The sequence below is a fragment of the Pipistrellus kuhlii genome, unplaced genomic scaffold (genome assembly GCF_014108245.1).
Source record: "Pipistrellus kuhlii isolate mPipKuh1 unplaced genomic scaffold, mPipKuh1.p scaffold_m20_p_7, whole genome shotgun sequence".
NCBI classification, from domain to species: domain Eukaryota; kingdom Metazoa; phylum Chordata; class Mammalia; order Chiroptera; family Vespertilionidae; genus Pipistrellus; species Pipistrellus kuhlii.
The window spans coordinates 65,149,327-66,302,759 of record NW_023425573.1 but is presented as its reverse complement, the minus strand read 5'-3'; the positions used below and the strand labels follow the sequence as shown (position 1 = coordinate 66,302,759).

General features: G+C 38.6%; 1 protein-coding gene and 1 non-coding gene across 2 annotated transcripts; one reads left to right on the top strand and one right to left on the bottom strand.

Moving 5' to 3' along the window:
* The first annotated feature begins 267,917 nt into the window (after nucleotides 1-267,917).
* THSD7B (thrombospondin type 1 domain containing 7B) lies at nucleotides 267,918-964,460 on the top strand. The gene is made up of 27 exons (XM_036422004.2): nucleotides 267,918-268,085; nucleotides 427,161-427,971; nucleotides 448,059-448,307; nucleotides 463,056-463,225; nucleotides 505,964-506,119; nucleotides 515,265-515,462; nucleotides 599,745-599,936; nucleotides 601,898-602,132; nucleotides 610,416-610,531; nucleotides 632,551-632,680; nucleotides 635,806-635,909; nucleotides 733,580-733,774; nucleotides 738,360-738,623; nucleotides 767,757-767,935; nucleotides 867,378-867,511; nucleotides 875,181-875,331; nucleotides 919,658-919,799; nucleotides 921,397-921,512; nucleotides 923,423-923,540; nucleotides 940,992-941,137; nucleotides 947,093-947,252; nucleotides 948,533-948,706; nucleotides 948,806-948,901; nucleotides 951,302-951,384; nucleotides 952,675-952,867; nucleotides 956,140-956,227; nucleotides 963,289-964,460. Exons 1-27 carry the CDS (start codon nucleotides 267,947-267,949, stop codon nucleotides 963,368-963,370), a joined length of 4,821 nt encoding a protein of 1,606 aa, XP_036277897.1. The 5' UTR covers nucleotides 267,918-267,946; the 3' UTR covers nucleotides 963,371-964,460.
* LOC118710089 lies at nucleotides 775,475-775,579 on the bottom strand. Its single transcript, XR_004985298.1, has one exon. It is a non-coding gene; the product is annotated as a U6 spliceosomal RNA (small nuclear RNA).
* Nucleotides 964,461-1,153,433: the final 188,973 nt, after the last annotated feature.

Below are 1,153,433 nucleotides of genomic sequence, written 5' to 3'. Positions count from 1 at the left end.
TGTTTGCTTGCTTTATTGATTCTTACTCAGGGTAGGCTGTTTCCTTATATGTTTGTCTATTTTTTTTATTGTTAATTCAATATTTAGCTGAATTTAATCTGAGTTTCCTGAGAGGTCAAGGTTGTTCTGCTTCTCTCCGAAGAGGATTTGTGTTTGGTTTCAATTAAAGCCAAGAGACTCTACAAATTTTCTTCTCTTTAACTCATTGGTTTGAATTTTCCTAGCCATGAAGATAATATAGACTCAATATCCACATCCATGTGGGGGTAGGACCATGGTTATCTGTATACAGAGAAGACAATGTGATTATCATTATTATTTCTCACAGAGCTATGACAAGGACAGGCAGATTTCCTTGTTAATCTCCATTTGCTGCAAGCAGAATATTTTTTCCTGGCTTTCTCTTGTGTGTGTGTGTGTGTGTGTGTGTGTGTGTGTGTGGCGTGTATTGGTGAGGAGATTAAGTTTTGTTCAAGTTTTTTTTTTTTTTTTGCATTATCTCCAAATTGTTTAATCCTTGGTAAGGGCATTATATTATTTACTACCCTGATTTTATTTACCTCTACCGTGTTTTAACTTGTTTGTTGGTTTTTGACCCTTGGGATTTGCCAGGGCTAAATTTTTAGCTCAGCAATGTTTTTAACTTTGTTGGAATTTATCCAACATCCAGTTCTTTTGGAGTGTTGTTTTTATTTGTCTGTTTTTTTATCAGAGTATCTAGTCCCCCTTTTTGCTGGATTCAGAAATCGTATAGCACACTTGTTTTCTCTTAACCCTCCTATTTAGTTACCATGTGATTGAAATCCAATTGTCCTTCCTGAATTACGTTATCACAGTTTGAGAATTAATCAAAAGGAACCTGAAGTTTGGGAGGCACAGAACCAGGTCCCAACAACGAGACTCCAAACTAAAGGATAAGAGTAAGAATGTCAGAGTTTCTGTGGGTCCTTGGTGGATTCATGAAACAGACTGGGTCAGCATCTGCTGAAAGAAAGCTGGAAATTTTTCTTTACATATTTTTTAGAGGTTTTTATAGAGGTATTTGAGGTTGGTCTAGCCACTTATTGGTTGGTTTGCTCTCCTTATGTAGCAAGTTCCAATTATCAACTTTTCTGGTCAATTGGCTCTAAAAAGAACAATGAATCTTAGAAATGATATGCATATATTTGTATATTACAACTCAGAACCCCAAATATTCATTTCAATATAACTGAAATGAAACAGGTGGCCTAAAAATAATTAGCATTTTTGTAATTTCTCTTTCATCTTCAAGTTCATTTTTAAAAATATAAATGTGTACATATGGTAATCATAACTAGATAAGTGAGGGTGTCATGCAGCCTTCGGAGGAATGAGCTAAGCCTTTCAAAAAGGCTTTCTGAGACCATGCAGAGTTGTGCTCAGGAGACCTACCTGTTTGGAAATAAGGCCAACCTGATCTTTTTTTCTCCCCATAACTCCCGTACACCTGGTTCCCACCATACCCATTGTCCTTACCCCTCCTCCCCCACTGTTCTCATTCATAAGTGTTCTATTTTTGTCTAGTCTCTTATCCCACCACTCCGAGAATTGTCATTTTTATGCCCCTGATTTTATTAAATTTACCAGTTTATTCTGTTCATCATATTTTTTATTTACAAATTTTTAGATTCACTTGTTGATAGATATGTATTTGATGTCACTTTGTTGTTCATAATTTTTTTATCTTTAACTTTCCTTCTTCTTTCTTTTCTTAATAATAGCTTTCCACATTTCATATAATACTGGTTTGGTGGTGATGAACTTCTTTAGCTTGTTCTTATCTGTGAAGCTCTTTATCTGACCTTCAATTCTAAATGATAGCTTTGCTGGGTAGAATAATCTTGGTTGTAGGTTCTTGCTAGTCATCACATTATCACTTTGAATATTTCTTGCCACTCCCTTCTGGCCTGCATAGTTTCTGTTGAGAAATCAGCTGACTGTCATATGGGTATTCCCTTGTAGGTAACTGACTGTTTTTCTCTTGCTGCTTTTAGGATTCTCGCTTTGTCTTTTTCCCTTGGCATTTTAATTATGATTTGTCTTGGTGTGGTCCTCTTTGGAGCCTCTTGTTTGGGCTTCTGTGCACTTGTTGAACTTGTAAGTCTATTTCTTTCACCAGGTAGGAAAAGTTTTCAGTCATTATTTCTTCAAATAGGTTTTCAATATCTTGCTCTTCTCTTCTGGAACCCCCCTAATTTAGATGTTGGTACGCTTGAAATTGTCCCAGAGGCTCCTTACACCATCTTCATATATTTGGATTCTTTTTTCTTTCCCGGTTGGGTGTTTTGTGCTTCTTTGTATTTCAAATCTTTGACTTGATTCTTGGAATTCTCTGGTCTGCTATTGGATTTTTGTATATTATTCTTTATTTAAGTCAGTGTATGCTTAATTTCTAATTGGTCCTTTTTCATTTCCTTGAGGGTCTCACTAAATTTATCAGTGGTTTCTAGAAGATTCTTGAGTAACCTTTTTGTGGTTTTGAACTCTATATCCAGTAGCTTGCTTTCCTCCATTTCTTTTCTTTGTGACCTTTTTCTTTGTCTCCACATTTTGGCTGCTTCCCTGTGTTGATTGTGAGTGGCTTTGTGTGGTAGGAGTCCTATAGGGCCCAGTGGCTCAGCGTCCCTAATTACCTGAGGTGGACATTCTTAGTTCACCCCTTTGTGGGCTGTGTACACAGTCTTGTTGTAGTTAAGCCTTGATTGCTGTTGGTATCACTAGGTGGAAATGATCTCCAGACCAATTGGTTGTAAGGACAAGTTGTGTCTACAGAGAGAACTGCTGTGTTGGCAACACCCTTATGGGGCAGGACTTTGGCCATCACTGAATCTTCCCCCAGAGTGTATCTTTTATGGATCTGAAGAGTTGTAATCTGGTATGGTCTCACTTTGACCACTGAGTGCACTGGCTCTTGAATCTCCAAGGAGGTGCAAAGTCAACCTCTGCCTGAGACCACCCAGCAGGAGCTACAGAAATTTCTGCAGATTCCTCCTCTTAGTTTGGGGTTTGAAGGTGCCCAGATGAGGCCCACCTGGGAAGCAATGCAGGCTGCTGAGGAGCCTTAGGCTTCTTTTGGAAGCTCTAGGGTTCTTTGACCCAGTTGCAGTTTGTTACTTAGGTTGCAAAAGGCCTATGCAAATGCATCTGCTCAGAGCTTGGGTGGGGTTGTAAATTGGGTGGGTTGTGGTTTCAGGGAATCACAGGGTGGTTCAAACAACAATAGTTGCCCATTGGCCCTGCCCTGGATAGGTCCCTGGGTCTCTATGTCCTGGAGCCATTAAAGAACAATGAACACTGAGACCATCTCTGAGAGAAAGCACTCTGGCCCTTTGTCAGACAGTCCAATTTATCCCCATATGAGTCTGGGTCCCCAGAGTCTCACTCAGTATGGAATTCAGAAGAGTTGGGAGTTTGTATCTCCCTCCTGATTGAAAGAGACCACAGTGTACCCAGTTGCCAGCTGGTTTCTGTGCACACCTCCATACCTTCACTCTTCCACACCTCTGCACCTCCAACAGTCAAGATGTGCTTTTCTCTTTCCTTCTTGTTGTAGAACTTCCACTCAGCCAGCCTTCTCATGGTTCTGGATGATATTCATTTTTTCTTTTAGTTGTAGTTTTTAAAAATATATATATATTTTTTATTGATTTTTTTACAGAGAGGAAGGGAGAGAGATAGAGAGCTAGAAACATCGATGAAAAAGAAGTATCGACCAGCTACCTCCTGCACAGTCCCTACCAGGGGTTGTGCCTGCAACCAATGTACATGCCCTTGACCAGAATTGAACCTGGGGCCTTTCAGTCTGCAGAGCGATGCTCTATCCACTGAACCAAACCGGTTTTGGCTTTTAGTTGTAGTTTTGATGTGGTTTTTCGAGACAGCAAGTTCAGGTATTTGCCTATGCCATCATCTTGGTTCCTCCTCCATCTTCTTTTTTTAAAAATATACCTTGTTTTTGGTGAGATGTTCCATTACCATTTTCCACTTCATGAAAACTAGAGCAATTGAACTTCTTGTCTCTCCAATTCCCTTGAAAATACAATTCTGGGATCCAATAGCAATCTAGCCAGTTCTAGGAAAATGGTGTGAGGTGGAAATAGAGTTCAGTGGCTAACAAGAGCAAGAGGCAATTATTTAGAAATATAGCATATATTTTGTAATTTTTACTAAGAAAAGATTCACTGCCCATAATACTGGCTGGATTATAGATAGAAAACTTTAAAAACAACTGCCTCAAGTGATTCAGAGTATACAGTATTAAAGCCTGCATTGATAGAAGCAATTTTTACTATTTTATTTATTAAACATGAGTCTGTTTGAAAAACGGAGATGGTGATGGATGTGGATTTGCTTTTTGGTGCCAATTTCAGGCATAAAATCTTTTTAGTACCCAGTAAAAGTGATAATAAAAATAATTCTATCTAGCAGAAAATGCTGGCATGTGTGAAGGTGCCCATAGTAACTAGTGGGTGTGTGTGTTTGAATATATAAATGTATATGTGATTTAGTCCCCATCACAGGGTCATCTTGTAGGCTCTGTGATTGCATACAAATCTCACATTAGCTGTCACCCAGGAGGTAATGGTAAACTGTTTATCCTCTGCTTACATTGCAGTGCTCTGTGGTTATGTGCTCCAAGTGATGTACAATGCACCCATCTTTATTGCTGCGATGCAATGGCTGAAGGAAATGGCCCAAATAAAACTTTCAATGCCGTGTTCCACAGCCTACCTGCACAGAGAACCCACATAACCTAGGAAGGTCTGGAGCTACTGGTATTGCTGTTGAGAGGGGTGACTCAGACCCACTCCAGGGGATTATCTCTGAAGCATCACCTGACCAGTTAATACTCCTATAATGATGGAATCAGAAATCCTGTCCCTTCTCCAACACTGTGCCTTAGGTTAGCCTGGTCCCGGAGCCCTCTTCCCAGGGATGTCACTCATCCAAGGGGCACAGCAACAAGGAGTTGTCAGGCACACTTCCAGAACAACCCAAGAACAATTTCATTTATTTCATGGATGTTCCCTCTCCTCATCCCCACAAATCCAATAAGGCATCTACACATTCTATATATTCCAATATGGTGCCCCAAAGATGAGGCAACCTGAAGTTTATTTTTAAAAAAATATATTTTATTGATTTTTTTACAGAGAGGAAGGGAGAGGGATAGAGAGCTAGAAACATTGATGAGAGAGAAACATCGACCAACTGCCTCCTGCACACCCACTACTGGGGATGTGCTCACAACCAATGTACATGCCCTTGACCAGAATCGAACCTGGGACCTCTCAGTCTGCAGGCCAATGCTCTATCCACTGAGCCAAACCAGTTTTGGCTCAACCTGAAGTTTTAATGCAACTTTGTTCTGAGCTTTTGGATTTCTTATAGTTCACTGAATACATTATAGTATTTTAAACCTTTCTACCTTTGCACATGATGTCACTTTTCCAAAATTACATTCTCATCTTTTCACTTAGAAAACTCCTTTTCATTCCTTAAAGTCCATCCTTCCTTGTAAAGGTAAGTACTTCCTTCTTTCAGTAAATCCTGTATCATTTTTCTTTCTTACTGAAAACATCCTAAATTTAAATTGTTACCAACATGTTGTTAATACTTACTAATTAATAGCTTGTCTTATCCACTATGACCTCTTTGGTGACAGGGCCTGTTTCTTATTCACCTTCCTACCCCTATCTCTATCATGGCATGTGTTTGACGAATAGTACAGCTTGATTAGAAATAAATTCCACTACATGTGTCTACCTGTTACGGAAAGAGCTGCTCTAACCTTGAGACCACTACTCTATTCACAAAACAAACAAACAAAACAACAAAAACTGAATCATAACATTGAAGGCAGCCCACAAGTGACTCATTATTGCATTACTCTAACTGTAAAATAGACAGGTGGCAAAATTCACGGTCTTGGGTTAAAATTAGAGTTCATTCCCATGAACTAGGTTCCCCATAGCTCACGTCCATGGCTTTCCAGGAACACTTTTACCCAGAAGTGCCACAGATGGTTTCTAAAAAAGTTGCAGAGTCTAGATTATTTTCAAACAAGATAAAATCTTGAGCCCTGACCAGTTTTCTCAGTGGTTAGATGATCTCTCTCTCTCCCCCCGCCTCCGCTCTCTCCTCTCTCTTCTCTCTTCTCTCCTCTCTCCTCTCTCCCGCCTCCTCTCTTCTGCTCTCTCTAAAAATCAATGGAAAAAATCTCCCCTGGTGAGAATTAACAACATCAAAAAATCTTTCTTGAGCTAACAGGTAGATTTATCTTAGTTTTTCCACCATGGATCAAATTACCTAAAATCCACTGTGGTTAACAGATTTCTAATATTTATGAGTATTTTGTGGTGTTATTGCTATTGACTGTTAAAGAGCAAGTGATTTCCCACCAGTAACTGGAATCTCCAAAGGTGATATCCTCTGTGGGTTCCCAGCCTGTCAGATTCCTGATCCTGGGGACTCTGTGTTGTTTTCTGCCTGGAAAGATGCTTGGGAAGAGGAAACTTCCTGCATTAGAGAGTTTCCAACTAACATGATCTTTAGTTAAAAGCAGGCATTGTAATCACTCAGCAACTATTCTTTTCATTATAGTGTTTAATATTTTTAGTTATTTGCTCTTTCAGGTAGATTTTAAAATTATTTTGTTAAATTTTCAGAGTAATCAGTTACTAGTATTATGATGATGATATAGTAATTTAAGAAAGCAAACACCTTTAAAAAACATACTGACTTTCCTTTTTCTCACCCTCTTTACCTCTTCCTTTCCCTCCCTCCCTCCCTTCCTTTTTACAAAGGGCCTTGGACTCAAAGATAAATAATGCCAAATGTTCTCAACTAGTTCACAGTATGGCAGGGAAGAGGTCGAATGAAAGGAAAGTCAGTGATCAGGTTGAGGAATACCTGTATGACTAGATTGGATGCAGAGAGAATGGGCACCTTAGCACGTTTAGGGCATGGTCCAGGAAGGCATTTGAGAGCCATGACCCTGCCTATCTCCTATCCCCGACAACACACACATTCCAGAGATGGTGGAGCAGTGTCCAGGCAGGAGGAAGAGCGTGTGCAAATGCTGGAAGGCCTAGGAGGAAATTACGTGCTCTCTTGAGAGTGAGATATTGACTTGTGCGATAGAATTGGTAGATTCTTCGGAAAGGAGGGAGCAGACATTGCAAATGGTAACTGAAGCCACACCTTGGGGAAGAAGATTTTTGGACCCAGGCAGTGATTCTGGGGAAAAAGAGCTTGGGACTTGACTATATATCAGGGTTCAGTAAGTCATGCTCCCTCGAGTCTCTGGGCTCTAAGCCCTGGCCCAGCATTATACACATATCCCAGTAGATGATGCAGATGGTGGCGATGTGTGTGTGTGTGTGTGTGTGTGTGTGTCTTGGGGCTAGGGACCTGGGGGTGGAGGGGTTTTTATCTCACAGATGAGAATGAATATGATAGTAGAGAGGCAGCCAGACACTCTGCATGAAGCCCACTTCAGGGTACTAATAATATTATGCAACACCTTATTGCAAATGTCAAAGACATTTTCCCATTGAACTTTATTCTTATCTACTAGATTAAAACGCTTTTTGAAATAATGAAATTGTGGAGAAACACTGGGAAAATCGCATTGATGGTAGGCAGATCCCTGACAAGAAACTTCCCTTGTGATGGTTTTGGAGGCAATGAGTAGTCTCGATCAAAGTTTGAGGGGAAAATAATGCCAAAAAAAAAAAATTCTTTCCGTGATGGGCATATTATATAGTAGCAGGAATTAAGACATTAAGATGGATGAATTCAATTGGTCATAAGTAAATGAAATTGAAACCGGTGATAGTGCTGGGACCCTCCACAGGGCAAAGGGAGTCTGCTCACCCTATCTCCTGGAGAGTAGCAACTGGAATGAATGAAGGACAGTGGTTTTTATTTCTAAAGAAGAATCATCTGTCATCATCAGCTCTGAAGGCAGATGGAAGCCTCAGCCACATCACCTGGAAGCCAGAGACTTCCTAGAGAAACTGCTGTCCTGGGGTTTACATCCACCAGAGAGCAGCCTTGTCAGCCTGCCTGGCTCCGCCTCCACCCTCACTCCCCCAGAGGAGGGGGCAGTGACACTTATGGAGGATAATGGCATTCCTGGCACTGAGCATTGCTTTAATATTACACAGGCATTCCCATGAGGAGAAATGAGCCCGATGACTAAGGCATACTAACCTAATATGCTATGCTATGCTATGCTATGCTAATTATAATGCCATTTATAATGCACCGTCCATTCCCATATAAAACCTCAAAGTAGATCATATCGAAAGCATTATGAAGGCATTGCATCAGAATCTATGTAGAACACAGAGCTGAGACACACCTAAGGGAGCTTATATGCTTGCTGGAGAGAGAAGCAGCAAACCACTTATGAAACTGAAAACAATTCTTATTCATGACTATTTATAAGCTCAAAATAGTCGTTAAAACACCAGTAGAAGTGAATTTCTTATGAATTCTTCAAAGGTCACAACCCAGCAGACCAGAGCTGTTATTATTTGCCTGGCAGAGTGCATTGTTTCTCCTTTCCTCGTTTTAATTAAATTGGGATGCCTTCAGGGAAGACAGGTTCTTGCCAGGCTTCCCAATTTCCCATTTGTGCCACCTTCCTGGCTCCTGGAAACACTGGAGTCACATCTTCCAGCCAATGCCTGGCTCAGAGGGAAAGGAGAGCATTTTGAGGTGAGAGAGCAAAGGGAGATATTAAGGCCGATATGGGAAATGTGGGCCTGAAAGAGTAAGACTTGGATAGAGAGTTTTAGGGAGGATTGGGCAATAGATCCTCCTAACTTCTAAATTTCATATCCATTAAAATGAAGACACAGGGCCAGACAGGAGCCCAATCTGAGCATTCACTTTCTCATGTATGCATTAGTCAGGCTAGGTGAGCTTGTTTTGTGGTAAGAAACATCTCCAGTTACAGTGGCTTAAGACAACAGAAACACTCATTTCTCATTTCTGCTACATGCCCCACTGCAGTCACGCAGGGACTGAGACTGACAGATGGACATCGGTCTCTGACCTGGGTGTGCGGGCTGCTGCGGAATCCTTTTCCAGATCCTGGGTCTCCATAGGGCAGTGGTTGACAAACCAAGGCTCTTGAGCCACATGAGCCTGATTTGCCGCTCTGTAGACTAATGAGTTTGCCTACCACTGCCATAGGGCCTCCTCCTCAAAAGTGGGCCACCTGAGAACTCCCCCACCCTCTCCAATTGCCCTTGCCCACTTATTAAAACAAATCATATCTTTAACCCATCCCCAGTTTTATTGTTCCTTTTTCCAGGGTGTAAAAAAGTCTCAGGAGCACTGAAAAAGAGAGAAACAGGAATGTTCAGCTATGAGGGAGAATCTTAGCAGAGACTTCACCTTAGAAAAATTGAAGGGATGAAGGGAACTGGTTTCAGAATCATTGCCAGATACCTATTTTCCCTCCCCCCTTCCCTCCTTCATCCCTCCTCCATCCCTCCTTCCATCCCTCCCTCCCAGTTACCTATTGGTTGATTGATTGGTTTCATCTATCATAGTTTTGTAGAATTCAGAAGTGAAATGTTTGTCACAAACACTAACACTTTGGGTTAAAACTGAAAAACGAAGTCATACTTTTGTCAGGATAACATTTGACGTGGCTGACGGGTCCTGCAGTGGAGATCACCTTGTCTGTTTGGTTATGTCCAGGCACTTTCTGTGAATTAAATTTGCTAAACCTGCAGCGCCAAGGCTTTGGTGGAAATATATTCAGAGCACACATGCAATATACAGCCCGAAGTCACACATCTTTTAACCATTAACCATATGATAAACATTGAAAAATTATAAGTGTAAGGTCTGAGGCGCAGGAAACTGCCCACCAAGGAGTTTGAAAGTAAAGTTTATTCCCCAGTAATGAACGGGACTCATTACGGAGGTAGAGAAATCAGAATTGAAGGAGTTGGGAGGGGGGATGGACCCATCCGGGCTGCCACCTGGACATGGAGGATCAGCAGCATGTGGCTAGTCTGGGGGTCTTTTTAAGGGGAGGAACAGGAGAGGGTTGGACCCAGGGCAGAACAGGAAGGGGTGGGCTCCAGGACACTTTGGCAGGCTCTGATTGATGGCTCAATGTCTTGGAGATGTCTCTGTGACAGGTGCCAGTAATGTCATAACTCCGCCTACCAGTTGGGAGGAGGGAGAACCTTATAATAAGGAGATCTAAAAACCCTTTTAAAGGTCTTTTGGTTTGGCCTCACTGTTGGCTGAGGAGGCAGCCTCCAAGGAGAGAGACAATGCAGAGGAGGGCTCAGACAGTGTGAGGGAGGAAGTGGGGGGAGGAGAGGAAGGCTGAGAGGTAAGTGTCACAAATGGCCCCTCGTGGCTCCTGCTGGAGTGACAAGCATTGGGCTAGTGTGCCCATGGGCCAGGTCTGTTTCCTCAGAGCTTGCCTTTGGCAGTTCAGATGGCACCTCCGCTGTCTCACCAAGGTCTGTGCTGTCACAGAGAGGACCAGCAAAGGTGACAGGTTTGTGCCTTGGACCAAACCCATCATCACTAGTATAAAAATAGCTCAAAGCCAGCGTTCCGAAGTGTAAGGTCAGGAATGGATCTGGGTGAGGAAGGCAACCCTTAAAATAGATGTGGAAAGCACTTTGAACACTCTTGTTAAGGACAAGGATGGGAGGCCAAGTGCCTCCACGGTGCACCTGTCACCCTACTCCATTCCCTTGGAGTTTTCTAGACAGCCCTACTCACCCCTTGCTCCTGCAGGGGACGCCCAGGGGGTGCCAGTAGGTAAAGACAGCGATTCTGAGCACAGATGACATTCAAAGCGCTGTCCCTGCCCAGAGGCGGCTGCTCGAGGAATGCTTCTATTTTTCTAATTTCTGGGGGAAATGTTTAGATGGATTGAATATAAACAGACAGTGATGGCTATCTTTGGCAGGGCATTTTCTTCTTGTCTTCCCCCCCACCCCCCGAAGGAAAAATAATTAGAACGTGAAGAACTGTTGATACCAACTTCGACTGGGAAGTATGTGAAATAAAACAGGCCCTGGGGAAGAAGTGTTGGGTCTTAATTAATCAGAGGCCGGAGCAAGGGAGGCAGAGTGCTCCATGTTCTGCTGGGGCTGGGATTGGACTTGGCCTGTTAGAGTCCGACTGTCCGCAAGGCCGAGCTGGGCAGCACCCACCTTAGCCTCTGCTCTGGGATAGGCAGAGCTGGGCTGAGAGGGAGGGCAGAGAAGGCTTAGAAGCTTAGGCTTGAGTCAGACAGACCAGGGCTCAGGCCTCAGCTGTAATATCCCTGGGGACTCTTAACCATAATAATCATTATTCATATCTTAACAGTAATAGCTTGTAACACATTTGTGGAGTGCTTAAATGTGCCCGGCACTATGCCAAGCTTTTTCTCTTATATAATCTTCCAAACAGCCCTATAAAACCTATTCTATTATAAGAAAACAGGCTCAGATAATGTGCCCAGGTTCCCATGGAAGGTATGTCAGATTCCAGAAGCCACTCCGACACCTGGGCCCTGCTGCCCGGCTTGTCGCCACTCTTCTCCAGGGGCAGCGTGAAGCCCTCCACAGAGGGGCTGTGAGCATTCAATAAGCCATGGGGTGCTGAGCAGGTGGCAGAGTGACCGCCGTCCTATCGAGTTAACAGTAACTGCTGACGACTGCACATGCTGACCGCTAATACTCACTGCATGCTTGCTGTCAGCTAATCGTTGTCCTATGCACCTTTTATACGTTTACTCTTCTTTTTCTGGCAGCCCCATTAAGTAGACACCACTATTATCCCCACATTACAAATGAGAATATTAGGGCCTGGCGTGAGTACATAACTCGCCCAGGGTCGCGGAGCTAATCGATGGAAGGGCTGAGATTTGTACCAGATAGTCTGGCTCCAAAGCCTGAGCTTTGATGAAGCAATGCTATATCATCGCTGTAATAGGATGTTAGCCAGGGTTCTCCAGAGGGAAGGAACCCACCAGACTACATAAATGTAGTGTCCCCCTAAAATGTAAACACGCTCTAAGTAATTATAAAGTCATGGTTTATTAATATGCATTTCATTTTCAAAATTGAGCTACCAGCTGTTCAAGTGTGTATAAACAAGTGTGTTTACATTTGGGGGGCACCTGTACTTAAAATAAGGAATTGGCTCTTGTACTTATGTAGACTGGCAGGTCCGTCCAAGATCTTTGAGGGGAGCTGACCAGCTGGAGACTCAAGGAGCCCTTGCCGTAGTTCTCGGAAGGCTGGCCAGCTTGAGAGCCGTGGAGAGCCAGTGTCAGCTTGAGGCCAAGGGCAGGAAAATGTCCCCCATCAGATACTGTCAGGCAGAAGAGAATTCTCTTACTTTGGGGCTGTCAGCCTTTTTGTTCTAGTCAGGCCTTCAACTGACTTGGATGAGCCCTACCCACAGTAGGGAGAACAGTCTGCTTTGCTCAGTGCACACACTGAAATGCTAACCGCACCCAAGAACACCCTCACAAGAACACCCACAATAATATATGATCACATATCTGGCCATCCCTGTGGCCCAGGCAAGTTAACACATAAAATAAACCATTATACATTCACCTTTGTCAATATGCATCTCCTTAAGCCACAATTAATCTCTGATGAAGACAATATTGAGGTCATAATTCTTCTTAACTCTGTTCTTTGGTTCATTCACCTTTTTCTTTTAAGAAAGAAATATGAGATTCTGTGACATAGCTTTATTATATAATACAATTACTTGAAAATTGGCTGGTTTGCACAATTGTAGCAATTCTACTTGATCCTCTACAGTAGGAACTGGGTTTTTTGTTATTGTTGTTGTTTGTTTGTTTTTACCTTTCATTCCAACAACTTCACAGGAAATGGGTATAAATAGAAATGAACCCTGCTTGTATATTGAGCACACCAAGTGATGCCATAGTAAAATGGTTCGTTTTCTTGTAAATTGAAAATGGAGGGGAGCCCAAGCTTATGTGGTTTGAGCATCATCCTATATACTAAAAAGGTTGCAGGTTCAATTCCCAGTCAGGGCACATACCCAGGTTGCAGGTTCAATCTCTGGTTGGGGTAGGTGCAGGAGGGAACTGATAGATGTTCTCCCTTACATTGAAAATTCTCTCTCTCTCTCTCTCTCTCTCTCTCTCTCTCTCTCTCTCTCTCTCTCTCTCTCTCTCCTCCTCTCTCTCCTCCCCCTCCCTCTCTCTCATCTTTCTTTATCTTTTTCCCTTTCTCTCCCTTTCTCTTTCTCAAATCAATTTTTACAGTAGGATGGAGAGGACACCATATAAGCAAATAGTGAGACTGTAACTGTGGTGCAGTAATAGAGCCATGGTCAGTGTTTTATAAGACAAGAAAGCCTTTCACGCCTCTGAGGGTAGCATGAAGTCCGGGATAGGGTAGGGCAAGACATGCAGGAGTAGCTTCCAGAGGAGGTAACATCAGGCTTATATTTGAAGCATACAAGAGGTTTACCAGGTAGGAAAGATCTAAAGTATAACCAATGGGAGCAGCATGCAGAAGGAAAAATCTAGATATAGCCTACCAAGTGATGATAAGGGGCTTTGTATAGGTGCTTAAGAGTTGGTGCTTAATTTTCTCCCTTGTAGGAATCTACTGAAAGATTTTAAGCTGGTCAGAGGCATGGCCTGATTTGCATTTTAGGAAGATCTCTGGATGATGGATCAATTGGATGGGGGCCACATAGGGGACCATTGCTGGAAAACAAGCAGCAATGACAGGAATCTAAATAGCTAATCGTGGGCTGGCTCCCGAGGAGCTTCTGATGGGCATTGTGAAAGCCGGGTCCCTCCCTGCAGCCTCCTCTGTGCAGCAGCTCCATTTGCAAGAGGGAGTAATAATAGCCTTAGCAATTGCACTTTGGGCTGGGATGTGCAGCTCCTCCCGCAGGCATTTGATAAAGAAACAAACTAAAGGAGAGCTGACAGGAGCAAAGACCAAACAAATAGACTGGTGACTACCAGCTGCCTCCTCCCTGTCTTCTGGAGATAAGTTTAATGAAGGAGCCACTATCAGGTGAGCTCCGGGAAGGATGTGGGGTGATGTTACAAATGTGTAAAGGTTTGTTATCTCAGTCAACTCTTGCCTAACGGATATAAGAAAATGGTTGCCGTGAAAAACTTAAGCAGGAGGATATAACTCTGGGTGAGATGAGGCATTGTTCTGTTCACTTTATTGTTATGGCTGTTGAGCAGGAATAACTAGTAAAGTATAACAGAAACAGGCAAAGTTGTCAAGAACTTGTGGCCCAAACAATACGTGTCTTAACATGACTTGTTCCAGGCCATGGAAATAATTCTCTCTGTGTTGTCTAGCTGCTGGAGCCTTTTGCTGTGTGGACACTGTGAACGTTACTCTGGAGAGCTAATAAGACATTTTTTTGTGTGACTTTGGATGAATACAGATGGCCCTGTCTCCCACCCTGAGTAAAGCTGGAGGGAGGATGCCACTGGGGTACAATGTAAGGGGCTCCATCTCAGGGCTGCTTCCAGCATGGAGGCTGAGTACTGCAATGTTTATTCACAGAGTGACTAAGCTGGGGAGGAAAGCTGGAAAGATTATCAGGAAGCCCAAGCTGGATAAAGAAATAGCATTATGGGACAAAGTGTTTCCTCTTTCCCACCCCTCTTCTCCCCACTTCCACTCCTATTTGCTGGCTTAGTAAGTGGCACTTCTATCTACCTAGGTACCCAAACCTGAAACCTCAGGTAACCCTAGATTCATCACTGTATTAGTTAGGGTAGGATAGGCTTTGCAGAAATAACAAATGACTCCAAAATCTCTGCAGCTTTAAACAACCAACATTTATTTTTCATTCACACTGAATGTCATTTGCAATTGGCTGAGTCTGTGCTCCAAAGGGTCTTCCCCTGGACCCAGCCAGACACAGCTGTTCTCTCTGGAACAATGCTTGTTTGATGGCAGAGGGAAAAGAGAATATGGTGGTCACACACCAAATCCTAAAACTTCTGCTGGGAAATGATGCATGTCACTTCTGCTCACCTCTTATTGGCCAGAGCCTGATGTCATGAGACAGGGAAGTACAATCATTTCCCAGAACAGATACTTCCGTCCCTAAAGGTGTGATATCTGGAGCCACAGAGAACAGGGTACAAATGGAAGCTCTTTCACTTCCCAGTGGGTGAAGTCGCCGGTTCATGGTCTCCAGCTGTGGCTGGCCTTGATGAAGCCAGCTTGGGTCCTGGGTGCCTGAGGAAGGGAAGCCTGGGTCCCAGGTATGGGGCAAGGCAGAGGTGATTAGGGGTGATCAGGCCAGCAGGGAAGCAGTTAGGAAGGCAGGCAGATGTGGTTAAGGGGGATTAGACAGGCAGAGGTGGTTAGGGGCGATCAGGCAGGCAGGCAAGCGGTTAGGAGCCAGCAGTCCTGGATTGTGAGAGGCAGTTGGACATTCCCCGAGAGGTCCTGGAGTGAAGAGGGTGCAGGCTGGCTGAGGGATGGCCCCCTCTATGATGAATTTTGTGCACCGGATCCCTACTTGTAAGATAAAGACTGTAACTGCATAGAAACTGCTTTTATTTAATGTGACTTTTTCTTCTTTTGATTGAAACTGGCTTATCTAGCAGCTCGACTCACCTGCTTCCTCCTCCCTCACACAACCACTTCCTTAAACATTTAGCATCCAGGATAATGAGGTTCTGATCAGCATCAAATAATCTTAGAAACATTCTTCATCTATTGATCATAGAGACAGAGATTCAGTCAAATTAGAGATAACCTCAGTTGTGTTTCAGCTCCAGGTCCAGAAAGCAGTGAAAACAGACAAAGCAACATTACAGCTGACATTAGGATGAGATGCAATGATCAGCTACCCCTATTCTGCCAGCACTGACCAGTCAGTAGAGACCAGGATCCTAGCTCCCTTAGTGACTAAGTTTCCCCCTGTATAACCATCCTGTGGAGCCATCAGGGAGCCAGGCCTTTGAGCATTAGCTCACTGGTCTGCATGACTGGCCCTCTTCCTGAACTAACAAATCCTTACTTTTTTTGCTGAGAACTCCCATTCATACCTTATTGGGCTTTGATGCATACAGACAAATAAACTCCTTTAGACTGGAAATTTTTGTGCTTTATGTGAGGCCTCCCTTGTTCCTGTAAATTCATGAACCCTGGTTCTGGCCCCACCTAGCAGCTTCCCAGACCTATTGTCTGTGAGTGGGGGCTGATGGAAGTCCATGATCTACTGTGCTTTTATTTGCATCATAAGAGAAAAGGGATTGAAAAGGCCTAGATTGGGAATTTGCTCTGGTTTTAGAAACTGAAGATGTCTTAGAGTAAGGTTTTGCAGGTGATGACCCCAGAAAAGCCATTCTCTTTTAGGCTCAGAGAAAGCTGAATGGGAACAGGGAGGTAAATGGTTCTGGAAGTTTGTCTGATCTAGTCTCCTTCTCTTGGACTTGGGGAAACTTGGAAGGAACCAAGAGGGAGAAATCTTATTTGTCAGTTTGCTTGAGGCTGTATTTGTTGTCTGTCAAGTCTGTGTCTCATTTTGTTGTAATGGAGCCAGCTTTGACCACATTTCAGCAAACAGCAAAGGAGTCGGGAGTGGAAGCTAATCCCCGTCTAACTGGAGGCAGCAGTTCATCTCAGATGGACCAGGTGAGCAGACCTTGTGTTTGTCCCCTCTGAGGGAATAGTACTCAGAGTTCTACAATAGATGTAGCAGGAAGTTTGGGCCACTACATTGTCTATGTGCGGGGGTGGGGGGGAAGGGGGGCATATCTTGGGAGGGGTTTGGGATGGGAATGGGGGAATAAGGACAATTATGTGAGACCATAATCAATTAAAAAAAAAAGATGTAAGGGGTTGCTGAGTTGTTAGATATTGTAACTCTTGTTCTCTGCTTGTTTTTTTGTGTGAATTATCTACTCTTAGGACTTGTTTAAAATTGCCCAAGTTGAAAATGAGTAATTAATTTGATTAATAAATATGTTAATTAGTAACATGGGTGATTCCATCTCTGTGCCCCAAGGTAACTCTCAGGGATGCATCTTACAGAACTGGAGTATGTTTAGATATGAACTTATGAAAAAAAATGGGCTAAATAAAACAAATATTAAGGGGGCAATACAGGTTTTAGTACAGCACTACCAAAAATTGTACAGGCACCAAATTGATCCTCTGTTGGTGTTACTGGGAAACCCCCAATTGGGCTCAGGCTGCCTATTACTGTCCGATAATGAAGGCAGGGTTGAATCATATAAGGCATTTATTCTGAAGGCCAGGCAATCAAGACAGGGTGCTTACATTCAAATCCTATCTTCCCAGCCAGGTGTAGGGAATAGGATTATAAAGGGGGAGGTGTGTAGGATGAGGCTGGAAATGGAATGCAGCTACTTGCAGCCCTTGGAGATCTGCAGAAGTTAGTTATTGTACAATACTTAGTCATCAAGAGATGAGATGATGTTGATAAGATGATGTTTTGATTCCTGGTGGGTCAGTCTAACCATGCTTATCAATTCTGCTTGCTCGATTCACAGCTGAGTCACCTTCTTAATCACTTTGTAGAGGCCTTGAAAAACTTAACCCCCTATTCACATAAGTATATGTGCTCTAAGATTTAAAATAATATAATTATTTTTCAGCTTAATTCAGGTGCTCTATCTGAGATAAGTTCCCTTATCATTGCCCCCCTAAGATTCAACAGCCCCAAACAAGTTTACTCTATTTACCCTGTGTCAAGAAATTAAAAAGACCGGAAGTTATAGTTGTATTTCTGTATCATGATCTCACTTATATGTGGAATATAATGAACAAAATATATTGACAAAAAAATAGATCCAGAGACTTTGAAGCATGCAACAGACTGGGAAATCTCAGAGAGAATGGCAAGGGACCTGGTGGGGGGGGGGGGGCTTAACGAAAGAATTTATATCCATATATGCATAACCCATGAACAGACAATAGTGTGCAATAGTGTGGTGAAGGCCTAGAGAGGGGACGGGAGTGGGGTGGAGGTGGTCAATGGGGCAGAAAAAAGGGGGGCATCTGTAATGCCTTCAACAACAAAGATTAAAAAATAAAATAAAAAAGACTGGAAGTGTTAGCAGTGGAAAAATGGCACCAGGTGTTAGACCTTAGTTTAGTAACCTCAGTAGTACTTGAGTTCTGGGTAAGAAAGAATTCAGAGCCAAGAGTCAAACTATAAGAGGAAGTATACTTAGCAAGTCACAGAAGTTGAAGAAGTGAGCCACCTGGGCTTCATGGGCTCAGGAAACAAGTTACAGAGGCAAAGAAGGGCTCTTAGAATTTAGGAGAAAGAAAGCAAGGATATAGGTGCATAGAGGAAGGAAAGGGGAAAATGCTCTTGTATATTCCAGAGAGAGATAACCTGAGAAGGAGGGGTGGGGGTGGGGGAGTCATGGCTATGCTTGAGAAAGACAGACAGAGAGAGAGAGAGAGAGAGAGAGAGAGAGAGAGAGAGAGAGAGAGAGGGAGATAGGGAGAGAGGAAGGGAAGAGGGGAGAGGGAGAGAGAGCTGAGTGCTCTGCATCCTAGGTCCTGTGGGGTTTTTTTTCTCTCTCTAAAATTGGGGATATTAGGGAAGGTCCCAGATGGAATATGTATCAGCTCTCCAGATGTTTGCCCATTGCTTTCTGCCCTAATGACTTTCTAACTGCCAACTAAAGTACTTTCTACCTCTGGATGGCATTGTTAATTTTAAAAAGGACCTCTAAAAATTTGCTTAAAGACACAATTGCTTATAGAAGAACTCCCCAAAATATAATAGAAACGAACCCAAATGCTTTTCAGAATCATGTGAACAGGGAAAATATTTGACATTTTTCTAGTTTGTATTTGGTTTGGATGAATAAGCATATCTTTAAAAGCATCAACTTAATACTTTTATTCTACCTGGGTTTATTAGTTAAATACATTCATGTTATCTTTACTGTAAAGTCTGTCAATAAGAAACTTGGTCTGATGGGCCTTAGGTACACCTCAAAGGATTATTTTCTCTCCTTGCAAAGAAGACATTTTGAACTAATTAGGACTATTTTATATGCTTGAATTGCACAGGAAGCTTTGTTAACTAAGAAAATAATTCTCTGGTATTTGTATTTATATATTCTTATTATGAAACGTATATTATACAGATGGGGCAATAGTAGGTTTATAGTTGTGAGTACACAAAACAGTTTATTTTTGTATTATTTATTATTGTCTTTTCCATACAAGGAACTGTAAACCTGCTTTTGCCCCACTCTTTATTTTAGAGATCATATAAAAACCTCCAGGAGTCTACAAAGTTCTGAATCAACACTAATTTGTAATCCTTGTTATCTTAAAATGTTGTTACAGAAAAGCAAATGTGTTTGTCAGTTACATTATAATAAGATCTATAACAATGTCATCTATAAGTTTTATCATTTTCAGTCATAGTTTTATTCTGACACTTCTGCAAGTATGTTTCATCTTCTGAAAGATCTATGAAATGGACTTTGACTTGTTCTAAAAGAGTTTGCTGTAACTAAACTTTCAAATTATACCTTTAAACTAAATGAAAAATTTTAAAGCTCTAAGGAGATTCTGAATTCATGAACTTCTGGCAAAGGTTCCAGATAAGCAAGAATCCTATATAATAAAAGGTTAATATGAAATTGTCCCCTTGACCAGGCATTCAACCAAGGGGTGGGGTCAGCTTGCCAACTGCCTGCAGCCCTCCTCCCCACTCCCCTCCATCGCCAGGCCCAATCACCCTGATTGGGGTGGGACAGCCAGACCCCAGCCATGCACAAATTCATGCACCGGGCCTCTTAGTTATAAAGGACTGAATTAACTATGGATCATAATTTTTATAACTTTTTGTGAAATATTGTTAATTTTTAATCTTTCTGTTTTCTAGATATAAGGATTTTGTTATTGTTTTTTTTTTAAGTACCTATGACTTAGACCAAATTGATAAGTTATATTTTTGTAAGCAATGTTAAATAATTTATATATTGTCCTACTTGATCCCTTTAGCACAGCGATCCCCAACTTTTTGGATCTTATGGACCACAAGTGGTCTTTGGACTACTGGTTGGTGACCGCTGCTCTAGAAGTTTGAAGAGCCTGCTGAGTGACTTTTATTATTTTCATTGTAAAATGGTTGTTTGCATAAATTCGATTGGCATATGTTATTTTTCTAACAGGACACAAATAGAAATTGGTTTATTACCAAGCCTGACTGGAATGGCCTGTTTGAGAGAGACATGCATAAACACTATATGTCACTGGAAAGCTTTAAGAAATTAAGATTAACTTTGGAAGCTGACAAAAGCCCTTTGGAGAAATGGCTTAATACCTGATTTGCATGTTCACAGCCATTTTTCCAGTTAAAGAATGAAGATTGTTTTTCTGGAAGATTGAAAAGGAAGAACCTCAAGACATTTCGGAGAACCTTGAGAACCTGAGGAATTTACCCAAACCAATAGGTATTGCACACAAATGCTGATAGCAGCTATGTGGCTTGGCTTCTTAGCCCTGACAGGCTAATTAAAGTTCAATATGGAGTTATATGCCTTATGAAATTTCAGCAAAGCAGATTTCAAAGAGCCTATATGATCTATTACTGTTTTTATCATATTTATGCAAATAACAGGCCTAATATATTGAAACTGGACTTACACAATAGGTTAGTGTTAACTTGGCTACCTTGGATAAAATGAGGATAATTTTAGAGAGAAAATTTGTTTCAATTTTGGATATTAGATGCTTTTGATGAATAGTCTTTAGAATCTTATTTTCCACCTGTGAATTGGACTGGATCCTATTTTTTTCGAATGGAAGTGTTTGGCTGTAGCAATCTGAATTAGTATTTTATTTTTCTCCCATCCTTTGCCTTTGAATTCTTAAGAACTGAAACTTTTCCTTTTTTTTCTGAGCCCTACAATTGCAGACCCCAGCTAGATGACATAGTGTAAACTTTAGAGAAATCATAACAGCTCTTGCTTGGATGTTTTCAATGACTGATGCAGTGGAAGCCACACAGCTGACTTGAATTGGTGTCAGTACACTCATCAGAGATGCTTGGATTGTGGTTCAGGGGAATCTGTTAGATTTGTCACCTCTTGCCTTCCTTCCAGAAAAATGAAGCTCTGAGCCTTTCATCTAGAGGTCTTCTCAAATGGTACTCTTAAAGACTCAGAGACTAAATTTGGTTTGCTCTGATTATTAATTACAGTATTCATATCTGGCCTATTGCTGCTTCTGTTATTGCTGTGGTTCCTGCTTGTAAATCAAACCCCTATAATTTCCCCTTATAGCTCCGGGACCACTGAGGAAGCGAAGAGATTATAAGAGCCAGATAATGGGGGCACAGTAAGTAAACAAATCTGACTTCATGTTATAACTAATCCTCCTTTGTCCAGATTGAATCTGGACCCAGTTGCCCTATATTCCTCAAGGATGAAGAATGATCAAAAGAAAGGAGGGGGGATTATAATTGTATAGAAATTTCATTTCTTTAATATAATCTTTTCTTCCTTCTTTTTCTTTGATTAAAACTGTCCTCATTTAGCACCTGGACTCACCTACCTCCTTTTCCCTACATGTTATTTCCTTAATCACTAAGCCCTCAGGACAAGGAGATTTTGAATAATTTTAGGAACAAAGCCTGAGGTCTATTCACCACAAAGTCAGAGTTTCAATCAAACTAAAGATAACATCTAGGCTCCAGTTGTGTTTTCAGCTCCAGGTTTAGAAATTCAGCAAAAAAAGATGAAGTAACACCATGGCTGACAGCAGGCCCGGAAGCACTGATCAATTACCCCCTGTCCTAGTACCAACCAATCTGTAGAGACTATGACTCTAACTCCCTTAGTCACCATGATTAGTGATTTTTGCCCTGAATAACCCATCCCCAGGAAGCCATTAAGGAGCTAGGCCTTCGCACATTTGCTTACCTATTCCAGGTTTGGGCCTAAAGATAAACCCTTACTTTTTTTTTTTTTTTTTTTTTTTTTTTTTTCCTGTAAACTCCTTTCTTTGATGCACCCAGGCAAATGGATCCATTAGTCTGGGCTCAATCTCTGATTACTAGTTCAGCCTTTTCATCTCACTGTTTTTTATTTCAAGTACAGTAATTCTTCTGTTCCTTGTCCTATTATTTTCTCACTGTCTATGTCCCCACATGTCATCATCTTCTTCTGTATCCAGCCTAGATGCTTCCCTGCAATTGGGTAAATTGTGATGTTAAGGGCATAGTCCTTCAGACTGCCCTGTCTGCCCAACACTTCTAACACCAACCACAAGTTTGGGCATGTCACAAAGTGCCACAGACTGGGTGGCTTAAACAATAGAAATTTATTGCCTTACAATTAGGGAGGCCAGAAATCAAGATCAAGGTGGTGGGAAGGTTGGGCCATTCTGAGGGCTATGCAGGAGAATGTATTCTAGGCCTTTACTTCTAGTGTTTTGCTGGAAACACTAGAAGTAAAGGCCTAGACAAAAAATTTCCAGCAAAACACTAGAAGCGAGTGTTTTGCTAGAAATTTTTGGCTTTCCTTGGCTTGCATCACCCCAATCTCTGCCTTCATCCTCATATGACATTCTCTCTGTGTGTCTTTGTCCAAATTTCCCCTTTTTATAAGGACATCAGTCATGTTATATTAGGGCCCAAACCTACTCCAATATGATCTTACCTTAACTAATGATATCTTAATGACCTGATTCCCAAATAAGGGGTTCTGATGTTTAATTTGGGGGGATATAATTCAAACCATAACAGAGGGGTTTTCAAACCATCAGGTTTGATAATTTGCTAGTAAGACACAAAACTCACTGAAAGGCTGTTATGCACACCGTTATACTTAATATGAGGAAAACATATATTAAAATTAGCTAGGAGAAGAGACTTACAGGTCCCAGTCTGAAAGGGTTCCAAACACAGAGCTTCCTTGTTCTCCTCCCAACATTGATGTGTGACAATGCACACTAAGTATAGCCAATGCAAGAAGTTCATCCAAGTGTTGGTGTTTAGAGTTTTTATTGGAGTGTCATTCAATAAGGAAATATTGATTGATTGCCCTGTGATTAAACTCTGCCTGAACATCAACTGATACCATGTGACTCAAATAACCTGCTCTCTAAACTGATTGGGTTTTATGCAATAGCCAGCTCTCACTGCTATAGATGTGGTCATTCCCACCCTCAGCCATCTTGCTTCCATAAACTACCGTATTTTTCGGACCATAAGATGCTCTGGACCATAAGACGCACCAGTTTTTAGAGAAGGGAAATGAAGAAAAAAAGATTCTGAAACAAATAGTGTCCTAAAATATTTTATGTGCATTAAAACCCAACATCACAGTCATAAACACATGTAATCAACCCTGTAAACGTAAACAGCAGCATTTAGAACCATTTTAGAGCCGGGCAAGCACACAGAGACCACACAGAGCCGGGCAAGTAAAAAAACTTTTTTTTTAAAGTATATGTGTAGGCTATATTTGGACCATAAGACGCAGGGACTTTTTCCCCCCACTTCTGGGGGAAAAAAGTGCGTCTTATGGTCTGAAAAATACGGTATTATGTGTGGTCTGAGGTTCCACTATGAATAACTAAATACACTTATCCCCAAGGAGACTCCAAGGGCTTGGAGGTTACCTCACAGTTGCCAGAACAAAGGCCTGACCTCTCCTAGGATAAAGCCAATTTCCTTATTACACAGCACCTGTCCTTCTTTGTCTGCTGCCCCATTAACTCCTCTGATTAAACACTGGCCTTATGAAATTCAAGTACTTCTACTCTGTCTGCCCCCAAGCGGCTGAGCGCTGCTGGAGAACATTTCCAAATGGGCAGACTGGCCATACACCTCAGTGGGCACTCAGCTCTGCCAGACACTGTTCTTCCTATTACAGCCCCTGCCTCTTCCTGCGTTTATAACTATACGTTTCTCCACATGCCCCATTTCTTCAAGCCTCTCTCAGATGATAAATATTTTATTCTTCATTTGAAATAGCAGTTGCAGTAAGAGTGACCTCATATTTTCTCTACCAAATCCATTAGCCTTTGTGTTGCTTTACCCCACATACCCCTCATAACACAATATTCCCATCTAGTTCTATGGCTTTAAATAACATCTTCACCTCAATGATTCCCAGACGCCTCCTAAATGCCCAATTCATGTACACTAGCCTCCCCCTATTATTTTCAGTTTTGCTTTGAGCTTTCAGTTATCCATGGTCAACCTTGGGGGAGAAATAGAAAATGGAAAATTCTTGAAACAAATAATTCATAGTTTTAAATTGTATGCTATTCTAAGAAGCATGATGAAATCCTGACCATTTCATCTGGGATGTTTATCATTCCTTTGTCCAATTATCTCAGTTATCAGATTGACTATCAAGGTATCACAGTGGTTGTGGTCAGGTAACCCTTATTTTATTGTACTTAATAGTGGACCCAAAACACAAAGAGTTGTGACACTGGCGATTCAAATATGCCAAAGAGAAGCCTTGGTAAAGTGCTCTTTTAAATGAAAAAGTGAACACAGTGCAGTGAGATATTTTGAGAGAGACCACACTGACATAACTTTAAGTATATTCTTTTAATTGTCCTATTTTATTATTAGCTATTATTGTTAATCCCTTATTGCCTAATTTGTAAGTTAAACTTCATCATAGGTACATATGTTATAGGAAAAAACATAGTATAGTTGACCATTGAACATGTAGGATTAGGTGGCACTGACCTCCCTTGTGGTCAAAAATCTATGTGTAACTTAAGTTTGTCCTCCACCTACGCAGATTCTCAAGTTTAGGTAGAAAATACAGTTGACCATTGAACAACATGAGTTTGAACTGCATGGATCCACATACATGCAGTTTTAGCTAATTACCAAACCTGAAGGAGGGGTTGTGAGAATCCTGAATTTGTAGCCAAGTAGGACAGAAGTACAAGTAACCCGGGAACCTCAGACTTACTTGTGACTGGTGCCTGAAGTGATGTAAGTCTTATAGAACTGAGCCCTTAATGTCAGGGGTCTGTGTTACCTTGAGGAATCAGTGTCAGAATGAAAGACTTTATTCTTACCTTGTGGTTCTGTGCTAAATCTAGGTAGTTAGTGTCAATATTGGATCGCATTATGGGTTATCCATTTGGAATCAGAGAACTAGAGAATTAGTTGGCATTGGAATGATGAATTTGGTGTCAGAAAATACCATACAAAGTGGGAATTCATTGGTTTAATGTAGTATATAGCTGGCTTCTTACCGCCAAACTTGTTCTGGGAAAAGGACACTTATTTTGGTTTTGTCCTGCAGGTGACAGACAAAATGGAGGACTCCATCCTTTCTTGAGTTCATTTCCCCCACTCAGTGCTATTGCTGTGGTGTTAGGCACCCGGTTCCACAATGCAGATGAGGAGAAGGAAGCAAAGAGAAAATGAAGAACTCCATCTTTATTTCTATTCTATTCTAGTACAAACTATTGCTGTTGCTTCTCCCAGGCCACAGCAATAGCTCCAAATGCTACGCTGTCTCTCTCTGTGTTATATTTTCTGCCACCCCCACACCTTTCTCCATCCATCAGACAGAACGATCTTCTCAAAGATATGGTTAGGACAGCCAGTGTTGTCTGTTCACGGTCTCTATGGTCCACTATGTCTACTCTCCGACTTCCCCATCTAGGCTTCAGCAGGACCCTGTGCTCCAAACACCTTTATTTGTATTTATGTGGTTAACGTCTTCTCACTGGAATCCATGCGGTTGGGGTTTTATTAATTTTTTATTACTATTTTACTTTCAATGCCCACTACAGTGCCTGGCAAATAACATCCTATATAATCCTATATAATAAGAGAGAAATATGCTAATTATCCCCAGGGTGTAATGACCAACTGCATAAACACTGGATTACGAATCTGCAAGATGGTGGGACAGTGAACTACAAGTGGGCTGGAGAGCTACAGGAGGGGGCAGGGCAGCAAGCTATTGGGGGTCGGGGTGGGCGAAGAGGGAATGGGAGTGGGGGGAGCTACAGGAGGGCAGCAGCGACCTACTGGTGCATGGATTTGTGCACAGGGCTACTAGTATGTTTAATAAATATTTGTTTGAATGAATAAGAACAGAATGACCTTGTGTCGCTGCCCCGCCATCTGGCCCTGTGGACCCACACCATGCAACCAGTTACAGACCAATCTTCCCGGCACTTGCATGCACCATGTCTGGTTCCCCAGCATCACCACTATGAAGAAAGTGGCTCAACCCAGTTTCCCAGGAGGCTGCAGGTTTGAAACAATTTTGTCTGCAGAATGCTCAACAAGACTCCCTGTGAACTGGGGTATTTTCAAGTACCCATCCCTTCAGACCCCAGAAAGTTTGTTCCTTTTTGTAGTAAAATGAATTTTGAAGGTGTTCTAAATCACTTTTCTTGAACCAGTGAATATTCAAAGAGAGCTAAATCTGAAGTCTGTACCAAAAGCTTATCCTATGACATGCACTATACTATACAAACTTCTGCTTTTGTCCTTAACATCTACCTCCCTGAATTTCCATGAATTTCTATTTCATAAGAAAGATTATTTCATATACACTGGCAGCAGCATACAAATAAAATACTTAGTTTAAAAAGAAGAAGAAAAAAAGAAAGAAAAGAACAGAATGAATGGCATTCAGGTCACATCTTGCTGATACTAAGGTTAAGGCTCCCAGAAACACACAAGTTAGTGCAAGTCAGTGAACTCTATTACACAGATAGGATGGAAAGAAATTGTCATCACATCATTTGTGGCCACTTTGGTGGGAGCGTGAGGGGACAGTAACCTAGCTGTTCAGGTGCCTGCTATGAAGGTGGACTCCAAACTCCTAGGAGTCATTAAAGTCCAGAGGCGTTGTGATCACCTGAGGGCTCACAGGAGATTCCTGGAATCCTCAACGATCAAACTTAATCACCTGCATCACAGCCTCTGGTCACTATGGTGCAGGCCAACTGAGTGACCTTGACAGATAGACTGATTTTTAAAAAAAAACTATTTTGTCAGTTTATAGACTACAGTCTCCTGTTTGTCAGGTTCACATCACTACATTTATACTCTTTAGAACTAGTGGGAAACATACAACAAGAAATTCTCATATCAGGCACCTTGTAAAAGGCTTAAGTTGACAAACATAACAAATAATAGTTTGAAGATATTAATAAACTGTAATCTCCCTTATCCATGGAACATGCATTCCAAGACTCTCAGTGGATGCCTGAAACCTCATATGCCTAAAACCTCAGATAGTTCTGAACAATATTGTTCAGAACTATCTGAGGTTTTAGGCATCCACTGAGAGTCTTGGAATGCATGTTCCATGGATAAGTGAACAGAATTATTAGTGAACAGAATATATATATATATATATATATATATATATATATATATATATATAATTTTTTTCTCACTAATAATTCTGTTCATTTATAATTCCATCTTAACTAAGCCTCCTGATACACCATGGCCATGACTTGCAGTTTGAGGTGTGATAACAAAACTAGCACACATTTCTTTTTCCTTCTTCACAATTTCTTGAATAGAAGGTTCATGCTTACCATAGATCTTACCAACCTCAGCATATGATTTTTTATTTATTTTTTATTAAAAACTTTCATATTTTTACTTAAAAACTTCCCTTTCCAAAGGCTTCTTCTTGGCATAATCAAATTGCTTTGGAGCCATTATGAGATAAAATAAAGGTGACTTGAACACACACACTGCAATATGGCAACAGCAGCTCTGAGAACCAGGATGGCTACTAAGTGACTAACCAATGGGAGGGGAACATATACAGAGTGGAGACACTGGAGGAAGGGATGATCATCATCCTAGACAGGGCAGAGCAGGGCAGCATGAGGTTTCATTACTCAGAATGGCATGCAGCTTAAAATTTATGAGTTATTTCTGGAATTTTCCATTTAATATTTTCAGAACACAGCTGACATGGTAATTGAAACTACAGAAAGTGACACTGTGGACAAAGGGGACTACTATATAAGGAGTTGGCACCACCAAAAAAGTAAAACACTAAAATTACAGTAGAAAAGTAGATAACTTATTCATCAGAGAAGAAATAAAAATAAGTAATAAACATGAAAACATGTTCAACCTCTTTAAGAATCAAAGATAAAAAATAAAAGAAGGTATATTTTACTGTAATATTTACAGATCATAAACATTATATCAGCAGGTTTACATACAGTAGACATGTGTGATAAAGTGAATTGCTTTATTTTTCTTTATTTTCTTTTTCCACCACCATTGATCCCCCTGTTCCCTCTTCCACTTCCACCCACTTCCCCCTGCCCCTCCTATTAGATAGATTTGCTGACTCCCCATTTTGATAAGGTGGCCTTATGTAGGAGTGACCTGTGGGACCCAGTGGCACAGACTCCCTGATAACCTGACCTGGGTGCTGCACATTGTGTGGGTCTTCCTATTATAATTGAGTCTTGGTTGCTATTGGCTCATTTGTGTGTAGGATCAACCCCCACCACAGTGTGCAAGCTGCTGTGCAGGAGCTGATCATAGGAAGGGGAATTTGCCTCAGTAGGGTTGGGTGCCTGCTGATTATTTCCCTGTGGATGTGCTGCTTGTTAAGCATATTGGATCTTGCTCTGGTGTTGTCGTCTGAAGCTGGCCACTGGGTGTGTTGATTCTGGGCCTCCTGGACAGGACTCTGGTGCAGGCCAATGTTGGACCCAGTCTGTCACTGACCTTGGGCAACCTATTTGGAATTATCAGTAATCCACAGCTTGTGGCTCCCTCTGTTGGGTCTGGATGTTTGTGAATAGGACCAAGCTACATAACAAGGTCTGCTTTTACTATCTCCAGGCCCACGGACAGGTCAGCAAAAATCTCAAACCACCCAGAGATTCACCTCTGCCTACAGGCTGTCAGGCTAAGTCACTTAAGGAGCCTTGGTCTGTACTCCTTAGCTGGGAGTAAACTCCACACGGTGGGGCAAGAGGAATTACAATGGAAAATTATAATTGCTTCCCTGCAGGCTGCTGCTGCTCAAGGGGAATGCTCGCCTGAGAATGAGGGCATTCTGGGGAAATGACTCAGCAGAGGCATCCTGGCGCTGTTCTCTCAGCTCATTCTCCAGAGTCACCAACCCCAGACTCTCCTCACGCAGCTCTAGTCTGCTCTGCTCCCTTCCATTGGGCCCTAGGGCAGTGGTCGGCAAACTCATCAGTCAACAGAGCCAAATATCAACAGTACAACGACTGAAATTTCTTTTGAGAGACAAATTTTTTAAATTTAAACTATATAGGTAGGTAATTGTTATTAAGTTAATTAGAGCACTCCTAAGCTGGCCTTGGCTAAAAACTCAAGGGGCCAAAGAGTCGCATGTGGCTCAAGAGCCACAGTTTGCTGACCACTGCCCTAGGGTGAGTGACTGTGAACAAAATTTTGTGCGTTGGCCCTTTAAGAAATACCTACATTTCTAGCCATCTTGGATAGAAATCCTGCTGCTTTTTTCAGCCAGATGTGCGCACCTTTTCCCAGTTCTGATGTTCTGAAGCATGGCTTGGGTTTTAGATCCTGTACTTCTCGGAGGACCCCCCTCCTGGCTGATATATTTCCCCACAACTTCAGCTGCTGCCCCTGAGTACCCAGCCAGCCCTCTTGTGCCTCTGTACCTCCTCCCAGTCTCAATGTGACCTCTAGTAAGTTCTAATCACAAGGCTTGTCTCCAGCTGGTTATTCAGGATGTTTTTTCTTTACTTCATTTGTAATTCCAGTTTGGTTCTGAGAGGAGGTGAGTGTAGCTTACAACTAATTCACCTGCAGGTGGATTTTTAATGTGGAATTCATCTCTTTTAATATAAAGTTCTTCCAGTACTTTCTTAATTCTCTCACATGGTTCACAATGTAAAAATTTCTTCCCCGTCTCCACACTGCATGTCCCTGTGGGCGGAGGCTGAGGCTGCAGGGGAACTCACAGGAAATCCTGGGAGCTACCAACACTGAACTCCCTGCCTACTCCACACCCACACCCACAGCCCCAGCTGGGTGGGCTGCTGAAACTGCTGCCCATCATTGTCTGCTTCAGGCACCACAACCATAGTCATTTTAAACTTTTTTTGTGTGTGGCAAATTATATTTGGGATATACACTGAGTGGCCAGTTTATTATGATCTCTGAATGCATAATAATCTGGCCACTCAGTGTATATTCTATATAATAAAAGGCTAATATGCAAATTGTCCCCTTGACCAAGAGTTCGATCAGTAGGCAGGCTGAACAACTGCCCATGTCCCCTCCCCCTGGCTAGGCTGGACCCCACCCTTGCATGAATTCATGCACTGGCCCTCTAAAATACACACACACACTGAGTGATTATTATGCATTCAGAGATCATAATAATCTGGCCACTCAGTGTATAACAGGACCACAGGACATAATTCATACCTTTTTCAAATTTTCCCAAAATTAATTTTAAAATGTGTAACACAAAGTCATTCATGTTAAAAAATAAAACTTCATAAAAGTCCACTTTATATTTGGAAGCAGCCCAAGTGTCCATCAGTAGATGAGTAGATAAAAAAGCTGTTATAGAATGGAATACTACTTGGCAGTAAAAAGGAAAGAAATCTTACCTTTTGGGACAGCAAGGATGGACCTGGAGAGCATTGTACTAAGTGAAATCAGCCAGTTGGAGAAAGACAGATACCATATGAGTAAAATTATATATGGAATCTAATGAGCAAAATGAACTAACAAGTAAAATAGGGACAGACCCATAGAGAGCAGGCTGACACCTATTGGGGGGTTGTTTAGGGAGTTGGGGATAGGGGTGAAGCAATTGAGAAAAAAAGAAAAAAATACATGCACAAAGACAACAGTGTGGTGATTGCTAGGGGTAGGGCAGTGGGGGAAGTGGAAGAGGGTACAGGTGCGATAAATGATGATGGATTGAGATTTGACATGGAATGATGAACACAAACACAGTGTACAGATGATGGGTTGTGAAATTGCGTATCTGAAACCGGTATAATTTTGTTAACCAGTGTCTTCACTGAATTTAAAAATTCACTCTAAATACCTAAAATAGGGGAGTAATTAAAAAAATGTGATGTGGCCACAGAATATTTATAAAGCATTTTAATGCTCAGATATTTAATAGAGCATGGCAAAAAGTTGTATGAAGCATTCAATGTCAACTATTAAAAATATTTTCCTGCAATAAAATATATAAAATGTTTTTATATCTAGACATAAAGAGAAAATAAAAAAAGCATACTATCATAATTCTTGGTGCAGATATAAGATATGATTCTTTATGTTTTTCCAGAAGCTTTTTACTAATATAATTTTATAATATGATGGAAAAAAGTTACTAACAACACAACACAGATAGTGGTTTTTGAGGCCTGGGTTCTGTTGGTGGCTCTGCTACTATCTTTAGTAAGGTTGTCAGGATCCATGGGTCTCAGTTTTCTCATCTGTGTAGTGGATATAATAATATGCATAAAGCGTTGCTAGTAAGATCAAATAAAATAAAAAATGTAAAGTACTTAGTATAGTGCATGGCATGCACTAGGTTTTTGTGAATATTAGTATACACATCTTAGAATAACAGAATTGGAGAATTTCCAATTCTGTGGGGCAGATGGTGATGAAAAGGCATATGGCACCTCAGGTGCATAGCTCAGAAGCAGCAGAGCCTCTGCATTTTACATCCCTGTCCTGTTGTTATTGTTCTTAATTTGTTTTGCTAAGCTGGAAGAAACAGTTAAACCTTGAATTGCTCCTGTTTTTTGTGTGTCTTTGGTTGGTTTTGATGTATTCTCTTGTTTGTTTATTTGTTTTGGGCCATTCACCCTGCAAAGCAGATAAAATTTGATGCCAAAGCCAAGTAAATTACATTCAGAGAGAAGAATTTAAATGACAAATACTTCTTAATATCAGTTGGGGATCACTGAGTGCAGGAAAAGTGACAGGCCAAATCAGAAGAAGTTGGTTTAATCTATATGGAAAGTTAAGCTTTACCTTATAACAAAGCAAACAGGCATCTGGAAAGGTCTTAAATCACCACTAGGCGGCCTAATAACTTTCATCTTTCCTCTGGCCTCCCTTCTTGTCTGTCCAGTTTAATACTTCAGGCAGAATGAGTTCTATAAAGTTAGTCTCTGCTTAACCCCCTCCTGGCTGTTTATTGACCGTAAGGTAAAGCCTGAACACCAGTATGGACCAAGCCCTTTATAATTTGCCACCTATTTATCTTTTCTGCCCTGTGTGTTCTCTGTGGACTGCTATGCTTCATCCCCTTATTGGCCTATCTGATAAACTCCTACTCATACTTTAGAACCCATACCAAATGTCCCTAGACTATAAGTTCCTTGACTAGACTGTGTTTCCATAATGTCTGAGTCAGAGTTTCATTCATCATTGCACTCTATGAGTTTGAATGTTTCTGCTAAAAATAATAGGATATGGTATAGTGACTTAAGCTTCAGTAATTTATCATCTCATGTAATAAGAAGCCTGAAGATGGTGGTTCTAGGATTGGCCCTGTGGCTCACAATTTTTTTGTCCTTTTTTTTTTTTTTTTTTTTTTTTTTTTCCCTTCTGCCAACCTAGCAGGCTAGTAATGTTTCCTTTTGTGGTTATGTTACAGCTGTAGCAGCCACAACCACCAGGCTAGGTTCTGTTAGGAAGGAAAAGATGTAAGATGCTAGACATGTAGGACCATGTGCAAATAAAGAATGGCAGAAGTGGTGGATCAAAGGCTGTGCCTCTTCTTTTTTGTTAATCGGGTAGAAATTTCCCAGAAGCTGCCCAGCTAATTTCCTCTTGTATCTCATTGGCTAGAAATAGGTCCCATGGTCACTTCCCAGTCAATCATAGGCAAAGGGAAATGGGCTGGCCATGACTGGTTAGACCAAACCTAGCTCATCCTTTGGTCTAGAACTATCTAGATTTATATATATATATATATATATATATATATATATATATATATATATATATATATGAAGAGCCAGGGTCTGAAACGATTGAATGGACAACTGGTCCATCCCTAGGTTCAGTCTCCATTAATCAGGGGATGGTTAAGGGGGACCCTGAGTCCCTCAGACTCCAATGAATCCATGGCAGCAGCAACTGGTGAGCAGCTGGAAGGAAGGCTTCTTGGTCCCTCCTCCTGGCCCTCAGACTCCAATCAATCTGTGGTTGAGGTGGGATAGAACTGGGGATGGGCTTCCTTAGTGGCCCTGTAGGTTCAATCTCAGAGGACAGGCCAGGCACCAATGGACCAGTGCCTCCTGCACAATCTCAACAGTGCTGCCAGCCTCCTGAACTTGACCTTGGGCACTACTGCTGCTACCCTTCCCTAGATACTCTACAAGGAAGAAAGGATATCACCAGCAGCATCAGGGGCAACCAACAGTGGCTAACTGCTCTTCCTGTGCTTCTTAAGCTGGCAGATGGACATCCTCTGAGGTATCCTGGACTGTAAGAGGGTGTAGGCTGGGCTGAGGGATCCCCCCCTCCCCAGTGCACAAAATTTGTGCACTGGGCCTCTAGTGTATATATATAAAAAAGCCTAAGTGACTGTTCAACCTTTCAACCATTTGACCATTTGATAGGAAGCTATGACACACACTGACCACCAGGAGAAGATGCTCAATGCACAGGGCTGGAAACATGAAATAGACTGATGGATCTCAGAGGAAATGTGGGAGGGGATATGGCGGGAAGAGATTAATCAAAGTTCTTATATGCAAGCTAGAGGCCTGGTGCACGGATTCCTGCACTGGTGGGGTTCCCTCAGCCTGGCCTGCGGGGATCAGGCTGAACACGTGCACTGGGCTTCCGAAATCCCCTGAGGGGTCCCGGATTGTGAGAAGGCTCAGGTTAGGCCGAGGGACCACTTGAGTGCACAGATCCATGCACTGGGCCTTTAGTCTTCTCAGAAATTTGTTTGATACTTGAACATGAGGAGAGTTCTTTTAGAAAGAAAAATATATAACATGTTAGATGAGTTACCAACTGCTTTTGCCATAGGAACCTGGTAATGCACATGTTAGAAAGGTTCTCTGTAAAATCTTTAATCTCTCTATAAAATTTTAAAATTGTCTGTCTTCCATGTCTCTACAATCTATTACTGTTACTATATCATCACATCTCATTTCTGTTTTTATTAAATTTATGTTGTGGTACCTTGACTGTCCATTGACTTGGCTATCTCCTACATGGAACTGTGAACTTTTGAGGGCAGGAAACATATTTTATTTAGTTTTAGATGCCCAGCATTTATGTACATAGCTTTTCAAGAAACGTTTGTTGATTTTTTTTTTGTATAACTATTATCAAATATAATCATTTCTTTCTTTTTTTTTTCTTGATGTTCTATCTTCATTAAAGCCTTTAGTGATATTATTAGTGCTTGAAATTCCATGTGTTTAAATTTCACACATCTTGGGTCACCACCCTTTGGAATATAGTTCTTGTATCTGTGATAAAGTCTAGAGCTCTGCTTAAAATAAATTAGCTATATAAATAAATTTTGATAGAAAAAATTCATTAACAATTCTTTTCTTTGGGAAATAAAAGCCTGCATTTATTTAGCTTTATCAAAGACAGCATAAATTGAAAATTGAAAAGTTCAAATGGTTTTCATGAAAAATGGATTTCATGCAACCAAAAAACAAACCAAACAATAAAAGTTAATCCAGCTTTCTTGAAAATGACAGCTTCAGTCAAACTGATTTATAGTTTGCAAGGGGCTTTTGTGACTCTCTCTCTCCCTTTTCTTCTTCTCCATTGTACCCATGTATATTTATGCTGGGAAAATATAACTATCTACAGAGGAAAGAATGAGGGACTGTCATTCTCTAAATGACCATGTCTCAGAATCTATGAAAAAAAATTCCATGTCATTATTTGTGTGGTAGGCATTATCTATTGAGTGAGAGATCACTGTAACTTAATGTGGCATATTATAATAACATATCACATCTGTTTCTTCTTCTGTAAAGCTTTTTCTGACCTTCCTATTTGGGTTAGAAAAGCTTTCTTTTAGTTTCCTGAATACCTTCTTTACTCTATAATTATCTACAATGCTTAGCACAATGCGCGTGCTAAAAAAGATTGTCAAATAGATAAAATTATACAGTATATATATGTGTGTGTGTGTGTGTGTGTGTCTGTGTGTCTGTGTGTGTGTGTGCGTGCGCGCGCACATATATACATATATATGCACTTATTTATTTAGCAAATACACATATATAGCATTTAGTGTATGCAAGGCATATTTCTACTTTATACATATTTATTTAGAACTTTACAATTTACCAAATCACTTTAGAAACATTGGCTCATTGGTTTCTAATTTTAACTTTAGTGAGCAGATGGATAGAAATTATCTCCATATCACAGCTAGGCAAACACACTAGAGAAGTTCTTCTATTTACCCACAATTACACCATTTGCAAATAGCAGAGTTGGGATTTTAACCTCTATATTCTGACCCTCAGCCCAGTGTTTTGCAAGAGCCCTGGTGGAGCCTCTTTAACATTTTGGGATAATCCCATTTGTAATAGTTGAAGATGTTTAGGGAAACAAAGATTTTTTATATATATTTAAAACAACTTTTAGTAGTGTTTTACTAGTAGTTAGTAAATGCTATGTAAGTGCTGCATAAGAGATGACTTCCAAATTCAGTCTCTGAAACAACTACAAGTTGGCCAGGAGTTGGCTGATCTAGGCTGGTCTTGACTGGCTAGCTCTTCATCATGTGAGGATTTGGTGGGGCTCAGCTCCTTGAAGTAGCCTGAGCTCGGAGCTGTTCCACTCATGTTCATTCTGAGGCTGAGCTTTTCCCTGGGAACACAGCAATGGGGAATACAGGAATTCAAGCCCAGCTGCACATACCCAATTCAAGCCTTTGGCTGTGTCACACCAGCTAACATCTCATTGGCCAAAGCAATTTACATGACCACGCTGAATTCAAGGGAAGAAGCACACTCTATCTGAGGTCAGAGCAAGTTACTAAGATTAAATGTGCTGGAGTGGGAATTTAAATTTCCACATTGAAGATGGGTGCAAAGTTGAATCTGACTAATTTTGAACAATAATATAATCTACTACAAGGGAATTTCAAGTAGGTTTGCCAAATTAGGCAAAAAAAAAAAAAAAATTACAGGTCACTCAATTAAATATGAATTTTGAATAAATACACTGAGACATACTTATGCTAAAAAATTTTGGTGTTTATCTGAGACTCACATTTAATTGGGTGACCTATATTTTATTTGGAAATTCTAGTTTTAGATGAATCAGTAGCACTTCACAAGGTTAAAATAATAGTAACACTATATAATTCACCAGATTATGCCAAAAGTATGCTCATATTGACTTATCTAGTAACTACTCTTCTCCCAGGATTGGTCTTACTTCCAGATTTCCCTGAAAATATCACCATTTTAAGGAACAAGATGAATGGAACCCTCAAGGCCAGTTATTCACTGGCCTTCTTATTAAGCTGTAAATGAAGGAGGCAGTAGAAGGTGTTGGAAATTTTATAATTGTAAGTGATACTGGGGAGCAGACCTGGGCAATCTGTTTTTGTAATCTCTCCCTGCAGAAGGATTCCAGACTTCCTAATTGTATCTTTTGAGAGCATTTGTGTTTATCATGGCTTTAGCCTCCTCCTAACTCACTACGTTGGGAAATATGGTATCCTCAGCAGCAGATAAAGAATCAGATGCCCACTAATTGGTCATAAACACCAAAGCAGGTTCATTTTCATTGGGGGGCGAGGGGGCACTGACATTGAAGTGGTGTGAAATATTTATCTGAATGATCTTCCCTCTTTTCATCTCTCCCTTGACTCTTAACCCTCAAATAATTATTGATTCATACCTCTGCCATAGCTATTAATATGGAAGTACAAAAGATACACCTATAAATTGCTCAAGCTAGCCATTTAAGGAATTTGTTTAAACAAATTACTTTGTTCAGTGTTTGATTGCTGTGGTGTCAGTATTTTTTTGAACCAGAACAAAATGTGTTAGAAGATCCAGATGGTGGCAGAGTGGGTGGATATACGCTCACCTCCTCCCAGGACCAACTGAAACTACAATACAACTAAAATATAGAGTAACCAACCTGTATAACCACCTGAAGACTAGCTGAAGAGAAGTCTTATAACCAAGGATATACAGAAGAAGCCACTTTAAGATTTCTGGGAAGGGTGGAAATGAGAAAAAGGCTGGCCCCCTCACATGGACCATGGCTGAGATTCTGGAGGTATAGCTCAGCTGCAAAGATTCCCAATGAGAGGCATGGGGTCTCAACTCCAAGCTGGGCTCCTCAGCCCAGAGCACACGAGTGGGAAAGAGATGCTCACATAATATCTGGCTGTCATAATCAGCAGGGATTCTAATTTCCAGAGAGAGACAAAAATCTGCTAGAGACACAGGTGCCCTCTTAAAAGCCAACTCACACAATCTTATTTGCAGTCACTCATTCTGGGCTCCTGAAGAGGGAGGGTGGAACAAAGGAGTCAGGGGAGGAGAGACTGGGGTTTGTGGGTCTGGGGAGACAGCCACCAGAATCCCTGTGCCTAGTCATTCTCCCACACTGCAGTTGCCATCTTTCTTGCATGGAGCACTTCCCTTCATATGGCATTGACCTGGGGGATGCAATAGCCCCACCCTCTGCACTCCCTGTTGCCCTACCCTGCAGAGCTCACATTCTGCTGAGGAGTCACCTGCCTTAGCCTGGGTATAGAGTTTGTTACTACCAAAATAATATTACAAGAAATGTACACCTTAAACCAATGTAATTTTATTAACCAATGTCATTCTAATCCTATATAATAAAGAGCTAATATGCTAATTAGACCAAATAGCTGACCTATCTTCCAGACGTTCTTCTGGGTGTCCTTTTGGATGGAGCCATGGCTGCGAGAGCCTGGTGCCTTGCATGAATTTCATGCATTGGGCCTCTAGTAAATTAAATAAAAAGTGTACATGTTTTTAAAAGTTGAGGAGAGCCCTAGCTAGTTGGCTCAGTGGATAGAACATCAGCCTGTGAACCAAAGCATCCTTGATTTAATTCCGATCGAGGGCACAAACCTCGGTTGCAGTTTCCTCCCCAGCCCGGGCCCTGGTCTGAGCTCTTGCAGGAGGCAACCAATTGATGTGTTTCTCTCACATCAATGTTTCTCTCTATCTTTCCATCTCTCTTCCACTCTCCCTAAAAATCAATAGGAAAATATCCTCAGGTGAATATTAACAACAACAACTAATAATGATGATGATTATATTAACAATAACAACTAAGGGTGATGATGATGATGATGATTGAAGAGGAAGAGTAAAGATAAATAGCATAGGAGACGTTTTAGATTTTCTCTAAATCTTGCTTTTCATACAGAAATATTTATATTCCAATGTGAGGCCTGGTTTTTCTACATTAATGCCAACCCCATAAACTGAGGATCTTAATTTTCATCTCTGCTGGGATTGGAGATGATTCATGGTTTGCAGGAGTTAGAGACACCAAAGCATTTTCTATTAACACCGGGAGCTGACTACAGAGGTGAAAGGCAGGTCTCATATGAAAAAGATATTCTCAGGAAAAAAGAATGTTACTTTTATGGGTTTTTTCTTTTGTTTGTGAAGATTAGAATTTTTTCCTTTAGAAATAATTTCTTTCTTATTGCAAAAGGTCTCTGCAAAAATTGGTTTGAGAAAATAGTGAATTTTTGTGTTAATTCTTTTTGCTGTGTTCACAAAAATATCACCTTAAGCATGTGGTAAAAATTAAGGGACAATAAGCCATTTCACTTGGTTTTATAAATGATCACATATTTTTATATTTCTCAGTTCCATGAATGTTACAAAGGAAAATTTCCGTTGGCTAGCTTATTAAATAAACATCTATTCAAGAAGCACTGAAGAGGATAATAGGGGGGAAGTGACGAAATAAATGGGCACTTAAGTCTAATCATTTCTCTGGGCAAAGACTGTATCCTGGCAGCTGGGAGGCTCCTGGGTCAAGAAGGAAGATTTATTCTCATATGGGCACAGATCTTGGCTTTCTTGTTTCCATCCCTTTTGACTACTAACTCAAATCAGTTTTCAAGGAGTCTTGATAATTATTAAGTGGATTATTAAAAGCCTAAGCATAAAGAAGATATGGTCACATGTCACAGTGGAAAAGTGAAGCATAAGGAGATTAATAACTCACCTGTGGTTCCAAAGTTATTAAAGTAGTTAGCCGTAATTTGAACTCAGGTCCTCTGACTCCAAAGCTAAGTTTTAAGCTCTAAATTGTATCTTGGTTTTGGTATCAGTGTGATATGAGAGACACTCTAAGATGTAACCATGTCTCCCCTATTGGACTATGGCTTTGCTTGGTATCAGTTTTTTCTGGGTTGTATTGTGAGCCTTGCTTTCTAAGTGTTGGTAAGTCACTGTAGAGAGTGGCTGACAGGTAGAGAGTTCGTGCTAGGGAGTTTCCAGAGCCAAGGAATGAGAAGGAAGGTGGTCACAAAAAGCTCAGAAAAGTCGAGGGAGGAAAACCATTACATCGAAGATGGTATTAACTGTCAAAAGTGTGACAGTGTGAGAAGTGGGGAGAAAAGATGCAGGAAGATCTAGTGTTTGTGAGGACAACTGCTGTGTCCCTTTTGTTGTGTGCTTCGGGCATGATGGACACTTGGTCAGCCCGTTAAAGATCAGGTAAAGGCCAGTGTCCATGAACGTTATTCTTGCGGAAGGTGGTTTTATGACTTCTCCAGTCTCTGTGACCGTTACTCCATGTGCATGTGTGTGCACCATGGGAGGCATTTCTAATGGGCAGTACATACTTTAGGTGAACAAATAGATTTCCTCTTAGGGAAGTACTGGGTTAAAGTTTTGTATCTCAAGAATATGTTTTTGTTAAGCTTAGTTCTGATGAGGATAATATCTTTACCCATTTTTACGTTACCATGGATTACTCAAATACATTGATAGATCTTGCAACGGGAAATGTCAGGGCAGAAAAACAACAAGTTTGTTAACTTTAGGGGCAAGCCCAGGCCCAGGCCCTGCAGAGGTGGGGTGCAGGTCTGCCTGAGAGCAGCAGACACTTAGTGGGCTGGTGGCTGAGTAGGAGCTGGGAACACAAACTTTCGACTTCCCAGTTTCCCACTGCCGGTCTCTGCCAGGAACTTACCAGGTATTTGGGTGGGTCAGAAGTGTGGGGGCGCTTACAGTATCCCAATAGAAAATCATTCCAACTACCAAAAGGTCAGCATCCCTGCCCAGTATAGGCTCTCAGATCTGTGTGCCACCAGTGGCCTGTCTTTCGTGTTATGTCCTTTAGGCGTGTTGCAGTAGCACAGAGTCGGAAGTTCTGTAAGGAGGGTGCTGTGGCTATTGAGCACTTGAGATGTTAGTATGAATGAGGAATAGAATTTTTAATTCGATTTAATTTTATTTCATGTAAATTTAAATAGCCACATTGTGGCTAGTGGCTACTGTTTATATAAATTTACTTTGGAATAATTTTCTTGTGACAGTAAAAAAAAAAAAGAACATGAACACATGCTCACCCTCAGTATCCTATCTACCAAGTCTATGTGTATCCATCACTTCATTCTCATATTCATGATCTCATACACCCTGGAAAGATGATTTATTTTCATATTTTATAAATGAGAAAACTGAGTCACAGAGAAGTTATGTGTTTTATCTGAGGTCACTTGCTAAGCATGCGATGGAGCCAGGGCTCACATTCAGACCTGTTTCTGAATCCTGAGGGCCGTAGGAAGCCATCAAAAAACACTGAGCCTCACAATTCCTGTCAGTCTATCGACCATGTCAGCTGGGGCAGCTTTTAGGTGGGTCACCTGCAAACAAAGCCTGCAGCAATGGCTTAGTTTGCATAATCTATTTTGGAGAGTGATCCCAAAGGAACATAATTGAGGGTCTGGAAAGTGAAATAGGACAGGAGAGAAAGCCAACCCAAGGGAATATTATTGATAGGCAACTGGGACTCAATCCCGCAGGGGCCATCTAAGGAACCCCGTAGAACGCTCCTTAAAATTGCTCATCAGACACACCTAAGAAAAGAGTATTTGTACATCAGTTCCTGCCTCCATTGCTCAAAGGCCCCCTTATAGAGGGTTCATGAGTCCACACAGATGAGTGCACATCCCCCGACTCCCCAGTGGTGGAGCAGAATGTAAGAAGCAACTAGTGTGACTGAGATGAGGAGCTGTCCGGTTATCTCTGCGAGCAACTGGCTGCCACAGCAAGACTGGAGCTAAAAAGGAGACAGAATATGAGATGGGTCATAAAAGATGTCCACAGACCCAGGGGAAGGAACTAAACTAACACAGCTAGGGGAAGTCAGAAATGGGAATTAGTAGTCTACGAAGCTCTGAGAATGGATTTTTCTATAAAAATTTAAAACAAACAGTCCTAACCTTTGATGCTGTCAATGAGCTATAGTCTACTTGGTTGTTGGCGCAATGATATTATTTTTGTACATCATGCATGGCACTGCTTTAATGTAAGGCATGATTCCTCCCATTACCCCATCTCTTCCCGTTTGACTTCTTTATGTCACCTAGATGGAGTGAGCTTAGGGAAACCAATAATTCAATGGATTCCAAATTTAAATTGCTCTTACCTCATCCACTCATTTATGGACAGCACAAACAATGTGGACACTAAGAGCATTGGCTCTGCAACTATATTGCTGGGTCTTTGCTCTACTACATACCAGCTTTGTGGCCCTGGGCAAATTGTTTAACCCCTTTAAGCCCCAGTTTTTTCATCTGGGAATTGAGGTTATATTACTTATCTTATAGAGTTATGGTGAAGATTAATTGAAAACACACACACACACACACACACACACACACACACACACACACGGCTTAGAACACTGCCTGGTGTACAAATGCTCCCTCTTCAGTGTGTAGAAGTACTGTATTCATGTTTGCTATTGTGTGTGCATTCACTAATTGATAAGGAATTATTTAATATCCAATACACACCAGACACTCCTCTGCTTGATCCATGTGCATATGTGCATGCCTGGGTCTGACAGGGTCTTTGTTGCTCACTCCAGCCTTTTGAAATTTTTTATGCTCTTAATTCTGAGAGCACCTTCCTCTCCTCTTTTTCTTTTTCCTTTTCTTTTCACTGATTGATGTACTATAAGTAACAAAGGATCAATCTGTATAGGGGTAATTAAAAGCCAAACACCGCACCACATGCAATGTTAGTACAGCCAGTATACACAGTTCTGCCAGTCCCCTCGGGTGTTTTGAATTTATAGACATTCTTTATCCTGGGTTTACTTTTGGACTTGGCTGTCTCTGGAGCAGTGATTCATGTAACTGTAGTACAAGAATCACCTTCAGACAGATCACAGCTGAATTCCTAGGCCCTCAAATCTTTACTCAATCTGACAGTCCTAGACAGCGCCCAGAAGAGGAAGATATCTGTATAGAATGAGTTTTCTCTTAGGACAGGAGCTGCTAAACAACATGATGAAGGAAGCAAGGCCCTCCATGAAAAGCGGAGGGTGAGGGGGTATTTCTGGGCAAAGACTACTGGTCTACTCTGCCTCAAAATGATCCCATTTAGACCCAAATCATTCTTCTGGTGGCTGGAAATCTTAAGATTTCAGTTAAAAGCCAGAGTAAGTGCCAGTGGAATTCCCATTTACTGGAAAAAAACTCCTAGAACTAAACTACTACTCTGTGAGAGAAATTGTTACTAGCATTTAAAACCAGACACTGAAAATTCTTAGTGGTTTGGACATCAGTGTGTTACTGAGGTGACCCTCTAGCCATGCTGGGAAGCAGGCTCGCTCTGCTTGAAATAACATAATTATAACACTTGGCAAAAGCTGTAGGACAACAGAAATGAAGTTCGAGAATTCAAGCACATCAGCCAGACAGGAAGGCAGAACATTTCGGTCTAGACGTCCTGGGGGGAAACGAGGTGATGGGGTCTGAAGAGCACACAGGCAGTTGTGCTAAAAATGGCAGCTGCCTCAAGTAGAGATTCTTATTATAGGACTAAAGGAGGAATTCAGGGGCACATTGCTGTAGGTGAATGAGTCAGTGCAAGTCTCCTTCTGAATTTTAGGGTCACAGGCTCCAGAGAGGCTTTGAAGATGGGAAGGCACAAAATCAAATATGAATGTTTGAGGTTTGAGAGGAAGGTGATAAAAAAGTGGGAGCCTGACTTGCATCTAGATGGTCCTGACTCTGCCATAACCAGGCGCTATCTCTACTACTGATTACTAGTGATGAGTGCTGATGAATTACTTAACCCTGTATGGTCTGTGGATACCTTTAAGACTATCTATAGGGCAGATTCATGGCCTGGAGTTTGAGGGTATCCACCCCCCCCCCCATCATTTTGTTGTCTTCTGGGGCATTCTGTAGCAGGAGCTCCTTGTGGCAAATGAGAAGAAATAGGGCAAACACATTTGGTGTTATAAACCTGAAGCTGCCACCCTCAAGACAGTAGGATGCCGCCAAATTCATCTCACACAGGCTTCATTTCTATAGCCTTCCGTTTGTCCCTCAACAAATTGAGAGGATGGAATTAGGTAACTCTTATGTTCCCTTATAGATCTAATGTATGAGAATATTCCAAGGTGAGTGAAAGGTGAAATCATTGAACCTACGATTTTTGGTTACCTCATTTATTCAAAAATGTATAATAGTATTCAGCTCCAACTATGATCTAGAAATTTAGAGATCAATCCACATGGTCTCCACCTTATGAGTCTTACTCAGAGATAGTCAAGCAAATGTCCTGTAGCAGAGAGTGGTGGTTATAAGGGAGGAAGTGGTTCACCCTAAGCATGAGTTTGAGTGAGGGGTCCTGTTTTGTTTATCTGCCAAAAGAGTTTACTTAGTTGTGTCAGACTCTATCTTTGATATAAAAAACAAAATAAAAATGCTTAAATGTTAGCATTTAAGCACATTGATACTTTTCCAGGGAAGGGCAGGTATTTGCTGAGTAGACAGCCATATGGCAAGAATGGTTGTTGAACAAAGACAGGCACTGTATCAGCCCGAGAAAGGAGGCCCTGTCCTCACTAGGCAGTGCAGAGAAACTGTGCAGGAGGGCAGGGGGAGGCTGCCAGTGGACCAGCTTCCTAATTAGGCTCCACATTATTTGTGAATTCCTAGAGCTCTCAACACCATGCAAATTTATCAGTCCAAATCCTTTGTAAAGTCAAGTAAAAATGGTCCTTAAGTTACCACTTTTTGGAGTCTTCATCCTAGCTCTATCCTTTATCTGGGCATATACAGGCCTAGAGCATTCTGAAATCTCTGGTTGCATAAGACTATAAAACCAAAAGTGAGCTTTGAATGGAGGTCAGCTTCCTTCCGGATCCCAAGATTTTTCTTTTTTCCCCATTGATTTTTGTCTGTGTTCCATCCGTCAAGGTATTCTGTGACTACTGCTTCTCAACAATGCCCCTTTGTTTCTCCCTTCACCTGGCTCAGTGAGCCCAACTCACCCTGGCTTATTGCTGGTGTTGTCACAGTAAATTAGGGCATCTCTGAATTCTTTGCTGAAGAGTAACTCCTGTCTTTCAAGATTCATTTGTGTATTTTGCCCATCTCTGATTGAAATGATAGGTGTCAGTCACACAGGCCAGAGCCCATGAGGGAGTTGATGAATAGCACTGATGCAAGCTGCAGGTGAATACTGATGAAAATACCATTAAAACATTTCTGGGGAATATTTTTTAAAAAGGAATTTGGTTAACTTTCTATCCATGCTAATGGAGGTGAGCAGTGGTGCAGATAATCCAAATGTCAGTTGTATTTAATTTGGCTCTGCCTGCCATATGCTCTGTGTGGCTGAGGGGGAGAGGGTAGGAAAGGCTTCTACAGGTGCCTCACAGTCCTGAAGACTTTATGTGGCTGAGACCACTTGTGATAGTGAGTTTTCTTCTGATGGTGGAGCCATGTCTCAGTGCTCTGACTGTGTTTTCAGTTTTGTTCAGCACACATTTATTTAGAAGCTGCCATGTGCCAGGCACAGTGTTAGGTACTAAGGATTCAGGGTGATTAGGTTATGAGAGTGCAATGTGTGTGAGAGCGACCTGCTGGGAGCCGGGGTACATGAACCATGGATGTATCGGTGCAGTTCACTCCTGTGGTTGAGCAGTAGGCTTGACCACTGTCTAGTGCCCTCTGTGCTCTGCCAAGTGTTCCCTCAGGACATCAAAAGGTGTCTTTGAACTTTTAATCCTCTGAGTTTTTGAGCTTCTGAATTTTATCCTACCTTTAGGCTACTCCTTTTTATCTTCATGATGGGAACACTTAAAATACCCAGCCACTGAATGTAGAATTCCCTAGTCCTAGGTCCTCTCCTTTTCTCTATTATGAATACTTTCCTTACTTAATTTCAGCCAAGCCCATGGCCTCGGTGAGCAATTTCTCGCAGGAGCTCATACACGTGTATCTTTAGGCTAGATTTCTGTAGCTTCAGGCCCCCATCTACACAATACATCTTGGATGTATACTCAGCATGTCCAAAGTCCAGCTCACAGTCTTTCTCCCCAGGTTTGATTCTCTGCCAGACTCCTTCTCTCAGTGGATGGCAGCAGCATTCTTCCTTCTAGAAAGATCATGGCAGCCTAGACACATTCCACTTTCCCAACCCACATGTCTAATTCGTCCCCATGACCTGCTGGTTTTACCTCATAAATATTTCTAGAATCCACTCATTTATCTCCATTGCCACCATCATTACCAATGTCCAAGTTAACCTAGCCCTCTTACATAGGCCAGCAAGTTTACCTACTTCTATTTTGGATCCTGTCCAATCCTATCTTCATAATGCAGCCAGAGTGATTATTTAACCACACAAATCTGAACAACTTGCCTTATCATTACAGATGCATACTGAAACATTTATAGATGAAGTGGTATAATGTTAGGGATTTACTTTAAAATATTCCAGAAAAAATAATAGGCAGGAGAAAGACCAAATAAGATAGGCACAATGTTGATTACCATTCAAGTTGGGTAATGGGCACAAAGAGGGTTCATTTCATTCTCTCTATGTTTGTGTGTGTTTGAAGTTTTCCATAATAAAAAATCAACACACTCACTCACAGGCACACAAATGTGGTCATGCTACTGCTTTGCTTAAAACACTACTGTCTTCTCACTGTTCATAGTAGAAAGACAAGATTTCTTAAGAACTCATGTTCCTAAGCAATCTGGTCTCTACTAATATCCTCAGGTCCCTCTTCCATCATGTACTTTTGCTCTCAGCATTCCTTTACTTCCTATATGCTACTCTGTCCCAGTGCAAGTTGGGTACCCTCTCCCTTACTAAGTCACATCACTCTAATATACTCTAATATAGACTCTCAAAACACTGGGTACTTCCCTTTCATAGTACATGTCATAGTCTTTATATGATTGTGAAAGCCATTCAATTAATGTCTCTCTACTGTACTATAAACCTAGGAATCTCCATTCAATCCAAAGCATGGTGCCTAACACATCCTATATAATAAAAGCCTAATAAGCAAATTGTCCCCTCAGGCAGTCCTTTGACTGGGAGACAGGGCATTCAACTGCTCGCTATGACTTGTGCTGACCGCCAGGGGATGGGGCAGAACATGGTAGGTATCAGCTATGTGCTGCCACCTCTTGCCGGCTACCTGGGGTTGGGAGGTGACAGGGCCGAAGGTGTGGTGGGAATGGGGAGTGTCCACAGAGCTTGTTCTCAGTCTTTCTGCTACCATCTCTTGGGATAGTAGGGCTTGCGTGCTGGAGAGGCCCCTGTGCTCAGGTGCCAGGCACCCATAGAAAGCCTGCCTCATACCCGTGTGGCCTCTTCTGGGTGAGCTGGGCCACAGCTACCAGGATTGCAGGGACTGGTCGGGCTCCCTATGGTTTTGCTCAAGAGCTTATCTGTGAGGCCGGCTTGGAGAGAGCACGCTGCCCATTTGGCTTCCTGGTGGTGATGCAGGGCAGCCCAGAGGCCCACACTGTACCTTGGCTGCACTCACATCTCTATGTGGGAACTCAAGAGTTATGACTCAGGTGGAGGGAGGCATGCGTGGGCCTGGAGGTCAGCTGGGACCTGCCTTTCCATGCCAGACACTCATGGTTAGATCATCGGCCAGGCCTAGAAATTGCACCAGTTCACAAATTTAATGCACCGGGCCTCTAGTGATGTTACTAGTATAATCAACAATTATTTGCTGGCTGAATGAATGAGTTAATTAGAAGTGGTGAAAACAGTACTCAGTTTGCAACTGGATCATAGAAGCTCTAGGATCTAGTGAAGATGAGTTCAGACGGGTCTTCTGGGGGCACTGGTTTGCTCACCCCCAGTGCCTGTGGGGTAAGGAGGGGCTAGCTCTTGGCCCTACCTCACATTTCTTGAGACAATAGACAACAAAGCAGACTCAGGCCCATGATCAGAATAGTCTTCTTCCCAGACTTAAAATCCAGCAGCTGTTATTCTTAAGATTCTTCTTTGCCAATTAATTGTGGGACTCAGTGCTTCTGGGAATGAACCTCTTCCTGTCTTCTGCTGGTACAAGTCTCGGTTTTATCCTGTGTTCTTTTTATGGTCCATCTCTCTGAATTCTGACCAGTTACCCAGCCTAATGCCCCAAGCTTCTCTAAGGCAGGCCTAACCTAAACCCCCTCCTTATGGAGCCTTATTTATATATTATAGTCCCCATTTAGATGCCAACCTGGCAGTTTAGCTTGGTGGCAGAGACCACCCTTGGTGGACAGATCACCTAGCTAATCACCATCTGTCAGCCAGTCTGCTGACCATTGTCTGTCACCTGGATTCTTTACCACCATCTCTTGTCCCTTAGCCAGGGAATGGCTCCAATCTCTCAACAATTCACTGATTTTCAAGGTCCTCCCCAACCCATAAGGATCTTTCCCCACAGTTTTCAGTTCCCAAAATTGAACATAGACTCCCTCCATCTGCTAGAACTCCAGAAAGCTATGTCTGACATTAAAAAAAAAAATTAAAAAAACATCTAAGCAAAGTAGAAAAGAGGGGGAGAAACCATAGCACATATTAATGGGCCGTGACAAACATAGGCTACTTCCTAACAGCCCTTGCTATTTGTCTTTATTTTTAGAGTGTCCCCCTGCTGCTTTTATCATCACTCTCTGTTTGTTTTTGACAAGGTTCATAGGACAGGGGAGAAGGAAAAGAGGCAGGAGGGAGTGTAAAGAAACAGTTTATTACAAAGAAGATTAAAAAAAAGAAAAGAAAAGAAACCAGTCACTAGGATCACCACAACCCCAGCTGATAGGAGCCTAGTGATGCTCAGGTTTCTCCATTTAGTGTCATGCTTCACCTGTGTGACCGTAGTTCTGCATTCCACTGTGCTGGTCTGCTCAGTCCTCAGAGGGATGTTTCATTGTTCGTTGATAGCCAGTGTCTTCTGAAACTGACAAGTGACAACAAATCCTGGTGTGGATAGAACAATAGGAAAAGAGGGCAATGTTGCTCAATGTTGAAGTATTGATTGAGACTATTCGCGTGTTTGGAAAAACCAAAGGTGGGTAAACAATGTCCTTCCCTTTGGAATAGGGACCTTTGCTTCAGGGGAAGGCTCTTCCTCGATAATGATCACTTGCACTCCTGGCTCCTGGTACTTCAACAAAAAACTAATAACTGCTTTGTAGTTACACTTCTGTAAAGTGTGCTAGCAGCTGTATTCAGATTCCCTAGTAGAGTTTGTCATCTGATAGTAGATATAAAATATTTACACAAGAAAATATTAGAGAATGATGCTAGATGGTACAAATTGCAAAACTTTGTCTTCTGTGTAGAATCATTAGATGACAGAATTAGAGGACTAGATACATTTTTTTCCTTCACTGCCTTTTCCCCCAACATAAATCTCAAAACACCCCCCACCCATACAGATAACCACCACCAACATATATGTATTTGCTACCTAGTGATGCAAACATCATTGAACTCAGCCAATTTCCTTGTGATGACTTTGACTCCTGACCCTTGGGATGGCCCACTCAGGCCTCTGTGCCCTGCTCTTTACAATACTGCTAGCTTTGTCTCTCCACAACCCTTCATTGTACATATCTATCCATGGACCCACTTTCTCTATTGCATTGCCAGGTTCTTGAGAGTAGAGGTCTTTCTTACCAACCACGAGTCCTAGAGCAGATCTAACTAGATGTGTGACCTTAGGCAAATAACTTACTTTCTCAGAATCCTAAATTCCACATGTATCAATTGGGAGTTGATATTGTTCCTATTGTGTTAGGTGGTTGTTGAGACTTAAACAAAACTATAAAGATAATGCAGGTTATGTAGTGTCTGGTATACAATCAGTAAGTGCTAAAGAAAGAATAGATGAAACACAGGAGAAAATCTGCATTTTCAATGCCAGTGCAGCCTGGGCTTATACATAAAATACCCAGTGAATGAGTGAAGCAAGGATGAATGAATGAATCAAATGCTTTCTTCAAGAGGGACTTCCAGTCAATGAAGAGTTTCTAAATGGAATTGTTCTCAAGCTGTAGATAAATAGTGATATCTAAAATTATTTTTCAATTAAGCATAAATCTGTATACATTTTTCTGATTCCTTATAGCAATAAATGCAATCTTTGTTAAAAAGGAAACACAGACCCACTGAACAGTTCAGGACAAATTGCTGAACAGGCAAAGAAAAGCATCAGTGTGAGGCGATCTGAAATTTTGGGCAATGCACCACTGAGCAGAGGTTCACAGGTGGCCTGGCCTTGCTCTGACCACATCCCAGCCAAACTGGGTCGTGTTCCAGCCCCCTGGGCTGCACATGGTAGTCACAGAAGACTACTAGACGTTACTTACTGAGAGGTGACTTTAGGGTCAGAGTCTCCACAGTGTACTAAAAATAAATGGGCAATAAACTTCCCTCTTACTCACATCCAATCAATTATTAATGAATAAGAAATTAGAGAGCAAGTGAAGTACAGAGGTGAGATAGGTAAGAGAGAAAATGAAAAAGTAGGTGGATATGTTGGTTACTATTTTTGTGCCCATTCTTTCCTCTTGCTACTCTCTCCTTCCTACTTGTATCCAGAGTTTCTGTGTTTTATAAACCTTCAGTCTGGCTCTGACATCTTCAGCCTGTCCATTTGAATCAAGGAGGTGTGGTACTAGAAGAATCGCCCCAGGAATTTAAGGCTCTACCCCAACCAACAGGCAGGGAAGCTATATTGTCTGGACTCCAGACTTGGCAGGGGCACGGGCATTCTGCCTAGTTCCTTCCCTCTGGTGCGCACTCTGTATGCACTGACCCATATTTTGTTCCAAGCTGTGAGGGTAACCACTGCCCTCCTCCTGACTCCATGTGATCAGCCATGACAAGGCTCCTGCTGCTCTATCTCACCCCATAGATCAGATCCCCATTGATGTGGATATGTGTAGTTCAAGTTCATCATTCCTCTTGGATAGTGTAATTCAAAATGCTAACTTCTCCCTGCAGTTTCTCCTGGTCCATATCCTGCAGACTTTACTGCTTACCACTAAAGTCCCAGTGTGCCTTTAGTTAACAAAGGTTGTCAACTGATTGATTGTGCCCACCAAAATGCATGTGTTGAAGTCCTAACTCTTAATGTGATGGGGCCTTTGGGAGGGCACTAGGGTTAGATGAGGCTATGAGGGTTGGAACCATATGATGGGATTTGTGTGTTTATAAAAAGAGACCCAGAGAGTTAGTGGTTAGTTCTCTTTCCCTCCCTCCCTCCCTCTCCCCTCCCTTCCTCCCTCTCTCTCCCTCCCTTCCTCCCTCCCTCCCTCCCTCCCTCCCTTCCTCCCTCTCTCTTCTTTTTCCCTCCTTCTCCCTCCCTCCCTCTCTCTCCCTTCCTCCCTCCCTCCCTCTCTCTTTTCCTCCCTCTTCCACCCCCCCACCCCAGTCTCTCCCTCCTCTCCCCCTCATGTGAAAGCACAGTAAGAAGGCCAGGAGTTCTTATTGGGAACCAAATAGACTAGCACATTGGTCTTGGATTCCCAGCCTCCAGAGCAGTGAGAAAGAAATTTCTATTAAGATACATAGTCTATGGTATTTTGTTATGGTAGCCTGATCTGATTAATACAACAACCCATTTTCCTTGGACTTTTCATAATCTGCCTTCTGATAGAAGGTGAATTAGAAAAAAAAATAAAGTAAATAAGAGAGAGAGAGAGAGAGAGAGAGAGAGAGAGAGAGAGAGAGAGAGAGAGAAATGGAGGCCTAATCCAAAGTGATGGTGGAATTGTTATGCTTCTGAAGACTAGTTACTGAGGGAACTGGCAGGAGGTCACAGACTCTCCTAGCGTCTCTTAAATGTCCTCACATAAATGGTTGGCTACTCTACTGCCAATCAAAACTGACCTGGTAAAAATCTATTTTGTAAATTAGCATGTATAAATGCTTTGCTCTGGTTTTCCTCTCATATCACAGGATTTTTGCTAATTTTAAATGACATTGCCTCTTCACTGGAGATTAATAAGATATGAAGCAATCCCAATATTTTAATCAGTTTTTTAGGGATGATTCCTGCTGAATAGCAAGAAATGTGGTCCTTCTAGAAATCCATTTTTCACTTGTTTTTTCATTTGCATCCCTAATTTAAAGAAAATTGACTTTTTATAAAGTGAGTGAAAATTAATCTTTGAAAACACTGCAGATGTTGGGCTTTATTGCTATTTAAAAACACCCTGTGTATACCCAAGCCGAGTGGCCCTCTACTGTGTGTGTGTGTGTGAGTGAGACAGGTGGGTTAGGTTGAATGAGTGTGAGAAGCAGAAACTGAGCCATGCAGGTGCACTGGCATCAGGCAGAGTACCAAGCCAGCTGGTGAGGAGGCTGGGAAGCATGAGACCAGCTCTCTGCGGCCCCCTTAAGTGGTCTGAGAAATGCTTGTGCTCCTTGGAGGCACTTCACAGTCTTTGTGCAAGTGGACAAATTGCCTGTTCCATTCAGATTAACTACAAAGCCAGACTGATAAGAGGTTCAGAAATATGTTGTAAAAATTAAATTATAAAGGAATAGATTTCATCTCCAGCAATATGATACTAGATGGGCTGACAAAGCCCTTCAGGTATAGAACAGATAAAAACGCAAGATAAAGTATTTCAACATTATTTGTAAAGAAGGTGGAGCTGGCAGTGAAGATGAACATTCAAAGACTATAAATGATAAGAATACACAATTCTGCAAAGTAAATAAACATTAGAGCCAGTGATGGTCCTGAGACCATGTGCTTCTGGGAAAACATGGTCAAAGGCATTTTCATACACACACACCTGGCTGTGCTTATTAAATGAGAGCTCAGAGCTCTGGTATCCTAAAGCCCAGATTTTCAGGCACCGTAAAGGTGCATAGTGTGCAGATGATAAAGCTTGGGTCTGAGCAGGATGGAAGGCTGGATTAGAAATTTTTGCACCAGGTTTCAGGCCTCAAAATTCAACATGTTTGGTAGGTGAACTCTAATATAATCTTCTCTACAGAAGGAGAATCGTCCATCTCTATTCATACCTCATATGCCTACTTGCATATGCCTACTCTTAATGTTTGAGGATAGAGTTAATGCCACATGTGAAATTAAAATAAAAAGAACACAAAATACACAAACACATCAGGTATAATATGCCCCTGAGTTGACAGTGCCCAGAGGAGGTAGACAGAGGCAAATGCAAATCCTTTATGGACTTCTAAAACCCAGGTCCCAAAAGTTTTAACCACCAAATACACAAGGAGTAAAGCCACCATGACTGAGAGTGAATAGAGAATAACAAACTATAGAGTCAGGCTCCTGAAGGATGCAGATATTGAACTAATCACATAGAGAATACAACATATGTGTGTTTCATATGTTCAAAGAGAGACAAGAGAGGGATGAAAAAAATGACAAAACATAAGACTAGTAAGATTTGGAACAAAGCAAACAGACTACTTAGGAATAAAATAGAGTAATTGAAATTGCTAAACATTATGTACAGACTAAATAGCAGGTTGTACATAAATGAAGAGAGAAACTGATGTTCCAGAAAGTAGATCTGAAGAAATCTACCCTGAATGTAATGTAGAGACAAAGGGATAGAAAATACAGGTGTTGTCAAGAGACAGAGGGCAGTATGAAGAAAACCCTATCTGTTTGGAGTTCTAGAAGAAGAAAATTGAGAGAATGATGGAGAGGCAACATTCAAATTTGTAATAGATGAGAATTTTCTAAAACTGATAGAAAAACTAGATACTTTGAATCCAAAAAATTGTAGGCTAATCTCATTCATGGGCATATACATAAAAGTGCTCACCCAAAGAGTTCCAAAATCAATACAGCAATTTATAAAGAAGATAAATAGTGTGTTTTGGCTAGTCCTAGGCCACCTCTTTTCCTCTCCTAGGTCACTTTATTATAGTCATGGGATTTAAATATCTCATTTATGCTGACTACTTTCAAATTGATATCACTAGCCCAGACCTCTTTTTTCCATGTAGTCTCAAGTATCAAACTACATACGTATCACTAACATCCCAGCCAAAACAAGCCCGAGTGGAGCCTTCAGTTTTTCTCCCAAGTCTGTTTCTCTCATTCTGATTTTCTTGCCCTCTCACTTCCAGGTGTTTTCCTTGGTTATTCCCACCTACCTTTCATTTTTTAAAAAATGAAATTTTTTATTTATTCCTTTTTTCCCTTCATACCTCAAGTTCCTCTACCAAGAAGTTTTTTTCCCCTCATCTACCTCTTCCTTACCCACCAAATCAGGGTTAATTGTCCCCCTACAATGTTGAGTGTAGCACTTATCTGTGGTATTGCAATGGTTGTATACTTCCCTGTCTCTCTCACTAGGAGCTTCTTGAGAGACAAACTGTTATTTATTGAGAAAACATCAGCTGGCCCTGAGTTGTCAATTCCTCAGTAAATATTAGTTGACTATCTGAATGAATAGAGTAGGATAAATGTTTTAGTGAGTCATACACAGAAAGATAAGCAAGTTTCAGAGAAAGACACAGAGGCATGTGCCCCACCTCAGTCTGAGAGGTGCAGCCCAGGGAATGTCTGAGATGACTTTGCTAATCTATAATAATAAAAGGTTAACATGCTAATGAGGCCAGACATCCTTCCTGACATCCTTCTGGAAGAAGCCAGGGCCAGAGGGAAGCCAGCCAGGTCCTGGGTGCCTGCAGGCAGCTGGAGGGAAGTCAGCCTGGGTCCCAGGTGTCAGAGGGAAATTGGTGCCAACAGCTGGAGGTAGGAAGACCTATTCTTGCAAGAATTTCATGCACCGGCCTCTAGTATAAGTATAAGTATAAGCTTTTGCCTCCTTGAGAGGAAGGATTCGGGGAGTGGTCAGCAAACTCATTAGTCAACAGAGCCAAATATCAACAGTACAAAGATTGAAATTTCTTGTGAGAGCCAAATTTTGTAAATAGGTAGGTGCATTGTTATTTTTAAAAATATATACTTTATTGATTTTTTACAGAGAGGAAGAGAGAGAGCTAGAGAGTTAAAAACATAGATGAGATAGAATCATCGATCAGCTGCCTCTTGCACAGCATTTACTGGGGCTGTGCCCGCAACCAAGGTACATGCCCTTGACAGTAATCAAACCCAGGACACCTCAGTCCACAGGCTAATGCTCTATCCACTGAGCCAAACTGGTTTCAGCAGGTGCATTGTTATTAACTTAATTAGGGTACTCCTAAACTGGCCTTTGCTAAAAATTCAAGGGGCCAAAGAGCTGCATGTGGCTCTCGAGCCATGGTTTGCCAACCACTGGACTAGGGTGTAAGGCAAAACATTTGAGATCAAGAGAATGTCATGAGCAAAATGCAAGCAGAATAATCAGAACAAAGAGTACATGTCTGGAAAGTGCAGAAATATCTCTGGAGAGACCAGATTCTCCAGAACTTTGGAGGTCAAGTCTCAAAGGTCAGTCATTCTCCTTGAGCTGGGGGAGCCTCTAAAGGATTTTTAAAGGGAGATTTGAGTGGCCAGATTTATGCCTCAGAATGGTCAATCTGGAAGCAGCAGGGAGAATGGCCCAAAAGGGTATGGAATTGGACACAGGAAGACACATTGCAGGGCTTGCAGCCATCCAGTTGATAAATGACAAGGGCTGACCAAGGACAATGATGGTTTGTTAGCAAGGAGAGGAGCTGATTGTTCTGACCAGAACGCTATGGGAAGAAGCTAGTGGTGAACCTGAATATTCTGTTAGGGCTGTCATTTGGGGGCCTATCCAGCTGTCAGCACATTTGCTAGCCTGGCTGGAGCTAAGCTGATTGTGTTTGTGTTTCCCTGGAACCACTGCTGGGGGCAGCGGAGACACGGCCCCCCCTCCAGGACCATCTGGAGAAGGTCAGTCTGACTTGAGGGATTTATTTTCACTAAAAAGTTTATGAAAACACAAGTCTTTGCTCAGAAGAAGAGAGATCACATCCACTTTGATCCCTTCTGTTGTTCAGTGTCTTCTGCTGGGTGTATTATCATTTTGGCACCATTCTCAATTTTAAAGCTGAAACCAAATGGTGGCTGGATGTCCAATATTAGTAAGAGAAATATGTTAATCCTCAGGAGTCTATTATTGATATTAACATTAAATCTATGTAGACTTCTCTTAGCATTTTGAATGCCTTTTGTGGAAACTGGTGACTAATTGATAAAGGGAGGTTATGCCTCATAGTTTGATTATAAGGCATTTCTCTTTATTATATTCCCCTTTTTTCAAAATAATGTTTTATAAAATACTAATTTCTTAAGCAAACACAATAATCTCTGCAGACTGTTATCTAAATATTTAATTTGCCTCCTGAATCATCCATCTGACACAGTGGAATAAATGTGATTAAATTCATTAATATAGATGTTCCAAGACGAATATTCTCCTGACTGCACTGTGATGTTTTTCCACTCAGATTTGTGTTAGAAGCCGCTGGCTTTTAATGCCCCACATTACTATCTCCTCTGTCTTTAATGGATAATGTCGATACCGCTAAGCAAACAAACACTGGCCAAGGAGTTGTGTGTAATTTCGGCTCCCAGGAGGAGGCCAAGTGAGTGGTGGGGATTGAGATGAGTTCATTCCAGCAGCCTCACCATAGGCCCAGGCACAGCTTATGAGCTTATGTATTTATCTGCACCAGCCTACCAGGCAGAGTCACATGGCCCCCAAGGCATGGTGGTGGACTGGGCCACAAGATGGACTTCAGAGGAAAATAATTATTTGTCTAAATGAGTGTTAGGGAATCCAAAAGAAAACTAAGACTGAAATCCAGTGTGCTACACAAATGTGTTTACTAGTTTTTTACTGAGAAGCAGTATTGCATAGAGGTTAAGGGAGTTGACTTTGGACTTAAACTTCCTAGTTTCTATCTGTGCCTCAGTTTTCTCATTAGTAAATGGGGTCTTAATGTTATTTGTCTCTTAGGATTGTTGTAAGGGTTAAATGAGTGAATACGCATAGAGCATTTAGAAATTGCCTATTGCAATATAACCAGTTTTTTCCCTTTTTCTTTTGTCATCGGCCCCTCTAGTACTGGGTCTGACCTGGATATCCAACCCACTGGCATTCTATACACATTGACTGAATATCCACTAGGTGCCAGGCTCTGGGCCAGGCACTTGGAACACAATGATAATAAGACACAAAGAAACCAAAGTCTTGTCAACAAGACAGACATGCAAGTGGTAGATCCAGTTCTGTGTGATGAAAGGAATAACAAGCAGATATAAGTCCTAGAGATAGTAGGCCAGAGGGAGGCTTGCCTCTGATTCAGGTGGTTTATAAGGAAGTGGATTACATAGGTTCTAATTACTAAGCTGGGTTTAGAGGAGTGACTATGTAGGAGTTGCATTGTCAGGAGTGTGAGATGAGAAAGAGTAAAAGGGTTAAAAAAAAAAAGTAGTTATAGAATGAAGAACAAGGGAGGACATATGCTGTGTTGTTCATCTTTTGTTGTTTCTTTGATTTGTTGATGTGGTTTATAGTTCTGCAGCATCACCAGTTCTCAGTCTGTTTGGAAACAGTTGTATGCCTAAGAAAGAGTCGCATAGGTGAGTTCCCTCCTCTTCTGGGAATTGGTGTGTTGTTGTCCAGCTGCAGGTAAACCACCATTTATAGACCACCGGCTTCTCTCCAAAGATAAAGTCTAGACTTGGTCCATTACTGTCGATTTTGATTCAAACAAATCAACAAACTATTTGCACACCAAGTCTAAACTCTTAGTTATTCAGAGTGTAACTGGACAATCAATGGGTCCTGGCTGCCTGTCACTACTTGAGATAATTAAGCAGAGACAGACTTAATCATATATTTATTCCAATACTGCGGGCAGTATGGGAGAATAGTTGGTCATCCATAAAAATCTGTTCTGCCCCTCACTATAAGCCAGCTGTTTATATTGGGTAGAAGAACAAAGATTATGTGGGAAAGTAAGAATTTCACGCATGGGAAAGTAGGCAAGGTATAATGGTTACAGGTTACAGGCAATGCGGGCTAGGGGAGGTGTTGCAGAGGATGGGTGCCTCCAGGCCCAGATTATAGGGAATAGGGACTGGGGGTTGCAAAGGGCTGGCACCTATGGGACTAGATTGATTCAGCCATGAGAGATGTAAATATTTCCATAATGATAGGCAGCTCTCAGAAAAGAACAATGGGCTGCATTCTGATGTTAGTGCCCATATCCCAGGGTATACAACTCTTAGCCAGGTTAGAATGTGCTTTCCCTAATCAGAACAGAGCCATCACAGTTAACAGAGCATGATTAATATTTTTTTATAATTATAGCTAGTTCCCAATATTCTATTTCTGCCCCCAATAAGAGCGTCAATCTTTTGGGAGAAATACTATGGCAAAAATTGAGACAATTTATGCATTTTAAAATAGAACCATATTTTTGTGGGCAGAAGACAAAATTATTGGTGTACCAATTCTCACAATGACTTTCTCTGTTTCTTCTGCCCCCTGTCACTTGCCTATTTTTGAACATACTATCAAAGTGAGAAATAGATTAAAAACACCTCAGATTCCAGTTTATTAAAATTAAATGTGTCACATATTACAAGTTGAAAATACAATTTTCAGATGAAAAATGAAAACATTTTTCTCTCCTATTTTGCTATTACTGTCCCCACAGTCTCACAGTTGACAGTCTTAAATTTAAAAGGCTGTTTCATGCAGATATGCCCAGAATTCATATTGGGAACATTAGGAGTTGGGGGACAGAGTGGAATTCCCATGGCATTCTTGAGGAAGAAAGGCTATGTGAAGGACCTATGAGCTTGTTGCAGAAGACCAAAGAAACACCAAGCACACTTCCTAGAGAAAGGGAGGGACCCCATTTATTAACACTAGTGGACTCCGGGAATAAATTCCAAATCAGAGTGAAGAAACATGCAGAGAACCTGGGGTCTTTGTCTGGCAGATATGCCCCCTGCCCCCTTCATGGCTCTGAAAGAAGGCCCCCAGATTCAGGCCACATCTGATGGTCTGTCCTGGCACCAGCATAACAACCCTCCCCCCACCCAGGGCAGTGCATTGTTCTGTGGCCTCTGCATTTGGACAACAAGTTCTACAAGACTAGTTTCCTCCTCAAGCTAATCATGGGAACCATACTTCTTTTCTGAAGTCCTGCCTGGCTGAATCAACTGGACCAAGACATTCATAGGTTATCCTCCGAATACTATTAAATATACAATAATGTATTGCTTCTAGGCTGACCTTATTCTTGTACTGCTTCTACCTACTGGCAGAAGGAGAAACACAGAACATCTATTTCCCTCCCTCCATTTCTTCCTCATCTTGGATTCCCATCCTTAATGATGCTGCCATCTTCCCTTGTGAGAAATCTGTAAGTCTGTCCATACTTCTCATTGACTTTAATTTCTTGACCTAATCAGTGGCTGTTATTTTCATCTCCTTAACTTTTTTTTCACACTTCTCCCTTTTTTCTTCTCTTATGACTAGATGAAAGCTCTTAATAGAAAAAGATCACCATTTTAACATCATATTTTAGAATGTAACTCATCAGTACTTTTTAAATATATATTTTATTGATTTTTTTACAGAGAGGAAGGAAGAGGAATAGTCAGAAACATTGATGAGAGAGAAACATCGACCAGCTGCTTCCTGCACACCCGCCACTGGGGATGTGTCCGCAACCAACGTATATGCCCTTGACTGGAATCGTACCTGGGATCCTTCAGTCTGCAGCCAACGCTTTATCCACTGAGCCAAACCAGTTCCGGCTCATCTATACTTCTGTAGTACCCTATCATTGGGTCTTCCTGCCTTTGGTCTCATTGTTCCATCCCAGATTTGTGAAATCGATCATGTATTATATTTCAGTAGCTTTAAGACAAAGTCTAAACCTCTTTGCATGGCACAGAAAGCCTTCTGTCATTTGGCCTCATCCTCCTCTCCAACCTTCCTTTCTATGCTGCCCCCGCCCCCCCCAATATCTATATATCAGACATGAGGAATTCATCAAGGATGCCCTGTAGTCTCTTCCTGATTTTGCATGTTTTCCCAGATATTGATCCTCCTTTCTTCTAGTCTCCCTGTCAAACCCCTTCAACTCATCTCTCTGTGAATTCCTTCTAGAATCATCTGTGTCTTCTGGCAGGGAACAGCTCATTCAAATGGGTAACTTGAGAAGGGTTTTAACAAAGAGAATATTTACAAAGACTTGGGCAGGGTATGAGGAAATCACAAAGGGTGGAATATTAAGTACCCTGAAGCTTAAATAGGGAGCTGCCAACTGCCTCCTTCCTGGGCAAGAGGACTGTTACCTGAACACAGAAACAAAGAAAGCTGTTTGAGGAATGAAGCCAGCCCATAGCCACCTACCTACTCTATTTGCAGGAAGGAAGCCAAGGGAACAAATATCCTAATCTTATTCTTTCCTCCCATCAGTCTCCTGCCAGTGCTCACCAGAGGCTGAAACCAACAGGAGCAGGTTAGGAAGGGCAGGGAGCCTTGACATAGATCATATTAGTCAGCCTCCTGGGGCACAGAGCAGGGTGAAGACTGAGGCATGGATCCGAAAGAGCAAACAGGAGATATCTAACACCCACCCAAGCAGAAATGATCATTTTATGAGCAGAAGGATCTTGTTCACACTTCTTTTATTGCCATTGTAATGTCACTTCACAATTACTTGTTTGTATATTTCTCTCCCCTACTATGTTATAATCTTTGGATAGCAGGAAACATGTATTTTATTTTAAATTTTTATATTCCTGCTGCTTACCACATGTCTCACATGCAGCAGACTCTCAATAAACTTTTATCTAAATGAAATTGGTTTATCCAGACAACCATGAAGAAAGTGATAGCCTTGGAAGGTGAGAAAATGGACACTCCTCTCCTTGTATGTTGGAGGGGAGGGTACAGGTCACATGGCACTAACAATACCTTTTCAAGCTCACTGCCTTCTTTGTCTGATATTTTCTACTTCTTTCCTCGCTCCCTCCCTTTAGTCCATTGATCCATTTTTTCAAAGGATTCCAATGTCTTGAATCCCTAAATCTCAACTTATTATCCAGGTGCCTTGAGGTACTAAAAAAGACATAAGACAGACCACTTTAGAAAAATCAGGTACACTCCTCTCTAGTTTCAACACCAAGTCCTAGCTGCACTTCTGCTCTGGTTAGGTTGGCTGAAGCACTTATGAACTTTGAACTTACTTTCCTTTGATCTTTCTTATCTAAAATCTTAAGCAGAGTTATCCTGTCAGTAACCTTTTCGCTGTTTCCTCTTTTAAGTCCTACCCCAGTCTCTATTGGGTCCTTTTAGGTCAAGAGTATCTCAGGAAAAAACTTTTATCCCCAACCTAAAATATACCAGGGGACTCCTCCTTCCCCAACTCCTACCCTGTATTCCAGCCCTCCAACTGGAATGTCTATATTCAGAACAACCAAGATGGTAGTTCCAGCTAGTTTTCCTTGTGCCCCAGATGCATGTCTGAACTCTAACTGGGTTTAAGTGACAGAGTGAGAAGCTAAGGGCTTGGAACCAAGCTTTAATCAATGGGAAAAAAGGTGGTACTATATGGAAAAAGCCAAACAAATTGCCTTATACAGTTCAATTTCTGAATGGAGCTGCTTAGCATTGACTTTGGAGTGAGCTATTTTTGGTGGTGACCACAGCTCACTGAGGATATCATTGGAGGTTTGTATGTTTTAGCCTCCTATTTTCTACTATTATCATTATTAAAGTCAACATATATTAACAGGGCACTAGATGTTTAAAAATCTTTTTTTTCTAAGGACTGTTTTCAGTACATAGAAGGTATGTGTTAGTGGTGACTATAGTGATGAACCTAGGTCTTTTCATGGAACAGGAGGTGGTAGAGGGGAAAGTGGTGATGTCATTGAAGAAGACAGAAGGAAGGAGCAGTAAACCTCTGGTGTGGGTATTCTAGCTTAGGATTCATGTTCTTGCTATAGACTGCCTATCCTTTTCCATAAGATCTCTTAATACAGTTTACTGTAATTGCTTTTTAATGTATAACTCCTCCATTAGAATACCTGTCCATGAGTGCAGGGACTTTGTCCTATTTATAACCCCAGTACTTAGCACAGTGTCTGGCCCATAGCAGATGCTCAGCAATTATGTGTGTGAAATAATAAATTTGTACTGTTTGAAGAACATCTTTGTGCCAATGGGAGGCCTTCACTTGTTTACTTAATGGGGCCATGTTTAGAGTGAGCTAGGTGTGTACTGTGGCCATGGGAAGAAAGAGTCCTTTATTTCTTTCATTGAAAGATAAATGTGCAAGTTATTTTCCTCAACCTGTACAATAGGACCCAGGCAGGAGAGATAGCTATGATAACATCTACTCATTCTGTTTTGAAGGCTCTTGTGGCCTCAAGATATCACCCTTCACCACTTGGATTAGTCATTATCAGCTTCTGTCAAAATGAACATGTATGTCAAGTAGAAGCACGATGATTCTTTATGAGCCACAGACCTGCTAATTCTAATGTCAGGTCAGCTGGAGTAAAATGTGGGCCTGGTACACAGGGTGGCTGAGTTTTGATAAAGGTGAGGAAGAAAAAGGGACTTTTAAACACTGGTCCTCAGTGTGGGGTGAGGATACAGGAAGGCAGGTACTCTGTAGGTTTCTGGTTGTCTGACCGACATGGAGTGGTCTATCCCAGCAGAGCAGGTCAGGGTGGAGCACTTCAGCCTGGGCGCCTGGAGAACCAAGAAAGAGTAGTATGTGGAGAAAGGCTTTTAAATGTTTCACATTTTCCCTGGCACTCTGCTGGGAAATTTTTAAGATGGGCTAGAACACCTGGGTCTATCTTTGACATAAACGATCCTAAACACACACACATAGACCCTGCATAATCTCAGATGGAATACTCTTGGACGAAATGGATTCAACATGATCATGAGCACCTGTTAAATACCTGAGCAACACTGTTTTGTATGGGTGTAGGGTATACACAGGGCATGTAAGACACCAGTCTTTCCTCCAGGAATTTCGCACTATATTTTTTAAAATTTTATCTTTCCTCCAGGGTATGTTTATTGATTTCTAGAGAGAAGAAAGGAGAGAGAGAGAAAAAAAAAACACACATTTGTCTGAGGGAGAAACAATCTGTGGCTCTCTCTGTGTGCCCTGTTCACTGCGAGATTGGACAGGGGCGTATCAGAGACATCAGTAGAGCTAAGAGCACAGGTGCAATGCAAACATGGCAGAGAGCAGCTGTGGGGAGTCCTGAGGGATATGACCAGTGGGGTCTGTGCGAGGAGGAGGGCTCACTGTCCCTTAGCAGTCAGCTTCAGAGAAAGTCATGCTCCCTTTTGAGAGAGCTCACACCCCCAATCTAGGTATGCGCTCTGACTGGGAATTGGACCTGCAACCCTGTGGTGTCTGGGACAATGCCCCAACCAACTGAGCTTCCCAGGCAGGGCACACTACAATTTTGAGGACTTCGTAACAGAATATCAAAGCAGCCATTTCTTTGCCTTATATTTAAAATATGTCCATCTTTGCTCAATCAATAAGATAGACCATCTGCCTTTTGGACTCTTGTCAAAGAAAATAGCCTCAAATTGTCAGCTCTCTAGTCCTTATCAAAATCCAATCTGAGAGAAGACATATTTAAGAAAGATAGTCTCTAAGGAATGGTTTTCAAACTATGTGGGATTTTTTTTTTTTCAACAGGCCTTTTTCTTCCAATGATATCTTACCTGGGAAGTCAGTGTAGAAAATTGAGAAACATGGAGGTGCTTTGATTGAGAAGGTAGAAGGCCATAAACCCCTCAGCCTGTCTCTGGCCTCGAAGTACCTACATGTGGCCCCACTGCCCCCACCTAAGGGGTGCAGTTAGGAAGCCACAGGTCTAAGGAAATTCAAGGTCTTTACTCCGCTCCCCACCAAAGCTCTGTCCTTGCAAATACACAGTGGAAAGGGACAATCAGGACTCATTTAGCTTACCACACTCAAATCTGCCTTCTCTGAGTTATGCCCCAAGTTTACCTTAAGGACAAGAGCAAGAATAACATTTTTTCTTCATCATTTATTTTTGAATTTGAAAAAAATTATAAAGACATTATGTTGCTTTTTTAACAAAAAAACAAACAAAACAAAACAAAACAAAAAAACAGGAAAGGATGATGTCATAAAAGCAGTGCCTTAGGGAGATGGGTCTGGCATTGGACTTGGAACAAACCGAAAATATTAAAGACTGCAGACAGAGAAGAGGTTGGAAGCTGAAGTCATCAGCCAAGAGTGACACTGTAGACACCCGGACCAGGGTCTTACAGGTACAAGACGGCAGTCAATGTTTATGAAACACATTCATTGTGAGGGCGGATAGACGGGGGTGTATCAGAGACATCAGTAGAGCTGAGAGCACAGGTGCAATGCAAAGGTGGCAGAGAGCAGCTGTGGGGAGTCCTGAGGGATGTGACAGAGGGGTCTGTACGAGGAGGAGGGCTCACTGTCCCTTAGCAGTCAGCATCAAAGAGAGCCGCAGTTGAGGAAGTCATGCTCCCTTTTGTCATGAGGGTCACAGTCGTGAAGAGTATGAAATGGATTGTACACTTGGAAATGACAATATCGGATACTCATTGAGATTCTGGTTAACGATATGCTTCCTGTCCCAACTCCTTTCAGATGAGGGAGTTGCCTACAAACTGAGATTCTCTCTGAATCATGTGGTTTAACCAGATCCTACTGATTAAAAATAATTATTTATATTTGGATATATTGTGGATGATACATTTCTCTATAGGGATTTCACATCAATTCTCTAGGTTAGTCCTTCCAACAACTCTGTGAGGGAGCTAGAGCTTGTAGAGTCTTGACTTCATGAAAGAGATACAGACAGAAGGGTAAGCAATACCCTTGTAGGTAATGGTAAAGCCAAGTCTGGGGCCCAGGTTTTGGCCTGCTGCTCTGTACTCTGGGCACCTCCTCACAAAGGCTCATATGCAGGGCTCTGCAACACTGTCTATGGATGCACAGCAAGTCGCAGACTCTTAAGTTATTCAGAGTTTCTACTCTGTTTGGTAGTCTGCACATCACCTTTCCAAACTTTTCTGGATTGGATATTGATGTTGACCACTTGGCTCGAAGGGCTGTGTTTCATCTTCCCAATGTCTCAATTTTATTCATTTAGCTGGTATCTTGTCTCTCCTTATCCATATTTTATCCACATTAGCACCATCATGTGTGTCTGAGCCCCCATTTAATATGCACAGGCAGGTGTGGTCTGCATGTAGATGCCTTCGACAATGTCTCCCATGAAGCTTCTTGTCCTCCCATTCTGGGTATTTTTGCAGGTCCTGTGGCATGTCTTTGGTCCTTGTCAATGCCCTTACAGGGATGTCCTATATAAATTGTGTAAATGTGACCTTTGCAGTGCTTTTGAATCGGCCTTTTTTGCTAATGAAGAGTGATTCCTCTTGTTTGTAAAGCAGTGCAATTAAGCACTTTTGAAAATAGACATAATCTTAGAGGTCAAGTCCAAACTCTCATCCTATATAATAAAGATGGAATATGCTAATTGACCCTCATACCATTTCAAAGATGGGGGCACCCACAGCCAATAAGGAAGTAATATGCTAATTGAATGCCATGCCCTCAAAGATGGCAGCACCCATAGCCACAAGATGGTAGTGCCCAGTCTCCTCAGCTCCATGTGTCTGCCTCCAGAGTTCCCCAGTCCCCTTAGCCCCCCAGTGGCTCAGGGCCAGCCTGAGGTGCAGGCAAGCCTTGGATGGCAGCTGCCATCCACCCAGGGCTGCCCGAGGCTCAGGTAACCAGGGCCAGCTGAGGCTTGCACTGCCAACAGTGGCAGCAGCAGAGATGTGATGGGGCATCACCTTCCCCTGATCGCCAGGTTTCCCTCTGCCCCTGACAGCTCCCAGACTGTGAGAGGGGGCAGGCTGGGGTGAGTGACCCCCCCCCCACCAGTGCATGAATTTTCATGTACTGGGCCTCTTAGTTTTGTAGATAAGAAGACAAAAGTTATGTAATTAGCTTAACATCACCCAACTCACTATGACTAGACTGAAGTTAGAGCCAAGAAATTTCCAAATTTCCCTTTTAATTCCTCTTATATCCCTTTGTCTCTTTTCTACATGTATATTTGTTTTCAGGGAATATATTTTCAGGGAGAAATAACAATTTGAGTTTCACATAATCATCCCATAACGTTTTATTATGGTGTGGCTATGAATGATCATATTTGACCCTGATTTTGCCTGAGACCACAGAGTGTCTTTGGATGTAAAGGACAGATGCAGAGAATTAAAAGCCTCATGGGTGAAAAGGAAAGCTTTAAACACGGTAAGCAGGAAACAAGGGCTTGAAGCTACATATGATCAGAGGCACCCCTTCCCTAGCCTCAGGTGAAGGAAGGCCACACTGTCGCCTTCTGTCATCTTTCCATTTCCCCATTACTCCCTGTGTATTGGAGCTAGTCAGCAGTTGTGCAGACTCATGCTGCTCTGCTTTCTAAGGAGAATATAATTGCTAAAGGGCTGTCTGATCTCACCACAAGGCTGTCTTTTCACAGTCACCCCAGATCCAACAGGAGGTTTGGGGCATTAAGTAGTTACTTAGGTTCGTTCTATGATGAAACAACACTTGATTTATGCAGTTTGATCACCTGGCAAAATCCCTGGTTAAAAACCAAATAGACTGACTCTATTTGTATGTGAAAGATCTGGCAATATGAAGCAGCACCCTTAGCCTGGCAGAGCACCAAACCCAGCCGTGCACCCAGACAGTCTTGATGAATATCTATGTCTATATTCTTAGGTAGACATTTTGCAAGGGAATTACTTTTAAAGAGCTGGCTGGTGGGATTTTCCATTCTGCAGAGAGGAAGCTGAGAGGGGAAACCTGTGGTGGGGGTGGAGCTGAGCTAGCAAGGTGCTGCTTACGTGCTTAGGGGTGAGGTGGGGAAAGGTCTGGCAGCTGGTGCTTTCATGTGGCCACTGGGGGTCAGGCCACTGAGAACTTGGACTGGAGGCCTGGTGATAGAGCTGCTTCTAACTAGTGAGTGACTCATCATTTAAGCTCAGTGAGATAGACACAGGCCTAGCCAAGGTCCCTAATTAATATCTACTAATTAATAATGTTTGCCATTCATTCATTCATTCATTTATTTTAACTTTGATTTTGAAATACATTTAGATTTATAGAGGAGTTACATTTTCTCTCTCCCTGCCCCTTAAAATATTTTAGGGTGTATTTAAAACAAAATAATAGCCTTCTCTAGTATAATCACAGTACAATATGTAAATATTGTTTCTCATCAAACATTCTCCCATTAATTTTAGCATTCATACATGCCATATTCATTCTTAAATGGACAATTTAGTGACTATCTACTATGTTTTGATTATTGTCCCAGACACAGATAATTATAACTCAGTCTCTGACCTCAATCTATTAGAAAAACAAATAAACAAATACAGAGTGGCAAGTGCAACAAGGACAGTGAAAGGGCAGTTCAGAGGTGAGGACAAACTCTGTTTGGGGAGGGGAGGGCAGGGAGGACCACACAGAAGAAGCAGTTTCTGGAGGGAGTATTTCCAATTTAGAGCTGAGGGCACCTTCTGGGCCCCGTACATTACTATGGAGATGCGGAGTCCTAGCTACTTTAAATTAAAGGCATTCCTGCTACATGCTTTTTTAAATCTTAGCATTTCTCAGTGTTTTTAATCTTTTTTTTCTCCTCTATCCACTATAAAAATACACTTTACACTTATGGTGTACACACACACACACACAGAAATACGATCTCTAAGAACGTTCTTCATTTTATTACTTGTGATGTATTCTTGTATATTTTATTCTATTCTATTCACTCTTTTTCTATTCTTTTAATTAGTACATAGCTAATATATTCAATATGTGGGAATGAAGATGTAAGATCTACATTTCCAACAAGTTATCTGCATTATTCTGATACTGACTTAGGATACTGGCCTTAGGGAAAGGTGGAAAGTATCCTAAGACAACAGGGGTGGCCCCAGATGGCTCAGAGTAATTGGTGAGTCAGTGGATCACAAAGCTCACCTGTTAGAAACACCCTGCTCTATTTGATGTGTTAGGTCTACATCAGAGCTTTGTTTGCTTACTTAGATACTGGCACAGGGAAGGGAACTGATGCCAAGATTCCTTGAAAGCTCAAGTCCATCAGCCCTTGAGGTTGGAAGGTAGAAGCTGACGAGAACTGTCCAGAAGAGGTGGGAGAGTTCTCCCATAAGGGAGAGGGAAGGAGGCATTGGTGAAGTGACTCATTCCATTGTGCTAATGCTTCACCATCCCATTACACTATTGCAGATGTTTGAGCTGTTTGTTGTGTTGAAAGGCAGCTGGAAAAAAAAAAAGAAAAAAAAAAAAGACTGCAATTGTGGGGCTCTGAATAGGGATTTCTTGTGTCTCTAGAAGATGCTTAAAAATGTGGGCCTTTCATGAAGATTCAAGCTTATCCCTGAATGACATATACTTCTTCTCTTGGTAGTACATTTAACCCTAAATAATAAAGTCTCTCAAGTTCCTATAAATCCATTTGTCCATTGTTTTAAGGACACAAGACCTAAAGAGGGTTAGAAAAGGGGTTTCCGACAAGTAATAGGGACCTCACCCAGCAGTCAAGCAGGAGGACGGGGTGCTCCAGAGAGAGCAGCCTGTGAAGAAGGCAATAGGTGGGGCGGCAGCACATAATGCTGGAGTCACACATTTTGGAAATTGTGTCAGGAGCCATTTCTGGAGATAACGGAGGTGCTTTAAATCTTGTTAGGGGGACCTTGGATTTTATATTGTAGTGATAGGCAGTGAGTAAAGATATGATCATTTATTGACATTCTTAAGAGAGGAAAGTACAAAGAAGGAAATATAGTTAGGTGGTAATTTCAATGATTTTGACAGAAAGTTCCAAAGAGCTGAAAGTCACGAGTGACAGTGGGGATGCTGTTTTTAACTTCCAGTCATCCTCCTCCCACTCTGGTCACTAGGATGCAAGGCCATGAAGGGAGGGACTTGGTTTTTCCCTCTTCTCAACTGAGAAGTTGCTAGTATGTAGCAAGAAATCAATGGAAACTTAATATCTATAGAATTTCCTCATATAATTTTTATATGGAAAAACATACCTTTCAGGAGAATCATTTGGCTTAACTCAGAAGTTCTTGATCCTAGTGTCTCGTTAAAATGACTCAAGAAGTTCTTTTAAGATGGATAGCCCTTGTTTCCCAGGTCTTCCCCATTACAACTAAAAAGCATAGTATGTTTCTGAAAGATGGAGCAGTGACAAAGCAGTGAATTCTCTGGGCTTCTTTATTGCCTCCCATATGTCTGATACTGCCAACAGGCACAGGCTGAAAAACTTCCTGGAAAAGCCAGTTCCCCTGGTTAAAGAACTGTCTTAAAAAGGTGAGCTGACAAGAGAAAACCTTTCTGGCAATATTACTTTACTCTAAATGAGTACCAATGTTAAAACTACACCTCCTCATCCTCTCTCTATTACTTCACCTGACCCAGTAAGAACTGTATCTTCCAAGCGCACATACCCTGATGTCCCCACTGAGTGGTGTGCTCAGGGACAGAGAACAAACTTCCCCTCCTCACCTGGCAGATATTGGCAATGTACTGTTGTTATTCCTGCTGGGGAGTTTGGGAGTGTATAGTGACAGGCTGAGCTTCCACCTGCACCCAGCAATGATGAGGCAAAAAAAGGTGGTCAGAAGTGATGCAGTTGAAGGTCTGCTTCACTTTCTCCCCTTGTGTTCAAAGGAGCCAGTGAGGAGGTGAGCCTCCACTCTACCCTGCAGCAACTAAAAAGAAGAAAGAAAAAAACACCTTAAAAGAATTGAAATCATACAGAGAATATTTTCTGACCACATGGAATCAAACTAGAAATGAATAGCAGAAAGGTAACAGGAAAATCTCTAAACACTTAGAAATTAAACAATATTTTTAATAATCCATGAGTCAAAGAAGAAGTCTCAGAGAAAACAAAAGAACACATAGAACTGAATAAAGATGAAATTACAGTATGCCAAAATATATGGGACACAGCTACAATAGTGCAAAGAGGGAAATCTACAGCACTAGAGGCTTATATTTAAAAAAGAAAAGGACTTAAACTATTTACTTAAATTATTTATCCTAAAAAACTAGAATAAAAAGATCAAGTAGAAGAAAGGAAATATATGTAAGAGTAGATATTAATGAAATCAAAAGAAGAAAATAGGAGAGAAAATAGATAAAACAAAACCATTCTTTAGAAAATTATTAGACTTGATCAACCTCAAAGAATATTGACAGAAAAAAATTCACTGAGTGGCCAGATTTTTATGATCTCTGAATGCATAATAATCTGGCATATATATTAGAGGCCCAGTGCAGGAATTTGTGCATGGGTGGGGTCCGGCCAGCCTGGCCAGGAGGAGGGGACACAGGCAGTTGGCCAGCTTGCCTGCTGTTCAAACTCCTGGTTGAGGGGACAATTTGCATATTAGCCTTTTATTATATAGGACATATACTGAGTGATCAGATTATTATGCATTCAGAGTTCATAATAATCTGCCTACTCAGTGTATAAAACACACAAATCATCAACATAATGAATGAAAAGAGACTATTACTTCAGATCCTATAGCCATTAAACAGGTAATTAAGGAACACTACAAACAACTCATAAATTTGACAAGTTTTTTCTCAAAAACCATAAACTATCAAATTTTAACCAGATGAAATAGAGATTGTGAATAGTTAAGCAACCATTTAAAAATTTAATTTAAAAAATATATTGATTTTTTACAGAGAGAAAGGGAGAGGGATAGAGAACTAGAAACATCGATGGGAGAGAGACATCGATCAGCTGCCTCCTGCACAGCCCCTACTGGGGATGTGCCTGCAACCAATGTACATGCCCTTGACCAGAATCAATCCTGGGACCCTTCAGTCTGCAGGCCGACGCTCTATCCACTGAGCCAAACTGGTTTCGGCTAAAAATTTAATTTTTAATAGGTATTGGAAAAGAAATCTTTAGGTTTATATTGTTTTACTGAGAATTCTACCAAACATTTAAAGGAGAATTGACATCAATTTTATTCAATCTATTCCAGAAAATATAAGAGGAAGAAGCATTTTCTAATTAATTTTTTGAGACCAGTATTATCCTATACAAACACCAGACAAAGACAAAAAGAAAAAAGATCCAATATCAATCATAAACTTAGACACAAAATCTTCAACAAAATATTAGCAAATTGAATTCACCAATATATAAATTATATAAAAAGAAATATACACCATAACCAAAGTGGGACTTACTTTAGGTATGCAAAGCTGATTCAAATTTCAAAATAAATCAATAGAATATACAATATCAACTGACTAAAGAAGAAAAATCAGTTTACATAATCATATCAATGGGCACAGAAAACACTATACAAAATCTAACACCCATTAGTGACAAAAACTCTAAAAAAAGTAATAACAGAGGGAAACTTTCTCAACCAAATAAAGAACATCTACTAAAGTTTACTGTAAATGTCAAACTTAACATTTTGTGAATATTAATAATAAAGTGAAGGATTTCTCTCTGAGGTTGAGAACAGGCAAATACATCCATCCTCACCACACTTACTTAACATAGTACTGAAAACATAATCCATACAAGGAAAAACAGATAACTTGGACTTCATCAAAATTTAAAAACTTTTGCTCTATGAAACACCCAGTTCAGAAGATGAAAAGATAATCTGCAAACTGGAAGAAAAATATTTACAAACCACATATTCAATAAAAAGCTGGTCACTAGGATATATTAAAAAAACAAAAAACAAACAAACAAACAAAAAAACTCCCGAAAGTCACCATTTAAAAAAAGAATCTAATTAGAAAATGGGCAAAAGACAGAAGAAGTTGTGCAAACACATAAACACATAAGAAGATGTGCAACATCACTAGCTATCAGGTAAATGCGAATTTCAACTATATTAGTATACACAGAATAGCTAAAGTAAAATATAGTGACCATGGCAATAACAGATACTGGGAGGATACGGAGAAACAAGCTGACTCATATTTTCTGGTGGGACTGTAATATGATAGCCACACTGAAAAAAAAATTTGGCAGTTTCTTCTAAAATTAAACATGCAACTACCATATGACTCAACAAATGCACTCTTGAGCATTTACCCAAAGACATGAAAACTTATTTTCACACAAAAGTCTGTACACAAATGTTAATATGTGCTTTATTCATAACAGCCTAAAATCATGAAACAACCCAGATATCCTTCAACCAGTGACTGTTCAAACTGTGGTACATCTATACTGTAGAACACTACTCAGCAACAAAAAAAGAAGCAAATGTTGATAAATACAACAATTTGGATGAAGTCTCAAGAATTATGCTGAGTTAAAAAAAATAAAAAAGCTAATCCCATATGGTCACATACTATATGTTTCCAGATGTACAAAATTCTTGAAGTGACAAAACGATAAGAATTGAGAACAGATTAGTCATTTCCAGGGTCTGAGGATGGGTGGAAATGGGAGAGGTGCAGGTGTGGGTATAAAAAGCAATAGGAAGAATCCTTGTGGTAATGAACTATTCTGTGTCTGTAACAATGTCAGTATCCTGGTCATGATATTGTACCATATTTTTGCAAGATGTTACCAGCAAGGGAAACTGGGTAAAGGGGAACACAAAATCTCTAAGCATTCTTTCTTTAAAAAAAATCATTTGAGAAAAAGAGGAAGGAAGGAAGGAAGGAAGGAAGGAAGGAAGGAAGGAAGGAAGGAAGGAAGGAGAGAGAGAGAGAGAGAGAGAGAGAGAGAGAGAGAGAGAGAGAGAGAGAGAGACCAACCTATGTGAAAAAGAAATATCGAATGGGAGAACTCTGACGGGGGACCAGTCCTGCAACCTGGGTATGTGCTCTGACCAGGAATTTAACTGTGACCCCTTGCATGCATGGGAAGATGCTCCAATCAACTGAGCCACACTGGCCAGGTTCTTAAAACTGCATGTGAATCTATAACTATCTCAAAATAAAAATAAAAATTTTTGTTCATTATCACCTGAGGATATATTTTCCATTGATTTTTTCTAGTAAAATGGGAGTGGGAGTGAGAGATGGAGGGGAGAGAGAGATAGAGAAACATTGATGTGAGAGAGACATATTGATTGATTGTCTCCCACATGCTCTATGACTGGGACTGGGGATTGAATGAATCTTCAGCCCAGGTACCTGCCCTTGACCTGGAATTAATCTTTCAACCCTTCAGTGCATGGGTAACACTCTAACCACTGAGAAATGCCAGATGGGGCACAAAATAAGAATTAAATGTTTAAACATCCAAGAAGTTTTAAGAAATACTGATGCTTGAGTCCTCCAACACATTCCCCTCTTCCGGGTTCTGCTGTAGTTGATTTGGGGTAGGGACTATCCAACTCAAAATTTGTAAGGTTTCTCAGGAGATTTTAATATGAGGGTTGAGAACCACTGGGCCCATTATGAATTGTTTCAATCAACAGGATTGGGGAAGCAGCCTCATCCAGTCACAAGTCTATCTTCTTTCTTCCTCTAGTTGTGTCACTTGACATTGATAAGCTTCCCAAGTGCAAGACCTGGTACAGCGCCTAGCTCTCTTAGAGGGACACTTATTTCTACTAATGCTGTGGATGGTGGTGACCCTGCTGCTGCTGCTGCTGAGTCAGATGGTAGCAATCATTAATGTGGCTGTATTTTTTTTTCCCGTTTTCATTAATTTAATTAAGTCTCGGCCTCACAGCAGCGCCCGGCCTCACCCGCGCCCTGACGCCTAGAATGTGGCTGTATTTTTTTAAAATATATTTTATTGATTTTTTACAGAGGGGAAGGGAGAGAGATAGAGAGCTAGAAACGTCGATGAGAGAGAAACATCAACCAGCTGCCTCTTGCACACCCCCTACCGGGGATGTGCCCTCAACCAATGTACATGCCCTAAACTGGAATCGAACCTAGGACCTTTCAGTCCGCAGACCGACACTCTACCACTGAGCCAAACCGGTTTCGGCAAATGTGGCTGTATTTCTGTCACCTAGTCAGGTGAACCTGAAGGATGAAATTATACAATTTTCATATTGGATCCACAGGGAATCTGAGAATGGGAAGGATAAATAGGCATGTTGCCTTCTCCTCTTGCATAAATTACAGCCACTGGCTTAGCATTCTGAACATATGTTTGGAAACAGTTATGAGTTGAGCATATGTTGTTTTAGGAGATTATTTAAATCTTACTCTAAATCCAAAGAAATCTCTCCTGAATATAAAGAGGCCGGCAAAGCACTCTGAACAACCCGAGATTGTGTCTTGAATCCTCGACTGTTTTTCCCCCCAATTGCATGGAACCATGTTGCAGGTTTGCTGAATGTAAACTTGGTCATCTTTCTTGGTCTTTTTTATTTTCTTATGAAAAACAAGTTTGCTAAAATGATTGGCTATTAATTTTAGCAGGTAGTCATTTGTTTTAAATTATTATTTTATTTTCATTATAAATAAAAATGTATGGCTACTAGGAATAGACAAAGGTTGTTGTAGAGTAACTGACAGGACCTGAGCCTGTTATGGTCCAGGCAGTCTGCTAACAGGCCCTTGGGATGCCAGGGAATTCTTATAATTTGGAAATAAATATCCTATATAATAAGATGTAATATGCAAATTGATCATCACTCCAACACATAAGATGGATGGCAGGGGAGGGCATGTGGGGGAACCAGGCCTGCAGGGAAGGGCTGTTGGGGGGAACCAGGCCAGAAGGGAGGGCAGTTTGTGGGGACCAGGCCTGCAAGAGAGGGCATTTGGGAGGGACAAGGTCTACAGGGGAGGGCAGTTAGGAGTGACTAAGTCTGCAGGGGAGGACAGTTGGGGGAACCTAGGCCTCAGGGAAGGATAGTTGGGGGAGACCATGTCTGCAGGGGAGGTTAAGTTAGGGGCGATTGGGCCAGCAGGGGAAGGCAGTTGTTGGGGACTAGGCCTTCAGGGAGGGCAGTTAGGGGTGATTGGGCCAGCAGGGGATGGCAGTTGGGAGTGACCAGACCTGTAGGGGAGGGCAGTTGCGAGGGACCAGGCCTGCAGGAGAGGCAGTTAGGGAAAATCAGGCCTGCAGAGGAAGGCAGTTAGGGGAAACAAGGCTGGCAAGGGAGGGCAGTTAGGGGTGACCAGGCCTTCAGGGGAGGGCAGTTGGGAGGAACAAGGTCTGCATGGGTGAGCAGTTAGGGGTGACCAGGCCAGCAGGGGAGGACAGTTGGGAGGGACAAGACCTGCAGGGGAGGGCAGGTGGGGACAACCAGGTTTGCAGGGGAGGGCAGTTGGGGGTGACCGGGCCAGCAGGGGAGGACAGTTGGGAGGGACAAGATCTGCAGGGGAGGGCAGGTGGGGACAGCCAGGTTTGCAGGGGAGGGCAGTTGGGGGTGACCAGATTTGCAGGGGAGGACACTTGGGGGCAACTGGGCCAGCAGGGGAGCATTAGGCATCGATCAGGCTGTCAGGGGAGTGGTTAGGTGGTGATCAGTCTGGCAGGCAGAAGTGGTTAGGGGCAATCAGGCAGGCAGGCAGGCAAGCAGTTGGGAACCAGCAGTCCTGGATTGTGAGGGGGGTGTCCCAAATTGGAGAGGTACATGCTGGGTTGAGGGACATCACCACCCCCCGCATGCACAAATTTCATGCACCAGGCCTCTAGTATTTTTTATAAAAACTAATCTTATTTGGGGGCATCATGAATATTTTTGGCATGTCGGAATGATTGGTTTTAGCTTCTCCTTAAGAGTTACAGCTCTACCCTGGTCAGTGTGGCTTAGTTGGTTGAGTGTCATCCTGTGCACTAAAGTATCACTGGTTTAGCTTCCTAATCAATGTTTCTCTCTCCCACCAATGTTTTTCTCTCTCCTTTACCCTTACTCTCTTTCTAAACAAATTAAAAACAACAATAGTCATAGATATATTGTATTCTATTTATTCTTCTTATTTAAACCCAAAGAGTACTACATGTTGGTTCCATCTACAAAACCACTAATAGAGCTTGCCATACATGCTTTGGGCACCTTTCTTTTTCTCACCCTTCCTTTCTTTCTCCAGATGGAATCTCCATCTGTACACTTCTACTAAGAGCACTAGAAGAGGTCTTTCACCTCTTGTTCATCAAATCAACGTATTCCATCCTGTTTCATCTTCTTTGTGATTTCACTTCAACAATTTTCAACTCTCCCTCTCATATAACTCGAACCTTTTCCAGCCTTCTGCACAAATGCATGCTCAACTCTCTTTTCCTAAAGAATTTTTGGGCCTCTTTAATGTTCCCTTTAGATCTTCATTTCTCTTCTCTCTTTTTCATCAAAAATTCTTGAAAGAGTTGTCTTTACCTCACTATCCTTACTTGCTCATCTCCCATTTACTTTTCAACCCACTGCTGTGGGGGCCTGATGCGGTGGGGATCAGACATGGCGGGGATCTCCCTTTTCCATGTCCTGCACAGAAAGAGAGTAAATGAACCAGTTCTAAGTGGAGGTGGCCAGGGATTGAGAAATAAGATAAATAAAGAGAGAAGACACAGAGATAGATTTTAAGCTGGGAGCTGGGTGGGCCTCCATCCTGACTGCTGGAGAGGCAGGAAGAAGATAATGACAAGACCCCTCCCAGCACATTTATTTTATACCCCCAATACCAGGAAGTAACACCAACTTATTTGCATTCTTAAGTAGGTCCTATCATATCTGGATTTACATATCTAGTCCCGCCCCTGCTGACACCTGGGCTGATATGAAGGCCAAACTGACATGTCCACCATCTTGGGGAAACATGTTCCCAGGGTGTGGCTCTGCCTACACCTTGAGTTCAGCGAACTATAATTAAGGAAAATTGCCCATGTGCCTTCCCAGGTGGCCCTCTACACATTGCAATCTGGCTTCTCCTTGAATCTGCTGCAACTGACTCCTGTTCATGCCAATGCTTCTTCCTCTAGTGTGGTTTCTCTAAAGGCCTCCACTGCGAAGCTTTGTCTCAACCTGCCTGTAAATACCTCTTCCTGAGAGCTTACTGCTCTTTAGTCCTTTATGAAATTCTAAGATTTTTTTTATGTCTAACTCTTAGCCTATCATCTAGTGAGTATTGGTTTAATGAATAAATCAATAAATAAATGCAAACTCTCAAATCTGCATCTACAGCCCAGTTCTTTTTCATATGTCCCTGATACATAGAGCCAACCATGTATAGAATATCTGAATATTTCATCAGAATTTTATACTCAATGTATTCAACACTAAAATTTATAATTTTCTCTTGAAAACTGACTTAAGTTCCTGATCATTTTAACACCAGTATCACCAGTTTCATTAGATCACACACACACACACACACACACACACACACACATACACCCATACACACACACACACACACATACACACAAATCAGTCTTGCTAGACTCTTTCTTTTCCCCTGCCAACTTATTTGAGTCAGTCACTAACACACACCAATTTGTTTTTCTAAATATATTTCAAAATTATACCCTTATTCTCACTGCTATTGCTTTGGTTAAAAATACATCATCTCACACTTCAACAATTTTAATAACCTTCTCACAGGTCACTCAACAGCCATTATCATCCCCTCCAATTCATTATCTGCACTTCTGTGCAATGCTCATTTTAGACTCAAATCTGACTCATTTATTCAATAAATATTTATTGAGTACCTACTAAATTTCAGATACTATGTAAGGCACTAAGGATATAGCAGTGAACAAAACTAACTCTTTGCTCTCACGGAGTTAACACCTTACTGAGAAATGAACTTCTTGCTTCTGTAATTATGACCTTCCTCCAGGTTGTAATTGCCTGTGGTAAAGTTAGAAAAAACCTCTTAAAATGGTACACAAAGTCCATTTCCTATATAGCTGAGTAGCTCTCAGCCTAATGTGTGTATTTAAATCACCTGAAATCTTATTTAATCTATATAGACCTTCTCTTAAAAGATTCTGCCCTGGCTGAGTGGCTCAATTGGTTGGAGTATCATCCCATATACCAAGAAAAAGTTGCAGGTTTGATTCCTGGTCAGGGCAAATACCTAGTTGTGGATTTTATCCACAAGGGGGAAGTGTTTTGGGAGCAATCAATAGATTTTTCTCTCTCTCTTCCTCCCTCCCTCCTTCCATTCTTCCCTTTCTCCCTCCCTCCCTCCTTCTCTCTCTCCCTCTTTCTCTGTCTCTCTCAAAAGTCAATGAAAATATATCCTTGGGTGAGGATTACACCATACAGAAGAATAAACTCAAAATAGATAAAAGATTTAAGTGTAAATTGTGAAACTATAAAATAACTAGAAAAAATCACAGGCAGAAATATGTTTGCTGATAAATCTTCTAGGGCAAGGGAAACACAGTAGAAAATAAACAAATGGTACTACATCAAATTAAAAAGCTTCTGGACAGCAAAAGAAACCATAAAAAAATAAAATAAAAAAGGAGCCCACTCAATGGGAGAACATATTTGCCAATGATACATCTGATAAGGGGTTAATATTCACAATATAAACTACTCATACAACTTAACAAAAAGAAGACAAATAATCCAATTAAAAATGGGCAAAGGACCTAAATCTTAGATACTTCTTCAAAGTGGACATATAGATGGCTGAGACGTATGAAAAAATGCTCAAAGTCATAAATCATCAGAAAGATTAAAATTAAAATGACAGTGATGTATAACCTCACACCTGTCAGAATGGCTACAAACCTTAAATCAGCAAATGACAAGTGCTAGTGAAAAAGTGGAAAAAAGGAAACCCTACTACATTGCTGGTGGGAATGCAAATTGGTGTAACCACTGTGGAAAACAGTATGGAGTTTCCTCAAAAAAATTAAATATGGAATTCCCTTTTGAACCAGTGATCCCACTTCTAGAAATATATCCTAAGAAATCCAAAACTCCAATCAGAAAGAATGTATGCATCCCTATGTTCACAGCAAAATAACTTACAATAGCAAAGATATGGAAACAGCCCAAGTGCCCACAAGTAGATCAATGGATAAAAATCTGTGTCACATTTACACCGTGAAATGCTATGCAGCCGTAAAAAATAAGGATCTCTTACCCGTTAAGGCAGGATGGAGGGACCTGAAAAGTATTATCCTAAGCAAAATAAGCCAGAGAAAGACAAGTATCACATGATCTTACTGATATGTGGAATCTAATGAACAAAATAAACTGGTGGATAAAATAGATCCAGAGGCATAGAAGAATGCAACATACTGATGAATATCACAGGGAAGGCAAAGGGGGGTGGGAAGAGATCAACCAAAGAACTTGTATGCATATAAGTATAACCCCTGGACACAGACAATAGGGTGGTAAAGGCCTGGGGGGGTGTGGAGGGGATTAATGGAGAAAAATATATGTTCAACAATAAAAATAATTTTAAAAACAGATTCTGATTCTGTAGGTCTGTGGTATAGCCCTCAAAACTGGAGTATCTTTTGGCTCCCACGTGATTTGAATACAGATGTTCATGACTACACTTTGAGAACTTTACTTTGCCTACTTGTCAAGCCTGACATCCTGCCACTTCTTCCTGTTAATCTTATGTTTTAACATTATAAACTATTTTAGTTTATTAACTACAATGAGATATTTCTTACCTCTGTGCACTCACTTATGTTGGTTGTATTAGGCTATTTAACACCAGCTGCTGTAACAACAACAAGAAGATACCAATAACTTATTACAATGCAGTTTATTTCTCTCTTTTACTCAAAATCCAATGTAGGTATTCCTGAACAGATACCTTTTCTAGGTGGCTCTCTTTTGAGTGACTACTCAGGCTCCTTCAATTGGAACTAAACTCCTTCTGTCCTGAGGTGCTGCAAATATTTGTCCATATAAAGAAAAAATAATATGGGAAGCAAGGCACACTGAATAATTAACCACTAAAGACTAGAAAGATAGCATATGATTTCTGCTCATAGTTCATTGGCCAGAAGTAGTCACATGGTCCCACTTAGATGCAAGGGCAGCTGGGAAATGTAGTCCTGGCCTTAAAGCCTTTTTCCTGGACAAAACTCCACTCACAAACCTCTGGTCATCAGAGACAACCCTGCTACCTTCAACACTTCTGATGATTAAATATCCATGTGCCCCCACCTACCCCCACACAGCACACATTTACTTCCCTCCCTGTAAGGGCTCATCCAAAGCCTGTCCAGTCACTGTATCTAGCTCAGAGGCCATGATTCCTCAGTGATGTGCAGTCTCCTCATTAGGTTCAGATGTGGCTGTTAAAACATCTTGGCCAAGCAATCTGCAAGGTAAAAGAACAAGTTATCCTCCCTGCTCCCACCCCCCATCCAGTATTCAGTAGTGGAGCAGGGACAGGGTAAATCCAGGACAGGCATTCGTTTAGGAAAAAGAAGCATATAAGACCCAGAATAGCTATGATCTTAGAAGTTATGGAATCTCAAGCATTTTAAAGGCCTCCTACCTTGATGGTGGGGTATTTTCTTGATTAAGCCCAGATATTGCTCTCTTATCCATGATTCTTAGTCCCTGGATCCATTCATGGACCACATTTTTCTTTTGTTTTCATGTACATTATCTTCTGGGTCACATCTGAAAAGGGTGCTGGGAGGCATGCCCTCCTTGGGAACTGCATAGCTTTTACTACTTACTTCTGCTCAGGCAACTTAGAGGACCCAATGGCTGTTATACCACTGGAACAGTCAGACTTTTGTTTGGCAGAAATGTTTCTTCAGAACTTGCTCACCTTCTGATCTATTTGCTTGTAGTCAATTTCAGGGGCCTGTAAGCATGCTCAGGAGTCACCAGATATAACACGTGGTACTGATTCATGTCATTGCTCCCTCTCCTCTGTGCCCCTTTATATTGAAATTTAAGAATATCTGAAACTATGTGTGGGACAGGTATAAGTTAATATGATCTTTACACTGAACCACTTGAATCAATATAAACAGGTTTTAAATGTCTGAATCAAGACTGTCTTTATTTTTAAAATTTCTATTGGTTAGTGTTTGGAGATCTATTTCTCTTTTACTCAAATTCCAATGTAGGTATTCCTGAATAGACACCTTTTCTAAGTGGCTCTTTTTTATTATTATTAAATATATTTTATTGATTTTTTACAGAGAGGAAGGGAGAGAGATAGAGAGCTAGAACCATCAATGAGAGAGAAACATCAACCAGCTGCCTCTTGCACACCCCCTACCGGGGATGTGCCCGCAACCAATGTACATGCCCCTGACCAGAATCGAACCTGGGACCTTTCAGTCCTCAGACCAACGCTCTACCACTGACCCAAACCGGCTTCGGCATAGGTGGCTCTCTTTTGAGTGACTACTCAGGCTCCTTCAATTGGATCGAGGCTCCTTCTATCCTGAGGAGTTTTGAAGCTTTCAGCTTTTCTATAATGCAAAACCTTCCTATTCACTGTTGATGCTCTCTAATTTCTCTTGCCAGTTCTTTACAAATCAGCACTTATTACTAATTCTGTTTTTCAGTCTCTTCTCTTAGAGCTGTAGACTGAGTAGGCATGTCTGCCTCCCTAGTCACCATATAAAAAAAAGTTTGACAGGTGTTTTGCTTCTACATAACAAAAACTGCCATCTTCCTAACCTTTGATATCCATTTTCTTGCCACCTGAGAGCCAAGACAATGTCACATTGCTCTATTCCACTCTTCAATAAATTCATAACTGCAATTGCCATAGTCCTCAGCAGCCTGGAGATATCGATGTCATCCCATTCATAACATTAACTCTAATGCCACTGGAACATGCTCACAGTCCTGTGTAAAGGATCTGCAGATTCCTGACAAGTCTTCCCCATATTATGAGAATCACAATGGATTTCCAGACAGGTTGGCTTGCATTAGGCTGCTTTTGCTCTTCTGCCAGTATCCTCTGGGCACTGCATGCTGCCCAGCTTCCATTATCTTCTGCTTGGCATCTGCTGGGCATTTCCATGTCCACTGGGCCTCTTCCATCTCTTGTTGAGCATGTCAGTTTCTGCTAGTGCTCTTCTAGCTTTCCTTCCGGGATGAATGAAATTTCTCAGTGCCAAAAGAGTGCTGTATTTTGCACTGATTTGTGCCCGACACTGGCACCACTCTTTAGTGTTATTCACAGCATCTGTGCATCATGTTTCAAACTTCACTCTTGTACTTTTGCTGCTACATCCTATTTCTGTATTATTCTTTGTTTATAGAGCTTAGACTTCACTATCAAGCCTATTATGGGTCCAGATGTGCCTCATACACATACTAGCTTTCTCATCTGTATCCAGGCCCAGTCACAAATCTTTCTCCTATCTGGACCTTTTCTCCTTGAGAAATCAATTTATTCAGCTGATCCCTTAAGAATCCTTAGGCGCATACCTTTCAACACTTTAAATAACTAAGACTAGACTCTCCCATGACCCCCCAATACAAATACATTGTGTCATGTGAGTGGATAAATGTTCTCTCTTCCTAGATTATCCCTCATACTTTGTTTAGCCGGAGAACTCCTGTTCAGTCTTCAAAACCCTAGTTCCAGATGACCTTCTCAGTGAACCATCTCACCCCACTCCACCTGTCACCAGATAATCTTACTTTCTGATCTGTGATAACTCAGTTTGTAGCTTATTAAATTGACTGGTAAATATTACTTTGCCCATCTGTCTCCTCTATGCTATAGTGAGATTCTTAAGTACATTCTATATCTTCCACATATTACACATGTGTCAAACACAAGGCCCGCGGGCCAAATCCGTCCCGCCAGGCCTTGCAATGTGGCCCGCACCGCGCTGTCATCACTGTACTCCGCTGCGTTTCCATCACAATGACAGTTTATGACTGTTCAGTAAACCATTCAGCCCGCGATTTAGGCTGGATTTTAGATTTTGGCCCCTTCTCTGATTGAGTTCGACACCCCTAAAGAAGGTACTCTGCCAACATTAATTTGTTTAAGTTTACTGAATTTGCATCTTATCTCATCTTCATAGCTGGCAAAGCCTTTTGTAACCTGGCCTCCCTCTTTCATATGCTTGTGGATGAACTGGCTGCCTCTCAGAGGCTTGGGAAGTGAGTTAGGCACCATGTGATTCTGAGAGTCACACAACATGTAAAGATGTGCTTCCCTTCTCCGCACCTCACTATCTGAGCAGTTGGCTTACCCTTGTTGTGTCAAGGTTTTATCTGCTCCTAGAGAAACACTTTGTCTTACTACATTATTCTAGTTGTGACACAAGGCTCCTTGACCTAAGTCATGAGAAAACACTATATTGTTTTGATCTAAAAACTGCTAGAGAAAGTAATTGTCCTCTGAACCACATCTCAGACAATGCAGATACCAACTTAATTTTTCTCCTTCCCTGCTATTATTTATGAGGCAGAGGCTAGGAGAAGAGAGATGCTTCTAGATGAAAGGTGAAATATTCTATTGTAGAAGTATGTTTTATGAGGAAGAGAAAGAGATATATAATTTCTGACACTGGGTTTGCATAGGCTCCAGATATCTTTTTAAGTTACCATCTCAACACATTATTTAAGGCTCTGTTCTCTGGGATCTTGAAATCTTTTAGATATAAAGTCCTATCATTCACGGGTAAACGCTCCACTAACAATTGCTAAGCCAAGGACATTTTTCCCCGTGCACCTTCAAGGTTAAAGGGTTTCATTTGCTCAGAATGTATTTAAAAAATACATATATCTCGCCGAAACTGGTTTTGCTCAGTGGATAGAGTGTCGGCCTGCAGACTGAAGATCCCAGGTTCAATTCTGGTCAAGGGCATGTACCTTGGTTGCAGGCACATCCCCAGTAGGGGATGAGAAGAGGCAGCTGATCGATGTTTCTAACTTTTTATCCCTCTCTCTTTCTCTCTATAAAAATATCATTAAAATACATATACCTTACCTTAAATATGATTTTAATGATATTTGGCTTATACTGTATTATTATTATTATTTTCTTTAATGACATTACCTTTCTCTGCTATGGTTTGGACTTGGAATAAGGACCATGAGTAGAATTGGGGAGTTAAAAATAAATATGAGGCCTTCCAGGGGGGAAGCATTTCAGGGAATTCTCCCAGTGAACCTGATTCTAACACTGAATGGTCACAGGCACTGGCTTTACACCTCAGATTGCACAGGTGAGGTGATGGCTATAGGGAAGGCAGCTTTAGCAGGGCTCTTTGGGCCTTTGTGGCGGAGTGAGGTCCATTTCTTACTGTCTCTTCCTAAATGAGGCGAATCCTGAACTGACCCTGAAAGGAGCTAAGGGTGGGGCTGGCACATGCTGGGAAGGATATATGACAGAAGACAGCGATGGGCCAGAGAGAGGTTTAAACAGGCTGGTGAGCTCTCAGAGGAGAGGAGAGTGGGGCAAGGAGGAAAGGGAAGGGGGCATTGGGAATGACAGATGTGACAGAGGAGGGCTTTATATGATAAAGTCACATGTTCTGGTGGAAGTCTTCTGGAAGATATCAGAAGTCAGACATTGTCTTGGGATCCTAGGAGTGGTCCAGCCCCTATTCTGCAGGCTGCACAGAAGTCAGGCATGGCCTTAAAATTTCCTCTCAAAACCAAAAGCTGACATCACCTGGAGCTGGCAGAAGCCAGTGACCCCTGCAGTATCCACAGTGCCAACTGTTGGGGAGGTTGGGGCTGCCCGAGAGACACTATAAAAGCTCTCTTTCCGCTGGGCCAGGCTTTATCACTTGGCACTACTAACCTTTCAGATGGGATACTTCTTTGCAGGGGAGGGGACTGTCCTGTGCATCGTAGAATGTTCAGCAGCTTCCCTGAACTCTGCCTACTAGATGCCTGTGAGATGAAACAGCCCAAAATGTCACCAGTTATTTCCAAAAGCCCCTTGAAGGGCAAAAGTGCTTCCAGTTGAGAACCACTTTCTAGGTCATCATGGAGACAAAAGTCACTCATCCTTGAGTCCTTATTTCATTCAGAGCATTCTAGAATATGACCCTGGGATTTTGAGTTGTTCTCCTAGATTTCAAACTTGCAATCTCTCTGAACAACATACTTTAAACCAGAATGATGACCAGAAAGTACAGGAGTCTGTCACTGTTTGCTGACCCCTCCACTTGGACTCCCGTTTCTATAAATGGAAAACTCTCTGAGGATAGAAAGAGCAGGAAGGTGTGGGCATCTGAAAAAGCTGATATAAGGAGTTCCAACAGACCTGATCTTTAATTCTCTTTCTGCCGTGGGAATCTGAACAATTTACTTAATCTCTCTGGGCCTGTCTTCTTATTGGTAAATCATGATTAAAAAAACAACTCTCACCCCATTCCAATGAGGCATTTTGAGGGGAGGTAATGTATTCATATTGATTTGCACAGAGCAGGTTTTCAGTGAACAAACAGCAGCAATTACTGTGGTCATATCTCTCAGCAAGAAGCTATATTTGGGGTAGTACTTAGGAATGATAAGAATATAGACAGACTTCAGCTATGAGCCAAAGAAGAGGGGATTGTGGCTGTATTCCTACTACAGTTTCTTATAAAAATGTTACTGTGGACCTAGCTTCTTATCAGCAATATGTGCAAAGAATAGGATATAAAGCAATGCAAGCCCAGGCCATGATCACCAGCACATCAGAACACTAAGCGTCTGGGCCATGTACACAGGGCAGGTATTATTTACCTTTTGTCTCAGAGAAAGTGGGTTCTGAGCTCCACCGTTGAGCCCTTCTGTGAAACGTGAAAGAGGAGAGAAGGGCACCCCGAGTGTAGAGAAGGGAAATCTCAGGTGTCTTTGGGGGAAGGCGAGAGGAGCGAGCAGCTTTGTTTGGCAGAGCCAGCAGGAAAGCAGTGCAGAAAGATGAGGGTGTATGGCTATGGGGCTGGCTCAGGAAGAACTGCAGTTCATGGCCCACAGTGAGCAGGTCTGCCTAGGGGAGTGGAAGACAGTGAGGGTTAAAAAACAAAAGCTCAGGACCAGAGGAGACCCAGATGCTGAAGAGCCAGGCTGTATAGGCATGATGACAGTGAGGTGCCTATACAACTGCTGTTCAAATTAAAGATTAAAAAACTCAGTTTTATCTGATGACTAAACATTAATAAAATACTAGTAGTTTGGATTGCTAAAACATTACTGAATTTTTAAACTAGCTTGCTCTTTTCTCATTTCATATTAGGCAATATTTTCTTCTGTGATATTCATTTTCTTTTTAATCACAGTATAGGCTTATTGAGGATATATCATCATTAGAACTTTTCATTTTATAGCATAGAAAATGCAACCTCATTCCTTTCATACTATATTTTTAAAGAGCAATAATGAATCTCTCGAAATTTTTAACTGGCCATTTAATGGTAGACTTACCTTGAAATTCTTCTAGACAATCAATAACTGTTCTGTAAAAATGCAGGAATATTAATTATTGCTGATACTCTTTCATCCTCCCAGCTGCATGCTTCAATTTGATTCAAATGTTGCTCATCTTACACATGAGGATGGGAATAAATAGGACAGGAAAGTGCTAAATTAATGATCACCTCATTTCAAGACAGTATGTTCTGTTTTCCTGAATGTGTTTTTAAGATTGGATAAGAGCACTGATTTCTGATGACACATGAGAAGAGAAACTTTGAAAGCTCACAGGAAAGCTTTCCCTGAAGGGTCAGAGGTGTGTGTGTGTGTGTGTGTGTGTGTGTGTGTGTGTGTGTGTGTAGGGTCAGAGTGTGTGTGGGGGCTGGGGAGAGAGGGAGGGCTATGGAGAAAGAGGAGAGGCAAGGGGCTAGAGACCAGATTTGGACCTAAAGGCAATGAAGAAAAAACCATTGCCATTGATAGAGAAAGAAGGAAGTCCTATCTCAGGTCCAGAGTAAAGATCAAGGTCCTACCTTGGTCACTGAAGTCAGTCTTAGGGAGCAAGATTTCTAAGCGCTCATTCAACAGTATTTTGAGTTCTTATTATGTTAGGCACTATTGTAGGTACTGAAGATATGATGGGGAACAAGTCAGACAAGGTTTTGTTCCCCTGAAGCTTATATTCAAATGAAGGACAGGTTGTATGCACCTATAAGCACATACACAAGATGATTGTAGTCTAGAGGGTGGTAAGTGCTGTGAAGAAAATGAAATAGGGTAGGATAATAAAGAGCTTCAGGTTCTTAGGGTAAAGATTAAAGAGAAATTCCCTCGTCCTTCTGACAGGGAGAGAAGAAAAGTAATTATTTTGAAATACCTCCACAGTGTCCTTTTCTTTTTAACAAAGGTCTTCCTTCAAGGAATACTTTTACCAGTCTAACCAAAATGGATCTTACAGAAGCCTAACCAGTAAGGGTAAGGTATAAAGGTAGCACCAGCCCTCTCTAGCCATCCTGTCTTAGCTTAGGGGAAAAAATCTGAGAAGAACTGGGCCCAGGCACACTATAAGACTGATCTCCAGTCATAGGATTATAGAATGCTTTCCCTCCCCCACACCTCACTACCAAGTCCACGGGGCTCTGGTCTTATAAGGCAATCACAAGGGAAAGAACTGCAAGGCTCAGACTGTATTTAAAAAGGTTCCTCTAGCAGTGTTTCCCAAAGTGTGGTACGTGTACCCCCAGGGGTACGGGAAGAGTTGGTGGAGGTACGCGTTGCACTGGACTTTGGTGGGGATATGCACTGCACTGTGCTTAGCTGCGCCTAATTCTACGTTCTCATGAGTACGAGGGGTACTCAGCGTTACGAAAATTATAGAAGGGGTACACATATGTCAAAAGTTTGGGAAACACTGCTCTAGGGAAACTCAAAGATAACAAATGGAGACAAATATAAGGACACCCTTGACTCCTACAACAAACAGTAAACTACCCCACTCCTAGCCAGATGAACATATTGTAAAATCTCACACTATAAGGCCTATTTACTGTAGCTTCTTTTACCCAGCAATCATGTCTGGCTTCCAGCAAAAATTACAAGGTATGTGTGATATTGTGATATGATAAGAAATGTGTATTTGGTCTTTGTTTTCAGTTCCTGGCATAGTGCTCCTCAAACCTTTGGCATATCTGGAGTGTCTTTTGTATGCTAATGAGATGGCTGGTGGCAGGGACACTGTGATAGTTTCAGGATGGGGGCTTGTCACCTGAAAGACCAAGGGGTTGATTAGAGGGTTGGAACTTTCAGCCCCACCCCAGCCTCTGGGGAGAGATGGGGGGATGGAGAGCTGGGGAGAGAGGGGGTGAGTTAATTACCAGTGGCCAAGGATTTAATTAATTATGTCTATAAAACTAGAGGCACAATACATGAAATTTGTGCACTGGTGGGTCTGTCAGCTCAGCCTGAGCCCCCTCACAGTCTGGGACCTCTTGCTCCTTACTGCCCACCTACTTGCTGCTCCTTAACGCTGCTGTGGAGGCAGGAGAGGCTTGTGGCTGAGCAGTGCTTTCCCTGTGGGAGCACACTGACCACCACGGGGCAACTCCCAGGTATAGCATCTGCCCCCTGGTGGTCAGTGTGCATCATAGTGATTGGTCATCCTGCCGTAACAGTCCTTAGGCTTTTATTATATAGATAAAGCCTTTATAAAAATCCTAAACAATAGAGTTCCCAGAGCTCCTGGTTAGTGGGCACAGTGAGGTATTGCTGGAGTGGCATGCCTAGAGAGGGCATGGAAGCTCCAGCCTCTTCCCTCACTCCTTGCCTTATGCATCGCCTCCACTGGCTGTTCCTATATAATTAAGTGTAAGTGAAATGCTTTCCTGAGTTTTGTGAGCCATTCTAGCAAATTATGGAAACTGAGGAGGGTTTGTGGGAACCATTGATTTAAAACTAATTGGTCAGAAGTATAGGAAGCTCAGGACTTGCAGTTGGCTTCTGGAGTCAAGGAGAGGAGCAGTCTTATGGGACTGAGCTTTTGACCTGAGGGGTTGTTAGGGACAGAAATAGAATATTAGGGCCTACCTATAATTATAAGAAATATTAATCATGCTCTGTTAACTGTGATGGTTCTGTTCTGATTAGAGAAAGGACATTCGAACCGGGCTGAGAGTTGTATGCCCTCGGACATGGGAGCTAACATTGGAATGCAGGCCATCCACCTTTCCGGAGAACTGCCCCATTATGGAAAGATTTACAACCTCTTCTGGCTGAAACAATCTAGTCCCGGAGGCACCCACCCTTTGCAACCCTAGCCCCTATTTGGTCTCAGAACTGCCTGGAGGCATCTGTCCTCTACAACCTACTCAGCCCACATTGCCTGTAAGCTGTAACCTGTAACCATTATACCTTGCCTACTTTCTATGCCTGTAATTCTTACTTCACCATATAATCGTTTCCCCTCTACTCAATGTAAGAGCTAGCTTATAGGGAGGGTAGAGCAGATTTTTGTGGATGACCTGCTGTTCTCTCAAACTGCCTACATTATTAGAATAAATACTCATATATGATTCGACCCTGTCTCTGCTTAATTAGCTTAAGTAGTGACAGGCAGCCCGGACCCTTAATTGTTGGGTTACAGGGTCTATGCTAACTCTTGGTACTTAGTGTTGAATTGAATTAAATTATAGGGCACCCAGTTGGTATCTGCAGAGTAGGAAAATTGATTGATGTGGGAAAAACAAAAAGCAACCCCCACCCCCCCACATTTGATGTCAGAGTATTATGAGAGAACATGATACAGGTCAATGGGGCATCAAGAGGTGGTGGCCCTATTGGGTTTCTCCAAGAAGGTGGACCTGAGCCAAGGCACGAAAGATTAGAAACGAGCCAGATAGCAATGAGCAAAGGCAAGGCCCAGAGGTGGGACTGAGCTTTGCTTGAACAGGAAGCAGAAATGCCTGCCAGTGTGGAGACAGCAAAGATGAGGTCAGAGAGGTGGGCAGGAGCCATGAATGTAGGATCTGGTAGACTGGTTAGAAATTGGGATTTTTATTTAACTTTACTCAGGTAAATATGAAAAAATATTTCCATATTTTCTATGTCCATGATCTAATCAACATGACTGCTCTGGTCTTGATGGTGCGATGATGACCATGTTCCCAGCAGGAGGCCAGGCCCCTCTAGGACAATTACAGTTTCCCTGCTGGAGGGCTGCCAAGTAAAACACCAATCAGTTCCATTACAGGCAACCATTGGCAGCAAACCTCTATTGGTCAACCTCCCTGTCAGCCCGCTGCACCTTTAGCCTCCTGTGTTCCTGCCTGTGGCCCGAATACTAGGCCTGTTCTGCCCTGGACACAAGCTTGGTTCTCTGGCCAAGTCTTCCTCCTGCCAACCTAAGAGAGCCTCAGCCTTGCCCCTTAAGCCTCATTAATTTTTGACCCATTATTAAAACAAGGAAGATCTTGATCTACAGTTGATGGTCTGGTCCTGTTCTGGGCTTTGTCCTTTGCTCAAAAATGGCTTCTGTGGCCACCTGGGACAGGGGGAGAGGCAGGTCTGTAATCCTGCAACATCCAGATTGACCTTCAACCAGCCCCACGTGCCTCCCCATCATTGCTTGAGCTGGCCTGGCTCTTCCCGCCACCCCCGAACCTCTGCTCTCCTGTAGCCAGGTGAGAGCCCTGGAGCTACCCTCAGGTGCAGCTGTAGCAGATGGCAGAGAGGCAAATAGATAAGCAAATCAAATCAAATAATTATCAGGCTGTTGTCATTTCCAGATTCTTTCTTTTATTGATGGATTCCCATAGAATACGCCTGCTCTCAATATAGTGCATTTATCTGAGTAGCCCAGCTGACAGAGCTAATCATGGGCCCTATAAACCAAGAGGAGGCACTTTATGCTCATAAGTATAGCAGATATTTACCTCTTTGTTCTGTTTACATTTATTCTTTATGAGCTGTCTATTTATTTTGTGAAAAGTTAAAGGTCACTCTCAAATATTTGTATTTCAATCCTTCACAGCTGTTATTATTAATAATAGCTAGGATCTTAAGTACGTACCACCATTCACTGAGCTCCTTCTACATGCCAGCATGGTAACATGCCACCCCTCACACCTACCCACCCTGCTACACACACACACACACACATACACACACACACATCTGATAGCAAGGCTGTAATGCTCAAGCTTTCATTCCAAGTTTTCAGATTAGGAAAGTGATGCTCCTAGATACCAGGCAATTGGCTCAAAGCCGCCCATCAAGAAAGAAGCAAAATTCAAACCCTCACCTTTCAGAGTAAAAAAATCAATGCTCTCTCAGGTGTTCTCAGGCTGAGGCTCCTGAGACCCCCTGCAGAGTTTCCTGCAGCTGTGGGAGTTGTCAGTGTTTTGTCGCACCAATGATCACAGTAGGTCAAAAACACCTCTCATTTGGATCCATGGCACAGGAAAATGAATTTACTTTGCAACAAGAAAATATGTTAGTGGGTTAACCAGTTATATGAGAACATATCACGCCATACTTCTGCCCTTATATTACCTATAATATTGTTTTATTTTCTACTTGAGGTCCAATGCATGAAATTAATGCAAGAGTTGGCCTTCCTTTCCCCGGCTGCCTGCACTGGCTTCTCTCTGGCACCTGGGACCCTGGGCTTCCCTCTGGCCACCAGTAGACACCCAGGATCTGAGCTTCCCTCCCAAAGGGAGGCCCCGCCCACCTGCTGCAGCCTGCTGATGCGTGGCCTGAGCTTCCCTCTGCGGGCGATCAAGGGGCTATGGCAGGCCCCCAAACAATCGCCTGGCACCAATGGGTGTCATAGCTTGGTCCCAGATGGTCGTCTGGACGATTGTCCAGTCTCATTAGCGTATTAAACTTTTATTATTATAGATATTTCAGTCTCTGAATCTTTGGCTAGTCTGAGAAGCTTTTATCTTGCCTCAGCCATCCCTGCTGAGTAAGGTGATTGAGTAAGTCATTCATACCATTGAGTGAATGACTTCTCTGCCTTCAGTGGGACTTTCTTTACTGCATGTCAATCCCTCATCTTCATGCTTAGATTAAAGACTTTTAGAAGATCACTAACTATACCTTTAAGCAAGTTGGTATCATTTGATATTTAAATTTTTTTATGTTAAATACAATTGATTTATATTTAGTGGGTAATCATATACATAAGTTTTAAAAGCTTCCAAAGGGTATATAGTTACATGTAAATCTAATGTCTAATACTTCTTATGTATCTTCATGTTTCTCATATGTCCTTTCAGAGACAGGCTATACATGTGTAAGAAAATGTATGTGTGTGTCTCACATTTAAACATACCTATTTAAATCACCCCTTTTGAGAATTGCATGTGCAGTATGTTATCATATATGTTAAAAACATTTCATTTAAATTGTTTTTTTATGCCAATGTCCTGATGCATTTACTAAATTTAGAGTGTTCCTAACGCCAAAGTACCAGAGACATTTACTGAAAATTACACTGTATTATTTCATACAGTACCATAAAAGTAACCATAAGCCTTTACTTTGCTGGATTGGGTACCAAGTATTATGCAATACAATTGCTTACTGGCTTCCTAGTGAGCCCAAGGGACTGGCACAGCTTTCAATTGTGCCTTCAAAGGGTAAATCCAACTAAGACTATTCCATGGTGCTGCCTATACAAAGAGATTCAAGTGGCCTCAGGCAGCTCTTGATCCCTGATTCATAATTCTGGCTTTTCTAATACCTTTGCTATCAGAAGTGCTACTGCACCAATTAGCAAGACATCAAAAAGCAATGGTAGTATGCTCAACTGCTTCAGCGAGTGTCAGTCTTGCTCAAAGTTTCAACTTTCATGAATTGAAAAATAACAAAGAAAACTATAAAGTGAAAAGTTTCATTTTAGAAGTCCAATGGGAAGCTTTAAAAATGTTTTTATTTCTTTTTAAAAAAAGAAATTCATGGTGCTCAGGTTTTATCTTGGCTTAAGGTGATGCCCTGTAGTATGAACATGTCTCTAAAGTAGTTTGTTCTTATAGGATGGTGGGTATAAAACATTTTCTTATTGCAACCCTGGGGACTTGGTTCATTAAAAGAATCAAAGAAAAGGAAACTCAGGTTAGAAAAAGGGAGAAAAGCTCAGCTTTATTCTTTTTGTCAGGTTCTCTGACTTCATTAGGGATTTCTCCAAACACTTTCCTCAATCAGAGCCACAAGGTGATCATTATTATTAAAACCCAAACCCAAACAAAACCTCCCCAAAATATGCATGGAAAAATATAATAATTATCCCCCCAAAAAGTCAAAAGGACCAAAGATTGTAGAAATTCCACACATAGAGCCCTGGCCAGTGTGGCTCAGTTGGTTGGAGCTTCATCCTATGGACTGAGCACACATGTAGGTTGTGGGTTCTATTCCTAGTCAGGGAGCATATGGGGACAACTGACCAATGTATCCCTCTCCCTCTCCTTTTAATAAAAACAAACATATCCTTGAGGTGAGAATTAAAAAAAAAAATCAAGAACTCAAACAAAAAACCACAAACAAGCAATAAAAAGAAATTCACACATAGAAAGCCCACATATTTCAGTTAGCAAATTTAAGTAACTTGTGTTAAAGCAGTTAACAAAATGATGAATTTCCAGAGAGTAGTAAAAATGACAGTGTGAAGTGGAATTTATAAAATTGAAAAACATAGTAATTGAATTTAAGAACTTATGTGAGTTTAATAACATATTAGGCATAATTTAAAAGTAAAAAAAAAAGTTAAACTGAATTATAGGATGAACAATTATATGCATAAAAGCATAAAAATTATAGGAAATGTGGTGAAAAGTCCTAATATTTAGAACAGAAAGTTGTGTGGGAGAGAATAGGTGAGAAACAATATTTAAAGAGCTATTGCTAAGATTTTTCCAAAACTTCAGGACTTCAAGCAAAAAGATCTAAGAACTATTTCAAAACCCTAAGTGAGATTAATATAGGATACCCATGCCTAAGGACATCATAGTAAGACTATTGAAAACTAAACACACTGGTGAATATAATAGAATCAGAGGTATGGAAGGGGAGTGGACTGACGATTCTCAGGGAAAAGGGGAGTGGGGTGTGTAGGAAGAGACTGAACAAAAACTGTGCACCTATGGATGAGGACAATGGGGGGGTGGGGAAAGGGCAGATGGTGGGGTGGGAATCTAGTGGAGGGGAGCAATGGAGGGGGAAAAAAGAGGAACATTTGTAATAATCTGAACAATAAAGATTTGTTTAACAAAAAAGAAAACTAAACACAAAGAGAAGGTATTGAAAGCAGCCAAATAGAAAAAGAAATATTACCTTCAGAGAAATAACATCATATGGAAACAATAGAAGCCAGAAGACTATGATTGACAACTTCAACATGCTACTGGAAAATATTCCTGATAATTTAGAGTTCTATACCCAGTGAAAATATTCTCCAAAGAAAGATAAAGTAAAGCTAATTTCAGACTAACAAAACAGAAAAATTATTACCAGGAGACCATACTAAAAGAAATAATAAAAGTTCTTCAATTAGAATGAAAATGATCCCACCAGAAGTATGAAAATACAGGGGAAATAAAGAACAAATGGAAAGACTAAATATGTGGGTAAATAAAAATGTCTAAAAAATATAATAAATGTAGCATTGGATTGAAAGCATATTTAAGACATGACAATAAAAGCTCCAAAGAAAGATGGGGTTGCTGGAGTTAAAATGTCATAAGTTGTCTACGATGTATACCATATATTAACTTGATTTTAATAAGTTCAAGATTGATCTTATAATCTCTAGGGTAATACCTTAAAGGGTAATGAATAGCGGAGAGAATTGTTATACTTTGAGTGTACCCAAAAGTAGTTCCTGTGACAAGGGTTTACATGCATGTAGCTATTTGGAAGATAACCTCCAATAAAAGTAGGGGAGTGAGGGTATAAGACCGGGATGGGAAGCAAGCCAACAGCATGCATGCATCATTAGGTAACTTACCTGTGGGAGCAGCTGGAACTTTATGCTGGGTTCACTGGGAGCCAGGATAAAACCCACTAGAATGATCTCCTCAGAAAGATGATCCCATAATTACTTATTCCAAGTTGATAGTTTCTTAGTACTTCTGGTAGACAGAGATAGCTTTGAAGGTAGAGTCACAAGTGTGAGCAGTTGGAAGTTGGGTCAGAGTGCAAGGAAATGATAAACTCCAAGGAGATGTAGATGGGTTAACAACATATATTACAATACCCAGGAAAGTGTGTACACGTATGAACCAAAGACATATGGGTGCATATACATAGTAGCATTATTGTAACGGTGCCAAACTAGAAACAACCAAGATTTCTCAATAGTAGAGTAAATAAATTTTAATATATTCACGCAATGACAATTATATAGCAATGAAAGCAAACTGCAGCTATAACCAAGAAGATGGCTGTCTCACAAACATAATAGCGAGCAAAAGAAGCCAGATGCTACAGAATGTATACTGCAGACTCCACTTACATTAACAGCTCAAAAATATGCAAAACTAATCTGTAGTGTTAGAGTAATGGCTACCTTTGGAGAGGAGGGGCTTTTTAACTGGATGGGGAGAAGAGGGAGGCTCTTTGGGGTGCTGATGATACTCTATTTCTTGATCTCAGAGAGGATTACACAAGCATGCTCTCTTTGTGGTAATTCACACAACTGTACATTTATGATGTGTGTAGTTTTCTGCCTTATGTTAAACCTATCTTAAAATGTTTATTAAAATGAAACACAAATGAGCTGGGTGGAAAGGCAAATGAGGGGCAATGGCCCACACCAGTGACTGTACTTGGAGCATCTCCAACCATGAGGGGAGTGGAAACAATGGCAGGGAGATGAGAATGAGCAAGATGTGTGGGGAATTGGGAAGAGGCTGGTCTTTGGGAACTGGAAAACTCTATAGTAGGTGCTGTTGGGAATATCCGGCTCATTTAGTGAGGTGTGACCAGTTGTGGGAAACTGAGGAATTCTGCCTTACAACAAAGAATTCACTGTTGCATAGAAACTCTGGGCTCTGTTCCAATAGCCTTCTTTTTTCACACATAACCCCACTACTTCACTAACTTGGTAAGTGCATAACACAGGTAGGAATTTAATGGGTAGTGATGAAATTAGAACTAGCAGTGATGGGGGAAACTTAGTTTACTTAAATCAAAATGTGGATAATATTGCATTCCTTATCTGGTGGCTGTGAAAATCATTCATTTGGAAATCCCAAGCTTCTATCTTGAGGGCACTGAACTAGATAATAGGGGTAAAATAATGGAATCAGTTGTGTGGATCTGTCTGACCCACATCACGAACTAAAATTCACCATCTGTGGTTGACTGTAAGAGAGAGTGAGTGGAGAGGCAAGTTCAAAGTAACTTAGTCTGATTTCTGGGAAGAAGTGTTTTGCATATGAACATGGACATACTTTTTGGGGCCAAGAGAACCTATATTTAAGGAGGTGCCATTGTTGTGAGACAGCTTTCTCATGAAGCGTGTATTCTCATCTGCCTGCCACTTGTCTGTATCCCCCTCTAACATGAAAGGCGAGTGAAAATTAAAACAGAAACTCTGAAGGGGCAAGTAATGAGTATTCTGATTACTAAAGATTCCTTTCAAGCCTTCACATAGCATATGGGGTTGAAACTGTCTCTCTTGAAATCCCATTAAAAGCAGAACAGCTATGACTGAGACTGTTACAATGAGGTTTCCTGCCAAACCTTCCTTATCAGCCCCAACCCAAGGAAAGTGAAGTTCCTCTCTGGTTAGATTGGAAATTAACCTCCTCAGTGTTAAAATGTCATAATGGATTCCCAGTAGCAATGGACACTTGTTGTCTACGAGGGGTTGTCTACCAACTGAAGTTCTGAAGGACGGATGATGAAATCTGGAGTTGGGGAAATGAGAGATTTCTCTGGTTGCCAAAGAGAAGAAGAGGCTAATACAGTGGAGAAATTTGAGTTCATACCCTGTTTCCCCAAAAATAAGACAGTGTCTTATATTAATTTTTGCTCCCAAAAATGCGCTAGGTCTTATTTTCAGGGGATGTCTTATTTTTCCATGAAGAAGAATATGGTACACATTTATTGTTAAAATTTATTACCTGTATACGGTACGGTAGTATGGTAGTTGTCAACACAAACCAGACAAACTGTGAATCCTACAGTATCAAGAATTTACTCATTTATTCATCATGTCATCATCTTCTGGAACATCATCATAACAATCCAATTCCTGAATTTCCTGGTTGCTCTTGAAAAAAATACTGCTTTTAAATTCTTATTACTTCAATTAACAGTCAGCAGAAATGACTAGACTCAAGTGACTGTCACAACTGGTCCCATGGTTTAGAGCACATGTGTCAAACACAAGGCCCGCGGGCCAAATCCGTCCCGCCAGGCCTTGCAATGTGGCCCTCACCACGCTGTCATCACTGCACTCCGCTGCGTTTCCATCACAATGACAGTTTATGACTGTTCAGTAAACCATTCGGCCCGCGATTTAGGCTGGATTTTAGATTTTGGCCCCTTCTCTGATTGAGTTCGACACCCCTAGTTTAGAGGATTGTTGCAAAACCCAAGGCCAGGTAACAGTGTTTGTTTTTATAAAAGCCAGTGTCCACAGGTGGTCTCAATCAGTAGCTGGAGGGAAGAGGGCCTTGGACTCCCACTGCCTGGGCTCCCTGTCCTCCTGCCTGGGTCCCGCATTTAGCCCTGGGAGCTTTTGACTATGTCCGTGCTGTTATACAGACAAGAGAGCACAATACAAACACAATGGCAGCATGGGGAAGCTGCCTGTCAAGTGTGACAAAGCAGCCCTCAACTCAGCACGGGCATCTGAAAAGCAGGGGGGAAATTATTCCGTGCTCAGGCTTAGGAACTGTGCAGGCTTTTTCCATCGAGCTCCCGTGCTGAATGGTTACAAGCCCCTCTTTGCTCCAGCTGTGAAAAGGCTGGTTAGGTTGTCTTTGTCTGACAACTAGTACTGATGTGGCACAGAATTTTCTATCTCCCTTCTCACTCCTCTATTTTTCTATGGCCCTTAAATTGTAACTTACTTTTGGGTTTCTAGGTAAAATGTGTGTGTGTGTGTGTGTGTGTGTGTGTGTGTGTGTGTGTGTGTGTAAAATAATTAATAAATTTAAAAAGCACCTCCATGAACTTCTGCATTGGTAAATAGCTTAGCTCTCTTTAGCAGAGAGATCTCTTTCCCTGTGGCCCTGCCTTACAATGCCATTGTTCCAGGGAGAAAAGGTATTCCTGGGAAGTGCACTTTTATTTTTAGAGAACCTTGAGGATCCTCTGTATCTTAAAGACATTCAGCTGAGTTCTCTGTGCCTAGATACCAACTATCATATATCTGGGTAGAAGTAAAGAAGGCAAATCAATGCCTGATGCCTCTCTTTGGTGGTGAGTTCCAAGTGCTCAAGCTGATTTTCTAGTGAGAACTCAGTGAAGAATAATAGCTTGTACCTTGACAGCCTTTCCATGTGAGTCATCTTATCAGTTTTTTAGGGTGAAAATTATAGCGTCTTGGAAAACGGATGACTTTTCAGGGGCAGGACTGGTGGGCGATTGAAATAGAGTGTGTGGGTGCAGGCACTGCGGGTGATGCTCAGAGCCAGTGACAACCGCTGCAGGGTCCTCTGCTGTGGCTTCACTGCCTGGTTTGAAGCAGACAAGAAGGGAAATTACCTCTTCTTTCTCAGCTTTGTTTGAGCCTTCATTGTATGGTTGTTACAGAACGCAGTGAGCCGGTGAAAGCCAGGTTGGCACTTCCAGATTTTTATAATTAAAATACAAATACTTACAGGAAGGAAGGAAACTCACATCTAGCAAGAGATGATGCTTTTCCTTTTGTCTTTCTAAAGAAAAATGAGAGTGGTATTGATCTCTAGTGTCTTGTAAGCTTTTTCAATAATGATGACAATGATGATATGATGAACCCTTCCCTACGTACACATTTTAGGTAGAATATTCTTTGCTTCCTTAAATCCACACTCTTTATATACACAACTCCAAATTTAAATCTTTTTATTTTTTTCTCTTCTAATTTCTGGCCCAGATGTAAAGATAACCCAATAAATTTTCAACAGATTTAAATTAAAAAATTCTACTCTGATTTTTCTTTAAAAAAAATATATATATATATTATTGATTTTTTTTTACAGAGAGGAAGAGAGAGAGATAGAGAATTAGAAACATCGATGAGAGAGAAACATCAACCAGTTGCCTCCTGCACACCCCATACTGGAAATGTGTCCACAACCAAGGTACATGCCCTTGACTAGAATTGAACCTAGGACCTTTCACTCCACAGGCCTATGCTCTATCCATTGAGCCAAACCAGTTTTGGCTACTCTGATTTTTCTTATCCAATCATGACTCTACCTACTACACATTTATTCGCCATCTTCTTACTTTGCTAGTCACTAAGGACCAGCCTGGGTAAGGCAAAGTCTTTGCCCTGAAGGATAACAAATAATCACAATACACTGTGGTTCACATATGGTAGAGATACTCACTGAGTGACATGGTACCAGACATTCCAGGTAGCAAGAACTACATGATCAAAGGCATGGAGGAATTATACAATAAAATAGTGCTGGGAGGCAGAGGGAGGAGAGGTATAGATCCTGGAGGACCTTGTAAACTATACTAGAGGCCAGGCTACTTTTGGAAAGCTAGTACTGACACCCATGTTGAAATTGATAAAACTTTGAACTAGAGCAGTCTTAGTAACATTGACAATTAAGGAAAATAGAACTTTGAAACATATTTAGGAGATAAACCCAGGAGAATTTGGGAGATGCGTAGATGAGAGAAGACTATGATGCTCTGCAAGTTTCTTGCTTAGCTATTTGCCTGGATGTAGGGGGTAAGATGATGATGTTTGAGATTAGCTAGGTTTGAGGTACTTGCAGATATTCATGTCAGCGCCTCCTACAGAGAGTTGGATTGATGAGTTTGAGGATTAGAAGAGAAGGTTTGGCCTGGTGACAAAAAATGGTGGTCAAAACTCTGAATGTAAGCTGACTGAATTATCTAGAGGAGGGAGACAAGAGTGAGGAGAACAAAATATTGAATTCAGAACCATGAGGAAGACAATATTTTATGGGTAGGATGAAGAAAAAAGAATGCATGAAAGAGACAGAGCAGGAACCATCAAAGAAGTATGAAGAAAATTACATTGCGAAGCTAAAAGAGCAGATTACAAATGAGGAAGCAACCAATAAATGCTACATATAAAACCTGAAACATAGCCAATGGATTTAACTCATTTTAATAATCTATTATAAGTCCCAGCATCTCCTTCTTTTGAGTCCAGTTTATCTTCTCCAAAAATGGTAATGAGATGGAAACCAGATGTTGTTGTGTCAATTTCATGCTCCATGGCTTGCCTAGAAGACCAACCTCTCCCCAAGGTGTGTGGGCCTGTGTCTCAGCATGATTTCCCAAAACATCTGGGTTTGTTGTTTCTCCTCCAAGTGAATGTTGAAAAGGTAATGTTCTTTGAAATACAATAGATGAGCTTGTCTCACATCCTTGTCATTGCCTATGAGTTGGAGTCCAAGATCTGTAAACCATCACCTAGTTTTCTCCATTTTCTGACTCTCCCTCATGGACAGAATTACACTAGAGGACAGGTGTAATTCTTTTTAGTACAGGTCAGCAATAACCATTCCTTAAAAAAAAAAAAAATGTTTTGCCCTAGCCAGTGCTCAGTGGTTACAGCATCAGCCGGCAGACCAAAGGGCCCCAGGTTCAATTCCAATCAAGGGCACGTACCTTGGTTGCAGGATCTTCCCCAGCCCGGGCCCTGGTTGGGGCTCATGCAGCAGGCAACCAATCTACGTGTTCCTCTCACAATGATGTTTCTTTCTGACTTTCCCTCTCTTCCACTCTCCCTAAAAATCAACGGAAAGATGTCCTTGGGTGAGGATTAACAACAACAACAACAACAAAACAAACAAATAAATAAATAAAATGTTTTTATTTATTTCAGAGAGAGGAAGGGAGAAGGACAGAGATAAAAATATCGATTAAAGAAAAGCATTGATTGGCTGTGTCCTGCACACCCTCTACTGGGAATCGAGCCTGTAACCTAGACATATGCCCTGATAGGGAATCAAACCTGCAACCTCCTGGTGCATGAGACAATGCTCAACCAACTGAACTATGCTGGCTTGGCAGCAATAACAATTCTTAACATGACCATATCTTATGTACCACTGAACCATGTGTCTCAGGTTTGGAGATAAATCTACTTCCTGCCTCCACCCAATGTGTGAGTCCCCTCTGAGCAACCCAGTGCACCACTCTCCATGTGCGAGATAATCTCACACAGTGGTGACCTCACTACCCCAAAAAGAATATCTTTCATTTATTTTAGAATTGGTATCATAGTCTGAATTTCAAGTCAGCACAGAGTGGAAAAAAAAATTGAACCAGTGATAAACTTGGAATATGAACAGAATGTTTGGATGCTCTGCAAACATATGAATATAGCTAGATTGCTGAGATATAATGTTTGTTTAATATGTGTCCTTGGTTATTTTCTCCTCAAAGTGAATGTTGAAAAGGAAACATCCTTTGAAACGGATGGGTTTGTCTTGAAAAATGTGTCTCATCTTGAAATGGTTATAGGACAGGGAGGGCAGAGAATACGTTTTTTGTCTGAAATCCAAACCTGTTTTCTGGGCACCGAAAGACTTAGTGTATGTAAGCTATTACAATTTATTGGTGGAGTATTGACAATGGGCTTATTGCTGTGTAAGACACAAACTTACATTAGCTTTGCCTTTGGGACATACATACATGGTTAATGAGGCAGGATGCTTGCTGATGATGTTGAGTAGATTATTTTAAACACCTGGATATTTGTGCTTTCTTTTTTCTTTTTTCTTTTTTTTTTTTTTTAACTGATTTTGTTGCTTTGATATTGTTTTCATCTTTATAGATAGTCTCAGGGGCATCCTGTTACTCATGATTCTTCAAAGGCCCCTATGGGCCATGTCTTCAGCTTCCACTTGCCCCAGACTCTCATGTTAAGTCCGACTCTTGACCTGACCTGGCAGCATTGATTCCTGCCCTGATTTCTCTTTCTGTACAGTGGCTGATATTGAGAGCAAATTCAAGGTCTTAACACACTCCTTAGATATAAATGTGCATCTTATTAAATTATTTAAGTGAGGTGAAAATAAAAGACAAAAGTAAATGAAACTATGTTATATTTTTTCGTTAAATTGTCTTTTACTGGTCAAACAGTAACAACTGAAGGCTGGAGATACTGCCAATTCCTTTCATGGTATGCAGACTAATGCCCTATCCACCTCTTTAAAACGCCCATGTCTAATCCCTAAACCTTTGAATATGTTAATTTACACTGCAGATGTAATTAAAAGGGCAGTCCTTGAAATGGGGAGATTATCCAGATGGGTCCAATTTAATCACATGAGTGTTTAAAATGGAGAACCTTTCCCAGGAGCAGCCAGAGGGCAATGCTACTGTGAATGAAGAGTCAGGGAGAGATTCCATTCGCTGGCTTTGAAGTTGGTGAAAGGGGGCCATGAAACAGGAACTTTGCATGGCCTCTACAAGTTAGAAAGGGCAAGGACACTTTCTCCCTTAAAACTCCCAGGAAGAGTTGTGGCCTTATGACACCTTGGTGACAGCATGGTGAGAACTGTATTGGACCTCTGACCTACAGCAAGAGAATGAGCGTGTGTGGTGGTGAACGCACTAACTTGATGGCAATTTGTCACAGCAACAGTAGACAGCTAATATTGTAAAGCCTACAGTGAAAGTAAATATATTTATGAAAATAAATATGGTTTTCAAATTTATTGAGAGCGATGTCATTATGTTCTGTACCTAGAAGAACTTGTAGCAAAGTCAAATGCAGCCTATCTATATAAAGCTAAGTATCTTTGGGAGGTGTGCATATCTAAGCCATCCTTTCTGATTGCTGTTAGTTTTGGAATCATACAGAGTTGGAGGGACTGACACCTCTCTATTAAGTCTTAGAAGTTCAGCAATTGAGTTTTTTTTGTTTTGTTTTGTTTTGTTTTGTTTTTTGCATCTACAAATGACCTTTCTAAAATGCTAACTGGGTGACATCCCTCATTTTAGGTCCTTTAGTTACTCTTCTTTTCCTTCAGTAAAATCCAAGCTTCTTAGCATTCTCTTTAAGAAATAGCCCCTGCCTTCCTTTTGACCACTTCTTCTGTTCTAGCCACACCATCGCTGGCCCTTCTGAAAGCTCCTACTCTTTCTCACCTCCATGCCAATCACATGTTGCTGCAACCCCCTGCCCCCATGGCTTGCTCCTAATTCATTCATGACTCAGTCCTGGCATTGTTTTCTCTTTGGAGACTCCTTCTTTCTGTCTATCCGTTCCTAAAACCCTTTCCCAATCCTTCTTACTCCTGTACAACACTCACCTTGAAATCCATATTAGCATTTATCATACAGTAGTATACCACATTACTTCTCTGTATTTTGTATGATCTCTTTATAGACCATCAGAGCAGGTTTTATCTCTCGCCTTAGTAACTATGCCTGCCTTGCTGGTGTCTGAGAGGTGCTCAATAAGAAATGAATGAAAGAATATATCATGTACTCCTGTCCATGAAGGCTTTACAGCCTTGATGGGGAATCAAGAATTTGGAAAGCACAGCACTTTCAGGTAGCCCAGAGTTTCCTGATTCTTCTTTCCTTCCCCTTCTGGTTCCCCCCTACCCTCCCAGTGTGAGAGAGTCCCCCAAGGAAGTACGGAAGGAGCAATATTTGAAGAATTTTTAACCTGAAGCCTAAGAACCTCTTAGAAATTCCATTAAGGGCTTAATGGGGCCTGTGGACCACCTCAAATATGTACATTATTTATAAATTTCTGGTTGAAAGTGAAAGCTTTTCTCAAACCTATACTAATAATAGAGAAATATGCAAATTATCTGTTACAGTGTCACCTCACAACCAGATCAGCAATCTGCATCCCTGCCATCTGCTCTGGCAGTTGCAATGCCCAAGGTAAGATAGGATATGATAGGAGGGGATAAGAGAGGAGAGGGAGAGGAAGGCAGGCCTGCATTGCAGACAGGCCAAGAGGAGAAATATAAATTCAGAAAGGGAACAAGAAAAAGACACAGGAATGGAAAAGGGAAGAAAACGCAAGGCTGCACACGGGACAGGGTAGTGACCAAGGTGTGGGGGGGGAGCAGGTGCGCCCAGTGAGGGGCAGGGTGGGAGCCCATCCAGACGTGGGAGGAGGGCGGTGGCCCTTGGTGAGGCCATTGGTAGGGAGATGCCCATGGGTCCCCGGACAGAGTGGTGGATGGTCCAAGGCCTTCTCGGCAGAGGCACTCCTGCTTTTCAGCAGCAACAGTGCCCAGGCCATGCAGGCCTCAGCTACCCTGGCTGGGCTGGGTGTCCAGGACAGGGAATGGGAGCAGGATGGTGGCAGGGAGGCAGGGGAAGGGGGTGGTGGGGGGGAGTGAACACCTGACCTGGGCTGAACCCTGGGCTGGGGGTTAATCCCCCCCCCCCCATGGAAGCTTTAAGAAGGGAGGGATGAAGGGAAGAACTTTATAAAGGAGTCAGTAGAGAGCAGAGTTAAAGAAGGAAAGAGGATGTATGAGTGAACTATAGGAGCTACAATGAAAATCAAGTAAAGTTGTATACTGGGGACAGATTTTAAAAGTAGGAGTCATGCAATCATGCTAGGTCCTAAGATTCTTCTAGATAGATTTGGCTACAAGGGGCCCAGTTATTAGAGTAGAAAAAGCCAATAATTGCCTCTTAGCTTTGTTTATTCTACTGAATATTAAATTATCCACATGTATTCATTAGATTCATATCAATCCTCTTCTACCTGAGATATGAGAGTAACTAGAGTACCTATGCCTGCCTAGCTGGCATCTGAGAGGTGCTCAATTATTATTAGTATACAGGCAGAGTTATGAGAGAAGTGCTGGCAGAAATGGAGTTGACAGAATCTACATCCTTAAGGAGTTTCTGTTTACTATTTGTTTCTTTTAAGCACTCTTTCAGAAGCAGGCCTGTTATCCCCTATAATAAAAAGCCAATATACAAATCAGGACAACCAGTTGCACATTGACCACCAAGGGACAGATGCTCAATGCAGGAAGTCTCTCTGAAATGGTGTTCAGGCTGATAGCTCTTTGCTAATGGGAATAGATGGTGTGGTCCTGACACTCCTCTGGTAAACAAGTAGGCTGGTGAGCACAGTGGTGGTGGCAGGAGCCTCTCCTGCCTCTGCTGCAGGCAGTCGGTAAGGAAGAAGGGGTCCTGGATTGCTAGAGACCTGGAGTGTGAGAGCCTAAACTGTGAGAGTGATGTTTGACTGCTGGCTTAGGCCCGATCCCCCAAGCTTTCAGGCAGACATACCCCAAAGAGTCCTGGACTGAGAGAGGGCACAGGCAGGGCTGAGGGGCCACACTCTGCACCTAGTGCATGCGTCTTGTGCACTGGACCTCTAGTACACTACAAATAAACATGTTTTCTCATTTGCTTCCCCTTTCCTTCTGGAGAAAGATTTATTATAAGAGTGCTATTCCTAGAGTTTGCTGAACTGGCAAGGCCAGCTCAGTTTGGCTCTAAGGGGTTGTACTCTCTTGCACCATCTAGGGATAGTTTTGCTTAAATTCAGGCTCATCAAATTTTCAGGCTTCATAAAATCATAGAATTAGCAAACAAAAAATACACTTAGAAGGTTATTTTACCTCTTCTTTTCTTTATATAGAAGATTATCTCAACTAGTGAGTGGAAATCTTAAAAAATTTTAAAAAGAATTTAAACTGTTTCCATTATTTTTGCTTAGATCGTACACATTGTGAATTACCCATGTTTTTCTGAAGCCCGCCTTCCTTCTACCTCTGAGTATCCTTTACTCTGTTATCTGTGAATTTACATGGAGTTCCCTGTGTTTTCATGGAGCTGGTACTTTTCCTTTGCTTTGACTTGTGACAAAGCCTACCAAATCTCAGTGCTTCTTCCATTTGACAATCCTGTACTAAATTTCCTCTTTTCCTGCCATTGGCTAATTTGATTGTAATTTGAAGTCAACCTAATTACCATGACTGGTAACTACCCTTCTATCCATTACTGTACTTAACACCTGTTCATGATTAACTATACACATAGAGTTATCTCCTTTCTGATTCTTCCCCTTTCCTCATTTTATGCTACCTCTGTCTTTTTATGGACTTCCCTTTAGGCTAAAAACAAGTCAGAGCAATTTTCTGTGAATATTTATCTCTTCCCAGTGTCTATGGTCCTGAAGATCATTATTGAATTGGAAATTTTTAACTTAATTAGAGGGTAAAATATTTTTAGATAATGTTAATAGTGCTTTTTGATGTTATGAGGAAATTTCCTTTGTAAAAACACACACACATATCTTATTTAAAATTCCTTGTAAATTGTAATTTAATTAATAAGTCACAAAATAGAAGAAGATATATGCAAATAGTTTATGCCATTTTTAAAATACTTGTATGCTGTTTTTAGAAGAAAATATTCACTGATTGACTTGAAGGGAAATTTCTATTTATAATAGAGAAAAATATATTGTAGTTAGGATAAAGGCTAATGACTCCCTAATACCTTTATGTTAATGATAAATACTCCTGATATCATTCAGTGGAGAAGTCTGATAATTCTAACTCTAGATAAGAAATAAGGGCACTCTGTTCTGTGCTAGCATACCATATAGTGCTTACACTGATTAAATATTTATCACACTGCATCACTGTTCTTGTTTCACTAACTATAAGTTTCTTTATATCAGTAAATAGTTTTTACTCCATACCATTACTTTATTGGTTGGAATACTTTTTGCTCACAAAGATGAGAAACTGACTCAGACAAGCTTATGCATGAGAGGGAATTCATTGGCTTAAGTATTGAAAAAGTCCTGGAATGAGGCAGACCTGACTTCAAGGAATCAAATGACTTATATCAGCACTCCCTCTTTTGCTCATTGCCTCTCATGCAGATTGAATATTAACTGCGTTTTCTCTCACAGAAGAAGGCACCCTCATTTAGCCAGAGGAGATGGCCACAACAGCTGGTGTATACTTGGATGTGCAGCTTGTGATGAGAATTCCTCTTACAGAAAGCTTCCAGAGGGGACTTAGGTCAGTTCATCTCAGGCTCTATGCTTGTTCCATTGTGGCCAAGGGAATAGAGGATTGAATTGCTTGTGCTTGAGTCCTGTGTGTAGTCTGAGGCAGGTCGCTGTGGTCAGCCAATGGGAAATGGGAGACAGAGGATTCCCAGGAGGATGAAATATTGGGGAAACAGCCACCCTGTTAATAACATAGTTTTGGGCATATAAAAGATAACCCAGTAAATGTGGAAAACAGATGAAAATATCAATGTGTTCACTTTATTGGAACTATTAAATCTTGTCTCCCTCCAAATTCTAGCATGTATCCCTTTTCCCAGACCACCCTCAGTTTATTATAATTGTGACTAGCTTTTCCACTATTAGAACAACATAGTTAATGTTTTGGGGCCATTAATTTGAGAATGGGGCATTGTCTTGAAGCTTTTCTGCATTTCTGTCTTGCTTTGATATCTGAATACAGTATTACTATTTAATTTTTAATGTACCTAACAGACTGTCACTAAAAAGAACTATATGGCAAGCCACCTTTGCAAATTGTCCTTTAATCTCAATATTTAAGATTTGGGGATGAATACCCTCCTTCTCTTTGGGTTTCCTTCCCATTGTGGTAGAGGTACTATGGATTGGTGATATGAACTAAGCTAATAGATCTCCTTCTTATTGGGCACTGAGGAAATTCTTCTTCTTCTTTATCTTATATCTCTCCACATGTAAAATATGAATAGCAGAACCTTTGATTCCAGGCTTTTGTGATAATACATTAAATCACATTTTATTTTATTGGCATCGTAGTTTTGACTAGTTTGTCAATAATGAAAGTTGTTTCTCTGCTATCCAGAGTGCTGAATAAAGTCCCATTATTGTAAAAACAGGGACTGTATGTCTATAGAATCTTAATTTCTAATAGTGACCCCAGACAGGTCTAATACAGAGTTAAATTGATCATAAAATGTGCCTGTGTGTGTGTGTGTGTGTGTGTGTGTAAATGATATAGAAATGTCATCTTTCACACATATTTGCCTTATACTTAAAATAATTTATATCTCTATACATAAAAGGCTAAGTAAGTGACTGACTGTCCAAACATCCAATCGTCTGACCAACCAGTCAGTACATATGATAAACATTGGGAATTTAAAAATAAACATTGACTTGCACATGTGCAATATATATAAAGCTCCCATCAAATTTCTTAATAGTATTACTCCTTCAGGAATGCCATGTCATAAAATTGAAAGTAGGTGCAATCATCATAATACTGAAAAATCTTAATAGTAAATGGGATCTTTACAACTGTATTAGTTTTATTATCAAAAGATTATGACCTAATATAATTGAAGCTGAAGTACTAACAGGATCTGTGAAAGGAAAAGTTGTTCTGATTCCAAGAATTGGTTTTTCCCCGTCTGACACTGGCCTCCCATTTAAAGTAATTCGAAAGTAGTTTCCCATGATGCCAGCATTTGTGATGACTATTAATAAACCATAAGGACAAACTCTAGACAGAGTAGGAATATTCCTTTCAGAACCCATTTTCGGACATGGCCAGTTTGAAGAGTGTGTGATGTTAAAGTTAAAGTTGTAAATACTTCATCACAAGGTAAATTAGTCATGTACTCTGAAAGTGTTTTTTACTTTTTTTAAAGATATATTTTATTGATTTTTTACAGAGAGGAAGGGAGAGGGATAGAGAGTTAGAAACATCAATGAGAGAGAAACTGTAGATCAGTTGCCTCCTGCACACCCCCTACTGGGGATTGTGCCTGCAACCAAGGTACATGCCCTTGCCTGGAATCAAACCTGGGTCCTTTAAGGCCACAGGCCAGCACTCTATCCACTGAGCCAAACCAGTTAGGGCTGTTTTTTTTTACTCTTAATGTGGTATAGAGAAAGATATTAGAATAAGTTTAATCAATTTATCAGTCGTTTTTATCAATGTTGTTTTTATATCATGTTTTGTTTTTATATCATGTCTTTGTTATTGTTATATGATATTGCTATTGCTTATTTATTAATCAATTTATATATTATTTTCATATACGTTTTACTAATTTTCTTTAATCTCTGACACTTACAGAGAAAGGATGAAAAGCAATATTTCTTTTAATTAATTTTTTTTCAATGTGTACTAATCCATGCACCAGGCCACTAGTTATTTAATAATTTACTCATTACCTTGGCCAAGTAGCTCAGTTGATTGGAGCATCATCATCATCACAATGAAGATAAAGATTGCAGGTTCAATCCCTGGTCAGGGCACATACCAGAGTTAACCAATGAGTGCATAAATATGTGGAACAACAAATCAATGTTTCTCTCTCTCTCTCTCTCTCTCTCTCTCTCTCTCTCTCTCTCTCTCTCTCTCTCCTCCCCTCTCTCCCCTCTCCCCCTCTCTCTCTCCCTTTCCCTCTCCTTTTCCCTCTCTCCCTCTTCCTCTCTCCTCTCCCTCTCCTCCCTCTTTCCCTCTCCCTCTCTCTCTCTCTCCCTCCCTCTCTCCCTCCATCCCTCCCTTCCCTCTCCCATTATCCTTCTCCCTCCACTTTTCTTTCTAGAATCAATAAGAAAAAAAAAAAAAAAAATGATTTACTCATTTATGCAATATATAACAATTTGTTGCTGAGAACAAGTAAGACAAGATGCCTGGTTTACTCCTGGTTTCGAGATTGCAGACAATGGTTCTTAAACATCTATGCATAAGATTACAATGTTACGCTTATCAAAATGCAAATTCCCGGAGAGTCTGACTCAGTTGGTCTGATGTGAGATTCCCTAAACATCGATTTGTGTATACTCCAGGTGGTCTTCAGAATATATTTTCAAAGCCAATGACCTAAAATATGTGAAAATTCTCTGAAGTGGAATCATTATTTTGAGAAGGTAATGAGGAAATTCTGATTGATTTCACTAAAAGCATGGATTAGCAGATTTAGGGGAAGAAACTTGACTACCGACAATATCGAAGCCACTAAGCCACTTCACGATGGGTTAGAAAAATGCCCAAATATATCATGGAGAAATGAATGCCCTTGAATAAAGGTTCACAAGACAGGGCTGATCTCAGCAGTTTTATTGCCAAGTGAAAGTGATAGAAGGGAATCCCTGAACCATTTCTATTGAGTTTCCTAACAGAATTCAGCCTTGGAAACTTGCAGGTGACTTGAACCTTTATCCCTCCAGTTCCTGGGAGATCAAAGGTTTAACAAGAGATTTTTCTGACTCTAGATATTGATTCTGCCAAAATCCTTATTGGCTACCAGCTGCAGTTTGAGGCCCTTTATTAATGTGTCCCTCTAGTCCCTTCAGGTTATCCCCAAGATCCAGCAGTCTTACCAGCTATATTTTTGAAAGGAGTGGCTTATAAATTTATCCTATTTTTTAAATAGTCACTTCAGGTGTGCGTGGCATTACCTAAATATAGATCATAGCTACTGTTTTCCCAGATCAGCAGGCCTCTCTCCACACTCTCTGTGTGGTAATGTTCCTGTGGATGGCTGTTTGACTTATGAACCTTAAGTGACTGCAGAGTATTCTCCTTCAGTTCGGCAGGAGACAGACAAGTCTTCAGAATTGCTCCAGGGTTTCTTCCCTTCTAAATACACTTGTCTAAAAACAAACAAACAGAAACATTAAGATTGCAGTTTTCTTTTTGTAAGGCAAATATTATCAAGGTTGAAATTCAGCTGTAGGCATATTTGAATAATGAATATTTTGGGGGGAAACTATCCAAAACACTATATACAAGCATATCTCTCTAAAAACAATATTTTATTTTAAAGAATCTATATATCTGATTGCTTATATCTGCCACACGCAGTCATGCAATAGATTCTGCTAAATAAAGACTTACATTTTTAACAATTTGTACAGCTAAACAAATAGCTATGTAAATCATTTTTTTTGTATGCTAACAGGTAATATAAAAACACATAACTGTAAATTAGATTCCAATCTCCCTCCCCCCAAAAAATATGGCTTATCACCTTTATAGACAGTAAAAAAAAACATTTTTCATGTAATCTCAGGCTCCAGTGCCATAATAGCCACCAACATTCTCATTCAAATATTGCCTATAGAGATACCATTGAGTAACTCATATATTGCTGAAGATAACTGGATAATGGACTTTTTAAAAATTAAAAATTATAGAATATTTTTTTTTCTTTTGAAGAATTTGAACACAGGCATATTGAAATGCATGAATTTATCTTGAAGGATGTGAGATCTAGGGACAAGCCTTGATTTCTTTTTTTTTTTTTTCTTTAATATATTTTATTGACTTTTTACAGAGAGAAAGGGAGAGAGATAGAGAGCTAGAAACATCGATGAGAGAGAAACATCGACCAGCTGCCTCTTGCACACCCCCCACCGGGGATGTGTCCGCAACCAGCGTACATGCCCTTGCTTGGAATCGAACCTGGGACCTTTCAGTCCGCAGACCGACGCTCTACCGCTGAGCCAAACCGGTTTCGGCAAGCCTTGATTTCTAATAACCCCCTTAATTAAATCATAGCATCTTCTCTCAGGGTCACTCAAGGTCTGTCCATCTCCTCTCTTTTCTGTGTGTAAATAAAGAGCACCCAAGTAATAAAATACTATTTATTCATAGTTTGCTACAGTAAGGGAGTCAGCCACCATCACTCTGTGTTTGGCAGAGACTCAAAGCCAGGCAGAATGTTGGGAAATCTTGATGGTGTGGAAACGAGATGATATCAGTTATGCTCTTATCAGAAGTTGTAGGCACAGGGCAGCTAGTGGCAGTTAACTCAAAGTTATGTGATTGGTTTGAGGAGAATATTTGGTTTTCTTTGGTTGGTCTTAAGTCAGAAGAGGGGACAAAAATAGGGAATATGGTAGATATTGACCAAATCCTGACTGTTCTGCAGAGGTTTTAGTTAAACATTCTGGGCTAGTTACTATAAAAGCTGTGAGTCTGAGTTCTACTGTCATATGTGGTCTGCCATTATCTGTTTGTATATGCAGCCTCATCTTTCTCCCTTGTGGTCATTCTCTCAATTATGAGAAGTTGAATAATTCATGGGCGACCAGAGATTCAGATTTCTTCTCTTGAGGATTGTCTAGTTGTCTCCATAGTCAACTAGACTATAGTATTGTGAGCTTTACTTGGCCTTTTTTGTTCTTATATCATCATGGCAGTCATATGATGAGAGAGCAGCTGTACAGAAGCATTTTAGGCTCTGGGTAGAATGCAGTAGTCTAGCATAATTATCACTATGGTAAAACAATAAAAATTAATAATCATTGTAAGGTGCTTTGAATCAAGAACCCCAAGTGCCCAACCCAGGCTAGAGAAAAAAAAAATCCCATCTGCTGTAAAGAATATAGCCTATTCTATCTCATCTGTTTTAGTAATCCAAATACAGCTAGGAGTATTTGTATTTATAATGCTAATTTTAGCAGAGTGAGCCAAAAAAAAAATATCTAAAGCAAAGTGATTGCCCATCAGTACTGTGCCAATAAGTTTAGACCACTTCCTATTCTATCTAGGGCAGAGGTGGTATTGTTAATGGCTACTGCCAGAGTTTGTGACAAGTTTATTTCAGTCCTTGTTATTAGTATAATCCCTACCCTCAGGAACACTGTTCTGGCTGTTCACAGATGGAAGGAGTTAGCAATTCCCTCAGGTACAGTACCGGAATAACCAAGGATGGGCCTCAATGGGAGCTCTTTTCTGAGTTGGAATTTCCAGCCTTGATGGTTTATAGAATTAGATATTTATGTATAGATAAATATCAGAATACTTTTGCTAAAGTACATGAAATATCAGCCAGAGTCAAGACCAGGCATCCTGGCCACAAAGGAAGTAGTATTCTAGACTACTGGAATATTAATCCTAGCATTAGGAATAAAGGAACTGTTCATGAGACAAGGTCAGAAACCAGACCTTACATTAGCTGGGTTGCATATTTGGATCTGTATTAGTCTTGTAAAGTTGGCAATGATTTGGCCCATAATCCTATGAAATGTTGAATTCAAATTTAGAGTTCTCTGGAGTCTTATCATTAGATTATAATAATTGTTTTGTTTTGTTTTTTTCCTGAACAAGAGGGAACTAGGAAAATCACAGTCAGTTTTGTTTAAGGTCACTTGTGCATGTAGGTGCATGTGAAAATACCACCAATTGTAATTTTCTATAATCTCATTTGATGAGACTGGAATTTCCCAGAAGTTTTTTTTATCATGGGATCTGGTGATCAATGATACATTCTACAGACTGTAAGATTTAGAGTGAATATTATAATAAAGAGAGGATTAAAAAAAGAGGTCATTATAGGGATGACAACTATTTATAGAAAATGAGAAAAAAAATTATAAGCAAGAAAAAGCCAAACAAAACTTAGACAGGAATCTTGGTCTGATATTCTGGGTGGAATCTGCCCACTGTCTCTGGTCATTAGCTTGTTTCAAAGGTGTGGGGTCAGCTGCATACTTCCAACGGTAGGTACTTCTAGACTCTAGAGCACATGTGTCAAACACAAGGCCCGCGGGCCAAATCTGTCCCGCCAGGCCTTGCAATGTGGCCCGCACCGCGCTGTCATCACTGCACTCCACTGCGTTTCCATCACAATGACAGTTTATGACTGTTCAGTAAACCATTCGGCCCACGATTTAGGCTGGATTTTAGATTTTGGCCCCTTCTCTGATTGAGTTCGACACCCCTACTCTAGAGGATCCAGGAGAATCTTCCATTTGAAAGGCCCTGTTGAAGTAGCCTTTCAATTCTGTAAATTTGAAATTGGTTCTTTAGCTGTGAAATATGAACCCAAGAATGGACTATCTGCAGTCTCACTGCTGAATTTGTTGTTAAGAATACAATATTTTCCAATGAGATTGAAGAGCAGTTTTTCTCTGATGTCTCTTCCAATACATAAAATCTTCTGCCTCATGATCAAGAAGAGTATGTTTAAGGAGATGTTTTGGGAAGGTGGCCTTAAACTGCTGGTAATAGGACTGATTATATTATATTTATCCCTCGTAATATTTTGCCATAATTGCCATAGAAGGCCAGTGTCTAGGACCACAGGTGGATTTCTAAAATGAATGAATCTTTTAGTTATCAATTCATAGGGAGATAACTGATATGTCTTCCAGGGCGTGAACTCTGTGGCCATAGGACTAGTGGGAGTACCTTTGGTGAAAAGAGTTCAAGGGTTTCTGAAAGTTTTTGCTCTTTTTAATTTAATGATGATAATGGCTCTTTCAAATTTTCCAGAAGATTGTGGGTAGTAAGGAAAGTGTAGTTTTTGAATAAGGGTGATGCCTTACAGAGTTCTTATGTATAATGATTTTTATAAAATGTGTTTCTCAGTCACTTAGTATAAAATTTGGTCTGCTCTGGGTCAAAAACAAAAATCAAACAGCTTTGTAGCAACTGCAGCTTTTGGGCAGTGAAAATGATTCAATCAATCCTGAAAGTAGACATACAATAACTAGAATATATTCATATCCCATGGAGAGTAAAAGTTGAGTAAAATATATCTGAAGGTGTTCAAATGCTCCTGAGGTTGTGGTTCCTGGCTATGTCCCGCTTTTAAAGGTTTTCCACAATTATGTTGTTGTTGTCAGGTAACATGACCTGCAAATAACTTCAGCGATCCTTCTAAAGTTTTCCCACCAAAACTGATTTAAGATAGTAACTGTTTTGTTTACTTGGTTAAAGCTACTTGCATGGCATAATGATCTGTGCAAACATTTAATTTAATTTCCATGGGATCTCTTTTGCAAACTGCTTTTCAATTTCATTGAAAAAGGCCATATTGTTAACAACAAATGCAGCAGGGGATAGCATGGAAAGTCACCTCTACAGATAGTAGAGTAATCTAAAAATTCCTTAATTTGTCCATTTGTGATGGAGGTTCCAACAGAAATGAGAAATAGCCTTTGTTTACAAAGCATCCGCAAATGATGAACTACTCCATACCTGCGTTCCATGTATTTGTTCACTTTCTAGTCTTTGGGTAGTTGAGAAGTGCTTATCATTTAACACCACCTGGCTGATTTTATGGGGTGGAGTACTTATTCTCCTGTAGGAGAATTAGTGATGTCATATCCTGCTTTGTAACCATCAGTTTTGGTTTAGTTTTCCATCTATACTAATAAAAGAGAAAATATGTAAATTGACCATCACTTCACAAAGCTCACCAGCCAATCAGGTGTGAGTATGCAAATTAGCAGGACAAATATGGCTGCAGCCACAGAGCCAGCCAGAGTGAATAGGAGGCTTGGGTTGCCCCTGGCAATGGAGGAAGCAAGCTTTCTGATAGCCTGAGCTGGCTGCTGAATGAGGGGCCTATGAGCAGAGGTCAAGAGCTGGCCCAGGTGGGTGCCAAAGGAGAGGCCTGTGGGCAGAGGACACGGAGCTGGCCTGAGTACACAGGAGGCTTGGGTCACTGTCACCAGGGCCAGCTGCTGAGGGAGGGGTCTGCAAATGGCCCTCAGCCCCTTACCTAGGCTGGCCACCCCCCCCCCCCCATGGGGTGAGGGTCTCTGCTTGGATGTGTGGTCAGCCTGTAAATAGCCATTAGCCCCTCACCCTGGCTGGCCAGGCATCCCAGTGGAGACCTCCACCCTGAAGGGGGTGTGACCAGCTTGAAAACTGCCCTCAGCTCCTTATCCAGGCTGGCCACACTCCCATGGGGTTAGGGCTGGCTCTGTGTCCTCCTCTCACAGACCCCTCCTTTAGCAGCCAGCCAGGGCAGGCACCTGGGAAGGGCAAATGGGAGCAAGAAGGATGGTTGGTTGGGGGGGCAGGCAATCAGGCCAGTAGGCAGAGTGGTTAGGGGCAATCAGAAAGGCAAACAGATGAGCGTTTAGGAGCCAGCAGTCCCAGATTGCAAGAGGGATCCCAGATTGGAGGGGGTGCAGGCCAGGCTGAAGACAACCCTCCCCATGTGTATAAATTTCATGCACCGGGCCACTAGTTAGGAAATAATAGCTCAGATTCTCAATGTGAGTCTGTAACAGATCTGAGTGAGATAAAAAGCAAGTTCTTTAGAGGTTCCCTTCTTCTGCTGGGAGCAAGAGAGTGGCAGGATACAGTGAGTAGTAAGCTCCTAAGGGGTAATTGCTGGGTGAAAGTGCTATGTGCTCTCCACCACACCTAATGTCCGTACTGCATGAAGAGCCATGAGGTTCTATTACCTAAGACAAGTTGTTGCAAGAGGACCAAGGATGAAGTTATAGTAAGGGAGGGTTTGATAGTTTCCACAAAGTTGAATTAAAATCCCAAGGGCTTATTGAGACCTCTCCTACACAGACAGATAAAAAGGCTTTTTGTCGTTAGGGCTGTCCAGGGAAGGAGGCTATAGGAGAGCCTTCTCCATGTCACAGAAGGTCTGTTAACATCTGGGATTCCAGAGAAGAGGTTCTCTTACTGAGGACTGGGTCAATTCATACTGAGGTGTCATGATCTCAGGAAAATTCAGCACCCTTTTTCTGCAATGGCTAGTTCAACCCAGAGACCCTCGCAGTTTTCATTTTGTAAGAGACCTGGGATGAGTTAAGATGCTTTTTAATATATCATAAGAGAAGCCTTCTCCCTCTTTACATAGGGCATGCCCTAAACAACAAACTGTGCCTATGCAGCATCTTTGTCTCTGTTTTTGGCTAAGACTGAACAAAAAAATGGAATCCTCTTTATAGGTTTCCTTGTTTGCTGAATATACATTAGCAAAGGTTATCTACATATTATATTAGAACTGAATTGCAAGGACATCTCAGATTGTTTAGATCTGAGTGAGGAACTGGAAACAGAAGGGGGCTTCAGTGAAGCCCTGAGCATGCCTGTCCTCCCCAGGTGAAGGCAGAAAGACAGTCACTGTCCAGTCTTAAAGCACACTTCAGCATGTGCTGCGGTGAGGCCAGTGACATTCCTTATTAAATCCCAAGAGTGGTATCATAGGGTAGAAAGAGTTTTTTTTTCAGTGAAAGGCTCAAGGGTTACAGTTAAAGCCTGGGACATAGGAAGATCTGTGGGTTATTTGAAATATCTGCCACATGTGAGATATGTTTACTCCAAAGAGGAGCTGAGAAAAAGTGGCAGAGTTTCATGGACAAAGAGCAAGCCCCATATCTACCAGGAATTGATGAAGTTGAGCGTCTATATTTATAGTTAATCCACTAATTTGAGGATAAGGTGAGATATTGGGCACATTCTCACTCCTTGGGGCAGTCTCAGTGATGTGAATTTTCTGATTTTTCTCTTAAAATATATTTTTATTAATTTCATAAAAGAAATACTGGTTCATAGGTCAACATTCAAACACTGAGCCATGCTGGCTGTGGCTTTCTGATTTTTCTTCATCTTGGTTTCTATTTTGCAAGATGGGACAGTCTTTTTTTCAGTTTCCCTTACTTGCACAGAATCTAAGGTAGGTCTGTCAATAGTGATCAGTTTAGAAGTGGGCCAACAGCTGTTTGATATGCAGGACCATAAACTTACATTGGGTTCTGTCTGATTTTTTGTTCTTAAACTCTTTCAAAATGTTCTGCCAGGAGCTATAGTTCAGGTAAAGGGACTATTTTCCATTCTAATTACTGTTCTTTAGTGAGGTCTCTAATTTAAGGTTTTACTCCAATGACAAAATGAGATAAAAGAGCTGCTGTTACCTCAGCATTTTTTTAGCTCCTAAATGTTGTTAGAAGGTATTTTTCTAGTGTATCTTGAGAATATCCTATAGTTTCAAGTTTCACATTTTCTCTGTTTAACTTATTGAAAGAAATTATATCAGAAATGTTCAGGTATAATTAAAAAACAAACAAACTTTGATCTACATTTGTCTTACCTCCCCCTCACCACACACACACAATCCCCCCCCCCCCCAAATCCTTAGATTTATTGTGGAAAGAGAGATCCTGTAGGTCTCTTCCTGAGTTGATCCAATCCACTTTTGCCATCAGATTTAGCCTCTGAGTTTCTGTCCATTATGTGCTCAATTTAATATAGACCAAGTAACTCTGGGTCTTATGCATCCAAAAAATTCTAAAATCTATGAATATTTGCTGATCTTCTTTGAGATTAGGGAAATCTTTAATTACAACTCTTACTTTAGATTAAGTCTAAGGTTTAAGTTCTACATTTTCTGCACACCTGGCTCATTGGAAGATAGGTAACTAGCATTTGGGAATTTTAGGAGAATTATGTACTGGGAAAAAGTAGAGTCTAGGCAAGTGAAGGAGAGAGGAGTTAACTGGCGTGGGAGAGAAACAGAAGGGCAAGATGAAAGCAAGAAAGCTGGCTGTCTGGAGACAACTCAACAGGGATGGGAGGACTTACTGGGGGAATGAGTCTAGTTTATGTGGCTTAACTTTGTAAAATTTCTCATTAGCTTTGGTCCCAAATTTTTTAGTAAAGCAATTTTTGGTTCAGAATTCATTTGGTAGCTTCTGCCTATCAATAAAAAAAAAATGCTATCAATAGTGACTAGGTAAACTTATTATCCCTTTCTTTTCTAAGATCTTTTTCCAGTGTACAATTTTGTCCATCTCAAATGTTTCCCAGAGTGGCCACTCAAATGCCTGAATCATCTTGGAAAAGTGATACCATTTAGAAAGGTAAATGTAAGAATTAGGATTATAATGATAATACGTTCAAGAAACAAGTTTTTTCCTAGAAGATTTAGACTTAAACAACCCTGTAAGAGGTGACAACAGTTGGTAGAAGAGCAATGTTGTGCACTTCATGTTTTGTGCACTCACCCTGATGTTTGTCCTCTGAATGCAAATCCTATGATCCACACCACCAGCAGGCACATCACTGGAAAGAATACTCTCTCTGTCAAAACCAGGCTCTCAGGATGAGAGAGAGAGAGAGAGAGAGAGAGAGAGAGAGAGAGAGAGAGAGAGAGAGAGAGAGAGAGAGAGGAAATGAGAACCTCATCTGGTTTTATTGGTGACACAAAGCCCAAATCATAGCTTGCTCAAATGGCCACCAGTCTGGAGAGAAACTCACCAGTGTGTGAGGACAGCTCCAATATGCTTATGGAGCCTGTGCCTGTGATTCTTCCTTTTATGAAAAGCAGCATTTTTAGACAGCATGACACAAAATGAAAACACAAAGGAGCAAAAGGAATGAAAAGAAAGGTCCCAATTTCATCACAAATGATAACCAAAGAAAAAACCCAGATTAACCAGAGGAGAATAAATAGCCGAGGAAAAATGTTTAAAGTGCAATCCTGGGTCCTTTGCCCTGTTTACATAAAGGACTGAACACTGCACATTCTCTATCCATTTAATATTTGTAACATTGATATATATTTTTCTGGGTCATAAATTTTTCTTGCTCTCCTGGATCATTCCCATCAGTAAGTAAACATGTAATAATATTTCCCATATATTTGTATATATTTATTGATTTCAGAGAGGAAGGGAGAGGGGGAGAGAGACAGACAGAAACCACAATAATAAAACAAATCATGATTGACTGCCTTCTGATTCCCACACTGGAGATCATGATTCCCACACTGGAGATCAAGCCCACAACCCAGGCATATGCCCTAAACAAATCAAACTATGAACACCTGGCTCATAGGTCAGTGCTCAACCACTGAGCAACACTAGCTAGCACATTTCCTTTATTTAAAAAGTCCTCCTTGACTACACATCACACACACACACAGTATCATTCCATTCTGCTTTTCTCTGTAGAAAATTTTATCAAAAGTTATAATCTATATCCAGCAACTTCTTCCCCTCTTCAACTTCAACCCCTGTCTTCCTAGTATCTCTTGAACCCTTTCTGACAAGGCTTCCTTCCACACCACTCCAGCAAACATGCTTCTGCCAAGGTCACCAATGACCTCATGCTGCTAGACCCAATCTTAAGTCCTCATCTTGTTCCATCTCTCAGGAGAATTTGACCCAACTGATTACTTCTTTTTTAAAACACTTTCTTTGATAATTTTTAAAAAATATATTTTATTGATTTTTTACAGAGAGGAAGAGAGAGGGATAGAGAGTTAGAAACACTGATGAGAGAGAATCATCAACCAGCTGCCTCTTGCACACCCCCTACTTGGAATGTGCCCGCAACCAAGGTACATGCCCTTGATCAGAATCGAACCTGGGACCTTTCAGTCCCCTACGCTCTATCCACTGAGCCAAACCGGTTAGGGCTTTGATAAATTTTTAATAAACCAGTCTCCCTTAATTCTCCTGCCTTTTTGTCCTCTTTCATACTTGTACTTGTTTGCTTCTCATCTCTCAGATATCTAAGTAAATTTGGCTATAGGGCTCCATCTAGTCATTGCTCTTGTTTAGATATATTTATTTCATAAGTGAACTGGTGCAGTTTTCATGGCTTAAAATTACATTATATACTGTTGATTCTCATATTTATAGCTGTATTTTGGGCCTCTCTACTGAACATCAGTTGAATGCTGAATAACTTGGGTGTTTAATAGACACCTAAAAAGAAACATGAACAAATTTCACTAGTCATTTTCTTCATTGAACCCATTTCTTCCACCGTATTCCCCAGTTTTGTTAACTAATGATTCAGAGCCAAATTCTTAGCATCCTTCTTAACTCCTTTCCTACTCTCCATTCCACATCTGATTCAGAAGTAAAGCTTATTGGCTCAATCTTCAAAATATATCTAAAATACAGACAATTCCCCACTGCTTCCTAGGCAGCTGCGGTAGCTCCCCAATTGATCTCTCTGCTTCCATTATTGCTTCCTTACACTGTAATCTGTACCCACAGCCAGAAGGATTGTATGGAATGTAGGCCAGATTGTGTCAGCCCCCTTCACAAGGCTCATTAATGGCTCATCAATTCAGATTAAGTACCAAAGTCCTTCCAAGGCCTACACTAGGGTCCCCACAATATTTTGATCTCTTCTGCTAATGCTTTTATAATAGTTACTCTGCTCCACCATTCTGTGTGCCTGGATGTTCTTTAAATGAGCTAAGTCTGACCCAATCTGAGGGTCTTTCCACTTGCTTCCCCAACTTACAATACTCTTCCCTCAGATATCTGCATGTTTTACCTTGATGTGTCCCTAGGATCTCTACACAAATATCACCATATAAATGAGGTCTTTTCTGTCTAAGTTGCTTAAAATAATCACTGCTTCCATCCCCACATCTTCAAGTGACTGTTCTCTGTTATATCAGGACATACAACTCTCCCCATAGCACATGTTGTATGTATTAGTTGTTTGCTTACTTGTTAATGTCTGTCTCCCACACTTAGTACGCAAGCTCCACAAAGGCAGTAACTTTGTTTTGTTTCCTTCTGTGTCCTATGCTCACAGCAGTCCCTAGTACAGAGTTGATTGCATGAATAAATAAAACCTTATCTAAGTAATCTATTTAATAGGAATCCATTATGTGATTCTGCTTAGCTACTATGCTACTCTAGCAGACCCAGAAGGAATCAAAGGCAGTTTGAAATTTAAAAGACAGGATTGTGGGGGGAAAAATAAAGAAAGAAAGGCTGGAGAATGACTGAGTGCTAGCTTGATTACAAATGCTATAGAAATTCAGAAGAGGGAATGATTTTAAGGATTAAGCAAGGAAGATTTCTGAAGGATGGGAAAGTGGCCTAACATATCTTGAAGCTGAGTGAGAAGAACCCAAAAGAAGGAAGAGTGTCAGTCTTGCACCATCTCTAGTTCCTATTGTGAAAGTGATCCAGTCTGGAAATTGAATGGACAGGGATTCAACCTAGAGAAGGAGCCACGTTTCTTAACACTCAAAATCTCTGGCTTTAGAATTCTTTGGATAAATCATAATGATGTCTTCCCTGGTGAGTCATTCTTCATTTATGCACTCATTCATTTTTACTTTTATTCTCTAAAGTATTTATTGAGCATTTACTTTTTACTCAATATTGTGCTAGAGCTGAGGGTGATGAAAGATATATAATGTGATCTTTGGAAGATTTTACAGGCCAGTTAAACAGAAAAAAGCACATAAAGCAGCCAAGAGAAAACATAAGACAGCATATAACTGGATGCCTAATGACTGGCAGAGTCAAGGTCAATCTGTTTCGGGTGTTTTTACAGTGCACTGTCAGATAACACTGCCTGCACCACAGTAGCTCTATGCCTTACATGAGCTGTCATACAACAAAGTATTTTGTATACTCTACAGTGCACTCAAACATGTATTATTGCTATCTGAAAGCAGGGAGAGGCTATGCAACCCTGTGGGATTGATCTGTGCTTCCAATGGAAATTGTAAAGCTTGAGAAACATAAATATAAAGGCCTTTAGAGTTGACCAACGCATAGCTGTGGCAAATACAGAATTTGTAAGTCTCAGAGAGGGCAATGAACTTAACTTCCCCAAACTTCTAACACAAATAAGAACCTTTCAAACTCAGGAGTCAGTGAGAGCCCACCTTTTTCTTGAATTACTTGGAGAAAATGCATTCTTTAGAAACCTTTCATGAAATCTAAGTCCATAGGTACACCATTTAATAAAGCCTGTTAGGCAAAAGTGCTATTGGCATAACACTTGTAACTTACTTTTAACCTAGCATAGAAGAGAGTTTAGTAGCTAATATTTCTCCTGCCTAAACTCAGGCCTCCCCTAGCTGTTATCTTTCAGATGGTACCATCTTTCATACATATGCAAGAATTATGCCTCTGCAAATTGTCATCACCAGAGAGAACACACTATTTTATTCCAGTTGCCAACAAAGTTAGATTGAATAGTTCTTTTTTTTTTTTCTTTTCATTTTTAAGAATTGATGAGATGAAGGTAATGCACTTCAATTTTAGAACCCAAAAAATTGAAGAAAACTTTTAATGCTTAAGAAAGTTCAAAGTGGGAAAAGGGTAGGGGCATTTTGACACATAGTCTTTAAAAATATTGATTTTTATAAAAGAATTGATCTGAAAGCATGACAAATGTTTACGCCGACACCCAACACAGTATTAAAAAACCCAAATGTCAGGGCAAAAATCTGATGGGCTGCAACCTTGGTGGAAGGAAGGATGAAATGTCTTATGTGACCCAGGGGTCCTGGAAATGCCTGATTTTCTCTTTCTGATTTTTTTTAATCTCAAAGAGAAGTTTATATTTATATTTTCAATGATTTTTTACAGAGAGGAAGAGAGAGGGATAGAGAGTTAGAAACATCGATGAGAATCATCGATCAGCTGCCTCTTGCACACCTCCTACTGGGGATGTGCCCGCAGCCAAGGTACATGCCCTTGACTGGAATCAAACCCAGGACCTTTCAGTCAGCAGGCCAGAGGCTCTATCTACTGAGCCAAACCGGTTTCAGCTGGTTTTTATTTATTCACCTCAGTGGCACTCACCTAGGAGAGAAGAAGGAGAAGTCATTTCTATTAATGTTGCTAAAAAAAATAAAACAAAAACAAAACAAAACAACAACAACAAAAAAACTGTTACCCTTCATTAGAAAGGATTTTTTTCTTTTTCTTTAAGTAAGAATGAGTAAACTTGCTAACATTGTACCTTACTCTTCGAGTAATAGATGTTCAGTCATTAGGCAGCTACTTAGCGGTGATGAATCAGCACTCCATGGGAACGAAGGGCAGCCCTGCCATGCTAAATAGTTTTCCTTGCAGACCTCACAAATGTTCTTTGAGCCCCAGAATTTATTGATCTCGTTAGATGTGCTAATTTAGCAATTCTCTGCTTTGAAGACCATGAGTACAACACAATTTACAAACTATGTATAAAGGCTTATTGCAAGGAGAAAAACTTTTGCTTTCAATATATTAACAGCAAATGTACACATTCTTTTCTGCAAGTGCTGGTTATAAATCTACCTTATGTATGCACCAGGTTCTGTTATTATAGAGTTCTTTATTAATAAACTAAACAATTTCATACAATATTAATGAGTTAGTGCTTATCTCCTACTCTCTTTTATGGTGAAAATGTGCAGAAGACCTGGATAATTTATCTGAGCATGGGCATAACTAAGGTACACACTAGTTTAATAATTAGGTTACATCTATCTCTATTTTCATTGATGAAAAAATGTTACACTTGATTTTCTCATTTTCATAGCTGTATCAGAGTTCAGAGAAAACAAATCAAATATGGTAATATGATAATAGAGCTGAATTATAGAGCATTTTCAATATAAGTGGATTTTTACTGCATTCTTTGTACACTGTGTTTTTGAAACAATTACTAAGGCATGAGGAATAAGTTATGTTGTTCTTATTATCTTTTAGAATACTAATTTTATTTAAGGCACAGCTGCCTGTTTGTAAATGCTTTCTCCCTTGCTGCTGTATTTCAATTTTTTTTCTAAGAATCAATTGTAACCCTACCATGTGCTGGGTACTGTGCAAAGAATCTCCTCTTCCTTCTACCTACTTAGCTGGATTTATTAAGGGTGCAGGGGTGCTAGTGGAAGTATGTGTATGTGTGCTGCCCTCTACTGGACTTGGTTCCTAAATAAGTATTTGGGAGTTCTGGCCTGCTTGCCTTCCTTCCTCCTTCCTTTCCTCCCTTCCTCCCTCCCTCATTCCCTCTCTTCATTCCTTTCTCCCATCCTCCCTTCCTCCCTTCCTCCCTTCCTCCCTTCCTCCCTCCCTTCCTTTCTCCCTCCCGCCCTCCCTCCCCCCCCCTCCCTCCCTCCTTCCCTCCCTCCCTCCCTCCCTTTTTTTCTTCCTGGAAAATAGGAGAAACAGCCAAAACTGGTTTGGCTCAGTGGATAGAGCATAGGTCTTACTAGGGTTTGATTCTGGTAAAGGGCATGTACATTGATTGTGAGCACATCCCCAATGGGGGATGTGCAGGAGGCAGCTGGCCGATGTATCTCATCATTGTTTCTAGCTCTCTATCCCTCTCCCTTCCTCTCTGTGAAAAATCAATAAAATATATTTTATAAAAAAGAAAATAGGAGACACATAACTTATGGAGGACTGTTTTTCTTCTTTTTAAAAATTAAATCTTTATTGTTGAAAGTATTACAAATGTCTCCCTCACCCCCTCCCATTGACCCTTTCTAACCCACCCCTATCCCTTGCCCCAGGCCTTTACCACCCTATTGTCTGTGTCCATGGGTTATGATATGCATACAAGTTCTTTGTTTGATTTTTTCTCGCTCACCCCCACCTCTGCCTTCCCCCTGAGATTCAATAGTTTGTTCCATGCTTCTATGTCTCTGGATCTATTTTGTTACTCGGTTAATTTTGTTCACTAGATTCTACATGTGAGTGAGATTGTGTGATGCTTGTCTCCCTCTGACTGGCTTATTTTGCTTAGCATAATTCTCTCCAGGTCTCTCCACACTGTCTCAATGAGTAAGAGGGCCTTCTTTTTTACTGCTGCTTAGTATTTCCTGGTGTACATGGACCACAGCTTTTTTATTCACTCATCTACTGCTGGGCACTTGGGCTGTTATAAATTGCGCTGCTATGAACATAGGGTGTATACATTCTTTTGATGGGTGTTTCAGGTCTTTGAGCATATATTCCTGGAAGTGAAATCACTGGGTCAAATGTAAGTTCCATACTGTTTTCCACAATGGCTGCACCAGTCTGCATTTTCACCAGCAGTGCACTAGGGCTCCCTTTTCTCCACATCCTCACCAGCACTTGTTATTTGTTGATGTGTTGATCATAACCATTCTGACAGGGGTGATGTGATACTTTATTGTCTCTTTAATTTGCATCTCTTTGATGATCAGTGACTGAGCATTTTTCATATGTGTCTTGGCCATCTGTATGTCCTTCTTTATGTTACTTAAATATTTTGGAGGACTAGAAACTACATCTTATGTGGCCTAAGATTCCCACAATCTAGCATCTTATACATAATAGTTGCTCAATAAATGTTTGTTAAGTAAATAAATAGCTAATTAGATGGAGTCTGTAGTTATTTAACCACAGAACATTGCCTCACCTTGAAACCTATAATAGAATCAAGAAAAGAAAACCACAAACTGTAGAGATAGGGTAGGTCTATACAAGACCCCACATGTTACATATCTGCTGAATATTTACCCAAATGGATAAAATTTTGAGACAATCAATTTAGCTGTGAATAAAGCAAGTTTATTAAGGAGAGAGGTTTATTTTTTTTTAATCAAATATCTTGTCTTTTCAGTCATAGAGCAAATTTTACCTTTCTGAAACCCAGCCACCAAATAAGTAAGAGGGAACGCCTTTGAAATGTGCTCTATAACAGTGTGAGAGAGGTGGGTAATTGCCTAGCCCAGAGCCACATGCGACTCTATGGCCCCTTGAATGTGGCTCTTCCAGAAAATATCACGTGTGGGCGTGCACATACAGTGTGATTGAAACTTCGTGGCCCATGCGCAGAAGTCGGTTTTCGGCTCTCAAAAGAAATTTCAGTCATTGTACTGTTGATATTTGGCTCTGTGGACTAATGAATTTGCTGACAACTGGCCTAGTGAAAAGCATTGCCATCACCTACATGATGAAATTTTAGTGGGAGAATGGCTCTTCCGCCTGGGACTGAAATTTGCAAGCCCCCTTGTATCTAGATATGGCCCTCTAGTGATACCAGTCACAAACTGGCTCTCACTAATGAAATGAGAACAAAAGTGATGAGTGGCATTTCTACTCAAGTCTTTTACAAAGCTGGTGCACCTCTCTAACCATCTCTTTCCCTTTCCATGGACTGGACTGACAACAGTCTAGCACAGGACACGGAGGCTGGGGACCTACCTGCTACATTCATGAATTAGATGGAATACTAGTGAAAAAGAGATTTTTTTAAAACAATATTTTAAATAGATTTTTTACAGAGAGGACGGAAGAAAAATAGAGACTTAGAAACATTGATCAGCTACCTCCTGCACAGCCCCTACTGGCAATGTGTCCACAATGAAGGTACATGCCCTTGACCAGAATTGAACTAGGGATCTTTCAGTCCCCAGGCTGATGCTCTATCCACTGAGCCAAACCAGTTAGGGCAAGAGACCTGTTTTTGGTATAAAGCCTTCAGGATTTGTTTGTTTCAGTAGCTAACATTACTTCCCTCATTGTACAGAAATATATGCTTATTATTTCTTCTACACTACACCAATATACTATATTAATATTATAATACCAATACTACTGTATTGTACTCTACTATAATAGTAATTCTGTACTATGTTATACTATACTAAATTAATGTACTAAGACAAAAACACATATCTTTTAAGAAGACACCCAAATGAAATTCTTAAAATTAAAACAACAAGAAGAGCTTTGGTTAGGTATCCAGAAGACACATGACCTAGGGGTGTTCAATAGCAGGATAGCCCTGCAGTCTGTACTGGTCAGAAATGTGTACATTTGGTGGTGGCTCAAGGAGGGGTGGCTGCAAATAAAAAGAGCAGAGTCTAAAGACACACGGATTGTATAATATTGGATAGACAGTTTCCTTGATCTGAGTAACAATGAGGCATCATTGAAAGTATTAGTGGCACCTGGGCATGAAAGGAAATGGGAAATCTAATGCTCTGGCTTTGTGTTAATTCATCATGGAGAAGCCAGTTTCTACTACCTCTATATAAGTATTTTTATCCTTAATGGACAACCTACCGGTCGTTTTAGGATATAATTAATTAATTAATAACTCAGCTACATAATTAAATACTCCATTTGTTATCTTCATTCATTTTGTAGTGATTGAAGATATCTGCCTCCGTGTTTTAATAAACTTGAGAGTATGAGGAAAGCTGAGAGTGTGTTTTGCTGAATGTAGTCCCGATGGCCCCGAGGAGATGTCCTGACCCCTGCAGCATGAAAAATACATCTCATGATGAGCTAGGCTCTAATGGAGTTCTGATGCATGACTTTAGGCCCCATTGTTCCCATCCTCTTTTCATAAATGATCTTTGCATTTTTTTAATGGGGAAGTGTACATATACACTCACTTTTGGGTTAGAAGGTGCTCAAACATATTATGTTTCTCTTTCTCTTCTTATTCACATTTTATTGTACATTTTCCCAGGAGCTCGTGAACAAGAACATGTTTATTAATCCAATAAAGAAACACATGCAATGATACTCATCTACTTCTGACCTATAAGAAATAGGTATTTATTTTATTGGTGTAATGAAGTTTTATGGTTTCAGAATTTTTTTGCTCTTTAATTTCTCTTGGAGTCCAGGGCTTTCAGCTTCAAAAAATAAAAAGAATACAGAGTCATTGGCCTTTACATAGCTTTTTCAAATTCTCCTCCTCTTTGAGTTTTCATTTTCTGGCCCACTAAAATATATTTTGTTGGGATTTTGCCTTATCAAACACTGCTTGAAATAAACTGGCTGATTGTCGGATCAGAGGGATCTTTTTATCATTTGGAGATGGGAATTATCATGGGTTCTAATAAGGTTGACCTGTAGACACAGACAGAAATGTGTTCGTGGCAGCTTTGTTGTAGTTCTGCCTGGAGGCAAGGCTACAAACTAGATAACCTCCCGTGGTTCCCTATAACTCCATAGTTCCACGATACTAATCTCTTGGAGTGAACCTAGCGTTTTCATTCCGCCTTTGAAGATACCACTTCCCTATGATTTGAAAATCTGCTTCTTTTTGTTCTTGAGATATCAGAATATATTACCAAAGAACAAAGTGAAAATTTTTAGAAAATTTGTGAGCATGAGGTTCACTTCATTTATCTCAAAGGAAGAGGGGATATGGAACAAATCTGTGGTTTCCAAACTTCATTTCAATTCATTTTAAATTGATAAACTAACAGCGAGAGTCTATTTATTGGGCAGGTTCTGTGGTACAAAAATGAGGGAATAGGGTCTGGTTTATTTCACTGGTTTGTTCTAAAGATGCAATAAGATGGCAAGTATGCACAGAGCCTGCCACATAGAAGGTCCATAATAGTATTTATTGTCAGTAAAAGGAAGCTCCTAGACAACATGAAAGAACTTTGAACTGTAATGTTTTATGGATGTCAAGTTCTCAGTGTCTACAGAGTATTGTTCTGAGTGATACTGCATCAAAGGCAATGTTGAGTCTCCAGCAGATCTGGGTTTGAATCCCATTCACATCCTCACTACATCATTTTCAGTTTTCTTATTTCAGTCTCTCAGCTCTGAGTAAAGCAGCTAGCTCATGGCAGGCTCCCATCAAAGGAAATGATGATTATGATTAAGGTGTTCTACCTGTGTTAGGCTGGGTCCTCCTCAAGGCAGAGCCAGAATCAGAGCCTTGGATGTAGGTAGATAATTTGGGAAGTGAGTCCAGGAGTGGGGGGCTGAAAATGGGATAGGAAAGGAAACTTATGTAAGTGACTGAGTTGGCCGCTGCTACAAGTGACATGTCCACTCTTGTTAGCCCTTCTGGAGGCCTTATGAAGTGTGTCTCAAAGTTGTCTAAAAAGAGAACTGTATTAGTCAAGGTTCTCCAGAAAAAAAACAGAATGAATATGACATAAAAGGAAATTAAGTATGAGGGGTTGGCTTGCATGATAACTGAAAAGTCCCATGATATGCTGTTTGCAAGCTGGAGATCCAGCAAAGCCAGGGGTGCAATTCAGTCTGAGTGTGACAGCCTGAGAACCAAGGGAGCTGATGATGTAAATCCCAATCTGAGGGCAGGAGATGAGATGAGATGAAATGTCCCAGCTCAACAGGGAGGCAAGAAAATGGTGAGCTCCTCCTTCCTTTGCCTTTGGTCTATTGAGGCCAGGAATAGATTGGATGATGTCCACCCACATCACTGAGGGTAATTACTGAGTCCACCAATTCAAATGCTAACCTCATCCAGAAACACCTTCACAGACATACTCAGAAATAATGTTTCTGGGCACCTCTTGGCCCGTGGAGCTGCCCTACAATATGGACCATCACAGGAAGTATTTATTCAATGTCTCCCAGGCAATAGAGGTGAGGGAGGGAGAGGTGTGGGGATCCAGTTTTGGCTTGTGGTGCAGCACCAGGGTGTAGCTGATTGCTCAGAAAACCAGTTGTTACAGTGCCTTAAACAAGGAACATGGTCAAAAGAATATGGGATGGTGAATAGAAATCTCCCCCGAGGAAAAATAATGAGGTAGTTGCACTGCATGCTAATCTAGGAAGACACACACACATCTGTGAAGTATAAAATGCATTTAGAGAAATTAATAAACTCAATTTCAAGCCGGAGTTCAAGGATCGCTGGTCTCAGTAGGCATATTTCATTTGTGCCTGCTACACATCCTTTGAACCCTGTTCTCATATCACATCAGCTGTTGGGTTTGGGAAATAAAAAGAATGCAGAAGGTTCCTAACCTTGAAATGTAATAAAAACTCTGGAGTAGATCATTTTTGCTGTCTGTTCCCATTTTCTAATATTGTTCAAACCATTCTCCCAAAGCAGACCTCCATCAACAGAACCTCTCAGTTTTAAGTTAGTCTCAAATCTTTACTTAGATGAGGAAAATAAAATACAGATGTCTTGAATTGTAGCATTGTAGGAGTCAGAAGAAGGGTCCTCTTTACTGGTTTTTTGAACTAAAAAAATGTTTAATCTTTACCAATTGGTGGAAAATGGTTTTAAAAGGAGAGCGAGAGAGATGACTTCTATTCTCATCCCTTCACAGCTATTAGAATTGACATTTATAGCAACTTTTGTCCTCTCCTGAAGAAAACCTTTATTCACCTGTGAGAATAGTCAGTGTAATATTAGCCTTTCCTGGTAAGCTGCTATCAAGGACTTCTATAGTTCTATAATCTGCAAGTGTGAGGGCAGAGATTTGGTACCAGAGGAAACACTTACAAGAGGAGAAAATTTGAGGCTGTCACCCAACTGCCATTCAGTTTTGCTTTGAACATCGTATAAAAGGAATAAAAACCACTAATAAGATATGCTCATCATTTAAGAAATAATCTACTTAGACATATAATTATATATTTCTGAGTTAGGAGCATATCTAATCTAAACAATAAAAGAGTCATGGTTTTATATAATATTACTTAGTGAAAATTTTAAGTATGACATGCCTTTATTACTTAGTAAGAATATAAGAGCTAAGGATTTGGCTGAAAATAGTGAAATTCTAACTTCTAAATTTCTATAGTTTAAGAGAATCTGCCATGATAAGATTTTTTAATATTTTGGAGACCCTCTTTCAAAAATATATACAAATCATCAATCATATATTTGGTCTACTTTGACTAACAGAGGGATCAATCTATAAAAAAAGGGTTTAAATTAATACTTAATTAGAAAGAAATCTTTTTAAAAATTCATAGTTGTATTAATGACAAACTGGTAGAACATGCTTAACATTAACAATTGGGATGGTTACTTTTCCTCTTTTCCAAGACATCTTTTGTTGTTCTCCAAATTACTTGAATACCTAGGCAAAACTCAGAAATTCAATCAGAAGATGAAATATTGAAATGTCTTTTTTATTATTGTTCTGTTGACTTAAGAATGAGAAACAGTTTTCTGATTCTCACAATCATGAGTCAGCATTCTTATTTTAAGAAATAAAGTGAAGCCCTGGCCAAGTGGCTTGATTGGCTGAAGCTTCCTTCATACACCAAAAAGGTTAAGGTTTGATTCCAGGTCAGGGCACATATCTAGGTTGGGGTCCCTATTTTTGGTGGGGGCACATATGGGAGGTAACTGATCAACATTTCTCTCTGACATTGATGTTTCTGTCAAGTCAAAGCTTATTTTTGTTTGTTTTAAAAGAAAGTCAATATTTTGAAAAAATGCTGAATGAATTAAAGCTATTTCTACATTTAATCAGCAATGCCTGTGTCTGCACAAAATTATTAGTTCATCTTTTTACTGAAATAATTGGTCACTTCCAACAACAGATTTGAAAGATTCTGTGAGGTAGATGAAAAAAGACAAACATTGCTTACATGAATTACATAACTATTGAGACTGAATTTTCCATTGTATTGACTAAATGACCTAATTAAGAGCTAAATTTAGCATCTGTCTACATAAAGGTGACTTTCCAAGCATAGCTTGCACATGGAAAGGGGAAGGCCAGTGTCCCAAGACATCTATTTTGAGTGAGGACATAGCCTTCTTTGGGAGAACAGCTAGCTTTGTTTCAATATTGCTAATTGTGTTTAAGCTTGTCTTCTTTTATTTCAGAAAGGCTGTTGCTTGTTATGTATCTATATGCACCTGGGAAATGACATTTCTATGACTAAGAATGGTATTCCTTTGGGAGCTAAAGATTGGTCAAAAAGCCTTTTATCTATAATTTTGGAGTGGAGCCTGAGTAAACTGTTGGCCTCATGTCAAGAGCTGTGTCTCTATCAGTCTATCACATGGGACTGGCAAATGAAATATTTAGGTGGTATTTTGGGGGAATTTCACCTATTTAGATATTTTTTAATCTCCTCTTTTAGACAAACATCTAAACTTGTGAACACAGATTGGGCCCATTTGAAATCTGAGCCACATACTTTCAAAGTGAACTGGTGGATTAAAAGAAGTTCGGTATTATGTTTTTCTCTGGAACTACTTATAGAGGTTTCATTTCCCTCCAGACCCATGTGTACGTGCCAGGAATTGGTTATCAGTTCATTATTAACCTCTTGGAAGGATTCATTAATTTTATAACACAACATCTCTTTACAGTGAACGGTTCCGCAAACATCCCGAGCCTGCTTGGCATGCTGCAGGAATCTTTGGGGATAGAGGTTTGTAGGATGAGACGATTCCTATTTTAAATAACCCGTGCGTCTGTTCATGCAATGTCCTCAGTAAAGCAAATAATAAACCACGCTCAACAAAACCTATAAAAGGCTCTCCTCCCCATCTGGAGCTGGAGCATAATCCTCCCCAAATTCAACTCTCATTCAGGCCCAAGAAAATGATGTAAGTTAATTATCATGGCTATTAATCTGTCAGACTATGGAAGGAGAATGAAAACAAATGCCTGAGCTAGGGAATCCAACATATCTCTCTGAACTTTAGATTTCTCTGCATCAGTAAAATGGGACAACAGTGCCTTCCTCATTGAACCAGAATAATAATTGTATGAGATAGTATATGCAAAGGGTAAATGGACATCTTCAATTATTGGTCAATATTCCAGTCATCAGTTAGAATACTAGTATTTCAGTCATGAAAATCCAACTCAAATGCTTAATAAGGTGATTTATATGCTGTGTTACAAGAAATCTGAAAGTAAAGCAGTCCAAGGTTAGTGAATTCAATTGCACAGTGATGCCTGCAGAGGTTCAGATTCTTCCAACATCCCACTGGACCATTCTTAATATCCTCATTGGGCTAATTCCTTTCACAAGGAATGTTTTTATGTTAGAGATCGTATTTTCATTCAGAAATGTCCAGAGTCAGAAAATGGGTGTTTTTTGTTCATATATCACTTGCAATTGTTCTGGAAACTTTCTCCATCTGTTTCCTTCATCAATAACTTGGCTGTACTTGTGCCCTATTCCCATACCCCCTGCTGTCTAGTTACTGGGAAGAGAAATGGGATCATCATGATCAGCATAAACCAATTGTGATTTTCCCCTGAGCCAGGGACTGGAGATGGGGCTAGTGCTCACTTCCTTTGGGGCACCTGGACATGCCTACCTGATTGAAGTCTAGGTACTGTGAGCAAGATTTAAAGTGAGAAATAGCTCTTGGATATGCAACCAACAGAGTCTGCTACACAAATATTAGAGGAAATATTTTATTATTGCTATTTGCCCTTTCCCTATAATAGAAGTGTTTGGTGGGCCCCACCCCAATTGGGCAACACCAAGACCCAGCTGGTCCCACCGCCATCAAGCCTGCAGGGCAGGAGTGTGACCTCAGGTCCCCCATCCCTGGTGCTGGGGCAGGCAAGGGGATACAGCCTCAGGCAGGCATAGTCTCAGGTCCCTAGGCCCTGGCCTGACACCAGGCAGCTTCAGGTTTCTGCTGATCGGTTCTTAAGGTGTCATGGCATTATGGCGTCATGGTGTGATAATCATTTGCATATTAGCCTTTTATTATGTTCACACCAAGGAAATTAATGCGACTATTAAGATTAAAAATAAGAGTATAGATATTCTGGTCTTAACTTCAGGCACACTGTAAAGGAAATCCATGGCTCTTAGGATCACCTGCTCTTTTCTTTCAATCTTAATGCCTGAAAAATAAATAGATGTGGTAACAGCACACCTGTATGCCAGAGCAGAATTACAAACTAGGTAACTCGGGCAGATTTGGATATATTTTTACAGTCAGCAGTGCGCTTTGTTTAAAAACAAACAACTAACCTCTGATTTTTTTAGTGTTCCTTACACCTTCAAGGACCATAACAAAACAATACCACTGTCTTAATGGTTGCATTTTATTAATGCTATTTGTTTTATGAATAAGTTACATGAGTCACTTTTTAGAAAATCAAGAATGCAGTGAGGAAAATTAAAAACAAACAGTGGGTGTGTTCTTAAATGAACTACCTCTTAAAGAGTATGTATATATGTAGGTAAGATGGCAATTATAATAGCTGATACTTGACCAGTCAGTAGGGCCTGAGTTATGATAATGCACTTTTTTCCTCTGGGGTGTAACAGAGGATTCCCTGCAATCATCAGAACAATAAAGCTGTAAGAGATTAAAAGGGAGGTCATGCAGTTATGGAAAGTCATTGATTTCACAGCTAATTGGCAGACTGTTGCTTGGAAAGCATGCCTGTCCTCCCCTGTGAAGGAGAGGCTGTTGTTTAGGAGCATCTGGGAGGCTGTTTCATTTTTTACATGGGTTAAAATGAGCAGACATTGGGAGTGGAAAAATATGTCCAAATTCTGGGTACTTCTGCATTTGGTGGCTCATACTTGGAACACGATATTTTACTATTATGCAGTGTTATTGATAAAATGAAAACAAATAATAGAATCAGGTCATCAAAATAAATTCAGTTTGGAGATTAGGATGCTAGCTCTAGCATGGCAATTAATTGCCTGTCTGACTCTATTTCCTGACTTGCAAAATGGGTGAGTTGAAGTAGATAGTGATTCCCAGTTGGGCATCACACTAATCTGAGTTTGTTAAAAGTACAAATTCCTCAGGCCCCCTTGACACCTGCTGAATTAGAAAGCCCCAAGGTGGGGCCCAGGGAATTTAAAAGGCTCTGGTCTGACTCACAGAGCACTCTCTTCCCAGGTGAGAAACCCATATTTAAAAACCATTGTGCTAGAAAATCTTTTAAGATCCAATTTATCCCCATTATCCCCAAATCCTATGATTTTAATGCAACAGTTAGAGTGGTACTTTAGGAATAGAGTATGATAGAAAAGAAAATTATTTGGATAACCACAACCATAATATTCTCAGATGATTAGTTTACCATGAAATGGCTTTCCCAGTGATTGGGCTCCCAGGATTTTGCCTCAATTTTGCCCTCACCTAACCATTGCCTTTGGGGATGCCCACCCATTCAAGCAAAGATGATTTGGAGGCAGAGAGAGGGAGGGAAACCACTACATTTGCACTCATAGATCCTGGTCCGCATTTATTCAAGCACAATTAAAAACAGTAGGGCTTCCCAATTAACATTTGGTAAAACACACAAGAGAATGTTGTTTTGCTAATGCTTGGAGAGGACTGTGGGGGAGGAAATGTGTTTTGACAAAAGTATAGTCTAAAATCTCCAAATATAAAATTATGTGATGGTTTTTGCATCAGTGTTAGTGCCAAAGGACTTTGTGGTCAAATCTGAGGGCCACAGGGAGCAGGAATTCTTCCTAAGTGTCTTCTTCATTAGCTGCTGTGGCTTGATTTCTTCAAAAAAAGAATCTTTTCTTAAAATGATGCTGCATTGTTGCATCATTGTTGGAGTTTTGTATTTTGGTGGTGCTTTTGCCTCAGTGTGTGTTGAAGAGGTGTTCGAGAAAAGTTTCCTTTTGTGGAAATACATCCAAATCTCATCAGATGGATGGGCTTTTCCTGGACTTGTGCCTTTAAACCAGGCCAATCCCCCAGTCCACACAGCTGATCCCCAGAAGCAAAGAGCTTTGCCATCCTAGCTGGCTTTTGTATTGGTGACAATTGTCCCTATTCTGGTTGTGTTAGGTTCTTTCACCTCTACATCATGCCATCTGCCAGAGTTGTATTTTGAGTGTATTTTATTTTTGTTCTTCTTTCATAGATCCAGATTATACTTGCCTTCTTGTTATATCTGCTACTTCAAGTAGCCATCTGCCAAAGAAAATTCCAATCACTAATATCACATCCCTGATATGTCTATCCTCTTTGCCAGCCCCCTAACATTTCCTCTCTGTGCTTGTGCATGGGACAAAGTGTATTTGTCTTATTTGAGACCTACCATAGCATTATGGAGCTAAGAGTATAACTCGCTGCCTCTTAAACTTCAACATGTCAATGAATCATTGGAAGGTCTTATTTAATGCAGATTCTAATTCAGTAGATCTGGGGTGGGTTTTTCTAATAAACTCTTAGGTGATATAATGCTGGTGGTCTATGTTTCACATTTTTCATAGCAAGAGTATAGCTGATCCCTGAGGCAGTATAATCTAGAGCCCTGGTTGGCAAACTGAGGCTCGAGAGCCACTTGTGGCTTTTTGGCCCCTTGAGTGTTGCTCTTCCAAAAATATCACTGCCTGGGTGAGTCTATTTTGAAGAAGTGCTGTTAGAAGAAGTTTAAGTTTAAAAAATTTGGCTCTCAAAAGAAATTTCAGTCACTGTACTGTTGATATTTGACTCTGTTGACTAATGAGTTTGCCCACCACTGATCTAGAGCAAGGGTTTTCAACCTCCATTCTATTGGTAGTTTGGGTCAGATAATTCTTCATTTCGGGGGGTTGTTCTGTGCCTTATAGAAAGATTAGCACTATCCCTGGTTTCTCCCCACTGTGTGCCAATGGTGTTCTTCCTTTCCAGTCATGACCATCCAAACTGCATATCTTCAGATTGCGGAATACTTCCAGGGGTAAAACCACCCCTGGTTGAAAAACACTGGTAGAGAGGTCTCTGGGTTAGAATGCTTGAATTCAAATTCTGGATCACCTATTTACTGAATGAGTGGCTATGGACAATGCACTTAACTTTTCTGCCCCTCAGTTTTCTCTTCTATAAAATAGAGGTGATAAAAGTATTTGTGTTAGGTATTCATAGGATTGCTGGGAGGATTAAGTGATTAAATTTCCATAAAATGCGTAGAAGAATATGCATGTAGGTATCAGGAAATTAATAAGTGTTATCAAATATTATCAACATTTTGCTCTGCACTGGTCTTTTCATTATAGAATGCCAATTTACTCTCTAAGAATGTATTTTGATCAATCAAAAAATATAAGTTTTACATATACTTGAAGACAAATGTAGTTTATTTACTTACCTAGATTAATACTGGGAATACAGCTTAATTCAGTTAATCATGATTTTGGTATTCACTGTGTAATTAATGCCACTTGAATCTCAAATAGCAATGGGGGGTGTAATAGTATGCTTCTTAAATCTGTGGCTAATCTAACTACCATGCAATCCAAAGGATTCTGAGATTTTGAATAATTGTCCTGCAGTCTCCCAACATTCTCTCAGAGCTTACTGTGTACATCTCTTCTGGTTGCAATAAACATAGTAATATTTTCCAGGTTGACAGGGCTATGACTTGATTTAGTTATTCATGTTTCTCTATTTAACACCTAATTAAAGCCACCTGCTTGCCTGGTAGGGTTCTTCCAAACTCTTTCCTTTCAAAATTGTGAACACTTCTGTGAAGATGGCAAATAGTTCACTTTGTAGAACTCTCTCAATCATGATACTTACATTATTATTTTTAATCACATATCACTCCCTGATCTTGCATAGAACCTTAAGCATAAGATTTCTTTAGAGTTTACAGACCTCTTTGTAAGATTATAGGACAAGAAAGTACAGTATGCTAAAGTGATATTCACTTAGGGCATCTCTACATGGTGATAGAACAGCTGTTCGTTTCAGTGGGAAAAAGCCCACTGGTGTTTGATTTTATGTAGATCAAAAACAAATGGATGAGAAGATAAAATTTTAAATGGTTGACTGAATGTTTTACTTGCTGTCACCACATTGGGTCTCTAAGCAAAAATAAAGTGAGATTCATAGCAACCTTACTTGTTATCCAACTATAGTCAGTCATGTGTGGCCAACAGTTGAGTGTTTACAGTGTGCTAGGTGCTATTAGGCACCTGATGTGAATGATCTTGACTTGATCTTCATTTCAAAACAATATATTTTTATTTATCCTTCCTCATTTCATAGAGTTGAAGAGAGATTAAGAATCTTACCCAGGGCTAGTGACAGGTCATTATTAGAACTGAGGTATTTATAATAATTAATAATATTTATCAATTATTATAATCCTCACCCAAAAATATGTTTATTGATTTAGAGAGAGGAAAGGGGAGGGCAGAGAGAGAGAAAAACATTGATTGGTTGCCTCTCATTCATGCCCCTACTGGGATCAAACCCACAACCTAGGTATGTGTCCTGACTGGAAAGCAAACCCACATCCTTTGGATATGGGACAATGCTCCAACCAACTGAGCCACTTGGCCAGAGCTGGACTGAGGTATTCAAACATAAGAGCTTTTCCTTGTGATGCTACCTCTATCAAGATTTTGCAATAATTTGTTTTAAAACTTTCTTACTATTCATATTCTAGGTAATAGTAACTACACTCTGAATATGTGAAATGTGAAGTTTTGGTTGAAGAATTATTTAATTAATGCAAGTGGCAAATGCATTTATTCTGCATGGGTATCATTGGGTCGCTGCCCAATTTTATTATCTATTTACATTTTTAAGACATCTCTAATAATATCTTGTCTTCTTAGGAGTACTTACATTCCTTTAATAGAATACTGTGTTTGCTATTTTGTTTACATTTTTATAGCAAGAGAAGACTAATTTGCTGCTCAACCAACTACTTATTAAATCAACTCTTACTTATTAAAATGACTGTAAATCAGAGCTGGTGATAGTGTTAGATTGATAGCACTGCTCTAGGAAGCCACAGAAAGGAAGCGTAAACCTTTCACTCACTTCCTGCCCATAATCTCTGACTGAAACGGGGATGGCGCATTTTTAGAAAGGAGAGACTAATTTGTGGTCTGAGACAGTCACTCTAAAGTTTCCTTGAAAGCCCCAATTAGGAAGTGAAAGTATACACTATGGAGGAGTTCAATTCTTTTGAGTTGTCAAGATTAAAAGAGAAAACACTCTTGGAAAAAGAGACTTTGTATTTATTAATCACCTTTAAACCATTATCTTTTTTATCTTCAAGTCTTGTTGTAAAGTCCTGGTTAACTTCTTGGTGGTCTAGAGTTAACCAGGAGAGAACCATCCTTAGAACAATCTGATTTTGAAATGAATTGTAAGAAATGGGAGTGTTTAGACTGAACAAGAGAATTGTGAGTGGCCTACTATAGTTATCTTGAAATATTTAAAGAACTGTTATGGTAATAATATCTACTCTTTATCAAAACCTCTAGGTATTAGGCAAATTGCATACAGCTGATATAATTCCCACAACAACTTAAAACTGTATATACCACATGTGTCAAACACAAGGCCCGCGGGCCAAATCCGTCCCGCCAGGCCTTGCAATGTGGCCCGCACCGCGCTGTCATCACTGCACTCCGCTGCGTTTCCATCACAATGACAGTTTATGACTGTTCAGTAAACCATTCGGCCCGCGATTTAGGCTGGATTTTAGATTTTGGCCCCTTCTCTGATTGAGTTCGACACCCCTAGTATATACTGTTATCACCCTCATTTTACAGGTAAGCAAGTAGGTTAGAATGGTGGAGTCAGGACTTCATCCATTTTCACCTGCTTTTAGTGCCATTTTCTCCATCACAATGAGTAGCCCTCTTTGTGAATGGGGACATAGGTTGATTCTTATGCCACATACAGTCCTTGAAAACAGATTCATTATTAATGGATCAAAGTTTCAGGGTGCATAGTTAGGCTCAGAATGTTTAAATTTAAAGTAAGTCAATTTGAATTAATCTATATTGTATGATAAAGAATTTAGAATTTATTCTTTCTCAGTAGGGCTCCATGGAGGTGGTTTTTAGTAAGACCGAGTTAGATTAGTAAAGGTAGAATAAAATAAAATTTTATGTTATTAGAAGATTGTTATAATAGTCTAGGCAAAAGATGAAAGAGTCAAAACTTTGGGCAGATGATGAGGGAGGAGAGAGAGTACAGGAGACATATTCCAGAGCTACCTAAAAGATAGGCAGGAGAGACTAGTTTTCAGCTGGGTGTGGGGGGTAAGGTAGAAGAAAGAGTCAGGAATATTTCTTAGGGCTCAGCTTAGGAAACTGAATTCCCAGTGACACTACTAACCTGGCTAGGTTATAAAGCGAGAATAATTTGGGGTCATGAGAAGGGAAGTAATGGATTTTGCCTTAGACTTGCTGTGTTTGAAGTACCTATGCCACTTCAAGGTAGGGATACACCTTGGGCAGTTAGAAATCAGAATGAAGTTTGGAAGAAAGGTCAGAACTGGAGAATTAGTTGAGTTCTCTTCAGTGGGAGCAACAGGAGTGTATGGAAGCTCCCATGGAGAGCAGGAGGGGGAAAGACTAGAGCCAAGGACCATTCACAGGGCAGTTGTGTCTGTTCTGGCCATTTAGCAGGTGGTTGCTGGAGGAGGAGCACCACAAAGAGAAAATTAGATAATCAAGTCTCAAATCACAAGGGAACATGCTGTTTTTGTTTTTTTTTTGTTTTTTTTTTTAGGTTGTCTGCTAAATAAAGCAATCTGTGTGCAGCTGAAAATTTTTAGTTTTCTCTTACAAAAGGCTACCAATAGGACAGAAGCAGGAGAAACCAGTTCCAGGGACTGTGATTTAGGTTGGTATTCTTAATCTCTCTCCTTCCACTCCCTCCCATGACCCTTTGCCCCAATGATCTGGGAGTTAACCCTCTTTTTAGAATTACGATTTTTCCAGTGGTCTGATGTTGTGAAGAATGTCTCTGTGTTAATAACATACCATCATTGACTTGTGATAAAATACATAGGGAAGGCATCAAGTTGGTGGTTTTTTTATGTTGTTTTTTGTGGTTTGCTTGTGTTGTTGTTGTTTTTTTGTGTGTGTTTTTTTAAACAGCTTAAAACTTTCCTTTTTATCTTTTAAAACACTTTCTTCAACTGCAGGTAGAATGGTAAGAAGGCCATCTTGCTTGTTATCTCCCCTTCTGTTTCTTGACAAGCTGGGTGACCTTGTACAACACTCCAGCTATCTGGGGCTCAACTTGCCTTATCTTTAAAATACAGGAATTGCACTATATTTTATCTGAGGTATCTTTCAGCTCAAAAGTTTTGTAATTCCATAATTCAAGCCCTTCACATAAATGCCATTTAAATGTCATTGGTTAGATCACCAAAAGGCTAATAATTGTATAATCAAGGATAGATCAAATACCATTGAAATAAGGTTCCTTAAAGATTGAAAAAGTTCTCATTATAGAAATGAAGTGAGACACATTTCATTTTTCATGAGATCTAACCCTCCAGTTTGGTATAATCTCTAATTAAATTAAATCATAAGAAATATATGATAGACAAGAAGCATAGAAGACTTTTCTCCCTCCCTCTGACTCTAAAAGTTATGAGATAATGGAGCATAGTTTTTCGAAAATGTAGACTTTTAAGAATAGTGAATAACTATTGTCTTGTCTCAGGCTGCTATAACAAAATAGCACAGTCTGGATGGTTTAAACCCCAGACGTTTAGTTCTCACGGTTTGGGAGGCTGGAACCTCTGTGATCAGGGTATCAGTGCGTTCAGGTACCTGACTTGAAGGTGGCCATTTCCTTGCTGTTTCCTCGCATGGCAGAGAAACAGAATGAGTGAGATCTTTGATCTCTCCATACATGAGCACTAATTCCTTAATGGAGATTATGGGACCCCCACTCTCATGACCTCATCTAAACCTAATGACCTCCTAAGGGCTCTTCCTCCAAATGTCAGTCACACTGGCATTTAGGGCTTTAACATATGAATTTCAAAAAGCACATATTCCATCTATAGTGACTATCTTGCAGAGGAAGTTGTAGCTCTGATCTATAACTTAGAGTGAGATAAAAACAAAGTAGGGCTAAGCCCTTATTTGCTTTGACAAATATGGTCTCACAGAGATGAGACTGGACTGTGTAGGTGTTGTCCTAAAACATTAGAAGCAATTTCACTTGAGAGATGAACCAAATTATGGTTCACCCAGGAGGCATATTGTCCTAGAAGAAGAAGCTTGCCAAAAGGCTCTGAGATAATGTGTCAAAGAGAGGCCATAAACAGGAAGTTAGTGCTTGGAGGGCCAGGAGGAAGTATAGAAGCAAGATATCTATAATAATAAAAGTGTAATATGCTAATTAGACCAGACATCCTTAAAGATGTCCTTCTGGATGAAGCCAGGGCTGTGAGGGAAGTCTGGGTCCCAGGGCCTTAGGGAAGCAATGCTAGCACATGGGGGAAGGAATGCCTACTCTTGCATGAATTTTGTGCATTGGGCCTCTAGTGGGAATATATTAAGGGATATCAGTGCTGGATAAAGGTTGATACACTATGAGGTACCCTACCTATCCTGACAGTTTTGAGAAGCCATGTAGAACCAGACACTAGAAGACAAACTGCCTTTAGTCTCTGGGCAGCCTCAGTCTAGGGAGAGGAGACTGCTAAGGAATAGAGAGGTTTTTTCTCCTGGAGGCTTTAGAAATTAGATAAAAGTTATGTAATGCTGTGGCATCAGATGTGCCTTGTATTATGGAACCTTTACTTTCTATTTCTTTCCGTGGACTTGGAAATAGATCCTCAGATCAGTCCTGCTTCTCCATCCATCACTGTCCCCTCGCCTGCCCCCCCCTTGTCTTGAGTGAGTCATCCTTCCAGAACAGTGACAGCCATCACCAAAATTGAGAACTCAGTGTGACAAAAGGGCTGTTTTCACAGTTCTCTTGCAACATAATAGAAAAGTTCATCACATCAGGCACATCATCTTAATCACTGAGGTCAAAAGAACTTCTAGATATGACAAGTAGCTGCCTCCTTAGTTACATTCCTCCTTCTGATTGGCAAGCAGAAGACTGCAGATCACCAACACATGAATGCTCACTCCTTCCCTTCTTTAGATTTGTCTTCATGAGTTAGAAATAAGAATCTCAGCCTGAGTCTTTTGTATTAAAAGGACATATGGGAAAGAAGCGAGTGCTCATGAAGAGAGTGACTGGTGGCTACTTTATTTGGGAGTTCAGAAGGTGACGGTGAGCACTGCCCCAGAGTCTCTTAGTGAACTGGCAGTTGATCTGTGTGCTTTGTACTGATCCTCTAGGCACTGAGGGGTCCAGGAGTGAACAGGTAGACCAGGTCTGACTCTAATGTAGCCTACATTTCAGTGGACAAACAGTTACAGAAAGAACAAAATATCAAATAATGACAAGTATTGTGCAAAAACAAACAAACAACAATAACAACAAAAAACAATCAGGGGGTGTGGGGTGTGAAAGAGAGTGACTGGTGGCTACTTTATTTGGGAGTTCAGAAAGGCCTCCCTGAGAAAATAACGTTAATGCTGAGATTTGATTGACTGAGAGAGGCAGCCACGTGCAGGTCTGGGGATGAGCATTCCAGGCACTGGACAGAGTTGGCCCAAAGATGCTAAGGCAGCCCTACAACAGCCTGTAAGGGGTGTAGTGACAACTCAATAGAGAAGTAACAGATGACTTCCCAGAAAAAGATAGGAGCCGGACATAAGGAGTCTGAGATTTAGTCTCATGTATTAGGAAATCACTGGAAGGTTTTAAGCAGGAAAAATGTCAGCCTGGCTGCTCTGTAGAAAATGGACTGTTTTGAGGACAAGAGTGTTAAAATGTAGCTGAAGCATGAGAAAGAAAGAATGAAGGGTTATTCTTAGAGTTGTGGGTAGGGCAATTAAATGGATGGTGGTATATATTGAGACAATAAAGACTGGAAGAGAAGCAGGTTTGGGAGAGGGGAAATCAATGTTCCTGCTGAAGATCACAGGTTTGGAGGGGGGCAGAAATCAATGTTCACTTTGAAGTACAGGTGATGTCAAAAAGATGTCAAGCAAGCTCTTGAATATGGAGCAGGGGCACCGAGGACGCTCAGTGCTTTTCTATATTTTCAACCATTTTGTTTTTTTGTTTGTTTAATCCTTACCTGATATGCTTTTTTTGACTCTAGAGAGAGAAAGCTGGGGAGAAGGGATGGAGGCAGGGAAAAGAAAGAGGAAGAAGAGGAGGAAGAGGAGGAGGAGGAGAGAGAAATATAGATGTGAGTGACACTGATCGGTTGCCTCCTGTACATCTGTACATTCCCTGACTGGGGTTCAAACCCACAACCTATGAATGTGCCCTGAGCAGGAATGGAACCACAATCTTTGGATATATGAATGATGCTCCCGACCAAGTGAGCAACACTGGCCTGGACTTAACCACTTTGCATTTTGGTGAGAGTCCTGTGGCTGCTCTGGCCAACATGAATATCACTTTGGGCAGAAGCACAGAAGCGCAATTAGAAGTGTTCTGTGATCTCCCCTTTGCTGTCATAACAACCAGCAGTGTCCCAGATGGCAGAGCCTTCTAGCCCAGGCCCTGAGCTGCGCATGTGGAGCAGAGTCACCATTCCCTCTGCTACCTGTGCTGGTCACTCAGGATGAGAGAGAAATAAACCTTGTGTTAAGCCACTGAGATCTGGGGGTTCATATGTCACTACAGCACAATTTATACAACTGCAGCCAGAACAATGGAATTAAGCATTTTCAGTAAAAATATACTACCTGAGATAGTGGGAATGGACAGGACATATTCATTTAAGGAGAAAGTATAGATGGAGAGGAAAAGGGATCCCAGTCTAGAACATTCTCATATGCTCTATGACACAAGGGTTCAACAAAAGAGGAAAGCCAGGATAGTGTGGTAGCTGGGACACTAAGAGAAGAAGATTAGGTTTAAAAATAGGATCCTGCCGTAGCTGGTTTGGCTCAGTGGATAGAGTCTCGGCCTGCATACTGAAGGGCACCAGGTTCAATTCTGGCCAAGGGCTGCAGGCTCCATCCCCTATAGGGGGCATGCAGGAGGCCGCCAATCAATGATCCCCTCTCATCATTGATGTTTTCATCTCTCTCTCCCTCTCTCTTCTTTTCTGAAATCAATAAAATACAGTAAAAAAAAGAAAAAAGAAAAAAGAAAGAAAAAAAAGAAAAGAAAAGAAAAGAAAAGAAAAAGCTTTAAAAATAGGATCCTCAGAGTTCAAATCCTGAACACCTGACCAGAAGGACTGCTTTGCAACATGCGTAGATATGGCAATGAGAATGTGTTTCCCTAGATTGCTGGCTGTAAGAGGGAGCTTGTGTTGTGATTTCTTAGAAGGAAGTCATGGGTGGAGCACAGCCCACTGTAAAAATGCTATATTGGTAAAGTATTTCCAACCAGCAGGTTCCACAGGCAGAGGAATTTTTTCAAGGTTCTGAATTTGGGCACAATCTCCAAATTGGGAAGCTTTTCCTGATTCACTCCACATGCGGTTAGATGTTGCTCCTTGATATTTCCACTGTGTCCACAGGATGCTACTAAGGCTTATTACATTGCAACTTCTGTGTCTGTTTCCTCAAATAATCATCTCATCCAGGCTTCGCCCCAGTGCTTACAGTGGTATCTGCCACAAAGCAGGTCCTGTGTGTTAGTTCAATGAATAAACAGTCTTGCCTGGCACCTGGTAAGATCAACTCCCAGAAGCACAAAGTGATAAGGGTGTTGCTTGTCACAAACATAAGGTGATATGTGTTTCTGTTAATGTCACATGACCAACAGATGCCTAATCCCAGGTTCAGATTCTCACATATCTCTCCTCCTTGCATATCACCTCCTCCATCAACAGTACTTACAGAATGCCTGCTGTGCACCAAAAATGTGCATTGAAGGGAAGAAAGGAATTACCTATCACAGTTTCTACACTCAGAGAAGTAACAGTGCAGTTAGGAGGGCTAGGCTAAGGCTATAAAATAATTTGAGAACGGTTCATTGAAATGGCACAGAGAAGGGGCATTATAAGAGCTTGGTAAAGGAAAGCAATAGATAAATGTGAAAGGAAATTAGATTTAGGAAAATTTCTTAGAAAAGATTGGAGTTTAAGGGGAGGTCAGGTCTACAAGGCTGTGGAGGGAGACATGGAGAGGTCCTGAATTAGAGTATAATTGACTTTGAAAGGAGAGATGAGGAGATCCCAGAAAACAGAGAAAAGAATGTTATTGGACAATGTCAAGAAACATGGATGAAAACGTAAATTGAGCCAGATTAGAAAGGATTTCTAAACTCAGTAAACAAGTCATTTATGTCATTAATTAATTCATTCAACATTTATGGAGTGCCTGCCAGGCAAGCACTATTATAAGCATGGAGTATGCATGTGTGTATGTGTGCTTGCATATACTCCTGGGGATTACATTTTTGATGAGAGGATAAATAATAAGTATTGAAACAACTACCTAGTAAAATTTCAGGTTGTGATAGAGCTGTGAAGCAAAGTAAGATAGGAGGAGATACAGAGAGATAGAACATGCCATGTTCTATAGGAGAAGGTCAGAAAAGGCTTTTGGAAGGAGCTAATAATTATGAAGGGACTAAGTGACAAGATAAAAAGAATAGTAGGTTCCTGGGAATCAAAGTGATGTGACAGAGTATATCAGGAAGATAACATAATACAGAGAAAGGCAGTTAGCTTGCAGCAAGAACATGGTATAATTCAGAATCCAAGAAGAATATGCTAGAAAGCTTTAGTTACACGAGGTTCCCTTATATAAAGTTTCCTTTCAATATATGTATTGGAGATTTTTTTATTTCCTCGATAATGGGATATTATAGTTTAAAATATTAAAAAATAAGAAAACCCTCTTCCATTTGTTCCATCCCATGTACCACATTCAAGAACACTAGCTTGTGATCTGCTAACAGCACTGTCAGTTCCAAGTTTTTATCCTTTCTCCTATAAAGGGACCTGCTGCCCTCCAGATAGATGGGTGGCCTTGGCAAACAAAAAAAGAAGGTATGGGCTCTCCTGCCCATTTTGTCAGTCAGGCCTGTGAGTATTGTGTGGCTTTGAGCCCAGCAGAAGAGGAGTAGGGTTGCCAAGTCTTTGTATAATAACAAGCTCCAATCTACATAACACCTGGTCTTTACAAACCCAGTCATTAGGAATATGATCCAAGTTGTCACTCCAGGGGTTTGATTATTTCCAAATTAGTCAGAATTGTTTCTTATATATATGGCATTGCCTGACTGTGTTCCCTTGTGGAGTGTGAATCTGGTGACTGCCTCTCCCGATTTTGCCATGGCTCAGTGATGCTAGAGAGGGTGGGGAAGAAGGGATGGTGGTAATCATCGATCTCTTGGTCACTTAATATTATTGGAGGATCAGCAGCAAAACAAAGAACTCAAATGTTGTGCCTGGAAGTGTATTCTAAGACAGGGCACAGACACTGAGGTCCCAGAGCTGGCCAGATGGGGAGCTCAGCTTATCCACAATACACATGTATGAAAAGAAACAGACCTATGGTCTAGTAACTGAGATAGAGAATTAGGGGAGAGGTGGGAAGGCAGAAGCAGAGATGAAGAGGTAAACAGATAGCTATCTACATGCATGGTTCTCTCCCTCTCCATGAAGCCACCATCATCACCATCATCTCTTGCCTGGATGACTGTTCTACTCTTTCTGCTTTGATTGTTATCTCTGAACAGCAAGCAGCGGATGATCTTTTAAAAATTGAAATTAACATATCATATATATATATATATATATATATATATATATATATATATATAGTATATATATATATACACACACACACACACAATATATATATACATATTGCACCCATTTAAAATTGTACCATTTGAGTAATGAAAAATTTATACATTATTGTAACTACAACTAAAATTAAAACACAGAACATTAGCAACTCCTTAAAAATGCCAAATTAGATCACATCACTCACAGTTAAAACTACCTATTAGCTTACAAGGACAAGAGAGCTTGCTGAAACCAGTTCGGCTCAGTGGATAGAGCATTGGCCTGCGGACTGAAAGGTCCCAGGTTCAATTCCAGTCAAGGGCATGTAGCTTGGTTGTGGGCACATCCCTGGTAAGGGGTGTACAGGAGGCAGCTGGTCGATGTCTTTTTCTCATTGATGTTTTTAGCTCTCTATCTCTCTCCCTTCCTCTTTATAAGAAATCAATAAAATACATTTTTCAAAAAAGAGAGCTCTGATTTTGATACAAATAAAAATCCTGGCCTGCCCCTCCTCCTCTCCCTTCTTGTCACTCTTCCCCAGGCTCACTATCTCTGGCTACATTGGGTTCTGATAGGCTCTTTATGAACCAAGCACTTAAAGCCACAGTATCTTTGATCATGTGTCCCTGTGTCCCTTTTCCTAGTTGATGTTTACTTATGGGAGATGCAATGCTAACTTAGTGGTTATAAATGTACATACATATCACTGCCTCTGAAGAGGGAAGGGGATATATGTCCATAAAAGACTGCCTGGCCAGATCCTAGCCTTTCTACCTATCATCTGTGTGCCTTTGAGTAGTTGACTTTCTATGCCTCTATTTTAAAATTGATAATAGTACCAGCCACATGGGCTAGTTAGGATAAAATGATACATGTAAAAGACTTAGCCCAATGCTCAACATCTAGACAATTTTCAACAAAGGTTACCAATTATTGTATTTGGGCCTCTACCTAAACATCATTTTCTCTGAGAAGTGTTGCCTGAACCTGATCCTTTCTTTCTACTCCCCTCTGTTGCATTTCTTTTTCCTTAAAACTTGTTTCCTTCATCTTATAGGTCTATAATCATTTGTATGTTTGTATATAATGATCTGTTTATTGTCAGATACTCCTATAAGATTATAATTTCCATGATAGCAAGGACTCAGACCGCTGTGCCCCTGAACAACCAACATGCAAAGTGCCAGGAACATAGCGGACACTCAATAAACACCTTACTGAATGTATGCCTGAAGCTGTGGCTCAGGTCTCCTTTTGTGAACGCTGAGTGTCTGCTGGGAAAGCCTTGGCCCCTCAGAGCTCCTGATCTGGGCCAGAGGCCAGTGCAGTTTCACTTCACTATTTTTCAATACATTATCTTTACTATTTCAAGATGTTAACACATCAAAATCAAATTACTGGACCAAGCTCAAAACTTCCATTTGTATGCCAGGATTAAATGCTCGCTCTCTCTTTTTTTTTTTTGGCAGAAAAAGAGCCTTCAGATTTGCCATAGGATCTCATATAATCTGGAATTGGCCTGGATGAATTGTGTAAATGAGATAGGCATGGTTTATTCCCCTAGTCGGTTGGGTCAGTGTGGACCTGGGTAGTGACTTCCTGGGTGGTGGGCCCAAGATACTGGCTCAGGATGAATTTCTCAATTCTGTTTTAAATCGGGCTTCTTTATTGATGTGGCTTCTTTATCTTTTATTTGTTTAGTGCTAATGTTTGTCTATTTTAGTTATACAGCACTTTCCGATCCAACCTTGTTAGACTGTATGGAGAACATGGTGTTTGCATGATCAATGGCAAATACAGCCTTAAAGAAACTTTAAACTCCAGTGATATTTGGGGAGTATAGGATTACTTTCCTCTGTGGCTTCCCCTTTGTCCTAACTAGTAACTGGGACCCAAGAGACCTTCTCCTCCCACCCCTTCTCCTCTTCCATTGTTCTATTGTTTTGTTCCATACTCACAGGAAGCCTGCTGGTGATGGGAGCCTTTGGCAACTGTGTGGAGAGGGTTTTTCACATTGGAACATTGATCTGTTCCTTACACTTTGTAGTGTTAACTATTTTTTTTAGGGCTACCTTCTTCCAAATCCTTCCTTCACTTATTTTATAAAACCCCCCTATCCACCGTCAACCAATTTTTATTGACACAGTCTCTTTCCCTACCTAGGTTATTCTTTTAATGTTTCTAACTTAATCTACATATTGAGGGCAGTGCTTTTTATCAAGGAGCAAAGTTAACTACCTTGGCAAGAAACTCATATTATTAGTATAATATGTATTTAAAAGTTAAATGGGGAGTTTGAGCCAGAAATTTCTGCCTTTCCTTCTCCCAGATTTGTATGCAGTTGAACAATGTCAGGGAAAGTTTGGGCACCTCACACTATTTGACTATACAGGGATACCTGTGGTTGGCAGAGTACCTTGAGGAAAAGCCATTCCTCTGTAGATTTGAGAAGTCAGCAAGCTAACAAAAGGTAGCATTGTTTAAAGTTCATGTTTCTTTGTATTTCAAAAATAATTTAAAATGTATTCTTATAAATTACTTATTTTTGACTTTAAGAATCCCAATGTCTAGGGCATAATTATCGTATAGCTATTATCCTAGATACAAAAAGCAAGAGACCAAATACAAACCGTGTGATGGAGGAGGAGCGCTACCTCTTAAGAATCAAACTATTCTTGTGAGCACCATAAGTGATCACCGACACAGAACAAGGGTTAATGAGAATGGGCTGAGATATTAAACTAGAACTTACATTGAAATCTAATCACCAATCTGAAAAAAAACTATACGTATCACTGCCTCTGAAGAGAGAAGGGGATACATGTCCATAAAAGACATACACAGACACCCATGGTGGCCTCTTTCCAGAAGGGCTGCAAACACCATATGGCTGTTTGTGCACAGGCTGTGGTCTGAAAATGCTGCCTTGATTCTGGGAAGACTGAAACCTGGGAATTCTGGATGTAACAGTTTAGGTAAACAGATTTTTTTTTTTTTTTTTTTGCTGTTGTTCCTGAAGTTACTTAAATGAGGCTCATTGACTATTGATCCATGTATATTGAACTTACAATAACACATAATGGACCAGTTTTTCTTTCCTCGGGCTTACAGGATTGTCACTTTATTTCTGGGAGTATTAAATCATGGTCTAGGACTTGGGGAAATAGTCTAGGATCTGGATGATTTATTTTCAACAGTGATATCAGAAATAAAAACATAACTGGAATGGGATGGCAATAGCTCACTGGGTGAATAGCAATGGCTTTTTAAAATATTAAGTAAAGCAGGCCCTGGCCTTGTGGCTCAGTTGGTGGGAGCATTGTTCTATGCACCAAAGGGTGAAATGTTTGATTCCTGGTCAGGGCACATACCCCTGTTGTGGGTCCAGAGAGCCTCCTGGAGGTAACGGATCCAAGTTTCTTCCTCACATCGATGTTTCTTTCTTTTTCCCTCTTCCACCCTTTCTCTCAAAAACAAAACAAAACAAAACAAAAAAATGAAAAACGAAAAACAAACAAACAAACAAACAAACAAACCAAAAACAAACCAAAAACAATCACATAACCTCAGGTGAGGATTTAAATATTAAGTAAGGTGGGTTTCCTTTCTCACTCTCTGAATCCATTCTCCCAGAAAAATGGATCCGAATCCCTCACCAAGGTATTCTAGTTTCCCTTTTCAATGGCATGAACACACCTTCTTTTGATTTTTTGTGTGTGACAGCCCTCACTGTTCTATTTATCTCTTTAATTTAATTTTCTCTGTGACATCACACTTTAATTTTGCTTCCTTTTAAGCACCCATTGGATAAAATAGAAAAGATACAAACCTTGCTGTCCCTGGACTCGCACATTAAAAGCAATATGACAGGCAAAATATCCCCCATTGGCAAGGGGTAGTCCTTATGCTTTTTTCCCTTTCTCCCTTTGAAAGAAACCCTGTTTCTCTGAATAAACCTAAGAAGTTCCCTGGATCAAAGTTATCAAAAACCAGGAGTGTTTGAAACCAGTGTCAGAGAGTGAGCAGAAGAAGAGTAAGTCTGACTCTGCTCCCAGCCTGCCCTCTTGCTGTCTGCACTCCTGCCCTCCTGCCTCACCTGGGCAGGCTCCCCTCCACCTGCTCAGCAGTTACCTGCGCCGCACCCCCCCCCAACACATACACACATACACACACACACACACACACACACACACACACACACACTACCACACAGGAGCCAAAGGAGTGCTCCCTCCCACCTCCACTGCCCGGCACCTCCCACATGCAGGGACTGCAAACCCCGGGAAGGAGAGGTTTGCTCAGGTTCTGGTCTGGGAGGACTGGCCCTCTCTGGGCGCCCCTGAGCAAGGGGAAATCCAGACAGGTGAGGACCCAGCTCCTCATGTCCCCCCAATCACCCCCAATTTTCCCGTTTCTCCTTTTCTACATATTCCCCCAGAATCTGTGTTTTTCCCCTGTAACGCTGAAGCCCTCTCATACCTGCGGGGACTGCAGAGGGACACGGGTACACACCTTGTCTCAGTGTCTGACTCTAGTGTGTGCGGGAGTGGAGGGGTTAGAAACTGGGGTTAGAATCCCCACTCTGTCTTCCTCCTACGAGCTCCCCCCCCCCCCCCCCCCCCCCCCCCCCCCCCGTCACTCACAGCCCATCACTTCATGGTTCTTGAGGCGCAAAGTGATCTCCCCTGTTTCTGCCATCAGCGGCTTGGGCATCCCAGGCTCAGGTCAGCTGGAGGATCCCCATTCAAGGGGTCTGCACCTGCACCCCAAGCTTCAAAGTTGTGCAAAAACAGCATCTGGGAGCAGAGGAGCTGCCAGCGGCTCTAGGGGAGGTGGGCTGGGAGAAGAGGGTGAACCACCTTTTAGAAGGGGCAGGGAGGCGGAGGGGAGGTGGGGAGTGGGTGGGTGGTGGGGACCAGCTGCTGGGAGGCCTGAGCAAGGTGGCCCCGCAGCCTGGGAGCCGGCTCTGGGGACGCACCAGCAGCCAATGGCTGAGCCGAGTTGTACAGCAGATGGCGTCCGACTGCGCTGTTCCTTCCTCGTCCTCCTCCTCCTCCTCCTCCTTCTCCTCCTCCTCCCGCTTCAGTGCTGAGGAGCCAGAGTCGCGGCCAGTAGCCAGAAGCTGGAATGGGTGGTCTCTGGACACACATCCCCATCTCTCTGGCGCTCGGGAAGCTCGGGGCCAGGGTGCTCCCTGAGGCTGCGGCAAGGCAGGCGAGGCGGGTGAGTGCGGCGGGCAAGCCCGGAGCGGGATGCGGGGAGCCGGCCAGCGGCCAGCGGGGGCTATTGGAGGCAGCCACCAGGACTGGAGGGTGCACCCGGGCAAGGACTTTGCTCTTGCCTCCCCGGACAGCCTGCCTCGCCCCTGCTCCTAGCCAGATGCCAGAACTTGCTAGCAGAGCTGCGAGGGCGCTTCTGGCAGCCGGCGGGCAGAGGCTGCGGAGGAATGGGCTGCCCGGGGCGCGCGCCCAGACCCGGGATTGGGGAGCAGAGATGCCCGGTTTAGGGACTTGGGCACAGACCTCAGGCGGTGGGACTGAGTCGTCTGATTAGGGCGGCTGGAGCTCTGTTTCCTTCACTTCCAGCTGCTTTGGCAGGCACTGAAGAAGGGAGTCTGGGTCCCCATCCTGAACCGGGAACCTTGGAGCCTAGGATGGAAGGGTGGGGAGTTCTGCGAGCTGTGGCTTTGCAAACAGGTTGACAGAGGGGTTCCTTTGGATGGCTGGGATGCAGACTGCGTGCCTGCTAGTGGGCGCTCAGTGCTCCAGAGGGTGGCTGAGCCAGCCCAGAAGTTTTGCAGCTTCCCCTGCTTTATCAGGGAATGCCAGGAGGCTGCAGCAACAGTTTACATTGCCACTGTCCCTGCGGGGGGCGAGGGGCATGCTGGAGAGAACTGGATTTAGGTCTGGTGTGACATTTGGCTATTCATCAAGAGAAACCTGTCAACAGACCCTGGGAGTGAGGGGCAAGGAGGAGGACATGTGTAATTTTTAAAGCCTTACCATGGGCTCCTGTCACCTCTCCTTGCTAACATCTCAGGTAGTATTTCAGTTGTTTGGATATGCAAGTGAAACCCCCACTTTTGGGAGTCCTCCTAGTTTGAGTCTTTGGAGTTGGAAAGCCTGGGTGTGTGTTTGGTGAGGGCATCATTCTGTTCTCTCATTCTCTTTTTGAAATAAGGGGAGGGGGGGGCTTTATTTCAGAGGAAGGGTGATCCAGATAATGGTACTTTTTTTTTGGTGGGGGGGAACCCATTCAGAGCCTTCCTTAATTGATTACAGCTCAGTTCCATTCCCTGTGATCAAGGTGAAGTTCAACTAAGGTTATGGTACCTGGGCATGTTCCCTGGAAGACTCCGAGCTGTTTGGTGCTCTGTTCATGGCCAGGGTAGTCTGCTAGTAGTCTGCAATTGCCCATCTTTATGTGCGTTTGTGCTCTTGTGCGTGACAGTGGGCGGGAGGAGCCTTCTTAGTGTTTTCCAGGAGTGCACCTGTGGGTGCTCTGTTATCACAGAAATGGTGACGCTTGCAGGCTGGGTTCAGGGCAGCCAGGCTGCAGGGGGAGTTTTTGTGTGTGTCTGTGCATGCACAAACACACACGTGCACACGGAGTGTCCTTTTACCAGGCAATCTTTGGATGTCAAAGCGATGCGCTCATCTCCCAGGCGGCGGGAGGACAGTGTGTGTGCTGGGGGCAGTGATCTCCGGGGAAGCCTTTCTGTGCTCTAAGGGTACTGCAGCTTTTATTCTTAAGGCTTCGTGAAAGCCATTGAGGATGTTACTAACAAATCAAGAAGTGCTATCCAGTGGGGAGTGAAAAGCTCATGGGTTTGTGGGTTGAAAGCTGCATAAAGTTTTCTGCCTTCTGTGGGCAGATAAGCCAACTGAGTAGGTTCGTTGGAATTAGGTTTCTATATGCCGGGGCATTGTGGTTGTTTGTTGTTGTCTGTTTGTTATTCCACCTACCAGCTGGGATTTGAGGACTGGAAACTCTTCTTCATGCAAATCTAAAAACTACAAAGATAATTCTCCTGTCCCTGTTACCATATATAATAGTTGACTTCAAAAATGTGGGCTAGGCATGCACATTAGCACAGACTCAGCACAGACAGTTCCAGCAGCGCTGACACCTACAAACCATTCGGGGTTCTGAGGATTGGAGATGATCCGTGCTAAGTGCTTGGAGATGTGTGGTCCAGGAAAGGACTGCCTGCTGCCGGAGGACTTTGATGGCCCATTCTGAGGGCTCATAACATGTGGGATTACTTTATATCTACCTTTATAGTAAATCCATGCTTGAAAAATTATCTTTACAAAGTTTCTTAATCCTTAAAGTGTTTGCTTATTAAAGAATTGAAGGGCTAAGAAGCAGAAAGACTGTAGACAAGTAGACAGTAATTACTTATCATAAAAAATATTAACACAGACTGTACAGTTCGGGGGTTGACATTAATTAATTATCAACTAAAGGTACCATTCTGTTCTCTGCTGAGTGTGCCTTTTGAGAGAAAGAAGGTAAAGATTTAAAGAAAAATGCTATGTCTCTAATGTACTCTATCAGGAAGGCCATTAGGACCTTGTCTACTTGCTGCAGATCCTGTTTCTGAGGGAATAATACTTTTATTGATATTTGTAAAAAAAAAAAAGTTTAACTGACTGAAAAAGCAAAATAAAAAAATTAGGAGTTAACAAGGCTGTCCAAACAAAACAGTTTCCAAAGTATTTCAGTTCATTTTAATTATACGCTACCAACTGAAGCTGGAGTCACATGATTTCTTCAAAGAAAAACAAAATCCTGCCCAAACTGCAATTTTGCTGTTCTGCACACCTGTATAACGATTATTAAAGCAATAACATCATTTCAAAGGTTTGAATAGAATCATGAAGAATAGTTGACTGGTCCCATTGAGTTAAGAGTCAAAATGACAAATGATACAATATATTAAGTATACAATCAAGACAAACAGAGTAAAGGAGTCTAAGTAGTGATTACTGTACTACTTGGTGGAGAAAAGAAGAATACCGGTAACAATGCAGCAGCTTCACAGACGCTCTGCAGAAAATGTGTGAGATGGTCTTTGACTGCCTGGAGGGCATTTCAGTTAGAAACTTTTTCTATAAGCCACTTAGATATGCTTTTGGATTTTTAAAATATGAATTACTTCGAAGTGCTTTATGTTTTTAAAAGAAGACTTTCTCCACTCTGTAACCAGACAGGAAGCAGGTACATTCACTTTAACACCAGGTAGCTTCCTAAATATAGCACAGATCCTTAATTTAGAGCTGCTAATGGGATTAATATCTAAGTGATAATTAACTTGTTCAACCTGTGAAAGGAGAAGACTTTTAAATTCCACTCTCAATGTTAGGAGTTTTGGAAGTTGTGGATTTGAGTGGGACCAGTGGTGTAGGAGATTTAAAGCCGTGGTCTTCTTGCTCCAAGCATTTTATTCAACCTTTAAAGTTTCTCCATTAACTGGGATTATTTTGCTGGTGTTTTACTAGCATTTCCATGGGTGGTTTTTCATAGCTCACAGTAGCTAGTGAAGAAAGCAAGCAACAGCGGTTAGGAGCAGTTCCCTGTCAGCTTGTACACAGCTCTTGACTGAGGGAGAACTAGGATCATAGTCACTGAGTTCCTAGGATTAGGCTTTCATTCTGAGCCATGTTGCCTGGAGTAGGCCAGTTGCACAAAATGTAAATACTTAGTTAATTTTTTTCGGTTGTAATCCACCTGGGATTTGTTATGAGCATTCTATGGCTCCCAGATCAAGTGACTCATTTGACGAGGAAACTAGAATATCAGTGAAATCATTTGCTCCAAGTCTTTTGGTTGACTTCTAACATCCACCTTGGCGATGCCCCTCACTGCTGGAGGGGGCTTAGTGACCGCAGGGCAGACAGTTCAATGCAAGCATGGTTTATACACCAAACAGTTATGACCTCCAGCATATGCACTAACTACTCTACATTTTAAGAGTTTGTGTATATGCTTTTGTGATGAATAAGACACATTACATTGAAAAGCAATACTATTTCTACTAGTTACTGGTCATTAGGCATGTTTGCAATTAATGGCTTCTAAAACTGTAACTCTCCACTGCGATGTGGAAAGCCTTAGACATTTTTGAAGTGAAAATAAAAGAGGTCCTTCTCTCAAAGAAGGCTGGACATTGACCTAGATGTAAGGATCTGTGAAAAGGTGGAACTGTTCCTGCGGGGAACAAAAGGCTCTCATGGTTGCACGTAGGTATTTTGCAGCAAGAGACACGATGCCTGCTTTTGATGTTGCCTCTCTAGGCATATTCTAATTATGAGCCTCTCATAATTAAATACACGGCAGCTAAAAAGAGAGTCCTAAGTAACTAATGCACAGGCAATTCCTCAGTGCCTTGACTGGGGAGGAGCTCTTCGCTGTGTTCAGCCTGCGTGAGGGTTTGACTGCAGATTTGTAGTCTACTGTTGTGTTAAGGAACAGCTCATTACTTCTGGAAGAATCACAATGTGGAGAAAAGCACTCAAGTTCATGGCAGTTAGGCACCATCGCCACACTCTTAGACTTTAGTTTTGCAGTAATGCATATTTTAATTTCGTGTTTTTCAGGTGCTTATTTTTAAAAGCATACCAAGTAGTACACACTAATGAAAGATTTTAATTATAATAAGACTAAGGCTTGCAGGAATCTCTCCTTGCAGAGTTTGCTTCTGGGCTCTTTATTGATTTCTACCTTTCATGCTTATGTGAGACATTTTCAGGGTGATTTGGCCAGTGTGCACTGATACAGCCTTACTGGCTATAAAAATATCGAAATACCTCTGCACTGCTAGGTAAATGAGTGCTGTTCTGAGCCTCCTGAAGGGCCTACTGCCACCTCAGGCCTACTGGCCACCCCCCTGAGACCTCATAGATCTTTTTTTGGTGCAGACACTGGGTATGGCAGGGGGGCTGGGGACCTGCTCCAAGGCTATTGTTGGAGCCTGTTCTGATTGGTTGGTGCTTGAATTCTACCACTTGGTGGATATTTTTTATATTGTCCCTTGATATTTTTATTCTTAACCTGTATAAATGCAAGCATTGGCATTATCAGGTAGTTGAACTTGAAATCTGCTTAACTTTGCATTTTAATTTTTTATGTTTAAGATTTATATCTATTAAATATTATTTGCATATACTTATATTACTAAAAATCCCAAGGTTACCTAGAAACCTTTCATTTAAAGTCACTCTACTTTCAATTGCATTTGTTTCCCCCGCAAACAAACTAACCGTACTAAAGTCATAATGGAAAGGGTCAGAGCCAAATTTCTCAGCTAGGTCATCTGCCAGAACTATATACACCTTTCTACCCCACCTAATTAAAATGCATATATATTGGAGTAGTTCAACAGGCTATTTTTTGGGGTGAGGGGAAGCAATTATTTTTTTTTTCCATCTCCATTTCTAGTTCTCAGAAGTAACTTAGTTATTTGTATCTACTTTCACTCATTTTTGTGATTCAATATTGTTAACAGGGCTTTGTGTCACCCAAATTGACCCTTTCTGTGAACTGGAATATATTCTGGCCAGTCACGGAGAAGAAGGGATGTTGATAACTTTGAGGCTCTTTAAGAAAAATCCTTTGGTTGTTCCTTTTGAATCTCTTCTAGCTAAAACTAAAAGCAAACACTGCCAGACGGGGGCCCTGAACAATACTATTAAAGTTTTGCTTCTTTCTTTCCTTTCTTTCCTTTCCATCTTTCTTTCTTTCTTTCTTTCCTTTCCATCTTTCTTTCTTTCCTTTCCATCTTTCTTTCTTTCTTTCTTTCTTTCTTTCTTTCTTTCTTTCTTTCTTTCTTTCTTTCTTTCCTTTCTTTCTTTCTTTCTTTCTCTCTTTCTTTCTTTCTTTCTTTCTTTCTTTCTTTCTTTCTTTCTTTCTTTCTTTTTTAGTGGCAAAGTTCTGTTTCTTTTTCTTTTTTAAAAATTTCTTTATTGATTAAGGTATTACATATGTGTCCTTATCCCCCATTATCCTCCCACACTCATGCCCTCACCCCCCTATTGTCTGTGTCCATTGGTTAGGCTTATATGCATGCATACAAGTCTTTTGGTTGATCTCTCCCCCTTACTCCCACCCTCCCCTACCTTCCCTCTGAGGTTTGATGGTCTGATCTATGCTTCCCTGTCTCCAGGTCTGTTTTTATTCATCAGTTTATGTTGTTCATTATATTCCATAAATGAGTGAGATCATGTGATATTTATCTTTCTCTGCCTGGCTTATTTCATTTAGCCTAATGCTCTTTGGTTCCATCCATGTTGTTGCAAATGGTAAGAATTTCTTCTTTTTTTACCACAGCATAGTATTCCATTGTGTAATGTGCCTCAGTTTTTTTATCCACTCATCTGCTGATGGGCACTTAGGCTGTTTCCAAATCTTTGCTATGGTACATTGTGCTGCTATGAACATAGGGGTGCATATATCCTTTCTGATTGCTGTTTCTAGTTTCCTGGGATATAATCTTAGAAGAGCAATCACTGGGTCAAATGGGAGTTCTATTTTTACTTTTTTGTGTGTGTGTGTGTTTTTTTAAGGAAACTCCATACTTGATTCTTTCTTAAACAGAAAAAAAATAGTGTTCCAGATCTTATACTAAATTTACTCATGCCAGCCTTTAACTTTCTATTACCCCCTTCTTTTGTGAAGGCTGTTTCCTTTAAGTGGCTCACAAGACCTCCACCTAATTTTTTAATATGTTTTTATTAATTTTTTTGGAGAGAGAGGAAGAAAGAGAGAGAGAGAGAGAAAGAGAGAGAGAGAGAGAGAGAGAGAGAGAGAGAGAGAGAGAGAGAGAGAAGGAGAGAGAGAAGGAGAAAGATTGGTTACTGCTTTGGGCCCCTAGATTCCAATTATCCAAATTTATCTATTAGGCAAGACTCAATTTTAATTAAACTTCCATTGAGTTATCTCTGATTACACCAATTCACAAAGTCTTCTATCTGAAGAACTCACAGGGTAGATTCTAATTTTAATGGCTTTTGAAATCTATTTTCTTATTAGCATCTACTTGTGGAATGCTGATAGTAAAGGCTTTGAATAGAAAGGGCATCACTCTCTACTGAGAATTCTGGGAAAAGTTTGAGAGGAGAATGTGATGCAGAGTAGGGCCTGGGTGGAACAGCCCTTTGAGGATCTGTAAGTTAAGACTCACAATAGTCAGGAAGGCAGCGAGAGTGGTTATCTAGGCCATGCTGCATCAGTTTATCTAATCCTCATAATAAAGTTGCAAAATGGGTTCGATTACATAGTCCCATTTTACATGCTAGGAAACAGAGGCTGACGGACCTTTGGCACCGGGTATGAGGCCAGTGCAGCTGGTTAACTACAGAGCCAAGATTTGCATTGCAGTCTGTTGACTGCCAGGCCCTGATACACCAGACAGTCCTAGAGACTGAAGTTTAGGTCACCAGGATTAGTCTTACCCTTGGTTGGAATTTCTCCCAGATGCAAGAGTGTACATACATATGTTCTCATGGAAATAAACACACACACACATACACTCACTCACTGCCAGAGCCTCACACACAGTGGAGAATTGCTGAGTCACTTCTCCCTGGACATAGATGGCTTATTTGGAAATATGAGAAAAGGCTGTATTTTGATTTGACACAGATCTGATACATGAAGATTATAATATCTTAGATTTGCAAAGAGCTTGAGACATTTGTATATAAAAGTGTTGGCTTCCTGGGGAATCACTGAAATTCAGAAAATCCAGGCATACTTAAGGAAACCCCATCATATTCCTTTTCACTATTAGCTTATCATAAGGCAGCCCTGTTCTGACTATGCATAGCATTAGCTTTGCAATTAGCACAAAGAGCAGGAAAGGAGGAAGAGCAGTCTTCAGTTGTGAGTGGGAGTGGGCTGGTCATGGCCTTGGTCACTCCCATGATTGGGCTGAGGATCTGGTCAGGCGAGTGCCCTTCTTTGTCCTCTCTGCTCCAGGTACATCTGGACAGGAAAGTGTCCTTGGTCGAAGGGGACAGCTTTACTAAGGAGACAAGGATGGTTCTTTGGTTAAGCCTGCATGAAAAGTCGCATTTCTGAAGGTCTGTCTCTTAAAAGTGTTTTGCTGGGTCAGCATGAGGTCTCTTGATATGAACTTCCATAGGAATATATAATATCTCAGGTTCTGATAACACGATAACAAAAGTTTTGTAACATTTTCTATAGAAATGTACTGTTGAAGTATGACCAGCTTTTCTCCTTTGGCACAATCATATATTAAAATAGCTTAGGCGATTTGAAATTGTAGAGATATTTATACTCATTCTCAGGAATTAATTTCTTTACATTCAGAGTTATCTAGGAATGTGGTAGTCTATATCTAGGAAATGTGGGTTCCCAGCTTTGGGGGTATTTAAACAGAGGACAAACAAATACATGTCAGGGTATTCTACAGAGAGAACGTGCACATTGGATATTAATAACAGATTTATTGAGCTTATACTATGTGCCAGATACTGTTGAACATATGAAGTCCCCTCAAAAAGCTTGGAGTCCATTGTATTATTACTATTCCCATTTACAGATGCAGAAATAGTCAGTGACTTGCAGTCTCACAGGTCAGGATCTGCACTCAGTCTGATTCTAGAGCAGCTTTCTTCAACAGAAATTGAGCATGAGTTGCAAATACAATTCATATATAGAATGTTAAATTTTCTAGTAGTAGCATTGTGAAAAGAAAAAGTTAAGTTTAATAATATATTTTAATAATCTAATATATCCAAAATATTGAGATTTTTACATATATTGATTACCAAAAAAACTAAGAAAATATATATATTTTACTAATAGCCCTACACGCGAATCTGTGTGCCAGTAGTTCTCTATGGGGCCTGGCCACTCATTACCCGCTGCCCAGAAGTCCTCTGTGGCCCAGAGACCCATCCGTAGCTGGGCACAGAACGCTTGCCTCATTGCTATGGTGATGAAGCAAACATTCTGCCAGGCTGCTCACACTGCCCTTGCTCAGTGGCCATCTTCCCCCTTAGCCCCCCGGGGAACTCTGCCAGGGCTGAGAGGATTGGGTGCCGCCATCTTGTGGCTATGGTTACCATCATCTTTGTGACAAAGTGATGGTTAATTTACATATTACCCTTTTATTAGATAGGATTGATTTTTTTACAGAGAGGAAGGGAGAGGGATAGAGAGTTAGAAACATCAATGAGAGAGAAACATCAATCAGCTGCCTCCTGCACAACCCCTACTTGGGATATGCCCACGACTAAGGTACATGCCCCTGACAAGAATCAAACCTGGACCCTTTAGTCTGCAGGCTGATGCTCTATCCACTGAGCCAAACCGATTAGGACTATATTTTTTGAACTAAGTCCTTGAAATCCAATCTGCATTTTACACTTGCAAGCACCTCTCAGTTCAGACTAGCCTTGTCTCAAATGCTTAATAGCAGCACATGGCTGGTGGTCACCATATGGGATGTGCCTAGAACTTGCACCATAAATAATTCCACTCTACTGGCTGTCTGTTGTCTTCCAGTTTCCTTACAAGGCGTCTATCATCAGTCTTTGCATATATAGTGCAGTTCATCTATTTGTTAACTCCACCTTTAAATATCAGCATGAATGATCTCTTAAGTAAAAGACTTAAAACACGTCTATAACTTCTCTTAGGAACACACCTACTTTTATTATATTTCATTTATTTTTATTTTATTTTTTTAAAATATATTTTATTGATTTTTTACAGAGAGGAAGGGAGAGAGATAGAGAGTCAGAAACGTCGATGAGAGAGAAACATTGACCAGCCACCTACCGGGGATGTGCCCGCAGCCAACGTACATGCCCTTGACTAGAACAGAACCTGGGACCTTTCAGTCCGCAGACCGATGCTCTACCACTGAGCCAAACCAGTTTCGGCTCATTTATTTTTAAAGAATATGTTTTTATTTATTTTAGAGAGAGAGGAAGGGAAAGGAAGAGAGAGTAACATGGATGAGAAACATTGATTGGCTACCTCCAGCATACCCCCTACGGGTGTAGATGGAAATCTGAGCCATGCCCTGACCAGGAATTGAACTGGCCACCTCTTTGGGGATGAGAGGATGCTCAACCAACTGAGCCAAACCAACCAGGCAACTTAAGCCTACAAGATAGAAAGATTTCTCTGTATATTATTTGTAAAAGAAATAAGTCCTATATGCCTTTTGTTTGTGAAGCTGGAGCATGTCTGGGTAGTTTCCACTTTATAACTATTTGTACACATTATGGAATCACTGTGCCCTTTTTATTTACAGGCTAAATAATCCCAGTTTCTTTTGTCATTTTTGTTTTGTTTTGGTTTGCTAGCATATATGTGAAGCCTGCTGCACATGAAATGGGCATATCCTATGATGTACTTATCTCTAATAAGAATGAGAAGGGGAAAATAACCGTTAACTAAAGTTGAATGTCACCAGTTTTTCTCATTTACCCTTGGTGTGTGTTACTCATTCCTTTTTTCTTTATCCTTATTGTGATTACGGTAGTCAGAAATGGCATGTGGCTCACCAAAGTGATGTTTCTGATTAAATTATAGTGATTTTTTTGGTAGGCTTGATTCATTTCCTGGCAGGTAGAATTCTTCTCAGTTATCCGAAGGGCTTTTCTCAAGTTGGATTTCTGGCAGTAACTGACCCTTTGGGCTGTGGAAGGCTTCAATTGAAAAAGCAGAATGTGACATGCCTTTTATTGTGTGTTACATATAAAAACATCCTGTGTTTCCTTTGTAAGGACAAACTATTGATATATTCAGCTATACATGATAGTGTGACATATTTTAATAATTCCAAGTCTCTGTCTGGAGGTGAGGGAATCTGACTTCAGTTGCTCATTAAAAGGAAAGTATTAAGTACAAGGTTTCAGTTGTAGGTAAAGAAAAATGTTAAACCTTTTAGGGAGGAATTTCCTAAGACAGACTCTAAGGATGTGTCATCTAATATTATGTACATGAATATTAGATATTTCAGTTGGATTATGGTGTTGTTTTAGTTAAAATATCATGTTTGTGGACAGACATATCCCCAGTACAGCCCATCTTTCAGGTGATTATTATTATTATTATTATTATTATTATTTTAAAACTAAGCAGTATTAACACAGCAAGACAAACCAATGGAAATTGCAAGGTGCATTTGTTAGTTAGCTGTATGAATACGTTCAAATAGTTTTAATTGAGAACCTGGTGTGTCCAGGGTGCAGAGTGGGTGGAAAGCAAGTATGTGATGCCAGCCCCAATTCCCAGGAATTTGCCATCTCCCTGGGAAGATGTAGCATGCACTTCCCCTGCCCTTGGCAAAGCAGAATCACCTTGTGAGATATGTATGAGATTTTCTCAAATAAGAACAGAGGATGCTTCTTATTTATATTTGGATCTTCAGCACCTTGTGGAGAATAACTACACAATCATGATGTGTTGGATTAAATGAAAGTGGTGCATTGATTTAATTTATGTATGTGAGTTAAATACAGCTTTCACTATCTTTGTAGCAGGGGCGCCTATATAAAATCTCATTTTAAATAATGAGGATGAATAAAGTCTCATCCCAGTCCTTCTGATCTTCCCTGGCTGGACCTGCTCTGCTAACTCCGGTTGATAACTCCTAGCAGCTTAGCTGTGGTTGAAAAAGATGTTTCTAACAGGAAGGGAGTATGGGCCTCTCTTTTCAGCATGCCCGGCTTCTCTCAGGAGTCAGCCTCATCACAGAGTCCTTCAGTGTACCAAAAAATCTACTTTATTTTGTGGATGAAGAACCTTGAAATTCACAGTGACTAAATAATCCTTTATTTTGGAGTTATATAATCCTCGTAAGTGTGCATAGGAGAGGTGGGTAGTAGGATGGGATCATTTGTTTACATATGCCTGCATATGGCTTCCGATGACTGTTGATGAATACAGAGCTAACAACGATCAGGACAAGCACTTTGTGTGTGTGAGCAAGAGGAATCAATGAATGATTGGCAAGGCTAAGTAACCTACAGAGGTGGTTATGAGTATCTTATCAGTGGTAGAATGTGCTGCATTGCTAGTTTGGCAATTTGGCCAGCTACAAAAAAAAAAAAAAAAAAAAAAAAAAAAAAAAAATGACATAGACAATGAGGGCCTTTGCTCATCAGGAAAGTATTTCTTTAGCATTTTATAAGCAAGGCCTTCAATCTACTTTGATAGAGTAAAATAGTTCTCTTCAGCATATCATTTTCCTCATGGAAAATTTAGCCAGTGTTTATGTAGTGTTTTCTATGATGTGCAAGGCACTATGCTTGGCCCAGTGGGTGTGCAGCCAATCCTGAGAACTGGCCATACCCCTGAGGACTTTTCATGGATTCACATGAGGAAGGAGAAAAAAGGATATTTCAAAGATAAAACTGCATCTGTGAAGTTTTATAAATTAGTAGATTCTACTAATGGGAAGGAAGAAATTGGGCTCTCTATAACCCTGCTTGTTTTTCCTTATAGTTTCCCCAACATTATTTCTGATTCTGTGTTATATATGCTAGTCGCTAAGACTGGTTATATGTATTCTCTTTAATATAACATCTTATGTCATGTAGTGTTTTGAAGCCCATGGCTTACGAATCCTCTTCAAGATTCATTAAAAACAACAATAAGCTCTCCTGCAGCCTGGCAGTGTGGGCACATTGGCTTAGCTCTGGTTTACTGGTCTGTACAGTACTTTATCCCATTCTCAAATTCTGTGTTTTGAAAACTTGTGATGCTCACAGTCTAAATAAAGTGAGACCCAAATCCTTATAATCTAAGGTAAACAGTTTTGTCCTGGTGTGTGTCAGTGAGTGCCGGAGAAATGTACACAGGGACAGAGTTATCCATTGATTTGGCAACAGCGTTGGCAAGCACAAATGTTTGGTAAATGCCTACAAGATAAAAGCATCTGAAATAGCAAAGTAGTCAATCAGCCTCAAGAACTGAGAGCTGAGAGATGCTCAAAATAGTATGAAATCATTCATGTTGTGAAGGCTTAAGATGGGACCATAGAATGCTGGAAATTTGGTAGGGTGCACGTGTAAGCACTCCTTCCCCTCTAAAAGAAAACATGCATATTTGAATGATAGGAAAGTGATAGCAAATGCAAGATGAGAAATGACAGGAAGAGAGGAACAGAGGAAGGGAATTATTCAACTGAAAGGGGAAAAACATTCCCAGCTGTTATGACTAGACATGTGTTCGGAAATGTCATTTAACTGAAATCAAAGATGAGCCGGTTAGAAGGGAGAGGAGGAAATGCCTGGGAAAGAGTGCACACTACCCCGGAGATTGAGCCAATTGCAAAAGTGGGAGGAATCTGTGTAACTCAGTTATGCATTCTCTTGGATTTAGAGAAACTCAATTTAGGAGAGCAACAGCAAATGGCAGAGCAATGAAGCAGTGCATGATACAGTGATATTGAATGCTAGGTCTAATGTACCATTATAAATTTATATGTAGAATATGGAAGTGCAAGTCATTCCCATGTAAAACAAAAAAATCTACTCCAGACTCCCCTTCTACTTACCTCTTCATCTGCTTGTCTTCCTTTCAAACTATACCTTCCCAAACTAGTCAGATTTGTCACTTTTTCCCCTGACTGGCCTATCCAGTCTGGATTGTGCCCTCCGATGCTCCAATGAAAATAGTTCTTGCCAGAGTCATGGATTACTTCCCAATTGTCAACTCCAATGGACACTTTCCAGTCTCTCTTTATTGTGATGATTAAAAGAAGAATCTTGGTATATTAGAGGAGCCAAGAATGCATTGGCCAAATTCCCATGATCTTGCCATTTTGATTCTCTCTTTAAAGCTGCCAAAATAACTACTGAAGATTTAGACAAGCAAAATGGACAATTTTGGACTAAATGTAAACTGGAAAAGATTGAAATGTATGGCACTTTGCCAAAGAGAATAGCTCCGAAATAAAGTTGAAATTGAAATACCAGCCTTCAAAATTGAGCAAGACATGGGTAAGTAAAAGGAAATTTAAGATTTATTAGTAGAAAATATGATAATCATTTATGAAAGATCCCCTGTTTGCTCCACAGGGATGAAGGGAAACATTGCTCAGTACACAGATGTGTTCCTCTTCCTAGAAGTCTTTGAAGCCTAAAGAAGTTCAGAGGGCATGGTTTTAAGGAATACATAAAGATGAACATGCATTCAGACACTGGTGCCCCGATGATCACCAAACTCATTGATCCAGAGTGTAGAGAAAATGAAGGATGTGCTTGTAGAATATTCAAATTGGCATCTTTCAAAGACCACTTTAGTCCCCTCCTAATCATTGCTGGTGGGTAGGGTTTCCCAGCTAAATTCAGAGGTAACTGTTTATAGACTTCTAGGTTTATTTCATGTTTTTTCCTTATTTTTTATTTGTTCAGAAACTGCCACTTTAAAAATATTCAAGACAGAGGGGAGATGGAAGAAGATAAATATTAGGTCAGTCCTTTTTAAAGAGAAAAGACACCACCACCACGATCAGGAGCAGAAGTTTATTAAACACCTGCTCTAGTCCTTTAAGTTGTCTCTAAGGTCAGTGAGAAATTCTGAGTGCTCAGACACTCTGCAGGAAAATGTGTCTAGAGAAAAAGAATGCATCAGCTCATCTTTAAAAAGGACTCAGGCATCAAGGAATCCCCCAAGCACCCTTTCAAATCCAACAAGTCAAGCAAGCTATGGTTAATGATATGCTTGTGTTTGCCAGAGCTGACATTGTGGCATGAAAGAAAATTTATGAAATGTTGGAGTTTACATTAGAGTTTTATTTTTGTGCTTTTTGTACACTTGAGTACACTGGATCTCAATGTATAATTTCTACATAATTATTATCTCATTTGTGGGACACTTGTATTAAATGGTTAGCAGACTATCTTGTAATTTTTGTTTGAATACGTTATGCTCTTCAATATGCCATTTAATACGTGTGTATGCACATATATGTTTATGTGCGTATGCAAAGATGGTTTGTGTGTGTGTGTGTGTGTGTGTTCTTTAAAACATCAAGTCCTTGATCAGGAAAACAACTTCTACTTATAATTTATAACATGTTTCCTTTGGGAAATATAATCCAATTTATGGCCCAGTTTCTCAGTACACATTAGAGCAGAAAGAAAAGTGTCTTTGTTGGCAAATGGCATTAATATAAATACTGTTACAGTGCAGCTTAATTTGTGTTCTGGCTTTTCTTTTCATATGAGTATTATAAGTACTTTAAGGTCCCAAACCTTGTATTATATTTGGATTCTCTCCATTATGCTGAGCACATTACTGTATATATAGTAGGAGCTAATTTAAGCTCTTCTTAAATGAATCATATTAAAGGAAGAAAAAAAACAAACTTGGAAACCTTATTGAACACAGGTAATTCTTGCTTTGATGATTTAGCATTCCTTTAGGAACTTGGAGTATTCCCAGAAACACTAAGAAAATCAATTACCATTGAATGGCACTACAAATTGTGTTTATTTAGGGTTTCTGGGGTTTTAGACATATAATAAATGGAATTTTATTATATATAAGGATAGATATGCATGCACATGGATCCATTCAGTCTACAACAATCCTTTAGCAGAATGCAAATGGACCAGCTATGGATGCAAATGGCACAAATCCTATGGAGGGACTGATGTCAGACCTGCTGCAAGAGGTGGGAAACTCAGAATACAATGGAGAGAAATTATAGACGAGCCGGCGAGACTGGCCTGAATCTGGGTGAAATTTAAAGGTCAGAGTTAAAGAAGTCAATTGGCAAAGGATGCAGACTGGTTGACTACCAGATGATAGGTGTGTATGTGTGTGTGTGTGTGTGTGGCCTGTTTTGATCTCTGTGTCTCCAAATCTCACCTCAACTGAATTTGATTTTCTCTATGCAGGGTTAGCAGATTCTACTTTGCCCCAAGCAACAGATTCTACTTCACTTCTTTTGGAGACTTGTCCAAGTGCCCAGCTCCCTCCTGTTAGTACACTGTGGCCCCTCACCACTTCCCGTGCCTGGCAGGCTCCCCATGCAGCCCCTGTCTACCGCTCTAGCTCTCTGGCCTCCTCTCAGACCAGTCCTCCTGGCTTCCACTAATCCTCCTGGCTTACTTCCAGGTCCTTGTACTGATGCCCTGCTCCCTCTTTCCAGGACAGTGACCCTGCTGTAAGCCCTTTTTATTTCATTGCATGCTTTCATAGCACCAGTGCCCTTTCCTTAAAAATATAGTCAGTGTAGTTACTATGCAACATGTGCATTTAAACAATTACCATGCCATGCAAAATGGTACCATAAAAACCACAAGGCTTATGGGAAAATGGGGTAGGAGTACAACATTCAAAACTCACAAGGTGGCACATTGGGGAAAAAAAAAAAAGATAGGCCTGGCTGGGTGGTTTAGTGAGTTGGAGTGCCATCCCATACACCAAAAAGGCTGCATATTTGATTCCTAGTCAGTCACATACCTAGATTGTGGGTTCAATCCCAAGTAGGGCACATATGGGAAACAACTGATGAACGTTTCTCTCTCACATTGATGTTTCTCTCTCTCTCTCTCTCTCTCTCTCTCTCTCTCTCTCTCTCTCTCTCTCTCTCTCTCTCTCTCTCTTTTTCTCTCATCTCTGTCTCTTCCACATGACCCATCTAAAATCAATGAAAACATGTCCTCAGGTGAGAAAAAAAGAGATCAGAATCTAATACGAAGTGGTCGTTTGCTTTTGCACATGTAAAATCATTAATGCATAAAAACTTCAAAATGCTGTCTTTTCCATTGAAAAAGACATGATGTTTACTTGCGGAGGTGGGCTTTGGAAAGGCTGCTGCTTGTGAGTAGTGAAATGGTGGAAGGAGGGCTGTCTGAAACCCTCTGGAGAGCTGTACCACCAGAGGTGACCTGAGGTGCCTGGAAGAAGGCCCCTGGCCTGTGTTCCACGTGGTCCCTGCATGGCTCTGCTCAGGCAGGTGCAGATTTCCGCCTGCTCATCTGGAGTTTCTCACGGATGAAATTGCTGTATAAGCAAACACAAAATCCTGTTATGCTCAAATTGTTCCCTAATACATTGACTTCACCATTTTAAACAACTATTAAAACAGAATGCACTGTGTGCTGTTGTAAAGTTAAACTTGCACTTATTTGTGTTACTTTCTATGGATGCCTGTATTCCCCATCAGGTTGGGCACTAGAAAGGCAGGGCTTGCTCACGCTCATCTCTGCAGCTGTCACTGAGCATGTCTCCTGGTCAGTGGTAGGCACCTGATGAGGGAATTAATGAATCTTTTCCTCTCATCTTCCACTTTCTCAGGACCCTCATGCCCAGGGTATACCCTGTGAGTAAAAGGTTTATGACTGACTAGGGCTTAGTGTGTTTTTCTACATAGAACAATTTTGGGAGAGTTTCTTAATTATACACATGGTCCCTGTATCAGGCAGAATTGAGCTGGAAAATCAGGGTTCTGCCTGATATAGGGACCATGTGTATAATTAAGAAACTTGCCAGGTTGCTCAATGGAGGGAATTAAAGATGGGCATTCATTCAGAGGGTGCTTTTAAAAGCTAAAATAACCAACATGTTTATCCATGCATGGTTGGATGAAGAAGCTGTGGTATGTGTACAAAATGAAATATTATTTCACCTTAAAAAGGGCGATTATGCCATTGAAACAACATGGCAGAATCGCCCTTGTTAACTGTAATAAGCCAGGCAGAGGAAGAAACTGCCTATCTCACTTATACTGGAATCTAGAAAAGTCAAATATGTAGAAGCAGAGAGTCGAACCATGGTTACCAGGGGCAGCAGGTGGGGGAAATGAGGAGATGGATAATGGGTGAATAAGTCTAGAGGTCTAATGAGCAGCATGATGACTGTGATGAATGAGACTGTATTGAATGCTGGGAATGTGATGAGGGAGGTTTCAGGTGCTCTCATCAGATACACACAGTAACTGTGAAAAAAATATGTTAATTAGCCTGACTGTAGTAATCATTTCACTATGTATATGTACATGAAATAATCATGTTGTACCCCTCAAATATATACAATTTTTATTGAAAACAGAAACAAACGATGGTGCAGCAGTTCAGAGCTTGCCTATAGCAAGAAGCTGCTGCCCACTCTGGGGCTGGAGGAACCCCTGTGTGAAGTGGTCTCAGTGGAGCCTGGGCAGAGCCACCCAGAAGCACCTGCAGCCACAGAAGGCATAGCCATTAATGAAAATGCCGCCCAAGTGGTGCTGGGGCTAAAAAAATACCCAGTTTCTCCAGTCCTACCCCCATCTCCTGCCAGTGCCTCTCTAGTAAGAATTTAAGCAGCCCTGGCTGGTTTAGCTCAGTGGATAGAGCACTGACCTGAGAACTGAAGGGTCCTAAGTTTGATTCTGATCAAGGGCATGTGCCTGGGTTGTGGGCTCGATCCCCAGTAGGAGGCGTGCAGGAGGCAGCCAATCAATGATTCTCTCTCATCATTGATGTTTCTATCTCTCCTTCTCCCTTCTTTTCTGAAATCAATACAAATATTTAAAAAAAAAAAAAAAAAAAAAAAAAAAAAAAAAAAAAAAAAAAAGAAAAGAAAAGAAAAAGAATTTAGCAGAGCCAGTTGGCCAGGGAATCCTGGAGTGTAGTTTTCAGAAATCAGTCCCCTGCCCCACAGAGAGGAGCAGGACTGAGGTGATGAGCAATGGGGGAAAGGGTTGGCTTAGACCCGCTGTTCCATCACTACCCCCTTTTCACCAAATCAGTCCATCATTGGTATCCCTGCTGCCTATGGATCACTTGGCAAATGGCTTCGCCATCAATTCATCCCGAGAAATACACAGTGGTTAGGCCTTTACCATTAGCGTTTCCTTGAGAAAACTTACTGGTTAAGAGATTACTCACATTAACATGTGAAGAGTGGACCACAGAGATGAAATTTTGTTCCTAATGAGTCGTAATGCAAAACATTTGTTAAAAACTCAAGTCTCTCTCCAGCTTCAAATCACAGCAGCAATACAGTGCGTCTCACCTTTACCCCGAGTTATTTTCCCTGCAGTTTTTGGCAATATTGGCCTCCAGAAATTATATATTTCCAGCTGCATATTAAAGTATTCTCCAGGGCAAAACAAAAGTAATCAAAATGGTGCTTTTACAAATAATGATTTTGAGCACAGATTTTCCCTGAGAACGAGAACATCCTATTTGGGTTGCCTTTGTGTTTAGTTCATTCCTTGTATTATTTAGCACAACAATGCCATACACTGCAGAAATGGCTAGGAACATATTTTTTTAGTAAGATATTAAAGGCCCAGGCCAGTGAAAAGACTATACTTAGTTTGTAGGCTCCATTCTTTTTTTTTTGTAAATATAGGAAGAGATGTAAAATGTACAAAGCAGAGGCTTTAAAAGTCATTGATAATTTTTCCTTAAAAGGGGGAATTATTATTGAAATAAAAAATACAATTTAATTTTAATAAGTGCATCTTAAATTTAAAAAAATATTGAATTTCTTTCTACGTGTTCTGTCGTTCTATTTTAGGACTAACTTTTAGTTCTGAATTTCCAAGGCCTTATAAGCAAGATACCTTTTTTATTCTTGGTCTATAAAATTGCCATCACGGTGAATTATTTGATAGCCTTTCCTCTGTTAGTAGCTCTGTGAAGTGCAATTTACAAGGCATGTTACCCTGCCATCCACTGGCTCTGCAAATGAGGATAAATTTCACTAGCTATCTTACGTTTAAGCCACATACTTAAAAGTGCAAATAAGTAGACTTTTTTTTTTTTTTTAAATTTTACTCTTGCGTGACAACCTCTATTTTCAGAAACCTTTCAGCCTAATGGCAGAATTATGGGTTAACTTCCTTGGGTCTGTTCTCCAACCCCTCCCCCCCTCTCCTCCCCATTTAATTCTGAATATTCCTCTTGCTTTTATCCCCTGGGTTGTACCTGTTGTGGGTTCTGTCATGGGCTGAGCTGGCATCTTCTGAGATGTAAACCCTTTGCTGGTTCTTGGGTATTGTTAGGCCTTCCTCATACTGGCCTCTGCAGAATATTCCACTTCCCACCCACTCTCTCTTGACCAGGTCCTTCCTGCCCTCCACACAGCATCCTCTTTCACTGGGGGAGGCCCTTCGTGTCTGCTGTCTTGCCCTGCCTGGTCATGAAGGTGGTGCCTGCTCCCTTTCTCGTCAGTTCATGTGGAACTCCATGAGGCACGTTAGCTTCTCTGCCTAGTCCCTTGCTGCCATTGCTACCCAGACTTCTGGGCCCTGGCACCCTGGGGACAGTGAAATATGGAGGTGGGGACCACTTGGAAAGCAAGACATAACTTCAGGGGGACTTACTATTCTCTTCTACCACATTTCTTAGAAACCCAAACTGTATCTAACTATTCTGTTTCCCTTTAAATGTTTTATCCTTTTTTTTTTTTTTTTTTTTTTTTTTTTTTTTTTTTTTTTTTTTACTTCTTCTCTGAACAAACATATAAGGCCAGTGTTTAAGCCTAAAAATCAAAGATTTGAGATTTATGTTCCTTGATTCTCTCATTGTCCCTTAAGGCAATGAGCAATTCAGTAGAAGGCCTTGATATTGGGAGAAAAGGTCTTATAATCCGAGGTAAGAAATTCAATAAAGCTTGGGTGGGGGAGCCTCAGTAAACACCTAGTGCACATTTTAAAAAATGTTTTCTAAAATTGATTTTAGAGAGAGGAACAGAAAAATAGAAACACTAATAATGAGAGAATCATTGATCAGCTACCTCCAGCATAATGCTCATTGGGATTGAGCCTACAACCCAAGCATGTGCCCTGATCAAGAATTGAACTGTGGAGACCTCCTGGTTCATGGGGTTATGCCCAGTCACTGAACCACACTGGCTGGGCCTCAGTGTACTTTTTTAAACTTTATTTTATTTTATTTTAAAAAATATATATTTTATTGATTTTTTTACAGAGAGGAAGGGAGAGGGATAGAGAGTTAGAAACATCAATGAGAGAGAAACATTGATCAGCTGCCTCCTGCACACTTTTCACTGAGAATGTGCCCACAACCAAGGTACATGCTCTTGACCAGAATTGAACCTGGGAACTTCCAGTCTGCAGGCTGATACTCTGTACACTGAGCCAGTCTGGTTAGGGCTACACTTTTTTTTTTTTTATTGTTGACACTATTACAGATGTCCTTATTTCCCTCCCCTTTGCCCTCCTTACACCCCTTCCCCTGCTCTCACCCTTCCTTCCCTCTGGCCATGACCACACTGTTATCCGTGTTTTTGAATTATGGGGGTTTTGGTTAATTTCTTCACCTTCTTTCATCCAGCCTCTCCACCCTCATATCTATGCTCCTGTTTCTATTTCATGGTCATTAGATTCCACATATAGGTGAGATCATACAGTATTTTCTTTCTCTGACTGGCTTATTTCACTTAGTATAACATCCTCCAGGTCCCTCTATGCTGTTGCATGTAGTACTCCATGGTGTATCACAGATTTTTTTTTTTTTAAATCCATTTGGGCTGTTTTCAGATCTTGGCTATTGTGAATAAATCTGCTAGAAGATAGGGGTGCATATATCCTTTGAATTTTTTTTTTTTTGTATTTCTTTGGATATATTCCCAGAAGTGAGATCTCTGGCTCAAAAGGCAGTTGCACTTTTAATTTTTTGTGGGAACTTCATAATGTTTCCCACAGTGGCTACACCAATCACTATTCCTACCAATAGAGCGAAGCGTTCCCTTTCTCCATATCCTGGTTAGCACTTGCTATGTATTGATTTATTGGTAGTAGCCATTCTGGCAGGTATGAGATTATCTCATTGTAGTTTTTAATTTGCATCTCTGCTGATTAGTGACGTTGATCATTTTTTCATATGTTTATTGGCACTGTAAGTGTCTAGGTCCTTTGCACATTTTTAATTAAATTATTTGTCTTCTTGTTGTTGAGTTGCATAGTTCTTTATATATCTTAGAAATTAACCCCTTATCAGATGTATCATTGACAAATATATTCTCCCATACAGTTGGTTCCATTTTCATTTGGTTGATGGTTTCTTTTGCTGTGCAGAAGCTTTTTAATTTGATATAGTCCCATTTGTTTATTTTTTTTATTTGTTTACCTTTTCCTAGGAGATATATTGGCAAAAATATGGCATATTTCACAAATATTAGATATAGAACAAATATTCCAAAAAATTATGTGGAACCTAAAAAAGACCCTAAATAACCTTAGCAATCTTGAGAAAGAAAAAATAAAAGTAGGTATCACAATACCAGATATCAAGATATACTGCAAAGCCATTGTCATCAAAACAGCCTGGTACTGGAATAGAACAGGCATATAAATTAGTAGAACAGAACAGAGAGCCCAGAAACAAATCTATGTCTTTATAGTTAATTAATATATGACAAAGGAGGCAAGAGCATACAATAGAGTAAAGATATTCTCTTCAGTAAATGGTGTTGGGAAAATTGGACAGGTACATGCAAAAAAGTGAAACATGACCACCAACCTACACAATGAATAAACTCCCAAGAATAAATTCAAAATGGCCAAATGACTTAAATGTAAATTGTGAAACCATAAAAGTGCTAGAAGAAAACATAGGCAGTAAAATCTAAGACGTAACTCATAGCAATATTTTTGCTGACATATCTCCCAATGTACTTTCTTAAAGCATGATATGTTACTCTTGGGAGCCTATTTTCCCACCTGTGAAAGAAGAATTATAATATCTGGTTTCTAAAGTTAATTATAAAAGTTAAATGTAGCAGATTAGGTCAAGTGCCACACTCAGTGATCAGTCAAGAAAGCCAACTGCAGACTATAATCCAGAATATTTTTTAAAATTTATCTTTGTTGTTGAAAGTATTAAAGATGTCCCTCCTTTTCCCCCCTTTAATCTTCCTCCACTACAAACTCCTTAGGGCCTTCACCACACTATTGTGTATGTTCATGGGTTACATATATATGCATATAAGTTCTTTGGTAAATTTCTTCTGACCCACCCACCCCCACCTTCCCTCTGAAATTCACCATACATCTACTTTGAGACAAAACCTCTAAATACAGTCTAATATTATTACAGAAGTAGTACATGTGTGTCATAGGAAATTAGATAATACCAACAAGTAAAAATAAGTAAAAATATCACCATATTTCAACATGTAGAAATGACTACTTTTAACATGTCAGTGTGTATATTCACTTAATTTCTCTCTTTATATATACATATATGTGTACATATAAATTTTTATCTCATTCAGAACCAAAAAATGTTTTAATTTTTCCAGTTGTCCCCAAAGTGTTTTATTGCTGGTTATCCCAGTCAGCATCCAAAAGAGGATCACATATTCTTTGTTTGTTATGTCATCTAAGAGCATCCATTTTTTTAATGTCATTGGCTTATTGAAATTTCTCACCTTCTAGGTGTGTCTAATTGATTCTTTAAGGTGTTGTTCAGTTTGTTTGCCAGGTTTTTAACAGGACATTTTGTCTAAAGTGTTTGTTAATGTTGCTTAACTTTGCTTCATTGGCAATGATTCAGATTGCATGGTATCAAAAGACATAATTTTAGCAATTCTAAAATTAAGGTTGGATTAGAGTGGTGATTCTCTGATACTTCCATAGTACAACTATATGTTCCCCCCTGTCTAATTAGCAATGTGTATGGAGTTATTTTCACATTACATGAACACCTAATTCCCCATCATCTATTCACCTAATAGTTTTAGCATCAATAATACTGAATAAAGGTATTTTTGAATAAGAAGACTGACTAGGCATGTTATAGAGACTAACATGAGAAACATTAATTAAAAAGTGGCTACATAAGCTTTTTTTCTGTTTAATTTAGGAAGGCTGTCAGGTATCAGTAGTCTTTAGATGAGAAGTATCTTGGTGGCCAGGACAACACATGATTGTCAGAAGTGTCAAGCCGTGAGCCTAAAATTCCAAAGAAAGTATAGAGTATTTAAAAATAAGAATGAGGCTGAGATTGTGCCTTGGATGAGTATAAGGGAAGGGTGCAAGTTTAGAGAATGATGGAATTCATAGTCTAATATATTCAAAGTATTTAAGGCACACCAAAAATTAAATGTAAGGTGCTTGTAAAATTGAAATTGGATGTCTCTTTATTTTTTTTTTTCAAGAAAAAGTCTTGAGTTGGAATATATTTTTAAAAGTGTCTGCATAGTACACGTTTAAGTTCCAGATTTTTATGAACTCTGACAATTTGTTCATAGTCTTCTCTTTTCAGCTCTTTAGATGTAAGTTATTCTTTTCTGTTCGCCAGGAGTAAATTACCCTCTGCTGTAGCGCAACGACCACATCAGGCTGCTGACAGAATTAGGCAGTGTTGGATTCTTAGAGTTGCAAAGTCTAGTTTTTAGGTACAGCTACTTTGTAAAATGTTCCTGGAGCAGAAGTTTAGAAGAGGAACTGTTGGCTGTTCTGTTAGTTGCCTTGGATGACAAGATTCAAAATCCTTTAAAGAGTTGGAGTAGAAACTAAAGTTTTCCTTCAGAATTATAAAGGCTGATGGTTTTAGAAGGAATGATACATTAGTGTATTATTTCCTTATTATTACTTATATTATTATAACCCATTGCTGTCCCTTGTTCCAAGGGCCTCTCACACATAGTTTGGCCAAGTGACATGCTTTGGCCAATGAAATTATAAGTCCTATTGATACGAACATTTTGGACTGGAACATGTGGTGCTCCCTTAGACAGACTGGTTCCTGTGCTCTTTGTCCTTCAGAGCAGAAGAATGAATCCATGGACAGAGGATAATATAGCAAAGGTGGAAATTTATTGAAGAACATGTGGGGAGAGTCCCACAGAATGAACTCCCACGTGGGGAGAGGGAAAGGGTCCCACTGAGTTCCTTTTCCCTATCTATAATAAAAGCATAATATGCTAATTAGACCAGATGTCTTTCCAAATGTCCTTCTGGACAAATTTCCGGATGAAGCGGGGCTCTGAGGGAGGCCTGGGTCCCGGGTGCCAGAGGGAAGCCTGTGCCGGCAGCCTGGAGAAGGAAGGCCTACTCTTGCACGAATTTTATGCATCGGGCCTCTAGTGGCTTATAAAGACTGCAGATCTTTGTGCCTTGATATTCCCTCTGACTGGTCACTATTCCCTTAGACTGGTTAATAACTCCTGGGCTCAAAGGTCAAACCTCACTTGGGGCATGTGAAGTTCTTTCCCCTCCTTCCTTATTGTTTTTCTATTCCCTTTGGGCTTTCTTCTTCTCCTTCTGGGTGAAGGGTTTCCTTTCCTTTATTTTGTAAATATAGACCTTCTGCTGTTCCCAGATCCCTCATTCTATGGAAATTTACCTTCTGCTGCTCTGCAGCCCTGTGCTTCTTTCATGGTCCCCTTCATTTCCAAAATTTCCTAAACCTGTCTTTTTCACTCCCCAAAATTCCCGTTCCACTATCTTTAAGTTGAAGTTTTAGGAACCATTGTGTGGTTCAACCAACACTATTTTTCTTTCTCTTCCCTGAGTCTTGGGTGTCCTACAAAGCAGTGGCTCTTAGATCTGTGATGAATGTGTAGCATCTTTGAGAAATGAACTCATTTGTTGTTGGAAGCCACTAAAATTTGGTTTCTTGTTATTGCAATCTAACTTAGCCTACACTGACTGCTTCAGAGGAGAAAGACATGCATGAATATAACACAGGGTTGTGCTAATACAAATCAGCGTAAGGCTGAGAATTTTAAAGTCAGTGGTCCACTTTACATAGTTGATTTGAAGGCACCTGGCTTTTCCATTCAGCTCTGTGGACTTAGTGAAGTAAGCTGCCAAGCCAGAATGGGCTTCAGGTACCCACTGGGAGATACTGTAAACTGCCAGAGTCCTGTCTCACACTGCAAATCACAGCTGATTGCAAGAATGAGAAATAACTTTCTCTGATTGGAGCATTATTCAACTCTGAGGTTAGGTCTAGTGATCTGTTCGAACAATTAACTGAAAGTGAGCTGAGACTTTTTAATTATTTTTCTTTCAGCTATGCTATTTGAGATAGTTATTTGAATTGCAGTGTCACATTATGAAATAACACAATCTGCTGCTTTTATAGTCACACTAATTAATTTTCAACTTAAGTATAAATGTCAGCTGATGTCTGTCATACTCAGCTTAGAAAGAAATATCTTTATATTTGATTTTTTTTTCTTTAAGAGAAAACATGCTCAGAGTACACTGTGAAAGCTATGAATTGAGAGGACAAACCAATCTCTCTTCAATTCAAATTAATTTCTCAGAACTGAAGCAGGATAAATACTTCTGTTGAAGTGTGTGCTGTAATTACAAACCTCAGGGATCTTAGGTTCTGTGACTCATTTTGAGGATGCCAATCTGTGCAGCATGCCTTGTCTTAGTCAAGTTCTCTACTATGTGGTTATAAATCATTATTTTGCATAAGGAGTTACATAAAAATTAGCAATCAGACACTTTTTATCTCACTTAGTGTAGTGAAGGTGATATTTACAATACTATTTTTCTCAGCAGATTATTTTGCCAGAAATTGTACATTTTCAGATATATTTAACTCAGGCTCTATAATTTATAATTGAAATATAGCCTTCAGATTAACTTCATTATTATGCAGCAGATTAGGACTTATGTTTATTAAATGAAATGATCCCTAGGTTTGCATATTCAGTACAAAATAGGTTCTTGGAGATGTAAGGAAGTTTTAAATCACTATTTAAAGGGTGATTATTACGAAGATTTAATAATTAAAGTGACAATTTGGTTTTAAAAGTTTTTATAGCCTTAAATTGCTTCTAGGTCATTTCCTTCCTCACTTCAGTCCTCAGTAAAAAGTAATCTTTTAACATGAAACACACACACAAATTTTCCAGTTCTAAAGAAGTGATAATCACTACTTAGTTTTAATTTGAATAAATGATTTTCATTCAGGTCACTGAGCAACTCCTGTTGTTAGTCCCTGTGCTAAGCTGATGAAATAAGGTCACCCTTCCTGCCTTCCTGTCTAACTCTCTGCCACCCCTTAGTGCCCAGGACCCTTTTTTTGGTGTGTGTGTGTGTGTGTGTGTGTGTGTGTGTGTGAGAGAGAGAGAGAGAGAGAGAGAGAGAGAGTGTGTGTGTGTGTGTGTGTGTGTGTGAGAGTGTGTGTTTGTGTGTGTGTGTGTGTGTGTGTGTGTGTGAGAGAGAGAGAGAGAGAGAGAGAGAGAGTGTGTGTGTGTGTGTGTGTGTGTGGTATGTGTGTATGATCCATACTACTTGCCCTTGGTTTCTTTGGACACTTGTCCCCTACCCTCAAGAGGTTTACAACCTAAAACAGGAGATAGACACTTAAAAAACAGTAGCTAGCTTTATACATTATGTAATTGTGATATAGAGGAAAGAGTAATTTTTTTTATTATGGGGGAATAGGGAAAATTAATAAAACATTATGAAACCCATATTGTTTTCAAACTTGGCTTCATTTAGGTTGACAAGTTTATTGCTATAAATTTGTTAGTAATATTTTCTTATCATTTTGTCTGTAGTGATACCTCTCATTAATTCCTGCTAGGTGTTTTGTATTTTCTCTTTTTTTTCTCATTCAGTCATGGTATAATAAGTATATACTTTTTTACAAATCTTTTAAATTAAGCAGCTTTTGGGATCTATTGACTTCTGTATATCTTCTTTCTGGTTCACTAATTCTTGTCTTATTTCCTTTTTTATACTTTGTTTAATTTTATTTTTTGTTATTTTTGATAAGCTTAAATAATGGATTTTTCATCTTTATGCTATGTAATATATACATGTAGTTAAAAATGTCCTCTAAAAACTATTTTAGTTGCATAGCAAAAGTTTAGGTAAGTTACATTTTCATTCTCTTTCACTTAAAAATATTTTCTCATTTCTACTTTTTCCTATTAATTTTGAAACAGTTGACGGACTTTTCTAGTTATCTCTCTTCTTTTTATTTCTAATATATTTCCTCTAGGATCAGAACACATTGTCTATATGATATAATTCCTTGGGACTTGTTGAGTTTTGCTTTATGACCCAATGTATGATCTTCTTTGCAGTTCAATGTGCACTGTAAAGAACGTGTATTCTGCAGTTGCTGGGCATTATTCTACAAACTTTTGATTAGATCAGTTTATTTCATTGTGATGTTATGTCTTATACACCCTTACTGATTTTGTCTGTACTCCTTTCAGTTATTGAGGGAAGATTGTTAAATTCTCTAATAATAGTGGATTTGTCTAGCTCCTTATATAATTTTTGCATTTCCTTGAGTTTAAATATTGAGGACTGCCATGTCTTCTGGTTTTAACTGGTACTTTTGTGTTTATGAAATGTCCCCATTTATGTGCTTTAAAACATCTTGTCAAATAGTCTAATTTGTCTAGTATTAATATAGCCATACTTGCTTTTTTTGGTATTTGCTTGACATATCTCTTACTATCTTTTACTTTTGACTTATCCATATATTTATATTTAAGATGTCCCTCTTATAACCAACTATTTCAGTTTCCTAATGCTGCTGAAAAATTTTACCATAAACATGTTGACTTGAAACGAGCACAAATCTATTTTCTTATAGTTCTAGAGGTTAGAAGTTCACAAGAGGTCTCAATGGACTAAAATAGAGGTGTTGGCTGGGCTGCATTAGTGCTGGAGTCTTTAGGGAAAAATCCATTTCCCTGCTCTTTCCAGCTTCTGGAGGCTGTCCACATGTCTTGGCTCATGGCCCACCTCCATATTTAAGGCCAGCAATTGCCAGCCTGATGCTGACTCTTCTGATTCCCACTTTCGCTTATAAAGACACTTCTGATTTTATTAGGCAGCCTGGACGTTCCAGGATAATATTCCTGTTCTAAGATCCTTAACTTTGCCATGTTTGATAGCATATTCACCAGTTCAGATGACCAGATTAGGCCATGGTCATCTTTGGAGGAGCTGTTATCCTGCCTTTATATGCATTTTTTAAAGTTCTCAAACACTAACTCTCATACATCGATTGCACATGAATCTGCTTCTATTTCTTTTGATTACTAGTGTCATTTGAATATTGAATACACGTATAATATCATAACCTCATTTATTGTCTTCTCACCTGGAAAGTGTCCTTCTGTTTCTGTAATTTTATTTCATCTAGACTTCATTTCTCCCAGAGCTTTTTTTTTTTTAAGTTTTTTTTTTTAAATATATTTTATTCATTTTCCACAGAGAGAAAGGGAGAGGGATATAGAGCTAGAAACGTCGATGAGAGAGAAACATCAACTAGCTGCCTCCCGCACACCCCCTGCTGGTGATGAGCCCACAACCAATGTACATGCCCTTGACCAGAATCTACCTGGGACCCTTCAATCCGCAGACCAACGCTCTATCCACTGAGCCAAACCAGTTTCGGCTCTCCCACAGCTTTTTTATTTATTTTTAATGTTATTTTTGAAAATTATCCTTTGTTATAGTAGTTGCTGCAGGAACTCAACAAATGGCCATGTCCTATACAACCATCCTAAAAGCACAAGTCAGGGCGTGTCATTTATGATGGAGAAAAGTTAAAGGGACTGCATAGAGCAGATCATTATGGAACCAGTACAGACCCTGGACTCATCTCAGAAGTAGCATTACCTGGTGTTTGCAGATACTTCACTTTTTATTTTTATTTTTATGATTTTAGTAGTTCCTTCCTGGAAAGGTTTGCGTGTTTTGACATGGCATAAATCCTTCCTGAAACTGTGGATCTTCAACAGAAGACTATATGGTTAGCTTATTCACATTGACCTGAGAGGTTCTCCTTGGAAACTAGCTGTACCAGAGTCCCATAGAAATCTTTTAAGAGTGGATTGTAAGAAATGAGAACTATCTGTCGGTTGCAGTAGAGAGGTATTTAGTTACGGAACATAATTCAAACTCTTCAGTGACTATTACTAAATTATAAAATTTAAATATCTCCAGTATTTTAACATTTATACTTCCAAAATTCTAGGATTTTTGAGATTTTAATATGTATCTATGACATTATAGTCCATGTTTTAATGATTACTTTTATCACATATCTTAAAGTTAATATTCTATCAAGACCAAGGTTATGAACTTGTCTTTTTCCTTGAAGAGTTTCCATTTTGAATGTTAGGGTTTTTTTAAAATAGCAATTTAAAATTATATTTAGAATTTGCTCTACTTCTATATCTTGGACATTTATGAAGAAACCCTAGTTAAATTTGGGAAGTATTTGGCAGAATATAACATTGTCAGTTTTACTGGTCAAAATATTAAGATACCATATTTGATGATCTGCCAAAAATGGAAGTGAAGATTCATTTGTTTTTATCACACAGGAGAGAAAGAATCTCAGTAATAAGTGAAGTGTCTGGGACATTTTTTTTGTAGAAATCAAATTTTGTTCACTGAAGAGCCTTTGAAGAATAATGGAGTGATTACTCCTGTATGCTACTGACCTTCAGATACTGGAACAGGTTGTTGAGAGAGGATGAGAAATTTCATTCCTGGGAAATTATGCCAGTCTTTATTGGCTGGTTTGGATACTCATCACTTCCCTTCATCCCCACGTCAAGGGAAAGATTTAAATGACCACTTTCTTTAGTTCACTCAAGGCCATGAATCCCTAAGATGCACAAATTAATTATATAACCTTTCTGCATTTTGGATTAATGGACTTAAAAACAATTGGTGAGCACATAAGTCTTTCTGTAGGCAACGTCGTGATGAACAACCTTAGGGCAACCATCATTCTAGTGAAGTCTCACTAGTGTAGATGAAGCATCAGAGTACCAGTAAAGGCCACAGAGCAATGCTTATTAAAAATGGGCCTGTTCATGTGTTGCAGATGAATAGGCCATTGATTACACGTAATGATTGTTCATGATGATTTTGAGACTGGTCAGATAGAATGCAGTACAATTCTGCACACATTTTAATCATTTTTATTGAGTGACAGCACTTCCATTTCTCTGAACCTTTAGGGTAGGGGTGTCGAACTCAATCAGAGAAGGGGCCAAAATCTAAAATCCAGCCTAAATCGCGGGCCGAATGGTTTACTGAACAGTCATAAACTGTCATTGTGATGGAAACGCAGCGGAGTGCAGTGATGACAGCGCGGTGCGGGCCACATTGCAAGGCCTGGCGGGACGGATTTGGTCCGCGGGCCTTGTGTTTGACACATGTGCTTTAGGGGGACAGTTCATGGTTTTCTTTTTAGTTAGCCTTGTCTCTTTCAGTCTTATCATTTAAGCAAAGCATTTAGACTTATAATTAAGTGATGTTGGCTTCAAAGCATTAGCACCTTCTTATAGATCAAATGACATTTCCAAGTAGTCTCTACCATGTGTAAACACGTATAGTTATTTAAAAATAGAACCTGTATATAATATTTTTGTTTGTTTGTTTTTGCTTACCTATAGCAAAGGGGCTGGTGAATTTTCTGTCTTGCTAGTGAATGTATCTGACTTTTACTTTAATGTAATTGTACACAAGATAAGCCACATTCTTGCAAAAACTGGTATGTAGGATGGTTTTCAGAGAACTTAAAGGACTGTCACTACAAAAATTATAAGTGAAGAATTTACAAAATTTATGCATTCTATTAAATTTAATTTTCCTTTTTCTCATACTCTTTTATGACCATTTTCCACTTGAAATATAATTTGAACCTCTACCTGAGACTCAAGGATGCTTATTGGTGGGCACAATGATCTGTCAACACTGTACCCAAAACAAAAACAAACCATCAAAAGCCAAACTGGTCAGTAAACATTTTTACTCTCTTGCATAATCAACATTGGCCAAATCCACACTGACTGACTAGTCATTCTCAATTGAACTTATGTAAAACAGTAATTATTTGTTTGCAGTTTACCTAGCAAATTTCCTTTGAAAACTCAAATTCCCAGAAACTTTGATTAGACAATAGAAGTAGTTTAGCAATGCTTTCATCTTGGTTTTACGTCTACACTCTTTTCCTAACTTTTATTAGGGTTTACCTAGAGCAGCGTTTTTCAACCGCTGTTCCGCGGCACACTAGAGATGTTGCCTGGTGTGCCGTAGGTGCAGACAAGACAAGAATTTTATAATTTTTCACTATTTTGTTTACTTAATATTTCATAATAAAGTAATTATAAAATACTTTCTTTGTGTTTATTTGATTCCTATTCAAGAGAATTACTTTATATATAGTCAATATAGGCACAGAGTTAAATTTTTTAACATTTTCTAATGGTGGTGTGCCTCGTGATTTTTTTCATGAAACAAGTGTGCCTTTGCCCAAAAAAGGTTGAAAAACACTGACCTAGAGATTCACTTATCAGTGTTTGACATCTTGCCCTACTAGGCTTCCTTATAGCTACTTTCAGTGTGAATCAGAGATCTTGGGGGGTTTGTCTAAAGTTCCCTTTTGCAAGCTTTCTTGATGAAGGAATTCTTTTTCCTATTTTCCTTTACCAAACAAAAGAATATCTTCCATCTAAACTTCTCCTGTAGGATAGTGCTCAGCACTTACCTGTTAGCTGAATAAGAGAAAGGATTTATTTACACATAGCAAGGAAGACACAGGCTGGCTCAGGGATTTTCCTGTACTGTCATCCTTGACCTACACTATACTAGTCCAATTTCTTAGTAAAAAATACATTTTGGAAGTGTTTTAGGAGATTGAAAAAATAATTTTAACATTTAAGTTTTATAAATGTTACAAATGTTTCCTTTTGAACAGTTGGAACCATTAACTAGAGCCTATTTATTTTAGTGCAGTGACAAAAAAAAAAAAAAAAAAAAAAAAAAAGTCCTTGATTTATTCATCAATAACTTCCATGAATTGCTTCTTTGTTTTGTAGCCTGATTTCACCTTCAAATTCACTGACCTGTGTTCCAAGCATGTCTGTAATTTAATTCAGGTCAGTTCAGATATATTGTAAGGCATTACCTCCTTTCCAGTCAATCAGCATTTGATTTTTCAAAGTCACTTTTTAATTTCTCTGAATGTACACACACCACACACAAAGACCAAGATATCCAAACACATCTTTATTTGTATATTAAACATACTCTTTTTCTCACTGTGGAGTAGTTCTTCTGGATCAGTGTTACTTTGAGAGAAATACAGAATGTCCATAAATAGAAATATTGCTTTTTTAAAGGTATCAACAGAAATGTTTATATCCCAAAGTAAGTTATTCTTAAGAGGCCCATTCTATTTAATTTATCTCTTTACACAGGAGGGCATCTCCATTATCCTAGATTACAAGATGAGTCACTTTGATTCTACCTCTGCCCTGAACAGCATGAACATGATTGAGTGTGCAAATAAAATAACTAAGTATTATTTTTTAAAAGTATTTAAAAGAAGAAAGCCTTTTAAAATATATGAAGTTTCTTTGAAATATATATCCACTCTTGGTGGAATAAAAGATATTCTGTTAAGTGCTGGTGTATAGAAATTTGATTTCATTTGAAAAACAATTTTATGTACCACTAGAAGTCTGGTGCACAAAATTTGTGCACAGGTGCAGTTCCTAGGCCTGGTTGGTGATCAGAGTGCAAGCATCTGTCATGGAAGGGCAGGTCCCAGCTGTCCTCTGGGCCCTGAGCAGCACTTGGGTCCCCAGGTCCCTGCATGCCCCCTGCTGCCTGAGTCACGGTGCCCGAGTGTACACATGGAGATGTGGTGAGCACAGCCGGACTCATGGACTGGGGAGCAGCATGGGCCTCTGGGCCACACAGCAGCACTACATGGTAGTCAGGCAGGCAGCTCGCTCTCTCCTGAGCTGGCCTTGTAGACTGCATCCTGCACTAACCCATGGGGAGCCCAACTGATCCATGTGGTTCTGGAGGCTGTGCTGGATCACCCAGAAGAGGCTACATGGGTGCAAGGCGGCTTCTTGGAGGTGCCCAGCACCTGAGCATGGGGGCTTTCTTGGTGCAGGAGCCCAGGTATCCCCCAGGGAGGCTAGCAGGTGGAGTGAGAGTGAGCTTGGCAGACCACATGGAGGCATTCTCACTGCACCTCCATCCCTGTCACCACTGACCCCAGGTAGCCGTAGCCAGTGAGAGATTACAGTCCCCAACCCCGCCCAGGTGCCATGGGAGGTTGATCACTGCTCCCTGGTGGTCAGCACACATCATAGCGAGAGGTCAAACTCCTGATCTCCCAGTAGAACTCCTGGTTGAACAAATGCCTGAGGGAACAATTTGCATATTAGGCTTTTATTATATAGGATGATTTAAGAAATCTAACCTATTTGTACTGAATTTGTACATAATTTCTGACATTACATTAGGTTCTATAATATTTTATGTATTGTAGTATAGTCTTAAATGTATTTTTTATTCCAAAATATTGTCCATGGATTTTATTTGCATCAGGTTCAACTATTTTTACAATAACTATTTTTTTGTGTGTGTGGCTATCTTCTATAAATATCATATTAAGGATGTAGATTGTTGGTTTTGACTGAATTTGAAACCCATCTCTAGTATCTCATGGTTTATTTTATCTTTCTGTGCCTTATTTTCAGTATCTATCAGTAGATGATTATTTTGTGGTATATCCCCCCACAAAGTGGGTTATAGTATTGTGTAACTTATTGCTGCCAAATCAGAATAGAAAATTTTAAACCTGTAATCATGAGAAAAAGTGGGTGTGTCATCTGTTAATTACACAGTTATGTGAATCTGATTAGAGTAATATTTTGTTCAGTTGGTATCAAATCTGCTGAAATTGTATTTTGGAAATAAAATTATTGCCAGAGGAAGTGAATGGGTTTTCATCCATAACTTTTGCTTGTGGGAGTACAATTCTTGTGATATACCAAGAAAAGGAATATTCTGAGACTTGCATTGAGAAGGGATGAGTTTTATTTGTGTGGGATTAAATCCCTGAGTTTCTAAGGTCCCCTCTCTCTCAGCCCTTCCATAAAAGAAGTGAAGCTGTAGTTTCAATAGAGTTAATATTCAGAGGTTTCATTCCATGTCTTCATACAGGTTAGTTTAGTCTATGTTCAGCATCAGGTTAGTTTACTCTATGTTCCCTGTTGCAGTCCATCAGTTCATTAAATGTCGAGTTCATAGGGCGACATGGCTGTGGAGGAAACATGGGTGAATGCAAGGAAGCAGGGATGAGTTAGCCTCATGGGCCAAGACCAAAAGAGCAACAAAAGCCAAAAATCACAGGAGAGAGGATTTCTCTGCTTAGTGATTATGTATTCTCAAATTTTCATGGGCTTGCAGTGGCCACACCCATTCTGGCCAGCTGTCTCTTTTCCCAGGTCTTACTGATAGCCAAGCATCTTCCCTATGCCACCCTTACTTCAAGGCACAAGCATCTATCTCCTGTGTGTTGGTCCCCTTGCCCCAGTAACCTGTGGGGAATGGGCTGCTAGCTTCATGGGGAGTGCAAAGTTGTAGCTTCCTGGTGAAGCTGCCCAAATGACATGCCTGCAATGTCTAGCCTCTCTTTTGCTCCTTTCCTATTCTATCTGATAAAGAGGTAATATGCAAATTGACTGTCACTCCAACACACAAGATAGCTGCCCCCATGTGGTCAAAGATGGTCGCCTCCATGTGGACACAAGATGGCCTTCAGGGGAGGGCAGTTGTGTCAATTAAGCCTGCAGGGGAGGGCAGCTGTGGCCGATCAGGCCTGCAGGAGAGAGCAGTTGTGAGTGACTAGACCTGCAGGGGAGAGAAGTTGGGGGGACCTAGGCCTGCAGGGGAGGGAAGTTGGGGGGAACAAGGCCAGCAGGGGAGGGCAGTTGGGGTGCCCAGGCCTGCAGGGAAGAGAACAGGTTGGAGGAGGGACCAGGCTTGCAGGGGAGGGCAGTTAGGCATCAATCAGGCTGGCAGGGGAGTGGTTGGGAGCCAGCATAAGTGACCAGGCTGGCAGGCAGAAGTGGTTAGGGGCAATTAGGCAGGCAGGCAGGTGAGCAGTTGGGAGTCAGCATCCTGGATTGTAAGAAGGATGTCTGACTGCCCATTTAGGCACATTCTCACTGGGATCAGGCCTAAATGGGCAGTCGGACATCCCTCGAGGGGTCCCAGATTGGAGAGGGTGAAGGCTGAGCTGAGGGACACACACACACACACACACACACCCTTGTGAATGAATTTTGTGCACCAGGCCTCTAGTTATTAATAACTAGCTAATCACAACTATATCAAAATGTTTGCAAGATGAGCTATTTTAATACTGGAATCAGATTTATGTGAGCTTCCATATTTTTTCATGTTTTTCATCTTAACATTTGAGATAATAGGTTAAGCCCCTGTAGGCATTCACTGAGAGAAAGAGGTAAGACAGAGAGAGGGAAGGGGAAAGAGACAGAAAGATAAAGATAGAGACATAATAACTTTCCAAATTTTTTATCCTGGACTTTCTATCATCTCCAATAGCTCAGGACTTTAGTAGTTCTATGCATCCACTAGAATCTTGACGCCTTTAATATTTTGACCAATGCAGTTCCCTCAGCTTACAATAAGCTCACCCTGTTTGTCTGGTAGGTAAACTCTGACTCATCCTTTAAAACACACCTAGAGTCACCTCATTCACTAAGTCTTTCCTGATTTTCCCTTGTAGACCCTTGTGTTTTTTTGTTTGTTTGTTTGTTTGTTTTTTTGTTTGTTTTTTCTCTCCTAGTTCTCCCTCATCATCTGTACACATGTTCATTCTTGGAATGGGCTTGAATCTTTGGGTTTACATAGCTCTGCCCCCCAGTATAACTTACCACTTGGAAGGCAGATAAGTTTATTCTGACAAATAATGTACCCTGTAGCAGTCTGTCATGACTGATGGGGAAATGGGCACAAATAACCTTTTTAGTTCAGATTTCTCATTTTACAGATAAGAAAAAAATAAGGACTCCCAAAGTTCTGTTTCCATTCCGGAGACTTGGTTGTACCTAGAATTATTTGATTGCGTTGGATGGACATGTTGGGATAAAACCAATTTTAAGGAAGAGAAATGGTGGGGCTGTCTAGCCTGGTTTCTTCTCTTCCTTTTTAAAGTTGGATCTCAGCCAGAGGTAGTTTGGATCACCTCTTCAGATAAGGTTCAGAGAGTGCGCTCATCCTCCTGCTCTCTGTCTCAATGTTCTTTGGTTGGCATCTTTATTAGGAGAAGAAAAATGCCAGTTAAGCAAAGGAAGAGCCCATTAATAAGGCTCTTAACATGTGTGAGAGAGCATTTTGAAAGCAGGGAGGATGGTTTGAATAGTATTCTAATGCAATTGGCAAGGCAGTGAGTGGAGTTGTCTGAGGGCTGGACTGTGATTGTGTAGCTTTGAGTGGCTAAAACGAGGCAGTAATTTTCAGTGCATGCTGTGATCTGGAGGGCTAGAACTAGGAGGAGACTTCAGAGAAGGAAATGATAGTATCTTAAACCAGAGCATTATTTCATTGTGGTGGCATAATGTAGACACAGCAGTTATCGGTTATTGTAGAGAAATGGCTTATGCATTTTTAGGGAGCTGCTTGTATTGATATGAGTGGCTGTTACAGTAACCAAATGCATGTGCGGTTTCCCAAACAGTTAATAATTGTTTAATAAGCAATTCCTTTAAAACCCCCGAGTCATTATAACTGGGTAGAGATGGATTATTCTTCTCAATTATTAGGGACAGAATAAAATATAGCTAGTAATGAGAAAAACACTTTAAATATAAGGGGAGCACTAAAGGGGTAAGTTGCCAATTACCATCACCAGAGAGTTTCAAAGCTGATAGAAATGTAGCATGTGGGAAAATAAGTGAGAATAGCCAGAGGCAATAGAATCTCATTAATCCTCGGAGAATTAACTTTCTTTCATTTCAAAATAGATTTAGCAATATATGTACAGTGAAGGCAAACAGGAAAGCTATGCATTCGCAAGAAAGCCAAATAATCTTGGCTGAAGTACTGACTTCCTTTGTGACAGGAGCAGTGAGCGTCGTTTCTCTTGATTTCAGTAATGCACAGAGCAGGAGGAAAGTCTGCCTATCCTAAGGTGGATTCTCCTGAGAGGATAACACAATATTCCACAAAGAAAATACTGTAATTGCCTTATGATAATCAGTGTTGTGGTCTTTAACCACTGCTACACATGTACTGTAATGCCTTTTAAAATGATTTATGAATTAAATTTTTATATACATGTGGTACTTGATCACCGTTTTTTTGTACCCGAGTGGGTCAAACCCACTATGATTTGTCTGTAATGAAATATTAAGCACCCCCTAAATATTTAATTCACCAGCTGAACTGCAACGGAGAGGTTTAGAAACGTGAGCCCTTCCGCTTCACTTAGAGGGACACTGCTGCATAACCAAATAAATTATTAATGCCTTTATTATTATTTAGATCTTTATTATCACCTAATAATGGGCATGCGAGGAAAAATTTGTCCTGCACAAATAGAGCTAATATCTAATAACAGACTCAAGGCTGTTGTTTTTCAGAGAGTAAATCTATGCTCTTAACTTTTATGAGCCATAGAAAAATAAGGAAAAAAGGAACTTATTTATAAAAACTTTTGATAACCTATCTGGTAATGTTCTCAATGTTATGGATTCCTACTTCATGGATTTAGATAATGCTGTGGATCAAATCATATTTTCTAAATATAAAACATATATAAAAAGATGTGTTCTGTCTAAATTTTTAGTAAGCATATATAATACACTGATATAAAATAAACATATGAGACCATAAAGAGAAAGAAAGAGCAAATTCTCTACCAAAACCCTAATGGCACTGTTGTGAATGAGATTTAAATTGGATGCTGGCAGTCAAACCTAAGCTGAGGCAAATTATGGTGGATTGTAAAATTATGGTTATCAAGAAGGAGGGAACATGTCAACTTTTAAAGGTGAATGCATGTCCACATGCAATTCTATGAGAAATATTTTCCACATGACCATGTGTAGAAGACTTTGAGTGTGGTTAAATGTCAAAGTGGCTGTTTGATAGAAAAATGCAGATGGAATATTGTACCTGAGTGTTCAATAAATCATAAAAATGAGATTAAATACTCCTATACAATGCTTGGTAGGATATGTGACCACTAGTTTATCTATTTATAACTGTGTAATCTTCAGTAATTCAATTACCTTTTCATATTCAGTTTCCTCATCTGCAAAGACCTTCCTTGTAGAATTGTCACAAAGGCATAATGAACTAATGTGTGAGTATAGAGGTTGAAGTTCATTGTCAGTTCATCTCTTTATTCCTTGGCCCCATGAGCACCAGTGTTTTGGATGGTTGTACCACCACCACATACACTCTGTCTCTGCTTTTCACTTGAGATGTATCCATAAATGTATTAATGCTGAGGAAAATAGATCTGATGCCTTATTAAATTTAAGGCCATGAGGATCAACATGAATATCAAAGTTTAGCTGGAGGCGTTTCCATAGGGTTACTGGGCAGAGTGCTAAGATTGTGGGCATTCTTTGAAAGCTTCAGCTGGTGTTCAAGCCTCATCTTTCCCACAGACAACCCGAGATCTGCTGTAATTGGCATTCCTTTTCCCTGCAGTCACCTTTTAGTTTGGGTACCTTAAAAACACATCGAAAGTACTTTCTGTTTGGGTACCTGTTTTTAAAAAAGAAACTTGTTTCATTATTAAGACTGGTAGGTCATGGCGCTGTCAGAAATTTCCGTGGGTCCTTGAGTCCGGGCCAACACTTTAGGCTGCTCCAGATTTACTTTCTCTCTAGGGAGATGTGCCTCCTACAGTCAACTGATGGAAATGGTGGTCCAGGAGTGGGCAACACAGGGCCCTTTTCAGGCTGGTGGCTAAACAAACAAATTCAAATTGTGTGGCATCCACATGTCCACTTAGTGAACCAGTACATGGACCTAAACCATCAAGGACTCAGACCATGACTGCTGTTCTTTCCCTTTCCCTAAAAAATGCTTTTAGTGCAAGCAATTCCATTCAGTCCTTATCTTGGGGGAATGGATCAATTAGCAAGCAATGTCTCTTATCAGCTCCCTTCAGCTGCAGAATTTCTGTTGGAATAGACTCTTGTCTATGCAACAGTTAAACAATATGGTGATCAAATTTGGATATTTTTAGGTTCCTTTGAATTAGGAACAGAGGGGGAAATATATTAAAACAGCCTTTTTGTCACCTGATCCCTGGGATGAGACAGGCGATCTGTTTTGCGAATTTAAACAGACAGCTCTGACTCTTAAAAAGGTAGCAGAGAGAAGAGCTTTCCTAAGGTCAGCACGAAGTCATGCTGAAGTCAGTGTGTGTGCAGGTAGAGCAGCTAACCAATTTCCCATGTGTGGGAGAGCTGTAGTCTGCCCCTCCAGAACCCTCCTCCGCACCCCCCACCCCTTTTTTTTTGTTTGTTTGTTTGTTTGTTTGTTTGTTTACCCTGCTGTGATGCTATGAACTTCAGGAGACAAATCACACTTGTTTCTTTTTTAGTCTTCTTTGCCCCTAGGCTTGGCCAGTAGGAGAAACTGGGGTGGGAGAAACTGGGGTGGAGTCTATAATTCCTTTCAGTGGCCTTCTTCACCCGGCTCTTTCTCTTGGGCTTTGGTAATGGCTCTGTCCTGTGGTCTTGAGGCTGAGGTTGGGGATAATTTGGCTGTTGCTAGTTCTAGGCACTGCATTAGTCCTCCTGGCTTCTTCAGGCCCAGACAACAGCTTTGTAAATAACACCTTTATTGAACTCTCTTCAGATTATCCAATTCCAGTGTGCTACCCATGCCTGCCTGGGCCTTGGAATGCTTCTGCCATTTACTGCTGGTGCCACTGAGAGGGTGGGAGGACCCCAGAGAGATTCGGGCTCAGGATGACTCTGGTGTCTGCTAAATATGGCCAGATAGAAGTTGAGTTGTCCATGGCATTGGCAAAGTTGACTCATTCTCTTAGAGGTTATAATCTTGGAGCTACTTCTTCAGAATTGTGGAGTCAAGAGATTTTTGTTTGTTTGTTGTTTTCAGTCTGTGGTATTTTTAGAATCTTTAGGAATTATACTGTGGCATTAGAATAGTATACTGGATGGAGCATGGATTGTGGAGTCAGGAAAACAATAGGTTTGAATTCTGCCTCTGGTACTTCCCAGCTGCAGGGAACTAGACAGTTTATATAATTGTTATGTCTTCTTATGTAAAATGTGAGAATAATACTTGGTTCCTAGGACATGTGTGTTCAATCAGTTGGGTAAATATCTATTGTAGGTGTGTGATCAGAGAGGCTGTACCATTTTGCATTCCCACCTGCGAAGAATGCGAGTTCTAATTGTTTCATACCATCACTAGCACTTGGTATTAGCAATTCTTTTTATATCTAGAAATATCTAAATTTAAACACATGCATTTCCTGTTTTTAACCATTCTATAGCTTCTGGCCACAGTTAAGATTACTAGGGTCATCTGGCCTTTTTAACCTGTTAACTAGGGTGTTCCCTTTTTAATTACGCAACGTACAATGAGCGCATTCTCTTTCACTAGGACGTGTTTACGTCATGCCCAGTAGACATAATTTTATATTATTGTTTTATTTATTTATACTTAATTAAAATAAATGAAATATATATTTTTTCGTTTATTTATATATAAAGCACAAAGGAAAATACAAAATTACAAACAAATAGAAAAGAATACCAACAAAAAAATGGAAACATCGAATTAAAAAATTATAAATTTTACAAACAATTATAAAGATTACAAAAAATATATTTTTTATTTCTATATACAATAAAAAATATAAAATGTTAACAATTACAGAACAATAAACAAAAGTACACAAATAAAATAGAAATATTGAGTTAAAAAAATTAAAATATAGATGTAAAAATTCAAAACTCAACTTCCGTGTGAAATATTTTAAAACAATTGTTGATACATAGCGCTACCTTACAATCCGGACAACAGTATGTAGATTCTTACCTAATACCTTTTTTGTAGGAAACTCGGCATTTTCTGGATTTAGTTTTTCCTATATCGCTTTTCATTTGTTCTGGAAAATGCCTTTCAACTAAGCGTGATGGTTTAGATCACATGTGTCAAACACAAGGCCCATAGGCCAAATCCGTCCCGCCAGGCCTTGCAATGTGGCCCGCACCGCGCTGTCATCACTGCACTCCGCTGCGTTTCCATCACAATGACAGTTTATGACTGTTCAGTAAACCATTCGGCCCGCGATTTAGGCTGGATTTTAGATTTTGGCCCCTTCTCTGATTGAGTTCGACACCCCTAGTTTAGATGTAGAGCTGCTTGTTGATGTCTTTGGGTGGGTTTTCACTATGTTGTTATCTACCAATTTCTCTACACACTCTATCAAAAAGTGTAATCGATCCAAGTGACCTTTGTCTTTTTTGTATATAATATATGCATTGAAGCAGCACATATCAATTAATCATAGAAAAATTTTTTTAATAAAAGTTTTTACCCTGTTACGGGCAGCCGTGTAGGCCACCATAACTCCATCTCCCAAATCTATGCTGCCCATATTCTTGTTATAATCCAGGACAACATTCGGTTTTTCTTGCCTTCTTCCTCTCTTTTCAATCATTGTCTTTTCGTCATTATGAATAGAACTGAGCATCAATACGTCTTTTTTATCCTTCCATTTTAAAACCATAAGTTTGTCTTTGATTCTTACATATGTTCATTTTTCTGTATTTTTTTTTTTTTATTTCACTGGAGATTCCAACTCTGTTTATCCTCATTGTTCCAACAATGTCTGTATTGTTTTGACACAAGAGTTCAGCCAAATGAATTAACGTATAGAAATTATCTAAGTAAATCCTATACCCTTTATTCAGTAAGTCATGTGTTAACTCTAAAACAATTCTTGTTGATTGTTTTTCTTGTGGGTAGTTCGAACCATATTTTGTGTCCTTGCCTGTGTATAAAATTATATTTTGTACATATCCAGATTGGCTTTCACTCAAAATAAACAACTTCATTCCAAATCTAGCTCTTTTTGTAGATATATATTGTTTCCAAGATAAATTCTCTTTCCATAATAAAAGAGATTCATTTACGAATATTTCTCGTTCACATACATAAAAACTTTTAAACTTTTCTGACAAATTATTGATGATTGGATCAATTTTATGTTTTTTTTTTATTATATAAAGGTTGGAGATATAAGAAATATAAGTAAATAATATATAATATGAAAATAGGTAGGTAAGTGTAAATACATACCCATCACTGCTCACCCAGAACACATCCACACTCTCAATAGCGAAATTCTACTGATTCCCTCCGTGTCTTAAATTCATGTCGAGACATGTATGGATGACTAATACCTTTGTTGTTCGGAAATATACATCCCGCCCGTTTTAGGGCGCAATATATATTTTAAGGACGTATTCATACGTCCTACCTGTACCCAATATTGTTTACGTTTGACGTATTTATACGTCCCGCTCGGTTCACAGGTTAAGAACTGTGTCCTTGTGTTGAAGTTTGAACAGGTTACTTGTCAATGATAGCTAATTTTCTTTCAGAAGTCATAAGTGCCTAAGGTTCCTTTTCAAGGTCTGAAAAAACTAGTTTGGATACCTGAGTAAGCCAATGTTCGTTAGAAACACTAGTTTCATATAGTCACTGATTCATCAAATATTTATTGAATATCTATTGTATATTGGGACTTGGGAATAGATAAGTGAAAAAAATGGTAAGATCTTACAAGATCCTTGTGGTTATAGAAATTGTATTTTTGTGAGGAGAGCAATTTTTCATATAATATATAACATAACATAACATAACATAACATATAACATAACATAACATAGCATAGCATAACATAACATAACATAACATAACATAACAACATAACATAACATAACATAACATAACAACATATATAATGCAACAGTAGAGAGAGGGGTTGCCAGAGAAAGGCACACTCAGGAGATGACTGTGAGCAGGTATCAGGAAGTGCTGAGGGAACGAGGTAGACAAATGTAGACAAAGTTGAGGTAAACAAATGTGTGGAGGGTGGAGCATCCCAGGCAGAGAGGAGAGTAAGAACAGATGCCCAGAACTGGCGGGGTGTTAGCCATGTTTGAGGAGCAATGAGGAGTGCAGTGTGGCTAGAGCTGAGTAAGTGAAGGTGGTAGGACATGAAGTTGAAAAGCAGGTTGAGCTGGGTCTTGTTGGTTTCTGAAGATAGATGTTTTTCACACTTGAATGTGCCTGGCACCTTGTTGAAATACAGGTTCTGATTCAGAAGGTCTGGGCTGGGACCTAGGATTACTCCTTTCTAATGAGCACCTGGGTGATAACACTGCTGCTGGTGTGTGGACCACATAGTGAATAGCAAAGTTGCAGACTCTGGTCATGGATTTATTCCAAATGAGATTTAAAGTCAGAGGAGAATTTTGAGCTTGGGAATGATGTGATTCGATTTAAAATTTCATCTCCTCTTTGTGTGTGGATAAGCCTCTGAGTTAGTAAAGAACAAAGGCAAGGGACCAGATAGGAGGCTACTGCTGTAGTCTGGGGGGAAGCTTCTGGTGCTTGGTCTTGGGTGGTGGGGTGGAGGCAGTATGAGAAAAACGCCAGGAAGCACAGCTGTGTTGTTAGTGCCCTGTACAAGGTACCAGTAGAGTATGCAGGTGAGCTGGGAGTCCAGCTGCATTCCTCACGCTAAGCCTTTTACTTTGTGGCTCAGCAGCTGTGAGGAAGACACCCCACACCCTTTTTGCAATGTCTCCTCCCAGAAGGTGAGGGGTGGACTTTGTAACTCCTGTAAAAGCAGCGTGCGCTGCCTGTGCCTGGGATAAGCAGTGCTCGGATTTCATTTCGCAGACTCTGGGTAGTTGACGTGTGGAAAGGAGTGTGGCAGGAGCCTTCCTCCTTTAGTTTTCTTCAGTGTGGTCAGGTGCTGCTGCCTGAGTTCACAGCCCGTGAAAGCTGTTCCTGGAGAGCAGAGCGGCCGCAGAGTTGCTGTGCTGAACTTCAAACTTTCCAGAGAGCAGTGTTTCAAAGAAATTGCTCCTGTCAGGGAAGGAGGAAAACACAGCGAGTCATTTGTTGCAGGCTACCCTCCATGAGTACATAGGAGTGAAATCTCCTGAAAAACATCTCTATACGACTATAAAAGCGGTCACTAAATATAAAAGGAGAGAGCCAGCCACCTATGCCAGTTTCCAAGCTCGTCTGGTAGTTAATCTCCTGCTCCTCACTGCAAACCTGGCCAGCAGATATGTCTTCTTCAAAAAAGAAACCATAAAAAGAGGTATGGTGTGTTCTGCTGCTGCTGAAAAGCGGTGGTTTCTCCGAGAATGTCTTCATCAAGGTGGGTGCTGGATGGTGCTTACGCAGGGTTCCTTCACAAAGGCAGCTTTGCCCTTTTGGGTCTCCTGGCAGTGTAGTGAGCACTGCCATAGATGTTTCCCACTGGTGTCCTCTGGGACTATGTCCTCTAGTTGCTTTGTGTGCCATTTTTACTAACGTAGGTCAACATGACCTGATCCTTCAGACATGTTCCTGCAGATCAGACCTTGGCACCGGGCCAAACCTGCTTGAAAGATACAGAAATAAATGTGATCATATTGTTGTAACCCTTAGGTTGGCAGTGCTCCTGGCATGGATTGAGTTTCTTCATGGGGGTATCATGCTTGACTTGTGCATGAACATGAGGTGACAGGAACCATGGCAACAGGAATTGGAGAGGCAGCAATTCCTAGTGAGTCTCATTTGCTACGCAGGTCTCCTCTGTTGAGCTGGATCCTATCCATCAACTCCTTTCTAAACCAACATGTTGAGTGCCAATGAGTGTGGCATGTGAGTTTGTCAGCACGATCTATCCATAACTAATTTTGTGTTCATTTAGATAGAAATTGGAACTAAGATTCATCTGTAAAACACAGTCTTGGACGAATTTATTCTTTAGAGCAGAAGAGTCAACACCCAATACCAACAGAGATCAGCCATCCAACAGTGATGAGTGTGGAGGCCGGTGGGAGCCTGGAGAGCTGAGGGTAGCCACTGCTGAGCACATGCTGGTGGTCACCACGTACAAATACTGTCCCTGAGTGACCATTTGGAGACATTCCAACAGAAGCCAGAAATTACAAGTCTTCTGTAACATCTCTCAGTTTTTAAATAATGGAAACTAATGTAAAAAGATTCTACACATTGTTCAGACCAATTGCTTTAGATGAAGCAAATCACATCTAAAGGTTAGATTTAGCCACTGAAATGCTGTTCTTAAGTTCAAAGCTAGAGTGTAAATATCCCACCATTTTCAAAATAAAGTGTTTTAACAATAATGATAAGCTAATGAGCTGAAAAGGAGCTGTGGAAAAGAAATTTTCACACAAAAAACAAATAATTCTCACGAGTAGCAGAATTCATGTATTTAATCTGAAGAGGAAACCTGATGGCAGTTGCTGAGCATTCTGTGGTCTAGATAAGAAACCATCCCAAGAAGTCAGGGGGCAAACTCCATAGTTAGAAAGCTGGAGTCCTCACCCTCATTCCTCCACTACCTCACTTGGCAACTATTTACCCTCCACGTACTGTGCATGCATTCTAAGGTCGGAGGGTCTACAAATAGGAAAAGTACTACTTCTTACATCTACTCAGTAACTTTGTGAAAATGAATTTCAATCTCTTAACCAAAGGAAGATAGATACTTAGTCCAGGCCATGTCAGGGATGACCAATAGCAGGGAGCACAGTAGAGGAGGAAATCAGAGACCCTCCTCTGTGAGGAGCCAGGACTTGGCTTTGCAGTTAAGAGTTTACTTCTTACTCCCCTCTCAACTAACATAAGATGAATTATTATGGGCTATCTGAATGAAATTACTTCATTAGAGTAATATTTTTGAACATTTTAGAATCTTATGAATCATGTATAAGTGATTTATTCATTCTAAATATAATCTAGTTTTGTTTTAAAATACCAATAAGTTGCAATCTCATTCTAGAGCCCTTCAAAGGATGCTGGAGGACATTTTGAGCACAGTTTGTATTTCAGCCTACAATTGTGGTTTTTTTCTTTCTTGTTTAATTGGCCAACATCTAATCATGTTATTTGCGTAATATTAGTAATGAAAAATTTTAATAACGTATTAGTGAATTATCTGAAAAGAATATAACAAATTTACAAAACTAAGTTGACCTGAACCTTAATAATTTACATTAATATAGTGTATTTGTAACATAAAAAGCACATTTTTATGCTGTAGCTTATGATTCTAATGCTGGTGAAAGAGCTGTAAGCTAAAACCCAGAATTTGAGCAAAACTATAATGATGTTAGTATTATGTATTGAGAAGTTTCTGTGTGGCAGGCACAGTGCTAGATACATCCAGTATTCTATTTGTTCATCAGAGCAACTCAAAGAAATAGGTGTATCTTCAGTTCTTAGTTGAAGACACCGAAGCTGAGAAACTTGAAACTGTTTGCTGAAGGTCACACAGAGAGGCCAAAGAGTGGAGTTCAGCCTCAGGCCTGTTTAGCTTTAATGTTACTACTACACACCCCCTAAGTTATACTACTAACAAATTATAGAATTAGCCTTCACTCTTGAATCTTCTCATTTAGGGTACCATTGTTTTTTGGACTAATTTACGTTTTGCTCTAATAGTACAGTTTTCTTGAAAGTTCACACAAGCAGTCTGTATTGGGTAAATATGAATGGGTTCCCATATACCTGAGGATGCAAATTAGCAGTTAAATCCCCCATCTCTTATTAAATCAGTTGGTTTTCAAGATCAAATAATATTATGATTGGATAAAAGTATGTCTTGTGTACCACCTTTTTCTTCAGTTTAATTAGTCTTTTTCTTTTTAATTAATTTCCTTTCTGAAGCCTTACACTTGCTTCTTTTTGATGAATATGCAATGAACTTTTCCCAGTATGCCTACATTGGATTTGAAGAAAATATTGACCTATGTGTCAAATGATTTTTCTTTTTTATTATTACTCTTAATTAAAGCCATTTAACCTGCCCTCAGACCTGCTGTGATTCACTGGAGACCGCTGTGTGTTCAAACCCTTTGGATTAGCTCCACAGCATGATAACAAAGCTCACATTGGTTGGAAAATTAATGATGAATACCTCTCACTTCCCAAGAGAAGGGGAAATGAATCGACTGCTTTTTGAGATGACTTAAACACACACTCAGAATTGACAAACGGCTCGACAATATTTACCCTGGTATTAGTTTGGAGACAGTTGAAGGTTTTTAACTCCTGCTTTCAAATGTGAACTCATACAACTTTGAACGTGAACTACAACATTAAGAATAATATTTATGAAAATGTCATGATTTAATTTAAGTGTTATTCTGTCATTTTTTAGTGAGCTCTACTGAATGACTTTTTTGTTGTTTCCAGAGACATAGAGTGAAATGATGGCCATGTCCTTCAAAGTGAGATTGCTTGATGTATTATATAATGAGTATGGTTAGCTTATTTCAATGCTCTCCAATACTACCAAAGTTCTTTTTTGGATTTCCTTAATTTTCACATTAACCTCCTCAGTTTACAGAAGGCTTTTCCCCTTGGATTCTCGGGAAAGTTTGTGAGTTAAGTGATCCCCATTTTATATATAAAGATCTGTGGCTTAGCAAGTGACAGGGTGATGTGCTGTATGAGCTTGGTGTGTGCAGAGGGGACTGTGACCTCAGGCTCTCCGACTGCGGTTACAGCAGGCCCTTGTATATCTCAATACCTCCCAGTGATCAGTTGCATAAGCTTTCTAGAACTGCCAGTCAGGAACCTTGACTTCCATTTTTCTTTGAACTTTGAACTAAATTAGAATTTCCTTAGAGTAATTATTGAATAGCAATTACATGAACTGCCTACATTGATTTATTCTTAGATGAAGATGCCAGAATTCCCATATAAAATGAAAATAGGCCTTTAATGGGAAGGGGGGGGGGAGTTAAAGCTTTATCTATCAATGTACATTCATTTAGCTTCAGAAAGCCTTGCTGGTGATTATGTATGTGTGATTAAATGGCACCAATTATAGTTCTTATAAGTCTTTTTTCAAAAAACATTTTGGATAAAATACATGTTATTTTTGCCTAGATAGATAATATTTTGTATATATGAAGAAACCTCCAGGAATATTATTACTGATGCTGAGCCTTTGGCTTCCAGTCACATGAGCAGTAAGACTGCCAAGCCCGATGGTCTAAGCAAGGGGTGGCAAACCGTGGCCTGTGAGCCAAATCTAGTCTCCCATCTATATTTTATGGCGTTTGAGCTAAGGCAGTATTTTATAGTTTAAAATAACTCAAAAGTTTGAATATATCATTTCAAACTTCAGTGTCAATGAATAGTTTTATGGGGACACAGATACATTCAGCTCATTTATTTGTGTATCTTCTAAGGCTACTTTTGTAATGATAGAGTCATGCAGTTGTGACAGACTGTTTTGCCTATAAACTCAAAAAATGTTTACTAGTTTACTCTTTATAGAAAAAGTTTGCCAACTCTTGACCTAAAGGAAAGTATATCTGCATTGTTTTAAGTACATATTTTATTTTATAAATAAAAGGGATTGTGTCTTGGATTTGGGGAAGAAGCAGCATAGTATTCATTGACTACAGAAGAATTGACTTACGTAGGCCAGTCAGGTAGGAGGATGTTAAACTTTTGGCCTTTTCTAAAAGCTGCCTGCTCCAGCCTTCAGGGACACTAATGTGGATTAAGACATTGATTCGCCTGATGAACCCTGTTAAACTATATGCAGCTCATCTATACTGAGTGGCCAGACTATTATATTATGATCTCTGAACGCGTGAAATTTGTGCAAGAGTAGGCCTTCCTTCTTCCCCTGGCTGCCAGCACCGGCTTCCCCCTGCACCAGGGACCCGAGTGCCCCTCGCAGCCCTGGCTTTGTCAGGAAGGTCATCCAAAAGAACATCTGGTCTAATTAGCATATTATGCTCCTATTATTATAGATATCTGATTGTATTTTATGGGATGCTTTCAGATTTGGGGATTGAAAATCTTGAAAGATATCTTTTGATAATGTTGTGTCTAATACATGCATCTTATGAAATATTTTTCCTTTTCAGTTTGGTGTCTTGGTTTGATAGTTTATTATTTAAGGCTATTTCATATGCTTGAACACAAGGATTTTAATAGCTGCTTAGAGTTCCATTGCATGAATTAAGTAGTTTAATCAATTCTTAAAATCTGTATATTTTTGTTTTGGTTTGCTATTAGAAATAAAACTGAGATAAACAACCTTGATCCTTAGTTAAATTTCTGATCATTTCCTTAGAATTGATTTTTATACAGGGTTCCTTGCTTAAAGGGTATGCACATTTGTAGGATTTAATGTGTAATGTCAATTGCCATCCAGAAAAGTTGTACAAATTTACATTTTCACTGGGAAGGTGCATGAATGCAGAGTTTGTTTGTTTATAGATCTACATTTCTATATCTGAGAAAAAATTATAAGTGTTTAAATATAGAATTGGCACATTTCTCATAAATAGTATATCCAAGAATTTATTTATCTATTGTTATGATGACAGAGGTTAGAGGAGATCCTAGGAATAAAAATCTTTTAACTTTTCTCTCTTTTTGGGAAGATACACATAAAAGATTCTATTATTGATCAATCTTACCTAAACTCCAAAACAAAGTACTGGTCTAATTTGGATGAATACATCTGGGTTAGTCTTTAATTTTGGAGGCTTCCCTTTAAGAGTAGAACTTTTAGAAATATGAAAGTATTGTTTGGTGTTACTTGTGAAATTTATTTTAAAAAGAGAGAATATGATTAGTCTTAGAAAAACAGTTGAATTATATTCAGCGTTATAAAATCCAGAATGGATTTGGGCATAGCTGTAGTTCCTTCTTCTTTTAGCTTAAAAAATGTTTTATGTTTTAATTAAGTTTTTCAGACTCTATGTGAAATTGTTCAACCAGAGTGTTAAGGTCAATGGTATAGTAAAATGCCACTGATACCTCACTGCTACTTTTTTTTTTTTTTTTCATTTGTTCATTGGCTTTCAAATAAGTTGATTTTTAGAGGACTGGATTTGGCTGCTTGTAGCTCTAATAAAAGATGCTGTCATAAAGGAGAATTGCCATTTTAGGTGCTATCAAGCTTTTATGCTCTTGATATCCTAGCATCTCAGTGAAGAATTAGGTATTTATGCACGGGTGGAAGCAGATTTAATGAACACAAGAAGCACTGTGAAGCTGTGTGCTTAATACTTTGTTTTGTGTTTGCTTATTTCTTCTCAATCTTCGAGTGTCATCATAGGGAACAAAAGGATCCAAGTTAGTGTCCTTAAAAACAAAATGATGGGCAAAATAATCGCAGTCAAATTGTCACTTATGGACTTTGAAAGTCAAGATTATTATTATTTTTTTAAGGATACAATGTATAATTATACCATTGCACTAATAATATGCATACAGGATAGGGAAAAATTAGGCTTACAGTTGTTTGTATGGAAAATAACACAATAATTAATAAATAATAATACAAATCCAAACTCTGTTTTGCATACTCATAATTAAAAACCCACTTTTGTCCCATGCTGTATGTTGTTGTTTTTCTGCTCAGTACACCTTCTGCCTTTTCTTACAATTAGGACTTTAACCTACTTCTAGAGAGAATCAGCGCTTACTCATTCTTTCCCTGTGTTCTAGGGTGGGAATGGCCTGACCTCAGGGTGTGGATTTGTGATCCAGACCTTGTCTCTGACCAAACACTGTTCCCTTCCTCTTCTCCCTTCACTCCTTAGGGATTTACTCGGAATTGGACCCAGTAATTTATATCAGGCTGACTTTTTAAGATCCCATATTCCATGTACTTGCCGAGAGAAAGAAAGAAAGGAGATGTAGAGTTGCCGATAAGTAGCTTCTCCGCCAAACCCCCCTCAGCCCCCGAAAATTTGTCATAATCAATATTCATTTATAATCAGTTTGGAACTCTAAACTTCTCCCTGTGCAAATAGTTTCGAGCCTCCTGGTCCTAGCTTATCTGGAATGTGTCTGCTGGAACTGACTCACATGGACTCTCTCCTCCCTCTATCTCTCCTCCAGGGCCCAGTCTCACAAACAAGGTACAAGCCCTTGACCAGAATCAAACCTGAGACCCTTGAATCTGCAGGCCTATGCTCTATCCACTGAGCCAAACTAGTGAGGGCTCCTTTCTCCTCTTGACTGTGGTCTGCTGTGAGTTCCTCCTGCCTCGGGGTTCTCAGTATAGGCAGTGCAGGTGCTCTGTCGTGGCTCCAAACTCAGTGGCCTCTAGGGGAGCCTTTATGGCTTTTTATAACCTTCTCGCAGTGATGCCTGCCACAGCCCACCTTTGGTTGTGGGACCTCTTTGCTCCCTTGCAAACCTAAGCAGGGTGCAGCCTTGCAGTGTGCATGGGACCAGATAAGAGTTCAATAAATGTGCACTGTCTACAGAGAACACAGGAAATTATATCAAGACATGAGTGACCAGCAACATAATGAGATGGCTTGGCTCTGGATCATGAATTGAGGTACATCGCTCAATTTCAAGCCCCTCTGAAGAGGGAGAGTGAGTCATGTTCACACTAGATAAGACAAGGTAACCAGGGCATAATTGGAGGACAAACTGGGAGTTACAAAGAGGCTGTTTAACCCTCTCTCCTCCTGCATTTCCTTGACTGATGCTGGGACCAGGGCACTGCCATGCCATCTTGGTGAGTTCACAGGTCAGCATTAGGAAGACTGGTGCTAAAAACCCCCAGAAGGCCTGCCTCCACTGAACCCACATTAAGGTAATTTAATTTCACAAAAGATTGCTTAGGCTGTTTGTGTAGGTGTGTGTGCTGACATACAAAAGCCCAGGGCACTCTTCCTAGGAGCTGTCACATCCCCACCCTCAGGATGACTTTGGCTGCTGCTCCTACCTGGGACAGCTAACAGTCCTTCAGCATAGGGTGCATGAGTGCCAGACACTCTTTAAGCACCTGAGTCATTTGGTCCTCAGATCAACAGAACAAATTTGGGAAATGATCACTATTCCCATTTTACAGATGAAGAAACTGATTTAGGGAGGTGATGACTTAGCCATTACATTCTGTAGAAGATTTTGACTCTAGCTCTGCCTGGTTCAAAGTCTGTTGCTCATAAGCCCTGGCTTAAAATATCCATAAGTATCTATAATAATAAAGTATAACATGCTAATTAGGCTGTACGTCCTTCTGGATGACCTTTGGGACGAAACTAAGGCTGCAAGGAAAGCCCCAGGGTCTTGGGTGCCTGCTGGCAGCCAGAGGGAAGCCTGGATCCCAGGTGCCAGAGGGAAGTAGGAGCTGGTAGCCAGTGGAAGAAAAGTCTACTCTTGCATGAATTTCGTGCATTAGGCCTCTAGTGTATAATAAAGAAGGAAGTGTCCCAAAGAAGGAGTGAGTAGAAGATGGCCCACACATATGGTTACTGTTTCTAAACATCACCACAGAGCATTTTAAAGGGAGATGCCTGTCTCAGGATTCTGTGGGATGGGGAGCACAGTCTTTTTAAAGCACCCCAGGTGACTCCGATGTCCTTACTGCCTAGAGAGTTAGCTAGATTTAGCCCTGGGCATTCAGTAAACTTTATTCTAAGAAAACATGTAAATTCCATTTCATTTTGTGTAATATTGTTGGAGATGTTATCTACCTTGAAAATGTTTGAGATCTAATTATAAGGCAATCTGATCAATAAGCACCTTGTTTTATGATTTGGATATTATTTAGAGTAATTAGCACAGCACATTTTCTGTTGGTTGGTTGGTTATTTAATATGGAAGAGATGAGTACCATCTGGAAGAGATGCATTACCTTGTAGGATATCCTAGTTTAAGATGGCTTTTCAAAGACAAAAGCAGGGATAATGGATAGCCAAGGAGAACGAGGCTCTTAGTAATAACATTTACAAATTCCACAACTTTCCTCCAATGTGGGCCATTAAGACTGCTCATTTGAAGATATCCAGCAGCTAAAGTACATTTCAGTAAGCTCTCTCTGAATTCTGGTTCCCTTTTTTTCTCCTGACAGACAGTATTTGCTGTGGTTAACAGAAAGCAGATTTCTTTTATTTTTAAATCTTTATTGTTGAAAGTATTACATATAACCCCCTTTTCCCCCATTGGCCCCTTCTAGCCGCCTCACCCCTTATCTCAGGCCTTCACCATCCTATTGTCTGTGCCCATGGATTATGTATATATGCATACAAGATCTTTATTTGATCTCTTCCCACCCACTCACCCCCACCTTTTCTCTGAGATTCAACAGTCTGTTCCATTCTTCTATGTCTCTGGATCTATTTTGTTCATTAGTTTATTTGTTCATTAGATTCCACATATGAGTCAAATCATGTGATACTTATGTTTCTCTGATTATCTTATTTCATTTAGCATAGTGCTTGTCAAGTCCCTCCATGCTGTCTCAATGGGTAAAATATTCTTCTTTTTACAGCTGCATAGTATTCCATGGGGTAAATGAACCACAGCTCTTTTATCCACTCATCTACTGATGGGCACTTGGGCTATTTCCAGATCTTAGCTATTGTAAATTATGCTGCTAGTGGTGCATATATTCTTTCTGATTAGTATTTCAGGTTTCTTAGGATATATTCCTAGAAGTGGAGTCACTGGATCAAATAGCATTTCCATATTTAATTTTTTGAGGAAACTCCATACTGTTTTCATAATGGTTGCACCAATTTACATCCCCATGAGCAAAGTACTAGGGTTCTCTTTTCTCCACATCCTTGTCATTGGTTGATTTATTGATGGTAGCCATTCTGACAGGTGTGAGGTGATACCTCATTGTTGTTTTATTTTGCATCTCTCTGATGGTCAGTAACTTTGAGCATTTTTTCATATATCTCTTGTGCATCTGTATGTCCACTTTGGTGAAGGGTCTATTTAGATCATTTGTTCATTTTTTAATTAGATTGTTTGTCTTCCTTTGGTTAAGTTGTATGAGTTCCTTATATATTTTGGATATTAAATCTTTACCAGATGTATCATTGCCAAATATGTTCTCCCATACAGTGGGCTCTCTTTTCATTTTGTTTAAGGTTTCTTTTGCTGTGCAGAAGCTTTTTATTTTGATGTAATCCCACTTGTTTATTTTCTCCTTAGTTTCCTTTGCCCTAGGACAGTGGTTGGCAAACTCATTAGTCAATAGAGCCAAATATCAACACTACAAGAATTGAAATTTCTTTTGAGAGTCAAATTTTTTTAAACTTAAACTTCTTCTAATGCCACTTCTTCAAAATAGACTCTCACAGGCCATGGTATTTTGTGGAAGAGTTATACTCAAGGGGCCAAAGAACTGCACGTGGATTGCAAGCCAGAGTTTGCCGACCACAGCCCGAGATGTACCCACAAGCATATTGCTATGAGAGATGTCTGAGATTTTGCTGCTTATGGTTTCTTCTGGGATTTTTATGGTTTCACAACTTACCTTTAAGTGTTTTATCCAATTTGAGGTAATTCTTATGTATGGTGTAAGTTGGTGGTCTAGTTTTATTTATTTATTTGTTTATTTATTTATTTATTTATTTATTTGCATGTATCTCTCCAATTTTCCCAACACCATTTATTGAAAAGACTGTCTTGATTTCAGTGTATGCTCTTTCCTCCTTTGTCAAATATTAATTGAGTATAATGGTTTAGAGTATCTTTTCTTTTCCATTGATCTTGTGCCTGTTCTTGTGCCATTATTAATCTGTTTTGATTGCAGTGGCTTTGTAGTATAACTTGGTATCTGGTATTGTGATCCCTCTAACTTTGTTCTTCTTTCTCAAGATTGCTGAGGCTATTCAGGGTCTTTTTTAATTCCATATAGATTTTTGGAGTATTTGTTCTAGATCGGTGAACAAGGGCATATTTTGGTATTCTAATATGGATTTCATTGGGAATAAAGGGATCAGATCTTAACTTAATAAAAGCCTTATATGTCAAACCTACAGCCAACATCATACTCAATGGGCAAAAACTAAAATTATTTCCCCTAAAAACAGGAACAAGACAGGGATGACTGCTTTAACAATTCTTATTTATAACACATTAAGTGCCATGTCAGTCACCTGTCTCTGACACTATACTTTCCATCCAGAAGACAACATAGGTTGGGTATTTAATGTGTTAACATTAAACATCTTTTCTTTTCCATTGATCTTGTGCCTGTTCTTGTGCCATTGGTATTCTAATATGGATTTCATTGAATCTATAGATTGATTTGGGTAGTATGCAGATCTTAATTATATTGATTCTAGCAATCCATGAGCATGGTAAATTCTTCCCCTTGTTTATATCTTCCACTATCTTGTTTTTTAATGTCCTGTAGTATTCATAGTAAAGTCTTTTACCTTCTTGGTTAAGTTTACTCCTAAGTATTTTAAATTTCTTTTTTGTTGCAATGGTAAATGGAATTGTTTGGTTAGTTTCATTTCCTGAGAATTCATTATCTATATATATAAAAGTCTAAGCAACTGGAAAACCTGATGACTGCCCAGTAGCTATGATATACACTGACCACCAGGGGGCAGATGCTCAATGCAGGAGCTGCCTCCTGGTGGTTTGTGGGCTCTCACAGCAGGAGCACCATTCAGCTGACAGATAGGTGCCAGATGCTGGGCTGATGGCTGATGAGTGCAGCTGTGGCAGCATGAGCCTCTCCCACAAAACCCTCCCCACATGCCCTAGCAGCAACAATGACAGGCACAGCAGGGCCTGGATGAATGGGAGTGTCATGGTGCCCAGCCCAGGCTCAGGCTCCTTCCAAGCTGTCTGCCACTTCATACACTACTATGTGCTGTGTGGGATTGACATGGGCAGAGAACTGGAGCTGAATGAGCTGGTGGGTAAGGCCAGGCTCCAGTGGCATGGAGGTCCACTGTTCCCTGCAGGCCAGGCAGAGGGACCCCACTACTACACGGATCTGTGCACTGGGCCTCTAGTTACTGTATAAAAATGCCATTGGTTTCTGGATGTTAATTTTGTATCCTACATTGTGAAATTCATTCATTAAATCTAGTATTTTTTGGTGGAATCTTTAGTGTTTTCTGTGTACAATCTGATGTAATCTGCAATAATCAGAGTTTTACTTTCTCTCCAATTTGGATGCCTTTTATGTTTTCTTCATGTCTGAGCCCTGTGGCTAGCACTTCCAGTACTATCCTATATAATAGAGAGCTAGTATGCTAATTAGACTGAACAGCAGAATGACCATCCAGATGACCTTCTGGATGAAGCCAGGGCTCTGAGGGCTGGCCAGGGCTGCAAGGGGCTGTGAGGGCCAGCCAAGGCATCAGGAGATGAACCCCTGCACAAATTTCATGCACTGGGCCTCTAGTGTTAACACATTAAATACCCAACCTATGTTGTCTTCTGGATGGAAAGTATAGTGTCAGAGACAGGTGACTGACATGGCACTTAATGTGTTATAAATAAGAATTGTTAAAGCAGTCATCCCTGTCTTGTTCCTGTTTTTAGGGGAAATAATTTTAGTTTTTGCCCATTGAGTATGATGTTGGCTGTAGGTTTGACATATAAGGCTTTTATTAAGTTAAGATCTGATCCCTTTATTCCCACTTTGCTGATATTTGTTATCAAAAATGGGTGTTGGATTTTGTTGAATCCTTTTCTGTGTGTCTATTAATATGATGATGTGATTTTTGTCTTTCAAATTTTTTATCTGATATATTACATTTTTTTGATTTGTGACTATTGTACAAGCCTTGCATCTCTGGAATAAATCCCATTTGGTCATGGTGTATGATCTTTTTAATATGTTTATTGCTAGAGCTGATACTTTGTTGAGGATTTTAGCATCTAAGTTCATCAGTGATATTGGCCTGTAATTTTCTTTCTTTGTAGTGTCTTTATCTGTTTTTGGAAATAGGATAATGCTTGCCTCATAAAAAGAACTTGGAAGTGTTCCTTTCTCTTATTTTGTTTTTGTTTGCTTGTTTGTTTGTTTTTTTAAATAATTTGAGGAGGATAGGTATTAGTTCTTTGAATGTTTGATAAAACTTCCATCTGAAGCCATCTGGATCAGGGCTTTTGCTTTTTGTTTGCTGGGAGTTTTTTGACTACTGCTTCAATTTCATCAAGTTATTAGTCTGTCTATTCAGGTTTTCTGATTCTTCCTGATCCAGTTTTGAAAGATTGTATTTTTCTAGGAATTTATCTATTTCATCCATGTTATCCAGCCTTTTGGTATATAGTTACTCATATTCTTTTCTTATAATCCTTTGTATTGCTATGGTGTCAGTTGTTATTTCACTATTTTTTTTTTCCTGATTTTATTTACTTGAGTCCTCTCTCTTTGTTTCTTAATGACTCTGGCTAACAGTTCATCAATATGTTTGTCTTTTCAAAGAACCAGCTTCTGGTTTCATTGATCTTTTGTTTATTTGTTCATGTTTTTTTTGTGTGTGCGTGTGTGTGCTTTTTTGTTTGTTTGTTTATTTGTTTTTAGTTTCTATGTAATTTTTTTCTGCTCTTGTCTTTATTATTTCCTTCCTTCTATATACTTGGGGTTTTTATTGTTATTCTCTTTCCAATTCTTTAAGTTGTAGGGTTAAATAGTTTATTATTATTATTATTGCTTTTTGAGATAGGTCTGAAGTACTATGAACTTTCCTCTTAGGACTGCTTTTGCTGTGCCCCAGAGATCTTGGGTTGTGTGTTCATTTTCATTTGTTTCTAGAAAGTTTTTTTTATTTCCTTCTTGATCTCATTGGTAACTGATTCATTGTTTAATAACATGCTATTTAGGCTCTATATATTTGAATATTTTGAGTATTTTCACTGTAGTTGACTTATAATTTCATTCCATTGTGATATGAGAAGGAGCTTGATATGATTTCAATCTTCTTGAACTTGTAGAGACTTGTTTTGTGTCCTAACATGTGGTCTATCTTTGAGAATTACCCATGTGCACTTAAGAAGAATGTATACTCTGCAGCTTTGGGGTGAAATGTTCTATGAATGTCAACTAAATTTATCTTATCCAGTATGTCCTTTAGAGTCACTGTTTCCTTGTTAATTTTTTGTCTGGAAGATCTATTCATTGAAGTCAGTAGGATGTTAAAGTCCCTTATTATGACCTTATTGCTGTTGATCTCTCCCTTAAAGTCCTCCAGCAGTGTTTTTTTTGTTTTTGTTTTTTAAATATATTTAGGTACTCCTATAGTGGATGCATATATGTTTACCAAGGTTATAGCCTCTTGTTGGATAAATCCCTTTAGAATTATGTAGTGACCTTTATTGTTTCTTATAATGGCCTTCATTTTTAAAAAAATATATTTTATTGATTTTTTTACAGAGAGGAAGAGAGAGGGATAGAGAGTCAAAAATATCGATGAGAGAGAGACACCGATCAGCTGCCTCTTGCACACCCCCTACTGGGGATGTGCCTGCAACCAAGGTACATGCCCTTGACCGGAATCAAACCCGGGACCCTTCAGTCCTCAGGCCGACGCTCTATCCACTGAGCCAAACTGGTCTCAGCATAATGGCCTTCATTTTGAAGTCTATTTTGTAAGATATGAGTATTGCTACCCAGCTTTTCTTTTTGTTTCCATTTGCATGGAAAATTTTTGTCCATCACTTCAGTATCATCCTGTGTGTATCTTTTGTTTTGAGGTGGATCTCTTGTAGAAAGCATAGATATGGGTCATATTTTTATATCTATTCAGCTACCCTATGCCTTTAGATTGGAGCTTTAAACAATTTACATTTAAGGTTTATTATTGATAGGTACTTATTTATTGACATTTTAATTTTTTATGCCTGTGTGCTTTTTTCTCTCTCTATTACAGCAGTCCCAGCAGAATTCTTTTAAATGTATAATTAGAAATACAACCTTGCCTCCTTACAATTATCAGTTTACCTATCCTCTCATGTCTCTCTGCTTTATAAAGTCTTCTGTATTTCCCCAGTAACTTTCTTTTCAATTTTTGAAACTTAAATCTACATACATGTTTGTTTTTTTTTGGTTTTTTTGGGTTTTTTTTTGTTTTTTTTGTAAAACCTGGCCTAATTTTTACTTTTCATGATATTCCATTTGCTCTTTATCTTTCACAAAGTTCTCATTTTAGCCAATTTATTACTTGGGCAATCATCTTTTTTTGTTGTTGTTGTTTTTTCTAAAGTTTTCTATTGTATTCCTGGTTTTTCTTCTCCTTTTGTCAGGGTTTGTAACTTATAAATCTGTACTTCCTTTTAAGATTTTTATCCCAAAGGGATTCCTCTGTGATTCTTACTGAATTAAGAAAGAATGTCTGAGTAAGCCCCTTCTTTTGAATTGTCTCTCTTGGATAGGAAATGGATCAACACATGGGAAGCAATAGATCTGATGGACATTGATCTATTGACTGGATTCTCTGGTGGATTTTGTGATAGGTAATTCCTACCATGGTGATGATGGTCATAATGATGAAAATAATCCTTAAGTTGTGTTAAATGCTTACTGTGGCTCAGGCATTGGGCTGAACATTTTGCATCTATCATCTCCATTATTCTTCATAACAATGTGCTGAGCTTAGTATTTTTTGTGTGTTTTGGAGAAATAAAACAAATAAAAAATACTGTTTTACATCGTGTGTGTGTGTGTGTGTGTGTGTGTGTGTGTGTGGTAGACCTGTGAGGAGAAGGGACAGAGGTGAAGACAGAACCTCATGAGGGGGAACAGCCAGGAATAGGTGTCACTTTCAGCTCTATGCAACCTGATGATGCCAGAGGGATTGTTTCACTGGTCCCCTCTATCCTGTCCACCTCACTCCTTCTCCAAGGTCTCAGAGAAGATAGGGATGTAGATTTTTATCATTGTGCTGCTGCTGTTAACCATGGTGCAATTAACCAGTCCTTTTTGTATTTTTATGACACAATAGAAATGAGAAAGTTTCACATATAAATACTCAGGATTTTTTTTTTTTTTAATCACATAAGGGCTAGACTTCTGGTAGGGCAGCATGGCAGGGGAAAAGTAGAGTGAGAGAGGAGTAGAGAGAAGATCCTAACTTTACATGCTTTATTAAATGCATAATTGTAAAATGCTATGACATGCTTTATTAAATGCATAATTGTAAAATGCTAGGAAACCAATGTGAAAAGTGTTAACCTAAAAATAAAAGGCCAAGGCCAATAAGAGTCAATAAGCATATATTTGATATCAAAAGCAGTAGTTATTTAGGAAGCATTGATTCAGGCAGAAGTCCAGATGGTGTTTCCTTTAGGAGACAAAGGCAAGGGGTATTTATGAGAAAGGCAAGAGGAAAATTACATCAGAAGGAGGATGAAATATATTGGTGTAGATAAGCTAACATAGTGATGCTAATTCAATGTCTTTAATTTTCAGTCCAGTAGCCATCAGTGGGTACTCATAATACCTTCTTTCTTGTTATGTTTGCAAACAGTTGTTTGGGATACGATGTTGCTTTAGACCCAGCCCAAAGGTTAATTTGCCATGTTTCAGCATTCTAAGGGGTTGAGACATTAGATCTGCATGACAGTTCTTTGGGATGGTGATTCTGACTCCATTTTAAAGTGGCTCCCATTATGTTATTTTCCTTTTTAAAAAAAAAAAAAAGAAGTGAAGAAAGTTTCCCATAATATAAAGTATGTAATATGTAATGTAGCCAAAATTTGAATGTAAAAAGTTGTTTTGGACATGTTTTGTCTCTTTTCTGCTTTTCTTTAAAAGAAACTATATAAATATTAGTTTTGGCATTTTTATTCTTTGTTGAATATAAGTAATTTCTAATTATTTAATACCAGTAGTCCTGCACATGAATCTGTGTGCCAGTAGCTCTCTGCAGGGCCTGGTGGCTCCATGCCCTCTGCCCAGAGGCTTACCTCGACCCAGAGGCCTATCTGTGGCCAGGTGCAGAAAGCTTGCCTTGTCACTGTGGCAACAAAGCAAGCATTCCACCAGGTCCCCGTTCTCAGTAGCCACCCTCCGCCCCCCCCCCCCCAACCTTCCCCAGGACTGTGGGACTCCAGTGGGCCTGAGAGGACTGAGTGCCATCATCTTGTGGCTGTAGGTGCCGCCATCTTTGTGATAGAGTGATGGTTAATTTGCATATCACCCTTTTATTAGATAGGATTATATGAAGCTAAGATTTGTTTTATGTTCATGTCCACCAGATGATTTCTTGTTATGTGAGCTTGAAGCTTATTTTTGTATCCATGTAATATATAAACCCCAAAGTAATTCCTTTTAAAGGGCTATTCCTAGAGTGTTGACAAATCATTTTATGTGGTGGGGCTTCAGTATTTTGAGTGTACCAAATATAATCAGTGTTTGACTGATTAAATATGTTACTTGAAAAATGTTTTATAAGGTTTGCAAACTCTAATACATGGCCTGCTGTCCTATTTCTGATAGCTAAGGGTGGATGTGGAAACTTTTAATACATGGTGTGTCTCCTCTTTGCTGATAGATGTTTCTGTAAAAAATGGATAAGGTGATGAGATCAAAATCAACTGTGTTTCTTATGCGGAGCCAGCGCTTGAGATGCATGTTAAGTCCCCAGCTATGCATCTCATTAACTTGCCAGCAGTTGGAGATCTGCATCCTGACTTTGAGAATATTTTATTATTGAATTTTTCTAAGGAAGTTTTTAGATTTGCCAAAGAACTGAAAATATATGTGTCTCTATAACTCAACTAGTTGCATATTATGATCAATCTGAAAGACTGCCTGTGATTACCTGGGGATGCCATAAAACTGCTAAACTAGATTAGGTTTCTGGCTTATTTTCTGATTGACTGGATCCTATAAGATTTAGGGAAAACAAGTGCATTGAAGAGAATTTTTTAAATGTTATTTCTTCATACTCAGCTTTTTTTCTTTAAAGGTCTTTGTCTACTATCTGTCTTTTAATTTTTGCAACAATCTAAAAGAAAAATGAAAAGCCAGCTAGGCCATTTTACAGTGGAAAAAATATAAAGAAAAACAAGTGATTTTCCTATGGATGTTATACAAACTTTATCCCAAACTCAGTGGCTTAAAATTAACAAATTTGTTATCTTACAGATCTGTAGGCTGAAAGTCTGCCCCTGGTTTCTCTGGGCTAAAATCAAGGAAGGCTGCACTCCTTCCTCAAGGCTCCGGGATCTCGCCACTGCCAGGCGCTGCCTTCTTCCTTTACCTTCAAGTCCAGCAATAGCAGACCAGCACCTGTAATGTTTCATATCTCTCTCCCTTCTTCCCTCTCACCTTTTGAACCCATCCAGCAAAGTGTCTGCTGTTAAGGGCTCATGATTAGATTGGCTCCACATTGATAATCCAGAAAAATCTCTCCATCTCACCATTATAACAGCAGCAGTGCCATGTAAGGTAACTAAACAATCACAGATTCCGAGGATTAGGACGTGGACACCTTGGGGGCTGGGGGCATTCTTCTGCCTCCCTCAGGTTTTCCAATGAGAGGACACAGGTTGCGAAAGGACTTCTTATAAATGTCAGTGTCATCTTTTTAGGTATGAATTTAAATACTCTGAGGTAGACTGAAATGCAGCATAGTTCATAATCAATTGAATAAACTTCAATGTAATAGATTTCAGGAAATGGCAGATATGAAAGAAGGAGGCTCTATTTACTAAATTTCCTTAGGTTAGAAAGCCAGCTCCCTAGGATTTTAATTAGAAAATTTGGTATGGTCATCTGTGGTTTAAAATTGCTTTGTGTGTTCATTATACACTATATAATCTCCCACATACACTGTAGCTCCCAAGCAAACTAACAGTGAACCCTACCCACCCGCTCTCCCCAGAGGATCAAGCTCAGTGCTGAGCCCATGGTTTCTCATTCAGCTGTGGATTGCTGCTAAAGAGAGGTTTGATTACCTAGGACCTTCAGTAGGACTGGTCAGATTGGATGAGGCTCAGATTGTTTTTTTCACTTTCAGTTCCTTTCTTCCTCTCTTTCTCTCTTTATCAGAAGGTTCCATCTTGCTTCCTCTGGGAGGTCTGAGAACCTTTAGACCTAGCAAAGTCTGCTGTTAAATTCTTCACTCATGATGCCTGGCAAAATGTGTTAGTTTGCATTGTAATAGTGATAAAATCTTTCAAAGAGAGAGGTGATGGAGCCTCCCATGCAACCAATAAATGGAAGAATTATTTATTTATTTATTTATTTATTTATTTATTTATTTATTTATTTATTTATTTTAGCAATAGATGTTTTACTCTGGCTGGGTTGCTCGATTAGTTCGATAATTTTCCTAATGCACCAAGATTTTGAGTTCAATTCCTGGTCAGTGCACATACAGGAATCAACCAATGAATACATAAATAAGTAGAAAAACCAAATGTCTTCTCTCTCTCTCTCTCTCTCTCTCTCTCTCTCTCTCTCTCTCTCTCTCTCTTTGTTCTTTCTCCTTTCCTCTCTCTCTAAAATTAAAAAAAAAAAAAGACTTTTCTGGTAGTCCTCAAATCACATTACACTCCCTGTCTTCTCTGTACTGGATGCTGTCTCCATTGCTCTAAGACCAATGAAGGAAAATAATAAGGTATTTAGTAAGAGCCTGGAGCATAGTCCCAACCTCTAGATAGACTTATTGAGTCATTGGTTAGTTTATATATTTACATCCTCATCTCTTTGAGAACAGTTTCTTATCAAAGGTTCGTGCTGATAAATAGAAACCTGTAATTTAGAAAAGTAGAAGAACAAGCTAAATAGTAGTGTAGTTAATACAGTTTCTGTGATTAACAAGCAGATTCAACCTTATTGTAATCATAGATGAGAGAATCATGAGAAGTCAGGAATCCCTCTGGCAATGTTAGGTCAACTCCAGACTTCTCTAGGATTTTTGACCCAATTTTTCAGGTCTGTGTCTTTCATGCAGTTGGAATATAGCATAATAAAAAGTATCACAATATGCAAGATATTTAGAAAACTCTTACTTATGGTACTAGAGGGTTGGTGCACAAAATCCATGCACAGGTAGGGTCCCTAGGCCTGGCTGGCTATCAGGGTTGATCTGTGGGGCAACCAGTGGGGCAATCAGGGCCCCTGCTCACACCTGCGTTGGCCTGGTGCCACCCACTCACGTGCTCCATCATCCCACCTTGGTCCAACTTTCATTGGGGCCCACTGGAGTGAGCAGCACCTCCACTGCCACCTGCTGCCAGTACTGTATCTTTGATGCCTGCCATGTTACACACTGCCCCCTGGTGGTCAGCACACATCAAACTCCCAGTGGGTCAAACTCCTGCCTGTGGGGACAATTTGCATATTAGCCTTTTATTATATAGCATTTTGGTGTCCAGACTTATGTGGGTCAACATCCTGAAAAGAAAGATTGGTAATATTTCTAAAGTGTTTGGGAGAAACAGAACAAGATCATGTGGCCTTAAGCAGCAAGGAGAGAAAAATAACAGTGTGCTTCTCCAGGCCAGGCCATTGTCAACAATTCATCTATATGCTAAGGGTTGAAAGTGAAGTTTTATGGGAGGAAAGAACCTTCCTCAGAGGGCCAGCCTCTGCTGCTGGTGTGTGTGCAGTTTCCTGGAGGCAGACAGGAGGGGGATGAGGGTGCTAAGTACCAGAAAGGTCCGCACAGCCTCAGGTGCTAGAGTGAAAATTAAGTTGGAAGGTGTGCCAAGAATGTATCATGCCCTGGCTGGTGTGGCTTAGTAGATAGAGTGTTGGCCCAAGCACCGAAGGGTCTCAGGTTTGATTCCCAGGCGAGGGCACATACCTGCATTGCAGGTTTGATCCCTGGCTCTGGTCAGGGCTCTTGCAGGATACAACTGATCTATGTGTCACATTAATGTTTCTCTTTTTCTCTCCCGCTTCCTCCTTCCCTTCCACTCTCTAAAAATAAATTTAAAAAATACATATATCCTCAGTTGAGGATTAAAAAACAAAAGTGTGTAATGAATGACTTCCATTAGTAGAAGATACAGGTACATTTCTTTTTAAAAATATATATATTTTATTGATTTTTTACAGAGAGGAAGGGAGAGGGATAGAGAGCTAGAAATATCGATGAGAGAGAAACATCAGTCAGCTATCTCCTGCACACACACCCCTGGGGATGTGCCTGCAACCAAGGTATGTGCCCTTGACCGAAATCAAACTTGGGACCTTTCAGTCCGCAAGCTGATGCTCTATCCACTGAGCCAAACCGGTTTCAGCCAGATATATTTCTTGAGTTGATATTTACAAAGATGTATTAATATCCAATAGAAATAAAAACCCTTTTTAACTATTTAGGGAAGGTTGCACTAATTTCTAGTAAGTGATGTGACTTGCATGTGTGTGTTTGAGTGTATGTTTGTTCTTATGTGTTGTACTGATGAACATAACATAGCAACAGGAAGATGCTAACAGATGAGTGAAGGTTGACATATACTTTTACTCTATTGTCTTTACTTTTTTATCTTCAGCTCTAATCTAAGGGTTTACTAATCTGTTACCTGACCTCTCACTCCACCTCAGATTGCTAAGTCTCTGGTAACCTTCATGTTTTTAAGCTCAAATCCTCATCTTACTTAACTCTCAAGAACACTTGGCACTTACCATCCTGTCCTCAAACAGCCCTTTCTTTGTTCCTTTCTCAGCTAATGGCACAATCATTTATTCATTTTTGCAAATCAGAAACCTAAAATTATCCTTGATCACTCCCTTTTCTTAATATCCATCAGCAAATTTGGTCATTTTTAATTCTTCTATCTCCACAGCCACCACCCTAGTCCAGCATGTTGTCACTTCTCATCTGGTCTATTGAAATGATGTTTACAATATCTACCCATATCCATTCTTCTCTTGCTCTATTCCTTTTCCCATATAGTTACTAGAAATATGAATCTGAAAATGTTATTATTTCAAAGTGAAACTGCTAACAGGGCCTACAGGGCCCAGCATGCCTGGTCTTGACTTCCTCTGATGCATCATTTTTCATTCCTTACTCTTTGCACACTAGTACAGGGCTTTAATATATATTAAATATATATATATATATATATATATATATATATATATATATATATATATATATATAAAATCTTATTGATTTTTTACAGAGAAGAAGGGAGAGGGGTAGAGAGTTAGAAACATTGACCAACTACCTCCTGCACACTCTCTACTGGGGATGTGTCTGCAACCAAGGTACATGCCCTTGAATGGAATCAAACCTGGGACCCTTCAGTGATGCTCTGTCCACTGTGCCAAACCAGTTATGGCTTTTTTTGCAGTTCCCACGACCTGCCAAGCACCTACGTGCTACAAAGCCTTTGCACATGTTATACCCCCAGCTTGCTATATCCTTTGCCTCTTCAACCTGGTTAATGCCTTTTGTGTCTAATATTTTAGCATGAGTGTCACTTCTGGAAAGTTTCCTTTGAATTTCCTTACTAGATTCCCTCCCCTTGTAGGTCTGACGTAGCAGCATGACCCCTCCTATCAATGACTATTCCCCACTAGATTGCAAGTTCCGTGAGAGCAGGAACTATGCCTATTCCTGAACCTGACACAGGGTGTGCACTCAGTAAATATTTGTTGAATGAGCGGAATCTTCCTTCCTCTATGAAGTGTTCATTAGTATTCATGCCATACAGTTTTCCAGTTTCTCGGTTACCCTAGTGTTCATCACTTAAGTGGGAGTCTTCCCTTGTTCCCTCCCCCCCCCCATGTATATTGGGGTGTTATTGAACTAGATAGGAAGTCATATAAGGACAGATGGTAAATTCTCTGAGAACTAGAAACACATCTTAAGCTTTAAGAAGTCTTCACATGCCCAAAGTAATTCTGAGCAGAAAGCAGGTTTTGAACCAAGACTTGGGGATTGGTTTACCTTTGCTCATACGTATGTGGGAATTCAGCCATGATCTTTTACACTTGCTGCCATGTTTCTTGGCTTTCTCCTTCAATCTCTTTAGATATGGAGTTTGTGGGGATAGGAGAGGTGTGGAAGTAGCACCATTGACTTGCACCCCGTCTCTGTGTGAGCTTTATGGAGCCTGAGAGAGAGCAGTCTTCAGCTCTTCACCCTTCAGATCAGAGCCTGAGACCTGGAGAGGAGAGGTTCTTGCCTTTCGTGGGGCAGGTGCACAGTAAGTGGGACCAGGTTGCCTGACTAATTAGATGAAAAGCTGTGGCCATCACTTGGGTCCCCTGACTCCACACTCATTGTTCTTTGTGGGGTTGTCTCATTTAAATTTAGAGAAAAAAATAAGCTCTCATTAATAGGATGAGCCCCACATGCTGGGAATTGAAATTAATAGGGATGGGAAAAGCCAGGAAGATCCTGGGGGAACAAATGGGAGTGTGGACTAAGTCAGGAGAGGGGATGGGTTTTACATTTGGTGAAAACCATGTTATAGAATCTATTTCTGTTTGAAGCATATACATCATACCTAATTCCCTTATGCCTTGCTACTTTAACGTTTATTTATAGAATGATTATACATTAAAACATCCCTTTAAAATCTCCTTTCCTCCCCCCTCCTTTTCTCGGTTTTACACATTTATTATCTAAGCCATGCTTTGTGACTCCACACAGTATCACAGTCTGTAACTATGAGTGGTTGCGTGTGTGGCTTAGTTTATGTTCACACAAATCTCACTGCCTTTCCTCCTGGTCCTTTCCTCCTTTTCTTTTTTCTAAGCACCAGATGTCATTTTATTTTTTGTGCACCCATGTGTGAGGGCTCACATGTGCGCATGCGTACACACACACACACACACACACACACACACACACACCTGGATATGTATAGACAAAGATTGCACTGAGAGAAAATACTGTGACATATGGCACCTGAAAATCCAGGGTCTCAATAGTAGGGCTGTAATCAAGGGTGCAGATGTTTGGCATTTGACAAATGAAATTTTGTATGTAAAACTGTTTTGGTACATTAAGTTAAAAGAGAGAAAATTAGCTGCATAGTTTAATGAACATATCTTTCCATTGAAAAGGGATGAAATGGGAAACTTAATCAAACAAATAAGTCAGGGATCTTCTGATTATGTTTATGTAAGTCTCAGATTTCATTTTTATTTCCACTCGAGGGTTCTTTGCTTCTTCCTCTATTATTCAGTTTATACAGAGAGTGTGGGAAGGTGTTTTGAGTGTCACTGGCCTTAAAGTTTTTGGAAATAGACTTTCAATAATATACTTTAATGTTTTCTGTCATAAATGTTAAATTTTACTGTGAATGTGTATGTTTTCCTCTCTTTACCCTTCCAGACCTTTGGTTCCCCATGTTCCCCAGTTTCTAAAACCTCATTTCCTTCCTAAACACTTTTACTTAGGTATTTGAAATGGATGATGGCTTCCCCTGAAGAAAAAAAATATGTTTCATTGGCTATATGATTGTCATTGAATTTAGCTCAATATACAATTTGTCACTTACTTAGTCTTTGTCCAGAATTGCTCCTTGTTTAATGTTTGCTAATTTTTATTCCCCTTTGATTGTAGCTCTCTTGAAATTAGAAGTTACATCTTATGTAAGTGATTCATAAATACACATTGATTCATTTTTTAGATTGTTTTTAGAAAAGAAAGGGGCCACATTACTTAGCAGAAAATGACATATGTGGCGCAATTATAAATACATAAAACAATCATCAACTGGTAATTGCTATCAATAAAACTAGTCAGCATTTCTCCTCTCAGTCTTTGGAACTGTGCCCATGTTGCCTCATTTACCTTATTTGGATGGTGCTGCAACTTCTAGGCCTGCAAATTAGTTCTTTCTAGGCTGCCCTGTTTGCCAAAGGAGTTTTAAAAATACATTTCTTATCAGAGGCAACTCAAAATGCTATTTCCTAATAATATCTTTTAAGAAGAAATCAGGATCTTGACTAAAGATGAAAAAGAGACATATTTAGTAACTAATATTTTTATGTTTTCATTAATCTTTACATTTGACCCATATAGCCCACAATCCTCTAGGTAGGCAGATGTTTATATTCTCTTTATGAAGGATGAAACTGAAGTGCGAAAGGATCAGGCAAAGGCTGTCTAGCTGTGAAACAACGGAGCTTGAGCTTTGACCCTGTGAGCTGCCTTTGCGCACTCCTCACTACATCTCCCTGTCTTTGGTAGAATAGCTAGCCTGTGAGTGGACACTGGCATGTTTGAAGTTCCATGCAAAGAGGACTTCCCCCAAATACATGTTAAAGGCATCTCACTATGGTAAAGTCATGCCTCTCACACTATTTTTCCTTGTAGCACAGACTTGATCAGTAATCCCTGAACATCAGCTGTTGGTGGGCGTGCCACGGGATAACATTAAAATACTAAAAAATAATAATAAATACCCAAAGTTGTCCTGATAAGAAAGGTTCAGCAGTTAGAGTCAAATGTTTCAGAGGCTTTAGGAGAACTTGAGGCTCTTCCAAATATCACTGCTTAAGGTTGGCAGGTGTCCCTTGGTATGCCACCCCCCCTCTCCTGCCCTCACTCTCTTGAATAAAGGCTTTTCATCCCATAAAGTCTGGCACAGCCTTCCTTGTGGGTCTTCTCCATGATCCCCAGGGTACTCATTCTCTTTCTCTTGGTGCTTCGTGAAATAATTGTCTGCACCACTCATTTAGCATGGAGTAAATGTTCTAGCTTGTTGTTTTTGCAAATGTTCTATTTCCTCAATGGGATTCAAGGGCTGGTGAGGATGGAGCCATGCTTACATATTTTTTTTTGTATTACTAATTTGGCCACAGTGGATGGGATGGCACTGTCCCCAGTGGCCATCACGGTCTCCAATCTTTCATATGCCATTTCAAAAATATGGCTATTCATTTGTCTTGCATCTAGCATATCGCAGGTGCTATGCTAACTAAATCCTTATGGTCACAGTGTTTCCACTTTGTAGTTGAGAGACAGTAGCTCAGAAGTTATGTAACTTGCTCAAGGTTGGCCAGCAAGTAGCAGACTTGGGATGCACCCTATCTCCACCACGCTGTCTCTTCAAGTGTGTCCACTGTTCATCCTCCACATATAACTTTAATCTTGCTTTTGCCTTTACTTTGTATCTGGGAACATATGCAGCTAGTTAAGAATTGGTGGATTTTCCAGATAAAACCATCGTTTTTTTCTACTTATTTAACCAATATTTATTTATTTATTTTTAAATTTTATTGTTTAAGGTATTATAAATAGTAGTACATATGTGTCTTTTTCTCCCCCCATTGAGCTCCCCCTCCCCACCTCCCTAACCCCCCTGGCACTTGCCCCTCGTCCCCTCCCTCCCCTCCCTTCCCCCCAGTATCTTGAGTCTGTTGGTTGTGCTTATATGCATGCATACAAGTCCTTCGGTTGTTCTATTAGGCCCCCAACCCTCCCCTTCCTTCCTGCTGGAGTTGGACAGTCTGTTTGATGCTTCTTTGCCTCTGACTATTTTTGTTCAACAGTTTGTAATGCTCTTTATTATCCATAAATGAGCGTGAACATGTGGTATGTATCTTGCACTGACTGGCTTATTTCACTTAACCATCACTTTTTAATAACCTATTAATGACCCATCTTTTTTTCATTTTAGGTTTAGAACCATAAATAGAGGTACTCTTGGCTGGATACACATGAAGCATCAAGTGTGAGTCTCATAACAAAAAGGTCTTTGCAGTGACTGTTGTTAGGAATATTCTGTGTCATAATTTTGCTTTTGTGTATCCAAGTCAAATTGCTTTTGTGTATCTAACTCAAATTGCTTATTTAGAGTCTGGCTCATAGAAGGAAATGTTTTTCACTCAAGCATACTGCAAAAGGTGAAGTAGAATAATTTAGACCATCACGAAGCACTTATCTTTTCTCATGTGTAACAGATCCACTTGCTCAGTCTTTGATGAGGGCAGGAAGGAAAAGAGTTTGAGATCAGATGGGAGGAAAGTTTCTTGAGACATGGAAAGTCATCTATAATAATAAAAACACAATATTCTAATTAGACCAGACATCTTTCCAGACTACATTCCGAACGAAGCTGGGGCTACAAGGGAAGCCTGGATCTCAGGTGCTGGAGAGAAGCCAGTGCTGGCAGCCAGGGAAAGAAGGCCTACTCTTGCAAACATTTCGTGCATCATGCCTCTAGTTTGATTCATAAAAAGTATAAAATCACTAACATTAAAATAATAAAAAATTGCCATGGTTTTACTTTTTGTCTAAAAAGTATGACATAACCTTCAAATCCCTACAGGTTTCTGTGACATTTATCCTGGAATTTTGGAGCTCACTGGTATAGCCAGACCTTGTTCCTGCTGAGTTGTCCCATGGCTAATATGTAGCTGGTACACAACAGGATGGCCATGCTGCTTGTCAAAATATTGAAGTATTTCCTTGTTGGTTCGTTAAAGTCTCTGTCCCAGCCTGCTGAAACATCTCATAATCCAAGTGATAAAGACTCGATGACTAGTACATTAGACACCACCGAAGACCCTGCTCTCTTCTATATCCAGCCTGTTGTTGCTAATGGTTTGAATCTCAGCCACGGCTGTTGTTACACAGACTCTTTGCTTTAGCATGCAAGATATGGAGCCTGGTGGCCTGGATCTTTCCTGCTCCTTTCCAAGTTCAGAGATGCTTTATAAATGGTTGTGTGAGTGTGTGTGTGTGTGTGTGTGTGTGTGTGTGTGTTTCACAGACATCATTCCAGGTTAAAATTGGTAGTGAAATCCTCCAAGTGGCAGATACCTTTCCTTAATAAAACCACACATGTCTAGGCAAAAGTGAGCGGAACAATGCTTGTCTTTGCTTTCTTGTTTTGTCATTAGCATTATTTCCTGAAGGAACACATGGAGATTGACTGTATGAAATATTTGTGGAGTTCTCAGAGTTTTATGTTGGAGGTATTTAGGATTGGAGGCTAAAAGTTTACTTTTATGAATGTAGATACCAATATATTCTTTGGGTTGTCGTATTACTTGGACTCCATGGTTTGTTAAAAGAAGACCAAATTGGTGGCTTCTGACATTTATGTTTCCTTCTGTATTTTATAAAGCAATCAAATATTTTAAATCATTAATGAAACAAGGTTGACTATACTAGTAAATAAATATTGAAATATACCCATTGTCTCATTTTATCCTCATAAAATCAATAAAAAGTTGCTCCTGTCTGTATTTTATAGATTGAGTTGAGGTTAGCTAGATGCCTCTGAGCAGCAGAGCAAAAGCAGAGACCTTAGATCTGCCCTGAGCCCACAGGAAACTGCTCCCCGCACTATGATCCTGACTGGGTCTCCATACAAAAACCAGTATTTGAAATAAGGCGCTTAAAAAGTTAGGACACAAAACAAAATGAAACAAAAATGTCTGTTGTAAACATGTCAGAGGGGATGCTGTCCTTGTGTGTCAGCATCATTCGTGGAAAGAGCGGGACCAGGGTAATATTTTGAGCTCTTTAACTGAGTTGAGGTATAATTTTCTAGTGACTGCTAAACCATATATTCTTTAGTTACTGACATAGGATTATTCACGCTAGCTTACTTCTCAAGAGATGTGATCGAGTGTCGAGAAACTTTTAAGTTAGGAATATTGATGATGTAAATTACCATGATGTGGAACGAGAATGCATTAAGCTCTGTCGCCCTGAGAAGGCTCTGGCTGTCGCATCTGCTTTTCCATTGATGTCAGGAGTGGAGGAGGCTCTTTGGCAACAACACCTGTGTGCCCTTTCCCCTCTTCACTCTGTGGACAACTTTTTGAATGGCATCCTGGGTCTTTTTGGGGTAGTCACCACATTATCATTAATTTATTTTAATACTTTTATGCTTAGGCATGGAGAATATCTAAAGTGTTATCTCAGACTTTTTGTTTCCCCACAAACAATGGTGAGATAAAAGACAGGTGCATTTTTTTTTCCTGAAGAACATGCTATACTTTCTGAATGTTCCATGCTCAAAAAGAGAGCCTGGGAAGCATTTGAGATGTTAGATAAAGGACTGTCTCTGCCCTTGCTCTTGATAAAAGAACACAGAAGTTTGAGGACATAAAATGACTGAGAATTAATGTCTGTTTATCTTTGCTTTGGGGGAAGAAATTAAATTAATCTCATCAAAGTTACTTAGGAAGTTTCTGACTGTACTCTTTAATCTTTGTTTCAGAAAACAGCAGCCTGCATTATTAAAAAGGCGATCACTGCATGTGGGAAGAGCTTTCAGCTGGTGTCTGTTTCCAAATATGAAATTAAAGAACTTGAAGTTAATTTCACAGATAAAGGAACTGCTAGGCAAAACAGTGTAGGCCATTTTGGAAATGTTATTACATTTTTCAAAACATATTTATTCAAAAATATGTATGCAAGCTGCTGTACAAACATCCTATGGGTGTAATCACAAACAAAAATTTCACTGATGCTGAGCTTCAGCTACAAGTTGGATAGAGATATCAATTTCATCTTTTTTTTTTTTTGAGTGAGTACATATACAACCTTTTCCTGAGTTGAGATGATAGAATTTAAAAGCTTTTTGTTTCATTTTTACTGTGAGGAGGTGTGTGGGTGCAAGTTCACCCACACATGCACAATATTTTAAATCATGTTCTTCAGTTCTGTGGTTTGCAGGAAAGAGATTCATTAGTTTTCTGCATTAACAATTTATACAGCATAACAATTGGTAAAACCACCTTGCCACATAAAATCCTCCAAGGTTGTGCTTTCTCCATCATTTTTTCTAGATCCCATCCTTTGTTGGCTTCTGAACGTTGGGTGCTCTAGGACTCAGTTCTTAGACTACTCCTTTTACGCAAACACTCTCACAACTTAGGTGATTTAATCTAAGCCCATGGCTCTGTGCCTTCTATATAGTGACTATGTCTACTTTCTTTTATTTCTAGCCCTAGCAGAAGATTTATTGTATGCTACAGGCCCAGTGCACAAAATCCGTGCATGGGTGAGGTCTCTAGGCCAGCAATCAGGGCCTATTGGGGCCCAAAGGCCCTGATGGGGTTGGGAGAGGAGGCGATGGCCACCGGGCTGGGCACAGAAGGAACAGATACTGGATGCCAATGCCACCCTCAGTGCCCCTCCACTGCACAGTTCCCCACTTCCCCCCTTCCTCCTTCCCTCACTGCCACACTGACACCAGGGCCCGCCAGCTGGGAGGGAGGGATGGGGCCTGCTGGCTGGAGGAGGAATGAAGGAAGGGACCACAGGCGGTTGGCCGCTGGTTCCAAAGGGGAAGCTGGCCCTTGGTCCCCTGGGGAAAGGGGCCGTATCTACCACCACCCATCCTCTGTTCTCCATCCTTGCCTGGGTCCTGGCCTGATCAGGTTATGGGGTCCTGCCAGCCAGGGGAAGGGACCCCATGATCAGGTGGGGTCCCGCTGGCCCGCCCCAATTAGGGCCAATAGGGGCCAGGCAGGCCCCGGGAAAGGGGATGCAGGAGGTTGGCTAGCCTGCCCCACCCCCATTTGGGGAGTGGCGATTGGGCTGAGGGGGAATGGCTGTAGGAGGTTGGCTGGCTGCTGGCTGGCTAGCCCTGTCCCTGATCTGACCAGTTGGCTGGCCACAGTGCGAGTCATAGCAACCAGTCATTCTGGTTGCTCCAGTCATTCCACATTCCAGTCACTTGGCTGGAAAGTCAATGTCAAGGCACACCAACTTTACCTGAGATGATAGCTGATGTTTCTTATTACACACATACCCTTCCCTACCTTGTTCCTTTCTTGTCTTCTCCAACTCAACTGGCATTATCATGTAACCAGTTGCCCAGGACAAAAAAACTAGGGATTAGTCTTGAAGTTTGTCTTTCTCATCCATTTCACATTCAATCCATTAGCAAGTCCTATACTTTCCAGATATATCCCACATATATTCCAAAACAAATCCCAACAGCTCTTCCGACATTGGGCTGGCTTCAACTTTTTAAAATATCTCTTTGTGTTTACTGTTAGCCTGATGGTGGTCAATATATACCCTCTTATTCAGAGTAAGCTATCAAACATATAAAACTAATCCTGTTGCTCCTATCTTCCAAAGGTGTTCTGCTCAACTGAGAAGTATTTCAAGCCTTTACCATGGCCTTCAAGGTCTACCATGGTCTGGTCATTGACTATCGCTCCTTATTTGTTTTATACCACTTCTCTTCTGCTTCCACCTCCTTCACTTTGCTCCAATTATACTGGCCCCTTACTTTGTTCATCTACTCTCCTCCTCCGGCCTCTGTTCCCACTGATTGCAATGCACTTTCTCTAGGTATGTGTATTGCTTATTTCCTCCCATTATTCGGAACTCCTTTCTCTTCCCCCAGGTACTTGCAGGATTCCTTCCTCATCTCATTCAGAATTCTTTTCTTTGACTAAAAATAGCAACCTTGTCACTTTCCATTGTTGCTTAATATTTTATAGTACTTTTTATTACCTGAAGTCATATTGGTTATTTCATTTGTTTGCTCATTGGCTTCTTAGAAAGTATGGAAGCTCCATTTGAACATGGTATTTTGTGTTTCTCTAGCAATGATATCTGGCATCTATTTGAGTGCATGGATAAACAATATGATTAAGTTCATCTGTCTTCCTTGATATCTTGACCCATTTTCTACTTTTCATCTTGTGATTATATAAACTATCTTTCTATGTTCCAATCTCTGTTGTTATGAATATGCAACAATGTTCTGATCCTTTTAGAATAGAGACACAATTGATTTCAGAGGCAATCAAAAGAGCGTAATGATAACAAAGAAACTCAGAACTTTACATTTATTTTGCTAAACTGTGACCTTCAAGATTATTGTCTCATTGTAGACTAATTAATATAAGCTTTAGACTCAATATTTAGCACTGACATTTTTCCTCTAGGCAAAACCTTCCCCCTTCTTAGGACATACTTGACTTTCAAAGTGTAGAGTGTAAAGGGAAAAGATCAATGCCTCTCTTTACCACCTTGATAATATTATTGCATTAAAATGTTTAATATTTGGGCCGAAACCGGTTTGGCTCAGTGGATAGAGCGTCGGCCTGCGGACTGAAAGGTCCCAGGTTCAATTCCAGTCAAGGGCATGTACCTTGGTTGCAGGCACATCCCCAGTAGGGGTTGTGCAAGAGGCAACTGATGGATGATTCTCTCTCATCGATATTTCTAACTTTCTATCCCTCTCTCTTCCTCTCTGTAAAAAAATCAATAAAATATATATTTTTTAAAATGTTTTATATTTGGGTATCATGTGGAGAATTGAATATATGGGCATGAGCCTGCTGGAAAATGAGGCAAAAGATGATAATAGGAGAGTATAAAGTAAAGAGGCATGCAGTAATAAAGTGATAGCACAGGATGGATATTGGGACTGTGGGAAATGAGAGAGAAAATATGGAATGACTCTAAAACTTTGGGTTTGTTTGATTGGGTAGTTGGTGGTGCTACAAAGAAAAGGGAGCAGAACAAGAAGAGCTTCCTATGCTATCATCACTGCAAGTAGCATTTAGTGAGCACATGTTATGGGCCACACATGTTCATTATTCAATGGTCTTATGAGATAAGAATCATTACTGTCTTAAAGTCTACATACCAGAAACATGAGCTCAAAGAAGTTAGATGCCTTGGCCAAAGTCATACAATTGAAAGTGTCAGAGCTAAGAACTGAACCAATTCTGACTCCATAGTCTTAAAATATTTTAAATTTATATATTTAATATAATTTAAATTTAAATCTATGAGCATTTGTTATATAAATTAGGCAATATAAAAAAACAGGAACAGGTGAAATGATTATCCAAGTAGGCTCTTGACACCTAAAAAGCCAAGCCTTGGCTTGATTGTCCTGGGTAAACTTTCAATGAGGACAGAAGAACATCTACAGGTTACATAGTTGAGGTTGAATATATGACTCTGGATTTCAAGTTAGTCATCAGTGAGAGAAACACATTTGGAAATTATCAGTCAATGGTGATAGGAAAACCATATAAATGGAGAAAATATATTCTTTTTTTTTTTTTAAAGAACAATGACAACAAAACCTTTCTTACTCTTTTTAAAAAATATATATTTTTATTGATTTTTTACAGAGAGGAAGGGAGAGAGATAGAGAGCCAGAAATGTCGATGAGAGAGAAACATCGACCAGCTGCCTCTTGCGCACCTCCTACTGGGGATGTGCCCGCAGCCAAGGTATAATACATGCCCTTGACTGGAATCGAACCCAGGACCTTTCAGTCCACAGACCAAGACTCTACCACTGAGCCAAACCAGTTTCAGCTGAACCTTTCTTACTCTTGCAACTTTATGAACCCTGACTCTTTACAAAGAAAATAAAGAAGTGAAAGGATCAATTTGTGCAAGCAGATTGGTAAAGATTCTGATACTTATTATCATGATAAACTTTTCTCAAAGATTCTAGAGATTTCTAATGTTTTCCTATGTTAGTCTATTGCTAATTTGTCAGTGTCTTCTGCTTCACCATTATGGGACATAAGTCATTTTCACAGGTTAATTGAACTCTAAAAATGATACTCTGAGGAAGCTGTCTATGGAAGCATGAATTTGTCAAAAAGAAGGATTTAAAGACAATTGTTTTTAAAGAATAGCATGCACTCTTGCTTTATCACTTTCCTTTTTATCCAAATGATTGCTATGTTTTTGTGAAAATAGCAGTATACATCATTGTTAAGTTGGGAAAAAGGAATACCCATACCAGGTTATTTTTATGTATCTCAAAAGCTACACAGGAAGTAAAAACAAAAACAAACAAAAAAAAACTATGAGGTATTAACAGTGTGAAACACTTTGTGTGCCTTGTACCTTGTCCAAAAATAATTGACTCATTAATCTCAACTATATCAATCTGGTTCCATTATCAGGGTCAAAGATAGGTTAATTTTAATAAGTGGATAAGTATCAGTTCACAGATAGGCATGCATTTAACAGATATTATCTCAGAAAGGAGGCAATAATTAGAAAAAAGTATTCTGAGGTGATTTCAGTGAAAAATACCATAAATGAAACCCTCACCTTCTACTTTAGTATTATTAGGAGGCTAAAAACTGAACTATGTTCCTAAAATTGACATGTGGAATTACAGCACAGTGTAAATTTCTCTTCTCTTTGGAAAAATGTTTCTGAAAATAATAAAACATTTTCACAAAGGGAACAATAATTTCACCGGAATCACAGAACAGTAGTGATGAAGAAATATGAGTATTTGACATCAGATTGCTTTAGTTTTGAATCCTGACCCCACCTTTCACTATTTGACTTTGGGGAAAGGATTTATTCTTTACAGGTTTCTGCTTTTTTGTCCAAGAAAGAAAGGGGGGAATAGTATATTTCACAGACTTATTTTAGAAATTGAACATGAAATATACGTGAAAGCATCATGCACAATCCTTCATGTGGGGTATCTGTAAATTGTTCCATAAACATCCTTTTTATGTTTCTGAATAATGATCTCTAATCAGGTACTCATTGGCATGGTCTCCCTTAAAAAACAAAACAAAAACCTGTTATTGTAATTTTGAAGTTGAGCAAAACAACTGTTCACTCATACCAAGTGATTTCTTTTGTTTTGCTTTTTTTCCTTTGCTTCTCACTAAGATATTGCTTTCTTTTATTTCATTTAACTTAACTGATTTAAAAGCACTGTTTATACTTTCATTGTCAAGGGTAATCATGCTTTTTAAGTAAGGTAATGTCCCATTGTTGCACTTTTTGGTGCCTATTGGGGGAAAAGTTAGAATTTTATCAAGTCTGTTTAAACATCACATTTCTTACATATCCCATGGGAATTACAGCTTCATCTGAAATTCTAATGATACTTATATTATCATGCTTATCCCTTATAATGAAATCATGTTAATGAGTATCCTGCATCATAATTATCCCACATTCATAGGAAAACCAAATATTAAAAAATGGAGAAAAATACTAAAAACACTTAGTATTAAAAAATACTAAAACATATATAACATTTAAGAGAAAATAAAGAGAATTGGCTATATGTCATCCACTTTCTTACAAGTGGAGTTTGATAAGACAGAAATTATTGACATGCTTCAATGGGAGAGACAGATACATGAAAAACCAGTGGTAACCCAGGGCCATATGGAAGCATGCATCTATTTTTGTAGATTTCTAAAGATGACTCATGTGTGGGAACTCATCATCTGGTGTGCAGATAAAGGTACATGTGTTAGTAAGGTGGTTTCTCTGTACTGGGCGAATGAGAAGGAGCCCAAAATAGGGCACTCGGGCAGTTCTGAGGAGGTTCCTTATCTGTGCTCTTGCACATGGTTGGGTTCTTGGGTAATCTGTGTGTCCTTGAGCTCTGGGCATTTTCTCCAGTTTGCACAATCCCGTGATCCAACAGCCATGCACTGTCCGCAGCTGTGGGGCAGTGTAAAGTGGTAATTGAAGGCCATCTGTTGTGGATTGCAGACTGTACTCTGAGAGGCCAGAGTCCTAATTGGGACAGGGAGCACAGTACTTTCAACCCCATTGGCCAGAGCTCCATGACTCCAATCTTTTTATGTATGTTTGTATGTATGTATTATTTTTCAAATATATTTTTATTGATTTCAGAGGAGAAGGGAGAGGGACAGGGAGAGAGAAACATCAGTGATGAGAGAGAATTGTTAATCAGCTTCCTCTTGCATTCCCCACACTGGGGATCGAACCCACAACCCAAGCACGTGCTCTTACTGGAAATTGAACTAGACCTCCTAGGCATGGCACTCTGATCTTTTTTAAATGTTGGGTATCTGCATATGATTTTGTTTCTGACAGAGTAGTATTAGGGTTCAGTCAGGCAAATAAAAACCATTCTTGATATTTCAAACACAGAGTTTAACACAGGGAGGTGGTAACACAGGTGTTAAAGAGCTGAGTAGCTGACCAATGGACAATGTGATAACTATGAAGTGTCAGTTGGAAGCTACAACCATTTCATAGTCTGGAGAAACAAGGTTAGGGAAGAGTTACTGCCAGAGCCTGGATCTGGGACCACTTGGTGGAAGGTAGAATTATGGCTAGCCTGCATATTAATGCTGGACCCACAGAGGGCAGGTATTCCAGCAGGAACTGGAAGCAGGCCACTCAGAGTGACAGGGAAAGAATGCCTTGGCTTCTCTTTGCTTCTGCTCCCTAATTGCCTGCTGATGGCCAAATTTAAGGAATTTGGGGCTGGTGAAAGATAGTCTGCAGGAGAAGGTTCAAGATTAAATCTGAGCCCAAATAAGTGATGACTGCTTAGGCAGACATGGAGATGAGCCTTCATTTAGGGTACAACTTGTAGGAAGTGTGGCCAGCAGATTGCCTTCAAATGTCAGCTCCTTCCATTTGTCTCAGCTTCTGAGAGGCTGAGGTCATGCCCAGTCTGTGGCAGCCCATATCTGGTGACTGAGCTAGGAGAACATACAAAGGACTGCTCATCTAGGTCCAGCTCTAACAGAAGCGTTCCCCCCAAAGCTCCCAGATGTGTGGGCCAAGACTCTGTCAGGCCTGAATACCAGTTTGATTTCTCTCTCTGCCCAATTCCACTTCCTCCCTTTTTCTTTCACAGGTAAATGTCTTCTACCCCAAATGCCATTTCAGCACTTGCTTCTAAATAATTTGAACTTGGATCCAGACATACTTGTCAACTCCAACATCAGACATGATCCAAGGCTGAGGAACAAAAGGGAAGTTTAGGAACCTGGAAGGGGAAACAGGATGCTGATTCTATTCATAGATTCAAGAAGCAGCAGGAAAGGGAAAGTCCCTTGAGCATTGGAGCAGCTGGGCAAGTCACCCAGGAGGAGGTGGAAGGATTGGGGGGTTTGAATAGGTGGGTGGCAGAGAGGGGAGGATTCTGGAAGAGACGAAGAGCTCAGTCAAAGGTGTAACAGTGGGAATTATGTTTAGTGAAAGAAGTAGTTCAAGAATTTAAGACGTGGCATTAGTACCAAATTCTGCTCCAGGGAAGGACTAGAAGCCACAAATAGAAAAAAAAAGAGGAATTTCTTTTAAAGTTTGCTGCATCTGGGGAAACATATTTCTTAGTGTGGCAGAAAGAGTCATACAGATTTTAAATAAGCTTTCTAACAAGATTTTGTATACAGATTTATTTTCTCCCCATACAAAGCTTTAATCACAAAAGCATAATTGAGCCAGGTAGGAAAAAAAAAATCATTGTTTCACTACAAATTCTTTTTTATTTTCTGGGGTTTCACATTAGTAGGAAATAAAATCAGAAAGGCACTCTTATAAGCAATTACATAATGGAATGGTGTGTTAATCTACTATGAACTTTAGTTTAGGAAAGTGTTTTGCTTGTACACAAAGGCAAGACATGTTTTTTGGTTCTTTTAGAATGGATTTAGGTTGTGTGTGAGCATGAATTTACCATGCTTCTAAAGAAAATGACTATACTGAAAATCCAAATACTGTTTTATAGCTATGTTGAGGAAGAGAGGGGTATCATCAAAAGTCATTACTGAACATTTGGGAGCTTAAGGTGAATGTTCCTACTGATTTCTTGGGATATTATACAATCTTAGGATATGTATGCATACAAAAGGAGTATATGAACCATCCTCAATACTGGCCATTGTGTGGCTGGCCTAATGAGGGAACTTTATTGAAAGTAGGAGGTAGTCAGATGTCTTCTTGTCACTGTCCTGCATCATGGCCCAGTATTCCTGAGAATGACTAGGACATTTCAATTTTTATTAATGATGATGCTTATCCCCAGGGAAAAACTCACAAGTGAAAAACATTCCTAATAAAATGAGGCCTTTGTTGCCACCCATAGACCCACCCACAGCGATGTGGGCTTCAGAGGAAGAGCTTCCCATGCCGTTGCCTCTTCTGATGGGGATCTAAACATGGTGACCAAGGAGCCTCTAGCTGCCGAGACAAGTGTCTGAAAGGCGCTCTCAGGATTCTCTTTTATGCTGATTGTCATGTGGGAAAGGAGCTGTAACTAGGTAGTGCAGTGCGATCATTTTGTTCATTAAAGAAATGAAAACACTTCCTGCAGCAGTAATTTGATAATAAAATATACCTATATGCAAGAAGCAGGAGCAACACCCCAGTGCCTGCCTGATTTTCTTTAGTTATTAAGCCGATGCTAAGTAATCAACATGAGAATAGTTTATAGATGCCCTTGTTTTATTAAAAAGTACTTCGTGATTCCATTTTAGCCTTACTTAGTAATTCAGAGTGCAGGCAACAAAGGCATCATCATAATTATATATTAAAAATTGCCCTACTAGGATATTACCGTTTTACTCCTATGATGTAGAGTTCAACGAGAGTATGTCCAGCGCTTGGTGTGTGGGGAAGGAAATCACACACTGAAGCACTGTATGGGTCTTATGAAACACGGATTCCCTGGCAACTTCAGGACAGTGTTCAAGTTTCCTGGCAGCTCTTTTTCCTAAAACTCTATTGATATGCAATAAATACCAACAGCAATACCAATAAATGCTGGTGAAAAGTTAAGATTTCAATTTGTGTACATCTTATTGGATCTATATGTAACCTTATGGGTTGTTCAGAGTATAGATAAAGCTTAGCTCTGGCCACAGGAGACACATCTGAGAGGGCATCTATCTGATACAATCTTCTTATGGTCCTTCCCACCCCCATGAGGAAGACTTTTACTGCTGAATTAAATATAGGAATGAAGATGGATTGTGAACGCATGTTACTTTGGATGGAAATAAGTAGAATCTCTTTGATTTGGAACAAGCCCTCTGGCAAGCAAACCTGCCTTCTATTGGAAAAACACTCTGCTGCTTCTCAGGTCCCCTCTGAGCTGATGAAAGTCATGGAGAAGTGAGAAAATGTGCAGAATGAGTAAGTCAGGTTTCGTCCATGGAACCTGAGAGTGGACCTTCCAAGATGGAAATGAATATGCAGAGAGGGTTGTTTAATTTTAGCACCATCTAGAACTCTCTGTGAGGCAACCTTTGGAGTCATCAGAAGCCTCTTTTTTGTTGTGTAGCGATATTTCCGGGGGATGAGAGGGGATGCTTCCTGTCTCCTGGATCAAAGGGATGGATATTCCTGGGGGTGGCACTATGCCTTTCAGAGGAAGACTTTAGTGGCCAGTTTGGGAACAGATGAGTATATGTCTGGGTTCAGAGATTGAAATGGTAAAATATTTGATGAGGGCATTGATACTGAGAAATTAATCACAGTTATTTAAGAAGTTTCTCTGTAGTAAGTCTGAATAAGGGATTGTCAACTAATTCTCAATAGAGGCACAGAATACTTGAACTTGATAGAATCTCACTGTCACGGCCCATACAAGTCAGTTTACTAAAGTCTCACCCTTCAAAATCATGTCAAAGAGAATGGAAATAGATCTTTGGCTTTTGAGAATCTCATGTTTGTCTCTGATTATTTGAGATACTGTCAGGGTTATTTCTCTACTTGAGGCTTTCATGAATATGTTAAATTCAAACCACGTGGACTTGTAAAAGCATGCAGCCCAACTCAGCCTTATTAATCAATTCTTACAAGAAAACGTTTGGTAAGATAACAGTGTTCATTTGAGGGTTTCCCCAGGCCACGTGGGTTGTCTGTCATGGAACTTTGCACTAGGAAGGTGATCCTGTGGAATGCCCTGCTCTGGGCTTTGGAGAACAGGAGTACAGAGACCCTCATTTGTAGCACCAACAATGCATTGGAGCTCAGAGGTCTAATCCCCATCTAATCCTCATGAATTTCTTGCACAGCATGCCTCTGGGAGACATGGTCAGGGCATTGCATGGAACACTGGGCTGTTCTTTTCAAGATTTGGAAACTGAGGCTCTCCTGTTATATAAACCAGTGCTTTCAGCTCTAGTCTGTGTCATAATCACGTGGAAGGCTGTGCGGCATTGCTGGCTCCACCCCAGAAGGTTTTTAGTCACAGGCCTAGGATGAGCCCCCAGAATTTGCATTTCTAACAAGTGCCCAGGTGCTGCTCCTGTGGAGACTATACTTGGAGAACAAATGTAACCTGTAGTTTTGGATGGTTCCTGAGCTTGGAAAATTTAAGAAAGGATAATATAAAGAAAGATGGTAAATTAATTATTCAATATGAATTCTAATATTTTTTAAAGCATGTATCTCCACGAATATCTCCATTTTCTTTTTTATTTTGATTAAGAATATATTTATTGAAAGCAATGAAGACTTAAGACCTAAGCACATATTGTGTCTTTTAATTCACTTTTTGCCAAGAAGTAAGTCTACCAATCATTTCGAGAAAGGTAGAGGGGTTTTAGTTATGCAAAGCTTTGTTGAGGATGAAATGTCCTAATTTTCCTGAAATCTGTGCAAAGACATGTCATACAGAACGAGGGTTTTAGTGGTTTCAAATATCATAGTTAATTCCTCACTCTGTGACCACAAACTTCAGTTTGTTCTCTCTCAGTTTTGAGAGAATAATAACATTGACAACAGCAATAACAATAACTGCATGGCTGAGTGCCTTTTTGTGTCTGACACGTTAATATCCAGGGCCTCCAAGTCTCCCAATAACCCTGCAAGTTACATGTTTTTATTCCTATTTTCCAGATGAGGGAATTGATACTGAGAAATGCCATGTAACTTACTGAAATACATATGCAATTTGATAGTTTAGGTTGTAGAGATTTGTATTTCCTCCATTAGGAGACACATTTCTCCCCATCCCACAAATGATATGGTATCTGGTTCCTGAAGCATTTTGTCTGTGTACGTCAATATTACTTGCAGGTAGTTTAGGACCCTCAAATGTTGAGTGCCTAGTAGATGCCGTATATTTTAGAGATGTGATTTCATTAATTCCTCTCTATACCCTGCAAGTGAAGTCATGAAAACCGCATTTCAAGGATGAGAATTCTGAAAGTTCAGGAGTGTAAGGGGCCTGTCAAGTAATTCTCGGAGCAGTATTTGAACCCAGGTCTTTCTGCCTCCTAAATATGTACTTCTCTAAGTACTTCTCTAAAGCAGTGCTTCTCTAAGCCTCGAACTGGTTTTAAATGTTATTGGAGTTGACAACTGTTGTGGTTAGTTCCGACTTAGCCATGGGCAGAGCAGGAAGTCTTGCTGGAGAGAGTTGTGGGCAAGAGGAAATCCTGTCCCTGCCCAGCCTCCTTGGTAAACCATCAGGGGCCAGCGAGCCTGCTGTCTGTCCATTAGTGTTTTATCACTGCAAATGCAGCCTTGCTCCCTTCAGTTGTCCCCTGCAAATGGATCCACCCTAGGGAGGGCTAATGCACTAAAATACCCTCCCGGACTGCTCTCATTCTCTGCCGAAATAAGCCAAATGGTCTTTTGAGAAAATGTTCAGTTATTTTTGGTATAGCATATTAGAGAAATCCATAAAGCGCAAGCAAATAATATAGCATTTGTGTGTATAGCATGCAGCTTTATCAAATTGTAATAATTTCCCATATTTACTCCAGAAGATTTTTTACTACTTGAACTTATTTTTTTTTTTTTTTAAATATTGGAAGCCCCTTATGTTCTTTGTTGCAAACCAATTCTTTGACCCCATCCTCCTGAGTTAATCACTAGTCTATATTTGGTGTTTATAATATATTATATATACATATATATATATATATATAATTGCATCTATATACATTTATTAAATATATTCTAGTTTTGTTTTTAAACTTTACATAAATAATTTCATACTTTATGCATTATTCTGCAATTTGGTGTTTGCTCAACCTTATATTTTTTGAGATTTATTTATATTGATCAGTGTAACTTTAGTTCATTGATTTTCACACTGTATAATGCTGTATTGTATGAGTACACTAATGCTGATCTATCCATTCTCTTCTGAATGGCCATTTAGCTTGTTTCCATATTTTGCTATTAAATAGAGTGAAGTAGTGACATTTTTGTATTTTTTTCTCCTTGAGCATATTTGAAAGATTTTTCCATTATGCCTAAAAGAAAGGTAAAGCAAATAATTTAAGACATTTAGAAGTGGAACTGCAGGGATGCAGGGCACATGCATCTTCCATTTTCCTAGATAATGCAGGTTGTAACAGTGGACTCTACCACTAGCAGCTTATGAGTTCCTTATTGTGTGACTATAATATCAGACACTTAAAACCGATTCCATCTGGGGCATATAAAATGTTATGTTAATGTGTTTTAATTTTCATTTTCCTAATCAGTGATGTTGAACTTTTTTTCAGATGTTGCTTGGTAATGGGTAAAGAATGACTTTATCTATTTTTATGCATTAAAAAGTGTTATAGCTAATGTTTAATTATATTTTAAATATATTACTTAATTTTATTAATATTTGGCTCACTTATACTTCTAATTTGGCTCACTAATACTTCTCTTACACTAGGACCCAGAGCACGAATTCATGCACCTTCAAAGGAACTGTGGACCAAAAGGCTGCAATAGGCACAGGGGCAGGTCTTGGCCCATTCTCCTCGACCCACCCAGCCCTTCCCATCACACCTCCCTTCACCTGACTTCTGGCAGCCCCGCTCCTGCTGCTGCCTTTCCCACTGCCTTTCCCAGCTCTGCTCACACCCACTGCTGGTGCCAGCCTCAATCGCTCTACGCCATTACGAGGTGCATTTGGTGGCTGCTGCCCCTTTCTCACCTCAGGAGCAGGAGTACGTGGAGGAGCCCTCAGGGGTGATCAGGGCAAGCAGCCATCACTCACACCTGATGGTGCCAAATGATTGGACCAGTGCCAGGCACCAGTAGTGGGTGCCAGCAGTGGCTCTGGTGCCAGTAGCAGGGGCAAGCAGGGCTGGCACCCATAGGAGGTGTTAGTGCCAGTAGAGACCACGGCACGCAGGAGCAAAGAATTTTCAGGAACCACCAGAGGCTCACCCCTATGACAGCAACTGGAGCCCCACCTTGGTCTGGTGCCCTCGATTACCTACTCCACCATCCCACCATGGCCAATGCCCTCCATGTTCCACATCCTCCCTAGTGGTCAGCACATGTCATAGCAACTGATTGCTCAGTTGTTCTGTTTTTCCCGTTGTTCTGCCGTTGGTCTATTTGCATATTGGCTCTTTATTATGTAGGATATTCTCTTTATTTTCACTTTTCCTCCTTTTGAAGTGTATTCTTTAACAGGTTTCTTAATTTTCCTAGTATTTGTATGTCTAAAATTATCTTTATATTGAGTTTGGTCAGCAGTGATAATTTATCCAATTATAAAATTAGAGGTTTAAATTTATCTTCTCAACCATTTAAAGATATTGCTCCATTTTTTTTGTTGCTGATGAGACCTCTGCTGTGAGAATAATTGTTCCATTATAATAATTTCTCTTCTCATTCCTAAAGTGTACAGTCTTTTTTCTTTATTTGTCAATTTTTTATATGTCGAGGTATAAATTTAACTTTAATTTTATTTTTTTAAATCAAAAGACTGAGGATTCATGTCTTTCCTAAATTATGTCTAATTCTTATCTACTTATCTCTGTAAGTAATCTTGTTCATAACTCCTTTTATTATTTTCTTCTGTACCTACTCTTGGTTGTCCATTATACTACCCTCCATCTCTGTTAACTGCATCTTATTGCTGCTGACTTCTCTTTTGCCTTTGAAAGAATTCTGGATGAATTCTTATAATATTTTCTGATTATTTAACTTTTCCTTTTACTCTGTGTAAGCTAGCATTTATCTCACTGTAGTGTTAGTTACCATCCTCCAAATCATCTTCCAATTCAGTGGCATAAAACAACTATCTCTTATTATGGCTTATTTGTCTGTGGGTCAGCTGGAAATTAGCTGATCTTGCCTGGGCTCAGTTGTGGTGGCTTTTTTAGCACGAGTCCCTCATCTTTCCTGAATGAGGAACTAAAGAGGGATGTTCTTCTCATGGTAATTTGAGAGAGAGAAATAAGAGAACAATGGAAACACTCAAAATTTATTAAGTCTTAGTCTTGCATCATTTATGGCTCTATTAAACAAAGTAATTCATGTTGGTTGAGCCAAGGTCAAGGGATGCAGAGATATATTCTGCCTTTTCAGGAGGAATAACAAAGTCAATGACAGAAGGTATAATAACCATGGGGAAATATGAAGAATTGAGGCCAATAATGCAGTCTGCAACAAATATACACTGAACACATAATAATCTGGCCACTCAGTCTATATACTAGAAGCCTGGTGCATTAACTCATGCATGGGTGGGGGTCCAGCCAGCCTGGCCAGGGGGAGGGGACATGGGCAGTTGGCTGGCCTGCCTGCTGGTCGAACTCCTGGTCAAGGGAACAATTTGCATATTAGCCTTTTATTATATAGGATATACACTGAATGGCCAGATTATTATGTGTTCAGAGATCATAATATTCTGGCCATTCAGTATATTTATATATACGTAACCTTGCACACAAATCTGTATACCAATAGCTCTCTGAGGGGGCTGGCCACTCTGTGTCCACTGCCCAGAGGCTCTCCAGGGCCCAGAGGCCCATCCATGCCCTGGCCTGGCCGGAGGCCCATCCTTGGCTGGGAAATGCAAATGACTTCCCTCTCTGTTCTCAGGAACTCCAATAAAGGGTTTCCTTCCTTTCTCAGCCAGCTTTCACCCCTGTGCTTCTGCCACCAGCCCCTCCTGTCACACTATCCTCTATCCCTCTACCTTCTGGCTGCCCGGACTTGACCTTGCCTGGGAGGCAGGAGCCACTTGACTCTGCTCAACTCACCAGTTCCTTCTCTTCTTATGCAAGCGTTTTGCACCCAGGCCTGGCCAGAGGCCCATTAGCGGCCAGGCACGGAATGCTTTCCTGCGGTGACGAAGCAAGCATTCCACCAGGCCACTCACACTTGCCCACTCTCAGCAGTCACCTCCCCCCACTTCCCTAGGACTGGGGCACTCTGGCAGGGATTATAGGACTGGGGGCCTCCATTTTGTGGATATGGGTGCTGCCATCTTTGTGATGGAGTGATGGTTAATTTGCATATTACCCTTTTACTAGATAGAATATAATTTATGTAGTAAAAATAATAACTCCAAAAAAGATGCTTATACTCTAATCCATGTGCATATGTTCTATTTTTAGATTTGACAAGTGGTATGGTCCTTAAATAAGGAGATGGTCCTGGATTATCCAAGGGCCCAATATAATCTCATGAGTCCTTAAGAACAGAGAACTTTTGCCAGCTCAATATGAGTAACCTGGGAGAAAATGAAGACAGAGAGATATAACTTAGGTCATGAACTCTAGACAGGCTATTATAGAAATAAATGTGTGTTCTTTTCAGTACATAAAATCAGGAGACTTACAATGTTCACCCATCAAATCACTGCTGATGCTAACCTTAAGTACCTGGTCAAGATGGTATCTGCTAGGTTTCTCACCTTTCAAAATGACCACTTTTCTTTGTGTTTTATTAGCATTTTTGGGGAAGATACTGCTATATTATGCAAAACCTCCCCTGACCAGGTTTGGCATTCACTGATATTCCTGCTTATATTAACTACTACTGCCATGATTGGCAAATGGTTATTATCTAGTTTCATCTATTTTACATTTGCTTATTAGCATTTAGTTGTGAGAAAGAATTTTCTCTGATTTCCCATCTATCTGTTTATTCATTTATTTTAATTATATCAGCAAGGAGTCTTGGATTCCTATTTTATTCAACAGGGTGTAATTTTATACCCTCATTAGTTTTTTTGTTTGTTTGTTTGTTTGTCTTGTTTTATTGCTGCTAAGATTGTCCTACATTGGCCTGTGGTAGATCTTGAAGCTTGTTTATATCCTTTGAACATATCCTCCTCATTCTTTGAGTACTTCCATACTTTCTGGCATAACAGGATGTTCTGGGCTCAGCTTGTCAAAGTGTACTTTTTCTGACCCAGCCTGGAATCAGCAATTTTTCCTAGAGGATGGTATTTTAAGACCAGATCAAGACAGATAATATGTTAACTGCTGCTTGAATGCAATTGCTTATAGGATGATTGGATATCATTGCTCCTGAGAGAAATGTCATGAGAATGAGCTCTTCATGAAAAAGCATTTGATGTATAAGCAATAAATAAAACTTTATATTGATTTTAAATTGCCACCAATTTATAAATGTGAGTTCATGAAATTATGTGACTGAGATTAGCCAAAGAACATATATGCATAGCCAGGCACACAGACAACCATGCGGTGAAGGCCAGGGGCAGGGGCGGCAGGGATTTAGTGGAAGTGTGCAAAGAGGGAGAAAATAAGGGACATCTGCAATAGGGTCAACAACAACAAAAAAGTTTAACCACAAACAAAGACCAGATCTTGAGTTGCCAGAGTAGGCCCTCCATGGGGACATTTTGTATGTCCACCCTGTGCTGTGGCTGTGGGGTGGGAGTGCTCTGATCTCACTGGACTGATGCTCCCATGGCTGGCTACATGCTTATCTTTCTATTAGATACAGCAGTAAGGGCTGAAGCAGTAGCAAATTGTGTTTCTCTATTTCCTGACCCTGGCAGTGTTAAAGCAGCTGTCCCTTTTCCAAGTTCTTCTAGGCATCCTATCTGTCTTTTTTTCTCCCTTGTTTAATTTTGCACTTGGATCTATCTTATTCAGTGTCTATGACATTTCTATAGCCATGTGAAATTTGCTGGTATGATATATCCTGAGAAGTGATTGGGAGGTACACCAGATATGGGTTGCTAAATTCGCACAAGATACCTCCAACAAAATCTCACACAAGACACCTCCAACAAAATCAAACAGTTTTACAATAATTGAAGGGGAAAATGGAGCCATGTCTTTTATAATAACACTCACCATTATTGAACATTGATATATTTTTCTCTGTCCAAACTAAATCTTGTCTCCTGCATTTGCAGCTTTTAATCCCATTTCTTGCTGTTTTAGCATCTGTAGAGAATAGTGGTATGCCTTTCTTGTCTGTCTCCTACTCATTGCATTGCTTGAAGGCGATTATATTTATTCACTGGCTGTCTTATTTTGTATTCTGAAATATCTGTAGTTTCTGTATCCTCTTCTCCTAAGCCTAATACCTTAACTTTTACTCTGCATGGATATAGCATTGGGAACAGCCATCTTAAAAACATAATATAGGAGGAAAAATGTAATATTGGAGCCCAGCATTGAAGGAAAATAACTATTTAAATGATAGAAATTTGGTATTTAGATATGCTAATTAAAATAATTTACACGTAATGATTATTGAAGAAATAGCTTTTTAGGCTTGAGTAGCACAGTTTTTTTGGAATTTTTTTTCTTTTGGAGATTGAAAATATCTATTTTGAAGATTTCAACAAATAATGAAAGAGATTCATTTTTTATTTAAAAAGCAATCTATTGTAGTTCTATCCAATGATCAATAGGTCTAATTTGAGAATTTCAGAGATGCAGAAATGTGGTTCATCCCAGACTTGTCCCAAATTGCTATTTCCATTTTATTTTATTCCACACTAGAGGTCTGGTGCTCAAAATTCACCCATGGGGGAGGGAGGTGTGGAGGGGGGGAGGGAGGTCTCTCAGCCCAGTCTGCACCCTCTCCAATCTGGGACATCCCTCTCACAATCCAGGATTGCTGGCTCCCAACCACTCACCTGCTTGCCTGCCTGATTGCCCCTAAGCACTTTTGCCTGCCAGCCTGATCACCCTCTAACCACTCTCCTGCCAGCCTGATCAACTCCTAACTGCTCTCCTGATGGCTCGATTGCTCCTAACTGCCTTCCTTTTCCAGCCTGGTCACCCCTAACTGCCCTCCCCTGCTGACCTGGTTGCCCCCAACTGCCCTCTCCTGCAGACATGGTCCCCCTCCCAACTTTCCTCCCCTGCAAGCCTGGTTGCCCCTCACTGCCCTTCCCTAAAGGCCTGGTCCCCCCAACTGTCCTTCCATGTAGGCCTAGCTGCAGCCAATTGTCCTGTGCAGGTCTGGGTCCCTCCCAATTGCCCTCCCCTGCCCCGACTGCCCTCCCCTGGTCCCCCACAATTGCCCTCCTCTGCTGGCCATGTTGTGGTGGCTATCTTGTGTCCACATGGAGGAGGCTATCTTTGACCACATGGCGGTGGCTATCTTGTATGTTGGAGTGATGGTCAATTTGCATGCTACCTTCTTATTATATAGGATAATTTAAGCTAATGGTCCTTCACTTTTTTTGTCCATTTGAAGATCAACCTTGGGCATTGTGTCATGTGCCTGGATAATATATCAAAAATATGTTATTTTACACAATACACACTATTTAGGTACTGATACTTTGATTTGCAGGAGCTTCTGCTAACACTGTATTTTATTTGTCTGATCTAAAAGTGATGCCATTGTGATCATGTAGCTTCATAAGGCCAATCCATTTGTGTTTGTCATTTTATATTTCTTTTAAAATAAGTGTTGGAGTGCTACACTGGCAAATTGTCCTAATATTTCTAAGTGATGAAGTACCCTTCTCCTTCCCATTATCTGAATTTCTCTTGCCACTCAGTGTGAAAATGGAAAAAAAAAAAAAAAACGTAGGCTGATATCCCATAATATCTTCCCATGGTGTGCTCTCATTGAATTATTTCCAGGTGGATGCGACAGATGTTCATCAAGTTGCTCCCTGCTTCCACTCTTAATTGAAGCATAATGGGAGTGACAGCAGGAAAGAACAAATTACAGGCACAGAGATACAATTTGAACTCGGCATTCTTATGACCTTCATGGAAACTTGGGTTGGGCTGACAATTTCTGTGTTATTTTTTTTTCATATGCATGGGAAAGAATGTGATATTGTTTCAGCTACAATATATCAATGAACTAATGTCCTCTAAAATTAGTAGTGTCTCACAGTTGACACCTGTTATCAATGAACTTGTCATTTCTTTAACTGTGATGTGTTAACAGGTTACTGAACCAGGAATTATAAACCCTAACTATTAATCATTGCTTTAGAGAAGTCCCCTATAATTTCATTGTTTTAAAAAGGATAAAACATTACCTACTAATATATGAAATGATTCCTTCACATGTTTGCCAATTATTTTTGAAAGGAGATACACATTACCCATAGTCTTATTTTAAAAGTCACTTGAACTAGAATTAAAAATTTCCAACTCAAATAATTGAATTTGATACAGAAGATGGACTTGGAGTTGGCTGAGTTTAACAAGTACTGCATTGATATGTTAATAGACTATAGCAACCAATAGTCAGAGAAGACACTACATTGAGATTATAATTGACAATGATCCTAGAAATGAGTTCAGAGGAAAGGTGGGTGGCAGTCACCAAATAAGAAGACTAGCAAAGGGGTTGATGAGAGGGGTGGGTTGGCTTTGAATGTAAACCTTCTACCTGTGAGTGGCATCCAAGAGAGAAGAATGTATGGTCAAGCACACACAACAAAAGGTGTTTTTATTTTTTTATTTTTTTTCCCACCGGTCCTACCAAACCGTGGGGGGCGTGGCCTCTCAAAAGGTATTTTTAATGTTCATTGCAAAGAGCTATCCTACAAGCTCATTAGTGTTTTATTTTAAGCAAAGTGAAATGACCAAAAAGGAAAGGCCCAGAACTGGAGGGAAGAAATAATTCAGACACATTCAACTAATGACAGCAGGGACTGACAATTCTGTTGTTTCTCAGTGGATGATGAGAGCAGCAAAAGAAACCAAAATCATTCCAGAAAAGGGAGTTGGAAGTTAAGTGTGGAACTCAGTTTAATATTAAAGTGGATTGAAGAAGATGGCTCATGGTTTATTTGAATGGTGGAGAGCAGTCACTCTGGAGGCCATATGCTCCTTCACTCACATCTCAGAAGAGGAAGAGATGTGAGTGGAAGGAGCATATGATTGTTGATGGTGGGCTCAGAGCAATCCTTGGTCTCCTCTATTCTCACCACACTACCTTGATGACCTCATTTAACCTCACACTATTTATAGCTAATGCCTTCCAAAATCACCAGCTCCAGGCTCTCCCCCTGAACAATAGATTCATGGATATAATTTCATATTTGTCATCTCTACTAAGATATGTAATAAACACTCTGATCTTGACATCTAAAACTGAAGTCCTGGCATCCCTCTTAGCTCATATCTGGTCCTTTTGCCTCATACTCTTCTCCTTTCTGCTAGCTGCAATTTATTCTTTAAATTGCTCATGTCCAAAATCTTGCAGTCATCCAAGATTCTACTCTTTTACTCCCTTCTAGTTTATCAGCAATTTGTTGGCACTGCCTTGAGAATATTGCTAGAATTGGACTAATTCCTACCGCCTTCACTCATAACTACCTGATATCTAGTCTCCATGTTTCTATATTTTCCCCCTTGAAGTCTATTTTCAACACAGCAGCTACAGAGATACTGCTAAAATATGTCACAGAATGTCACTGTTCTGTTCAAAATACTCTAGTGGCTCCAGATCTTACTGACAGTAAAAGCCAAATTTATTATGCTCTGCAGAAGCCCTGTACTCATTCTGTTGCATTTCTGGCACCATTTTCTCTATTTCTCCTTTTTCTCACTTTACTCCAACTTCATTGCTTCCATGTCTCAGAGCCTGGGCACTTATTGTCCCTTCTTCCTGGAACACTATTTTCCAAGTGTCCATAGAGCTCACTTCTTATCAACTTTAAATTTATTTTGTTTACTGCTGTATTTTTATCCCTAAGAATAATACTTAGTATACAACGGGCACTCACTAACTATGTATTGAGAGAATTAAGTTGTTTTGAATTCAGATATGTTCCTGAAGGCTAGCCTACCTATTTGGGTAGCATGGGAGGGATTTGCTGAAGAAGGGAGATGGACCTGTTCTACCACATGTAAGAGGCAATACCTGGTGTAGAAATGTATTGTGTGAGGCAAAAATAGAATTTTAGGACCTAATTGCTTTGTGGTTTACCTTCTATAATGGTTGTTTCCACTTATTTCTTACACTTTTAATCTGGTTTCTTTGTAAATTATCTTTAGACTTTTATTCAGTTCATATTTATTGAACATCCACTATGTGTTGGATCCTATGATGATGAGTGCTCAAGACATTTTATCTCATTTAAGGCAATCCCATAATAGACCTGTGCATTAAGTATTTTTCTCATTTTGCAAGGCAGGTGGAAAAAGAGACCCAGAGTCTCAGAGTAAGCCAGTTACAGAAAAAGGACTTGAATTTGGTTCTTTCGTTTTTGAGTCAGGTTAATTCCACTTTGCAGTCTTTAATCCATCAGTAGAATAGTCATGGGTCTATTCTTTAAGAGTCATTATCATTGACTATTCCTTAATTTCTTTTTTCTTTTGGGAAAGATAGCTAGAGGAATTGAAAGAGCCTAAGTGTATTAGGCACTTATTGATGTGTAACAAATTACTCCAAAATTTAATAGCCTAAAACACTTGTTATCTTACATAATCTCTGAAGGTCAGGAATTTGGCCTGGGGTCTTTTAAGAGATTGCAGTCAAGGTTTTAGTTGGGGCTTCAGGCACTTGAAGGCTTGACTGGGGCCAGAGGACCTGCTTCTAAGGGAACTTGCATAAATACCTGGCATATTATTAGTGCTGCTTGGAGGCAGTTTCAGTTCTATGCCACATGGACTCTCAGTAGGGTTGCTGGAGTATCCTCATGATATGGGACCTAGTGTTTCAGGTGGATGAGCAAGAGAATGTAAGGCAAAAGCTGCAGTGTCTTTTATGGAGTAGTCTAGGAAGTCACCCATTATCATATTCACAATTTCCTATTCAGTGTGGGAGGGGATTTTATAAGGTGTAAATACCAAGAAGTGAGAATCTTATGGCCATCTTGGAGGCTAGCTACCCCAGTCTGCCCTATGTCAAAGCAAAAATGGTTATCGCTTTTAACTGGTTCCTCCTCCCAACTCTGTCAGCTTGAGACCTCATTGTTAGCTATGACCATCTCCTTTTTTCTGTAGTGTGTGCTTTTTTGTTTGTTATTTCTCTTGCTGTCTTTCCATCTTTCCATTTTCATAGTTGTCACTGTATCTACAACAGGACTTTACATATAAGCCATTGTCTTAGTCTACTCTGAGCTCATCTTCTTTATCCTACATGCTGCTGTGAGCTATATCTTAAAGTACAGTTTTATACTGCCTCTTGTTGGAGAATCTCATTATCATCCCACCATTGCCTGTTGAATAAAATCAGAAGCTTTTATATTTTAGACCATTTGCCCTGTGGGTCCAATCTTCTTTTAAAACATTATCCCAACTCTTAGTACTTTGCTGCATACAACTGCTTCCTTAAAATTCATGGTGGCCCCATGCCTCAACTTTGTCTAAAATCTACCTATTTTTCAAATTCTTCTCTTTAAAATAATTCTAGGAACTCCTATACTGCTCAAACTCTGTAATGGGAAATTGGCACTTAGAAAGGCTACTTGGATTAGTTAAGTTCATTCATACTTATTCATTTCAAGTAGTTGGTAGGCATCCCAGAAAGGGGGACTGTGTGAGAATCTTTTTGGTTTTACCTGAGCATAGCATGGTACTTTGTCTCTGCACTCCGGTATTAACTAAATATTTGATTATGGCAATATTTGATATGAAATATGTTAGAGTAGGAACAGAATCATGGAATTCTATTCACTATATTTTTGAAACAATATCATGAAATTAGACTTTAACAGCACTCAAGGGGTCATTCAGATGCTTTTGCACTAGAAATTCATATAATATTAAATGAAATAGGCTTTCTGTTGGCTGGAGCAGTGACTATCACTGAGATAAAATTTGGCCTCACTTCTCTGAACGGACAGTCAACTGCTTGGGAAAAATATTGCCATGGATTTCAGTTGCCTTGGGGGCCTAGAGAGAGGGTCCCATGACTGGTGCGACTATGGGGGATGGGAAAGGAAGCAGAAGGAGTCAACATATTAATCTCTGTGTGATTATAAGCTTTCACTACTAAATGCCTGAGCAGCTTCAATACAAATAAATTAAACTTGAAAGAGGCAAATGGTTTACATTTATTTTCATTTTCGTGATAAAAGATATCAAAGTTATACTGCAAGAGGCCTTGATTTCTTACAGGGACCATGAAACTCAAGGGTCTTCTTTCTGTCTTGCGGCAGGCATTTCCATTAAAAGTTGGTAGTAACTCTGTGTTTAGATGAGCTTTGTGGAGCACAAAGGAGTGAGGAAAACACTTCCCCTTTTGCTACTTGGAGAAGAATGGCTACACAGGGAAACAGAACTTCTTTAAAGTAGTCATTAAAGTTTCTGTTACAGCAGATTATTTTCCTTCCTGGGAAAAACAGGGTTTCCCTGACAAATTGCCAAAATCCACAAAGAGCGGTGAAATGGCCTCGCTGAGTTAGCTTCTCAAGGGGGCAGCGGATGCTCATTAAGCACCCATCATGTGCTCCAAGTGGTACTGGGTTTTGTGTTGGTGAACACCGTGTGTTCTCTGTGTTTTCTTTTTATAAAAATCTGTGAAGAAAAGGTAGTTTGGATTATATATCCCGATTAAGACTTTTTAAAGCTTGGATAAGTAAGAAGACAAAGGAGAACAAATCTGGTATTTCTACTATATCAATACAACTAACATCCTTTGCATATTTTCACAAAAAAAAGTAAGGCATAGAGTTTTCCTCAAAGCCATAGTCAAATATAACATACTAGTAATATCGAGATATTTCAACTTATTATATACACTTTTTAAATTCTTTGTAATTATGTAATATGACTCCACTGAGATGATATAATGAAGTTAATTAATCATTCCCTTATAGTAGGTTGTTAAGTTACTGTCTTTTTGATGAACATTTACCATGTTTCTAATTAACTTAATAATAAGTCCTGATATGAATACTTCTGTACACAGGCTTCCCACCCCACCCCCTTTACTTAGGACTGTTTCTAAAGCAGTTGCCATCTCACCCAAATCTCCTTTTCCCGGTTGGCTGCTAAGAATCAGACTGCTGGTAGCTTATGATCATGCCCTTCTCCAGAGAATGGCCCTACACCTTTTGGAGGCATGTCCTGAGAAAGGGGCCGTATTGATGAGGGATGGAAACCATGACTAATGGAGAATGGTTGTAAGGGGGCTGGACATGTATAGCCCAGAGAAATAAAACTTGGAGTTCTGTTAAGGGCAGACACATGAGATATACTTTATCTATAAATGCAAGGGAAGTGTTTTAAGATCAAAGGCTTTAGATAGAGAAAGGAAAACAACTGTTCACATTGAGCTACATATCCAGAAGTGGGATGGGCTGCTTTGTGGGGACATTGAATTAATTCCCTGTCATTGGAAATATTCAATTACTGCTAAGAGTATTAGAGAAATGTACAGTTATAGAGATCTCTCCTAGCAGTCTTTTATCTCTTGATCCTTTAAGTGTATATGTTTGGGCTACTGTTATTCTCCTATGATTTCACATTGACTTCAACATTCATTTCTTCTTTTGTTTGCAAGCTAGAAGAGATGCTAGAGGACTTGTTTTACTGTAAGAGGAGGGGCGGGTTTAGAAAAACACGTATTGGAATGTAACATCAGTTAAGAATTGATATCATCACTATATTATAATGACAGATAAGTGTCATTATAAATTTTTCTAACCCCATTGAATGTATAACGCCTAGAGTGAACGCTAAGGTAAACTATAGACCTTGAATGATTATGACCTGTGAATGTAGGATCATCCTTCAAAAAGCGTGCACCATTCTGGTGAGTTATGCTGATAGTCAGGAAGGATATGCATGTGTGGAGACAGGGGATATATCTCTGTATCGTCCTCTCAGTTTTCTAAACCTGAAACTGTCCAAAAAAATTTATCTTTTAAAAAGTGGGGGGAAAAAAAGAAATGGCATCATCACTGGAAGCTGACATCACCATTTAAAACTGGTGTCCTCATTAGACTATAAGAATCATTTTACTTTGTTTTTAAAAATAGTGACAGAGACTTGCTGAAGTGCACCATCTGCCCTTATCTAAGCTTATTGAGCACCCTACCCCATGACAAGCTTTTCTAAAGCAGGTGGAGTATCATTGCCAAATATGTTCTTTCATACAGTGGGCTTCCTTTTCATTTTGTTGATGGTTTATTTTGCTGTGCAGAAGCTTTCGTAGAAGCATGGAGCAGACTATGGAATCTTAGGGAAAGTGGGCGCAGGTATGTGGGAAGAGGTCAACCAAATAAATTATATGCATATATGCATAACTCATAGATCCAGACAATAGGGTAGTGAAGGTCTGGGGTGGGAGTAGTGCAAGGGTTGGCTACAAGTAGTCAATTGGGGGAGAAGGGAGCATTTGTAATTCTTTCAATAAAGATTTTTAAAAAATTAAAAGATGGAGGGCTAAGGTGCATCATTGGCCATAGACAAAGTGATCCAAGTAACCCACAAGGTGAAATGTTGTATTTCTTTCTGTCTCATTAATATACAATTTCACATTAGTATGATTTGATAAACATGAATGATGATTTTTTTACTTCTGCTTCCCCCAAAGCATTATAAAAACCTACATAGTGGGTGTGGTTGTCATTTTTCCAGTGATTTTACCAACAGGGCAGAAGGGACAATTCTTCTTTAAACATTTATGAGAATGCCTATTTTAGTTTCATTCTTGTCATTTATCTGGTTCTTCATAAGGAAAAAACCTTGTGTTTGCACTAATGCATTTGGTTCGCTCATTTTTGTTTGAATGAGTTTAAGAAATTTCTGTTATTTTTTTGCTCTTTCTTATACTAAAACTTTTTCCCCCCCTACAGACATCTCTTCCTGGCCTTCAAATTTCTGAACATTATTTGAGTTTTTTCCTAGCTGACATTGGTCATGTCTGTGCTGCTGTTAATATCTAGTGCTCTAATATAGCAAATATCAGATCTGTAGGAAGTTATTTTGATTTGTAATAAAATTACTATACTAATACATTATTTTTAGAGGATCAGATTCCTTGAAAGCTTCTGGAAATTCACTCTTAACTCTGTAAAAATGAGTGATTATTTCTAGAAATAATAAGGCACATTTTGACTCTTAATCCAGGGACACAGTCACTTAACTTTTTAAAGAATTACTTAATTATTAACTCATGCTTATTTGATTTATCACAATATCTATTTGGAGTTTTATTTTCCATGTATTGTTACTCTCAGAAAATTTTCCTTCTTGGGGCTAAAGAGATCCTCCAACATTAGACTCATTCCAGCTGTGGATTTGGCAAGTGTGGAAAGTGTTAGCAAAGGTGTACTAATAAGGTTGATAGGGTGAATAGTAGATGTTAAGTATCTAAGAAAATCTATGAGAGTGGAATTTGCACTTTGGGAAGAATGGCACATAATCGTATGTGTTTTAGATTACTGTCTTTCCTAGAGAAATTCTTTTTGGTTCCTTATAATTTTATTAAACTAGAAATTAGCTATTTGATTCATTCATTTTTTATTTATTCAACATTGGCCATGCACCCTACTGGATCTAGATTGTGGGCTGCAGCTAGAAATACAAGGAGAAGAAAACATGGTTCCCAACTTCAAGGGACAAACTTGTAGTTGGACAGTTCAGAAGCCACAGGAATATTATTGAGTTTGGTGTGTATGTGTGTGTTTTAAGGTTTTGTAGTAAGTATAATGATAAAATATTTCTTAAAATATGTGTGAGAAAGCATTTGTCTGTGTTGAAATGTTTTTCTCAGCTTTATTAAGATGTATTGGACAAATAAAATTGTATGTGTTTAAAATCTACACATGATCATTTGATATACATATACATTATGGAATGATCACTACAATCAAGTCAATTAACACATCATCCCCTCACATAGTTACCTTTCTTTGGTGGGTTGGGGTGAGATGAAGTGTTAAGTGGAAATGAAAAGAAGCTCACTTTCACTTTCCAAATATGTAGGCTGTATAGATGGCCACAGAGTGCCTAGTTGGAAGTTACCTCTAGTTGCCCTCCATTCTATGTATAAATCAGAATTTCTCTGTGTTTTGGATGACATCTTCCATATTAATGATAAGACATCACTAAATCAAGCCCTGATTTGAATTCTTCATGTCTTCAGCTATTTTGTGGCCACTCTAGATACTTCAGAGTCAAATCTAAATATTTGCCAATGAAGTTTTTCATAACTCCTTTTTAAAATTTTATTTATTTATTTATTTATTACAGAGTGGAAGGGAGATGGACAGAGAATTAGAAACATCAATGAGAGAGAAACATTGATCAGCTGCCTCCTGCACACCCCTACTGGGGATGTGCCCACAACCAAGGTATATGCCCTTGACAGGAATCAAACCTGGGGACCTTTAATCCACAGGCCGATGCTCTGTCCACTGAGCCAAACCAGTTAGAGCTGTAACTCCTTTTCATTCCATTCCTCTTCCCAGGCAGTCTAAGGAACACTTCATCTTATCAAATCCCATTTTGTGTGTCAATCATTGAAAACTCATTCTTAATACCAGATTTCTGAAGACTCTTTTTTTTTTTTTTTTTTTTTTTTTTTTTTTTTTTTTTTTTTTTTTTTTTTTTTTTTTTTTTTAGCAGAATACCTATACCTAAACTCCTTTTGTTTTGATATGAAACTCATTTTTACTTTCTTCGGTTTCACATTCAGAAATCATTGGTATTTTTCCCTGTGGTATATTGAGTCTTTCGAAACTGCATGTATTTAACAATCAAATATCCCAAGTAAGTAACTCAATTAATGCCAAGAATAAAAGTGCAGCTGTGACATTATTAAACACCGGTCTCAGCTGCCCTCTTGGCTGTCCCAAGAGAAACAGTGCGAACATTCAGGGGACACTTTGCTGGTCACCCTTGGCTCATTTGCCTTCTTCTGAAGCCTGTGGGTCTCCACACAGTGTGGAGCCAGTTCACCAACTATAGCAAGCAAAAATATAGATGGTTTTCAGTCCCACACTTCACCTATGGACCTTTTCCTTCTTCCATACCCACAGTTTTCCCTATCCTCATAAGACAAATGGAAAGGTTTAGGCATACTTTAAAGAGAGGAATGGTTTCAAAGACTATACTCTACAATAAATTGTTTTACTGAATGATGGGTAATAGTAATATCATTTCACAGAAGAGATCCATCCTATTGCTGTTTAATTAAAATCTTTCTACTGATGGGAACTTCTCTCTCTAGTGTTTTCTTTAATGCATTCATGGTGCATCTGTCTGGGCTCCCTTGCTAGATATATTTTTCATTATAATCCACTTACCTAAGTTTGTAATTAAAGTTCTAAAGTAAAATTTCCAATGGCAAATTGCCAGAGTGCCCAGTGATCTTGCCTTCTGACTCTAAGAGAAATCCCTCTTTGAAAATTTTGGTTTTATGTTTCAATCATTTTATTATTTAAAGTGTGTGTATGTATGTATGTCTGTGTACACACACACACACACACACACACACGCACACATACACACATTGGTAGTATAATGTGGTACATGAAGATGAAGAGTAGCTTTTTGTTTGGTATCACCAAGTTCTGCCTGCTTCTGTGACATTAGAGGTAGGTAGCATGGTGTGAGTGTGTTGCATTTTTTAATGTAGGAAAGTAAGAAATAAAACATATTTCAAGACAAGTGTTTTGAGTTTCTGTTAATATGTTTAAAACATCTCAAGAAAATAAAAAAAGAAATATCCTTACAGATGCTAGTAGAAATGATAAAGTCTGTTTTTGTTGGTCAAATGTGTTCTTACACATTTCCCTGTGCAATAAAAGAATCTAAAACACCTTTTGCATTTCAATTAAATTTGGAATGTTCCCTTTCAGATTTTAGTTTATTCTTTTGGGAAGAATGAGATTAGACTGGATTAAAGTACATTCTGTCAGATCTCCTGAATCTAATGAGAAAATTATTATTGGTTAGTGCCCAACCATAATAAATGAAAACTTAAAGAAGATAATAGAAGATAGTGCTAGAAATTTTTAAAGGCTTATAAACATGCAATTTTTTATGTCAACTGTGAACACATTTTTCAATAAGTTCCTTTGGAACAGTAGATGCATAATTAATCAAGAGAACACAAAGCTATATTTACAGTTTATTTGGGTAGTTCTCTTGACATTAAATATTTATAATCCTACATTGCAAAAATATTAATGAGTAATTAAATGTTTTTAATTTTAATGGTCAATAGCTTGAGAAGGGGATGTTATCTTGTTCACATAGTCTAGATATACTGAATTTTTATAAAGTTCTTTATGGTAAATGTTATATATAACCCCACAAAAATCACACTCTCTCTCATTTATACATATAATCTACCTATAAATATGTATATTTACATACAAATGCAGATATATAACAAATTTTACATACTATATATTTATATATAAACACTATAAGTATATATTGGTTTGTTGAATTTAGTTAGAAGAGATTACTAAATTATTTCCTTCAACTTAAGGCAGAATGGACTATAGACAAATATCGTAAGGTAACTATTTTAGTTCTTAAAATATCTGCAAAAGTAATTACAATGACTTTATTACTCTTTCTAGCATGCAGTGCTTTCAAATTGAATGCATTTTCTTCTTATAATTAACCTAAACACCTTGAGATTATAAGGGCTTTATTTTTCTCTAGTGATTACCTTACGTATTTTTGTATTATTTCCATTGCACTATTTAATGTTCATTTTTTCTTACTTTATGAAAATGAGTACTCCACTTGAGGATTTAAAAATTGTAGACAATGTGTAACATTTTCTATTATTTTTTCTCTTTGGGGACTAGTAGTGTTATGTTCATAATTTACTTATAGAACAAGAAGAATTTTTATCTACTTACCATCACCCAAATGATTTTCAGAATTTCACAACTACTAAATTAACTTTACTGTGCACAGAGAAGGGAATTTAGAAACTCTAACAAACCAAAAGAAACTCACTACAAAAAAAAGTTTACCATTGACTTGTACAAAACTACCTTAAAGTTATTCAAGAGATAACCTATTGCTGTTGTCAGTTTAAGTAATTTTCATTTTTATATAAGCTAACCAAGTTAAACTGAAAAATATACATTTTAATCAACTATTTTCTTTTACATTAACTGCAAAGATTAGGATCCTGACAACATCTTTATTGAAACTGATTATCATTCAATAGTGATAGTAGTTTTTTAATAATAATGTGAGAAAGGTCCTAAGATAAGAAGTAGAGAATTATACATTCTAGAGGCCATTCCTTTTACGTAATTTTTTATAATTATATTGTTCCCCACAAGAGGCAAAAACATTATGCTTGGAAACAATCTTGTGCTTAAAAAATAAAAGTAAATGAAAACCAAAGATCAGATGGCTTTACTAGTAAATTTTACATTCGAAGAAAATTTTATACCTATCCTTCTCAAACTCTTTCAAAAAATTGAGAATGAGGCAATACTTCCTAACATATTTTATGAGACCAACATAATCCTGATACAAAACCTGGCAAAGATAACACACAAAAAAAGAAAAGTACAAACAAATATCTCAAAAATCCTAAATAAAATACTAGCAAGTAAAATAGCACAGTACATTAAGAAATAATGCATCACAATCAAGTAGGGTTCGTTCCACAGCACAAAGATGGTTCAACATATGCAAATCGATCAATGTTATATAGCAAATTAACAAAACAGAAGATAAAAATCATATGATCTTATTAAGAGATGTAGGAAAAAAAACACTTGATAAGCTTCAACATCCATTTATGGTTAAAACATTCAATAAAATGAGTATAGAAGGAAAGTACCTCAACATAATAAAAGCCATGTATGACAAAATATTCTCTAATATTTTGCTCAATGGTGAAAAACTGTTCCTCTAAAATAAGGATCAAGATAAGGATGTCCACTCTTAACATTCTTATTCAAGATGGTTCTGGAAGTCATGCAAGAGAGAGAAATAAAAAGCATACAAATTGGAAATCAAGAAGTAAATTTTCACTTTTTGCAAATAACAGAATTGTGTACAGAGTGGGGCAAATAGGTTTACAGTTGTGAGTACTCAAACATAATTTGTCCTTGTATTATTATTTATTAACTAGAGGCCCTGTGCATTAATTCCTGTACATGTGAAGCCTCTCTGGGTGGTCTGCAGGGATCTGGCCCATGTTCATTGCAGCACTATTCACTGTGGCCAAGGAATAGAGACAATCAAAGTGTCCTATGATAGAGGATTGGATAAAGAAGATGTAATACATATGTACTATGGAATACAGCTCAGCTATAAGTAAAGATAAAATGCTGCCTTTTGTGACAGGATAGATGGATCTTGAGAATATTATGCTCAGCAAAGTAATTCAGGCAGAAAAAAGCTAAGAACTATATGATTTCATTCATATGTAGGATATAAAACTAAAACTCATAGACATAGACAACAATATGTTGGTAGCTGAGGGAAGGTGGCTGGCTGAGCATATTACTGGGTAAAGAAAGCCAAATCTATGATGATGGAAGATGATTTGATTTTGTGTAGTGGACACACAGTGCAGTTTATAGATCATGTATCATAGGAATGTACACTTGAAACCTATATAATATTATTAATCAGTATCTCCACAATAAATTGAATAAAAAAGGCTAATTGGAAAAATTTAAAAATTTAGTTGAAAAAATGAAGATATGATTTTTTAAAAAAATGAAAAGTCAATACTTTTACTTCTGTCTTATGCAGCAGATCATTCTGCATGTTGTATAAGATCCCAAACTAGTGTACTTAAATGTGTATGTTCCATATGTTAGGGTTTTGTTCATGATTTTTAATATATTTCGAAGCAGTCTAATTTTTTAGGTATATGTTTTTATCTGGCCACCTGTCTCTTATTGTATGCTAAAGACAAGTTTATGGTCCAAGATCAAGAACATTTAATTAGAAAAACATTTACAAATGTAGACTCAATAATCTGTTAATTCATCTTTATTGAATATCTACTGTTTTCCAGGCAATATATGAGGCACTGAACATATAACATTGAATGAGATAAAGTATGTTAATAATGTTTGAGAAGGTGAAAATAAACAAATAAACCAATATATACTAGATTGCCAGGTATCCATCTTTTCTAAGACAAACAAACAACAAATAAATGTCAAGAGGATAGTGCAATTGCAAATGTCATGACAGTTGGTGGTCTGAGAATAATTAGTTATGTGGATACCTAAAGAAAAGTAGTACAAGGACCTTAAGAAAGCGTATCAGTAAAGAACAAGAACAAATCCAGTGTGTCGGGCTAGAAAACTGGAGAGCAATAAGGAGAGGAAGCAGAAGTCCAACCAGCAAAGTCTTTAGATTATTAGAGAGGGTAATGCATTAAAAAAAAAGAGAGAGATTATTCTGGATGTTCTAAAATGCCTACACGGCAACCATGAGTGAAAGTGGAGGAACCAGTTAGGCTGATACAATAATTCAGGTGAGAAACAATGGTGGATTGCACTAGGAAGGTAGTAATGTGTGGGAACTGGCTTGGTACTGTATAGATTGTGAAGGTATTGCCAACTAGGTTTGCTGATAGATGGTTTTCAGATGTGAGAAAAAGGATATCAGCCCAACTCCTAGGCTTGTGGTCTGATGAAGTGTGGTGCCATTATTGAGGCAGAAACACTGAGAGAGGAAGGGGGCTGTAGGTGTCATGAGCTCTGTTACGCATGCTACTTGTGGAGATGTTCAGTGGTAAGTTGAGTGTACAAATTCAGGAACAAGCCAGCACTAGAGATATGGAAATGGATATGGAGAAATGGGAATCGTGAAGCTTAGTTTTAAAGCTGGGGACTAAATACAATCACTTGAGAAGTGGAGAAAAAAATGGAGTCTGAGAGAAAGAGCCAGAGATATCAATTTGAAGGTCAAAATGAGAAGAGATGATGGAAAAGGAGACTGAGAAAAAATGTCCAGTGAGAAGTAAAGAAGTGAGAAAAACTTGGTATCAAGTGAGAAAAAATAAAAAAGTGATTAAGAAAGATTTGAGCACCCATCAGGAATTATGGGAGTAATGAGGACATGATTCTATTAGGTGGTAAGATTTTCTATGAGGTGATGACAAGGTGGTTCTAAAATTACAACGCTATGTTCATAATGCCTTCAAAATTACGGAGGATTTAACAACTGTATAGAACACAGCTACATAAATATATTCTTAATTTGGAGTAGGTCATATAAAGGGATTGGTTTTCCCTGGGGGATCTGAGAAAGCTAGTCACTACCTTTCTTCTTTACGTATAGTTTCTCACACACGAAGCACCCTTTCTTCACTGCAATGACACTTATAAAAAACGACAACAGATACATTTACATTTCTGTGAGTAGTGCATGTATTACGTGAAGAAGTCACTATAGGAAATAAATCAACCTCGCCTGCTGAGAAACAGGAACTTCTGCATTCAGGTTTGACAGAATCCCAGTGTGAGCTTGATTCATGTGAGAATCTGTGTGGAGGCACCTCATACAAATAGCTATGGCTGGAGATATGGGTGCTGCAGGAGTCATAGTGGCTTTCAGCTCATGTAACAGCACACAAAAAGTAGCTTAGAACAATAGCGTTTATTTTCCTCACAAAGTACAGAAGTCAGAGGCTGAGTATCCAGGACAGTTGCTGAAGCTCCATGACAGCATTTGAGTCTCTGGTTCCTGCTGCTCCCTGGTTCCTGGTGGGCAGCACCCATCTTCATGCTCTCCAGATGGTTGTCTTATCTCCAGGCATTCTGCCTGTTTTCCAGGCAGGGATGATGGGAAGGGAGCCAATGGCAAAGAACCACACTTCCATACTTTCTCTTTGGGGTTTTGTATGTTTTTCTGGAGAAGGGAAAACATCCTCCCTGATCCTCTTGATACTCTAGATACCATGCAAACCATTGGGAGAACTGTCACATGGCCACTGTCACTGCAAAGAAATCTGGAAATATATATAGTGGTATATTCTACAGGCCCAGTGCACAAATTTGGGGACCTTGAAGGGAACTGTGGGCTTTGATGAGGCTGCTGTGGGCACAAGGGCAGGTCTTACGCTGCCGCCTGGCCCCTCCCACCTTGGCCTCTGGTCCCCTGTCTGCAGGCAGCCCCTCTCCTGCCTCCACCACTCCCACATGCTGTAGTTTTGGACCTGGGTGTGAGCAGGGCTGGTGCTGTCAGCAGGTGTGTGTGGGGGGGTGCTGCAGCCCTGATTGCCCCCCAGGAGCAGGGGGAGGTGGAGAATCTCTCAGGGGTGATCAGGGCTGCTAGCTCCTGCTGATGGTGCCAAGTGATCAGGGCTGGTGCCTGGTGCTGGCAGCAGGTATGAATAGTGAATACACCAGCAGCAGTGCGATTGGGGGAGTGCGGGGGGAGGCTGTGGTGCATGGGAGCAAGTAATTTTCGGTAACCACCAGAGGCTCACCCCAATGACAGCGACCTGAACCCTGCCTTGGTCTGGCACCCCCACTCACCTGCTCCACCATCCTGCTGTGGTCAATGCCCACCATGTTCTATACTCTGCCACCTGCTGCCAACACCTACCATGTTCATGTGCATCCCCTGGTGGTCAGCACATCTCTTAGCAACCAGTTGTTCGGTTGTTCCACCATTTGGTCTATTTGCATATTAGGGTTTTATATATAGATATAGATATGAAATATGTATCTATATATTTAATCAGGGTAGGTGGACATTCTGAAAAAGTTGTAATTCTAGCAAAAAGGTAGAATATAGCAATGTCTGCCAAGAGGTAGTCTAAAGGTTTTTTTCAACTCTGTTTTAAGCCATCTTTTAAAAGCCATCTTTTATATATATAATATAAATAATTGACTTAAGAGAGAAAGATGGAGACAGAGAAGGAAACATCAATGATGAGAGAGAATCATTGATTGACTGTCTCTAGTAGGCCCCACACAGGGGTGAGCATGCAACCGGGGCATGAGCCCTGACCAGAAATCAACCCCTGAGCCACACCTGGGGGGCTCAAGCCCCCCCCCCCCGCCTTTTTTTTTTTTTTTTTTTATCTACTATGTCCTGTGACGAAAGCTTATTCTAAAATATGTCAAATATTTATGTTAAGACCTTGTGCAAAATGTTCTGTGAACTCATTACAAATAATTGCAAACCTAATGCAATTATTAATACAGTAACCAAAATCCACAAGATTGTCTGTTTTTATGGCCCATTTGCAGCTTAAATTTATGTAATTTCGGGTTCTGTAGAGTAAGGTACGTGGAGAAAGAGGCTGGTGGTTAAATGGCTTGGGGGAGTTACTAAACATCATGTCATTGTGAGGCCAGAGGGAACTCTCATGAAATAGAGATGAAACCTGTTTTCTCCTTCACGGGGTCAGTGGGAATCTTTAATGGGGCTCTTGGTATCGAGTGCCTTTAGCTCTTCAGAAATAAGGCACCAGTTTCGAAGGTTGGGCAGTTGAAGAAATCCTTTCTTTCTCCTCTGCTACAAGGCAGGGCTGCACTCAAACTGTTCCTTAAAAATTGCTGAAGAAGGAGTTTTACTGAATTTTGAGAGAATAAGGACATCCGTAGCCCTTTAGTGAGTTCTCATTCTCTGGCTGGCGCTCACCTAAGTACTTTCCATCCATTATTTTATTCCATCTTTACCCATGAAGGGAAATGGGATCACTATCCTCATTTGCAGAAAAGGACCCAGAGGATCCCAGGCAGGTCACCACATGTGACGTAGAGAATAGACTGGGGCTGTTGTGCCAGCCTGTTTTGTAATCCAGCTTTGATGTCTTCTGGCTGAGGTGACCTCAGAATTATTATTTAACACCCTTATGATCAGTCCTTTTTACATTTGAAAAATAGGAATAATTTGCTCATCGTGTTATGTGAAGATTAAGTAAAATGATATGTAAATTGCCTTGCAGAAGCTTCTGAGAGACACAGGTGTATAAAAGATCTACATTTTCAGGGTTATGATAAATTTCTTGTGTTGATACTGGTTATAACGATATTCTCTTGCACTTCAGAGGAAGATCATTGAGATCACTTGCAAGCCGCTTGCTATCTCTGTGACCTTGCCTTAGCTTTCCATGCCTTAGTTTCCTCATCTCTAAAATGGGGGCAAATAGGAATACCCACTTCATAGAGCTTTGGTTCCAGTTAAATTAAGTACTTAGGCCAATATTTTATACATTGACAGGTTATGAAAGATAAAGTGGAACATACAGCATTGCAATTAGAAACTGGGAAGATAGCTGAGACAAAGCAGATGATTGCATTTTCCCAGTGATTATTTAGTTGGCCACCACCTGCACTGGCCATCCTGGCATTTGCATTGGTCTGGACAATGGGTATCCTCATCTCCAGCCCAGCCACTCAGCCATCTTTTTATTTTATTTTTCATATATTTTATTGATTTTTTTTTACAGAGAAAAAGAGAGGGAGATAGAGAGTTAGAAACATTGATGAAAGAGAAACATCGATCAGCTGCCTCCCGCACACCCCCTACGGGTATATGCCCTTGACTAGAAATGAACCTGGGACCTTTCACTCTACAGGCCTACACTATATCCACTGAGCCAACACCTGTCAGGGCAACTCAGCCATCTTTATTGAGACATCTTCTCTGGACAGTTGCCATGAGATGGTGCTATGAGGATAGGGAGGGTCATGTGTGTTCTCCCACTTAGTGCTGTTCCTGCAGACTGAGAGCAAATTGGAGCAGTTTTTCTTTTCTTTTATTATTTTGAGTTTTGTGCCTTTTAAATATTCAAGGACTCCGATGATAAGAATATGTTTAAGGGAAAATGAAATGCATATGAAGGTTAAGATACATGTTTCATAGTTTGAATGGCTTTTAAATGATTAGAAAACTGAGGCTAAAAGGAGAAGCTGTATTTTTTGTTTTCTCTTAGTATTCATCAGTTTAGAACTAACCTTGCAAATATAGTTTAGATGCTAAGATATATAGTATGATAAATAAGTTGATTTGGAAGCTCAGTGGCCTTCATGTTATAAATTATTCATGCCATCATAGGTAGCACATATTTCTTGCATAATAGTAGTTACAGCATTTTTACATTTATGTTACACAAAAAAAGAGAGGAATCTAATTGTTTCTTGTTTCCTTTCACTTTGTTTATTGTTAACTCTGGTAGGCCTTTTTAAGTAATGGATGGAAGAATGACTTTCAGTGTTTGCAAAGGAATAATTTAGTGAATTTCAGGCATTTGGAGGAAAGAGAGGCAATATAGTTTAGTGGAGTAAGACACACTCATTTCCAAATTCCAAGCTGCCCTTTCCATCAGTCAGTGGAGATTCTCATTTTAATTATGTGTGTAAGCTGTGCAGCATGGCAAATGGTGAAAGTTTTATCAAGCCTGGTTTCCCATCCTCTGTCCTGGAGCTTCTCGGGAAAAGGGAGGCGATGAGGTATAAGGTTACTAAAAACATGTAGGTGTTTTTCAGAGTAGGATTGCTGTCGCATCCTAACTTAACATGCTTTTGTTCATCATCTAAGTTCTCTATTTCATATATATATATATATTTTTCAACATCAGTTTTGGGTTTCTACTGGCATTATCCTTGTTAGTCAGTGACAAGGGAGTGATGTAGTGACTATAGGAGTCTAGTAAGCTCTCCCAGCCACTATGCCTACGGATCTTCCATGGAGTTGTGGGTCCTGGCTTACGTGAAAACAAAAGAAACCATAAAGACATTGGGTCCATTGGTAGAGTCAGTGCATGTCTTGGACTAGAGAGGAAGCCTATGAGGAGAGCAACATTCATAGCATCCTATACTCAGATAATTTTAATGTAAGTTATTGTATGGTTTTTTTTACAGTAAAAATCCAAAAATTGATGTAAAATTCAAAGTATGTATATATGAACTAGAAGCCTGGTGCACGAATCTGTGCACAGGTGGTATCCCTCAGCCTGGCCTGTGGGGATCAGGTCAAAACCAGCTCTCCAACATCTCCAGAGGGGTTCTGGATTGTGAGAGGGTAGTTCTCGGGTAACGTACCATGGAATCGGGCTCCCTGTCAAATCACTGCAGCTTGGCAGCTCCTGCATTGAGCATCTGCCCTTTGGTGGTCATTATGCATTATAGCTACCAGTTAAATGGTCTAATGATCGAACAGTCATTTAGGCATATATATATATATATATATATATATATATATATATATATATATACATATATTCTCAGTTAGTCATTTCAGCTTGTGTGCAATCTTACTGAAATTCCTAATTCTTTTTTTAAAATTTTATTTATTTTAGAGGGGAAGAGAGAGGGATAGAGAGAGAGAAACATCAATGATGAGAGAGAATCATTGATTGGCTGCCTCCTGCACACCCCCTACTGGGTATCAAGCCCGCAACCCAGGCATGTGCCCTGACCAGAATCGAAAGTGGGACTCTTCAGTCTGCAGGCCAACACTCTTACCTACTGAACCAAACCAGCCAGGGCTCTTAATTCTTTTAAATAATTCTGATTTCCACTTTAGCCATTTAGAGAGCAGCAGATATGCATTTGGTCTTCCCTCTCTGGTTTACATTTCAATAATTTGGATATATTTTTATATATGCTTAATGTTTATGTCCCACTAATGAGAATGGTGATTTCCTGTCATAGAAAAGGTAGCCTTAATAGAGAGCTGGTCCTGCTAGCTAATTACTTTCTCAATAATAATAACAGCTTAGGATCAATTACCCTAAAACACAAATCATCACTTTTATCAACACTTCTCTTATATTGCAGGGACTTTTACCCATCATTTCTTTAGAAGGTCAGTCCACTTGCTTTGACAGGGATATACTTTCAAGTAATTTGTTTATAGAGTTCACTTGGACATTACATTGTTTTAGGTGATATTTATATATATATATTTTTTTTAACAGAATCAATGGTATCTTCTAAAAATGTCCAGACTAAAGTCTTTGAATCAAATTTACATTGTGAATAATTAATCATCCATGTGTTTGTGTGTGTGTGTGCACACACACGCACACACCTATATGCATTGTACATACCTTGAAAAAAATTCTGTTTGTTTCTGAGGAAAATAATGGCCTGGCTTACTTAGTTCACCTTTCAACAGAAGGGAAAGTACTATTCATTGAGATAATGGACTGAGACACTCTTTAAAATTCCATTATACAGTTTCTAAACATTTGTTGTGTTGTTTTCTAAGGCATGTGGACTTGACATTAGCAACATGAAATATCCATAGTCTAAGGTGTGTGTGTGTGTGTGTGTGTGTGTGTGTGTGTGTGTGTGTGTGTAAAGTTGTTTTGATAAGGGGGCACAGTTCACCTGGTAGACAGATGCTAGTTTACATGGGAGCTGAGGTTGCTGGGCTTCTAGGTGGAAGTGAGCCCTTTCCTACATAAATCCATAGTGACCCCTATGGCCCCGTACACTCAGCAGAGCAGGCACTGACAGGCAGACACACATGCCATGGCTGCACTCCATTTCTAACCCCACAGGGGTCTCTGAGGCACTTCTCTAGTTCCCCATAGCTCCAACTCTGAGTACAAGAGCATCTCCTCATCTGGAGAATAAGAGGGAGAGTGCAGCATATGTTTCTTACTGTTATTACGCATGTCTGTAATTTTCCTGTGTGCAAAGGGCTAGAATGTCCCCCTGTGTGCACACAAGTTTGGCTGCTCTAAGGAAGGTCTCCTGGCCAGAGCAATTTAGGTTGTGTAATAATATATGATACTAACTTAAAATGTTTTTACTTTTTCTGATTCACAAATTACCATATGAGCCAGCAATAGCTTTAGCATAAACTAAAATTAATATTTGTGTTGTTCAACCTTTAGCAAAACCTTAGTTGTGGTAAATTGTACATTTGCATGTTTGTGCCAAAGAAATGTGGCCAGTTCAGTTGTGTAGGTCAGAGGTTTTTGGATTGTATCCAGGAATGCTCCAAAGGTTCCATGAAATATTCTAACAGGCCCCTGAGGACAAAGAGTCAAGCAACAGAGCTCTCTGTTATTCCTGCCAGAGCACTCGTTTTCAGGCTTTGCAATCTTGGTATGCAATTCTGAAGTTTGAAGAAAAGCTTTGGGTTGCTTATGCAAGTTTTCTCTTTGTTTCTGCATCGAGGCAAGCCACAGAGAGCTGTTTACTTGAACGTCATTGCTTAACTCCTTACAGAATAATTTTTACTGATGTGTACTTTGTTACTGCAACCTTGGAGTGTTCTAGGTGTGCACTGAGACTCCACTGTATACTGATTTCCCTTGTCTATTTTATTGGTGACCACCATCTGTATTAAGAGGACTTTTGGGTCAATTCCATAAGCAGGGTCATGATTTCTTCTAAAACAATAATTTTAAAAAATACATAATTTTATCCTATGTAAATCATGGCTATAGTAGCTATTTCTTTCCTTTGGTCAGTAAAAAGCTCACAGTCAGCTTTGCTCCCACTTTTAGCACATGTGTGGCTAAATATTTAAGGGTAATAACTTTAATCCTTGATATCTTTTAATCTTTATCATTTTATCCCTTTTTACCTATAACTTTTAAAAAATGTATTTTATTGATTTTTTAGAGAGAGGAAGAGAGAGGGATAGAGAGCTAGAAACACTGATGAGAGAGGACAGCTGCCTCTTGCCTGCAACCAAGGTACATGCCCTCGACAGGAATCAAACCTGGGACCTTTCAGTCAGTAGGCCGACACTATGCACTGAGCCAAACCGGTTAGGGCTCAAATATTTTGTGTGTGTGAGATTCCCCTTTCTTTTTTCTTTTCTTATTACAGAATAAAGTCATTGTCTCTTCCTTAGTCTTTCCATCTCACTTTCTTAACACCACTGCTAGAGCAGTCCTCACCCAATTTTAGACTTTGTTGTGTATTTGTATCTTTCTCCTCAAATTGTGAGCTCCTCAAGGAGTTGTACTGAATAGAAGGTGGGAATAAACCATGTATCTGCCAATGGTCCTTTTAAAAATCAGAGTAAACTGAATCAGGGCCTGTGGATTTCTAACATTGATAATGTCTCCATTAGGTAGGGGTTAAAAATGTGGCTAATTAACTGCTAACCTTACAATGTGCCCTTTCTTTATGGTAATTGGAAATTTGTAATGCCATCATGAAAAAAGTTCTAGCAGTCAATGTGAGTTTTTAGAATTTCTATACGAAGAAACTTACCTGCTTTTCTTTTTTTCTTTTAGGAATAGGCAAGTTGAGAGGCTGAAAATCTGAAGAATGTTTCCAAAGGGTAATGTGGCTGTCATTTGCTGGGTATGGAGGAACATGAGGAAGCTATTTCTATTCCTTTCTCTCTTGCTGTCCCAGGCAGCTCATTTGGAAGGCAGAAAGGATAATCACTTCATCTGGAAACCAGGTAGGAATGTCCTGGCTGTTCCTTTGTCCCATTTTCATTAATGAGAAGAGTATTTTTTCTCTCCTTGCTCTTATTTGTGGAGTAGTGGGAAATATCCAGAGAGGAAAACTAGATTCTTCATTTCAAATAAAACTTACATTTGATTTTTATTCCTGCATAATTGTCACCTCTATCCTTGATGCTTGTTATCCTTCTGAGTTTTCACGTTGCTGTCAATTAAATATATGATTTCCATAGTTACATCTGCTTCTCCTTTGGCAGATATCTTATCACTGTGCAGTACAAAGGTAGCCAGAGTGACACCTGAATTTAGCTGATATCCTCAGCTTAAAATGTCTTGAACCATTCCCGTATGTCTCTTTCTTTTTGGGTACAAACCAGTTAGCTACTTATCATTGACTACTTTCTAATAAGCCTGTATTCCTAGGCTTGAGAGCATGAAAAATTTTCCTAACCATTTGGCTTATTAGTTGTGACTCTAAAGTCACCTTAATGTGTTCTGTACAAAACCAAATGAATAAGGTGAATTGAGTTTGGAGGCTTTCATATAACTTATGTTTTTCTCTAAATACTTCCTTAATTTGGCTGTAGGAAAGATCTGCTGAATTTAATTTTAAAGACTGATAATTTATTAACTTGTATTATTGAACCCTAGACAACTTGGTGCTTTGTATCACTGATGTTTTTCTTTGCTCTAGATTTTAATTTTCTTAAAGCTCCATAATCAGATCATATAAAATATGTATTACTGTTTCGAGAGTCCATTCTTGTGAATACAGATAACTTATATACTTAATAACTTGGAATGGAAAATGTGATGTTGTAGAAGATGTATGGTCCTCAAAGAGTTTTCATTTTAGTCTCATCATCTGTAAATTAAATAGACTGCAAATGTATCGTGTCAGCAAGAAAATATGTGTAAAAGATAAATTTGTAATATTTAAATGACTTTGCAAGAATAAAGTAAATTATGCTGTAAAGTATCTTAAGTAAAAAACCCAGCACCATTAGAGATACAGTCTGGAGGAAAATTTAATTGCATTAAAGTCACTATAAATTAATTTAATTGTGAGCTGTAATATCACATTAGTGATTTGCATTTTTACCATGGTAGTTTTTAGGAAGCTTTGGAAATCGTTCTAAAAGTCAATGTATTTCTATGAATCAGGCTATTTTGTTTTAATCACTAAAGACTAAATATTTTACCAAAAAAAAAATATTTAATTTAAATCTTTATTGGTGAAAGTATTACATATGTCCCCCTTTTTCCCGCATTGATCCTTTCTAGCCTGCCCCCATTCCCCACCCCAAAAACGTTCTCAAAAAAGTGCAGTTAAAATGGAAAGTAGCCAATCTGAAATATGAAAATGTGAACCATGAGGAAGAAAAAAAGATACCTACTAAGAAGGGCTGCTGGTGGCTAACTGTGCTCTAAATTTAAAACAAACAAACAAACAAACAAACAACATACAAAGAAAAAACAGCCCAGTGGCTGTTTTGGCACAGCTGCCTCTCCTCAAACTGCACTTCATGAGCTCAGCACTGAACTGCCAATCTGCACTTAGCTTTTTCCATCTGAGCCAGGCCTTCTAAAGGGGTTCCTGCAATTCTATTTTAACGAATAAAACCAAGGCTCTCCCCATTCAACTGAAGTTATGCAGCTCTAGCCAATCAGAGAGGCTCCATTCTGACCAGTCAGGACAGTGCCCTTTGGACTAATCAAACTTCAAGGATTTGGAGTCCTTATTTGCATGGGAATTGGTAAGTCAGGGGCTGTCCACATAAGCCAGCTCCCCTCTGGCTTAGGGGTACACTTCCCCTTTACACCAAGGGTAGTCTTCTGCATCTCCGTGGCTGAGCTGAAACATGGAAGAAGTCTCAGGAGAGAAGCTCGAAGCAGAGTAGCCAACCAGACCACAAGGAGCAGAGCTGCACAGAGTAATCAGTGCGGGACGTCTCCAGGGCTGCCTGGCACTGAGCTGTGCTACAGCCATGCCATATCACAATCTAGCTGTTGTGCACTGAATAGTTTCCTCATCCACTTTACCCCAAATTGGGATCCCTGTTTGGGTTGAATTAGTGCCAATGAGCATCTGTTGACAAAGGAGAAGTTTTAAGAAAATACGCTCATTTTGAACAAAATTTTAAAAGTAAGTCTGCTTTTCTAAAAGTCAATGGAACAAGATGATACAAATCCACTCTTCAATGGATGATACTTTGTTAATGGTCAAAGTATTTGATTTTATTTTTGCATTGCGTATTTATTACTTGTAGTTGACCAGATATCTTTTAAGTAGAAAAACTTTAAAAGATACAAAATTAAAAACAAAAGTTCATACCTGTGTATATAAATCACAAAAAGCACACACATGCAAATCACTATTATCATTAATTAGGGTTCTGCCGAGAAAATAAATGGTGCTTGCAAAGTAAGTAATTAAGAATAGTTTAATAAAAGGATCATTTGCTCAAGTGGGAAAGTGGGAGTAGGGTTGAAGAACAGCTACAAGGAATTGTAGAGTGCTCCTTGAGCTAGGACTGCATTAATCTTTATGATTTTCAGGACCGGGAGGGGGGGGGGGGATGGTTTCTAGAATCTGGGGAGAAAGCTCTATGGAGATAATGCCAGACAAGGGCATAATCAACTTGCAGCAGAAGTATGGAGGGGCAAGCACAAACCTTCTACCCGGGTTCTCATTGGCTGAATGCAACCAGAAGCCACAACACAAGGGAGCCTATTGATGTGTCCACAGAGACAGCCTCCTGGGCAGGGAGCATGGTGAAGGACAGTGGGGAATGTTAATATGAAAACACCAAATTCATATATGTGCATATGTGCATACCTACGCACACTTTTCTTCATGCAATCAGTCTACGCACACTTTTCTTCATGCAATCAGTCATGCTTTGCATCTGTTTTTGTAGTTTGCTTTTTATCATGTAATGATGTCTTAATGAATGTTACTTTTCAGTTCAAATGGATCAATTTCATCTTCTAATGGTTACATAGTATTATTTTATATTTTATTCCATAATTTATTTAACCAGCATCCCATTGCTTTATATATTTTTTCTCTATTGCTTGGAATTTCACTGTTTTTTAGTGTTTTGCTATTATAAATAATACTGACATAAGTACATTATTTTAAAGATAAACAATAAATCTATTTGAGGATCCATTGAACAATTTTGGGTAATCACCTTCAAAGACAACCCAAACATCTTAGATTCTATTCTCTGCTTATGACTAAATTTATTATATTTTATTTGGATTTAAAAATGTACTGCACTGAAATTTGCTGAATTCTTTGAAGTGTGTTATCAGATTTGCTGAATTCTTGAATTACCAGCCATCCAAGTCCAATGTAATCTGAAGTTGAACAGATTTCCAGGGAGACCCACTTAAATATACTTTGTTTCAGAAACCTAGAAACCATTCTTTGATTTAGATTGTAGTGTCAACCACTAAAGCTCTTTGTTAGTATCTGTTGTTTTCCCCCAAGTCCATAGATGTTAGTCAACCTCATCCAATTTACAGGCATTTTTCAGTGAGTCCTGGCTTTGGATAAACAATGGATTGATGAATCCTAAGAGAATGATATATATGTTGCTGAGGATTTCTGTTCTCAGGGAGAGACAAGAGCTATAGGCTGCAAGATCATTGATCTGGCAAGTATGTTGAATGCCTGTCATCATTGTGCTGCCATCCTCTCATCTATATTTAGTGTCAGGTAGTGTGTCTTGCATGCCAAGAAAGAAGGATCATGTCAGCAACAATATCAGATAAGGAGTGATGGTGGTTTTAAGTAAATGTAACTATTCATGTCTACACACTTTTTAGAGATGAACAGGTCATAATTCTGAAGTCACAGTGACTAATGGTCTTGGTAAAAAAGTCTTCAGTGTTGGAGGTTTGTTCATTCCACTAATACTTGACGAGTCCTTATGATGTGCAAGGTACTATTATAGGCACATGAGATAAATTAAGAATACAATAGACAAATCCTTGGTCTTCATAAACAGGGTGAAAAAAGTAATCAAGAAGTTAATTGTTACGTGGTGTTAAGTGCTTAGAAAGAAAGATAAGGCAAGGAGGAGAGACACACAGTGATAGGTGAGTGATGGAACTTTGAAGCAGGTGGGTTATAGGGTGACTCACTGAGGAAGTGAATTTGGGTAGAGACTTGAAGATAGTGAGGGACCAGTCGTGGAGACATCAAGGTGAAGAGTATTCCAGTTGGAAGGAACTGAGTCAGAAGGCCTTGAGGCAGGAGCATGTGTGGCATGTTTGAGGACCAGAGAGAGGCCAACATGTGGAGCAGAGTGAACATGGGGATTGTGACTGTACAATTGATCGGAGAAGAATGGGACCTGAATCAGATATGTCCTCATAGGTCAACAGACAACAAGAACAATAGTGACTCATGGGGGAGGAAGGGAGGAGTGCAAAGTGATGGGGGTCAATGAGGAAAAAAGGACATCTGTAATGCTTTCAACAATAAAGATAAATTTTAAAAAACTTACTTTTGGTGTTTGCTCTGGATGAGATAGAAAGACACTGGAGAGTTTTGAGAGAATGGTGACATAACCCAACTTTCCTTTCAGTAAGATTTTAATAGAATCATTGTGGGCAGTCAGTGAGAATAGTAGAAGGGGGAGACTAATTAGGAGGCAACACAGAAATAAAGAGGAGAGGTTACAGCTTGAACCAAGGTCAAGGCAGTGAAGATGGTGGAAAAGGATTGGACTTTGGAAATATTTAAGGCCTTGCTTTTCAACCAGGGGTAATTTTTTCCTGTAGAGGACACGTGGCAATATTTGGAGGTCTTTCTGATTGTCACAACTGGGGTGTGCTACTCTCATCTGTGAGTAGAAGCCAGGGATGCTGCTAAACATCCTATGTACAGGACAGCTCCCCACAACAAAAAATTACCAGGCCTCACAATGTCAACAGTGATTGGGAAACCCTGGTTTAAGGTAAAACTATCTGGATTTACTGATGTGTAGAAGGGGGTAGAGATACCAGGGTGATACTAAAGCTTTTCCCTGAGCCACTGGAAGAGTCGATTTGTCATCATTTAATATGGACTGACTATGGAGGAGCTGGTGTGGAGGAATTATTAGGACATTGGTATTGAATGTATTGAAGTTTTGAATCTGTTAGAAATTTCTGTGGAGATGTTGACCAGGCAGGTGAATATGTGGATCTGAATTCTGGAGAAAGGTATTTCTTAGAGATGTGAATCTGAACATCACTAGCAAAGAGGTAGAATTTCAATGTGTAGCCTTAGAAATAAAGAGGTAGCCTTGAAATGTATGATTCTGTATATGTAGAGAATACATTTCCAAAATGTACTTCCTTTGGGTCAAGTGACATTTAAAAAATTATTGTGGTAAAATATATTCGATACATAACATAAACTTTACCATTTTAACCATTTAAAAGTATACAATCCAGTGACATTTAGTATATTCACAATGTGATAGAAGCATCACCATTGCGTGGTTTTAGAACATTTTCATCATTCCAAATTACATTTGCAAGTGAGTTTATGATAAAGAATGAAAAAAAATTTGTGCTATAAATAATAAAGTCTGAAAAAAAAAAAACCCCACATATTTTCTCTTTGTGGATGTTCTTTTAATTGTATTAAGTCATCATAAGAGATCACTCTAGTGTAGGGGTGTCGAACTCAATCAGAGAAGGGGCCAAAATCTAAAATCCAGCCTAAATCGCGGGCCGAATGGTTTACTGAACAGTCATAAACTGTCATTGTGATGGAAATGCAGCAGAGTGCAGTGATGACAGTGCAGTGCGGGCCACATTGCAAGGCCTGGCGGGACGGATTTGGCCTGCGGGCCTTGTGTTTGACACATGTGCTCTAGTGTACTAAACAGATCTAGAGCCTTGCACACATACAGAACCACATTTAAATCCTGTCTCTAAATAGAAGGAAGATATTGCTCCTCTCTGAGCTTTATTTATCCATCTGAAATTGAGGGTGATAAATACCTCACAGACTGTTATGAAAATTAAGTAAAATAATATATGGAAATAGCTAATATATAGTGTCTATTCAATAAATGTTAGCTATTACTTGTCATTATCTACATAATAAAAGCCTAAGTGACCATTATGGTGGAATGACCAAAACAACCAGTCACTCTGATGTGCACTGACCACCAGGGTGCAGAGGTTCAGTGCAGGAGCTGACCCCTGGTGGTCAGTGCCCTTCCACAGGGGGAGTGCCTCTCAGCCAGAAGTCAGGCTCATAGCTGGCAAGTGCAGCAGCGGTGGCAGGAGCCTCTCCTGTCTCCATGGCAGCACTAAGGAGCAGCAAGCCGAATGTTAAAATGCAGTGAGCCTGCAGGCGAGGAGTCCCAGACTGCGAGAGGGATGTCTGACTGCCGTCTTAGGGAGAATGAGCCAAAGCCAGCAAGTGGACATCCCCTAAAGGCTTCTGGTTAGGAGGGCACAGGCCAGGCTGAGGAACACCCCCCCCCCCCCAACACACCCAAGTGCATGAATTTCATGCACCTGGCTTCTAGTTATATAATAATTTTATGTTTAAAATAGTCTGCTTTTTTGCTTTTCATTTTATACATATTCCTCTTCCCTAGACACACAACAGAGAAAGCTCAGTTTGATAGCTATATAGATTTTTTTTAAATAAATGTATTTTTATTGATTTCAGAGAGGAAAGGAGAGGGAGAGAGAGATAGAAACATCAATGATGAGAGAGAATCATTGATTGGCTGCCTTCCACATGCCCCCTACTGGAGATCAAGCCTGCAACCCAGGCATGTGCATTGACTGGAATTGAACTGGGACCCTTCAGTCTATAGGCAAGTGCTCTATTCACTGAGCCAAACCAGCTAGGGCAATAGCTATATAGATTTTATTAATTGTCTAATTTCACTGATTGTTTAGGTCTGAAATTTTGTATATGATTGACTCTTAGAAAGTTATAATTTCAGTAGCTCCTTCACAGTGAATAAAAAGGGTCAAAATAATCAACTATATTCTAAGAACTAAGTAAATAAGTTGGAATTAATCTTCTTAGGAGAAAAAGAGAAGAGAGAAATAGACTATTAAAATAAAATAAATTAAGAAAAAGGGATCTTACATAAGTTAATGCTTATTATAGCTTAAATAATAATGTTTTCATTGTGGAAAATACTTTGAGATAAAATGTATGAAAATATGTATATTTTAAGTTTAGGAATCTTAGAGAAATAAAATGTTCTTAGTAGGGAGCTAATTTTGAATATGAGCTAGAAATCCAGGAAATATTTCTCCTGGGAATTTGATTAAATTAAAATCATTTTAATTATTTTTATGGATATTAATTTATCTTAGAGGCATGTGTTTAATGAACTCTCAGTGGTGTTATTTCTGTGATATCAAAAGCATAGGAAAACATGGCATGGGATTTATGGCAGAAAGTTCTAATTACTTTTCTTAGAGACCATAAGTACTAATTTTATCATGCTCCTGATAAGTCTGAAACAGTCTATATTATCCAAGTAATCTATATATATATAAAAGCCTAGTGACCAGGCGGAATTACTGGAATAACCAGAACCACTGGTCGACTAGTTGTTATGATGTGCACTGACCACCAGGGGGGAGACACTTAATGCAGAAGCTGCCACCAGGTGGTCTGTGTACTCCCATGATGGAGCGCTGCTCAGCCAGAACCTGGACGCATGGCCGCACTACAAAGTGGCAGCAGCAGGCACAGCAGCCAAGATGAGCATGAGTCACACAGTGCCCAGCCTTGGTTTGGGTTCCTCCCTGGCTGCCTGCTGCTTGGTGCACTGCTATGGCCCTCCGGAGATATCTGGCTGAAGGAGAACAGGCCTAAACCAGAAGTCAGACATCCCCTGATTGCTATTTAACCATCGTTGGTTTCCTGAAGGCTTTTCAAAAGCCTCTTTCAGGGAAGGCTTTTCTTCCCCCCCTAGTAGCATGCAATTCAAAGGCATTAGCCACAGAGCCACCACCGTGGATCCGCCCAATCTCTTCCACATCCTGTTGGGGCAAGTACCGCGGGTGCAGTCCCTGTGACATTCCCCTCCCAGGATGATGCTGCACTCCCTAACCTTCCACACACCAAGAGATAAATGTGGATTCTCAAAGGCAGGCCCTTCAAGGAGCTTCATCTGGGGGATGGGAGGAGTTACTCACTTCTGACACCCCACCCTTTGCTTTAAGGCTGCATTCTTCCTCCCTAACACATGTTGCTTGAAGTACATGATGGTTTGTGTTTAGATATGTGATAACTATGGGAAAAGCAAAGTTTTGTGCTTTAGAGTAAAAGAGTCTGGAGTCTTTGGGAAGGTTTCTCTTTCTCTTTCTCTCTCTCACACACATACACACACACTCACTCCTTCCTACCCTCTTCCCTGGCCCATTCGCCAAAAGATCCCAGATTGCAACAGGGCACAGGCCAGGCTGAGGGACACTCCTCCATGCACAAATTTTGTACACCAAGCCTCTAGTATAAAATAAACAACTCTCCGTTCCCCTCCTAATGTATGCTCTCTGAGGACAGAGATCTTTGCTGGTTTTATTGACTGATAAATTCCAAGTACCAATAACATAAATAGCTGTTATATGAAACATAAAATTTGTGCACTGGGGTGGAGGGTGTCTTTAAGCCTAGCCTTCACCTTCTCCAAGCTGGGACGTCCCTCTCACAATCCGAGACTACTGGCTTCTAACCAGTCGCCTGCCTGATTGCCCCTATCCGCTTCTGCCTGCCAGCCTGATGACCCCCTAACCTGAATGATGCCTAACTGCTCTCCTGCCAGCCTATTTGCCCCTAACTACCCTCCCCTGCAGGCCTGGTCCCCCCAAATGCTCTCCCCTAAAGGCCTGGGTCTTCCCAAACTGCCCTTTCCTGAAGGCCCAGTTGCCCCCAACTTTCCTCCTCTGCCAGCCTGGTTACCCCTAACTGCTCTCCCCTGTAGGCTTGATTGCCTCCAACTGCCCTCCCTTGCAGGCCTGGTCCCTCCCAACTGCCCTCCTCTGCTGGCCATCTTGTGTTGGCTATCTTGTGTCCACATAGGGGCAGCCATCTTTGACCACATAGGGGCAGCCATGTTGTATATTGGAGTGATAGTCAATTTGCATATTACTCTTTTATTAGATAGGATAGAGGCCTGGTTCACGGATGGGGGCCAGCTTGTTTTCCCCTGAAGAGTGTCCCAGATTGGGATGGAGGTTCCCTTGGGGCGTGGGGCAGTCTAGGTGAGGGCCCTATGGTCGTTTGCAGGCCAGCCATGGCCCTCCTTCCCAAGCAAAGGCCCTGGCATGTGAGATTTATTTATCTTCTATAATTGAAACTTTGTAGCCTTGAGTGGAAGCCTTGACCCACCAGGGGTGTGGGGAAATCTTAGCATCCTCCATTATGAGAGAAACCCAAGCCTCCTATTCGCTCTGTGGCCATAGCCATCTTGGTTGGGTTAATTTGCATACTCACTCCTGATTGGCTGGTGGGCATAGCTTGTGGGTGTAGAGCACATGTGTCAAACACAAGGCCCGCGGGCCAAATCCGTCCGCCAGGCCTTGCAATGTCGCCCGCACCGCGCTGTCATCACTGCACTCCGCTGCGTTTCCATCACAATGACAGTTTATGACTGTTCAGTAAACCATTCGGCCCACGATTTAGGCTGGATTTTAGATTTTGGCCCCTTCTCTGATTGAGTTCGACACCCCTAGTGTAGAGAGTGATTATTAATTTGCATATTGCTCTTTTATTATATAGGATGTCTGCATGGCTATTGTTCTCCACTGGGCCAGGCAGGGTACTATGCTTTTATACTTTTTTTCTTTCAGCTTTTTACTTTACACAGAACTTATATTTCAAAACAAAACCTCATCTTTTGCTTCACCTTTTTTGACACACTCATGCACTGCTCCAAACCGTGTGTCATGGTTTTCTTTGGGAGTCCCTTCCCCCTGACACAGTCTGGCTTGCTGTACAGTTGTCATCTTTGGAACCTCCTTGCATTTCTCATCTTGCACCCCATTGCTTTATTTTCTGAAACTGCTAGTTTTATCGTGTAGAACTACCAAAATAGGGTACTTTGGAAGTAATTTTTCACATCTGAAAGATTCTCTGTGCTTGTCATATTTTGACCGATAGCTTGCATATGGAGTTCAAGGTTAAAGAGCATGCTTTCTGGTGAATTTTGAAGGAAATTCTGTGTTCTAGCCTCCAGTGTTGCTACTAAGAAGTTTCATGTTATTCTCATCTCATCTCTTTTCACCTTACATGTTTGTTTTCCTCTCTGGACTTTTCTTTTTACCATAGAATTCTGAAATATCATGATTACATACTTTGAGAGTCCTTTCTCCTGTACTGAGTTGGCAATAGGATAATATTTCAATCACTATGCCCATGTCCTACAGTTCTGATATGTATTTTCTATGTTTCTAACCCCCTCTTATCTCTGTTTCTTGTGAACCTTTTTAGACAGTGGTTGCAATTCTCTAAAGTATCTTCAACTTCTAGATATTTTTTCTACTTTTTCTTTTGTTTGTGTTTTTCTAATTCCTAAAATTTTTATTATCTTTCTTCTTCCAGCCCTTCCAGTGTATTTGTTCTCCTCAAGAATGTCCTCAGAGGAGATGGATTTTGCTCTCCGTGGAGACTGAGGAAAAGACAGAGGAAGGGATCTGAGGGGTCAATTAGTTCCATATGTAGACTTTTAATTATTCCCCATAAAGCTGTAAGCTTTACTCCTTTCACTGTCTCTAGACCCCAGACTTTCTCAGAGTCCTACAAGTATATACGGGCTTTACCTGTTGTTGCTGCCAAACTCTTCTGTAGGCATTAACCTTCAGCTTCCTTCCTATTGGCAGAGCGCTTACTGCCCCTCTATTTGCTCTCCATGCTCCAGAATGCATTGCTCTCTGTTTTCTAACTCTAGCTCTGTGTTCTTGACACTTATTGAGTTATATGTTTTAGTGCCTTTACTGTCATGTCAGTGGGGTATTAGGAGATTAAGAGGGAGTGAGAATATGTATTTGTGTCATGTCCCTCAGTTAATGGGAAGTCTCTCTATTGCTATGTATTGTTTAAGATTATCTTCTTAGCAACAAAAAATGAATATGAATTAACCATGTCATCCTTATGTTTCTTTTGCTTTTTGAGTTACTCTGGTAAACAAACTGTGGTTAATGTAGAGAATCTGAGATACTATTACTCTCTTATATTGATCACTTTTGCCCCAAAAGAGGAAAATAATAAACTATTGTGGAAGTAAGTAGCTTTGTATTTCACTCATGGGTACACTTCACTAGAATGGTAACATAAGAAATGGTAAGAATGACATATGGATACTGGTGTGTGTGTGTGTGTGTGTGTGTGTGTGTGTGTGTGTCCATCCTCAGAGTTAATAATTTTTTAATTGAATGCAGCTGCTAAAAGATTTTTGTTACATATGCACTATGTTGAAAAGAAGTGGCTGCATTTTTAATCTTAAAGAAAACCATTTGAGGCTTACTTAGCTGTGTTTTTAGAGAACCTGTGAACACTAAAGATGTTGATGCTACATACTAAGCAGACTGATGGGGTTCAGTGCAGGCATACTGGGTCAGACTGAGTGCTAAGCTAAACTGTTGGCAACCTCAATTTTATGCCTTTGCTTTCTCATAAGTAAAGTGGGAATAAATTAGAAAATCTGAGTAAAACATAGTTAATACTCTGTAATACATACTCAGAGAACATTATCTATACTCAAAATAAATATTACATGATCAAAATCATAACTCAGTACTCAACATTATTTTTATTGTTGTTTAATGGTTGCTACTTTATGAGATGTATGCCCTTCCCACCTTCTGTCATGTAGAATATACTTTAGTTTGCATATATAAACATACACCTATATCATTTATTTTAAAAGGTCATTTGTTATTAGTTTACTTCACTTTAAAGTTTATTTTAAAAAATAAGTATTTCCATTTTATTGCTTATTTATAGTGGTATTCCTCATGTTCTTTAGCTATTTCTAGTATTGGATCTCTAATATTTCCCCTGGCATTTCCATTCATAACACTCTGTATTATTGTTTTCAAAACAAGGGCTATGGGATTCTATCAGAGAAATTACCAGGCAGAATGCAATCTCAAAGATTTCTCAAGAGCCAAAAATGTGTGGCCTGTTTGACCAAACCTGGGTTTGAACTTAGATGTGTCTATAAGATTGACTTCTTCTATCTTCACACTCAAAATGAGAAAAAGTGAGGATGCAAGCAACACTTTTATATTTAACAATAGGTAAAAATAATATTATATTATAATACCTTTTCTTTTATTTATCTTACATATTCCTCACAACACCTGAGACATAGTCAGGTTTTCTCATTTTTTCAGGAAGAGACTGAGTTTGAAGAGCACACATATTGAGTAAACAGAACTGAGACGAGCCCAGTGCCTTTTCCCTACTTGAATCTTCATTTTTCAAAGGTCTTTCGTTTTCTGTTTTGAAACTTTTATTGAAACTGCTTATGATGCTGCTGTTCTCAGTAGAGAGGCTCGTGAACCAAAAATATTACTACTTTTTAAGTATTTCCTCAGATTTCATGTTAACTGGTTATCATTTTTGGTGGTTAATAATCCAGATACATGTTTATAAGTGGAGGCTTCTTTTTTATAGCTGTTACAATACTATAATTTTTAGCATGAAATATTATTTTAGCAACTTTATTGAAGTATAATTTATATACCCCAAATACACTCATTTAAAATGTACATTTCAACTATTTTAACTATATTCACTAAGTTGTGCAACCCTCATCACAATCTAACTTCACACTTAATCCCTTTCCCACCCCATCCTTAGGCAACCACTGGTCTATTCTCTGTCTCTATAGATTCGCCTTTCCTGGAAATGTCATATAAATGTAATAACAGAGGATGCATTATTTTTTTTGTGATTGACTTTAATCACTTAGAAGAACATTTTAACTTTATATTATGGCATATATCAATATTTCATTCCTTTATATTGCTGAATAGTACATTCTCTACTTTATTGATATAACATTTTTTTATTTACTCATGAATTGATGGACATTTGGTTTGTTTTCACATACTTGCTGATATGCTTTTCTCATTGCATTGACTTGGCATGTTTGTGAAAATCAGCTAACTATAAATATAAGGCTTTATTTTTGGACTTTTAAGCTCTGTTCCACTGATCTATGCTATCCCTGAGCCAGTACTATACTGTCTTGATAACCAAAGCTTATCATGATAAATTTATAATAAATTTTAGTATTGGGAAGTGAAAACCTTTCAACTTTTTTTTCTCCTCAAACATTGATTTTGCTATTCTGAGACTTTTGCATTTCCATTTCAATTTTAGGGTAAGGTTGTCAATTTCTGCATGAAAGCCTGCTGGAATTTTCATACAGATAATGCTGAATCTATAGAACAACCTAGAAATAATTGCAATCTAGAGAATATTGAGTCTTCCAATCTAGTTTGAAAGCTATTGTGATTCTGTTTCTTTAAGCTCTGTTCAAAGATCAACCCAAATGTCTGTGTCTGGTGCTCTATAATTCTAGCCTCCTGGGAGTTAAATTTCTTGCTTTTGTTTTAGTTTTTATCAATATTGTATATTATTAAATACTTCAACTACAATTGATCAATCAACTAGATGGCATAAAGATGTTTATTGCATTCTTAAATGTGATTTTGAAACTGTATTTTGGCACTGTAATTTTTCTTCTAAGAACACTTGCACAATTTTATAAGGTAAGTCTATTGAAGAATGTATTTCAATTAACATGAATCAATTTTGTATAAGAATATGCCTATAGTTTCCAGTGAAACACAGCTCTATTTACTGTCTGGAATTAGTGGGAAGTTTTAAAAAGGTCAAAAAGTAAGAGTAAGTGAGAATCTTGTTTATTATATCCCAGTGAGTTTATGTTATAGTTGTAAGTGGAGCTCCTGAAGTTGCTGGTGGGAAAATTTCAGGATTATGACTAAATGGACATTCATATGTTTGATACCTCCCAGTATTATAGTAAGTTCAGAAAATCAGATGGATTCTGATTTTCCTAGGAGAATATTACATGTTGAGCATTGTAAATTGATATTAAGATCCAATCATTGAATAATTTAAACAAAGTGTGAGTTCTGTAGTTGTAGGCATTTTGCGAGTATGCTGGTAATATAGAATCTTTGCTGTCAGCTCCCTGCACATAAGCATGTTTGTATGGCTATACATGAAAAATCACTTTTTACATTAGAACTTAATAAAAACTTCCCTAATCTGAACACTAAGCTCTACTCCCTGTGCGATTAGTGATTTCATTTCTTTCCCAGCAGTTGGGTAATGATTATGGCTCCAGATGCAATGAAAGTGATAAAGAGATTGATTAATTTCACTTGAAAGAATATATGTTCAAAGAGAATCCAAATGGAACACCATGAATGAAGATCAGACATGTTTGCCACTGAGAGGTGTACCCTTACCTTGTATCCCATTGTTGCTGAGAGTAAATCCAATGGGATCTCTATCCACTTGGCCCTATAGACTATGGGGTCTTGCTCATAACCCAGTATACACGTGTTTAGTGTATCTGTTCTTGTTGTCTTTCTCTGTCTTTGTAATACACTACTAGTGACAGTCAGAAAGATTCCTTTGTCTCCTTTACCCTAGGGATGCCTTTGAGTTGTGTGTTGTTATTGATCAATACAAACAATATTTCCTCCAAACTAGAGCTTAATGCAGAACACACACACACACACACACACACACACACACACACATGCCAAAACCCCTTTATAGTTTAGTGTGGAAAACATTTTGAATATTAAAGCAGTGTGATCATAAAGAAAAGCCTTTGATTACATTTTATAAAAATCAATAAAGGGTCTGTTTATTTAATGCTTTATCAGCTTATATTTATTGAATATTTCATATTTCCAAGGACACTTTATCATAAATATGACTTTCCTCTACTACTCTTTATTTTCATGCATTCAGCAACTTTTTAAATACTTTTGACAATTTAAAAGTGATTGAAAACTTACTTTTTAAGATAAAAATAAAACATCTAAAATGTTAATGAAAGAAAGATGCACAGATGTGATTTTAGCATGGATCTCAAATGTAGTGAGTTTTGTTTTTACTTCTGTAAATCAGCAGGCATATATTCCTGGGTAAATAAAAGACATGCGTTCTCCTCTTGAGAAAGTCTCACATACAAATCTCCATCATAAGCCATGAGGTGAGAGAACTATATACATTCATGATACTTCTTAGAAAAAAGCATAGTTTTTACTTAATGATAACTGTAAGTCCAGAAAGTATCCTTATTTCTTGAATTTTCTGATTGTTTTTATTTTAATGTATTTTTATTGATTTCAGAAAGGAAGGGAGAAGGAGAGAGAAAGAGAAACAACAATGAAAAGAGAGAATCATTGATTGACTGCCTCCTGCCCACCCCACACTGGGGATCAAGCCCACAACTTGGGCTTGTGACCTTGGTTTTTGTTTGTTTTTTTTCAGTCCCTGGTACTACTACTACTACTACTACTACTTCTTCTCCTTCTTCTTCTTCTCCTTCTTCTTCTTCTTCTTCTTCTTCTTCTTCTTCTTCTTCTTCTTCTTCTTCTTTTATATCAATCTTTATTGTTTATATTATTACAAAGTTTCCTCATTTCTTTCCCCCTCCACCAGGTTCCCAGCCCACCCTCCCCCCACTCCTCACCCCCCATTGTCCTCATCCATAGGTGCACAGTTTATGTTCAGTCTCTTCCTGCATCTACCACTCCCCTTTTCCCAGAGAACTGTCAGTCCATTCCCCTCCCATATCGCCGACTCTACTACAATCAACAGCTAATATTGTTCATCAGGTTTTTCAATCTCCTTTTTTTTGTTGTTGTTGTGTGTGTTTTTTTTTAATTAATAAACTTTTACACTTCTAAGAATAAATTTTAAAATCTAATAATTTTAAACCTTGTTTTTTTCTGCCCGGGAATTGAGAAGCAAACCTGCTTACATGTAAACTTGCCCTTAGGCTATCAAAAGGTGTAGCCATTCAAGTGTAAATGACACATTGTTTAAAGTTAGTTGCTGGTTGGAATTGGATTACCTGTTCTGAGTGGGAATGGCTTGTCCTCCCCTTTCTCCATTAAAACCAAGGTGTCAGCCTTAAAACCTCTCCTTGGCAAGAGACCTTAAACTTCTAGAACTTAAAATTTTTCAGATAGTCAATCAGTTACTCAGCATTTTCTCAAATCAATAATACCTCCACATGCCCAAGGATACACTTCACACAAAAGACATTTCCAAATAGATCAAACAACCTCATCCAGACCCCACACAAGGCACTCACAGATCAACACTCCAGCGCTATACTAACTCAACACTTCCAGATCTAAGCCTTCATCACTTGATTCAGCAGACCCCCAAGCTCCCGCAAAAGTTTCCAGCCACCTCCGAGAGGCAGTCCTGGGGCACGGGCAGGCAAGGATCGAGCTGTTTCAGGCCTGGCTGCTCCAGGCCGGGCCTCTGCTGCTCTGGACCGCTCCACAACCAGATGCTCCAGGTCTGGCCACTGCTGCTCCTGGCCTGGCTGCTGCTGCTCTGGGCCTGGCTGCTCCCGACCCGGCCGCTCCAGGCTTAGCGCCTCCCGACCTGGCTGCTCCGAGCTTGGTTGCTGCTGCTCTGGGCCTGGCTGCTCCCCACCCGGCTTCCCTGGGTCCGGCTGTTCCGGGCCCAGCCACTCTGGGCCTGGGTGCTCCTGACCTGGCCACCCTGGGCTTGGCCGCCTCCGCCCCAGGCCTGGCTGCCACTGACCCAGATCTGGCTGCTCTGGGCCTGGCTGCTGCTGCTCCGGGCCCAGCTGCCACTGCCTTGTGCCTGGCCACTCTGGGCCTGGCTGCCGCCATTCCAACATTTTTTTTTTTTAAATGCATTTATGTTGCAATGTTGGCTGCTGAGTTGAGTTCTGACTTAGTCTTCGATTTTTCAAGATCTTCTTTGTATTCTTTTTTAAGTAATTTTACTATCTTTTGCTATAACTTGATTTCTTCACATTGAAAACTTCTTTGGTTTCTTCCTCCTTGTCCTGGAAGCTCAGCAGGCTGGCCTGAGGCACCCCTTTGTTCTCCGAGGGCTCCTGTGTGGCTTCAGCCTGTTGCCAGGGTCAGCGTCGCCCAGGAAGCAGCCCCTGGCTTCAGCTCCGTGGCCTGCACTCAGCAGTCGAGGGCCCAGTGGCACGCCCCCCCTCCCCCCATGGACCCCGTCGCCTGGCTCCTTGCAGGTGCCCGGCTGGCCGGTGTGCGGCAGCGGCTCCTGCTCCTCATCACATTCCTCCCAGTCTAGAGCTTTTTTTTTTTTCTCCTTCCCACTAGGGGAATCCAGCATCAGAGTCAACAGACTCTCCCCTGCACGCAATGTGCACAACTCCGGAGGCTCTGCCCCTCACTGTTCCCCTGGGACTCCATCTCACAGCCCCGTCTCCCTCTGTTTGAGCCTGGGTCCCCAGGGTCTGGCCTAGAACTGGGGTTCAGAGCAGTCGGAACTGGGGCTCAGCACAGCCAGAGGTTTTGTTTCCTTCCCGCCAGGGCAATCTAGCATCAGAGTCAACATTCTGTCCTCTGCGCACAATGTGCGGGACTCGGGGGCCTCCACTTTTCGCTGCTCCCCTGGGATTTCGCCTCACAGCCCCGTCTCCCTCTGTCTGAGCCTGGGTCCCCAGGGTCTGGCCCAGAACTGGGGCTCAGCACTGCCGGTTCTGGGGTTCAGCCCAGTCCGGGGCTTTTATTTCCTTCCTGCTAGAGAACGCCAGGCAGGCACCCAGCCTTCTCCTCCTCTCCGGCTCTGTCCTCTCCGCGAGCGAGCAGCATGTCTCCGTACCTTAGGCTTTTTCAGCTCCTCTGATTTTCCTTCTGGTTTTCTCTTTCCTTCTTGTTGTAGAATTTTCAGTCAGTCGACTACCTGTAGCTCTGGGCAATGTCCATTTTATATTTTAGTTGTATTCCCTTGAAATTGTGTGCGGCTGCAGTTAGGTGTTTACCTGAGCAGCCATCTTGGATCCTCCCAGTCCCCTTGGTTGTTTTAATAGAGAATAGTATTGTTCTGAAATATCTTAGGTCCTTTTTCTTGCCTGTATGCTTAAAGGTTAAGATTCTATTCATGCATCAAACAGTCCTTGGGTGTCACTTTACGACAGGTGCTCTGCTAGGACAGTTGCATCGTGGAGCAAGACACAGCCCCCACTTGGAGCATATAGACTCCCCACTTCAAAGGCCCATGCTGAGAGAACATCAAGAAGAATTTCCACCTAAGTTATATTGATGCAAAACTTGGGATGTCTTAAGACTATATCCTTTCCTCAGTGCTTCTTATTTTTTAAAACTCTAGAATATTGCCCGAGAAAGCCTAAGTGCTTCGAAATCATTAAATAATGGAATAGACAGTAAAGTTGGTAATGGTGGGTAACAAGATTAGTGGAAAGGGGGCACTTGAGAAGAATTTTATGGGTATTTAAACAATCCTCAGCACTTAGGTTATGATTTTTAAATCTACTGGGGGATGCAATGTAGTTCTTTAAGCCCCTCTGATATTTGGGAGACATTTCCATTGGGGTGAATTTTGACGAGAAGAGATTCCCTCAGGGAGTTATATTTATAACACTTAAAAGAAACAGTGTTCTCACCAGTATTTTTGCAAATCAATAATGCCTTTTTTTAAAGTTTTTTTTTTTTAAAGTAGTTTGTATTCAATATTAAAGGCAGTAATACATTAAAAGTTAGGTTTTACCATATGTTATTCCATCTTTGTTAGAATCTCTGATTTGTTTGCCCTTGATTAATTTTGAAATAGATGAGCCAGCTCTCAGAACAGAAGGATGATCTAATTATTACAGAACCCAAGGCCCAGAATCAGATTTAAAGGTATATTCAGAATGAATTAGTGAACAGATGTAGAATATGTGTTGCTGATACTTTATATATTATACTATGTGCTGACCCAAAAGTAATGCATTTCCCTTCAGCTCTTTTTTTTATTATTATTATTTTTATATTTTTTTAGGTCCATCTGATTTTATTTTATTTTCCCCTTCAGGTCTCTAATATTAAATGTCAAATGGTTGAAGTTAACAGTGCCTCTTAATTTGGAATTAAGTCTCATTGTGGGAATTCTGAGGCTATTAAGGAATCTAGAACATGAAAATGAAGGGGAGGACAAATGCAGTGCTGGAATTATTGGAAGATCAGGGACCAAGTTTTAAGGTGATTAAAATAGAAATCTGAACACCAATGTTAGTGCTGACACAGGAGACCTGCTGATAAGGCCCCATGTCCTGCTGCAGAGGCCACATCTCACCTGACCAGAACATCCAGGGGTGGGGCAGCTGGTGCATCACAGTTGGAGAGAAGCAATGAGTGGTCTGGAGACCTCCAGGATCCTTCAGTGATTGGCCCTGGGATTGCACAGGGAGGTAATTTTGGAATCAATGAAATACTTAAAAAAAAAAAAAAAAAAAGGAGCTAGAGAAAGCTGAGAAAAATTGCTTCCAACAAATGTATGTTCCGTTTGATACAATTTTTTTTTTTTCATTCGTCTGAGAACTTTGGTGTAGTTCATCTGAGGATTCCCTGGATTCCTATAATGCTGGAGTGGGTACCACCTCCCATTTTTTCAACAGAGAAAACCCTGTGTGGAAGGAGAATTGGCTCTTTGACAGAGTCAAATTTAAATGGTTAAATTAAATTTCATAAAACTTTACTATCATTCCTTCAATAATCTGTTAGAAATTTATGAGGCATTTTCCATGGAGCTTGCCACTTCCAAACCCTGAGGTTACAATGATTATTTGCTTTTCTGTACTCTAGGGAGTTTACCAGCTAGTTGGTGATGTAGTACATAAACATAATTACAGAATGAAGCGCGAACATATATCAAAAGCATTATGAGTGTGCAACAATTACAGGAGAAATATTGCTCGAACAGTGAAAAAGAGCTGTAATAATCTGTATCCCAGGCACTATGCTAAGTGTTTAGCATGGATTTTGCTATATATGCATTAGTAAGACTGTTTCATTGGTCATAATTTAATACCTAGGATCAAAGTCAACCTTCCTAGTCAATATAGTGCTTGTACTCTTCCCCAAGCTTCAATAGAATGTTCTGATGTCTAATATAATATTATATAACTTTTGGTTTTAGACAGATAAACCAACTATAACCAATTTGAGACAAGTTCCTCATAACATTGAGACAAATTATGATTATGTATCATCTGAAATTGAAAGAGCATGTAGCCCTATGCAAAGATAGAAAAACAGTAAAATTCAGATTGGAGAGACCATTTGGGGCTATCATCAAAGCCTTACTAGTACATATTGGGGAGAGGAGAAGGCATGCAGGTGGCTCTGAGTTTTGAACAGCAGTGGGATATGCTCACAGTTACCAGCAGAATCAAGCTGTGGCAGTGTTCCTGCCTGGCCAGCCTTGCAAGTGTAGACATGTTCTCCCTTAATTGCTGATGGAATTAAGTGTCAACATTGTAGCACATTTAAAATGGTCTTCCTCCCTCTCCTTTTTTGTGATCCCATTTCTCATTTTCTATTTCCTAGTAGAGATCTTTAAAATATAATTTATTTCCTCCTTTGTCCAACTTCTCTTGTTTGGAAGGAATTTTCAGGGCAATCTAAGGTTGAAGGTGAACTCTTAATATTCAGTGCAAAAAGATACCTTATGAGAGTCTCCAAACTTTAAATATGTAGTCTTCCAAAATGTGTTCTGACTATTGGAAAGAATGTGTATGTGTATATATGTACTAGAGGCTCAATACACAAAATTCATGCAAAAGTAGGCCTTCCTTTCCCTGGCTGTAGCACTGGCTTCTTTCTGGTACCCAGGACATAGGCTTCCCTTGTAGCCCCAGCTTCATCTGGATGTCTGGTCTAATTAGCATATATACTACATTTTCATTATTATAGATATACTAGAGGCCTAGTGCATGAAATTTGTGCACTGGGGTAGGGGGGAGGGAAGGGTTGGGGGTGACGAGGCCAGCAGAGGTGGGTAAAAAATGCACACATAATTTTCATTTCATTTCTGCATTGTCTTAAGCAACCCATGTGAGGTTGGAGAATAAAACTCAGGTACAAATTTTGTAGGGTTGCTATGAGGATCACATTAGATAAATGGGAATATGAAGGGCAGGGACTCAGCCCAGACTGCACCCTCTCCAATCTGGGATTCCTTGGAGGATGTCCGACTGCTAGTTTATTGGGCCTAAGATCTCAGGGATCAGGCTTAAACCGACAGTCCAACATCCCTTTTACAATCCTGGACCACTAGCTCCTAATTGCTCACCTGCCTGTCTGCCTGGTCACCCCCAAATGTCCCCCTCTGCCAGCCTAGTCACCCCTCACTGTCCTCCCACCAGCCTAATTGTCTCCAACTGCCCCCCGTCACCCACCAGCCTGGTTGCCACTAACTGCCCCCACCACCAGCCTGGTCACCTCTTACTACCCCCCTCTGCTGGCCTGGTCACCTCCAACCTCCCCCCCCCACCCCCCACCCCCCGCTTCTGGCCTGGTCACCCTTCACAGCCCACTCTGCTGAACTGCTCGCCTCACACAGCGTGCTATTCAATCATTTGGTTGTCCCTCACTAACCCCCTACCAGCCCGGTTGTCCCATGCAGTCTGCTTGTTCAGTTGTTTGGTTGTCTCTCACTAACCCCCAGCCGGCCTGATCATAGGCAGCCATCTTGTGAGGGCATGAGGGTTAATTTGCATATCATCTCGTTATCATATAGAATATGTACATATGTATGTATATATATAGTGGGGAGGAGAGTAAAGGGAGGTGTATGGGTGGAAAAAATGCATATATTGGTTTCCTTGCACTTGTAGGGTGTTTCCTAGTAGAAAAAGTGGATTTATTTGGGAAAGGGAAAGAGTGAGTCCACATAAAAGAAACCTGATATTTTGGGGTTCATCATGCAGCCATTATGGAAATTATGAAGGGTCCTCAAAAAAATTAAAAATATTACTCTCATATGTTCCAGCAATCTTACTTCTAGCTATATAGCCAAAGGAAATGAAAAAAAAAAAAAATCACTGGCCAAAAAGATATATGTACACTTCCATGTTCATTGAAATATCATTTATAAGAGTCAAGACACAGAAATCATCTAAGTTTCTATTGACAAATGAATAAAGAAAATGTGGTAGAAAGCACAATGAAATATTAGTCAGCCATAAAAAGGAGAAAATCTTTTTGTGACAAATCGTTTGTGACAACATGGATGGACCCTGAAGGAATTATGTGAAGTGAAGTAAATCAGAGAAAAACAAATATTATATGATCTCATTTACATGTGAAAAATTTTAAAAATACATAAATTTTCTAGATAAGAAATAGAAAAAAAGATTTCCATAGGTTTTTCACTAAAAATTATACAAAAGAAGAAGCATAGCATGCAGTTAGTAACCTTCAACATTTATTCACTAAATCATTTGTAAATGTAGAAAATATTGATTATTTTTAAAATTTTAAGTGAAAATTTAAACTTTTTATTTTCAAGTCTGTATAAGCATGTACATTTTAATCCACTTGTTTATTCACCTGAAATGGATCAAAGAAATGTTTGATAACTAAGAGTGTTTGATGTTTGATAACAAAACAAAAATGGCAAAATGATAAGGAAGAACCATGGGATAACTTTAATTGATTTAATGTCTAAATTGTTAGAACTACTATTATCCTAATGCTGTTTACATCTAGAACTAATGGAGAATTTCATTTCATGCACTGTTTTATCAATATTATAACTCTACTTCTTAGAATCTAAAAATTTTTATTTTGTTTTAATAGGAACTCAACTAGTAATTATGATCTCAAATACTGAAATATTCCCTTATTTTTCTTCTTTTGAAAAAACAACTACTGTATTTCACTGGCCTGCAAAGATTTCAGTTTAGAAGTTTGCTTTTTCTGTCCAAGCTGAAAAATAGAAGTCCCCAGCATTAAGCAGCAGGAAGTGTCCTTTGGGGCAGTATTTTAGGCGATAGGTGTTCTAGTAGAAGAAGTTTGACATAGGTGGTTCTACCACATGAAACAAAACATTTATCTGAAGTTTTTATATTTTCCTGAAAATTTAGCATTTTAAAGTTCTAAAAAGTGAGTGGGTGAATTTCTATTTAAATTTTTTTTAGGGAATTGGTCAAGTTTCATTTAAACTGCTTCATGTTTTTTTAATAGTTTTAATTTTAAATTTTTGAGAAATGTTGAGTATAACTGCCAAATTTTGCTTGCAAGGCTCATTTTAAAATCTCTAGAGCTATTGTGTCATGTAAAAATTTAATAATGTATAAGAAAAACCTTATAAAATTCCAAGAAAATGTACTATAAAAAATAGCAGCCATAATACTTATGGTTATTGACCAGATTTTACATTCTGATGGTCTTTACATGCTTTATTTCATTAAATCTTCACAAATATGCTATGAGATCATTCTTTTCCATATTAAACTTGAGGAAACTGAGTCACACAGTGAGGTGTAGCAGAGTTGGAATTTGAGCTAGAATATTCTTTACAGTAGATTTGTGCTCCTAAACAGTTGCTTTAAAAACAAAATGTAGCCTCAGCCCAAGCTGGTCTGGCTCAGTGGATAGAACATCATCCTGCAAATTGAAGGGTCCCAGGTTCAATTCATACCAAGGGCATATGCCAGGGTTACGGGCTCAATCCCTTAGTGGGGGGCATGCAGGAAGCAGCCAATCAATGGTTCTCTCATCATTGATGTTTCTATCTCTCTATCCCTCTCCCTTCCTCTCATATATATATATATATATATATATATATATATATATATATATAAAATGGAGCCTCAGATGAGGTCCTTCAGGAACCGTAGAGTCTCATTTGAAGGAGGCTATGGAGCTCTAAGTCTATACATCTATAGGTCAACCACCTAAGAGATATTCTACACACATGTGGCCATAATACATGCTTATTGCATGGACAAATATAGCAGAACAGAGTTTTGAATGAATGGCATCAAACCTTAGTTAATCACATTGACTACATCAATAACAAGCAGCAAAGACTGAGTGCATTAGAGTTTTCTGTATAGGGGAGAAGTAGGACATTTTGGTATTGTGGATTATATTTTATAAATACATAAAAATGGAACATTACTTAATAAGTAAACATTATTATAGTTACAATGGGAAACATTAATTAAAAGTGGGACTGCCTAGAAAATGCATCATAATTGTTTCTTTAGCTTCTGGCAGCAATTTTCAACTGGTGTTTTAAAATATGCAATACCTGACTATTTAGTCTGGGGCACTTACCTCTTTTCCTTTTGATTGTCAAATAAAAAATGATTGATATCATCCAAGACAACAATAGCCATCTTATGTGAATGAATTAGAATTATACCTATACTTTATCAGATCAGAAAAAAAAGAAAATATATAGGGCTCAGTGGATAGAACGTCCGTCTGTCTGTGGACTGAAGGGTCTCAGGTTTGATTCTGGTCAAGGGTATGTTCATTGGTTGCAGGCATATCCTCAGTGGGAGATGTGCAGGAGGCAGATGGTCAATGTTTCTCTCTCATTGATGTTTCTAGCTCTCTATCCTTCTCCCTTCCTATATGTAATAAATCAATAAAATATATATTTTAAAATAAAAAAATAATATATTATATATATGTTATTATATATGTTTGTATGTGCTGCAGAATTTTAGTAATTAGGTTTTGCATGCCAAGAGATGAAAAATGTTGAAAATTTCTTGTTTAAGGCTCTAGACTCTAGAGAGTAGAACAGGAGTGAAAAGTGCAGTTTAGATACTGACAAAATGGCAAGATTGTAGAGGAGTTGGAGAAATGAGGGTTGGATGATAAAAAAGACAGAAAAAAGGCCAGGACAACAAGAGAAATTTTTGTTCTGTCCATCACTGATGGTGGCCAGTGCTCTGCTGTTTGCACTCTTGGAGTAGAAAAACATTGAGTGCATAAGTATTTCTTACTCACCTTTATTCCTCCCTAAAGTCTGGCTCATTTTGAGCTCAATAAATGTATAGAGAACAGAAGAATAAATTGGTGACAAAATACACACATGACTTTGGAAAATCCAGTTTGAGTTTCTACTTATCTGAGAAACTTTGAATATGAATCAGATCATATCTAACTTATAGTCCAAAACTACAAGTGGATGGCATTACTAACATGGCTTGTGAACTTGTCCTAACCATGTTCAAAACAAATAAATCAATAGAACATATGTGATGCTTTAGTACTCTTAATATGGCCAAACTATCTAAGTCCTTTTCTGTTGTTACTGATAATGTTTTGTTCTGGTTTGAGTCCTTGTTGCTGCTCATTCTTCTGCATGATTTCCACATTATTGGCATAACGGGCCAACTTGCCAAGAACCCTTCCAGCAGAGCATAGGATGGAGTATGGTTGGCAGGAAGAAAAAGCTGTCATGTTCATAGGTAAATATTAATGGTATCTCCCTTTGGTTTGAACTGCTTTCAAAAGCAGGGCCTAGGTTTGGGGACTCTAGGGAAAGTGGTGTTGAATAGTGTGTCATTCTGTGAAGAAACTCTGCCAGGATGAAGAAACTGACTTGAACTAGCAGCAACTAGAATGGACTATAGACTAAACTCAGTATTAAGCAAGAGGTGCAGAGCAGAAAAGGGGGACAAGCAAGAATGAAGAGAGGGTTCTAAGGGGAAAGGCTAAAAAAGTTCAATATGCAGTTGGTTCTGGAACTGTCCTTGTCCCTGGTGGTGTCTCAACCTGGAATGTGTCACACCTCTAGGGCTAAGGGGCTGTGTTTGGAGAGGGACTTAGTCATCTCTATGGGGATTGCATGAAACCAATATATATTGAAAACTAAAGTAACTAAGTTGAACCTCAAGAATCTTTTCTTGCTTTAAAAAATGTCTTTAGCATGCACATGGGGTTTGTGGTGATTGACATGTATGGACGTAACTTTATTGGTCTAAATATTAGTGATCCTGGAGCATTGATGGTTGTTTTGAAAATATTCATTCATTGGCTGTATTATGTAGTGAACCCCCTTCAAGTCCCGCATGGTTCAGGGTTCTGGTTCAGGGTTTGGGCTTTGGAGGAGGCTGCACACAAATGAAAGAGACTAGAAAATATTAATTTGGAAATATTGGGGGCCAGGTGAGAGCCCAACTCAAGGGGAAGGACTTCACCTGCTCTGGCCTTGTTATCCCTTTTATTAAGACTATGACATACACCCATAGCCTTTAGTCAGGCAATTCCAATAATAATCAATCAGCAAGAATTTACATAAAACTAAAAGGTGGAAGTTGCTTTAGCTACCATTATCTCAACCACAAAGTGGGTGGTTGGCTCTGACCTTTCAGAGCTTCAAGGTTGACTAGCCTTCCTGGTTCCTTGTCCACACCTCTCTGCTAGTGAAGATAATGGGTGGCTTCCAACAGTATTATATATGAGGCAGAATAAAAGTTGTTTGCATACATGAACTACTCAGCGGTTATAATGTGGGTTCTGGAAACGCAGAAACATGAGTTTAAATGCTGGCTCTGCTACTTGGCAATTATATAATTGGGGGCACATTTCTTGATATCTATACCTCTATTTATGTATAAATTGGGCCTTATGGTACTGGGATTATAAGATCTCAAGGCAATACATAGTTCATTCTTTGTTTAGTAACAAGTAAATAATAAGGGATGATGCTAAACGAACTGGGGAGATATTGATTTTGGTCAGCAGTCAACTTTTGGTCTGCTTTTACCTTTAAGGGCAAGCAAATTTATGTTATGCTCATGGAAATATTTAATGTTCATACTCACTGAGAAAATTTAGAGTGATGATTATGTTGATAATACCCATATTCACATTGAAATTACTCTTTAAATGTCATTGATTAGTAATTCTCTGATCATCTTTCTGTTTAACAAAATTGATAAAATTGCTCTCACCGTTTCTTTTTAATAAAAACCTTTTGGTGTTCCTCTGGAGATTTTATTGATAAACTCTCCCTTAAGCATACATCCAAATTAAATGTGAGAACCTGCAGCTAAAAGAAATTGCTTCAAGGCAGTGATTCACTAGGATGAAAATCAATAGCAGTTTCATTAAGGAAGGAGAGATAGCTTAGACCAACTCCTACCTAGACTTTGTCTTACTGAAAAGAGCAATTGTTGATTATATCTTTCCTTTTGTATATGATGTTCATATCTCAGTGACATGGCTGCTGAATAGTAAGATTGTACATGTCCCTTCAAGGCTGCTGGGTTTCTCGAGGAGAGCCATTTTGAAAAACGGCATTTAAAGCACTGTTTCTTTAATAATGCATGCTATGCTGAGCCTACTACTACAAGTGAGGACTTAACAGCCACCAAGTCCCACTGATGCATTTGAATTAAATTCCAAATTTCTTTCTAAGCATGTGCTTTAATTCCTTCTTCTTCCCCCTCTCCTGTCTATCACTAGACAGGAGATGGATAGATACAAAGACACATGGCTGGTTGAAGGCTTGCAGGGAGGAGAGAGGAAAGAAGAAATGGAGGAATTAAAGAGTTTAGTTTATGTGTGCCACTAGCTGTGTGTGTCTCTGCTGTAAGATCCTGGGCCATGTACTCAACTATGAAGATGAAAATGAGTTATGTGAAGTGTTGCTTTCAGGGTCCATAGCATGATAGGTACTATACAGCTATAGAATTTGGAGCTATGTTGTTAGTAACTCTACAGAAAGAGATAAAATAAATAAAATAGCCAAAACCGGTTTGGCTCAGTGGATGGAGTGTCGGCCTGCGGACTGAAGGGTCCCAGGTTCAATTCCGGTCAGGGGCATGTACATTCGTTGCAGGCACATCCCTGGTGGGAGGTGTGCAGGAGGCAGCTGGTCGATGTTTCTCTCTCATCGATGTTTCTAGCTCTCTATCCCTTCTATTTCTCTCCCTTTCTCTCTGTAAAAAAATCAATTATATATATATATATATATATATATATATATATATATCAATATATATATATATATATATATATATATATATTTAAATAAATAAATAAATAAAATAATTTTTTTAAGATACCATTTTATATTAGAACAATACAAGATAAAATTAATTGCATTTTATCAGGGGGTTGGGGATTGAGGGGCTTAACATTTTGAAAAATGTTAAGTATTTATTTTGAGGTAAAAATAAAACTAATTTCATAATAAAAATTTGCATTTTAGCTAAAAGGAACATAAATAGGCTTTTGGGTAATCACAGATGGGTGTTGGGCTGTTCGGGAAATAAAATGCCCTAAACAGAAGATGGTTTTGTCTCCAGGGCTGGATCTTAGGTAAAGTGGAACCATATCTATGCAATAGAATGAAGTACCAGTCTTTTTCAAGACACTTAGGTATTGAGGAAACATTCATTTGGTGACTGTCCTCTGAACAAAGTTAGGGACTGGAAAATTCTTTGCCAAAGCCAGGTGAAACAGTTGGCTTTTTTACAGTGTAAAAATAATCAGGACATTCAGCCCACAGGTAGAGGACTTTATTATAAATTGCTTCCCTCTGGCACCCGGAACCCATGTTTTCCTTGCAGCCCTGGCTTGGTCCAGAAGGACGTCTGGTCTAATTAGCATATTATGCTTTTATTATTTTAGATGGCTTTGTGTCCTGTATCAGGTGTAAATGTGGTGATGGGATATTGTTTTTCTTGTGATAAGAGCAGACAACATGAATAACAAAAAAATTTTCAGCGACTTTTTAATGAAGTGTTACTTCAGACTCTCGAGAGTTAAACTAGGCTTACCAGTCTTTACTTAAAATATTTATCTCAAAGACTTGTTAGATTCACTCAGTAATAATGAAGTATAATTGCTAGCATCAACTACTTTTATTTTTTACTTTTATTGTAAACTAGAAGGCACATATACACATTTTTATCTTAGAAGACAAAGGTCATGAAGGGATTTATAGTTTATACAGCAATTAAGATGTGAATTTAGGAATGTCCTAATACTTTCATTTTTAAATTTAAGGGCCCAGTGCACGAATTGGGGCACCTTGAAAGTAACTGTAGGCCAAAAGGCTGTGGGCGGGTCTTGGCACATCTTTTGTGCCACCACCAGGCCCCTTCCACTACAGCTCTGGTCCCATGTCTGCTGGCAGCTCTGCTTCTGCTGCCCCTGCTGCCATGATTGTGCCAGCTCTGTTCGCTCAATACCATCAGTGGATATGAGCGGCGGCTGCTGCCCTGATTGCCCCTCAAGAGCAGGAGGAGGTGGAGAAGCCCTCAGGAGTGATTAGGGCCAGCAACCATTGCTTGCACCCACCGACTGCACTGAGCAATTGGGACTGGCGCCCAGCACTGGCAGTGAGTGGGTGTGAGCAGTCTCCAGTGCCAGGTGTGGGTGTGAGCAGGGCTGGTGGTGGCAGCAGATGTGAGTGCCCAGTGGGACAGCAGCATGCAGGAGCAAAACATTTTTAGTAACTACCAGAGGCTTGCCCCAATGGCCTGCCATGTCCCACGTGTGCCCCTGGTGGTCAGCACACATCACAGCTACCAGTTGTTCCATTTGGTCTATTTGCATATTAGGGTTTTATATAGAGAGATGGTATTTATTCTTTTTAAAACATCTTTATTGTTGAAAGTATTACATATGCCTCCCTTTTATCCCATTGATATACTACTTTTAAAAAACAGCCACTGTTCCACTTGCTTTACATGGGTTTTTATAATTCCTTTTTCTCATATAGATTGCTAGGAACTTGGTGCTATTACTATTTCACTTTTGTAGATCTAGAGACTGGAGAACAGAGAGATTAAGTATCCTTCCTAACATTACACAGCAAGTGGGAGAGCCAAGATTTAAACCCACTTTGATTCAGAGCCTGAGTCCTAAAATCATAACTTATACAGTAAGGAACATTTTTAAATGATTATAAAACAATCTAATATTAAACACAGCAAAACACACACACACACACACACACACACACACACACACACATTTCTGCTCAACATGACAGTTCTTTTCCAGAAACCTCGGGAACCTGGCCTCTTTAGTGATTTTTCCAGAGCTTCTTGCCAAGTGCCTGTACTTGAAGGACATTTAAAAACAATTGTAGAAATAATCAGACATCTATTTTCCTTCAGGTAGAAAAGGAGATAAAGAGCCATTTTCAAATGCTGGAAGAGCACATTTCAATGTGCTTCTTATATGAGAGAATGTTTTGATTGTCTATTGCCTGTTGGGAACTGTGTGGAAAAAGCATGTATTAACTTGTGCCTGTGATGGGCAATGGGAATATTTGGTCTATCAGTTCTATCAAATTGATCCTTGTGGCCTTGAAAGGACTTGGTGGCTGCATGCAGCAGGTGTGCTAAGAAAGATGCTATGGATGGAGGCCTAACATGCCATGTAGACTTTACTCATTTCTTTGCAACAAAGCAAAGAATGCATATTATCCCTGCATTAGAGGTGAGAAGAACTGGGCACGGGATCTTATAGAAATTTGCCCTAGTCACACAGCTCATGGGCAACAGAGCTCAGTGCTGACCTGGCATCTCTGGCTCCTCCCACGTTCCACCATCCCATAGTATCTTCTAGAAGTGATCTAGAAAATGCTTGGTCCTCAGTGCTTCTTGCCGAGCATATGGTACAGCTGCTAGCTGGTGAGGTTTTGCTGCAGTCCCTCCCCTTCTCCTGCCTCCTTTTTGATGCCACTAGCTTAGCCGTGTGAGGACTGCTTTGCCACTTCATCTGGCTCATAGGTAAGGATTAAGGCAGCAAATAGCACTTAATATTTTATAGTGGAAAAGGGCATGAACCCTGGTGTCATGAATCACTGGTTTGATTATTTAGTTTTGAAGTTACACTTCTTTACTAAATAGATCTCAGGGCCCCTATCTATAAAATCTATAATTAGAGTTATCCGGCCTACATTACAGAGGGCATGATCCTATCTCGGAAAATAGCATTCACATTTGACAAGGGTTTCACTGGTCTCAAATAGGAGGCAATTCATAGGAATAATCAATTGACTTTCACGAGGAACCTTTTTTCCCTTTTTATAAATGATGACATCACCCAATCTCAAACTTTAAAGCACAAAGTTTGAACTTAAATGGAATCTTCCGTTTAAAATAGTGGTATTGCCGTCCCTCACTTTGTTCCTGTTGGTAAACGGAAGTATATGCACATCACCACAGTGTTTGTAGACATTCTCTAGCTCGCTGCAATATCAGTCATTGCTGTGGTGGTGGTTGTTTTTTCAGTGAGAATGGGGAGGCTGACTGCTGCCTGGTTTGGTCTATGAACCTCCAAAGCTAGCTCTTGTCTAATTGAGTCAGTAAGTCAGCTTCCATTACGGAGCTCTCGGCTGGGGGTGGGGTAGAATGAGGCATTTGAACCAGAATCGAGCATCTGCTCAGCGCCTAAGTAGCATGAGCCTACGGATTCCACTAGCCTAATGGACTCTCCACCGCATCTCTGCTGTTGAACAGTGATTAGTATACAGATTGGGACATATTTGGTTTCAGTTCAGTCTGTTTCCACAGATGAGGCCCTCGTATGATCACATCATATGAATTATTTAAGGTGCAGAGTCTATGTAATCGGAGCCATAAGTAAAAGTGGGCCCACCGTCTGCTCTGTCACCCGGGAGTACGCCTCATTTTCCAAAGGAAATAGTCCACCTTGCAAACTGACATCATTAGAGCCATAAAAATTCAAATGTGCCTTGAGCGATATCTTTACTTTGGCATAAAGTCTCAAGTACAATATCCAAAAGCTGAACATCCTTTAACTGAGTGATAATGGCTTAGGGGTAGATGGAAGAAATTCTTAGATTACTAATGCAGCTCTAAAACAGTGTTACTAGTTGGGGGTCTGTAGACATCTGAATCTGTAAACTCCATTAATCTCCACTGATTCTGAAGAGTTCAAGTTTTATTGCTTTCATTTGTGAAGTTAGCTTGGTCATAAATACATTTAGCATGGACTTTTAGGGGGAGGTGAAATAGACTACAGACATTATTCCTGTATCATCTCTTCAGTTTGTGTGTGATGAGCTCTGAGTCTAGAAACGAAATGGACTAGTTCAAGGTCATAGGGTTAGAACCAGAATCCAAGTCCCCTGACTTCTGGAAGAAGCTTTCCATTACATCATCTCCCACCTACATAATTCTATTTTAGGAAAATATTAAAACCTAGGTCTCTTTTATGTTCATTTCCCCACTCTGGTTTCAGCAAGTTGGAAATAGATAAAAGAAAGAGGAACGAAATCCATCTCCCCTTTCCTCTCGTTGAGTCACCTTGCTAAATATAGTGGCTACATCTTATCTATTCTCATCCTTGTCTGGGTGAGACTTGCTCCTGAGCTTGTCCTCAGTGTTCTCTGAATGTGTGTCATGAAGATACCGGGGGACACTGACAGGTGACAGCACCTCTGAGGTACAGGTCTGGCAGTTACAGACCCACTGCTGATGGGTTTATAACTCCACTCCTGGAAGGGAATGATGACGGCAGAAAGTGTCTACAGCTTTGTTTCTGCTCTGTTACAAGGGTTTTGAATTCTAGCTGTGGGGACCAGACTTGGGAACCCGGTCTCTTTAGTGCTTTTTCCAGAGGTGATACTTTAAATTGGCTCTCCCTTTTAAAAAAAGATATCCATGCTTATCAATGGAGTAAAAAGGGATGCTAGTTTCTTCCTTTCTGTCATTTATATTGTGCTGGCCTTCTGACATGGCAGAAAACTCCTCCTAACTCTGGGCCCTGGGCAGGAGTCCCGTGGGGGGAGTGCTGGCCTTGACTGGCACTCTCCTCTTACAGGCCCTCATTTATCTGGTCTTCATGTTATTTAGAACTCCTTTTACAGTGGCTTCAGTACTGGTCCTTCAAAGTAGTACTTCCCAAGCCCCAAAGCAAAACAATTTCCCAGATGATGAATTTATAAAATTGCATGCAGTCTAGGACAGTGGTAGTAAATAATTGGCAATTCAATAGCTTTAGTCCTTCAAGCCCTTAACTAAAGATGGCACTCACATTCAACAACCCCCCAAAAAAACAAAACAAAACAAAAAAACAGTTGTTTAAAGCAGTAATGTATGAGTACAATTTTCCTTTTGCCAAAATATAGTCTTGATCATTTCCTTGTAATTAGGACCAGCCCCCTACAGTATGGGAGGAGGCAATTCCCTTGAAGAGTCCCCCTCTTTTTCTTGTCAATACTTCCTTTAATCTTGCAGCGATCTGCTTTTTAGGAGCCTGGCTTACTTCAGTTTGAGAACCCAGACCAAATTATGTTAATAACCATTTTTAATATAAGTTACTTCTCATTGGAATGCTTACCTCCCAATAGATTTATTCTAAATGGGCCACATCATAACCCCAAAGACTAAATCTACATGCATGATAGGCAGGCTTATCCACATTGAAGTCCAGGGGACTTTTCATTCTAGAAACTCATAAACCAAATGTGTCAAACACAAGGCCCGCGGGCCAAATCCGTCCTGCCAGGCCTTGCAATGTGGCCCGCACCGCGCTGTCATCACTGCACTCCGCTGCGTTTCCATCACAATGACAGTTTATGACTGTTCAGTAAACCATTCGGCCCGCGATTTAGGCTGGATTTTAGATTTTGGCCCCTTCTCTGATTGAGTTCGACACCCCTATTAAACAATACCATACTCTGCTTATGCGCAAGACTGGGTTTCATTTCTCTTCCAAGCTCAGGCCATAGGCTAGGTAAGGTGTTCCAAGCTAAAGAAAGTGAAAGCACAGTTTGGCTATAAAGTAGGTAGAATGTTTAGAATTTGTTCCAGAGGTTTACTATTGGAAGTACTATCTTAAGGGCTGGATGGTGATTTCAAATCAGCATTTCCTTGATTTTCTAAGATTTCCAATATTGCTTTAATTATATAATTAATTAGCATGTTAATGAAAAATTATTAGATGACAAAATTTGCAAAGCTTCTGTTTTTACAAACCATTATTTGAAAAACTGAGCACTGTAGCTTTAATTGCAGTTAGCAGAGCAATTGGGCCAAATTACTCCTGCCCCTAGGTTGTGGGAACTCAGTTGTCCCTGATCTTTCTGACTGGTTATCACTTCACAGAGACATGGCTATTTTCCTTAGAAACTTCCCAAGCTGTAAAGATAGGTTGGAGAAATTGGAGCCTGGGGCTGCTTTTGTGCTTTTTAGTATTCATTTATCCATATCTATTCTCAGGTATGCATTTATACATAATAGCAAAAGAATAAAGAGCCTCAATGCTCTCTGCAATATTATTTTATTTCTCTCCTACAGGCCTGGTGCACGAAATTTGTTTACAAAGGGGGGGTGGTTCTTTAACTCAGCCTGCACCCTCTCCAATTGAGGCACCCTTGTGGGATGTCTGACTGCCATTATAGGCCCGAACCCAGGGACAATCAGACATCCCTCTCACAATCTGGGACCACTGGCTCCTAATTGCTCACTTGCCTGCCAGCCTGATCACCCTAACTGCCCCCCTCCTTTCCCCCCCCACACACAGCCTGATCGCCCCCAAGGCTCTCCCCTGCAGGCCTGACGTCACCCTCAACTGCCCTCCTCTGCTGGCCAATTTGGTTCTGATTGGTAAGTTCCTATGCCAGTGTCAAAAGCTTCACCTTTTAGGCAGCCATTGGCTCCCCACAGCACCCAGATTTGGTTCTGATTGGTTGGTTTTTATGCCAGTCAGTATCTCCAGGCCTATCTCTAGGCCTGATCAAAGAGGCAAGACTTATCAGCAGTCCCCGCTGAGGCTGGGAAAGAAAGAAAAACCTGGCTGCTGGCAAAAATCAGAAAGAAAGAGGGAGAGAAAAAGAGAGGTAAGTACACTGATCCACAGCTTCCACTGAGGCTGCAGATCAGACTCTGACTCACTTTCTGGGTCTCAGCCACCTGGGCAGTGCTGGATCACCAGGCTACAGCTGGACAACCCAGCGCTGGCTTCAGGAGAGTTGGCATTTGGTCATGAGCAGTCGTTACAACCCTCGGCTTTTATTATTAAGATTGTATAGTCTCTTGGTTCTTGGGCACCTGCCCCCACCTCTGGTGGACAACCACGTTCAAGGTGACCATATAACATTACATTTACCTTAATTTCCACTTGGCTGCCTAGTCCACTATGGGAATCAATGCAGCCATTCTCTGACCAAAATGGACTTATGCCACATTGACTATAACTTGCCATGTAATTATACATCATACTAGTGGCCAAGTGCATGAGATTCATGCATGGGGGTGTTCCCTCAGTCCAACCTGCACCCTTTCCAATCCGGGACCCCTTGGGGGATGTCCTACTATAGTCAGACAACCGGCAGTCAGGCATTCCTCTCACAATCCGGGATCACTGGCTCCTGACCACTCACCTGCCGGCTGGCCTGATCTTGCCCCCAACTGCCCTCCCCTGCAGGCCTGATCTTGCCCCCAACTGTCCTCCCCTGTCAGCATGAGCTCACGCCCAATGGCCCTCCCCTGCCTGCCTTATCTTGCACCCAACTGCCTTCCCCTGCTGGCCTGATCTTGCCCCCAACTTCTCTCCCCTGCCAGCCTGATCACCCTTAACTGCCTCTGCCTTGACCCCCCACTCCTCCACCATGGCTTTGTCTGGAAGGAAGTTGGACATCTGGAAGATGGCCTGTTCTAATTAGCATGTTTCCCTTTTATTAGTATATATATATAGATTATATAAGATAAGATTGCTTAAATGGGGGAGAGGGGTTTCAGCAGGAGGAGATGCTCTTGGCAAACAAAAACATAATTCCTATATCTGGAATAATAGCAAACCATATGCATTATACTGCCAAACCAGCCATTAAAAAATTGAACCACTTTCTTACACCTTACACCAAATAGCTATTGCCCTTAAAACCCTTCCTCAGCCCCCACTTTAGGTTCTGCCTTCATAGTTCACCCAGATTAGGTTCTAATTGGTCAGTTTCTATGCCAGCCATTGTCTCCTCACCATTCACCCAGATTTGGTTCTGATTTGTCAGTTCTATGCCAGTCAGTGTCTCGGGGCCTATCTCTAGGCCTGATCAAAGAGGTGGGACTGGCCAAAACCGGTTTGGCTCAATGGATAGAGTGTCGGCTTGGGGACTGAAGGGACCCAGGTTTGATTCCGGTCAAGGGCATGTACCTTGGTTGTGGGCATATCCCCAGTTGGGGATGTGCAAGAGGCAGCTGATCGATGACTCTCTCTCTCATCGATGTTTCTAGCTCTCTATCTCTCTCCCTTCCTCTCTGTACAAAATCAATAAAATATATTTAAAAAAAAGAAAAAAAAAAAAGAGGTGGGACTTATCAGCAGCCCCTGCAGCTGCTGGTGAGGCCCAGAGAGAAAGAGAGGCAAGAGCTGATCAACAACTGCCATGGAGGCTATAGGTCAAACCCTGCTTCTCTTTCCAGGCCTCTCTCCAGGCCTGATTCACAGCCCCTTGACAGTCAAGTGCTGGGCCGCCACAACTGCACTGACCTCAAGACTGACTTCCACGGCACCGACCCAGCACTGACTGCCATGTGGGTTGTGGATCAGATCCTGCTTCTCTCCTGGGCCTCTCTTTGGGCCTGATCTGGAGCCCCCTCGGCAGTCAGTGCTGTATAGCCACAGCACCGGCAGCACAACAATCAGTGTGGAGACTCAGCACTGACGGCAGGACTGACTTCTGATGTTCCATCATCTGTCCTGTCATTTTGGATGTTACACACCCTGGCTCTTTATATATATAGATTGTGTGCCCTTCTTTCCCACTTGATTATATTGGTACCAGGCCCTGTCTACTTCCTCCTCCCCATAATCAATTTCTCTAGGCTGGAAATCTTGCCACTTCTATCTTTTTGAAGGTGGAAAGAAGAAGGGAAGTATGTCTAACAAAGCTACAATATTTTGGAAGAGAGCATCCACTTAGTTGGCCATGATATGCAATTTCTAGTTGATAATCTTTCAACCTATCAACCAAACATTAGACCTCAAAATGTAATGATCTGCCAAGACCGGTTTGGCTCAATGGATAGAGCGTCGGCTTGGGGACTGAAGGGTCCCGGGTTCGATTCCAGTCAAGGACATGTACCTTGGTTGCTGGCATATCCCCAGTGGGGGGTGTGCAAGAGGCAGCTGATCGATGACTCTCTCTCATCCATGTTTCTAACTCTCTCTCTCCCTTCCTCTCTGTACAAAATCAATAAAATATATTTTTAAAAAAGTAATGATCTTATCTTTATTACATGTTTCTGTTTCAGCTTGTCCAGTGAGCTTGAAACATAGGTATGAGACATCCATTTGTTTACTATACTTTATTAATGAACCATATTTGCTACATTTAACTTAAAGTAGATAACCTTGAAAATTATATATATATTTCTAACATATGCCTAGTCTCTGTTTTTCTTTTCCATGACTAGTCTCCTTTTTATTAAACTACCTATAGCCCACCTTTCTATTAAAATAGGAAAGCCAACCTTTTTATTATAAATTTTTATTGCTTTCAGAGAGGAAGGGAAAGAGAGATAGAAGCATCAATGGTGAGAATCATTGATCGCTGTCTCCTACATGCCACCTACTGGGAATGTGCCATGACCTGGAATTGAACTGTGACCTCCTGGTTCATTGGTTAACACTCAACCACTGAGCCACACCACCCAGGAAGAAAAGCCAATCTTTTAATCCTCTTATTTGCATGTCGTTTTATTTTACCCAAGTGCCTTTCCCCTGTATGTTCATGTAGTTTATGTGCATGTGAATTCAAATTGTTTTTTTGTGTTCTTTTTTAACATGATAAAAAACATAGACTATAAAATTTATCATCTCAACCACTTTTAAGTGTACAGTTTAGTGGTATTATGTACAGTCACATTTTAATGTAAGAAATCCTCAAACATTTTCATCTTGCAACACTGAAACCCACTAAATACCTAATAAACCAGTGGTTCTTGACCTTTCTAATGCCAAGACCCTTTAATACAGTTCCTCATGTGGTGGTGACCCCCAACCATAAAATTATTTTCGTTGCTACATCATAACTGTACTTTTGCTGCTGTTAATGAATCGTAATGTAAATATCTGTGTTTTCCGATGGTTTTAAGCTCTACAGCAGCGGTTCTCCACCTGTGGGTCACATCCCACAGGTGGAGAACAGCTAGCAGGGTCACCTAATGTTTAGTAACTAAACATTAGTTTCCAAGCTCCTTCCCTCAGTTCCTGGCAAACAGCCATCTTTATACTTTTTATTTCTATGATTTTGTCTACTTTAGATAATTCATATCAGTAGAATTATACACTGCTTATCCTTTGGTGGTGGGCTTATTTTGCTTAGTAAAATATCCATGCAATTCATCCATGTTGTAGCATACGGCAAGATTTCCCTCTTTTATAAAGTCATGTAATATTAAAGGTGACCAAACGTCCCACTTTTGGCAGGACAGTCCCAATTTTTAACAATTTGTCCCCCGTCATGGGACTTTTTTAGAATGCCGGGGGACGCGGGACAAATTGTTAAAAATAGGGACTGTCCGGCCAAAAGCGGGATGTCTGGTCACCTTAGTAATATTCCATTGCATATATGTATTACACATTTTCTTTATCCCTTCATCTGTTGAGGAATATTTGGGTTGTTTCCAAACTTTAGCTATTATAAATAATGCTGTGATGAATATGAATATGCAGATATATCTTCAAGATATTGCTTTGAATTCATTTGGATATATACCCAGGAATGGGATTTCTGGGTCATATGGTAATTCTATTTTTAACTTTTTGAGGAATTCTTCCCCCCATACAATGTTCCCATAATGGCTGCTCCATTTTACATTTCCACCAAAAATGTACAAGGGTTCCAAGTTTCTTCATATCCTTGCCAATACTTGTTATTTTCTGTTCAACTGATGGTGGCAATCCTAATGAGTGTGAACTGATATCTAATTATAGTTTTGATTTGCATTTCTCTTATGATTAGTGATGTTGAGCATCTTTTCATATGCTTGTTGAACATTTCATCATTTTTTGTTTGTTTTTTGGAAAATTGTTTATTCAAGTCTTTGCCCATCTTTACATAAAGTTGTTTATTTTGTTGTTGTTAAGTTGTATAAGTTTCTTATATATTCTGGACACTAACCTCTTCTCAGGTACATTATTTGCAAAAATTTTCTACCATTCTGTAGTTTGGTTGCCTTTTCACTCTATTGTTTTATTTGATGCACAAAAGCTTTTTAAATTTAATGTAGCCCTGCCCAGCTAGCATGACTCAGTGATTGAGCATCCAACTCAGGAATCAAGAGGTGCTGGGTTTGATTCCTGGTCAGGGCATGTAATTGGCTTGCAGGTTCCATCCCCAGGAGGGGTGCATGCAGGGGGCAGCAATTGATGATGTGTCTCTCTCATCGATGTTTCTATTTCTCTATCCCTCTCTCTTCCTCTCTCTCTCAAAATCAATTAAAAAACACACATATTTTTTTATAAATCTGATGTAATCCCATCAGATTGTCTATTTTGCTTTTATTAACTGTACTTTGGATGTCACATACAGGAAATCACTAAAATACAAGGTTCTGAAGATTTCCCCCTATGTGTTTTGAGCAAATTTTAAATTTTACTACTTATATTTTGGTTTTTAATAATTTTTACATTAATTTTTGTATATAGTGTAAGATAAGGGTCTGACTTCATGTTTTGCATGTGGATACTCCAATCTTCCCAACACTTTGCAGACACTATCCTTTCCACATTATGTGTCTTGGCATGTTTATGGAAAATCATTTAGCTGTATTACACAAGTTTATTTCTGGGTTCTCCATTCTGTTCCAGTGGTCTATATATGTCTTTATAGAAGTTATTTTGTATTATGTTTTGAAATCAGAAATTGTGAGGGTTCCAAATTTGTTATTCTTTTCCAAGATTGTTTTATCTATTTGGGTCTCTTGCAATTCCATATGGATTTTAGGATGGGTTTTATATTACTGCACAAAATATTTTTTAGGATTTTGATATAGTAGGAGTACATTGAATCTGTAGGTTGCTCTCAGTGCTATGGTCATTTTAACAATAGTATGTCTACCAGTCCATGAATATGGGATATCTTTCTTTTTGTACCATCTGTGATTCTTTGAGTAATGTTTTATAGTGTACAAGTATTTAATCTCATTGTTTCAGAGTATTACTAAGTATTTTATCCTTTTTGATACTCTATAGATGAAATTGTTGAATAATTGTAATAGTTTTTCTTTTTTACCTATGAATCTTGAGTTATCCTATTTAATAAAGAGAGAATAAGCTAATTATCCCTCACACCATTGCAAAGATGATAGTGCCCACAGCCAATAAGAGGGAGATATACTAATTGACTCTCACGCCCCCAAAGATGATGGTGCCCACAGATACAAGATGGCAGTGCCCAGTCCCCTCAGTCCCACCAGGGCAGCAGGTGCACAGCAGACTCCTCTGGAGTCCCCCAGTTCCCTCAGCCTTCCAGCCACCCAGGGCTGGTCCAAGGCTCAGGTAACCAAGGCCAGGTGAGGCTTGTACTGTCAGCAGTGGCAGCAGCAGAGGTGTGATGGGGCCATTCACTGGATTGCCTCCTGCTCCTGAGGGCTCAAGGACTGTGAGAGGGGGCAGGCCAGGGTGAGGGACCCCCACTTCAGTGCATGAATTTTCATACACCAGTCCTCTAGTTGATATATAATATCATGTTATCAGTAAACAGATAATTATTTTCCAGTTTGGATGCATTCTATTAATTATTATTATTATTATCTACTTGCTAGTACTTCTAGAACTGTATTGAATAATAGTGATGAGAATGAGTAACCATGCCTTGTTCCCGATCTTAAAGGAAAAGCTGTCTGTGTTTTGCCATTGAGTAGGTTGTTAGCTGTAGGTTTTTCATATACAGATTTTATTATGTTGAGATAATTTCCTTATCTTACAAGTTTGTTGGGTGTTTTTATTGTAAAAGAATGTAAAATTGTCAAGTGATTTTTCTACATTATTTGAGATGATTGTGTTTTTTGTGCTTTACTTTGCCAATATGGTTTATTACATTGATTGATGTTGTTGTGATTGTTGAACTATCTATGCATTTCACATATGAATCCCACTTGATAATGTGCTGCTCAATTAGGCTTGCTAGTAATTTATTGAGGATTTTGCATCATTATTCATTAGAGATATTGATCTGTTGTTTTCTTTTGTTATTGTGTCTTTGTCTGGTTTGGTATTAGAGCAATACTGGCCTCATAGAATGAGTTTGGGAATGTTCTCACCTCTTCAATTCTTTGGAAGAATTAGAGGACTGGAGTCAATTGCTTTCTTAATGTTTATTTAAATTATCCAGGAAAGTTGCCGAAGCTGGTTTAGTTCAGTGGATAAAGCGTCAGTCTGTGGACTGAAAGGTCCCAGGTTCAATTCCGGTCAAGGGCATGTACGTTGGTTGCGGGCACATCCCCGGTGGGGGGTGTGCAAGAGGCGGCTGGTCGATGTTTCTCTCTCATCGACGTTTCTGGCTCTCTATCTCTCTCCCTTCCTCTCTGTAAAAAACCAATAAAAAATATTTTAAAAAAATTATCCAGGAAAGCCCTTTTGTCATGGATTTTTTGATTTCTGCTTCAATCTCCTTACTCTTACACATTTTCAAAAATATAATTTTTGAATTATATTTTTGAAGATATAATTTTCTTGATTTTCCCTTTCTCCTAAACATAGAACACATGTATTTTATGCTATTATTTATAATAGAAAGGAATATGACATTACCCTTTTAAGATTATAAAATAACTTAAAATGCTAGGCAGAATGTTATAAGTTTTTCTAATACTTTCATTCTCCTTCTTCTTTGCAAATAGATTTTTGATTAACTTTAGCTGAAAAACAAACAAAAACCTACAATAAATAGATCAGACAAAATATCTCTCCACTTTCACAAACTCCTTGCTGCTGCCTTTGCTGTGTACATAGAACTCCCTTCTTTTCCCATATCTGAGACAGGTGGCTCCCTCCTACTATTTTTGTCACATCCTTTCCCCTGGAATCTCCATCTTGATAATCTCTTTATTAACTTGCTTCAATAAATGATCTGACTCACTTCTTATATTGTTTATATCTCTCTATTTTCCTGTCTCATTCTCTCTTTTCTTCTTCTTTATATTTATATTAGAGGCCCAGTGCATGAAATTCATGCATGGGAGGGTCCCCTCAGCTCAGCTTGCACCCTTTCCAATCCGGGACCCCTCTGGGGATGTCTGACTGCTAGTGTAGGCCCCATTCCAAAGGGATCAGGCTTTAAACTGGTACTCGGACATCCCTCTCACAATCTGGGACTGCTGGCTCCTAACCACTCACCTGCCTGCCTGCCTGAACTCCCCTAACTGCTCACCTGCCTGCCTGATCACCCTTAACTGCCTCTGCTTGCTGACCTGGTTGCCTCCTAACTGTCCCCCTGCCAGCCTGGTCACCTGCTAACTGCTCCCCTGCCTGCCTGCCTGATTGCCCCAATCACTCTACTGTCTGCTTGATTGCCCCTAACTCCCTCTGCTTGCCGGCTTGATCGGACCCCTAACTGCCTCTGGTTGCTGGACTGGTCTCCCTCTAACGTTCAGAAGGAAGTCGGACATCTGGTTGACACAGTCTAATTAGCATATTACCCTTTTATTATTATAGATTTTAAAAAAATGCGTTTTCCTTCAACCTTCACTTTCCTTCAGTCAAATTTTGGAAGGTCATGGAAGAAAGAGCAAGTTTGAAAACGTGGTCCACAATAGTGTGAATTCAAAATTCTGCTCCATGGCTCACTTGACTTGTGATGTTGCAAAAGTTATATAAACCTTAGAGCCTTTACTCTCTTCATTTGTAATAAACATAACAAAATATCAAGGATAATACCTCCCTTATAATATTGTAATTACAAAGATTATCATTACTCTCTTCTTCCTGTACTCACTCTACTTTAATTCTTGCAATCAGCCCTGGCTGGTTGTTCAGGGTTAGAGCATTGGCCTGTGCATGGAAGGGTTGTGGAGTTTATTCCCTGTCAAAAGCATATGCCTGGGTTGCAGGTTTGATCCCCAGCCCCAATTGAGGTATGCTAGGGAGGCATTCAATGAGTTTCTCTCACATTGATGTTTCTCTCTCTCTCCCCCCTCTTTCTCCTTCCTTCCCTTCCACTCTCTTTAAAAATCAATGGAAAAAATGTCCTTAGGTAAGGATTAACAAACAAAACATTATTAAACAGGCATGTTGGTCTTGATTTTTCTTGAAATCCCTTGTGCATTTCACACAATTGGAATATTTTCTTCATAGAAATTGTTTCCTCTCTTGAAAACCTTTCTCTCATTTTCTACATGTCTGGTTATTCATTTTTTCTTTCTTTTAAGTTAATTTTCTTCACTCGCCTTTCAGTGTCTTTATTCCTCAGGGATCTATGTTCAACTCTTTTCTTCCTATACTCACTCTACTTTAATTCTTGCAATCAGAGGCACACCTACATTTTAATATTCGTGTGGGATTCAGAACATATTCATGGCAGATACACACACACAAACACACACACACACGCATTTCCAAATTTTTAGATATATTTTTATTAATTTAAGAGAAGAAAGGAGAAGGAAATGGAGATAGAAACATGAATGATGAGAGAGAATCATTGATATGCTACCTCCTATACACCCCCTATTGGGGATGGAGCCCACAACTTTGGCATGTGCCCTGATTGGAATCAAACCAGGGACCCCTCAGTCCACAGGCCAAATCTCTTTACTCTGGGCCAAACCAGCTATGGCAACACATTCCTAACTTTTGTGTTTGAAATCCTCACATGCTTATTGTGTGCAGATCTCCCTCAAACTCTACTCGTGCAAACTGGTGCTCTGAGAACCTCTTCAGTCAATCCCATTGTGAATTTCTGTGAGATCTTCTCAGCTAGGCTGGCTGTATTAATACATAATTATTCCTTCCACCCCACCACTGTCTAAGTCCCTTCCCCTTTCTTGTCTTAAATAATCCTATTATTTATCCTTGCTTTTCAAATGCATTGCTACTCTGTTGTCTTTAAGAGGTTTCCTTATCTCCACCTTTTGAATTGTTGGATAAGTACAAACTTATCTTTATAAAATGCAAACCTGATTTTAACACTTTCCTGCAAAAATCCTTCACTAATTCTCCACCAGTTTTAGGATAAATCTGAATTTTGTTATATACCTCCTCAAAAACAAAAAAACAACCTCCTTATGATTTATCTTCTGCCTCAGCTTTACATTCTGTCTTTCATTGAACACAGTTTTGAGCGTTATGGAATTACTTGTCTTTCCTTGAAGTCTATTTCTCTTCCTTCATAGCTCTCCCCCTTCCCCTTTCTACCTCCCCCTACTCCCTTTCTCCCTTCCTTTCCCCCTTAATTTTTTATTTTCTTATCTCTACATATTTAACTAGTTTTAATCTTTTAAGAACAAGTAAAACATGACCTGCTGTGAGCTCTTTCCTGATCGCTCACCTCAAATACATACACACTTGGTTAAAACAGGAGTAGCTCAGATGGTCAACCCATATGCTAACTTCCAGGGGAGCTGTGTTTCCATTGTAAAACCTGGGTTGAGTTTCAGAAAAATTGACTCCTAGAATACTAGCAAGAAAAATTTCCATTTCCTTTTCACTAGAACAGTGGTTGGCAAACTGCGGCTTGCGAGCCACATGTGGCTCTTTGGCCCCTTGAGTGTGGCTCTTCCACAAAATACCACGTGCAAGCACGCACAAGCACTGCGATTGAAACTTAGTGGCCCATGTGCAGAAGTCAGTTTTCGGCTTTCAAAAGAAATTTCAATCATTATACTGTTGATATTTGGCAATGTTGACTAATGAGTTTGCCGACAACTGTGACTAGAATATACATCTTTTAACATTTAAATGATGTCCTGGGATCCTTACTAAATAATTAGCTTCTGGGATGGAGCCCTTGTTTGGTGCTGAACATTGGTCACCTGTGTGAGTAACAAAGGGCTTAAGTGTGAGTGAGAAAGGGCAGAGCATTTACTAAGCATTTATGGGGAATGGGTGTTCCATTCTGAGAAAGGTTGACTTGAATCTAATTCAGGAAAAGAAGTCTACCTTGGTCCAAACAAGTAGACTGTATAGAGGTCAGGACTGACTGATGGAAGACATTGATAGAGAACAACCATTGCATAGGTATGTAGGAATGTTAACAAGAATGGAGATTTTTCAAATTAATATTTGACACGAGTTATTTCAAACCAATACTTTCTTCTTCTTAAGGGGTAGTAAAAGCCCTTTTGATTGTCTGTGAGGACATATTGGGTTATTTCCATTTTTGTGTGCATCCTCTTCAGGTCTAGGGGTCAGTAGAGAGGAAGATGGGAAAGGGAGAGATGTATTTTGTACATTTAAAAAATTTTATTCTGAATGTTTTCCTCAATCTGAATTTTACAATTTTGCTTATTGCTGTATAGTTTTTAATATTTTGAAAGCATTTGTATGGCATTTGTTTTTCAGTGTAACCCACTGCATTCTGTTTGGTTATCTTAAATAAATTTATAATCATATGATAATAACATCATGTGACTATATTTCTGGTATACTCCAAAGAATACATATTTATTGCTCCGGATTTGGAGAGACATCCTTAATACAAATAGGTAATAATTTCTTTTTGTGAATGATTTTTATATAAATTAACCATATTTTACAATAAGTTATATCACTGAAATTCATAATTGAATTATATGCTTCTTATTTGAATTCAAAGGAGTCTAATACAAAAATATTATTCGAAAAAGAAAACAAATATTTTAAAAAAGAAAGCCATAAGAACAAATTTATTAAAGATTTCAGGAGCCCAGCTCACATATATTTACAGAGTGGGTTGATAGAAAAGTCATAAAATATAATTCATGCAAAAAGAAAAAAAAAAGCTGTGAAAAAAATCATGCTTCTCTTTTCCCCCCTTTATTTTAATCATAAAAAAATCATGGAAATTGTTCTGTAAACATGAGTGAGTTAAAAAATATTATCAGAGTATTCGTTGCTGGAGAAACAGAAATGAAATTTGGAGCTGAAATTTATCATTGCCTCACTTTAATTTGTAGTCCTGCTGTACTGTAAATGTAATAACCATCACCATGAAAAATGTAACAGATTGATAATACCATTGAGTTTTAATTAAAGCACTGAAATGAAAAGGACCCAGATGGATAACTGGGAAATGTAGTTATCCTTTATGAACTATGCTGGATTGCCCATTTGTTCTGTTTCTTGTAAACTGGTTCTCTGCCAAAACAACAGTGTCCCATCAGAAGATTTACTAACAATTTTTCATTTAAGTTTATAAAACAGATGGTTGCTTTAGTTTATTCAATTTAGTTTTGAAACACTTATCACTCTAAATCAGCATTTGTTCACTTTCCTTATCCCTGCCCACTATGAATTCCCATTTCTGCAGCTTTCCACATAAATAGATCAATAGTACTAAAGTATGTACATCTTGTTTTTCTACAGTCATTTGCCTGATCTATTTGCTTCAGAATGTCAGCTTTCTTCATATAATTTTTAGTAGGTTTTAGGTTCTGTGAATTTATAAGTCAAAAAGAAAAAAGAAATGGCACTTTAAGAAGCCATTAAGTTGGGCACTTTTTATCACTCCTAGAAATAGCAACCACCTATCAGTTAGGACATGAAGAAATGGCATTTTTCTTCTCAGCCTAATATAAGGATGAATTAGCTACTTAGGATTCAGGAGTTAAGGTGTTCAAATGTTTTTAGAAGATGATTGCTAGTGTCCACAGAGGCAGACTGCTGACCTATTTATGAATGAGAGCACCAGGTCTCCCCTGTGGAGAGACTCTGGCCATGAAAAGATTGTAAACATGGGCACATCTCCTGTCTCTGACTCCCTTTCTGTCACATGACCACCTGAGGATGACCTTTATCCAGTAGCGGAACTGGACTTAAATGTTGAGTTAGAAACAACATTTTCATGACAGCCACAGAGAAATGAGATAGATGAGTTTAATCACAGAACAGTTCTATTTATTTTTATCCCAGGGTTAACTCTTTAAGCATTGACGTTCTCTGTTTGCAGAGGGCATGCCACTCGGGTACTTGTTGCTCAGTGCCCCTGAGGCCCAGCACTGTGAGGACCTTGTCTCTAAGCAACTTAATCTTAGAGGATGGTATTTCAAAGATGTGTCTGTGCTCCCAAAGCACTTAACACCTACATGGAGAGATTACAAAGCAATTAGGAAATAATAAATTATTAATATTTATCTTGTAGTATTATTATCATCTTGGATTGTAAGAATTCAAGGAAGGACAGAATCAATATGCATTGCATATAAAAAGAAAATTTTAAAAAATGGAACATTAGGTTGCAAAGGTTTGATTGCATTTGGAAATTTAAAAGTGGACCAGTTTACCTAATGAGATTAGCATAATCAGAGGCCTGGGGATAATGGTTGCAATATGGCAGGAAATATTAAGTACTGGAGAAGAATGGTTCATCTTAAGGAACAGTTACCAACTAAGGAGGGCTAGATAAGGAAGGGCCAGGCGTTGAAATGGCTTTATGGCTAAATGACATATGATTTTTTTTTTTGACAAGCCACACAAAATCACTGTTGTTTCTTGAGCCTGAAAGTAATGTGAAAGGAGATTGGTGGGTAGATGAATCTGGAAGGGGTACCCAGCAAGAAAACTACTGTAGTCATCCAGGCAGATAGATGTATTTGAGGATTGAATAATGACTACTGATTTAAAAATATAAGTCTATTTATTCTAGAAAATGAGGAACTCAATATGCCAATGTGGTGCATATATAAGCCAGTATCTGTCTCCTTAGGTTGCCCACCCCGCTTCTATTGCCTGAGACCTTGTGCCCCTAAGTCCTGCTCACGCTGCTTCACTATAATGCTACATTCCCCAGGGTAGAGTAATTTGGCTAGCCATGAGTCTTTAACTCAATATGGGCCAATGAAAGTGTTTTCCCAGAATTGTTTTCTGATGGTTCTAGTTAGGAAAAGTCCTATATTCCCATGAAACTATTAAGATATACCTCTTGTTCTGACTTCTGCTGTGGTTACAGCTTCATGGCACAGCAAGTTCGAGACAGTAAAGCCAACACAGAGAAAAGTAGTGATATCAATGACGGGGGGGTTGGAGGAAAGTGTGTGAGTGTGTGCACGCATGTGTATATGCATTTGTCTTATGCAGACCTGCCTGCATGCATTTGTACAGCCCTAGAATATAGGCTTACTAGCCACATTTTGTAGATGAGGAAATCATCACTCAGAGAACCTAGCAGTTTAGTCAAGGTTAAATAGCTACTTACATGGTAGGTTGAATATTGACACCTAAGTTTGTCTGGTTCCAAACCATTGCCCTTTTGTTTTTATGAGACTGCCTTTCATCACAGTGGGGGCAGTTCATGTTCAGACTAAATGCTGATTATGCTGCGAGGGTATATTCTCAGCAAACATAGCGATAATAGTTCTGCTCTGTGCTGTAGGAAGGTAACATTTTCTTCTCTACAGTTATAGGATGCACAAAACATGAAAAGTTTTTCTCTCCAGAGAAAGTGTAGTGTTTAGTCAAATCCAACCAAAAAAAAATCTATATCATCAATTATAGTTCATAAAATATTCTATGTTAATAACAAAAACATAGAATGCAAAAAAGCAGGAAAATTAATCTAGAACTAGCTTTTACTGTATAACACATATAGTATGTAGGCATATTTAGTTAAAAGATTTCAGCAAGTGGGGAAACAGTTATAGAGATTTGAAATGATATTTTAGTCACTTATCAAATTATATTTAAGGGAGATAGTAGTAGTTCTAATATATTTTCAATTACATTTAATGTAGATTTACTGAATCTAACATTTTTAAAATTACATCTAATGTAGATAGTACTGGGTCTGATATTTATTTAAATTATATTTGTGAATTTTATTTACTTTATATAATTATATCTCATTTATGGCCCTTTGATATGATTTTTCTAAAGTCCTATTACCAGAAATAATACACTTATTAGTGATGATTTACTTGAACCCTAAACTCATTGATTCATATTTAACTCATTATAGAGTTCAAAGAGTGAGACAGGAAGAAGGGTAAGGAGATAGAAAATTATTTTCCTAAAGAAATTTACTGAGTTGGAAGAGATATAATAACTGAAGATAATAAATCCATAAATCCTTAGATATGTAAATATCTGAAAATTGATTTCTTGAGATGAAATTACTTGAGTCAAGCAGGAAGATATGAAAATATTAAAAAGTAAAATGTGCATTTTTATATAATTGGGGGAGAAATAAGGTGGTAATGAAGCATGTTCCCCAAACTGGCCACCAGGGGGTGGTAATATCCCAGAGTAGCATGGAGGATGTATATCTAGCTTGCTCTATCGCTCACGCTTGTGCTCTCTCCCGCTCTCTCTCTCTCTCTCTCTCTCTCTCTCTCTCTCTCTCTCTCTCTCTCTCCCCCCCCCAATCTCTATCTCTATCTCTATCTCTATCTCTATCTCTATCTCTATCTCTATCTCTATCTCTATCTCTATCTCTATCTCTATCTCTATCTCTATTATCTCTATCTCTATCATCTATCTCCATACCTATGTTTATATTTATACCTATCTACTGATTGGGGTGTAGATAAAGCATTGTCTGCATTGAGAATTAAATAAGAAAAACGTGGTATTTGTAAATCTGGTTAAGGAGTATCTTAATTTCTAATTTTATTTCTGGGGAGTAGTTATTCAATTTCTAGAGTATCATTTTCTTTTTTGACTAACATTTTACTATTTTGTTGTATTTTCGACACTTTCTAAAGTAGGTTACATTCAGAAAATAAAAGATAAACTCATATCTATTGTGGTTACTACCTAGTGGTTGTCATAGAAAATTATTGACTGGTTAAGAGACTCTAACTAGATTTTATATCATTGATAGATTTGAATTATATTACTCCCATTTCTATAATTAATCTCTTTCCCTTTCTCTCTCTCCCTCCCTCCCTCTCTCTCTCTCTCTCTCTCTCTCTTCTCTCTCTCTCTCTCTCTCTCTCTCTCTCTCTCTCTCTCTCTCTCTCTCCCCCCTCCCTGCTGCCCTATCCTTAGTCATTATCACAGATAAGATGCTTCTACTCTCTTTTCATACTCTAATTCTGAATTGCATTAATCTAATTTGGTAGTGAACCTAATTGTAAATTTAAGCAATTGCTAATCTCTTCTGGGGATATATTGGGGCAAGTAAATAAGTAGTAGGTATGAAACTACATGGATCTTCCAAATGCATAGTAACTTAGTTTGGACTATTAACTGTGGTTCCCAAGCTAAAAATGTATTAATTCTCCCTCTTTGGAGAGACATCAATTCAGAAATTTAGATAATTTACCAGATAGCCTTTATCTGCAAGCCATGCTCACATAAAAGACATTAGTCCAATTGAATTAGGGGCTATTAAATCTACAAATTAACATACAAATAAGAAAACTCACATCTTATTAGTTTTGAAACCTTCTATATAATTCCTCTTTGTTTTCTTCAAAAAAAAATTTTTTTTGTAGTAAAAATCAATTTTAAAGCTTTCCAAAACTTGGTGATCAATAATTATTTTCTATTTGCTGAGAAATTCTTCTACATTTATTGAATTGCCACATAGTCTTATTGAACTCCCTGCTAGTCACCATGCTATTCCTGGCTGAAAATACATTAGCTATAAAAATTCATAAAATGAGAAACACAACATTATAGAGACTTTGTTTAGGTAGAGTAGTTAATGGATTGTGCAGAACAATGGAACACTCTCTCATTTACAGTAAAAATAAATTTATATCCTCCATTGTTTTACACTTAAACACAAATGACTGCACTGCTTTATCATTGCATAAACAAATTATTGCCAAATGAATTTGGAGACCCACAGAGTTTTTATTCGTCTGGCAAGATGTAGAAATCTCAGCATATTCTGTGAATACAGATAGACAACAGTTGTATATGCACTGGGGGAAATCAGTTTTCACTAAGAAGAGATTATTATTCAGCATTATCTTTAGAAAATCAATGTAGTATAGCAAAAAGAAATTAGGCATACCTAAGCCATTTTAGTACTTTAGCATATAATCCGCCTTTCCTCTAGGTGTATGTTAAATTTTAATCATTTTAGCTTATCCCAAAATTTCTACCAGCTCATTGTGTAAAAATGCTCAATTTGTACTTAGACTTTTTTATTCCTAAATCACATCACAATTTTAGCTAGTGAATAGAGAGCATAATACTAATTTAAATTCATGATTTCAAGGACACTCAAAAAGTTTTTAAATTAAGATGAATGTAAAAGTATTTAGAGTTTTCCAAGATAAAGTTGTAGTATTTATGCAGAATATGACCATTAGAATGAGCTCATGGATCACAAGGCAGAGTTTCATATTCAGTTTTAAAAGTATCTGAAGGCTTTTAAGAAGTGATTCAGATATATCCCACCCCCCCTTTTTTTTCTTTTTAAAACTTAAATTTATTGGGGTGACATTGGTTAATAAAATTACATAGGTTTTAAGTAAAAAATTATATAACAAAACATCAGTATATTGTGTTGTGTGTTCACCACCCAAAGTCAAAAGAAGTAAATCTCCTTCTGTTACAATAGATTTGACCACATTTAGCCTTTACCACCTTTCCATCTTTCCCTTTAGTAACCTCACTATTGTCTGTGTTTATGGATTTTTTTTGTTTGTCTTATTTGTTCATTTGATGCTTTGTGTTATATTCCACAATTTAATGAAATTGCCAAATGAATTTGGAGACCCACAGAGTTTTGGTTCCTGAGTTCTTCCATCTGGCTTATTGCACTTTGTATGATATTCTCAAGACCTACCCATGCTCTTGCAAATGGCAGTATTTCCTCTTTTCTGAGGTCCAAGTAGTATTCCATTGTATGTAGCACATTTTCTTTGTCTAATCAACTGTTGAGGGACACTTCAGTTGTTTTCATGTCTTGGCTACTGTGAATAATGCTTCAATAAGCATAGGGTATCTATAGCTTTATGAAAAAATATCTTCAAATATTTCTAATAGATATCCAGGAGAGGGATTGCTGGTCATATGGTAACTCTATTCTTAATTTTTTAAAAAAATCTCTACACTGTTTTTCATAGTGGCTGTATCAGTTGACATTCCTACCAGTAGTGAATGAGGGGCTTTTTTTTTTTCTCCACAACCTCTCCAACACTTGTTATCACTTGTCTTGTGATAACAAGACAAGTGATGAGTGAGGAGTGAAGTGTGAGGTGGTATCTCATTGCAATTTTGATTTGCATTTCCATACCTTTTTTTAAAAACAGCATTAGTGAGATGGAATTCACAACCCATAATACAAACCCATTTAAAATATTCAGTTTGACGGTTTTTAGTATATTGACATTATGCAACCATAGTCTAATTTTACAGTGTTTGTCACCCCAGAAAATGTTCTATATATATTAGCATTCGCTCTCTATCCCCCTCACCTGGGACATAGGCAACCACTAATCTACTTTCTAACACTTTATTTTTGAGCCTTTCCCTTGCATTTCCTCTCATTGGCATTTCTACTCCAGCCGCTCTGGTTTACCCAAGTTCTCTAGTGCATGGTTTTTGCTTTGCCATCTGTGTCTTCTTTCCCATTACTACCTCCACCCATCTTGCTAACCCTGTCTGTTGCCTGTTCTACCCAGCGAGACCCAATTAATCCCAGTTGACATCTCAACTCCTCTGTGAAACCTTTGCTGATGTCCCAGGATTTATTCATTAAGTCTTCTCTGACTTTGGGTTGCTCCAATTGGCAGGCAGCTTTTATACTATCTTATATCAAACCTCCCTGGTATTTTAAACTAAAATCTCATTTAAATGTTCTGGTATTGGCATTATTTTATCAAATTAAGAGTTGATAGTAAATATTTGTTGATTTTTTACTTCAAAGTCAAAGTTAATATTAGCCATCATCCTTACTCATTCATTAGCTTGACACAGTTGCCCAAATTTGGCTCTACGTCATTTTCACTTTCTTATAATGAATGTGTTCTGCTGCTTGGATGGATGGTAGATACCTCTTTTCCAGAAAAAGCCTTGGCCTCATTTGCATTTGAAGAGATCTCATGCTTAATTATTAAAGGAATAGAGCTGTTGCTTGATTCTGTGATTAAGTAAAATACTTGCATAGTTAAGCATGCAACCTAAGGAGGGTGCCTTCCACTTGGGTAGGGTTTGTACTAAGACATACTCTGTTTCTTTCTGGATTTACAAAGGCTGGATTAAAGTAATGAAAAAAATAAAATGAAAGATTGCTTTTAGAGGTGAAAGAAGTCCTCAGAAGAGTGTGAGGGCAGGAAGGGGTGAGAAGTCCAATTCACTTTGGCCTGGGCTGTATTTGAGAATATGCATTTGGCCTACCCGAAGGGAGAGCCGATATGGGAGAGCCAGGGCAATAGACCACTGTTGACTCATTCCCATTTTTCCTCAAATAAAAATATTTTAAAATGTATTCTATATAAATATATACATATATTTATTCAGGCATTTGTGGTATGTAGGATCTGAAATAAATGTTCTTCTCTAGTTTGGAGTCAAAGAAAAAATAACATAATGCTCCCTGCTTTTGTTGTCATAGGCATGAGACTGTGTTGAAACAGATTTTCCTTTTTTTCCTACTGTGGTACACAACTGGGATGATTTTTATGTGGTGCTGCAATATGTGGACAGAGCTTTTGAAAAAAGATGAGGACCTGAATTGATGGGGCCCCTATTGTATCTGTGTGTGTAATAGGGTAATTTGATGAATAAGCCAATCTGACTTTGTGTGGCATAATAGAGGTGACTGACAAAATAGAATATTGTTCTCATGCAGACTTTCATCACTGGAGAATTAATATGGGGGGGGGGGGAACTAATACAGTGCCCACTGCTATAGACATTTAGATAAATCCATGTGACTTGAGGGTGGCAAGGGGAAGGATTTTACATAACTCCTTTGCCATTGAGTTCACATTGCCCATGAGCTCACCTGGCCATGCAAAACACAATCCCAGCCCTGACCGGTTTGGCTCAATGGATAGAGTGTAGGCCTGTGGACTGAAGGGTCCCCGGTTTAATTAAGGTCATGGGCACATGCCTGGGTTGCAGGCTTCATCCCCAGTTAGGGGTGTATAGGAGGCAGCCAATGATTCTCTGTCATCATTGATGTTTCTATCTTTTTTCCCTCTCACTTCCTCTCTGAAAACACATTAAAGAAAAAAACCATAATTCCATGGCATCTTTTCCAAGTGTCTTCTTTTCAAGCAGGTTGCATTAAAAATGAATTTCTCATCCCTTTCATTGGCTGAATCGTTATCTGGTTACCTGGACCTGCATTCCTAAAGCTGCCTTATTAGCTCAGTTCCATTTATCTCCCAAGTGCAATTAGTCACCATGTTATGTTTGAGAATTTCTCCAGATCACTTTTCCATCCTTATTGCCACCACCCTAGCAGCAACCTCCAAATTGTCCTTCACTCTCTTGATATAACCCTTTCCAATCAATTCTAGAGTGGAAGATATGGGATTAATTTTCCCAAAAACAGATGCTAATATATTGGGATTTTTAACTTTTCCCTCCGTTACATGTAGTAAATAGTCCCATTCACTTTCAAGTGGCCTGTTGGCCTTTACAATCTGATGCCCTGTGATTGTCTAACATAATTTCTGCTAAGTTGCATCTTTCCCTTTAATGTGAATGTGATGTACACATTCCCAGTAGCCAGCTCTTCCCTGAGCCTCAGCTCACCTGTCTCCTCCATGAAGCCTTCTTTTCCCTCTGACCAATGGCGATGGTCTTTTCCTTTCTGAACCATTGTGGGCATATTGTCCACTATACTCTTACCATTGTGTTGTATTTGCATCTCACCACCTCACTTCAGGGCAGTTCTCTCTCTTCATTTTTTTTTTTTTTCATAAATAAAACTGTACCCTGAACTGTGTTTAGCCATCTGGTGAACGTGCAGTGTCAATTACAAGGGATCCTAGGCAAGGGAATTTGGATTGTTTAGTGCCTATCCCTGCCCCTGCCCCTGCTCTCTGATCCTGAATTTCCCCATGATGACCAGAGCTTGCTTGCTTGCTTATTTATTTATTTATTTATTTATTTATTTATTTATTTTTGTGAAAGGGCAGTATACATTTATATGTCTAACTGCCATCCTACCCAGGACACCCTCTCTCCTCTATAATAAATGGGGTCTGCAAAACTCACCCTCAAATAGCTTATTTTTATGCAATCTTAATATTCATGACTGCATTAAACTAAGAGAAAGTCTTTCTTCTACCAAGAAAAAAGTCTTTAATGCTTTGTCGCTTTCTACTTATTGCTGGGTTTTCAGCTAGTACCACACCATGTTGAAAGGCAAGAATGGAGAGGTGAGAGATGGCACTGATAGGATGATAGGATAGTTGGTTAATTGAGATATTTGGAGAATTTTTGCGATTACTTTTCTTCTCCTAGCATGCAATCTGAGATATCTTAAATCTGCCTTTCACCTCCTTTAAAAAAATTCTTAAGCACAAAGGGAAGGAATTAGATTTCAAGTGATTTCCTAAATTTGTTGGAATGTTTTCATAAACAATGCTACCTTTTTAGTGAGGTAAATTTAGTATATAATATATTAGTTTCAGATGAACAATGTAATAATTTGAAACTTGTATACAGTACAAATTGATCACTCAAGTCTATCATTAATTATCAATCACCATGCAATTAACCACCTGAACCCATTTTGCCCATCCCCCAAACTCCTCGTGTAATCACCAATTTGTTCTCTGTATTTATGCCTTTGGCTTGTTTTGTTTGTTCCTTTGTTTTGTTTTATTTATATTCCCATATAAGTGAAATCGGAGGATATTTGTCTTTCTCTGTTTGATTTATTTCATTTAATATAATACCTTCAAGTTTCATTGACGGTGTCTCAAATGAAAAGATTTCCTTTTTTATGGCTTAGTATTATATTAGTAGTATGTCATTGTGTGTGTGTGTGTGTGTGTGTGTGTGTGTGTACTATAATACATCTTATCCATTCATCCATTGATGGACAGTGAGGTGGTTTCTATGTATTAGCTATTGTAACGATCCTACCTTTTATAAGAAAGAAAAATACATCAAATACCAGTCAGGGATTACGTTTCCATTTAATTTACTTTGTTATAGACATGATTTCCTGAAGGAGAGACAGTTTAAATCAAAAGATTTGTAATAATGCCCACATTCATGAAAGATTATCAACTTGCAGATTGTTTTGTTTCATCTCTCTTATTTATTTGTTATTTTCCTGAGCAGAAGCTCTCATTAATGAGGGAACAAAAGGGGATATCCTATTTAGGTCATTCTTTTTTATTTTTGATTGATTTTAAAGAGAGAGGAAGGGGGAGACACAGATACACACACACACACACACACACACACAGACACTGATTTGTTGGTCCACTTATTTATACATTCATGGTTATTTCTTGTATGTACCCTGACTGGATGGAACCTAAAATCTTGGCTTATTGGGAAATATTCTAACCAGCTGAGCCACTCTGCCAGGGCCAGTCATTAATTCTAAGATGCATATAAGTATGCATCAGACTGAACTATTAATTTTTATAAATCATATGAGATTTCTAAAGATAATTTTTATATGGTTTTGGCTTCTCATTTAATAATTGTAACATTTTCTCTATTATATTTTTCTGTCCTGGAAACTTAACAACTCAATGTTACTCTTTCCTGCTATGTGCTAGTGTGCACAGCAGGTGTCTGCTGGTTCGCACTGGATATTGTGCAAGCACATCACACTTGTGTGTCTAAAGGGGTTCTGTCACCTTCACCCCTCACCTGACAGTCCTATCTTGTGCTGTGAATGGTGACACCATCAGCTGAGTTGATATGGATATCTTCCATTTCCTTATAAACTAAGCCTTTTCTAAGCTTACAAGTCCTATCTACTCCTTCTAACTCCATAAGAGGTTTTTTTGTTTGCTTTTCTTTTTCTTTTTCTTTTTCTTTTTCTTTTTCTTTTTCTTTTTCTTTTTCTTTTTCTTTTTCTTTTTATTATTTTTTCACAAAAAGGAAGAGAGAGGGATAGAGAGTTAGAAACGTCGATGAGAGAGAATCATCGATCAGCTGACTCTTACACATCCCCTACTGGGGATGTGCCCACAACCAAGATACATGCCCTTGACCGGAATCGAACCTGGGACCTTTCAGTCCGCAGCCAACGCTCTATCCACTGAGCCAAACCAGTCCCTGCTGCTTTTTTTTTTTTCTTTTAATGAGTCACAGTGTGGGTCATAAAACAGAGAGGGAGGAAATGTTTGTGCACTGAATACATGAAGAAATCCATCATTACTGCCCAATATATCACAGATGACTATCTTAGCAATATAAGTGGCACATGCAATGCTCCTCTTGTTTGCAAACCTCCCCAATGTCTCTAGAAAAATCTAGATTCTTTAGCCTGGCAGACAAAGCACTCACAATCTATATATAATCCAATGTGCTATCTTTCAATTCTATCCCTGCGCCCCCTCCACCCCAGACAATCTTGACTTTCATGGTTGACTGAATGGAATCACAACCCTTATAAGTCCTTATTGCAGTCTTTCATTTACACATGCACAAATATCTGATGCTACAGGATTGTTGTACTAATTGGACACAATTTCAAAGGGTAGAGAAGAAGGAACAAATATTCTCATGCATTATAGAAACACAGTGGAGTGGCATCACATGTGATTTTAATTTATGCAAGTTTAACCACTCAATTTTAGTGACAAAAATTTTATATCATCTTGGGAAAAATGGATGAAGGAAGTCAAAAGGTACAAACTCCCAGTTATGAAATACATAAGTCATGGGGATATAATGTGCAGCAAACTTGCTATTGAGAATCAGTCTCCCTGGGGATGAAGCATACACTTGAGAGTTGGTGTTTAGACTCATTAAGTAACTTAAGGTAGAGAGAGGTACCACAGAATAGTTTCTTTCCCACCCCCCCCCACTCCTCATTTCCTTATTATTGTCTCAAACACACACATGTGCATACACACTCAATTTAAGTCGTTTGTTGATTGATGTATTATGGAAATATATTTAGGAAAAAATATAAAGTTAATTCTAATATAGTGAACTCTAATATCAGTATGCATTTTGGTAAAGAGATACTGTTAGAATTCATTTATGTGTAAATTCTATTCCTAGCCATCATGTCTGGGGAGAAAACACAGCAAATGTGCAGCAGATTTTAATAGATAGAATGAATCTGGAAGGAGACAGTAGTTACTAAATTTTCTTATTCCAATTTCCTCTCTATTTTCCTTCCTTCATCTTGGCTGAGACTATCAAAACTACAGATCGGTGTTTTATCAGGGAGGATGGTTTGATAGTTTTGAATGGTTTTAGAATTCAGATATTTCAGATAGAATAGTCACCAACATTATCATCACTCTGTGGTGGTCAGAAAAATCAACTGTTAATATTCCAACCTCAATTATAAATCAGCTTTTCTCTGCCATTACAGTGTGGTTAACTCATCAAGGTTATTTTTTATAAACAATGTGTTTAAAATAAAGATGGACTAGTAAAAAAAATACTTATAATGAACTCATTGGAATTGCATTAACTAAACATATTTCACTGGGTCATGATATGGAAATAACTTTGGATATTAGATTGTTCTTTATCTAGGTAATTGTTTTCATGAGACTTTCCTGCACTTGAATATGATTCATGCACTATAGCTTCTATTTCTCAGTTTCCATGGAATTATAAATGCACTGAGAGACATAGTCTGTGCAGAATACTTTCTTGTGTGTGAATATTGTTTGCTTGTTAGTGTAAGTTATTGAATTTCCTTTCCTAGAAATCACTGAGATGATTTAAGTATAGGCTTGTTCAGTGGCAGAGGCCTAATCTTTGGAGAATTTTTTTTCATCTGAGTAAGACAGTAAATCTTCCAAGAGACCCAAAGCCATTTTAATATTTTTATTCTTTGTGAATTACTATGTGAAATATATAATTTACCAGCACTTGTAAAGAGGTTCCCAGAGAACCTAAAATTTTTTATGTATTTTATGTTGAGTATGGCTAACAAGGAAGTATTATTTTTTGTTGTCTTGACCATATTCTCCAGAATCAAATATGAAAACCTTGAGTCCATTTCACCTTTGAACTTGAACAGACTATAGGTTTTGAGTCTCTAGGAATGACCTTATAGAACAATAAGTTTTACCTTCTCCCTTGTATATATGTCAGATTTCTTATTAGTGTGGATAAAAAAATCCATAAACCACTTAGAATTACCATTTCATATGGATTCTTCCAAAGCAAACATTCATGGTAGTTTATAACTTATAGCTAAATAACTGTAGATAAATCACATGCTATTTGGTTAAAGTTATACTTTTCTCAGGAAGATAATTGATGACCAAAGTTAGTAAATACGTATGTAATATTTTGTTAGTAACATGGAAAAATACTTTATTTGTTACTGATCCAAAGTGGTAGAATATTAGGGGAAAAAAGGAAAAGTTTATAGAGAAAAAGACAGTAAGATAAACATTTTTGAGATCTTTCACTTGCAGTTTTTAACTTATACTTTGAGATGGAAGCAATGGACAGATGAAGGCCCTTTTCTAGAGATAAAATTTCACTTAGATTAATTTTGTGGGAAAGACAAACTTCTTTATTGGGCTTCAAAGCTAGCTAACTCCTTCAAAGACACTGCTCCTTAATCCAATTGTTGGTTTCAAAGGCGCCATTAAGCTATCTTAAAGGACAACTATTTTGAGCCTCAGGAACTTCTTTTCACATTAGGGTATAATGTGTACTACTCAAGTAATAAGTGACTCAAACAGAGAAAAAAAAAAGAATTGTATTTTCTTATACTTAAGCTTTACTTGTACATGTAGAGAGTTGGCTACCTTCATTTATTGACACTGCTAGGTGCTGGGGACCTGGGTGTGATCCATGCAGTCACTGATTTTTTAATGTAGTCATCAGGTATTTAAAAAATCATTTTCTACTCATTATACAGTCTCCATGTGAAGTGTGCTTCAAAAGAGAAAAATTTCTAGGATTATTTCATTATTATGCCCCTCATGTAGAAATGTATAAAAGCCATTGTTAGGTTTGATCAAATAATTGATACTGCTCCTCTGGGAACTGACCTTTAGGTCACTTCAGAGCAAACATTCCCTTTTGCTTAGACCATATTCCACTTGCTAAAATCATATTCTCTCCCCTGCAGACATTTCCAGGATCCGGACCTGCACAGAGAAATCTCCACCCTTAAAAAGCTTAGAGTCCTTTAAAAGTCTGACTCCCACTCTCTGAGTGCTGGCTCCATTTTGGGGCTCAGCCCATCTGGTATCCAGATGACCTAATAAATCTGCAATCCCTTACCACTGTGGCCTCCTATATTCCTCCTTTGATGACCCTAGCAGTCATTAATAAAGGTTCCCATGGGTCAGCTTTAAATGGAGCAGCATAGTGGAAAGAGAAATGACCCCAGAGCCACTCCACCAACTTTGGGCATTGACCAACCATCACTTTGCTCACACATTAATGTCATCAATTCTAAAACACATGCAAGCACAGGTGTACCAAAAGCATATTTTCCTAAAGCACCAATAATTCCTAATGCTTAAATAGAGTTTTTATTCTCTCTTGATAATTTCATGGACATTATCTTATTTTCTGTGCTCATTTCTCTCTAAGCTAATGGAGGTATCAAAATTGCCCACAGTTCAAGAGTTGGAATTTAATGACAAATGTGCCAGAAACGCAACCTCACCTAATCATCTAAATAGTAACATGCTTAAGGGATTTATTTTAGAGTCACATTCTAGGGATGAGAGAGTTAGATGGTTCATTCAGTTATTCACTCACAAGATTACTTAATGGATCATTTATTGACACTGCTAGAAGCTGGGACATGGGTGTGATTCCTGCAGTCACTGAGTTTGTAGTACAGTTATCAGGTATTTTAAAATCATTGTAATTCATTTTGCAGTCTCCATTGTGAAATGTGCTTTAAAAAAAGAAAGCGGGCTGATGTTGATGAGAAACTCCCTGAGGAGATGGCTGTTAAACTGAAATGAGAAGAAATCCATCGAAGGGTAGCCAGGTGCCAAAAAAGTTAAAAGTGTTTTGCAAATCTTTCTTGGTCAGCTCATCTCATAGTGATTTTCCTCCTCATTGGACATATTGACCAGTTACAGACTCTGCCTTGTTTTTAAGCATCACATAAGAGCTTCCTGCTCTTTGTCTTACATTGTTCCTCTAACGGACTACGAAGAGATGCATTTCTGGGTTCTTGAGCTTTCCCTGCAGTTGCCAGATATTTTGTTTTGTATTGATCATTTCCATATGGTTGTTTGTAGTAATTTCTCTGCGTCTTTCAATAGGTTCTAGAGTCAACCGCTTTGCTTTTTACCAATAGATTATTATCTTGCTTTCTTCGTTTTACTTATACTTTAATACCACATATTTGGAATAACATACCAGAGGGACCCTAGAACCTGTAATGGGGAGTGAGGGGCAGACCAGTCACACTAATGGTGTAGAAATGAGGACCACCCACTGGAGATCTTAACAGTCTCACCATGAAAGAACTCTGCCCTTGTTTGAAGAGATCTGAGAAGAGGATTGTATGCAATTTAAGGTAATTTTCGGAGAGCTGGGATGCATAAATAGGGTCACTCAAGGGAGCTAATGTATGGATGGGGATTTGGAGAACTATTGTTTGCCCAGATCATTACCTGAGTTTGTTCCAGCTTATAATATCAAGTTGTTATAATGTGATGTACAAAGTCACCTGGCTGAAATAGCCTCACTCCAGAAGGGAATTGGATTTGATATGAATAACACAATCTACTCAGTGTAATTTTCCTACGTGTTAATAATAACTTCCCGTGTTCCTTAAATAGGAATCTCTCAGGGAAGCAGATGGGCCACCTCGGGAAGCCCAGTCACAGAATCAGCCAGCACAGTTCCTTTACAGTTGCAGTTCCTTTCAAAACAATGTTGGTATCAATTAGGTTCAGGGTGTGAGGTATTTTATTTTTAAGATCAGATTTTAAATTGATATTGAAATTTCTTAGCATAATATATATGAAATAAGTGAATAGGGCAAAAGTGAGGGTTTTTCATTTACTGGAGGTAGAAAAGAGGAATATAGAAACTACTTGTTTTCTTGAATATGAGAAACATTACAGTTCTCCCTCTCAGGCAGTAGACATTTATTTAATAGGTCAGGCATGGAATAGGATTAAATTTACCCTAAATGCTTGGAGTATGTAAGAAAGCCAGCCACATGAATCCTGAGCTAAACCTTTGATCTCCAGGGCACTTGGCAAAGCAGACATGACTGGTTTTTAACTTAGTGTCAGCAAAATAAATTATTCAGCAGTGTCCAATGCCAGCTTGGCCCTGAGTGAGAATGCATCTTAACACTGGCTGGAATGGGAAATGTGGTTGCATGTTTTGCAAATCTGGGAGAGAGCACTCGGCTGTTTGTGCCTGGAAACATTACAGGTTTGTCTATTGGTCTGACCCCTAGCTGACCTATCTTTCTCTTTGATCTACAAAGTGTTCTGTGATCGGTGTACCATGAGAATTTTACTGGGCTTATACAGTGATTGGCCATTTGAGGTTTGCATCTATTTCACATCAATTGCCCCTTCCTTGGGTGGCAGTAGCTCAGATGCCCTCTGTCTTGTTCAGGAAGGGCTCCCCTCCTGGTTCCAGACAAGAAGAGCACATTACTTTGCCTGGCCGGTTAGTGTCATTTATAGGCACGCGCTGTATAACGACATTTCTGTCAACAACAGTCCACATATATATAGAGGTGGTCTGATAAGACTGTAATGGAGTTGAAAAATTCTTATTGCTTAGTGACATCTTAGCTGTTATAATGTCTGTCCATAGTTCAATGCCTTACTTCCTGTAACTTTTTTACCTTATAAAATTAAAAAGTTTATACAGTTAAAAATGTTACAGTAAACTAAGGTTAATTTATCATTGAAGAAATTGTTTTGTTTTATACATTTAGTATAGCCAAGTGTACAGTGTTTGCAAAGTTTATAATAGTGGGCAGGGATGTCTTAGGCTTTCCCATTCACTCCCCATTCACTCACTGACTCACCCAGAGCAACTTGTCCTGCAGTCTCCATTCAGGGAAAGTGCCCTGTACAATAGTTCCTTTTAAAAAATCTTTTAGGCCACACTTTTATTGTACCTTTTCTATGTTCAAATGTGTTTAGATACATAAATACTTAGATACACAAATGTTACAATGACCTACAGTATTTAGTATAGTAACATTCCGTATGGCTTCTAGCCTGGGAGCAACAGGCCATATCATACAGCCGAGGCGTGCAGTAGGCTATAATGTCTAGTTTTGTGTAAGAGGACCCCATGAGCCAAAACCGGTTTGGCTCAGTGGATAGAGCGTCAGTCTGTGGACTGAAAGGTCCCAGGTTCGATTCCGGGCAAGGGCATGTACCTTGGTTGCTGGCACATCCCCTGTGGGGGGTGTGCAGGAGGCAGCTGATCGCTGTTTCTCTCTCATCGGTGTCTCTAACTCTCTATCCTTCTCTCTTCCTCTCTGTAAAAAAATCAACTATATATCAATATATATTTTTAAGACCACCCCGTGATGTTCACACAGTGATTCCATCATCTAACAATGCATTTCTCAGAACATACCCTGTTGTTGTGGAGCGAATGTGAGTAAACGACCACTAGAGTCCAGACCAATTAAAATGTAGGGAGGCTTTTAATAACTGGCGGGCTGACTGCTCTCTCTCCAGGCTGCAAGCCCAGAGAACAGCCCTGACCCTTTTCACTACCTCCTGTTTTTGCAGAGCAAACAATTGAAAACAAAGTAGTTTTTCTTAGGTTATGTCAACATGCCACTTACAGGGCCCTGGCGCCTGGTGGAGTAAGTAACTGCATTCCGTTATCAGGAAAGTTGACAGTGATCTATCTTTTAAGGCTATTTTGTTAGTTGCAGCTGGGATTTATGGCCAAGTCGACTAGGAGAAAGCATACTTAAAAATTCTCACTCTCTAACAGGCATTAATCGACTCATGGCTGTACTTTCTGTGTTGGTTCATTTAGCCTGGGTCTTGGGCTGATATTGCCAGAAAGGACTGATATTTTCAATCAAGAATTGAATCTGAGAGGATGTAGGTGGACCATGTGCAGCCAACAAGGAGGAGAGCAGAGCTGAGCGATGGAGAGAGACCAGGTCCTGATGGCACTCTGTGAGCCTAGAATCCTGCTGTGGCTACTGAGATTTTTTAGTTACATGAACCAATATGATTTATTATTATGTTTCTTGCCTTGACTAGTTTATTAATCATCATTATTATTAATTATTATTAAGTCTTCCTTTTTTAATCTTATAGCAGAGTCCTGGCAAATACAGTTTTATTTGTCTCACTAAAGCATTTTACTTTTTTGTTATTATATTACAAAAAACCCATAGAGTTTTGTATTTTGTGTCTGGATTAAAGCACTCTACATCTGAATGAATGTGGTCTTGTACATTTCAGTAATTCAGATGATACCATATAGCATCATTTTGTGGGTAAACTGAAAAATTTGAACTCAATGATAGCCCAAAGTGTGCTGTCTTCTTATTTGAAAGACTGTACCTGAATTGTGAGGATTAAAGTTGCATTACTAACCAGGTACTAGTTGCTAACAATGTGCCTTTAGGTTGTTAGTAGTTACAATCTGGTATTTTCCTTAGCATATGGAAGCTATAACCATCAATGGGGATATTTACTAATGAGACACAAAGTTAAAAGTGATTATTAATATCTTGCATATCTAAATCAGGATATGCAAAGGTTTGCAATAACGACAAAAGTTCTTTGTATATAACCAGATGAACTTTGAATTTTGATTTTTTATAATGGTGCACAATGGTAAGATTTGTCAAGCCTATTTATCATATTATTTATAGCAGTAAAACACATTAATATTTCCATCTTAATTTAATTTGAAGAAACAAGTTGTAATGTAGAAGTCATGAATAAAAATAGAATAAATATATTTTGGAATTCATCCAAATGCAAATACTGGAAACTCAATTTAAAAAAAATAAAAGCTCAAAGAGCTCTATAAGTAAGATCTATAGTTGTGTCCTTCAACTAAACTGCAGACTGCATGAGCACAGGATGAAGATGTGTGGTTTATCTGCAATTTGGTGAAAATATTGAGTGGTTGTAGTTGATTGCAAGCACAATATAATTTAGCTATCTGCACTTGGTGTACTGGCCAAATGGTTCATCTGGATGCATAGATTCGGAGACAGCCTGGTTTCCTCCAGATGCACAACCCTGAACTTGGGAGGTAATAGTCCTTCCATTCTGTGATAATGAAGCCACATCTGAAGAATGGGGATTTGTGCCTGAGGGATATTGACAGAGGAAGGAGAGAACAAGGGTGAGAGAACCTGTGGCTATTCTCAGAGAACTGGGGGAATTTGCCTGGGAGGAATGAAGGAGTGAACAGAACCTTCTTTAAATATTTGAATGATATAAGTGGGAGAATGAGCAAAGAGCAAAACTGGGCATGAGTTTTTGAAGGCAGGTTTCAGGTTACTATAGGACCAAGCAGTCAAATAGGCAGCACTGTCCCAATGTGAGCTGGATCTCTCCAGAGTGGGTTCCCAACAGGTAAGCCTCAAAGACAGGGGCCAGGGTGTGTGTGTGTATGTGTGTGTGGTGTGTGTGTGTGTGTGTGTGTGTGTGTGTGTGTGTGATCCTGGGAGAGGTAGTGTGGTGGACAGGAGGGTCAGTGTGCCTACCCCGTCAGATTGCCTCAGCCTGGGATTCCTCTAGCAAGTTCTGTCAGAAGTGGAATTGGTCTTAAGTGGTACTGGCTGCACAGTTACAAGGAAACCTGAGAGTAGTCACCATCTAGGGATCATTAGCACATCCTAGAGCAGAAGCTACTTGGACAGAGACAGTTTCTATTACCATGCTCCAGCCATTATGACTTTCCTAGTGATTTACTGCTTCTTTGGGAGTGCAGCTTTCTCCCAAGACTTCTCCTGCTTGTGGTTGCCCAGGGAGGTAAGAAATGAGTCAGGGAAGTGGTGGCTTTCTCCTTTTGAACAGCTCAGCAACCTTACACTCCAGTTCGCAGCATTTGCCCAAGTGAATTACTGAAACCGGACTCTTCTTGTTACAGTGCTTCTTATTCCCTAAACTTACTGCTTCCCTTTGACCCTAAACACAGGTTCTGTAGAAACCTGTTGCTTCCCACATTCTCTCAAAGTCACCTTGGTGTCAAAGTCTCACTTCATGAACTTTTTCCATCACCACATATTAATTGGTCAGAGAAAGCATCTGGAGTTTCTTTGTTGACTTCGTAGCAGGGTGGTCAGGTCAGAAATTTGTTACTAACAGCCATTATTTCTCCAAATTCAAATGTCTTTCAGTCTGAAATCTGGGTAACAAGACAGAAAATGCATGGCTTAACAGAGGGAGGTGTTCACGCCCCTACCAATTACCTCCATGAATATATTGCTGAGATAGTTAGGAATGTTTTTCTGTTTATTTGGTTTAAATAATTCTGACATTAATCCCCAACAAGAATAAAGAGTTGGCAAGAAAGAAAGACTCTGGAGGGGATTTCAGTGGTAGGAATCAATTGGTGAGTTTAGATAAAGAAGCAGGACACCAGACTGGAGGAAGGAGTATTTGATTCAGAATGAAAATCACCCAGTTTCAGAACTGAGAGCTAAAATGCTAACCTTTTAATGTTTTTATATTGATTGATTTATTTATTTCAGAGCGGAAGAGAGAGATAGAAAGATCAATGATGATAGAGAATCCTTGATTGGCTGCTTCTTGCAAGCCCCACATTGGGGATTGAGCCTGAATCCTGGGCATATGCCCTGATAGGGAATCTAACTTTCAGTTCCTGGTTCATAGATTGACACTCAACCACTGAGTCACACCAGCTGGGCTAAAATGCTAACCTTTTTGAGTGAGAGAGCTCTAGATTGTTGTTTGACATTGCAGGATGGATAAGCCATCTCTCAGGTAGTCATTTGAGGATTGGGGCCTTGACTGGAATGGTCTCAAATGTCTCTTCCAAATGTACAGTTCCTATGTTCTTTCCTCATCATTCATTACTGATAACAACAGGGCAGCTGTGGATGGGGAATGCCTTACCCTTTTCCCGAGCTTTGTCAGCTTCACCCCATTCTTGGATGTGAGTAATTTCAGTATTGTTTCTTGGAAGTGCTTTCCAAATAGCAGCTTTGGCACCAGGTCTCTAATGCCAGGCCTTCCCCACCAAACAAGGTTCCTATCTTGAATCTTCTTATATGAGGGATTTTGGAACTACCACTGTCACGAATGGTCCTATGGGGGATGGAATGTGGAGTTGTCGGGGGGTGATGGGGTGGGGGGAAGCAGGGAAATAGCATTTTAGAAAATGTGAGACCAGGTAAGTTTTGATAAGTTCTTAGGTGAAAATTAAGATTTTTACTTTTGATGGAAAGCTTATAGGTAGTATTGACATTTATGCATATATTATTCAATGGAAATAATAAAGCTGAGAGGGAATGTTTAGAATGGCTCATTCCTGGCTGGATTTGGTGTCTGTTACTATGGAGGTATTCAAACAGGCATGTCCAGCTTGAAGCAAGGAAGCACTCATTATTATGGATTTACTAGTTCCTTAACTTTATATTTAAGGAAGACAAAGGATCATGAAGGAGAAGAGTTCATGTGGGCTGTCATGAACAGTGAAATAGTTAATGCCATCTTGTATAAGGCACAGAAGTCTCATGCTACTTTTAATGATTGTATTAGCAAAGAGTTGGCAGAGTAATGCACCCCCTTCCCCAAATATGCCCAAATCCTAATCCCTAGAATCTCACAATATGATATGTTACATAGCAAAGGGGAATTAAGGGTACTCATCAAATGAAGTTTGCTAACCATCTGAATTTGAAATGGGGAATGGGGAGAGTATCCCATATTTTCTGGATGAGCCCAGTGTAATCACCAGGGTCTGATGAGTCGGAGAGTGATGGTCAGAATGATGCTACATGAGAAAGACTAGATGCTACTGCTGCTGGCTTTGAACATGGAAGGGAGCCATGATCCAAGGGACACAGGCAGCCTCCAGAAGTTGCAAAATCAAGGTCATGGGTTCTGCTCTAGACCCTCCAGAAGGAACATAGCCTGGCCAGCACCTTGTTCTTAGTCTATTTCAATATTTTGAAGATTTCTGACTTTGACAATTTGTGTTATTTTAAGTCAAGTTTGTGGTCATATGTTACAGCAGCAATTGGAAACATAACTATTTGTATTATTAATATGTGTTATCTGTTTCTTCACAGTATATATTTTATATGGCAATAAAAATCCTAAAACTTGAAGAAAACCAAACCCCTTTGCAAGGGGTAGAGTAGGGGATGGTTCAACCCTGCTTCACAGGCAAATAGTGAGTGAAAAGAAGGAAGCAGCACTTCCAAAGTGATGTTCATCAGGTCAGCCATGGAAAACAAAGGAAACCATCCCTGAGGCTAGTTGAATAGAAGAAAGGGAGGACACAGGAGCTGGCCTGGGCTTCAAGACTTTAGAAATACTCCCATGGCATTTGAGGGAAAGTTGACAGTGCAATGATGTTAAAGCACTTCAGAAAACAATACATATTTCTGCTGAGAAATTTAACTTAAGGAAGATAAGTAATCTATTATTCTTCCAAAGGAAATAACACATTGTGGGGATTTTTTTTTTTTGCCAGTTATAAAACAAACATAGAGCTTGAAAGAAGGAACATAAAGGCTAGTTCTTCAATTTTGATCATAACGTTTATTTTGAAATACAGGTTTTATTGTTCATTTGTTATTGGTTTCAACAGAAGATCAAAGTAGAAGTTCTAATAGAATGGCAATTAGAGATTTCATTGCTATTTCTGGAATATTATATTCCAGAGATGGAGACAATGGTTCTTTGTTTTCGTGTGTGAGTTTTGTTTTTGTCTGGGGGAGGGGAGTCAGAATTATATAATGAAAGTGATGTAACAAGGGTGCATGTGTGACATTTGGAAAAGTCCCTCCTCTTTCAGAAGATTTTAACTGGCTTGGCTGACACTGTGTGCTCTCTAACATCCCTTTCACTCTGCCCTTCCATTTACTTTTCTGATCAGAGTAATTAGTAGAGAAGCACAGGAGAAGACAAGACAGGCAATCTGTGTTGGAAAGATTCATGATTTGCTCAAGAAAAGTGGAAGGAAATGAGGGCAATAGAAAAGGGAAATTAAGGGGACGAGTGGAGCCCATGCCGGCCTCCTGTCACAGCTTTGGATTGGCAGAGTTGTGAATAAATTGTGGTGAAAGGTTTTAAGGGCATCCCTGAATAAGGGAGTTTGTGAACAGAAAAAGGAATGTCATTTTGTGGTTTGAATTGGATCTCCTCACATATTAGTATTCTTTGAAAAGTGTGAACAAACAATTCCTTTTTTATTATTATACTTTATGTATGTGTGTGTTAATGTCCTAATGTGGTGAGACCAGACCAGATGAAGAACTGCTATTTGGGCTACTGTTATTTGCATTGCTATTTTTCATTTGGTAGAAAATAGTGCAAGTCAGAATGGTTAAACTCAACTTTAATCCACTCTACAATAGTACCCTTGCAAATGAACATAGCTGGGGGGAAAAATCATAATTTTGTTGCCAAATGTTCTCACTTAAAATATCATATAGGTACTCAGAAGTACCCAGAGGTTCTGTCATATCTCCTCAGTAAATTAGTTTCCTCATTCCCAAAACAATGGTTTCATGTCTCTTCTGATTAAATCTTCAGCACACACAATTTTCCTTCACTAAGAAAGAAATCAGAAGAGAACTGCCTTTTCTTCTGTCAACTTGCATCTATGCCAGGCCTGGCTGCCTTTCCCAATGGGGTAATTGTTTCTCCTTCAGGCTAGGGCCATGTCCAACCATGTATACCAGAATCTCCACTTCTGGACTTTTTAAGAGCATTGCTTTACTCACTCTTCCTTTTATTTTGAATTACCAACTCTCCCCCTTTCTACTCAAACATTCTCATCCTGATACAAATATTACATATTATCTCCTGTCCCAAAGCAAACACAACCTCCCCAGCCATCATCCCATTTATCTATATAGCAAGTCTCCTTAGAAGGGTTGTTATACTGCAAGCTTGACTTCCTTACTACCCATTAATGCTTTTACCCACATCAATCAGATATTTTTTCACAGGGCTCATTTGACATTGCCCTTACCAGTTCTCTGTCCTCATGTCATATGACCTTTCATGTGACACGATTAACAAGCCTTCCTCTGGTTGCATCGCTTTGACTTGGTTTTCAGGACATTTTCTGTGTGGACACTATTTTAGGTACTGGAGCTATGAATGCAACATAAATTCTTGCTCTCATGTGGTTTATGTGGAATGAGAGCATATAAACAATTGTAACTGAGAAACATTTGGTGATAAGTGCTGTGATGAAAATAGAGTATAGGGATGGAAAAGGAGTGCTAAGTGGTTATAGTTTTAAACAGGAGAATTAGGGATGTTCTCACTGAGATGACATTTGGGCAAAGACTTGAAGGAGATGGAGCAGCCAGGAGGGAAGAGCTCTGGGTGGAAGACACAAGTGCTGAACTCTCCCTTCCTGAGGTGTCTTCTGTCCACTTCACATTAATAAATCCGCTTTCCTGAGTCCACCATTAACTTTTTAATTGTCAGTGGCATTTGAAAGACCCTATTTTTGTCATTTATCCTTAAAATATCTGTTTTATTGGCTCTTTTAGTCTTCTACCATATGTTTTTTACTGTCCAATTGAGATAATCTGGTTTTCCTTTTGCTTCTGATTTTTATTATTATATTGCAATACAATTGACCCATTGAACTACATGAGTTTGCATGGTGCAGATCCACTTAGACATGAATGCTTTTCAATAAATATCATGCTGTTTTCAATCCATAGTTGGGATTTTGTGGATAGGAAGGGCCAACTGAATGCATTGATCTATGCTATTTTATGTAATAGTTATGAGCATCTGTTCATTTTGGTATCCAGAGTGGTCCTGGAACAAACCCCCCACAGAAACCAAGGAACAACCAGTGTAGTTACATTTTTGGTAGTCAGAAGTTATACCTGGATTTTTGACTGCTCAGGGAGTTGGTGATCTAACCCTCATGTTGTTTAAGGGTCAACTGTGTGTCTTTTTAAAAAAAAATATTTTGTGTTAAGAACACAATGTGAGATTTATTCTTAACTCATGATTTTTAAGTGTAAATACAATGTTGTTAACTATAGGCATGATTTTGTCTTGCATAGTTAAAACTTTACACCTGTGGTTGCCAGAGTTTAAGAGGAGGGGGAAATGAGGACGGTGCTAATCATAGTCACTTTTTAATGGTTTGTTTGCTTCCCACTTGTTAAACTTGTGAATTCCTTGCATTTTATCTCTATAATTCTTTATCTATATTCTTGTTATGGTGCATAATGTGTTGGCCCTCAATACATGTTTCTGTATTGAATTCATTAGATATATTTATCACTTCTCTAGATTCTACTCTCACTTTTCTGTGCATGAATCTTAATTATTCTGCTGACCAAACATTTCCCTCCCAAGTAAGTACTCTAGTTTTCCAAGACCATCATGGGCTTTTTTACTTGATTAATCAGCTTCTGTCTCATTATCCTCCCAGTGCTTAAAATTATACACATGTCCCTCTCCAAAATCTCTCCTGACTCTCTTTTTTCTCATGGTGGTCTCAGGGGTCTTTCTGTCTAGACCAAATGTCAGATTTGGTATTAACTTTACCCCCTCCCCCAAATAAAATATATATAAATGTTTATAAATAATATTTTATTTTAGTCAGTTCCTTAATTTGCATTTATATTGCTATATTTTAGCTCAGGTCTTATATCTTTTTGTTTTGACTGATATAGAGGCATGTTTCTTTAGCTTTTGTTTTCTTATCTCCTATTCATCTGATAAAAAAATATCTAGTTCCATTGAACCATTTCCATGTTGTCTTTGCTGGTCTTATAATTTTACCCAGATTGGTATCTTTAGTTTCCTCTGAATATACTATTAAGCACCTTCCCTGAGTCTAGAAAGACTTTTTCCTATTTTCTAAGTCCTACACTTATTTCAAGACACAGATCAAAAAGAAGTCACTAGTTGTGAATCATTTTCTCTTTCCACCTCTTCCTATCTGTATATCTATCTATGGATCCATTCATGCATCCACCCATCTACCTACCTACATACCTACCTACATACCTACCTTCCTACCTACCTACCTACCTACCTACTTACCTACCTACCTACCCACCTACCTTTTTTCCTCCTCTAATAAACTATCTATCACTTATCATATTTGGAACTCAGTTAGCCTTGCCTTTTATTTAACTGTCATTTCCTTTATACATGTCTTGTTTCTTTGACTAAATTGTAAGCTTCCTGGGAAAAAGAATGCTACTTATATTTTATTGTGGCCTGTACAGTGCTCAGCATGATACCTTGCAGGTTGGGGGTGCTAAAAAATACATTTGTTGGTTGAATATTTGAAATAAATGATTGCAATGGAATTATATTCTACACCAGTCTTTCAATATTATTGCATATCACTACAGGGCTGTCACACAGGGATGTTAAACTCAAAATATCCCAGCTGCTCCTAACATCTTCCCCACCTTGCTCATGCTAACAACTTGTTCACCTTCCTCTATTGCCTCTCCCAGTTAAATGGTGCATTTATCCTATCAGTCACCTGAATACAATCTTGAAGGCATCATTGTTTCCCCTATTTCTCTTTGTTATTGTATCCAATATTCACCAAATCTTATTAATTCTATCTCAACTATGATAACATCAGTCCCATTTCTCCCCCTCTCCTGCCATTGTTCAAGAACTCAGTTATTTCTCCTGGATCATTGAAATAAACCTTTCTTCACTCCTCTGCTTTTGATATTTTCTTCACTCAGTCAATTCTCTTATTTGTGTATTTTGAAGTATTTAAATATTATTTTATTTTTGGTAGATATCCTTAGAGAAAAACATAATGCAGGTTTAAAATATAATTATTAAGTGAGCCACGATACAACAACCTAGTCCTAGAAATAGAATATTGTCTTGTCCCTCCAGGTGCCTTGTCCTTATCACACTCCTCAACCAGAAGGAAGCACTTTCCCTTTTGCTTATAATATGGTCATTTCTTTTCTTTAGAGTTGGGACTATTGGATGCTTCCCTAAAGAAAAGTGCTTAGTTTTGAACATTATGTAAAAGGAATTATCCTATATAATAAAAGTCTAGTATGCAAATTGTCCCCTCAACTGGGAGTTAGTCCAGGAGTTGGACCAGGGGGTGGGGCCAGCCTGGGGAAGGGAGGGAGGCCCCACTGGCAGCCAGTAGGTGCTTGGGACCCTACCAGTGTATGAATTTTGTGCACTGGGCCTCTATAAGGATCTTCTGTGATTTTCTTTTTTTACTCCCCTTGTTTTTTCTGAGATTCATCCTCACAGTGCCATGTTACTGTATGCTTTATTGCTGCACAGCATTCTATTAAACAAATATTATACAATTTACTTTTTCATTCTATTAATAATGGACATTTGGATTGTTTCCATGTTTAATTTTGCAAATAGTACTGCTCTGAATATTTTGGTACTATATCATAATACAGATGTGCATGACTTTCAGTGGGATATGTTTGTTGGACTTGATTTGCTAGATGTGTATATATTTAATTTACTATTAATGATAAGCTTTTTTTTCAAATTGATTAAACCAGTTTATACTTGTTTTAGATTTATAGGGGTATCTATATTATTCACATCCTAATGTTATGTAGTATTAGCTTAAATATTTTTGTTTATTTTGTGTGAGCATAGATATGTTCAAAGGCATGCATTTGTAGTTTTTATTTGCATTTTCGTGATTAGTGGTAAAGTTGAGGACTTTCTCATTTTTATTAGCCATTTGAATTTCCTTTCTGTTAAATACCCTATTGATATCTTTTTGCCCATTTATTTTGTTTTCTCTTAATTTCTTATTGATTTGTAGGGATTCCTTATATGTTCCTGGGGTGGACCCTTTGTTGGTTATATGTAATGTAAGTTATTTTTCTTGTATGTCTTTATTTTTATTTCTTTGTACTGTCTTGTAAAAATAGTAGTCTTAATTTTAATTTAGATAAACTTATCACTAACTTAAGTTAGTGATACTTGGTATATTATTAAAGAAATCATTTTCTACTCTGTGTTTATATAGACATCTCCCACAAACTTCCATTGTATTGTGGAAGTTTGTAATACTTAGGTCTTCATGTCATTTTTTATTGCTTTTTTTTTGCTTAAGTTTTAAAATGGAAGCATTAGGGTTTTAACTCTTTTGGATTTGTCCTCTGGTTTTTCTCTCTCTTCCCATCTATCTCACACTTTGTGACCAGACTCATCTCTAAAACAACAGGTTGATAACTTGTATATAAAAAGTATGCAGCATGGTACCTGGTGGCTTTACAGTAAGGATTACCCAAGTGGATAAAATGTACTAAGGATTTTCAGTTGCTCAGAGAAAACAGCCTACATTTTTTACCCTAAAATGTAAGATACATTTTTCTTTGAAAATTCTTCCTTTCTTTTTCTATCTGATTTGTTCCTATTGAACTCCTTGCAATCTTCTAAAGTCTAGTTCATTTTCAAAACCTCTCTCTAGGTTTCTTTGGTGAGAAATGTTGGCTGCACTCTTATACCACTTTATTTTATCTCTCAGCCCTAGTGGGAGTCTACCTCCATTTCTAGACTTACCTTTCTATAATAACATGAAACAGACCTTGTTTTAGTTTATTGTGCCAGTGTCTCTCTTCAGTAGGTTGTCAACTATTTTGGAGCAGATATTTAATCCTAAGAACTTCTGAACTTCAGAGAGCATCAATCATAATGCTTTACATGTTGTGAGACCTCAAAAATATTCTCAATTTAATTGTTCATTAACTCATTATATTTATTTTTCTTCCTTAATATGAATTTATTAAAAAAATCTCATATAAAGGTATTTTTTTTGCAAAAAGAAAGTGTAAACAAAAGGAATAAATTGAGATCTCTAGCCCTCGTTTGCTACTCTGTTCCCAGAACACATCAAACAGGACATAGAAGATTTTTCTTTGAGAAGCTGAATAAACTCAGAGGAATAGCAATATTTGGGGAACCCAGACTTCCTTAGAAAAAAATACCGCCTAATCACCATAAAGACAGCCACCAGTTGACAAGCTTCCAGTTAACTTCTAAGTGTTCCATGTTTCAATATAATATAATGATCACCATATATTTTAGGGAAACTTCCAACATGAACACTATAAATTGGAGAAGCAAAATAACCACAAATCTACCAAAAGAACTTCAGGAAGTAGAAACAATACTGGAAAAATATTTTAAAAAATTAATATAAAAAGAAATAAGAGAAAATATTGAACCCATGACACAAGATTAGGGTTCTTAAAGACAATCAGAATATCAAAGTGCTTTAGGACTTGTTAATTAAAGGGTAGACATTTATTGGAAGCAAATACAGACTACCATGTAGGAAGGAGATCCCATGCCTCTTTTTTCTAAAGTTTATAAAGGCTGTAGTTCTTTGTCTCTTTAGGCTCCCTTCTAATTGAATTCCTTCCCCATTTTAAGACTCTGTGATTTTCTAATTGGTCACTCTTTTGAAGAATATCAGCTTCAAAGTCCAAAATCCATGTGGTGCCTTTTTCCTTTCTCTCCCCCATATCTTGTAACACTTCTCTATCTCCTGTGAACATGTTTCTCTCTTTCCAGCATCTGTCCATATTTCTCAATCCTCTGTGAAAGTCTGTTTGATCTTTCCCCATTCTATGTGACTTTCCTCTATCTCTGTCAATGTATGTCTTCCTCTTCCCTTATCTGTGGCACTTTTCTAGTATCTGTGAATATATGCCTTCTGGAGGCTCCAAGGCCTCACCTATGCATTCCTCCCCGCACAGATCCTCTTAATTTCCAAGACTCTTTAAACCTGCCTATTTTGACCCTAGAATTCCTTTCAATATCTATGTTTCTGGAAGAATCCTTGATAAAACCCACTTTTCTGTCATGTGAAATATTGCCTTAAAAGTCTCATATGGTATAGGCATACAAATAAACTAAAATATGAAACATGAAGTTCATTTTAAATTTCAAGGACTTAAATATTTTGTAGAGAAGCAAATATACTCATTTTTATCATTGAACAAACATCTGTAAATACTAAACACAAACATTGAATCATTAGCTTAATAAAAACATCTCATAAAATTATATTGTATGCTGGAGAGGATAACTGAGGGATATCAGTTAAGATACATCCAACTGTATTGGGAAATGCCATCTCAATTTGACTTCACCAAAAGTTAAATTTGCCTTCTCAGATAAGGAGTCTGAGATCAGGAAGCTGCTGCCACGGTGGTGTCAGGGCTGGGCTCCGCTTCTTCTTCAGTGTTTACTGCTCCTTCCTTTGTCTTCAGCCTCAGGCAGGGAGCAGGAATATGCCCAAGTCACAGGCATTGCATTCAGTCATGAGAAAGTCCAGAAACAGAAGGGCCATCATCTCTGCTGTAGCCTCCTTGTTAGGACCTAGGAAACCTTTTCTAGTAACTCCGTAGAAGCCTTCTCACCAAGACTCCATGACCAGGATTAGTTCCATGCCCACACCTCAACACCGCCAAGGAGAATGGACCACTCTGAAGGGCTTGGTCTTAAACCAAGGGTGTGTTGGATAAGCAACCAGAATTTTCTCCTGAACTTGGCATAGGGATTGTTCAGGAGTAGTGAGAATTATGTCCTTCTCTTCCTTCTCTTCACATGTTCTGCCATGTGAAATATTGCCTTAAAAGTCTCTTACGGTATAGGCATACAAATAAATAAAAAATATGAAATACATAATGTCCAACACTGATGAGCTAAGAAATAGAAATATGAATATAGAATTTGGAAATATGGTAATTATCAACAGAAATAAAAACAAATTTTCTGGGGAACAGGCAGGAAGTGGAAAGACAGGTTTCTTTTTATACTTTATTAAGTTTGTATTGTTACTTGATATTTCAAACAATGTGCATAACAGTTTGATAAAAATCTTGTTTAAAAATAAAATAATAACTGTTAGACCTATTAGCATGATTTAAAGCAACAGCCTAACTTTTCATTACATAGTTTTCTGTAGCATTTAATCAATCCCTTATTGAAATATATTTAGGTTGTTGAACATTTTATTACAAATCATGAAGATTGATCCTTGGTTCATTTATAATACTTTAGAGATAGTTATAAACAGTAAGTAAGACTTGAGGCAAGTTATTGTCTGACAGAAAGTACTAAAGGATTAAATGGTGCTTCTCAAATGCTATGGCAGTGCTTAAGGATTACTGCAGACATTCTCGATCTCAGTGCTTGAGCTGTGCCCCAGATCAACCCAGTCAGTACTTTTTTGGAGGATGGGGCAGCTAGATAGGCATGAATTTATTTTAAAAACTTTTCCAGTCATCGCCGAAACTGGTTTAGCTCAGTGGTAGAGCGTCGGTCTGCGGACTGAAAGGTCCCAGGTTCGATTCCGGTTAAGAGCATGTATTAATACATCGGTTGCAGGCACATCCCCGGTAGGGGGTGTACAAGAGGCAGCTGGTTGATGTTTCTCTCTCATCGACATTTCTAGCTCTCTATCTCTCTCCCTTCCTCTCTGTAAGAAATCAATAAAATATATTAAAAAAAACACACAAAAAAAACCCCAACTCTTCCAGTCATCTAGTGAAACAAGAATCACTGACTTCAGGGGAATTATTCTCCCTGCCAATCCTTGACACACCTTCCCAGTGATTTTAAAATGTTTAATATGTCTGTGGTATAAATTGAATCACACTTATAATTATACTAGAGACCTGGTGCATGAAAATTCATGCACTGGAAGGGGGATCCCTCAGTCTGGTCTGCCCCTCTCACAGTCCGGGAGCCCTCAGAGGTGGGAGGTGACCCAACAATCAGGGGTAGGTGATGCCCCATCACAGCTCTGCTGCTGCCACTGCCAGCAGTGCAAGCCTCGGCTGGCCCTGGTTACCTGAGCCTCAGGTAGCCCTGGGCAGCTGGGCAGCCACCATCCAAGTCTTGCCTGCACCACAGGTCGACCCTGAGTGGCTAGGGGGCTGAGGGGACTGGGGGACTCCAGAGGCAAGGGCGTGGAGTGGCCAGGCTGCCTGAGGGTGGGCCCGGCTTTGCCTTGCGCCTGCCATGCCAGCAGGGCTGAAGGGACAGGGTGCCACCATGTTGTGGCTGTGGGTGCTGCCATCTTTGAGGGTGGAGCAGCCAATTAGCATATCCCCTCTTTATTGACTGTGGGCACTGCCATCTTTTCGACAGCATGAGGGTCAATTAGCATATTCCCTCTTTATTAGATAGGATACTTTCTTACATCAATTACCCTATTCAGATTTCTCATCTCCAGTCTTGCCTTCTCTGGCATGCTCACACTACCATTCCCGTACCTCCAGATAAGGAATCATAGGAAGCACAAAGGTTAGAATTGGGGGGTATTGTTCTTCTTCCTTCACTTCCTATTGTAGCCAGTCTTATTCTTCCAGAGGAACGGAGGTGTCCCACCTGTCCTGGCCATTCTGATTTATGTACTTCCCTCACTGACCTTGCTTTCTCTTCAGATGTAGCTTGTCCAATGTTATGTCCCTCACATGTGGAGTTCTTTATATTTTCTTATGGCCCCAGCTTTTCAATGCGGAAGACTATTTTTATTTTTACATTCTATTGTGGCAAATAGATTGAATTTAAAGACTAAATATTTTTCTTTATAATGTGCTTTTATTCCTGAGATGGAGTTTTTAAAAATAGTATTTGCCATTGTCATTATAGGACAAGCAAAATTCATTATTTTCAAAAGTTATTTGTGAAAATGAATTTCCAAGTCTTCAACAGTAATCCACTCCATGATTGTACTAGTGGAAAAGTGTTTTCCATTGACTTTTCTTATCAAACCACACTTGAAAAATACATTGTATTGCTATGCCATCTGTAACTAGTTGCTATAATTACCTGTCTGTTTCAAATTTCTGTTTTGTTAGTACAGTCTTGCATTTGGTGTTTTGCATAATTAAGTTTATTAAAATAATAACCTTGAGTTTTAATGTTTAGAATAATATTTTTGAACTCTGGCATTCTGGAAAGTACAAGTTAGTATATGGAGTTTTGATAAAGGCAGATATTTTATTCTAAGTGACTTGTGTTAGTTAGAGGAACTATTTTAAAACTAATATATCATGAGATATTGCTTTGGGTAATCATGTATTTCAAAAGGTTTATATACTTCAATGAAAGACTAAATGAAAGTGATTAAGTAATGATGATTCAAATTATGCTTTTTCATTATAGTTTCTATAAGAATTTGAGTGTTCACCTGAACTTATTTATTTTCACACTGCTTTTAATAACTATTGATATTTGCTCTTTGCACTTTCTATTGTTATGTCTATAGTATTTTAGTATTCTTATGATTTAAAATGTTTTTATGTGGTTTTCTTCAAAATGTGCTATTTTACTACTTTTATTAAGAGTTTATAGATCCAACCGAAGGACTTGTATACATGCATATAAGTACAACCAATAGACACAAAACTCTGGGGAGGGAGGGTATGTATGGGGGGGGCAATGTTAAAATATGTACACAGATAATAACTTAATAAAAAAATAAATTAAAAAAAGAGTTTATAATAATAATAATAACAACATCTAAAATAGATATTACTATTATATTTTATTTATATGATTAGGCAGAGGCTTAGAGGTTATGATTCCAAATCCACACAGGCCTTAGGGCAAATATGAGTTTAAACCAGATGATATATCTTACTTTCTCTCATACATTAAATAACTATTCTTTTAAAATGTATTACATAATATGCCAATCAGTCTCCATTCAAAAAATAGAAACTACAGTAGGCATTTAAATAAGAGTGAATTTAATATATGTGTTGGAAAACTTTGAGAATATCAAGCAATCAAAGAGATAGCCCAGAAACTGGTAATTGTAGAAAGTGGTTATCACTCCTAAGGCTTATGAGCTCAAGGAGTGGCTGCTATGGGGCCAGGACTGGTCACTCCTCTGAGAGGTACCATCCAGCAGGCTAGCGGTAAAGGATGGGAAATGAACAGGTATGTAGAATAGGCTTCTAAATGTAGAAGTAGATGAGATAGTTCTGGGCATCTTAAGAAATATCAAACCACATGGGTATTGCCATAATTTTTTCAGATCAGATTACTTGTAAATTATCTGAGAATATAAATCACAGGGTAGATAATCATTCCTGCCAATAGAAACAGATCTGCCTTTGTAAATCATCATTTTAGAAAGTGTATTTCTGTCACTTTGTCAGCTCCCACGGGTACGAAACTGATTTTGACAGCTTATAATTTTGGAAGCAGGACCTGCCTGTTTTGACACATGTTTTGTCTAGTGGGGTTTGGGAGTAACTTTGTGCTATCTTAGAGTCCAGAGATTTTGGTTGCAAAATATATATATATATATTGACTAGAACTTATTATGTACCCTAAACTCAGCACCTACATTGTGAAAGCACCATGGTGTTATCTCACTATCTGTCAGCAATATGGAAAGGTAGTTATTGATATCTCCGTTTCTCATTTGAGAACTCTTAGGTTCACTATGGTTCATGCAACATTCCAATGTGCGCCATACCTAGCTCTATCTGTCCCATCTGACATTCACAATATAGACCAGAGAGCAAATAAAAGAAGGCCCTTCTTTAGATTTGACAAAGGTGTTTAGCCAGGGCAATGACTGTGACTGCTGCAGAATGAAAGATTGGTGTGTCCTTGGACAAGTATGCTATAGTGATAGCAATATCATGGCTATTCACTGATTTAGTGCCCCGATGAGAGGACAACTTTTAAAAATGTGAAAGTACTTTGAAAACTGAATCAACAGGAATAAATGGAATAGGAGCAATGTAGACAAGATGTGGGGCAGGTGAGGATAGGTTAGAGGTGAGAAGCAGGGAGCTTTCAGTACAGGGGATTGCTGAAAAAGGCATGGAGCCCACCATTCCCACCACCCCTTCCACCACACACAGACTCTGTCTTTAGTTCCAGACTGGTGTCATTTTAACATGGTTTGTATTATTCTATCAACAATTCAGATAACTTAGTGATTGCATCCTTTTGTATTTCATCAAGTATAAGATTTGTGCCCAAGGATTTACATCTAGCCACTTTCTGTTTGCCAAAAGAATTAAAAAAAAAAAAAGACATATTTTTGGAGTGAAACTACCTTGTCTGAGAACCTCTGGCAATACTGGCAAGTGGAGATTTCCTCAGATCCTCAGAATAAGTTGAGAGTCAAAAAGAGAAAAAAATATTTTTACAAGGAGTAGAAATGGTTTCCCCCTTGAAACTGAAAACCAGGGTAACTCAGCTGGTTAAATTAAAAGACTTCATTTTTAAAAAGCAGCAAAACTTTATTGAGTTATAATTTATGTTTCATAAAATTCACCCAATTTAATAATTTTGGATAAGTTTACTGATTTTTTCGACCATCATGAAAACCCAGTTGTAGAACATGTCCACCACCCCAATAAATTCACTAGTGCCCTTTGGTTGTTAATCTCGTTTCTCACTTCCAGTCCCAGGTAGCCACTAATGTTCTGTTTTAAAATATATAATTTTGTAAAAAAAATATTGATGTCAGAGAGAAAAGGAGAGGAAGAGAGAGATAGAAACATCAATGATGAGAGAATCATTTGTTGACCCCCCACTGTAGATCATCCTGGGCATGTGCTCTGACTGGAATCAAACCGTGACCTCCTGGTTCATAGATCGAGGCTTAACCATTGAGCCACTAACACCAGGCATCACTAATGTTCTTTAGATCTCTACAGATTTGCCAAAGGCTTTATTTTAAGGAAAAGAAGTTGGGCCAGGAAGTTCCTAGAATGAATTTGGGTTGACTCTGGCCTCACAAGTGAGTAGGGATGCTAAATATGAGCTCAGGTACTGCAGTCTGAATTTTGTAAAAATATTTTGATTTTTACCTGTAGTATCAGACAATGGCCTCAGGCTGTGGAAGGAACCATACCTAATCTGAATTTATTTCCAAATCTGCCAGGGACAGATGAAACACTTTTTAAAAGGCAGTTTGAGGTGTTTGATTCTGTCTCTGGCCAGGTTGACCTCAGGTAATCTTACTGGGGAAGATCGGCCTGATGTGAGAGAATAGGGGTTCCATGTGTGAGGAGCTTCACCCCAAAACTGTCATTCGGGTGGCTGCAGGCGAGAGAACTTTGCCCTCACCCTCTGAAAATATTGGCATTTTCCAAAGAAACTTGTCTGTAACTTTGAGGAACCTTTCATGCATTTCCAATTTTAGGCACACGAGTTTCAACTCACCTTCATCATGGCCACTCTTGCCTAGTAAGGGTCATGTGAGGTCATGCTCTTGCCAGAGAAAGAATTAAACAAACTCGAACTACTTTTTAAAAGAAATGTCTTATCTTTCTTGGCAGATTTGGAAACAAGGGTCCGTATCCCTTAATTTCATTCATAATGTAAATAATTTACTCCAGCTCAATTCAAAGTCAAGTCTGTCATTGAAAATGTCCAAGGAGAATTCATTACCCTAATAACTGTCCCTTCTCTCATTCATCCACTAGACAAGAATTTGTCATTTCAAGCATTGTTTTAGATGATAAGGACATAGGTGTGAATACAAAATCTAAAGCTTGTATCCCTGAGAAGTTTATATTTAGTTGCAGGAGAAAAATAATAAAGAAAGAAAGAAGGTATATTCAGGTAGAGGTCAAAAATCAAATCAGGGTGTTGGAGTAGAAAGGATGGCTGATGCCGGATGCTGGGGTTAATGTAGATAAGGTGATGAGGGAAAAGCCTCTATGACAATATGGACATTTGAGCTGAGAGTGCAGTCACACAGGGAGCCAGCTGTGTGAAGATTTGCTAGACAGGCCGATGGTGTAACAATTGCCAGAAATAGATGGCATGAGCTTGGGATGTTTGAAAGACCAAAGCAAGATTGGTGCGGCTACAACTCAGGAAGGGAGAGAGTGATTCAAAATGAGGTCAGAGAGGTTGGGGCTCATGTAAGGGCATTAGGGATTTGGGATTTATTTTAAGTGCAATAAGAAGCATTTGAGATTTATTCTAAGTGCAATATGGAGAGAGGTCATGATATGTTTGCAGATAATTCTAAGTGCTGCATGTAAGATGGAATTAAGAAGTTACTGGAGGGAGCTGGGCATCCTTTTGGAGATGATAATGGTGGTGGCTTGTCTTTGGGTCATAGTGCCTTCTGGTATTTTCACACATGCTGATAACTTAATGACATGCTTTCCCTCTTCATTCTTTGTGCATCTGTCCTGTTAATGACATCTTCTGATTTACCTCTTTTTTACAGCCAAGTGGAGATGCATTTCAATCATTGAGTTAGAAATGTTTTAGAGAGAATATAGTACAACCCTCTCATTTTAGAATTGAGACAGCTGAGGTCAAGAGGGAAATCAGGGACTTGTCTGAGTGTATACATCTTTGTAATGACAAAGCCAAGAACAGAACTTAGGACTCCTGGTTTCTCATCAATTGCTCCTTCCAAATGTCCAGACTGATTGAGAGTCTCATAAAATATGAACATTTTAGCCATAGCTGATTTGACTCAATGGATAGAGTGTCAGCCTGCAGACTGAAGGGTCCCAGGTTCAATTCCAGCCAAAGTCTTGTGGTTACTTTTGTGTTGTTGGCAGTCGTTATTATGCCTGGCTTGCAGTAATTTTCACTTCTGTACTTACATCACTTTGGCTTGATCCCCAGTGGGGAGCATGCAGGAGGCAGCCAATTAATGATTCTACCAAATCATTGATGTTTCTCTCTCTCTCTCCCTCTCCCTTCCTCCCTGAAATCAATGAAATATATTAAAAATATATGCACATTTTAATATTCTGTGATGTAGAGGGTTAGATGTCAGTGGACAGAGAAGCCTGAGCTAATAGGACAAGCTGGTAGAGTGGATCATTCATTGTGTCAACCAAAGGTTATCAAAATGCCTGAGCCAGGATGGCAGAGAGTCAACAAATCAATAGGACTTAAAAAGGTCAGAGCGAGGAAGTCGGCAGATGGACAGAACTGTAGGGGGAAACACCAGGCAGGGAGCAGATGAACCTAAAACTGTCTGAGGGCATTGCAGGTCAGCAGATGGGCTGCACCAGAACATGGGGTGAGTAACACTGTCATTGACACTAATTACTAGTGATGGAGGTGCTTTGTAAAACATGGGGAGGAAACAGCCTTATTTTATAGGACATTTGCTATAATGATGGACAATTGCATTACAGCTTTCCCCATTAAATGCACTACATTGAGGTGCCAGGGAGATATTTGCAGTTTTCTCTTCTAATACCATGTTTGAGATGGAGATTAGGACACACCACAATACCTGGGCAATGGCATTTCTTCTGAGCATTGAGCATTTTAAAAATTTAGAATTTCTTTAAAAGTTAAATATTCAGGAGGAAAACAATACATAACATGACAGATGAGCTGACTTTGTAACACAAATAAGCAGGTGAATTAGGAGAATCAGATGTGGGAAAGGCATTGAAACTACTATATTATCTTTGTTGGCAAAGTTAGATACCAAAAAATAAAATGAAATAAAGAAAGATGGTTATATGTTAAATATAAGGAGATTGAACAAATATGAAATTCAATAGAAAGGCTATATTTTATCCTCATCAGAAAGTTCTAGGTATATGAGTTAGCATTTTAATTCAAAAGATTTTATTTTTTTGAGCTTAGTTCCATGGTTGAGCATTGATCTATGAACCAGGAGGTCACAGTTCAATTCCAGATCAGGGCACAGCCAGTTTGGGATGTGCAGGAGGGAGCTAATCAATAATTATCTCTAATCAATAATTTTTCTATCTCTCTGTCCTCTTCCTCTCTGAATTCAATAAATATGTTTCTTAAGAGATCTTTTGAGCACTTATTATGGGCCACATGCTAGGTTTTGGTGATGCAAAAGTTGAAAATGATCCTATCCCAAATCTCAAATCACTCATTATTGAGTCAGAAAATACACATAAAATGATTTAAACATAGCTGCTATAATGGAGGTATGTAAAAAGCATTTCAGTCATATGAATGATAAATGTCTATGATATGAGAATAAGAAATTAAAATATGAGGTTCAGCCATGGTCTTTAGAAAGATGGGTTGGCTAAATGATATGTCTGCAAGATAAAAAGTCTGTCTTGTGGTTACTTTTGTGTTGTTGGCAGTCGTTATTATGCCTGGCTTGCAGTACTTTTCACTTCTGTACTTACATCACTTTGGCTCCAGAGTAGCAGAAAACTAGATGGAAGCTGGATGATTCCCAATGTGCCTCTGAGTAGCAGCTGGGAGAGTTGGGTAAATTGGGTGCAGTGCATCAGTTTGCTGATAAGCCCTTTCATTTGCTGCTCATTTATAAGGCAGCAAGAATTAACAATTCTACTTAGCCTTATTTTTTGCATTCTGTCCTCACAGCCAATTCTTTCACCCCATTAATTTTTCTTCTGCCTCACTTCTTTGAATTCTCATATTTCCTCACCACTGCCCCTAGGCCAAATTAAATTTGTCAAAGAGCATTTTGGAACTTAGGTCCATAAACTTTGAATGCCAAACCACAACTGTTAGATTTTCACAATTTTCAGAAGCTTGTCTGGCCCTAAAACAGGATATCTTACTTGGCTTCTGCCTTCTCCATTCGTCACTTTAAGTAATGAAAATTATAGAGTTCCCTTCAGCAGTCACATAAGCTACAAAGTTGTGTTCATGAAAACCAATTAAAATTTTATCCTCATTGTCTCTCTTGCCCAGTACATGATAAGTATATAATTTTATTTTAAACTTGGGAAAAATCATTTAGTTGATTGATATAGTAATAAAAAGAGATTTTAGATCAACTAAGATAAAAATCTTTGACTAAAATATCTTTGTCTCACAATGATATTTCTTAAGTTACCAAAACCTATCTTAAATGACTAAAGTATGGTATATACAATGTGTTCTCTAAAGCTGTAACTAATCTGAAGGAGTTCCATCTTAAAGTGTGATTTTGGTACTATGAAAATCATGGGAACTAATTTGCTTGTTTCTTGGTAGTCTCCCTATTTCTGACATACATATACTTTATTGTGGGATCATCTGGCATCAGATCTGTAGATTAGGATTGAGTGAAATAAGTGTGTTTGAGAAGGACAGGAAAAACCCCTGGGTAGTGGGGGAGGATGCAAGAAAGGGAATGCAGCCAATAAAGATGATCTAGTAAATGAGCATTATAGTGGATGCCTGGACCTTGACCCAGAGGAAGACTCTGGGAAATAATGCAACACACACAACTGAGATATAATGAGGTAAGACAATTGCATACTAAGTCTCAAGTCATTTGTTGAAGATTCTCCTGACTGAGTGTGTTAACTCCTTGGAATTCCTGGCCTGCCATGCAGGGCAACCTCTGGACAACTCACCTTTTCCTCATTCCAGGAAAAAGGTCAGCTATTGGTTGAAAGTCAGCTGATACTAGCACACAATGGCCCATATGTCCTAGGGCAATGTATGGGCCATCGACAGTGCCTGCTATAATGCAGTTGTTAAATTTCAGATTATTTGAAGATCTGCCAAATAGAGGGAACAAAGTTAAATTATAAAATCTTTGCTCCTTTTTAAGTCATTGATCCTATATTTTACCTCACTGAAGTTTAATCAAGAGATTTCTTCATCTCTCTACTCATGCTTTTGCACTAGGGAAGATACACAGAGGCAACCAAGTAGTGGGCAAAATGGAAAGAAACAAACCTACTCAAATAATTCATAACCTGGAGAAGCAGACCATGAATAATCAACAATTGTCATAAAGGCTTTTGCAACTCAGAGGATGACTTAGATGGTTCAGCTGTATATAAGAACAAATCATTGAGTGCTATATCACTGTCATCATTAATATCACACATTTATTTGGCATCTCCATTGGAATAAAATACATTTAAGCAGTATAGAAAGCAGTCAAACCAATGTGCTTGGAATCTAAAACCTGAAGAAGACACTGAAATGAGTATAAAAGCATAGTCCAGAGTAAGCATAGTCCAGAGTATACAAAATGAAGTGTAGTGAATGGAAAGCAAGCCAGGATAATATGAAGTAGTCAGTACTACTAAATGGTAGAGTCTTTAGTAAAATGGAGAACTTGAGCTCTGTCTAAAGTAGACAGTTTTCATATGGAGATGCAGCCCTAGTGTTAGGGATCATCCAAGCTTTCCATAATAGGTGTATATTGATGTTCATGTGACATTGTCAACAGTTTTAGATGAGTAAGTAATACGCTTTGGTCCACATATATTTAGGCCTAATGAAATACATTTGCTGACAAGATTAAGAAAGTGAGTCAAACTTAGTTGAAAATATCTGACACACAGAGATGTATGAATAGCAGATGACTTTCACTAGTGAAGGAGGAAGAGCTTATGTCTTTGTATGTGTGTGTCTGTGTGACTATGAGAGTGAGAGGACAGGGATCACCTGGTGTGTTCATGAATTTATATATGTGCATCTGTATACATATTGAAAACAATGAGATAAACTTATTTTCTGAGATGATGAGTAGACAAGATAGCAAAATCACTATTTTCTATATATTTCTGTCATTTCAATTATGTTCTGAATAAGACCATCTCAGACATTGCTATATCACCAACTCCTTGCCTTTACTGGAAAATATTTTTGCAAGAGGGGTTTCTGGGTGAGTAGATTGATTTAGAGGAAACTCCACAATTAAATAGGTTTGGCATAAGATAAGAGATTTAAATTGCTTATTTTGTAAGAAAGAGTTTGGAAAGATTTGAAAGAACTTTGGATTGTACCTTGAGAATTAAAAAAGCCTATATTGATAGCTCCTGGATGTTGAGTCCTAAGATAGGTATTTTGCCTTTGTTGTCTCATTTAGTCCCAAGAGCAATCTTGTATGTTGTCAAGGAACCAGTTTAGAGAAAGGAAAATATACCCTTCTATACATACATGTATACAAAGGCAGAGGTTAAACAATTTGATCCTGATTATAGGAATAATACACATTAGGCCCTAGCTGGTTTGGCTTGATGGATAGAGCATCAGCCTGAGGACATAAGGACCCTGGGGTTCAATTCCAGTCAAGGGCACATGCCCAGGTTGCAGGCTCAGTCTTTAGTAGAGGGTATGTGGGAGGCAACCAGTCAATGATTCTCTGTCATATTTGATGTTTATATCTTTCTCTCCCTATCCTGACCTCTCTGAAATCAAGAAAAAATATAATATTAAAAAAGAAATAATACATCAGTACCAAGGTTCATGTATAGAACGCATACAACCTATGCATAAGGTTTTCTAAGCAAGTATTGCCTACATTTTTCTGGAAAGTAGGAATGTAGGCATTAATGTGTATTTATGTGTGACATCCCTATTTGAAATAGAGGTTGATAAGTGTTGCTTGATTTTGAGCATATGTCTTTTATGATAATTGAGCTAGCTTGACTCTGGGTTAGTCCCAGGGCTTATGTGTTCCCTGGGGACTTTCTTACAGGTTAGTTAAATTTTTCACAGCAATGTGCTGCTCTGTCCATAGACATTGCAACCTATTGAAAGCTTGACCTTGAGAAGAGGAGGAGGATTGACCTTTACTTAACCCAGAACTTCCTGCTGTGAGTGGCTTTTTCTGAGCAAACTCTTGTCAGGATTATGATCAAAAGGTGGGAAGTGGACATTTGCCAATAGATATTCAGTGTGATGTGTCATCAAAGCAGCAATGGCTGCAATGGGGTTGGATGTTGGAGTAGGGGAGAAGGAAAGATTGAGGGTAGCAGAGCCAAAACTCACTGAAAAGGGCAGAGACTGGCAAATCTGCCTCCCTGAGAAATTTAGGGAGTAATAATGCTACGTCACCTCTTGCTTCTCAGAGACCAAGCTTTTCTTCCTACTTATATTTCTATTCTGTTACTCTGTTCTACAAAATTTTCCAATAAATACCTATTTTTAATTTGAACAAGTCTAACCATGTTTCTGTTTCTTAAAATGGAATGACCCCATCTAAATGGTCATTACTTGGGCAAGAGTGAAGTGGATCAATATGGAAGCCATCATTTCCCCCCTTCTTTGGGAAAAGAGCAATATGGTTTCTCTAATCATTAAATCCCATAACGTCATCAATTTAAGGAGACAAAATCTCATGCAAACCTCATGTGGTCAGGCAGTAGTTAAATACCTTTTTTTGGTCCTCATTTTAGAGAGGAAGTTGAGAAAAAACTTGTCAAAGATAGACCTCTACATGCCATTTTGAGGCATTTTTTTTCTGGGCTATTCATGTTAATGCCAGATATTATTTATGGATGAGTGGATGAGGACAAAGAATGTATTGTTACTGAGACTGGAGTCAATACAGGTATGTCCTATATCATATTTTTTTTCCAATCCTAATTTTTTGGTCTACCAACTGATTTTTCTCCTAAAGTTTTTAAGGAGTCTCCCCCCCCCCCCCCTTTCATCTCATATAACATTTTGTACCTCTGAATAGCAACATATAATTTAAAGATGTAATAGCATTATTTGAAGTTACATTGACTTTTCCATGTATTAATCCTGTGTGTTGACATCTCAGCAGAGATGCTGGGTCAGCATTAATCTCTGATTTTGCTGATCTGTCTGTGCACAGAGCTAGCAGACTGGAAAAAGCTACTTCACAATTCTCAATACATAATTGGAAGAGACATCACAACTATTAAATTATTAACAAATGTGTCAGACTGTGTTTCTAACATGTGATTTAGAAGCACAATAAGAACACAAATTTGTGCTTTTAATAAAATAACCTCATCAGTAATCAATCAGTATTTATTGGGCACTCATGGAAAAAGCATGTTGGATGCTAAAACAAATATATCTCACAAATGAATAAAAGAGCTTTTTACTTTAGGTTTACATTATTAATGAACTATTGTACTTTGACTGCTGTTAGACTGAATTGGAAACATTTATGACTTAACTTTTTCAAACAAATAATTGGGGACTGGGTTATCTTTATGGAATACATTTTCTAAGTGGGGATGGAAAAAATGTAATACTTATTGTTAAAAACCTATAATACTATTTTGGCTAGTCTTCTCCTTGGAAACAGAGTCTAATAATGCAACTGATAGTTCTTCAGAGTCAGGATCCCCAATTTACTACATCAAGATTATCACAAATTGAGGAGTAAAACAGACTGTGCTAAATCTGTCCGTGTTCCGCTGAGAACATCCCTAGTGTTGAAAGCTGCCCCTCTTTTCTTCCTCCTCTTTCTTTTCTTTTAGCTACTTCCTATCTTATCTCCTTCCTCTTTTTTTCTTCAGTCATAATCCTACTTACAAAATTGTTTCATTGACGTTTACTTTATTCTTTTAACACTAGAGTGCAAATATAAGTAAGACAAACTCCCCCTGTTTGACGGATGTTTTTAAGTGGGATTAAAATATAAAATATTTTATACAAGTTATATCTTCGATTTTGCACGAATGTTTTCATATTCTAGACACAGTGGAGTTAATTTCTCTACTCTGGCCACTTTCGAAAAAGTAAAGCAGGCGCACAGGCAGTGCCAGAGGTTGAAGAGGCTAAGAGAGTAGAAGCAAAGAATGACATGACATTTATGTGTACTTTCCTTTCTCTCGTCACGGCAAAATAGAAATGTTTATCAGGAAGAGGGCCTAAGTCAATGGTCCCTTGACTAACCAGGTTGCTTATGTCCTAGAAGTGATTCAGACATTCTCTGCTGAAATTATGGGCATGTAGGAGGAAGCTGAGCTCAAACCTTGGTACCACATAGTTTACAGGCACAGAGCTTAAGCTGAGGTAGAGCCTCAGGACATGGCTACAGCACTAGCACGGGATGAGGTGGGGAAGAGAACTGGCCTGGGTGGGCTTGGAAAAACACAGGAATTCACCAGTCAGACCATAATAGACAACTTCACAAGGTACGCAGGATAAACTGGACTAGCAGAAGACACAGACCAATGATCCACATAAAAATCGAGGGTCCCACCTAATTGCCATGTCATCATTTAAGATTTATGTTATGCTTAAGAAGTCATTTTGGGAAGAGGAAGCATTAGAAACACCGAAAGCCTACAATTTATCTTTGAAAGACACAGTTTTCTTTCTAAAACTCTATATAATAAAATGGTGAAATGCAAATCTATCCAACAGCAAAATGACTGATTGCTATGATGCGCACTGACCACCAGAGGGCAGACGCACAACAAAGGCTATGCCTCCTGGTGGTCAGCGTGCTCCCATAGGGGGAGCACAGCTCAGCCAGAAGCCAGGCTCATGGATCATAGCTGGTGAGTGCAATGGCGGCAGCGCTAAGGATGTGCTAAGGCTGTCCAGAGAGTGGGCCTAATCTGTCAGTTGGACATCCCCTGAGGGCTCCCAGAATGCAATAGTGTGCAGTTCAGGCTAAGGGAACCCCCTCTCCCCCAGTGCACAAATGTCATGCACTGGGCCTCTAGTAATCTTATAAATAGGGACTAAAAGACCTGTATTGTAACGTTTAAAACTTCATATTTTTCTGTTGTCTCAACAGCCTCATAAACAGGCTGTGAGCATCCTCCCAGAAGCCCTGTGCACTAATGGATGGGACAAGGTGGGACCCTGCCACAAGTTCTCCTTCCTACCTCCTGCACCCCAACTGTAACCTAATAATATTCAAGTGCACCAGTGATATCACTTTTCACTTTTGCTTTTGTACTCCACCCTGACCCCCTGTAAAAGCACAGGGGTGCTTGTTTGCTCTGTTTGTCACCTGCTTAGTTGAGCCCGCTCCTGGTGCTCTCTCATCTGGTCTCCTTTGGTATGAGTGACTATCTCTCTGGGGCCTGTGAGCATAATCACCTTAGATTTTACCTGAGCTTCTTCTCTCCTTCCTCCTGTGGTCACACCTCCTTGGTCATCTCAGAAAAGAATACAAAACAAGATGAACACACAGACACACACACACAGAGAAAAAAAAGATGAGGGCACCTTTAGCAGCAAATTCAAGTTCTTGTTTTTTCCCTTGGCTTTCAAGTGATAGGGATATGTTTTCCTTTATATTTGTTTATAACAAGTATAAAATTTAATACCTAACTCACAGCACAATGTCCAAAGACACATGTTCCTTCTGTGGGAGGGCACTCCTAATGTCAGAGGCTGAATGAGCTTTGCAAAGTTTGCTGAAGAATTGGATTTTGAACATAAAGCTTTACAATATTGAGTTATGTGGGGTGTCCTATTACACATACCGCTTTGAGCGGGAGAGAGTGATAGCTGTAGAATAGAGAATGGTTTTCTAGCATCGATGTACAGACCTGTTTTCTTTTAATATTTAGATCCCTCAAGAACACTGTAGGTGGTGACTCCTTTCTGGAGAATATGAAGTTCAAGTTTCAGATTCTCAAATTCTGGGTCTAAAGCTGTTTCAAAAAGCAGAAAGATAAGCAACAGCTTTGAGAAGCTTAAAATCATACTTGCTGGTGGATAAAAGATGATTGTGACATTCATTTTCTGATCATCTGCTATTTCATGCTTATTGAAATAATAATCCTTAAAACACACACACACACACACACACACACACACACACACACACACACACAGACACCCCTCTGCTTTCCTTTTATCCACATATTAACCTGGGTGAAGATCCTATTTTCTGTGTTCCTTAATTAAGGACTAATTCTATTTTACCTCAAGAGTTATCAACTGTTTAATGAGAGCCCAGTGTTTCTTCAGGAAATGAATATATAGAACAGTTGAAGCTTCGAATTGAACTGTGTGAATTATTCCAGGTATTTTAGGGTGGATTCTAATTCCATTTTATTATTAGAGAGTTCTGTGTTGGGACAAATTACATTTCCTGTCTTTTCATAAATTGTAACAGGAATGTCTAACTGCTGATATTGGCTAAAGTTCCTTTTCAGGGGAGTTAAAAATCATTTCGTGAAGCTGAAGGAGCAAATGCACAAAGTTAGGATGCAATGGACAGAAGAAAAACAGTTGCTCTTATACTCTGCACTTGTAAAGCAGACCCATTTACTAAGCCCCCCACTTCTCCTGGAAGTTTAACTTTTCAAAATGAAAGGGGACTAAAAAAGAATTTTGTTATATGACCTAGAAACCGTACATTTTCTTATCTATCAGAATTTAACTGGGGAGTTATGTTGACATCATAGAACCTGGAATGCTTTCAAAGTCTTTTCATGTCTAATGTCATTAAGCGGTAGTGTATTTTACTGTGCAGCCCAGTTGTGACTGTTCTCTTTAGCTCTGAAGAAGGAAAAATGACCCTGTAGGGTTTGATGATGAACTCTGTTACTATATTCCTAGTGAACTCAGGGAACTGTTTGGTAATGCACCAGTCATTTATCTTTATACTAGGGTCCCAGTGCACAAAATTCGTGCACAGGGGGAGGGTCCCTCAGCCTGGCCTGCACCCTCTTGCAATCTGGGACCCCCTCAGGGGATGTCCGACTGCCAATTTAGGATTGGGTCTAAACTGACAGATGGATATCCCTCTCACAATCTTGGAATGCTAGCTCATAACTGCTCGCCTGCCTGCCTGCCTTATTGCCCCTAACCACCTCTGCCTATGCCCCCACTGCCATGGCTTCATCCAGAAGGTCATCCGGGAGGATGTCCAGAATGACGTCTGGAAAATCTTAGGCTTTCCAGTCTAATTAGCATATTATGCTTTTATTATAGATTTTGGGATCATTGTCACAGGTTAATTGGCTCTATAGTTTACAAGTTTGCATCACTAATATCAATAAAAATCTGTTTATATTGTTCTTTTGGGATTCTGATTGCATTAAAGAATGATTAGTCCTAATTAAGTCATGTAGCCTGTGCTAATTACCATCAAATTAAGACTACATGAAAATGTGAGCTTATGCTAAAGTAAACACATTTTAAACATTAATCAGATAAATACCTTTGCAGTTGCTTTTATTTTATTTTATTTTATTTTGACAAGAAGGAAACATCAACCACCAGTCATTGCTTTATGAAAGGGTATCTCCCATAGTTGCTACACAGACAATCTAGTTAATTATAAATATGAGTGTTGTTTCTTTATTTTACTCCTCATGAGAACTAAACTATCCTCAGCTGTTTCTCATCCACCCTCCAGGTAAAATATTGTGTTTACATTATAGAATAAAAATGAGAGGCTGAAGGCTTTAGAGCGTGTGTTCTATTATATTGTCTCATTTAACTTTTATGCACTGCAGTGCTTTCCAGTTTGGCATTTCCCTGATTCCTTTTTAATGCTGCGGATTCATTTGGACTCTCCTGTGTGAGGTGATAATGATGCTTCTCCAGGTACTTTCCTGCGTGCTGACACCTTAGGGAGAGTATTCTTTTGCCCTCAGCGCCCGATTTTTTAATACTCTTCCTTAATAGGATGGTTGACTTTCATATGCAAATGAAGATGCCATTAACAGGATGGAGTCCTACTTTCTGGCCACGTACATCTTTATTTTTTCATAGGGATCTACTAGATGAAATTGTGCCTTTAAACACAGCATGGTTCCCAGTGCATGGAGGGTTCCCTAAATGTTAGCTAAGATAATTATTGTTAGGATTGCATTGCATTCAGTCCCACCAGAAGTCCAATTATAGGCCAATTAATTGGTTTTGACCCCAGGAGGAAGTAATATTTCATCAGAAATCTCCAACAATTTCACTTCATCTTCTATACTTGTCCTGCTTAGAGATGCTTTGAGTTTGGCAGCTAAAGCAATGGCAGGAGCCAAGCTCTCTTGGCTGTTTTATTGACCTTCAAATGCCCATTCTGATGCCATGCTGAAGGCTCCAATTCAGAAGGAATGCTCAAGGTTTTGACTATTTATCTACCTTCTTATGTTTATCTACTTTTACTAAATCCCCTCCTACTCATTCATTTTCTTACTCCCATTTACTTTTGTCTCCTATTTACCAATCCAAGATCTATTTTTCTACTTTTCTGAATTTTAATTGTATTTTAATTTCATTTTTCCCCTTGATCAAAACTTTTCCTTTAGCCTTTAAGAAATAATTATACTCATTCTTCAAATACTATCTTAATCATTTTATTCCTATTTGTTTTTGCTGTTGCCCTGTCTTCAATGGAGCAGCTGATCTCCAGGTCTCTACCTTCTTTTCCATCTCATTACTATTATCTCTCTCTTAAGTCCACATTTCAGCCTATCAGGTATGCATTTTGCCTTACACACATGACTCTCATTTCTAGCTTGGATTTTTGTACATGCCATTTGCTTTGCCTGATATTTCCTTTTTAACATGTTGTCAATATCCATTCTCACCCTTCCTTTATGTTCCTTCTCAAAATTATTTTCTTCCAAAAGGTTTTACATCAAGATTATGAGCTATGCAGCCTCAGTGTACTAGAACCACAGAGTGCTCTAAATATCTTTGAGATCATTACAGATAAGGAAACAGGTTCAGAGAGGATCACCTGAGTGGCACACAAGAGTCTGAGGCCCTTCAGTGTCAGAATAGGACATAGTAGACTCCAGAGTTCATGCTCTTTCCTTTCACCTGCTGTATCTCAGCACATACACTAGTATTTCCTCTTTTGTCTCAGGAGGTATTTTAAAACACTTCCTTCATGTATGTGCTCTTTCCCCACCTCAGTTATTTTTTCTGTTTTTGAAAAACCTTTTGCCTTTTACTCTTTGTCTTCCTTCTTTCTCCATAACATCTAACACAAATTGAATTTTGGACAATTCACTAACTATAGTTAAATGCCATTGTCCATCTCTATAATTTGTTTCCTGTTTCCTGCCTTAGTTTATATACAAGGTATCCCCCCAAAATGTATATATACTTTAACAGATTATAGCTCAATTTTGAAAATGAAATGTATTTTAATAAATATTGCCTTTTTAATGATTCAAAGTGTGTATATACATTTTTGGGGAAACCCAACATATTTGACTCCGTATCATTGTTTCCATTTCTTCTTTTCTTCCCTCTCTTTTGTCTTAATACTTTCCCTCCAATTCCTATTACCTTAAAAATTGCATATCTCTGCATTATATTAACTTTCCATTTTGTGCTCAATTTTTTTCTTATACTTCTTATATCTAGATTTCAGTTAGAAGATAAAGGTAGATAGTGACTCTCTTGTTGAAATCCCTGAGCTTTATTTATACAGTATCTGAATAAATTAACCCTCTGTGTACTAACTCAGTCTTTTATCTAGTTAACTATAGTTATAGCCTACACTTTTCAAATGTTTAACATTGTTCAGTAGGAAATCTCTTTATTTATTGATTTGTAAGGCAGTTAACAACTATCTGGTGATCTGCCTAATGGGAAGAGTTGAATTGGGTGCTGGTTTGCTGTGTTGATGGAGTGGAAGCATATATATATATATATATATATATATATATATATATATATATATGTATATATATATATATTTTTTTTTTTTAATAAATGCTTAGCATACAAAACTCAGAGACATAATTTGGTTGTTCTGGAATTGTGATCCTATAGGACTATTTATTGAAAAGACTGTCTTTTCGCCATTAATTTATTCTTGGTTCCCTTGTCAAATATTAGTCAACTGTATATACTTGGGTTTCTTTCTGGGCTCTCAGTTCTATTTCTTTCCTCTATTTGTCTATTTTTATGGCCACACCACACTCTTTGGATGACTATATCTTTTTAGTATAGTTTGAAATCAAAGTGTGATGCTTTCTATTTGTTGTTATTTTTCATCATCACCTGGGGACATTTTTTCCATTGTTTTTTCAGAGAGAGTGGAAGGGAGGGAGGATGGGGGGAGAGAGAGAGAAACACTGATATGAGAGAGACACATCAGTTGTTTGCTTCTGTACATGCCCCAACTGAACCTGCAACTAGGTATGTTCCCTTGATCAGGAATCAAACCCGTAAACTCTTCAGCAACATAGCCAGGGAAGATGTCCCTGTTTTATCTTTCTAATGATTTCTTTTTCTTTCTTTCTTTTTTTTTTTTTTTTAGTATTCAGTGTCTTTTGTGCTTTCATATAAATTTTAGGAAAGCTTTTATAAGTTCCTGTAAAACATGTTATTGGATTCTTAAGAGTTTACATGGAATCAACAGATTCAATGTCTTGCAGTTTTTAAAGTAGTGATCATTCACCTCCATACTTAAATTTAAGTATATATATATTTTTTTGTTTCAGATGCAGTGTAAATGGGACCAATTACTTTATTTCTTTTGCAGAAAATTTGTTGTTAGTGTATAGAAATACTACTGACTTGTGTATGTTAATTTCATATCCTGCAATTTTACCAATTTTATTTATTAAGTCTAACAGTTTTTTAGTTAAGTCTTTAGGATTTTCCCTAAAAAATAAAATCATACCATTTTCAAATAGAGACAATTTTACTTATTTTTTCCAGGTCTCATACCTTTGATAGCTTTTTCTTGCCTGACGGAATGCTCTAGCTAGGACTTCTGGTACTATGTTGACTAGGAAAGTAGCCACACTTTATGTTGAGATATGTTCCTTCTATATTAATTTGTGAAGAGTTTTTATCGTGAATGAATGTTGGATTTTCATGAAATTATTTTTCTCTCTCAATTGAGATGTTCATATTAGTCTTTTCTCTCTCTATTTTTTGTTAATCCTCACCCAAGAATATTTTTCCACTAATATTTAGAGAGTGTGTAAGGGAAAGATAGAGACACATAGAGAGAAACATCAGTGTGAGAGAGACAAATCAATTGGTTACCTCCTGTACAGGCATTGAGTAGGGCCGGGATCGAACCTATAACCAAGGTACATGCCTTTGACCAGAATAGAATCTACAACCTTTCAGTCCCAGGGCCAATGCTCTATCCACTGTGCCAAAGCAGCAAGATTTCTTTCATTACATTAATGTCTGGTACAATGTTGAACCATCCTTGTATCCCAGGGATAAATCCACTTTTGATCATGGTAGATGAACTTTTTAATGTGCTACTGAATTTGGTTTGCTAGTATTTTATTGAGAATTTTTACCTCTATATTCCTCAGTGATATTGGCCTATGGTGTTCTTTTAAGATGGCATCATTTCCTGGTTTTTGGTGTTAGGATCATGCTTACCTCAAAATAAGTTGGAAGGCATTCCCTCCTTTTCAGTTTTTGGAAGACTTTGAGAAAAATAGGTGTTAATTCTTATTTAAATGTTTGATAAAATTCCACCAGTGAAGCCATTTCATTCTGATCTTTTCTTTGTTGAGAGAATTAGCATTACTGATTCAATGTACTTACTATAATTGATACATTTAGATTTTCCTTTTCTTCCTGGTTCAGTTTTGATAAGTGGCTTGTTTCTAAGAATTTTTCTATTTTTTTCTGGAATGTTCAGTTTGTTGGCCTCTTAGTTACTTTGAATTTTTATGGTTCAAATAAATTGCACTTACCCTATTATATTTATAATTTTTTCTATTTTTCTTCATTAGTCTAGCTAAGGGTTTATCATTTCAAAGAACTAACCAATCATTTTATTGCTTTTATATTCTCTATTTTTAAAATTTTCTGCTCTAGTCTTTATTATCTTCTTCCATCTGCTAGCCTTGTTCTTGTTTTTAATTCCTTAAGATGTAGAGCTAGATATTTTAGTTGTGATATTTCTTGCTTCTTAAAATAGGTGTTTATTGCTAAGAACTGCTCTCTTAGAACTGCTTTTGTTGTATCCCCAAAGTAATTTTTACTGTTTTTCCAATTTTTTTTTGTCTCAACAAACATTCTTCTAACCCTTAATTTTTTTTTCCTTGAGTCCATTGGTTTTTCAAGAGAGTTTTATTTAATTTCCATGTGTTTGTGAATTTTCTATTTTTCTTTGACTTCTAGTTTCTGCCATTGTTGTCAGAGAGAATACTTGTTTTGATTTTAATCTTGAATTTGCTAAGATTTGTTTTATAGCTTAACATATTGCTTATTCTAGAAAGTGTTCCATGTGCACTTAAGAATGTGTATTCTGCTGATCATTAATTTAATGTTCTTTTTTATGTCTGTTATATTTATTTGGTCTCTAGTGTTATTCAAATCCCTGTTTTCTTATTGATTCTGTCTATATTCTCTACCCATTGTTGAGAGTGAAATATTTAAGTCCCCAACTATTATTGTTATGGATTTTTACATTTTTGCTCTGTTAGTTTTTGATTTAAATATTTACATGCTTTATAATGTTGGGTCTAACTATTTACAATTATTATATTTTCTTGATATATTGACCCCTTTATCATGGTATAATAATCTTCTTTGTTTCCTTGTGCCATTTTTAGTTTAAAGTTTATTTTTGTCATATATATATATATATATATATATATATATATATATATATATATATATATATATAAATGGCTAATATTCAAGGTGTCCCCATGGAGCTCGACCTGGAGACTGGGAGTTCAATCAGTCGCTATAATATGCACTGACAACAGGGGTGGCGTGAAACGAAGGGAGGCCCTGGCCTGCAGCTGGGAAGGGAGGCCCTGGTTGGCAGCCAGAAGGCCCTGATTGGCCCTGATCACTGGCCAGGCTTAGGGACCCTATTTGTGCACCAGGCCTCTAGTGCATGTATAACTACCACTTGTGTTTTATTATTGTTGTTATTTGGTTACCACTTGCTTGATGTTTCCTTTTCCATCTCTTCACTTTCAATCTGTGTGTGTCATCAGGGTAAAGTCAGTCCCTTGTAGGCAGCATACTATTAGATCTTATTTTTATTTTGTTTTTTAATCTATTCAGCCATTTTGTGTCTTTTGCTTAGAGACTTTCATCTGCTCTGTAAAGTAATCATTGCTAGGTAAGGCAATGATTGCCATTTTGTTCATTGTGTTCTGGTTGTTTTGTAGTTCCATTGTTCATTGGTTTCATCCTGCTGTCTTTGTCTGGGTGTGAGTTTTGATGTCATTTTTGGTATCGGATGCTTTGACTTCTTTATCATGTATTTTTTATAATTACTATAGAATTTTCCCTTGTGGTTACCATGAAGTTTACATAAAATGTCTTAAAATTGTAACATCCTACTTTAAACTGGTAACAGTGTATCTTTAATATAATCAATAACTTTTAAACTTTTACTTACCCCCTCACATGTTAGGTTATTTTTATCACAATATACATATTTTTGTGTTGTATAACTAACAACAAATTACTGTAGTTATTGATATATTTACTACACTTTTAAAAAATGTTTAAGATAGAGTTGTAAGTAAATCGTGCACCACTATTACCATATTGCAGAATCTAATTATGACTCTTTATTTATCATTACTAGGGAGATTTATAGTATCTTTCTATGATTTCATTATGTTCATTAGCATCCTTTTCCTTTAACTCATTGAACTCCCTTTAGAATTTCTTGTAGTTCAGGTCTAGTGGAAATGAACTGCTTCAGCTTTTGTTTTTTAGGGACGTCTGTATTCCTCATTTAGTTTTGAAGGACAGTTTTGCCTGGCTATAGAGTTCTTGGCTCACAGTTATTTTTATTAATTTTTTTTGTTGTTGTTGAGCAACTTGCTGATAGTCTTATGGGGATTCACTGGCGTGTAACTTCTCTTTTCTCTTGCTGCTCTTAAATTTTTTTTTTTAAACTTTTGATAATTTGGTTATAATATGTTCTAGTCCTATTCAGGTTCAAACTCTTTGGGGTCCTTTAGGCCTCATAGATATGTATGTCCATTTTTCTCCCCATGTTTGGTAGGTTTTCAGCCATTATTGCTTTAAATATACTTTGTGTCACTTTCTCTTTCTCTTCTCCTTTTGGAATTCCCACAATACAAAATTTGTTTGTTTGTTTTTTTGTAATTTCTGTAGGCTTTCTTGATTCTTTTTTCTTTTTGCCCCACTAACTGCATAATTTTCAATGTCCTATACTCTAAGCCACTTATTTTTTTGTTCTGCATGGTTGATTCTACCTTTAAAACTCCATTTAATTCTTTTATTCAGTTATTATATTTTTCAACTCTAGGATTCTTTTATTTATTTTTTGATGGTTAATGTATCCTTTTTTATTTTCTTGGTGTGTGTTTTTTTTCCTATGCACTCTGCTTTTTGTTTTATTTTGTTTTTTAATATCATTTAGTGGTCTGTCTGTGTTATTTTTTAGAGTTCACTAAAATTCCTTAAGAGGATTATTCTGAATTCTCTGTCTGAAAGTTCATAGATATCCATTTCTTTAGGCCTAGTTACTGGAGCTTTATTAGATTACTTTGGTGGTGTCACATTTACCTAATTTGTTTTTTTTTACTGATTCTTGATTCCTTATATTGATATCTGCATATTTGAGTAACTGAGCTTATCTTCCAGTCTTTACAAGTTTGCTTTGCCAAGCTTGGGGTTCTGGATGTTTCTGCTGATAATGTCCTGGGGTAGGTGGGCCTCTATTATGATCAATTTTGGGGCAAATCAACTGTTCAAGCTGTGCAGATGGGAATCAGGGTGGTGTGCCACTGGCTGAGAATAGTTGGGTAGGACTGCTGACTTGGTTTTCTACTCAAGTGAGGCTATATACTGGCCTCTAAGGGGTGCCTGGGTTCTCTGGTCAGGCTGACTAGATGATTGGGACTGGATATTGTGTCCAGGTGTAGTTGGAGCTATGAATTGGCTTCCCTGCCCTCTTAGTGCATCAATATTGAGCCCAGGAATGGCACAGCTCTGCATTAAGCCAGAGTGTATACTGGATATTGTGGTCAGGTGAGGCCAGCGTGCTGCTCTGCAGACAAGGGAAGCAATGGTACTCTCAGTTCAAGTGCCACTGAATGGAAGGCTGTTTAATGGGCTTCCTGAGTGCTTGGTTTGGTTCCCCGGGTGGGGAGAACGAAGGCTGTATTCAGCGATGAGCAGGGCTATGTTTTGATGATTAATTGGACTTCCTGTTGAGGTGTAGGTAAAAAAAAAAAAAAGCTCCTACAGCTGTACATCTCTTTGTTGCCTTAACTCAAGCTGGCCTGTACCCCAAGTTCCCTGACTGAACAGGGCCACTGGAGTTACTCCTCAGATGGTCAAGTGCTGCTGGCCCACACAGCTTCCAGGAGTTGTAGCCAGCCTTCCTCTCAGATGGAGCCAGAAGATGCTCTTTGCAGAGGGTGGGGTCATGTCTCATCTCTCTTGCCTGAATGTGAGCAAACTGGGCTTGAGGGTCAGCAATACTCTTCCTTTGTGGATCCAAGTCAAGCAGACCTGCACCCCACTGATTTCCCTAGTCAGGGTATATCTCCAACTTGGTTCTGCAGATGAGCAAAGCCACTGGCTGGGATTACTGCCTGGACACTGAAGGAATGAACTTGGTCTCCAAGATCTGTGTTATTGCAAGCCCCTTCTCACTCTCCCTGGGTAGGTGGACTCTATTATGGTCAGCTTTGGGGCCAGTGGGTTGAGCCCTGCATGTTCCCCTGAAGTCCCAGTGGTGTAATAGCAGTGCAAGGGCTCCTACAAAGCTACCCCTAATTCTGGGGTCACTCGTGGTTCCTCCTGGAGTCTCTTTTCCCACTTGAGGAGCCGGCGGCTCAGGGATACCTTTCCCACTGGGAGAACCTGAGGCTCAGGGGGTGCTTCAGTCTCACCCTGGTGGGTCCTCTCTGTAGCGTCTCATTCTTGAAAAGCTGTTCATTCTCAAAAAACTATAAGGAGTGGCGAAATCGGGAACACCCTCTGCCATCCTCTTGGTTTTCAGGCTTTGTAAAAGAAAATGTTATGTCAGTACTCAACCAAATTATTTTACCAGTAATCTTTCTCTTGAGCCAACAAATATTTATGAGCAAGGCAGTTGGTGGAGGTGAAAGATGCTGAAGCCTGCCAAAGCATGTCTGCTGTTGGATGTTTGAATCCCCTAATGCAGTGTTTCTCAAACTTTTGACATATGTGTACCCCTTCTATAATTTTTGTAATGCTGAGTACCCCTCATACTCATGAGAACATAGAATTAGGCACAGCTAAGCACTGTGCAGTGCATATCCCCACCAAACTCCGGTGCAATGCGTACCCCCACCGGACTCTTCCTGTACCCCTGGGGGTACTCGCACCACACTTTGGGAATCACTGCCCTAAGGGAAGAAATGCAGGGCATGAATCAGAAAATGGCATCTGCTATCTTCCTTCCCTAGGGCAATGCTCACTTTGCCATCAGGGGGACTGCCCACCCTTTCCTGTGGCACGCTGGCACTTTGTGACTTCTCACATCCGTTCAGCTGTGAGATGTGAGGACGCTTGGAGACCGGAAACCATGTGGTGGCATCACTGTAGGAAGAAACTGAGGCATCTTTTTTTTTTAAATATATTTTATTGATTTTACAGAGAGGAAGGGAGAAGGATAGAGAGCTAGAAACGTCGATGAGAGAGAAACATCGACCAGCTGCCTCTTGCACACCCTCCACCGGGGATGTGCCCGCAACCAATGTACATGCCCCTGACCGGAATCGAACCCGGGACCCTTGAGTCCGCAGACCGACGCTCTACCACTGAGCCAAACCGGTTTCGGCTGAGACATCTTAATAGAAGTATTTGTATACCTATGTTTTTGGCTAATCCATATGCAGTTGCCAAGTTTCATGAATTTAAAGTTAGACAATTCACGTGTCTTCTATTGCAGAGAAAAATGAACCCACACTGTAGGCTTTTCATTATACAGAGAGGAGGAAGCAAAGCTGTTTTTGTCTAGATTCTTTTGTATATATTTGACATAGTACAATCTTGTTACAGTATCAACTAAATACCTTCTAAAAATTTTGATTGTCTCTGCTTTAGAATTGAATCTAATACAGTATTGACCAAATTACATGGTTTTGGATGTTGCTAGAGTGGAGAAAGAACTCATTTAAGATTTTATATGTGTGTGCATATATTTATGTGTGTGTTATGTACACATTTACAAGAAATCATAAACTTTAAAATTATTAAGAAGAAAGATCTGAGCTAACAATATTATATAGAGAACCAATGTCATATCTTTGAATACAAAAACAGTAAGAACTACCTCAAAACATGTGCAAACTGAATTTCCATCTGAGTTGCTTTAAGGAATACATGTGGGGTGTGTGTGAGAAGCATGTACATTTAATTGTGATGTGGCCTGGGTTTTGTGTAAAGGCAGTTGAAGAACACTGCCCAGAGTCCTTATCTGTTTGAAAGGCAAGTCCTCGCTGTACTCAGCACCCATCCTCCTGGGTGCTGAGAGAGAAAAGAGCCAACTCTTCCAATCCTTTTTTAGATCAGTGGGACATAATAATTAAATGTTTATTGTAATGCATTAATGAAGGCAGGAGTTTTCTGGAATGCAAAAAATGCAAGGCAGAAGTTTTCTGGAAAAGATAAGAGGTGTCTAGTCTAATATATTTCCATCTTAATAAAAATAAGAAAATATGAATTAATTATGAATTATGAATATAGAAATATGATTTAACTGTATGTATCTCATTTCATTTTTGTTGACTATTTTACATTTTGAAATTTCTGTATCATCTAGTCTTCAATGTTCCCTATATCTACACAGTTAAAAAACATTCTTTTATTTTATAGATTTGAAATTTTTGAACTAGCACTCGTGGACTGTATGAAAGAGTGATTTCAAAGACGGGAATCACTATTTACTGGAAACAATTTAAAAAAAAATTTCCATACCAAAAAAAAAAAAATAATGTAAAATTTTACTCAAATCACTATTATACAAAACATTTTCTTCCTAGTTGTTCAGATGGCAAGCACATTAATGTTCACATGCTGTTAGTTTTTAAAGTATTGCATTTAAATCTATTAGAGTAACTTCAAACGTTTTCTAAGTCGCATTATTCACATGACAGAGAGTGAAAACTGACATGCAGATGGTCCTTCCTGAGTGTAAATGTGTAGGCTGTATCAGTTGTAAAAGGGTAAATATGCAGGTGGCAAAAACAGGCAGTAGTAAATAAAGCTGTAGTTAAATCAGACATTTATCACTTTAAGGAAAGACTTCGTGGGCAGCTTAAATTATATCTGAGAAAATATAGATGACTAAAAGGTATGCTAATTATTACAGGAATGGTTAAGTTATACCATAAAGCCATTCAGCAATTAAAAGTTTTCTGTGGATTTGAATCACATTAACATCCAATTCAGATAGATGACCACCTAATAGAAAAATGAAGGCAGGAGTTTTCTGAAAAAGATAAGAGGTGCCTAGTCTAATATGTTGCCAAATCAGGAAATAAATAACTAACAAAGGAAGTACAAGTTCATGGAAGATGGCTTGTAAAATTTGCATCAGTAATGGAGAAAGGAAATGTGTGACCTGGTCAGACCTTGATTTCTACACTTGGACCACAATCCAAAGATACAGCATTGGGAGACAAAAATTGCAGAGACACTCTTGGGGTGTTTTGGTGGTAACATAACAAAGGACAGACATCTTGTGTGTTGGAGTGATGGTCAATCTGCATATTACTCTTTTATTAGATAGGATAGAGGCCTGGTGCATGGGTGGGACCAGCTGGTTTGTCCTCAAGGATGTCCCGGATCAGGGTGGGGGTTCCCTTGGGGTGTGGGGCATCCTGTGCGAGGGGCCTGTGGTGGTTTGCAGCCTAGCCATACTCCCTGGTGACCCAAGCAGAGGCCTGGTATCTGGAGCTTATTTATTGATATCTTCTACAATTAAAACTTTGTAGCCTGGAGCAACCAAGCCTTCTGCTCTCTCCATGACAGCAGCCATTTCTGTTTGTTTTTATGTATCTTCTATCACTGAAACTTTGTAGCCTTGAGTGGAGGCCTTGGTGGTCCAGAGTGTGTGGAAAGGCTGGAAAAACACAAGCCTCTCAAGTGCTTTCTGTGGCTGTAGCCATCTTGGGTGGGATTAATTTGCATACCCGCTCTGATTTGCTGATGGGTGTGGCTGGTTGCTGTAGCTTGAGCAGAGTGATGGTTAATTTGCATAACTCTTTTATTGGATAGGATGAATCACCTAAATACCACTTTCCTTTCAGGTCATTTGATGCTATCATTATTTCTTTTAATATATGTGAAATAAATATCCACCCTAGAATATTAAATGATATGTAGACTACTTTTCTGAGCATGACTAATATTAGTTGCTTGGTTTCAGCAACAATTGCTTGGGGAATTTATAGATATCCAGATAAATTTTATATTATGGTAAGATAATAAGACTTAATAGTTTCATATCTAATCCATTGTACTAGCAAAGGCATGAATAAGTCTCATATACTATCTTAAAAAAACTATCCTAGTTTGGACTGTACCAAGAAAATATACTGTGATCAAATTGATTTGCAATTCATCTATTTGCAAAAACTTCTATTTCTCTCTAGAGTTAAGCCTTTTTTAATGATGTAATAGTAGAAGTGTGGGGTGGAAGTGCTTTTAATGTCCTTTGGCAAATAGTGAATTGAATATGTTGAACAATTATTTTATAAAGTCTCCTTTTTGGCAAAAAAAAAAAAAAAAAAAAAAAAAAGTTAAAAGATTAAGAGGAAATTAACTAAGGAGAAACTCTAAAGCAAATAATTCAGCCCAAAGGGTACATTGTGTCTTAAGGTGTCATCTTGTAAAACATTTTCATTAGCTGTTAATGAAACTGAACTTATGACCTAATGAACAACCCAAAGTGCTTGGTGTACTTCTTTAGTTAACCAGATGGAAGGAAGTTCTCTCAGAATGCTGATGAGATATCTTGTTTGATGTAGTTTATTTCTATGGTGATTCTGTGTGTGTGTGTGTGTGTGTGTGTGTGTGTGTTTCTAATGTTAGGAGATAGAACTCTAAATTTTTGTAAGAGTTATCTCATAGAAACACTTTTATTTGCATGTACACTGTGAGAGTCATAATAAAAATAGCATTGTTTATAAAGGAGATAGTGATACTTTATAAAATTTACCTAATGTTAGCCATTGGAGATTATGTGACCTTAAAGTGGCCTCCTTTCATTTTTTCATTTTTGAACTAAGTCCTTTGCTCCAAATTCATGTACGAACTACAGTACATTCTGTTAGTTGAACATCAGTGCGGTCTCTTCTTTAAATGTTGACATGAAAATGCTTCTGACAGTCTCTGCAACTAGAATGCCGTGCGGGTTTTTGGTTGGTTTGCCTGTCTGCAGATGGTAAGGAACAGGATAAGCTATATTTAGGTTTACAGCAGGATTTCTCAACCTTAACACTACTGACACTTTCTGTGTCTCTATGTTGTTGGGACTATTTCGTTCATTGTAAATTACTCAGCAGCATATCTGGCCTCTGGCCTCTAGATGCCAGATCCCTATCCCATACCCTGTCTACAGGTGAGGACTAACTTAATGTCTGGCACATTATTGATATTTAGTAAATATATTTTGAATAAATAAGTGTAGCTATTGATGCTGCATAAAACAATAGCATTTTACCACTGAACTCAGCAATTTGTTTTGGCTTGGACTGATTTTGAAAGGGTCATTCAGTCATGTCAGGGTGGTAGAATAGCTTGATTTCCCAACTCCGATTCTCTAATGTAACTCTGAAGAAAATTGGATGACTTTCTCTTCTCCACCCCCTCTGCACGCCTCCCACATTCCCCAGGCCTCTGCTTGAGGACTTGTAACTTTGGAGTGCTGGCAAACTGCTAACAGTAGACATCTCACTGTGTAGGTTTCTCAGCTCTTGATGGGAGGCACCATGCAGTACATTCCAGTCAGATACAGAGCCACACACAGACACCCAGCAGAGGGGGAAGATACCAGCAGAGTGAAACTGGGGCTCCTACTGAAGATATGCATGGACATCAAAAGAGTAACTTCTCGCTGAGACTGGTTTGGCTCAATGGATAGAGCGTCGGCTTGGGGATTGAAGGGACCCGGGTTCGATTCCGGTCAAGGGCATGTACCTTGGTTGCAGGCATATCCCCAGTAGGGGGTGTGCAAGAGGCAGCTGATCGATGACTCTCTCTCATCGATGTTTCTAGCTTTCTATCTCTCTCCCTTCCTCTCTGTACAAAATCAATAAAATATATATTAAAAAAAAAGAGTAACCTCTGTTTATCTTCACAGCCAATAAATCAGCATATATTCAAAAGAATCTTATTTTCACTTTTCAACTACATGACTTGGGACAAATCTGCTAAGTTCTCTGACCTGCTGTTTTCTCACTCAGGGAATAGAAAGAAAAATTATACCTACCTCCTTGTCACTGTTAGAGGTCTCTGCTCTGCTCCTCCAGGTGACTCAACATTCTCTAATACTCATCCACTTGGATATAATTGCATTTCCCATTGCTTGTTGCTCTTGCTGGCCTGTGAGGTGTGTGTGTCAGGGGCAGGCTCCGATCTCTCTCAGTCATAGTGCCAATGCATGTTATTCCTCAAATAAAGAATGGAAGTGCTTTGGCATAGCATACTCTATATGAATGTTAGTAACTGTCATTTAGTCATTCCATAGATATTTAATGAGCACCTACTTTACAAAGCCCAGTTGGGAAGCACTTCCTAAATCCAGAAATGCATACAGCAGAGAATAAATCTAAGCATTTGTCTACATGGAGCGTGAATTGTAATGGACCAGGTAGTCAATAAGAATTGACACTTCTATTCATCATCTATCTTCCTAATTTCTGATAATTGTAAATGGGCACATGCAATGGAAAGTAGCAAAGGAAGGCTTCTCAAGAGGTAATTAACGTTGTAGTTTTCATCATTGTCATAATTAACATTGTCATCAAGGTGATGCTAATAGTCTTTCATTAGCAGAACTTGTACTTTGATTCATTTTTCTCATAGTGATGATGAACTACTTACATTCTCTGACCTGGTTCCCCTTGAAACCAAAAGTAGGAAATGGGGATTTAGGTAGATTTTATCACTTAAAAAATGGAGATTTGAACTTGAAATGAATAAAAACTATGGCCTTACTAGCCACTCAGCATATGAGGATCTCTAAAAGGAGGCTTTACTTCTAAATTTAGAAGTAGACTTCTACACTATTTGTTTTCTAAACAACCTCCCACATTTTTTTCTCTTGCTTGATTTAAAAAAGGCAAGTTTAAGTAACTACCTAAAATCATTTTTAAGCTCTTCTTCTAGTGTTTCCTACAGGATCGTTTGCTGCCCCATTTAGGTTTGCTTCTGCACCAACAGGAGCTCCTTTCTTTGAACCCCACCCATCACGTAAGACCCAACTACACCTTCACCTGCTATATAGAGTTGTCTCTATGTGCTGCAGCCTGTGCCACATTTTCTACCTCAGAATTCATATTCCAGTATTTTCAGTTTGGTCACTGTCATTTTCATCCATTACTGAGCCCACTGTTAGATTTACATCTTTTTATGTCAACTATATTATAAATTCTTTGTATGGAGAAACCATATTTAGAGCATCTAATAAATATGTGGAATAAGGACACCCATTAAGTAATAGATTTAATTTAGCATAAACAATCTTATTCACCAAATTTCACTAACAAATTCATCCTTAACAAGGAGAAGTGATAGATAAAACAAATAGTAGTTTTCATAAATCAAACAATTTGGAATTTTTTTTTTTAATAAATCCAGTGTTTCATTCAAGTATAACAAATGTGTTCTGTAGGTCTGGTAACTGACAACTGGCTAAACTGAGTTTATAGAAGTACTTTTTCTGAAAGATTTCAGTCTAGGGTGATAGAGTTAGAGATCCAGATTAAACAATGGTCTTTCAGCTCAACTACAAAGCTCACCTACATGTTAGCTCTTTATGCAAACAGTGGTTACATAAATAGTTAAGACCCTGCACTTGATCCTCTTGGTTATCAGGTAACAAGGTCATTTGAGGGGAATATATGGAAAGGGGCATCCATTCAGGTAAACCAAACACTTGTCTCTCTAGAAGCTGATGGTCTTGTTTAACTCTTGGAGGGGAGGTGTAGAGGTCTCACTGGAAGGAAATCCTGCATCTAATTCTTTTGCCTGAATACAGCTTGTTCTCCAAAGTACATCTGTTTGTTTAGTAAATTCAGTACTCTTTTGGCATTCAGGTAATGACTGAACACTGGAGAACCAAATTTAATGTCCTCTTAATGACATATGAGAAGTGTAGGCTAACTGTAACTTTCTAACATCATATACCAGTGTCTCCAGTCTCCCAGTGTTCACTCTACTTAAGTTATGATTGATAGTCATCTTTCAGCTTTCATTTGCACATTTAACAGACTGTACAGGGATTTCTGAAACCTGGACTTATCTCATCTTTGTCATAAATAAATTATTTCAGATTGTAAAATGAATTGTATTATTTCCCAAATATAATTGTCTTCCTCAGGTATAAACTTACCTAAGATATGCCCATGTGGAGAAGAATTCATAGATCAAATGCTATATCCATCCATTTTAGTCAGTCAGGATAACCCTGCATGCAATGAATATTTACTAAATTCTTGTGAGAACACAGTAAGGAGCTAGCTATTCTACATATAGTAATTCAGTGAATCCTAAACACAACCTTTTGTGAGATTTTCCTTAGAGAATTCTGTTTTGAGGTGCCTGTCATTCCCAGTCCCTTAATTAAGAATCTTCCCAGCCCACTCCCAGCCCCTCTCAAAGAGAGCTTTAGAGGCCAGGCTTCTGTATGAGACTTGATGACTCTGGGTCAAAGTTGGGTCAACCAGGAACTCTCATAGGAATTAGGAATTAAGATGCACAGGAACTAGTTAGTTTTTGCTGATAACTAAATGTTAATCTGTGGTCATGCAGAGCCAAGTCCATCACATTCATGTTGGGAAAGCAGAGGATGTAGAGAAAAACGTAAAGCAGACATAGGAAACCACAGCCATTGAGAGAGTAATTGCTTTCCCCAGGTGTTCTAGTTTCTCTTTACTTTTCCTGGGATATCTGTTCCTGGTTCCGTAAGCAGGTTCCATGTAATCATCCTTATCCTTAAACCAAAATCATCTTATTGTGCTTGTACCAGTTGACTGGGTTTCAACAGAGCCTTGAAAGAAATTATTTCCTCTGTTTTCTTAGTGAGAACAGTGAAGTCCAGAGAAGCCAATAACTCACCTAGAGCATTGCAGCTAGGACATGGCTAAGCCAGGATTCAAGCCCTGTGCTCAACATTCCCATGTTTCTGCAACTATTTGCATGGCTGTAGTTTCTATCTGCACAGTTTAATGTCGCTGAGGATCATTTTGCAGTCTAGATATGCTGTGAATGGTCTTGTGATTGCACACTGATGTGATCTGGCCTTTTCCTCTGTGCTGCTGAACATGCATGCATAGGTGCCCATTGCCTAAAATGTTTCCTTACCTGTAGGCCAGATTGACAGTGCTCCCTGCTGCTTTCCACAACTGGTCAAGTCATGCCTACTTGCTTAAAGCCATTCCCTCAGCTTTGAGTTTCCAAGCATTATCAGAGCACTTTTATGTGGTCCATAAAAATGTAAATGCCTTGACCACTTACTTACACCATACACAAGAGAAAACTCAAGATGGATAAAAGACTTAAATGTAAGTTGTTAAATCATAAAAATCTTAGAAGAAGCCATAGGCAGCAAAATCTCAGACATCTCTCATAGCAAGGTGTTTACAGTTACATCTCCTAGGGCAAAGGACACTAAGTAGAAAAAACAAACAAAACATAAATGGGACTACATAAAAAAAAAAAGCTCTGCACAGCAAAAGAAACCATCGACAAAATAACAAGAGAGCCTACTGCATGGGAGAATATATTTGCCAATGATATATCTGATAAAGGGTTAATTTCCAAAATATATAAGGAACTCATACAACTCACCAAAAAGAAGACAAATGATCCAACTAAAAAATGGGCAAAGGACCTTAAGTGGATATCCAGAAGGCCAAGAGACATATGAAAACTTGCTCAATGCCACTAATCAGCTGAGAGATTCAAATTAAAATGATAATGAGATATCACCTCACACCTTTTAGAATGGCTATCATCAACAAATGATAAGTGCTGGCCAGGATGTGGAGAAAAGGGAACCCTAGTACACTGCTGGTGGGAATTGCAGACTGGTGCAGCTACCATGAAAAATAGCATCAAGTTTCCTCAAAACTTTAAAATAGAACTCCCATTTGACCCAGTGATCCCACTTCTAGGACTACATCCTAAGAAATCAGGAACACCAATCAGAAAGAATATATGCACCACTATGTTCATAGCAGCACAATTTACAATAGCTAATTGGAAACTGTCCAAGTACTCTTCAACCTATGAGTGGAAAGCTGTGGTACATCTATACAATGGAATACTACGCATCTGTAAAAAAGAAATAAACTCTTACCATTTACCACAGTATGGATAGACCTGAAGAGTATTATGCAAGTGAAATAAGCCAGTCAGAGTAAGACAAGTATCACATGATCTCACTCATACATGGGATGTAATGAACAAATATAAACTGATGAACAAAATAGAGCCAGAGAGATAGAAGTATGAAACAGACAGATGAATCTCAGGGTTGGGGGGAGGGTTGATGAGTGGTTAACCAGGGAATTATATGCATATGGACACAGACAATAGAGTGGTGAAGGCCATAGAGGGGCAGATGTGGGATAGAGGAGGTCAGTGGGAGAAAACAAACAAAGGGGATGTCTGTGATACTTTCAACAATAAAGTGAGGGAGTAGTAAATGCCTTAGTCAGCTCAGGCTGCTATAAAAAAATTCCCAGAGTCTGGGTGGATCAAACAATAGGTATTTCTCACAGTTCTGGAGGCTGGGAAGTCTGAGATCAGGGTGCCAGCATGTTTGTTGGGATACTGGTGAGAACCCTAATACTGGCTAGAAGATGGCTGCCTTCTGTCTATACCTTCAAATGGCTGGAAATGGGAGGTGGGAAAAGGTCAGGAAGGGGAAAAGAGAGAGAGAGAGAGAGAGAGAGAGAGAGAGAGAGAGAGAGAGAGAGAGAGAGAGAAATTATTGGGCTATTTGATTCTCTCCACCATTCAACTCTTATTTACTAGTTGTCTCCAATTGTAAAACAATGCTTGGTCCTTAGTATATATTTGGTGAATAAATAAAAGAGGTGCTCATCTCTGCATGACCTGATCATCTGCTTAAAAATCCAACTCCTACTTGTGACAAAGCACACCCTTAACATTGTCCTGAGCTAGATTTCTAGCATGCTCCTGAACTATTTTTATCACTGTGGACTTACAGTGATTTGCCTTTGCACATGCATTTCCTCTGTCCCCACTATTTTCTTGTCTCTTGAGTGCAGGGAGGGCATAATCGTTAGAATCTCCCAGGAGATGAAGCAAAATGGAAATATTTGTGTTTCTTTCATCTAGTGAAGCAGTGAATGGTAAAGCAAAACAATTAAATTTGTATCATAAAAGAGCTTGAATGTTCACATCCTGCTACTAACATTTGCGTGCATCAGATGTGGTGTTAAATGCTTTATGAGGGATCCTTAATAATGAGGACTTTACATTGTTACCCTTTGTACTAAACTCCTTTATGAGGGCTCAAAGGCTCAGAGAGGGTCAGCCAGGCCTCAGAGTCACAGGGAGGGTTTCAGCCCAGCCAGCCTGACCTCAGAGCCTGCAGCCTCACCTTTATTATTGTTTCCCTTCCCAAGACTAACAAATGAATAACCAGATAAAGGAGACCCATGAGAGCTTTCCTAACCAACTAATAATAAAAAGGCACTTCTACTTTCTGAAGGAAAACAATCACAATAAGCAGGAGAGTTTTGGGGTACATAAGAATATAGTATCCAGTAGACTTCAGGAGATATGTTTGATAAATGTCACCTGTCACCATCTCTCTCCACCAACATCTTTCAGAAAGCTGCAGTTTTTGACCTCAGTTCCAATGACAGGGCATGTACTTGGTAAGCTGGACAAACATCGACATCCCCGTTGCACATACCTTTCTGTGAAAACAGCCCTGCAAGGCTCCAGGCAGGGCGAGCGGCTGTAGCTATATTCTCATTATAGCTATTGTTTGATTCTCGTGGGAATTATCAAGGTTTTTTTTTTTCATTAAGATGATGCTCCATACTTAGGCCAGAACCCATTCTCTGAAAATATTAAATGGGATGTGAAGAGTGTCTAGACATGTTAATGCACCTTAATGTAGTTTTGTAGGGTGGATTAGACCGCAGACCTGTGGACAAACTAAAGTCGGAAACCTCTGGTGATCCGTATCAACCTCTGCATTAATCAAAGATGTAGTGTAAGTACGTTTGTGATTTCTGCCAGATATTGAGATCAATATGAAAGACAGTATAGGTGTACAATCTTTTATTCAAAATACTTGAGGCCAGATGCTTTTCAAAATACAGTTGTTTAAAAATGTAATGTGGTGCTCCCAGATGTTGCTACATGGCCTCCCCCTGCACTAGAATCAATCATAGCTGATGTTTCTTCAGCGATACATAAGCTATACAAGTGTCAGTTTTTATCAGAATTTACTGCCACATTAGAAGATCAGGTTTTGCCCTCAAATAAGTTGCAAAGGAAGGTTGTTTTTGCTTTGTTTTGTTTTGTTTTGTTTTGTTTTGTTTTGTTTTACAGCTCAATGCACGTTAGCATTGTGGATGAGAGACTGTGGGCCCATAGTATTTATTCACTATTCTTAACCAGAAAAGAAACAAAACCAAAAAATAAGATGGGATATTAACTTAAGGCAAAACTAAAGCTGAAAGAAGTGGATCTGTGTTTTCCTTCTCTCTCTTCATATCTCTCTTTTCATATCTCTCTCTTCATATCTCTCTCTCTCTCTCTCTCTCTCTCTCTCTCTCTCTCTCTCTCTCTCTCCCTCCCTCTGTCCCTCCCTCTCTTTCACTCCCTTTCTTTCTCTCTCTAAGAATAACTTAATTATTAGTAGGGATGGAATCAATTTGGGGAAGAAATTGGAAGAGAGACATGAAGCTTTGAGAAAACAGGAGGAAAAGGACTGCCATTGAAATATAGTGACAACCATACTTTGGTAAAAACTGCTGTTTGAATTTTAACCCTGCCAAGTCTGGCTCCTGCATCTGATTAAAACACTGGGTACTTACCTCAGCTTCCAGGTGGAGACCTGGAGGCTAAGGCAATTTTCCCTTGCCTGAGACCAGGACCACAGGAGATTAATTCCGACTGACTCGGTAGCTTCAGGAATAGAAACTGTAGATTACCTTTAGAGACTAACCGCTGAGCTCTGTTTCTGTGTTATCGGCTATCATAAGATAGGGCCACATTCCAATGTTCAGCAGGATGTGACTGGGAACCTACCCTGTGCGCTGTCCCCAGTCTTTAGAATTTAGTCTTTAGGATTTAGAATTTAGAACAAAGGAAAATTCCTGTGGTTTGAACCTTTAAAAGGAACTGCCTACCCCTGAAATGGTGCAGTCATTTGGAGTCCACCTGCGTGTGGTGCTCTTGTGGCTGTCCTGGCCAGTTCAATAAATCCTTGCCTGCTTTTTTAAAAATTAATTAATCAGCCTCCGGTGGTCTTATTTTGAACTCAGGGTTCGACCCCACAACACCATCATAGCCTTGAGGAGAGGAGCAGGGGGCGGGAGGGGGGGTGCGTGGGTGAGCAGCTGCTGTGTGTGTAAAGGAGGCAGGACATGAAAGTACAGGGGTGGTAACTGGTCTTCAAGCCAACCTAGGGGCCAGTGCCACTGCTCAATGTCAGGGCAATATTTGGGCCAGAAATGGCAAATGCTCATGTGCAAAACAGACTGTCAGGTGGAACCAAACCTTCAGCTGGAGTGTAGATCCCTGATTTTCAAACTCCTGGTTGTCTGGGTCTCCCATATGCTCTGCCAGTCCTACAGCCTTCAGTGGTCCCTCAGCTACCACCTGCAATTCCCCAGCTAATGTCTTGCCCTATGATATTTTTCCCTGGCTTGTTCATTTCTGGTTTGAAAGTTGCACAAAATCATTTTAACTTTTGAAAGTCTCATCAAAAAGTAATATCCAATTCCTTTATTTTTATATTTTGAGCATTTGGATCCAAAATCAATGCAGAGCCTCAGCTTGCACCATTATAAATATATTCCCAATGGTACTGTTGTATAAGATGCGATAAGGCGAATTGTTTTCTATGGGACCGAGGAAAAGACACTTTTGGTTTATTTACATTTTAACTTTCTTTGGAGTAGATTCTTCTCTTTTTTTTTTTTTTTTGCAGTCAAGAACTCTAATCTTTTTTCAGCATCTTTAGACATAGATTGATGCTGCCGTGAACTGAGAAAGCAATTCTTCAATTCTCTCTCTTTTAAAAACCAACTATTTCAAGTACCATATGGTATCACTCATATAACAAAATGAACTAACAAGCAAAACAGAGACAAACTTATATAGAAAGAGAGAGCAGGCTGACAGCTCTTGTCAGGGAGGGCTTAGGAATTGGGGGCACATGGAGGGATTGAGCAAACAATTTTTTAAAAAGAGGGAAAACACTCATGGTGAATAGACAGTAGTACGGTGACTGCCAGGGGTAAAGGGAGAGGTGGAGGAGAGAACAAGAGGGATAAATGGTGATGGGAGGAGACTTGGGTGGTGAACACACAATACCATGCACAGATGATATATTGTAGGATTGTGCACCTGAGACCTGTATTACTTGTTAAACAATGTTAACCTAATAAATTCAATAAAAAGAAAAAAATATTAAAAATAAAACCCAAAAATTTATCCTTAATATAATGAAAATGCATTATAAGTAAATTTTATTTTAGATTAGATTAAATATTAAATTAAAACTACTAATTTAAACAAAGAAAATTTTAAACTTTAGAAAACATTTTTAAAAATTTGGAAAATGTTGTAAAAGGAGGTAACAAAATATACTTACTTCTTTTTATGTTCCCATATAGACCTAAGAACATTTTAAAGATTTTAAAGCAATGATTTATTGGTAAGTAATAAGGTTTCAAAATGATAGCATATAAAACACCTCATATGAGCACAATAGAAGTACTGGAAACAAACTTACACTCTATAAGTTTGCATAGCTATACTAAAAATATTGAAAAACTGGGGAAAACACAAAGATTCCCAAGCATACATTGATGGTCTCAGAGTGATGCTATCGTCAAACAAATATAGCTTCTTGGGAACTTCATTGTGAGTTTTATAAATAATTGTGCCAAATCTGCAGGATATTCACTTTGCATTATGGAAGACACCTTTGGAGCAAAAAGCAAACACAATGGGATTTATTTTGTTAGTAAGCTCACATGTACTCTGTTGATAAATATTTACCACATTTGGCAAGTATTATTTACCATTTTTTGGCAAGTAATAGTATAGTAGCTTTGATAAAAAATATCAAAATTATGCTATTACCTGGGATTCTGTTGTCTCATTTCCATTATTGTCTTTCTATTAAATCCTCTGTGAATCATCATATTGTGAACAAAACTGAATGCAGACCTGTTTTCTCTGCAAAAACGCTGATTTTTCTGTTCTGAAAACCTTCCATCCCATAAACACTATGGGCTAATGGTTTTAGTCACAACCCTATCCTTCCTTCTCTTCTTCCTTGTTTCTTGCCCATTCTGGTAAGTTAATGAATATTTTGATCATTTCTATGAGGTAATAAGTCTCAAGTATGTTTTCATTGCAGTTTCAATTCTCTCATTTTATTCCCCTTCTAATATTCTCCAGTTCATCCTCCTCCAGCCACCCCCCACCCCCCACACACACACCCAGTGCGACTTCTCAGGGCACTGTTTCTGACATTTGCCACCTCTTGCCATTCTAACCAGTGCACCATCCTCTGTGCTCCATATTACCTTACACATACCTCTGTCCAGGAGTTACTGTGTCCCCCTCTCCACCCCCCCCCCCGAAATTATTGGGCTATTTGATTCTCTCCACCATTCAACTCTTATTTACTAGTTGTCTCCAATTGTAAAACAATGCTTGGTCCTTAGTATATATTTGGTGAATAAATAAAAGAGGTGCTCATCTCTGCATGACCTGATCATCTGCTTAAAAATCCAACTCCTACTTGTGACAAAGCACACCCTTAACATTGTCCTGAGCTAGATTTCTAGCATGCTCCTGAACTATTTTTATCACTGTGGACTTACAGTGATTTGCCTTTGCACATGCATTTCCTCTGTCCCCACTATTTCCCTTGCACTCTCCCACTCCATGCCATGCTTTTGACCGGGCCCTTTCCACCTGGTAAAAGTTCATACATCATGCAAACCCACTGTAAGTGCCATATTTCTGTAATAACTTATAATTCTTTGTCCATGTATCACCAGAGGCACTTATATGCTTGTGTTGTAAATGCTTTTAATTAATGTTGTGTCCTTAGAGTTTAGCTCAGTGCCCAGCATCTCTCAGATGCTCCATAAATGTGATCTAATTAAATGACTGTGTCCTGAGTTAGTAGGATAGTACAAGGAAAACAGCACAGGTCTTAGAGACAGAAAAAAATATATTGTGGTTCTGATTGGTACCCACTATATGAGCTTAGACTAGAAACTTAATAGCACCCGTCTTCAGTTGTCTGTGAAATGGAGGCAGTACTTTATGTCCAATAGGTTTGTGAGGATTAAGTTGGGGAACAGGAACATGCCAGGCAGACAACTGGGAGCATACAGTTGCCCAGTGAAAGGCAGATGTTATTACTAGCTCTGGGAATCCTACAGAAGTCAAGATCATGTATGGCTGGGTTGGATTCCCAGGAGATGAGGTTTTACCTGGACCTTAAAGGAGGACTAAGACCCTAGTTAAAGGACATGAGACAAGTGTCACTGCAGGCAAAGATATAACTTGACCAGGCATTTTTTTTTTAAGGAAGCAGGTAGACCAGCGTGAGCGAAGGAGGGAGAACATGAAACCAGCTGCCACAAGGCTTCAGATGGTGGAGGGCCTTGAGTGCTAGACTGAGCGGCTGGCTTTGACTTCTTTCCAGAACTGCTAAACCGCAGCAATCCCTCCAGAAAATTGTTCCTGCTGAGTTTCTCCCAAGGTGATCCAATGGCTGTCCATTCAAAAAGATCCACTTTGCACAAGTCCCCACCCAGGGGAACCACTTGTAAGAAGCACTGAACGTTAAGCTGTGCCAGCCACCACAACCACCCCTAACTGCTATTTTATGGAGAACCTAATCACAACAGTCTCCATGGAGAGCACAACTGTCAAACCCTGCACGCTTCTCTCCAGTGCTCATTTAACAGCTCCCACCTCCTCCATGGCCCTTCTGTATGGCAGGCAACCAGTGCCTGGAGGAGCCACAATTTCATTACATCTTCCGGCTTCATTTGTCAGCTCGTCAGAGAGGAGCCTTCTGTGTAGAGCAATAGCTTCTCTATTGTGAATATCGCCATTACCACTCATCATACTAAATGCCATTGTTCATGAAGATATAGGGTCGGTGGGGAAAGCTGTAATCTAAAACAACATCCTCTTATTTATTTTATTCATTCTTTTTAAATAAGGGAGTTTAAGGAGGAAGTGTATATCTTATCTGGGAGACAACATCTTGTTAGCTGGCTGACGAACTGTCTAAAGCACAGTGCATCTCTATAAGCAGTTTGTCACAATTGGTTAATTTTTAATACCATGAAGGTTTTACTGCCTTTTTCAGAATTGCAGAGTTTTAGACTGAAAACGTGTGTTTCTCTGCATGAAGTATGCTTCCTGGGAGTGTTGGGTGGCCATTTTCCTGTCTAATGGCTCAAATATGGCTGTGGTTTAGCCATTCTAGCCCCGAAAGAGGGTCAGCCTCTCTGCAAGTGGCTATTGAATGCTTGAACTGTGGCCAGGGCTACTAAGGATTAATTTTTTTTAATTTTTCAAAGTTTGATTATTTTTTAAAAATTAAAAGCATTTTGTTCAGTTATTTATTAGAAAACATTCAGTTATTGGAAAAACTTTAGTTATATGCATCTACTTTTATTAAAATTTCCTTTTACAAATTTAAATGCAGTTGTAAGAAATCAGACAGAAATCTTATGTATCCTTTATCCAGTTTCTTCAATGATAACATTTTATAAAATGATAGCATAAGATCACAACTGGAATACTGACAATGACAGATTTAGAACATTTTCATCACCACAAAAGTCCCTCATGGTGTCTTTTTATATATTCATAGTCACACCCACATCACTCACATCCCTCACCTCTGACCCTGGCAGTCACTAATCTGTTCTTTATTTCTATAATTTTGTCATTCCAAGAATGCTATATAGATGGAATCATATAATAAGCATCTTTTTAATTCTGGGTTCCTTCACTTAATTAAGGTTGCAGGTTTTTTTTTTGTTTGTTTGTTTTTTAATTTATTGATTTTCCACAGAGAGGAAGGAAGAGGGATAGAGAGCTAGAAACATCAATGAGAGAGAAACATCGACCAGCTGCCTCCTGCACACCCCCTACCAGGGATGTGCCCGCAACCAATGTACATGCCCCCGACCAGAATCAAACCTGAGACCTTTCAGTCCGCAGTCAGATGCTCTATCCACTGAGCCAAACCAGTTTCAGCTGCAGGTTTTTTAAAATATGTTTTTATTGATGAGAGAGAGAGAGAGAATAAGAGAGAGAGAGAGAGAGAGAGAGAGAGAGAGAGAGAGAGAGAGAGAGAGAGAGAAACAACAATTGGCTGCCTCCTGTTTGCCCCTACTGGGGATTGAGCCCACAACAACCCAGGCATGTGCTTTGACAGGGAATAGAAGCAGCAACTTCTCCATGTATGGGACCCAACCAAATGAACCATACCAACAAGGTAGGGTTTTTTCTTTATATTTCTATTTTTAAAGTAATATTCTATGACAAGCATGTCAAACTCGCAGCCTGCAGGCTGCATGCCTCATTTGTTTGGTCCATGTTACCTGCCTTTGAGTTTGTCATGTTCTATTGTATGAATGTTCCAGTTTTTGTAACCATTGATCAGTTCAAGGACATACGTAGTTTTTCCACTTTGGGGCTATTATGAGTAAAGCTACAATAAACATTTGTGTACAAATTTGTGTCAACATAAGTTTTTATTTAACTGGGATAAATGCCCAAGAGTGAAAGTCCTATGGTAATTACATGTTTATTTTTATTTTTTTATTTTAAAAAATATATTTTATTGATATTTTACAGAAAGGAAGAGTAAGGGATAGAGCACATGTGTCAAACACAAGGCCTGTGGGCCAAATCCGTCCCGCCAGGCCTTGCAATGTGGCCCGCACCGCGCTGTCATCACTGCACTCCGCTGCGTTTCCATCACAATGACAGTTTATGACTGTTCAGTAAACCATTCGGCCCGCGATTTAGGCTGGATTTTAGATTTTGGCCCCTTCTCTGATTGAGTTCGACACCCCTAGGATAGAGAGTTAGAAACATCGATGAGAGAGAATGTACCGCAATCAAGGTACATGCCCTTGACCGGAATCAAACTTGGGACCTTTCAGTCTGCAGGCTGATGCTCTATCCACTAGCCAAACTGGTTTTGGCTACATGTATAAAGTTTTATAAGAAACTGGCAAATTGTTTGCAGAGTGGCTGTGGCACCTTGTATTTCTACCAGAACATGAGTGAACCCATTTCTCTGAGTCCTTGCCAGCATTTAGTATTGTTCCTATTTTTTTTTTTTGTCTTTTCCTACTAGGTATGTAGGAATTTAGGTATGCAGTGTATAATGTGACTGTACATTTGCCACCTCCTCCTCCTAGAGTTACGGTTAGGAGGATTAGGGTTTTAGTGTGATTGTTCATTAGGTATGTAAAGTGACTGTACATTTTCAACTGCAAATGTTATGAAATATGCATAAAAATCAAGTATTTGTAATGAAGAGTTAGTATCCAAAATATAATGTGCTTGGGTATAAAGTACACCCTGGATTTTGAAGACTTAGTACTAAAAATGTAAAATATTTCAACTTTAAAAAAAAATATCAGTAACATATTAAAATGATTATAGGATACATTGGTGTGTATAAAATTTATTTTAAAAATTAATTTTGACCTGTTCTTTTTTCAAATGTGGCTACTAGAAAATTTGAAATGATCTGGTGGTCACTCTGCTTCTGTTAGACAAGCTGGTCTAGACTGTAGTGATCACAGCCTCAGCTGAGCCTCTAGAACAGGGCCTTTTTATTCATTGCAGGAATCAGCAAACATATTCTATGAAAGGACAGCTAGTAAATATTTTAGCGTTTGTGGGCCATAAAGGTTCCCTTTTTGAGTTTGCAACTGTACAACTCTGCTGTTGTAGCACAAAACCAATTATAGCTAATACTTAAATGATTGAACATGTCTGTGTTCCAATAAAACTTTATTTACAGTAACAGGCAGTGAGCCCAAGGGCTATTTGCCTATTCCTGGCATAATGAATTTAATTTAAGCATACAAATAGCAGAAAAGTCCATTCAGCTTGACTCTGTCAGATATGTTCTAGCAATAGAAGGAATTTAACAGGGTAATGGAGCAGAGAAATTAAACAGGGGATAGTGAACCTCTCAGAAATGAGCAACCACTGCAAAATGCTCCCACCCCCAGATTTGGAGGGACAGTGGAGGGGAGGAGGGTGTTCTCAGAGTCATCTGGTGAGAGCCAGTGCCATGAGGTTGTGAGGGTTGGGGGGGCTGCCAGGCAGGAGCTGGTGCTATGGAGGGAGTGGCTTTAGGTAATCCAGACACTAGAAGGAGTGCAGTGGCTGCCAGGGTTTCCCTTGCCTTCATCCCATCAGATCTGTGCCAGGGCCTTTCAGTGGGTGAACCCACAGCAGGAAGGGAATCTGGGAAATATAGTTCCTGTGCAGGGCAGAGCCCTGGAAGCATGGATAAAAGGACCTGAGAGTGATGCTTTTTAAATCCATGGATTAAACCTAAAATTAAAGGGAAATCAGGAGCTTTGAGCTAACCTGGTGGCAAAGAACAGCATTTTGTGCCACACATTTCCTTTCTTCGTGTGGACTCTTTTGAAGTAGTTTTAGTATTTAATCCCTCAGGAAAGATGGTTAGTCAAAACAGATTAAGATGTCAGGCCCCGGGACCGGCGTGCTCAGATGGAGCCATCAGTTCTGTCGGTAAATCATCGGGAACCAGCAGACGGGATGCCAGTGATGGATCGCGAGCTGGTGGTTTGCAGCAGCAGGAAATGTGACAAGTTTTCCCTCTGGGCATGAGCCACCCATACAATGTGAGATTGGAAATTAGGAAAACTGAATTCCACTTTAAATCCAACTAATGGACAAGACATTTTTTCTTCTTCTATTTTTTCCCTCTTCTTTTACTATCTGAAATACGGTAGAACTTCAATTTTGCTTCACTCTGTTCCTGGCTTCTTAGAGCTGGGTTTGAAAGTGCAAAGGTGAAGGCCACTGACAATATGTCCACTCATCTTTGAAATGGCATCCGTCCACTGAAAAGCCCCTCATTTGTCCTCACAGTGTCCTGCAGAGATGCTGCCAGATGCCTCTGACATTCACTTAGTCATTTGTTTCAGGAGACAAACTCCTTCTCCTGTTCTTTATATTTCTATTTGAGGTAAAGTTCCTGGACTCCTGACTCATTGCCTCACTCTCTTCAGGAGACTTGGGCGGACTGAGCTGAATGGGATGTGGGAGAGAGATCTAGGCATGTGTCCCAAGCCCTCGTAGGCCCACTTCTTAGCAATCATAAACTGGCCTATGCTCTCCCTTTGGCCTTTGAAGACCTCGCTACAGTGTGGGCATGCTTCTGTTTAGAGCTGCCTGTGATAGGAGGAGGGAGGACTTAGCATTTGCTTTCCTTTTTTTTTAAACTTTATTTTACTGGTTGACACTATTACAGATACCCTCATCCTCCCCTACTTTGTGCACATCCCCCTTCTTCTGGCCATCACCACATTATTGTCTATGTCCATGGACTATACATATATGCTCTTTGGCTAATCCCTTCACCTTCTTTCATCCAGCCTCCACCTCCACCCTCTGACAGCTGTTAGTCTGTTCCATGTACCCATGCCTTTGGTTCTATTTTGTTCATCAGTTTATTTTGTTCATTATGTTCCACATATAAGTGAGATCACATGGTACAGTGTTTTTCTTTGACTGACTTATTTCACTTAGCATAATAATCTCCAGGTCTATCCATGCTGTCATAAAATGTAAGATTTCCTTCTTTTACAGCCATGTAGTCCATTGTGTAAATGTCCCATAGCTTTTTTATCCACTCATCTACTTGGGCTATTTCCAGTTGTTGGCTATTATAAATGACACTGTTAGGAATATTGGGGTGCGTATATTCTTTTGAATTGGTGTTCGGGGATTCTTAGGATATATTCCCAGAAGTGGCTTCACTGAGTCATAAACAGTCCATTTTTAATTTTTCACAGTGGCTGCACCAGTCTGCATGCTCACCAGTACATTACAGTACATTAGGGTTCCCTTTTCTCCACATCCTTGAACTGTTGTTTGTTGACTTATTGATAATAGCCATTCTGCTTCTCTTTGGTGACTAGTGACATTTTTTTCATATGTCTGTTGGCCATCTGTATGTCCTCTTTGGAGAAGTGTCTATTCAGGATTCAGTATATGCAAATCTACTAAATTTATATTATTTTATAAATTTGAGGGTCTAAATTTATATTATTTTAAAAATTAAATTTGTCAGTCTAGCATTGATTAATACAATTATATAGATTTCAAGTGTACAATTCCTTGATTTACCATCAGTATATTTATATTCTTTAATAAGCATCATCATCTATAAAAGTGATTTACATCTCTTTGCAGTTGATTCTTATATTTCTCTCTTAGAAAGTTTTAAATTTAGGATAAGGGGTATGTGATATATTTATATGTCTCTCTAAAATCTCCAAAATTAAGCACTCCTCTCTCATAATAGAGGTAACCTGAAAGCAAGAAACATGTGTTAGTACAAATGTATTGAAAGTTGGTATTTAATATATTACGATATAACCTGGTTAGGTATTCTGCTAAAAGTTCTCCCCCTCTCCCTCTTTCTCTCTTTAGTCCTCCCACACATAGCCAACTTAATATTCCCCAAATTTTCTACCTTTCAATAAATTATACCACCCTCCACTAAGGTTTTGAGGCCAAACATGTAAGTATTGTGGATTTTTCTTCCTTCTTCATCCATAGCATTCATAGATGAGTCCTTTTAGCTCTAGTTCCAATACAGAGTCCAATCTGTCCACCTCTCAGTACCAACATCACTACCCACCCAGCCACCATCATCCCATGCTTAGAGTCTGCAGTAGCCTACTGCCTGATCTCATTTTTCCATGTTGCCTACTTCGGTCATTCTCTATGCAACTATAAATACGACCTGCTTAAAACTTCTCAGGAGTTTCCTGTTAAACTTAAAATCCATCTAGTCTTTTCACCAAGCCAGTAAGACTCGCGAACCAGCAACTCTGCCTCTCTCCTTTTTCTTTCGGTTCTTCTTCCACACAGGCCATTATGCTCTATCATAAAAGCATAAAATTGGTTTATAATTTAAGAGTTTTAATTTTTGTCTCAAATGCTTATCCCACAGATTTTTTTCAAACTCCACTCTTTCCAACTACAATTTAACTTCTCGAGAGAGACCTGATTTCTATCCCAATTAGTCACCCCAAAGCATCGACACACAGGAATCCATCACCCTGCTTTGTTTTCTTCCTACAACTTCCCTATTTGTAATCTCACGTGTGAATTCGTATTATTTAGGGTAAGTGGGGATAGTAAATGGATCCCCAAATCGTATCATGGTCTTACCACTACAGAAATTTATTTATTGTTCATGAAATAGTCAAAGGTAGGTGTTCTGTTTGTAGACTTCTCTCCTCCATGTGTGGATTCAGAGTCCCAGATGCCTTTCACCTTGTGGCTCTGCTATTTTTTATATTTCTGGTATAATGTTCTAGTCAATAGAGGCTGATGTCAACAAAAGGGGAAAATGAGTGTGTGTGAAGCATGCTCATTTCTTAAAATCTTTGGACCACAATTGGCACTTATTACTTATGTTTAAATTCTTTTGGTGATAACTAGTCACATGGCCTTACCTACCTGCAAGAAATTGGAGGTAATGGGCAATAGAGTTCATCGTTGTCAAGATGCTAATCATCAATAATAATATTCAGTGGAAGGAGAGAAACAGATTTTGTTGGAAATTAGACATTCTGCCACAGCTGCTCCTTTAGACACTCATTTCCTCACCAATTGAGACAGCCCGAGGTGCCATTTCAGATACTGTGCTCACCTCAAGTTCCAGAATCTGTAAGTAATTCCCAGTTATTTTCATCAGGTCCATGTTCTGTTGACTGAATTGAAATATGAGTTGTCATTCACCTACCCCTAAATAAAATGGTACATTAAGGACAAATTATGCATTCCCATCCAAAAAAAAAAAAAAGGGGGGGGGGGAGTTTGAATGAGAATTTGAATATGAAATTGGGAAACACATCACATCAATAGTCCAAACCAGTGATGGAATGTTTGAGACAGGGACTGTGAATCTGTTTTTCCAGTGAAGGAATTTTCCTAGTAAGAATCTAGATTGCTTGTGGGGAACTCCCATATTTCTTACTCTTTGTGTTTTTTTTTTCCTTTGCTTTCTAAGAGGCTCTTTCTATTTCATTTTCTTTCCTCTACGGCCACATCAGCAGTGAGGTTTGGGAATATGTCTTCCTTATAGGCTGTGCAATTGTTTTTGTTTTTGCAACTTGCTTCCTGCTCATGTAACTTTGGAGACCAAAGGATTTGAGAGGGCAAGGCTTATTAAAGGCCAGGCTCATGGTTTCTTTGGCAATAAAGTACTCTCAAAACTTATTAGCATTTTGATCTATTTGCTTCCAATCAATGCTGTGTGTCCACAGTATTCTCCTGTACTCTATGTCCTCAGTTAATGTTGCTAATAGGTTCCAGGAATTGAAATAACACAACATGTTATGAAAGCAATTTTACCCCAGCCTCATTGATATAAACTAGAGGGAAGTTCTTGCAGCATCTCAGCAACATTACAATAAAACAATGTTAAAAGAAACAACTTTGATAGGCTATATTTTTGCTTCCTGAAACCCAGAACTCTCACCCCCAGGCCTATGGTATCACCTGAAACAGTATGTATGTGTTGGAAAGCAACACATATAATCTTATTTTTGTTTCCAACTGAGTCTATATGTTTAAATTACAATTTCAATAAGTACTTGTCCTCATTTTTTATTCTCATCTCCTGATATTTATGGTAATTTATCATTTGTCTCTTCATTTAAACAAGTCCCTTAGTTTTCTGTTTGCTAAGCAGTCAATGTTCTCCTGAGCTTATTAGTTTTTAATAATATGTTGGAAAAAGCAGTAACTATAATATAACCTGACACAAACTAATACCCAAAAAGTAGAGCAATACGCTAGGCAGGGACTTCCTCAGCCTACCTAGGTATTGTAGAGTAGAGCTTTTTCAGATATGTTTAGCTGCATAATGCAGGTCTCCATGTTTCTAGCCTGTGATATCTGTTCTGGCCACTCACTGCTTGGCCACATATTCAGCTTATTTTCATAGCAGAACCCAAATCATGGAACTATGTTCTGTATTGTCAGGGATAGATACCGTGTTTCCCCGAAAATAAGACATCCTCGAAAATAAGACCTAGTGCATGGAAAGATAAGATATCCCCTGAAAATAAGACCTAGCACAACTTTGGGAGAAAAAATTAATATAAGACACTGTCTTATTTTTGGGGAAACAGGGTAACAAACAGACCTCACAATATGGAGTGCAGCAAAACTAGGCTTACAGTTGTGAGTACTCGAAACACAGAATTTATTCTTGTGTTATTATTTATTGAATAGAGGACCATTGCATGAAGATTTGTGCAAGAGTAGGCCTTCCTTTCCCTGACTGCCAGCACCGGTTTTCCTCTGGCACCCGGGACCCAGGCCTTCGTTCTGGCCAGAGCCTTCAGTCTTTGTTCTGGCCAGAGAACCTTTCCTGTAGCTCCCTCTGCCCGCTGTCCTCCCTCTCATAGCAGATGTCCTGCATCACCCAGCTGCTCTATATCTGTATATGCAAATTAACCTGCTATCTTGGTTGGGTTAATTTGCATAGTCACTACTGATTGGTTTGTGGGTGTGCCTTGTGGGCATGGCTTGAGGGCATAGCTGAGGTATGGTCAATTTGCATGTTTCTCTTATATTAGATAGGATATGAAGCAAAGGAAATTGAGGGCCTCAAATAGGGGCATATGTAACCTTATAATACTTTTTAATTATGCTGATAAAATCATATAACTAATGGAAGGGTCTCTGTTGTCCATTCTCTGGATATAGAAGAAGTAACATTTCATATGAAACTTAATTTATTGACAAGTTTTCAAAAAAAATCAGTTGCCCTAATAAAACATATCATTTAAGGGTAGGCGGATTTCATTGTTGTTTCAGAATGATATTACATTATCTTTGCCACACTTTATGCAGCACACTCAGGAAATGAGAAAACACCTAAACTTCCAGTTATTCAATAAACTTTTTATTTAATGCCTATCCTATTCCTATCACTCTAGTAGGCACTGAGGTTACAGTCATTAGCTAGAAAGAAAGGGGTGTTAGTAGGAGGTATATAAACAAGGGAATGGGAAAATGGAATGCCAGTGATAAGTGCCACAATAGGAAATAATACAGCATCCAATGGACACTCTCAAGAAGGGCATCTACTAGCCTGGCTGGTGTGGCTCAGTGGTTGAGCATTGTTCTAGGAACCAGGAGGTCAAGGTTCAATTCTTGGTCAGGGCATATGCCCAAATGGCTGGCTTGATCTCAAGTAGGGAGTGTGCAGGAGGCAGCTGATCAATGATTCTCATCATTGAAGTTTCTATCTCTCCCGCTGTGAAATCAATAAAAAATATTTTTAAAAAAGAAGGGCATCTACTAGAGTTATGAGGTCCCAGATTGTCCCAGAGAAAATCCTATGTAAGGTCATACCTGGAAAATAGATAGGAGCTAGTCTGGTCAATAAAACTTTGGCTCTTATAGAATTGATGTTTTGTTTTATATTAACTTATATAGAAAATATACAGACGTATATATACATTTTCTATATCCCATCAACCAAAGAAAATCAGTTAATATTTCAGTTTATTTCATTTCTATTCCTGTGTAAATCTTATTTAATTGAAATTTATTTCATTTCTATTCCTGTGTAAATTTCATTTAATAACTTATTTTTCTGTTTTGTCACAGAATAATGGAAACCTGTTTTAGTTTCTTTATAAGCATTGTTTTAATGGCTAGAATATATCTCTTCTCATGGATAAATACAAACATTATTTCATTGTTATACATTTAGGTTATTTCCATTTTTAACATTTTAAAATTTACTGGGACTTAATATTCTATTTAAATGATGTTCAAAGGTATGTAAGCATAGTTGTCATAATATGGCGAAGTCTATATCTCCTGAAGATAGCCCACAGAGAAAAAATAGAGGGCGGATTGTTTTTCCTTGGCTACCCTGATGGCAAAAGTAGAATCTTCTGGTATTTATAATCTCTGTAGATTGTCCTCATTAGAATCAGTGTTTTGTTAAGTGTCCCTGTATTATGTGAACTAAGAGTTCTTAGAAATGTTGGTCAGTATTGAAATGTTTTATTCTGGAATTTCTTGGAGACTTTAATAGGCCTATATGCATTGCTAAACTATAAGAGAGGGGGTATATCACTAAGTTGTGATTCCCAAAATTATTTAGCCAAGATATCCTGTTTATGTAGAGCTGCTCATGGGATAAGTGTTCCATAGAGCATAGCTTTGAGGCTCTTCATCAGTAGTGACATGAAATATTGGATTAAATTTATCTAGAATATTTTCAGATATTAGTCAAAAGAGCATGGCCTCTTTGTTCAGCCTAGGCTATGAGTCAGAAAGTTGTGGGTGTAGATGGAACTGTACAATTCAGGAGTGTGTGACCTTGAACTGATACTTTAACCTTGCTAGGTCCCAGCTTCCCAAAGGGGTATGATTGGTGTGCTGTGAAGATTTAATGATAATATATTTTAAGCACTTGGCACAAAGTAAGTGCTTGATAATCACTGTGTTCTAATTGTTGTCATTAGTATATTTATTTTTAGCGAGAGGCCCGATGCACAAAATTTGAGCAAGAGTAGGCCTTCCTTCCCCCGGCTGCCAGCACCACTTCCCTCTGGCACCCGGGACCCAGGCTTCCCTAGCAGCCCCTGCTTCATTCAGAAGGATGTCTGGTCTAATTAGCATATTATGCTTTTATTATTATAGCTATTGATACCCTTACTATCTACATACCATAACAAACTAGAGTGAAATTTAAAGTTGCAAAAAATATTGACATGCCTGTATCCATTCTCTATTGAAAGTAGTTGGTAGTCTTCTAATTTTACTGGAGTCCTTGTATTTTGTTATGTCTCAGAGGCAGAATGACAAAGATTAAACTACTCTCTAATCTCCAGGTGGGCAGTGGTAGGTAAATTTTGTTTACCAGCATATACCTAGGGATTAGCACAATACCTAGCTCATGGTAGAATCTCATTTAATGTGGTCACAAAGGGGAATAAAATATATTTATTTAATAAACATACTTGTTTTAAAGTTACCCATGCCATCACATCTCATTCTCTAACCCAGCGTTTTTCAACCACTGTTCCGCGGCACACTAGTGTGCCGCGAGATGTTGCCTGGTGTGCCGTAGGTGCAGACACGACAAGAATTTTATAATTTTTCACTATTTTGTTTACTTAATATTTCATAATAAAATAATTATAAAATACTTTCTTTGTGTTTATTTGATTCCTATTCAAGAGAATTACTTTATATATAGTCAATATAGGCACAGAGTTAAATTTTTTTTAACATTTTCTAATGGTGGTGTGCCTCGTGATTTTTTTCATGAAACAAGTGTGCCTTTGCCCAAAAAAGGTTGAAAAACACTGCTCTAACCCATAAGTTACATCACTGACCAACCATTGCATGCTTTTTCATGAGCTTGGAAAGGGTCTCAGACACCTTACACAGCATTCCAGAAGCACCTGATCCCTTATCAAGTCCCCATGTGGTTCAGGATTCCTGTTCAGAGTCCGGTTTCTGGAAAAGGCAGCACCCAAATGAAAAAAGACTGGAAAAGAGATAATTTGGGAATATGGGGGCCAGGTGGGAGTCCACCTTTAGGGAGAGGACTATCCACTGCTCTAACCTTTTGCCATGCCTTTTATTGAGGTTCTGAGATACACCCACATCCTTTAGGCAGGAAATTCCAACATAGAAAATCAGCAAGAATTTACATATTATTAACAGGTTAAAGTTGCTTCAACTACCAATGTTTCAACTAAACAATAAGTTAATAGCTCCTACCATTCAGAGCCATTAAAGTTAGCCAGCCTTCCAGATTCCCTTTTCACATCTGACTACTAGTGACAATGTTTGGTTTCCTGTAACCTGATATGTTAAGGTTTGAGGTTATAAAACTATCTTGCATCCTGTGTTGATATTTAATCTCGGATCTTTTGTTGGCACTTCAATCCCTGACTTAGATTTGCTGGTCTCATTAAACAGATTACATGTCCTCAAGGACAGAAGCCCTGTCAGAGTCATCTCTGACACTGAACCAGGCACATGTAGCTCCCCAGGAATACTTAAAAAAAAAAAATTTTATTCTGACACTGAACCAGGCACATGTAGCTCCCCAGAAATACTTAAAAAAAATTTTATTCTTTGAGGGAATGAGTGGATTCCAGCTGGTGACTTACCTCATAATATTCGGTGTCTATCACAGGTCTTCCCCCTCCCTCTCCCCCCAAGGAAAAGGCATCTCCAGCAGTTGCTTGCCAATGCTCACCAATTTTCACTTCTCTTCTTGACTACCTTAGAATGTATTAGTTCACTTAGTAAAATTAGATTTTCACACAACTTGGCACAAAATTTTCTCCATCTGAAAATTGCTTGAGACGTAAATTTTCCAAAATTGGATTTATAGTTTAAATTCCTATGGGGGCCATCGAATAGATAAAATTCATGTAATATACCATCCAATTTGTCATTTTTATAATTCTGATTTTCATGTCTAGCAGAATTAAATTATATGGCACCCTTGGGAATAAGCCAAACTGTGTGTTTTCAGAGGTTTGGATATTTCTTTATATATTTTTGTTATTCTTTTTCTTAGGATTGCTTTGCCTTCTTGGGGTCTTTTGTGGTTTCAAACAGATTTGAGGATTTTTTATTCTATTTCTGTGAAGAATGCCATTGGGATTTTGATAGGGATTATGTTGAATCTGTAGATGTTTAGATAATATGGACATTCTAACTATGTTAATTCCTTCAACCCATGGACACAAAGTATCTTTCCGTTTCTTTGTGTGTTCTTCAATTTTTTAAAGAATATCTTGTCATTTTCAGCGTATAAATCCTTCACCTACTTTAAGTTTGTCCCCAGGTATTTTGTTATTTTTGCTGTGATTATAAATAAGACTGTTTTCTTTATTTCTCTTTTTGATAGTTTATTGTTAGTATATAGAAACCTGGCAAATTTGTATATCTATTTTATTTCCTGTAATTTTGCTGCATTCATTTATTATTTTTGGTGGAGTCTGTAGGGTTTTCTCCATATAGAAAGAATCACACCAATTGCAAATAGTAACAGTTTTATTTCTTCCTTCCCAATATGGGTGGCTTTTATTTTTATTTTTCTTGCCTAATTGTTCTGGCTAAGACTTCCAGTACTCTGTTGAGTAACAGTGACAGAGAGGATGGGTATTCTTGTCTTGTTCTGGATATTAGAGAAAAAACTTCCAGGTTTTCACCATTTGAGAATAATGTCACCTGGGGGTTTGTCATATGTGGCTTTTATTATATCCAAGTACTTTCCTTCCACACCCATTTTATTGAGTATTTTTATCAAAAATGGATGTTGTATCTTGTCATATGCTTTTTCTGAATCTGTTGAGATATCATACAATTCTTATCTTTATTTTGTTGATGTGGTGTTCATGCTGATTGGTTTGTGGATGTTGTACCATCCTTCATCTCTGGAATCAATTCCACTCATGGTATATGACCTTTTAAATATATTGTTATATTTTATTTGCTAGTATTTTTTAGGAGTTTTGCATCTATATTCATCATAGATATTGGCTTATAATTTTTTGTATGTGTTTTCCTTGTCTTGCTTTTAATTCAGGGAAATGCTGACCTTGTAAAATGAATTAGAAAGCATTTGTTCTTTATTTAATATTTTTTGGAAGAGGTTGAGAGGATAATTATTACATCCTTTTGAATGATTGGTAGAATTTAGCAATGAAGTTTCACAGACTTTTGTGTTTTTTTTGGGGGAAATTTGTAATACTCTTTAAAATTTTTGCTGTCTTCCAGTTCTTCATGATTCAGACTAGGAAGATTTATGTGTCTAAGAATTATTAATTTCTTCCAGGTTGTCCACCTTCTAGGTGGTGTATATCCTTTCATAATGTTCTTGTAAAATGCTTTGTGTTTCTGGGATGTCTGTTGTAACTTCTTTTTCATTTCTGATTTTATTTGAGTCATCTCTATTTTTTCCTTATTGAATCTAGGTAGATGTTTATCAATTTTGTTTATCTTTTCAAAGAATCAGCTCTTTGTTTCATTATATTTTTCTATTGTCTATTGTCTATTTTACTTATTTTCATTGTGATTTTTATAATTTTCTACCTTCTACTGACTTTGGTTTTGTCTGTTATACTTTTCCCAGTGCTTTATAGTTTAAAGCAATTGTAGTTTTATAATAGATCATTTATTAGAGGTTTTTCTTGTTTGTTGAGGCAGGTGTCTGTTTTGCTAAAACCTTCCCTTTTAGTATCACTTTTGATGCATCTCTAAAATTTTGGTATGTCATATTTTCATTTTCTATTTGTCTTTTTTGATCTCTTATTTTATTTATTCTTTGACCCAATAGTTGTTTATTGGCATGTTGTTTGATCTTCATATATCTATCATTTATCCAGCCTTCTTCTTATAATCGGTTTCCAGTTTCACAGCATTGTGATCAGAAATAAATTCTTGGTATGATTTCAATCTTCTTATATTTTGGGACTACTTTTGCGTCCCAAAATATGATCTATCCTTGACATAATGTACCATATGCACCTGTGAAGAACATGTATTTTGTCGTTATATCATGTCAATTAAGTCCATTTTGTCTAATGTGTAACTTAAGGCTGATATTTCTATATTGACTTCCTATCAGCATGATTTATCCATTGCTGTAAGTGGGGTATTCAAGTTCCCTATTATAATTGTATTTTTTGCCAGTTTCTCCCTTTAGGTCTATAAGTAATTGCTTTATATATTATGTTGATCTCAAGTTGAAAGCATATATATTAATAAATTGTCAATGTCTTCTTGATGAATTTATCTCTTTATAATTATAAAATGTCCATCTTTGTATCTTGTTACCTTTTGTCTTGAAATCTGTTTTATATGATTTAAGTATGACTACCTCTTCTTTTCCCTGAATGGCTTTTGTTTGGAATAATATCTCCTCTATGTACTTTTTAATGGACACTTTAGATAGAAATACCTCTAAAACATGTTTATGTGTCTATGCTTTATGTAATGTAGGTTACAGGGCAGAATTTTTAAATTTTGCTAATGATTCAAGTTTATATTATGGAATAGCTAGTACCATATTTTTCAGACCATAAGACACTCCGGACCATAAGATGCACCAGTTTTTAGAGAAGGGAAATGAAGAAAAAAAGATTCTGAAAAGATAGTGTCCTAAATATTTTATGTGCATTAAAACCCAACATCACAGTCATAAACACATGTAATCAACCCTGTAAAGTAAACAGCAGCATTTAGAACCATTTTAGAGCCGGGCAAGCACACAGAGACCACACAGAGCCAGGCAAGTAAAAAACTTTTTTTTTTAAGTATATGTGTAGGCTATATTTGGACCATAAGACGCGGGGACTTCCCCCCCCCCCCCCCCCACTTCTGGGGGGAAAAAAGTGTGTCTTATGGTCCGAAAAATATGGTATTTACTAAAATGTAGTTAAATTAGATTCTTACTACTTGGTAAGAAACACTTTAAAATTCAGTGGCCTAAACCAAAATAGCTTTATTACTGTATATGTATCCATATCTACGTGACAGGTCATCTGTCGGATTTTACTGACCTGGGCTGGATGAGCTGGTCTGGGCTGGAATGGCTCTTGCATTTCCAGACAGCTAGAGGGCCTGTTGCAAGTTGGGTGATGTAAGGTAGTTACAGCTGCTGTGGTTCCATTCTGCTCTGGGTGGTGTCTCAGCCTTCAGCAGACTGGCCTATGCTTTTCACGGGGCCTAGCAGGAGTGTGCAGGCCGCAGGAGCACACAGGGCCTCTTGAGACCTGGCACAGTCACTCCCACTGCACTCCTTCGGCAAACAAAATGGTGATGTTAGCCCAGTTTCAGGGACTAAAAAAAGTAAACTCCACAGGGTGATGGAATTGCTGAAAAGTTCCATTGCAAAGGGTGTAGACACAGGGAGAGTTGAAAATGGGGCTATTTTTTATAAACACCCTATTACATCATCATCAAGAAACCATGAGCTTCAGACTCTCAGCTCCTGATGCTAACTGGTCCCAGACTAGTATATACTAGTTATATATATACTAGCTGTACTTAGACTAGTATAGCTCTACTGTTTGTCTTTTATGGTCTAGGTACCTCTTTTCTTGTCATTAGGCTTTCTGTGTTATCTTTGTTGTTGAGGTACCCACTTCTCACAGCCATTTAACTATACCTTTCTCCTTTCAAATGTTCCTTTGGCTCACTTGATTGGAAGCCAGCTGACCAGTGTCTATTGTAAATATGTCAGTCATTCCCAGTAAATTTTATGGAACGAGGAGCACTCCTGTGAGGGATGCGTTTTCACAGCTTGGAAGCATAGCTTTTGGTGGCTAGAAACTATTGTAGAGCGGTGTGTTTCCAGATTGCTAGGGTGAGGTTACAGATAAATGTTACATGTTTTATTTCCCATACCGTATTTTCCGGCGTATAAGACGACCCCCTAATTTTTTACAGTTAAAACATAGGTTTAGGCCCATATTCACTGTATAGGACTATCCCCACTTCCGAGGCAACACCAGTTCTTTTTTTATTAGACCGCCTCTCTGACTCTGGCCAATCCAATCAGGCTTTTTACTAGAACACAGTGTAGCTTCGGGTACAGAACATGTATAATTTGCATGCATAAAAAGCCTGCTCGGATTGGCCAGAGTCAGAGAGACGGTCTATTGAAAAAAGAACTGGTGTTGCCTCGGAAGTGGGGGGTAGTCTTATATAGCGAATATAGGCCTAAACCTATGTTTTAACTGTAAAATTAGAGGGTTGTCTTATACGCCGGAAAATACGGTAATTGGAAGCATTTCATACATTTCACATTAAATTCCAACAGGGAGGATGGGGAGGGAGCTCCTGTTTTTTCACACCAGCCTGTCCCCAGGTGCTCACACAAGACTAAGGGCTCATGCCAGGTAAAACAAAGAAATAAATGTGTGGGTGGTCAGTAGTATTTTAAACCTAAGGAGATGTGAAAATCCCCAGTGCTTTCAGTGTCCCAAAAAAATAAAGGTGGTGCAGGCATGTCTCTTGCCTCTGAGGGGTATTACAAAGTGAACTAATGTCAGGAAAGGGCTTCAGTAAGCCTAGATGGAGGGCGTCCCACACCTGTAATGCTTTATTGTTATAATGCCATGAAACGCTTCTTGGGGGACATATAGCTTACATATTCTCCATAAAATTAATCCATAAATCATGTACACAATGTTTCAAATCCAAAAGCAATAGCTTTGACCTTAGAATGGCTGCAGCTGTAGTTTGATGATATACTGCCCACAGCGTCAGCAGTGATCTAAAGTGCACTAAATGTGCTTTCATAGGTTCAAACTGTGCACACACTTAACACAACTACCATGTGCTTTCAAAAAATTATTAAATGATCCAGAGGTGTTTTTTTTTCCCATGTGGAATTATAAGTATTTTTAGACATTATTACAAATGCTGAAATTTTTTTTGTCATTTTTACTAATTCACATGATATACTGCTCACTTCAACATGTTTGCTGGAATTACCTTATGCTTTTTTTGTGGGGGGAAAGTAGTCATTTCCTGATGTCCCTGCTTAATAGCCATATACAAATGTCCACAGAGCTTTTAATGAAATGTCAGCACATTTAATCGTGTTGTTATATGTTGGTTTTATGTTGCCAATATGGCCAATATAATATTCACATTTTTTCAAAGGAATATTTATTTCTCCTCCTCATTTACACTATCAAACTTATGAATGATGGAAATAGGTTGTCATTGCCAGTGTCGCCAACAAGTGATTATTCACATCAATATCTTTGAAGGAAGAACTTTCTGAATATGATTTTTAAAAGCATAGGAAGGCATATCTGTCACCAGTAGACATTTGCTTAAATGGGGTTACTTTCAAAGACTCCCGAGTGCCACAGAGTGTCTGTAGAAAAATATTATCCTGCAGGTATTAAATCAGAACGGTGAGTACATTCCTCTCCCAGGGGCCTGAGCAGAACAGGGGAATACCATTGAAAGGGGCTCCCTATCACAGAGGCAAGGTAACCTTTAAGTATTTGCATAGTGTAATACCAGCCAGCGGGTGTACAGGAGCAATTACTCATCCCTATTGGATTCCACGGTGGCTGGGCAGAACTTTTCTCTGCTTCTCTCCTGTTTGATTCAGAAGATCATTTGTTATGAATTCCTTAAAAATTGCTCACACCACTCCTATTTTCTCCTTTTCTGAGAAGAAAGTGTAGTTATAATAATACTCTGCTTTCCAGGAAACATCTGGCTCTCTGAGTGAATGATATTTCTGTCTGTTTTTAACCCTTTCTATATTGTTTGTAATGACTTCTCATTCTCCATGTTAACGTTAATTAGGGTATGTATTCATTTCCTAGGGGATTCTAAATTGCATATTAAATATCTGTTTTGAATAGTTCTGATATAATTCTGGTATTGTTTTTTGAAGCTACTTAATATTGAAATAAGTTAAATTTATAGCCGAAACCTGTTTGGCTCAATGGATAGAGTGTCGGCTTGGGGACTGAAAGGTCCCGGGTTCGATTCTGGTCAAGGGCATGTACCTTGGTTGCAGGCATATCCCCAGTTGGGGGTGTGCAAGAGGCTGCTGATCGATGACTCTCTCTCATCGATGTTTCTTACTATCTCTCTCCCTTCTCTGTACAAAATCAATAAAATATATTTTTTAAAAAAGTTAAATTTATAGATGTGTTATAAATAGTACTATAATAAAATTATAGTATTTAATACTGAATTGAATATTTTCTTTATGTGAATATTTTAGCACTGAATAGTTTATGCTTATATATCAAAATTATCTAACTATATATGAACTATTGTCTTCTTTTAGTTAGGCTAATGAAGAACCACATAAAAATGGAGCTTGTATTTTTAGAACTGTGTGTTTGTGTAATATGAATACTGTATTTTTGTTTAAAAAAGAAAGGCTTTCATGAATCCAGCTTATTTTTTCATGTATATACAGTCTTCTGTTTCTATTTTTCACACCTCTGTATTTCAGAGAAGATCTTATTTTTATTTCCCAACAAGTCTTGACCTGGCATGGGAGTAATCACAGATTTGTTTTTTTTATCCCCTCCTCTCTTCACCCCTTAATAAGATGAATATAGATTTATCTGACTAAAGTTCCTTATGCACTAACAAGTTGCATCTTAAGATTGCTTTTTCTCACATGTTCCCAATGGTGTGACAAGGTGGTATAAATAAGGTAGTTTGTATTAGCTGCATGTCTAAAAGAGTATTTGGAGAAGAACATTTGGAGTACATTAGACATAACTTTAGGGATACTAGGAAGGATATTTGAAACCAGAAATGATGGATAATGTGACAGCAGTGTTGGTCATGTTATCAATGAGGGTAATACAAAATGTTCTTATGTAAAAGTTAAAATATTCATCCTATCTACACTAATAAAAGAGAAAAATGCTAATTGAACATATCTTTGCTATACCCACAGCCAATCAGAGTGAGTATGCAAATTAACCCAACAAAGATGGTAGTTAATTTGCATACACTGAAGGAGGGAGGAGTGAAGACTGAAGACAGCTTAGAAAGAAGAGGAAAGAAAAGCAGAAAGCAAGGTGGCTGCCAGAGGAAAAGCACAGGCTGGGCCGCAGAGCTTGTGACCACAGTGGCCACTTGCAGGAATCTTCCTGCAAATTGGCTCCTAGTCTACACTAATAAAAGAGAAACATGAAAATTAACCATCACTCTGCTATACCCACAAGCCCATGCCCTCTGGCCAATCAGGAGCAATTATGCAAATAGACCTAACCAAATGAGCAGCTGGCCATGGAGCTGGAGCCAGCTGGAGGCTTGGGTTGCCCTGGCAATGGAGGAAGCCTGGCCTCTGCTCAAGGCTACAAAGTTTCAATTATAGAATATAAATAAATCCTAGATACTTGCTTCCAGTCAGCCTTGGCCTTCGCTCAAGGAGGCTAAACGAAAAGAAAAGAAAAGAAAAGAAAAAAAGGAGGGAACTTGAGTTGCCAGGGCTTGGGGGGGGGGGGTATCAGGCCATGATGGGATGGCAGGAGCTGTTGGAGGTAAACAGACCAGTAGGGGGACCAGTTGGGGGAGAGCAGGCCATCAGTGGGGGTCAGTTGGAGGTGAATAGGACAGCAGGGGTCAGTTTGGAGTGAGCAGGCCAGCAGAGGGGGCAGTTGGGGGTGAGCAGGCAAGTGGGGAGGGAAGGAGAGGGTGAGCAGGCCAGCAGGGGGGAAGTTAGGGGTAAGCAGGCAGGCAGGCAGAGTGGTTAGGGGCAATCAGGCAGGCAGGCAGGCAGGTGAGTGGCTGGAGCCAGCAGTCCTGGATTTTGAGAGCAATGTACAACTGCTGGTTTAGGCCCAATCCTTGGATTAGAGAGGGTGGAGGCCAGGGCTGAGGAACACCCCCCCCCCCCCAATTTTGTGCACTGGGCCATTAGTTTAATGTTAAAAAAAATATGTTGTTGGTCTCTATATTTGTAGAACCAATGAGTTCAGTTTTTTGTTTTTTTTTAACTTTGTAAAATTTCAATACAGCATAGAACTCTGATTCATAGTTTTTCATTTCACTCTGCATCTGAGATCACAATGGTTATCACTCAGTTTGGAATTTAAGGGGCTTGTGTCCTTAGAAATGTTTTTCCCAAGATTTTTCATGATTTTTAAAGTTCTGGGAGTGAAAAGTGGTAGAAATATTTGACATTTTTTTTCTATGAGATTTTAATGCATCTTCTTAAAGTCTTCTCATTCAAAATCACTGTAGAGAAGGGTGAAAAACTAGACTGACATGCTCAAACTCACCTGATGAAAGGAATAACTTGTCTGTGCTGGACAGCAGGTTTTATTGCCCCCTCCTTTCCTTGGAAAAGAGCCACCACTGTCCTTGTCAGCTAACAAACACCATTGCTGGGCCCAGTTCCACAGTCTCTTAGTTTAGACTAGATGGAGAAGTTGGGTTATGTTGGACTTTTACACCCAATATTTCAGGGAGGTTGAATTATTTTGTGTTTCTGTGGGGAGCATGTGAATAGACAGAGTGCATTTAAGAGAGGGAAAATAATGATATTGTTTATGCACTGTAGAAAAGAGGTGAGGACAGGCTTTCACTCCACAACTGCAATTCTTTGTACCTTGTACCTCTGCTCTGCATAGCTGGCTGCACTGGAGAGTTGGCTGTCTACACAACTGTGAGGTCAACAAAATCTGGTTTGCTTTTCTGTAGGATAGAAAGGTAAGAGTAAGTGATTAAGAAAGTACAGAGAGTTGAGGAGCCACAGCTCAAATCTAAGCTGTCTGATGGCAAAGTCCAGGTTATTTCTAAAGCAGAGGTTGAGAAATGTAAAGCCAATATTAATAAGGTATAACTAAAATATATGTGAAAGGTTTGACCTGAAAATTTTGCTTTTTGAAGTTAAAAAATAGGACGGCCCTGGTCAGTGTGATTCAGTTGGTTGAGCATATTGAATTCTGCACTGAAAGGTTGCCAGTTTGATTCCTAGTTAGGGCACATGCCCAGATTTTGAGCTTGATCTCTGGTAAGGGTGCATGTGGGAGACAGTCAATCAATGCTTCTCTCTTGCATCAAAGTTTCACTCACTCTCCCTATACCTTTATCTCTCTGTAAAATCAAGATACAAACAAAAAGTGGATAAAAGGTAAAACACAATCATACAAATATTATTTTGGGCAGCCGAAAGTGAACCTCAGAATGCCCTTCATGGCCCTTCTAGACATCATGGCCCTTCTATTATTACTAGAGCCCCAATGCACGAAGATTTGTGCAAGAATGGGCCTTCCTTCCCCTCGCTGATGGCACCGCCTTTACTCTGGCCTAAGCCACCTTTATGCCTTAGCTCTGGCCCAGAACTGCATTTCCACCTTCCTATGCTGCCCAGAGGCCTGGAGCTGCTGAGGCACAATGCAAGCGTCCCACCTCACCCCACCCCTGGCCACTTGGTGCCTAAGTACTGAAATTAGCCCTCCATCTTTATTTGGTTAATTTGCATATTCACTCCTGATTGGCTGGTGGGCATCATGAAGCTATGGCCAATTTGCATCTTTCTCTTTTATTAGTGTAGATTCTTTAAAATACACATTTTATAAATGTGAAACATGGGGACAGAGTTCAGTGTTCTTGGCTCACTGCCTTAATCTCCCCTCATCACTTCTAGGATTTTGGACAGATAATGTGGCTTCTTCATATTGTGGACAAGTCTCAGGATTTTTGTTAGGATTCAATGATATAGTGTACATCAGTGTAACAATTTTCCCAAGGGGCATTTGACAATGTTCGGAGACATTTTTTATTATCGCACTGTGTGTGGAGGGGTGCTGCTGCCATTTCGTGGGTGGAGGTCAAAGATGTTTTTAAACATACTACAATGCATAGCACAGCCCTGCCCCAAATGCCAAATGCTGATCTTGAGATCCACACTTGTGTAGATCAAGAGCCTGGTAACTGACAACACCTCCCACATGGACCTGCTGCTCACTGTGTGCCAGGCACTGTTTCAAGAGCTTTACACAAAGCATCTGTTTTCACAAGCCTCTAGCTTGCAACTGCTGAAGATCAAGTGGGAAAGTGCTGCCCGTAGTGACAGGGGGTTAAAGAGCAAAACCAAGATTTGGACTAAAGCCCATGTAGCTTCACAGGGCTTCCTACAAACCCACTTCCTTCTAGTTTAAAGTAGCTACTATCATTGACTCATTGCTTCAGCTATTTGGAAAGAATAAATGAACATAAGCATTTAGGGCCACTTTGTCAGACACATGAGCAGAGCCGTGACCACTGAAGTGTGCGTCTGTCTATTTACTTGCCCAGGTGCTCAGAGAAGGAGTTGTAGCTAGCTGCTGTTGTCCCACTGTTCCTCCTTACTCTCAGTTCAGGCCAGGCTTCTAGACCCAGCCTGACAAAATGTTCATACTTGTAATCACCCCTATGGTAGAACAAAAGGTTTGGCAGCATTATGGGAATTATCATGAGAAGCAGCAGGTCAAAGAGGAATAGTGGTGTTAGCCCCTAAAGGGGACTCTTCGGTGAGACATTGCTTTCAATTTTTTTTTCTAATAGAAAGAAAAACAGACAGGAATTTTGGAGTCACCCTCCCCCAAGACTGAGTATGCAAGCTAGTTTAGATTCATCTTTTCCTATAAGTGAGTAGTCAAAGAGGTAGCGATATCTTTTTTCTGAGATCTAGTACATGAGTTGCCCAACATGTTCCATGGTTTATGTGATCAACTGAAAAATAAGTAAATGTCAGGGACACATGGTGAGGCTGAATCATGAACAAAATAAAATAAAACCTTAACTAAATCTTAATGTAGATTAGGAAGTGTGGGCTTCAATTATAGTAGCCCCTGCTTATTCATGGTTTTGTGTTTCTTGGTTGTACTTACCCACAGTCAACTATGGTCTGAAAAGATGAGGTGGAAAATTCCAGAAAGCAACAATTCACAAGTTTTAAATTACACACTGGCCTGAGTAGTATGATGATGTCTCACAAATCTAGCTCAGTCCTGCCTTGGTCCAGCATCTCCATGCTGTATATGCTCCCAGTCTTCTAGACACTTAGTAGCCTTGTGGTTATCAGCTAGACTGTTGTGGTATCTCAGAGCTAGTATTCAAGTAACCCTCATTTTACTTAATGATGGCCCCAAAGTGCAAAAGGAGTGATGCTGGCAATTCAGATAGGCCAAAGGGTAGCTGTAATGTGATTTTTTATTATTATTATTATTATTATTATTATTACTTTTGTTTAGTAAAAAGGTGAGTGCAGTATAATATCTCAGATACACACACACTCACACACAGATGTAGGGAAGAGCGAGGGGATAGGCCACATCAACATAACTTTTATTACAATATATTATTGTCATTGTTCTATTTTATAATTAGTTTTGTTGTTAATGTATTAGTGTGATTAATTTGTAATTTAAACTTTATTATAAGTGCTTATGTTTAGGAAAAAATGAAGTATATACAGGGTTTGCTATAGTCTGCAGTTGCAGGCATCCACAGGGGTCTTGGAACATATTCCCTGCTGATAATAGGGGCCTGCTGTATTTCAAAGTGGTATAGGCTTCGGATAATGTGTTTCATCAAGGTAGGAATTAGGATGTGTCCAGACTAATTCTCTGAAATCATAAGGGGGATAAAGGGTTGTAATAGCTTGTTACAGTCAGTTAGTACCCAGGGAGTAGAATGTTATGGTCCACATTAAATTTCCATATCCAGACCAATGAATTAAATATTGATTTTTGTAGGACAGGAATATAACAGGATAGTTCACTCTAAAATGACAATGAATATAAATTAATCATTTTGCAGTTTTTCAGAAATACCTTTCTTTGTTTTATTTCTGTGGTCTCTGTGTAGAGAAAGAACTAAAGGATTGAACTTCCCTGCTGGATATCATCACACTGACTTTTGTATTCAGAAGCACAGTATTTTCACTAAAGAGGACAGTGTAGATTAGTCTCCCTGAGGAAAGTAAGGATGGAATAGGATGGGAGATGCCGATAAGCAGGACTTTCTGACATAGAGGGAAAGAATATTAGATATAGGTACTGAGCTGCACTAACAAAATATATTAAGATGGTAATGGAGTCATCTGGTATACACACATATATACTCACTTATAAATGAGAGTATAATGTAATATATTATTATCACATTATATACATTTACATATACTAAATACTAAATATATAAGTTATATAAAATATAATGTATAAGAAATAGAATATAATAATATTATATATAGTATTTATTTCCTATAACATATAATATACCATTAATATAATTTTCTCTCCCTCTCTATAATTATAGTGTAATTACATTAAATAAATATAAATTCTGTTTATTGTGTACTAGAGGCCTGGTGCATGAAATCGTGGATGGGTGGGATCCCTATGCCTGGCTGGCAATCAGATCATCAGATCAGGGCCCATCAGATTCCCTGCCTCCCCTTCACCCCCCTCATCCTTCCCTTGCCGCCCTCATGCCCTCATGCCACCACCATGTGGTTTCTCGCCATCCTGCCTCCCCCACTCCTCCTTCTCTCATTGCAATGTCTGCTGCCACCCACCCCTGGTTCCCCATCCCAGTCAGGAGTCCGACCCAGATAGGGCCATCAGGACTTGCCAGCCAGGGGTAGAGCCCCATCAGTGATTGGGGCCTGTGAGCTTGGGGCAGCTCCTGCATTGTGTCTGCCCTCTGGTGGTCAGTGCACATCATAACGACCAGTCATTCCGGTTGTTCTGTTCTGGTCATTCCATTGTTTAGGGTTGTGTGTGTGTGTGTGTGTATATATTATTGCAGAATATTGTACTGTTTCAACATGGCATACAATGTGGATAAAGCAGTGTTTTAAACCTGAATTGATGATTACAAAATTATAATTCACTAATGTGTGGACAGTGAAGTACATCTTGTCATATCCTGAAGTAAAACCCAGCACAGCACAAGCTATACTTAAAAAGATACAGAACATCTAAGATGAGAGGGCTATAAATTGGGCTGTAAATTAGTGATGTGTATAATGATTACTCTGAATTGGGTCATGTGTTTCCAGCATTCAGCCTTGTCACTGCACTTTAATCTCCTGTCTTCTGTCTTTGAAGTGGTGGGCATACATGTGAGTCTCTGCGGCATTTTATGTCATCTTGTTTTTCGTGAGCTGGCGGCAGACCTGAGATGGTTTGTGAAGTGTTCATTGCTCTGTGTGCTTGTGCATTCAGGACGGAATGTGCAGGCTTTGGATCGGAAGTTGCATTTTAACCTCAATTTATGATGTAGATTCTAAAATTAAAATTAGAAAATAGTTTCACTTTATGTTATTTTTAATAATGAAGATTTAAACATATGCCCAACCACCTCATCTAATAAGAGAGTAGCATTACACATGCAAAATATTTCCTTTTTGTTTTTCCTCTAGTAAGAGAGTGACTTGGGGAAAAAAGTTTGTGAACTTTTGCATACTAAGGGCAAATTCTTAGGGATTCACAATGTGTATTAAAAACCCTGAGAAATGTTATAAACAAGAAAACTTTAAATGTTAACTTTTTATAGTTCCCATACTTACATAATCACAGGGTCCCTCCCTGCCTCCTGATCTCTGAGGATGCTCCCATTCCCGGGAAACATGTGGGCAGTTCCCCCCGGTCGCTGTGGTGTCTTCAGTCCCAGTTGGATGCTGATTACACCAGGAAAGGCAGGGGGGCAGCTCCATGCTTCCTTGTCCCCAGAAGCTGGTAAAAATTTAGTATATTTTAAGAATCATTTATATACTAGCTTTAGGTCTATCAAGTGATTAATGCTACCTTATAATAATTATTATGTTCCTTATGCAAATGTAAACTACCCTCATAACTCAAATGACATTTCTTCGATTCCATTTCATTGTAAGTGGAATTCCCACAAAGCTCTTTGTGAAATTCCAATAATTTGGAGGAGTGGGAGGGGGTGGGAAGGAGGCGGGGAGGCTAAAAGGAGTTGACACAGGCTGCAGGCCCTGCCACATGCTCACCCAGCTAGAAAAGGGTAATGAGCATGGATTTTTTTCCAGCGCACTATTGAACAAAGAGCTTGAATGTCCTATGGTGCTGTCAGCCCTTGGGCTGATGAGTTATTTATTGTTAACTTCTCTAGTCCTTTTAATTATTATATCTAGTGACAATTATTGTTGCGGGTACCCACCTCAGCTAAAAAAAAATAGATGCATTAGCAATACAAAACTTTTTTATTCATCTTTAACCCAGTTTGATTATTTATTTTGAGTCCTTTACCTCTAGGGTCCCTCATTTCTTTCTCTGTGACGTCCTCCTTAAGCCATCAGGACACACTGGCCACCACTTAGAGTACCCTTGTTTCTGACAGGCTGGCTGGTGACTGAGACTCTGTGCCATTCTTGGTCTCTTGTGCTGCTTCCCACTGTGCCAAGCCCTTGGATTTCTCCGAGGGGCTCCGTGGCCTTGGCCTCCTATGCTCTGACAACCCAGGCTGCCACTTCCCTTCTGGGGAAGCAGAATGCATTGTCTCTCTCCTCTCCCTGTCCTCTCTCCAGTTTATGTCCTTATCTGTTCCTCTGCAGACAGAACTGCCAGAGAGGAAGCTCTTTATTGTGAGCTAGAAGGTATGTGCCTGGGGGAGAGGGTCTCTCCCTAAGAAACATCCAGAAGAACCTTGTTAATAGATTAGACTTCTGGTAACACAGAAACCAGACACTTGGTAGGCTGTGTGCATTTTCAAAAATGTTCTCACATCACCCTCCCTGAATAAATCTGTGTTTCCGTAAGAAAGACATACTTCCAGAGCACATTTCTCCCATTCCCCCAACCCCAAATGTAGGTGGGTACTGGGCTTCCGACTCAAATGCCACCCTTCAGAAATCAGTGCCATCCAAAGCCCTATTAGCTGTGAATGTGGAGACATCTCCTGCAGGATCCTCAGGGTTCTAGCTGGGAGCCTGCATTTGGGCAGTTCTCCGCTGCTCATCTCCCTCTGCTTCTAGTGTTTCCTCCTGGGAGAGGGGTGGTCCCAGTTAGCAGCCTTCATGCACACAGGTCAGACCCTTTCCTTCCTAGGGGTTTTCCTGGGTGTCTGAAACCAATCATGTCTACACATGCTAAAGGGACCACATTCACACTTTTGTTAGACCCTCTGCCAATTTTCCTGAAAATACCTAAGAAAATGAAGGAGTCTGGTAGTTCTCCTTAAAATTGCAAGGCTATTTTGTGGGCTGGGTGACACAGTTGTTAGTGTTGAGCATAATTTCTATCCCACTGCTGTTGGAGATATTATAATTAACCTGCTATATGGAGAAAGAATTGATGTCAGGGCTGGAGTGGAGTGGGACAGTAGATGCTGGAAGGCCAGACAAGTGGCTACTCCTTGTATCCCTACAAGAAAGGTGGTGGTTTGGATAAGGGTGGTGGTATGGGGCTGACTAGCCTGGACAGATTGTATTGTGTTTGGGAGGTAAAGCTGATTGTGGGGGTGGGGGCTTGTTTGGATTTTATATTTATAAATAGTGTCTTCAGGATGCTTCTTAGACTATCTATAATAATAAAAGTATAATATGCTAATTAGACTAGACAGCTGAAGGACCTTTCAGATGTCATTCCAGACAAAGCCCCAGTGGCGGGGGCTGAGGCAGTTAGGGGTGATCAGACAGGCAGGCAGGATGGTTAAGGGTGATAGGTAGGTAGGTGAGCAGTTAAGGGCAATCAGGCAGGCAGGCAGAGTTGTTAGGGGCAATCAGGCAGGCAGGCAGAGTTGTTAAGGGCAATCAAGCAGGCAAACAGATTGTTAGGGGTAATCAGGCAGGTTGGCAGGCAAGTGAGTGGTTAGGAGCCAATGTCCTAGATTGCCCAAAGGTGCAGGCCCACCTGAGGTGTGTCTCCCCCCTCCCCCCCAGGCACAAATTTCATGCATGGTGTCTAGTATTGGATAAATAAACATTTCTAGTTGTTTCTACATATAAAATAACATTGTGATTCAGCCATGGCACTGTTGTTTCTTATAATTTTTTTAAAAAAAATCAATAATTGGAAAATTATTTTTCAGAATGTAAGACGTAAGAGCAGTGTCTCATATAGTCATATGATTACTGCTTTAACACAGGAATCATCACTCCTTTGAAAAAGAAATTAGATGGACTGGATGTTCTGTCCACCAAAATGCAGCTTATGTTTTGTTCTCTCTCACTGTCCATTATGAATGTCTGCTCCTAAAAAGAAAGATGTGTTGAGAAGCAGATATACTCCATGTAACCAGTAAAAAATTGATGTTATTAAGAAAAAATATCTCAAGCATGTTCTGGGGCAATTTTTATCCTAGAAACAATAATTCTTGAGTTGCGTTTGTGGTGAACAACCTGGGTGCCATCTGGCCCTTTTGTTCCATGTATTGTAAAGCCGATGGTCCCGGCATTGGATGAACCTGCCATGGATGTACAGGAGGCCTCCATGACCAAGCCCAGCGAGCATTGGTTATTCCGTGTGGATTTAGCATTTTACTCATTTTTGGGGACAGGGACAGAGTTTAAAAACTCAGCCTCCTGAGCGCCTGTCCCAGTTTGCTGAGTGGGAAAAAGAAACAGACTTCTGGGCCGCCTGAGAGTGTTCTCTGCCAGGCGGTCAAGGAGCTCGGGAAGGAGGCCCTTCAGGAGAGCACAGCGAGGGACTTGCTTTCCTCTGCATTTGACTTACTCTTCATTGCCTTTCACTAGCCCGTAGACCCATGGTCAGCGAACTGCGGCTCGCAAGCCACCTGTGGCTCTTTGGCTTCTTGAGTGTGACTCTTTCCACAAAATACCACAGCCTGGGAGAGTCTATTTTGAAGAAGTGGCATTAGAAGAAGTTTAATTTTAAAAATCTGGCTCTCAAAAGAAATTTCAATCGTTGTACTGTTGATATTTGGCTCTGTTGACTAATGAGTTTGCCAACCACTGCACTAGCCCATAGACAATGCCCAGTAAAGGATTCCTTCAATGGAGCTAGAAGGCTTAGCTGAAGTCAAGTCCCGGTTGCACACTTATGGGACGGGAACTCCCCATAAATATCCCTGAACAGGCATTAGAGCCACAGGAGTTCCCAGGCCACCGCTGAGCCCGGCCATTGAGCCGGGACCAGGAGCTTGAGGCTGGAGAGCTAGGGTGGCTCTGGGGCCTCACACCAGCTATGCTCAGGACAAAACCCCTTCCGAATATTTACCTACAGGCTTTGCAAGGCTTCATCTGCTCAAGAGACATTGCTGTTAAAAATAGTTATGCACTGGCCAGGTGGCTTGGTTGGTTGGAGCACCTCCCACACATCAAAATGTTGCAGGTTCCATCCCCAGTTGGGGCGGGTATGGGAGGCAACCAATTGGTGTTTCTCTCTCTCTCATTGATGCCTCTCTCTCTCTCTCTCTCTCAAATCAGTAAACATTTGATCAGAATTTTTTACATAAAAGCATTTAAACTGCAATTGATGTGAAGACAGTTTGGAGTCAATAAAATTGTGGAGGCCCCTGAGCTGTATGCCTTGACCAGGTTCTTTGACTTCATGCTTTGATGGTCTCATCTCGCAAAGCCAACCAGTAGAAATAAGTATGCATGGGCTTGGGGAAATAGGTATTCAAAAAAAAAAAAAATTAAAGACAAGAAAAAGACAGCTGTTACTAATATTGCTGTAGCTATTCTAGGGACACAATTTCTAATTGGTACCTGAGGCTTCTTCTGTGTGCTAACCTACTGGATGTCACTGGATATTCAGGAACAGGAGCTCAGCCTTGTCCTCAAGCTTGCACAGGCAGGAGGGACGCCGTTCACATAAGACAGTGCCCTCACTGGGAGGAGCTGCTTCCGGTGCCCATCCAGGGGACCCAAAAACCTCAGCATTAACAGGCAGTTTGGCCGGCACCGGTTTGGCTCAGTGGATAGAGCGTCAGCCTGCGGACTGAAAGGTCCTGGGTTCGATTTCGGTCAAGGGCATGTACCTTGGTTGCGGGCACATCCCCAGTAGGGGGTGTGCAAGAGGCAGCTGGTCGATGATTCTCTCTCATAGACGTTTCTAACTCTCTATCCCTCTTTCTTCCTCTCTGTGAAAAATCAATAAAATATATTTAAAAAACAAACAAACAAAAAAAAACAGGCAGTTTGTTGCTTGTGTGTTTTGTGTTTTGATGAAATTCCCACCTTTTTGTTGTTTGTCCTCCCTTCCTTTCCCCACACCTTGGATTATAATCCTTAAGGGGGTCCTATTCTTTCCTTGTAGTCTTTGAGCTGCATACAGGAAGCCAGTGTGCTGTAGGGTACATAGCACTGGATCGGCTGTCTGGGATGGAATTGTCAGTCCCATTTCTCGCTCAAAATGACTGTGACCTTGGGCACGTGAATGAATTTGCCTGGGCTTTACTGCCTCCTCCAAACACTGTGGGCTAAATGATTCCCTTTCCGTTCCCACGTTCTATGCAGTAAGCAGGCGAAAGAGTTTAGTGATCAGAAAAGATTGTGTCGGAATGCAGTGACATTTATGAGGTTTGAGAGTATCTTCTGGGCTTCAGAATTTTTAGAAAGTGGAACAGGAACCAAAAATATTGATAAACAATCCTTAAAGGGTAATTTCCTGTCTGTGGTGTTGGTGTTTACTGATGAGTCATTCAGATATGTTTCCAATCTGCTTTGCTGTCCAACTACTTTAAATGGATGACTTGTCACCGGCAACTAATAATTTGTAGCCATAAGTGGTAAGTAACAGGGGCACTTTGCTTTTCATTAAGAGACATCTGTCCACCAAGATGAAATGGACTCAGAAAGTGCCATGAGGTGTCCCACAAAAGTGCCATGAGGTGTCCCACAAAAACACAAGCCCTGAGAAAGAGCCTAGACACCAGTAAAAATGCCCGTCATACGCTGGAGTTTAAGTATTCAGTCCGAGCCCTCTGTGGTATCCTGGAATCGTAAACTGTCTTCAAAAGCATATCTTTATACCTATGAAAAGGAAGTTATATTTGGAAGCTTTTAACTGTTGCTCTTAAAATTTTCTGAAGAGGTTCATTGGAATGTTTTAGCACGCACATCCTTGAGATCAAAAACGCGTGATTTGGAAATAGTTTTAATATTAATAAAGTTATCGTGGGTTCCTGTAAAAAGTGCAAGGGTTTTTTTAGATGAAATGCATTAGGGTTGAAATGCCTTCTCATTTAAAAACATTTTCTCCATTGTATTTTTATTGATATCTGATGCATGACTCTCACTAATGGCTGTTACTAATGAACAGGTTTCCTCTACGAGTTTTAGAAATTATTGGATGGCTAGTCTTGGGAAGGTTATTAATTATCATGATAGATTTAGAAACGTTGTCTTGGAAACTATCATCTCTTTGGGGCTTCTGTGAGCATATCTGCCTCCAGTGCTCTCTCCTAACTTCAGATTTACTGCTTTAGATCCAATGAGCTTTAGGAAGTACAAGCATTAAGACTGCCTGCAGTCCTGCCAAAACCGGTTTAGCTCAATGGTTAGAGCATTGGCCTGCGGACTGAGGGGTCCCAGGTTCGGTTCCGGTCAAGGGCATGTAATACCTTGGTTGCAGACACAAACCCAGTGAGAGGTGTGCAGGAGGTGGCTGATCAATGTTTCTCTCTCATCAATGTTTCTAACTCTCTATCCCTCTCCCTTCCTCTCTGTAAAAAATCAATAAAATGTATTTAAAAAAAAAAAAAAGACTGTCCATCCTTCCCTGCTGGTGTGGCTCAGTGGTTGTGTCGGCCTATGAGCCAGGAGGTCACCGTTTGATTCCTGGTCAGGGCACATATTCAGGTTGCTGACTTGATCCCCAATGGGGGTCATGCAGGAAGGTGGCCTGATCAATGACTCTCTCTTAGCATTGATGTTTCCATTCCTCTCTAAAATCAATTATAAATGATATAAAATAAAAAAAGACCGTCAAGCCTGTATATAAAATAAGTATATATAGGGCTGAAGGAGGGGCCCTGTGTCATTTTCTTGAGCAAATGGGCATGACATGCAATGCACAGGTTTTGAGAGATATTCAATGCCTCATTCATTTTTATACCCCCAGAGAATAATACACTACCTTTCAAGTAGTAGTTAATTAATAGTGGTTATTTTAACAAATGAATACTCGGATGACAGTTTTTTTTTAATTCCTTGAGTTCTTTGATGTATTTTAGAAATATGATTTCTTAGATAATACCATTTCTTAGATAATTGTCCACTATGTAAAGGGAAATATTACATTACTTACATAATGGTTGATATGAAAGCTTTTTTGAAAAGTCACTACATAAATCTCAAGCTTTTTCTTGGAGGTGAGGCATCTTACAGGTAAGCCAGTGTTGTTTGATCTTGCCTTTTGTAATTCCGAGGTTTATGAGTGCTTTGATGTAGCAATGATCTGCAAACAATTTGTTTAAGACACTAAAGCTCTGCATTTGCATTTATGTCATTCCTCACCCCCTTTTGCTCCAGTTAAAAATAAAGCAATGTCAGAATAATAAAAGCTGTGGTTTAAAAAGTGAATAATAAAAAAATCATTTCCTATTGAATGAATGGTATGAAATCAAGGTTGCTGCCTCAAACAGTGGCAAAAACTGGGAGGAGTGTGCTTATTCTCTCTGTTCTCTAGAATTATTTTTCTTCCTTTTTTTTTTTTTTTTTTTTTCAGGTATCATAGTGAATACCCAACCTAAAATTCAGACAACCAGCAGGTGGTCTTAAATGTGATGATTTAGATTGAGTGATGCATTCATCCTAAACTAATTCAGTTAGGATAACTTAAGAGAAGAAAGTTGCCAGCAATTTTCTAGTTCTGGAGGAATATTGCAGTAGACTATTCATATATTTGCATTTCCTACAGAAACACAGGCAAGAGAGAGAGAGAGAGAGAGAGAGAGAGAGAGAGAGAGAGAGAGAGAGAGAGAGATATTACAGAATTAATTGTGAATATGACCTGAGATTTCATTAATGCTACCCTTCCAGTTCAAACAATTTATTTTTCACACCAGAATTTTAACCTTCTAATTGAAACTGACATGACTTAAAATATGTAGTAATTTATTCCAAAGTAACTGTGTTTATTCCACAGAAAGGGTAGTAAGATGCATGTGGATGATGTTGTTATGTCATGTTGGTCCAGATAAAAAAGTACAGAATCGCTATTCCCATTATAACATTGAAATGTTTTCTGCAAATATAACACAGTATGCATTTTAATTTAGAGCCATATTATGTCCGTAGTTAATCTTGTGATTTAAACTTTAATTGTTCTAAATTTTGTTTTATTTGTATTACTTGAGACCCATTCTCAGTTAAGAAATATAAAATTATTGATGTCTAAAGACAGGGGTTTCTTATATTTTTCTTTAGATTATCTTTAGATATATATTCTGAATATAAATCATATTTTATATGTATAACAAATTTAAAGGTGATGCTTTTTTTCCTTTATGCAATGGCTCAAAATTTAAATATGCTCTTTCATTTCTGAACGTGGACAAGGGACATAAGATTTCTCAAACTGCAGATCACGTATCACTTTAACATGCATGTTTTTTGAAATGGCAGAATTTCTCAGTAATGTGTGATTTTCACTGTTGTGTGTGCTTAACATTCATAGTCAAACATAACTGAGTAAATAGCAGAATACATTTTTTCTCCTTGCCTGAAAAATGAAAATTGTTATAGGTCGATTGCTGAGAGGTCTTGCTCTCCATCGCATACGTCTTGCTTGCAACTTATTTTTCACTTATTCCAAGAAAACACAATTCACTGTACATTTGCTTGTTATTTACTTGGTTTTCAGTTGTTTTAACATAAGAAGAAACTGTTCTTTCTCAACTGTGCCTCCCTAATGTCCTGAGTAGTGTTAATAAACACCCATGCATCTTACTGTGCAGAAACTGCTCTCCTAACTTTCCAGGCCTAGGAGTGAAAATCACATACCATTTTGATTATTTGTTCTACTCACACTCAAAAGATTATTAACTAACAAATAGAAGAGATCACAACTAGCTACAAACAAATCCGCCTTGTGATTTTAGGATCACACATACAAACCCACACCCAGAAAGGGCTTCTTTTAAACGCAGGGCAAGAGCCTGAGCTGGGAGGCCCACCGGCCTGGAGTCCCATTCTGGTGACCACGTGCTGGCTGTGTGCCCTTAGATGTGCTTTGTAAGTTGTCTAATGTTCGTTTTCACCAATGGGTAAAAGGTGCTCCAGCTCATAGGATCAACTAAAGAACAGGAAGGTACCTGGCAAATCACTATGGCATGATGTAAACTTGCTGTTTAAAAAAACACACAAGGCCTTGATTTGCCTTGATTTGTAGTGTGATATAAATCCTCCCACCAGAACCCATTTCCAACTAAGAATGATTTAATAGCCACCTGGTAAAATTCCTAAATATTTAATAGTTCCCTGGCGCCAGCCAAGTGCAACCCACCATTGCTAGCCTTCAATAAATGGCAGTAATTATTGGTTAACTAGAGGCTGGTGCACAATATTCATGAACTGGGCGGAGAGGGGGGGGGCCACGGTGTGTGTGTCCCTCAAACCTGTCTGTGCCCTGCACCTTTTTACAGTCTGGGAGCCCTCAGGGGATGTCTGACTGACAGCCACAGTCAGACATTCTTAGCACTGCTGCAGAGGTAGGCCTCTGTGCTCACCAGCCATCAGCCCGGCTTGTGGCTGAGCTGTAATCCGCTTGTGGGAGCACACCGACCATCGGGGGACAGCTCCTGCATTGAGCATATGCCCTCTGGTGATCAGTGTGCATATAGCAACTGGTCATTCCACCTTTTAGTCAGTTTGCATATCACCCTTTTATTATATAGGACTAGTGGCCCAGTGCACAAAATTTGTGCACATTAAAAGGAAATTAATTGGAGGAAATATTTTAATATTGCTATTTGCCCTTTCTCTATAGTAGAATTGTAAGAGATGAAAGGAAATTAGTAAAATCTATATGAAAATATTCCTCCTGTCAGAGTCTGGGGCACGCCGCAGAACCCAGAGTCAAGTCCTCAGCCACCCATGTGTGCCTCAAAATCTCATGAGACACAGATTTGGCCATCCCCACCCCCATTGGGCAAGATCCAGACCCAGCCAGTCCCACCCCTGTCAAGCCCCACTGGGTGGGGGGTGCAGCTTCAAGTCCCCTGGTATACCCTCAGGTTCCCCAACCCGGCCTGAGGTCTCCCAGCATGATGCTGGGGCGGATGGCATGGCCTAAGGTCCCCCATCAAGCCCTGCACAGTGGTGGGATATGGCCTGCGTCTGAGGGCCCCCATCATGGCCTGCCAGGTGGGGAGGGCAGAGCCTCAGGTCCCCTGCCAGGGGTGGGGGGCTTGGCCTGAGGTGCCCCATCAAGCCCCACCAGGCAGGGAGCACAGCCTCAGGTGTCCCACCCTGGCCTAGCCCCACGCAGGCTCAGGTCCTTGCTAATTGCTCCTTACAGCTCATCATAGGAAGCTGCCTCTGCTGTGGGCACAGCCATCTTGTGACGGCCTAATGGAGCGAGGTTCAATTTGCATATCACATCTTTATTATTTAGGATAGATATCTTTTGTCTTCCATTGATCTAGAAAAATTATTCCTGTTTAGAAAATTCTGTATAGCTTTCTTTGAAAGCTAAAGAAAGAATAGTAATTTACAATGTTTAAAATGTTAATGATTTCAAATAACAACAACAAAGAAAGCTACTTTCAGAATTTTAGAAGTAGGCAGAAAACAACATTTACTATTAAGAAATATGTTAATTAAAGGCTTTAAAAGTAAGAGTAGGGATCACTTTGTAAAATGTTCTGGGTGAATTAACTTTAATATTAAATTTTTCAACATTAGCTTGAAATGACTTATCTTTTTTGGTCTTAAATTCTTTAATCTGCGCGTGCGCGCACATACACACACACACACACACACACACACACACACACACACACATCCCAACTGTGCATTTGATACCTAAGCAAATAGAGATAAACTGTCAGCCATTATTTTAAAACCCAGTGCTTTACAAAAATGTTTCCTTTACATTTATCCAAATAACTTTTCTACCATTCAAGGCTGATTTTGGATTTTAAAAGTTGTCTGCAATCATATGTCTTTTTGAAATGTTCCTTTACTGAATAACTGTGGGAATATTTTTTTCTTGGTAATAATAAAAATTTGCATGTTTAGTCTTACATGATAGGCAGGGATGGCATATTAAACTGAAAACTACTCCAGAACAGCTGAGCATATTAAGCCTGAGAATACCTTTTATGTAACGGTGAATATCTCAATATACAAAGTACAAAGCTGTGAGTGATGTAGGAGGGAATCAGGAGACTTGAGAGCAAATCAGTTTGTGCTGAGAGCACTGCTTTCCATGCACATGTCCTGGGCCGTGATCAAGGCTGGGGCAACAGGTCCAGGAAGCATGTGGGAAACCAAGGGTGTTTGGTGAGTAGGAGCTGATTTACTCTAGTGAAACTTCTCTGTCCATTTCTGCAAGAGGAGACTCTAGTGTGGAGGTACTAAAAGAAGAAGGTGTATTTTCTATGTTAAATCCTCTCAGAAAGTAAGGAATCTCTGGGACTCCAGCTTCACAGGGTATTGCCTAGATTCTAGGCCCTAGAACATCAGGCTCATGGGACTGTGAAGAAGAACTGGGATGACTGTGTGTATTAGAACCCAATTGTTGTCCATAAAATTGAAAGATCCTCATGTGGCATGTGGCCCTGATTGCAAATACCCATCTCTGGGGCTGCTAAGTGCACGTGACTATGCACACACGTATTATTCCTAGACACTCAATAGATGTGCATGAAGTATATTCCATCAAGTAATTAAGTGGCATTTTGGGTGTTGTATCCTATTTTGGGAAAAGCTATACATTCTTTTTTTCACTTGTATAAATTTAAACACTTTTCAAGGTGTGACTTGCTTTTATGATCACAACCCTAGTATGGGGGCAAAAGGTACCTGATTCAGCTGAAACACACTTTCCAGGTTCATATTACATATTTAAGTAAAGTGAAAGGGCTAAATCTTTTTTCTTTCTTTCCATTGACACAAAACGGGGTCACTTGGAGTCCTTGTGAAAAGATAGATAATTGGCCTTGAGGACAAGCCAGCTGGTATGTCACCAAAAAAAAAAAAAAAAAAAAAATGTGAGGGACATCAAACTGGCAGGTTTTCATCTGCTCATTTCTTGGACTCTTTCCCACAAACACTAATTCATTAATTTAAAGATTTGGCATATGACAAGGCAATGTGGAAGTCTTTACCTGGACTCAAAGCCTATCAGAAATCAGAAGGGATGTATTTCTAGGACTGTGGGAGCAGGGTTTCCAAAGGCAAATCAGCACTAATTATTCCTTTATGACCTTACTTTTATCCTCTATAGCATTTTTATGCAATTTAATCTGCAAGCAAATACCACAATTGAGGACGACTATTTAGAAAATGAAAATATATTTAGGATAATTTGGCAGGTTATTTTTTAATAAAGTATTTCTCTTCTGAGCTATTTAGAATGTGAGCCAAAGGACTGAAAACATGATAAATCCTACTTTATTAAAGCTTGGATATAAGGCTTTTCTTTTAGATGAAACACTGCCCAATGGAAAGTATTAATAATGAATTAGATATATAGACTTTGGAACATAATAATTACAGTGATTCCAATCTTTTTTAAGTATTATCTACTTGGCACCACATTATATAATTGATCTTCAGAACAACTCTATAAGTCAGTGCTTTTAATTATCTTCCTCCTATGTAGTTAAGGAAACGAAGGCTTAGACATTTACTTATTTATTTTTTGTTGAAAGTATTACATATGCCCCCCTTTTTCCTCATTGACCTCTTCTATCCTGCTTCTCCCTCCACTATCCCCACAGTCCCAGGCCTTCATCATCCAGTCCATGGATTATGCGTATACTTATACAAGGTCTTGGTTGATCTCTTCCCACCTACCCACCCTTCCCCATGTTCCCTCTGAGATTTGACAGTCTATACTTCTATGACTCTGGATCTAATTTGTTCATCAGTTTATTTTGTTCATTATATTCCACATATGATTGAGATCATGTGATACTTGTCTTCCTCTGACTAGCATAATATTCTCCAGGTCCCTCCATGCTGCTGCAAATGGTAAGAGTTATTTCTTTTTTAGAGTTGCATAGTATTCCGTTGTGAAAATGTATCACAGCTTTTTTATCCAGTCATCTCTGATGGGCACTTGGAATGTCTCCAGATCTTAGCTATTGCAAATTGTGCTGCTATGAACATGAGTGCATACATTATTTCTGATTGTTGCTTCAGATTTCTTGGGATATATTTCTACAAGTGGGATCACTGGGTCAAATGGCAGTCCCATATCTAATTTTTTAAGGAAACTCCATATTATTTTCCATAAGAATTTTTTTTTAATCCTCAACCAAGGACATGCTTAGAGATAGCAAAGGAGAGATAGATAGATAGATAGATAGATAGATAGATAGATAGAGATTATGAGAGAGAGAGAAACACCAATGTGTGAGAGAAATATTCAGTTGCCTTCTGTACATGATGCTCAGACTGGTGATCGAGCCTTCACCTCAGGTATGTGCCCTGACTAGGAATTGAACCAGCAACCTTTCAGTGCATAAAACGACATTCAATTAACTGAGCCTCTCCAGCCAGACAAGGCTTAGAAATTTGAAGTAATTTGTCCAAGCTGATATTGCTAGTAAGAGAGGAAATAAATGGGGATTACATAAAGGCCAACTGATGGAGAATCTCACACTCTTAACCACTAAATTATACTGTCCACCAAAATTTGTAATTTCACATCAGCTGTACAAAAAGTATGCAGACTGTCCTGCTTCTGTGTGGGTGGTGGCATGGAGCTCTGAGTAACCGACCCCTTGTATTTCTGCCTGTAGGCCCCTGGGGAAGGTGCACAGGAGATTGTGGGCCACGAGGAGTCCAGACGCGTGCACTGTGGTGCTTCCACTTTGAAGGTTGGACCAGTCACCCGTCTAGCTGCGATGAGAACCACAGGCCTCCGAAGGAGAGAAGCTGCTTCCGAGTGTGTGACTGGCACAGCGACCTCTTCCAGTGGGAGGTCTCTGACTGGCACCACTGTGTGCTTGTGCCCCCCGTCCTGGGCCAGGCCAGGCCCCGGACCTCAGGGTGCGTGACGGCCCAGCACGGGCTGCAGCACCGCACTGTGCACTGCGTTCAGAAGTTGAACAGAACCATGGTTGCAAGTGAAATATGTGAACACTTTGCCCCTCAGCCCCCCACAGAACAAGCTTGCCTCATTCCTTGCCCCCGGGATTGTGTTGTGTCTGAGTTCTCACCTTGGTCCAAGTGTAGCAAGGGGTGCAGGAGGCGACTGCAGCACAGAACTCGAGTGGCCATCGCCCCCCCCCTCTATGGAGGTTCTCACTGCCCCAATCTGACAGAGACAAGGATCTGCGAAGCGCCCATTTCCTGTCCTCTTGGGGAAGAGGAATACACGTTCAGCCTTAAAGTTGGCCCGTGGAGTAAATGCAGACTGCCTCAGCTCAAGGACATTAACCTGACCGGAAGAACTGCTCTGGATTTCAGCTCTGATTCAAAGGAGCAAGTCACCTTGAGATACCCAAGTTACAAGCCACATCACCATGCCAAGCCCTGGGACATAGAAATAGGCTATCAAACCCGGCAGGTCTGGTGTACAAGGAGTGATGGGAAAAATGCCATGATAAGGTAGGAGGCCTTCAGTGTTTATGTTTTTGACTCACCTGAATATTGTACAGTATGATTTTATAAGGTTTCTTTCTGATTTTCTACAACAGGAAAATGGTAAGCAGGTTTGGGATTTAGGTTTTTAAAAGTTTTATTTGAGAAGTCTTCAATTTTAATTCTAAAAATACCAGTGTGGAGACCACGCAGTGTTCTGAATTCTTGCATAATTGGTACTGAAACTATATTAGGTGTCATATATTTCCACACTTTATCAAATATCAACCAATTAAAACTAAAGTCTTTTATTACTATAGTGGTAAAAGATATTACAAATATTCAAGTTCACTCAAATTGGTAATATGTTATTCAAATGATCATTTTTCATAATTTTTGTTTCTTAAACTTCTTTTATTCTTGCTTTAGTTTTGTTTTCATGATTAAGAATGATTTTTTTTAATATTTGAAATGTAGATTTTTTTTACAGTAGAATATTGATATGTTAATCTAAGACTGCTTGCTTTCTTTGGTGTTGATATGATAAAAATATTAACTTGAACAGAAAATAATTAGAATTACAATTTCTACAGGATCTGAACTAAAACTTAAAAGCTATTGTGTAGGTTTCAATATTATTTGTAATTGTTTTATTTTAAATTGTGTTATAAAACATCTTGACATTAAACCCAGAGAACTATGTTGAAAATAATACTGGTTTAACTTTCCCCCATGCGGTTTTAAATGAAAACACTGTTATATTGCCAAGTTTCTTCCAAATTATGATTTTCAATAGTATTTAAATTACCAAACAATGAAACACTCATCTTTAAAATTAATCGTTATCACCAGTTACTGTTTTCTATGGATCTACAGCTGGGTGGGAGAGATTCAGAAGATTACCTCTGCTATTCAAGAACAAAGAAATATAATGATTTTTTTTTTAAAAATTTGACTTTAAAAATGAGCATATTTTATCGTGGGTGCTTCATTCTGATTTATGCTATATACAATTTGCAAGTCCATTGAAGAGTGATTTTCTGCCTCTTTTTGCCCCTCTCTGTGAAGCCCAAGAGATTAAGTAGATGATTTGAGTGATTATTATTTGAATATGTATGTAGAATTCTGTAATAACATTATTTTCTTAATATTGCACATCGGATTATTACATAGAATGTTTTCATTTTTAGTTTGCTTGTTTTTACCAAGTTCTTTAAAAATGTTAATAGACTTTATTTTTAGAGCAGCTTTAGTTTTATATTTACAGAGAATTTGAGTGGAAAATACAGAGTTCTCATATGCCTTCTCATCACACCCCTTTCAAACATACGCTGTTTCACACACATATCTTGCATTGATGTAGTATACCTGTTACAATGGATGAGCCAATATTGATGCATTACTATAGCCCAGAGTACATTAGAGTTCTACGGCTTTGTACCAATGTATAATGACGTGTATCCATCATTGCCATGTCAGAGGAAAATAGTTTCACTTCCATAAAAATCTGTAATCCATCTGCTGATCTAATGCTTCTCCTTGAACCCCTGCTAACCAATGATCTCTTACTGTCTGCATATTTTGCCTTTCCCCAGAATGTCATAGCATTGGACTGATGTACTGTATGGCCTTTTTTGTTTAGCTTTGTTCACTTGGCAATATACATTTAAGGGTCCTCCATGTTTATTCATGGCTTGGTAGTGCAGTAGATTTTAGCACTGAGTATTCCATTGTCTGGATGTACCACACTTTTTTATTCATTCACCTATTGAAGGACATGTTGTTTGCTTCCAAGTTTCCGCACCTATGTATAAAACTGCTAGAAACATTCATGTGAGATTTTTATGTGGACATGTGTTTTCAGTGCATATGGGTAAATGTCAATGAGAACAATTCATGGATATTATAGTAAGAGTATGTGTAGTTTCTACAAAATTTCTGAAATGTCTGTCAAAGTGGCTATAAATATATATTTTAATTTTTTTAAATATATTTTATTGATTTTTTTTACAGAGAGAAAGGCAGAGAGATAGAGAGTTAGAAACATCGATGAGAGAGAAACATTGATCAGCTGCCTCCTGCACACCCCCTACTGGGGACGTGCCCAAAAACAAGGTACATGCCCTGGACCCGAATCGAACCTGGGACCTTTCAGTCTGCAGACTGACGCTCTATCCTCTGAACCAAACCAGTTTCGGCAATTTTTTATCACCAATAACAATGAATGAGAATTCCAACTGCTTCAGTTACTGGCAGGACTTGATGTTCTCAGTGCTTTGGGTTTTAATCATTTTAATAGATTAATAATGCTATCTTGCCTTAATTTCCCATTTCTTGATGATATATGATCTTCAGCATCTTTTTATATGCTTATTTGCCATCTGGATATCTTCCTTGGAGAGATATTTGTTTAGATTTTTGTCTATTTATTGATTTGTAGGTTTTTTTTTTCTTATTGTTGATTTTTAAGAGCTATTTTTATCAGATATATGTTTTAAAAATCTCTTTCAGCTCTGGCCAGGTGGCTCAGTTGGTTAGGCATCATCCCATATATGTAAAGGTTGCAGGTTCAATTCCTGATCAGGGCACATGGCCAGGTTTCAGGCTCAATCCCCAGCAGGGGGCATGTTTTGTTCTCATATTGATGCTTCTCTCTGTCCCTCTCCCTTTCTCTCTCTAAAAATCAATATAAAAATATATATATAGTGCAGTTTGTCACCTGTCTTCTTATTCTCTCTGTTATGGATCATTCTTGGGTGTTAAAATCTAAAATGTAAATAAATAAAAATCACCAAACCCAAGATCAACTATATTTTTTTAATGTTATCTTCTACAAGTTTTATTGTTTTGCATTTTACTATTTTGAGTAAATTTTTTATGAGGTGTAAGGTCTGCGTCTTGATTTACTATTTTTTGGTTGTTCTAGTACCATTTATTTAAAAGAGTATCCTTTCTCCACTGCAGTGCCTTGTTCCTTTGTCAAAGATCAGTTGACTCTATTTGTGTGTATTTATTTCTGAGCTGTCTTTATTGCATTGATACATTTACATATTCCTTGCTAATAACACACTGTCTTTAATTCTAAAAATTTTTTGTAAATCCTGAAGTTGGGTAGTGTCAGTCCTCTAAATTAGTTTTTAACATTATGTTGATTGAATCTTCTGGATCTTTTGTCTTTTCATATAAATTTTAGAAGCATTTGGTCCAAAACCACACTTTTGTTCATAATTTTCTTGTAATGTATAGATCAATTCGGGAATAGCTAACATCTTGATAATATTTAATCTTCCTATTTATTTACATGGGCTATCCATTTATTTAAATTTTCTTTGATTTCTTTCATCAAAATTTTGTACTTTTTTTCATATAGACCTTTACATATTTTATTAGATTGACACAAGTATTTCACATATTTTTGGAGCTAATATAAATGTATTGTGTTTTTGCATTCAAGTTCTATGTTTTCATTGTAGGTACACAAGATAGCAATTGTCTTTTGCATGTTAATTGTGTACCCTACAACTTTGTTATAATTGCTTAATAGTTTCAGGAGACTTTTTGTTGCTATTATTGTTGATTCTTTGGAATTATATATATAGATAACTATATCATTTGCAAATATTTTTTCTTTTCTATCTGTATATCTTTTATTTCCCATTTCTGTTTTATTGCATTATCTAGGACTTCCATTAAGATCTAAAATAGGAGTGATAAGAAGGAATATCCATGCCTTGTTCCTGATCATAGCAGGAAATCATATGGTTTCCCACCATTAAATATAATGTGTTCTGTAGGGTTTTTATAGATGTTCTTTATCCATTTAAAGATGTCACCCTCTATTACTAGTTTGCTGAGAATTTTTATTATGCATAAGTCTTAGTCTTTGTCAAATGCTTTTTCTCTCCATAGATAGATAGGATTATTAAGGTTCTTTTTAAATAATATATTTTATTGATTTTAGAGAGGAAGGGAGAGCAAGAGAGATATAGAAACATGGGATATCATTGATGGGCTGCCTTCTGCTTTCCCCACACCTGGGATTGAGTCTGCAGCCCAGGAATGTGCTCTGAACAAGAATCGTACCATGACCTCCTGGTTCATAGGTTGATGCTGAGTCATGCTGGATGGGCTATTAATATTATTGATTACGTTATTGATTTTGAATGTTGAACAAGCTTTGCATACCTGAAATAAACCACACTCGCTTGAGGTGTATTATATTTTAATATATTGTTGGATGTTATTTGCTAATGTTTTGTTGACCTTTTTTACATATATATTCATGTCAGATATCAGTCTTAAATTCCTTTCTTGTGATGGCTTTCTTCAGTATTGGTATTAGAGTAATGCTGGTCTCATAAAATGAATTGGGACATATGTCCTCTGCTTTGTTTTTCCAAAATAAATTATAGAGAATTTGCTGTTGCTACATTGTCTTCCTTGAATATTTGATGGAATTTGACAGTGAACCCATCTGGTCCTGGTGTTTTATGTTTTGGCAGGCTATTAATTATTGATTCAATTACTTTAATAGATATTGATCTGCCGAGGCAGATCTGCCCTAGCTTGTGTGGCTCAGCTGTTAAGGATTTTCCCAAGCATGAAAAGGTCACCTGTTCAAAGCACATGCCTGGGATTCTAGCTTGATCCCTAGTAGGGGTCTTACAGGAGGCAGCTGATCATTAATTTTTTTCTTTCTCTCTAAAAATCAATAACAAACATATTTAAAAGTTTATATAGATCTGTTTAGATTATAAATTTATCCTTGTTTGAGCTTTGGCTGAGTGTATTATTTAAGGAATTGCTTCATTCACCTAAGTTACCAAATTTGTGGTCAAAGACTTATGTTTTTGAATGTTTATAATATTCCAATAGTATACTTTTAATGCCCATGGGATCATTAGTGATGACCCCTCTTTCATTACTGATGTTAGTACTTTGTATCTTCTCTTTCTCTTTATTATCTTAATTTACCCAGAGATTTATCAGTTTTATTGAACTTTTCAAAGAACCAATTTTTTATTTTAGTTATTTTTTCTATTTATTTTCTGTTTCTAATTATGTAGATTTTAGCTCTAGTTTTTATTATTTAATTATACTTACTTTGTATTTAATTTGCTGTTCTTCTTATAGTTTACTAAATTAGAAGTTTAGGTTATTAACTTTAGATATTTATTCTTTTCTAATATGCAAAATTAATGCCACAAATTTTCCTTTTAGGATGCTTGTATTGCATCCTAATAATTTTAATTTTGGTTTATTTCAAAATATTGTTTAAATTCTATTGATTTTTTTTTTTTTTTTTTAGTTCGGCCCATGTAGTATTTCAAGTGTGTTGTTTAAACACCACGGTTTTTCAGCCATATTTCTATTATTTCTTTGTTTAATTCTTTTGTGCTCTGAGTGCATCTTTGTATGACTTCTGTACTTTTAGGTTCCTTCAGGTGTGTTTTATAACCCAAATGTGGTCTGTCTTGCTGAATGTTCTGTGTAATCCTGAGAGAATGTGCATTTGTTGGAGGAAGTATTCTATGAATGTTGATTATATTCAGATGATTTATAGTGTGGTTTAGTTCAACTATGTCCTTACAGATTTTCTTCCTGTTGTATCTGTCCATTTCTAATAGAGGAGTGTTGAAGTCTTCAACCACAATAGTAGAATCACCTATTCTTCTTTGCAGTTTTATCTGTTGTTGAGTATATACATATTCCAGGATTGCTATGTCGTTTGGGAGTATTGACCATTTTGTTATGGAATGCCAATTTTTTATGCCTGATAATGTCCCTTGCTGTAAATTCTGCTTTTTCTGGAATAAATAGAATTACTCCGTATTTCTTTTGATTACTGTTATCATGGTATATTTTTTCTATCTCTTTATTTTTGCATGTATTTATTGATATTTTTTCTTTATTGTTGAAAGTGTTACATATGTCTCTTCCCTCCCCCCATTGTCCATTCCTTTACTTTTTAATCTATCTGTGTGTCTTTATATTTAGTGTCAGTTTCTTGTAGATGACATAAAGTTTGATCTTGCAAGTTTATTCACTTTGACAATCTCAGTCTTTTAATTTATATATTTGTATCATTGGTGCTAAAAATGGTCATTGATATAATTGGATTAACAGCTTCCACATTGATTATAGTTTTCCATTCATTGCTTTTGTTCTTTGTTTCACTTATTGACTTCTTCTGATTTTCATCTTTCTGTTTTCAATGGAACATTTTATGTCATTTTGTCTCCTCTTTTAACATATCAATTATACTATTTTTTGTACCTGTTTTGGTAGTTGCCTTAGAGTTTACCTTGTAAATTTACCACTAATTTTGTCCACTTTCAGATAACACAATACCACTTTATACATACTGCAAGTATCCGATGGCAGAGTATTCCTAGTCCCTTTTCCCCATCCCTTATAACATTGCTGGTATTAGTTTTACTTACCTACATTTGAATCATTGAATACATTGTTATTATAATTTTGAACAGATTATTAACTATTAGATCAATTATGATTAAAAATAAAATATTTTATTTTACCTCCTTTATTTCTCCTCCAACAGGCCTTCTCTTTGTGAATCTAAGTTTCTGACTAATATGTATTATTTTCTTTTTTCCAAAGAACTTCTCTTACTATTTCTTTTTTAAAATGCTTTTATTGACATTAGAGAGAGAAAGGTTCTTTTTGTTGTTTTGAGGACTATAGAGACCCCTTCTAAGCTGAAATGGAAACCACAAATCTCCATGTTCTCTTTTGAGTTCTAGGTAGGATACTGGGATACTGAACCAAAACAACTATATATATATTTTTTCTTACATTATCTCATGAAATCCATACCAGTCGTTTTAATTAGTCATGAAAGCACTATAAAATGACTAACATAGTATCATAAAATGATTAGATTACCAGGTGTTCAGAGAGAACATTTCTATTCCGCTGTCTTCCACTACACTAAACAAAAATATTGCACTTGATGTCTGTCCGGCAGCATTGCTGACACAGTTGTCTCATTTCCATCCAACCTGATGAACTGTGGACTATCTGGGCACAGTCAACCAATATTATTTTAAAAAGGCTAAATCTATCTCTGAAAAGTACACTGTGTGTGTATGTGTGTGCGCGCATGTGTGTGGAGGAGTGGTTCCGATTCATTCAGGAAACCATCGTTATGTTTATGTGTCCATTGGTTTCTAGGATGAACTTTGTTTCCTGTAATCATTAAAAATTGTCCACAAGAATAGATTCCCTTTTACTCTGTCCTTATATCTACCTTCAGGTCACTTTCCTTTTGAGGGACTCTGTGAGACTGTAGAGACAAGTGGCATTTTGCTGATTATGGCAATGGCTGGTCACCTGGTCATTTATAACCGGAGCACCATTATTTACTTGGCAATGAAAGCTCCTGCCTATGACTTCCTGGACAGTCACATCATCAATCTAGGACACCACAGAGCTCTAAGGAAGGCCTTTTACTGGTGTTCCCATTGATTACTGTTACTTTTGATAATCACCTCAAGCAATTTTCTGTGCACAGTTATACTTGCAATGTGGTAGGCAGTTTTATTATTCTTGATGCCACTCTGCTCCCTAATCATTGATTTGCCTATTGGATTTAAACCTCCTTTGTTTCCAGTTCTCATTGCATGTCTTATATTTTTCTCTTTTATTTTGACAGAAATTTCTCTGAGATTCTATTATGACATTTTAAAATAGTTGTCCTACAGCCTGTTCATTATGCATTCTCAGATATCAGTTATGCTATTATTGAATTTTATAATACCTTACTTAGCAAAATGAAGTAGGCTTCTATATTCAGGTTTTTTTTTAAATAATTTCTTTTCTTTAAATAAAAGTAGATCTGAATTATGAAATCCAATCTGAAGACTAGGCAATCAGTCCATTTGCCTGAGTAAGAAAGTGGTTTAATTTATTGTCTGTGTGAATAAAATTCGGATGAATTTTATGGATTTTACTTTCATATCATTAAATATAGAGGAACCTTTGTCATGGACACTGTTTTAAGAGCTGTGATCATTTGGTACAACTGAAACATACCTAAATTTTCAGGCCAGTATAATGATTTTCTCTGAAAATAGGATAATAAATTTTAACTCTATCAAAGAAACATCATTGCTAGAGCTCAATTCTGTTGTTACTTTGTTTTTTATTTGTATTACCTCCAACCATTTAAACACACATATTAAAACATATAGCTGCATATCATTCTTAGTACCCTAAGAAAGTTGTATTCTGAGACTTGAACTTCATTTCATATTTCTATTGAAACTGTTTTGTAGTAACAAGAAATGAATACAATACTAAAAGCATTTTATGTTGGAATAGCATCACTTTAAGAATATTCCTTCTCAAGAAGTTAATATTTCAGTATACATGTGCTGTCTCCTATCTATAGAATAATCTCTGTCCCACAGAAGCAACTGAAATGCATATTTAAAATATGATTTCATATTGCTCTTTTAGTTTTAATATATGATTTTAGGTTTATTGACTGTTGAAAGTTTAAAAATAGTATAACTCAAAATAAGAAATTAAGAAGCATTTTAATAGTTCAGATCTATGTTATTGAGAATTAGACAGGAAAATGTTATATAGTTCAAGCAGTGCCCCTCCATTTCTATAAATTCTAACCTAATATAAACATTACTTTTGTCAAGGTTATTTGGCCAATCAAGGAGGTTGTAGAGAAAACAAAACTCATAATCATCCAGCTAAAATTTCTTAGTAATTCTTAATGTTTTCCTAGTCATTTTAAATTATTTTTTGCATTTGAAAGTTGTCTTCTAGACAATGTTAAAAACAAAACTGTTTATTCAAACTATTTCACTTGCTGAAACTTATCTCATAGTAGGTAGCTTATTTTTTAGTCTAATTTCTAAAGCATCTAGGTATTTCATATCTATCTTGGTGTGTACATGTTTTTCTTCTTCAGATTATTATTCCTATTTTTAAAAGCTATTCTTATTAGTTTGAATGGTGGCAGAAAAATGCTATCCATTTGTAATAAAAATCATTAAAATAAATAGCATATATTTACTTGAGTTCCCAAATCTAAATATTCTCTTAAAGCCTCTCTTAGTTCTGGTCACTTCTCTTCATTTCTCCATTCACATTTTGTCCCCTGGTGTTATTTTCATGATGACATCTTGGAGTCATTCTTTAAATTAGAATTTGCAATCTCCTGAAGCAATTTTTCTCTTGTTACTGTGCTATAATTTGGATGAGGTGCTATAAAGGGATAGTAGTGTTTTTGTTGATAATTGGGATAACTGTGCTTTCAAAGATTTCTAATGTATTTTCTTAGTTATACTTTCACTTCTAAAAAAATAACTTTTTTTGCTGTAAAGACTGCGTTGGAAGTATTCAATTGTTTTTTATTTATTTTTTATTTTATTTTTATTTTTAAAAAATATATTTTATTGATTTTTTTAAAGAGAGGAAGGGATAGGGATAGAGAGTTAGAAACATCAATGAGAGAGAAACATCGATTAGTTGCCTCCTGCATATCCACACTGGGGACGTGTCTGTAACCAAAGTACATGCTCTTGACCAGAATCAAAACTGGGACCCTTCAGTCCACAGGCCGATGCTCTATCTACTAAGCCAAACTGGTCAGGGCTTTTCTTTGTTATTTTTAAGTAATGTATTTCAAAAGAAACATTTCAGAAAAGTGTACTTATATTCATTTTAAGTTAGTGTACGCAAAAACATACAGATCTCACACTCACATTTGCATATTAAGCAGAAACAAAAAAGTAAGAGAGAAACCACGGGGCATGCCATTCAAGAAGGTCATAGTGCAATCCGGTTCTTCATGATGAGTACCTCAAGGTCACTAGGATAAAAGATAAGAACAGCTTGTGTTTTCCTACATGTGATCACCATTGGATACTTATCTCCACAGATGGTTCCTTCCTTTAGAATACATTGTGAGTTCCCCTGCCCCTTCCCTACACACCCACACTTAGGTGGGCTGTAAAACAATGAATTTATCAACAGTTAAAATGTAGGAACTCTTGATAATCTGGTGACATCTTATCAGCTATGCCCCCAGACCTAATAAGTCAGTAATTATTGCTTTCTAAGAAAGTCTGCACAGATACCTCTAGGTAATTGTTGCAAACCTTGGAAATATTAAATTCTATAAACAAATATTCCATAAATTAGAATAAGATTAGTAGAAATTAGATTTTCACAATTCAGTACTTTACATGTGCATTTTTAATTAATTTTTACCAGTATTTTTTCCATGTATAAGGCAGATTAAGCTCTTTAGGGATTTGTTGATGTATAAATTGGTCATTATGTGACTTTAGCAGAAATTTTTTTTTGTCAAATAACTTTTCATATTTCTGATCAAATAGGGCAACATGAACATAGCTATTTATTACTGCTATACTCTGGAACCCCACGTAAATAAAGGAATAAAAAGGCATGAACCCTGAAGGACAAAAGTAATTGGAAAGGCTATAAAAGCTAAAAAGAAAAATCAACAGATTCTGGGAACTGGAAGCAGATGGATGAGTGGTAATTTTCCTAGCAGAGGGGAAAGCTGAAAGCTTTCCTTCAGCTGGAAGATTTTCAAGAAGCAAATCAGTTTATGTGGCACAGCTATTACACACACAACCTGTGCTTTTCACACTTTTTCTCTTCTGTCACCCAGAGAAAGATAGTTCACTGTCTCATTTGTAATTTTTTAGAATTTTATATATTTTTTATTGATTTTAGAGAGAGGTGGGGAGAGGTATACTAGTATATATAGAGAAGAATCTATGAGAAGAGAAACATCAATCATCTGCTTCCTACACTAACAACCCCCGCCCCCTCTTAATTGGGGATCTAGCCTGTATCCCTGGCATGTGCCCTGACCAAGAATCCAACCATGATCTCCTGCTTCATGGATCAACACCCAACCATGAGCCACACCGGCCAGGCTTCCCTGTCTTCTTTGCAGTTCTGTTGGGGATATTTGACCGAGATCTGACCAGTGAAATGTGGGTATTATAAATGAGGCTAAAGTCATACATCACTTTGGGCCATCTTCCTACTCTACCTCCCTTTTCCAAGGAGAACTCGGAAGGCACCCCATTTAGATGGTAAATCTATAATCCAGGTACAAACTGGATCCTTAAGTCTTTGGGTAGAGGAGTGCCTTCTAGGAGAGCTAAATTATCTGTGTCAAACTCTATATGAAAGGAAAACAAACTCTTGGTCTGGTAAATCATTGAGATTTCAGGTCACCACAGTATAGCTCATTCTATTCTAACTGATACAAGATTCTTGGAAGGCTTAAGAATTATAGGTGGTAAGTAACTCTGAGGACAGATATATTCAATATGCCTAAAACTTATTCCTTTACCTACAGACTGTAGTATAAGTGTGAAACATCATTCTGTGAACATGCAGGTTTGTGAGAGTACCCTGCATTTTTACAGAATGCAGCTCTCTTTCTCTAGTCAGCTTTCATAAAGACAGCAGTATGGTCTATAAGGGCAACACAAGAGAGAGAAGGATTCCCATTCTGAAATTAATGGTGCAGGTCCCAATGAGTTCTGCATCATCAGTCCCCAGCAATGTTTACTATTTGAAGAGTCCCACCTTATAGTCAAAGAGCTTCCAATCTGTGCTTGTGGTACCTCATTGAAATCTGAAAGAGCAAAGGATCAATTAAGTAAAAGCAGAAAGTTGTAATTTATATTGTCAATGATATGACGGGAGATATTTCATTCATGGAAAGAAAGGAGGATGATATTAAAAAGAAATAAGTAGGGAATAAGGAAGTAATCTTACACATTAAATATTTTATTGAAATGTGTGTTAAGAATTAATATGAAGTTCAAAGATAATTTTGAAGAAATCTCTGTGAAAGACAAACTACACTGAACATAGAGAGAAAAATATCAGAATTATATAGGTTAAATATTAATACAAAGGATGAACATATACAATGTTGATGTTTCCAAAATCGGAGGTCTTGTAAAGTACCATATATGAAAATCTATATAAAATTAATCGATAACCTAAATATGAAATTGTAAAGTATAAAGTTTTTCTGGCAGATAAAATATGGGAGCATGACTTTATGACATTGAGATAAAGGAAAAATCTCATGAAATTTAATAAAATGTGGCATAAACGAGCAAACTCTAAAGGGAAGACTGAACAACAAACTAAAAAATTGTGTCCCACAAAAAGATACTATAAACAAAATTAAAAACAAAATTTAGGAAAATATAGAAGAAGGAACAGGTTACTATATAGAATACAAGTGTCTATATATTTATTTGTCATTATTGTCTACATATGTTTGTAAGGGCACTTCTTAAGTTCATTGTGAAAAAAGTCAGATCAATAGAAAAATGGGTATATTAATTCCCAACTGATTTTGTAACACATCACAAAGCAAAGAGGCTTAATACAATTTGTATTGTCTTACAGTTCTGGAGGTCAGAAGCCTAAAATTTAAAAAATCTTGAAATGGGGACATTATTCTGTGCATGTTTTTCCAGAGGTTCATTGCATTTCCCACTCTAGAGGCTGCCCACATTCTTTGGCTCATGGCCTTGCATTATTCCAAGCTGTGATTCTGTTATCACATGTCTCTCTCTGTCTCTGGCCTTTTGCCTTCTTCAAATGGGGATCTCTGTAATTACATTGGGCCCACCTGCATAATCTAGGATAATCTTTTTCTTTCAAAATATTTAACAATCACACTGCAAAGTTTCTTTTGGCGTGCAAGGTGATGTATTCAGTTTCTCGAGATGAGAGTGTGGACATCTGTCTTGGGCCATTATTCAGCCAATCATAATGGGCAAACAGTAGGAAAGGTTTATTTAATAGAATAGAAAAATTGAGTAGTTACTAAAGATATGAGAAGAATATAAATCTCCGTGATAATCTAGAAAAGAAAATGCATTTTTTCAACAATTTGGAAAACTACATTTAATAATACCAAGCTTTGAACTTGTAGGAAAAAAGAATTTTCACAATATTTAATACATGAATATTCATGGTCCAACTCTCTGGGGAAGCAGGGGACTTGGTTGGAAAATCTGTAAGGAGGATTCTTCAAAAGGTCAGGGGTCAGGGGGACCATGCCGAAGGCCACAGTCCCTGCCTTGACTTTTCCAAACAAGTCTGAGCCACCAGGTTTTGTGAGGTTCCTTTCATGCCATCTCTTAGGAAAGCAGCCTTCCTCTCTTACCTGGGAAGACTGCCAAGAACCACATGACCAAGCAAGGTACCAGGCTCTTTATCCAGGGCTTATTGGCTTCAAAGTCAGTCTTTATTCCTTAGAGCTTTCTGGTGACATCCAGAGCCCTGGCATGTCTCTCTTGTCAGGCATGACATTTCAGCAATGTTTTGGTTAATAAAACCACAATTGGAAACTGGCTTATGTCCTGTTATGAAGAATTCAGATTCTTATTAGATTCATGTAAACAAACACATTGCTATGAGAACTACAATTCTTTTTAGTTCATTTAGTCCTATAATTAAATTCTTTTAATCCAGATTTTTCTTGCCAGTATTTCTATAAATCTAGATACTCTTTAGAGTTCTAATAATTTTTATCTAATTCAAGGGGGATTATCTGAAAGTTTATTTTTAGAGATATGTAGCTTAAAATAAATAGGAGTCCTTTCTATGGATCCCTCAGAAAATGTAATTTATTTTTAAATGCATTACAATAAAACAGCATGTCTCCAAATGAGAAGAAATTTAAAATGATATAGTTATTGATTTGATTATAATGCAAATGGCATGGAATTTTGTCCTTTCTGCAAAACACAATATTCTACATTATTTATAACTTATAAATGAAAGAATATTAGAATCTATTTAAAATACACATATAAATAGAATATAATTATTACTTCCTTATTTGACAGAACTTCCCATATACCTTAAAATAAAATTTCCTTCATAATGAAAGAAAGCAAAACTTAAAAAATTCAAACCCTGGGAAGCTAGTCAAATATGTTATATTATTATATATTATTATTATTATTAAACAGTATTAAGTAAACTGTTTATTTAAAGTAATCAACTTCCTGATAAACATAACATAATCATTTTAATAATATACATAAAACCATTGCTTTCTAAGCAAATACAGGAAAAAACTTTTGTTTTCCTTGCTTTCAGAAATAGGCTTATTTTTCCAATGGAAAACATACCTACATTCTTAAGAAGTATAATAGAGATAGTGAATTCCTTAGGTGAGAAACAATTCCCTCAAACTTGGAAATCCCAAGCGGGCTCCAATAGCCTACTGCGCAGTTACTGCTTTCATTTTCTTACTCTTTGTTTTTGAGAGTTCTACCATGTTTCATTGAGTTCCTAGCTCATCACATGGGACACCACTTTGCTGGGACTGACCAGCAGACCCTGAGCAACAAATGAATGATTACTCTGACACATGTTTCTGTGAAAGAGAAGGCTAAGGGGCTGTTTTGCTTTGGGAAAATATCCTCAATTGCCTGCCTCCTTAGGCTTTTTTTGTAACAACAAATTTAGCTTGAACTAAAATTTTAGCTTGAACTAAAATTAACTATTAGATACTATTGGTAGGGTAAGTATCCTTGAGAAAGCATATGCTTTCAGGTCTAAAAGACTAAGTATTTAAGCATTTGGTCTAAAAGACCAAACACACAGGGTCTTGGACTTGTTTGGAAAACTCCTGACCTTTCGAAGAATCCTCCTTACAGACTTTCCAACTAAGTCCCGCATTTCCCCACACAACTCTGGGCAAACATACTAGGGAACATTTATCAAACATGTGTAACAGATAGACACATGTAAAGGAGTTTCAATTATAATCCTGTGGAATTGCAAGAAATAAGGCAAACCAAAGGGTGCCCTAATGGAAGAGTGAATACATATACATTGGAATGTGACTAACTAATAAAAATGAATGACGGTTTTCTGTATTTATCAACCTAGACTAGAGGCCCAGGGCACAAAATTTGTGTATGGGTAGGGTCCCTAGGCCTGGCTGGTGATCAGGGCCCATCTGTAGGTCGACCAGCAAGGTGATTGGGGTCCCTGCTTGCACTCACCTTGGCTGGTAGGCGCCTGCAGGTTGGGGCAGCTCCTTTGTTGAATGTCTGCCCTCTGGTGGTCAGTGCATATCATAATGACTGGTCATTCTGCCATTCAGTCTATTTGTATTTTAGGGTTTTATATAGATAGATAGATTTAGAAGTCATAATATTAAGGGAGGGAAATGATTTCCAGAGTAATATGTACAATAAAACAACATTTAAGCAAAGGTTTTTAAAACATGTGAAACAATGAATGCTCCATGCTATTTATGAACATATACATATTTAGTTATAAGTATAAAAACATGGTAGAGAATAATACAAATAAATTTCAGGACAGTGGCTATGTCTGGGGAAATAGATGGAATTGAGATTGCAAAGAACACAATAAATTTCACCTAAATTTGTAATTATTTATTTAATGAAATCTGAAAGAGATGTTCTTTTTTGAATAAGAAGAGTACTTATTTATTATAGTACTCTTCTTTTCTGAATGTTCAAGATACTTAATTTAATTTAATTAATTTATTTTTAAAAATATATATATTTTTATTGATTTTTTACATAGAGGAAGGGAGAGGGATAGAGAGTTAGAAACATCAGCTGCCTCCTGTACACCCCCTACTGGGGATGTGCCCGCAACCAAGGTACATGTCCTTGACCGGAATTGATCCTGTGACCTTTCAGTCCGCAGGCCAATGCTTTATCCACTGAGCCAAACCGGTTTCAGTTATTTAATTTTATTTTAAAGTAGTAATTGAAGTGTTAGTGAAATGAGAATATACTTTTCTGGTCGCTTTTTTCTTATAACAGTCTCTGTTCTTATTTTATAAGTAAAGAGTTTTCCTTACATTTCCAGAGGAAGTAAGAATTACTAGAGTAATTTTTAGTTTCATAATTTCCTTTACAATTGAATACTTCCAAAGTAACTTACAAATGACAATGAACTGTGTAAATGTCAAATAGGTACAATTACTGTAGCTTCCTTTAAAAAGACAAATCAACAGAATATTTCTGCTTCATTAAAAAGGTATACCACCTTCTCTGAAAGGGTCCATCACATTTCTCGCTGCAGACAAGAATCTTTATTAGGGCCTTTAGTTACAGGGGTGGGGAACCTTTTTCTTGCCAAGGTCCATTTGGATATTTGTAACATCATTTGCAGACCATTCTAAATTATCAACTTAAAATTTAGCCTGCTGCGTTTGGTCTAACATTTAATGAACTCACCCCTAATGCCTTGGCAGGGCCAGACTAAATGATTTATTGGGCCTTTTACAGCTGTGGTCTGGACGTTCCCCACCCTGGTGTATTACAAGGTGATTCTGCTTACAGTAAGGGTCACCACAGCTCTGGGGTGTGAGCAGATCACGTATTTTTTTTTTTTTTTTAATTCTGTTTTTTCCCTGCAGTCAAGAAACCAAGCAGTCAGGAGACTAAGGTCATGATAATGTGATGCAAAATTCAGGACCCAGATATATCTGACTCAAAATTTAATTCTGATTTGATATTCTAGTAAAATGGAATCTCATGGATCAAATTAGACCAGGGTCCTGTGTGATACCTTTTATAATTACTTTTTTTTTTAATTAAGGAGGATGGTTAGTGAAAAATAACACTAAAACAAGTAAATATCTAATAAAAAAAAACCTATCCCCTTTCTAATTCCAATAATTAGAAGCCCTTTCCCAGAGCACAAGAACACTTGAATAAGCCCAGCAACTCCATTCAAGTGTTTGGACTGTTGGAGTCCTGTTATTCACCCACTGGTCTAAAAGCGTGGGCCAGTTCAGGGAAGATGAGCAACAGAGAATGAAAGTTGGTAAATGGGAAGAAACAAACCACCACTTCAGTTGTGGACAGAGAATTGCATACTATGAGACCTTCTTTATAAAAGGAGGAAGAAAGTCCACCTTGGAAGTTGAAATTCTTTCTAAAAACATACTCAAATCCAAAATCTTTAAGTTTCTGAATCAGTTTCCTAGTGCCAGCTGAACAAATTACCACAAACTAGGTACTTAAACAACAGGCATTACTTTCCTCACACTTCTGAGGCTGGAAAGTCCAAAATCAGGTGCCAGCAGGGTTGGTTTCTTCTGGGCTTCTATCCATGGTTTGTAGAAGGTTGTCTTGTCTCTTTGTCTTTCCATAGTCTTCCCTCTCTGTGTATATGTGTACTCATGTCTTTGAATAAGGACACCAGTTATATTAGATGGCCTCATTTTAACTTAATTCTTTCTTTATGGACTTCATCTTCATGTACAGGTACATCTAAAACACTGGAGTTAGGACTTGGGGATGGGACATCTCAGTCAATAGCAATTTCTGAACAGTGTCCCTCTCTCCCTACCTGCATGTTGTGCAGTGGGTACATTCTGTGTTAGGTGGAAGAGTTTCAAGGGAGGTTCTTCCCAGTGTGCCTTGTTTCCAAGCCTCCAGAAGGTCCCACTGGAATAAGTAGTGGTAATGAAGTATGCTCTGCTTTTTTCATTTGGAAGGAAAAAAATATGATCTGAATAGATTTCAAAATAATACTGGACCAAAGGATTCTCTTATATTATTGTGACTTTTGAAAGACACACTTAACTCCCCATGGCTTCATGGAGGATATCCATAGAAAAGTTTCACTATGATTTGTTCATCACAGTGGTCACATGTGTTATTTTTCCCCCTTCACACCACCTTCACACCACCTTCTGTAATCCATTTCTCTGTTGGTGGCTCCCTTATCTACACATTTTCCCAAGTCAGAAACTTAGAATAATTTTAATACTTCTCTTCTTTTTATGGATACATTCTGAGGAATCATTACCAAACTCTGTCTATACTTCATCCTATATAATAAAAGGCTAATATGAAAATAGACCAAATGGCAGCACAATTGGTCCTATGACACGTACTGACCACCAGTGGGTAGATGCTCAATGGAGGAGCTGCCCCTGGTGGTCAGTGTGCCCCTGGTGGTCAGTGTGCTCAGCCAGAAGCCGTGCTCACAGCTGGTGAGGGCAGCAGAGTGCAGTGGAGGTGGCAGAAGCCTCATTGGCCTTTGTAGCAGCCCTACAAATGTCCCACTGCTGGGCTGAGGGACTCCCCTCTTTCCCACTCCCCCTCCCCCTGCCCCCATGTGCATGAATCTCATGTACTGGGCCTCTAGTTATTCCATTAGATAACATAAGCCCTTTCTTTGATTTTGTATTCCTATCAAAATTATCCTTCCCCGTCCCCTCCAGAAATAAAGGATACCTTTGACTGAATAAAGGGAGGGCTAACACCAAGAAAGTAAAAGGAATGTATGCCAATCAATATTTGAAATATCACCTTTCTATGTGAGTCTGTTTTCCTTCATTTAAAATTATTTAACGTTCAGTTAAATACAAATTTCTTAGCCCTTGATAAGAAGCCTTTCCAGACATACTTTTGAAGAACCTACACACCTAATATTTATTTATTTTCCTCTTTGTACTTGATGCTTCATAATTTGAAAAATTTATGACAATTGACAAGTTGGTTTTTACTTTCCTCCAGCGGCATGCCTGTAAATGTTTAAGTACCAGTCTTCGGGGTGCAGTGTCAGGGGCTTGATCTGTAGCATTTGCTGATATTTGTAGTATAAATACTCCCACTGTGGCCCATTTTAAGTGATTTACATGAATTCAATTGGCTTGCAAAATTCTTGAAAATGTAACAGTTGGTTCTTATAAAACAGCTATGCCATACCACTGGTTTCCATCCCCATGGAGTGTTATATAAAATCTTTAATATTCACTTTTCTTATCTTAGTCTTCTTCCTGTTCCTGAGAAATTCCTACTAATCTTTCAAAATACAGCTCTTCTGTCCTCTCTTAGAACCCACCCCCTCCACCTCCACCACTGCCTTCCCAGGTGGCCCAACATTGCCTCATCAGTGTTTGTCTTCACTAATTATACATGCTTTTAGATTGAATTCATCACATTATCACATTATTTTATTTCTTTATCTGTTTCTCAATTAGATTGCTAGTATTTGATAGCACTCAAATTTTATAGATGAGAAAATTGCTGCTCAGAGTCTAAAAGTGTAGGGAAACATATCATATTTGTTATTTTATTTTTTTAATAACCTAGTATTTAAGAGAATAAATACTAGGATAGCTGTATACTCTAAAGCTTACATTTATCTTTTTTTGACCCTACACCAATGTTTTAGCTTTCCTGTGCCAAGAACTTTTCATCTATACATAGCCATAATAATATGTGAGCTCAACACCCGAGCTGGTTTGGCTCAGTGGACAGAGCATCAACCTGCGGACTGAAGAGGTCCTAGATTCAATTCTGGTCAAGAGCATATGCCTGAGTTGCAGGCTTGATTTCCAATAGGGGCATGCAGAAGGCAACTGATCAAAGATTCTCTTTCATCATTGATATTTCTATCTCTCTCTCCCTCTCCCTTCCTCTCTGAAATTAATAAAAACTTATTAAAAAGTATGTGAGCTCATGAGGTTGTGAAAATGCCTGTGAAGTGCAACAGTATGTGCCACCTGAGGACCAGACAATAAATGGTAACTATAGGCTATCTCCTAGGTTGTGGTCGGCAAACTCATTAGTCAACAGAGCCAAATATCAACAGTACAATGATTGAAATTTCTTTTGAGAGCCACATTTTTAAACTTAAACTTCTCCTAATGCCACTTCTTCAAAATAGACTCTCCCAGTCCGTGGTATTTTGTGGAAGAGCCACACTCAAGGGACCAAAGAGCCGCATGTGGCTCGCAAACCGCAGTTTGCCGACCATGGTCCTAGGTGAAACACTGCATTATAAGTATAAGATATACTCACCTACATATGTGTCTTATTGGAGTGAAATAAGTTCACAATTTCAAATGAAAGAGAGGGTGCATTTTTAAAATGAACATCCTTCCATATTTTATCATGGTGCCTCTAACATTATTTAGATCTTCAAATTTGAACACATAAACTGCATTTCAATGTTTTTCTTTTAATCGCAGACACTTCATAGTATTGGTTGCTTCGATTTAATTGGTGGCTGACTGGTTTCTGCTTATGTCCCTTTAGCCTTTGCATGAAAGACTCCTTCCCTTTGACTGTCCAGTCCTGCGTCATGCCAAAAGACTGTGAGACCACCGAGTGGTCCTCCTGGGGTCCCTGCTCCAAGACGTGTCGTTCAGGGAGCCTCTCACCAGGATTCAGGAGCAGGAGCCGGAATGTGAAGCACATTGCTATTGGAGGTGGAAAGGAGTGCCCTGAACTTCTGGAGAAACAAGCCTGCATTGTCGAAGGAGAAAGCTTGCAGCCGTGTCCCAGGTACTGTGTGTCCTGTGGTGTGAGTATTCAGGTTTCAATAAAACCTCATGTTATGTGATTTAGGGATGTTACAATAACAGCAGTATCCATGACTCATCTGTATTGAGTCTTTACTCAATGCAGAGTTCCAGGCTACTATAGCACAGTAGATTAAGAGCATGGGCTTTGGTAGTGATTCTCTGGGTTCCAATCCCATTTATACTGTGACTTTCTAACTATGTGAATTTCAGCAAGTGTCTAAATTCTAGTGTCTATATCTCTACTAGTAGTACTTCATCCATCACCTGGCACATAATAAATGCTCATCATGTTAGTTATCATCACCTGACATGTTATACCTAACATTTTGAACAACCTAAGAAACCATTCATAGTATCTTCATTTTGCAAGTGAGGACATGACTGCTTAGAGAGATTAAATAATCCTTGATGTTATAAAATCTGAGTGGGAGTACCCCTTTTGTTATTCAGTTCTCCAGATCTAACTGCCAACCTGCGGTATTCTATTACAGAGCTCCCCAGGAGCCAGAGGATGTTGAATATAAGGTTACCACTGATTAGTAGCTATATTTTAACATCTTGATATTGGTTATATTTTTTTCTGGCTACATAGTCCTTGGGCAAGACCTCCAGTGTGCTTTTCTTTGTGTTGTTGGTTCATGATGGACCCAGTCTGATAATCACAGAAATCATTCATGGCTGGTTGTTCAGAGTGGGTTTGGGATAGATTTATGGTAACTCCTCTTGGACAGCTGCCCTGAAATATATCTTCTAAATCTGCAGATATTTGAGATATACATTTTCTATAGTTTCTAAGATATGAGAATCATTTTCCCGGCAAAAATGAAATGAGGCAAAACAAACAGCTTCTTGTAGAAATAAATCACCTGTCGATATGGGAAGGGTAGTGGGTTACAAACTCAATAGGTGTTTTGATGGACCTGCTATTTCTTAAACCTGAAATGATGTGTGTATTGGGTGGTAAGGGTAAATAGGGGGGCAAATTTCTTTTGTCATATTCTTAGCTACTCACTTCCTATGACTCCTCATTGATATTAGTGTAGATTCAGAATACTTTTTACGTATTGATTGTTCATGTTTTTTTTATGATGACTGTTAGGTTTGGGTCAGTGACATGGACAATGAAAGAATTAACAACTGAGAGAACAGATGCAGAGAGGAAATTTAATTTAATTTTCAAGGAAGAAGGGCTGGTTTATTGCTACTCAGTACAGGGCAGGGAAGAAAGAATGGCTTATACTTTTAAAGAGCAACTAGTTGCTGTTGCTAGGTGATAAGGTAGGGAGGGTAATTGTATTGAAGTTGATTATATGGGGTGAGGGGGCAGGTTGTGTTGAAAAGTTTCAGTTTGCAAATGTCCTAGGGCGGTCTCTTTATCAATTTCTTCTCAAGCCTGTATAAAATGCTTAGAGAAAATGTTAAAGAGGCGAGGGTGAAGGGAACTTTCTATTAACTGGAGACTCTTTGGTGCAAATTATCATAGAGTTTTTAAAACAGTAGAGAGGAGGGGGATGCAAGAATGCAACCTTGAGAGTAGTCTTAACTTGTTGTACAGTTTGCACAGAGGAGCCAACAATCTTGCAATTTAATTACCAGGTGTTTCTCATAAATTGTGGAAAGGCCACAGCAAAGAAAAGGAGAGGCCTTTTTTTTTTTTTTTTTTTTTTTCTGTCCTTATAATGGCCCCTTAGATTCTGATTATTTTTATTTCAAAAGCAGAGACAATAGATGCATTTCATAATTCTTTACATATTAAGATATTATCTCACAGAATTTTCCCTCATTTTGTTGAGTACATGTTCTGTCTTTCAAATAACTAATTTTGGGGCAAAACATGATACTGGAAACAACATAAAACGTGAGATATCTGTTCTTGAAGTTGGATAGACCTGGATTAAAATGGCATCACCATCACTTAATAGCTGTGTGTCCTTGGATAAACTGTACATTTTTCTAAGACATTTAAGTCTTCAATAAAATATGTCCAGCCTGGCTGGTGTTGCTCATGGTTGAGCTTCAATCCATGAACCGAGAGGTTATGTTTAAAATTCTATTGCGCATGCCTGGATTGTGGGCTTGATTCCCAGTAGCAGGTGTGCAGCGGGCAGCTGATCGATGATTCTCACATCACTAATGTTTCTCTCTCCCTTTCCCTTCCTCTCTCCGATATATGTCTAATTATGCTACCTGTGTTGAAGGTTAGAAAGCTACATACCAGATATGTAAAATGTTAGTCCCAGTCCTAGTGTGAATGGTCATCTTTTTATTGCTATTCACTGGTCTTCTGATTTCCTTCAGAAGGAAAATCTCTCTTTCCATATAAGGCATATTGTGGTAATTAATTCTGGAAAATTTGGAAATCTTATTGTCCCCTATGAGTCAAAATTCAGAAAGGTTCCCAATGGTGAACTTCCAGGAATAGAATTGGTTTTAATGTTGACCTTGATATTGATGACTTTTCTTCATTCTTTTCATGAAAGAAATGTCTTACAGGTATTTTATACATGTTTTTTTATTTATAGACATTACTCCACTTTTTCTCCTTTGTTGATAACTATTACAATTCTCTTGGAAGTCAGTGTGGTGCCTTCCTAATGTTGCAAAGAAAGTTGATTTACATCTACATTTGTTACCCTGTTTCCCTGAAAATAAGAGAGTATCTTATATTAACTTTTTCTCCCAAAGTTGCGCTATGTCTTATTTTCAGGGGATGTCTTATCTTTCCATGCACTAGGTCTTATTTTCGGAGGATGTCTTATTTTCGGGGAAACACAGGTAATTACTACATTTATTGAGACAAAGTCAGATATTTGGTAAAGATCTTTTAGAATAACAATTTATCATTCAAAGGCAAACTTTGAGAGTTAAAGTTATATACATTTGTATTGTTCAGATTCAAGTTGAGTGCCATTTGACTCTGAAGTTAATGTTCTTTCCATTAAATGACAATTTCATGATATTCACAGTGAAGACACCCCAAGACATGGGTGTATATAAACATATACATGTATTCATATGTATCATTTATACACCAAAATGGGAATTGCAATTATTTAAGATGTATCCAATATGAATTTCTCTGTTGATCTTCATTTTATTGTACCTCAACATCTGAAAATAGAGGCTGAAACATTATATTGGTGATGAACCTGGCCCCCTGGTTCTGCTAATTGATGATGTTACTGAGGTTGGCATTTTTTATTTATTTTAAATTTTTAGAAGTTATTTATTTATTTAGAAAGAAATAGATAAATATGGATTTGTTGTTCCGCTTAATTATGCATTTATTTCTTGATTCTTGTACATTCCCTGATTGAGGATTGAATCTATATCCCTGGTGCATCAGGATGACACTCACCAACTGAGCTACCTGGCCAGGGTGAGTTTCATTTTTTTTAAAAACCCTTTCAAATAGTGAATTTGCAGGAAATGGGAATCTTTGAAAATTCACTGAATACCAATCAGTGTTTCTAGGGAGAATGATGTGTTAACTAAAGATTGACTTAGTGGTAGAAAGGACGAGGCTTACATAACAGCAACAAAATTAACATTGGCTGACATTCTTATTTGTCTGCAATCTGAGCTGTGGCCTCTACCACGAGAAAGAATAAAAGCTGTCTACAAACTTGTTTCTGTTTTGACATTGGTGATTAAAATTCATTGTGAATAAGGGAAATGAAAGCAAAAATCTTTTAGGGAAAAAAATGTCCATTTTTCCTTTCCCAGAATTCATGACCAATTCACATGCATCAAGTAATTTCACTCACCAAATTTCTCTCCAGCAGGTAAATGTACATTTTTATGACTTTTCATAGTTTTTCTTAAAGCTCTCTTCGAATGTGGTTTGGCTTTTACCCTTCTACTGTCTTTGCTGTAAGACACATAATCATTCATACAGTAAATACACCTTGAACTCTTTTTTATGTGTCAAACACTGGTAGTTTTGGGGATACATCAGAACATAAAATATAGTTCCCTCTTCACTATGGGACTTAAATTTTAGTAAAGTTATACCAAGTAAATATAATACATTAAATAAACTATATTTGTATGAACTGGGGAAAAAGTAAGATTAATATTAGAGTCAGGTAAAGATTGAGGCTTCTGGGATACTGTGATGGGGATCAACTCAGGGAACAGAATTAAATAGGGTTATTAGAACCCTAACTGGTTTGGATCAGGGGATAGAGTGTAGGCCTGTGGACGAAAGGTCCCAGGTTCGATTCTGACCAAGGGCATGTACCTTGGTTGCAGGAACATCCCCAAGTAGGAGGTGTGCAGGAGGCAGCTGATTAATGTTTCTCTCTCAATGATGTTCCTAACTCTCTATCCCTCTCCCTTCTCTGAAAAAAAAAAAATCAATAAAATATATTTAAAAAATAAACAAGGTCATTAGAGAAGCCTCATTTGAACAGGCAACATTTGGATGCAGGGTGAGGGTGGCTTGAAGGAAGTAAAGAAATCTGCCATTTATTAAATTTGGGGAAGAATTTTAAAAAAAAAATATATTTTATTGATTTTTTACAGAGAGGAAGAGAGAGGGATAGAGAGTTAGAAACATCAATGAGAGAGAATCATAGATCAGCTGCCTCCTGCACACCCCACCACTGGGGATGTGCCCACAACCAATGTACATGCCCTTGACCGGAATCGAACCTGGAACCCTTCAGTCCACAGGCCGACGCTCTATCCACTGACCCAAACTGGTTTCGGCAAGAATTTTTTTTTTTTTAAGGTAGTGGTAGAAAGGGTTCTAGTTTCTGTATATAAATATTTTTCAGTTGCATAGCATTGGTGCTACTTAGTGATTCATAGAACATTTCTTTAACCCAAAACACTGAATGCAAGTCCCTAAGGTATCATTCCATAAAAGGGAAACATTGGGACTTGCCTTAGGGCAAAAAATTTAACTTGAAAGGAAATAGACTAATGCAGTGGTCGGCAAACTCATTATTAGTCAACAGAGTCAAATATCAACAGTACAATGATTGAAATTTCTTTTGAGAGTCAAATTTCTTAAACTTAATCTTCTTCTAACACCACTTCTTCAAAATAGACTTGCCCAGGCCATGGTGTTTTGTGGAAGAGCCACACTCAAGGGGCCAAAGACCTGCATGTGGCTGGTGAGCCACAGTTTGCTGACCAGGGGACTAGTATGTGTTGTGCTAACTTAGGAGATTTTAGCACTATCAGGGAATTAGCTTTGTGTATAGCCTTAAGCTTATTTCAAGGGTTTGCTATAGTTGACCAAGACATACATAGCCTAGATACCCCCTCCTCCATCATTATACAGTCTACTTGTAATTTTTTGCTCCACCCCCAACATAACACTAAGTACTCAAATTGTATATTAAAGGGTGGGGATAGAAATAAGAGAGGGAATACATTTGCATGTCACTGGCCACCTTTTTTCTTGGTGTATTTATCTCCTACCATTGACCTTTAAGACCTTAGGCATTATGTTATTCTTTGTTATTTCAAAATACTGAAAGACAAGGAACCTTGGTTCCTATATTCTGCTTAACATCTAAACTATTAGATCCTGATGCAACTAAGAGGAAGGTGAAAAGCATTCTAAGACCATAAATGGTCAGATGGCCCTGTTTATTAGATAGCATGGGAATGTCAGAAATCTTAGACATGATCTGAGGCAGAAACAGCTGGACTCCAGATCCCATGCATTTAAGTAGAGCCCATTCTGGCTAAAGAAAAAGACACAGTAGCACACCAGAATATTGCAAAACATCAGTTGCAGACATTCTTTTTGGGAGTGGCAGCTCAGATGACCTTCCTAACAAGGAGGCAACAAATTTCATGCAGAACTGACTGTTCTGCCTCAGAACTAGTCGTGTAGAGTTTGAAATAGAGTACAAGGTAGCACTAGTAAAAGGTGACAGTGACCAATGTAGAGTGAAACTCCTAAAAGAGCTCAAGGCAGAAACTGCATGGCTGACAGTGTTATACAGACTGCTTGATATTACTGCACAGAAGAGCCAGTATGTAAAACATTGTGTCAATAGTCAAGTTTTGCACTGAATAGATAAACTCTTCTTGTCTCTGGCATGGATGAGTTTATTCTGATTATGGATAATCTAGAGATTCTTCATGAAAAGTTAATCTCTGCAGACTCATATTAAGAGTTCTGAGCCTCCTGCAGCTACTTTAACTTCCTTGTAAAACAAGCCCCTGTCTCTTTAAGTTCTCTAAGGACCTGACATCAATTTCAGATGTTCTAGATAAAATCATCTCTTCTGCAGATCTTTTTAGATGGATATTGAAGCCAGGGAGAGAGCTAAGAGAAAGGGGGCATTTAAAAGCTGGCTCAATAGTTGGCTTCCTTCATCCATTGGAACGCAGTTAGTGCTGGGTGTGACAGGTCATGAAGAAATGTCTGTTTACCATCTGCTTCAGCCTGAAACCATGCAGCTTGGGAAACTGAAAACTTTACTTTTGTGATCACTTAGTTTATATTCATCTTAAGAATCCAGTGCACTGAGAAAAACAAATAGCACATGATCTCACTTATTTGTGGAAGCTAATAAACAAAATGAATTGACCAACAAAATAAGACCCAAAGCATGGAGACAAGGACCAGTCTGATATACCTCGATGAGTGTTTGGGGGACCAGAAGAAATAAACCAAAGAACTTATACACTTATATGCATAGCCCATGGACATGGGCAATAGGGTAGTGAAGACCTGGAGGTGGTAGTGGTATGGGCTTGGAGGAGGAAGTAAAGGGGGAAATGGGAGATACCTGTAATACTAACAACAATGAAAAATGTTTTTTGTTTTTTGTTTTTAAATCTAATGTAGTATACTTTTAAAAAACTAAAACATCCAGAACATGGTAACCATATACTCTAAGATTTTTTAATAGTTAGTAATGCTTCCACAAATCATTTTTATTTATCTTTTCCCTTTATGTAGAATAGATAGTATCTATAAAAGTACCTGACTCATAGTAAATGCTCAATAAACAATGGGTGGATTAATGAATGAATGCTCAAATATAGGACAGTTCTCAAACAATATGGTACACAGAATACTTTATTTCATTCTTATATTTACTATATAATGTGTGTGTGGAGGATCCAAAGCCATTTCTTATAACTAACAGCTGAAGCTGGCATCACTAAGGAGGTCAAATGCAAACACCTTCTCAGGGAAGAGAGGGACCCACCAAGCTTGAGGTGGTCCCCAGTGGCCTCCTTGCTTTTGCTAACAATATGTCTGCCTTGCTAGCTAAGAAACATTCTGTTGTCATTGGGTATAAGAGTAGCTCCAAAAGGGCGAGGAATGCGTTCAGATCTAAATTTGGGAAAGCTTACCTTCCAGAACAGAACAGCATGTATATCACCAAACACATCTCTCTGTCTCCTTCCGTTTTCCACAGCACCCAACACCCAGTACATAAAAATTGCAGCTTTCTGCAGTAGTTGAGGGTAAAGGGGCCATGGACTGGAACCTTCAGGAGATTCTGTTTTAGAAAATAAACAACCGTTTCAAAGTGTTTCAACAGAAGGAAACTGATGCTTTTTATAGAGTCCACCTTTTGCTGATGCATATAGTTTCATGAGTCCCCACTGTGCCACTTTAAGTCCTCCCGGATGGAAGATTTGTTCCCCTGTTAGTGTAAGAAAGGTAACACACTGCCAAGAGCTGTGCGTAGCGATGGAACTCTATTAATAATACATGTGTGGAGGTTGGCTAGCAAAGCCGTCTGCTGAAGAGCAAAGAGCTTTGTACTTCAGAGTAGCTTTCCATAATCAATAGTTCCACTCTATTCAATAAAAAATTACTAGAGCATAAAATTTAGAAACCTTGATCGGTTCCCTTTATTTGGTTGTCTGTTCAGCAAAGAAAAAATGACAAGTTAATTCTTTCTAAATGCGTTTACAACTGTAAAAGAACAACAGGCATTATCATAAATTAGTCATGCTGCAGTAACTAATTTTTAACATGCACACATTCAATTTGAATACCTTGCACCCGTGTTTGAAATCCAAGTGTGTTTGCAAAACATGCTTAGTCAAAACATGACCATTAACTAATGCAATTATTCTTTAAATCTGTCATTATTAAGTTACTTAAGATTCTACCTCATGTTACTCTGCTTGGAATCCAAACCTTTAGCAGGAGAAAATAAATCTACTCTTTTTAAGCAACTCTACACTTTGTGAAAGTGACAAAGCCTGCATTCTAAAGGGCAGAACTTGCTATAAAATTCTGATGGGCCTGCCTTCCTATTGCTATTAGAATCACTTTAGTTTACAATAATAGGATGGGGGTGTTTTAAAAATAGTTGCTAAATGTGCCTACTTTTCTAATTTTGACTTTGCTAATTTAGGACATCACTGCTCATTATTTCACAGCAATTAATTAATTTCTTACCCTTTCTCCTCTCCCCCTTTCATTTGGAGGATAGTTTGATCACGGGATTCCTTGGTTTAGCCAACAAAACCCTGAGGAAGATAAGCTGCCTGCCATAGGTGATTGAACTTCAGGGCACTGAGCAGGCTTCTCTAAACCAGAATTTCTTTCTTTTTTTTTTTTTAATATATTTTATTGATTTTATACAGAGAGGGAGAGAGATAGAGAGTCAGAAACATCGATGAGAGAGTCATCGATCAGCCACCTACTGCACACCCCCCACCGGGGATATGCCCGCAACCAAGGCACATGCCCTTGACCAGAATCAAACCTGGGACCCTTCAGTCCCCAAGCTGATGCTCTATCCATTGAGCCAAACCGGTCCCGGCTAAACCAGAATTTCTTGATGGAAATATGTACTTCCACTATCAGACAATTTATTCCTGAGGCTTAATTTTGGTTTCTTTGTTTAAGCTGTATAGAACTCATTAAAATGGTAACATACTTAATAGTAACAATATATAATGTGAATATATTTATTGACCATTGTTTAGGGGTAGGCTAAGACATATGGGAACATATGATGAAATTAGGTGATGGGTTTTAGGTATGAAAAAATTATTCAGAAAGCAGATTCTAGGAGGTAAATGAAGAAAAACTGAATTTCAGGGTTATACTACCTAGTTTCCCTGATAATGGGTTCTTGTCCTCATTCCTGGACTGTCTCATCTAATCATTTATTGCCAAGAAGTGGTGCCTCTAATAGAGTAAAATCAATTTGGGAGCACCGTTCACTCATCTCTTTCTCTCCCATCCACATTGAAGTCATTAGAAGGTTGTGTCCACCTTCACAGTATGTCCAGAGTCTGATCATTTCTCACCACATTCACTATGACTGTCCCAGTAGGAGCCACTATCTTTTTTCTAGACCAACAAAGGCCTCTAAACTTGTTCCTTCCCTCCCACCTCCTCATAGTTTATTCACTCAGTAGTTAGGGTGGTCCTTTAAAGCTGCAATTGCATCATCATATTTCTAAAACTTTCCAACAATTTCCTAGTGTCTTTGGAATGGCTGACAAGGCTCTCTGTACCCTGACGCTTGACCACACCCCCATTTCCTATGACCTTCCCATCTTGACTGGCCTGTCCCAATCACACTGGTTTCTGTACCAGCACCCTCTCTCCCTGGGATCTTTGTTCTCTCTGCCTAGAAAATCGCTTGCCTACTTACTCTTGTACTCACTCCATCATTTTATTCAAAATTCTGAGGACTTCTTTGGGCATGACACTGAAACAGCAATCTTTGTCTCTCTCCCCTGCATTAGCCAAGGTTGTGTCTGGATGCAGTTCTCTGTCTGCCTCTGGAGAAAATAAATTTTCCAAGGTCAATGCCTTGCTCACTACTATGTGTTTCTATCATCTGAAATTGTGTGTGGTACATAGAGTTCAAGAATTACTTATTGAAAGAAATGACAAATGAACTCATGGTTAAATGATTCACTGATTTTTTGGACAGGCCAGTTTCTTTTTCTAGGGAGTCCTGACTTTGACATCCTTCCTGCCTTCAGTCTGTCATACATATATTTATGTTAACAACCACGTCCTTGTATTAATTGTAATGGGTATTCAGTATTTGAGTTATCAGCATTTCTCTTTTCAGAGGTTTGGGGGACAGTGAGTTCTTTTCGGTGACTGGATGATGGCAAGTTTTCTTAAGACTCAGAATCGACAGTGACCCGTGGGGAATTTGGCTGTAGGGCCTTGAAAGGGCATAAAAAAAGGTTGTCTGCTATAATTTTTAGTGGGAATTTCACTTTTGTATTTATAGTTCCTTTTATTTGGATTATATTTTGTTTCATTAACTTGTAATTATTTCTTGAATGTACTGAAATCTGACCCTATGTCACCACAGTGCTCTAATTATAAAATACTTGGCTACAAAATATTCTCAAATTGCATTTGAATTTCCAATGCAAAATGTCATTGGTAAGTTTTTACCACAGAAGATTTATTGTATGTTTTTCTTTTCTTTTCTTTTTGTGTGTGTGTGTTTTTGTTTTTGTTTTTGCTTTAGCCTAGAAAACACTTCCTTAAACCCAAGATAACATTTGATTGTCCCCATAGTGACTTGGTGTGACAGCTGAATTTGCTTCCTGTATCCTCTGATTAGCTTTCATTGGTTTGCCATTCACTATTTTAATCTAACAGATTGTCATTTTATTAAGCAGATGTGCTTTAGAATCAGACTTTGTGCCCTGCTCTCCTACTTAATTATGTGATCTTGGAAGAATTACTAAGCTTTTATGTTGATTCACCCATTTCTAAAAGGGGAAGTAATATTTTCCTGATAAGGCTGTTAGGAGAGTTAAATGAAGTAATGCACCTAAATTTGTTAGTGACCGATCTGCTACAGAGTGAGCATGTAGACATTACTGGTTGTTAACTGGGGGGATATGTTTTGATACCTTAGTAGCCCAAGTAAGTTAATGGCTCCTGGATCCCTTTCGGCTGAGCCCTTTGACATGAGCAAATGGCTCCTACACAATCATAATGGTAAGGGACTGGGAGGACGATCTAATTTCATTCATAGCATGGCCTTCTTCTCTACTTGAGGCATTCCCACAATAGATTTCAAAGTACTGCTTCTTTAGAGGAGGTAGCGCTCTGGCCTTTGAGAATCCCTGAATTTCCCTCCTGAGCAGGACAAAATGAGGTGTTGAAAGGCATCTGAGTTGGAAGAAGGAGTGGAAAGGACCTGGTCTCTGACTTGGACTTACTGGTAGCCATTAAAGAGAGTGTCCCAGAGGGCCGGAAAGCCATGTTGTTCAGAGGCTGCCGGACTATCACTGCAAGGGCTTCTAAAGGAGAAAGCCAGAAACCAGGAGCAGAGTGAACTCCTTTGATGTCTCATCTGTCAGATCCTGGAGACACTTTCCCGGTAGGTGGAGTTCAGGATGACCGGTTTGCATGACCGCTGGGTGATTTATGACTAACTGTAGATAGTGCTTTTGAGAAAATAAAGATAAAAGGATGAAAAAAAAAGACTATGAAAAGATCCTCATTTTATAAAGGCATGAAGAAGTCCTTTACTGGCATGCTTCCTCTCTGCCACTTGCTGGGCTAGTATTTTCTCTGAAGTGGTAAGGGATCTCAGAGCCACAGTGAGAAATGTCTTCTCTTTCTTTAGAGAATTTGTCATTTGCGAGTGAATGGAATTGGTGTGTCTTTGCTTAATGAGCTACCAACAGGGTTTTTTGTTACATTTTACAAAACTAAAGTCATTAAACTTTCCTTTTCATTTTCTCTCTAGAATGACTTCCAAAGTTCCTCCATTGCTAATTCTTATAGGGTCACAGGGAAATGACTTGAAAAGGCAATTCCTACCACATGGGCCATTCCTCTCAAACAAGCTAACAGATGACTGTGACTTTCTATACTTCCTCACATTGTTTCTTTCACTAGTATGCTCTTGGCTAAACTTTAGTTGCTGGAAGTTGCAAATGACATTTCTGAGTTCCTAATATTGGGACTGTTGATAAAATCAATGAAATCCTCAAACATAAAATGTGAACTGCGTGTGTATATATGTGTGTGTGTGTTTCCTGTGGCAGTGGGTGGGCAAAAGGCACATGTAGAAGGACATAAGAAGAAAGGGAGCTGAAACCAGTTTGGCTCAGTGGATAGAGTGTTGGTCTGTGGATTGAAAGGTCCCAGGTTTGATTCCGGTCAAGGGCATGTACATTGGATGCGGGCATATCCCCAGTGGGGGGCATGCAGGAGGCAGCTGGTTGATGATTCTCTCTCATGGATGTTTCTAACTCTCTATCCCTCTCCCTTCCTCTCTGTAAAAAAATCAATAAAATATATTTTTTTAAAAAGAAGAAAGGGAATCAATACTTATTGAATATTTATTACATGCCAGGTTCAACATTTGTGTTATTACTCCTATTTTAAAAATGAGAAAACAGAATTGGGCCTAAGTCACATGAGTGGCAAAGCCCAGGTCAGTTGGTCTCTGAGGCACGCTGGTCACCTACTGTATTTTTCGGACCATAAGACGCACTTTTTCCCCCCAGAAGTCGGGGGGAAAAGTCCCTGCGTCTTATGGTCCAAATATAGCCTACACATATACTTAAAAAAAAAGTTTTTTTACTTGCCCGGCTCTGTGTGATCTCTGTGTGCTTTCCCGGCTCTAAAATGGTTCTAAATGCTGCTGTTTACTTTACAGGGTTGATTACATGTGTTTATGACTGTGATGTTGGGTTTTAATGCACATAAAATATTTTAGGACACTATTTGTTTCAGAATCTTTTTTTCTTCATTTCCCTTCTCTAAAAACTGGTGCATCTTATGGTCCGGAGCGTCTTATGGTCCGAAAAATACGGTACTCCACGCTACCTTCCTTTTGCCTCTTATTTGCTGTCCTAGGAGTCAGCTCACCCCCTCCTTAATAGCTAGAGAGCTCTTCCAGGGAACCTTGGAAGGAAGCTGGTTTGATATGAGGACTTCCATCATATCACTGCAGCACACCCCTGCATCATGGTCTCTTTGCCTGGAATACAGAGCCACCTGTGCCCCAACGCTCAGAGGCGGAGGAACTAGCATTGGCTTGAGTGGCCTTAGAGAATATGAGTCAGGAGGCAACTCTGGGCAAGTTAGAAAGGGCTTAGGAGCTTCAACCCTGGAGAAGGACTGCCCCTGGGGAGAACCAAACTTCTCCCCGTCTCTCATGCCCAGGAATTAGGAAGGCATTGTCTATATTCACCAGCATAAGGGACCTAAATTCTGTACTCCAAACTCTTGCCCAGCCCACTCATTCCCAAGCCTTGAAAATCCTATGAAAGTGAAGTAGAAAGCAGAGGGAGAAGAGTTGTGTTACAACTGCAAAGGTTTATGCAAATCTTTTTCCTTTAGCTGGCTTTTCACAAGACTAATGATTCTCAGTTTTCAAGTCTTTTGTTTATATTATTTTTTAATCCTCACCCCAGGGCATTTTCCCCCCCATTGATTGTCATAGTGGAAGGGAGAGTGGAAGGGGGAGAGACAGAGAGAAACATTTATGTGAAACATTGGTTGCTTTCCACACGTGCCCTAACCTGGGCCAGAGATTGAACCCTCAGCCAAGGTATGTGACATAGACTGGGAATTGAACCCTTAACCTTTGATCTGCAGGCCAATGCTCTACCCACTGAGAAAAACTGGCCAGGGCTTTTAAACCTTTTAGAATGATGACATCTATTGTGAGGGGTTTGGTCACCTTTAGGTTTTCTTAGAGATTGGTCTCCTGATTTCAACATCCATTGCTTGATTTCAATTTTACTCTTTCCATTATGCCTGAGCCTTGGTGACACGTGCTTATTTAATTACTATTTGTTTTCTTTTAAACAATCACAAAGCTGAGAGTTCCCCCCCTCCCCCGCCCTGAAATCTGATAAGGGGTAGCAGATATGAAAATGTTCTTAGGTTTCATTTATTGTTGCAGAAGTTAAGGAGTCTGTTGGTATTTATGTGAATGCCATAGAATTATATTAATACTGTGGGCATGAGAAATGTTGTAGTAACCTTCAAAAGGAAATTCTGTCTGAAATAATTCTTCAGGTATGAGTGTGGTGTTGTTACAGTTGTCTTATTTTCTGCCAGTTGTATACAGAGTCCATTGTGTTTTCATTCTTTATTGAGTATGTATTCATTTGTGCATGTTTTTCTCTTAGTGTGTATCTTAACTAGTTGTAAGTTACGGGGATATATTGCTAAGTTAGTTTAAATAACAGCATGTCAACACGTGTAAAAAAAAGTACCCATCAATTAAATAAAGGAGAACTTTATTAATTCATTTTTTAATATGTCCATCTTTCTCCCAGTGGGGTCAAACAGGTAGAAATACTTTCCTTTACCAAGAAAGTTGGAGGTCATTTTCAGTTCATTAAAATTAATATATTCCCAATTTCACACATTCAAACAGTATCCTATTAATTAAAAGAAGAAAGGCCAACTTTCACAGAGTTATCTAGAATTTTGTGAAATGAGGCCCCATTATAAGTGCAGCTGCTATGAATGAAGCTCATTTGGTTTCCAACTCCTCCTTCTAATTCTTTATTCTTACAGCTTCAAGGCTGGAAAAATTGTAGTGTTTATCCGTATTTCCTTACTTCACCTCATCTGGTTAGGATGGTTTTTCTCTAGGACATAAAAGGGATTTAGTGTTCCACACCAGTGGACTTCCTTACCCAGGCAATGATTTGGCCCTAGAAAGAGAGATGATTATGCACACTTGGTGTCATGACTTAAGTTTTCCTTAGAGTTTTCTATTTTCCTTACTTCTTCTTCTTCTTTTAAATAAACCAAACCGAACAGGTATTCCTGGAGGACCTCTGAGTGGAAAGAATGCCAAGTCTCTCTCCTCCTCGAGCAGCAGGACCCCCACTGGCCTGTGACGGGACCCGTGTGTGGAGGTGGGATCCAGACCCGGGCAGTGTACTGTGCCCAGAGCACACCGGCGTCCAACGCACAGAGGGCCAAGGAAGGTAGGCAGCCAGTTCCAGGGACAGATGGTGCCACTGCCAGAAGGGAAATCAACTCCAGCTCTCTCTCCTCAGATTCTTCTGGATACTGTGGACCCTCAGCATTCACACATTTAATATTTGTTTTGTTGACTATTTGCAAATCATTCCTAAATTCTGCCACTTGCAGTAATTTGGAATGATTAAAAAATATTAGCCTCAAAGGGTCGTTGTGAAAGTGAAATGAGAAAATATATCTAACAGCTGTAGCACAAATGAATACTACACTCTGAGAGGCTGGAGTGAGTCTATTGGTAATGAATGAGTAATAGTTTTGTCTTTTTTGTCAAGAGTGGGGTGTGTGTGTGTGTGTGTGTTTGTGTGTGTGTGTGTGTGTGTGAATTTGTGAATGCGGGGATTTCTGCAAATGTATTACTTTTAAATGTTAAGGCCAATGTCAATTTATTGCCAAATTGAGAATTTTAAATGTTATGAAAAGAAGCAGGAGAAGAAGCAGCAATTTCTTTCATGGTAGGCTTTCTCCTGGTCAGGTGCAACCTCAGCACTAGTCCATTTGTTTCAGAGTTTGAAACAGTGATAAGATATAGAGACTGAAAAACTGGCCCACACGTATTTAGTCAATTGGCTGAAAAGCCAAGAGTGGACTAAATGCTTCTCTAGAGGAAGGTGACATATTCCAACACAGCAGTGCCCTCTGCTGAGGTGGTCAAGGTGGGATGTTTTCTTGGGTGTGCGCATAGGTCCTCTCCTGTGGAATTTAGTTCGGGAGGGAAGATCTGAGCTTTCTTGCTATGGAAATGCGTCCTTTTTATCCTGTAAATATTTTTCTACCTGGTGTCTTTTTTTTGACATGGCCTTTTGTTGTTCCAGGGGCTTCTATGACCATAGCCTTTGGGTGATGCACCTTATAACTCAGAGAAGAATAATCTTTACAAACTCCTTAGCATTTGTTTCAACAATCAAAGTTACTCCCCTATTTACAGGCTAGAGCTATTTTAAAAGTGATAGCTAAATTTTAATAAAGATTTATAAAAGTTATAGTAAAACTTTCAAAGTGACAATTTACACACGTTCTGGTCCAGGATAAAACATGACTATGCTTACTCCTCTGGACTTGAAAGAACAGAAGATCAATAAAGAGTTCGAGCTTTTTCTTCCTGACCTTGGTTAACCTTTCTATTTTACCTTCTTCTTCCCCCCTTTTACTATTGTCTCTAGTTTGGGAGTATTCAGGGTCGACACATAAATAAAATTTATGACCTATCTATTTTTATCTTCAACTTTTAATCTTCTTTTGACAGTTTCATCTTCCTAAAGTTTCTTTAGTGAAAATAGCTTTAATTATAGATAACCTGTTTCTAAAATTTCTTCAGCTTTAATCTTTCCAACATTCTTAATGGACACATCTTGGGTAGGAAGGTTGTAATTAGTAAGAGGTGGATGAATGGTGTTATAGAACTGACCATGACATGCAAGCTAGGCAGTTCAAAATATATTGATATATATTGCAGCCTATTAAACCCTGCTACCATATGCTTTAAGCATGTAAAGAAGAGGAGAAAAATCTAAGGCCAACTTGCACTTTCAGATTAGTATGCTGTTTCACATGGAAATAAGAAATTACCTAGAATTCCCTAAACCTGGTAGCCCAGTTCTTAGAGGGGTAAAGGGTTGGAGGGGTCTTAGATGTGGGGATAAGATGTAAACACATTGATGTGTAGTAAGACCGTTTACTCGTGTGCAAAGTTGAATAGAGAGTCAAACTATTGCCTCACTGGAATATACAACACAGTCACAATTGCATTAAAGGCATTGTATAGCTTACTACTTACCTTTGTAGACATTAACAAAGGTTTTTATTTTGTTCTTGTAGGAAGTGAACCAGAAAGATTGTTCAGCTATCACTTTTCTTTCTTACAAATTCTTTCCTTGTCCTACTGTCATCATTTATAGATATGCCTTGACAAAGCTGGCAACATGAGAATTTCTTCCTTGGCTCAAGTTAAACACAAGAGAATAGTTGAATTGCCAGTGTATGGGACCAATGGAGTGTTTTTGCCCAATTAAAGTGACAGAATTTAAATATTTCTAATCTTTCCAGCTAATGCAGAAAGAAGGCCAAAATTGATGAGGATTTTGCATTTCATTTTTTATGAACATCTTTTTTATGATTATTATTATGTTAGATTTTGGAGAAAGAATTTTAATAGCATCGATTTTCTCAGTCACAGCTGACTTTCCCACAGGTTGATTTCTCCTTAGACTCTAGGATTGTCTGTTCAGTTTCTGCAATAGGAATTGCTTCACTTATTTCCCCTACAAAATCCTGCCATTCATTGTGAGTTAGCTGTACTGCTTTCTGAGAACCTGATCTTAGACCAATCCACAATCCTGGGGGTTGATGAGGGGGAGGTAAAAAACACAAGATTCGTTTCTATGGGTCTCTCATGCAATAGAATTTCTAAATGATAGAATGGGGATTAGGACGAATGCTAATTCTCTCCTTAAGGCTGCCAATTCTCTAGCTGAGGCTGGACACTGAGATTGAATTGTGTTCTGTGGCAACTTATTCTTGCTGATGTCCCAGTCTCCATTTGACCTCAATTCATGGTGTGTGTAGGAATAGTATAAGAACAGCTATTGCATATTTACCTGGTTCTATTGTTCAGTGTTCATGTGATGTTTTAGCTGCATCAAAATAGTGCTGTAATAATCAATATGAGAAGTATTACCAGTGATAGCAGCCAGACCAATAGAATTGGAGATACAAATATAGAGGGTTATTTATGATTTTATTTACCACTTATTGTTGTAGGAAGAACTGTGTTTTTATTTTATAAGAGAAGCACTAATAAGGGTGATGTTTATCTGCAAATCTAAAAGCTTATATTTGGTGAGGGCACTTTCTTTTTGCCCTTTTCTCAAATGAAATTAAAACTACTTAGCCTGCATTCAAGGATGATTTCTTAGAAGGTAAAACATTGAAACAAGGAACACACCTTTAAAATCTAATAACGACTGGGACAGATTTAATCTATTTATGGCAATGTGGCCTAGGGCCTACAATATTAACAAATATGGAGTGAAACAACATAGAGATGCATTCATTATGTGAAAAAAAAATGAAACCAAAAACTATAAAAACTAAATAAAAATTGGGAAAAGGTATTGGTGTGGTTGCAGTTAAGGAGAACACTACCAGTTTTTTTGTTTGCTTGTTTGCTTGCTTGCTTGCTTGTTGATTTATTTGTTTGTTTTCAAATTTCAGATTTATTACTTGACATTAATGGACAAAGTTATCTTGAAAATGGAGCACACTTTAGCTTTGAGTTGTTGAATACATTAGTTCATACCTGTACTCCAGTAAGATTCAGTTAATAGTGGATGACAATGATACATTCATACTTTTAAAATAATTTATGTACAGCCTTGTTTTAGGGTATTGTTATCATTAATTTATAGTCTCTTAATTGGAATGACAATTGAACAAACATTTAGGATATTGTGTCTTAATAATGTGATCATCTATAACTTGGGGCCCAGTGCACAAATTCATGCACCTTGAAAGGAACTGTGGGTTCCAGGGCTGTGGTAGACACAAGAGCAGGTCTAGGCCCATCCTCAGTGCTCTGCCCTACCCCTCCTTCCACGGCCTCTGGTCCCCTTGTGCTGGTAGCCCTGTTCCTGCCACCAGTGCTTCCACATGCTGATGTTGTGGAGTGATTGGGGCTGGCGCAAGCACAGGTATAAGCAGGGCCAGCACCGTCAACAGGAGTGAGCTGTGGCTTCTGCCCTGATAACCTCCCAGGATCAGGAGGATGTGGAGAAGCCCTTGGGGTGATCAAGGCCAGCAGCCACTCACGCCTGCTTATGGTGCTGTGTGATTAGAACCAGTGCTGGGTATGGGCAACAGGTGTGAGTGCCTGGTGGGAGTATGGTACAGGAACAAAATTTTTTCAGTAATCACCAGAGGCTTGCCTCAATAACAGCGACTGGCACCCCTCCTTGGTCTGGCACCCCTGCTTACTTGCTTCACCATCCAACCACAGCCAATGCCCGCCATGTTCCCCACATACCCACTGGTGGTCAGTACACGTCATAGCGACTAGTAGTTCGGTTGTTCTGGTTGTTCTACTGTTCAGTCTATTTGCATATTAACCTTTTATTATATAGGATAATAAAAGTATAATATGTCTTTTCTTCCAGATAAAGTTGCAGAAGCCCCTGACTACAGTGGCAGCAGGTGCAGGCTGGGGTCCAGGGCCTGGGGACAAGGCTCTTGCATACATTTCATACATGGGCCTCTAATTATATATATGTGTGTGTACATACAGGGTGTAGTAAAGTAGGTTTATAGTTGTTCATATATATATAGAGAGCCAGCGACCAGAATGCCATAATGACCAGAATGACTGGTTGCTATGATGCCCACTGCAGCCACTGAACCTGCCCAACAAGCGGTGGGGCAGCCAACCTCCCTCAGCCCCTCTCCCCAGCCAGCTCTGACCCCAATAGGCCCCACCACACCAATTGAGGTTGGGGTCCATCAGCCAATTTCTCTCTGCCCCTCCCCCCAGCCTGCCCAGCCCTGATTGGGCCCTGATCAGGGCCGGCCATCTGGCCAACCTCCAGCCATCTTTTCCTCCCAATAGGCCCAGCTCCAATCCACCCCCATTGGGGCCGGGCTGGTTGGATCCCACCTATGCACAAACTCATGCACTAGGCCTCTAGTAGTAAATAATAATAATACAAGAATGAACTCTATTCTTTGCATACTCACAACTGTAGACCTACTTTTGCCCTACCCTGTGTGTGTGTGTGTGTGTGTATTTGTGTGTGTGTGTGTGTGTATGTGTATATATACCATGTTATAATGATGCAGAAAGGTCATCTTTATAAAGGAAGTGATGCTTAATGAGAGTTTGCAGGATCAATAGGAAAACATGTTTTAAGTGGGGCAGGAGGGACATTTGGAAAAGAACTAAGGTGTTTATATTTAGGGGTGGCCAGAGCACTGGAGAAAGGAGAGAACAGAGGACAGGAAGTGACAATGGCTCCTGAAAACTAGGCCTTTGGGCTCCCCTGGAGTTAAGACTATTTTTGAGACTGTGGGTACCTACTGTAGGCTTTTAAGTGAAGAAAACTCATATCCTTAGCTGTATCTACAATAAAAATGTAGAAATGTCAGTATGCTAAGAAAATTCTCATGAATGGTCATGTCCTATTTGCAAACTTATCTGATTATCTAAGAAGTTTTTAGATGTGAACTAAAGTACTTTACATTATGAACAGATGAACAGATTTCTTAAGGGGCTATTAAAGGAGATATTTCATCATCATTTGAGGGCCTGCAAGTATCCTTTCCCGTCTTAAGAAATTGGTTTTAAAGTCAATAAGCTCATTTGGGTGTGAGAATAAAGTGTCAGGAAAGCAATGCACTTAGAACTTTTCTTAGTGTTAAACCTTACAGAAAGAATAAGACTGTTTAAAGGAGGTTGCAGCATTTTATCTTGCTTTCTTCTAACAGAGAAGCAGAGATAATCTAATGAAATAATTTTTACTAATTAACATCAGGGTATTTGATGGCAGTTCAGTTGAGACCATGGAACAGAAAGCCTGTAAACTTTGTACCTTGGAAATGTACTCAATTATTGGGGGGAAAGTATACATATATATATATATATATATATATATATATATATATATATATATGTATGTATGTATGTATATGTATATTCATATAGTTCAGAGATTCTCTCCAAAAGTCCCAAAGTGGGAAAACAGAAAAGTTTAGAGAAAGCACACTAAACACTTAGAAGCTATTAGGTCACTAGGAGTCTAAATTAAGATTGGTTTTTATTGGTTCTATTTATTGCATTTGTATCTCAGTTTAGTGACTTTTTAATCAAGTGTAACAAACTGATCCTTAGTGCGCTATAGCAAGTGTTTATTGAATTACTGTGCTTAGCAAAAATATTGAAGAGTTCCTACATTAAGCATTCATTAAATTATCAAGCTGTTCTTGACATCAAAATTTTCTTAATTTATTTAGCTCAAGGTGTAATTCACATGATTAAAAAGAGAGCAGGAGAGAATGGCCCTGGAAAAATTATAGAAGCAGGATGTTACAGGAAGAAATCTAGCATTGAGTCATGGTTCATCCTGGGGAAAAATGCTTATGGAACAATGCTTTTTGATAGCATGTGAGTCCTGCTTAATATTATCTCCTAAAGAGGAAGAAAAAATGTGTTCATATTTGTGCACTTAATATTTCTTTAAAATTAACACACTGAATTGATAACTTAATTCTGTGCATTACTGAAACTAAAGTGTTTGTCATCAAGGAAGAGCAGAATTGTCAAGAGCAAGATGTGTTTGGATGTTTCCCAATGGTTTTACCAGGTAATATTAGACCTTTCCTAATCCTATTGCACCAAGTGCAAGCCCCTGTAACAACACATCACTTTTTGCCCAACATCTAGCAATTGATATTCTTATCTTTGTAACACATTAGGCAGTGAAGTTTTTGCAGACCATTCTTGGGGTCCTTCTTTTATGTGTTTTTAAGTACCAGTTCCCAGCCCATAAATGGAAAAGTGCACAATCTTATGGAAGTCAAATTGGGAAACTCCTTAAATGAGAGAATGTTTAATTGGATTCTTTTTGTTTTGGGGGTAGCATAGAGAAAGAAATTGAACATGAATGTGGGTGGGTGAAGGTAAGGGGCTATGGGTTTAGAGTACAGAGAGGTAGCATTCTGTGGTCTTAGACCTGCTGATGATCAGATCCTGAGATGGTGGGATTGAACTGCTGCCTCTCCATTCCTGTCCAACACTCTGAGCTCCAACACACGGAACATTTTCTAGCACATTTTAGGCCAGTGGTTCTCAACCTTTCTAATGTCAGGACCCTTTAATACAATTCCTCATGTTGTGGCAACCCCCAACCATAAAATTATTTTCATTGCTGCTTCATAACACTAATTTTGTTACTATTATGAATCATAATATTAATATCTGTGTTTTCCGATGGTCTTAGACTCTACAGCAGTGGTTTGGAGACCACTAGAAAACATAGATATTTACATTACGATTCATTAACAGAAGCAAAATTAGAGTTATGAAGTAGCAACGGAAATAATTTTATGGTCAGGGGTCACCACAACATGAGGAACTGTGTTAAGGGTCGAGGCATTAGACAGGTTGAGAACCACTGCTCTAGGCCTTCAGAGCCAGTCTATGTCTGAGTGCTGACCATAATCCTAAGATCTTTGTCATTTCCCTACACCCTAGCAAACTTAATCCTTGGCTCAGAACTCTTACCTGAATAACCCCTACCTAGTCACTGAACCTAGGATACTACATAGGGTTTCTTCTCTTCATCCATCAAAGCACTTTATCTCACCACACTATCATTGTTTGTTTGTGTGCCCTGTTAACCTGGCTACTGCGCATAGTCCATGAGATCAGGGACCACTTCTATGTTGTTCTCAGCAATCAGCACAATATCTAGCACATATTCAATGCTTGTAGTGAATTCAAGGCTTTGCCCCTTCTCATATTCCTTTCACCACCTTCTTTCTTATTGTTAATTCTCTGAAAGCATGCAATTGCCAGTCCACTTTCAAACATGGATATAACACCATGTTGTGGTCCATGGGATCTGGCTTCTCGGCAGTTGAGGAGTTGGATGTTGCAGCCTTAAAGATAGCTACTTGATGAGTGGAACTTCACCAATGGGAAATATGATTTAGGAGGGGGACAGACTCTACCCAGTGCACTGTATGTTATGCCAGTCTATTCTGGTAATCCTTCCAAGAACTCTGGTCTCCAAATACCCAAATCTTCTATATGTCTTTGTGATTGAATATGAAATAGTGAGTCAGCACAATAACAAACCACATAGCACTGAATCGTTGCTTTATTCTCACTGTTTTCTCCCTATCATTGCCTCCTGGCCTTGCACCTAACAAATTAAGTATTAACACCTTAATTCTCATTGTAGGTTTTTCTTTCTAGATGACTTCTGCTATAATAAAACTCAGTGAACATATGTCAAAAGAAGAACGAGAAACACCGTTTTTAAGGATTTATTATAATAGTCTATCTGTGTAGGACCTATTAGCTTGAAGTTGGGTAGCTGCTGCAAACAACTCTTCTTGCCCCGCTTTACTTGTCTTTTCTTTTTATTCTCAGGCTCACTTTTCCTCCTCTTCTATATTTTATTTTTCTCATCATGCAATTTTTCTATTTCTACTCCTTTGTTTTCTTTTCCTCTTTTTCCCCCATCTGGTGTAAACCTTGAGAGCAAGAACAGAGTTAGTAACTGTGGTAGACTTCACTGCAGGTAGCACATTGCCTGGCATAGGCAGTATGAGCTCAACAGGCATTTCTTGAGCTAATGAATGCAATTTCCTACAATTAGTCTTACCGTTCATTTTTAGGCTTTTCTTTTCACGTGGGTACAACTTTTCTCTTGATTTCTATTGCTCACGTCCACCTGCACTTCATTAATGAACATTTAAGTTCTCCTTCCCAGACCAGAAGATTGCATATGGAAAAGCATGCTGAGATGTGAGCATTTACAGTCTTTAGTTGGGTGTCTCACTAAAATTTATTTTGTCAGCTGTATTTGACTTTTCTGAAGCACCAAGCCAAGAGGTAATGAGGTTCCTCTTGGCAGAATATTCTCCAAAATAAAGTTATTCCTTCCAAATCTATTTTTCCAGCCTTGTTGAATAAGTGAGTACCCTGGCAAGCAAGATACAGAAGAAACATCTGCTTATTGTACAAATCTTCCTGCATAAAAGTTTCATAACTTACTCACTAACTTATTCTAGTACTTGGCAGTTTTTCCATGTTCTAGTTTGAACTTCTCCTCAATTATGTCCTTCAGACAGAAGACTCAATAAGATCTCTATGTGATTGAAAGAAAAACTAAAAAAGCAATCCATTTACCATTGCAACAAAAAAATAAAACAAAAATAAAATACCTAGGAAAAAATTTAACCAAGAAGATAAAGGACCTGTACTCAGAAAATTTCAGGAAATTGAAAAAAGAGAGAGAAGAAGACATGAACAAATGGAAGAATATACCATGTTCATAGAATGGTAGAATCAACATAATTAAAATGCCCATACTACCCAAAGCAACCTATAAATTCAATGCAATCCTCATTAAAATATCAACGGCATACTTCCAAGACTTAGAACAAACTCTTCAAAAAATCATCTGTAATAAAAATAGGTCCCAAATAGTTGCAGCAATTCTGAGAAAGAAGATCAATGTTGGAGGGATCACAATACCAGATATCAAGCTATACTACAAAGCCACTTTTCTCAAAACTGCCTGGTACTGGCACAAGAATATACATATAGACCAGTGGAACAGAAAAGAGAACTCAAAACTCAACACAAGCCATTATGATAAATTAATATTTGACAAAGTAGGCAAGAGAGCATACAATGGAATCAAGACATTCTCTTCAATAAATGGTGTTGGGACAATTGGACAGATACTTGCAAAAAATGAAACTAGACCACCAACTTACAACATACACAAAAATAAACTCAATAAAGGACTTAAACTAAGGTTGGAAACCATAAAAATCTTAGAAGAAGCTATAGGCACAAAGATAACAGATATTTGTTGTAGCAATATCTTTACTGATATAGCTTCTAGGAAAATGGAAACTAAGGGGAAAATAAGCAAGTGGGACTACATCAAAATAAAAACTTTTGCACAGCAAAAGAAGCCATCAACAAAACAACAAGAAAGCCCACAGCATGAGAAAACATATTTGCCAATTCTATCTCCAATAATTTACAGGGAACTCATACAACTTAAAAGGAATATAAACAATCCAATAAAAAAAATGGGCAAAGAACCTAAATAGACACTTTTCAAAAGAGGGCATTCAGAAAGCCAAGAGACATATGAAAACGTGCTCAAAATCACTAATCATCTGAAAGGTGCAAATCAAAACAACAATAAGGTACCACCTCACATCTGTCAGAATGGCTATCATCAACAAACAACAAGTGCTGGAGAGGGTGCAGAGAAAAAGGAACCCTCCTTCACTTCTGGTAAGAATGCAGACTGGTATAGCCACTGTAGAAAACAATATTATGTTTCCTCAAAAAATTAAAAACAGAACTGCCAGTTGACCCAGTAATACCACTTCCAGGAATATATCCCAAGAAACTAGAAACTCCAATCAGAAAGGATATATGCAACCCTATGTTCATGTTTCACAATTTACAATAGCTAAGATTTGAAAACAGCCTAAATGCCATCAGCAGATGAGTGGATTAGAAAACTGTGGTACATCTATACAATAGAATACAATGCTGCTGTAAAAAAAAGAAGGCATTCTTACCATTTGCAGCAGCATTAATGGACCTGGAGAGCATTATGCTAAGTGAGATAAGCCAGTCAGTGAAAGAAAATGCCACCTGGTCTCACTCGTTTGTGGAATATAAAGAACATTATAAACTGATGAACAAAAATAGATATGGAGGCAGAGAAGCATCAAACAGACTGTCAAGCTACAGTGGGAAGGCTGGGTAGGGTTGAGGGGAAGGAGGTAATAGTTCACCTGAAGGACTTGTATACATATAAGCATAACCAATGGATGCAAAACTCTGGGCAGGGGGCAGTGAGGGCATGTGCCAGGAGGTAGGGGAAGCAGGGAGAAGATCAATGGAAAAAAGAGGGGGAGGAAAGGAGACATACATACTACTATTTGTAATACTTTAAACAATAAAATAAAATTTAAAAAATATATATTTGCTTAAGAATAGTTCAATTACTCCTCTATCTTCTGGCTATTTTCTCGAGCATCATGGAGAGGAGAATCAATTCCCACATCAAGAAAAAATCTGGAAAGCAAGCTGAATCGTGATGCTGCTTCTAAGATTCTGCGTCTCTGTGTGGAATATAACATTGTAGTTTGTTTACTCTTTTAAGGTCTGTTTTTTTCTGAGGCTTCAATTGTATTCAATTCTTGATGAAATTTATCCAAGTTGTACCAATTGTTTCTAGGATTGGTACTCAGAATTGTAAACAACTATTTTTATTTTAATAACCTATACCAGTGGTTGGCAACCATGGCTCTTGAGCCATATGTGGCTCTTTGGCCCCTTGAGTGGGGCTCTTCCACAAAGTACCATGGCCTGGGCAAGTCTATTTTGAAGAAGTGGCATTAGAAGAAGTTTAAGTTTAAAAATTTTGGTTCTCAAAAGAAATTTCAATCATTGTACTGTTGGTATTTGGCTCTGTTGACTAATGAATTTGCCGACCACTGACCTATACCATTTTAAATTCAGTGTTCCCCATATTAGACTCTATGTTATCCTGCAAAACCCCAAATCTGGAGTTCCACAGTTCAGGAATTTGTTCCTCCTTTAGCCCAGTGCTCATGGGCTCTGTTCTTGATATTTTATTGGCAGAAACCTTGGCTCTGTCCTTGATATTTTATTATCATTTACCTCTTGACTCACACTCACTATATCACTAAATTATATTAATTCTACCTCCAAATGCAAGGTATCCCAAAAAATGTATACACACTTTGAATAATTATTAACTCCAATGGATTAAATTTGGAAAAGAAAAAAAAAAGAAACATAAATTGAGCTATCAAAAATGTATCTATATACTTTTTGGGGAAGCCCTGTATATATTTTATTTGGTTATTCTATTTATTTCCAATTATCTTTCCTTCTAGTATTGTTTCTCAGGTATACTCCTGTCATAGGACCCTTACTGACCTCGCTTCCGCTCTTCCTCCTAAATAGAGTTGGGCATGTTTCCTGTGGCTCAGCATGTGGGCCCTGCAGACACACTACCTCTGTCCAAATTCTTACCCTATAATTTACAAACTGTGTACCCTTGTAATCCTTTACTTATAGTTTTCACATCTTTACAATAGAAATAATGAACCTTCCTAGCTCATTGGAGTACTATAAGATTGAATGGAAACAACACCCACACACACCCCCCGCTTAGAACAGAGCCTTATAAAAAAACAAAAAAAAAACAAAAACACTTAATATCTATTAGATATTATTATTTTTTTCTTCTCTAAACTCCTGCCAAAACAACCTTATAAGAAATCTTAACTGAGCTTACCATTCCCATGCAAAATGACTTAAGAGGTTTCTTCTGAATTAAAAACTTTTTAACATCACTCATAGAGCCATGCATAATATAGCCCTTGCTGATATATCATGCATGGCTTCAACTTACTCCACTGTCCCTTTCATTTATTCTATCTGCCTCACTGTGTCGCTTCAGGCAAGTAGGTGACCTTTCTGTGCTGAGTTTTCATATTGCGGCCAGAAGCTACTGGTAGCATTGCATCATCCCCGACAACAGAGAGCAGAGTCAGAGACCCAGAGCTGAGACATCTTGACTCCTGACTGATTCACTTCCATAGTCCACCGAGTCGTTGTATACCAGTCTCAATGTAAAGAATTGAGGGGAGGAAGGTTGGGGTTCTTGGAAAATATGATCCCTGCTGGGCAGCCATTTGTTAGCAACAACTGTGCACTTTGGAATGGAGCACAGACTTTGAGGGGCAGTGGGCAGGCTCTGTCACAGGTATTATTTCCCTGTTAATTGCACTCCTACATCAATTTCCTATTTCTGATGTAACAAATCACTACAAACTAATGACTTAAAGCAATACACGTTTATGATCTTAGAGTTTTGGAGGTCAGAAGTCCAAATGTTTGTTTCTCAGCTAAAATTAAGGCGCGAGCAGGCCTGTGCACCTCTGGAGACTCTAGGCAAGAACCTTCCCTTGCTTTCCCAGCTTCAACAAGCTGCCTGCATTTCTTGGCTCATGACTTCTAACTCTGTCTTCAAAATCGGCAACTTAACATCTTTCCATTCCTTTCTTACTGTGACTATTTTCGCTCCCTTATCCACTTGTAAGAACCCTTGTGCGTACATTGGGCCCACCTGGAGGATGCAGGCAATCCCCTCATTGCAAGGTCAATTAATTAGCAACCTCAGTTCTGCACAACCTTCACCCCCTTTCTCACGTAAACTAACATATTCACTGGTGAGGAGGGGGTTAAGATTCACCCTTGTTTGTGTGGTTATTTTGCCTCCTGAAACCCCTTCTTTTTCTGTCTCAGAAATAAATTCTTGGTGTTTATTAAATTAAATAAGATAGTTCTTATGAATATATGGATGATGCAGTATAAAGTGAAGGATTACAGAGGTTTAGTTTAGCAATGAAGATGTTAAACTCTGAAGTGGGGATTGCCACATTTGAGCACCAGTTCCCTCACCTCCTGACTGTACGATGTTGATCAGGTCACACAGCCTCTCTAAGCCTCCCGTTTTCTCATATGAATAATGGAAATAACAATAGAATTGCCAGGATTAATGAAATTATTCATATGTAAAGGAGAAAAAAATCAGAACACAGTCCTTAGTATAATACATAGTAAATGCTCAGTAAGTACAAGGCATGCGATTTTTTTATTTCTTTAAACACAGAAGGCTTTGCTTTTTTTTGCATTCACACATCTATTGGAACCCTGACATAGATTAGACACTCTATGAAATACTATTAGAACAGAAGGCTGAACAAACCCATTTTGAATATCAGGAAGTCAAAGGCAATTTGGAGAGAGAAGAATAAAAACGGATTATGTTGGTCTAATATGAAAATATTTCTCAGATGCAAGATAAAACAATGGGTAACCTAGAAGAAAAGAGTATGTACTTTAAAGTTTGTATTAAAATGCAAATGCTCGGCTTTTTCATCTGTAAAATAAAGAAGTTGGAATATGATCTAATGGCAAAAATTTTTTCAGTAATAAGTTTATGTGATCTCTTCTCTCTGAGAAGGGGTAGTATTAAAAATGTGTAAAGCCAATAGGGCATGACCCATGCACTTCCCTGGACATTTAATTGCCTACACTGTCAAGGTGTGTATACCAGAGGTCACTCCTTAAGCTTCTTGTTGGTTAACCTCTACTTGAGATAGTCAACCTCTGAGAACAGGACATTAATGTATGAGTCCTCTGTGAGTGCATTCAGAATTGAATGCTAATAGATTTTGTACTTCCTTACAAATTTGAGAATTGGGTACATCAGCATTTCATTTAAAGCATTTCACTTGATTTTAATGGGAGAAGTCTATAGACTGTGGCCTAAGCATTCCATAAAAACTTTGACACAGAAAAAGTGGTAGATGTGAGAATTTTGGAATGATATGGCAGAACGTTAAAAAAAAAGTGTTGATGTGTTCAGAAAATCTCCCGGGGCTGTTCAGTTACTTAATTGAAATGACCAGTCATAAAATAACTATCCAGGATTTCTTAGCTCACAGAGAGTTGAAAGACAAACAATTCTAAAGGAATTGCGCAAACACATTGTAGGAAGAACTACGTGTAAGCTCAAATGTGAATAACTGACATACACACATACCAAGAACTATCAAAGGTCTCAACTATAACATGTTAGCCAGCAGCTGTTTTATAGATACTGGCAGAAGACATGAGACCCTTTGATCAGAGACAAAAGTCAATTTGTTACTCACAAAAATGTCAGTAGCCTGAATATCATCATTTGTATTATTAGTTTCTTCAGTCCTAGTTGCCACAGTACAATGCACATGGCCATGTGATACCTCACCACATAGTGAGTTGTATCTCAATAGGGAGATACTGAGCTTTAGAAACACTAATCTCCTATAAGAAAGCTGAAATCAAATCTGCACAACCTTTGCTATTTGCTATTTAAACATGCTTGAAAAAGTAGCCTGGAACAAAAGCCATCAGTATCTCTGGTCATAAGACATGCAGAAATAGGACAGATCCATGGAAAAATTATCTCAAAACAGCAATACCCAAATCCATATGCAGGTTAATATACCCCTTTTCATTAAATATGTAACTAAAATAATTGCATGTAGTGCTGATCTTCTGGTTTCCTAATTACAATAAAGGGAATCGTATATCCACTTTATAAACCAATAAAATGCTATGTTCTTCAATATCTTTTATTGGTTAAAAGCAACTTCATTGTTTGATATCCTACCTTGTGGTATTAATTCAGAGAAGAAAATTATTATTGCCCCCAGAACCCCAGAAACAACACATGCTTTTATTTAGAAAATGACAATTCTCCTTTGGGAATTGCAGCATCTACACTTTTCTTGGGACATTGTTTTGTTCCCCTGAATTAAATAGATATTATAGAGTCATTGTGCTATTGGTATGTAGCTTCAGCCAATGCACCATGAGAGACTTTATTAAGGATAAAGAAATAGGTGAGCAGGTGTGGCATTGGTTCAGCACTGACCTATTCACCAAGAGGTTCGATTCCCAGTCAGGGCACATTTCAGGGTTGTAGGCTTGTGCAGGAGGCAGCTGATCCATCATTCTCTCTCTTTCATGTTTCTGTCTCTATCTTCCCCTCTCTTTAAAAATCAGTGAAAACATATTTTTTAAAATGATAAATAAATAAATAAATCAGATTGGCTTCTCCTGTAGAAATTTTTGAGATATGAAATTTAAAGTGATTTTGCCCAAATTGTTGATAGAGATAATGTTTTAGAAATTCTTTTTCAGACAATTAAATAATTTTGTCTATAAATTGTCCCTCCTATTAATCTCAAGGTTACAAACATTTAAAAAAATATCTCACTGTTGGAATTTTTAAATGTACATGAAGTTGAGATAATAATGATTATTTTTGGGCAAAATGAAATTATGTAGAAAGAAATACTGAACTAGGATTTAAGTAAACAGCTTTTTTAATTTTCCCTTTGTAACTGGTAATAATATTTAAAATTGGGTAGATGAGTTACTAAATTTTGGCTTTATAAAGTAAGGATAATAGGATGTATTTATTCTATCTCATAAGTATATTAAGTATTAGGAGGAAATATAAATATAAAACTCAGTTACATTCTGAATGAAATCTTTTTATATGTAATATTCTTTTTCTTCTTACACTGAAATAGAATTGATTGGGGAACACTACAAGTATATTATTTCCCCCAAATTCTATATCTGTCATTTATTTTCTATTTAGGATATGCTGTCAAATTGGTCATATTTATTTCATATTCTTTAGACTGGATACAGCTTGAAATAATATCTTTCATTTTTAAGACTAATTTTATTAAAATAAACTATATAATTATTTGTTGGTTTAATTGTACCTTTCTCTAGCCATCTATTTAGATATAAGAAAGTATTATTTGAAGCAAGTTTTTTTTTTAAACTAAATTTTGGAACCGAGAGGAAATGTAGATATCATTTAAGCAAAAATTATCAACAAATATGGTGGTATGAATCTCCGAGGTATTGTCATACTTAGTTGGTCCTGGGCTCCTCCCCTAAAGATGCTGCTTAAGTATATCTGGTGTGGGCCTAATTTGTACATTTTAAAATAAAAAAGACAATTCTTATACATGAAGATGATTGGGCAAGATTGACATAATTCAATATTTTTATGTTAAAATATGTAAATTGGAACCTGGAGGAGTTGAAACTTGCCTGATTTTCAAAGATGGTCAGTTGTAGACCTTAGACTTGAGGTACCTCATCCAGTTTTCTATTTTCCTAGCTTAAAATTGAATGTGATTATAAAATATGCATTTTTCTCTATTAACTTACACTGTTTACTCATTATTATTATTGTTTCTTCCTCTGTAAATTCAGCAACAATTTCCATGTTCTAGGAAGTGGACTTGGTATCAGAGCTCCAAAAGAACTTGTTTCCAGGGGTAGTGCTTACTTTAGATGTCAGACCCAAGAGTAGTTTGCAGCTTTAGCATCATAACTTTTGTTTGTTTGTTTGTTTGAGGAGGAGAGAAAGAGAAACATTGAGAGTAAAACATCAATGATCAGGGAATCGAACCCCTGACTTTTTTTTTTTTAATATATTTTATTGATTTTTTACAGAGAGGAAGGGAGAGAGACAGAGAGCCAGAAACATCGATGAGAGAGAAACATCGAACAGCTGCCTCTTGCACACCCCCCACCGAGGATGTGCCCACAACCAACATACATACCCTTTACCGGAATCAAACCTGGGATCCCTCAGTCCACAGACCGAAGCTCTACCGCTGAGCCAAACTGGTTTCGGCTGAACCCCTGACTTTTTGATGCTCCAACCAACTGAGCAATCCCTGTCAGAGCAGCATTAAAGCTTTTAATGCATTGCTAATACTATTGCGTTTTTAGTTATGATTTCACAGATTTCTCTTTTCTGCTTTGCTCTTGTGTCGTATATAAGCCATGTGGCTTCTCTTGCAGAAAACTTCTACTGTGACAAAACTGTGTCAGAGATCTTTGAAAATCTGTAACTTGTTATAAAGACACAATTATTACTTTTTACTCAGTTTCTAAATGGCCTGAAATGGACTTAAAGAATAAAAGACATGGTGACCATATACTAGGTATAATTCTACTTCTTGGAATTCTGAAGTTCAATTTATTATGACTTTCACCTACTTCTCTTTTATCCTTAGTCGAGTGGAAACCACTATATACTATAATTTAGACCCCATTGTCAGAGGTCAACACATTTTATTGTTCTTTTTATGTTAGACAGAAGACCTTTTTAGAGGAGCGCTATTTTCTTTCTTTTCCATTTCTATTTTGGACATCATATAATGCATGTAAACTCAACTTTATACAGCTGATTCCTTATACCATTTATAACTACAAGCATTTTTAATCTGTATTTGACCATTTATGTCATAGGATGAAGGATCCCAAGTTATGAAATAGATCTATTTCTGAGTGCCTCTTCATTATATCCAAATGAATACACATTTGGGATAAGCATATGAAGTGAAGGAAATGTTTATTCAAATAGAGTTGATATTTGGTGTTAGAGGACGAATATCAGAATATGTATGAGAGTTTTGATGTTTATCCAAAGCATTGTCAAATCCAAGGGAAATAGAAGGTCCTTCATAACTCAAGTAAGGAGACACCCTGGGGGGGTTGTCCTGGAAAGCAGGGAAGGAGAGATCAAGGGCTGGGGTGGAACTGGCAGATGGGGAGGACATAGGCAAGTCAGGTTGATTTAAAGGACCTGGATGGGACAGTCCCTGAGGAGACACCGATTGCTTGCTCATTCCTTAACATGTTTCACTTACATATAGCCCTACCTACCCCACTTGAAGAAAGGGTTGAACTGTGCCTTCATTTTAGTCTCCTTAATGACTAGCATCCCCACCTCCTTTTTAAAAGAAGCCATGCACATGTTTGTTATTGGAGGTGTTTCTTTTTTAATTGGAGAGTGATGGAATAGACCTTCTCTGTTGGTAAGATAAGGAAGCTTGATTGGTGTATTCATATAAGATACTAGCAATACGTTTATTATATGACAGTATTAAGTGACTGTCTCTTGGCCCAGAGCTAAACCCTTCTATGCTCTTCTTTATGCAGATGAAGGCTAGGATCAGAAGTGTATCCTTAGCAGTGTTGTGACCACTCCTGAATCTTTAGTAGCTGAGATAGTGGGATCATTATGTCTGCAATCTGAAAGGGGGTGGATCGATGCAAATCATTCTCAGACACAGCAATTTCCCTTTGAAGTGTCCCCCAGTGTAGTTTCGGATTGCACGCTAGTGATAACTAATTCATTCCTCTATAAAGTTCCAGTTATTACAAAGACTTCTCTTGTATTGAATTGCTTCTTGTTAATTTTCATCCATTTCTCCCAGTGCTGCACTTGGGAGCTACATAAAATTAATCTATTTTTCATAGAAAACCCTTCAAAAATTTAAAAACAGCCACACTATCCTGTCTACATTTTTCTCTCTATACCAAACACCCCAGTCTTGAATTTTTACTCCTGGGTCATATTTTCATACTCTTTCATCCTAAAGGATGCTTAATGAATTCTAATAACTTCATAATGAAATAAAGCCTTCTTTTTGTGGTTACTGCCTATTAAAAGTAAACCTTTGAATTTTTGCCTGGGATACACCATTGAATCTATACTCTATCACACTGAATAAACCATTGAATCTATTCTCTTTCCCTTTTGGAACAACTATCCAAAATTGGTTTGTTTTCTCTCTCTACTTCCATGTCTCAAATTCCTCATGAAATGAGGTCCTAAACAATCCATTTTAAATCAGCCTGAAGGGTCTTAGTTCCTTGCATGGGTAAGAGGAGGTGGTGGAGATTTTAATGGGTCTTCTAGTGATTTGGAATCTGATCTCAAATTCTAGATCTAATAAAATAAAAGGGAGTCCCCTCTCTGATATGCTGACAACCAGAAAGCTAAGTGTTTGTTTTTTTCTCCATAATAGTGCTTCTCAGGTTTTAATGAGCATGCAAATTACCTGAAAATCTTTAAAAATGCAGATTGTGATTAAGAGATCTGGGTGGAGTGGGGAATCCAGCATTTCTAAGTCTCCAGGGGATGCATGGACCATACTTTAAATAATGCTGCCCAGTAGAAATCTTCAGGGCACCTAGATGATTTTAAATTTCCTAGTTGCCATCTATAGAGTGTAAAAAGAAAACAGGGTAAAAAGAAATAGGTGAAATTAATTTTTAAAATATTTTATTTAGCGCAACATATCCACAGCATTATTATGTCAACATGCAATCAGTATAAGATCACGAAAATATTTTAAATTGTTTTGTACTGTTGAAAATTTGTATGTATTTCACACTTATAGCACATCTCCTATTGGATAAGCCACAGTTCAAGTGCCCAGTAGCTCTATGTGGCCAGTGGCTCCTGGCTACCACATTGGGCAGTGCAGCTCTAGGTCTTCAGGCCCGGATCTCTCAGAGCCTGGAAATAACACAGATAACTAATATTTGTTGATGGTTACTTTGTGTGTGGCTCTGCTATCAGATGTGTCATATAAATGCTCTAAATGAATCATCTCATACAATCCTTAGATCCCCATACCATAAGCAGCATTATTATCCCCATTATACGGATGAAGAAAGCAAGGTTTTGAGCTGGCAGTAACTGATCTAAAGTCACAATGGCAGGTCCAGGATTCTGATCTGGAGGGTATGACTCTGGAGCGCATGTTCTCAGCTACTGTTCCAGTGGAAAACAAGTCCTCTTGGCATAGGAGCAGCGGGGCCTGGCCTTAGGGAGGAAAGGCAATCAAAATGATTCCCTGTGGAGGGGCATGGCCTCTGAACTCTAAGGCTGAGCTTCAAAAAATATTTATAGGGCGGATGTAGTTTACTTCTGGTATTCTTAAGCTTTGGGTACAGTTGATTAACTACTACAGCTTAGTAACAGGAGCCTCCTATTGTCAGTGGCTATGGGAAATATGGTTTGTGGGGAAGCAAGGAGGATCTGGGTCATACACTTACAGTGGCAGGCCCTGCATCGGAGAGTCAGCTAGATCATTGGTCCAGAGGTTGATGGGACCTGAATCAGGAGGAAAGTGAACTTTCTGGGAGAATCCTCAGACCCCATTCTCAGGGAACAGAGAATAACCACATGGGGTGAAGGCTTGATGATTTTGTTACTATTCCAAAAGTCAACAGCATAGCAGTGGGTCATTCTCTCCCATCTCAACAATGATTGAGGCATTGGGTATACAGTAGCCCCCTTTATGGGAAGGGAATATATTCCAAAATCCCAGTTGGTGCCTAAACCACAGATAGTACAGAATCCTGTATATGCTATGTTTTTCCCCCCTGAAACTTACATACTTAAAGTTCAATTTATAAATTAACCACAAAAAGAGATCAAAATAATAAATAATAATAACAAAACAGAAAAATTATACTATTGCACTACAATAAAAGTTAAGTGAATGTGGTCTCCCTCTCTCAAAATATTTTATTGTACTGTACTCACTCTTCTGATGACACCATGATATAATGCCTATATGATTAGATGAAGTGAGATGACTGATGTAGGCATCCTTGCATACTAGTAAGGGTTACTGAACAAAAGTGATACCTTGACTGAGAAGGCTACTAAGTGACTGAGGGGCTGGGAGCAAGGGATGGTTCAGGTTCGAGGCAGGATGGAGCAAGATGTCTGGAGATTTCATCATGCTACTCTGAATCACACATGGTTGAAAACTTACATATTGTTTATTTCTGAAATTTTTTAATTTAATATTGTCTCATCTATTCTGGATTGTAATTTACCTGGAATAGACAGCTAGTTTTATTTTCAAAAGCGACATGATCTCTTTGCCTACTTGAGCCTTTTGATCCTCTCATCATCCAGTTGTTTTCACCTTTTTGATACTAATATGTAGACAGGGTTTTCCATAATAATAGTAAAAATGAGCATTAGAAAGGTGAATTACTGCATGGTTCTAAGAGAACAGGCTGGCCCATTCCCTGACAGCTGTGTGACCTAGACAAACTCTCATACCCACTAGGAACCCCAAGTTCTTTGAAGCCTAAGCTAAGGCTAATGATAGCACTGGCACCACCAGGCTGTAGTAGGCATCATATAAAATAGTAAGCACTTAGAAAATATTCAGTAAATGGTACCTCTGAAACCATCATTGACATTTTTACTCTTTTTATCTTATTATCCTATTTGCCTGAGATGAAAAGTCATCCTGTCATTTCACTTAATTTGCTCTCCATAAAATGTTTCAAGTGCCCCTTCCCCTGTTGTGGTTCCCCTTAGCATTTTTACAGGCCCGGTTTATTCCAAGCATTAGTTTCAACAACATTTTTCTAAGGCCACACTGAAGTCACTGCTCTTGCTGTTTCCTTCTTGTGCAAGTCTAAAAGATGTGCTCATCCAGAAGTCCCTGTGCAGCCCCATAAGACACCCCGCCTCAGAACTTCATCCTATTGACTCTTCTCTGCGGTTCCTGCATTTTTGTGGGTCATAATTCCTTTTGGGAGAACTTACACCTTTAAGTTCATTTTAAATTAATTTCTCCTTAAAGACTTCCCCCATGCACTTACTCTGACCTTACTGGAGCTGGTATTTCTGAAGTCAGGGTGCATGGCTAAATCAACCATGTGTGTCTTTCACAAACTCTAGAGGACCTGGAGTGGATGTCTGGGAGGATCAGAGCTATTCATAGTGGTCCCCAGTCTTGACTCATCTCCATCTTAGAACAAAACCCAGTCTTTGAATATAATCTGAAACAAGATCTCAAATGACACAATGATTTAACAAGAAACAGATGTTTTCCTGAAAATTTTAGAAAAGAAAAAAACAATAAAGAGACAAATTCTATATCAAACTACATAAGAACATTCCTCACATAGACTCACTGTTCTTTCTCAATATCATCCTCTAAATTCTTATTTTCTGCTGGCTTTTTCATCTCTGTTCCTTCTTTAAACACATACCCTTCTTTTTTTAAAAACATAAACAATTCAATTATTTTCATGTTAACTATATTACATTTAGAAATCAAAATTGTGATGGCTAGAAAAATAGTGTCTTATTACCACTAAGGAGGACTGTATGGGACAGAATCTCAGTTAATCCCACTCAGTTGCTTTCTGCCAGTGCTCTCACATCCAGGATACCAAAGATAACTTCTCATTTATTAGACTTTGTCCTGGTGTAGCAGCTCCTTTCCCAACTTCCTTTATAATTTCAACTAGGAATGTACTATCAATAGAATTTTCCAGATGCTCTGCTTCTGGTTGAATGAGATATTCATGAAATATTTGCACAGCTGAAATTCTCATTTTACCTTAACATACCTCTGTGATTTTTAATGGAGGTTCAATTTACATATAATGAAATGTTCTAATGATAAGTGTATGTTCGGATCAAGGCAAAACCAGACACAAGCATTTCTATTACTCCAGAAAGTTCCCTGTGAGCCTTCCCAGTTTCCACTAGAAGAACCTTGAATCTGACTTTTGTAACCCTTGGTTAGATTGTACTGTTCTAAGATTTTATATGAATGGAATCAGATGCCATATACTTTCTTTGTGTTGTCTTTCACTGAGGATAACATTTTTGAACTGCATCCATATTATCTCTCATTGCATAGTAATATTCTACTTTGTGATGATAATACAATTTGTTTATTCATTCCTCTATTTATTCATTCCTTTATTGACATCAAGATTGTTTTTCACTACTATTCATAAAGCTACTAAGGGAAATCTGTACAAGGCTTTTGTGAACAAATGCTTTCATTCCTCTTGGGTAAATATCTAGGGAGATAATTCTGGGTAATCAGGCAGATCTAGTTTTACACCTCCCTTTTCCTTCCTCAAATAGATTGTACCATTTTACATAACCGCTGGCTATGTCTAACTATGAGGTTCTGGCTTTATCTCCTTACCAACACTCTGTTTTTTAAGTCATTTTTACTTTTTTGCTGGGTGATATCTTATTATGGTTTTAATTTGCATTTTCCTGGTGTCTAATGATGTAGAATTTTTTTTTTCATTTGCTCATAGTATATCTTCTTTTATAAAGCTGTTATCTTTTACCCATTGGGGAAGGGTTGTGATAGATGTTAAGTATAGAATAATAATGTCCATGTTCTCCAGCAGTTGAGCTTGGCTTTTCTCTCAAAAGTTACTTATCTTCTCCCATATATTTTTTTGTGTGACTCCCTTGAGCTACCTAACATGTATTTAAATTCATTGATTTCCAAGCAGATGACCATAGTTATGACATTTAATGTAAAAATGCACATGAATTTATATTTTGAAAGTTGTACAAATTTGAATTATTTTTTGCTTATTTTTAATATCCTATTGAAGGTCACTTTTAAGGTTGTTACCATACTCTAGTTCTGGGGTGGAGAAGGTGTGGTCCATGGGCCTTATAAGGCTCACAGAATCATTTGGTCTGGCCCTGCCAAGGTATTAGGGGTGAGTTAATTAAATGTTCGACCAAATATAGCAGGCTAATTTTTAAGTTGATAATTCTGTACATCCTGAGAATGATATAAATATCCAAAGTGCCCCTTAGCAGAAGAAAGATTCTCCATCCCTAATTTCATGTCCTAGTCCAGAAAATCATAGTGTTAGTTACAATATCCTATTTAACTCCTATTTAATCCAGATCATTCCATACAGAGGTAGCATTTTATTATTTAAGACTGTCCCCAAGTATTTACTCATATGTATTGCTGAGCATATCTTCCCCTGTTGTTGTTTTCTGTTCTGTCATTCAACATTCTGTCCTCCATTTATTCCATTTTGGAGCTTTCTATTGGTGTTTTATTCTCTCCATTCATGTCAGCTTGAAGTATACCCTATAATTTTTATTGGGTGTTGAATGTGGTGTTAATATGCAGTCCCTTATTGTATAGACAAGTTGTTGCTGACTGAGGGTCAGTGGGGAATGTGCACAGATTTTCAAGTAATGTTAACTAAGTTGTACTCAGTCATCCCCATTCTCCTAGCACAGTGGTCGGCAAACTCATTAGTCAACAGAGCCAAATATCAATGATTGAGATTTCTTTTGAGAGTCAAATTTTTTAAACGTAAACTTCTTTTAATGCCACTTTTTCAAAATAGACTCGCCCAGGCCCTGGTATTTTGTGAAAGAGCCACACTCAAGGGGCCAAAGCTCTGCATGTGGCTCCAGAGCCACAGTTTGCTGACCATGGGGCTAACACACTGTGTCAAATACCATATGACATTATATGTGAAGGATGCTCTAATCTGAACTAGTTTAATGAAACCGCATTCCATTTAATTTTTAACTTTCCTAATCAGTTTTTATTTATAAAAGAAATGTGTCCCTAGCGAGTTTGACTCAGTGATAGAGCATTCGCCTGCAGACTGAAGGGTCCTGGGTTTGATTCCCAGCAAGGACATATGCCCTGATTGTGGGCTCTATCCTAAACAGGGGGCGTGCAAGAGAGAGCCAATCAGTGATTCTCTCTCATCAATGATGTTTCTGTGTCTTGCTCCCTCTCCCTTACTCTCTGTAATCAATAAAAATATTAAAAAAAGAAATGTGTTATTATAAAAGTTTATCTAGATAATATGTAGTGAAAAAAGTTAAATATGTAGTGTGTGTGTGTGAATATACACACTAATAAAAGTATAATATGCTAATTAGACTGGACAGCTGAATGACCTTCTGGACGTCATTCTGGATGTACTTACAGACAAAGCTGTGGTGGTGGGGCTGAGGCAGAGGCGGTTAGGGTGGTCAGGCAGGCAGGCAGAGGTGGTTAGGTTTGATCAGGCAGGCATGTGAGCAGTTAGGAGCTAGCAGTCCGGATTGCAAGAGGAGTCCCAGATTAGAGAGGGTGCAGGCCTGGTTGAGCTCCCTCCCTGCCCCTGTGAACAAATTTTGTGCACTGAGCCTCTAGTTTATATAAAAAAGGCTAAGTGACCCACTGTATGTCTGCCTAACTGTCTGAACAGCCAGCACATATGTGCACTGGCAATTTCAAAATAGACTCCTGCATGTGCAATACGTACAAAGCTTTTGCAGGTGTGTATTTTGATCTGTCATTGTTGATTATGAATTTAGATTTTTTTTTTACATTGAATGTGAAACACATTGACTGTCCAACTGACCAACTGGCCAGTACATATGACATGCACTGGTAATTTAAAAATAAACGTTGACTCGAGCATGTGTGATATATATAAAGCTCTTGATGGTGCCAATCACACACATGTTTTAATTTTATAATACTATATTATATATACTATTTTGACATGCAATTTTTTGTAGTAACCTAGTTACCACACGGATCTTTCTTCTAATTAATTTTCTTTCAATGTGCATGAATCTGTGCACTGAGCCACTAGTATCATTATAGTAGTTGTATAATGCCCATGGTCTCAATGATTGTAGTTAATTTAATCAGTTCCAATTAGATGGGCATTCAGTCTTCTTTTTCTTTTAACCAATAGTGTGTAAGGAGAATGTTCACCTCTCAAATGATGTTGAGTAGAACATCTAGCTATACAGTGGGCTTTGTTCAAATTTTAATAAGATTCTAAGAAGTGAAATTGTTGGATTATGCATTTCAGGTTTGATACATACTGTCAAAATTTTTTCCAAAAGTGCTGGACATTTTAAATTTTAACAGTGTTCAAGTATTCAAGCATGTCTGTTTCTTATATTCTTGTCAGTACTAAATATTTTAATTCATTTTTATTAATTTCTTTTGCTGACTAGATGAGAAAATTGTAGTATTGTTTAAAGCCCCCCATGATCATTAGTGAGAATGTATTTATCCAACAAATATTTATTGAGCATCTACTATGTTCTAGGAACTGTTTTTAGAGACTTAAAGAAAGCAGTCAGAATCTATCCTGTAGTATTTTTATACTGATGGAAAAAGAGAGATGAATAGATAAATTGACCAAAAATTATATATTGGAAGATAATAGGTGGTCTGAACAAAAATGGAGCAGGCTAAGAGAAGAGATAAATGGTGATGGAAAAAAAGAAAAAAGTATCATACCTGTGTTAGATCTATTGATGTTGAACATAAATGCAGTATGGTTATATAAGAGGATATCCTACTTTTAGAAAATATACATTGAAGTATTTTTGGGTAAAGGGTCATGATGTATACAATTTACCTTTGCATGGTTCAGAGTAAATAATGTGTGTGTGTATATACATTACACACCATACACATGCACCTATACACATACATGGGCAGAGGGATGAGGGGATAGATAGAATGAGAGCAAATGATACAGCTTGGATATATGGGTATTCTTTATATTAATTTTACTTTTATAAATTTGAATTTATTTTTAAATAAGAATTTAAAATTTTAAAATAATTTTAATTAAAGAAAGAAAAAAGATAACAATGAAGACATAAGTAAGACAGTGTATTGCTTTAAATCAGAAAAAATTCTCAAGAGGTGATTTTTGAACAGAAACTTTAGTAAAGGAAGAGAGTGTGACTAGCTCTCTGGAAAACAAATGTTCCAAGCAGAAGAAAAACGTGTGAAATTCTAGGGCAGCAGTGTGCTTGATGCAAAGAGGTGCTCACACAGAGGATGCTAGGCAGGGGAGGCAGGGGTAGTTGAGTCCAGGGATAGCATGGACCAGGCCAGGGGAAGCAAAGGTGAGCTGGCCAGTGCAAGCATCTGGATTAGTCCAGTGAGATGAGATGCCTGGTTTCCCTGAGCATTATCACAACCCAATGGTGAATGAAGGGCAGAGCAATGCAAGAGATTAGCCGGCATCAGGCAATAAGGGGTGGGTTGTCTATAGAGAATATAAAAGCTGTAATAAGACCAGTCAGAAAAAAACTATAGAGTGATTATATTAGTGGTTGCCAGGTTAGTTAGTGATGCAAGAGGCAAGCATAGTTATGGACGGATAGCATCAGAGAGCCTTTGTGGATGCAATGGTTCTGTTTCTTGATTGCGTTTCTAGTCTTGAAAATATGTGCAGGTGAAAAAAAAAATCATTACACACATACAAATGAAAGCATCTAAAGCTAGTGAAATTTGAATAAGCTATATAGATATTATCAATGTCCACTTCCTGGTTTTGATATTGAACTCTAGTATGCAGAAGTTATGATGGAGGACACTTGGTGAAAAGTATACAGGGCCCTCACATTAAAAAAAAATATTCCTGTGACTCAATCATCACTTCAAAATAAAAAGTAAAAAAGAGGTATCACCAGGAACCTGAATTTCTTATCACTATCAGTGAGGAAATACTCTCTTTCTGGGGCGGGCTACTCCCAATGCCGCACTCTCCGTGCTACCATTACAGACTCAGATTTTTGTGTCATGCTGTTTATTATCAGTCTCTTAAAAAAAAAAAAAAAAAAAAAAAATATATATATATATATATATATATATATATATATATATATATATACACACACACAAATTGACTTTTTACAGAGAGGAAGAGAGAGGGATAGAGAGTTAGAAACATCAATACAAGAGAAACATCCATCAGCTGCCTCCTGCACCCCCCCTCCCCCTACCGGGGATGTGCCCACAACCAAGGTACATGCCCTTGACCGGAATTGAACTCAGTATCTTTTGGTCCGCAGGCTGATGCTCTATCCACTGAGCCAAACAGGTTTCGGCTTATTATCACTTTTGTCTGCTAAGCACTTGGATAGTACCCTATTTCCCCAAAAATAAGACAGTGTCTTATATTAATTTTTCTCCCAAAGTTGCGCTAGGTCTTATTTTCGGAGGATGTCTTATTTTCGGGGAAACAAGGTAGATACACTGAATTTAGGTTTTAATATGGATCAAGACATAGATAGTTTGTTTAAACTGTTATCAAAAACTTCTTACATATAGTGGTTTTACATATGACACTCAATATTTTAATAAATGATACACCAATAACATTTTTAACCAGAAAAAGAAATGTTATCAAATGTATTAGGTAACGATACAAAATACGCATAAATAATACTCAGAAATTAAAGATAATAGTTACAACTTTGTTAAACATTCTTATAAATTCTTAACATTTTAAATGAATATTCTTTAATTAAGCAATGATCATATATAAATAATGTTTTTCTCTTCTCATGTAAAATTTATAACTTTTATGTCTCTTTAAAATTCATTGTGTTGGTTAGAAAATCTAGCACAATGGGAAGGTCATAACATGTTAGCTGATACTCCTGCCTTACTTCTTACCTAAATATTTAAAAATGTTTAATTCTAAATGATCGGCTTATTTGTTTCTTTATTTGTTTTGGACATTGAATGTCTGATTATTGTTAACTGTGGAAGTTATAGATAAATAGTACTTACATATTACATCATATTATAAAATATATCATATCTATATATATGTACTTACTGAGAGGAGTCATTGCATTTCCTCCCACTATCTATTCGTACAGTAAGTTATATTAATAGATATCCCAATGTTGATCCATTTTTGCATTAAAAAAACCACACACACTTTGCTCTTTTATGTTTTCAATTATTTTTGTGTTTCATGTGCTTGCTGGGTGAAATTTCCAGTATCTTGGGCATAGTAAAAACAGGAATATTTTTGAATGATTGTCATTTGGAATTTTTGCACATTTATTTTATAATGCAACTTATTACACATACAATTTAATTTTGCAAGATTTATTTTTATATAGAATCACTCACCAGACCTTGATTTTCTTCTAGAGTTACCTACCTCATGTACAATTGATATCAGACACAGGGAAACCTAATTAATACTTGTCCTACTTAATAATGGTCCCTTATTTTAAGTGTGAATCTAATTCTTCTGATCAAATGATAGGGTTGCCAAAACATGGGATTATGTGAAATCTTCTCTGGGACTCTGCAGCGGTGCCTAGAAAAGGAGCTGGGAGTTAATGATCTGCTTAGCCTGGAGGAAGCAGGCAGCACAGTGGGTAGGAAAGGGAGATTTAGCGGTTCTATTATATTGCAATTGCAGCTCAGTTAGCATGTCTGATTTGACAGTGATTTGTGTTAAGTGGGTACTTTCTGCTTCCAGAATGTTTCCTTTTGTGAAGACTATATTCTTTCCTTTTCAAACTGCAGTGCTTATTGCTAAGAGGTTAGCAAAGGGAAGCGGCCTAATGTGGACCTTGTCACATTACTCTATTTGAATTTTTGGACTTTGGAATCATTAACAAATACATTTAACATTCTGACCTTTAATGCATGCCTCTATTAACCTGCTCATAATCCCACCAGCCATTTCTCATTCTTTGTCTCACTTATTTCTACTAATAAACTCTGCTGGCTGATCTCAGACCCAGAGAATGTTACCCATTAATTCTTCCATCTGCTGTTTTTACTGATGTGGGATCATGTTTCTTTTCTTGATCAGACACCTGGATTTATTTTTATTTTTTTATTTTTGAGAATATGTATGTATTGGTTTTTTAAAGAAACATCTCTGATGAAGTGCCTATTTTTTCAAACTTTTCAATGATTAAACATTTATGACTATAAGGGCATCTTCAACTTCAAGGGACACTTTTAAATGGACCTGACTCTGCAGGTACTTCTCATTCTTTCAGATGGTACATAAGCAGGGCCATAGGCAGGCAGCATAAACGGCATGATTGTGTGAATTACTAGCATACAAAGTCACCTGCTGGGAGAGGGAGTGTTAGAAAGAGACATCATTTTGAGTATCAATTGGAGGATGTAGTTTGGTAGCAGAACCTGGTCAGATTTCAACACTGCTTGCCCCCTTGGCAAGGTGACTTGTTTGTAGGCTCAACCTGTACATCTCTATGTAGAACGTGTATATCAGCATTCTTTACTCTCAAATATTTATCAAATATTTGCTACCCAACTCCATTTTCATTTAATATCTGGGCTGGCATTGAAATGCATATAGCCACATTAATTTATTTAAGTAGTTATTAAAAATGTGTTGAATGCTAACTATCCACTGGTCAATATCTAAGGGACTGGAGTTGCAGTGATGAGCAGGAAGATAGAGTGTCTGTTTCTGGGAAAGTTGTATTACAATGAGCATTTAACTCTATTTATGTTTTTATTTAAATATCTATAAGTTGTATAACGTTTCTTTTGAAATGCTCATTAGAAAAAAATCCTGATCTTTTTTTCCTTAGCAATAGTCACTTCACTAGCTCAAACTTGCTTATATGGACTCTTGGGTAGAATTATGTGCTTCTGTCCTAACAACAGGGTTTTTGCAACCTAATTGAAGAGAAGAAATGTATATTTCATGCATAATGTCATCTGCAGAATAAAATACATCCTCAATGAATGAGAAGTGTAGATGTGGTTGGATATGATAAGATTAATCAAGCATGTATATTTTTTTTCTTTCCAACTAGGGTTGGCATAAGTGAGTGAAGTCAGTGACAGGTCAGGGAATTCCAAGTGGATTTTTAAGCTAACCATATGCAAGTCATATAACCACGTTAAGTCTTGATTTTCTCAGTTGTAGAAGCAGAATATTGTAAAAGAGACCATTGAGATCTCTCCCATTCCAAAGTTCCACAAGGGAGCATATCTCTGATCTCTGAGGGAAAGGATATTCTAAGTAGGCCCCTCACTTTCCTTGGGATCTGTCTGGTTTCCCTGGAGACATAAGACTTCATCAGAAACATGTCTTAACTCAGAATAGGATTGAGAAGTTTCTATTTTTCTAAAAGATAGCAATGTATACCTGTTTTTGATCATCTATCTATATATAAAAGCCTAACATGCAAATTGTCCCCATGGGAGTTCGACTGGGAGACCGATTGGTCGCTATGATGTGCTCTGACCACCAGCGTGTGGCACAGAATGAAGGAAGGCCCAGGCTGTCATCCAGCAGCTGGGAAAGGGAGGCCCTGATTGGCCCTGATCACCAGCCAGGCCTCAGGACCCTACTCGTGCCTGAATTTCATGTACTGGGCCTTTAATTATAATAGAAGAAAATAACTATAAATATTTAATTAATTATTAATGTTAAGGAGAGACGATAGACTAGTTATTACCTGATGGCCTGCAAGATATGGCCCCATCTCTGTTCTCAGAATAAGAAATCTGTGATTTCCTATACTGTGGTGTTAGGGCTGTGATCTGTTTGGATCCTATTGGGCCAGATTGGACAAGATGGCTCAGGAAAGGTAACACTAGTCCTCACATGAGGTGCTCCTTCATGATCTGTAACCTGCACAGGCTCCCTGACTTTTGTGCCGAGTTCTCTATTTTAAAGATCCTACTGTAAGCTACCAGATGTCTGAAAATGATCTAAACAAACATAACTACTTACTCATTCAGGATTTCCTCCTCAAAAAAAAAATAATAATAATTGTTATGATGAACATGTTCTATCTTTGAGTTTCATTGGGTTGAACAAAACAATATTTGTTAAAGTGCCTCAGCTAAGAAAGTATATAAGTGTTTTATAAAAATAACACAATTATTGAAACTGAGTCTGTTTATGTGATAATACACTAGTTTACTTTAGAAATTTGATTCATCTACCCTTTTAAAAATAGGTACTTATATTTTCAGAATTAGTGTTTATTTGCACTAAATAACCTATAAATACATCATGTTGCTTTTAATAGAAAATCATGTAAGTGCATTTTAAAATTAAATAATTGCCGTTAACCTGTTATTTTTATGCTTTTTCTCTCAAATTATGACTTCCTAGAAAATGACTGTAATATTTAAAAATATTTGTCATTGTCCTCTTGGTATTAATAACCTATTTTGCATTGATGTATAGTATAATTGTAAAATATTAGGGTACAACTTCTCAGGATGGCTTTTTAATAACATGACTGCTACTTAAGCAAAAGATCAATTCATAAAATTTTTACAGCTTATCAGCTATTTTAAATAATTTATATTTCTTTTTAAAATATGTTTTTGCTGATTTTAGAGAGAGAAAGGGAATGGGAAAGAGAGATAGAAACATAGATGAGAAAGAAGCATAGATCTGCTGCCTCTGCACACCCCCTAATGGGGAATGAGTGTGCAACTTAGGCATGTGCCCTGGTCAGGAATCAAACCAGTGACCTCTTGGTGTATAGGTTAATGCTCAGTCACTGAGCCACTCTGGCTGGGGAAATCATTTGTACTCTTTACATGCATCAGAATTCTACCAGAAAATAGCATATCTTACTGGTTAATGCACTATCTCCTGCTTATTGTAATGAAAAAATTAATGTACTATCTCCTGCTTATTGTAATGAAAAAATTAAAATATCTATTCTAGTTTCATGAAAACACAGGTATTAAGAAACACAGTAGCATAGAAATTGGTTCTCAAAAGAACTGTTGGCCCAGAAAGAAACTCACTATAGACTGATTCATTTACCTCTCAGCATAACTATTATTGCTTGTCTCATTTTCTGTTCTTAAAAGTGTATTTCTAGTATAACATGAGCTCACTCATTTAGGGGAAATGATGAACAACATAAACTGATGAACAAGAACAGACCTGGAGACAGGGAAGCATTGATCAGACTATTGGACCTCAGAGGGAGTGTAGGGAGGGTGGGGTAAGGGAGAGAGATCAACCAAAAGACTTATGTGCATGCATATGAGCATAATCAATGGTCATGGACAACAGGGGGATGGGGGCATGCTTGGGGAGGGGTTTGGGATGGGAATGAGGGGGATGAGGACAAATAGGTGATACCTTAATCAATAAATAAATGAAAAAAATAAAAAAAAGAAACACAGTAGCCAAACCAAAAACATAGTGTTCAGCCTACAGCCATGGAAATGCATAGAGTCTAAGAATTTCAGAGCTCAATCCTGGAAGTCTAACATGGTGATGAAGATGGAAAAACAACTCATGCTGGCTGAGTTCAAGTCTTGCCTCAGCCATTTATTAGTGATAGAAGCTTGGATAGATTTTTAAAACTTTCCCTATTGGATACTAGAAATACTAGTAGTGCTTCCTCAGGACATACTTGTAAATTGCTTGAATGGAGCACAGTTTAAGCTCACCCTGTGTGCTATTCCTTCATTCCCAATGGGGATGCTATTGACCTCATGGCATACAAAATTGGTTCTTAGGGTGGAAAGATCTTATACTTTGTATGTGTGGTGTGAAAATGTCATTGGGAATAAAGGGATAATTAGGGAAAACTGTTTACAAAGGCTCCTTAGAGATAAGATAATGTAACAAAAGTGAGAAACACTGGGTAGTTTATTATACAGAAGCTCAATTGCTAAGAGATTTGTCCAATTCACACAGGTAGTGGTAGGCTCTAGGTTTGACAGTTTTTTAATGATAGTATTTTGCCAATTGGGTTTTCAAAATCATATTCCAAAAATTATTCATAAGATTTATTCCCCAACCTGTTAATAATAAAGATTTTTAAAGATATAAATCCATACTGTACTCTCCGCTACCTTTCCCAATTCTGACACAGTGCTTGGGTATATGTTAGGTCCCATGGAAGTAGCCAGGTTGGAAGCTACTAATTTATAATATTTGCCTTGGCACAGTGAAGAGATATATAGCGTATGACTGATGAATCCAATTGGGCCTGGGGAAAAAGGAGCTTTCATTTAGTTTTGCAATTCAGAGATGTCAGTTTGAAATTTTCATTTTACATCTAAAAAATCATAATGTGGCCCCTTATATAATAGAAAGAACTATTCTTCATTTAAAAAATTACTATGGTATTTCTTGTTCTGATCACTACTTAGGGGCCTGCTGAATCCAAGGAGCCTTCCTTTGAAGCTGAATTTACTTGTTCAGTTTAAAACAATTTGCAAAGTTAAAGCAGCATAGGCTAACAAGGATATCCAGTACAGGGAGGCCTTCGTTTTTCTCTCCTGTATAAACAAAATGTGCGTATTTATTTTAGGGACAAATAGTTTTTTCTTGACCCCCTAAAGTAGTAAAAAAAAATATCTTAATTTACTTTTCAGTTGCAGTTAAAATTTGATGATATATTTATTTGGAGGTGTAAAATATATTGATGATACATTTATATGCATTATGAAGTGATCATCCTGTTAAGTCTAGCACACGTATGACACCATATATAGTTATTACAGTATTATTGACTATATTCCCTATACTGTATTTCACACCTCCAGGACTATTTTAATATAGTGGATATTATTCTTTGTGAAATATGTCAAAGGCAAATACCATATGATTTCACTTATATGTGGAATCTAAAAAACAAGGTGAATGAAAAGATAAAACAGAAACAAACTTAGGACACAGAGAACAAATTGGTGGTTGTCTGATGGGAAGGGGTTGGGGAGATGGTGGAAAAGGTAAAAGGGATTAAAAAGTACAAATTTTACTACTTGGTTTTTGTTCCTTTAGAAAGAGCTGTAAGCTCCAGTTTTAGCAATATTGTTCTTGGAGGACTCTGCCACCTTGGAGAATATGGATTTTCCATTCTTGTTACCATTATTAAAACTTCTTGTTCAGTTATTCCCAGGTTGAGAGACCACCTTCTAAATCAACACAGATGAAGGTCTGACTTGCTTTGTTCAGATGGACTAAAGGGGCATCTTGTGCCCAGTCCTGAAGTCTGAGTCCAGGCTCCGCTTTCTGTCACCTCCTCCTGACCTTTCTTACCTGCTCTTCCTGTTACCTTTTCCTTCTCTGGAGCATCCTTATCATGTTATTTGTTTGTTTGTTTTTTTAAAACATCTTTCTTCTTTCTAGTTCTTGTCCAGTGGGTCTAGGAACATTGAACTGTTAGGCTGTCCTTTCTCAGTTGATGGGTTGGAGAAGGTAGACAAGGAGATAGAACTGTGCTAGTGAGACTGTGTGTACCAGTGGAGGCTGAATTTTTGCTCACTCTTATCATCTTTCCCAGTTTCAAAGCTGCTGAAATGGTTTCTTTGGTCATCAATTACTCTAAAAATATATTAAAAGAGGGGGAGTGGTGTTATTGTGAATTCATTGTAATACCTCAGAAGTGGCCCTAAAACTAAACTTAAGATGAAAGTAGTCATTATAATATTATTTTATCTACTCTCTCACACCTTTAGTATAATCATAAATACCTTTGGAATCACATAAAAAATACCAACCTAGCTCCTCATTCTCCTTTAACAATATTTTCCTTTCTTGAGGTTTGGCTTTTACTACTGAGATTTTATTTTTATTTCTTTCTTTCTTTCTTTCTTTCTTTTTTATTATTGAGATTTTAAACCTTATTTATTTATTTATTTATTTATTTTGTCTATTTGATCTCCCTTGAAGAAAATTTTGGAAGTGGACTCAATGTTCACTTATTTATTTTCCTGATCAATTATTACTATTACAGGAGATTTTTCTATCATAATTTATTACAAAGATAACATCATACTATACTGTAGTATTAAAGGATCTGGGCTTTTCAGTGTTTAAAAAGGATCTGGTTCAGTGTTTATCACTTAATTAGCTTTGTTGGTTTAAGCAAATAATTTATCTTTAGTTATTTCATCTATAAAATGGGAACAATAATTGTGTTTACCTTGGAGTGATTGTGATGAATAAATGAGAACTTGCATTTAAGTGCTTAGCACAGTGCCTAGAACTAAGTGGGCTGTCAATACACATTCACCTTTAAGCTAATAAATGAAATAGTCTCCTGTGATCATTCTCTCAATTAGCTCTTGCTATTGTTTGCAGAGTGTTGATATGAAGAGGACTCTTGCACTAAAAACCTATTGATGGCTGCACTTCTGGCACTGCATATCCTGTTGCTGACATCTCTGGAGATAACTTTCTCTCACCTTTTCTCTTTGCCTGACCACTTCCTCATCTTTCACTTATCTCCTTTCCATTCTCTCTCATCATTGATGATATTTCCAACTCTAAGCTGTAAAGGATGCCATTTAGGTCAGCTCTTGCTTTTTCCATCCTCTCTGGACCCCCAGATAGGCTTTTAGCTAGAAGTCTGATGAATAATCAGAAAAAAATTCTCAAAGTTGAAATGGAGGAGAGAATATCTGGTGATAAAATACATAAATTTAGGAATGAAAGCTACTGTGTTTCTCCCCAAATGATGTAATTGTTGGATTTGTTTCTGATTACTTACTAAAATTGTATACATACTTCATTTATTTTGTCTTCATTTTTATTATGAATATTGATTTTTATCTTTGTTTATAGCATTGTTAATCTGTAGCACCGAGAAAATCACTATGTGATAAATATTTAGCAAGTGGCTATGTGAAGTGAATGATATTTGGAAAGCTTTTTAACATGTGGCCAAATTTCACATCATCATTTCTAATTGCAGGAATTATTTTTAGATATTAAATTTGCTGCACATACATACCCATTCTCCTGCCAAATTATATTGCACAGTACTTTGCCAAGAGAGTTGCAATATGGCTAAAATTAAGCTTTATTACATATCATAGGATGAGATGTGCTTTCATTCTTTAAGCTGACTATAGTACTAGAAGACAGATTTTGTTTTTATTCTATCCACTAAACTGAAAGAATGAAACTTTATTTTGCAAATCCCAGTGGCAAAAGTCAGTTGAAATAACACACAAAGCTTCTTGAAGGAAATCAGCTTTCTGTTTAAAATTGTAATATTATTTATCTTCCCCTTCAACTGCTTGACTCCTTCAGTCTGCAGAAGAGGCCTATTTATTTTAGCAGTGAGGTGGATTGAATTTCTGCCAAGTCAGTATGCTCACTGAATGCATATGTCAGAGGCAATATTGTTTCTCAAAAATCATTTAGAAAGCAGCATTTTTGCATAAGTAGGTTCTTTCATTAGTTTTGGATTATATCTTAGCAATTGCTGTTTCTATTATGGTTATTCCTCAGAGAGCCTATGGAAAGTTGTGGTCCTGACTTTTGATGGGAATTCCCTTTGGGGTTCCTAGTGCCTGCCTTTGATTTGGAAAGTGGAAGTGAAGAGGACTTCTTTGCCTAACTTGGTGAAGGTTAATGTCATTCTGGAAATCAAATCTGTTATGTAAAAGCAACCAGAGATAGAATATGTTGTTTGCTGGAGTACTTTGTACCCATAGAAAGCAGACAGAGCCGAAACCAGTTTGGCTCAGTGGATAGAGCATCGGCCTGCGGGTTGAAGGGTCCTGGGTTTGATACCGGTCAAGGGCACGTACCTTGGTTGCAGGCACATCCCCAGTGGGGGGTGTGCAAGAGGCAGCTGATTGATGTTTCTCTTTCATAGATATTCAATGTTTCTAATTTTCTATCCCTCTATCTTCCTCTCTGTAAAAAAATCAATAATACACACACACACACACACACACACACACACACACACACACATATATATATATATATATATATATATATATAATTGAATTAGTATATATATATACTAATTCATATATATATATATATATATATATATATATATATGAAGAAAGAAAGAAAGCAGACAGATAATCCAGGTTTAAGAGTTCTCAGGAAGTAGCATTACTTTTATTTTATTTTCATCTCCATGAAAATATGAGAACAAAAGCACTGTTTTGTGACTAATTCCTTTACTGTCTTTAGGATACTTTATTCTGTGCAGAGGAAAAGGTGAACTCCAATATGCTATGGTGAAGTGACCTCAAATACTTTCTGAATTTTGGAAGATTGACACATTTTTATTCAATAACAGATATATTAAAAATGAGAAAATCCCATTGACTTCTATGATAACTCTTTTTACTTTAAGCAAATATAACTAATTTTAAAATAAACTAGAGAGAGATGCTAGGTTATTAATATCATTAAGTGCTATGCAATTTCAATTTAATTTATTTTTGAGAAGTTAAAAGGCATTGAAGTTTAAATCTTACAAAATGGCCATCATCAGGGGTGGGGAGGTAAGGTATTCTTACTGAATCCTTGCCAACTTATTTCTGTATTAATTCAAATTAGTTTGAATTAGAACTTGATAGAGTTTCAAAGAATAAAATGTGAAGGAACTAATTTTTCTTTACAATGGCAGTCACATGCTAATGATCACAACAGGCATTTTTCTTCTTAATTACAATTCTTTTTGATTGAATTAGTATGCTCATCTGAAATTACCTTGTGATTAAGGAAAATCATGAACTCTGTACATTTCTAGAATTTAAAATAATTTTTAAGCACTCAACATATCATTTATCCAGCATATCTCCCTTGTTAGTTACCATGCTGTTCAGGGAGTAATTCATTATTTAAGGAAACTTTGCAATCATTAGAACAGACTTTCACATTTCTTGTAAGGCAGGTCAATTTAATAATTGCAAATAAAAAATTCCAAGGTAGGTACTGAAATACCTAATATATTAATGAATAGTGCATATGTACAATTGCTTATAATACTGTGCTACATTCCCTAGCATTTAGAAAGCTACCATTATGAAGTGATGTCAATATATCCTCCTTATATGTTATTTTGGCTCTTTAACACTTTGTGGCTACTTAGGGCTCTTTACAAGCCAACATTGCTGCCTACACAGGTTAAATGGCCTATAAAGCCGTGGATAATTGTTTATCTAATCAGGCTGTTGGTTAACACCAGAATGGCAAAAGGCCTCATGGTGACATGGTCTAAAAGGCAGCTGGAAAAGTGGATCAGGACAAGCACAGCCATGTACTGAATGGACACACAGAGAGAGAGAAAAAAAAAGAGTTATAAATAGAATAAAGTGATTTCAGTCCATAGCTCCAGAGCAGGGAGTGCAGGTTAGCAGGAAGCAGCAGTTTTTCCTGCAGACAGTATGGCTAGAGTTTGGCCAAGAAGAAATGAGGCCCCATTAAAAGTAAAAACGCTTATACCATCCACTCCCCGGTGGTCCAGGTCATGGCCCCCACTCAGCCACTCCCAGAATAATTTTGTCCCAACACGAATAGCTGCCAATTAAACAAGTAAATGGCCATTTGAAGTGGAGCAAATGTTGGTCTTCCTATCTACCACCTCCATCTTAGTGAGGGACTTCTGGGAAGAGGTTGGAGAAGTACCGTACCAGTGAAGGAGGAGAAGGGTTTGGATTTTGTTAAAGGGAGAAGTTGAGCCTGCAGCATTCCTGGGAGAGATTAGATAGATTCTGGCACTGGCTGCTCCAGTCATGGTCCCTGTGACTCTTTAACAAATGTCCTTGGCATAAATGACCTCCTATGCTCTGCCCAATGCCATCATTCCAGGAAAAAAATAAAATAAACCACCTGGGATAAGACTTAGGCTTGCTCTGCTCTTGATTTGCTGAGTGAAGGTCTTTGGAAGCACCTGATGTATTTGGAGCTCATTTTTCAGAAAAATTGATGAATTAAACTAAATTAGCTCAAAAACTCCCTTCTGGCGCTAACAGTCAATGGGTGTAGAAATATCCTGTGCTCACTATTCTCAGGGAGATGACTACCTAAGTGGGCTGAAGCTGGTAAGTGCTTTGTGATATCCTCATGATTTATTTGTAGAGCAAATGTAGCCCAGGGCATTTGAGAGAGATAGGTTGACCCAAGCACATTGATTCAGTGCTTAAATGAAGCATCTGCGACATGTCGCCTGGGACTGGGAGAATTTATTGAAATGGATAAAGATCCCCTGTCTGTCAAAGCTGCAGGTGCTAGAGGTGTAAGTGCTCTGACAAATGGCCTCAACCCCATCCCTGTGCCTCCCATTATGCCACTTAATAGTCCCCGGGGAAGACCCGCCTTGTTCTTCTCCAGCACACCATGTCCCTCTCTCCTACTTTCAAATCTTAGTAGTACCATTAGCCCTAGGTATTTATCAAAGGGGACCTCAGGGAACTTAACCCCACACCTCCCAGTAATCCTCAACAGCCCTCCAAAAATAAGCCACAGAAGCTTAATATCTGTAAAAACAAACACAGTTTTAAAACAAGTTCCCCAGTCTCTTTCTAATTGCACTGCCAACCTGGAGCCTGGCTGACACAGACAATCTAGAGCTGCTGATGATATGTACTGCAGGCCTTCTGTGTGCTTGGTCACTGCACTGGTGGATTAACTAATTTCAACGCAGGTACAAAGGTTATAACAGCCAGTGTCTTCTGCGTCTTATAGCTGAGTGGTTTGGGGTACCTTCTTGGCACTGATCATCAGACACTTAAGTCTGTCTGACTGGTGTTGCAGGGAGATAGCATGGGAAAGGAGTAACTCTAACAGCTTTCCAGACTTGTTCAAGCCCATGGACTCATGTATAGTTAGTGTTAACCCACACTGAAATACGGTCTCCGTGAGGGCAGGGGCCTTCTCTGTTTTACTAACTGTTCTAGTGTGAGCACCTAACACTGTCTTAACTCATGGGAGGAACTCAACAACGTAGGTTGAATAATCAATGGAGAGGTTACTTAGTGCCGTGGTTAAGAGACAGACCGCTGGGTCCAAATCCCAGCTCTTCTGCTCACCAACCGGACATGTAGGAAAGAGTAAATATTTATGTTGTAATTTCCTCATTTTTAAACTAGGACTAATAATAATATATATATTTAAAAGCAGTTAGACAGCTTAACTTGATTGATACATGTATATCTGGTGCCTGTTGTGCATTATAAATGTTTTCGTGTTTTTTTTTTAACTAAGAAGATTAATCAGTTTACATTCCCTGATTCCTTGTCCTTCGTTATGGAGTTTTGCTTTTAGAACTAAAGCTGAGTTTGTGAGAACACATTGTAACACGCACGGACCTGTACACAAACCTACTTCTGCCTTAGGACCTCTGGATGTGCACTTTCTACTTACCTGATGCTCTGAAGCATCTCTTTCCATCAAGTTTGTTAATACGCTACTTGACTCAGGCTTCTTGACTTAGAGCTCTTTGAAAGCAGTCACAGTTCAAAAGCCCCTGATTGAGCGTGGGTGCTGAATGGTTTGGAATGAATGCATACTTACTCAGTGAATGGTTGTTCCATGTGTCAGCCATTGCTCCCTCCTAGGAAAGAAATCAACTCCCCTCCCTCATCTCATTGGTTCTTTTTTACCCACAATCCATCAGTATCAGATGTTCATCTCCAGTCTTGGTCACACCAGCCTCCCATCCCACTGCTAACACACCAGCACTGTCTTTGTTTGATCATCAACCCTCCCTTTTGCTTTCCATTCACACCTGTTCTCTCATCTTCAGCCTGTCCCCTCCACTGGCTTGTGCCCGTGACATTTATAGTTCTAATCTTGCTTGCCCTGCCATTTATTTAAGTCAGGTCAAATCCTTTTGGTAAGCTGTAAAAAAATTAATTTAAAACAAAATATTATTTTTCATTGCAACCTTTTACTTTTCTCATTCACCCCCAAAATTACCTCAGGCTTTCCCACTGTTCAGTATATCCCCCCCATTTTTCCCCCCTCATGGGTTACAATTTCTTCATGACAGAATTTTTTATTTTATTATCGTTTTGGATTATGCTCAAAGTTCTGCTGGTCAGAGCAGTGATTTAGTGCCAACTTTCTCCAATTTAATTCACATGGCAGGTAGCGTGCGGAGACAAATAGACGGCGTGATTCACCACCCAATCCTCTCATGCCAGTCTCTGCCTTTGTAGCAATTCTAATCTGCTTAGCTGTGTGGAAAAACAAAGGAAACAGTTAGACAATAGTGTAAGCCTGTCCACAAGATAAAACCTTCTGAACTTAAGTCATTTGCTCACAAACTCCAAAATGCTCCAAAACGCCCTTAGCATGGGGCCATTCTGTGAAGTGTGGTTATGTATTTGGTGTTCTTTTGGTGTGTTTTAGGTATTGGTGTCCTAGTTACTTTTATGTTTCAAACTCCACAGGGATCAGCATCTCATCTTCTCCTTCCTCTGTGTGTTTTCATGGCGCCAGGATGGGGACCCGCTCTGGGTGTTCTTTGGGTGAGGGCCACACAGGAAGAGCTCACAGGCTCCTAGTTTCCAGGCCCTGTAGCTCCTTAGACTCTGGGTAGCCTCACTAATGAAACTGACTTTCAGGGCTAATTCTGTAGTCATGGATCCTGATTATTCTTCTGATTTTAAGAATCCTTTTTCTACTGTCTTGGAGAGCTCCACCTCAGGGGAGTAACAGCAGTAGATTGGTTATGCTAAACACCCCACCTCAGGAGTTCAATTTTTATTTTTTTCACAGCAACCCAGTCATTTATATCATTGAGATGGGCTCATCTCAAAACTTCACAAAGCCATTTAATTTTTTAAGTAATAACTCTAGGTATTGTATCTATATTTTTAGTCCTCTCTTAAACTCCCAGGGAATGCTCTGTGAGGCAGGAAACTCAAGTACATGCCCTTTTTGAATACTCCTTTGTTTTTCAGTCTTTTCTTACCCCAAATGCTAATACTGTGTAGCTGAGCCATGCATATTAGAGAGTGTTTTATATTTATATTTTGTTTGTGTTTACCCTTTGAACCATGAAGCTGATGTGGGCAAGGCAAACACGCAAAGACGGGAACAATTCTAGGGATAACCAGAGAAGGTGACATGGTCCATTATTTTTTCTCTTTCTGTCCTTTAGTCATTAGACCTGTGGACAAAACACTATGTGTGGGGCCTGCCCCTGCAGCCTCTCAGCTCTGCAGCATTCCTTGCTCTACAGACTGTGTGGTGTCCTCCTGGTCAGCCTGGGGTCTGTGCATCCATGAAAACTGCCATGATCTCCAGGGGAGAAAAGGTGAGTGGCTTGTCTGTGTGTGTGTTTCAGTTGCTTCCAGTGTACACATGTTTATTCTGGAAGCTCAGTAGCCAATTAAGCCTGCTTAAGGCAATATTTATTTGTACATTTTAGATAACCAGCTCAGCTCTGGCAACATTCAGGATATTTCTATGGAACAGAAACTCTGACCTTGCTTGATATTCAGATTATGTTCATAGTTAGTGAAGTGACTATTATTCAAAAAATCGTATACCTTAGACATGATTTCTGTAGATACATCAGGAAAAATTTGTTTTCAGATTTTCACATGCTGAATTTGATGTTATTTTTCATGAAGGTCATTTATGCATGTTGGTATTGCACTTGTGCTCAGTCTTAAGGTGAAATCTTAAAACTTCATGTCCTTGTTTAATGTTGTAGTCCTTGGTAGTCTTGCTCTCTTTCGTTTGCTGTGAACATCTTGACTTCTCTTTCATTGGCTCTTACGAATGCATTCATATTATGCCCCATTACATGACAGGGCTAAAAGGAAATATTTTCTTTATTAAGATGAATGCAATACAAGGACAGCCCAGAAGTGAGGTTACATTTCCTAAGCACTACTTCCAATGACCACATGCAAAGAAAGAATACGTGGGCAAGCGTTTGGTGTTTTAAGCTGGTGCTCTCAGCCTAAATTCAGGTCTGTTTGAGGACCGGCATTTCAGCAGTCCCCACAATGCACAAATGCACATTATGTGCCCAGCCAGGCTCACACACCCTGTCCCTGGCTTTCCTTTATTCCGACTCTTGTTCTAAGGCAAGAGAGTGTATATTGAGTGTACATCAAGGAAAGGAATCTAACTTTAATTTTGTTATCAAACAATAGAAATCTTGATTTCAATGAAACCTGGAGTGTTGGGTTAATGCATCTATCATTTCACAGTGTTACCTTGTATGTGTGTGTGTCTGTGGTAAGAACTTTTAAGATCTACTCTTTCTCTGCACTCCTCCATATTCATTGCAGCCTTACGTATAATAGCCAAAACAGAGAAACAACATAAGTGTCTGTTGACAGAAGAATGATTAAATAAAATATAATGTAAATCTATATACACACATATAAATACATACATACACATTCACCCACAAAGGGATCTCATTTAGCCATAAAAAGAAGGCAATCCTGCCATTCGTGATAACATGGATGAATGTTGAGAGCACTATGCATAGTAAAATGTCAGGTAGAGAAAGACAAATACTGTTTGATCACACTTATAGCTGGAGTCTTTTAAAAAACAACAACACCTGAATTCATAGAAACTGAGAATAAAATAATAGCTGGGGGTGGGGAAATAGGAGATGTTTGTTAAAGAACACAAACTTCCATTTATAAAATGACTACATTCTGAGGCTACAGGTAACAATAAGTGCTATAGTATGTATTTAAAAGTTGCTGAGAGTAGATCTTAAAATTCTCAACATAACAAAAAACAAAAAAACGCAGAGAATTTCATTTTTAAACAGTAAGTAGCATAGAAAGAAATGTCTTTCCTAATAGTTCCAGGCAGAGTCCTGGTGCTGAATCCCATTAGCTAATCTGTATCAGGTGCTCTTCCCTGATGCAATCACTCTGATTAGAGACCAGGTCCACCAAAGAGCCAGCTCCATCCAAGCCCCACGGACAGAAAGTGGGAGAGAAGCAACTCCCTCCAGGGAACATGATGTGCTGATCCCTCATCAAGAAGGTAGAAGCAACTGAAACCGGTTTGGCTCAGTGGTAGAGCGTCGGTCTGCAGACTGAAAGGTCCCAGGTTCAATTCTGGTCAAGGGCATGTATGTTGGTTGTGGGCACATCCCCGGTAGGGGGTGTGCAAGAGGCAGCTGTTGGATGTTTCTCTCTCATCGATGTTTCTAGCTCTCTATCTCTCTCCCTTCCTTTCTGTAAAAAAATCAATAAAATCTATTTTAAAAAAGAAGGTAGAAGCAATGCTATGGTCAGGTGTAATAAATGTTTTCATCCCCTTTGTGTTGGGCCATAGAGTCTCTACAGAAATTCAGACAATTTTTTTTGTTTTTTTCCCCCCTCCTAATTCTATGCTGTAATTTTTGTCACTTGAGTCCAAATGTTCACACACAAAAAAAAAAAAGGTAAAAAACTGCTCTTTTTACTTTTATTTCAGTCTTCTTTCTCTACACATCTAAGAACTGGTCCATGGAGCTCAGTTGGGACATTCACAACATTCTGATCCCTCCGTCTGCCAAACTTTTTCCTCATTGGCTCCTATATCCCTATCATAGAAGGACTGGAAGTGGGAGAGAAGCAACTCCCTCCAGGGAACATGATGTGCTGATGCAAATATACGCTGGTCCATTATTCTTTAGACATTACCTACTGTGGGTTGACTTTTGTCCTTCAAAATGATATGTCTAGTGCTAACCCCTGGCACATGTGAGTGTGACCTTATCTGGAAATGGGGTTTTGCAGATATAATCAAGTTAAAATGAGGTCATATGTGAGTAGGGTAGTTTCTAATTCAAGGATGAATGTCCTTACGCAAAGAGGGAAATTTAGACAGGCAGAAACACACAGAGGAGAGTGCCATGTGTAGAGACAGATGCAGAAGATGAAGGAGAAGGCCATGTGCAGACGGAGACAGACATTGCATTGATACCTCCACAAGCCAAGGCATACAGTGCCTCTGAAAACCACAAACAGCTAGGAGAGGCACCGGGACAGTTCTTCCCTGGAGCATTCAGAGGGAGCAGGGCTCTACTGACAGCTTGACTTTGGATTTCTAGCTGCCAGAACTATGAGACAGTAAGTTTCTATTGCTTTACATCACCTAGTTTGTGGTGATTTGTTTTGGAAGCCCTAGGAAATGAATTAACTGCCCACATTTGCATTAGCATTTAGGCTTAGTGAAAACCCAACACTTCATAAAATGCCAAAACAAAAATGTAGAAAAGCAAAGCAATTTATCTTCAACCCCAGAGTGATTTCATCATGGCCATGCTAGCAATAAGGACCTGGACTTCTGACTCTTCAGTGGAGTGCTCCCCAAACACTAGGCTTCCTTCATGATGTCCTCCATAAGCCTAAATAAGTTTGAATCAAGCGAAGGCTTATCCCTGAGGTCAGCAGAGAAGTCCTCTGCCTGTGTGCACCTCATCATTGGCCCATGGGAACAATTAGCCTTGAGAGCCAATCATTGAACTGAGGTGGGAGATAAGGGTGGGGTCTGGAATGCCTCTTTGAGCTAGTGCAGTGGTCTGCAACTCATTAGTCAACAGACAAAAATATCAACAGTAGTACAACGATTGAAATTTCTTTTGAGAGCCAAATTTTTTAAACTTAAACTTCTTCTAACGCCATTTTTCAAAATGGACTCACCCAGGCCATGGTATTTTGTGGAAGAGCCACACTCAAGGGGCCAAAGAGCCGCATGTGGCTCACGAGCCGCAGTTTGCTGACCATGACACTAGTACATTCCCTCTGGAGGGAGAGGGAAAATAGGTTGCAGTGTGTGGGGAAAGGAAGGTGTGCTAAGGACAATTTTAGAGCACCAAGACACCAGCGTGTGTATTTTGTGCCCTAAATAACACATTTTTCACAGAAAGGGTGGAGAGAGTAGAACTTCTCACCTGAGTGTCCTACAGAGTTTAGGGGCAGGCTGGGATGGATAAGTATTAGGCTATTTAATAGGGCCCATACTGAGGCTAAATGACCTGCTTTAGGCACTATGTAATTGCAGACGGGAGAGAGTGTAAGTACAATGATTATTATTCAGGTCTGGGAGTTTGTTATTTTATAAATTTTTCCCCAGAGCTGTGAGAATGTTTATTTTTAAGGTCTTGCTAAAACTTTCCAGGGCTACCTGCCTATAATCCCTCTTGGGACAAATAAAGAATGGAGTTTTTCCTCTAGGGAAATGATTCTGTGCCTTCCAGGAATCCAAGCATGTTATGGTAGCAGAAAGTAATCTTCTTGTTATTCCTACTGACTGTGAGCATGAAATCTGAGATGCTCTCAATCTTGGACTGTCTCGTGGTAGTACCATGGGCTCTGCCAGGCACTGACTGGCACAAACTGCATGTGGCTTAGCATTCCATGGAGGCTGGAGGGCACAGGCTAATGCATGAAACATCACTGACCTCTGCATGTGATCTGGATTGTTCTCATCTGAATTCTCTACCCTAAAGAGATGCACTAGCAGAAATCTCAAATGTTCATACTTTCATAGGTTCTATATCTGTATGTATATCTATATCCATATCCATATGTTTATCTGTATCTATCTGTGTATATGTATATGTATATGTATAAGTATATCTACATCTATATCTAATCTGATGGAAGATTTGAGGGGAAAACAAGACAAAAATAAAATAAATGTACAAAGCTGGAGATAATGACTTTTTTCTCCTCGCTGATCTTTTTCTCAGCTGCTGTGTTATAACTTTAGTATGTTCCTTTTGTTCACATTTTTTTAAATAGTAGAAAAAAGATAAGACAGCATGAAATTTTTTATTATCTAATATTTACTATAGAAATGATCTTCATATGGCTGTTATTCTCAGGCAGACATCATTCAGTCAGGAATCAGGTTTGTGCCCATCAGCCATTCTGAGTACACCGGAAGGCAGCTGTTGTACACGGCCTTTGCATCTTCCGTCTAGTCTGTGACAGGTGGACAAGGACAGCAGTGCTCGGCAGGCTGGTTCTTGTCAAGTGAAGCCAGAACACCTTCCGGTGGGATTTGAATCAGGTCAGGTTTTATCATTCGTGACTTTGTTTTTGAGGCATTCCCAGAGTTATAATTAGAGATACCTGAAAGAGAAATAACCTGAAACATTGCTGATGGATGAACTGTAGCTGTACATGTGCAGCACATTTAAAAAAATATTTTTGATATATAGACAGATATTTTTTGTTCCTTTTAGACATATTTTGGAAAGGCTACCTTGTTCTGAAGAGGAAATGATTAGGGCTCCTGGATATGATGCCACACTGGATAATTGCTTATGTGATAGAACATTAGGAATTCCATCCTTACCCTCCCTCCCAAGCACAGCACCTAATATCCTAAAAGTCTCCATAGGAAATGGCATTTGAAACTCAGAGGCCAAGACTATCTTTGAAAAGACACTCTTTTATATTCTGAAACAAATCAATTTAGATGATGCATTAAAGTTTAGAAATACATGGTTTATACCTCACATAATAATTATGGGGATAACTTCCATTTTCTATTATTGTCTGCTAGATAAATCCACCTCTAATGGGAAGCATAGGAGATCATTTTGCTTTGTCACAGGAAATATGTAGAGTAAGAGACAGTTTTCTCTTCTCAGGGTCTATGTGTTGGAGCTGGTGCAAGGCAGTGCCTGCTTTTCATTCTAAGAACCGGGTTCTCATGCTCAAGATCACCTATCAATGCCTCCTCTTCTTTTCTGTATTCACAACAGGGTGTAAATTACAATGATGCAATAAACTGCTGCCCCTGCAGGGATGGTGGTTTGATTACTAGGATTGGATTGAAAAATTTAATCTGCTCACCTTCTTTGACTCAGAGTTGTCAACATATGCATGACTGACAGAGATAAGGACAGGTGGGGTGCTTAAGGTGGAATAAACACTGTCCGCTTTGCTCCTCCTGCCGGACCTTGCTCCCAGCTTGCCCCCATGGAGTTAGTGTGGAGACACAGCATCGGCCATGGGTAGCTTTGTTGAAGCTTACATGCACACCTGTGGGTCACTAGCACATGAAGAAATACAGTCTTCAAACCTGGAAAAGACCACATAAGCCTCCTTTCACTTGTTCATGGCTTTAGTTAAAAAACATTGATCTTTCTGCTATTTGTTGTTCTTCTCTTTTCTCTCTCCAATCCACATTCACTTTTTTTCTAATTATCTCAAGTAGAATATACACGAAGCTGGTGGACTAGACACTATATCCGTAGGTTCATAGAAAAATGAAAACTATTATTATCCTCACTAAAGGTGAACTGAATCTGTGGTCAGGAAGTGATTATTGTAACTCCTTCCTGCTATCCAGTGGCTGAAATTCCACTTTCTAGACTGTACACCTTTAGTTTGAGGAGATGATACATGTACCTGTCAGATCCACTGGAGGAAGTGGGGCTGGGGAACCTCTTACACTAGAGCTGGCTTGCATCCTCTTTTGTGAGGAGGTAAGGACTCAGAAAGACCCCCGCTGAGTTTCACACATATCCATTTCAGGAGTAATGAGCCTTTGGAGAAGCAATGAAGGATCTTCCAGCCTTAGTTTTTAAATATGTAAAATGAGCAGAGTAAGTGATGAAAGAGTTTTGATGATTTATTAATTCAGGGTAATATCAGTAAAGTGGCTGTCACAGTCTTGGTGTAAGGTACATCTTAATTAATGCATGTGTCTTCCTCCTGTTGGACTGCATTGGCTGTGAAGATGAGATTTATGTTTTCTGTTCCTCCTGTGGCTTCCCACAGTACATTATAGTGATCTACATACAGCAGTTAATGTTTACGGGATGATGCCACCTGATTAATATGAAATTTAGTAAATGAAGGTAAGCGGTTGGCTGGCCTCAAACCAGGCTTGGCAGTTGTGTATCTTTCAGAGCAGAAGCACCCGGGGGAAGCCTGATGTCTACTGCAGGCTTGAACACTGAGGTATGTTTACAGTTAAGTGCTAACTAGAGAATCCAAGGTTTTTGGTTTATGCTGAGCTTGTGCTATGATTGGTCCTAGTTTGAGTCAGGACAAAGGCAGCACAGATGAGAGGCTGAAAGAATCTGTTGACTGAGGAGCTATAATCTGTAGATTTATGGTGGGATGGATGCACTTGATTGACAGGAAAAACTACACATGCCCCTCCACGGCAGTAAGGTGTAGGTGTAGGACACCCCGAAGCCCTCTGGGAAGACTGCTCAATTTCTGAGCTGCTTGTCAAAGGATGTAAATCATGGAGACCCCAAGCTGTGTCCTACTCAAAGACGTAAATTAGCAAACACAGACATAGACGTCAATAAGTGGGACATGGGCATCACATGGAAGAGTAGAGTTCATCCAAAGTGTGTGGCAGTGAGAGTTCAGAGGTCATTGTAGTTTGCTGTTTCCATCTTGTTTAGAGCTCTGTATGTTTCAAGCATCTCCACTCGAGGTGGCCCAGGAAGGGAGCTGAGCCCTTCCTTGGGTTGTATTTTGACTGATTAATAACATAGACTGGAACGGATGATCTGTAAAGAGTCTGAGAGTCTCCAGTGGTCGGCAAACTCATTAGTCAACAGAGCCAAATATCAACAGTACAATGATTGAAATTTCTTTTGAGAGACAATTTTTTTTTAAACTTAAACTTCTTCTAACGCTGCTTCTTCAAAATAGACTAGCCCAGGCTGTGGTATTTTGTGGAAGAGCCACACTCAAGGGGCTAAAGAGCCGCATGTGGTCCACGAGCCGCAGTTTACCAACTAGGGCCCTAGAGTCTAGGCCTAGACCAAGAAAATCCAAATCCAGCAGTTAGGACTGCTATAACACTTGCCCAGCCCTGCAATATTCTAAGGAAGCTTGGCTCCCTCTTGTGGCCTAAAACCATGTGTAGCTTTGTGCTAGCCTCCTTGCTGTGCTGAGAGCAGCCAGTCTTTTGCCACCTGCACCTTGAGCTTTATAACCGTTTTGTTTGCTTGCTATTGGTGGAATGATAGGCATGGCCCTGGAAAAACTATGGGAGAGATATGCCTGGCTTTGTTAGCCCTCAAGCTTCCAAACATTTCCTCTGGTTGAAAGGGAGATGTGGTATCTAACTTTCTTTCTGGAAACTTAATGTTTTCATGCTATGTTTCCATCAAAGACTCATCTTTTTACTTACCCCAAGGCATAAATGAATAATAGTTATTAACTGTCACCATGCAATAAGATTAGTTTTATTTAAAAACTCGAGGCCCGACACACGGAATTCATGCAAGGGGCTCGGCCCTCACAACCCTGGCGGCTGCCTCACCCCTCGCAGCCCTGGCTTTGTCCAGAAGGTCGTTCGGCTGTCCAGTCTAATCTGCATATTACACTTTTATTATTATAGATGAATTAAAATAATTGGAGCCGTTGATTTAATTTGGTTTTTAAAGGATGGAACATAAAATAGGAGATCCATGGAAGGTGGGAGCAACCCTCAGAAGTGAGGCATCAGGAGGACCACAGATATGAAATGCTGAGTTAAGCGATTTATCTAGCTCTCAGTCACTTTTCTTTAGCTCACTGTGTTTTTATAATTTATTTATTAGTTTCTATCACTGAAAAATGGAGAGATTTCATATAAAAATATAACTTGAACTGGGGTTTTTAAGACAAAAATCAGAAGATTTGACAAAAGAGAGTCCATATTCTCTCATGGCCACAGTCAATGGAAGCTGAAGATTAGCCAACTATTTCAGACCAAGGCACATCCTCCATAGCACCACAGACCCATCACTCCCTATAGTCTTACATTTTTACCCATTTTCCTCAATTTGTACCTGTTTGACTCCTCTGAGATTGAGTTTGTGATGCTGTAGGCTTGTATGTAAGGCTCATTTATATCCTAATTAAGGTGGAACTTTGTGACCTAGTTTCACAGTACTTTCTTTTTTTAACTGAATAATAGACCATGGACCCATATTTAGTCAGAATGGGGAGTGCAGGTCCAATGAGGTCCAGTCTTCACAGGGCAGGCTGACCTGAAAGTCTTGGGGAATGAAGCTGTGAATGCTCAGACATCAACCAAAGGAATAGACCAAAGTGTAGTTATATTTGACTTAATACAGAGTAACAATGCTGCCAAAAACAACAGCAAAAAGAAAATATGGATTTATCTGTGTTTAAGCTATTTCTGTAAGTGTCCATTCATTTTTACTTATTTATTGATACCATTGGACACATGCTACTTATGATTTCTTTTGATTATGTCCGAACTCTCCAGCTTCCAGATTGTAATCTTTAAAAGACAGATTTCCTGTTCTAGTTCTTTTCCATTTACTTCTTTTATCTTCGTATTGTTCCCATTTGCCATAAAAGAAAACTCATCACAATGATTCATGTTTTAGAGCTATATGTATTCAAATGAAAACTTCATCTCTCCACTAGCTGCTACCTGTTTCTTTTGTTGGTCAGGGCTGGAACCCTGTAAAAGTCTTCTTTTCCTCTTTTTAGGATTTAGAATGAGACAGCGCCATGTGCTCATGGAATCCTCGGGGCCTGCAGGGCACTGCCCGCATTTGGTCGAATCTGTCCCCTGTGAGGACCCAATGTGCTACCGATGGCTGGCATCTGAAGGCGTCTGTATCCCCGATCGTGGGAAATGTGGCCCCGGACATCGTATCCTGAAGGCTGTCTGCCAGAACGCCCGAGGTGAGAGCACACAAACACAAGTATGTCCGAAGTGAGGTCTGCCCAGTGGAACGGCAGCATCTCTGCCAGGTCATTTTTCCTGAGGGGGAGGAACAGTCTTTTCTAATCTTGAATACGTTTAATTCAAGGCCCTATTGCTGCAGAGTAAGCTGTCTGAACTTCGTGTGGGGCCACATACTCCCTGACAAAAGAACACTATTTGATTCTGCCTAAACGCAATACAGATGATCCTGGGGATTTCGCTGAAGTTTTTAATTTATCAAGACATAGAACACAGAAATTGTCTGGATAGTCTTCAATTTATCAGCACGAAACAAATTTCATTTGCTGCATTGAAGGTCCATATGTAACCTGCTTTTGTATATTAGCAACAGTTACTACACTGTAAAGATTTTAAGGCTACCACTTCTGCAAAAAAATACTAAGCATCTTTTTATTTATAGAGCATTAGACTGGAATCAGTTCTCAATGTAATACTAACATTTCTAAGGAACCAGTTTTAAATGGAAGTTGTTGAGATTTACAAAACTTATGACAATAGTGTCTTCTCTATTGCCAAGTTTCTAGTACAATGGTTATTTGAAGTGAAATATGATTTAGAAAATATGTAAGTAACAGAAAAATGACACTTAACACCTTTATCCAACAGTTAAAAAAATCGGTTTCTTGGAAAAATATTGAGTCTGTCTATTAATCAGCACTACCATGAGAAGAGCATTTGTAATGCTCTTGGTGTGTGGAGTGAAATGTTTTGACTTATGAGATGAAGTAACACATAGAAGGGAAGTCAGAGTGGATTCTGAATGGATATTAACATCTACACAGACTTGATAGTCAACAGTGCATTTCCTTGTTTCCTTTCTTGCTTCCCCACCCCTTCTCCTCTCTCTCTGTTCTCTCTTTCCCTCTTCCTCCCTCCTTCCCACACTCTCCCTCCCCTTTTATCAGTCACTTTGTCATTTCCTTCCTCCTTTTTTATTTCCTCCCTCTTTTCTCATTCCTTCCTTTTTTTTAATTATTGCTGTAATTAGACAAATATACATCTTATTAGGTGATGTAATTGGTAACCCCTGAAACCAGGTGGCTGTTTAATTAAAGAGAGAGCAGTGACAGATTGTATTAGCTCAGTCCTTTTGACTAAATAGTTAAAACAAATAGTGGCTTCTAATTTTAACAAATAACTTTTGAATTGAGGTAACATATGTGCAGTTTATTAAGAGACAAATGAGGTCACTTTTGTATTGCTTTCATTTGAATTCAGGATGAGTAGAATAGAGATTTAGAACCTGGGCTTAAAACTGAGGCTCAAGAGTCAGACAGGTTGGAATTTCAAATATGCTGCTCAGCTGCTAGATGCTTTCAGGAAAATTATTTAACTGTGGAAACATCCTTTCATTCTGCTGGAAAGTGGTGATAACAAAACCTGCCACTCATGCCCAGAATGCTAGGGTTCAACAAGTGTAAAAGTGAGTAGTGAGGTGCTGGGCACATAACCATTCGAAAGAAGCCATAAGCATATTTTATTTATAATGTACATTTATTAGTTTTCTCTGGGCTAGGAGAATAAAGCCAAAAGCATTCCTTTAGGAATGAAAATAATAATAAGGATTAGAATAACCATACTTCTTCCTCCCAAACTCCAGCTGTGGAAACAAGAGTATCATTTCTTAGGTGGAGACACAATAACAAATGACGGTCAGGCTTTGTTATTTCATAGCCCGCTTGCAGATTTGTGATGGTATATACACTGAGTGGCCAGATTATTATGATCTCTGCACGCACAAACACGCGTGCGAACACACACACACACACACACACACTCTATCTATCTATCTATCTATCTATCTATCTATCTATATATATAGATATATATATATATATATATATATATATATATATATATATATATATATATATGAATATTAGAGGCCCAGTGCATGAATTTGTGCATGGGTGGGGTCTGGCCAGCTTGGCCAGGGGGAGGGGACATGGGCAGTTGGCCAGTCTGCCTGCTGATCAAACTCCTGGTCGAGGGGACAGTATGCATATTAGCTTTTTTAAAAATATATATTTTATTGATTTTTTACAGAGAGGAAGAGAGAGGAATAGAGAGTTAGAAACATCAATGAGAGAGAATCATCGATCAGCTGCCTCTTGCACACCCCTTACTGGGGATATGCCCGAAACCAAGGTACATGCCCTTGACCGGAATCAAACCCGGGACCTTTCAGTCCGCAGTCCGACGCTCTATCCACTGAGCCAAACCTGTTTTGGCAGCCTTTTATTATATAGGAAATTCACTGAGTGGTAAGATTATTATGTATCCAGAGATCATAATAATCTGGCCACTCAGTGTAATGTCTGTAAGGCTTGGGACTTCTTCACATTTTGTGCTGTGCCTTCCACAGCGTTGCAGAGTGTGACATTCAGATTTAAAATTAGAGATATATATTTGGTCTTTGTCCCAGTTTCTGGCATAGAGCTCTTAAAATCCGAGGAATTTCCTGAGTCATAAGAGCAATAGAAACATCTTTTGTTATTAAATTTAGTCTCTGGTCCTCAGTTCTTGAACTTGCTCTCATAACAGTGAAATGGTATCTTATGATTCATACCAAGCCCCTTCCCAACACCACTGGTCTTCTGTTGAGACTTATAGAAACCATCTAGGAACAGGGCTGTGCCAGAGGAGCCACCACAAAGAAAGGCTGGAACTTTCCGCCCCCTGATTTTCAGGGGAGGAGAAGGGCTGGAGGTTGAATCTATCACCATGGCCACGGACTTAATTAATCATGCCTGTCTATTAAAGCCTCCATAAAAACCCCAAAGGATGGAGTTTGGTGACCACCTGGAGATTTGGGGAGAGTGGCAAATGGAAGCTCCACACACTTTCCCAAACCTTGCCCTATGCATTTCTTCCATCTGACTATCTCTTACTTATATCCTTTTATAATAAACCAGTGACCTAGTAAGTAAAACAGTTTACCTGAGTTCTGTGAGCTGCTCCAGCAAATTCGTGGAATCCAAGGACAGGATCTCATGTTACTCTGATTTATAGCCAGTTGTTCAGAACCACAGGTGTCTTAGGTGGAGGGTGGACTTATAGCACTGTGGAATATGATGTTGTCTTTGGATAGGTAGTGTCAGAATTTAGTTGAATGATAGGACAATCAGCTGGTGCAAATCAGAGGTAATGCCTTTACTGTTCTACAGCATTTCTAGAATTGTATTGCTTTTTCCTAAGAAATGACTAATTTTCAGTGTTGATCTCACTCAGTTTCTATGAGAAGTAGGAGTTACTCCTGGTTCATATCAATTACATGGATTCTTTGTGTTTTTTAAATACCTGAATGTCTCCATTATTTGAAGGGTATCAGCTATGGTCATGGTTAGGAGAACATGCTTGCCTCCTAATGGCTGAAGCAGTCTTCCATCCACTGAGAAACTGAAAATGGGGTCTGGTTGCAGTTTTCACACTGTAGCTTCTATGAGATTTGGGATGATAGAAGTCCAGCAGAGAAGTATTTTTGTTTAACTCCCCATATATTATTATAGTCTATCCATAGCTGCAAGACTTGACAGACATTCATATAAATGCCCCTTGGGGGATGTCCGACTGCTGGTTTAGGCCCAATCCTGTGGGACCATAGGCTCCTAACTGCTCACTGCCTGCCTGACTGATCACCCCAAATCACTCTGCCTACAACCTGCTCAACCCCCAAAGGCTTCCCTGCCAACCTGCTTGCCCCCAACTGCCCCCCCCACCAGCCTGACTGCCCCCAACTGCCCCCTCTGCTAGCCTGATTGCTCCCAATCCCCCAACCCGCCTGCCTGCTCATTCCCAACTTCGCCCCCCCTGCTGGCCTGATGACCCCCAACTGCCCCCCCTGCTGACTGCTCACCCCCAACTGCCCCCCTTCTGGCCTGCTCATCCCCCCCTGCTGGCCTGATCACTCCCAACTATCGCCCTGGCTGGCTTCTAACCCCCAACTGCCCCCCTGCTGGCCTGATCACCCCCAACTTCTCCTTCCTCTGCCCTGCCACCATGGCTTTGTCTGGAAGGATGTCCGGAAGGTCTCCTGGTCTAATTAGTATATTATACTTTTATGAGTATAGATATGTCCCAAATGTATACAAACATTTTGAATAATTAGAAAGGCAGTATTTATTAAAATACATTTCATTTTCAAAATTGAGCTATCACCTGTTAAGCTGTGTATGTATTATTTTGGGACACCCTGTTATACTTAGTAAGTCCCCTATGATTATTTTTGTAACCTTTTCATCACTGTGAGTTTAATTGTTTCATAAGCTTTTTATTTCATAATTATTCAGAGCTAAATGCATAAGACCAAAAAAAAATGTCTTTCTTTGGATTAAAACAAACAAACAAACAAATAAAAAACACACAACAAAACAAAACAGCCTTGTAGTAGATCTAGTCAGACTTGAGGCTTGTTACCATTTGCAAAGTAATGTGCTTTGTCCCTTATTTTTAGGCTTAGCATATTAACTCATGCCAGGTATCCTCATATACCAAAAGAACATTCCACATACTTGTAATATCTATCTATCTATCTATCTATCTATCTATCTATCTATCTATCATCTATCTATCTATATCCAATTCAGACTGTGAAATGGAGAGGATTCTGCATAGCCACTATTAAGATTCTATAGGCCCAGCGGCCAGCTGGTGTGGCTTAGTGGTTGAGTGTTAACCTATGAACCAGGAAGTTAGGGTTCAATTACCAGTAAGGGCACTATTTTTCTCCAACATGTAACTAGTTCATTGCTGCCAGGTTTCCCTGCCAATTGATATAAAGGTTTACCACTTCATGACATCTTCCCAGAACAGACTGGGAAAATCCACCTAATGCAAAATCAGTGGATGGTGTTCCCATGGCCACTCTTTCATGTCTCCATCATGCAAAGTGGGTGATACTGCAGGGTCATTGGATAAACACCAGACTATTTACTGGAGCAATCAAACCCTGACACTCACCACATTCTGCTCTATAATTTGCTAAAAATCTGTCTTGAAAAGAAAACACACATAAGTATTTGTATATTTAACCAAACATATTTATTTAGAGGAAACCCAGTATAAATTCTGCCCTTGTGGAAAGCAAATGCCCACACTGGTGAAGAGTATAATGCGTCAGGAAGAATGTTAGAATGCTCAAATGTTCAGAGGTACATGGAGCTCAAGTTCAAGGTTTCTTATTTATCACAATTGCACTAGACCTTTCCAATGCAGATATTTTTCTCCATTTTCACAGAAAGCATGAGGAATGATTTCTTATCATTAAAGTGAATTTGATTTTTAGTTCAGAGGCATTTATCTATGAGTACCTGCTTTGCATCATTAACCTTGAATAATCCAAAAATATGATCTTTAATCCTGACTAAAATGTCATGTGCTTATAAACTCTAACAAAATAAGAACCTTTTAAAAGATAACTTGAATTGGTAAATTGTACTCTAGAATAATTATTTACTTGAGTTGCACTAAATTTTTTGTTAACATATGATTAAAAAGACTTAAGTGTTGTTTTGTTTTGCTTAATTGTTTTTTTGTTATTTTTTAACTTTTAAAAATTGTTATTAAATTTATTGGAGTGACATTGCTTAATAAAATTACATAGGCGTCAGGTATACAATCTATAGTAGATCATCTGTATATTATATTTTGTGTTCATCACCCCAAATAAAGTCTCCTTCCATCACCATTTATCCCTCCTTTACCCTCTTTGACCATCCCCAACCCCATTTCACCTGATAATCACCAAACAGTTGTTTGTGCTATGAGTATTTTTTTCTTGCTTAATCTCTTCATCATTTACACACACACACACCCCTAATCCCCTCCCTCTGACAACTGTCAGTCTGTTCTCTATCTATGCATCTGTTTCAATTTTGTTAGTTTATTTTGTTCATTAGATTCCAGATACAAGTGAAAATCATCTGGTATTTGTCTTTCTCTCACTGATTTACTTTATTTAGAATAATATTAAATGCCCCTTGCAGGAAGATTCCTGCAATAGAGCTTCCTGCTGAGGTCTCCATTCTTCTGCTTTCCTCCTTTCCCTGTCTGCTTCTCTCCCTTCTCCCCACCCCGGCTGCTTCCCTTCCTTCTCTGCCGCCCCACTTGCTTGCTTCTCCACAGCTTCGCTCCCTTCTGCAGTGCTTGGCTTCTTTCTATGCTATCTTCAGTCTTCACTCTGGCCTGGATATGCAAATTAACTGTCATCTTGTTTGGGTTAATTTGCATATTCACCCTGGTTGGGTGGTGGGTGTGGCTTGTGGGTATAGCGAAGGCACAGTCAATTTGCATGTTTCTCTTTTATTAGAGAGGATTCTTCAGGTCCCTCCTAACTGTCAAAAAGGTAACATTTCCTTCTTTTTTATAGCTGAGTAGTATTCCATTGAGTAACTGTACCACAGCTTTTTATCCACTCATCTCCTGATGGGCATTGGGCTGTTTCAACATTTTAGTTATCAAAAATAATGCTGCAGTGAACATAGGGGTGCATATACTCTTTCAAATTAGTGTTTTAGAGTTCTTTGTTTATATCCCCAGAAGTGGTATCACTAGGTCTTAGGCAATTTCATTTTCAGTTTTTGAAGTATCGATAACTCCATACTGCTTTCCACAGTGGCTGTACCAGTCTTCATTCTTGGCAACAGTGCACGAGAGTTCCCTTTTTTCAATACCCTCAACACCACTTGCTGTTTCTTGATTTATTCATGATAGTCATTCTGACAGGGGTGAGGTGATATCTTATTGTGGTTTGAATTTGCATTTCTATAAAGAATAGTAATATTGTGCATCTTTTCCTGTTTATTGGCCATCTGTATGTTCTCTTTTGAGAGTGTTTATTCAGGTTCTTTGCCCATATTCTAATTGGTTTTTGTTTTGTTTTGTTTTTTTGTTTGTTTGTTTGTTTGTTTTGGTGTTGATTTGTGTAACTTATTTATAAATTTTGTATATTAACCTCTTACCAGATGTATCATTGGCAAACATATTCTTCCAATTGGTAGGTTGTCTTTTAATTTTGTTGATGGTTTCACTTGCTGTGCAAAAACATATTAGTTTGATATGTTCCCATTTGCTTTATTTTTCTTTTGTTTCCCTTGCCTGAGGCAATATATCAGAAAAAAAATACTGCTATGAGAAATGTCAGAGATTTCACTGCCTATGTTTTCTTCTAGAATTTTTATGGTTTTGAATCTAATATTTAAATATTTAAGGCATTTTGTTTATTCTTATGTATGGTGTAATAAGGTGGTCTAGTTTCATTTTTTGCATGTATTTTTCCAATTTTCCGAACACATATATTGAATAGACTATCTTTATCCCATTGTATATTTTTGACTTGTTATGAAATATTAATTGACAATATATCTGAGCTCTCTATTCTATTCCATTGATCTATATATATGATTTTTTATACCAGTATTATGCTGTTGTGGTTATTATGGCCTTGTAGTATAGTTTGACAACAGGTAGCAAGAATTTCCAGCTTTGTACTTCTTTCTCAAAATTGCTAAGGATATTTGGGGTATTTTTTAGTTCCCTATAAATTTTTGGAATATTTTTTTCTATATCTGTGAGATATGCCATTGGAATTTTAATATAAATTTTATTGAACTTATAGATTGCTTTTAGTAGTATGCACATTTTAATGATGCTAATTGTTCCTCTCCATGAACACGATATATACTTCCAATTATTTGTATCCTCTTCAATTTCTATTCAGTTCCTTAATGTTTTTCTGGGTACATATCTTTGACATTATCCTTGGTTAAATTTATTTCTATGTACTTTATTTTTGATGCAATTACAAATGGAATTGTTTTCTTAGTTTCCCTTCCTGATGGTTCATTATAAGTATATACACATGCAACTGATTTCTGGATATTTATTTTGTGTCCCACTACTGATAGAATCTGTGGGGCTTTCCATATAAAGTATCGTATCATCTGAAAATAATGACAGTTTTATTTTTTCCTTTCCAATTTGGATGCCCTTTATTTATTCTTCTTTTGTGATTGTTATGGGTAGGACTTCCAGTACTGTGTTGAATAAGAATAGTTAAAGCAGCCATCCCTGTTTTGTTTTTTATATTAAGGGAAGCACTTTTAATTTTTTCCATTGCATCTGATGTTGGTTGTACATTTGTCATATGTGGCCTTTATTATGTTGAGGTATATTCCCTCTATTCCCACTTTGCTGAGAGTATTTATCATAGATAGGTGCTGGATTTTATTTTTACTTTTCATCACTTTTAACATTTCCTGGGAAGCCCTTCTGGCCCGAGATATTTTTGTTGAGAAATTAGCTGAGAATGTTTTGGTTGCTTCCTTGTAGGTAACTAACTGCCTTTTTCTTGCTGCTTTTAAGATTCTCTCTTTGTCTTTGATTTTTGCCAGTCTAATTATGATCTATCTTGGTAGGAGCCTCTTTGGATTCATTTACTTTGGGGCTCTCTGTGCTTCTTGGACTTGTGAGTCTTTTTTCCCCCACCAGGTTAAGAAGGTTTTCAGTCATTATTTTATCAAATAGTTTCTTGATTCCATGCTCTCTCTTTTCTCCTTCTGGTATTCCTATGATGTGGTTTTTGTTACACTTCATGTTTTCCCAAAGGTTTAATGAACTATCCTAATTTATGAATTTTTTTTTATCCTATTGCTGCTCTAATTGGTTGTTTTCTGCTTTGATGTCATCCAAATTGCTAATTTGATCCACTGCTTCATTCAACCTACTGTTGATTCTGTTTTGTGTATCCTTCATTTTAGACATTGTATTCTTCATTTTTACTCGTTAATTTTATGGGTTTTGTGTTCTTTATTATGCTTGCCATTTCTTTGTTGAACTGTTCACTGAGTTTCTTGAACATCATTATAACCATTATTTTAAACACTATAGCTGTTAAATTGCTTGCCTCCATTTCACTTACTTTTTTTTTTTTCTGCTTTAGAAATTCTCCTGTTCTTTCATTTGGGGGCCATTTATTGGTCTCTTCATTTTGACTGCCTCTTTGTGTTTGTTTCTTAATGGTAGATATCTATGACTTCCAGTCTTGGTAGGATGGCCTTATGTGGTAGATGTCCTGTGGGACCCAGTGGCACAGGTTCCTTAATCACCTGAGCTGGGTGCTTCTGGAATGGCCTCCCTTTGTAATTGAGCCTTGATTCCTATTGGCCTGTTTGTGCATGGCATTGACTCTCAGGCTGACTGACTGTGAGGACCCTTAAGGGAAGTGCTGTGCAGGTATTAACCACACTAACTGGAATTCACCTCGGCAGGGTTCTGGAACCTGCCAAGATCTCTCATTGGATATACTGCTTGTGAAGTTAATTAGATTCTCCTCTGATGTTGTCTGAAGCTGGCCACTGGATGTGTTGGTATTGGGCCTCTTGGGAGGGACCCTGATGCAGGCCAATGTCAGATGCTACCTGTGACTGGCCCTTGGCAACCTGTTTGGAGCTACAAAGTTATCCAGTTTGTAGCTGCTTCTGCTGACCTGAGTATGCAGAGGAAGGACCAAGTTTCACACCAAGGTCAACTTTTATCAGCTTCTGACCAGAGATCAGACCAGCAAATATCCCGTGGTACCTTGATATTCATATCTACCTGCCTTTGCTGTTAGTTTCCTGTTAGGCCCAGTCACTGAAAGACCCTGTGGTGCTACTCAGATTGCATGATGTAGGTGCTAAGTGAATCACCAGATAGGGGTGAATGATAAGTTTAACAAGTTGATATGGGTCCAAACTCGGTGCCAATGCTGGGTCTGAGGCCACTCAGTAAATGTCCCAGGGTATACCAACTCTAAATCCTCCTGTGGGTGCTTACACACCTTTGTGGCAAGATGGGATCTCAGGAAATCATCAGGGTGAGCCAGCCTAGAGTTTATTAGGCTCAAACCAAGATTTGGCCATGTAAAGGAAGGGCTCTACACTGCTTAGGCATGCAAGGGAATATTGGCCTTTATTCAAGCGCCATACAACTCTGTCTGACCTTAATTTTGCCAAGAAATGGGAGAATTGGATTAAGAATTTTCCCATGAGGGTGAGTTGCTAGTCAGGCTTGGAGGAAGTTGAGGGCTGTATCCACCCCTAGAGCCACACAACTCAGTCTATCTGGTCTCTGCTCAGACCTCAGGAAGGCATAGCCAACAGAAGTCAGGCATGTGCTGCTGCTGAGATCCCAGAGAGTGGAGCTAGTGAATCACCCATGAGGAGGAGGTGCTGGTCAGTTTCATAGGAAACTAGGAGGAAATGGCCTCCACCCCAAAGCCACACAACTCAATCACTGACAACACCTGAGTCTTCCCATAACTCCTGGCTCAGGCAGCTGACTCCTCAACAGGATGAAAGCTCTACAGGGTGTGGCTACAGGGAGTCTAGATGATAGAGCTATTGCTTTCCCTGGGGATGGGATGGTACCAATGGAGGGGAGTGTTGCACCAAGAAAGATGGTGTCTACAATGTGGGAGAGTGATTCCTCAAAGGCACCTTGGTGCTGGCCCAACAGCTTTCTCCTCAGAGCCACCAATCCCAGCTCTCCTCTCCCAACTTTAGTCAATTCCACTCTCCCTCTGCTGTAACATGGGGTGTGGGACTGTGAATAATATTTTGGGTGTTGTACCTTAAAGAGAGCTTGTGTCTCTAGCAGACTCCTGTCTCTCCTTGGCATCTCTTCCTGATGGACAGAATCCCTGCCAATTTTTACAGCCAGGTAAAAATTACCAGTACATCTTTTCCCAGTTGTTGTGTTCTGGGATGGGGAACCTGGCTTGGGTGGTCTCAGGAGAAACCTTTTCAGCTGAGCTATCCCTCCAGTTTCTCAGCCACCACCCATGGAAGTGGGGACTGCCCTTTTTGTGTGTCTGTCCTTCCTACCAGTCTCCGTGTGGCTTCTTCAGTAAATCCTTGGTTATAAGACTTCTCTTCTACTAGTCTTCCATTGGTTATTGCCATTGATTGCTGTATATTTTAGTTTTAATTACACATTGGTCCTACATGGTGGTGAGTGAGTATTAACAGTCACCTACTTTGCCACCATCTTGGATCCCTCTTTTTTATTTTGAAGTCTCAAGAAATCTTCTTTGACTCACTTGTGAGAATAAAGTCAAACTCCATTAACATAAGTTGTTTATTATAATATTTTGTGACCCACAAAAATTTTAAATAGAACTTCTTTTGTGTTTTCAATTCATTATTTTCTAAACCCTTTGATCATGTTGTACCCTGTTTTGGTCAACAAGCGCTGATTTACTTCTCTGAACATATATCTATTTTTCTTTTTCTTACCAGAATTTTTAACTGCTATTTCAGCACAATATTTCTTTTCTTTTAGAAAGAATAAATAATAGGTTATTTAGCAGGTATTTTTTTTGCCACACAAATATAACCCTGTAGTGAATCGAGCTATTAAAGAGACACTACAAAATCAGAGCCACCACAGAGAATGCAGAGCCTCTCTCTAAAATACTAGTACATTTCCAATATGAAGTTTCTAAAAGTTTTGAGCAATAGTAGTTGGTTGAAATAAGTATGATGTTTATTAAAATGTGCATTTTGGAAGGGATAATTGTAAATGAGGTATATATATTTTTTTAAAGTGTCATTTTCTTATTAATATTTTTCATGTTTTGTTTCTTTTTTGATTTTTTATTTAGTAGGGAAAAAGCTTACAATTGTGTTTACATAAGGTTTAGGGGTCTTAGAACTATATTGCCAAGTGTTCAGAGGGAGCAAAAGAGAGAAGAATAAATATTTCATATTTGCAATGCAAATTCAGATAAAGAGCTTTTGGGAATAGACTATCACATACTGTTGTTTTCTGTCCAGATCCTCCTCTTGGCCATTTAATATTTCTGTGCATGTCAGCGTGAAATTCCACTGATACCACCTGCATCTCTTTGCCTAAGGAATTTATTTGGCCATTTCAGCCTTCTCTCCCCACATATGCAGTCAGAAATGCCAGGGAATTGACTCCCAGGAAGCAGCCTTCAACCAGTGATTGAGAGTTGGTGTATAAATACCAACTCACATGCTCTCAGATGGCAAAACCTTGAGGTGTATGTTCTTCAATATTTCCTAGAGTCCCTGGTGAGTGAAGTTCCACTTACTCATGGTGCTCTGTTATTAAACCACACATCCTTTATCAGCTTCCTTTCCTTTGCTGACTTGCTCTCTGAATTTGCACTGGTTTCCCTGACATAACTCTCTCATAAATACTTGCTCAAAAACTTTTGTTGCAGAGTTTGGTTATGGTGCAACTCAAACTAAGACCAGGATGCTTGGAAAGTATTTAATGGATCCACTCCTGTATCCAGAAGATGAAGAATCCTATTCAAACATACTATATTGATTAAAATATGTAGATTATATCTTTCCAAGGGAGAAATAATAGTTTCTCATAAGAACTCATTCGATATTTTGAATAACCTTCACTATTTATCAGTTATTTGTAATATCTGAAGGGCTTCAATATACTGCTTCTGTCCTCCCTCTGGAAACAAAACCAAAAACAGCATTGAATCCCATTTCCCCCCACTTAGGTAATACCAGCAATTTATACCATCCTCTTGAGTCTTTTCCAACAGTTTCTGAGTCATTTTATCACTCTCAAGAGAGGACTACCTTATTCATATTTTCATTTTGAACTGGATTCCAAGTGTATTGGATGTTTCTTAACAAGAAAAAGAGGATTAACCTCTTTTGAAAGTTAAGGGGATTATTTCTTGGGGAAAATTGATTCTGAAGTGTTTGGGGAACATGTTTCTCTGTCTCCTTTGCACTAGATCAGTGGTTCCAAACTGCAGTGTGTATCAGAATCACCCGGAGGGGTTATAGAAACACATATTTCTGCCCTCACTGTGGAGTTCTGATTCTGTAGGTCTGGAATAAGCTCAAGAATTTGTGTTTCTAAGGATTTCCTAAGTGATACTGATGATGCTGTTCCAGCCAGGGACCATACTTGCAGGAACACTGTTCTGAGCAGTAGGGGGCCGAAAGGCAGAATTATAATGATAATACATAACAAAAGTAGGCTAGAACATTGAAAGGCCTGTCTTACACTGAGTCAAAATACACAGGACTGTTGACTCTAATCTGTTGTTGTTTCTTGCTTCCTGCTGGGAAAGTTATTCTTGAAATCCATGAAATACATTGCTGTCTTTCCAGAAGCAAGCAGGGAGTAAATATTCTTTTTATTATTATTATTGTTACCTTAGATAGCTTACTAGAAGATCAAATAATGGAAAGCAATAGTGTAGTTTTGATGAAACAGAGGATGTGTAATGTGTGAGATGAGTTATTGAGGTTTAGAGGAGGGAATTTTCATTTTCAGCAAGCTCTCTTTTGCAGACCACCAGCTGGTAGCAGTTTGATGTCTGTGTTCTTACAGAGGGGAGTGTGGGGATGACACATACATTGTATTGCATTTTGAAATGAGCCTGACATTGCAGTTGTAAGTGCTAATAAGATAAGGCTGCTATTCACACAACAGGAATCAGACCCGAAATGAGATTAAATTTGGGAGTTCCTGTAGCCACTTCCCTCATTCCTTTTCATTTAGACAGCTTGCAGTGAAATTAAAAGTAAAACTTTTGCCGAAACAGGTTTGGCTAAGTGGATAGAGCGTCAGCCTGTGGACTGAAAGGTCCCGGGTTCGATTCTGGACAAGGGCATATACATTGGTTGCGGGCACATCCCCAGTCGGGGGTGGGCAAGAGCAGCTAGTCGATGTTTCTCTCTCATCGACGTTTCTAACTCGCTATCCCTCTCAATTCCTCTCTGTGTAAAATCAATAAAAAATATATTTTAAAAAAAGTGAAACTTTAATAATTTCTCAACAGAGGAAAAATAGAGACTTGTTCTAATCAGTTTCCCCATTTATGTTTAAATGGAAGGTGGGGAACAGACATAACTGGTGAATTAATTTCAATGCTAAAGGGAGAGGAACTGTAATACAGTTTTTAATATATTTACTGTATGTTGTCTGTCAATAAAGTGGTATTGTATTTTGAATTATTCCTTTTTTCCACTCTGTTACATATCTAGATAGCACAAGATAACTTTCATCTTTTTTCTTGTATACTGGATGTTCCTAGACAAATTACTGTATTCACATCACTGCCCTAACAGTAATTTACTGTTAGACTAAGTATAGTCTGACTTTTTCATATTTCAACACTTGGAAATAGCTTTGAGGAAATTGCTTCCTGACTATGTCTATGTCTTGCCTAGAAAGGCTGTCACTTCTTTCCATCTCTCTGGAAATTTTCACTGGGAAGTCTATTTTCTGGTTCCCATCCCATGTGATTCGAAAAGCAAAATGAATCCTAGGTTGTACTCATACTTCAAAATGTAGTTTATATGATTATATGGTCAACTCAACCTTTCTGTGAGAGTTAAAGCAAGATTGTCATCCCTGTCATTACCTTCAACTTTCCTCTCATTCATGCTCTAAGGTTTTCTATTCCACTATGTATTCTACTAGTGTTATTAACAGGGATTAGTTACAGTATAAATTAGAGGGATATAGTTTTGTCTTCTCATTCTGAAATTTATTTTAAAGCGTTATTTGGTTGTTTTAGCTGATAATGCCTGAAATAACATCTCCCTGTGTTTCCTTCTATTAGACATCCTATGTGTAGCTAAGTGGACATTCGTTGTAGTTCATTTCATACTTACTGAGATAAGTGTCTGCAATGCCCAAAGAATCATATAATTTTCAATGGAGGTAATATCTAAGAAGTAGAAATATCTATTTTTTAGAACATCATACATTTTATTTCAAAGACACATGAATTCAAGGGGAAACTGTGTCTAAAGTTAATTCAGAGATAGCTTAAGACCTTGATACTTTCTTACTCCATGGGTAAATTTCAGACATAGTTCACGATAAGTCCTACTTTTGCTTGTTATCTCTAAAGTACTGTTTCTCCATAATAGTGTTCATGTTGTTCCCAGGTTTGAGATGCTTATCCTCATCTTCTTCCTTTGGCTAATTCTTACTCATTGTTTAAAATCTTGGATTAGCTGAAACCGATTTAGCTCAGGGGATAGAGTGTCGGCCTGCGGACTGAAGGGTCCTGGGTTCAGTTTCAATCAAGGGCATGTACCTTGGTTGCGGGCACATCCCCAATAGGGGATGTGCAAGAGGCAGCAGATTGATGATTCTCTCTCATCGATGTTTCTAACTCTTTATCCCTCTTTCTTCCTCTCTGTAAAAAATCAATAAAATACATTTTTAAAATAAAGTAAAAAATAAAAATAAAATCTTGGATTAATGTCCTGCAGAAGAACATCCTTCCACTCTCACTCTACATCTCCTAAAGTGAGCTAGAATCTCAAATGTTATAGTCGATTATGATCATTCACTTTCTATTGTTGGTGACTAGTTCCAAAATGTGTCAGTTTCAATCTTTTTAGTCAACAAGTTGTGAGAAGAGGTACATAGCCAGGGAGGGGATTTGTTTTAGTTGCTGCTGTGACCCATTGTAAGATTATAGGTTATGCGGCTTTGGAGTAAAGGTGTTGCCATGTACAGTAGGATGGATATGTAAAGACATCCTGGGTCCTGGAAGACATTGCTAAGTCATGAATTAACAGTAATTTCCTTATTGTAAAAGCCAGTTTCTATCAGAGTTTATATGAGCTGCTACGGAAATCATCCTGATAGAGTGCCTGTCTTCTGTGTTCTCATTACACTCTGTGATTCAGTTATCACATTATACTGAAAGTGTCTGCTAATTTGTCTATTTTTTTCATTTTACTCAACTTCTCGAGGGCAGAGACCTTGACTCATTTATTATTTTATTCTTGGCATGATATGCAAGACTATCTGGTATATTTGAATGTGCTCAATTAATATTTATGAAACTTAAAATAGTTATTTCAACTGATTTTCTTAACAGCCCAATTGGAAATTATTATTCCAAGTTTATTGATGAGAACATTGTAAGTCAGAGACATTGACCGCCCGAAGTCACTCAACTTATAAGTTCTAACACAGAATTTTGAATTTTAGACTGGACTCCAAACCAGTGCTTATTCTACTTTTTGAATATCTGCAAAGGCATATCACATGTATCAACAACTACATATCTCCCCCCCAGGCAGCGACAATCATTAGTTAAGAGGCTATTTTTTTTTTTTAAGTGAGACTTAGCCTGATATTTACTTTATTACAACCACTGCCAACTGACTGGTGTAGGTACAAACAATGAAACCCAATTCTAACAGCACACTAATAATTTTACTTCTCTTTTTCTTGGTGGGGGGCTGACAGAAAGAGAGAGAGATTGCTGGATACAATGAAAATATTGTACAAAGCCTGTACATGTTTTCTTCTGGTGAAAAACACATTTGAGTTAGATATATTGTACTTATTACCTGCTTTTCGCTGGTAACTTTAGTTATAACCTTGTATGTATTCAGACAGCTAAACAGTATGGAGTTTATTCTCCAGACTGGATTGGGAGTAGAGAGAGAAGCAGATTTTCTGAAAAAGGGAATAATATGAAACCATAAAAGAAAGGTCGGAGACAGCTATTTAGGGACAAACAGCTTTTCACTCCTTTGTAGTAGAGGCATTTCCACAGGGAGGAATGCAAAGATAGCACTGCTAATAACATCATAAAGTGAAGGTTGAGAGAGTTTGGTAAACAGCAAGAAAATTCTGTACACATCAGTGGCCCTTCATATTACATCAGATTTTTTAAAAATATGCTTAGTGATTCTTTGAGAAGAAGATGCAATTTTCCTGTGACATACTATTCTAGAAGGCAAACAGAAAGCCATTCAAAGATAACAAATTCTGGCTATCCTTGTGAATATATGCTCCATTTTAGCTAACAAAGGTGACCAGAATTATGAGCCCAATGGCACTGAACACACTTACATGGAGGCTGGAGACCTCACAGCATCACTGCGGTGGGAAACCCCACTTAGAGGAATCTTAGATCCTCTATTGACATTTTGGATAGGACAATTCTGTATTGCTCTTGACTTTCCTGAATTTTAGGATGTTTAGCATCTCTGGGTCTCCCCATAAAATGTCAGTTGCCCGTTCTACTCATTTCATCAGCTCCCAACGGTCCCACTTATTTCCAATCACCCCCAGGAGGATTTCTCCTGGTAGAACATCTGAGGATGACTTTCTACTCATGGGAAGCCACAGGCAAGGAGATGCCCACAGTCTTTTCAAAGTTATGAATAAAAGGTTAGGTTTAATTCTATAATCAATTTTAATTGGTGATTTATTTTAAATAATTAATCAAAATGAAGACGACGAAATTTGCTGCACACATTGAATCCAATGCAATTGAAAGCAAACTGCTAAATAAGATCACACCAACCAGTGAATATTTTAGATTTCACATAAATAGGAAATTTACTTATCCAGAGGGCCAGTTAGCTCCCGGTTTATATGGTGTTCTAGGAGATGTGAGAGAATGAGGTGAGAGAGATGTGACTTCCTCTTTAGAAGAACAGTAGGACATATGGCAGTTAGTTATTGAGCTATGTAGAACCCTGTACTTTAGGAACTTGGCAGGAGGGCACTGCCACAATTAATTCTGGCCAATATTTATCACACGTGCAGCTGAGAGAGACAGTATCAGTCCTAATATCCTAAAAATTTCCCTGAATTAAGTCAGAGAGCAGAAGAGCTGTGAGTCTGGAGCACATACTATTGACAACCATCAAAATGGTTTTTACAGAATCATTTATTGCGGTGGCATCAGCTGCCTATAGTGTGCTCCTCCTGAAAAATTGTCATTTCCTCAAAAGGTGTGAGAGCAAGGTGCTTTAAATCATTCACATCTGCATCCTGTGTGAGGCTTCTTAGGAGAAACACTGGTGGGTCCTAGTTAAGCATGCTTGTCTATCTCCTGGTCATATGGTAGACTTTTGTTGAATGCACTCAGAAAATTGAACTGCTGTCTGAACAGCCATATTTGCCTCTCTCCTGGATCCATTTCACTTTCCCATGCTTAGCTTCTACTTTCTTATTTGCCAGTTGAGTGTCATCTTGTATACTGGGGATCAGCGTCATTTCCCCACTTCCTAGACGTGTGACCTTGAGCAAGTTACCAATTTCCTTAGTATCTCATTTTCATCATGTGGAAAGGAAGTTAGGATAGCACCTCAAATAAGGTATATGTTGGTATTCATTTCATCTATGTCAAGTTCTAAGGCAGCTCCTGGCATGTGGTTACTGCTGCAAAAATGATCATAATTGTATAATGCCTAAAATTATTATTTTTTATACAAACAAACTATTTTAAGTAATTTAGAATAAATTGCTGGTGTAAATTAATGAAAATGATTACCAACTTTAGACAAATTATTAATATATCAGAGGCCTCGTATCCAGACTTGTGGGAATAAAATGCTATTTTGTAAGATTTTTATTTTATTTTAAACAGTTGTAAAAATGGTGCAAAGAAGAGTGCCCTTAGGTCTTTCACTGCTTCCCCCATTGATAACATCTCACATAACCATAGTTTAATTACTGAGAACCAAATATAGCTAGCTGTGAGGATTAAAGGAACTAACATAAGGGCTTCATGGAGGGCCTGGCAGCAATTTTTCTTTTCCTAGAATTTGATCTTGTCTGCAAAAGTAGAATATCTGGTGATGTTCAGTCCATCTGGAGGTTTGAAAGCATTGCTTAAAAATGATGATCAGCCCTAGCTGGTTTTGCCCAGTGGGCAGAGCATCAGCCTGTGGATTGAAGGGTCCTGGGTTTGATTCCGGTCAGCGGCACATGCCCTGTTTGTGGGCTCGATCCCCAGTATGGGGCAACAGGAGGCAGCTAACCAACGATTCCCTCTCATCATTGATGTTTCTATCTCTCCCTCTCTCTTCCTCTTTGGAATCAATAAACATATATTTTAAAAGATTAATAAAGATGATGATCATAAAAGATTTACAGCTTTTTAACTAGAAGTTAAACACAAAGTCTGAGATTCAGCTTACATCACCTCCTTGAAAAGAATTACTTATATTTTTTAATTAATAAAAAAATGCTTTGGAAACAGCACAATTTATTATACATCTGGCATATCCCTGTGGTAATTGGAAGGAAGCTGAGCAGCCTTGAGGCTCTGATGGGAACTTAAACCAAGCGACTATGTGATCAGCAATAATTATACCTCGTGTCAAAACAGGGGACCTGGGCATTGATGGATGTAGGTCTTTACATGCAACAGGAAAGAACATTAATAGAAAATCAATTTAATTGTTGTGAAAAATGACTCATTGTCATTCACTAACATTTCACTTTGGGCTGATTTCAATTTTAGAGTTCAAATTTGTTCATGGTGTGCAATGAGGATGAAAAAAAATGCATGTGTTCTCTGTGATTTTGATGAAAGATAATGGTTCCTTCCATTTATATACTGCTTTCCACTTTTCAAAACACTTACTTTTATTACATTATTTCACTTTACTCCTCATAATAGCCCTGCATGGTAGTCAAGAATTAGTAGCTTATGCTCATTTTCTAATAGAGGAGATTAAAATGAGAGGTGCATGTGGCATGTCTGTGGTCCCAAGGCAAACATCTGTGTTGTCTTCTTACTCATGAACCAATATACTTTCAAGATCTTAGGTAATGAATCCTGGAGTTCTGAATTTAGTACAAGTTGATATAGTTATTATTAAATTATATATGTATGTAATTGACTAAAATATATTCACTATATTTATTTATGTCTGCATTATATATGTTTATATTTCTATCTGCATGTCTACATCTATACCCAGTTAGTTGTAAAACTTTGATTCTCTAGACTAATATCTTGGGAAAGAGGAGGAAAAGTAGTCAAGGGGCCAGAGGAGAGGCAGAGACTGCACTCTGTACTGGAAATCCACTCATAAAGCATAAGAGGCCAAACAAATTTGAAATATGTTTGCAGATGGTGAGAGGCATTTGTGGATACAAGGCTTCATTTTATTCACCCAAAATGAAATTATTGGAAGAGTCCTTTACTCTCTTTTGAGAGAGTACTTATATATATAATGATAAATGAACGACTGTTAGCTTTTAGTTTAGTTTTATTTTGTAATTTCCCCCATGGACTCATGCATTACAACTAGTAATATAGAGTTACATTATGAAGAGCAGAAATAGTGCTTGCTTAAATGTTCGGGTTTTCCCAAAAAGAAGCCCCAGAAATAGCAAACACCTACCCAGAAAAATACAATCTCCCAGAATAAAATTAACACATTAAAAACAATGGATAATAATAGTAATACAAAAAATCTGCTGGACACTCTAGCCACAGGCTGGTCACAACACTTTATTCCAGTTACCTTTTATATTACTTGTTTATTTTATTTATTTATCTTTATTTTTGAAAGTATTACATGTATTCTCTTTAGCTTCATTGATCCCTTCTACCGGGCACTAGATCCCCACCCAGGCCTTCACCACATTATTGTCTGAGTCATGCACTATACATATATGCATTTAAATTCTTTGACTGATTTCTCCCACTCATCCTCACCTTCCCTCTGAGATTCATCTGTTCTATGTTTCTACAAACTTGATTTAGAAAATCCAGGTGGTCCCAGAGATAGAAAAAGAGAGTTTGGGCCATGCTTTCCTGAGCCATTTTCCAATTCTTTCACTAAGAGATGACATTTGAGGTCATCACTGTGACTGTGACATGTAGTTTATTGCCTCATCTTTGATTGAGGGCCGATATTGCTCTTAGGAAGTGCTCTGTGAAGAGAGAGGCAGGCATTGGGGAATGGTGGCATGGCTTCTGAAAGGCTAAGATGAATGGTGAGCATGCGGACCAGAGTGCAATGAACGTCAAGAAGTAAGGTTGAGTCCATTCCTCAGGAGATTTGTGCTCTGCACAATGACCCGACAAATAGACCTTGTGTTCCAGTTTCACACGAAGCTCAAGAGCAGCAATACCTTTTTATGGTTTAGAGGACAGGGATTGCTTGAATTCTAAAGGACTTTGTTCTTTGGCTGAAGTCCTGTCCTGGAAGGATGTTAATAACCTTGAACAAATGTAACAGGCCAGTGCACAGCTAAGGCAGACACACTCCAGGTCCCTCTGCTTTTAAGATGTTAGAAGTCCAATATTTGGAGATGAGATTTGGGAGACTTGAAACGAGTGCCAGAGTAACAACCACAGCTCTTACCACCCCAGACAGAGCAGGGGAGTCCTTCGAGAGGGAGCTGAGCTGTGATGAAGGAAGTAGATTATTGTTGATTTTGCATGAGGTTATATCTGGTGCTGTTTAAAATGTACAACCGGTATTTTCTTTGCCACATAGCTCTATGTATAGCTCAGTTTTTCTCAAATTGGGTAATCAATTTTAATTATTTCTATTTTTTTAAAATGTAGCCTTATTCACACCATTTCCAAAAATAAAAAAATGTATATATTCAAGAGTTAAGATTTTTATACCACATTTGCAAAAACATGCTGTTATTTGCTTTCTATTAGAAATCCCCAGAAGATAAAGATGGCAGTTCTAGATACTTTAAAGTAGATCCCATTGTTCATTTTGTGTTCTTACAACTTAGCACAGTGCCTGACACGTGGTAGGTGTTCCTATTTGTCTGAGGAGTGAAAAGGAATGCTAAATCTACCCAATGGCACCATATGACTCATAAGATACATGAGCCAGAAGACCCTTAGGAATTGTATACAGCCCTGGCGCTATATTGAGATTCAACAAGATTCGATTTTTTAAAGAGAGGTATGATTAGAATTCAGACCCTTTGCAGTCTGTCAAGCCCTCTTTCTACCACTCCATTTATGAGCAAATGGATATTTCATTTTTCAAAGCGAGGTTACTTTGATGTTTCTGACTTTATGAGTTAGAGCATTTGGGACAGATATTATATCAGGAAATGTAACTCATCTCTTTGTAACAGATTATTTTCCAAATCCTGTATCATGGGACATTAGTTCAAAGGCTGCCTAATGAGTAACTGAAAAAAATAGATTTTTTGTTTTAATAAAAGTGGAAAATGATGCATGTTATCTCTCTCTTGGACAGTCCTAAGGCACATTGCCTTAGAAAGGTTTACAAGAAGAACACCTTTGAAGAAACCTCCATAATAGTTCTCCTTGGAAGTTTCCTAAAAGTATTTGAGTGTTGATCATTTTATTTGTAATGTGCATACTGATGCTTTGTATTCTAGGGATGACATTTTGGGAATGCTATCATCAAACTTGCAGGGTTGACCAAGTGTAACCCAATTCTCTGCTGTTCTAAGGAGCAGCCACTGTTATCCATGCTGCTGTTGTCTGTGGTGTGATAATCTGAGTGAGACCTGAACTCCTCTCCCCCAAAGATATTGGTTACCTCCAGGCATTTGTGAGAAATATATATTGTATTGAAGTTTTCATAGGAGGGATGGAAAAAGGCTTTGCATAAGGTGGTCATTCATGCTGGTTTGCTCAGAAAAACACAGTCTATTCATAACACCCTTCCATGATCATGAATGCCACCCCTTTTCAATCTCAGAAATGTCCTGGCTTGTTTGGTCACATTGTTATTCTGCCCTGTCCTACTCTAACACATTAGCCACCATTTCTAGTCAACTCATTCTCTCCTTGACAACTGGTTCCCATCCCTTCTTGATCCTTGAACTTCTTCCACACCACATTCAATTCTCCCTTCTTCCATTGCTGCCATATTATGCAGAGTCACACCTAGGTCTGTGAAAGCTGGGAGCCAGCTCTCTCCAACAGGGTGAGCTTTGCAAAAGTTCTCGACATGGTTTTTCCTTACCAAAGAACTTTCCTGTTTGGTGTATGAACCTATGAGAGAAATAATCAGAAAAATTGAAACAAACAGCTCTATTAAATAGACCCTGTAACATAGTCCCCAGCAGAAGCCCTGTGCTGTCTACTCCAAACATGATGTCCACCAGAGGCCATGCTCCTTCTCATTGAACTTGCAGGTTCACCATCTGGAGACCACGAGGCCCACATCACCCAAGACCTGCACTTTAGAGCTCAGGTTCAAGTGTACTTTCTCCACAAGAGTGTCAGAATTATTCACTGGGGTCTTCTGGTCATTTGAGTCCTTTCCTCTACTTGCCATCGGGCCATCTTCTGTGTTCAGGTGGAGCCTTCTGTGACTATGCTGCCCTGACTATTCCCTTCTCTCCTCTCCCATTTCACATGTAGTTATTGCTATGCAGTGTTGCACTTAATTGCTCTTCTGTATATTTAATTTTACATTCTTTCATATAATATATGCTCCTTGAACACAGAAACTGTTTTAATGATTCTGAATTGTGTGCCATACCTAGCATTATATATGACTCAAATGAAGTGGAGAGTTTCAATCATGGAAGGTATTTTAGACAGTGTTAAATCAGCCCATTCATAAGGTCACCTATGGAAAGACAGTTATTGATTAATGAATAGGTGTAGCCCACAATTAAGGCTGGGAAGATCCTGATGACTGAAATCTTGCTCTGGGTTTGGCTGACTAAAGAATGTCTTCCCTTATTGTCTCCTAGAATCAATCAAATGAAGATGATTTTATAAACTCCGCAGGCTTGAGGTGAGGGTTGGATGAGATAGTATATATATCATATGTTATTTGGAATCGGGGACATATTAGGACGTTAGTATATATCATAGTTAAAATTAGTTGTTTGAGTACAGTTTTTAATGCTTCTGTGTTCAAATTGCTTGAAGAACTGGAGCAAGTTGTCTGAGTGTTGGCAGCATATTTTGTAGATTCAACATTATAACTTCGACTCTGAGTGGTCTCTGAGGAGGGATGGGAGTTGGGGATTGCCATGGTGACAAAGATTCTGCCAGACCTGCCTGTGGCGAGGGAGCTCCTCTTTCTTTGAACCCATTGACTTTGAGGGCTCATGGCAAAGTACCCAGGAGTGTTTATGGCCTTGTTTTCTGTTTTGCATGGTTTCTCTGTCGTATTTTCGTGGACTTTGCCAGGTCAGAGTGACAGTGTTAGTGCTGAATACTGGACAAGGCCCAACGAGGCTGGTGAAAGCATGTGTGCACATCTACTACCTAAATTCACATAGGAAACGAGTTGCAGTTCACAATGTCAGGAAATCACATTTCTGATAAGTGTAGGGTTTTTTTCTGAATTTTTAGGGGATTTTGCCTTTTCCCTCATGTGGAGAGTTGACAGGGCACATGCTCTGTCAGCTGTCACCGCTGCTCTGGGAGAAGGCTGCCCACTCGCAGTCTGTGACTATGAGCCATCAGATTTCTCTATAGCTCCTGGAGGCAGACCACTTGTCATGGGGCTAAGCCAAGGCTGAGAGACATAGTTTCACAGCCATACTGCTGCCCACAGGGGATCCTGCAAGCCCAGCAGCCCACTGCAATGTGTCATGGCCCTTACAGAAGGTCTCAGGGACCAGAAAGGACTTCTCTCTTAACAAGGGTTTGCTCAGCTTACAGAAGTGCTGGCGATAACTCCCACAGGTGATAACTCCCTAGACCCGCTGGTCTGGCAAATATTTATTCAACTAAACACTACTGTCCATAAAGGGCAGGATTTATGATTTTCTTCTCATCCTCTCCATTTTAGTTTATTATAACATACTAGAGGCCTGATGCACAAAGATTCTTGGAAGAATGGGCCTTCCTTCCCCTGGCTGCCAGCCCAACCTTCATTCTGGCTGGATTTGTCTTTCTGCCTTTGCTCCTGTCCAGAGCTGCCTTTCTGCATTCCCATGCTGTCCAGAGGCCTAGAGTAGCTGGGGTGGTGCAGAATGCCTGCATAATTGCCATGGCAATGACATAAGCATCCAGCCCCCAGCTGCTCAGTGCCTATATATGCAAATTAGCCCACCATCTTTGTTGGGTAAATTTGCATACTCACTCCTGATTGGCTGGTGGGCATTGCAAAGGTACATTCAATTTGCATCTTTTTCTTTTATTAGTGTAGATCATGCACTTCTTTTATTGTCCATATGTAATTTATTTTCAGAAGCATATCTCAGTATTGTACTTGCCTTTCTCCTTGGCCACAACCTCAAGGCTCAGATGGGAACCAAGCACTACATGGGCTTCGGTGGACATGAGAGCTGCCTCTCTGCTTTGAGCCAGCCTGGCACAGAAGGGGAGCTGGTGCTTGTCCCAGCTCTGCTGCTCTCCTTACAGGGTGTCTGAGTAGGATGATTAGTAAACTCCCTGGGGTTTCCCAAGTGTATGCTTCTTCTTGCCTCCTACCTTCATTCGCACCATCCCGTCTGCCTGGAGCCTATTCTAGCTCACACCCCAGCCCTGTGCCCTCCCACCTTCACTCAGTCATTCATCTCAGCCCTCATTTGTTAGGGTACATCAAAGTACCCCACCATTGTAGCATAAGCACAGCCTTACACAGCCCTAGATTTGCAGAAATAGTGTATAGTGTATGTACTTAATAATGAGTATATCATTTACACGCTGTTCTCTGTCATTTTTAATAGTGTCATTGTATATCATAGGACAAATACACCATGATTCATTTAAGATATCACCTATTATTGGATATTTAGGATGTTTCCACTTCCTTGGCTCTTACAAATAATGCTGAGACAGATATGTGTATAACTAAATCTTTATGCTTTCCTTAGCATGACTTGATAGAAGATGAATTGTTACCATTTGTGTTTGGGGGTTTCTTACCTCCTGTATTGTTTCTGGGAGTAGAGAGAAGATCACAGCATGGGAAAGAGGATGGAGATGTGGAATCCCCTATAACTCTAAGTTTATTCCAATTTGATCATGGGTATATCATAAATAAAATGTTGCCATATAGCATATTCAACAAAAGGTGGCAAGGATTGTACGTGTGTTCTAGGTTGTGGGAATATGTATAACATATACTCTAAGAATTTGATGATATAGGGGGTGAATAAAATTCATTCAGAAATACTACAAACAAGGAAAAACTCTTAAGGGGGAATGAAGTGCTATTGGAGATCAATTGAGGATGTCTTTTCTGGCCAGGGTGATTGTGGGCAGGGAGTTTTCTGGATAAGGTGGTATTTGAAACGAGACTCCAAGTATTGCTGTGACTTGTATACTGGGAAGAGAACTGTGAGGTGCAGAGAAAATTCTAAGTGGACAGAACTGTGACAGCAAAGCTTAGAAGCAAAAGGAAAATGGGCTTTTTTCCAGAATAGTGAGAATTTCCAATTGCCAAATGCATGAGAAAAAGCGGTGCTTACATCTTTAAACTCTTGTCATTTGCACACCAACTTTATACGTCTTCCTTTAATTGCATGCTTTTATTAATGTAATATGTATTTTGAATCAAAAAAGTGTTGTTAATTAAGTAAATATATAAAAAGAAAACAATTCACCTTAAAAGGAAAATCAGTATTTCCTTATTCTCCTTTATCTTTGGAAAACCTGGGACAAAGATGAGGAGTCATAGAAAACGCTGAATGAGATTTTTATATTAAGCTAAGTTATTGAGTGTGTGTGAGTGTGTATGTGTGTTTGCATGGCTAATATTCAGAGGTATGTACTAGTTTATTTAATATAATTTCATGTTAAATATTAAGATAGTGTAGCATGGTCTAGGCTGGGTGTGGCTCGGTTGGGCATCGTCCTGTGCACCAGGGTTTGCCAGTTGGATTCCTGGTTGGATCACTTGCCCAGATTGCTGACTCAATTCCCAGTAGGAGGTTTGCAGGAGGCAGCTGCATGGATCTCTCTCTCTCTCTCTCTCTCTCTCTCTCTCTCTCTCTCTCTCTCTCTTTCCTTCTCTCTCTCTCTCTCTCTCTCTCTCTCTCTCTCTCTCTCTCTCTCTCTCTATTTCTTTCCATTTCCCTTCCTCTCTCTCTAAAAATCAATAAAAAGAGCATTATGCTAAGCAAAATAAGCCAGTCAGAAAGATAAGTATCACATGATCTCACTAATATGTGGAATCTAATGAACAAAATAAACTGATGAACAAAAATGGACACAGAGCCATAGTAGCATCGAACAGACTGTGAAATCTCAGAAGGAAGGCAGGGGAGGGTTGCGGGTAGGAACCAATGAGCCTATATGCATATATGCATAACCCAGAAACACATACAATAGGGTGGTAAAGGACTGGGGTGGCAGTCAGGGGCAATGGGAGAAAGTGGGGACATATGTAATACTTTCAAGAATAAAGATTTAAAATTTAAAAAAGGAAATAGTGTAGCATGAGTTAGTAAATAGTCCCATATCTATCCACCCTTTGATTTACCAGACCTTATCATGATGCAGCAACCTGATGAGTACACAGTGTTGTGTGTGTGTGTGTGTGTGTGTGTGTGTGTGTGTGTGTCTGTGTATGTGTGTACACACCCCTGGGCATTCTTGTGTGTGTAAGTTGGAGTGTATATGAGTGTATGTTAGCTTATTTTTTAGAAGCCTGTGAAGAAGGAAACAGGAAGTGACAGGAAAATTTTGATTACTACTAAGAAAGCATCTTGATATAGGAGATCCAGAATTTTTAAAAACATATTTTATTGATTTTTTTTTACAGAGAGGAAGGGAGAGGGATAGAGAATTAGAAACATCAGAGAGAGAAACATCAATCAGCTTCCTCCTGCACACTTCCTACTGGGGATTTTTCTGCAACCAAGGTACATTCCCTTGACCAAAATCAAACTTGGGACCCTTGAGGCCACAGGCCGATGCTCTATCCACTGGGCCAAACCAGTTAGGGCCATATTTTGAAAGGAAAGAATGATGGCAGATGATCTTGGCAGTACCATGTCCCACCTTGTAGATGCCTTCAATGGGAGTGCCCCACTGGACTTTCTGTAAAGAGAGCAGATTCCCATAGAATCAAGGAGTTGCTGTTTAAGGAATGTTAGTATTAAATTTGGATATGAGTGCCATAAGCCATAAGATAGAGGATAGATATAAGACTTCTGACCTGAATGCCTTGAAGCATTAATCCTTTCTTAGAGTTAAGATGGCAAATCATAGAAATAAATGTGTGCATCTTAGAAATACTCCTGACTTCTTCAGTTATTTGATATTTGATGAGTGTGAATTTTTAGTCTTCAACTTTTTCATCTGTAAAGATAAAATAGCCAAGGCAATGCAGGCCATGTAAATTGATATTCCCAACTTCTCCTCCAAAGCAATAAGAACAAATGAGCATAGCAAATAAAACAATAAAAACCCCACAACATCAGCATAACTAGAAGACAGACAGCTTCCAATTACAGGAAGTAGAAAAATAAACACTAAATTCAGTTGGACAACCTCCAGCACTCCCTGCCCTCAGGGCATGTGAGGGTACCTGATGGGTGGGAAGTGAGTGTTGCTCTGGTAGAGTGAACAGGGGAGCTAGTAGCAGACCTACAATGGACATCAAGTCACCAGAGGACAAGGGAAAACCACCCTACGTATGAACATGTTGAAAAATGCACTTCAGTTCTGTGCTTTCCTTTGGGAAGAGATTTAAAAGTGCGTGCCCGATCTGCATGCGTAGTTCTGGAAGGATAATGCTCCACGGGGAAAGAAGCATGTGAGTATTTGTGATTGGATTGCATTAAGCTTATAAATTAACATAGGGGAATTTCCATCTTTATAATGCAGATTCTCCCTGTCAGAGCAAGGGTATCCTTACTTGTGCTCAAAGCAACATTTGTGTGTTTCAGGAGGGTTGTAATATTTCCCTTACATAAATTTTATACATTTCTTGTTAAATTTATCCCAAAATATTTCATCCTTTTGTTGCTATTGTAAAAGGTGTTCTCTCTTATTATTTTATAACTAGTTATTATATGTATTATTGAAGACTTGATTTAGGTTAATTTTATAGCTTGCTACTTTATTTAATTCTTTTATATGTGAGTTAATGGTACCATTATTTCCCAGAGTTTCTCAAGTATAAATTTATATCATCATCACATAAATAATGTTTTACTTCTTTCAATTTAATTTTTTATTTTAAAAGTAATTTACCTTGTTTTAATACTTTTGGTATTATATGAAGAACTAGAGGCCCGGTGCATAAAATTCGTGCACGTGTGTGTGTGTGTGTGTGTGTGTGTGTGTGTGTGTGTGTCTCCCTCAGCCCAGCCTGTAACCTCTCCAATCTGGGACCCCTCGAGGGATGTCCAACTGCCTGTTTAGGCTTGATCCCACCAGTCAGACATCCCTCTTATAATCCAGGACTGCTGGCTCCCAATTGCTCGCCTGCCTGCCTTCCTGATTGCTCCTACCCAATTCTGCCTGCCAGCCTGACCACCCCCTAAACACTCCCCTGCCAGCCTGATCAATGCCTAATTGCTCCCCTGCCAGCCCAATTGCCCTAACTGCCCTCCCCTACAGGCCTGGTCCCCCCTAACTGCTCTCCCCTGCAGGCCTGGGTCCCCCCGATTGCCCTTCCCTGCAGGCCCCGTTGCCCCCAACTTCCCTCCTTTACCTGCCTGGTCCCTCCCAACTGCCTTCCACTGCTGGCCTGATAGCCCACAACTGCCTTCCCTTGCCACTCCCCTGATGGTCGATTTGCATATTACTCTTTTATTAGACAAGATAGTGATAGATATGGTGGGAAATATTGCTTTCACCTAATCTTAGTAAAGATATTGTTACTGTCTTCTCATTAAGAAATAAAGCAACTTTAGGACTAAGGTAAATATATTTGAATGTATTCATACATTTCTATTCTCTTGTATGTTTTCTTAATTGGAAATGCATGTAGAATTTTGTCAAGTGATGCGTTATATAATGGATTTTCTAATGTTGAGCTAACCTTGCTTTCTGTGGATAAGTCCCACTTGGCCATGGTATATTACTTTCTTGATATGACATTGGATTCTATTCACTAATATATATTTAGAATGTATGCATTAATATTTAAACATGTTTATATTCCATATTATTTTAGATAGTTTTTATGAGGTTTAGTTTTTGACGCTTTATTCTGTAACGATTTATACAAAGCATAGGAGCTAGCTGCTCTTTGAAGGTTGAAAGAATTCCCTGGTGAAAGCATATGGACCAGGAATGTTGTACTTTGATGATCACTTTCCATATTTATTCTAGGAAAATCTCTCTGTTTAGGCTTTCTATGTTTTTAATTTATTGAGGTAACATTGGTTTATAACATTAATAAGTTTTAGGTGTACAATTATATAATATACTAGAGTCCCAGTACATGAAAATTCATGCACTGGAAGGGGGGATCCCTTAGCTTGGCTTGCCCCCTTTTACAGTCCAGGATCCCTCAGGGGTGTGAAGTGACCCGGTGATCAGGGGAAGGCAATGCCCCCATCACACCGCTAATGCTACCATTGACAGCAGTTCAAGTCCTGATTACCTGAGCCTTGGGAGGGCCTGGGCAGCTAGGCAACCGCCATCTAAGGCTTGCCTGCACCTTGGGCTGGCATTGTATGACTGGGAGTCTGAGGGGACTGGGGGACTCTGGAGGAAATCACACAGGGCCTTCTGCCCTGGAGGGACTGAGGGGATTGGGTACTGCTATCTTATGGCTGTGGGCACCACTATCTTTGAGGGCGTGACAGTCACTTAGCATATTCCCTCCTTAGTGGCTGTGAGATTGCCATATTTGAGGGTGGGGATAGTCAATTAGCATATCCTTCTTATTGGCTGTGGGTTCCTCCATCTTTGTGACAGTGCAAGGGTCAATTAATGTATTCCCTCTTTATTAGATAGGATTATATGTATATTGCATTGTGTGCTAGTATCCTTCTGTTCCCATATGATTGACTCCATATACTCCATCCTCCCCCAATCCTCCTTCCCTCTAGTAACCACCATACTGTTGTCTGTATTTATGAGTTTTAGTTTGTTTTGTTTGTTCATTTGTTGATTTCTGTTTTATATTCCATATATTAGTAAAATCATATGGTTCTTTTTCCTTTTCATCTGACTTACTTCACGTAGAAAGATACTCTCAAGATCCATTCATGTTGTCACAAATGGCAATATTTCATCATTTTTTATGTTCTACTTGTATTCCATTTTATATATTTACCTCATCTTCTTTATTTAGTTATCAGTTGATAGACACTAATATCCAAAATATACAAAGAATGCATACAAAGCAACAAAAATCAAACAAACAATCCAATTAAAAATGGTCAGAGGACCTGATTAGAGGATTTTCTCAAGAAGACATACAGATGGCTAACAGATATGTGAAAGATGCTCAAATTATCTAGCTATAAGGGAAATGAAAATAAAAATTGCAGTGAAATACAACCTCCCACCTGTTAGAATGGGTATCCTATATAATAAAAGGCTAATATGAAAATTTACCAAATGGTGGAACCACCCATCACTATGATGCTCAACACAGGCACCCCCCGTGGTAGTCAGTGCACTTCCACTGTGGGAACACCACTCAGAAGCCTGGCTCATGGCTGGTGAATGCAGAAGTGGTGGTGGGAGCCTCTCCTGCCTCAACAGCAGCACTAGGATGTCCAACTGATGGCTTAGGCCCACTCCTTGCAGGGAGCAGGCCTAAGTTGCCAATCAGACAGCTCCTGAGGGCTCTCAGACTGTGAGAGGGTGCAGGCTGGGCTGAGATGCCACTCCCCGAGTGCACCAATTTTGTGCACCTGGCCTCTAGTTAACAATAAGACAATAAATAACAAGTATTTGGGAGAATGTGAAAAAAGGAGAGCCCTTGTACACCACAAGTGAAAATGTATAGCCTCTATGGAAAACAGTATGGCAGTTCCTCAGAAAGTTAAGGATAGAGCTACTATATGGCCCAAAAACCCTTGTTCTGAAGTAAAAAAGTAAGAAAACTAATGTAAATGTTGCAAAATCATGAACATAAAATTTACATATATAATGACCTTGGGATATATAAAAATTTATTCATTTTTATTCATGATGGTTCTAATGAAAACTACACTGAAATATGATTTATCACATATAGTATTGGTATAATTTAACAGTCTTAACAACACATTCAGATGGTGAAACTGTGAGGAAGCAGACATCTCTGTATATTGTTGGATATAATAAAAATTGGTCTGACTCTTAAGAAGTGAAATTTAAAAAAATCTATTAAAATTATGTGTGCTTTTATATCTTAATTTGGAATTCTCACTTATAGGCATTTATCCAGAAAATGTGTGTACCACAGTACAATATATATATATATATATATATATATATATATATATATATATATATATATATATATATATATACATATATATATACACACACACATAAGGTCATTCATTGTGGCATTATTTGTGATTGAAAAATGCTGCTGGTAATCTAAGTGCCCATACATAGCAGAGGCATTGAGTGGAAAGTAGTGAATAAACAACATATCTACACATTATAGTAATATGGAGCTTTTATAAAAAAAAAAAAGAAAAAAAAGAATGAGGAATATTTCATGAACTGATATAGACAAATTTCAAGGAAATATTGATAAATGAAAGCTGCAAAGTGCATAAAGTTACTATACTATGCTACCTTTTGTATAAGAAACATTTATAAACACAGAAGAGAAAACCCAGAGATGAAGATTGGTTACTTACAGTGTGTGAGCAGGAACTGAGTGGAAAAGATAGAAGGAACTAGGGATGGCATTGGTAGAGAATGACCCTTTTGTGAATATACCTTTTTTATAGATCTGATTTTTAGAACCTTGTTAATGCTTCACATATTCAGGAAAAAAAAGGAGTAGAAAAGAAATAAAATCCACAAGGAAAAGGGGGAAATGGCGTTAAGGCAAAAGCAAATAGAAATAAATGAACTTGACTGTGCTTAAAATGAATAAACATAGTCACAATAAGTGGGGCATGGGGATAATTGAGTCCAGTAACTTTTAAACTCAGTACACAGCATTGTTGGATTCAACATTATTTTATAATAATGTTGATGAGATGCTGTAAGTACATATTCATATCAATTAGTGTATGATGAAATTGGCTTTGTTATACTTTATACTTAAATTAACAGAGCCTATAGAAGACTTTAAGTGAGGACTTACTGTATTTGAGTCATATGGTCTTCATCAAAAGACAAAAAATAAACTAAAACCTCTAAAGAAATAATGAATGCCAATTCTCTAATAAAAATTTTTCTTTGCAGAGGCATGGCTTAGCAATTCTGAAACTACTTTTAATTCATTCAATTAACCATATTTTGCTCTGAGGAAGTGATTTTCAAATCCAGAAAGGAGAAATCATGGAATGAACAATTGACAATATCAGTGTGAAATCATGACCTGGAGTATAAGATGATGATAAATAGATAGATAAATAGATAGATAGATTGATAGATAGATATTGTAGATACTAATAAACGTGTATAGTGACTTTTGGTTTCAATCTCAACATATTGAAAGAGAATAAGATATACTTAGTTGTTTTTTTTATAATTTAAGAATATACTATATATATTTATGTACATTGTAAATACTTAAAGATAAAGATTTGTATAAAACTAGAAGCCCAGTGCATGAAATTCTGCACGGGGGTTGGGGGATGTCCCTCAGCTTGGCCTGCACCCTCTCTCAATCTGAGATCCCTCTCACAATCCTGAACTTCTGGCTCCTAACCACTGTCCTACCTGCCTGCCTGATTGCCCCTAACTACTCTGCCTTCCTGACTCATCACCTCTAACCACTCATCTGCCTGCCTCATCACCCCTAACCGATCTGCCTGCCTGATCACCTATAACCACTCTGCCTGCCTGCCTGATTGCCCCTAACAGCCTCTGTCACCATAGCTTCGTCTGGAAGGAAGTCTATAAGAACATCTGGAAGGTCATTCAGCTGTCTTGTCTAATTATGCTTTTATTATTATATTATAGGTAAAAATTCCTCTTCTTAAAGCCCCTTCCACATTCATACCCTCTCTTTACTCCCTGTAACTAACAGGATTAACATGTTTTAAATATATTTTCATATATACATATAAATATTTTACATTTGTCATGTATTCAATGCAGACATATTAGTTACTTCCTTTTACTTGTTTCTCAAGGATTTTACATACTTGGTTTTAGCCATGGTCATCTAAAAAAGATTGTGAAAGCTAATTCCAATACTCATTTTATGTAATGAGAAAATCATGCTGTGATAAAAATGCCTAAATAATTTTCAGAATAAATAGAGCATATTGCTCCTTTGCTCATGGTAAGTGAAGATGATTTATTTCCCTACCTCAAATTTAAAAATAATTCTTTTTTATTTTATGCTTAGCTAAGGGAAATATGCAAATATGAGAGAGAATCTTGCATTACACTTTTGAACTTTACTTGGAAGTAAGTTTAATAGAGAAAATGAAAAATATAAAGTTAGTGCAAAAATATTTTCAAAGACCAGGTGGCTAGAATGATTAATGAGAAAACAATGCTGGCGGCCAAATATTTCTAGAGACACAACTGATATTTGCAAAGAAATAGCCTCAGAATCTGACGAGCCTGTTACAGAATCTTCACATAATTATGTTCTTTTAACTCTGCAAGGAGCATTGGAAACTTGAATATTCTTCAGCCTTTAATGATTCTCCCTCTACTTAAACACTTACATCTGTACCACTGCATTCTTCCTTAGATATATCAGACATATAGATCTTTCTCTGTGATGCAATAAATTATTCAAGAGCATAGAAGTGCCTTGTTATTCTGTATTTTTATGCACTTTAGTCATTCCCACCCCATCTGGATATGATATGGATGCTCTGTAAGTGCTTGTTGACTTAGGAAGAGAACCAAATCAGGGTTGCTTTGTTTGTGGGATTTTTGTTGTTGTTAATCCTTACCCAATGATAATTTTTCCATTAGTATTTTAGAGAGAGTGGAAGGAAGAGATGGAGGAAGAGAGAGAAGGGGGGAAAAGAAAGAGGAGAGAGAGAGAGAGAGAGAGAGAGAGAGAGAGAGAGAGAGAGAGAGAGAGGAAAGAGAGAGAGAGAGAAAGAGAGAATGAATCAATGTGAGAGAGACACATAAATTGTTTGTCTCCTACATAAGCTCCGACCAGGGCAGGGTCAAACCTATAACCCTAGTACATGCCCTTGACTGGGAATTGAAACTGAGATAGTTTGGTGTACAGTTGGCTGACCCTCCAACTACTGAGTCACACTGGCCAGGGCTACATAATAAATTTTTATTTAAATCTCTATCTGAACCTATTTTATTGTGACATTATATACATTAAATTTACCTAAATACTTTAAGTTGGGTGTCCAAGTTGTTTTAGACCTCTCTCTACATTTTTGTATCTTTGTTGGTTTGTCAGGAACTCATTTTAAAAATGAGCTTATCCTGTTTATTTTATTTTTTATAAGAGTTTATTAGAGCCAAAATGAGACCATATGTCTGAGAGCAAGATCTTAAATTATCCTCCTATTTATTATAAAATAAAAGTTTTATAAAATATAATCCACATATAAAAATCAGTAGAAATCATGGTGCTTTCTGGGTAAATTTTAAAAACATGATCACACACAAATACAGTACCCATATTAAGAAATAGGACAATCCTAAGTCCCAGACTCCCTCCTTGTGCCCAGTCCCAGTTACACATGCTGTCTAAGGTAATTCTTATTTTGACTTTTAACATCATAATCTTTTTGAACTTAATATAGAAACCAGAGGCCCGGTGCACAACATTTGTGCACGAGAGGATGGGCGATTGTCCTTCAGCCCAGTCTGTACCCTCGCAATCTGGGACCCCTGGAGGGATATCTGATTGCCTGTTTAGGCCCAATCCCACTGGGCAGTTTGACATCTCTCTCATAATCCAGGACTGCTAGCTCCCAACTGCTTGCCTGCCTGCCTTTCTGACTGCCCCTAACCACTTCTGCCTGCCAGCCTGATCACCCCCTAACCACTCCCCTGCCAGCCTAATTTATGCCTAACTGCTCCCCTGCCATCCTGTTTGCCCCTAACTGCCCTCCCCTGCAGGCTTGATCGCCCCCACATCTGCCCTCCCTTGCAGGCCTGGTCCCTCCCAATTGCCCTCCCCTCCTGGCCGTCTTATGGTGGCCAACTTGTGTCCACATGGTGGCAGGATCTTTGACCACATGGGGGCAGCCATCTTGTGTGTTGGAGTGATGGTCAGTCTGCATATTACTCTTTTATTAGATAGGATAGAGGCCTGGTGCATGGGTGGGGACCAGCTGGTTTGCCCTGAAGGGTGTCCCAGATCAGGGTGGGGATTTCCTTGGGGTGTGGGGCAGCCTGGGCAGGGGGCCTGTGGTGGTTTGCAGACTGGCCACACCCCCTGGCGACCCAAGTGAAGGCCCTGGTATCTGGGATTTATTTATCTTCTATAATTGAAACTTTGTAGCTGGAGAGGAACTAAGCCTCCTTTTCACTCAGTGGCAGCAGCCATTTCTGTTAGAATTCATGTATCTTCTATAATTGAAACTTTGTAGCCTTAAGTGGAGGCCTGGGCTGGCCAGGCTGTGTGGAAAGCTTGGCTTCCTCCATTGCCGAGGAAACCCTAGCCTAAACGGAACATCAGCTCTTTCCAGCTCTGGCTGCTGCCATTTCTGTTTGGATTTATGTATATTCTATCATTAAAACTCTGTATCCTTGAGTGGAGGCCTAGGCTGGCAAAGGCAGGCAGAAAGTTTGGCTTCCTCTATTGCATGGGAAACCCAAGCCTTCCTCTTGCTCTCTGTGGCCAGTAGCCATCTTGGTTGGGTTTATTTGCATATTCACCCCTGATTGGCTGGTGGGTGTGGCCTGCGGGTATAGCAGAGTGATGATTAATTTGCATGTCACTGTTTTTTATTAGATAGGATAACCTATTTTCACTTGATACTATGTTTCTAGGATTCATTCATGTTGAATATTAGTGTTAAATGTTTGTGTAGTTCATTCTCTCATTACTCTATAGTCTATAGCAATCCATTATTTAACTCTAATAGATTTATTTATCATATTTTAGTAGGTTTTTTTTATTTTTAGAATGAGATGAAGGGAGAGGAATGAAGAGATAAAACGTTGATGTGAGAGAAATAGCATAGATTGGCTGCCTTCTGCTTGCCCCCTACTGGGGATATAGCCTGAAACCTGGGCATGTGTCCTGACTGGGAATTGAGCCAGTGACCTCTTAGTTCTGTGGTTGATGTTCAACCACTAGCAACACCATCTGGGACATTTATTCTACTTTAAGGGTCATTTCTATGTATGTCTTTGGTTCATTTAAGCCTCAGTGCAGAATTGTTATGTCATAGAATCTGCGTATATTCAGCTGCTACACAATTTTCCACTGAGGCTGTACCAGTTAAGACTTAGGGTCAATGGATGACAGTCCTAGGCTCTCTAAATCCTGTCAGTTCTGGTGCTGTTGTTGGTCTTTTCCTCTTACGCACTCAGGTGGGAAAGCAGCAGTGTCTCATTTGCGGTTTAATTTGCAGTTCCCTGGTAACTAAAGAGGTTGAGCCCTTTTCCTACATTTTTCAACCATTTGTGTAGATTCTGTGAAGTTCTTGTTAAGACTTTGCCCATTTTTCTGATGGTCTCTCTCATTTTTTCTTGTTAATCTCTAATAGTTTTTGGTTCTCAATATATTCTGGATATGGTTTTTGTTTGTTTGTTTGTTTCATGAAATCATTTCCTTCCTTGTGTCATACAATTCCACTTATATAACACTGTCTTCTGAAGAAAGAACATTTTTATTACTTTTTTAATTTCTTTACTGATTAAGGTGTTACATATGTGGCCCTATTCCCCCATTACTCCCCCTCCCCCATTTTTATTTATTTCTAAGTAATAGCTTTTTAAACAATTTTCTTTTAAGAATTCTGCTTTTTTGAAGGAGTGTGTGTGTGTGTGTGTGTGTGTGTGTGTGTGTGTGTGTGTTTATTGATTTCAGAGAGGAAGGGAGAGGGAGAGATAGATAGAAACATCAATGAGAGAGAGACTCACTGATCAGCTGCCAGCTGCCTCCTGCACATCCCCTACTGGGGATGGAGCCTACAACTGGGGCATGTGCCCTTCACAGGAATTGAACCCGGGACCTTTCAGTCTGCAGGCTGACACTATGTCCACTGAACAAACTGGATAGGGCTGTGCTGTTTTTAATTGTTTTCCTTGAGTTTTGTGATAAGCTGTTTCCCCAAGAGATATCTATATTATGTCCCTTTAACTTATGAGTGAACGGGAAGGGGAAGGGGAAGGCTAAGGGGAAGGGGAAAAGAAAAATAAGAGGATGGGAGGGGAGGGGAGAGGAAAGACAACCAGAGAAGATAGAGGAGAAAGTGATGTAATGAGACAAGCAGATGAGCACAACCAACAGACCCAAAGCACTGGGGGGGAGAGGGGGGAGGGCGGGGGGCGGCAGGAGGGGGTGTGAGGGCAAGTGCTGGGGGGTAGGGGAGACTGGGAGGAAGTCAATGGGGGAAAAAGGGGAGACATATGTACTACTATTTGTAATACTTTACACAATAAAAATTTTAAAAAAGAGAGGCAAGCAGATTAGAGAGTTATGTGACAACAGGTGAGGATGCTGAATGTTACCAATAACTAGAAGAGGCAAGGAAGAAATTTCCCCTGTAGGGGTGTCGAACTCAATCAGAGAAGGGGCCAAAATCTAAAATCCAGCCTAAATCGCAGGCCAAATGGTTTACTGAACAGTCATAAACTGTCATTGTGATGGAAACGCAGCGGAGTGCAGTGATGACAGCACTGTGCGGGCCACATTGCAAGGCCTGGCGGGACGGATTTGGCCCGAGGGCCTTGTGTTTGACACATGTGCCCTAGAGCTTCGGTAGAGAGTGCAGCCCTGCTGACACCTTGATTTTGGGCTTCTGGTCTTTAGATGTGTGAGAGAATAAGTTTCTGTTGATTTAAGCACCAAGGTTATAGTAATTTGTTACAGCAGCCCTAGCAGGTTTCATAGGGTTTCTCAAGTTTGTGGCCCATTAATTGGGCCCAGGTTCAAACCAAGTATTAAAAAGTATTCTAAAGACACAAAGATTGCAGTTTAGCCCAGTTTCTATGATTCTAGCTTTTTGGAATCTTGCCTCCAGATATATATTTGACTTACCTATGGTGATAATAGATAGATAGGTAGGTAGATAGATAGATTTGATAGAGAGTGTTATATTTAGCTTTTTGTTAGTTTGTTTGTTCTCAGTGGATTGTTGGTGTGTGTCTAATTGTTCCATTATAGCTAGAAGCAGATGTTTGATATAAACTTTTGTTGTTGTTTTTTTTAATTTGACATTCTTCTCACTACTTTTCTAAATTTACTTTGTTCTCAAGAAAGGTAATTATTCTTTAATTTAAAAAAGTATTCCCTGGACTAAAGTACCAAGCAGTGAATATACATCAATAACTCTTACCTTCTTCACTGATATTTTTAATTCCTGGAATAAAGCTATTTTTTATTTGTTCTTTATTGGACAGGAAAATAATAATTATTCTATTTCCCAGCATTAAGATGAACTAAAGGGAGTAAAGAAAGGTAATTCAAATTTTTTTAAAAAGTATATTTTTATAGTTCTCAATGGTGAAATGAAAAATAACATCTAATTTTTTTATTCGTTAATTAATGAACTAACATGTGGACTAGATCTGGGTAATGCTTCTGATTCTCACCCCAAACTTCATCTTTCCTTTTCATTGCGATATGAAAAAAGGAATATTAAAAAAGCTAATTTGTTAAGAGTTAAAAGTAGAATTTATTAGTAGTCATGGGGTTGCTTAGTTCACTTAAGAACTGAGATAACTGATAGTAACATTGGGAACATTAAAGCATGTAAATGAGGAGTAAGATGTGTGTATTAAAAGTGGGATCTTTGAACTTTAGAAAATAGGGCTTTGTGCACTTTATATTTCTCACTTTAAATTTCTATTCATCACAATAAAACATTTGAGCAGGAACTTTGAGAAGTCTATGATCATACATGCCTGTGCATAAAACCTTGCTATCCAGAGAATTTGGAGATGTGCTACAATATAGTACACTCTCATCAGAGACAATCTGTTCCTTGTCAGGTGGGAGTATAAAGGCCTTTCAATGAGAAATATGAGTGTGTGAAAGAAGGATAACCATAGACAATCCCAAGGGAAAAGAAACAGTTTAGAGCTAGCTGCAAGCGAAATAACATCAAACCTTCCCAATATTGGTGATATGATGATAAATGGAATGGAATGACAGATAAGAGGTGTGTTGCTGAGTCCTCTGGGTTTCTGTGTCAAAGGCAGTCTGCTACCTGGCACTTGGCTTGGCACCAGGAAAACAATCTTCAAATCTGTTAGTTTAAAGTTGAAGATGCTGCTTCTTCTTCTTCTTCTTCTTCCTCTTCTTCTTCTTCTTCTTCTTCTTCTTCTTCTTCTTCTTCTTCTTCTTCTTTTTAAAGAAAATAAATTTTAAAATACTTGCTTCAATGTTCTTCAAAATAAAATTAAGATATGAGTACACAATATTTCTAATGAAGAGATAAAAGAGAAGAATCAGTTTTCCCCTTATTTATGTATCTTCTGGTAGAAAATGCCTGGTAATGGTCAGGAGAATCGTGGTACCTATTATTTCCCCTTGGCGTTGTGGTCTTCAGATTTCAGTATTTTCTGTGGTGCAATATAAGCTGTGAATTTTTACTAGTCTCCTTTTGCATTTTTATTTTAGTGCTGTTCAGTTGTTTGCATGTGATTTGTATCTAAAATTAAATAATTAGTATTTTTGAGAAATTCTAGTTGACATCCAATAGTTGATGGTTTTAAGGAAACCATGTAAAATAAAGCATTTTCTTTTCTTTTTCTTTTTTTTGTATTGTGGTACTAATCCTAATATAAATTATTAAGAATAGTTTATGTAATTTCAAAAGTTATTCACATCATTACTCAATACAACAGCTGTACAGAACAAGCTCTTAACACATTAAAATTTATATAATTTCAGGGTTTTTTAAAACAAAAAATTATGCATAGGCTAACAGATGGACATACATTCAACCAGAAGGATAAAAAAATACATATTTTGTATATTTAAAAGTAACAAGGCAGGATTAATTCATTTTTATTAGAATAGACAAATCAGAGATATTTCATTTTAGACATAAATATATAAACTTGTATATATACACATTTATTTAGTATACATTTGGTTTTGTTCTGGCATCCTATCTACCTAGAATATATCAAGAAATCAAGAATCAACTAAAAGTATTGTTATACTTGAAAAGTGAATTGTGCTACGTAGTATTTTACATAGTTCATGAGGTAGTGATTTCACATAGAATTTTAGCAGATTTACTAAAGGAGAAAACATCACTAAAATACCTTGGTGTTTGTAAGACTGTGAAAATGAATAAAAAAACTGGAGCCAAGGAAAGTTATTAATGCATGACAAAAACCTTCACTGTCATGAAATGCTGGCTCTGAATATGATGTCCAATAACTGTGTGTGAGGCTAGAAGGTCAGGATGCCTCTCCCCGCCCCCCAAGTGAATGCTCTAAAAGAGTATCCTTCATCTCCCAGTCTCATTGGTCTCTGTTGACTTTGGGTAAACCAGGTCCAGATCCTGCCATAGCCCAAATCCCAGAGGAGGAAAGATAGCAGGGTGCCACCAATGCCACCTTTCTATTGCCAGTTTTATTGCTGAATAGAGTGTCGGTGACAGTTGAAAATATGTGGGAATTTTAGGGAAGATTCTTTGGGATTGTAAAATTTGCCCTTAAGCATTTAAAAGTCTGCATGTAGAACACATGTTAAATGAGCTTGGTATGGCCCTAAAGGGACTCCAGAGAATTCCAAAATGTCCTCTACCACAAGTGAAGGGAATTTATAAGAAATCTTTTTAGCCAATATAAGGAAGATCTGAAGATTATTGTCAGTGGAAAAAAAAAACAAAAAACCTGTAAGCAGTGATTGACCACCGTCTAGCAATGTTTTCAGGAAACTAAGGAAATGGATGGTAAACCCAATCCTTCTATGACTATTCTGTTTGTTAATTGTAATTACTTGTTTGTGTTTGGTACACTAGAGGCAAAAACTCTTTTCTCATTGTTATATCTGAGTTCAGTAGCTATGAGGCTTCTGAGTTGTGGTTTTGGGTGAGTTTGAACATGATGCTCCATTTTGGAAGCTCTTTTTCTCCGAGTTCATTCCTCGTAATAAAGGCAGGTGCAGGGGGATGGCTCTCATGTAAAGGTTCTAGAGTCCCAGAGAGCCCTACCTTTGAATTTAAAATATTTAAATATTTTCACTATTAATATCATCTGTGTCTTAAATCCCAGGGTAGTGATTCTACAACAGCTGTGCATTTATTTTACAGTTGTTTGCATTAATTCAGACCTTACTTGTTCTTCTAATACATTATTTATCATTGTGTTAAGAATAATGCCAGCAGTAAATTGTTGTCAGCATATTTCTCCATATTGATGATAAGTACACTGACAATACAAATCTGTGCCATTTCTGACAAAGAAAATACTCTATATTTTATCAGAGGTTCTCCTTTTGCATTTTTTATCAGCATGCCTTTCGTATTCCTTTCTATTTTTTGAAGAGGGTAAGGTTATGGTTGGTGATTTTGGAGGCAGGGCATTTAATTTTAAGTGGCTGATTTCTAAGCAGCTGCAGACTGCTCTGTATGGTCATCTTACAACTGCATTCATTTAATTGACAGCACTAGCTTGGGAGGTTGGAGGCCATTAAGTGTGGTTATGACAGGAGAGGTTAGATGACTTGCCTACGGGCATACATCTATTACCTGGACAAAAATGGACTTTATGTTCAACATTGTAATTAATGAGGCAAAAGTAATAAACATAAATGAAAATGTTTAAAGTCCCAGACATACAATCATATGTTACCAGTTGCCACTCACAGGTTCTAAGCCCGGGAGGCCCATTAAAATTACCTGGTTGGTTTTAAAAAAATATAGTGGACCTCATCCCTACACACTCTGATTTAATTATATTTTAAGATTCCCAAATGATTCTAATATGCAAACAGGGCTGAGACAAAACTTATCTCAATATAAGAATTGAGTGTTCGAGTAGAATAAAACGGTGGTGAGTTTTGCTCAAGGAGGCAGTATGAGTATGAAGAAGAGGAATGTTTTGTGGTGATATATCTGAGAAAGGCAAAAACAGATTTTGCTTAACTTCTCAGACAGTCATTATTCATGAGCACATAGGTTGCTGAGGCAAAATACTTGAAATTGAATACAAGAAGAACCGATGCATTTTCATGTATTCTTCTGAGAAGGGATGTCACCCTGTTAGGCTTGAGAACAATGAATGATAATATTCTAGAAAAGGAAAGTTCAATAGCGGAGTGGGGGTTGATGTTAGAAAGGAATAGATACTTAAAAAGGTCAGTTAGGGCAGGAATGAAGAGAAAAGGCAGCAAGGAGGAGAGGAGGCAGAGTGTGAAAGAGATAATGAATCCACTAGTCAGGGGCCCCTGCTGTGTTCTGGTGCTTTCATGTGTTAACAACCAGGTAGAGTTTATTATGAACATCTTATTTATTGCAAAGAGGAAGCTGAGGTTCAGCAAGTTTGAATTACTTGCTCAAGATCAGAAAATTAGGAATGGATGATGCTGTCGTTCAAATCTAGGTCTTTCTGATCCAGATGCTACATTACTTTACTATCAGGCCCCTCTGACACAGAAAGGACACATAAAGAGCCATCAGTTAATCAGGAACTGTTGAATTAATGCTTGTGAAGTAGCAGGTGCTGACAAATTTCTAGCTTATGCTTTGCTGTTCATGTTTTGGCCAATGATTTGCAGGAAGAAAAGTGGATCAGTAAATTATGCAGCATCAAAACAGCTGCAAAGAGAGAAAAAGAAATAAAGTGAGCTGTAAGGATGGGTACACAGCATGGCTTTGGTAGTGGTGCTAAGAATGACATTGGATTAAATTATTTTCAGACAATTATTTTATGGAATAGGCGTGGAAGGTTTAGGAAAGCCTTTGTTCAAAGCAGCGCTGCTGGTTGAGGGGACTCAAAGATCCAGATTCTGAACAACTGAGACAATGAGATTTTTCTCCTTATATTATTTCTGAGTTTCTGTTTCCTAACTACCAAGTTCTGTAGTGGACTCTCCCAGGCCCCCTCGAGTCAGTTAGAATGGTTAATTTAGATTGTAGCTAATGTTCATTCTGCATTTCGCCACTGACTTCCCTCTAGTTAAGCTGTTACATTGTTGGTTATGGCCCTTGACCATTGGAAGTATTTAGATAAATAGGTCTTTCAAGACCAGATAATTAAGGAAGGGGCAGTGACTTCAGGAATGTGCACTAGGGACACTGATTACCTAGGTACAGAGTCAGGGTGCTGGTCTCCTATATTTTGCACAAATGGAGTTAATTATCAGCTAGCAAGAGTGTGCAGTAGAAGGCAGGTTACTGGGACAAATTCAGACTGCTAGTCCCCCAAAAATGTCTTAATCTTCCCCATCAGTTATGGGTAGTAGGTCACTAAGAAGGGGATGATGGTGAAGAACACAAGAATAGAAACCTGGTACCATGAACTTTTCTTCTGGAATTTAGTGACCTTCTATGTATTCAAACCATGATCCCTTTGCCAACTCTTGTGAAGCCTTTTCTGATCTCTACCTCCTTGTCCTTTATTGTTATTCTCAAATATCTGTAACACTGAACAAAAAGGCCTCTGCTTGCACAGCTAACTCCACTAGATTTTGACAGCCTTGAAAGCAGGCCATGCGTTAATTCTCCTTGAATTAATAACTCCTGGCACAGATGTGTTCTCCCATTAAAAAAAACAAATGGATAGAAAAATGCATAGATGAATGAATGAATGAATGAATGAGCATTACTTTTCTCTAGTGACTATTACCAGGTCCTTGATTGTGTCAGATTTGTGGTCAAGCTCAAGTCACAATAACCTGGAAATAATGTGATTACTGTGATACCTATCAGTTGTTTACAAAATCTGATCAGATCTATAAAATCATTTGTTTCATATTGAAATTTAAGAGCTTGAATAAGGTACTGGTCATTTTTGCAAATGATCAAGTCACTTTAATAATGCCAAAGAAATTATTTAATTTACCTGAAATTCTAACTATGAGAGATAGAAAGTAAGTTACAGAGTATTATCTGAATTTAAGAAATGACGCAGTTGCAACAACTTGGTATGTGTTATGGGCAGAACTGTATCTCCCACACAATCGAATGTGGAAGTCTGAACCCTCAACACTTCGGAATGTGACTGTATTTGGATATAGGCCTTTAAAGGGGTAATTGGTTAAAATGTGCCTTTAGAATGAACTCTAATCCAATTTGACTTGGTGCCCCTTTAAGAAAAGGAGATTTGAATATACAAAATGGCACCAGGGAGGAGCGTGCACAAAGGAAAGACCATGTGGAGACATGTGAAAAGGTGGACTTCTTCAAGCCAAGGTGACAGGCCTTCAGAAGAAGGCAAATCTGCTGACACCTTGATCTTGCACTTCCAGCCTCCAGAACTTGACAAAACAAAGTTCTGTTGTTTAACCATACTGTCTGTGATATTTGGTTATGGCAGCTTGAGCAGGCTATCACAGCACGCTATTTGTTTTTTTCCTTCTCAATGATGCTGTTAATCTAAGTTCTTTATAGTCAGTTAAGCTTTTTATTTTGGAAATTTAAGTAGTTCTTACCACTAAGTAAACAATAAGCATATGCAGATTGTGCCTAAGCATGTAGGCATGCAGTATTAAAAACTTCTGACACATTAATTGGAAATTTTTGCATAATTGATGCAGAGATATATGGGAAAAGAAGTGCTCTGTGAAATGATATGAAATATATGGAGTTATTTAAAATCACCTATTGAAGCTGATTTGAAATATTAGCTATCATTGTCATGTACAAATCTCTATTTTATTCTTTTCATGTTTAAATATTAAAAACAATCAGGAACAAATCTCTTTTTAAAATACCTATAAGTCATTGTCAAATCTTTATAAACTTTGAGTGGGAGAAATTTTAAGAAATTACTAGGCTGGCTTAATGTGATGTATACATTTAAACAGAATTTAAGTAAAGATTAAAGGCATATCAAGAACTATGGCAATAAACACTCTTTTCTTCTGAAAGTGTTTAACACTTCTCTTGTACAAATTTTATGTTCACTTTTGCATTATGTTGTTTAATAAAAGTATATTCTAGTTAAAGTTTAAAAAAAGTTATTTCAGAAATAGAATTTAGCCCTCTAGGTATATCAGGCTTTTCGATGTCATATGGGTTTTGAACTCCTTATCTATCTTTTATTTATTCTTAAAGGGTGTTAGAATAATTCATTTAGGGGAAAAGGAGAATTTATTCATATTATAGTGGTTTCTTTTGAACTTGAATTCTATTGATTGCAGAACATTATCTATTCTTTCTTAGCTGTACATTTTCCCCCCCCCTGGAATTCTAGTATAGCTAGGTACTTACCAGGCATTTAATATTTTGAAGATATCAAGTGACCTCAAGTATCTTTCACTTCAGTTCAGGAAGTAAGATTTCCAGAAACAGATATAGATACTGGCAATGATAAAAAAAAAAAAAAAAAAAAAAAGTATTTTGTGATCCAACTAATCATTATTTTTAAATATTTTTATTGATTTTTTTTTTCAGAGAGAAAGGGAGAAGGATAGAGAGCTAGAAACATCAATGAGAGAGAAACATTGCCTCCTGCACTGGGGATGTGCCCACAATCAAGATACATGTCCTTGACTGGAACCAAATCATGGACCTTTCAGTCCATAGGCTGATGCTCTATCCACTGAGCCAAACCAGTTTCAGCAATTTATTATTTTTTCATAAAATTTGACATTGAGTAATGGGATATAACCTATTTCAAACCATTAACCCAGATTGACTCCCAGTTATTTCACCCAGACTCTGCCTGCCCTCCACTCACAACACACACACACACACACACACACACACACACACACACACATACCCAAACACAAAATCATAGGAATATGCCATAGTTGTGCTCCCATAACCTTAAATTTAAGATTTTCTCAATAAAGCTAATATTTTATATGAACTAAATGCTTAAACATAAAATATTTGGTAAATATATGTATATTATGTACATTTTATTTTTAATTAATTTATTTTAATATTTTAATAATGTGCATTAATTATGTAAGTGAATGTTTAGTATTCCATTTATAATTTATAATGACACTAGAGGATCAGTGCAGGAAAATTCGTGCACTCAGGGAAGGGCAGGGTCCCTCAGCCTAGCCTGTGCCCTGTCACAGTCAGGTAGCCCTCTGCAGGAGGCAACCAGGTGGGTTGATCAGGGGATGGAGCCACTGGCGAGTGGCCGACCTTGCCTCTCCGCACTTCCCCAATTGCCCCTCTGGTGCTGCTGGTAGCAACTGCCCCCCAATCACCATCCAATCATGTCCCCTCCCTCTGCCTGCTGGCATAAGCCTTGACTGACTTGGCAGCCCTGCTCACTGGTCCTGCCCCCACACCGACATGTCCTTCCACCATTTGGTTGATTTGCATATTATGCTTTTATTATATAGGATTAGTAGAATAACCTGTTTGATATATGACTCTACCATTTGTTAGCTGACTTGGAGCAACTCAATTATTTTTTTTGTGCCTTAGATTCCTTGTAAAAATAAGCTATAAATACCTCTACTAATACCTATGATGAAGGTTATATAATTTGTGGTATGGGAAATTGCTTGATAAACAAGTAAATGCTCCACATGTGCTTTGTTGTTGTTATTTTTATCATTGTAATTACGGTTGCTATTTCAAAGTGTCTTCATTTTTTAAATTAACATGAACAGCTGCCTACTATTATATTATGAAAGAAAATCAAGGATTGAAAGTCTTAAGGCATCCAATTTGGAATGAAATAAGTAAAACTGTGTCTCTTTGCAGATATTCTTTTATATGTAGAAATTCCTAAAGAGTCCACCACAAACAGTTATAATTAATAAATGAAATCAGTAAAATTACAGGTTACTAAATGATCATTAGTTGTGTTTTTGTCCACTAACAATTAACTACTTAAAAAAGAAATAAAGGCAATGACTTCATTTACAATATCATTAAAAACAATAAAATACTCAGGAATAAATTTAACCAAGGTGATAAAAGTTATGTACATTGAAAGTATAAGATATTGATGAAAGAAAATGAAGAAGAAGAAACAAATAAATTGGAAGATATATTGTGTTTTTAGATCAGAAGTGTTAATATTGTTAAAACACTACCCAAATCTAGGTGTAGATTCAATACAATTTCTATAAAAATTCCAATAGTATTTTTAACCAAAATAGGAAAAACAATCAAGATTTGTATGGAATTTTCAAAAGACCTCAGGATAAAAGAATAAAGCTGAAAGCATCACACTTCTGGATTTCCAATTATATTACAAAAATTTAGTAACCAGAACAGTATGATATTGATGTAAAAACAAAGACATAGACCAATGGAACAGAATTGAGAGCCCAGAAATAAATCCACATTTGCACAGTCCATTAATATTTGACATGAATCCACAAAGATTCAATTTGGAAAGGATACACCCTTCAATAAATTGTGTGAAGTAGATTAAATTCTTAAATGTTTAAGACTCAAAACTATAAAACTCTTAGAAAAAAAAAACATAGTGGAAAAGTTCTTTAATGTTGGTTTTGGCAAGACTTTTTTGGATTTGACACCTAAAACATAAGCAATAAACATCAAAATCAACAAGTGGGATAATATCAAACTAGGAAAGCTCTGTAACACAGAAGAAACAATCAATTAAACAAAAAAAGGCACCTGTGGGATAGGAGAAAATTTTTGCAAACCATGTATCTTATACCAGGTGTACTGGTTAATAATATGGATTTTGTAATCAAAGGCAACACGATAATTTCAAGAGAAACATAAAAAATGCTTTATTCATCGCTAGCTACACATTTCCCTCATCTCTCAGTAAATTTGTGGAAACCATCCCAATTGAACTTTTCTTGTTTTAAGGCAAACCATTCAGAGATCCAATTTTCCACTTCTTCGTGCGTTTTGAAGTGCTACTTAGAAAGTGCTAGTGTCATCGATCTGAACAAGTATTAATCTGAAGGAGCAAGGTCTGGTGAATACAGCAGGTGGCTTAATACTTCCCAAGCAAGATTTTTTAATGTGTCTTTAACTGGTTTTGAAGTGTGTGATGATGCTTTATCATGAAACAAACTTACTTTGCCGTACCTTCTAGCCCATTCTGGTCTTTTTATGATCAAAGCATGGTTCAAATTGATTATTTGTTGTCCATAATGATCAGTATTAACTGTTTCACCTGGTTTTAAAAGCTCATAATACACCACACCTTCCTGATCCCACCAAACACAGAGCTTTGTCTTCTTTCTGAAGCAATTTGGCCTTGCAATTGTTGTTGATGGTTGTCCTGGATCAATTCATAATTTTGTGCATTTGGAATTCTCAAAATAAATCCACTTTTCATCGCCAGTCTCAATTCCATGAAAAAAAAAAAAGACTTTATTTCATGCCATTGAAGCAACATTTTACTGATGAACTTTGATTTTCCATTTGTCTTTCATTCAGTTGATATGGTACCCATTTTCCTTCCTTTAAAATCTTTCCCATTGCCGGTAAAGGATCAGAAGTTGTTTGCTGAGCAACAAAGACATTGAATTTATATTTCCCCAACATGCAGATCATCAACAGCTATGTAAAAAGATGACCAGCATCACTAGTCATCAAATACAAATGAATCAGAGCCATCATAAGATAGTACTCATGCCTGTCAGAATGGCTGTCATACAAAGGACAAGAAACAAAAGTGCTGGTGACTATGTGGATAAAAGGGAACCCTATGTATTGCTGGTGAGAACATAAACTGATACAACCACTGTGGAAAACACTATGGAGTTTCTTTAAAAAATAAAAATAAAACTACCATATGATCCATCAATCCAGTTTCTGGGCATATATTTGAGGGAAATGAAACAACTCTCTCAAAGAGATACATGCATTTGCATGTTCATTGTAGTATACTACCTAATAAAAGGGTAATGTGCAAATTAACCATCACTCTGCTAAACCCACTAGCCATGCCCACCAGCCACTCCCTCCAACCAATCAGAAAAAAGTATGCAAATTAACCCCAACCAAGATGGTTGCAACCACAGAGAGCAAGAGAGAGGCTAGGGTTGCCCCTGGCAATAGAAGAAGCCAAGCTTCTGCAGCCCTGGCTGGCCAAGGCCTCCACTCCGGGCTTCGAAGTTTCAATTATAGAAGGCAAATAAATTCCAGATGCCAGGGTCTCCAGGGGGCGTGGCTGGCCTGCAAACCAGCACAGGCCTCTTGCCCAGGCCAGGTCACACCCCAAGGGAACCCCTACCCTGATCCAGGACACCCTTCAGGGCAAACCAGCTGGTCCCCCCCCCATGCACCAGGCCTCTATCCTATCTAATAAAAGAGTAATATGCAGATTGACCATCACTCCAACACACAAGATGGCTGCCCCCATGTGATCAAAGATCCTGCCCCCATGTGGACACAAGATGGCTATAACAAGATGGCCAGCAAGGGAGGGCAGTTGGGAGGGACCAGGCCTGCAAGGGAGGACAGTTGTGGGTGATCAGGCAAGCAGGGAAGGGCAGTTGGGAGGCACCAGGCCTGCAAACAAGGGCAGTTGAGAGGAGCCAGGCCTACAAGGGAGGGCAGTTGTGGGTGAGCAACCCTGAAGGGGAGAGCAGTTAGGGGTGACCAGGCTGGCAGAGGAGGGAAGTTGGGGGCAAATAGGCTGGCAGCGGAGCAATTAGAAATCAATCAGGCTGGCATGGGAGTGGTTAGGGGATGATCAGGCTGGCAGGCAGAAACCATTAGGGGTAATCAGGAAGGCAGCAGATGAGCAGTTGGGAGCCAGCAGTCCTGGATTGTGAGAGGAATGTCCAACTGCCCGTTTAGGCCCAATCCCACTGTGATCGGTCCTAAACGAGCAGTTGGACATCCCTCAAGGGGTCCCAAATTAGAACGGGTACAGGCTGGGCTGAGGGACGACCCCCCCCAATCCCGTACACCGGGCCCCTAGTTATTTATAATAGTTAAGACATGGAAACAACCAAAGTACCCATTGACAAAAAAGAACATGTGATATTCATATACACTAGAATATTACTCAACCATAAAAGAGAAGGAAACTCTGCCATTTGCAACAGCATGGTTAGACCTTGAGGATGGCCTTATGCTTAGTGAAGTCTGAGAATGATATATACTGAATGATTTCCCTGATATATGAATTCTGAAAAGCCAACCTCATAATAATAGAGAGTAGATGTTGGAGCCTGGGGGAAATAACTAGATACGTCAATTATATGATAAATAAATTCTGGGGACCTAATTTACAGAATGGTGACTATAGCTAACAATAATGTATTTTATTCTTGAAGGTTTCTAAGAGAGTAGACATTAAATCATCACTTTGTGAGGTGAAGAACTTGTTAGCTAACCTTACTGTGGTTTTCATTTTTCAGTATATGCATGTATCTAATCATCAGATTGTACACCTAAAACTCACACAAAGTCACATCTCAAGTATGCAACAATAAAACTGGGGGGAAAATCAGTCATTTTGTTAGGCCTGCATGCATTCATTCAACAAGTCTTTATTGATTGCATATTCTGTTTTAGGTTCAGTGTTGAGAGTGAATATACAATGCTGAGAAAAACAGAAAGAGATTCTATTGTCTTGGAGCTAAATAAAAGAAAGAAGAATTGTAACATTAACCCCAAAATTCAAATATCACACAAATATGAAAGCATGATAGCATTTGTACTCAATTGATTATAACAAACTTTGTAAAATATTTTATTATTTCATATTTATATTTTGTGTAAAGCTATATTACTCTTGGATTAACTACATTTTGATTCTGGTCAGTTTTAACCTTGTATTTTAAACTTTTCAATGTGTGTGTGTGTGTGTGTGTGTGTGAGTGTGTCTGTGTGTGTGGGGGGTAAGCTTTTACTGATTTTATTTTAGAATGTGTGGATATTTTCTTAAATTTTTTCTCAAAGTCATGACTTCACTAATTTTAAAGCCACTTAAATGGTTCAGAATTGGCTATTCTTATTAGAATTATAAAAATACTTCACAAGGATAATATCATTATTTGGCAAGATTTGAGGATGCTTGAAAATGTTTCCAGGTCTAATTTGATCTGTCAATATTTTAGTCAAAGTGAATAATTAAAATAAGAATGTAATATATATATATATATATATATAATATATATATATATCCTCACTAGAGGATATATTTTTCAATTGCTTTTTCACAGAGAGTGGAAGGGAGGGAAGGGCAAGAGAGAGAAACATCAATATGAGGGACACATTGACTAATTGCCTTCTACATTGGCCCCAACTGAAGATGGAGTAAGAACTAACCCACTTGACCCAGAAACCTGCACTTGACTGGGAATTGAACCTGTGACCCTTTGGTGTATGAGCCAACACTCTAACCACTTGGCAACACGAGCCTGGACAAGTAGCATAATTTTTAAGCAAAGTAAAACACAGTCTGAACTAAGACCAGTAGCTTTCAAAGTGTAATGTACTGAGATCTCATATGGTAATACTGAATCCTTCAAGATAAGCCTCTTCTCTAAGTTAACATTTTCTTTACTACACTCACAGTCTCATTTTTACCTGTGCTTTTATTTCAGAAATTAATGAAAGGCCATCTATAGTCAGTCATGAACATAAAGTGTTTTCAGGATTAGAAGTGAGTATGTTTAATGTGTAAAAATATCCAATAAGCATTGAGGACAGCTCTGGGGACGAAACTAAGATGCTATAAAGTGAAGGCCTGGGAAAGAACAGCAAATGTTATAAAATTATGACTCTGAAATCAAGAGGAGAAATAGAATATTCTTCTTTTGACAGTTGATAGTTGAATAAAGGTTCAAGGGCAGGAATGTAGTTAAACTCAGGCCCAGATTTATGGCACCTGCATAAGCAGAAACTGTTCTAAACTCCATAAGCTCATATCTGTATGCTAAACAACAAGTTACAGGGAAATCTTATTAAGTCTTTAGTACTTTTGAAAGACTGAATTTAAAGGAGGCTGTGAAGTCACTTTGAATACCTTAAGGGATATTAGCATATTAGAAACTGACAAATTCTTTTGGCCAAACCTCAGCCAGGCAGGCCCCTTAGGCTCTGTGAGACTTAAGCCACACCATGAGATTTTGTCTGCATCCTTGTGAAGTCCACTTTATCATTATTTTTATTTTATATTTTTGGGTAATCCTCACCAAGGATAACTTTTCATCGATTTTTTTTTAATAATTTTTTTTAATTTTTTAAATTTATTTATTTATTTATTTTTACATATTTTAATGATTTTTTTTTGCCCCCCTCCCTCCTTCCCCCATATCCCCTCCCTCCCCATAGTTTTATGTCCATTGGTTGTACTTATATGCATGTATACAAGTCCTTTGGTTGACCTATTATCTCCCCCAGATCCTCCTCCCCTCCCCGCTTTAATTTGACAATCTGCTTGTTGCTTTACTGTCTCTATATCTGTCTTTTGGTTCATCAGTTTATAATGCTCTTTATTATCCACAAATGAGTGAGGTCATGTGGTGTTTCTCTTTCATTGATTGGCTTATTTCACTCAGCATGATGTTCTCCAATTCCATCCAGGTTGCTGCAAATGATGAGAATTCCTTCTTTTTTATGGCAGCATAGTATTCCATTGTGTAGATGTACCATAGTTTTTGGATCCAATCATCTGCTGACGGGCACGTAGGCTGTTTCCAAATTCTGGCTATTGTAGATTGTGCTGCTATGAACATAGGGGTGCAAATCAAAACAACAATGCGGTACCTTTTCATCGATTTTTAAAGAGAGTGGAAGGGAGAGGGAGAGACAGAGAGAAGTATCAGTGTGAGATATACACATCAATTGTTTGCCTCCTGCACAGACCCTGACCAGGGCTTGTGAACCTTTAACCAGAACCCAGCCCTGGATCCTACAGTCCATGGGCAGGTGCTCTATACACTGAGCCAAACTGGTTAAGGCATGAAGTCCACTTTAACAAGAATTCTGCTAAGTCAGTTTAGAGAGAATCCTCATTCTTGATATCTGATCACCATCAACACCTGACTTAATTCCTCATCCTCCATCATCTACCAAACTATATGTAATCATCTTGGCTTGCCTTTAGCAAGAGTTCAGTTAGATTAGTTCAGCAAGAATTAAACTACTGTTTCCATAGTTTTTTGTTCATCAGTTTCATTCTCTGCTCCTTAGCTATAAGCCCTCTTATTCTATTTGTATTCGTAATTGAGCTCAGTTCTATATTGAGGTCTCATTTCCTCTATTACAAGAGTACTTTATTCAATCTTTCTTTGCCATTATTGCTACTGTCCATATCTGTATTTTCTCTCTCTTTTTTTTTAATATATATTTTTTATTGATTTCAGAGAGAAAGGGAGAGGTAGAGAGAGATAGAAGCTTCAATAATAAAAATCCCTGATAGCTGCCCCCTACACACCCACACCAGATTAAGCCCTCAACCTGGGCATGTGCCCTGACTGGGAATCAAGAGGTGACCTCTAGGTTCATATTCAATAGATCAGTGCTCAACAACTGAGTCACACTGGCCAGTCTCTCTGGCTTTTCTTAGACAGAGAACAGAAGCTTTATCAAAATTGTCTGTGAATTACTTTTTAAAAATATATTTATTGTTCAGATTATTACAGATGTTCCTCTTTCCCCCCCACACACATAGCTCCCACCACCCAGTTCCCACCCCCATGCCCCTCACCCCCCCACTGTCCTTGTCCATAGGTGTAAGATCTTTATCTAATCTCTTCCTGCACCCACCACACCCTCTTCCCCCTGATGATTATCAGTCCACTTCCTTTCTATGCCCCTGATTCTATCATATTCACCAGTTTATTCGGTTCATCAGAATTTTTATTTATTTGACTTTTAGAGTCACTTGTTGATATATGTATTTGTTGTTCATAATATTTATCTTTACCTTTTTCTTCTTCCTCTTCTTAAAGAACACCCTTCAGCATTTCATAGAATATTGGTTTGGTGGTGATGAAATCCTTTAGCTTTCTCTTGTACGTGAACCTCTGTATCTGCCCTTCAATTCTAAATTATAGCTCTGTTGGGTAGAGTAATCTTGGTTGTAGGTTCTTGCTATTCATCACTTTGAATATTTCTTGCCACTCCCATAATTCTGATGTTGATATGCTTGAAGTTGTCCCAGAGGCTCCTTACACTATCCTCATATTTTTGAATTCTTTTTCTTTTCTGGTTGGGTGCTTTTTGCTTTCTTGTACTTCAAATCTTTGACTTGATTCTTGGGCCCCTCTAATATATCAATACTATTGAGTCTCTGTATATTATTATTTATTTCAGTCAGTGTATGCTTAATTTTTGACTCATCTTTTTTCTTTTTCTTTTTCTTTTCTTTCTTTTATTTTTTAATTAATTAATTAATTAATTTGTTTGTTTATTTATTTATTTTGGCATTCTCACTAAGATCTTTGAAGGTCTAATTAAGTTCCTTAGAGGTTTCTAGAAAAATATCAAGTAACCTTATAACTATGGTTTTGAACTCTATATCTAGTATTATGCTTTCTTCCATTTATTTTATTTGTGACATGTTTCTTTGTCTCCACATTTTGGCTGCTTCCTTGTGATTGTTTTTATGTTTCGGGTAGCTGCTAAGTCTCCTTGAGTTGATTAGAGTGGCCTTGTGTGGTAGGTGTTCTATAAGGCCCAGTGGCTCTGCCTTCCCAATTACTTGAGGTGGACACTCTTGGTACACCCTATTGTGGCCTGTGTGCATAATATTGTTGTAGTTAAGCTTTGATTACTGTTTGTATCACTGGGAGGAATTAACCTCCAGCCCAATTGTCTATGAGGATCAGCTATGTCTACAATGGGATACCTGCTGTGCAGGACTTGCTTCAGTGGGGCTTTGGTGTTCCCTGAGTCTGCCCCTTGAGTGTGTCACTTATGGATGTGAAGAGTTGTAATCTGGTATGGTCTCATACTGACCACTGGGTATCCTGGCTCTTGGATCTCTAAGGAGGTGCAAAGTTAGCCACTACCTGGGGCCACCAAGCTAAAGCTACAGAGAGATCTGTAGATTCCTCCTCTTTGTATCAGTTTGGAAGTACCCAGATGAGGTCCAGCTGTGAAGCAAGGCAGGCTCCTGCTCCTAGCTTTGGGGCTCTCTGACCCAGTTGCTGCCTGTTTGATAGCTTTTAGGCTGAGAAAGGACAGGCCATTCATATGCAAAAGCCACTGCACACAGTTTGGGTGGGGTTGTAAATTGGGTGGTGCGGGGGTCTCAGGGAATCACCAAGGCAGAGCAAACAACAATGGCTGTCAGTCAGCCCTGCACCAGAGAGCTCCCAGTGCAGGAATGATGAGGAACAATTACCACTGCAAATAGAAATAAAGCCGTTCTCGCATTCCTACCCTGATGCCAGTCCTGTTTCTCCCTGTATAAGTCTGTTTCACCCAGAATCTCACCTGGAACTGGAGTTCAGAGCAAGTGGGAGCTTGTATCTCCTTCCTGAATTAAAAAAAAGCAATTCACCCGGGTGCCAACCCATTCTGTGCCCCTGAACCTCCTACCGTACATAAAAAAAGATAAATTTTTTGTTATTATTTTTATTTACATACATTTAAAAACATAATTTTTTTTAAAAAAACACACACATTTTTTTAATTTTAAGACAGACTAAGTAGAGTCTACCGAATCTTGCACATCTTCATCCATTTTCTGCTTTTTGGCCGATGGTTTCATGAAAAACCTGTCCAAAGTCGTTTGTTTTTCTCTTTTCTCCAACATCTGCCGGAAATAACGGACAAGAGTATCGGAGTAAAGATCGTTGATCCTGTTTGCTTCAGCTGAATCCGGATAGTGGGCATTGGTAAACTCCTGAACTGCTTTCCATTTGACCAGGATGTTCTTGATGTCAGCAGTTGGGATTGGTTGATTGTTTGATTGTTGCTCCTTGTTATCAGATGTCGCTTCCCTTTGAGCATTGTCCTGTTTCATTTCAACAGAAATCACCTTCCTGCTTTTTTTAGAAGCCATGATATAAAAAAAATATTGAGTTTAACTTAAAAGGATGACTGCCGTGATACGTGCGTGATTTAATTCGTAATGAAGAACGATTGCCGCGATACGTGCTTAAGTTAAGCGCAGTGACTAACGACTGCCTGCAGTGCCTGCGCGGAAGGATGCAATACATCGGCAGCGATCGTGGAAGCTCGGGCGAAGCAGTCGTGGAAGCTCGGGCAAAGCGGTCGTGGAAGCTTGGGCGACTTCGTTGTGTGAAACGAAGTTCGTTGTATGAATCATGAAATGAAGTTCGTTGTGTGCAGCGTTCGCTGTGCGAGGCGTTCTTTATGCGAGGCACCACTGTATCTCCCTCCTGAATTAAAAAAGCAATTCACCCGGGTGCCAACCCATTCTGTGCCCCTGAACCTCCTACCAGTCTCAATGCTCTTTTTTCTTTACTTCTCTAGTTGTTGTACTTCCACTCAGCCATCTTTCATGTGGTCTGGATGATAGTTGTTCTGCTTTTTAGTTGTAATTTTGATGTGGTTGTGAGAGGCAGTAAGTACAAGTGTTTACCTATGCCACCATCTTGGTTCTCTTGTATGAATTACTTTTAAAATTTATATTTCATATATCCAATATATCTTCAATATATATCATGCACTAATTATCACCAACTTTCTCTCTCCACTTGGTTTTTACTAGTTTTTTTTTTTACTATATACTATATACTATAAAACATATACTATATACTATATATTATATACTATATATTACGTACTCTATATAATGAGTGGTCATTTTATTATGATCTCTGAAGGCATAATAATCTGGCTACTCAGTATATATATGTATATATTAGAGGCCTGATGCATGAGTTCCTGCATGGGTGGGGTCTGGCCAGCCTGGCCAGTTGGCCACCCTGCCTGCTGGTGGAAATCCTGTTCAAGGGGATAATTTGCATTTTAGGCTTTTATTATATAGGATACACACTGAATAGCCAGGTTATTATGCATTCAGAGATCATAATAATCTGGCCACTCAGTGTATATTTTATTTTAGTTAATTTTATTAGGCTAACGTCCTATATAATAAAAGGCTAATATGCAAATCGGCTAAATGGGGGAACGACTGGTCGCTATGACACACAATGAACACCAGGGGTCAGATGGTCAACACAGGAGCTTCCCCCTGGTGGTCAGTGAGCTCCCACAGGGAAAGTGCTGCTTAGCCAAAAGCCAGGCTCACAGCTGGCAAGTGCAGCGGCATTGATGGGAGCCTCTCCCACCTCCGTGCCAGTTGAACATCTCTTGAGGGCTCCCAAACTGCAAGAGGGCACAGGCTGGTCTGAGCGACCTCTTGAGTGCATTAATTTTGTGTACGGGTCCTCTAGTATATTCTAAAAGTTATGTACAAAATAAGAAACAATTTTTAGATTGCAATATTTAGTTAATATTAGGTTATATATAGCACATAATATAATACTGTAATATATTGTAATATAGTTCATAGAATGATATCCTATATTATAAAGAAGTAATATTCAAATTGACCATCACACTGTCACAAGAAGGTGGCACCCACAATGGGGGCAGGGCCAGCTGCTTCGTGCACCTGCTGCTGGAATACCCTCAGCCCCACCGGAGGCCTTGGGTACTCCTGAACCCCACCACACACTGACTGACTGCTCACCCAGTCTCCTCCAAAGAGCTTCCCATCTCTCTCTTTCTCCCTCCCCCTAAGCTGAAGCATGGCTATGGTGCCCAACAAATTGGAAGTTATAACTCATGTAATTGAGAGTATCCTCTATTCCTCAGCCGAGGCCGGCCACTCCACAAACTTGCTGCCAGAGGCCCCTCAACCCCACCAGGGACCTTGGGTCTTCCTGCAGCCCCACTGACTGAGGCTCTGGTAAGCAGGACTGGCCTGAGGCACAGGCAAGCCTCGGATGGTGGCTGCCCAGCTGCTCCGGGTCGGCTCAAGGCTCAGGTAACCAGGGCTGGCTGAGGCTTGTTCTGCCTGAGTGGCAGCAACAAAAGTATGATGGAGGTGTCACCTCCCTGTTTGCAGGGTCATCTCCTGTCCCTGAGGACTCCCGAACTGTGAGAGGTGTCAGACTGGGCTGAGGGACCCCCCTCCAGTGAATGAATTTTCATGCACTGGGCCTCTAGTACTATATATAATAGCAGATAATTATAATAATTACATAATAATAGAGGCCCAATACATGAGAAATTCATGCAAGGGGCTCAGCCCTTGCAGACCTGGCTTTTTTCGGAAGGACATCTGACTGTCTGGTCTAATTAACATATTATGTTTTTATTATTATAGATTAGAGGCCCAGTGCACGAAATTTGTCCACTGTTTGGGGGGGGGGGGGCGTTCCTCAGCCAAGCCTTCTCCCTCTCACAGACTGAGAGCCCTCATGAGAAGTCCTACTGACAGGAAGCAGGCCTAAGCTGCTGTTTGGCTTTCCTCTCTGGGAGGTGACTAGGCTGATCAAGGGAAGGCACCAGCCCCATCACCCTGCTGCTGCTGCCACTGTTCCAGCTGCCAAGGTGTTCTCATTAACACAGGCTCCAGTCCCTTCACCATGAAAAAATGACAACTTTCTTTAGGCACTTTCAAGATGTGTCTTTCATAGGATATGACATTGCTTTTTTTTTTTTTTTTTTTTTTTTTTTTTTTTTTTTTTTATTCTCAGCTGAAGATATGTTTCCATTGATTTTTAGAGAGCTTGGAAGAGAGAGGGAAAGACAGAGGGAAACATCAATGTGAGGGGGACACTTTGATTGGTTGCCTCCTGCATGAGACCTGACCTGGGCCCTAGCCAAGAAGGAGCCTGCAACCTAGGTACATGCCCTCAATCAGAATCAAACCCAGACCCTGAGATCAGCAGGTCGAGGCTCTATCCATTGAGCCAAACTGGCTAGGGCAGGATATGAAATTTCTTAGCCCCTCCAGCAGCGGATCTTAGTTTTCTCTCCAGGAGTGAGGTAGAAAAACCCTAGATCACCTTCTTATTATTCAAGTTACCTGGAACACTGTGAGAGGCAGCTTACAGGGAGCTTAGCCCATGAGCCTTCAGAAAAGGTGTTTCCACCCTAACCGATTTGGCTCAATGGATAGAGCATCAGCCTGCAGAATGAAGGGTCCCAGGTTTGATTCTAGTCAAGGGCATGTACCTTGGTTGTGGGCACATTCCCAGTAGGAGGTGTGCAGGAGGCAGCTGATCAATGTTTCTCTCTCATCAACGTTTCTAGCTCTCTATCTCTCTCCTTTCCTCTCTGTGAAAACTCAATAAAATATATTAAAAAAAAGAAAAGGTGTTTCATCTGCAGCTCATGCACAGAGGACCCTTACATTGTGTCTGCAGGGTTTCTGTCCACTGGGCAGGGGGTATGGCCCAAGCCACACTGCTGGGGGGTTGCCGGGAGCATGTCCCCAGCCCAGTGGCCCCGCTTTCAGTCAGCTGGGCTTCTGTCTGCTGGGCCGGGGGCATGTCCCAAGCTGTGCAGCAGCAGCTCTGATCAGCCTCTGGCCCAGAGTCTGTCTGCTTGGCATGTCCCAAGGTGCTCAGCAGCTGCTCAGAGTTCACCCCCGCCCAGCACCTGCTAGGCTTTTGTCTGCTGGTCCGGGGGCATGTCCCAAGCTGCGCAGTGTCCACTCAGAGCTCACCTCCACCCCGCACCCTCTGGGATTCTGTTTGCTGGGCCCGGGGCATGTCCAAAGCAGAGCTGTGGCGGCTCAGAGCACGCCCCTGACGCTGCAGCCCAGCATTCTATCTGAAGCCCTTCTTCCCTCTGAGGCCTGGGAGTGGGATGCCAGTGTTCAGCCCTGGTGCTATGGGCATAGCTATCTTTGTAGTGGAGTTATGGTTAATTTGCATATTACTCTTTTATTAAATAGGATACTTATTTACTGGAACTAAAAGTTCAAGTAGAGAAGCAGAGCCTTGATTTCCTCATTCCAAATGTTTTCCCAGTCAGACAGGGCTGACAAAACTAATATCCAAAACCCATTTTGAAATCTAGATCTTGATCCTGGAAATCAATCTGGCTTAGGACCGAGAATTGTTTTCATTGTCGTTTAAACCAAAGTAGACAACAGCCTCTGGTGAGGACAAATGGCAGGTGGATTTGGGTCACAGAGCCATATCTGTGCAGGTGCATCACAGCCATTCCATTAATCTCCCACTAATGCAATATATATTTCATGCAATTGAAATTGATAGAATGCACTCATTGCATTAGGGTGAAGTTTAATGCACTGAAGTGGTGAATTCAAGTTTTGTTTACGGTTTAATATCTAGGATCACCCTTTATGTAAGTAAAGTTAGTGCCATTCAAAATTAAGATTTTTCTCTTTAACTTCTAAATGTACAGACAGAACATTATCTTCTTCTTTTCAAATAATAAAAAGTTTATACCAAACACCAAAGATAAACCAAAGACCTCAGCCAGTTTTATTTGCTCATACTTGTCATTAAAGCATAATTCTATATTAAACAAATGATATAGAAACACAGCTTTTAAAGTTCTTATTGTTTTACATAAATACTGTGCTTGATATAAATGTGGGCATGCCAAATAAACATGTAACAAAGCACAGATCTATTACATATTACATATTCCCTTTAGAGAATATATGTAAGCCTTTGTTTGTAAGAGGATGACTACATTTTACTTCCTAGAATGTATGGAAGATCAAGTTAACATAAAAGAAAGGGAAACAAGGAAAATTGTAGACAATGATTTAACATCAAAATATAAAAGATATTTTAAAATATTTTGTAATAAAATTCAGAATATTATATAATAAAAATAAAATATTTTATTCTGAAGAGACAGAATTTGCATGCAGTGTATTTCAGGTGGGAGGGAAAGAAATACACTTAAGATGAAATGATTCTGTTTGATAATGTTAACCTATAGATCTGATAACATTATCCCATTGAAAAGTATATATGCTTTTCCCAAATAGTTTGTGTATGTGTGTGTTTATGGGGAGAGGTTTTAGCACTTAACATGGTTACTGTGCCTATTTATATGGTTGTTCATTGATTTTCCTTCTGTTTAACATCTTCACTATGTTTGGAATATGTTGCCATCAGGGACCATTGAACAAATGGACCTGGGCTTATTAAAATAATTACTCTCTAATAAGTACCTTTTGTATGTTATGTAATAAATAAGTTAACACCTTTAATAGAAGAAAAAGAGAGATATAAACATTTTTTTAAAATATATTTTATTGATTTTGTACAGAGAGGAAGGGAGAGAGACAGAGAGTTAGAAACATCGATGAGAGAGAGTCATCGATCAGCTGCCTCTTGCACACCCCCTACTGGGGATATGCCCGCAACCAAGGTACATGCCCTTGACCGGAATCGAACCCAGGTCCCTTCAGTCCCCAAGCCGACGCTCTATCCATTGAGCCAAACCGGTTTCGGCAGATATAAACATTTTAACAAAATTTTTTTAATGTATATTTTATTGATTTCAGAGAGGAAGGGAGAGAGAGAGAGAGAGAGAGAGAGAGAGAGAGAGAGAGAGAGAGAAACGTCCATGATGAGAGAGAATCACTGATTGGCTGGCTCCTGCAAAAGGATGAAGCCCACAACCCAAGCATGTGCCCTGACTGGGAATTGAACCATGACCTCCTGGTTCATAGATCAATGCTCAACCACTGAGCCATGCCAGCTGGGCAACAAAACCTGTTTTTATCCTCTTTTACAAGAGCTGTAGGTTCCAAGGAAAGTTATATGAACTCTGAGAACTGATAGTCAAGTCCCTGTGGAGAGAGGAATGAGGAGTTCACCTCTTGGATGCAGGGAGGAGTTTGCAGGCCTGAGGAGCTCCATTAGCAAGTGAGGATCTGTTCATTAGGAAGTTAGGGTAGTACCAGAAGTTTCAAAATCTTGATCTAATAAAGATGAACACCTAGAAGTAGTCCTTCATTTTTTTTTTCGAGGTTTCAACTCAAAGGTAAACCTTGCAAGAGTGCAAGAAACACACCTTGGAAGGATTGTCAAAATGTTGGCCACATTTGTTGTCTTTTTCAATCTCTTGATCTTTGTGAAATTTGCTCTTTAACTACCTTTGAACTAGAGGAAATGTTATTTCTGAATAACATTTGTTTGAATAATTCTTCTCCAAGATGCTGAAGGTACTTTATCAGAATTAGAGTCTAGGAAATTATGCATTCCTTAACTAGATTTTTAGATTACACTATGAGATAAGCCCAGAAGTGCATAAAGATAGTGAAATTCCATTTGCAGTGTCAGTGTTTCGGTATTTTATGAAATTAGTAAAGCTTTATTGTATTTTCTGCCTGGGTACTCAATTGAATAAAAGGCATAATAAATAAGAATTCCAAAGCAGAATTTTGTTGAGGAGGAAAATAAACTAGAAATAGTAATGTAATCATGCTCATATATATTTTATAAATTTCATGCATTCTATATTTGAAAGTTTGTTGAAATATACTTGGGTATTGAAATATAGATTAACATTGAAAATTTTAATATTTTTCTATGTTTTAATATTTTTCTACATACACATTTCTTTGCACACAAAAATATAAAAACTTCTGCCTAAGCCAGTTCTCAGAATATTCTCTCCATTATAATAACTGAATAATGCAGAGAATTGCAGAATACTTTCAAAGTTAAAGACACAATATTGTTTTTTCTCCGGGGCTTTTTGAATTTTGAGGCAGATTATCACCCCTACACTTCTTCCATTTCAATACGTCAGTTTGAAAATGTGGGTCAAATTAATTTTGCAGTTTTGAGATTTTAGTTAAAACAATAAGTGAGGGAAATAGCATAGATTTTCCTTTCCATGTTGCTGAAGTTTCATAAATGGGAAATTATAGGAACCTCTGTGGGTGCCTAGTGGTAAACAATGGACAGCTACTTCTGAACTGGACAAAAGTGCCCCCTGGTCCCTAGATGTCCAAGGACGAGGTTAGCATGCTCACAATGATCTTGTAAACAAATCAGCTCAACCTTGGCTTGATATACAGACTGGGCAGGTGAGTAAACCCTCATAGTTTGAGAAATTTCACAGGGAAAATAATGGTTTCCTGTGTCTTGGCTAATCTCCACCAATTAAACTGGACAGTCACATGAGGCCAAGTTTGTAAACAGAGTAATGACTTAGATGGTCAGGCTGCCAATAACAGCGCCATATTCTTTTTTAAAATTTCTTTATTGATTAAGGTATCGCATATTTGTCCTCCTCCCTTCATTCCCATCCCACACCCCTCCCCATGCATGCCCCCACCTCCTGTTGTCTGTGACCACTGGTTAGGCTTATATGCAGGCATACAAGTCCTTTGGTTGATCTCTCTTCCTTACCCTCACCCTTCCCTACCTTCCCTCTGAGGTCAGACAGTCTGATTGATGCTTCCCTGTCTCTGGGTCTGTTTTTGTTGTTCATTATTTCCCCTATATGAGGGAGATCATGTAATACTAGAAATACACTTATAAGAACCAAAAATGAGACAAGCAATAATAGTTATGCTGAGAGGCAAATGAATCAATATGTAGTGAGTTTCTTTCTGGGCCAACGGTTATTTTGAGTCCCAATTTCAATGTCAAACAGTTCCTTATGTGTGCATGTCAGCAATGATATTTCAGTTCTGGATAATGGAAAAATGGTGGTAATGCAAGTCTGACACACTCTGGTTTGGTCCTGGGATACCTGCGAGTGGCATATCTTTAAGGATGCTCAAATAGTTCTATTTAGGTTGCCTTTCCTTTCCTGGCTCAGAGCACGTTTTCTCCTGTGGCTTCTGGAGAGAGATGTGTAATGGATATTTAATTTTATTTTGAATATTCTGCTGTCTTCTCTCAGCAATTTCAGTCTTTTTTGGTTACCTAAATCAGAGCCCATGTTGCAAATATTTTCTTGTGACACAGTCCTTCTGCCATTTGGCATGTTTCTCAGCATTTTACCTTGAGGAATTGTATGCTAATGGAGTATTATAACAAAGAAAAGTCTCAGAAAGGTAAATCCATTGCCAAAGCACACATCTGATAGTGCCTTGCAAAGCCTTGATGATTTTGGTTTGTTCGTTATTTCCATATTCTTCTGCATGCCGTTCCTGGGCTAGAATAGTCTTTAAAAGAATTGACTATATCTATAATGAACTTATGCAAAATCTAGAGGCATTAAAAGAGATTAGTAGACATATATCATCATCATCATTATCACCAACACATACTGAATACTTACTCTACTAGTATGTGCCTGTGACCTTAATCTTACCTAATTTAATTATCACATGACTCCTATAATACCGTGATAGGAATCAGTGTTCACATACTTAGGTGAGGAATCAGTATGAGGAGAATTGAAATAACTTACCTAGTGACACACAACTATTAGGGGCAGGCTGGAATTCTAAACCAATGTTTTAAATATGAGTAGTAGACCTCAATCAGATATATATTAAAGTTGGTGCATTCCTAATCACTTTAAAATTTCCTCAATTTGTGCTAGCTCTAAGGATTCCAGAAATGTCTCAGACCCTAAAACATCTGTTCAAGTCAGTTATCCTTCCTTTACTCTGATTAGCACTTATTGAATACTTACTATGAGTGAGGAATTGTAAGCATGGAAATTCAGAAATACGTAAGATTCAACATTTTCTCAGGCCGAGCAAGCAATGGGTTAAAGAACTAAAACATGCAACCTTTAATTTATTGAGCAGATGCTTCTCTGTGTTGATAATGTCTCAGGAAAAAAAGTGCCTATGTATAAATAACCTAATAACTGCAAGTTTCACTGACTAGAAGAATTAGAAAATTATTTTTTTAACCAGTGGGCCTGTTAGAGTAAGATAAATGATCATAAATATCTAATGTGCTTAAATTGCTTTTAAAGAAGCCATGCCTTGCAGGCAATAAATGTCAACATATTTATTAATGATGTAATTAAGGATTTGACCTCTTAAGTAAAACAGGCATTTGATAAAAATAATATTTATTTCATGAAATAGGAGCATGTTTCTTTTTGGTGTCAGTGCAGAAGCAAAAAGAGTACACAGATTTCAAATGTCTGTATTTATCTTTTATTCTGAGCATACAGCTTGAATCAAATGGAACAATCACTCTTATGAAGCATTGAGGAGAATTTGGTAATGTTATAAAGTGATGTTTGGACTTTTGAAATGTTTCCTTAAGTTTATTCCATGTATTTTGAAATATCTCAGCATATATTTTACTTGACTTTAAAATCTACTTAAGTTCCATTCATTGATTTTTTTTTTTTTTTAACTATTTGAGACTGGGTAAATGGCATTGCCCGATTGAGTTATTGTACTAGGGATGTCAAACTCAATCAAAGAAGGGGCCAAAATCTAGAATCCAGCCTAAATTGCGGGCCGAATGGTTTACTGAACAGTCATAAACTGTCATTGTGATGGAAACGCAGCGGAGTGCAGTGATGACAGCGCGGTGCGGGCCACATTGCAAGGCCTGGTAGGATGGATTTGGCCCGCGGGCCTTGTGTTTGACACATGTGTCCTAGAAGATCAGTTAGGGGGAGATAGGCAAGTAGAGATAGGGTTTATTCTTGAGAATTTATCCAATTTCTGGGAGAAATCAATATCAGTCTTAAGCCAATACTAGTGAAGTATAGCAGGTAAAAGTTATAATAGTAGAAATCTATATATTCTTGGACCTAATCCCATCTAAATAATTAATCTAGGTGAAAAAATTTTTATTTATTATATGTGCAAATTTCCAGCTGACATCAGCTTGATTTGAATGAGAACTTTAATAAAACTTCAGTGTTCATTATTTTATCGTTTTATTGGTATAATTATTAGCTACCGAATTTTTATTTGGACATTTTCTTCTTTATTGATTAAGATATTACATATGGGGGAGTAGTGGGGGAATATTTCTTATTCCCCCATTACTCCCCCAAACACACACACTCATGCCCTCACCCCCCTGGTGTTTGTGTCCATTGGTTAGGCTTATGTGCACACATACAAGTCCTTTGGTTGATCTCTCCCCCTTATCCTTGCCCTCCCCTACCTTCCCTCTGAGGTTTGACAGTCTGATCGATGCTTCTCTGTCTCTGGATCTGTTTTTGTTCATCAGTTTATGACGTTCATTATATTCCGTAAATGAGTGAGATTATGGGATATTCATCTTTCTCTGACTGGCTTATTTCACTTAGCATAATGCTCTCCAGTTCCATCCATACTGTTGTAAATGGTAAGAATTCCTTCTTTTTTTTTTTTTTTTACCACAGTATAGTATTCCATTGTGTAGATGTACCACAGCTTTCTAATCCCTGCTGATGGGCACTTAGGCTATTTCCAAATCTTATGGTAAATTGTTCTGCTATGAACATAGGGGTGTATATATCCTTCCTGATTGGTGTTACTATTATAGTTTATTGGTACATATTTCTACACGTTGGATCATTGGGTCAAATGGGAGTTCCATTTTTAGTGTTTTTTTTTGAGGAAACTCCAGATTGTTTTTCCACTGTGGCTGCACCAGTCTGCATTCCCACCAGCAGTGCATGAGGGTTCCTTTTTCTCTGCATCCTCACCAGCACTTGTCATTTGCTGATTTGTTGATGATAGCCATTCTGACAGGTGAGAGATGGTACCTCATTGTCATTCTAATTTGCATCTCTCAGATGATTTGTGACTTTTAGCATGTTTTCATGTGTCTCTTGGCCTTCCTTATTTTTTTCATCTTTCAGATTTTTTTTAAAGAATAAATGAAACATTTAAAAACCCTTTTCTGTTTGGATCTCAAATTCTGATAAATAATGAACCATTCTCAGCATTAGTCGATGTGCCCTGTGATCTATGGTACTGTAATCCTATATCTGCACTAAGTTGGTGGAACAAATTGGAAAAGCAGTATCCAATTATTATTTTAGGATCTTAATTAGTTTTCAACATTTTGATGAGAAAAAGATTGTAGCATGATTCGTCATGAGTTCAACACTGTAAACCTCCGATAAAATTTTGTGGTTTGTTCTTTATTATACTTCTTTAATATGGTACAAAAGTAGTCATTAGGCCCCTGCCATGTTCTGCAAAATCGAATATAAACAGTTTAATAGCCAGGGGATCAAGCATGGAAAAGGCAGCAGCAATGCTTTTTAAAGGGAAATGCTATAGTTGTCCTCTGAGAATTATACAATCAGAGCTATTTGGCTGCTTTAAAAGATTCTGCTTTTGCAGAATCCTTCCCCAGTACAAAAAATGAATTAGATTTTGGTGAATGCTACATAGTCTTCATAGATCTGAAATAGTGCAGGGTCTGACGGGAAGAACTAGTGATATTGTAGCTCCTGTAGTAGCAGGAATGTGTTTTAGAAAGAAAAGGAGAATGCACCAATTCAAAAAGGCAAGCTTATCTTGCCTAAGTTGTACTTTATTTGGAGATAATCTCCCCAGAGGACCTGAGCTTAAACATGTGTTGGAATGAAAATAGTTCGCCATAGTCTATAACTTTCAATATAATACTACTGCAATTATATCATAATAACTGTTATGTGAGCTATTATGGTGCAGGCCACCGTCTTAGGGATGATATATATCGAGTGATTACATTTTTACAATAACCTAGCAGAGCAGGAGTATTGTGAGAAAGGTATTATTATCATTACAGTTCCCTATGATATATATGTCCACAGGTGAGGACACTGCAGTACAGCGAATATGTTTCAGGTGCGGATTTTGAACCCAGGCGGTCTGACTGCAGAGTCCATTATGCCATACTGGCTCTCAGTTAATGTGGGGGGCTAAAATCTGTTTCCTAATTCCTGCCTGGTATCTTCATATGGATTCATCATAAGTGTCTGTCAGTAGTAGGGTTGGTGTGGATAGTACAAAAACATAAGGTACAGTTCACACTTTAAGCATAAGACTAAACATCTTTTCCTTTATACCTCACTTATTGTTGTTATCCAGAATTGACTGAGAGACCTACCATGCATCAGATGTCTGATTAAAGTTTATAGAAGACAAAGTTCCATTTTTATAGATCATGCATTGTACTGCTCAGATGATACATAAATGTTATTTTAGCCAAAACCTCATTTCCATTGCATCACACATATCAGTGTGTTATAATGCTTGACTCCCAGTTGTTGCATCCATAAATATTCGCCAAGGAAAAGCTCTGCTGTAGTACCATATTTGAAAAATCTGTATTCATGTTATACACGAGGGCACATTGGCTGGATAATTCACTATACCTGAAATTATGAAATTTTAGGTCTTAATAGGTAAGCTTCAACTCATTATTTGCTTGAAGCAGGCAATGTATTTTTGGTTCCTTCCTGAAAAATAGATCTGGATATGGCATCAAAGCACAATCTGTAAAGGAAAATTAGATTTAAATTATATTTTTAATTAAACTTTTAAAAAATTAGATTTAAATTATATTTTAATTAAACATTTTAAAAAATTGCTTTGCAAAATATCCTCTTAAGGAAATGAAAAGAAAAATATACACACAGACTCTGCATATATTTGCCTATTATAAGTCCAACAAAGAATTTGTACTCAGAATATATAAATGACCTCAAAACTCCACAATATGAAAATAACCTGCTTTTAAGCCCAGCCACTGTAATAATATACCACAGACTGGGACATTTATTTCTCCCAGTTCTGAGGTCCGAGGCCAAGGTGCCTGCATACTTGTGCCTGCAGAGGGCCTGCTTCTTGTTTGTTGATAGTCACCTTCTCACTGTGCACATTCTATCTCTTCTTATAAGGACACTTATAATTTCATAATGAGGGTCCCACTCTCATGACCTCATCACCTCCCTCAGGCCCACCACCAAATACCATCATACTGGGACTTAGAACTTTGATATATGCATTTTGTAGGGACATAAACATTCAATCCATAACACAATCCAATTCAACACTAGTTCAAATTAAAAAAAGACATTTTCCCAAAGATGGTACAGAGAAGGGAGATAAACACATGAAAAAATTGGTTCACCATCCTAAGTCTTTAGGAAGATGTAAATGAAAATTGCCATGTAATTCAACTATCCCCCTATCAGAATGTTTAAAACTTAAACAACAAAAAAGTGGTAATATTAAGGACAGGTAAAGATGCAGGGCAATGAGAGCTCCCATTCATTGCTGAAGGAAATGCAAAATGGTACAGTGAGCGCGTTGGATAAGAGCTTGGCAGCTTATTAACATTATAATGAAAATATGTATTTATTTATTTAATTAAAATATAGTTGACATGTAATATTATTTTAGGTTTAAGTGTATAAATTGTAAATTAACATGTATATATCTTACAAACTGATCATCATAGTAAGTCAAGTAATGATTTATCGCCATATAAAGTTCTTACAATATCATTGACTATCTTTCCCGTGCTGTAGGTTACATCCCTGACTTGTTTATTTTATAACTGGAACTTGTACCTTTTAATCCCCTAAATCTGTCTCACCTCTGCCACCACCCTCCTCCCAAATGGCAACCAAATATTTTTACTGTGTCTGGGAGTCTATTTCTGTTGTTTATGTGCTTGTTTGTAGATTCTCATATAAGTGAAATCGTATGGTATTTGTTGTATTTGTCTGACTTATTTTACTGAGCATAATACGTTCTAGGCTCATCCATGTTATTGCAAATGGCAAGATTTCATTATGTTTTATGGTTGAGTAATATTCCATTAGACACACACACACACACACACACACACACACACACACACAATGGTTGCTTCCATTTCTTGGCTATTGAAAATGGTGCTACAGTAAACGTAGGGTTACATATATCTGTTTTTATTATTTTTTTATTTCTTTGGATAAATACCCAAAAGTGGATGTGTTGCATTTTCAATTTTTTGGCACAACTTCCATGGTGACTAGACCAATCCATATCCCCAATAACATTGTATAAGAGTTTTCTTTTCTCCATATCCTTGAAAACACTTGCTATTGGTTGTCTTTTTCATAATGGTGATTCTGAAAGGTGTAAGAGCAGATTTTTTTGTCCCAGCAATAACTCTCCTAAATATATACCTGCCCCCCCCACCAAAAAATATATATATATACACATATACACAAAAACCTTTATTCATAATTATATGAAAATGTGGAGATATCTCAATGATCTTCAGCAGGGGAATGGATAAACAAAATGTGCTATATCCATACAATAGAATTCTACTGAGCAACAAAAAAGAATGAATTCTTGACAAATGTAGCAATATGGATGAACCCCAAATGTGCTCTTCTTCAAAGGTTACATGTGGTATAATTCTGTTTTTAAGATATCCTAATGGTAAAAAGGAAAACTGTAGGAACAGAGATAAGATCAGTGGCTTCTAGGCTTCAGGATTGGGGGAAAGGGTTGACTCCAAATGGGCAACATGTGGAAATTTTTATGGCGGCAGAGCTGTTCTGTATCACGATTTTGGTAGTGGGTACAAGACTTTATGCATTTTCTGAAACTCATAGAATTATATAACATGAAGAGTAAATATTGTATAATACCTTTACAGTATGTAAGTTAAAATTTGACATATAATGAAAATTATAAATAATGCCACATTTTTTTGTGCAAGAACTTTAATGAAGTTAACTTCCCCTGAATTCATTTGCTTCATCTGTCCATCTCTGAAATGTGTTCTTCAGAAAGTAATCAACAATATAGTGAAGATTTTTTTTTTTTTTTTAGTATTATTAATCACACTAGTGGCCTGGTGCATGAAAATCCATGCACTGCGGGAGGAGGGGGAGATTCCTCAGCCTGGCCTGCCCCCTCTCACAGTCTGGGAGTCCTCATGGGCTGTCCTACTGACCTACTGATGGCTCCGGCCTGTTCCCCACTGGCCTCCATCTGCGGGAGGCAACCAGCCAATCAGGCATATAGATATTTTCTGAAGGCAACATGAATTCCTTCCTTATTTCTTTCCTCTGTGGTTGTAGAATAGGGGATTAAAAGGTGGAGAAAGACCTGTGGCCTGGCCTGGGGCTTTTGTAGAGAGAGGGCTGGGGAAAGTCTAGGAACAGTTTCATTCAATTGTCCTTCCTTCCTCTGGGACCCTCCCTCCATTTTTTTCCTTGTCTTGGTGGACACTCAGGCCTCGGACCCACAGGAGCCCAGCGATAATGGGGTTCAGCCCCCTCACTTCTCAGCTGAACACACAGCCACCTCACATTCCAAGCGGGGCTGTTTCAAAGTGGCTAAAGCCCTGGGAATCCACAGCTCCGGCCTTTTCCCTCTGGGTTTCCTCCTTGGTTCTGTTGCAAACTTCACTGAGACACCAAAGCATCTCTGCCCTGGTTTTGAGCTCTCTGGGTCCACAGTCTCCGCTCAGCATGATCTCCCAGAGCCTGTTCCCCTGGGCAGATGGGGCGGGGGGCTAGCTTGGAGAGCTGGAGGAAGATGGCACAGTCACAACTGGTATGAACCAGTGCCTGCTCAGCCAGACTTTCTGAGCTCCCCACCAGGCCCAGGCCAGGCCCCTTCCCAGCACCTGGAGGATCCCAGCTGAGGTTCCCTCCCTGCACCCAGTACCCTCTTCCCTGTTCCACCACCAGGAGCAGCTCACTTGCTCTGACCCTGCCAGCCCAACAGGCAGTAGTGCGGCCTAGGACACCTGTGGCCATAAGCCTCCTCCCCTTCCCTGAAGCATGAGTCGGGGTCCCGACAGCTTGTGGCTACCCCCAGGCTCCATGCATGGAGACACCACTTGCCACTGAGCAACTGTCCGGCCCAGGACCTGTGGGCACTAGGGTGGCCAGTGGGATCCAGACTTGGCTTTGCCGGCCACCCCCAAGGCCCGAGGGCTGTGCGTGCCCTGTGGGCCTTGTCACCCTTGTGAATCGCCACAGCTGGGCCATCCAGTCCCAGGAAGTGGCCTACCCGATCCCCATGGCTCACTCCCTGGTGCAGTTGGGCCTGCCTGGCAAGCACATATGCAGGAGCTGGGCCACCGAGGGGAGGGAGGAGGGATGCGCAGGCTGGGGCAGGAGCAGGGAACTTGGTGGCTTAAACACAACGTGGGCCCTCCAACACCACGTGGGCCCTGGACTCCTGGGCGCCCCTGCTTGGTGCTGCGCTCTCAGGCCTGAGGTGAGGGCAAGGAACCTGAGGCTGCAGCCTGGAGGCAGCCCTCGCTGCTTGCAGTTGCAGTGGTAGGTCAGGGAGGCTGCGGCCATGAGGCAGCCTCACACAAGTCCCTGCTGTAAGTCCCTGACTCTCTCTCTCTCTTTCTTTGAGACGTCAGCAGTTCAGTTCGTTCGGCATGCTGCATGCGCAGCATGGATTTTGGTTGAATCTTTGGTAACATTTTGGATGTTATGGACACTGGCTATACACACACACACACACACACACACACACACACATATATATATATATATATATATATATATATATATATATACACATACATAGATAGAAAGCATCTTAATCATGCAGTTATAGGGGGGAGTTAAATAAAGATGTATTTCCCACTTACAGGCATTAAAATATGTTTCTGAAGGTTAATTACATAGAGAAATTATCATTCTTCACTTATGTACTATCAGTTTACTCTATTGATTTACCCAATTTATCTTCAAAATATTGATTCTCAAATATTTTAAAACTTCTAGATAACTTCGTAAAATATACTACATATTCAAGTTGGTTCAAATGCTTTTATTTAAAACTATATAACTTGATAAATATATAGAAATGGATAGGTAGAAAAATAGACAACATGAGTAATATTATTTCCACCTTTATAATCATTTGAGTTTCCTTTTATTTTTTTAGCTAAAACCAATGGGATGAGGATAGAGCTAGTATCTTTGACAAAAATCATTTTGCTATTTGTAATGTCCTCTATTTTCATTTTCACCAGTAATAAAAAGTCACATTATATATAAATGGCACTTTGCAATTTCCAAAGTATTATGTTACATTAGTCTCTTTGATTCATTACCGGACCTGCTGATATAATCCCTCCTCCACAACCACCACCACTTACACAGGCATCTGAAGCCGAAAGAAGCTTAACAAGTTTGTGGGGTCACATTTTGGTAGGTGTTAAAGTCAGAACACCAATCCAGATATTACAATTCCTCATCAAATACTTTGTTCATTATAATGTACTGTTTACTTCCTGCAAGATTTTTCCTTTTAGAAGACATATGTCCTGTGTTACAAAGGTCATTTATTCCATTATTGACAGTCTTACTCATCTTTTTAACACTGTTCAGTCTCTATAAAATTCTCAGGAGAAACAAAGTTTCTGAACTAAGAAATTGTCTTCTGATTGCGTTTTGAGATTTAGCAGTATGGATTTTCTTTTTCAGTGCGCACTTCTGTGCTATCCACTGTGTCCAAAAGAGTTAGGATCATTCTTCAGGTATTCCTCTTGCCTTCTGTCTGATTCTTCCATCTCTCTATTCTGAGCTTATCTATTCTAATTTTGAAAGGTTTTCTCCTATTCTGCCCCATCCCAAGATGCAATTCCCAGATAATCAGAGAGCCTATTCCTTTTGACTTACCCTTTCCAATACTAAACTTACTGAGAAGCTGACAAAGGATTGTAGAGAATCCCTTCTTTATGGTTTGGCACCGGCTAAAATTAACGTAATAGGAATGATACATATGAAGTATAAGCCAGGAAGCAGCAATACAGCATGATAGAAAGAACATAGCTTGCAATGTCTAACAGACAGCTTTAACTGTACCAGCTCAGACATTTATGAGCTACCTAACTTTCTGACAAGGTTTTTTTTAGCTTCTCTCTACTTCAGGTGAAAGAATAATGCCTCATTAATAACATAAATATGAATATTCATTAAACCATTACATGTTTTGTGGTTAGCACAGAGTATAGCCCACCCTTACACAAATATCAGCTACCCATGTTATTTTAGGGCAGTTGATTTTTTGTTATTATGAATATGGTCATACTTAAAATCAGGTTTCTTTATTTGTCTTCTTTTATGTATAAATTAAATAGACAGATAAGCTTCAGATTGTGGTAGTAACAAGCAGAAATATTCATTGCAATGCTGGCATAGTATTGTTGTACATAGATAACTTCTGTTTATCCTTTAGCTTTGTTTCATATTTTATTGGTTTGCAATATAAACATTTCCTTAGCTGATTATGTTCTCAGTCCAGAAGTAGCCATGGGCTACTTGCCTGTAAGGAGATAATATTTAAATTTTTAAAATGGAATTAAGTATATATGAATTCCAGAATATTTGCTATGTGCTATCTGTTGACATCTTTCTCAGCTGTTGGCAAGCATTTAATCAATGTTTATTGGCTTTTCTTCTCTGAGATTTAAATAGTACATTAAATTTTATGACAGGGAGAGTATTTTCCATAACTGTTTTATTATTTTCCATAGATAGTTTAATAGTATATAAGAGGAAATAACCATAAAATAGCTGAGCATGAACTATTTTTGAAAGTATATGGTAATTTGAAGTTTGTATGATGACAAAATGTTGAGGTAGTTTTCAAATCATATTGTAGTTTTGTGGATATCTGAGTTTATCTTTATCTATATATTTTTACTCTTTTGGACAACAATAGTCTAGATCAGTAGTAAATAAGTATAGTTTTTTTTAATTGTTATACAAGATAGATAGTAGTTCATAAAATTAAATTATAATTTCTCCAAAGTCACAAAACGACAAATGCCACGAATGTACTATATTTCAAATGTATAGTTTAAACATTAGCTTTATGTTGAAAGTCCAAACTATGATAGCTATATTAGTGTTAAGTTTATATGATTGCTTGACTAATAGCTATAGAATGTTTGCCATGAGGTATTTATACTTAAAGTAGTATATACATTTGAATGGAAAAAAATTAGCGACCCTTATGTACACTAATATATTCAAAGATCTTTCTCTCATCTAAGTACTTTTGCTGTTGTCCAGGAATGGTTAGGCATGAGAAGAGCAGTGTAAATTATGGCCAAGACCTAGTCAGTCATACAGCCATTTATGCATGGCTCCCAGAATAACAAACAAAAATATTAGTGATGAATATGACCACAGAATTTCACTCCCAAATATATACCAAAGAGAATTGAAAATAGGCACTCAAACATGTAGGTACATGTATAAATGTGTTCATAGTCACAGTAGCCGAAAGATAACCGTCAACAGATGAATGAATTAAAAAATTATGGTATATACATACAATGAAATATTATCCTATCTAATAAAAGAGTAATATGCAAATTAACCATCACTGTGCACCAAATATGGTGGTGCTCATAGCCACAAAAATGGCGGTGCTGGCCAGAGCCATGGAGCTGGCAGACACATAAGTCTGCAGGGAGTCTGGGCCCCAGCCCCAATCCCATGGAGCAGGGGTCCTCAAACTTTTTAAAGTGGGGGCCAGATCACGGTCCCTCAGAGAGCTGGAGGGCCGGACTATATGAACTACTAATTCCTACTGTAACACCTCGGCTGCGCTCACTGCCCAAAAAACCTGGTGGGCCGGATCAGACTCCTCTGCGGGCCGCATGTGGCCCGCAGGCCGTAGTTTGAAGACCCCTGCCATGGAGGCTGCTGCTCTGGGCTGCTGTGGCCAGAGCCAGTGGATACATCCTGCATCCCTTGGTCCCCTCCTCTCATTTCCAGGAAATAAAATGTCCGCTGTGCACCCACCTTTTGGCACAGCCCCTGCCCACCGCAGGCACCTCCTCCCCCAGCAGGCAGTGCCGTGCAGCTCCCAGGCACCTGTCTTCCCATAGCTTATATGAACAAATGCATGCAGGCAAAGTCAGGAATTCAGGCTTCTGCCATCAGCTTCTAGCTCTCAGGGCACCACATGGGAGACTGAGGGTGGGGGTGGGGATGATGGGAAGGAGGGGGAAAGGCACCAACCAGCAGTTGCTCCAGCCCTGCCCAAGTTTCACTTTTTGTCTGTGGGTTCTCTCCTGGGCTCCATGTGAGCATTCCCGGGATAAGTAGCTTTAGAGAGCAGGGGGACAGCCGGGCACTGCAAGATAAGTGTTGGTTGGTTGGTCTGGGGCACAGGACACACTGGGGGATCAGGGCCCGGCCTGTCAGGGACTGGAGACAATGGGAGGGGAAATGCCTGGGCACCTCCTCCTATGCCTTAGCCTCTGCCTCCAGCTGACACCACCACCACCTCAGCCCTGGCTGCCTCCTTCCAGCGGTATTGTTGCAAATCCTCTTTCCTTCTCCCCACCCTCTGCCTTCAGGTGCCTCAGGAACCCCCAGCCTTCCCGAGTGCAAGCACCTCTGAGGAGTGTGCACGGTGTGAAAGTGCCAGGCACTGTGCATTCATGGGGTACACGCCATTGAAGGGAGACCCTGAGTTTTCAGGAAGCTCAAATCGTGGTCTGGGTGGGGTTGGAGCCCTTTCCCGTGTGACCCCAGCCTGGGATTTTCAGGGTGTCCAGGGTGTGGGGCCACAGCCAGCTGCTTTGAGCTTTCACAGAATCCCAGTTGTTACCATGGAAGGGGCCTAGGAATCCAGTTATCCAAGCTGCCATTTTACAGTTGGGGCAACTGAGGTCCAGAGAGAAGGAGGGCCTAACCCAGAAATCAGTCACTAAAGGCCAAACTGTAATGAAAATAAAAATGGCTCCCAATTTCTAATTTCCATTCTCCAGCATTTCTCCAGTACCCACAGGCTGGCAGGGGGCGAGGGGTGGGGGGGGAGAGGGGCATTCAGGCTGGCAGGCAGAGTGGTTAGGAGCAATCAGGCAGGCAGGCAGGTGAGCATGTAGGAGCCAGCGATCCTGAATTGTGATAGGGATGTCCAATTGCCAGTGCAGAATTGGGCCTAAACTAGAATTCTGACATCCCCTGAGGGACCAGATTGGAGAGGGTTCAGGCCAGGCTGAGGGGTCCCCTCTCCCCCATGCATGAATTTCATGCACCAGGCCACTAGTTTTATCATAAAATAGAATAAAGTAGTGATATGTGTCATAACGTAGATCAATCTCTAAAATATTATGCTATGTGAAAGAAGCCAGCAAAAAAAAAAAAAAAATCACAAATTGTATGATTCCATTGACATGAAATATTCATAATAATTTAATTGACCGAGATGGAACATAAATTAGTGGCTGCCAAGGACTGAGGGGAGTGAGTAATGGGGAGAAAATGCTTAATGGGTAAAGGGTTTTACTTTAGAGCAATTAAAATGTATTCAAACTCTGTAGAAATCATATTGTGATTTACTAAATGCCACTAAAGTGTTTACTTTTAAAGCCTTCATTTTATGTAATGTGAATTTCACCACATTAAATTATTGTTTTTAAAAAATGTTGAGTGACAAGGTGAAAGCAGCACCGTATCCCAGGTTCTCAGAATCACAGATGGTTTAAATAAGTCTACTCCAAGAGGAGATAATGCAGAGGTTGTCATTATTGATCCCAAGGAGGCTGATGAGGATGTGATTTTATAGTATTTTGAAAGATGAATTTGATTTCACTCTTAAATATATTCTTTGTTATTATGATATTAGATGATCAGAGCTGGTGAAAATGACTTTTAATGGCCATGTCTCTGTGCCAGATGCTCTATTTTCCATGCTTGACTGAGATTTCAGTTGACTCATTGATCCACCCGAAAAAAAAATGAAAACAGGAGATAATAAATGCTCCTCTTTCAAGACGGGTGCTCTCTGTGAAATGGGAAGATAATTATACCACTGTTGACGGGCAGGTGGAGTTATTCAGGCACAAGTGCTTCATTTTTGGCTCTTAAAATCATTTAGTTTAGCTGACCATATAAAAATGATATGGAAAATTATAAATGGTGTTTATATTTTGTGTGAATCAGCCTGTGAAGCTGTCGGGAGTTATTTGTGCATATACACGAATGGTAAGGCAGATGCTTTCCATGGCTATGGCATAAATATCTAAATTTTTCAGATGAATGAGGGTTTTGTGGTATATATCTTTGCAAAGAACATTTTTTTAAGGTCCCTATATTTTGAAAGTCCTCTAAAATGTTGGGCACCTTGCTTATATATTTTGCATAAATAACTTCTAATACTTAAAATATCCCTGAAAAGTAGCTGTTACTATTTCATTTTCAGAAGTGAGATAACTGAGGTTCAAAGGTGTTACATGACATACTCATGAGGATAAGTGGTGCTATGATTCATCCTCAGATACTTAACTCTGTCAGACTAGGATCCCATTATGCATTTTTTTTTTTTGTTTTTTTCCGTTTTGTTTTTGTTTTGTTTTGTTTTGTTTTTTAATCTTTAAAAAACTGGGAGCCCAGTGCACGAAATTCATGCACTGGGAGGAGGGTCCCTCAACCCAACCTGCTCCCTCTCACATACTGGGAACCCTCAGGGGATGTCCTATCAGGGGAAGACACCAGCCCCATCACCCCGCTGCTGCAGCCACTGCCAGTCACCCCAGTTTTCATCAACATGGACTCTGGTCCCTTCACCATGAAAAAATGTCAACTTTCTTTAGGCATTTTCAACATGTGTCTTTCATAGGTTATGACATTTTCTTTCTTTCTTTCTTTCTTTCTTTCTTTCTTCTTTCTTTCTTTCTTTCTTTCTTTCTTTCTTTCTTTCTTCTTCCTTCCTTCCTTCCTTCCTTCCTTCCTTCCTTCCTTCCTTCCTTCCTTCCTTCCTTCCTTCCTTCCTTCCTTTCTTTCTTCCTTCCTTTCTTTCTTTCTTTCTTTCTTTCTTTTTTATCCTCATCTGAGGATATGTTTTCATTGATTTTTAGAGAACGTGGGAGAGAAAGGGAAAGACAGGGAGAAACATCAAAGTGAAAGGAACACTTTAATTGGTTGCCTCCTGCATGAGACCTGATTTGTGTTCCAGCCAGGAAGGAGCCTGCAACCTAGGTACATGCCCTTGATCAGAATCTAACCGGACCCTGTTGTTGGCAAGCCTAGGCATTATCCACTGAGCCAAACTGGCTAGGGAAGGATATGACATTTCTTAGCCCTCCAGCAGCAAACTTCCTTTTTTTTTTTTTTTTTTTTTTTTTTTTTTTTTTTTTTTCTCCAGGAGTGTGGTAGAAAAAACCTAGATCACCTTTTTTGGATTCTTATAGCCAAGTTACTAAGAATATTACCAGTGGCAAACAGGGAGTTTAGCCAATGAGCGGTCAGAAAAGATATTACCTCTGTAGTTCATACAGATTGTAGTTCAATATTCTCTGGCTCTGCCCCTGCCAAGGCCTAAACCCTCTGAGCCTGGGCAGGGGACTCCCAGCTCCCTCTGATCGCCCGAGCACCCAGCTCTGCCCCTTCCAAGACACCAACTCTCTGGCCCAAGCAGGGGAATCCCAGCTTCCTCTGATCACCTGGCTCTGCTCCTGCCCAGGCCCCAACCCTCTGGCATAGGCTTGGGACCTGGGCATGGGACCCCCAGCTCCCTCCAATCACCTGATCACCTGGCTCCACCCGTACCTAGGCTCCAAGCCTCTAACCTGGGCTTGGGGCCTGGGTAGGGGACCCCCAGCTCCCACTAATCACCAGCTCCACCCCTTCTAAGGCCTAAAGTCTTGGAGCCTGGGAAGGGGCCCCCCAGTTCTTTCCGATCTCTGGCTCTGCCCCTGCCCAGGAGCCCCCTGGCTCAGGTCTTCCCTGTTGCTCTGGACCTACCCCAGGCCTACCTTGGAGGGACCTGGGTGCTGAGAAAGTTCTCAGGACACAGGCTGCTGGGCACCAACGTATGCAAATTAACTTCCATCTTTGTTGTGCTAATTTGCATAATCACTCTGATTGGCTGTGGGTGTAGTGGATGTAAGGTCAGTTTGCATGTTTGTCTATCATTAGGTATGATGATGGCTTACACATATTTCAAAGTATGCTTATGACTATTAATTTGTCTCCCCTAAAGAAAGGCTCTTCACCTTGTTCTTACTTCTTAATTGGCCTGTATAGATAAGCTATCAAATTGTTGGTGGAGAATTGACAATTAATTGCACCAAGGAAGTGTGTGTACCATTTTATATGAATGCATAGCCCTTGAAAAGCATTCAAGCACCTAAATATAATGGGCTCTGACTGGTAACTAGGGAAAACATTAAGTTTGGGTAATGGGAAACCTAAGTAATGGGAATTTAAGGAAGGAATAAATATAATACGACTTGTGTGTCAGTCTAAGTCATTCAGAATTTGATGTCCAATAACTCTTTCAACATAGGCATTCGTTTTTCCTCATGTAACTTCAGAATTAACTGTCTTCCAGATACCTTGTACTTTTCTGCTATGATACCTTTGTTGGCACTTTGATGCCTGAAATGCCTGCCCTCATTGCCACCAGTCCTGAACCTTTCTCTTTCTCCATGTTGAAAGGCTTCAGCTGTCATGCTAACTCCTGTAGAATTTCTTGTTCAAAATACACATTCTTGCCAAGACCGGTTTGGCTCAATGGATAGAGCATCGGCTTGGAAACTGAAGGGTCCCGGGTTCGATTCTGGTCAAGGGCATGTACCTTGGTTGCGGGCATATCCCACAAGAGGCAGTTGATCGATGACTCTCTCATTGATGTTTCTAACTCTCTATCTCTCTCCCTTCCTCTTTGTATAAAATATATTTAAAAAATACACATTCTCAGCTTGTCATGCACTTTTTTTGTTTTTAAGATTTTTTAAATTGATTTTTTTGAGAGAGGAAATGAGTGAAAGAAAAATGAGAGATAGAGAGAGATAGAGATAGAGAGAGAGAGAGAGAGAGAGAGAGAGAGAGAGAGAGAGAGAGAGAGAGAGAGAATGAGAGAGAGAAAAAGAGAGATCCATTAGAGCCATACTTCCATGAGAGAGAGAGAGAGAGATCCATTAGAGCCATACTTCCATTGGCTGCCTCTTGCACTCTCCTTATTGGGAATCAAGCCTTTGGATGTATAAGACAATGCCCCACCAACTGAGCCATGGCTTGGCATTTAATTTACTTTTGGAGATAGTTTTATTCTCATGTGTTTATAGCTAATCTCTGTTATTAACTATGAGCTCTAATGGGGTAAATAAGTTATTTTCATCTACTTATATACCATCATATACTCTGGACATACTATGTGCTCATCAAATTGTTGATAATTATATATAACTCTTGAAAGCAGAGCTTTCTCAAAGCATATTCATAAAAATACCATTTCTGGGACAGATGCTCCTTAAAAAGGGATGGCCATTGGTCGAATAAGCTCAAAAAAACAACATACCATTTCCACCCTAGGAAATGTACACGATAAATTGGCATTTTCAAAATTGAGGAATTCTTTAGTAATAAGCCTATTCTACTAACTCAACCCAGTCCTCTCAGCCCTCCCCTCTTTTATCATTTATTCTTGAAATGTTCTAAAGACACTGCTTTAAAGTGTTTTGTATATAAATGATGCTACTAATATTTGTAAATGTGGAAATTGGATTTTGATTAGAGATGTAATTTGAGTGTTTTGTTTTGCCTACCTCCTTATGTAGTTGGAAAACCACTACCCATTAGCTGTAGTATTGGTGTGTCTGTGTGTGTTTGTGTGTATGTGCAAGCATGCGCCATATAATGTAGGCTTAACCTGAAAATAGATCGATACTAAGAAGAGAATGTTTGGAACTGGTCTTTCAGCTTGATTGTGTGCTAGGATCTCTATTACTTCTCATAATATGTTTGAATAGTTGTATCTGTACCTCAAGGGCAATGAGCCTGGCCTCAGTTACAAATATGAATGCAGATATTAGCAGTGCACAGTCTTCTTCAGGCAGTTTGCTTACTGTCACGTGTTTTTACTTACTTCCGCAGAAAAGGAACATACATCTCCAGGGAATTAGACACAGCATGGTTCATGGGGAAAGTAGAAGTTTGGGGCCAGAATGTTTTAAATTGATTCCAAGCTCAGTCCTATGCAATTCTGTCCAAGATTTCTTCTCAGAGCCCCTGACTCCTCGCCTATAAAGCAGGGGTCACACCTGCACTGAGAGTTTCCTACAAGGACAGTGCCTGGCACAAAGGAGATACTTTATAAATATTAATCCCCTTTTTAGTAGTTTTATCTAAGAATATGAAAAGAGCATTTCACAGGCACAAAGTCGCACACACAGGCTCTCTCCTAGAGTTGTCATTCCACATTTCATGTTGTTATGTCGAACTATAAACAATATCACTGTTGTTTCTGTCTGCTGTTTTTATGGGGTGACTGTGAATAGGGAAAGAGGAGCAGTTGAATTATTAATTGTGAAGCATATTTAATTCTATAAATGGAGAAGAAATAACCCAAGAGAGAGCTTTTTAATTAAAACATTGTAATAATCTGAGATATAGAAAGTAACTTCAAAGTGATCACCTGAGGCCCTAGCCAGTTTGGCTCCATGGATAGAGCATCGGCCTGTGGAATGAAGGGTCCCAATTCGATCTGGTCCAGGGCACATGCCCAGGTTGTGGGCTTGATCCTCCCTGTGGGGCATATAGGAGGCAGCTGATCAATGATTCTCTCTCATCATTGATGTTTCTCTCTCTCTCTCTCTCTCTCTCTCTCTCTCTCCTTCACCTTTCCTCTCTGGAATCAATAAAAAAATAAAATAAAATACAAAATACATTTTTTTAAAAAGAAAAGATCACCTCAGTCTTAACATCTGTAAATTATAAATATATATTTATAGTAAATATATGTTATAAAAATATATGCATTTAAGTAATTTATAAGTGCATTCAAAGGAGGATAGTAAATGCTTTTGGAAGAATTTTGGACTGCCTTTCAACATTTTTCTCAGCACATTATATAATTCAGCCATGGATCTATTTTCATTATGGTTTTGGATTACTTGCCACTATGCACAAATAAGGTAAAAGAGTAATGGTGTGATCATCTTGCTTAAGGTTACGTATTTGGAGCAAAAGCACACACCAGAAAATTAGATTGGTAAAATTCTTTCTTATAGGGTAGAACAAAATGCTCAACATAAATTATGCTTTCAGGACAACAGGCAACTGTGACCCCCATCTTGCAGTAAAGCATATACTTGTTACCTGTGGTTGTCAATAATGCATCAATCATGTCTGTCTCCAGCCATCCATGGCTGAGCTGTTGCTGGAAGAAGCCCATTGTGTCCCTGTGAAGAATAACAAGTGCCAGTTTTGCTGTAGTACCTGCCTTTCTAAATGCCAAATGATCTCCTGGCAGTTTTCCTTGACACAGGCATTACGAATGGCTGGAGAAACCATCATTTTCCATGCTTTATTGGTTTAGACACAAAGTGAAGTCTTCTGAGCTAAAATGAAGTAATAGAGGAAGCAGTGAGCCTCAATGTTCCTTGGACTGTCCTGGATTGAGCATTAACCAGCATGTGCTTTGGTCTGGTTGATTACAGGAGAAGATGTGGCAGGGAGTCTCTGCCCAGCATCTGTTCCTCCTGAACGGACGGCTTGTGAAATTCCCTGCAGGATGGATTGCGTGGTGAGCCAGTGGACAGAGTGGTCATCCTGCTCCCAGTCTTGTTCAAATAAAAACTCGGATGGGAAACAAACCAGGTCAAGAACTATCCTGGCATTGGCTGGAGAAGGTGGGTCATAGTGAAGACTTCAAGGAAGTCCATTGCCCAATTGTTGTTTTCTGTTAGGTAACTGTGAAGATGATATAACAGGATTAGACACATTCAGGTGATTTTCGGTATTCCTCGAGTCCAAATGAACACTGTTCTGTCATTGTGTGCTTGTTCTCTTTAATCCTCAAGGGTGTCTCTGCTGAGTTCCATTTATTTGCATGAGTTGTTTTAAGTCCATTCTGTTATTTGTCATTAAACTCTTTTAGGGAAGAAAAAGAGCTGGTTGATACACATCCAGCTCATGTAGTTGGGGACATAATTGGAATATGTCTGGTAAGAAGGGTGCCAAATTAGGAATTGAAAGGCATGGCTCTTTAACTGGAAACTGCCCGTCACTTCAGCAAGCTCCCTGATCTCTGAGCCCTGATGTTCTGTTCTGTTCTGCTGGCATGTGGTGAGAGGAGAAAGGACGAGCGCTATACAAATGGCTTTGAAGAAGCTGAAGTGTGTGATGGGAATGTAAATGGTTGGCATCAGAAAAAATTAGAGGAGCAGCTGTCCCCATCATTGATAGCAGTGTCTGGAACCAGCCGATGGGTGTCATTCTCTCAGGCCTTCCCCCAGCTTTGTTCGCCCACAGCTCAATGGGAGCAACAATGCAGTGTGGCCTCCAGATGCAGGGAGCTCCTTTTTCAACAAGATTCTGTTCTGTGATTCTGAGACAGGGGCCAGTGTCAAGATGAATGAAGATTTTCATATTCTTAAAGGGCAACTGCTGCCTCTACTGTCTTTTATAATTTTGTATGGAGTGGGGAAAAGTCTATAGTATTTAATGGGGGAAAACTTTAACAAGAATAATAAAACCTGAGTCACAAATTTTCTTGAGCATTTGGCCCACTGAATAAAATAGTGTGAAAGACTGAGAAAAAAAATCAAATGCTTTAGATAAATACCAGTTGTCACAGGCATATAAAAATGTAAAAGAAAAGACAGTACTGAAATGTGATTGTCTGACTCACCAAGAGTGTGAAGATCTATATCTGTCTGGTCTCCCAGCCTGTGGATAACACATTGTCAAATATGATTCCAGAGGTCAAGGGTGGCTTCCTCTTGCCAAACTTTGAGAGAGATTTCTGGATTTCTCAAATTGTTATAAGACGCACTGTTTGATGGAGGAAGGGTGTTTTAAAATGGTGCTCTGATAAAATAATGCTCTCTTAGCAAAGAGAGGCCATTTATAGGCAACAGGAGTGCTTGTGTGTGCATACCTGTGTGTGTGTGTGCACGCACACTAACACATGAGCACACGTATGTTGGATCCAGTATCAATTCAATATCATGGGCTATTTTATTGATATATAACTGACTCATTTATTAGGCATAGTTATATTAAAATAAAAGATTTCTTTAGAGTTCTTCTCAGCAATGCATGACTCAGAGGTGGGCAATAGAATCACTTATTTTTAAAAATATAATTGACATGTATTGCTCCTGTTCTTTAGAAAATGGATAACATTTATCTAAAATGGATAAATCTTCAGACTATTATTTCGGACAAAAGAGCATGTCCTTAAAGTGGGAAAAGGAGTGCAGTTGCTTATGCCTTTCAATAGCTGTGTCAAAAAGGCTGTTTTTCTAGATCATAAAAATAGCAAAAACAATAAAAAGAACATGCTAATAAAATTAGCAATGAGTCTGGCTAGTATGCTTCTGTGGTTAAAGATCAATCTATGATCCAGGAAATCACAGTTCAATTCCTAGTCAAGGCACATGTTGGATTGCAAGCTTGATTCCCACTCGGGGTGTGCAGGAGGCAGCCAATCAATGATTATCTCTCATCATTGATGATTCGATCTCCCTCTCCCTCTCCCTTCCTTTCTGAAATCAATAAAAATATTATATATATATTAAAAATTTTAATATATATATTTAAAAAAAACGAACCACAATGGCATTCTTTTATATTTTGTTGTTTGCAGGTGGAAAGCCATGCCCCCCTAGTCAGGCCCTCCAAGAATATCGCTCATGCAATGACCATTCCTGTATGCAACTCTATTGGGAGACATCACCTTGGGGCCCCTGTGCTGAAGACACATTGGGCACTGCTCTTAATGCAACCATTGGATGGAATGGAGAAGCTGCCTGTGGTGTGGGCATTCAGACACGGAAGGTCTTTTGTGTCAAGAGTCACGTGGGACAAGTGATGACCAGAAGGTATTATCAAAATTTAGTGAAAGTGCATAGGATATTTGCCTATTGGAGTATTTTTAGTTAAAAGCATTTTTTAAGCGCTGAATATGCCTCAGTTTGTGCTAGAGTAATACATTTTATTTTGTCTTGACTGTTAAAAATTAAAAACGATGTCTTAACAAAGGTAGACATTTTATTAAGTTATGATATGTGTATTAGTTAATGGATAACAGTAAATAAAATAAATAAGAATCTGTTTGAGTAATTCAATTGTTTAGAGCTGATCTTAATAGTTTTGACTCTTACTCATGCAAAGACTAGGTCTACATGAAGGCAGGTTTGAACTTTGAAATTATAGGGTTGAATTTGATTCTTCTTTAGGTCCCATTGATCTTTTCTGCTGTGAGAAATAAACTTATGCAGCCATTTTGAATATATTAATTCATTCCCTTGTGCAGGTTTACAATCTCATAGACACTGTAGTTGGCATATGAAGTTGTAAAGAAATAAATAAAAATAAGTAGGAGATTTCGGACATGGAGAGTAGAATACAGATCTAAAAAGGGGTCAGGAATAATTACAAGTGATGGAGGAAAATATGTAATTGAGTGGAAAGCACAGCTGCAGAGGTTTCATCTCTAGACCAAATAAAGAGACGTTACTCTTCCTTGAGTTTCTGCGGTAATCTCGTGGGGAGTGAAGGGCCTATGCAGTATGCAGAGACTGGCTAACTGGCCACAGAGGTTTCCAAGTGGCCATGTTTGACTAGTCCCCTATTTGTGGTGAAGACCCCACCCAGTCACAGGAGTGGTGGTTACCAGGATGGACTGGTGCACACTAGGCAAGTTAGAGATGTTCCCAAGGAATTTTCAAAAATGGGAAAATGAAACCATCTCTTTTTCTATTCCTGGTGATCTAGCTATATGAACTGAAAGTTTCCATAGTCTGGTGAGGCTTGGTGGAAAAAGTAAGAGAGGAGAATGAAGCTGATGCTCAGAAAGAAGCAGAAATCGAAACAGAACAGATCCTGGCAGCATTAAGCCCTGGTTTCATCCCCCTTAATTATACCACTGCCTTTCCTGGCAACCAAGGCGAGTGCGTTTGCTCTCCTGCCTCATTCAATCCAATTTGTGTTGCTGCCATGGGCAACTCAGACACCTGATTCATCTCATCTTGGGGCACCATGATAACAGGCTCTGGGCCTTATCCACACTGCCATGGAAACCACATTCACCCTGTGTAAGGAAAGTCATAGACATTCGGTTAAGGAAAATGAACTGCTGATGGCAGAAACATGCAGACTGGCCAGATGGGCCAGATGCTGCTGGTGGTGGAGCTTCCGATGGGCAGCTGGCTCTGCGAGTGAAAGTGAAGACAACTGTGACTTTAAGTGAAACACTGTCAGGAAGACCTTATCCTCCCTCCCCTTAACTGTGCCTTCCAAAGTACTGGGGTTGATATTCTCTACTGTAAGGACTCCAGACTTTAGAGCAGTGTTGGGTGTGTATTAGTGTCCCATAAGCATTTTTGAATTTATGAATTAACTTGACCTATATGCTTGCCAAGTCTTGGATATAAATTAGAGAAAAATGAGAGTAGATGATGTTTATTTGCCTCAAAAATATATTTTATCTACCATAATAAATTTTGGCAAAGGGGACTGCCGTGAAGAGTAATGAAGAGATCATACATATGGCCTTCGGCTCTAACTAACTCATAAATGTTATTTCTGTTTAGCATCCAATGCTACATTGCTCTTGATGATTATTGGAACATGGAATTCTGTTAGTTGTGTGTTGAAACTTGCCTGGTATTTTTAGCCTGGTAACCATGGGAGTTAGTTAAAGCTAAACATGGAAATAATGTTTACATACCACCTACTTAAGGTGACTATCTAATTACTGAGGATATGGTAAAATCCTAAGTGGCTTAAAATGGTATGAAGAGAACTCATTTTATCTTGGAAAGAATTGCATCCTTAATAATGTTATTTTTATGATGGAAATATTCAACTGCTTAAAAAAGGATGCATGAAGTATTAGCTTTGATATGCAAATAAAAATAAGTAGGTACTAGATGTGGGAATTTGCCTTATGTGTGACATACAATAATATTCTTTATAGTGATGAAAACCTTTTGAATACTTGAAGTCTGATCTCCTACCTTTGACAAAATGTTGCTTAGTTCTGAATCACAACAGATAACTGTTAGGTCCAGGCAGGGGGGAAGCCCAGAGCTGATGCAAGCATCTGCAAGGTGGATGGTGACAAAGATAGCTGGCTAGCTGGAGCCTTTCTAGGGCTTTCCTAGACCCCTGGCCCAAGGCAGGAATTCCACACCTCTCATGCCTTCCACCCTCCCCTCACTGAACAGCTTTATAAAAGAAGTGCCTATGCTGCATTTTGGTGGAAATTTCCTGGCCCACCCTTGGACCAGCAAGCTTTGCCTGGGAGCACAGACTACCCCCTTCCCCCCTTTTTTTAATCACCTGGACTCCATGTCTTGCTTCTGCATTACAAACTTCTCAGCTGGAACCTTACAATAACAATTCCCTTGATGGGAATACCATTTGTTTCTTTCTTAGCAAAAGAGCATTGGAATTGACACTGACATTTAGCAAATAAATTATCATTACATTGTAAAGGCTATTTGGGCATGAAAAGTCAGATTATATGTTCAAATAGCACTCTTATTTCCTTTTCTATCCTCAAAATCACTTTGAATGAGACAGATTTTTTAAATTAAAGTCTAACACATCAATTTACTCAATTTTTAACTCAATGATATTTTATGCCCTACCCTTCAAGTCACAAGAACACAAGTTAATAGTTTAAAACATGATTCACAAATGAATACTTTTATTTAACATTTATGTAAGTGAAATTAAACTATTATTATTACAGTAAATAACCTCCAGTTTTGTTCAGTTAACCAACAAGAAAAATGAATTGCACAGATGATTTCCCTAACACACACACACACACACACACACACACACACACACACACACAGATACACACAGACACACACACACACACAGATATTACTCATTACTTTTTGCACTGTTAATGAGGCTGGAGACTTAACCTAATTGTAATTCTTACTATACATCTCCAAACAATCCTGCTAAACAGAAGTAGCCTGATTGATTTTAGTCAAGTCAATTAAAATTATTGTGGTTAATGAGATGAATTAAGCTAAGAAAATGGTATCTACTGTCCAGTAAAACACATTGTGAGATAGTGAGATTATCAACAGTAGAAAATATCCTTTTCTCTGCCCTTTTAAAAAAATAAATATTTTTGTTCTTTTTTAAGTGAAAGCCATTTCAGTGGAGAAATATGCCCTGACATTTGTGAAATCCTTGATGTGGGGGTGGGGCAAGAGAAAAAGGAAAGGAGAGAAAAACCTCCTAAAAGACAGTGGCCTTGGGGTCCAAGGAAAGAAGCAGATCAGCTAACATAATGCATTTTATCTCTAAGCTCACTGCACTGGGGTGCACAGAATTCCTTGCAAGTTCTCACTTCCCTGGGTTGGTGTTTTGGTTTCCATGCAGTTGTGTAGGTGAGAATGTTACCATTGTATGAGTAATAGAACTGATCATATCAGAAAATGAGAACTAGCTAGGCACAACTGAAACAGAAGTGAAAGCTTGTTGGTATATTTTTGTGGTTTTGTTTGGTTTGCTACATGATTCAATGTTGCTTTTTTTTTTTCCCCAGCGGCAATGTAGAAAAATAATACTAAAGATTAAAAACACACAACTTAAAGCTTTCCAAGGTCCTGATAAGTCACTCTCTGCCTTTAATGTAAAAACACCTGGCATTTTGTGAGTTATAGGAATATAAAGTTCCAGTGAAACATTTAATGTTTAAATAGTTGTCAGGTTTGTCCTCTTAGCTGAGTGAGCTGGAACATCAGTTCTGGGATAGGAGGACTGCTGGAGAAGATGGAGCACCATGTGTCTGCATCTTGATTATGGAGGCGCACTGAATAATGACAAGTCTTTATAGCTCAATGTAATACATTTTCTCACAATGCTTATAAGGAAATTTGGCCTACAGGGTGACCAAGAAACAATCATTATAGAATGCGCCAGTGCAAATCCAGGAAAACATATGTGTTCAGTTGGGACGCCTTCATCCTTTTATCAAGAGCACAACCAATAAAAGCAAAAGGCAAGGGTCATATTCGATAGTTGGTTTGCTAAAAAGTGAATCCATGTTTCCTTGCACTTTAAGGTTTCAATTTTGTTTTGGAAAAAGCTGGGTAGATTTCTCATTATTCCCAGGGATTTATTTGTCTTCAGGGTCAAAAAGCATAGGATACTAGTCAATCATTGACTTATTGTTACTAATATTTGCAATGCACTAAGATCTGGCATTTTTGAGTTATGACATAAGATGGAGTTCTAAGATCAAAACATTCAAAGTTAGGACATTTGCACACACACAACAAAACAGCAGCACAAAATATGTCAAAAGTCTTTTTTTCAGTCAGTAACAATACAAGAGTACAGAAAATAAAACCATGTAGTTTTTAGAAGGGGAGGGCACCTAAGTTGCTAATGGTCAAAGAGAATATTTTAAAGACTAAGAAAAAAATTTCATGGACATTGAAAATGTGATGATCCTTGAAGCCATAGATATTCCAACAAAGCCCTTAGTTCATGGACTCTATAAAAGCAATACAACCTGAGCATCTTGACCTTTGACACTGAAGAGATATCATTTCTCTCTTATGGGCCATGGGGAGGAACATGGAGAGAAAGGGGGCCATATTGTGGAGAGTTGACATTAGTCTCAGTGAGTGATTCTAAAACAGTTTAAATAAAGCAGACAATATTAGTACCTTAGAAAGATGAACTCTCACTCGTAACTGAAGTGAGCCACGTCCCTGCAGAGCATGCCAGCCTCTCCAGCAAGTCTACAGCTGGCACCACCCATTTCTAAGCTATGTTGAGTGTCTGGGTGAATGTGCAGTAGGATGCTGTAGGCCCTCCTGCCCCACTGTGCACACAGGGTGTTGGCTTCTCTCAAGTGGTACTATCATTTCCAGCCAAATACCAGGAGAGGTTGGCGAGGAGTTAGAATTCACAGCAATTCAGTTGAATTTCAGTATATTTCAGAGTGTGAATAAAAGACTTGGGAGTGATTTTAGTTTTTCATGCTTTTTTTGCTATCTCTACTAAAGTATGACATAAATTTCCCCTACCAGAGTAGATTGTTTAAATAACACTATATGCTCAAAATGGCACTGTAAGGATATCATTATTTTTTCTTTATTTTTGTTGTTAGATTCATTGAATTGAACTATTTGGTAGATAGGCTTTTGTGTGTTAAGCATAATTAGTAAAAATGCCACCATAATGAATTGAGCAATTTGTTTTTGGTGAGTATATTTTCCATTTTCATCCAAGTAATGATATGCTCTATAGTAGGACTGAAATTATATATTTTATTTGCTGATGATGGGAAGCAACTGGTCCCCAACTATCTCCTTCGCTTGATACTCCACATTCCAGATACAACCACTTCTTAATAGTTGTTATAGGTTTCTTCCCTCCCTCTCTTTTTATTTTGGCTGGGCAAGCTTTCACATGGTTCATAAATCTTAACAATACACAAGGAAATACATAATAGTAACAACCTTCAGACAACCCTGCTCCCCTGCCTTGCCTCCTGCCTTGCCACTGGCTAAGGCTTTATTAGTTTCTTAGTTATCCACTGTGTCTTTATGTCAATATGGGCCAGCCCATTTAATATCTTATCTGTTCTCTTTTCTGAGGGTTAGTTTCTAACCCTACATGATATATAATTTCCAATATTCTTTATATATCTCTTCATTTCTCAATTTAAAAATGTCCATTCATTGATTCATTACTTGAAAACAATGAATGCAGCCTATTCACATTAATTCATCTTACACTTCCTCCTCTCTCCCTTCCATCTCCAGTCCTTTGCCCAATGTGTCTTATGAGTGTAAGAATAATATCATGTGCATTCTGTTCCACAGCCATACTCCATCTCCCATGTTTTGTCTATGTATTGTTTCTAACGATTTAAAACGAAGATGTTTTCATTTTTTAAAATATATTTTATTGATTTTACACAGAGGAATTGAGAGGGATAGAGAGTTAGAAACGTCAATGAGAGAGAAACATCAACCAGCTGCCTCTTGCACACACCCAACTGGGGATGTGCCCGCAACCAAGGTAAGTGCTTTTGACTGGAATCAAACCTGGGACTTTTCAGTTGCAGGCCGACGCTCTATCCACTGAGCAAAACCGGTTTTGGCTGTTTTCATTTTTATAACTATGTAAATTCATGAAGTCTAATATTAATCAGATTATTCTTCCTTCTTGGATAATCTATTTCCTTCCTCTTCTCCCTCAACCATTATCATCGCTTCTCTTATTTTTTCTTAGTGTTTGAAATTTGGACAATCTCTGTGTTTGTATATTTGTAGTTTTGTAAATCAGTTGGTGGGCTTTCATCAGAATCTTCACACTCTCATCATCTCTTTTTGTCATTGTTGACACATTAAACCTCACTTGAGGGTATATTTTTTATTGATTTTTTTTAAGAGAGAGTGAAAGGGGGAGAGAAGAAGAAGAAGAAGAAGAAGAAGAAGAAGAAGAAGAAGAAGAAGAAGAAGAAGAAGAAGAAGAAGAAGGAGAAGAAGAAGGAGGAGGAGGAGGAGGAGGAGGAGGAGGAGGAGGAGGAGGAGAGAGGAGATGAGAGAGAGAGAGAGAGAGAGAGAGAGAGAGAGAGAGAGGTGAGAAAGACACATCAATTGGTTGCCTCCCACACCAATTGTGCTGAGCAGGCCAGGAATCATACCTGCAAAGCAGATACCTACCCATGCCCAGGAATCAAACCCACAGCCTAGGCCAATGCTCTAATCTAGGGGTGTCGAACTCAATCAGAGAAGGGGCCAAAATCTAAAATCCAGCCTAAATCGCGGGCCGAATGGTTTACTGAACAGTCATAAACTGTCATTGTGATGGAAACACAGCAGAGTGCAGTGATGACAGCGCGGTGCAGGCCACATTGCAAGGCCTGGAGGGACGGATTTGGCCCGCGGGCCTTGTGTTTGACACATGTGCAATCATTGAGAAACTCTGGCCATGGCTGGCTCTTCGTTTTTTTAATCCAGTATTTTCTTGTGAATTTTATCTGGTACATCTTCTGTTCTCTTGTACTGGAAGGACTTTTAATTGCCTGTTTGAACTTGCTAGACCTGGTGTTTTATAATTATTCTCAGGTACTTTGTCCCCAGGTGGCTTTGGCACCTCAGTGTTATCATCTGAAAATGAAGATTGTAGTGCCTTTTACTTTGTCCTTAGGGATAAATGAAAGAATGGAGGCAAAACACAATGCTGTAGTGGGCACCTGATACCAAAGCTCACACCAGCAGGCTTTGTGCTTACTGCATCTCGGTTTGTATTGGAAACTTATGAAGAACAGAATTTAAAGTGCAAACGTGTTGTGAGGTATTTTTATGTTTTTTCCTGGCATATCACTGTTTTAGAAGATAATAAATGTGGTTTTCAGCCCTGTGTTATTTATTTTTTAAAAGAAAAAAAAAACAAAAACAACAACACTTGTTTGCAATATCCTGAGACTTCAGTTCTTCCCAGTGAAATGAATCCATGGACTATTTGTGTTACTTTTTTTCCCAAGGTGAGCATTAAATGAATAATCAACAAAATCATTGAAGTGCTTCTCTTGCTAATGCTGGTCAGTATATATGTTACTTATAGTCTGTCATGTCTTGCTTATGGTTCACTTCATCAATCTGCAGGTTCTAAAGAGACACCTGATGATTGTAAATTGTGTTAATAATCACATATGTATAGGTCAATGGAATTCAATGGTTTTTTCTTTCCCAATTTTTCCATATAGTTCCTTGCACTTCCCTCTTCCTTTTGAACAAAATCACTGATTTGATATATTACCCTGAATAAAACACTTCAAAAAATATGTGCCTATTCAAAAAAAAAAAAAAAAATCAAATTTTTCTTGTTTGAATTGATGCTGCTAGAGAGACCCCTCCTTGGCATTTGTCTTTGGTTCGTTTCAGGAGCTGTGCTTTTCCTGGTCTGGGGGGAAGTAGTGTGGTGGCTGGGACTAGAGAGCTGAGGCCTCAGAGCCCTTGGACAGTAGATCCCAGCTCTGGGCCTGTCTTCTCTGATCTCTAAAAAAAAACAACAGGGCGATATTTTCTGTCCTGAAATCCTACAGTTTTACGTTAAAGCACTCACTTTCCCTTGCAGGCACTGATGTGGTCTCTTCATGTTGACAGGTGTCCGGATTCCACTCGCCCCGAAACAGTGCGCCCCTGCCTGCTCCCCTGCAGAAAGGACTGCGCTGTGACCGCCTTCAGCGAGTGGACACCCTGCCCGAGGCTGTGCCAACCAGGTAGGCGGATGCTGTTTCTTTCTGCTTATTTCTAACCGCGCACTGCTGTTCCCCACCGCTGAACAGCGAGAGAATGCGGAGCGCGAGCACCTTCCTGGGAGCCAGGTTTGTCACGTTAGTAAATGAGGTCTTGAATTTCAGATCCATCGGAACTAGGAAAGGAAAACATATTAAGTTGTGATGTGCCAGGATTTATCTGTGTGCACGGCAGGAGGACTCATCTTCCGCTAACCCTGCATGGCATTTGGAATCATTCATATGTGGTTCCTAATAAAACATCATCACCATCACCATTTATTTGTTGCTCCCGTGTGCATTTGTATTTCTTTATTTTAATGGTTATGCTTTGGTCCCCCTGGGTGTATTTATAGGACTATGACCCAGAACCCTTAATACCAAGTCCTAATAAACACACAGAAACACTTCGGTAACATGATCCTCTTTCTTAGAACAGGACTTTCCTTCCATAGTTATTAATGTTCCCTGATGAGCTAGTTCACGTGGAGATACAAAGGGTCCTGGCATCATAGCTCCATTTAAGCCGAAGGCCAGGAGTTAATAATGTAGTTGCTCTTCCTCACTCTCACACCTTGGCCTTGGTCATGTAGATCTTACCATTGTCACAGTAAGAAAAGGCACATCCAAGAAAAGGAAGGATGGAGAGACTATTAACCTGAGTGCCCAGAGTCAATCAGGGCTCAGCCACACATCCCTGGCCTTTGCTTGACAGTCATGTCCTCTGAAGCAGGATATGGCCCTCACTGCTGCTGCACTAACTTCCTGGAGGAAGGAAAAACGTGTGTCATTCTGCAAAGAGAGAATCCATCATGAAAATTGAGACCATTAACATCTTTCTGTGCAGAATTCCAGCTCAATGAATCTGGGATCAACCAAGTGTAGTACTGTGACTCTCTCTCTTGCACATCTTCCTGGGAGTGCCATGCCCATGTGACCAACATTGGCATAGATCCGACTGCCATTTCAAACCATCTCTCAATGACTGGCAAAAGGGTGGTGACTGCTGCTGAAGATTATCATCATCAGTGTTTTGGTTAGCAGTGGCAGGGCACCTGAGCAGAGTTTTATAACTGCCATCTCCTTTTCTTAATGACTTTGTCAAAACAGTAATGAAGTGGCATCCACTGAACATTGCTTGTGGATAGAATCAGAAATAAATATATTGAATAAAAAAGAGCTTTGAAAATACAGTGAAATATTTAGCTAATCTTTCAAAGGGGGAAACAACAATCTCTTCTAAAGTACTTTTCTGAATGAAGTTCTGACATGAGTGAACTGAGTGAGCGGCGCCGGTTCAGAGAGGTCAGGGGGCTGCCATTTCCAGTCAGAGTGGACAGAAGAATAATCTATATTTGGAACCTTTTGGAAGGCAGCATCTAGGAAACTGGCTTTTTGAATTTTAATAGTTACAAACCCTCAAAGCATACCAACTCTTAAAAATATATATTGGAAAAGTTCACGAAGATAAAATAACCTGTGATGGTAGAATTTTATTGAGGTTCCACTATTTCTTTCCCATGAAAGATAAGCATAATTCCTTTGCTAAATGGTTAAAACAAAGGAAATGACTGATTTACAAATACCCACTGGCAGAAAGATACTGAGGGCGGAGCAGTTAGGTGCTGCTGACCCTCAGGAGGTGTATTAGTTAGCTGAGTCTGTGCACCTGGTGGCCACAGATTATTTCAGCTACTGCTATTGCACGTAGTCTACATTCAAGAAAAGTCCCTCTGCTGTCGGGGTGGGGGAGGGGATCTTCTCCTAGCACTGGCCAAGGATGGAGACATCACAGGGCATGTGAAATGATTGCTTTTCTAGCAATATTAAATTTTACTCCAATTTCCAGAAAGTAGCTTAATTATTTAAATATTGGCATTGAAATAAAAATAGTTCCAAACCTCTGTGGTCTCTTTTTGCCTCCACTTTTTTCAAGCCCAGATAATTCTTTTCACAGCCTGGCAGCCAAGGGACTTGCAGGAGCAAAGATTCAATTTTCAGATTTCTTCTGGCTTTCCACTTCAATTCCATTTACCCTCCTGTTAGTTCACACCTTAAGAGCAGCAGAGAGGTAGGCAAAAGTAGATTTACAGTTGTGGATATGTGAAACAAAGTTTATTCTTTTATTATTTATTCTTGTATTACATGTTTTTCCATATGAACAATTGTAAACCTACTTTTGCCCACCCCTGTATGAGTCATTCACAATTTCAAATAAGTCAAAAATCTCTTCATCTGGACTTGAGAATTTCTTCTACTCAAAGGCAAACTGTTGCCACCTTTTCTCTTGACCTACTCCTTTCAAGCACACACAATCCCGTCTTTCCCCACAGATTCATCTGTACTTTAGTCCACTTGGGAAGTGGAGAATAAAATACTTATTTACTTCCAAATAATGAAGAGTCTATTGTGTGTGACAGATCAAGATTTGGAGCCTGAAACATGTCCTCAAAATAATGTTGGAGAGAATGTAATAATCTAATAACATTCCTCCAGAAAGTGGAATGTTTTCAACTCTGTACATTTTGGATGTTACCTATTCATAGTATTCTTTGAAAAATGAAATAAAATGTGCACCTCACATATTTGTCCCAAGCACAAGTCTCATAATACAAAGTATAGGTGCCTTTGATTTTACAAGCTCCACCAGGGGCTACAAATCTCCTTTAGTCTGTAATTTAAAACCCATAGATCACAGATTACTACAAAGTCCTAGTACTTTACTAGTAAATATTCCCAAAATCCTAATAGGAAGAATTACAAACACTTGGACTTGTAGAGGTTACATTTCTCAATCATACTTCTACTAAACTATGGAGTTCTGCTAGTAAAATTCATAAAAGACACTTTTCTTAATTCATAGGAAAAAAAGAGAGAGATACAATTCTCTTAAATTTTTCCTCCTACAGTTTTTTTTTTTTTTTTTTTTACTTTTTTCTTTTCTTTTTTTTTTCTTTTCTTTTTTCTGCCTATCTCTACTAAAACCCAGTGGGAAGTGGATTTGATTTGGAAAGAAAATAAAAATAAATGGAACATTATTTTTAAAGTCCCATGACCACATTCAGGGAGACCACTGATAAGAACTGCTGCTTAGAGGTTGGAACTCTTAGTTGTTGTACCTACACTTCTTCACAGCATATGTTAGTGAAAATACTAGCTGATAGGGAAGCATTTTCAGTCCACACACGTCCTCCTCTCCGCTTCCTTCTGGGCCAGAGATTGATGTACATTTGCAGAGAACTGGAGTTCACAGTATCATCAGCTTGGATTTTATTTTACCTCTGAATAGCCCCAGGAGGTAAGTCTAATTGTATATGACTAACAGGTGAGAAATACCCAGATAAAAAAGATAAAATCACTGATCCAAGATCACCCAACATGTCAAAGGCAAAGCAACAGCTGGGATCTAGACTCCAGGGCCTGCTTGTATTCATCCCACAACAAGTTATTTCTCATATTCCTAAGCACAGCTCATCTGGTTTGTTTATTATCAATTCGAGAACCTGAAGCCTGGTACAGCAAGGGAATATAGTCAATATATTTTAATAACTTTGTATGGGGGGGGCAGATGTTTATTAGGATTATTGCAGTGTTTACTTTGTAAGGTATATGAATGTGGAATCACTGTGTTGTACATCTGAAATGCATAAAATATTGAATGTGAACAATAATTTAAAAATAAGTAAATTAATTTTATAAAGAAGACTAGAGGCACAGTGCACAAAATTCGTGCACAGGGGTCTGTCCCTCAGCTTGGCCTGCACCCTCTCAAATCTTGGACCCCTTGGGGGATGTCTGACTGCCTGTTAAGGCCCAATCCCTAAGGATATTGTGGGAAATCAGACCTGCAGGGGAGGGCATTGAGATACATTATCCTACTTAATTCTTTCTTCAACCCTATATGAAAAGAATGATCATAGCCCCATGTTAAATATGAGGATACAGAGTCTTAGAAATAGGGCCCAAGATTGCAAAACTGATAAATGGTGAAACCATGTGGAATCCTAGTCTCTTGACCACTCATTTAGGGGTTAACATTTGCTGAACAATCACTGTGTTCCAGGCACTTTGCTAGGTTAGGTACAAATATGCATAGAATGGTGACTAAAAAGCATATCCAGGCATTATGGAGACCACAGTCTAATGGAGGAAGATAGAGCGATTGAACACATTACCCTAATGAATATGCAGTTACAAAACGAGGTATGTGCTTTGCAGAAATCCATGGTGCTATGAGGGAAGATGGTAAGGAAAATCAGAATGACCCTCTTTCTAGAATATCTTTCTCCTTATCTCTACTGTTTGCCCATTTTACCAGGTGTAAACATTTTCCTCCTCCATTCAATTTATCCTGCTCCTCCTGCTGGTAGTAATTAGTCCTCATCTGGAGTCCCCAAATGAGTGGCTTGCATTTTAGCACTTGATTTCTTCTCTGAATGTATTTCGTTTCTTCTCTGAAAAACAGTAAAGTCTTTGGGGCCTGGAGCCTTTTCAGTTTTCATTCCCAAAGTGCCTCATAATAAACTTAACACAGAATAGAATTCAGTAAACCCGTGTCAAATAAATGGATGCCAGTTAAAAACTATATCCTTAAGCAAACGTAACAAACTTCTAAAAAAAAAAAAAAAAAAAAGGTGATCTACCTTTCCAACTAAATTTCTTTCTTAAATGATTTTTAAATGATTTGTGTGTACAAAAACACATATGATGATGCCGGAGATAGCATGTACGCTTAGAATCAGGTTTGTTCTGGTTACCTGGCAAATGCGGTTAAAAGGAAAACATGTACTATCATTTTATTTATTTACTAGAGGCCTGATACATGAAATTTGTACAAGGGGCTCAACCCTCACCACCCAGGTAGCTTTCTTCTCTGCCTCAACCCCACAGTCTGGACTTCTGGTCTAATTAGCATATTGTGCTTTTATTATTATAGATTTGTTCATTCGTTTATTATTTTTAGTGAAGTAAGTTTAACATTATTTTAAATGAAATATTATGAGTATCTCATGGGAAGAAAAGGCTATTCAATTGCTAATTCCTAAAGGGCATTTCCTAGTGTAACTTCCCATTTCAACAGAGGACTCCAATAGAAGTGATATGTCTATAGAAAATGGAGTAGGGTTTCATTGTTTGTTTTCCTAAAGAAACCCTAGGGTATAACGTAAAAATGCAAAATCATGGTGGTCATGTGCAGGCTTTTGTGGTCTAGATTGACCCAAGTGTAAAACTTAGGATAATTTGATCAGGTTTCTGAAAGTACGGCCCATGGACTTCCAACTCAGAATCACAAAGAATGTTTGCCAGAACCCTAAGAAATTCTGATTTAGAAGCTGGGACTGGGACCTCAAATAGGCATTTAAACAAACTATGTTAGTAATTCTAAGACATATTAAAGCTTGAGAATCACTGAACTTAACCATGGAAACACTTAATTTAACCATAGGCCACTGGATTCTTTGAGAAATGTTTGCCTTGCATCTGCTATATCTTTCTGATTAAGTCTATTTCAGTTTTCAAGGATCCAATCCCTCTAGCTACCTTAGGCAGAAAGGGGCTTGTTGGGAAGTTATAACATCAATTCTTATAGATGACCCCCAAAAAGAAAAGATGATCAAGTGGATGGTATGGGGACTAGAAATGCAAAAGGGACTGAGGCTCCTCTTTTCAACTCTCAGAGCTGGCTGATTCCTCCTCCAGATCCCTCTGCTCCTCTGTGCACACCTGCAGCCCTCTCCCTTCTAACGGGCTTGCTCTGAGTCTCTGTGCTCAAAACTAGTAGAACCAGAGCTCAGAATCGCTGGCCCAGATGCTGCTCTCCAAAATTAAATCAAGCACACAACACTGACACAAACTTCTCATGGGTCTCTTTATTCAATTTTCAAGCAAAAAGAGTCTGATGACCCAGTTTGTTCCAGTCCCTCAACCACCCAGCTGCCTGTAGATCAGCTCCCTTATCACCAGGCCCCGTCTAGAAGGGAAGGGGACAGCGTGTAGAAAGGCAGCAGTAACTGAGTATGGGAGCACTCTTCTCAGTTAGAGCAAGTGATTGTTCACCACAGAGACTGACATCTCCATGACATTCTAGCTCAACACTTTGGGTGAGAATGCAGAATATAACTAATTTCCTCCCTTATGTTTACACCAGGGCTGACCTCTAGGCAGAGGAGAGACAAAGCCAACCTTCTTATTTCCAATGCAAAAGCCATGTTAGAGCTTCAGATGGAAAGGGGGGCTGTTGTAAATAAGGTAGAAATACAGAGAAGGAAAATGAAGCTCCTGGGAATATAAATGCAGTAGAATAACATTTATTGTAGAACAGAAACTTGGACTAGAGAGAAAGGACTCTCTCTCCTTGAGCATGATCTGAGCCAGATATTTTACTTTAAACAATCAAAACATGCAATCTGTTTGTACTTGAATTCTTAGTACAGTGCCTAGGCTATCATGAGTAGGAATTCTCAGTCATAAACTGTTGTCCTGGTTGTCTTATAAAATAAACTAACATATCAAACAAAATAAAATAAACAAAAAAGCAAATGGAATAAACAAATGCCTATTTAATGCATGAAGTTCTGTCCTTTACACCTGAAATCCACGGTTATGTCTTCTTAGTTTACATCTAATAGTTTCTCTAAAGCACCATTAATCTTCTTTATTCAGCAGTCAAGCTACATTACCATAAATAAATCCTAAGGCTCACCTGGGTATTTACAATGATTTATTGTTAGCCTTAGTAGCAAAAAAATAAAATAAATAAATAACCTGTGTTTCTTTGGATATGAAGGCTCTTTCTTTTCAAATGTTTTTACTTCTGGCTGTTTTTTTTCTCATATCTGGAGAATTCTCTGCAGACAATACAATATAACACAATATAATCCTTATTTGATTATAGAGTTAAATGAGTTGCCTTTTGGAAACCAAGGTACCCATTCTAATTAGAAGTTTATTTTTAGACTTTCAATGTACTTTCTATGAAGAACTAAAATAAATTAGTTTTGATTTAACAGGGTGTTAATTTATTAAATAATTTCTATAATTAAAAAAGAATACATTATTTTTCACTTCCTTGACTTTACTTGCATTTTAATATGAGTCTCAGTTAGATGTGATTTCAGCAGGTATTTGACTGACTGTATTAGCTAGTATGATGGTAGATTTTTAAAGGATTTAATTTGCATTACTATAACAAAGCCTGGAATGCCTAGAATGAGAGGTAGAGTTAAATGTTGGGATCTTAATATGTCAATTTGGAACTTTAGGTTGTATAAGAACATCAAATAATTTATGTAACAAATCAAGAAGAAAGTAAATTCAAGCTCAAAATTAAGTACATTCCTCAAGTTTAACAAACAGCTTTTCAGTGTTTCCTAATGGAAAAGGTATCACTGGTTCTTCTGCTAATCTTTTGACATTCTTTCATGGAGATGGTTCAGATAGAATATGTATGAATGACATGTTTACAGTGATGTGGAATAAAATATTCCAAAATCAATATGCTAGGAATAATAGATTCTCTGCCATTTGAGATTTTCCTCATTACATATAATTTTCCTAATATTTAAAATATGCTTTAAAAAATTAGAGGCCTTATGAATGATAACCAAAGTAGGAATATAGACTACATGAGTGCAATGACAAGTTCTGTTCATTTCTTACTTGAGCCAGCAATATTCTCTCCCATTGCTGAGTGACCACAGCACTTTTTGAACTGAACTTTGATTATATTCAGTAAAGTACTTAATTATATTCTGTCTTAAGTTTCTCACTAATTTGTTCCTGTGTGGTGGAAGGAGCTTAACCTATAGAATCTAACATACCTATAATGGACTCCTGGTGTTTTTACTTAGTGAACCTCTCTGAGACTGTATATACTCATCTTTAGCATAGCTCTGACATGTAGCATTCATGAGACAATTTACTCCCCTGGGCTTACTTATCCTACATGTAGAGGCTAACTCAGCATTGATAAGTCCCTCCTTGTCTTCCATTCTATATTTTATCTCCCCTGAGTAAGTTACAGGATGCATAAAAGGTCAAGCCATAAAAATTATTATTTTAATAAAGAAAAGATACTTAGAAGTAAGGGTGTGTGAGCAACAAGCTCATACGTTGTCTTGGATATTGAGAAAGTCTAACTTTTTCATTCATCTATTCCTCCCATCCTGATTCAGAAACAATTGAGTCAGAGCAGAGGGAGATCAAAATAGCAGCTGATTCTCAACCCCAGAATTAGACAGCCCACTTGATTGGGTATGAGTAAGAAAAGATCAGAGTATGTGCATCCTCTGAGCAGATGTAGCCCAAAGAAAGAAAAGGAGAGGGAAGGAAGAGCCACATATGCCCACTTCCTCCTTCCAAAGTCATGAGTTAGATGCCATTCTTTCTTCCCAAAGAAGAAACAAGCGAAGGAGGTTGTCAGTCCCGAGCTAATGAGGCTTTAGAAGTGGATCACCCTCACATGAAGGAATACTCGGGAGAACTTCACCCTCAGGTACTGTTGCTTTGCAACTTTGTGACCTGACATCCTACCTTGTACTGCTTTCTTTACCTTCTCTAGCCATGGTCTTCTCTCTGACCATTTTGTTCAACCTTTCACTTGCTACCCCTTCTCTCTAAAATGCTCTTCCCACAGCCCTTGGCATAAGTGCCTTTAGATCAACACTTCGTTTTCAGTTCATAAGTCATGACTCAGATTTTTTCTTTAGTAACTTAACTAGAGACCCCCCTTCTTCCCTCTCTCTGTCTTTCTCATTGCCCTGGCATTTTCCTTAGGGAGGTTAGTACTCTCTAAGTAATCTCTATGTGCTGTGCACTGCTTACACACATTGAACAGTAGCTGCCATCATATAAGTGTCTAACCACTTATTGAATGAATGATAACAGATAAATGTATCATTAGCTTAGCAAACCCTTTCTTTAGGGCTTATTACTAATATATACCAAGTTCTATGTCTACTACTAATAACATTACAATGAATAACACAGGGTTGGTTAAATCATAGGACTTTTTAACAGGGGAATCAAGTATATAAACTTTTTATTTTCTATAAAGAATGAACACATGGTATTTGCAGCCAAAGAGTAGGGGCTTTGCTTCTAGCTAAGTGGCCAGAAGAGGTAAGATTTGGTATATCAGGAGTTTTCCAAGTAAACATGGGGTAGACATTCTTAAGGGTAGGTAGTAGAGGGCATGTGTGTGCTGAGATCAACTTTATGAGAGTACATGTTCATTAAATGAATTACAGGCAGGCAGCTTGTGACACTTGGGATGCATAATGCATTATGAGGGAGTGATGAGAATAGAGTTAGAGAAATATGCAGAAGTCAGCTTATGAAAATAGTTATGCTATTCTAAGAAGATTGGACATAACATGGAATTCTGACAGACCATTTAAATTTTAAGCATGGGTATGATAGTATCAGCTATGTTTTTTATAAAAATAGTACAGAAAGTAATGAGGTTAGACAGTATCAGGAGCCAGGAAAATTATGAGGTCATTCAATTATCCGGGCAAATAATGAGCAGAATCTGTTTTCTTGATAAAAAGAAATGTGCATCATTGGTAAGCATATAAATTACTATAACTCAGAATTGCTTAATAACCTGTCTTCATGACTGGGCTCTTCGCCCATCCCACAGAATTTATGTAACTGGATGATTATGCAAATGCTTCCTCCTGCTCGAAGGCTTTAAGTGCTAAGAGAAACAAAACCAGTAAGCAACTGTGAGGACTTCCGGAACAGAGCAAACCCTCTTTCTCATCTCACCAAGTACATGTTTCCAAGAAGGAAAAAATACCAAAGACTAAGAGGATCTCACTCATTACATACATGAACACCTGTTCTTCTCAGGACCAACATAATATGCAGGCCTCAGTGTACCCCAACCAGAGATGAAATCCTCAACCTGGTGTGTGCCCTGACAAGGCATCAAACCCCCAACCTTTGTGGTTGTGGGGGAGGGTCGGGGATAAAGCTCCAACCAACTGGGCAACCTGGCCAGGGCAATCTGGCCAATCTTATCTCATTTTCTGTTTCTGGGATTTGACTCTGTGCCTTTGTACATACTATTAGCTCTGCCTAGACTTCTCTTTCCCTAGATATTATATAGATGACCTGCCAACCTCCTTCATATTCTTGCTCAAATATTCCCTTCTCATTGAGGCTGTTGAAGTTTAAAATTACAATTCCCTCCCTCCCCTGCCACACACACACACACACACACACACACACACACACACACACACACACTCCCTGGCTTTCATCCACATTTTTTTGGCATGACAATTAATTGCCAAATAAACCCTAAATATTTAAACTGCATTTATTTTTAAACATGTTTTTTATTGATTTTAGAGAGAGAAGGAGAGAAGAAGGAAGAATGAGAAAGAAACATTGATGAGAGAGAAACAATTATTACCTGCCTCCTGCATGCCCCCTATTAGGGATCAGCCTGCAATCTGTGCATGTACTAGTTTTTCTCAATGCATGGGATGACTCTCAACTAACCGAGCCACATGGGCCAGGGCTAAAATTTATTTTTTAATTTTGTTTAGCCTTTCCTTAGAATGGAAAGCTCATGAGGACAGGACTAATGTTTGTTTGTTTTTCTGTTCTTATGCCATATTCTCAATTTCTAGAACAGTATCTCCTTATTACAGGATTTCATTATTATTTTTTTCAGAATAATGCAGAATACCATATAAACAGTTATGTCTTGGGTTTTGTCTTCCAAGTAGTGTGGTGGGAATTTTAGCTCCACACATATATTAATTAATTGAGGCATTTTTTTTAGGAAATCTCTGGGTGACTTAATTTTTCTGTTAGTTATAAAGTGAAAGCCAAGACAGACAACAGACAGCACTCCCATTCTTTCTCTAGTTTAGAGCAGAATTTTTTATAGTCCATACACTGAAGATGTGTGTGTGTGTGTGTGTCTGTGTGTATGTGTATGGAGTCTCACTTGCCCTATGTTCTGGTTTCAGGCTTTGTTTCTTATTTCCTAATTTATCATATCTGTTAAAAGTTCAGGTCTTACCACCAGCAATAGATAAATTTTCCAAGAGCCATTGATCCAAAAATTTCCCTTAATTTTCTACCTTTTTTTGCCATGTGTTTTAAAAATATTTTGAAACATTTCAAAGAGACTTGCAAAGGAAACAAAAATGAAAGGAAAAGAAACATACAGGACATTTTCAACCAAGTATAACCCATTTGATAATTGGGACACAAATTGCAACCCAATGACAGATGGATAATTGAAGTATTTTAGGATAATTGGTATACATATTTCCAGGTATGATAGTGCTCCTATGATTATGTTTTAAATAATCCCTTATCTTTTATAAACCTATTCTGAAATAGTTACAGTTTAAATGATGTGGTAACTAAATGTTCTTTGAAATAATTTAGTTGTGTGTGAATGAGCAGAGATATAGATGAAACAAGCTTGCCATGTAATTATTGATAATGATGGGTAGGTACATAGAGGTCATTTGATATGTTTGAAAATTTGTTAAGTAAAAAATATAAAGATTATAAAATGAATTAAAACCAAACTTCTCCAGCATTCTAATTTCCATGTGCTTTTTTAGACATGTATTCTGCCTCTTAAATAGAAACTAAATGTCTCCAGATTTTCATTCAAGAAAATATGATTGTAGAAGACTATATGATCATCTAATCATGGATTCTTTTCATTTATTCAAAAATAATTTATTGTTGTCTACTAGGTTTTACAAACTATAATAAGTCCTATAGATACTTACTGTTGGAGGTAGAGAGATACAAAAAGACAAAGGAGTCCAACCTAGATCTTTGTAGAGACTTGGGAGCATGAAAAGAGGGTGGGTTGGAAAGAATTCTAGAAAAACATGGTCCTCTGTTCAGTCTCCAAGGAAGCATACAGGTTATCTAGATGTAGAGGAAGAGAAAATACACTAAACAAGTGGTCCGCAAACTGTGGCTTGCAAGCCATGGTTTACTGCTCTGTTGACTAATGAGTTTGCTGACCACTGCACTAAACCAACCCCCCACACTAATCGTCATGTAAATATCTGTGTGTGTTTTCCCCCCACAGGTTGAGAACTGCTAGCAGGTTCTCCTAAGACCACCAGGAAAAAGCAGATATTTACATTATGATTCATAACAGTAGCAGCATTACAGTTATAAAGTAGCAACGAAAATAATTTTATGGTTGGGGTCACCACAACATGAGGAACTGTATTAAAGGGTCGTGGCATTAGAAAAGTTGAGAACCATTGCTGTATACCAACTAACCATTTTACATACTTACCAGACAACAAACCCTGAACTACTTTATATCGGGGTGTGTGTGTGTGTGTGTGTGTGTGTGTGTGTGTGTGTGTTCTATTTTTTTCAAAACCCCAACTAATTATTTCTCTTTGAGGCATCAGAAGGTAAGTAATTTTTGCAAGTTCACAGTTTTCATGTTAAAAAGCCATATTAGTTTATCAACCCTAAATCATAAGAGGAATTTTAAAAGCCAGTCACTTTATGTTAATGCTGCCAAACAGTGGGGATAGCAAGACAAACAGTAACACATGATATGTGCATAAAATGGATAATTAAGAGTCTTTGTCAACACTGATAAAATGTGTAGTTAAAAATGAAATAGTTTATTTTAAGTGGCTTGCTTGCACAGTTATTTTTTTTAACTTTTCTTACCACTATTCCCCCAATAAAATATTTAATATCACAAGTGCTCTTAATGTCTGAGTGGTTTCCCACACCTAATATTTAGGTGAACCAGTTTCTATAGGTAGACACATCCTGGAAAAGGCATCACAAAAAGTTTCAGAAATCAGGATTTATGTGGTTGAGCCATGATGCAAGGTGGAGTATTTAGAATATGGCCATCTCCATACAGCAAACAGCTGGCAACATCCTGCAAGAACAGAGCAGCTGAGGAGCTGAAGTTGCTAGCTGTGCATTTCTGAGTTGTGTCCTCCCTGCTATGACATGTAATCTTGATCTAGAAGCCCTTCTGTCCTCTAGCTGTCAGCTCCTTGCCAGGCATGAATAGCATCCTTTAATGCCAATGAGGAATAAAGTATTCATATGTAACACCAGCATGGATTATTTAAAAAGATTTTTCTATTCTATAGTTCAGTATCCATGCGTAATAATGATGGCAACATCTTGAGCTTGTACCCTAGGTGACCCCTGTGCCCTCACAAAGCTGCTTATATACATTGGAACATGGCATTGCCGTGCATTTCAGTATCAATGATGATGGAGTGCAGCACATTAGGGAGCCTTGTAGCCGGAAGCCACTAGACATTTCATCTGCTAAAACAAGAAGGGGCCAGGATGGGGGAAAACAAATGCCTGTTATTTCACACACACTGGCAAGAAGAAAAGACAAGTACAACTCGTCATTACAAACTGTGTTGTTAACCCTGGTCATTTATAATACACATTTCCAATTATGCCCATTATGATGTACTTAGCTGGAGGGCAGTTTGCATTTTTTAAAATGTGTTGAGAGCAGTAATGATTTAGCTGGTGCTCATTTGTTTTCTATTGCTTGGTTAACCATGCTACATTGTCCTTTTCTCGTTTTACATTTTGGATGAATAAGAGATGTTAGCTTTAGGATGCACTAAATAGTGGTCCATTGCCCTAGAGAGTGTAAAAACACACCAATGCTTGGGCTTTACCCCCTAGCGACACTGATTTAAATGGTTTAGATTGGGGAGGGGACAATATGAGTCTATAAAAGCCTCCCTTGATATTCTAATATGCAGCTAGAGTTCAATTCCTCATGGGCCCGGTAGACCTCAAGCTTACTTACTTATGTGTGACTTCACTTGTGATATTTGAAAGAGGAAGGGCCAGAGTCAAGACTGTCACAAGTTGATAAGGCTAGCTCTTCAAACTGGAGGTGTTTTAAGAGCAGCAATGGTTGAGGACAGGAAGTAGAGGATATTAAAGGTAGTCTCTAGAAATGAGAACTATTGCATAGATTCCGGAGTGGGTGGTGCCTACCATAGAGAGAAACTTCATTTGCCTGGATTGCCATCCTAGATGGCTTATGCAGATATAAGCATGACTTATTCTTCTCAAACCTATGGCAAGGGCTTGTCTATAAAGAATTTTAAGTTAAGTGGTTAGTTATATATGTATTATCTTTGCAAAATGCTTTACATCCCATTTAATTAGGCATTCCTAACAGCTGTCTTGTGCATTAGCTCAACAGAATTACCCACTGAGGGCAAGCAAGAAAATGGAGACTCTGAAAGGTTAAGTGCATCGCCCAAGGTCACATAGCAATTCTGTAATAAGCTGGTATTAGAAATAAGTCCCCTGAAGGCTTGTCTTTTGCCAGAGCCATTGAATTTAGCTTCTGTTGCAAAGTGAATGATGATTATGAAAATTTAAGAAGATAGCATACATTTTTTTCAGGCAACATTTCAGAATAAAGAAGGATATGGATATCCTGTAGTCTATTTTGAATATTCCTGGAAGTTTAGCAATTTAAACATATTTGCAGTGTTCTCTAATTCCATATGTATATAGATAGAAGTTTGAGTACTTAGATATCTAAGCTGGGCAGGAATTCTGGGAGAGAAGACTGCTCAGTATTTAGAACATCCAGAAAAATAGGAAGGAAGTCTTTGAAAACTTCCCTCTCATAGTTTTTCTAGGGCAGTGTATTTTTTACCAATCAAGCCCTTCATTTCTCCTTGATCCAGGAGAGAACATAGTGGATTGATGGCCTTTGGATAATAAATAAATAAGTTTATGCCATCATTTATGAATGATTATAAAACTATGGAGAACTACATGATTATCCATCCATTAAGTTTCACCTCTGCTTCACTGGGAGATTGAATAATGCATGCGTGTGCCTTTCCTTATAACACACAACATCTGGGTGCATCTCCTACACCCTACATGTAGCAGACACCTGCTAAATATTTATCAATGTGACAACCCTGTATGTGGTTAGTGCTTCCCTCTGAGAACTTAGGGTCACAGTCTCTGTTTTTACAAATTTTAGTGGGAGATAATTGGGGTGATAGTGAGCTTAGTTTGGACCTTTTTTTTTTTTTATAAAGAAATTCAACTCAATATCAATAATAGTTGTGAATAAACTAGAAAGGGATATTCTTTTGTGTATAATTAGTAGGTAGAGAGAATGTACTTTTTAGGAGATTTAATGTTGAAGAAACATGGTCTACCTAACATCACATTGAGATCTCTGTCTATGGAATTGGCTTAGAAACATACTTTTTAATGACCATTTGGAATTTTTTGCCAAGTGAAAGTTGTTTATTCTTCACATTCATGCTCTACTTTGAGTAAACACCAGTTCTTTTTAGTTACTTAGTAACTAAAAGCTATGTTAAGGGCTTTCATATAAAGAATTCTGTGATGTTTCTATCAAGAAAATATAAAGGAACTCCAGTCAATTGTTTTGAGGTAAGCCCTATACTTTCTTTCCCTTTAATTTTTGATTTAATGATTTATAAGCTAATGTGCTTGGGGCACACACAGTGTTCTTCAGATACTTGAACTGCTGGTAAGAAACAAAAACTCTGGTAAGAAATAAAGGTCCAGAAATCACAGTAAATAGATAATTTTAAGAATAGCAGTGCAGTCTACCTTTTCTGCACATTTGAAATGTAACTCAATGCCACAATTAAAAACAAAATGTGCATGTTTCTTACATTCTCATGGGATGGTGAGATTTCCTATAATCTTCCATACAAACTAAGGCACTTCTGAAAGTGAGTGAATGAGCTATTAATATTTAAGCCAGTATAACAGGCATTCATTAGGACTTCCCTAAGCAAACAGGATGTTTGATCACCCTAACCAATGCTATGAGAAGATGGTTGGTAACAATTGCCTGGCAATTGTAGTTTAATTTACCAAGGGCATGGGATTATTTTAAGTCATTCATTGTCCTCTAGATGCACAGAACATGGATGAGACCCAGTACCCAATGAAAGACTGGTTTGTTATATTTTTCTTTTGATTAGAAACAGCCTCAATTATTAAAGCTTTTCTTCTACTATTTTTAAATCTTTCTTTTCACTTTCTATCCTGAATTCCTAATGTACTAAAGAAGACTCCTGTACTAGGCAATCTGTACATACTTTATATGCCATAACACTTAATTCTTACAGCAGTCACATGAAATAGAAACTTTTATTTGAACTATTTTATAGCCAAGGAAGCTGTGGTTTAGCTAGATAAAAGGGATTACTTGATAACCAGTAGTTATGAGGATGGTAAGCTCAACCCAGAAAGTATTTCATCTGAGGTAGTTTTTATTATATGCAACTTATATATCACTAGAGGCCTGGTGCATGAAATACATTCACTGGGGGTTGGGGGTGTCCCTCAGCCCAGCCTGTACCCTCTCATATCTGGGACCCCTTGAGGGATGTCTGAATGCTGGTTTAGGTTCAACAGGTATCAGGCCTAAACCAGCAGTCAGGCATCCCTCTCACAATCTGGGACTGCTGGCTCCCAAGTGCTCATCTGCCTGCCTGCCTGATTGCCCCCTAATTACTCCTCTGTCTGCCTGATTGATGCCTAACTGCTCCCCTGCTGATCTGATTGCCCCCAACTGTCCTCCTCTGCTGGCCCAATCACCCCTAACTGTCCTCACTTGCTGGCCTGGTCGATCCCGCCTCCTCCCCCCAACTACCCTCCACAGGCCTGGTCATCCCTAACTGCCCTCACCTACAGGCATGATCCCCCCCCAACTGCCTTCCTTTGCTGGTCTGGTTGCCCCTAACTGCCTTCCCCTGCTGGCCTGATCACCCACAACTACCCTTCCCTGCCAGCTATCTTGTGTTAGTCATCTTTGACCACACGGGGTGGCCATCTTTGATCACATGGGGATGTCTATCTTTTGTGAGGGTGTGAGGGTCAATTTGCATATCGCCTCTTTATTATATAAGATTGGTGCCATTCTTTTGCTTCGAGATCAATCAGAGGTAATCAGCAGATTTGAGGTTTTGTTTGTTGAGTGGTAACCTGGAAGTATAAGTGGTACTGAGGAACAGAGTACCAGATGATAACCAAGACTTACAAGACAATTAGCCCGGAAGACTATTGATGCCATGAAGCCAGTGAGTCATTGAGATTTAATAGACTACGAGTAATGGAGGTATTTGAGAAACAAGGGAAAGGCAAGTGGTCATATTTTAAATATCTACCGTCAGAATTCTGAAGATTGGTGTTGAACTAACTGCCTTGAGTTGCTGATAAATACCTATCCTGCCTCTATTTTGTACATTTTCTTGCATTTAGGATTTATCTCCCAGTTTTCATATCCAACTCTATGTTCTGTAAGCTGTGCTCATGTTTACCACGTTCTACCTGCTTTTCCCAAACTCTTACATTTCAAGTCAATTGGAAACTTAGGGAGTCAGTGCTTTACTTCAAGTTATTGCTGAATAACCCAGTACCAGAGATCAACACTCATGATTTTTTGTTGTTATTAATCCTCCCCAGAGGACATTTTTTCCATTGTTTTTTAGGAAGATTGGAAGGGAGAGAGAAGGACATAGAGAAACATTTATTGATTGCCTCCTATATGAGCCCTGACCAGGGCCCAGGCTGGGAAGGAGTCTGCAATCAAGGTATGTGCCTTGACCAGAATTAAACCTGAGACCCTTTGGTCCACAGGCCAATGCTCTGTCCACTGAGCCAAAGAAAACTAAAGCAAAATCATGATTATTTAATTCTGTGTGATGTGCCCCAGCTCACATGGCCATGAATCACTCATAAATACTCTTCATGCTGGTTTTTCCCACCTTTGCTGCTATTTTTCTGTGTTGTAGGCCTTCACAGATAATCTATAAATATTCCTCCAGATGTGGATCCCCCTCATGTATGTCCTGTTAAATGTTGTTTTTGATCTTTAAGTTGCCACCTTTTCTAAATGTATTGCTTTTGACTATAACAACATAATGCCTGCTGACTTAGTAATTATAAAATATGTATAAATCAATATTGAATTTATATTAGTTGTTTATTAGCCATAATCATGTTTGAGCAGTACTTTATGTTTGTAATCAGGCACTTTAATTTATTGTTATTTTTTCATAGGCCTAATGAGGTTGGTACCATCACTCACTAAGCCCCACAACTTTGTATTTTTATTGACACATAAAACCTTCAGCAAATAGAGTGTCATTAAAGAATTTATTAGAAAGTAAGAGATATCCTTTGGGAATAATAGTGGACCTGCTATGTGGACTCATCCCTGGAATGTTCCTCTCTTTATCTTATAATACTATGAAGCCTCTTTTATGGGAAAAAAAAATCATGGCTTTTGATGTTTGTTTAGCTGCAGTTTTAATCCTAGCTAGGTGACTTTGTGCAAATTATTTATCTTTTTCTCTCTCTGTTCTATTTTTTATAAAATTAGTGGCCCAGTGAACAAGATTTGTGCACATTAAAGGGGAATTAATTAGAGGAAATATATTAATATTGCTATTTGCCCTTTTTCTATAATAGAAGTGTCAGAAATGAAAGAAAATTAATAAAATGTATATGAAAATCTCCCTTCTGTCAGAGTCTGGGTGCACTGTTGGGACCCAGAGTCAAGTACCCGCCCACCCACACGTGCCTCAAACTTGTGCAAGACCCAGACCTGGCAGGCCCCACCTGTCAAGCCCTGTAGGGTGGGGGACAGAGCCTCAGGTCCCCCTGGCCCGATGCTGGGTAGGGGGTGCAGCCTCAGGTCTCCCATGAAGCCTCGCTGGGTGGGGGGCATGGCATGATGACCATTTGTATATTAGCTCTTTATTATGTAGGATGGGTGTAATAATAATAATAATAATACCAAGAACATACAGTATTATATTAATAAAATGATATGTATGCAAAATGTTCAGAATTGGATCTGGTGTAGATAAAAGTTATAATACCTAGAAACTTCCATTATGTTTTACATATATTTGTAATACAAATGCTTTCCATCTGCAAAGCTGCTGTCTTCCCCTTCTCAACCTTCACCTTAATATCTGTAGGGCATGAAAACCAATGCAACTATTTTTCCCAAAGTTTGAATTTATTTACTTATAATTCTATATAATAAAGATGCAATATGCAAATTGATCCTTATGCCTTTGCATCACAAAATGGCTGCCCCCATGTTGTCACAAGATGACCACCCCCACATTGTCATAAGATTGGGTTGCCCCCACATTGTTGCAAGATGGTTGGCAGGGGAGGGCAGTTGGGGCTGACCAGTCCTGCAGGGGAGGTCAGTTATGGGTGATTGATACAGACTCCTTCAATGGTCAACCTCCTTGATACAGAAGCCAATGTATGAGCAGACTCCTTCAATGGTCAGCCTCCTTGAAACAGAAAAAGGGAGCATATGGCAAAGGTTCCATGCATGCCCTTAACTGATCAGTTCAAGAGCATGAAATGTACAAATGTGTTAGTCTTCCCTTTTCCCTTAACCTCATTAAAATTATAGAAAGGAATTTTAGAAGTTCTAATTCCTTGTCAATAAAAAAGAGGAGGACCATCAGTGGATGAGAGATCTAAATTAATTTATGGAAGACTTAGTGGCCAAAAGCTGAAGGAAGCCATGACCTAACTGAACAGGAGTGTGGGTGGTAGTAGAGAGGAAGCCATCTACCCAGGAAGACTTCTTAGACCAGAGGTGGCCAGTCTGATGGAAGACAGCAGTGAGCAGTGGGACTGAAAAGAAATGGGTTATATAAAGCTTTTAAATAACCAGTAAACACGTAGAAATAACAATATAATTATAAAAATATTGAATGGTGTGCAAAGTAAATTCTCTTCAACTATAGCAGAAAGTTAATCAATGATATCTAACATTAATAAATAAAAAAGTAATGCCATTAGCATGTTATTTATAGATTTGGAAGTAACCACAGAAGAAGTGAATAAGAAACTGTCAATAATGTTTGGGGAGGAGGACAGGGAATGGATCAGTCACTTCTCACTATGTCTTTTTATTGTAATGATTTATTTTTATTTATTTATTTATTTATTTATTTGCAGTCAACATTATATTTAATGGTCAGAAATTAGAAGTTTTCTCACTAATATTGGAACAAAGCAATGATGACCCTTCTCACTATTTCTTTGCAACATTGTTAGGAAGTCCTAATAAATGCAGTATGACAAATTAAAAAAATATAAAGTATACAGATTGGGAAGGAATAAATATAGTCAACTGAGGTACAGACATGTGGGCTGAGAACACAGTAAAGATATATTAGTTTGCTAGGGCTGCCAACAAAAAATACCATAGGTTGGCTGGTTTATGAATAGAAATCTATTTCCTCACAGTTCTTTTTTTTTAAATTTTTATTATGGTCTCACATAATTGTCCTTATTCCCCCATTCCCATCCCAAACCCCTCCCTAGATATGCTCCCCATCCCTCCCCCAACCCCCGTTGTCCATGGCCACTGGCTAGGCCCATATGTATGCACACAAGTCCTTTGGTTGATCTCTTCCCCTTACCCCCATCCTCCATTACTTTCCCTCTGAGGTTTGGGAGTCTGATCGCTGGTTCTCTTTCTCTGCGTCTATACAGCCATGTAAATAAATAGTTTAATAAAGGTTCCTTTTAGTTCCCTTTTCTTTCACTCCACTTAGTTTACTTGGCTTTCTAGAACTATTTTTCTTAACATGGTTAGGTCCAATATCTGTCTCAAATCTATAAATTAACGCCATTTTCCCCTATATTCCCCATCTCTCCATTTTTTATAAACCCCTCTTGTGCACACACACACAGCCATACACACATCTGCTTCTGAATGCAGTCACTTGTCTTTCTCTGTAAATCCCATGTCCCCTGTATCTCAGTTCCTTTTTCTCAAACTTTCTTTAGCTTAAAATGGCTTCAGCAGTTTTTTTCTTATTCAGCTTTCAAGTCCCAGAATAAAATTTTGCCTTTTCTGTGAGATGTCCCCTTTCCAGAAACATGAAAGACGATGCTTTATTCTGCATTTTCCTAACACTACACCCCAGTCTGATACTTCTTGCTTAACAATGACTCAGACCTAGTTGTGCATTATTGGACCCTTCTTTTCCTGTGTAGTTGTAGGTTGAAGAATTGATATCTTCATATATAATGTAATAGGCTGCACATAGTAATCAAAATAGTTGATAACCACTGTTAACTATAATTGGCTTTTGTTGCTGATGTTGATTCGGGAAGCATCTAAAGTTATAAAATGAAATGCTAGAACACATTCAAGTGAACAACTGTCTGTTTAGCAGGTTGACTTTTAATACTAATCTGCTTCATAGCAAAACATTGAATTAAACAATATTGTGTCACAATTTTAGTGCCTCTTTCCTAAACTCAATTACATATATATTGTCTCAGGTTATAAAGGAATAAAACCATCTAATAAAATAATATCCCTAAATATGTTACTAATGTAGTTATTTTTATGAGTGTTTGTATTATACAAAGTAGCCTAGAGCCTGGCCTGTGTGGCTCAGTGGTTGAGAGTCCACCTATGAACCGGGATATCGCTAGTTTGATTCCCAGTCAGGACACATGCCTGGGTGGATATAAATATGTGTGTGTGTGTGTGTGTGTGTGTGTGTGTGTGTGTGTGTGTGTGTATAAATTTTTTTAAGAAGTTGCTTAGAGAAATGCCTTACCCCAGAGAGTGACTTGCTTCTAGGAAAGGCTAGACCCCTGAGCTGATGTTTTGAGATGAAAGAGGGTTTCTGTGGTTTCTCAGATTATGCCATAGGCAATATGGATTCAGATGAATTTCAAAACCTTAAGATATACCTTAGCATATTTGAATGCCTAGATTTGAAATCACAAAGTGTGCATTGAGTATTAAGTGCTGGTCTTTGCTTTTATTCTCATTTCCAGCTAGTCTTTCCACGTGTTCTTACTTCACTTCTTTTTTTCTCTGTTTGTTTCAGTGGGTCTCTAACCCTGGATTTTTCTCTGCATCCACTTAAAAGAGCACTCTCATTTTATTTTTTTCTTTACCGCAGGAAATGCCACAATAAGACAGTCTCGATACAGAATTATCAACCAGGAAGCAGCCAATGGAGGCCAAGAATGTCCAGACACCTTATTTGAAGAGCGAGAGTGTGAAGATGTTTCATTGTGCCCTACATATCGGTAATTAGTTACTTTTTGGAATAATCATTAAACTTCAACATAAATTATCAAGAACCACAAACCAAATTTTTACTTATTTAATAATATATAATTCAAAAATTGTTTTGGTTTTCAATTTTAATTATATACACATTTTAAGAAAAGATCTAGTTAGCAATATTAGTTTAACCTATGGATAAAATGTTAAAAATGAAAAGAAAATTAGTAACTTTTAAATTATAAATTTCCCTTCTGGCAAGTTGTGGTTATAAAAATCAATACCCTAGGCTTGTGTGTCTAGACATAAACTTTCACTCTTTCAACACTGAATTGAAACATTGCTTTAAAGGATGTTTAAAACATCTGCATTAAATTCGCTGTTGGATTTTACTGGTTTGTGAAGAAATCCCATGATCTTAAAAGGCATTTGGTTATCATTACATTTAAAACTGCCTTTACCAAAAATACCTAATATTTCCCTGGATTACTTGAGAAGCTACATCTTAAATCTATTAAATTCAAGGGCTAATTTGTTAATAAAACTACAAGTTATTTTTCTTCTTTTAAGATGATGCCTTCCATTAGATAAAGTTTAGAGTCTCATTGAAGAAATCTAAATTCTTATTGGTTTTACCATCCCTATACTCCTATTGTTTCCATGTGATGACCAGTTTGTGAAGGATATAGACAAACACTGGGAACATGCCCAGACTATGAGTTTTTACTCATCAACCACAGGAGCATTGTGGGAGCTCTGTCAATATGCATTCTTTATGCCATGTATATAAATATTGAAACTTCTGAGCCCAGCTAATGATTACTGGGGGATAGTAGACAATTGAAAAAATTAGCCAAATAAAATATGATTTCACATTTTTATGAACCAAGGGCTATTATAATCAGAAGAAATCCTAGGAACTATTTGTGAGCTCTTCCTTTCCATTGTCCACTCTCTGACTCTCTTGCTGCAGTTCAATTTAGCCACTCATGTTTGAACTAGTTTCCATCATCGCCCTCCTGCCATTTCCCCAGAAATCAGTTCAACTGTGTGTGGATGGGATCAATGCATCATTTCTCCTGGTGTGTGTGGTTTAATAAATGTCCCAGTTATCAGCGTGATTCTCTGCTTCTTAGTAAAACATCCATGAATTTTGAGAAATTTGGTTCCAATTTAGTTTTTGCTTCCTCCATCATTGGTATGTTAGGGAAGCAAGTTAATAAAGACCTTTATCATTATCTTTTGATTATTCTTGTTACTCCATTAAAGTGGCAAAGTAACACATGTACCAATTAAAACAGAAACAAAATGTCCACAAAATTATTTCTGTGAGTTTGAGCATTTCTCCAATATGTTAGCTTAGTACAGGAAGGGGAAAGCAGCATGGACAAGGATCCTTATATGGGATTGGCCTGTGGTCCATGGTTGAGCATCCAGGGATGTAGGATTGAAACTGCCTGCCCTGATTTGTGCAGTCTGGGACATATCACTTGCCCCAAGCTCAAGTTCATCAACCCAACACTGAGGGTCTCACAGGAGAGCCCTGAAAAGGCCTTCCTTCTACTTCTGTCTCTGCAGAACACTGAACTAGATTCCATTCCTTAGTCTCCTTTTGGTGTAGAAAGCCCATGTACATTTAAGAGATCTGTGTAGATGACATATCCTAGTTGAAAAGTCAGACTGAAAAACCCTTACTGTATCAATTTCTGCGTTTTGGAATTATACTGAATGAGTCTATGCATATACAAAAAAAGATAGAACTACTTAAAATCAATAGGTGATTTACTTAAAAAGGACAGGTTTTGCTAGTTCGTTGCTTCCTGATTTGTCTCCAATTCTTCCCATTATGGAGGCCACTTGAATAAAGTCAATGATATATTTGTTTCACTTTTATATTTTAATGTATTGGGCTTAATTTTGCAGAATGGTCTGTACCTCCCCTTAAGACCATCTCTGCCTCACTTCCAATTGTACAAGAGACCCACTTAATGTAAAAAAAAAAAAAAAAAAAAAAAAAAAAAGAGGGGAGAGGAGTTTGTGAGTACTGCTATTAATGGCTAGGTGATCTCCAAGCTATGTTCACATAACTAACAAAGACATTAAACTGACTTTTCTTGAGTAAAGAAAGTCTCCCTTTACTGACTTTTTTATTATGTTAAAAACACATAACATTGACTATCTTAACCATTTTAAAATGTACTTTATTATATTGTTAATTTTATGCAATCTCTAGAATATTTTCTTCTTGCAAGGCTGGGCAATGATATTTTACTGCCTGTTTTTATTTTACTCTTTGAATTAACATGTCTTGGTGGTGGTATTAGCTGATATGGAAAAAAAAGTGTAAAAATATATTAAGCAAAGGAACAGAAGCTGTAGTTTCACTTAAGGTTTGGGTTTTATGGAACATTCTGAAGAGACAGGCTAAGGACACAAGGCACAGTCTGTCATGTGGGTCATATAAATAGAAACCTTTGTTGATCTGAGGAAGGAAAAATAGGGAAAAGCCAGACGGGATCCTTAGAGACTATTTCCTTACAGGAATAGGAATATTGGTAATTCATCAGAGGCAGATCAATTCCTCTTCCTTGGAATGAACTATCCCATACATACGTACCTGTGCCTCCCCCACCTCCCTTTTACTTGACAACTTATTGACTTGTTTGAATTACTTCAAAGTATGAGGAAACGCATTTCTAAAATATTGAACTAGAAGTTCAAGTGAAAAGATGTGCAAGTGGCACTTTCAGCTGTACAAAACTTGCTTCTCTAATGCTCTAATGGGACATAAGAACTCTCTCTCTCTCTCTCTTTTTCTAACAATTGTAAGTTCATAAAGTGGTTAGCGCTCTAGATTTGATCTGTGCTTCTAATGCTTTTATGGCCACTTTGCTATGTGAACTAAGGTTTATGTGCAAAATGTCCACGTTTTAAAAAATGGAATCAAGGCATTAACCGTGAACCCGAGGCAGAGTGGATTATTATCTCAAGTGCATACCAGGGCTCTATTTTATGGCTTTGGGTCCAAATCCATTTTTATTGAATTACTGTCTTTGTGCTTTTGGTTTTCTCACTTATCCATTTCAAGTATATCCTTTGTGTGTTTGTAATGGTGAAATTTCTAGTTCCCTGTTCTTTATAATCACAGGTGGAAGCCACAGAAATGGAGCCCCTGTCTCTTAGTGCCCGAATCTGTCAGGCAGGGGATACTGAGCACCAGCGAAGCCTGTGGGAAAGGGGTGCAAACAAGAGGTAAGAGGATTTTTCAAACAGATTCGCTGTAAGAATGTGATTTACATTGCGTTACTTTTATAAACTGTTGACTATGCTTATATTGGAGTAAGTTGCGGTATTATTAGGTTGCCTTATTTGTAAGTATTTGAGTTGAAGTTTGGTATCAGTTAATGTTGATTTTATACTATATTTTAACCATAACCAGCTAGTGAATCTAAGGTCTAGTGCAGTGTGAGGAAATATCTATTCTAAGGCATCAACATACCCAATGCTGATCTTCCAAATGTATGTTGGATGTTAGCCAAGGAATGAAGGATATGTCAAGATTAGACTCAGTAATATGCATTGTATTTCTTAGGTGCTAATTAAATATTTGTTGAATGAATGCAAGGATAACTGAATTAATTGACTAATCTTAATAATATATATATATATATATATATATATAATTACATATATATAATATTCTATATGTAATATATACATAGAAAGGAACTATTGAATTTCTAGAAGACATTATGAATAGGTTTCTGGATCTGAGTAAAATGTCTGGAAGGGTTGTATATTAAAATCTAAGAAAAACACTGAGAGAGTCATCAGACTTCTCTTCTTTCTGTGTCTTGTATAATCAGGTGCTAATAATATGAGGTTTGGTAAGAAGTGTTGGTAACATGCTACTTTAATCTTAAAGTCTGATCACATTGTCGCTCAAGGGATGTGTATAGCAAAATCAGAACTCGTGGGACCGACTGTATTACACTGGTTTCATAATTCTTCTAAAAGGCATTTTTAGAATTAAGTTTCTCTTCCTGTTTGATGGATTATTGTATTAGTCAGGATCAGTCATCTCATCTAGCACAGGAAATATATTCAGAGTCATGAAGAGCCCAACATGGCCAGGTAGCAGTCTTAAATTCCAGTTCAGTGGAATCATTGTATCTCCTGGTGGAAGCCTTCCTCTCTTTGGAATTAAGACCTATAGGCCAGCAGAGCATAGGATTCTGGGGACAGGAAGCAAAAGTTTTACAAGTAGGCCACTAGAGGTAAAAGTGAGTTTTGTGTGTTACAACATACCATTGAGTCAGCTTGCCCAACTCCTGGTAACTCTATATGTCCACAATGTCCTGTCCTCTACAGCCCTGCTCAGCTCCTGTAAATTCATGCTTATGGCTTTTTTATGGAGTCTGTTTTCTCATATTTGGTCTTTCTCATTTCCTACTGCCTTCTGTTTTCCAGTATCATTGTCTTTCCAAAGAACCTTGCATTCTTGTGATGTGTCTGGAGTATGACAGCTTCTGTTTTGACATTTTTTTTTTTTGCCTCAAGCAATGTTTCAGGCTTAGTTTGCTCTAGGACCTACTTATTTATCTTTCCAGAATTCCAGGGTATCTATAGAGTTCTCTTGCAATACCATATTTCAATTTTTTTTTCTGTCAGCCTTACTCACTTTCTAACTTTTACATCTGTTCAAAATAATTTGGAATATGAGGATGTGGATAATCTTAATTTGGATTTCTAATGACATATTTTTTCTGAAATTATTTTTCCTGATTATTGCATTGCTGTCCTTTGATAGCTGTTGGAGAAACAATATTATTAGATGTCGAATCAAAGCAATGTCACAACTTGTCCCAGATCTGCAAGGATTGCCACCTAGCTGGTGCCATAGCTGAGTCTTAAAAACTTTCCACTGTTCTGTCAAGCCAGTTGCTTCAGCATAGTATATATCATGATAAGACCAGTAAATTCCATAATCATGAGCCCTTTACCACATTTAATTTGCTATGAAGTGAGTTTCTTGGTCAGAAGCAATGCTGTGTGGAATGCCAAAACTATGGATAAGTTATTCTGTAAGTCCATAGATGGTAGTTTTAACAGAAGCATTGAATGCAGGGAAGGAAAATTCATATCCAGAATAAGTATCTATTCCAGTGAGAACAAAGCACTCTCCCTTCTGTGATGGAAGTGGTCCAGTGTGATCAACCTGCCACTGTGTTAGCTGGCTGATCACTCTGGGGAATGGTGTCATATTGGGAATCAGTAGTTGGTAACTACTGTTGGCAAATTTTATGCTCAGTGGTAAACATAGCCAGTTAGGCCTTGGTGAATGGAGTTCATGTTGCTGACCTCATAAATAACCTCCATTCCCGCCATTATGGCTACTTTGTTTATGAGCCCATTGGGTGATGACAAGTATAGCTGGGGAAAGGAGCTCTCTGGTGTCCACAGAATGTGTAGTCACTCTTTGGTGAGCACTTATGTGGGATACACATATGTTCCCATGTTTTGCCCATATAGAAAAGTCTACCTGCATACCTCTTTCCAAATTCCCTTGCCACCAATTTTCCAATCATGTTCCTGTCAGCCCCTGACCCTGCCAGCAGATCCATTGGCCACAGACTATGAATGTCTATATACATCACACATCTGGCTGTTTCTCCTTCCAAGCAAAGTGAACAACCAGGTGCATCACTTTACGTTCTATCCACTGGGAAAATTTCCCTTCCCCTGTGTCTTTCCAGGAATTTTCGGAGAGGGGCTCTAGTGCTGCAGCTGTCCATTTTGGGGTCGCACCTACATATCATGCAAAACCATCTCTAATCAGACCTAAGGCTTTTCTTCTCTCAGCTGATCACAGGGAACTCCCATGAGACCTTCTGTGCAAGCCTGGAGGGAGAAGGTAGTGTAGCAGGAGTGGGTACCATGGTCATTTGCCCACTTCGTTATGTAACTTACTTGTGCCTTCAGGGCCTGCTGTGGCCCAGTCAGCCGTTTGACTATGGGGTGCTACTGTACCCCTGCCTTATGGTTTGGCGGGCCAGATAACACCCAATTTATGATGTAAAGCTTGGGTTGCCTGATAACCTGGGCCAAGGTGAAGCTTTCATTCGCTACAGTAACAGGCCAGACACTGTTTATGCAAAGAACAGTGGTTATCTGCAGCAGATGGCAGGGCTTTTCTCTAAAATCCTAAGGACCTGCACTGCGATTCCCCTACAGCAGCCTGTCAGAGGCTCCAAGGAGCTTCCCCATCTGTCACTAATACTTCATTGGTGTTGGATCTATGGAACCATGTGGCCCGAGTGGCAGAGCAGCATGCACAGTAGCCTCAACTTGTTTTGGAGTCTTTTCTTATTCTGGGTGCTATTCAAAACTAGCAGTTTTCCTAGTTATTATAGACAGTAACTCTGTGTAAATTATAGGAAAGACAGCTTCCAAAAAGCAATTTACTTCCATCTGTCAGAAAATAGTAATAATACAATCTTGTTGTTATAAGACCTGGACCTACCTTTAGCTAAATCAGCACTATCTATAGGAATGTGTTTTTTAAAATGGCACTTTGGTGCAGTATACACTATAGGATCATAGCTGTAGCTAAATGTCTATACTTTCTCCATGGAGATGAGCATTTTAAGGCCCACTGTCCTTGCTGTCCCGTTATTCAGAGACAGAGGCATATTTCTGTCTAGTTTCTTGTTGAATCTGAATAAAGAAAGATGGTAGCTCAGCTTTTATGGCAAATGAAAGCATAAGAGGAAGAAACTTAAATATTCTAACATACTTTGCTGAAACTGAACTTAACAGGGTAAAACATTAATTCTAAAAAAAAGAAAAAATAAAGATGCTGACGTTGCTAGAAGGGAGTGAATTTGTCTATGAGGTGATGTGGTCTGATTCTTATTTTGCTGTTCACAGTGACTACTTGAAAACTGGCTTAATGGACTTGCCAGTATGTTTCTTTTGGATATCATATTCTCATTCATTAGTTTATAAGTGTACACTATCATAGCATAGAGACAACAATATAATGGTAATAGAGTAGATATTATATATCCAAGTTGTCCTGAAATAGTCTTGACTTCTGTGAAATACCTGAATTCTTTTTGGTTCATTTTCACTGAGCACTGATTATGTGCACCAAAGGAGGCAGATCTCTTATCTCTGTCAAATCTTTAAATTTTTTTTTTTTTTTGTCACTGGGAAAGGCATAGTCTTCTTACATAATAGTTTTGATGGGATCTGCTTATTTTCTTTGCAGTCAAAGAATCACTTTGAAATGAAGGTGCTTTTCCAGAAAAATAAGTTGGCAAAGTGATCCACTTTCAAAATAAGTTTTGGATTACCCTTATTTTTATAAAGGGAGGAGGTAAGAAATTGGTAGATGGGAGTGATGTCAGAGGAATGGCTGTGTGAGAGATCCTCTTGGTCTCTCCCCTTGAAGTTTAAACAATTTAAACAGATATAACTCAACAAGGGATTCCCTGCTCAATGCACAAAACTTCTGAGATCTGTGCATTGAAGCATCTAAAGTTAGGAAGGTGGTGAGAAGGAAGAAATGCTGAGACAAACCACATAGGCAGCCCTACAGGTGGAGCTCATGACAAGGCTCAGCCCCAGGAGAGGATGAATCAGATTGTGGCCAGAACTCCCTTCAGCAGGAGGAACAATGCTATTAAGTGGGCGTCCCAGCAGGAGTGGGAGTACCAGCTGTGGCTGAGCCCTGAGACCTGGGCAAGGACACAGCACAGTGGGCAGCAAACATTACAGACGGAGAAACAAAGCCACTCCATAACCTCCCAGAGCTTGCCCCCCTCTGCCCTTGGTGTCAGGTTGTGGAACACATTACCTGCAAACCCAAGAACTAGTGCTATAGAGTCAGTTTTTCCTTGAGCAAAGAGTGCACTCTGTGACTGGTCCTGTGGTCGGTACAGAGGGATACCCCGGAATGTCACTGGTTGCCATTACCAAGATTACAAAACAACAAAGATGTCTGCTGCTCCCTGCCCCCATACCGCCCCATGCACCACTGCCACACTGGCAGCAGCATCTGGCTGCAGGAGATAGAACTGGGATTTTATGGATTTGGAGCTCAGTCACTCACCGCATCCCCATGAGGGGTTGGTCTCCTGGGACCAGGGTGATCTGATTACACAGGCAGTGCCCACCTTCCCAGGGAACACAGGCCATTATCCACCACCCAGAATTGGTCTGAAAAGTCAGAGAACTGCAAGAGCTAAAATAACTAACAAACAAACAAACAAACAAATAAATAAAGGAATTGTAAATCAGCACTACCTATTGGAAAATAATGAATTGATTTATTTATATTAATCTACTAGAGAAATGCTACTCATACACAGATGCCTAGACAGAGAAGGAATTCACCAAATATCACAAATCACCAAGGTAACAAAGCAGCTCAGAAAGAAAATAAAACATCTTTCAAAAATGAAGGTAAAAGACGTGTAAATATGTGACTTAAATGACTGATATCAAAGATTTTATCTTAGTGTCAGAGAATCATGATTCTGGGAGGTGTTTTTCATTCTCTTGGCATGCCCTAGGATAGGATTAGTTTGGTGGCTTTCATGGTTGCTGCAGGTTAAATGTAAGCCCATTAAAAAAGTTGGAAATAGCCGAAGCCAGTTTGGCTCAGTGGTAGAGCGTCGGTCTACAGACTGAAAGGTCCCAGGTTTGATTCTGGTCAAGGGCATGTACCTTGGTTGCGGGTACATCCCCTGTAGGGGTTGTGCAAGAGGCAGCTGGTCAATGTTTCTCTCTCATCGACATTTCTAGCTCTCTATCCCTCTCCCTTTCTATCTGTTAAAAATCAATAAACTATATATTTTTTTAAAAAAGTTGGAAATAAATTAAAAATACATACTAAAGCACATGGGTGACCTAAGGCATGACATGTTAATAACACAGTGTTGATTACGTACAGATTCAGACATGGCATCTTGCACTGGCCTCTCCATTTTTAACTTAATAAACTCTAATGCAAACCCAAAGTATCTCTTCAGTCCATCCCCCACCTCAGTCACATCCCAGCTGATACTTCCCTGATGAAATCCTGTTGAGGGTGAGGGTGGGATAGGGAGTAATGTTTTTTTCATTTGTGGAATGCAGTTATTTGCTAAACTAGGAGCAATGTATTTCTCTTCTAACTGCCTGGCTCTCAGTTATAGAACTATCTTCCCTTCAGGAATATTAGCATGAATTTTAAAGTCTACTGCAAACTGTATAAATGTAATAGTTTTACATTTCTCTTATCCAGGACCAGAATTTAGTCAGTTCAAATGTGAATCTCTTGGCTTTCCTTCACCCTCAGGTTACTAAGGCCAAGATATGCATTTCTGTGTAGCCCAGGAGCCATTTCAGGATTGTAGGGGAAGAAAGAAATGTTACAGTTTCAAAAAATATATTTTTATTGATTTCAGAGAGAAAAGAAGAGGGAGAGTGAGATAGAAATATCAATGATGAGAGAGAATCATTGATTGACTACCTCCTGCACACCCCACACTGGGGATCAAGCCTGCAACCTGGGCATGTGCCCTTGGCTGGAATCGAACCCGGGACCCTTCTTTCCACAGGCCAACACTCTATCCACTGAGACAAACCAGCTAGGGCTGTTTTTACATTTTTATTTTCCTTATTTAAAATATATATATATATATATATATATATATATATATATATATATATATATATGTATGTATTTTATTGATTTTTTTACAGAGAAGAAGGGAGAGGGATAGAGAGTTAGAAACATCAATGAGAGAGAATCATTGATCAGCTGCCTCTTGCACACCTCCTATTGGGATGTGCCCTCAACTAAGGTACATGCTCTTGACTGGAATTGAACCCGGGACCTTTCAGTCCGCAGGCCGATGCTCTATCCATTGAGCCAAACCAGTTTCAGCTTTATTTTCCTTTTTATTTATTTATTTTATTTTTTTAATATATTTTATTGATTTTTCACAGAGAGGAAGAAAGAGGGATAGAGAGGTAGAAGTGTCAATGAGAGAGAAACATCGACCAGCTGCCTCTTGCACAACCCCTTCAGGGGATGTGCCCGCAACCAATGTACATGCCCTTGACCAGAATCGAACCTGGGACCCAGACCGAATCGAGTCCACAGACCAACACTCTACCGTTGAGCCCATCCGGTTTCGGCTATTTTCCTTTTTAAATAAAATGGAAACTGCAATGCTCTTTAGTACCAGCAAGAGCAGGAGGAGCCCTACTTGCTCTAGAGTAGGGGTGTCGAACTCAATCAGAGAAGGGGCCAAAATCTAAAATCCAGCCTAAATCGCGGGCCAAATGGTTTACTGAACAGTCAAAAACTGACAATGTTAACCAGAAATGTGAATTTAAAATGAGTGGAACAATCTTTTCCTTAACAGTGCTGTTAACCAACTCACATGCTATCAAGCAAAACAGTAATATTGGTATCAAGCAAAACAGTAATATTGGAATGTACCTAAAATGCTCATTGTTTTGTTTTCTGGCTAGATGTCTGACACTGTTTTCCCCGGATCAATGAGTCAATGTTCAGTTTTATTTCTTGGGCTGTAGCAACCCGCAAAACAGCATGGAGGTTGTCATCGGTAATGCGTGATCTGTGCTTGTTTTTGTTCAGATTCATTATTGAAAACATCTGTTCACAAAGATAGGTGCTCCCGAACATGGATAGAATACGGGCAGCATGAAGTCGGAGCTCTGGCATTGAGTCAGGGGGCAGTAGAGGGTAGAAGTCCTCAATTTCAACATCCTGAAACCTTGATTTCAGGCCACTGTCAGACTGAAGCTCGATTATCTCCATCTGAAGGTGATGGGGCACATTGTTGACATCAACTGTAAAAGGATTGGCAAAGATGTCAAAGCCTGAGTGCTGTGTTCTAAAGTCAGAGAAGCGCCGCTCAAATTCACTTAGTAAACGGCTAACTTTGGTAGCCAGCCGACTGCAAGGAAAAGTACCAGAAATAGTGATTGAGATAAACAAACAGGAAAGTGGGCAAGATTGTCCTGTTCCAGTTGGGACTTCCATAGTTGAAGTTTACGCTGGAATGCTGTGATCATGTCAGACATCTTCGTGATGACTTGTTTGCGTCCCTGCAGCTTCAGATTCAGTTGGGCGAGATGCTCGCATATGTCACACATCATAGCAAAATCACATAGCCAGGCGGGATCCGACAGTTCAGGCAAGGGCTTTCCTTTACTTTCCATGAAAAGAGCAATTTGTTCTTTGAGCTCAAAAAATCTTTTGAGGACTGCGCTCTTGCTCAGCCATCTTACTTCTGTGTGGTATGGCACGTCTCCATGCTCTGCACCCACCTCCTGTAAAAACTGCTGGAACTGGCGATGATTCAGGCCATGTGCCCATATAAAGTTAATAGTTTTAATGACTGTGGTCATTATGTCATTCATGTCCAGAACTTTTCCACACATAGCCTCTTGGTGGATAATGCAATGATAAGTAATCAAAGGTGTGTGGCAGTGACTTTTTTGCATTCTTTCCTTCATTAGTCCAACCAAGCCTTTCTTTTCTCCGCACATTGAAGGTGCGCCATCGGTAGTTAGCCCCACCAACTTTTCCCAGGGTAATTTAAAATTATTTATAGATTTCTCCACAGCCTCAAATATATCTCTACCAGTCGTCGTCCCATGCATGGCAGCTACATCCAAAAGTTCCTCAGTGACAGAGAGGTCGGTCTTCGTAGCACGTATAAAGATGAACAGCTGCGCTGTATCAGTGTTGTCTGTGCTTTCATCGATAGCAAGTGAAAAAGCGAGATAACTGCATGCCTGTTCGGCCAGCTGTGATGATAGATTTCCTGAGAGTTCTTGAACTCTACCTGCAATGGTGTTTCTTGACAAACTGACATTTTGAAAACTCTGTATCTGGTCTGGGCATACTTGCTCACACACTTTTAGCATGCATTGCTTCAAAAAGGCACCCTCTGAAAAACACCTTGAAGTACGGGCAATTTCTTCAGCCACTATAAAGCTTGCTTTCACTGCAGCATCATTTTTCACTGTAGCCTTTGTAAACATTTGCTGCTGTGATTGTAGTTTGCCTTTTAGTTCTTTAACAATTTTATGCTTTTCTTCCAAAGTATATTTGCCATACTTAACATTATGTTTGGTGTCAAAATGACGACGTATATTGTACTCTTTCATCACCGACACTGTCTCATAACACAATATACACACTGGTTTGCCCTCTCTAAGCACAAACATGTATTCATTTTCCCATTTGTCATTAAATTGTCTGCCTTCACCGTCAACTTTTCTTTTCCTGGGCATTTTGGGATCAATATTGGCAGTAAAAGATGTAGTTTATTGGAAATCTGCGTTAGAAGGAAAAAGTTGAAAACTGCACAGGGATAGCTTGATTTGGCAGATGGAGTGGAGAAAAAAAAAGTCAGTCAATAAATGCCTGGCTGGGTACAGATAGCAGATTCTGTTGCGATTTTTATGCCTGCATTTTATGCCAGGAACTGGCAGCTTAGCTTCTGCTGTGTATTTTTTATGCCCGCACACTCACTCTCTCCTCTGTTCTGCCACCCGCACAACCACATCGGATGCCGGACTATAGGTCACGCCTCCTGAATCTCGCGTGACTTGTTATCTATGCGCATGCATAATAGATAGCAAGTACGGCGGCCGGCGAGGCGGCCGGCGAGATCACAAGCCTCCTATGTCACCTCGCGTCATTGTGATGGAACGCAGCAGAGTGCAGTGATGACAGCGCAGTGCGGGCCACATTGCAAGGCCTGGCGGGCCGGATTTGGCCCGCGGGCCTTGTGTTTGACATGTATGCTCTAGAGGCTCTAACAACTCAAACTCACCTTCACTGCTATTCAGAATTCAAATGCACACAAACTTTGCAAAATAAGTGCCATCTCAGGCCAATCATGTTGTGAAGGACTCACATGGTGTCATAAAATAAAGTGTTTCAACCAGATGCATGAGGAATAACAATTATAAACCTGTTGGAGTTCATTAAATTCACTAGGTACAGATAATAATCAAGCTCATAGGAAATACTTGAAAGTAGGAGTTATAAGTAGAAAGTTTGGGGTTCATGGGTTTTTTGTTAATTATACCACAAAGGCTTTGAAAGCCCGTACCAGACGTTAGGAATTAATTAGAAGAAATGCATAAAAGGTATTTAAAAAATCAGCTGGAATTAATAGCCAACTTTACATGTAGAACAAAGGATAGGGATGGGTTGGCAGTATTTAATTGTTGTACACCCATGAAAATGGACACTATGGATGCAAAAAAAAAAGAGAACATAAATAATTGATATAAATAACTGATATAAAATAGAGAGAAAGGGAGAAGGAGATGCAGTATTTGTGTGAGAATAATTACATCTAGAAAATACCTTTTTGAATCACTTGTTTAAAGGTTGCATAGGATGTCAGTTCTTTATGGGGGAAAACACAAAGAGGAGAGGCCTCAGGCCTGGAGGCAACATGGTGTGATGAAAATGCAACTTCTTCACTGTGGAACATCAAGGCCCTGAGCTCAGGGTTTTGTGGTTTTGTCACTCACTCTTTTCATGGGTTTGGATGAAAGACCCTGCCTTAATGTACCTTGGGTTTCTTTTCATTTGCAAAAGAGATAATGATTCCAGTTTCTCGCTGTGTTTCCCAGTGCTCATTGTTGCTCAGGAAATGCTAATCTCCTTTCCTTTTCTGAAGCTTGGAAGTTAGGAATATGTATTTAGGATCCAGGGAGGATGTCATGTCACAGAGCATGGTTTTAAAGTAATTGAGTGGAGAGATTCAGTTACATGGAAAAAGAAGGATTCTGTGACCAAATTAAACCCCTCTGGAGATCTTGGTGTGGCATTAGCATATTGAAGGCCCTTACAGTACTGCAGTAAAGAAATCTATCACCATTTTTTTCATCAGAGAATTTTCCCAAACCTGTTTGCTCAGAGGGTCAATTTTTTTTATGACATACCAATTAACTTATTCTTATTATTGAGAAATATGGCACATTATCATAAAATCATAGAAGGGAAGTGGTTTGCCAATGTTTTAGAACTAAGAGTGTAACTAAAGATGGAAGAAATGATTTCACAATTGAGTAAACATAGCAGACTATTCGGTCCAGTCTTAGCAAAGTAATTGTAGGTGAAACAAAATTATACACTGAGTGGCCAGATCACTATTATGATCTCTGAATGCATAATAATCTGGCCACTCAGTGTATATTCTATATAATAAAAAACTAATATACAAATTGTCCCCTTGACCAGGAGTTCAACCAGCAGGCAGGCTGGCTAACCGCACATGTCCCCTCCCCCTAGCCAGGCTGGCCAGACCCCACCCATGCATGAATTCATATATATATCTGAATTCAGAGATGATAATAATCTGGCTGCTCAGTGTACTTTGGCAACCACAGACTAAAAAGAAACAGATGTTGAAATGATGATTTTTAAAGAATATTTGTCAAAGAAGTAGCATTATAGCTCAGAGTTCAAAGTGTGAAAATAGGAGCATATTATGCAAATATGAAGACAAAAAGAAATAAGTAGTGGGAAAAATATAAAAACACACAGATGGTTCTGGAGACAGAAGGTGATGGGATGGAATATAGAGGTTTTCTGTATTTGGAAAGAAGAATCTGTTTTCCTTTTTTCTAAACTCCCAAGGAAATTCTCAGACACAGATGAAGGGCCAGTGAAGAAGAAAAAACATGAGAGAGCTTTATAACATAGCTCAGTGTCCAAGAAACCCCTTCTCAGTACTCACCCAGGGTCTTCTCATTGCTCATTGTAAATCGTTATCTTTTTCTTTTCTTTCTCTTTTTATTTTTTTATTTTTTTTATACCACAAGGGTCTGGCTTTCCTTTGGAGACCCCCTCAGCACCATCCCCATGTCCAGTTTTCCCCAGTGCTTCTCTACCTCCCTTGAATACTTATGTCCCAATCTCTGAGCCTGACTTCTCTTTCTCTCCACCCAACCCTTACATGACATCATTCTTCCTAATTCTCCTCTTTACCTTTATCATCTCCATCTATGTCTCCCCACATAACTCCAGTTCTTTCTAGGATTTCAGCTCTCAAGAGGATCATCAAGTCTTCAATTCAAGGGAAAAATCTCTTACCTGATGATTAGAATTCTCACTTGCTGAACATTCATCATCTTGCTCAGTCCCAATTGGCCAGACTCCAGCAGCAAGCTAACCTACCAGTTGGAGCATCTGCCTCCTGGTGGTCAGTGCACATCATAGTGAGCAGTTGAGCAGCCTTAGCATATCATTAGCATATTACATTTTGATTGGTTGAATGGCTGACCAGACACTTAGCATATTAGTTTTTTATTATATAGGTTATCTTTTTCATATTAGGTTTTATTACCTCATGCTAACTACCAAAATGTGTTGGACATAAAGACCCTCATCTTTTCCTCACTCCTAGCAGTTATTACATCAGCTCAGCTCTTTATAATTGCTCTGGTTCATGATTTCATCATGACCTGAGTCTGCATTGGTCTTTTCTACATTAAGGAAGACTTTTTCTTCATTTATTTTGTCTCTTAGGTTAAATTTGTACATTATTACTCTGATCTCCCCCAGAAAGAGAATTTTCTTCTTTCTTGAAAACGGGTCTTTTTAAGAGAATCTTCTTGCTATTAAGAATTAGGAACTGCCCTAGTTTTTATTTTGAGATGTGGAATTCACATTTTTCACATTCTTTTAAATACCTTATGTCCTTTTCTCTCTCTCTCTCTCTCTTCATTAATCAGAATCAATTCTCTCAATTGCAGTTTTAAATCCATTCCTGATATGTATATCAATATTCTATATTTTGAATTCCTGTTTTTCATATTTTAAAAATATAATTACTCTGAAGTTATTCTGTAATCTTCTCAATTCTTAATTAATCATATCTTATTAAGCATGAAATCCTACACATTATTTCCCAAATCTATTCTCTCTTTGCCAAGGTACAAGTAGTTCAAGTCCTCATCACCATATCTGGCCTATAATATATTATTCTCCAAATGTATGCTTGAGATTTCTAAATGATTATTCTAGAATTAATATCTCACATGTCTCTACCTGTTTAACATTTTAATACATCCCTTTTTATATCTAAAACATGAAATATAGGGCTATTCATTGCCTGGCCTCACTTTCATTTCTCACCTCACCTGGCCCTATCCCTCCAGTACCTAATTCAGCAATTCATTTTATTTTTCCCAAATGGGTTGTCCTCTCTCTTTGCTCAAACTCTTTACTGTGCTTCTGGAATAGAAGATTCTTCTCTCCCATAAGATCCTTCTCTTGGGCTCTTGTAGTACTAGTTATTATTGTTGGTTTACTTATCTCTCTCCTAATGGTGGGCTGAAATTATGTTTACCTTAAACAACTGGTTTATTCTAGGCATCAAATAAATATCTAGAAAATTATTACATAGCTTATGTTCTCTTGTGGCATAAAATTCTGACTAATGCTGACTTTTTGACTTATTGGTTTTCAAATATAGAACTCATACATATACATATACATATACATATACATATACATATACATATACATATACCCATATTAAGTAATGACTAACATACTACTTTCATGTTTGCTTTATTCTCCTCCATCACTGTGCTATTTGCTCAGATGTTATTTGTTAGAAGAACTTGCAATTATCTCCATTTTCTCATTGGAGTCACTATAGGAAAATAGCAGCGTCTGTTTCAATCAGAACACTAGCAAACCAGCAATAGCATAGCAACAAATTTTACAGAAATAGCCTAAATAACCTACACAACTTGTCAATTGAATAAATATTTATCTTTCTATTTTATCTAGTTGATAGTACTGTATTAGAGTGGCAGATTCTAAATCTTTTTCTCCAAAATATATTTAATATAGACATACATCATTTTTTTTTCCTTTTTGTCTGTTGCCTTTAAAGATTTCCTTTGGAATCTTGAATTCTTCTACATATCATGCCCCTGTCCCTCACGCAGTACAAAAATACCAAATGGACAGTGAAAAACATGTCAGCCTTAAATAGAGCATTTTGCCCTACTGAAATGATAAAGTATTTTTCATTAGTGGAATTTCCTGGCTTATATTTCTTTAAATGTTGACACTAATTTGCTCCCATTAATATTAGAAGTGCCCAAATATTTTATCTTTCATTTGCCAACCTAGATTAAGCTTTGTGAATCTGAGTCCTGCATGACATGATCTCTTTCAGTCAACTAGGATTGAGATCTTCCTTTGATTGATTTATTTTTTGGTTAATCTTCACTGAAAGATATGTTTTTCCATTGATTTTTTGAAAGTGGAAGGAAGCGAGGGGGGGAAAGAGAGAGAGAGAGAGAGGCAGGCACACACAGAGAGAAACATTGGTGTGAGAGAAATACATTGGTTACTTCCCTACTCATTCTGATCAGGAATAGGAATTGAACCTGCAACCCAGCATGTGCCCTTGACAGGGAATTGAACCTTTGACCCTTCAGTGTGTGGGCTGGTGTTCTAACCACTGAGCAATGTGGGCCAGGAATGAAGTTTTTATTTTAATGATTGATATATATCTAATGCCTATCAGTAAGACATAGTACATCATCATAAGTCAGACACCATTATCCTCCTGTTGTAAGTGAGTCAATATTATTTGGGAGAAAAAAAAATCCATTTTGCTTGAACTGGGCTTTTTTTCACATATTTCATATCACAAATTTCTTCTAAATATCCTCTATTGAACTATAAGCTTCTAGACAATGAAGAAAATACATTCCATGTTGTTTGCAAGTTACGGTAATAAGTCATTTGTACTATGTTAAACTAGAATTTTTGCTAGTGTTCTTTAGCTTGACTCATTACAATGAAGTGTGATCTTTCTTATTTACCATTTATTTTTAAAAAGTCATTTGATATTACTTTCTTAGTTACAATGACTCAGTATGCTACCGAGCTAACAGAACTTTCTACAAAATACAGATGTCCCACAATGTGAGGGGTCAACATGTGAGTTAGTAAGTCTTCATTCATGGAGCTATTGAAGGTAGGTGATTATGCTGTAGATGACATTCTCTTTTTCAGATTCTGCATGGAAAGTAATGTGGCTACCATGGACTCTAAACTTATAATGGCTGATAGAATTTTAAAAAATGTTGTGCAATTTATATTTAGTAAATATTACTTGTCACCAGTACATATGAATTCTAAGTGACAAGTTTTGACTCTGCACATATGAGGTCATATAAACTGAAGGTATTATGAAGAACATCCCTCTATCTCTCACTATCATCAGAGGAGACAATGAATGCAGAGTCAGGTGCAGAATATGGTGCACTCAGGTCCCAATAAGGCTCCTACCATCTGGCTTTGGATGCTATATTAGTTAGGGTTCTCCAGAGGGAAATAGCAGAGATGCATGTACATATATATGTGTGTGTACTACCCTGTTTCCCCAAAAATAAGACAGTGTCTTATATTAATTTTTGCTCTCAAAGATGCTCTAATCTTATTTTCAGGGGATGTCTTATTTTTCCATGCGTTAGGTCTTATTTTCGGCCGATGTCTTATTTTCGGGGAAACATGGTATATGTTACATATAAAATATAAAATATATAATACATATATAGATCATTGTAATGAAGAATTAACACACATGGCTATAGAAGCTGATGAGTGCCTAGGTTTGCAGTCAACACATTGGAGACTCAGGAGAGCTGAGGGTTTAAGTTCCAGTCTGCCTGTCGGCTGGCTTGAAATCCAGGAAGACCTCAAGAGAAAACATGTAGTTCAAACAGACATGCAAGGGAAGTTCTCACTTATTCAGTCTTTTGGTTTTCAGACTTTTATTCCTTTAATGACTGGATGAGGCCCAGCCACATGGGGGAGGGCAGACTGCTTTACTCAGTCTATCAATACAAATGTGAATCTCACCCTGAAACCCCTTCACATAGTCATTGAACTAATGTTTACCAAATATTTAGCCAACACATGGTCCAGTCAAGCTGGCCCTCAAAATTAACCATCACAAGTAGTGTTGGTCCACAGAAGCAAGCTGCAATGCCTAGGGTCTCATGGATGTTCTGGCTTCCTTGTTCATTGTTTGGGCCATTCTGAGACACTCAGCTGCTCCTCAACTTAAAAAACCCATCTTCTTCAAATTGGCTTCCTTCCTATTGGCATCATCAAGCATTTGGCTCATGTTTACTGTTTGCCTTGAATGTTTTTGTCTCCAGTAAACTGTTTCTTCTTCTTCTCCTCCTCCTCCTCCTCCTCCTCCTCCTCCTCCTCCTCCTCCTCCTCCTCCTTCTCCTCCTTCTCCTTCTTCCTCTTCTTCTTCTTCTTCATTATCATTATCATTTTAATGCGTGGATCTGTTCATTCTTCTTTTCTTTTCAAAAAATTACAGATATGAAGGTCAGAGGGGATCTCACAAAATATCTAGTGAGATTGCCCCATTGCCCTCTCATCCTTTCTCCAGCCTTTTATGGACACTTTATAAGTAAGCATACTGAGCTCAGCAAGGTCAGGTTTGGGAAATGTTTTAAAACCACAGATTTCAGGTAAGAAATACTCAGATACCTAAAAAGAAATAAATGGATCACTAATAGGTGATTCCATAAATATGGCAATTTTAATAATTAATATTAATATTTAATAGTACCATCAAGACATCACATGCCCTTGAAATTGATATTGTACATCATTTTCTCTTTTCACTCTCTTGGACTTAATCCACAGTGACTAACTTCTGTAGCATAACAATATTCTATAGGAATTTTACTAAAGTAACTTTCTGTAGTTCTTATTTAAACATGTATAAATATACGATGAATTCTAAGAGCTATTGATTTTATTTTGTACTATTGAAAGGTTGCTTTTAGGGATTTTAGATCAATAAATCTCAGAGTGCGAGTTTATAAAAAAAACTATCAACTACTTTATTAAGATACAGAAAGATTTGGGAAAACATCTTTTATTGAAAAACAGCAATATACTCTTATCACACTTTTTAAAAATGTTTAAACTTACGTTCTTAAATGACTATGGTGCAGACAGGCCAAGATATAATATTTTAGTTTATAATATTAAACTTAAATATTGTATTTATACTCAAGTTTGATTAGTTGCTACTATATCTTAGGTTTTTCTTTATTCAGTATGAGAAATTGATTTGGCCAAGTGAATGGTAGATGTGATATTTAAATTTTATCTTTCTATAGGTTTGTTCTATTTTTGAGAAATTTTTCTTAAACCATAAACATGTATTACTAGAGGCCCCGTACATGAAATTCAACCTATCCTGTACCCTCTTCAATCTGGGACCCCTTGAGGGATGTTCGACTGCCCGTTTACAAGGATAGGCCATGGATGAGGGGCTGACGGCTGTTTTCAGGTTGGCCATGGCCCCCCGGTAATCCAAGTTCCCAGCCTCTCCTTCCTTCTTTCTCCTTCCTTCCTTCCTTCCTTCCTTCCTTCCTTCCTTCCTTCCTTCCTTCCTTCCTTCCTTCCTTCCTTTCTTTTTTCACTGCCTCCTTTAGAGGAGGCTGGGGCAGGTTAGTAGCAGGTATCTGGGATTTACTCATCTTTTACAATATAATTGAAACTTAGTAGCCTTGAGCAGAGACCAGGGCTGGCCAAGGTAGATGGGAAGCTTAAATTCCTCCATCGCATGGGACAGCCCAAGCCTCCTGCTTACTCCAGCTCCATGGCCACTGCCATCTTTGTTAGGTTAATTTGCATACTCACTCTGATTGGCTAGTGGGTGTAGCAGAGTTATAGTTAATTTGCATGTTTCTCTTTTATTAGATAGGATATGCAACCTTTTACATCTGTTCTCTCAATTGGGCAATAAAATATTGAACAATATTTCTTACAGGAACATTGCTGTGTCTCATGTACTTGATGAAAAACATTTTATCTACTTTATTGAATGTATTGGAGTAGATAAAGGTTGATTATGATTTCTCACAATTCTCTTGCATAGAGAATGGAATTGTTCCTCTATATTTTATGTGCTAAGGGAAATTAAATATGAATCTCATTATTCTTAGCACTTATAAACTTAATTCTATTTTAATTGCTTCTTATTTCTACTCGCCCCTGCCCTCTGCAAGTTTCTAAACCAGAGAAAGAAAAATAACTGAACTTATTCTAACTAAAATATCCATTCTGAGTATATTATCATTTAATGTTATATTAAAGAACTTGGGCAAGTTATTTTGTAATGTATAAAATGTTATGAAAATGTAGAAGCTTTTCTTTCCTTCTTTCCTTCCTTCTTCCCTTCCTTCCTTCCTTTCTTCCTTCCTTCCTTCCTTCTTTCCTTCCTTCCTTCCTTCCTTCCTTCCTTCCTTCCTTCCTTCCTTCCTTCCTTCCTTCCTTCCTTTCTTTTTTTGAATGATAAGTAAGTGGTGTGCCATCTCTATTTTACCTTCCTTCCTTCTTTCCTTCCTTTCTTCTTTTGAATGATAAGTGGTATGCCATCTCTGTATACACAACTTGATCCAGTGATTATATAGTAAGATTTTTTTTAATTCAACAATCATTCATCAGGACATTTCCACATGGAAAATTAAACTTTCAAAATGTATTAATAATTCTATGTGAAATAAAGGAAATAAGTTGTCCCTAATATGTAATTTATACTCTCTGAAAATCTAGATGGTAAATTTGTAAGAATTCATGAGAGAATAGCAGTGTTGTACCTAGAAGGTACATGCTAAAAAAAGTAAAAGTGAAATCAACCACACATACAAAAAAATATTTATGTTTGTGATGATGGGTTGATTTGATATTGAATACCAGGAAATAATGTATATGGGAAGAAAATTGAAAGATCTCATGTGATGACTATGGAGAGTGGAGACCAAGACAGGCAGTGAGGACAGAGGTGGGGGGAGAGAGGGTAGGTGGGTTATGTGCGGAAAATATTCAAGCTCTAAAAACCACCTGTGAAGTATATGTGGATATGCTAGGTATGGAGTTCTTTATTGCAATTCTTACCACCAACAAAAGAATTGAAGTCTTTTTATAATTGGAATTTATAACATTTTTTATATTATATAAAGCAACATTGAAACCTACCTTCCACTAGCTCTAAGTAAATTATTGCACCCAGCACTGCATCACAGCTGTTTCATTAATGTGTGTTATGGGCATTAACCCATTGGAGTCCAGCTTCCTTTGAATTGCTGCTATTGTTTTTTTATCCTGACCACTGCAATTGGCTCTATACTGTAGATTTTAATACATAGTAAAGACACTTTCAGGCATGATTATTTGTTAAGCCATTCACTTATTTATTAATTAACTTATTAAATATTTCATAGTCAATAACTATATCATAAGTGCCTGTTCTATTAACTGTGATGTATTAGTAAACAAAATCAGAAGTTTCTTATCTCCTGGTATTTATATTGTGGTAAAGATAAATTGATTATCAATAAAATGAAATGCTGGAGAAATATGAACCAGGAAAGAGGGATAGGGAATGCAAGGATGTGGTATTTATTTTATTTTTAAATTGATTTTTAGACAGAGAGAAAGGTAGAGGGAGAGAGCCAGAGAAACATCGATGTGAACGCCAAACATTGATCAGCCCCTACTGGGGATCAAGCCTGCAACCCAGGCATGTGCCCTGACTGAGAATCAAACCAGCAACCTTGCAATGCACAAGTTGATGCCCAATCAACTGAGGAACACATGGCCATGGCAAAATGACCTTTAAATATGTTAATAATGGAAGCTCTTGCTAAGAAAGTGGCCGTTGAGCAAAAATTTGGAGGTGGGGGAGGGACTAAATGATGCTTATATCTGAAAAATGCAAAAGCCCAAGATGGTAAAGACCTTATGCATTCAAGAAATAGGAAAAGACAGTGAAACTTGGGCCAAAAGCCCAAGAGAAGGAAGGGGGAGAAAGAAAGTCATAAAAGTAGAGGAGATACTCTGAAGGACCTCTGATTAGAATTCTCAGTGGAATGGGAAGCCCTTGAAGGCTTTATGCAGAAAACTGATATGATCTGACTTACATGTCTGTTGAGTGGATAGTAGACTGTAAGTGGAAACATTTAAGCATGCATCCAATTAGAAAGCGTCTAGAACCATTCAGGGGAATGATGATGGTAACTTCAACTAAGATGCTACACTAGGGGTACAAAATGCTCAGGGTTCAAATAGGTTTTGAGAATAGGGCTCTTGGGATTTGGAGAAGGACTGGATGTATGATATGAGAGAATTCTAAGGTTGGCCATTCAACCGTAGGATGAATGGAGATACAGCTTTGTAAATCTTGAACACATAGTTGATATTTAAAACATGAGATTGGAAGAGGTCACAGGTATTCCATATAGGTAGGGAAGCATCCAAGGACTGAGCTAAGGGTAAGAGGTTGGGGAAATGAGAGGAAACCAGCAAAGGAGACAAGAGACAAGTTAAAGAAGGAAACCTAGAAGAATGCATGGAGCCTTGGATACTAAGATAAGAACATATTTCAAGGAGGAAGAGAGATTTACTCTGCTGAATGTTATGAAAAGCGCAAGTAAGATGGGTTGGAGATTTGTCCTTAAGATGTAACATGTTGGAGATCATTGCTGAGCTTGATAAAATCAGTGATATGAGGTGGCTTGGGAGGACTGATTGCTAAAAAAGCATGATTGCTAAAAAAGAAAAAAGAAAAAGAAAAAAGGCCAGGACAGTGTTGCTCAGTGGTTGAGCATCAACACATGAACCATGAACTAACAGTTCCATTCCCAGTCATGGCACATGCCCAGGTTTTGGGCTTGATCCCCAGAGTGGGGCATGCAGGAGGCAAGTGATCAATGATTCTCTCTCATCATTGATGTTTTTATCTCTCCCTCTTCCTTCCTCTCTCTGAAATCAATAAAAACAGAAAATAAAAGAAATTAAAAAAAGAAACAGGGTAAAAGGAACAGTGAAGTCAAGCAAGTGATTTTTTTGTGTGGTTGGTTATTTTATTTGTTTCTAATACTGGAAAATAACAGCTGAAGGGAATGATTCATGATGTAGAAAGAAGAAAAAAATTGCTGGAAGGATGCCCTTGAGGCAAAAGGAAATGATTTTTATGTTTTAAATCTTTTATCTCTTAAAAAATGAAGTTATGACCATTAAATAGAGAAGAAAGAAACAGAGTATAGTATAAATTCATTCCTTAATACCGGGGAGTTCCCTTTTTAATGACGCAACCTGTAATGGGCACATACTCTTTCACTAGAACGTGTCAGTACATCACGCCCGGAGGACGTAATTTCATATTATTATTATTTTTTTATTTATACTTAATTAAAATAAATGATATATATATATTTTTTTCTTTCATTTATTTATATATAAAGCACAAAGGAAAATACAAAATTATAAAAAAAATAGAAAAGAATACCAACAAAAAAAATGGAAACATCGAATTAAAAAATTATACATTTTACAAACAATTATAAAGATTACAAAAAATATATACCGTCCCTCTCAGGGCGCAACATATATTTCCAGGGCATATTCATACCTCCTACCCGTTCCAGATATTGTTTATGTTTGACGTATTTATAGGTCCTGCTCAGTTAACAGGTTAACCCTCATTTGTCCAACCACAATCTCACTTCTCAAATGAGCTTAAAAGTAACTTGGCATGCATCTCACTAGTACAGTAGTCGGAAAACTCATTAGTCAACAGAGCCAAATATCAACAGTAAAATGATTGAAATTTCTTTTGAGAGCCAATTTTTTAAACTTAAACTTCTTCTAACAACACTTCTTCAAAATAGACTTGCCCAGGCCATGGAATTTTGTGGAAGAGCCACACTCAAGGGGCCAAAGAGCTGTATATGGCTCTTTAGCCACAGTTTGCCAATCAAGGCTTTGGAAAAACACATGTGGATAGCCACACTGGCACCCAGAAAGGCACTTTAAAATAAAAGTTCATACTGTGCTATAACTACTGCAGTTTTTTAAAAATATTAATGATACAAATGTATTTCCAAATAATAATTTGTAAAAGTTCCTTGTTCATTTGTAACTTACATTTAATTTTTTCTCTGATTGAAAAGTGGATATGCATTATTAATAGAACTAGAGGCCCAGTGCCTAAAATTCATGCACAGGAGGAGGTGTGTCCCTCAGCTCAACCTGTACCCTCTCCAATCTGTGTCCTCCCAAGGGATGTTCTACTACCCAACTGCCAAATGGGCAGTCAAACATCACTCTCATAATCCAGGACTGTTGGCTCCCAGCTGCTTGCCTGCCTGCCAGATTGTCCAGAACCACTTCTACCTGCCAGCTTAATCACCCCCTAACCACCCCCCTGCCAGCCTGATCAAGGCCCAACTGCTCCCCTGCCGACCTGATTGCCTGTAACTGCCTTCCTCTGATGACCTGGTCGCCCCCAACTGCCCTCCCCTGTAGGCCTCATTGCCCCTAACTGTCCTCCCCTGCAAGCCTGGTTGCCCTCAACTGCCCTCCCCTGTTGGTCCCATCACCACTAACTTCCCTCCCTTGCCAGCCTTGTCATCTCTAACTGCTCTCCCCTGCTGGCCTCATTGCCCCTAACTGCCCTCCCCTGCTGGCCTGATTGCCCCTAATTTCCCTCCCCTTCAGGCTTGACCCCCTCCCAACTGCCCTTCCCTGCATGCCTGATTCCCCCCAACTGCCCTCCCCTTCATGCCTGGTTTGCCCCAACTGCTCTCCCCTGCAGGTCTGGGTCCCCCCCAACTGCCCTCCCTTTCTAGCCTGGTTCCTCCCAACTGCCCTCCACTGCTGGCCTGATCACCCACAACTGCCCTCCCCTGCTGGCCATGATGTGGTGGCCATTTTTGATCACATGGGGGTGGCCATCTTGTGTGTTGGAGTGATGGTCAATTTGCACACTACCTCTTTATTAGATAGGATTATAAAATAAGGAAAAATCCTGTCTAATAAAGAGGGAATATGCCCTCATTCCCCCAGCCCCCCAGGGCCGACCCGAGGTGCAGGCAATCCTGAGGGCAGCTTCCCAGCTGCCAAAGGCCAGGACTGAGGTGCAAGCAAACCTTGGATGGTGGCTGCCCAGCCACTTAGGGCTTCCCCAGGCTCAGGTAACCAGGGCCTGCCAAGGCTTGTGCTGCCGGCAGTGGCAACAGCAGAGGTGTGATGGGGGTGTTGACTTCCCCTGATCGCTGGGTTGCCTCCTACCCCTGAGGGCTCCTGGACTGTGAGAGGGGGCAGGCCAGGTTGAATTTTCATGCACCAGACCTCTATGTTATATGAAGAAATGCTTTTTTTTCTAAATTCATTTTTCCAGAAATAAAGCTATTTTTTAAAATTAAAAACTTTTATTTATATGAATGTAATAATAACAACAATAGCAAAAAGAGCAAATGAACATAAGAGATTTGCTGTAATTCAAATGTTTTATCTTAGTTTCGAAACAATGATTTGATTCTCAAAAAATAATTTAAAGTCTAAAAAGTCCATAGAGACATTAATAAATTGAAATCATTATTGTAACTTTGTACTCTTAATTACTATGAAATTATTTGCATTAATGTTAGTTGGCCAATTTTATCCTAAAAAATCAGAATGTCTACTGATATCTAAACAGCAAACTAATTATTTCTAAAGTTTTAAAATTAATTAACTAATTTATGTTAGATCTGTCCAGCACTGATAATGTGCTCAGAAATGAGGGTGCAAGAATTTTAATGAAAGTAAATGCCATGCCTTATGGAGTCATTTTCAGAACACAAACTAAATTTTCTGATATTAATCTGGATTTTAAAATAATATTTGGGAAAGGTTGATTTAAAGGAAAAATTTTTATAATTTCTAAAAGATTCTTTTAAGAAAAATAAAATAATAAATTTTGGGATAACTATTATAATTAACTAGAAGCCTGAAATTCGTGCACAGGGAAGGAAGGTGTCCTTCAGCCCAGCCTGCACCCTCTCCAATTTGGGACCCCTTGAGTGATGTCTGACTGCCTGTTTAGGCCCGAAAATGGGAAGTTGGACATTCTTCTCACAATCCAGGACTACTGGCTCCAAACTGCTTACTTGTCTGCCTTCCTAATTGCCCCTAACCAATTCTTCCTGCGAGCTTGATCACCCCTTAACCACTCCTATGCCAGCCTGATTGATGTCTAACTGCTCCCCTGCCAGCCTGATTGCCCCTAACTGCCATCCCCTGCTGACCTGGTCACCCCTAAATGCCTTCCCCTGTAGGCCTGGTCCCCCCAACTGCTCTCACCTGTAAGCCAGGGTCCCTCCCAAATGCCCTCCCTTGCAGGCCTGGTCCCTCCCAACTGCCCTCTCCTGCTGGCCATCTTGTGGTGGCCATCTTGTGTCCACAGGGGGGCAGGATCTTTGACCACATGGGGGCAGCCATCTTGTGTGTTGGAGTGATGATCAATCTGCATATTACTCTTTTATTAGATAAGATACCTACTATAAGTGAAATAAAAATTACAAATCACATGACTTCATTGTTTCAGTAGGCCTCCTTATCCCTCCACAGTTTCTTCACTGATATCAGAAAATTATAACATACTCTGTTAATTGCTTCCCATCATATCATGTTTATCTGGCTTCATTTATGAACCATGGCTCTCTTTTTTATTTTTATTTTTCTGGAGTTTTATTTTTGTTTGTTTATTTAATTTTTGAAAATATGTCAGTTTTTCTTAGCATCTGTGCAATATAATCATACTTGTGATTTTGAGCAGACTGAGTATACAGTCTGCCTTATGGTGAATGCTGTCTTGTTGAAGAGTTATCTATGGGGTTTTCCACATCACTACATGATAATAAAAATACAATTTGAACATACATTTAGTTCTACTTCCATTTCTTATATTTGCTGAACTTATTTTTCAGGAGTCCTGAGGTGCTAAATTTTCTGAGTGCTTATGTGTTCAAAAATGATTTATTTTCCTCTCAAATTAAAATGGCATCCTGGCTTTGAAATAATTCCTCCCCACCCCGCTCCTAGTTGCAGATCAGAAATATACTAATCAGACACTCACTGTTTCAGACCAGGACCAACCAGAGATGCATAATTAGCAGGAGTTATGGATGCATTAAGGAAGTTGGCCTATGCAGTCATGGAATCTAGAAGGACACTTTCTGTAAGGCTGTCCTTATCTGATACTGAAGTTTGAGGTCTCATTGGAGCTTCACATGATTGCAACTCAGGCCAGTGTCTAGCCTTGGTATTGAGGACAGCCTGCAGAAGCTGGGTTCTTTGTCAAAGTGAAACACACAACCTGGCCCAGGACTCAGAGGAGCAAAGGGGTATTCAGGGGAAAATTGAAAAATTCTGGACTTAGCTGCTGCTTCATGCCAGTCAGCAGATCAGTAACAATGTCTCTGAGCTAAATATCCTCCTTTCAAATTCCTAAGAATCTTTCCTGTGGCTCACCCTTTCCTGCATGTACAAGCAAGGGAATTCTGGGGAATATAGCAAGTTTCTGAGCAATTAGACACATTGGAATGTCACATGGTTTCTTAGGTATTTGAGGTAGTCTGCTTTTGTGAACATTTTTTTTTTCTCCAAACCGTTAAGCTTTTTTTTAACCTGAACTTCAAAAATTTAAAAAGTATTCACCAATATGTTTATCATTACCATAATTTCTTTCTCACCCTTATCCACATAGTTTACTGTGAAAGTAGATCTTATTGTTTTGTTTTTTAAGTTTTGCTCTATACTTAGTGGGGCAAAATTTAAAGATTTGCATATTTTTCTGTGAAGAAGAATTATACTTTATTCTTTTTATGCTTATTTTTTCTATATATTTTTGTGATAGCTCTATACTATATATATTGTCTGTATTTATTTACTAGTACCTTCTGAAGTTGAATTATTTTTTTTATTTTCTTTTAATTTTTATTTTATTATCCAGGTCTCTAAGATGGTTTGTAGCATGCCTGTTGTATTTTTAATATTTTATTTAAATATGTTACGTTATTTTTAAAAATTGTAAGAATTCATTCTTATTTCCTGATCGTCCCTTGCACAAAACATATAAGGAATACATGAATGATAGATAGATGATTGATAGCAGATGAAACAATATTTTCAAGTAATAAAAATTTTTAAATTGATGCAATATCCTCTTAAATTTTTGAGAACAGGACTATTTCAAATTATCTTCTCTAATCTGCATTATCTCTGTTCATTTTGTTCTTTTTTCATTAAACTGTGGATTCTCCTCATTTGCCTTGAGATTCTTGGTTGTTCATTTATATGTTGAAAGGGAAGGGTTATTTTGTGATTAGACTCTTTCATGTTTGGCAACACATAGGAACCCTTATTGGAGAGCTCAGGCTGACTTTTTGTGTTGTTGAAACCACTGATGTGGGTGCCCCCAGCCCTCCTTCAGTCAAGGTAACTCCCAGCTTCCCGATAGGAGAGGCAGCATTAGGATCACCAACAGGAAAAGAACAAGAGACACTAAACTTCCTAAGAACATGTCTTGACCGCCCAGAAATAAGAGGAAGCTCTGAATCAATATTGATTTCCACTTCAGACAGAATCAAAGGTGGTGTTCACTTACCCTTTCAAGACACACAGGTTAGAAAAGCCGTGGGAATTCTCTGGATAAATTGCCATATTATTTATTGAAATTGTGGAAATGGGCATGTCAAATGCCAAATGTGAGATGTGTGCATAAAATGCTATCAGGCTTCCTCACTCCTGGGAAGCGATACAGATGTTTTCATGAACGGTAAATGACACTGGAGATTATCTTATTGCTCTGCATGCAGTCTGGATACTGCTAAGCATAAATTAGACTTAAACTTGCTCAAGCATAAATTATGTTCTTATCAGAGTTAACTGTTGGATGGGCATGTACAATATTTTAGGGCTTATTATTCTTGGTTTTTGTGCCTTTGTCAGTCAATGAACTCTAGAATCTGACCAGTAGGAATGTCCCCTCTGGGGGACTCTTTTATGAAAGCTTGTGACCTCCCACCTGCCAGCAAGAGGTAATAATTCTTCTGGGAATAGTTGCAAATAGGGCAATCATTTCCTACCGTATGTATATATACGCTCTTTATCATTCTGTCCCTTCTGTCTCATCTGATAAATATGCGTGATGCACAGTAAAGAATGGAAGCTTTCCATTATCTTTGCTCCAGGTGTAAATTAATCCCTTCTTGTTCCTCCCACTTCCCCCTGCAGCTTGCACACATGGGCACTCACACTCACAAACACAAGCCACAACCCCAGCCGTGATGGGAATGGCTCTACCCTATTTGAGCTCCAAGCGAAACAGATCGCCAGGAATAAGGGAGCAGACACCTTAAAACTGGCGATTCCTTCTTTGCTGAGCTTTCTGAGCAGGTTCCAATTCAACTTACTTTCTTCTTAGGCTTTTTTCACCGATGAATAGAGATCTGGCTGAAGTGATTCTCTGCTTTTACGTTATGTAGGAGCTTTATAAGTGACAGAGTAGAGTTACATTTAACATACCACAGTGAAAGGGCCTATTTTATATTTCATTCAGATTCATTACGAATAGCCCTTCATTGTCTATTGGCACACATTAACACATAGTTGCACATAGTTGTCAAATTACGGACATCAGACAAGCAACTTTCTTCTTTTGCTTGTTTTATATTTATGTAATTCTCTTGTTTTCATAATTTGCTTTATTATGATCATAAATATACTATGTATTTTTAAAAATTTCAATTTACATAGAATTCTGTAAAAAAAAAAAAATAATAACATAATAAAAATCACCCGGAATTTCATTGGACTGAGGAAACCACTGTTTGCACTTTAGTGAGCAACCTTTAAAACATCGTTTTCCCAACACACACAGGAATACACCTGCCTTCTTCTCTTCCTAATAGTTCCTGTTAGACACACACAGTTCTAAGAGTCCTTTTATTATTGATGCAAGGCTACTGAATATATAAATGCTCTATTTTGTAGTAACCAATTTAATACTGACTAACGTGAAGGAGTTTATTAGAAAGAGCACTGAACTACAATTGTATCCACTTTTAATTTTAGAATTTACTTGTAGAAGTGAAATTGCTGAGTCAGAGTTAATACTGTCTTTAGAGAGTTTGTAAATATTTCCAAACTGGCTTCTGGAATTGCTGTATCATTTTACGCTCTCAACAACAGCATAAAACAGTGTTCCCTCCTTCTCTCCTTTACTTATAAATTTATTACTCCCAGTGGATTAATAATATATATATGTTGCTTATTAAACTTCCTATATAAAGATCTGTTTCTGAAACCTATTTTTTCTTTCATCCATTTATTCACACTTTAGTAATTTCACTGTTTTAATAGCCCAAGTGTTATATTTAACATTTAAGCCAAATTTTTCCCATTGTACACTTAGTTTGCCATTGTACACTTAGTTTTAGAATTTTCTATATTTAATCTTCCATGTGAATATTTCAACCCTGGATTAAATTTTATTTTGATTTTTAAGGCTTGTATTGTGTGCATGCCATAGTCTTGGATATTATCTAGATTTATGACTTGGGTAAACATATTACTTCAGCAGGATAAATCTGGTAGAAATATATTAGCTATTATAGCAAAGAGGTATATATCATCAAAGATGTGTTAGAACTTTTGCAAAGGCTGCATGTGTGGAAGAGAAGATTACCATAAGTGGTAGCTCCGAATGAATCCTTAAAACATGGTAAAGGTTAAATGATTTATCTTAACAGAGCCAGTCTTCATTTCTGTGCTAAATATAACCACTGACATTAGCCAAAAAGAAAGTTATTATGAATTCGCTCAAACAGTTTCCCCATTGAGTTTATCCCTTCCAATTTTTCCAATATTTTCCAAACTATTGGAAAAAAATCTAGGTTCACCAACATTAGTCATCTATGTAAGAACTAATTGCTATAAAAAAAGCAGCAAACAGATTTATGTATTACTTAATTTGGGTTAGGAAAAGAATAAGGGGAGAGTGGGCCAGCAAAACTAGAATTTATAATCATTGAGTGTTGTTAACATTATATAAATTTATTACTCCCAGTGGATTATTAAGGCTTTTTAGTTCTCTGAGTTGGCAGGTTCTGACATAACCTGAATTTGAAGAGTAATAGTAAAATCATAGGGGAAAAGTTTGTAGAATTTAGAGCATAAGTAGAAATCATATGTAAATGTGATTCTTATTCATAACATTACGTTGATCCCTGCAAGCAGGTGACAGCTTTTCTCAGGTGATGTTTATACATAATTTTTTTTATATCTTGATTTTTTCCTGTTTCTTTATCTTTGCAGAATATTGATTAGATACTATTTTTATCAGTAAAATGACACTGATCTACTAGTGCATAGTAATTTTCTGGTATCTAATTTTGTTTTTCCCAAACATCTGTGAGCAGTCAAGTTTTATTTTTTTAGATATACTAATATAGAACATTCAGTAATGTTATTGATAATTGTATATGGACCTATTTATACACAAACCTTTTTCATATATGGTATGACTATATTTCCTGGAATTACTTACCTACTGAGGGGCTTTATGGAATACAATAACTTAACTACTCATTTTAGTGGATTGGGTGATGCCAAGTTAAAAAAAATACAAACCTCTTGAATATTCTAATTAAATAATTTATAGTTTATCTACAAACCTCTCCAGAGAGGGAAAAAGTCCCCAATCTACTCAAGGTAAAACAGTTTTACAAACTCAAAACACTTGGCCACTACAAAGCATTGGTCCTCGGTTACATGTAATTATACCCTGATTGAGTTCTAATTAATCAACATTAATTACTTCATAGTAACTACATAACAATTTCATCTTCTATAAAGTAACTTTATTAGTCAAGATTGTTTTCATTACTATAGTAGAAAGTATAACAAACTAGGCTAATTACACAAACAAGAAACATTGTCTCAAATAGTTGAACACTCAAGGGTCTAGATTTGCATCAAGTGTGACTGAATCTGGGGACACAAATGTCATCCAAGCTTGAGCTCTCTGCTTGGCTCCACTCTCTATGTGCTGGCTCCATTCCCTGAATGCCCCAGCCAGGAGAAAGTCTCTCTCCAGTTCAGACTTAACCACAGGACAATGAGAACCTTTCCTTCCCAAAGTGTGCAGCCAATTGAGGCTTAATGCCCTGATTTAGGGTTATGCTACTGCTAACAGCTGAGGAGAATGTACACTGGGTGACAATAACATTAGAAGGCCCCAACCCAACATGATTTCTCTACTCCTTTCTGGTGGAAATAGTACAACATTTGGAATCTAATTAGCTGAATTTCAATTTTGTTTCTAGACTTAATAGCTGGCATACCTTGATTTTAACTTTTTTTTACATTCATGCTCCACAGTTTGCCCATCTCTAAAATGGGAATAGTTCCCTCAAAGGATGTTATGAAGATTTTATTGCATCAAATATGCAAAAGTGTATTGTGTAGCATATTTGCAAATAAGACGCATTAAGCAGAATTTTGTAATGGAACTTGCCTATCTGTCTTACTGTTTCTGACCCTAAAATCTTTATTGGAGTGTAGTACATCCTATAAGCTATCTCTACCCTCTCTATAATTTCATGGAGAACATAGAACATTCTTAAACTTGGGTCTTCTTGAATATCAAGAAGGAGGAGGAGGAGGAGGAGGAGGAGGAGGAGGAGGAGGAGGAGGAGAAGAAGAAGAAGAAGAAGAAGAAGAAGAAGAAGAAGAAGAAGAAGAAGAAGAAGAAGAAGAAGAAGAAGGAGAAAAGGGAGGGGGAAGAGGAGGAGGAAGGGGAGAAGGAGGAAGAGGAGGGGGAGGAGGAGGAGGAGGAGGAGGACGAGGAGGAAGAGAGCTTTGTTACTTCCTTGAAGGATGGATAGTTTGGGGGTCCTGAGAGCCAGCTGCTCCTCATGAAGGCACTGGAATAATGTGCAACACGTTTGGCTTTGGAAATACTCTGTTCTGTTTAGTAATCTTCTTTGTCTTGGGAAGGCTCCTGGGTCTCATTGTATATGATCTTTACCATGAGGTTCACATGCAGCTTCAAACTCTTACTAATACCCACAGAGAGAGGCACTAGTCTGGCTTTTCTCTCATTCAAAGCACTTGTTCAAAGTGCTCTTGTGCAAAGCTTAAGGGAATGGGTTTTTATCTCTTATTGCCTCCAGTGTGCAGTGCAGCTGCTGACTTCCTTCCCCACTTGGTAATGAAGGAGGCTGCATGATGATACGGAAAGCTGTACCTCTCACCTGAGGATGATGTTCACCTGCCACTGTGCACCAGAGCTACGGAGGAATGGATGGTTTACAATTATCTTGGCAGCTCTTGTTATGAATCCCTCAGTGACACTTTCTGCATTTCAGTATCTGTGTGCCCAAAACCCTGTGGTCTGGGCTATTACTGTTTAGTCACTCCATGTTCAATATTGTGTAAACTGCAACACATGTCCCAAAGTATAAAGCACCATAGAAATATTATCATTGCTATTGCTGTTGTTGTCTAAACATATTTAACAGTTTGGAGTTTTCATGTCCTACTATGGTGGATCCTTTAACAGCCTACAAAATTTCATTTTTTTTCTTTTTCTTTAATAACAGAAACGTGAATTTTTAAAGCTATGGAGTTCCTAGCTTTAAAAACATTCATTGTTTCCCAGGCTTCTTTGAAGGCAGAGGTAGCAAATAAGTTATCAGCAGAATATTGGGAAGAGTTTTGAGGAAATATTCCTAACTGGGGCTCACTTGGCTTGCCCTCAAGCTTGCTCCTGCCTGGCTGGGGTAAGACTGCCAGTGGAGCCCTGGCTGTCTTCTGTGGCCCTAAGGATGGAGGCATGCAGCAGGACAAAGAGCACAGAGACAGAAGGAGCCTAAAGGAGCTGCTCCCTCAGCCCTCAGCCGGGACTGCTTATCACTGATTTGTTTTACAGGAGAGAATAAAACTGGAAGTTCATTTAATGTGTTTAAGCCATTATCATTGGATTTCTGTTATTAATAGCCAAATAGAAGTCCGAACTGATAGACCCTCCCATAGAGACTCTTTCTTCTTGTCATACTATACATATTTAGCACATAATCTAACACAAGTGACCATACTATATACATATAAATATATTCATATACAAGATATAATTATGTCATATTGTAGCCCAGTTCATATATTCCAATATTATATTCTATGCATTTTTTTCCAATGGAGCAGCACTTTTAAATATTTTAACCTACTTTACCACATTTATACCAAGAAAAAATTGTCCTCTTCCTCTAAAAAAACATCCAAGTTTATTAGAAAGTATAACTATTTTAAACATCTCACACCTTCAGGAAGATTTACAATCTTTGTATAAGGAAATAACATTAGATACAGGATTTGTCCTTCATAAAGCCTGATTAATTTTGAGTTAATCTCTGTATATTTGGGCCTTATAGAAATTGACTATAATATTTTGACTAGTGTATAGTTCTAACTTTCTAGCAAATGCTCCAGATAATGCTTTGATATCTAAATGGAAAAGAAGTTTTTATCATATAGAGATATATTTATATATTATCTTATATGTACACATATAAATGCTTGTAAAGGTGGGTTGGAAGAAGTATGTCTAAATTAGTGCAAACTCATTAATTTCTCTCTGCTCCTAGCTTTGAGCCAACTATTCCTTCAACTTGAATAGCCCTTTCCTTCTTTGACTGATAAAATCCTACTTATTCTCAAAGCCCTAATGAGATGGCACTTTTTCTACGAAGCCTTATTTTTTCCTATAGTCCTACACAAGGTTTTTTTTTTTTTTTTTTCCCTTCTTCACTTTTACACTTAACAAATGCTATAATTTAGAGGATTGTTTTTCTTATAGACTAAATTCTGCGCACTGTGCAGCAGGAAAAGTTTCATATCCATCTTTGAGTAGCCCAGACCTTAACAATGAATAACTTATTTATTGAACAGGGTAAATCTAAAGTATCTTTTTTACTGAGGTGTAATTGAAATATATAATTATATTAGTTTCAGGTACACAACATGATTCAGTAATTTTATATTTTGAAAAATGATCATCCCCATAAGTTTGGTTAACATCTGTCACATTACATAGTTATAGATTTTTTTCTTCTGATGAGATTTTTAAGATTTACTCTTTTAATTTTCAAATATGCAATGCAATATTATTAACTGTAGCTGTTGCTCTGCTATACATTATACTAACAGACATATTTATCTTATAAATAGGAGTTTATACCTTTTGAATTCCTTCACCCATTTCACCCAACCCCCACCATTACCTCTTGCAGCCACCAATCTTTTTTTTATATCTCTGAGCTTGTTTTTTCTTTTTGATTTATTTAGATACCACATATAAATGAGATCTTACAGTATTTGTCTTCTCTGTCTGGCTTATTTCACTTAGCACAATGTCCTTGTATTCCATTAATGTGTTTTCAGTGTCAAGATTTCATTTTTTAATAACTTAATGTAATTCCAGTGTGTGGTGTGTTTGTGTGTGTGTATGTGTGTGTGTGTGTGTGTTTATCCATTCATCCATCAATAGACACTATGTTGTTTCCATAGATTGTTTACTGTAAATAATGCTGCAAATAACATGAAGGTGCATATGTCATTTTTAGTTAGTGGTTTTGATTTCTTTGGTTACATATCAAAAAGTGGAATTGTTGAATCATATGGTAGTTTTATTTGCAATTTTTTGAATAACTTGTTTTCCATGGTGGCTGCACTAAACTTACAATTTTACGAACAGTGCACAAGGGTTCCCTTTTCTCCACATCCTTGCTATAATTTATTATTTCTTGTCTTTTGATCAAAGCCATTCTAACAGGTGTTTGAGGTGGTATTTTATTGTGGTTTTGGTTTGCCTTTCTGATGATTAGTGATTTTTAGAATCTTTTCACTTACTTGTTGGTCATCTTAATGTCTTTTTTTTTTTCAATGTCTACTGAGATTCTCTGGCCATTTTTAAACAATGTATTAAATATTTTTATATTTTTGCTATTGAGTGGTAAGACTTCTTTATGTTTTTATATGTATCTTTTGAACTGATTAATTAATGGTTTATTTTACATTTCTTAGGCTTTTTATATAGAGTGCATGCATATGCATGTAAGGTTTATATGGAAAAAATTGTGCTTGTGCTAATGAATCCACATGCTTATTATTTTCTGGTCATGTATTCCAAAAAGAGTGAGAAAGTCTTACCGTGATACTGAATAAAATTAACTTCTCCAGATGGGGAAGGGAGCCATGATCCTGGCCTCGTTAGCCTGGCATATCAACAGCGGAGCTAACCAGTCACGGTCACCATAGGCAGTGTGGCCATGTGTGAAGTGGGTTCTTCTGGAGACATATGTCTGAGAAGTGTTTGGCAGTGGGAAAATCAAGGCCTCAGGGCACTCAAATCAACATTCTGGGATGGTGAGCAGTGCATCCCTTTAATGCTCACCAAAAAATACAAATATCCCAGCCATATTGTGTTGTTTTAGTTCATGCTGAATTTCATGGCATATAAATTTTTGTCCAATCTAAGCACATCTGTTCATAATAGTTAACTTCTGCGACTCATGAGCAGAAAAGCAGCATCAGCTATATAGTGAGATGCATTGGCTTTATTTCTGTTTGTCATAATGATTCATCGAGACATTATGGAGAAGCAGATGCTTTTTATGCACTCCAAGATTCTGCATTGTGGCTGCCTATGCACTGCCATTACTCCTCATATGTTGAATTAAGCAGGGTTTTAAGGTTGTAGAGCATTAAGACTGTCGAGTGTTAATGCCACTGTGGGGATATAATTTTGGAACTTTAAAAAGTCATTTGCTCATTCCAAAACCCAGTTCCCTTTTCCAACCTGGAGTAGGATCATAATTTAAGCCAACATAATTTATCTTGATTTTGAGTAGAAGCTTTTATAAAGTCTCAAATCACTGGACTGGAAGTTTCTGTGAAACCTTTAATTCCAGTTCCAGATCTAATACCTTCTTTGTCAAAGATGGGTAATAACACCCCTCCAGTAGAGATGTTATAATGATTAAAATGCAATTACAGGAGGAAAGCACATAGCAGGGAGCCTGGCACATGGTAATAACAGCAGCCAGTGGAGGTACTTTTCAGCTCTGTTCTAACTAAATGGATTAGCTCAATAAATCCTGTAAGGGCTCCTGTGACTGAACCCTCTTTGTCTAAGAGAAAATGAAACCTTAGGAAAATGGACACTGCTAAGGCCATTCAGCAGGACAGCAGGTAACCAGGATTCCAGCCCATGAAGTCCCATCCCAGAGCTGACATCCATAATTCTGTTCTTAACCTCATAATCAGTAGTTGATAGGTCTTTATCTACAGGCAAGATAAAAGCATATTTTGACCTAGAATTGGGATTTGACCAGATATTGCTTCATCATAGCCATGGGAACCGTTATGGTAAGTTTAGGTTGGATATAAGAAATGCACTCTCATTCACTCTGATTTCCAGGCTTGGGACATCTTTGTTTGTCACAATGTCTCACCTTGTTGTCTTGCAGGCACTGAAACCTAGTTTTAATTGTTGAGGGAAGACATGGAGAGAGTGGTTTATCATTCTATCCATCATAGATACATTAAGAATACTGTCTGACACTCACACACCTTTTGTAAAGGGGAGTCACTACAAACCTCTTGTTGAAAGGGCAGATCTTACCCAACCACATGTGTTATTGTTTGGTGCCATATTTCTGACCCCTGGACAAGTTCACTGGCCCAAGCCAGTCAACACGCAGTTACACATACAATTTAGTAGAAACTCAAAGAGGCCAGGATGGCTCATGTTCAGTTAGCAATTTTGAATGAAAAGAACTATAAGTGAATAGTATATCAGGGAGTTAAAAATAATATACCACATACAAGAGAAAAAAACAAATAGTTCAGTTGACAGAATTTGTCTTCAAGCCAACTTGGAACAAACACAAAGATGGAGGCAGCAGGGCGTGATAGAATGACCTTTCAGCTGGGCACCAGACACCAGAGAGCAATAGCCTGGCCTTCTAGCTGCCCTGGACCCAGTGTCTTTCACCAGAAGCTTGGGGCTCAGTGTGCTCTCAAAGACCCAGCAATTATTTCCTCATTAATTCTTGTTAAAGTAACCCCATAGCACTAACCCACTCTCCATTGAATTATCATAAATAACTTTCTTATTTTTAATCAAAAGAATGAATTAAAGCATCTACTCTTCAGTGACTATGCTGGAAGGTACTGCATGGCATTGAAGAGAGGATTTTGGCTGCACACAGCTCTGGGCTTGAATCACTTATTTGACACTTATTAGCTATTGAGGGAGTGAAGGAAGCTATTTTCATTAAGTAGTAATGACGAGGTGAGTGCTTAGTTTCTTGCTTATATGAATGAATTTGACTAGAAACTTGATGACAAATTTGTCTTCAAGCCAAACTGGAGACAAACTGTGGTAAATTGGTAATTTTGAAAGATATTAATTCCATAAATTTCACAGAGGAATATTAATCATTTTATATGAAAAAATTTAGGAAGACTAATGAGATTCTATTTGACAAGAATAAATGTTCTGGTTCTAGCAAGGCAAATTTCTGCATTATTTTCAGCAGTAACACCTTTCATTTGTTTTCATGTTTTCTCTGGGTTATAATCATTCTGAACATGAACTTTAAATAGAAAAATACATCACTCTCTGAGGCTCAGAGCAATGAGTAGCCACAAAAGAGACATCATCATTAGAATTGTTGATCATCTTTCCCCCTGTTGTCAAAACTCCTCGGGATGTAGTGTTTTTAGAGGGGAAAGGGAGAGGTTACACTGGGCAGTTGACACACGGTGCCATTTTCCCTTTAGCTATTCCACTATTTCATAGTTTTTAATTGCCTTTTCCTCTCCTAAATGCCCTAAGGCAGAGATCAACCCCTTTAATATAGACAGTCCAGCAGCCTTGTTAGTTGGACACATGGTTGGCATTCAAGAAATATTTGTTCAATTAGTGGATAAAAAAAAAAAAGAAATAACAATAGTAAGCCCCCTCTTTAATGAGTTATATATCCATGGGCACATCTACAATGCTTGAGTTAATATTACTTAAGGAGAAAAATGAAGTCAGCAAATAATTAATGAAATTCATTATGTTCATTCCTCTCATTGAGAAATTAATGAATATTTTAGAACCCATTCATTCATTGCTTTGAATTTTACCAGACACCTTATGAAATAGCTACAACAAAATAGCCTCTATTGTTTATACACTCAAAATGATTATAGTTACAAGGGATATAAGTGATATGATTACTAACAGATAGACTTATTGGAGGAATTGCTACTTATTCATATGATTCTATAACTGGACCATTTAAGAAAAATGTGCAAGCAGCCTGTAGAAAAATGAAAGTTAACAGAAAGTATGTTTTGTATAAGTCAGGGGGAAAACTAGTCAAATCAAGAGAGGACTGGTTAACAGAAAGGACCAAGAAAACAAATTAAATTGGGAGTCAGAACAAAAATCCAAGCTTCCTCTTCCAACCCTTTTCTGAGAAGCTTTCTCCCAGGGGGAAGAAAGCCTCAGACATTGAGTCACCTTGATCAATACATGCCTCCTCCGTGTGGAGAGAGGTCAGCAAATCCATTTCATAGTTAACTGCATTCAACTGGTGGTTCAGTTTCCATGAGACATGAAGACAGAATTTCTCAAATTCAGTGGTTCTATTTTTAATCTAGCCTGTGGTTTTGCCGTAGGCATTGGCATGAAATGATGTGTCTATTCCAAATTGTGTTGTTCTAAAAAGTAGTTACCGGACAGGCAGATGCAGGTTAATAAGAAATCACCTCTGTGAATTTGATTTGTCATCCCTGCCTCCTTTTTTTTTTTTTTTTTTTTTTTTTTTTTTTTTTGCCAGTCACAGACAGAGACAGGAGAATAAATGCTCCAAATAGAGTGAAAGCAATCAATTGACCTCTACTTTGGCTTGCTTTCATTTAGAGTTGATTTTTTTTTTAATTTCCCAGTTTTGCTCCCCATAAATAGGAGCAAGGACAACAATGAAACAGGTTTAAAATGCCTGCACCCATCAAAGTGACATTGCAGAAGGAAACCTGGTGATGGGGTTTGCCAGGCATGCATTATTTCTGTATTGGTTGTCCAACTGGTGAGATTATGTAGCCTTCATCAGTGTCATGTCATCATTATCTGATGACAGACATCAGATATTGTTTTGAGAGCTAAAGGAAATAATTCACACACACACACACACACACACACACACACACACACAAATAGTACCGTGCCTGCCATTCAATACATGTTAGCTAAATTTACTATCAGTAAAATGGAAATAATACCCATTTCTCTTATTTGACAAAGATATGTAAAATGATATGAAATACTTGGAGGGATTATTTTGATGCAAGTAATTAAAAACTCTACCCAAATTATCTTACTGCCCAGAAATTCAGTCTTTGTGTCTGCTTCATAGTTTTTCTAATTGCCTTAACTCTGTTCTGTGCCTCCTTCATTCACTGGCTTCTCGGTGGCTACACAATTCCAAATACGTCTTCTTGTTGCCAAAAGAGAAGTAATTTCCCAGTGCCTTCTCTTAAGTGTGAAGGAAATGTTTTCCTAGAAGCCCCTGAAAATCTCTCATGTGCCATTGACTTGGGTTGGGATATTAGCCCATTTCAGAACTATTCTTGCCTATACGGATTATCAAGAACTGATTTGCTTAAGTTTGCAATCTTAATTCAATCAATATTTCAAGGAGTATTACCTATTACAATATTCTAGCCTACCTTTGGCAGTGGTGAGGGGCTTGGCTTCTACTGACCTACATGAGCATAGATAGGAAGGGATAGAAACCCAAAAGAAAATTAGGTTGATGTTTTTGTTTGTTTGTTTTTTCAGGAAAGGGAGAGGGAATAAATAATGCAGAAAAAATAAACAGCATTAGCACAATATGTAAACATGCCTGCATCTTTGCCTGGGATAAATGATGCTCAGTGTACTAGTAAGCTTAACTAGACTCCATAGTAGGCTACACGAAGTTATTTACATTCCTAAATGAAATGGGCTGAATGATTGACAGAGGGAAGAGTGGCCTTATGACTTTCCATATATGTATTTGTTAATTATGAAATCCACCCAATATCATACCTGCCAATCCTTAGTAAGAAAAATTATCAGTTGGTACAAAGCATTGATTTAAGTTCTGTCAGATGCAGACAGAGCTGCTTGAAGATATCAAAACAAATAGAAGACACTGGAATGAACTTTCTTTGGAAACAAAATAGCCTATAAAAGTGGATGTTCGCAAATGAAAGTGACTTGAGTCTTCACAAAATGGCAAGTAGACCAGCACAAATCAATATAGGAATGTCAGAGGAATGCACCCCTCTTGAAACATGCAGTTACAAAATAGTAGTTTAAAAAGCTGTTTGTCAATATGTTAACTTGTATGTCTTTATGTATGTGTCCTTCTTTCTTTGTGAACATAAGACTTCCTAAGAGAAAAAATACAAAGCAGTTTTGTGTGTGTGTGTGTGTGTGTGTGTGTGTGTGTGTGTGCTTTCCTCACAGCGGGCATGCTTAAATGAGCTTGTGATAAATGTTTAAGTGTAGAAATAATAAGTGCATAAACATCTCTCTGTAGGTCAATGATAGAACATTTAAACCTGTTGATTCTTTCCTGGAAAACACATTTATCCACACCTTTAATGATTTTATTTCTATTTGACTAAGCCATCTTTCCTTCCTTTAGTGGTTAGCAAATTGTTATTTCTAAATCAAAGCTGAGAGTAGTTTTTGCAGGACCTGCATATCCTCCTACTGCAGTCCCTGATTTGGAGAGCAGGCATACATCAGAGAGAGCTGGAACAGTCTGGCCACTGCCAAGCCTGAGTCTTTCTGTGACATCGACTGAGCATAGTGTGCCTCTATTGGTCTTACTCTAGAGTGTTGGCCCTTGCCAAACACCTAATGCTTTCAGGATTTGGTTGGTTAGTTTTGATTTGTTACTATTAACATTAGAAGTACCTCATCAGAGTGGGTTTTTTTTTATATTTTTATTTATTTATTTTTTTAAATAAATCTTTATTGTTCAGATTATTACAAATGTGTTCCTCTTCCCCCGCTCCCCCCAATTGCTCTCCTCCACCAGGTTCCCACCCCACCCTCTGTCCTTTCCCCATCCCCCATTGTCCTCATCCATAGGTGCACAGTTTTTGTTCAGTCTCTTCCCACACCCCCACTCCGCTTTTCCATGAGAATTGTCAGTTCACTCCCCTTCCATACCTCTGATTTTATTATATTCACCAGTTAATGTTGTTCATCAAGTTTTTTAATTCCCTTGGTTTTTAGTTTCACTTGTTGATAGTTACTGTACCATATTTTCCGGCATATAAGACGACCCCCTAATTTTATAGTTAAAACATAGGTTTAGGCCTATATTCGCTGTATAAGACTACCCCCCACTTCAAAGAAAAGACTTTTCCGGTGTAGAAGACGACCTTTGAAATGAAAAAATGTCAACCAAAAATCAGGGGCAAAAGACCAAAATTGCACAAAAATTACCTGCAGATCTTGATGGCAAAGTAAGTCTTTTCTTTGAAGTGGGGGGTGGTCTTATACAGCGAATATAGGCCTAAACCTATGCTTTAACTGTAAAATTAGGGGTCATCTTATATGCTGGAAAATATGGTATGTTCATAATTTTTATCTTTATCTTCTTCCTCTTCCTAAAGAACCCCCTTCAGCAATTTTTATAATTCTGGTTTGGTGGTGATGAACTCCTTTAGCTTTTTTTATTTGTGAAGCTCTTTATCTGGCCTTCAATTCTGAGTGATAGGTTTGCTGGCTAGAGTATTTTGGGCTGTAGGTTCTTGCTATTCATCACCTTGAATATTTCTTGCCATTCCTGTCTGGCCTGCATGGTTTCTATTGAGAAATCAACTGACAATCGTATGGGTGCTCCTTTATAGGTAACTACTTGCTTTGCTCTTGCTGCTTTTAATATTCTCTCTTTGTCTTTTGCTCTTGGGATTTTAATTATGATATGTCTTGGTGTGGTCTCTTTGGATTCCTTTTGTTTGGGGTTCTGCGCACTTCCTGGACTTGTAAGTCTATTTCTTTCCCCAGGTGGGGGAAGTTTTCTGTCACTATTTCTTCCAGTATTCTTTCAGTATCTTGATCTCTCTTTTCTTCTGGCATCCCCATAATTCTGATGTTGATTCGCTTGAAATTGTCCCAGAGTTTCTTACACTATCTTCAACTTTCTGGATTCTCTTATCTTCTTGCTTCTTCAGAGGAATGTGCTCTGGCTCTTTGTGTTCTAAATCTTTGTCTTGATTCTTGCGATCTTCCATTCTGTTTCTAGGACTCATAATATATATATATATATATATATATATATATATATATATATATATATATATATATATTTATTTCAGACAATGTTTTCTTTATTTCTAGTTGATCCCTTTTTATTTCTAGTTGATCCCTTTACATAGCCTCATTTATTTTATCGGCCTTTTTAGGATATTCTTGAAAAGCCTTATAACTGTAGTTTTGAACTCAATGTCCATTCTTTTATTTTCCTCGATCTCCTTCCTTTGTGTCCTGCCTCTGGTTTGCATTTTAGTTGTTTCCCTGATTTGCTAGAATAGTTTTGTGTGCTAGGTGTTCTGGTAGAGCCCAGTAGCACAGCCTTCCCAGTTACCTTCTGTGGACAGTCTTGGTGCAGTCCTTTGTGGGCTGTGTGTGCAGTCTTGTTGTTAAGCCTTGCTTATTGTTGGTATCACTGGGAAGAGTTGATCTCCAAGCCAATTGGCTGTGAGGATCAGCAGTGTCTCAGCTAGGAGGGCTTCTGTACTCAGCTTGGATGGGGCAGAGTCTCAGGGTGGCGCAGACAATTTTTGGTTCCCTGTCAGTGTCACCTTAGAAAAGTCCTATTCTGGTGAGTCTCACAAGATTGGTTGCAGGCGCTTGCACTTCTTAGGTAAAGGTGCAGACAAGCTTTGGATTCCGGCCAGCCCCTCCTTAGAGAAAGCCAGCCTCTGGGAGAGCTTCTGTGCTCAGCTTGGATGGGGCAGAGTCTTGGCTTGGTGCAGACAAGCTTTGTTTTCCCATCGGCTCCTCCCCAAGTCTCCCAGTAATGGCCACTGGCTTCACACACCTCCGAGAGATCTCTGCCCGCTGCCTGACAGTCTGGCCTCTCCCTGACTGGGGCTGTCTATCAGAGCAATAGGGTGATTCTGTTTTCCTCTCAAACAAGAAAGTCAGCCACGCATTTGCTGTTCACCCTCTCTGTGCGCCAGGAGTAAGCCAGCAGCGAACTCAGCCTGGCCTGCCCTCTCTGAGTGCTGGGATTAAGCAAGCATTTTTTCACGTGCACAGTTATCTGTACCTTCACAGTTTCTGAGGTCAGCGCACCTTCTCTCTCCTTCCCAGATGGCAGAGCCTCCTCTCAGCTAGCCGTCCGGTGCTTCAGGGTAATGCCTCCCCTGTTTTCCAGTTCTTAATTCAAATTTGTTGTTGTAGGCTGCATTCAGGTGTCTACCCTATGCTGTCATCTTGGTTTCTCTATAGTGGTTTTTAAACTTATAATATGATACTAAAAAGTGGAAACTCAGTATAATCTTTCTCTGATTAATTAACCCAGTCTCCAACTGAAACTTTCAATAATGCATTTCTCCTTTTCCTTCCATAGAGTCTTTTCTACTCCCTCTTCCTATTCTTTCCTACTCCTTATCCCTTTCTCCATCATTGAATATTTATTGCAAGCTTATCATAGGTAGATGAATAAATATGAGTTAGACAAGTATTTATAGTAAGTAGCTTTAAATAAGCTCCAACTTTAAAATGTGTAAAGCTAGATGTAGTATAAAGATGTTTTTAAGAAACAATTTCAGAACTGTTAGAGAATGCAATTAATTATAATTTCTAGTCCTACACATGTATTTCTTGGTAGCACAATAGCTAAACAGCATTACTTTTTCATTATAAAATAAAAGCTGTCAAATTCTACAGATGTGGCCTTTGGAGTTTACAGATTATTCTTCAGGGGGCTTTTTGTGAAAGGTATGCTGACATTTCAAAAAGTAGAAAGTCCAATTTGACATTTTTTTCTTAGCTGGATGAATTTTCAATATACCACTGAGGCAAAGAATATCAAAACTCTTGCACTGTTTTTGCCTTATTGATATAGAGATTTTTACTTTTTAATTACCATATTTTTCGGACCATAAGACACTCCGGACCATAAGACGCACCAGTTTTTAGAGAAGAGAAATGAAGAAAAAAAGATTCTGAAACAAATAGTGTCCTAAAATATTTTATGTGCATTAAAACCCAACATCACAGTCATAAACACATGTAATCATCTCTGTGAAGTATAATAAACAGCAGCATTTAGAACCATTTTAGAGCCTGGCAAGCACACAGAGACCACACAGAGCCGGGCAAGTAAAAAAACTTTATTTTTAAAATATATGTGTAGGCTATATTTGGACCATAAGACGCAGGGACCTTTCCCCCCCACTTCTGGGGGGGGGGGGAAGTGCGTCTTATGGTCCGAAAAATACGGTAGGTGTTTATAAGTAATTAGCATTTTCACTGCATTCCTTTTTATAAGTGGGGCATGGTTCTGTCACACTTAATATCTTATTCTTAGATAAACATAGGCATATCTAATCAATTAGATGAAGAAAACATTTTAATGATTTTATTGATTTCAGAGAGAGAGGAGGGGAAAAGGAAGGAGAGAAACATCAATGTGAGAGAAAAGCATTGATCAGCTGCCCATGTACACGTCCTGAGGATCAAGCCTAAAACCCAGGTATGTGTCATGATTGGGGCTGAACCAGCTACCTCTTGGTGCAGAACACTCAACCAACTGAGCCACACCAGCCAGGGCAGAAAGCATACTATTTCAAAAAATAAATTTTAAAATGGCTAATTTTTTAACTGGGTTCATTTTATCTCATAAGAGTTTCTCTACTAACATTTGGACAGGAAAAAGTTTATGAGCAAATACAGTAGCCAGTTTCCAATAGCAACAGACTTTAGTTGTCCCCTTACTCTAAAGTGAATTGTATTGAATTTCATGGGAAAACTGCTGAAATTTAATATAAAACATTTAAATTGTAAACAGGACACCGTTAATTATCCTATTATTTTACTTTAGTGTGTAAACAGAGAAAAAAATATTTTTATTCTCAGCCTAAAACATGAATGAAGAAATCATAGCAGAATATACACTAGAAGTAATTATATTTCTTCCTTTGAAAAGGTTTCATAATGATTCATAGACTGTTTACAACAGAGCTAATAATATGACATAAAGATTACATAATGTTTCAATAAAATTATCTTCAGTAATGTTATGCAATTATTACCTTATTTAGCTCCATGATAATATTGCATTAATCAACATTCTAATTTCCCTTAAGGGCAATTTATGGCAAACTAGCTAAATGAATAGTTAGTATGATGCTAAAAATTCAATTTCATATTGGTGACTATTTCCTTAAAGATCCTGAGAGCCACCCAGCCAGTGTGGGCTGGTGTGGCTCAGTGGTTGAGCATTGACCTATGAACCAAGAGGTCACAGTTCCATTCCCTGTCAGGGCACATGACCAGTTGCAGTTTTGATCCCCAGTAGGTGGGTGTGCAGGAGGAAGCCAATCAATGATTCTCTCTCATCATTGATGTTTCTATATCTCTCTCTCCCTTCCTCTCTGAAATCAATAAAAATATATTTTTAAAAAATCCTGAGAGCCCTTGGAGATTGAACAATATATCTGGATCAGGTTTCTTTAGTTAGCTACACTATGAGATTTTGGATTTTCTCTACTTTTCTCTGTTGTATATGCTCTAAAATTTGGACTCTGTTGACTCTGTGGCTCTCTCTTTTAGTTGGCTTTTTCATCATTGAAATGAAATATTTTCCTCAGCATGTAAGCACTTGAAACATTTTATGTGATAGAATAACAAGCATGTAATGGTGAGTCAATATTGAAAGATGAAAATAATGATAAGTTGTCAGAATCCTCAGAGTATAATTTCCTAAAATGGCTAAGAAACAAAAATATCTCATAAAAATGCATTTGTTTTCCAGTTGTACCTTTTTGAAATTAAGTACAATTTAGAAAATATTTGTAAGAAGTAATGGTTCTTTAATTGGTACATTCTCAGTATTTGAAGGGATCCTCACCTTACTAAATTAAATCTTGTATTTTCCTGCCTCTGAGAGCATCTACATGAATAAATAGCTTCTGTACCTAATTCATCAATCAGTCACTCTGTAGTATGTTACTCGGCCTGTCTCTGGTCTGCACCAGATACCATGAAAGGCATATAAGACATATACTCCTTAAATATAAAAAAGATATTGCAGAGTTGAGAAAATAAAATTCTCATGTGCATGAAAGAGAGTGAGAAAGTAGACAAATGTAACATTGTATAGCATAGACAATTAGAGAAAAGAGAGTCTCAATGAGACTTAAAAAAAAAAAAAAAGTAAGCTTTCCTTGGATAGCTAGAAATGATGCATTCCCTTCTGATTTCCCAGGTACTTTCTCCTCACTTCCTCTCCTGGGTTCTGCACTTTGTACCACCTCTTACTAACCTTTTTTACAATGATCCCTTAGTCTTCTGGTATTCTTCTGTATTGTCCCTGGTCTCTTTCTGCTGCATCCCCTCCAGGCCACAGTACCCTGTAGCAGGATATGCATAGTCATGATGGGGCGAGGAAGAGAAGAAAGGCTTAAATGGAAAAGCTCTCTCTCTTTATAGGACTTTTAAAATTCAATACCCATATGGAACTTTTCTATTTCTGTAAAGTTCCAGAGAGCACATATTTTTGTTTTTGTGGACTATATGGTTTCTGTCATAATTGCTCAACTTTGACATTTAGCACAAAAGGAACAATAGACAATATCCAAACCTATGGATGTATCTGTCACCCAAATCATACTTTAGTTACAAACAGGCAGCAGCCCAAATTTGACTCACAGACTATGGTTTGCTGAGGCTTGTTCTATATCATCCATTTTCTAGCTCAATGCTAGCTTCCAAAAAAAATGAGGAAAGTGATAAGCATATTTAAAGGTACACTCTTCTTTTTTTCCCCTCCTCAGCTTATCCCAGCATCATCTCCACAGGAGTTAGAAGGCAGATAGGGAGAGAAGGGAGTTGATGGGAGAATACACTCTATCTTTTTCTCAACTCCTTGATTCTACTCTTAAGAGCCTTGGTCTCTTCTGTCACTCCGCCCAATGGACTCCTTATTATTAACTCCTTATCCGTTCAGCCCAATATTGACTCCTTATTATGCCTCCAACAAATGCTTTTACTCCTTCAATCCCTTCATCTCCTGCCCCAGAAGCTCTGCACCAGTGCCTAACTCAACAGGACATCTGATAAGGACATATGCTTCTGGCATTGCAAAGTTATTTCTGAGTCCATTTCCCCCTTATAGGTTCTGTTATAAAAGATACATATGATTAGAATTGGGCTAAATAGATTTCTATACTGTACCCCCAGGAACATTTTATTTCTATGGGAACATAAACTAGTTTTTGGATATTCAAACTGAGTCAACCTTAACATAATGAACATTAAGAATGCAAACATTCATAAATTAGAAATTGCTCCCTAATCTTATTCAAGCCAAGAATTGCCTAGTGTTGGGATTGTCTGAGGGCTCATAGATGAGGTAACTACAGCCCTGACCGTTGGTAATAAATGGCCGAAGAAGGAGTGTCTCCATCGGCTCTGTAAACACTGCCTGATCTTCATCTTCCTGCTGTTTCCATGAAGGGTCAGCTTAGCAACTGATGCATCAATTCTTGCTTCTTTTATCTTAACATTTCTTTTATGGGCCTCTCTTAGAGATAGTTTTTCTTGTCCACATTGAATTTTCTTGTGAAAGCTAATAGCCTGTGCTTACAGCCCCTAAATAAATCAGCATCACTTTCTTCCAAGTTTGAAATGTCTGTTTTTCTTTTCTTCTTTAGTTTATAGTAGTTTATTTCTACCAATTTATTTATTTTTATATTTTCTTGTAGTTTCCTTCTGGTGGTAATATGAACCCCTAGTAAACCATTAATGAATATTATTTAAGAGCAGAAAGATGAACAAGATGCTTACTAATTAGAAAAATATGAAAGAAGTAGAAAAGTTGGTTGATCATTAAAAGTTGTGTTGCTTTCTTGAGACAGTAGAAGAAAGTTCTCAATTATCAATACTGAAGAGTCAGGGAATCAGTTGATCATGAAGATTGGATCATAAAACATATTCAAGGTCACTTTGAATATTTGAGGCCCATTTGTAGTTTAATATTTATATCTGACATTAAGAAAATTTACTGCCTGTCAAGGCTAAAATATAAAGAGCTGAAGTAGCAAAAGGTCGTAAGTGAGCTACCTTCTCCCGGACTTCTACTTTTACTATCTTTGGAAGCTATGCAGGAACTGAATGATGGCATCTGTTTTATTCCACTTAAACCTACATAAGTTCAACTCTTGCTTCAATTGGATAGGATTTGGCACCGTCCATAGTACAGGCAAGAATCTACGCTGTGCATCAGAAACACTTGACAGACAGCATTAGAGTGCTCCTTCCCTTCTGTCTCTACCTCCAGAATGGGTTGCAAAATCAACAAAATCAAGATGTTTGGAAACTGTCATTATTATCAATTGCTATGACAGCACATTGTTTCATGGTCTTGTTCTCTGTGCCAGGAAGATGAAGGGCCACAATGAGATAAACCACAACATAGGCAACTCAGTTCTAAAGTCACGTTTTTTGAACAGGAGACCACACAACTGTGTGTGTCAAACTTGAACTACAAATCATCTTATTTGGAAACTTCAGTGAAGCATTATATATATAAAAGGTCCCCATTACTTTTATACCTTTAAAAATTACTATATAAATGTCTGTTCATAAAATGAAGCATTTACTTACTCCTAATCCTCCTCCACCCAATTTTTTAATGTATCAACTTTCTATTTACTTTCTATTTAAGATCATTTTGACTTACAAACAAGTTGTAAAATAATGCACTGATTATCTGTATACCAGCTTTCCCTATTGTTAACATATTATGTTAAATAATACAACAATTATTAGTTAAACCAGGAAAGTATAATTGATATACTATTAATAATCTTCAAATTTCATTAAAATTTCACCAATTATTCCATTAATATTGATGTGGTTTGTGTGTGTGTGTGTGTGTGTGTGTGTGTGTGTGTGTGTGTTGGTATTGATCCAGGATCCTATATTGGGTTTAGTTGTCATTTATCCTTTATTTCCCTCAATCTGGGATAGTATTTCCATTTTTCTCCTTCATGACTCTGGCAATTGTGAAGATCACTTGTCATTTACTTTGTAGCATGTTTCTCAGATTGAGTTTGTCTGACATTTTACTCTTCATTAGATTGAAGTTACTTTTTTTTGTTGCAAAAATGGTATCAAGTCAGGAGTTATGTGATGTCAAGATGTCTTGTTACAGCTTGATTCTGATCATTTTTGTTAATGTGGTAGCTGTCCGGTTTCTATATAGTGAAGCAGCCATTTCTCTTGAAATTAAGAAATAATTTTGAGGGATCTTACTTTGAGACTATTCAAATATCCTGTTTACCATTATTTTTTTGCCCATTGATTTTAAATCTTATCAGCAAAATGTATAAATGTCATATTTGTCAAGTGGTGATTTTCTAGTTCCATCATTCTTACTATATTTATTCATTTGAATACTATATACCAGAAGATTATCTCTTCCCCCAACCCTCATAAATTTCTTTGTTTAATTATTTATACCAGTATGGATCCATAGAGACTTAGGCATTCAATGAATTATAATCCACTACTATCACTATTTTGTAGCTCTAATTGTTCCAAATTTGGCCACCAGGAACTCATTAAGGTTGGCTCCATATTTTTACATTTTTTTAAAGAAGAAAAAGGATATTCTTATACATGTACTTCCAGTTATTGAATGCTATGTAAAAAACTTAAAACATAGTGCCTTGCAATTACATCATGTTATTAGTTTTCAAGCTTCTGGGAATTGGCTGACTTCAGTGTTTTTCACCTGGGATCCCTCAGAAAGTTTCCGTTGAACCAGCTGCTAAGACTGCTGAGGGCTTCTTTAGTTACTTGTTTGAAGCCCAGTCAAGAATTATTGGAACAGGTGGGGGCCCGTCAAAGATTTCTTGTCCTGTGTAGTCACTGTGAATGGCTCGTGAGGTGTCGTCATATCATTGCACTCTCAAAAGGGTTGGATATTTTACATGGTAGGTTAGCTATAGCTTCTCTCAGAGCAAGTTTTCCCAGTGACCTGAGGGAAAGCTACAAGGCCCCTGGTGACCTAGTCTCAGGAGTCATACACCATTACTTCTACCATATTCTGCCAATCAAAGCAGTTATGGGCCAGTGCTCTCAAGGTTGAGGCATGGAAGGGCTGCCCTACTCTCAGTGGGGGGATTAGCAGAGGAGAAGGAAGAGAGGAAACTAAAGATGGTGTTATGGAGATAAACTGCTCCACATACCTGGTGTTGACTTACATTAGTTTAATGCTAATGCTACTTATACTTCTAAATACATAAAACTAAAAAAGTGTTCTTTATGCTTACAGAGCTTATGAATTATAAAGCAATGCAAGTTAAATTCAAGAAAAAATCCAATATATTTTAATTAACTATATTAACTTAACATGATAGTTGATCTTGCTTCATTGACACCAAAATTCTGCTTAGAATATGGTACTAAGTACCTTAGAGAAGGAAGTTTGAATTGGACCCACCAAAACTGTCTTTATACTGCAATCATGAATTAATTTGCTGATGGAAGGGAAGAAGTACAGAAAGGGTACTAAAACTTATGTCTGTGGAGGTTAATTGGTTTTTAGGGATTTTATTAAAGTCTGTTGGCCTCAGACAGGTATCTTTTCCATGATTCTATGACTAACTAACTACTGGTTTGTAGTCACAAGGTAGCATATATAATATATATATATATATATATACACACACACACACACACACACACACACACACACACACATATATATATATATATATATATATATATATATATATATATATATATATATATATATAGAGTCTCCACTCTCAAGAAACTTAAAATCTATTTCTTCATGACATAAGGAAGTAATAGTCTGAACTTTCTCTTAAAAGTTGATGAAGGACCAACTTCTTTTTTTTCTGAATAAATATCTTTGAAAACAAATTAAGGACGGACTTCTGGTATTTCTTTCCAAGAGCCCTTTCACCAGTCGGAGTCCTGTGCCCTTAGAAGCGCAGTCCTTCTGCTCAGACAAAGAAGCACAGCTGTCACTGGCAGATGGGCGCAGCCAGTGCATCAGGAGTGGCTGGAGCAGGTGTGCTGGCGGGAACAAAAAGTACTGAGAGGAAAACAGGAAGCAGGAACTCCTGAAAGCTCCACTGAATGCAAGGGGGAGAGGAAAAAGTCTTACAGGTCAAGAGAAAATCTTCCTTCCCATATTAGGAACATGGGAATGGAAGAAGCAGAGAGAAAAGCATGGGGTTCAAGTGGTTGTCCTAATTTCTAAATTGAATTTTTGTTAAAGGAATGCTCTTCATTTCTGGTTTAAGGTTTTTGGTAATTGTAAAAGTCAGCTACTGTTAATAAATGGGCCTCTTGATGAGAATAATAAAGAAAAATGCTTTGAGCCAAGTAATTATCAAGACATGGCTCTGCCCACGCCTCTCTGTAGCTCTCTCCCTGGTCCCTAATTCCATAATGCAGAGAGGCAGTGGTGACTCGAGGGGACAGAATGGACTTTATTTTTTAAATATCAGATAGACTTGAGATTTCATCCTCATTTCTCTAGTTACTAACCAAATATTTGGCAGTTTGCTGAATCCTCTGATATCCTCGTGTTCTTTTTTTTCTAGAATGAAGGTCTAACAATTACATCATAGGATTATTTTGACATAGAAACGTACTGGTTCAGTGTCTGGTATATTGGAGATCCACATCATATGAAAGATATTATGGTTTATAGTGAATACAAGCTGAAATTAGTTCATTTGTTATAGATATTTTGTCTTGAACTGTGCTCTTATATACATTTCCTTTAATCAAATGCATATAAATAGAGGTTATATTTTCAATATGTATAATTTAAGGAAAATTTAGACATCACTTAAAATTTTTAAGTTATAGATGAAATACTTTTTTATTGATTTTTAGAGAGAGGGGGAAGGGAGAGGGAGAGAAACAGATGTGAGAGTGAAACATCAATGAGCTGCCTTCTGCATGGCCCCTACTTCAATCTAGGCATGTGTCCTGACTAGGAATAAGAATTGTCCTAACCAGTTTTACTCAGTGGGTAGAGCGTCGGCCTGCGGACTCAAGAGTCTTGGGTTTGATTCTGGTCCGGGGCATGTATCTTGGTTTCTGGCTCATCCCCAGTAGGGTGTGTGCAGGAGGCAGCTGAATTGATGTTTCTCTCTCATCAATATTTCTATCTCTCTCCCTTCCTCTCTGTAAAATATCAATAACATAAAAAAAAAGAGTCAAACAGGTAGCCTTTTGGTGCATAGGCCAGGATGATTAAATATATTTTAGTATTTATATGTGAAGTATGTGAACGGTTTAAAAGGGATTCAGAAGACAATTATCTGATCAATCAGTGTGGGGCTGAGTGGTGTTTCTCAGCCTTGGCACTGTTGGTAATTTGGTAATTTGGACAGGATGGTTCTTTGCTGTGCACAGCTGCTCTGGGTAATGCAGGATGTCTAGCTTCTGTGTGCCTAGGTACTAAATGCCACCAATCATCGCAACAACCACAGCTTCTCATTTTTAAATTTTAACTAGAGGAACACCATTATCCTAGTTGTGAACCTCTGGACTAGACTATATATGTATTTATTTGTCTGAAAACAAGGGGGATGTTTATTTTTTTAAATTATCTTTATTGTAGAAAGCATTACAGATCTTCCCTTTTCCCTCCATTGATTGGCCTCTTCTCCACTCCCTTTCCCTTCCCAGGTCTTCACCCCAGTATGGGCTGTGTGTATATGCATGTAGGTTATTTGGATGATCTCTTTCCTCCCCTTCTCCCCCCACTCCTTCTGAGGATCCTCAGTCTGTTGCATGCTTGCATGTCTCTGGATTCTTGATGTTAGGTTGAGCACATACTATAATATACAACTCCCACATAATCCGTAGAAATGATATAAAAATAACTTTAATGCATTATTTCATTATTTTGCAATTGTTCTTGATGAACCATAAATTGCTAACTTAAAGGTTTTGATAGCAGTAGCCAGGAAGCTCTATTTGTCAGTGTTGTCCCAATAAGCCAAGGTCAGGGCACATGCAAGAAGCAACCAATGAATCCATCAATAAGTGGAAAAATAAATTGAGCTCTCTCTCTCTCTCTTTCTCTCTCTCTCTCTCTCTCTCTCTCTCTCTCTCTCTCTCTCTCTCTCTCTCTCTCTCTCTTCTCTCTCCCAAATCAATTTTTAAAAATTAATATCTTAACAAAAATGTTTAGATAGATGATGGAAGCGGTGTCCTCAAATACATAAGTTGGGTTTTAAGATGACTTAATAAATAATTTTTCTCTTTGAGCTCTGAATGAATTGAGAAAAAAAAGAAAATGGGTTAAAACATACAGAATTAAATATTTCCATGTTAGTTAAATATGTAGCTATAAGAAAATATAGCTTCTTATGGGGACAAATGAGTTTCAGATTATAATATTGAAACAGACTTACCATTCCTTTCAGCACCAGGCTGAGACAGGCCTTCCCACACTTGGAGCTGTGGTTGCTGCCTGTTATAATATATTCGTTGTATAGATGAGCAAAGGAGATTCATGATTTCTGCGGGCAGGTCCACATTTAATAAAGTGGGGGGGGCAAGTTACTAGATTTTGTATGTCCACATGATTCCAAATACCCCAGAGTGAAGTTCCTGTCCTCCAGGGAAGTGACAATGAATAGAAGAGATGACCCAGGAGTGTTACAGCAACTGAAGATTCCTACATGTGGAGGGAACATCATGAGCTTGAATGAGTCAATTTATCCACAATACTACATTGGAATTAACAGGGATAGATGCTGTGATGGAGCCTGGTATTTGGTAACTTTTATGGAAAAGACAAGTTGGTAATTAGCAAGTGGAATAGGGAGTGTCCTATTCAGGGACTGACCCCAGAGCTTCTTTGCCTACATGTCCAGCCCCCTAGTCCTCCTGAAAACAGGCGTGGATACAAGCGACAGAAGGAACCTTTTGCCTTCCCTAACTGCTATCCTCAAGAGATGTAGGGTACATTAATACATCAAATGGTCTAACAGAAAACCTCTGCCATAAACAAATACAATAATAATTAGCCATCAAACTTTTAAGAAAAGCCACCATCACCAAAGCAAGGAAGAAAAAAACTCAGTGAATGGAAGAAACTACTGTGAAAATGAGTTGATTGAAGAAGCACTCTAGGAATGAAGCAGATTTTGATACCCCTTTGCTGATTAGCAGCTGAAACTGGCACAAGGCCCTTAGACAGCTAAGGGAAAATAACGGGCCACCTAGAATTTTGTGCTACACTCTCCGACCTATGTGTGAGGAAAAGATAAAACTTAAGAAGAATCAGACACACAGAAACATATAATGCTGTCTTTACATAGGTCTTTCTGGAATAATTGAAAGATGTGACACAGAAATAAGAAAAATAATTTAGGAAAATAATACAATGTAAGAATAAATGCTACTTAAGGATGTCCTCAATAGAAATAAGAGCTAACATTAAAAAAAAATTAAATACAGAGTGAGAAAAAAGGAGAAAGAAAGGGAACAGGAGAGAGAAAATGAATTTGGGATCCAAGAATAGTGACTGTGACCAAGAAGAGTAATTAAATAAAATCATAAATAGCAGAGCATCAGGCCCAGAGAACAGTTAGCCCAGAGGACAAAGGGCGAGTGTATTCCATGGACTCGCAGGCGTCTTCAAACTACGGCCCGCGGGCCACATGCGGCCCACAGAGGAGTCTGATCCGGCCCGCCAGGTTTTTTGGGCAGTGAGCGCAGTCGAGGTGTTACAGTAGGAATTAGTAGTTCATATAGTCCGGCCCTCCAGCTCTCTGAGGGACCGTGATCTGGCCCCCACTTTAAAAAGTTTGAGGACCCCTGGGAGAGTTTATGAGATGAGAGAGAAATTTTGATGTGAGCAATTCAGCACATGCTAAATAAATGAATAAGTGAAAGAGAGTAAGAAGCAGTGGAAGAAAATAAGTCTAAATAAGACACAATGTCTATATTTTAAATTTAATAAACACCTGAACCCTCCCACCTGGATGATGTGATCTGAGTTGCTTGGTGTGTTGGGGGCAGTGGATGCAGAACTTGCTCTCCATTTTTGTGTAGTTTGCTGTCTTCAGCTTCTTCTTAGACTTGTGTACCTTTCTTCACACTCTTTACTTTTTTTCATGGGCCTTTTGCTATTGCGGTAAAAAAATACACACATAGACTTAACGATTAAAACCATTTTTCAGTGTATAGTATAGAATTATTAGCTACATCTACATTGTTGTACAACAGGTCTGTATTTGTGTTTAGCTTGCCAATCAAAAAATGCTATTCCCATTGTAAAACAACTCTTCTCAATAATAAAACAACTTTTCTATTTTGAAGAGTTTGACTATTTCGGATACCTCATATAAGTGGAATCCTGCAGTGTCTGTCTTTGAGTGACTCACTTATTTAATTCAGCATCATGTCCTCAAGGTGAATCCATGTTGTGGCATAGGACAGAGTTTTCTTCTTTTTAAAGGCTAAATTATACTCCATCATGTGTATACACCGTTTTGTTTACCCATTCATCCTTCGATGGACATTTAGGTTATTTCCACTTCTTTGCTATTGTGAATTATGCTGCAATGAACATGGGGTGTGCAAATATATCTTTGACATCCTTTTTTCAATTATTTTAGATGTATATCCACAAATAGATCACTGCATCGCACAATCCTATATAATAGAGAGGAACTATGCAAATTTACCATCACTCCAACACATAAGGTGGACTCCCCCATGTGGACATAAGATGGCCGCCACAAGATGGCTGCCAGGGGAGGGCAGTTGTTGGAGATCAGGCTAGCAGGGGAGGTCATTTGGGGGAACAATACCTGCAAGGTAGGGCAGCTTGGGGGAATCAGGCCTGCAGGGTAAGGCAGTTAGGGGAAACTGGGCTGCAGGAGAGCATTTAGGTATTGATCAAGCTGGCAGAGGAGTGGTTAGGGCATGATCAGACTATCAAGCAGAAGCAGTTATGGGCAATCAGGCAGGCAAGCGGTTTGGAGACAGCAGTCCCTGATTAGAGAGGGTACAGGCTGGGCTGAGGGACACACACACTACCACCACCACTACCACCCCTTGCACAAATTTTGTGCACTAGGCCTCTAGTAATTTAATATTTAATTTTCTAACCAAACCTCCTTGCAGCTGCACCTTTTTACATTCCCACAAACAGTACACACAGGTTTCAATTTCTCCATATCTTCACACTAGCATTTGTTATTTTCTAGTTTCTGTTCCTTTTTTTGTTGGGGCTGCTCTGATAGCGGCCATCTAATGTGTGTAAAGTGTTATCTCATTGTTGTTTTTATTTGCATTTCCCTAATCATTAGTGACATATTGAATATATTTTCCCTGTGCTTTTCCGTTATTTGTGAATCTTTTTCAGAGAAATGTCTACGCAAGTCCTTTGTCCATTTTTAAATCTAGTTATTTGTTCTTTTTGTTGTTGAGTTGTAGGGGCTTTATTTAAAAAGAATACATAATCTTGCTAGAGGGAATCTAGATCAGTTTTACAGTGGCTGCACTTAAATTGGACCATTAATCATTTTATTTGTGTTAAACCAACAGTGTAGGAAGTCTATACGGAGGCGTTTGACCCATCTTAAAGGCTCTCATGTGAAGAAAGATTTTGTGAAAAACCACATGGACAATTTCATGGATATCCAGTTTAAATAGACACTCAACAAAAGATATGATTAAACTGTTACCAGTAGACTATCTAGATTCAGGTTATACAAGGCAGCGTCAAAAGGCAAGCATGATTTAGTAACTACAAAGCAATCATTTGCCACTGAAAGCCTACTGACAGTCTCCATAACTCTAGGGCCAGGTATTCAGACTCACGCTTTTCTTTAGTTGTTTTATTTCCTGCTGCTGTTAATCATAAGTCTTTGATGTGCAGCTTGCAGTACGTTTTGTTAGCCTTTTATCATTTTAACAGTTATAGATTGTGCTCCCCTGTATGGGCTAGGAATGTCCTCATGTTGCACCAGTCTGTGCTTTATAAGATAAACAAATGAGTAATTCAAGTTTTGTGGTGTGTCTCTATGTTACATAAGGGCTAAGCCATAATTTTTGAATTGTCTGCCAATGCACATTAAATCATAGTGTCTATCTGATGCAGTAGTATTATTTCATGAGCTGTGTAGAACAGTTCACTTTCCTATCTCTAAGAACTATTTTTTCTTTACATTTGGAGTTTTACTTGGGGGCTGGGAGAGTTCAAAAATCAAACTTTATTTTTAGTTGATTATAGTTGATATATAGCATTATATTAAATAGTTTCAGGCAAACAACATAATGATTCCATATTTGCATACTCTGAGATGTCTACCACAATAAGTCTACTTACCATTGTAACCATAAAAAAATTACAATATTTTGTGTAATGCGAATTTTTAAAATTTACTCTCTTAGCAAATTTCAGTTACACAGTACAATAGTATTAACTGTAGTCACCATGTTGTATGTTACATCCCCATGACTTATTTATTTATTTATTTTTATTTATTTATTTAATTATTTTAAATATGTTTTTTATATTTTTTTTACAGAGAGGAAAACAGAGGGATAGAGAGTTAGAAACATCGAGAGAGAATCATTGAGTAGCTGCCTCTTGCACACCCCCTACTGGGGATGTGCCCGCAGCCAAGGTACATGCCCTTGACTGGAACCTTTCAGTCCAAAGGCCAACACTCTATCCACTGAGCCAAACCGGTTTTGGTGACTTATTTATTTTTGAACTGGGAGATTTTACCTCGTAACCCGGTCACCCATTTTGTGTACCCCTTAATCTCACTCCCTTGTGACAGTCACCAATCTGTTCTCTATATCTATGAGTTTTGTTTGGTTTGCTCATTATTTATTTTTTCAGGTTGCACATATAAATGGAATAATATAATATTTGTCTTTCACTATCTGACTTTTTTCACTTAATGTAACACATAAGGTCCATATATGTTGTCACAAGGGGTAAAATTTCATTATTTTTTAAATGTAGTAGTCTATTGTGTAGACTATTTAGATTATTTATTTATTATTATTATTTTTTTTTGGTCAGTTCATCTATTTGTGAAAACTTAGGTTGATTGCATATTGTGACTATTGTAAATAATGCTGCAGTGAACAAAATGGTGTATACATTTTTTTCAAATTGGTGTTTTTATTTCTATGGATAAATACCCAGAGATGGAATTGTTGGATCATATGGTAGTTATATTGGTTTCCTATATATAGGAACCTCCAGACTGTTTTTCCATAGTGACTGCACCAAGCTATACTCCAACCAATAGTGCACAGGGGTTCTTTTTATCCCCATATCCACCCCAACATTTATTTTTTTTTATTTTGATAATAGCCATTCTAACAGGTGTGAGGTGATATCTCATTGTGATTTTGATTTTCATTTTCCTTCTGATTAGTGATGTTGAGCATTTTTTCATGTGCCTGCTGATCAACTGTATGTCTTCTTTGTATATATGCTGCCGAAGCGAGCACAACTGTATATCTTCTTTGGAAAAATGTCTATTCAGTTCCTCTGCCCATCTTTAAAATTGTTTGGAGTGTTTTTGTATGTTTGTTTATTTATTTGTTTTGGGCTCTTGTTGTTTTGTTTTTGCTACTGAGTTGTAAGAGTTTTTTTTTTGTTTTGTTTTGTTTTTGTTTTACATATTTTAGGTATTCGCTATTATTGAATATATGATTTGGAAATATTTTATTCTACTCAGTAGGTTGTTTTAGCTCTTGTTGATGGTTTCCTTTGCTGTGCAGAAACTTTTTACTTTGAAGTAATTTCACTCGTTTATTCTTATTTTTATTGCCTTTGCTTTTGGAATTACATCCAAAATATCATCGCCTATGCTTATGTTATGGAGTTTACTGCCTATGTTTTCTTCCAGAAGTGATGTAGTTTTAGATCTTATATCCACGTAGTAATTTTGGGTTAATTTTTGTGCATGGAGTAAAATAGTGTCTAGTTTCATTCTTTTGTATTATATGTGGCTGTCCAGTGTTGTTTTTGTTTGTTTGTTTGTTTGCTGTCCATTTTTTTAAACAATATTTATTGAAAAGACTACTCTTCCCATTTCATATTATTGCCTCCTTTCATACATTAATTGAGCCTATTTGTATGGATTTATTTCTGAGCTCAATATTCAATTACATTGACCTATTTATGTCTCTTTTTATGTCAGTACTATACTGTTTTGATTATTATTGCTTTGTAACATAGTTTGAAATCAGGGAGAATGATGGGTCCAGATTTGCTCTCTTTTCAGATTGCATTTGTGGGTCTTTTGTGGTTTTATACTAATTTAAGAATTATTTTTTTCTATTTCTATGAAAAAATACTCTTGGAATTTTTATATAAATTGCATTGAAGCTGTAAATTGCTTTGGGTAATATGAACATTTTAAAAATATTAACTTTTCTAACATATAAGGATGGAATTCTTACTATTTGTGCTTTTTAAATTTTCTTTCATAGGTCTTATAGTTTTCAGTGTACAGGTCTTTGATTTCTATAGTTAAATTTATTACTAGGTATTTTATTCTTTTTGATGTAGTTGTAAGTGGGATTGTTTTTTATCTTCTTTTTTCGATATTTTATTTTTAGTATATAGAAATGCAACAGAGATTATTTTTAATATATTGACTTTCTACCCTGCAACCCTACTAAATTTATTATATTCTAACTGTTCTTTAGTGTAGTTTTTAAGGTTTTTAAATATATAATCATGTACCCATAAATAGTGACAGTTTTACTTCTTCCATTTTGTATTTTTGTATTTTGTTTACTGTCTAACTGATTTCATTTTACTGTCTAATGGCTCTGGCTAGGACTTCCAAAACTATGCTGAATAAAAGTGGTGAGAGTAGGTATCCTTGTTTTTTCCCGATCTTTTAGAGAGAAAGATTTTAACTTCCAAAGTTTAACTTAATCGAGGTCAAAGTTAAGGCACTGGAATCTAAATATTGCATTTTTCAATGCTATTCTTGCACCTAGACTAGCTTGTGAATATAGATAGCATATTGCTGGCTACAGGATATTGTTTTTTTTACTTGAGCTTATAAAAAGTGCTAATAAATCTGAAAGTTTTTCAAGAAATCAATATTACAAAATAAGTATGAAATAATAAGTATGTCCATCTACAATGGTGATTTTCTGAATGTGAATGCATGTGTGGGTGCACGCATGCTTGAATGTGTGTGTGTGTGTGTGTCTGTTTTCACTAGAATAAATTTCTAGTGAAATGTATTTAAATAAGGTAGATGATGCATTTTGTCCTATGGCAAAATCCTTTATTTGACTCTGTGATCAAAATGGAAAATTATTTCAGAAGCATGCATTCAAGTGTATTAGTTTGGGAAATCATATGTAAGTAATCATTGTAATCTACTAATCAAATTAAATTATGTTCCCTATGGAGACCTTTTTGTGATTTTTAATAGCCTTTTTACTCCATTGCCATGTCTTTATAGAACAAAATGATTATGATAATGAATATTATTAATTTGTGATGCTTATTACATTCCATTTCAGCTGATTAAAGTCAATGGGGTTTGTAAAAATCATCCCTGGCATGTGCAAAGTTCATAAAAATCCTTAGCAATTTGTTAAACAATGTGCCAGGTAATAGCTTTAGATCTGTAATATTTTAGAAAAGTCTATCTTTAATTCATGAGCCTTTCCATTGCCATAAAAACTTCTGCCAGGAGGGCAAAGCTGTCTGATGCACTTACAGTTATTGCAAACACTGCTTCCAGTTCCAGTTCCAGAGCAGTTTATTGTTGTTACCTGCTGTGCTGAACATACTATTGAGATCATTTTCCCTTGACTTTTGAATTCTCAGCTAGTTAATTGTGATAGTTATTTCTAATTCTATTCTCTCTCTCTCTTTCTCTCATTTTTAAAAATGAGCCCATACTTTATCAAAATCTTGCTTAATGATCAGCAAATGATAACTTTAATATGCTAAAGTCATAACGTCAAAAGAACTGCCAGAAGTTAAGAGGGATAAATGTCTTTTTAAGGTGTCTATTTTGTCTGCTACATCTCAGATGACTCATAATGCGTTAAACATAATTTTCTAGGCTGTTTCTCAGACTTCTACACTGGAACACACCGTGAGGGACTGGAAAGAGTGATATTGCTATCATGTGTCACTATAAGTGTTACTTAAATATTAGCTGTTTCTCAGTAATTTATTTTAAAAAGATGTACTGTTTGGTAATCTGCTATGTACCAAGGTACTAGGGATAGATAGTATGGAGAACAAGGTGTATTCAATGCTACCTTTGTACACCTTTTAACTTAATTAGTGGTTATGTACTAAACAGAGATTTATAAAATAATCAATTACTAGTCTATAGCTGTTAAAAAGGAAGAGTTCAAAGTAAATGCATGAGTATAATAAAGCAAAGAATCCTGGAAGGTGTTCTTCAGTAAATATAATTTAAGCCAGGACTGAATAAAGAGGAAATAAGCTTTTTCCAAGAAAGGGAATAGTGTGAATAAATCTAAATGGAAGGAAGTTGTTTAGTTCATTAAAATAATTGAAACTGAATATCATGACTAAATTATAGCTAGCAATGGGGAGAGTTAGAGAGTGGGTCAGAGTAAAGTTGTATCAGTGAGGGAAGAGCAATCACAAAGGATCATTAAGCCATGTTAATATATATAGACTCTATAATGAAAGAGTAACATCATTAGAAAAATCAGTGGGCAGCAGTGGGTAATGACTAGATTGAGGAGGGGAAAAAGACTGGATTAAGACAAACAAGGTATGGGGATAGTTTGGTAATTGAGTGAAGACATGTTAATTGATTATCAAGATGCCAGTGGAGATGGAGAGGATAGTGAGTGCCACCAGAGTTAAAAGTAGAATAGCCAACCTTTCTAAGAATTTGATCTCAAGTCAGGGCACATACAAGAATCAACCAATGAATGTGTAAATAAGTGGACAACAAATCTCTCTTTTTCTCTCAAATAATCATTAAAAAAAGCATAATACCCAAGATCGATTGGATATGGGGTTAAAAAAGAGAGAAATATCCAGGATAGGACTCAGATTTCTGACTTGAGCAATGACAGTACTGATGGGGATCCATTGATGAATTAGGCACTAGAGTTGAGCAGGTGGCAGAAAACAGCACTGACTCACCTGAGCATTTAGCAAGATGTACAATTACTGGAGGTACTGTCAAATCATTGCTGTTCCTGTTAGCTATTAGTTTCTTGGTGAATGAACCTTTGTCCCAGTTCTCCAAAAGCAGTTCATCCCAGACTCCCTGTGTATCTCCTTCACTGACCTGACCTGTTCCATGCAAGTTGTAATGTCTTCTAAGAAGATTTTGACTGTGTTCTACCCTGGATAATGATATACCGTAGATTTCTCTAAGGGAATCATTTTTCTAAATCCCCTAGAGCGAATTGTAAATCAGATAGTCTTACACTTAATCAGTGCAAATTCACCCACATTCAGCCTTTTTCTTTTTCTAAATACAGGCTCATAAATAAATAAAAATGTGAATAAAAGAAATTTATACCTACTTCTGCCAAATATAATAGAAGCTTCAACCACATGGAAGTTTTCCTTAAAACCTTTCAGAATCCTTATCTATCTATCTATCTATCTATCTATCTATCTATCTATCTATCTATCATCTATCATCTATCATCTATCATCTATCATCTATCATCTATCATCTATCAATCTATCTAAGCCTAAGCTAATGTTAAGGCAGAAAGATTGGAATGACTGGAATGACCGGTTGCTATAATGCACACTGAGCAGGCAGACAGGTGAATGGTTAGGAGCAAGCAGGCAGACAGCTGAGTGGTTAGGGGTGAGCAGACAGACAGATGAGTGGTTAGGGGTAAGCAGGCAGGCAAGCAGGTGAGCAGTTAGGAGAAAGTGGTCTTGGATTGCAAGAGGGATGTCCAACTGCTGGATGTCTGACTGCAGGGATTGGGCCTAAACCTGTAGCTGGACATCCCCAAAGGGATCCCAGATTGTGAGAGGGCTCAGGGTGGGCTGAGAGATACCCCTCTCCCCCGGCCCCACCGTCATGAACAAATTTTTGCACTGGGCCCCTAGTTTTACATAATTTAGGAGATTCCATTTATGGTTGAAAAAGAGGTCTATTTTGAAAAATTTAGTAGGCTATAGCTACAAGAGAAGAATACAATACTTTCACGTCAATCTCTGAGTCACTTTTTATTAGAGAGACGTGATCTTATAGTCATATGGCCTGCTTTTCCAATCTTCCAACTGGGTCTGATGTCTGATATTCTTCTCTGTATCAACTAATCCTGTTTATAACAAAAGGATTGGCCCTAAAGGCAGAGCTGGTATTTCTCTCCCCTCTGCCTCCAAGCAACATTGTGCATTGTTATTATAGTTATCTGTTTATATATTCAGCTTTCCCATGAGATTATGAACTTCTTAAGGGCTATAGTAGTGTCTTATTTGCCTTTGTATTCCCAGGGCCTCACAGATCTAAGACATCCAATGCATAAATATAATTGATGCAGTCAGAAAATATATATTTACTCTGGATATCTAAATTTTGGTAAATGTGTAAAGCATAATACTTTACTTTTTTTTAAAACTGTCTATTTTTAGAGGAAAAGTAACAGAATACATACCTATAGGTAAAAGCCAATAACTTATAATCACATTCATAGTTTGACCATTGTATGGATTTTTCTTGACTACACATTCAAGCCCTCTGGTAAATAATATAAAATATTATTACATTTAGTTTTTGTTATAGATTTCCAGGAAAATAATTTTATAATTTTCTTCTTTTAAATAAAATAGAGTACAACTGGCAATAAGAAATAGACACAAGTTAAGAATTTAGTCCACAGGTTTTATCATCACTGAGTCATTTAGTAATTGCCTTTATGAATATATCGATATATCATATTATGAAATCTATGGTAAAATTGAATTTTCTTTAGTTATGAAATTTAGAATTAAATTGGAACTACTTTTGTTCAAAAAGCAGCTCATAAACTCAATCCTACTTTGAATGAAGTTCAAATTTCAGGTCCCTCTGGGTATCTAAACAGTTGTTTGGCTTTTCTAGTGCCTTGATCATCTAATCAAAAGGGAATATTCTGAATACATTTTCATTTCCCTAAAATTAATAGTAAGCTTTCAGCAGATGCTATGAGATTTCAAATTGTTAAATAAAAATTATACATTCAACAACCAAAGGATCAAAGAATAAATTAAAGGGGAAATATTTTTTTTTTATTTGAGAAAAAAGAATGAAAACACAACATACCAGAACTTTTGGTATGCAACAAAAGTAGTTCTAAGAGGGATGTTCACAGCAATAAATTCCTACATTAATAAATAAGAACGGCCCTGGATAGGTAACTCAGGTAGTTAGAATATTGCCCCAAATATCCAATATGCCAAGTTTTTGAGTTCAATCCCCCATCAGGACACATATAAGAATCAACTAATGAAAACACAAATGAGTAAGTGGAACAACAAATCTATCTCTCTCTCTTTCTGTCCACAATCAATAATAAAAAAGAAGCAAGGAAAATTCCCAATAAAGAATCTAACTCCACATCTTAAGTTACTAGAAAAAAATAAAACAAATTGAGCCCAAAGTTAGTAGAAGAAAATAAAAGCAGAAATAAATGAAACACAAAAACAATAAAAACGATTAACCAAAACAAGAGTTGATTCTTTGAAAAATAATGAAAAATTGACAAACCCTTAACTTAATCAACCAAGGAAACAGTAAAGGGTCCAAATCAACAAAATATAAATGAAACATGGAATAGGCATTACAAAGGATAACACAGAATTCAAAGGATCATAAAAGGCTACCATGAGAATGGCCCATTAAGCTGTGTTGCAAAACAAGTAATAGCATATGATTTATATTTATTTTATAAGGAAGTAAATACCTACTCATAAGCAGGAATCTATATATGTAAAAGCCTAGGAGACTGGCTGACTGACCAACTGGTAGCTAAGATGCACACTGACCACCAGGGAGCAGATGCTCAAGGCAGGAGTTGCCAAGCTGTGATGACTTGACAGCTGCAGCTCTCAGGTGACCCACCCAGAACCAGAGGAGGGAGCCAGATTTCAGGATGCATCAACTGAGAACCACCCTTTCACAATCCAGGACCCCTCACGGGATGTTGGAGAACCAGTTTCAGCCCAATCCCTGCAAGCCAGGCCAAGCAATCCCACCAGTGCATGAATCCATGTACCAGGCCTCTAGTAATTTAATAAGAATAAAGGATTTCTTTTGTAAATATATATTGTAGCATCTATATGTATTTCTTAAAATATTTCAAAATAGGAAATAAAATATAAGAAATGTCAGCTCACTATTGAGAAAAAGGAATGTATCTTTGCACAGACAGAAGGATCTGTGACAGGGCCAGAAATATGGTTAAGATGAAAACATTCTAATAGACAATTTCCAACTTATGAATGCTTTTAAAATCAGAATATAATGACACCATTAATTTCTCTAATTAACTGATATCCTCAGAAGGCACCATGAGCAGTGGTTGGGAAACCAGGATCTGGAATTGAGTCATAGCTCTGTGTCATACAGCTCCTTGGCTTTGGAAAATTAATTAACCATTTTTTGCCTATATTTCCTTGTCTATAAAATAGGAATGGGAATATTATCCAACTGTTTAGGGTGTGGAATAGCACATGTAATCTAGTAAACATTTTGTACAGTTTAGTTAGCACTATGATTTTTTTTTTACATCTGCTTTATCTTGTTGTTTTGTAAAGATTGCAGACATGGTAGTTGTCATGCACATCCAATCAGGAGGAGATGGACATCTGTGAAATCCACTAAAGGCAGGGCGGTGCTGTTGAAGCTTGTCTGCTGTGAAGCTCCTGTAGTGTTTTGTTTTTGTGTGTGTGTGTGTGTGTGTGTATGTGTGTGTGTGGTTGTTGTTTTTAATATATTTTTATTGACTTTAGACAGAGGAAGGGAGAAGGATATAGAGATAGAAACATAGATGAGAGAGAACTATCAATCGGCTGCCTCCTGAATGACCACTACTGCAACCCAGGCATGTACCCTGACCTGGAATCAAACTGTGCCCTCCTGGTTCATGGACTGATGCTCAACCACTAAGCCATACTTACCAAACAGTTATATAGTGCTAATCGTCAGTGAGCATCACTAGGCCACCAGGGTTCTTACTATGAAAATATTCTCACAAGGGTGTACTGTGGAGTGTTACCAATTTTGCATATCTTCATGCTCAGGACTCTTATTTTTCACACATATCCACGTCTCATAGCTATACCTGGCCGAGGGCCTCTGTTGAGGGGCTAGAACTTTGCCCCTGACTCCATTTTGTTTTAGAATTTGACTTTGTTTTTTTAATTAAATCTATTGGGGTGACATTTATATATTTAAAAAAGCCTAATATGCAAAGTCTCTCCTCAGGAGTTTGACCAATAGACTGACCAGTAGTTCTATCACATACTATTATATGTGCTGACCACCAGGGGGCGGCGTGGAATGAAGGTAGGCCTCAGCCAGCAGCCAGTAGGAATTCTACACATACATGAATTTCATGCACTGGGCCTCTAGTTAATTAATAAAATTACATAGATTTCAAGTGTACAATTTTATAATACATCATCTGTATATTACATTGTATGCTCACCACTCAAAGTAAAATTTTATTCTGTCACCATATATTTGACCCCCTTTACCCTTCTCTATTCCGACACCCCTTTCCCTCTGTAACCACCATACTATTGTCAGTATCTCTGAGTTGTTAAATATTTATTGTTGAAAGTATTAAATATCACTCCTTTTTTTCCCCATCGACCTCCTCCTGCCCACTCCATCACTCACACCAGACTATCACCACACTATTGTCTGTGTCCATGGGTTATGCATATATGCATATAAGTTCTTTGGTTGGTTGCTTTCCACCCAGCCACCCACCTCTGCCTCCCTCTGATATTCCACAGTCTATTCCATGTTTCTACAATATGTCTCTGGATCTATTTTGTTCACCAGTTTATGTTGTTCATTAGATTCCACATATGAGTGAGGTCATGTGATACTTATCTGTCCCTCACTGGCTTATTTTGCCCAGAGTATGAGACTTATTTTGTCTGCTTGTCTTGTTTCTTCACTTGTTTCTTTCAGTTTTATATCTACTTATGATTCAAATCATGATCCTTGACGTTTTCTTTCTGACTTATTTTGCTTAGCATATATTCTAAAGATGGATCCATGTTATCTCAAATGGCAATATTTCATCTTTTCTCACAGCTGACTAATATTCCATTGTATATAAATACCACAGCCTCTTTATCCAATCATCTATGGAAGGACACATCAGTTGTTTCCATGCCTTGACCACCATGAATAATGTTATATTTAACATTGGGAAATTTATTTCAAATATTAAGATATATTTTCTCTTAAATCCTCAAAAACTTAGCATCTGATTATATTTTTTTTTTTTTTTTTTTTGTCTGAACAACAAGGCTGCAAAGGAAAGCTATTTTCATATCCCAAAAGGTTTCTGTGGAAGAAGGTTATATTAATAGGCACTAATAAATACCAGAGCCTTGTATCTATGTCCTTTGATGTAAGGACTCCTCCAACATGCATTCTATGCTTTCCCATGTCAACTGCTTCAGCCAATAGGATATTATAATAATAAAGATGACAAGCATAGACTTGATACATGCTTGTTTATTGGAGCGCCCTCTTGGATAGCTGTCACCATCACTTGAGGAAGCCTTATACTCTCTGAGGTTGCAACACCATGTGGAAAGGAAGCCCAGCTACCCCATCTATGGCAGCTCAGCTCAGCTTCTAACGGACCCTCAAGCGGAATGCAGTCCCATGAGTAAGCCTGGGGAAACTAGGAGGAAAATTGCCTGGGCAGCCCACAGTTTTCTTAAATCTTTGTTTGGGTACTTTGTATGCAGCAGCAGATACCTGATACATAAAGCCACTGTTCAAGCTAAAGTACTTCTGAACACCTCTTTTACGTGAACGCGCGCACACACACACACACACACACACACACACACACACTTTTACATACGTTCTACCTTGGCTTGAAAGTGTATTAGGAGTTAATAGGAAATGCTTTTTCTAGTTTTACTAATCAAAACCTATTTCTGACTTTATATGTGTACAATTCACTGAAGGAAAGATTCAATAAATACCCAGGAAAATATTTAGTTGGGTATTAAGGAAATGCAATGTTAAGGAAAATATGTAATAAGATTAAAAACAAACAAACGAATAAAATAAAAAAACCCCACAAGATTCATTTGTACAATTAAACATCTTCAAATGCACTTAGGCTTCAAAGTGTCTGTTTCCATATTTGGAAGCTACTAAATATACCAGTACTACAGAGACCACATGCTGTGCAGTTTGGCCCCTGCCCTGCTGCTATGCATATAAATTTGGCACCTCAATTTGCTAGCTTTTTATTTAAAGAAACATGGTAAGCTTTTCTGAGCTTTCGATTCTTCACCTACCAACTGAAGGCTGCATTATCTGAATTACAGGCTTGTGTATTAGGCAATAAATGTTAAGATTTGTAGCAAAATGTTGGGCTTTTGGTGTCTTCATTGTTGTTTAGCACATTGAGTGCTCTCTCTTCTCCCCATCACTGGTTTGCAAGTTCTGGGGGCATCTGGACATACTTCTAAGTTAAGCCTCTGGAAAAAGTTGTTTGGAAAAGAAATTTGAGAAGATGGGTAGTCTAACTTGTTTCTCTTCCGAGAACTAAAGGCATGCCCACTGCCACAACCTCCACTCCTGAATCTTCCTTCCCAATTGTCAAGACACTGCTCAACAGTGTTGTAGGATGAGACAAATGACAATGATAAAATATTAATAATCTTTGTAGTAATGATGTGGGGAGAGCTGCAATGATATTTTACTCCACTGCTCATTCTTAACCAGTTAGAACATTTTGGATAGAGAGTGTGGCTTTACCCTGTGTGTCTGCCAGTCCCCTCTAGGTGCACATTTTAATATTATCACTTATTCACCTCTCAGAGAAAATCATTTCTCCTTATTCTCTTGTGCCTTTGCTCTGACACTTTTCTTCTTTCCATGCTGACTTTTTCTTTTCTTATTTACTTCAGGCCCCTCCCTCCCACCTACCTGCACCCACATTGCTTCAGTGATATGTGTTTTAGGATAGCTAATGAATGAATGTCCATAGCAAAAGCCTCTGAAAAGAGCTGCAGCTGCTCAGAGACTGATTCTGAGTCTCTGCCTCTTTCTGCCTCTTTCAAATATATCTTTTAAGAGGAAAGCCAATGGGAGAGGAGAGTGGGGTCTGGATGGAGGGGGACAAAAGGGAGGAGAATGAGGGACATCTGTAAGAATGTCAATAATAATAATAAATTTTAAAAAATTATCTTGTAGTGTAGTAGTGTAGAAGACATTTTACATCCCACTACCACAAAAAAAAAAAAAAAAAAAAAAAAAAAAAGTTTGAGATTTCCACTGAAATTTCCCCATGGACATTCCCTGAAAAAACACATTTTATTAATTGCCAGCCAGAGCTCTACAGAGAACCTTATTTGTCTCTCTCTTATTTTATACAATGATTAAGGATGGAGCTGACCTTTTACTCTCATGTAACAGCAGCTGTGAGAGCATTTGTGGTCATAATTAAGGGTCTGATTTACTGAGTTAGGCAGTAGATATGTAGATGTAAATTTATTATAATGGTATAAATATTTATTTAGGACTGTATGTGAATAAATCAAATTAATTTGACAAATTATGTTAAACAACAAAAAGCCTGCTATTGATTTTTGAAACAGAGCATCACAGGAAGCAAGGGGAATACACTCTGGAGAATGGCTCTCAGGTAAGCGGATGATCTACTGGCAGCTTCAGTGACTTTCTGCTTCTAATTCTGCTGTCACATGTCACCATCCAGAGGTGGAAGGGAAGGGAGAGCCATCAGGAGCTGCTGTAGACCCACTGGGAGCAGAAGCTGTGTCTTACACTTTGGCTCTTCAGTGCTGAACACGTCACCCCACTGAGAAGGTGCTTGTTAGTAAACACACACTCAGCGGGTGACTATGCTGACTTTACTTTTCCAAGTATCACAGCCTGGATGCCAGCCTTCATTAATCATTAAATCAGTGCCTTGGTCATAAATGTATGGACCTGAGGGTTCCCTCGGCACCTGCAGCTCTTTTCAGAGGCTTTTGCTATGGACATTCATTAGCTATCCTAAAACACATATCCCTCTGTTGAAAGCAGACAAAACAGAGTCTATAGCTCCCCCATTGTCTATGGACACCAAAGTCCTTAATAGAGCATCCAGGGCCTCTCTGCCTACTTGTACAGTCCCACTTCCCACACAAACCACAGGCTTTCTTCTGAGAAGAGCTAATTAGCTGATGCCATTCCCTCTCTGTAGGGTGTCTCCTTCCCTCATAGAATCAGGCAAATTCCTAGCCATCATTCATGGTCCTGAGAAAGAGCTACCTGCAGGAGCATCTCTGTCACCACTCAGTCCAGAGGTGGGTGGGCAACAAATGGTGGGTGGACGGGGGCGTTGGTAGGCTGCGTGGGAGAAAGGCTTGGTAGGGCTTCGTACCAGGAGAGAAAAAAACATATTTATCTAAAAACAGTACAAGAGTTAAATTAAAGCAAAGGGGAATCAGGATGAACAAATGAAAAGAGGATGAAATCAATAGAGATTATTCAGAAGTTTAAACCATGTCTTCACCAAGGAAGACCACCAGGATGGGGGTGGTGGTGCAGGGTAGGCTCTTACTGAAGGAGGGCAGTGGGATGGTACAGCCAGGTCTTGGCCTTTATTTGATTTGGATTTACTCCAGACCTAAGTTTTCAAAGAGCATGAGAACCTGTGGGCTATTTAACCTTCAACAGTTGCTAGAACATTTACCCCCTCCTTGGGCACCATGAACTTCTGAAAACACAGGTCATATACCAGATGATCACTTTTTAAAACTATTTTTTATTGATTTTTTTTTTTTTTTTTTTTTTAGAGAGAGAGGAAGGGAGAGTGAGAAAGAGAAACATTAATGTGAATGCACACCATTGATAGGCTGCCTGCTGCATACCCGCTACCAGAGATTCAGGGATGGAGTCTGCAACCTGGGCATGTGCCCTGATGGGAAGATGTCCAACCAACTGAGCCACACTGGCCAGAGCCGGGTATTCTTTTTAGATGTGCATATGCCATCTCTCCTGCTCTACTCTAAGGTCCTGTCTAGAAGCTGGGATTTGGTCCATACTTACCTTAACTCTCCCACCCCACATTCACAAACACATGAACTCTGAAGACAGTTGGTATTCAATATATTTTTATTAAAATAGTGAATAAATCAATGAACGATTAAGTCACTTATAGGAATCTTAATATGAAATCCAGTAATATGGGTAAAAGTGGACTTAAAAATATATCATGTAGTGCTACATTAACTGAGTAACTGCTACATTTTCTTAAACCTACTAAAAATTGACTTGCCGAACAAGGACATGCTGAAGTTTCCATAGTGACAGAGACAAATTATTCTGTATATCGTAAACAGTTTAGAACTGATAGATGATAAGTGGCTTTTTCTATATTTGACATGGCATTATGAAAATAAATCTTTTGTATAATATTAATACAAAAAATCTGAGTCATCAATTTAATAAATCCTTGTCTACGTATAAAAGAGGCAAGAAAAATAAATCTGAAATTCAAATAAAGAAATTCCTCTTAAAAAGATCCAAACCTTATATAATTGGGTTAGAAATAATAGAACTGAAATATGTCCCATTTCAATTTCTCAGCTTAGGAATGGAGATTGATGGTTACATTTAACAGAAAATATCATTCAACATTTAGAATCTAAATATCTGTGAACTTTTTAAATGAATGTAACAATGTCCTCAGTAAATTACCTTCTACCATGTGAAATATTCAATAGCACGATTGCAGAAAACTTGCATTCGTGGCCGGCTCTGTTGGTTTAGCAGTTCTGAGCTTCAGTTTCCTGTTCTGTGAAATGAAGACAATTTTCTGCATTACCTATTACACAGAGATTGGATAAGAATAAAATAATAAAATGCCTATGGAAATTTCTTGGTAAATGTTCACGTTTTACAAATGTTACGCTTTGTTTTTAATGATAAACACATTAATTTAGAGGAGCACAAGGATCTATTTCCTAGATAGTGATTCTTCGATTATTTGCCCTTTTCAGATCTTTGCAAGACTTATAAGAAAAGCATGTCACTGCCTAATTTATCTCCCAGTTTTCTTTTATTGATTGCATACCATCAGCATATTTTGAAAAAAAGAACATGTGCACACAGGTGACAGAAGGGGAAACTTTGGGGACATTAATTACAATAATACCTAATATTTATTAGAAGCACATAATTAGATGAAAATATAGACACTTTAATAGATATATTTACACTCTTAATATAATATTAAATTGGATACTTTTTATAATTATATTTCTTCTTCTGTTATTTTCTTTGCTATTTTATTTCTCTACCAAAAACCCTTTAAATTTTGTCTGAAGTCATTGTTAACAGAACTACAAGAAATATAGGATTCCGCCCTAAGCAGTTTGGTTCAGTGGATAGAGCATCAGCCTGTGGACTGAAGGGTCCAGGGTTCGATTCCTGTCAAGGGCATGTGCTTTGGTTGCATGCCCAGTAGGGAGTGTACAGGATGCAGCTGATAGATGTTTCTCTCTCATCGATATTTCTAACTCTCTATCCCTCTCTATTCCTCTCTGTAAAAAAAAAAAAAAATAGAATTCAAATTTTTGTTTTTCCTTTTCACTTCCAGAATGACAATATTTTATCTCCAAAGTTACTAGTTACTTTTTCAGAATTAATCATCTGGACAGATGAATAGATAAAATGAATAATAAATTACCACTTTTTTTTCTTTCTTTCATTTTGCTTGTTAATTTCCCCTGGCACATATGCTTCAGGGAGCCAAGTTATTTGTTAGTCTCATGTCCTGGAGCTATAGCTAACTAACATATCCCTTAGATGCTGTGCAGTATGAAACCAGATAAAGTATCAAGAGATCTAGATTCTAGACCCATTTTTCATTTTAGTTACTTTTCATTTACTCAGTTTGGCCAAGTCACTTTATATCTTTGAACTTTAGTTTCTCATGCTTAAAAGGAGAAGGTTGTCAGAAACCAAGTCTTAGGCATGAAGGAAGTTATGCAAATGTGTTGTTAGGACAGGAGTAACACAGTGAACAGTGATAGGGCTTGTGTAAAATTAGAGTTACCACCTCTAAAATAGTTTTTACAGTGTTTTTTGAATCTGTGGAATGAATCATCTTTGAATACCTTTCCAGCTTCAAAATTCTGTAATACCCATAACCTGCTTTAGTCAGCCCTGGCTGTCACAACAGAAAACAGCGACTGGATAGCTCAAACAACAGAATTTATTTTCTTATAGTTTTGAAGGCTGGAATTCCATGATTTAGGTGCCAGAGGGTCAGGTTCTGGTGAGGACTTCCTTTCTGGCTTGCAGATGGCCTCCTTATTGCTCAGGCCTTGCATGGTCTTTCCTGGGTGTGTGCAGGTGGAGGGAGAGAGATTTCTTTATTTTCCTCTTCTTCTCAGGCTACTAATTCCAATGTGAGGGCCCTGCCAGTATGAGTTAATTGGTCCCTAATTATCCTACAAAGGCCTCGTCTCAAACACCTTCTTTTTAGGTACTAGGGCTTCAACATAGGAATTTTGGAGGGCATAAATGTTTAATCCATAACATATCTCATCCAGAGTTTGCCTGAAAATCTTGGAAAGAATTGGTTATATAGTTGAAGGCTCTAAAGAATGCAGAGACATATTCCTTTGATGATTGAGAAGGAAGAAAAGCTTTCATATATTTAAAGATTATGCAGAGACAGAGAGCTCACTGTTTTCTGTCTCTGTTAATGAAAGAAAAAGAAACTACTTTCCAAAATAAAGAGAAATAGATTTAAGATATATAAAAGAATATATATATATACACATATATATGTATATATCAATATATATATATCAATATATATCAATATATATATATCGATATATATATATCGATATATATATATATTGTATATATATATATAAATGAACCTAAATATCCAGATTTTAAGAAATTATAGATTATTTTTCTAAGATTTCCTATCAGGAGACTATGCTATTTTTTCTCTTCTTTTCTCCCTATTTTTCCCCCTCTAAAAAAAGTGTGAATTGGTAAGTTAGGCCTTTATCTAACCCTTTGGGTTCCTCCTGTCATCAATAAGGGGTATGTTACCTAAAATAGTTCTGGATTTTTCAGCTAGCTTACACTTCATTATTTCTAAAAGGATAACATATCAATTCAGCTGACTTCAACCCAAGCTCATTTTGTCAATGATATCACATTCAAATGTTTGGGTTCTTTTTCAGACATATTTTTATTATCTTAGAATTGCAGGGGTGGGATTTCTCCTTTGCTACTGGGAGTGGGTTTCTTGTGATATCTTTTTTAAAAATATCTTTTGTTGATTTTTTACAGAGAGGAAGAGAGAGGGATAGAGAGTCAGAAACATTGATGAGAGAGAATCATCAATCAGCTGCCTCTTGCACACCCCCTACTGGGGATGTGCTGGCAAACAAGGTACATGCCCTTAACCAGAATCGAAACTGGGACTTTTCAGTCTGCAGGCCGATGCTCAATCCACTGAGCCAAACCGGTTTCAGCCTCTTGTGATATCTTGAGAAAAATAAATTTTTAAGACTCGAACAGGAGAATGAGATGGGACAGAAAGGTTTATCTGCATGAAATTATATACTGTGGTTTGCAAAGTCCCATTTTCCTTAAGCCAGTTCTGGAATGTGTGCAGCTGGAGATCCAAAAGAGCTAAAAGCAAAGCCAGTGTCCACATTTTGTGTTTTGTGGCGGAGTTGAGTCCAGCACAGCATCAGATTAGTTTTAGTCCATTAGTCCGTTGGGTGTGGGGTCCACCTGGCTGTGGGCCATTGGGCAAATGCAGGGGAGTGTGCCCCCTGCAATAAGAGAGGCAGGAGCACTAGAAGGCCAAGAGGAAATCCATTTTTGTTTAGGAGCTTATGTATTTCAGAATTTGTGCCCTTACAGTAGCCACAACTATTCTGGCCAATGACTCACTCCAGGTGTGATTGACAGTCAAGCACTTTCCCACGTCACCCAGACCTTACTGGGCATGCATCTGCTGTCTGGTCCCTTTCCACAATCATCTGTGGGGAGCAGACCTGGAGAATGTTAAACAGCAGCTTTCTGGCAAAGTTGTACAAACGGCATGCCTATATTATTGGGCCTTCCCTTTGCTCCCCTCCTGTTAATTAACTAATAATTAGATTAATTATAACATTATCATTTTTAGTATACTAATTTAGATAACAGAATTGAAGAATTGAAACTTATAGAACCAAGAGTAATTCACTGTTAAAATAACACACACACACACACACACAAACACACACACACACACACACACACCAGACTCATAGATACAGAGATGACTGTTGGTTGCCAGAAGGAAGGTAAGGTGGAGGGCTGAGTGAAAAAGGTGTAGGGATTAAGAAATACCAATCGGTAGTTACAAAATAGTCATGGGGATGTGGGGTACAACATAGGTGGGTGCTGGAGGTGCCGGGTGGGGACACTCTGTGAAGTGATTGTCTGGCCTCTGTTGTGTATACCGGAAACCAATACAAAATAATGTTGAAGGTAAACTGTAATTGAAAAATAATAAACAATAATAAATAAATAAATAAAACTGATGTGGTTTCAGTTCCCACCATTTGGAAAATAACTTAAAAGGAAACTAAGCTTTCATCTTAACCTTAGGCAGGAAGATGTAGCTTTTTCCTGATTCATTAATTCCCATTTCTACCTATCCAGAAAATAATGTTACTTGCATTTGGAATCCATACCACAAAAAGACTGCCATCATGTAATTGTCAGAATCCTTAGTCATATTTAAGTATGGCAGAGCCTTAGAGCTCTGCTTGAAATTTCTCAAACTCAGTTTCAATAGGACACAGATCACTGAATCATCTTGTTTTCTTTTACAACTGTGGTCGGCAAACAGCATCTTGCAAGCCACATGTGGCTCTTAGGCCCCTTGAGTGTGGCTCTTCCACAAAATACCACAGCCTGGGTGAGTCTATTTTGAAGAAGTGGCATTGGAAGAAGTTTAAGTTTAAAAAAATTTGGCTCTCAAAAGAAATTTCAATTGTTGTCCTTTAATATTTGTCTCTGTTGACTAAAGAGTTTGCCAACCACTGTTTTAGAATGATTTAACTTCCCCATGTAAATGGATCACTGGGAGATTTGGTTGTTAGCAGTACTACTTAACTGTTTTAAAGCCAAATCTTTTAATAATATATTTTACCATTTTCATACCCAGGCCCCCAACTGTTTTCTTAGATGTTTTAATTGCCCACTATCTCTTCCTGGTTGTTTTGCTTTATTGTTCTGTTTTGTTTTGTTTTGAAATGACCACAGACAATATTTCACATTTGCATCCCTTTTTCCCACAAGGTTATACACCCTTTGAAAGAAAGCAGGTACTTCATAGTCACAAATGAGTTTGCTTGGCTCAGAATAAAATGAGATTATTTGGGCTTGGGTTTGTTCATTGTTCTGGGCAGTCTCTCATATTGATTTCTGGAATTATTTGTTTAATAAGCAGGAGCTTGGAGGAGTGGAGAAGCCCTCACATATCGGAATTTCTGTCTACTCTCTTAGATTTACACTGGACTGTTTCTTCCTGACTTATGTAATCAAAAGGATACAAAAATGAATGCTACTCTTCTATTAATGGAGAAATAGGAATGTAGAAATAAAATCTGAAATTGTGTAATCTCTAAATCTGTAATTTTAGGGAGTTGAATGTCCTGAAGAATAAGAAATAAGAATAAGAAATAATAAAAGTAAGCTGTGAACTTCTAAGTAAGCAGCTTTATCTTTCCACACATATCAGTAACAATTACTCTTTTTAGTGGGCCCTGGTGTTCCTGTTGGTTCATCTCTCCTTATGAGCAAATAAGCACTGCAATTCATCCTCACTGTTTTGATCTCTTTCACCAATAGAGGTGTGTGTGTGTGTGTGTGTGTGTGTGTGTGTGTGTGTGTGTTTGTGCTATTCTAGTTTCTCCTTCTAGAGGTTAAAAATAAATTATATCATCCATCTAACCTACTTTCTTTCCAACCAAGAACTTTAGCTATCAGCCGAAACCAGTGTGCTTCAGTGGATAGAGTGTCAGCCTGCAGACTGAAAGGTCCTGGGTTCGATTCCTGTCAAGGGCATGGACCTTGGTTGCGGGCATATCCCCAGTAGGGGATGTGCAGGAGGCAGCTGATGGATGTTTCTAGCTTTCTGTCCCTCTCTCTTCCTCTCTGTAAAAACTCAATAAAACATATTTTTTAAAAAAGAACTTTAGTTATCAAAAGCCAAGGACTGGGCTCCTATTATTGTGTGTTTTTACTTCATAATGTTAAATAGAACATGGGTATATAGTAAGCAATTAATCTAAAAATAATTAATAAATTTCTGTTATTTTGATAAAATCAGAAGAAAAAAAATCTGCCCCTTTATGTTGTTTTGGTTGTGAAAGATAAGAAATAAATACCGGTAGGTAAAATATCTAAAGGACTGAAATATGAAATTATGTTCTACTGTATTTTATTGACAAAAGGAAACAAATAAAAAAAAGACTTAGCCTATAAGGAGTGTATTAATGATACATAATCCAGTATATTATGTATATGGTTTTATATGCCATTTTATATTCTTGTGAGACTATCTTAAAGATTTTATATTTAATCTGTTTTATCCATTCAGTCATTCATTTTAATTTTTGTTCTATTTTTAGCAAATATACACATGCCAAATTTAAAAGGTCAAATAGTTCTGCAACAAAATTAAAAATAAAATAGTTTTGAGACATTTGCCTCTACTTGCCTCTCCTCCAAGTCAAATACTTTTATCAACTCTAGTTGATTATGTTGTTTTTTAAACCACATCTCCAGAAAATAAGCTGTTTGTGTCTTCTTATACGGTCAAATTTAAGCATTATCTATGGCCTTTCTACAATACTATGAATAATAAGGATTTAACTCTTCCCTCATCCTGCCCTTAATATGCATTACACTTCCCATTTCCCCATAGTGTTATTACCGGCATGTATATTTTATTAGATCAATATATGCAGTTTATAATTAAATGAATAATTATAATATAAATATTTTGAAAGGCTAACTATGTATAAGTAAATTATAACAATGTTTCTTTCCTTGCAACTCTTTATTGTCCCTGGCATATTAAGTTTCTAGATTTTTTTTCTTTGCTTTATTTTTCATCTTCTCAGCACTGAAAAAACATACACACATTTTTCATTGGTTAATTTTCTCCAGATAATCAGTTTCACAAATTTAAAAAAACTATCTTGGATATTTCTGAACTACCGAACCTGGACTGGATCTCTCTTGAAAAGCATCCTCTTTTTCTTGTGTCCTCTACTCTTTGTTGGTTTACTGTCTTCTTTTAGAGAAGTTCATCCTTCTGTATTCCTGAGAAAAGATGTGGAGGTAAATTTGTCATAGTCATTAATGTCTGAAAATGTCTTCATTGTGCTCCCATACCTAAATTATCCTATCTATCAATAATAAAAGGGTAATATGTAAATTAAGCATCACTCCATGACAAAGATAGCAGTGCCCATAGTGGCCAGGTCAGCATGCTGGCGCCATGTCCCTGGAAATGAGCCCAGCATCTATGCTGAGGGAGGGGAGAGGAGAGACCTTGGACCTGAAGTGGAAGCCTAGAGTGTGGGGAGCATCAGGAATGCTGGGAATCGTGGTTCTGGTGGCGGATGAGTTGTGCAATCTCCTAGAAGTGAGCCTGGAGCCAGTTACTGTAGCTGATGAGGGATGGAGGGAAAGCAAAGGTGATAGACATAAGTCAGAGTGTAGAGGAAAAATTAAAAGGAAGATATCCTGCACCTTCTAGGAAATCTCCATCAATGAAGCAAAGAGATAGAGAGAGAGAGAGAGAGAGAGAGAGAGAGAGAGAGAGAGAGAGAGAGAGAGATTTCTATTATTCTGTGAGCACTAAACCAGATGGGGCTGGGGTCTCACACAATTCACTCATATGATTAAAAAGACAGACAGAAAAACAGAAACTTCACTCTTTCATGTACCCAGGCAGATACAATGCAAGACATGCACATTTTCATGAAAGAGAACTTAACAGCACCATTTGCTATACATCCTTTGGTAAGTCACGATTTTGGTGGCCACCTGTGTTAGTTAATTGCCATAATCAAGAATAAAAATTAAAACTTTTCTATCTCAATGACAAGCAGGTCCTTACAACTTGAAGCAAGGAAACTATTGATAATCATAAAAGTGTAATATGAGGGGCAATGAGGCAGGCAGGCAGGCAGAGGCAATTAGGTGCAATCAGGCAGGCAAGCAGTTAGGGTTGATCATACAACCAGGCAGAGAGGTTAGGGGTGATGAGGCAGGCAGGCAGAGGTGGTTTAGGGGTGATGAGGCAGGCAGGCAAACAGTTAGGGGCAATGAGGCAGGCAAGCAGAGTAGTTTGGTGCAATCAAACAGACTAGCAGGCAAGCGGTTAGGAGCCAGCAGCCCTGGATTATTATAGGGTGCAAGCAGGGCTGAAGGACCACCTTCCCCATGCATGAATTTCATGCACAGGGCTTCTAGTAAGGTATAAAATTCTAAAGTCAGAAATAATTTTCCTTTAGAATTTTGCAATTAATCTCCTTGTAAGATTCACTAGAGGCAAGAAATTAGAAGCTTTTGAGATCTTTGCTTATATTGTCCAAAACTACTTTAAAATGTGCCCTCATATGGATGTACATAAATTGTCTTTAATGGACATTCACCTTTCCCTTTAAATCTGGAAATATATATTGTTAAATTTTCTTTAAAATTGTATATGATTTTCTCCCCTGCATTTTTTGTTCTCTAGCTCTAAAATTCCTAAAATCAAGATGTTAGATCCCTGGATAGATTTTCTAAATCTTTTTCTCTCCTAGTTTCTATCTATTTGTCATTTTACTCTATTTTGAAAGTTTTCCTCAACTTAATCTTATACTTTTTTAATTTCTCTGTTAATTTCCTCTACTTCATTTTAATTTGTAAAAAAAATGGTTTTTGCTCATTTTTTTCCAGAATATTCATTTCCAGTTTCATGATAGAAAATGGTCTTAGTGATAGTTTTTCTGTTGTCAAAGTTTTTTCTGCCTTACAATAGTTTAGTTTGTTCCAACTTGCTTTCTATCTCATGGTAAGTATTGGTAAATGTCTTTTATGACAGAAATTTTCCTCAGGTATCTGGTAATCTTTGGATTTCTGCTTCTCTTTAGAACTGACAGCTAAATTATGTGTATTTGGCTGTCCCTGCGAGCTTCAGAGTAGGGTGGTCTAGATGGGCTGATTAATTGGGAAACTTCCATGCCAACATAGTTGGATCTTTTCTCTTGTACTGTTTGGATTTCCCAGAAAAAAAAAACAAACAAAAAAAACTTTAGAATGTTCTGTCTGGGGGAGAAGACTTGACTGTCAGTGTTCTGAGACTGGAGATAGGGAAAAAAAAGAGGAGTTGTTTCTCTTTTTGAAGTATTCTGTATGACAATGGTCAAGTAATCTGAGCTAGGCTTTGGCCTTCAGGTGCTTTTTAACCTCCAATCTTTTGCAAAGAGAATGGGGCATGCGAGTGAGTGAGCTTGGGGGTCTGACTGCTTTATAAACACACTCGACTGTTTTTCCAAGCACACCCTTTTCCCCAATTCAACCCCACTTTTAGAGACTCTGTGATGACAGATTAATCCTTGGCTTTTGCTATTTCCACCTTAGAGTTTAACATTTTATTTGGTCTGTTCAATTCTTACTTGTTTATTTGATGTAACACATTTATTCTTGATGGAATTACAGCTTCAAAAATCATGACACTATGTTGCTTTTTTATTCTCTTAATTTTAACAAAGTTTTGATGAGGCTGTAGAAAGAAGTAGAAGTATATTCAAGCTTCCGCTCTGCAATCTCTACTTGGAAGTTCAATTAACATATATATTTTATATAAAATGCCTTCCTAAGTGAAGCATGGATTTATTTATTTTTTTACAAAAATTGTAGACTGTTTTCCTCCATGTATTAGCATGTAATGTGTACGTAACAACATGCCACATAGTGAAATAAAAACAATCCGGCATAAATGTGTGCTTAAGTACCAGCTGGCTATACTAATCTTGCCAATTCTCCAGAGAAAATTTAGCAGTACTCCTGAGAATGCTTTCTACAGGCTTGTACCAATAATGTAATCAAGAATTATTAGAGCTGGAAGGAATCCAGATCATCCTGGTCCAACTTTCTTTTGCATATGAATATGCTTAAGTGTTTATGAGCCTCCCCCAGTGGTCATGCAGCTACTAGAGGGAAAGCAGTGCTACACACATTCTCCTAACTGGCCAAATTGCCTCCACAGATTGTGCTTGGGTCCTGATCATGGCATGGAACTCACGCTGAAAACAAGTTCCATTTAAGTGGTGCAAAGATTTCAAGCAAATGTGTAAAAGATGTGTTAGCAGAGACCTAGTTATAGGCTCCAACTAGCCTTGATCATTTGAATCATGGGTGTGATCATTACTACCTCAAAGTACCTAAATGTATGGTTTGAATATAATTAGTCACATTAAGATGAATTATTTGCCAAAACCGGTTTGGCTCAGTGGGTAGAGTATCGGCCTGCGGATCGAAGGGTCCCATGTTTGATTCTGGTCAAGGGCATATACCTTAGTTGCGGGCACATCCCCAGTAGGGGTGTGCAAGAGGCAGCGGATCTATGATTCTCTCTCATTGATGTTTCTTACTCTCTATCCCTCTCTCTTCCTCTCTGTAAAAAATCAATAAAATATTTTTTTTAAAAGATGAATTATTTCTCAGTGCTTAGAGGTTAAAACAAATCAAGTTTCTGACTTAACTCATAACTGGTAAAAAAAAAAATTGGAAGGCAGTTTTATTCTTAATTTAATTCATTTAGCAGGTAAAATGTTACACAGAAGTAAGTGGAGGTCATTTGATTTTGAAATGCATATCACTTTAAACAAATTCATTTTCACATAAGTACAACTTTGCTTGTTTATATTGAAAAATATATCTTTGTGCAATATACACAAATCAATAAATGTGATACATCACATAAACTGAGAGACAAAAATCACATAATCATATCAATCAATGCATAAAAGGCATTTGACAAAATCCAACACCCTTTATTGATAAAAACTCTCAGCAAAGTGGGAAGAAAGGGATCAGACCTCAACATTATAAAAGCCTTATATGAAAAACCTACAGCCAACACCATACTCAATGGACAAAATCTAAACTAATTTCCCTGAAGAACAGGAACAGGACAGGGATGCCCACTTTTACCACTCCTGTTCAATATAGTACTGGAAGTGCTTGCCATTGCAATTAGACAAAAAGAAGAAATAAAAGACATTCAAATTGGAAAAGAAGTAAAACTGTTCTTATTCATAGGTGACATGACACTCACTATACACAGAAAACCCAAAAACTCCATAAAAACAAAACAAAATCTAGTCAAACAAATGAATTTGGTAATGTAGATACAAAATCAACACCCAGAAGTCTATGTCATTTTTATACACCAATAATGAACTCACAAAAAGAGAAATGAAAAAAACACACAAAACAATCCCATTTACCATTGTACCAAAAAAATTAAGATACCTAGGAATAAACTTAACTAAGAAGGTTAAAGACCTATACCTGGAAAACTACACAACATTGAAAAAAGAGAGAGAGGAAGACATAAACAAATGGAAGAACTTAACATGTTCATGGTTTGGTAGAATCAACATCATTAAAATGTCCATACTACCCAAAGCAATCTACAGATTCAATGCAATCACCATTAAAATACCAATGGCATATTTCAAAGATCTAGAAAAAACTCTCCAAAAATTCATATGGAATAAAAAAAGACCATGAATAGCCACAGCAATCCTGAGAAAGAACAAAGTTGGAGGGATCACAATATCAAATATCAAGCTATATTACCAAACCATGGTTCTCAAAACTTCCTGGTACTGGGAAAAGAACAGACATATAGACCACTGGAACAAACAGAGAACCCAGAAATCAACCCAAACCAATATGCTCAATTAATATTTGACAAAGGAGGCAAGAGCATATAATGGAGTCAAGACAGTCTCTTCAATAAATGGTGCTGGGACATTAGGTCAGATACATGCAAAAAAAAAAAATGAAACTATATCACTAACTTATACTATCCACAAAAACAAACTCAAAATGGCTAAATGACTTAAATGTAAGATGGGAAACCATAAAAATCTTACAAGACTCAATAGACAGCAAAATAGCAGACATATGTCGTAGCAATATCTTTACTGACATGGCTGCTAGGGCAATGGAGACTAAGGAGAAAATAAACAACTGGGACTACATCAAAATAAAAAGCTTAACACAGCAAAAGGAACCATCAACAAAACACAGAAAAGTCCACTGCATGGGAGAACATATTTGTCAATGTTATATCTGATAAGGGTTTAATCTTCAAAATTTACAGAGAAGTCATACAACTTAACAAAAAGAAGATAAACAATCAAATAAAAAAATGGGCAAAGGGTATAAGTAGACATTTTTTGAAAGAGGACATACAAAAGGCCCAGAATCATTTGAAAACATGATCAAAGTCATTAATCATCGGGGAGATGCAAATCAAAACAACAATGAGATACCATCTCACACCTGTCAGAATGGCTATCATCAACAAATCAACAAACAACAAGTGCTGGCCAGGCTGTGGAGAAAAAGGGACCCTCATGCACTGCTGGTGGGAATGCAGACTGAGGAAGACAATACGGAATTTCCTCAAAAAGTTAAAAATGGAACTCCCATTTGACCCAGTGATCCCACTTCTAGGAATATATCCCAAGAAACCAAAAACACCCATTAGAAAGGATATATGCACCTCTACATTCATAGTACTATAGCACAATTTATAATAGCTAAGATTTGGGAACAACCTTAGTGCCCATCAGCAGATGAGTGGATTAAGAAAGCGTGATACATCTACACAGTGGAATACTCTGCCATTATAAAACCCAAGGAACTTTTACCATTTGCATTAGCATGGATGAAACTGGAGAGCATCATGCTAAGATAAATAAGCCAGTTAGAGAAAGATAAATATCACATGATCTCACTCACATATGGCTTACAATGATCAACATACTAATAATGTGATGAACAAGAATAGATCCAGAGACAAATGGTAGGGGGAGAGTGTTAGAGAGCAATCACAGAACTTGTATGCATGCATATTAGCATAACCAATGGACACAGCCACTGGGGTGGTAGGGGCTTGCCTGAGGTGGGAATGGGGGGGTGTCAATTGGGGGAAAAGGAGACTTATGAAAACTTTAGACAATAAAAAAATGTATCTTTGAAGTTAAATAGCATTTCTCTGGAGAGAAAGCCTTTAAAAAGCATATTTCCCTATTGCATTCAAATGGATTCATTTCCTTCATATTTCTTGCATATACCTTTTCAGGAATCCATCTACATATTATATGAAGGGAGTTGTTTTTTACTAAAAAGTCTTGTAAGAGAAACTAAGTCGTTTGACTTAGTCTTGAATATATATAGTGCAAAAGAACTACAATCTGATCCTCTAAATCCACCATTACTCATACTTTCATTATGGGGTTTTATTAAGTTTGAGATTCTAAAACAGAATTAAAGTGTAACAAATTTCGTTTTTTCATAAAGGATGTAGCAAATGCATGGTCTCCTGAGGGACTGAAGAGGAAATGTAGATGAATAAACATAATTTCAGCAGTAGCTTGGCAGAGTTTAATGGAGGAGGCAACCCAACGAAATAAAAACAAATGTCTTCTTGACACAGCATCAGCTTTGTTTATAACAGACACTTTATTATAATAGCAGTAATTACGGTTCCATGTAAAGCACAAGTACTCATAGTGAGCTACAGAGAGGAAATCATCTGCAGAAAAGGGAGAGTTCCTTAGAAGACGTTTTAAGCAGACAGAGCCGGGAGAAAATGCAGTATACTTTGGAGAGGGAGGGAAATAAATGTGGACGTTATGCTGATTTATTGTTTCTCTATAACAATGAGGTAATTAATATCCTGGGTCTTTGCAGTTGTTTTTTCAATAGAGAACACCAAATTATTTCTAAATTTGTGTTTCACGTCTCATTTGTTACCTAGTTGCTGTTATTGGATTAATTATGTGACAACATTTAGCTTCCTGATGAATGATACAGCACTTATTATCAAGATAGCTTACTTCAAGGCAGATAATAGTTAACATTCCTGTTTTACACAGGCTCTGAAGATTCTTACCTCTAATACTCCAAAAGTAGGTACATTTGTTAAAATCTAGAATTACTTGCTAGAGTGATTTTGCCCAACTCTTTCCTGTGCCTTTATGTGAAGTACAGCAGGTAACTAAAGTACCACCCATCTGTCAAACCCAGAGCTCCTGTTAAAAAATGCCCAGCCCGTTCTTCTCCTGATTTGGGAGTTGGTTGCACAACAGCTGTTGGCAGAGATATAGGTGAGGCATATGGAAATACCGCCATATTCCTTTAATAATGAAATAAATCACCTTCTACATGCCGTGCGTGGATTTATTCTTTCACATCTGCCAAATATACATTTTCCTTGTACCTGTGCATAAAGTAGAGGCTGGGGGAGCATAAAGCTCCCAGCATATTGCATGGTTACAGGCAATATTCTATGGAAAGAAGGGTGTATAAGTTATTTTCCCAAATATAAACAAGAAATGTCAAATAACTTTCATACTATTTGAGTTGAGGACTTAATTAGGCATAAGACAGAATTTAGATGTCTGAGATATTACCAAAGGAAACCAATCTGATGTCGTTTTAGTGGCTGTGAGAAAAATGAGTTGGAAATACTAGAAAGCATCTCATTGTGAGTTTACACGTCTAATGAGACTGTAATATAGAAGGAAGGAAAGGAAAAGAGCGCACATTGATAAGGGGAGTTAGATGATGTCTCACCTGACAGAATTTTATAACGCAGTAAGAAATGAACTCTACCATGCAATGCTTATGCATTCTGGATACACTTAAATCTAGGTGGTGCATATATATTTTTATATTTTGTGTCTTCTCTCCACATTCTGGGAGTTGGGTATTTCAGGTAGATTATGAACCCTCTTAGGGCATATATTCTACCTTATATTGCTGTTATGTTTCATAGTTCCATTGCCTATCAGATATCATTCTACATAATTCAGGTTAGTAACTATGGCAGCACAGAAATTTTAAGCAGGACAAAATTTAAAAACAAAACTTTGTAAACCAGAAGCATATAAAAAGAACTGCATTCTTGATAAAATTTTAATCCATTATTTATGGGCACACTCTCATTTATAGAAGTCAATATAAATGATTTGAGCATAACTTTGGGGAGGATAAATTCCTTGCTAGGTGGTCAATGCTTCTGATTCCTAGGATTTCTAAAAATGCGGCATCTAATGCACCTGATTTTGTGACATGGTTCCTGAGCTCTTTTTCTAAAATTACATTTATTTGTTTGAGATTCAGAATTTTTATAGGAGCTTTGCTGAAATAAAATTGCACTCTTTTAAATTTTTATTTTTATTGTTTAAAGTATTACAAATAGTAGTACATATGTCTCCTTTTTCCCCTATTTACCTCCCCCAGCCTCTGTACAATTTAGTATATTCATAATGTTGTTCAACCATCACTTTAAGTAAGCTAATCCCCAAGTATTTCATCACCCCCAAAAGAAATACTTTATCATTAGCAATCTTTCCCTAATGAATAGTTTTTAAGAAAAATAAAGTCAACTGAATTAAGTGCAGCTCCTCTAGCTATTGTAAAAGCAGAGATATATAAAAAGAAGTTGCTATGATGACTCTCATATTCACTGTAGCCACAATGTAGATTTATTAGTGATAAGTATCTTGCTATATGTGATGTTTTATATGCATTTATAATGGCTTTCTATAATATAGGTGTGGGAGCATAGGTTCTCAGTCATTGGGTATTAAAAGGAGAAGACATGAAAAGTCTTAGGCACATACTAGAGACACTTTACTGTAGACTGAGTAGCCATTGCTACTATAGGAGCCGTTGCTACTGCATGAAAAACACAGTAGTCCTTTAAAGTAGCCCAAAAAGCAGTCCTACAAAGGCAGCCCCACAAAACAGTCACACAAAGTGGTCCAGCCCTCCCGGCTGGTCAGTGGCAACTTATAGACATGCTCAAAAAGAAAAGTCCTTGTGCCAATTTGTGCTGCTCCTGCTCATTTAACCATACAGGTTACATCCTCACATGCATGCATGTGCATGGCAAGATCATCCTGTGTACTCTGACTACAATCTTATTTAATAAAGAGAGAATATGTAAATTGACTGTCACAACATCACAAAGATGACAGCACCCATAATTACAAGATGGCAGCACCCAGTGTCCTCAGCCCTGCTGGAGTTCCCTAGTCCTTTCAGCCCCACTGGGGGTGGGGGTGGCAGGAGTGCAGTGAAGCTGGACTTGCCCTCAGCCCCCCAGCTGCCCAGGGCTGGCCCAAGGCTCAGGCAAGCCTCAGATGGTGGCTGCCCAGTTGATGCCTAAGGCTCAGGCAAGCCTTGGATGGCAGCTGCCCAGCCACCCATGCCCACCGGAAGCTCAGGTAACCAGGGCCAGCCAAGCAGGTGTCACCTTCCCCTGATCGCCAGGTCACGTCCTGGCCTTGAGGGCTCCTGGATTGTGTGAGTGGGCAGGCCTGGCTGAGGAAACCCCCCTCCAGTGCATGAATTTTCATGCACCAGACTGTAGTTTATAATATTATATATGGGAGAAGAAACTCAGAGAGACACTTTTCAAGCTCAGTTTGCATCTTATGTTTCCTCTATTTAGAGTTTGTTTGTTGGTTTGTTTATTGGTCTATTTAGGGCAGGCGTCTTCAAACTACGGCCCGCAGGCCACATGCGGCCCGCAGAGGAGTCTGACCCGGCCCGCCAGGTTTTTTGGGCAGTGAGCGCAGCCGAGGTGTTACAGTAGGAATTAGTAGTTCATATAGTCCGGCCCTCCAGCTCTCTGAGGGACCATGATCTGGCCCCCACTTTAAAAAGTTTGAGGACCCCTGATTTAGGGGATGGAGAGGTTGGGGACTAAGATACTCATGTTGTAGTTTTCTTAACAAGCAAGCTACTCTTTGTACTTACATATTATTTTGGGTGGTTTCATTGTGGCTTATGGAGATCCAGAGAATCTACTAGTAGTAAAGCTACTCCAGGAAAACTTGTGTTCGTACAAACATCATTATCAGGCTGCATTGGGAAGGACAATTTACTACTTTTCTTCTTGGATTTAGCATTTCCACAGATTACTCCTTTCCCACTCAGTCTTTGAAGCTGCTCACTCTACTTGTGTGGGACCTCCTTATTTTCTGATTTTACTAAGAGGGCAGCTTGGATCTCTTGAGTGTCCCTTGTTCATCACCCATTCCCCAAGATCCACAGCTGATCCTGATCACTTGCCTTCCAACCATTGCTGAGTAATGAACACAATTCCTAGCATTGCTTTCCTGAATACATAGGATCAGCAACCAGAGTTTTAAGATCTCTCTTCTTCTCCCCCCTGTGTGATTCTCACATGCATTGCTATTCTTTTTCTTTTTTTATTCTTTTCCTCCCTGAAATGTTTATTCTTGTCAATCATTTTAAGTTAGGGGGCAGATACCTTGAAACCAAGAACCATACCTGTGTACTCTGCTTTGTTAGGCTGTGAACACAGAGAGCTTCAGGACTTAACAAAGGCCTTGGAAAAAAGCAAATGGAACTTTTAACTGTGCATTTGCTGCTCTTGTATTAGAACCTAAATAAAGAACTTTGGGTTTACCTAAGGACTAAGCATACATTATTAGCTTACAAAGCATTTCTTCATTATTTGATTTTTTTATTTTTTTTTTCTGAGAGGGCAACAATAATTAGGGGATGTGTTTCCAACATGCAAAAGGAGTTGCATTTTTCCATAAGCAATCTTATAATTGGGCTCCTGCAGCCTCACAGCTTCACATATGGTACTTAGGAGTCAATTAAAGTACCCTAACAAGCAATTAGGGTTTTATTGTTTAATTTAATTTCCACAATGTTTAATTCATGCTGTTCCCCTCAAAAGTTGCATACATGTCAGTCAGCATGTAATAATAAACACACCCTTTACTCAAATGCTGCTTTTGAAGAATGGGACTTTCCAAACACTGTGCTCCCAACAGTGTGCTCTGACCGGGAGAGACAATACCAAGGGGGGAGTGAAAGCATGAAAGCACGGTGGTGTGGCAATGACTGGCTTTTACTTCTAAATAGACTCCTCCGTTGGCTAATAGCAAGTCCTGTACAAATGTGTTCTCTACTAATTACAACTGTTGAATAAGGGAATTGCAAGGATATTCGCTGAGTGAATTAGGGTGCATGGAGGGGTTGTTTGGTTGAGCTGAGATGATTAAAGTCCAAAAGTGAAGGGCCTGGCTCTTTAAATGGAAAAGTTGGCTTAGTCGGGCTGGGGTGACCCCCATCTCTGTGCAGGAAAATACCAGTGCTGGGGCCACCTTTCCTGTTCCTCCAATGCTGCCAGAGCTCCCGGTCCTCCTCACACCAGTGCTGGCCACTTAGGGAGGGGATAGGAGCAGTCCTTTTCCCTCCTCTGCAGCCAGAGTGCCTAGGCTCAGGCTAGCTGGGGGGACTACCATGCAGCATCCATGTGACCATATTGATGTGCATCCTGACACTGCCAGCCCTTGGCTTTGAGCACGGGGTGGATGGTGGCAGGGCTCCCAGGGCTTTCACTCAGAGTACGTCCCCATTGGAGAGTCAACAAAGGAAGCTTGCTGTGAAGGAAAGCACAGAGTTAGCCTTCTTTTCCCACATAGAGAAGTTTGTATTATTTCTACTTGTTCTCATGGCCTTCCAGCTCCAATATTTCTCTGCATGTTGGAAACATTGCAACTGGCATTCCAATTTGAGGTTTTAAAAAACTGAAGCAGGATAGTTGCAAGGGAGAAAGTGGCTTTGCATTTTACATGGTTCAGACCGACCAGCTTGGTCATTGAAATATACTTTTATTCATTGAAATGTACACTCTTAATTATGCTTGGTCTTGAGTAAGAAATCAGTCTACTAGTCTGCCTTCCCTAAGGACTTCCAGGTGTGAGGGGAGCAGTTCTAAAAGTAGCCTGGTGGTTGATGGAAAGCAGGCAGCGTCAGGTCATCAGACAATCAAGTACCTGAAAACAAACCAAACCTGTGTGAGAGCAGGGATGGAGAAATCATGGAAAACTTGCATCAAATCTGCCTTTCTTCCTGTTAGGGGAGTGCATGAAGCAGGTTATTCTTATCCTAGTGGATGAGCAATGCTGCTGGGAAGACATACTATCCCTTGTCTTGTAGACTCAATCATAGCTCCCCAAATGCCCAAGGTCTGACTCCCCAAAACGGTAAATACATACCTTACATAGCAAAGGGCAGTGTTTCCCAACCTTCTCTCATGATGAGAATCACCTGGTGGAGTTGTTAAAACACAGATTCCTGAATCCCAACTAAGAAGTGCTAAACTAGAATTTTTGGGAACATATAGGTAAAATTGCATACCTAACTTAGTGCTCTGTATATAAAATCTGTCTTAGAGCACTAGTTAGGTATGCAATTTTACCTATACATATAGGTAAAATTGCATACCTAACTTAGTGCTCTGTATATAAAATCTGTCTTAGAGCACTAGTTAGGTATGCAATTTTACCTATACATATAGGTAAAATTGCATACCTAACTTAGTGCTCTGTATATAAAATCTGTCTTAGAGCACTAGTTAGGTATACAATTTTACCTATATGTTCCCAAAAATTCTAGTTTAGCACTTCTTAGTTGGGATTCAGGAATCTGTGTTTTAACAACTCCACCAGGTGATTCTCATCATGAGAGAAGGTTGGGAAACACTGGCAAAGGGGACTTGGCTGGTGTGATTAAGTTAAGCATCTTGAGGTTGGGAAGTTATCCAGGTGGATCCAATGTAATCAGAACAGCCTTTATAAAGAGGGAGGTGGGAGGCCACGTGATAACAGAGAAGAGAGGCAGCGAGGAGGAGAGAAGAGGTGATACTACACACCCAAGCTTGGCCTGGAAGCTGGAGGAAGGTGCTGGAGAGGTCAAGGTACCTGGTTTTCCCTGGAGCCTCCGGGAGCAGCCAACCCTGCCAACACCTTTTTGCTTGGTGATACTGATTTTTGGACTTCTGACTCCCAGAATCATAAGAAAACAAATGTTTGCTCTCTTAAGCTGCTAGGATTTGTTAATTTGTTACACTGGCAATAGGAGAACAACAATACCTCAAACTATGCTAGCATTTAAAAAAAATCTCATAGGGCTTTCCTGATAAAGGCATACTTTGAAGATATTGCTGGTTTGGTAATAGACCAACACGGTAAAACGATTCATAATCATTTTGCTGATGGAGGGCCTTGCTTTCAGTTTGTAAAAAAATAAATAAAGCAACTCCCGTGAATTGCAATTAAAGCTCAGTAGACCGAGGTGTGCCCACACCCGGCCAGCAGCTCCCCAGCGGAGCATCTGAGTCCTCCAACATCTGACAGGGAGCCCTCCCCAAGCACATTGTACACAGCCCTGCCTCCCCTTCCACAGTGGGCTTGAAAAAACCCACCAACTGTATTTAGTGGCAGCCCGACATAGTGTGTTGGCTCTTTACCCACATGCAAACATGCAATTATGTGTTAGAGCACATGTGTCAAACACAAGGCCCGCGGGCCAAATCCATCCCGCCAGGCCTTGCAATGTGGCCCGAACTGCGCTGTCATCACTGCACTCCGCTGTGTTTCCATCACAATGACAGTTTATGACTGTTCAGTAAACCATTCGGCCCGCGATTTAGGCTGGATTTTAGATTTTGGCCCCTTCTCTGATTGAGTTCGACACCCCTATGTTAGAGGCTTGGCCAAGGGGAATGGGAGAGTCTACAGGTGTGCAGGGCCAGGGCAGGAAGCTGGCTGTCACATTGTTCTCTGCACAGGCAGGTGGTGAGCCAAGCCCATGGCTGGCTCGTGTTGCCTTCACTGCATACATGCCTCTCATCCTCCCCCTGTCACCCAGGAAGGCGCCTCTGACTGCCCAGTGTCTGAGGCCTGGCACTGTGCTCTTGCAGGACCCTGCCTGTAGAGAAGTGACATTTCCGGTTCTCCCATCTGTGTGTCCCAGGCCGCTGGTGCAGGGCCTGACTTTAGGACACACTGTGTGGGTGTGGGCTGAGCCAGGGCGTTAGTGCCCACCCCCTCCACTCCTTGTTGTGCATGCAAACCGGGCTCTGGTCCTGAACAAAAACTGCTCACAATTGCAGGACAGTGAGCTCCTCTCTTCCTAGCAGGCCACCTCCATGTCCTGAAGACCATGACCTCTTGAAAGGAATTGTTCCTGCCCTTTCTTGTCAACTATGAGAGTTGAACACTGATCAGGAGCAACTTAGGAAGAGTGATGTGGAAGGTGATTAGCGCGGGCAGATGTGAAACGGCAGGCTATGGACTCATGTAGTCTTTCCAGGCAGAAACTATAGCTTCTTATCACAAGGCCCACAACACCCACCCTCTTCATCAAATCATAATTGATAAGAAGGCAGACATATTAGTAAAATGGCTTGTCAGACCTTCAGTTGTGTGGGGTTATTTTTGGACGTGTAGGAGGTGGGGTGGAGGGGAGACTAGCCATTTACTTGTAGTTATACTGCTTTTAGTTTTCGTGGAAGCCTAAGTAGGCTGCATAACCATCCCACACAAACCGCGGTTCCTTTTAAAACATTAACTATGAGACACAGAGAATTTGTACAATACTCTTGTTTTGCTTCTTTTACTAAATTCTTTGGTAACTGTGCATGTTGTGTCAGGTGTGCTTTTCCATGCTGCTAGGATTGAAACTCGGATAACAGGAGAAAGCAATTAGTGCCTCTTCTCCCCTGACTGGTAATTAAGAAGACGAAGTGGCTGAACTCAGTTCTGTGTGTGTGATGTCCATTTCTGGGCACTATGAACAGGAAGCTTGATGCCCAGCCTCACAGAGGTTTGGGGCTGGTTCCAACTGACCCTCCACACCCACTGACCAGTGACAGCTCTTGTCTGAGTGGCTTGGCTGACCCACCTGCTTCTCCATCATTCCTTAATAAGAATACCCGGATGTCCCAGGCAGCTGCTCTAAACACTCTCTGCCCAGAGCTTAATACGCTAAATTTCCATCAGTGCCGGGTAATGAGATTGTTCTGGAGCTATTTGAACTAATTTTACCTGGGAGTACAGTTTCCCTCCTGACAATATTTCTAGTTTAATAAATAAATATCATTTATCCCTGAAGAGCCACTCCTCTTAAGCAGTTCAGTTCAGGTAGAAATACTAGTATATGATGAAAAGACTCAGACGTAATTGCCTCTCTCTTTCCTAATGGAAGACCTTTCCATCTAGTATAATGCAGTTTGTTAAATACTTAAAAGCACCAAAAGAGAAATATTTTCTCTAGGTTGTGGCCTACAAGTGGTTTGCTCTGATCTGAAAGGCCCAGGACTCAGAGCTCAACTAAATGGCAGATGTCTGATAGATGAGTCCTCAGTAGCGGCCTATTTTTCCTGCTTGCACATTGTACATTCTTTCCAGTAAGACTGAAGTACCTACTTACAGGTTATCTTCTATGCCACTGATTATTGCTACTGATGCTACTGAGAAAACAGCAATGTGGTACCATTATCTTTCTCCCTGCCTCCACTGCCACTGCCACTGCTCTAGCCTTCTGGAAACTCAATTATTTACATGTGCAGATATGGATATATATATAATTTCAAAATAAGTGGATGGATGAATAGGTTGTGTTCAATAACGTCTATTAGGGCAGAAGGTGTAGTTAATGAGGATCCAGATATATATGCAAAATCTAGTGTCTAGTCCATCATAGACGGAGAGAATATGTCCTTACCAAGATTCACTCCTAATCCCAGGGCATAAGTTTGTTTTGTTTTTTTTCTTTCTTTTTTTTTCTTTTTTTTTTCTGATTAATGTCAACTACTCTTTTGATCAGTAGTGAAGCCCAAATGTTCTCACGATCAGGAAAGCATTGATAGATGCCCGTAAATATTACTCAGATATTAAAGTTCTCGTGAATCCAGCTTTAGCACAGAAGGGCATGGTACTTGTTTCTGCTGGCCATGACCACCTAAGTACTAGTAAGTGAGGAGGAAAGATGTAAAGTTGGCCAGCACTCTTTTGTACAAATGTTCACTTTCCTCTCATTAAGCTCTTTGCTTAGTGTTGTTAAGGAGTTTAATCTTGGTACTTCAGGGAAACTTTTCCTACAGGCCTTAGATTTTAGTTTCTGGCTTTTCCAGGAGTTGCAAGCTTATGCGGTAGTCTAATTTTTGTTGACACTGCGCAGAGTGCACGGGCTTCATTTGGAAATATAGCCATGTCCTTGGGAGGGCCATGCAGTCTTTGGAAGAAGCTGCTGGCTTTAACATTATAATTCAAAGAAGGTTCTCATCATACTTAGGAGTCAAGAAGGTTTGGGTGATATTGGAAAATGTTTTCTCACTCAAGAACCAAGTTAAGTGATGCTGGGTTCTTTATTTCCATTTCTTACATTTCATTTTCAATAACCTTCATAGTAATGTGTCACTCTCAGGGCACAGGTACTAAAGTATTATACTAAGTGTTCAGTTCTCTCCTAGAAGTATATCTGTATTAATTTCTGTATTAAAATTTTATTATATGATGCTGGTATTATTATCATCCCCATAGTCTGGATGAATTGGGTCTTAAAAGAGTTTACTAGTACATAATTTGCCCAAGGTAACAATAAAAAATAAAAAAAAATCAAGAATCACCATTAGTTTCATTTGACACCGAGGCCTGCAATTTGATCAGCACTCTGATAAAGAGGTTCTCTGGATTAAGGAGTATATACACCTTTAATATTAATTGCAGGACTATATTGTGGGTGGAAAGTAATATTTTAAAAATATCCTTTGCCATAGTTGCCCTGTGTAAGGGGCTCTGAATTGGGTTGTATATCTGGATACCAGTTATCCTTATTTTCTCTAAATATTTTCTTTGTGTTTATCTTTCCGTTTTCCACTTCTGCAGTCTTCTTGCTTGCTGTTGCCTCAGTGTTTTCCTACCCTTTTTGAAGTTTCAGTGCCCAGTCCTCCATAAAATATTTATTAAATAAATTATTGATCTTATACTAGGACATTCCAATTAAAAATTCTTCATTTAACTTGTTCGAATGTTTGTTTCTAGCTATTTTTAACTACACTTATTGGGGTAACATTGGTTCATAACATTAGATAAGTTCCAGGTGTACAAGATTATAGTTCAACATCCCTGGACTTTATTGTGTGATCACCACCCAAAGTCGAGTTTCCTTCTGATACCACATAGTTGAACCCTTCCTTCACATTGCCCTTACCCTCTTTCCGCTCGGATAACCACCTTTCTGTATCTGACCTTTATCTTATTAGTTACTCTTTTCACACTTAAAAATAATTCAGAATCTTGAATTTGAAGAAATTTGAAAACCTTAATGCTTAGACCAAACTGAGGATTGCATGACCTGTAGTGTGTCAGTTGCTCGGGTTACTTATCATCACTAGTAACACAGAGCAGCGCTCTTCAGGTGAATATGGGTGTTGTTCAACGTTAAGCTACTATTTTTAATGGACTCTGTGACATGTAAGGCCTCCAGTGCCTTCATTAGGTTAGTTTACTACATCAGTTTTTGCAGGAGTGATGGATCTGATTTGCTCTGTGCAGCTCTGTTACTTTAGTGGATGTGTTCAGGGTTTATCTTATATGTTGTCTGACTAATGATTTATAGTATAGTGCCAGAATCAGGTTTCCTCCTCACCTTTATCCTTTGGATTCTGAGAATTACCAAGGAAAAAATGAGGCATGGAGAGTAAAAGTATGTCCCTGTATACTTGGTAGGACAACAAGAGCCTGATTTATTTAAAACAAATTTAAAAAACATATATAAAGGATAATAATAAGTTTAGCATTTATTGATCTCTTAGTCTGTATGAGATAATGTGTTAAGGGTGCTCCCAACTCTTTGTTATAGGTGTCCTTATCATATTTTGAAGATGAGGAAATGAAAGCATAAAAACTTAAATAACGTATCTTAGTCCATATAAATCCCAGATGTTTAGATTTTTAGTTGCAGTCATGCCATTTGATAATGATGTCAGTTAATTCCAACATGATGTTATAGCTATCTTAAAATTTTTTATGCTTTCATTTATTAATGCAAAATACTTCCAATAGATATAAGTATAGTGTGTTCTACTCTAAGTAGTTTGTAAAACTTGAAATGTTATTTATCATAGCATTCAAATTTTGGACATTTATTTTCTAGTATTTGTTTTGAATACCATAAATTTATCACTGGAAAAGTAGCAATGCTTTTTTAGAGTATTTAACGTTATTCATATTATTCAGTACATTTCCATTTTAGAGGAAAATTAACTTTGCCTGATAAAAGTCTCCTAAATTGATTCTAAGTTGTTTAGCTAAACATACAATTCAGATAATGTTTGCTTGTACACTACTTAAGAAAGTATTTTGCTGTGTTCACCATTAATGGCTGTAATAGTCCCAATTTAAGAAATGCAGATGATATTGTCTTGCTGTGTGATGAATTCTGTTCCCAAGATGTGGATAAAAACAAAACTTTTCAAAGTGAATGAACAGCCTGGCCTGTCATCGGGAAGTAATGTGTATCCATCCCTTGTCATCTTAGTTAATTCCTTGGTCTTAAAGCATTAGATAGGTTTAGCTTTTACAAGTTTTTTAAAAATGTTATTCAGGTGGACTTGTTCTTTGTTGTGCTCAGAATAAATAAAATAATTCAGAATATAAGAATGGGCAACTGAAAGGAACCCCTATGTACATTAACCCTGCATTGGAATAGTTTATATAAAGAGTTTTAACCACGTTGATCCTAAGCTGTAGTTTATTCATCCCCTGTAACTTGGAAAATTTTAAAGATCTGCAAAAAAAAAAAAAAAAAAGATCATACTCAATACTCAATAGTTTCTTTGTGATCAGGAACTCAGCAAATAGTCTTTGACATACATGTCAATGGCACCACACCAAATATGGGTGGTCAGTGGACAGGTTGATCAAAATATCCCTGGGTTTCTCCCCCAGAGGAGCTTATGGAGCAGTTCTGAAGCCATGCCATGGGTTTTCTGTATGCTCAGAGACATCCATGGTTAGGAATCATTTAGAAGAATAGTTTTCAACTGGGGGCACTGTTTGCCAATGTGCGGAGTAATGTTTGGTTTTCACAGCTGAGAGGGTATGTGTGCTACTGGTATCTAATAGGTAGAGACCTGAGATAAATGCATAAGAAACACTCTTGTACCAACAAGAAATTACTCAATCTAAAACATGAAGAATGCCAACATTAAAAAACACTGGTCTAGAGAATATACAGATATATCCTTAGAGAGTTCCCAGTTAACCAGGGTGAATAAAAGATACACAAACATATCATTCATTCATAAATAAATGTCAGTAAAAAAATCAAACCAAAGTATAAGCAAGAGTTCATAACTATTTTAGTTATTTTATGATATGACTGGAAGCAGTCTAGATAAGCTATGTGAAAACCCAGCTGGTGGGCTCAGTGGTTGAGCATGGACCTATGAACCAGAAGCTCATGGTTATATTTCCAGTTAGGGCATGGGCCTGGATTGCAGGCTCAATGCCCAGTACTAGGCATGCAAAAGGCAGCAATCAATGTTTCTCTCTCATCGATGTTTCTATCTCTCTATCCCTCTCACTTCCTCTCTGAAATCAATTAAAAACTAAAAACTATGTGAGAGAGACTTTGTAGTGTTATCTGCAATTGATAAGATAGTTGTGGGAATTATGTGAATAGAGTATACCTGTACTTGAAAAAAAATTAAAATTTTAACTGTTTCTGAAATTTTAATAATGAGATAAAAGTTTACTTATTGACAGCAGAAATTCTTTTTTAAATACTGTGTGAAGTGAAAACAGGACCACTTCCATAAGTGACATTTAAACAAGAAAATTGACAAGAATGCCTAAGAAGAGTTCTGACAAGTGTGTGTGTGTGGTTTTGTCTGCATATTACTCTCACAGGTTTCTCTTACCTAGTTTTGTGGCATCTCTCAATATCAGATGCTTAGAGGCAGGAAATATATAATAAATCACTGAGAGTTATTTAATAACCAATTAAATCATCAAATACCTTCATGGCAACAATAAACATTTAATTTTCAGAGAGAAATAAGGATAGCTATGTTGAAGACTTTTTCCGTTCACAGTGACAACTAAATTTTTAAACCTTGGAGCATTCTACTATTTTTATCAAACAAGCACCAGCAGACTAATTTACTGAAAACAACAAAATAATCCACACATATATTCTTTTTCAGCTATCTCTTGCATCTCTGATGATAACCAGTCAGCAGAAATGACCGAATGCCTCAAGCAGGCAAATAGCATGCCTCCCCTTGTGCAAGAATGCATGGTCCCATGTCGAGATGACTGCACCTTCACTGCTTGGTCCAAGTTTACGTCCTGCTCCACAAATTGTGAAACAACCCGAAGCAGACGGCGGCAGCTCACAGGTAAGATGTGCTTTCCACATCTCAGCTGCAGCAAAGTGCTGCACTCCTGAACTTCCCAAGGACAATGTAAGCTCCAGAAAGATAGGAAATGGTGTCAGGTCGCCCCCTCTCCCACCCCTCCCTGCCTTTGTTATCCTCTGTATCTCTGCTTAGCACATCCTAAGTACTCAGTATTTGTGAAGCGAATGAACAATGGGGCCATTCTGTAGCTATGACATTCTCTATACAGCTCTATAATCTTTGTATAAGGTGGGACAAAAACAGGGTTATAGGTGTGAGTACATGAAACGGAGTTTATTCTTGTTTTATTATTTATTAATTAGAGGTCCGATGCACAAAATTTTGTGCAAGAATGGGCCTTCCTTCCCCTGGCTGCCGGCACCGCCTTCATTCAGGCCAGAGCTGCCTTTCTACCTTTGCTCTGGCCCAGAGCCACCTTTCTGCCTTCCCACCCTGCTCAGAGCTCCAGTGCGACAGGAGCAGTGCAGAACACCTGCGTCATCACCAGGGCAATGATGCGCTGCTTGGCACCTGTGTATGCAAATTAACCTGCCATCTTTGTTGGGTTAAATTGTATACTCCTGATTGGCTGTTGGGCATCATGAAGGTATGGTCAATTTGCATCTTTCTCTTTTATTAGTGTAGATTATGGCATAACTTTCTGTATGAACAACTGTAAGCCTACTTTTGCCCCACCTTGTAAGTCATAAATGGCAATATATTTACCAATTTTCCGGGAGTAGTTAACGGCTAAGTTTCTGGTGCCAGGATCTCAGCAAGGTTGGAAACAGTAAGTAATTTATAAAGAATATCAAAGGTATATCTAACCTATATCATACTCTTTTGCCATTACCTCATGAGCAATTGAGCATTTAAAAACTTTAATAGTATGAGGTAAAAATCAAGTTACATGCATAGATTCTGCTTTTGTGGTATGTTATTAATTACTGATTCTGTTTGCGTCCATGAAATTTAATGGAAATTAAAGCAATTACTAATTTAATCAAGGTTCTGCAGCATTTTTTGCTTGCAATGTACAAATTCCTGGAGCAGTAGTGCATTTTACTACTTGTCTAGGTATACATGCCAGAACTTCTCTGAACTATATGTGTATTTCCATATGTAGAAAATTTAATTCAGGTAATGGAAGCCAAAGGAAAAATGCCAAAATAATCATTGGCATAATAAAATTGGTGTTGACCTCAGTACCAAGTGCGGATTCTCTTGTTTTCAAGATCCCTTTATTGGAATGCATTGCTTATGAGATTGTTTTAAATGTAACTCACTCTAATAGATTTACTTAATGGGTGAGAGCCTTTAAGAGTGTTTCTGCATTCAAGTCAGGATCTCATTCAGAAGTATAGGTGAAACTTATGATCACATATAGAAACATCAAATATGCTGTATGTTATGCTTTCTCTTCTATAAAAATCTTTGCATATGTGATTTTAAGCAGTATTGCTTATGTTTCTAAGATAAACCAAAGATAAAACAATATAATGAGGTACATGCATATGATAGAAATCGTTTCAAATTCACAGGGCAGTGAAACTTGGTTTGCATGTTCCTACATCATGATGTATTATAGAAGACATTATTCTGGTTCACTGTTCACCTATATCTTTGAGGTTAATGAGAATCTCCTATAAAGGGGGAGAATATTTTCATTAGTGACCAGTTTTTTCTTGTCTTGAAGTTTGCTAATGATAGTTTATATTTGTAATCCAAGAAAATAAAATATTGAAAATCCTAGGATTTTTTTTTTCATTTTACAACCCACATAGGGTTTTTTGTTGTTTTTGTTTGTTTGTTTGTTTTTGGGGGGGTGCATTTTCAAAACTTTAATGAATTTAATTTATTTAAAATCTATTTTTATGTAAATATTGAACATTTTTTCTGCAAACTCCTAAAAATTACTTGCACTAAAAAGTATTTAGAAGTTCTTTTCTAAGTTATTAACTGCCAATCTTTTAGCTAGCTGAATGATCATTCGTGTGTCTTAACATCTAAGTTACACCAAAATAACTTCTCAACTTACTTAAATAGGAACTTTGCAAAACCAATCAAATAAATTATTTAGTATTTTTGTTGGAAAAAAAAGTAGTGAATTGAAATGTTCACCTTCTGAAGACGTATTTTGATTGTGATATACTGCTTATATATATTTTGCTTTCCTTCTTGTAATTTGGTAGTAAAAATATAAGGGACAAAAAGATATTCCAGGGCTTTGTTTTATTACTTTGGCAAGAGTAAGTGGTTCCAACCAATAGGTAGATTCCAAAATCAAGGTTAAATGTGTTGAGAAGACAGTGGAATTAGAAGAGATGAAAATAATCAACTTGGGAAAGTTAAATTAAATGCTGATGGAAGGAGCTATTCACCACCTGTTTGTACAACTCTCAACCACTACAATTTTAAGCTATGATAGAAACTGTGTTTTTCAAACGTGTTCTTAGTTAAGTACCTCTAATGGGAAAAGTGAATGAATACATCCTCACAGAGGTACAGTGGTGTGTATGATGCTTTTGCAAGGTCATTTCAGTTCCTGTAAAAACCCTTAAAACCCTTGTTCATTGTGGCAATAAGCATCAGAGAAGGCCCTGGCAGGATTGCTCAGTTGGTTGGAGCATTGTCCCAATATGCCAAGTTTATAGGTTCAATCCCTGGTAAGGGTACTTATGGGAAGCAGCTGATGAATAAGTAGAACAACAAATCAATGTTGCTTGCCTCTCTCTCTCCAAATCAATTAATAATCCCATATAATAAAAGACTAATATGCAGATCAACCAAACAGCAGAAAGACTAGTGGAATGACCAGTGCTATGATGCACACTGACCACCAGAGGGCAGACACTCAAAGCATGAGCTGCCTGCAGGTCCAAAGCCACCTAAGGCAGGTGCCAGGGCTACCCCTCCCCCCCATACACACCGCCCCATTCGCCCTGCTGGTTACCCCATAGATAGGCCCTGATCGCCAGCCAGGCCTAGGGACCCTACCCTGACACAGATTTCATGCACTAGGCCTCTAGTTTAAAAATAATTAAAAAATCAGGAAAGGCCAGAAAGCCACTCATTAGGTGACAACTTTAAATTGTTCTGTATAATGTAAACTCTTTGATAAGGAGAAAGTAGTCTCTATATTAGCTTGTATCGAGTATTTTGAAGTGGGGACAAGAAGAGATAAACCAAAGAACTTACATACTTATATGCATAGCCCATAGACACGGGAAATAGAATAGTGAAAAGCTGGGGGGAGAGGGGGAGGTAGGGGGTGAGAGGAGTGGGTGAAGGGGAACAAAATGGGAGATATCTGTAACACCATCAACAATAAAAATATATTAAAAAATAAAATAATCATAAGGACTGGGAATAGATCAATAAAGATGCCCACTTTTAATAAACAACCATGGCTAGCTAATGACTCACTAATGAGGAAACAAAAAGTGGAATTATTAGACCTAGGAAAATTTTTAGGAATCTAGAGTAAGTGTATTGATGGAAAACTTGAATCAAGTTACAGGCTGACTTGGAATCCATTAAACATGGTTATCTGGTACTCAGCGCTGTGAAAAATGACTCCACATTGTCATTATTCAAAGTTGAAATTACAACTAAAATGTTCATTAAATTCATTTGGTAAGGTAAAGTCATATTCAGAATCCTTAAGTAAAAAAATTCAGAGTATTATAGAAGCCATAGGTTTTTATTTTTTGTTTTTCAGATTAAATTATTCAATATGATTTTAGCATGTATTTCAATCTATTGATTCTGCCGGTGTTTGTAAACAGCCTGGTAATGAGAAACGAAATATATTCCACTTTGTCTATCACATCTAAGTGACACCCAGACTCACTCCATAGTATGGGAGGATATTATTTTATTTCTTAAATAAATAATCTGTTTTTAAAAAGGCATTTGGAAAAAAAAAAAAAAGGAAAGGAAGTCAATATTTATACCTCTTGTTTGTTTCCTTGGCAACCAAAACTTTCAAGGAAAATGGTGACAAGGTAATCAATCTGTTTTTATCAACATATTGTAGGGAAAATAATAAGTACATTGACATGAATTTTCTAGCTGTTGAGCCACTGTAGCAAATGTTTTCTCATTTTATCTTGTGCCACTCTCCAACATCAAACAATTTTTATTTTTTATTTTTTTGTCAAGTTAACTTGAATTTCACAATTACTCTGGGACTTGCTTCCATTGTCTTAGAATTTAATTCCATGCACAAAAGAGTGGCAATAAAGAATACTTTATGCCGAAACCAGTTTGGCTCAGTGGATAGAGTGTCGGCCTTCAGACTGAAAGGTCCCAGGTTTGATTCTGATCAAGGGCATGTACCTTGGTTGCGGGCACATACCCGGTGTGGGGTGTGCAGGAGGCAGCTGATCAATGTCTCTCTCTCTCATTGATGTTTCTAGCTCTCTATCTCTCTATCTTGCTCTCTGTAAAAACTCAATAATATAGAAAGACTTTATATTACTTAAGACAATATTATTAAGAGCTTTTAAATATAATACTGTGAGTGAATTTTAACAAAACAGCAGATATGAAATTAATACATCAGTGTTTCTTATTGGCACAGGAAAAAGCAGGAAGAAGGAGAAGTGCCAGGATGTGGACATGTACCCTCTAGTGGAATCAGAACTGTGTCCTTGTGATGTATTTATATCCCAACCATCTGGAAATTGGTCAGATTGCATTCTTCCTGAAAGCAGAAAGGAGCCTCAGCGAGGACTGCAGGTACAAGGAGACAGCAAAGAATGCGGACAGGGCATGCGCTATCAAGCAATAGCCTGCTCTGATAAGAACGGAAGACCTGTTGACCCCTCCCACTGCAGTAGCTCTGGTAAGGACATGGATGGGGAGTAAGAAATGAGATCATTGACATACAGCCCAGGAGGTTTGTCCAAGGTCTAGAATTAGTAGCTCTGTTCTTTAATAATGGCTTCAGTTCTCCTTTGTCAATAACACAGTGCATCTCATAAAATATGGACATGTGAATCCACATATCTCATGATTATCTTGAATGTGTTTTGGATCCATTACTGGCCTCATTCTATACTTCATCTTTGGCCACTTATGTGCTGGTGGTGAGCATCGTTGCTCTAGTTAACCAAGAAAGCAAAAGCCCAATACAAATAAATATATCTGTGGTGTTTATTGGTGCTTTGATCCTAAATTTCTAAGGGATTTTACAAAATATCATTTAAAATTTAATTTAATTGATTAGTAGAGTAGAACTGAAGAACAAAAAGAAATTAGGTAATCTGGAAGAGTTTTCTGACATGGTAATCAGGTAGGAGATTTTTGTTTGTTTGTTTTGTTTTATTTTGTGTGTGTGTGTGTTTGTGTGTGTTGCTTTTTTTATTTGAACCTGAGAAGTTGAAAAATATGGGTGAATGGAGAAAAGAATGAATATTAAATACAGTTGGGATAAGAGGTGATAGATGAGGCTGAGGCATGATTATGATGGAGTTTATGAATTTCCTGCTCTATTTGTGTATGGGAGGGTAACTACTGTTTTTAAGAGACTAAACAAGTTAGGAATTTTATAGAGGATCTGAAAAGAAAGAATTTGTGTTTGAATAGTAGGCGGGGGTGGTGTAAAGGGGAAATGATTGATTCTTGGTCTCTGTTATCAAGGTCTTATGTTTTGAATAAGCTTTTTAAATAATACCAGGAATAGTAAATTGAATTTAATTATTTCATACAAGTCATGTAAATGATTGTTTGCCTTTTTTGTAAATGTATTAGCTTGTCTTTAAGATATACCTGTATCAATATATGAATGCAATTTAAAGTTTAATGATTTTTTTAATTGTTGCTGCCATTTTTCTGTATCTCAGGTTAGTTTATAAAATTATTTTTAGTGATTTGACTTCCAGAAACATCAAATACATCACTAGGAAATAGACCCATTTTATAAAAGAAGTTCTAGTCTTTTACCTAGTTTGGTTATAGCATAATATTGTTGGCTATATTGCTTAAAAGGCCTGGTGCACAAATTTGTTCCCATTGGGGCCATCAGGGCCAGTTGGCAGACTAGCCCTGCCCATGATCAGGAGTGGGGCCAGCTAGGGGGAGGGGTCTCGGGCACTTGGCTGGCCAGCAGGCCACACCCCTTGGTGGAACTCCAGGTTGGGGGACCGTTTGCATATTAGCCTTATATATGATTATATTTTTAATATAATAGATAGATAGATAGATAGATAGATAGGTGTCTTTTAATTGTAGGGACATTTTAGCTATATTAATTAACTCATGAACAGGGATTGCTTTACATTTATTTATGTCATCTTAAATTTCGTTCAGCAACTCTTGTAGTTTTTTCTTCACTTTTTGGTTAAGTTTATTTCTTGATATTGTTTCTGATGATATGTGAATGGGATCATTTTTTAATTTATTTTTTTAGATGTTCCATTACTGTATAAAATGCAACTTATTTCTGTAGGTGGATTTGATGATGTGCAACTTTATTTTTTTACTAGTTACAACAGTATTTTCTTTCAATCTTTGGGATTTTCTGTATACAAAATCATATCATCTGAAATAATGATAATTTTACTTCTTCCATTTCTATTAAGATATATTTTATTTGTCTTGCCTAATTGCTCTAGCTAAGACTTCCAATATTATATTAAATAATAGTGGTGAGAATGAGCAACCTTATCTTATTAATTATCATAGGGAAAAGCTTTTTTCCATTTTTATTTGTTTTAGATAACTTTTTCTTTTGATTTCTCACTTGTTCAGAAGTGTTGTTTGGTTTTTACATATTCATAGATTTTCTAGCTTTTTTCTTGAATTCTGGTTTCACACCATTGTAGTCAGAAAACAGTTGATATGATTTCAATCTTCTTAAATTTGCTAAGATTTGTTTTATGTCCTATCATGATCTATCCTAGAGAATCCTTTATGTGCAGTTGAGAAGACTGTATTTATTGGGTAGAATGTTCTATTTATGTCAAGTCTATTTTGTTTGAATTCTAACATTTCTTTGTTGATTTTCAGTTTGAATGATCTATCCATTGCTGAGAGTGGGATATTGAAATCCCTTATAATTATTGTGACATTATTTCTCCCTCCGATCTATTAGTATTTGCTTCATATATTTAGGTGTTCTGCTGTTGGCTACATATATGTTTATGTTTGTTATATTTCCTTGATGTACTAATCCTTTTATCATTAAAGGATGACCTTCTTTGTTTTTATCTTTGTGTTACAATTTTCATTTGAAGTCTTTTTTTTTTTTTTAAACAAATATGTATGGCTATGGCTATATCCACATTCTTTTGGTTTCTACTTACCAGGAATATCTTCTTTCTTCCCTTCACTTGGAGCCTGTGGGTTTCTTTTGAGATGAAATAAATTTTCTAGAGACTGGATATAGTTAGATATTATTGTGTGCATTCCATTTTTCTGTGTTTTTCGATTGCTTGTTTTTATCCAGTCAGCTACTCTTTGCCTTTTAATTAGTGAATTCAATCTATTTACATTTAGAGTGATAGATATATAAGGACTTTTTACGTCATCTTATTGTCTTCTAGTTGATTTTTATCTTCATTGTTTTTTTTTTGTTTTTTTTTTTTAATTTTGTTTCTACCTGCTTTTGTAAATTGGTGGTCTCTCATGGCGGTATGTTGTCTCGCCTTTTTATGTTCTGTGAGTATATTCTAGATGTTTCATTGTGGTTATTACCTCCTCCTTGGGAAGGGCACTGCTCTCTACCTCCTCTGCCAGAAGGGTAACCACTGCCACCGCAAAAAGCCTAACCTCTTGCCTTGTCACCTTAGGGAGGGGGACCCACCTGGGCAACTTCTCTCTCCTCTGTATCCAGCCTCTTCCTTACCCAACTCCAATGCAACCTGGAACTTCCCTTTAGGCAGGCTGGGCTTTCTAAAATTCTCTTGCCCCTGCGTATCTGCCCAGTCCTGTGCTCTCCAGGTTCTTTCTCTCCTGATTGCAGCCAGTGGGGGTTGGGCCAGTTCACTGACTGCCTTGAATTTGCAGCCTCCACCAGCTCCCTGCACCTGTTTTCAGAGGCACAGAGGAACTGGAAACCCTCAGGTTTCTTACTGTAGTGCTCGAGGCCTTCCGTTTGGCAACAGAAGTCTAATTCATCTTTATAAAAGAAAGGAGAGGAACGTTTTATTTCACCATGATTCTGATGCACCTGCCTATTGGTTTACTCATTCATTTGGTAAAAACCTAAACATTGAGAACCTGCTCTGTATGAAACCTGGCTCCCTTCTGTAGGGACCCTGCCCTATGTATACCAGATGAGTAAGGCCCATTTGCCATACCCCTGAGCAAAGGCAATGACAGCCGTTTCCCTGAAGGCACTGTGCAGGCGTACCTTTCTATAACCCAGATACTGATGTCACTGTTTGGCAAGAAGCCCCTTTGTCTGAGTTGGTATGAAGATGTGTTGCTGACCAGCCCATGTGCGGCTGCTGTGGGGAGCTACTTTGAAGGACTGCTTTGTCTGATGGCTCCTTGTTAGCAATGGCTTCACTATCTTCAGCAAAGTCTCTCCCTTCTGCTGCGGCTACTCATGTCTTCATCCAATTCCCAGTGTCCTCAGAGGTCCAGCTCCTAGCAGAGGGGCTGTGACCCAACACCCTATATAATTGGATATACAGTTATGGGTAAATCAGGGAATTGTGCCATTTATTTTCTAATGGGTAATAGAAATGTAATAAGAAGAAATTTCTAGCCTTGTCTAGCTCTTAAGCTGCTATGAATAGAAAAGTTCATTTTTTGTTTTTATTTTCCTAAATTTATCTTTATTATTGAAAGTATTACATATGCCCCCTTTCTTTTCCCATTGACCCCCTGCACCCCACCCGTACCCCCAGACCTTCATCATACTATTGTCTGTGTACATGGGTTATGTCTATTTATATATATAGAAAAGCCTAAGTGACCCGCTAACTGGCCAGTAGCTATGACCTGCACTGATCACCAGGGGGCAGATGCTCAACACAGGAGCTGCTGAGCTGTGGTCACTTGGCAGCAATGGTTCTCTGGTTATGCACCCAGAACCAGAGAGGAGGGAGCCCAATCCTGGAGTGCATCACCCAAGAACCACCCTCTCACAATTCGGGATCCCTCAGGAGGATGTCAGAGCCGGTCTCAGCCCAATCCCTGCAAGCCTGGCTGAGGGACCTCACCAGTACACGAATCCATGCACCGGGACTCTAGTATGCATATAAGTTCTTTGGTTAATTTCTCCCCACCCTCCCATTTACCTCCACCTTCCCTAAACCTCACTGAAATGACACAAATTTGAGATGTGAAGAGTTAGGAGAAGGCAGGCAATCATGTGAAAAGTATATTCAAGGTAATTTTAGTTAGTAGGCAAGCATGTCGAGAGAATGTATGTCAGGAAAGCCATTCTGGTCAAAATAACAAAGGAAGTCTTGGGGTTTGTAAGGCGAGAGTCTTACAAATGTAGGATGTAAGGCGAGAGTCTTGTGAAATGAGGTTAAAGAAATTGGCAGAATCTAATAGGACAAAGCAAAGAAGTCTGGATCTAATTTAAGTGTAATCATCAGACGAGATATGTGTGTTTAAACAGCTTTTTAGGTAGAATAGCTGTGTATTATGAAATAAACTCTGCAGAATATGGGATTCTATGTTGCTGTTGACATACAGTTTGGGATTTGAAGAAATGAAATTGCATTGCTGCAAGTGGACAAGAAAGGATATTGAAAGAACGGAAAATGCAGTAAAGCAATTTTTCAAGTGACCCAGGGATAACTGTGAATAATTTATCAAATTATAAAAACCAGTTTTATATCTGATCCCAGAAAATATATTACTTCTTTTGATAGGCAATTAATTATCTTCATTAATATTTTAAAAAATAACAGCATGTGCAGCTTACTTCTGTTGTAGCAATTTTATTAGTTTGTTATATATTAGAGGCCTGATGCATGAAATGCCTGCAAGAATAGGCCTGCCTTCTGCCAGCTTCTGGCACCAGCTTCCCTGGGCTGGCAGACACCCAGGACCAGGCTTCTTTCACAGCCCCAACTTTGTCTGGAAGGACATCTGGTCTAATTAGCATATTATGCTTTTATTATTATAGGTAAGGAGATATAGATAGAAGGCAAAGCTAAATAACATAAATAATCTCTGTGACAAACTATAATTTCATTTATTTATAGTCACTCAAAAATATGTGAATTTAATCTTAACCTGTTAACCGGGGAATTCCCTTTTTAATTACTCAACACAAAAAAGGCGTGTACTCTTTCACTAGGATGTGTCAGTACGTCACGCCCGGAGGATGTAATTTCATATTATTTTTTTTTATTTATACTTAAAATAAATGAAAAGACTATGAAATATATATATATTTTGTTTATTTATATATAAAGCAGAAAGGAAAATACAAAATTACAAACAAATAGAAAAGAATACCAACAAAAAAATGGAAACATCAAATTAAATTATAAATTTTACAAACAATTATAAAGATTACAAAAAATATATATTTTTTATTTCGATACATAATAAAAAATATTAAAAAGTTAACAATTACAGAACAATAAACAAAAGCACACAAATAAAATAGAAATATTGAGTTTAAAAAATTAAAATATAGATGTAAAAATTCAAAACTCAACTTCCGTGTGATATATTTTAAAACAATTGTTGATACATAGTGCTACCTTACAATCTGGACACCAATATGTAGATTCTTTCCTAACACCTTTTTTGTAGCAAACTCGGCATTTCCTGGATTTAGTTTTTCCTATATCGCTTTTAATTTGTTCTGGAAAATGCCTTTCAACTAAGCGTGATGGTTTGATGTACAGCTGCTTGTTGATGTCTTTGGGTGGGTTTTCACTATGTTGTTATCTACCAATTTCTCTACACACTCTATCAAAAAGTGTAATCGATCCAAATGACCTTTATCTTTTTTGTATATAATTTATGCATTGAAGCAGCACATATCAATTGTAGAAAAAAATTTTTACCCTATTACGGGCAGCCATGTAGGCCACCATAACTTCATCTCCCAAATCTACGCCGACCATATTCTTGTTATAATCCAGGACAACATTCGGTTTTTCTTGCCTTCTTCCTCTCTTTTCAATCATTGTCTTTTTGTCATTATGAATAGAACTGAGCATCAATACGTCTTTTTTATCCTTCCATTTTAAAACCATAAGTTTTTCTTTGAATCTTACTATATGTTCATTTTTCTGTAATTTTTTTTGTTTTTATTTCACTGGGGATTCTGACTCTGTTTATCCTCATTGTTCTTGTATTGTTTTGACACAAGAGTTCAGCCAAATGAATTGACCTATAGAAATTATCTAAGTAAATCCTATACCCTTTATTCAGTAAGTCATGTGTTAACTCCAAAACAATTCTTGTTGAACATGTTCACCACTCTCACTAGCGAAATTATACTGATTCCCTCGGTGTCTTAAATTCATGTCGAGATATGTATGGAAGACTTAATACCTTTGTTGTTTCGGAAATATACGTCCCGCCTGTTTTAGGGCACAATATATATTTCAAGGACGTATTCATATGTCCTACCCATACACGATATTGTTTACGTTTGACGTATTTATACGTCTTGTTCGGATAACAGGTTAATACATTTAGAAACTTTGTTTTCTGTGCATGTGTTAAATTTTAAATTACTGAATGGTTTCTGTTAACCTATTGTGAGCTGTCCTCATCATTCGATCACATAGAAGGGACTGAATAATTATATTCCACCCTCTTTTGTTGGGGGGGAAAAAAATAGCCATTTCAGCCGAAACCGGTTTGGTTCAGTGGTAGAGCGTTGGTCTGAAGACTGAAGGGTTCCAGGTTCGATTCCAGTGAAGGGCATGTATATTGATTGCGGGCACATCCCAGGTAGGGGGTGTGCAGGAGGCAGCTGGTCGATGTTTCTCTCTCATCAACGTTTCTAGCTCTCTATCTCTCTCCCTTCTTCTCTGTAAAAAATCAATAAAATATATTTTTTAAAAATAGCCATTTCAAAAAAAAATTTTTTCCCCCCAAATGACCTGTTTTCTAAATCATCTACACCTTTCTGTTTCTTGCGATATTGCAAATGTGTTACATCACCGTTTGAGGAGGAATTGATAGTGCCTACTCTGGGGCAAGGAAATTTAATTTTGACAAGGTGAAAAATGTTTGTTTTTCATGTTGAGATTTTGCTTTTTCTATTTTTGATTTAATGTGCATGCTGCCAAAACAATTGCCATCATATTACTGCTTTAGAGACTTTTCTCTCTAGCCATGTCTTCCATCTCAGTGGCTCTCTGTAGTACACACTTCTCTTGCCTTTTCCTGATATTCAAGGCAGTGGTTGTCCATCAGGATCCTCGCTCAGTCCTTCCTCCTGCCATCCTCTCCTCCTGTTTCAGTGAGAGGAATCTGCCCAAATGGCATATCTGATAATTGCTCACCTAAGGTTTAAACTCTCAGTGTCAACTGTCCAGACTCCTGGCATAGACTTGTAGCCCTTCATGACTTGACCCTTTTTCAACCCCTGAAGGCCTCATCCTTCTTCCTTTCTATGCTGAACTCCAGCTATCTTTGAATTTTGCATCGCAGTATATGCCACTCACTCTCATGGAGCTTTGCCTTCTGTACCTGACTACTCTACTTCTGCTGTAACTTTAATGTTTTCTCCCTGTAACCTAATTCTGCAGTTGGTGCCTAGTAACCTTTCTGGACTTACATGAGAAAGATTATCTCCTCTGGGAAATTACAGGCAGCCTTGCCAGCCAGCCTTTGCCCATCCCTTAGAGCCCATTAGGGGCTGAACATCTCGGGTTTACGTCCCTTATCAAGATACAGTCCTATTGCTTCTCATATTTTACCTGCCAACTTTATTGCTAGCCTATCCAGTCACAGAGGGGTGTGTGCTCCTAATGGAGGGGCTGTGCCTGCCTCATCATTCTATCCTTACAAACACCTAGAAAAGTGTCAGTTCATCATAGATACTCAATACTTTATAATAGAATACAGAGTATAAACCCATGCTTCTGAATAAAGAATTGTAATATACAAATGCATATATGACTGCTGCAACAACACCACATACTTATTGGGTTAAAACACATTTTTTTCTATCACTGTTTGAGGTCAGAAATCAAAGTCAGTTTCACTGGATCAAAATCAAGGTATAGTCAGGGCCATGCTACCTTTAAAATCTTTAGGGGGGAGTCTTTTTTTTTTTTTCTTTCTTTCTTTCTTTCTTTCTCCTGGGTTTTTCCAGGTTCTAGAGCAAGACTCCTTGGCTCCTGGCTTCTTCCTGTGGTATAGCATCTTGCTTCAATGTTTTCATGTCTTTCTCCATTTGTATCAGTTCTACCAAATCTTTCTCTGCCTTCTGCTTATAAAGACACTTAGTTACCCAGCCTGTGCTGATACTTCAGGATGGTCCTCCCATCTCAATATTCTTAAATGCATCACAACTGCAAAGCCTCTTTTGAAATATATGGTACATTCACAGGTTACAGAGATTAGAATTTGGATATCTTTGGGTGCTATGGTTCAGCCTAGCACAATGTTAATTTTGTTAACTTCCCCCCACCCTAAACTTCAAAGATGTGCAAATAAAAATGAATGGAAAACTCAAGTGTTAGAAGCATTCACCTAGTGTTATTTTATTTCTTTTTATGTGTGGTGTCTACATAGAGGGTATTTATGTGAATGATTGATACCATAATTGGGAAAACTATGAGGCTAAAATGTAATGAAGGAAGCAAAAACTGTTTTTAGCTATTTCCTTGAACAATGATATGTGAAACCATTTTTTTTTAAATATTTTATTGATTTTGTACAGAGAGGAAGGGAGAACTAGAAACATCGATGAGAGAGAAACATCGACCAGCTGCCTCTTGCACACCCCCTACTGGGGATATGCCCGCAAACAAGGTACATGCCCTTGACCGGAATCAAACCCGGGGCCCTTCAGTCCCCAAGCTGACTCTCTATCCATTGAGCAAAACTGGTTTCGGCCATTTTTGTGTGTGTTTTTTTTTTGCAGGGTATGTGGTATCGCCTTGTCTCAGGTCATAGCTTTATCTTGTTTAATTCTTATATTCTATTTTCTAATTTTGACCTATTGAATGGTCCCTAGAGACAAAGGCTTTCTGATAAGATCTCATTTGAAGAGAGTCTCCTGCTGTTGACAGGGTTTAAGGCACTCAGACTGAGAACTCACCTAATGAAGGACTACATTGGGAATATCGGTTCATCTGTTTGTATTCATATATTCTTTTAACAAACATCTGTGTAGTCAGCCTCATTCCTATGTAACAATATAGAAAGGTAAATAAATACTACTCATTGGAAATATTCAGTCTAATATGGTGCTATTTTAGGTACTTCCACATTTGGGATTATCTCCCCTCTCTGAGTCAGACCATACTTTAGTGTTTTTTTTAAATTACAATGAGACAAAAAATTCAGGACCTCAGTCAAACAGTTTCATCTACCTATCTTTCTTATCCAGAATAATGTCCAGATATAGTGTCAGGGTTTCTCTGTTAGTGATTGGAGGTGGACAAGGGCAAGGCATTTCTATGGCCTTATAAACTTGTGTCTATGGATTAGATTGAAGTATCTTCCTGAAAAAGGCAGTGTGTATTGTAAACCTCCTCAAGCAGAAACATTAAAGACCCATGATTAAATTCATGAACAACTTTTCTTTTAACCTAATTGAAATAAAAACATCATGTCTTATCTTAAATTAGAAAGTAAAAGCAGAACTTCTAAACAAATGCTTTCTAATTAAGGAATTGATTGTCTTTTTCTCTTTTTTTTTTAAATACAAGCAAGTAGATATTTTATAATGAAATGCAAAATCACTCTTTGTTGGCATTGTTTTAAAAGCATAGTTCAGTTCCCTAAGATCAGGAATAAAACAAGGATGTCTACTGTTTATGTCTATTTAGCATTCTAATACAAGTTTTACACAAGGCAACTAGAAAAGAAATAAAAAGTATCTAGATTAAAAAGGAAGAAGTAAAACTATATCTATAAGCAGATAGCATGATCATGTAAATAGGAAATTTTAAAGAATTTCTATATAAAACTACTAGAACTAATAAAGAAATTTATCAGTTTTGTAAGATACAGTATCAGTATACCATCAATTATATTTTAAAGCTGGAAAAAAATAAAATATCAATATAACAAGTGAACAATCTGAAAATAAAGTTAAAACAATTTCATTGATAACAAAAAAAGAACAAAATACTTAAGCAAAACAATATATGCTCTAAAAAAATAAAACACTTGAAAAAATTAACGAAGATCCAAGTGAATGAAAAGATGTAATAATGTTTATGGACCAGAAGACTTAATAATGTTAAAATGTCAATACTCTTCAAATCTATAGATTCAACCCAATCCCTATTAAAAAATCTCATCTGACTTTTTTAATAGAAACTGACAGAGTAATTCTAAAATTCACGTGGACATGCAAGGCACCAAGGATAATTAAATAATCTTGAAAGTAATGAAAAAACTTGGAGGGATCACACTTTCCAATTTTAAAACTTACTACACAAAGCTACAGTTATGAAGACAGTGGAGCACTGACATATGGATAGATGTATAGATAAATGAAACATACTTAGAAATCCAGTTATGCTAACTTGATTTTAAAGAAGTGTGCCAAGACTCTTAATTCTGAAATAATAGTTTCTTCAACAAATTGGATTGGAACAACTGAGTATCCACATACAAATGAACCTTGACCCCTTGCTTACACTATGTATAAAATTTAACACAAAATGGATGATAAACCTAAATGTAATAGCTAAAACTACAAAACTCTTAAAAGAAAAAAAACAATAAATGTGTGTGACATTGGCTAGGTAAAGTCATTGTATATACATGCTAGAAGCCTGATGTACAAAGATTCATGCAAGAATAAGTTAACATTTCTATGCATGTTTACACATGTATGTATGTTTTTTCTTGCATATGTGTGTATACATACACACATTCACAGACATATCTAAAATATTGACACTAGAGATTTTTATTTACTTGGAGGAATTTTTTTAAGAATTTCATGTTAGGAATAGTCTTGTAAATATGTAAACTTAATGAAATGTGGAACATACCAGTAGATAAATATGAAATATTCTGGGATCACAGTGATAAACTAATTCAGGGATAGTATTAGCACAAATGTCTCAGAAGAGATGATTTTGATCTAACTCTTGAAGAAGGAAAGGTACATGGTCTCTTGGTAAATATAACTAGTACTGCGGGACTGAGGTAGAGGTACGTGATTGAAGACAAGGTAAGAAATTTCAGTTGGAGTGTACTCATGTAGGAACTCATATGCTAAATAGATTTGAGTATTCAAGGCATATTTTTAAAGCTCAAGTGATGTTTGAACTCTTTTCCCAAGGAATTTATATCTAACAGAGCTCTACTCATAACTAAAATTATTTTCATGGTAAAATTATATCGTCATCAACACAGAATGGAACATAATCTCTTTATATTTATAGGACATAAGCTATATACTAAAAGAGGCAACATTTTTCATGTCAAATATTGAAACTGGCTGTTTTCTAAAAATATCTGTGGATGCTTAGAAGCCAATGAGCCACACCTGTGTAATTCAGCTTCGGGATGGTAGTTCTGAACCTTTTCCCTCTGGTAACATGTTCCCCTAATGTTTCCCAAATCATACTCAGCAGAAGTGAATATTCCCTAAGGGCTGCCCATAGGAAGAACTGCCTGAGGACAGGTGAAACCCAGCAACCCTCATCCCAACTCTCCCTGTATCTTTCCCACTGATGCTTCATATCCCCAGCTCTCAGGACACTGCTGCTTTAAAAAGTAGGGTTGTTGTCAGAAACAATTTTAGCTAGGTGGATAGAGCACAGGACTGAGGACTGAAAGGTCCCAGGTTCAATTCCAGTCAAGGGCATGCACCTTGGCTGGGGGCACCTCCCCAGAAGGGGGTGTGCAAGAGGCAGCTGATTGATGTTTCTCTCTCATCAATGTCTCTAACTCTCTATCCCTCTCTCTTCATCTCTGTAAAAAATAAAATATATTTAAAAAATAAAAGAAAGTAGGGTTGTTAATTGAGGCTGTTGTGATAGGATTCAATCTTTATTTTAGAAAAATAATTCTGGCTTCAGGGCTGAAGTGGTATTAGATAGTAGGAAAATTAAAGGTAGAGAAACCAACCAGGACTGAGTTGCAGTGAGCATGAAAAAGGACAAGGCCCCTGGGGACAGGGGCAGAATAAACATTTCAAGAGTCAGGATGGATAACACTGATTAGTGGAGGAGAGACAGGGTAGAGTCATGAATCGTTGAAAGCTGGGCCAGTGATGGCTAGTGACACTGACAAGGTAAGGCACAGCTTAAGAGAGAACTGAGCTCAACAATCGTTAGAGGTCTAAAAAAACAACAAAAAAAACCGTACCACAAATGGAAATATTTTATTAAAGTCAGAAGAAATAAGTTTTTGTAACTAGAGATTTGGAATATAGGTTTTGGAATAGCTTCTAGGTGGCAAGGTAGGTGGTGTGAATACTGTTGACAATTGGAAACCATGACCTTAAAACACCAAGCAATATTTGTATGTGAGATGGTGGTAGGAGCATCCATCCACTGTGTGCTTATCACCTCCTCACTAATTAGCTCATTGCTACAAGCCAGTTGGGCAGCTCTAAACCTGGACCAGTCTTTACCTTAAGTCTAAATGCAGCTTTCTTCATCTATTGGTGCCAAATCAACTTTATCCAATTTGCTAACTTAAAATAAAAGGCCAAAGTAAGAGACAATACCCATATATGAGATTCCCTCCCACCCCACCCCCACAAAAAAAAAAAAAAAAAAAAAAAAAACTATTCAGAAAGCACTGATTCAGACAAAAGCCCAAATAGTGTACTAATTAGAAGACAAACACAAGGGGTATTTCTAGATAAGCTAACATACTGACACTAATTCTAAACAGTTTGGTGCCATCATAATATCTGCTTTCTTGTTATCCTTGCAATAGTTTAATGAGGTTGCTTTAAATCCAGTTCAAAGGTCACTTTGCCATTTAAAACAAAACAAAACAAAACATTTTAGTGGTTTGTGGTATAAGATGTGCAAAGCTGTTCCCCTGGCATGGCAGCTCTGGCTCCATGATGAAGTAGCTTCATATATCTGTACAAATGAAAACCAAATGTAAAATATTGTTTGCATAAGAGGATTTAAAAACTCTGAAATTGTGTAAATGTTTCATTTTCCAGGCTAAATATCCAGATTGTTTTGTAGTCTGACTACAAAATGCAGTTTCTTGCCCCTTCCTTATTGTGCTCTCCTTTCTCCACTATGTTTCCATTTGGCAGAAATCACTTAAGTGAACATGATGTCCCAAAGTCACTTTCAGCCACACATTTCATGTCCCGTATGCTGCAGCCACTCTGCACTTCCTCCCGCTGGTCCCCATGCACCCTCTGTTCTTGCATGACTCCATTCCTTTGCCTGTGTTCTCCTCTCCATCTGATGGTTTTTTCTCTAAAAGGTGAACTTTTTCTACTCATCTTTTAAGCCCTAAAGCAAAGCAGTTTCTTCAATCATTCAGAGCATTTTTGCAAACTTCTCCATCAGACCAGTTGTACCTTCTCACGGAAGTGAAGACAGACTTTTGTGCAGAGCATGGTTTCTATTAGGCAGCATTTCTTTGTAGGGTTTCCTTCCTTTGCAAAGTATTAGCATCAATTATTGTAGCTCATTTATTCATCAATTTGGGGCATATTATTAAACATATATGTGCCAAATGCTATGGCATACCTTGATCATATAGTGACAGCCAAAACAGAAATGATCCTTGATTTCATGGAGCTTGGAATTAGCAGTGTGGAAGTTGAGAGGGATATTAAATATATACCAAGAATATATAATGTCGTATCATTTTCCTAAGTGCTATGATAAAAAGGATTAGGTACTGTGAGAGAATAGCAAGGCCTCATCACTCAAATTGGGGAGTCAAAAGAGACCACTCTAGGGATCTAAAAAATGAAGGCTGGGGCGATGGACAGTTTAGAAGGGACACACTTTCAGCCAAAGAAGAGACTTAAGTAAGGTCTCTTGAATGGCTATGGCACAATATTCCCAGAATTATATTCACCTACTTTCTTTGGGCCATGTTAATAGTACTTTTGAGTAGGTTTTGTTTTATAAACCATCTCAAATACTTCTTGGTATATGAGATTTACATTAAACAAAATGAATAATTCATTTTGTTTAGTAACTATTAATGCATTTTTCAGTTTGCAATAAAAATCCTGAAATCTGCTTTTTAGGAACTTCTATAAAATATTGCATCTCCCATCTGAGTATAGATGTTCAGTCCCCTTTTGGGCACAGTCTTGTAGAACGGTGCTTTTCTCTGTATTACCTTTCATATACTGAGTTACAGCTCATTACTCTAGCTTTTTAACCACTTTAAATCTTGACTCTGACATTCAACATATTAGTGATAACTCTTTGCCTCACATCATCCCCAAATTTGATGAGCATGCCATCTGTGTCGTTATCTAAGTTCTTAATCATAATGTTGAATGAAAAGGACTGAGCATTCGCCCCTCAGCGTTCAGCCACAGGAAGACATGATGATTCATTAATCAACTTTGTTTGTAACTACAAAAATCCATCTAGCTCCCTATAATTACTTACAAGAATATGAGGAGAGAGTTTCTGTCAAAGTACTTTCTACCTATAATATCCTCCTCTTCTCTACCAGTCTAGTACATGCATGAAAATAAACTATATCACTTTCTCTGGAATTGATCTCAGTGACCCATTTCGATGTCCATTGCCCACTTCTTTATTAAAATACTAGAGGCCCGATGCAAGAAATCCGTGCAAGGGGTTCTGACCTCACAGCAGTGGCGGCTTGCTTAGGCCCTCACAGCCCCGGTTTTGTTAATGTTTTGGCTGTCCAGCCTAGTTAGCATATTATGTTTCTATTATTATAGATTCACAAGATTTTTAATACTAGGTCCATGTACTTTTTTGGTTAAAATTGGTCACTGCCATAGCATTGTGATAACCTGCTATAGTTCTGTCAGTTCTGGCGAGGTCAAGCCCTTCTAGGCAAAGGCAGTGTCTTAAGGGCTTGCAACCCAGGCCAAGTTACAAAACACCCAAAAGAATGTGTCCTTTAACAGCTGACAGTTCCTTTCAGGTAGCGCTGCTGTTTAGTAGGCAGACAGGGTGATGTGAGGATGCATGTGCAGAATATATTTCCTACACTGGTTTGACCTGTCTTTGCTTTACTGTGTTTATTTTCCTTATTCTGTATGTTGAGCTACAGATAACAGTGGTTACAATTATTACTCTTCAGTTCCTATTCTATTACTTTCTCTTTTCAAGGACTCAGGCCTCTACAACTCTTAATTCTAGTCTTGTTCTCAGTTTTATGTTGTTTTTTTTCTGTCCATTTTCTTCCCACTCAAGTTTGACTTACTAGTAAACACATTTTTTCTTGTTTCTCCTATTATAACTTTATTTTTTGCCTATAGGTTTATTATAATTCATAGCCTAAAATACTCAATCACATTCTTCATTACTGTCTATACTGCGAACACTTTACTCTCTATCCCATTCTTTCTCAAAAGTATATTTTTAGGTAAAAAACAAATAACCAAAAAAAAAAAAAAAAAAATTCTTAACCTCAAATCTAAGATAATTAAGTTCCAGCAGCTACTTTTCAGATGTCTTATCAGTTTTATTCTTTCCCATTTATATAATCAATGTGAGTAGCAATCAGTTCACTTGATGAGTTTTGACAGTTTTTTTTCTTGGATAAGTGGAATCATGATGGGAAGGTGAGGGGCAGTATGCTGGCTTTTTAAATATATACTATCTATTACCGTATGGTAGGTGCTCTGCTAGGGGTTTTGCTTATGTTATTTTATAACATCTGTTTAATAGGAATGGAATGCCAAGCCCAACAGTTCAATCTTGATATGGCATCATATTGGAATAAACTAAAATATTTAAAATTCTTAAGATGATTCGAAGTGTTGGAACAATGAATTACCATACCAGAGATATTAATATACCACTTGTCTCATTGCTATTTCACCATTGCAGGGATTTGAGCAGGATAAAAATAACAACAGTTACCTGAAGGTCATAATAATAGTTTTCAGTGTCATTATGTTTTATGTCTCAAGTTGAACAAAAGTGCTTTATCATCTATGTCCTTGGGAAATTTTTTTCTGTTGAGTGCCCAATCAAACTGATGTATTATTAGGCTACTTTTAATTTCAAACAATGAGGACAAACTGAAGTAACTGCAGAGATTGGCACCTATTTCTGGGTTCATGGGGAGCTAAGGAAGCAAAGGGGAATTTCCTCAAAGAAGGAAATTCATAGTGACCCATGGTTCTTCCATTTGTTTGCTGCCCTCACAGTGTGTTCTGTTGTTCTGTGATTGAGTCTGCTGTCTCCTGGCCTTCCCCTTCTTCCTCAGTCTCTCCCACTTTCTCTGTCTGACACTGAAAGTTCCTGGAGAGAGGATCTGACTGTTTACGCCCTCTCCTCTGCAGTCCATGCACATCCTTTCTGTACTTTGAATTCAGTTTCATAAATTTTGCTTTTACTCTGTATCTTCAATCTTATTAAATTTCCCATATGTAATTGAGAACATTCCAATCTTCTTCCCATCTGTTTGTATTAAAATACATATATTCCAAAAGTATAAATATAAATATAAATAAATGTATATACTTATTTTTGCTTGTGATTTAATTGAGATTTATAATATAGATCTATTTTGTTTTTTTCACTTTTGTTAGAGTATAACTGAGAAGTAAAAGTTGTATATATTTAAGATGTATGATTTGATGACTTGATATATGTATACACTGCAAAATGATTACCACATTCAAGATAGTTAACATATCATTAGCATATCCATCACCTCATGTATTATAGTTAGCATTTGTGTGTGCATGTTTTAAGAGCAATTTAGTTCTACCTTCTTAGCAATTTTAAGTATATAATATGGCATTGTTAACTATATATATTCTCCATGCTGTAATAATCTCTAGAATTTATTCATCTTGTACATCTGAAACTTTGTATCCTTTGTACCAACATCTTCCATTTCCTCCACCCCAGCCTCTGACGACCATCATTCCGGCTATATTCTTCTAGGAGTTCAACTATTTTAGATCACATCTATGAGTGAAATCATACAGTATTTGTCTTTCTGTGTTTGACTTATTTCACTTAGCATAATGTCCTTCAACTTCATCTATTTGGTTGCAAACGGCAGTATTTCCTTCTTTTGTAAGGCTGAATAATATTCCTGTGTGTGTGTGTTTGTGTGTGTGTGTGTGTGTGTGTGTGTGTTTCTTTCTCCATTCATTTGTTGACACTTAGATTGTTTTCATATCTTGTTTCTTGGCTATTGTGAATAATGCTGCAATGGGAATGTAGATATATCTTTGATATACTTATTTTATTTCCTTTGGTTATAACCTGTAGTGGGAATGCTGGATCATAAGGTACTCATTCTATTTTTAATTTTTCCCCCTGATAAATTATAACAGATCCAGAGACAGAGAAGCATTGATCAGACAATCAAACCTCAGAGGGAAGGTAGGGGAGAGGGAGGATGAGGAGGAGAGATCAACCAAAGGACTTATATGCATGCATATAAGACTAACCAATAGACACAGACAATAGGGGGGTGAGGGCATGAGTAGGAGGAAGGGGGGTCGCTAGGGGGACAAGAACACATATTTAATACCTTAATAAATAAAGAAATAAAGAAAAAATTAAGAAAAAATTATGATGGCCAACATTTATTGAGCATTTATAAATATGTAATACCTTTTTCTGAGTGCTCTCCTTAACTCATTTTATTCTGCTATCAACAGGATTAGTCAGATATTATTTTCATTCTTATAGATAAGAAACAGAAAAGTTAAGGAACTTGTATAAGCTTTCTCAGCTAGGGAATGCCATCATTTGTTTCCTCACCCATATAATTTGGTTCTAGAGTGTGTCTCAATATATTAATGGCCTCTGTTCTTCTTTATGTAGATTAATGTGTTCTTTTCCCCAAAATACTTATAGTATTTCACCTTTTACACATATTCAGTATTTTATATTTCTTTCCCAATAGTGATAAATTATCCAGACTTCATTCTAGTCTTAGCTAGTCAACTAAGAATGCTGTATATTTAGTCCAACATTGGCATCTTGTACTGCAGTGTGATCACTAGGTATCTAGTAAGATAATATAATTTAACAAGCAACAACACTAAATACAAAACCATTAAAACAAAAGGAGAAATATGCCAAGATATTAGCAATTGGTAGCCTTTAAATACTGAGGATGTTTTCTTCCAACACTTTCCTTTTTTTGCTTTTCATTTCCATATATCTATACACAGATCTGTAGTGTTGGCAAGCCCTCAGATTTTGAGTCTCTGTGAGGAATTCAGGCCAGAGCCAAAGGTTTGACTTTGTGGTCTGTATATTGGGTCCCTGAATTTTCAATCATCTGAGTGCAGGCCACAATGTGCCAATCTTTCTTGTAGATAATAAAATTGAAGTTTAGGGGATTCAAGCAACTATCTATAATAATAAAAGCATAATATGCTAATTAGACCAGATGGCTGGACATCCTTCCGGACAGGACTGCATTCTGGATGACCTTCTGGATGAAACCAGGGCTGTGAGGGCTAAGGCAAGCCTGGGCTGCAAAAGCCAAGCCCCTTTCATGAATTTCATGCATCGGGCCTCTAGTTGTGACTTATAGACCTAGGTTGGCTTGATATCAAAGGCCAGATTCTATCAATGTGTTATATTGTCTTCCTATCGTTTTCATTTCTCTTTAGTGAGTTGAATTAAGTTCCCCCATAAGATATGTTTAAGTCCCCCCCCCCCCCAGCACCTATGAAGGTGACCTTATTTTCAAATAGAAACTTAGCAGGTGTAACAAAGTTAAGGAACTTGATTTGAGATCATCCTGGATCTACAGCGGGCTCTAAATCTAATGATGGGCATGCATAATGGGAAGGAGAGGGATATTTGACATATCTGAGGCACATATAAAGAAAAGACAGCATTGGGATTATGATGCCACACTATAAAGAATGCCAAGAGCCACCAGAAACTGGAAGGGTAAGGAAGGGTTTTCTCCTACAAACTTGGAGGGAGGACAACCCTACTAACACCTTAATCTCAAGACTTTGGAATTATGGGAGAATACATTTTTTGTCATTTAAAGTCACCAAGTTTCTGACAATTTGTTATCACAGCCTTAGGAAGCGAATAAACTTTTTTCAAGGGAGATTTCTGGTTGCTCTTGAAACTTTTTTTTAGTGGTTGAAAGATTCTCTCTGTGAATTGAAAATATTCATATCCAGGGCTCCTGGACATGGTGACTGTAATTAAGAGATTTCCGACTTCCAGTTTTGTTAGAAGAACATAAGTGCCTCATCCTTCTTGAATTTTTTATTTCTTTAGCAGGTATATCACTAAATATCCACAAATAAAACCATAAGATATTTGTTTGGCAAGAGAAGCCTAAATGTAAGTCTTTGGATTAGCTAATGTGCAATCCATTGGGAAATAAATTTGTTGGTAAGTGAAACAAATTCACCATTACCAGCATGCAGTATAAATCTAGGCTGGGAGTCATATTTAATTTTACACCTTAGCGATATTTCAGAAGTTTTTACAGTAACTTGCAAGGAGTTAATGTACTGTGAATTCATTCCAGCACATTGATTTCTGTATTAGCCCAGTGAAAGATGCAGTTCTCTGGTTAAAGCAACTTTGGAGGTAAATTTTCTTCATCCTGTAATCCATAATTTAGAATTAATGATAACAGCTTGTGTTATTGTTCATGACTACAAATCATTGTTGGGATGACCCAGCATTCCAGCAAATAAAAATGGAGTTTCATCCCTGAAGTGTGTTTCATGCAATCAAATCATTCCATGGGGAGGTTGGCTCTGACTACAAGCTGCCTTCAACAACCTTGTTCTAGATAGTCATGTGCTGTAGGTATTTTTCATGCTTCTTGTTGCCACCTTCCGGAATTATCTGTATGTGCTGGTGTTACTGATATGTAGGTACGGATGAAAGTAGAACTCAATCCACCTAATGGAGCTTAAGTATTAAGAATTCTTTCTTGCATATGTGTCTTCCAAGTGAGGTTTCCAGCTAGACTCCCCGTAGATGAGTCCTTGTGATAAGCATTGTGAGCCCTGGCTGCTCTGTATCTTCTGCCTTTTCCTACAATACAAGCAGCACTTTCTCATCTGCTTCTATACTGAAATTATGAGTCATGTTTTTGCATTGTTTTCGTTGGGGGAGAAATCCTTGCTTTAAAAATGTAGATTATCACTCTAAGGGGCAGCAGAGGATGCCAAAGGGAAATTGCATCTGAAGAGACCCAGCTGCACAGTAGGTCCCATGCTGGAATAAGGACCCAGGCATCCCTAGATGCTCAACATATTCAAGAGAAGCCAGAAATCTTTATTTTCATCAGAAATCCCTCAATATTGAACTCTTGGCCTCAGAATAAATATACAGAGTGGGGCAAAGTAGGTTTACAGTTTTAAGTATCAGAAACAATTTATTCTTCTATTATTAATTATTGCATTATTTTCCATATGAACAACTGTAAACCTTTATTTGCCCCATCCTATGAAAATAAACAAGAAAATAAATAAGGAGGCAGACAATAAATAAATCCCATATAATGTCTGAGTTCAGGTCAGCACTTCCTTTAGAACCTCCCAAATGAAACAAAAAGGACAAAGACTCCTTTGTTCTAAGCTTATATTTTTTTGAATCCCCTCGATATTTAGAAGCATCTACTCACAAACTGGCCATTATTCATTGTTATAATTAGTTAATTAAACCTGTCTCAATAGTTGGAAAATGAAGTTGCTATTTAAAGAGCTGGTTCACTGGTCATTCTGAAGATAGTAATTTCCATTTAGACAGTATATTAGTTGTGTGTACATGTGAGAGCTAATTATCAGTGAGAGTCTATCATGTTTCAATATTTTCTTTTTTTAAATTTATTTTTTACAGAGAGGAAGGGAGAGGGACTGAGAGAGAAACATCAATGAGAGAGAAACATTGATCAGCTGCCTCTTGCACACCCCCTACCAGGGATGTGCCTGCAACTAAGGTACATGACCTGGACTGGAATTGAACCCACGACCTTTAAGTAAACAGGCCAATGCTCTATCCACTGAGCCAAAATGCTAGGGCTCAATATTTTCTTTAACTATATATGTAAATGCAATGTAAGAAAATGTGTATATGTATAGGTACATCATATGTGTATATCATTTATATACAAAATAATCATATTTAGTGGTCTTTAAGGCTAAAGCATAGCTATTAGTCATTTTAGTATAACTTCTAAATATTTCAGTTATCTATTAAGAAGGTGACTTGTTCTCATGCTCTTTTCTTACACTCATGAGCCCACCTGAATTAATATTAAGCATTTTAATCAACTTTGAGTCCTCAGCATGAAAGCCCATGTGACATCACATGACTTAGCCAATTTTAACTTATTTCCAGCCTCAAATTCTTGTACAGAGAATTTCTCTCTTGATTTTTGGAGATTTTGGGTTCATTCCCATCTAATTTAATGTGTGGTATCTCTCCTGCCTAGATTGCCATCTGCAAGTCTTTTTTTTTTTTTTTAATTTTGCTGTGCTTTAGAGGTTATTTTCTTTGAGTTAAACTATGATATATTGGAGTTGCTTTGGTGGGACATTAGTACAGCAGTCGAGCAGACATGGAATGGGTTAGAACAGATTGGGGGCCTCGGAGCCCAGTGAAGGGGCCATGAACATGAGCCAGCTGAGGGATAATGAGTGTGTGGCCTTGGCTGGTGGCAGCAGACTTGGAAGGATAGAGATGGGCTCAAACAACAATCGCTTTACTGATCCAGTGCAGAATCTCTCATCTTTTCAATGTTATCTTAGGCTTTAACTTGCCTGGAAATGATCTGGAATGTAAATTGGCACCCAAATTTGATCATTATTACCCTACAGTTTTTTTTTGCTAAAGCATCGCCACTGAATTATATTCTCTATCAATCACTAGCACTAAAAACAGGATAAGAAAAATGCATTTTTTACCCTGCTATTAGTTTTTTAGTAGTGGCAAGATATTAGTATCTGATTAATATTTGAAATTTCCACAAACTTCCACTTATTACATTTTTATTCTTACAGAATGAAAGAAAGATTTTTTAAAGGTGTGTGTATTATTACATTTTTATTTTTACATAATGAAACTGAATTATTCAGATTTAAAATTCCATTCTAAATCACATAAGGTTAGACCTTGATTTATAATCCATATTACCAGATCTTTTTAAATAATAAATGATCAATTTTCCTGAAGTATATATCTATTTGGTTCAACTTTTGCAGTCACATTCTAATTTGATGGTGTCTCTGTTCAGACTGTGCTAAGTGCTGACACAGCTTAACCTTATTTTTTCAGAGCATTATATATAGACTCTCAAAAATATTCTAAATATTTATTTCATGGGACTTTTTATTTCATTTGCTGAAGGTAGAGATTACTATGCCAAGGTTGATGCATGAACTGTGCAATGGTTTATGGTGTAGTACAGAACGTAACAGACAGTGTCAGACTCTTAGTGGATCAATGCCACTAAAATAACTCACTACCTATGTCCATCTTTTATCAAAATTGGGTTGCCTGGGGCACTCTGTTTAAGGCCAGGATCTTGCCTGATGGAGGAGCTAATATCTAGAACATTTCCAGTTGGTGGGAATAGGGAAAGAAAGAGTGTGGCAAATTACACTAGGGCTCTTAAAGCTTTCACTTAGAAGTCACATGCTCACTTCTCCTAACATGTCATCGGCTAAAGCAAGTTGAGATCCCCCTCACTTCAAGAAGCTGTGAAGTGCATCTCAAGGATCAAACAGTACATCTCAAGGATCAAACCCTAAAATATTTTGCATGCTCAAAAAATACAAGGCATGCTCTGAGATCAGCTATTGGAATTTCATGGTAATGTAGAGAAAGTTTGGTACAATTTAAGATTTTTCACAGGGCAAGGAACACTGGCTTTTAGAGCCACAGTTCCAAGAATTTCTTGGTAATAGTGGCATGTCAACAAATCTGTATACCTTTGTAATGTTTCAAATGCTGAGCTTATTATGTGGTTAAATCATTCAGTCACTTATTCAATTTTAACAGTGCTTATTTGCACTGCTAGAAACCACTTAGCACACACAGTCCTGATGGAACAGTTCAGATTGTTCTGCATCTGATGTTCCATTTATCCCTAACATCCTCTCAATATCTTCTCTAAGAGAAAAACATCTTTCTTGTCTGCTGGAGAAACCTGGCACAAGGTTGTTAATGCTGAAACTCCGTCTATGTGAACAACGGGAGATGGCCATCATGATGAATTTGCCTGGACAATTCAATTTAAAACATCCATTTGTCATATTATTTGGTTGGCTGATTAAATTTATACTGATCCATTTAGTTAAAGCAAGTGAGCCAGATCAAACAATTAGTCAAAAATCTGTTCTGCCACAGCTTATCCCAATAAATATTCTCACAGGAATTGAAACCAGGATCCATTTATATTACCTCAAACTGTCATATAATTTGCATATATTATTTGTATCATATAATTTAAGTGGTTAATTATGCACTTTTTATTTCCCTTCTCAATAATAAGACTGATCTCTTTACCCTGGCTGGTTGGGTTCAGTTGTTTGGAAGTCATTTTCCCAACCAAGAAGTTGCCAGTTCGATTCCCTATCAGGGCACATGCCCAGGTTGTGGGCTCCATCCCCAGTAGGGGGTGTGCAGGAGGCAGCTGATGGATGGATCAATGCTTCTCTTCCTCTCCCTCCCTCTCTAAAATCAAAATATTTTTGTCAAAAGCCTGACATACTCCAAATATGAATTTCTTTAAGAGCAGAGGTTGATTTTCTACCTTGTCAATCCAGGCACTATTCTGGGGCCATAATACTGATCACTTTTTCTTTCTTTCTTTCTTTCTTTCTTTCTTTCTTTCTTTCTTTCTTTCTTTCTTTCTTTCTTTCTTTCCTTTTCTTTCCTTTTCTTTCCTTTTCTTTCCTTTTCTTTCCTTTTCTTTCCTTCCTTTCTTTTTCTTTCTTTCTTTCTTTCTTCCTTTCTTTCTTTCTTTCTTTCTTTCTTTCTTTCTTTCTTTCTTTCTTTCTTTCTTTTCCTTCTTTTCTTTCTTTTCTTTCTTTTCTTTCTTTTCTTCCTTCCTTCCTTCCTTCCTTCCTTCCTTCCTTCCTTCCTTCCTTCCTTCCTTCCTTCCTTCCTTCCTTCCTTCCTTCCTTCTTGATAGTGAGCTGGGTATCAAAGTCAAGTCTGGGTTCCATTTCCCTTTCTATTTCTGCCCATTCTATAAAATGAAGCTTTTAGTCTTGAACCTGCGTTTAAAATAAAGTTCACATGCTTTATTATTAAAAAGTGCTTTACACTTAAATGATTTTTTTTCTGGTGAAAGGAATACAATTTAATAAATATTCTGAGGGATAATTTGAGTTTCAAGGAATCTAGGCCAACGTTGTCAATATAATTATTTGAATTTTATCTAACTTCTGAATCAGCAGTATTTCATATATCTGATTTTGGGTTCAAATAAGATACTTTGTTATGTATAGTACCATAACCATCACTTTATAATGTTAACATTGGAACATCTATGCTGATGAGGTTTTAAATATGCAGTAAAGATTATTTTTTCTACTCACAAGTAGAATTTCAAAATATTTACTTTAATAACTCAAATTTTAAAAAAGAAGAAATAATGGGAAAGTAGGTACTTTTCAACTCTCTCTTCTTGGGCTTTACAAAGGCCTACACAGTGTTGGAATCATCTTTGAAAGAATGTAACTAGTATTCATGGGCAATATTCTCAGGTGAAAATGTAAATTCACCAAAGCAAGCTGACAACCTTACTGGGGTTGATCTATATTTCCATATACTAATGGACAGATATTTTAAATAAATGCTCAATACTGCCAGTCTTCCCTTGAATGTAATGGCAAAGTATTGATCTAATTTCTCAAATTGTCCTCCTTGCAACCATGTCAAAAACATCAATCCCCATATTCTCTACCTCTTTTAAACAACTGTATACTTTAAAGTACTTTGATGTAAGTCATCAGGTACTTTTTAGTATGGTACATTCATTACTAGATAAATAGTATTAAAATGTATAAATTAGCCGAAACAGGACAGGTTTGGCTCAGTGGATAGAGCGTCAGTCTGTGGATGGAAAGGTCCCAGGTTCACTTCTGGTCAAGGGCATGTACCTTGGTTGCTGGCACATCCCCGGTGGAGGGTGTGCAAAAGGCAGCTGGTCAATGTTTCTCTGTCATAGACGTTTCTAGCTCTCTATCTCTCTCCCTTCTTCTCTGTAAAAAATCAATACAATATATTTTTAAATGTATAAATTAAAATAGTAAATCTTCAAATATGGAGAAATGAAAACATTTTAACTCACAAGTTTCTCCCAGATCTTCTCTTGGAAGTGGGGAAGAGACAATCAGCACTTCTTTGTCTTTTCCTGTCTTATTTTTTGTCCTGTGTTCTCATTATTCTAGCAAAGTGCCAATAAATAGAATATGTACTGTATTTGCCATTACTTTACACAGTAGGAAAATATAAGTAAATTAAACTAGGTTTTTTCCTCAGGCTATGAATATCAGCAATGTTTTTATCTAATCCTTCAAAAGAAGCTATTATAGAGAGAAAAATGTTAGTCCTTGAATGATGGAGGGGAAAAAATTACAGTAGGTTTCATTAAGAAGACCGCCTTATACACTGAGCTGTGTGTTTCCTATGCTCATTTACACTCACCTAAAGAGAAATATTTGGGGGTTAGCAATGTAGACTGAAAAGCCATTCCAGGTCTCTGGGTTTCAGCCTGAATGAGTGTGTCGTTAAATATAACACAGATAGAGATAATAATCACAGATCTTTAGTTCAGCTGTACTCATAATAACAACGGATACTTTTTGGGTACCTGCTATTTGTAATGTATATGGTTTACAAAATCACAAATTGCGTATATGCTCTACCAATAATTCTGTAATAAATACTCCATATCTAACTTCATATGCAGAAACACCTCTAGGCTAAATAATATGATTGTCTAGTCAATATATTCTGCATATGAATTATAGTATAAATATATTTTTAAATCACACCTGAGGATATGTTTTTATTGATGAGAGAGAGAGAGAGAAACATTGATGTGAGAGAGAAATGTCGATCCTTTGTCTCCCATGCGATCAGAACCCTGACTTGGGATTGAACCTGCAACTTGGGTACATGTCCTGACCTGGAATGAAATACAGGACTCTTCAGTGCTCCAACCAATTGAGCCACACTGGCCAAGACTGTAAAATATTTTTGATAGAAAAAAAGTTTCTTTTATATCAGTTGGATTTATATTTTTGAAATTTGCCACAGACGCTATTCTGTAATATATTTTATGCAAATTAGTTTTTAAAACATTAGTGAAGTTTCCATAGTCAGGAATTTGAATTCTCATTTGGCAGGTTAACCTTGTACATAGCCACATGTAGTCATGTTCTATTGCCAAAAATTGTAAGTCTCAAGTATGTGGGTAAAACTAATATTTTCAATTATGAGATAGGCATGAGAATATGCAATTATTAATGGTTTTCACTAAGGGCTTCCCTTTGGGATATACTCTTATCATGAATATATCCTGAAAAATAAATGCCACTGTCACTTAGTCCTGTTGAATTTCAAAACTATTTTATACTCATTGAATTTATGACCTTGAGTTTCATAGAGATCCTCTGGGTTTGTGTCTTATCAGGAGGAAAAATATAAAACAGTGCATTAGAGGCTCTCTAATTAAAATCATTCAATATACAAATATAGATAAAAATAAAAATGAGCCAGCAAGGCTAAACTGGCTAAAGAAGAAGTAGTTTTGCATGAGAAAAGGCATTGGTATTACTGAAGAAGATGGAGTAGCTATGTGGACAGGTTTTGAGACAGAGGAGAGGGAAGGGCAGGAGCAAAACACGTTAGGGATGCAGTTCTCAGCCTTGCCTGCACATTAGACTCCCTGGGGGCCTTTGAAAACACTGCTGCCTAGATCCATCTAGAAGACTCTAGCCAAATTGGCCTGTAGTATGTCCTAGGCAATAGAAATATATTTTACAGTCAAGAAGAAATCCCTTGTTTAGAAGCTCTTGTAAAGAATTGTATAGTTCTTGCAAACTAGTTGGCACTTTATTTTCAAGGCAATAGAGTCAGAAAAAGAGTTTAAAATGAGTAGCATAAATCATGTATTTTTATCTTCTTTTTAAAGATTATTTATTAAATGTACTGTTTATTATAGTTGTTAGAGCTTTAGAAGAGAAACTTTTTCCTCAGAGTGACTGAACAATATTAAAAGAGAATGCTTAGGGAAAAGGGACTAGTGCAGAGACTATTGGCTGGATTCCAGACCAGAAACTAAGATCTTAAACCAGGGACTGATGAAAGAATTTTAGAGTAAGGGTCATGTTTGGGACATTTTGACATAAGAACTCATTACAACTGTTAATACATGTGCGATATAATGGAGGAAGGCCTAAGTTGACTCAGTTTTTTTATTTTGAATAAGCTGTTAGCTTTCAGTTGCTGAATCAAAATTTTACCACAGACTTAGTTCATAACATTAGCTCAGCTCCCAAGGGTCAGCAGTACCAGATTCTCTGCTTATGTTTCTCACCAGGCTACAGGTAAGGTGTGGGACAAGGCCGAGGTCTCTTCAAACACTTCACTGAGAAAGGCTCCCTTGGAATTACTGGCAGAATTCATCTCCATGCGCCTGTATAGCTGAGGCCTGTTTTCTTGCTGACTAACAGCCAGTGGCTGCTCTCAGTCCCCTGCTATATGACCATGCATAGGAATTCCATAGCACAGCTGTTTGTTTGTTCAAGACCAGCAGGAGAATCTTCCTCCACAAAAAGGGCCCAATCACTCTTTTAAGGTTTTTAACCCAATTATCCAGCCCATTCACCCTGGCCCGGATAATCTCTCTTCTAGTAAACTCAAAATCAACTGATTTGTCATGTTAATTCCATCTGCAAGTTCCCTTCCCCTTTGTACACACTAAAACCTAATCACCTGAACACCATCTTATCACATTCAAGGGTCCTGCCAAAAACCAGGATTATATAGGCATGCACATCAGCCTATAAGAATCAGATATGTTGTAGTTAATTAAGATGATGAAATAATAGAATGGTTTAGGAAGAAATCAATGGATCCAGCTTTAGACATGTTGAATTTGGGGGTAGTTGGCCATCCAACTTGAGTGTATGAATAGGTTGTATAGAACTCATTTGAGATATCAGAATTAGAAGATTACAATTAATTAGATTATCTAGAGAAAGATGATAGCAAGAACTGGGCTGAGGACAAGAGCAAGACAAGTAAAGCTAGAACATCTTCATCTGTATTTCAATCCATATCTCTTGATTTCAGTCCAATATTTCAGTAGATGCCCTTTCACTGTGCCTCTACTTTGCTCTTTCAATAATATCCAGATTGACTCTGTTATGCTTCTTATCTCCCGGCAGAATTATAGTAATTGGTGGGACACAATGATCAGTGAGGAAAATGGTATCATTAGCCCTGCACTGCCTCATTTCTTCTTATCAGAAAGGACTAAGTGTGTACTTTTCCTGCTCCTTCCAACCCAGAATTGTCTATGAAGTACAAACTTGGGTTGCAGATACGATCTTAAGTATCTGTCTCTGAGAACTTCTGTCTGTGTATTTGAATAGAAGGTCCTGTGGCAGTATTGTTGAGCAACCTGAGCTCCAATAAGAGAACAGCAAGTGAATTCGATCAGTACCTTTTGATCAGACTTTCCTCCCTTCTCTTGGATCTTTTTCTCTCAGGTTATATCCAAGAAGAATGTGCCATTCCCTGCCCATTTGATTGCAAGTTAAGCGATTGGTCCAGCTGGGGATCTTGCAGTTCATCTTGTGGGATTGGTGTGAGAATGCGGTCCAAATGGCTAAAAGAAAAACCTTACAATGGAGGTCGCCCATGTCCCAAACTGGATCTCAAGAATCAGGTAAAGTGCATGAAGCAGCAAATAAAAAGCTAAAGAATTATCCTCATTATTATTTCCTATTGAAATTAAAGAATTATCCTCATTATTATTTCCTAACATTATCTTGTTAGAAGCAGCTCATAAAAGGTTATCACAAGTTCAGAAGAGAGGGGTTCAGCAAAAGATATTAATATAATACAATTAGTCATAGAAGCCTTGGGCACTCCTGGGTAGTCTTGAGTTCAACTTGGTATTATTAACAGTAATCATGTTTACAAAAATTAGATCCAATTGATTTTAATTAATCTTGAAATGTAATTTGATTATTTGTGATCATAAAAAGTGATGTGTATAGATACAATACACATACACCTGTGCATATGTACTAATGTTGGGAGAATGTCAATAATATGGCCATAAATATAATTACTGGTCTCATCATATAGTGCAAAAATGGTGTTCTATTTTACCTTTCCCTAACTCTTCCTTCTGATTTTTTTGTTGTTCTCAGCCTTGCCAGTGTTTTCACAGTTCTTCATGGCTCTTCTGAGCTATTTCTCTACCTGTTTCCCCAAAAATAAAAGCTGTTTTCATAAAATGGAACCCTAAAGAATACCCTTCCATGTAGATGTCTAACCAAAGTGCCATACTAAGCCCAGTTGATTTGAGTATTTCAGTTGACTTTACCCATATAACAGAGTCTAAATTTAGATAAGAAATATAATAAAGAACTAAAATTTCTCCCACAATTGCATACTGATTATTAGATTAGGGCTGACATATATATATATATATATATATATATATATATATATATATATATAGGCTGACATATATATATATTTTTTTTAATTTAGTTGAATAGGCAGGGAACAAGGTGAAGAGAGTTAGAAGTTCTTTATTCTTAAAGAGGTGAAGTGTGTCTTGCTTGTGCATGTAGAGTTTCTATCCTCCAGGACTGCTTCAAAAGAATAGCTGTGCGGGCTTGTATTACTAACTGGAGTATATTAATTTCTGTCATCTTAACCCCATTTTGATTAGACTTTCTGTACGGGTTGTCTAATGGAAGGGAAATGCATCTATTTTTAATTAATTTTAATAGCATGTCTGGTACTACTTGGCTTTAGATATCATTTGTCAATTCAAGACCAATATATCTAGCTACTTTTTCAAAGTTTTGCCAAAAGGCATATAACTCATTACAAATAAAAACTTAACATTCCAACAAAAGCAGCTAAGTTCTAAGACAGGACACAGTGTGATACATCTATTTTAAGGTTATGTGGTAAAATAATGACCTGGTTTTCCTCCCAAAAAGCAAATATAAACCTATTGGGGAAAATAAGGCAGAGGACCAAGTACTGTAGTTTGGTGAAGGGATGATTAATGAAGGGATTTAATTAATGAATCAGAGAAGAAATAAGCTAGGAGATACGCCTTACTTCACAAATTTATGGTCATAAGAAAGACTTTCAAATGAATATTTTCTATGAAGACTGACCATTCCTTGGAGATTTTTCTGGGAATTTAAAATGGAAACTCTATTAAGAATTTATAGTTATAAATAATGTATAGTAATTCTTAAATCTTTCTCAAAAGCAACAATGAAAGCTAAGTCCTTAAAACACTGGTATTAAGTATTATTTTAATATGTTTAATATATGAACTAGGAAATTATCAAAGGAATAAAAGGACTGTATTTGAGCACAGACTTTAGGACAATATTTTCAATACACAAAGGCAAATGTATAGAAATGTTTCTCAAATTTGAAAGTATGAATCAGATAAATGTACTTGTAATCTCCTGTGACTTAAAGGAAACATGTTCTAAACACTTCATTTACATATAAAACCTGTAACCTTACAAAGTAGTACAAACTGATAATCCCAGGTTCCATAATTTAGATAAATTCCATAAATTAAAATTAAGTTCATTTGTGCCTGAGCAGGAAATGTTTCTTTTAAGTCCCAGAAAGGCATTATGGCATTCCAAAGATGATTGTGTTTTTTGATGCTCAGAAATAAATCCTGACATGAATGATCAGCAATTGAATTAGTATTGCCTAATTGAATTAGTATCTGAAACCTATAAAGAGGTTTCAGATATCTAGCATGTATATGGTTTAATTAAACTCAAATAAAAAAAGTTCACCCCAATCCATACTTAGGTTTTAACAGAAGTTAATTGATAATAGCAATAAGAAATAGCTACCCCTCTCACTTGTAAGTCTGTAAATAGCAAGTCTGTAAATAGCAAAAATTTTACTAGTGTGAAAAATCCGAAGTTTCAAAGAAACTTTTCTTAAAGCAAGCACATACCTGCCTATAAGTATATTTGTGGGAAGCTTAAACCCTCTGTGTGTATGTGATGTTATCTACAGAATTCTTTTGAAGTTATCCTCATTTTCTTAACTCACTTGAAAATAAATGGGATTGTTAGGAATTTTCATTGTTTGGGAAATATCTCCAAGCTTCTATTCTTTATGCTGATGCTTCTGTAGAAGAGTCTGCTATTAGTTTTTCTAAGCTGGAAATATGGTCTAGTTAGAGGTATACCCACTTGAGGCTGTTTTGTAAAATTCAATTTTACAACTGGCTTTAGGACATTTGTCTTCTTTCCAATTGGTTTCTAGGTTCAGATTTATTTTCCTATTTTTGGAACCATATTAATACGCTATCATCCATTCACCAACAAGAGTATAAAAAATGCAACTGAATTAACCAGTAAAAGAGGCACATATCCTTAGCACCTGTGTATGTAAAAAATTTAGAATGTGTCAGATTGACCCTGGCATACTGCTTGTAAAAACACATATTAGACTTTGTCTTGTGCATGGGCTGCCTATTATGCATATGCCTACATAAATGTTAGATGCCTGCATGTGCTTTTTCATTCTCCTCCTTTGTTTCTCCATAGATCTTTTTGAGGGCAAGCGCTGTCTTTCTACTTCTGTAGTGCATTCAAGCCCCTAGTGGATTGTCAAATTATATCCAGTGGATGCTTTATTTGAAAAGAAGCCTTCTCTTTGGATTAGTGGGTTGACAGTTCCATAGAAAGACAGAATATGTAAGAACTCTGGTCGCTTATGCTGTGATTTTTCATATGAATTCTCAAAAACATCAACTCATCTAAAGAAAAGAAATAAGGATCTCCAAAATATTATTGTTCAGAGTCTTTTAAAACTTGCCTGAGCCCTAGCTGGTCTGGGTCAGTGGACAGAGCGTCAGCCTGTGGATTGAAGGGTCCCGGGTTCGATTCTAGTCGAGGGCACATGCCTGGGTTGTGGGTTTGATCCCCAGTAGGCAGCTGATCGATGATTCTCTCTCATCATTGATGTTTCTATCTCTCCCTCTTCCTTCCTCTGTGAATTCAATAAAAATATATTTGGAAAAAAAAAAAAACTTGCCTGAAAAATCCTGCTGTTTGGGTCTCATTGAGATTTAACTCAGTGATGTACAAGGAAAGGTTGGTATAATATAAGGGTATACTGTTCTGAATCTGTTAGTGAAATCAACATTTATAGTCTCTCATTAAACAGCCTTTCTTTGACACCAAAACTTATCAACAAGACAGCTCTTTCTCTAGAAGTGCCGATAGGACAGCAATACTTAAGTAGCTTTCAGCTAAATATATTTGTGATGCCAAATTGCTGCAGCGTGCTCTCATATAGGAGGAAAACTTCTTCTAAATAGTTTAATGGATTATCAGATCAGTTGGTTGATGCACTTGACACTACTGAGCATAATAAAATACATAATGCATTTTAATTTGTTGCCATCTGTAATGTGTTGGATGGATTATAAGTGCACTTGTGTTATATATTTTTGTGATACTATTTTTCTCTCTTGGAATTTTGCTTAACAGAAAATTAAATATGGGGACATTAAAGCTTCATTGGACTTGCATTTACCTTTATGAGTTCTTCCCACAATTGAAGGCAAGAGACTTCCAGAAAATTATATTGTGTTTATCTGTTGCAAATCTTGTTTTTGCAGTGTGTTTGAATAAAAATCTCAGGCTGAGATTCATTACCTACACTTTTACAAATGCATGCTATCCATTTTAATGCATTTTTAAAAGAGTTTTTATCCTTGCAGCAGACTGAGCAGATACAAATTAAATATGTGTGATCGCTAAAAACATCGCTATTTTAAAGGTGTGTCTTCTCCCAAAAGAGAAGTGGCCTAAATGTGGAAATGATGAGTAAAATGCATTTTATTTTTCATAGCACTTCATTTCTCATAGCAGGGTAAACATGTTTCCAAGAGTACTTTTTTCTTCAAAGATACTATACAGATACATTTTTACAGGAACATTTCTCCCTTAGAAGGCTTTCAGATGTGAAAGGGTTTCTATAGAGAGATAGTTTTGGCTTATTTTAGCACTGCTTCATTAATTATTAGCAGCATGTTAGGATATGGAAATAGGATAGCTGTCATTCTGTCTGAATGTGTGTTTACTCAGGAAAGTACATGGACAATTAGATTTAATTCCCTTATCCAATTTTGGCCTCCTCTTTTCAACTAGCCGCATTCACACTTATTCTCACTTAATCCAAACCATCCCTGACACAGTCTGATCACTTTGGCCTGAGGACTTGGCAGGAGCCCCAGACTGCAATGATCAAGAGGTCTTCTTGAGCGTGAACGTGGAAGACAGCCCGAGCCCACCTGTGATTAAGTACATCCAGGTGGGCTGTTCTTGCATGGCTCCAGGGGTCGGGGGTTGAGACTTCACCTTTTAAGTATGAGATGTCATGTCACAGAACTAAGGGATGCCGAGTGATTTGTTCTCGGGGCTACATAAGGTGACTTAATAGAGGCACATATTCCTAAAACATTTCACCTTTCCCCCACATGGTAATTATTACCCCGAAGCCCAGGTAACGGCACCCCGCGTCAGCCTGAAAGGGTTCCTCAGGGTGAGTGTCCTGCCATCTGCGGTCTCTGTGTCTGGCTGCCAACTCTAGCTCTCTGCTCTCCGGCCACGATGTTGTGCTAATTGAGCTGAGGGGCTCAGAGAAGATGCAGTTTTTTTCTTTTTTGCTTTTGCCCTACCACCATGTCTAAGAAAAATTGTTCTTAAAAAATTCCTCTCTCCCACGTTTGTGTTCACTCATCCCGTATTCTTGGTCATTCCAAAGCCTCTGGTTTGTTAAAATCCTTTGCAACTTTGTTAATTTTTCTCGAGCTGCTGAAGTCCTTCATGAGAAGCAGTTTCCCTGTCCCTGGCATCCACTCTGTCTTGCATTTTATTGTGTTTTTAAATACGGGGCATTGTTGCTCTTCATGTGTTCAAACTCATGTTGACTTGTTATTCAAGATATTTTATGCCCATCTAGAATGTTCTATACTAACAGGCTTGGCAAATGTCACAAATGCTGTCCCTAAGCAGGGTTTCTAGGGTTGGCTGGGCTGGGGTTGGCTATAAAATTGGGAAGCAGTCACATTTTGTCTTTGGAATTCTCTCAATGTGCTCCCATGCTATAGAATAAAAGGCTAATATGCAAATCATCCCCTAGACCAAGAATTTGACAGGGAGATTGACAAGGGGTTGGGGCCAGCTGGCCAACCTCCCGTGTCCCCTCTCCCCAGTTGGCCTGGCCCAATTGTCTCCAATCGGGGTGGGCTGGCCGGACCGCACCCATGCATGAATCCATGCACCAGTCCTCTAGTATCTCATATTATTTTTGGGCTCTGAATTCTTGAACTCCTGAAATAGTATTTTAGGTAAAATCAGCTTAGCAGAAAATCACATCATCTATATTTGTAGTTTTGAAAAACTGTCTTCTTAATCAAGTACATCAAGTAGAAATTCTAAAATACTTTTCTAGAGAAAATATTGGCAGAACCTAATTTTTATATATTTTCTATATCAGCTGTCATTTAAACTTTCAGTACAGAGTGGAACTTTCCCTCTGTAGTGCCTTGAAAGAAAATGGATGTGACTTTAACCACAAGCATTTCATTATACCAAAGATAGTTTAAAATTCTCACCTGAGAATATACTTTTTATAGATTTTAGAGAAAGGAAGAGAAAAACTTTGATGTGAGAGAGAAATATCCATCAGTTTCCTCCAATACCCACCCTGGCCAGTGAAATAACCCATAACCGATGTATGTGCCCTGATTAGGAAATGAACCCACAGCATTTTGGTGTAGAAGATGACACTTCACCCGGCCAGGCCTAAACATTCATGTTAGAAAATTAAATGGTTAACTAATGGGCAGACAGCACCTTTAAAAAAAAATAACTTTCTTGAGACCTACTTCAAGTAAGACTCTAAATGGCATGCTAATTCCTTTTTAACTGAGGTGCAATTAGCATGTACCACTAAGTTTAAGATGTACAGGGTGTTAATTTGATACATTTATATATATATATATATATATATATATATATATATATATATATATATATATAATCACAATTTGATTGCCACCAGAGCATTATCTAACACATCTCTCAGGTCAGATGACATCATTCCCTTTTTGTGTTGAGAATAATTAAGATCTAGTCTTTTAGCCACTTTAAAGTTTATAATTATTTACAATGGATTATAATCACTATGCTGGGCAGGAGAGTGCCAGTGCTGATTTGTCTGCCAGTGGCAAATTTGTATGCTTTAGATTTTCAAGCTTTGTCCCTATATTAAGTCACCAGAAAACAAATTACCTAGATCTTGACGTGATCCTTCCATAGGTTCCTGCAGAACATTTGTTGGATCATGATTTATATTTTCAACCTGACTTAAGGGTCAAGATAAACTTAGTCTTTCCGAGAAGCTTGTCTAGATCTTTTGAAATCCATAGTCTATTTTTTCTAATCCATTACTGAACAGAAAAATCACTGTGTGTTGGAGGAAAGTCAGTATAGTAAGTTTCCCAGATCCTGCTCTGAAAATTGTGTTCAGTACAGTTGCCATGTATTGTTCGCAGAGGTGGTTTTTACTGGTTCTTCTGATTAGGCAAGTTGGTGAACACTGACTGGAGGAAGATTATTGGCACTAAGGCTACCATTTCCTCTGAATTTAGCTCTGGAAAGGATTTTATATTTGGCCTGCTCTTCCCAATCTAAACAATGAGCACAACCATAATTAGCCACTCAGCAAATCTGGGAAGACCCTCCCATTTTACAGAAGAGGAGTCTGGGGCTTACAGAGATTACATGCCCAACTTCACCATGATGACTATAAGGGGTTAAGAGTCAATCAGGTCTGAGGTCAAATGCTGCCCTGCCATCTACTTGCTGTGGGAGAGTGAGAAAAGTACTCAACCTTTCTTAGTCTCAGTTTTATAATCTGTCAAATGGGTTTTACAATGGCAACTACCTCAAAGACTATTGCATTCATATAAAATGAAAATAAATACAAATATCCTATCTCCTTGTTTGGCATAGAGCAAGAGCTTGATCAATGTTAGGTGGGATTCTTCTTCCTTAGTCTCTAACACATAATTTGTTTCAAATTCAGTTGGCTTTCACCTATACCATATTGCCTTTTGCAACTAAATTGTGCAAATTGCTTCTCTTTTTTGTATTTATATACTGAAACTTTAAAAATATATGTGGAATGCTTCACAAATTTACATGTTATCCTTATGCGGGGGCCATGCTAATTTTCTTTGTATTGCTCCAATTTTAGTAGATGTGCTGCCGAAGTAAACAGTTTACTAAAACATTTAAAGTCCTATAATTTAGTTGTAATAACTCAGCTGGAAGGCATAGTAAAAGCTGCTGTCATTGCTTCCTCTATGGGAAGTCTGTTTCATTTTATTTCTAAACGACTTTTTCAGCATTGCAATTTTTCTAGTGGCAAAAGGGAATATAACTCTTTACATATTTATAACTAATTTCCTAAGAATTTGGGATTCTTTGGGTCCCCATATAAATGGTTCTATTAAGAAGTGTAACCAAAAGATACACAAATCATTACGGGTAGAGCTCTAGGAATTTTCACAAATTGAACCTTTCCATCCAATTACCACCCACATCAAGAAATAACAGTCATTCCTTGGGGTCCACGGGGATTTGTTCTAAGACCTTCCTGAGGATACCAAAATTCATGGATGCTCAAATCCCTTATATAAAATTGTGTAGTATTTGCATATAACCTGTGGACATCCTTCCAAATACTTTAAAACATCTCTAGATTACTTATAATACCCAGCACAATGCAAATGCTATGCAAATCAGCATTGTACTGAATTTATTAGAGAATAATGACAAGAAAAAGTCTGAACATGTTCACAGATGCAACCAACCTAGGCCTAACTACATGTACACGTCAACAGCAACAGAACTTTTCCCCAAGTACCGTATTTTTTGGACCATAAGATGCACTTTTTTCCCCCCAGAAGTGGGGGGAAAAAGTCCCTGCATCTTATGGTCCAAATATAGCCTACACATATACTTTAAAAATAAAGTTTTTTTACTTGCCTGGCTCTGTGTGGTCTCTGTGTGCTTGCCCGGCTCTAAAATGGTTCTAAATGCTGCTGTTTACTTTATAGGGTTGATTACATGTGTTTATGACTGTGATGTTGGGTTTTAATGCACATAAAATATTTTAGGACACTATTTGTTTCAGAATCTTTTTTTCTTCATTTCCCTTCTCTAAAAACTGGTGCGTCTTATGGTCCAGAGCGTCTTATGGTCCGAAAAATATGGTATATATTTTTTAATCTGCAACTGAAGAATGCTTACAGAGAGGAGGGGAGAGAAGAGAAAAATTGTTGTGAAACAGAAACATTGACCTGTTTGTTGCCTTATGTATGCACCCCAACTGGGGATTGAACTGCAACCCAGGTATGTGTCCTGACTGGGAATTGAACCAGTGACCTTTCAGTGCAAAGGGTGATGCTCAACCAACTGAGCTGTCCTGGCAGGGCTGACAATTTTTGATCTGTGGTGATTCACTGAATCTGAATAGGAAACCTGTGGATATGGAGGGCAGACTGTGCATTATCAGTATCTCAGAGACCCCTTTGCACTCCACCTCCTTCACCACCATTGCCTCCCACCATGTAGAACTACTACTCAGTTATTGGACATTTATAAGTTAATGCTAACATACAAAAAATTTGACATAAATGGATTCTGTATTTTAAATTACTTTGTGTCTGCCTGTTTATCTCTACAACTTGTTTGTGATAGTCATCCATGTTGTGATAGATCCTCTTTTTTTCTCCCATTAACTAGTACTTCCAGCCTGCTCCTGTACTCTGCCCTGCTACTTGCCTGCCCCCCCTCCCCGCCCCAGGCCCTCAACACCTCATTGTCTATGTCAGTGGACAGCAAACTCATTAGTCAACAGAGCCAAATATCTATAATACAACAATTGAAATTTCTTTTGAGAGTCAAATTTTTTAAACTTCTAATTCCACTTCTTCAAAATAGACTCACCTAGCCTGTGGTATTTTGTGGAAGAGCCACTCCACTCAAGGGAGCCATTCATTATTTAATAGCATGCTATTGAGCTTCCATGTATTTGATTGCTTATGAGTGTTTTTATTGTACCTGATTTCTAATTTCATGCCATTAGTCTAAGAAGATGCTTGATATGATTTAAATCTTAATTTGTAGAGACTTAGCTCCTATTCTAACATGTGATCTACTTTTGAAAATGTCCCAAGTGCACTTGAGAAGAATTTATATTCTGTAGCTTTGGGGTGTAATGTTCTGAAAGTATCAATTAGTTCCATCTGTTCTAGAGTATAATTTAAGATTTCTGTTTCCTTATTGATGTTTTTGTCTAGAAGTATCCAGTGATGTCAGTGGGGTAATAAAATTCCCTACTATGCTTGCATTGCTATAGATCTCCCTTAATATCCCCCAAAAGTTTTTGTATGTATTTAAATGCTCCTGTATTGGGTAAATATATGTCTATCAGAGTTATAGCCTTTTGTTGTATGGATCCATTTAGAATTATGAAGTGGCCTTCATCTCTTGTTATGGACTTCATTTTTGAGGTCTATTTGGTCAGATTCAGTACTGCTATCCCAGCTTTTTTTTCATTTCCATTTTCCTGAAAGAAAGAAAAAATTCCAACCCTTTACTTTCAGTCTCTGTGAGTCCTTTGTTCTAAGCATATATATGGGTCATTGTTGGTCATTTTTATTGTTTTATGTCTTGTCATTGTGTATATCCTGTTATCTTGTTGTATATGCCACATGTTTTCCCTATTTATTGTTGATGAATGGACACTTGATCTCTCCCCTCCCCCCCTAGTTTGGGCTCTTACAAATAACACAGCTATGACCATTATTGTGCCTGGCTTTGGTGCTCATAATTGTGTATTTCTGTTGGGTACACATCTAAGAGTAGAATTTCTAGCTCATAGTATAGGCATATATTCAGCTTCAGTAGATAATTGGCATTTCATTTTAATGTGTAAATTCTCACATGGTTCATAAATTATATGAAGCTATAAATTATATTACAGATAGCATATAATTATAGATAATGATTTGAACATATGACCTGCCTGACACCATGAAAAGAAGTATGAAAGCCATATGGATGCATTAGATGTTTGCTTCAGCACTTCTCATGTCACCTTAGAGCAGCGTTTTTCAACCGCTGTTCCGCGGCACACTAGTGTGCCACGAGATGTTGCCTGGTGTGCCGTAGGTGCAGACAAGACAAGAATTTTATAATTTTTCACTATTTTGTTTACTTAATATTTCATAATAAAGTAATTATAAAATACTTTCTTTGTGCTTATTTGATTCCTATTCAAGAGAATTACTTTATATATAGTCAATATAGGCACAGAGTTAAATTTTTTAACATTTTCTAATGGTGGTGTGCCTCGTGATTTTTTTCATGAAACAAGTGTGCCTTTGCCCAAAAAAGGTTGAAAAACACTGCCCTAGAGCAGTGCCTGCTACTTACTCCCAAGCTTCATCTGTTTCTAAAGAGAGCAAGTATGAGCATTAATTAACTCTCTAGTGGACTCTGCTCACCTCTCTCCTATGCAGCCATCATAACCATTATCTCCTCTGTTTCTAATCTCCTCTGCCTCCCCTCCCCCCCACCTCGCCACACACACACACACACACTCTCTCTCTCTCTCTCCCTCCCTCTCTCTCTCTCTCTCTCTCTCTCCCTCACACAGCAGTCTCAGTAAACTCTCCGAGTCACAAATCTATTCATACTTAGTCTCTCATGGGTCTCTTGTTACCTTTGGGATTGAGTGCAAATTATATAATCCTATATAATCTATAATAATAAAAGGGCAATATGCTAATTAGACCAGAGGTCTTCAGGACATCCTTCCTGATGAAGCCAGGGCTGGAGGGAAGCTAGCCCCAGTCCCAGGTGCCTGCTGGTGGCAGGAGGAGGGAAGCCCAGGTCCTGGGTGCCAGATGGAAGCTGGTGCTGGCAGTCAGATGAAGGAAGGCTTACTTTTGTACAAATTTTCATGCATTGGGCCTCTAACTATAACGCGCACTGACTGCCAGGGGTCAGATGCTCAATGCAGGTGCTGCCCTCTGGTAGTCAGTGTGCTCTCACTGGGGGAATGTCATCAACCAGAAATTGGGCTCATGACTGTCAAGCACAGAGGCATTGATGGGAGCCTCCCATCTCCTCCACAGCAGTGCTGAGGATGTCCAACTGATGGCTTTGCCCTGCTTACCATAGGGAGGAGGCCTAAGCCATCAGTCAAACATCCCCTGAGGGCTCCCCAACTGCTAGAGGGTGCAGGTGGGGCTGAGGGACCCCAGTCACCCAAATGCACAAATTTTGTGCATCTGGCCTCCAGTGTATTTTATAAGAGATTTCATGACCTGGTTCTGGCCACACTTCTCTAAGCTCAGTCAGCAAAGCCCTCAGGCCAAGGAACCTGCTGCTGAGCCCAGAAGCAGAGCTGCTTCTATCTGTCTCCTTGTCAGCCCTCACACTGGCCTTCTCATAAAGCATGATAATTTCACTTTCTCAGGAAGATTGTATAAATTGATTGATGTCCAATTTGGTGTCTTTTAACAGAAACTGCTTTCAATTTACAATTCTCCAAGCATTATTTAATGAAATTAGATATTTGGATTTATTCTTATGTCCTTTCTCTGGAAGCTACTTAGCAAATTCCCTCTACATTGGATTAAAATCATGTTCCCCTGTCATTTTCATAAAGACTGCCCAAGGCAGATTGAAGCTGTTGCTTTCCTCCCTGAAGAGAAATATCTTTCTCTTAGATAACAAGGTAACTGTGCTTATCTCCTGTGCTGAAAGCAAGTATGGAACCAATTGCAAAGTGTGCTTTCAAAGAATTTGTACAAATCAGCAGGATTGTACAAAGCCACCTTCTACCCTAATAGACACACAACCTTGTCACCCTTAGACCTGAAGGTAAATTAATTTGAGCCCTGGTATAAGGAGAGAAGTTTGACTAAGCTTACCCTTAAATGCACATTTTTAATTGGGGCCAGCAGGGACCATGTGTCATTAACTAGAATGGCCAACAGTGAAAGTTTTGTTGCATCGATCTGTTTTTGGAGCAAGGAAATACAACTAAATTGAAGTTTTTACTGATGTAAAATTGTATTTTTGTTTATTTAAAAGGACATGTGAACTGCATAATGTAGTTAATGACACATGGTCCCTGCTGGCCCCAATTAAAAGAGCGCATTTATATGTTTTTACCTTCTAAATGTATCTTTTCTAATCACCTATTTAATAGTATATTTTGCCCCTCCCTAAACCCCTCCTCCCTTTTACCTTTCCTTACTCTCCTTTTCCTATAGTATGACTAGAGGCCCAATGAATGAAATTTGTGCATTGGAGGGGGGTGTCCCTCAGCTCCGCCTGCACCTTCTCCAATCTGGGAACCCTTAGGGGATGTCTGACTGCTGGTTTAGGTCTGATCCCTAAACCAGCAGTCAGATATCCCTCTCACAAACTGGGACCACTGGCTCCCAACCGCTTGTCTGCCTGCTGGCCTGATCACCCCCTAATCACTCCCCTGCCAGCCTGATCAACACCTAACTGCTCCACTGCCAACCTGATTGCCCCCAACAGCCCTCCCCTGCTAGCCCGATCGTCCCCAACTGCCATCCCTCCCTTGCAGACCTGGTCCCTCCCAACTTTCCTTTCTTCCCTACAGGCCCAGTTGCCCCCCATCTGTCCTTCCCTGCTAGCCATCTTGTGGAGGCCATCTTTGACTACATGGAGGCAGCCATCTTGTGCAAGGGCATGAGGGTTATTTTGCATATTACCTCTTTATTTTAAATATATATATATATATATATATATATATATATATATATATATATTATTGATTTTGTACAGAGAGGAAGGGAGAGAGATAGAGAGTTAGAAACATCGGTGAGAGAGAGAGTCATCAACCAGCTGCCTCTTGCACACTCCCGTACTGGGGATATGCCTGCAACCAAGGTACATGCCCTTGATCGGAATTGAACCTGGGACCTTTCAGTCCCCAAGCCAAAACTCTATCCATTGAGCCAAACCGGCCTCGGCTAGCTCTTTATTATATAGGATTTTTCTCGTTTATTTTTTGTTTCAATTTTTGCCTCTGTTTGCTACCCTCCTGGCTCCTGAAGAGCACTTTAGAAGCTGGTAATGGTCTTAGGTTGGGTTCTCCTGGAAGCAGGGCCTGAGATGGTATTAGAAAATTTACTTATCAAGTGAAGGGAATACCACTAGGGAAATGAATAAGAAGTGCTACAGGGAAGGGAAGAGACCAATAAGAGGTTCGCATAGTGGCCACCAAAACTAGAGAAAGCTCTGGGAGCCTGTATAGAATACATGCCCAAGAGTTACTACATTTGAAGACCCAGAAAGCTGGGATATTCATGGGGACATTTCTGGGAGTTCCTGGTTGAGGGGAATGTTAAGGCTATGCACTGTGGCTAAGCATAGCTAGTCTTCTCTGTTCTGGAAAAAAAGCTCATGGGCATGGAGATACAGATACTGGCAGCTGAAATACTGCCAGAACACAGTGAGCGTTTGCTATTGGTATTATCACCATATGATTTAAAATGGAGGCAATGAAGTTGCTCAATTGGTTATGTTTACTAAGGACATTGTGTTATCTGTGCTGTTTATATCATAATCAGAAGCCCACTTTTTCCCAATACAAATACATTTTACTATAGCCAAATGGTCAGATGGATATACACTTTGGATAATTGCATTTGGAATAAAGTGAATTTATAATCATCAGGCTGTGCAATCTCACTTGGTTTCCCCTGAAACTGATCCTGTGCTCTTAATCAATGGGTGCTGGACCAAGGTGATTGGAAGGAGTAATCTGGGTACAGAGACCAACCTCATCCTGCACCATTTCCACTGACATTGGCTCTCCCTGCACTATCAATGGCAGGTGGCATTTACCATGAGCAAGTGGCCTCTTTGGGAGATGATATAACTGATCATGTGGCCTCCAACAACTTCCTTTTCCTTGGCCAGGACAGGACTTACCCTGCAAACACCCCTGCATGAGAAAAATAAAATATGAGATGTCCAAATAAACCTATGGTTTGGGGTTGTATGATAGGACAGTAAATGTATTTTAATTTTAATTAATCAACAAATATCACATGTATATCCTCATGCTATGTAATTATGGGCATTGAAAAGAGACCTATAGAAACATAACATGGCCCAGCCAGTGTGGCTTAGTTGGCAGAGCATTGCCCCATGCACCAGGAGGTCGCTGGTTCAATTCCCAGTCAGAGCACATGCCTGGGGTGTGGGCTTAATCCCCAGTAGGAGGTAGGAGGTGTGCAGAAGGCAGCTGTTCTCTCTCTATCTCTCTCTCTCTCTCTCTCTCTCTGTCTCTCTCTCTCTCTCTCTCTCTCTGAAATGAATAAAAACATTTAAAAAAATTGTAATGTAGTGGGTAAATTATGGAAGTACATTATGTGGACAGGGACTCTTAGTAACAATGATTTATTAATGAGCTCTGTTAGCTTTAAGGAAGAGATATATTAATAGAAATAAAATGGAATTCAAGGTAACTGTAAATGTTTTTGCAAGGTCGCTTAAATTCTGTGCACCTGCACCAATATCCATTCACTCTTCCATTCTTTCAGCAAACACATTGAGAAAAGTGACGTGCCAGGAAGAGATTTTGATAAGGTTCATCTCAACCATGGATCCATGAATTCCTACTGGGAACTTGCATTCCTGGAGACTTGAGAGCGAGTGCTTGGATAGGTTGAAGTGCAGATAGTAATGCTCATGGCATCACACCTGTATTACATTCTTTAAAACCACACAAAAGTTTTGGACACAATGGACATAATTGCCTGTTCCTCATTTATATTAGACTAGAGGCACAGTGCACAGATTTATGCACTGGTTGGGTTCCTCAGCCTGGCCCATGGGGATTGAGCCAAAGCTGGCTCTCCGACATCCCCTGAGGGTTCCTGGATTGTGAGAGGGCAGTTCTTGGGTGAAGCACCCTGGAATTGGGCTTCCCCCTCTTTGGTTCAGGGCGCATCACTCAAGAACCACAGCTGCCAAGTCATTGCAGTGAGACAGCTCCTGCATTGAGCATTGTCCCCTGTTGGTCAGTGTGTGCCATAGCTAGTGATTTGCCAGTTGTTTAGGCTTTTATATATAAAGATGATTTGCAACTAACAGAAACCTCAACCCAAATTGGCTGAAACAGTAAGGGAATACATTGCCTCATATAACCAGAAATCCAGTGGTAATTCAGGCTCTGGGGATGGTGGCTTCTATGGCTCAGCAGTGTCATAAAGGACATAGTTCCTCTGTCTTTCTTGCTTTGTCATCTTCTGCCCTGGCTTCATCCTCTGGATATTAGCAGTTTCAATGTAGTCTCTGAAGGAACAGTGGCCAGAAAAATAAAAAAGGCCTCTCCTGTGGCAATCTTGGAAATAACAAACATTCCCCAGAGCCTCCCTGGTTCCCAGAAAGATCTCACCTCACACCTCATTGGCTGAAGTTGGCTTTTGTGTGCATTCCTGAACTTCTGGAAGCAGTCATGGGATGAACATGATTTTCTCAAACAAGTATTACCCAAACTTTTTTTTAAAATTATCTAAAATTTTATATATGTCTCCTTTTTTTCTGATTGAGCCCCTTCCTCTCCAGCCATTCCCACCCTGGGCAAGCACTGACTGCTGTAGAGCCTGTGTCCATTGGTTATGCTAATATGCATAGAAGTCATTTAGTTGCTCTCTAACACCCTCCCCCCCACCTCTCCTGCCATTTGTCTTTGGATCTCTTTTTCTCATCAAATTATGCTGATCATTATATCCTACATATGAGTGAGATCATGTGATATTTATCTTTCTCAGATTGGCTTATTTCACTTAGCATAATGCTCTCCAGTTCTATCCATGCTGTTGCAAATGGTAATAGTGGTGTAGTATTCTATTGTGTGGAAATACCATAGTTTTTTAATCAACTCATCTGCTGATGAGCACCTAGGTTATATCCAAATATTAGCTATTGTAGATTGTGCTGCTATGAACATAGGGGTACAAACTTTTATTGTTTAAACTTCATGACTCACATAGAAATCTATAATGCTTGTCTGGCAAATTGGGATGTGCATTCACACCTGACTTGGGCATGAGTGAATTGTCTGAGACACCAGACTGAATTGGGAACATCCACATCTCAGGCATGCCTAAAATCTACTTATGGGACACGGGTGTGGTAGGGCAGTGCTTTTTAACTTGAATGTGCAAATAAATCATGTGACAGATCCTCCTAAATGTAGTCCTGGGAAATGGGAAAAGCAACCTTAACAAGTTTCTATGTGGTGCTAAAGTTGCAAATCTGCAGAGTCCATTTGAAATGCTGCTGTAGCAAGCTGGGGGAGCCTTTTCCTAGACCAATGGTGGTATGCATTTTGAGGAGTGAACCAAAACATCTACTCTATGCTCCTCTTTTACTCTTTTTGACATCTAATTTGATAGAAGCTTTGCTATTGTAGTTTTAAGTAACATTTTGAGCCTGATATTGAGATAGAAAAGTTAAGCAATGTTTTAAATTTAATACTAGAAAGTCTCTTTTATGTTAAGAAAGGTGACCGAATCCTTTCCTTCTGAGAATATGAATTGCCTTGACTAGAGCTCTTCCATGACGCTTCTTTTTCATTTGGGGGTTACCATTCTATTTTGCAAATTATTTGGCATAACCATCCTTCCACTGCCTCATTCCATATGCTAAATGAGCGGACTTCAAATGGGATAAGCAATGCTTACACCGTTTGTCTCCTGTTTCCTAGTTCTATGTAGCTCATGCAAAACTGTATCTGGAATTTCACCAGTAACATAACAGGCATACTGGTATTACACACATAGAGGTGTGGGTTCTTAACAACACTGATGAAGAAAGGCACGTGTAATAGTTCCTCTGTATTCCTCCAGAATGTTTCTAAACCTTCTACAGGAGAAGACTGTTCAACATTGTGAAACCATTTTGTAATGGAGTAGATGGCAGGGATAAATAAAACTGAATATCATTTTGTATAAAATGAAATAAGAGCCCATATTTGTGGGGGGGGGGAAAGTAGTGAAAATTGCTCCTTTTAGGAGATTTGTATACTTAAATTTGGATATGGAGTTGCTTTAAAATAAAAAGCTCCTGAGGAATGAAACTAGATTCTGAATTTGTAATATCCATGCTACTGACCAAATGTTTGTGTCTACTAAAGTCCACCTTGAACCCTAATTCCCAATTGTGATGGCATCAGAAGTTGGGGTTTTGGGGGGTTGGGATATGATGAGGACACGTGAACTAAGCTCTTATGGTATTAGTGCCTTTAAGCTGGAGACCCCAGAGAGCTACCTGGACCTCCTCCCAGGGAGGACACAGGGAAAGACCTCTATCTGTGAACCAGGAAATGGGCTGTCACCACATACAGAATCTGCCACCACCTTGGTCTTGGACTTCCCAGCCCCCAGAACTGTGAGAAGTAAATCTCTGTTGTTTGTAAGCCACCCAGCCCATGGTGTTTTTGGCTGAACATGTGTATTTAGATACTCTTATGTTCAAATTCCATATTTATAATCAAACATTTACTGCCCTGATGGCTTCTTTATGGTGCTTAATTTATAACTCAGAGCAACTAGATAAGCACAGTTGATCCCTGGCTCCTAGATTAAGGCGGGGAGTTCGATTCAGTAGCCTGGCTGTATCAGTTTGGTTCATTCTTCTCTTTTTGGTGAAGAAGAGATAGTGGCTTTTTTATGAAAATGGAATTGCTAATTCTGTATATTTTGTTCACTTTTAAAAAAAATGGTGATTTTTCTGCATGTGGTGATCAAAGCCATCCATGTCTATGTGAATCTGAAATAAGAAATTCAATAAATTTCAGGGGAAATAATCCATAAATTTGGAATATTGAGTGACATAAATATGAACCTGTGTTGGCATACTCACCCACCACCTTCCTCCAAATTATAAACTTTAGAATCAGCATTTTTATGTTTAAGAAACTAAATCATAAACATAACTAAACAAAATACCAAATAATTATGGAGAAGCAATTGGTCTAGAAAGTGCTTTAGAATGTAAAAATGAAATATGAACATTTTTAACTTAATATATAATCCTCCTTACATGAGCCATTGCCTGTCATTTGAAATGTGTATTATTCAAAAGTACTGGAAAATCTGCTCTGGCTTATTACTTAATTAAAAGTAAATTATGATCATTTTCAATCTTTATATAATTTATATCATTTGTAAGTCATGAATTTCTCATAATCCAGTTGGCCTTAATTATTTAAAAAAGAATGACTATGCTTAAGTACAGTCACTGTGCATCTTTTCTACTCTGGCAGATGTTACAAAAGGAACTATCACAGCTGGCGAAAACTGACATTGGAAAGTATAAAGCATAGCAGCTGGAAGATTCATTGTGTGTATTTAATGCCCTTCATTCTTGAAAACTGTAAACTTTGTTCACAGTAAGACCAGGAGTTGCATTACTTGAAAATGGGCAGATGACTGCTCTGTTTTACTTTATGATGAACCAAAGAGGATTGTGCTTCTCTAATGAGTTTGTAAGAGGTGTTTCAATGCTAACACATTAGCTGCACCCTTCAGATTGCCCTCAGGAAGGGAAAGGTAGTTTAAACAACTTGCTAAAATTATCACCATTACAGTGAACAAAGCACTAATGCATATGGCTAGATTGGGGAGAAAACATACAATTAATTTACACTTTAGTACTAAGAATAAATATCAATTAATTCTGATTAACTACTTTATAACCTATCTAGAATACCATATAAAGGCTATATAGAAAGGCTATAAAAGGAGTCATAATCAAGAGATGACACTTTATTGGCATAGAAGCAGAATTTTATGCCCAATGCCTATATACTCAGAAGGGTTCAGGTTACACTTGTCCATTGTCTGTTACTGAATCACTGCCCTGGAATCAGTATGGGGAGTGGACTTAAGTACAGCTCATACTAAAGTTTAATTCCTGCACAAACCAGGTAGATTGTCCTAATCAACATGTACATACTTTATACTTGCTATAGTCAAGTCATCATGCAAAAGGATAAACAGATTTCTTGATAAGAATAGCATAAAGGGGACTGACTAAGTGAAACTTAATAATTAAGCTCCAAATCTTTCTCATAGATACAAAAACAAAACAAAATACATGAATGCTTTTGAGATAATGTGTTCAATGGACTTAACAGAATGCCTCGTATGTATTAAGGCATTCTGTAAGTAATAACCATTATTATTAATATCACTATTAATCATGATGCTGTTACCAGAGAAAGATAGGTTTGGAAATAGGTTCTTATGGTGTCGCAGGAAAAGCATTTCAGGGACATTCATGAAAAAGGATTTGAGCAATGGTGGTAAGATTTATTAGAACGCCTTTGGAAAGGCTGCTGTACTCCAGGACATGGTTCCTCAGTGAGTCAGGTAGCAGAAGCTGGTTGACCTTGTCTGTTGTTGACCTGTCTTCATACACCATGCCCAATGTCTCATACACAGGGTTTCCGCTCTGACTGGCTGTGGAAGAAGTCTAGAATTCAGGGCCATATACCCGCACTTATGCAAACCAGGCCAAGAAGGGTTAGGCCCAGAGCTGCAATGCTGTCACCCCTGGCTCCCAAGGTTCCAAAAGTCCAGCTCAACCTCTATTCAGAGTTGGCATCAAATTCTTAGCTGTGTGAACTTGGGCAAGTTACTTAACTTCTCTGTGCCATATTCCCCCATCTTTACATCTGCTGCCAAGCCTTGATGGTGCCCAGTTGCCAGAGACAAGCTTTTGTTAAGTGTTATGTCACCTTGGGTTTGAAAAAGGGCAGGCCTTCTTTCAAACTATCTAATCTCTTTACTGGGTTTTCCTGGGGCTATGCTAGTGCTCTCCCCTAGTTAGTATCTTTCCTGGATTTTCTGGGGTTTTGTACCCTTATCCTACTTAGACTTTTGGTATTTTCCCACCTGTATGGTCCCATTATGGTTCCTGTTGTACATGCCTTCTAGATCCGCTTCCTCATCAGGATTCTGTTGCACATGCACTTAGGAAAAGGACTTCTCCTCCATCTTCTTCCTTCCCCAGTGAACCTGATGGACACCAGAGTGACTATAAAAAGCTGCCTCTCTCCTTAATCTGCTGGTTTCATTTGCTGCCTTGCTTTTGTTAATAACTCACTGCCTACGGTAACAATGCTGGCGAGGATTCTGGGAGAAGATCTTTGGAAACACCACCACGTTACAAAGTGTCTTGCAATACAGATGTTGGCAAGCTCTGGACTACAGAGTGTGTAATTTGGACTGTGCAATGTGTGCTACCGGGTGTTAATGTTGTTGTTTTTTGTTTTTTGTTTTTTTTAGTTGTCAAGGTGTTTAAAATAGGAATTTTTGCATTAAAATTGGATTTTAATATCAGAATGTTTGAGAAGTTTCAGGTGAATCAGAAAATATCAGTATAATGGTCATCTCCCTTCTGTCTCCCCATAGTCTCTCCTATACCCATCCAAGCAACAGTAGCCAGATTCACGCCTTAATATCTGTGAACTAGGGTGAGAATACGAATAAATACCTACAGTTCATAAGGTATTATTTAAAAAAAAACATTAAAAAAAAAAACCTACTGTTTTATGTAAACTAGGTTTGATCTCTTACCTTAACAAATATGCCTTTCTAACGATCCAGAGGTTAATTTCCGCTGTGGGATTCTCCAAGCTCAGAGGTAGAAGGTGGTGCTGCAAGGCAAGCCAGGCTCCAGCCTGTGCTGTGAGCTCCTGCTCCTCCAGCCCGGTCCTGTCCCAGAGCCCAGTCTGTGTGCACAAGCTCTGCCTGCTGCAGACACACCCCTATGCCCATTCTGCTGGCCTAGGTTACTCACCTGAGTCTGGGGTGCAGTCCTACCTCTCAGGAGGACAGAGCAGGGAAGAGCCATGGAAGCAGCTCAAACTTGATTGGCACGGGATTGTGGGGCCCAGGGTTTGTAGAATGTGGCCTGATAGACCCTAGAAGGCAGAGAACAGGCTGCTGCTGGGCATGCCTCCTTGACTCCACAGGTTATTCGACTGTGGGGAAGGGGTGCAGCTGGAGGAGGCCCAGAGATGGTTTCTCTGTACTGGGGGTGGGGCGGAGGAGGGTGGGGAAAGACAAGGCAGTCCTGTCAGTGACCATTTATATTGAGAGTTATACTATTACTTTCATAGGGTAGCTTTAAGTTCAAAACATTATTCTTGGAATTTTGTAAAAAATGATAACACAAATTATGAAAAAAATGTGATGAGTTTCAAGAAAATAGGGCTTAGAGATTATTTTACTTATGTCACATACTTAGAATCTACACATGTTTAAGTTTGAGGCCCTTGTCTAGTCATCTTTGTCCTGTTCATCTTCTGGTGGCTTATTGGTATTTATAGTACATAGAGGGTGTTTGTGAATATTAATTGCTGGTCCACTCCCAGAGTGGGAGATTTGTGGAGTGCTTATTACATTATTTTATTTGAAATAGGAAAGACATTGGGAGAGTTTCTTTTAGGCAAGTGCCCTTAAAACAGTGATTATCAAATTTTCTGGTTTTCAGGTTATTTACTCTCTTAAAAATTACCAGGAGTTCAAAAAAGCTTTTGTTTTTTGAAAGGTATATTTACTGTACTAAAATTTAAAGTGAGAAATTGAAAAATAATTTATTCATTTTTTAAAAGTATGCAATTAAAGTAAAATAATTTACATGTAAATATTAATATTTCATGAAAAATAGCATTATATTCTAAAAGAAAAAAATGTTTTAAAAAGTGGCATTGCTTTACATTTTACATTTTTTATATATATATGGCATCATCGAGGATAGCTGAATTCTCACATTTGCTCCTGCATTCAATCTTTTACAATGGGTTATTTCAGTGAAGTATAGGAAGAAATTCCAGCCTTACGTAGATATATGGCAGGAAAAGGAGGAGTATTTTAGTAGATGTTTTTCAAAAACCTTGGTTAGTCTTTGAAACTGTACCAAAACTTGACAAGTTATATTTTTCAAAGTTTGGTTGCAATGTGGAATCTGAAATAATAATGTACTTTTATACTTGATTGCAGTAAAATCCACTGGACTCTCTGGTACCTTGAATAGATTATTAATCCATACATTATTTTGTAACTTCATACATTGATCATTTGGAATATATTTGTTGAATGAATTATGCCTAAAAATTAAGTTTCATGACATAGTATTAAAAATTTCTACTCATTAATATCACCACTAATTTTATCAGAAAAGTCTTTAAGTATTGGGAAGTTCTCAAACTTATGGTGGGCAAATACAAGTTTTTTGTTTTTTTTTTAATTTATCTTTTAATTTTTGCTTGACACTTGAATTTTATCATTATAAATAAATGCTATTCATATTTTATTTGTTTTAAGTGACAGACTCACTTAATTTTTTGAAAAATGATGTTACATATTGAAGTATGTATAATCATTGTATGTCTATAAGATGATCTTTTAAGTAAAACGTTCCATGATTGAAGGAGCTAGTGTTGTAACTCAGTTGCACCAGTGTCTTACTGGGTGAGAACCATCAAACTTCAGAATGCAGAAGTGTTTTTACGATGAGCCATGCAGCATAGTACAAAGATCTATAACCTAGTCTAGTGCATAGTGGTTTAGAATATGGTGACTACTAGGACAATGGTTTGCCATCCTTGATTCATGTTTGTACCACTGGTTGTGCCCACCATTGCTTTGACATCATTACAAATGGTATCTGTGTTTTTTAAGCCAATAATATGTCATTATTATGAAAATAGTTTGGATCTTTAGACCCTCTGTATGTATGACAGGGACTTCCTAGGTGTCCACAAACCATACTTTAAAAACTACTACATTCGAAGTAGAAGAATGAGTGTAGAACTTCTGGAAAGGAGATTGGAGAGAGGTAGTAGGAAAAAAAAGAAATGAAACTGCATTTCCCCCTTAGATTTCTTACTTCCTTATAATAATTCCATTATAGAGCAAATTTAAGGTTTGTTTCTAAATGCAGCTTAACCTCTTTTTAAGACATCGCAAGTCTTTTTGCTCCTCACTTTCAGAAAGCTGTTTTCACTAATAACCAAAATTTCTTCCTACTGAACTCTAAGTTCACTGTGTTGCTAGATATTTTTACCATGCTCTTTGTAATTCCTCTTGGTAAATACTGCTCTTGAGTTGTTAGTCTTCTATTTCTTTGAAGTGTCCATGTTTTCCTAAAACTTAGTTATGTGTCATTACCCATCCTCCCCCTAGATTCTGTGCTATTTGTGTCAGTGTAAATCATCAGACCTGGAGGAAAGAAATGAACTGGTTTCAGATTTTGTCAAAGTCTGTGCCCTTGGATCTATCTTTTATTTGTCTTTTGCTAGCTTAACCAGTGGCACTTTTTTCCAGCAACTTACAAGAGAGAGACCACACAGAAAATGGACTTGACCAGGATGGATGGGAATGCCAGATATTTCACAAGATGTGTTCTTTTGTTTACCCCTGCAAGTTTTGTGTTCCTCTCCCAACTCTAGGACTTAACACAGACACCTTCGGTGACAATCAAAATTTTAACATAATTGTTCTTTCTTGGTCCATCTTTTTGTCTACGTAGTAAGCCTCTCCATTATTATCTTAGGACATAGTTATAAAGTCCTAGGCATTGAATCCAATAGACATGTCTGAAGATTTATAGTAATTTCATTAGTGCTTGATCTTTGGCAAGATTAAACTTTTATAAAATCCTTACATTCTCATCATAAATGATGATATCTACAGTCTGGCTCAGTGGATAGAGCATAAGCCTGTGGATTAAAGCATCCTGGGTTCAATTCTGGTCAAGGGCACATATCTCAGTTGCAGGCTTCTGGCCCTGGTTGGGGTAAATGCAGGAGGCAATCAGTCCATGTGTCTCTCTCACATGGATGTTTCTCTGTCTCTTCCTCTCCCTCCCACACTCTCTAAAAATCAATGGAAAAATATCTTCATGTGAGGATTAAAATAACAAACAAAAGACAAATGGTGGTAATATCTATATCATTGAACTAGCACATGATAAAATAACACACAAAAATCATGTACTGCAGTCTATGGCTATATTGAGACTCAAATGATAATAGATAAACAATTCTAAGGACTTATATTCCATTTCTACTCACCTTTTCTCTTAGCTCTTTGTAATTCTGGCCAAGTGTAAGCCTCTTATGTATTCTTTTACAGAGACTCTAAGGGACCTTTTTCAGACAGACCAGAGTCCTGCTGTGCTTGAGTGATGTCTTCCACATTCCATGTGTGTTTCTAACAGTCCTATTGGAGTCTTTGTTCATAGGTATTTAGATAAACATTCAATGCTAAGGTCTTAGACTTACTGCTTTTGAAATACTTTTGGGATGCTCTTTAACATTTGGAATAAGAATAAAATGTTAGACTAGTATCAGTAATTCTGCAAAGAAGTGCTCAAGATATTCTTATATATGCAATTTAAAATCATATTTATCATCTTAGTGTTAACCAAAAAATTGTAGCTATGTTCTTATAAAGTTTCCAAAGACTCATTTTGATTAATAGTATTATATGCTAACTTAAAATATCAAAACAAGAACTTTACCGTAGTCCTTGTGTAGGTCTCATCAAATTCTGCAATTCATTTAAAAAAACTAGCTGTATTACATTTACATGTAGAATGTTCTACATAGTGAGCAATTACTCTGAAGTTATATCTCTCATGAGAAAAGATCAGAATTTTCACTTTTGATTAAGCTAAATTACAATTCTCAAGAACTTTCCAATTAATTATAATTCAAATAGAGTTTTTCATTAGTGTTCAGAAGTGGCTAAATTTAAAAACATTAATAAATTAACAAGATCAAAAGTTTAATCATGTGAAGGACAATGGGACATATCTATTTGTACAGAGACAACTTTGTAAAGATCATCGTAATTTAATTCTTTTTTCTCCCGAAAGTTCTATACATACAACTTTTAGTTATCTTTCAAAATATTGAGGCTTTTCTAATGCCACCACTATTGCAGGTTGTAAAGAAATACCAATGTTTGGTGTTTTAGCTTTATATCTGTAATAGTAGAAAAGGCTAAAATTAATATTAATAGCAAATTCTGTAGGATTACATTTAGAAAGATATGACCTAAATTTAAATAAAAAATAACCCCAAGCTTCTTCTGTAAAAGATTCAAATATTATTAAATATTTTAAGCTTCAAAGGTCACGTGATCTCTGCCAGGACTACTCAGCTTTGCTGTTGTATGGCAAAGGCAGACATAAGCAATAAATAAGTAAATTAGCATCTGTGGATCCCCCCCCCCCAAAAAAGAAAAAAAGAAAAGAAAACCTTTATTTACACAAACAGTGGACTGGACTTGGCCTTTGGGCTATAGTTTGCCTAAATAAGAATAGTTGTTTTGTTTTTTTTTAGAATGTGTGAGATAGAGACAATCCTATATAATAAAAAGCTAATGTGCAAATTGTCCCCTGGACTGGGAGTTTGACCGGGTGTGGGGTGTGGGACCAGCCTGCCAACTACCCATGGCCCTTTCCTCTGGCCGGCCCCACCCGATCAGCCCTAATTGGGTTATGCCGGCTAGACCCCTGCATGAATTCATGCACTGGGCCTCTAGTATTTAAAATATTAGAGATCTCAGCCCTAGCTAGGTGATTCAGTTGGTTGGAGCATCATGCTGTGCACCAAAAGATTGTGGATTCAGTTCCTGGTCGGGTCACATACCTAGGTTGTAGTTTAGGTCCCTGGTCAGGGCTCATATGGGAAGCCACTGATCAATGTTTCTCCCTCTCTCTCTCTCTCTCTCTCTCTCTCTCTCTCTCTCTCTCTCTCTCAAATCAATATAAAAACAACAACACATATCCTTGGGTGAAGATAAAAATAACGAACTAGCTAGATCAGTGTTTTTCAACCTTTTTTGGGCAAAGGCACACTTGTTTCATGAAAAAAATCACGAGGCACACCACCATTAGAAAATGTTAAAAAATTTAACTCTGTGCCTATATTGACTATATATAAAGTAATTCTCTTGAATAGGAATCAAATAAACACAAAGAAAGTATTTTATAATTACTTTATTATGAAATATTAAGTAAACAAAATAGTGAAAAATTATAAAATTCTTGTCTTGTCTGCACCTATGGCACACCAGGCAACATCTCTAGTGTGCCGCAGAACAGCGGTTGAAAAACGCTGAGCTAGATAAATAAATTGGAGATTACATAAATAAAATAGCAGATCCTATTTATATATTCACACATGCAAAGGCTTTCAGGAGCAATTCTTCTAACACTGATATGTAGTTCCTTTGGGATAATAGAAATAGTGTTCTATAATATCTGCAATTCTGCCCTTAAGCAGGAGAGCCACTGGCTTATTTTCATGCAAAACTGTTGACTTGTCAGCATATACACTAATATGTTCATTAATATTTTTATTTTTTATTTTTTTATTTTTTTAATATTTTATTGATTTTTTTACAGAGAGGAAGGGAGAGAGATAGAGAGCCAGAAATGTCAATGAGAGAGAAACATCGACCAGCCACCTCCTGCACATCCCCTACCGGGGATGCGCCCGCAGCCAACGTACATGCCCTTGACCAGAATCGAACCCGGGACCCTTCAGTCCTCAGACCAACGCTCTAACACTGAGCCAAACCGGCTTCAGCTTAGAGCTAACTGTATAAATTCTGTGTTCATCAAATAATTTTCAGAAACACAGGATTGAACTAAGTTAAATTTATATGCATTTTATTTATAACCATTTAACAGTACAAATCTTCAGGTGACAGGGTAAATAGGTTATATTTCCTAAGCATATTTAATCATAGAACCCACCTTGAGTAATCACAGGAGATACATAGGACATAATTTGAGAAATGCTAATATAGCTAGTCCTGGGCTTGGGTGTGTCTAACCGCATTTTTAGTGATGACTGGCATCCTGGCAATAGTTTCCCATCTGGAAGGCTCATTAGCCTTCTAAAGATACCAATTCCTCCTTCCAACATCCATGTAGGGCTTTCTCTCCTCTTGTAAGTCTCAGAACCACTTTTTTCAATCTGATTGTGTTCCAACTTCTCGCCTTGTTCCAAAACAAGAAAGAGTGACAAGAATGAGGGGCATAAAAGAAGGGTATAAGAGATCTTTGTGCCCAATACAGTCTAGGTTTTCTGAAATACTGATGAATTATAGTTCAGACTACTAGAACATAAAACATACAAGGTGCTCTGGTTCTAGCAAACAGCTTGATGAGAGAGAAAATGTGGAAAGTTATTAAATGGCAAAGTCATGGGTAAAGCTATGAGAGTATGTGTTTGTCCTCTGGGACTGAGAAATGTCCCCAACCTGATGCCTTAGACCAGTAGCTCCTCATCTCTTAGCGCTCTGCTGCACCAAACTGGCATTTGTTCTGCTCTGGTGGCTCTCATAATCTTAAGAGCTCAAACTAATGGCATCATAATCTTAAGAGCTCAAACTAATGAGCAGAATGCTTCACCTCTATTATCTGTTTTAGTTCTTGGATTAATCCTGTGATGAAGGTACTACCATGGTCCCTGTACATATATTTTATTTTTTTTAAAGTATATTTTATTGATTTTTCACAGAAAGGAAGGAAGAGGGATAGAGAGCCAGAAACATTGATGAGAGAGACACATCGACCAGCCGCCTCCCACCCCCACCCCCCCGCCCCCCACCGGGGATGTGCCTGCAACCAATGCACATGCCCTTGGCCGGAATCGAACCCGGGACCCTTCAGTTCGCAAGCCGACGCTCTATCCACTGTGCCAAACCGGTTTCGGCCCTATACATATAATTAAACCTTCCAGAGGGTTTAAATCATTGTCCTAGCTGCAGAGTTAGTAAGTCATGGATCTAGGACTCAAACCCAAGAGAGCTTGTCTCCAGAGTCTTCTAGAGTGCCTGTTTCGAATGACCTGGTATGTGAGGGAGACAAGACAAGCCCCTAATCCCAGCAGAGTTTAAATGGTTGCTGAATGTGCTGAGCACCAGGAGCAGCACACTCAAAGAGGACATGATCTAACTCTTACCCAAAGGCATTTGCACGGTAGCCCTTGTTCCGTTGAGTTGCAATGATTATCGATATTTTTATAGGTGACTTTTCAAAAGCACAAAGGGGGAACAATTCAAGCTGATGAATTTGGGGAAGATTTCATAGAATTAACAACAGGGCTGAGCCTGTAAGAGGATTTTAACAAATAGTAAACATAAGAAAAGCCCCAGGCAGCACAAAGACCCTTGGCCCTGCGGGGGGGGGGGGGGGGGGGAAGCAGGCAGCAGTGAGCTGTCAGTACACTGGGGATGGCCTTAGGAATCATTTCAGAGACAGAGTTTACAGGATGTGTTGATGGATTGAAAGGAGGCAGAGAGGGCCGAGGAAGCATCTTATAATATAAGCTTGGATGGTTAATGAAATGCTAACAACATTAATGGGCAGAAACACTTTGAGGGCTTGAATGTGATGCAATTAGTTCCAGACATACTTAGTTTGTGGTTCCTTAAGGTACTTAGCTGCAGCTTTCCAGTAAATAGTTGGATTCTTAGAGTTTAAGTATAGCATAGTGCTCTATGCTGAGGTGGAACAAAAAGACGAAATAGTTCCACTGATATTAACACCTGTAACAAAATCAGAGCTTCTACCTAAGAATGTTATGAAATAAACTAGGGGCCAGTGCATGACATTTGTGCACTTGGGGGTGAGGGGGGGTCCCTCAGCCCGGCCTGCACTTTCTTGCAGTCTGGGAGTCCTCAGGGGAGTAGAATATCTTAGTGCTGCTGCAGAGGCAGGAGAGGCTCTCGCCAGCTTTGAGCCCAGCTTCTGGCTGAGCAGCGCTCCCCCTGTTGGAGCATGCTGCCTTGAGCATCTGCCCCCTGGTGGTCAGTGTGCATCATAGCAACTGGTCATTCCACCATTCGGTCAATTTGCATATCAGTCTTTTATTACCCTACCTAATTAACAATCACTATGCAAATTAACAATCACTCTGCTACACCCACCAGCCAATCAGAGTGAGTATGCAAATAAACCAAAACAAGATGGTTATGGCCACAGAAAGCAGGAGGGCAGCTTGGGTTTCCCAGGCAACAAAAGAAGCCAAGCTTCCTCCTGCTCTTGCCAGCCTCGGTCTCCACGCAAGGCTACAAAGTTTCAATTATGGAAGGTAAACAAATCCAAACAGAAATGGCAGCAGCCACAGAGCTGGAGAGAGCAGGCTAGGTTGCCCTTGGCAACGGAGGAAGCAAAACTTTTCTCATACCCTGGCCAGTCCAGGCCTCTGCTTAAGGCTACAAAGCTTCAATTATAAAAGGTACATAAGTCCCGATAGAAATGGCTGCTGGCCACCGAACGAGCAGGAGGCTTGGCTCCGCTTCAGGCTACAAAGTTTCAATTGTAGAAGGTAAATAATTTCCAGATTCCAAGGCCTCCACTTGGGTTGCCAGGAACATCCCTTGAGGGGTCCCAGATTGGAGATGGTGCAGGCTGGGCTGAGGGACTCCCCCTCTTTTCCCACCCCCCCCAATCCCCATGCACAAATTTTGTGCACTGGGCCTCTAGTATAGGATATAAATACACATACATACATATCACAATATGTATATTGGTACATATGCATATATGAAGGGTAGAACAAAAGTAAGTTTACAGTTGTTTGTATGGAAAATTACATAATAATAATAATAATAATAATATAAAAATAAGTTCTGGCCCTGGCCAGTGTATCTCAGTTGGTTGGGCATTTCCCATGCACCAAAAGGTTTCCAGTTTGTTTTCTGTCAGGGCACGTGCCCAGGTTCTGGGCTCAATTCCCAGTAGAGGATGTGCAGAAGGCAGCTATTCGACGTTCGGCTCTCACATCAATGTTTTTCTCTCTCTTTTTCCTCTTTCTCTAAAAATCATTAAAAATATTTGTTAAAAAAGAATAAATTGTGTTTTGTGTACTCACAACTGTAAACCTACTTTTGCCCTACCCTGTATATATATATATAATGTGTATATCTTCTATAAGAAAAGTTTATTTGAGTTTCAAACATTGATATAGCATTAGATTTAGGGATATGACTTAAGATTAGAGCTACACATTTTTTGACAACTGCTTACAGTATAAAATATAGAATATTCACTGACTGGTAGCAAAATTGGACATAGCATTGTTAGTGGCCCAAATGTTTGTTTTGAAGAAATAATGGTCACCACAACAGATGTCTGTGATAAAGATGATGACCTCTATCTATACTATTTATATGGGACTTCCGTTTCACAATAACAGAAAATGTTATTCTCATTCTCATTTTCTCCATTTCATTTGTGTACATGTATACAAATGTAGCATATTATTCAGAAGCACAAACCTGAGGTGGATCCACTAGCACATGCCCTATCAGTTTTTGGGGAAGAGAATGGTCACTGGTCACTGGTGCATTACATGGAAGAAGAGTTGCAAATCAGCAGAACTGAGTGGACTAGGATTGAATTTGAAATTGCCAAATGCTAATGAAGGAAGAACTTTGTCCACGAGAAAATTCTACCTTTTCTTCAGCATGAGCTACAGATATGTAATATGATTTTCCTAGCATGACGAGCAAATCCAGAACTCGAATGAACTTTCCAGGATTCCCAAAGCAGCACTTATTCTGGCTGCCCTCAGCTCTCTGATGTTAAAGTTGAAGTTGTATTCTTGTTAACATAATTTTATATTATGTTAATATTGGATTCAAGGAGAAACTTTACATTTTTTTCCCCTAGGTGGCTTATAATACTACAAATAGAAAACACAAGTTTGGCCTCCTATATCTCTTCTTAAGAAAATATTAAAACAACCCAAACCCATAACCAATTGAAAAGCGTTCATTAGGTTTTGCTTGTTTGACATTTACCAGTTAGTCTTAGTGACCATAAGTTGTTTTGTTTTTTATTTTATAAATTATATTCATGGAAGTAAAATCATATGAATATTTGAAAATCTTTACAATGGCTTTAAGAATCACTCTTGAGTCACTCCATAAGCGATGTGGTCCAGATTAGTCCTGATTTGAACAATTAAAAAGAGAAAATCCTGACATAGTGCCTATATATACAATGCAGCATTATGCACTTAACATTTAGTTAATACAGTGCACCTAAAAGTTTTTTTAAGAGGGCAGATTCTCATCTTAAGGTTTCATACCACCCAAAAATGTGGCACAGGAAACTTCTGGAGATGATATCTATATATATTACCTTGATTATGGTGATATTATCATAGATTGATATGCACATCTCAAATCATAACATGCATATGTCAAACCTCTTATTGTATATACATCAAACATGTGCAGCTTTTAATGTATATCAATTATACTTTAATAAAACTGTGGAGAAAAAAAAAGGAAATCTGGAACCTAGAATTATTCTCTTTTTAAATATATTTTTATTGATTTCGGAGAAGAAGGGACAGGGAGATAGAAACATCAATGATGAGAGACAATCATTGATTGGCTGCCTTTTATACACCCTCCACTGGAGATAGAGCCTGAAACCCAGGCAAATACCCTGAGTGGGAATCAAATTATGACTTCCTCATGCATAGGTTGATGCTGAGCCATTAACCTGGGTTGATGTGACAGCAAGGAACTAAAGGTTCTAGAGATATTCTTGATGAGTACACATGTACACACTCATACACACATATACACCCATCATAAACATGTAGAATGTTTTTATATTTTGCCAGCCTGAGCTCACTGTCCATATGTTCCTTTACTGGCTTCTTTCTCCATCGCTGCATTCACACCACTTGATCTACAACACCTGGTTTTGAAGTCCTCCGTAGAACAACATTCTGTTGTTTGTGTGTGTTTCTTCTTTTTGTTTCGTTTTTCCATTGTGGTATCACAGAGAGCAACTCTAGAACAATAGGTATTTGTTAAATAAATTTTTAAAAAATCCATCAGAAAAATCAATGATAATTTGAGTTTCACCAAGGAGAAATGCAAATGGATCAAACAGAAGCTAAGATCAAAGTAATCACCAACCTAATAAGGATGACGACCTTATAAATAATGGTGAAGTGAGTATACTAGTAGTTAAAACATGTTTTTTCTGGTCTTAGGATTTGGCCACTAACATTGAAAAAAAAAAATCTATTCAGTAACGAATAAAAGTGAGTTACTATGAGTCATTGACAGAACAATGACATCAGAATGCTTATTTTGCTAGATGGTATACAAGTCAAAGTGTACACTTTAATTATGTTTTCAGATGATGACAATTCACAGTTTAAATAAGACTATGGGACTATATTAAAAAAAAAAACATTTCTAATGATGTTAGAAAGTAAAAGTGAATGGGATGCTGGAGCTTTATTCCATTTCATTTATTTTTGTCCTCAGAGAATTCTAACAGCAGTGTGGTTGAGATCGTGATACATATGCTAATCTTCTACATGAAAGTTTATCCATCTGGGGTCTGATGGTGCCAGGGGATAATGGGCATAGTCCAGAAGAGCTTGATCACAAGGAACAACAGCAGCCTGTAATTATTAGAATCTAGGTCAGTGGCCGGCAAACTCATTAGTCAACAGAGCGTTAAAACTGCGGCTCACAAGCCACAGTTTGCCGACCACTGGTCCAGACAGCCCATACATTGTTTAAAATAACTATGCATGCATATATTTATGACTTTTTATTACAAAGATAATTCTTGTAAAAAAGAATATATTTAAGTATATCCTGGATTATCCAAATAAACTCTTTATAACCAAGAGTAGGATATATTTAAACCTTTATTTACATTTGTGTTTCTAGTCACACTAGTAATAAGTAATTATTTAAATGTTTTGTCTTAAATCTGATTTGAGATCTTTGGACTAATGACAGTTGACAGAATTATTCCATTGGCTCCCTATATTTTTCATTGTGGTAAAAATACTCGACATGGGATCTACCCTCTTGCTAACATTTAGGTGCACAACACAGCCCTGTTATCCAAAGGCAGAGGGTTGCATAGCAGATCTCTAGAGCTTGTTCTGTGTGGCTGAAATTCCATGCCTGTGGAGTAGCAGCTCACCATGCCCCTCCCACCAGTCCTTAGCAATGATCATTCTCTTCTCTGCATCTGTATGTTTACTGCTTTAGTTTCTACATATATGTGGAATGATGCAGTGTTTGTCTTTCTGTGACTATTTCTTAGCATACTGATCTCAAGGTTCACCTGTGGTGTTGCATATAGTGGGCTTTCCTTTTTTAAGGCTAAATAATATTCCATTGTATGTATATACCACATTTTATTTATCCCTTATCTGTCAATGGACATTTAACTGTTTTCCCATATTGACTATCGCAAATAATGTTTCACTAAACCTGGGAGTGGAGTTTGGTCTTGTATTTTTAAGTTAAAGACAGATTGTCCCAGATAATCCAAGGATGGATTCACTAGACTAGCATATAAACCATTTCCAATTTGGATACTTACTAAGTGCATAATAACCCTGTGTAATAAAGTGAGCACCTTATAACTAAGCCAAGAGGAAGCTTTTCAGCTGATCCCAGAAACACACACATGCACTCACATGTGCATGCACACCTAACACACATGTGCATATACAAGTGACCCATATATCACACAAAATAAATAGCAATATTTGTTCCTCTTAACTAGATTTAAATCACAAGGAGGGTGAAGGATGAAGAAGGAGAAAGAGAAAACAGATTCATCTGTTTTTCTGAATTCACTACTAGAAATACTATCAGGAATTATAGGTATGGCCAACTTTTTTGATAGAACTATTACTATTTCTGACTTTGTCCATTAATCTGGGTTTATATGACAGCTAGGAACTAAAGGAAAAAGATAAAGTCAAGTTGTATAACTTGATATCTGATATTGTGATCCCTTCGACTTTTTTTCTTCTTTCTCAAGATTGTAGCAGCTATTCTGCGTTTTGTTTTGTTGTTGTTTTTGTTTTGTTTTTTTGGTTCCATATAAGTTTTTGAAATATTTGTTCTAGTTCTGTAAAATATGCTATTGATATTTAAATAGAGATTGCATTGAATTTATAGATTGCTTTAGGTGGTATGGACATTTTAATAATGTTATTTCAGCCAACCCATGAGCACTTATATAAAACAGCCTGGTACTGGCACAAGAACAGGCATTTCAATCAATGGACCAGAAGAGAGTACCCAGAAATCAAGCCAAGCCATTATGCTCAATTAATATTTGACAAGGAGGCAGGAGCATACAATGGAGTTAAGATAGTCTCTTCAATAATAAATGGTTTTGGAAGAATTTGACAGATACATGTAAAAAAATAAAACTAAACTGCTAATACTATATATAAGAATAAACTCAAAATGGATCAAAGACTTAAATGTAAGTTGTGAAACCATAAAAGTCATAGAAGAAACCATAGGAAGCAAAATCTCAGACACTTCTCATAGCAATATGTTTACCAATATATATCCTAGGGCGAGAGAATCAAAGGAGAAAAACAAATTGGACTACATCAAAATAAAAAGCTTCTGCACAGTGAAAGAAACCATCAACAAAACAACGAAAGCCCACTGTATGGGAGAACATATTTGGCAATGATACATCTGATAAGGGGTTAATATCCAAAATATATAAGGAACTCATACAACCTGACAAAAGGAAGGCAAACAATCCAATTAAAAATGGGCAAAGCACCTAGACACTTCTCCAGAGTAGATCTGCAGATCGCCAAAAGCCATATGAAAAAATGCTCAAAGTCACTAATCAGAGAAATGCAAATTAAAACAACAATGGGGTATCATCTCACACCCAACAATCAGAATGGCTATCAATAACAAATGACTAGTGCTGGCAAGGACAAGCAGAAAAGAGAACCCTGGTATACTGGTGGTGGGAATAAAGACTGGTACAATCACTATGAAAAACAGTATGAAGTTTCCTCAAAAATTAAATACGGAACTTCCATTTGACCCAGTGATCCCACGTCTAGGGATATATCCTAAGAAACCCAAATCACCAATCAGAAAGAATGCATGCACCCCTATGTTCATAGCAGCACAATTTATATAAGTTCTGGAAACATCTCTGGTGCCCATCATAGACAAGTGGATAAAAAAAAGCTGTGGTACATTTATACCGTGGAATACTATGTAGTTGTACAAATGAAGTAACTCTTAGCTTTGAGACAGCATGGAGAGTATTACACTAAGCGAAACAAGCCAGTGAGAGAAACACAAGTATCACATGATCTCACTCATATGTGGAATCTAAAGAACAAAATAAACTGATGAACAAAATAGATCCAGACACACAGAAACATGGACAGACTGTTGGATATCAGAGAGAGGGTAGGGGTGTGTGGATGAATGGGAAGAGTTTAATCAAAAACTTACATGCATACATGTATAACCCATGGTCACAGACCATAGTGTAGTGAAGACCTGGGGTGGGGGTTGGGTTCAGGCTAGAAGTCATCAATGAAAGAGAGAAAAGGACATCTGTAATACTTTCAACAAAAGATAAATTAAATAAATGAAAAAAAACGGTGAAGTCATTTCTATTCAGATGATGCACCCAATGACTACCCACTTCCCTCAAATCCCCTGGTCTCAGTGTTTTGCACCAGGTAAACCATTTCAGGGCATCATGTGGGTACAAGTTCAGATGCGGGGCTGGTTCGAAGGCTTAGCTGTTGACAAGCATCCTCACGCCAGGCTGCTGGAAGCCTGTTTGTTATGTTGGCCACAACTTTGAGCCAAGACCTGGTATATGCTTCACTGGTTGAAATTCTGTTCCAGTTCCTTTTGAAGAGATTTTTTTCTTCCCTACTTTGGAAGTTAATTGAAAGAAAGGTAACTTTTTACGGATGGCAAGCTGGGAAAATTATTTAAAGAAACTGAATGAAGTGGTTTCCAGCAGATTAATGAACAGCTCCATTAATTTCTAATTTTTTCTGATATCCTACATGCTATGATTATTATCTGATTCTATTAAGCAATCAGTACTGTTTGATTTTTGCAAAATCTAAAGCTGTTCTTTTTCTTTTCTCTTTTTTTCTTTTTTTTTTCTTAAGCGTACTATTTCTAATCTGGTCCTGGCCTGAGTTGGTCTTTGCATTTCAATAAGGAAGACAAAAGCAATCTCTTGATTAGCTTTATTTTTCTGTATCCATTCTTAGCAGTGTTAATGTAAAAAAATTCAAACCTATAAAGAATTTTTGCCTGTTTATTGGAGCCAAATGTCAACAAGTGTCAGAAAGCAGAATCTCAATATATTGGGATAATGCTCCGGAGAATGGTGGTTTTTCGTCTATTTTTAAACATTGCAATCAAAGGAGGAGTGGTAGGTGGGTTACATGTAATCCATTGGTGATAGATTAGAGAAGCTGGGAGGGGGAGAAGGAAAGCAAAACAGGGAAACTTCTGAAATTGGGTAAAAAGTATAATGATAGACACAGAATTAGGTGGGTGCAGGATAGTTCTCAGTCAACAATTAACATGATAACGATAACAATGAAGGAATTTATGGTCTCTTATCCTGGTGCCCAAGGCATTTGGTTGTTGCCTGAGGAGTCTGGAAAAAAAGGGAAGTTACAAGTTACCCTGACATTTCCAAGATATGTTATCATAGATGCAAAAAGACAATGGGCTCAGTTAAGGTAATGATTGACCTTGCCTTGGAAGATACCAGCCTAGGAGGTGACTATCCAGCAACACTGCTTTTATTTAAAGTTTAATTTCAGACCATTCTCTGTGGTTACTTTAGGGCTTTGAGTGCAAAACTGCCACACAGGCCTGCCCTGAGCTTGTCAGGTTAGCATGTGGCCTCTTTCATCCACAAAACAGTTTTATATTTAACCCCAAAGTTCTTTTCTGCTACTTAGGGTACAAATTCATAGCTATTATTACAACAAGAAGGAAAATGAGCCTTCATTTGACAACTCGCAAAACCACCCCAGTTAAGCAGAACTGGCTAATTGCAAAGTAATGAATTCAATTTTTGAAAATTCCTTTTCTTTCCATTTTACCCATTTTCCAGGTTCACTCCCTATCCACCAAATGCCCACTGTGTCCATGTGCCTCCAGGAGCCTTTTACATCTCTCTCAATGTTACTTTTATCAGCCTCCCCTCCCCACCCCTATTCTAGCATTAACCAAACAAACTCTAGGGAATAAATTATCTAAATTAAAATAAATCACACTTTGGTATAAGTGAATAAGTGGTTGATATGCTTAATATTGTTATCTTCCCAGGATGGGGTTTGCCTTGCAAAGAAAAATTAATCCTTATTCAAACTAAATAAAGAGGAAGTAGGAGGTAAATAGCCTGAATAGAAAGAGCTTGAGATTTTGAAACAAGAATAGCTGAGTAGTCATTGAGCCCCATTTATTCCTCCTTCCTCCTCTCTAAAATGTTTCACAATGAGTACTTTCCAGGAATGTAGCCATGATTAAATTAGATAATGTTTGTATAATTTCAAGTATAGTGTCTAACATAAAGTAGCAGTTAATAGATAACATAAGAAATTAGCACTTAGAAATGGTGTATTTTCAAAATGTGATGGCAAAGGAAAATATTTTTGAATAGCAGATCTTTGTTGTTTTCATGTTTTATTCATACTATTCCTCAAGTCTTCTTGTTTTTGTTTTTTTTGTGTGTGTGTGTGTGTATGTGGGTTTTTTTTTCAAAAAGAGATTTATAGGAATTTAGGAGCCAAATTTACCGAGCCCTTTTCTTTATAGTTTTAACAAATGCTTTTGCTCATAGTTTGTAGAGTGGGTCTTGTGACTACCCACCAAGATGCAGGTTAAATGTCAACACGAGACTAACTTTATTACATGCAATCAGAGCACATTCTGAGTAAGCCAGGATAAGGCTCTCCCTGTCTTCTGCTGTCTTGGGAGCAGCTTCCTCCTGCCCCCCTGCCATGGCCTCTTCTCACATTCCAGCAGGGACATAAGTGAGGGCATGCATGGCTCACACCTTCCTCCATACGGAAGATCCATTATCACCTCCAAATATAACAGTGGGTGGTGGTGAAGGTCAGCTCATGAGTCCAGTTTTCTCTTTGGTTTGTGGATCAGAGAGAAACAAGGCTGCACAGATTAGAAGGCAACATGCTGGCAGCCTTTATAGCCTGAAATCTCAAAGGCAGACAGTAATAACATAATGGAAAGGTGTTGTTCTCTGCCCCAGCTTTATTTTCCTTTTTTATTTTCCCCATGTTTGTCAGAGTGCAGTTTAGGGAGAGTGTTACCTCAATGGGTGTTAGGTTCCCTGCATCCTTTGGAAAACAATCATGTTAAAACTTCAGCTCAAACCCTCCCCTCCCATTCCACACTACTATGCCCTTTCTTTACATGGAATCATCTGCTTAGTAATGAAATTTGATGCATGAAGTTTTTGAATATGAATATTTACTAGTAAACTGAATAACAGAATGTCTATTTTCCCCAAGAGAAATCAATCTTCCTCTTGGTTAACCAAGAGGCATGAAGCGAGGGCATTCATTACTCAATTGTAAAGCTGTGGTTAACAGAAAGTTACTAATTTAATCTTTGCTGTTGAAATTAGATTAAAAATATTAATCTAATTCAGAGCCTTATTAACTAGAGCATGGTAGGCTGAATATAATGAATAGCATATTCTCTGATGATCAGATCCCTATAATTCCTTAATATCTTTATTTTGCACTTGAGAATACAATAGATATAGGAGAGTTAATTGTATCAAATAAAAATATTCCTTAAAATTTACCGTTAAATGAATAAAATTGATACTATTGCCACTTTTTAATATGTCATTATTTTTGGAAGTAAAGTACGAAAAAAATAAGGTTAGTACTTAGTTGAGATCTTATAATTGTGGATTTATTCTGTACTCTAAAAGTGAATCTGTGATGATGTGATATATAGATAGAGAATATGGTCTGTCTCCTTATTTCTCTGCCCTTTTTAAGAAAGATACAGGCAAGATAGTCATCTCATTTTTAGAAGATACAGGCAAGATAGTCATCTCATTTTTCTAGGAAGCATTTATTAAACCATTTGACCGTACCTGCCCAGAACCTCCTTACTTGTCCTGCATGTTTTTATTACCTGCTATCTACTTTTAACTTTTTAAGCTCTATGTTGCTTCCATAATCATTTTTGTAGTGTCTAGAGAAGGTTGAACCCCTCTAGCTTAGTAACCTGGCTTTTATGATCTGGTGCCACACCTCTGAGGATGATCTTTTGCCAGTCATCTAAAATTTCAAACTTCCTTTCTTTCTCATAGACAGTGGATTTTGTTCATTCCCCATTCTGTCCATTCAACCCATTTCTCTATTCTCTGCTTTATAACTTCCATGCATTTATACCCATGCTTTATGTCACCTTCTCCAGCATTGCTCCTATAATCACCATTTCCAACCCAAACCACACCCAGTGCTGCTTTGCATTGTGTAGATACTGGGGTAGACTCTGTCACTCATCATTTACATTAATGTAATTACTGGTTTGTTTGTTTTTGTCTCTATGTGTTAGTGCTAAGTACTGTGTACTCAAAGTGTTAATTCAACCAATTAATAATCTTTTCTATGTATTAATGTATGGGGGAATGCATAAAAGCTTCAATGAATAAATATATCATTTCAAATTCAATAATGGCCCACGGAATAAATCGGAATAAATGGAAGATATAATACTCACCATATCCAGACAATAAGGCACATGTGTCAAACACAAGGCCCGCGGGCCAAATCCGTCCCGCCAGGCCTTGCAATGTGGCCCGCACCGCGCTGTCATCACTGCACTCTGCTGCGTTTCCATCACAATGACAGTTTATGACTGTTCAGTAAACCATTCGGCCCGCGATTTAGGCTGGATTTTAGATTTTGGCCCCTTCTCTGATTGAGTTCGACACCCCTACAATAAGGCAACAGGCCCTTCACTTCACTTTGCCTTCTTTATTTTCCTTAGAAGTTCTGCCTTCGGATCCCCAGCTATTATATTCACTCTGCCCACTTGGACACTGCTTCTTTTGGTGTTGGCAGAAAACTCAAACTTCCTCCCTCCCTTAATCTTCATAATAATTCCAAAATCCAAGAAGGTTTCCCGTGAGGTTTATGTGGTCCCTCTGCTTTTAGAGAAGTGTTCTTTTCTACATAAATAGGGTCAAACATTCAACCTGTAGAGTAAGTTAATAACTTAAAAGATCTGAAATTCAGTTCTCAATATCCACCCAATGATGGGTTCAAGAGTCTGCCTATGGGTTCTGAGAGCCCAACTACTAACTAACCTCTGCAAATACCCCTAACCCATAGCTCTGAACAGTGTGTGTGTGTGTGTGTGTGTGTGTGTGTGTGTGTGTGTGTGTGTGTTGGGGGTGGGGGGCGGCGCACGAGATGCAGGGAGAGGAGAAGGGAGGTTATGAAACTAAAAGAGACTATGCAAATGGTTCTTAACAGAATTCTTGTTCTAAATATATATTTGATATTCATATATGGACAAACATGTGTGTATCAACTTTACGTGGTACTTTTTAACACAACTTATAAAATTAAAGTTCCACCCCATTGTAAGCTTGCTACATTCATTAGCAAATTTTATTTTTACTTAATTTCCTATTTTAAATAGAATCTAGTTTTCATTCCAGTAAATAGCACTTCAATTTAGACTTAATTATTTGCACTTTACTTGTTTTACTCTTATTTTTTAATATATTATGTGCCCAAAAGACATAGTTTGAGTCTTTGAAATTTGGCAAGTAGAGGTCGATGTTATTTTTCTTACTATTGACAAAAAAGACTTTCAAGCTCAGTTAATGAGTTTCCTCACCTTGCAATAACGCACAGATTCCAGGCCCAGTGCTCTTAGGTGACTTGTACAGCCAAAGAATGATGGATTTGGACTAGAAGCTGGTCTCCTGATAACCACATCAATGTTCTTTTCACTCCAGCTAATCTGGATCTGTCTCCGATCACATTTTAAAGATAAATTTAAATCTAAATATGTTAATCAGGGCCCTTTGTCAAAATTGTGTCTCTTCCCACCTGTGGGCACATTCCCCATATATTTGAGTCCTTTCCATATTGTAGTTTTCCTTATACTCTAGTTTTTATTATGTGCAGATTTCTCTCATACAACAGTTCTTTGAAATTATTTTTCAAAGAACTGTTGTATCAGAACCATTATATCAAAAACTTTTCTACTTTGTTGCACTTCTAAAAAGCTCTGGGAAATAGTTAATCATTTTTTTGGCAACATAAATCTCAGATTCACTTGTTTATAAAATAAACTCTTATAATTGGAAGAGTTTTAAAATGATCATTATGTTGTAAATACCCTGTGAATAAGGGAAGATTAAAAATGGATTTAATTTCTACTCATTAACTTTTTTTGTAAAGATAATTTTTTTATTTCAGCTACAATATTTGAGTGTCTACAATGTACTTGTCCTTGAGGTTTTGGAAATTAACATTGTCAGATGTTTTCCTAAGAAATTCTAGTCATCTAGTCCATGTATTCTTCTGGGTCACCTGAATTTGGAGGAAAAATTCTGTGTGATTGTTGGTGTGTCCATTTTTTTTTTCTCTGCAAAGAACAGAAATAATTTTCATTAGATTCTCTAAGGGCTTATTATCCAAAAATAGGTTGAAAAATGCTCATTTAGGCCAACCCTTCCTAAACTCTAAAACAAGTTTGAAATACTTGTAAATTCTTAAAATACTTTAAGAAAAATTGTTGGTCTTTTCTTAGACTTATTATGGGTGAAATTCTACACTCTCTCTCTCTCTCTATCACACACACACACACACACACACACACACACACACACACTTTAAGCCTTTTTCTGCTTGTTAAGATAAAAGGTCTTCTTATGAACATTGGTGGTATAATAACTTTTAATAAAAATACTTTTTCTTACCACTATTTCCTGGCAAAAGAATCATAAATCATAAAAATATTTAATATGGTCTTATTTTTAATTTTTCAGTTACAGTTCACAAACAATATTATATTACAGTAGAGGCCTGGTACATAAAAATGCATGCACTGGAGGGGTGGTGGTTCCCTCAGCCCAGCCTGCCCCCTCTCACAGTCTAGGAGCCCTTAGTGGTGGAGGTGACCCTGTGATCAGGAGAAAGAGATGCCCCATCACATCTCTGCTGCTGCCACTGCCAGCAGTGCAAACCAGAGCCAGCCCTGGTTAACTGAGCCTCAGGCAGCCCTGGGTGGCCAGGCAGCCACCATCCAAGGCTTGCCTATGCCTCGGGCCAGCCCTGGGAGGCTTGTCAACTGCCATCCAAGGATAGCTTGCACTTTAGAGCAGCTCTGGGCAGCTGGGAGGCTGAGGTCACTGGGGGACTCTGGAGGCAGGCATGTGGAATGACCAGTCCCACCTGGGGGCAGGCCCAGCCATACCACATGCCTACCACCCCTTTGGAACTGAGGGGACTGGGTGCTGCCCTCTTGTGGCTGTGGGGGCCGACATCTTTTAAGGCATGGCAACAGTTAGTATATTCCCTCTTTATTAGATAGGATAGTGTGTACTAAATGATTACACGTTTATATAACTTATAAAATGCTTATTGTGATTGGTCTAGTACCTATCTGACATCATATATTGTAACCACAATATTATTGACTATATTCTCTATGCTGTAACATTATATCTCATTGACTGTTTTTATAACTGGCAATTTGTATTTCTTGATCCCTTCATCTTTTTCATTCCCTAAACCCCTCTCATCTGGCAGCCATCAATTTGTTCACTGTATCTATGAGTTTGTTTATTTATTTATTTTTAGATGCCATATCTAAGTGAAATTACATGATACTAGGGGCCCAGTGCACGAATTTGTGCACCTTGAAAGGAACTGTGAGCTGCGAGGCTGTGAGGGGCACAAGGGCGGGTTTCAGCCCATCCTTCATGCCCCTACCTGGCTCCATCCACCTTCTTTGCTGGCAGCCCCACCCCCATTGCTTCCACTCTGACACGCTGATGGCACCGGGCCCCATTCGCACCTGATGATGGTGCTGAGCAATTGGAACCAGTGCCAGGCACCAGCAGCAAGTGCGAGTGGAAACTTCAGTGCCGGCTGTGAGCTGGGCTGGTGCTGGCAGCAGATGCAAGTGGGGTCATCTCCAGCAGTGACCCCAGGTGGCTGCCAACCCTGATTGCCCCTCAGGAGCAGGGGGAGGTGGAGAAGTCCTGAGGGGCAGGTGATCAGGGCCAGCAGCCACCATTTGCACTTGCTGATGGCACTGAGCGATCAGTGCCAAGTGCTGGCTGTGGGGCAGTGGGTGTAAGCTATGGCTTCAGCGCTGGCAGCAGATGCAAGCAGAGCTGATGTGGGAAGAAGGTGAGAGTGCCAGGCAGGACTGTGGCACGTGGGAATAAAGAATTTTTAGAAACTACCAGAGGCTCACCCTGAAGATAGCAACCGGCGCTCCACCTTGGTCTGGTGCCCCTGCTGAACTGCTCTTCCATCTCGCCATAGCCCATGCCCGCCATGTTCCATATGCGCCCTCTGGTGGTCAGCACACATCATTGTGACCTGTTGTTCAGTTGTTCCTCCATTTGGTCTATTTGCATATTAGATTTTATATAGAGAGATTGTTCCAACTTGGTGTAGATTACCCTAATATTGAAATACATCATATTATTAACCATGGCTATTTTAGCTCTGTTTTGAGGCTGGATCTATTCCCAGAATTACCAATTGCAATTATTACTTTTCTGTGATAGACTATAGCAAAAAAAAAAATAAATTTCCTGAATGAAGAATTTCCTCTGGCATATGGAGAAAAATTGTTTACTCCTTCGAAAAAAAATTTCATAACATCAGTGTAGCCATTCCAACTGCCAGAAACTACTGACTAAAGTCACCCTCAGGAAATAAAGGCAGTGTTAAGTCACAGGAAGGTTTCTGTAAAGGTTTCATGATTCCTTCATTGGCTCCCATTTTTAAAGTCACACATGTGCAACCTTAAAAGAGTAAATTAACCTTGGTTTTCATGGATAGCTGGTTTCCTTTTAAGTCTCAAAAAATCTCAAAGGAATATTTTCCATCGAGATGAAATAGAAGGCAGCCTTCCTGTTGAAAACCAGGATTTGATGGTAATTTTCTCCTTGCAATCTTGGACATGAAGCAGCATAAAGGACTCCTTGTACCACAGAATACTGGCTTCGCTTCCTTGGCAATTGGAATGATGTGAGGCATAAAGAACTCAACCACGTATTATATGGTAGTATGATAACTAATATGTCTTGTGATTTCTTGTGGTTTTTAAAGTATTTTAGATAATTATTAAATGAAAGACTACCCTCTTTGATTTCATTAAGGATGAATATTTTGAGCCCCTATTCCCTATGTGCCAAGGGATCGTGTTAAACTCAGGGAGTGAAAAGGTTATTTAAGACTAGGTAGTTCAGTATATCACATCTCTGTAAAGAGACAGAGGAATTCTGTTTTACAGGTAGAGAGTTAATCATGATTTAGACACTTTAAACTGATTTCATAACCAAGTGGCTCTGAGACACTGAACATGCCTCCTAGGTCTCAGTCTCTTATCCTTAAATGAGAGCATCAAATCAAGTGATCCCATGTATCTTCCCATGTTGGATAATCTAGGACAAGATGTTCCACGAATCCCAAAGGTTCACTGGCCAGTGACCTTTCTTTGGATCTATTGGATGGAGATGTTTTATTATCGAAGAGATAATAGATGGTGGGAGCTGAGCTTTTAATTGTTTATAGGTTATTTTTTAGTTATTATATAAATCCTCCACTTAGAGACAAAAGAGGGAAAGGGGAAGAGGTAGGAATTGGCCACCTGGACTAGTTGTGAGTAAGAGGGGAAAGATGTGAGTATTATATCTGAGGAAATTATGTTCATGATGTTCATGGTAGCTTTTATGAGACTCCAGGAGAGGGATAAAGTATCTCAGGTCCCATATGAGAGTGAGCTGCACCATGTTGGGGGAAGGAAGCATGCTCACAAGTGTCTGTGGACACTTGTCCAAACTACCAGGAAATTTAGGGTAGACTAGGGGCCTCTTCTGGGAGAGGGATAAATGTGAAGGTCTGGTATGAGCAGCTGAAACAATGTCAGCCAATTGCAATGATTAATGTAATGGAACTGATTATATGTTTGTGATAGTGTTGTCCAGAGGACATTGGCTTCTGCAATGTATTCTAGTTCAGTGTCCAATTCCTCTTTCACTCTCAGTTGTTCATTGTCTACATAAAGTGAAATGGTGATTGTAATGTGAGAATATTTATACTAATAAAAGAGTTATATGTTAATTAGACTGGAATACCTTCCAAGAGACCTTCAAGACATCCTTACAGACAAAACCATAGTGATGGAGCTGAGACAGAGACAGTTAGGGCTGATCAGGCTATCAGGAGAGGGCAGTTGGGGCAAGCAGGCCAGCAGGGGGGAGCAGTTGGGGGTGAGCAGGCCAGCATGGGGGACAGTTGGGGGCAAGCAGGCTGGTGGGGGGGGGGGGGCAGACAGTTGTGGGAGGTCAGGCAGGCAAGGGGTGGCAGTTGGGGGTGATGAGGCCAGTAGGCAGAATGATTAGGAGTTATCAGGCAGGCAGTCAGGTGAGCAGTTTAGAGCCAGTGGTCCTGGATTATGAGAGGAATGTCTAATTGCTGATTTAGGCCTGCTCCCCGAGTCAGTCAGAAATCCCACAAAGGGTCCCAGATTGGAGAGGGTACAAGCTGGGCTGAGCAACACAACCCTCCCCCCAACATGAATTTTGTGTACCAGGCTACTAGTTTTAATATATCTTTTGTTGCAGAACAACAACAAAAAAAAGAATATGTAGATTTTTAATCTAGCTAAAGCACAAATATTTTATGCTCAGTGCTCTCATAAACAACAAAGCAATTTCTTCATCCCAGTGTTTCATTATCTTTACAATTCATCCCTCTAATTTTGCATCTACTTCTAAATTTGCATTAGAAGATCCATCCATATCATTTTCTCCTTAAGATCTTTCAGCATTTTATGGAAAGACAGTCAGTCTGTCAGCACTGGGGCTTTTCACATGGTAGATGTGATTAACATCTAGCAAGGATTGAACTGCTTACATCTCCACCAGTACCTCTCATGGATCTCAGTGTTCTCTCTGAGGGCTCCATGAGTCATGAACATGTCAAAGTTCCTTCATGTGACTTCATGAACAGAGCATATAAAGCATGAGGAACATGAGCAGGAGCAGGAGAGCATGGACAGAGAATATCATGTGGTGACGGTGTTGAATCACAAGAAAGTGAGTAGAGCCCTCCTGCACAACTTGAAGAACTATAGAAAGTTCTTGGAGTAGGATCACATTGCAAGAGATTGGACAATACAGTATGATCTGAAACCAATGAGGAGAATATTAAAACTATATAAATTCTAAGGAGAAAGATGAGCATAAAATATTCTAAGTCGAAAGGAATGCAGTTTACTTAAAAAAAAAAAAAGAATAATAAGGGATTGTACTGGTCTATTCCTTGATAATATAGAGAAAACATTAACAAGAACAGATCGTTTTTAAGACATCCACTATTTAAGCATGGAGTTCAGATAAAAGCCTTCATTTCCAATTGAAAGTGACCTTTCCTTGAAAAACTGTTACTACTTGCCAGTGAAATACTGACCTAATTAGTGACCCTATTTTGAAATCTCAGAGTAAAGAATTGAAGGTTGAATAGCAAAACAAATCTAAGTGCATAAGACAGAATAACATAAACTAACACAAGCAGAGTATAAACTTTGGCTCCATGTTTAGATCTGTTGTGGGAAATAAAAATTAAAGCAATTATGTGGATAATTCAGACCCATCTTTCTGACTCAATAGCAAAGATCCAGAAGCAAGATCTATATATTATGGATGTCCACATTCAGACAGATGACCAAGTTCTCATTTTGGTTTAACATGTGCCAGTTTGTTATTTGAAGTCCTTGGGCCTAGAGTTTCCACACCAATACGGCAGCTGAGGCAAATTAGAAAAGTCTGACATCTTGCTTTGCATCTCTGTCACTATCAGTGTAACCTGAGTGTCACTTTCAGTTGCTTTTTAAATCGGTATGCTAATGTGTATTTCTGAGGGTTTCTGGGAGGACTAAGGTAAATATGACCATCTGACATCCAGTAAGCACTCATTTATATGTATTTTTATAAAATGTATGTTAATAAAATATACCACAGAAATTTCTAAGCATTTTAGCACACATGATGAGTGCATATTATATATCCAGTAGGTCCATCACTCAGTGCCTTATTACAGGCTGGCCTAGAGCCTAGGACATGATGATCACATAAAGGATTATTTGGAATGTGCATTGTGACTGGAAGTTTAGTACCTTTCAGATTTTATGGCTTTTTATGTTATAAAGAAAAAAAAAAAAAAAAGGAACATTTTCCAGTTTTGTTAGATTTGTAGGATTAAACATTCTAGTACCTCACACAGGGTAGAATAAACTGTTTGGCAGTGACAGTTAACATTTAGAATCATACTGAATTGTAACATTTATTTTAAAAGGTCAGCTCTTTCAGGGAAGTATACTGCTCTGCCTAGCATCCTTCCCCAAATCATAGAACCAAGGTTTCACCACATCCATCCTCTTGCAATTGGATACCACCAATGCAAAGAAAAGGTGTCTCTTTAGTCAACATTAATTGGTATCCATATACTGAAAAGAGGAGATTCCACCCAAAGGGGTGGGGGACATGACCTGTCTTAGTAGACTATGGTATCTCTCTTTCCACAAAATATTTGCAGCAAATACAAGGCCAGGAAGTATAGAATGATGAATTAATTCATTCCTAAATTAGAGTCACCTCAATATTACATTATCTACACCCATCTCTTTTAAAAAAATATATTTTGATTTTTCACAGAGAGGAAGGGAGAAGGATAGATAGTTAGAAACATCAATGAGAGAGAATCACCGACCAGCTGTCTCCTGCACACCCCGCACTGGGGATGTGCCTGCAACCAATGTACATGCCCTTGACCAGAATCGAACCTGGGACCCTTCAGTTGGCAGGCTGACGCTCTATCCACTGAGCCAAACCGGTTTCAGCTACACCCATCTCTTAAGAAAACACACAATACATTTGCTAAAAGTATTTTATTAAAATGTTCAAACTATGTAATGGAAAAAAGTTTTTATTGGATTTTTACTCGATGACATGAAAATGAATCCATGCCTCACTTCACGTTGTCTATATTTGTTGATACCTCTTTAGATGGCTTCAGAGAGGAGAACTGCCTTAAGACAGAATAGAACTTAAGAGTCTCTTTCTCCCCCAGACACAGAGGAAGGGGTTCTGGGTGCATCACACTATGATTATACATATAGGAACCACTCAAGCAATGCACACTTAATTTAAGATTTCCTTGAGAAAATTGCCTATGATTCACTCCTCTAATTGTGGGTTAGTAAGGAAATTAATATCTCTGAAGCCATAGAGGAGCAGAGGTAAGTTAAATTTAGTTGCTAATTGTGAGGGTATTTCTGGAAACCTAAGCAGGGCATTCCCTCAGGGAAGAGTGCTGAGCTTCCCTGGAATGCACTGAAGTGCTTTGGCAGCTGTGGTCTGGCTAATGAATGGAGTGATTTAAACAGGAAAGGATTAAATGGACACTGATGATCAATCACAGGCTAAAAGTGTTGATTTGTTGGCTCTCAGTGCTTATCCTAAGCCTAAATACTCTAAGAAACTCATAAACCAATAAATGATGCAGAGTGAAACATTTTAGTATAATCTGAAAATATAGTGGATAATAAAACCAGTGATGATGAACTCAAGTTCTAGGCATTGGGAACAGAATCCTCGTAGTTAACTGTACTTCCAACGTTAATATTCTTTCATCATAATGACTTTACACTTTAGCAGGCTTCTAAATCAGTAAGTCAGACTGTACTAGATAAATCCTTAATAACAGATACAAAAATGCATACATGTTGTCAGTGTTTGCATACATATATACATGTATACATGTATACATGTATAGACAGAGACAAAGAGAGAGATAGCCAGTGAGAAAAAGAAAGAAAGACAGAAAGAAAGAATGAAAGAAAGAAAGAAAGGAAAGGAAGAAAGGAAAGGAAGAAAGGAAGAAAAAAGAAAAGAAAGAAGAAAAGGGAAGAAGTTCAGCATTTGAAAAGTCTTACATTGAGTTTGTGAGTGAAACCTCAGGACAAAGTGAATATAATGTAGCTTCTTACTAAACTTGTCCCTTGGTAGTCTCAGCCCCATGCAATATCTTCAACTCCATGGGCCATGGTTTATGTTTAATTTATAAACTTCTTATAGTAGTTTGAAAAAATTTAAGCCAAGTGTGTATGTATGTATGTTCAATACAATTTAATTGGTGAAACTGTTTTTTTCTGTGTATTTTTTAGAATAGTCATTATTACATCTATCTAATCTAAGGCCTAGCCATTCTCCTTCAACTCTCATTGCACAGCTGAAAGATTGGGATAAAGGCTTGGTATTAGATTGTTTCCTTCCATCTACTCCATGTAGGGTATTTTTCTTCATGAGCATGTGCAGAGTAACAGCAGCAAACCTGACACCTGTACCTTAAATGAGGATGCTTATTACTATCTTATCATAAGATGGCTAGTGCTGTAACACAAATATGACTGAATCAAACAAAAATCAGATCTTTGCTACAGATTTGCTATACCGTCCATTTTGGGGGGTATTTTCTATATAGTTATCCAGTCAATCATAAATTTGATATTCAGTCTAACACTGTAACTTTAGGAAGGAGTATATAAGACTGTTGCTTACCTGGTGGGGCAAGATATGGGTTTCTATCCATGTAATTGCAACTCAGCCAGCTTTCTGTTGTCATTGTTGTTTGTGTTGGTTATGTAGTTGTGTAGATCTGGAAAGCTGCCACTTGCAATGGTACAGACTTGTTTGTTAATCCAGATGGCCCAAAAGGCAGATTTCAAGTCAGAGTTAAAGATGTAAGTAATTTACTTATTGGAGGAAGTTCCTGTGAGGGAAACTGAGCACTGCAGGTCGGACCCTGAGCAAAGGGGAGAGGAAAGGAAGAGAGGTTGATGAGGGGATCTTAGAAAGGAGTGTTAGGGAAATTCTGCAAGGTAGGAGAGACCTCGAGCCAAATCTACCTGTGGGGGTAGTCCCACATTTCTCAGGAACAGGTCTTCTTAGTATCCCCGCCACAATCATTCATAGCCCAGAGCAGCCCGTGGGAAACATGGCTTCAGTGCAAACACATGGCAGGATTCCAGAGTTCTGCAGCGTGAGGTGCTGAGAGATCCGTTCTCTTCACCACCACAAGAGGTCCTTTACAAACTTGAATGAGCTTAAAAATCACATTATCATTGAAATGCAGGTTCTGGTTCAGTAGCTCATCAGAGGGACCTGAGTGTCTGCAGCTCCCCAGGATCCCAGGAGCTGCTTAAGCCCCTGGGCGAGGACCATGCCTTGGGTTGCAGGGGTGGCAGCACTCAGTGATGGATTGCACTGCTGTAGTGGGTCCATTACTTCTCAATCCACTGGTAATCAGGGAAGTCCAGTTCATAGAACTTTTATACCAGACTGACTTCTAGGCTGTTATCTAGCCTATAGAGGACTGCTGTATGTCACATGATCATCCAAGAACCAGTAATATGTAACCAGCTTTGTGGGATAAGATATGCATAATAAGTAGCCAAATGTGTGTGCTTTCTAATCTTCCTCACCTATGCATATGTTAATTGATTTTAGAGAGAAAAGAAGGGAGAGAGAATGAGACATCTAAGTGTTCCCAGGGGGAACACACATTACCTTTTCAGTGTGTGAGGTGATGCTCCAACCAACTGAACCACCCAGTGGGGGCAATAGTCTGCATTTTATTATTTTATTATTTTATTTTTATTTTTTAAAATATATTTTATTGATATTTTACAGAGAGGAGGAAGGGAGAGAGATAAAGAGCTAGAAACGTCGATGAGAGAGAAACATCCATCAGCTGCCTCTTGCACACCCCCTACCGGGGATGTGCCCGCAACCAATGTACATGCCCTTGACCGGAATCGAACCTGGGACCTTGCAGTCTGCAGACCGATGCTCTACCACTGAGCCAAACCAGTTTCAGCCTGCATTTTATTATTATTTTAAATATATTTTTATTGATTTCAGAGATGAAGAAAGGGGAAGAAAGAGATAGAAACATCAATGATAAGAGAAAATCTTTGATTGGCTGCCTCCTGCACATTCCCTACTGGGGATCAAGCCCACAACCCAGGCATGTTCCCTGACCGATAATTAAACCATGGTTCATAGATTGATGCTCAACTACTGAGCCATGCTGGCTGGGCAATAGCCAGTGTTTTAAAACACTGTGCAGCTGAAACCGGTTTGGCTCACTAGATAGAGCTTTGGCCTGCAGACTGAAGGGTCCCAGATTCAATTCTGGTCAAGGGCATGTACCTTGATTGTGGGCACATCCCCAGTGGGGGGTGTGCAGGAGAGAGCTGATCAATGTTTCTCATTAATGTTTCTAACTATATCCTCTCCCTTCTTCTCTGTAAGAAAATCAATAAAATATATTTTAAAAATTAAAAAATAAAACACTGATCATTAATAGAAAATTGGGGCTACTTTAAGGCCAATAGATCAAGAGATGACTGTTAATGAAAAGGTAATCTGTTGCTCATAGGTCCCAAGAGCAGAACACACCACTCTACGGAGGGCCACACTAGAAAGCACTAGGGTTGACACAAGGCAGGTAGGGGGGGTGGGAGGAGGGACTGGGCAAGAGCCTTTATTGTGATTTCCAAAGGAAGGAGTGAGTGAGGCAAGGTTAGCATGCTTGGGACTGGCTAGTTAGAATCATTTCAGCAGGCTCTGGGGCACCGGAGCTGTCTGTTACCCAGCCCTGGGGGATCAGGGCAGGAGGATAGCAGCCCCCAGTGTGAGAGCCCGATAAAGAAGGTGGTTGGGATGTGGGCTCTGAATGGAGTGGTTTGCACTTAAAGAGCATTCTTCTGAGGAGTGGCTGGGTTACATGATGGAAACAAGAGGCCATGGTGAAGTGACTCAGGCATATACCGTTAGCTTGTTCAAAACCAGGAATGTCTGGCGTATGCATGCCAGGCAGATGTTTAAGTGTCAGGTTTATAGAAACCAGAACATGGTTAATACAGCCCTCGGCTCTTTCAGCGGTGACTTGTGGGCACACGAAGGTCTAGCTGTCTCTGTGCCATGAGCATCATCATGCCTGACAGGAACTTGCTCTAGAGCTCACACCCTTTGGGAAATAATTTTCTAGTTGGAATAAGCATTTTCTTCCCTACTTCTCTTTTTTTTTTTTTTAGTACTTTTAGATAAGGACATATTTAAATCCTTATTTCTAAAGTAGTGTCAGCCAATTGAGGTCACCCTTTTATTTCTCTAGAACAGTGGTTCTCAAGCTTTAGAATGCCACGACTAGTTCCTCATGTTGTGGTGACCCCCAACCATAAAATTATTTTTGTTGCTACTTCATAACTGTGATTTTGCTACTGTTATGAATCATAATGTAAATATCTGTGTTTTCTGATGGTCTTAGGTGACGCACATGTTGAGAACCCCTAGCAGGGTTGCCTAAGACCATCGAAAACACATTTACATTACAATTCATAACAGTAGCAAAATTACAGTTATGAAGTAGCAACGGAAATAATTTTATGGTTGGGGGTCACCACAACATGAGGAACTGTATTAAAGGGTCGCGGCATTAGAAAGGCTGGGACCCACTGCCCTGAGGTATCATGCCCTATTTGAGTTTGGGAATGACCTCTTGATGAAGACCCAGTTCAGTGGGCTTTAAGCCTGTGTTGCCTGGGAATGGCTTGGAAGCTGCTGCCAGCCTGTCGGAGGCCGCTAATAGTAAAAATGCACAATGCAGGAGGCAGAAAGGAGTCCTGCACAGCAAATGTAAGGAAAGGTGAACTGGCAGCCAGCTGCCTGCAAGTAGTAGCAATCACATAATTGATGTTTTCGGGAGACAGTCTTGTTTGCTTTAGCCTAACAATACAGACTCTGCTGGCGGACACCAGGAGCGGGCAGGTATTTGGGAGGCAGCACAATTCATAATCATATCCATGAGAGAAAAAATAGACAGTCCCTCCAGGCACAGAGTCTTTTCATTCATCCGAAATCTGGCCTGTTTGCCAACCGGCATTTAACAACAAAGCCGTGGGGAGGAAATGGTTTTCACTCCTGGGCCACCAGGTAATAGTCCTACCTTCATACTTCTCTTCAATCCGCTCAAAATAGAGCCGCCTCCACTCGCAGTCCAAGCATGGCAGCCACAAGGAGGTCAAGTCACCGTTACGGGGTTGGGATTTTCAGAATATAAATCAGACCACAAAGTCCACGGTCTCTCCCTGTCGGCAACAGATTCCCCTGATTTTGGAGTTCAGCGACTTGAAAATCCTGGCTTGAGGGTTGAGGGAATAAGCCTGGTGAGGCCCAGTCAGAACTGCTCTGTTACTATCGATAGTGAGCTCTGCCACACTGAGCTTGCTTAGCCTCCATGAAGTCAGCACTCCCCACTTCCTCCCTTGCGACTTTCATGAGGGCCCGGAATAGGCAATACCTGTGAATGAAACTCCTTGAAGAAATACATTTCAAACCTGAATTCTTCTTGATATATTCAAATCCATTTTCTTTCATTTCATCCTTCCCTTCCTCTTTCCCTTCGTTTTTTCTTTTCTTTTCTTCTTCCTATGTTGGATGAAATAGATTGTTTAGGACACATGTGTCAAACACAAGGCCCTCGGGCCAAATCCGTCCCGCCAGGCCTTGCAATGTGGCCCGCACCGCGCTGTCATCACTGCACTCCGCTGCGTTTCCATCACAATGACAGTTTATGACTGTTCAGTAAACCATTCGGCCCGCGATTTAGGTTGGATTTTAGATTTTGGCCCCTTCTCTGATTGAGTTCGACACCCCTAGTTTAGGAAGATGGTTTGGTCTGAAAGCATTACTCCAATCAATAAATTCTCTGCACACATAGGCTTTAATTGACACAGAGGAGTGATGAAGAGCAGGCATTGTTGGAGCAGGCTCCCTGGGTGAAATCCTGTCACCACGAAGTGGCCCTGTAAACATGAGCAGGTTACTTAACGTTCATGTGCATCTGTTTCCTCCTCTTTAAAATGAAGAAGAAGAAAAAAAGATAATCGTATCTACTTGATGAGGTTTGTATAATAATGAAATAAGTGAATATTTACTAACCAATTAAAATAGTGGCTGTTAGAGAGTAATCCCTGTATTTGTTAATTGGTAAGTAGGCACCCTAGTGAAAGTGTTATTTGGAAACTGATTAGTTGAAATCTAAATTAGTTTAGATTTCAGTTGTTTGAAAGGAATAATTCTTTAAAGTGGATTCGCTCAACTGAATTTATAGGCATACGTGTAGTCTCAACACTGCCCTTGGACGTGGGCCAGGGGCCAGGACTGTGAGGCTGGAGGACCTGGATCTTCAGGGGAGCCTGTCTTGTTTTGCCTCAGGGCGGTCATCTCCATTGGGTTCCCTGTGGGTGCCAGGGCCCACCCCTCTCCTGGGGAAGCACAGCTTCCTGAAAGGCAAGCCTAGCCAGTGAATCATTCTCATCCATAGGACAGTATTTCTTTTTCAGGATTATATGAGATGAGGCTGCCAAAAAGGTGCTGACATTGATTTTGAAGGCCTCGAACTGCCTATATAGACAGAAACATCACCAAAAATGTGTGCCCATAGCCAGCAGCCCTGTGGCAGTCTGTACAGCCTAGAGGGCTCTTTCTCTCTCTGTGTATGTGGGTTTCCTTTCATTCTGTGTGGCCTTATTTATGTGCCATAAAATCCAGCCATTCTAAGCATATAAGGAGAGTTTGGGCTGCTCCCAAATTAAGTTTTAGAATACTTCCATTGTTCTCAAAATTTCCCTCGCGTTCATTTGTAGCCAGACCTGTGGTTAGGTGCTTCTACTTTTATAATTGTTTTAGGCTTATCTTTTTATTTTACCATTAAACATGATACTTCTGTCTTTAGTAATATTTCTTCTCTTAAAGTCTTTTTTTCCTGGAATAGTATAGAAATTCCAGCTTGCTTCCATTTACTGTTTGGTTCACTTAACTTTTTCTATCCCTTTGTTTTCAATCTATTCATGTCTTAGAATTTAAACTGTTTGCTGTAGATATCATATAGTTGGAGTTTGTTTATCCATCTGAAAATTATTTCTGTTTTGCTTGTTTAGTAAATTTACATTTAATGGAATAATTGATATGGCTAGATTAAGAGATGGTATTTGGCTACTTGTTTTCTAATTCTCCCAATTATTATTTATTCCTCTATTCTTCTCAGTCCTCTTTTATCTATTTTAATGGCTATTTCACCCTCTCTATTGTCTTTTTTCTATATTTCAATACTCTTTTTAAAGTGATTTCTGTAAGAATTATAGAATCTTTATTATAAGTTAACACTGACTTCTAATAAACTATGGGCACTTTGTACAAAGAGCTCCACTCCCCCATTCTTTTGTATTGCTGCCATCTATTTTACATCTTCATGCATTACAAATACCAAAATATAGTATTTTAAATTCTGCTTTACATGATTGTAAGTCTTAAATCAGTTTAAAGGAAAAATATATGTGTCTGTGAGTGTATTTTATATATTTACCCCATACTCATGATTTCTGGTGCCCTTTATTTCTTTCAGTGTAGCTAACTTATTATTTTGGGTTATTTTTCTTCAGCCTACAGGGCTTATTTCACTATGTTTTATAGTGAAGTTCTCCTAGCAACAAATTCTTTCTGGTTTTCTTTATTTTGGAAAAGTCTTTATTTCACCTTCATTTTTGAAGAATGATTTTTTTTCTGGATATAACATTCTTTGTTGATTACTTTTTCTGTCAGTGCTTCAAATGGCATTCCAATGTCTCTGGGTTCCACTGTTTCTGAAGAGAATTCTTCCATTAATCATATAGTGTTTCCTTTTAATATGATTGATTATTTTTCAGTTACTGATTTCAAGATTTACTCTGTATTTTTTGGCTACCAACAGGAGACTATCATATGTCTAGGTGCAGTATCATGTAAGTTTGTGAAGTTTGCGGTTTCTTGGGGTTCTTGGATATATAGTTAATATTTTTTACTTAGGAAATTTTGGTTATTATTTGTTAAAATATTTCCCTTTCTCTCATCTTTTTCTGAGACTGTTGAGTGTTACAATGCTTGATATCATATTATAAATCCCTGAAACTTCATTATTCTCATAACTCTTTCTCTATTTTTGTTCTTTGGATTGGGTATTAACCTATCCTAAAATTCATTTATTTGTTCATTATTTCCATACTAGAGGCCCAGTGCATGAAATTTTTGCATGGGGAGTAGGGTGCCCAGCCTTCACCCTCTCCAATCTGGTACACCTCAAAAGATGTCTGACTGCCCGTTTAGGCCCGATCCCACCAGGATCGGGCCTAAACGGGCAGTCAGACATTTCTCTCACAAGCCAGGACTGCTGGCTCCCAACCGCTCACCTGCCTGCCTAATTGCCCCTCACTGCTTCTGCCTGCCAGCCTGATCACCCCCTAACCACTCCCCTGCCAGCCTGATCAACACCTAACTGCTCTCCTGATGGCCCAGTCACCCTTAACTGCCCTTCTCTACAGGCCTGGTCCACCCCAGCTGCCCTCCCCTGTAGGCCTCATCCCCCCAAACTTCTCTCCCCTGCAGGCCTGCTCCTCCCCTCCCTCCCAGCTTCCCTCCCCTACAATCCTGCTCCTCCCAACTGCCCTCCTCTTAGGGCCTGGTCCCCCCAATTGCCCTTCCATGCAGACCTGACCCCTTCCCCCACCCCCCAGCTGCCCTCTCCTGTACGCCTGGTCCCATGAACTGTCCTCCCCTGCAGGCCTAATCCCCCAGTTGCCCTCTGCAGTGACCCAGGATGCCAAGCCTTCCAACCCATCTCCACCTCTGCTCTCCAGTCATGCTTGGCCTTCCAGCCCATCTCCCACTCTGCTCTCGGGCGATCAAGGATGCCAACCCTTCCCTCCACTCTCCAGCTCAACCTTCCCCCAACTCTCATGGTCACTGGGGCAACCCAGGACGCCAAGCCTTCTCACCCATCTTCCGCTCTGCTCTCCCATCAAGCTTGGCATCCTGAGTTGCTGGAGTGACCCAGAATGCCAAGCCTTTCTCCTGGTCTCCACAGGCTCCATGGCTCTGGCCAGTGCCACCATTTTGGCCCATCAATTTGCATATTCCTCCTTATTGGCTGTGGGCATGGCCATTTTTATCACAAAATGACTGTTAATTTGCATGTTACTCTTTTATTAGATAGAATTTCTTCAATTCTTTGAATATACTTTTCTTTGGTTACATTATTCTTAAGCTTGAGCATACTTACAATAGATACTTTGTAGTCTGTTTGCTAAATCTATTCTGGATTAATTTCTATTGAACATGTTATCCCCATGCATTGGTAACTTTCCTGTTTCTTTGCAGGCCTAGTAATTTATTTTGTAAGAAATTGAATAATGTGAATGATAAGTTGTAGTTGCATTTATGTCAGTTTTATTTTATGTTGGTTGTTGTGCTGTTTTAACAGGCAGTTAAATTCTTGGACTTAAATCTGTCTGCTCTGCAGTGTGTATGTGGTCTGGTCTGCTCAGTGTCTGATAGCCTGGCTTCATTGTAGTTCCATGGTCAGCCAGCAACATATGCAAAGGCTGCACTTACACTCCCCCATCCAATAAGGTGCTGTCTTCTGTTACTAAGGTCTGTGTTGGTTAATAAATGAACTCAAAGGGATGGCCAAGCCTCAATTCTTTAAGACTTCTGACTTTTCCCTGAATCCCTGGTGTTCCGTATCTGAATGTATAGTTTCAGACTAAGCCAGTGGTGTATGGGGAGTTTATTATTTCAGTGCTGCTCCGTCTCTCTCACATTCACAATTTCTCCCTTAAATGTATGATTGATTTGCCACCTGCTCTGACCTGAGTCTGCAAACATCAATTGGTAAACAAGGGGATTTTGCCACTGGAGCAGAGGTAAGTGAATGCGTCCAGCAAGATAGCCACAAAATCGCTGTTCCAGTGGATGTACTAGCAGTTTGTCACAAATAAATAATTCTCAACCCATCATCTACCTTGGGTCATTTTTCAATGCCATCAAATAATGCTGACCAATTTTAAACTTGTCTGCAGAGTATAATCAGCCAGCTCTCTCAACAAGCTTTTATTAGAAGTAAAATTCTTTCACTTTATATTAAGTGTTTTCATAAATCATTCATGGAATTGTGTGTATTATATAAGTTGCTTTACTTTAAATGAGGCTTAGAGAGTTTTAAAAGACCTTGAAATGCCAGTGATAAAAGATACTATGTATTTAAAGATTAATGTCATACAAGCACAATTGTAAATACATGTAGTAATTCATTTTATGTTCATAGTACTCCAGCGAGGCAGTATTATTGTCCTCATTTTGGATGAGTAAGCTAAGAATAAGAGGGATAAATGACTTGCCTAAAATCACCCAGCTACTAAATTACAGAGCCAGGAGTCAAATTCAGGCAGTCTGAAATAGTTGCCATTATATACAGTCAGTATCTCTCTCTCTCTCTCTCTCTCTCTCTCTCTCTCTCTCTCTCTCTCTCTCTCTCTCTGTATATATATATATATATATATATATATATATATATATATATAAATAATTTTATATAATAACATATATATAATCAATAATATATATATTATTGATTATTTTACAGAGCGGAAGGTAGAGGGATAGAGAGCTAGAAACATCGATGAGAGAGAAACATTGATCAGCTGCCTCCTGCACACGCACTACTGGGGATGTGCCTGCAACCAAGGAACATGCCCTTGACCAGAATCCAATCTAGGACCCTTCAGTCTATAGGCCGACGCTCTATCCACTGAGCCAAACTGGTTTCGGCTGTATACTGTCTCCTATTTCATATCATTAAAGAGGCAAATCTAGGATTATATTAAAGGGTTTCAAGAACTGTTGATCATCTTCTGATATTGGCTGGATTATAGTTTTTAAAAAGGTGAAACTGTCCAAGCTACACCCTTGAAAACCTCAGAATGGTGTACAACCCTTGACACTTACCAGAGTCTTCCTCATTCTTTTCCACATTAAAGAACTCACATTTCTTTAAGCCATTTGGGGCTTATTGGTCATATTTTTTTAAACAATACTATTTATTTCTCTAACCCATCCCCAATACTTAGTACATTCAACCAGTTAAATTATAATAAGCAGCAGGTTACACTGCAATTCTGCATGGATTTATTTGAGGTCAGAAATTTGGGGAGAGGAAGTTTTGCTGCATCACCTCTCAGGGCATCATCAAGTGACTGTTGAAAAACTGATGACTGCTATAGGTTTTATGTCTTAATTGGAGGTGGAGGAAATGGAGAGTGTAGAATTCATCCTCACATAAAAATCAAGGCTTTACGAAAGATAACATCTTCTAATAATTTGTAGTTGAAAAAACATGATCCAAAACTGAATTGAATACTAGGTGTAAATATATTGTGTGCATTGTTAATTTCAAACTTTCATTATACTTTATACTGTACAGTCATATATTAAATCTAATAAAAATTCTGTAATATAAATTTTATCACAAATAACTAATATAAGTACATTTTTTTTTTATTAAGGGTGATTTTCTTTGCCATCTGTCTTATGTAAGGTATGCTAGAAAACATATCCTGAGGCAAAGCTGGAGGAAATGAGGTGAGGGTTGTTCTGGAATCTGACACGTGAGCAGGCGTTTTCCAGACTAGGAACAGAAATTGCAGATGAGGCAGAGATGGGAGGTGGGCGTCTGTGTGATCGGAGCCTGATCTTGGGAGGCAGGTAATATCCTGAGGCAACATGAGGACTCAAGGAGTTTGACTGTATCATTTCTGCCAGACTCAGGAGTTTGACTGTATCATTCCACTTACCTTTGTAAAATACAACTTTATATTACAAAGTGGTAATTTAGTTGTTTTCTGTTTGCATGCCTCACTATATACATAGATTTCTTTCTCTTCCCCTTTCTGTGACTGAAAAATTAATGAATGCCTCCAAGTTGACCTTGCATCTGCTCTTCGTGCTGATAGACATGACAGTACTAGCATATGTGATAGATACTGTATCATATGGCACATCAAGTCAAGTCCATGGGGAGTGACCACAGCACTGCACAATCATCTGGACACTTAAAAGGCGATGTTTATTTTTTTGTATTTTTCTGAGTTTTGCAAATGTTTCATGTATGATTTCAAAATCAAAATACAACTGAAATTTTTATAACAAGTCCAAATAGGTGGTTCTTCACATTAAGTAATCAGGGCATCTGAGCTCAATAGAACTAGAGTTCCGAGTCTAGCTCTTTTATTTGATAGTCAGATTCCCCTGAGCATGTCCCTTCGCTTCTAAGCATCCTTTTCCTCATCTGTACCATGGAAACAGCGATCTGGCTGGAACAGTCATTGTAAGGTGTGTCTATCAGTTGTTGCCCGGTAGGAAAATCAACATGTCAGGTATGTAAGTTGGAAGAGGGACTTTGGTAGGAACGTTTACAAAGTGTTGGAAGAGCTGGAGAAGACAGAGGGGAGGAAGGCATTACTCGGATGTCAGGGAGCTGCTACAGTCTCTGGGCGGGGTGCCCGGAGAGCAATCTTGCCGCTAAGATTGATGGAACCCTCAGCTTCAGGGCCCCTGAAACCACAGCCGGAGGCTGTGAGCAGGAGCTCTTGTCTCTGCATTTGATGGAACTGCTGGCTGCTGCTTCTGAAATGCTTCATTACTGGAACTTGGGCTGCTGCTTATCTGAAATAAGACCCCTTTATTCCCAGCGTCTCGGTGGAACGGCCTATGCACTAGGCTGCCGCTGTCACTGCAGGAGGGTTTGCCTGAAGCAGAATGTCTCCTTACTGGTTTCCATCTTGGCATACGTGTTTCTAAGCCACAGAATGTAACCAGGGACTTGCTAGCAAGGAAGCTTGAAAAGACTAGTTTGCAGGGCTCTGGCCCAAACATTTTGAAGGTAAATATAGGACAAGTGTGAGGCTGAAACTTAATAGGTAAGTGTCTATGGCACATTAAAAGGAAACAAAAATACAGCCTCTGTCAGAGGTAGGTGTCTGTTTTCATACATTCAGACCTTCCTGCAATGTTCTACAAATCTACTTAGAAGTAAGAAACAGTTCATAAATACTTAAAATATTTTTTTAAAAACCTCACAACTTTATTTTGTCAGCCTTACTTTTTAAAGGAAACATATACCTGGGAGAGTGAGTGATGTGGGGAAAGGAGCATTGCAAGTTTTCAGTGCCTGTTGCCTCTTCCTTTCAGACAGAGCCCTGATCAATGGGGCCTGCTGTCCCAGGATTGGCAAGAGAGATGCTAAGCGATGAAGTACCCTGTTCAATGGCCTTAATGGCCTACAACACTTCATATAACTTCACATCTGGGTGAAACAAATCTAAACTTGGAGTTAGGAGGCATTGTCATTTGCATTTTCCTCTCTAGTTGGTTGGTAATACACCAGTTAGCAGAGTGTGTCTTCTCTTCGCAGGAGAAAAAAGTTAGAATTAGTTCAATCACATGAGGTCTTACCCAGCTTTATGTGTCATTCCATCAGAGGATGATACAGATAATAATGATGGTGGTGACAATAACTTCTAGAACTAATTGTGGTGAAAGTGAAGTTCCCTAGAGACTTACATAGTAACTCTGTCCATGCACAATAATCATTGTTAATGTGTGACGCATCCCTATTTAACAGAGGAGTAAGTTGGTACAAGAAAGTGAACTAGTTTCTTTGCTCATCTGAGGGTAGCTTAATCCAAAACCAAAATTACTTTCCAACTCTCCATTAACGGCATAAGAGGAAGATGTCTGTAAATTCTAGACATAAGTTTGTGTCTGTAGTCTCCCGGGTACGCACTCTCACAGTAGGCGCACTTGTAAGAATGCTATGGTCATTTATTGCTTGATTTCATTTCCCAGGCCATTCGCATGCTGTTCTTTGGTGTAAGGCGCTTTTATTTTCAGCATCTTTGTGGCATAGGATCTGCATCAGGGAACTGATGAACATGGCAGTGCTTCATATTAAATCACAATTAGAGGTCATTGCTTTCATCATGCTAGAGGGAAATTGACACAGAATTACATTGGATAATAGAATATGTTAGATGGATCATGATTACTCCTCAGAAATGATCAGTACCTGGGCTTTATCACCAGCTTCAAATGGTTTGAAAATTATGTCTCATGGTCTTTTAGGGGTGAACGCTGTGGTCAGGTGGAAGTAAAATATTAGCTCTTTCTGTATGTCTAGTGATTTGTCTGACCTGGGGCTGGGCTTGGGGCAGCTGGCATAGGTAAAAATCGCTACAGAGGTGAAGAGCCATTTCTGTAGTGCCCAGGGGATGACATGTAATTTCTGTGAATTCCTGGGTGAGAAGGAGCTGTCATGGGATCTCCGGGCCTCCTATGAGGGAAATTGTGCTGTTGTCATTGAGTCGGTATTCTAGCCCAGCTCATCCTTACAGCATCATTCTTTTCAAACAGCAACACAGATGTTTGTCGAGCAGTCACTGTGCCAACCATCCTGCCATGTAGGAACTGTGACCATGAAAGTCAGCGATACCATGGTTGTCACTAAGAACCTTGAACTCTGTTGGGTGGAAGGACTATTCAATAGGTAAATTATATCAGACCACCCAAAAAGCAAGACAAGCTGTCTAAGCAAAGGACGCCTGGAGAGCGGCAGAGTCACCCTCTCCCTGTGCCTCTTTGCCTTCTCTCTGCACTGCTTCCCTCGCCCATGAATTCCTCTCTCCCTGGCAGAGCTTCAAAAACAGACTGATGGCAATGCAGAAACTCCAGAGTTGTGACTGCCTTGCATACTTGGTCTTTTCCTCTGTGTTTATCTTTTTTTTTTTTTTTTTTTTTGCTAAAAAGTAGGAAGTGATTGATGGATCTTTGTTGAAGGGATTGCAGATGAGGGAAAGAAAGCAATTTCTTAGGTTAAGGGAGGGAAGAGAAAAAGGATGAGGGAAAGAAAGCTTTTTCTGTACTTTTCTAGATTAAGGGAGGGAAGAGAATAAGGATGGGGCAAAGGCGGAATTCCTCACCAATTAGAAACCTTAGTTGCAACTCCTTTGCTCTCCAGGGGTCTTCAAACTACGGCCCGCGGGCCACATGCGGCCCGCAGAGGAGTCTGATCCAGCCCACCAGGTTTTTTGGGCAGTGAGCGCAGCCGAGGTGGTACAGTAGGAATTAGTAGTTCATATAGTCCGGCCCTCCAGCTCTCTGAGGGACCGTGATCTGGCCCCACTTTAAAAAGTTTGAGGACCCCTGCTAGACTTTCCACCCCTTTGTATTATTTCATTGACATTGTTATAAACCTGCTTCAGAGGACCAAGTTTTGTAGCAGAAACACCTGCTACTTGAATGAGGACAAAGCAGATTTTGATTAGAAACCTCTCAACAGCCAGGCAGAGTACTTAGAATTATGTGTTGTGTACAATATGCACTTATTCCAGATAGATAATCCCAGCATTTAGACTATCTATTACTACCATTTGTGCTGGCCAATTGCATCCAAGCTAGATGTTTATCTGTCTGATGGCATCTTTAAATATTCCTACCATATGGTAGTGGATGTTCCACAGGTGGCTACTAAACTGACGTGTGTATTTTGAATGAATGCCCTGGAGAATTAGTGTCTAACATTGCAAATGCCACAATCCACAAGAGCTGCAAGAACTATATTTTTCTTAGCCCTATATAATGACATAAATATTATTTCAGTATCGTGGGTGTAGATAGAAATGAACTATGCATCTGCTCAATGCTCTGATTTTAGGTGGCAGTTATTATTTTTTTAATTTCTTTATTGATTATGGTGTCACATAATTGTCCTCTTCCCCACATTTCCATCCCAAACCCCTCTTTTTGGCAGGTGGCAGTTATTTTAATAGACTTCTTTATCATTAATTGAAAGTTCAATTTTTGACACATCAATTTTATTTGCTGATAAAATCCTTGAATATTTTCCCTGTGTCCACAATATATCGTATTTCATGATTATCATATTTTCAAGGCCAGAAAGCTATATTTCTTCTCACTTTTGAAGTTTCCTTTAGTGTCTTAAATTATGGGTTTCAAGAGGTAGGAAGAAGCTTAGAAATTGAATGCAGTCCTACATTTTCCTGAACCATTGTGAATTACTTTTGTCTGTTCATATAAAACAGGAAGGGTACAAAAAGAATTGATAGGATAAATACCATCATTTTCAAACTATGCTCTGGTAAGTTTCCCATCTCACTCTGAAAATTTGTAAGCATGATTTGAAATACTGGGAGTAGGTGGCAGACACAGTTACCTGCCTGCCCAATGACTGGCTGCTCAATAGCCATTCTTCCTGCCATTACTTTTTTCATGCTCACAGAACCCAGTGTGCTCAGTCAATTATACATGCAGCTCCACTGAGTTCATCATGATGGCTATAAGCTGGTTTTTTTCATTCTGCTGTTTTCCTTCCTTTGTGACCTGGTTCTTATAGTCTCTACTTATAAACCTCTGGAATACACACTTCTCTTAAGCTATAGGGTGTGTCTCAGGCACCATCCTTTTGTTAAGATCATTATATGATTTTAAACATGAGGTTGAAAACCACTACTATAGCATATCCTGAACAAATAAGTTATCCACACATGCCTCTTAGTCTGAAAAATGCATTGAGGAGATTTAATTTCATGTCAAAGTTGTTTCTATGGATTTTTCCCAATAAAGGAGACTAATCAATTTCTGGATTTCATGTAATTCTACTAAGTGAAACTGCACATGTGTTTTACTCCATTGAAACCTGAACAACAGCACCAACAGCAAGTCCTGCTGCTATGAGTTTTGTAGCCTGTCAAAATGTCAGAAATTTGACATCAAAACCTCTGTGTGAAAGAAAGCTTTGAGATACTAATAGGATACTGACTAAGCCATTGGAAAATATCAGCCCAGCATGGAGAAGCTTGGCAGTTAGTTTAAGAGACTTTGTCCAACTCATGAAGGCTTCTCATGTGGAACTGCCTCCTTGCCACCCCTGCCATGGGCCACGGAAAATTCCTGATTGGCTGGGGGAGCCCGTGCTTGTTAGAGCTCTCTGTTTAGTTTTATTTCTCTCCTACTTACTACTGGTTTTGGGTCCAAGCTAGTTTGGAGTACCAGGTGTTTTATCACCTTCTCACACAATCCAGTACAGAAACCTCTTTTATACCAATAATTAAGGACAGAGACTGCAACCTTATTTATATCAATAATTAAGGACAGAGAATACACACACACACACACACACACACACACACACACACACACACATAGTTTTAATATATTTTTTCTTGATTTCAGAGAGGTAGAGGGAGAATAAACATCAGTGATGAGAGAGAATCATTGATCAGCTGCCTCCTTAATGCCTTTCACTGGGGATTGAGCCCATGACCGGGGCATGTGCCCTGAGCAGGAATCGAATCATGACCCCTTGCTTCATAGGTCAACATTCAACCACTAACCCACACTGGCTGGGCCAAATATATGCATATACTTACTTATTATGTCACATAGTTATACACGTTGTTAAATATTTTGAAAACCACCTCTGCTCTAAGACGTGTATCCCCTTGTGTAGTTTGCTGTTCTTTTACATGTATGTCAGCAACTGCATCGAAGACAAGAAAGGTTCATGGTTCGTGTTTTGTGGGGTTGTTGGCTTGTCTTTTTGTGATTGTTAGTTGGTTTGAGTTTGGCTTAATTTCCCCATATGCTTGGCACTCAAATTTAATGTTTGTTGTTTAGTTAGGAGGTTCAAAGTACCAAGATTAGCAGGACCACACATGGCTGTTATATTCACATGAGCAGAATACTTTCAAGGGCTGGTGTCTGAACATGGACTACTGAAGGGAAAAATGCAGACCATGCACAAGCTCCAGAACTTCCTCTCACTGACCCCAGGCATTCCAATTTATTCTAACTCCTGACATCACACAAGAGAACCACTATCCCAGATCATCGATGAGGCGGGAGCTTCTACTTCTTGGTAGCAGGAATGTTTCCTCACTTTGGTGGGCAGCTTACCAGCATGTCTTTGGGGCACACATTTCACTAGGCAAACTCCTTTTCAAGAATTTGTTACTTATTCTTATTTATCCATTACACAGGCATGTACATTCTTCTCTCTTCTCTTGAAACTCCTAGCTGTACTCAGGGATAAAGTCTAAATTAAGCTGTCATTATGCGGCTGGAGTAGTGTTTCACATTTGTAATTTGTTGTGTTGATGGATGAGGGCCACACTTTGCAAACATAATAGCGCAATTTAATTTGTTGGAATTTCATCAATAGGAAAATTTCATAATGCGCCATGCTTACAAGTGAAAATATTATAGTCAGAAAGTATAGTGACTAATGGGAAGAAAAGCTGGTAAGCTAAGAGCTGCTGACAAGTTCACATATTTAAGTATTTAATGAGTCAGAGGGGTGTGCATAAGTGAGTGTCGATGTAGCCAAATTACTCCCTCTGTTCCTAGCTCTTAACATAGGCATACATCTCTATTTAGGCCTCACGCAAAAGCCAGCTTCACCCCCTTTGCTAAATTGCTGTGCCAGCCCCTCACTCTTTAGTCTCCAAGTTCCTCTTCTCTTGTCCCTGGGGCTTTGTTTCCCACTCTGATGCTTCAGCTCCAAGGTTTGCACATAGTCAGCCCCTCCCACGCAGACATCATTTGGCCTTTCCTCTCTCTCCCTTCTCCCTCTCCCCAGTGTCAGAGAGGCTACTGGGGGGTACCTTACTGGAATGAAGTCAACATTTTGAAAATAGAAAATATTCAGTTACTACATATGTGACTGCTAATCATATGTTAATTTATTCAATTAACAATTCATATTTGCAAGACAGTGCTAGAACTATGACCTCAATGAGTTTTTGGTTTATGGAAGAGGAAACTTATGTTTAGTTTAATTGATGAATTAATTATTTTCTGTGCAATTAATTAAATTTATGATTATGGTATTAATACTTAGCACACTGTGATAAATGTTTTGAATAAGGGGCTATTGAGCATAGTGGACATGTTTCTTAGAGGCTTAATTAACACATACACTCAAAAGAACATAAAATATCACTAAAGGAGAAAATTCCCAGGAATTTTGTACTGCTTTTCTAATCTAAAAGAAACTACCAAAGAGACAGATCAGGAAAACCTTCCACCTTCTTTAGAGAAGTGAATGATTTTTGGAAAGGGAATAAAAGGGTAAGAATTTCTAGAAGGAAGTATCAATTAAAGAATTAAAAGAACCAACTAGTGTACTTTGGCTGAAGAATTATTGTAGATATATATGCACACAAATTAAAGTTTGTTTTGTGGGTGTGTTTTTTATATATAAAAGGGCTTGAATTTGACTGAACAGTGGGTTATTTTGAAAACAAAATAAGAAAATTCAGTTGTTTATGGAATAATTTTAATGGATTTAATCCATATTAACAAAGTAGTCCTATAGAATCAGTGTGTGTGTGGAGAAACCATTGTAAAATAAATTTTCATTTACTTTGGTGTTGTGTTATCATAAGGAAATAAGGAAATTAAAATAAAAAGTATCATCTAATTCAGGGGTGGAGAACCTTTTTTTCTGCCAGGGGCCACTTGGATATATACAAAATCATTCGTGGGCCATACAAAATTATCAACTTAAAAAGTAGCCTGCTATATTTGGTCAAATATTTAAATAACCCCTAATGTCTTGGCAGGGCCAGACCAAATGATTTCATGGGCCTCACAGAGTACACAGGCCAGACATTCCGCACCCCCTGATATGAGCTGAACTTATTTTGTCATAATTTATCATTTTTTCTTCAATATTATTTTGTATTAGTTTCAGTTGTACAGCATAGTGGCTAGGCAGTCAGATACTTTACAAAGTATCCCCCTATATTTCCAGAACCCATCTGGCACCATGAATATTCTGTCATCATCATTTACAGCCATGCTCAGTTATCCTGCTGTTTTCTTTAGCGAAACACAGTGTATATCCTCTAGTGTTGCTCTCTCCAAGGGGAATCCCCCTGTTTGGGTTCCATAAATCCAATTTCATTTTGAGAACCGACCACGTTTCCCCACTAGCAATCTGTGATGTTTGTTTCACCCACTAACTCTGTTGGACCCAAAGGGGAAATTGGAGTCCGACATGGAGACTCAGAGGACTGAGGAGCTCTGCTTTCAGAGGTTGACTCAGGAGGAGACATAACCCAATAAGAACCACAAATGATCTTTAGCAGAGATTGCTGGGGAAATGTGCTGTTTCAATAGACTTGAACTTGGGAGTATAAGAAGCTAGAGCCCTGGAGGAAGCCATCCTGCCAGCACTAGTGGAACTGTGTGTGAAGATAAGCGATAGGGAAGGAGTAGTGTTTCCAGGGATATTTCAGTATCAGAGTCAAGTACTACCTGGAGCCTACCATGGAATGTTTAGCCATAAAAATTGATAAATTTTCATTTTGCGTTAATCACTCGGGCTTGTATTTGTCATCTGTGTTAAGAACAATCCTAATACTAGCTATTTGGATACCTATATTTTTAACCTTCATTAATATCAACATTATTGTGCACCAGATTGAGGTCCATTGTATTTCATTGCATAGTTTCGAAGTTACTCTGCAGTTATTCCAAAGGCAGCATGGTGTAGAATAAAGAATCAGATGGGTTTTACAGCATGCTCTTATCACGTATGCATGCTGTAATGCTGAGTATGTCATTCACCTCTCTGAGCCCTGTTTTCTCCTCAGTTAGAAACAGCAATGGCCACCTCATAGTATTTTTCTGAGTCTTAATTGGGCTAATATGTTATGTAACAAGAGAAGAGTGATGTCTGGTGGGATCTTGTGAATCAAACAAAATATATTTCAGTGCCGCCTCTTTACTTCTAAATGCCCTAAGAGATTAATCAGAAAGGTTCTTTTTCTATGCAAGAATAGTAGCAACTGCCTGGTTGGCATGGTTCAGTGGTTGAACACCAAGGTCACTGTTCAATTCCCAGTCTGGCACATGCCTGGGTTGCTGGCTCAATCCAAGTGTGAGGCAAGCAGGAGGCAGACGATCAATTATTCTATCTCATCCATGAAGTTTCTATCTCTTACTCCCCTATCCTTTCCTCTCTGAAATCAATTTAAAAAAAAAAGTATAGTAGCAACTAACTAACTAACTAAAGAAAGTGTTTATAATCATCACCAACAGCCCTTGCCTGACCTGAGGCTGCAGCCTCTGGCAATGGAGGATTGAACCCCCCAGCTTAATCCAGCCCACACTGCCTATAGCATGGCCCAGACACAGGGCATTTCTCAGCATTCCTGAGGGCATGCATCATGGGAGGCACCAGAGGAGTTACAATATACGTTCCTGGACTCCGTTGTGGACCTGCTTTAGTAGAATCTTCAGGAGTTTCAGAGCCACACAGTGCAGTGTGACCTGGCCCAGGGCATCAGGACCTCACTAATCGGATGGCACACAAAGTACGAGAGTGTCTTCGCTTCCAGACCCCCTCCCCCCCTTCTGCCATGTACCTCTTCCTCCACCCTCTGTTACAGCCACACCAAAATCCCCAGCATTCCTTAAGCAAGCAGTGGTCTTCCAGTCGCTGAAAGTGTCATACATGCAGTTATTTTTACCTGAAAATCTGCCTTTTCACTTACTATTAAGTTTCTACTTATCTCCAGTGATAGAGGTGAAGTGAAATCTTCTAAGATTCTCCCACATTCATTAGCAGAGTTAGTCCTTTTTCTTTCTAAAACACTTTTCAAATTAATGGATTGTTTTACCTGACTGTCACCTGCCTCCCCTCCCTTCCTCCCTCCACTGGACTATGAGCAATCAGATATGATCATTATAATTTAATGAGGCACTCTGTATATATGTTTGTTGGCTAAACAAAAGAATGGATGATGCCTTGTGACAGACATTAGGGATACAATGACATACTGGCAAGTGGGATTTTTAGTGCAATTGAGGGATTAGTTCTTTTACCTAAAATGTTCTTAATAATGTAAGGTCTGCAAGTGCTCAGGAAATAATGATTGTCCAAAGATAAAAGATAAATCATTTCATTGTGCTGGGCAGGGAAGGGGGCCTCATAAAGAACATAAGGTAAGAGTTGAACCTTCAAGAAGAATAAACCAGCGTTTGCCAGGCAAGTGCAATATAGAATGTTCAAAAATTTGGATATTTTTAAGGAATTTCAAGAAAGAAAAAAACAAGGACATTCACAATATACCTGTTCTTAGACAAAACATAGGAAACTTCAGAAATTTAAATGAAAGTTTAAGCTTTAGAGAGGGATATTTTTAAAAAATCACTATCAGAGCCCTGACTGGTTTGGCTCAGTGGATAGAGCATCTGCCTGTGGACTGAAAGGTCCCAGGTTTGATTTTGGTCAAGGGCATGTACCTTGGTTGCAGGCACATCCCCAATAGGAGAGGTGTGCAAGAGACAGTTGATTGATCTCTCTCATCAACATTTCTAACTCTCTATCCCTCTCTCTTCTTCTCTGTAAAAAAATCAATAAAATATATATTTGAAAAATCATTAGCAGAATTAAACTGTCCTTTAGATATCACACTGTTTTTTTAATTTATTGAATTTATTGGGTCAGGTTACAAGTGTTCAACTCAATCAAACATCATCTGCGCACTGCATTGTGCACCCATCACCCCAAGCAAAGTATCTTTCTAAGCCCATTTTTCCCTCCTTTTCCCACTTCTGCCTACCCCCACCCTCCTCTTCCTTTGGCTATCAGCACTAATATATAACTAATTGTATATAGTTATAAGTATAATTTTTTTGCTTGATCCCTTCACCTTTTTTTCATCCAGTCCTAAAACTGCCTCCCCTCTGACAGCTGTCAGTCTGTTCTATATATTTTGTTCTTGCCATGGTAAAGATGAGGAGGGAGACTAGAGATGTGGGTTTATAGTGTGGCCATCTATCTAGGAGGCAGCTCTCAGGGGAGTGTCCTGCCATGCATTTGAAATTTGAGTGACAAGTGGATAATGATCCAATTAATATTAAGAGGATAGAGAGTGCCTTTTAAGTGGTGTGTGGGAAAAATTAACTAGAAAGGAGCCTTTAAAATATTTTTTTACTTCTTCCTCTAAGTATCGATAGTTAATTGAAAACCAGTTACTGTTAGTAGCACCTGTCCTGTAGTACACCTGGGAGAATCAGAGCTTAAAAGCCATGCAGATCTGTAGGAAAACATCAGCATCCTACTGACGCTCTTGTAGTCAGCTATAGACATGTGTCTACCCTTTCCAATAGTCAGTTGTTGACTTATAGTTAAAGAAGTTCTAGGGACCCAAAATGAGTATGCCGTGTACACAAATGCAACCTTGAACAACTTCCTCCAAGCAAATTCCTAGAATCTCATACCAGCTATTTTCATGTATTATGCTCCCAAATGGTTTCTTGTTAAAAATAAGTTTAAAAAACATGAATTTTAACAAAACTTAAACCTACTATTTGTAAATCTCAGAACTTTTCATTTAATGTTCACTATGAAAGAGTGTATAGATATATACACATGTACTGGGTGTCCCAAAAAATGTAAACATACTTTAACAGCTGATACTATTGCATTTTGAAAATAAAATGTATTTTAATAAACAATGCTTTTATAATTATTCAAAGTGTATATACATTTTTGGGATACTCTGTGCATGTGGGTGGGTATCCCAAAAATGTATGGGGGTGGGTGTCCACCCAAATGTACATACATACATATGTGTGCACACACACATATGTATATATGCAATCTTTTACAAATATCTTTGATTATAAAACTTTATAAAAGCTGAATGTTTCACAGATTTTCAGTCTTGTCTTTGACCACGAAGATGATGCAATATGATCTCTTAAATCATTCGTAAGATTTGCATGAGGATATTGCTGGCCATGGTGCTATCACCTACCAGGCCTCCCCATGTTTCTCCCTGAAAAGGTGCAGTATTCATATCATGGTCCCGGGAATGGTATCGCTGGAGCAGAAGAGAAATCAGACTGACCTGTGACAGGAATGATACTTCCTGGACTTGTCAGATGACCCTCACATGACAAGACTGAGCTCTAAGTCAACTTGGTCATTGGTCTTGGTTGGATATTCTGCTATTTTAGCATTAGGCTCTTTCCTATTATTTACCAAGACAGGGAGATGAGCTGCACTGTTGCAGGCAAAACTGGGGATCCAAAGATGCCACAACAAGGGGAGAGTTCTGGTGATCAGTATTCACAGGCCTGATCTTAGGGGCCAGGATGCAGAAGGAGGACTCCAGGAGGCCTGGAAGGAGCAAACGGGGTTCTGTAAAGCAAAAAGGATGGACGCTCATGAGACCAGGAGCAGGACCAATCACCAGGCTCTTGATGAGACAGGCTTGACCCGTGGTGGGCAAGGAGTATGTCCAGAGATTGGTTATCAGAATCAGGATACTGAGGAGCGCAGGCACCAGTGATCTTGGATTATAACCAGCCAGATCCACCAGTTCTCCAATATCCGAACATGCCAAATATGGGATAGATTTTCTCTCAGTACAAAGTGTTTTTGTAGCCTAAATCTTCCTTTTCTAAGTGGTGGTTTATAGATTCCAAACTCATTATTTGCACAGCCAGAAAATAAAACAAAATCACAGTGAGCAAGCTAATTTTACTTAGGGAAATGTAGGCGTCCTATCCCACAGCAGTAAGGCCTGAGCTGGTGAGGCACACGCTCGGCTCTCTTCTGAAAACAGCCCTTGACTGTATAATATTTACATTGCTGGGCTCTGACGATCAAATGTCTCATCAAAGTAGTAAAAGACAGGGATGCCATTTAGACTTAATACTGAACGAAAGACAGTATCCTAACACAGATGTCCTTGCCACATTACTTTGTTGGAGAAAGGATGGTAGGGGTATGATTCCAGTAAACAATGACTTAGCACAGAGCCAGGCATCCAGGCTGAGGACTGCACATGTGAAATTCAGGTCTTAAACATTCAGAATCCAGACACACCCTCACTTAATGAACATTTTCCAAAAGCTTATGTTCATGTCTTATTTTCTGCATTAGGGTTTTTGAAGCAATAAAGTTGCATGGAAATTCATATCATTATACCTATAATTACCTAATAATTGGTATAATTAACCAAGATGTCCCTTCAGAGTATTCAACTGACCAGTTACACCTGCAGTAAGCTCATTTCAGGTGCAATTATATCTGTATGCAATTTTGTACACCTGCAGTTAACTGCAAGGGCTGAAGATGAACTTAAGACAAAGGAGCTTCTGTGATGTGTTTCTCTCCCCCCTCCCCTCCCACTAATACTCATGGTGCTTTATACCACTGCCTAATGTTTTGTCCTTAATTCAGCATCATTTTAAATTCTTAGTAGAGACAGTGTCTTGCTTGAGTGACATGGAGAATTCAGGCAAATTGTGGTATTATGCTCACAGAATATCAAGTAAGTCTATGGGCAAAGAAATGAGCCTTGTTGTAGAACTTACCCCAAATAGGGATGATTAAATGTATATAAAATAAACAGAGTGTTCCTTCTGAAAGAGCAAGGTGTATTTGGAAAGGAGAGCTTATTTTAATTGTATTTTTGGAGTTGAATCTTATAGAAGTGAGTAAGGGGTTCTGAATTACCAATTTAATTGCTTTGAATAATATTGAGAACACAGTAGGTGTTCAGTAAATGTCTGATGAATGAATGAACAAGCCTTGCAATTACTTTGGAATCATTTTAAATTTGCACTTTGGGATATCATAGAATCACCTTGATAAAATGAATTTTGCTAGTTTTTCTGCATATTGAATGCCAAAAGATTTTTTCTAAACACTTAAAGCCATTACTGATTTTGCTCCTAAAAGAGAAATTCTAGATCTTTGATGTTATAATCACTATTACTAATTATAGAAAAGGCAAAACTTTTAAATTAAGGAAAATAATTATTCTACATTATTCTGTTTCTATGCTTTCTAACTTACTAAATTTCTACAAAACACATATAATTTAGATTTAGTTTAATGGGATCCACAACCCTAGAGGGAAAATGAACATCTCTGAGGTAAGATTTCCTAGAGTGTTAGAAATTAAATGATTTGCTGTAAAGAATTAAACTGTTTGGTGAGGGGATAGAGGCAAAATGTTGTTCGTATCCCTCAGAGTTTGTCTCAAGGCAGAGTATGGTTGTCTTTCTCCTTGCCTCTGTTTTTCTTTCTTACTCTGACTATGCTCTTATCACAGGATTTTATTATCTCACTTGTGCTTTATTGATAGTCATTTAGAAATTTTACAATAAGTAAAAATATAAACCAGCTACTTAATGGCTGCAAAGATAAAATCATAGTCATTAGGACAAATAATTCTGATGACAAATAATAAGTCAAAATAGTAGGTAAGTTGGGGTTTGATATAAAAATTTAATTCATATATCTTAAAATATTCAGATGGAGAAGTGTGTATTGAACCATATACTGTTTACTCAGGTAAGATACATGCTTTAACTATCTAATATATATCTGTATCTGACATTCAAATTTACATACATACATATCTATATGATTTATCTTATATAACAGTTTTTATATATAAACTAGAGGCCTTATACATGAAATTTGTGCAAGGGGCCGGCTGCCTCAGCCCTCACAGCCCTGGCTTCATCCAGAAGGTCATCCGGACAGTTGTTCTGCTGCCAGGTCTAATAAGCATATTAGCTCTTCATTATATAGGACACATGATACAAGTCTATGTAATAAATAGCTTATTTTATTAACAGTGTAGCTTAAAAATATTAGATGGAAAATATACTAGTATACTTGTTTTATTTAACCCACCATATAGCTTTTGGGTAGAGATAACTCCCTATTGCTAATTTAATTTCTTCAGAATACGAGATTCCTGACTCCTCTGGTATTAGGAATGTTCTCATTCTCCACATCCTTATTCCATAGGGAACAAATAGAATAAAGAGTAAACCTGTCATTCCTATACTCGTTAAATCTACCTCTTCTCTCTGTATTCATGTGAAAATCAGCTTCATGGTCAAGTTATTTTGTAACTTTCATATTTACCTTAATCCACTAACTCAATTATTACTCATCCTTTGTCTCAACACTCTACTTACAAAAAAAAAAAATTTTATATTAGGCAATATAGCAAGAAGTTAAATAAAGTAACCAGAGCATTCGTTGTTATTATTACTTGATGGTATTGGCATGTTTGTTTGTTTTAAATTTTCCATTTAAACAAAGACATTTTTTAGGGACTTGGTCTAAGAATATGCAAAGCAGTGTATTGTAAATGTTATGTAAATAGCTCTCTGCAAAAGAAAAAAATAATGATTTTCCTGACAGATGATTATATTGGTCTTAATGTAGTCATTGGATGCATGGTTTTAACCTGGGCTGCCAAGGGGCTTTCTATGGCTTTAAGATTTCTGCTAGTTGCATATGATTAAGGGGCCCTCTGAACCAGCAATTTGCCTCTGATGATAATGCTTGTTTCACTGCCTAATTGATTCTCTTATTAGATGGAAGCATAAGGAAAACTTTAAACACTTGATTTGGCAACTCTAATTTTAGGACCTTTCTGTCTCAATTGTCACTCTTGTTTAGTCCAATATCTAAATAAACGCATGCATACAACAATATTAGGAAAGAAGTTTGTTTTATTCCAGCTTTGATTTTCTACAATTTGAAACACGGATTAATTTTTTAATCCTTTCATTTCCTCTTTTGCCTTTGATCCAGTTTCATTCCTCTATTTGTAGTTTCCATACCATAAAATAGGAAACATTTATTTTTCTGACTCCTTACCAATTTTTGGAAGATTTCAGAGGTCTAATGAGAACCAGGGTTCTAACAGCAGTATATTTATTTTGAGAAGACATTGGTATGTTGGTGGCTATTAAATAGTATATAGCAATCCTTTTTATTGTCGTGAGCATAGAATAGCATTTTATGACCAACTAGAAGTTGCATCCTTAGAAAAACATCATTGATTAAATTCCTGGGCAATGTATTTTTTTCTCATTTGGTCTTTGAGGAGACAGCAAAATACAGGTGCTTTAAGGAAAGAGGGAGCATGTTTGAGTTGTGTTTGTGGCATACAACTTTTCTACCTTTCTTTAAAATATAAAGCGTATACAATACCTAATTCATTCTGATTGTCATGTACAAAATACAAAATAAATACATAACTTCTGGAAACATTTTATGTACTGCTTATTAAAAATATATGCTATCAACATGTTTTCTTTCCCCCTCAAATTCTAAGATATGTAGAAACATACAAATAAATTTGTAATAAATATGCAATTAGCATTTCTTAGGTTTTAAAATAAGCTGTAAGGCATATTGGTTATGTACACCTCACATAATTTTCATATAAAGCAATATGATAGCATTTCCTCTTATTTGTTCTATATTAAAGTAGTGAGAACAACTATATATGGTATGTCTTGGTTTAATTATAATAATTCAAGAAATAAACATTCAATTCATTTATCCTCCTAGAATTCAAATTTGCTTTTGCTTATTGAATTTTCCTTAACTACTTATTCATAAAAATCCTTATTCTCCATTTTTTTCTAAGGAGAATTTCAAATCATTTTTAGCATTATACTTAACTTTATGGTGTTTGGGTCTATTAAAAGTTGTGAGTACAGGTAATAAATATTGTGAAAAATTTTAATATGTAAAAGTTGATAACAATTCTGTTCATTTTTAGTTATGGTTAATATTTCAGACTCAAATTTTTCTTAGTAGCATTCATTATTTATATAGAGTGGGGCAAAAATAGGTTTACAGTGTGAATACACATTGTGAGTTCATTCTTGTATTATTATTTGTTAACTAGAGGCCAGGTGCACAAAATTTGTACACTTAGCGGGGAGGTCCCCCAGCCTGGCCTGTGCCCCCTCACAGGGTGAGAGCCCTGTGATCAATTGCCCAAAGAAGTAGACCAGAGCCAGGGTCTCATAGCAGGATCCCCCAGGCCTGGCCATGCGGAGTGGCCACTGGGCCCCGCCTCTGCACCACACACACAGGATTGAGTACATACCTACCCATGCATGCTCACTGCGCACGCAGCCTCCTGGTGATGGATTGTGGGATTGTGACAGCATGAGCACATCACAGCTTGAGGTTATGATGACATTAATTCTTTTATCTTTTTACAAATATTTTTGAAATATTTACTCTATGCCAGGCACTGGATAAGTATTGAGAATATGATGAACAACCAACAACAAAATAATACTAACCCTGCCCTCAGGGAATGTAGTCTAGTTTTAGAGATGATAGTGATTAAATAATGAGTCAAATAAGTTTAAAATTAAAAGTGTTGTAAGGTTATGGAGTAGAGATACTTGGGCATAGGTGGGAGTGGTCAGAAGGAACAAGGCTCATAGAATCCATATTCCAAGAATTAGTCTAGGCTCTATGTGTTGTATTCTTCAAAAATAAAATTTCTTATGTATTTTTGTTTTGTTTTGTTTTTGCCAAGATTGATGAGCTGTAACTGTGACACATTTTAGGGAATTTGAGTTAAGCTTCAGAGATTTATTGTATTTCCTTAGGCTTTGGTTTTAGGAATCAGCTCTCATAGCCAGGGGCAGCAGAAAAAATCTGCTCAGCTTTCTCAGATCCATATATGCTCTTTATTCCCACAGAATCATGTGTTTGATGTCTACTTAGAGTGAGTTTTTGTTTGAGAATCAGGAAGAAACCATTCAAACATTAGCTGAAATAAAAGCCATTAAATTTGAGTAACGAGGGGAAAAGATTTTTTGGTGTTTTTTTTTTTTTTCCTTCAATTTTGCATTATAACAGCAGCTCAACTAATGAATATATAATTTTCTTTCCCTTTTGCTTGTCATGCACTGCCAACATGGACTTCTACAAAGGCTCAGGTTGGTGTTGCAATCCGTTTTGATCTTTACTGTTTTCATTTAGTGAAAAGAAGCCTTGATATTTTTCTTCACAAATCAGCCTTTTTTTCCCCTCTTTGTAAATTCTGATCAAAACATTGTTCATACATGGGAGAGGAAAAAAAAAGTCACAGAGGAGAGTCAGTTTCTTGTATGTTGCTATTGAACGAATTCCTTTACATCAGCAAAATTACTATTTCAAAAACCCAGAAAAATGACTTATAGCTTCTTCAATTTGCCATGGCTGGCTTATTTCATTATATGAAAACAACAATTCTGTAATGTTTCAGAATATACCAGGCTCTGAAAATGGTTTCGATACTGAATCTGCTGTCTGCATTCAGCGTGTGCTGGATGGCATTGTGCATGACTGTAGCTCCAAACTTAGTATAGAAAAGCCCACTCACAGCTTCCTATTCACATTCTAGAATCACCAAATTATTATCAAATACCATTCAGAGTATCAGTAATTCTCTCAATCTCTCCTTATTTTTAAAGGTATTAATATTTTTTTTAAGATTGCATCAGTGTCTCATATAAATCTCAGTTCTTTAGTTTTATAGTTTTAAAAAAGTCACATGCCATTTCTGAGCAGCCCCATTTTTGTTTGAAATGCTGTTGGTTGTATAATGAATGAAAACATAAATAACTTTCCTGGATGCCCCCTGAGTAGTAGACAAGAATGATGTGCATGATGTGTTAGGCCAGGGGATAGGAGCTAAGCACAGCTAACATGAGTTTGTCAGTCACAAGAGCGTCCAGATTTTTTTCATGTGCAAGTTTTTATAAGATTTAACAGGGAAAAATAAAACATAGGCTGTTTAGGTCCCATGTATTAAGGAGGGTATAATATTTGCAACTCCAACCATGCCCAGCCTTCTGTTGATAAGGGTTAGGTAACAAACTTTAAAATTTGAAGAATTTTATGGTGTCATACCTTCTGTGTGTCTAAGCTTCATCTGAATACTCAAGTTGGCTTTTTCTGGTCATAAGGTTTATAAAATCATGACATGATCTTATAAGAATTGTCTTTCATTTCATGTTCTGAGCATACCATAAATAGGTATTATAGAGGACCAGTTTGCTAAAATTGAATGTTCATTTCCATTCTCATATTTAACTTCAGAATGTTATAACAATTTTTCAAGATATCTTAAAATCCTATAGAAAAAAGTTCTGAGTAAAAATAGTGACTTTTTACTATTAATAGAAGAGTATATACCACACCACACATAAATAGGTAGATTGTTCTAGCATTTAACCCAAAAAGTCATTTTTTAAATTTTAGTTTGAAGATGATGGGCATTTTTTCTCCTATTTCATGACATACTTCTTTCTAATGAATCAATCCTTTATTTCTTAGAATATTTTATTTTTATTTAAATTTAAACTAAAGGAGATCCCATTTAAGTTTCTCCTCCATAATTTGGTCATACAACATAAAAACTAAAAATAAAAAAATAAAAGTTTAACATAGGTTATAATGTCATATATAAAATGGCCTGTGAAACACAGAGAAAGGTTAAGCAAATACATATTGGCTTAAAAATAAGATTTCTCTTACAACTTTTCCTAATAGCACAGATGTAGTTATAGGCAATACATACCTGAATGAGCAAGGATGTGACTCAATAAAACTTGATGTAAAACAAGCAATCAGTCAAAATAGTAGAGAAAGGACATCCTAAAATCCTGTCCAGCATAAAAGCAATAAGATCATTGGCAAAAATAGTCTAAATCGGTTTATCAGAACTCTATAAATTAATCAAAGATTGCAGCAATCTAGGGAGCACATACTCAATAAAAGAGGATGAATCTTAGAAAAGAAAGTTTTGTTGAATTTAACTTTATGTTATTCCCATGTCACCAATTCTAGCATCACAATAGCCTTGAAAGATGCTTCCCAAAATTATGATAAAAAATAATTAGTTTGGCAACCATTTAAAGCAGGCAGGACAGGTTTGGAACTTCTTCAAAATCCTATTTTTGAAGAATTTTCATTATTTGACTATCTGGTGGCCTCCTAAAAGACCCCACTCATTAATGCTGTCTGTGTTTGACCAGACTTAGAATTGGCCCATTAAGAACAGCTCTTTCTTTGGGAACAAAAAGCACATAAAGCCCCTGGTCAAAGACTGGAAGACTCATCATTCCCAAGAATTAAAGGGAATCTCTGTCAGATTATTGAAGACATCATGGGACAAGACAAATAACACAGACTTCACAGAATTAGTTCAAAAAGTCACTAAATAAAGCTGCAACAACAACAAAACTAGCAATAACAACAAACACTAAAAGAATACAAGAAGCTGGTCTCCAGAATTGCCATATTATATTATTTTAAATATCCAATTTTTTAACAAAACAATTATAAGACATGCAAAACAACAACAACAACTAAAACCCAACAACTTGGTTCACACAGATGAAGCAGTCAACAGAAACTTTTGGAGAAAGCTGAGATGTTACACTTACTAGGCAAAGGTTTTTGAATCAGTTATTTTTAAATATGTTTAAAGGACTAAAGCAAAATGTAAGAATGATGTTAAACAAAATATATAATATTAGTAATAATGTAGAAATTATAATGAAGAACCAAATAGGTATTCAAGAGTTAAAAAGCATGAAAACTGAAGTAAAAATTTTACTAGAGGTACTAATCAGTTGATGTTTATAAGCATAATAACAATAATAATAATATCAGCCCCAGCTAATTTGGCTCAGTTATAGTGTCAGCCCACAGACTGAAGGGTCCTGGGTTCAGTTCTGGTTGAGGGCACACACTTTAGACAACCATTCAATGTGTTTCTCTCATATCCAAGTTTCTCTCTGCCTCTCCCCCTCCTTTTTACTCTCTCTAAAAATCAATAGTGAGGATATATAAATTAGTAAACTGGGAAATGTACCAAATCAAGTTAGTAATATGAGAAACAGAAAAATAAAAGAATGAAGGAAAATAGAGCCTTAGATCTCTGGGGTACTATAAAGGATACAAACATGTGCATAATAGAAGTCCTAGGGGTGGGGGAAATATTAAAAGAGGCAGAAATGATTTTGAAGAAGTAAAGGCTAAAATTTCCTAAATTGGCTTTTAAAAAATTACCCATTCAAGAGCTCAAAAATCCTATACAATAAAAGCCTAATATACTAAGTGTCCAGTCATCCAGTCATCCATTCAACCAATCAAAGCCTAATATGCTAATGATATGCTAAGGCTGCTCAACCACTTGCTTTGATGTGCACCGGGGCCAGGCAGTCAATTGGTCAACCAGTTGCTTTGACATGCACTGTCCACCAGGGGGCAGATGCTCTGACTGGTAGGTTAGCTTGCTGCTGGGGTCTGGCTTATCAGGACTGACTGAGACAGGCTGGACAAGCCCTGAAGCCTTCCTGTAGTCCCACCACAGCTGACCAACCTCCTCCTTCCCTCCCCAGCTCTGATAATTACTGGTAGGGTCCCTCAGCCTGGCCTGCACCCTCTCACAATCTGGGACCCCTCAAGGGATTTCAGAGAGCTAGTTTTTGCCTGTTCCCACAGGCCACGCCAAGAGACCACACTGGCACATGAATTTGTGTGCTGGGCTTCTAGTTCTATGTAAGATATAAAGCTCAAAAAATACCTTATACAGTAAACTCAAAAAGATCTACAATTAGGATAAAATAAAAACTCAAAAAGAGAATCTTGCCAACAGCAAAAGAAAATGATTTACAATTTATAAGTGATCATCAATATCAGGATTAACAGCTTAGTGATCTTCAGTTGGCAGTGATGAGACATATTCAAAACTGCTGACAAAGATAATTCACCAAGAATTCTGTATCCAGATAGAAACACTCTTCAAAAATTAAGATTATTTGTGTATGGTGTAAAAAGGTGGTCTAGTTTTATTGTTTTATTTTTGTGCTTATCCGTCCAATTTTCCTAATACCATTTGCTGAATAAACTATCTTTAGCCCATTGTATGGTTTGCCTCATTTTCCAAATACTAATTGACTAGAAGGTGTGGGTTCATTCATGCTCTCTCTATTTTGTTCCATTGATCTATATATCTGTTTTTATTTCAATACCATGCTGTTTTGATTACTGTGGGTGGCCTTGTAGTATAGTTTGATATCAGGTAGTGCTATTCCTCTAACATTGTTCTTCTCAAGATTACTGTGGTTATTTAGGATCTTTTGTAGTTTCATATAAATTTTTGGAATATTTATTTTAGTTCTGTGAAATATTCCATTGGTATCCTGGTTGAATCTATAGGTTGCTTTGGGTAGTATTGATATTTTATTGATGTTTATTCTTCCTATCCAGAAACATGATATATGCTTCCACTTACTTGTATCTTCTTTAATTTCTTTCTTCAGTGTCTTATACTTTTCTAAGTATAGATCTTTTACAACATTGGTTGAATTTATTCCTTGGTATTTAAACTTTATGAAGCAATTGTGAATGGGATTCTTTACTTAGTTTCCCTTTCTGATAGTTCATTATCTATATACTGGAGGTCTGGTGCACAAATATTGTGCATGAGTAGAGTCCCTAGGCCTGGCTGGTCATCAGGGCCTTCTGGGACCTCTCTTTCCCCGCCTGCTGGCTGGGGCCCCCTTTTCCGAATGCAGGGCATGGCCTTCATTTATTTTGCACTACACCTTAGTGATCAGTGCACCTCATAGTGAGTGAAAAAACTCCCAGTCTCCTGGCTGAACTCCCATGGGGACACTTTGCATATTAGCCTTTTATATCTATAAGTATTTGATTGTCCAACCAGTCACTATGACACAAACTGACCACCAGGGGGCAGATGCTCAACACAGGAGCTACTGAACTATGGTGACTTGGCAGTGGTGGTTCTAGGGTGACGCACCCTGAAAACAGAGAGGAAGAAGCCTGATTCTTCATGGGGCTGGCGATTCCACCTTCAGACATGGGCTATATTGTTGCTGAGTCACTGTTGGCCCCAAATTTGGTTTACTGCGCACTTGCATTTGCTTTCCACACTCTATACAACTGCAACTTTGCAGCGTGCTCTCTCGCACTCCAGAACCCCTTGGGGGATTTGGAAGAGTCAGTTTTGGCCTGATCCATGCAGGCCAAGCAAAGGGACCCCACCTGCCAGAAGGGATCCTGTTCATTCTGCAGATGCCAGGGAGGGACCACGGAAGGTTGGTTCCAGGGCATGTCTGCCCCATCTTGCCCAGTCCCACCTTGCTGGCCACCTTCGAATTAATTTCCTTTCAATGTGCATGAATCCATGCATCAGGTCACTAGTTGGTATATAAAACTGCAACTGATTTGTGGATATTCATTATGTTGAGGTATCTTCCTTCTATTCCAAGTTTGCTGAGAGTTTTTATTATAAATGAGTGCTGGCTTTTATCAAATGCTTTTTGTACATCTGTTGATATGGTCTTGTGGTTTTTATTCATTTTGTTTATGTGGTGTATCATGTTTATTGATTTATGGATATTGTACCAAGAATAAACTCAAAATGAATTAAAGACTTAAATGCTAGACTCAAAACCATAAAAATCCTAGAAGAAAATATAGGCAGTAAAATCTCACTTCCCATAGCAATATTTTTTCTGATACATTTCCTCAGGCAAGGGAAACAAAAAGAAAAAAATAAGCAAGTCAAACTTTAAAATATTTACACAGAAAAGGAAATCATCAACAAAATGTAAAAAGAACCCACTGAATGGGAGAACATTTTCTCCAGTGATATATCGGATAAGGAATTAATATCCAGAATTTATGAAACTCAACACCAAAAGATGACTATTTCAGTTAAAAACTGGGCAAAGGACCTAAATAGACACTTCTACTGAGAGGACATACATACCGATGCTCAATATACTGATAAAAAGATGCTCAACATCACTAAGCAGCAGATAAATGCAAATGAATTAAAATCACAATGAGATATTGCCTCACTTCTGTCAGAATGGCCACCATCAATAAATCAACAAACAACAGGTGTTGGAGAGGATGTGGAGAAATGAGAACCCTAGTGCACTATTGGTGGAAATGCAGACTGTTGCAGCAACTGTGGAAAGCAGTATGGAGTTACATAAAAAAAAGTTAAAAATGGGATTTCCTTGCGACCTGATTATTTTACTTCTAGGAATATATTATAAGAAATCCAAAACACTTATTCAAAAGAATATATGCACTTTTATGTTCTGTGTAGTATTATTTAAAATGGCCAAGATTTGGAAGCAGCTCAAGTGTCCATTAGATGAGTGGATAAAAAGTGTGGTACCTTTGCATGAATGGGCTTAGAGAACATTATCCTAAGTGAAATGAGTCCATTAGAGAAAGACAAGTAACATATGATTCCACTCATGTGGAATCTAATGAACAAAATAGAAACAGACACAGAGAGGGAAAAAAAAACAAAACTGGCAGCTGTCATGGAGGGAGGGATTGGATGATGGGTGAAGGAACTAAGCAAAGGGAAAAATAAAGACTCATGCACACAGATCACAGTAGGGTGATTAGCAGAGGGAAGGAGTGACAGGGAAGATAGAGAAAAGGGGGGATAAATGGTGATGGAAAGAGACTTGAGTTGGAGTGGTAAACACACAATATGATATACAGATGATATTTTATAGAAGTGTATACCTGAAACCTGTATAATTTTAACCAATGTCACCCCAATAAATTCAATTATTTTTTAAATTAAAAGAAATTAAGGAACTCCAAACATAAATGAAAACTGAAATAACTTATTGGTAGTCCTACACAGAATACTAAATGGAGTTTTTCCATACAGAAATGAAGGAGCACTTGATAGTCATTCAAATTCAAAAACAAGGAAGAAATAAAGAATACCAGTAAAGCTAAAGGTAACTACTTAAGTATAAGACACTCCACCCAAGAAAAGCAGAACATACATTCTTCTCGTTTACACATAGAACATTTTCCATGATAGGCCAGGTATTAGGACATATAATAATATCAATATGTACATCCTTACAGAAACTTATATACATATGTTTATAGCAGCATTATTCATAGGAACCAACAGATGGAAACAACCCAAATGCCCATCAACTTGAAGAATGGGTTCACACATATGCTATCAAACAACTGCATGTTACTCAACTATAAATAATAATGAAGTATGTATGCTATATTATGAATGAGCTTTGAAAATATTATGCTAAGTAAAAGTAACCAGATACAAAGGCTATGTGAGGTACAATTCAGTTAACAAATTAAGTATCTAGAAAAGGCAAATTCATAGAGGAAGAGTGTGGATTGGTGGTTGGTTTCCAGGGGCCAGGGGAAGGAGAGTGTGGGTTGTGACTTTGGGAGGAGGGGTGATAAAAATACTACAAATTAGAAATAGCGCATGATGGTTGTACAACTTAGCAAATGTATTAAAAAAAAAACAAAAAACTCTGCACTCTACATGTTCAAGAATGAACTTAATGATATGTAAATTATATCCCATTTCTAAAGATAAAAAACAAATAGGCAGCAGGCCAAATTTGGTCCATGGGCCATAATTTGCCAATACTTACTAGTGCATGAGAAGAAAGGATTCGTGTCATCTTCCTTTACCAATAGCATCTAAGGAGAGTAAGAGCCTTACATAGAAGAATGTAGTACATGTCTGATAAAATAACACATGAGTAAGGACAAGAGGTATAGCTGCACCCGTTCAAAGCTGAAATTGTAAAAAGACTATAACTTGGTATCCGGTTACACTTACTTTTAGTGAAAAATATTTTTATGATATTTATGATTATTATTATTTTATGTCTATTCCCACAAATGTCTTATACTCCACCTTGTATGTAGTAAATGATCCCTAAATTAATAATGGTTTTTAATTAAGTCTTTCAGCATAGAGCACTTTATATATCTCAGTATAAAATTAGACTTTCCTTTTTAGGAGGAATCATTTCATGCTCAAGGGAAATGCCAAAATTGATGGAACTATGAAATCTGTAAATACTCCTTTGCATCTTTATCAGAAATAATTCTGCTGTTTTTGGAGTGACTCTGGCTGCTCTATTGGCTTAGCTGGCCCTGGTTGTGTATCTGCTTTTCTCAGCAATGTGTTAGGTGCTGTGAATAGTGAAAAAGTACGTAAAACATCAAGGCATTTGTCTCTCTCTCTCTCTCAGTGTTACCTCTCCCATGTTTGGGTGCAATGTTAGAAAGTATTTAAAGTTCATTAGGTTAATTTACATGGGAGTGCAAGTATAATTTTGATGAAAATTATGCAGTTGAAATAGATGATCTCATAGTTTATTTCCAGCTCTAAAACTTCTTCAACTTTATGCCACAATGCTAATCTTATGCAAAACCAATATTATTTATTATAGAGAACTCTTTCAAAGTGTCTAAAGCTCATGTACCAGGCTGTTCTTCCTTTAAAAATAAGTTCTAATGTCAGGTTACAAAGAGGAAAGCTAGACCCCAAAAGTCCCTTAAGTGAGCTGCCAGGAAATGAATGGCAATGGCGGAACCTGAAGTAAAACCCCATTCTCACAGCTTCCTTCCTACTTCTCTGCACACTAGATCACAGATAGTCTCTCACACAGTCTTCTCCCATCACTGACATGCAACTGCCCCCATAGAGGACCACATTATCAATTTAATAGATCCAACCAAGGAATCCAATAACGGAGGGCAGGAATCCAATACAAGTAGACTACTTGGTGGTGCCCATTTCCTAAATTGCTCTACAGATGTCATCTCATCAATCCAAAGCAGTGTCGATTCCTGTAAAGGAGGAATTTTTATTTTTATTTTTTGGTGAAACAAATATTTTTATATAACTTCTTTATTGTTAAATGTATTACATAAGTCTCCTTTCCCCCCCCACTGACCTCTTCCTAGCCACCTCCAACCCCCAGCACATGCCTTCGCTCACCCACCACCTCCTGTCTGTGTCCATTGGTTATGCTCATATGCATGCATACAATTCCTTCGGTTCATAAGGAAGGATATTTTAACAGCCCTATGCTTCCTAGAGTTCAGTTAAGTTCAACATTTACTTATTATCAGCCTGCCATATGGCCCGGTGCATACAGATGCTATTTACAACATAGAGATGTGCCATCAAGAGCTATAGCCCCCGCCTTCTGAGAGATTCAGTTGTCATTGTGAGGCTGGCTCCTTCATGCCAGCAGATTCTACCTTTACTTAGGCCTGGTGAGTGCTGACCACTCTGAATATCACCTGCCTTCAAGGGAAGAAAAACTCATTCCTTTTAGAAGCTTGTATTTTCTTAATTAAGCTACGGCATCCATAATTATGATCTGGATATGGGGTACTACTGCCATTATATTTAGAGAAATCATAACTAAATTCAGAAATGAGAACTTTGAACTAACATATGTGTAAGAAATATCAGAAGGACTCTGTGAATTCATCTGGATATCTGCTTTCAAATATTGGGACTAGAGTCTAATTATAAACAGTTACATTTGAGTTATTGATGCATGATACTAAAATCCTTGTAAAAATAATTACAAAGAGGGCGACACTTTTAACTTCTGGTGATACCAGCATTATGGTTTGGTCTAGGTATGTTTTTCAGGAAGCATGCACAGAAAATATTTCTGCAGTTGTTCATTTATTATTTATGCCCATATACATTTATTGAGCACAGCAGATAAACCAGGGACATGGGGCATAAAGTTTTGTTATTGTTGTTTTGTGTGTATTTGTTTTGACAGAAGGAAAGGCTGTTTGCAGAAAATATGATTTCTGAAATTCTTGGTCCTCAGTAAACATCTGAGAAGGGCTGTCAGTTGTATATGCACACTTGTAGTTATATTTTAATTTTTATTGAGGCCAAGTGTGTAGAAATGTGCCAACTGTTGTAAATGGGTTAATTGATCATTTTGTTACACATTTTAAGGCATCTGTTGTCATGTTTTCCAAATAGCCCATGTTGGGAGTACCCAGGAATATTTTCATTATATATGTTGTATTTAGTAATATTTGTTTCTTAAAATGAAGGCCAGATACAAGTCCACCTTAAACTATCAATTTCCTTCTGTATTCTCCCCTATTTTTATTTTGTGAAGAGCTAAAAAGGCCATATCAGTCCTAGTCCCTTCTTCACTGTCTGCCTCAGCGGAAGAATGTTTCCAACAAGATGCTCTGTATTCCATAAAGCAAAAGCTTTCAATTAGTCTCCAGAAAGAGTCTCCAATTGATGAAATTAAGACGGAAATCAGTGCCAAGATCCCAATTCATCACCACATAAGCGAATGGCAGGGATTCCATTATCCAATCAATCTCGCCTCTCATTTCTGCAAAAGTCAGGCTGCGCCATCCAAGGTTATAAAACACCACTTCAGGCTCCGCGTTTCACTTTAACTTAGCCCCAAACACATCGGGTTTGTTATGGGAGAACTCACACTAAGAGTTCATATTTTAAAGGCCATTTGTGCTGTGCCTGGCCTTGTATTTTAACAGGCAAGAAAACTGTTGGGGCACAAAGTAGCTTAAGTGGTGCTCTCTCATACATTTGTTTATCTACAGAATAAGACAAAGATCCCTGTGTCTGTGCATGTGGGTGTAACACAGAACATCTTTGTGCAAATAGTCTCTTCAAGGGCATTTTATAGAGGTAAATTCCAGTTTTCTCTTTTGCTCAGACCATAAGAAATTAATAATTATGTCTATTATTTCTTGGATGGAAAGATACAGTGACCTTCTCTCCTACTATTCTCATAGGGTCAATTAGAAATTAGCCAAATTATGAATGGAGTTTGCAGACTATAATTCTTACATTTCTCCTTTTTTTTTTAATTAGTCTTACTAAATAGAATCATGGACATTAAAAAAAAAATTATTGCTTTCAGAGAGGAAGGGAGAGGGGAGAAAGAGAGAAACATCAAAAATGAGAAAGAATCATTGACTAGATGCCTCCTGCACGCCCCCTACTGGGGATTGAGTCCACAACCCAGGCATGTGCCCTGACTGGAAATCAAACCTTGACCTACTGGTTCATAGGTAGAGGCTCAACCACTGAGCACACTGGCTAGGCTAATAATGGCCAGTTTTTTTATGGCTCCTTCTTTTGTTCTATTCTCTTTAATGGGGTAAGTGATATGTGAGAACTATGACTTGTTTCAGAGTTGGACAGGTTTGTCTGTGACAATGGTTAAGAGACTGTAGCATGTAGGCTGAGCATGCTCCTTGCATGATAAAAAAAAAAAAAAAAAAAAAAAAAAAAAAAAAAAAAAAAAAAAAAAAAAAAAAAAAAAAAAAAAACATGGGAAAAGGGATTTCTTACCAATTATGGTCTGCCTTTCGGATGTGATGCTGGAAGCCAGTTTTGTGCTTGCCCCCTGAGAATATCCATAAATGAGCAACCTTCCAAAGCCCAGATTACTTTTTAGGTCACACACACAGTTGGCTGATGTGTTCAAGTCAGCCAACATGAAATGAAAGAGGATGGTAAATACATTATGAAAAAGCATTTTTTTTGCAGTACCCAAGGATTTCTGCTGATCTACTCATTAGCAAAGCTCCCTGAGATTCAGGGAATTGGGAGGCCAATGCCTTATCATTTTCTTCATAATTCTGTTGGAAACAAACAAACAAACAAAAAAACGGGGGGAGGATGGGCACTTTAATGTTGGAACATTAAATGTTTAATGTTTCCCTAGGTTCTAGAACACGCTAATCTTAAATTATTTCCCCAAATAGCAGTGACCTTCGGGTTGACTCTCATTTTCACTACCAAATCTTGGTGTCTCTTCTTCCTTGTTATGTGGGAAGCTTTGTGAAAATAGCAGTTGATCCATAAGCATAACCTCTTACTGAGCCTGTTGCTCTTTCTGCCTTTCTCAGCACATTCACAGACTCTTAACCCCTCTCACATTCAAAATGACATATAGTCCCCCAACTTTATTTGGAGTAGCTCTCTTGATATAAATCTTATAAGTCTTAGTGGCTACTACTGTCTACAATGAGATTCTACCTCATCAAATTTCCCATTTGAGATACTTCAAATAAAGTTAGTGGACTATATTTCTAAAGTAGTTCATATTAGGTCATTCCTAACTAGGGCTACTCTTTATTGTCTTTTCATATGCATTAGTCAAGCCACATAAACATAGGATTTCTCTGCCTAGGGGGGATGCAATTTAAATTATACTTGCTTCTTTATACAAATACATTTGTATAATCCAAATTACATCGATTTTTCTGGGCATAATTGAAAAGCACGTCTTTTTGAAGCTCCATATGCTTCTTGCATTTCTTGAGTGAAGAGAAAGCCGCATGTATCCTAGCATATAGAGATAATGCGGGTGCTCTCAACTTCTGAGAACCAGTGGGAGTGTACAAGACCTCTCCTAGCAAAGGTCTCCCCCAAAGCTGCCACTTCTGTTTGACAGTTGCAAGCCTCAGGCTTAAACTCCTGTTCTCCATTTCTTAAATCCCAAACAGTGCTCTAGACCATTGTGACTTATTTACCCTTTAGACCTCTGTTTCTGAGACCTGGGATCTGTTAAGCTCTGCTGTAGCACCACTTTATGCCATAACTTATAACACTGCTGTTTCCTGCCAGGAGGCAGAGCAGTCTTCATTTCGCACTGCCTTTCACTGCAACAGAGAAAGAAAACTTTCCTTTCTTACCTCATGTCTGGTGGTCATATTCTGGTATCTAGCATATGTCTGTATCTAATATTTTCACTATACTCCTACACAGTTTCTCTTGTATGTTTATGACAGAAGTTCCCACCCCCTAGTCAGGATCCCACGGTGAAGTCAAATTCCCTCTGAGACACATACCTTTTTTAAATTAATATTTTTTTTACTGTGCTAAAAACACCTTATATGGGTTAGTGTATAATACAATGTTCTTATCCACAGGCACGTGTTGTTCAGCAGATCTCTAAAACTTATTCATCTTGCATAACTGAAATATTATACCCATTGATTAGATCTTCTTATTTCTCTCTCCCCTCAGCCCTTGGCAGCCACAATTTTATTCTTTGCTTAAACAAGTTTGACTATTTGAGTAGCTCATAGAAGTGGACTAAGGCAGTACCTGTCCTTCTGTGACTGGCTTATTTCACTTTGCATAATGTCCTGAAGGCTTATCTATAACCTCTTCTCTGAAGAACTATAGGCTCAGTTCTTTCAGAGTTTGCTGGAACTATCAATCATAGTTGACATAGTGTTGCTTTTTTTTCTTTTTTTTTTTTTTAACTTCAAATTGACTTATAACTTCAATCTGTTCAATGAAAACCCAGAGGGCCACCAGGACCACCGACCATGGTGTGCTGTGAGCCGTCTCCCAAATGCCACCTCATGTCTTGCCGCTGCAGAGCATGGTGGTGGGCAGCACCCCCAGGGGTCAGGGAAGGCAGTCCAGATTCTGCAGTGAGTTTCCTTCTTTCCTTTTTGCGATGACTGCTTACATAGTGCTATGGTGCAGAGTGTGTGCCGTGCAGCTCAGCTTGCCCGAACCTGGCCATGTTAGTGTGTTCATTCAGTTCTGTGATACACATCAGACACAGAGGGAGGCCGATCAGTGTTCATGTTCATGGTCACACAGATACTATGCCCTTACAGGACCTGCAGAATGATCATTTTTTCTTGCCGGTAGTCCATTATACTTCAAGGCCATGGTTTATTTTCATAGTTGCTTGAATACACACAATAAGAAATGTAAATCTTCTACAGGGAGAAACATAGGGTGTCCCCAAAATATATACACACTTTAATAGCTGACAGCTCAATTTTGAAAATGAAATGTATTTTAAACACAGCCTTTATAATTATTCAAAGTGTGTGTATACATTTTGGGGGACACCCTATATAATATTATTCTTTAATTAGAGCATTTTTACTGATTTGCATTAATAGATCATCTAAAGTCCATCAGCACAGATAACAGAGCTTTGACCAAGCCTTTTTAGATGAGGGCTTTGGGGGAGCCCTCTATTATGTACCTTCTATAGTGAATAGATTATGTGTGACTTTGGGCAAAAAGGCAGAGGATGTGGAGGAGGTGAAGATGTACATGGCTCATTGTTAAATCTTAGTACCCACTCCCTACCTCCCTCATCCATTACAGGAAGGAAAATAGAACTATGTGGGTGATAGAGATGGCTTAGCTGTACCTTGGATGTTGATCTGGACTCTAAGGACTTTATGCTTAAAAGCTTATCAGTGATATTTAGGGAAGAGAAGGGATTTAGTGCTGTAGACCATTAGGAAATGTAAGGTAATGAATTTGAAGCTTAGAACTTACCAACAACAAATAATCTTTAATATCCACTTTTTTAAAAAATGGCTTTTCTGTGCAACATTTATCAAAATGTAGAGTAATGTTATTTTAGGGCATAGCCTGCTAGTTGGTCTATCTCTTCTCTTCTTTACATGTAAAGGCAGTGGTTCCCTGTGGTTTTGGTATGAGGACTTTATGTTCTGAACTCACACTGACAAACTTTCTAATCAGTGCTTTCAAATTCAGCAGTTCTTTCACATGCAATGAAAACTACATTAATCACAACATCATGTAAATTCATTTACTAGTGGTGGTAACGTGTCAGAGATTATATTATTCATTAAGACCACAGACAGAGTTGGGTGGGGGAATGCATTCAAGGATCCCTTGCACTAACGCTGTAGTTATCAGGGTCTGCACATCCCACTGGAAATTGCAGTTTTTAAGAGACGGAGAATGTACTAATAGCTACCACCATTATTAGTCAGATAAACATTTTATTGGCTAAAGTTCAACAATTGTCAATAAATTTTGCAGGTAATGCTGATTTAGTGTCATTGGGTTTATTTTATATTTTAACATCAAAATTGCAAATAAACCATATAATATTTAAAATCAGTGGTGAGCCAAAACTGGTTTGGTTCAGCAGTAGAGCATCGGTCTGCGGACTGAAAGGTCCCAGGTTCGATTCCAGTCAAGGGCATGTACGTTGGTTGCAGGCACATCCCTGGTAGGGGGATGTGTAAGAGGCAGCTGGTTGATGTTTCTCTCTCATCAACGTTTCTAGCTCCCTATCTCTCTCCCTTCCTCTCTGTAAGAAATCAATAAAATATATTAAAAATAAAATCAGTGGTGAAATTCACAAAGCAGGCATGGTGGTCAGCTCAGAGCATCCTGAGAGAGTCTCGATTTCTGATTAAAGAAGTGAGTGTGTGAAAATGCCCAGGAGAAAGAGGGTGGCCAAGGGGCCTCAGACTTGAGCATCTGGGCTCCAAAGGAGTTATCCATACCCCTATGAATGAATCCCTGAACTCCCAAGATCTCCAGAAAAACCCTTACCTCAGATGGTGCACTCTTCAGCAGCCCGCAGCACATGAGGACATGGTTTTCCCATAGATAACAATTTAAAACACTTGTGGATAATTTTTAACGAACCAACTTCACCCAGAGGACAACAATCATCTAAAGAAATTGGGCCTGCTCTTGCTTTATACATGAAAATTAGTTTTTGAGACACTTTTTGGGTTTTTGAAATTGTGAAAGGAAACTCTAGCAGGGAATGCATTGTTCACAATACTTTTGCTATATAAAGTAATAGGCATCATCTACTATATAAACATCTTTGAATGTTCTCTTCTTGGTATTCCTATTTTGGGAATTATAAATATTAATATTGTCTTTGTCACTGAGAAGATATTGATTGTCCCTCAGAGCATGGCGATGTGCCTGAACCAGCTAAACAGGCAGCCAGTGCACAATTAGTCACCAGATTGGGATACTCAACCTCACTTTGAGGACCAGCCATGAATGACTAACTTAGTTTCAGCAAATGTTAGTTATTTTTTTCCTGTAAATAGAGGTCAGACCAATATTGTCTAACTCAAATGACTATGATAATCAAAACCTAAGACAGAATGTGTCATTTAAACCTGAAAATTCATGCACTGGAGGGAGGATCCCTCAGCCCAGCCTGGCACCTCTCACAGTCCAGAAGCCCTCAGGGACAGGAGGTGACACAGTGATCAGGGGAAGGTGATGCCCCATCACACTTTTGCTGCTGCCACTGCTAGCAGGGCAAGCCTTGGCTTTCCTTGGTAACCTGAGCCTCGGGCGGCCCTGGGCAGATGCCATCCAAGGCTTGCCTGCATCTTGGGCCAGCCCTGGGCAGGTGCATGGCTGAAGGGACTGGGGACTCTGGAGGCAGGTGCATGGCTGAGGGGACTGGGTGCCGCCATCTTGTGACTGTGGGCACTGCCATCTTTGAGGGCATGGCAGTCATTTTGCATATTCCCTCCTTATTGGCTGTGGACACCACCATCTTTGAGGGTGGGACAGTCAGTTATCATATTCCCTTTTGATTAGATAGGATAATCTTTTACACAGCAGTATTGTGCTGACCTGAGACTGTTGATGGGGACAGTGCAAAGCTTCTGGGTTTAACGGCATATGTCACACTGTGAATAAACAGATTTAAATGCCTGGTTAATAAAAATGGAAGCGAAAAGTTAATGGATAGTTGTGTAGATGTGATACTTTCCAATCAGTCAGACAGGTCCTAATGGAGGAGAATATAACTTAAATTTCTAATTGAATAAGAAAAGGGACAAATTTGGTAACTTGAAGGAAGATCTTGCCTAGATGATCCTTCTGAAGGGAGAGCATGAGGCCTGGAGGAGGAAAAAGGGGGAGTGTAGGTAAGGGCTGAGGACCCTAGCCTGATCAGAGGCAAGTTTGTCCATCTTATGTTAAGGGCTCACAACATTTGAAGGAGAGGGGAATCCTTAATGCTTTGTGAGCTCATCACTCCAGGGGACCAGTTCCTCCCCTCTTCCCATGGGAAAGCCCCTGACTATAGCCTTTGAGCCAATTTTCAAATTCAAAGTAGCCACTGAGTCCTTGGTCTTGATAGCAGCTTCACTGGAGCAGAGGGTTGCCTCTACAGAAAAGGTGAGACCATGACTTTTCCTTGATTTGTCTTCATTATTATTGTGCTTGTTGGATTGTTTGCTTTATCTGAGCTCTTAAAGCCTAAGATTCTGACATGTAATGATGGCAGTCACTGATGCCCAATTACATTCCAACTGTTTCCCCTGCAGGAGTCAGTCTGAAGTTGAAGAGAGGTATCAGAAAACAATACCAAATTAAAATTGATCAGGTACCAATTATTAACATTTTGACTCAATGAGTCCATTTATGATTATGACTCCAGAACTATCAAAATATAAAAAAGAATTCTCCAATGAAGAATAAAAAGGACGCATTACCAGGAGAATGTAATGTTACCTCTCTCAGAGGATCTAGACTTTTCAGGGGCATTTTTAGCTTTGATGACCCTATTAAACTCTGTTATTTTCTTCCTAATTCATGCCATTAAAACATGATTTTCATTTAACTTCCCCACCATTCATTTCTCTCCTTCAGAAAACATCCATATCATTCCCTGATAAAGCCCATGTTTTAACACAGTTTCATTATAAAACTATAATCAGCAGTGTAGCAATATGTAATAGAGAGAAGATAGAAGAAAGGAGAAGAAATCAGCATCTAGGTAGTTCATTTTTTTTAAATTTAATTTTATTTAAAGTATTACAATTAGTAGTACATATGTCTCCTTTGTTTCCCCCAGTTGACCTCCTCCTGGCCTCCCCTACCCCTTAAAACAGTGGTCGGCAAACTCATTATTTAACAGAACAGCAAACTGTGGCTCACGAGCTGCAGTTTGCAGACCACTGCCCCAGAACATGCCTTCACACCCCTCCCAGTGTCTTGTGTCCTTTGGTTATCCTTATATGCATGCATACAAGTTATCTTATCCCTGCTGCCCCAAGCCCTCCCTTGCCTTCCCACTGCAGTTTGACAGCCTGTTCGATGTTTCTTTGCCTCCGTACCTATTTTTGTTCATCACTTCATAATGTTCTTCGTATCCCACAAATGAGTGAGCTGCTGTTTTGCCTCTTCCAGGTGTTGTGGACCTTCTAGGTAAGATTTCTATGCCCAGCGGACAAAGGCTCAAAGGAGACAATTCTTACAATTGTTAAGTGATGACCTTTTTTTTCCATTAACAAAACTATCAAGTATTGCCTTTTGATAAAATAGTGATTGCTATTCTCCACCAAAGCCCATAATGGAAAGAAAAGTTTTCTTTTATTCTTTCTTATTGTCCTTTGAGCTTTGTAAAGTACCTCTTACTTGTTCCATTTAATGGGCTTATTTTCTCTAGAAAATTAAGAGTCATTTAGCAACCTGGACGCATTTAAAAATTAGTTTTAATTCAACAACTGCTTATTAAATAGCACTGCCTTCCTCTCCATGTCTTGTGAAATACAGATGTCGTAGAAACATCGTCCCGGCCTGCCTGAGACTCACAAATTACTTTTTTTAAGTAGTCACATAAATAACACTGCTATTGCAGATCTGACTCCTGGTTAGATATGCTGATAGAAAAGCATATTAAGGTATGGAGAATACAAATTGTATTTCTCTGAGCATATTCTCAATATTAAGATGGAAAGTAAACACATAGGGTAATAAGACTGAGGTGAAAAAGAAGGGCTATGCTAGTATGAGAAAGTAGAAAACATATAAAGGAATCAAAGTGATGACTTTTTTTCAAATGTGTTTGCTCCCCTGAACCCACCGTTGGCCCTAGCCACCACCACTGTCCCCACCCTGTGCATGTGCACCTGAAATTATAATGTAGCTATATGTGTGCTTAAAACTGAGACTGTCACTGTGTACCAAAGGCATGGAAATATGGGAAACTGGCAACATGGGAGAGACTTGCAGAAGTGGTGGGATTTGCTATGCTTTGAAAGTAGGGTAGCAATTTATCATCTAGAAGTGACAGTGTGAATATCATTAAAATGGCTGATGCATGTGGGGTCATGTCAAGTAAATCCATGGGACAGGAGAACCTTCTGTAAGAGGAGCTATTTTTCCACCGTTAATCAAGAAGGTGGTCGCCATCGTCCTCTTAGACCTACTCCCCGTCTTCCAGGAGCTTATCTCTGAGGTTAGCGACTCTGCCACAGGTGGAGATCGCTGGAGCATGAAGAATAAAAGCAGTAAATCAATCTATCACCAAGATTTCAATGTTTATATAAGAGGCACATGCAACTAAGCACTTTTTCATTTTCCATCTGACCTTGGGCTTTTGATGGCTGGAATTACACGCTCTGCTAAGTATCGATAGTTCATCTCAGGGCGGCTAGCCTATCATTTGCTTACAGATGGACACATCGGGAGGTGTGGGGGGAAATTGTTTTTAATCCATTTCTTTTCCATCCCCAGTTTCTGCAAAGTGGTTCGACAGGCTTTCTTGAATCTCATATGTACACCAACAAGCTTCCTTTGAATTATCTGATACATATTAAGGAGCTTATAGAATGAACCTATGAATTTAGTGAGAGTTTCATGTCCAGGGTACAGTTGGGTTAACTAAACCTTCCATGGCTATCAGCAGTGTTTCCCAGTGTTTGTTCAGTTGGTGTCATGTCTTTTCAATTTTATAGATTTTTTCTCTTTCCTCTAGCATCCTATGAGGTGTTTTTTTATGTTTTTTGTTTTGTTTTGTTTTTTAGCACTTTCCTTCCTTACACGTTACTCTAATGTAGGCACTGCTTATGACCCTTTCATTTCATTCTTGTCGGCATTCACAGCAAGAAATGTGATTCTTTTAAGACTTAATTCCTACTTTCCCTGCACCCATTTCCACTTCTATTTTCCATCTCCTTTCATTTTGCCCTCACATATTTTTCACTTCGTGGCTTCCCTATCCCTGTGCACTCTACATGAGAGCCAAATAGAACCCTGCAGATAAAAATCGTTTCTGACATTATTTGTGATTCCAAAGATGCGGTCTCATAAATAATCTTTTCTCATTTGATTTCCATCTAACATGCTGACAGTGCTCCGGTCTCCTCTTCTGATTATCCCATTACATAGCATTCTCCCCTGCATTTAGCAGAAACTCAGAAGTAATGGTTCTATTTGGCCAGCACTGCCTAGTCATCATTTACAATTTTATGGAATTAGAAAAGCAAGGGGAGGAAAGGATCCAGGCTTAAATTCTTATTTAAGAGGAAAGGCATTAATTAACTATTTGGGTAATGGGCTGAGCCACTCTTTATCAGCAGGCTGAACTAGAGCCATCCTTGTGGGCTAGAGCAACATACTACGCCAGGGAACAGTTTTGTTTTTTTCTTCTTACTGAGGAAAAACACTGTGCTCTCTATTGAGAACTAATACATTTCAAATTCAACCTCTAAGAGGCAGACAAATTACTTTAACTGCCCATCAATTTCAGGAAAAAATAATTATAGACAAATACATAGGAAGTAACCTAAGAATTAATTTATGGCATCTAGTGAATTTACCATGACATTGTGTCTATTCATAGTCAGCAATCATGCACAGCTTCTAACAGTTAGGCAGCATTTGTTGTGTGTGTGTGTGTGTGTGTGTCTGTGTGTCTGTCTGTGTGTTTTAGCTATGTTCTGAAAACATCCTAAAAATAGCTACATTCAGATGAAGCCACAATGCCCAGGAGGCTAAATGATTGCCTGCTAGCATTGATCATTTGGGAGCCTAAAAAGAAAATTTCTGTGCAAAAATACCACTCTTTTTATGCATTTTAAAAACCTCTTATGTTCAGGAGTAAATTTCCCTTACATGTATTTGTTTCAGTTGACATCTTAAAGTACATCTGAGAATACAATACACCATTATAATTGAGAGCTGAACTGGCTAATAGATGCTGTGTGAGCTCGTTGAGGAAATGAAATGATAATGGAATCCCTATTCTCGTTGATGGGAAATGACTGTCCTTTGTTCTCTTCTGCAAAGGCATGCCATCATATCTTAGTTGATTTCCCGGTATATTTCTTTAGGCAAGTCAGTAATTTCAGAGGAGCCGAATATATCTTGCTTTGAGAGATATAATTGGATGTTTGGACCAGATTGTAGTTCTCAGAATATGCTCAGCAGGCATTACAAAAAGAGAGGCATTATTTTTTTTTTCTATATCTTGGAGAGTTTAACATACTTTTTTTTTTTCCTTTGCTGTTCTTCACAGGTGCATGAGGCAGTCCCATGTTACAGTGAGTGCAATCAGTATTCCTGGGCTGTAGAACACTGGTCCCCATGCAGAATCCACAGCGAGCTGAGGCCCCTGCGCTGTGGCGGAGGAACGCAATCTAGGAAAATCAGGTGTGTGGAAGCAGGCATTGGGGAAAGAGGGCAGTGGGACCTTGACATTTCTGTAAAAGCAATAGTGTTGCTTGCCAAGCATGCTCTGACTTTCACACAGTGTACGCTGGCTTTCGCTCATCTTTACTCATCTATGGAGCACATGTGCCCTCAACTGCCAAGAGGGGGTGGGATTTCCTCAGCAACGAAGCCACAATCCTTACCTTTTCCTGCCAGTGCCTTTGGTGGGAAGCCGATGGCGTGGAGCGGCTGGCATCCCTCCATTGACTCCTGGCCATCCCTGTCAACAAACAAGGAGATTTGACTGGGTTGCCATGTTTCTCATGAGGAGAGGAGATTAGGACATAGACACACCCAGAGGAAAACACTGGGTAAGGACAATGAGAAGAGGGACATCCAGGAGTCAAGGATGGAGAGACCTCAGGAAAACCGATTCTGCCAACACCTTGTTCTCAGACTGCTAACTTCTACAGTTCTAAGAACATACATTTCTGTTGTTCAGGCCACCCAATCCGTGGCATTTTGTTATGACATCCTATGCTAATTCATGCATAGTCACTGTGTCATGTGATTGATGTGTATGATCACAGTTACTAGTAAACATATGAAGCAGATTTTCCAGGTACTTTGCAATGTAACTATTATTGAGTATAACAGCATGATCTTCTTTTTTTTTTTATCTTAAACCTCAATTGAGGATATTTTTTTCTTCAATTTTTAGAGAGAGTAGAAGGAAGAGAGGGAGGGTAACATGAGAGAGAAGCATCAATTTGAGAGAGACACACTGATTGTTTGCCTCTGACATGCATTTCTATCAGGGCTGGGGATGGAAACCAGCTCCCCAGGTGCATGCCCTTGACTGAAAATAGAACTCATGACCCTTTGGTGTCCAGGTCAGTGTGCTTACCAATGAACAACACCAGCAAGGGCAACAGCATGCTATTGTAATACATGAAATGGCTTATTTGTTCTCTTTATTAAACCTACAAACTGGAGGACATTTTCATGGTTCATTCATGACTGCTATCACTTATTAATTTAAAAAATAGCATTTGAATCTTTGCCTTCTATTATCAGGCACTGTTCTAGGAACTGGGGATAAAAATGGTTAACAAACAGTTCCTGTCCTCAAAGACATCAGAGTACAGTAGCAGAGAAAAAAATAGACACATAAGTAAATATATTGGAAAGTCTTTGCTAAAAATGCAAGAAGAAACATAAAATTGGATCAGAGAGATGAAGGACACTATTTAGGAGAGGTTGACCAGCAATATTTGAGGAGGGACCCAAATAAATGAGGTTCTATAGAAAGAGGATTCCAGGGAGAAAGAAGCATCCAAACCAGTAACCTTGTGGGCTTGTGATAACAAGATAAATAACAAGCTGCCTCATGTGGTGGTGGCAGTACTCAAATCATTTAGTCTTTGAGAACAAGGTGTAAAAGATTATTCCTTTTGCTATCCTGAAAATGGTTAAAAAATAAAATAAAATAAAATAAAATACAAACACACACACACACACACACACACACACACACTCACACTCACTCACTCTAGAGGCGCCTTGCATGAGGATTCGTACAATAGGCCTTCCTTCCCCTGGCTATTAGCACGGGTTTTCCTCTGGCACCTGGGACCCAGGGTCTTGCTCTGACCGCCACCTCTGTCTTCACTCCAGCTAGAGTTTTCACTCTGGCTGGAGTCTTCACTCCTGCTAGAGCCTTCAGGGTTTCTCTGGCCCAAGCCTTCAGTCTTCTCCACTCAGACCAGAACACTGCTCCTGTAACTCCCTCCATCCCCAACCTCACCCCTCATAGCAGGAGTCCAACACCACTCTGTGTCTGCATATGCAAATCAAACCACCATCTTTGTTGGGTTAATTTGCATACCCACTCCTGATTGGCTGGTAAGCATTATGGAGATACAGCCAATTTGCATATTGCTTTTTTTATTAGAGTAGATACTAGGTATACCAGCTAATCTGGATTTTGTAATCAAAGAAAACATGATACTTTTAAGAGAAACATCAAAAGTGCTTTATTCAAAGTAATATCCATCACTAGCTACACATTTTCCCCATGTTTAGATAATTTATGGATACTGTCCCAATAGAACTTTTCTTGTTTTGAGGCAAACCATTCAGAGTTCCAATTTTCCACTTCTTTGTACTTTTTGAAGTGCTCCTCAGAAAGTGCATTTGCATAAATAGAAACAAATGGTGATCTGAAGGAGCAAGGTCTGGTGAATACAGTTGGTGGGCTAATATTTCTCTGGCAAGATCTTTTAACATGTCTTTAACTGTTTTTGAAGTGTGTGGTGGTACATAATCATAAAGGAAAATTACTTTGCTGTGTCTCTGGCCCACATTCTGGTCATTTCACAATCAAAGCATGGTTCAGATTATTTGTTGTCAGTAGTGATCAGTATTAACAGTTTCACCTGTTTTTAGAAGCTCATAATATACCACACCTTCCTGATCTGACCAAATGCAGAGCATTGTCTTCTTTCCAAAGTGATTTGGCTTTGCAGTCCGTTTTGATGGTTCATCTGGATCAACCCACGATTTTGTACATTTGGGATTCTCAAAATAAATTCACTTTTCATCGCCAGTACAATTCAATATAAAAAAGTCTGTGCTGTTGAAGCAACATTTTACGATGACTTTTGGTTTTCCATTTGTCTTTTGTTCAATTGATGTGGCACCCATTTTCCTTCCTTTAAAATCTTTCCCATTGCTTGTAAATGATCAGAAATTGTTTGCTGAGTGATGTTTAATCTTTCTGCAAGTTGTTTTTGACTTTGACACACATCTTCATCCAATAATGCTTGTAATTGTTGGTCTTCAAATTTTTTCAGTTGACCTGGACATTCTTTGTCTTTCACATCAAAATCATCACTTTTAAAGCTTTTAAACCAGCATTTACAAGTATCTTGTAAAGGAGCATGTTCACCATAATCTTCCCAAAGTATTCAGTAGCACTTTTCTTTTCTTTCTTTCTTTTTTTTAAAATATATTTTATAGATTTTTTTTTATAGAGACAAAGGGGGAAAGATAGAGAGCTAGAAACGTCCATGAGAGAGAAACATCGACCAGCTGCCTCTTGCACACCCCCTAATGGGGATGTGCCCTCAACCAATGTACATGCCCTTGACCGGAATCGAACCTGGGACCTTTCAGTCTGCAGACCGACACTATACCACTGAGCCAAACCAATTTCGGCAGTAGCACTTTTCTTTATTCTTCAAAATAAAGTAATGAATTAAAATTTCTCACAAATGCTCTTTTTTGGGGCATGAAATTTGACATTTTTAAGCATAAAAATAACTATAATGTTAACACCTTAAGAAAATATGACATATGAAGTTTAGAAGCTTGCTGTCAATACAACAAAATAGCATACATATCAAATTGCATATATATCAACATATGTGTAACTTCATCTATTGAAAAATATTCGCATAATTAACTGTTACACCTAGTATGTATGTACATAATTAGATATAGATAGATAGATATAGATATAGATATAGATATAGATATAGATATATAGATATAGATATAGATATAGATATAGTTAGGTATATAGTTCTCTACAGGCTCCAAGAAGGAATGTAGCTCTGCCAAAGCACCAAGTTGGCCTAGTGAGATCCATGCTGGATTTCTGCACTTCAGAATGATCAGATAACAAGTTTACATTGAGACATTAAGTTTGTGATAAACTTGAATTTAATTATTGTTTTCAGTATGATGTTAAGGGACTGTGTATTTTCTAGTCAATAGGCCTTTGTTATGACCCCTTCTAGCTAATAAACTTTTAGTTCCTGCATTTGCCGAGAGGGACTAACACCTAGCTGTGTAGATTAGGGGGCGGGGGGATCCCAGGGACCAGGTACTTAAACATACTTTCAATAAATTCTCCAGTTTTTCAGCCTCTTTCATTCATATTTCCAGGTGTATTTAGTGACACAAATTCCCAAATAGCTCATGTGTTCTGTGGTGTAAATGGAGGTACTTTCTTATTTTTCCTTGAAGAATTTTTTTTAGTTTCCTGGTGTGGTAAGGCAGTTAGCACTAGCCAGCCCATTTTCTTTTTGTTGCCTTTGTCTTCTTGTTCTTTGTCCTCACAGGGCAATGCCTTTCCTCACTCTTGATGTGTGTGTGTGTGTGTGTGTGTGTGTGTGTGTGTGTGTAAAATTATTTTTATATTGTTTTTATGGCATATTGAGATGAAAAAAGAAAAATGCATAAGCTCAACTAGTCACCATTGACCAGAAGTAGCTTTACCTCTTCTCAGTGAAATAATAGAAGGACATCAGCTGAGAGTATGCGGTCAAAATGGGAAGCAATTTTGAGCTTTAAATTTGTCCAGGGAAAGAGAAATAAAAATAACTATAATGTTAACACCTTAAGAAAATATGACATATGAAGTTTAGAAGCTTGCTGTCAATACAACAAAATAGCATACATATCAAATTGCATATATATCAACATATGTGTAACTTCATCTATTGAAAAATAATGCGTGGTCCCTCCTTCCATTATTGACTGTTACTGCAGGAGAAATTAAAGTCTAAGGATAGCTCTGTATTATGCCTCCCAATATAGGAAAGCATTACATATTTATGTCTTTCCTCTGCTGTTTTCTTCTACCCTCCTTTATACATTGCTTTCCCATTAGTTAGCACCTAATAAAGTTTATCTTATTGTGTGCCTGGTGATTGACTACAATTTTCCTAAAATTGTAAACAATTTTGTGTGTGTGTGTGTGTGTGTGTGTGTGTGTGTGTGTGTAAAAAGACTCCTCCTGTGTAGGACAGTTCAATTCAGCACAGCATAATTTGGGAAGTACCAAAAGCTCTCCTGCACACCCCCCTTAAGATGTTTTCTCCTAGGCTGTGGCCTTATGTCTGAAATAACCAGGCCAGCAAATGGCACCTTTTATCTCATCATCATCATGGTTGTCTTCACCTTTACTCTGATCATTATCATTCCAAGAACATATTGGTAACAATAAAGATCCTGCCTGTCATTTGTTTCAATTGTGTGTCCCAGCATCCAGGCAAGGGCATGGTGCACTGTAATCCCTTAAAATATTTACTAAGTGAATTATTACTAGCCAAGAATAACATTTTATCCCAACATCTAGCAAAAGAGCTTGTACATACCAAGTCATTAAACACTTTTGATAAAATATTTTTAAAATAATCTAATTGATATCCTATATAATAAAAGGCTAGTATGCAAATTGACCTAATGTTGGAATGACCAGTTGCTGTGATGCACACTGATCACCAGGGGGTGAATGCTCAATGCAGGAGCTGCCCCCTGATGGTCAGTGAGCTCCCACAGGGGGAGCACCGCTCAGTTAAAAGTTGGGCTCACTGCTGGCAAGCGCAGCTGCACTGGCTAGGAGGGATCTTCAAACTACGGCCCGCAGGCCACATGCGGCCCGCAGAGGAGTCTGATCCGGCCCGCCAGGTTTTTTGGGCAGTGAGCGCAGCCGAGGTGTTACAGTAGGAATTAGTAGTTCATATAGTCCGGCCCTCCAGCTCTCTGAGGGACTGTGATCTGGCCCCCACTTTAAAAAGTTTGAGGACCCTTGGGCTAGAGCCTCTCCTGCCTCTGCTACAGCACCAAAGATGTCCGACTGACTGCTTAGGCCTGCTCCCTGGGCTGTGAGACTATACCCCCCAAGTGCATGAATTTTGTGCACCAGGCCTCTAGTATAATATAAATGCAAAGAAAAGCCACATCATAGGGGTATAACTTGGCGACTTTTCATAATGCCCAGAGACCAAGACACAAGATACTACCAGGACCACCTAAGCCCCTGTCAGTCAGTAAACCCAAATGTAATCACTATTCTGACTTCTGAGACCAAGGAGGAGTCTTGTCCGTTTAACTTTATATGAATGGGTTTATAAAGAATGTCCCTTGTGTCTAGTTCTTTTGTTTAATATTATATTTACTAGAGGCCCAGTGCACAAAATTTGTGCACTGGGAGAAGGGGGGTCCCTCAGCCCAGCCTGTACCCTCTCCAATCTGGGACCCCTCAGGGGATCAGGCCTAAACTGGCAGTCAGACATCCCTTATACAATCCAGGACTGCTGGCTCCCAACCATTAGCTTGCTTTATTGCCCCTAATGGCTTCTGCCTGTTAGCTTGATTATCCCATAACCACTCCCCTGCCAGCCTGATCAATGCCTTACTGCTCCCCTACCAACCTGATTTCCCCCAACTTCCCTCCCCTGCAGGCCTTGTAACCCAGCTGCTCTCACCTGCAGGCCTGGTCACCACCATCTTCCCTCCCCTGCAGGCTGGTCCTCCCAACTGCCTTCCTTCCCCTGCATGTCCAGTTGGCCTCAACTGCCCTCTCATGCAGGCCTGGTTGCCCCCATCTGCCCTCCCCTGATGGCCTGATCACCCACAACTACCCTTCCCTGCCAGCCATCTTGTGGTGGCCATCTTTGACCACATGGGGGTGGCCATAGTGTGTGAGGGTGGGTATGATGGTCAATTTGCATATTACCTCTTTATTATATAGGATAAGCTTTACCCATGCTCTTATATGCAATCATAGTTCATGCATTCTCACCACTGTATAGCATTTATTTGGATTAATTTATCACAATGTGTTTATTTTACTGTTGCTGGCTACATTGTCTAGGTAAACTGTTTCTAGTTTGGCTAATTATGCATAGTGGGGCCATGAACATTTTCAGTCATATTATGGTACACATTTTTCCACATTTGTTTTGCAGAGGAATATAAAATTGGGATTGTTGCAATACACTGAATATATGTTTAGTTTTAGTAGATACTGCCACCTAATTTACCAAAGAGTTTGTGCTCCAACCAGCAGAGTTAGAGAAGAGTTACAATTTCTTCACATTCTTGCCAACCCTTGATATTTTTCATGTTTTTTATTTAAGCCATTCTGGTGGGTGTATATAGTGGTATAAGTCTTGGGTTTTCATTTGATAGTATCAACATCATGACCATTGATTTAGCTTTCACAAGCATTTATCTCAAAGCCCAACACCGGGGAGTCCAAACAACTATAATGTCCTATGCACACAAAAAAAATGCTTGCTCATTGTCCTTTGGTTTATGGCATCAAAACCTCCTATTGATTTATAAAAAACACCTAAAAGAAATCATGTTTAATATTCTTTACTTTATCATGACTGTACATGTGTTGAACACAGATTAGGGAGGCATGGATGATATGATAGGAAATAGAAGTATAGGGAAGGTCTGAGAGAATCATGGCAACCAGAAGTTCTGGCTATTACACAGTGATGGGTTCATTCTGAAAAGGAGCCCTTCAAGATTTGCTACAATAAAAAGAAAATTCATTCTGTGCTGGACCTGAGCAAACATACTGGAGGTCTCTAGAGCGAGAGATGTTCAAGGACAGTAGTTATCCCTGGTCCCTGTTGATCTTTCTTGCTCTGCGGAATAAAAGGGTCAGCACAGAGTTGTCATTCTGTGAAGGCCCACTGGAATATTTTTCCTGGTTTCTCTGTTCATCTTATGTTATTTTGAGGAGTAAGTAACTATGGCACATCATAACTATTTCATTTAAAAAAATTTTTTTCATCATACATTTTAAATGTACTCTCTACTGTTTTAAGTAATCACATTATGTTGTAATCTTGCCTCACAGATGTGTGGACACTGCCTCCAGTGAAGGTGGAGCAGTAAACAACAGCCTCTGCAACCAGGACGAGATGCCTCCAGAAACCCAGCCCTGCTCGCTTCTGTGTCCCAGTGACTGCGTCATGTCCGAATGGGGAACCTGGAGCAAGTGCCCACAGGTAACTCTCTTCCCTGTTAAAGCCCTCATCCTCCGGGGCTGCCTTCACTAGACAGTCACAATTCTGCTCTCACCATTCTCCTAGTCCTAGAGGAAAATAGTGTTATCTAAGAAAGGAAAAGGGGGGAAAAAATTCAGCTATCAACACTGAGCAATTTAAAATGCCAGTGCCTCTTTTTAGGCATTTGTCAAGAGAACCGAACAGGGAAAATGAGCCTATAATGATGATGCTAGGATTCGAACGCACTCCCATTGTGAAAGTGGTCTCTTAAGTACTCAAACAATCCTCACTGTCATCTCTTGGTTCTGTTCCATTTTTATTGTGGCAGAATCAATTTTATCTTAGTCACTCAACTCCACTGTGTAATTTAGCTTCTGTTAGTGATGATCTGTTTTTGTCTTTTGCTGTGTTCTCAAAGATGTGGTGTTCTTGGGCCATATTTTCCCATAACTTAACAAACACAAATCTTTTTTGAAGTCCAAAGAATTAGCCGTCGTTGTTATTCTTTTTAAAAAATGAAAACGTAACTGAATATGCCAAAATGAATATTCTTCAACTAATGTGGTTCACCTTAATATTTTCAGAATATAGATTTCAATGTTGTGTTAGACTAATGTTTCTGCCTAAAGCACTAAAAAATAAAATTAGGATAAGGAACATATTATATGGCTCCAAATATGATGAAGGAAAGAGGAGACTTCGAATTCAGTGGTGATGTTGATGTTTGTGGAAAGCTTGTATAAAATCTTCATACAAAGGAAGTTCATTATAAAAATGAAGAAACTGATCCTCAGAAAGGCTAAGTAGCGTCACAGGTGTCCACAGTGATTGAGCGATGCACCTGGGCATGAACCTTATTCTGTCTGAGAAAGCCAGAGTTTTTGCTCTTACAACCGTGGTTCACTTCTCTTACAAGAATTAAAGTAGATTTAGACTCAATATTTCTCTTGCTTTAAGATGGAACATTATTTTTTTTATAAAGAACCAAGTGAGTTATTTTAGCAAGTTATAATAATAGTCTAATTATATACTGACTGAGTACATATAGTCACAGGTTAGAAAGTGTGGTAGCCTACACATTTTATTAATCAACTTACAGAAAGATTAACAACCCGAAAAAGTTTAATTAAATGTAAAGGTCGTGATTTCTCTCACTTCTTTTTTTTCCTAATTTGCTCTCAGCAGAATCCATTAAGCTGTGAGCACTTTGTGCAATGAAAATGTTGCCCTCTTAAGTCAAAGTACCGATGGCTGAGTAAAAATGTTTGCTGGAGGAGCATTTCCTGCAGTGTCGTGATGACTGGTATTGTGTGTGCTTGCTTCTTTGTGTTTCTAAGAGACACTTTTCTTTAAAGTTTGCTTTTCTAAACACAGTTACTCTATATTTGGAGTGTTTATTAATTGGAGACAGAAAATATTTTAATCTCCTTTTGTGTGTCTGGAAGATGACATAGGTACTTGTCACTATGGGAATGCATCTTTGAAAATATGTAATAATAATAATAATAGTAATGTAATAGCAATAACAATAATAGTTATGACACCAGTAACTTTCATTGAGAACATCTTCAGTAAACAACATTGTGCTGGAGTTATAACAACACTATATTCTGATGATAGGCATTATCTATGGTCACTCAGGTCTAACAGACATGTTCTTCCTCAAATGTCCCTCGTTCTCTAGTATAAAGATTTTAAAGTGAAAAAATGTTAATTAGTACTCACAACTTATAAGTTTCCCTATCTCTATAATATGTTGCATAATTTTAATAAATTGCCACATCTTAGCATAATGCACCAACATTATAGATGCTTAAACAGTACTTGGTGATGATCATGATCATGATAATGGCAAAGTTAGCAAGCCAGATCTTTGTGCTTAAAGTTTAATTAGCACAGTAATGTGCATTTTCTGAGAAAAAAATAGAAACAATTATTGGATAATTGTTTTTTATACCATGTTGAATTATAGCCATTATTTTACCAAATTTTCTTTTGATAGTCTGCAGGGTGACATATGTTAATGGAACAAATTCATTATGTTTTGTTTTTTACTCTCCTTAGTTTTCTTCCCAGGGCAGTTCTTTAAAACCAAACACTTAAATAAATAAATAAACAAACAAACAAATAAATAAATTCAAAGAAAAAAGCAGAATATTTCTGAGATAAAAATATATTTATACTTTTCTTCTGCTCCATCCAAGAGATTACAATTTGGTAGGTCTGGGGTAGGGCCCATGTATTTACATTTCTAACAAAGTTTCCAGATGATGCTGATTCAACCAGTTAGGAGAACACTCTTTGGGGCACAAGTCTCTTGGTCATTACATTCCAGTCATGTTCTTTCTCAGTATCACTTTAATGACAATATCATGTGGAAACTTAGCTTATATTTACAGATGCTTTCCATGTGCTGGACAATGCATTCAGCATTTACACTTATTTCGTTTAATCTGAAAGGTGTCACTATTAAATAGGTACTATTATTCCTCCAATGTATAGATAAATAAACTAAGTCTCAGAGGGGTTAGTGACCTGTTGCTTTTGTGCTAGTAAAAGCTATCATGACTATGTAAGCCCAAGTAGTCTATATAGGGTTAGACAAAAGTAGGTTTACAGTTGTGAGCACCAAGTTTATTCTTGTATTATTATTTATTAATTATTGCATTATTTTCCATAAAGGCAACTGTAAACATAATTTTTGCCACACCCTGTACATTGCTAACCTCTACAGAGAAAATAAAAGTTACACTTCCTATTCTTGAGATAACTCTGTTATCTGCTTTTTTGCTTTACTTTGGGTATGGATTCATGAAGTAAGATTTTTCAAAATTGAATAAGCTACTTCACTGGAATAGACTGCCAAATAAGAGAAGGAAGGAGAAATTAAAGGGTGTGGTCTAATGCCCTGGAACACTTGGCTGTGTGATTGTGGCCAAGTTACTTAAGTTTCTGAGCTACAGTTTCCTTTTAAGGAAAATAACAACAATGAGCTGTTTTTTCCCGATTTTTTTTAAACGATTAAGACAATACATATAAAGTGCCCAGCACAGAGTATAATTTAATACAAGTTTGCTTTAAAAGTTGCAAATCATTGTTTTCATTGGCTGGGAAACAGAAGGCAGGTGGCTATACATTTTCTAAGCCATATAATGAATATTCCTTCCCCCACACAAAATTACTTGATCTTAAAGAAATTACTTGGGGTATTACTTGATCTTAAAGAAATAAAATGTCACCTCCTTTGCTAGAAAATGTCTGATGTCTAATTTAAGAGTAGTCCTCAAAAGTAAAGCATCAGAAAGCTAACTTTGAATGGGTTACTGACCAATTGCAGGCATACCAAAGAGCAAAGAAGACAGAGGTACTCAAAATTGTATCGGGCAATTTTATCTATATTGGGAAGAACTGGGGACTAAATGGGTCAAGAAAAACAAACATGATTCAAGGCAGAGTTTGAAGAAAAAGGAAAACCATGATTTTCATGTTCTTATTTTTTTCACACACACACACACACACACACACACACACACACACACATACATATGCAGGGTCTCCTATATATGTGTATGTGTATATGTGTATCTGGATATACACACACACACACACACACACACACATACACGCACACACACTTTAACACCTGAAAGTATAATTGATGTTTTTTTCTTTCCAGATTTAACCCATTGGAACTATTATAATAATTCAAAATGTGTATACATTTTTGGGACACCCAATATATATATATATAAAATGTTTTTTGGTTTTTTTTTTACTTAAATACTCACTTTTCTAGCATGCTTTAATGTAAAAGGACACATGAAATTTATACATCAAAAACCTTTGTAATAGTGTTTATTCTTTAAATACTTGTGTATAAGTACATATGTGTATATGTATCTACACACATATGTACAAAAATACAGGTGTATATATTTAACAGTTTATTGTTTGTTAACCTTTATTCCTATTTTTCTACCTAATTTTTTCAATTTTTATCTTTATTTTTCATACTTTAAAATTATGTTCATGAGAATTCATCTAATTAAATATTCTTCAGGAGAGGTTTATCAATTTCTGAATTCAGATACTGTTCAGCCTCTGATATATCTGAACAAATATATGGTTTTCTTCATTTATACCAGCAATCCCTGCAGAAAATTTCCAATAAAAAATACAGATTGTCTATTTATGACTCTCCTTGGAGACTTGACAAAGGAATATCTTAATCAATCATATTAAAAGAAAAAAAGCAAAGAGGATCTTGGAGAGGAATTACCAAACTGATACATACTTTACAGAAGCAAGCTTTTGGAATCCCTCTCCAGAAAGAGGCCTCGAGTTTAGCACACCTATTTGAACTTCCATTGATTCACTTCAAGCTGAATGCATCAAAGGCTGGCTAGAACTAAAGCCTGCATCCCCTTAACACTGAGAGAAATAAAAATTCAATACACAGTGGTTCAGACAGTGACTCGGATCTTTGCATTATCACCAGGACAATCTCTAAAGAAGGATCAGGAAGGAAGACTACATAGAGCTCCAGTATAATCAAAATCTGAATTATATCATAGACTTAGTAATGTGCTTCCAAAATTCATCTTATTTATATATTTTTCTCCAGCTCTTTATGAGTGCAGGGTACTCTAGTGAAAGCCAATTCGGGTATATATCAGCAGATACACACTGCCATTACTCCTGCAAGCAGTGACACTTCTTTAGAAGAGAAAGAAATATGCACTCGTTTTCTGATACATGCTCAAGAATGAAGCAGTTGAGGTTAAGAAAAATATCTTTTTTTTTTCATGGTGTTCCAGTGAAATGCCATCAACAATGACTTCCATTACTGATTACTCAGCATGTTCAGTACCTTAAGTATCCCTGAGAGTTATGTTTCCAGGGAAGCAAATTTTCCCAGTGTTCCTAGTGCTCAGCTGCAGGCTCCTCATCAACGTATCCTCACAGTCCAGAGCGTGATTGATGGTCTCAGGCAACCCTGCTAGTGGTACTCAACCTATCGCAACCCACAGGTTGAGAACACCTGCTCTAGAGCCTAAAACCATCGGATAACACAGATATTTACATTACGATTCATAACAGTAGCAAAATTACAGTTATAAAGTAGCAATGAAAATAATGTTATGGGTGGGAGGTCACCACAACATGAGGAACTGTATTAAAGGGTCACGGCATTAGAAAGGTTGAGAACCACTGGTTTAGAGGATAAAATATCTGAAATTTCTTGGCCTTTCAGTAGCCACACCTATTCTGGCCAATGACCTATTTCCTGGTATGATCGCCAGGCCAGCAAGCATCCTCTCTAGGCCCTCCAATTTTCTTGGGCATGCATCCCTTTCCCCCTGTTTAGTCCCTCCCCCCACAGATCTGCTGGGTATAAGCTGGTGGCTCTCTGGAGAGTGGAAAGCTTAGCTTCCTGGTGAAGCTATCTAAATAACATGCCTATGCTATTTGGCCTTCCCTTTGCTTCTTTCCTAGTATTAATAACTGGGTTAATTGCAATGGTATCAGTACCACTCAGAACCATTAACATTTCCAGAACCAATTAGGCCCTGTAGAAAGGGTACCTCATTTCATGCAGTGTAGCAGCAAATGACAATTAGATGAAAGCAGTCTTTGGGCTATTCCAGTTTTTTAAATTTAATATATTTTCATTCTCTTTAACACAGTGTAATTTCTTTGAATCTCACTGTCACAAATTTGAAGTTAAATAAGGGTTCATTGCTCTCAATCCTTTGGTCTCTTTCTCCCAATCTCTCTATCTGCCTTTGTCTTTTTATAGTAGAAATTCTCTCAAAAAATGGAATAATGACCTCACAAATTGATTAACCAACTCAACATTGATCACGTGTCTCAACAATTTTCTACATATGACATTTTTATTTTATTCTCCACCTTTTAGTCCTTCTCCTATAGATGACATTCAAGAATATCCCACATTTCACATTATTTTACCCATGAATTTTTATATTTTTTTCTCAAGAGATAATGACTAATCAGAACTACAGCAAAATATAACCACAATACCATTTTACACTTTGTAGGAGTTTATTTTTCAAAAAATTAAAAACATGACTCATACAAAGTATCAAAGTTAATTAACTTATTGATGATTAAATCAGCATGATTGCAAGGCCGGACCAACAAGGACTGTAGAGGGCAGAAAACTTTTACTTCTAGCAATAATCAAATATTATTGGATTTTTGAGGATTACACTGTTGAACATTCTCATTGTAAACAACCAAAAGAAGAGCAAAATATATAACGCAACAGTTTTCAGACATTTGACAACAGGTTGCATGGACTATAATCCTGAGGGAAGATAAACCAAGTGAGGTGAGCCTTCACAATCACTATGGTTTCCGGATAGAGATAGTCTGGGTAATGGTGCCAGGAATGAGAGCCTAACAAAAGCAAAGGAGGAGCCAGAGATCAGAGATCTGAGGAGGAGAGGAAGCTAAAATAAGAAGGGCAAAATACTGAAGAGAGTAAGGTTGGGCAAAATAACCTAGATATCTAAATAAGGACATCTTAATGTTCTTGTCCAAACCTGTATAATTTTGTTAATGTCACCCCAATAAATTCAATAAAAAATTAAAAAGCAATACCCCTGCATAACCTGTCTAGAAGAGACTTACTTCAAATCAAAACACACAGACACATTCAATATATTAATTGAAGGTGTACACCACAGTGGTTATTTTTATAAGAATTTAGTTTATTGTTATTTTATTATTTTTTAAAAAAAGTTTTTATTGATTTCAGAACTAGAAAGAAAAAGAGAGGTAGCAATGAAGAGAGAGAGAATCCAATGATTCTCTCTTGGCTACCTCTTACACACCCCCTACTCCAGGGAATTGAGCCCACAATCTGGGCTTGTGCCCCTAGCAGAATCCAACCATGACTTCTTGGTTCATAGGTGATGGCTCAACCACAGAGCCATATTGGCAGGGCAGTTTATAATTATTATTTTAATTGTTTCAGAATGTCTCTAACCACACCCCTTCCCACTATCTGCCCATTATAACATATTGGATTTAATATTATGCCATTATGTTTTTTTTTAGAAAAATTCATTTGAAAGGTTTCTACTCCCCGCCCCGAACCAATTTTTTAAATACATATATAGAAATTAGTTCTTTGAAATTTTATTTTTATTTTATTTTTTTAAATAAGTTTTTATTGTTCATATTATTACAAATGTTCCTTTTCCCCCCCCCACCATTGCTCTCCTCCACCAGGTTCCCACCCCAACCTCTGCCCTTTCCCCACTCCCCATTGTCCTCATCCATAGGTGCACAGTTTATGTTCAGTCTATTCCCACGCCCCCGTCTCCCCTTTTCCCTAAGAATCGTCAGTTCACTCCCCTTCCATACCTCTGATTCTATTATATTCAACAGTTACTATTGTTCATCAGATTTTTTTTTTAATTTCCTTGGTTTTTAGATTCACTTGTTGATAGTTACATATTTGTTGTTCATAATTTTTATCTTTGTTTACTTTCTCTTCTGAAAGAACCCCCTTCAGCAATTTATATAATTCTGGTTTGATGTTGATGAACTCCTTTAGCTTTTTTTTATTAGTGAAGCTCTTTATCTGACCTTTGATTCTGAGTGATAGCTTTGCTGGATAGATTATCTTTGGCTGTAGGTTCTTACTATTCATCACCTTGAATATTTCTTGCCATTCCCTTCTGGCCTGCATGGTTTCTGTTGAGAAGTCAGCTGACAATCGTATGGGTGCTCCTTTATAGGTAACTACCTTCTTTGCTCTTGCTTCTTTTAATATTCTCTCTTTGTCTTTTGCTCTTGGAATTTTAAGTATGATGTGTCTTGGTGTGGTCTTTTTTGGATTCCTTTTGTTTGGAGTTCTGTACGCTTCCTGGACTTGTAAGTCTAATTCTTTCACCAGGTGGGGGAAGTTTTCTGTCACTATTTCTTTCAGTATGTTTTCCATATCTTGCTCTCTCTCATCTTCTGGGATCCCCATAATTCTGATGTTGGTTCACTTGAAGTTGTCCCAGAGGTTTCTTACATTATCTTCAATTTTCTTGATTCTCTTGCCTTCTAGCTTCTGTGGAGGAGTATCTTCTGGCTCTGTATGTTCCAAATCTTTGACTTGATTCTTGCGATCTTCCATTCTGTTTTTAGGACTCTGTATAATATTTTTTATTTCAGAGAATGTATTTTTTATTTCTTGTTGATCCCTTATCATTTCTTGTCGATCCTTTATCATTTCTTGATGACTCCTTATTAATTCTAGTTGATCTCTTTTCATAACCTCATAGGTCTTATCCATCTTTTCTAGGAAATTCTTGAAAAACCTTATAAGCGTAGATTTGAACTCTATATCCAGACGCTTTTTGTCCTCCATTTCTTTCGTTTGCGATCTATTTTGTTGTAGCATTTCGCAGTTACAGATGGGACGGGGTATCAGGGTGGAGCCTGCAGCTTTGGCTTCCATCAGCCCCACCCTATGCGGGTTCTTCAGTGCTCACTGCCAGTGCCTCTGAGAGAAAGGTGCCCTCGATTTTCACCTGCTGCCAAACAGTCTATGCTCTCCCCCAATGAGCCCGGTATTGGGGTTCAGTTCAGTTGGTAGCGGGATTGGAGGTGGCGTTCAGAGCAGTCTGGAGCCCCAGTCTCCTTCCCGTCAGGGAGATCCCAGGGCACAGCCGACCATCCCTTCTCTGCCTGCAGTGTGCACGCCGCCGGGACCTCCTTTCGCCACTTCCCCGGGTTCCGCCTTACAGCCCGGCTCCCTATGGCTGAGCCTGAGTCCCTGGGGTCTGGCCTAGACCTGGGGTTCAGAGCAGTCGGGGGGCCCAGCACAGTCGGAGTTTTGTCTCCTTCCCGCTAGGGAACGCCCGCCAGGCACTCCGCCTCCCCCTCCTCTCTGGCTCCTTCCTCTCCATGCGCTGCGTCTCTGTACCTTGGGCTTTTCCAGCTCCTCCGCGCCTCCTTCTGGTTTTCTCCTTGCTTCTCGCTGTAGAATTTCCAGTCAGTCAACCTTCCTGTAGTTCTGGGCAATGTCCGTTTTATATTTTAGTTGTTTTTTATTGAAATTGTTGTGTGTGGCTGCGGCTAGGTGTTCACCTGGGCACAGCCATCTTGGATCAGTTCTTCGGAATTTTAAAAACATCTGTGGTAAGAACATTTTTCAATAGCTTATTTTTAACAATCTTTTCAGTTTCTCCTGTGGTTATATTCTTTTGAAACCTTCTCATTCTTGAGTAAAGTTTATTCATTTACATACTGCATGAATATTGGTAGATTTAAAAATATCTACTCAAATAAAGTACAATTTTTGTTTTAGTTCATTTACTCCCATATATCCATATATCTGTAATTATGTTCTTTTTATTTTTATCATTATATATATATATATATCTCCTGTGTGTGTGTATTTCTGGCATTTCTGGCATTTCCACTTCTTTACTATTTGGGGGGTATTTACATATCCTATTACTGCTAATAAAACATATAACATTTATGTTTAACTTAAAAAGAAAAACATACTTGAATATTCATTCACTTTTTAAACAATTTTTAATTTGAAAAGATTTTACTTCATTCTATCAACTTAAAAATACATTATTTCTTTCTCTTTTTTATTAAAATATAGTTTATATCAACATTATGTTGCTTTAAAGTATACATATAGTCAACATATATATATATATACTTAGGAAGTGATCACCATTATAAGTCTAGTAACCATCTGATACTGTACAAAGTTATTACAATATTAGAGGCCCAGTGCATAGATTCTTGCACTGGTGGGGTTCCTGGGCCTGTGAGAGTCAGAGGAAACTAGCCTGGTACATGGATTCATCCAGGGCAGGTCTGGCCCATCTCGCCCATTCCCAATTGTCCAGACTCCAGCAGCAAGCTAACCTATTGGTCAGAGCATCTGCCCCCTGATGGTCAGTGTGCATCATAGCAAGAGGTCAAGTGGTTGAATGGTTGAATGAATGATCGGACACTTAGCATATGAGGTTTTTATTACATAGTATTATTGACTTTATACCAAATGCTGTACATTACATCCCCATGACTTAGTTATTATATGATTGCAAATTGTTTGTACCTCTTGTTTCCTATCACCTTTTTTACTCTTTTCCCAATTTCTTCTCTGGCAACCAGGAGTTTGTTCTTTATTTCTATGAGTCTGTTTCTTCTTTATTCTTATTTTGGATTCCACATACAAGTGAAATTATAGGTGTCTGTCTTTCCCATGTTATTTTAATTAGCATAATAACCTCTAGTTCCATGTATGTTGTTGAAAATAGCAATATTTTTCTTTGATATGGCTGAGTAATATTCCATTTTGTAAATCTACCACATCTTCATTATCCATTTATCTATTAATAAATACCTAGGTTTCTTCCATATCTTGGCTGTTATAAATAATGGTGCAATGAACACAGAAATGTATATCTCTTCAAATTAATGTTTGTGTGTTTGTTGTTTTTGTTTGTTTGTTTTCTTGAATAGACACCCAGAAGTGAAATTGCTGGGTCATGTGGCAGTTCTATTTTTAGTTTTTTTAGGAATTTTCTTAAAGTTTTTTTATGGAAAGTGGAACCCTCAGGCATTGCTGGTGGGGGTTCTCTCTCTCTTTAAATTATGAAGCATTTTAAGCATACAGAAAACTGCAGGAGTTATGTAAAGAAAACTGCAGCTTCGTAATACTTTGTGTACTTTTTAATGCAATCCTCTTCATGCCTGTGAGATTTTGAGTCCTTTCTATAGGCATTTTGTTTTGTTTATACTTAGGCACTAATACTTTAAATGGTACTGCTTAAATTGTTAGTGCTGACATGGAGGGAGGCAAGTATTGAGTTTTCTTTACCTTTTTCAGGTATCCTCTCATTTTACTCACTTCACAGGCCTCTTGTATTTGTTCATGTTATGAATCTATTCTCTTGGTATTTTAAGAGCTATAATATGTCATCTCAAACAATGAGCATCTTTATTCTGACATGAATGTGTTTAAACTTTTTTTTTTTTAATCTTCTTAGACCTTCTTTAGTTGGACAGAGTTAACAATAATGATGACCAATTGTATACTACTGGTTTGGGGCATCTTTGTCATATTCTTCAATTTCACAGTGGCAAGTGTTTCACAATTATTATGACTGTTACAGTGAGATAGACAATCCTATATAATATAATAAAGAAGTGATATAAAAATTAACCCTCACACTCTCATAAGATGGCTGCCTATGCCCAGGCCAGCAGGGGGTTAGTGAGGGATGACCAAACAACTGAACAAGCAAGTTGCATGGGGCAACCAGGATGGCAAGGGGGTTAGTGAGGGATGATCAAACAACTGAACAGCAGGCTGCATGGGGAAACCAGGTCAGTGGGTAGGCTGTGTGGGGTGACCAGGCCAGCAGGGGTGGGGGGCAGTTGGGAAGGCCAGGCCAGCAGGGGGGCAATTGAGGTGACCTAGCCAGCAGGGCCAGCAGGGGGAGCAGTTAGGGGTGAGCAGGCTGGCAGCAGGGGGCAGTTAGGGTTGACCAGGTCAACAGGGGGCAGTTAGAGGTGATCAGGCTAGCATGCAGAGGCAGTGAAGGGTGATCAGGCTGATAGGGGGGCAGTTAGGGGTGACCAGGCTGGTGGGAGGGCAGTTGGAGGTGACCAGGGTGGCAGGGGGGCAGTAAGGGGTGACCAGGCCAGTGGGGTGGGGGAGGGTAGTTAGAGGCAACCAGGCTGGCTGGGGGGAGGGCAGTTAGGGATGATTAGGCCATCACACAGAGGCAGTGAGTGGTGATCAAGCCAGCAGAGTGGGGCAGTTAGGGGCAACCAGGCAGGCAGGCCAGTAAGTGATTAAGAGCCAGCGGTCCAAAATTGTGGGAGGGATGTCTGACTGCTGGTTTAGGCCTGATTCCCAGGATCGGGCCTAAACCAGCAGTCTGACATCCCCCAAAGGGTCCTGGATTGGAGAGTGTGCAGGCTGGACTGAGGGAATCCCTACTCCTATGCATGAATTTCATACATCGGGCATCTAGTTTATAATATTTTTTCTTTGGGCTTCAAGGATTAAAAAATAAAATTAAGACCACAAACAGTCATTTGTATTTTAAGTAATTATAGGAAATTGAAGGGAAGTTATTGTATGCTGGTTCCACACCTCTCTTCCATTTTCCCTATGATTTTTCTTTTTCACTGCCAGTATCTGTGGTTTACTCTGCATGTCTGAGCTGGGTTTGTAACCATTCCTTTTTCACTGAGCAGTACTCAAAACATTCTCTTACACAAGTCTTGGAAAGAAGTGGACTGCTGGCTGAGCTAGTTAACATGGCTAATATCAGACAAAGACTTTTTGGCCAAGACGCAACAATGTAGGGCATCAGCTCCATGACTGTTTTCCGAGCTGGAACTGTGGGCAGGTGAGGTTACCTGGCCCAGGAATGTGCATAACAGGCTCCATGTCCTGTCTAGTATATCTGACTATGAGAGTAGAATGCTTATTTCTATATTTGGATGAGATTTTATTAGGCTTAGGCTTTTGATTTTCTTTAATAAATATTTGGCATATATTGAGGTCACATTGTACTTCCATGTGTAAGTATATGTGTCTATGTGTGTGTAAATCACTGTACTAAAGATTTTTAGGCATTTTTGCTTTCCCAGGAAACACATTCCAGTCATTTACAATGTATTACATTTTTCAATGTAGCACTCGTGTTTGTTTGTTTTTTTTACTTGTTTTGGTAAACATATTAGTATCTATATTATATAATAAAGAATTTTAGTGCTTTGGCATCCTATTTGTATAATTGAGATTGATATAATTTCCCTCTCATCTATTACTATTATAAGTAAAGTCAGGTATATCACATGCTATAAAATAAACTCAGAATGTTTGTATTTTTTTGTTTTTGTTTTTGTTAATCTAAGAAAAAAGGTGGTACTTGAAAAATTTATCTGTGAAACTGCTTAGAGTGTTTGGTAGACAACTTTAGTCACTTTCTCAATTTCCCAGGATTATCAGTCCATTTAGGTTTTCTATTTTCTCTTGAGTTAATGTTGGAACTTTTTTATATACTGTTTAAAAATCCCTTTATTGAGAGACTTTTTATACCTATTATTGTATCTGTTTTCCTTTACCTTTTATTTTTTTTATTTATATTATTTCATTTTGTTAGAAATTTATGCTAGATATGTTATTTTTCAAACTTTTATTTCATGATAAATTCTAGTGTTCCTACATTTATTTTCTAATTGTGTGGGTTTGTTTTATTTTTGGTTCTTGCATTTAATCTATTTTCATTGAGTTTTAAGATACATGTAGTATTTTTCCAACTAGAATAAAACATTTTTAGTATATTTACTGTATTTTGCAGTAATGAAAACACTCAATGATATTAATATCAAGGATATTATTATAGGATTTACCTATAATAGAATTTGTGCAGGATGAAACCAGCTGGAATATTTAGGGTTTGGCTCTGACCTTAAAGTTGATATGAAGTATTCTCACTTTCACTACTGTCTGAAAAGACCACCAAATTGCAAACATTCTTATGTCCTAAATAGTTGTTTCACAGATTATATTTAAGTTTTAAAATTTCAAAGGCTTTCTTAATTATTTAATATTTTATATTACTACTTTTTTAAAAAAATGTAAGGTTTGCTAAGAGGATGTTGTATGATCATCTGTTAGTTTTCTACTTTGATTGAAACAAACACACAATTTATTTTCTTAGAATTCCTGTTATGTGTTTATAGACAATTCAGCTCTATATATAATGTTATATATTTTTCAATTTTATTTTGTCCATATTTGTCATTAGCCAACTTGAAAAATGATATTCTGACAGCGATCTGAGTATGCTGTTATGATTGTATTTCTGTCAAGTTCTCTTGCCTTTATAATTGTGTTTTATTTCTATAGTTTGATACCTTGCTATTTAGCACAAGCTTCATAAATATTTGCTTCAATAATTTTAATTGACCTTTGTTACATCAGAACTTTGTCACTTTATTCTATTTTGTTAGACATAGATCTTTCTGCTTTACTTTCGTTTTCATGTTTTTATCTTCACTCATTTCTTTTCCTCATATAATTTTCTTTTTTGAAAAATATATATTTTAATTGATTTCAGAGAGGAAGGGAGAGGGAGAAAAATAAAAACATCCATGATAAGAGAGAATCATGGATCAGCTGCCTCCTACACACCCCCTACTGGGGATCTAGCCCACACCCAAGGCATGTGCCCTGGCTGGGAATCAAACCTGTAACCTCCTGGTTCATAGGTCTATGCTCAACCACTGAGCCACCCTGGCAAGGCTAAATTTATTTTTAAAAAGACTTGTTTTACAAGTATAATTAATGCTTTTGGTTTTTCATAAGAGTGTTAAAATTTATTTTAACTTATAACTAATATATATTGTTTTTCTTTAAAAAAAATTCTTGACATTTCTACTGTTTCAAATGACTTTATGGATTATGCCTTGCATTTTTCTATGTATTTGAGTAATTCAATATTACTACTGATTATCCTTCATCTTTACAAAAAAGTCTTGAACATATATATTTTTTCTGTTATAAACTTCTAAACAAAATTATGGACACTGTATATCAGGGATATCTAGTTGGTTTTATTTCTCCCCAAATCTTTCTTTGTCCAGATAATCTGAAATTATAGACCTAGATGATTATATGATTATCTTATTGTCAGCTTTTCTATTATATGATAATATAATATTTGTAGATTTCGACATATAAAATGTTAATGGTTTTCTTTTTTTCATTAAACTTTTTTTTCTATTCAGAGCATGGTATTCTTTATTTGTTGCTTTGTGATTGGAATATATCACCTCAATAAAGTTGGAATGATACATTAAGTTTCTGTTTACTTCATTATGACAAAATTTCAAGTTCAATTGCTTTTGTGCATTCTAATACCATAATTATTATTCCTATAACACCTCTCATCATTGGATATATTTTTATTCTTACTGAATTTTTCAATTATCCAATGTAGTACAGTTTTGAGTTTTATATGAGTATTTTCCCTTTCCAATTCTAGTAACAATTTGGGAACTCTGGCTCCTAACTGCTCACCTGCCTGGCTGCCTAATCTCTCCTAACTGCCCCCCTCTCAGCCTGATCACCCCGAACCCCCTCTGGCTGCCAGCCTGGTCACCCCCAACTGCCCTCCCCTGCTGGCTTGGTAGCCTACAACTACCCCCCCTGCTGACCTGGTCGCTCCAAGCAGCCTGCTGGTCAGTCATTTGGTTATTCCTCGCTAACTCCCCTACTGGCCTTGTCACCCCACACAGCCTGTGTTATGTTGTTACTGTGAAGGCATCATGGCCGATTTGAATATTACCCTTTTATTAGTATAGGTACATGGTCAGCAAACTGTGGTTCATGAGCCACATGCATCTCTTTGGCCCCTTGAATGTAGCTCTTCCACAAAATACCACAGCCCGGGCCAGTCTATTTTGAAAAAGTGGTGTTAGAAGAAGTTTAAGTTTAAAAAATGTGCCTCTTAAAAGAAATGTCAATCATTCTGTTGATATTTGGCTCTGTTGACTAATGAGTTTGACAACCACTGGTATAGATCATTATTGGTCTATTTAGATTTTCTATTTCTTTTTGACTCAGTCTTGTGAGGTTGTATATTTCTAGAAATCAATCCATTTCTTTTAAGTGTCTAGTTCGTTAGCAGAACTTATTTATAGTAATCTTTCATGGCCCTTTGGATTTCTGTGGTATCAGTTGTAGTGTCTTCCCTTTTGTTTATAACTTAATTTATTTCAGTCCTCTCTTTTTTTTTTCCTTGGTGAATTTGCTAAAGATTTATAATCTTTTATCTTTTTAATAATCAAATCTTATTTTTATAGATATTTTCAATAGTTTTCACATTCTCTATTTTATTTATTCATACACTAATATTTTTTTCTTCAGTTAAGTGTTGGCTTAATCTATTATCTCTTATTAGTAGCCCATCGCGTGATATCACATGCAGTAGGCCACCCACCATTTCTGTGGGAGCCAGTGGGAACCGCAGCACGCCGCAGGGAGCCATGCTGCTTCCACAGGAGCCTGGAGTGACCCACGCTGATTCTGTGAGAGACAGACGGGCCTGCTCTCTCCTCTCTGGGCCTGTGCTCAGCCTCAGAGGTTGTGGGCCAGCCCCCCCCCCCCCCCCCCCGGTCCCTGTCTGCTCTGGCTCTGGGGGGCTGGCCTGGGCCATTCATGCTGCCTGCCCTCCATGGCCACCCCCCAACTCCCAGAACTGGGGGACTCTGGTGTGGCTGAGAGGACTGGGCGCCACCATTTTGTGGCTATGGGTGCTACCAGTTTGTGACGGAGTGACAGTTAATTTACATATTACCCTTTTATTAGATAGGGTGTTTTAAGAGGCACATTTTTTAAACTTAAACCTCTTCTAACGCCACTTTTTCAAAATAGACTGGCCCGGGCTGTGGTATTTTGTGGAAGAGCTACATTCAAGGGGCCAAAGAGACGCATGTGGTTCATGAACCACAGTTTGCTGACCATATACCTATACTAATAAAAGGGTAATATTCAAATTGGCCATGATGCCCTCACAGTAGGTCCTCTACTGTTGAATTTTTAAGTTTAATAATTGCATTCTTACACCCTTTTATTAGATAGGGTGTAATGTCCGGTTATATATTTGAGATATTTAGAGCTATGAACTGCTTTTGTTGTTGAATCCCATAAACTTTTGTATGTTGTTTCCATTTTCCTCTGCCTCAAAATATCTTTGTAGAGCTTTATTTTTATTCTTCCTTGACCCCTTGGTCATTCAGGAATATGTTGTTTCATTTCTTCATATTCCTCAAATTTCCATTTTTCTCCTGTTGTTATTTTGTTTCATACTATAGTAGTTGGAAAATATACTTGATATAATTTCAATTTTATTGAATTTTTTGGGAACTTGTTTTGTGGACTGACATATACGATCTGTCTTGGAAAGTTTTCTGTGTGCACCTGAGAAGAATGTGTATTCTCCTATTGCTGTGTGGAATGTGCGGGGGCCTGATGTGGTGGGGCCAACCATGGCAGGGATCTCCCTTTTCCACATCCTGCACAGAAAGAGAGATGAAAGAACCAGTTCTAAGTGGAGACAGCCAGGGATTGAGAAATAATAGAAATAAAGAGAGAAGACACAGATATAGATTTTAAGCTGGGAGCTGGTGGGCTGTCGTTCTGTCTGCTGTCTGCTGGAGAGGCAGGAAGACGACAATGATGACCCCTCCCAGCACATTTATTTTATACCCCAAATACCAGGAAGTAACACCAACTTATATGCATTCTTAAATAGGACCTAGCATGCCTGGATTTACATATCTAGTTCCACCTCTGCCGACACCAGGGCTGATATGAAGGCCAAGTTTATTACACTTTCTGCCATCTTAGGGAAATGTGTGTCCTAGACAAGGCTCTGCCAATCGTATCAGACTCAGCTGGCAACAATTAAAATTGCCCATGTGCCTTCCCAGGTGGCCCTCTACAGAATGTTCTTTATACATCAGTTAGGTCTATTTGGTCTATATTATTGTTTAAATTCACTGTTTGTTTATTGATTTTCTGTCTGGATGATCTACCCTTTTTGATAGTGGGTATGAAAGCCCCTGTTATTACAATATGTTGCTTATATTTACCATTTTATTTCTATAAGTATTTGATTTATACATTGAGGTTCTCTAATGGTGGGTACATCAATATTTACAATTCTTGCATCTTCTTGATGCATTGACTCCTTCACTATTATATTAATGAATATTTTAAATATATTTTATTGATTTTTTACAGAGAGGAAGGGAGAGGGATAGAGAGTTAGAAACATCAATGAGAGAGAAACATCAATCAGCTGCCTCTTGCACACTGACTACTGGGGATGTGCCCGCAACCAAGGTACAGGCCCTTGACCAGGATCGGACCTGGAACCCTTCAGTCTGCAGGCTGAGCTTCTATCCACTGAGACAAACCGGTTAGAGCTTAATGACTTTTTTTTTAGTTTAAACTATTTTTAGTTTAAAGTCAATTTTGAGTGATAAAAGTACAGCTAGTATTGCTCTTTCGGTTTCCATTTGCATGAGGTATCTTTTTCCCATCTTTCACTTTCAACAGAACCTGTATCCTTAGAGCTAAAATGACTCTTGTAGGCAACATACCATTATATCTTTTTTTTCCTCCATTCAGAAATTCCACTTATATTTAAAATAATTATTGACAAGAAAGGCCTTATAATGGCCATTTTGTTCATTGTGTTCTGATATTTTGTAACTGCTCTTTTTCTTCCTCCCTTGTTGTTTCCTTTGTAATGTGATGACTTTGGTAGTGGTATTCTTTGATTCCTTTATCTTCAACTTCTGTGTACCTACCACTACAGTGTGTTCCTGGTGGTTACCATGGCAATTACATAATATGTTTTATAGGGATAATATCCTATATTAAGCTGGCAACAATGTGACTTTAATAGTATACAACTTAAATAATTTTAAATTGTGCATTCAAAATCAAATTATTATAATTTTAGTTATTTCATACCTTTTATCTTAACTTTTAAACTAAAACTGAAGGTAATTTATGTACCACCATTACAATACTAGAGTATTTGGATTTGACTACATACTTACTTTCATTGGTGATTTTATATATTCATATATTTTCATATATGTTTGCATTGTGCTTTCAAAATTCTATTTTTGTCTTTTACTTTTGACAATTTATGTGTCTTGGTGTAATTCTTTCTAGGTTCAACATATTGAGGATACTTGGGCATTATGAATCTGAATGCGCATTTGTCGCCCCACAATTAGGAAGTTTTTAGCCATTATTTCTTAAATAAATTTCCTGTTCCTTTGTCTCCATCCATTTGTCACTTCAGGACAGGATGATATTCTTCAAAATGTGTCATGAAGCAGTTCTGTCATTGTGGAAACATCATATACTTACACTAAGGTGACCAGATTTTAACATTGGTAAAGCGGGACACCATTGACGGGGCAGGGGGGGCAGGGGGGGGGGTTTGATTAAAATTTGGTCTATGTGTTAATAGCATGAAAAGACATAAGTCCTTCTGCTAATGCTAATTTCTTTTCTTTGTCCCCGTAAGTTGTTTTCCGAAAAAATTCCTGTATTTTGGAGGAAGATGCAGCAGTATTTAAATATCTTTTATTTTTCTGTGTTTCAAAGTGCTTTAAAATATAATTCTTCCCACCATGTGAAATAGAAAATTCACCACTACATTTCTCACATTTTACCATGTAATCACTTTTGGTTTTTTTAATAAAAGGAAATTCACTTCTTAGATCATCGTTGAATTTGCATCCTCTTTTCTTACTCATTATGTTAAAAATCTAAAAAAAAAAATTTAAATTATACTATAAATTATTATATACATATTGCTTAAAAACACAGTAAGTAGGTACATAATTACATGAACATATTTTATTGTTAGTTTATAAATTAAATTAATTTGATTGTTATAAAGTAACTATATTTTAAAAATTATTTAAATTTTAATCCTATATTTCTTTCTAAATAATAACAACGCTAACTTGTATTATTTTTCCTCTGAATTTGCTGTAACATAAGTCGTAAGTGTCACTTTCAAGGCTGTGCTAGACTTTTTGCTGCCACTATAAAATATAAATAATATGAGTACTGTCTGCTAAATTCAAGAAAATTTATGTAACGGTATGTATGAAATAAATAAATTACTTATGTAAATTATCTGAATAGCTGATTTGTAATGACATCACTTGTTTAACTAGCTTACACACAGTATGATGTGTATTGTCTGAGAGACAGTTACAAAATGTTTTTGTCATTGCCAATTCCCAAAAATGCCATTGTTCATTAAGTCCAAACAATGGTGGTCAAATTCTAACAATTGATCAACAATGTGAACTTTGATAAGCAGTTCTTGATAATCAGTTCTCAACAATTATTTGTTATTATTAAAGTTTAACATTATAAATTAACAAAAATAATATAAAACTCATATCCTGGCTAAATAGCAACATGGCTGCCGAAAACTGTATATTCCCTTCCCATTCTCCCGCTGTTCCCTAGCTTGCTGTGCATTCTTTCCAAAAATCGGGACTTTTTGAAAATGCCGCGGGACAAATTGTTAAAAATTGGGACTGTCCCGCCAAAGGCGGGATGTCTGGTCACCTTAATTTACACAAAACATGAGTGGTATAGCTACTCCACACCTAGGATAGATTCTATAGTCTATTGCTTAGAGGCTATAAGCCCATAGAGAATAGACAAAACAACACAGATTAAATCAAGCAAAAGATAAGATAAAGCAATCAAGAGACAAAGTAAGCACAAGATATATTAGGCTGCTGTCTGCATAACATGGCATACTATTTTACAGCAAACCATTTTACAAGCAGAAAAAGTACACTTTAAAAAAATATAGTAAGTCCATAAACCAAAACATATTTGTTCACTGTCACTATCCATTACTATATGCACTATACTTTACCATGACTGGCAGCACAGATTTATTTACCCAAGCATCACCACAAACACACGAGTAATATGTTGGAATGCTACATTACAAGGACTACGACATCACTAGGGCATAGGGCTTTCTCAGCTCCTCTATAGTCTGTGAGATCCCTGTTGTAGCTGCAGTCCCTCATGGACTGAAACCATGTTCTGTGGCTGTATATTGTTTCTCTGGATGTTGTCTCATAAGTGCGATAGGCTCTTCACTCCTTTAAAGTATATATATACTTTTTCATTTTGCTCCTCCAACTGGTTAATTTTAGGTGATTTTTCAAGAGTTCACTGGTCCTCTGCTGTTGAATTTTTCAGTTTAATTATTGCATTCTTCAGTTCTAGGATTCCTGTGTGTGGTTTTTCTTTGGTTTTTGTATTGTTTTGCTCTGGATGGCTACTCTTTCTTTGTTGAACTTCTAATTTTGTTTATGCATTGAAAAGTTTCATTTCGTTGTCTGTGCATTCACTGAACATTTTAAGATTATCCTGAATGTTTTTCAGGTAGTTCATAGATCTCCATTTCTTTAGAATCAGTTATTGACCATCTTGTTAATGATCTTATTGTCTTTGCATTGATATCATTTTTTGGGGAGGGAGAGGAGCGGGTAAGTGGCCTCCTATTCCAGCATTTAGAGGTTCCCTTCAATTAGCCAGTTCAGTTTGGGGTTATGGACAGACCAGCTGGTGATGTTTCCAGGCAGGTGGCTTACTGTTTTGGTTCTTAAATGGGCAGGGCTGTTGCCTGTCCTCTGTAGAAGAGGGGCATTTATGTAGGACTTCTGGTTACAGGCTGTGTCATGTGAGAGCAGTCTAACCCGCTGGCTTTCATGGTTGGGAAGGATTGCTGGCAGGTGTTTTTATCTGTGTATGGCCACAAGCTGTGCTCAGCAATTGGGCAGGGCTGTAGGATGGGCTCTGTTTGCAGGTGGGGCTATGTGTTGAGCTCCACAGTGGGATGGTCACATAGGCTGGGTTCTAAGGCTGCTCATGGTCACTGCCAAGCTCCATGGTCAGGCAGGGCCAAGGTTGCTGAGTAGGTTCTCTGTCTGACAGGGCTGGGGGACAGCCTCTACAGCTTCCTGTGGCCTGTGGCTGGGTTCCTGGAAGGTAAGGATGGAGGCTCTGCTCAATCACACAGATCTGGTGGCATGGTCTGCTGCTCAGGCTGGTCCTTGGATGGGCTCCATGGCTGACCAGGATCTCTGGCAAGGATTCCTGATTGGACGGGGCTGCAATTGATCTCAGTTTTTGGGCAGAACTGCTGACTTATTTTACTGTCCAGGTTGGGATTGTAAAATGGGTCCCATGGCCTAGATGGCTTGCTTTTGGAAGTAGTCAACTTTCACTTTAAAACACAATGAACTATCTTTTATATCGACAGATAGGTTATTATCCCTTTTTGTTTATGATCCTTTTTGGGAAATCTAATTTTAAGAGGAATACATACAGAGTTTGGTAAAAGTAGGTTTACAGTTGTAAGTACATGAGACACAGTTTAATCTTGTATTATTCATTTATTTATTTTTTCATATGAACAAATATAAACCTACTTTGCCCACCCGTGTGTGTGTGTGTGTGTGTGTGTGTGTGTGTGTGTGGTAATGAAAATATATATCAATCATGAATGACTTATTAATCACACAAAACTTTAAAAAGTAATGTTATCAATTACAAACTTCTTTAGGTATAATATAATATATATTATATATATATATATTGAGTATATATATATATATACATATATACATATATACATATATATATATATATATATATATATATATATATATATATATAACATTAAGGTTATATTAGATGGGTTAATAGTTCAGTCAAATTATTAATTACTGAGTCTAAGCTTTAGAGAGTTTATATATGAGAGTTTATATATTGCTTAATCCCTAAAAAAATCAGCAAATTAATGAAGAAAAAAGTTATATACATAAGCAAACAACACAAAAATAGGAAACAATACAAAGTAAATTTCATCCTTTAAAAATCATTGTGGAATCAAGAGAAAATGAAATTATTGTTAACCTGAGAGGTTGTGAAAGTCACGTGGCTTCAAGCAGGAAGAGCACACAGAAATCATGAATGCTGATGGATAGCGCCACCTCCCCAGCAACAATCAGAAACTGTCTTAGCTGGAGGGTGATGCAGCGGTTACCAAATGGCAAGGCTCACTTAACTGGCCACAGAGAACTAAGGTCTGGAATGGCAGACTGAGGAATGATATTTGAATTGCCACCACATAGAATTAATATGTGTTTTGAAAACTGCACACTCCTAACACTTTGATTAAAGATATTTCTTTAATTACACTTCACTTACAGTTGTGTGTTCAAACATGATCTTCTGATTGCTCAGATGCACAGATAAAGCTCCTGACACCAAAATCTTATCTTTATAGTGAAACATACATTAATAGGATATCAAATAATTCTAGGTGTATCTCAACTTATATTTAGCTTATATAAAAATAAAATGAATTGACTTCAATCAAATTCATCAAGTGAATACAAGTTGAGTAAGAGAGTTATGCTGAGTTCCTAACATGAATATTTTCTTTAATTTTCCTTGTTTAATTCCTTCTCTTTCTTCTTTCTCTCCTCCCTCCACAATCCATTCTCTCCTTTTGTTCCTCCCACTTATCTTCCTCTCCCAATGTCCTCTTTCCTTTTCTTCCTTCTTATCTTCTTTCTGCTATCTTCTTTAAAGTTGATAATACTATGAAGGATTTTTTTAAGGTACAGTAACAATGGATTGATAAGTACATTTACCCTTCTGTTACTATAGATTACACCTTTCCAGAGAAATAGTAATAAGAAATACTTTTGTTATTAAATTACACTCTTATACTTTATTCTCATTGAGGAGAAAATATGTTTTTTTCTGTTTCATCCTCTTATAAAATTTTAGTCAGGAAGGTAGGCTCTTTATTATTCAGGATCCAGACAACTTTAGTTTGAAAGAAATGGGCTGACATTTTTGTTGAGCAAATTCTTGCAATATAATATTATTGTAATTAATACAACAGATTCCTAATTCCATGAACAAGTGAATGGTATACAGAAATAGATTGTGCCCTGTGATATAATCTGTCATAATGGCATTAGAATAATGGAATTCTGCTTTTATGATAAACAAACAAACAAACAAAAAAACCTGTGATGATTCCCTGGCTTTCAACCAGTATTTAACCATTAAACTCTCCAGAGTTCATTGTGCCTCAGGTTATGGCTTTTCTGTGCATGGCAGCAGGATCGAGTGTGTGTTCTAAATGCATGGGCTCTATGAGCTAATTATCAACATCATTTATTAATCTAAGAAGGTGCCTGGTACAAAAGTGGGAGAAAATCATTATTTTATAAAAGAAGGTGGTTGTTTGTGAGATGTTATTTGCCCACAAGAGAACTTCTCATGCTTCTAGTTCATTTAAGTCTTTGCATAATCAGAGGAATGACTTGGCCAGTGGCCAAGAGACAGAGAACATGTAGCTAGAGAAACTGGAGCACCATCAAGAGCAAACTACCCAAAGTCAATGTGATGTGTTGTTTCCAACACACTAAATAATTCCATTTTACAAAGCTTGGCTGTCTAAGTTCATGAAAGAGCAACATTCTGTTCTGGGTTTTCTAAGCTAAGACCTATAAGGGCTGCACAGCTTGGGCAGTTACAGATTAATTATTTAAAATCGGGGCTACACTATTTACTGGTAAGAGATTGAGTGTTAGGATTTCAATTATATCTAGATTATTCACTTTCCACATATATAACATAGCTATAATATTTGGGTAACTATACATCCATGGGTTCCTGGAAGAAATGATAGAACATATGAAGGCCATTGGTAATTTAGCATGGGGCTCCCTATTCTTCACCCTCTCGATACCTCTCATCCTGGTTTCTGTCTCTTCTTTAATCTCTTTCTTCTTTCTCTCAGCCACCAAACTGTATGCATGTGTATATTTTGATAAAGAACCCCAAAAGGCTTAGGATATTATTTTCATCTTGATATGGTAGACTCTCAGGTGGTTCACTTTCCAGACTGTAGCCATAAAGGCTAAGAGGGCCTCAGAACCTTAAACTATCACTCTGCTACCTCTGACAAAGCTGGACTATGGGATCAGGTATGAAGGATGCTTTTCTGTTTCATGCTTTTGTAAAATTTCAGTCAGGAGTGCCGGTTCTTCATTATTTAGGACCCAGACAACTTCAGTCTACTGATTCTGCTATGCTGTTCACTAATTCACACCATAAAGTACTTATAGGATAGCTAGTGAGCATTTACATTGGCCTGTACAGTACATTGGGATATGAGCATTTATTAGACAGTTATAACTGTTCAAAACCCACTAGAGATTCACTCACTCTCGTTTAAGGCTTGCACATTTCCTCATAAATGGCTTGTTGTGAATAACATAAATGTGCATCACTGAGAATAAATTAAACGCATTTCCTGCTATTGTTAATGTAATAGAACAGTTGCACCATAAATCACTTGAACAGCATTTATAGATTACTATACCCTATCTAGGCCAAGCTTGTAAATATCTGTGGAACACATAATTCAATGATTTACAATCCTCTAAAAAAACCTTAGGAATTTTTTCTTGTTTTTTCATCTCTTCTCATATGATATCGACAAGCATCTAGCTCAAAGAAATCTATTTTGAATGTTCTTATAAAGCTTTGCTATGTGATAGGGGTTCCTGAGAGAAATAAATGATTATGTATTAAATCATTTAATGTTCATACAGCATTATTATCCCCTTTTTTATTAGTGAGGAAAGTGAAAGATGCAGACGTGAAGTAACAAATCAGACTCATACTACCTGAAGTTGCAGGCTCTGAATTTGAAAGAGTGCCTAATTCAAAATACGCAACTGTATCTTTCAGCTTGACCTACTTGCTCATAACTGCTCTAATCTGAAAAGTTGTCATGTCTATTCAATCAAATGCTCTGAAATTTTGTCTCCATTCACTGTGCTTGAATTTTTAAACTTACAGTGGCCTGCTATCTCCCATCTTACCTATGCTTTACTTTGCCTCTTTCTGGTCTTCATGGGCCTCCTGCTAAGGGAACACACCATACTTCTTAAGGGAATACACTCCCCATTCTCCTTTATACATATCCCTTTCCCTCCACGTCCACGTCAATGGGAAGTGGAGGCTCCTTGCAACAGGGAGTTGTGTTTGTGCCACACATGTCATTAGCCATCCTCATGCTCCCTTACTCACATTTTGGAGTCAGACTGTCATCTATGTTGTGCTCCACCAATTTTCAATTTGTTTCTGGTGGCACTTGATTGAGTGGCTCCCACCTTAGGGTAATTGGAGATGAGTTGGAACTGGATGACCTGCATTTTCCTTTAGAAGACCTTTTGAGGAAATGCTCTCTTATGGCCCAGTCCAGCATCAACCCCGCCCCTCTCCTGAGTGCCCTATAATCGCAGTCTGGACACAACTTTGCATTTGTAGAATGGTTTTGTTCTTCAAAGAGATCTCAGACTAATCTCATTGCATTGCCTTAACTTCATTGTGAATTATATACAGTAAGTCTCCGAGTGAAGAAACAGAAACATGGAGAAATGACTTTTATCTCTAGAGGCATTGACTTGAGTATTATAAGGAAATAGATTCCTGTCAATAGCCCCCTTCATAATCACAACGTGCTGAAATAGATTCATGAAATATCTTAACTTTTCTTATAGGATAATTTTGACATAAGAACATCCAGATCACTTTCAAGTCTATTTGGAAGATTTTAGTCACGCATATAATTTAAAATCGGGGATGAAGACTAATTAGTCACTCTTATAATAATAAAGCTATTCTTCTCGCTATTGAATTAATATTGGTAAATCATCATTCATGAAGCAATTATATGAAGACAGTACTTCATGCTCTTCTTGGCATTCAAGAAGAGAGTAGAACAGAAAGAAGAGCAGGATTTCAAGGTTCTGGTGTCTGTTCTGTTTAGGCCATGTGACTTTGAGAGGTCACTGACACTTTGGAGCTCAGTTCACTGATATATGAAAGTCAATATAATCACTTTTTGAGATATTGATTGTGATTTTTATTGGTGGCTAAAATGCATAAAAATTAATAATACTGAAAATTATAAAACAACAGAGCCTGAACACAAATTCACTTACAATATTTCTCATTGCTCATAGCTTTGTGAAGAAGGTCCAGAGTTTTCTTCAGGAATTATGAAAGGAGTGACTAATTCAACTTTTTAAAATAGTGATATGCCAAATATAATTTTTCTTAAATGATTTAATTCCTCTCTTTGGTCTCTTTGAAGTCTGTCTTTACTGTCATCATCTTGACAGCTATTAAAATGTCACTATCAAACTACGACATGTTAGTGGTTTTGAATTCGGTGTGTGATCTGTATCCTATTTTACTTGTGATTTCCAGTCCAATCCAATCATGTGTTTCATGTCCTGAAGGCCAGATTTTCACTTTGAATTTTATACATGTTTACAGTACATGAAGGTTATCCTATAAGTCATTCTTTGCATCATTTCCATCCCCCATGTTGGTTGCATGGAAAAAGAATGTGAAAATGTACTTCCACCAACAGCACATTATAGCATTGATTGCTGGGAACCTCTCCTCAAAACGGTATGTCTGAGGAGTCATAATGGACATAGAAATGTCTTGTTGATTTTTGTACACACTTCAGCTTTTTAAAATGTATGAGTTTCTCCCCAAGTCTTAACCTCCTTTCCTTTTAGGTTACACTAACATATTACCTTGAAAAACATCTATGAATAATTTTCTGTGAATTACAGGGTTTTTTTTGTGTGTTTTTTTTGTTTTGTTTTGTTTTTGTGTGTGTGTGTGTGTGTGTGTGTGTGTGTGTGTGTGTGTTTTAATGTAATGTGCTTTTACTGTGTTTGGTTTATCATATCCCAGTAGTATTTCCTAGTTCTTTATTTTTAACTGTATGGTTGTTTTAAGTTTTAAACAGTACATTTAGTAAATGGTACTAATAGAAAATAATAATGCTGGAGTTGCAGATACAATTGCTATGAGTGTTCATAACTTTAAATTAGTTATAATTATAGATTTTTATGGAGATCATATTCCCATCCCCAGTATTTTTCTGTTCTAGAAGACCCTCAGATAAAATGCAATTGAGTTCTTTGTCTTATTTTCCAGATACTCAGTGTTAAGTCCATAGCAATGCTGAAAGGCAAGTGTTAAGTCCAGAGCAATGCTGATTAAACAATTATAGAAAATACATTTGAGATTTAGAAATAACCCAACTGCATTGCATTCTCTTTCCTCCAGGTCTCTTTTCTTAGCACTGGCACTTTGGGAAAGTTATTTTACCTAAAAGTCAGGAAAACTGGAAGTTAGAGCACGGATTGATATGTCTAAATCATTTAACATGGTGACTAGCACATAAGACCAGAAATAAATTGTAAACGTTTTCTATTCAACAAGTATTCAGAGCTTACTTGTAGGAATCTCTTTCACGACCCTCGTGGAAAGAGTTCCAGTTCAGGGTTCAGGTTCTGGAGAAGGGCCGCACACAAATGAAGAGACTTGAGACTTGAAGAAATTCAATTTGGCGATATGGGGGGCCAGGCGGTAGTCCAACTCTAGTGGGAGAACTAATAGTTCTCTGGCCCTGGCATCCCCTTTTATTAAGGCTTTAGGGAAAACATCTTAGTCAAGATAAACAAAAATTTACATGTAGCCCTTTGGCAGAAAATAACAGAAACTTACATGGGACAAACAAGGTGGAGGCTGCTTCAGCTAATAATGTCTCAACTAAAGGGTGAGTGGTTAGAGCAATTAAGGTTGTTGACCAGCCTTCCTGGCTTCTTGTCAATAGCTCTTCTTAGTGAAACTGATTTCTTTTCTAGCACTTACTGTGTGACAATGCTATGTTAGGCTATGACAATGAAGAATCCTTGTCCTGAATAAACAGCACTAATTTTATAAAGCTCCTAATCAATTTCAACAGAGCAGAGGACTAGAAGCATATGATTAAAAAGGAAAAGCACAGGGTGTCATGAGAGCATTTATTGGCATATTTTCTAACCCCTTGGAGGATCAGTACATTTTCCAGTGAGAGAATATCCATATGGAAACCTCAGAGATGAGTAAGGCTTATTTCGGCAAGAGTGGAAGAGTAATGAGAAAGAATGGGGAAAAAGAAAAAAGAGAAGCTTGAGAATGACAGCCTATAACCATGGTCTGCAAACTGCAACTCGCAAGCCACATGCAGCTCTTTGGCCCCTTGAGTGTGGCTCTTCCACAAATACCACTGCCTGGGCGAGTCTATTTTGAAGAAGTGACATTAGAAGAAGTTTAAGTTTAAAAAATGTGGCTCTCAAAAGAAATTTCAATTTTTGTACTGTTGATATTTGGCTCTGTTGACTAATGAGTTTGCTGACCACTGGCCTAGAACAACAGTGTGAATAGAAAGAATAAACCAAGGTGAGTCCCCTGGGTGCCCTCTATGTTGCTAGCTTGGGTATGGAGCTTAATAATGCCTCTTCCTCTATCTAGCACAGCGGTTCTCAACCTTTCTAATGCCATGACCCTTTAATACAGTTCCTCATGTTGTGGTGACCCCAACCATAAAATTATTTTCATTGCTACTTCATCATTGTAATTTTGCTACTGTTCTGAATTGTAATGTAAATATTTGTATTAGGTGACCTTGCTAGCAGATCTCACCCTGTGACCATCGAAAAACAGCTATTTATATTACGATTCAGAACAGTACCAAAATCAAGCCAAAATAAGCTATAGCCCTACCTGGTTTGGCTCAATGGCTAGAGCACTGGCCTTCAGACTGAAGGGTCCCTGGTTCAATTCTGATAGAGGGCACATGCCCGGGTTGGAGGCTCATTCCCCAGTGGGTGGCATGTAGGAGGCAGCCGATCAATGATTTGCTCTCATCAATGATGTTTCTATCTCTCTCCCTCTCTTTCCCTCTCTGAAATCACTAAAAATAATTGTAAAAAAATATTGAATGGTTTAGGATTAGAGTGAAGAAAGAGATGTAAGCATCATATGGAAAATAAAAGATGAAGAAGAGGGGCAGATGCAAGAGAAAGCAAGAGAGAGGAAAAGATTGAGATTAACGGAGTGCTTAGAGAAATCAGTCAGACAGAAAACATTAAGAACCTTATGATTTAACCTATATGTGGGATATAAAACTGAAAGCAACAAATAAACAAGAACTCATAGATGCATACAACAGCATGTGGGGAAGGAAAGGGTGAAGGGGGTCAAATCTGTGGTGACAAAGGGAGATTTGACTTTAGATGGTGATCACACAATGCAATGTGTAGATGATGTATCGTTGAATGATATATCTGAAACCTATATAATTTTAGTAACTAATGCCACCTCAATAAATATATATATTTTAAAAAAGAGTGTGCCACTTAGGGGTTCTCTGAGTAGCATGTAGTTATGAATGCATGCTTCATTTATTTTTCATTTATTAGCATCTCCTGAATATTGGTGCATCAGTACCATTTATAGTTCTCTCTTACTGAAGAACATGTATTTTAAATATTTCAAACTAAAAGAAAATATGTGCATTGAAATTTTAAGTTTGCCACATATGCTTGATCAACTCTCTCTGCCACTCCTTTCCACACACACACACAGGCACACACACACACATATGCACACACACACACACAATGGTATATGTGTGCATATTTTCACACACTGTTATTATTTCTGAACCATTTGAGCTTATGTTGAAGGCATCATACCCTGTTAACCTTAATATTGATAACTCAACATGCATTTCTCAAGTTTAAGGATATTTTATAACATAACACTGTGATTTATCACATTGATACAATATTTTTACAGCCAATATATAGGCCATATTCACATGGGTGCATTTTGTGACCATATCTCTTTAGTCACTTTGGTTTTTATTTATCTTTCACCACTCTTACATTTTTGGTCTCTATTTAAGTCCTTTCTTCTTTCCCAGTCCCCAACAATAATATAAACAGGTGACAACCTAAGATGTGCCATACATCATTCATCAGATCCAGGACCTCTGATTGGTTTATAAATATGTACCTTCACAATTTCTTAGTCATAAAACACCAGCAACAAAGACTATGTAGGAATGTCTGTGACCATTCTAAAATCTCCAAACATATTAGCTAAGTAACACTCTCCTGACATTTATGTGTTAACCTAAAGTCTGCATAGCAAAGCCTTACGAGGAACATTCTATCATTTTGATGATATCATAGCTTCTGCCCTGCTCTTGTCAGTGCCATTTGACAGAGATGTGTTTGGCACCCCTGCTTCCGATTAACTCCCTAAATCTGGTCAGCCGGACCCTGGGCTGGGTGCACCTTCAGGCTCCTAAAGGCAGGCAACAGGCTGGGCTCACTGTTCCATACCTAGCTGACTCTCCATTCTTCATCTTGGGTGTGTTTTTTTTGCTTTTTTTTTTTTTTTGGTTAGTTAATAAGTGATAGTACCTTACATCTGCTCACTCTCTCCTTTGTCATCTCTAATTATCACTGACCATACTAAACACTTTCCATGTTGAACTTAATAGTAGGTCTAATAACCACAATCACAATATAGCTCTGTGACTCGTTGTTCTGCCCACTCTCCCTACCATAAAATATTATACAAGTACCACTACAGTTGAAGAGACTGAGGAGCAAATTAGTACTCCCAGATTCAAATCCTAGCTTGAAGACTGAATATACAGTTGCTATATGCTCTAAGCTTCAATTTCATCATCTGTAATACCAAGGATATTAAAAGTACACCTAGATTATTTGGAGGTGAGATTAAGGGAGAAGGGCTTTATGAGATATTCCTCATGGAATGTTCACTACAGTCTACAGTACCAGGCACGTGTTAATACTCTGAAATGTTGCCTGTTGCTATTATTTAGGATATAGGACAGAATCCAGAATATATTTTTAGTTTCCATTCTTATCACTTTAAACTCTCAAAGGACAAACATTAGCTATAAGAGCCTATTCTTTAATAGACATTTGTTGGACCCCTAAAATCTAGGGTAAAGTAAAAAGAAATAGGCAGGGCTCAGAAATCCAATCTCTGGCTCTTTGGATTGATAATCACTTTAGTTTTAACTGTTTTAATTTCTGATCAGGTTTGCTATGATGTCATAGTGATATTACTTTATTTTATGCTATCTTTTACCTGTACAAAATGTATTGATAAGAACAGTTCACTGTACTTGTAAAACCCAAAAACTCCCAGAAACTTAGAGTACTTAAATTTATTATACTCCTTAAATTCATTAACTATCCCAAAGTCCTGGGGATGCTAAGTAATAATTGTTTTCGGTATTTGAGCCAATGAGAAAGACAGAGTTCCTGGCAATTCTTGGGTTGTCACTCACTATTATACTGTCTGTTGAAAGTATCTCTTATGGGCCTGGGCCTATTTCAGGTCCTGAGAATATCAATAATAAACAAGACCACATCCCAACCTATATGGAGCTTAATATATAATTTACCACTTCAAAAGCATTAATTTAACAGATAGAATGACATGTAGTAATGCAATATGGGAAAGAAAATACATAGAGGGACAAAGTGACATGAAGGAGTTACTGATATTTTATATTGAATGGTCAAAGAAGGTCTCTCTAATAGGTGAAAAAAGGAGATTTGACTTTATATGGTCTCTCTAATAAAGGGGCAAAACATGCAGGCACTGGAAGATCATTGCAGATAGAGGGAGAACATGAACAAAGGCCTTTAGACAAGGGAATACTTGGAGTTCCCTAAGAATGCCTGTGAGGCCAGAGTGGCAAATGGAGCAATGAGCAAGCAGGAGAATAGAAGGCCATGAGATTCAAAGGTTGTGCAGGACCAGATGGTGTAGGACATTGTAGGCCATCAAAATCAGACTTGGTTTTCACACTATGCTGGGAAACCATTAAGGTTTGGAAAAGAGGAATTAAATGTTCTAATTTTTATTTTAAAAAGTTGATTCCAGCCCCAGAGTTCAAAATAATCTATAGAATAGAAAAAACAGTTGTGAGGTGATTGCTACAATCTAAGTGAAAGCTGACTTTGACCAAGGTAGATGAGGCACAGATGGTGAGAAGTACATAGATCATCAATTCTATTTTGAAGTTAGCGCTGAAAGGACTTGCTCAGGTATGGTTGTAAGGGGTAAGAAAAATAAAAAAGTCAAAGATGACTTCCAAGTTTCTGACTTGAGCCCTGGATGGCTGGAGTGCCATTAACAGAGGTAGGAAAGACTAGAGGAGGGTGCTGGGGGGTAGGAAACTAGGAGTTTGTTGTTGTACACACAAAGTTGAAACCGTGGTTCTAAAACTAGATAGTACTTCAGTTATCTGGTTCTAAAACTAGATAATACTTCAAAATTACCTGGATGACTCATTAAAACATGGATTATTCACCCCCCACCCCAGGAGTGGTGTGTTTTTTCACCCCTCAGATTTTTTCTTATTTATTGTTGAGAGTATTACATATGCCCACCCCCCCCTTCTACCCTTTGTCTCCCACCATCCAGTTCAGACCCCGCCCCAGGGGTTCACTAATGTATTATCTGTGTTCAGGGGGAATGCATATATGCATCTAAATTCTTTGGTTATTCCCTTCCCAGTACCCTCCCCCTTCCCTCTGAGATTCATCAATCTATTCCATGTTTCCATGCCACAGTAAATTGATGATTAAAATAGAATCCCTGAAGTTTTTGATTCATTGAGTCAGGTATAATGCACAATTACTTGTAATTTTAAAAAGTTTCAGGCTGATGTTCATACTGCTGATTCTAGTCCTGGGACCACACTTGCAGACCCTCTATTCTAGTAGTAGGGGTATTGACAGAAGAAGTTAGCTAGGGTAAAGAGAATGACCAGATCATATATAGATGAGAGGAGTTAAAACATAGATACTGAAATGCTTCTGGTGCCTTTCTGCTGGGAATCCCCATCTGGTCCTCCACCTTCTGTCCCTTCCAATGTAGGACCACGATACATGTGTATTAGCACATGCCTAAAGGGTGAAAACAGTTTTTGAATTTTGACTTCACTTCCTAATCTGCCTTAAAGAATCCTGTGCAAGGGAATATCCTGAATGTAATTGCTCTTTCAATATATGGAGAATTGACACAAGTATCCCTCGTTGTTCTCCCCTTCAGCTAGGTCCAATTTATCTAGATAGGATGCAGGTGTCAACCTAAACCACTAACCACTTCCTATAAGAAGGGATATATTTAAGAAATTAATTTTACTTACAGATTTATATTTAAAGTATATTGAAATATATTGAAAATAAATGTGAGTTTTCTAGCTACAAACTTAATAGTTATTTTCTGAAATGAATCCTAGTGTTTAAAGATACAAATAGTGTTTATGGTAGAGAGAAATATTCTAGAAAGAATGAACCGTTACAGTTTATACTTGAAAAAAAAAACTTATATAATAAAACAGTTTTGCAATAATGATCATGACACTCTATTTAAAGGAAATATTTTTTGATAAGCATTTTTATTAGATTGGTGGCTTTTAAATATTTTCACCTTGATACACTGTAGGAAAACCATGTTATATTTATATTTACAACATTCTATGATATGTCTTTTGCATATTGCATTGTGTGATCACCATCTAAAGTCAAATCTCCTTTTGTCACCACAGATTTGACCCCATTCACCCTTTACTACCTCCCCACCTTTCCTTCCCCACATGCTGTTGTATGCATCTATGAGTTCTTATTTGTTTTGTTACTTTCAGTTTTATGTCTCACGTACAAGTTAAATCATAAGGTTTTTAATGTTTTCTGACTGATTTCTCTAAGCATACTATTAATCTCAATCTTTCCCACTCTCTTGCTTTCTCTTGCATCTTCCCCTTTTCTTCATCTTAATTTTTTTTTTCTTTTTCGCTTTCCAAAGTAATTACTAGCACCCAAGGTGACCTTTGCCAAATTTTGCATTTCCCTGCGAGTTCTTCTCTAATTTTTAAACAAAACATTGAATATTCTCATGGGGAAGAGAGCTGATGGCTATAATCTCTCCAGCTGTCCAGTCTCTCCTCTCCAGGGACAGAGGACCTGGTGGCTTTTTAGAAATCACAGATTTTTGATCCTCCAAACAAATTAGGTTTTTCACGATTTGAACAAGAAACCGTATTAAAGATGACCACGATATTTTTTTTTCCAATCTGATTTTAAAAAGTACTTTAGATATTCCAATTTCTTTATATTGCCTTTTGACCAAGTTTTCCCCCATAATAATCTGACTTAAACACAAAGAATCACTCACCTACTTCCAGATCCTCAAGGATAGGAAGCTTGCATGGGCTCTATGCACAGTGAACTTGACCATCCTTCTGGTGTTTTCTGTTCAGGCACATCCTTCTTTTTCTGTTAGTGTTGGTGCTGTAAGGGTCCAGCTCCAGTCCCAGGTACTGTTGCCATTATGCCATAATGCCGGGGTTCTTTCCCAGCTTACAAAGGGCCAGCGCCCTGGGGAAAGTGGCTGGGTGTAGATGACTAAGAAGGAGTCCAATGACAAAGATAATTTTGAAAGTCATTGGGGGTCAGAGGAGCCTCAGATAAAAAGAACTCAGGACCCTGCTTTTATTCTAACACAATTTGTCCCAAGGCAAGGTTGAAATATATTCTTCAAAGGGTAAGGTATCAAAGGGTAGACTACAGAAGCATTATCAGTTTGGGGGATAGCCTATGTCTGTTCAGGTGTTTGACCAACAAGAGGCAATAAAATGCCCTGAGCTGTCTGGCAGCTAACAATTATCCTATTCAGGTTTTGGAGAAATGACTTTAGCCATTTCCAACAGGTAAACTACTGGTTTACCTTTGTTGTGGTTTACCTTTGTTGAACCCCCCAAATCCCATCAACCTTTTTATAGAACTCTTGTAATTATTACATGCTGGAATTGGTTCTCAGCAGGCCTCTTGTGTGTGTGTGTAATCAGAAATCAGAAGTAACCATTTCAGGAAATACTCTCACTTTAAGTATATGATAGACATTTTCTATGATATTCTATGAGTTTTAAAGTTGCTGACTTTGATCCAATAAACTGAAAACCAAAATAGTGTAGTGAATAGCATGGACTCTATAGCATAAGACTGACGGGGTTGGAATCTTGGTTCTTCCCTTTTCTAGCTGTGTGAGCTTGATATAATTACTTAACTTCTCTGCTCCAGCTGTAAAATGAGGGGAACAATAGATCTGCATCATAAGGTTATTGTGGCAATGAAATGAGTTAATTTAAAGAATGTAAAATAGTGACCAGCACGTAGTAAGCATCATAAGAGTGTCAGTTATTAATATAGTGTTCACAACCCAGCAATACATCACAACTCAACATTAAAAAAAAAACACTTTTTTGGATGACTAAGACCAACCTCATCCTCCTGCCACCTTATCTTCCAACACACACAAAATAGTAAATTGAACTTAACTTCCTCAGAGGCAAGTTCAGTAATACTTCTGTTTTATAAGTAGGATGAAATAACTATATTTCCTTTTAAATCCTTAAACATCTCCTTTTAAAATGTAATTGTAAGTCTTTCATGGAGACAAGAGATGATCTCTTGAAAATCCAGAGAATAAAAAGAAATCCTCCCCGAGGTGATGTTTTATTCATTGGTGCAGTGCCTTGCATTTAATGTATTCTCAAAAAACTGTTTGATTAAAGTGTTTGGAAATCTTACTAGAAGAGTTTTCAAGGATAGCAATTGATTCATATAGATAATAATTTACCACTTTATAATTTACAATTTCGTGTTCATTCTTGTCTTTAAATCTGTAAGTCCATTTCCCCAAATGTGTCCTATAGAATGCTAAATTGATACTAAAGATCTGAGACTCTTAGAGAGTCACAATGTTCAGTGAAGTAGTAATTTGACAAAAAAAAATGTAACCCCCAAATTGTTCTGGATCAAATGGTATATATATTATTTGTCTCCCACAAAAGAGTCCTAAGAGGGTTTTTCTCAGTGGAAAATGGGCACTTGCTGCTTCATTCTGGGACCCAGGCTAATGGAGGTCTGCCCTCTTGACATTTGAAGTCACCATGGGAGAGGGTGAAGAGAATGGAGGAAGGTATGTGGGAGGTGTCAGGGTCAGGAGTGGAGTGTCTCACAGCCTCCCATTTCCTTTCATTTGTCAAAACTCAGTTGCATGGTTACACCAGCTGCCAGGAAGGCTGGGCAATGAGGTCCAGTTCTATCCCCGGGGAAAAAGGAGTAAGTTTTAGTGACATAATAGAATAGTCAGCAAACCCAGTAAAGAGCTATTATGAAAATCCTTGTTTAGCACTCTGCATCTCAATGTGTCCTAAATGCATTTGCTTATCAAACCCTTTTCTCTCTTAACACATTGTGGACCAGTAGTTTTATTGCTAGCTTTACCCAGTGGTCAGATACATTTCTATTGAACGAGTACCAAAAACATTTTACATAAATGTTAAAGGCACGCTTTAAAATTAAATACCCATTGCATTTTGAAATTACTTATTTCATGTTCTTACAAGCTAATATCTTTTAAAGTATGATACTTGGTAAAACACTGTGTAATGTGAAGAAGAATTCTCGTGATGCGTCTGCAATTTGGATCTATTAACACACCAGAAAACAGCACACTTCAGAAAAGTCTGCTCTCATATCCCAAAATGAAAAGAAACCAAGGATGACAAGGGAAAAGTTTTAAACTTTTTAAATATTGATTTTAGCACAAATATGGAAAAACCCAAAACAACAACAACAATGTTCAGTTTAGTCATCAAACAGCCACCAGCATTGGAGGTAGAAACCTGTCAGTTGCCCACAAAACGCTTCACAGTTGTTTTTTCCCTAATTATAACCTCCTCACTTCTCTCAAAGCCAACTCTGAGCTGAGTTCTAGGATTATCTTTTCCTTTAGAACTAGAATCCAAGGAACTAGACATAATTGCTTAGCTCTGCCTGTTTTTATAATACCTTTACATCTCCTTTTATCTAGTTTTCCCCTCTCATTTCTTTCTCCTTTTCTCTAGCAATTTATTTATTTTTAAAGGAATATGTAATTGATTTCAGATAGGAAGAGAGAGTGACCAAGAGATAGAAACATCAATGATGAGAGAGAATCATTGATTGCCTCCTGCATGCCACCTACTGGGGATAAAGCCTACAACCTGAGCATGTGCCCTTGACAGGAATGCAACCTGGGACCCTTTATTCTGCAGGCTGACACTATCCACTGAGCCAAACAGGCTAGGGCGCTAGCAATTTATTGATATGGAAAACAGGCCATTTCTCCTATAGAATTACCCAGTCTAACTGGTAAATTTCATCCCCACGGTGAGGCTTACATGTTCCTCTGACCTTAAAATTCCTGTGAGTTGGGAATTGGATATAGAGGTATAATTAAATTCAAATTTCATTATTTTATAAAGACTATAGAATGTGTGCTCCTTCTCAGAAGGCACACAATGTATAGTTATCTCTTTTTATTAGTTTAGCTGTCATTGGTGATCAATTCCTAGAGTCTTTATGATTTAGGAAATACTAGAAAAAATTGGAACATCCCAATTCTATCATCTTTCCTCACTTGTGGAACTATAATACTTCTGTAAGGAGATATTTTACCCCAACTGCTATTCAATTAACTACTGATCCATTCCATATAGAAAAGGCAGCATGAAAAATGTTACTTACCAGTTTTCAAAATAAGTTGTTATCCTAGCATCTTTAACTGCATGTGACTATTTTTGTATAGTTATGAAATTATAGGTTTAAATAAATTTGATGTGTTTTAAACCTTTTCAGTTATCAGCTATATACATACTCAGATAATTTGTTCCACAAACATTTTAATAAAGATTGCGGTGGCCATCATTAACTTCCTTGCAACCTGAAATGGCAAGATGTGTCAGGCACATATTCCACATTTCCTTTGTTTCTCTAAAAAGCTCTGGTCTCTTTTAATGGAAAGGGCTCTTTAATGTCACAGGATTCCCATACCTGCTATTAGTTTCCACTCCTTGTAGTCCACTTCAGAAGACAGAACTTTGGAATATATACTATTACAATATTTCCCTTATTTTGAAGATGAAATGTTTCATGAGTTTATAATGATGAACTATAAGAGTTCACTTAAGTTCCATCTTACATCTACATCTCCTTTTCTCTATATTAAGAGTTGTCTTTGTCAAGGACACTGGAGATAAAACAAGAATATATCATAATTACACATTTGCTCTATCCCACATACAGAAAACATTCTCATAATAATAATACCAATACTTGTCACTATCATAAGTTCTTAAAAATGTTAACGTTTTTACATAGGCCCTCCTCATTCTTTTACTGTTGTATTTATCTGTAACTTGAGAGCATAAAGCCTGTATCTAAGTTTTATGTGTGAACTTGTCTCACCAATAATCTTTATGTTGATGACTTTCCTGCCATAAAATTCAGTCTCCAGTAAATTCCTAGGAAAGGGCTCCATGGAAATGATATTCCTTCAGTTCTTACATGTCGTTAACAGTATATCTATGGTCTTTTCATTGACAATCAGCTTTTCTGGATATAAAATCTTTAGATCACGATTGGTTCTTTTTATTTGTGTATCTTTACTACTATTGTAGAAGCCCTGTGCATGAAATTCACAGGGGGGTCACCTCAGCCCAGCCTGTAGCCTCTCCAATCCGGGACCCTTCAGGGGGCCCTCCAATCCCTCTCACAATCTGGGACCACTTGTTTCTAATGGCTCACCTGCCTTATGTCTAACTGCCCCCCTGATGGCCTGGTTGTCCCCATTTGCCCCCCTGCCAGCCTAGTCTTTTCACTGACCCCCTCTGCAGGCCTGGTCACCCCCAACTGCGCTCCCCTGCAGGCCTTGTCCCTCCCAACTGCCCTCCCCTGATGACCTGATCGCCCCCTGCAGGCCTTGTCCCTCCCAAATTCCCTCCCCTGCTGGCCTGCACACCCCTAACTGCCTTTCCCGGCTAGCCTGATCCCCCCGAACTTCCCTTTCTTTTCTGCAGGCCTGGTTGCCCCAACCTGCCCTTCCCTGCAGGCCTTGTCCCTCCCCTGATGGCCTGTCACCCCTAACTGCCTTTCCCTGTCAGCCTGGTCTCCCCCTACTGTCCTTCCTCCCCTGCAGGCCTGGTCACCCCTAACTGCCCTTCCCAGCTAGCCTGGTCCCCCCAAACTTCCCTTTCTCCCCTGCTGGCCTGGTCATCCCTAACTGCCCTTCTCAGCTAGCCTGATCCCCCAAACTTCCCTTTCTTTTTTGCAGGCCTGGTTGCCCCAACCTGCCATTCCCTGCAGGCCTTGTCCCTCCCCTGATGGTCTAGTCACCCCTAACTGCCTTTTGCTGTCAGCCTGGTCTCCCCCTACTGTCCTTCCTCCCCTGCAGGCCTGGTCACCCCTAACTGTCCTCCTCTGTAGGCCTGGTCGCCCCCAACCTCCCTCTCCTGCTGGCCTGGTTGCTTCTAACTGCTCTCCCCTGCTGGCCATCTTGTGGTGGCTATCTTGTGATCATATGTGGGTGGCCATCTTGTGTGAGGGTGTGACAGCCAATTTGCACATTACTACATTATATAGGATGATAAATATTGATTTATTAATAATTTTATTAATTTAGTGATAGACTATTATTCTGGTAACTGTCATTTAAATTTTATAGAAAATTTATGAAAATTACAGAAATGATTCGATTCCCTCAGATAGAGGTCTATGGAGAATCCTTATATTCAAACAAGATGATCATAGTCCAGGGTTGACTATTTGTCCACTAATGACCACTTAAAAAATTCCAATCATATTGCTGAAGAAAACCAAATTATTCTACACAACAAAATATTTAGTATTTGCATACTATATAGCAGACACAGAACAAGCTTCTCAATTTCCAGGAAAATTAAGACATGGGCTCTTTTTTATATAGCCCATGGGAAGGAACACAGATCAATACATGCACAAGTGCAGTGGAAATGTATACTACCTAGGTGGTTCCATTTATAGGTGAGCAAGGAAGTCAGTAGAGGATAATAGAAGAGATATTTGATTTAATTTTGACAAATACAAATATTCAGGTCAGACCTATGGGTAAAGGCCTTATTGATAGAAAGGACAAAAGTGTGAAGGAATAATGTCATAAGGAATGATTGAATTTTAAGATAAGCGATGGTCTTGAAAGGTAATAAGTTAGAAAATCTAATCTTGTAAAGGGTCATATGTATAAGAAATTACAGTAGTAGTTTTTGTTTTTGTTTTTGTTTTTGTTTTTATTTTTGTTTTTTGTTTTTTTTATCTGTACAGGATATATTCCAATGCCTCCAGTGAATGCCTGAAACCATGGATAGTACTGAACCTTTTATAAGCTATCTTTTATTCCTATACATATACATACACCTTTTTACTTAATATTCTTTGGCATATAAAGATTGTCAGCATCATTAATCTTTGGGGCCCTTATTAAGTAAAATAAAGGTGACTTGAACACAGTGCTGCAATACCACAACAATTGATCTGAAAACTGAGACAAATATGCAGTGACTAATGGTCTTATTGGTCATTTCCTTTCCTAGCAAATGAACTTGAACTACATAACATTGATTGAACTACATAACTTTATCAAGGAAGTGGCTTAGAGTTTAGTTTAGGTTAGTAATCAACACATTGCTTTTTTGCTTTCTTCTTTAGAAACTTGACAAAATGTCTTTATATAAATATTAGAGGCCTGGTGCATGACTTCGTGCACAGGTGGGGTCTCAAAAGGGGTGCTGGGGATGGATTTGATCGGCCCTCTGGGTGGGCTGTGGGACATCCTTACTGGCCCGGGATCTGGATCCATCCTGCTGACATCAGTGCTGGTTCTTGGGAGCCACCTGGAGGCCACTTTTATATGCAGTGTCCTAGGCTGACTTCCAAGAAGCCAGAGCGCTGTCAGGATCTTGCCAGCAGTGCTGGTCCATTGGTGCCTGGCCTGTTCTCCAGAGATTGGACCTGCAGGACTACTGAGGGAGTGAGTGTCTGGCACAAAGCTGATGGGCCACCAGGACTGGTCAGTCAGCTGAGGGGTGTTCCCACTGTGGGAGTGCACTGATCACCTGGGGAGCAGGTAGAATATGAAAATACTTTCTAAGTTTAAGTTGGATTGTGTTCATAGATCTTAGTTACTCATGCTCCACTCTTAGCCTGTTTTTATAGAAGAAGTATTAGTGAGAGAGTTAGCTGCAGTGTTGGTTTTCAATATTCTAATTTTCAGAAAGTGGTTAGCAACTTCTACATGGTTATGAATGACAGGTTAGGTTCCAGAGGATATTTTAAAACTATATCCAGCAGTTTTAGAGATGACAGTGGGATAATATTGTGAGGATAATTTTAAATCCTATAAAGTTTTGTGTACTGGGGAGGGGTCCCTCAGCCTAGCCTGCCCCCTCTCACATACTGGGAGCCCTCAGGGGATGTCCTACAGATGGCATAAGCCCACTCCCCATTGGTAGCAGGCCTAAGCCATAGTCTGGCCTCCTTTATATGAGGCAACTGAGCTTATCAGGGGAAGGTGCCAGCTCCATCACCCCACTGCTGCAGCCACTGCCAGTCATTGCAGCCACCAAGGTATTTTCATCAACATGAACTCTAGTCTCTTTACCATGAAAAAATGACAACTTTCTTTAATCATTTTCCAGTTATGTCTTTCATAGGAAATGACATTTCTTTCTTTCTTTTTCTTTTTATCCTCATCTGAGGATATGTTTTCATTGATTTTATTTTTCTCTTCCCTCCGATCCCAAGCTTTAAGTTTGGGAAGGGGGATCCCGCCCCTCCAATCGCAAGGTCAATCCCTTCCCAAACCTAAAGCCTCCACCCAATGGCTGGCTGGGAGTGACCTAGGTGCCAAGGAGGTTCCCCGGGACCCAGGTGTGTATGCAAATCAACCGCCATCTTTGTTGGGTTAATTTGCATACTCACTCTGATTGGCTGTGGGTGTAGCAGAGGTATGGTCAATTTACATGTGTCTATATTATTAGGTAAAATACCCCTTTCTTACCTAGGTTTAGATAAGGAAATGAGGTACAGAGTATATAAATGAGTTTTTCAAGGTTACCTAGCAATTTCATTTGTATAGGCATGTTTGTGTGTGTTGTTTTCTCTTTTGCTTTATTTGATGGTTTACACTAAACTGGCACTTTACACATACTCACTTGGTCCAGACATTTTTTAAGGTAGAAAAGAAGTAATCAGGAGTATTGGCCAAGATAATTTTATATTATTTCACTAAAAAATTACTTAAGTTATTATTCTTTCTCATGAGAACAAATTAATTAGTGAACTAATAATAAATTATTAGTAAGCATTTAACAAGGGATTCATTTACAGATAATTAATAATTATCTAGTTTTAATGGCATTTATTAATCATTCAATACAATTTAAATATAAAATTACAAGTATTGACAACTATAAAGTCACATGAGTAGTAAATGTCTTTCAATGGTTCCAAACACTTAAAAAAATTTTAAGTGGCATTTCCCTGTATAGTTCAGTGCAATCCAACATTATCATTTTGATTAATAGCAGCAAGATTCAGTTTACAGGCTGTGCTCTTGCTATAATATCTGAAAACATAAAAGGAATAAAAATAAACAAAATATCCCAAATACTAAAATTATGGCCCAGTTGCCTTAATTCAGAGATTTTTTATTCCCCCCAGGGTTTAAGCATGTTTGTGCCTCTTTAGATTTCTGGGTCTGGAATTGTGTTGTTTTGACTATATTTAATGGTCTTTATTGAACAACCACTGTGTAAACTCCATATCAAGATTTTCAGGAAATGATATGACAAGTAGAAACCGTGCCCTCAATGAGTTTATAAAAAGGGAAGAAGCCAGGGTAACAATGAATAATAAGGCCATATAAGTATATGTGTAGGTATATATGTTTAGAAACATATATAGAACAATTCCTGAGCATGGGAGGAATGTTATTGGGAAAGAAGAGAAGAATTTATCTTTAGTAAAAGGATGACCATCACTGATGAAGACCTTATTAGTGTTCTGAGGAAGGGGAAGGAGAGGATGTAGGACAGCTGAAAGGATATTATTCCAATAGAAGGAGCTTGAAGATGTGGCTGGTAGATTTACTAGACTGAAGGGCAATATATGAAAGAACATGTGGACCCACAGGAAAAGTGATATTTGCAGAGATCTTTGAAGTTCACATGTATACACTTATTTTGTTGAAAAGGCTACGGAATGCAGTGGCTCGTCTTTGGTGGCTCAGAAAGCCTCCCAAATAGGAGGAAAGTTCTGGTCTATTGGCAATACTGGTTTCATAATTCTTTGTGTATGTGTTTGTTCCAGGGTTTTAAAAATGACTTTCCCATTAAGATGTTCTGTATGGTTATTTCTTTTGTGTTAGACTATCTGAGGGAAAAAGGACAGTCTTCCTTTTTACATTAATTTAAACATTCAAAATGAATTAATCTCTTGTGAAGGGACATCCTATTTGAGAGTACAGAGTACAATTTAATTGATGAAAATGGTTTCCATGTGCCTAATTATGCATGGGAGATTAAAAATGAAGGCTTTGCCACAGCAACAACAAAAAACATAAAGAGTGGTCAAATGACAAAACCAAAAACTACTTACCTTGAATCAGATAATGGTTTTATGTTATAAATATGTTTAACATTTTCAATAGTCGCTTCTCTGTACATATGCCTATACGTATACTACAGATAATCAGGATTGATCAACAAACTCTGGGTCTTTCCTAAACCTGCCTGCTCTTTGATTTTCATAGTCATGTGATCCCCACACAATGCAGAGAAGAACCCGCCATCTGCTGAGACCCTCACTGAGCTCCAGGACATGTGCGGAAGACTCCCAGGTGCGGCCTTGCCTCCTCAATGAAAACTGCTTTCAGTTCCAGTACAATCTGACAGGTATGCCTTTTTCCCATAGCACTGACGAATGGGAGTAAGTTTGCATGGGTTTTCGTTCTCCAGATTAGGACTGCCAATAGAATGTGTGAATCCATCATGGCAGGCTGAAGATTTGACATTTCTAGTGTCCCTCTACATGTCCACTCTCACCATGTAGATTCAACAACACCGCCTAGAATCTCCGAATTCAAAGATGCTTACAAAGATTTGGCAACGTTTCAGAGTCAAGCTGAATTAAGCCATGATAAACTGAAACAATAAAAAAAATATCAAGGGATATTTTACCATTTAGGAAAGAATATAATCATTCTGTCACAGAATGTAGCTCTTTAATGGTCTCTGTTACTTCAAGAACCTCAAGCTTCTGATGCACTTGTTCTTAGGATCTCATTAAGGATGAATGGTAGGCCTGCCAGACAGGGATGTTTGAGAGGCAGTGGGAATCATAACAGCCTCATTCAGCCAAATGCTTAACTTTTTCCTGGACACCACGGTGTCTAATACCAAAGATTGTTGAGTTACATTGATCTGCTACCAACCATTTCATGCAGTAACAGATATACAAAATGCGACAAAATGTGGAACCATGTTAAGTCAGTATTAAACTCAATACTGATATCTAAACTGCCCCCAGAGCAATACTGGTTTCTGGAGCAAATTCCCCACTAACATCCCAGGGGTGCTGCTGAGATTTCTCATGTAGAAAACTTGGTAGAAAATTTTGTGGGGCTGTATGATTGTGTTTATAGATGAAGATGATCTCACATTTTTCTCTTTTTAAAGGTACATCAGAACCTTGGTTTTCATATAATATTTTTTTCAGAAATACAATTAAATTTGCTTTACTGGAAGAGCATATCTTTAAAACACTCATTTCATTATACAAAGTTTTCTATTCCTAGTAAACTTGGGTCATCTACAATTATGGAAAATCTCATTAAAAGGGGTCTCATTGCATATGATCAAGGAACTTCCTTTGTACCCACACTTACAATAATTTTTGTTTAAGAAGCAGGAGAATTTATTCTAACTCAAAGTTGTCTACTTTGTAATGCCATGAGTTAAATCTACAAAACCTTCTTTGATGAGAATGATTTTTAAAAATTAGAGTTTTGAGAATAGGCTATATAGTTCTAAATAGGTTGAACTCTTCCTTTTCTACAGTGCCTCTTTAGCTTCACTGTACCAAATTGTTTAGCTAATTATATTTATTCCTTGAAAACATTTGCAAGTTCACATCAAAGACTAGCTTTGTTTCTGGGTTATTTTCTCTCTCAACTATCCCCAGCAAATAGAGGATGCCAAACTTGTTTTCCTTTCTCATCCTGGTTAATGAGTGTCTTTCCTTTCCTTCCCAGCCAACTGTGAGATGGTTTCTAACAAAGATTTGGCCTTTTACCTTAAAGAACACATAGGAAGTTACTCATCTCAATTTGATTGTTTTTGTATGAAAGAATTGATTGATGTCTTTAAACCCTGCTGAAGTGGTTTTAGAGTTATGTACATATCGTCCTCCACCAGTACAAATAACCTTAGGTTGTATTTTGCTCACATGCCCAGAATTTTGAAACTCACTATGGTGATTCTATGCCTGTAGAGTGGAGCACGTGCCAGCTGAGTGAAAATGCAACCTGTGGGCAAGGTGTCAGAATCCGCCTTCTGAGCTGTGTGCGCAGTGACGGCAAGACAGTCAGCATGGACCAATGTGAGCAGGTAATTTGTTTATATTTGTTTCCAATTGGTAATAGTATAGTAGAGTTATATCTCACTAGTCTTAACTTCATCACAATGACTGGGAAAGGTCATTTGGCACTAGGGATGTGAGTTCATTAAAAACTATTTTGTATGATTTTCAGGAACTTATTTAAATGTACTTGCTGACCAGCAAACTCTAATGTTTAGATATGACTCTGTATTGGGCAGGTGATTCATCTGCATATGCGATAAACACTGTCCCTTCCATATAAGATGAACACTGACATTTGCTATTAGAATACTCTGCTCTCTTAGTATCTGATTGTTCCGTAATTAATTCAGCTGTATTTTCCTTCTCAAACTAAGTTAAAATGCCTCCCTACCAAGTTTCAAACGATCAGGTTCAGAATTTTTTCCCTTTTCTATCCATAATAAACTATATAAAGTTTGTATAAAAGCTGCTCCAAAGAAGTCAGCATTACTTCCCAATGTACAAGTGAAAAGCACTATGGAGGAAATATAATAGAAATAAATATGACAATATGCTTTCACACTATAGGAATTTGCTAAAACAATATTTCAAATAAATTGAAAATGTGGGGCCAGATAATTTAGATAGCCACAGAAACTTTTTTAGTAATCTGGAAAAATAATTGTTGTCCCTTGTCTCCTAACCTAAGGGGAATACACAAGTAGAAATTAAAATCAAAACAAAACCTTCCTCCTCTAACCTGATTTAACATGTTAAGTATTGTTACGACCACACGTTCTCTAAACCAAACACATAGCTAGAAATCAACACCAACTCTGTGACCAGATCATCTGAAACCAGATGTCCCACTTGGTGAAATTCTGAAACTGGCTAACACATGACAGATTTCTGTCTCCCAGAAGCCAGTGATTTATTTTAGCATTTTATTTCATCTCATCTGCTTCTCAAGAAGTTGTGGGCTTCAAGAAAAATAAATTCACAATGTACAACTCCAAATAAGTGAAAAATCTTACATTCAATATGTATAATAGATCTTTTATTTTGATACAAAGAAGGATATAAAGTTTTCACCGATGGAAAAATCAGTTTCTCTGCTTTCCAATACCATATGTCCAACAAATATTTTTTTTAAATACTGGTTAAAGAAGTCCCAAAATTTTAACCTAACTAGAATACCCATACCTCTTGTGGTAATTACCATGATGCCCACTTGCCAAATCACCATTAATTTCAGCTTGATATGAACATTCCTAAAACCTAACATGCATTGAAAGTCAAAGTTTTCTTCAGTGTGCACATGGCATGTGATTCCTAAAGCAGAACTTTTTATTATTTTTTCTGTTTTTCTTCTTTCACTAAGACCTCTTCTACCTTGATCATTAATTTGTAGATTTTACCTACATATGAGTTTCAGAGTGGATGAGAGGAAAGTGAACTCTATCACCAACTTTCCTCATGACTAAGCCCATGATTATGTTTTTTAACATAATTGGTCTTTTTAATAAACTTTAGATGAGTTATTGATTTGAGCTTTATTGTTTTTTATTTATGTTTCAGCCCAGCTAGCTGTTCATTCTGGCTCACCCAGAAGTGAAGGGTGCTTGCATTTAACACTGAGCATCCTCTTGGTCCCCTGCTGGCTGAGCAGGGGACTAAAAGGATATAACCGCCTGCTTTCCCAGCACCCTAATTGCAGGCCTATTCTAAATTTATAAAAAGAAATTTTGGCTAACAATTTTGATTTTGTGAGGAAAGGACAGCCATTTTATGCAATTGCCATCAATTTAAATAAGAAAGGATATCCCTTTTCCCTCCCAAAAAATATAAAAGATTATTATCTAGAATAAAGGAAAGTCTTTCCCATAGAAGAATAATGTTTTGACTTGATGTTAAATTCGAATTATCCGCTGAAATCATATTTCATTTCCATCTGCAGCGTAACTTGGTGAAGCCACAGGGAATGAGCATGCACTGCCTGGTGGAATGTGTGGTCAACTGTCAGCTCTCTGAGTGGACAGCTTGGACAGAGTGCTCACAGACTTGTGGCCATGGAGGTATCTGATTCCCTCTGTATGTTCACACTAAACAAATTAGTTTTGAGTATCTTTCAGTATGCTGTGGCTTGATAAATGGGCATTAAGACATGTTGGCCAGCTGGAGGCAACATGAGACTGACACAGGGAGTCGAGAGAAGCTTGCCTCCTGTCAGTTCTTTAGATCAGGCAGAGATTGAAGAACTGCCTGGGAACAGTGGCCAACGCCAGAGGAGCTGATGGCCATGTGGGGCAGTGTTTATTCAAAAGGTCCCATACTCAACCAATTATACAAATGTCGGTTGGCCTCTATTGTTCCTGGAAGAAGTAAAGCTGGGTCCTGTATCAGGTAAACATCCACATCAAAGTGACTTAACATCATGAACTTGACTAATTTTTCACTCACCAAAAGGGTAGAGTAGCTTTTGCTTCACAAAGTCAATTAAGAATACAGATTGATAAAGGCTCTACCACTTTATTATTTTTTTGAATAAATCTTTATTCAGATTATTACAGTTGTTCCTCTCCTCTTTCCAGCTCCCCTCCACTGGGTTCCCACCCAACCCGATGCCGTTACCTGCACCCCCATTGTGCTTATCCATAGGTGTAAGATTTTTGTCCAATCTTTCCCACACCCCTCACATTTCCTCCCCCCTGAGAATTGTCAGTCCTCTCCCTTTTTATACCCTTGATTTTATTATATTCACCAGTTTAATGTGTTCTTCAGATTTTTTTATTCACTTGATTTTTAAATATATATTTTATTGATTTTTTACAGAGAGGAAAGAGAGGGATAGAGAGTTAGATACATCGATGAGAGAGAATCATCGATCAGCTGCCTCTTGCACACCCCCTACTGGGGGTGTGCCCATAACCAAGGTACATGCCATTGACTGGAATTGAACCCGAGACCTTTCAGTCTGCAGGCTGGCGCTCTATCCACTGAGCTAAACCGGTTTCAGCTTCACTTGATTTTTAGATTCACTTGTTAATAGATATGTATTTGCTGTCACTTTGTTGTTCATAATTTTTATATTTACCTTTCTCTTCCTCTTCTTAGAGAATACCCTTCAGCATTTTATATAATACTGGTTTGGTGGTGATGAACTTTTTCTTTTCTGTGAAGTTCTTTATGTGACCTTTAATTCTAAATGACAGCTTTGCTGGATAGAATAATCTTGGTTGTAGGTTCTTACTATTCATCACTTTGTATATTTCTTGTCACTCCCTTCTGGCCTGCATAGTTTCTGTTGAGAAGTCAGCTGACAGTCATATGGGTACTTTCTTGTAGGTAACTGTTTTTCATTTACTGCTTTTAAGATTCTCCCTTTGTCTTTTGCCCTTGGCATTTTAATTATGATTAAAATGTCTTGGTGTGGTCCTCTTTAGATTTCCCTTGTTTGGGGTTCTCTGTGCTTCCTGGACTTGTAAGTCTATTTCTTTCACCAGGTAGGGAAAGTTTTGTGTTATTATTTCTTCAAATATGTTTTCAATATCTTGCTCTCTTCTTCTGGCACCCCTATAATTTGATATTGGTCCTCTTGAAGTTGTTCCAGAGGCTCCATACACTGTCTTCATATTTTTGAATTCTTTTTGCTTTTTCCAGTTGGGTGTTTTTTGCTTCTTCATATTTCAAATCTTTGACTTGATTCTTGTGAACCTCTAGTCTGCTGTTGGATCTTTGTATATTATTCTTTATTTTAGTCAGTCTATGCTTAATTTCTGATTGGTCCTTTTTCATATCCTTGAGGAATCACACTAAATTTTTTAGAGGTTTCTAGAAGATTCTTGAGTAACCTTATAACTGTGGTTTTGAACTATTCTATATCCAGTATTTTGTTTTCATCCATTTCTTTCATTTATAACTTATTTCTTTGTCTTCGCATTTTGGCTGCTTCCCTGTGTTTGTTTTTATGTACTGGGTAGCTGCTAAGTCTCCTTGAGTTGATACAATGGCCTTGTGTGGTTGGTGTCCTATAGGGTCCAGTGTCTCAGCCTGCCCTGTCACCTGAGGTGGACTTTCTTGTTGCAACCCTTTGTGAGCTGTTTGCACAGTCTTGTTATAGTTAACCCTTGTATGCTGTTGGTATCACTGGGAGGAATTGACCTTCAGGCCAATTGGCTGTGGTGACCAGCTGTGACTACACTGGAAGATCTGTTGCATAGGAGACACCCTAATGGGGCAGGACTTGCTTCAGTAGGGCTTTGGTGCTCACTGAGTCTGCTCCTTGAGTGTGTCTCTTATGGATGTGAAGATTTGTAATCCAGTATGGTATCACTCTGACCACTGGGTACACTGGCTCTTGGATTTCTAAGGAGGTGCAAAGTCAGCCACTGTGTGGGGCCACCCAGCAGGAGTGACAGAGACATCTACAGATTCCTCCTCTTTGTATGGGGTTTGGAAGTACCCAGATGAGGCCCAGCTGTGAAGCAAGGCCACTGCTGCTGCTGCCACATAGTGGGACGTCTTTTGGAATCTCTGGGGCTCTCTGACCTTATTGCAGTTCCTTTTTGGCTAAAGAACAAGCCATTCATTTGCAAAAGCTGATGCATACAACTTGGGTGGGGTTGTAAATTGGGGGGGGAGGGGAGCGGGTCTCTGGAAATCACCAGGGTGGAGCAAACAGCAAGGGCTGTCCTGAACTGGAAAAGTCCCTGGAAAAGTCTCAGTGTCCAGTGCAACCCATGCAGGAATAATGATTGCTGCGAGCACCTCTATGAGTAAGCTACCCTCATATTCCTGTCCTGATGCCAGACAGTCCAATTTCTCCCTGTATGTGCCCAGGTCCCCCAGAGTCTCACTGGAATTGGAGTTCAGAGCAAGCGGGAGCTTGTTTCACCCTCCCGATTTAAAGAGCAGCACATCCACGTGCCAGCACTTTCCATGCCTCCCCACCTCTTAGCAGTCTCAATGAGCTTTCTTCACATCTCTAGTTATGGAACTTCCTCTCAGCCAGCTTTCCCAAGGTTCTTGGTGGTAGCTGTCCTGCTGTTTAGTTGTGCTTTTGATTTGGTTGTGAGAGGCAGCAAGTATAGGTGATTATCTATGTCACCATCTTGGTTTCCCCAAGGCTCTACCACTTTAAAATAACCAAGTTTCTCATGAGAGCTATACCCAGCTGGTTCTGAGGAGGTTTTTATGGAAAAGGTTAGAAGAAGCATACATCTTTCCCATTTGTATTCTACAAGATAAAATCTAGTCCCATGCCCCAGCTCTATGCAAGATGGTAGGGTAGGAAATGAAGTGTCCATAAAGGCAAGGAATGCAGAAGGCAATCAAAATCAATACTCAGAGCCAGACAGCACAGCAGTATAGCCACCAGGCTACAGTAGGGACCACAACATGTGCCCATGCAAGGAGTGTAACAGGAGAGTAACAGGGTTGTGGCTCAGTTGGTTGAGTGCCATTTCATGCACTTAGGTAGAAGCCAATGGATGCTCATACTTCTCCCTTCCTCTCTAAAATCAATAAAAAACTTATTTTTTTTTTAAAGAGTTTAACAGGAATCAAACCCTCAACACTTTTGGTACATGTATGATGCTCCAACCAACTGAGCCACCCTGCCAGGGGATTAATTAATTTTTAATGATTGTTTGTGTAGGGGGCAAAACACACTGTTTGGGTTCTTCATGGGTGAATACCCCCAGTTCCCATGAACCACAGAACCTGGCACATTGGAGAATTTTCTCTTAATATCTGTCATTGCACAGGTGGTTCTGGACTATCAGGGGAAGCTTGAAGGGTAAGAGCTTACAGACTGGATCCCATACCCAAAGGCATCCGACTTCTGCCTGTTCCCTCTCCCCCAACTAAATACAGAACACTTAGGTATCACCACCTAAGAATATGTGCAGTGTTAGAAGACACAAAATGTTGGTTATAATTTTCCTTAAAGTCTTCATTCTGCTGCTGTGCTAAGTCACTGAAACATGACAGAGTGTCATATTATACTAACAAACCACCTTTAAAAATAAAACCCCAAATTGTAATTTTTCAAAGTTTTAATTTTTCAAACAGTTTTCTATTAGTGATGTGGACTCATCAGACCCTGCTTGTTTACCAGAAAGAAAAATAAACAAAAAAACTCATTCCAAATCTAAAAATTCTAGGCAATTAGAATGTAAATTTACTTTTTATAATCCTTAGAATAATAAACAAAAATAAACAATCAAATATTCCGTAGGTAAAGTAATTGTGTAAACAAATGCAGAGTGAAAACAGGGAAGGAATGTTAACTACTTGAGAAACCTAGTGTTAAAGTGCTTAGAAATAATCTAAATAGTATCCATTGGTGCATAGATAAGGCACAAGTTACAAATAACCTCTTGCCAATTTCAGATACTCTAGCACAGCTAATTGGTGTGTTGCAAGAATTTTTAAAACTTGCAATACCTGACTACTTAGGGGCACTGACCTCTTTTCCCTTACATTGACTAATAAAAAAAAATGACAAAAGCCAACAACAATAGCCATCTGGCATGAATACATCAAAAGTATATCTACTTTTTGTCTGCTCGGCAAAAAAATACATTTTTTGGTATGCTGCAGAATTTTAGTAATCATTTTCTATGTGCCATGAGATGAAAAAGGCTGACAATCACTGCCCTGGTAGAATAACTTCTTGGGAATCTTTCCTTGAACCCTTAGATGTCTTGATCTCCTAAATAGTCAGGTATAATAATGCCTTTTTTAAAAAATCCCTTGATCCTGAAATCTGACAAACCCTCCAGAGCTCTGCTTTATGTTAGGACCCACAGAGAAAATATAAACATGAGTATTTTGGGTTATATTTGTGCCCACCCTCAATATTAAAAAGAATAGAGCAGTACCAAAAACAATAGGACACAGGGCCTTTGAAATCTTAAGCATCTACCCTCAGGACTCTGCTAAGACAGCCTTGTGGAATATTATATTATATTACCCCTTACCAGTTCCCAAACTTCCCCATTCCAAGCTTCCAGCTCCAGCAGTCCAGCCCCACTCCTCTCCTTACCCTGGTAGACAGTGAGATTCTCCTAATCCTCCCACAGCACAACCTAAAACAAGCGGTAATCACAAGCAGAATGGTGTGGCACAGATGAACTCATTGCTTAAAAGAGACCAAAATACGGAGCTGAGAAGGGTGGGCACCATCTGCGGCCTGTCTATTAAGACAGTCTGCCAGCGGCTGTCTTTTTGTAGCAGTCCCTTGCTTTGTTCCCTCTGGTGCTGGCAATGGAGCAGAGACCACACGAGGGGGGTGGAGAGGATGGAGTCATGTTATAGTGGGCTAGCAAGTTGCGCGGGAGTCTGACTTCAGCACCCGTGGCTGTTGACTGACTTCTTTATCAAAACCAAAGGCTCACATGGTTGTCTCTGTTCATGAATTCACTGGGTTGTCTGGCAAATGCTAGCTGGATCTCCCGACATGCTGCCCCAGGAGCCACACTTCACCTTCAAATTCTGAGGACCACATGGGCCTGAGGCGCAATGTTTCAATGAGTTCTTTCTTCCTCTCCCAGGGTCCGGAGTGCCTCTTTAATGTACAATTGACACTGGGCATGTATACTTTCTAATTGTGTTAAAGATGTCAAGGTCAGAACAGTTTGAATCCAATTTAATTTACATTAGAGAGAAAGAGAGACTGATGCTAAGCTTCCACTGGAGGGATCTTTTTAGATAGATTTCAAAGATCAAAGCTTGTAATAGAAGAGCTTAATATTTGGATTAGTCATAGTCTTTGTCTGTTGAATTTGCATCACTTCAGTGGAATAGAGAACTCCTAAATTTAGCATCTCATGAATTATTCATGATGATTATTTAATAACATTCTAAGAAAGGTCTTATCCCAGACTAGGATTTTTTTCTTATTTCATATTTAACTCAATGTACGTGAGTTTATAATATGTTTCTATACTATGTCACCTAGCCTGCCTCTTGTGATTCCAAAGTAGCATATCATTTTTCTATCAATTGTAGCCCATAATGAAAAAATAATCTAATATTAATTACAAGCCCCATAACTTTTAAATTCCCAGCTTTTCTTTTTTTTAGATTTCAAAGGCAAGCAGTGTGGTGTTTTTGTATCCAATCATTGTAACAGTTCAAACATATTTACTCTGTGACTAAAGTAGTTCCTATGATAAGAGAATGGGATGCTAAGTGGTAGGATGGAGAAAGGAAACCAGAATACCTGTGAGTTAGAGTTGGTATTTCCATAGCAAGTTTTGGGACTTGGAGCTGGTCTCTGCAGAACTCATTTGCACTATGTTTTTTAAAAATTTGTGAAATGATAAAATATTACAATAAGTACCTTGCCATGTCATTTGTGCAAAGGCACAATAATTGGGTGTCTTAGTAATTTTTTGCAGGAGTACTATGAGGTATAGGCATAATTTTATAGGTGAGGTGATAAGCAATTAAGCGACCTGGTTAAGGTGATGTGGCTTTTAAGTAGCAGAAGAAAGATGTGAACCACGTTCAGGTGTTTCCAAGTGCCTTTTGTTCCATATGTTCCTTTGCAAGGGACACTCTGACAGGTAAGTGTTCCTGTTATGTGCATGGACCTGGGCTGGGTGCTATATCACTTTACAAAAATCCTCATGATTTATAAGTATATTTAAAAAATAAGAGGGAATGAATCTCAGATTGCAACATGAAGGATATGTATGACTGGTGTGGTTCAGTGGTAGAGTGTCAGCCCACACACCAAATAGTAGGTCAAGGGCATGTACCGGGGTTGCAGGTTCATTTCCCCTGCCTGGGTTTGCATACCTGTGGGAAGTAACCAATTAATGTGTGTCTCTCACATCACATTGATGTTTCCCTCCCTCCCTTTCACTCTCTAAAAGTAATTGGGGAAAAGTATTCTCAGATGAGGATAAAGAAAGATAAACAAATTCCGCAAACCCCCGTAAACAAAAAACAAAAAAACATAGAAAAAGTGGTCTCTCTGAATACTTTTTTCACGATCAATAATGTTGCATATTATCTACTCCATCTAATTGGGATATAGGCAGGGAGACAGTCTTCCAGATAGGGAATGTGTGACATTGATAGAGTAGATCTAGAATTGTCAAAATCACTCTTTCTGACCTTCTCATTTTTCATCTTAAGGAGAGCACCTCATTTGGAGTATCTCTGCTGTATATATGTACTTACAGTGGTCTGTCGTATTTTAATAGCTTTTAATGGGACTCACATGTGTTATTGAGGTAAGAGATCAGAACATATAAATTTGCTCCTCACTGAGAAATCTGGAGTTCTTTATTTACAAGCAAAACCAAAAGTACCTGATCTTCTGCCCTAGAAAGAACTACCCTAGTCCTGTGATGCCATGGTCTATCTTGACTTGAAAGCTGTGTCTATTACTTCCTTGCTTAGCTGACTACCATCCCAAATAGATGCTCATAACTAGGCCTCGTCTGTTTTATTCTGAAAAGCTATGGAATCTGTTCCTTTCCTAAATCAAGTGTTCTTTAAGATGAAAGGTATCTGGATGCCAGTAGCAATCCTATCTAATGAAAGAGTAATATGCAAATTGACCATCACTCTAACACACAAGATGGCTGCCCCATGTGAACAAAAGATGGCCCCTACAAGATAGCCAGCAGGGGAGGGCAGTTGGGAGGGAACAGGCTTGCAAGGGAGGGCAGTTGTGGGCAATCAGGCCAGCAGGGGAGGGTAGTTGAGAGGAACCAGGCCTGCAAGGGAGGGCAGTTGTGGGTGATTTGCCTTCAGGGGAGAACAGTTAGGGGTGACCAAGCCAGCAGAGGAGGGAAGTTTGGGGTGACTGGGCCTGCAGGGAAGGGTAGTTGGGAGCAACTGGGCCAGCAGAGGAGTAGTTATGTGTCAATCAGGCTGGCAGGCTGAAGCAGTTAGGGGCAATCAGGAAGGCAGGCAGGAGAGTATTTGGGAGCCAGCAGTCCTGGATTGTGAGAGGGATGTCCAACTGCCCATCAAATATCCCTCGAGGGATCCCAGGTTGGAGAGGGTACAGGCTTGGCTGAGGGACACACATCCCTTTGCACAAATTTTGTGCACCAGGCCTCTAGTATTCAGACAAGCTGGTGAAACCCTCTGTCCGGGAAACCCATTGCTGCATCTCCCATCACTAACCTTGCCAGAGATTTTTCTTATACTACAGATTAGGACCATACTTTTCTCTACTTAGTTACATTAGAAAATAAATCCATATGCACTGGGGTATATATTTTTAAAAAATGTTGCACTTTAAAAACTTAGATAAAAATTCCAGGTGATATTTAAGAGAATAAAAAGTAGTTACCTAGCATAGAGAGCTACATGAGATTAACTGAACATTTTATAAAAAATCTAACTTTCCACTATTTTCACAATTTAATCTAACAAGTAACCAAAAGCAAATGAAGAGTTACCACAGAGAAAGCTGTTAGCACAATACTTATAATTGCTTTTTACTAAGGAAAATATAAAATCTATGAATACAGGTAACCCATCTAATACCTGACTTGGGCCTAATGAGATTGAGATCTGTGGAAGGCACTTGCTGTTGGACATACCGTGTTCCAATATTTCTAGCTGTGTGATTTTGTAAATATTATTTAATTTTTATGAGCTTCATTTTATCATGTACGAAATGAGAATATTAACAACCGTGTTTAAAGCAGAGTATGAGATTGGCATTCTTGTTGCAGTGATTTCTTTGAGGGGCACTGGGGAATGCAGGTGCTTTCGGGAAAGGGAACAAATAAAGCAGGATAAGGAAGAGTAAAAAAATTAAGCAAAAATATGTTATTCCTCTCTGTCATAGCACATCATATTCAATTAATTTAGTCCCTCCCTCCATAACGAAAAATATTTTTATAATGACAATAGATATTAGACAGAGACATGTTATTAAAATTGATTAGAAGATTGGCATGATCAGCTCTCAATTGTTAGTTTCCCTTGCTTCCTTTTCACCTGCTAGTATTTCCTAGCAGGTGCCAAATGCTTAAGAATAAATTCACAGGAGAAAATATTTAAACATGGAAACATTTTATTCAATAACCTAATTTTTAGGAATGACCACCATCAACTTGAGGTTAGTGACACTGAATCCCATCCCTCACTGTATAAGTTCACCAACCCCTTATAGATGTCAGCACTGGAAGGCCATTTCCTGCCAAAACTGGGCATATACCTTAAATATTTAACTCATATTCAAAAGAAATAATGCCTAAGTAAAAAAACAAAACAATATTATATAATAAAACCCTAATATGCAGATCAACTGAACGCCAGAATGACTGGTCACTAAGATGCACACTGACCACCAGGGGGCAGACTCTCAATGTAAGAATTGCTCCCTGGTGGTCAGTGTGCTCCCATAGAGGGAGCGCTGATCAGCCAGAAGCCAGGTTCATGGCTGGCAAGTGGTGTTAGGAGCCTTTGCAGGTGGGCGGTAAGGAACAAGGGGTCCCGGATTGAAAGAGCCCCAGACTGCAAGAGGGATGTCTGACTGTCGGCTTAGGCCTGATTTCTGGGGGGAGCAGGCCTAAGCTGGCAGACAGACATCCCTTGAGGGATCCTGGACTGAGAGAGGGCACAGACCAGCCTGAGAGACCTCCCACCCCCACTGCACAATTTTCTTGCACCGGGCCTCTAGTATTCAAATAACACGTTATAAGCTCCAAGTCAGTTCATATTATGTTATTGTATTTGTGTCTATGGTGCTTTGGGGTTTACAGGTAAATTCATGTAAATGGCTCAGATAGCTTATTTAATGAACTATGTAAGGTTAAAAGGGTATGTTCTTCCTTTCTCTGCATTATTATATTCCCTTTTCTATTTTTTTTTTTTACATACATACTTTTCATTGTATGCCTAGGCCATATTTAAATTGCCCAGAGCTATCTAAACCATCTTTTTCAGTTAATTCAATTGATCACAGAAGAGCCATTGTTAAAACATGGCACATAGGTGCATGGTTGCTGGCTACTTATATCTAACAGTATGGTCAGAACAGAAAATCATTGCATTTGACTCCATTTCCTTTAGTGACTATACAAACTGACAATTTTTAACAAGTTTTGAGAATTCTTACTGTTTAAAATTCCCATGTTCATGTCATTGAAGCCTCAGAATGAAGTTTGACTACAGATGAGCTCAATGGAAATGTGATCTGGGACAATGTGCTTTGAACCTATAATATATGCAGCTTAAACCTATTGGCCTCTCTGAATTGTGCTGTGTATTACAACTAGTCTGCCTCATTGTCTTTTTTTTTTTTTTTTTAATGAGGTCTTACCAGGCAACCTTTTTCCTTCATTGCAAGTAATTATTGCTAATTTAATAGTAGGCTCAATATCACTGTTGCTTATAATGAGTTCCGAATATTTCCCAAGGGAGAAGAGAAGAAAGGCTCAGAGAAAATTGCTAGCACACTTACCCTATCATAATTTGGGTTTTTATTCAATGGAGTCATATTTTATAGGGAGTGCTTTGCTCTCTTTTATAGCCTTAAGTGTGGATGAATAGAGAGTCAATTTATGTTTTTACATTTCACTGATATTTCTCATTAAGCATATTGTCTATTATCTATTACTGAATTTGGGTTCCAACTAAATTCCTAGACCCCTATATTATGCTTATATTGAAAAAATATAAACCCTAAAAAAGAGAAATCCAAAGCGTCCAAGAAAATCTCCCACTGTTTGGAAACATGAGGATATATATGGCAGCAACCTTCACTCTGGAGGGCAAGGCAATCCAGACTAGGATGTAAGGGGTTTGGTAGATTGAGAACAGGCTAAATTAATAGGCTAAATTATTGTGGATTTCTTATTCATGTGCTTTTAGTATTATAAACCCAATAGAATATGGATAGCATGCTTTATATAACCATTTCAGGCTTATTCTCAAAATTGATTGAAATCGTTGTTAAAAACAAATAAAAAATTAAAAAAATTAACAAGTGCCTTCTATATTTTACATGTGGTTTATGTTTTATTCGTATAATTAGTGTGAGATAAGCCAAAGGAGTCTATCTGAGTCTATCTGACTGACCCCTTATAAAGCTATGCCCTAGTGAACAAACATTCTCATTGACACACATGTGCTGTCATTGCATCAAGGTACAATATTTGCCAATCTCTAGTTGCAAATGAAGTATTATACAAAATAGAGTGATCTTTACACCAAAGATTAAAGGACACTCTTGAGAAAATTGATGAAAAGTGACTCAAAGGCCAAAGATGCTATAATCAAACTGCTCAAGCCGGTCATGAAACAATGGGTCTCTTTATAGGGTAATCATAAAATTATGAAAGAAATATCAGTAGCTGATGAATTCTTTTCCCTAATGACTGCATAGTTGCAATTATAATCTACAGGGTAGTTTATATTAGATCAAATAAACACACTTGCAAACTCTTTAGTTCCAGGAAATTGCCCATTTAGACATTTTATTATTTAAGATAATTTAATTCCCATTTTAAATAGATTCACTTTTAAGTGGCATTTTCCCCAGCATGAATTATCCTCAGATGATAAGGAGTTTCTGTATATTTAATTTTATTTTACAGAAGAGAGAATTTATGCTCAGAGGAATTAAAGTACTTCCATGCAGTCACAGCAGCTCCTAGTTGTTAATTTGAGAGAACTGTCTCTAAATAGAGAATTTTGATGCCACGTCCTGGTTTCTTTTCACCACACATCAACTATTTTAACATTCTCTTGCTATAGTATTCTATTTTATGTCACGTTTTACAATATGTTTAATTTGGCAGCTGCCTCCACTATTTTCCCACTCATTAAAACTTACTTTCATCAGAAAAATCCCTGCTATCAGGTCCCTTTTAGAAGAACCCTTGCTGAAAGACAGTCTGGGCAAATATCCAATCCAGTCTGATGTTTGCAATCCCATGTAGTATTTGACCACTGTCGTCAGAGATGGCAGGCCTCCTTGTTACACTGTCCAGGTAGATACATTTATATTTACAACTTTGAGACTTGTGAAATAGTATCTAATCTAAGGGGCACTTTCTCCAATTATTTAATTTATACAACCAAATATCCCTGACATGAAAAGGAATATGGTAAGAGCTGCCAAGTACCTCGCAGAAACATCAGGGTCAGGATTTTACCTACTAGACTCTTGCTCTTTTATTAGCAAATGTTAACTGACCTTTAGTATTAGATAATTAAATATAACATACATCATGCTTCAAAATTTAGGATTGTTATATGCTTTTTGGTTTAAAAAATATGTCCTTGGAAATAATTAGCATTGTTTGAAAATCTTTGTGATTGGGTAGTAAAAAGTAGAAAAATAATATGGCTGTGATTTAAATATGGTTTAATTTTTAAATTTACTTTTTTTCAATTAAATTGGAATGAAATTGATCATATAGGTTTCAGATGTGGGTTTCTATGTTATAAGATCTGTACATTGCACCATATGCCCACCACCCAAAGCCACATCTTCTCCCATCACCATATTTTAGGACTCTCATTTCCCTCCACCCCCTTCCCTCTGGCAACCACCACATGGCTTTTTGAGTTCCCGAGTTTCAGTTTTATATCCCACATGTTAGTGAAATCATATGGTTATTAGCTCTTTCTGACTGACTTATTTCACTTAGCATACTGTTCGTAAGATCTATCAATGTTGTTGCAAATGGCAGTATTTCATCATTTATTATGGCTGAGTAGTATTCCATTGTGTATGTGTGCCACATCTTCTTTATCCAGTCCTCTATCCCAGGACACTTTGGTTGTTTTCATGACTTTGCCACCGTGAATAATGCTGCAATGAAATAGGGGTGCATACATCATTGTGAATACAAGATTTTGAGTTTTTCAGGTATATACCCAGGAGAGGGATTGCTGAGTCATATTTTATTCTTAATTTTTTGAGGAATCCCCAGACTGCTTTCCATAGTGCTTGTACTAGCCTATACTCCCACCAGCAATCTATGAGGATTCCTTTTTTTTTTTCCACAACCTCTCCAGCAGTTGTTATTGCTTGTCTTGTTGATAATAGCCACTCTTAAGAGGTGTGAAGTGGTATTTAATTTGTACTTCCCTAATTGCTAGTGAGGTTGGTCATTTTTTCATATATCTATCAGCCAACAAATAAATTTTCATTTTTTTATTAAGCTATTATATGTGTACATATCTTACCATTGCTCCCACCACCACTCCCGTACATGCCCTCACCCCCCCAGAGTTTTGCATTTATTGGTTATGCTTATATGCATGCATACAAATCCTTCAGTTAATCTCTTATCTCCCTCATATCACCCTAATCTTCCCCTGTAATTTGACTGTTTGTTGTTTTACTGTCTCTATCTTTTTGTTCATCAGTTTATAATGCTCTTTATTATCCATAAATGAGTGAGACCATGTGGGTTTTTTCTTTCATTGACTGGCTTATTTTATCCAGCATAATATTGTCCAATTCCATCCAGGTTTCTGCAAATAGTAAGAATTCCTTTTTTATGGCAGCATAGTATTCCATTGTGTAGATGTACCATGGTTTTCTGATCCAATCATCTGCTGACGAGCATCTAGGCTGTTTCAAAATCTTAGCTATTGTAAATTGTGCTGCTATAGACATATGGGGTGCATATATCCTTTCTGATTGGTGTTTGTAGTTTCTTAGGATATATTCCTAGGAGTGGGATTACTGGGTCAAATGGGAGCTCCATTTTCAGTTTTTTGAGGAAATTTCATACTGTTCGCCACAGTGGTTGCACCAGTCTGCATTCCCACCAGCAGTGCAAGAGGGTTCCTTTTACTCTGCATCCTCACCAACACTTGACATTTGTTGATTTGTTGATGTTGGCCATTCTGACAGGTGTGACATAGTACCACATTGTCATTTTGATTTGCATCTTTCAGATAATTAGCGACTTTGAGCATGTTTTCATGTGTCTCTTGGCTTTCGGTGTTTTTTTTTGTTTGTTTTGTTTTTTTGTTTTTAAGATTCTATTTAGGTCCATTGCCCATTTTTTTTATTGGATCATTTATCTTTCTTTTATTAAGTTGTATAAGCTGCCTGTAGAAGTTGGAGATTAAACTTTTATCCATGATAACATTTGTAAATATGTTCTCCCATACAGTGGGCTTTCTTGTTGTTTTGTTGATGGTTTCTTTTGCTGTAAAAAAAGCTTTTTATTTTGATGTAGTCCCATTTGTTTATTTTCTCTTTAGCTTCCATTGCCAAAGGGGCAGTATCAGTGAAGAAGTTCTTTCAGCATATGTCTGAGATTTTGCTGCCTGTGGATTCCTCTAGTATTTTTATGGTTTCCCATCTTATGTTTAAGTCCTGTATTCATTTTTAGTTTATTTTTGTGTATGATGTAAGTTGGTGATCTTGTTTAATTTTTTTGCATGTATCTGTCCAACTTTCCCAACACCATTTATTGAAGAGACTATCTTGACTCCATTGTATGTTCATGCTTCCTTTGTCAAATATTAATTGAGCATAGTGGTTTGGGTTGGTATTCGGATTCTCTATTCTATTCCATTGATCTATATGTCTGTTCTTGTGCCAGTACTATGCTGTTTTGAGAACAGTGACTTTGTAATACAGCTTGAAATCTGGTATTGAGATCCCTCCTACTTTATTTTTTCCCCCTCAGGATTGCTATGGCTATTTGGGGTCTTTTTTTTTTTTATTCCAGATGAATTTTTGGAGAGTTCTTTCTAGGTTTGTGAAATATGCCATTGGTATTTTAATGGGGAGTTCATTGAACCTATAGATTGCTTTGGGTAGTATGGCCATTTTACTGATGTTGAGTCTACCAATCCATGAACATGGTATGTTCTTCTATCTGTTTGCATCTTCCTCTATCTCTTTTTTCAGTGTCCTATAGTTTTCCACGTATAGGTCTTTTCATCAAATGATTTTTAAGACTAACTTACTTCAAAAATAACAGCATGTTTTTTTCCTATCAAATTCATTAGGCAGGTTCCCTCCACTCTTGGGTCCAAGAGAATATATCTGTCATTTTAATGGGAATAAAATAGTTCTAAAATAATGGCCATCCCCATGACATCAATTCAAGAACAAGCTTGAAGTTATTTGAATATAATGAAATAGAGCCTCTTTAGCTATGATAAAGGTAACAACTACATTATTATTATCCTTCCAAAGGTGGACCTAGGAAAAAATACCATTATAATGACGTTAAGGTAATGGTTATTTAGATAGTCTTATAATAACCTTTGTGCTTATGTTCTTGACCTAAAGAGTGTATAAGCACGAATTAATATAAAATTTTGAGCAAAACATGTTCATCAAGCAGAGATAACACGTCACATGAATGACGTGATGTCCGACCTACATGATTTGATTTGAGTGATGGTGGGAAGAATATCTAAATAGATATGCTCCACTCACTGCCCAAGGATGTAGAATGGGTAGATTCTGTTGTTCACCACACCCATTTTATGTTTGACACAATTTTATTATCTCCAAAGCTGCTTTTACATCTTTTTTGGTACTATCCTGGCTGTCTTACCTGTGTCTCTCTAGCATCATGACTAATAAATCAAACTCTGGGTCAAAAGTTTCCAAATTTGAATTCTGTTCTGTAATTTACTTTTTTTTTTTTTTTTTTTTTTTTTTTTTTTTTTTTTTTTTTACCTTACACAATTGACTTACACTCTCTGTGTCTACAGTAAGTTCTCTTATAAATAATATGGGAATATAATAGAATTTTCCTCTAGAGTTGTTATAATTATTAAATGAATCAGTGTCTATAAAGTTTTTAAAATTAGGAAATAATAATTGTTTTGGTATTATTACATTATCACACATTTGCTGATACCAGATAATATCACATAGGTAATTTATGAATTAAACAAAAATACAACTAGTGCTTAATATATATGAAACACTATGTTAGGGACAGAAGCCCAAACCCCAAGGAATTTAGAATTCAGTGGTTAGAACTTCCTGGTTTTCTTCAAGGGTCATTAATTTATCATCAAATCTATGCTAACGTTCTAGAGGCCAGTAAGATGCCTAATCCCCTGAAAGTATGAATAATGCTGCAATGCTCGCTTAACTCTGAACCTCAGAGCATCTGAGAATTATTCCTACCCAGGGTCTGAAAACTTACCCAGCACCTGACAGAAGTGAAGCCATCACTAGCTTTTCAGTTCTCTTAAGATACAAATGTAGAATTTTCGGAATTGACTAAAATACTCCACTTACAATAGCTTTACCAGCTATTGTTTCAACTTATTCTTTCCCTCACTCTGTGTTCCAGCCACATTGGCCTCTGTCAGTCCTCTACCTCTTTTCATCTCATGACTTCCTCACATGTTCTTTCTTCTGCATGGGACACTCTCTGCATATCAGGTTGGCTTCCACTACTTGAAGTTTCTGCTTGAAGTTCAACTGCTCAAGGAAATGTCTTCTGATTCCAGCCCAGAATGGGCTGCATCCCTCTAATGTTCTCTAATAGAACCCTAGGTTTGTTCTTGAATATTTAGTCACAAATACATAATTTTATAGCAACAATGAAAGGGCATTATTTTCATAGATATAAATAATGGTAATGAAACTATATACATGTAGTACCTCAGTAGTAAAAGGAGAGTAAAGAGTAAGATATTAAGAGAGAGAGAGAGAGAGAGAGAGAGAGAGAGAGAGAGAGAGAGAGAGAGAGAGAGAGACACTTCTGTTCACAATTCCAACTAAAGAGCTTATGACCTAATGCCTAGAAGGGGGCATAGGTTGACAGGGGAGTCCTTTCCTCAGTTATATTTATTAATCAATTTTTAAATTATGAAATTGAATACCAGAATTTGAACATGTTTTTTAAACATCATGGCTCCTTTACATAAAGCAACAACTTTACACTGTGTGCGTGAAACACACACACACACACACACACACACACACACACACACACCACTGGTTTTAAACTCTAAGAAAATTAGCCATGTTGAATTAATTGAGAAGAACTATTGGGACATTGGGATACACTTCCTAGAGAATTTTCCAGGGTAATTCAGATTGTGTGCAACTTTTACTGTACCTGATAATGTGGAACCTAACAGATAAAGAAGATGCAACTGTCTCTATTTTTAATATTAGTAATCCCAGCCTAAAACGTAAGTTCTGTGAGGGCAGAAGGTACGCCTGTATTTCATTCCTGTATCCCTAGCACACAGCAGGATGCTACTACAAATAAATATTGTTTGAATGAATTAGCATTCTGCCCGTGTTTATAGGATCAATCTACTTGGGAACAATACAGACTTTGTAATTGGAAACACTGAACACTGAGGGAGTAGATAGAAGACACGGAATTTCAGACCCTAAGAATTATGCAGATAACTTGTGTGTCTGTAGAAATTTAAATTAAAATGGCAGAAAAACTGAAAGCTGGACATGACAAAGTTTGGTATATTTCAAAGAAGACTTGTATATGTAAGGCAAGAGCCTGCCCTTCAGTTTCTTTTTTAAGCCAATTCCACATGAAAAGTTGACATCTTCCTTAACGTTTCAGGCCGAATGAGCCGGACTCGATTTATCATGCTGCCAACCCAAGGGGAAGGACGGCCCTGCCCCGCAGAGCTCACCCAGCAGAAAGCCTGCCCGGTGACCCCCTGCTACAGCTGGGTCCTCAGCAACTGGTCTGCATGTAAATTGGAGGTAGGTCTGCGACCGAGAAAGTTCTGCTCAAACCTTGTGCGCTGGTGGAATACTTTTCACAACAGCAGGGATCAGGCACAATGCATTTTTATGCAATGGAGTACACGGAAAAATACAATGAATGCCTTAACCTCAAGCAGAGGAAAATGCAGAGCCATTCATTAGGCGCTGATTATGATGGGCCGGGTCACAGGACTGTCAATCTCCTTGGCATCCTCAAGAATTCTCTTTTATTTTCCTGGCTTGTTGGAATTATTTAATTAGGCAAAACCCTGATGCTATAGATATAGCACAGCTTGCTGTAGACTGTGTTTCTTAAAGAGGCACATTTGGGCTTAGACAAAGTCTTGCGTAAGGGCAGAAAACCAAATGTGTATGAAAGTTATATTTTAACATTATTACACAAACCAAGGTTACTACATTTTCCTCAATGATTACTTTTTTATTGGCTTGAAATATAAATGTCTAGAAACATCATAATATATCACATGCTTTTGCTGGATCAGCAGAGACCCTCCACAGCATTTTCTCTTTGGCTTCCTGGGTAAGGAAAAAAGCACATTGATTTTTCCTGTTTTCTTTCTTTACTAGTTTATCCTCCAGTTCATATTCCAAAGCTTATTATAATTAGGTAACAGTAATTTCCATTATGCATTAAGCAATCTGCAGAGTATTCTCATAAAGATGCCTTTTGTCCCTGTCAGATGACATTGTCTCGCAGCATTATCATCTCGCATAAGTTAAAAGCCCAGGTATTATAATAAGTCCCAGAGGAATAAAAATGTGTGGTACATTTGTCAGTCTCCTTTTTTATAGGAAAAAAAAAAAGGTAACCATGCTAAGTAATTCAATAACAGCCTAATGGTTTTAAATATGAATCCGTTGTCTGCTAATCTGAAACCTTCTTTCCTAAACTAGTTCAGCAATATTAAAGTAATGCTTGAGATCACAATTAAGAGAATGAAAGGAATGTTTCTCCTTATCATTTCACTAAATGTTGACAGAGTAGAGAAAATCGGCTCAAAGAATGCAAGAGCCTATAGCAGGGGCAGGGAGACAAAAGAAACAGAAATGGAGAAAAAAAGGAGGAAGGAAGTGAGAGGTCTAGAGAGGACAATGAAACTGCATGCTAAAGGTCTTACCAGGAACACCACTGTTACTATACTCTATACCTTACCAGTTCTCCTGTACTTTCTCTTTTATCTTCTCAGGTATCATGAGCCTTTCCTTTCCTTTCTTTCTGTTTAATAGACAAGTGTTCCATCTTGTCCTATAGAAACATTAGGGGGAAATGCCAAATGTAATCTCTAATTCTGTTGTTTGCTACTGAGCTTTTAAAGGCAGAACCACTGGGGCAAGAGTGTAGTGCTGTGCACATTCTCTGCAGCAGTGCTGGTGAGGAAAGCGGGTGATAGCATTGGTTAGCAATACCCAGACCTGGAGCCTTGGAGACCAAGGCTGTGTCCAGAAACTTCATAGCTCCTCAGATTTCCTGGGGAGGCTATTCCCACTAATTGACAAGCTCAGTTAGGAGGAAATTTGGAGTTAGACCTCATCCAGGCAAAGCTCACAGGAAACAAGTCTGTAGTTAATTGCTCTGGCACCTTACCCGATGAAGCCAATCAGCATTCTTCTCTAAGAAGGAGGTGTAGGATTGAAGCTTTCAAGGATGCTGTATTTAGGAACTCTTAGCTGTAGATAAAGACAGTCACTCAGAAGGAAGAAAGATGAAGGGAAGTAATGCAGAGAAAAGAAGAGGCAAAAGGAGAAAGGGGATCATGATACTTGCCTCTGCTTTGTCCTGCATTCAAATTTAATTTCTGCTTTTCCTGAAGCCTAATTGTGAATTCTCTGAGTCAGTAAACACAATTATCTTTTCAGTGAGTTGCCTTTTCTTAAAATTAAATGTAAGCTGAAGTTTTGGAATTACTGATCCAAATACAAGTGGGCCTTTGCCACAAAGGAAAAAGCATTTCTCTCTCAATTGCACTTCTGTGTCTTCTTGTTCTATCATAGCCTAACCTGCCAAATGCAGGTATGGAACCTGCTCATTCACTGCAGGTGGCGATGATGTTGAAGTGGCTGGTTGCCATCAAGCTGTATCAAACCTCAACCAGAGAAGCTTGCCTAGAGCACTGTTGATGTGCCAATGTTGTTCTTATCTTCTATGGAGAGAGATCAGCAAACAGAAGTGTTTATCCTCAGGCTTCACTTTTTTGTGTGTTTTTGTAACTCTTTCCAAGTTTTTTAGCTGATAACATGTATCCAGGCCTAGGTTGGTCAGTCTGTCTTAGGAGCTCAGACTCTGAAGTCTAGACCCTAATTTTAGTCAGTGTTCTACCAGTTCCTAGCTCTGCAGTTTTGGCAATCTCTAAACTCTTTAAACCTCTGTTGTTGTTGTTGTTTTTAATCCTCAGCTGAGGATATTTTCTTTCCATTGCCTTTTTTTGAGACAGAGCGAGAGGGAGGGAGGGAGGGAGAGAGAGGGAGAGAGAATATGAATGGGAGGAAAGAAGGGAGTAGGGAGAGAGGGGAAAAAACACCACCACATTGATGTGAGAGAGATAGATCAATTGGTTGCCTCCTGCTCAAGCCCTGACCATGCAGGCATTGAACCTGCAACCTAGATACCTACCCTTAAGTGAGAGTTGAACCTTTGTCCTTTCTGTTTTTGAGCCAACACTATAACTGCTGAGACACACCTGCCAGGGCTCCAAGCCTCCATTTTAAAATCTGTATCATGGTAGTAGAAATAGTACAGTTTTGTTGGAGATTTTTGGAAGGCAGTAGACACTTCATATGCAGTGCTTAGCACAGTACTTGGCAAAGAGAAGAGCCCATAAATTGTAATTGCTATTATAATCTTAATTAAAACTATAATTATGATTATTAACACCATCTGCCTAAACACATCTGGTGATGCCAATTAAGAGCATACAGAGTCCATTAGTGCTCTGGACAGTAGAGAGTTAAAGAGAGAATCCTCGCAGATGATCAACTTGCTCTGAGAAGCCAGGATCCTTTCAGGCCCAAGTGTGTGAGGCTCAGGGCCGAGACAGAGCTTATGGCTGCTCCATGAGCAAAATGATCATTCTAATGCTGATTTATCTTCTTCCTGTGGCTGTTGTCAAAGGTATGAGAGATTAAGCTTAAATATGGATACATCCGAGGAGCATATGATAGTTTGTCTTGGTTTTTAAATTGACCCCTTATGTGGACTTGTTTCCTGCCACTTCCTTATACTCCATCTCCTGGAATGTCAGACAAAATGCAAAGCAATCGCATCTTCGGTTACTGAGGTTCCAGGTGGCAGGGTTTTCAAATTTCATACCTGCCACAGGGTCTCAGACTCCTCTCCCAGTCCACTAAGTCTTTGCTCTCTAGCAAAACACACACCTCAGACAATGCTTAGGTCCCTCCTGTAGAATAACAAGTGATGGGGAGAATACTCCCCGACAGTGACATTTAACTCATTGTAGTGGTTTTCTACTTCAGGGAGTAGACATTTTCTACAGCATTTGCATTGACTGAATCTACCATGAACTGATTTTGAACCTCCACTTATTTTCTAAAAAATGCACTAGGGTTCAAAATTAGAGTGCATTTTTGACAATTTCACAAGAACTGTAGAAATTAGAGCAATTATGAGGCATTGCTGGGTCAAGTGTGGGAATTGCCGTCTTAATTCTTGTTAAAACAGCGCTAGAAGGGACTATGATGGTCCCAGGTAATATGCCTAAGCAGGCTTTTCAGGCCTTAAATTCTGATAATATGAACCTCCTTTAAGTGGCGCCTTCTCTTTTTTTTGCCAATATGCCTCTGACCCCTAACTTTCTTAATGATGAATGTGTCTCAGCAGCCACTGTGTGCCCTCCTGTACCGCCGGTGGTCTACCTACCACCTACCTGACACGAACTGTGCCTTGACCTGGGCAGGGCTCCACAGGCCCCTCAGCCCCGGATAACCTGTTGCACATCCGGAGCAATATCCTGACTGCTTTGACTGACTCCTTGACCTTTCTTGCTCCCGTCACTGCCAGAGCCATAGCAGCTCCAAGGTCTAGGCCAGTGGTCAGCAAACTCATTAGACAACAGAACCAAATATCAACAGTACAATGATTGAAATTTCTTTGGAGAGCCACATTTTTTTAAACTTAAGCTTCTTCTAACACCACTTCTTCAAAATAGACTCTCCCAGGCCGTGGTGGTGTTTTATGGAAGAGCCACACTCAAGGGGCCAAAGAGCCGATGTGGCTTGCAAGCCACATTTTGCCAGCCCCGGGTCTAGGCAATGCAGTTTGTGAGCCCTGTGGTGGGGAAGGGGTAAGGAGGTGAAATCCAGGTGCATGGTTCAGAGCAGTTACTATGGTGCTTCCTAGTAATGGGTTATGCAGCATGCCATTCATGGCTGCAGGAACAGAGGTGCAGGGCTCCAGGACTCTTCTGCAGTGCCTTCTTCTACCCCTCCCCCCTTTCTCCTCTCTCTCTCTCTCTCTCTCTGGCTCTCTCCTTGTCCTCCCTTAACCATGCCAGCACTAGTCAGAAAGGCTCTAGCTCTTCTTTCAACTTCTGGACTTAGTGCAAACTGAGCAGCACACTGTGGAAGCTCAGAGCAGTTAATACTCCCTGGGATGAAAGTTGACAGATGAAAGAGGATCCAAGGAGGAGCTGGCATTTAAATGCCTCTGCCTTTTTCTTTTTTTTAAACAAAAATATATTTTATTGATTTTTTACAGAGAGGAAGAGAGAAGGACAGAGAGTTAGAAATATCGATGAAAGAGAATCATCGATCAGCTGCCTCCTGCACCGGGGATGTGCCCGCAACCAAGGTACATGCCCTTGACCGGAATCTAACCTGGGACCTTTCAGTATGCAGGCCGATGCTCTATCCAGACCCAAACCAGTTTTGGCTGCCTCTGCTTTCTTCCTCCCTTGCCCACCATGGGTGGCACTGAGGCATGGGGAAACCACGTGACCTGACTGAAAGAGGATGTATGCAACCAAGAAAGCAGCTGTGCTGACTTGGGAAAGGAGGCCTGCATGGTAACACTACCTTATACTCACTTTCCTTCCCTATTTGCTTCAGTTAATTTACCCTCACTCTTGCCTTCCTGCGATTTCAGCTTAGTAGAAAAGTTGACCTTAGTTTCAGATTTTTCAAGCTATTGGTGCAAAAAGAGAGCTATCACCTCTAAGTTATTGAAATATCCAATGGAATTCTGTTTGAAGTATGAGCACCTGACAAAAGCCAACAAAAGACCGCTCCTCTCAGGGGTACCTGACAAGTGTTCCAGTCGGAAACCTTTCATCAGGCAGATGCGTGGGCCAGACACCCACTAAGAGCCTTTCAATTCTAAGCTTCTCTTTCTATAAGACACCTTGTAATTTTTTTTTCTAATTGGCAGGAATAATTAGAGTGGACTTTGTAAATATATTCAAAGGACAATTATTCATCACAGAAGGCATACTGGGAAAACAACTCATGACAATAGAGAAAATTACTGTTGCATGGGAAACCCCAACCTAATCCATATGAGGAAGTACGGAGTTGCCAACAAGACAAAAAGTAACAGAGGAATGTATGGCCCATGGTGATTATAGATTCTAGGCCATTGTATCCCATACACCTATACAAATTATGGTGTTTCTTTTTCAGTCAATTCTAGCTGAGTTCCAGAATGAATGGTCACATTTTAAGAAGAGAAATTCCACAGTATAAATTTGCATTTCTTCTTCAGCTCTATATTCTCAGGCCCTCAGAGAATTGTTTAGTGATGCTTTGTCAAGAATTGAAAGAGAACTCCCAGGAGGAGGAAGTTGCTGAAATATACAACTAGAGTTTACTTTTTTTTTTTTTTCCCTTTTCTTTCTTTTCCTTTTAGCTTAGAGTTTGCACAAGTCAAAACTGAGCTGCTAATTATTTGGGTGATTCTGACAGAATCCTTTCCTCTCCCAGGGTGGAGACTGTGGAGAGGGAGTCCAGATCCGTAGCCGCTCCTGTGTGGTCCACAATGGCTCAGTTGCTAGCTCAGCTTTACCTGTGGATGATGCCCAGTGTAAAGAAGTGCCCTGGCAGGATGGTGCCCTGCAGCAGCTGTGTTCTGTGCCCTGCCCAGGTATGCTGCCTCCAACAATGGGGAATGCCTTCCATAATGACCTTGTTTATTTTCTATTCATTTTTTTTATTAACTTTAATTTTTAACTTTGATTATAACTTTGGAATATGTTGGCAATGGAGGCGAGAGGGGAAAAACTCTGGACTTGGAAATTTAAAAGCCAAGTTAGATTCTTGTCTCTGTCACTCCCCTGGCATTTCCTTGAGACATATGGTCTCACCCATTGAGCAATGGCTGCTCCATCTAGAAAATGTGTCACCAGTGCCTGACCTGACAGCACGTTGGCCAGTACTCCAACACTATTGACTGAATCCATGAGTAGATGAACCTCCGGGGGATGGCGTGGTGGGGACAAATCAGGCTGCATGTTTGTGAAAGCATTCTGTCACACAATCACGTTCTATGTAACTGTGAAGGGCATTATTAATTGCATAAAATGTATGAATTTATTTTAATCCTAATAACTTAGGGTATATGGCATAAGTTTAAGATGACTTAATATATACTTATAGTATGACAATATGTACTTATAGTATGACATGTACAATACATGTGCATGTATGTAAACACATATGCTTTTGTACATATGTACACACAAATGTGTATGTTAGTTTATTTGACATTCTTTAGGCCCAAAGATATTCCACTTTATTTATTTATTCCCCCCCACCCACTCAAGATATTCCACGTTAATAACCAACTTATTCTCTTTTTATGGTTTCTGTGAACCTCAATTTTACAATGCTGTGCTGCTCTTTGAAAACTTAGTTCCTTTAACCTCTACATTTCCCTTTTTAAAAAGTTTATATCACTAGCAGATGTATAGTGTTCTTTAGATATGACTATGATTTGAAGCAATGCCAATCTAGTTTTGGCATTATCTTTCTAAAATAGATTAAACCAGTGGTGGGCAAACTGCGGCTCATGAGCCACATGTTGCTCTTTGATCCCTTGAGTGTAGCTCTTCCACAAAATACCACATACTCTAATTAAGTTAATAACAATGTACCTACCTATATAGTTTAAGTTTAAAAAATTTGGCTCTCAAAAGAAATTTCAATCATTGTACTGTTGATATTTGGCTCTGTTTATTAATGAATTTGCCGACCACTGGACTAAGCCATCAATTCGTCAGTTTGAGTACATTCTAATTGGAAAATTCGTCAAAGTAGAATGTCTGGCCTATGGAACTCACCCTATCACTGCACCACCAGCAATCTCCCGTGAACCCTGTCCATGTAAATGCTGTTGCCCCCGCTCTGTACTGCACACCCATCCAGGAGACTGTTACCTAATGGACTGGTCGGAGTGGAGTACATGTGAATTAACCTGCATCGATGGAAGAAGCTTCGAGACCATGGGCCGCCAATCTAGGTCAAGGACATTTATAATTCAGTCTTTTGAAAACCAAGACAGCTGCCCCCAGCAGGTTCTAGAAACACGTCCTTGTACAGGTACCAAGAGCATTTTTCAATTTTCAGCTTTGATTGCTTATGTGTATTCTTTTCTTATTTCGGGGGTAATGGCACTGCTGTTGTCATATTTGCTTGCAGGAGGCAAATGCTATCACTACACATGGAAAGCAAGTCTTTGGAATAATAATGAGCGAACAGTATGGTGCCAACGTTCAGATGGAGTTAATGTCACAGGTATTCCTACCTCAGATTCATGTGGGTGCTTCCTAAAGATCTGAGTGTTGCTGTTTGTGAAGAGAATTCGCTTTCAAATGATAAGCCAGGTAACACTGAACAGCCAGCCTTTGATTATCTTCTTGTCCAGTTGCCATTAGACCTTTGCATCTCAGAAAGCAAACAATTCTATTTGAAGACCATCATAATATAGCAGATAACTTAAAGGAATAAGCAGAAACACATATTTTTTTTCTCAAATATTATTATCTGAGAAAGACTGAAAAAGATGCCAACTTAAGACAATTGTCTCTCAAATTTTAAATCATGTACCTTCTTAGTAAAAAGATTTTGAGGACATATCTCAACATATCATGTATATATATCATATTATATGCTTATACAATATATAAAATGTACATATACTTAAAAGGGTATATTAGGACACATAAAAATGTAAAATATTATTTGTTAATGGTAGAAAAATTTGCTGCAAATTATATATGAATATATTCCCTGGAAGCTTAGTTTTTGAAGATTGTGCTAGTCATGATTTCTATTTTTAAACTTTGTCTTTATTGTTGAAAGTGTTAGAGATGGCCCTCCTTTTTCCCCATTTGACCCCTTCTAGGCTGCACCTGCCTCCTGCTCCCCATTACACAGTTGTCTGTGTCCATGGGGTTTGCATGGATGCATACAAGTTCTTCGGTTGATCTCTTCCCTCTCACCCACCGCTCCTTCCCTCTGAAATTTTAGTCTTTTCCATGTTACTATTTAATATCTAAATTTAGATTGAGGAAGTGTTCCTCATTCATCATGATGGATACAATTTGATCTATAGTCTTCTCAATAATCGTAAAGGATTTTTATGCCTTCTTATGTTAGAAAATGAAATTGCCATCATTTTTACATAGTACTGGAAGGACAAAGAACAAATAGGAGGGGTCAGCTCTGTCTTTTCCTTGTACGTGTGTTTTTGCATTGTTGGTATTCCCTTTAATCCATAGTTTATTCATACAGTAATTTATTTTAAGCTACTTGCACATTTCATCAGTTGTTAAAACTAAGTATATTGTAAATCAGCCTTACCAGGAGCACAGAAAGCATCACACACTGCAATATGCTGAGAGTTAAAGTGCTGCCGTCACACTACAAATTCTCCACACAGAATGCACGTGGACACCTGATGCATGAGCTCAGCGTACTAGTATCATTGCTAAGTGTTAGTGGAGCTCAATTTTATTTTTAAAAATTGTTATATAAACTAGATAAATTCACACATTTTCTGCCCTAGAGATGCCCTCCTATAAGGGCCCACACACTGCCCTTTGGACATTGCTGCTTTAAAGAGTGGACAGCACCCCCTCCAAACTCAACTGGTAGCCACCGGACTGTGTGGTTATTGCCACTAATGCCCACATTAATAACCACACCAAAGTGCTAATTCTGATGTGGATTATTTTATTTTCCAAGTAACAGTGAGGATTTATCTGCCTCATTCTCAGGAAAGTGTCCTGACTGTTCTCTACACTGCCTTATGCCCAAAGCTTTTACTAGCTACAAAATCAAACCATAACCAGTTAACAATAGTAAGGCAAAGACTACAGTCTATAAATACAACCAGTATTATAAACAAGGTTTAAATGCTTCCCTCAAACATTATGCTCAATCTTTGCTTAGTACATGGAATCCAGGAAGGCAAGACTAGTATGTGAGTGGTTTTTAGATTGTAGAGGCATCCATTATTCTATCCACTTACTCACAAATATGTAATTACTGTGCCAGGTACTATACATACTAGATCATATGTATGATTTCCCCTCCTGGTGCTTCTACATTTGCTCTTAAAAATAAGTGTGGGGGGGAGGGGGATCAGAGGGTGTGTGTGGAAGCATGGGGGCATCAAAGGGCATGTGTAACCTGACAAATATGTTTTAAAATGTTGCCAAAGTGTTTGATTATCTGGTGCCATACATTGATCAGTGGCTTTCTTTTAGCAAGTGGATGTTGGGAACTGGCCCAGTGCCTAGGTGGGGTCCTCCAGAACTGGAGAAAAATATATGTAGAGTAAGTCTTGAGCTGATACATTTCATGCTCCTGAACTTAAATTGAGATGTCGCCGATTCTTTCACTGATGCTGGCACTCACAGCCTTCCCTCTCCAGCACAGCTATAAGGTGGAATCACACTGCCGGCAGCAGGTATAAAAAAAATCTATAAATAGCTTCTGTGAGCAGAGCCTCCCACCTCTATCCATCCAGCCTGGGGTAATCAATAAAGTAAGACTGGGCCACATCTCAGCAAACGGATTTAAAAAATAATACGGAGTACTGTTACAAAGTGGCCAGTGCCAGAGAGAAAAACTGTTTTCTAATGTTTATCATAGAAAAATCTGCAAGTGGTGATGGCATTTCCTTTGTAGGAGGCTGCTCCCCTCAGGCACGGCCTGCAGCCATCCGCCAGTGCAACCCAGCCTGCAGAAAGCCTTTCTCCTACTGCACCCAGGTGAGTTCCTGCAGGAGAGGCCCACCAGGGTTCTAATTGCTGTGTTGCACACAAGTGGCTGGATGCCTTCCAGACACTGGAGCAAGCCCAGCAGCTCCATGTGCCCACGGTACCATCTAGAGGCACTGGCAGGCGTAGTCACAGTGATAAAGGATTTCTATGCGGGGATATGTGTTTAAGGCAGGCAGTCTTTTTCTATAAATCTGCCTATAGCTAAATCTGTTTTCCAGATCTCTAATTTATATTAGCTCTACTTATCAATAAGTGTTCTCCACTGATTTATTCCTTGATTCTTAGCCTTTCATCTACCTAAATTATTTGGAAAGTTATTAATGCATGTTTGTATGTGCTCAATGTTAAATTGATTATGGTATAAATACTATAGTGTAAGTTTTTAGTTCACTTTAAATAAGTTAAATAAATGCCTATGAATAAAATGCCTATGAATAAAAGGTACCATGTAGGTGTGCACATCCATATAGATGAATATATATATATATATATATATATATATATATATATATATATATATAGTGTGTGGTTTTTTTTTTAAAGCAGAAAGCATTCTCCCTTAACTCCCATCTACCACTGCTCAGGAATTATTAAAAACTGTGCAGTGCACATATAATTTTTACAGTTATGTCATGTTCCTGAAATAGATTTCTTCTCACACATATGTGCCTTGGGTGAGGTTTTGGTTTTTTTGTTTGTTGTTTTTTCTCTCATTGGGCTGCCCTTTTTGGGTGCAGAGCCAAGCCTACGAGCAGGGAGGTAGTTCAGACCAGTTATTGATCAAGGGTAGCAGGTGAGAGGGACATTTGGCAGCTGGGCAGCAGCAGAGCTCAAGGAGCACATCACTGAAGTTATCATATACACATAATTCCTATTGCCTTCTCAGAATCAAGGGCAGGTTCAAGTGAGTGGGCAGAAATCTAAACAGCTAGGGCTGGGGGAAGAGTTGAGGATATTTTGATTAAATGTCTTAAAGATTTCTACAAGAGAGGAAAGGGTGTAGTTAATACCCTCTATTGACAAATAATTGTGATTTCATATTTGCAAAGTGTACAAACTATAAACCGCTAGAAAAAAAGCTGGTGATTTATTTAAGTGTTGACTTTATTGGATTTTCATCTCTTTGGCAAGACTGTTGCTGGGGGGGGGGGGGGAAAAAAACAAAACAAAAAAAACACACACACACAAATTTCCATGACATACAAATGATTTCAACTCTTGCTATTTTTTATCTACACAACACAACGAGTAATTATAAAAAAATCTTTTCTGCTGTAGGGTGGAGTCTGTGGTTGTGAGAAGGGTTATACAGAGATAATGAGATCGAATGGTTTTCTGGATTACTGCATGAAGGTCCCTGGCTCAGAGGATAGGAAAGCTCACGTGAAAAACCTTCCTGGGAAGAACAGACCTGTGAATTCAAAAATACATGACATTTTTAAAGGATGGTCTATTCAGCCCCTTGATCCAGGTACATTTCAGTTATGTGCTAAGAAATGTAAGTTTTCTTATGGGAGATTATTGTGACCAATATTCATGACTGAAAGAATGGAGAAAAAAAGGAAAGGGCAATATGGTCTATGTAAGGTTTCCCAAATTTGAACATTGGATAATGCACAATGTCTTTTAAATTTAAACATTTTTGTAAATTGTTGAGAAGTCTGCCAACTTCAGTCTATTACCAAAATATTAATCTTTTAAAAATATTTTTCATTGTAAACTATCTCTGCAACATTATCTGCTTCTACAACTGTGAATTTGTATATATAATTTATATCAAAAGATGGAATAGATTCTCCAGAACATGCAAATACCTTAGAAAATGTCCATGGACGCTATCTGGTTTGAGCAACATTCAATGTGTAGTGAAGCAATGGTCAAAGGCAGACCTTGTTATGTCATGGCTCAGAATGTGTCTGTGTTGTCATTGGGTATAATTTCTTCTCCTCTGTGGACCTGTTTCCTCATTGATGAGATCCTTCCAGAGGCACTTATCCTGTAGGACTGTTGTGGGTGGTAGCACAGTGCCAGGCCTTCAGGGCTCAGGAATTGGTGGTTACTAACCAGGAATGAATAGTTGTTAGATGCTTTCCATGTAGCCCATGGGTCTGTGCTTACTCTATTGCATGAATCTTCTCATTATGTTCTTGCAATCTAGTGAGATGCTATTACTCACATTTTAGAGATTTTTACCAAAGTCACAAGAAAGTTTGAAAGGCGGGTCCTTCAGGCCTTTACATAGTCCTGGTCTCTGCTTCCCACCTTGTCAAGTGGGCAGAAAATGAATGCAGGATACTCTGCTTACCACACATGCCTTCTAAGAAACAAAATGCTGCTAATGACAGCGAAGTGGCATAGCTGATGGGGCAGGAAGAAGAAGAAAAAAAAACAGACAAAGCTCAGACAAAATATACCCTGGTTACTTTCCTTCCAGACTCTAGGCCTTTGCTGGACCAAAAGTGCCTTAATGATTGCTTAAATGAAGCAAAAACCAGGGCCCAGCCCCAAGAACCCCTAGATCTTGTGGGAGAAACAAGATGTCTATTCCCCAAGCAATTTTAAAGATGACCACAATATTTGAACTCAATTTTGATTTCCCTAGGTGTCTGGGTATGCCATAAATGTTTTTATTTTAAATCTTATTCACATTGAAGGATACATGAAATCTAAGGTAGCTAGATTCACTTGTTTGTGTAACATATTTCAGAAATGAATGAGGGTAAGGTTCCAGGGAAATGAGTCTCCAAATCTCAAGTAAGGTCCTTAACCTTTGAAAAGTCAAATGAAAGCATCAATAAGATACATGCAAATATACCTGTGTGTCTATGTGCACGTATATAAGCATATATGTTACATATAATTAATTTTGGAAAAGAGGTCTTCATGATGAGAATGTGAATTGGATCAACCTCTTGGAGGGCATCTGGACAATATAGATCATGCATGGTGATGGAAAATTTCTCTCCTCACAACTCATCATACAAATATATATATACATATACCAAATTAGTATGTAAATACTATCCATTTCATAATTGTTATATAGCAAATGAGTGGACACAACAAATATGTGTAAATAGGATAAATGAGAAAAGCAAAAATACAATTATGCATTATATCAGATATATTAAAAAGAATGAAAGTTTTATGAAATAGGATGAAAATATGTACAAATCATATGTATAATTTGTGTCTTTAAAAATGTGTGTATACATATGCTTACATATGTAGAAACAACTGTGAAATGATTTGCAAGGAAACTGGTAACAGTGATAGCACATGGGGCAGGGAAACATATTTTTCACTACATATTTTTCAATAGTTTGAAATTTGGCCCTATGCATTAAAAAATATATTATTTTTTAAGGAACATGCTTTTAAAGGCCATGGACCACATACCTCTCCACTGGGGATTTAAAAGCACTGGATTCTCCTAATACTTCAACTCCGTTAAGCTTAGGGGTAGTAAGATTAAAGGTGCATTCTCACTCAGGGAAGGCCTTTATAGATTGTCATTGTAAAAAACTCACACTGGGGAAATTTCATTAGTAGTGTTTCAAGAGATCAGAATCAAAGCTTTGTAAAAAGATTTTCAGCCATAGAAAAATAGCATTAATACATTGAAACCTATTGAAACCTCATTCTAAAATCAGATTGATGCTTGAAAGTGTCAAAAATACTATAGATGGTCATAATATAATTGAACATTTTATTATTTTATTCTAAAAAAGTATTTTTTCAACAAATTTTGATTGCTTTTTTCCCTACAGAAACATTTAGATTTATATGTTATTGTATATTTTTAAACCTGTAATTAATGTGTGTGATTTCTTTCAGAAAGGAATACAGTTCCTTTGTCAGTCCAATTCTGATTTTAGTTAACTCTATGCTCACATAAACTTTTAAATATATATATTTTATTGATTTTTTTTTTTTATGGAGAGGAAGGGAGAGAGAGAAACATTGATCAGCTGCCCTCTGCACAACCCCCACTGGGGATGTGCCCACAACCAAGGTGCGTGTCCTTAACTGGAATCAAACCTGGGACCTTACAGTCCACAGGCTGATGCTCTATCCACTGAGCCAAACCGGTTTTGGCGCTCACATAAACTTTTAGAGTTCCAGATACAAATCAAATATCTAACATACATAGAAAAAACATGCATAAAATCAAATCAGAGTTATAGTAAAATGAAATAGCATTCCATTCATCAGACTATTTGGTTAATCTCTTTTCCTTTAATCTTTTTCTTTAATTCTAATAAATAATAAAATCCAAAATAATGTATATTTTTACACATATGGCTATAATTTGGTAATTAGATTAGCTTGCTTGGTCATGATGTTTTTGTTAGCTCAACATTATTCAGGAAGCAAAGTCACCAAAAATAAGCATAGTAATTCTCTTCTCTTTGCATGCATGTTGTTTCTTAATTACAACTTATTTTCTTGTTCTATTTATGTAGTCAAGACATATTATATGTATAAGACAATACACACAAGAAGATAAATTAAAATAGTTTACCAGTTGTTAGATTTTATGAAGTGATGATTGCCAGTGTTTCTTTAGCGCTGTGAAATTTTTGATAAATGATCTAACATTTACATTTGATAGGTGTCACAATTGGGTGTATCTGTTTATGACTTGTGCAAGACTCAGAAATTCAGATGAAAATGAATAATACATTTAGATAAGAAATATTTTGTATGCTAAGCTTGTTATCTTATCTTTATTTTAAACAGATGGCCGAGTAAAAATCTGGGTTTATGGTGTTTCAGGTGGTGGTTTTCTTATCATGATTTTCCTAGTATTTACTTCCTACCTGGTTTGGTAAGTACAAACTATTAATTTATACTCGGCATTTTATGAGTAGCACGTTATACTAAGAGGAAACATGTCAGGATAATTTAACCAACAAAACAATCACCAACAGTAAAATCGTTGAATAGATTGAGTGGGAGATCATGATCTTTATTATTCTCATTTGAAATAACGTTCTTTTATTTTGACTTTTATCAGTAGCTTTCAGCTTGGCAGCTGTGTTCACTGGCATCTTCTGCCACCTCCAGGGAACTGATACTTGGGTTTCAGCCCCAGAGATTTTTTATTTTAATGAGTCTTATGTGTGACTAGGTCATGTAGATCTTTTAAAGTATCTTGAGTAATTCTAATTTGCAACCAAAGCTGAAAACCATTAATTTTAAATAATTCTAGTTCTTAAAATTTTATATTAAAAAAACAACTTGGGATTGAACTTTTTAATTTTATTTATTTATTTATTTATTTTTAAATATATTTTTATTGATTTTGTACAGAGAGGAAGGGAGAGAGATAGAGAGTTAGAAACATCGATGAGAGAGAGTCATTGATCAGCTGCCTCTTGCACACACCCCCACTGGGGATATGCCCGCAACCAAGGCACATGCCCTTGACTGGAATCGAACCTGGGACCTTTCAGTCCCCAAGCCGATGCTCTATCCATTGAGCCAAACCAGTTTCGGCTGAACTTTTTAATTTTAAAAGGAGGCTTATGTTTTCATGATATACTACTTATAGCCCATTCATCTAGAATGACTTATTATCTATTGGCTTTCCACCAGTTCTTCCCAGTAAACCCCACATGGCAACATTTCCTTATCAAATAATTTAGAATGACTTGCCATGCCTCCCCTCTGCTCCGTGACATTCACTCCTCACTGGTACTGTAGTTATTTGTATAAGCATCTTCCTCCTCTATCAAACCTGAAGGACTTTGTGGGAATGAGGGGAAGAGTTATAATTACTATACTTTATTGACATATTTTTCAGAGCACAAGTTTGATAAATGTGTATTGAACAAAAGAATAAGTGGGTGAATAAATGAGTAGATAAGTACAACAAATAATGTATTGCTCATTAATTTTAGAGACAAATGTCAGGAAAACATGTCTAATATTTATATGTCAAAGTACTTTAAATAGATTGCCTTAGTCAGGCCTCATAGTAATCTAATGAGATGTTGCTATCATCATCCCCATTTTAAAGAGAGTAAATGATCCTCAGGAAAGTTAAGTAATATACCTGATGTCATCAGCCTGGTAAAACCTACTTTGGGTTTGCCCAACTCCAGAGCATATGCTCTGTCCGGTCTCCATAGTTTCTTTTTATTAAGTAAAACTAAAATGTCTTTAGACAAAATGCAGTGTTTACACTTTCACTTTAGAGGCTTCTTTAAATTAAGGTGCAGACCTGGAAAAAGATCTAATTGATCTCAAAACACAGAGTATATGCCCTTACTTATGAGTTGCCTAAAGAATTCAGACATATAATTCTATTAAATAGCTTGCAAAAGAGTTAGAGAACATTTTTAAAAATTTTATATTTCTTCCCAAAATAAAAGGCTCAGGACAAGATCCCTGCTATAATATGCCAAGTTTTTCTGTGTGTACTTTAGATGAAAGCAATTTATAATACATCTTGGAAATGCTTTCGCGAAAATATAGAAAAATAGTCTTCTTAAGAACCACTTTATTCAGAAACTACTGTATATCTCTGCCATTAGTGCGTGAAGTTTTTGAAATATTGCTGATGTTCCACTTCCCCTGGCAATAAAGATCCATGAGGTAATTAATGGGGATGGCCACTAGGTGAGTTTGTAGTTAATCTAGACATAGTACCTGGACGTTATTCCAGATAATGACATCCATTCTGCTTTGTTCAGAACAACTCAGTAAATGGGCTCTTACTCTGCTGAACTTTGAGAGGAGTGCCCCCACTTCCAGAGGGTCAGCCTCAACAACAGTTTTGGGCTTTCATCAAACTATTTAATCTTCACTAGCCTGATGATGAATCTTTGTGGCTTAAATTCAACTGTGCTAAGAACTGCTAGCAGCTTGCCTGTTAGTGTATAATGAGCTCACTTTTCTGGCTGAATGGGTTTATACTTTGCTAAAATGCAAATGACTGTGGAAGAGGTCACTTTAAAATGTGTCAATGATCTCCTACAGCCAGGTTGCATGATGGATTAGAGGTGGAGGCTTGTGTGACAGGCATTTCTGGGTCTAATTCATGGTGAGTGAGGTGATCATAGCTTTTCTGATACCAAAATTGAGGTTAGGTATGTATAAAAATAAAATGTACTTTTAAGGGAATAATTAATATAAGTAACAGAGAAAAGAAAGGGAGCAGGAACTCTAAAGAAGTCTCCTAAGGAATCTGGATCAAGATGGCAGGGTAGATATATACTGTGCTCACATCATCCCACGACCACATCCAAATTACAACTAAGATATAGAAGAACTATCATTGAGAATCATTTGAAGTCTAGCTGAACAGAAGTCCTATGACGAAAAATATAAAGAAGCTCTTTCAGTGGATTTTCCACACAAACAGACTGTCTTCAGCTTCTACTGCTGACTTTCCTAAAATCTCTCAAAGGTCCAAACAAGCTACAGCTAGCCTTGGCATACATGTACTTCTTGTGAACTGACTTATTACTATTGCTAGTGGCAGCCTGCCTCTGTTCATAGCATGGCACCTCCAAACCCAGCACAGGTGGTGACCAATTGCAGATCACTTTTTAGCTGCTCCCACGTGGCCCCAGGGTGGGCACATGCCAAGGCTGATCTTAGCCTGCATCAAAGAAGGCCACAACCAACACACCTCATGTCCAGCTTCAGAGCACCATGCAACCAGCTCCAAAAATGACACACCCCAAGTATAAACTCAGCAGGCATCAGTACCCTGCTATAGCAAATCCATCTCCAAGGGGTTATCCTCAAACAACAAGGACAGCTTGTCCACTGTTGTCTTGGCCAGTCCTCACAGCTAGTCAGCATGAGAGTCAATCTCACTCTCTGTTATGTCAACAGTAATCAAGGCTCAACTACAGCAGAAGAATATACACAAGGGACAACTCTGGAATCTCTGGCTCAGGTGACCAGGGAGAATGTGCCACTGGCATCCACAGGACACTTATTACATAAGGTACATAAGGTCACTCTGTGTAGCAAATCTACCCAATGTATAGAAACAAACACAGGGAAGCAGCAAAAATGAGACAAATAAACATGTCCCAAATTAAAGAAGAGGGTAAAACTTCAGGAAAAAAATTAAATGAAAAGGAGTCAAGCAATCTACCAGAAACATAAGAAATCTCAATGGAAACTTCAACAAAGAGATAAAACCATGAAAAAAGAACCAGTCTGGAATGAAAAATACAATAACTAAAATGAAGAATACCTTAGAGCACATGTGTCAAACACAAGGCCCGCGAGCCAAATCCGTCCCGCCAGGCCTTGCAATGTGGCCCGCACCGCGCTGTCATCACTGCACTCCGCTGCGTTTCCATCACAATGACAGTTTATGACTGTTCAGTAAACCATTTGTCCCGCTATTTAGGCTGGATTTTAGGTTTTGGCCCCTTCTCTGATTGAGTTCGACACCCCTACAGAGGGAGTTAACAGCTTGCATGAAGCAGATTAAATCAGTGATTTTGGAATACAAGGTAGCATAAAACACCATATCAGAACAGCAAATTAAAAGAGAATTTTTTTAAATTAATGTAGTTTAAAGGACCTCTGGGATACCAAAACTACCAAAATTTGCATCATGGGTTATCAGAGAAGAGAGCAAGGGATTGAAAACCTGTTTGAAGATCTAATGACTAGAAACCTTTACCTGGCAAAGCAAACATATATATAAGTTCAGGAAGCAAGAGAGTCTCAAACAAGATGAACTAAAAAAGGCCCACACCAAGACACATAATTAAAATGCCAACAGCTAAACACCAAGGAAAAGTTAAAAGTAGCAAGAGATAAACAGGCGTGTGCAAGGGAACTCCCATAAGAATATCTGCTGACTTCCCAACAGAAACTTTGCAGACCCCAAAGGATTGTCATAAAATATTCAGTGATGAAAGGCAAAGACCTAGAACCAAGGTTACTCTACCCAGCAAGACTCTCATTTAGAGTTGAGGGACATAAAATACAGCTTAGGGAATATAGTCAACAGCATTGTAATAACTGTATATGGTGGATATGGATACTAGCATTATCGGTGTGATCAAGTTGTAAGATGGATAAATATCCAATAACTATGGCGCACACCCAAGACATATAATATTGCATGTCAGCTGCAATAGAAACAAAGTGAAGGGCCTCCTGTTTACTGGCTTTGCAGAGGGCAGCCCTGCTGCTCAGCTTCTCCTCTCAGCATGCTTTTCACTAGCCCAGCTCTGCACAGCCACAGCTACCCACCATATGCAATGTTTGCCAACATTTGAGAACTTTTAAACTCTCAAAAAATTTTAGAACTCACACATTCATTATTATTTTAGTATCTAACAATGGAGAGAGTACAGGTTATGAAAAAAATCATAAAATGAGACATTCACAGTGATTCCCAATAAACCCTACAGCCCACAAAAATTCAAGGCTTATGTATTAGGAGCTCCTCCCCCCATTTTTTTCTAGAGGCAGACACAGTGTTCATAATTCTTTACATGAAAACTGCTATAAAAATAACTAATATTTAGAGTGGAATTTCCCAGGCCCACCTCAGCATGCCTGGACCATATTAGCCATCTCCAAGGAAATGTTACTCTTTATAAGATCCATCTATCTCTATCTCTCCTCCCCAGTCCCTAGAACTCAGCAATTCCATTTTATTAATACTTTGCCTAATTACATTTAGCAAATGCCAACCAAGAGTGGATTGCCAAAAATTCTCTGAAAGAGCTTACAGTTCTTCTCCCTCTCTTCCCCTGCCCTGTAAAAAAAAAAAAAAAAAAAAAAAAAAAAAAAAAAAAAAAAAAAAAAAAATAGGTGAGAGAGAGGACTCCTATTGCCATTTCAGAGGAATGCCCAGGTTTCTTTCTGACATTAAGATAACCCCCAGGGTGGGTGTACAAACGGTCACTTCCAAGTTGTCCTAAACTCTTGAGTGTTTTCTTAGTCCCTTTAAATGTTTTAGATTTGAGTACTCAGGATCCAACTTCAATCTGGGTCCATTTTCCACACTAGAGCCTGACTCAGCAACGTGAATAGAGCAACTGGAATAGATGTATCTATTAATATAAAGTCAAATTGAATGTTACTTGTCTCATTATGCAATAAATACCCTTTGGAGAAGTGGGTAATACCTGAGAAGCAGGAAATTGGAGGCTGAGTGTCCCTTTACAGAGAATTCTAAAGCACGTTGCAGCCTTTCAACTTCCCTGGTTAGAAATTATTTGCTTTCCTCTCAGGGTTGTTCTGGGGTTGACTGAGGTAGTTTACGTCAAATGTGGAGCTCTCCATGGAGCACCCATTGCCTGGCAGCTGTTAGGTTGGGGGCAACGATAGGATTCCTGGTTTCTTTTAATAGTTTATGTAATCATTTTAATTTATATCTTTAGCTTCTATAAGTTGCTTTAGGCTTCAACCCTTAAAATAAAATGTTTTTCTCCTTAAATTAGAACTGGAATATTTTAAACTAGGACATTCTCCTGACAACCATTATTAATTTTATCAAACATTTTTTCCATGGTCAAGTTCATATCATAAAATTCTGTTTTAAGCATTAAGTGAAAGAAGCCAGATGAAAAAGTCCACATGTAGTATACTAGTGATTCCATTTATGAGACATATCGTCAGTAGACAAATTCACTGAGGCAGAACGTTAGTAGGCAGGATGGGGAGAAACTGCTTATTAGGAGCAGAGTTTCCCTTTAAGGTGATAAAAATGTGCACGGACCAGGTAGGGCTGGTGGTTCCAGGGCATGGTGAAATGTACTGTCACTGAATGTATGCATCAACATGTTTGCTTTTAATTTAAACTCATTCCAAGTATACAAATTAATTCCTATAGATACACAAAAACATTGTTCCTACCACATGCCTATGTATGGCATGTATAGAAGGGGGTCAAGGCACAGGTCTGGGTGTTAGTCTTGCTTAGAATCCCAGCTCTGTTACTCTCTCAGTGACCAGAAAGAGGTTCAATAACCTCTCCCACCCTTCTCTGTAAAGTAGCCATTATTCCAGTGCCTCCCTCTCAGGGTTGTTCTGGGATTTATTGAGATATTTTATGTGAAAGGCCCATCGAAGAGTTTGGCACTAACAATGAACTTATTTAATAATGGGTGTCACTGTAATTTGAGACAGGATTGAGGTGGCTCCATGCTAATGAGGTTAACCTGAAAGAGAGCTGGGCTCTAGAGGCAGGGCCAAGCAAAGGCATTGAGGAAGAAGGAATCAGGATGGTAGTACAGTATGTGGCGCAATTCGAACTATAGATATCCTTAACATAGAGGTTCACCCATACTAAGCATCAAAGAGTGTCAGGGAGGTTGTTAGGGGCATGATCATGTGGATTGAGAATGGTACCAATTCCAGCTTCTCTCTCTGTGAGAAGGAAGAACAGCTGTTCCTGACCTGGCAAAGTTGGTGGCCTCAGGTAAAACACTCCAGGTGAGAATGGCTTTACAGGGTGCAGACTCCTCTTAATTTTTCTGACATGCTCAGGTGATTTGGCAGCTCGATTTCAGGCCAGAGCAGAAGGGTGTTTCCTTAAAAACAAGACCAGGGTAAGGCACCAGATTATGGCTACTTCAGCAGCTTGGGATGTTAAACCTCTGCAACATGAAGGCCACAATAGCTTAGAAATTAGTGATCCACAGATGTTCACGTTACTGTGAATAAAAAGGAACAAGAAAGTAGCACCCTACCAAGGTCACTGTTTCCCCTAAACTATTTCTAAGATTTTTGAAAGAAGAGGCTTCTCCTAAAAATAGCATTAAAGTAGACAAGAAAACCCCAAGTCCAGAGAAAATAATATTTTGTTATTGAACTGATTTTATAAACCCCTCAATTGTTTTTGGTAGATGAAACAGAGCTCTGAACTTTATCTCAGGAATTCTTTTCCCTTTGCAGCAAGAAGCCAAAACCACATCAAAGCACACCTCCCCAACAGAAGCCTCTGACCTTCGCCTACGACGGAGACTTAGACATGTAACCTGAAAAGGAAATCCAAATGTAGACATCGACTGCCTTAACTGCTTTCTCTTTTGTATCTCTCAGACTTCTCAGTTTTTTGAGGAATCTCACAGTGTGATATATTAGGCAGAATACAAATACTGCAAAAGTAATATTGCCTCAACTTCATTTGGACATGGAGTCAAGGACTAGTCGGTCTGCCATTTTGATTTCAAGTTGTTTGTGGGTGTGTTTAATTTTTTGGTTTTTCTCAAGGGACCTGAAAACCCTTCTCTTCCTGTTTGGAAATGGGAGGAAGAAAACGTGATGGAATTCCCACAGACTTGAGTAATCTTTATCTTCAGCAGCATGATGACAATCCAGAGGAAAGTCCAATCAAGACATTTACTATAAATGGCGAGTCTGACACTGCATTGTTATGCACTATATTAGTGCAAATATTTATTCTTTCCATATTTCAACACTGAGTTTTCTAGAGTTTACATTAGTTCAGAGATGTTCAAATTGCATTGACTATTTTCATGAACACAGAATGGGCTGCCATTTCAGAAATTCTCTGAGTTTTTACCTTTAAATATTGTATTTTGTTTTGTAGCCAGGTGGTGATGGCACTTCATGGGTTGCATCTATTGAAAGAAATGGAGTGTGCATAATTGACAGACTAGATGAAAGCTGGGTGGTTTCTAAATGAAATGTGTATTGAGTGTGATGTTGTACAAATGAAATAGGCGGTCGTATTGGAGAATGAGGTAGATTATTTGATTACTAAAACTGCATTTTAAAAACTTAGTAACGTTCAGAATTAATCACACAGTTGTAATTCAGTTTAATGATGACAAACTCTGCTTTGTAATTTCAATTTTCTTACCCAAATATTTATAAATTCTTTTTTTGAAGTTAATTATCTGACCTCATTTAATATACATCAAACACCAATCCTGTTTATAGCAAGTCTTGCTTTTATAAGGTTTCAATAATATCTAAAACACGTTAAAAGCTGAAACCATTTTATGAAGATAATTGTAATAGTAGATGTTGAAAGTAAGAAGGTGCCATCTTGTGGTATTGACTTGTATTTATAACAAATAAAGTGCTCAAGAGACTGAGAAGTTGACTCTTCTAGATTTTATTCATTTCTGAAGTACCCTTATTTTGAAAAACACACTTTTAATAACAGTTTCCCTGTTTCATTGTTTTAGAGGTTGAAAGCTGAGATCACTCACTGAAAGAAGGAATTTTACCTCACATTCTCAGCATATCTAGCAAACTGCAAAATAGTCAAACAATTACACAGAAGAAGCTTTTAAGATATATTTAAAGCTCAGTCAATATTAGAACAAACAACTATAATAAGGCAAATGCTGACATGTCAGTGACCTGAGAGACCTCAGAAAATGGGAATGTTAGAGTAGCGATACAATGAACAAGATAGAGAATGCTGGCAATATGGCTTCTGTTAACCATGCAACACTTCAATGCCTCACACAAGTGTCTTTAAAAAGATACCATCTTCTGTCAATAGTGAGGTTGAGAAAACTCCTAGAGTTGCCCTTTTATTAGTTCACTTTAGCTAAACTTTCAATACTGTGTGTAGTGGTTCAGGAGATCCTGCTTTGGAAATCAAAATCTGACTGTTCCCTTCATCACTTATCTGATATTTACCCCACAAAAACTACAAACCTTCTGTTCCCATTGTTTGACACACAAAATAAAAATAATTTTTCCTCTTAAGACAAACAATAAATGTAAAATGGAATTCCTGTTAAATATAGCAAAGTAGGCCGAAACTGGTTTGGCTCAGCGATAGAGCATTGGTCTGCGGACTGAAAGGTCCCAGGTTCGATTCCGGTCAGGGGCATGTACATTGGTTGCAGGCACATCCCCGGTGGGGGGTGTGCAAGAGGCAGCTGGTCGCTGATTCTCTCTCATCGACGTTTCTAGCTCTCTATCTCTTTCCCTTCTTCTCTGTAAAAAATCAATAAAATATATTTTAAAAAAATATAGCAAAGTAGGAGGATCTGAAATAACCTCCTCCCACAGATACACTATAGCTGGAACAATTCCCTCTGAAAGAAGGTACAAAACTAACTGAGGAACTCTTACACCTCAGGAGAATGAGGAAAGATACACACAGAAATTAATAAAAAAAAAAAAGTCTGAGACAAAAATCTCTCCATAAACCCCACCCTTGGCATGGCAATCCATAATTCGAAGGGAACTGACAACCCCTCATTGTTATCTGAGAAGCAAAGGGTTTGAACCCAGTACCTGGCAACCCAAGTTTTAAGACCTGTACCTGAAAGATGAGACCAAAACACCTGGCTTTGCAAGCCAAGGGGGCTGGTAGCCAAAGACCCTCTAAGTTGTAGCAAACCGAGAAAGTGACTAAAGTGCACAAATAGGACCATAGCCACCCCTGCATCCAGGGCAGAGCTCAGAAGCAGCAAACAAACACCCAGCTTTTCTATGGAAGGGATTTCTTATTGTCTTCAGAGCCATAGCCTGCAGGGCAGACTTCTAATTACCAAACACACACCTAGACCTGGCTGCAATGCTTATCAAAGGCTGGTGGGTACCATCTTTGACTCTCTCTTTGCCCCACTCCAGACACCAGTATTCCCGAGAAAGGAGGTTGGACACACATCTGGCAATCTGGCTGACATTCTTCGATATGACATAGCTCTGGTGAACAAAGGGACTTATGTTCATGTGTTTAGTGGAATAGTAGCAAACAAACAGTTCTTAACTGGTTATCACCCTGTTCCTCAATGCAGAGGGAACAGACAGAAATGCCTTCCTCCTAATATTTCCATGAAATAGGCCTAACTGGATATTATAAAGGCAACTGCTTGAGAATCTGATGTCCACTCAACCTAAATCTAGATTATGATTTAGATCCTACCCACATTAGGACATGACAGATTTTGACACGCTCTCAGCTACTGGGAACCACCAAGCACAGAGTAGACTGCTCTCAATAAAATCACAAAGGTACATGCAGACAAACAAGAGGGTAGTGCTGGGGGGGAAAAAAGGTCATCTCTACAAAAGTCACTCATTTAAGACTGGGAGAGGATAGCCGGCTTGGCTCAGTAGAGTTGTCAGCCCTCAGACTGAAAGGTCCTGGGTTCAATTCCAGTCAAGGGCATGGAATTGGCCTTAGTTGCAGGCTCAATACCTGGGTCTGGACCTGGTATGTGAGGGAAGCAACCAGTGGATGATGTCTTTCATAGCAGTGTTTCTCTCTCTGTGTGTGTGCTTTCCTCTCTCTCTAAAAGGAAAAATCAATAGAAAAAATATATATATTTTCAGGTGAGGATTAACTAAAAACAAAATACTGGAAGAGGTAGTTTTATCTACTACATAGATACTAACACAGAGTCACAAAAAAATAAGCAAAGAAATGTGTTTCAAATGAAAAAAAATATTATAAAAACACCTTAATGAAACATAGATAAGGGATTTGCCTAATAAAAAAAACTTTAAAACGATGGTCATAAAGATGTTTACTAAGGCCAGGAGAATAATGCATAAACAAAGTGAGAATTTTTTAAAAAATATTTTATTGATTTTTTACAGAGAGGAAGGGAGAGGGATAGAGAACTAGAAACATCAATGAGAGAGATATTGACCAGCTGCCTCCTGCACAACACCCACCAGGGATGTGTCTGTAGTCAATGTACCTACCCTTGACTGGAATTGAACCTGGGACCTTTCAATTCGCAGTCCAATGCTCTATCCACTGAGCTAAACCGGTTTTGGCCAAAGTGAGAATTTCAACAGAAAGAAAGAAAATATATGAAAGCACCAAACCAAATTGTAGAACTGTAGCGGGTTTCATTAGGAGACTAGATAAAGTAGAAAAAAGAATCAGCAAACTTGCAAACAGGGGAGAGAAATTCATCCAATAAGAGCAACAAAAAGAAAAACAAATGAAACATGAAGACAGCTTGGAGAACTTATGGAAAAACATCAAGTGGACCAATATTTGCATTTAGGGTCCTAGAAGAAAAAGAGAAAAAGAATGGGAAGAAATAATGGCTAAAATCTTTCCTAACCATGGGAAGGAAACACTCATGCAATTCTACTAAGTGCAGTGTTCCAAATTAGAGGCACCCAGAGAGACCCAACCCAAAACACAAAGTAATCAAAAGTTAAATACAAAGAGAATCTTAAAAGCAGCAAGGGAAAAACAACTGGTTATATAAAAAAAAGGGAACTCCAATAAACTGATTTTTCAGCAACACTTTTGAAACAAAAGTGAAAAAGCAGGATATATTCAAAGTTCTGAAAACAATAAACTAGCAAAATAGTAATATTCTACCTGGCAAAATTGTCCTTCAGAATTGAAGGAGAGCTAAAGAGTTTTCCAGACAAGCAAAAGCTGAAGGATTTCATCACCACTAGACTGCTTTAAAGAAATGTCAAAGCAACTTATTTAAGCTGAAACCAAAGGGTACTAAATAGTAAAAGGGAAATATGTAAAAATAGAAAATATATAAATCTCACTAGTAAAGGTAAATACATCATAAAATTCAAAATAATCTAAAGCTGTAAAAGTGGTGAGTTAATCACTAGTTTAAAGTTAGAAGATATAAGTAGTAAAAACAATTATAAAAACAAAGATTTTAGAATTGATACAGAAGATAAAAAAAGAAGTAAATTGTGATATCAAAATCATAAAATAAGAGGTGGGAAGGTGAGAGTAAAAGCATGAGCTTTAGAATGCATTCAAGTTAAAGTTGTGATTATCAACTTAAAATGACATTAATAAATATAATTTGCTTTATGTAGTGTCATGGTACTCACAAAGCAAAACTCTATAGCAGATATACAAAACAAAGAGAAAGGAATCTAAGCATATCACTATAGAAAATCATCAAATCACAAAGGAAGAAATTAAGAGAACAAAGGAACAGAGAACTACCAAACAGCTAGAACACAATTAACAAAATGCTGACCATTCCTATCAATAGTTATTTTAAATGGACTAAACTTAATTAAAACATAGATTGGCTGAGTGGATTTTTAAAAAGCAACACCCAAACATATGCTGCCTATAGTAGATTCACTTCATATGTAAGGCCTCATAAAGACAGAATGTTTGGGTGATGCTTTATGCAGATGGGAACTTAAAAAAAATAAAGCTGTGTAGCTATACTTACTTTAGATAAGCTAGATATTAAAACAGAGACTGTAATAAAAGACAAGGCTTTTATATAATGCTAAAGAATTATCCAATAAGAGGATACAACATTTGTAAATATTTATGCACCCAATATAGGAGCATCTACATATTATTGGACCTATAAAAATAGAATTATATAAATTTTAGGGGACTTTTATACTCTACTTACATCAATGGGTAGATTATCCAGGCAGAAAAATCAATAAGGACATTTTTATTTTAAATGATATGTTTGACCAAGTGAACTTAATAGACATTTACAGAACCTGAGGTGCAAAAGCAACAAAATGCACATTCTTCTTACATTGTACATTCTCCAGGAGAAATCACATGTTAGGCCACACACCAAGGAAGCCTCAATAAATTCAAAAGATTTAATTATAACAACCATCTAGCTGAATCACAAGGGTATAAAAACAGAAATCAATTACAAGAAAAAAAAGGTAAAACAAACCCAGGAAAACTAAAAAAAATGCTACTGAACAATCAATCAATGTGTCAATAAAGAACTATATATGTATTTATTTATAAATTGCATATGTTTATTTATAAATAATTTGTATGTAATATATTTTATATAATTTATAGGAATTTATTATATATATAATAGGCAAATGAAAATGGAAACACAACTTTCCAAAATTTAGAGGATGCAGCAAAAACATCTTCAAGAGAGAAGTTCACAGTGATACCTGCCTATCTCAGGAAACAAGAAAATCCAAAACAAACAGTTTAACTTTGCAACTTAGTGAACTATAAAAATAATAAACAAAATCCAAAATTATTAGAAGGAAAGAAATAATAAAGATCAAAGTAGGAATAAACAAAGTAAAAACTAAAATAATAATAGAAAGGATAAAAAAATAAGAGCTCATTCTTTGAGAAAAAAAAACTTGGTAAACCTTTATCAAAACTCATAAAAAAACAGAAAGAGCCCAAATAAATAATCATAAATAAAAGATAAGTTACAACTGAAACCACAGAAAAACAAAGGATCATTAAAAAAAAAAAAAGTACTACTAGCAAATATGTACTAATTGGTCAAACTGAAAGAAATGGATAAATTTCTAGAAACATAAAACTTCCAAACTAAACTTGGAAGAAACAAATTCTGAGCAGGACAATTATTAATAACAAAATTGCATCAGTAATAAGGAAACACTTCCAACAAACAGAGTGTAGAACCACAGAGCTTCATAAGTGAATTCTATCAAACAGTTAAAAGTGAATAATGCCTATTCTTCTTAAATTATTCCAGACAATTTAAGAGGAAGGAATACTTCCAAACTCATTCTGAGGCCAGTGTTACACTGATAACACAACCAGAAAAAATATATACAAAAATAGAAAATTATATCAAAATCATTGATGAACATAAATACAAATTTTTCAGTAAAATATTTCATGATCAAGTGGGAATTATTCCAGCAATGCAAGGATGGTTCAATATTGGCAAATCAATTAACATGATACTCCACATTAATGAAACCAAGGATAGGTATCATGATATTTCAGTAGATTTAGAAAGACCACTTGAAAATATTCAACATCCATCCTGTGTCCATCACATCTGCAATGATCAGGAGGCTCAACCAACCAAAAGTCAGTCTTGCAGTCAGTGCTGGGTTGCCTTGGTGACCCAGCACTGGCTTCTATGGTTGTAGGCACTGTGACCCAGAACTGACTACTGAGAGGGGCTTTGAATCAGGCCTGGAGAGAGGCCTGAAGATAGAAGCAGGGTCTGATCCATAGCCTCTGTGGAAACTGTTGATCATTACTTGCCTCTCTCTTTCTTTTCAGGTATGGTCAATAGCCACACTTCCATTTCTCTCCAGGCCTCCACAGGGGCTGCTGAACAGCCCAGCCTTTCTGATCAGAAACCATTGATAGGCCCAGAGACACTGACAAACATAGAAACCAACTAATCAGAATCAAATCTGGTCAACTGTGAGGAGCCAATAGCTGCCTAAGAGGTGGAGCTTTTGACACTGACTGGCATAGAAACCAACCAATCAGAACCAAATTGGCTGGCAGAGGCGGGCAATTGGGGGCAATAGGGCTGGAAGGGGAGCAGTTAGGTGTTAATCAGGCCAGCAGGGGAGTGGTTAGGGGGTGATCAGGCTGGTGGACAGAAGTGGTTAGGGACAATCAGGCAGGCAGGCAGGTAGGCAGGTGAGCAGTTCAGAGCCAGCAGTCCCTGACTGTAAGAGGGATGTCTGACTGCCAGTTTAGGCACCAAGGGATGTTAGACATCCCCTGAGGGGTCCCAGATTGAAGAGGGTATAGGCTGGGCTAAAGGACACCCCCCTCCCAGTACACAAATTTTGTGCACTGGGCCTATAGTTTATGATAAAACTTTTAATGATATGTATGTAGAAAGAACATACCTTAAGATAATAAAAACTATGTATAACAGACCCACAGCTAATATCATAATCATTGGTCAAAAGTTGACAGCTATTCCTCTAAAGTCAGGAAGCACACACTCACCACTTTTATTCAACATTGTAGTAATATAAATAGTGATAGCCATAGAAATGAGATAAGAAAAATAATAGGGGTTCAAATTGTAAAGAAAGAAGTAAAACTTTTCTTATTTGCAGATGGGATTATACTGTATGGAGAAAACTTTGAGTGCTCTACCAAAAACCTGTTAGAATAATTGAGTTTAGTAAACTTTTAGGATAAAAATATAATATACAGAAATATGTAGTGTATCTATACATCAATAATGAATTATTAGAAAGAGAAATTAAGAAAACAAGTTCATTTATATTTACATAAAAAAAGAATAAATTTATGGGAATAAATTTTACCAAGGAGGTAAAATCCTGTACTCTGAAAAGTATACAATATTTTTGAAAGAATTAAAGATGATACAAATAAATGTCTGGATATATTGCAATCATGGATTTAAGGAAGTAATATAATTAAAATTTCCATACTACCGAAAGCAATCTACAGATTCAATGCAATCTTATTAACATATTAATGTGGTTTTCATAGGACAACAAAAATTATCCTAAAATTTATATGAAACTATATAAGATTCAAAATAGTTAAAGTAATCTTGAGAAAGAAAAACAAAGTTGGATGTATCACACTAGCTGACATCAAACGGTACTACAAAGCTATAATAACCAAAACACTATGATACTAACAAAAATACAGACACATGTATTAAGCTAACAAAACAGAGAATCCAAAAATAACCACCTGCTTACATCCGCAATCTATAACAAAGGAGGGAGGACTACACAATGGATAAATGACAATTTCTTCAATGGTTAATGTTGGAAAAACTGAACAGATACAAGCAAAAAGTGAAATGGGGTCACTCTTTTGAACTATATACAAAAATAAATTCAAAATGGGGTTGACCTAAATGTAAGACCTGAAACAACACAAAACAAAACAAACAAACAAACAAAAAAGTGGTAAGTATGCATTATGACAGATGAGTAGTAGAATTATTTGGTAATCAACTTGTAAGGTATAACAATGTCAAATCACAATATTGTACTCTACTATAATATTGTCTACCTACTAAACTTAATTAAAAAAAAATAAAACCTAAGCAGTTAATTCTTTGACACTGGTCTTAGCTATATTTTATTTGGTATGTTTCTCCAAACATTAGCAAAAAAGTGAAAATAAATGAATCTCCATAAAAATGAAGTTTTTACACAGTGAAGAAAACTATAAACAAAACAGAATGACACCCTACTGAATAGGAGAAGACACTTACAAATTATATATCTTAAAATGGATTAGTATCCAACTAACCCATACAACTCAACAACAGAAAAACAAAGTAATCTATATTAATAAAAGCCTAGGTGGCATCTCTCTCTCACATCATCACAAGATGACCACCCCCATGTTGTCACAAGATGGCCACCAAAAGATGGCCATCCCCACGTCATCTCAAGATGGTTGTCAGGGGAAGGCGATTGTGGGCAATCAGGCCAGCAAGGGAGGACAGTTGGGGGTGAGCAGATCAGCAGGAAAGAGCAGTTGAGGTTACCAGGCTGGCAGAAGAGGACAGCTGGGAGCAACTGAGCTGGCAGGGGAGGGATGTTGGGTGTGCTGAGGCTGGCAGGGGAGGGCAGTTGGGGGCAATCGGGCCAGCAGGGGAGCAGTTAGGCATCATTCAGGCCAGCACAGGAGTGGTTAGTGGTGATCAGGCTGGCAGGCAGGAGAACTATTAGGAGCCAGCAGTCCTGGATTGTGAGAGGGATATCTTATTGCAGTTTGTCTGACATCCCCCGAGGGGTCCCATATTGGAGAGGGTACAGGGTGGGCTGAGAGACACCCCCCCCCCGACCCAGTGTATGAATTTCATGTGCCAGGCCTCTAGTCTGAAATAAAAAACATATAAATAGGTAGAGGCCCTCAATAGACATTTTTCCAAAGAAGACATGGATATGACTAACAGACATATGAAAAAATGGTCAGTATCCCTAATCTTCAAGGAAATGCTAATTAAAAGCATAATGACATATCTATGCATACCCTTCATAATGACTATCATCCATAGTCAACAAATATATATTGGTGAAGATGTGGAGAAAAGGGAACCCTGGTACATTGTTGATGGGATTACTAAATGATGGCCTCCATACTGTGTAAAATGACATGGAGCTTAAAAAAAAAAAAAAAAAAAAGAATGAATATACAACCCAGCAATTCTACTTCTAGAATCTAAAAATTTAAAACCAAAAAGAAACTCTGTACTCAAAAATAAACCAAAAAGAAACTTTCTACTAATAGAGTACAAACTGATGGTTGCCATAGAGGTCCATAGGTGAAAAGCTAAAGGGAAATAAAAGAAACAAATTTCCAGTTTTAAAATAAATAAATCATGGAAATGTACTTTGAAATAACTTTGTACAAGAAGATGATTTAGTTGCACATCATAGGTACATAAAGTTAAATCACTATGTTGTATAAATGAAATAACTTCTCATGTAAATATATTTTAATAAAAAGAGATAAATTAAGAAAATAATCCCATTTATAAATACTTTAAAAATATCCAGGAATAAATATGACCAAAAAGGTCAAAGTCTTGTGTACTGAAAATCATAAAATTGATGAAAGAAATTGAAGACACAAAAAATATTCCATGTTTATGGATTGGAATAATCAATATTGCTAAAATACCCATACTGCCTAAACTAATCTACAGATTCAATGCAATTCCTTTCAAAATTCCAATAGCACTTTTCACAAAAATAGAACAATTCTAAATTTGTATGAAACCACAAAAGATCCTGAATAACCAAAAGAATCTTAAGAAAGAATAAAGTTGGTGGCAACACACTTCCTGATTTTAAACTACACAACCAAGTTATGGTATGCCATTGGCATAAAAACATGGATGAATGGAATTAAACAGAAAGCCCAGAAATAAACCCATACATATATGGTCAATTAACTTACAACAAAAGAGTCAAAAATATACATTAGGGAAAGGATTATCTCTTCAATAAAGGGTGAACTGGGAACACTGGATAGTCACATTCAGAAGAGTGGAACTGGACCCCTACTTACACCATAAACAAAAATTAACTCAAAATGGATGAAAAGACTTGAATGCAAGGCCTTAAGCCTAAAACTCCTAGAAAGCTCCTAGTCATTCTTGCAAATTTTTTTTTACACCAAAAGCAAAGGCAATAAAAACAAAAGTAAACTAAAGGACTATATCAAACCAAAAAGGCTCTGCAAAGCAAATGATCAATCAAATCAAAATAGCCTACTGGATGCAAGAAAACTTTTGAAAATCATGTAATTGACAAGTTGTTAATATCCAAAATATACAAGGAACTCATAGAACTCAAAGCAAAAACTCCACAAACAATTCAATTAAAATAGTCAAATAATCTGAATAGACATTTCTCTGAAGAGGATATATGGATGGTAAACAGGTACAAGAAAAGGTGTTGACTAACACCTTTAATCATCAGGAAAATGCAAATCAAATTCACAATGATATATCAATTCATACCAGGTACACTGGCCCTTATAAAAAAGACAGGAGACAATAAATGCTAGTGAGAATGTGTAAAAAAGGGAACCCTTGTGAAGTATTAGTAGAAATGTAACTTGGTGCAGCCACTATGAAAAATAGCATGCAGGATACTCAAAAAGTTATAAACAGAAATTCAATGACCCAGAAATTCCACTTGTAGGTATTTATCCAAAGGAAATGAAAATAATAACTTGCAAAGATATCTGTATCCCTATGTTCACTACAGCATCTATAGATATAAAAGCCAAGTAACCAGAATGATCAGAATAACCAGGTGCTATGACATGCATTGCATCGGGCCAATTGGCTGGCAGGCCAAACTCCCGCAGCTCCTCCCCTCACAAGCCTAGGCCTGACAAGCTCCCAACCCCAGATTAAGGGTGGGTCCCGCTGGCCAACCTCCCACGGCCAGCCCCTCCACCCAATGCCAGCTCAACCCCAAGATGGCCCTGAGCAGAGACAGGGCCATTCAGCCAACCTCCAGCATCCCCTCCCCCTGGCCTGCCGACCCCAACTGGCTCCAATTGGGGCGGGCCAGTGGCCCCTACCAGTGCACAAATTCATGCATCAGGCATTTTGTTATTTATAATGGAGGTAGGGTCCCTAGCAGCTGCTGGCTGCTCGCTGGGGCCTCCCTCCCTTTCCCTGGCTAGCACTGCCCCCTGGCCAAACTCCTGGTTAAGAGGACAATCTGCATATTATACTTTTATTATATAGGACAAGACATGAACACAACCTAAGTGTCCATCAATGGATGAATGTAGAAAGTGTGGTATAAAGGTATACCTTGTATTGAGCTTTGCTTACTGAGCTTTACAGATACTGTACTTTTTACAGATTTAAGATTTGTGGCAACCCTTGGTTGAGCAAGTATTGGTGCCATTTTTACAAAAGGCTATTATGATCTTTACCATTCCTTAGCAATTAAGTATGTTTTATTGTTGAAAGTATTGCAAATGTACCCTTTTCTTCCTTCAATGACCCCTTCTGCCTTGCTTTCCCCCCTCCCCAGGCCTTCAGAGCACTGTTGCCTGTGTCCATGGGTTATGCATATATGCATACAAATTCCTTGGTTAATCTCTTCCTGCCCCCATTTCCCTCTGAAATTTGTATGTACATTTTTTAGACATAACAATATTGCATATTGCACTTAATTTTATTTTATAGCTAATAAACTATTTTTTCTAATGCCATGAGAGCAAGAATCTCTATTTTGTTCATGCATGTAGCCCATATATGTTATAGAATTATTTTATATGAATGTGATAAGGTTAAATAGTTCTGCAATGGACAACAACCATGATTTGTTAATTATATTTGTTTTCCAAAAGAGAACATATTTGTGGCTATGACTAACATTATGAGGCTCATTAAGATAATCTGACAAAAATTTATTAGGTATTATTTCTATTTCCAACAAATAGATACACTAGGTGAAACACATATTTGGGGGTGGGGGTTGAAGCACATATTAACACTAAGGAACACATATAATCGGTGCACAGGAAGATGAAAAATATCATTTGAGAGGTTGAGGAAGGACTCGGGAAAAATTTGGAATTTGAACTACACACTGAATAGTAAAGACTTTTTGATGGGTAGAGAGAAAGGTGACAGTTAATTGGCTTGGCATGCTGGCCCAGATATTTAAGATAATTTTTACATTCTTAAATTGGTCCAAGAATGAATCAGTCCAAAGTGAATTGCATTTCACATCCTTATGATTGGGCCAAATCACTAGGAATCCTCCTACTAATAGGCTTCTATCTCATGTCTACCATGGAGTAGCCTCTCAGTCTCACACCAGAGTACGACTGTGGAAAGCAGACCTTGCTGTTCAAATACCTTATTAAGAAAACCCTGCCTAAATGCATGCATATTTAGAGACTGGGGACCTGGAAATATTTAGCCACTGTTTAGGAATCACACACACACACACACACACACACACACACACACACACTCAAATAATTCCTGGACTGTCACTTGGCCTTTCTTGATTATTCTCAAATAAAATACAACAGATTAAAATAGTTCAACAGGAAACTTAGTAATTTTTTTTCATGGAGATCAATAGCCAGAAGCAATACCTAACCCTTCTGTTTATGAGGTAGTTAGGCTCAAACAACTTAATAATTTATGCTTAACATAGTAACATTTCAAAACAATACACATTAATTAATTTTTAAATTATAAAAAAACCACAATTATATATTAAGTGGACTGTGTGCTCTTGGAACTTCTTAAACCTTGGAATCAGATCGGATGCAGCCATCCTCATTTCCTTTTCCATATTGATTTTTATTCACCATTCATTTTGATCACAACTATCAATGAAAACCCAGCTTCAAATAAAGTGACATAAAAAGTGCAATCTAATATTAAAATATGAGCTACCTTATGCTAGTAGTTCATATCATATCTGACCAATGCTGCATTTTGCTATTTTCCTTGTAAATATAATATCTGCTGGACACAATCCCAAGAGACCTTTGACACACAGAAAATTAGAATTGTGTTTCTGAAGGACCATGACTACAACAGGGTTTCATATGTCCATGTCTGTTTTCCAGGGGTTTGTTTGTCATTTTAGGGATGAAAAGCCACTTGAGCCTCATTTTTCTCTTGTTCTTAAATGTACATCTCTAATTTATTTCTCACATCTCCAAATATCTATCAAACACTATTGATTTGCTGCATTTTCAAAGCACAAGGAGAGCAGTCAAAAGACTTTCTCTGTGTGTAACTATTTACCCCTAGTAAATATATTCTGTATAGATATTTTATAGAGGATTTCTTTAAAATAGAGTAATAGGTATTCCCCACCAAGTCTCCTATGACCAGACCCTTTATCTAATAGTCTCATTAACATCTATTTAACAGGACCATGTTTATACATTACAAAATTGTAAACAGGGAACATGCAACTAGAATAGCAGATAGGAGATGGCAAAAAGTTACAAAGAAATGGAAAGAATGGACTTAAAAAAAGGAGAAAAATCTTCTGCTGATAATTACCAGTTGAAAGGATCCAAAGCCATTGCCATTAAAAACAATTTCTGAAAATGTTTTTCCTGACTGTAAAATTGTCTGAGAATGTGTGTGTGTGTGTGTGTGTGTGTGTGTGTGTGTGTGTGTGTGTGTGTAAGTAAACAAATACGCATGTGTGCATGCACTGTGTGCACACACATATGTATAGGCATTTCCTTGGGGAACCCAAATTTAGGACCAACAAGAGTTTATCTGTAACCACTCATAAGTTAATATATTGCAGCTCACTACATTAGGCAAGAAATTATTATCCTCTGTTTAAAGATGAGGTTCATTTCTTTAAAAGATGATTATTTACATCAGTGAGTTGTAATGAATTCACTAGAATAGGCCTGCAAGTAGTTAAGGAATTAATGTTTTAATCAACAGACAGGCTATAACCTGTAATCTGGTTGCCTAGCCAATGTTAAGAATGACTGGTATCACACTGCAAACTGACATTCTTGGACAGATTTTTTTCTCATGGGCAGATGGCTATGCCCCAAGCAGGGTCACTGAAGAATCCTAGGAGTTACTGGTCAGCTTCTTTTATTTTTAACAAAATGAGATATTACTTCTTAATGGCTCCATACTGTATCTTCCCTTGGATATAAGGACAGGCAAATTCTAGCAGAGATATGCATAGTACAGACACATGATGCTGGATTTGTTTGGATTCAATTCAAACACAAAATTGGTTTTCCTTTCCAGCAGTTTTCTGAAATGTACATTATAGCTTTGTTTAGTTAAACCAGTTAGGACAAATGTTAATGTCCTGCACCCAGCCTTTAAGAGTGTTGGTTTTGCTTCTTTGGTGGAACCAATTTCAATCCCTTTTACACAGAAAACTAAGATGATCAGACATTTGTCTAATGTCTATGCTAAAGTACACTGTTGCTTGGGGGCTGGTGAGCAATGAATGTATTATTGTATATATTCTAAGAAAGTCATCCAATCATATAAAAGTCAGGAGCAATGGGTCAGAATAGTATCTTGCTACATTCTGTAAAGAGAAATGGAAGAAAGACATGCTTAAAAATAAATGTGGATGTTTTAATGCAACAGAAATGTGATTTCCATTAAATGTTGTGTCATGCTGATAATTATCAAGGTCTTATAATCGCTTCACCTGATAGATTTTCTTTATAATTCTATAACTCTGATCATCCATTGGCTGATGGGTTTATTTTGCCATAAAGGATTAGTTTGTGGGTTGTTGTGATTTTTTGTTTGTTTTGTGTGGTTTTTTGTTTGTTTTTGTTTTTGCTTGAGTTCAAAATTATCATCAGACTCTTTCGTCATTCTATTCACTAGTAATTTATGAGTTTGCAGCTCAAGAGACAAAGCCCAGTGTGCCCTCATGCTGCTCAACATTTATGTCAGTCTAATACGCATAGCAAGCAATGACTGCCCCATAAAAACAATGCATCAAAAATCCTCTGGGCTTTGGGCAGTCATTCCAGAACATGCTCACTAGCTTCCAACCTGTCTTTCATTTGGTCATTGTACCCAGTTCCAAAATGTTAAGAATTTTCCAGTTATTGCTCATTCTGCATCTGTTGTTGTTACATGCTCCCCAGATAGCTATCAAGCTTTCTGGGTTGAATTGTCTACTCTCACTCTCCTTAAGACCAGCATGACCTTGCTTGTTCTTCCACAGTCAACACCCAGTCCATACATTCAAGAGTAAGCTTTTTGATAAGTATGTGTGTTTCCATGCATAGATAAAACATGTATGACCATAACTGTAAGTAAATTACAAAGATTAATTGGCATATGCAGTTGGAAATTTTTTGGAAAAAAACAAACAGGAAAATAAGAGGGTCAATAAAACAAAGCTTGGGTTTTTTAAAAAAAAAAAAGTACTACAAAACAGATAATCTTCTAAAAAGACTAACCAAGAGGAAAAAAAAGACTTACAAATAAAGAATATCTAAAATGAAATAAAAGTCCAAAGCTGGTTTGGCTCAGTGAGTAGAGTGTCAGCCTGCGGACTCAAAGGTCCCGGGTTTGATTCCTGTCAAAGGCATGTACCTTGGTTGTGGGCACATCTTCAGTAGGGGGTGTGCAGGAGGCAGCTGGTTGATGTTTCTCTCTCATCAATGTTTCTAACTCTCTATCCCTCTCTCTTCCTCTCTGTAAAAAATCAATAAAATATATTTTAAAAATAAATAAAATGAAATAAAAGGACATATTGCATGGCATGATGCACTAAAAGTAATAAGAAAAATGTGATCAACTTCCCCAAAATAAAATACATAGCTTTACATAAAATTCCTAGGAAAAATAAAACTCAAAAATATTGAAAACCTGAACATGTGTTTTAATATTTAAGAGATATAACTAATAATTAAATATTTTACTAAAGAAGGAAGAACTGGCACAGATGGTTTTGCTGGTAAGTTCCAGCAAACATTCAAAAAGTAATTCCAAATACTGATCACAAACACTTACATGGAATTGTAGAAGGGGGCAACACTTTCCAACTCATTTAACAAGGCTAGCATATTACTGATACCAAAACAACAAAAGACTAAATGAGTTAGAAGAGTCATTAGCCAATTTCATTAAGTGTAATTCAAAAGGAAATATTAACAAATTTAACCTAGCAAAATATATCATGATTGTTTTGGAGATTCATCAAAAATATATGATTAATGAAGTACATCAATATTTTAAAACAAGAAATTGTCATAATTGTCTCAACAAATACTGAAAGTTAGATAAAAATAATTTATATAAAAATCTTATTTAAGGAATAGAAGAAAAATATTAACTTGATAATAGTACTTAGCCTCCAAAATGCCCCCAATGACCCTTACTTCCTGCTATTCATGCACTTATGTAATCCCCTCTTGCACTGTATTGGGTGATCTGTGAATCCAGTAAGATGATATAGAAATAGCAGTGTGTAGTGTTGAATGCTGTTATAGAAATAGTTTGTAAAATGCTTTGCTGTCTCTTGGGTGTTCACTCTAAGGGAAATCAGCTACTATGTTGTGAGGACACCCAAGCAAACTTACACAGACACCCATGAAGAAAGGATCTGAAGCCTCCATACAACAACAAGCCACGTGTCAGCAATTTTGGAACCTGATATTCCAACTCGAATCTTTTAGATGACTCCAACCCTGACTGATGTTTTGATGGCAGCATACTGCATCCTGGCTACAACTTCATGAGACACCAAGCCATAATCATACCCCTAAGTTGCTCTCAGATTCTTTACCTGTAGATAATACATGTTTATTGTTGTTTTGAGTCAATATTTTTTTTTAAGTAACTTGTTATGCAGCAATAGATAATGGAGAAACCTGATAAAATGGTTTTATAAAAATTAATAAAATTCTTAATATAGACTAAAATGTTAAAATACTTATAGTAAATGTAAAATAAAACAAGAAATCCTGATATCACCATGTGTTTACAATATCACATATAAGAAGGTCTAGCCAGCTCAGTAAGTCGGGGATATCATTTCCTATTGGAGGCTCTGATTTGAGAGGAGCCTGTGGCCTTCTCCTCCCCCCACTATGGTGTGTGCTCCTTCACTGATACCCAAAAGCGGGGTCCCCGGGCAGAAATTTCATTTTGCCTACTATGTTCGTTCACACCAACTTGTACAAAACAACAGGCTCCCTGTGCTGTTCGTGAATTAGCATGTCAGCAATCGGCTGAGTCCTGGGCCCTGGCAGAGGGGTGGCTTGAATTCCCAGAGTTTGAGATGGTGGATACTCACAGTTCTGGATAAGGTGTTTTTGGAAATACGTGTTGTTGGGGCCACATGTTTTCAGCAACCAAACCTGGCCCAGAGTGAACACTACACAGAAGCAATATGGCAAATTACCAATGCTGGTCACATCTAAAGGTCATTGTGTCAAGGAAGTTCCTGAACTTCCTTTTGTGGTTGAAGATAAAATGGAAAGCTATGAAAAGACCAAGGAAGCTGTTTGGCTTCTAAAGAAACTTAAGGCCTGATATATGCAAAAGATCAATGCCTCTCAGCAAATGAGAGCTGGCAAAGGCAAAACGAGAAGCAATCGTTATATCTAGCATAGAACTTGCATCTTTTTTAATGAAGGCAACAGTAGTGAATTGCACTTCTAGTGGACATGTGGGACATTACTGCATTTGGACCAGATGTGCCCTTCACAGATGATCCGCATGGCACTTTGCATTAAGATGCCTCCCTCATAGTAGCTATAATTTCCCCATGTGAAGATACTTGGTTCAGACCTTAGCAGAATTTGAAAAGCACCACACAACAAGATTAATTGCAGAGTCCTAAAAGAGATTTCACCAAAAAACCTGAGAATCATGTTGAAGCTAAACCCATACGCAAAGGCCATATGCTGTAACACCATTCTTTGCCAGGTCAACATTCACAAACTCCAGGTAGATAAGGCAACGGCATCACCTGAAATCAAATCAAACGAAAAGAGGTTTCCAGGCAAGAAGCCTGTTTCAGGGAAGCAATGAAAGGGCTATTTGTATTAAGAATCAGAAGCGTTGGTGGGAGTTAAGATTGTAACAACCAGGAAACCAGCAGCTAAAAAGAATCCAGCAGAAGAGAAACCCACAAAAAAAAGAAGAAGCCTATTGCATAAACTTAAATGTGTTTATCCTATAAACATTAAATCACGTTGGACAGCTTATTTTGGACAAAGACCTGATAAAAGAGGCAGCAAAAGGAAAAGCAAAAAAAAGATGAAAGGTGGATTATAAATATTGTGAAATAAAAAAAATATTATTTATAGATGAAATGTAAACAGATAATGCAAATAGATGATACAAAAGAATTTACAAACTATTAAAATTAATAAGATAATTTAGTAAGTTAGTCAGATAGAAAATTAAAATGTTGATTCCAGTCATGGCTGGTTTGGGTCAGTGGACACAGCATTGGTCTGGAGAGTGAAAGGTCCCGGGTTCCATTCTGGTCAAGGGCACATGCCTGGGTTGTGGGCTTGATCCCCAGTTGTGGGCATGCAAAAGGCAGCCAATCAATGATTCTCATCTCATCTATCTCTCTCTCCCTCTCCCTTCCTCTCTGAAAACAATAAAAATATATTTTAAAATAAATAAATAAATAAATAAATAAATAAATAAATAAATAAATAAATAAAATGTTGATGTCCACTGCAATTCTTTATAATAAAAGCAGAGTTAGAAATGCAATAAAAGATGTCATTTGAAATAATACTACCCCCTCAAAAAATCACTTTAAATAAATGCAGAACAGGATATGTAAGATTTTTTTTGTAGGATAATATTTTACTAGAGGCAATAAAGAAAACTTAAATGGGAGCATTTGCTAGATATTTCCATTTTTTTCTCTTCAAACTCACTCTCAACTCTTGACTTAAAAAAAAAAGTGTTGTTTTTATTTTAGTGAGAGAAAGAGGGAGAAGGAGAGATAGAAACATCAGTGAGAAGCAAACATTGATCAGCTTCCTCCTTCACATCCATTACTGGAGAATGAGCCAAAAACCCAGGCTCTAACCTTAAATCAAACCAATGACCTCTTGGTGCATGGGTTGATGCTCAGCCCTGGGCCACACCGACCAGGCTTCACTGACTCTTGAAGACTGAATTTATGGACTTTATCAATGGGGTCCCTTTAACTCTGCATTCTGGTGGGCATCAGCCAATGAGAGATACTAGTAGGTAATCCAATAGCAAATAGAGAATATTTATTCAGCCAACAGCCTCCCTACCGGATTGCCATAACTTGATTCATTCCCTCTAATAAAAGCCACATCTCTGTCAAGTGGCTTTCTTGCACAACTAGAGGCTCTCCCTGTGGCTTCCAGTACCTACTCCCTCTGTCTCTCTTCTTTTGCTCTTCCAGGCATAAGATTGATACTTGCTTATGCCTGTTGAGTTCACTTAATCCTAGTCATTTATTAAAAATTATTTTTATTAAACTCAAATAAATCAACAGTTTAATAAAGCCACTTCTTTCATGTATAAATTCGGAATGATAAAGTAATTTGTACAAGAGTGACCCCATGAAATGGGACTCAGTATTGCATTGCTCTAGATTTAAGTGAAGCACAAATTACTTTCGTGCCCAAGTAATTGATGGCATGCCCTGGGTTCACAATTACCCAGACTAACACTGGTGGTATAGAAGGCAAACAGATGAAGATATTGGGAGATTACCTATGGTCTTTCATCTCCATCATTAAAAAAAAGTGTTTATAATCATGAAGGACAGCGTAAACCCGCAAAGGAAAAATTAGAACCAGCCAACTCAGAATATGAGTGAAAATTATTCATATGGCAGCTGGTGTTTCCAGACAATTATGGGTGATGCATAAGCCCAAGGTTTGAATGTAATTATTGTAGGTATGTCATCCTAAAATGAGACCATTGGTCTGAAAGTAGTGAGACCATAAGATATGGGACAGGGCATTTGAACAGACAGAAATAATAATCCTGAAACTTTAAACTACCAACACCCCTGAAATTTCTTTGCCGATAAAGGTATAATTTCTACCCCCTTTAAAGAAAATTAGCCTTTTTTTTGCATAATAACTTCAGAAAATTGTATCACAGTAGATGCAATCTCTCCTCAGGATCAATTACCATCACTTCTTATTTCCCATAGGCTTATAGGAGAGTTGGATCAAAGTTTGAAGTACAGACCTATTGAGAAAAATGAAAATACTTACCAATTTAATTAGGTAGGAATCTGAGTAGCATTCATATGAGTATATGAATGTTAAAGCAAAAGAAAATAATGTAAGACCTGATTAGCCTGAGTTTAGTAACATGGATATATTGTAGTTACCTAGAATTCATGATTTAACGTGTTATCTTGAGCATATAGGAATTATGTTAATAGATATTAAGTTTGGGTAATTTAATCCTAGACTCAATAGTGCTCTGGAAAAAAGAAGAAAAAGGTTCAAGAAGATGGAAACATTTCAATGTGATTTCTTTGAACCAGCTCACTAACCCACTAACCTTGACCTCTTGGAAGGCTTAGAGTATAGTGCCTTCAAAAAGAGTATAGTGCATTAAAAACACATTGGGAAACTGGGAGAGTGATGTCACCAAAACTGCAGAATAGGTCATTCTCAACTGTGCTCTCCCTCACAAGAACAACAAATTATTTATGGACAAGACACCACTATGAAAAGCATAGAACAAAGGTGAATCTGAAGCAACTCCTTACACCACAGAGACTGAAATGGACTCCATTTGAAGGGTAAGAGGAATGGCTACTTGCTCATCTCATTGCCCTTCCTCCAGGCTGGCATAGCCTGAACTGAAAGGGCTGCCTGGGACTATGGATTCCCCAGTGAAAAAGAGAAAGCCGAGCGTAGACATACAGCTCACCAGTGTTGTGGGTGGCTTCTCAGGAGTCCTGATTTGGTCTTGCTTCACAAGGATCATGGGAAATCTGTGGGGCTTGACCACTGAGAATGGATTGTGTCAAAGAAGGAGGGAGGAGCTTGCAACACCCAGCACTTGGATCTTGGCAGACAGAGTTCATAGTTGGAATACCCAAGTGTTAGTTCCAAGTGGTGGCATTACTAAATAAGGTGCTATAATTTTAAGCAATAAAATGTGATATAGGATCCAAAGAAAATATACAAGTCATCAGAACACGAAAGTATCAACAAAACAGCATAAAATAATTAATAAAATGGCAATAATAAATCCTTATCTAATTATCCAATAAAAAGCATAGATTGGCTGGCTGGATTTACAATAAAAGATTCAATGATATACTACGTATAGAAACGTCCTTTAGTTTTAAAAACGCACATGATGAAAGGAAGGGAGAACAAATATATGGTAACTAAGCAAAGCAGACATAACTATACTTAGACAAAATAGACTTTAAACTGAAAAATATAAAACATGATATCGATACCCCCATGTTCACTGCAACATTTATACTAATAAAAGCCTAGGTGGTCCGCATGCAATACTCTCACATCACCCCATAAGATGGCTGTCAGGGAGGGCAGTTGTGGGTGATCAAACCAGCAGGGGAGGACAGTTGTGGATGACCAGGCAAGCAGTGGAGGGCAGTTTGGGGCGACCAGGCCAGCAGGGAGGGGCAGTTGGGGGAACCAGGCTGGCAGCAAAGGGCAGTTATGGGGGACAACACCTGCAGGGGAGGGCAGTTAGGGGCAACCAGGCCAGCAGGAGAGGGCAGTTGGGGTGATCATGTCAGCTGAGAAGGGCAGTTGGGGGCAATTGGGCTGGTAGGGAAGTGATTAGGGGGCAGTCAGGCTGACAGACAGAAGCGGTTAGGGGCAAGCAGATAGTCAGGCAGACTAGTGGTTAGGAGCCAGCAGTCCCAGACTGTGAGAGGGATCGGGCCTAGACCAGCAGTTGGACATCCCCTAAGGGGTCTCAGATTAGAGAGGGTACAGGCCAGGCTGAGGGACAGCCCCTACCCCCTTTGCATGGATTTCATGCACCAGGCCTCTAGTTATTTATAGTTAAGACAAGTGTCCACGAACAGATGAACAGATAAAATATATTGTTATATATAGACAAATGCGCACAGACAATACTATTAAGCACCCCCCCAAAAAAAAAAAAATCTCTGCCATTTGTAACAACATAAATTAATCGTAAGGGCATTATGTTAAGTAAAATAAGACAAAGAAAAGGAAATATTGTAAACTCGAACTTACATGTAGAATTTTAAAGAAACAACAAACCTACCAAACTCATAGGAAAAGATCATATTTGTGCTTAAAAGTAGGTGATGGGGGAAGGTGATCAAAGGTACAAATTTCCAGTTATACGATTAGTACAACCTGATGAGTATTCTTTTTTTCTTTTTTAAATGATGATTGGGTTTTTTGTTGTTGTTGTTGTTGTTTTTTGTTTTGTTTTTAAAGTATATTTTATTGATTTTTTACAGAGAGGAAGAGAGAGGAATAGAGAGTTAGAAACATCGATGAGAGCATCATTGATCAGCTGCCTCTTGCACACCCCCTACTGGGGATATGCCCGCAACCAAGGTACATGCCCTTGACCGGAATTAAACCTGGGACCTTTCAGTCTGCAGGCTGACGCTCTATCCACTGAGCCAAACCGGTTTCAGCAACATGATGAGTATTCTTAACACTGCTATATAAAATATTTGAAATTGATAAGAAAGTAAATCCTAAAAGTTCTCATCACAGAGAAAAAAACAAAACAAAAAACAAAACTTTTTTGTATTTATATGAGATCCTGGGTGTTAACTAAACTTATAGTGATAAATAATTTAGCAATACCTAAAGGTCATTTTGTTGTATATCTCAAATTTATATTGGCTGTATGTCAATTATATCTCATTAAACAAAGACATTAAAAAAAAAAAAAAAAGAATGCATTGGCAAAAGCACACCAGCTTCCATGGTTAGTTCTGTATTGGCTGACCTCTATAGGTCAGAGGCGATGGTGGAGGATGCTGCAATGGTTTGGGTTCCCTCCTTTTAATAAAAATTGTAAGTTCCAACATGGAAAATATTGGATTGCTGAACTTAAAACAGTAGCTAAAATCAGGCACAACTGCCACAAAAATTCACAGGGATAGAGTGGTAATCATGGTATTTGGACCAATGGGGATCTCTTGATGTTTGTTAATTGATCACAAGCTTCCTAGAAACAAAATAGATGAAAAGTTTACTAAGGACAAAAATACCCCAGGTCTGGTGCCATAGATATGGCTTACCATAGTAGAGAATTGTGGGCTCTTACACTATAGTTGACATCACTAAGTTTGTGCTAACGTAACTTAGGAGACATCTGGCTTTTTCCTTGTATAGACAAAAAAAAAAAAAAAAAAAAAAAAAAAAAAAAAAAAGAAAAGAAAAGAAAAAGAAAATACTATGAATTAGAAGACCGTATTTTGAGAACCACTGATCTGGGCATCAGTTGTTTACCTGAACCAATTGAGTAGGATTCTCAAATAATAATCTTCAGGCAGTTTAATGGTAACCAAAAGCCATTAATCATGTGACCTATAATAAGAATAACAGGAAAATTGCTAGGAGGTGCAAGAGCTCCAAGCAAAGCTCAAGAATGTGCCTAACACAAAGATCTGTATATTTCCATTATTGTAGTGTGCAGAGATGATGGGAAATTGGCACAGGGGGACCTCAAGGTATGCTGTATAGTATACTCCATGGTTATATTGTTTCCTTTTCTATGAAGGGACACTAGATCCATAAACTAGTTTGGTTAGATCTTAGTATAGTATTCGTTGCCCTCTTTGTCTGACAACTATACTCCATTTGAAAAGCAGCCCCTAGCTTGTTATTGGATACTAGGAGAAAGGAAATGCATGACTCTAGGACCGTGGTCAGCAAACTGCGGCTCTCAGTGCCTTTATCTGGAACATAGGGGGATGTCCCACTGCGGGTTTAGGCCCAATCCCGGTATGAATCACATTTCCTCCTACTTTGCATATCTTCTAGGTTTTTTTTTGTTTTTTGTTTTTTGTTTTTTGTTTTTTGTTTTATACTGGACTTTAGGTATAAAATAGTAGTAGAGACTCAAGTGGATGATAAATTCTTCCAGAAGGGACTTACTTGGTTTCTTTGTTATGCAGTTAGGTGCTTATGTCTTCACTATAAAAAGTATAGTTTAAATGATTTGTGCTTTGGTTCTCCACAGTGAAATAGGCCTGGCCCTCCAGCAGGGCTTTGAAATTTAATCAAAGAAAAATAAAACAACTTCTCTTCATTCTTTAATCAGCCTTCGATTGTCCAGAACCATTAAGTCACCAAACTTCTTATGGGGAGAACTAGTTAACAGGCCTGACAGCCAACTTGCAGGGGTAAAACTCTCAGTTAATATCTTCTTTCTCCTTCAAGTACCGCTTTCTAAAACTTACTTTTCTGCCCTATTATTTCTGTAGACTCAATAAAGAATGTTGCTAGATTTTACTCAACTCTGAAGGGCTAATATTTTCCTAAAATCATTTTATTTTGACTTCTTTTTCCTGTAGTTCCTTAATGATTTTAAAAACTATAAAAATTTTAAAATTGATGTTTTTTTCTTAATGTTACAATTTTCTGTTTTGACTATTGATAATTTAACTGAGATAAAAACTCCAACATATATGTTATTTTTGGAGTTTTCTCACACTCTTTACCCATTTTTTTTTTACTGCTGTCTTATATTAAGAGGAAAAAAACAGTATTATATGTTTCAAGAAGAATTAATTCAAGTATGAGTGAATTGATATACAGTGGTGCCTCGCATAAAGAACGCCTCGCACAGCGAACGCTGCACACAACGAACTTCATTTCATGATTCATACAACGAACTTCGTTTCACACAACGAAGTCGCCCGAGCTTCCACGACCGCTTTGCCCGAGCTTCCACGATCCCTGCCGATGTATTGCATCCTTCCGCGCAGGCACTGCAGGCAGTCGTTAGTCACTGCGCTTAACTTAAGCACGTATCGCGGCAATCGTTCTTCATTACGAATTAAATCACGCACGTATCACGGCAGTCCTTTTAAGTTAAACTCAATATTTTTTTTATATAATTTTTTTTTAAAAAAATTATGTTTTTAGATGTATCTAAATAAAAATAATAACAAAAAATTTATCTTTTTATGTCATCTTAGCATATTTTATGCTACAGAACAAATTATTTTTTTTAACATGTATTGTTATGGGAAAACGCGTTTCACATAACGAACTTTTCGCATAACAGACCTGCTCCTGGAACGAATTAAGTTCGTTGTGTGAGGCACCACTGTAATCCTATATAACAGTGGTCTGCAAACTCATTAGTCAACAGAGCCAAATATCAACAGTACAACAATTGAAATTTCTTTTGAGAGCCAAATTTTTTAAATTTAAACTTCTAACGCCACTTCTTCAAAATAGACTCGCCCAGGCCGTGGTATTTTGTGGAAGAGCCACACTCAAGGGACCAAAGAGCCGGATGTTGCTTGCAAGTTGCGGTTTGCTGACCACTGCTCTAACCAACTCTTCTACCTGGCTAGTGTGGGACTAATGATTTTCAACATAACAATGAGCAAAAGTGAATTCTAAGGAGAAAAAAAAGCTGAATAATTACATTTTGCCAGATTAATCTTCACATTTTCCTAGCCTCCAAAAAACAATTTATAAATTTCATGAGTGAGCTTCCTTGTCTATTTAATGCCAATTTCATTCAGTCACTAAGCCAGAGGCACAGATAGGAGTGGTAGAGGGGCACATATAAGTGTTCTGAGACATGTGGAGTATACTGCATATATCTTGACTCACTGGTGGTTCCCAAAGTATACACATATGTAACCTTTAATTAAATTGAACTTAGTATTTGTGCACATTATTGTATGTAAATTCCAATTCACTTTAAAAACAATGTAAAATATGCATATTATAAACATTGTACTGAATATTAAACTATTTAGTTTGCCTCAAGTTCAAAAACAAGATAAAGAAGTCCTCCACTATCACCACCTGCATTCAACATTGTACAACATCTGGAAAAGTCCTTCCTATTGCAAATGCAAGAAAAATAATGCACATGGTATGGGAGGAAAATTAAAGAAAAAAAAAAATAGATCCTGCCCTGGCAAGGTAGCGCAATTGGTTACAGTCTCGTCCCAATAAGCCAAAGTTGTGGGTTGAGTGATCCCACTTCAGGGCTCAACCAATAAATGCAAAAGTAAGAAGAACAACACACCTCTCTCTCTCTCCCTTTCTTTCTCTCTAAAATCAATCAATAAACTTTTAAATAAATATATTTTATTTCACACATAGCATCATTGTGTAAACAGAACAATTTTTATTATTAAAAATAAAATTTAGAAAATAAATGTAATAAGGTCTCTAGATTCAAAGGCAATCTATATATATATATATATATATATATATATATATATATATATATATATATATATATATGGCTAATATGCTAAGTATCCATCTGACTGGTAGCTATGATGCACACTGACCACCAGGAGACAGATACCCAACGCAGGAGTTGTCAAGCTGCAGTGACTTGGCAGCTACAGTTCTCAGGTGACACACCCCAAAATCAGAGAGGAGGGAACCTGATTCCTCGCAGGGCCACGCGATTCCACCTTTGGCTGTGGGTTATGTTGTTCCTGGGGCACTGTTGGCCTGGAATTTGGTTTACTGCCCAGTTGCATTTGTGTTTCACACACTGTAGGATAATAACTTTGCAGAGTTTCCTCTCGCACTCTGGGACCTCTCAAGGGGTGTCAGAGAGCCAGTTTCAGCACAATCCCCACAGGCTAGGCCAAGGGACCCCACCTGCCGGAGGGACCCTGCTCATTCTGCAGACACTGGGGAGGGACCATGGGATGCTGGCTCCAGAGTGTGTCAGGCCCTACTCGCCCAGTCCTTCCCTGCCCCACCAGCCACCTTCTAATTAATTTCCTTTCAATGCACATGAATCTGTGCACTGGGTCACTAGTATGTAAATAAGTGTATATGTCTATGTAGTAATAGATAAAATTACAAACTTGTGTTATTTTAAAAATTAAACCATTTATATTAGATTCAAAAAGGATTGAAAATCAAAGAAACTAAACATCATGAAAGACATACACACAGAAAAATTAAAGAACATTTTTGAGAGATATTAAAGGTGGTCTGCCTAACATATGGAGCTTTATAAATTACAATATGTAGAAGTGTAAGATGCCAATTATCTCCAAATTTGTTTATAAATTAAAGGAAATCCCAAAATGTGTGTGTTTGTGTGTATAAATTCATAAACTGCTTCTTAAATACACATGAGACTGAAAAGAGCCAAAAATAAGACAAATCTATAAAGAAAAAACAAAGTAGAGAAATTTTATTACCAGATGTCAAAACTCCTTATAAAACTATACCAATTAAGGCCATGTGGTGGTGGTGCATGATAGATTAATAAATCAGAGGAATAAAATAGAGAATATAGAAAAACAGTCTGTACATACATAGCCTTGATTTATATCAAATATGACTCTGTAATATAGTGTGAAGAAATATATTTAATAATTAATTCTTTCAATAGGATAACCATATAGGAAAATATTTAACCTTGACAAATACCTCACACCATATGCAAAAATCTATTCCAAAAAGACTGTAACTTTAAATGTAATAGATAAATCAATAAAAATTTCTGGATGAAAATATGTTAGAATATCTTAAGCTTGAAATGGGCAAAGATTGCTTAAACAAGACATAAAAACATAAACCATGAAATAAAAGAATGATATATGACATACATTAAAATTTAAAATATCTATTTATCAAAAAACATCATTATAGAAAGTGAAAAAGTAAAATAAAAAGTATAGTGAGTATATATCATGTATCCAGAATATAGGAAGGATTATTATGAACCAATAAATGAAAGACAGCACAATGAGAAAAGACCTGAATGTGCAATTTATAAAATAGAATATTCAAGTGACTGGTAAATGAAAAAGTGCTCCATTTCATTAGTCCTCAACACACTGAAATTGAAACCGCAATGAGTTATCACTACCCATTTGCCAAATGGCTAAAATAAAAATAAAATTTTTAAAAATAAGTATCAAGTGTTAATGGAAACACTCATATACTACTATTGGAAATGTAAATTGGTATTACAACTCTAGATAAACTTTATAGATATTTGCAAACAATATATTGGTAAGGAGCTAATATTTAAAATATATAAAGAACTCATTCAACTCGACATTTAAAATTAACCATGGGCAGAAAACCTGAATAAAAATTTCTCCAAGAAGACATACAGATAGGAAACAAACATGAAAAGATGCTCAACTTCACTAATTATTAGGGAAATAAAAATCAACCCAGTGAGATATCACCTCACAGTGTCATGGGTGAGAATAGCTATTACCATAAAAATCAACAAATAGCAAGTTTTGGAGAGAATGTGGAGAAAAGGAGACCCATTGTGCATTGTTGGTTGTGTTGTACATTAGGGCAGTGACTATAGAAAACATCAGAAAATTAAAAATAGAACTACCATGTCACCCAGAAATTTCATTTCTAGTATTTATCTAAAAAACAAATAAATAAATAAATCAAATTCAAATATATATATATATATATATATATATATATATATATATATATATACCACTATGTTCATTATAGCATATATATATATATATATATATATATATATATATATATATATATAAAAGCCTAAGTGACAGTTCAACTATTTGACCATTCGACCTGTACTTATGAGGCACACTGACCATCAGGGGAACAAATGCTCATCTCACAGGCATGGAAACATGGAACAGATCAGAGGGAAAGGGGTAGGAGGGAGGGTGGGAAGAGATTAACCAAAGATAACCAAAGATGTTATCTTTGCAGGGATTGGGCTAAAACCAGCTCTCCAACATCCCCCACAGGGTCCCAGATTGCAAGAGGGTGCAGGCCAGGCTGAGGGACCACACTGGTGCACAAATCCATGCACCAGGCCTCTAGTTATTTATAATAGCCTAGATATGAAAGCAAATTTGGTGTATATTGATAGATAATAAAGATGTGATGTGTGTGTGTGTGTGTGTGTGTGTGTGTGTGTGTGTGTGTGTATGTAATGGAATATTAGTTAGCCATAAAAAAAAATCATGGCATTTAGGACAACATGAATGGGCCTAAAGGGTATTATTGCTAAGTGAAATAAGTCTGGCAGAGGAAGACAAATACAATGTCATATAAAGGTGGAATCTAAAAGTATTAAAAAAATAATAATAAGTTAAAACTGGAACAGACTCATAGATACAGAGCACAAACTTGCCAGAGAAGAGAGCTAGGTGGCCAGGTGAAAAAGGTGAAAGTTAAAAGGAGGTACAAACTTCCAGTTATAAAATAAATAACTCATGGAGATGCAACAGAGTACAGAGAAAATAATCAACAATATCCTAATAAGTTTGTATGGTAACAAATGGTTACTAGACTGATTGTGGTGATCATACTGTAAAGTATATAAATGTTGCATTAATACATTGTACTGTATACTTGAAACTAACATAATACTGTATATCAACTATTCTAAATGATAAAGAGCTAATATGCACATAGTCATCATGCCCCCATCCCCTCAAGATGGGGATGGAGAGCCTGAGACCAGGCCAGGGGACCTGAGGCTGTGCCCCCAGCCCTGCAAGGTTTGATGGGGGTGGGGCTTGCCAGGTCTGGGTCTTGCATGATTGCAAGTCGTGCATGGGTAGTCAGGGACTTGACTCTGGGTCTCACAAGGTGCCCCATACTCTAACAGGAAGGAGATTTTCATATACATTTTACTATTTTTTTTCCATCTCTGACATTTTTATTATAGAGAAAGGGCAAATAGCAAAATTAAAATATTTCCTCTAATTAATTCCCTTTTAATGTGCACAAATTTTGTGTACCAGGCCACTAGTATTTAATAAAATATAAATTTTTTAAATATCATGGTGATACCTGCTATATTCCTTATAATGCAATGATGACTTAACATTAAAAACAAATTTATTGATTAAAGCAAGGGAAATAAAAATTACTTCAGAAAATATATAAATCATTTTATTACATTCAATATTTGATAATGATGATAACTACTAACAAATTATATATAAATGGAAACTCCCTTAGTCTACTATAATTATCTACATGAGTTATCATTGCTAATGGAGACATGGTTTTGTGTTTTGTTTTGTTTTGTTTTTTCTTGTTGTTAATCCTCACTGGAGGATATTTGGATATTTTTCCATTGTTTTTTGCTTGCGCGCTCTCTCTCTCTCTCTCTCTCTCTCTCTCTCTCTCTCTCTCTCTCTCTCTCTCTCTTTTTCTCTCTCTTTCAGTTAATTCTCACCCGAGGATACATCTTATTGATTTTCAGAGAGAGTGGAAGAGCAGGGAAGAGACACACACAGAGAGAAATATAAATGTGAGAGAGACACATCGATTGGCTGCCTTCTGCTCATCTTCTGCTCATCCCAATCAGGGCCAGGGATGGAGCTTGCTACCAAGGTATAGGTCCTTGAGTGGAATCAAACCTGGGACCCTTCAGTCTGTGAGCAGACACTCTAGCCACTGAGCTCAATCAGCTAGGGCATAATTTCTTCTTTTAAATATTATATTAAAGGTCCTATTTATGGGGTAAGAAAAGATAAATAACAGAAATAGTCATCATTTAAAACTAGAGGCCCAGTGCACAAAATTTGTGCACGAAGGTGGGTATCCCTCAGCCCAGCCTAAACCCTCTCTAATCTGGCAGAGGAGCAGTTAGGCATCAATCCAGGAGTGCTGGCTCCCAACTGCTCACCTGTCTGCCTTCCTGATTGCCCCCAACCACTTCTGCCTGCCAGCCTGATCACCCCCTAACCACTCTGCTGCCAGCCTGATTGATGCCTAACTGCTCCTCTGCCAGCCTATTTGCCCCTAACTGCCCTCCCCTTCAGGCCTGGTCACTTTTAACTGCCCTCCTCTGCTGGCCTAGTTACCCCTAACTGCCTTCCCCTGCAGGCCTGGTCCTCCCCCAACTGCTCTCCTCTGCAGGCTTGGGTCCTGCCCAACTGCTCTTTCCTGGCAGCCATTTCTGTTTGGATTTGTTTACCTTCTATCATTAAAACTTTATAGCCTTGAGTGGAGGCCTAGGCCAGCAAGGGCAGGCAGAAAGTTTGGCTTCCTCCATTGCCAGAAAACCCAAGCCTCCCTCCTGCTCTCTGTGGCTATAGCCATCTTGGTTGGATTTATTTGCATACTCGATCTGATTGGCTGGTGTGCATGGCTGCTGGGCATGGTTGGTGGGTGTAGTGAGGTATGGTCAATTTGCATATTACTCTTTTATTGGATAGACTGATGGAATTATTAACATTTAAAGGGTAAAATTCATGAAAAGAAAACAGACAGTGAAATCTTTGACTTTTCACTCTTCAAGGAAAAGAAACAAAGAAGAAATAAACAAATGAGAGTAAAACAAACTAAAAAGTTTTTGCACAACAAAGAAAACCATCAATAAAACAAAGCACAACCTACTGAAAGGGAAAAGATATTTACACATCTGATAAGGGGTTAATATCCAAAATTTATTAAGAACTAATATTCCCCATCACACACACACCCACCCACACACACACACACAAACACACACACACAAAACCCCCAAACAATCCAATTAAAAAATGGGCAGAGGACGTGAATAGTCACTTCTCCAAGGAGGACATAGATGTAGATAGCCAACAGGCATATCAAAAGAAGCTCAACATCACTAGTTATCAGAGAAAGCAAATTAAAACCACAATGAGCTATTACCTCATGCCTTTCAGAATGGCTCTCATCAATACATCAAAAAAGTGTTGGTGAGAGTTCATTATTGATGGGAATGCAGATTGGTTCTGCCAATTTGGAAAACAATATGATGTTCCTCGAAAAATTAAATATATTTAACTTGATAAAAATAATCATTGTACATTTTCCTTATTTTTCACAATCACCTGGCACTAAAATCTCAGTCTGGTGTCACTTCTCATTCATCACTTTTAGCACCTGTCAGTTCATAGTTGGTGCTAAATTTATTAAGGTACCTTTCTCTCTCTTCCATTAAATAGTACTCCCATGGGAAGAAAAAAACATTTTTCTTATTCATCATTTTCTTATTCTTGGTACCCAGCCAGCCCCTGGCTCATGTTTCATATACAGTCAATGTTCACTAATAAACTGCTGAAGACTGTGCTATGCATGCCGCCCAGGAGCAGCTGCTTTTACCTCATTTTACTTTTTTAAGTTCCGTGCAGAGTTAAGAGAGAAATAGGTGAGAGTAAAATTGGGGCAAACCAAGATTTCTTTTACCCACAATGTTTAAATCTTTACTGTAGGAACCACCAAGGAGCTCAACATAATACAACATAAAACAAATGAAGTCTCATTTCACCAATTATCTTTGCTTTATGAGTCTAGTGATAACCTGAGGTAATTTGAGGGCCATCCTTAATTACATAGCTTTCCTTTGTAAAGGCATCTCTATTTTTCTACCTTAAACAACTTCAACAGCTCTGTGTAGCCAATAATAAGTTTCTTAGATATAAATTATAAGCTGAAAGCACTGGTGAGCATTTGCATTTAAGATGAATTTGCTGAAATGATCAGGCTGGGTTATAATAGATAGTGGTTGAAGCACCAGCTGTTTAACACTTTGAAAAGTTATTTTGGCTGGAAATGATTTCCAAAATAAGTAGCATTCTTTCTGGAATAATAATGCTAACTGAGAATACACTTACTAGTTGACCTGATATCAAAGATATAATTCCTATAAGACTAAGTGGGGCTTTCAGCAGCAGAGGAAAAGGCACATGCTCTCCTTCCGGCCAGAGGCGCAGTACATGGCAGGGGTGTCATTCTGGCCCAGCAATCTCAGCTCCAAACTCTGGGCAACTCTCTAGTTTAGCAAGGAATTTTTCTCAGGAGTGGTGATTCTTAAGGCACCTGACCTCTGGGGCTGCAACACACTACTAGTAAGAGATCATCTGATTTGCCAAAACTGGTGCATAGAGTTTGGTCTGTGGACTGAAAGGTCCCAGGTTCGATTCAGGTCAAGGGCATGTACCTTGGTTGCGGGCACATCCCCTGGTGTGCAGGAGGCAGCTGGTCAATGTTTCTCTCTCATAGATATTTCTAGCTATCTATCCTTCTCCCTTCCTCTCTGAGAAGAATCAATTATATATTATCAAAGGTCAGTTTTACATATTTTGAACACACTTTCTAGCTCCATTTGAAACAGTTTAATTGCTTCCACGGGCATATATTTCAAGCAAGAAATTCAATATAAGCAGACTCTGCACCAGCTCCAAAGAAATATCTTTATTATAAGAACCCAGTAGCCCTAATGTCATAACAACCAAAGACCTGTCACCAAGAGTCTGCATGCATGGCAAGACATGCATGGGTGGTCAGGGCTGCGAGGATGGGTTGATGGGGACTTGAGTCTAGATACTATGGCAAAGCAGGACTTGGGGGAGCCCCAGAGTGCCAGTGGGATGTGGGGGAGTCCTGCAGCACAGGAAGGACCCAGAGTCAAGTCCCTTGGTGCAATTGGGTCTGGGGCCCCGGGTCTCATGCAATTTCCTGAGGGCCTGGGTCTTGTGCTATTTAGCATACTGGGTCACTAGTTCTTATATAAACAATTGAATTAATCTCACTTGACTGCTCAATTACTGCCAATACACATACCAAATCATCACTTCAAGCTAATTCATTTTATAATTACATGCCATAGTAAAATTAATCACCTGGAAGGGTTACAAAGTAGATTTATCTTTTCCCTTTTGCCAGACACAAAGTGTGGTTTGAAAACATGTGGCACCAGGCCTCCTCCTGTCTCCTCTAGTATGTATTCTTACCATCCCTTCTCTCACCCGCCTGTGCAGCCTCTTTGTGCCTCCTCAGTGCAGCCATGTAGGCATTGTGCCATCTGGTTCCTTCAGCTCTGTGCTTCCTCAGGTCCTCTCTAATGTTCACCACTGGCCAACTCTTCAAGCAGGTGACCTGTACTCATCAGCCTTGCTTCAGCCCTCAAGGGACTTCCTCAGAGAAGCCATCCCAAACCTCCAAGATTAGGTTAGGGCAGTGGTTGGCAAACCATGGCTCCTGAGCTACATACAGCTCTTTGGCCCCTTGAGTGTGGCTCTTCCACAAAATACCATGTGCCGGCGCACATGTACAGTGTGATTGAAACTTCGTGGCCCACTTGCACAAGTCAATTTTTGGCCTGGGTGAGTCTATTTTGAAGGAGTGGCATTAGAACACTCAAGGGGCCAAAGAGCCACATGTGGCTCTCGAGCTGCGGTTTGCCGACCACTGGGTTAGGTGCTTTCAATATATGAAAATTCTGTCATTTTAATTACAAGATAATTTCTGTTTCTCTCACTGGATCACCAACTCCATAGTAACAGGAGCATTGTCCTGGGTGCTTTTAGATCTGTGCTCAACAACTGCCGCAAAGGTGTTGGGAACAGCACTGTGCTTTGCTACAGAAATGGCATCATAATAATCTGGTCACTCAGTATATATACATGCATAAGCAAGTCTTACCAAATTCTCATTTGTGGATAAAAACATATGTGTTTCTAGGGAATTTAGGAGACATTTGTAGAGGCAGAGCCTTTTAAAGTCTATGTGTTATTATAAGAGTAAGAGATAGTAGCAGTGAGCATAGAGGTTTTGGGAAATTCAGGCAAAGGTGATCTCCTCTGGTGTACTTATCTGCTCAGGTTGTCACAACAAAATATCACAACCACAAACTAGGGGCCGTAAAAAACAGAAATTTATTTTCTCACAGTTCTGTGGCTGGAAGTTCAAGATCGACGTGTTGACAGATCTGGTTTATCCTGAGACAGACCTGGTTTATCCCTTTCCCTTGGCTTACAGATAGTGGTTTTCTCAAAGTGTCCTCGCATGGCGTTTCCTCTGAGCACAGGCATCCCATCTGTTTCTTCCTTCTAAAAGGACACTAGTCATATTGATTTAGGGCCTCATACTGATGACCTCATTTAAACATAGTATCTCCTTATAGGTTCTATCACCAATACAGTCAGTGTCACCAGATAAATTGGGGGGAAATTCAGAACATAACATTTAGTAAAGTCAAGGACACAAGTTTCATGTGTGTCTGCTCTTTCAGAGTAATCTTTAATTTTTACTTATGATGTATATATACTGAGTGACCAGATTATTATGATCTCTGAACGCATAATAATCTGGCCACTCAGTGTGTGTGTGTATGTGTGTTTTAGAGGCCTGGTGCATGAATTCATGCATGGGTGGGGCCTGGCCAGCCTGGCCATGGGGAGGGAACATGGGTGGTTGGCCGGCTTGCATGCAGGTCGAGCTCCTGGTCAAGGGGACATTTTGCATATTAGCCTTTTATTATATAGGATATACACTAAGTGGCCAGATTATGATGCATTCAGAGATCATAATAATCTAACCACTCAGTGTATAATAGATAATATATAAAATATAGAGGGAAGGAAGGAGGGAGGGTATGCTCTGGCTATGATTAAACTTTAGGGATGGTTCCTAATGCAGGGGTAGGGGGAAATCATGCCCACCAAAGGGTACTTGGTTACTAAAACATTTCGTCATATTGAAAATGCCACTGGCATCTAGCAGATAGAGGCTGGGGATACCACTGAACATCCAACAAGTTACAGGATAGTCTGGCACAACACAGTATCCAGTCCAAAATGTCAGCAGTGCCAAGGCTGAGAAATCTTGAATGACAGAATGGTTTCCTTGGTGCAATGGACTTACATTACCAATAAATGTCTATGTGGAACCAGACATTTCTGTTAAATGTAAGCAACTTGAAAAACATCTAAACAAGTTGTACAGGCTAATATAACTTAGATGAATTTCTAAGAAATTCAATTGCACTGCTAGTGCCTTCCCTCTCCAGCCAAACTAACCTGATCCTTGAATTCTCCCCTGTACTTATTACCACCATTTCTTCAGTGCTTCCCTGGCAGAATGTCCCTTTGTGTCTTTGTCTAATTGTCCATCTTACCTAATAATAGGCAAACATGTAAATTGATCATACCTCCTCTATGCCACCAGCCAATCAGGAGTGATATGCAAATTAACCCAACAAAAATGGCAGTTAATTTGCATACACAGGCACCTAGTGATGGGGACAAAATGGTTGCATCATCATAATGGTGACAACACAGGTGTTCTGCCCCACCCCAGATCTCTCAGGGCCTCTGGGCAGTGTGGGAAGATGGAGCCGAGGTGAAAAGAAGCAAAGAGGTGGCTCCCAGAGTGGAAAGAGGTGGCTCTGGGGCCTGAGAAGAAAGGAGCTGGGCCTGAGTGGAAAGGCAGTGTCAGTGGCCAGGGAAAGGAAAGCCCATTCTAGCATGAATCTTCGTGCATTGGGCTTCTAGTATTAAATAAACTGCATCTTGTTTAATGAAGAGTGTAGTTTTCTGTGCTTTTCTTCTAACACCAAACATAAGGTACTGCACATCATTCATGGTTGAGTCAAAGTGCCACACATAGCCTGCAGTCTACCTCTTGTCCTACATCTTTAACTGCTGACAGCACATTTTATTTCATCTTATCTCAAATTTTACTTATATTTAAAATTAAACTCCTCTTCCCCTGATCACAAGATTATTCCTCATTTACAATTCCTTATTTTTGTCAAGGTAGGACATTTTTCTTATTAGCCAAGTTAAAAAACAAAAAATATCCTTAGTCATTACTTTTATACTTCCCTTTCCTTCTCCTTTTAAGGCCAGCAAATGCCTTTGATTCTTTCATTGAAGAACTTGCACCTGCATTTTACAGTGACCTCTTCCACAATGTTTCTGCTTTTCATTTCCTTTATTTATTTAAACACTTAAAATCATAGCTAACATGTTTTTAATGCTTCTTATGTACTAGGTACTACCTAAATACTTCATTATCAGTAATTTATTAAGTTCTTACAGCAACCTAATTATCATGAGACCCAGAAAGAGAAATGTCTTCTCCACGATAACAGAATCATAACGTGGTGAGCCAAATGCTCGTCGAGGCAGCCTGGCACTGAGGGTGAGGCTCTTAAAACAATTACATGCACTTCTTCCCAGTCTCAGATTTACCTTCAGCTATTACCAGATTAATTACCTCACTTATATGACTAAAGAGCGCCCATTTCCCTTGGGAGAAAAAACATTTCTTAGAATTCTAGACCATGCTCAGTTACTCCCAATGGCACTGATCCACGCTTATCTACAGCGAGACAGCTTCTCTCCATCAGACCGCTCCCTTCCCTGCTTCTGTCATGCTTCTCCATTCACATCCCAGCCTCTATCTCTTGATCAGGCTCCTCTCCCAGCTTTCTCTGCTCCCCAAGACATCCTCATCCATTAACTCAGAGGCTGCAAACTGATCTGGCCTGTCCAGCAGTGGTTTCAAGGTGTTTTAAAAGAAGACATATGAAAATAGTATAAAAGTTGACCATACACAAAAATCAACTCAAAAATTAAAGACTTAAAGGTAAGGTCTAAAATCCTAAAATTCCTAGAATAAAATATAAGAGCACCTTAACATTGGCCCTGGTGATGGATTTTTTTGGATTTAACACCATAAGAATTAGCAGTAAAAGCAAAAATGAATAAGTGGGTCTACATCTGCCCAGCAAAGGAAACCACTAACAAAATGAAGATAACCTACCAAATGGGATTAAAATTTGCACATTATATCTGATAGAGGGTTAATATCCAAAATAACTCATACCACCCAATAGAAAAAAGAATCCAATTTAAAAATGAGCAGAGGGCCGAAACTAGTTTGGCTCAGTGGTTAGAGTGTCAGCCTGTGGACTGAAAGGTCCTGGGTTCAATTCTGGTCAAAGGCATATACCTTGGTTGCGGGCACATCCCCAGTGGGGAGTATGCAGAAGGCAACTTATTGATGTTTCTCTCTCATAGATGTTTCTAACTCTCTTTCCCTCTCTCTTCCTCTCTGTAAAAAATCAATAAAATATATTTTTAAAAATAAAAATAAATAAATAAATAAAAATGAGCAGAGGATCTGAACTGACATTCTCCCACAGACGCATCCATATAGCCAACAGGTGCATGAAAAGGTGTTCAACCATTAGTACTGTAGTCATAAGAAAAATGAAAATCAAGTTCACAGAGAGATATTGCCTCACACCTGTTAGAATGCCTGTTATAAAAAGTTGAGTTTTTATACCTCTCCCACTATTAAGAATCTAAAAGGCTGATTAGCATACTGCTTAAAAAAAACCTGTTGGAGAGGATGTGGAGCAAAGTGAACCCTTGCTCTCTGTTGGTGGGTATGTAATTTGTTGCAGTCACTATGGAGAACAGTATGAAGGCTCCTCAAGAGATAATAATAGAATTACTATATGATGTAGCAATTTTACTTTGGGGTATTTATCTGAAGAAAATTAAAACACAAGAAGATATAAGTACCTCCATGTTCACTGCAGCATCATTTATAATAGACAAGACACATAGACAAGCTAAGTGTGCTTCAGTGGACAAAGAAAATGTGAATGGAATATTATTCAGCCATATAAAGAAGGAAATCCCGACATTTGCAACAACATGGATAAACCTTGAGGAATTATGGTAAATAAAATAAGTAAAGCAGAGAAAAAAAATACCAGATGATCTCATTTATATGTTGAAATCTGAAAAAACATAAAACAATGAAATCACAGACACAGAGAGCAGATTGGTGGTGGCCAGAAGTAGGGAGTGGGAGGTAGGGGAGTATGCAGAATGGGTGAAAGGGATCAAAAGATACAAACTTCCAGTTATGAAATAAAAATGAATAAAAATTAGATTTCACAAAAATTAGATTCAGATTTCTGGTTCTCAGAAAAATGGAATGATCTGGCAATACTGAGCCTCCGTGTTCTCACACAGACACTGTCAGAGCTGAGTATGAAGCAGACCCTTCCAGTCCCTCCTGCCTCCCTAAGACCAAGACCAGGGTAGTAGTCACCAATTTGTGTTAGTTTTGTTTGTTAACATATTGCCTATAATACTGATATTAAAAAAATAAAATTATTATATTAAAATTTCTTTGAAAAGTTGGAAAAGGTTAATAAATGGCTTTTTTATAATTAAGAAAATGAAGAAAGATATATTTCATGAAGCCAGTAAACATGGTTCTTTTGTGTATATTAACCAATAAACGCTTGCCAGTGAAATGAATGAGAATAAGTTTGTGTTAATATGTAGGGATCTAAATAACTATAACATTCACCCTGTTCCAGGCAGTATCCATGTTTTTACATTTAATACTCAATTAATCTCAGGAGGTTATCACCATGTAAGAGATAAGGCAACTGAGGCTCACAGAGACAGGCTGCCCATAGTCACCTGGTCGTGTAGCTATTTAGTACAGCCAGCATTCAATTCTGATGCACCTGGTGAAAAATCTTTCTTTCTCACAAAACATACTACATTATTTAGTACACAGTTGGATTATCTATTTTAATTGTTAATACAGGACTCTGATATTGTTACTAACTATCATTGAGTCTGTGATGTGCCAGCTCATGCTCACTAAAAGAGCCTTTTGCTCACATCTTTTCTCAGCTTCTCTTTCAATGTGGTCACATTGATTGCTTAAAATAAGCGAGAAGGGAATATTTATACCACAGGAAGCTGAAGATGCTGAAATTAGAGCTGTTTCAGTGGTTGTTTTGTGTGTTTGGGGTGGCGGGAGGGTGGATGATAACCAGTTCCAAAGCATTTACCAGCACACTCTTTTTAATGAATAATCTGGCCATTCAAACTGTAACCCAAAGGAGTTTTTATTCTTCATTTCTGGAAAACCTCTCCCACTATTAAGAATCTAAAAGGCTGATTAGCATACTGATTAGGAAAACACTTGTGGTTGGTCAGTTCTTATTTTACATCCTATCCTGCTACTAGTTACCTAACCTCAGGCAAGTTACTTCATGTCTCTAAACTGAAGCTTCTTCACCCACAATTCACAAATGTTAATTAAATTAGGTCAGCTTCAGGTGACCAGAGAACAGAGGCAGATACCTTGTTCTCAATCTTTCAGAGGCAGGACAGGGATTGCTGGGTAGAAAATATTTTAACCATCAAAACTATAATAAAATTGTCAAAATAGTAAAAAAAAATCTAATAAATTGTTAAACATAATTTATGGTTTTATTTGATCTGTATGAATGAAAATACTACAGAATTTCCAACAGAGTATTTTAGGTACCTTTCTTCTCTAAAATCTTAGTTATGTTCTACTCAAGACACTTGATCCAAAGAACTATTCAGATCAGGGATGGGAAACCTTTTTTCTGCCAAGGGCCATTTGGATATTTATAATATCATTCCAGGGCCATACAAACTCATCAACTTAAAAATTAGCATGCTATAGTTGGTCAAACATTTAATTAACTCACCCATAATCCTTTGGGAGGATCAGAACAAATGACTTTGTGGCCACAGACATTCCCTACCCCTAATTTAGAGCAGGAAGTGAAATAATATCCCCAAGACTCCTAGTGCTGTGCTTAGGACACAGAAAGGTAAGATAATGATAGTTATTTCTATTTCTACTAGCCCTGTGGGGAGCACACTTTCTGCTACTTATGCAAAAAAAAAAAAAAAAAAGAGGACAAATTTATGTTTTTAATGTTTACTACAAAACAGCTAGAAAAAATGGGAGCAGAAAGACTCCAGAATGGCATTTGCTGACAGAAGCCACCAATGAGAGAAAATTACATGCAGCAAAAGTACACTGGGCCCCACAGACAAAGGCGAGGCTTGACCATGATAGTTTGCACTCATTGGTAAACAAGCAGAATAAGTCCAATCTCATGAGTTTACAACCTATATTCCATGAGAGCTCAAATTCCTGGAGCCCCATGTCAGTACCTTATACTTTGCTAAGAGTCCAGAACCTTGCTATAACTGATATAAACATTTAATGTCTGTATAACATGTAACAGGTAAGGTTCAACAGGTAGTGAGATTAAGAGACACTGTGTTCTTCATTTGAAAGACTTTTGGGCTCGAGTGGGTGTTACCATGGATGAGATTTGAAAGCTTTGGGATTCTGAGTAAGGGTTTTGCCCAAACAGAAGGTACGAGAACCTTCTGAATAAGAAGAGGTTGGGAAAAGGGGGAGAGATTGATTATCAGAGGGGGGAAAAAAAACCTATGAAGGAAGACCAAGTGGTTTGAAATTGCATAGACATTCCCTGCTTTATGTGCAAAGTGAGCATGGCTTTCCCCAGGCAAAGCTTCACTGACTGGGCATTATTCAGCAATTCAGCAAATCTTTCAAGGTTGGATATTTAGGATTGCAGGTGGGGGTGGGGGAGGGAGCTTACCAAATGCTAAGTTTAGCTTGCAAAAGAGCACAAGACACAGTGAAGGATACAAAGGTCCTCCACTTGTTTCACTAGGCAACCCAGACCATTCATCTTTGCTGTCATTGTTATGCTTTATGTGCCAGGAAGCTATTTGTAATCATGAATTGGGCTGGGTGGCTACTTCCCTATTTATTGACTGTGTGTCAAGAACCCTGATAAATGTTGAAAGTAGAATAGTTTTAACTCACTATGTCAGATACTGCAAATTGCCACCCAATATCTGTTCTCTACCTCTTCCATAAAAACAGAATTCAATCTTTATTTAGTTACAATATAATCAACTTTCCACTACTTTTTGTAGCCTTCCTTTCAAGGAAGTGTGGGCATATGAATATATTACTAAGTCTTGTATGAGACTTAAAGGAGAATTGCTTAAGGGGAGTTGCCTTAATTTCACAGTCTCTCTGCCTTTCTTCAACGTTCTTATTGCCTGATTGAAGTTAAGATGGCTTAAACCCCAGATATCATCTTTGTCCATGTAACAACCTTGAAAATAGGAGGTAAAGATATTTGAACATTAAACTAGAAGAAGGTAGGTGTATAATTCCTCAAATTTACATATATATGATTTATATATGTATATATGACTGTTACAGAAAACCAGAGAAGAACCAAGCAACACTTAGAGAGATGGTGTTACATTTATTATTACTAGAGGCCCACGGAATGAAATTTGTGCACTGGGGAGGGTGTCCCTCAGCCTGGCCTGCACCCTTTCCAATCTGGGACCCCCAGAAGATGTCTGACATCCCTCTCTCACAATTGGAGACCACTGGCTTCTAATTGCTCACCTACCTGCCTGATTGCCCCCTAACTCCTCCTCTGCTGGATTGATTGCCCTCAACTATTCTTTCCTGCTGGCCTAATCACCCATAAGGCTTTTATTAGTATAGATTATGCATGGGCCCAGAGGAAAATGTCTCTCAAATTCTGGGCCCCATCACACAGGAAGTTTCCTGTATTTATACCTTTTTAGTCTCTTTGCCTATGGATTTCTGTTCCAATCCCCTTTGCAAGTTCTTAAAGAGCCCCTATGTTCTGGGGCTTTGAGACATTGACCAAAGGCTTGATATGGTGCCAGCATTGATAACTTCATCTCGGTAAAGTTTAATGACCATTCTGGAATGGGAGTAGTCTCATTTTCCTTATTATTTAAGCAAGCAAGCATTTACAGAAGCCAAATAGCAGGGTTAAAATTTCAAACAGCAGTTTTTATATAAGATGGATGCTTCATGATTATATATACACATACACACAAATACATGTATACACACACACACATTTATGCATGGTCAGTATTGTTTGGAGAGAGCTTTTGTTACAAAATGGTAAGTAGGACTTTCTACTTTTTAATCTGTTATTTTATATTTTCTCTCTCTCTCTCTCTCTCTCTCTCTCTCTCTCTCTCTCTCTCTCTCTCTTTCTCTCTCTCTCTCCACTAATCCTCACCTGAGTATTTTTTTTTCAATGATTTTTTTTTTTTAAAGAGAGAATGGAAGGGAGGAGGAGAGACAGAGAAGCATCAGTGTGAGAGAGACACATCTATGGTTGCTTCCTAAAAATTTCCCAAGCAGGTTTGGGGACCAAGACTTTAACCACGGTACCTGCCCTTAACCAGAATCAAACCCATGACCCTTCATTCTGCAGGCTAACACTCTAACCACTGAGCAAAACTGGTTAAGGCTTAAATTTTTTCTCTTTTATAAAGCTATATTTTTTCCATTTCTTTCTCTAATTTCCAATTCTTTTACTTCAAAATCCCATGGCTTTTCTTTTTTTTTTTTTTTTTTTGCTTCTTAATTCTCACCCAAAGATATGCTTTGTTTTGTTTTGTTTTGTTTTGTTTTGTTTTGTTTTATAGAAAGAAAAGAAAGGATCAAGAGAGGGAGAAAGGGAGGAAGAGAAAGGAAGGGAGGAGAGAGAGAGAGCGATACATTTAACTGAGAGAAAAACATCAATTGGTTGTCTTTCAGACAAGCCCCAAACAGGGATGGAATACTGACCAGGATCTAACCTCAACATTTAAATATTTTGGAAAATGTTTCAATGAACTAAGCCACCCAACCAGGGTAGTTTACCTTCTTAACCTACTTTTCTCCTTTGCTTTCCCCCCTTTTCTTATATTTTCTTCACCTCCATTTCTTCTTTAATCTGCTCTTCAATTTTATGCATTTTAAAATTTACATTACAACTCTGAAAAACTGGTTACTTACTCTCTTTCTACCACCATTCCAAATACTTGTGTTACCAGTGGAAATGGGAGAGGGCCTTGTCCCCATCTGTTTCTAGTGGGCATGGAATTCTTGCAATGTTCTAAGAAAAATATTTTCGAAGACTCCCATGAGAGAATGGGTAATTTCCATTTGTGTAGAATTAAATCCAAAGTTCCATTTCCCTTTGTCTAGTCATAGAAGAAGAGTAGCTGGGACTTCAACAGAGCGAAAATCAGAGCCCGTGTTCTGAGTTTCCTATCCATGTTGAAGCAGAGTTCAATCCAGCACCAGGCTACATAGTTTGAATTTCCGCTATAGTCCATCAGCCCACTGCATGTAGGGCCTGCAGGGCCACATGACTATGGAGGAAACACGGGTAAATGCAAGGAAGCAGGAACAAGCGAGCCCCATGAGTCAAGAGTCAAGCGCATCAAGAGAGGGAATTCTGTGTGTGTGTGTGTGTGTGTGTGTGTGTGTGTGTGTGTGTGTATGTGTGTGTGTGTGTGTTTGGAGAGAGTACATATCCTACAATTTTCATAAACTAAATTGTGGCCTTGCTCATTCTAGCCAACCATCTGTCCCGAGGTTTGACTGACAGGCAAGTACCTTTCCGATGTCACCCTTTCACTGGGCATGCATCTATCTCCCCATTGTTGAACCCTTTCCCCCAGTGATCTGTAGGGAATGGGATAATTATTCCTTAGAGAATGTGAAATTGCAGCTTTCTGGTAAAACTGTCCAAATGATGGCATCTGTGTAATATCTGACTTCCCTTTGCTCATTCATATTTTAATAACTAGCTAAAAACAACAGTTTCACTCAAGTTACTGAAATTTTTAAAAATATACAGAGGAGACAAATGAACAGTTTAGCAGGAAAACAAAATGACTAATTGCATCAGTGAACTGGATACACACACACACACACACACACACACTAGAGGCCCAGTACACAAATTCATGTACCAGTGGAGTCCCTCAGCCTGGCCTGTGGAATCGGGCTAAAACCAGCTGACATCCCCAAAGGGGTCCTGGATTGTGAGAGGGCACGGGCCAGGCTGAGGGACCCCACTGGTGCATGATCGGGGCTGAGGAAGAACATGGGAGGTTGGCCAGCCAGAGAGAGACTGTAAGAGGGTTCCAGAGAATGTCTGGCCCCACTCGCTCAATCCTGATAAGCCAGAACCCAGCAGCAAGATAACCTATCAGTCAGAGCATTTGCCCCCTGTTGGTCAGTGCATTTCATAGCGAATGGTCAAGCAGTCGACTGTCAACCCTCTAGTAGTCAGTGCACATCATGGTGAGTGGTTGCCCAGCCTTAGTGTATCATTAACATATTATGTTTATTGGTTACTAGACACTTAACATATTAGGCTTTTATTATATAGGATGCACAGCCACACATGTATATACACACATGAGATGTACTGATAAGTATTCTTTAGAGAGAGCTTTGTTACAAAATAGAACACCTATTACTAGCAGAGGAGAAAAAAAATGCACTGTTGGTACATCTTTAATCCCAATGATTTTCATAGCACATATTTGCTGATATGAAATACCCATGTGAGTGCATAGGTATAAAGTGTAAACATTTTATTCTATACCAGATTTAAAGCAAAATTTCCCATCTCTTACACTTATCTACACTAATAAAAGAGAAATATGCAAATTGACAATACCTCCACGACACCCACCAGCCAACCAGGAGTGTGAAAATTAACCCAACAAAGATGGAAGTTAATTTGCATATGCAGGCGCCAAGTGGCTGGATTGGAGCAGTGCCAAGCAGCCTGGGTCTCATGGGCGGACACCAAGCTCACAGCTTCTCAGGACCATTGCCTGCCCCGGGAAGTGAAGGCTGCCATACCACAGGCTCCTCGGACCATCACTGGCTCCAGGAGGTGAGGGTGGCCACACAGCTTGACAGCAGACAGCAGGGCCTGCTTGGCGGTAGCTGCAGTGACCTGCGAGCAGACAAGTGGGCCCACAGGCAGCACCCAGCATGCCCTTCGCCATGGCCCCTCAGAGAGCAGAGAATCATGGGGAGCTGGCCTAAGCTGTCAATAGGACATTCCCTGAGGGCTCTCGGATTGGAGAGGATGCAAGTCAGGCTGAGGAACTCTCCCCACCTCTCCACCGCCCCCCCACCCCACTGCTGTGCACAAATTTCATGCACCAGGCCTCTAGTATGAAACATAATGTGAGGTACTGTAAGTGCTTGTTCACTTTAAAATTGTTTCTTTAATTCTTTATTGAACTTTATATTAGAGCTTCACCTCACACATTCTACCTATAGTTTTCTCCCAGTTTTAAAGTAAATACAAATTGAAATAGCCATTCGCCATCTTTACAATGGTTTATGTAATAAATCAATCTTGTCATAAAATAGTCTGTTTAGGTAAATCCGGTGGGGAAATAACAGTGCCTGCAAATTATTTTATAAGTTATTTATGACTTCAAATTCCTTTACAGGTTTTAAAGATAATTCATAGTTTATTACCTTAGGGTCATTTCCTGACAGCAAATGTGGTTTTCTTGGCATAAAAATGTCACACTGTGAATGAATATAAAGCAGGTACCTCAACAAAAATAAATGCAGTTCCGTTCCAACAGCCTCCTGTTCTGAAGGGAAAACTGGCAAGAAAGCAAACTGAACTGACAGGGTGATATAAGCTGTAGGTGGGAGGTTGTTACTTTATTTATTTAGCAAAATATTGTGACCCCTCACGATACCTGTGACAACTTAGCTGTGTGAAGTGCTTGGCTTCTTCCCTTCAAAAGGCATTTTTCTAAAGATTTCTGGAAATATGTTAGCACCACCAAGATATCCTGTTGTGACACCTGCAACTCACTAAATCAGGGGATGAAAATGCCACGAGTGGACATAAGGGAACTTTGAGTGTCAGTTAAATATGGAAAGAAAAGAAGACAGAGCTATAATCCCCAATCCTGCCTGCTGGAGCCGTCACTCTCCTATGAATAGACTTCTGGGGGTGTCACTGTGCCCGGGAGGTCTCTTTCTCATCTTCCTTCCTGTAATCATCACCTAAATCCCTCCCTTAATAAGGCACATGGAAAAGGACCACAACATCGCATACATTCTCATGGTCAAGCACGTTTTCTTTCAGCCGAGGCACATACACAAGAAATCATAATAAACATTTGTTAAGGAATCAGTCTGTGCCAGGCACTGCTCTAAGCCCTCTATACATGTCCTACCTTTTATCCTCTCAGAAACATTAGTCCCTTCATTTTATAGGTTGGGTGCACCAGGGGAGAGAAATTAAGTTCCTCACACAGTGGGTGGCTGAGCTAGAATGTGAATCTAAACTCTATGATTCCAGAACTCTCCCCTGAACAGTTGCCAATACCGCTTTAAGAAAAATCCAAACCATCTTAACCATGGCTTCCAAAATGCTGACCTGGAAACATCCTGTTAGAATTTCATCTGTTCAGCCCCTCCTCCTCAGTCACTTTATCACAAGCAAGGCTGAGTGCTCCTTTAAATGAGGGACCCTGAAAGGGCACAGATTTCTCAGCAGCAGGAGGCCTGGGGTCTCTGCTGGGTGTTTTTAGAAGTGCACTCTTAAGAAAGCAGATCCTCTTGGGCCTACAGGAAATCAGAACTGTCAGTTGAAGATACTGCATTATTCTCCCCCTTAACCCTGTCACATTTGCATTTCCTTATCTCAGGGCCCAGGCAGCTACTGATCTGATTACTAAGCAGGTGCTATCCATGCAGGAACTCTAATCTCTCCTACCCAGGTCCACTTTGTCATTTTGGGGGGCTGACTGGAGTGACACCAAGTCACCCCAGGTCATTGTATTCTTTGTCTTCTGCCTCCGATTTCTTCCCTGTTACCCACATACGCTTCCAATATTATCACTCTCCACCCATCCCTGGACATCTTGCTTCCAGATGCATTTTGTGCCAAAGTCTGTGAAAGCATCTGAAGGTGTGGCCCTCTTCCACTCATGCCTTCCAGGCTCTAGGCCCCAAGAACAGAACCAAAACTGCCCAAATCAAAACTGTCTGGCATTCGTAGTCTTCCGCAGCTTCTCTGGACTTGACTTCCAAAATCACTCTGGAAGGGGAAGTGAGGGAGGAGGATGCAAGTGCAAAATTCATCATAGAATCACTGTTTTCTCTCCCACTGTTTGTCTCATCAAATGTAGAAAGTGCTACAGCAATCTATTCAATAGGCCAGAGAGATTACCAGTAGATTCCATATACTAGAAGGGATCCCACTTAATATATCTCTAGGTTACTTGTTTTAAGTAAACAGGCTGCTAAATTCAATCTGATAACAGTATAATTTAGTCAAGTAACTGGCTGGCCTGTATCTTTATGGCCTGGTACGGGATGAAAACTATTTTTCACAGTAGTTGATGGACTTAGCCTGGTGCCCAGGTGCCCAATGCTTTCATTTCAGATTGTATTCAGGTGAAATGGCCCAAATTTTAGCCCAAATAATCATCTCTGATCTTAATTAAGGAGTATTGTGATTATACCTTAAATTCCAAAAGGAGCATAAGCTCTCCCGACAGCCTGGGGTGACTTGGGAAGAACCCAGGAGGAAGTATTCCCCCAGAGCACTCTGCTTATCCAACTTGTTGCTTATCCAACTTGCTGTTCCGTGTTGAGGGTCATATTGATAGGAGAGATACTTCATTTGGATATGGCCTTTGTATTGAAGCAGGAGTTTCTTATATTTGGAATTTAAGTGGACCACTGCATTGGATGTTAAAAAGCAGCTTAGTTAGTGAGTGGTTAGCAATAATTTAATTACGTGCCTGGGTGGCACTGCTAAACTGAGTCAACCTTGGACGATGGCCAGCAACGGCTATGTTAAATGCAAGGCTATTATCTAAGGGACGAGATGTTCGTTTCTAGCGATCCTGTCTATATGCCAGGGTTTCCGAAGGCAATGGGCACCAGCCCCGTGCTCAGTGGTGTGTTTTTTTAAAAACAATGAAAGAGACTGAGAATTGTATATCATTTTCTTACCCAAAGAAATAAATATGAATATGAAGGAGAGTGTTTAGTTCTTTGGATTATTTTCAAGAAAGAGCTATACAACTGAGAGGCAGGAATAATATGCAATGAATATGTTTTGTGTTTGTGAATTTGCATATTCAAAGTAACCCAGAAGCCATGAAATTTCCTTCCAAGAAATGTTACAAGACGCTTTTATACTTGGGCAATGAAATGGCATATATTCAGAAATGTTTGTGAGCTGAAATTCTGAATACGGACCTGTAAGAATGTGTCACTAAGATGGCTTTCTCTAAATGCTCTTCAAAGTGTTGGTAAGAAAAAAAAAAAAAAAAAAAAAAAAAGTGTTGGTAAGAGAGCCTGAATCTGAAGCTTTGGTCATATACCTAATATGAAATGTCGTCTTTCCTGACTAGCCCCATAATATATGGATATAGGACATAGAGTGAAATAGGCTTCAAGTTACCGCTGTTAAAGGGAAATCACTGGCTTACACAGAAAGGGTTTTGCTGCTCATATACTAGTACTTACAGTAAGGGACCTGTCTTGTTATATTATCTGTAATTGATTTTAAAATATCTCAGCACAAATAAGGTTCTTTTTAACTTATAACCTAGGGGTGCTGAGTGAGTTCCTTTCCTGGGAATACGTGAGCCTATTGTCCTATAAGCCTGCAGTGCAGAGGCTCTCACTGTCTTTGCCGCCATCAACAGAGTCCCTCATAGTTAACATTCTGAACGACAAAATGCATTTTCATCAGTGAACTGAATGGCATGTAAGATGAGTGTGGAGGAGAGTATTATTCACCGCATCATGTCCCTTTGCAAAAACAAAATAAGAATTGGGAAACACAATAGGTTCAATACTACAAATTCTTGTCTTAAATTTAGGATTCTGAAACTAGACCTGCATTTTACCCTTGTTTTGGCATTCTCCAGAGAAGCATCACCAATCTTGCCTAATAATAGACAAACATGTAAATTTACTGAACCTCTGCTACACCCACAACCAATCAGGAGTGAGTATGTAACAAAGATGGCAGGTTAATTTGCATATACAGGCATGGAGTGGCCTGGTGGGGCGGGACGCCTGCTATGAGGGGGAGAAGGGGCAGAGGGAGCTACAGGAGCAGTGCTCCAGCTGGGAGCAAGGACTTGCCAGTTCCTGGGTGGCTGGGAGTGGGGACTTGGTGGCTCCTGGGCAGCCCAGGAGCAGGAACTTGGTGGCTCCCAAGCAGCTGGGAGTGAAGCAGGAAAGGAAGGCTTATTCTTGCATGGATCTTTTTGTAACGGGCCTCTGGTAGAGATTATAATATGTACTTATTATTAGAAATTGGCTGAAGCAATTACAAAGACCAACAAGATGTAGGATCTGTGAAAGCCAGCTGGATCCTTTGTAGAGCCCATGCTGTAAGTTCCCCCCTAAAGGCTAATATTTTAGTTTGAGTCCAAAGTCAGGATAAAACCAATATCTCAGCTCAGAGGCAGTTAGACAGAAGAAATTTCCTCTTATTCGGGAAAAGGTCAGCCTTTTTGTCCTATTCCAGCTTTCAACTGATGTTCTGAAGCCCACCCAGATTAGAAAGAGCAGTCTGCTTAATTCCACCTGTTGATTTAAATGTTAAACTGATCCAAAAACACCATCACATAAACACTCAGAACAAGAGTTGACCAAATATCTGAGCACCCTAGGCTCAGTCAAGCTGACCATAAAATTAACCATCACAAGCACCAATCCGAAAATGTTTACATTTGCCCCAACCTATAAGATTAATCAATTCTGACTCTAGAATGATGCCACATTTGTTTACAGGGATCGTGGTATGTGATGTTGGAACAATGAATGGACAGAGAGCTGGGACTGCAACAATATTACTGAACATGTTCTAAGATTATTTTTGTGCATACTTTTGTGCTTGATAATAACCTTGATATATATAGCAGAATTTGCTTACATTATAACCTATTACCTGGTAAAGAGACTATAATGGAAATATGAATAGCTCTCAATTACCTCTAAACTACTGGAGACTTCCCAGGACCAACCAATAAAGAACCTCATAATTGTGAACAACCGCTCTTAAGGCTAATATGCAAAATGTCCCCACTGGAGTTCAACTAAAAACCAGAAGATTGATCACTCTCTATGACATACACTGAGCACCAGGGGGCAGCAAGGAATGAAGGAAGGCCCCAGTCAGCAGCAGGCAGCCAGCAGTGGGGATGGGAGGCCCTGGCCAGTGATCAGCAGCTGGGGAAGGGAAGGCTCAGGTGGCACCAGAAGAAAGGCCCCTGCCAGCAGCCAGAAGGCCCCAATCGGCCCTGACCGCTGACCAGGCCTACGGACCCTACCCGTGCACAAATTCAGTGCACCAGGCCTCTCGTTTTCTATAAAGTCTCTGGGCAGAAAAAATATTTCTCCCACTGAAGTGGTTTTGAAATGCCCTTCCCATCTCAACAGCACCTGGGATAACAGTGATCACACAGAGGATACAGGAGAGGGTACAGCCATAAGCCTCAGGTAGAGAGTACAGGCATGCAAGAGTCTACAACTATTTCTGATAATGTGAAAAATAGAAAAAGCTAGCACAGAGCAGAACTTATGAAAGTAAAATATAACTTGTAGGAAATCCATTGATAAAGGCTGTATCATGAAGAAGAAAAAAACAGAAACAAAATAATTAGAACCCAAAGAACATAGCCAACCACAGGGCTTACCCAAAGATATCCCAGAGAAGATAGATACTAGTCCCTTAGCACATCTTTGAGATTATTTTTTTTCCAGTTTTGTGGTAATTAGAATTGCACTAAGATATCACAAACCACTGAATTACTTTAGAGTTCATTATACTATGTGTTTAATTGAAATGTTATATAGCTCTTATTGTCTTCTTTGTGTCCTCTGAAATATTCTCTAAGTAAAGAGTCCTCTCTGATTTGTTATGAATGAAAACCATCTTATAAAATTAGAGTCAAGATCCTCATGCCTTGAGTGAGTTAAACAGATAAGCCACTACATGAATAGAATGCAGTCCTAATGAGGCTTAATTCTGTCCTGGTAGACTCCACCCCAATGAAGAAATATAGCCCAAGAATCAAAATCAGTAATTATTCAAAAAATATATATTTTTGATCAAGACTAATTTTTAACTCTCTGGAAAGAAATTTACCTTCCAAAATATTTTATATTTACTGTTGAACATAAAGGCCCTTTGCTTTAGCTGAGGACATTTCAGCAGGATTATAAGGGAGGATTAATTGCAGAATTACTTTACATGATGTTCTCTCAACTAACTTTAAAATGCAATATATATTTTGAGACTTACAATTCGTACTTTCAGAAGATACAGCAACTCTTATCAACCTTGCAGTGTTTGCTCTAGTAAATCACTACATCAATGTCTAAAACTGCATGTACTCAAATGGTAGGCAGTTTTCTTCCTAGAATAGTCTTTTATGTACTTGATGTCTCATGTTCAATCTACATTCAGCTTTCTTCTTCTTCCCTCATATCTTATCTCCTCAGGACAGTTGGGATTTATTTTGGATTATTGATGTCTCTTTTTCAGGGACATTATCCCCATGAGGCAAATTATTGTTCTGCTCTGAGCTTATAAAACTTATCTAAACATAGGGCACTATAGACATCAAAGGAAAATCTGTTCAGAAAACATTCCCATGAGAATTGGGGGGGGGGGGGGGGGGAAGGTAATGAGGCACAACATGCTCTCCAATCAATCCAACCTTCCAGGCAAAGTCCTCATGATTTTAAGATGAACATGTTTGTTCACGGAGAAACAAAAACTGCTCTGATTTTAGGTATCTTTTATTCATAAGTTATAGGCATTGAAGTTGAATATGTGAATTTACTCTGCATTCTCATGATATAATAAGCTGCCTATATCTATATATTGAGGTGAGATGGGAACCACATTGTGGGTTCTTTGTACTATAACTTAATTATGTATCTAGAGTTTTGCTCCCTCAGCAAGATAAGCTTTTGTATTACATATAAAATAACTTGTAAGAACTAGGAAGATTAAGTGGAAGAAAAATACAGCTGAGCATTTTGATCTTACCAGAAGAGGAAATTTAGGTAAAAAACAGGTTTATGAACAAAATTGGTTGAAACTCTACTCTCATGATATTCTTGGGTTCTGCCATTTCCCTCAATTTAATGCTCTCTCCCCATTTTTGAAATTATTGGTCACTAATTGAGGCCAAATTGGGGGGGGGGAGAGAAAAAAATCAAACACACAAAACTATATTTGCTTCCTTTATGCCAACCACTGAAATAACTGAATTAACAAAAAAGAGTTGCTCAGTAACTCAGTAACTATTAAGTTTAAAATGTCTCTGTAATAAGTCATAAGTTCTTTTTTTAACCCTTTATTTTCTATCCAATTTCTTATCAATTGCACTTTTTTCTTCTTTTAAAATATCATTCATATTTCTCTCTTTATTTTCAGGACTCGGGACTGCACTTTTACCATAATAATAGGAGTAACACTACTACCAACAATAATAAATTCATCTCAGTTTCTATGCTTTTTATCTGTGAATATTTGCAGACTAATTTAAGGCTTAGCTACCTAAGTTAGGGTGCTTATTGTCAAAAAGAATATCAAGTATAAATTACTCTAACTGCATATTCAAAACACATCTCTGTAAGAAATAGTTGGTCTTACTTTTGATACAGTCCAATAATATCTGCCTTTTAATTGGAATTTATAGTCTATTTATGTAATATACTAGAGGCCTGATGCACAAAATTCATGCAAGGGTTGGGCTCTCACAGCAGCCCCAACTTCAACAGGAGGGTCTAATTAGCATATTATGTTTTTATGTATATATTAAATCTGCCACCATTTAGTATTTGTTTTCTATTTGGCTCATCTTGTTTTTTTGTTACTCTGTTCCTTCATTCCTTTGTGCTTTGGGTTTAAGCAAATTTTTTTTTTTTTTGCTGTACTTCCTTGCATTATTTTCTTTAGTGGGAACACAATATGAATTGGAAATTATCACAATCTAATTAGAGTTACTTCTTTGTGTATATTATAGGAACTTTGCACCAATAGAATATTTCTGTTTAGTACCTTCCTTGCTTTTTGTGATATTGGTATATATTTATATCTATATACATTATGTATATATTTTACAGTGTTAAAGTTTTGCTTTAAATATATTTCATTTATTAAAAAATTAGAAAATTATATTTCATGTCCTATTTTTACAATTTCCAGTGATCTTTGTTTCTGGCATCTGGAGAAAAGTTGTTATCAGTACCATCAGAGTGAAGACTTTTCTCTAGCATTCCTTGCAATGCAAGGGGCTTGAGATAAATTCTCTACTTTTTTCTTCACCTACAAATGTTTTCATTTTTCTCCCTGTTTTGAAGGGTAGTTTTTCTAGATATAGAATTACCCTTTCTTTCAGCAATTTTAATATTTCACTTTCTTTGTACCTTTGTTGTTTCTGACAAGATGTTAGCCAGTATCTTATTGCTGTTACAACTTATATATCATTTTTTTTCTCACTGCCTTAAAAATTTTCCTTTTTACTCTCATTGATTACAGCATGCTGGCTATGCTATGTATAGGTACAGTTTCACTCTGTTTGTCTTACTTGTATTTCTCTAATGGTTCTTTAACTTCCAAATCTCTGTGACTGGTGATTTTGAGGATGAGATTCCCTTACAAAGAGAGGCAGCCTCCATCCACTGGCACACCTCTGGGTTTGAGCTTGCTGCCTCCTTTGCATGGTTACCAGACACCCTCTATGGAAAAGCAGTTATTGGCTTGCTATTGGTTTCTTGTTGATAGTAAGCTGTGGACTCATGGAAGCTTGATGACTCCTCAACCTGATATTTCCATTTAGTGCAAGTCAGTTTAATCTCCATGGTTAACAAGGTGTGAAGGGTCCATCAAGCCTAACTTGTCAAATGGATCTGGTATATTTAAGAACACAGCCAGCCTGGCCTGGGCTGCCATCGTGGCTTTACAGTAAACCTGGCAACTATCACTTTGGGGGAATCTTGATCTTTTTCTCCACTATTTAAACAAAGTTGCTGGCTTAGCTGTGCTCTCAATACACTGCCTGGGCCTGTGTGCCTTAGATGTGAGGTTACACCTAAGCTGTAACCTAGTGGTGCCCATTGGGCTGCTGCAGTGGTTCTATCTTAGCACCACCTGTGAAGAACCAAAATGGATATAATTGCTCTCTTCTGTAGGTAATACTTTTCTTGATGAACCATCTTATATATATTTTAAAATATATTTATTTATTTATTTATTTATATTTTATTATTATTATTATTATTATTATTTTTTACAGAGAGGAAGGGAGGATAGAGTTAGAAACATCGATGAGAGAGAAACATCAATTAGCTACCTCCTACACACCCCCTACTGGGGATGTGCCCACAACCAAAGTACATGCCCTTGACTGGAATCAAACCTGGACTCCTTCATTCCACAGGGCAACACTCTATCCACTGAGCCAAACCAGTTAGGGCCCATCTTATATTTTTATTGGCTGTTGGGCTCTTGCTAATGGCCTAGATGTTCTGGTATGCCACGTGGTACACAATAGATTGGCAGATTACAGTAAACCCTCTTTGGGCCACAAAACAATGAAAAAAAAATCATGGCTACTCAGAGCCATTTTGGTTACACATGCAGATGTCCACATTCAGGGTGCACTTTCTGATGAGACTTCTCAAGCTTGTACTGCTCAGATTCAACACCATATCACATAGGGCAATACATCCACTATTATAGAGTAGACATAATATACAGTAGAGGATGATAATTACCATGGCTTTCCGGTCTCATGACCAATGGCAGAAGTTGACCCCTTTTTCTTGAGGTTTGGGCACTATATTCAAAAGGGCATGGCTCTCATCCACTCCTTCAGATTGATCCACTCCTGTAGACTCGCTAGATGAAATCTTTGACCCCTTCTTAAAGCTAACAGTAGCACTTCACCACCTTCTATCCTGTTTCTTGTTACAGTATTCCTGTACCATCAGTTTTATTAATTATAGCCCTTGAAACCAATTCTCCTCATGTGTTTTTCCTTCCCAACCATTTGCATTCTGATTGTTAATCACAAAGGTCACTTAATGAGTTGAATATTAAGGTATTTCATGAAATGTTTATATTCTCTTTCATCCACATATATCTGCTACTATACACTACAACATTGATGAACAGTTTTTCACTATATCCTTCTCACTTTCCCCTTGCCTACACACTTGTAGGAAGGCAGTTAGGTTACAGAATACAATTGTGCTAAGAAAGTGAACAACTGCTTGTGGCTTCTTCTTGGGTAATGATCAAGATCAAAGGGGTGGGTGATTATACAAACCCATTTTGAAAATTTAGGATTCCTCCCTTATCATTCATGGCCATGAAGCTTCTTGTTATTTCATAATGGAAACCCAGGCAAGCTTGGTTGGCATACCCTTTGGAGAGAAGACTAGCCAAAATGAGGCATAAAGGATATAAACTTAATTCTGCTTCAGCCACCTGGGTTCTCATGTTGACTTGACATGGTCCTCAATATAGGATAATTATCTTCTGGCTGACTAAATTGTTTACTGAGTCCCTTACAGTGACCTAACCAGGCCACATTGGGGAACTTAACAGGTTTCAATAAGTTTTATAGAAATGCCCTTTTTCCTGCCATAACTGACATTTTTGTATAAAAAGTCTAGTTTTGAGTAAGGAATGATCATTTTTTTTTAAATGGCAAAGTTGCTGATACTGAAAGGGGGTGCACTGCATTTGTGGCAGTGAAGAGAACAATATCCGGTCACCAGGAGAGTATTTAAGAAAACACTACCGATAGGATCATGTAGTGTTTACATGACTGTGGAAATCTCCCCAATTACTTTGGTCACCCCCAGTTATTCCAAGGAGGCTCCTGGTGAGATAATGACAAATCATTTATGCATACACTGTGGATAGTTACTCCTACAGTGAAAGTCATCCAATTAGAAAAGGTGGCATGAAGTTAGCTTCTAATTTAGCTGACGTGATCAATAACATTGTCTCAGTTCTGGAATGTATTCAGATCAGCAACAACGCAATGGCTACAGTTGTGACTCATAATAAAATTGCTCTAGACTCTTCCTCTAGTATAAGATAGAGTCTGTTATGTTCACTGATAATCGTTTTGCACCTAGATTAAGGTTTTAGACTAAATAGAAAGGTCAGTGCAGAAATTTAAAAAGAAAATTATATAACTTTCTATGGTTAAATAGACCATGATGATTTTTGTATTCAGCCAGGTTAGTCATTAACTGGGAGGAATGGTCAATATTGAAGATTGTCCTGCTGCTTAGAGTCCTCACAATGACAGTCACATAAATAATATATGAAACAAACCCATGTTGTTCAGATTAATGAGAGTGGCCAACAGAGTGGCATACTTTTGGGGAAACTCACCAGAAGTCAAGAGGGTAGCAATCTGGCACAGATATTGTGGGGAGGTAATTCTCCAGGGATCTCTCACATTTTTTATATCATTTAAGGAAAGCAGTTACTTCCCTTAATTTTTACATCATTTTAAGGCTGTTTTGTATACAAAACAACAACCTTGGAACATAGAGATAGTGTTTCCCTCCAGAACAGAGGACAAATATGTTTACCTTCAAATGAAATGAAGATATAACATTTCCCTACGTAACAAAGGACAATCCTGCTTAATGCCTATTATGAACTTCTATTATGAAACACCAATGGCCTGGTGCATGGATTCGTACACATTGAAAGGAAATTAATTAGAATTCCTGAGGTGGTGCCACAGTTCCAAGGGCATCTGCAGAGTGAGGGGGGAAGGGGGAAGAAAGAACACTCCTGCTTGGGTATTACAGCTTGTGGTGCTGGCTCCAATGCAGGGATCAGGGCTAATGCAGGCAGTCCTGCTTGGTGGCCAGTGGGGCAGAACTGTGCGAGATGGGCTGGACATGCCCTAGAGCCAACCTCCTGTGGTCCCTCTCTGACCGGCTGCACCTGGGGCAGCATTGCAGTTCAAAGGGTATCTGCAGAGTGAGCAGGGTCCCTCTAGCAGGTGGAGTCCCTAGACCTGGCCTGTGGGGATTGGGGGTCCCAGAGTACAAGAGGGAACTCTGAAAAGTTGCTGTTGTATAGGGTGTGGAATGCAAACACAAGTGTACAGTAAACCAGATTCAGGGCCAACAGTGCCCCAGGAACAACATAACCCACAGCTGAAGGTGGAATCATTTGGTCCCGTAAGGAATCAGGCTCCCTCCTCTATGGTTCTAGGTCATATCACTCGAGAACTGCTGCTGCCAAGACACCGCAGCTAGGCAGCTTCTGCTTTGTCTGCCCCTGGTGGTCAGTGTGCATCCTAGATACCGGTCCCCTCAGCCTGGCCTGGACCCTCTCTCAATCTAAAACCACTGGCTTTTAACCACTCACTTGCCTGCCTGCCTGATTGCCCCTCTCCACTCTGCCTGCCTGATCACCCCTAACCACTCACCTGCCTGCCTGACCACCCTAATTACTTACCTGCTTGCCTGATCACCCCTAATCACTCTGCCTGCCTGCCTGATTGCCCATAACTGCTTGCCTGTCTACCTGCCTGATAACCCCTAACTGCCTCTGCCTCAGCCCCTGCCACTGCAGCTTCATCTGGATGGACGTCCAGAAAGTCATTCAGCTGTCCTGGTCTAATTAGCATATTATACTTTTATTATTATACACTAGAGGCCAGGTGCACAAAATTTGTGTACAGTGTGTGTGTGTGTGTGTGTGTGTGTGTGTGTGTCCTTCAGCCCAACCTCTGCACCCTCTCCAATCTGGGACCCCTTGGGGGATGTTCAATTGCAGGGTCTAAACAAGCAGTCAGACATCCCTTTCACAATCCTGGACTTCTGGTTCCCAACTGCTTGCCTGCCTGCCTGATTGTCCCCTAACCACTCCCCTGCCAGCCTGATCAATGCCTAACTGCTCCCCTGCTGGCCTGATCATCCCCAACTGCCCTCTCCTGACAGCCCAGTCACCCCCAAATGCCCTTCGCTGCATATTCCTTCTTTTTTTGATAGGTTTTTTCCTTTAACATATTGTTCAATCCTAACTGGTTTGGCTCAGAGGATGGAGCAATGGCCTTCAGACTCAAGGGTCCCAGGTTCCATTCCAGTCAAGGCCATATACCTTGGTTGGGGCACATACTCAGTGGGGACTGTGCAGAAGGCAGCTGATCAATATTTCTGTCTTATAGATGTTTCTAGCTCTCTATCCCTTTCCCTTCCTCCCTGTAAAACATCAATAATATATATATATATATATATATATATATATATATATATATATATATATACATAAAGAAACACTTAAGATTCCTCCATATCTGCCTGGCTAGTGTGACTAAATAGCTGAGAGCACAGGCTGGATCATGAGGGGATCACTGCATGGGTGCGCACGCCACTGCCAGCCTGAAACCCCAGGCTGGGAGCATGGACCCAAACCGCCACTTGGTGCTGGTGCATTCCCAAGTGGCTGCAGGCAGGACAGGAAGGTCCCCTCACCCCCAGTTGCTTGGCGCCTGCACTCATAGGCTCTGAGTTGTCAGGGGCTGTTCTGGGACCACTGCCACTCAGGGCCTACGGGCCTACATACAGGCTAGGAGTAGCCTGGGTCTGGAGGATGTTCCCGGGACCCAGGCCAATCAGTGCCTACATGTGCAAATTAACTGCCATCTTTGTTAGGTTAATTTGCATGCTCACTCTGATTGGCTGTGGGTGTAGCGAAGGTACAGTCAATTAGCATTTTTCTCTTTTATTAGTGTAGATTAGGGTTCTACTCATAGTGCTCCATTTCTCTAACACAATCTACAATAAATATAAGTGCTTTCTGGGACTCTTCACAGAGATGTGTGGGAATTGGGACTTAGAGGTACACTGTAAAAATCATGTAGTTACTTTAGCTATCATAGCCAATGCTATCACGATGAGTAAAAAACAGTTCTTTTCTGACTGGACCAGGAATGTCATGTAAATCTACCAAGATCTGTAAAACTGGCAGGCTAACTTGTTAGTTTGCAAGAAAAGCAAAACCTTAGAACCTTCAGAATTCTTGGTAATAGGAAAAGGTGAAACATTATACATAGTTTCTGGTACAATAAATAACCTTAATATTGGAAGCTGTGAGTTTTCATTTCCCATCATGTCACAACACTCAGCATACAATAGATGTTTAAGATATACTGACATAGAGATTGCTCAGATTTCTTAATAAAAAGTTAATATTAAATAGTATGTCATAGCTATCATCATAACATCATAAAAGAATGAGCTTCAAGTTTAATTGGATGGACAAAAAGAAATTAATAGCTAGTTCTGAAAACCCTTTTTTTCAATGCAACACATGCCAATCAAAACAGCTCTCTCAAGCTGATTTTTTCTTCTTAATTTTCCATCCAGCAGATGTCAGCAGTGATTTTGCCGAGCTGACAAAGCTAGTTTCTCAGTTGCCTTCTAAAGTTAATTATTTTCCTAACTCTTACATGTTTTCAACTTCAGAAATACTCCTTAGAATTAGGTTTCTATAGTTATCCAAATATTGGCAGCACACAAATCCATGTAAGCTATAAATAATATTTGACAGCATAATAATGACAATGTGCAAGCCTTTATATATCTAGATGCACTAGCTAGATACTCGAGGGAGTTCTTTAAGTTTGCCCTGACAATGAAAATACAGGAATCCACTATTAACTAAAATCAGAGTAAAATATAAATTTATGTTTCTAGTTTCTATTTTAGCACTTATTTAATCCATAGCACTTATTTATTTTATTTAAGATGAGGAAAGGATGGGGCCTACATAATAATGCAAATTAATTTTTACCCTTTCCTATGGGAGGATTATACATCAAACTTATTAGTCTCTATCTTATGTGGAACTAGTTTTGACCAATAAAAGTGGGCAGAAACCATGTGTGTCACTGGCGAGTAGAAACATTAGAGCCACTGTCTTTCTTTTACTGTTTCCTTTTTCTTCTGCCATGAGACTGAAATGTCTAACATGGGGGGTCATTCCTTCATCCTGTGACACAGAATGAAGATAAGTTGCATTTAGTCCATGATGGACATGCAATACAGGAAAAACTAAACTTTTGTTGAAGTCACTGAGATGTAGGGGGTTATTTGATACTGCAGCCAAATTTAATAAGAAATGTCTGACATAGGGACAATAGAAAGGGGCAATATAAGAGATTATTTGTCACCATAGAATGTGGGTAAAATAAACAAGGAACACATTGTTAACTTGAAAGCACCACAAATTCCATACATTTGAAGAAGAATGACTTCTGGAAGTCAAAAACTATTGGCTTTCACTCTTATTCATTTGTTCTTTGTAAGATTGTCTATCCTTGCCTTTGTTGATGTCTCCTACCATTAACCAAAAAAAATTGTCTCTCTAGCCATCCCCCATCACTCTTCTTAGGCAAAGGCTCAGTGAAAAATCCATTATGTCAGCATTTCTCTCTTTATCTTATAGAAAAAAACTCCTTATAAGATTTGAAACCATTTATAAAGCAACCACTATGTGTGATATTCTGTTTTAATGTTTTCATTATCAATACACTTCATACTTCTGGTCAAGATGGCAAAATAGGTAAACTGTACACTATCCTCCTCCTAAGTCCACTTCAAAATCACACCTAAGTTATAGAACAGACACCAGTGACAACCACCTGAAGACCAGCTGACCAAAATTCCTACAACTAAGAACATAAAAAAGAAGCCATATAAGGCTGATAAGAGGGATGGGTCCCAAAACCATGGTGTGGCAATTAAAATATGCTAAGTGAAACAAGGGAGTCAGAGAAAGATAAATATCACATGATCTTATTTTTGGATTTTAATGAACAACATAAATTGTTGAACAAAAAGAGAGCCAGAGAGACATAGAAGCATCGAACAGACTATCAAACTTTAGAGGGAAGGCAAGGGAGAGGAGGGAAAGGGGGTAAGAGATCATCTAAGGACTTATATGCATGCAATATAAGCATAACCAATGGACACAGACACCAGGGGAGTGAGGGAATGTGCAGGGGGGAGGTGGCTGGGGAAAGGTCAATGGGAAAAAAAAGGAGACATATGTAATACTATATGTAATACTTTAAACAATAAAGAATTTTAAATGGTTATATATATTATTTTTAACTATATGATTATCACTATAGGAAAGCTTTTTAAAATAAGTTATCTGTATTTTCTACTGTTTCTATCGTAAACATGCACTATGTATATGTGTAATTAAAAAAACCACAAGGATAAGAAAAAAATATTCCTACAAATAAAAAAATGTGCACATATATTAATGTACATATAAACAGATCAACATAAACTTTAAAAGATTATAAAAGAATAAAGATCATGATTATGGTAACTTTAAAAAAATCAGAAGGATATCTCATTGCAGTGGTCACTCCTGGAGATTGAGGAGTCCCAGCCCTACACAAGGCTCCCCAACCTGGGGCATCACTGCCAGGAAGAGCAGATCTTGCTCCTAGCATATGCTCTCAGTTTGGCTCAAATAAAGGCTTGTAAATATGCAAAAATGTACAAATGATAGTTATAATAATAGTCACTGAGATGTTAAGTACAGCATAGATAATATAGTCAATAATATTTTACTAACTATATATGATGTCAGACTAGACTTATTAGGGTAAGCACTTTTTAAGGTTTATTAATGTCTAATCACTACACTGTATACCTGAAACCAATATAATAGTATGCCAACTATAATTGAAAAATTTAAAAAATACGTTTCATGTAAATAAATCCTATGTATATTGAACACAATTAGATAGCTGCTAAAGGACCAGAACTAAGGTTTGAATTTGGTTTGTCTAGTCCTCATGCCTCTGATCCTTCTACTATAGCATTTGCATAAATGGCAGCATAAGAAACTACATAGATAATAAATCTATTTTCCTCAGGAAGCCAGAAATATGTGCAATAAAATATTAACATGAGAAAGTGATGAATTTCAATTAACATTTTAATTCCTAATTTGTAAGTCTTTCAAGTTGATAAGTCTTAGTTTAATGCTAAAAAAAAATTGAATTAAAATTATTGGCAAGTAATTATAGTTGAGGAATTTCTTTAAATAAATCCAGGTAATAGAGATAAAAATCAATTGCCTCATAAGGTAACTCTTTAAAAGGTAATTTCACATCACCTACTTAATGACTATTGGGTGCTGAACTGGGTTCCCTGAATCTAAGCTTAGAATGGTTATTGGTTTAATGTTAGACTAAAAGTGAGACCACGTAAAATGCCCCAGTTTATCTTATTTAATTGATCTGGAAGTCTCTTCAAATGTATGTTTTTAAAAAGTCATTGCCATTAGAACAACTGAAGAAAATGATTTGCCTAAGCTAGATAAATCCAGATAGTCTTTCCCTGATACATGCAAGAAATAATTTCAAAACGAGAAATAACAAATGCTTTAAATAGAATGTAAAAGGTGAAAAAAATAGATATCAGGTGTAGTAGGCACATCTTGGTGCATGTTCCAAGCTCACAACTATTTTCTCTCCCGTGAGAACTACACTGCAGTGGATGCCACCTGCCTAGGTCTGTTAAACATTGTCCTATCTTCATGGCCATAGTCAACAAATTCATTCTAGATCCTGATCCAAGATGAGCCCATTAGAGTTTTCTGCCTGGGAACATGTAACTTGTAACAGAAGCATGCAGAGATTGAGAGTCTGGAGCTGTCATAATGATAGGAGCTCTTAGAATATTCATATATACTCATGCTGCTCAGGATGGCAGAAATCCTTCAGTTTCTGACAGTCCAGAGGTTATCTCGGGATATGAAATATATTCCTGTAACTTTGGTATTAATATCTCTGATTTCTGTGGATTTTTTTCTACCTTTGTTTGACTACTTAAAGTAAATTTTCAGTTTTTATAATCATAAAAATTTCTTATAAGTTCTAATGCATAACTTTAATAGTTGGGCCTGATACTTAATAATAATTGAGCATGGTATACTTAAACATAAATACATCATTATAACTTATTATATTTACAGTTTAGATAGATATAGAAAAATGTATTATTTCAATTTTTTTAATTTAGAGAGAGCAGGAAGGAAGGGAAGGAGGAGGAGGAGGAGGAGAAGGAGAGGAGAAAGGGGAGGAGGAAAAGGGGGAGGAAGAGATTTGTTGTCCCATTTATCTATGCATTCATTGGTTGATTTTTATATAGTATGTGCTCTGACCAGGGATTGAACACACAATCTTAGTATTGTATATGGGGATAATACTCTAACCAATTTAGCTACCCAACCAGGGCAAAAGAGATATTATTTCAAAATTTTTTATAAAAAATTATGTTTGACATATATATCCACAAGCATCCAGTTGACATATGTAATAAAAGATTACCTACAAAAATTATAACAATGTTTTTATGATAAAAGCTGATTAAATGGCCTGACCAGTGTGGCTCAGTGGTTGAGCATCATCGAACAATGAACCAGGAGGTCAGGGTTTGATCCCCAATCAGGACATATGTTTGAGTTGCAAGCTCTATCGCAGTAGCAAGTGTGCAGGAGGCAGGATATCAATGATTCTTTCTCATCTTTGATATTTCTATCTCTCCCTCCCTTTCTCTCTCTGTTATCAATAAAAAAAAAACATTTTTAAAGCTGATGAAATGAATATACTTAAACTTTTTCCCACACCTGAACCCCTAATGTATATTAATATTTTCATGATCAAATTTTAAACATTTATATTCTATACCAGAACCATAATCTCTAAAATAACTGAATTTAAATTCTATATTTAAACTGTAGGCCTAATGCATGAAAATCATGGACTTAGAGAGGGAACATAGCCTGGCCTGTGCTCTCTCTAAATCCGGGAAGCCTCAGGGGATGTCTGTCTGATGACTTAGGCAGTTGGATATCTTTAGCGCTGCCGCAGAGGTGGGAGAAGCTCTGTGCCCACCAGGCATGAGCCAGGCTTCTAGCTGAGCTGTGAGAGCACACTGCATTGAGTGGCTGCCTCTGGTGGTCAGTGTGCAATATAGCAACAGGTCTTCCCACTGTTCAGTTGATTTGTATATTAGCCTTTTATTTTATAGTATAGGTTCAAAATATTTTAAACCATGACTTCTTTTATCCTAGTGTCTTTGTTTTAATTTTTTTTTATTTATGAGGTTTTATCTTTATGTAGTCTTATTTTTTCAAGAACTAAAAAATAATGTATTAAATTTCTTTTTTTTAAGTTGAGGTACTTTATATTTGATAAAATGCACAGATTTTTTAAGTTACAGTTCAATACATTTTAAGAAATTTTTATACTAATGTAAATACCACTGCAATCAAAACATAGAATATTTCCATTGTCCCAGAAAGTTCTCTTGTGCCCTTCTCCAGACAAAATTATCCCATTACTCTCCCTTCTTTTTTTAAAAAAAAATATATATTTTATTGATTTTTTTACAGAGAGAAAGGGAGAGAGATAGTTAGAAATGTTGATCAGCTAGGGATGTGTCCACAACTAAAGATGTGCCCTTGACCAGAATTGAACCTGGGATCCTACAGTCTGAAGGCCGACACTCTATCCACTGAGCCAGACTAGTTAGGGCATTACTCCCTCTCCTTAACACTTTTCCAGACAATGATCCCTCAAAATTCCCCTTTTTGACACACATAAGGACAGTCACTGTTTTATGTCACCATATTACCATAGCTTACTTTTGTCTGTTCTAGAACTTCATGTGTGTTTAGCATCTTTTATTTGATATAATTTTCTTTGAAATCCATCTGCATTGTTGAGTTTTATCAGTGATTTATTCATTTTCCATGCTGAGAATTAATTCATTGTGAAGTTTCCAAAATGTCTTTTTTTCATTTATCACTTATTATTTAAATTGCTGGCAGTTTGGTACTATTATAAACATAGCTGTAATAAACATTATTTTACAAGTTTTATCTTGGATAAATAAGAGAATTGCTGAGTCATCATGTTGGTATGTATTCAATTTCTGAAAATATTACTAAATTGTTTTCCCAAATTGTGGTACAATGTCACACTCAAATCATCAGTGTATGAGACCCAGTTGCTACATATTCTCTTCAGCATTAGAAATTGTAAATATTTTATTTATGGTGTGTCATTATGCTTTCAGTAATGTGGGACAATCAAAAGTATGTGTAAATTAACCACACATTTCTTAATAACCACTGGATAAGAGAAATAGAAAAATAAATTTAAGATACTTTGAAATTAATGAAAATTAAAACACAACAAACTGGCACTTATAGGAGGCAGCTAAATTAGTCTTGAGATATAAATTATATTTAAAAAACGGGAAATATATTGATAACCTATACATTCACAACTAAAAAAATTAAGAAATCTAAACATAAACCAAGTAGAAAGAAGTAATAAAGATTAGACTACTAATTAATGAAGTAGAGAATAACAAAAAATATGAAAAATTGATAAAATGAGTAGGTTCTTTGAAAAGAGCACTCAAATTTACAAACTGCTAGCTAGCTTGACTAAAGGGAGCGAGGGTGGGACTAGAAGACTCAAATTGCTGGTGAATGAGTAATTTGAAATGAATTAGAAATGAATGAGGAAATATTATGTCTGCTCTTACAGAACACAAAAGATTATAAAAGAATACTTCAGTCCTGGCCAGGTGGCCCCTTTGGTTGGAGTGTTGTACTAACACCAAAAGGTTGTGGGTTTGAATTCTGGTCAGGGCACATACCTAGGATTCAGGTTCAATCCCTGGTCAGGGCAGGTATAGGAAGCAACCAATCAATGCTTCTCTCTCTCTGTCTCCCCTCTTCTTTCTAAAATCAATAAAAACACATCCTTGGGTAGGGTTAAAAAAAGAAAAAGCAATACCATTAAGATTTGTATGCTAATATATTAAAGAACTGAGATGGAATGGACACTTTTAAAAGTCTCAAACTCCCTAAACCTTAGGCAAGAAAAAATATTAAGTAAACAGATTATAAGTAAACAGGTTAGTGATTTAAAAAACAAAAACAAAACACACAGATTCAATTAGTAATTAATGTCTTAGCTGGCTTGGCTTAGTGAATAGAGCCTCAGTTTGCAGACTGAAGCGTCCTGGGTTCGATTTCAGTCAAGGGCACATACCTGGGTTGTGGGCTTGATGTCCAGTAGGGGATATGCAAGAGGCAGCCAATCAATGATTCCCTGTTAACATTGATACTCTCTCTCTCTCTCTCTCTCTCTCTCTCTCTCTCTCTCTCTCTCTGAAATCAATAAAAATATATTTTAAAAAAAACAAAACTATCAACCAAGTGAAACCAAGGACAGATGGTTTCATGGCTGAATTTTATCAAACATTTAAATGATATATCTTAAGCAATTAATAGCTTCCACTTACCACTTAATGACACAGGTAACACACTAAATTTTTTATATATCTTAACTTAGTTATTCCTCACAAAAGCCACATGAAATAAGTGCTATTAATGTTCAGATTTCAGAATGATGTAATCCGAGTATGTGGAATTTAATTATTTGGCCAAGTTTGCCCAGGCGAAAAGAAGTAGAGCTGGATGCAAACACAGTCAAGTCTCAGAGTTCACACACTCCATTTCCTTCTGGTGACCTGCCCCTAGAAAATCTGGAAGAACTGGAAATTTTTGCATATGTTTCCTACTTAGTTATTTTTATCTGCTCCCACAACTCAAATGATAAAGTATAAACATTTAAGCTGAGTATGTTTGTATATAATTTAAGCAATGCTACATAAATATTTTAGTATGATTTATCTCACTACATAGAATGAAGTAGACATCAAACTATGTATCTTTTCTCCTGTGCCTAGTAAAGTGATTTTACACTAGTTTGCTAAGTGAATGAATAAATAATGGGCAATCTCTTTTATGAATTATTAATTCATTGAAGATAAACAATTCATCAAAGTTGTAAATACTGGAGGAATAAACTATGAAGTGCTGAGAAATTAAAACCATCATAGTGTTCTCCCTCTTGGTAATCTTACATGAATCTTTGCCAAATAGGTATTTTAAAACTACCTGACCATGTATTCAAAGCCCTAAACATCCTTTGATTTCAAAGTTGCGGTTTTCTGACTCCTCTAAAAGAAAAACGTCTCAAACTTTTTGGTTTCTCTTATTCTTCAGCTTCATGAAGATTTCCCCTTTCATTATATAATATTTAGTCGGCTTTTGAAAAAGACGCCCAAGCATTGTAATGGTGCTCACTCCTTACACTGTCTGCTGCGCTAGGCTTGAAAGCAAGCGGCATCTGGGACTCCTTTTCCTCCTGGCGGTGGCCCTGCTCCCCTGTTCGCTGCTGACACAGCAGACAGTGCTGAGATGATTAAAGGCTCTGGGAATCTATGAGGAGCAGAACACAGAATTTTGAGTGTGTGAACCACTTGTCAAAATTTTTAAAGTAATTAGAAGCTGAGCTGAGAAAAAAGAATGTGGCTCCTTAGAACTTGGTAGAATTTCAATGTGATGCATATTTCTTTTGAGATTTTTTTTTTAAGTGGCATGAATTCATTAAGGAAACTCAAAACTTGGAGGTCCGTTGGGAGAGAAAGAAGTAATTTATGTATTATAGTATCTTAGGTAGTGCTCTTTGGATGGGGGCCTCTTCTTGGAAGTAGCATCCTGGGAATTGATTAAACTTGAGTATTTACCACCTTAAATTAACCTCTTTTTTGCAGGAAAGTAGTCATATCCACTCATTTATTTGCTTCCTCAGTCCAGACACTGTAATAGACAGAGCATAGCCCTTCTGAGGAGCATAGCACTGGCCAGTGTGGCTCAGCTGGTTGGAGTGTGCATTGTCCTGTGCACTGAAGGGTCATTGGTTTGATTCCTGGCCAGGGCACATATGGGAGGCAACCAATCAATGTGTCTCCTGCTCCTTCTGCCTTCCTCTTTCTGAACTAACTAACTAACTAACTAACTAAATAAATAAATAAATAAATAAATGTTCTCAGATGAAAAGTTTTTTTTAAATGGTGAAGAGCATAGACACTGGATTTGACTGTGTAGGACTGACAACTTCATTAGGACATTTTATCATAGTCTTTGCTTTGTCAATCACAACTACTGAAAATTTTTTTTAAGCTTAATGATCTCCCATTATTGAGAAGTAACATTGTTTACATAATTGTTTCTCTATCTGAGAACATGATAGCTGTCTTCATTAATAAATCTAATTGGGCTATAAATATATTATCCTTAAATATTATTCATTTGCCAAAAGAAGAGGTAAAAATTCTCTTACTTCAATTAATCCAAGGCAACCTTTCCAGTAGGGAAGCCCTAAGTTTTCTATGCGGCTTTGTCCAAAAGAAAGATCTAAAATGCCCAATGAGGGGGTATATGGTTTAGGAATCACTTTTCCTATTTTAGGGATGTGGCTGGACCATTTATTTATTTTTAAAGTAAGGTGGTTTCTTATCTTCCGGGACCTATAATTTGTTGCCCTGTTTACAGTCAGGGAGCATCAGGTGACATGTTTATTTTGCTTCATGTGACTGTATAATAAAACAACTTAAATAATTGAGAGCACTTCGGTTATTCTGGGCTATAATGGAAGAATACTGGAAAGATGACTATAAATTCCTATAATAGGAAAATTTTTTTTAAAAAAAGAAAAGAAACATGAAGGCTGAAACTGTTTTTGGCTCAGCAGATAGAGCATTGGCCCGCGGACTAAAGGGTCCCAGGTTTGATTCCGGTCAAGGGCATGCACCTTGGTTGTGGGCACATCCCCAGTAGGGGGTGTGCAAGAGGCAGCTGATTGATGATTCTCTCTCATTGATGTTTCTCTCTATCCCTCTCTCTTCCTCTCTGTAAAAAATCAATAAAATAAAAAATAAAAAGAAACATGAGGTAGGAAAATACCTTATCTCTCTAAGGGATTGGAGCCTATATAATGAAGACAAAAATACCAGTATGTGCTGGAGTTTAAGGTGTGTTGCAAAGGGAACTGTGTCTTCCATCCTTCCTCACCTTAAGTGCAGTGACTCTGGGAAAACTAATCCCTTATGCCTGTTGTTACACAATGTTGTCACAAGTTCACCATAATCATAGCAAGAAGAAATTAATGTTATTACTTCATTATTCCCGTTAAAAAGTCTTAGGAGGAAAAGAAAAACAGATTTGAACTATTCCAACTAAGAATATACATAATCTCAGCTGAGTTTTACCCATATATTTGCCATTTCCTCATGCTGTAGAAAAATTGAATTAATATAAAGTATCACTACTGTTCTTGGTGAAAAACCAAGGGGAAAAACAAAACACAAAAATGTGCTTCTGGGGAGAGGCTAAAAGTTAACCACAATTTGTCAGGGCAGATGGAATGTGTAGATTGAGACTCCCAAAAAGAAACAGAGAAACAAATAGAAAATAAAACAATCTTAGCGACTAGGCCAACCTAAAAAAAGGTGTGTGTGTGGGGGGGGGGGGGGAGGGGAATTGAAATAAGGAAGGAGAAAAGAAAGGAAGAAGAAAGAACTGCCCCATCAAAAAAGTAGTCCACATTCCACATGAATTACAATATGGTTGTTTGCCTTTTCCAGCTTCATACAGACAAATTTGTAGACTTAGAAAGTTGTGTTGAAAATGGTAGAGCCACAAGATAGAAAGAGCCTGTGTTCTTGGAAAAGAAGCTGGGCAGAAAGCTGCCCTCTCAGGAACATCCATATAAGAGATAAACTTCTCTCACATGTGAACCAGTATAGAGTTGTTGTTTTGTAATTTCTTTGTTGTGGCAGCCAGCTTTACCTTAACAAAAACATTCACTGTGCATTCAAAAAGGAGAAATTGAGCTCATGATAGATGAAACTATAATTCAAGCTTTAAAACAACAAAAAGTTACCTAGAAAACAAAAAACATTACTATGGAATTAAGTAGTTAGGAAATACAAGAATAAACATGTCTGACATAGATAAAAACATGATAGAAACATAGTAATACAGAAAAAGAAAACCCAGACAATAAAAACAAGTTAAAGAAATTCAACAGACATTACTCTACAATGTTAATTGGTAGAGGATACTACAAATAAAATAGAAAAAAAGATATTTAAAATATAATACAAGAGGTTTTTTTTTTTAATATGACAAAAATAAAATTTTCTTTTCAAAAGATCATTTTTAAGAAAATTTTATCCTAAAAGCTTTTTACAAAGATATGCTGTAGTTAATCTGTAAAAGATCAGAAACAAATAAAGATTTATTTGTTTGTTTTATTTTAATCCTCACCCAATGATATGTTTTTATTTTTATTTTGTCTTTTTGTTTTTTATTTTATTGATTTTAGGGAGACAGGCAGGGAGAGCGAGACAGAGACAGAGAGAAACATTGACTGGTTGCTTTCCATACATGCCAACCAGGGATGGAACTGACAACCCTGACCTTTTGATATACAGAAGAAGCTCCACCCATCTAAGCCACCCAGCCAGGGCTAAAGATTCTTTATAGATACCCAGGCAGAAGACTTAAATCATCATCAGGAGCAGATTGAGAGTTCTGTAAGCATTATTTAATGTCAGAGACAATGACAATGACTTCAAAATTCAGGGGGGAAAATAAGTCCAAAAAAAGTTACCCAGCTAAAATATCCCTCAAGAACAAATTAAACAAAATCTCATTTTTGAAATTGTTTGACAAACAATTTAGACCAACTCTTCTTCAATAAATAAAAAGAAATATGGACAAAATAAATATATTACGAAATATGTGTTATATTTAAATCCACTGGAGAAAAAAAAAGTTGAGTGCAGAGCTAAAAGCACAGAGTGAAGGGCATTACAAAGAGGTAAGTCCTACATTGTGTCACTTTTCCACTTTAGACTTTGCTAATTCAGAGCTGCAGCACAGAGTCTAAGAATCTGAGCCGAAGTACAGAAACTGAGAGTCTGAGGAAGATTTGGGCTATTTCACAAAAATTAGAGTTCAGGAACAAGGAAGGAGAAAGAGCCTTGGTATATATTCCAGATTTCTAGTTGCAACAATTTCCAAAGGACTACATACTTGAAGGCCCTAAGAGGCCATGCACTTAAAATAAAAGCAAATTGGAAATTGGTAGTTTTCACAGAATTCCAATTTCACATTAGTTTAAAGTAATTTGCTTAACCTAACCATATAGCAGAAGCAAAAGGTAATTGTTCTTTCTGGGGAGAGATTAAGTCAGTCTGAAACATATTGGCTTTAAAAATATTAATTGCCAAAAAATGCAAGATGTGGAGGTCAACTAATAACAATATTCATTCATGATAACAACTCTGATAACAACTCCCAACAAATGTGGAATAAAAGGGAACTTCTTTAATTGGACAAATAACATCTTCAAAAAGCTATAGCTAACATCACACTTAATTGTGAGAAACTAAAAGTTTTTCCCACTAAGACCAATAATAAAACAAGGTTATCCCCTTCTAACAAATGAAGTAAGACAAAAAGGAAAATAAGACATAATATTGATTGTTAGAGAAAAAAAATAAAACTGTCTTTATTTATGGATGTCATAATTGTCTAAGGAGAAAATCTGAAAGAACTGACCATAAATTTCTAGAACTAATAATCTATTGTACCACGGTTGCAGGATACCAAAATAATGTACAAAACTCAACGCTTTTCTAGACACCAGCAATGAACAAGTAGAATTTGAAATTAAAACACACTATTTATATTAGCGCCTGCAAAAACGAAATACTTATATATAAATCTAACATAACATGTACTAGAGCCATGTAAGAAAAATTATAAAACTCTAATAAACAAAATCAAAAACTAAATAAAAATAGATTTTGTGCTTATAGAGAGGAAGGCTAAATTTTGTCAAGATGTCAGTTCTTCCTAAATTCAATGCAAACCCATCTAATTAGACAGCAAGTTATTTTATGGATATCTACAAATAGACTCTAAAGTTTATATGGAGAGCAAAATATCCAGAATAGTCAACAATTTGTTATTAAAATATGTAATTTTTAAATTCATTTTATACAAGTACTTATATATCTGTTTGTCTATTTTTATCCAACTATTTATAAACCATTCGTCCATCTGGATTATCTAGAGAATAACAGCCAATTATATCAATAAAAATATATAGATGGTGAGAGTAATGTTTCTATTTTTAAAAGCACTTCACCATTATGTGTGTGTGTATGTGTGTGTATGTGTGTGTATGTGTGTGTGTGTGTTTGTATGTGTGTTTTCATAGACTTAATTTATTAGAGCAGTTCTAGCATCACATCAAAATTGATTGAAAAGTACAGTTCTCATATATCCCCTATGCATCCACAATTCCCAAACACATAATTTCTCCCACTGTCAGGAGTCCACAGATATTTTGTTACAATGATCTTCATTGATCACAATTGTCACACAAAGTCCATCGTTTATATTAGGGTGTACTCTTGGAGTAGAATATTCCATGGGTTTTGACATATATTATTACATGTATCCACTATCATAGCATCATACAGAATAGTTTCACTGTCATAAAAATCCTCTGTGCTCCTTCTATTCATTCCTTTCTTCCCTCACCCTGGCAACCACTGATCATTTTACTATCTCTATAGTTTTGCTTTTTCCATATTGTCATGTAGTTGGAATTGTTATTGGAGAGCACCCTAGGTCAGAGGGTGAGGGCTATCCTCATATGTTCTTGTCAGACTCATAAGAAACTTTTCAGACCAGTGACAGCAGTGTTAAAGCAAAGCAAGTGAGTTTATTAAGGAAAATAAAGAAAGCAAATTTAAGGGGGAGATATCAACCAAAGGACTTGTATGCATGCATATAAGCATAACCAATGGATACAGACATTGTGGGTGAGGGAATGAGTGGGGAGATGGGGGCGAAAAGAGAGGATAAGAACACATTTGTAATACCTTAATCAATAAAGGGAAAAAAGAAAAGAAGAATGGCAAAAAAATAAATAAATAAATAAATAAATAAATAGACGGCATAAAGCACAAGCAGGAAACAGCTAATCTGAGCACATGCCTAGTGGGGGTTCAAGATGTTTTATACCCTTCTTCTGATGTTTCAAGGTTCCTCTTCCAGATTAGGTTTCAAAGTCCTTATTTTATATTGTTGTCACTTATCTTGCAAGTCCTAAAACAGCTGACTTCTTTGTTCAGAGGGTGAGATAAACTCTCCCATCTTTCCCCCCTTCCCCCTTACCTGTATTCTCTGGTTAGGAAAGAGAAATATTAACCATTTGCTCTGAAATATACTTGGTTGGGGAAGATAAGGTCTGTGTTAAGCTGGCTGCAAATTGTCCAAACTGTTTGGCCTTGTTTAATTTTTTCTCTATTCCACTTGCTTAGGAATTTTCCTAACTTCTTACTATCCTACCACAAAACAACAGTATGTAGCCTTTTCAGATTGGCTTCTTTCACTTAGTAATATGCTTTTAAGCTTCCTCTATGTTTTTTCATGGATAGCTTCTATCTAAAAAGAAATGATGAAAAATGTTGAATAACACTTCATTATCTGAATGTGCCACAGTTTATTAATTCACCTACTAAAGGCCATATTTGTGCTTTCAAGTTTTGACAATTATGAATAAATTAAAGGCTTTGTGCATAATAATTCATGCACTGGATGAGGGGGGGTCCCTCAGCCCAGCCTGCCCCCTCTCACAGTCCAGGAGCCCTCGGGAAGAGGGGAGAAGGAGGGGAGGCGACCCAGCAATCAGGGGAAGGCGATGCCCCATCATACCTCTGCTGCTATTACTGCTGGCAGTGCAGGCCTCAGCCAGCCCTGGCTACCAGAGCCCTTGGATGACTCTAGGAAGCTGGGCAGCCACCATCCAAGGCTTGCCTGCACCTTGAGATGGCCCTGAGCAGCTGGGGGGCTGAGGGAACTGGGGAACTCTGGAGGCAGGCACATGTTGCTGCTGGGCCCACCTAGTAGCCTTGCTGCACATCTGCTGCCCTGGCAGGGCTGAGTGGACTGGGTGCTGCCAGCTTGTGGCTGTGGGCACCACCATCTTTGAGGGCAGGGGAGTCAATTAGCATATTCCCTCCTTATTGGCTGTGGGCACCGCCATCTTTGTGATAGCATGAGGGTAAATTAGCATATTCCCTCTTTATTAGATAGTATTATGAAAAACCCTATATAGGCTTCTGTGTGGATATAAATTTTCAACTGGAGTATTGTAACAGCATGTGTAATAAACTTCCAAACTGTCTTCCAAAGTGGCTGCTCCACTTTGCACTCCCACCAGATGAATGAGAATTCCTGCTGTTCCGCATCCTCACAGCATTTGGTGGTGTCCTATTTTAGACTTTGGCCATTTAATAGGTGTGTAGTGTTGTCTCACTGTTGTTTTAATTTTCATTCCCTTGGTGACAAGTGATGTTGAACATCTTCTCTATACTCTGTGTGCTTCTAAAATTATTTAAGTTTTCTGTAAGAGGTTTTTTTTTTCATTTTTAATAAAGATAATTGAAAAAAAGTTCAATTTTAAGGGGGAAAAGGTAGCTCAAAGCAAATATGCCAAAATTTGTTTGGTTTAGATTAGGAATTATAATTTTTTTTCTCCTGTATTTTTCTATTGGTATGTTTTCACCAACAGAAAAAAAAATAAATAAAGTGTTTTGCTGAATTTATTTAACTTACCATGCCTGGCACAGATTAGAAGATAAGATGTAGGTGTAAGTTGAGAGTCTTCAAATCTGCTCATCATAACCCTAGATCTCTCAGCTTTCTCTTCACTTCCTCTTCACTTCCTCTTCAAAGATGGTGTCTTTTGAGACCAAAAGAACTAAACAAACCCTTTGACCTGGCATTGTCACACCTCTCATACCCAACAGAGATGTGCTTGGTGGCTCTGGTTCCTCTCTGTCTAACCCTAGCAAAGTGGCATTGTACAATCTGCTATGATACAATAGCAGCTCTCCAGCTCTGCAATCCGCTATTTCCACTTCTCCTTCCCATATCAGTCTGCTTTTTCTTTTTAATATTTCCAATAGCAACAAAGGTATTAGGCTATAATGGCAGCCAAGTCCTCAACAAGTTAAATCCTCAAGTTAAGTCGGTAAGGTACAGCATGGGAGAGCCTGCTGTCACCACTCAACAGCTGAGGCCACAGAGGAACACTGATTCTGAGATATCCAATTTCTCAGCATAGCTTAATAAGGCTAGGGGGAAAACAAACAAAAAATAACCCTCTGTTCTAAGGCTTAAAACACTTGAAAAGAAAAAAAAAAAAAAAAAAAAAAAAAAGAGTAGAAGAAAGGGGAATAAATTCTGCCACAATGGTGGTTGGTAATGTGGCTGCTGATAAAGGCAGCTCACCCAGACTTCTCCCTTCTGATTTCACCTTATCCCTATGAGGAGTCTTTAGTGTGTGACACTCATTAAACCATTTAGCTTTAGCTGGTATCCAGTGCTTATTCTTCTGGCATTCAAGCCTCCTGTTTGATCATTATTTTTGTTTTTTATGCTAAGCTGAAGAAATCACTTTAGCAAAACAGAACAGACATCCAAGCATCCTGATTAAAAGCCTAGGCCCCAGGCATTACCAACAGCCCAGCAGCACTTGCTGAATGAAAGAATGCTAAACTCCAAATTGAATGCCTTGTCAAACGGCCACCTAATCCCGGGTCTTCATGACTGTAGTAACATCTGCCATCCCAGCTCAGCTTTGGGGCTCATTGGCACCTGGACTCCTCACAGTTGAGTAGAAAGTTCTCACAGGAAGAAAAACCACAGAGGCAGACATCCACTTTGGAAGTTGGATGAGAACTAAAATTTCAACTTTCCACAAAAATGCTATGGAATCTGACAAATCTAATCAACCTGAAAACTGACCCTCTTTTTCTTAATCTGCTGAAGGACAGAAATAGTGTGAAACTTTATGCAAAAAAAAAAATTGCTTTTTAAAACTCTGGCAAACAATGAAAAGTAATTTGTCAATGGGGAAAAAAGGAGTTATAGGTACTACTATATGTAATACTTTAAATGATAAAATAAAATAAAAAACACACACAAGATGTTGTAGAAGAATATATGAACTGTAGGGTTCCTAAACCACCACTTATATCTGAGTGACTTTTGCTGCCCAATTTAACCTCTCAAATTCTCAGATTCCACATTTGTAAAATGAGCATGTCTAGCCTAAAGAATTTTGGTAAGCATCATAGATAATGAGTACAATGAATTTGGTTACCACAGGCCAAACAATGGGCTTCAAAGCACATAGATTATTAAGAAGGTGTGAGTTACTGATATTGGCCCAAATTTTCCTAAGGAATAGATGTTGCAACACAAGTGACAGGACAAATAAACCACCAAAAAAGTACATTTAATGACCTGAAAGAGGGAAATTGAAGTTCTTTCTTTTTCAGTATACACACACACACACACACACACACACACACACACACACACACTTAATTTCAAAGAGAAAGGGAAAGGGAGAGAGAGATAGAAACATCAATGAGAGAGAATCATTGGTCGGCTGCCTCCTGGACACCCCCTACTAGGAATTGAGCCCCCAACCCCAATATGTGCCCTGACTGGAACTGAACCCATGATCTGGTTTATAGGTGAATGCTCAACCACCATGCCCCACAGTCGGGCTGAAGTTCTTTCTTAAACCAGTCTGCATCAACTCACCCAGAAGGTACTAGTAAGAGGTAGGACTGAGGAGAGGAGGCCAGCCTGGGCACTCTTTAGCCATCACCATGTAATGAACTTACCAGTTAGAATCAGTGCTAAAGGCATTTAGAAACTGTTAAAAAACAAACAAACAAACAAAAAACCAAAAACATCCTGTCTCTTATATTGCCTTCTCCCACAGCTACCATGAATTTCGGAACGATTACAGAGAATTTGGATATCCGAGGAACCCAGAAACTATAGCGTTTGCTCTTAACATCAGCCCTTTCTGCTTGGAAGACTGGACAACATTTCCCCAAACTCAGGCAAAGACATCCATGCTGGAGGCAAATCAGAGCCTGCACATGGGACAGAAAGTCAGATCATCGTGTTCCTCACTAATTGTCACGCGAGTCCAGAGCCTTCCTGAGAGTGGCCCCACTTTGCTCCCCAGGGTTTGTGCTATCAGATGCCTCTGGAATTCACAGCTAGAGTAAAAAGTGGAGTGATTTTAGAACTCTGCTTATAAAGGATGCATGCTATTTCCACTTTGTGTGACAACCATTTGTCCCCAGCAGACACCATGTTTTGAAGGAAGAATATTTATTATTTAATTTTTAAAAGAATGTGCAAGTTTTTCCCCCTCAAAGAATATATTCCAAGCTTCCAATTCTTGAACATGTATAGAGAAGGATCCAGAAAACTACACATGGTAGAATTGTTTTGGGGTTTTTTTTTTGTATGTAAATGCTTATTATGTTCACATTACTTATCAAGGAAATAGATTAAAATACATACACCCAAGAAATAAAGGTTTTGCTCAGCCATTCTTCACAGGTGCTGATAATTTAAAGCACAGAATAAAGGTAAATTGCCTCAACCCCTCTTTAACACCAGTCATAGAGGACACTGGAAAAAACAAATAACAATAAAAACCCTCCTATCCGAAAATCAGCAAATGATTTTTGAATGCCACTCTGTGGGCCGCTGGAGATGCAGAGGTGAATGAGATTTGGTCTGTGTGTGCCAGGAGCACACTGCAATGATAATAATGATCCGATTAAAGATATCCACAAGAGGTATCAGTTGTTGCATTCTTACCACAAGTCCTGACCCTGTGCTGAGCCTTTCGTGCACATTCTCATATAGAAACTTATAATCAACAATTTTACAGGAAAAACACACGAAACATTAAGTTCAGAGAGGTGAAATCAACTTCTCAGCTTGTGTTAAAATGTAAGTTTTACTATTATTCAGTTACGGTGAAGCCAAAAGATCAGGAGACGATTATAATTGAAAAGGTAGCTTGTCACTCACAGTTTCCAAGAGGAGACACGCCACTCCAGGCCAGGCCATGCCACACCTAGCACCAGGGTTGATCAGGCAGGGCAAACGAAAGAAAAAGTGCACACGGGCCTTTTTGAGTCTTCCGGGAGAAGGAACAGGCTAGGCAGGGTCAGGAGGCTTTGGATTGGCTGGTTTGAGCAATTTCAGGTGGTTCTAGGGAGTGGGGGCTGCCCTCGTTATAAGACACCTGGGCTGTGTGATTAGGGCAGAAAGATAGTGGCCAGGTGTGCAAGATCCCTAATAAGGAGGCCTAAGAGTTATAGGTTTTGGATTGGTTGGTTTGAAGATGAAGGTCCACTCTCAGGTGAGTCCTTTACCATTTCCAGGAATTGGTTAACCTGGGAAAGGCAGCCTCTCTGGGTCAGCAAGGCCCCTGATTTCAAAGCATCAGAAGCACATGGTTGATGCCTCGGTCACAAAGCTAATGGAGCAGGAACAGAATTTGAACCTGGGTCTGGCTGCAGAGCAATCAGTCCCTCATGACTCTGCTATACTTCCTTAGAGCAGTGTTTCCCAAACTTCTCTCATGATGAGAATCACCTGGTGGAACTGTTAAAATACAGATTCCTGAATCCCAACTAAGAAGTGCTAAACTAGAATTTTGGGGAACATATAGGTAAAATTGTATACTTAGAGCACTAGAGAAGTTTGGAAACACTGCCTTAGAGGAATGCCATAGCCTTCCTTCACCCCTTGCATTCCCTGTCCAGTTACTCCAATCAAGAGCAATTCAGAAAGAAGGCGCGTTTTCTGTCCATGGCTGTGAACAAAGGCAGGATCCTGTTATGTGGAGTGAAACCTTCTGACTTTACCAACCAGTTTTGTTTTGTTTTTAAGCTCAGATAAGTTATAGAGTTTACTGAGCTTTAGTTTTCTCACCTGCAAAGAGGAAGTAAGAATGCTTAGGCAGTTGTTTTAAATATTAGAACATGGTTAGCATTGTCTATTTAGGAATCATCCAGGGCAGTGGTTGGCAAAGAGTGGCTCACAAGCCACATATGGCTCTTTGGCCCCTTGAGTGTGGCTCTTCCACAAAATACCACATGCGAGCGCGGAAGTACAGTGCAATTGAAACTTCGTGGCCCATGCTCAGAAGTCGGTTTTCGACCTGGGCGAGTCTATTTTGAAAAAGTGGCATTAGCCACTGTTTGCTGACCACTGACCCGAGGAAGTTTCCTCTCTATGGAATTCTTGTCGGCAGAGAAGCATAAATATACACTTAATAAATTCATTTTTAAAATACTTTTTCATGACAATAATTACAGTAATGTTTACACAGAAAGTACTTTTATGAGCTGAATGCTTGTTTCCCCCCCAAAATAAAGCCCTAATACCAAATGTGAAGGTAGTTGAAGGAGAGGCCTTCAGAAGCTAATTACGGTAAAATCAGGTCCTGAGAGCGGGCCCTCATGATGGGAGAAGTGCCTTTATGAAAAGAAGAGACAGGAGATTCCCATCCTAGCCCCTCCAGGTGACAATGAGAAGACAGCAGCCTCTGCAACCCAGGAGGGCCGCACGGGTCCATTTGTGCTATTGTCTCAGCAGCCTGAGCTGGTTAAGACAAATACATGCTTCTAAGTACAGAGATTGCTCTTTGAGTAAATTCATCCTATTTAATTAAAGGCTAATATGCAAGTAGACCAAATGGCAGAACTACCAATCCCTATGATGCACACTGACCACCAGGGGGCAGATGCTCAATGCAGGAGCTGTCCCCTGGTGGTCAGTGTGCTCCCACAAGGGGAGCACTGCTCAGCCAGAAGTTGGGCTCACAGCTGGCGAGCTCAGCAGTGGGGAGGGGGCCTCTCCTGCACTCCCTACGGTGGGACATCCCCTGAGGGCTCCCAGATTGCGAGAGGGCACAGGCTAAGCTGAGGGCCCCCCCAAGTGGGCCTCTAGTAGAGTCATCAAAGCACAGCAATCTGGATGGTTCTAGAAGGTATCTACAGCTTAGTAAGCAGTCTTCTTCACAAAAACCCCATGCTTTAGCTGCAGCCGATATTCTAACAGGAGTGCCTAAAATCAATTCCTTTGTCCCTGGTTCATGTTCCCAAAGTGGGCTTTGTATATACATAAAATGGCATCAACATATGAAAGTATGATATGAGGAATATATATATATATATTTCTCTTTCAGTAATCTTCTGAGTTCATCACTTGGGACTGGAGCTTCCAATGTTAGACGTTCCTCTGCGTTAAAGGATATCTCTTTATTATTCTTATAAAAATGTTCAGCTAATCTGAGCAGTCACAAAAGTTAAACAGGGTGAGCCCTCTGCCATGTGGCTGGGGTTTGTTTAATTGTTTTCATTCTAACCTCCAAACCCCACATTTGTAGGTAATCCATTACCTCACCAATCCATCAGGATTGGCACACCTAAACAGCTAAGCAGTGGTGCTATTCACAGGTTGGGAACTATGGGGCATCAAGAAAAATGAATACCAGCCCGTATATAGGTTTCACAATCAAAGTATGTCTGGATAGTTCCTTAATTTTATCCTGAAGAATAGTAGTTTACTCACCAGTATTTCAGAGAGGAGCAGCCACTGAACATCCAGGGCCCAGGATGTGGTGGTTGGTGAGGTGTCTTACCTCCTTCTACCAGGAGCATTAGTCACACAGATTCTCTGTACAGTGAGAGCCGCAGGGCCCATTCCAGGAATTCAGCCTGGGCCTTCCTGTGCTGGCCAGGGAAGGAATTGCTAGGTGAGGCCCCAACAGGAGCCCTGAGCCTGTTACAGGGAAGGGTTTGACAGGTATCCCTAGAGCATTGGTCACCAAACTGTGGCTCTCGAGCCACGTGTGTCTCTTTTGCCCTTTGAGTGTGGCTCTTCCAAAAAATACCACGGCCTGGGAGAGTTTATTTTGAAGAAGTGGCGTTAGAAGAAGTTTAAGTTTTAAAAATTTGGCTCTCAAAAGAAATTTCAATCTTGTACTGTTGATGTTTGGCTCTGTTGAATAATGAGTTTGCAGACTACTGCCCTAGAGGGTAGCAGGCCCCAGGTGACTGTTTTCCTGAAAGAAATCTTAGAGGTCATCTGCTTCAGTTATCTTGTTGAGTAGCAAATGTGTGAATAAATATGCTGTCAAACATGTTTAAGATCTCTTAAAAGATTTTTCTGACCTTGTTTTATGTTTATTTTGCAGCCTTTATGTTTATTTTGCAGTCTACAGAGGCAGTATGATGTGGAGGTTAATGGCATGGGTTTCCAAATTGAATAGATTTGTGTTAAAACCCCAGCTTTGTCACTGAGAAAGTTATATTACTCATCTTGGAACCACAGTCTCCTGAAATACAAAATGTGAAGATAAAATCTACCTGATATTAGTGTTGTAAATTTTAAATAAGCTCATATGAGTATTTACAACCTTCATCACTGAAAGTGTTAAATAAGTGTTGTCATGGTTACTGGTTATGTCAACTTGGTGGTGTTGGATCATTCAGAAAACATAGATGGACTGAACAGAATGGTCCATTAACTGAATCCAATTATTGATTTTATTATTATGTCTTATTATTTTGTCTGAATTGACTGCTTGTTTTGGTTTCATCTAGACCAACTGTCTGTAAGTGATAGGAGCTAATCCATCCTAATGAGCTAATAAATCCATGAAAGCAGGTATGCTCCTGGCTCTTTTGTCATCTATGTTCTTAATTCTTTGTACTTTGTCTTCAGAGGGAAATGTGCAAGCAGAGCAAGAAGGTTGGTAATTAGAATAGAAGGTTCAGCTAGCCTTCATATACTCATTTTTGTGAGGTGATAAAAATTGGAAATACACTGTATCAGGAGATGAAATGGAACAGCCGTATTTTTCTTCTTGAAATGACAACCAAGCAGGCACCACTGGTATGGCAGCAGTAAGTCTGAAATTGCTGTTTGCTTTATGCACTTAAAGCCACTCCAACTAGAATGTTGTTTTCTTTAATTTCTCTGTTGGGTTTTTCCTCCATTGAGCCCAGGCTGTCAGCTCTCCTTGCCCCTAGGAACCCTCTGACTCCAGGCACGGCCAAACATCTTTTGATAATTCTTGATGGGTAACTTGATGTGGTAGAGGTGAATTTCAGTATGATCTCCATGTCCCTGCTCAGATCATCTTTCTGTCTGCTTTGAAATACTCCTCTTAAGCCAAGTGAACCAGTAGGTCTCTGGTAGGGAACTGTACATTTTAAAGAATATTGCCTACCCTACCCATGTGACTCAGCGGTTGAGCCTAGACTTATGAACCAGGAGGTCACGGTTCAAATCCTGGTCAGGACACATGCCCGGGTTGTGGGCTTGATCCCCAGGATGGGGTATGCAAGAAGCAGCCATTCAATGATTCTTTCTCATCACTGATGTTTCCTTCTCTCTCTCTCCCCCTCCCTTTCTCTCTGAAATCAGTAAAATAAAAATAAAAAAGACTATTGGCTAAATTGAATTATTCTAATTACCAGGAGCTGCAGTGTCTGCTGATCCTATTGAAGTTAGTGTTGATAATTCAGGAGGTCATTTTGATTCACCCCAGCTGAGCACTACTATGCTGAAAACCAAGGCTGGTCCCGTAGTTCCAGTGAACACTTGGCACCTCTAATTTTAAGGGGTGTGGGTGAGGAAGGTTGTAAGTAGAATAAATAGGGGCTTTATAAGAAACCTGTATTATATCCAGCAACTCTATATTCTGTTCTCTGATAAGTCCTAATTTTCCCTGGGAAACCACCCCTCCCCCAAAGTAAGCCCATGTGTTTCAGGGAGTGTTCTCTGGACTCAGCGGTAAACAGCTAATAGAATGAACATTTGGGCAATTGAGCACCAAATTCTCCTTGTCAATGTTGTTCATACAAAGATGGTCATGTGGCCCACTGGGAGCCAGTTGTACCCAATCCTAGGACTCAATGAAGTAACTCTGAGAGATGAATTTGTTTTCTGTGGCCCAGATGAAATACCAATGTAAGACTAGAGCTGCTGGCAGCTGTTTTGCTTATGTGATTTGAGAGGCTGATGGAGAACTCAATCAACACAACACCATGTAGAGCTCAGAGTTAGAGACTATCACTGTGTGGGAAAATAGTGTCTGAGCCCCTGGCTTCACCAGTGCTTGCCGCTAGCCCACTCCTGCACTTGTGGTTATGTAAGCCTGTTTCATAAACTTCTTTTTAATTAAGCCACTTTGAGTTGAATTTCTGTCACCTGTAACCAGAAGAAATCTGAGAAATATAGAGTATCATCAAATTTTGTGAGTTTGAAATGGAAAAAAAAAAATGACATAAAGAGCTAAACAGAAAGTCAGTCAAATATAAGATGCTCAACAAATTTCAGTCCCAACTTCCTGGGGGCATGCTCCCTTTCCACACACAAATAGTGATGTATGAGAATTGATGGAGTGACACAAACTCATCCCCCAAATCAGAAAGAGGAAAAAAACCTCTTCCTAACTATGGGATCAGACATGTTTCCTTTATTCAGGAGCACATAGTTGTTTTTACTTCCCATGAACACAAGATATAGAAGCTCCTCTCTAATTACATTAAAAGCAAATCCAAATGAACATCTCTTTTTGATGAATAAGGTTTATATTGCTAAAATGAGAAACTTGGACCTGCTGGAGCCCCTGTAGCATTGCTGTGATTACTACTTGAACTGAGATATTTATTTTGCTAAAAGTTTATAGGGAAGCTGATTATTAGCAAGCTTATGCAAACTTAGAAAGCTGGTTTTTAATTCTGCATATTGAAATGAGAAAACTTGTTTCTGCTTAAATCTGTGTGTGTGTGTGTGTGTGTAGTGTCGTACAGTGTAGTGTAGTGCAGCATAGTGTATAGTTTCTACTGGGAAATTCAGTGAGAATACATACAATACAGTCTAGTGGTCTGGTTTTAAGGTTACATGTTTAAATATAGCCCAAGTCATAAGGCTAATCACAGTATATACTTATGGATTATAACACAATTCTGGCTTTTTAACTCCAGAAATTACTTTGTTTTTACATCTTACAATTACATAACACAATGAATTTGGGTTAGAGTCCAGGTTCTAACAATTGCTAGCTTCATGGGTGCAAGCAATCTTCATAATAACTCTGATGCTCTGTAACTTCATTTGTAAAACAGGTTGCTGTGAGAATAAGAGAAACTGTGATGGACACCAAGCATAATATCTAGAACAAGGTAGGTACTCACAAAACAGTTCCAGAAATAGCTGAATCACAGCTATATTAAGTTTTTATAGGTTATTCTCTAAGGAGATGGTTGCCAGATCGAGAAACTGGCTATTTTTCTTCTGTTTGCTTCAAATCCCCTGAACTTGGGACATGCTACCACCCACAGTTTGTCCTGTTACACTTCAAGTAATGGTTGGTCAGCTAACCCAGGCAGGGAAGTTTATAATACCCTTGATCATTTTAAACACTTCCCCCAATCCCAACAACTTTCTGTTATTTTAGTATGTTTTTCTCCATTTCTTTCATTCATCATATAGTTGATATTTTAGCTTCTAATATATTTTATTTTGTGTCTTTGATCCATTCCTATCACTGCCAAACATTTAATCAGACACTTTTAGATCTAAACTGTTTACTAGAACACCAAGAGATGGTAAAAAGAGAGGCTCTGTCAGGGTAGACAACATGCCAATACTCAGTTCAAGACAGTATGGCCAATCATTTATTGATGAAGGGTGTAGGGCACAATTTGCAATGAGGGCTGGAACTCAGGTGGAGCCAGGAAAACTCCAGTGTGCAGATGTAAGAAAGCACTCGAGGGTTGTGCAGGTGCGGTGTCAGCGCCTGGGACCCTCACTCGCTCCACCTCAGTCCTGGCTCTGCAGTACAACACGGACTCCCATTGACTGTAAATGTATTACAGCACCAAAAGCTGGGAAAAATAGATCAGCTTAAGTTTGCAATGAATTGTGCTATAAGTCAAGGCTAAAATGTACATGCTCATAATTATCATATATTTCAGTGACAAATTGTTTTATAATTAATCAGCACCCTGTAGGGACAGGCCTTATTATCTTGGCTCCAGGAATCATTTTGATTTAGGATGATAGGGAGAAAATCATGGGCATGTTGAAGGAGTGGTTTTTAGAGAGGCATAAACATAAATTGGTTTCCGACTTCCTTTAGTTGTTGAGCATAGTCTCAACATTCTTTCTAAGATATTCAAAACATGAGAGATACCTAGTGATTTTTATAGGTTGGCACATCTAAGAAACATAACTTTGTGAGTACATTTTAAAAGAGAAATGTAAGACAGTATTATTATAAAGCAGCTGGAACAACTTCCTAGCCCAGCAAAGAGAGAAAATAGTTCAAAACAAATTTTAAAACCCAGAAGTTGATTAGAAGCACTTCGAGTTTCAAATATAGGATTAATTAGCCAATACAGGATTAATTTGCCAACAATGCTCTGCTATTTGTTCAGGGTTCAAGAAAAATGCACACCCATATAAGTCCCAGTTGTTACTCTGAAGCAGCTGCTGTGCCTATGCTCAATGTTCACTGTCCCTATAAGACTCTTTCCAGATAATCTTTGCTATTGGACTTTAAGGAATCCAGATGTTGTGTATTCCCAGCAGATCACACTTGTTCTGCAGACAGGCAGCTGTCACATCCTCACCTTTGCGTGGGGCATGGGGATCAGGTTGGATGCCAGGCAGTATGAGTTTTGCAAAAGAGAGACTGCTATTTTGTGCCACCTCATGTTTTTGTCTGCCCTTTCTCTTTCTTCTCTTACTGTGTGTATGTGTTCCTTTTTCTTTGGAAGAAAGTTCTTATGTGGCTGAAAAAAATGCTGCATGATTTATAGCTTGAAAGGACAGACAGGGTTTTTATGAAGTCTTGAGTCGTAGCTAGACCTTTTCCATTTGGCACTTGTTACCAAATTTATAGATTTTCTAACTGCCAGAGAAGACAGAAAGATGGTCTCAAGGTCAGGCAGAGTGATTTATTTGACATGACATTAACCCTCATTGCTGATTATTATGTAGAACCAAAGAGCAGAGACAACGGTGAGCAAAATCAAAGCCCTCTGCTCCAACCGAAACAGGTTAAATGTTCTTTTGAGGGAAACACTTCAATTTGCCAGCTTTTAGAGGCCTCCCCCTTCAACCCCCAAGATGACTGGTCTTATATTTTGGACAATACCCACACAAATTTCCAGGACTTTAAAGTAATTAAATGTGTCCCATTACCCATCAGATCTTGAAGGTTATCTGGCATAATAGATAAATTTTAGGCTTGGGTTAGAATTTTTTTTTAATTTTTACTTCTATTTTATTTTTTAATTTTATTGATTATGGTATCACATAATTGTCCTCATCCCCCCCATTCCCATCCCAAATCCCTCCCTACATATGCCCCCATCCCCCTGTTGTCCATGGCCACTGGCTAGGCCCATATGCATTCACACAAGTCCTTTGGTTGATCTCTTTAGAAATTTTATATCCTAGTTTTTGCCAAAACGGGTTTGGCTCAGTGGATAGAGCGTCGGCTTGGGGACTGAAGGGTCCCGGGTTCCATTCCGGTCAAGGGCATGTACTTGGTTACGGGCATATCCTCAGTGGGGGGTGTGCAGGAGGCGGCTGATGGATGACTCTGCCTCATCTATTATATGTTTCTAGCTCTCTATCTCTCTCCCTTCCTCTCTGTACAAAATCAATAAAAATATATTTTAAAAAAGAAATTTTATATCCTAGTTTTGACATTATAACTAACTCTTAAAAGTTGTTTTCTTTCTTTCTTTCTTTCTTTTCTTTTCTTTTTTTTTTTTTTTTTTTCAGTCTCAGCTGCCTCATCCTTAAATCTGGGATTTTAAGTTAAATATCCCTTCTAGATCAAAAGTTCATGAGTTCATGTTACTCTAATGTTACTCTGTGTTCAATGTTATGGGAATGCAGAATTATAAGTCACAGTCATGACTGGAGGGAATCTACACCCTAGTTAGAAATATATAAATCTATGCATGTGAAATAGTAGCAAGCAAAATCGACTATATTTTTAGTAATGAAGTGCATGAAACAGATCATGAGTATCAAAATATTTCAAAAGAAGGAGAGATCAGTATGAATTAAAAAGAGAAAGAAAATCTCCATAGAGAGGATTAGACTTAGTTTTAATGTATGTAGATCTATCATGTATAGATAAATTAAAGGGCAAAGGTAATTGGTAATAGTAATTCAGGCAATGGGAACTACATGACCAGGATCTCAGACTTGAAAGTGAAGATAGTTAGGCCAATTAGGAAGGTAGCTTAATACAATATATCATTGGTTTCAAATGGTGAAAATTGGTTCATTTCTAACTTTCTGACTGATTTGGGTAAGAATCAAACTCAAGACCTGGAGTATAATCAACTGAGTTATGCATATACACTTATCTGATATTTATTTCTTAGAAGGGCTTTCCTATAGTTTAGCCCATCCTCCTCTGATCATGACCTCTGATTGACTTTCATCTCTTTTCCACTAGCTTCCTCAGAAACTATTCTACCAGTGAAATTTTCATTGTTGGACCAAGGAGTTCACTCCATTCCCTTTGAGAATTCCCGAAGTTTCCATTACAAGGAAAGTTTTGGGAACATCTAAAGAACAAATAATCTGTCCTTATCACAGAGCACAATCATTGCATCTTCATGGATCGCCTATCCCACACACCTGATTTTCAATCATCTTTCTGCATGTTGAAGCTCCTGGTTCCCTGTCCTTCTGGACCTTAGAAAACCTGTTTATGTTACCATTTGCAAGTACTAATTACTGATGATATGCTTCAGCTGTAAATATACACCTCAATCCCAAGAGAGATCCATGGAGCAACCACAAACTTGTTCATTTTCATAATTTATCCACATGACATGATATGGGTTGCTTTCTTCCTCTTTTCACCAATTGTTTAGATTCTCAATGTTATTTTGTCTATCTAATGGGGAATAAGGAAAATTTCTCAAAGATATCTGGGATCAGATCACAGAATAGCTAAGTGGAAGGAAAGTGCTAAATCTCATATTTGGGTATCAGAGATATCAAGGAATGCATCCAGATTTTCTCCAAAGTATATAAAAATGGATCTTGAAAAAGACTATGGGAGATGAAAACTTTCCAAGCTCTGCCTCATTTAACTCTAAGAAAACACCTCCTGATGAATGTGGCCCTGCCTATTTCATATTCCATCTGGTGTTCATTAATTACTGAGAGCACTGATGATGACTTAAAAGTTGTTATGTAAAACAATAAGCTAGAAGTTGTTCCTCAGAATATTTAATGCTTTAGACATTCATTTTATTACACCAATTTCAAGCAAGTGGATCTATTATGCTTTTTTTGTATTTGTCTCACATGACTGATTCTCACTCATACAACTTTCACAACTTCATTCTAAGTGGCTAAAAAGGTGCTTAATTAAATGTGTTCTTGGTAATTATGGAGTTTCATAAGCAAGTGCAGATGGAGCAAATGTAATTGAATGAAGGAACATAGCAATTCAGCGAGCTTTTAGATAGTTGTGGAATTGTATAAAGTAAGATATAAGAAGAAGATTGTAGCTGAAATCTAATAATGGAAGTTTTATTTGCCTCCCTAAAATTTAATTGCTTTAAACTCTTCACATTCAGCCGGGACCGGTTTGACTCAATGGATGGATCGTCAGCTTGGGGACTGAGGGGCCCCAGGTTCGATTCTGGTCAAGGGCATGTACCTTGGTTGCGGGCATATCCCCAGTTGGGGGTGTGCAAGAGGCAGCTGATCGATGACTCTCTCTCATTGATGTTTCTAACTCTCTATCTCTTTCCCTTCCTTTCTGTACAAAAATCAATAAAATATATTTTAAAAATAAATAAATAAACAAATAAATAAATAAATAAACTCTTCACATTCATAGTCAGCTCAAGGAGAGATGGATAAACATGTACCCTAATCTGCAGGGGAATCATATGTTCCAGTTTGTCGAGGACAGACTTAGCTAACATCTTACAGCAGATGCTATTAGTCCCCTTGGCAACAGATTTAAGTCCATGTCTAAGGTATCTCTGATCCCCACTCGCACCGCTGATCACAGGCTCAGCCCCTTCCCCAGCCTAAAAAACCTCTGCCTGATGGTCGGCTGGGAGTGATCTGGCTCGTGAGGAGGTTCCCTGGACCCAGGTATGTATGTAAATTAACTGCCATCTTTGTTGGGTTAATTTGCATACTCACTGTAATTGGCTGTGGGCATAGCAAAAGTACAGTCAATTTACATGTTTCTCTATTATTAAGTAACATTACAATGAAAATTTATAGATTTATTTCTTCCACTTGATCATAAGCTCCTCCAGATCTAAGGACATTAGCTTATTGATCAATCAGTTTCACTGAGTAAATGAATAAATTGCATGCATAAATTATTGGGTCAAATTCCTTTGAAAATTAAGCCTGGATTTCTGGATTAGAGAAAGGATATTCACTGGACAATGAATCTTCATGTTCCTTCCATAAACCTAGTTACTTTTGCAGGAAACAAGTTGCATAAACAACTGAAGCTCATGTATCAAATAAAGCAAACTTTTCTCTTATTCTTAACTCTTTTATGGATTAGCACTTGAAAGAAATGTAGCCTCTAAATATCTTGGGGCAAAATTTGGCAATCTCTGCCTGCCATCGATCAAAATTCCAGATTCCCTGAAGGAAGGAAGTTTTCACCGTAAACCCTATTGTTTGCACAGGTAGTTTGGGTATAAGTAACCCCTCTTATTAGTTATGGCAGTGTTTTTCAACCGCTGTTCCGCGGCACATGTTGCCTGGTGTGCCGTAGGTGCAGACAAGAATTTTATAATTTTTCACTATTTTGTTTACTTAATATTTCATAATAAAGTAATTATAAAATACTTTCTTTGTGTTTATTTGATTCCTATTCAAGAGAATTACTTTATATATAGTCAATATAGGCACAGAGTTAAATTTTTTAACATTTTCTAATGGTGGTGTGCCTCTTGATTTTTTTCATGAAACAAGTGTGCCTTTGCCCAAAAAAGGTTGAAAAACACTGAGTTATGGGAATAGTAGAAACCCTGAAATCCAAGTTTCCAGATGCCTCCCAAGGGCCAACCTTACAAGCAGGCCTTTCTAAGATGACCTGCTTTTTACTCTTTCCTGTGGTACCAAAGTTTCTGAGGATTAAAGCTAAAGAGAAGTGAAGAGTCTGGTTAAATTATGTGACAAAGTTATTGGTGACATCCTAAAGTAGGACAAGAATATAGGCAGGTAAGCTAGTTTGCCATGGGTTGAGGCATAAAGGCTGCAGAATAAAGACATCCATCCAGAAAGCTCAAGAAGACTTGGCCATAAAGGGGAACACAGAGAGTGTAGCAGCTGAAGTTAAATTAGGGCAAGAGGGTTTTTTTTATTATTTTTAAACAGGGAAGTTTGGAGTATAGTGTTGAAAAACTAGTATGCACAAGTTAGTAGAGAAAGATTAATAATAAAAAAAGGAAGATAATCAGAAGAATCTGAGTTCTGAAAAGGCAGCAGAGAACCAGGGAGACTGGCCTTAGATGAGAAGAGAAACTTTGCTTTGACCTTGACAGGAGTCGAGGCAGAATGGATGTGCTTAAGGTTAGGAAGATTTGGGTATTCATAACAAAAAGCTGGAATACTTTGCTTCTTTTAGCATTTGTTTACTCCAAGAAATGGGAGTCCAGGTAGATTTTCCATTGTGAGTCTCACAGAGGTAGGTGTTGGAGGATTACAGGAAATGAGAGAGAGTTGGATAGAGAAACTCAGAAATGACAGTCTGGTTAAGGTTGGTGACCACAATTTACAATGGAAATGAATGCCTACCTGGGTGACTTCTTCAGAGAAAATTGAGAAAGAAAATGTTTCTAGGGGGATAATCAGGGACACATTATCATTTAACTTACAAAACCATGTGAACATAATGTGGTAGTTAGGAAAGGTGAGAGATGTGGATGCAAAGGTAAGGTAGGCAGCAGGAAGGTATATTAAAAAAAAAAAATGAATTTATTCTGACTTGGCTTTCCTGTCTTTTGTATTAGGAAAAGGTGACAACCAACATTTACTAAACACTTACTATGTGCCATGCATATTGTCTAGACAGTAGTAATAATGACATAGAAGGAAGTTGTTTTGCACAATAAAATAACCAATAGCTTAATTTACCATGGCATAAAAAGAGTTAATTAAGTAAAAAAAAAAAAAAAAAAAAAAGTGACAAGATCATTTATCTGTTCTTGTGGGGAACTCAATGCTCTACATTATTTGAACCTAGTATGATATTTTCCTAGATTTCCCATGTGATCATATGCAAAATACTCTGTCCTTACATTATTCATGTTGTATTTTCTAACTTCTCTTATTTCATTATAATGAATCTCACTAATTAGTTATTTTCTTACTCTATAGTCATTCCATTTTTATTTGTTAGGTTTGTTATAGATGGTGCACATTACAGACACAATGCTAGGAGTTGCTATTTCCTTGATTTTAATAAACCCAGGTTTTAATGAGGTGTCTGGCTGATGCATAGCACAGAATTTAGAGGATAAATCAAGCCCTCATTTGAAAATGAGAATCAAGACTTTGCTAAAAATGCCACAATACTTTGTTAGTCTGGACTGACAAGAAAAAAAAAATTCTATTTTTAACATTCATTTTATTCTTGAATGTTATTCTTGAATATGTAGGCATATTCTGATGAAAGAAAGCATTTTCATTGTAAACTTTGGGAAGGTCTTGATTATAAAAAATAAATTGAGAAAGTAGTATAGCATTTCATTTGCATTTCTCATTCAATCTCAGCAATCCCAAAAAGCAAATATTCTCAAATCAAATGTGCAAAATTCATACAGAAGAAATAAATACATCTATAATGACACTGTGTGTATCCATTTAGCTGACATCTTAAGAATGAGACTCAAAAGTTTATCACATTTTTTTTCTGGCTTTTATATGTCTTTTTAGAAATTTTATCACATTTTTATGCAACAGCTGTATATTTAACATCACTGTAAACCAAGAACAATGCTAATATCTATGGAAGATACAAATAAACCATAGTCTCTGTCTCCTGAACCATAGAGTCTTACTGAGGAAAAATAAAATGCTCGACATTTTGGAGGAGAGAAAGATAGCCCTGAATAGAAAGGCTTGTGTAGGGAGCTATTACTCTGGCCTGTAGGATCTGGTTACTACTTCAAGAAGCAGCAGCTCCAGAACAAACTCTACCATGATTGTGCTCCTTCCACCTCTGGCTGAATCCTCATCCATTCCCTCACATAACACTTTTGGATTAGCACACACACAGCCCCAGCCTGTCTGTTGTCTCCATGACTTGCACTTGGTGCTCCCTCTGTCTAGAAAGCTGCATCCAATCTGCACTGTATTTTGACCACCAATGTCTAGTCATTAAAGAGCAACTCAGATATCACTTACTCTGGGACATCTCTCAGACCCTACTTGGTGAATCAGGATACTCTTTTCTTGTATTGTTAAAATACCTTTACTTACCTTTGTCCTCAAATTTACCACAATGTCCTGAAATTGCCTCCTCTCTGGTAGCCTATAAGCTCCTCAAAGGCAACATATCCTTGATAGCCATCTATATGAATGGCACCATCACCATCCCTAGAATGATGCCTGGCACATAATGAGTTCTCCAAATATTATCACATGGTTAGATGAAAGGAAATAGTTGAGAAGAAAAATAATATAGTTATAAAAAGGACATCAACTAGTTTCAGAAAAATGAGCAAAGGCAAGAGAGTCAAAAGCAGCATGATTTCCTTCAGGGCCTATGAGAAGGTAAATCTGATTGTAGTAAAGGGAAAAGACTATCAAAAAACTAGTATGAGACATGTAAATTGATAAACTAACTATATACAATATAACTTGTAAATGTGTATTTACTACGTACTAATCATTCCCAAATTCAGTATCTTAACAAAGACCTCAGTCCTCAAATAACTTTGTCATGTTAATATTATGATAGCTTTTAGGCATTTTTGATTTTTTTCCTAGTGGTTCTCTTCTTCTTTTTTAATTTTTTTTATTGATTAAGGTGTTAAATATCTGTCCTTAACCCCTCATTACCCCCCAACTTTAAAAATTGTATAAATTTCATCAAATTTGCTATAATTTAATCAATATTTATTATAAAAGTACTATGTACATATAATGATATAAAATTTAATGAAAAAGGCCATGATGCCATTTTCATTCCTAGTTACCCCACAGGTAACTATTTTTAACTATTCTAGTGGTTAAAAATGTTTTAATAATACAGTTATGACCCCACTGCTTGATTTATCAACTTAACATACTTCTCTTTTATTCAACTACTAGAGGTCCAATACACGAACTTTGTTCAAGAGTAGGCCTTCCTTCCCCTGGCTGCCAGTACTGGCTTCCCTCGTAGCCCTGGCTTCATCGGGAAGATTATCTGGAAGGACATCCAGTCTAAATAGCATATTACATTTTTATTATTATAGGTTGAAGACTAAAAATTCAGTTCCCTTATTCTACCACCTACCAAGTCTTTCCCTTTATTCTAAGTTTTGAGAATTGTATTATTTTGGTTCATCTAAATAATCTACAAAAAATGTAAATAAAATACCTGGGCTAATATTTTTATTCCATCAACTTTATACCTAAAAAAAAAAGATGAACTTCATACCCCACAAAAACCTACTCTTTCTTTCCTCCTGTATCATTATTGCAGATATAAAATATACTTTATAGTATAAAAACATAATTCAGATATCTCAATAGTCTGAGATTCTAAAAATCTGAATGCCAATAAGTAGTATAGATAATTTGATTATCCAAATACTGCTCCTTTTAGAACCAAATAGTGTGCTTGAACCCACAGACAGAAATATAATTCAACATCATGTAGAATATGATGATGAAAAGAGAGTGTTCCAGCATTAGTCAAAATAATTATCTTTTTAAAAGTTCTATCACTTGTTCAAAGCATGCTGCATTTTCTCTGATTTATATTTTGAGCAAGGACAGCTCTTTATCTAATGGTTTCTTATCACATCTCTATTTTCTTGATTAGAAGAAGCCAGGCTTTATGACATAACTGAAATATTCTAGTTTTTAAGTTACAGTATTTGATGAATAGGGCCACTTTAATCTTCCAGTCATTCTTGGTACACTCTTTTCTTTATCCCCCAAAACAGCCATACTCCATAGAGGGGACTGGATCCTGGAGTAAAGACACTGTGTAATAGAGCCACAGTGAAACAATGATGGGCATGTAACTGAAGCAGAGTCATGTGTTACCTCAGCCATTGTATAGCCTATTCTAACTCACACAAGCTTAATATGTAGGCTGGGATTTTTTTTTTTTTCCTTCATGATTTTAAATTACTATTCCAGTACCCAGTGCTTTTGATGAAAAGTGTGATAGCAATCTCATTATTGTTTACTTATTGTTGATATATTTCATCTTATTCTCTTAGGAAAATTTGGGATCTCTTTATCTTTGTATTTTTAAACTTTCATAAGGATGTGTCTCAGTTTAAACCTTGTTTCATTCATACTTCAGTGAAACATTTCTTTCTCCAGTTCCAGTAAATTTTATTATCTTCTTCTTTCTTAATTAATGTTATTCCTTCCTCCTTCTTACTTAACTTTTCAGTCTGAACTTAAATCATTCAGATTTTAAATTGCAATATTGGATTCTATTAGGTATACAACTTCTAACATTATATCTTTAATTTGTCTCCCATGGTTTTCACTCTCAATTTTGTTGGAAAATAAATTGATTGTATTATACTCTAGATAAACTTTCCAACTCATAAAAGCCTCCTGGAAGTAGGTAGGCCCTAAGTGATTTACTCACCTTCATTTCTCATCTTTTTAAATTACATTTTAAATTAAATTTCTGTGTTATCTCATTGTCATTTCCCCTTACAAGTTGGATTATAATAAAGATAAATATCATCTCAATTCTCTTTTAAAATAAAAATTATAATTTTTAAAGTTACTTAATCTTCACTGAAGAATATCTTAATCGGTTGATCTGTGTATTTATTTTGATATACCTATCAAGACATTTGTTTTCCTCGAATGCCTCCCTGTCTTTGACTTTTCTATCACGTTTATTTGTAATAAATGAGGTGGATGACCATAGATGATTGGATAGTTGATCTAAGCTTCTTGTGACAATTTGACTATGGCTCTTAAAACAACCAAACCAAAAACAAACAAACAAAAAACCCTCCTTAAAATTGAAGGGCTGACCTCAAGACCACCTTCCTGGGTGGGACTGGGCAGGACAAGTTGCTGTCAGTTTTCCCTTTAGGTGCACAGGTAGGAGTAGGTAGATAAGCTTCCCTTCCCTGTACTGAAGGAGAGTCCTCTTAGGCACCATACTCTGATAGGAACCCAACAGTACATGGAAACATTGTTCAAAATCTTTGGAAAACCATTTCCAACTTTTAGTTAGGGAGGCAAATTCCACTGCTTTCTGATTCTTGGTGTATATATGTGTACTTGAATTTAAAGAGTCAATTGACTTTGCTTTTGAGACAGACAGTTTCAAATAAATTATTCAGATTATTATCCCTCATCCCTTCCTGCTTTCCCTACCTAATGATTCTGAGCATGGAGTCTTTCCAGAGCTGTCAGGGAGCAGCTCATATTTCCAATGTTGCCTTCTTTTGGCTTTTTCCTGAATTCTGGATTATATGCCTGTGTGGTTCCATCCACTTTTCCAGAATATCTGACTTACTGAGGCATTCTCCCCATTCTTGGTATTATTAGGAGTTATTCCATTCTGTGCTTTTATACTCTAATTCCAATGATAGTTTGGCTCCCATGTGTCTCAGTTTTCCATCTTGATCAGGAAGCAAACACTTATTTTCCCAAATAGTGAGTAAAGGTATAATTCTGATCATTACTGAAATCAAATTTTAAGTTATACTAATATATTTAGGGCATAATAATATAGAGAGGAAAGAAAAGAGGACTAATATTTGCTGATCTGATCACCTGCCAAATACTAAGAGCTAAGTGAAATTCTTTATTTTTGTGACCTAATTTAATCTGTACAATAGTCCTATGAAGTATCACTCTATTTATTTATTTATTTGTTTATTTATTTATTTATTATATATTTTTAAAATATATATTTTACTAGAGGTCCATTGCAGGAAGATTCCTGCAAGAGTAGTGTTTCCTGCAGCCTAAGCGAAGCAGAGAAAGAAGCAAAGCCCACTTAAAGGGCTTCACTCCCTTCTCCGCTACCTTGCTCCCTCCATCTCTGCTGCCTAGCTCTCTCCTGTCTCCGCAGCCTCACTCTCTCCTTTCTCCACTGCCTCACTCCCTTCTGCAGTGCTTGGCTTCCTTATACACTATCTACAGTCTTCGTTCTGTGTCTGTATATGCAAATTAACTGCCATCTTTGTTGGGCTAATCTGCATACTTGCTCCTAATTGGCTGGTGGGCATGGTGGAGAAATGGCCAATTTAAATGTTTCTCTTTTATTAGTGTAGATTGACTTCAGAGAGGAAGGGGGAAAGAGAGATAGAAACATCAATGATGGGAATCATTGATTGGCTGCCTCCTGCACATCCCTTGCTGGGGATGGAGCCCATAATCTAGGCATGTGCCCTTAATCACAATCCAACCTGAGACCCTTCAGTCCACAGGCCAATGCTCTATCCACTGAACAAAATTGGTGAGGGCACTATCTTCATTTTATAAAGGTGTGTATTGGGACTCAGGGAATTTAACTTGTGCAGTCATGGGAATAGTAAATAGTAGAACCAACTCTGGGTGTGTCTGGCTCCAAATCACCTGCTAATTCCATTACAGCATACTAAATGAAAGGCGCAAGTTGGATGCTGGAACACGGTGAGTTATTTGTATTTTATTATTTTTTTAAATAAGAGAGTAACATGAAAAATAGTATATCTTATTTATTTGCGTATTATAAATTCAGAAAATCCTAAAGGAAATGTTTTTAAGTGCCTTTTATTGGTGCATAAATGGTGGGTTATACTGGGTCCCTAACGTTCATGGAAATCCAGCCAGTGATTATATATGTATATATATTTCCCCTCTTCATAGATTATTCAGAGATAGTGTCAAAGATCTAAATATTTGTGTTTTTCAATGTTAAATCAAAGCTAAAACAACAGATGCTGTGCACTGGAGCTCACAGACTATGAGAAAGGGAGAGTAAAGGTGTGTTAATCTAGTTCAGTGTTCCCCTGCTATATCCTCCTCACTAAATAAAATATTAGAAAAGAAAAGCTCACATAGCGTCCTCTTATTTTGTTCCTTCCCCAGTGAGTTAGGGTACATGCGGCACTATCAGCGTATGCCAGATACTGTGAGTTTTGTATTTGTGGATGCTTGCATTTTTTGTTTGTTTGTTTGTTTTTAATTCTGTTAAGTATTTTGGATCTTTGTTCTGGGATATAGTTAAATCACTTGTGTTATCCTTTTGAAGCTTGTTTTTTAAAATGTGTTAGTTTGGGGAAGAGAAGTCTTTATGTGGGAGCTAACTTATCCTACTGATAAGGTAGCAGCCTTTTGAAGACTCCACTTCATGCACATATATTAGGAGATATTTCTACTTTGGCTGATGAAATTAGGAACTGCTCTTGGCCCTGCATGAGATCCTGGTATTATTCTTCCTTCATCTTTTTTATGGTTCTTTGCTAGGTATCAGTAGTTTGTTCATGTGCACTGATCAGTATTAAAGGCTGAAAGCAAAACTCTCTGAAGATCTTTGGAACTCTTTCTTTGTGAAGCTCTGTTGTCTCTAGTATTCTGCCCCCAGAATTCTAGTTCCCCTGGCCTCCCAGAACTACAAATGTGTTCTCAACTCAGATAGACTCCCAGGCTCCATTCCTATTGTTCTCTTTCCATTCTTGCCTCAAAATTCTACTTAGTCAGTAGGGACAATCATAGGGTTCATTTTGTTTGCTTCCTTTCTTCACTGTATTGCACATTGGTCACTGTTGTTTAATATGTGAAAATTATTGCTTTGCATATCTGTCTTATTTTTAACTAGAGGCCCAGTGCACAACATTCATGCATGTGGGGTCCCCCCCTCAGCCCAGCCTGTACCTTCTCACAGTCCAGAATCCTTCAGCGGACATTTGCCAAGTGGTCCTTAGCGCTGCCTTGGAGGCAGGAGAAGATCCTGACACCGCTGCTGCACCCGCCAGCCACGAAGCCAGCTTCTGGCTGAGAGGTGTTCCTCCTGTGGGAGCACACTGACCACCAGAGTGCAGCTCCTGTGTTGAGTGTCTGCCCCCTGCACATCATAGTGACCAATTATTTGGTCGATTTGCAATTAGGGTTTTATTATATAGGATTGTTTAAGACTGAAGGGTGTATTAATAAACTTGGGTTGCTATAACAAAAAGATCGTAGACTGAGTGACTTAAACTACAGTTTAAGTCACAGTTCTGGAGGATGGGACATGTAGGTGCTGGCTGTTTGTTCTTGGTGACGACGCTCTTTCTGGCTCTCAAATAACTACTGCCTTCTTGCTTTGTCCTCACATATAGAGAGTAAGATGGAGAGAGCTCTGGCCACTGTTCCTTTTCTTATACAGAAACTAATTGCATCATGGGAACTCTAAATCTGTGACCTCATTTCAACCCAATTTCCACCCAAAAGCTCCACCTCCTATTACCATCACATTGTGGGTTAGGGCTTAAACACATGAATTTGAGGAGGGACACAAACCCAGAACATTCAAAGGGTAAAATCAATCTCTGTTACTGTTGACTGGAAGTGAAATTTTCAGTTACTTTATGTCTACTTGAATCTAGTCAATAAAATTATCTGTTACAATATGGATATAGATAGCATTGCTTTCTACTCATTCTTACTTTAGGCTAGAACAAATCGGTTTAAAAATCATGAATTTGAAAATGTATTTTAAAAGATATCAAACATCTTGTGGGAGAAAAAGGCAAATACTTGGAGGATGAATGGCTTGTGTCAAACACCTAGATTGTTTTGACATTACATCCAGAAGTTTTACACCCTGTTGATGTAGCCTTATTTTACATAAGGTGAAAGACATTTTATCACACAGACTTCACCATGAGCATTCACTCATCTTTGAAATATGGTTGAATATAAAAGACACCAACACAGAAAACAGCTGGTATGTTGATAAGTAGGCTGGCTGGGAGGTGAGGCCCACTGCCCAGCCAAATTGTTTGAGAGTGTTTTAAAGTCCAAACCCAATCAAATAAAAATATCAGGGCTATTCACCATGTGCACCTTAAAAAGACAACACATAAAAACTCATTTCAGAGGACTTGCTGGGCATTTAGACTTGGAAGACATGTCGCCAATGAATCAGAATAGCAGGGAAAGGTTGTAATTATAGTTTGTATCCAGTAAATTATTGGCTTTACAGTCTTTAAAATAAAAACAAAAAACAAAAACAAAAACAAACCACAGCTTTGTGTTAGTTTGAAAAGCCCCAAACATTTCAATGGTCCATCTTTTTCTACACGTATGCCAAGACACAGAAGTCCTAGTTTACCACACATTTACTGAAGATTTTGAGCAAAATAGTGAGTACTAACTATGGGACATACAATGATGAGTCTGATTTCTGAAGAAGGATATTTTACAACAACAAAAAAAGTGTATTCAAATATTCACAGTCCCAGGCTATGTGTGTTTTGTGCCATAAAGATGGTGTGGAAGAGACTATTTAGGAAAAGAGACATTCCCTGAAGTGTTCTCTAAGGGTTGCTTTCCTAGAGAAGGTTAACTATAGAGTGGATGGTGGAAGGTGAGACAATTTCCTTCCCCAGGAGGATACAGGAATGATAAGAAGTGACTCAGGGAGAAGCAGCAAACCACAGGTAGTAAATTTAAAAAGGGGAGTTCCTCAGTATACATAGATGATTAACTGGAAGGACTAATGGGAGAGAAAATTTAGTCCCAGGATTATAGAGAGGACAGGCTAGCAGGCTGTTTTGAAAAGGTAGACCTCTACTGACCTCCCATCTGGAAAACACCAGGGCAAGGTCCAAAGTTTACAAATCCACGTGGCACGAATTAAGGAACCTCCCTTTATTAGTGAAGCTTAAATAGACCAAAGATTCGCAAGGACAAAAGAAATCACAGGATCCCTGACTCTACTATCATTGCACAGAGAAGTGTGTTGTTATCAAAGGCACAGAGATGAGCTTGACAAGAACTATGCAGTAGTCAACAGTCCACTTCTTGTTAACGCTCACTTCTTACAGGAAATGGGGAGGGGATGGGAGGGTAGATTAGTCAATCAATGGATGTATTAGGGCTTTCCAGAGAAATACATATATAGGGAGAGAGAAATAATATAAATATAAATATAAATATAAATATATAAATATAAATATAAATATAAATATAAATATAAATATAAATATAAATATAAATATAAATATAAATATAAATATAAATATAAATATAAATATAAATATAAATATAAATATAAATATAAATATAAATATAAATATATCTACAATATTATTAGGAATTAGTTCAGGTGGTCATGAAGGCTAAGAAGTCTCATGATCTACTTGATTTACTGTCTCCTGGCTTGGAGACCAGGAAAGCTGGTGATGTAGTTCCAGTCCAAGTCTGAAGGCCTGAGAACCAGAGGAGCCAATGATATAATCCCAGCCCAAGGGCAGGAGAAGATTCAGACTCAGGCAGGAGAAAGAAAGCAAAAGGTTTGGATTCCTCTTTTCTCCTTTTTTTTTTTTTGTGTTCTATTTAGTTCCTTAACAGATTGCCCTCCCCAATGTGCATGAGTATCACACCATCCTATTTACAAGCTTTGAGTACAGGATTCAAAGGTTCATCTCATCAGAAAACACCCACATCGACATACCTAGAAATAATGTTTAACCTGGGCAGCCCTTGGCCCAGTCAGTCACACATTAAAATATGTGTCATAGAAAATACATGGATAGATTACTTGGTCACTTGAGTCTGAATTTGAGGTCCAAGCTATTTTCAGGAAGTGTCAGGGGAAGGACAGTAGCCAGACTTTGTAGACCCCAGGGATTCATAGGATGTTGCAGAATCCTCTGTGGAAGGAGGAGGCCACTTTGGAATTTGAGTTTGGATGGAGGTCCCAAGGTCCAACCAGCTGCCAAGGTCACTTTTGGACAGTTCTATTCATTATGCCATCCAGGGATGGGTATTAGCAGGGTTAACAGAGGTTTTAAAAAGCAAACAAACAGAAAGCTAAAACATCAGGCCCAAACAGAATAAAAATGCAAATTATGGGATTTGTGACATACCAGAAAGATTGAGGATATTCAATGTTATATTTCTAAACACACACACACACACACACACACACACACACATCCATCCTATTTAGGCCTTGAACATTGTCTGTAACCCTGATTATGCCAGTAGCAATACAGGTAGCAGAGCTCCAAAATCTAGCAGCCTTCCATATTAAACCAAACAAGATATAGGGCTATGACAATAAAACTGAAAGAGGGAGATAGATATTATCAAGAACCTGAATAACTAAGGTCAGCAGAATTTGCTGACCCATCTGAATGTGGAGTGAAAGAGAAAAGAGTCAAGGATAATTACCTCATTCAGAGAAATGACCAAGAACCTGGTAGAGAGTACCATGAACAGCAATAAAAAAAATTTAGAACATGAGCCAGTTTTTGTGGGAGCTGGGCATTAATTTCCTTTATCAAGACATTGGATTTGAGAAGTCAAATCATTTAGCTTGAACACATTTCATGCATTAGGCACTCTACCATGCATTTGATATAAAATACTCATTTAAGGCTTGTAATTATTTTATTAAGCAGAAACTATTATAACCCTTGCTTCACTGTAAAGAAAACTAAGACTTAAGGAAGTTAAGTGGTTTGATGATGATGTCATTCATCTAGCAAAGTCCAAACAAAGTCAACCTGATGTCAAAGCAAATCAACTACAGAATCAATACCCAGGTTCCAACTAAAAGGCCAGATGCCATCTCAGGGCAGGAACAGAGTCACCAAGTCATCTATCTTGTCATGAGAGAATGAGCTTCAGAAAGAAACTATTTTAAGGGAACATGTGAAGACCAGAGGAAGATGGCCATGAACAGAGCATTGGCATAGCCTAATTTGGGTGGGGACTGAGACATGGAAAGGAATAAGGACATGGAAATAAGAGAAATCAGATGGCAGAAATGAGTCTGAATTACAGAAAATAAGGAAAGAAATTTTAAGAAAAGTCTGTAATCCACAGCATAAGTTGTTGGCAAAGGGGGAAGAAAACTGGAAGATTATTGGGAACTTTGGGGCAGCAATGAAAAAAACCTGAAAAGTACTTATTGTATGCCAGGGACTCTTTTAAGTGCTTTACACATATTAATTATATAATTATCTCAAGTTTTTTAGCTTATTTGACAGATTAAAAGCAAATGTACAGAGAAGCAACAACCAGTCAGTCACTAGCAGAGTGGCAATATCACCAGTGAGTCTAGTCCAGGCACCCTCATCCTTCCCCATCATGCCAGTCTCGGGGGAAGGGCACCTGCCCTGACCAGGCTGTAGCATGTGAATCGCCTAAGTGACAGCCTTTCCCACCTGGCTATGTAGCAGTGGTTTCTTCCTTTTCTGCAGAATCCTAAAAAAAATTACTTCCAGGGAGTTGGAGACCAGGAAGTGTTAGAGTAGTTCTGCTGCCATGGCAACACTGCAGCTTCTGTGGTCCTGGGGCTGGATCTTGACAAGTGGTTTGAGGCCTTGAAGACCAGGACGCTTACTTTGGAGAGGGTTTCTTGAACTAGCTGCCACTTTCTTTTAAACATATTTTCTCCAAAATCGCAGAGAGGCCGAGTGGAACCACATGTTTTGTAGAAAGAAGAGAGAAACTGAAGAGCAAGGATCCTGAGTCAATGCTAAATAAGAGGGGCCCTGATGTCAGGTGCAATAGCCCCTTCCATTCTGAACCAGGCCTGTGCCCTGATCGGGAATCAAACCATGACCCCCTGGTTGCTTTGATATGAGCTACATAGCACAAACTACAGAAGGGAGGTGAATTTCGCCTTCTTTCTACCAAATGGCAGAAAGTTACCTGCTGACACCAAGAGACAGGAAAGACTATAAACACTCACCAATCCTTGGTCATGAAGGAGACTCTTTCCCTGTCCAAATGCTCCCTCCCAGGTTCTTCTTCTCCATCAGCCTCAACCTTAGCCTGTAAACACTTGAACAAAAAGAAAAATAAAGACTGCAGAGCATTAACAGGGTTCTAACAACTTAAGGCGACATCCCTAGGACGGTCCTTACTCCAAGTGTTGCCTGAGGAAACTCAAGGCTGCCTAAAGAATTTGCTGTTTGTTCCATGAACACCTGACATTAATGCCCCTGCCCACCCACCCCGAGTCTGGGGGAGGAGGCAGCAGCTGAACTTTGAAAACCCCATTAGCAAACTCAGAGAGATTTCATATAGACCGACCTTTTCAAACCTTTTTGGAAATTTTCACTTCCCTGGCTCACCCCCGCCCATTCATTCCCTCATCCTCCTTTTTGTATGCACAGTCATAGACTGAAGCTGAGTAGGTTCATGCTGCATTCTTCCTATTGCCGTATCTATTACTGATTAAAATCTGTCCTTGCCTTTTAACTAGAGTCCGGTTCTGCATAAGAATACCCTCTTGGCACCATTCATCTTCCTCTTATTTAATTCCTTTGAGAAGGGGCATTGCCAGCTTTTGCTGGAAAGCTCAGCATTTTTCCCCTTTTAGTACATTTGCAGGAGCAAAAGTGGATGTGGGTTATCCTGGAGGAAATCCTGGGTAATTGAAAGCTCTCTGACTCCAGAAAGGGTCTGATGAGGCTTTGAATAACTGCTCTTATCATCACAAGCCCAGAGGCCTGAATCCCTCGGCCCCTATTTTCCTGAATTCATGAACTCTACAAGCACCCCACCAGCTCTCTGCTTCTTAATATCCCAGGTTCAGGCCAGGATTCTTCTGCCTTCATCAGTTTACTGTAGAAGGCGCAGCAAAAGTTCCATTAGGGAAGCACATGCATAGAGCAGAAGGAGGCAGACCAAGCTGGGGTCATTGCCCTGTCCTGGTGGGTAACCAGGGGCCAGTATGAACACTTTTGTCTTTGAAATAAGTGTTACAAACACTGAAAACACCTCTGTGTCAGTGGTTTCCAAACCTTGCTTCAGATCGTAATCACCTAGGGGGTCTTCAAAAAATATGAACACCTAGTTCCCATACCCAGACATCTGATTAAGCTAGGATGCAATGGGCATCTGAATTTGAAAAGCTCCCCAGGTGATCCTAATATAATATATAGCAAAGTTTGAGAACTGCTGGTCTATAGCACCACTAAGCAACTACAGTAAAATTAAAGGCTCATAAATCTTTAAAAATCTTATACTTGTAACTCCTAGTGATAAAAGTATTAATAGTAGCAATGGCCTTATTAAGTACTCCACAGATAACAAATGTTTCATATTCGTTAATTTATGTAACAACCCTGAGGTAGGTGGCATTCTTCAATCTCATAAATGGGGAATCTGAGTCTCAAATATCTAAGAAATCATGGTTGAAACCTACAAGATAAGAAAAGAATAGGGGTAGGATCTGAACACAACATTCACTCCAAACTAGTAAATCTTAACCACTACACCACACTGCCCCTATGTGGGACTCCTCCTTCTACATGCTTGAAAAGTAGCTTTGACCATGTGGCTTGGAGCCTGCCCAGATGAGACTGGATCCAACAAACACATTTATTCAAGTTGGCATGGCGGGCTTTTTGTCAGTATCTAGTGTGATGCCATGCTTATTTAAATAGCTTTCCTGACCCTAAATCTCTCAGCAAAAGTTGCCAGCGATCAGGCTTGGTCAGTAGGTGACTGAGGAGAGAAGTTACAGCAAGTGTCAGGGTTAAAGCCAATGAATCTGAGTACTGGCTGGTGCAGCTCAGTTGGTTGGGTATCATCCTGTGCATCAAAAGGTTGCTAGTCAGCAGCTGCATGTTGCTGAAGGATGCCCAGGACCAAACCAGAGACGGATGGACCTGCATTACCACCATTTGTCCACCAACCAGATCTGAAATAGCATGGCTGACATGTACACCTAAGGAACTATTTGACATTGAAATTGGGACTCAAAAGAACTGTTGGCCCAGAAAGGAACTCACTACAGACTGATTCATTTGCCTCTCATCATAACCATTATGGCTTGTCGCGGTTAAGATTCTTACAAGGGTATTTCTTGGATCACATGATCTCACACATCTAGAGGAAATGATGAACAACATAAACTGATGAACAAAAACAGACCCAGAGAAAGAGAGGCAGCGATCAGACTCTCAAACCTCAGAGGGAAGGTAGGGGAAGGTGGGGGTAAGTGGAAGAGATCAACCAAAGGACTTGTGTCCACGCATATGGGCCTAGTCAGTGGCCATGGACAACAGGGGGGCGGGGGCATATGTAGGGAGGGGGTTGGTATAGGAATGGGGGGATAAGGACAATTATGTGAGACCATAATCAATAAAATAAATAAATAAATAAATAAATCATAAAAAATAAATAAATAAAAAGTTGGTGCTTCAATTCCAGTCAGGGCACATGCCTGAGTTGCAGGCTTAATCCCAGTAATTGGTGTGTGGGAAGCATCAAATGATGTTTTACTCTTCTCTTTCTCTCTCTCTCTCTCTCTCTCTCTCTCTCTCTCTCTCTCTCTCTCTCTTTCTTCTCCTTCTTCTTCTTCTTCTTCTTCTTCTTCTTCTTCTTCTTCTTCTTCTTCTTCTCTCTATCCTCCCTATTCCCTTTCTTTCACCACTCTCTAAGAATCAATGGGGGAAAAAATTTCCTTGGGTAAGGATTAAAAAATTACTAAAAATATACATTTGGGCAGTGTCATCTGCTGAGGACCTGGAAGAAGTGAAATTTTTTTTCAAAGGAAGCATGTTGTGTTGTTGCCTAAGATAACAAACTCCGCAGTTAGACCTGGGAGAACCTGACCTGAGCACTTGCGAGTGGTGTGACCTTGGGCAATTTTCATTAACTCTCTGAGCCCTCATTTCCCTATCTGTACAGGTAAGACATGATTTGCCCTCAGAATTTGTTGTTGGATTAAGTAAGATGTCATAAACATCTGGCACATTTCTTGGCACACAGCATGTTTATACAACAAATTCCAGGTTCCTTGCCTTCCTTATCATGTCCTTTTATATGTCCTTTTATATCTCCAATAAACATTTTTATAAAAATGCAGAAGGCTCAGTATGCTTCAATTTAAAATTATTACAGGTGATTAAATGTAATAGAGTATGTAAAAGTGTTTTGGAAATTATAAAGTACCAGATGACTCTAAGGTATCATTATTTTAATTACATAATTATACATAAGTAGATCCTATCTCATGGCTCTATTACCTCCTGGTGCTGACTCTCAAAGCTACATTTCTAGGGTAGGTCCCTAAAGACTCCTTTTCCTCAGGGGCATTCACAAATCTCCACTTCCAGTAATAGACTGGTCACCTTCACCACCTCAATGCTTCTTCTTCTCTACTTCTATCGGCATTTGAAATTTGTCCCCTGTATGTGAGAGGATCTGGCAGTAAGTGTAGGTCAGGGTTGTGGCGTGAGCTGAAGGAGGATGACTGTGGGTAGAATAAGAAGTCATAGTTTGAAATCTCAGAGTTGGAATAATGCATGGTAAGTGTATGTTCTAGAACTTAAATTTTCTTTGTTCAAATCCTGGCCTCCCCTTTTATAAGCTGTGAGACTTCAGACAAGCCACCTGACTTCACTCTGCCTCAGTGGCCTCACCTGTGAACTGGGGATGGTAATAATAGCCATACCTTATAGGGTTATAGTGATGATTAAATGAGCTAACTTAGTTCAACTATTTAAATACTATGTTACATATCATTATTATAGGCTTGGTACTTACTTTATAGTGATACTGTAGTCTTGCATAAGTAGCTAAATTTGGATCTTCTGTGAAGCAGATGACAATGCTTGTTGGTGAATGATATGATTAAATAAGAAGTGAATTCAACAGTAAAGTACTGGATTCTGATAATAAAATCAACAATTTGAAATATGAGGAAGCAGAAAACACCTAGCCAGAAGAGCAAAAAGAAAAAAAAAATAGCCAAAAATATGAAGACAGTGTAAGGAGCCTCTGGGACAATTTTAAGTGTACCAATATTCACATTATGGGGGTGCCAGAAGAAGAGAGAGAGAAATATATTGAAAACCTATTTGAAGAAATAATAACAGAAAGCTTCCCTTACCTGGTGAAAAAAATAGACTTACACATCCAGGAAGCACAGAGAGTCCCAAACAAGAGGAACCCAAAGAGGACCATACCAAGACACATTATAATTAAAATGACAGGGGCTAAAGACACAGAGAGAATCTTAAAAGCAGCAAGAGAAAATCAGTTAGTTACCTACAAGGGAGCACCCATATGATTGTCAGCTGATTTCTCAACAGAATCTATGAAGGCCATCCGGGAGTGGCAAGAAATATTCAAAGTGATGACTAATGAGTTTGCAGACCATAGGTCCTATAGCAAGGACCTATAACCAAGATTACTCTACCCAGCAAAGCTATCATTTAAAATTGAAGGTCAGACAAAGAGGTTCACAGAGAAGAAAAAACTAAAGGAGTTTATCACCACCAAACTAGTATTATATGAAGTGTTGAAGGGTAATCTTTAAGAAGAAGAAGAAGAAGAAAAAAGTAAAGATAAAAAATATGAATAACAAAATTGCAACAAATACAAACCTATCAACAATTGAATCTAAAAAACAAAATAAACAAATAAGAAATCTAATAAATAGAATAAAATGGTGAATAAAATAGAATCAGAGACATGGAAATGGAGTAGGCTGATGATTCTCAGAGGGAAGGGGGGTTGGAAGAGATTAAACAGAGATCTTATATGCATATATGCATTACCTGTGGACACAGACAATAGGGTGGTGAAGGCCTGGAGCAGGGTGGGAACTGGGCAGAGGGGAGTAATTGGGGGTGGGGGGGTTGAAGGATATCTGTAATAATCTCAACCATAAAGATTTTAAAAAAGAAGAAGAAAGTGAATTTTCTGCCAAGGAATTAGAATCATTCTCTAGGTTAGTTAGTGTCCAGGAGGGTGGTGAGTTGAGTCCAGTTGTCTAGTGATGACAGAATATGGATGTTTCTTGTTCTCATTTCCATGGCTGAAATGCTTTTCTTATTTGGGTTTGGTCAGATACCCCCACTTAATTTAGATCAGGGGTGGGGAACATCTGGCTCATAGGTTGTATAAGGCCCATGAAATCATTTGGTCTGGTCCTGCCAAGACATTAGGGGTGAGTTAAATGTTTAACCAAATATAGTGCACTAATTTTTAAATTGATAATTTTGTATAGTCCATGAATGATGTTATAATTATACAAATGGTCCTTGGCAAAAACAAAAGTTCTCTACCTCTGATTTAGATGGTCGAGGCTAGTACCCAGGTTCAGCATAGCCTAGCTCAGCAAAGGCGCTATGGGAAAACACTCTCTAATTTGCTGTCTGTTACCAGGTAGCTAGTTATGGATAAATAGAGAGCAAGGAATGTCAGACATTGTTGAGCCTAATGGGCTGGGACACTGAGCCTATTAGCTTCACCAGGAAGCTACAGCTTCACACACACACACACACACACACACACACACACACACACACACACTTCGAGCAGACAACTGGGGGAAGGAATAGAACAAAGGGGGAGATAAACACAAGTGCATTAGAAGTCAAAATTGCACAGGGGGAAGTGCTTGACTGCACAGGCCTGTCAATCTAACCTGGGAAAAAGATCATTGGCTAGGGGGTGAGCCAATGCAAGCCTGAAAGCTTAGGAAGATGATGGGCTATTTTTTTTTTTTAAGTTGCTGGTTAAAACCTTAAGGGCAGTGGTTGGCAAACTCAGTCAACAGAGCTGCAAACCATGACTCGTAAGCTGCACTTTGCTGACCACTGCCCAAGGGAACAAAGAGCAAAGAGCACTCCCTACCCCTTTCCTCCCCCTTCGTTGTGCTCACATGACCCACATTCATCTCCTTCACTTGTGTTCCCTACCATCTGGGAACACGCGACCATGTGGATCCAACAGCTGACAGGACCACGGAAGACCACTTGGGCTCCGAAAGGACTGAGCTTTAATATGAAGCGGAAACCCTGGACACTGACCTTTGCCTTGGCCTAGCTGAAGACAACACTAGACTTTTTCCATGGCAGGACAGATGGAGATCAGACACTGAAGACCCAGGAGGGGGACCCCTTTGATTCTGTATCACAAAGCAACCTTGACACACTACAACCTCCCCTGCCTGGGTCTGTGAAATGCTTTTCTCTGGATCCCGTGGAAGAGTCTAATTTCAACTGACACCATATCCTCTTCCAGTCCCTCATTGTGGCTGTGACTGGGATTTGGGGTGAGGTTTAAGAAGACTTTGAAGCTGAGCAACATGAGTTCTTCACATGGTATATCCACAGAACCACAGCTCCCCATGGAGATTTGCAGAGCTCCCAGAATAACCAAGCACAGTTGGCTTTCTCTCTGCTAGGAGGGTCCAGGCCAGTGCTCTGCAAACTCATTAGTCAACAGAGCCAAATATCCACAGTACAACAATTGAAATTTTTTTTGAGAGCCAAAGTTTTTAAACTTAAACTTCTTCTAATGCCACTTCTCCAAAATAGACTCGCCCAGGCCATGGTATTTTGTGGAAGAGCCACACTCAAGGGGTCAAAGAGCCGCATGTGGCTTGTGAGCCACAGTTTGCTGACCACAGGCCTAGTCTAAGGGGGTATCTTTAGATTCTGGTGCCACCCGGGCTTTCCCGGATTCCTAACCACATAGTCCTGGAGTAACTCTCTGCTCCATTTCTGTGTTTGATGAGATCCATCAGACTGGGAAGGGGCGCTTTCCTTTCTCCCAAACCACTTATGCGTTTGCCTCCAGACTTCCATGGCCAAGATGAAGTGGACAGACTTTCTTACAGACAGTAGCTGCTTCCTTGTTAAAGCCTCAGTGTAAGCTGGGTTGGGAAACATAGTTTTACAGTTGTGAGTACATGACACACAGAGTTTATTCGTGTATTATTGCTGATTAGTTGTATTATTTTCCACATGAACAACTATAGACCTGCTTTGCCCTTGAGGCATTTTCTCAGTCCTATGAGGTCAACATTCTCGCACTTTGGAGTCGCCCCTCTCCATCCTTGTCCACAGTACTCTCTGATGTTTCTCACTTTTGTGACTTTCAGGTGTTGGTCTCACCACAGGCGCTGCTTCTCTCGTGATAACAACACTAGACTCACCTTTTCAAACTGGAGTTCCAACCTGTTTCTGTGCAGAGGTGGACTTGCCACAAGTCCCTGAGGATTACCTTTGGAAGCTCCGCACGGCAGATCCAGCATCAGGTTCACAAGGTCATATTCTCTCTTAACATCAGCAAAAGTGTGCTATTCAACCCACGTCAATTAAGGCTGCCACGTCTTGCAGCTTTGACTTGGGGTCTGTGTAACAGTAACTTAGTGGGACATGTTCCTTCTGGTTCACAGTTACATTATGCTATTTTCCTAAATTTTGTAATGTTTTTGGAAACCACCAGCCTTTTAAAACGTATGTTGTGATTTATATCCTCATGTGAAAGAAACAGTCAGTTTTGTAGCTAATTTTGTATGAAAATACCCAATTACATACTTTTCAATTTCTAAGAAATAGATCCACTCCTGCTTGTATTTAAAAAAATACAACTAGTGTGGGATTCAATGCCCTCCCTCTGGGCTGCTCGTATTTTTTTCCAAATTTTCCCAGCCCCCAACTACTGTCTACTCATTTTCCCTCCATGTCATACATACTCAGATTTCAAGTCCTGTGTGGGCTTCTAAATTCTGTTTATCCTTTTGAGCCCTAGGTACACTACATGTCAAGGTCAAGGTAATAAGCCCACAGTTATTTATTATTTCGATTCTAGATGCCCAGGGGGAGGAGGGTCCCTCAGCCCAGCCTGTGGCCTATTGTAGTCTAAGACTGCGGGCCCAAGAGACAGTAGGATATCTTTCTCGCAGTCCAGAACCCCTCTCTCCTGAGCCTGGCTACTGAGCCCCGCTTCTGGCCTAGCAGCACTCCCCCGTGGGAGCGCACTGACCACTAGGGGGCAGCTCCTGTGTTGAGCATCTGCCCCCTAGTGGTCAGTGACTGGTAGTACCACTGTTTGGTTGATTTGCATATTAGGGTTTTATAATATAGGATGACAGGCATCATCTATGCATTATCTTCAGTTCTACAACCAGCAGGGGAGGAAGTATTCTTGTCCTCATCCTGTAGAGGAGGAAGCAGGCTCAGTGAGGCAAGCCTGCCCATTGTCACAGAGTACAGTGTCAGGAGCCGGAGCTTGCTCTGACCTGGGAGCAGCACCATTTCTAAGAATGACACCCCCTCATCAGTCCAGAGTCATTGCTGAACCCCAAGGTACTGATGGTGTCCACCTTCTGAACAGCCAATTCTTTGTGCTAATAATTAACTATTTTATAGACATATTTCTTACCTCCTTCCTCCATCCCAACTACAGTATGCTAACCTAAAAATCTGGGGTGAGATTTTATCCCCCACTTTGTATCTTCTGTAGGCCCCCTGAATGCAGATGAGTTAGTGTTTATTACACAGAGATATAAATGAACTGCTCAATCAGAAAGCTAAAATCAAAGCAGCTGAAGGGAGAGCTCAATTCCAATTCATAGAAGCATTGAAACTTTGGGAATAGGTAGGTGTCTTGGTCCAAACATGTTAATACCAGAATAGAAGACAGAAGTTAAAAGATGGGTATTAGAGGTATCTTTAACTCCACAACATCAAGAGAAGTTTTTAAAAAATTGTTATTCACAGAGAAACACAATTCACATGTGTCTTGATACTGACAGTTCCCTGTAGGTGATCAGACTGAATAGGAATTCATAGTTTTTAGAATATAGTGGAAAAATCATGTAGGGACTTTGAAATCAATTTCCATTCCCCAACCTGAAAAATGCATATTTTTCAAAACCAATTAGAATATAGTGATAATGAGGACTAATACATGCATTGCCTATCAGAGAGAGTATGATTCCAGTGGAGTTTTCCCTTCTTAACTACACTTTCACTGTTGACACTAACCAGATGTCTTTCTCCTCCCGCCCCTCACCCATCTCCACCACAGCACCCCTTCCCTCTGGCCATCACCACAGGAGTGTCTGTCTTTATGCAGGTTTTCTTTTTCTTTTCCTCTCTTTTGGTACCTTATGGTCCATAGGTTGTTTCCTGGAATATTGGGAATGAGAATTCTTTTCCTCAAGTTTTTGTTTTATTTCTTTTCCCCACATACTTTCCCAACCCCTACCCTCCATCATTAATGCATTAAATTGGATGGCATGATGATTTTTTTTCTTTATGCAAGCTATAGGCATCTGTCTCCATAGAGAATACTTAGAAAATCACTCTTCCCTCTGGCCATTGGACATTCATTTAATACAAGGTTGTATAAGAAATAGTAGATACTATATTCTGCACAACATTTCATCACTAATAATCACAACTGTTTAGCATGTTACACATTATGTTAATCATACTGCATTTCCTTTTCAAAGAAAATCTAAAGGGAAAACATTATCTTTATTTTGCCAATGATTCAATATAGATTTAAGGAGTTAAATATAATTATTAGCATTTATTAAATGCTTACTATAGTCAGATTTTGGTCTAAAAGTTTTCTGTGTGTTTATGTGCTCAATTCTCACACAACGCTGAGGGTAGTATTTGTGAGAAACGTGCTATTGTCCACCTTTTGTAGATGAGATGACTCAGGTCAGGAGAGCTCCAAGGACATGCCACGGTCACACAGCTAGTACTTGGCAGAGCTGCATGGAAACTAGGCCACTGAGTTCCAGAAACCACCATCCCACCCAAAACAATGCATCTACCAAGAAAGAGACTTGGAACATTTTTTTATTCCAAAGTCTATTTTCTTAGTTACAATTACCTTGTAAAAGGTTATTAAGCCACAGCTGGAAGCCTTGTTATTGCTGCTTCTGGAGAAAGTTCATTCTATTTTTGGACAGCTCTGTTGTTAGGAAATTCCCTCTTCTATTGAGCTAAAGTCTAACTCCCCATTACCCGAGTGGAAGGAGTGGATTGGGAGAAAATGCCATCAGATATGAGGCCAGGCAGGAAGGGAAAGGCCGAGGGTGAAGAGCTTTGCAGGCCACATCAGCCTCCAGGGCTGAGGTGAGACAGAACCTCTGCAAACATCTGCCTGTTCATATCCATGTCTCATCCTGCACCTACATGGCAAGTTGTCCATCTTCAGTGCAGAAATGTATGTGTCCATCCTGCATTGACACTTTTGGAATCTGCTCATCATTCCCATGTGAATATATTGTCGTTCCCTGATTTTAGTGCATTGGCTACATCTTTTAGCATTCCACATCATCACACCTATTTAGAAGCTCCCAAGAAAGCTGGGTGGTGCCTAAAAATTAAAATAGAGTTGTGGACCATCACTAAGCTACAGTATTCTGGCCTAGAGATTCAGTATCAACTCTCTCTTCTCGTTTCCTCAGCTTTCTCTATCCTGGGTGTTTCAGCAGCCAAATGACTATTGGGTAAGAAATAGTAAAAGATCATAACACTTGGACTGTGGTAGCCAAGGGGGATGTTTAATGGTGCCACACGAGAAATAAAATAGTACTTATGTTTCTGCTTAACGGAGAATCAATATTTAGCTGTGACCTAATTGGAGAGCTCATGTTTGAATACAGAAAGAAAAGAGAGAAAAAAGTGCCATGAGTCTTAAAATACCACCCACTGCCACTGCTTTAAGAACAGCGCGCAGTCAAGTAGGCAGACAGAGCAAATACACCAGGCTGAGACAGAAGTAAGGAAGCTGACCCAAGAAAGCAGAAAGACAGGCATTCCTCCCTGGTGACTGAAAAACGCAAGGCAAGCAGCCGGCTTTCTGCAGACTGGAGTGCAAGAAGAGTCCCCCTCAGGAACACCTGGTACAGACTCTGTTCCTTAAAGCCTGGACTTTCCGTGGCCATAGCTGCAGGAAAGAAAAATCTCTGCAATTACAGTGAAGACCTTGATATAAGAAGCAACATCCCAGCCACCTGGGAAGGACCCAGGAGATGCAGCCACAGAGGAAATTAAGTTCTGCTAAGACAAAGAAGTAAGGAACTCTGGGGAAAAAGACAAAACAACAAAACAAAACAAAACAAAACAAAACAGTTCCCATCCTTGTTCCCAGGTGATCAAGGATCCACCAGACATTAGTAAAGAGAGAATGTAATTTAAGAGTGTGCTATTGATATCTTTTATTTTACCATATGTAATTGCTTTTTAATGAACTACATATACAGTGGTGCCTCACACAACGAACTTAATTCGTTCCAGGAGCAAGTTTGTTATGCGAAAAGTTCGTTATGTGAAACGCGTTTTCCCATAACAATACATGTTAAAAAAAATAATTCGTTCTGTAGCATAAAATATGCTAAGATGACATAAAAAAAGATAAATTTTTTGTTATTATTTTTATTTAGATACATCATGATATAAAAAAAATATTGAGTTTAACTTAAAAGAATGACTGCCGTGATACGTGCGTGATTTAATTCGTAATGAAGAACGATTGCCGCGATACGTGCTTAAGTTAAGCGCAGTGACTAACGACTGCCTGCAGTGCCTGCGCGGAAGGATGCAATACATCGGCAGCGATCGTGGAAGCTCGGGCGAAGCAGTCGTGGAAGCTCGGGCAAAGCGGTCGTGGAAGCTCGGGCAACTTCGTTGTGTGAAACGAAGTTCGTTGTATGAATCATGAAATGAAGTTCGTTGTGTGCAGCGTTCGCTGTGCGAGGCGTTCTTTATGTGAGGCACCACTGTACATAGCCCTATTTTTAATAGCCCAGCTATTTTCTCATATATTAGAAAGAACACTATTATTAAAAAAATAGTGATAATAACCCTCCTTCTGTATCATGTCAAAGAGATGTCTGGGCTGAGCTAACCCAAACTGAAAATCACACTAAAAACTCACATCTATGGCTCCGGGGTGAAATGGGCAGGCCAAGAAGCAATCACCTTTACAGCATCCTCCCAGGCAGCTCACGTTCACCACGCATGGGTATGTGTCCAGGCAAAACTCAGCTTTGGGTAACAGTTTTGCCTCTTTCCCCCGACACATTTGATGTGTTGAGTGAGGTGTGCACTCCAGTGTAATATACCTCATGCCAAGTGTCATCCTGTATAACCATGAGAGAAATTGCTAGTACAAATTATACGGCCCTCCCCATGTGCCCTCACTGAAACCAGTGACTTTAGTTTACTCCTTTCTGAGTTCTCATGCTAAAGCTTTGGCAAGGGTTTACACATCCCAGTTTTATAGCATTTGAATAGATTGCAGTTCAAAGGCTTTATGTGTCTTTTCTAACCTCCAATGGCTGAGATATGGGGAAGCCTGTGTCTGCTTTCTACCCTGTAGCCATTTACAGGCTGGATGCAGTTCTTAAGTTTTACTGCCAATTCCTTTGCAGGTCCTTTCTCCCATGGCATTTGCAGTGCCGAGATTCAGTCTTTTATGAGCTGCCTTTTATGGACTGCTGTCAGCTCACCGCCTCACCTTCCCAGCGCCATTAAAGTTCTGTGTCTGTCAGAGTCAGGGCCACCCCCTCACCTCTGCTGGGCGCAGGGCAAGGATACAAATGCAGACCCACATTCATTTGTCTGACTATTGCATTTCTAGACCAAGCTAACAGACAGGTTAATAAAATAATAGGCTTGATCCTCCTCACTTGACAAATATATCTCTATAAAGACCAGGAAGGCCATATTTCAGTACAGAACTATCAAAACTCTTGCCCAGAATATGATGGTGCCAAAAGGGACAGGTCCTGGACCCCATGGATCTCTTAGTCCACCTCATGCCCTGTTCTGTGCTGAGAAGGGCCTTCAATGGAACCCCCAGGAGTGTGCACACTGACAGGGTGATGCACCCCAGGGAGGGAGACCTGGAGGAGAAGCCTGCGGAGGCCGTGGAAAAGGGATTGGAGCTATTTAGCAAGGGATTCTGGGATTCTGGGAGCCTGCATCCTGTGAGAGGGGAAGGTGCTAGGTTGGGGGACATGTTTCACTGGTCTCATGGATGCCTTACCTGGTGGCGAAGGGGCATAGTGGAATTAGCCCCGAATGGGATCTTCTTTGGCTGCTTGAGATTTCTCCAAACCTGGGCTTCCCTCACTGAGGAGCATTGAAGAGGAAGAACTGAGCCGAATGCCAAGCAAGTTGCTTTGCCAGTCAAGCTGCTCCTTTATACCCAAATCCCTTCACCTCTTTAGAATGACTTCCTTCCACGTACATGCCCAGTGCATTGCTGCACATCCACGCCGGGCAGCCGCAGAGAATATAATGTGGAAAATTGATTCTGAAATCTATTACCTTTCCCAAGGACCTTATGTATTTTATTTTAAAAGAGGCTGTACTTTAAACTACAGAAATAAATTCGCTAACAATAACATTTTTAGCAACACTGGAAATATATCTGGAGACAGAAATTTTCTTGATATAAATCTGTATTTGTTTGCTAGGATTCCAGTAACAAATTACCGCAAACCTGGTGGCTTACCACAACAGAAATGTGTGTTTCACAGGTGTGAAGACCAGAGTCTGCAAGAAGGTGTTGCCAGAGCCATGCTCCTTCTGGAGACTCTAAGGCTCTACAGCAGCGTTTCTCAACCTGTGGGTTTCCACAGGTGGAGGGCCACTAGCCAGGTGGCCTAAGACCATCGGAAAACACAGGTATTTACATTACGATTCATAACGGTAGCAAAATTACAGTTATGAAGTAGCAACAAAAATAATTTTATGGCTGGGGGTCACCACAACATGAGGAACAGTATTAAAGGGCCACGGCATTAGACAGGTTGAGAACCATTGCTCTAAGGTAGGGGTGTCGAACTCAATCAGAGAAGGGGCCAAAATCTAAAATCCAGCCTAAATCGCGGGCCGAATGGTTTACTGAACAGTCATAAACTGTCATTGTGATGGAAATGCAGCGGAGTGCAGTGATGACAGCGCGGTGCGGGCCACATTGCAAGGCCTGGCGGGACGGATTTGGCCTGCGGGCCTTGTGTTTGACACATGTGCTCTAAGGGATCCATGCCCCAGCTCTTCAGCACATAGTGGCTGTAGGCATTCCTTGGTTTGTGGCTGCATTATTCCAGTCTCCGCCTCCATCTCTCCTGGCCTTCGTGGCTCTGTTTTCAATTTCCCTCTGCCTTTCTAAGGACACTGGCCATTGAATTTAGAGCTCACCTGGATAATCAAGATGATTCATCCCAGAATACTTAATTACATCTGCAAATACCTTATTTCTAAAGACGGTTACATTCACAGGTTACAGGTGGACCTATCTTTCGGGGGTAACCATTCAACTCACTACATCATCAAATTCCGCTACGTAGGCAACCTCCTGGTGCACTCACAAACTGAAGGCCAACGGGCTGCTGGCTCAGGAAGCAGAAAATGCTGAGGTTGGAGTCCCACTTTGATCCCCTGCCTAAGTCAAGGCCATGGCGGGAAGGCTGGCATTACAGAGCTCACAAGAGATGCACTTTAACGGTCCTGGAGAGATGGGGAAGACAGCAACTGCATGTGAGGACATGACGGAAAGGTTATAGCATTGCTGTTTGGAAAGTTTTAGCCAAGCTGAAGCAGAGCAAAGAATGAATAATTTCTCTTTACCTTTTAAGACCCTTCTTTTCAGAACTTAAGGTCTAAAATTTTAAATAAACTTTTTTTTTTTTTTCCTACAGAGAGGACAGAACATTGAAATGTTCTGCCTATTGACTTAAAAGTTGAATGCCTATTGTGTCCCAAGATTTTAACATGTCACTTTATTTTATTTTCATAATAGCCCTATAAATAAGACACGAATATCCATCCACTGTACAAATGCAGAAACTGAGAGTCTGAGATGTTACTCAGTATCTGTCCGATCCCACAGCTAGGAATTATAGGCTTTGAGGCCTACAAAGCCCATGCTCCTTCTAGAACTCCACTGCCCTAGAGTCAGTCTGGGACTTCCCTGCCCCTCTGAGCTGACTGCTTTGGCATGCTTGATTTTCCTCTCCTCTTGAAACAGCAGCCAGACAACCCAAGGCTGAGCCTGATTTTCTTTTTGCTTACACTACACTGCCATCTAGTGGGAACAACAATTAATAGCAGAAGATAACATTTCTGGAACGGAAATTTGGAGGTATTGGTAATTGGTATTTAAAGTTTGCTTTTATTTTTGGGAACCCATGTTTCTTTTCCAGAGAGGGCCCAGCTCCCCACACTGGGCAGGCAAGAGATCCGTGGTACCAGCCACCATGGTGCTTCAGCCTTGGCATGAACTGAAAGGTCAGGCAACAATTGTGGGCACCTGGACCACAAGAAGAGGTTCATTTTTGGCCAAAAGGGCAAGATGGGCCAATATAGAATGCTCAGGTGCCTTCCCAGGGGGCCCTCTGCATAGTGAATCTGACAGAGTTTAGATGGGGGTTGGAGAACAAAGGAAAATATCCAAAGCACATATATGTATAGTCATGGAAACGGACAACAATGTGGTGAAGGCCTGGGGAGAAGAGGGCAGTGCTTGGGGGAGGGTATGAAAGGTTAGGGGGAGAGGGAACATCTCTAATAGTGTCAACGTTAAAAAAGAACATGAAAGCTGAATCCGGTTTGACTCAGTGGTTAGAGTGTTGGTCTACGGACTGAAAGGTCCCAGGTTCGATTCCGGTCAGGGGCATGTACATTGGTTGCGGGCACATCCCCGGTAGGGGGTGTGCAGGAGGCAGCTGGTCGACAATTCTCTCTCATCAATGTTTCTAGCTATCTATCCCTCTCCCTTCCTCTCTGTGAAAAATCAATAAAATATATTTTTAAAAGAATATGAAAAAGAAAGGAAAGAAAAGATCCACAGGAAAATAAAATATCCGCAGTCTTAGAAATAGAAAAATGAAAATAAAATTAAATAGTATACCTATCAAAACCCACATCAACTTCCTGCTCCTGCCGACAAAACCCCCTCTGTACACCTGTCCCATATACAGGTAGCCCCCCAGGCCATCTTTTGTGTAGCAGAGATGTTAAAGAATTAGGCCCACTTTCAGCCCTGAAATCACAAGTGAAAACATGCTCTCCTAACTCCCCCTAATGAAGCTGTACCCCTTAGCACTGTATAATTTGACAAAAATTTTATAGAGAAATTTAGACCAAAATTACTACTAGATTTGTTTTTAATTACCATTCATACCTGAAAACACCACTTCTGTCGCATTAAAGATAGCTTCCCCGGGAGGTTCATGGCAGCGCTGATTCTGGTACTGAATCCAGGCACAGGGGTGTGAGCTGACTGCCAGCAAGACCACCCTTCAGTATCTCCATGCCGATGCCTCTGTGTAACTGTGGAGAGGGAGGGCACAGCTCTGAATCACCCCATTACAAAACATACATTCTGAAGCTTCTTAAAACACCTGTTAGTATTAGTCTCCTATTGTTGCTGTAACAAAACAAATTTAGTGGCTTAAAACAATACATTTATTGTAGGGAGCGGTTATAGGGTTAAGCCTAGGACTGACCTGCTGGCAAAGTCACAAACAATCCCAGCTTAGAGAGCACAGTCCTCTAAGCATAGAGCTTGATCTTGTGACTGCTCCTTAGATCTTTCCTGGGTAGCTAATGGGCTGTGGGAGGGGCAGCAAGTGCTGCCAAAAACAAGTGAAACTTATAAGAACATTGTAAATTACCTTGTTTGTTCCTGACTATAAATAAAGCATCAGCTTTGCAGTCTGGGTATGTTCTGTGGCCTCAGCCAGGCACAGGAGGTCCACCTAGACCCAGCTTTTTCACTTGTCTGTCTCTTTCTTCATCCTTCACCGCCCTTCCTCAGGCTCGCCAAACCCTTGGCTGTGCTGGCACGGCACAGTTTATTACCTTAATATTTCTGAAGGTTGGAAATCTGCAGTGGGTCTCAATGGGTTAAAAAATAAGATATCAACAGGTGTGCATTCCTTCTGGAGGTTCGGAGAGAGAATCCATTCTCCAGCCCATTCCAGCCACTAGACTTGGGCCTGTTATTCCATCCTTAAAACCAGCAACCTTGGTCCCAGGCCTACTTATGCTGCCATCTCTCTGTTCTCCCCCTTTTATCTCCCTCTCCTACTACAGGGGATCTGTGTGATAACATTGGGCCCACTATGACATCTAGGTGATATCTAATATCTGTATGTAAATAGCAGCTGGTTAGTGACATTAATTCCCTCTGCTACCTTGATTCCCCTTTGCCATACAATGTAACACATTCAAAGGTTCTGGGGATTAATGCATGGACATTGGTGGAGGTGAGGGGAGTAGGGGAGATTATTCTGTTTCCTCAACATCCAAGAGAAGATAAATCTGCACTGGAGTGTTACATGCTGGGCTCTGCTGGCCTGGGGAGAGCCAGCTCCCACCCAGAGTCCTTCTTTCCCCTCCTCTCCTGTCCTTACCTTTGCAAACTTCAAGAAGCCTTGAAACCATGTATTGAAGACAACTCCCAGTGAAGGTGCAAAGCACCTCCCTCAGAGAGATTCATGGAGCTTTATATGGAAGAAGTCTTCAAGGGCAGTCCAGTCAGCTCAGTGCATGTGGAGGGAACTAAGGCCATGTTGGAATAGAGCCTGGGAGTCAGAGAGCCAGCCCTGTCAGCGGCAAGCAGGAAAGGGTTTATCCAAGAATTCATCATATTTCTTCCCTCACTCATAGGAAACCTTTAGAAAACTAAAATTGGATAGAATATAACTTTTATGAAGAAACAGCTAGCTCAATTCAGAACTTAGACTGCTGATTGGTAATATTTATTTAGTATCTAATGGCAAGCACTTTTCTAAGAAATAACCACCCAATAATGTGGTAAATATGAGTAAATACAGTATCTAATGGCAAGCACTCTTCTAAGAAATATTCACCTAATAATGTGGTAAGTATGAGTTCTTTATTTACCACTTTAGAAGGTGGGTAGACTTAGTCACTGATAAGCTGAGGCCTAAAGAAATCAATGACTTGCCTGAGTTCACAGACCAGGTGAAGAGGAGTGCTGGTAGCCCCTTTGTCTCTCTAACCCCTTTGATTTTTCTCTGTGTTCCATAAGAACCCAGCAGCCACATGCATGTTAACAACAAATAGGTGTTGAACATATTTAATTCACTTTTCTGATTTTTATTTCACTGACCCGTCTCCTCAAATAGTTTACCTTTGTCTCCTCTCCAACTTTGGTCCCCTCTGTCCCCTCCCAGTTGGGCTGTAGACAGTGACTCAAAAAGGGATCACTTTTGGATTGTTCATCTGAGAGATTTTCATCAAAAGCATCTGTAATGGGTCACGGACTTTCCTCTCACCTTTGTTCTGAACTAGAACATCCGGGTAGTAAATGAGGATTTATTAAATAAAATAATAAAAGAGTAGATGATCAAGTGGATGCAATAATTATTAAAAACAACCAGGGTGGGGGGAAGTGGGAGACAATGAAATATTTTATCCTGCCCATAGATCAAGAAAGGAAGAAAGGACAACTGTGTGATAATTTATATTACATGCCATACATTAATTATGACAACATGTCTTAGTTTCTTTCATTAAACATTGAATTAAAATTTTGTTTTCTACCCTACAATTCTTTATTTCCACAGCCAACAGAAAGTGATCAATGGCTCTTTATCTCAAGCTTGCGTGAATAAGTCCAGTAAATGAAAAAAATGTTTTGAAGTAAATTCTTACTGCTTCCCCCTTCACTGGCCTGAATTAAAGGTTAAATTCAATCATCCACTTAAGATGCACTTCTCTCTCCTATAATGAGGAGGTGATGATGAGAAGAAATGCATTAACATATAACAAAGCCCAGAATGGCATGTTTCATAAAACATTAACGAATGCTTTCCTTTAACTGGTAATAGACATTTGGCATGATTTCTCGTCTCTTTAAGAAATAGGCTACATTAGTCTTAAGATCACATGACTAAGTGTTCTATAAACTAAGGTACTTATTGCTGCTAAAGCCATTTTTTTTCTGATGATTAAAAACAAGAGCTACAGATTAACAATAATTAAATGTATCTTAGAAAAGGTCACTGGTACAAGGAAATGGTTAATTATATTGAGATAATAATAGGAAGAAAGTTGAAGAGAATGTATTTTGTTAACCACAAAACTGAATAAAGCTATCCACACTGGGATATCTACTAATTCAGAGCAATTAAGTAGTTAATTAAAAGTCTGTAATTATCTTAGCCTCTTCATTAAGAACTCTGTACAGATTTCCCAATGTAACTTGTTGGAAACCCTTCGTGGAAGTCTACTTTCAATGTGTTAAGCAAGGGCCTCATTAAAACTTTGCTCAGCCACCCATGGAAGTACAAGTTGATTCCTAAGAGTCTAATACTAATTCTGAGTTCATTGGTAAAGTGTGACTGGAAGGGAATGAAATAGCATGAGTAAGTTTCCAGCTCCCAATTGCCAGGGCAGATGCTCACCCCACTATGCACTGCTAAGGTCTTATTGCTTAGCTATGCAGGTCTCCATTCTTATTGGCTGTGGCATTGTTCTTACTGGTCAGTGCCCATCCTGTATTAGTTTGTAAACATTATCAAGATCAACTGATCACCAAATGGGTGCTTGCCCTTAGGGAAAGCTAGAACCCATGACATAGTACACAACTTCAGGTCAACTACTTTAGCAATGGCCTGGGAGCTGAGCCTTGCTGTAACTAGGTTAACAGAAAAACCATAGGAATACCAATTTTATCAAGCGATATAGAGAGTATGAAGTTAATGGTTATGTGTAACTTCTTAATCCAAGTCCGCATAGAGCAGATACTTGATAAATGGTAAGGAATGTAAAGGTATTTCCCCATGTTTTTCTGACAGATTACAACCTAATGTTTAACAGTATGCATGTCCTTACCAAATAAATGCACTGTGATGTTTTTGATGACCTCATTATAACTGCACATTTAGGTTATTTTGAAATTTTTGCAATTGTAAACAAGCATCATAAACAGCTGTTTGCCTACTTTCTGCATTTTGGTTTATTCTTCATTCCAGATTTTGCCAACTGGATTGGCTGCATCAATGGGGTGAATTTTTTAAACACCCTGTTACAAATAGTCCTCTTCTCCTTACTTACCATCTCCATACTGATAATGGTGAAGTATATCCGGTTCAGATACTATATATATATATATATATATATATATATATATATATATATATATCATAGCATCTCATAAAGGTGGAAAAACCCACACATATAATTTCATACTTCAAGTAGGAATGGAAACTGGAATTGGGAATTCCAGAGATAATTTAGAGCAATTCATCAGAAAAAAGGATGCGGACAAGGGCAGGAATATATAATAATATACATGCAAATAATAAGCAGATAAATTTTGCTGAGATGAAGAGAAATAATGGGGCAGCAATGAAAAATCAAAAGCAGATAGAGACCGGACAGAAAAGTATCTTCAATATCATCCAAGACATCTTAGCTGTATTATCTAAGCAATTAGGAGAAAAATCAAGATATCTCAGTATGAAATTGCCATGCAGAAAGATGTTTTTAGAGATCTGTAATTTTTAGATTGTTGGTGGGGTGTGGAATGCAAGTACTTAAAGATAGAGCAAAATGATGGAAGTTAATGATTTGTCATTAAGAATCTAAAAGTACTTTGCTAAGCAAAAGAGAATATGTGTTAAGAACGTTGAATTAAATGTGATACATAAAAGTTAACAAATAATAAAATAAAATAAAATAAAATAAATAGGCAACATTTTAGTACTTACTATGTGTTAGCACTGAGTGAAGTGTTTTACATTTTTAAATATCATTTAACCTTTCTCAAAACCCTTTATTGTAGGAAATATGATTGCATCAACTTTATAGATGAGGAAACCATAGTTTAGAGAGCATAAATGCTGTATTTCATTCATATTGTAAGTGAAAAAGTTAGGATTTGAACCAAGCTCTACTTGGCTTAGAGTAGATATATTATATCTTCCTTCAAGTATAGTCACATTTATGACAAGCATGATTTATTTATTAAGAGAATTTTTAAAAGTCCAGGCAAAAGGGGGGGCGGGGGGAGAGAGACAGGTCCAGGGGAAATGGAAATGAGGGACAGCTGCAAGATAAATTACTGAACTAATTCCAAAAGGAAGATGAGCATCCAAGAATAACTTCAAGCCTTTGAATATGGAATACAAGGAGAGCAGCAGTACCACTAAGAGAAATAGTAAAAACTAGAGAACAAGTTGCTTTCCAGTAATAAAATATATTTTGGTTTAGGTTTAACAACAATAAAACAATATGGGCTCTTTTTAAAGCCCAAGTTTTGTAATCGTATCACTTGAGTCTAGCAATTCCCAAAGTAGTTAATAGGTGTTAAATGAAGTGTTCCTAAATGGTGGCTTGATCACATGCTTCTCTTCTTTCTAAGATAAGAATATAAAAAAGTAACTAAAACAGACATTTTGAAGAAGCAATTGAACTACTGTGGGCTCAAAGATAGCCAGCTTGAATCATTTAAAATTCCCTAGTTAATAAAATAGTTTACCCACTTCTCCTTTGTTATTCTTGCCAACTGACAATTCCCAGTCCTGTGAGCCAAAGCCCCATCAACTTTTCACTGCCTTGTTCTTAAATATGAACAGAAAACCAAGAATTTGTAGGCATGCAAGAAAAATTAACATTATGAATACTAAAAAAACACTAACATAAAGTACAAAGGAAAGAAGGAAAATGTAAGGAAGGAAGAAGGAAACAAAGAAGGCTGGCAGGACCACTGGGGAAAGTAGTTAATCCAAAGAATAGAAAACAAAATATTAAATAAGAAAAAATAATGTTATAACATAATGATTTTTTAAACTAGAATTATAGAAGCCCATAAGATATTGAATTTTCTTGTTTCAGGTGGAAACCAAATAAAATTAGAATTACAGAACTTAGAAGTAATTGCTTTTGATGTCTTTTGTTGATAGTGTTTGCTTTTAAAAATGTATTCAGATGAAAGTTAACAGCTTGGGGGCTTTTGACATTAATATTTAATATTAATTTCAGTACCTTTTGAGAAAAATCATTGAATAACTGTAGCTGTGACACAGCAATAGAGGGTATAGTTTTTATTTAAAGCAGTTTTCTTTATCGCAAATTACAAACCCATGTGTTCACAATTCTCCGAAAAGGTGGCGACTACAGGAAGCTTAGCCAAGAACTCCTGGAGAAGCCAAGGACGTATTATGTGACCCTCGCAGGTGTCTGTTAGAGGGTTCCCATCTACAGAATCTCTAGAGTTCCTCCTAGGACAGTGTGCAGGTACAACAGGTTTCAATGAGATTTGCACAAAGCATTCGCACGAAGTTGCTGAAAGTCACTTGTTATGGGCAATTAATCTATGAAGCAAATTTCCTTTTTACCTTCCAATCATTGTAGCTGTGATATAAAAATCTAGATATGGAATTAGGAGATGGGGATTAAAATTACAGCTGCTTATTATCTGACTCTAAACAAGTCAGTTACCCCTCAGAGCATTTATTTGGTTTCCACCTAAAACAAGAACACAATCTAACTTTGTAGCATAACTTGTTAAAAAATAAATTAAAGATGTAAAAGTATGTATCATGATGATTAGCATATATAAAGTATTATATTAAATATGTATTTTTACATAGTCATAAGCTAAAATTTCTACATAAAAATAAAAAATCATATATAATTTTAACATCATTAAAAAGTGTACATAGTATTTTACTCAAATATTTTACACACTCTTAAACCATCTATTTTCCTTATTACCACATCATTTGCAATAGTGTGAAAATATATTGATTCTGTATAATGTTATGTAATACTGACAAATTGTAATAATACGTACAGACTTGGAAAGAGACCTAGACATCTATAGATATACTAGACAGATTGATATATAGAATTTATGCCTTTTGTATGATAATATATAACATATAGCAATATTCATACAGAGACATGCCTTTATATAGCATACATATAAGATATACCATACATGTAACATGCATGTCACATTTTTATACATATAATATGACTGTGTTGATGTTCAAAACAGAAATGCATGTTAGCTAACTGTCAAAGAGCAGTTATTTCTGAAGACTATAAGATTGGAGGTAACAAAGAGGGCTTCTTAACTTCTACTCTCTGGGCTTTATACTATCTGAGATAATATTTCATATTATTGTAAAATAATAATATATCCGTGTATTATGTCATTGAAAAGGAGGCCTAATGGTTTTAAATAACCACAGAAAATATACTTTGCATATACAAAAGGATTTTTTAAGCTATAGATTATCCCAACAGGAAAAAAGAAACAAACAAAAACACACAAAGCAAGCCGGTAGGCCACATGGTTTCTCAGGTCCAGTGGGTTTGCGGAGTCAAACTGTTGGGGACATAGATTGGAAAAGAGGATTAGCAAGACCAAGGTTAACCCAGTTTTTAGAAGAACATGGGGAACAAGTTTCCTGGAAAGAGAGGATAGGTTAGTTGAATCCCATCTTTATGATTTGAAATAGACTTGCCAGTTGGAGAATCATAACTTATTCTCACCCTTATCTTTTAATTTAAAACTTCTGTAGGACACAGTGCATGATAAATGACTCTGTGAAGCCATGGACCTGGGGAGAAAATGAATGGTGTAAGAATAAAGTCCTTACACCAGTAGGATCCTTAATGAGGGCCCTATTGAGAAAGCAGGAGGCCAAGATAAGGAAACCAATGAAATGCAGAGAGGCACTGATAAATACAACAGTGTGTAGCTGTTACCTCTTCCAGGCCTGAAGGGGAGGGGAGGTAGAGCCAGGATTTGCAAGGGCTACAGCTGAAAGGGGGGGAGGGGGAAGGGGGCACCTAGCAGAGGATCACAGCCACTGCTGAACTGTGACAGGCAACCTGAGGGATCAGAACTCTCTCTCCTCCGACTCTTGGACTTTTGGCCAATGCCCTCTTTTGGGCCTGTCAGGGCCCAGGACAGCTGCCAAGAAGTTTCACAATGGCAGGTTGATTATTTTAAAGTAAAATCACTTGAGAAGCAGCAGTGGCAGGAACTCTCTGACCTTCCTCTGCCTCTCTAAGTGCAGGATACATCTCCCTGCCATAGGTACCCTCCCTGACCCCGAGGGCTGACAACCTGATCACAGTTACAAACCCTGGGTAGAAAAAGCCTATGTAAAGAAACTGCCATGCCTTCACTCATTTACTATCCAAGCCCAAAGCTTGCTTAGAGTCTTTGCTGATGAGCAGAGCATTAATGTTCTTTGTCCTGTCAATTTCTCAAAAACTTATTTATTTGGCTAAAAAGTATTAAAAGGTACCTAATTCAATCATTTAGTGTCATTATATGATCTGAACATCATATTGTGATTTTCCCATGCACATGTATTAAATTGGGTTTTCTCCTGTTAATCTAGTCTTGTGTCAATTTTATTTTGATGTTAGTCTAGCCTGGAGGTTGGCAAACTTATTAGTCAACAGAGCCAAATTTCAACAGCACAATGAATGAAATTTCTTTTGATAGCCAAATTTTTTTAACTTAAACTTCTAATGCCACTTCTTTAAAATAGACTCGCCCAAGCCGTGGTGTTTTGTGGAAGAGCCACACTCAAGGGGCCAAAGAGCCACATGTGGCTCACGAGCCGCAGTTTGCTGACCACGGGTCTAGCCATAAGGTCTAAAGGAGGGTAAGAAAGGCATGCTCCCCCTCCCCAACAAGCCAAAGGGAAAGTGATAAAAGAATAGTCTGAAAGGGTTGAGGGGATAATCATTTTGAATGTGCTTTCAAAATGAACTGATACTTGCGACTTGGATGTGCCATTCTGGCTATATCTTACTTTGCTATTGTAATGTAAATATCACAGGAAACAAAATGCAAAATGAGGTGCACTTAACTATTCAACTATACTGGAAATGAATGTGTTTAAAGAATGGAAGCAAAGGCTCTGCAAAAGCTAGAATATTTCAGGGAGAATTCACGTCGGTTTTAGCTAGTATAATTGGAAACCATAAAGTGATTCTCCCATCTTTGTCATGAGGCTGAAACAATTTTCAGCTGTCCCATTATCCCCCTGATAAAGAAGATAATATGCAAGCCATGGTTGTACTTTGCAAAGGATTTTTTGTTTTTGTTTTATGGATAGCAAGACATTGCTTGATTTGAAATTCAAATGATGTCTGTAGAGTAACTCAATAGCCACTCTTCAGGAATCCTAAATACCAGTCAGGAAGATACTTTGTGAATGTCCTTTTCTTTGGATTTGAGGAAATGAAAGTTTGAAAATTATTTAATTTTATTGATTAATTTTTAGAAAGCACCCATTATAAATTAAAATATGATCCTATATGACTTTAAATAAACATAAAAATTTTAATATTTTTAAAACAGAAAGTAAAAGATTCTTCTCTCAGTTTGAATTTCCTTTGCAAATAATGAGTGAATGCTGAGGAGAAGAAACATGCTAATTGATCATACCTTTGTGATGCCCACCAACCGATCAGGAGTGACTATGCAAATGAACCCAACAAAAATGACAGGTCAATTTGCATACACAGGTACTGAGCAGCGGGGAGGTGGGATGAGCAGCAGAGAGGGGATGGCGACAATGCAGACATTCCCCACCACCCCAGTTGCTCCGGGCCTCTGGGCAGCATGGGAAGGCGAAAGATGGCTCTGACCAGAGTGAAGGCAGTGCCAGCAGCCAGGGGAATGAAAGGCCATTCTTCCACGAATCTTTGTGCATCACGCCTCTAGTTTAATATAATGAACATAAAATAACTAAACTCATTAACTCAGAACCTTCTCCTAAAGAAGTTTTGAAAAAATGATGGTTCCCTAATTTTAAATCTTACCACATATCATTAAAAATATCATACAGGATAACTACAAAAAAATAAAAATAAAATATCCCAGAGCGCACAACCACACATCTAGAAGACAGAGACTACTAGAATGTTAAGTTATCTCTAAATATCTAAGTGGGCACATAAATAAGACAGACCATTTAGTCCGTTCAATTGGCAGGTCAGGAGTGGACTGCACAGAAGACACGTGATTCATGGGTTCCCCCAGGAGAATACAGCTTACGTCCATTAGGACTGAGCATCTTGAGGAGAGAAACCCTGTGAGTGGATAAACCTGACCATAGATCTCAGTCCTAGTATATCAGAACACTGACTGCTGGGTAGCGAAAAGAGAAAAAGAAAAAGGTTGGAGTATGTGAGGGACCAGAGGAGATAGCCCTGGGGAAAAGTTGTTCCTAGGTTTTGGGAAATGAGGCAGGCAATGTAAAAGAGGGGTTTCCCATTGATTAAATGATAAAGTTAGGAAGCAGCTAAAGAGAGGGCCCCAAAATATGACTGTTTCTAACAATCAATTGAACAAGTAAAAGCCACAATCATAAATTTGAAAACTCAGAACCAGGAGATATGTGAAATAAGTGCTGAGTTTAAAATAAGTAGATAAATAGATACACAGACAAATAAACAAGGTTACCTCAGAAGAAAAAAGGGTTACAAGAAGCTCAAAGAAAAACAAATACAACTGAAAGTTAAATAGAAATATTATAGATAATAGGGATAAAATGAGTATAGAATATAAAATTTAACAGAGTCCAGTGAGAGTGATAAAGAGGCAAAGAATATTGTAACATATATAGGCTGTCCCCCCCAAAAAAATGAATGCACATTTTTCTACAGATTCCTTTAAATTTTGAAAAGGAAAAGTATGGTAATAAACATACAAAGTATGTATACAGTTTTTGGAGTCTATAAAAATTATTTATTTGAAACCTGTAAAAAAGAAAATATAAAAAGAAAATTAATATTTGAAACTATAATTCAAGGAAACATTCCTAACAACAACAACAAAAAAAACAATAAACAAAACCTGAGTAATCAACTCCTAAATGTTTTTATATTTAATTATTGGACTTTAAAGATATATAGGAAGTTCTGTGGGCTTCAAACAAGTAAAACCACTTAGAAATCAAACTGTGTTGAAATTGGATTGAGCAACAAAACTATAGAAAACATTACTACAATAGAGAAATATCTTCAAGAAACTTAAAAATTATTATCTAATGATTTTATATTCAGTTCAGTTTTCTTTGTAGTATCAGGCTATAGGAATAAAAATAGCTATAAACTCTCAAGAATCTATGAACATTCTCAGGCATTTTTTGTGTGGAAGTTAATAGTAGCTAAACATTTTTCATCTAAGAGATGATTGAGGAAACTGGCAAAGTCATTGGTAAAAAGCATTTTTTTTTTTTTACTTTGATCACTATTTTATTCTGGTATGTGGCATGGAGCCTAATGTGAAAAACACAAATATGCACACACACACACACACACACACACACACAACACATTATATATACATTAATTGACATGTCAGGTGAATTTACATGCATAAATGAAAGAGGAAAACCTTTCCTTTCTCTATGATCTTTCTTTTTTCTTTGCAGATTAAGGGTGAAAGATAAGGAGATAAGGTTGGGGAGAAGGTATAGGTGAAAAATCAGGACCAACTAGTAGAACCAAGAGGGAATTAGTAAGTCTATCTTTAAAAAAAAATTGTTCAAAAACAGAAATATCTATGTTGATAATAGGGATTCTTTGAAATGAGACATGTTGGACAAAGGCTGGATGGCCCCCTGTCATGGCTACATTAGAAGGATTTATTGGACTGGTTGGTAGGTTGTCCAGGATAACTCTTATGGTCCTTTCCTGTAATCAGATGTATTTCAAATCACAATTTAAAAAAACAGCTTGGATATAAGATAATTAAGATGTATGAAAAACTCAGTTGGTCAATTTAGTTCATATAATTGATCTTGTATACCAACCCAGAAGAACATCTTAAGCATCAGAATATTTTGCATGAGTTAACGAAGGCCTGAGCAATGAATGAACTGGACTGTACTACCTCCCTTTATAGGCAGCAGTCTTGTTTGCCATTTCCCTAGTGAAATAGCGCTGCACAGCAAGCAGTCCTTCCTATCAACTGGGATGCGATTAAATATTTTGTTGAAAATTGATAGGGAACAATGACTTCATAAAATTGACATTTCCTGACCCTAACATCTTTCAAGAGATCTCAAAAAATGCCCTTTGCCATCATAAGTGTTCTAGAGATAAAAGAGAGAGCTGGCTGACAACAAGCTCGACTCACAGTCATTAGTTCTAAATGTTGAGTAATGGGGCATAACATTTTTTCATCAAGAACATCAGAAGAAATGGTCCCTAAAATATCTACAACATAAGATACTATAAATGAACAATTACCATGAAATAGATAAGCAAAGTGGGCACACATAGGGTGTTTTGTATTGCTGAAGTCTGCTCAAATTTCAGAGGGCATGATATTCCCTTTTTATTTAGGAATGAGCTTATTTATATAAATGTGAGGCTTACCTCATAAAGTCCTTTTATCTCATATTTCAGGTAAGAAACCTATCGCCCAGATTGATTAAAGTAGTTTTGTAAGATCATGTGGAACTTATTAACAGGTCTATTTGTCCTTAGTCCCAGCCCAGTACACTTCTAACTATTATATAGCAATATTCATTAAAAGGTTAATATGGTAATTAAACATGGACATTATGAAGTGGCATATTTCAATATAACAGGGCAAATTGGCCTTGCACATTTAATTACTCTCCTCACCATCTTTCTAACTATGCAAAATCCATAAGGAGATATTTAGACCACCTTGGAAACAGAGGAAGAAAGCCAGCTACATGCCAGAAATGGTGAGGGCTCTTAGAAAAATGTAGTGAGGTAGAATGGGGGAGGGCCGACCAACAGTTAAGACATCAAGGGCAAAGTCCAAGTCTAATGAATACCCAGTAGAAGCTAATGCTGCCAACTTCAGAAGATGGGTGCTTAGGGACAAGGGTGATAGATGGGATGTACACATCAATCCCTGTGCTTCTGAGAGTAGTATTCCAGTGCTGGTGCACAGAGTGCCAGCCAGGGTGGCACTCTCAGCTGCCCCCGTTGTGGGACGAAGCACTATGTCTTTGTTTGAGGGCATGTATGCTTGCTTGGAACGTGACAGGAGTGCCAGATACTGCCATTCCTATCTTATAGAAGAAAAGCAGTCCTGCAGGTACTGTGGTTTGTAACAATCAACATGGATAGGACAGCTTCAGTACAAAGCCACACTGCTTCCTCCAACAGAGTCTCATTTTTTACTCATCACAGAAAAAAAATGAGTTTGTCACCTGATATCATAATACTATAATTTAAATGTTCCCATTCTCTTCTTTTCTTGGACCCAAATGTTTAAACAGAAATCCAGAACAATCTACTAGGAATCATAGTATAACCATAAACATGAAGTGAGCCACTCAAAGTAAGAAACTTTGTATAGTAATAATCTGTTTTAGAAAAATGGCAAAATAATAATTATTAAAATAAATCAAAAGAAAAGTCAGTATTCTAAAACAAAAGGATGTGCGTGGCCATGGTTGTAGCAGGCACTGAGGTCTGTTATGTTTCCTGGCCAATGGAAATGGGAACTCTAGCCTCGTAACTCAGGTGGTTAGTCCTCAGATCCAAAGAAGAGGGATCCACAGTCTACGCCACAAGAATCTGTTTTGTATTGGCCCAGAAACTAATAGTATGTTATTTATGTTTCAAATTTTTAATATGATAAGAAAAAATTAGATAAATGGGTAAAAAAAAAAGGAAAAAAAAAAAAGAAAAAGCACTTCAATCTATAAACTTTAAAGATTCTCCCTGTTTTTTGATTAATTCAATATAAAGATGACCTCTCTTAACAGAATACCCTGAGGTATCTGGTCATCTAATTAACTCCCACTACTTGATTCCTGACTCACAAACTTCTCATAATAACATTGTAGCTTTGCTTGTAAGAAAAAAAAAAAAAAGCAGCTTCTCACATCCATACAACTATTTAGTTTTACACCCTATATAATAAAAGGCTAATATGCAAATCAACCAAATGGCAGAACGACTGGTCACTATGATGCACACTGACCACCAAGGGGAAGACGCTCAACACAGGAGCTGGCCTCTGGTGGTCAGTGTGCTCCCAGAGGGGAAGTGCCACTCAGTCAGAAGCCAGGCTCATGGCTAGTGAGAGCAGTGGTGGTGGTAGGAGCCTCTCCTGCCTTCACGGCAGTTGGACATCCTCTGAGGGCTCTGGAACTGTGAGGGGGCACAGGTTGGGCTGAGGAATGCCCCTGAATGCACGAATTTCATGCACCAGTGCTCTAGTGTTCTTATAAAGCAGAAATATAGACCTTTGATTCTATAGGCTGGTGTGGAGGAGGAAGGGATAAGCATATGCATGCATCAATAGAGAGTGACTGAGCATCAATGTTAATGTAACACCCAAATAAGTAAATTTGGTAAAGAGATTTATTATGGATACTTGTATTTTTATAAACATTTATTTGTACTATAGCATGACAGTGCAATATGTAAAGCAAAAAGGCATTCTTAGGAAATGACTTTACCACACATCCTTCAGTCATTTGCAAACAATTTAAACAAAAGGAAAATACAGAGGGGTGTGTGTGTGTGTGTGTGTATAAATAAGCTCCTTAACTATTTTAGAGAAAATAAATTTTAAAGCAAATTAAAAAACAAAATTTTTTTGACCCTTCAGAAATCAAGTATGTGATCCAGTAACTGTAAGGTGTGACTAGAAAATGAGCCAACTAAATTTAAAATTAACAAACTAGGTCTGTATACATCAACAAAGGATATACTTCAAAAATAAGAGCAAACATTATCATTTATCTTCTATATATATAAAAGGCTAAGTGACCAATGGTTGTACATCTGTCTGACCATCCAACCAACCAACCAACCAGTTGGTACATATGACACGCACTGGTAATTTAAAAATAAATGTTGGCTCGCGCATGCATGATACATATAAAGCTCTTGCTGGCGACAATTGCATGTGTGTGTTTCTATCTGTCATTGTCAATCATGAATTTGGTTGACACTTCTAATATACAGAAAGGGCGAATAGCAATATTAAAATATTTCTTCTAATGAATTTCCTTTCAATGTGCACTAGGTCACTAGTCCTATCTAATAAAAGAATAATATGCAAATTGACCATACCTCTGCTACACCCACAAGCCACACTCACCAATCAATCAGGAGCGAATATGCAAATAAACCCAACCAATATGGCTGCGACCACAGAGAGCAGGAGGGAGGCGTGGGTCTCCCTGGCAATGGAGGAAGCCAAGCTTTCTGCCTGTCCTTGCTGGCCTTGGCCTTGTTTGGAGCCCAGGTGATCAGAGGGAACTGGGGGTCCCTGCCCAGGGCCCTAGACTTGGCCAGAGGCTTGAGGCCTTTGCCAGGGGCAGAGCTGAGCAATCAGAACCATCTGGGGGTCCCCTGCTGGTGATCGGATCAACTGGGGATCCCCTGCCCAGGGCTGGAGGCTTTAGGCTTTGGCAGGGGTAGAGCCAGAGATCAGAGAAGATAGGTGTGAACTACAGAGGTATTACCTTTTCTGACTGCTCATTGGCTAAGCTCCCTGTATGCCACTGATAATATTCTTAGTAACTTGGGTATAAGAATCCAAAAAGGTTTTCTAGGGCTTTTCTACCACACTCCTGGAGAAAAAAAACAAAGGTCTGCTGTTGGAGGGCTAAGAAATGTCATAACCTCAGTTTGGCTCAGTGGATAATGCCTATGTTTGCTGACCACAGGATCTAGGTTAGATTCTGATCAAGGACATGTACCTAAATTGCAGACTCCTCCCTGGCTGGGGCCCAGGTCAGGGCTCATGCAGGAGGCAACCAATCAAAGTGTTCCTCTCACTTTGATCTTTCTCTATCTTTCCCATTCTCTTCCACAGTCTCTAAAAGTCAATGGAAACATAATCAGGTGAAGAAAGAAAGGAAAGAAAGAAAGAAAGAAAGAAAGAAAGAAAGAAAGAAAGAAAGAAAGAAAGAAAGAAAGGAAGGAAGGAAGGAAGGAAGGAAGGAAGGAAGGAAGGAAGGAAGGAAGGAAGGAAGGAAGGAAGGAAGAAAGAAAGAAAGGAAGAAAGGAAGGAAGGAAGAAAGAAAGGAAGGAAGAAAGAAAGAGGAAGGAAGGAAGGAAGGAAGGAAGGAAGGAAGGAAGGAAGGAAGGAAGGAAGAAAGAAAGAAAGAAAGAAAGAAAGAAAGAAAGAAAGAAAGAAAGAAAGAAAGAAAGAAAGGAAGGAAGAAAGAAAGAAAGGAAGAAAGAAGTGAGCATGGGAGGGCAGTTGGGAAGGACCAGGCCTGCAAGGGAGGGGCAGTCGGGGACAATCAAGCCTGCAGGGGAGGGCAGTTAGGGGTGACCAGGCCTGGAGGGGAGGGCAGTTAGGGGTGACCAGGCCAGCAGAGGAGGGAAATTGGGGGCAAACAGGCTGGCAGGGGAACAGTTAGACATCAATCAGGCTGGCATGAGAGTGGTTAGGGAGTTATCAGGCTGGCATGCAGAAGCATTTAGGAGCAATCAGGCAGGCAGCTAGGCGAGCAGTTGGGAGCTAGCAGTCCTGGATTGTGAGAGGGATGTCAGACTGCCCATCCAATATGGCACTGAGATCAGGCCTAAACAGGCAGTCGGACATCCCTCTCGGATGCCAGATTGGAGAGGGTGCATGCTGGGCTGAGGGACAAACACCCCCCTCCCCCCATGCACAAATTTTGTGCACCAGGCCTGTAGTTTTATAATAGAAGAAAAAGTGCTAGAGGCAAATACAGTCACTATGGGGTTAAAAATTTTTTTAAAAGAAAAAGAATAGTGAGTGGGTTATTCTGTTTGTGGTTAATACTGTATGCCAGATTGAAGTATTGTTTACAAATATTCATTGCCCTTCACTTTAAGAGAATTAGACTTTTCTATCTCTTTAACATCTGTCTTCACATTGCAACTTTCTTTGGTCAATGAAATGGGAGGACAGTTAGCATGTGTTTTCTAAGCAGAATCTTAAAATACCAGTATGTGCTTCAGATTTTTCCCTTTTTCTCTATGTCTGGGATCATGGAAACATGTGGAAATAAAGCTCCCAGCAGCCCAGAACCCAGTGTCACCCTGATAGGAAGAAAACCCTTGCAAATCTACAATGATTATATAGCATGTGTGAAAAGTAAGACTTTTGTGTTTAAGTCACTGAGATTTTTGTTTCATTTGCTCTTGTGTTGTCAGATTGCACTTTTGTCAATGTTTAAAGTATAATAAATGTAGGGGATTGGTGTGTTGTTTCTAAACAAATATAACTCCCATGCATTTTTTTTTTACCTGCTCCCCTGGTTAAGTATCAAGCCTATCAGACTTGAGCTGGCACTTTAGATACAAAGATAAACATTTTAGTCTCTATTCTCAATCTGTGCATAATATTGGGGGGTGGATAGTTGTGTCTAAAATAAGTAGATCAAAATATATTTTATAACAGATATTAAATTCTTTTTCCCCCCAATGGTATCTGAAATTTCCCTAGGATTCAAACATTAAAGAGCATGGGTGAGAAGTGAAGAGAACAAACCATCTAACAGGCTTCCCTGATGGGTGGTCCCTACATTGATCTGCAAACCTTTGCCCATTATGGACCTCCAAACAAGAGGAGGCCAGGAGAATGAACACAGGAGATTGATGAGGTTTTCCTTGATGAGAATTGTTAGCAAACTGCACTATTTTCTTTCCCTCACACTGCCTCCCCCACCACCTCAAGACCAGTGAAAGCTGCACCCAAAGACAAGCTTAAAGAGCCTGACAGGAACCCCTGGGGTCTGAAGGGAGAGCAACCAGATACAGACAGGAAACCTCTCTGTGATAAGCTGGCTGAAGCGTTTGTATTGCAGAGCAGAGAGAGAACAACACAATAGGAGCAGCCTGTAATTCTAGAGTTAGAAAGACAGGAGAGTGGTAACAGGTTTCATGTGGGAAAAGCTCGTTTTATAGGAGGTAGCTGAGCTATACTCATCCTAAAAAACCCTAATGCCAGAGGAGGCTGCCCTGCCAGGGTGAGGTGGCTCTGAGAGTCCGCCAGGGGGCGCACTGCTCCTGCACAGGAAAGGTGCAGTGGGATGTACCCTCTGAAGGAGGCCATCCCCAAGAACTGACAATAGCAGATCAGAATATGCCACCCTAAAATATGCCACTACGTGACAAAGGTTATTTTAGGCTGAAAACATTTAAGAGTCAACAGATGCAAAAAAAAGAAGAAGAAAATGTAAAAGCATTCTCAGAGCTTCCATTACCTGACTAAAAGAATCAACTTTGGAAAATACTAATAGTCTTGCCATTAATCCCTCTTCCGGACAGGCCAGGCCTACTGCTATAAGGAAGCACGTAATGAAACCTACTCCAAATTCCTTCTCCAGAGGAGTTGTCTGGCCCTGCAGACAGAAAGACCTCTCAAACCTGCATAGACAAACACTATCACAAGCTTTCTTATGTCTTGTTTTTCTTCTTGAAAACCTACTTATCTTTCCAAAAAGTCATGTTCCCCATAAGTAACCCTTCTCCCGCTCCCCATCATCTACTGAATTAGATATATTAATCCTAAACTCTTAGCACCCCTGGGAGTTACTCATCACTGTGTCTTTCCTGCATCTACTCACTCTGCAAGCATTAACTCTGTTCTCTTCTCTCCTGTTAATCTGTCTCTTGTGCATTGAATTTGCAGAATCCCAGCCACTGAATGTGACATAAAAGGAAAGCCTTTTCTTTACTACACAGCCAAGGATAGAGAGGCAGAATCTGTCTGTCTGTCACACAAGCCCCCACTGAGAAAGACTTGGCTTTTCCTGCAAGTCCTCCTCAGTCCTGTGGCTGGCTCTGAAGAGTGGAACTAGTGAGTGCGTGAGGATGAGAAAAAAAGAAAGAGACAAGGAGATGTCAGTGTCTCTTCTTACCTCTGTAAGTCTGGAGAACTTCAGATCAAGCCCCGAGAGAACAGGGAGTTGAAGTTTGTTTTTACACTAGCTTAGACTGGCTTTTACTTTTTCTTTTGAAGAAATTGTTCACATAATATGAAATCTAAGTATACAGCTACCTAACTTTTTACATATCTCTGTACCTGTGTCACCACCTGGCAGATCTGAGAAAATAACTACTATCCTGAGCTCCTTCACTTTAGATGGGTAACTCTTCTTGAACTTTACACAGCGGAATTGTACACATGAAATCTTTTGTGTTTAACCTCCCTTCCCCCAGTGTTATGTCTCTGTGTGCCATCCAGGATGTTGTACCAGCACTATTTTTTTTTTTTTACTGTTTCATAGACTTCCCTGGTGTAAATCATTTGCCCTTTGCTTATTGATCCCACTATCAATGAGTGTTTTGTTTCCAGGCCCTGACTATTATGAATAAAACTGCAGTGAACATATTTGTACAACTCTTTCTCTCAGGGAACTACCTCGGAGATCTGCTGGTGCACAAGAGACTAAATTTAACAATAGAGCCTGCCAAACAGTTTTCCTAACCTCTAAGTATGGAAAAATGATGAAAGAAAATTTCTAAATTAGTGGATAAAACAAGTACCTACTTTTTGCTTGTACACTAATGAGTCCAGAGAATTTGATAAATAAATTACAATAATATAATAAATCCCATGGTAAATTTGTATGTAAGTTGCTATATATTTGAAAAAGATGATATAATCAATATTTTATACAATAGAATACAAGGTAAGTGGAAGAAAAATATGGTCAGTGTAATCAGTAGTGGCTCAACAAAAGGTAGAAAAGCCGCCTTCACGGGGCTTTACACTGCCATTCAAAATGAAGACTAAGGCTATGGTCAGCCCAGCCTTCCATGTTCTCTTATCCTTCTTCTCCATCTGTAAGTGTACTTTCTAACAGATTGGCACAAAATGCATTTCTCACAAGTCTTACAGAAAAGCCAATTGCTCTTAGTATAGTCCAAGAATAGTAAGTATAAACTTTAATTTTAAGAATGTCTAAATAATTTTACTCACCATTTAGTTTTATTACCTCCTATGTGCCAAACACACTTTAAAACATTTGCAATACAAAGCAGGCAAAATACATGCTCCTATGGAGTTTCCATTCTGATGAGGAAAATTGAAAGTAAATAAGTTCAGAAAGAAATATGTTTTACGGATTAGGTTGTGGTAAGGGCCGTAGGAAAAAAATAGAGCCTGGTTGAAGACAGAGTGACACGTGAGCGTGTGGTGGGAGAGCATCACAGAGGGAGGGCTCAGAGATGAAAGAATTGACAAAAGATGGATATCAATATCTGGGAGAATAGGAAACAGCCAATCAGAAGCCCAAAGGCAGCAAGCGCTAGGAGAGTTCAATAGATAGGAAGAAAAGTAGTGCAAAAGTGTAGGGCAATTGAAGCAAAGTGGAATGCTGTCAATCCAAAAGATGACCAAGGTGACCTGGGGCCAGGTAGATGCTGGTGAATACTCTGTATTTGTTCTTCATGAGATAGGAATCCTATATAAAATTTGAATAGAAAATGATGTTGTCTGATAAATGTCTTTAAAAAAAAAGAAAGAAAGAAAGAAACCAGTGGATCTCCTGTTTGGAAAATGGCCTGGGCTTGGTTTTGGTAAAGAAATAGTAATGCAAATAAAGAGACAAGCCAGAAGCCACCATAGCAATTTAGGAGAGAGATAACAGCAGCTTAGCCCTGCATGGCATGGTAGCTACAAAAGAGACAAGAGCTCAGCTTAGGAGGCATTAGTGAAAATGAAACTAACAGGCTTAGTTAATGGACCCAATGTAGGGTGGGTGAGAAATAGGGAATCCAGGCCGACTCCTAAATTTGGGGCCTGAGCAACTGGGTAATGAGAAATATTTCTACTAAGATTGGGAGCGCATCAGATTTGGGACAAAGAGGAATCAGGTTTATGTTTGGACATGAAATCTAGATGTCTGTTAGACATCCCAGAGAAGGTGCTGATTTTGCAGTTAGATAGCCAAAGCGGGAATTTGAGGAGCAGTCGTGGCTGCGTGTGTTCACTTGGAAATAACAGTGTTTGGCTAATATTTAAGGCTGTGACATTGGCTGAAATTATCTGGAGAGAATGGGGACTTGGAGAACTCTCCATATTCAGACAGCAAGAGTGGTTCAGGGTAAATGTAGAAGGCAAACCAATGGCCGTAGAGCCATGCGGTACCAAAGAGAAGGCACAAGTGAGTCCAGTGCATTGTCTCTCTAGTTTGCATAGAACACACGAGGCAGTGAAGAGTAATGGTCATGCACTCAGGATGTGAATCAGACAGAACTGAATTCTAATCAGTCACTATGTTCAGGAGAGTGATATTAAAAAAAGAAATAACCTTTCCAGATCCATTTCTCTGCCAGCAGAGTGAGCATCTCATCGTTCCTAGCTCATAGAGTGCTATGAGAAATAAATGAGGAAGAAATGCAATGAGCCCAGCAAAATACTCATTAGTAAATGTTCAATAAATGAATGTTTGGTTATAATACAGTTATGACTCTGTGCTATTTCCTTGATGTTCCCCTCATGTGTGTTCAACTTTGAAACTTGTTTCAGTAAATGAGAACAATTAAAGATCTCACTAGGAAAATGGAATAGGGAAAGGAAATTCTTATATCTTAAAATATTTTAGAGACAGCAAGTAATAAAGCTAAATGAGGATATGAAGGTTATAGCCAAAAGGTTATTTTAACCACACAGAGAAAGATGTTCTGAGAATAGCATAATTTCAAATCAGACAGCAAATCTTTAGTCAATTTTTTCATTAAGGCAGTGGCAAAAACCATTTAAAAATGCTTTTATGGCATCTTTAACCTGTGAAGTTTTGAAATATTTCACTAAGCAAATTAAGCCTCATTTCATTTTTCTTTCACTCACAGTAATTACAAAATTACAAAGGGGAGACAAACTATAGTGTATTCCAGGAATGAAAAGAGAGGAAGATAACATTTTGGCCACGCTGGGAATAATCATTTTTGTACATGTACTTTCAGAAGAGGTCCCATGCTGTGGACTAAAGTCTACATAAAATACAGTAATTATTCTGGCATTAAATACCCATCAGCATATTCTACCACAGCATACATTAGTGTGTGCCTGCCAGATACATAACAATAACAACAATATGTGAGTATATCTTAAGAGAATTAAAATGTGACTGACCTATAGCAACCAAATTGTTCACAAAAATTTCCGGTACAAAACCTAAAAGAAGAGGATTTTTCTTTGTCTTTTCTTTTTTGTAAAAATATATATTTAATGATTTTTTTTAATTTTTTTTTTTTTTTTTTACAGAGAGGAAGAGAGAGGGACTGGGGATGTGCCTGCAACTAAGATACATGCCCTTGACTGGAATCAAACCTGGGACCTTTCAGTCCGCAGGCTGACACTCTATCCACTGAGCCAAACCAGTTTCGGCAGGATTTTTCTTTTTGTTTAAAAATTATATATGTAAAGGCAGTGATGTGAAGCTGAGTGATGATGCAAATCGAGGTATAAAATCTGTCCCAATCATCTACCCAGCTTTTCTGCTAAAGTTCCTACCTCCTGGAAAAGAAGCCTCAAAGGGTCTGGGCAGAGGGCAAAGCTGGTGTGAAAGCAGCAGACAACTCCTTCTCTGGAAGCAGGGAGTCCGGAAGCAGGGGGCCCTCCTGCTGCCCAGTTCTAAAGTGCAGACTCCTCATTGCCAGTTGACAACAAGGGAACCAAACAATGGGGAACTTGCTGTGATTGCTGCTGCTATTGGAAGCCCAAGATCACTTTGCTCAAGATGACCTATCTTTATCCTTGTGAAAAATGTCAGTATTCCGTCACACTTATGGACCCTCCTCAGGACATTGCCTTCTCTGATTGAAGAAGAGAATAGATACAGAACGGCCCTGCTTTGGGGCTTTGTGGGGGTCCCCAGAGGAACCAGCCCACTCAGAGAAGGGTACTGCCCCACTGTGTGGAGTGATTTCAGAGACTTTGATTGTCCATGGCCGGCAAATTGCCAGGGCTGCCTGGTTGGCTAAAATAGGCCCTAATTCCCTTAGTATAAAATATATACATGATTGGGGAACTAAACACAAAACCATAATGAATGTGACTGAAGGCATTTATAGATTCTCCAGGGGGTCAGTGTATGTAGATCAAGTTTCATTGGGCAAACAGGAGGAGAATGGCCTGAATAGCCAGAGGCAGCAATGAGAATATCTATACCAGCCAGCAATTTGGCAGATTTAAAATTCTCTTCCTCCTTGTTGTAGTTTATCTTTTGGGAAGGGGCACACAAACAATGGTAAACAAGTTACATTTTAATAACCTCATTTGCCACCAGGAAATGTAGGTGCACGCCAGGTCCACTTTAGTCCAGATCTCTTGTTATTAAGCTTTTAATAGTTATAGCATATTCTCTGAATATGATTCACTCAGGGAATAACTGATTCACATTACCCAAAAACTATCAATAGCAAAATAATATAGTATATATAATTATAACACATTATATAACATATAGTATAGACAATCATAAATTTTAAATGTATTGTAGGCATATACATGTACTAGTATGCATATAAAAGGAATAAAAGAAAATACATTAGAATAATAATGGTGCTGGAGGATAATGAAATTGGAGGGGGGTGGCTAATGTTTTCCATATGCCAATATCTTGAGATATAATATAAGTTGAATAAATTATAAAATATCCTCTCTTGTATAGAAACAGCACAGAGGGAATTAAAACTGGGAGAAAAGCGTATGATTTGGTCAATGCTGATACTTCAAAATACAGGGATCCACTCTGAGAAGAAAGAGCTCATATTAAGGGATGAACTAAGCTTGACTCTTATAGAACGTGAGCTTTAGTACCCTCCCTCTCATGAGTGAGGGCCATGGTCACAGAGAAGCAATAGTCAGCTCTAGAAGCAGTATTTCAGGTAACACTCCAAAGTAAACATTTCCAAGTCATTTTCCAATGCAACTTTGTCAAAAAAGAGTGAAATTCGTTCTTCAAATAGAAATATTTTATTTAAAAAGAAATACAATCTTGCTTAAGCTTAGCAAATGTAAAGTTAGCTGGCCTGGCAACTGGAGTGTGAAGAGATAGTGAAGGAATGATGACTTCTGGCTTGATCTGCAGTTTCTGCAAAGCCTGCAACCTTCATTGTTATCCTGCTTGTTGCCGAACCAGTGGGATCTGTGACCACGAGAGGGCGCCCTCATCCAGTGAGACAAAAGTTCGGATGAGCCCCATAAAAGCACTAGAAATCTGAAGCACAATCTTGACCTAACTTGCTCTGCTTTCCGTGGTTTAAAAATTGCATTTGGAGCATATTAGACTTGATTCTAAAGATGTTAAATTCACTTGTGTCCAAAAACAAACAAACAAAATGTTATCAATTTTATCTTAGCAGTTGAGAGCAATCCCAAACCAAGTCCGGTAGTTACCTACTCAGAAGCTAGCTACCTCACACCTGAGTGTCTCTCTGAGAAAGCTTCATGTCAGTGGTCACAAACCTCTCTTAACAGGAGACAAATGATGAAAGTGTAAGACACATCCAACAAGTACATTCCAACTAAAAGGTTAGATAGGGGAGAGACATTGGCCCAGATGCAGCAACACTGGTGCGAATTTGCCTAAGCAACTTACATGACAATTGTGCGTTAATGTTAGTTAAATACATCCAAGAAATCGCATGAAGATACTTAATTTATGAGGCCTACTGATAAGAATGGGAAAGTGGAGGTGGGCGGTTGTTGAGCATGGTTTGGGATATAAGAACCTAAATCTAAAATTAGCTATAGAATATTCTGGTAGTAAAAAAAAAAAAAAAAAGACAACTATTTCAGTGATCTTGCTTTTAGGATTATATCCTAAGAAGCCTGAAACACCAATCAGAAAGAAAGTATGCACCCCTCTGTTCATAGCAGCACAATTTACAATAGCTATGACCTGGAAACAGTCCAAATGTCCATCAGCAGATGAGTGGATAAAAAAGTTGTGACACATTTACACCATGGGATACTATTACAGCAATAAAAAAGAAAAAAAAGAAAAAAAAGAAGGATCTCTTACCCTTTGAGACAAGACAGAAGGACCTGGAGAGTATTATATGTGGAATGTAATGAACAAAATATACTGACAAACAAAACAGATCCAGAGGCATAGAAGCATGCAACAGACTAATGGTTCTCAGAAGGAAGTGGAGGGGGGAGGTAGAGAATACATTCATAACCCATGGACACAGACGATAGTGCAGTGACGGCTTAAGGAGGGAGAGGAAGTGGGAAGGAGGTCGTTAATGGGGGGAAAAGTGGGACATCTGTAATATTTTCAGCAATCAAGATAAATTATTTTTTTTAAAATTGAACAATAAAAACTCAAATGTTATTTTCTGCAAAAAAATTTTTTTTTAAATATTAAAAATAAATAAATAAAAGACATCTATTCCAAGTTATCACTCTTAAAATCCCCAGCAGTGTAATTTTGAGAAAAAACAATTAACTTCTTGGAACCTTAGTTTCCTCAAACACATTTAATCTGCATTCCAAGACCTCATCTCAAGGGAATACCTAAGTGCTTGGCATGGAGCATTTTGACAGCTGTTTTTCTCTTCCTGCACACTTCCCACAAAGAGAGAATTTATGTAATCTTTTCCTGATATATCCCTGCTCTACAAGCCTTCAAGTAAATTCCAAATTCTTTCTGTCCCTTTCTGATTTCTTTTAATTATTATTTTCAACTTAACCTATTTCTTCATATTACTTTTCATCTACTCTTTCTAATCACCCTGTTAATGGTCTGTTCCATTGTGGAGAAAATAAGATAATTTTGTCTTTAACAAAGGATGGCCATACCCATCTAGCATTAAAAAGAAAAAGTGTGGCATGGTAAAATAATAAGCATTAATTCTTCCGGTTGTACCTATAGCCCTGCTACTGCCTCCCTGCATCTCTACTGTGGCTTCTCTGACATTTGTTTTGGAATTTTCTCAGGAAATCTCAGGAACAGGTTCTCAGGCAGGACCAGCGGCTGTTGCTCTGTTGTGCTGAGCCTGAAGGGCTGGTTCCTGACACTCTCTAGCCCAAGGTGGAGCTGCCACTGATGTAAGAATGACCTCTGCCAGGCACCTCCCCTCACATACCAGGACACCCTGCTTCCATACACACTGGTCCTCCTCAAACCCTCAGTGTTCCAAGTAATCTTGTTTTACCTGTGACATTTGTGTGTTGAAGCTGCAGTAAGCTTTACAAACAAGTGAGAAGTGAGTAGTAGACCCTGTCCATGCTCTCCCCACTCCCACCCACTCCAATTCTCTCTACCAGCTATACACTAAGTGGCCAGACTATTATGATCTCTGAACACATAATACACTCAGTGTATACACTATATAATAAAAAGTTAATATGCAAATTGACTCCTCCACCAGGAGTTCAACCAGCAGGCAGGCCAGCCAACTGCCCATGTTCTCTGCCCCTGGCCAGGCTGGTGGGAACCCATCCATGTATGAATTCATGCACCAGGCCTCTATTCCTCTAAAAGAAAAAATATATATATATATGTGTGTGTATACATACACACACACACACACATATATCGACATATGTATGTATATGTATATATGTGTGTATATATATATATATGTATATACATATATATGTATATATATTTTTATGAGTGGAAGATTATTATATGTTCAGAGATCATAATAACTTGGCCACTCAGTGTATATGCACACATTTTTTAGTTTTTGTGCTTTGTTCAAAATGCCTTGCACCTGTGGCCTTCTTCAGAGGGCTAACAAAGAGATCTTAGTCTGGGGCAGCCTGTAAACATACACTATTATAAAAATCTGACACCCTGGTTCTCTTGCCTCAGAGATAGGTAATCATGATCTAATTCATAGTTTGAACTCCCCAATAGTTCATGCTAAGGCTGAAAGTTGTCTAAAATGCTCTACATCCCCTTCTCTTTCACTTATTTCTCCTGGCCCTTAGCCAATCCCTTGCTCACAAAGCTGTATCCCAGGGTCTGTTTCTGAGGAGCCTACATGAGACATTTGGTATCAAGAGTACAGGGGGAGGGGGGATAATGAAGCTGGGATCTATGGATGGGGTTCTAGAGTTATGTCACTAGGTGAATGGCAATAAGGATCCTATCGGAGGTGGTTGTGGAGCCTTGAGAGCCCCTGGAATGCAACTGCTAAGCTTTTACCTGTGGTCAAATAAAATTATTAAATGGGTTGAATCGTGTCCCCCAAAGATACAGGTCCTAACCCCAGTACCTGTAAATGTGACCTTAATTGGAAAGATGATCTTCATGAAAATCAAGTTCAGATGGGGTCATTAGGGTGGGCCCTAATCCAACCTGACTGATGTCCTTATGAAAAAAGGACACGGGACCCAGAAACAGACACACGTGCAGGGGAAGATGATGGGAAGCCAAGGAACTATAAGAGGCAAAGAACAGATTCTTCCTCCCTCAGAAACAGCCCTGCTGATCCCTTGATTTTTGGCCTTTTAAGCATCCAGAACTGTGAGAGAATAAATCCCTGCTGTTCTTACCTGGTTCGTGGTACTTCTTATTGGCAGCCTTAGGAAATTGACAGAAGGGGTACACTAGATAGTGCAGTTTTCTTTGGCCTTTGAGAGGTATAAGGTAAATGGCAATTACAAAGACTGTGGATGGATTCCATAATAAACTGAAAAGAGAAAATGAAAGGTTCAAGTTGGTCAACTTCAGGAATGGTGCGAAAGTCAGAAAACCCCTTCAGGACTTTTTTTTTAAAATATATTTTTTTATTGATTTTTTACAGAGAGGAAGAGAAAGGAATAGTGAGTTAGAAACACCGATGAGAGAGAATCATCGATCAGCTGCCTCTTGCACACCCCTTACTGGGGATGCGTCCGCAACCAAGGTACATGCCCCTGACTGGAATTGAACCTGGAGCCTTTCAGTCCACAGGCTAAGGCTCTATCCACTGAGCCAAACTGGTTTCGGCTCCTTCAGGACTTTTAGACAAACCTCCTACAGCCGGAGATGGACAATGTGAAGACCAGGTCCAGGACCAATTCAGAGTCCTTAGTCTCAAGAGAAGCTGAGTTCACCATCAGGGAAGTGTCCTCGGCAGCAGTCAGGGCCTTGGTAAGGAAGGAATGAGGCCTTGAGACTTGGTGTTGGAACATGTCCTAGATGCCCTTCAGAAACTTGAACCACAGGACCCTAAGCCTGTGAGGCCTCATGTCCTCACGTTAATGGGCAGTCTTTCCCTTGCTTTTGAAGATTGAAACCAAGTATATAAATGTAAGCTTAGAAGACTAACAAAAGGTTTATTTTATGGCTTATAACCATTTTTAGACCTTAAGTTCAATAAGTTTAATAGGCCTTCCATTCTATCTGTGAGAGAAAGGAGTGTCTCAAACTCACTCCATAATATTTGTGACCATAGTCGAGCTACCTAATGAATTTAGCCTTAATTTTCTTATCTGACAATAAGTGGTTAATTACACAAAATGTATGCAAAGTAAAATTACTTCACAAAGAAGGTACTTGACAGTTATAATCGATTAGATTCTTTCTAGCTCCAAAGGTCCCTGATTGTAATAATGGATAAGTCTACCACCTAGGAAAGAGGTAGCCAGGGAGGAATGAGAAGGGAAGCAGTTCCTTTTTCTCTTTCTTTTCATCCATTGAGAGGGAGATGAAGTCAACAGCTGTGGAAACAAACAAGCTCACTTAGTGAGTTGAATAATAGGAAACCATTGCTCAAATGAAAAGAGCAGCTGGCTTTTTACCAAGGCGTCATTGTCATATACCCTCACATTTGGGATCATTAGAAATTTACATGGGGTGAATAGCACTGAAAACTTTATTTACTTTTCCATAAATCATCAGAAAAATGCTAGCAGACTCTCAGTGAGATGTGAGGGGAAAAGAAACACACAGCAGATGTATGTTTTTCATGTGAATGTGAGGGAATCTGCTGGAAATAAATTTAAGCTTTCCTGAGACAAAGAAGTGGCAGGCATTCAAAGGAAGATAGATGCTTGGTCCTCCAATGGGGAAGTGTGGCAGAGAAAAATGAGATCCATTTAAAGGCATAAATTAGTTCAAATGTTTTAGATCCAACTAATTACTCCTATGTACTACCTCAGGATGTTAGCATCCCAGGCCTAGGAGTATCTAAGCACACAGCTCCAAATTATACTAAGTTCACTCTTCTGTGATTATAAATATCCAGAACAGAATGTTTGTAAAATGTAAATAATAGGAAAAAAATATAACCTCATGATCTACTTAAAATTAACTTATAGTAGAGTCTAATTCCTTTTATTGTATTTTCTATACACATAATAGAGGATATAAAATTTTGAAGGTTGTCTTTGCCATTTGCTATCATCTCGTAATATTTTTCAATCTCATTCAAAAACTTTATAAACATTATTTTACTGATTGTACAATATTTCCTTGTATGAATGTTTACAATTACTAACAATTCCCTACTAGTAGAAATTTCGTTTTATTTTTAAATATTTTATAAGTAAAAAGTTATAAAGTAATCAAAATTTAATTTACTTTTTTTATTATAACATCAATACATGTTACTGTGGAAAAATTGGAGAATAAAGAAAATTATAGCAAATTAAAAACAAACTTATTTCCATTGCCTTCCTTTCTGATGTAATCACTTAAACAGCTTAATTTACTTTTTCCCAGACTGCAGAAGTCCTCTGCCATCTCCGGCCCTTTCCAGATCTATCCTTCCTGTGCTCCATTGCCTATTCCTACACAAAACTGTTCCTTAAATTCAACAAATTCCTATAACTATATTTGAGTTTCTGTGAAAACCTGTAAAAGATACCTTCTGGAACCATATTCCAAATTTATATATATAACAGATTTCTGGTGCTGCATTCCAAATTTAGATATAAGACAGACTGACAACTTTCTTCCTTCACCTTTGCGCTGATGTCACGTTACCTACTCAACATGCAGCCCTCCCTTCCTGAGACCTCAGTAACCTGTGAGCAGAAATGGGAATCCTGGTAATAAATCCACATTTATTGACTTTTGTTCCCAGTTGCATGAGAGTTATTTCCCTTCTCTCATCATACCCAGATATTTCTGAGGAATCACTAAAGAGCACCGGGCTGCCGTTGATTTAGAAAGTGATCCGTCCAAGGTCTGTGCCATGATAGGCTCTGCTCATATTCTAATTAGGAATGTCATTCTCTTACTTTATTGTAAGGCTCTCTGTTACATGTTTTCTTAGGTCAGGCTCTCCTCAAGAAGACCTTGAGATGAGGCCTCAGGCAGAGGTACGGACTTTATTAAGAAAGTGATGTCAGAGGAAACCAGGGAAGGAGGAAGAAGGAAGGAGGCAAGGTAGGAAAGAGAGAAGACAAGTAAGGATGTGATTTCAGACAAAGTCTAGGTTCAGCCTCATCCAGATAGAGGTTGGGACGGCTAGATTTCAGACACTTGAACCTGAATGTCAGGTATTGCAGACTTTTTGCTCAGAGGAGGTCTCCAAAGCGAGTCTCAGGCGCAGGCCTTCTGAAGCAAAGTGCAAAGCAGCTGGTAGAGGGTTCACAGAAAGAATACAGTGGTGCCTCGCATAAAGAACGCCTCGCCTTCCGCGCAGGCACTGCAGGCAGTCGTTAGTCACTGTGCTTAACTTAAGCACGTATCGCGGCAATCGTTCTTCATTACGAATTAAATCACGCACGTATCACGGCAGTTGTCCTTTTAAGTTAAACTCAATATTTTTTTTATATCATGGCTTCTAAAAAAAGCAGGAAGGTGATTTCTGTTGAAATGAAACAGGAAATAATTAGAAGGAGTGAATGTGGGGTAAAACAGTGTGACCTCGTCAAAGAGTTTGGCCTCAGCAAGACCACCATTTTCACCATTTTGACAAATAAGGATGCAATCAAATCAGCCAAAGTAGCCAAAGGAGTATCAGAACTATTTCATGAAAAACATAGGTCTTCAATCCACAAGGAAATGGAGAGGCTATTAGCGATTTGGATTAAGGACAGGCAGGTGAAAGGTGACGTAACAACCCAAGATATTATCTGTCACAAAGCCAAGAGAATTTATGATGATCTAAAGAAAAACGTCCCTGGAAGTAGCAGCAATCAAGATAATGAAGAAGAATTCAAAGCCAGCAGGGGGTGGTTTTTTAGATTTAAGAAAAGGTGTGGAATCCACAGCATTACTATGCATGGTGAGGCTGGCAGTGCTGACAAGAAAGAAGCAGAAAAGTTCTCTATTAACTTTCAAAAATGTATTAAGGATGAAGGATACTGCCCACAACAAGTGTTCAATGCCGATGAAACGGGTCTTTTCTGGAAAAGAATGCCGAGCAGAACCTTCATTACAAAAGAGGAGAAGAAATTGCCAGGACACAAAGCCATGAAGGACAGACTTACCCTTATGTTTTCGTCTAATGCCAGCGGAGACCTCAAGATCAAACCTCTATTGGTTTATCACTCTGAAAATCCAAGAATTTTCAAGAAAAATAATGTTATTAAGTCCAAACTGCCCGTCCATTGGAAGTCCAATCAAAAAGCCTGGGTGACCCAAGTTATCTTCAACGAATGGATTCTGGAAACCTTTGCTCCTGCCGTGAAGAAATTCTTGCTGGAAAAAGAACTGCTGCTCAAAGCCCTTCTGATACAGTACTTGACAATGCCCCTTCTCACCCAAAAGACCTAGAGGAAATATTGCAGGAAAATTATCCTTTTATCAAGGTGCAGTATTTGCCACCAAACACCACATCCATTCTTCAGCCAATGGATCAGCAAGTTATTGCGAACTTTAAAAAACTCTACACTAGAGCCCTCTTTAATAAGGTGTTTGAAGAATGCGAGTTTGGTGGAGACAATATGACGGTCCGAAAGTTTTGGAAGGAGAAATTTGATGTCCTTATGGCAATACGACTTATACAGAAGGCCTGGGAAGAAGTGTCACAAAGGACCCTCATTTTTGCTTGGAAGATGCTTGTGCCTTCGTGGACCCAGGAAGAAGCAGTAGTTGATGACACAGAAGTGGTGAAGGACATCATCACAGTGGCCCAAAGGTTGGAATTAGAGGTAGAGGAAGAGGATGTAGAGGAGCTTATTGAGGAACACGAAGAAGAGCTGACAACTGAAGAGCTCCAAGCACTTCTGGTCCAGCAACAGGACAATGCTCAAAGGGAAGCGTCATCTGATAATGAGGAGCAACAATCAAACAATCAACCAATCCCAACTGCTGACATAAAGAACATCCTGGTCAAATGGAAAGCAGTTCAGGAGTTTACCAATGCCCACTATCCGGATTCAGCTGAAGCAAACAGGATCAACGATCTTTACTCCGATACTCTTGTCTGTTATTTCCAGCAGATGTTGGAGAAAAGAGAAAAACAAACGACTTTGGACAGGTTTTTCATGAAACCATCGGCCAAAAAGCAGAAAATGGATGAAGATGTGCAAGATTCGGTAGACTCTACTTAGTCTGTCTTAAAATTAAAAAAATGTGTGTGTGTGTTTTTTTTTAAAAAAATTGTTTTTAGATGTATCTAAATAAAAATAATAACAAAAAATTATCTTTTTTTATGTCATCTTAGCATATTTTATGCTACAGAACGAATTATTTTTTTTAACATGTATTGTTATGGGAAAACGCGTTTCACATAACGAACTTTTCGCATAACAAACTTGCTCCTGGAACGAATTAAGTTCGTTGTGTGAGGCACCACTGTAAAAGGAATTCAAAATACCTGCTGGAGCCTGGTCAGTGCGGCTCAATAGTTGAGTATCTACTGATAAACCAGGAGGTCACTATTCAATTCCTGGTCAGGGCACGTGCCAGGATTGTGGGCTTACTCCTCATACAGGGTGTGCAGGAGGCAGCCTATCAATGATTCTCTCTCACCATTGATGTTTGTATCTCTCTTATCCTCTTAGGAATTAATTAGAAGACATATTTGAAAAATTTGTATATCTATATATTTATATCTATATCTATTCTATATCTTTATCTATGCTGGAGCATCGATAATATTCATTGTTCATTGTTGCTAGGGTCTGAATGTGTGTTTTCCCAAAATGTATATGTTGAGGCCTCACACCCAAATGTAATGGTATTAGGAGGTGGGGCTTTGGATAATAATTAGGTCTTGAGGGTGGAGCCCTCATCAATGGGATTAGTGCCCTTATAAAAAGAGACCTGAAAGAGGTTTCTCTCTCCACCTCCTAAAGACACAAAAAATAAAAATAATAAAATAAAATAAAATAAAATAAGGCCCTCTATAAACAAGGGAAGTAGGCTCCCACCAGAGACTAATCTATGGGCACCTGATCTTAGGCTTCCCACCCTCCAGAGTTGTAAGAAATAAACATCTGTTGGTTAAGTCACCTAGTCTATGGTTTCTTGTTATAACAATTCAAACTGAATAGACAACTATACATGTCAAAATCCTTCCTGAACTGTAGTTACTTAATATTCCTCACATCTAGTATTATTAATTATAATAAATGTTGATATGGGCTTTATGGTTTTATATCTCTCACATCTACCATTATTAATGGTAATGAATGTTAAATGTAATCCTGTTAGGATATTTAATAAAATTAACTTGTTTTTAGCCATTTGACAATCAAACCAGTTTTGATTTGAAATCCAAAAGAATTCAATCTTTGAAAATTCAGGCCTTTTGCAAGTGACTTTAGACATGAATAGTGTAAATTTTTAGAAATTATAACTAAACTATGTTGTGAGCAGCGTGGTTAATGTTAACAGTCTAATGTTATCTATATGCAAAGGCAATATATATTAAATTTAATTGGAAAGTGGTTCTATTAAAAAGTTAGTTATTAGCCAGCTTAACAATGGAGGTAATTCTACAGATTGTTGGGAGTGAGAATGACAGTGAGCTAACTACTCTTTCCTTCATACATTCTAACATATTGAAAATAAACCTGGATCTCATATGAAGATCTGGAGTATTAATGGCATCACTAGAGGTATAAAAATTCCCATAAGATCAGCTTCTCTGTTACAGCTTACTTGGAAAGACTTCTGGAAAATGAGGTCAAAATGGAATGTGAGAATGAATAAAGGTGATTCTGGGAAGCAAAGCTGATATGTCCTATTCATGAAAACTTAGGCAGAGAAGTGGCAAAACATTGGAGTTTCTTCCACAATGACAGGCGATATGGGTCAGACGTGTAAATGCATGCTGTGTCTGAGTCAAGACAGAGGAAAGGGAAAGAAACTAGATTAAAAACCTGGGAGAATCCTATTTTCTTTTGGGGAGCCTTGTTACCTTTTCCACTAATAATGTCAACCCAGTATTTTTCAGGTGAACAAATACAAGCCTCACACAATAGGAGACTATTCAATGTGAAGAGAGAGTGAGACCAGACTAGTTCTTTTCATACTCTCTGAACTGGAAGCGATACAAAAATCCATTTCTCTATAAGTAAAGTAGAAATATTAGGAGAAGAAAAGTATTATTCCTCTACCCCCCCTAACCCCCCATTTTCCCTCATGGTTTTTGTTAGTAGTTGGCCTGCGGTGTTTAAGTTCCAGGAAAAAAAAAAAGAAAAAAAGATACCATTTCAGAATTTCATGCAACCACTAAAAGCATAATTTACATATGAGTTTTACCCTCTATTATTATAGATCATACACTACCAAAATAAATTCAATTCAATACAACAGCTATTTATACGAGGTTCTCCAATTAAACTTCCGATGTCTCTTTGATATTTAGAATAACTATAAAACACTCTACTTGACATGGGGCATGGGTTTGTCAGCACTGAAAAAAAGTTTTTAAAGATCAAATTTTGTGCAGAGTATTTATAGTTAATATACAAGATTTTGAATATACCTTTAAACCTATTAAGCCCTATTTTGCCTAATATGTACTTGCATTCATGATTTTTTCTTTATCTCTTTATTCAACACTAGTCAAATAAGTGTATGAAGCCAATTACATAGATCTATTGATATAATTTAAGGAGAATATCGTTATTGTATAAGTTTGGACAAGATATTGTAGTTCAGAGGAGGGTGAAGTTGAATGTGCAGCAAAGAGAAGTGAGTTGAGAGATTCAATGAAATGCTATGAAGTGTGATCTAAGTGCTCTCTTATCCTACCATTGTAAGGAATGTGGCTTCTTGAACAAACTAGCTTCCTCTTCACTCTAGCTTTGGCAGGAAGGGATCGGGCCACTGAGCCTCTGCACAGGCTTCAACTGAGAGCAGGGATGTGGGCATTTCTCCCTCTTGGGTAGGCCAGGGACCTAGGAACAAGAGAACACTGTAGAGTCTAGGCATGAGCACTGAGGAGAAAGTGAGCTTTCCAGGGAACAGCTTGGCTTTCAAAGATCTGAGGGCACATCGGGAGGATGGCAACACAGGTCTCCTGTAAGGTGCTGGATTTCCTGATTCCCCCAAGGTGAAGAAGCTGAAAGGTAAGCAGAGGATTTTGTGCATTGGCAGTAAACAGTATTTAGAGTAAAAGGAGCAAGAAGCTTCCTCCAGGTGCCTTTGCAGGGGCCTGTCAGGCAAGAACCAGGGCAAAGCTGCGGTTTTTTTACACAGTCTGTATTTTTCCAATAATCAGAAATGAGTCCCAATGAGAGGACAAAAGAAAGTAGGGTCAGCAGCAAGGTGGAACAATCATAATATATACCCAGTAAAATAAAATTACCAGAGAGAATGAAGAAAAGCTAAAAAAAAAAAAAAAAAGAAGTACATAAGGAGATTCAAATGCAACACAATAATTACTATTATTATTGTAATAATGAAAAGAGAATATGAAACTCTATAGAAATATATTTGAAAACCTAGAATAAATGAATAAATTCCTAGCAAAGTACTCATTGTAGGAAATTTGGATGGGCCACACCCCATAGAAAAAATTCAAAAACGTGATTAAAGACATATTAGAAAAGAATAAAGTACTTAGGAATAAATTTAATGTGAATGGCACAGTATCTATATTTATGATTCTCAACCTTGGCTTTACATTAAAATTACCTTGGGGAGCTTTAAAAATATTCTAATGTCCTCGGACAAAACAAATCAGAATTTCTAGGTGCGAATCCTAGGCATTGGCATTTAAAAAAAAATTTTTTTTTATTGATTTTTTTTTTTTTTTACAGAGAGGAAGGGAGAGGGATAGAGAGTTGGAAACATAGATGAGAGAGAAACATCAATCAGCTGCCTCTTGCACATCCCTTACTGCGGATGTGCCTGCAACCAAGGTACATGCCCTTGATCAGAATCAAACCTGGAATCCTTGAGTCCGCAGGCCAATGCTCTATCCACTGAGCCAAACCAGTTTCGGTGGCATTGACATTTTTTAAAGCTTGCAAGTAATTCCAATGAGGTACTAAGTTTAAGAGTCACTGGTCTACATGCATAAAATTATTATAAAATTGTATTTAAATGTATAAAACAAAATCTGAAAGGAAAACACAGTATTTGATGAGAAAGCCTAATTTCAAGGCATTGTTCATTCTCCTGAATTAGTACATAATTTTAATGAAATTCCAACCATACATGCAATAATTATTTTTAATTGGGAAACCAACTTTAAAGTTTATGTTAAAGATGACTACATTACCAAAAAATAGCCAAGGCAAAGGCCATAATGATTAACTAATAATAGTTAGAAAATATTATAATTAATTCATCATTGTACAGTATTTGTATAAGATAGGAGAACTAGACTAGGGAATCCAGAAATGGTATCCAATATATATCAGAAATAATAGATGATCTATGTGGCAGTTCAATTACATGGGAGAATGAGGTATTATTTAATAAATAGTATTGGTACAACTGGGTGTATATTTGGAAGAAAATCAAAGTGAACCATCATCTTTTAATGTTCACCAATAAACTCGACATTATTTACCATTGTATATGTACATTTAAATAATTAACAAATCTATATATACATACATATGTAGAGTTTCTAGGAAACCTCAGGGCCTGATTGGGGGGTGAAGGGGCAATGGGGGAATAAGGACATGTATGTAATACCTTAATCAATAAAGAAAAAAATGATGAAAAAAAATCCAAAACACACAATAGGTATGACCTTCTTAACCAGGACTGCCACATAGCTTTCCTTCTCTATTTTTTCTTTGACAATCATCCAAATTCTTTTCCTTCTCCTTTATTCTTCTTAGGCCCACAAAACTGTACCTTCAACAGAATGCTGCTCAATTCAGTGGCTTAGAAATTCTTCCCACTTCCATCTGCTTTTACCAGAGGTTTGGGGCACACAATGGAAGTTAAATGGAGCTTAGAATGGTCATTCAAATGCTCCTTCCATGATACCCTCACCATTACCTGGAGCATTAGGACTTGGAGACAACTTTGAGTCTAGAATCTATCAGAAAATTCTAGCTTCTTCCTAACTAGAATAAAAAATGGTTATTTTTGCCTTTCATTTTTCTTATTTATGGAAATTTTGCCTTTCATTTTCTTTTTAATTGAAAGAAAAATGTTGGATGTCTTAAGCTGTTTCATTAGTATAGAAATTAATTCTGCTAAATTAGAAAATCTCTTGGGTAAATTGGCTTCAGCATATTGGCTAACCCAGTGGAACAGCCTGTGAGAAATTACATTGACTTTGATTACGCAGTGCATCCGTATAGGATACCCAGGCATGCTTTGAGTCTAATTTCTTCTTATACTTGAATGCCCATAAACATTTTACAGTAGTATAAAAGTACAGGCTTGTGATGACTTTATTAAGGGTTGTTTTTTATTTATTTATTAAACAAACCAGAATTTTTTTTATATTTAAATAAGTGCTGCCTCTCCAAAGTATTGCATGATAATGTCACTGCTGTTACTACTAATACATTTGTTGACCTTTTAAGAAAAAATTCCTTAGAGCCTATTGAAGATTCTTTGATTCTCTTCAATGATCATTTGATCATATGTACAATTTGAAAGCAGCCAAAATCATATAGAATAAAATCTGTGTAGACATAGACTAAGATTGGGGGGAAAAAAGATAGCATATAACTAATATATAGAATTTAGTTGGGAAAATTCCCTGAATAAAACTATGTGTGTGTGCGCCCATATATACATGTAACAAATGATAACTTCTAGTTTCTTAGGTGTTTCAAACTTATTTTGAATATAATTCTAAATATTTATTGTATCTAGGTAGCTACATGGAAGCCCACCACTCACATGGGATACAACTGTCATTTTGTGGGGATAGTACTTGTATCTATGGATATACATACCTTTTAAATGCTGCATAAACTCATAAATATCTTTATTTCTCCTTTTAAACCATATGGTGTCTTCACTGAAGCCAATCTAAACTGCTCAACAATTCTCCAAGGGTTTTGCTATCTCCAACTTCAGGAATATTTTCTATGCCACTAATACCCCTGGCCAAATAATCTCCTCAATCCTTGTCAATCCCTGACCAGTGTTGCTTTTGAGACTGTCTCTGGATGGCCCTTCCAGGTATTCTTTCCTGTGAAAAGAAATTTTCACTTACAGCAACATTTGAATGAGCATCTAATTTTGAAGATGGAGAAAACACCCTTTCATATTATTGTGAATGTGTCCATTATAATATTAGTATAATTAGTCTTCCAGCCACAACTCATATTCCCGAGTCAGAGCAAAAGACCTTGTTTATTTAGAAGAGGCAATTCTCTGAGAAAGCAGCCCATTAGTCTTAGATTCCTGGCACAGACAGTCTGGTCTACAAATTAAAGCAACCATTTAAGCCTCTTTCAATGAAAACTCTGCCTGGTAGGGCACTTCCACATGCGATGAAGTTTTTATTTCCAGAGATTCCACAAAAACAGGAAAGGTAGGTTTTGTATTTTTAGATATGTCATAGTTGATAAATCCTAAGATCCATATATTAATCATTTGGCAAACTTTTTCATTCTCCATAATTTGAGCTTTACACCATCCATTTTACTTGGCACTAAGGAAAAGTAATGTCAGAAAATGGGGAGAGAGAGAGAGAGAGAGAGAGAGAGAGAGAGAGAGAGAGAGAGAGAGAGAGAGAGAGAGAGAGAGAGAGAGAGAGAGAGAGAGAGAGAGAGAGAGAGAGAGAGAGAGAGAGAGAGAGAGAGAGAGGGGGAGAGAGAGAGAGAGAGAGAAAGAGAGAGAATCCTCATTTATGTTTTGGGGGCCTATAATTGGAAATAAGTCAGATTAGGCTTGTAAAATTTTATGCCATTTGATGTCACACAAAGAGGTCAACTGGTGATTCACTTGGGAGTCATAGTTCTGAAATTACTGACTTGTGCATGTAACAGTTTAGCTTTAACATGGGCATTTAATTTTGCATCAATTATAGCTTCTCTTCCATACTGATCCTTGCCCTGAACAAGATCTCATTTTATAAACCCAATTAAACATGGTACTTACTGTGGTTTAAAGACCAAGACAGATTTAATGTATTGTCCAATTTCACAGATGAGCTATATTTCTCATCCTGCATCACTTGCCTATGACGGTAACATAAGTGAACAGTCTGTGCCAGTGGGTGGGTCAGAATTAAAATGGTATAAATACTGCCGTCCTGCAGGTAGAACAACTGGAAGTTCCTCACCTAAGGTGTCAGAGAGCTGTTGGATATATTGTGAAATTAGTGCTTCATATGCATGAATTTCAACCTTTTTTCAAATAAGGCAGAATGGTTTCTGGAAGGTGGTGAGTCTGTTCACAAGTTGTCGAATTGAAATACTTAGTCATTAAGTAAATTAGTGCTATTTTCATCACCATTTGAGTTGCCTTTCCAATTGGGTGCATTTTCTCAATTAGAGGAAACTTTTAGTTAATTTGTTTAAATAGTAAGAAGTCAATGTGGAGCTATTATACTCTTGCTTCACCGTGGTCTTTGCCTATAGCCCACCGTCTCTTCTATGGCTCAGGAATACTCTTCATGATGTTGTCATGAACCTTATCAGATAATGTTGATTGCTTCTCACATCCTGGCCAGTGGTTCATTATTAGGGTTGCACATCAGATTCCCCTGGCATCTTTTAAGAAGTACTGATTCTGGGCTCTACCCCCAGAGAGTCTCTGGAGTGTGACCTCAACATCCAGATTTTAAAATCTCCCCACTTCACCTCCACCCCCACCCCCACCCCCGCCTACCATGTGATTCTAGAGTGCTCTGAAGGATGAGAACCCGAGACCCAGATATACTACTCATCCTCTTCATTGTTGGCCACAAAACTACTCGTGCAAGGTATTTGTGAGTATAGAGGAGTTTACTGAAAGTTAGAAACAGGGAGTTCCAAAAGCAAGCACATTTAGTCAAATCAAATTTAATGCTGAGTTCTCACAATTTCCTTTGACCACCCCAAGGGCTGGAAACATTCCCTGGGTCTTCACCACGTATGATTTCCAACCTCAAACCGTTTGATTAATCCATGTTCCCACTCTCTTCTTACCCACTTCTCCCTCATCTGCCTGACAGTGGGAAGGAACTACAACTTATCATTCTATTATAATGATTTGGCTCCCACTAACAATCCTGGTCCTCCACTTTCTCGCAGTAGGAACTATGATTATTCAATACATTTGAGAGTTCTTTAGAGGCAACATTCTTACATTTTATTTGGTTTGTAAAATGAGGACACAAGGTTGATGCTGACACCAAAGCTTCCAGGACCCAGGAACTGATAAAGAATACACGGCAGATACAAACATGTAGGATAAATGTACTCTTTTTCTCAATTCATTCAGGAGATAGTAACAGCCTGTCATATATGAGGCCAGTGAAGGAAAAAAGGCAAATACAATGGTTTAGTACACACGAAGAGCACACTAGAAACACCTACACAAACTAGAGGATGGGAGGGGAAAGAATTGAGGAAGCACTACAGCAGTAAAGAACATAGGGTCCCCAGCTGGCTTCCTGAGTTCAGATTACCTGAGTTCAGATTTAAGAATCGTAGATTGCAGCATCACAGGTGATGTTGGTGACCACCTAGTCCAGTGGTTGGCAAACTCATTAGTCAACAGAGCCAAATATCAACAGTACAACGATTGAAATTTCTTTTGAGAGCCAAATATTTTAAACTTAAACTTCTTCTAATGCCACTTCTTCAAAATAGACTCTCCCAGGCCATGGTATTTTGTGGAAGAGCCACACTCAAGGGGCCAAAGAGCTAAAGAGCTGCATGTGGCTCAAGAGCCCCAGTTTACCAACACAGACCTAGTCGAATCACCCCCTTGACAGATTAGGAAGAGAAACCTATAGTCTAGGAGCCAAACTGAGTTGCAGAAGCTCTCATAGCCAGTCAGTGGTAGTGCTGAGATTAAATCAGAATCTGGGTCCATTGGCTACTGGCCCAGGGAGACTCCCCCAACAAGTGAGTTTCCCAGACCCTGTGAGCACAGTTACAGAAGAGGGCAGGCCAGCAAGAGTTGCTGGTAGTGGCGGAGGCCTGAAATTGCAAGGCTGACACCTCTGCAGGGTAATCGGCTCAGCTTGCAGTCCTGGCTGTGCACTCCACAGTGGCTCTGCCCAGAGGAGATCACAGAGAGAGGGGGAGGTAGATAACTTGGCTTGAGCATGTGATGTGAGGAAAGAATGCATACTAAAAACAGAAGAGAATGAATGATCTCAAATAAGAACCACTCTACCAATGTCAGCCTTCAAGTTATAAAACAAGCATATCCCAGGATAAGGGAGAGCTCTGGAAAATGCCAGGAGAATAAAAAAAAGCAAATAAGATGACTTTGGGATCTTGTGTCTGAAAGAAGCAGAGAGGCATTTGGGGGCATGGCCGGCAATAAATGTGCAGCTGCCATCTAAAGAGAAAACAAAGACAAATTCACAGCAGGCTTTTAGAAAAAACCCAGTCCTTATGGAGGTAAGAGCAAGAGGGTAGATCATTTAACTCATTAACTGTGGTTAGAGTTGCTTAAAAGCTGGCCAAAACATTCTGTAATGAGGTTGTTCTATTATCAGTGACTCTCTCCTTTGCTTTGTACTACTGCACCACCAGAGGCTAACCTAGAGAAGTTTTCTATTCCATTAGGTTTATATCCCACAATTTCTAGATTTGTCATTATAAATCAAAAAACTTCTTTGCTTTGAATATTCGTACATTAAAACAAAAACTTTTCCCAAGCATCCACTTTTTCATCCAGTAGGCAATTTCTTCACTATACACCAGAGGTCAGTATTGGCTTATTAATTTATATGAGCTATTAATTTTTATTTTCCCAGTTAATAAAAATGAGAAATAAAATACAAAGGATCATTGTTATATTGAAGCTTTTATATTAATTCCTTAAGTAAGCATCATCTGAGTGGGTATGCGTGGTCATGAAAGACTTAAGAAAAAGAAAACAAAATTAAGGGAAAATAAGCAATTCAAGAAAAGGCTTTGCTCTTATTCCAGGCATATTAATTAAGCAGCTTTTGCATGATAGTTACAATTGCGTGTGAGAAATGTTCATACTAGCGGTATTAACTTTCATGCTAAAAGTGAATTAAACTCTACAGTGTTTTTAGCCTAGGATGTAAGAATCTTACTAAACTCTGTATACTTACAATAGTGTATCAATTTTGGATGGCAAGAGTTACAGATAATTTTTACATTTAAGATAGGAGTTCAGCAGTATAATAATGACGTTAATACCCAGAGAAGTTCCAAAGATTTAATGAAAAGAAGAACAGACTAAAGAAAGATCTGATGGTGCCTACAGATGTATTCAAGACCTTCCACAGAAAAAGCAAATAGGTTAGTGTTGTGTTGCTCCAGTCAGCAAGGGATAAAACTGTAGGGATAGAAATTGCGACTTCCTGTGAAATACAATTTGCTAAAACCTATAGTTGTTCCAACATTTTTATCTGGGGTTCTATAGGAATAGTTCCAGCATTGAGTAGAAGCATTAAATTAGATGAATGCTAACGTCTTTTATATTCTGAGGTTATATGAATACGTGACTGTGATGCCAAGCAGCGGACATTCTCATGGAACCCACAAATGTGAAGTCTCCTTCTGGCATGTACATCCCAGGTGCCATCTGCTTTACAATCTATACCTGAATCCTCCAGGGCACCGTTTGTTCATCATAACCACCTCTAATGTTTTCACCAGGGATTGTCTTTTGTCATCTTTTAAAACATACTCTAAATTTTTATTATGTAGCTTTGCATTTTTATATCTTATCAAAAAAAAATTCCTTTTAGAAACATATGAATATTTTATTTTCTCCTCCATAATACTTAGTATAATACAATGGAGTTAGTAGATACTCAGATAGTATTTGAGGAGCAAACATATTTCTTTATCAATAAAGTAATGAATAAAAACACCTACTTTCCCTCCCTCCCTTAATTGAGGGTCAACTGAAATAATGTGTGTGAAAGCACTTTGAAAAGAATAAAGTGCTCTACAAATGTACAGCATTATTATTTCAGAGGGGTTCTCTCAGCTATAACCTTCATGTCAGCTTTAACATAATGGCAACTAAAGAACATTTTTCAAACCTCAATCTAAAAAGGAACTTGTCTCATCTGGGCACAAATTATAAGGCTCCTGGAAAAAAAAATGTGTGTGCATATTTCTTGTTTGTTTTTGAATAGCACAATGAGCTTTGGTCTTTTCGGGGAAATTGTTGCTCTGGTAGAAGTAATTCACAGTGTAGAAAATTGCCCTTGTGTCCTTTCAGTGAGAAATTGCAAACAAATGAGCTATTTTGTCTTCCCAAGCAAAGGGACTTACTGGGCATGGGTGGCAGCTGTTCAAGTCCATCTGGTCAAGAATTCACTAAGATCATAATGAGAAAGCAGCTCCAATGCAGGTTGGCACGACAGCCTGCCAATGTTCCTTTGGAGACAAAATGGCCTCTCAGGCCAATAATCTGCATTTTTAAAAGTCTCTAAAGAAGGGTTTATGGAACAATTCATAACAGCTTTAAGGAACTATTATGATATGCTGGGAAGTCATCCATAGGGCAGGGCATACTTGTTTGTTGGCCTGAAAGCATTTGTTTGTGGTTGGCCTTGATCATAGCACAATTTTATAAACATTTCTTTTCCATTTTATTTTAAGAACAATATTTTTTCCTAACAAAATATTGTGAGCAAATAAGAAACACAGCTAGATTTTTGAAACACCTTATTGACTCTGAAATAATATTTTAAACCATACATAAAGCATGTATGCTCATAGATAAGGGGAATTCCTATATAATAAAGCTGTAATATGCAAATGGTCATTACGCTGTGAAGCATAAAACTGACCACATAACGACAAGATCATGGATCAGCAGGAGGGTGGGGCAGCAAGCTACAAGCAGGTGGTGGAGAGCTACAGGAGGAGGCAGGGCAGCAAGGTTTTTTTTGGGGGGGGCGTGAGAGAGGGGGGACAGGGGAGCTGTAGGAGGATGGGGCAGTGGGCAGAGAGCTACTGGAGGGTGGCAGCCAGCTACTGGTGCATGGATTCATGCGCAGGGCTACTAGTGGATAAATAATTAACTGAAAGTTTATAAAAGCTTCTCAGGAAGTAAGCAAATGGGAAAGAGATGAGTGGCAGAACTATAACTTCTCATCTACCCTAATAATTTGTTATTTACATAACTTCTCAACATATTTTTAGCATTTTAACATGCTTTTTCTTATTACATTATGGGAAGAATGTGGTGAGGTAGAATGTGTATGTTTTATAGATGAGTATACAAGAAGTTAAATGACTGGTTTTGTGTTTTCAAGATCTCAAAAGCACAAGTGAAATTAGCATTTAGGATGTCGCTTGCTTTAGTCCTATTTGCTGCAAGTCTCTGGAGTGGCCCCAGTGATTGGCAAACTCATTAGTCAACAAAGCCAATTATTAACAGTACAACGATTGAAATTTCTTTTGAGAGCCAATTTTTTTAAACTTAAACTTCTTCTAACTCCACTTCTTCAAAATAGACTCGCCCAGGCCGACTCTATTTTGTGGAAGAGCCACACTCAAGGACCCAAAGAGGTGCATGTGGCTCAAGAGCTACAGTTTGCTAACCATGGCCCTAGGCTGATGGCACTGATCCCTTTCCTCACTTAGCCCTCCTGCCTTCTCTAAGCCAAACACACTAGTCTCGTCTCTTCAGAATCCTCAAGCAACTTCAGAAACACTGATGAATAGGGAACTTATTTCCCAGCTTGTTTCAGATTTATCCTCCAGTGTGCTAGGGCTGGTTTAGAATTGGGAGTGAAGAGCCAAAGGGCTTGGCAAAATGTCTATTGATTCTCGAGTTAGGGTTAAAGGCACCGGGGCAATCTCACATTTCCATAGGATGTCCTAAGAAATTCTGTGTCTATCACAGGCCCAGATATCACTCCGCCAGCCAAAGGCCATGGGCAGACTAAAGAAGGTTTTGGAAATCCTTGACAGTCACTCTTCACGCAGGGAGTTCCAGTGACTGCTCAGCTTTCAGCAAGTTAAGAGGTATGAGGTTCATCCTGGTGGTCATTTCCAACAGAAACACAAGCTCAAGGCAACTCTGCTACTCAGAGGTGAATGCTGGCTTTTGAAAGTTAAGTAGTTCTTAATTAGTAGTCCATGATTCTTTCTACCTGTTCCAAGAGGCAGAACAATAAACTGGCAGAACTTTCATCCCTTCAGGATCTCCAGCTCCAGCTAATCCAGAGGGTGAACTGAAACAGGTCAGCACTTGATTCAGAGATTCTGGAAAGAAAGCTGATTCTATAGTAATCAGGGTTCAAGGTAAGTCATCTGGAGATTGAGGGAGCAGGAGCCATGTTCAGAATCTATCAATTATAAAGGTTTCCTATGATTTTTTAGAGCCAGAGGACATATCATTAGTCTCTGGGAGGAAAGAGGTCTGGACAGTCAGGCCAGGATGAATGTCTGGATCTCACTCCCAATTCCCGAGGGAACCTCTAAGACCATCCCACTGTATTGTAAAATTCTTGGCACATAGTGGGTTTTAAGTAAATTTTAGTAGAACAAATGTTTCTTGAAGGGCAACTATATTACCTATGGAGTGAACCTACTGTTAAAATATTATATTTCAATTCTTTCTCTTTTTTTTTGTCTTCAAGGGAGAAACTTTGCCTTGTTCATGTCCATCTCCCCAGGGGCCGGTAGAGCCCTAGGTATCCAATAGTTTGTCTTCAGGATGAACAAAGCCGGTAAGTCCAGTCACTGATTATCATATAGCTCAGGTGAGAAAGGGCTGGGATTTGGTAAAGTACTCAATCATTGAATAGAATGGATGAATGGATCCCATCACATCTATAAACAGAGACCAAAGCAGCACGCCCAATACAATGACAGCAGGTTATGCTCTAGGTAAGTAGATATACATAGAGTTCAAATGAAATGTTGGCCTGACCAAACAGATATATAGAATATGAGATAATTACAGGAAGGACAGCAAATTGGTATGAGGACTATCTGTCATTACAGAGGAGGGTCCAAGCTAATGATCTAGAAACTGGGTACCCTTTTGAGGGAGGGCGATGGCAGATAACAAAACATGAGGAACAGGGTTCAAGCTGAAGCTTAGAACAGAGTGAGGCCCATTTACCAGAACTAAGGTAGGACATTAAAGCAGAAACAAAGTAAAGGGGATTGAACCGCAGCTCCAGACATGTAGCCATATAAAAGTCCCCCACAACAGTTCAGGATTAGTGCTGAGTGTCAAGGCAGTGGTGAGGCCGCAGGAGGTCACTGAGTTGCCACAGCCCAGGAAGAAGGATGCTTACAGAGACTATTATAGAAACCAGGCCTGAGCTAATATTGGTAAACAGTGAATTTGATTTGGGATGTCCATTCTAACAAACACCAGTGTAATTTCCTGACATATTCCAGGATGTTTACAAGAGCTAATTTCCTTGGAAATGAATTTCTAAACATTCATTATAGAAAATTATTTTGCTGCTTACACTTTAGGAAAAAAGGTGTATTATTTACAAAAGTTTAGGTTTGTTGAACTATTAGAGGAAACAAGAGGGGGGAAAAAAAAAAAAAACCTTCACAAACTACCTTCTCCAGATACTCCTTGCAGATGTATCCTTAAAATAATTACTTGACATATTTATATGTACATCTTTAGTTTAATATCTTACCTAATTGTCCAACAAACTAAATCAATGTTGTTTTCAATGCATTAAACAAACAAAAAAATAAGCTGGGTAATAGAGAATGCAGAGAGCCCAGTAGTCCATGAAATCATTGGATTTGCAAAGTGATTTTCTTTTTTGTCCTGAGCACTATCTGAGAACAAAATCTGTTGGCAAAGTACTTTAGTGGCAACCAATTAGAATATAGTGACATTAGGAATGCCACACAGGGGCAAACCATTGGTTTATCCAGGCCAGCCTATTATAGTGGCAACACGAGATGGTTTCTAGAGACCACACTTATATGACATGGTCACAGTTTATAACAATGGGCGTATTTAATATATCTTACAAAAATCTCTTAGTGAACTCGCATGTAATGTACCAAATTATAATTTTTACAATTTCATGGATGTTTTTTAGCAGTTCCCCATCTTTGTGTTACAAACTCCACAAATGTAATGTCAATATGTGGAAAGAAAAGGAACATTACCCTTTTCTACTAGTAGACTTCTGGATATTTCTAACATGTCCTAAAACCTCAAAATATTTCTGATACCTGAAACTGTTTCTAACCCACTGTGCTGTGGCACAGTTCTCAATGTGTGTTTCCCAGACCAGCAACAGGAACAGAGAAATTGTTACAAATGTGATTTCTCAGCCCCCACCCCCAACCTGGGACCTACTGAATCAGAAAATCTGGTGTGGCCCCACAGCAATTTGTATTTTAACAAGCCTTCCAGATGATTCTGAGGCGTGCTCAGGGTTGAGAACTTCTGCTATCTACACAGTAAATTTATCCATCCAAAAGCATATCATTGCCTTTACTCTTTAGTGTGATGATTACTTATCATAGTAATTTATTCCTCTGATGTTTTAGTGAGCAACACAAACATTTAGAATTTGATACACTAGAATACAAAATGGAAAAGAAGAAGGAAATAGTATTGGTAGTAAAATCAACACTACAGAGCAGTTTAGGGGTTATTTGGTGCAGGGTCAGGTATCATATTGTAAAAGCACAGCTGGATGCTAAGGCGTTCCAGTGATGAGCCTTAGTCATGAAGAGATGAACTCACAATTGTTATACCCAAATTTCTCTGCTCAAAGAGCAAATTATGCAAACATTTCAGAGACATTTTTGTCAAAATGAAAATAAATGTTTTAAAAATAATGGAGAAAACTTAGATATATACAAAATGTTTACTTGAAGACACTGAAACACATGTCCTTATAGTACTCTATTTGTCCTCTGAAATGTAAAATAATGTTGTCCACTAATGTTTTATTTCAATTTTTTTATTGTGGCAAAAATACATATAACAAAATTTAGTATTTTAACAAATTTTAAATGCATAGGTGAATGGTATTGAGCACATTCATAATATTATGTAATCATCACTGCCTTCTATATCCATAACTTTTTCATTTCATAAAAGTGAAACTCTGAACCCACTAAACAATAAGTTCCCATCTCCCCAGACTCCAATCCCTGGTAACCACCATTCTACTTCCTGTCTCCATGATTTGAATCATACAGTATTTATCTTTTTGTGATTGGCTTATTGACATAGCATAAGGTCCTTAAGGTTCATTCCTAATATAATATATTGAAGAATGTCCTTCCTTTCTAAAGGCTATTTAATATTCCAATGCATATATACATCACATTTTCTTATTCATTCATCCATTAATGGACACTGAGGTTGCTTCCAAATTTTATCTATTGTGAATAATGCTGCTATAAACATGGGTGTACAAATATTTCAAGAACTTGCTATCAATTATTTTTGGGGGGTATATCCGAGAAGTAGAATTGCTGGATCATATGGTAATTCTTTTTTTGGAGGGGGGTAGAGGGGAACTCTACTGTTTTCCAGAGTGACTATCATTTTATGTTCTCACCATAGTGCACAAGGGTTCCACTTTCTCCTCACTTTCACCAATGCATCTTGTTGATAGCAGGCATCCTAATGGGTGTGAGGTACTGTCTCACTGTGGTTTTGATTATATTTCCCATAATTTTAGTGATATTGAGCATCTTTACATTTGCTTATTGGCCATTTGTTCCTCTTCTTTGGAGAAATATCTATTCAGGTCCTTTGTCCATTTTTGAATCAGGTTGTTTTATTTTTGTTGTTGAGTTTTAGGAATTCTTTATATATTATGGGTATTAACCCCTTATTGCAAATATTTTCTCTAATTCTGTGAGTGCTTTTTTAATCTAGTGGTGTATTTTGATGAACAAAATGTTAAATTTTCATTACGTCCAATTTGTGTGTTTTTTCTTTCGTTAACTGTGCCTCTGGTGTCATATCACTCTATCCTAAGTCCTTTTGATTGCTGATATCCCCCAAATTATATCTTTATACATTGTGTGTTCAAAAACATAAACATTCTTTTAAATACATAAGGAACTTAAATTATGTACAATACAAAATGGAGTCACAAACCAAAGTTACAATACTACCTATTTGACTAATAATTGTTTTCACTGTATCAGTTTCTAAAATCATGCAAACAAACAAACAAATCAGAAGTCCAATTATAAATTAATGTTACAATAATACTAGCTTTTTGGCATCTTTATTTTACTTTTATGATATATTTTTCTTCATACATCTTTGAGTTATTTGTACAGAATCCTTTCGTTCACTCTGCAGGATTGCCTTGAGAATTTCTTGCATGGAAAGTCTAATAAATTTCCTCAACTTTTGTATATCTGGGGTGTCTTGTTTTCTCCCTCACTTTTTAAAGAGATTTGAAGAATGTAGGATTCTTGATTGACAGACCTTTCCTTTTAGCACTTTGGCTATGTTGACCCATTTCCTTCTGCCTCCACAGAATTTCTGATGAGAAATCTTCTTACTGAGGAGCCCTGGTTTGTGATGATTTACTTCTGGCTTCCTGTTTTCAAGGTTTGTTCTTTTTTTTTTTTTTTTTTTTTTTTCTTTTTTTTTTTTTTTTTTTTTAATACTTTATTGATTTTTTACCAAGAGGGAAGGGAGAGGGATAGAGAGTTAGAAACATCGATGAAAGAGAAATATCGATCAGCTGCTTCCTGCACACCCCCTACTGGGGATGTGCCCACAACCCAGGTATATGCCCTTGACCAGAATTGAACCTGGGACCTTTCAGTCCGCAAGCCAATGCTCTATCCACTGAGCCAAACTGGTTAGGGCTCAAGGTTTGTTCTTTGTCTTACCAAGGCTTGGTCATAATGTTTCTCAAAATGTATCTCTTTGAGTTCATCTTACTTGGAGTTTGTTGAGTTTATTGGATGTTTATATTCATAATTTTCATAAAACTTGGGAATTTTTCAGCCATTGTTTCTTCAAATATGCTCTCGGTCCCTCTCTCTTACTCTTCTCTGGAACTCCACAATGTGTATGTTTGTCTGGTTGACAGTATTCAGCAGGTCTCTTAGGATATTTATACTACAATCTTTTTTTTTTCTTCTGTTTCTCAGACTCAGAAATTTCCATTATGCTATCTTCAAATTCACTGATTCTCCTGCCTGTTCAAATCTGACTTTGAATCCCTCTGTAGTAAGTTCTCAGTGTTGTAAACAGGTTCTATTATTTGAAGTGTAATGACACATAAAAAAATCAATTTTACCATAGGCCTATTAATATAAACAAGAATTAAGTTCCTATTGATCTCATTAATCTCATAACAAAATGATGTTGAACAAAATGATGTTATTTGAGGACCTGCTATAATTTACCATTTCAGTGATTATATTTTTAGTTTCAGAATTTTTAGATTTCCTTTTTAGATTTTCTATCTCTTTACTGATATTTCCATTTTGTTTATACATTTTCTTTTCTCCACCTTTTCCTTTAGTGTGTGTGTGTGTGTGTGTGTGTGTGTGTGTAATTTATTGATTTCAGAGAGGAAGGGAGAGGGAGAGAGATATAGAAATATCAATGATGAGAAAGAATCATTGTTTGACTGCACACCCCTTACTGGGAATTGAGGCCAAAAGCCCAGCATGTGTCTTGACCAGCAATGGAACCATGACCTCCAGGTTCATAAGTCAATACTCAACGACTGAGCCAAGCAGGCCAGACTGAGTACTCTGAGTATTTTTAAGGCGCTTGTTTTAAGGTCTTGGTCTAGTATATCTGCCATGAAGTCTTTTTTCAGGGACAGTTTCTTTATTTTACCCATTAAATGAACCATATTTTTCTGGGTTTTTTTTGGTTTTGTGTGTGTGTGTGTGTGTGTGTTTTTTTGTTGTTGTTGTTTTTTGTGTGTATGTATGTGTGCATTTGTGGCCATTTGACTCTAATAGTGTTTTTACTTGAGACATCAGATCCTCCCCATTCCAGTGTTTGCTCTTTTTTTAATTTTTAGTTTTTATTTCTATAATTGATATAAATTATGTCTGGCTGAGGGTCAATCTAAGCTATAAACTCAAAGTATTTTCTGCACCCTTTTCTAGATATGCATGGTCACTTTCTAATCTTCTCAATATAAAAAGTGGTTTTTGAATAACCTAGTCTTTAATACCTGGTTCTCAAAAGGGAAACAAATAGAAAAATAAAGTGGGATAAGGGCATTATCCCTTTAAATGCCCTAGAAGTCACTTCATCAGCAGAGGAAGAGGCTTGCAACAATGGAGTATGTGTAAAAACAATGAGTGTTTACCTCTATATCTACTCTTATGTGATCAAAAGCAGCAATTAGTGATCAGAATACCAATTCATGATATCTGGAGAAAAGGGTCCCTTTCTTTCTTTCTTTTTTTCAGTTGCTTCTACCTGCTGTGTCCATCCACTTTAAGAACGTTGTGTACCAGTGGCCTGTCACATGACTGTAGGTGGGGAGGGATAGATGCTACTATGTTAAGAGCTGAAATTTATCACAATTTGCGGCAATTTACTATTCAAGTATTCTCATGGAAGTTGTAAGCCTTCAATAGACTCCAGAGTTCCACAATGGATAGAGCATCGGCTTGGGGACTGAAAGGTCCCAGGTTCGATTCTGGTCAAGGGCATGTACTTGGTTGTGGGTATAGTCCCAGTGGGGGGTGTGCAAGAGGCTGTTGATCGATGACTCTCTCTCATCGATGTTTCTAACTCTGTATCTCTCTCCCTTCCTCTCTGTACAAAATCAATAAAATATATTTAAAAAAATAGGCTCCAGAGTTCCAAAACGGACAGACTCTGCCAGTATAATTGTTGGTGAGAACACAAGATTCCTGGTCCCTTCTACTCTACCATCTTCCTGACCACTAGCTGTTATACATGTTCCAACTGGACAGTCCTTGAGGAACTTGATCCTCCAACAACCATATGAGTGGGCTCAAAAGAAGAACCTTCTTCATGGAGCCTTGACATGACTGTGGTTCCAGTTCACTTGACTGGGACCTTGTGAGAGATCCTAAACCAAAGGACCTGCTAAGCCATGCTGAGATTCTTGACTCACAGCAACTGAGATAATAAACGTTGTTTTAAGCCACTAAAAACAAACAAACAAAATTATTATTTTTTAAAACTTAAATGGAAATTTCACAACCTTTGACTTACTCTGAAATGTACCAAAAGTCTAATTCCATGTTCAATTGATGTTTGTTGAAGGACAGAATGTGTAACCAGTACAGCATGCGAACCCCAGACTAGCAGCATCACAGATTAAAACAATGACAGCAAGAATTTCTCTGAGTCCACATCCTTGCACAAATTTATTCAGACAGTCAAGTAGGGAATTTGGTGAAAAACATTTAAATTTAGTGGAGAAAATAAAGTTTTAATTTTCTCATATTCCATGTCCCCTATTGTCTGGCATTCTTTTATCCACTCAGTTGTTTTTGTCTGGATTTCAAATAGGATTTCTAATAATAAATATGAATCATTTCTGTCATCCAGTTGTTCATTTTCTTTACATTTCTGTCCTTAATAATTATATGTGAGTCTTTGAATATGAAGATAAAAACTCTGATTCAGTATTCATAATGCATATGCCTTGAATTATGTATTTTGTCAGATGAATGGATTTGTATTGAACCATATTATTGCACTTTTTTCTAGTCTTTATGTAACCAATAGCTATTGAAAGACTGTCATGTGAGCAGTGGCCAGCATTGTTCATTGATTAGAGTGTAGATCCATGCACCTGGGTTGGAAATTCCATCCCAGTTGGGGTGTGTGTGGGAAGCAACCAATTGATGTGCCTCTCTCATGTTGATGTTTCTTTCCCTCCTTCCTTTCTTCAGTTCCAGTCTCTTTGGGATGGGAATGGGGGGGCATGAAGACAAATATGTGATACCTTAATCAATAAAGAAATTAAAAATAAATAAACAAAATTAAAAAGTATCCTCAAGTGAGGCTTAACAAAAAAGAAAAAAGGAAGAGAAAGAATTTAATGTGGGTGTAGCTTTCAACTTTACCATAAATAGAACTGATCAAATAAGATAATGTAGAAATCCAACAAAGGCCCTTTGCTTTGGCCTCATTAGCAAAATAACCAGCAAAAGACAGTGGTCACCCATCATCCATTTAAATAGTACTAAAAAAATGTATATTTGGAAAAATCCAAAGAAAGAAAATAAATACTGTATAGTACTATAAATCTGCTGCTATGGATACCTGGATGATAAAAGATAAAATTGACAAGCCTAGGACCTTTCAGTGATCAGATTGTCGGGAATGATTAACTGTGTTCTGACAATAAGAAAATAAGAAAAAAGAATGTCCTGGTGAAACATAAATTTAAAATGCTGTGGGCATGTTCTAAAGAAGACAGATCAGTCTACAGGAGTTAGCACAAAGGGAGGTAGTTCTGAGACAACTGGAGGCATAAGACTTCAGACCCAAGTTTATGATGATCTCAATGTTCTTTTCATAGATGGAAAACACTTCTTTAAGTATGGGAAATGTAATGTTATTATTATAATTAGTGCATGTTCACTTTAAAACAATCTTACAACAATGTTTAATCCAGAATAGAAAATTCCTTAAGTTAAAGTGACTATACATCCTGGTTTCCTGACACTCCTTAATCTTGCTGATAATTCAGATGTAAATATTAATGGCGTCTCCAGTGTACTGGTGTACATGTGTATAGGCATATAGCTTTTGATTTTTTTTTTGTTTTGCAAATAGAATGATATACATATGATCCTGAAACTTTTTTTAACTGGAAATGCATCATTTATTCTTTTTGTTTTGTTTTGTTTTGTTTCAGTTTTGTTTATTCAAAGTAATCCTTTTTTTAATCTGCTATATACTCTCCATTAAATATAGTTATATAATTCTCAATTAAAACCACTTGCATTGTTTTGAATTTTGCATGACTACAAATAATTTTAAGAATATTATTCTTATTCTAGGGCTCAGGTTGATGGAAGCTCTACCATCTGGAGCATACCCAATTGTGGCAGTAGCAGAAGACTATCTCAACTAACAATAAAATGTGCTAGTCAGAAATAGCAAGTATCCTATCTAGCTATGATCTATTTCCTAGAATTAGTCACACAGCCATGCCTAATTTCAAAGGGGAGGAGAAACAAATTTTACAAATGCCTGAAATGAAGTGTACCAAAAAATACATATTTGGGGGGTGGTTTGTGGATAGAGGAACAGCCTTGGACCCTGGCCAGGGCCTGGTCAGGTTGTGTCAAGTGTAGGGTTTCCCAGGAAAGCAAGTTGGCACAGCTGGAGCTGGCAGGGTACTCTAGTGAGTGGCAGGAGTAAGAGTGGGTCCTGATGGAGGGGCAGAGAAAAAAGGGGCTGGGATGTGTTGAGCATCATAGGTGGCCTATAGAGGGAAGGTTTAGGACTGAAGCACTATAGATCCAACCCCACTTCCCAGAGGAAGCCTGATCTCTAAGGATCTCAGTAGTGACAGGGGCATCCTGAAATGAGAAATACCTGGGTTGCTCTGGTGCCGGAGGCAGCTGCTCCCAAGCCCATCAGTATGGAGTCTGACTTGCACCACTTAACATGTAAACTCCAGTACTCATGGACACCTCCCCGAGCCACCACCCACTCACCCCAAAGTTCCAGACTTCTGGCCCGAAGTCTGTGCAGGGGAGAGACTGAAGATGCCAGAAGAGAAGGAAATGAACTGGACATATGAGGGCCACAAATCTATGTAGATTTTCAGGACCTGAAAGACTTCGAGACAGGATTACAGGCTCCTGATGTAGAAACCTGGGACCCCAATCCGACATCTGCCAGCTCTAAGGCCATAGCAACCAGAACACACCATACCATTGCATACCCAGGGACTAGTTATTTCTCCAGGAAGCTGCAAGATGTTTAAAATTCATCCCAAAAGACCATCACTGCCATTCCTGGAGACTTTCCCCTGAAGAGCAGCCTTAGAACATTACGCTATCTTTCTGAGGGTAAAGCCAACAGGATTTCCTCATAGATGGACATGGGAGTGATAGAAACAGAAGCATAAAGGATGCTGCTATGGCTTGAGCAAGGGGAACCAGGGTGGAAAGGGTGAGGTAAGTGAGGTGCTGAGGGCACAAATTTCTCAGGGTCATGCAAAAGCACAGTAGGCACTTGAATGATATGCTGAATGTTTTTAGATTTTATGCCTAGGCAATTATCCTACTTCAGTTTTATTACAGACCTGACTAGAGCCATGAACTAAGTTGGGATGGTCTGTGCAGAATCAGGCTTAGTAAGGGTGAGGTGAATAGCAGAAGTCTGGTTCTAGACATGTTGAGTTTGAAATAACGATTGAACATCCAAGTGAAGACAGAGAGTGGACAGCCGGATCTTTGGTTCTGCATCTCAGCAGAGAAGTCTACACTAAAATTACACATTACTCAGTTATAACAAGACAAGATGAACTCGTGAAGGCAAGAGTACAGATAGTGCAGGTAAGAGAGGCGGGTCAATGAAATGTATAAGAAAGAAAAAGATAAACCAGCAAAGGGCCTTAAAAAAGAGAAACTAGGGAGAAAAAAAAACACCAAAACTAGGAGTGTCAAGACATGGAAGACAAGAGAAGAAAATGCTTCAAGGAGTAGGGAGTAATCACTCAGGTGCCACACTGCTGTAACAAATTAGATAAGAACTGAGACGGAAGGGCTGGCTCCTGCAGCAGGGAGGTCATTGATGATGTTGAATAAAGATCGTTTCTATGAAGAGATGGGGACAAAAATTTAAAGTGCATTGTACAAAAAGCAGGAGAGGGAGAAGGCAAATTTAATTCAGCAAATACAGGCAACTCAAGGGAAAGAGGGAGAATGGAGTGAGGGAGAAAAAGAAGCAGAGGGTAGGGGTGGGAGGTAGAAGTCCAGAATTTAGAGCTTTTTCTCGAACGTGGCACCTCAACTCTCATCTTTGGGTTTGTCAGTGGGTTCCCTAGATTTTTCAGCAGATAGGGGTTCAAAATAACAAGCACTTCATTCTAATGGGTAGGAGATTTTTCTGTCAGACACATGTGAAAGGAAATGGCAACATGTGGCAATTTGACTAGAATCAGCAACTTTTTCTCTGAATTTGTTGACTTGGAAATCATTTGTCTGGCTCTGCAACTGAATCATTTGCTCCAGTTTTTCTAAAGTCTCAAATGCTGATGCTTGTTAAGAATAATACATTTTACTCTGTCAACTTTTGCTTACCACTGAGGATCTGAAAGTGTGTTCAGAGGTAATTTGAATAGTCCCTTTCAAGTTAGTGCATCTTTTAGTAGATCCACAGAACAGTAAATATAAATTGAGAACCTTCCCAGACATTTCTTTGCATTGTGAAATTGAATTGGAAGCTTTGCATAATAAAGGGCTAAAATTATGAACCACATAAGATTTTCCTGAAACTTGATTGCTCAGGACCAAAATTCCCTGCTGAATACGCTTATGCTTGCTTTTGCATTTATCCATTTTTGTGTGACAGCTTATAACAGTCCTTTTATCTATTTTCATAAAAATAAAAATGCCAAAGCCATTCCAATAGTGTTCATCACATCACATGCATTATTTTACCATCATAATTGACATACCAGCATTTATGAATTTGGTTCTTTGTGGATGCATTTGTAGTATTATTCCTTTATATAGAATATAATATTTATAACTTTATTTTTCACTATGCTTTAGAAAGTGCTCATGAAATGAGATGCTTTTTTCTTGATGCAAAATGGGCAATCACCAAGGTGAAGGCATAAAAGAGAAAGTAGAATGAAGATCATTGGACATTTCCATTTTTCAAAGGTATGGGTGGATTTTATTTAGCCACATGGAGATTCTTGAGAAATAATCTGGCAAGAGTAAGATCATAGACTGTTAGCTTTGTCTAAATGGAAATTATGAAACAGAATTATAAAATTACTACTGGACTTACAAATTGAATCCTCTACCTTCTAAATGGAATTAGGGAATTAGAGAAGCGCCAAAGGGACCCTGAATTAATCTAATCTTATCTCACTGTGTAGATGAAATAAGCAGTGTTATTCTGTAAGTCACCCTAATGTGCTATAGAAAATAATGGAATATAGGTTTCTGATACTATTCCAGATGTCCATCTATTATCAAACACCTAACAAATACAAGGGGTCATTCAAGCCTTCTCTGAAGAATACGCAGTTGTGGAAATACACTTTGTCCTTAGAGAATGCCCAGTCCATAATCAAAGACAAGAGAGAAATTTCAGTATCTAAAATACAAGTTTTAATTTGTTAAGAGCCATGAGAGTCATATAAAGGTTTAAGAAGGAAAAGACAAAATGAAGTTTTGGCAAACCAGTGTATGTTTCTTAAAGGAATAGCACTTGTGATGTAAAGGCAAGATTTTAATAAAAAGGGTTGGGAATGACAATGGTAAGCCTAGAAGAGAAAATAACATTAGCAAGGAAAAGAAAGAACATGGTGATGAAAAAAAAAAAAAAAAAAAGCAAGTCATCTAATGTCACTGGATTATAATTTACCTTCACATTTTTGTCATGTTATTTCATGCCCATAAATTATGGCCATATTTTTTAAAGAACTTAAATATCAGACAAAATAGCTTCATCCTAAATAATAAACCACTCAAGTTTATATACAAAAAAATAACTTGATCATCATTCTCTAGATCACATGTGTCAAACACAAGGCCCGCGGGCCAAATCCGTCCCGCCAGGCCATGCAATGTGGCCCGCACCGTGCTGTCATCACTGCACTCCGCTGCGTTTCCATCACAATGACAGTTTATGACTGTTCAGTAAACCATTCGGCCTGAGATTTAGGCTGGATTTTAGATTTTGGCCCCTTCTCTGATTGAGTTCGACACCCCTACTCTAGATACTGGGAACAAAAACAACTTGGACATTCTTTACCAGTCTGTAGTATATTTGGAAGAAAAGAGAATCATTACTATTGTATAATATAGAGTATTTTCACTGCCCTAACATCTCCTTTTCCTGCTTATTCTTCCATCCAGTCCCCAACCCTGAAAACTACTTATCATTTTTATTATCTCCATAGTTTTGCCTTTTCCAGAATGTCATGTAGTTGGAATCATGCATTTTGTAGCCTGTTAATATTGGTTTCATTCACTTCGTAATATATATTTAAGGATCTTCCATGACTTTTCATGACTTGCTAGCTCATTTTGTTTTAGCACTGAATAGTACTTCACTGTTTGGATATACCACAGTTGTTTTTATTCATTCACCTACTGAAAGACATCTTGACTGCTTCCAAGTGTTGGCAGTTACGAAGAAGCTTTTGTAAATATCCGTGTGGACATATGTTTCTCAACTCCTTTGGGTAAATACCAAGGAATGCAATTGCTGGGTAATACGGTAAGAACATATTTACTTTTATAAGAAACCACCAAACCTTCTCCCAAAGTGGCTGTTCCATTTTGCCTACCACCAGAAATGAATGAGAGTTTTTCTTGCTCCGTATCTCCACCAGCATTTGCTGTTGTCAAAGTTCCAGGTTTCGGCCATTCTAATAGCTGTGTGGTGGTATCTTATTGTTTTAACTTGAATTTCCCTTATGACATAAGATACAGAGCATCTTTTCATATGCTTATTTGCTATTGTATGACTTCTCTGATGAGTTTTCTGTTAAAATCTTAGACCCATTTTTTAATCAGCCTGTTTTCTTTTTGTTGTTTTAAGCAGTTACTCTTTTCAGATGCCACTTGTCCCAATAGGGACCTGGTACTTGCTGGTAATATTCATATCCTACTTTACAGCTGGGAAAAAAAAACAACAACAAAAAAAAAACCAAAAAACAAACCAAATCTCCAACATTTTCAAAAGCTTGTTCTAGATCACATAACTTGGAAAGGCTGGGGATTGAAAAAATGAAACTCTGGTTTGTCTACCTTCAAAGTCTGGATCCTGAAATGACAATTTCTCTCCTTTTGATGGATACATAAACCCTGGCTAGAGGAAATATCCCATTGTCATTTGTCTTGCCTGACTATACCAAACATGATGGACCAGGCAGACTGAGATTTTGGCTCCTACAGTCAAAGTGGCTCTATGTTAAAAAGCAAAAGAGAATAAAACCATATCCTGCCCTATCTACCACTCATATTGGTGGATGAATCCAGTTTGTTTGACTGATAAAATACATACTCAATTTCCCATAGTCTATGAGGAAAGAGGCCCTTCATAAGGCTACCCAAAGAGTAGATTTTGCAGTTGTAATTTCACCCCCAGTCATTGAAACTCTCTTACAGTGAATTGCTAATTAATGCATAAGAGAATAAAATTCTTGGTCCTATTTTGGGGGGAATATGTAGTTTTGTGTGGAGGGAAATAGAGGTCTAGTGGAAAATTGGTCTCAATGAACTTCAGTTCTGTGAGGAAGGTCAGCAATAGGAACAGAAGTCATGAGAAGCACCTTCAGGGGTACTCTGCTACAATTGTAAACAGATTTTTACTACAGAACTTGCTGTAACAACAGAAATACATTTCATCAATGAAAATGCATAACAGCTCCTTGTCCAGAGCTCCTGGGACCAAAAAATGTAGTGTTTGTAAAGCAAACAAACAAATGCATAAGGGTAAACAAACAAACTTGTTTCAGAATGCTAAAAAAATCATTCTCTTCTCACTTCATTTCCATATCCTCTTTAACTAAATTATTTACAAAAATATGTTTTGAAATTAAGAAACCTAAGAAGTGGGAAATGATAGCAGGAATATATTGTAGTGCAAACAAAGGCATAGGTAGGAAAGCCAAATCCTCTAACGCATCTGAGATTTGACACATTGGGATCCAACACAGCAAAGCAAGAAGGAAAACTGGACCAGCCAAGTCCTAATGACAGAGAAAGCAGCTTTCTGTTCTGCAGGGTCCATTTATGCCATTTGTATGTAGGGAAAACACTGACTTTCAAGGGCTAAAAAAAACAAACCAGAAACTTTAATGATAAGGAGACAAACTAGAAGAATATATGCAAAATTATTAAAAATATTTTCTTCTACATAGACATGCCCCCAAGCTGGGGACACTTTTTCCCCCAAAGTGCAGGGGCACAAAGGGATGTCATTTATTTTGAGGACAGTTTAGGCAGAGAAGGATGGGCAGAGGCTCTTCGTGGCCAGAGTCCACTCTGTGAGGGGCCCCATGTCTCCCATGGTTCTGGGCAGTCATGGTGGCTCACAGGGGCAGCAGCAATGATCTCCTGGCAGTTTCTTCTACTAAATTTCAACCACCCTAGGCTCTTCATAGTAAGAAGAGAAGACCTTTTGTAGAGTGAACTATTCCCCACAGTCTGTGTTTGTTTTGCTGCAAGGTTGCAGACTCATTTGTCGACTTAGAGCATTTGAAGTGATAACGGCCTTTAATCATCACTGTTCTTATCCTTAGCTCATTTCTGGATATATATGTAGGGAGAGATATTTAATAAAGTCACCTTTGTTGATCTAATTTTTAAATTTTGGTATTTTCCTCATTAAAAAAGATATTATACACATAAACACAAACCAGTTGGTGGTAAAATATATATATATATGTGTGTGTGTGTGTGTGTGTGCGTATGTGTGTGTGTGTGTGTAAATTTAAAGCAATAAAACTTTAATTTAAGCTAAAATTTAGAAGTAAGGTATGAAGAAATCTCAAAATAAAGATTGAAATACATAGAAGCTATAAAAGAATGCAGACCCTCAAAGTATATTTTATGGTTCCATGTCTCTTTTTTTCTCTGTAACATGGTAACGAGGTAGGATTTTTATTGGCCCACATTTTCTGTTGGCTGCTAATGACCATATTTCTTTTCTAATAAGAAACTTTGTAATTCACAATAAGTGTTATTGTTGCAAAATAAACCTTAGACATCTTTAATCAAATAGAAATTAGTTAAATAGTTGGGTGGTGTAGGGGGTTAAATAATGTCTCTCAAAATTTATGTACAACATGAACATCAGAATGTGACCTTATTTGAAAATAGAGTCTTTGTAGATGTAATAAATGGATCTTAAGATGAAGTCATCCAGGATTTAGAACGGGCCATAAATCCAAAGACCAGCGTCCTTGAAAGAAGAGGACGGAGCTCAGAGTCACAGGAAAGAAGGCTATGGGAAGATGGGGCAAAGATTGGAGTTATGTTGCTATGGGTCCTCCGGATTCTCCTCTAGAGCCTCCAGAGGAATGGTGGTTCTGCCAACACCTTAATTTTGGACTCTGACCACAACTGTGAGGAGAGCAAAGTATATCATTTTAAGCCACCCAGACTTTGTAGTACTTTGTTACAGCAGCCTGTAGAACTAATACAGGAGCCAGGGGATATTTAGAGTAGCACAGGGAATTGACTTAAGTAGGAAGGCAGATTCCATAGAGAGCTAGTCTGGTGAAAACTCTGTGTATTAACACCATATTGAATATATCTCCCTAACTGGGAAATCATTACTTCTAACAAAAGCATATATAACACCTAAGTGCATTTATGGAAATTTAGTCAGGATCACTTATTCTATGAGATTGTTTTAAAAAACTACCTTGTTGGCAAATATCTGGCTGTAGACCAAGGATAACCCTTTGCTTCTTTTATATGCAGATTTTAGATAAACTATATAAATGCTAATTTATTAACAAAAATTATATTGAAGCAATTTCTCAATATGCATGCTATTAGTCACTTCTTTAAGGTTTTCTTAATAAAATAATGCTATATACTAACAGATTTCAGTTTTATAGGATTCCATCTTGAACCTCATATTCTATCAGGCTACAGGCTGATGGAGAAACATTCTGCAGCTTCCCTTTGGGAGGCCACTTTGTGATCTACCTTTCCTGAGGGTATTTTAAAGAATTTATCTCTAGAATTAGTCTTTGGGAATCTCGGAGATAAAACCATCAGCTACATGAATCGAGGCCCTGGAACAAACTCTTAGACTATTACAGGAAGGTGTGCAGACTCTTAAACTGCATTTTACATACACTGTATATTATTAATATCATCATTTTATGTAGGATAAAAACAACAAGGAAATTAAGTGAATTGATCAGATTCACAAAGCCAGTAAATGGCAGAATCAATAACTAAACCCAGTATTGTCTATCCCCAAAGTCATGTACCATATTATGTTCTTAAACTTGTTTAATTGATACTTCCCTTCTTGAGTTGAAGAAGGACAAATACCCTTTGTCTATTGCAAAACAAAACAAAACAAAAAACAGTCACTGAATGCCTGTTTTTTTGCCTGGCATTGTGAGAGTAAACAGTACGTATATATATCCAAAGGAAATGAAAGTAGTATCTGGAAGAGACAGTCGTACTATGTTCATTGCAGCATTATTTACAATAGCCAAGACATGGAAACAACCTTAGTGTGTTGACAACTGAATGGATAAATAAATGTTTATTTTTTATACATGCATATACTAGAATATATATGCATATATACTAGAATACTATTCTAGTATACATGCATATACTAGAATACTATTCAACCCTAAGGAAATCCTGTCATTTGTGACAACATGAATGAACCCAGAGGAATTTAAGCTAAGTGAAATAAGCCTGATACAGAAAGGCAAATTCTATGTGATCTCACATAGCCTTTCTGAATTAAAAAAAAAAAATCAAACTCATAGAACCAGAATCAAATGGTGGTTATCAGGGGTGAGGATATGGGGAGATGTTGACCAAATATCTTTTAGTTATAAGATGAAAGTTTCTGGGAATTGAATGGAGAGCATGGTATCTATAGTTATTAATACTGTGTTGCATACTTGGAATTTTCTTCAAGAGCCAATCTTAACTGTTTGCACCACAAAAAAAAAAAAAAAAAAAAAAAAAAAAAAAAAACCTAACTATGAGGATGTGTTAACTTGATTGTGATCATCATTTCACAATATGTATGCATATTAAATCATCATGTACACTATAGAAAAAACAAAAATAAATGGATAAAGAGGTGTTACTTTTTCTTTTGCATTTGTTTATTTTTAAAAATAACCTGTGAAGCTGACCCAACGAATCATTTGCACTGAGGCAAAACTGTATACATTCTAGCCTACACACTTTGAAAAAAGGTTTATCACAAACTTGATTAGCTCTGTTTGGTCTTGGCATTAGAGAAGTAAACACTAGCTGCTGTGAGTGATAAAGCCTAAAATCTCAGTGGCTTAAAAATAAAAGAGGTTTCTTTTCAACATGTAAAATCCAATTCACAGCAGGGATGGGGTGACAGCAGGATCTACATTTGTATTTGTCAGTTCGGGCTACCATAACAAAACTCCATGGACGAGGGGCTTAGACAGCAGATCTGTATTTGCTCACAGTTCTGAGGCTTGGAGTCCAAGATCAAGGTGTCCACAGGATTGGCTTTTGGTGTGGCCTCTGTGGTTTACAAATGACTGCTTTCACGCTGTGTCCTCACACAGCTTAACCTCAGTGCTTGCGCAAAGAGAGAAAGAGCAAGCTCTGGTGTCCCTTCCTCTTCTAAGACCTCCAGTTCTGCCGGATTAGAGCATCACTCTTACAGTCTCATTTTAACCTTAACTACCTCCTTAAAGGTTCTGTCTTCAAATACAGTTACCCTGAGAGTTAAGCCTTCAAAATATACATTTCTGATTGGGCCCAATTCAGTCCCTAACAATGATGTACACAGTTTGTGAGAGGTCCAGGCTGGAAGAGGATCCAACCATCTCCACTGTAAGCTTCCAAGGCTTCCCTGAGTGTCAATATCCAGCAGCAGCAAGGGAAGAGAAAGAGGGTTTTGCATAGGAGGGTAAGGAGCAGAGAGCAGTAATCACTTCTGCTCACGTCTGTAGCAAAATGCAGTCATACATCACCTAACCGCAGCGGGGATTGGGAAATGTTATCTAAAATATGCCCACGGTAAAGAAATGTGTTTGGTGAATAATCACCCAATCTCTACTGTAGCCCTTGTGCTCCTAGACATGGTAAAAAATAAAAAAAATAAAGAAAAAGTCTTCCTTTTCTTAGCTCTTCTAGATCTTTAGAATGTCCTCTGGCTTATGTCACTTTCAAGTTCTTTCTGCAGAATTTGACTGCCTGCCTTTGCCTGGCAATGTGTTCACCTAAGGATGAGGGAGTGGACGGCAACATAGAGCTTGCGGTTTAATCTAGAGAACCAGGGAGAAGCCAGTTTGAGGATGTACATGCAGTCTTGAAACCCTCACATTGCCCATGCATTCCCAGGATTGTGTGTACAGCATCTCTGTGTATACTTGAGAAGGGAAGAGGTACCTGTGCATGCTCCCTGTTTTTTGTCATGGTGGGAATGGGTAGAAAGAGAGTGAGAATAAGATGATGGAAGAAGATGCATGGCATAGCACAGATATCTTCCTTTCACCCCCTCTACTATCTTTCTAAGGAATCCCATGCAAACCTTAAGCATCCTGAAAAGCTATGGTTTGGGCAGGTTTATTTCCCTAGAACCAAGCCCCAGGCAACTCCTACATGCCATCGGGTCCTTTCAGGGCATCAATCTCAGCACAAGGCGTTGGTTGGGTCAAGTATGTAGCGGACCTCCCAGTATCACTGAAATGAGCTGGTAATCCTGGCCTGCCAGCCAAGGAAGCAAGCTGGTCTAATCTAGCTTGGATGATGTGGGGCTGGGTGTACCATTCATCCCTTTGTGAGGATCTCCTAAGGACACATTTCCCCTCCCAGTTAATTCTCCCAGGGGAGTTAGACTCAGCATGTTTTGCTCCTGTCTAAAAGGTACTAAGGAAGGCCCATTTTTCTTTCCTATAGATCTGATTTAGTAGTCTACACTTTAATTTTTTGTTTGCTGAAAAAAGTAAAATTCCATTGCTTTCTGTTGTTTTCCATACAATCTTTCCAAAGTGAGCCTTTTTTGTAACCCTGATGTGCTTTAGTCTTTAGGTTGACAGTGAAAACGGGTTGGCCTCTTTGCCTCAGTTCCTTGAGATATGGGTGCACTGAAATGTGTCCAACAGGCCATTGTCAGGGTTGTTATTTTTCAATTTATGTTTGAGTCAGAGGAGTCCAAGGAGAATTCCACTTGTGTAGGTTGCATAAGAGCCAACAAACAAAGCCAAACTGGATAAGAAGAACATAAAGAAAATAAGAGAAGCATAATATGCGATAGAGGCCACAGATATGGCAGTACGGAGAGCAAGATTGTGGCAAGGTGAAACGAGGCTGCAAATTTATTAAGTGGCTCCATCCCTCCTGAGTGCTTTCAGCTCTATCTCCTTTGCACAGGTGAAGATTCTGCCTTTCGCTTTATTTGACAAAGGTTAGAGCAGCAAGAAAGAAGCTGCTTTAAACACGGGCGGGGGGGGGGGGGGGGAATCCGTTTCAGTGCACTGGCTTGTAAGCATATCTTATTATACCCTGTTATGATCTATGCATCATCTTATTATCACATTGTGCCATGTATATAATAGGAGGTTAATAATGTCTGTTGCCTTGAATTGTTCAGCTCTATTCTCTCCTCTCCTAATTAAACCAACACCATATGCTGCTTGCTACATCTTGAGCAATTAATATTTTTGTGTTTCTTCATTTCCCCCAACAAACAGCCTTTAACCCTATCATTTGTGGGTGCACTGCCTGCACCCATCCCCCAGTTATGCAGGTGACCTTTAGACATTCTCAAAGGCAACTTCTCTTCCTTTACATCTCCCCTCAGGTCCCAGTAAGAATCCCTGGAGGCAAAAGGCACATTAAATCTATCTATTCTATTTTCTTTCTTTCAAATACAAAGAAGCATATGTTTCTTCATTAAAAAAAAGAAAGAAAATTATGCATTATGATTGGGAGACCAAGAATTTTTGCATCAGTTTAATTAATCTATACTCTAATTTACATTAGCTGTGAAACTATGGGTAAGTTATTTGATCTTTTCTAACTCTGTTTCATCATTTGAAAAATAGTGATACCAACTTCCAGGGCTGTTCAGGGAATTTAATAAGAAAACACGGGCCAATATGGCTGCAAAGACATATACTCATGACATAGTCAAATACAGGTGAACAATGTAGCTTCTTAGTGTTCTCTAGCTCAGCGTTTTTCAACCGCTGTTCCGCGGCACACTAGTGTGCCGCGAGATGTTGCCTGGTGTGCCGTAGGTGCAGACAAGACAAGAATTTTATAATTTTTCACTATTTTGTTTACTTAATATTTCATAATAAAGTAATTATAAAATACTTTCTTTGTGTTTATTTGATTCCTATTCAAGAGAATTTCTTTATATATAGTCAATAAAGGCACAGAGTTATTTTTTTTAACATTTTCTAATGGTGGTGTGCCTCGTGATTTTTTTCATGAAACAAGTGTGCCTTTGCCCAAAAAAGGTTGAAAAACACTGCTCTAGCTGGTGTAGTGTTTATAAACTACAATTTAGTAAAGGCAATCATGTGATCTCGACCTGATCCAGCAATGGAAAGCCATTTAGGTAATACAAGCTGTTTTAGAGGCTGCTCAGACTTTCAGATCCCCCCACCCCCGCCGCCCTTTCCCTTATCTTCCCTGGAATGCCACCAGGCATATGAGGGGTTTATTCTGCCCTTGCAGCCAAGGGGAGAAAAAGCTCAAATCTGCAGGGTACCCTGTTGCCTTCTATGCCCTGCTGTGGACAGAGTGGTCCACCTCTTCCTACTCTGGCGATTGCTGAGCTATGACTACTTCTCTTTTGGAGGAAGTGAAACTTTGGCACCCATCCCTGCAGTCCATGGTTGCAGACATTCATGCGTGACCCCAATTCTATCCTCATGTTATTCATCCTGACTGTAAGCCTCTGGAAGTTGACCCACTCCTTTCTCAACACTTCCACATCCCCTCTTAGGCCCATGGAAACTTATGCAGACAATGGGGAGCCAGAACTTATATCTTGGGCTCATGCATCCTAACCTATCCTACAGTCTCCCCTGTAAAACTGCTTCAGGGCCATATTGGATCTAACTTCAGCTGAAGTTAGACTCTGTCCCCAGAGTCTGACCAGGAGAAGAAACAATTCCCTTGATGTTTGTATGCTTCTCCAGACCAATTTCTATGTTCCTAGGCAGGACACAAACCTTTTGTTCTACTTGTATCTTTCTTCTTCTTCCAGGATCTCTCAGGGCAGGAAGGGATTTTTTGGTTTTACTTTGTTTTTCACTTTTCCCTCCTGTGTGAATAGAATGTGTTCCTTGTTTCTAACTTTTCTTAATACTCCTGTCTCATGGCTCAGTCCAAACAGTGGGCTGGGGTACAAGAAATCAGTCCACCCATAAGAGAATATAAATGAGAATGTAAATATCTCCAAAGCCTTATAATTGTTATAGATGAAAAATACTTGGTGCAGTCTTAAATCTTCTATGAATTCCCTAAAGGTAAATAACCTATATTATTTGGTCATTTCTATGCATAATTCAACTATCACACTTTGCATTGGTGAATCCAAAACATTTTACAAGGTAATCACGAGATTCATTTTGTCCACTTTGCCATCTCTAGGCAGAACTCTGCCAAACCTATATTGATTAAATAAAGATATTTGTAAAGGCCTTTACCACAAATCTAAGTAACTAATCCCAGTTTAACAAGCAATTACTCTTAGGAAAATTCTTGAAAGTTAAGTTGGATTCCAAATGCCTAGTACAAAAGGGAAACTGACAAACCTCAGAGTGTGTTTTTCTTTTCGTGTTTATTCTTTGATGGTTTTTAACAATTAGGAAAAAAACCAAAGCTGAAAATGCAAATTGTCAACTACAATTACTTGCCTATTCAACTTTTGGCTGATCAAGCCATGAAAAGGTAATGATCTGACACATTTTATATAAATACTAGAGGCCCCATGCACGAAAATTTGTGCACTCTGGGGGATGGGGTGGGTCCCTCAGCCTGACCCGTGCCCTTTCACAGTCCTAGAGGCTCCCACCACTGCAAGCCAGCTTCTGACTGAGCGGTGCTCCTCCATTGAGCATCTGCCCCCCTTGGTGGTCAGTGTGTGTCATAGCAACTAGTTGTTCTGCCATTTGTTGATTTGCATATTAGCCTTTTATTATATACAAGAGGCCTGGTGCACAAATTCGGGTCTGGCAAACCCGCCCCAATCAGGACCAATTGGGAAGGGCTGGTCTGGGGAAGGGGATGTGGGAGGTTGGCTGGCCAGCTCTGCCCCTGATAGGGAGCAGGGGAGGTGATCAGGGGCAGGCCAGCCAGGGGGAGGGCCACAGGCGGTTGGTAAGCTCCGCCTCCTGACTGAACCCTGGTCAAACTCCCAGTGGAGGGGACAATTTGCATATTACCCTTTTATTATATGGGAGGATAAGTGCATATTTTTACAGCTTTGCTTCATGAGTTAAGTTCCTCCAGCTAGTTATTAATTGTCAGGAAATGTCTGCCCAGTCTATCAGAGTGTCTTAATTAAGCAAATACACAGAAATTATATGGGGGAAGAGGCCCATCAAATTCACCAGGTGAATACAAATTTCCTAGGGTGTGTTAATAATACATAGAATCTAGAGGACAACAGAATTAATAATATTTTTCTCCTTATCAATCTCCTCTCTTTAAAAAAAAAAGATACTTTTTTGTTTTTATTAATCCTCATCCAAAGATATTTTTTCCATTGATATTTTCTTGGAGACAGTGGAAAGGAGGGAGAGAGGGATAAAGAGAGAAACATCCATGTTAGAGTGACACATCAGTTGGCTGCTACCTGCACTCGCCCCAACGAGGGCCAGGAATCCAAACCACAAGCCTTTGGTCCATGGGCCAACACTCTAGCCACCGAACAGCACTGGCTAGGGCTAACTATCCAATCTTTAATTCCCAATCTAGGCACCTTGCCTTTCCAGAGACCTTCTTGGTCCTTTACCGTACTCCACTAGGCTGCACTGAGTGTCTCTCCTGTGCACTCCTACTGCACTACCATTGTTCTAGCCACACTCTGCTCTAATGATCTGTTACATGTTTTTCTCCCTTGTAAGTCTATGGCCTTGCCTTTCCCATGCTTTATTCATCAAAATACCATCAGAACTATGCAAAATGTCTGGTCCATAGTTTTTCTCTAAAAAAAAAAAAAAAAAAAAATCACTGGTTAAATAAAATGAACAAAATCGATGTTTCAGGGTATCCAGAGAACTTTAGAACCCACAGGAGCAGAAGAGTTATTGTATTTTTATATATTATGCTTATGAACACGGCCCACAGTGAGCCAACCTTTAGTTAATCCACTATCTATTTTTGCCAAGCTGGGAGCAAAAACATTTTGGATTG

Excerpts from the sequence above, each read along its gene's own strand:
- THSD7B (XM_036422004.2), top strand. The coding sequence starts at position 267,947 with ATGTTTCCAAAGGGTAATGTGGCTGTCATTTGCTGGGTATGGAGGAAC. Across the intron at positions 632,681-635,805 it reads TCATTGTGCCCTACATATCG|GTGGAAGCCACAGAAATGGA; the intron begins GTAATTAGTTAC and ends TTATAATCACAG. Across the intron at positions 947,253-948,532 it reads GTGTTCTGTGCCCTGCCCAG|GAGACTGTTACCTAATGGAC; the intron begins GTATGCTGCCTC and ends ACACCCATCCAG.